The sequence below is a fragment of the Camellia sinensis genome, chromosome 6, assembly GCF_055761805.1.
Source record: "Camellia sinensis isolate YWXY chromosome 6, ASM5576180v1, whole genome shotgun sequence".
Classification (NCBI taxonomy): Eukaryota; Viridiplantae; Streptophyta; class Magnoliopsida; order Ericales; family Theaceae; genus Camellia; species Camellia sinensis.
The window spans coordinates 146,222,056-147,129,232 of record NC_138966.1 but is presented as its reverse complement, the minus strand read 5'-3'; the positions used below and the strand labels follow the sequence as shown (position 1 = coordinate 147,129,232).

General features: G+C 37.9%; 17 protein-coding genes, 5 long non-coding RNA genes and 7 pseudogenes across 42 annotated transcripts; 11 read left to right on the top strand and 18 right to left on the bottom strand.

Annotated features, from left to right (window-relative positions):
- Positions 1-25,552: 25,552 nt before the first annotated feature.
- Positions 25,553-27,121, bottom strand: LOC145793678 (plasma membrane ATPase 2-like). The gene is made up of 4 exons (XM_082876543.1): positions 27,001-27,121; positions 26,444-26,682; positions 25,860-25,944; positions 25,553-25,722 (listed from the first exon to the last, which is right to left on the bottom strand). Exons 1-4 carry the CDS (start codon positions 27,119-27,121, stop codon positions 25,553-25,555), a joined length of 615 nt encoding a protein of 204 aa, XP_082732669.1.
- Positions 27,122-86,690: 59,569 nt separating this feature from the next.
- LOC145793677 (disease resistance protein RPM1-like) lies at positions 86,691-89,564 on the bottom strand. The gene has a single exon (XM_082876542.1). It carries the CDS (start codon positions 89,562-89,564, stop codon positions 86,691-86,693), a length of 2,874 nt encoding a protein of 957 aa, XP_082732668.1.
- A 17,573-nt stretch (positions 89,565-107,137) lies between these two features.
- Positions 107,138-114,631, bottom strand: LOC145792421 (uncharacterized). The gene is made up of 2 exons (XR_014331825.1): positions 114,447-114,631; positions 107,138-107,645 (listed from the first exon to the last, which is right to left on the bottom strand). It is a non-coding gene; the product is annotated as an uncharacterized LOC145792421 (long non-coding RNA).
- A 5,922-nt stretch (positions 114,632-120,553) lies between these two features.
- On the top strand, positions 120,554-122,254 carry LOC145793676 (uncharacterized). Its single transcript, XM_082876541.1, has one exon. The coding sequence runs from the start codon at positions 120,554-120,556 to the stop codon at positions 122,252-122,254; it is 1,701 nt and encodes a 566-aa protein (XP_082732667.1).
- Positions 122,255-157,778: 35,524 nt separating this feature from the next.
- LOC145793675 (disease resistance protein RPM1-like) lies at positions 157,779-158,918 on the bottom strand. The gene has a single exon (XM_082876539.1). It carries the CDS (start codon positions 158,916-158,918, stop codon positions 157,779-157,781), a length of 1,140 nt encoding a protein of 379 aa, XP_082732665.1.
- A 22,856-nt stretch (positions 158,919-181,774) lies between these two features.
- LOC114319963 (disease resistance protein RPM1) lies at positions 181,775-184,681 on the bottom strand. Its single transcript, XM_082876538.1, has one exon. The coding sequence runs from the start codon at positions 184,679-184,681 to the stop codon at positions 181,775-181,777; it is 2,907 nt and encodes a 968-aa protein (XP_082732664.1).
- Positions 184,682-189,198: 4,517 nt separating this feature from the next.
- Positions 189,199-190,745, bottom strand: LOC145793674 (disease resistance protein RPM1-like). Its single transcript, XM_082876537.1, has 4 exons — positions 190,576-190,745; positions 190,401-190,460; positions 189,413-190,337; positions 189,199-189,339 (listed from the first exon to the last, which is right to left on the bottom strand). The coding sequence occupies exons 1-4, from the start codon at positions 190,743-190,745 to the stop codon at positions 189,199-189,201; spliced, it is 1,296 nt and encodes a 431-aa protein (XP_082732663.1).
- Positions 189,764-192,975, bottom strand: LOC145792420 (disease resistance protein RPM1-like). The gene is made up of 2 exons (XM_082873134.1): positions 192,814-192,975; positions 189,764-192,054 (listed from the first exon to the last, which is right to left on the bottom strand). The coding sequence occupies exon 2, from the start codon at positions 192,038-192,040 to the stop codon at positions 191,213-191,215; it is 828 nt and encodes a 275-aa protein (XP_082729260.1). The 5' UTR covers positions 192,041-192,054; positions 192,814-192,975; the 3' UTR covers positions 189,764-191,212.
- A 28,672-nt stretch (positions 192,976-221,647) lies between these two features.
- LOC145792954 (uncharacterized) lies at positions 221,648-231,620 on the bottom strand (annotated as a pseudogene). Its single transcript, XR_014333281.1, has 5 exons — positions 231,366-231,620; positions 225,619-228,586; positions 224,058-224,180; positions 223,529-223,891; positions 221,648-222,116 (listed from the first exon to the last, which is right to left on the bottom strand). The product of XR_014333281.1 is annotated as an uncharacterized LOC145792954 (transcript).
- Positions 231,042-241,226, bottom strand: LOC145793673 (disease resistance protein RPM1-like). The gene is made up of 4 exons (XM_082876536.1): positions 240,421-241,226; positions 239,297-239,985; positions 238,846-239,230; positions 231,042-231,174 (listed from the first exon to the last, which is right to left on the bottom strand). Exons 1-4 carry the CDS (start codon positions 241,224-241,226, stop codon positions 231,042-231,044), a joined length of 2,013 nt encoding a protein of 670 aa, XP_082732662.1.
- A 945-nt stretch (positions 241,227-242,171) lies between these two features.
- LOC145792953 (uncharacterized) lies at positions 242,172-531,109 on the top strand. 2 transcript variants are annotated; one of them, XR_014333280.1, is made up of 3 exons: positions 242,172-242,378; positions 529,388-529,444; positions 529,547-531,109. It is a non-coding gene; the product is annotated as an uncharacterized LOC145792953 (long non-coding RNA). The 2 variants fall into 2 exon arrangements; XR_014333279.1 differs by lacking the exon at positions 242,172-242,378 and having other exon boundaries at positions 528,166-529,444.
- Positions 245,869-247,215, top strand: LOC114284355 (uncharacterized). The gene is made up of 3 exons (XR_014331824.1): positions 245,869-245,990; positions 246,624-246,753; positions 246,985-247,215. It is a non-coding gene; the product is annotated as an uncharacterized LOC114284355 (long non-coding RNA).
- On the top strand, positions 252,388-256,477 carry LOC114293743 (uncharacterized). 7 transcript variants are annotated; one of them, XM_082875044.1, is made up of 11 exons: positions 253,356-253,696; positions 253,869-253,943; positions 254,043-254,156; positions 254,245-254,349; positions 254,409-254,477; positions 255,045-255,091; positions 255,204-255,249; positions 255,579-255,635; positions 255,718-255,767; positions 255,854-255,935; positions 256,131-256,477. In XM_082875044.1, exons 1-10 carry the CDS (start codon positions 253,463-253,465, stop codon positions 255,858-255,860), a joined length of 804 nt encoding a protein of 267 aa, XP_082731170.1. In that variant the 5' UTR covers positions 253,356-253,462; the 3' UTR covers positions 255,861-255,935; positions 256,131-256,477. The 7 variants fall into 7 exon arrangements, with proteins under 7 accessions (XP_082731171.1, XP_082731170.1, XP_082731174.1 ...); XM_082875048.1 differs by lacking the exon at positions 256,131-256,477 and adding an exon at positions 255,420-255,500 and having other exon boundaries at positions 255,618-255,635; positions 255,854-255,922; XM_082875045.1 differs by lacking the exons at positions 255,579-255,635; positions 255,718-255,767 and adding an exon at positions 252,388-252,429 and having other exon boundaries at positions 253,540-253,696.
- LOC145792539 (uncharacterized) lies at positions 268,161-271,017 on the bottom strand (annotated as a pseudogene).
- LOC114258961 (uncharacterized) lies at positions 335,172-411,707 on the bottom strand (annotated as a pseudogene). The gene is made up of 5 exons (XR_014333276.1): positions 411,211-411,707; positions 367,475-367,630; positions 367,237-367,302; positions 337,037-337,342; positions 335,172-335,411 (listed from the first exon to the last, which is right to left on the bottom strand). The product of XR_014333276.1 is annotated as an uncharacterized LOC114258961 (transcript).
- On the bottom strand, positions 453,297-458,205 carry LOC145792950 (disease resistance protein RPM1-like). The gene is made up of 3 exons (XM_082875059.1): positions 458,009-458,205; positions 454,218-457,150; positions 453,297-453,607 (listed from the first exon to the last, which is right to left on the bottom strand). Exon 2 carries the CDS (start codon positions 457,134-457,136, stop codon positions 454,254-454,256), a length of 2,883 nt encoding a protein of 960 aa, XP_082731185.1. The 5' UTR covers positions 457,137-457,150; positions 458,009-458,205; the 3' UTR covers positions 453,297-453,607; positions 454,218-454,253.
- LOC145792951 (uncharacterized) lies at positions 479,373-484,208 on the bottom strand (annotated as a pseudogene). The gene is made up of 4 exons (XR_014333277.1): positions 483,603-484,208; positions 482,017-482,136; positions 481,494-481,850; positions 479,373-479,859 (listed from the first exon to the last, which is right to left on the bottom strand). The product of XR_014333277.1 is annotated as an uncharacterized LOC145792951 (transcript).
- LOC145792949 (disease resistance protein RPM1-like) lies at positions 504,420-512,168 on the bottom strand. 8 transcript variants are annotated; one of them, XM_082875051.1, is made up of 3 exons: positions 511,901-512,168; positions 507,770-510,670; positions 504,420-504,894 (listed from the first exon to the last, which is right to left on the bottom strand). In XM_082875051.1, exons 2-3 carry the CDS (start codon positions 510,649-510,651, stop codon positions 504,807-504,809), a joined length of 2,970 nt encoding a protein of 989 aa, XP_082731177.1. In that variant the 5' UTR covers positions 510,652-510,670; positions 511,901-512,168; the 3' UTR covers positions 504,420-504,806. The 8 variants fall into 8 exon arrangements, with proteins under 8 accessions (XP_082731177.1, XP_082731178.1, XP_082731179.1 ...); XM_082875052.1 differs by having other exon boundaries at positions 507,770-510,665; positions 511,901-512,167; XM_082875053.1 differs by having other exon boundaries at positions 507,770-510,679; positions 511,901-512,157.
- A 4,898-nt stretch (positions 531,110-536,007) lies between the features above and the next one.
- On the top strand, positions 536,008-544,772 carry LOC114282275 (uncharacterized). 4 transcript variants are annotated; one of them, XM_082875060.1, is made up of 8 exons: positions 536,008-536,184; positions 536,334-536,387; positions 538,587-538,899; positions 539,150-539,227; positions 540,231-540,411; positions 542,319-542,382; positions 542,896-542,990; positions 544,542-544,772. In XM_082875060.1, the coding sequence occupies exons 3-5, from the start codon at positions 538,660-538,662 to the stop codon at positions 540,315-540,317; spliced, it is 405 nt and encodes a 134-aa protein (XP_082731186.1). In that variant the 5' UTR covers positions 536,008-536,184; positions 536,334-536,387; positions 538,587-538,659; the 3' UTR covers positions 540,318-540,411; positions 542,319-542,382; positions 542,896-542,990; positions 544,542-544,772. The 4 variants fall into 4 exon arrangements, with proteins under 4 accessions (XP_082731186.1, XP_082731188.1, XP_082731189.1 ...); XM_082875063.1 differs by lacking the exon at positions 540,231-540,411 and having other exon boundaries at positions 536,019-536,184; XM_082875061.1 differs by lacking the exons at positions 536,008-536,184; positions 536,334-536,387 and adding an exon at positions 538,056-538,420.
- A 10,657-nt stretch (positions 544,773-555,429) lies between these two features.
- LOC114315999 (uncharacterized) lies at positions 555,430-812,486 on the top strand. Its single transcript, XM_082876535.1, has 5 exons — positions 555,430-555,483; positions 556,209-556,346; positions 809,230-809,385; positions 809,804-810,168; positions 812,151-812,486. Exons 1-5 carry the CDS (start codon positions 555,430-555,432, stop codon positions 812,260-812,262), a joined length of 825 nt encoding a protein of 274 aa, XP_082732661.1. The 3' UTR covers positions 812,263-812,486.
- Positions 560,231-564,322, bottom strand: LOC114316061 (uncharacterized; annotated as a pseudogene).
- On the top strand, positions 584,427-585,170 carry LOC145792538 (uncharacterized). Its single transcript, XM_082873207.1, has 2 exons — positions 584,427-584,546; positions 584,886-585,170. Exons 1-2 carry the CDS (start codon positions 584,427-584,429, stop codon positions 585,168-585,170), a joined length of 405 nt encoding a protein of 134 aa, XP_082729333.1.
- Positions 613,885-634,211, bottom strand: LOC145792537 (disease resistance protein RPM1-like; annotated as a pseudogene).
- LOC145792419 (uncharacterized) lies at positions 644,179-646,787 on the bottom strand (annotated as a pseudogene).
- On the bottom strand, positions 683,380-685,877 carry LOC114307177 (pectin acetylesterase 8-like). Its single transcript, XM_082873206.1, has 8 exons — positions 685,732-685,877; positions 685,333-685,462; positions 685,166-685,248; positions 684,238-684,367; positions 684,056-684,135; positions 683,863-683,949; positions 683,642-683,766; positions 683,380-683,532 (listed from the first exon to the last, which is right to left on the bottom strand). The coding sequence occupies exons 2-8, from the start codon at positions 685,451-685,453 to the stop codon at positions 683,442-683,444; spliced, it is 717 nt and encodes a 238-aa protein (XP_082729332.1). The 5' UTR covers positions 685,454-685,462; positions 685,732-685,877; the 3' UTR covers positions 683,380-683,441.
- Positions 812,487-815,868: 3,382 nt separating the features above from the next.
- LOC145793672 (disease resistance protein RPM1-like) lies at positions 815,869-818,727 on the top strand. The gene has a single exon (XM_082876534.1). The coding sequence runs from the start codon at positions 815,869-815,871 to the stop codon at positions 818,725-818,727; it is 2,859 nt and encodes a 952-aa protein (XP_082732660.1).
- Positions 818,728-862,924: 44,197 nt separating this feature from the next.
- LOC145793671 (uncharacterized) lies at positions 862,925-865,999 on the top strand. The gene is made up of 5 exons (XM_082876533.1): positions 862,925-863,279; positions 864,027-864,228; positions 864,367-864,730; positions 865,199-865,271; positions 865,446-865,999. Exons 1-5 carry the CDS (start codon positions 862,925-862,927, stop codon positions 865,997-865,999), a joined length of 1,548 nt encoding a protein of 515 aa, XP_082732659.1.
- A 4,124-nt stretch (positions 866,000-870,123) lies between these two features.
- On the top strand, positions 870,124-872,765 carry LOC145792948 (uncharacterized). The gene is made up of 2 exons (XR_014333275.1): positions 870,124-870,465; positions 872,104-872,765. It is a non-coding gene; the product is annotated as an uncharacterized LOC145792948 (long non-coding RNA).
- Positions 872,766-898,300: 25,535 nt separating this feature from the next.
- Positions 898,301-900,386, top strand: LOC145792947 (uncharacterized). The gene is made up of 2 exons (XR_014333274.1): positions 898,301-898,564; positions 900,018-900,386. It is a non-coding gene; the product is annotated as an uncharacterized LOC145792947 (long non-coding RNA).
- The last annotated feature ends 6,791 nt before the right edge of the window (positions 900,387-907,177 follow it).

Here is a 907,177-nt window from a genome sequence, read left to right as displayed (position 1 = left end):
TGAAAATGTTCAATCATATACTTCATATTTCAATATTCACATCACATTGATAATGTTGGGTGAATGGTGACATTGTCAAGATTCCATTGTTGACATTTGTGTTTGAAGAATGAATCTTCTCATTGTGAATGTTTAGAGTTTGTTATCCATGTTACATTGATTATGTTGAATCTCATTATTGATATTCCATTGTTGACATTTCTATTCTAAGTGTGAATCTTCACATTGTAAATGATTGGAGTCTAGTTCCATTGTCACATTGATTATGTTGAGCCATATTGTTGATATTCCAATAGACTCAAAACACCATTGTTAGTATTTGAAATTTGTTTTGACATTTCATTGATTACATTGAGTGAATTGTCATATTGCTAGCATTTGTGTTTGAAGTTTGAATCTTCAAATTGTGAATGTTTGGAGTTTGTTTTCCATATTACGTTGATTATAACGATCCCGGTTGTCCCTTTACTGTTCTGTTGTATTCCGGACTCAGTTCCGTGGAGTTGGTAGTTGTATCTATCTTGTTGTCATCCTTTAATTCCATTTGTTCGGGTTTTAGGATGTATTGGGCAGAGTTGTTACAGGTTGGTTAGACTTTGGTCTCAATTCTTTGTTGCCCAGTTTTTAGGAGGTCCGCTCGAGCAGGTCTTCTTGCGCTCGAGCAGAGATTGCACGCTCCCAGTATTTTGGTGCTCTGCAGAACTTCTGCAAGCATGTTTTTCACGCTCGAGCGGGTTTCTGTACGCTCGAGCGGGTACTCTGGCGCTCGAGCAGGTAGTACCTTTTGGTGTAAGTTCTGGGAGGGGGAAATCTACGCTCGAGCGGACTGGTTTTCGCGCTCGAGCGGATGTACTTTATTCTTGTGTCTTGGCATTCGAGCGGGTCTTCTTGCGCTCGAGCGTACCTAGTTTTTGTTCTTGACGCTCGAGCGTTGTGTTCTCCGCTCGAGCGAGAATGTCGTATATCAGTTGGCAGCTGGGTGTTTTAAATTCACTTTTTTACATTCTCTCTCTCTCTCTCTCTCTTACTTTCTAAAAAGACATTTTGAGAGTTCCTCTCTCTAGAAACTCCCTTGTCTCTAGGGTTTGATCTAGTTAGGGTGTTTCCTTTTCCTTCGGCCTTTGTAAAAGTTGGGTTGATCGTCGAGGGCTACCCATTGATCCGAGAAGATTGAGTTTTGGAGCACGATGAGTTTCTTCACCTTTTTTCCTTGAGCTCCGAATTTGAGGTAGGGATTCCTACTCACTCTTATGATCTTTGACATAGATTTTTTGTTGTTTTGATAAAGTGTCGAAGTTGGGTAAATTTTGGGACTTAGGGTTTCAAAATGTTAAAAGAGGATTTGTTATTTTGAGTCTAAAATGTGTATTGAGGGTTCAAAATAATGATATTGTTGTTGGTTGTTGATATTTAGACCATTGGGCCAATATTTGGAAATCGGGTGGAAAACCCTAATTTTGGGAAAATTGTGACTTTATGAAATTGAGTTGGAAATAATGAAATTGGTTCATTATATGGTTGAATAGTGGAGTTAGATTTATTAATCGCTCACTTTTGAAAACATTAATATTTTATCTGTTGGAGCTTTTATTATCTGTTTAGAAATAATTGCTTGGGCTGCCCGTGGAGGGTAGTTTGATTGTTGTAGACAATGTATGATGATTAGGCAAACTAAAACTAATCAGTTGGATATGTCATAGAGTATGACGGTTGATAGAATGCATTAACGTTATGTATTGATTGATTGTGTATATGACCTTTGTGTATATACGTTGTGTGTGTGGGAGGAGATAGGGGATGTACTCCACGGTTTAGGGGAAGATAGGGAATGGACCTCTAAACCGGATGTTGTTTGGGAAGAGATAGGGGATGGACTCCACTGATACAGCTCATATGCTTATCAGATAATGTGTTGATATAGCTCATATGCTTATCTTTTGAAGTGTTGATACAGCTCATATGCTTATCTTTGGAAGTGTTGATATAGCTAATATGCATATCTGTTGAAATGTGAATACAGCTTGTATGCTTATCTGTTGAGATGTTGACACAACTAGTATGTTTATCTATTGTAAAGTGGGAAATGTTTAATATGAGTCACTGTCTCATATAAGTGGTTGGCCAGGTTCTGAGCCGTTGATGTAAATTGTGAAATTGATAAGAAATGGAAATTGAAATGAAACATGAACATAGTGGTCATAAAATGGAAATGGGTTATGAATTGGTTTATGGAAATTGAACATTTATCAATTGCTAATGTCTTAGTTATTGCTCATACTGTGTTTAACATGTCTCTACTGGGCGTTGGCTCACCCTTTATGGGACATTATTTTCAGGTACAGGTAGTATGCCACCTCCAAGGACATAGCTTGGATGATGATGAGAGTCGAAGACTCTTTTTTTTGTTTATTTTGTTTGTATTACATGTATATCAAGCCAAGGGCTTATTTTGTATAGAGTTAGTACTCTTCTTTTGTGAAACCAGGTGTTGACTTAGAAAGCTGTAAGCCCATAGGGCATTTGCTTTTGTTGTTAGCATGTAATACAGTTGTAAGAATTACTTTGATGAATAGAAATGGTTGGTTTCTTTTATATCAATGCATGTCTAAAGTGATGGGTTTTATGTGTTTTTTTGAGGGCGTTACAACTTGGTATCAGAGCGTATCGGGTTCGAATACTTTGGGTACGTGGGAAGTGATTAGGATCACAATGGGTTTGTCTCGCTTGATAGAGACTTAGATGTAGTGTCATATGCTAGGTGCTTAATTGATAACATGCTTATGTGATTATGTGGGTATGGAATGTAGTTTCTAGGATGTTGATTAGATCCTTGGGTTTCTGGGAGTCTTGTTAGAAAAGCACTTGATCAATGCTGTTTCTAACCGGAACTCTAGTAACGCCTCGGGACTGTCATTATCCGGAAATGAAATTCGTAATTGCTTATGTGATTATGTGCTTACGTGGAGTGAATTACAGTTGTCCATGCATTAGGACGTGAGTGTTATAGCTTCGGCACATTTGTGAATGTGCTAATGGTCTTGGTTACCTTTATTAGGATGTCAGGACAAGGACGTGGTGGGCGGGGTAGGCGTGGTAGGCAAGAGATGCCTTTACCGGATGATATTCCGGCACAGTAGGAGGGAGTTGGTCAGGCCAATGTGGCCGAGCCAGCGGGTCAGCAGGCTATGAGTGCCTTGGCCCGAGAGATAGCAGGAGCTTTGGGTATTCTCAGAGTTGGGAATCAGGAACAGGCCCACGCAGCTGAGGCAGGGCCTTCCTTCTTGAAGAGGGAATTCTTCCAGTCCAATCTGGACGAGTTTGTAGGGGATCCGAAGGAGCCACTTAAGGCTGACGAGTGGTTGGAACAGATGGAGAAGACGTTCGAGATGCTTGGCATCGAGGACTGGGCTTTAAAGGTGACCTTGGCATCCTTCCAGTCGAAGGGAGATGCGGGTCAATGGTGGAAGTACGAGAAGGGCAGTGTTGGTGGGGCATGGCAGGCGTTTATGAATGCTTTCCAGGAGAAGTTTTTATCTTCAGTTGCTAGGGAGAAACTGAGGGAGCAGTTTTGCCAGCTTAAACAGCAGGGCTTGTCAGTGGCCGAGTTTGAGGCTATTTTTACTAGTCTGTCCAGCTTTGCACCTGAACTGGTGGCGTCCGAGGAATGCCGTTGTTTTGAGTTTGAGCGGAAGTTAAAGCATGGACTCAAGCTGAGAGTTGGAGGGTCCTTTATCCGAGAGTACAGACGTTTGGTTGATGCTGCTGCTCATATGGAAATTATGATGTAGGAAGAGGATGAAGGGCAGAGAGGCTCCAAGAGGAGCCAAGATGGTCAGGGTGACGGCAGGAGACAGAGGGGTTGTAACCCTCAGCAGTCTCAGGGTGGTTTGGCTAGATCGACCTTCCCAGTGCCGAGTGCGGGTTCTGGGAGAGGTAGTCAGGGAGGCTTGACTTGTTTTGCATGTGGCCAGCTGGGTCACAAGCCTTTGGTTTGCCCACAAAAGGGAAGGGGTCAGCGAGCTGCTTCTTCTTTAGCTAGACCTCAAAGCCAGAGTCAGGGCAGGGGCCAGCCTTTGTCTTGCTATCAGTGTGGTCAGCCTGGGCACCTGAAGAGGTATTGCCCACAGTTGAGTGCTACTTCAGGAGCGTCTGGTTCTAGGCAGACGTAGGGTTTTCAGCCAGCTCAGTCAGTGCAGGCCTCAAGGGCCAATCCGGGGGCTTCGTCATCCTAGTCAGTGCAGTAGTCTTTTGCTCCTAGAGGTGAGCAGGTAGATCAGGGGCCTACAGGGCGCGTGTATGCTGTTACCGCGCAGGATCTAGTACCGGCTCCATCAGTAGTGAGAGGTACCTTTCTGTTTTACAACTCGGTTGCTAGTGTATTGATTGATACGGGTGCATCTCATTCTTTTGTGTCTGCTGCATTTGCATCTGTTTTGGAATTTGAGTTGGCACAGTTAGCATCTCCTATATGTGTAGTATCGCCTGTTGGTGGTGAGTTGCTCTTGAAACAAGGTGTTAGAGGATGTGACATAGAGGTCGCCGATTATAGGCTTCCTTTTCCTTTTGTTGTCATGCCTATGAAGGGTTTTGATGTTATTTTGGGTATGGACTGGCTATCGTCATACCGGGCTGTTATTGATTGCTACCGCCAGAGGCTCACAGTTTGTACCTTGAGCGGGGAGTGTTTCCATTTCTTGGGGGATCGGGTTGGTAGTGTGTTGCCACCGATGTATGATCCGCGAGGGCGGAGTGAGCTTAGTGGTCTACTTGCTAGCTTTTTGAGTGGTGAGTGTGATGAGACCCAGATTGTGTTGCCGAGGGTGGTTTGTGAGTACTTGGATGTTTTTCCCGGGGATCTCCTTAGTTTGCCACCTCACTAAGAGATAGAGTTCTCTATTGATTTAGTGCCCGGCACAGCGCCGATTTCTATGGCACCTTATCGTTTTGCCCCAGCCGAGTTGAGTGAGTTGAAGATTCATCTCCAGGAATTGCTAGATAAGGGTTTTGTTCGCCCTAGTGTTTCGCCGTGGGGAGCACCGACCCTCTTTGCTAAAAAGAAAGATGGTGCCTTGAGATTGTGTATAGACTATCGGAAGTTGAGTCGGACTACGGTTAAGAATAAGTACCCTATGCCCCGTATAGATGATCTGTTTGACCAGTTGAAGGGTTCCCATTGTTTCTCTAAAATAGACCTGAGATCGGTTTACCACCAGTTGAGGGTCAGGGAGGAGGATATTCCTAAGACGGCATTCCGTACGCGGTATGGCCATTATGAGTTTCTGGTGATGCCATTCGGGCTTACCAATGCACCGGCAGTCTTTATGGACTTGATGAACCGGATCTTCCGGGAATTCTTGGATCGATTTGTAGTCGTTTTCGTGGACAACATTCTTATCTATTCGCCTTCTGAGGAGGAGCACGAGGAACACTTGAGAGTGGTGCTCGAGTTGCTTAGAGCCCATAGGCTGTATGCCAAGTTTGGGAAGTGTGAGTTCTAGCTAGGAGAGGTCAAATTCTTAGGCCATGTGGTATCCGGGGAAGGGGTGTCTATTGATACATCCAAGGTAGAGGCAGTGCAAGATTGGGCACAGCCTAAGAGTGTGTTTGAGATCCGCAGTTTTCTGGGATTAGCTGGGTATTACCGTCAGTTTGTGAAGGATTTCTCCAGGCTAGCTTCGCCGTTGACTAGATTGACGTGAAAAGGGGTCAAGTTTGTGTGGAGTGAGACTTGCGAAAAGTCGTTCCAAGAGTTGAAGGTTAGATTGACCACCGCTCCGGTTTTGATTATTCCGGAGAGAGGGTTGGGTTATGCAGTTTATTGTGATGCCTCACGAGAGGGTTTGGGTTGTGTGTTGATGCAAGAGGGGAAAATGGTAGCTTATGGCTCACGTCAGTTGAAAATACATGAGAAAAATTACCCTACACACGACCTAGAGTTAACAGTAGTGATTTTTGCCTTGAAGATTTGGAGGCACTACCTTTATGGTGAGAGGTTCGAGGTGTTCTCGGACCACAAAAGTTTGAAGTATCTGTTTACACAGAGAGACTTGAATTTGAGGCAGAGAAGGTGGATGGAGTTCATTGAGGACTATGATTTTGAGTTGCACTATCACCCGGGAAAGGCCAATGTTGTGGCCAATGTTGTGGCCAATGCCCTTAGTAGGAAATCCATTAGGGATGTAGCTTGTATAGCCATCCGGGAATGGGAGATGTTGGGTGCACTTGGCGAGTTTGACTTGCTTCTGAGTGAATCAGCTGAGGCTACGGCCTTGTTTTCTATTGTTGCGCAGCCTACACTTGTGACCCGAGTGTTAGAGGCACAGAGAGGTGATCTTGACGTAGTGTCCTTCCGAGAGAATATCTCTAGTGGAAAAGTTGAGAAGGGTTTGACGGTGTATCCCGACCAGAGTGTGAGATACCGAGACCGTTTGTTTGTGCCGGAGTCTTGCCGAGAGGAAGTACTCCGAGAGTTCCATCATTCACGCCTTGCAGTGTATCCGGGAGGCACTAAGATGTATCGGGATTTGGGTCGCCAGTTTTGGTGGCGAGGTATGAAGAGGGATGTGGTTGTTTTCGTGTCTAAGTGCCTTACTTGTCAACAAGTGAAGGCCGAGCATCAGAGGCCAGCGGGTTTGTTGCAACCCTTGCCTATTACCGAGTGGAAGTGGGGGCATGTCACTATGGACTTCGTTGTAGGTCTTTCGAGGACTCAGCAGGGTAGTGATGCCATTTGGGTGATTGTAGACCGGTTGACTAAGTCGGCGCACTTCGTTCATATGCGCGTGAGAGATTCGGTAGATCATCTCACCAACTTGTATATTCGGGACATAGTAAGATTGCAAGGGGTCCCAGTGACGATCGTCTAAGATAGAGATCCTCGTTTTACTGCTAGGTTGTGGCAGAGTTTGCAGAGTGCTATGGGCACTAGGTTGACCTTTAGTATGGCTCATCATCCTCAGACTGACGGGCAGTCCGAGCGTACTATTCAGATCCTTGAGGATATGCTTCGAGGTTGTGTCCTTGACTTTAGTGGGACGTGGGAGAGGCACTTGCCCTTGGTGGAGTTTGCCTACAACAACAGTTTTCAATCTAGCATCGGTATGGCACTGTTTGAGGCCTTGTATGGCCGACTGTGTAGGTCTCCAGTGTGTTGGGCCGAGGTGGGTGATGCACCTTTGTTGGGTCCGGAGTTGGTTAGGGAGACAACGGAGAAAGTTGAGCTTATCCGTAGGAGGCTTGTTACAGCCCAGAGTCGCCAAAAGAGTTATGCCGACCGTAGGAGGAGGCCTTTGGCGTTTGAGGTAGGTGATCATGTCTTCTTGAAAATATCACCTAGACGAGGTTTGATGAGGTTTGGGAAGAGTGGGAAGTTATCCCTTTGGTTTATCGGCCCCTTTGAGATCCTTGAGAGGATTGGGGAGGTTGCTTATCGTTTAGCTTTACCACCGCAGTTGTCCGGAGTGCATGACGTGTTTCATGTGAGTGTGCTTCGGAAATATGAGCTGGATCCGTCCCATGTGTTAGATTGGACCGACTTGGAGGTAGATGAGGATGCCTCATATGAGGAGAGACCGGTTCAGGTCTTGGATAGGCGGGATCAAGTCCTGCGTGTCAAGACCATTCCTTTGGCAAAGGTTTTGTGGAAATATCACGGAGTGGAGGAAGCCACTTGGGAACGTGAGTTGGAAGTCCGCGAGAAATATCCGGACTTGTTTGTTGATGTGTAACCATGCATTGGTAATTTTGTAATATCGTTGAACTTTAAGGGCATTATATATGTCTTAAGTTGTAAAACATTGTGAATGTTTTGGTCAATGGAAGTTTGTTTTAACATTGCGTATGTTAAGTATATTGTGGAAATGCAAGCATGATGATAATGTTGCATATATTATGGAATTGCGGAAAATGGGTTGAAATTGGTAAATTTCAAAAGAATGCATGTTGATAATGCAGGTTGTTATGAATAATGTGATATGCCTCTTGAAAAGAGATGAGATTGACCGGTAATGGGTCGGGTTGTTTAATATTATGTTGTAATGTTGTTGAGAATGGAGAAAACCTGTTTTTGAAAAACTTGTGTTTAATTTCGGGGATGAAATTCTTTAAGGGGGGGAGGTTATAACGATCTCGGTCGTCCCTTTACTGTTCTGTTGTATTCCGGACTCAGTTCCGTGGAGTTGGTAGTTGTATCTATCTTGTTGTCATCCTTTAATTCCATTTGTTCGGGTTTTAGGATGTATTGGGCAAAGTTGTTACATGTTGGTTAGGCTTTGGTTTCAATTCTTTGTTGCCCAGTTTTTAGGAGGTCCGCTCGAGCGGGTCTTCTTGTGCTCGAGCGGAGATTGCACGCTCTCAGTATTTTGGTACTCTGCAGAACTTCTGCAAGCATGTTTTTCACGCTCGAGCGGGTTTCTTTACGCTCGAGCGGTGGAGCTCGAGCGGGTACTCTGGCGCTCGAGTAGGTAGCACCTTTTGGTGTAAGTTTTGGGAGGGGGAAATCTACGCTCGAGCGGACTAGTTTTCGCGCTCGAGCGGATGTACTTTATTCTTGTGTCTTGGCGCTCGAGCGGGTCTTCTTGCGCTCGAGTGTACCTAATTTTTGTTCTTGACGCTCGAGCGTTGTGTTCTCCGCTCGAGCGAGAATGTCGTATATCAGTTGGCAGCTGGGCGTTTTAAATTCACTTTTTTACATTCTCTCTCTCTCTCTCTCTCTTACTTTCTAAAAAGACATTTTGAGAGTTCCTCTCTCTAGAAACTCCCTTGTCTGTAGGGTTTGATCTAGTTAGGGTGTTTCCTTTTCCTTCGGCCTTTGTAAAAGTTGGGTTGATCGTCGAGGGCTACCCATTGATCCGAGAAGATTGAGTTTTGGAGCACGTTGAGTTTCTTCACCTTTTTTCCTTGAGCTCCGAATTTGAGGTAGGGATTCCTACTCACTCTTATGATCTTTGACATAGATTTTTGGTTGTTTTGATAAAGTGTCGAAGTTGGGTAAATTTTGGGACTTAAAGTTTCAAAATGTTAAAAGAGGATTTGTTATTTTGAGTCTAAAATGTGTATTGAGGGTTCAAAATAATGATATTGTTGTTGGTTGTTGATATTTAGACCATTGGGCCAATATTTGGAAATCGGGTGGAAAACCCTAATTTTGGGAAAATTGTGACTTTATGAAATTGAGTTGGAAATAATGAAATTGGTTCATTATATGGTTGAATAGTGGAGTTAGATTTATTAATCGCTCACTTTTGAAAACATTGATATTTTATCTGTTGGAGCTTTTAGTATCTGTTTAGAAATAATTGCTTGGGCTACCGGTGGAGGGTAGTTTGATTGTTGTAGACAATGTATGATGATTAGGCAAACTAAAATTAATCAATTGGATATGTCATAGAGTATGACGGTTGATAGAATACATTAACGTTATGTATTGATTGATTGTGTACATGACCTTTGTGTATATACGTTGTGTGTGTGGGAGGAGATAGGAGATGTACTCCACGGTTTAGGGGAAGATAGGGGATGGACCTCTAAACCAGATGTTGTTTGGGAGGAGATAGGGGATGGACTCCACTGATACAGCTCATATGCTTGTCAGATAATGTGTTGATATAGCTCATATGCTTATCTTTGGAAGTGTTGATACAGCTCATATGCTTATCTTTGGAAGTGTTGATATAGCTAATATGCATATCTGTTGAAATGTGGACACAGCTTGTATGCTTATCTGTTGAGATGTTGATACAACTAGTATGTTTATCTATTGTAAAACGGGAAATGTTTAATATGAGTCACTGTCTCATATAAGTGGTTGGCCAGGTTCTGAGCCGTTGATGTAAATTGTGAAATTGATAATAAATGGAAATTGAAATGAAACATGAACATAGTGGTCATGAAATGGAAATGGGTTATGAATTGGTTTATGGAAATTGAACATTTATCAATTGCTAATGTCTTAGTTATTGCTCATACTGTGTTTAGCATATCTCTACTGGGCGTTGACTCACCCTTTATGGGACATTATTTTCAGGTACAGGTAGTATGCCACCTCCAAGGACATAGCTTGGATGATGATGAGAGTCGAAGACTCTTTTTTTTTGTTTATTTTGTTTGTATTACATGTATATCAAGCCAAGGGCTTATTTTGTATAGAGTTAGTACTCTTCTTTTGTGAAACCAGGTGTTGACTTGGAAAGCTGTAAGCCCATAGGGCATTTGCTTTTGTTGTTAACATGTAATACAGTTGTAAGAATTACTCTGATGAATAGAAATGGTTGGTTTCTTTTATATCAATGCATGTCTAAAGTGATGGGTTTTATGTATTTTTTTGAGGGCGTTACATTGATTATCTTGAGTTACATTGTCAAGGTTTTGTTTTGACATTCATAGTTGAAGTATAAGTCTTCCCATTGTGAATGTTTGTATTCTAATTTTCATCTTACATTGAAAATGTTCAATCATATAGTTGACAATTCGTTACATTTTATGTAGTATTGGCTGTGTGAGCGTACCAAAATAGTGGAACCAATTTTGCAAAATGCAGCACCTTGATTTCTCAAATGGAATCTAACAAAACTTCGCAAGAATGTGAAGAATTTGTCTTTCTCGTCAATCATTGACGATGAGGTTACACACCAACATTATCCAATGTGAATAATATTATTTATTGTGCTAAAACTAATAGTAATCTCTATTACCAGGCTTATATAGAGAAACTCATACTGACAGACCGTGATAGCATACTGTTGGCGCAAACAATAATTGCAGATGAGGAGAATCAAAATGATGCACCTGAGAGTATTATTCATCATGAAGTCAAAATTGAGGAAGAAATGGACATGAGCATACAAGAGGATGACATTGATGAGGCATTTGATACAGAGTTTGGCAATGAAGTAGAATTTCAGAGCAATGAACATGATGAAGCCAATATTGAGGAAGGTGCAGAGACTCTTGCATATCTACATGCACATGGGGTGCATCAAGTCATTGTGTCAAAGGTTGCTCAGGACAACATTATAGGGAAAATGGTTACTGACCATCAAAAAGCATTAGACCTCATCGAGAAACTACAAATTGAGAACCAGAATCTGCAGGCTGCAAATGACATGAAAGACAAAATCATATTGGAGCTGGAAACATTAATATGTAACCAGAAGGAGAATCCAACAATTCAGAATGAGTTGTCCACTGTCAAACATACAATTGATAATAAGAATGCAGAGATAGAAAGGCAAAGCAACTCCATAATTGACCTCCAAATTGAGAAGACTATACTCCAACTTGAGAAAACTATGCTAGAAGATAAAATTGATGATGATGTAGTACATGCTGTCACATAACAAATAAACCAGGAGACTTAGGATGTGGAACTGAAGCAAAATTTGAAGAAGAAGACACAAAAAACTCCTACATCTTTGGTGAAGCGCATCAAAATCAAAAAAAGGAAAGATGTAACGCCCTCAAAACAATACATAAAACCCATTACTTTAAACATACATTGATATAAAAGAAACCAACCATTTCTATTCATCAGAGTATTTCTTACAACTATATTACATGTTAACAACAAAAGCAAATACCCTATGGGCTTACAGCTTTCCAAGTTAACACTTGGTTACAAAGAACAGAGTACTAACTCAATACATCTTAAGCCCTTGGCTTGAATTTACATGTAATACATCAAAATAAACAAAAGAAAGAGTCTTCAACTCTCATCATCATCCAAGCTATGTCCTTGGAGGTGGCATACTACCTGTACCTGAAAATAATGTCCCATATAGGGTGAGCCAACGCCCAGTAGAGATATGCTAAACACAGTATGAGCAATAACTAAGACATTAGCAATTGATAAATGTTTAATTTCCATAAACCAATTCATAATCCATTTCCATTTCATGACCATATGTTCAGGTTTCATTTCAGTTTCCATTTCTTATCAATTTCACAGTTTACATCAATGGGTCAGAACCTGGCCAACCGCTTATATGAGACAATGACTCATATTAAACACTTCCTATTTTACAATAGATAAACATATTAGTTGTATCAACATCTCAACAGATAAGCATACAAGCTGTATCCACATTTCAACAGATATGCATATTAACAATATCAACACTTCCAATGACAAGCATATGAGTTGTATCAACACTTCCAAAGATAAGCATATGAGCTGTATCAACACATTATCTGACAAGCATATGAGCTGTATCAGTGGAGTCCATCCCCTATCTCCTCCCAAACAACGTCCGGTTAAGAGGTCCATCCCCTATCTTCCCCTAAACCATGGAGCACATCCCCTATCTCCTCCCACACACACAACATATATACACAAAGGTCATATACGCAATCAATCAATACATAACTTTAATGTATTCTATCAACCGTCATACTCTATGACATATCCAATTGATTAGTTTTAGTTTGCCGAATCATCATGCATTGTCTACAACAATCAAAACTACCCTCCACCGGTAGCCCAAGCAATTATTTCTAAACAGATAATAAGAGCTCCAACAGATAAAATATCAATGTTTTCAAAAGTGAGCGATTTATAAATTCAACTCCACTATTCAACCATATAATGAGGTAATTTCATTATTTCCAACTCAATTCCATATAACCTTCATTTTCTCAAATTAATCATACAAATTAATTTATATAACCAGTTAGGGTTTTCTACCCCATTTCCCAATATTGACCCAATGGCCTATATATCAACAACCAACAACAACATCATTATTTTGAAGCCTAAAATACATGTTATGAGCCCAAAATCACAAAACCCTTTTTACACATTTTGAAACCCTAAGTCCCAAAATTTCCCAAGTTCAATACTCTATCAAAATAACTAAAAATCTAGGTCAAAGACCATAAGAGTGAGTAGAAATCCCTACCTCAAATTCGGAGCCCAAGGAAAGAAGGTGAGGAAACTCGACGTGCTCCAAAACTCAATATTTTCGGATCAATGGATAGCCCTCGACGATCAACCCAACTCTTGTGAAGACCAAAGGTGGGGAAAACACTCTAGCTAGATCAATACTTAGAGAGAAGTTATAGTTTTAGAGAGAGGAGCTCTCAAATGGCGTTTTGGAAAAGTAAGAGAGAGAGTGTGAATGTAAAAAGTGATTTTAAAATGCCCAGCTGCCAACTGATATACGACGTTCCCGCTCGAGCGGAAAACACAACGCTCGAGCGTCAAGAACGAAAACTAGGTCCGCTCGAGCGCAAAAAGACCCGCTCGAGCGCCAAAACACAAGAATAAATCACATCCGCTCGAGCGCGAAAACCAGTCCGCTCGAGCGTAGATTTCCCCCTCCCAGAACTTACACCGAAAAGGTACTACCCGCTCGAGCGCCAACAAACCCGCTCGAGCGCCACCGCTCGAGCGTAAAGAAACCTGCTCGAGCGTAAAAATCACACCTGCAGAAGTTTTGCAGGGACACGAAATACTGGGGGTGTGCAATCCCCGCTCGAGCGCAAGAAGACCCGCTCGAGCGGACTGCCTAAAAACTGGGCCACAAGGAATTGAAACCAAGGCCTAACCAACCTGTAACAACTCTGCCCAAAACATCCTAAAACTCAATCAAGCGGAATTAAAGGACAACAACAAGATAGATACAACTACCAACTTCACGGAACCAAGTCTGGAACACAACAGAATAGTAAAGGGACAACCGGGATCGCTATAACCTCCCCCCCCTTAAAGAATTTCGTCCCCGAAATTAAACACAAGTTTTTCAAAAACAGGTTTTCTCCATTCTCAACAATATTACAACATAATATTAAACAACTCGACCCATTACCGGTCAATTCCATACCTTTTCAAGAGGCAAAACACATTATTCATAACAACCTGCATTATCAACATGCATTCTTTTGAAATCTATCAATTTCAACCTGTTTCTCACCATTTCTTAACACATGCAACATTACTATCATGCTTGCATTTCCACAATGTACTTAACATACGTAATGTTAAAACAAATTTCCATTAACCAAAACATTCACAATGTTTTACAACTTAAGACATATACAATGCTTTTAAAGTTCAACAATATTACAAAATTTCATTACAAATTTACACATCAATAAACATGTCCGAATGCTTCTCACGGACTTCCAACTCACGTTCCCAAGTGGCTTCCTTCACTCCGTGATGTTTCAACAAAACCTTTACCAAGGGAATGGTCTTGCCTCGCAAGACTTGATCCCGCCTATCCAAGACCCGCACCGGTCTCTCCTTATACGAGACATCCTCATCTACCTCCAAGTTGGTCCAATCTAACACATGGGATGGATCCGGCTCATACTTCCGAAGCATACTAACATGAAAGACGTCATGAACCCCGAACAACTGTGGTGGCAAAGCCAAACGATAAGCAACTTCCCCAATCCTCTCGAGGATCTCAAAGGAACCAATAAACCGAGGGGATAACTTCCCGCTCTTCCCGAACCTCATCAAACCTCGCCTGGGTGATATTTTCAAGAAGACATGATCACCCACCTCGAACACCAAAGGCCTCCTCCTACGGTCGGCATAACTCTTTTGGCGACTCTGGGCTGTAACAAGCCTCTTACGGATAAGCTCAACTTTCTCCGTTGTCTCCCTAACCAACTCCGGACCCAACAAAGGTGCATCACCCACCTCGGCCCAACACACTGGAGACCTACACGGTCGGCCATACAAGGCCTCAAACGGTGCCATACCGATGCTAGACTGAAAACTGTTGTTGTAGGCAAACTCCACCAAGGGCAAGTACCTCTCCCACGTCCCACTAAAGTCAAGGACACAACCTCGAAGCATATCTTCAAGGATCTGAATAGTACGCTCGGACTGCCCGTCAGTCTGAGGATGATAAGCTGTACTAAAGGTCAACCTGGTGCCCAAGGCACTCTGCAAACTCTGCCACAACCTAGCAGTAAAACGAGGATCTCTATCTGAGACGATCGTCACTAGGACCCCGTGCAATCTCACTATGTCCCGAATATACAAATCGGCAAGATGATCTACCGAATCTCTCACGCGAATAGGAATAAAATGTGCCGACTTAGTCAACCGGTCTACAACCACCCAAATGGCATCACTACCCTGCTGAGTCCTCGAAAGACCTATAACGAAGTCCATAGTGACATGCTCCCACTTCCACTCGGCAATAGGCAAGGGTTGCAACAAACCCGCCGGCCTCTGATGCTCGGCCTTCACTTGCTGGCAAGTAAGGCATTTAGACACGAAAACAGCCACATCTCTCTTCATACCCCGCCACCAAAACTGGCGACCCAAATCCCGATACATCTTAGTGCCTCCCGGATGCACCGCAAGACGTGAATGATGGAACTCTCGGAGTACTTCCTCTCAGCAAGACTCCGGCACAAATAAACGGTCTCAGTATCTCACACTCAGGTCGGGATACACCGTCAAACCCTTCTCAACCTTCCCATTTGAGATCTTCTCTCGGAGGGATTCCATCTCAAGGTCACCTCTCTGTGCCTCTAACACTCGAGTCGCAAGTGTAGGCTGCGCAACAACAGAAAACAAGGCCGCAGCCTCAGCTGATTCGCCCAGAAGCAAATCAAACTCACCAAGCGCACCCAACATCTCCCATTCCCGGATGGCTATACAAGCTACATCACTAATGGATTTCCAACTAAGGGCATCGGCCACAACATTGGCCTTTCCCGGGTGATAGTGCAACTCAAAATCATAGTCCTCGATGAACTCCATCCACCTTCTCTGCCTCAAATTTAAGTCTCTCTGTGTAAACAGATACTTCAAACTCTTGTGGTCCGAGAACACCTCGAACCTCTCACCATAAAGGTAGTGCCTCCAAATCTTCAAGGCAAAGATCACTGCTGCTAACTCTAGGTCGTGTGTAGGGTAATTCTTCTTGTGTATTTTCAACTGACGTGAGCCATAAGGTACCACTTTCCCCTCTTGCATCAACACACAACCCAAACCCTCTCGTGAGGCATCACAATAAACCGCGTAACCTAACCCTCTCTCCGGAATAATCAAAACCGGAGCGGTGGTCAATCTAACCTTCAACTCTTGGAACGACTTTTCGCAAGTCTCACTCCACACAAACTTGACCCCTTTCCTCGTCAATCTAGTCAACGGCGAAGCTAGCCTGGAGAAATCTTTCACAAACCGACGGTAATACCCAGCTAATCCCAAAAAACTGCAGATCTCAAACACACTCTTAGGCTGTGCCCAATCTTGCACTACCTCAACCTTGGATGTATCAACAGACACCCCTTCCCTGGATACCACATGGCCTAAGAATTTAACCTCTCCTAGCCAGAACTCACACTTCCCAAACTTGGCATACAGCCTATGGGCTCTAAGCAACTCAAGCACCACTCTCAGGTGTTCCTCGTGCTCTTCCTCAGAAGGCGAATAGATAAGAATGTCGTCCACGAAAACGACTACAAATCGATCCAAGAATTCCCGGAAGATCCGGTTCATCAAATCCATAAAGACCGCCGGTGCATTGGTAAGCCCGAATGGCATCACTAGAAACTCATGATGGCCATACTGCGTACGGAATGCCGTCTTAGGAATGTCTTCCTCCCTGACCCTCAACTGGTGGTAACCCGATCTCAAGTCTATCTTAGTGAAACAACGGGAACCCTTCAACTGGTCAAACAGATCATCTATACGGGGCATAGGGTACTTATTCTTGACCATAGCCCGATTCAACTTCTGGTAGTCTATACACAATCTCAAGGCACCATCTTTCTTTTTAGCAAAGAGGGCCGGTGCTCCCCACGGCGAAACACTAGGGCGAACAAAACCCTTATCTGGCAATTCCTGGAGCTGAATCTTCAACTCACTCAACTCGGCTGGGGCGAAACGATAAGGTGCCATAGAAATCGGCGCTGTGCCGGGCACTAAATCAATAGAGAACTCTATCTCTCGGTGAGGTGGCAAACTAACGAGATCCTCAAGAAAAACATTCGAATACTCACGAACCACCCTCGGCAATAGAATCTGGGTCTCATCACAGTCACTATTGATAAAGCTAGCAAGTAGACCACTAAGCTCTCCCCGCCCTCGCGGATCATACACCGGTGGTAACACACTACCAACCCGGTCCCCCAAGAAATGGAAACACTCCCCGCTCAAGGTACAAACCGTGACCCTCTGGTGGTAGCAGTCAATAACAGCCCGGTATGACGATAGCCAGTCCATACCCAGAATAACATCAAAACCCTTCATGGGCATGACAACAAACGGAAAAGGAAGCCTATGGTTGGCGACCTCTATATCACAACCCTTAACACCTTGTTTCAAGATCAACTCACCACCAATAGGCGATACTACACATATACGAGATGCTAACTATGCCAACTCCAATTCCAAAACAGATGCAAATGCAGCAGACACAAAAGAATGAGATGCACCCGTATCAATCAATACACTAGCAACCGAGTTGTAAAACAGAAAGGTACCTCTCACTACTGATGGAGCCGGTACTAGATCCTGCGCGGTAACAGCATACACGCGCCCTGTAGGCCCCTGATCCACCTGCTCACCTCTAGGAGCAAAAGACTGTTGCACTGACTGGGACGATGAAGCTCCCGGATTGGCCCTCGAGGCCTGCACAGACTGAGCTGGTTGATAACCCTGCGTCTGCCTAGAACCAGACGCTCCTGAAGTAGCACTCAACTGTGGGCAATACCTCTTTAGATGCCCAAGCTGACCACATTGATAGCAAGATAAAGGCTGGCCCCTGCCCTGATTCTGGCCCTGAGGTCTAGCTGAAGAAGAAGCAGCTCGTTGACCCCCTCCCTTCTGCGGGCAAACCGAAGACTTGTGACCCAGCTGGCCACACGCAAAACAAGTCAAGCCTCCCTGACTACCTCTCCCAGAGCCCGTACTCCGCATTGGAAAGGTCGACCTAGCCACACCACCCTGAGACTGCTGAGGGTTAGAACCCCTCTGTCTCCTGCCATCACCCTGACCATCTTGGCTCCTCTTGGAGCCTCTCTACCCCTCATCCTCCTCCTGCATCATAATCTCCATATAAGCAGCAGCATCCACCAAATGTCTATACTCCCGGATAAACGACCCTCCAACCCTGAGCTTGAGTCCACGCCTCAACTTCCGCTCAAACTCGAAACAACGGCGTTCCTCGGACGCCACCAGTTCAGGTGCAAACTTGGATAGACTAGTAAAAGTAGCCTCAAACTCGGCCACTGACCAGCCCTGCTGTTTAAGCTGGCAAAACTGTTCCCTCAGCTTCTCCCTAGCAGCTGAAGATAAAAACTTCTCCTGGAACGCATTCACAAATGCCTCCCATGCACCACCAACACTGCCCTTCTCGTACTTCTACCATTGACCCGCATCTCCCTTCAGCTGGAAGGATGCCAAGGTCACCTTTAAAGCCCCATCTTCGATGCCAAGCATCTCGAACGTCTTCTCCATTTGTTCCAACTACTCGACAGCCTTAAGTGGCTCCTTCGAATCCCCAACAAACTCGTACGGGTTAGACTGGAAGAATTCCCTCTTCAAGAAAGAAGGCCCTGCCTTAGCAACCTGATTCTTAGCTCTGAGAATACCCAAAGCTCCCGCTATCTCTCGAGCCAAGGCACCCATAGCCTGCTGACCCGCTGGCTCGGCCACGTTGGCCTGACCAACTCCCTCCTGCATTGCCGGAACGTCATCCGGTAAAGGTACTTCCTGCCTACCATGCCTGCCACACCTACCACGCCCTTGTCCTGACATCCTAATAAAGGTAACCAAGACCATTAGCACATTCACAAATGTGCCGAAGCTATAACACTCGCGTCCTAATGCATGGACAACCGTAATTCACTCCACGTAAGCACATAAACACATAAGCACTTACGAATTTCATTTTCGGATAATGATAGTCCCGAGGCGTTACTAGAGTTCCGGTTAGAAACAGCATTGATCAAGTGCCTTTCCGACAAGACTCACAGAAACCCAAGGATCCAATCAACATCCTAGAAACTACGTTCCATACCCACAGTCACATAAGCATGTTATCAATTAAGCACATAGCATATGATACTACATCTAAGTCTCCATCAAGCGAGACAAACCCATTGTGATCCTAATCACTTCCCACGTACCCAAAGTATTCGAACCCGGTAAGCTCTGATACTAAGTTGTAACGCCCTCAAAACAATACATAAAACCCATTACTTTAAACATACATTGATATAAAAGAAACCTACCATTTCTATTCATCAGAGTATTTCTTACAACTATATTGCATGTTAACAACAAAAGCAAATGCCCTATAGGCTTACAGCTTTCCAAGTTAACACTTGGTTACAAAGAACAGAGTACTAACTCAATACATCTTAACCCCTTGGCTTGAATTTACATGTAATACATCAAAATAAACAAAAGAAATAGTCTTCAACTCTCATCATCATCCAAGCTATGTCCTTGGAGGTGGCATACTACCTGTACCTGAAAATAATGTCCCATATAGGGTGAGCCAACGCCCAGTAGAGATATGCTAAACACAGTATGAGCAATAACTAAGACATTAGCAATTGATAAATGTTTAATTTCCATAAACCAATTCATAATCCATTTCCATTTCATGACCATATGTTCATGTTTCATTTCAGTTTCCATTTCTTATCAATTTCACAGTTTACATCAATGGCTCAGAACCTGGCCAACCGCTTATACGAGACAATGACTCATATTAAACACTTCCCATTTTACAATAGATAAACATATTAGTTGTATCAACATCTCAACAGATAAGCATACAAGCTGTATCCACATTTCAACAGATATGCATATTAACAATATCAACACTTCCAATGACAAGCATATGAGCTGTATCAACACTTCCAAAGATAAGCATATGAGCTGTATCAACACATTATCTGACAAGCATATGAGCTGTATCAGTGGAGTCCATCCCCTATCTCCTCCCAAACAACGTCCGGTTTAGAGGTCCATCCCCTATCTTCCCCTAAACCATGGAGCACATCCCCTATCTCCTCCCACACACACAACATATATACAAAAAGGTCATATACGCATTCAATCAATACATAACGTTAATGTATTCTGTCAACCGTCATACTCTATGACATATCCAATTGATTAGTTTTAGTTTGCCTAATCATCATGAATTGTCTACAACAATCAAAACTACCCTCCACCGGTAGTCCAAGCAATTATTTCTAAACAGATAATAAGAGCTCCAACAGATAAAATATCAATTTTTTCAAAAGTGAGCGATTTATAAATCCAACTCCACTATTCAACCATATAATGAGGTAATTTCATTATTTCCAACTCAATTCCATATAACCTTCATTTTCTCAAATTAATCATACAAATTAATTTATATAACCAGTTAGGGTTTTCTACCCCATTTCCCAATATTGACCCAATGGCCTATATATCAACAACCAACAACAACATCATTATTTTGAAGCCCAAAATACATGTTATGAGCCCAAAATCACAAAACCCTTTTTACACATTTTGAAACCCTAAGTCCCAAAATTTCCCAAGTTCAACACTCTATCAAAACAACTAAAAATCTAGGTCAAAGACCATAAGAGTGAGTAGGAATCCCTTGTAGTGACCCTCATTCCTCACCTTAGCCTCGGGCATGAGTATTTGTATAATCTTGTTTTTTTTCTAAGTTACAGTAGTGGATTTTCTTGACTTGTCTTAACTAGAATGAGATTTTTTTGCCTTGTTTTGTACTTATGTGAAATTTACTTGTTGAGTCTTGTTCTTTTCTGGTGAGTCTAGCCGAGGTCACCTTAAAGCCAGAACCACTTTGAAACCACTTTGTTTGACCTCCACCTTCGCCCTGACATATTGGTCGAGATGTCATTATCTAGGCTGAGGTGTTCATCACCAAGGCCGAGGTGTGAATCATTAGGGCCGAGATGTTACCTTTGCACCTAAGTGATCTTGCCCCGGAGAGGTATGACCTAGACCGAGGTGTGGCACATCTAGGCCAAGGTGTGGCACAGCTTGGCCAAGTGTTGTCCTTCCTAGCCAAGGTCATTATTCCCTGCTTGCCGATGTCTTGTTCTTAGCCGAGATCATTACTCACCAGAGTGCCCATGCCGTCTTGCTTGTTGAACACACTTTGTCATGGTTTTGTCTTGTCACTCAGCCACCTTTCTGTGTAGCACCAACCAGCCGCTGCCACGTGCCTCTGTAGAGGGTTAAGTCAGCCAGCAGACTTAGAAATGTATCATTTTGCTATATGTCTTTGTTTGTGAGGAGAGAGAAGCTCTAGAAGAAGAAGAAGAAGAAGTTTACAATGAGAGAGTGGGTTTTCGAGCTTGATTCCTAGAGATCAAACCATTGGATTCGCGTATTGAGGTTAGATTCTTGATTTACTCTTATCATTCTTATTGACCATCTAGCTGCATTGCATGATCGAACCCGTTTTGCATGTCACGCATTGATTTAAAGCTGGTTTTAGAAAGAGAAAAATGGTGTTCATGTGTTCTTGAAAGAAAAGTCTTGTTTCATCTGAAAATTTGCATTAAGTTTCATGTTTTTGTGTTTGTTCTCACTAGATCCTTGAATATGGGTGCCCAGGTCCATGTTTTTGAACTCATATCATGAAATCTCAGATTTCGTAATAGCAAATCACGATCTTTGCATTCATCTCCCTCATGTTCATGTTCTTCATGTTCATCATGTTCTCCAAGAAAGGGAAACCCAGATTTTTCCCGACTTCATTCCTTTGAACATGGCCATCGAGGCCACACCTCGGCCAAGGGATGTGGAACCTCGGCCTAGACCTGGTAGTTGCCCAGCATATTTTCCCGAGATAAAGAACTGGGTTTGTTTTGATTTGACTTAGTCTTGAGAAATGCTGAGATCATCTGCATGCCTGTGAAACTTGTTTGAAAGTGCATTCAACAGACTTTGCCATGTGTTTGTAGGGTTTGGACTTGCCTTAACCCCAACGTTTGAAGAACTAAGTAAGTGGTATTTTTAATAAAGTTATGTTATAACGTTTTGATAAAGCTTTGCCTTGTTTTGATAAAAGTATTTGTTAAGCATGAATGATATCCCTACTTTATGTACCATGTATAAACTCTGTTTTGGATGGCAATGCATCAAGTAGGCTTTGTTTTGATGTCAATCTTGAAAGTCCGTACGTGCTAGGGGACTATAAGCATTTGTAGCACAATCCTGAAAGTCCGTACGTGCTAGGGGACTATAAGCATTTGTAACACAATCTTGAAAGTCCGTACGTGCTAGGGGACTATAAGCATTTGTAGCAAAATCTTGAAAGTCCGTATGTGCTAGGGAACTATAAGCACTTGTAGCACAATCTTGAAAGTCCGTACGTGCTAGGGGACTATAAGCAATTGTAGCACAATCTTGAAAGTCCGTACGTGCTAGGGGACTATAAGCATTTGTAACACAATCCTTGTTAATGTCACCCATGAAACTTGAAAGACTTTGATTGATGAGGCTCGACAGATTTGTTAGATGAACTCGATTTATCCCGCGTTTGTTATAAGCTATGATTATATATTGTTTTGTTAAAGATCTCGGATGTCATACATGCAAACCCTTTATTTCTTGTACCATTCACTGAGTATCCAAGCTCACCCTCTCTATATATATGTAGGTGATGAGCAGGAAGGCGGTGACGCCTAGGTATGACTCGCAAGCTTGTTTTGGGTTTTGTTTATGTCGGCCTAACTTGTATTCATGTCGGCAGTCTTGAAAACTATGCTTCTCGGCTTTTAATGCTTGTAATTTACACATGTCGGCTGGAGAAGCCTTTTGATCAAGATGTAAAATGTATTTTGTGCTTCATTACTATTTGTATTCAAATTTTAAAGCCATGTAAAGATGTATGCCATTCCACTTGACTTATGCACCGCTCTTATGGACCACTTGTAATTTAGATTATTGCTTCCGCATTTGTGCTTACATGGCCATAAACAACCAGTGGAATGACTCACCTGGAGATAATGTACACCATTAATTTTTTTTGGTGTAGTAACTAACTCAAAGATGGAATTTCCATTGGATTTCCTGAAATCTGGAAACCTAGAGGAGCTATTTGTGAAATCTATGAACCTCCAAGACCCTGCATCTCACATGGCCAAACAAGTATATAATAAGATCCAGAATAAGTACCAAGTAAATAGGGTTTATAAAGTACCAAGCAAAGAGCATGTATTATAAGGGCAGTACCATACTGGTATCATACTACCCAGACAGTTGTGCGGGTTTTAAATCTTGGTGTGTGGTTTGGATGAAGGGCTGCTACTGTTCAAGGCAAGGTGTGGCAATGTAGCTCAAGGCAAATTCTGCTCTATCTGTTCTGTTTTGGTGCTTCAAGGGCTGCTGTTCTGCTTTGGTGTTTCGAAGGGTTGGTGCAGGGTCTGATCTGATTGATGCCTAAAGGAGTGCTGTGTTGTTTGTTCTGGTTTTGGTGCTATAGTGCCTAACATATCTGGAAAGTGATTGTCTAGAATCTGCTGTAGCTAAGCTCTTTGCATCTGCCAAGAGAAGAGGAATGTTAGTGAATATGGTGCTTTTAGTTGCTGCTTGCAGAACTTGCCACCTGAAGGAGAGATTCAGGCTACTACTACTTCCTTTCAGGTCCAGAAGCTTCTGGTTTCTGGGAGAATAAGAGAGGCTTTACAATGTGCACAAGAAGGTCAATTGTGGGGGCCAGCACTTGTTCTTGCAGCTCAACTTGGTGATCAGGTTGCTCTGTTTGGTGCCTAAAGGAGTGTGATCTGATTGGTGCTGAAGGGCTGCTGCTGTTCAAGGCAAGGTGTGGCAATGTAGCTCAAGGCAAATTCTGCTCTATCTGTTCTGTTTTGGTGCTTCAAGGGCTGCTGTTCTGCTTTGGTGTTTTGAAGGGTTGGTGCAGGGTCTGATCTGATGGGTGCCTAAAGGTGTGCTGTGTTGTTGTTCTGGTTTTCGTGCTCTCTTGCCTAACATATCTGCTTTCCTGGTTTTCTTTTCTCTCTGTTTTGTTTGCTCATTGGTTTCTGACCAACTAGGAGGTTGGAGCTTGATTTAGCTCCAAGCTCCTCTTTATTGATGTAATTTTCCATATTCCATCAATAAAGTCTTCTTTTTGCCGATAAAAAAAAAAACTACCCAGACAGTTCCCCACAAGCATACTACAACTCCGACAACGGTTTCCTACCAATCCTGCAGTATCTCATGCACATCATAGACAGATGGCACTTCTCTCCCCAGCCACCAATGCCATTGATTTATTACCAGCACTTGGCAAGTACGCCTATCACCCTCAGCATGACAAGCTCAATTTACCTTGGAGAATAGTTTTGTTCAATCGTTCTATGTGTCAAGTCTGCATGAAACTATGAGGCATGGAAACTTGCCTTCTATGGCTAGGGAAATTGGAGGCCAAATAGTACCAAGCAAGCATCATAGAGGACAAAAGACCTCTCACCTTGGTGGTGGGCAGAGATGGACCGACAAAGGGGCTGGTAGGGGCAGTGCAACCCAAACCAAAAAACTCATTAAATATTATAATATGGCCCATGTCCATGTTCATGCTCATGCTTCTTAGCTAACAGTGATGGTAACTCAAAAAAAAAAAAAGCATGCAGCACTGAGCATTGTTGCCCTAGCTCCTTATGGTACCCTCCATACATTGTTTACCCATTTTTAAAGCTCTACCTTCTTCAGCAACGACAAACCCATTCTGCCAAACCTACCCACTTGACCATTCCATATGAAAGACATTGTACACCTACAAGATCCCTCATCCACCTTCACTCATATTCTGTCCTCTGCTGCCCTTTCTTCACCCTCCCAAAAAGATTTTTGGCAGCCCATCCTTCAGCTTCTAACCTCCCCACTGAACTCCTTGAGCATTTCCCCCACCACAAGCCAACCACCTCCACCTACATCTCTGGATTCTTAAGCAAACTCTACCTCCCTTTCTCAATAAATGGCCACTTCGAAATATTTCCCTAACATTACTGACAAGGCTTCGGCAAATGATGCATCTGCTGTCCATTACAGGCCACCAGAATGTCCGCAACACTGACCCATCTACAGCTCCCTGTGAGACATCACACATCATCTAGTACAACCATCACAACTCAACCTGTGTTATCTTTATAAAGCAGCTTGCTTGACTATTGTTGTCTTCGAGAACATAGATGGTATTCCCCTGGTCTTTGAAGATACTGTCTTACCGCGCAAATTAAAGAGTTCAACCAACTTCTTTATCAATCAACAAAAAAGGTAAAATCACTTTAAATCAACTAAACTAGACAAATTCCTAGGGAGTTTTTTCTCCAACTAGGAAAGGATTATATCAATCAACATCATCTGCCTAGGTAAACATGATATGGGCTTCTAACATAAAGAAACAGCAAACTTGATAGTGAATTATGGAGAAAACACCTCAGGGAAAACCAATGCAGATGATCCCACAATGGCAGATCACAAAACCAATTGTATGATGATGACAAAAAACAAAGGAACTAGAAATGGGCTTACTTATTATGAATTAGAAGGAAGAAAAAATGTGAAATTCATTTGATATGTAATCTAGTTATAAGTTTATCTTATAGGAAAAATGTCTGTATCGTATGCCGCCCAAAAGAAAATGGCAGTCATCATGGCCAAGTAACTGCCAAGAATGATTCCAGTAGCAAAAATCTCCGACAGCTTCCAGCTGTCTGGCTGAGGAGACGGTTTCACCCTATCTTTTGATATTGCCATAATGGTACCTGGCATGCCATAAAGGGAGTTAAGTATTGAGAACCACACACAAAAGCAGTATTTCAAGATAATGAAGAAAATGAGAAGAAATATGCATGCATGTGGTAACTGGAAAAGGGAATGAGTATTTAGTGTAACAAAATACAACCATCATTAAGGATGGCAATGATCAGCACCATAAAGGGTGGGAAATCGAACTTCCATATGAGAGCGACTAACATAAAACCAAGCTGTCAAAGCAGAGATAAAAGGGAAGTAAGTAAAAGGAAAACTACAAGCCATGAACAAGAGGATCCATCAAATACTTCATAATAATAATATTAAAAGTGAAAATTAAAATTTAAAAGAGGTTTTTCAATGGTCATCCCAAATTAAAATACTTACCACAATACGGATTGTAATAGAAACAACATATATTTGTACCAATAGCACCCAAGATATAAATAAAATTAGTAACTTGAATAGTCCTAGCAACAGTTGGCTAACAAAGATATGTTTGATACCTATGGCTCAATGCACACTAAAAGACAAATTTTAGAGTGCATTTATAAAGAAGTGGAGTAGGAATAACATTTCCCTTCTTTTCCTTTTTTTTCAAAAGAAAATAAAGTTAACAAATAAGACACACATCTCCTAGATAATAAAAGCTGTACCATTTCACCATTTGAAAATGTACAGGACTCTCAAATGGCTGCCTCCTTGTCTAGGCCTAGAGCCAGCTCTACTTACCGTGTAATTTTTCATCCTCTGGAAGATAGCTCGACTAGTTAGTACGGTGCTGATGATAACACTAAGTCCAGGTTCAGTCAGGACTATGTCAGAAGCACTGCGAGCAGCATCAGTTGCATCAGTAACAACTATGCCAATGTCAGCCTTTTTAAGGGCAGGAGCATCATTAACTCCATCACTGGTCATTCCGCATATATGTTTTCTAGCTTGCAGACATTTTACAATCTCATATTTGTGCTCTGTACCAACAAATAAAACATGGCCAATCAAACAAGAATCACAGAAGAAGATCTCGGTGAACATTCAGTGCTGGTAATTCAGTATTCTGTTGTGTATGCAACAATTGAAACGTATTACATAAAAAAAAAAAATTACCAACAGATTGGTCTTTAGGCCAAGTGGTCTAGCTTCCTCCTTAAAGGAGTGTAAGGTATCAAACCTTTCTCACTTGGAAGCTATGCCTAGGGTCTAGGTTTAGATATAGTTAACCAAAAAGTAGAAAAAATATCTTCGACTTACAGGAGGAATGAAAGATAAAATAATTAAATAAACATTACCAGGGAAAACTCCAGCAAAACCATCAGCTTTTTCAATCAGCTCGTCAACTGGCAAAGCTGCAATTGACTCATCTTTGTGCTGTCCTAACAAGGCAGATGAAGGATACATATTGGTTCCCATTCCCAATCGCTGTCCTGTTTCCTTTGCTATTGCCAGTTGATCACCTAGTGGAGATTGAAAAGGTCAATGCCAATGGGGAAAAACAAAATAAATGAAAAAGGCCAATTTCCCATAATTGGAGATAGTGAGAAAGAGATGAAATTTTTAAGAAACAGAATTCTGGAAAAAAAAAAGAAAAAAGATGCAACAAGACTTTTTTCATGGCATAATGCCATGAACTAAAATAGTAAGCGCCCACACTGACAATAACTTGAACTCTGCAGCCACAAATATCTGGTAGAAGTAAATATCTATCTTTTCATCTCATAATTTTTTTTTTTTGGTAATGATTAAACAGATCCGATTAAAAGCACTGACCGGGAGTATTCAACAGCAAAACAGAAAGAAATATTTATTAAAAAGAATGAAAAAGAAAAAGAATATACACACTAGTGATCATTTTAACATTTACCCCCAGATTCAAAGCCCTTGTAAGAGGCATAACCATGTCATAACCATGTCACATACACACCAGTCAATGTTCATGTTAGAAATTTTCTTCACTTTCTTCTCTTGCACCTGTTGAGCTCAAGAAATAACCATCAAAGACACACAAAACTGTCTCATTCAGATATCTACTACATATTTGAGATATTAATCAGAGTGAAATATGTCAAATAAGTGTAACAACCATTTGTTGAGTGTTGTACACATTCTCTAATATAGACTGTTATATAAAACTAGGGGGTGGTGGAGCTGGCTTTAAAGTTTTTGCCCAAAACATAAATAAAGGCATCATCTTCTATTCAACAGATCAACTTTGGTCAACAGAAAATTGGCATTCCTCATCTTTTACTTTTCTGAAATTTTGTAATAAGCTTAAAAAAATATTCACAACTCAATTAAAGCTATATGATAAATTTAAGAAGGAAATCTATGATGAAAAGTGATTTTCATCAATTGTATGAATCTAAAGCAATAAAAGGGAAAAAATAGACATCAAAAAGAAGTATTTTGAGTCATATATATCAAAAAAACTCAAAACTTCGTAGTAAATGAAAAAATAATTGACAGCAATGGAGCCATCACAATTGATCTGATTATCTGCTACTATTTATTGCAGTGAGTGGTTTAAATTCAGCCTCAAAATGAGGCTTGGGGTTGATACCTTGGGTTGCCTCAGACAAGGCTTTTTAGATTCTGGAGCATAGTTAATCTACAATTGTATACTCCCTCGTGATTACTTTCAGATATGATTGTCAATTTTTCAAGATTCACAGTGATTATACTTTCTTACACGTAAATCAACAAGTATCACTGGTTCACTACTAGCATGAATCCCTTCTTATCTGAAGCTTCTGATACAATAAAAACAAAACACAAATACGATACATGCATACTTGTCTTAGGAAATTTCAACAAAAAGTAGTAATGAACCTAACTGTTTGAAGGTACATGACAAGAGAGTAATAAAGGAATGCAACAATGATAAGTTCATTAAAAAACAAAAGAAATGAATGGAAATAAATAAAACTTTGGTCAGCTTCCATAAAAATAAAAAGAAAAAGTCATGCCGGGTTGGGACAGGCAGGACAAGTATATCCAGCTGGAGTAGTGTGTGGAGGAAAAACCTTAATATGTGAACCCAAGCAGCTTGTATTTATAATATCTAATATGAAACCAAAAAAATGTAAGTAATTTGGTATAATTCATTCAGCTCTCATTCAAGATAAAAATTGCATGCATGAGGTTTAACAATGTGCAGGATCACATACGCAAGCAACCCAATCAAATAGTTTGAGGATTGGTCCTGTAGACACCCCATTTTTGACCGACCTTGAGACTCAGACGTCACCAGTTGAGCACTTGGTGATATTGCATAATGTGCTCGTTCAGAAGTTTCAGAGTCTTGGCTGCGAGCCCCGCCTCCGGATTTCCGAACCCTCTTCTGTGCCTTGTCTCGGTTTGCGAACCAGGCTCGGTTTTCTCTGTTTCTTTTCCTGAGGGAAGGGAGAGGTCCCGTAGACTATCTCTCAGTGCCCGTGGGCTACATTTGGTGGCCGTAGGCCATTTTTCCCATTTCGGAGCCCGGTTTCCGGTTTTCGGAGCCGTCAGGCCGTGTGCCTCGGTTCGGGACCGCCTAAACACCTCCGTTTGCTCTGATTTTCGGCATACATCTTATTTTCTCCCTTTTGAGGGACACTGGGGTCTGAGAAACCCACTTCGTGGCCGAACGCCATTTTTGGTGTTTAACGGGCAGTTTCCGGGGCCCCGAACTGCGTGTTTTGGCCCCCGAACATTCGTTTTGCATCGGTTTTCGTTCATTTTTGGCAGGTACCTCTGTTTTATCACCAGGAAGGTCACTGAAGGGTGGGAGGCTAGTAATTGTTGCAGCAACCAGTTATCTCTCCTCCGGAGCCTCCCGGCGCCCGTTTTTCGCACTTCCGGGCTAATGTTGAACACCCTAGGGTTAGTGTTGCCAACTTTCAACCACATATTTGTAATGTACACACATGGGAGGCCACTAAAAAGTGGTGGCCGGCCATTAATTCAATTTGACCCTTTTGAACCCCTCCTTCCGGGCTAATGTTGAACACCTTGGAGCCATTTTTTTCAAACCCAAACCACATATTTGTGATGTACACACATGGGAGGCCACTAAAAAGTGGTGGCCGGCCATTAATTCAACTTGACCCTTTTGACCCCTAGCTGGCCGGCTAGGAGGGGTGGCTGGCCGGCTAGGAGGGGTAGCTGGCCGGCTAGGGGGTGTGGCTGGCCGGCCACCTGTAGAAAAAGTGATAGGCCGGCCGTGTTCCTTGCACTGTGCACTTTACAGCTGTGGGGCAATATCCCCCAGATATTTTCTGTGTCCGGGGGATATTTTGTGGGGGAGTTTTACCCTCCTTTTTGCCCCACCTTTACACCCTCTTTTTGTCCATATAACCAGCTGGTGGCCTCCTCTACAATGGTTAGAAAAATTGCTCTTCAAGCTTCCATAGCCAACTCCATCTTCTTCCTCCTCAATTCCTCAAAAAACCCTAAGTCACTAACCATCATTCCTTCTACACCACCAAGCTCTACCACCACCATCTCATTTCCAGCAGCAAGGAGGGATTCTAGAAGGCAAAAGAAGCTGCAAATCCATCCAAGAAGCAACAAAAGCTCGAATCTTCAAGGGTAAGTTACTCTTTTAACCTTTTGACCCTTTTCCTTGATCTATTTCTAAGCCCCATTTCTTTTTGGTTTCAAGATCCGGCCCTAACTGAAAAGGGCCATATTTTGAGCTCATCTTCACTTCTCATTAAGGGCTCAACCCTGTTTGAGCCCTCCATAATACACTTGCTTCATTGACCTTCTTGTATGTCATGATTTTGCATGCTATTTTTGGCCCACGAGAAATCTGTTTTTGAGCATGTTATAAACTGATATAAGGCTTATTTTGAGCCCCTCTTCAACATTGGAGAAGGGCTCAACATTGTTTGGTGTCTCCATGTATCACTTGTAGTTATATCCCTTATTTGGCTCCATTTTTGCATAAATTGGTAGCCCTCTTTGCTTCTGTTTTTGGACCTTGGTCCGAACTGAAAGTGGCCTTATTTTGGCCTATAATTCATGTTTCATTCACACGTTTTTTCTGTTTGGTGATTATTTTGTATACTTCATGTTTTAGCACCTTTTGAACCTCATTTTGCATCATATTTTTAGCATGTTTGTATACTGATTTTGAGGCTGCCATATACTGTAAATGTTCATATTTTTTATCCATCTTCAGTGTTGTAGAAGGAAATTTTTCAGTTTGGGTTTTGCTTATACCACTTGCTTCATTACCCCTCTTTTGGCCCCTATTCTTGCATGCTATTTTCCCCTTACCTATGCTTGCTGTTTGGCCATGTTTATAACTGTGAAAGTGCATCTTTTGGGACTGTCTAGCTTCTGTCTTTGCATTGCATGTCCATATTGTGCATGTTTAGCATGGCTATAGGCCATTTCGGATGCCTAATGTTGCATTTTGGGACATTTCCTTGCATTTCATGTCATTTCGCTTCTTTTCGGGGCTGTTTTCCCCCATATTTTGCTGCTGAAATTCCATTAGTATGCTTGCATATCATTTTTGCCATGTTTCATATCATTTTTGCACCGCCTCGGTTTGCGTGCCCGTGTGCACGCATTTCGAGGCACTCCATTTTTGTCCGACGGCATCTTATGTGAGTGTGGCTGAGGCTCACTCATGTTAGTATAAGTCCATATTGCATTCTGTATGTCATTTGCATTGCGTATGCATTGCCTCGGTTTGCGTGCCCGTGTGCACGCATTTCGAGGCACTTCATTTTCTGCCATCGGCATCTTATGTGAGTGTGGCTGAGGCTCACTCATGTTAGTATAAGTCCATATTGCATTCTGTATGTCATTTGCATTGCGTATGCATTGCCTCGGTTTGCGTGCCCGTGTGCACGCATTTCGAGGCACTTCATTTTCTGCCATCGGCATCCTATGTGAGTGTGGCTGAGGCTCACTCATGTTGGTATAAGCCCACTTGTCATTTCCATGCCATTTCATTGCATTTTATCACTGCCTCGGTTTGCGTGCCCGTGTGCACGCATTTCGAGGCACTCATTTTTATCCGCCGGCATCCTATGTGAGTGTGGCTGAGGCTCACTCATGTTGGTATAAGCCCATTTGTCATTTCCATGCCATTTCATTGCATTTTATTACTGCCTCGGTTTGCGTGCCCGTGTGCACGCATTTCGAGGCACTTCATTTTTATCCGTCGGCATCCTATGTGAGTGTGGCTGAGGCTCACTTATGTTGGTATAAGTCCATATCATGTTTCCATGTCATTTCATCACATTTCATATCATTGCCTCGGTTTGCGTGCCCGCGTGCACGTATTTCGAGACACATATCATTGCCTCGGTTTGCGTGCCCGCATGCACGTATTTCGAGACACATATCATTGCCTCGGTTTGCGTGCCCGCGTGCACGTATTTCGAGACACATATCATTGCCTCGGTTGGCGTGCCCGCGTGCACGTATTTCGAGACACATATCATTGCCTCGGTTTGCGTGCCCGCGTGCACGTATTTCGAGACACATATCATTGCCTCGGTTGGCGTGCCCGCGTGTACGTATTTTGAGACACATATCATCGCCTCGGTTTGCGTGCCCGTGTGCACGTACTTCGAGGTATCTCATTTTCATTGCACATATCATCGCCTCGGTTTGCGTGCCCGTGTGCACGTACTTCGAGGTATCTCATTTTTATTGCATCTGTCATCGCCTCGGTTTGCGTGCCCGTGTGCACGTACTTCGAGGTATCTCATTTTCATTGCATCTGTCATCGCCTCGGTTTGCGTGCCCGTATGCACGTACTTCGAGGCATCTCATTTTCATTGCATCTGTCATCGCCTCGATTTGCGTGCCCGTGTGCACGTACTTCGAGGTATCTCATTTTCATTGCATCTGTCATCGCCTCGGTTTGCGTGCCCGTGTGCACGTACTTCGAGGCATCTCATTTCCATAGCATTCTGTATGTTAGGATTATATCTTAGTTGCATTTCATGCATATCATGCATATTGCATCGTGTTCGGAATAGGAGTTTGCCCGGGCACGGGAAACGAGGTACATTTCGTACTCCGAGTGACGGAATGTGTCTCAATTCCCCAGTCACCGACACTCCGGATTATCCATGATGGAGTTAGGTTTTAGCTGTAGTTTCATGTGCATTCATCCTATATTGAGTTGTGCATTTCGATTCCTCGGCCATCATGCCTCGGTATGCGCGATTGGTGGCACGAGGATCGAGACATGCATATATCTGTGCAAATACATTGCTATGCCCCTTTCCTGCTCTCTGTTGCAGCAAAACGAAGAATCAGCAATTTTTCAGGGCTCAGCACACATTTCAAGAACAGGTGTAAACAGAGGCTAATTGGGGCATTCCGGTGGATTTCCGCGCAAGACAACCCGGACATGCATCATCCATCAGAAGCAAGGCAGTCCCTGGCTTGCACGCCAGTTTTATTTGCTTTCATAGTTAATTCATTAATTAATTAGGATTTTGTAACATTTCGGACTGTAATATTCTTTCATTCTGGACTGTAATATTTGGACTGTATATTTATTTGGACCCTCTGCGCGAGGGCACAACTGTAATAAGTGTGCGTGAGTGTGATGTATGTCTTCCAACCCCACGTCTTTCTCCCTTTTATTTATCCGCTTATGATGGTTAGATTAGGGCATATTTAAATTAGCATACAGTATGACAGCATGTTTGCATCATTCATCTGTATTGCATGCACCGGGCTCGGCGCACCATACTAACTGCATCGTACTTTCAATTCCAAACTGAATACATGTTAGTTGTAGCATTGCATATACCATCTTAGAATAGCCGAGCCTACTATAGTTGCATTTTGCATGTGTTGCATTAGGCATTTCTGTATACTTAGGATCATGCATGATTTCTAATGCAGTTTCTATTTTTGGCTTGGAGTACCCGGTGAGTTTTATGCTTTAGCATCCTTGCATGCGTGTGAGTGTTGCCATGAATAGCATGCTTACCATGAGGCTATGTGCTTATGTGATATAACTGCCTGAATGCCTGTGGGTGAAGGTTGGGTTATCCGAATTGGAATAAATCATCAAATGTTTCAAGCCTACCTGCGGGTAGCAAAACTTCTTTCAAAAAAGGCAAGCATGAAATGTTTTGTTCCAATTCGGGCGACCCGGTCTATACTTATATGCTGTGCGCATCACATAGTAACCTAGGCTAATAACCGGTAAAAGAACTCACAATGTTTTCAAAAATTGATATCATGGTTAGTAGAGGCCGGTCTATGACCGGGCGAGCGGGGGTGCTCACGAAGTGACCTTCCCCAATCGTACCCAAGTTGCCGAGCCGAGGCAACTTTGGTGATGACGGACACGTGGCCTTTTGGCACCGAGTCAGGGTTTCCTAAATTTCCCAAAATAAAATATTTAGGTGGCGACTCTGTATCTGGCAAAGCAGTCCATGTTTGGCACTTCTTTCAAAAAATCAGTTTTCCTAAAATGATTTGCCGGATTTGGACTCTTTGGTTCAGATTTAGAACCGTGACTAACGAAAAGTCGAGTCCGAGCTGTAGCGAGGTCCCCTGCGGGCTTGTTACAGGTCCCCTCTTCAATCGCAGGATCACATAGGCAGCATTTAGGAGGCCAATCATACTCTCCATCTATTACCCATTCTGAGTAAGTTTGGACCTATACAGTGACAACAAATACAACATAAGCCCTAGCGTAGCTGTAAATCCTACCATGCAAACAAGAACTCTTGATTAAGCAAACAGCTCCAAGAAAATAAATCATACAACTGAAAAAGAAACTTGTAGTGCATAGGACAGAATAAGTAAAGCAGGTATGGAGCTACCGATTTTCTTTATATGTTCAGTAGCTTTACAATGTTGCTAATTTACCAGTTTCTTAATTTTCTTCGTAACTTTTTTTTTTTGTAGGTATGAAGCTACTGATTTTCTCTCTATTGGATTTTCTTTGACTAATTTGCTTCATTTTCTTTTTGATTTAGGGCACAAGGTCTACACGTACATACTTTTATGGAGGCTGGACTATAAGGATAAGGAAGCGACTGAAATATTTCATGATGGGGTTCAATTATGTGGACAGGATTTTGATGTCACTGAAATTGCTACTCATCCCAGGCACAAAAAGCAGATGAAACCCCATCAAGTTGAGGGCTTCAATTTTCTACAGAGTAACTTGGTTGCAGAGAATCCAGGTGGCTACATCATGGCCCACGCTCCAGGCTCTAGAAAAGCTTTCATGACAATTAGTTTTATGCAGAGTTTTTTGGCCAAGTATCCCCATGCTAGACCACTGGTGGTGTTGCCAAGAGGCATTCTGGCTACATGGAAGAAAGAGTTTTTGAGATAGCAAGTTGAGGACATTGCGCTATGTGACTTCTACTTTGTAAAAGCGGATAATCGAGCACAGCAGCTTGAGGTGAGGTTTGGTGGTGACTGTTCTATGTGTGTAAGAGAGAACAGAGAAGAAAGTGTTTGTGTGAAACAGAGAAGAGGGGCATGCGGTAATAAAATTTCTCACCCTTTAGCAACTAAATTATTATTTGTCAACAAATATTAATCAATAATGACTAATCTTTTGTAGTCAAAAACATAATTTCGCTACTAATTTTTTTTGCCGTCGGCAAAAATTGAACATAAAACGACTACATTTTTTTAGTCACTAAAAGTTTACACCTTCTGTGAAATACTTTCTTTGGACAAATTCTCCACTCGAGTTTTGATGTATTTATCTTCCATATGCCCAAAGACTTTACATTTTGAGCACTTGGATGGAGTCCACAGGTATTCAACCCCAATCTCAACACTCTAATCTTCACATTTGATTAGAAAATCAGTAGGAAGAGAATCCAATCCTATTTCCACACATATTTTAGCAAATGAAATTCTAGCACTAGAAATCCTACTAAGCCCATCATCATCCCAAAATTCTAAAGGAATGTTAAACAACTGAATCCAAATCAAAATTCTATCAAGCCTCTCCTTAGATAATTTCATCATATTGTGCCACTTTTTCAGAACAAGAAAGTGCCCCCCAAAAAACCAGGGTCCATCCTTAACAACATTAGTACTACTTTCCACACAATCAAATAAGAAAAATATAAAACTGGTGGTAGTAGACAGTACCTCCCTCAATCCCTTGTTCTTCCAAAGATTAAAAGCATAGTTCCTCATATGGTTAAAAATAACTAACTACATCCATGTAACTGAGGCATAGAGATAAATTGCAAATGGTTAGAAATAGATTATACCACATGTAACTAATCCATTAGGCTTCAATCAGAATTCCTTGTGAAGAAAGACAAGAAGAATAAACTTCTAGTATCTTTGATTAGGGAAAAAACAAACAAAAATCTTAAAAGTTATTGTACATTCATCAGTTGACATATATACTTAATGTGGGAATTGAAAATATCCTACACCATCTAGGTTGTACAATACATTCATCAATTGCACCACATGCACATATAAATGGATTTGTTAAATAATAATCTAGTTAACAAACACTTGGACTAAGTTGCCAACGCAAAAAAGAAAAACACTAAAAAAAATCTAATAATGAGTGAAAAATGATACCGCAGCTACGCAGGTTGCATTATCTTAATAAACAGACTAAAAGTTTGAGTCTCTCTTCCTTACCTAACAAAAACATGACAAAGGAAAAGAAAATACGATCAAAACATTTTATAAAAAGAAAAAAGAAAAAGAAAAAAGAAAAAAATGAAGCAAGAAGAGAATAGAGACAGAGGACAGTATATCATGCAACACTAAACTCAGGCTGCTATCCAGCTCAATTCCCCAAGGTTTAGTTTGGAAAGCAAAGAGCATGCAGGTCGGGCCTCCACCAAGGAAACATAGCCACTATAGCACTTGTTTATCTATCCTAATAGATGTCCTTATCAAAAAATAAAAAAAAAAATTGAATTTCATTAAGGCAGTGTCATCTTACGAAGTGAACAACCTCAACCTCATCATAGGGCACAATCAATGTCAGAAACTATCAAGTTGTCCTAGATACAGTTTAATTTATGAATTCAATTTTATCTTTCATTTTGGAATGGCTTCCCAAAAATAAAAGTAGAGGTGGAGATTATAAAATGCTAGTGGATGAAGTCAAAGCAACCCAACAAAGTGTGAAAACCCACATGCACTTGCTTAGGGCTTTATTTTTCCAGTCAAAAAGTCTTATTCAAACTCGAAAACTAAAGCCATAGTTGTGTAAGTATCAATGCACCTTCCCTATTAACATCCACCCAATCCTAGCTTCATCAAATTAACCTCATAAACCCTAGCTTCATCAATTAACAGCTTTCAAAACTCAAAATTATACAAAATTAAAAAACCAAAATCAAATCCCTAGAAACTTTTGTGTTCTATACCAAACACTTGAAAAAACATACACACAAAATCAACTTACAAAACCTAAAGAAACAAAACAAGAACACCCCAGATTTATAGATTAATAAATAAGCATCAATCGACCAAAATATAAATTAAAATTAAACTCTTAACAGCAATCAAAATAATAAAAATCGAACAAATTTGAATGAATCAACGAGAACTCATCTCACGCACAGATAATCAGTATAGCGACCCCGGTCTTCTCCCATTTGATTATTTTATCTGGACTTAGGTTCCGTAGATTCTGTCATTGTATAATTGTTGTTGTTGTCCCTTATTTTCTCATTTGGACTTATAGGATGTGTTGGGCAGGTTTGTTTCAGGTTGGTTGGATTTAGAAACCAATTGTTGTTGTCCAGAATTTTGGATCTTCGCTCGAGCGAGGAGTTTGTCGCTCGAGCGAGCTGTTATTTTTTGTTCTTCGCTCGAGCTGGGGTTTGGTAGCTCGAGCGAGAGGTTGCGTCTGATTTGGACCTGTAGCTGTGCATTCTTGGCTCGAGCGACCTTTTCTTCGCTCGAGCGTGTTAGTTCATTCTTCGCTCGAGCGATAGTTCCTTCGCTCGAGCGTGTGTCTGGTTACAGACCTGAGGGTTTGAGTTCTTCGCTCAATCGAGTTTTCTTTCGCTCGAGCGAGCTTTTGGGTTGTTGGCTCGAGCGAGGCTTCCTTGGCTCGAGCGTAGCTTCTCTGTGTCTGGTCGCTCGAGCGACCAAGTCTTCGCTCGAGCGAGCCTGTCCAATTTATATACACAGCAGCGGGATTTGATCAGTCTTTTTCATCTTCTTTTGATTCCAAACCCTAGGTCCGACTTCTCTCTCTCCCTACTCACCTTCTTTCTTAGATTTGATCTATTTAGAGGGTGTTTCTACCCTAGTTGCTTTATTAAAAAGATAGAGGGAGTCGAGGGCTTTCATTTAATCTGGACATTTGGCGATTTGGAGCATTTTGGTATTTGGGCACTCATCTCTATCTTCACCTTTTGGGTTGTCTTCTCTGAGGTAGGGATTTCCTACTCCATTGTATAGGTTTTGTTCTAGGTTTTGGTATTTTAATATGTTGGGATACTTCGGTAAATTTTGGGAAAAACCCTAGTTGTATAATTAATACATGGAATTGGGAAAGGATGGTTAAATTCATGGAATTGAGGAATTTATTGATTAAATGGCATAGTTGGATAATTTGAATCTTTTGTCTATTGAATTGTTGGCATGGTTATTTTCAGTTTAGAAATAACTGTTTTGGGCTATCGGTGGAGGATAGTCGTGATTGTTGTAGACATTGCATGTGAATTAGGGATAATTGAAACTAATCACATTGGTTAAGTCATTGATTTTGACTGTTGCATTGATTTAGAAAATACGTGTATTGATTGAGCATTGCATTTGCATACATTGTTTTTGTGTGGGAGGAGATAGGGGATGTACTCCACGGTTTAGGGGAAGATAGGGGATGGACCTCTAAACCGGATTTTGTTTGGGAGGAGATAGGGGATGGACTCCATTAGCATCACTTTTATGTGTGCTTATCTATATAGAAGTGTTTTATTGATACAGCACTAAAATGTGTATCAATCTGGAAGTATGAAGTGTTTTGATTTGAGCTTGAGTCTCATTTGTTTGTTGATATTGGAAGGATGTGAATATTATATATGTAATTCACTATTGTAAGTTTGGCCAGGTTCTGAGCCATGTTGATAAAATTGGAAAGTAAAACGAGTCGTAGACAATAGTGTCATGAGACTGTAAAATGAAATAATGGACTATCTTGGTTAACCATCTGTTGAATGCCATTGCTTTATTCATTGCTTATATGTGGTTTAGTATATTTCTACTGGGCTGTGGCTCACCCTTTATGGGAACATCATTTTCAGGTTCAGGTGATAAGCTACCTCCCAGGACTTAGCTTGGAAGGATTCGGATTTTGAAGACTTGTCTTTAGTTATTTATTTTAAATAAGATTACATGTAAACATTCAAGCCTAGGGTTTTTCTTGTACTGAGTTAGAACTCATATCTTTGTATCCAAATGTTGGCTTGGAAAGATGTAAGCCTGTAGGGCATTTTATTCGATGTTACATGTAATGCTTTTATTTAGTAATACTCTGATGAATGAATTAATAAAATGTTTTCATTAAATAATGCATGTCAATGATATGTATAATGGGTTTATTTTGAGGGCGTTACAACTTGGTATCAGAGCGTACCGGGTTTGAATACTTTGGGTACGTGGGAAGTGATTAGTATCACATTGGGTTCGTCTCGTTTGATAGAGACTTAGTGTAATGTTATATGCTTATGTGATAACATGTTTATGTGATTATGTGGGTATGGAATGTAGTTTCTTGGATGCTGATTGGACTTTTGAGTTTCTAGTAGTCTTGTTGGAAAGGCACTTGATCACTGCTGCTTCCAACCGGAACTATAGTAACGCATTGGGACTGTCATTATCCCGGGAATGAAATTCGTAGGTGCTTATGTGATTATGTGCTTACGTGGAATGAATTATTGTTGTCCAATGCATTAGGACGCGAGTGTTTAGCTTCGGCACATTTATTAATGTGCTAATGTCTTTGTTTCCTTTATTAGAATGTCAGGACGAGGACGAGGACGCGGTAAGCGTGGTAGGCCAGGTAGGCAGGAGGTGCCTGTGCCAGAGGAGATTCCGGCAGTTCAGGAGGGAATTGGCCAGGCCAATGTGGCCGAGCCAGTAGGCCAGCAGGCTATGGGCGCTCTAGCCCGAGAGATAGCAGGGGCATTTAGGGAGTCAGTAGGCATTCTCAGAGCTGAGAATCAAGCTCAGGTTGTTGTTGCGGATGCTGGACCTGCCTTTTTGAAGAGGGAGTTCTTCCGGTCTAATCCGGATGAATTTGTGGGTGATCCTAAAGAGCCGCTTAAGGCAGATGAATGGCTCGAACAGACAACGAAGACGTTTGAGATGCTTGGCATCGAAGGCGAAGGGTTGAAAGTGACTTTGGCATCTTTCCAGTTGAAGGGGGATGCGGGTCAGTGGTGGAAATTTACTAAGGGTCGTATAGGAGGTACATGGGAGGCTTTTGTGAATGCTTTCCAGGAAAATTTTTTATCTCCAGCTGTTAGGGAGAAGTTGAGAGATCAGTTCTGCCAGCTTAAGCAGGCGAGTTCTTCAGTGGCCGAGTTTGAGACTGCATTCACTAGCTTGTCCAGGTTTGCACCTGAGTTGGTGGCGTCTGAGGAATGCCGTTGTATTGAGTTTGAGAAGAAGTTGAGGCGTGGCCTCAAGCTGAGAGTTGGGGGAACTATGATTCGGGATTATGGGCGTATGGTTGATGCTGCAGCCCATATGGAGATCATGATGCAGGAGGAGGAGGAAGGACAGAAGGGCTCCAAGAGGAGTCAGGAGGGTCAGAGTGATGGTAGGAGACAGAAGGGTTTTAATCCTCAGCAGTCTCAGGGTAGCTTTTCTAGATCGACTTTTCCTGTGCCGAGTGCCAATTCGGGAAAAGGCAGTCAGGGAGACATTACCTGCTTCAAGTGTGGCCAGCTGGGCCACAAGTCTCCAGTTTGTCCTCAGAGGGGAGGAGTTCAGAGAGCAGCATCTTCTTCGGCTCGATCTCAGAGCCAGGGTCAGGGTAGAGGCCAGCCACTCTCGTGTTATCAGTGTGGTCAGCCAGGGCACATGAAAAGGTATTGCCCGCAGTTGGGTGGCACACCTGGTGCATCTGGTTTGAGGCCGATTCAGGGTCAGCAGCCAGCTCAGTCAGGTCAGGCCTCGAGGGCCAATCAGGGTGCTTCATCGTCCCAGTCAGTGCAGCAATCTTATGCTCCTAGGGTTGAGCAGGTTGATCAGAGGTCGTCTGGGCGAGTGTATGCTGTTACCGCGCAGGATCTTGTGCCAGCACCATCAGTTGTGAGAGGTACCTTCTTGTTTTGCAACTCGGTTGCTAATATTTTGATTGATACGGGTGCATCTCATTCCTTTGTGTCTGCTGCATTTGCATCTGTTTTGGAGTTGGAGTTAGCACAGTTAGCATCTCCTATTTGTGTAGTGTCACCTCTTGGGGGTGAATTGATTTTGAAACAAGGTGTTAGGGGTTGTGATATAGAGGTTGATTATCATAGAATCCCATTTTCCTTTGTACTTATGCCTATGAGGGGTTTCGATGTTATTTTGGGTATGGACTGGTTATCGTCATACCGGGCAGTTATTGATTGCTACCGTCAGAGGGTCACTTGTTGTACTGTGAGTGGAGAGTATTTTCATTTTCTGGGGGACCGGGTTGGTGATGTGTTGCCACCGGGGTACGTTCCGCGAGGACGGAGTGAGCTTAGTAGTCTACTTGCTAACCTTTCGATTAGTGAGGATGATGAGACTCAGATTGTGTTGCCAAGGGTGGTTTGTGAGTACTCAGACGTCTTTCCCGAGGATCTTGTTGGTTTGCCACCACATCGGGAGATTGAATTCTCTATTGATCTAATGCCCGGCACGGCGCCGATCTCTATGGCACCTTATCGTTTTGCCCCAGCTGAGTTAGTTGAGTTGAAGATTCAGCTCCAGGAGTTGCTAGATAAGGGCTTTATACGTCCTAGTGTTTCGCCGTGGGGAGCACCGGCCCTCTTTGTTAAAAAGAAAGGTGGTGCTTTGAGACTTTGTATAGATTACCGAAAATTGAATCGGGCTACGGTTAAGAATAAGTACCCTATGCCTCGTATAGATGATTTGTTTGACCAGTTGAAGGGTTCCCGTTGTTTCTCTAAGATAGACTTGAGATCGGGTTACCACCAGTTGAGGGTCAGGGAGGAGGATATTCCGAAGACGGCATTCCGTACACGGTATGGCCACTATGAGTTTTTGGTGATGCCATTTGGGCTCACCAATGCACCGGCAGTCTTTATGGACTTGATGAACCGGATCTTCCGGGAATTTTTGGATCGGTTTGTAGTCGTTTTTGTGGATGACATCCTTATCTATTCGCCTTCAGAGGAGGAGCACGAGGCACACTTGAGGGTGGTGCTTGAGTTACTTAGAGCCCATAGGCTGTATGCCAAGTTTGGGAAGTGTGAGTTCTGGCTGAGGGAAGTCAAATTCTTAGGACATGTGGTATCCGGGGAAGGTGTGTCTGTGGATACATCCAAGGTTGAGGCAGTGCAGGATTGGGCACAGCCTAAGAGTGTGTTTGAGATCCGCAGTTTTCTGGGATTAGCTGGGTATTACCGTCGGTTTGTGAAAGATTTCTCCAAGTTAGCGTCACCGTTGACTAGACTGACTCGGAAGGGAGTCAAATTTGTATGGAGTGAGACTTGTGAAAAGTCGTTTCAGGAGTTAAAAGTTAGACTGACCACCGCTCCAGTATTGATTATTCCAGAGAGAGGGTTGGGTTATGCAGTCTATTGTGATGCCTCACGAGAGGGTCTGGGTTGTGTGTTGATGCAAGAGGGGAAAGTAGTTGCCTATGGCTCACGTCAGTTGAAAATTCACGAGCAGAATTACCCTACGCATGATCTAGAGTTAGCAGCTGTGAATTTTGCCTTGAAGATTTGGAGACATTATCTTTATGGTGAGAAATTTGAGGTATTTTCGGATCATAAGAGTCTGAAATATTTATTTACACAGAAAGACTTGAACTTGAGGCAGAGGAGGTGGATGGAATTTATAGAGGATTATGACTTTGAGTTGCATTATCACCCGAGAAAGGCCAATGTGGTGGCCGATGCCCTTAGCAGGAAACCTATTGGTGACATAGCTAGTATAGCCATCCGAGAATGGGAGATGTTGGGTGCACTTGGGGAGTTTGATTTACTTCTGGGCGAGTCCGTTGAGACTGCGGCCTTGTTTTCTGTTGTTGCACAGCCTACACTTGTGACTCGAGTGTTAGAGGCTCAGAGAGGTGACCTTGAGGTAGAATCTCTCCGTGAAAAGATTTCCGGAGGGAAGGTTGAGAAGGGTTTGACGTTGTATCCCGACCTGAGTGTGAGATACCGAGACCGTCTGTTTGTGCCGGAGTCTTGCCGAGAGGAGGTACTCCGGGAGTTTCATCATTCACGCCTTGCGGTGCATCCGGGAGGCACTAAGATGTATCGGGATTTGGGTCGCCAGTTTTGGTGGCGGGGTATGAAGAGAGATGTGGCAGCTTTCGTATCTAAGTGCCTTACTTGCCAGCAAGTGAAGGCCGAGCATCAGAGACCAGCGGGTTTGTTGCAACCCTTGCCTATTGCCGAGTGGAAGTGGGAACACGTCACTATGGACTTTGTTGTGGGTCTTCCGAGGTCTCAGCGGGGTAGTGATGCTATTTGGGCGGTTGTAGACCGGTTGACTAAGTCGGCGCACTTCATTCCTATGCGCGTGAGAGATTCGGTAGATCATCTTGCCGACTTGTACATTCGGGACATAGTGAGGTTACACGGGGTTCCAGTGACGATCGTCTCAGATAGAGATCCTCGTTTTACTGCCAGGTTGTGGCAGAGTTTGCAGAGTGCCTTAGGCACTAAGTTGACCTTTAGCACGGCTTATCATCCTCAGACTGACGGACAGTCCGAGCGTACTATTCAGATCCTTGAGGATATGTTTCGGGGTTGTGTTCTAGACTTTAGTGGGTCGTGGGAGAGGCACTTGCCGTTGGTGGAGTTTGCCTACAACAACAGTTTCCAGTCCAGTATCGGTATGGCACCATTTGAGGCCTTGTATGGCCGACCGTGTAGATCCCCTGTTTGTTGGGCCGAGGTGGGTGATGCACCTCTGTTAGGTCCGGAGTTGGTGAGAGAAACGACGGAGAAAGTTGAGCTTATCCGTAAGAGGCTTGTTACAGCACAGAGTCGTCAGAAATCGTATGCCGACCGTAGGAGGAGAGCTTTGGTGTTTGAGGTGGGTGATCATGTCTTTCTGAAGATATCACCTACACGGGGTTTGATGAGGTTTGGGAAGAGCGGGAAGTTGTCCCCTCGGTTCATTGGTCCGTTTGAGATCCTTGAGAGGATTGGCGAGGCTGCTTATCGTTTAGCTTTACCACCGCAGTTGTCCGGAGTACATGGCGTGTTTCATGTGAGTATGCTTCGGAAGTATGAGGCGGATCCATCACATGTGTTGGATTGGACTGATTTAGTGATTGATGAGGATGTTTCGTATGAGGAGAGACCGGTTCGGGTCTTGGATAGACGGGATCAAGTTTTGCGAGGCAAGACCATCCCTTTGGTAAAAGTTTTGTGGAAACACCACGGAGTGGAGGAAGCCACTTGGGAACGTGAGTTGGAAGTCCGCTAGAAATATCCGGACATGTTTGTTGATTTGTAATCTTATAATTAGGTCCTGTTATATTAATGAACTTAAGAGCTTTATATATGTCTTAAGTTGTAAAACATTGAGTATGTTTGGTAAATGGGTGTATTTTGAAACTTGCTTCATTATAGAAGTTTAGTGTAATATTGCATATGTTGATTGCATTGTTAAGTGTGTTGTATACATCATACAATTGACTAAGATATGGGAATTGCTAACATTGAAAGGAATAATGCATAATAATGATACAGGTTGAGATATATGTTGTATTATATATTTAATGTGAGATGCCTCTTGATGAAGAGATGAAATGACCAGTTTTGGGTCAAGATGTTTACTAATAAATTGTAAAAAAAAAAAGAGGGGAATCTGTTTTCAAAAAAAAAAAAAAACTTATGCTTAATTTCGGGGACGAAATTCCTTGAAGGGGGGGAGGTTATAGCGACCCCGGTCTTCTCCCATTTGATTATTGTATCTGGACTTAGGTTCCGTAGATTCTGTCATTGTATAATTGTTGTTGTTGTCCCTTATTTTCTCATTTGAACTTATAGGATGTGTTGGGTAGGTTTGTTTCAGGTTGGTTGGATTTAGAAACCAATTGTTGTTGTCCAGAATTTTGGGTCTTCGCTCGAGCGAGGAGTTTGTCGCTCGAGCGAGCTGTTATTTTTGGTTCTTCGCTCGAGCTGGGGTTTGGTAGCTCGAGCGAGAGGTTGCGTCTGATTTGGACCTGTAGCTGTGCATTCTTGGCTCGAGCGACCTTTTCTTCGCTCGAGCGTGTTAGTTCATTCTTCGCTCGAGCGATAGTTCCTTCGCTCGAGCGTGTGTCTGGTTACAGACCTGAGGGTTTGAGTTCTTCGCTCGATCGAGTTTTCTTTCGCTCGAGCGAGCTTTTGGGTTGTTGGCTCGAGCGAGGCTTCCTTGGCTCGAGCGTAGCTTCTCTGTGTCTGGTCGCTCGAGCGACCAAGTCTTCGCTCGAGCGAGCCTGTCCAGTTTATATATACAGCAGCGGGATTTGATCAGTCTTTTTCATCTTCTTTTGATTCCAAACCCTAGGTCCGACTTCTCTCTCTCCCTACTCACCTTCTTTCTTAGATTTGATCTATTTAGAGGGTGTTTCTACCCTAGTTGCTTTACTAAAAAGATAGAGGGAGTCGAGGGCTTTCATTTAATCTGGACATTTGGCGATTTGGAGCATTTTGGTATTTGGGCACTCATCTCTATCTTCACCTTTTGGGTTGTCTTCTCTGAGGTAGGGATTTCCTACTCCATTGTATAGGTTTTGTTCTAGGTTTTGGTATTTTAATATGTTGGGATACTTCGGTAAATTTTGGGAAAAATCCTAGTTGTATAATTAATACATGGAATTGGGAAAGGATGGTTAAATTTATGGAATTGAGGAATTTATTGATTAAATGGCATAGTTGGATAATTTGAATCTTTTGTCTATTGAATTGTTGGCATGGTTATTTTCAGTTTAGAAATAACTGTTTTGGGCTATCGGTGGAGGATAGTCGTGATTGTTGTAGACATTGCATGTGAATTAGGGATAATTGAAACTAATCACATTGGTTAAGTCATTGATTTTGACTGTTGCATTGATTCAGAAAATACGTGTATTGATTGAGCATTGCATTTGCATACATTGTTTTTGTGTGGGAGGAGATAGGGGATGTACTCCACGGTTTAGGGGAAGATAGGGGATGGACCTCTAAACCGGATTTTGTTTGGGAGGAGATAGGGGATAGACTCCATTAGCATCACTTTTATGTGTGCTTATCTATATAGAAGTGTTTTATTGATACAGCGCTAAAATGTGTATCAATCTGGAAGTATGAAGTGTTTTGATTTGAGCTTGAGTCTCATTTGTTTGTTGATATAGGAAGGATGTGAATATTATATATGTAATTCACTATTGTAAGTTTGGCCAGGTTCTGAGCCATGTTGATAAAATTGGAAAGTAAAACGAGTCATAGACAATAGTGTCATGAGACTGTAAAATGAAATAATGGACTATCTTGGTTAACCATCTGTTGAATGCCATTGCTTTATTCATTGCTTATATGTGGTTTAGTATATTTCTACTGGGCTGTGGCTCACCCTTTATGGGAACATCATTTTCAGGTTCAGGTGATAAGCTACCTCCCAGGACTTAGCTTGGAAGGATTCGGATTTTGAAGACTTGTCTTTAGTTATTTATTTTAAATAAGATTACATGTAAACATTCAAGCCTAGGGTTTTTCTTGTACTGAGTTAGAACTCATATCTTTGTATCCAAATGTTGGCTTGGAAAGATGTAAGCCTGTAGGGCATTTTATTCGATGTTACATGTAATGCTTTTATTTAGTAATACTCTGATGAATGAATTAATAAAATGTTTTCATTAAATAATGCATGTCAATGATATGTATAATGGGTTTATTTTGAGGGCGTTACAATCTGTGTGATCTTGAAAGCATCTTCGATGACATCGAAAATGTACAATAACAGAGATTGGGAACAAAGCTCTGTTCGTTATGAGAGAGAGAGAGAGAGAGAGATTTGCAATTCGCACCTCCAGAAGATCGTCGACTGTCGATTGAGAACAACTTGAAGGAACTTGATTCAGAACAACTTGAATTGCCTATTTACCATTGCTCCACGAGCATTGAATAATTTCTCCTATTTACCAACTGAATGAAAATCAAAATCAAGTTACACAGACACAGACACTCATTCGTACAAATTTCGAATGAGTGTGAAATAGGAGAGATTGGAATACAAATTTAGAGAGAGAAAACAGAGTAAAAAATGGGAAAGAACAGAGTTTTAGAAGAGGGAGGGTTTCAGAAATAATCAGAGGGAGGCATACCTTGTTGATTGCTCTTCCAAAAAAAATTCTTTATTTTCTTAGAAACCAAACAGAGGCTCAGTTGGTTAGATTAGGGTTTTAAACAGAACAACCACTTTGGCTTGCATTCAATCGAGCCAGAGAAAGAGAGAGGAATGAGCGCAATAGAGAGAAGAGAGCGAGAGGAGCGAGGGGAAGAGATGGAAGGAAGGGGCAACAGAGAGAGAGAGAGGGGGCGAAAGAGAGACGAAAGTGAAAGTAGAGAGAATACTATGCAAGAAGAGAGAATATAGGTCTGTCAACCGGTTGTTCCGGTGTCAAATTTTTCAAAATTAAATAATTCAACCGTCAAGATCAACTTATGTAATCTAATGGTCAATAATGAAGTTGCATATGGTGTGCAACCCTTTAATATGCCTGACTCAAATTCAACGTCTTCAAATTAGGTTGATAATTTCACCTGAAATTATATATTCCTATTATCTGGGAAGACAACAGGAATACATTATTATCCTGAACTTGTCTCCAAGAGATGATTCCAAATCTAACTTCTTCAATTAGATTAAGAATTATTTATTTTCTTTTCCTCTTGTAATTAAAGACTGTTGTTCATCTACTTCTGCACATGGTAAACTACAACTGCTAAAGAAAATTTATCCGCCACTTTTTATTTATTTATTTTTTTTTTATCTAATTTGTGAACAAGCTAATTTTAAAAGGAAATTGATTTGTAAAACAAAATTTTTATAAATAAAGCCCATCCAGAATCATGTGGCAATGGCATTTTTTTTAATTATGAGCCACTGGTGCTTTGGCTTGAAATGAAAAAAAAAAAAAAGGAGAAGGAGAAGGAGAAGAAGAAAAGTCCCATTCTAAACAAAAATATTTAACCAAAAACAGCAAATTAAATATTAAAAGAGAATTTAGGGGTGAAATCAATTAAGTCCAAGTGCATTCCCACCTGATGGAAGGTTTTGGTTTTCATTATTCCCACCTAATTGATTGATTTGGTCTGGTTGTGGTTTTTCAATGGACAATGAAAACTATTGCTACAATACAACCTTACCAAAAAACAAAACAAATATCAACAGTTGTATCGAAACAAAACATGAACAACATTTAGAAACAATCCTATCTAAAAAAAAATTTAAAAAAATAAATAAATCTAGAAACAATGACGCATTGATTTTTGCTCAATATATGCTCATGTGGACAAGTCTACTTGTGGACAAGTCTGGGTAAATTTTGGGGAAAAATTTGGGCTTAGGGTTTCAAATAATTAAGGCTTTTTTAATTTATTTTTTTTATTGTCTGAAAATTGAATTTTTATTTTTTTAATTTTTAGTGAGTTTTTTAATATTTTAAATAATTTTTTTTTACTTTTTAGATATGCCTACCTAAAAAATAAAATAAATAAAATATTTGTGATAAAATATTTTAAAAAATCAATAAATACATGAAAATTTATATATATACATATATATTTATATTTTTGGTATTTAGTGAATTTTTTAAAGATTTTGTTTCACAATATTATATTTTTTAAGTATATTTGTATTAGGTGCAGTAAAAAATTTGTTTAAAATATTAAAAATATTTACTAAAAACAAAAAATATATAAAATAAAAGCACAATTTTCAAAAAATCAATCAACACCAAACAAGGTGGTTTTTCAAGAAATTAGAGTTTAAAAAATTACGGGTTTGTTTCAGGTAGCAAAAGAGAGGCATGAAAGAGAGGGAGCAATGCGATGTGATGACTGACGCATGCACGGCTAAGATTAGCTCCCAATAATATGCATTGACAGCTAGGATTGACAGAGTTATTAAACTGATTCAGTTCAGTCCCTTTTGATTTGAATTTTACAAAACTAAAAAACCAACCCAACAAAGCAAGGTTTTATTTTTTTACATTTTTCTAAAAAAATAAATATTAAATATATTTTAAAATTTAAAAAAATATTCTCTTTAAAAAAAAATTAAAAATGATGACATTGTAGGCAAACAGTTGGCTCTTATACTATTAATCATGTCTTTTTGCACCATCCTCCAATGAGTTGTCAAGTTCAATCAGATGGATGGTTATCTTCGGGCAATCCAATGATCAAGCAAAAACTGATTTTCTTAAGATAAAAAGGGTTAGTACATTTATTTTCATTCTTACAACTTTATGTTGAGACTTGGGAGTGTTGGTTTCTACTCCATGTAAGGAGTTGTGACCTTGTGAAGGAAGCCTTAAAAGTCAAGAATGGAGGCTGCAGATTTGGGCTGCAAATTTTCAACCAAGCTATCCTATTATAGGGTTGTTGTGTTGGTGCCTGCCATCAATGTTGTCAGTGGCTCGTCGATAGTTTATCAGAAGAAAGATACCATTTGTGTATAAATGGAGAGTGTTACCCAAAAGACAATCCAAGAGGGGGGGTGAATTAGGTTTTTACAATTAAAAATTAATAATACCCTAATAAAAATTATGACTAGCACAATAGATAAATATAGTTAATGAAATAAAAATAATTAAAACAAGTGTTCTAACAATTATGTCTGTTAATGATTTTAGCACAGTGGAAATGTGAAATATAGTTACAACAATTTAAATAAAATAAAGAGATAATGGAGAGAGAGGCAAACAAATTTATAGTGGTTCAGCTTCAACTCGGCCTACGTCCATTCCTCAAGCTTCACTTGAGATTTTTCACTATGTTCTAGCTTCACGGGAGTGCTAGCAACCTCTTTACAAATGGAGCAATCCTCTACGGATTTTACACAGATTTTCTAAGTCAAGAACACTGAGTGTACTACACTCTTACAAGGTTGAAAAGAAGATGTTTTTGTTTTCACAGAAAGCTACAAGAATTATCTCTCAAAGATAGATATAAAAATGAAGCTTTGGTTTTTCTGTAAACCTCACACAAGAAAGATGGGCTTAAAGCTATAAGGCTCAGTGTATAATTTCTGAGGGAGGATGTAAATAAAAATTGAAGAATACTTCTCAGAGAATTTTTCAGATAATAGATGTGAGTGATTATAGATCAAAGAATATTTTCAGATTTTTTTTGTAACTTGTTTTACATTAGAGGCTTTGGTATATATAATGAAAATTATAGCCGTTTATAGCCGTTGTAGTCATCATTACTAATTTGAATATCTTTCACTTGAACCTTTTGACCTATTCATTTGAATTTGTAGCCGTTGTAACTCCATCATTACTAATTTGAATATCTTTCCCTCCATCATTACAAATTTAAATATCTTTCACTTGAATCTTTTGAACCTTTTGAACTATTCATTTGAATTTATAGCCGTTTATTGCCGTTGTAACTCCATCATTACTAATTTGAATATCTTTCCCTCCATCATTACAAATTCGAATATCTTCCACTTGAATCTTTTGAACCTTTGTTTTGTGTTGTTTGAACTCCTGATTTAATCAAATATTAAATACATTCTAACAACATTTAGGATAAAGGTTTAGGTGAGAAATAATGGGACAAAATAAATTTTGATTCTATTTTCCCTTTCAAATAAATTAAAACATAATTAAATAAATCATCAAAATTAATTTTAGATTTAAAATATAATTAAATAAATCATCAAAATAAATTTTGAATTCTATTTTTCTCTTTCAAATAAATTAAAACATAATTACATAAATCATCAAAATTAATTCTAGATTTAAAATATAATTAAATAAATCATCAAAATAAATTTTGAATTCTATTTTTCTCTTTCAAATAAATTAAAACATAATTAAATAAATTATCAAAATAAATAAGCCTAATAATCTCTCCCTTTTTGATGATGGCACACAATGATGTTTTGATTTGATTTGGGAGTAAGAAAGGCTCCCCCTCAAGTCATGCTCCCTGAATTCATTCCTAAATACATAGGTTAGCACATGTGTAATAAATAAATTTTAATCAACAACACGATATAAGATTTAAGATATTAAGATATTCAAATTATAAATACATAACATCATATAATTTCTCCCCTATGACATTATCAAAAGGAAATTATGGCTCAGAATCTGGAGCTGGAGGAGGAGGATAAGGAAAATGATAGTTATAAATGGCATCAAAAACAGATAATTAAAATATATATATGTTTGATTTGCGCGCCTCTCTCATGCCCGTCGAAAATCGCGTCTCTTTTTTTCCTTCGATAAACGCGTTTGACACGCGGCCTCGTTTTTGCGTCAGCCGACCGACAAAAGCGAGACAGGTCAATCAGCTGCCTCGGCTCTCTCTTCCTCTTGTCTTATTCTCCTTCGTTTTCTTCGTAAGCTCTCTCTTCGCCTTCTTCTTAATCACACACTCTTCTATTTTCTACTTCACCATTCGCTTCTATCTTTTCTTCACCACTCTCGTCTCTTCTATTTCTCTGCAACTCATTTCTTTTACACCTCGCACCTCGAAACCATGGCTTCCTCATCCCGTCCCCTCACTCTATTTCCAGACCTGAACGATCCCGTAAGCTCTGTTGGACCGAGTGTCCCTACTCCTACTCTTCCTGCCATTCCTCTTCCTAACCTTCCTATGATGTCGATTGAGCAAATCATGGCAGCTCAATCTGACATAGAAGCCAATCATTTCACACAGACGTCCTGTATGGAGACGGTGACGGCAGTCATAAAATTGGCTCACCGATTACAGAACAAGACGAGTGAGCTCCATCAGGTCAACGCCCAACTCTCTCTGCTTCAGCGCATGTACAAGGATGCACGAGCAGAAATAGGCGCACTGAAGGCCGAAAAAAAAGAGCTTAAACGAAAGACCACCTCCATGGCCCGATTTGGAGCAACGTCGTTCTTGGCCTTTGATAGTTAGCGGGGAGTCGTCGCTCTCAACGAAAACACAGGGGTAGGGGCGTCAAGAGTCGCCCAGGGTGATAAAAAGAAGAAGAAAACAATGGAAGAGGCGAGTAAATAAGAGTAGCATATGGCCGGGAAAAAAAAATGAAGGGTTTGTTTGTTTGTTTTTTTTTAAAATTTTTTTAATGTTTATTTTGATTGGTGTGTGGCCGTAAAGAAAATGAAGGATTTTTTTATTTATTTTGTTGATGTAAAATTTTTTATTTTTATTTGTTTTTGTTTTTATGTTTAAGTATTGAAAAATGAAATTAAAAAGCAGAAAAAAATAAGAAAATTAAGCCCAAACAAAAAATAATAATGAAAATAAAATAAAAATAAAAGAAATTAAGCCTAATAGCAAAATAAAATATATATATATATATATAATACTAGCAGAAATTAAACTTAATGGGACATTGGTGTTGCTGGAATTGTAATGCAAAAAAAATATCATGAGGGTTTAAAAAAAATCAATGTATGCAAAGTTAATTTTACCTCAAGATGCAGAACCCAAAAAAAAAATTACACAGTTAAGAATAGCAAACTGTTAAGGAGAATAAATGTATGAAGGACATGAGAGCATTCAACTGATATAAATGTTTCCATATCAATGTAGCAATACACATATATCATTTTAACAAAAATTCAAGTTTCACAGTCATAACAAAACTTTTTAAGTAGAAATCGACATTCAAAGCTCGCCACGAATAAAATTGAAGCGATCCTCGCTTAGGGGTTTTGTAAAAATATCCGCCAATTGCTTGTCGGTATTTATAAATTCAAGTACAATATCCCCTTTTTGAACATGATCTCTTAAAAAATGATGTCGAATTTCAATATGTTTTGTTCGTGAGTGTTGAATCGGATTTTTACTTAAATTGATGGCACTAGTATTATCACATTTAATGGAGATATGATCATAATGCAAATCAAAGTCCTCCAATTGTTGTTTCATCCAAAGTATTTGGGCACAATAACTTCTAGAAGCTATATATTCAGCTTCGGCCGTTGATAAAGCAACCGAATTTTGCTGTTTGCTAAACCAAGATACTAATGAGTTACCAAGAAAGTGACAAGCGCCACTGGTGCTTTTTCTATCAAGTTTGCATCCGGGAAAGTCGGCATCCGAGTAATTAATTAAATCAAATGCAACATCTCTAGGATAAAACAGTCCCAAATTTTGCGTGCCAACAAGATATCTAAAAATTCTTTTAACAGCACTAAGATGTGATTCCTTAGGATTTGATTGATATCTAACACACATACAAACACTAAACATAATGTCGGGTCTACTTGCAGTTAAATAAAGAAGTGAGCCGATCATACCTCGATGTTTTGTTTGATCAATGGACTTACCTTTTTCATCATTGTCTAGCTTAATGGATGTGCTCATAGGTGTTCCAACTATTTTTGAGTCATACATACCAAACTTTTTGATTAGTTCTTTTGTGTACTTAGCTTGGTTGATAAAAATTTCTTCCTTATATTGTTTGATTTGAAGCCCAAGGAAATAATTTAGCTCCCCCATCATGCTCATCTCAAACTCACCTCGCATACACTTAGCAAATTTCTTACACGAGGTTTCATTAGTAGCACCAATTATAATGTCATCCACATATATTTGCACAATAAGTAAATCATCATTTTTAGTTTTAATAAAAAGTGTTGTGTCAATCGTTCATCTAGAAAAATTATTTTCAATCAAAAATTTACTTAATCGTTCATACTATGCGCGAGGTGCTTGTTTCAAACCATATAAAGCTTTTGATAGTTTAAAAACATGATTTGGAAAAGCATGATCTTCAAAACCTGGGGGTTGTTTAATATAAACTTCCTCATTTATAAAACCATTAAGAAAGACACTTTTTACATCAATTTGATAAAGTCTGAAATCTCTAAAACATGCAAATGCAAGTAACATGCGAATGGCTTCTAATCTAGGAACTGGAGCAAAGGTTTCATCGAAATCAATACCTTCTTCTTGATTGTATCCTTGTGCAACAAGTCTAGCCTTGTTTCTTATAATTGTGCCGGATTTATCAAGCTTATTTCGAAAGATCCATTTAGTACCGATAATGGTATGATCTTTAGGTTTTGGCACAAGTTCCCACACTTTGTTTCTCTCAAATTGGTTAAGCTTTTCATGCATAGCTATCATCCAATGTTCATCGAATTCAACTTCTTGAAAGTTTTTAGGCTCAATCTGTGAGAGAAAAGCCAAGTTACTACAAATGTTTCTAAGTGAAGAGCGAGTTTCAATACCTTTTGTAGGGTCACCTAAGATTAAATCCTTAGGGTGATTATGAACAAACTTCCATTCTCTTGGCAAATCATCATTGTTTCCTCCTTCTTTTTGAGGTGGAAGAATAGGTTGTTCAATCTCTTTGTTCAACTTACATGGTTGGTTCTCTTCTTTGTAGATACTTGAATCTTCCACATTTGGTTCCAAATCTATATTATCACTAACAATTTGCTTTTGAGCAAAGATATTAGTTTAATCAAATGCCACATATATAGATTCTTCCACAACAAGAGTTTTTTTTATTAAAAACACGATAAGCTTTGCTAGTTAAGGAATAGCCAAGAAAAATTGCTTTATCAAATTTTGAATCAAATTTACCTAAGTTATCCTTACCATTATTATGCACAAAACATTTATAACAAAAGACATGCAAGTGACTAATGTTGGGCTTTCTATCATGCCAAAGTTCATAAGGAGTCTTTTTGAGAATAGGTCTAATTAATGCACGATTTAAAATATAGCATGCGGTGTGAACGGCTTCGGCCCAAAAATATTTAGGAAGATTATTTTTGCAAAACATTGTTCTACTAATCTCTTCTAAAGTTCTATTCTTCCTTTCTACTACACCATTTTGTTGAGGGGTTCTAGGTGCTGAAAAATTATGTCCAATACCATACTCATCACAAAACAATTCAAATTTCTCATTTTCAAGTTCTCTACCATGGTCGGTTCGAATATTAGTAATAAGAAAGCCTTTTTTATTTTGAATCCTACGACAGAGTATAGCGACCCCGGTCTTTTCCCATAAGATTATTGTATCTGGAATGTTCCGTAGATTCTGTCATTGTATAACTGTTGTTGTGGTGGTCCTTTATTTTCTCTTTTGGAATTATAGGATGTGTTGGGCAGGTTTGTTTCAGGTTGGTTGGGTTTAGAAACCAAGTGTTGCTGTCCAGAATTTTGGATCTTCGCTCGAGCGAGGAGTTTGTCGCTCGAGCGAGATGTTGTTTTGATTCTTCGCTCGAGCCGGGGTTTGGTAGCTCGAGCAAGAGGTTGCGTCTGGGTTGGACCTGTAGCTTTGCATTCTTGGCTCGAGCGAGATTTTCATCGCTCGAGCGAGTTAGTTCATTCTTCGCTCGAGCGTGAGTCTGGTTTCAGGCCTGAGGGTTTGAGTTCTTCGCTCGATCGAGTTTTCTTTCGCTCGAGCGAGCTTTTGGGTTGTTGGCTCGAGCAAGGCGTCGTTGGCTCGAGCGTAGTTTTTCTGTGTCTGGTCGCTCGAGCGAGCCTGTCAGGTTTAAATAGGCAGCAGCGTGTTTCAGATCTATTTTTCTTGCACATTCATATTCCAAAACCCTAGGTTCGACTTTTCTCTCTCCCTACTCACCTTCTCTCTTAGGTTTGATCTGTTTAGAGGGTGTTTCAACCCTAGTTGCTTTATTAAAAAGATAGAGGGAGTCGAGGGCTTTCATTTAATCTGGACATTTGGCGATTTGGAGCATTTTGATATTTGGGCATTCATCTCCATCTTCTCTTTTTGGGCTATTTCTTCGAGGTAGGGATTTCCTACTCCATTGTATAGGTTATGTTCTAGGTTTTGGTATTTTAATATGTTGGGGATACTTTGGTAAATTTTGGGAAAAAACCCTAGTTGTATTATTAAATTTATTTGTACAATTAATACATGGGATGGGGAAAAGATGGTTAAATTCATGGAATTGGGAAACTCATTGATTAAATGGCATAGTTGGATAATTTGAATCATTTGTCTATTGAATTGTTGACATAGTTATTTTCAGTTTAGAAATAACTGTTTTGGGCTATCGGTGGAGGATAGTCGTGATTGTTGTAGACATTGCATGTGGATTAGGAATAACTGAAACTAATTACATTGGTTAAGTCATTGATTTTGACTGTTGCATTGATTCAGAAAATACGTGTATTGATTGAGCATTGCATTTGCATACATTGTTTTTGTGTGGGAGGAGATAGGGGATGTACTCCACGGTTTAGGGGAAGATAGGGGATGGACCTCTAAACCGGATTTTGTTTGGGAGGAGATAGGGGATGGACTCCATTAGCATCACTTTTATGTGTGCTTATCTATATAGAAGTGTTTTATTGATACAGCGCTAAAATGTGTATCAATCTGGAAGTATGAAGTGTTTTGATTTGAGCTTGAGTCTCATTTGTTTGTTGATATTGGAAGGATGTGAATATGATATATGCAATTCACTGTTGTAAGTTTGGCCAGGTTCTGAGCCATGTTGATAAAATTGGAAAGTAAAACGGGTCGTAGACAATAGTGTCATGAGACTGTAAAATGAAATAATGGACTATCTTGGTTAACCATCTGTTGAATGCCATTGCTTTATTCATTGCTTATATGTGGTTTAGTATATTTCTACTGGGCTGTGGCTCACCCTTTATGGGAACATCATTTTCAGGTTCAGGTGATAAGCTACCTCCAAGGACTTAGCTTGGAAGGACTTGGATTTTGGAAGACTACTTTTAGTTATTTGTTTTTCATTGTTAATACATGTAAACACTCAAGCCTAGGGCTTTATTTATATTTGAGTTAGAACTCATACTTTGTGTCCAAGTGTTGGCTTGGAAAGATGTAAGCCGGTAGGGCATTTACTTTGATGTTACATGTAATGCTTTTGTTTTTGTAAGACTCTGATGGATATTATAATGAATTACTAAAGTGTTCTCTTTCAATAATGCATGTCAATGATATATATAGTTTGGGTATATTTTTGAGGGCGTTACACAGAGTTTTATGAAAGAAGAAAAAGTTTCATCTTTGTGTGCTAAAAACATAACCCATGTAAATCTTGAATAATCATCAACAATAACAAGACAATAACGTTTACCACCTAGACTAGATGTCCTTGAGGGACCAAATAAATCCATATGCAATAGTTGTAAAGGTCTAGTTGTGGAAATATGAGATTTTGATTTAAATGATGTTTTAGTTTGTTTTCCTTGTTGACAAGCACTACAAAGATGATCTTTTTCAAATTTAATTTTTGAAAGTTCAATGACCAAATCCTTTATCAAAAGTTTAGCAATTAAATCTATATGAGCATGACCAAGTCTTCTATGCCATAACCAACTATTTTCATTATTAACATATAAACATTTAACATCACTAGCATAGAGATCATTAAGATGAAAAACATAAACATTATCATGGCGATTACCAACAAATAAAGCTTTATGATCATTTGTGCTTTCAATTGTGCAATGTGATTTATCAAAAATAACTCGATTACCTTTATCACATAATTGACTAATACTAAGTAAGTTATGCTTAAGTCCATCAACAAGTAAAAGATTTTCAATAGAAGGGTTAGGAGAAATACCGATGCTACCAATACCGATGATTTTTCCTTTTTTGTTGTCTCCAAAAGTAACAAATCCTCCATCTTTCGATGATAATTTAGTAAAGAATGATTTATCTCCGATTATGTGTCTGGAACATCCACTATCAAGGTACCACTTTCCTTCTTTAGCTTTAGACTTAAAGCAAACCTACAAGATGACAATCAAGTGTTGGTTTTTGGTACCCATAGTTTCTTGGGTCCTTCTTGGTTAATTTTGTTAGATCCCTTAATAATCCAAATCTTTTTAATTCCCATGTTCATATTCTTTTTGATTGGACAATAAGATATATAATGGCCTTTCTTTCTACCATAATGACAAGTAATATGAGGGTGTGTCATGAGAGGTGCCTTTTGAAAAATAGTATTGAGATTCTTTTGCTTCTTAATAGGATCATATCCAATACCCGCTTTGTCAAAAACACATCTTTGATTTCCAAGAAACATGTTGAGATTATCTCTACCTTTTACAAAATTTTCAAGTGTTTTTGTTAAATCATCAACATTGTTTTTTAAAGTAGTTTTCTCATTAGAGATAGTATCAAAATCATTTTTCAAAATAATTTTTTCTTTCTTTAATTCTTCTACATTAATAGATAAAGATGCAACAGATTTCTTTAACACATTATTTTTGGCACAAACTTTTCTAAATTCATTTGATAGTTCATGGAATGCACTTTCAAGTTCTTCATAAAAAGTAGTTATCTCATTTTGAGTAGAGTCTTCATCTTCAAGAGCCATGAGACATAAGTTGGCTACTTCATTTTCAATTTCATCACTTAAGCTTTCATCTTCACTTTCTCCCCAAGCTGCTACCATGGCCTTTTTGTTCATTTTGTAGTCTTTTCCATGATTCTTTAATTTTGGACAATCCATCTTCATATGTCCAGGATTTTTGCACTCATAGCAAATAATAGGCTCTTTCTTGTTATCTTTGTTGTACTCTTTCTTGAAAGGTCTTCTTCCTCTATAATTGTTTTTCTTGAAGTGCTTTTTAAGATTTCTACTAAACATGGCATAGCTTTTATCCTCACTGGAGTTTTCATGTTCTTCTTCATTTGATGAGGCTTTGAATGCAATTCTACTTTTCTTTTTATTTTCAACATCCTCATGTCCTTTCATGGTGATCTCATGAGTCATAAGGGAACCCATAAGCTCATCCAATCCAAGTGAGGAGAGATATTTGGCTTCTATAATGGCGGTGACCGTTGCTTCCCAATTCTTTGGTAAACACCTAAGAATTTTTCTTACCAACTCACTGTTAGTATAAGTTTTGTCAAGAGATTTCAAAGAGTTTATAATTTCAATAAATCTAGTAAACATACTTGAAATAGATACATCAGAGTTCATTTTAAATAATTTATAACTATGAACAAGCATATCAATGTGAGATTCCTTTACTTGGTTTGTACCTTCATACGTTACCTCAAGTTTGTCCCAAATTTCTTTTGCCGGATCACAACTTGAATTATACTCCTTAAAGTCTAATCCACAAATAAGGATGAGTTTGGCTTTAGCATTGGCTTGCAATAATTTATGATCTCTCTCATCATATTCATCTTCAGTTTTAGGTACACTAATATTGTCAACTAATTTGATAGGAATTTTTGGACCTTTGGTGACAATAATCCACATGGCATAATCAGTGGCTTATAGGTATAGAGTCATCTTATCCTTCCAATGACTATAGGTTTTTCAATCAAACAATGGTGGCCTATTTGTGGCTTGTCCTTCAGCTAAGGTTGCCATGGATCGAAACTCCTAGATGGTTAAATCTAAAACAAGAGTCTAGGCTCTGATACCAATTTTTACCCAAAAGACAACCTAAGAGGGGGGTGAATTAGGTTTTTACAATTAAAAATTAATAATACTCTAATAAAAATTATGATTAGCACAATAGATAAATATAGTTAATGAAATAAAAATAATTAAAAAAAGTGTTCTAACAATTATGTCAGTTAATGATTTTAGCACAGTGAAAATGTGAAATATAGTTACAACAATTTAAATAAAATAAAGAGATAAGGGAGAGAGAGACAAACAAATTTATAGTGGTTCGGCTTCAACTTGGCCTACGTCCACTCCTCAAGCTTCACTTGAGATTTTCCACTATGCTCTAGCTTCACGGGAGTGCTAGCAACCTCTTTACAAATGGAGCAATCCTTCATGGATTTTACACAGACTTTCTAAGTCAAGAACACTGAGTGTACTACACTCTTACAAGGTTGAAAAGAAGATGTTTTTGCTTTCACAGAAAGCTACAAGAATTATCTCTCAAAGATAGATATATAAATGAAGCTTTGATTTTTCTGTAAACCTCACACAAGAAAAATGGGCTTAAAGCTATAAGGTTCAGTGTATAGTTTCTGAGAGAGGATGTAAACAAAAATTGAAGAACACTTCTCAGAGAATTTTTCAGAGAATAGATGTGAGTGATTATAGATCAAAGAATATTTTCAGGTTTTTTTTGTAACTTGTTTTACATTAGAGGCTTTGGTATATATAATGAAAATTATAGCCGTTTATAGCCGTTGTAGTCATCATTACTAATTTGAATATCTTTCACTTGAACCTTTTGGACCTTTTGACCTATTCATTTGAATTTATAGCCGTTGTAACTCCATCATTACTAATTTGAATATCTTTCCCTCCATCATTACAAATTTGAATATCTTCCACTTGAATCTTTTAAACCTTTTGAACTATTCATTTGAATTTATAGCCGTTTATTGCCGTTGTAACTCTATCATTACTAATTTGAATATCTTTCCCTCAATCATTACAAATTTGAATATCTTCCACTTGAATCTTTTGAACCTTTGTTTTGTGTTGTTTGAACTCCTGATTTAATCAAATATTAAATACATTCTAACAACATTTAGGATAAAGGTTTAGGTGAGAAATAATGGGACAAAATAAATTTTGATTCTATCTTTCTCTTTCAAATAAATTAAAACATAATTAAATAAATCATCAAAATAAATTTTGGATTTAAAATATAATTAAATAAATCATCAAAATAAATTTTGGATTCTATTTTTCTTTTTCAAATATAATTAAATAAATCATCAAAATAAATTTTGGATTCTATTTTTCTCTTTTAAATAAATTAAAACATAATTAAATAAATCATCAAAATAAATAAGTCTAACAGAGAGAGTTGGAATGCAACAAAATGTGAGGAACCAAGAGAGCAAAAAATGAGAGAGTGAAAAGATAGTAGCCCTTCTATGTGGGAGAGGGTGCTCCCTCAAAATAATAACAATAAATACATTAATTAAAACATGCATTAAATCCCAAAGTTCCATAATCTTTCATATATCAGAGTTGTATTACAAACGTATTACATGTTAACAACAAAAGCAAATGCCTTACAGGCTTACAGCTTTCCAAGTTAACACTTGGTTACATCAAAAGAGTACTAACTCGTACACATTAAGCCCTTGGCTTGTATTTACATGTAATACATCAAAAAGTAAATCGACACCAGTGTGTCCGCCTCTAGTCTCTCAAGCTATATCCTTGGAGGTGGCATGCTTCCTGTACCTGAAAATGATATTCCCATATAGGGTGAGCCACAGCCCAGTAGAAATACACTAAACCAACCATGAACAATGACTAAAACATTAGCAATTGATAGATGGTCAACACTGATACATTCACATAAATCACACATTTATGTCATACGACTTATGAGTCCAAATTACTTTTCATTTTCTCCTTTTTTTTAACAGATAAGCATATAAGCTATATCCACATTCTACAACAGATATGTATAACAACAATATCTACAGATAAGCACATAAGCTATATCCACATTCTACAACAGATATGTATAACAACAATATCCACAGATAAGCATATAAGCTATATCCACACTTCACAAAGATAAGCATATGAGCTCTATCTTCCCTTTTCTAGATAAGCATATGAGCTCTATCTACGGAGTTCATCCCCTATCTTCTCCCAACACTATCCGGTTTAGAGGTACATCCCCTATCTTCCCCTAAACCGCGGAGTACATCCCCCATCTCCTCCTCTACACATAACGTATACAAACACATTGGTTCTATATACAAACACTCAATACATACAGTTAATGTATTCTATCAACCGTCATATTCCATGACACATTCCATTGATTAGTTTCAGTTTGCCTAATCATCATGCATTGTCTACAACAATCACGACTATCCTCCACCGATAGCCCAAAGCAATTATTTCTAAATAGAGAATAAATGCACAATGGATATTCAATCAACATTACATTTCCTCATTTCCCAATTAATTATCCCAATTAATCAAACAATGTAATTAGGTCAATTCCATAATTACCATTTCAACCCTTAGGTCCCATTTTATCAATGATTTAACATTTATTCTCTATGCCAAACATGCATCTAGGTTTATTATGAATAAAACCCCAACCCTTGTAAAATTACACAAAAGCCACTAACTTTCCCAAATTTACCAAACCAACACCAACATCTCAAAATACCAAAATTTAAAGACAGAATTCATAGAGAGGAGTAGGATATCCCTACCTCAAAGTTTGAGCCCAAAAGGAGATGAAGGCTCGACGACCAACGTGCTCCAAATCCAAATCTTTTCAGATTAAAACAAAGCTCCCAATGCCCTCTATCTTTTTAACAAAGGCTCTAGGCTAGATTCACACCCTAGGGAGATCAAATCTTAGAGAGAGTGTAAGTTTAGAGAGAGAGAGTCACGGATCTGGGTTTTTAGAAAAGGAAAAGGTAGAAAAGTGATGTTTCAAATCGCTACTGACTGCTGATATAACACACTCTCGCTCGAGCGAAGACTTGGTCGCTCGAGCGACCAGACACAGAAATTCTTGCTCGAGCCAAGGAACTCTTGCTCGAGCCAAAAACTCAAAAGTGCGCTCGAGCCAAAGAATGCTCGCTCGAGCCAACAACTCGACCCTTCAGGTCTGCAACCAGAAGCACGCTCGAGCGACAAACCGCTCGCTCGAGCGAAGATCAAACCAGACCGCTCGAGCCAAGAAAAGCTCGCTCGAGCCAGAAAACACAACTCTCAGGTCCAGAACCAGGTGCAAGCGCTCGCTCGAGCGAAGCCACCCTGGCTCGACCCACCAGACACAAACCCAACTCTCGCTCGAGCGACAAACTCCTGGCTCGAGCGAAGGTCCAAAAATCTGGGCAGCAACACTAGGCTCCCAAACACAACCAACCTGAAACAAACCTGCCCAACACATCCTATAACTCAAATACAAAGTAAAAAGGATGTAAATAAGGTAATAAACAACTACCAACATCCACGGACACATGTCCGGATCACTGTTCAACAAGGGTAAACCCGGGATCGCTATAACCTCCCCCCCTTAAAGAATTTCGTCCCCGAAATTAAACACAAGTTTTCAAAAACAGGTTTCCTTCCATTTTAAACAATGTTACATGTTAACATTCAACAATCCGACCCGTTACCGGTCATCCCCTCCATTTAACAAGAGGCATTTCACAATATGTAAACAACATATGTACTTCCAACATGCATTATATTACGCATTATCTTTCCAATTTCAACAATACATTCAACACATATAGTGTCACTTTCAACTTCCATATAAGGCAAGTTACAAAACATACTCCCAATAAACAAAACATTTTCAACGTTTCACAACTTAAGACATATATGAAAGCTCTTAAGTTCAATAACAGTTCAAAATTTAAACACAACATTACATATCAACAAACAAGTCCGGATATTTCTCACGGACTTCCAACTCACGTTCCCAAGTGGCCTCCTCCACTCCGTGATGTTTCCACAAGACCTTCACCAAAGGAATGGTCTTGCCACGCAGGACCTGATCCCGCTTATCCAAGACCCGAACCGGTCTCTCCTCATACGAGGCATCCTCATCTACCTCTAAATCAGTCCAATCCAACACATGTGATGGATCTGGCTCATACTTCCGAAGCATACTCACATGAAACACATCATGCACTCCGGACAACTGCGGCGGTAAGGCTAACCGATAAGCAACCTCACCTATCCTCTCAAGGATCTCAAAAGGACCAATAAACCGAGGGGATAACTTCCCACTCTTCCCAAATCTCATCAAGCCTCGCCTAGGTGATATCTTCAGAAAGACATGATCACCTACCTCAAACGCCAAAGGCCTCCTCCTACGGTCAGCATAAGATTTCTGCCGACTCTGGGCTGTAACAAGCCTCCTATGGATAAGCTCAACTTTCTCCGTCGTCTCCCTAACCAACTCCGGACCCAACAAAGGTGCATCACCCACCTCGGCCCAACAAATTGGAGACCTACACGGTCGGCCATACAAGGCCTCAAACGGTGCCATACCGATGCTAGACTGAAAACTGTTGTTGTAGGCAAACTCTACCAAAGGCAAGTGCCTCTCCCACGTTCCCCTGAAGTCAAGGACACAACCCCGAAGCATATCCTCGAGAATCTGAATAGTACGCTCGGACTGCCCGTCAGTCTGAGGATGATAGGCCGTACTAAAGGTCAACTTAGTGCCCAAGGCACTCTGCAAACTCTGCCACAACCTAGCAGTAAAACGAGGATCTCTATCTGAGACGATCGTCACTGGGACCCTGTGCAATCTCACTACGTCCCGTACATACAACTCGGCAAGATGATCCACCGAATCTTTCACGCGCATAGGAATAAAGTGCGCCGACTTAGTCAACCGGTCCACAACCACCCAAATAGCATCACTACCCCGCTGAGTCCTCGGAAGACCTACAACAAAGTCCATAGTGACATGCTCCCACTTCCACTCGGCAATAGGCAAGGGTTGCAACAAACCCGCTGGCCTCTGATGCTCGGCCTTCACTTGCTGGCAAGTAAGGCACTTCGATACGAAAACTGCCACATCTTTCTTCATACCCCGCCACCAGAACTGGCGACCCAAATCCTGATACATCTTAGTACCTCCCGGATGCACCGCAAGGCGCGAATGGTGAAACTCTCGAAGTACTTCCTCTCGGCAAGACTCCGGTACAAACAAACGGTCTCGGTATCTCACACTCAGGTCGGGATACACCGTCAAACCCTTTTCAACTCTCCCACTGGAGATCTTCTCTCTGAGAGTCTCTACCTCAAGGTCACCTCGCTGTGCCTCTAATACTCTAGTCACAAGTGTAGGCTGCGCAACAACAGAAAACAAGGCCGCAGCCTCAACAGATTCGCCCAATAGCAAATCAAACTCACCAAGTGCTCCCAACATCTCCCATTCCCGGATGGCTATACAAGCTACATCACTAATGGATTTCCTACTAAGGGCATCGGCCACAACATTGGCCTTTCCCGGATGATAATGCAACTCAAAATCATAATCCTCGATGAACTCCATCCACCTCCTCTGCCTCAAATTCAAGTCTCTCTGTGTAAACAGATACTTTAAACTCTTGTGGTCCGAGAACACCTCGAACCTCTCACCATAAAGGTAGTGCCTCCAGATTTTCAAGGCAAAGATCACAGCTGCTAACTCTAGGTCGTGTGTGGGATAATTCTTCTCGTGTATTTTCAACTGACGTGAGCCATAAGCTACCACTTTCCCCTCTTGCATCAACACACAACCCAAACCCTCTCGTGAGGCATCACAATAAACCGCATAGCCCAACCCTCTCTCCGGAATAATCAACACCGGAGCGGTGGTCAATCTAACTTTTAGCTCTTGGAACGACTTTTCACAAGTCTCACTCCACACAAACTTGACTCCCTTCCGAGTCAGTCTAGTCAACGGTGACGCTAACCTAGAGAAATCTTTCACAAACCGATGGTAATACCTAGCCAATCCCAGAAAACTGCGGATCTCAAACACACTCTTAGGCTGTGCCCAATCTTGCACTGCCTCAACCTTGGATGTATCAACAGACACCCCTTCCCCGGATACCACGTGGCCTAAGAATTTGACTTCCTTCAGCCAGAACTCACACTTCCCAAACTTGGCATACAACCTATGGGCTCTAAGCAACTCAAGCACCACTCTCAAGTGTTCCTCGTGCTCCTCCTCAGAAGGTGAATAGATAAGAATGTCGTCCACAAAGACAACTACAAATCGGTCTAAGAACTCCCGGAAAATCCGGTTCATCAAGTCCATAAAGACTGCCGGCGCATTGGTAAGCCCAAATGGCATCACCAGAAACTCATAATGGCCATACCGCGTACGGAATGCCGTTTTTGGAATATCCTCTTCCCTGACCCTCAACTGATGGTAACCCGATCTCAAGTCTATCTTAGAGAAACAACGGGAACCCTTCAACTGGTCAAACAAATCATCTATACGGGGCATAGGGTACTTATTCTTAACCGTAGCCCGATTCAACTTCCGGTAATCAATACACAATCTCAAGGCACCATCTTTCTTTTTAACAAAGAGGGCCGGCGCTCCCCACGGCGAAACACTAGGGCGAACAAAGCCCTTATCGAGCAATTCCTGGAGCTGAACTTTCAACTCAACCAACTCTGCTGGAGCAAAACGGTAAGGTGCCATAGAAATCGGCGCCGTGCCGGGCACCAAATCAATAGAGAACTCTATCTCTCGATGAGGTGGCAAACTAACAAGATCTTCGGGAAAGACATCCGAATACTCACAAACCACCCTCGGCAACACAATCTGATTCTCATCACACTCACTACTCTCAAAGCTAGCAAGTAGACCACTAAGTTCACTTCGCCCTCGCGAGTCATACCCCGGTGGCAATACACAACCAACCCGGTCTCCCAAGAAATGGAACCACTCCCCGCTTAAGGTACATAACGTGACCCTCTGGCGGTAGCAATCAATAACAGCCCGGTATGACGATAACCAGTCCATACCCAAAATAACATCAAAGCCCTTCATGGGCATGACAACAAACGGAAAAGCAAGCCTATAGTCAGCGACTTCTATATCACATCCTCTAACACCCTGTTTCAGGATCAACTCACCACCCAAAGGCGATACCACACAAATAGGAGATGCTAACTGTGCTAACTCCAATTCCAAAACAGATGCAAATGCAGCAGATACAAAAGAATGAGATGCACCCGTGTCTATCAACACATTAGCAACCGAGTTGCAAAACAGAAAAGTACCTCTCACTACTGATGGAGCTGGTACTAAATCCGGCGCGGTAACAGCATACACGCGCCCCGTAGGCCCCTGGTCTACCTGCTCACCTCTCGGAGCAAAAGACTGCTGCACAGACTGGGATGATGAAGCTCCCGGATTGGCCCTCGAGGCCTGCACAGACTGAGCTGGCTGAAAACCCTGCGTCTGCCTAGAACCAGACGCTCCTGACGTGGCACTCAACTGCGGGCAAAACCTCTTCAGGTGCCCAGGCTGTCCACACTGATAACACGACAAGGGCTGCCCCCTGCCCAAACTCTGACTCTGCGGTCTAGCTGACGAAGAAGCAGCTCTCTGACCTCCACCCTTCAGCGGGCAAACAGAAACCTTGTGACCCAGCTGGCCACACTTGTAACAAGTAAACTCCCCCTGACCACCTCTCCCGGAGCCTGCACTCGGCACTGGGAAGGTCGATCTAGTAACACCACCCTGCGACTGCTGAGGTTAGAACACCTCTGCCTCCTGCCATCACCCTGGCCATCTTGGCTCCTCTTGGAGCCTCTCTGCCCCTCATCCTCCTCCTGCATCATAATCTCCATATGAGCAGCTGCATCTACCAGGTGTCTATACTCTCGAATGTAAGACCCACCAACTCTAAGCTTGAGGCCCCGCCTCAACTTCCGCTCAAACTCATAGCAACGGCGTTCCTCAGACGCCACCAGTTCAGGTGCAAACCTGGACAGACTGGTAAAGGTAGCCTCAAACTCGGCCACTGACAAGCCCTGCTGATTAAGCCGGCTAAACTGATCCCTCAGCTTCTCTCTAGCTGCTGCTGACAAAAACCTCTCCTGGAAAGCATTCACAAACGCCTCCCAAGTAATACCAACACGAGCCTTCTCGTACTTCCACCATTGACCCGCATCTCCCTTCAGTTGGAAGGATGCCAAGGTCACTTTCAGTGCTCCGTCCTCGATGCCAAGCATCTCGAACGTCTTACTCATTTGCTCTAGCCACTCATCAGCCTTCAGTGGCTCCTTCGGATCCCCGACAAACTCATCCGGATTAGACCGAAAAAACTCCCTCTTCAAGAAGGAAGGCCCTGCCTCAGCTGCCTGATTCCCCGCTCTGAGAATACCCAAAGCTCCTGCTATCTCTCTGGCCAAAGCACCCATGGCCTGCTGACCCACTGGCTCGGCCACATTGGCCTGGCCAACTCCCTCCTGTACTGCCGGAATCTCACCCTGTAACGGTACTTCCTGCCTCGCAGGTCTACCACGCCTAGCACCTCGTCCTCGTCCTGACATCCTAATAAAGGTAACACAGAACATTAGCACATTCATAAATGTGCCGAAACTAAACACTCACGTCCTAATGCATGGACAACTGTAATTCATTCCATGTAAGCACATAAACACATAAGCACTTACGAATTTCATTTCCGGATAATGATAGTCCCGAGGCATCACTAGAGTTCCAGTTAGAAACAGCATTGATCAAGTGCCTTTCCAACAAGACTCCCAGAAATCCAAGGATCCAATCAACATCCTAGAAATTAAATCCCATACCCACATAGTCACATAAGCATGTTATCAAGTAAACACATAGCATATGACACTACATCTAAGCCTCTATCAAGCGAGACAAACCCATTGTGATCCTAATCACTTCCCACGTACCCAAAGTATTCGAACCCGGTACGCTCTGATACCAAGTTGTAACGCCCTCAAAATAATAACAATAAATACATTAATTAAAACATGCATTAAATCCCAAAGTTCCATAATCTTTCATATATCAGAGTTGTATTACAAACGTATTACATGTTAACAACAAAAGCAAATGCCTTACAGGCTTACAGCTTTCCAAGTTAACACTTGGTTACATCAAAAGAGTACTAACTCGTACACATTAAGCCCTTGGCTTGTATTTACATGTAATACATCAAAAAGTAAATCGACACCAGTGTGTCCGCCTCTAGTCTCCCAAGCTATATCCTTGGAGGTGGCATGCTTCCTGTACCTGAAAATGATATTCCCATATAGGGTGAGCCACAGCCCAGTAGAAATACACTAAACCAACCATGAACAATGACTAAAACATTAGCAATTGATAGATGGTCAACACTGATACATTCACATAAATCACACATTTATGTCATACGACTTATGAGTCCAAATTACTTTTCATTTTCTCCTTTTTTTTAACAGATAAGCATATAAGCTATATCCACATTCTACAACAGATATGTATAACAACAATATCTACAGATAAGCACATAAGCTATATCCACATTCTACAACAGATATGTATAACAACAATATCCACAGATAAGCATATAAGCTATATCCACACTTCACAAAGATAAGCATATGAGCTCTATCTTCCCTTTTCTAGATAAGCATATGAGCTCTATCTACGGAGTTCGTCCCCTATCTTCTCCCAACACTATCCGGTTTAGAGGTACATCCCCTATCTTCCCCTAAACCGCGGAGTACATCCCCCATCTCCTCCTCTACACATAACGTATACAAACACATTGGTTCTATATACAAACACTCAATACATACAGTTAATGTATTCTATCAACCGTCATATTCCATGACACATTCCATTGATTAGTTTCAGTTTGCCTAATCATCATGCATTGTCTACAACAATCACGACTATCCTCCACCGATAGCCCAAAGCAATTATTTCTAAATAGAGAATAAATGCACAATGGATATTCAATCAACATTACATTTCCTCATTTCCCAATTAATTATCCCAATTAATCAAACAATGTAATTAGGTCAATTCCATAATTACCATTTCAACCCTTAGGTCCCATTTTATCAATGATTTAACATTTATTCTCTATGCCAAACATGCATCTAGGTTTATTATGAATAAAACCCCAACCCTTGTAAAATTACACAAAAGCCACTAACTTTCCCAAATTTACCAAACCAACACCAACATCTCAAAATACCAAAATTTAAAGACAGAATTCATAGAGAGGAGTAGGATATCCCTACCTCAAAGTTTGAGCCCAAAAGGAGATGAAGGCTCGACGACCAACGTGCTCCAAATCCAAATCTTTTCAGATTAAAACAAAGCTCCCAATGCCCTCTATCTTTTTAACAAAGGCTCTAGGCTAGATTCACACCCTAGGGAGATCAAATCTTAGAGAGAGTGTAAGTTTAGAGAGAGAGAGTCACGGATCTGGGTTTTTAGAAAAGGAAAAGGTAGAAAAGTGATGTTTCAAATCGCTACTGACTGCTGATATAACACACTCTCGCTCGAGCGAAGACTTGGTCGCTCGAGCGACCAGACACAGAAATTCTCGCTCGAGCCAAGGAACTCTTGCTCGAGCCAAAAACTCAAAAGTGCGCTCGAGCCAAAGAATGCTCGCTCGAGCCAACAACTCGACCCTTCAGGTCTGCAACCAGAAGCACGCTCGAGCGACAAACCGCTCGCTCGAGCGAAGATCAAACCAGACCGCTCGAGCCAAGAAAAGCTCGCTCGAGCCAGAAAACACAACTCTCAGGTCCAGAACCAGGTGCAAGCGCTCGCTCGAGCGAAGCCACCCTGGCTCGACCCACCAGACACAAACCCAACTCTCGCTCGAGCGACAAACTCCTGGCTCGAGCGAAGGTCCAAAAATCTGGGCAGCAACACTAGGCTCCCAAACACAACCAACCTGAAACAAACCTGCCCAACACATCCTATAACTCAAATACAAAGTAAAAAGGATGTAAATAAGGTAATAAACAACTACCAACATCCACGGACACATGTCCGGATCACTGTTCAACAAGGGTAAACCCGGGATCGCTATAGATCACTTTGTAATCTCTACATATATAGTGAAATTTGATTATCCTTCTGTGGACGTAGGCATTGGACCGAACCACGTTAAATTTTGTGTTTTCTTTTGTGTGTATAGGTTGTTTGTACTTGCAAGTGATTTCTGGACATTTTGGGCAGGATCCCTGATCCCATCAGGGAGAAATTAAGACTAAACATCTGTACTGTTCTCAAGTTAAGGAAAATAAATTGGGCTCGAAAATCAGCCCATTGGCATGCAACACCTATGATTCTTAACGTTGTGACTTATGTTGGTCTTCCCCTTGAAATCACTAATTTATCTACAGGTCCTCAATTGTTTTAAGACAAAGGCCAATTCCTACAAAAACAGAGGCTAGATCCATAAGAGAACAACAAATATATAACACCAACTTTGTATAGTAGTTTGCATGGGTTCTAAATCTCTACAATCTCTTTTTACTTTCCATTTTAGGTTGATTATGTGATCTTCCATCTAACATTCCTTCCTTTCAATTGAAGTATTTCTTTCCTGTTTTTGTAGAAGTCAAAGTTCCGGTTAAGGATGTAGAAAAGATGCATATTTAGTTCATTAAACTCTATCACTTGTGGACCAAAACCAGATGAATCCTTTACATCATGACATGGACAAGAATTGGACAGAAAACATACTAAATAAGAGGATAGCATATCAATTTATCTTAAATTGAAAAAGAAAAAAGGAAAACAAAAAAACAAAAAAAAAACAAAAAAAAAAAGAAAAAAGAAAAAAGAAAAAAGAAAAAGGAAAGGATAAAGCTAAACTCTACACACAATAATTAGTTACTAAAAATTTTACCTTCCAACAAACAATAATCAAAAGAATAAAAAAATAATGTGCAATTAATACACATTAATGTGTGTTTGAGAGGGAAAAGATTGGGTACACGCCAAATCTTTGGCATAGTGCACAAAGTGGTTGCCTGAGACTTGAACCCATAACCTTAAGGTTATTAGGCTAAGATTTTACTATTGAACTAAATATTAAAAACTTTATGTGGGGCAAACATTCCAATTTTGTTACAAAAGATGTCTATTTGGCAATGAAACAACCAAAGGATGATTGTGGTCCCTCACAAATTTTCTGACAACCCACCTTCTAAGTTTCTCTTTTTTCACTAAAATCATTGTCATACAACCTTCTCGTCGTCTGTCTCACTTTTGAAGTGTAACTCTCTCTAATTTTTTATTATTAGGACTTGCTCAACATCCAAGTCCACATGAAATAATTGACCCATCACGCTCTGACTTTTGGGAAGATAAAATACGAGTTTCAAATCCTACATGAGTGGCATATTCATCATAGAATGTTCTTGCAGCTTCTTCCAACTCAAATAGCATCCCCTCTTATGGTTCTTGATTTCTATCAGATTCACATGAACTGAGTTCCCCTCCTACAGAAGTTTCTATTCTCCCAACACCATTGTCCATTTGGGTCTGCCCATCCAATGACACTCAACATTAACAGTTATGAAATCTTTACCAAAAAAGGAAATGAAAAATGAAAACTATTGTACATAATGTAATTTTTTTATAACTGATATGATTAAAATAAAAATTTGTAAATCAAGATTAAGAGAAGAGTGGCTTCTAATTTCAGATAAATATAACTGGGATACGACAACATCAATGACAAGATAGCTGTAAATAACATTAAATTATACCAGAGTTTCTGTGTCAACCACAAGCCAGTTAATTTTGTGCAAAGCACCAAACAATTTCTCATAAGCATCTAAACAAGCAGAAAAGACATGCAAAAACTGACCGAAAAGGAAAAATTTCCATGACGGAAAATCATAAAATGTAGAAACAATGCAATCATCTAGCACAACAGTAAAATACACTACTAAGCATTTGGCTTTGGCCTAACCATGAGTTTGTTTATATAACTTAACATCATCAATAGCAACGAGATAGAATTTTGAATGTAATGTGGATTAGTCACGGTACAAAGTAAGTAATAGAATTCATATAACAAATATGAGGTTCATATATTTATACAAATCGATTAAAATTAGGTCACCAAGACCAGTGTTTACATTAGTTTAATCCTATGTTACATGAACTTGGGTATCCGTGTTGGGTGTGGGTATGTACTTAAAGGTCGGACTCATCAAACCATAAATTCAAGGGTACATAGACTTGAAAAAAAAAATGTAATATTTTTATATTTTTAATCAAATATATAGCGACCCCGGTCTTTTCCCGTTTGATTATTGTATCCGGACTTAGGTTCCGTAGATTCTGTCGTTGTATAATTGTTGTTGTTGTTGTTGTCCCTTATTTTCTCATTTGGAATTATAGGATGTGTTTGGGCAGGTTTGTGTCTGGATGGTAGGGTTTAGAAACCAAGTGTTGCTGTCCAGAATTTTGGATCTTCGCTCGAGCGAGGAGTTTGTCGCTCGAGCGAGATGTTGTTTTGGTTCTTCGCTCGAACCGGGGTTTGGTAGCTCGAGCGAGAGTCTGCGTCTGGTTTGGACCTGTAGCTTGGCATTCTTGGCTCGAGCGAGCTTTTCTTCGCTCGAGCGAGTTAGTTCGTTCTTCGCTCGAGCAATAGTTCCTTCGCTCGAGCGTGAGTCTGGTTACAGACCTGAGGGTTTGAGTTCTTCGCTCGATCGAGTTTTCTTTCGCTCGAGCGAGCTTTTGGGTTGTTGGCTCGAGCAAGGCTTCCTTGGCTCGAGCGTAGTTTTTCTGTGTCTGGTCGCTCGAGCGACCAAGTCTTCGCTCAAGCGAGCCTGTCAGGTTTAAATAGGCAGCAACGTGTTTCAGATCAGTTTTTCATTTCCTTTCAGATTCCAAAACCCTAGGTACGAGTTTTCTCTCCCTCTATACACCTTCTCTCTTAGGATTGATCTACTTAGATTGAGTTTCTACCTTAGATCCTTTATTAAAAAGATAGAGTGGGTCGAGGGCTTCCTTTTAATCTGAATTGTTGGTAGTTTGGAGCATTTTGGAGTTTGGGCTTTCATCTCCATCTTCTCTTTTGGGGTTATTTCTTCGAGGTAGGGATTTCCTACTCCATTTTATAAGTTTTGTTCTAAGTTTTAGTATTTCGATATGTTGGGGGTGCTTTGGTAATTTTGGGAAAAACCCTAGTTATATTAATTAATTAATTTGTATAATTAATTTAAGGGAATTGGGGAATTGGTCAAATCCATGAAATTGGGGGAATTTATCGGTTAAATGGTGTAGTTGGATAATGTAAATCACTCGCCCATTGAATTGTTAATGTATTTATTTCCAATCTAGAAATAACTGTTTTGGGCTATCGGTGGAGGATAGTCGTGATTGTTGTAGACATTGCATGTGGATTAGGAATAATTGAAACTAATCACATTGGTTAAGTCATTAATTTTGACTATGGCATTGATACAGAAAATACGTGTATTGATTGAGCATTGCATTTGCATATATTGTTTTGTGTGGGAGGAGATAGGGGATGTACTCCACAGTTTAGGGGAAGATAGGGGATGGACCTCTAAACCGGATTTTGTTTGGGAGGAGATAGGGGATGGACTCCATTAGCATCACTTTTATGTGTGCTTATTTATATTGAAGTGTTTTGATGATACAACACTAAAATGTGTATCAATCTGGAAGTATGAAGTGTTTTGATTTGAGCTTGAGTCTCATCGGTTTATTGATATTGGAAGAATGTGAATTTGATGTATATATATATAATTCACTGTTGTAAGTTTGGCCAGGTTCTGAGCCATGTTGATAAAGTTGGAAAGTAAAATGTATCTTAGACAACAGTGTCATGAGGATGTAAAATGAAGTAATTGATTATTCTGGTTAACCATCTGTTGAATGCTATTGCTTTATTCATTGCTTATATGTGGTTTAGTATATTTCTACTGGGCTGTGGCTCACCCTTTATGGGAACATCATTTTCAGGTTCAGGTGATAAGCTACCTCCCAGGACTTAGCTTGGAAGGATTTGGATGTTGAAGACATGTCTTTAGTTATTTGTTTTATTTGAAATTACATGTAAACATTCAAGCCTAGGGCTTAACTTGTAAATGGGTTAGTACTCATTCTTTTGTGTCCAAGTGTTAGCTTGGAAAGATGTAAGCCCTTAGGGCATTTATTTTGATGTTCCATGTGATGACTTTCAATAAAAGTACTCTGATGAATAATTCAAAAGATTCGTTTTCTTTTAATAATGCATGTTAATGTTATGTATATTATGGGTTTAACTTGAGGGCGTTACAAAATAAGTGAAATAAAATAGTGTTATATGTAACTTAAAGTATCAAAAAGACATTTATAACAATTATACAGCAAACAATGTAGGTGTTTGGGAAGTGGCTATTTTAGAGGCTTTTTGGTTTTTTGACTATTTTAGTAGGCTATTTTAGTTTTTGTGTTTGGAAAGTTGGGTTGGATTTTTATTTGAGTTGTTGTATTGAAAAATGTGTTGAAATGATGTTTATAGTTAAAATGACAACTTTGTCCCCAATCTCACATTTTTCAAAATTAATTTAAAGGGGCAAAATCGTCATTTTAGCCTCAAAGACTAGGCTGCCACAATTTTCAGCCTACACACTGTCATGACAGTGTAGGGCTGCCACTGCTCTGGCTTTCCTTTTTTTTTTTTTTTTTTAAATCATTGGATGAGAGTTTTTTAGGCTTTTTGGCTTAAAATGAAAGTGGGTTCCCAAACACCCCCAATATGTACATATATACAACTGTTAAATACAATTATATAAGAAGTGTCCAATGAAATGCATCCAATACATATCTCATACCCGTGTCGTGTCGGGTCTTCGACACAGGTATTTGATTTATTTTGAAAGTATTTGATTTATTTTGAAGAGTCCGTTGTAACATAGGTTTAATCTCATTTACTGAACATATTCAATCAACATAAAGGAATGGTTAGTGAGTGTTCTCCAAATTCTTTAATCAAATTTGTCACTGCTTTGGAATTGTTGAATTTTGTCCCAAAAAGCACAACCAAAAGAATGATGAAATAAACAAATTTGAGTTATCCATGTAACCCATCATGAAAATACCAAAAAATTAAAAATTAAAAGCATTTTAATTAATTGATTTGCTCCCACAAAATTAAATATCAACGAAATTAAGCCAAAAGATTATGTAAGGCTCAGTGACAGTAAAATTGTTTATTAGCACCTTTCTATCTGTTGCTTCTCTTTAAAAATACTCTCAGGGGTGCTTCATAAGTATATGATTCAATTCTCAAATTTTCTTAGCAACCAAACTAGATCTAAAACTAATAAAGACCAAGAACAAAGCAATTTCACACAGCTTGAAAGAAATGCACATTTAATTTCCCATGCCCAAAGCCCTGAATTGACAAAAATAAAAATAAAAATAAAAAGTAGAACAAACTTTCTAAAAATTTAAACCAAATGCAGATCAAACAGCTCGAAATGGTTGAATTTTAGGGTTCCAATCACAGAAATGTCGTGTTGATCTTCAAAAACAAATTGCATATATATACACACATCATATATATATATATATATACATATATATACATTTAGAGAGAGAGAGAGAGAGAAAGAGAGAGAGAGTGAGAGAGAGTTACTGAAATCGAAGTTCTGAGTGGGTTTCGAGGGTTGATTTGGAGTTGAATTGTCGGAGTGAAGCTTTGAGAGCATCTCCAACCCAATCCTCTCATCAAGAGGATGCAAATAATTTTTTTTATTCATAAAGTAAATATAGAGTATGTCACTATTCATTCAAATTCCAACCACAAACCTTCACAACCGTTCATCCTCTGTTCATCAAAAAGTAATTTTTGTTCATTAACAAATATTTAATTTTAAAATTTTTGTAAAATATATTTAATATTATACTCATTTTAAAGTTATGATTTCATATTTTTGAATGATGCCAATTTTATAAAAATTAAATTTATATATTAAAAGTTATTTATAATATAATAAAAAATATATAATAAATAGTGTTTTGAAGGGGATCCTCTATTTTTCATCCTCCCTCCAAATATGGAGGATCAACTCATTCTCCTCCCAAATAGAGATGGATTTAGAGGATGGGTTGGAGGAGTAAATCCTTTATATTTGAAGTTATGGAGGATGCATTGGAGATGCTTTGAGACTTAAATTTGAAAGCTGTGATGTGAGATGAGATGGATATTTGATTTGCAAAGTTTTCAGGGTTTTCATTCGAAATAGGGGACGACTTGGAAGTTTGGAACTACATGTGCCTGCACGGCGAAATAAACAGACTACTCACCGAGAAGTTATTTGTGGGTCACGAATTCACGTTGGGTGAGTGTGGAATAGGAGCGAGGAGGCGGTGAATTGTGATTGATGTAGGTATGCTCACGTCACGTTTTAAAATTAAGGGTAAGTTATAAATATATTTTATGGATTTATTTAAATTATAAATTATTTTTTGTAATTTTCAAAATTATATTATGTTCTCTAAGGTTTTTAATTCCATAATAAACAGGTTCTTTTATTAATAAATTATCAAGTTAATTAATAATTTTTAATAATGTTAAAATTTTATTTCAATTAATAATTCTGATAATTTTATTATTGTATAGGTAAACAGTTAGAAATTTTACTTTTTTAATTAATTCTGTTAAATAAAAAATTCTGACAGGGAGATATTTGTAATTTTCCAAACTATAGAGGGCAATTCGTATTTTAAACAAACCTCAAAGGGTGTATTTGTAATTTGCCCTAAAATTAATTAATATTTTTTATATAATTTTATAATTATTTATTCAGAATTTCTTGAAGAACCAATACTTTAAATTTAGGAATAATTTGTCTCCATTTAAAATTTTAATTGATTAGACAGTTGAAATATTTAATCAATAAGAGTTATTAAACAGAATACGTTTATTAGTAAAAAAAATTAATTGGGCCATATTTTCATAGACTTTTATCGATAAAAAATTTCAATTTAATAATTCTTACTAATAAAAAATTTTCATTTAATAATTCTTATCGATAAAAAACCTCAACTGTCTGATCTAATTTAACTAGAAACAAAATCCTTAAATTTATTTTAGTCAGTAATCATACATTTCACCAATTTAATCTCTAATACATATTCTACACCCTAATTTTTTAGCAAAATTAAATGCGTGACGCCCTCATATAGGTTATAGGGACACGTGTTGCCTTTTCATAAGTTAAAAATTGTGCCACACGCTCCAGTTATGATATATATAATATTTAATTATGATATATTGTGATATTAATTATGACTTAATTATATACATTATGATATTATTTATGACTTATTATAATATTATTTTGATTATAATTCAAAATTTGTTTAGTTATATTTATGTGGTGTTTAGTTTATGATTATTTTTTTTAATTAAAGATCTTAATGTTGTATTTGATTCATGGATTTGGAAATAAATTTAAAAGAAAAAAATGAAAAAAGTGTGTGAAATATATATAAAATATAAGTATATTTTATTCACATTTTATCTAGTTTTTTAATTTTTTTTTTTCAAATCTATAAATCAAACATAACCTAAAAAATTCAATTATAAATATCGTAATTTACATATAATACATACTCTTTAACGGTTAAGGGTATGCACCATAGCATAGTCCTTTATTTTATTACAGTAAACTATACTATCATTTTTAATTTTAGTGAAACTTCACTTTAGCTCTTATAGATTCAATTTGTTTTTCAATTTTGTTGTAACGTGCTCCCTCTATTATGTGTCGCGTTGTTAGCATTTTAAACGGAAAAAAATACATGCAAAGTTAGAAAAACTAAAATGAAATTAAAAACAAACTATATTGAATTCTACTTTGATCTCTCTAATTTTACACATGGTATTTTTCCATTTCAAATTCTAACGATGAGTGATAGAAGGATCATGTTGTATTAAAATTAAAAATATAAAATTAAATTATTCAAATTAAAATTATGAAAACTAATCTAACACTATACGAATTAATAGTGTAATTTACCCTATTCTATATTGCATTGTGCAAAACCAATAATAAAACTACATTTCTCTAATTATCTAGATTTTCTCATTAAATTTAAGTTTTGTTGCCTTAGTGGTACATCAAAAATTGTTTTTTAACATAAGTTTTTTTTATCTTTAGCATAATTACATGATCTTTTTAGATTTATCTTTAAGACTTAAATATGGTACAAGTTGGATTTTATATAGAAAAATATTTAATTTCAATTTTCAAATAAAAAAATGAAAACTTTAATACATTACTGTATCACTCGACTTTTTTCGCGACCCCCCCTTTCGGAGAGGCGCGAATTGGTCCTACAGTTCGGACTCTTGTCACGGTTCTGAATCTAATCTCACAAAGTGCAATGTGAGACTGATAAATCACCAAAGAGTCCAATCTGGCAAATCATTTTGGAAAATCAGATTTTGAATCAAATAATGCCAAACTGGACTGCTTTGCTAGATTACAGAGTCGCCACCTAAATATTTTATTTTGGAGAAATTTAGGAAACCCTGACTCGTGCCAAAGGCCATGTGTCTATCATTACCAAAGTTGCCATGGCTCGGGAACTTGGGTACGAGAGGGGAAGGTCTTGAAATGAGCACCCCGCTCGCCCGATCAAAGATCGGCCTCTACTATCATGATATGTTGTTTTATAAACACATGTGTTTTTATTCCGATTATTAGCTAACTTTACTACGTGATGCGCACAGCATACAAGTATAGACTAAATTGCAAGAATTGGAACAAAAAAATTCATGTTTGTTTTGAAAAATGGTTTGAAAGTGCCACCCTCAAGTGGGCTAAAGTGCAGATTTGCCACCATCAAGTGGGCTTAAAACATGATTTGCCACTTCGCAAAGTGAGCTTAAAACTCACATTTGATGAATTGTTCCAAGTCAAGAAATCAAGCCTTTATCCACAGGCATTCATGCAGGTAAATCAATTAAGCACATAGCCTCATGACAAGCATGCTAAACATGGCAATCACTTATACTCATGCAAGTATGCTAAAGCGTAAAAATCACTGAGTACTCTAAGCCAAAACAGAAACTAGTTAGAAACAATACATAATCCTAACTATACAAGATGCCTAATGCAACACATGCAATAATGCAACTAAATAGGCTCGGCTATCTAAGATGGCATATGATTTGCAACAATTTGATACATGTATTTAAAGAAGTATTGAAATTACGATACAGTTTGAATGGTGCGCCGAGCTCGGTGCATGCAATACAAATGAATGATGCAAACATGCAAGCATAAGGTATGCCAATCAAAACGTGCCCTAATCTAACCACCGAAAGGGATTAAATAAAAGGGAGAAAGATGCGGGGTTGGAAGACACGCACACACACACGCACACACACACGCACGCTTATTACAACATTGCGCCCTTGCGAAGGAAGATCCGAATGAATAAGCTAAGCTATGCTAAGCTAAGCTAAGCTACTTATTACAAACCAACTAATTAACTATTTTAACTAATTAATTATTATAAAACAATTGAATAACTAGCTATGCTAAGCTAATTAAAATATTACAAAACAAATTAAAGTAATTAATGACAACACAGGTAATAATCAGCTACAACTAGCTAGTAAAGCAGTAAAGTGGCCTCGCGGGGGAGGGAGATATGCATGCTTGATTGGCTTTCTCCCGAAAAATCCATCACCTTGCCATCGGCTGCCTCTGTTTGCACTCTTTTAATCTCTGAACATTTAACCAACTTCAAGTCTGCCACAGCTCCAAAACAGGAACATTTTGCACAAAAAAACTCACTGGTGGCCGATCGGCCATAAAAGGTGGCTGTTGGCCACAAACACTGGCCGGTCGGCTACCTCAAGTGGTCGGTCGGCCACCTGCTTTTCCAAAATTATGTTTTTGCTGCAACAGAGAGCAACAAAGGCAAAACAATGCATTTTTCAAGAAATGTGTATACTGCCACCCTCCTTATCATTTCTCAAACTCAAAAGAGTGTGGCACTTGGCTCTCAAGCCACCAACCAAGCATTTTCAATGCATAATGGCCAAAGAACCAAGTTTGTACAAGCTTAATGAATGCACACATAAGACTCAAATGGCCACCACCCTATCATGTATGATCGAGGGTGACGGCGACCAAGAAACGTGACACATTTCATCACTTTGAGTATGAAACGTCGCACATTTCTTGTGTTTGGATTAACGTCCGATCCAAACACAAGCAATGCAATGCAACTCAAATGCTTATCTTGCCCAAGTTTTACTTTGCTCAATTCTTGTTTACACATTTTACATTACCAATTAATCCTTTAACCGATTAAGTCCAATGTGATAGTCCTCTAATGAGAGAGGGGTCAACCAAAGGATAGTCTAAGACATGAGAGAGATCATGCCTTTGGCTAGGAGGAACCCTCAGAAGAGAGTTAAAGCCATTGAGCACAAGCTCTATCTCAAGCTTAAACACAACCTTAAGGCCAACCAACCCTCAAAACAAATCAAAAGTGAAGAAATGAGGGAGGTTGCAGAATTTCAGTGCTGAAATGGCATGAAAAATAATACAACAACATGCAAGCAACACATGCACAACATGTTAAGAGCTAAAGGCATTAAACTAGTAAAGAGCACTACACTAGAGGCACGCAATATCAAGCTTAGCTCTGGACAGAGCTAAAACATGTTAAAACAGTGGCTAAAACATGCTGAGATTGAAGCATAGAAAGCAAGAAAAACATTCTCATTTGTTAGCTCGCAAGCAAGGCTCAAAACACAACTCTTAAAAGCAATGAAAGAGTAAAATAAGTTAGAGTGTGACAGAGATATATGCACTGAAATCACATGTTAAATGATGCTATGGCATGCAGTCATCTCATGCAAGACATGTTACAGGCCTTTAAATACTAAGCTAGTGAAGGCATTTGCACTATAGCTATGCAAAACATGGCTCATATGACCAAGACCACTCAAAACAGAGTTAAAACATGTCAAAACATTAGCAAAAACATGCTGAGATAGAGCTAACACAAACTAGAATGATAGGCTAACTCATTAGGCATGTTAGGCTAGTAAGCATGATTACACTACAAGTGCAAGAAGCAAGCAACAAGTGACTTAACTAGGCCCAAACAGAGCTAAAGCAGATAAAAAAAGTAGCAAAAACATGCTGAGATCAAGCCATGAGATGGTAGAAAAACATGCTTACATGTTGGGCCATCAACACTTGCAAAGAAGACACAAGGAGGGGAGGCCACCCCCTCCTATTTTGGACCTGAAAACCAAGTTTTTGCCACTAAAATTCCTCTGGAATTTAGTGGTTAAAAGGTCAAAAAAAAGGTTGTTTGAAAAGCTTTAAAAGATGGCTCAACACTTAGCAAACAAGTAACAAAAGAGGGTACACCACCCCTACCTCCAAAAAGACTTTAAACCACCATTTTTAAACCTTAAAAAACAGAGGTTTTTGTTGTTGAAAACCAGGCCAAAAACAGTTTGCAAAGGCGGCAAAACAAGTGTGCAAAAATAAGCTTAAAAGGGGTAAGTGTTTATCTTTGAAGCACAGCAGCAAAATAGCCAAAATTCTAAGCTTAAAACACCTTCCACCAGCCCAAAATAGGTTCCAAGGGACCTCAGCCCAAAGATATGCAACTTTGATGAAGGATGTTTAGGCAAAGGAGAGGTGTATCTCTATTTCTATGCACAAAATGGCAAGAGAGAGAGAACTGTAGATAAAGAGAAATGTAGAGAGAGATAGAGATTTTAGAGAGAGAGGCTCCCAAACTTTCTAACCTTGCAAAACGATAGATATGGCCTCTATATAAAGCAAAAATGCAAGCCTTGGTTGAAATATCTGATTTAGAGATAGTTGGAGCATTTGGAAGACAACTGGAGCAAAATATCTGCAAATTCTGAGCTTTCTGGACATTTGTGGCCGACCGGCCATCTTGTTGGCCGACCGGCCACATTGTTGGCCAACCAACTACTAATGGTGGCCGAAAATGGTCACTTTTGGCCGACCTATGGCCGGCAAACTCCATTTGTGGCCGGCACACTCCCCCAGTGGCCGGCAGGAAAAACTGGTCCCTGGCCCCGACTTCAACTAGGCATAACTCCTTCATCTGGACTCCTTTTCAAGTTATTCTTGAGTCTAAAATGAAGCCCCAGAAGTCTTCTTTCCAACGGTAATGGCCTCATAGCTGAAATCCAAGTATACAAAAGGATAAGCCTGATTTAGCGAGGGATGCTTGACTCTCTCTTAATGGTTCATGCCCAACTTCTTCCCTAATTTGGTTTTTTCTCTCCCCTCTTATTTTCTTTAACTCCAAACCTCTAAATAAGATGTTTTAAAGATTTTTTTCAAAGAGTTCACCTCTCTTTCATTCATTCCACTTTGTCCTTACTCAATTTACCGAAAAACGCAATATTTAATGAAATGTGAGCCTCGGAACATCGCAGAAACTTTTTTTAAAAATGTTTTGAAAGAGAGAGTTTAAAAGTATAAATCTTTTTTGGTCCAAAAATGGGGTATGAGGTTTGGATTTGACGCTCTCCTTGCCGAAGAAATCGAACCTTTGCACTGCACACCTTTCATCACCAAGTAAGCAATTAGCGGTAAAAAAAGGGTGTCTACAATTACATTAAAAAAAATATTTATAATTTTTTTTTATCTTTTGCATAATTACATGATCTTCTGAAATTTGTAGAATATCTTTAAGACTTAAATATAGTACAAGTTGGATTTTATATAGAAAAACCTTTAATTTCAATTCTCAAATTAAAAAAAAAATAAAAACTTTAATACATTCGTACTAATACTTTTTACCCCCCTCCCCAAAAATGTAAATACATAAAATTTTACATAATCATCGCACTATTATTACTATCAAATAGTACATTAATTATTTTCAAAATATGTAGCCAAACAATTAGTAATCAGTTGATCTCCAATTTGGTTGTGCAATTAATTTCTTTTTATTATTTATAAGTCGTTTTTGAATACTATTGGTAAAAACAAATATAATTTCACAAGTAAATAGCCTTATGAATATATCATATTATAGTTGTCTCTACTAATTGTTTTAGTAAAATCATGGATTCTTTGAAATACTAAAACTGATTGCACGCATATGAACAATGTAGTTATGAAATTGATTCGGGGAAATTAATACAATTCTATATTGAAATCTCCAATAAAACAACCACAATTACAATACCAAATCATTATACTAAAACTAGCATCCAAATATATAAATATATAAATATATATATATATATATATATATATATCCTAAAAGAGAATTAGAGAAGAGACAGATAAAAAAAAAAAAAAAAACCTTAAAATAATTAATTATGGATGTATACATATATTCATACAAGCGATGAGTGTAAACACAATACGTTTGTAATTTTACATTTAAATTTGTTAGTGAATTTGATGAATGAGAAAGATGGGTTGAATTTAAGAGTACTTACGTGTAGATCCTAATAAGTAGACTTATTATTTAATAGGTCCTATGGGAAAAATTTGTCATAAAAAAAGTCACTAATTGTAAGTTTTGGCGACAATTTATAAAAATCATGACAAAAAAAAGTTACTAATTGTCAATTTTTAGCGACACATATAAAAAATTATTACAAAAAAATTATTTTTAGCGACAATTTTATCAAGACTTATTTTCAATAGGACTTGATAAGAATTAAGTTCAACTATTAGGGCCTATTGGTACTTTACTCTTGAATTTAAAAATTGATAATAGTTATATACTAAATAGTTAACAACTTGAACATTCTTAGAAAGAATAAAAACAGTGGTAGAATTTCAAAATTATTATGAGATCTCCACGTTAAATAATAGAATAAATTTATTCAACTATAAAAATTGAACGGAAAATTCTATTATATACATCCTTGAAAATGGTGTACCGTATGCACCTCTAATTATGTCATTTTCTTCTTTTTATTTTAGTTATGACTTACAAGATATTTGGTTATGCCTTATGTGGTGTTTAGTTGTGACTTTATATTTTTTTTTTGTTATGACTTAGAAAGGATAAAGTTATGTTATTTTCTTCTTTAATTATAAACACACATGGTACACACTCTGTCTTTTCCAAATTGAAAGTTTATAAAAACTAGCAAAACAAACTATACATAATAGTCTAAATTATTAAACAAAGCTACTCAACTACGTGTTCAACCAACCATGCATAAATAATCAGGAATTGAATAAATTATACTCAAATAAAAACATTTAGATACACAACTGACAAAATGAAAATTTTGAGAACCAAAGTGATGCAGAATACATATTTTGCAACATTAATTTAGATATAGATATGGAATAGGCAGCATATAAGTAGCCAAAGTATGCCCCCAAACTATCAAGTCATTGATCTCTGAGGAGATAATTCCTCCCTAAATAAAAGGTTTAGTGATAGTCTAAACCTGATTACTACATTTCTTATGCATAACATTAGCTCTGAAGAATAAAAAAATAGAAAGAAAAAAACAAAATGGAACTCAGTGCTGAAACACTACAAGAAAGAATGTATGATCATATGATCATATGTTTTTCTCAATTAAAGTTACATAGTTGTGGTTATCATGAAATAAGTAATAACATAAATTCAACACACTGTCTTAGCAAACAACAAAAAAATAAAATATAAAAAAAACCATAATAAACATGTTCGTGTTAGCAGAGGTGACAATTTTTATTTTTTTGCAATCCAAAAGAAAATAAAAATCAATGGTAATAAAAGGGATTTGCTTAATCATGAGGTGATTAGGAGCTTGGAATACTTGAATTCTGGGTGTTTCTGCAATTGAATTTCCTTCAATTGTATGCATTTGCAACAAAAGACCTAATAATTACAAAACAAAACGCATATTAAATTTAAGGAGGTGCAATATATCAAGGAACCAAATAAGTACTAAAAGTATAGGTGATTTACACTCTGCTTGTTTCCATAGAAAAATATTTTTCGAATTTGATTCAGACTTTTCCTTGGTTGGGTAAGGCTATGGTACACATTTTTGTAGTATATATGTGATGTATTTTTGTGATAAATGTTATGTAATTTTTTCGTATAGTTACGACAATTTGTGTTTCAGAAACAAAATTACATATTTTGTGATAATATTATGTATTTTTGTGGTAATATTACAAATTTTTTTATTAGAAAATGTTTGGATAAAAAAAGTGCAACATTATCACAAAATGTATAAGTTAATTTCTGAATCACAAATTGGCGTAATTCTACTAAAAAATTATATAATATTTATCATAGAAATACATAATATTTATTACAAAAATATATAACGTGGTGCATAAAATTTCTCTCAAAATATTTATCAAATCAAGGGAGAAACATTTTTTTTTTTGCATCAAAATAAAATTTGATACAAATTTAAAAAATACAGTATTGAAGATGATTTTGTTTCCCATGAAATTTTGACGAAACGATAAATAAACATTGCAATTGAGTTGGGGGACAAACCTGGAATTTAATTGAATTGAATCGGCAAAAAAAAAAACACAACTCAAATAACATGATTTGAAATTTGAAAATAGGTGTGAATTTTTTTGATCCAAATCATAATTTGGAAACTTAACCTAACGCTACCCTTATCTCTGAAATCACAACTCAATGCTTGAAACTCATTTTAGAAATTAAACCAAACAGAGCCGTTGTTGTTGTTGTTGTTTTTTTTTTTTTTTTTTTTTTCCTGAGTATGTTTAGCGTGAAAATAATGGAAGTAACAAGGAAAGTATAAGAAAATTCAAATTTGTTATAAAATTAATTATTTATAGTAAAAATTCTTATTTTCTTATATAATTTTCATCGTAATCCAATTCATACAAAAATTTTATTTTATTTTATTTTCCTTTCCTTTTCTTTCACTTTATTTTCTTTCATTTTCAGTTTCTATTATTTATTTCTAATCAAACGGAGCTTAAGTAGCATAACAATTTATTTTAAAATGGGACATTTTTAATCCCTAAAATATGTATTGTTTGTTATTTTAATTCCTTAAATTTTAATTTTATCATTTTAATTATCAAAATTGTCAATATAAAAAGTAAAATGATAAAATTAAAACATAAAAAATTAAAATGACAAATAATGCATCCTAAAACTTCTCCTACCCTAAATCTACTCTTTTTAACTCTGAAATAAACAAACACGGCAATTCAATTGGGGGCAAACCTGAAAGTTAATTGAATTGGCATTCAACTTGGAGATTCGTTTTTATCTTCCCTAACCCTTGCGTTTTTCACCTTCCGATTGAAACAGTCTTGAAGACTGAAGAAATGGGTATGGGTAATAGGACCTTGTTTTCTGATTCGGAAACCGACCTTGACTTCAGGGATATGCTCGATGATCCAGTAGTCTTTTCCTTGGTTGGGTTTGGGTTCCATTCTATCTATCAACTCTGCTGCCATACCAGTAAACTGAAGAGTTTTGAGGTTTCTGAGGTGGTGGATGCCAGATGGTACCTCCTTTAGTTGCGGGCTAAGCTCAATCACTAGCTTTTCAAGAAGAGGCAATGCTCCTTCCTCTATTATCACCGAATTAAATCCGTTCCACCCTACCAGAGTTAGTTGCTTAAGTTTTTGAAACCTTCCGACCTCAAAATACAATTGTTCCCTATCATATGCCTCCCAAAGAAAAAGATGAACTAAACTAGGCAAGACTTGAAGAGCTTTCAGTGGATCATTCTTGGTCAAACCTGAACCCATTAGAGATAATCTGACTAGATTTTGAAGTTTGGGGATCCAGTCGGGCAACTTCTCTAAACGTCCAACCAACTGGAGATGTTGAAGATATCGAGGTGGAGATGATATATAATGTAAATCCAGTATCTCATCACCACTTGAGGCTCTTACAGTCAAATGTTGAAGGTATTTCATCTTCTCAATGGCTGCACATAGAGCCCTCCCATGTTCTCTTTCCAATTTCCTAATTCCCGACTTCCTTAGCTGCCTCAATTCCTCAAGCTCTTTAATTAGGCCATGATTTGGCTCCACATACCGCAAACTTTGCAGCTCCTCTAAACCCCCAATCCCTCCCCGTATCTTCACTCCTACTATAACATCCTCCGTGTCTTCAAATTCAAAGTTGACAGAACAGGCAAGAAGATGTTGCAACTTACGGAGCCTACTGATATCAAATGGGAGCTCTCTCACGTTGGACCATTTCAAATCCAAAGTCTCTAGGTTGTGTAACTTCCCTATGGACTTTGGAATTATCCCCACTCTTGTTCCCTTCATGCTTAGGTATCTCAAAAGAAATAGATTTCCCACTTCTTCATCAAGTTGATCCAAAGGAGCATCCTGAAGATCCAGCACTTTCAAAAGCTTGAAATTTGCAGCTACTGTACCCAATAAGGGCTTCTTTGGCAGCTCTCCCCTTTGAAAAAGAAAAACAGAACGAACTGGGGATTTACTAATGCTTTTCATAACCTTATCCATGTTGCAATAAGGCATATGCATAGATAGCCGGCGAGTTGTGGCATCGAAACTTGAATTCTCTTTTTCCAAGATTTGACACAAACTAAACTCCTTGGACATTGAGAGAATAATCTCACGCACTACATCATGTACCTGACACTGTCCAACTCTGCCATCAAATTTTGTTTTTGACACTAGAACTAAGCGTCTACGGATCAGCTCAGTCAAGTATTCTTCTGCAACTTCTTCCAATGTTTTTCCGTTCTGCTCTTCGACAAAACCCTCAGCTATCCATAGCCGAATTAGTCTCCCAGCTTTGATAGAGTAGTCTTCTGGCATTATGCCAAAGAACAAGAAACAAGATTTGAGGTGGTGAGGCAGATCATTATAACTGAGCAACAAAATTTTGCTAATGCTTTTAAGATCAGGATTCCTTTCCAACTCAGAGTTTATGCTGCCATAGAATTTTTGCCATTCGGATACACCCTTGTTTTTGGTGGACAAGAGACCACCTATAGTTGCAATTGCAAGTGGCAAACCTTGACACTTTCTAACAATTGCATGTGATACTTTCTCCAACTCAGGGGGACAATGACCCTCATAGTCCAATTGGAAGGCTTTCTTGCAAAAGAGTTCCCAAGCCTTCTCTTCGGATAGGGCTTCAAGCTCGTGGACATGATCCACTGAAGTTTCTTTGCAAAATGTAGCAACCTGATCACTGCGTGTGGTGATGATTACCCGACTACCTTCACTATTTTTGGGTAAAGCATGTCTTATGGATCCCCAAAAATCAGTTTCCCATACATCATCAAACACAATGACATACCTCTTTTCGGATAAATATCCTCTTAACTTGTCAATGAGTGAATCAATTCCCTCATCAGGTAGAGGTAGAACATCGTTTCCTGATAGTCCCTTTATCATGGTCTTGAGGAGCTCCTCTGGCTTGTATGATTGAGAGACAGTGATCCACACTTTGCAATTGAAATGTGCAACCACTTCTTGGCTGTCATAAACTTTCTTGGCAAGAGTGGTCTTGCCAATTCCACCCATGCCAACCACCGAGATCGCTGCTCGTTGTGATTGATTTTGGTCAACCAATCTGCTTATCAGTTCATATTTGGGAGATTCAATGCCAATGACTTCGTCATCCCCTACGAAAAGGGAAGCCAGTCGGGGGTCACGCCACATGTTGTCATTGGTGATGCTGCTAGTCCTGGTGCTGCTATGTTCTGAGGAAGTACTAGTATTGAATCCATATCGATCAGCTCCTTCCTTGATCTCACGAATTGTAGTCATGATGTCTTGGATTTGAGAAGCTATCTCATGTCGTGGCTTTAGCTTAGTGATCGTTCGAGTAACTTTACGCAAGGAACTGAATAGTCCAGGTTGTTCGGGCAAGACCAAGAGAATGTGTTCATCAATAACGTCTTGTATCCAATAAGCAACTTGCCTTACTTGTTTCACCCATATTTTCACACCTTTATCTCCCATTTCTGCTCTTGCTTCTGCATCTTCTAAGAAAGAGTGTATGCGCTCCAATTCAGCTTTGATCCTGATAATTTCCTTGCGGACACCCTTCAACAACTCTACTTCTCCGGCTAACAATGGTCCCAAATGTTGAATAACTGAGATCACTGCTCTTTCTGCCATTACTTCTCCCTGCACTAAACTGAACACACCATCACGATTAGGCAGTTACATAGGGCAATTTGGACATGAAAAAATGTGGCACACTGTCACACAGGTGTTCACATCAAGTGAATTCTGCAGTGAGTGCAAATAGATTACGTTTAAATTTTTGGATAGTATGATGATTGAGGAAAAGTAATAACAGCTTTCGGCAGTTTGGTAAATGAAAAAATATATGTATATATATTTACCGGGTTGGATGTGACGCTTGATAGAAAGGGCAATATTGAAAAATGATATAAAATTTAATAATGTTTACACCAACTCAGCTGTATGTTTTATTTAATAGAATAAATAAATATAAATAGCTTTCTGTTTCAAGCTCCATTCAGAAGTTTAATAGCTAGCATTCTGTTTCAAGTGTTTGAAAAGAGGAATTGCAGTTTCATTTCAGTTGGGAATGGCAGAGTAACTAGGTTCTGGTTGGACAAATGGATGGGCGATGCACCATTAAAAGAGCTGTACAGTAGGGCTCTATTGCCTGTTCCTTAATAAGTTTAGTGTTTGACTTTTCATCTCTTGTTTATGGAGTTTCACTCAAGTTATTATAGGGATTTTCACTTTGGTGGTGACTCATGAGGACAAACTTAACTGGGATTTTCATTGTAGTGAGGAGTGCTTGGTCAAATATTAAGGCCTAAGAAAAAAAATTGTTCATTGTGGTAGAGACATAGTTTCTTCTGTGTGGTGTGGTGTGGTGTGGTGCGGTGCGGTGCGGTGCGGTGCAGCTCCTTTCAAAGTTCATTTTTTTGTTTAAATTCAAGATTTTAGCTTTGCATATTTGGATTATCCTTCCAATGGCGGTGTTGTGGACAGTTTGGAAGGTTCGGAATGATTTTGAGTCTTTAATAACATGAAGCCAGATTGGAACCAAGTGGTTGACATTGTTAAATTTAGTATTGCTCTGTGGGTGAAGGGGAAATTGGATGTTTCGGAAAATTCAGTTAACAATTTTATTTTTCCATTTAGATGGGATAAAAAGCGGAAAGTGTAGGAAACTGAGGCGTCAAGGCTTCGGCTAAGCAGATTGGACCAGCTGTGCGTTGCCTTCATTCACTCTGTTCACTTCTTTGGGTTTGATGGTGTGCCTCTGAATAGGTGTTGCTGCTGTTTTTGTATTTTGTTTTTCGGGTTGGTTTTGTTGTGTTTGGTTTATCTAAGTTTGTTAACTTAGACCTATTTGTTTGTGATTCTGTCTTGCAGCTTGAGATTTGCTTTTGGTTTGTGCCAACCTTGTTTGGGATAGGCCCTTCAACATTGAAGCTGTTTTGGTTTTTTTATTTTACTATAAGTAAAAATTTATTTCTTTTGCCAATCACAAAAAAAAAAAAAAAAAAAAAGAAGAAGAAGAAGAAGAAGAAGAAGAAGAAGAAGAAAAGAAAAGAAGATATATAGATATAGATATATGCTTAAGTAGAATCTTGAGTGATTTGCCTTGTGGATTTAGGAAAAGCTATTCAACATGTGTGAGAGAGATGGAGAACCCATCATGAAAATATTGTTGTCATGGTTTTCATATTGGGTTTATTGTGTGGTGTATTATTACAAGTGATGAAAATCATTCAAATGTAAATTATGACAAATAAGATAGTAAACCCAATGTCATACATCAAAAAGTGATGTGAAATGTGTTTGTAGAGAAATATACTAGCAGATTGATGTGCAACTCCAAAAAGAAATGATGTGAAGATCTAAACATGTGATGTGTTATTACTGTATTGAAAATAGATGAAACGATGAGATTCATACAACCAATTTAATTATAACAAAAAAGATGAGAAATATGTGTTTGTAGAAACATATACCTGCAGATTATACAAAAATCTTGGGAACTGCTTTTGTTGCTTTGTTAGATTTCGGCCAAAGCTCTCTCTACTGTGTAGAAAGACTTCTTGAGTTATACAGTTTTGGGTCTTGATCCTGACTGATATCATGTTACCTTTCTCTCTGATCCATCCCTGAGAATACAACCTCCCTCAGCAGAAGCCATGCCCAAAATCAGCCCAGTGGCTCATTTTTTTAAATCAATGGGGAAGAGTCCAAGCAAGTTCCAAGTGGTTGTAGAGCATCTTCAAGCACATTTTCTGAAACACATTTTGGCTTCACGTGGTTCTGACTTCTTGGTTAAATAAAAATATATTATAAATCATGTTACTGAAGAAAATTTTGAATTCATTTGGCAAACTTATTTTTCATTAAAAGATAATTTAATCACTCTAAAAAATCATAAATGTAAAAAAAGATAAGATTGTTTCAAACAAACTAACTTTTTTTTAACATTAACTTGGAAATGTATTAGATAAAAATTAATTAAGTCAATTTGATAATTACAATTTGTATCAATTAAAAATTTAAGTGACTATCAAATTGTAGACTAAGAATTAAAAAAAATTAAGATGATATTTACTTATAAGAGAGAACAAAATAACTTAAGATTCAATATTGAATATTAAAACACAGAACATCTTGAGATTCACAATGTCCTAAATTTAATATGAATATTCAACATCGAAGGCCCATCTTTAAATAAACATGCCAATCCAGCAAGTCCCACTAAATCAACATATTTCATGTCCAGAACTTGATCTTTGGCCGCGGTTGGACCAGTTTGCAAGGGTTCTAACTCTGTCGAATGATCCAGGCCCCGGGTACAACATTGAGCATATATGCAATTGGCAGTGAGTTTCCTTAACCTATATCAGTAAGTAAATTGACACAAAGACGAAACATTACTTTTAATTTAAATTTTTACCAATCTAATAATTAGTTTAAAGTCATACCAATTCAAGACTCTACACTCATTTGATTTGAGTCACTTTCAAATAAATATGCCAATCCAATAAGACACAGTACATTAGCATATTTCATTTCAACAACTTGATTTTGGCTACTGTTTAACAAACAAGTTTTAAATGAACAAGATAAAAAGTAATCAAGATTATAAATATACAAATATAATTGGTACTAATGGAGTAAATTGTTCTCCAATCAATGTTACACTTTCTTTTTTCTCCACTAATGTCTAAAAAGGAAAAACTACTCAACTCCTAGGAAACACACATATTTACTATTTCACCAATTGAACACAAAACTTGTCTCGTTGTGAGAGCTCACAACAGATCATCAATCTTTGCTACTTGGCAAATTACCCCCTCCTTGTTGCCTTCCAATAACCACCCCATATTTGCATGCCCAGAGAACATAATAAATCTTTTTTACCCAAAATAATATGATGTAAAATATATATAAATAAATGAAGATAAATGACAAACAACCAAGCCAATTGAAAACCAAAACTAGAATAACAAATTCTTGTACCAGCATTCTTAAACTCAGTTGTCATTAAAATTAGTAATTACCCTAGACCATTTAAAATCAGAAAATTGTGAATAATTAGTTGTTACTTTTGATTTATTAATTCAACAATTAAGGCCTTGGAGATTCACCATTTTCTGTTTGTGAGCTGTCACTTTTTTATTCTTGAGAAGCATCACAATTGTTCTCAATTGATGGCCTTAATTAAGTGAATGCAATGTAATATTCGTTACAATGCTCTATGTAATTGAACTTATGACAACAACTACAATCAAATTATAAATCCTAACCCAACTTACAAATACATTAATAAATATCTTTAATAGAGAAAATAAGCAACTCAATTAATGTCAAAACATATTGTTGGCCGTATGTATATTCAACTACTGTTGACATATTCATGTTTTCTATGAAGCAAATCATAAAATCTCCGAGTGAAGATGAGAAACTACACTCACCTGGGTCATCTTTAGATAAATATGCCAATCCAACGAGTCACACCAGATCAGCAAATTTCATGTCAAGAACTTGATCTTTGGCCCCTGTTTGACAGATATGTTTTAGTCGAGCAAGATAACAGTACTCGAGATTATATATATAATTGTTACTAATGGTGTAAGTTGTCTCCACTAATGTCTTCCAAGGAAAAACTATTCAACTTCTTAGAAACACATTTTAGAATTTCACCAATAGAACACAACTTGTCTCATAGTGAGAGCTCACAATAGATCTTCATCAATCTCTCTCGGATATATTGCTTTGCTACCTGGCAAATTACTCCCTCCTTGTTGCCAATAACCACCCTATATTTGCTTGCCCTGAGAATAGAATAAATCTTTTTAGCCAAAATAATGATGTAAATATATTATCAATAAATAAATATAAAAGATGAACAACCAAACAAATTGAAAACCAAAACTAGAATTACAAATTCTTGCATCCATATTCTCAAACTCAGTTGTCATTAAAATCAGTAATTACTCTAGACCATTTGTTAATGTAAGCAAGCCAAATTTTTTGGTATATAGGGTCAACAGGATAGGATTATTAGTAAGGCTCACACACGCCAAACCTCTTGAGCCTACAGAAGCCCACTAAGCAACTAATTTGCATTATATGACCAAAATATCCAAAGCCACGGGCCAATGAATTTCCTTTTATTCCGAAACCCATTGGGAAATGCCTAAACTGATATCCCACAAGGTCACGTAATAATACATTCTATGATTGTTTGAAATGAAGAGTCGCCACTTGATTTGAAGAACTAAGAAACCATATCCACGCAATACCTAGTCTCGTCGTCACTAGAGAACCCAGTTCAGGGCTAAGATACAAGATGGGAAAGACTTACCCGGCCATCTTGCCCAACCAAGCAGTTGTGATCTCTCAACTCATTACTCATAAGTTCATGGTTTAAATTTAAAATAGGAAACAAACAGGATAAGAATAGTAGAAAAATAGAGCAAGGAAAGAAAACAGCTAAATAACAAGAAAATTAAAATTGGACCTACTTGCATAATTCCACGTTGAGGAAGAATGGACGTTGTATAACTACTACTATATATGAAAAAACAACTTATTCCTCTTAGAATTAGTTTTATCAAAAAAATTCTCAGCATTCAACTACTTTCTCATTTTAATTTCTGGCTTTTGCACTTTGATGGGTCTCCAAAAACCTTTCGATGAGTACTAAATACTGATACATAGAAACACATTTCTTTGAAAAAAAAACAATGTTGTATATAACTACATAAATGGCCTGAAATGCTCGCTTAACTCCCAAACCTCCTAACATGAAAACCCAAGCACTTCAGAACGTGAAATCCCAACCCTGCTCCTGCCTAGTTCCCAAAATTCATGCTTCTACAAGGCATTGTCTGCTTACAATCTGATAAACAATGCAAGAAGCTGATTTTAGGAGCTTCTATTTCCACATAGCACTCTCTTTCAATTCACACATCAATTTTCTTTCAGAAATCAATTTCTGAACAAAAATACATGGTTCTGAACCATGTATTTTGTTCAGAAGTTAATATCCGAATCAAAATAGTGTATCCACTTAGAAAAAGTAGTGTGTGGAAATAGAAGCTCTCCAATGGGCAGAAGCTTGCCCAGTTGGATTCAAGCCTCCATATCTGGTTTAAAGCATATAACTACAAAGCTGGCTCCACAAAGTAAAAATAACTAAATATTTCCAATCCGCAATTGATTTTCACTACACAGGACCTTCCATGCAGATAGGCAGAGAAACCAAATTGCCTTAAAATATTAAATTGGCCATGGATTGTCCACAGCTTGACAGTTTTATCATTTGTTGAAGGGCCTCATACCTTCTATAAAATTAGGAAGCAACTAATCCATGATCTTGACAAAAAAAATACATGGTTCTGAACCATGTATTTTGTTCAGAAGTTAATATCCGAATCAAAATATTGTATCCACTTAGAAAAAGTAGTGTGTGGAAATAGAAGCTCTCCAATGGGCAAAAGCTTGCCCAGTTGGATTCAAGCCTCCATATCTGGTTTAAAGCATATAAATACAAAGCTGGCTCTACAAAGTAAAACTAACTAAATATTTCCAATCCGCAATTGATTTTCACTACACAGGAACTTCCATGCAGATAGGTAGAGAAACCAAATTGCCTTAAAATATTAAATTGGCCATGGATTGTCCACAGCTTGACAGTTTTATCATTTGTTGAAGGGCCTCATACCTTCTATAAAATTAGGAAGCAACTAATCCATGATCTTGCCAAAAAAAGATGGGAAAAGAATAGAAAACACATACCTCGAAACATGTAGGTAATTAGACACTTTTTTCCATGAGACCATTTGAAGATTCCTTTTTCTCTCTCTCCAGATTGCCAGTACTTCATCAGTTCTGAACCGCTGTGTGAATGTTGAATCCTCCAGCAGAGTTGACATCCCATTAGCATAAGCTAAGAGACCAGTATACACAATCATTGCCCCATTGTCAACACAGTACATGTCATCAGTTGTGAACAAGCTTTCACCCCTGTCGGAGCACATGATTCTCATCATCTCTTGCAAGGGCTCACTGCAGCACCACCAACAATGAGAACATCTTTCTTGTCAGTGTGTGCCATTGCCCATTCTATAATCTCCACAAGCATCTGAAACACACTTTCCTAAAAAAATTTAAATTGTATGCAGAAATTAAGCCACAATTAGATCATGTAAATATTCAACTAGCACTTGCAATTTACAAGAATCAGCCATACCAAATCACCAACTATATAACTTTTTTTTTTTTTGGCACTGGGGTGTCCGGATCAAAGCCTGACTAATCCCAGAGGGTGCATAGGCCCTCGGTAAAGAGTTTTCCGCAAGTGCACCACAGTCAATTCAAGGGTTTTCCCCTAGTTCGATAGCCCCAATGAATTGTTAGCACCTAAGAGGTTTTGATCCTTGAACCTTAAAGGGAGCACAGTCCCAAGGCCCAAGGCCTTGCCACTAGGCCAACCCCTTGGGGTTTACCAACTACATAACTTTTTATTTCCACAAAATATGTATTTTTATTAAATATTGGAAGTATTTCAAATGATTACCTGAACGGAATAGCACAAATCTACAGGGGTGCATTCATTATTTTTTATCTTTTCCTCAGCAGTAGCTTCAAGATAACTCAGTATTCCACTAAATGAAACATCCATTCCTTTGACAACATAGGGAAGGTCTATAAACTTTTCTCCTTTCTTTGCAAGCTGATGAAGAAGGAAAAAAAATAAAAAAAGGCAAGTCAAGCATAAAGCATTTCTTTATTGCATCATTTCAAGAACATTCTGTTTGTGAAAAAATAGCACATAACGGCATGATAAAAAACAACGCCCAATTAGTACACATTAATGTGTGTTTGGGAGGGAAAAGATTGAGCACACACCTAACCTTTGGCATAAAGCACAAAGTGATGGCCCCAAGACTTGAACTTATAACCTCAAGGTTATTAGGCCAAGTCTTAACCATTGAACCAATGGTCACGTAACGGCATGATTAGCAACTAAATTCTATCTAAAAAAAAAAATTCGAATATCTCCAGAATGAAAAATAAGTATAATATAGCAAACCAAAGTCCCAGAGAGAATCTTCATAAATGAGAAGTGATGAAATGTGTAATGAATCTCAAAGACATAATGTAAAGTTACCCAAAAAATCTAAAATTACACATCAATCATGTAATATCAACGCGTTGTTAAAATATAGAAAAACATAAACAAAGATATGAAGATATAATAAAAGACGGTAATTAAACATATTTTTAAAAAATGATAATAAGAACTAATCAAATAAGATGAAAGTAGATTAAATATATTGGAGAAAGATAAATCTCACAACATCAAAAAACCACAAATAAAGCTTCTATTAGCTTTATTGAACAAGAACTTAAAATAACTTGAACCTTGCACTAAATTCACCAATATCTACTGCTCACTGACCAAACTCAAAATAGAAAAGAAGCACAAAAGTTGTGAATTGTATATAAAAAAATATAATAATAGAACTCAACCCAACAAAGCCTGCATCCTAGCCATTTAAGGTATGTTTCATCTTTAGCCTTCATTCAACTCCATCTAGAGGCATATCCTCTCATAAATCCTTGGCAACTATTTCTTTCTCATGGACCAGCTCATGTTCATTTTGGCCTCCCTTCCTCTTATACTTTAGCAACTTACATTTAATTCTTCCTTTGGGAGGAGTGGCAGAAAACTGAGAGGAAGGATTATGTATTAAAGAAAGAAAAGAAAGGGAGGGAAAGGAAAAATCACCTCACACTTTATCTGTCTTATTAAACAAGAAAGAAAGAAAAAGAAATCAAAACTACTAACTGCTTATTTAAGCATTTACAAATGAAGAGAAGGGTGTTATATAGCTGACAACAATGGCCTAGGCCTCACAACCACCAAATTCCCACCTTCAACAGAGTTCATAAGGAAGTAAATAACGCCCAATTAGTTCACATTAATGTGTGTTTTTAGTTCATAAGGAAGTAAATAATAAAATTTCTTCTTTAAAGATTAAGAAAATCATCAGAGTCTTAAAGCCTCATTTGCTGTCTTTGTGCGTCTTTTGACTTTTGAGAAGGCAGGGGGGAGAGGATACCAAAATCGAGCTATACAACATTAAAAGATCAGAAACTGGCAAGCCATAACCAACACTTTTCCCAGTACAATGCAGGCTAGTCAAATAACATCAGAAGGTGGTCGCGTACAAGTATTGATCTCAAACACAATGCAAAACTGATTCATAGGAAGAAATAAAGTTTTCTCAAACAATCGACAGAGAACAAATCAATAAAAAAAAATCTGCAAACTTCTATAGTTAAACAAGCAAAACGCCAAATAGCAACTCATATTCCCCCCCCCCCCTTCTCAATTTTGAAGACATTTCAACACAATGACCTATAAAAGATATGTCTATTAATGGACAGTCTCTGCGTCAATTTACCACTGATATTTAAGGAAACTTGCTTCCAATTGCATACCTGCTCAATTTTGTACCAGGGTTTGGATCATTCGACAGAGTTATCATCTTCTTCATCTTTAAGAATAATTTGTCCCCAAGAGATGATTCCAAATCTAACTTTTTCAGTTAGATTAAGAATTATTTACTGTGTTGGGTTTTAATTTGTTGGATTGAAAATTGAGTTTTTTTTTTTTAGTGAATATTTTTAAAAATTTAAATAATTTTTATTTAGATATATTTAAAAAATAAAATATTTATAAAAAAATAGTTTAAAAAATCAATAAGTATACAAGAATATAAAAATGTACCGAATTTTTGTATTTTTTTTATATTTTTTATATTTAGTGAATTTTTAAAGATTGTTTTCACAAATATTATCATTTTTAAGTGTCTTTATGTTAGATGTATCTAAAAATTTAAAAAATTATTGAAAATATTAAAAAAAATTCAGTAAAAATAAAAAAAAAATATAAAAACAAAAAATTTTAATCTTTTGAAAAGTGAATCCTGAACAACTGAATCAAACAAGCAGATTTTTCTTTTCCTCTTCTAATTAAAGACTGTTGTTCATCTACTTCCATACATGGTAAATTGCAACTGCTAAAGAAAACTTATCCTCCACTTTTTATTTTTATTTTTGCTATCTACTTTGTGAACAAGCTAATTTTAAAAGGAAAATGATTTGTAGAATAGAATTTTTATAAATAAAGCCCATCTAGAATAATGTGGAAATGACATTTTTATAATTATGAGCCACGGGTGCTTCGGCTTAGAAAAAGAAAAGAAAAGAAAAAGAATAGAAAAATCCCATTCTAAACAAAAATAATTAACCAAAAACAGCAAATTAAATATTAAAAGAGAATTTTGGGGTGAAATCAGTTCAGTCCAAGTGCTACTTCATTCCCACCTAATGGAAGGTTTCGGTTTTCATTATTCTCACCTAATTGATTGATTTGGTCTGGTTGTTTTTCCCAGTAGACAATGAAAACTATGAGTTTAGATCCTCTGCAGGGTTTTCCTGCTGCGCATCCTGCAGTGCAAGGAAAACAATGTCGTTTTGCCTCATTTTGTCTTTTTTTTTTTTTTTTTTTTGCAACTTCTCTTTCTTCTCTACTTCTCTTTTCAAAGTCCTAATCCCCAAAAGTCCCAAATTAAAAACCAGAGGAGGACTGGAAGACGAATGTGGGAAGACGAATAGAGGACCAATGAACAGCGATGGACTGACGACCGGGAAGATGAACGCAGAGTCCTACCAAAGGCCCAAAATGTCTCAGATTCTATATATATGTATATATATCATATATGTATCAAGTTATATATATATATATATGTTATAGGTTCTATATAAATGTTTCTTCTTCTTCTTCTATATATACACACATATAATGATATAATATGTATTGCCATAGTTTCCTAATTGCAATTTTGTAAAAAGTAGGACTTTTGTTTCATGTTCAGGTTCTCTCTCTCTCTCTCTCTCTATATATATATATATATATGTTACCCAAAAAACAACCTAAGAGGGGGGTGAATTAGGTTTCTACAAATTAAAATTAATAATACCCCAATAAAATTAACTACTAGTACAACAAATTATTAACAAGCACAATGATGAACTTAACAGTAAATGATCAAGCAAAATAACAATGAAATATAACTAACATATAGGGTAAATCAATTGATTAACACATGAATATTAGATAGCTATAGCAGTAGTAGGAAAGTAAAGAGATTAGGGAAGAGGAGACAAACAGATTTATAGCAGTTTGGCTTCAACGAAGCCTACATCCACTCCTCAAGCTTCACTTGAGATTTTCCACTATCTTCTAACTTCACAGGGGTGCTAACATCCTCTTTACAAATGGAGCAATCCTCCACGGATTTTACACAGACTTCACAAGCCCAAACCTTTGCAAATCTTAGGTGATTCACAATCACTCTAAAGATTTCAAGAACACAGTGTTTGCAACACTTTTACAAGATGAAATGATATTTTTGCTTTCAAAGAAAGTTTACAATAAATATCTCTCAAAGATAGATATATAAAATGAAGTTTTGAATTTTTTGTAAATCTCACATAGGAAATATGAGCTTAATGCTATAAGGCTCGGCGTGTAATTTCTGAGAGAGGATGTAAACAAAAGTTGAAGAACACTCCTCAGAGAATTTTTCAGAGAATAGATGTGAGTGATTATAGATCAAAGAATATTTTCTGATTTTTTGTTACTTGTTTACATTATAAGCTTTGGTATATATAATGAAAATTATAGCCGTTGTATTCATTTGAATTTATAGTCGTTTATAGTCATTGTAGTCCATCATTACTAATTTGAATATCTTCTGCTCTATCATTACAAATTTGTATTCATTTGAATTTATAGCTGTTTATAGCCGTTTTATAGCTGTTGTACTTCCATCATTACCAATTTGAATATCTTTTACTCCATCATTACAAATTTGAATATCTTCCACTTGAACCTTTTGAACATTTTGAACTGCTGTTGTGCTGGGCTGTTTGAACCTCTGTTTTTGGGCTGTTTGAACTCTTGATTTAATCAAATATTAAATACATTTTAACAACATTTAGGATAAAGGTTTAGGTGAAAAATAATGGGACAAAATAAATTTTGATTCTATTAAAACATAAAATCATCAAAATAAATGTTAATTCTATTTTTCTCTTTCAAATAAATCATCAAAATAAATTTTGATTATATTTTTCTCTTTTAAATAAATCATCAAAATATTTTGATTCTATTTTTCTCTTTCAAATAAATCATCAAAATAAATTTTGATTCTATTTTTCTCTTCCAAATAAATTAAAAACATAATTAAATAAATCATCAAAATAAATAAGTCTAACAATATAGAATACAAAATTCAATGAATGAGTATATCAAGCCCCCAAAAAATTGTTAAGCCACTAATAAGGTGGTGGTGCCCTATTTGGGTGTTAAGATCAAAATCTTTCCATTAAATTTCACCATGCCTTGTATTTCCATGCAACCTAGATTTCTTTTGAGAGGAAACCCTAGACCAAAAGCTCTAAGATTAAGGCAATTCTTAGAAAATCATCCATTCATTTTCCAGTCCTCTGGTTTTCGTTTTGGGACTTTTGGAGATTAGGTTTGTGAAAAGAAAAGAAGCAGAGGAGAATAAGCTGGAAAAGAAAAAAAAAATTGCAACACGAGGCAAAACAACGTCGTTTGCCTTGCACTGCAGGATGCGCTACAGGAAAACCTTGCAGAGGATCTGGACTCTAAAAACTATTGCTACAACCTTACCACAAAACAAAACAAATATCAATAGTTGCATCAAAACAAAACATGAACAACATTGAAAACAATGATGCACTGATTTTTGCTTAATATATGCTCATGTGGACAAGTCTGCGTAAATTTTAGGGAAAAAATTGGGCTCGGGGTTTCAAAAAATTAAGGCTTTTCTATTTTTTTATTATTATTGATTTTCTAAAAGTTGAGTATTTTATGTTTTGTTTTTAGTGATTTTTTTTTTTATAGAGAAAATTAGTCTAACATCCCTCTCTAATTTTGGGTAGTAGAAGAGGTCCACAATTTTCTTTTTTTTTAATGTTAGATAAGGTCTCTCACATCTTACACTTCTATTTTATTCAAAAAAAATACCAACTTTACCCTCATTCTTCCCTCTTCTCTCTCTACATATTTAGGTCTCTCTTCTCTCTCTCATCTATCTCCCTGATCTCTCTCTTCCCAAACTCTAAAACCCAAATCCACCATCTCCTCACTCTCCCACACCGCCACCTTCGCCTTCTTCCACTCCAACGGCCGCTTCATTACTACCGTTGGCTCTTACTCCGGCATCATCTTTTCATTTATCTTCTCTATTTTCTCTCTCTACAGATTTGGATCTCTCCACCACCTCACAATCTTCTCTTCCCATACCTTAGCACCCAAATCCACCATCTCCTTATTCTTCAACACCGCCACCTCCAACTCCTTCCATTCCGACGATCGTTTCATCACCGCTGGCCTTGTCTATGTCTTCGACGCCAAGTTTCGAACCCCCTCCGCTGCCTTTGCTTCCACGTCCGTCCCGTTGACCTTATCCATTACCATGAGGATAGGTCCATGATATATTTGTTGAAGAATAAATAGTGGTTGATCATAGACAATAATAAACTCATGGATCTTGAGGAATTTGAAGGACCTGCTGAAATTTCTGTAAATCTATACCATAGAAATTTCACTAGACATACAGGTAATTTTCTCTGGACCTATACTAGAGAATTTGGAGAACCAGCAGAAATTTCTCTGGACCTATACTAGAGAATTTGAAGGACCTGTTGAAATTTCTCTAGACTTATACTAGAGAAATTTCACTGGACCTATAGCAGAAATTTCTCTGGACCTATACCAAAGAATTTGAAGGACTTGCTGAAATTTCTCTAGACTTGTACCAAAGAAATTTATTCGTGAAGAGATTTTTTTTAAAAATTTCACTGGATTTATACCAGAGAAATTTCACTTGAACCTATATCTGGAATTTCTCTGTAACATTGATCTTCTTTGGCCATCACACACTTGCAATATGAAATTTCACTGGACCTATATCTGAAAATTCTCTGTCATGTTGATTTTCTTTGAATTTTCTTTACAAATGTAGTCAGAGAAATTTACTTGTATGTTGATTTTTTACTAACACATTTGATTTTTTTTCTGAAATTTCTCTACAAATGTAGTAAGAGAAATTGACTTGCATGTTGATTTTCTCTATACATTTGATTTTCTTTGAAATTTCTCTGTAAATGTAGTCAAAGAAATTTACTTGCATGTTGATTTTCTCTAACACATTTGATTTTCTCTGAAATTTCTATGTAAATGTATTCAGAGAAATTTACTTTCAGTTTACTGTTATTTTTACCAGTAAACTGGAAGGCTCGACACCTAACCACGCGGTTCTACACCCCCTACCCAGATTCACCAAGTATTCATCTTTTCGCAAACAAATACATTTCCAAACATTTATGAAAAAACAGATTCATTTCCAATGAAATGAATGTAATGCAATGTCCAATGCAACAAATGAGGAATGTGGTTCAATTTACCTAAGTCTTATGCATGTCTACAACAATCATGGCTATCCTCCACTGATAGCCTAAAACAGATATTTCTAAACAGATCTTTAAACAATTAAATTCCAAAAATTTTGATAAATACAATCTATTCTACATCTCATCAAATATTAACAACTACACTAGTTTTCATATCACAATCACGTATGGTAATCTCTCAAGGTCCATTTCTAACCGCGTCGGTTTTATTCCAACAGATACATTAAACAAAATAATATCGTTAATGCCCAAGAAAACATCATTTTCTTTCCAAACTCATTCTCCAAGCATTATTCAACTATGACACACAATTTTGATCAAAAGTCCCAAAAGTTAAATATAATTCCTTTGTTTTCTTTAAAAATGCTCTTTTGGTCGCAAATCGGTAAAAATTTCAAAACCGATCAAATCGAAATCCGTTTTTGTTCAAATTTAAAACATAGCTCTTTCATAACCTTACAAACATATTCCAAGTTTACACTTTCGCAATTTGGGAATCAACTCTTTATTTTTCTCAAAATTTTCCTTTTAAGCAAATAAATCACAAATTTTTAAAAAATTCTAATTAAATTATATACAACTCTAAGCTCCATATAATCAAGTAAAAGTGCATAAAGAAGTGTAGGAAAAACCTCTACCTCAAGCTTAGGAGAGAAAATGAATGAAAACTCCAAAATTCGACGTTGCCGAAATTCGATCTCCACCAGTCAAAATGAAATTCTTGAAGTGTTCTTCAATTTGACCTTAAGAACTATGGTAAAAAACTCAATGGATCTTGCTAGATCAAGAAAAGAATTAAGGGTTTGTGGTGGTGTTTAGAGAAAGATGAGAGAAATGAGGGAGTAGAATGAGAGATATATATATATATATATATATATGTTCTCTGCCAAGAACAAAAGGAAACAAATAAAAGCAAGGGGAAATTGGGGTAGCCCCATGTAGGCCCTCTCATCATTATTATTATTTTATTATATATATATATATATCCATTCAAGTATATTTTCACACCATCATAATATTTTGTAACATAAATGATAAAATGATATAATATTTTCTCACTACAAAATATATTTCGTTTAATGGTACACACCATAAAATCAACTATCAAATATTTATTATAATCCTATATAATAAATAATAACAACTCCCAAGGTGATTATTACCAATCACATTTTAAAAGGACCAAACAGTTAAACGTGAGTTACTAAACAAACTCAATTTAAATTAAATCTAAGTCATGGGTCTCACACATAAGTCAAATATGGTCCAATTATATACTAAAATTGATCCAACAAATTTATCTCAAATCATGGTTCGAACACCCAAAACTCAATTTTAAATTCTGCTATAAATTAAACTGAACACAAATCAGTCCGTGAATTTTCATAAAATAAATATTCATCATTAAATTTTGAAATTTTTATCCAACGTGCTAGACTCATATGGGAACAACATATAAAAATCGCATTATTTTTTGACATCGGAAACTATTTTTAAAAAATATAAAACCGAACTATTTTCGCACAGAATTTACATGGCAATCAAATCAAAAATTTGCTCAATTAAATTGTGCGCGGGCTATTTAAATTTTTTTTTTTGGGTCATTACAGAAATTTAGTCAAATTTTTTTTTCCTAAATTTCATATTCATCATGGATCTTGTTTGATAGATCTCAACAAAGGCATTCCAAAAATATAATTTTTGTTGAAAATGGACATCTAAATAAAAAATTATTGAATTTTTAAGTTTTGAAAATTTTCAAAAAGTGAGAGACGTTTGAATGTAAAATGCAAGGATATTTTGGTCCAATAATTTTGGAGGGAAGAGGCGCATGTTTTTGAGGGATCTGAGGTAGTATAAAAGTTTGGGACGTCCTTTATCTCCTAAAATAGCAATATTAGGGACCTTAAAAAAAAATCATTTTTTTAATATTTAGTAATTTTTTTACTTTTTAGATATGCCTACCTAAAATATAAAATAAATAAAATATTTGTAATAAAATATTTTTAAAAATTAATAAATACATGAAAATAAACTGAATTTATATATAGGGAAAATTAGTGAAACATCCCACTCCAATTTTGTGTAGTAGGAGAGGTCCAAGATTTATTTATTTATTTATTTATTATTATTAGCTAAGGTTCCTCAATATTTTCACAGAGAAAATTCAACTCAGAGAAATTTTGTCCAACTCAGAGAAATTTCTCTAAGTCGGGACGAAATTTCTCTAAGTCAGTCAAAATTTCTTTGAATCAAATTTTCTCTATAAAAATATTGAGGGACCTGAACTACTATGAAAATATCGTATATCTTATATCTTATAAAATCTTAATACGAGGGACCTTAAAGAGAATTCCCCTTATATATAGATATATATTTGATATTTAGTGAATTTTTTAAAAATTTTGTTTCACAATATTATACATTTTAAGTACATATATTAGGTGCATGTAAAAAATTTGCTTCAAATATTAAAAACATTTACTAAAAATAAAAAACATGAAAAACAATTTTTAGAAAATCAATCAACACCAAACAAGGTGGTTTTTCAAGAAATTAGACTTTAAAAAATTATGGGTTTCTTTCAGGTAGCAAAAGAGAGGCTCGAAAGAGAGAGGGAGCAATGCGAGGTGATGACTGACGCGCGGACGACTAAGATTAACTCTCAGTAATATGTATCGACAGTTGGGATTGAAAGAGTTATTAAACTGGTTCAGTTTAGTCCTTCCAGTTTGAATTTTACAGAACTAAAAAATGAACACAAAAAACAAGGTTTTATTTTTAAAATTTTTCTAAAAAATAAAAATTAATTTGACAAAAATAAATATTAAATATATTTTTAAATTTTAAAAATTATTTTCTCTTTAAAAAAATAAAATAAAAATGACGACATTGTAGGCAGACAGTTGGCTCTTCTACCATTAATCATGTCTTTTTGCACCCTCCTCCAATGAGTTGTCAAGTTCAATCAAGATGGATGGTTGTCTCCGGGCAATCCAATGATTGAGCAAAAACTAATTTCTTAAGAAAAAAAGGTTTGAGTAAATTTATCTTCATTCTTACAACTTAGTATATTGAGACTTGGGAGAACTTAAGACTAAACAAACATCTGTACTGTTCTCAAGTCTAAGGAAAATAAATTGGGCTCGAAAATCAGCCCATTGCAACACAACACCTATGATTCTTAAGGTGTGACTTACGTTGGTCTTCCCCTTGAAATCACTGATTTATCTATAGGTCCTCAAATGTTTTAAGACAAAGGACAATTCCTGCAAAAATAGAGGCCAGATCCAATAAGAGAACAACAAATATATAACATGAACTTTGTATAGTAGTTTGCATGGGTTCTAAATCTCTTTTTCCTTTCCATTTTAGGTTGATTATGTGATCTTCCATCCAACATTCCTTCCTTTCAATTGAACTATTTGTTTCTTGTTTTTGTAAAAGTCAAAGTTCTGGTTAAAGATGTAGAAAATATGATGAATTTTTTACACCATGACATGGACAAGAATTGGACAGAAAACAAACTAAATAATAGGATAGCATATTAATTTATCAAAAATTGAAAAAGAACAAAAAAGAAAAAGAAAAAAGGAAAGGATAAAGCTAACCTCTACACACAATAATTAATCACAGAAAAATTTACCTTGAAATAAAAAATAATCAAAAGAATGCATATTAAAAACTTTTATGTGTGGCAAACATTTCTATGTAGTTACACAAGGTGTTGAAAACTCACATGAGTTGGTCCTCTATTTGGCAATGAAACAACCAGAGGATGATTGTGGTCCCTCACAAATTTTCTCACAACCCACCTTCCAGGTTTCTCTCTTTCACTAAAATCATTGCCGTACAACATTCTCATTGCCTGTCTCGCTTTTGAAGTGTAACTCTCTCTGATTTTTTATTATCATGACTTGCTCTACATCCAAGTCCACGTGAAATAACTGACCCATCACGCTCTGACTTTCAGGAAGATAAAACACGAGTTACAAATCCTACATGAGTGGCATATTCATCATAGAATGTTCTTGCAGCTTCTTTCGACTCAAATAGCATCCCCTTTTATGGTTCTTGATTTCTATCAGATCCACATGAACTTAGTTCCCCTCCTACAGAAGTTTCTATCCTCCTAGCACCATGGTCCATTTGGGTCTGCCCATCCACGACACTCAACATTAACAGTTATGAAATCTTTACCAAAAAAGGAAATGAAAAATGGAAACTATTGTACATAACGTACTTTTTTTAAAAACTAATTTGATTGAAATAACAATTTGTAAATCAAGATTAAGAGAAGCGTGGCTTCTAATTTTAGATAAATGTAACTGGGAGACGACAACATCAATGAAAAGATAGCTATAAATAACATTAAATTATACCAGAGTTGCCCGTGACAACCACTAGCCAGTTAATCTTGTGCAAACCACCAAACAATTTCTCATAAGCATGTAAACAAGCAGCAAAGATAGGCAAAAATTGACTGACAAGGGAAAATTTCCATGATGAAAAATCATGGGCAAATTACAAACACCCCCTCGAGGATTGGTAAAAATACAGATTCCTCCCTGAGGTTTGAGAAATTACAAATTGCCCTCTGAGGGTCAAATTTTCATAACAAATTAGGGGAAATTAAGGGGGAATCTGTATGAAAATAAAAACCTCAGGGGGCAATTTGTTATGAAAATATAAACCTCAGGGGGCGGGATGTAATTTCTTAAACCTCAAGGGGGAATCTGTATTTTCACCAAACCTCGAGGGGGGTGTTTGTAATTTGCCCAAAAATCATAAAATGTAAAAACAATGCAATCATCTAGCATAACAATAAATACTAAGCATTTGGCTTTGGCCTAACAATGAGTTTGTCTATATAACTCAACATCATCAATAGCAACTAGATAGAATTTTGAATGTAATGTGGATTAGTCAAGGTACAAAGTAAGTAATCGAATTCATATAACAATGTGAAGTTCATATAGTTATATAAATCAATTAAAATTAGGTCACCAAGACCATTACCTTGTTCAATCCCATTTACTGAACATATTCCATCAACATAAAGAAATGGTTAGTTAGTGTCATTGCAATGCATTGTTTCCCAAATCCTTTAATCAAATTTGGTACTTGTGGGAAAATATTTTCTGAGTACCAACACGTGGCAAGGTGACGCCGACGTGTCAGCCGAGGTGCCACGTGTCTTGGTTGTTGTGCCGAGGTCATCTCGGCTAGGCCGAGGTTGCCTCCGAAGATATCGGAATCCGAGATAAGCGGATAAGGGACAAGAGTCCTAGAATGAAGAGGGAACTCAACTTGGATATGGACAAGAGTCCTAGATTGGGAGAAGACTTCAGTTTGGATAAAGATAAGACTCTTAGAGAGTTTATCCTAATCCCACTGGGAGTCCTAGATTAGCAGTAATCCTAAGTCCATTAGGGCCAGGCTCCTTTTGGGACTAGGATTGTGTTGACTATAAAAGAGAGGCACCCCCATGGGTCTAAGGTATGCTTTTGATACTCAAACTTGTGAGTTTAGTACTTGATTTATCTTTGAGAGATATACTGACTTGATCGTCGGAGTGCCCCCGGGTGGTCGAAACCACCGCGGGATTCTTATATTTCTGTTGCAGGTCAGTCAGGTGCTATCTATTCTGCCAGTACTCTCCAGCTGGTTACTAAGCGGGTAGTGTGGTCGGAAAATCACCCACACAATTTGGCGCCGTCTGTGGGAAAGAAAGAAGAATAGATGGCCAATGACGGACAGAAGGATCAGACTGGAGACAACGCTCTTGCTGGGAATAAGAGATCTATCAACCTCGACGTTGAAGGGGACAATAGCAACACAGAAACTCGTGACCAGAGTCACGGAGTGAAAGAAGCCGGTCAGGAAGGTGATGCACCAAAGACGACAAATCGAAGCAACAGAGATGACCTCCAGGTATGGAAGGATAGATACCTGCGGAGGAACGGAGACCCTTCCAGAAGGGATGCAAAGACAGGGGGCATGAGCGCTCCCAAGGAAACAACATTCAAGTATAGAAGAACTCATCCTGAGTAAGCAGATCTCGAATTCCAGATCCTGGATCCCAGATCCGAGAAGACATGATCTCAGCCTAGACAAGTAGGCCCGAGAAGACGAGAGCTCAACCTAAGTGAGCAAGATAAGATCTCGGCACCTGAGTCCGAGAAGAGAAGAGCACAATGAGCAGATCCCAGAAGATAAAAAGGAAACACACAAGATCAAACTAAAGTTGGCCAGAAGTATGCTAAGGCCAAGGAAGACATGCCGGGAACAAAGGCGTCGGAACAAGAAAAAAGAAACGGCTCGCCGATGCGAGGCCAAGAATCAAACTCAAGTTGGAGCCAAGTAAGATCAATAGAGAAACCAAGGCCGACAACCTCAGCTTGAATTAAATCTCGGCGACAAGGTCGAAACTACATGTATGATGAGAACCCAAGTGGATTTTAAGTTCACACTGGGGGGGCAGAGAGAAGAAGAATGCGTTTACCACTTGTTAAAATTTGTAACAATTTACAAGTTGGTTAAACCAATATGATGCTTAACCGAAGTTAAGCCGAGATGATACTTAACTGAAGTTAAACCGAGATGATGCTTAACCGAAGTTAAGCCGAAGATGATAATGCTTAACCGAAGTTAAGCCAAAGATGATAATGCTTAACCGAAGTTAAGCCAAAGATGATGTTTAACCGAAGTTAAACCGAGATGATGCTTAACCGAAGTTAAGCCAAAGATGATGTTTAACTGAAGTTAAACTGAGATGGTTCCTTATCTTCACTTGTTGAAATTTGTAGCAATTTACAAGTCGAAGTTAAGCCGAGATTATTCCTTAATTCACTTGTTGAAATTTGTAGCAATTTACAAGCTGATTCCTTATCTTCACAAGTAGATCATTGTTATAACTTGAGAAAAATTTACAGTATATGTTAACACTTGTTGAAATTTGTAGCAATTTACAAGTAGGCTAGACCGAGATCACCGTTTAAACACTTGTTGAAACTTGAGAAAAAGTTTGCAAAATTAATATTGAGTAGTATATGTTTCACCCTTGTTAGAATTTATGAAAAGTTTGCAGGTCAGTATCTTGCCGAAGTAAAAGTTTTGTAGCTATTATACCCGAGGTATGTAACCCCGAGAAGATTGCACAAAGGAGGCAAAGTATGAAAGGCATACAAAATATTCTAAGTATAGAATCATGTAAGAGCAGTTAAAAGAAGATCAAAACAGAATTCGTCGTGCTTGACACGCCTTCACCTTACAATATCATCTTGGGAAGGCCATGGTTCCATGCAATGGGGGCAGTTCCCTCAACGTTGCATCAACTACTGCGGTTCCCAACAGAACATGGGATTGAATAAGTCAGAGGAGACCAACTGCAGGCAAAAAATTGCCCCATGGCAGCAATGAAAACTACCTGCAACATTCGGGAACCAGGGAAGGCAGAGATTAAAGACGAGGACATGGAGGTCCTAGATGATGTCGACAAGGAGCCAGCCAAAAAGAGTGAAGAGACACTGAAGAAAATCCTCGTCCAAGAGGGCGACGAAGAGCGCTTCATTCAGAGAAGGAAAGTTGAATTAGACATTCAAGAATAAGGAGGCACATCGGCCATATGCAGAGCTTACATTATCTAAAGAACAAAAAGGTATAAGAGTACAAGCGACAAAAAAAGGAAAAACTTCAAAAACTGAGATGATGCTTAACCGAAGTTAAGCCGAGATGATGTCTAACCGAAGTTAAACTGAGGTGATGTTTAACTGAAGTTAAACTGAGATGATACTTAACCGAAGTTAAACCGACATGATGTTTAACACTTGTTGAAATTCTGAGAGAATTTACAAGTTAAAGAGTGCACAAAGTTAAATGTCGGCAAAAGATTCGCCGGAGTCAAACGTCGTTTTGATTAGAACCACTAAGTGCACGCCAGAAGTGGTGACCAGAATTGTGAAAGGAATAAATGCTTCAAGAAACAGCGATGATAGTTTGCAAAGGCCAAGAGAAAGAGGGTCTAAAGGGGGTGAATTAAATACCAGAAGTTTTAATACATCGGCGAAAGAAGAACACATCAGGTCTGTGACTATAGCACGAAGCCTACTTCCCTCAATGTGATCCTAAGTACAACTTACATTCACATTAAGGGGCAGGGAGAAGGTGTAGGGGGAAGGAATGATAATTAAGGAGCAAGGAATGTTAACACTTGTTGAAATTTTTGAGCAAAATTACAAAATGAGTTAACCAAAGATTATGAAGTCTACCACTTGTTGAAATTTGTAGCAATTTATAAGTTTGGTATAGCCGAGATAAACACTGAAAGACGTTTCCGAGATATGATCAACCGGGAAGACCAACTAGCTTGTTAAGAGCTGAGAATGTTGGCAAGTATAAAAATGAAGACCTTAAAGAACTAGGGACTGAAAGCAAGAATGTCGGACTAATCTACTTCGACGGACGACAATGGTTCAGCCTCGGCAGTCAATTGGAGGAGCTTCTCTACCGCTACCTCGGCATCAATTTCAAGAAGAAAACAAACTACTCGGCATCAGCGGTAGGTTGTGTCTCACCCCCAGAAGACAGTTGGAAAGAACTTCTCAGCAGCCTTCTCAGCCACGAGCTCAGCATCAACCTCCTGAAGAGTTTGATCAAAGCTCTTCTTGGCGATTGGCACCTCGGAGTTTGAAGGCAAAGATTGAAAGCAAGAATCTGGAAAAAGACACAGAAAACAGAAACAAGAATGTAATTCGTAATGAAGAATGATGATGAAGCTACCAAGAAATCAAGACAAAAAGATTGCACAAGTGAGTCAAGCCAAGAACAGTGGTAGAAATCAACAGATGTGTGACCAGTGTGTATTCAAGAAGATGATTTGGAAATAACGGGTAAAACAACAGTGGTGATTAAACAATGAAGCAGAGCTTCTTGGAAAGCAACAAGAAATAAAACCAGGAGGAACAGTGGCTTACCAGAAAGAGGGAAGCCGGAATGAGATTTGCCGAAGTCTGACGACAATGACAGAATGACGTAAAGCTTCACCGGAGGAGAGAAACAAAGACAGTTGCAGAAGCTTGAAAGCTTGGAACAAATGACAGATTTAAGCAAAAGTGCTAGAAAGAGAAGAAGCCAAAGGATTAAATGAAAAAAGAGAAAGATAGTCAAGAAGACGACAAAGTTCAAGAATAAAGCCAAGTGCACAGGCACTAAGTAAGTATGTGAAGAACAAGAAAGTAATGAACCAGACATGATACTAGCAACAGAAAGCGGATATGACAAGAACAAGTGCCAGGCATTCAAACAATTCAAGACTTGAAGACAGATGAAAATAGAAGGCAACAGATGACAAATAAACAGATTTAAAGTAAATCAGAAGAGTTATGAAAGATTGAGCTTAATAGCAAGTAAAAAGTTTATGAACCTACAAAATGAAATGAACGCCGATATGAAAATCGCCGGAGTCAAATAGATGACTGGAAATCGGGAACTCACCAGAGAGTGTGAGTGGAGCAGTTGCAAAGCTCTTGGAGTTTACGAATTAATGGAACAAGAACCTCGGCTAGGAGGTGTGATCTCGAGCAGCTTGGAAAGCATGAAACTTGATACTTGACAGAAGTGGACAGTAAAGTCTAGGGAACTTTTGATCTCAAACGGAGGGGCACAGATGAACGAACAGTGTAGGTTCCATCACCTCAGAATGCCGAGGTAATAGAACCTAGGGGGCAGTTGTGGGAAAATATTTTCTGAGTACCAACACGTGGCAAGGTGACGCCGACGTGTCAGCCGAGGTGCCACGTGTCTTGGTTGTTGTGCCGAGGTCATCTCGGCTAGGCCGAGGTTGCCTCCGAAGATATCGGAATCCGAGATGAGCGGATAAGGGACAAGAGTCCTAGAATGAAGAGGGAACTCAACTTGGATATGGACAAGAGTCCTAGATTGGGAGAAGACTTCAGTTTGGATAAAGATAAGACTCTTAGAGAGTTTATCCTAATCCCACTGGGAGTCCTAGATTAGCAGTAATCCTAAGTCCATTAGGGCCAGGCTCCTTTTGGGACTAGGATTGTGTTGACTATAAAAGAGAGGCACCCCCATGGGTCTAAGGTATGCTTTTGATACTCAAACTTGTGAGTTTAGTACTTGATTTATCTTTGAGAGATATACTGACTTGATCGTCGGAGTGCCCCCGGGTGGTCGAAACCACCGCGGGATTCTTATATTTCTGTTGCAGGTCAGTCAGGTGCTATCTATTCTGCCAGTACTCTTCAGCTGGTTACTAAGCGGGCAGTGTGGTCGGAAAATCACCCACACAGTACTGCTTTAGAATTGTTGAATTTTGTGCCAAAAAGCACAACCAAAAGAACAATGAAACAAACAAATTTGAGTTACCCATGTAACCCATCATGAAAATACTAAAAAAAAAAAAAAAAGCGATTAGCATTTTAATTTATTGATTTATTTTGCTACCAAAAAAAAAAAAAATATATCAAACAAATTAAGCCAAAAGGTTGTGTAAGGCTCAGTGACAGTAAAATTGTTTGTTCGCACCTATTTATCTGTTGCTTCTACTTCAAAATAATCTCAGGGGTGCTTCATAAGTATATGATTCAAAACTAACATTTTCTTAGCAACCAAACTAGATCTAAAACTAAAAAAGACCAAGAACAAAGCAATCGGGGCACTGCCTGAAAGAAAAGCACAGTTAATTTCCCATGCCCAAAGCCCAGAATTGACAAAATAAAAATAAAAAGTTCATCAAAATTTCTGAAAATTTAAACCAAATGCAGAACAAACAGCTCGAATTGGTTGAATTCTAGGGTTTGAATGACAGAAATGTCGTCTTGATCTTCAAAAACAAATTGCACACATATACACATCATATACATACATTTAGAGAGAGAGAGAGAGAGAGAGAGAGAGAGAGAGAGAGAGAGAGAGAGAGAGAGAGATAGTTACTGAAATCGAAGCTTGGGTTTGAGGGTTGATTTGGAGTTGAATTGTTGGAGTGAAGCTTTGAGAGTTAAAATTGAGTGGTAAGATGATTTTTGATGCAAGAGGGGAGGGACGACTTGGAAGTATGGAACTATACGTGTCTCCGTCGTACAGTGAAATAAAATGCAAATTCTAACGTCCTCTCCAGGGCCAACAATGATTCAGAACATTAATTTTGGTATTCTAATATAGTATAAATGACATATAATGAGAAAAAAAATATAAAAATAAAAATTAAGACTAAAACATCAAATCACAGTAGGTGGGCTCACTGTCAACTCATTAGAACTAACTTTAGAACTCAAAAATTAAAATTCCAAAACATTTTTCCTCTAGGGTATGGGGACACGTGTTGTCTTTCCATAGGTTAAATCCTTGATCACACCAGAAATGTCTTTCATTTTTCAAAGACTAATTCTACAAATACTAATAAATAGGTAAAATAAATATGAATGAATAGTGTAAAATAACAAATAGAATTATAATGTTGCTCTAATAGTTAAATTGTTATTTTTTAGTTGGGCGAATTACACTAACGGTCTTTATAATTTGGGTCTTGTGTCACCTTGATTCCTGACTTTTTAATTGTGACACATGTGATCCTGAATTTTGAATCTTATTCTAAATAAGGATAATTGAAGATATTATTACTCAATTTAAGGGTAAATTCGTCAATTTAATAAAATATAAACTAATTTGATAAAAACAAATGCCAAAAAAATATTTTTAAATTTTTTAAAATTATTTCTATCTACTAAAGATAAATTATGTAAAATCGATAAATCTTTTAAACATTTTTTTTACCAAATTAATTTTAATTATATGTTTAGATGATGATCATGTAATGGGTGGTTGTTTTATTTTTATTAAATTAGTTTCTATTTTTTCAAAAGTGAAATATGATGACAAATTTGCTATTATTATTAAACCAATCTATTAAATAAAAAAATATAAAATTAAAAACATTTCATATATTAAATATATTGATTACATATTAAAAGCCTAACAACCACTCATTACATGATTATCATCCAAACATATAATAAAAATTAATTTGATAAAATAAATAAATAAATAAATGTCTAAAAGATTAATCAATTTTACATAATTTTATTTTGGTGGGTAGAAATTATTTTTAAAAATTCAAGAATATTTTTTTGACATTTATTTTTTTCAAATTAGTTTATATTTTATCAGATTGACGACTTTGTCCTTAAAATTGAGCAATGGTATCTTCAATTGTCCTTATTTGAAACAAGATTCAAAATTTAGCGTCAAATGTGTCACAATTGAAAAGTTAGAGACCAAAGTAACATGAGCCCCAAACTATAGGGACTATTAGTGCAATTCATCCTTTTTAGTTTAACTAACTTTCGGATAGTTGTCCGAGTGGTTGTTCGGCCTATCATCCAAATTGGCAACTTTAACAAACATTCGGTGGTCGTTCGGGTGGTTGTCTAGACAGTCATTCAAAATTTATTGTCTCTCTTTTTATTTGTTGTGTTGGCAACTTTAACTGTGTGAAATTTGTGCCAAATTTGACACAAGAGATAGCAATTGTTATTTTTAGCAGTTCCAATAGTAGACCATTAAAGCACTTTATTTTCCTACACCTACTATAGTTTGCCTTTAGCATCATCCCATTTAGCAAATCATTAGAGATGCTCTATCAATTGTACTAAAAATACAAATGGTCAAATGTGATTAATTGTCAAAAAAATAATAATTTTTAAACCTCCAATAATATTTGGACATGGATACTTTTAGTAGAATTGTTAGTAAGATTTTAAATAGATGTAACATTTCTCTTCTTGAAAAATGTCTCTATATGCCCCAATTACTAAGTTTGTAGTATTTAGTAAGGTGGGCATCGACCCACCCAACCCACTCGGTCCGACCCTATTTTATAGGGTTTAGAAATGTTATTTTAACCCATAAGCCTAAGTAAAGCCATCATTTTCAGTCTGATATATTAATGGGCTGAATCTGGGATTTATAATTTCAAACCAGCCTGACCCGACCTGGCCTGGTGTAGATACCCATTTTTTATGAACCCTAAGACTTCAGGCGCTTGTAAGTTTCCCGGTGATGATATGGTAATTACTTCATCACTAGAAATGCTTAAGGTTGTTATGAGCTGTTGTGTTACCTTGTTTTTAATCAAAACCATATTTTTATAAAAATGATCATTTTACCCCTGAACTCATTTTAGCCAAAACCTAACTTTTTGGTTCCACTTAGAGGAAAAAGTCAGATTGAGTTTGAAATGATGAATATTTTCAAAACCATTGATCTATTTTGCGCAAAAAGTCAATTTGAAGCCAAACAGACCTACTTAAGTCATGAGAGGGTCCAAAGGCATGAAATCATGTACCTGTGCATGCATGAATGGCACACATACCCAGGAGGTATTTGTGGCTACACATAGGTCATGCAGCCATACAATCCACTAACACCCAATTTTGTTTTGAAAGCGGATGTTGGTGCATTTTCTTCAGGAGGTGCAAAGGGAATGTGATAGGGCAACTATAAGACGACCTAGGGTGTTCCCCAAGTGTCCTACTTGCCTATAAATACAACCCCTCATCCACTCTTTGAAGATCCAAGTTTTGAGCAATTTTGAGTGAGTTTTAAGAGAAAAAGACTTGCCTCCTTCTACCCTAAACCCTAGAATCCAGAAATACAAATCCTACAGCAGCTTCAACAACTAAAAGTGTATTCAGGGTTTGAGAAACTTGAACCGAATCAGCACCAAAGCTTGAGGGAAGCTTGCAAGTAAGGAAACTCGACTTTTCTCCACGTTTTCTTCGGTTTGTGATCAAAACCAGCGAGTAAGTCCTCTTTTCTTTATATTTCAGGAGCTTCTAGTCTATTTTTCATTATATAATCATGTTAGGGTGTTAGTTTAGCATAAAGTATCATGTGAGTTAATTAACTTGCATATTTTTCGTTTTATTTTGCATCTTTTGTTTAAGTAAACAAGCATGTTAGGGTTAGTGTAATCATGTAATCATCTTGTATGTAGTCCGCTTTGAGCCTCATTGTATAGTAGTTAGTGTTGTTTGTGTGATAGTTGCTTTATTTGCATAAAATCATGTTAGTACTTTTAAATTGGGCTTAGATTGCATATTATATGTATAGTAGCATGTTTAGGTCATATAGACTTTATTTAATTCATGTTTTGCATGTTGGACGCTTGGTAGTGGAATTCGGTGAGTTTTCTTACTCTTCATAGCTTATTGCTTGTTTTGGTACATTGTTTTTCAATAATCCAAAGTTGTACATTTTTTCATGCAAAATTGATTGTTTTTGGATGTTTTCATAAATATTGCTTAGTTTGGGTTAAGTTTATGGCCATGCTGTGACACCCTAAACGTTAATTAAATATCACATAAATACTTATAGTTATATATAATTGTGAGTGTATGCGATAATGTATTATAAATAATGATAAATACATAATCTAATTTGAATAATATATTATTAAATAAATAATAATAAACACAGAATCTAATTTGGCATTAGATTATCAAATATGGGATTAATTAGGGATTATTATTTGGAGCCAAATTAACAGAAATATGAAATTATAATACTAGTTGGGTCAAATTAGAGTTAAAGATAGTAAATAAATAAATATAAAAGTAAGATTAAATAAATAATAATATTGATAACAATAATAATAATAATAGTGGGTGTGGTAGTAAAATAAATAATTAATTTTCTGTTGGTATACGATAAAGTGTAATTTCATTAGGGATTAATTTATTTATATGGTTAATTGGGCAAAAGTGTAATTACCATAAACATTTATTAAGATAACACTAAATCTATGTTAGTAATGAGAATATCCAGGTGAGATTGAAACAAATCTGTGGAAGGATTCAAGAATCGCCCACGTGTTGGCCGGATAGTGGTCCTACCTCCCTATAAATAAGGAGAAGTTGCTCAAATCTGTGGAAGGAGGAAACAAAGAAAGGAAAAAATAAGAGAGGCACGTACGTAGTGAAAGTAAGAAACTTATAGTAGGAAGGTTGTGATAGTGGAGTAAGGCTAAGGGTCAATATTAAGGTGAGTTATATTATATCTTGAGTTACCATAATATATTTTACGTATGTTTTGACTTACCATAATTTATTTTATATAAGTTATATTTTATAAATTATATTAATTCAAGTTATGTTTTAGAAATGTTTCAGTTACGTGAATTAATTTCTAAACTCTATTTGTTTAAATGAAACCCATGGATATGTTTATTTAAATTTTAAAGAATGTTTGACTATGACCTTATAAACAACTATGTTTTGTAAATACCACCACGAGAGTCCCACGCCTTGGGGGAGTTAAATAACTATTGACCTCTGTTTGGCCACTTTGTGGTCCTTTGTTTGTCATGGATCCATTGACCTTTGTTCTGATTGTCGCTTCTGTGACCTCTGTTCTATTCTGTTATGTACCATGGTTATAGTTATTTATTTACATAATTTCCGTATTTCAGTCTCTACTACTTAAATGATTTATTTACCAAATTGAGTTATGTAAATGTTTTGGCTTAACTAACTAACTATCTATGGTTATTTTGGATTCCCTATACTCTTGGCATAATATTTCTCACTCTGTTGTGTGCTTATAGCTGTTATCCTTTCAGGTAACGAGATGTAGAGGAAACCCATAACCTCACGAAATGGAACCCGCACGTGGACTGATGTTGAACCACTTTTTTTTTCTTTTTTCTTTTTTATTTTCTTTTTTATTTTTTTTGCTCCATTTTGTTCTACTCGGGGCCAGTCACGGAATAATGAAATAATAAAAGCCCTATAAATGTATTTTCTCTTATTAAAATAGTAAAATGGAGTAATTTCCTGTTTAATTATTTCATTTCCGCTTGCGCAGTTTAATTTGCTACAAATAGAAAAAGTTAGTAAGCTGCGTTTCCAGCCCTAAGCCCCTGGGGTTGGGTCATGACAAAGGTGGTATCAGAGCAACGGTTCAAAAAAAAATGCTATTTTAATTTGATCAAGAAGTTCAAAAAGTTATAAACAAATCTATAAATAAAACTATATAGCTAAATAAACATAATAAAATAAAATAAGATAAAATAAAATAAAATAAAATAATAATAATAATAATAATAATAATAATAATAATAATAATAATAATAATAATAATAATAATAATAATAAATATTTACCTGCAACGTTAGTCCTTTTGTGTAAAATTTCACGTTTATTCTGGTGTTGTAGGAATGTCAGAGATTAATCTTGATGATGCGTTTTGGGATGAGCTCGGGGCCATTAATTTAGACGAGATTTTAGCTGAGCACCCTGCCTCACCTGAGGGTTGGGGAGATTCAGAGGACTGCACTTAGGCCTTGCCCAGTTGATGGGTTGGCCAGTTTATATCCAGGCTGACCCTACCGATGTCCCACATTTACTGTGGAGGCAAAGCCGTGCCGATACACGCAGACGTTTCCTTGGACCCACTCATGTCCTTGGCGTTGCCTCGGGACATGACTGCCTGCATTATATCATAGGCTCTCTATCCCTAGATTTTGTCGCCAGAAGGGGGAACGTGTACCCTAAGGACTATATTTTCACCACAGTCCCTAACCCGCTAGAGATAATTAATATTTAAAATGTTGACTTTAATAATGACTTGTCATACATTGAGACACCCGGCTGGATTGTCGACCAAGCATTCTTGGGATACATACAGTTCGTCCCAATTTTCACAGTCCAGACAGCATGGATGTGTTTTGGTGTAGTCCAGTTGGGATGGGAATTTGAGCTTTTTATGCAGCACTATTTCCCATGGTTTTTCTGCCCATTTGACCCACCATTCTAGGTTTGGAGAAATTTTTTTTTGTATGCTGACCATGATGTGTTTTAATCCCTTTTTTGTTGTCTTTTTGTTTTTGTTACCACAGGGATGGAACACTAACATATTCTGACTGATGTATATGAAATGTTAAAAAATGTAAAGTTGGCATTTTATATAAATATAGATTGCGCTACACATGCTTATATATATGCTGCGTTGTGAATGTAATGCCTCGTTTATTACTTTGTAAAATGGCCAATAATGGTCATGGAAGTGAGTCATTAGCCAGTGGCACTGAATCGATGGAAAGAATAATAGAAAGAGCGGTTACTAGTTTTTTGCAAACCTTGCAAACTAACATCAACAATGGGACGCTGGAACAGCGAGAAGAACCAGTTACCATAAAACAGTTTCAGGATTTGAAACCCACCACCTTTACTGGCGGCCCAGACCCAATGGTAGCAGACGCTTGGGTTAAAGACATGGAAAAGATTTTTCGTGCCTTACCCTGCACCGAAAGACAAAAGGTAACTTTCATCACTTTCATTTTCAAAGACAATGCACACGAATGGTGGTTTCTCACTCTAACCAAAGAAGAAATTACGACTCGGGCAAGATTCTTGGAAGTATTCTACGAAAAATACTTCCCAGATTCATTGCGGGAACAGAAGGCATCCGAATTCATACATCTAAAGCAAGGAACTATGACGGTGGCCGAATACGAGAGCAAGTTCACTCAACTTGCTAGGTTTGCAACATACGTTATCCCCACTGAAACTCGAAAAACAAGAAAATTTGAAGCAGGATTTGATGATGAAATTAAAGACAGGCTCGAGGTCTTGAAACTGCCAACCTATGCAGAAGTGGTAGACCGGGCATATATTGCAGAAAAGGGGATTAAAGCCTCGCGTTCTGGGGAACCAAGCCACAATAAGCAATTCTGGGAAAGAGACAATAGAAGACCCGGTGTTGCACTTCCCAAAAAGGTGAATATGGGCACAACCAGTTCAGGCCTTCAAGGTCCTACTAACCCCCGAGGTGGCACTGTTCCAATTTGTTCCACTTGTGGGAAGGCTCATTGGGGACAATGCCATCGAGATACGGGGGCATGTTTTAAATGCGATCAAGTTGGCCACTTGCTGAGGAATTGTCCAAAGCTGACTAATTCTACAACCAGCCCCTCTAGCCCAGTCAGGAAACCCGTAGTACCTGGAGGAGAGATGAAGGACCAAAAACATCAAGGGCAGGCTTTCGCCTTGGTACCTGGAAAACCAGAAGTTATTGAAAATGTTGTGTCAGGTACACTTTCTGTTTGTGGTCATTTAGCTCATGTCCTCATTGACTCTGGGTCAACTCATTCTTTTGTTGCACCACACTTTGCTACCAAGTTGGCGTCAACACCCGAACCATTAGAATATATATTGTCCGTGTCTTTTCCTTCTGGTAAGTCTGCTTGCAGTACCGATGTGTACAGATCTTGTGCTATATTCTTAAAAGGCAAAACGTTATATGTAGACTTGATTCCCCTCTGCATTGGAAACTTTGATGTGATCATAGGTATGGATTGGCTGGCTGCCAACCACGCCTCTATCAATTGTAAAGCCAAAAAGGTCTTCCTCAGGTTACCAAACCAACCCGAACTTGTCTTCGATGGGACTGGAGTTTCTAACCCTCCCTGTATTATATCCTCCATGACAGCCCAACGACTTCTAAGAAAAGGTTGTGGTGGTTATATTTGTTATGTGATCAATACACAAAAAGAGGCCCACACCGTTGATGCGATCCCGGTAGTACGAGAGTTCCCGGATGTTTTTCTTGAAGATCTACCCGGTATTTCGGTTGATCGGGAGATTGAATTCACCATTGAAACCCAGCCTGGCATACAACCAATATCAAAAGCTCCTTATCGCATGTCGATGACAGAATTGAAAGAGCTGAAGCCTCAACTCTAGGAACTCCTGGACAAAGGTTTCATTCGACCTAGTACCTCACCCTGGGGAGCTCCAGTATTGTTCGTAAAGAAAAAAAGGCAGCACAATGAGATTATGCATTGATTACCGGGAGCTGAACAAGGTCACCATCAAGAATCGGTATCCTCTGCCGCAAATCGATGACTTGTTCGATCAACTTCAAGGAGCCCAAGTATTTTCCAAAATTGACTTGCGTTTTGGCTATCATCAACTAAAAGTCAAAACGGAAAGTATCGAAAAAACTGCCTTCAGAACTCATTACGGGCACTACGAGTTTCTTGTCATGCCTTTTGGTGTTAAAAATGCCCCAACAACCTTCATGGACCTCATGAACCGAGTGTTCAAACCCTATCTTGATGAGTTTGTCATCATCTTCATTGACGACATCCTTATATACTCCAAGCCACCATAAGGCCATGAGCAGCACTTGCGAATGGTTCTACAAACACTACGTGATCACAAACTTTATGTCAAATTAAAGAAATGCGAATTCTAGATCACTAGTGTACACTTTCTCGGTCACGTCATTAACAAAGATGGCATCTCGGTTGACCCCCCAAAAGTTGCAGCAATCGTGGACTGGCCACGACCTACTAATGCATTAGAAATCCAAATTTTCTTGGGTCTAGCTGGTTATTATTAACGCTTCGTGCAAGATTTCTCAAAGTTAGCATCACCCTTGACCTAGCTAACTCAGAAGAATACACCATTCGAATGGACTAATAAACAGGAGCGTTGCTTTCAAGAATTAAAAAGTCGACTTGTGTTAGCTCCTATACTAGCACTTCTTACAGGAACAGATGGGTTCGTAATCTATAGTGATGCCTCATACAATGGTTTGGGTTGCGTTCTCATGCAAAACGAAAAAGTCATTGCTTATGCGTCACGACAATTAAAGACTCATGAAAAGAACTACCCGACTCATGATTTGGAATTGGCTGCGGTGATCTTTGCCCTAAAAATCTGGCGCCATTATCTCTACGGTGCAACCTGCAAGATATACACTGGTCACAAGAGTCTTAAATATTTGTTCACACAAAAGGAACTGAATATGAGGCAACGACAGTGGCTAGAATTTATGAAAGACTATGATGCAGAAATCCATCACCATCCCGGCAAAACTAACGTGGTGGCAGACGCACTGAGCCGAAAAGCGACTAGAAGTTTGGCATGTACTCTCGTTTCCCACAAGATCAATGGACTACTCATCAACATAACCGTGGAACCTACATTGATTGAAGAAATTAAAGTGCGCCAATGGGAAGATAAACTTTTGAAGAAAAAGTACGAGGAACAGACCCTATTTTCACTATAAGCAATGGGATACTGAAATTTCAAAATCGAATTTGCATACTTAACATCCCGGAACTTAGGAAGAAGATACTGGAGGAAGCTCATAACTCGAGATTTGCAGCCCACCCTGGCAACACAAAGATGTATCATGATCTGAAGGAACATTACTGGTGGACGGGAATGAAAAGAGACATAGCAAGCCATGTCTCCAAATGTCTGCATCGCCAGCGTGTTAAAGTAGAACATCAGAGACCTGCAGGACTGCTGCAACCACTCCCTATTCTTGAATGGAAATGGGAGCAGATCACTATGGACTTCGTGATCGGGCTACCACAGTCATTTTCGAAGAATGATGCAATATGGGTTATAGTAGACCGATTGACGAAGTTGGTGCATTTTCTACCAATCAAAATCATGTACTCCCTTAATAAGTTTGTCCCTTTATACATCAAGAAAATTATTCGTTTGCATGGTATCCTAGTTTCGATCGTGTCTGACCGAGACCCCCGCTTCGTGTCTCATTTCTGGAACAAATTGCAAGAAGCTTTGGGAACCACATTGAAATTTAGCACTGCTTATCATCCACAAATGGATGGGTAATCCGAAAGAACAATCCAGACGTTGGAAGACATGTTACGTGTATGCGTGTTGAACCTCAAAGGTAACTGGGATGAGCACCTACCTTTAGTAGAATTTGCCTATAACAACAGCTACCAAGCAAGCATTGGAATGGCACCTGTGACAACCTCACTACTGTTTACTGATAACACCACTGATTACTGCTAAACTGAGACTGATCATGATAAGTAATTGAATTGATTGAAATTTTGAGTTAATTGATTGAGTGTGTTAGTTTAAATGCATGTCTATCTGTTTGACTGTTAAATTATATGTTCATGTTTTATGTTTTAAACTGCAAATTGAAGGTCTTATCGGCGGCCGAATCTGAAATTGATTAGTGTTTTATGCTAATTAGAATTTATTTGATTTTATGGCATGTTTAATTGAAATGTGATTTGGTATGTTTAAATTGGATTACATAATGCTAATTTACAAGAGTTGGACTTATTCACCAAAATGCCATGATAGTGGGCCACTTATCAATTCATGTTTGAAGTCTATTACACTTTTGATACAACATTTCCTCAGCCATTTCCTAGAGCAAACTGTTTGAGAGAGAGAGAGTAGGAGGATAGGCTTGAATTCATCAAACTTAACTTGGTGACTTGAAGAAATTGAAGGCAAATTGCATAATGGAGCCTCTAGACTTGTAATTGAGGAACCTAGGTAAGGATTTCATCCTTTTAATTGTGAAATCAAGTTGGTTCTTGCATGATTGATGGTAGATAGGAGCCTAAGGTCATAAATTGGTTTAAGATTGTTGAATTGAAGCTTAAATCATGCATGCATGTGCATCTCTTGAAGTTTAGAGTCGTTTTCACGGAAATCATTGCATGCATGTCCATATTTGGGTTATAGTCCATGAATTCATCATGTTTGGGAGTGAATTAAATCATTTGATCATGCTTTGGAATCTTTGAAGTTGATTAAATTCATGCATGTTGCATGTTCATCACGTTCTTGATGTTTTATTTGAAAATGGTGCTTAATTGACTCACCCCTGGGCTTTGATTTTACAAATTGATCTTCAAAACATGTTATATTATGGGTTTAAAGTGTTTTTTCAGAAAATGGGCCCAAGAGGTTGAGTTTTGATGCATTAAAGTTGAGTTTTGAGCTTGAGGTTCAAATCTGGAATTTCCAGAATTTGGACTCACGCTCGAGCGGGGAACTCCACGCTCGAGCGTACAACCTGTGTTCATGCAGTCCACTCGAGCGGGGAAAGTGACACTCGACCAGGAAATGCGTGTATCCAGTATTTTGCATGTGTTTACAGTCCGCTCGAGCGGGGGAGTGCACGCTCGAGCGAAGATTTGTGTCTCACGCTCGAGCGGGTGTCGAGCGCCCATCGAGCGTGAATTTCTTACATCTAGTACTTTTACTGTAGTTTACAGTCCGCTCAAGCGGAGTAATCCACGCTCGAGCGAAGACATTTTGTCTGCATGTCCGCTTGAGCGGGAAAACCCACGCTCGAGCGGGACCCCTGTTTTCTGAAAATTCTGAAAAGTGTTTTAAAGTGTATCTTTGCATCCTCATTCCATCCTAGGCACTCCTAGGCCTAGTTTAAGGCATCTTAGTGAGGACATTGATGTAGAACCACACCGAGGCAAATTAGGGATTAAGTTATTATTTCCCAACTGTGTGGCTTAGTGTGTGTTCGTTCTGTAACTGTGTAGGGTTGGCATCTGAGGACGCGTACTAGCTTATCTGTAGCCCAGAACTCTATGAGTAACAATGTTGTAAAGTTATGTTCAATTGAGATTATTTTCTAAACAAATGACTGTACTGCTTTATGAAATGACACTGTTTACTGAATGAATGTTTGTCCTATTTGTGAACTGTATTCGTGGCATCCATAGCAATTTATTGTTACTGAACTGTTACTGCTACTGTTACAGAGATCTCTGTCGGTCCCCACCTTTGGAACCACTACTGTTTACTGATATGATGTCCATCATTGACTGCTCGGTCTGTTAAGACCTACTGTACTGTTTTGCTATTGGATGTACCACATATGACTATTATAGTTTCTGAATGACCGTTATGGCATAAATTATGAGCTACAAACTGATTGACTGATATATTGATAAACAACTGTTTTCAATACTGAAAGGACATTCATTCTTAACCTCTTTACGCAAATGTTATTCACTGAGCTTTAGCTTACTGTTTATATATATATGTAGGTGTTCAGGCACCGGACCGGAGTTAGGAGCGTCAGATTAGCTCTTGTTTTGTCAAGCCAACCATCGTGCCTCACCTTGAGGTTCCAAGTGTGTAGACACCCCATTTTTGACCGACCTTGAGACTCAGACGTCACCAGTTGAGCACTCGGTGATATTGCATATTGTGCTTGTTCAGAAGTTTCAGAGTCTCGGCTGCGAGCCTTGCCTCCGGACTTTCGGGCTCTTCTGTACTTTGCCTCGGTTTGCGAACCAGGCTCGGTTTTCTCTATTTTCTCTTACCGAAGGGAGGGAGAGGTCCCGTAGACCATCCCTCAGTGGCCGTGGGCTACATTTTGTGGCTGTAGGCCATTTTGCCCATTTCGGAGCCCGGTTCCCGGTTTTTCGGGACCGTTGGCCGTGTGCCTCGGTTAACCATCTCCATTTGCTCTGGTTTTTGGCATGCATCTTATTTACTCCCTTTTGAGGGACACTGAGGTCTGAGAGACCCATTTCGTGGTCGAATGCCACTTTCGGTGCTTAACAGGCAGTTTTCGGGGCCTCAAACTGCGCGTTCTGGCCCCCGAACTGCGCGTTCTGGCCCCCGAACATTCGTTTTGCATCGATTTTCGTTCATTTTTGGTAGGTACCTCTGTTTCATCACCAGGAAGGCTGTAGAAGGGTGGGAGGCCAGCAATTGTTTCAGCAACCAGTTATATTCCTCTGGCGCCCTCCGACGCCCGTTTTTCTCACTTCCAAGCCAATGTTGACCACCCTAGGGTCACTTTCTTCAATCCTAACCCCCATATTTGTGTTGTACACACATGGGAGGACACCAAAAGTTGGTGGCCGGCCAGTAATTCCACCTGACCCTTTTGAACCCTTCCTAAAAATGGCTTGTTCTCTCTCCTGGTTCACTGTTGCCAATTTTGAACCACAAGGCTGTGTTGAGGGCATCTGGGAGGACACCAATTTGTGGTGGCCGGCCATTAATTCACCTTGGCCCTTTTGACCCCTGGCCGGCCGGCCATGGGGGGTGGTCGGCCGGCCACCTGCAGCTCCAAAACCTGGCCGGCCTTGCTCCTCAGAGTGAGTATATTCCAGCTGTATATCTGTTTTTCCCCCAAAAAACCTGTATCCGGGGGACAACTTTTGGGGGGAAACTTGATCCATTTTCAACCCACTTTTTCCCTCCATTTCCCCCCCATTTTTGTCTACATAACAAAGCCTCCAGCTCTGTCTTGAGGGTTGGAAAATTTGCCTTAAGCCTTGTATCGACATCTCCCTCCATCTCTCTCTTTCAAGCTCAAGCATCCAAGTTCCTTGCACCATTCCTTCATCACTACCTAGCATCACCACCACTACTCCATTTCCAGCAGCTTGGGGGGCTTTCCAGCAGCTAGGAGGCATCACTTCTCAAGCCAAGAAGCAACCAAGGGTTGGTCTTCAAGGGTAAATGTCAATTCCCTCTTTTTGAGCTTAATTTTGTAACATTTTTCTAGCTATTTTTCTTGCTTTTTTGAGCTCCGACCAAAACTAAAAGTACCATTTATTTGAGCTCTATTTCATGATTAATTAAGGGAATTTTGTCATTTGAGGTCCCCATCTTGCACTTCCTTCTTTATCTCTCCTTTAGGCCCTAATCTTGCATGTTATTTTTGGCCTATGTGTAATCTGTTTTGGGGCATGTCATAAACTGTAAGTGAGATTTTTTTGAGCCCTTCTTCAACATTGAAGAAGGGATCATCACTGTTTAGATAACCCATGTGCTACTTTCTTTGAAATCCATGTTTTTGCCTCATTTTGCATGTTTTTTTTAGCCTATTTTTCTTCTGTTTTTGGACCTTGGTCCGAACTGAAAGTGGCTATATTTTGACCCCCCTGTCATGTTTCATTAAGGGTCTTTGTCTGTTTGATGAATGTTTTGTATACTTTGTGTTTTGACCTCTTTTGGGCCCTACCTTGCATGGCATTTTGAGCATACTTGTATATTGTTTTGGAGGTTTCCATAAACTGTAAGTAGTCATATTTTTGGTCCCTCTTCAGTGTTGTAGAAGAGTCTTTTTCTGTTTGGGCTTTGCATCTATCACTTGCTTCATTGCTTTCCTTGCGGAGCCATTTTTGTATGATAATTTGGTCCCACTTGTGCTTACTGTTTGTCCATGCTTTGAACTGTAAAAATGCTTATTTTGGGTCTGCCTTGCTTCTTTCTTTTCATTCCATGTACCAATTATGCATGCTTTGTATAGCTGTAAGCCATTTCATGTACCTAGTTTTGCATTTCGGGAGAAATTCCATGCATCGGGTGTCATTTCGCCTTGTTTCGGGGCTGTTTTGCCCCCTCATTTTGCTACTGATTTTCGCATGTTTGCATATCATATTCCATGTCTTTGCCATGTCTCATTAGAGTGGCATTTCGGTGCCTGAGGATCGGTCTTCGGTTTGCGTGCACGCATTTCGAGTCGTCTTGTTTTCATCTGATGGCCTCCTATGTGAGTGTGGCTGAGGCTCTCTCATGTTGGTGTAAGCCCATTATTGCATTGCGTATGCCATTTCATCCATAGCATTGTGTATGCTCGGTAATATATTACCTCGTGCAGCGTGTATGCCATTCCATAACATTGTGTATGTTAGGATTGTATCTTAGTTGCATTTCATGCATGTCATGCATATTGCATCGTGTTTGGGATAGGAGTTAGCCTGGGCACGGGAAACGAGGTGTATTTCGTACTCTGAGTGACGGAACGTGTCTCAATTCCCTAGTCACCGACACTCCGGATCATCCATGATGGAGTTAGGTCTTGTTGTGTTTTCATGTGCATTCATTTCATATTAAGTTGCACAATTTGACTCCTCGGTCATCATGCATCGAGATGCGTGATTGGTGGCACGAGGATCGAGGCATGCATACATTTGCGAAAATACATCGCTATGCCCCTCTCTTGCTCTCTGTTGTAGCAAATCAAGAATTAGCAACCTTCCGGAGCTTGGTGCGCTTTCCAAGAATAATTGCAAGACAGAGGCTAATTGGGGCATCCCAGTGGATTTCGCGCAAGGCAACCCGAACATGCATTATTCATCACCCGGAGCGGAATCAAGGCAGTCCCTGGCTTGCATGCCAGTTCATAGCTTTCCTAGATTAATTTGTAAATTAATTAGGTTTTTTGTAATTATTTGGACTGTAATATTTATTCGGGACTGTAATTATTTATTTGGGACTGTATATTTATTCGGACCCTCTGAGCGAGGGCACAACTGTAATAAGTGTGCGTGTGTGTGATGTATGTCTTCCAACCCCACGTCTTTCTCCTTTTTATTTACCCGCTTATGATGGTTAGATTGGGGCATATTTCAATTAGCATACAGTATGATAGCATGTTTGCATCATTCATCTGTTTTGCATGCACAGGCTCGGCGCATCATACTAACTGCATTTGTATTTCAATTTCAAAGTTGAATACTTGTTAGCTGTTGCATTTCATATGCCATGTTTAGAATAGCCGAGCCTGCTATAGTTGCATTTTGCATGTGTTGCATTAGGCATTTCTGTATAATTAGGATCATGCATGGATTTCTAATTAGTTTCTGTTTTGGCTTGGAGTACTCGGTAAGTTTTATGCTTTAGCATCCTTGCATGCGTGTGAGTGACTGCCATGAATAGCATGCTTACCATGAGCCTATATGCTTATGTGATATAACTGCCTGAATGCCTGTGGGTGAAGGTTGGGTTAGTTGGATTGGAACAATTCATCAAATGTGTGTTTTAAGCCCACTAGATAGTGACAAAATTATATTTTCTAAGCCCACCCGAGGGTGGCAAATCCATGTCTTAGCCTACTTGCGAGTAGCACCATCAAACCATCTTTCAAAAAAACAAGCATGAAATGTTTTGTTCCAATTCAGGCGACCCGGTCTATACTTGTATGCTGTGCGCATCACATAGTAAATCTAGGCTAATAACCGGAATAAGAACACACAATGTTTTCAAAACTTGATATCATGGTTAGTAGAGGCCGATCTTTGATCGGGCGAGCGGGGGTGCTCACGAAGTGACCTTCCCCAATCGTACCCAAGTTCCCGAGCCGAGGCAACTTTGGTGATGACGGACACGTGGCCTTAGGCAACGAGTCAGGGTTTCCTAAATTTCCCCCAAAATAAAATATTTAGGTGGCGACTCTGTATCTGGCAAAGCAGTCCATGTTTGGCACTTCTTTTCTAAAAATCTATTTTCTCAAAACGATTTGCCAGATTTGGACTCTTTGGTTCAGATTTAGAACCGTGACAATTTGAGAGTCCTGAGCTGTAGTGACCCCAAATGAACAGAACGGGACTCATCCCTCCCGGGGCGTTCGGGGACGTCTACAAAGTCCTGTCAAGCTCAGGCTGCTTTGGGGTGTTTTAGATTTCCCCCTTTCTATATCTGTTTTGTATAGACTGTATAGACCTGTACTGTACTGTTATGGTAGGGGCTTGGTCCCTAACCCGAATGTTTGTATATGTATGTATAGTACTATTTTGTTCTGAACGTGAATATGTTTTTTAAAAAAAAAAGTCTTTTTGCATACAGACTGTCACAGCTCATTGGATATCTTTTAATTACTGTTTTGGCTTCCGCTAGCCCCTGTACTCTATATTACTGTTTTACTATAAAGCAGGCCTTCGGTAATCTCGGATTACTGGCTGGTTACGGTGCTAAACCCATAGGGGTGGGTTTGGGTCGTGACAGCACCGTACGAAGCTCTGTATGGAAGGAGATGTCGATCACCTCTGTGATGGACGAAAGTTGGGGACAGGAAATTGTTAGGCCCCGGGATCGTGCAAGTCACAAGTGAGAAAATCTAACTCATCGAACAACGAATTCGCACTGCTCAGAGCCGCCAGAAAAGTCATACAGATACTCGGAGACGGGACTTGGAATTTCAAGTAGGGAATCATGTGTTCCTCAAGATCTCACCAACAAGAGGAGTAATTCGATTTGGAAAGCAATGAAAGTTAAACCCACGTTACATCAGGCCATTCGAGATACTGGAAAGAATTGGTCCTGTAGCCTATTGTCTTGCACTACCACCTGAACTATCCAATGTCCACAATGTGTTTCACGTTTCAATGCTTCGGCGGTACCTTCAAGATCTAAAACACGTTGTTAATTAGAAGGATTTGGAAGTTCAGGAAGATCTCTCTTATGAAGAGCAACTAGTGCAGATTCTTGATCGTCGTGATCAAATTCTCCGAAACAAGACCATACCGCTGGTAAAGGTCTTATGGCGAAATCATCATATCGAAGAAGCTACGTAGGAAACAGAAAGTCAAATGCGAGTCAAATACCCACACCTCTTCGAAAATTAAGGTACGTCAAGTTTGGGGACAAACTTCTATTTAGAAGGGGAGAAATGTGACACCCTGAACGTTAATTAAATATCAAATACATACTTATAGTTATATATAATTGTGAGCGTATGTGATAATGTAGTATAAATAATAATAAATACATAATATAATTTGGATAATATATTATTAAATAAATAATAATAAACACAGAATCTAATTTGGCATTGGATTATCAAATATGGGATTAATTAGGGATTATTATTTGGGGCCAAATTAACAAAAATATGGAATTATAATACTAGTTGGGTCAAATTAGAGCTAAATATAGTAAATAAATAAATATAAAAGTAAGAGTAAATAAATAATAATATTGATAATAATAATAATAATAATAGTGGGTGTGGTAGTAAAATAAATAATTAATTTTCTGTTGGTATACGATAAAGTGTAATTTCATTAGGGATTAATTTATTTATATGGTTAATTGGGCAAAAGTGTAATTACCATAAACATTTATTAAGATAACACTAAATCTATGTTAGTAATGAGAATATCCAGGTGAGATTGAAACAAATCTGTGGAAGGATTCAAGAATCGCCCACGTGTTGGCCGGATAGTGGTCCTACCTCCCTATAAATACAGAGAAGTTGCTCAAATCCGTGGAAGGAGGAAACAATGAAAGGAAAAAAGAAGAGAGGCACGTAAGTAGTGAAAGTAAGAAACTTATAGTAGGAAGGTTGTGATAGTGGAGTAAGGCTAAGGGTTAATATTAAGGTGAGTTATATTATACCTTGAGTTACCATAATATATTTTACGTATGTTTTGACTTACTATAATTTATTTTATACAAGTTATATTTGATAAGTTATATTAATTTAAGTTATGTTTTAGAAATGTTTCAGTTACGTGGATTAATTTCTAAACTCTATTTGTTTAAATGAAATCCATGGATATGTTTATTTAAATTTTACAAAATATTTGACTATGACCTTATAAACAACTATGTTTTGTAAGTACCACCACAAGAGTCCCACGCCTTGGGGGACTTAAATAACCATTGACCTCTGTTTGGCCACTTTGTGGTCCTCTGTTTGTCATGGGTCCATTGACCTCTGTTCTGATTGTCGCTTCTGTGACCTCTGCTCTGTTTTGTACCGTGGTTATAATTATTTATTTACATAATTTATGTATTTCAGTCTCTGCCACTTAAATGATTTATTTACCAAATTAAGTTATGTAAATGTTTGGCTTAACTAACTATCCATGGTTATTTTGGATTCCCTATACTCTTGGTATAATATTTCTCACTCTGCTGTGTGCTTATAGTTGTTACCCTTTTAGGTGACGAGATGTAGGAGAAACCCATAACCTCAAGAAATGGAACCCGCACGTGGACTGATGTTGTACTACTTTTCTTTCTTTTTTCTTTTTTTATTTTTTTTTATTTTTTTTGCTCCCTTTTGTTCTACTCGGGGCCAGTCACGGAATAATAAAATAACAAAAGCACGCGGACTGATGTATTTTCTCTTGTTAAAATAGTAAAATTAAGTAATTTCCTGTTTAATTATTTTTATTTCTGCTTGTGCAGTTTAATTTGCTACAAATATAAAAAGTTAGTAAGTTGCGTTTCCAACCCTAAGCCCCTGGGGTTGGGTCGTGACACATGCTATGTTAAAAATCATTTTTTGTTGAAAAATCTTTATTTTATAATAACATGGCTTTATTCTTTTAAATCCAAGTTAGGGGATATTTATTTGTTCAAATCATTTAGTTTTAGGATTAGTAAAGGTTTTAGGGTTTAATAATGAATTTTGTGAAATAATTAATCCTTAAATCTCATAGAATAAAATATTAGTAGAGGCTAATCACTTGATTGGGCGAAAGGCATTCAAAGACCTTCTCTTTTTGTACCTTAGTTCCCGGACATTGATTACTTACTTGTGATGGATCAGGTCTTTTGTTTAGTTTTTGTAACACCTGCCTCTCACCTACTTGTTACTTTTGTGGTTAAGTTTAATTATGTCTTTATCTGTGCTTTATATACTTATTTGTGTGCGTCATGTCAGTTAACAGATATGCTCTTTTATGAAAAAGACCTGTCTGACTCGTTAAATCGTAAGGTTACGTAGTAACTAGTGGACTAGGTGATGATCGCCTAATTCGCCATAATTAGAAAAGGAAGGGTTCAGTTAACAATTGATGGGTGTATTGCTAATGTAATTAAAATAATTAAGTAAATTAGAAATAGGTGCTCATACATTTTTCTATATATATGTGTGTTGAACTCAAGGAAGGGGAGAAAAAAGAGAGTGTGAGAGAGAGTTCTAGGGAACAAGAAGAGAAGTAAAGGAGGTAAAGGAGATCTTGAGGCAACTTGACTAAACTAGGTCCTGGAGGTACAAATTCTTTCTAATCTCTTGCATAAGAATTAATTTCCACCTTGAATTCATAGAATGTAAGGAGAAATGAGAGGCTTAGGTAGAATATTGTGTTACAAACCCTAATAAAAGGAATTCTTCAAATCTTGATATAAATAAAGCTCATCTATTGGACCTTGCTTGATTTAAGTTAGATGTCCATAATGTTATTGAAACATAGAGTTTCCATCTAAATTTGAAGTTGTTGATGAGATTGTAGAACTTAAGTTCGAATTTGAGGCCTATTCATGAGTTGAACTTGGAAATTGTTTGTACACCATGTTTGTTAAGTTTTGGCCTTTAATTTGAGTGAATTTGAGTTTGATTTTTGGTGGGTTGAAGTTCCAAAAATAGGGCAAAAACTCGGTTCTGGAACACCCAGAACCGCACGTGCGGCAAGGGAGCCCGCACGTGCCGGAGTGCATTGGTGCACATGCAGTGGATAGGCCCGCACGTGCGGAGAACAGGGGAGTGTTGGTGAGCATTCTGCTTAAAAAGCACGTAATGGCGCACGTGCAGTGCACGTGTAGAGAGGGTCCCGCACGTGCGGCTGTTTGGCTGCCTCGGATTCACTTTTCTATGTCGTTTACGCCACTCTCGGACCTCCGTTAGCGCGTGTCACACCCGTAATTGATGTCCATTTGCATTGCATGAACATTAAACAAAAGTAAACTAAGTTATAGGGTGTTTGGTGAATTAAGTGAACGACGCTTGTATTTGTCTGTGTAGCTCAAATGCCTTATTCCAACCACCTGCAACACGGAACTGACTGTGAGTAACATTGTTGTAAAAATATATTTGATTTAGATTATCTTTGCTCTGCTTCAACTTATGCGTAACCCCGATATGTTTCTTATGTGGATGAATGACAACTCTATCTCAGTTTTCATTATTTACTATGATGACCTTGGCCCCTCTTCATATGAGTACAGTTATGTCAGTTCCATTTTATGGAACTTTTAATTAATATGGCAGTAGCTATCATGTCTGATCTTCGGTCTTCATGATCGCCTGTTTAGTTTTCCCGACCGCCTGTCCGGTCCTCATGATCGTCTGTTTGGTCTTCCAGGCTGCCTGTATTTACTACTTTTGACTTTATTACGCGCAATGTTATGCTTCTCAAATGCCGTATGAACCTGCTCAGTTTATGTTTTATTTTATGTTGTAATTGTCATTCAAAATCTCTTTATTCAGTTGTTATTCACAGGGCCTATAGACACCCCATTTTTGACCGACCTTAAGGCTCAGACGTCATCGATTGAGCGCTCGGTGATGGTGCATGTTGTGCTCGTTTTGAGTCTCCGAAGTTTTGGCTGAGAGTCTTGCCTCCGGGCCTCTAAACTCTTTTGTGCTTCGGCTTGGTTTGTGGACCGAATCTTGTTTTCTCTTCCTGGAGGGAGGGAGAGGTCTTGTAGACCATCTCTTTGTGGTCGTAGACCACTTTTTGCAGTTGTAGGCCACTTTTCCTGTTTGGAGACTAGTTTCTGGTTTTTGGAGCCTTTGGCCGCGCGCCTTGTCTCGGGGCCGCTTAACGTTCTCCGTTTGGCGTGGTTTTTGAACCACACCTTGTTACCTCTGCTTAGAGGAACACTGTGGTCCGAGAGACCACTTTTGTGGTTGCATACCACTTTTGGTGCTCGTCAGCTAGTTTTTTGGGCTTTTTGCTGCGTGTTTTGCCTCCCGATCTCTCGTCTTGCACCCGTTTTGGTTTGTTTTTGGTACAAACCTTGTTTTCCTTGTTTGGAAGGTGGTACAAGGGTGGGAGACTACTTTTTCTCCTTGGAGACCACTTTTCCTTTTGCCAGCTAGTTTTTTGGTTGGATAACTGGCTTGCTTGGTCTTTGGGCCACATTTTCTGGTTGGCCACCACACCACTAGCTTTCTTTCATGCCCTGGACTCTCTCCCACCATGGCCGACCAGTTTGTGTCTTGGAAGACCACTTGAAGTGGTCGGCCGACCACTTTAAGTAGCAGGCCGACCACTTCAAGTGGTCGGCTGCTTTTTGGCACCTTTTTGGAGATATTTTCCTCCAGCTGGCACAGCTGGAGGGCTTTAGAGCTATCCTCCATACATGTGTATGGAGGGATTTGTTTGGGGCTTAGCTTCTCCAAGAAGCTTTGCCTTTTAGTTTCTATAAGAGGGAGGCTCCTCCTCCCTTCTCTAGGTTCAGAAAAAACTTGCTTGGGCCATACATATAATCTATATCTATGCATTTTCATTTCTCTCTTGTTTTGTGCCTTAAAGTGTAGATTTGTCTCACTTTTGTACACAAACACACACTCAAACACCTTGCGGGTGTTGCTGAGGCTTCTTGAAGTTTTTTTTGGTGTTCTTAGGTTGGTTTGAGCTTGAAAAACTTGCTGGAGTTGCAGTTATAAAGGAGGTCTTCAAGGGTGAACATTTGACCTTTAAATCCCCCTTTCTTGCTTAAGCTTTTAGCCTTTCTTGCATATGTTTTTAAGCTTAACTCTTAACTAGAAAAAGTTCTATTTTTGCATATCAAAATAGTTGTTTAAGGTCACTTTTTCGTTTGGGGTGATTTACCCCCTCTTAGGCCTTGTTAGGCCTTGTTTTGAGCCATCCCTTTAGGCTCTTGTTGAACCCTTTGCATGGCCTTTCTACCACTGAAATCCAGAGGATTTTCAGTGGTGAAAAGGTGGTTTTGGTGTCCTAAATAGGAGAGGATCATCCCCTCTCCTTGTATTTTGTTTACTTGCTTCATATGCCTCATGTTTGAGCACCTTTGATAAGCTTGTGTTAGCTTGTTCTTAGCTAGTATTTGTGGTTATTTTGCTGAGGCATACCACTATTTTTACTTGCTTTGGTCACTCCATGCATGGTTAATACACTAGTAGTGTAAATCACACAAACTAGCTTTATATGCCTTATGAGATAGCATGTCTTTCTAGCTTGTTTTCTTTCCATTTAAGAATGTTTTTGGTAATGTTTTTCCATGTCATGACTCTGTTTTGGTTTGGTTTGGTTGGCCCTTGCATGCTCCATGCACTTGTAATGCAATTCCATGAAATAGCCCAACATGCATCATGTTGTAACATGTCATTTTAGCATGCTTTTGGCTTAACTTCATGAAGCTTTTGTCCATATTTTAACATGCTTTAGCTTTGATTTTGGTGGTTTTGGCCATACGTGACTTACTTTATATAGCCTTGGTTCAATCTTGCTTGTTAGCTTTGTGCATCAAGTCCACTAGCATGCATTACTTGGACTATTTTAATGATTTGGCATCATTTATAATGTGATTTCAGTCCATGTTTCATGGTCATACATTCACATTTGTCATCCATTCAATGCATTGGAGGGTTTCCCCCTTTATACCTTAACATGAACCATTGCGTATGGCTTCATGCCATAGCTTGCGAGCCATCATTTCAGTGTTTATTTGGGGTTATTTTGCCATGATATAACTCTGATTTTTATTGGTCGAGTCATCCCATGCTTGGTCTTAATAGGTATAGTGTAATCCACCTTATTTGCCTTGTATGCACCATGCCTCATGCTCACCATGCTAGCTTGTTTTGGCATCCTTCCATACATGTTTTAGACTCATTTTGACATGTTCTAGGACTTTTTTGGATTGCCTTGGTCACATGTTTCATGTTTTGTATACTTGTAGTACAAATGCTCTTGTCTGCCTCAAGCTTTGAGCACCATTGCATACTTCATTTGTGTCGTGTACATGATTTGGCATCACTTAACATGAAATTTTAAAGCATTTAGCATTGCCATGTTCCTACCTCAATCATGCTTTAAGTGCCTTTGAGTGTTATGCATTGTTGCCTAATTTATGCCTTAGCTCGTATGCTTGCATGCCTAGGCCTTTGAGTCCTCATCTCAGCATGTTTAGGTCCTTATTTTGACCTACTTGAGCTCTGTCCATGCTTAGTTCATGCATTTGTGCCATGTATTGCATGTCTCCTTTGTAGTCCTCTTTACTAGCTTCATGCTTTAAGGACCCTAGCATGCCATACTAGTGTTGTTTGAATGATTTAGCATCATTTCTTACCTCATTTTAGTGCACTTAGTGTTGCTACACTTCCATACTTTTTCACTCTTTAAGTGTTCTTGAGAGTTGCAACTTAATGCCGTAATTGGTGAGCCAATTGGCATGCATGCTTGTATGTGTTTTCGGTGCCTTCATTTTAACATTATGGCCTCTGTTTTGGCATGACTGAGGTCTGCCCATTTCGGTTTAAGTCCATTGAGTATATGGTTTGCATGTTGTTGCATGTTTGGTATATTGCATATTATTGCCCTTGTTGCATTGCATTCTGCATGCATGCATTACATGGTGTTTAGAACCTTATGATTGCCTTGCATTGAGTATGCCATCTAGTTCTTAGCATTTAGCATTGAGTATGCCATGTTATCCCTTGCATTGTATATGCTTGTCTCTTGTATGTTTGCATGCTTAAATTGCATTGCATGTTTTGCATGTTCGAGTCGCATTGTGTATGCCAAGTTGTTTCTTCGCATTGAGTATGCATGTTCCTAACATTGCTAAGTTGCCCTTATTGTATTGCATTGTGCATGCATGCATTAGCATCGTTCACATGTCATTAACTTTGTTAAGTTGATCATATCACATTGCATTATGTATGCCATGTAGTTGCATGCATGTTTAAGTTACATTGCATGTTTGCCATGTTATGTGTTGTATCATTGTTTGGAATAGGTGTTAGTCTAAACACGAGAAACGAGGGACGTTTCATACTTCAAGTGATGAAACGTGCCTCAATTCTCGGTCGCCGACGCTCTTGATCATACATGATAGAATTTTAGGCTTTATGTGTTTACTTGTGCATTCATTTTACATTGAATTGTGCCACTTCGCCTCTCGGCCATCATGCATTGAAATGCGCAATTGGTGGCCCGAAGGTCGAGAACTACACTCCTTTGAGTTAATGACATGATAGGGAGGGTGGTTGTGCACACATATCTTGCAAATACATTGCCATGCCCTTTCTTGCTCTCTGTTGCAGCAAACTGGAATTCAACAGCAACAACTGGCCGGCCGGCCGGCCAACCAGAAAAACTAGTTGGCTGACCACTTTTCTAGTTTTTCAACAACCAAAAGTGGTCGACAGGTGGCTGGAGAGACCAAAAGTGGTTGGCCACCCTCCCACAGGACTCCTAAGGTGAAGTTTCAGCTTTCTGGAGCTTGGTGCAGTGTTCTGAGGACAATTGAAAACAGAGGCAAATCGGGGCATCGCATTGGATTTCCGAACGAGGCAACCGTGCATGCATCCAGTCTTCTCCCTCCGAGAACCTCCTGTTTTACTGCTTTCCTTAGCTGCTATGCTTAGATAGCTTGGTTTTGCTTTGGTTTGTACTTTAATTAGTTAATGCGTTAGCTATTCAATTTGTTTTGTACTAATTAGTTAACTAGGATAAGTTAATTAATTGTGTTGTAATAATTAGTTTAATTAGCTTAGATTAACTAGTTAGCTCTTTATTCGGTCCCTCCCTCGAGAGGGCATAATGTTGTAATAAGCGTGCGTGTGTGTGATGCATGTCTTCCAATCCCCATTTCTTTCTCCCTTTTACTTAACCGTTTACGATGGTTAGTTTTAGGGCATGTTTCAATTAGCATACCTTATGCTTGCATGATTGCATCCATTCATCTGTATTGCATGCACCGGGCTCGGCACATCATACTAACTGCATTGTATTTCAATTCTAATTTGAATACATGTGCCAAGTTGCATTTCACATGACACTCTTAGGATAGTCGAGCCTATCTTAGTTGCATTTTCACATGTGTTGCATTAGCCATCTTAACATGAACTAGGATCATGCATGATTTCTAACTAGTTCCATGTTTTGGCTGGGAGTACACTGTGAGTGTTTACGCTTTAGCATATTGCATGTGTGTTATTGATTACCATGAAAAAAATGCTTGCTATGAGGCTAATTGCTTATTTGCTATAACTGCCTGAATGCCTGTGGGTGAAGGTTGGATTACTTGAATTGGAATAATTCATTGAAATCCTCGATTTAGCCTACTTGCGAGTAGCAAACTTCAAACCATTTTCAAACAAACGGATATGCAATGTTTTGTTCCAAATTAGGTGATCTAGTCTATACTTGTATGCTGTGCGCATCACGTAGTAATTCTAGCTAATTAACCGGAATAAGAGCACATGTGTTTTTAAAAACAAAATATCATGTTTAGTACAGGCCGATCTTTGATAGGGCGAGCGGGGGTGCTCATTACATGACCTTCCCCAATCGTACCTAAGTTCCTGAGCCGAGGTAACTTTGGTGATGACGGACATGTGGCCTTAGGCACGAGTTAGGGTTTCCTAAATTCCCTCCCAAAATAAAATATTTAGGTGGCGACTCTGTATCTGGCAAAGTAGTCCATGTTTGGCATTTCTTTATAAAAATCAGTTTTTCAAAACGATTTGCCGGATTTGGACTCTTTGGTGATTTATCGGTCTTACATCGCACATTGTAAGATTAGATTCAGAACCGTGACATTTGAGTCCGAACTGTAGTAGCTCAGAACAAAACGATTTCGCGCCCGCAGGTGCAGATATCGGAGAGTTCCCAGGAGCGCGTCTACAGGGCCCTAGCTCACATTTTGGCATATCATATAGGCGATCTAGCTCCGGAAAGGACGTAGTGGCGACAGTCTTGCTCTGGTTTTGTCAAGCTCACCATCGTGCCTCACCGTGAGGTTCCCATCTAATAGAGTTTTGAAGTGGCCAGTGTCCACCTTTTTGTAACTCACTCATGTGTTTTGTTTTGGTTGGTTGTCACTGGCATTATAATTGTTTTTGATCGGAGTAACTTTTCCTCCTTTTCATTGTCTTTTAGACAAACTTGTAATAACGCATTGTGTTACTGCATGTATATATGTGTATATATATAGCGATGCCCTTTGTCTCATGTAAATTCACAGCTCATTGGACGTTTTGTTTTCTTGCATACGAGTTTCTGCTAGCCCCGTTTATTTGCTTTGTTCAGTTAGGTCTTCGGTAATCGCGGATCACTGGCCGGTTACGGCATTAAACCTATAAGGGCAGGTTTGGGTCGTGACAGTTTTCATTATTAAAGGCTTCTTAATTCCCTATAAAAATTAAGTGGCGACTCTATCAATGTAGGAAAGCGAGTTGGTACAACATAGTGTGGAAACGTGCTTTATACCCAAAATGGTACGGCGTCCACACCTAATCGCTATTAAATTAATTATTGAAATATATAGTTTTTGTTAAGATGTAGACTTTATCTTTGTTAATTTTATTGAAAATCACATTTGTGGTGATGATATATATTATTATTGTTGATAATATAATTTTTTTCGACTTTTTATATGACTTTTTAAAATTATATAAGTTCTGTTGGTATAACATTATATTTAGAAATATATCACTACTATTTTTTTTTTTAAAAGTATGATAAAATTATATAACCAAAATCAATATATAATTTTTTTTCTTCATATATGATCTATAATAAAGGCTCCAACATTTGACACAAAATTCTTCAATTTATAATGATGTCAATATAATGTGTAATTTAATTTAATTATTGTGGACCGCACTTTTTTCTGCACCCCCTTTCGGAAGGTTTGAAAAGAAAAGGCCTCATAGTTCGGATTCCCGCGGTTCTGAATCTAATCTCACAAGTGCAATGCGAAATTGATAAACACCAAAGAGTCCAAATCCAGCAAATCGTTTTGGAAAATCGATTTTAAATCAAATAATGACAAAATTAGACTGTTTTGCCAGATATAGAGTCGCCACCTAAATATTTTGTTTTTGGAAAAATTTAGGAAACCCTGACTCGTGTCGAAGGCCACGTGTTCGTCATCACCAAAGTTACCTCGGCTCAGAAATTTAGGTACAAGAGGGGAAGGTCATGAATTGAGCACCTCCACTCGCCCGATCAAAGATCAGCCTCTACTAATCATGATATGAGTTTTTATAAACATTATGCATTCTTATTCCGGTTATTAAACTAGCTTTACTATGTGATGCGCACAAGCAGGTATAGACTAGTTTGCAAGACTTGGAATAATTCAACTCATGTTTGTTTGTGAAAATGGTTTGAATTTACCACCTCAAGTGGGCTTAAAGTTTGTGGATTTGCCACCAAACATAGTGGGCTTAAAACGTGCATTTGTTGAATTGTTCCAATTCAAACAACAAGCCTTCATCCACACGTATTCAAGCAGTTTAGCATTTAAGCACATAGCCTCATGGCAACATTCACACTCATGCAAATATGCTAAAGCGAAAAAACTCATCTAGTAGTTAGAAAATAATGCATGATTCCTAACTATACAAGATGTCTAATACAACACATGCAATATGCAATTAATAGGCTTGGCTACTAATATGGAATATGAATCGATTTGAACAACATGCGATTAAACACATGTTCAAATAAGATATTGAAATGGCAATGTAGTTTGAATGATGTGCCGAGCCTTGGTGCATGCAAGACAAGATGAGTGGATGCAAGCATAAGGTATACTAATTGAAACGTGCCCCTAATCTAACCATCAAAAGCAATTAAATAAAAGGGAGAAAGACATAGGGTTAGAAAACATACACACACGCACGCACACTTATTACAACATTACGCCTTCACGAAGGAGGGTCCGAATGAATAAGAACTAACTAGCTATGCTAATTAAGCTAACTAATTATTACAAAACTCGAAAGTAATTAACTATTCTAGTTAACTAATTATTACAAACCGAAATCGAATAACTAGTTAAACTAACTAATTATTTACAACTCTTAATTAGCTACAACTAATTAATTACAACATATATTTGATCTATTGCTAACTTAAACTAATTTGCTAATCCCGAGAAGCGAGGGATGCATGCATGCTCGATTTTTCACCCGAAAAGCCACTGCCTTGCTGCTGAAAGCCTCTGTTTGCACATATGAACACCAACAAAGCTGCCCATTTCCAGAACACCTCTGCTCCATCTTACCAATACACTGTGCAAATTTCATTGGTGGCCAACAGGGGGCCGATCGGCTACCAACGGTGTAACACTTGTGTCCTTCAAAGCTTTTGGGAAGTGTATTTGAATCCTTTATTTTTATTTTGGAAATCTTTGGTGTTGTCATGGGTTGGTTTTAGAGGAGTATAATCCAATTTAAACTTGTTGGGTTTGGTTGTTCGCACTTGTTCTTGTCAAAAGTTTCTTGAAAACTTAGAAATTCTATGCTAGGGTCGACACCAACCTTCCTAAGGGTCAACCCTTACTTGTTGGTGAAGTTTCTGGGAAATTGTTGGAAAATAGGGTAGACACCAGACTGGGAGATGGTCGACCCTCTTATGTCTGTGTGTTGGTTGCTGGAAAATAAGATCGACCCCCTCATGTCTAAGGGTCGACCCTCTTGCATGCTATCAAACAAAAGTTTCTTCATAGGGTCGGCCAGTGTGCTGAAAGGGTTGACCCCTGCTGACATTTTTTCCATATTTTAGTCCGATTTTGGGCCTACTTTTTGGGGATTTTGACTTGATCTTTTGGGATTGACTTTCGGACATTATTTCATTATGACCTAGCACTATAAATAGGCCCCTCACTTAACCTTTTCTTTATTTTTTCTTCTCTTTCTCCTTCTCCAAGCCGTGAGACACTCTCTCCCTCTCCAAAATAACTTTTTGCTCAAAGATCTTTAGATTTACTCTCTTGGAAGCATCTCCTTGCCTTGCTCCTTTGAGATTAAGTGTAGAGCTTGTCAAGAGTTTCGTTTTGATCCAAGTAGAAGTTGGTTTCGACATCTTTGGATTTTCAACCTTGTTTTGCTCATCTTCTCTTCTAAGCTTGAGGTAGGGATTTTCTACACTCTAATATGATTTTTAGCTTAGTTATTTGCTATTGTGGATAGATGATGAGATTTGGTTGTGGTTTGGACAAATCTAGGATTTGGATGTGAAATGAAAAGAAGGGTATTTGATGAGTATGAGGTAAATGAGTATGAGGCTTAAATATAAGGTCATGTTGTGCCAAAATAGTTGATTTTTGTGTTTGGGTTGATATTTGGTGAAAGTGGGATTTTGCCCCAATTTTGATTTTTAATAATTGTTTGCATAAATAATTGGGATTAACATTGAAAATGTGAAATTGGAAGGTTATGGGTATAGATGGTGAAATTAGATATGTATTATCTTACACTTTTGAAAGTTTTGAATGAACTATTTATCTTGAGATTGAATATCTGTTTAGAGATAAATGTATTGGGCTATCGATGGAGGATAACTATGATTGTTATAGAAATTGCATAAGGATTAGGCGATTTAATGCTAATCAAATGTTGGTTGTCATTGTGTATGACTATGTTTATAAATACATTGTATATGTATGTTTATTTGGGAGGAGAAAGGGGATGGACTCTGCTAAAAGCAAGCTGGTCGGAGTGTCTTGGGTGAAAGACCTGAAATCATATATATACATGGGTGTCGATTCCCGCAGACAAAATATCCGTAAAATGGCATATTTGAGAAAACATACATGGGTGCTGATTCCTACGGACGAAATATCCGTAAAATGGCATATTTGAGAAAATATACATGGGTGCCGATTCCTTTGGACGAAATATCCGTAAAATGGCAGATTTGAAGTGTTTATGTGTGTTTTGCATAATTGGAAACCATTGAGTTGTAGTCTCATTTTGTTTGTTGAAAGATAATGAATTTAACCCATGAATTGAGTAGCATATATGGACTTGAAATGAATTGAAGGAAAATGGAAATGAGGTTTGGTCTTGGTGGCATATGAATATGCAGGCCTTGTGGATGTTTTAGTATCGGTATTGTTTATGCACGTAGTATTTATACCTTTGCTAAACCTCATATATTGTGTTAGATTATTTCTACTGGGCTGTTGGCTCACCCTATACGGGAATACCATTTTCAAGTGCAGGTGAGATGTTTCCTCTAAGGCAATAGCGGGGATGGACTGTCGGGAAGCAAGAGCTTCTTAATTATGTCTTGTTGTGTGCATGCTTGTTATTTGTAAAGCCAAGGGCTTAAGATGTAATGAGCGAAACTCACTTTGTTCAACCAAGCAATGACTTGGGAAGATGTAAGCCTACATGGCATTTAACTGGTTGTTCAACAGTAAACTCTGATGAATGAAAGTATTGTATTTCTGTTATATTCTTCCGCATGATAGATAGGTTTATTGTATTATTTTGGGGGCGTTACAACTTGGAATCAGAGCGTACCGGGTTTGAATACTTTGGGTACGTGGGAAGTGGTTAGTACCACAATGGGTTTGTCTCGCTTGATTGAGACGTTAGTATGCATTGTATGCTTATGTGATAACATGCTTATATGATTATGTGGGTATGGAATTTAGTTCCTAAGATGTTGATCGAGTCTACGGGTTTTTGGAAGTCCTATTAGAAGAGCACTTGATCACTGCTATTTCTAATTGGAACTCTAGCAACGCCGTGGGACGGTCATTATCTAGGAAGGAAATTTGTATGTGTTTATGTGATTACATGCCTATGTGGAGTGATTTATTGTTGTCCAATGTATTAGGATGCAAGTGAGTTAGCTTTGGCACATTTGTAAAAGTGCTAATACCTATGGTTATTTTTATTAGGATGCCTAAACGAGGAAGTGACGATTTCCCTCCTTCCACACGGGAAGGATTATGAAAACAATTCGTGGAATTGCGCCAAGGTACTACACCTTTGGTACAATTTGAAGCATGGTTTACTAACCTGTCGAGATTTGCTCCGGAGTTGGTGGAGACTGAGGAACTTCGTTGTTCGGAGTTTGAGAGTAAGTTGTGTGACGACATCTGAGAAAAGATTGCCGGGTCTTGGCATAGGAGTTATAGTATGCTTATTGAAACGACAGCTCATATAAAGGCAGCGGTATTAACCATGGGATAGAGTATGGAGGAGGCCATTTCGGCAACTCCTATAACTCGGGGTGTTGGTAGGCCTTTTAAGAGGCAGAGGGGTTTCAACCCACAACAGTCTTAGAGAGTACAATCTAGATCTACCTTTCCAGTGCCGAGTTTGGGATTGGGAAAGGGTATGCAGGGGGGTCTCACTTGTTATCAGTGCGGGCAGGTGGGGCACCTGAAGAGGTTTTGCCCACAGTTGGGTGGTACACCTGGTGCGTCTGGTTCGAGACAGACACAAAGTTACCAGTCGACACAGTCAGCACAGGCCTTGAGAGCCAATCAGGGAGTCTCTTCAACTCAGTCTGTGCATTAGGCTTATGCTCCGAGGGGTGAGCAGGTTGAGCAGAGGCCTACTGGACGTATGTATACAGTTGTAGGGCCAGATCTTGTACCTGCTCCTTCTGTAGTGAAAGGTACCTTTTTATTTTGCAATTCAGTTACTAATGTGTTGATTGATATGGGTGCATCCTATTCTTTTATTTTTTCTACGTTTGCGTCGGTTTTGGGTTTGGAGTTGGCACAGTTAGCATCTCTATTTGTGTAGAGTCGCCTATTGGTGGTGAGGTTATCTTAAGACAGGGATGTGGGGGTTGTGACATCGAGATTGCTGGTCATCGATTACCTTTTGCATTTGTATTGATTGACATGCTTAGTTTTGACGCATATTGGTTAGGATTGGTTATCGTCATACCGGGCTGTTATAGATTTCTACCGTCAAAAGGTTACAGTATGTACCTTGAGCGGTGATTGTTTTTATTTCTTGGGGAACCGGGTGGATAGAGTCTTATCACCGGTATATGATCCGCGTGGGCGGAGTGAACTTAGTTGTCTCCTTGCTAGCTTTTTGAGTAGTGAGTGTGATGAAATTCGGGTTGAATTGCCGAGGGTAATTTGTGAATACTCGGATGTTTTTCCCGAGGATCTTGTTAGTTTACTGTCTCACCGAGAGATCGAGTTCTCTATTGATTTAGTGCCTGGCACGGCACCGATTTCTATGGCTCCATATAGATTTGCACCTGCTGAACTGAGTGAGTTAAAGATTCAACTCCAGGAATTGTTAGAGAAGGGTTTTATTCGCCCTAGTACTTCACCTTGGGGAGCGCCAGCTCTCTTTGCTAAAAAGAAAGATGGAGCATTACGGCTTTGTATTGATTACAGAAAGTTGAATCGGGTTACTATTAAGAATAAGTACCCAATGCCTCGTATAGATGATCTGTTTGATCAGTTGAAGGAGTCTTGTTGTTTCTCTAAGATAGACCTGAGATCAGGTTATCATCAGTTGAGGGTAAGGGAGGAGGATATCCTGAAGACGGCATTCCGTACACGGTATGGCCACTATGAGTTTCTTGTGATGCCTTTTGGGCTAACCAATGCTCCAACTGTGTTTATGGATTTAATGAATCGGATCTTCCGTGAATTCTCAGATCATTTTGTGGTTGTCTTTGTGGATGACATTTTGATTTATTCACCTTCTGAGGAGGAACACGAGGAACATTTACGAGTAGTACTTGAGTTACTTAGAGCCCATAAGCTGTATGCTAAGTTTGGGAAATGTGACTTTTGGCTGGAAGAGGTTAAATTCCTAGGGTATGTAGTGTCAAGGGAAGGGGTGACTGTAGATTCATCCAAGGTAGAAGCAGTGCAAGATTGGGCACAACCTAAGAATGCTTTCGAGATTCATAGTTTCTTAGGGTTGGCCAGGTATTACCATCGGTTTGTGAAGGATTTCTATAGACTAGCTTTACCTTTGACTAAGTTGACTAGAAAGGAAATCAAGTTTGTGTGGAGTGAAACTTGTGAAAGGTCGTTCCAAGAGCTCAAGATTAGACTCACCACTACTCTAGTATTGATTATACCAGAGAGGGATTTGAGTTATTCAGTTTATTGTGATGCTTCACGGGAAGGTTTAGGTTGTGTATTGATGCAAGAGGGTAAAGTGGTAACCTATGGCTCACGGTAGTTGAAAACACATGAGAGAAATTATCCCACCCATGACTTAGAGTTAGCAGCAGTGATATTTGCCTTGAAGATTTGGAGGCACTATCTATATGGTGAGAAATTTGAAGTGTTCTCTGATCATAAGAGTCTAAAATATCTGTTTACACAGAAAGACTTAAATTTGAGACAAAGGAGGTGGATAGAATTCATGGGGGATTATAATTTTGAGTTGTATTATCATCCTAGGAAGGCCAATGTTGTGACCGATGCTTTGAGTAGGAAGTCAGCTAGCAGTGTAGCTTTTATCGCCATCCGAGAATGGGTAATGTTTAGTACTTTTAATGAGTTTGACTTGCAACTGGGCGAGTCTGTTGAATTCATAGCTTTGTTTTCAGTAGTTGCACAACCTACACTTGTGAATCGAGTGTTGGAAGCGCAGAGGGGTGACCTTGAGGTGGAATCCTTTCGAGAGAAGATTTCCAATTGGAAAGTAGAAAGAGGTTTGACTGTGTATCCCGACCAAAGTGTGAGATACCGTGACCGTCTGTTTGTACCGGAGTCTTGCCGAGAGGAAGTACTCCGAGAGTTTCATCATTCGCGCCTTGCGGTGCATCCGGGAGGCATAAAGATGTATCATGATCTTAGTCGCCAGTTTTTGTGGAGAGGTATGAAAAAGGATGTGGCTGTGTTTGTATCAAAGTGCCTTACTTGTCAATAAGTGAAGGCAGAGCATCAGAGGCCAGCGAGTTTGTTGCAACCCTTGTCTATAGCTGAGTGAAAGTGGGAGCATATTACGATGGACTTCATTGTGGGCCTTCTGAGGACTCAACAGGGTAGTGATGCCATTTGGGTGGTCGTTGATCGATTGACTAAGTCGACGCATTTTATTTCTATGCGCGTAAATGACTCAATAGATTATCTGGCCAACTTGTGCATTAGGGATGTAGTGAGGTTGCACGGGGTCCCTATGACGATTGTTTCGGATAGAGATTCGCGTTTCACTGCTCGGTTGTGGCAGAGTTTGCAGAGTGCCTGGGCACTAGATTGACTTTTCGTACTGCGTATCATCCTCAGATTGACGGGCAGGCTGAGCGTACTATTCAGATCCTTGAGGATATGCTTCGAGGCTGTGTCCTTGACTTTAAGGGTTCATGGGAGAGGCATTTTCCCTTAGTGGAATTTGCCTATAACAATAGTTTCCAATTGAGTATTGGCATGGCACCGTTTGAGGCCTTGTATGGTCGACCGTGTAGATCCCCTGTGTGTTGGGCCAAAGTGGGTGATGCATCTTTGTTAGGTTCAGAGTTGGTGCGAGAAACGACGGAGAAATTGACACTTATTTGTAAGAGGCTAGCTATGGTTCAGAGTCGTCAGAAAAGTTATGCCGACCGTAGGAGGAGACCTTTGTCTTTTGAGATGAGAGATCATGTCTTGTTAAAGATATCACCTAGACGGGGTTTGATGAGGTTCGGGAAAAGTGGAAGGTTGTCCCCTCGGTTTATTGGCCCTTTTGAGATCCTTGAGTGGATTGGGGAGGTTGCTTACCGTTTGGCGTTACCGCCACAAATTTTCGGGGTTCATGATGTGTTTCATATTTTATGCTTTGAAAATATGAGCCCGATCCATCACACATATTGGATTGGACCGACTTAGAGGTAGATGAGGATGCCTCGTATGAGGAGAGACCGGTAAAAGTCTTGGATAGACGGGATCAAGTTTTGCGAGGCAAGACAATTCCCTTGGTAAAAGTATTGTGGAAACATCACGGAGTCGAGGAAGTGACTTGGGAACGTGAATTAGAGGTCCGAGAGAAATAATCCAGATTTGTTTGATAATGCATGAGCATGTATTGAGAATTTATTGTAATAATGAAAAGTCTAAGCATTGTATATGTTTTAACTTTTGAAAACATTGTATATGTTATGGTTGTTTGGGAAGAACATGGATTCAATATAAATATTGCTTATGTTTTTAGAATATGGAATATTGATGATGTTGTATCATTTTTGGAAGCATTGTATATGCTATGTACGATTTTTGAAAATTTGGACTTTGGTTAAACATTGTAAATGTTTTGGGAAATTGAAAATTTCATTTTAATTTGGGACTTGTGAATCGAGTCGGTGTGAATAGATGACCGGAGAATGGGTCATGGTGTTGAACTTGTGAGAATAACATGGTTATGAATAGTTCAATTATGTTTTAGAGCCTAATTTGTAATTTCGGGGACGAAATTTCCTAAGATGGGGAGGTTGTAACACTTGTGTCCTTCAAAGCTTTTGGGAAGTGTATTTGAATCCTTTATTTTTATTTTGGAAATCTTTAGTGTTGTCATGGGTTGGTTTTGGAGGAGTATAATCCGATTTAAACTTGTTGGGTTTGGTTGTTCGCACTTGTTCTTGTCAAAAGTTCCTTGAAAACTTAGAAATTCTATGCTAGGGTCGACACCAGCCTTCCTAAGGTTCGACCCTTACTTGTTGGTGAAGTTTTTGGGAAGTTGCTGGAAAATAGGGTAGACACCAGACTGGGAGAGGGTCGACCCTCTTATGTTTGTGTGTTGGTTGCTGGAAAATAGGGTCGACCCCCTCTTGTCTAAGGGTCGACCTTCTTGCAAGCTGTCAAACATAAGTTTCTTCATAGGGTCGACTCGTGGGCTGAAAGGGTTGACCCCTGCAGACATTTTTCCTAGATTTCAGTCCGGTTTTGGGCCTACTTTTTGGGGATTTTGACTTGATCTTTTGGGATTGACTTTGGGACTTTATTCCATTATGACCTAGCACTATAAATAGGCCCCTCACTTAACCTTTTCTTTACTTTTTATTCTCTTTCTCTTTCTCTTTCTCCAAGCCGTGAGACACTCTTTTCCTCTCCAAAATCGCTTTTTGCTCAAAGATCTTTAGATCTACTCTCTTGGAAGCATCTCCTTACCTTGCTCCTTTGAGATTAAGTGTAGAGTTTGTCAAGAGCTTCGTTTTGATCCAAGTAGAAGTTGGTTTCGACATCTTTGGATTTTCAACCTTATTTTGCTCATCTTCTCTTCTAAGCTTAAGGTAAGGATTTTCTACACTCTAATATGGTTTTTAGCTTAGTTATTTGCTATTGTGGATAGATGATGAGATTTGGTTGTGGTTTGGACAAATCTAGGATTTGGATGTGAAATGAAAAGAGAGGTATTTGATGAATATGAGGTAAATGAGTATGAGGCTTGAATATAAGGTCATGTTGTGCCAAAATAGTTGATTTTGGTGTTTGGGTTGATATTTGGTGAAAGTGAGATTTTGCCCCAATTTGATTTTTAATAATTATTTGCATAAATAATTGGGATTAACATTGAAAATGTGAAATTGGAAGGTTATGGGTATAGATGGTGAAATTAGATATGTATTATCTTACACTTTTGAAAGTTTTGAATGAATTATTTATCTTGAGATTGAATATCTGTTTAGAGAAAAATGTATTGGGCTATCAGTGGAGGATAGCTATGATTGTTGTAGAAATTGCATGAGGATTAGGCGATTTAATCCTAATCAAATGTTGGTTGTCATTGTATATGACTATGTTTATAAATACATTGTATATGTATGTTTATTTGGAAGGAGAAAGGGATGGACTCCGCTCAAAGCAAGCTGGCTGGAGTGTCTTGGGTGAAAGACCCGAAATCATATATATACATGGGTGCCGATTCCCGCAGACGAAATATCCGTAAAATGGCATATTTGAGAAAACATTCATGGGTGCCGATTCCTTCGGACAAAATATCCGTAAAATGGCAGATTTGAAGTGTTTATGTATGTTTTGCATAATTGGAAACCATTGAGTTGTAGTCTCATTTTGTTTGTTGAAAGATAATGAATTTAACCCATGAATTGAGTAGCATATATGAACTTGAAATGAATTGAAGGAAAATGGAAATGAGGTTTGGTCTTGGTGGCATATAAATATGCAGGCCTTGTGGATGTTTTAGTATCGGTATTGTTTATGCACGTAGTATTTATACCTTTGCTAAACCTCATATATTGTATTAGATTATTTCTACTGGGCTATTGGCTCACCCTATACGGGAATACCATTTTCAGGTACATGTGAGATGTTTCCTCCAAGGCAATAGCGGGGATGGACTGTTGGGAAGCAAGAGCTTCTTAATTATGTCTTGTTGTGTGCATGTTTGTTATTTGTAAAGCCAAGGGCTTAAGATGTAATGAGCGAGACTCACTTTGTGCAACCATGCAATGACTTGGGAAGATGTAAGCCTACATGGCATTTAATTGGTTGTTAAACAGTAAACTCTGATGAATGAAAGTATTGTATTTCTGTTATATTCTTCCGCATGATAGATAGGTTTATTGTATTATTTTGGGAGCAGTACAAATGGTGGCCGGTCGGCTACCATTGATGGCCGATCGGCCACTGGTGATGGCTATGGGCCACTGCTGGTTTGAACTTCCTTGCTGTAACAGAGAGCAAAATAATGTATTTCTCAAGGGTTGTTTGCACACTTTGCCTCTCCTTTTCATGGGAAAATCAAAGGAGGGACAAGCTTTGGTTCACAAACCATCAATCAAGAAACTTCATTGCATGATGGCTTGTGAAACCAATTGTGCAAGTTCAATAAATGCGCAACAAGACCAAAATGTACATCACCCTATCATACATGATCAAGGGCAATGGAGACCAAGGAAAATGGCACATTTCATCACTTTTTAGTATGAAATGTTCCATTTTCCTTATGTTCAAATTAACGTCCGATTTGAACACATGCAATGCAACGCAAAGAGATGCTTATCTTGCCTCTTTTACGTACCAATTTTGTTTACTCATTTTAATTACCAAATCATTCATTAATCCATTAAGTCCATTGGTGAGTGTCCTCTAATGGAATGATGGCTCAAACCACAAGTTGCTTTGGGCATGAAAGAGGCATTACACTGTTGGTAATGAACCCCCTAAGGGATTAAACCATTAGGTGTATCACCTCCATTTCACACTTAGGCAACCAAGTGGTTTGAAACCACATTCAAAGCAAAACCAAAAAGTGATGAAATGAGGGAGATTGCAGAGATTATGAAGTGCTGGAAATGAATGATAAAAGCACTAAAACATGCAACCAACTCAAACCAATGATAGTTAAAGCCTTAAAACACTAAGCTAGTGAAGGAATTAACACTACAACTATGCCATACGAGGCTCCAATGAAACAAATAACCAAAAATAGAGGCAAAACAACCCTAAATATAGTCTAAAACATGCTGGACTTCAGCTAAGTTAAGCTAGAAAAACATACTAACATGTGAAGCTAACTAGGCATGCAAACAAGACACAAAGAGGGGAGGCTAACCCCTCCAATTTTGGACCTCAAAACCAGTTTTTTGCCACTAAAAAACCTCTGAAATTCAATGGTTAAAAGGCCCAAAAAAGTTGATTTGAAAGTGATGAAAAAAGGCACAAAAACTTTACAAACTAATAAGTAAGAAGGGTGAACCACTTGCTAACCAAAAAAGAGCCCCAAACCAGCACTTTTAGGCCACAAAAACAGATTTTTTTTTTTTAGTTCAAAACCATCCCCAAAACAGTAAGAAAAGATGATAAAACAAGCTTGCAAAACAAAGTAAACAAGGCAAGTAAACTACCTTTTGAAGCAAAGGGCAATTCTAGGCACAAAACCAAGCTAAAACCACCTTCAAGAGCTCCAAGAAGACCCCAAGTAACCTTAGCTTAGAGGTAAAAGGATTTGGTTTAGGATGTGTATGCAAATGTGTAGAGAAAACAAGAACTTAGGCACAAAATTGTAAGAGAGAGAGAGAAATCTAGAGAGAGAGAGATTTTTGCTCTGAATTTTCCAACCCTCAAAAATGGGGGAGGAACCCTCCTATATATAGAAAAACATGCCTTGAGCTTAGAAACATCCCACCATACATGTGTAGGGAGATGCAGCTCAATGTGCTAACAACTGGCATAGCTGTTAACAAATATCTCGAAATATCTGGAAAAAAAGACTAGTGGCCGACCGGCCACACCAATGGCCGACAAGCACAAGCCATGGCCGACAGCCTCTAGTGGTGGCTGACAGGTCACCATAAGTTCCAGGCACCAAGTTTTGTTCCAAAACAAGGCACATAAAAGACAAGGTCCAAAGGCTCAAAGACAGGGTGTTCCGCCGAGAACTTCTGGCGCTCAAAACGAACACATGCAACCACAATCATCAAATGCACAAGTGATGACGTCCAAGTCTTGAGAACAGTCAAAAATGGAGTGTCTACAATTATGGAATGTATTAATTTTTTTTTTTAACATATAGCCCAATAGATAAATTTTGGATTTATAATTATTTTTGGGGCTGGACTTGGGCAGATGTAGAGGCCTGATGTTAGAGCTGGGCTGAGTTTGGACAAACACAAAATATTTTATTATGTAGTGTCGACCTAGTCTGAACTTGACCAAGCCCGATGAATGCCCGCCAGTATTTAATTATGATTTATTGTAGTGTTAGTTATGACTTGATTATACATATTGTGATCTTACTTATTATAATGTTTGTTATGATATTATTTTGATAATGATTCAAAACATTTTTAATTACACTTATGGGTTATGACTATATTTTTTAGTTACTTGAGACGATTAAGTTATGACATTTATGACTATTAACCCCACAAATGTCATAACTTGCATATGGTACATACTGGTGTACCATAGCATAATCCCTTTAATTAGGGTATTATTATGGTACAAACCCTCAAATGTATGTACCATATGTGAAAGAATAATTTGCGAGGCCAAATTGGGCCGAGCTAGGTAGAAGTGGCTTTAAGGCTTACGCCACGTGATAGGCCAAGCTATGACTTGTGAGAGAGATTGATTTGAACTGTACAGAGGTCAAACCGGTCAAAAAGGTTTGATTGGACTACCAAATGCCCATATTCTTGGACCTAGCTACTTCATAATGGCAGTCAATGCCTTGACCAAGCTATATGGAAGGCAATCAAATGGAATTGATGAACAAACTTTGACCATGCTAGGGGAGAGCCGTGCAATGTCAGCATGGCGGTGCGCCACGTTTACCCTGTACAGTGCTGTGTGTTGTATGGCTAAGTCAATGGCGGACAAAGCAAAGCTAGCTTGGCTGATCAGCGGGAAGCTGAACAAAGAGTCATGCCATTTCACTTTGCTTGCAGTGAGGAGGATGTTAAAGGATAAGCATTATCCTTTAGAAATGTGATTCCTAAGAGGACACTATAAATGAGAGTTAGAGTCCTATTAAGATTGTGCCATGCGAAACTTACAAAACCTCAAACCAAATCCTAAATGCAATTCTTACTCTCGAATTCACAAAGCTTTTGCTTCTTTAGTCTACTTGCTGACTTGGGCATCGGAGGGGTTCCTTGCACACACCTACGGGCTAGCTCACGTTTGTAATTTTAGGTGTTGCGACGACATTTGGAGGAGCGCAAGCTTTATCAACAGGATTATACGAGTGAAGATTATTTCATGCTCGTACAATATACAAGTTATGAAATTTGTGAATTTGATTCTTACCACTGTCATAACTCAATCACATGGAGTCGTAACTAAAGAAAGAAAAAATAAATAAATAAATTATAACCAAACACCGTTGTATAATAAAAAATCTCTTAGGTCATAATCAAAATATTGTCATGATAAACATCACACTGAACTATAATTAACACAACATTAAGTCATTACCAATTGGTACGTATAGCTTTATTGAAACTTGATTACTACATTTCTTATGCATAATATTAGCTCTAAAGAATAAAAAAACAAAAACAAATAAACAAAAATGGAACTTAGAGCATATATACAACAATGAAGAATGTATGATCATATGTTTGTCTTGATTAAAGTTACATAGTTGTTGTTATCATGAAATAAGTCTTAATAACATAAATCCAATACATTGTCTTAGCAAACAACAATAATAAATAAAATAAAAAACATAATAAACATGCCCATATTGGCAGATGACATTTTTTATTTTTTATTTTTTTTGCAGTCAAAAAAAAAATCAACGGTAATAGAAAGGGATTTTCGTATTCCTGAGGTGATTAGCAGCTTCGAGTACTTGAATTATGGGTGTCTCTGCAACTAAATTTCCTTCAACTGTATGTGTTTGCAGGAAAATACCTAATAATTACAGAATGCATAAATGTAAGGAGATGCAACATATCAATGTGAACAATATAAAGCTATGTTTGGGGAGTTGATTTGGCCTATTTTGGAAACGAGAAAAAAAAATCAATTTATTGACTCATTGATTTATTTGGATCATATCACCTCTCTATTTTCTTTGCATGTTTTTTTCGAAAAAAGCTAATAAGTTAAAAAAAGCCACTTTCCAAAATAGGCAAATAAGCATAAAAAGACAAAATAGGCTAAATAAGTTAATAAGACAAAATATCACATTTAAACTATAATTATTTTATTTTTATTTTTTTTCTCTCTCTCTCTCTCTCTCCCTCTCTCACAACTATCACATCCAAACCAAAAAAAGCTAAAAATTCTTTCTAAACATTAGCTAAAAAACCAGGCTAAATTAAGTCTTCTCAAATGAAGGTTAAGTATTTAAAGTGTAAGTGATTTATACTTTCTTTGTTTCGATAGAAAAATATTTTTTTTATTTGATTCCGATCCTAAAAATGATGGTGTGTTAGTAGTTGTAATAGTGGTGGTCTAATTGATGGGAGAGTGAGAGTAGTGGTGGTGGTGGTGGCAAACCTTAGGAATAATGATACATTAGAGTAGCTCCAATTCATAACTTCTATTTTTGTCAAATTTAAATTTGATAAAAAAAAAGTGTTCAAAAATTATGGAGAATGTTTGGGATCCTCACAAAGGAGGACCCCCACGACCCCCACTGATGTATTGACCATTGACGTGTTTGAATTTTTTTTCTATCTCTGACAGTGACATGAATGTTCCAGATCATTTTGGGAGTTGTGTTTTATAGGAGTCTCTATCATTACCGAAAAATTATAATCAATCTATTTATCAAATGTTGGGTAATGCTATGGTACACATTTTTGTAGTATATGTTACATATTTTTGTGATAAATGTTACGTAATTCTTTGGTAAAATTATGATAATTTGTGATTCAAAAAATAAAATTATATATTTTGTAATAATGTTATGTATTTTTGTGATAATATTAATAAATATTTTTGTGATAATAAATATTTTAATAAAAAAATATGTAACATTATCGCAAAATGTATAAGTTCATTTATGAATAACAAATTGACATAATTTTATCAAAAAATTACATAATATTTATCACAAAACTATATAACATATATCACAAAAATACATAATATACATCACAAAAATACATAAAATGGTGCAAAGATTTTCCCTCCAAATGTTCATCAAATTAAGGGAGAAACATTTTTTGTATCAAAATTGAGAATTTATCAAATTAAAATTTGATAAAAATTTAAAAAGATAGAGTATTAGAGATAGAATTTTTTTTTTCCCATCAAATTTTGACAAAAGGATAAATTGGGGACAAACCTGGAATTGAATTGCATTGAATTGGCATTCAACTCTGAGATTCGTTTTCAGCTTCAGTGACCCTTTGATTTGCCACCTTCTCATCGAAATATTCATGAAGATTACAGATTTGGTAATTTCCAATGTTTTCGAACTGGGACCAGATTGATACATGAGGTATACGCTCAATGATCTAGTAGTCTTTGCCTTGATTGGGTTGCATTCTAATAGGCAAGAAGATGTCGCAACTTACTGAGCCTACTAATATCAAATGGGAGCTCTCTTACAAGGGAATCTTCCAGATCCAAAGTCTCTAGGTTGTGTAACTTACCTATGGACTTTGGAATTATTTTCACTTCTGTACTCCCTATGCTTAGGTATCTCAAAAAAAAATAGATTTCCCACTTCTTTATGAAGTTGATCCAAAGGAGTATACTGATGATCCAACACTTTCAAAAGCTTGAAATTTGCAGCTAGTGTACCCAATAAGGGCTTCTTTGGCTGCTCTCCCTCTTGAAAAAGAAAAATAGAGTGAACTGGGGATTTACCAATGCTTTCCATAACCTTATCCATGTTGCAATAACGCGTATGCATAGATAGCCGGCGAGTTGTGTCATTGAAACTTGAATTCTCTTCCAAAATTTGACAAAAACGGAACTCCTCAAACATGGAGAGAATAATCTCACACATTACATCATGTACCCGACACTCTCTAACTCTTCTGTCAGATTTTGTTGTTGACACTAGAACTAAGCGTCTATGGATCAGGGCATTCAAGTATTCTTCTGCAACTTCTTCCATTGTTTTCCCCTTCTTCTCTTCAACGAAACCCTCAGCTATCCATAGCCGAATTAGTCTTCCACATTGGATAGAGTAGTCCTCTGGTATTATGCCAAAGTACGAGAAACATGACTTGAGGTGGTGAGGCAGATCATTATAACTAAATAACAAAATTTTTCTGATGCTTTTAAGATTAGGATTCCTTTCTAACTCAAGGCCCATGCTACCATAGAATTTCTGCCATTTGGATGTAGCCTTGTTTTTGGTGGACAAGAGGCCACCTAGAGCCACAAGTGCAAGAGGCAATCCTTCACATTTTCTTACAATTTCATGTGATATTTTCTCCAACTCAAGGGGACAATGACCCCCAAAGTCCAATTGGAAGGCTTTCTTGCAAAAGAGTTCCCAAGCTTTCTCTTCAGATAGGGCTCCAAGCTCGTGGACCTGATCCCCTGAAGTTTCTTTGCAAAATGCAACAACGTCTTCACTGCGTGTGGTGATGATTACCCTACCGCCTTTGCTATTTTTGGGTAAAGCATGTCTTATGAATCCCCAAAAGTCAATTTGCCATACATCATCAAACACAATGACGTACCTCTTTTCGTATAAATATCCTCTTAGCTTGGCAATGAGTGAATCAATTCCCTCATCAGGTAGAACATTGTTTCTTGATAGCTGCTTTATCATTGTTTTGAGGAGCTCCTCTGACTTGTATGATTGAGACACAATGATCTCACTTCTTGGCTGTCATAAACTTGCTTGGCAAGAGTGATCTTGTCAATTCCACCCATGCCAACCATAGAGATCACAGCTCGTTGTGATTAATTTTGGTCAACCAATCTGCTTATCAGTTCATATTTGGGTGATTCAATGCCAACGACTTCATCATCCCCTATGAAAAGGGAAGCCAGTCGAGGGTCACGCCACAAGTTGTCCTTCCTCCTGCTGCTGCTGCTATGTTTTAAGGAAGTAGTAGTACTAAATCTATATCGACCAGCTCCTTCCTAGATCTCACTGATTGTAGTCTTGACGTCTTGGATTTGAGAAGCTATCTCATGTCTTGACTTCAGCTTAGTGATCGTTCGAGTGACTTTACGCAAGCAACTGAATCGTGGAGATTGTTTTGGAGAAATCAAGAGAATGTGTTCATCGATAACGTCTTGTATCCGATAAACAACTTGCCTTACTTGTTTCACCCATATTTTCACACCTTCATCTCCAGTTTCTGCTCTTGATTCTGCATTTTTTAAGAAAGACTGTATATGCTCCAATTTAGCTTTGATAACAATTTGCTTGCTGACACCCCTTAACAACTCTACTTCTCCGGCTAACAATGGTCCCAAATATTGAATGACAGAGCTCATTGCTGTTTCTGCCATTACTTATCCCTGCACTGAACACGCCATCACGATTAGTTCCAATTATGCGTAGTGTGTGATTGTGTCCACATAGAAAGGAAATTAGATGGATTCTGGGTCCTCTAAAGTAAATGGTGAAGTCATTTATAAAGTAAAAAAATTGATTGGTCAACATTTTTATCGCCATTGATGTAGACACAACTATGATCAATGATAACATGTATATATATATATTGGTGTAAATGAGATACAAGCAAAAGAATATGCTAATCATATCCTTTTGCAGCATGTTCTCCTTCTTCACATGATGGTTTGATTCAGGTTTTGATGATTTTATGAAGCAAATTTAGGAATCATTATTTTTTTGTGACAATGGTCGTTATGGCTGACAAGGAACAAGATTGTTTTCAAGGATCATAAGGTTTATTGGGCAAGGTTTTGGAGCTGATCAAAGTAAGGATAGCTTTGTGGGTGAAATCTAAAATCAGGAGTGATTGTTTTTCCATCGACAATTTCTTGTGTGACTTTGAAGTAGTGCAAACTGTTAAATTGAAGGATTTTAGAAGCATGGATTAACCATTTGCTTGGATTGCATTCATGAGCAATTCGAAGGATATTCCAAGGTCTTTTGGTGCAGTACAAGCTCTGTGTCAACAGTACAATATAGGGAAGAGAACACTCCTGTTTTACCTTCGCATTCAACATATGTGGTGAAGAGCGTACAACAGAGATATACTAAGAAGAGGAAAAAGAAATCACAGAAGTGCTAAAACAATCACTCCTGAGATGGTTTATCACAGGTACGCAAAGGGGCTTCATTAAGGGCCGTTGTCATTGCTGCTGCTTTATCTGTTGCCATAGAAGGCATTCTTAATCGCAACAAGATTCTGCTAAATGAAGCTGAGATGGTTTGGAAAATTGGAAAGTTATTGGGAATCTGGGATTAAGCTATGTAGGAGAGGACAATGAAATTGTGAGTCCAATCCAAGTATATGAGCAGTTCATTTGTTCTTGCCTAAGATTAAAAGGGGTTTGTGATTCTATCAGTGAAGCTATTATCATGGAATGTCAGAAGTCAAGTGAAGAGGGAGAAGAAAACAATGGTGAGACTTAAGTGGTGGTGGTTGAAAGCGATTTCTTGCTACCATCTATGAGACTAAGATGGAACATTTCAATAAAGATAGTGGTAGAGCTACTTGAGGAAGATGAGATGTACATTTTGAAGCTGGAAAATCAATTGGATTATGAAGAGGGTTTAGTATGTTACTCTACTTTTTGGGGTGTTTGAAAGCTGGTCTTTTTTTGCAAATTGGGTGTTTAGAGGTTTTAGTATTGATTTGGATTGGCAGTTTTAATTGCTTTGAATTAGAAGTTCAGTTTTTTTATGTAGGAGTTTCGGAGGCATCTTGCCATTTTTTTAGTGTTTTTATGGCCTTTGGATAGGCACTAGATTAGAGCATTTAGTATATGTCAACTTATATACATTTTTGCAATGATGCATTTTTCCTTGGCCCTGTTATTGATATATCCTTATTGTGCTCTCTTTGTATTCATTTGTTATACATCATTGTATGTCCTTTTTGCCTATTACATAAAAACTAGGTTGGCACTTGTTCCAAAGCCTAATCACATGCTAAGCCAAAAATCCCGCCAAAAACAGAAGATGAAAAACAAGACACCAAAACCTTCACTAACCCATCAGCACAACTTAAAAAGGCCTCCACAGTAGCAAAACGAAGACAAAAAACAGAACAACAGTCTTAAAGTAAAAGCTGCATCACAGTGTTTTCCCCTTGTTGATTCTTTAATGCAAGCTCATAATGCACCTTCTCAAGTTAAGTTTGTCCCCTCCAGTGATTAGATAGTTGACTCATATTATATTCTAATTCAATCTGTTATTCATTTCTTGTCTCTGTCCTTACTTGTACTATAAATATTCTAATGAATTCAGGGAAACCCTAATGAATTCTAAGGAATCCTAATGGATTTAGCACATACCTAGCTGAAGATTTCGGGGGTTTTTTTTTTATCCACTTCCCCTTTTACATCATAGCTCAATGCCATGGTTTGTAATTCATGTATTGTACCTCAATCCAATAGGGGTATGTCATACGTTTAAGTAGAATATTCATGTTTGTGTGTGATTGTATAGTGGATTAAAAAAAGGCTATTCAAGATGTGAGACCCTAATCATGGCATTATTGTTGTCAATAGCTAGAATTCTCAATTATATTTATAGCGAAAAGTGACGACAAAAATGTGTGTTTTGTAGAAACATTACCTGATTCCTGTGCTACTCCAATAAATGATATGAAGTTCCAAATCCTATTCGGAGAGGCTTTGTCCCTTTGTTAGATTCTAGCAACAGCTTGACTATGGAGAAGGCTTTTAGATTTAGAATTGGGGTTTCAATTGAAGGTAACACATTGTTTCAGTCTGTCCAAAGAGAGAGGTAAGTGTTGTCTAATAAAGAAAATAAAATTTTAAAAAATGGCTCAAACTCATGAACTGTTTTGTTGCTTTGGCAGATTTCCCATTCTTGTACTTGTGGTATTATTATTCTTTACTTAGCTTGCTTCTTGACTTTATACTTCACTTTGTTCCTTGTTTAGTTTACATGGATTGCCATTTATTCTAGTGTTGTTCCTCTTTAGATTTCTTGAAGATCAAAGTGTAAATAGAGAAACCTTTTCTTATAATTTATTCTTGGGATAATTATATGTCTGGCCCCAAAGGTATATGTTCATTACATTTTAGTCCCTAATTTTTTAATTGTTCCAGTTTAGTCCTCAAAGCAAGTAATTCGTTATACTTTAAGACCTGATACCATCGCCATTCAAAATCAGTAACGGGATGAAGGGTGTTTTTAAAATTTTACATGAAGCCGTAACAAAATCACAATAACCAAACACATATATGGTCTCAAAGTAAGCACTTTATAACATTATAGTTCGTAAACTATGTATTTTTTTTTTTATTTTAGCTTCCAAATATATACTTTCTTACATTTTCGTCATCAAACTTTTATTTTTGTTGATTTTTTAAATTATAAATCTGAATACTAAAATATAAAATAACGCATATTTTAAAGACCACTTGTATAATTAACCTTTATTCTTTGTATTGTTATCTGCTTCCTTTGTGTCTAATTATCAACAAACACAAATAGAGAAACCTTCCTTGTACTTGTGGCTAGAAAACTTCTTATATTCTTATGGGAATCCATATATTTCTTTTGCGTTTTCATGAGGGGACATTATAACATTCTTCTATGAACACATAGAAGCAAGCATTTATTCTTGTACTGTTCCTCTTCAGTGTTCTTGAAGATCAAATAGTAAAATAGAGAAAGCTTCCTTCATAATGATTTAGTCTTTGTATTGTTTCTAAGTTGTTTTCAGCTTCCCAGCATCGTCTTAATTTATCAACAAACGCTAATGCTTTGTTTGGTTCACCAATGCAATGATCATTCACTAAAAAATGATTAAAAAAATATCACAAATGAAATCATCATTAATTACTACAACAGAATACTCATCCCACTACATTTCTATTTCATTCTAATTAACCAAACACTCCATACTAGTAATAGAGAAACTTTCCTTTTCGTTTTGAGTTTGATGGAGGGGACAGTAACCATTCTTCAATGGAGGGTATTATATGGGTACATAGAGACAAAATTTTAGTTTAGTAACAAAAAGTTTAGATTGCATTGTTTTTTCCCCTTAGATTAGATTGTTGGGATGAGATGTAGATTATGATTTAAGGTCCCAAAATATTTAATTTCAACTTAGGGTTTTTTCCAGTATAAAATCCTTACAGAAATGACCAGCTTGGGATTGATATAGGTTTAGTTAGAAGCAAAAATCTAGTGATATTATTTGGTCTGCATTTTGTGGAGGTCATGTCTCATCTAAATCATGATGCACTAAAAATCAAACACCAAAGAAGCCTATTCAGTTTTATTTTTAAAATATTCTTTACTGTTCTAAATTGTTGAACGAATCTGTGAGGAGAAATGAATGACACCGAAGCTACAATCAAAGTTGTTGACTCTGGTTTCTAAGAGGGACAGTGGACACTGATGAACGTTGTGACAAAGATATAGAGTTTTGTTAAAGCAGAGTTGGATGTTATCTGAAGAAATGTTTTCTTTTTTCTTTTTTTTATCAATAATACTAAGATGATTGCAAATTTCAAACCGAAAAACCATGCTTAAGATTTTTGCTCCGAAAATTAATTAAAAGTTACTATAATGTTCATCTATGACATTAAAAATATTCTAGGAGAAGTCTTTCATCAAGTGAACAGTTGAGTAGCTTGAAAATTAATTTTAAAACTTGTACTTTTATGTAAATAAAATCTGAAATATACAACTTGCAATTTGGTTGGAATCAACACTGAGATTCACTTTCGAATGTATTTTATTGTCATTCCATTAAATTTGAAACTGAATTTTTTTTACTCAAATTGTATACTTTCTGAATGACATTTCCAAAATAAAATTTTTAAAGACAAAGTGATACAGAATACATACTTTAGCTTCCTTTGTGTCTTATTATCAACAAACACTAATGGAGAACCCTTGCTTGTGCTTGTGGCTAACAAACTTCTTATATTCTTAAGGGAATCCATATATGTCTTTTGAGTTTTCATGGAGGGGACATTATATCATTCTTCTATGAATACATAGAAGCAAGCATTTATTCTTTGTATTGTTTCTAAGTTGTATTCAGCTTCCTTGCGTCATCTTAATTATCAACAAACACTAATGCTATGTTTGATTCATTAAAAAAAATATAATGATTATTCTATTAAAATGTTTATTTGCACATTTGATTCACTGAAAAATGATGAAAAATACATGTACAACAAATGAAATCATCATTTATCATTATAAGCGAATACTCGTTCCACTAAATTTCTATTTCATTCCAATTAACTCAACACGAGCCCTGTCACTCTCACTATCCAAGAGAGTTGCAAGAAGGCCACTAAGCTTGCTCCTACTACGAGGGTCAACAACTGGCGACAAGGCTTTATCAACTCGGTTCCCCCGACAATAGAAACGATCACCACCTGAAGTGCACACTATAACTCTCTAACGGTAACAATCAATCACAGCTTGATAAGAACACAACCAGTCCATACCTAAAATGATATCAAAAACTCGACATTTCTAGCAACACAAAAGCAAACGAAAGTCGACGCCTGGCAACTTCTATTTCACAATCATGACAACCCCGGTCTAAATCAACTGTACCCCCAACAGGTGACTCTACTTTAAGTGGAGGCACTAACTGTGCTACCTCTAACCCCAATGCAGAAGCAAATGTAGTAGATATAAATGAATGAGACGTACCCGTGTCTATCAATACATTAGCCAAAGAATTACACACAACAAAAATACCTCTCACAACTGAGGATTCTGGCAACTGCTCTAGCACGGTAACAACATACACGCGCCCATGTGGCCCCTGATTAACTTGTCCCCCTCTCGGAGAATAGGCCTGTTGTACCGACTGAGCTGAAGTGGCTCCCTGATTAGCTCATGAAGCCTGAGCTGAATGAGCCTGTTGGTGGCTCTGAGTCTACTTCGACCCTGATGCGCCAGATGCACCTCCCAACTGAGGGAAAGTTCTCTTCATGTGCCCCGGCTGACCACACTAATAACAATTAAATCTCTGGCCTCCATTCTGAGACTGAGACTGACTCTGAGATCGGTTAGGTGGTGGTGGTGGCAACATCAACTGTCCTCCACCCTTCTGTGGGCATGAAAAGGCTTTGTGGCCCGGCTGGCCACACTTGAAACACGTGAAGCCACTAGAGGTACTTTTTCCTAGAACCGTACTAGGCAAAAGAAAAGTGGATTTTGACTGCTGTGGTTGTGGCTGGAATGAAAAAGTACCCCTGCTCTTCTTATTTTGCCAATAGTCTCCTTGAGACTCTTGGCCCCTAGGCCTCGAACTCCAATGCCTCGAACTCCAATGCCTCTCCTCCTCGGCTTGTACGGAAATCTCAACGTATGTCGCCGACTCTACAAGGCGGTTATAGTTCCGAATCATGTTCCCAACAATCTTAAAGAAAATTTTGGTTTTCAACTTTTTGTCGAATTCAATGCAACGGTGCTCTTCCGTTGCCACCAACTTTGGTGCAAACCTACATAAACTAGAGAAGACTGCCTCGAACTCGGCCACGGTCATGTCGAGTTGTTTGAGGTCTTTGAACTCTTGCCTCAATCTCTCCCTAGAAGCGGGAGGTAAATACTTATCTTGGAAAGCAACCATAAAGGCTTCCCATGATGGCTCCACCTTACCCTTGGCATACTTCCACCACTGACCCGCATCTCCTTTAAGGTATTAACTCGCTAGAGTCACCCTTAACTCGCTATCATCTATATGAAGCATCTCAAACGTCTTCACAGTTTGTTCGAGCCACTCATCTGCTTTTTGGGCTTGGGGCCACCATGGAATTCATCTGGTTTGGCCCATAAAAACTCTCTAGTAAGGAAACTGGTCCTTGACTCCACGGTGTTCTCTCGGGCTTGATTCTCTGCCCTCAACAAGTTCATAGACTCCCTCAAAGCCCCCGCAATTTCTCGAGCTAGGGCCCCCATTGCGGTTTGACCTGCTTGTCCCACCTGCTCGGCCATATTAGCTTGGCCTGCTTGCTTGGCCACATTAGCTTGGCCGAACCCTTCTTCTTGCACCGGAACCCTATGGACCGGTACCTTATGCACAGCTCAGCGAGCCCTACCACGCCTCCCGTCTCTACCACCACGGACTTTACCTCTTCCTGACATCTTAATAAAGGACACAAGAGAAATAATTTAGCACCTTAACTCATATATACTCGTAACTTGACTCACACGTTCGACTACAGCAATTCTATATATTTCTCTACCATATACACAATTCAATTTCACTCCACATAAGCACTTAGTCATGTAAACACATAAGGATTATACTCTTATGATGAGATTCGTCCCACGAAAAACCAAGAATTCTTAGTAGAACGAGTATTGATTAAGTACCCTTCCAATAAGACCTCAAGGAATTTAACAGGCACAAACAACATCCCAAAAGTCCAATCTCATACCCATTTAGTCACATAAGTATCTTATCACATAGTCACAAAATGCATAACACTTCCTAAGCATGCTAAATGAACCCATTGTGGTTAAACAACCACTTCCCACGAGCTCCAAGTATTCAAACCCGGTAGCTCTGATACCAAGTTGTAACGCCCCAAATTTCTAGCTCAAATGATAATGCAACAATCATGGCTCTCTTAAAGGAAAACCAAATATAAATTCTCATACTTGCATTACACAATAATAATAGGTCCTCATACGATATTATATTGATTCAATAACAAGTAAATAACCAAATAAGCACCCCCAAGGGTTTACAATCTTCCAAGGCATAAGCCCGGTACACAAAATGGTTATTCAAACCCACACATACATAGCCCTTGGCTTACAAATAGGATTCCAACAAATGAGAACTTCAGTGCTCTCAACACATATTTCCACGTCCTCAATTAGGCGGATTCGCTACGTCTTTTCCTGCACAAAAATCCGATAGGGTGAGCATAAAGCCCAGTAAGAAATCCTTAACAAAGTATATACATTTTATACAAATCTCAAAAGATGAATGCACATGCCATGCCATGCCTTTTTGAAAATAAAACACATCTTCATCTTTTGAAAACCATCATGCTCAATGATGTTATGCAACTTCAACTGTTCAAAATTTATCAATTTAATTAAATGGGGCGGTAAATATAACTCTGGTAATCCCTCCGTCGGTGTCTGCAAGTAGACTACACGAGTACTACCAATTGTCATTTTTACCGATATTAACCGGAAGGCTCGACACCTATCCGCCCGACTTTCTGGTCTTTCACCAAGGACACTCAGGCCAACTTAAACAATTTCATCTACACCACCTATCAAGACTTACCACCGTATTTATCTCAAAACCATTTCATGAAAACCCATTTCCCAATATTCTTTTCTCAATGTAAATTTCCAAAGCTTAACATAGTCCAATGAATTGAAATGCCAATGTATGCTTAATAATGCAATGCAACATTACTTCCATATTCAATTGTTCCACACAATATACCATTGTGATCAAAATTTCCAATCCTCTTTTCAACACAATTCCACAAGATGAATATATATATACTTTTATATCCAATTCATTCAAGAGAATAACATAATTTCCACATTTCGAGCAATCTCAACAATTTAGTCAATTCAAGACTAAATCAACATTTTGACAACAATTTTCAAAATAAACAACATTTCTCATTTTTTTCACAGAATTCGTCATTTATATATAAATAAACAATTTTCAAAACATCCATTTATTTTGGTACACAAAATAAATATGACAACATCTTCCAAGGATTTTCAACATCTTTCAAAGAAAAGACCCAATTTTTAGATTTTCTCACCAAAACCATTCATCTCCAAAATATTTAGAAGAATCTCCCCAAAATCATCTTTCTTCAATCAATATGGTTCAAAACCTTCAATTTCTATTTTAAAAGGAAAAGAAATTGAACCATCTTTCAAAATCACTCATCTTCTTGAAATCAACAATCAATTTCTCAAAGCTAATCAAAGAATGATTTCGAAAATCATCTAGATCTTGCAAAAACATATATATATATATATATATAACTCTAAGAAAATCCCTACCTCAAGTTTTGAAGAAGAAATGAGATGAAACCCCCAAAATCAACTGTGTCAAAACTCGATCTTCACCGCACACAACGAAGCCCTCGAGATGATAACCAACTTTGGTGAAGAACTTAGGTTTAAATCCCAATGGATTTGGAGAAATCAAAGAGAAAAGATGATTTCTAGAGAGAGAAGCTCCCTATCTGGAATTCTGAAGAGTTTTAGAGAGAGAGAGGACTGAAAAAGTGATATGAAATATCAGATTCACGAACTGATATAACATGGTCCGCTCGAGCATGGAATGCCCCGTTCTAGCGTCAAATACACTAACCCAGTACTTTTGCAGACAGGTCAAACTTCTGAAACCAAACATTCTCTGCTCGAGCGCATAAACGGCCGCTCGAGCGGACAAGCAGCTCGACCCCCGACCAGCCCTGTCAAAGTGGCAAAACATGAAAGAAGGATCGAAACCGGAATCGCTACAAAAATGGTTTCGCCAACCCTTACATTTAAAGCCCTTGGCTAGCACATAATTCACAACAAAAATAAAGTCATCTACTCTTCACAAAAATATGCCCACACCCGCAACTCGGCGGAACAACCACATCTTTTCCTGCACCAAAATCCCATAGAGGTGAGCATAAAGCCCAATAGAGAATCCTTACAAAGGATATACAGTTATGCAAGATTTTCAATATTAAATGCAAATGCCACGCAATGCAAATTTAAAGAGGATTTCATTTACATGCTCTTTTTGAAAATCACCATGTTCAACAACCGTTTGAAATCTAAACAATTCTGAAACTTACAATTTTATTCAATAGGAACGGTAAATACGACTCAGGTAATCCTTAGGTTGGTGTCTGCAAGTAGGCTCAACTAGCACTACCAAAAATCCCACTTTACCGGTTGCTAACCGGAAGGGAAGTGGTACCTCCTTCGTGCGTGTTTTCGGTCTTTCACCCCGGACACTCAGGCCAACTTATCAATTTCATCTACACCTCCTATCCGGACTTACCAACGTATTTACCCCATAAACATTTCCATGATTTCGTTTCACAATATTTCATTTTTAATGAAAGTTTCAATTCCCAATCCAATGTTCATGACATGCAAGGTTTTAGAGAAGCCAATGCAACAATTATCCATAACACGTCATATTTCTCAACTTGTAACAAACCCGCTGGTCTTTGGTGTTCGGCCTTCACTTGTTGACAAGTAAGGTACTTCGACACAAAGGATACGACATCCCGCTTCGTACCCCTCCACCAAAACTGGCGGCTAATATCATGATACATTTTGGTGCCTTCCGGATGTACCGCAAGGCGTGAGTGATGGAACTCCCGAAACACTTCCTCTCTACAAGATTCAGGTACAAACAAACGGTTTAGGTAACATACACTTTGGTCTGAGTGGATGTTCAAACCATTCTCTTCCTTCCCGTTGGAGATCCTGTCACGAATCAACTCTATTTCACGGTCTCCTTGTTGTGCCTTTATAACTTTACTAATCAAGGTAGGTTGAGCACTCAAGGTAAACAAAGTTGCACCCTCTTCGGACTCACCCAAGTGCAATTCAAACTTGCCGATGTTACCGAACATAACCCATTCTCGAATGGCCACACTTGCCAAACTACTCACAGATTTCCAACTTAAGGCGTCGGCCACTACATTAGCCTTCCTCGGATGATAGTGTAACTCAAAGTCATAATCCTCCAAAAATTCCATCCAAATCCATTGGTGTAAATTCAATTTTTTTTGGGAGAACAAATACTTTAGACTCTTATGATCGAAGAAGACCTTAAACTTCTCGCCATACAAATAATGCCTCCAAATCTTCAAGGCAAACACTACTGCTGCTAATTCCAAGTCGTTGGTAGGGTAATTCTTCTCATGAGTTTTCAATTGCTGTGAACCATAAGCTACAACCTTTCCCCTTGCATCAAAACACAACCTAGCCCATCCCAAGATGCATCACAATAAACGGTGTAACCCAAACCTCTTTCTGGAATTATCAACACCGGTGTGGTAGTCAGCCTAGTCTTAAGCTCTTGGAATGACTTTTCACAAGCCTCACTCTACACAAACTTAACCCCATTTCTAGTTAATCTAGTCAAAGGCGCGGCTAGTCTAGAAAAGTCTCTCACAAAACGCCGATAGTACCCCGCCAATCCGAAGAAACTCCAGATCTCAAAAACATTTTTAGGTTGCTCCTAATCCTGTAAAGAGTCTATCTTTGAAGAATCTACAGTTACTCCCTCTCTGGACACTACATGGCCCAAAAACTTCACCTTGGTGAGCCAAAACTCGCATTTCTCAAACTTAGCATACAACTGGTGCTCCCTAAGTAAATCAAGCACTACCCGCAAGTGAGCCTCGTGTTTCTCCTTGGAAGTTGAATAAATTAGGATGTCATCCACAAAGACGACCACAAAATGATCCAAGTATTCTCTAAAAATTTGGTTCATCAAGTCCATAAAGGAAGCCGATGCATTAGTCAACCCAAATGGCATTACAAGGAACTCACAGTGGCCGTAATGCATACGAAAGGTCATTTTCTAGATGTCCTCTTCCCGAACTCTCAACTGATGGTACCCCGACCTCAAATCTATCTTCGAAAAGTAACAAGACCCTCTAAGTTGGTCAAATAAATCATCTATTCGGGGTAAAGGGTACTTGTTCTTGATGGTAACTTGATTCAACTTACGGTAATCAATACACAACCGCAATAACCCATCTTTCTTCTTCGCAAAGAGAGTCGGCGCTCCCCAAGGCGATGTACTAGGGCGAATGAAACCCTTGTCTAAAAGCTCTTGGAGTTGAATCTTCAACTCATGCAACTCCACGGGAGCAAATCTATATGGTGCCATGGAAATTGGTGCCGGTCCAGGCACTAAGTCAATGGTGAACTCGATCTCCCGGTGGGGTGACAAACTGGTAAGATCCTGGGAAAATATGTCCGAGTATTCGCAAACTACCCTTGGCAACTCAACACGAGTCCCGTCACTCTCACTATCTAAGAGAGTAGCAAGAAGGCCACTAAGCTCGTTCCTACTACGAGGGTCACATACTGACGATGAGACCCTATCAACCCGCTCCCCTAGAAAGTAAAAACGATCACCACTCGAGGTGTACACTGTGACCCTCTGACGAAAACAATCAATCATTGCTTGATACAAAGACAACCAATCCATGCCTAGAATGACATCAAAACTCGACACGTCTAGCAACACAAGGGCAAACGGGAGTCGACGCCCAGCAACCTCTATTTCACAACCACGACACCCCCAATCTAAGTCAACTATACCCCCAACTGGTGACTCTACTATGAGCGAAGACGCTAACCGTGTTGCCTTTAATCCCAATGCAGATGCAAATGCAGTAGATATGAATGAATAAGACGCACCCGTATCTATCAACACATTAGCCAAATAATTACACACGAGAAAAATATCTCTCACAACTGAGGATCCCGGCAACTGCTCTGGTGCGGTAACAGCATACATGTGTCCCTATGGTCTCTGATCAACCTACTCATCTATCAGAATATAGGCCTGTTGCACTGACTGAGCCGAAGCGGCTCCCTGATTAGCTCACAAAGTCTGTACTGAGTGAGCATGTTGGTGGCTCTAAGTCTGTCTCGACCCTGATGCGCCAAATGCGCCTGCCAACTGTTGGCAAGCTCTCTTCATGTGCCCTGACTGACCGCACTGATAGTGAGTAGGCCCCAGTCTCCTACTCTGTGACTGACTCTAAGATCGGTTAGGTGGTGGTGGTGGCAACATCTATTGTCCTCATCCCTTTTGTGGACATGCAAAGGCCTTGTGACCCGGTTGGCCACATTTGAAGCAAGAAAACTCACTCGGTGCACTCTTTCCGGGGCCCGCACTAGGCAAGGGAAAGGTAAATCTAGACTGTTGCGGTTGGGATTGGGATGAAAAGGTGTTTCTGCTCTTCTTGTTAGGCCTATAGTCCCCTTGTGACCCTTGACCCCTCGACCTTGACCCCCAAATTCTCTTCTCTTCGGCCTCCACGATAATCTCTACGTGTGTCGCTACTTCCACAAGCAGGTCATAGTTCTGGATCATCTTATCGGCAACCTTGAACAAGATCTTGGTTCTAAGTTTCTTCTCAAACTCAATGCAACGGCGCTCTTTCGTCGCTACCAACTCCGATGCAAACTGGGACAAACTAGAGAAGGCTGCTTCAAACTCAGCCGCGGACATATTGAGTTGCTTAAGGTCTTGGAACTCCTGCCTCAACCTCTCCCTAGCAGTGGGAGGTAGGTACTTGTCTTGGAAAGCCACCACAAATGCTTCCCATGTAGGTTCTATTCGGCGCTTGGCGTATTTCCACCATTGGCCAGCGTCCCCCTTGATGTAGTAACTCGCAAGAGTCACTTTAAGCTCACTGTCTTCAATGTGAAGCATCTCAAATGTCTTCACTGTCTGTTGGAGCCATTCATCCGCTTTCTTAGGCTCGGGGCCACCATGGAACTCATCTGGCTTGGCCCGTAAAAACTCCCTCATGAGGAAACTCGCCCTTGTCTTTATAGCGTTCTCCCTAGCTTGGTTCTCCGCCCTTAGTATATTCATAGACTCCCTCAAGGCCCCCGCCATTTCTCGAGCTAAGGCTTCTATTACGGCTTGGCCCGCTTGCCCCGGTATCTCGGTTTGCCCCACTTGCTCGACCATATTAGCTTGGCCCAACCCCTTCTCTTGCACCGGGACCTCTTGGACCGGTACTTCATGCACACCCCGGCGACCCCTACCACGCCTTCCACTTCTACCACCTCGGGTTTGACCCCTTCCTGACATCCTAATTAAGGAATCAAGATAAACAATTTAGCACACAATTCCAAATGCGTTCGCAACGAGCCTCACACATTAAACTACCACAATTATGTATATGATCTACCACACAAACAATTCAATTCACTCCATATAAACACTTAGCCACATAAACACATATAGATTATTCTTTTGTGATGAGATTCGTCCCACAAAAAACCAAGAATTCTTAATAGAACGAGTATTGATCAGGTACCCTTCTAATATGACCTCAAGGAGTTTGATAGGCGCAAATAACATCCCAAAAGTCCAATCTCATACCCATATAATCACATAAACACGTTATCACATAATCACGAACAAACAAAACATTTTCTAATCATGTGAAATGAACCTATTGTGGCAAAACAACCACTTCCCGTGAGCCCTAAGTATTCAAACCCGGTAGCTCTGATACCAAGTTGTAACAGCCCAAAATAATCCAACACAAATGAGGTACCTTAACCAACATTCACTAAGGAATATAGGTGGATCTCCAACCTTTACATCATTAATCAACAAAGTGTGTACAAAAGTTCTACATGCGCAATTATATATTCAGCGGTATGAAATACATGAATCTATAGCATGTAGAGCATCATATCCCAAAAATAAATAAAACACCCTTAAGGGCTTACATATTCCAAGCCTTGAGCCTGGTTGCATAAAAATGGTTTCGCGAACCCTTACATTTAAAGCACTTGGCTAGCACATAATTCACAACAAAAATAGAGTCATCTACTCTTCACAAAAATATGTCCACACCCTCAACTCGAAGGGACAACCACATCTTTTCCTGCACCAAAATCCCATAGGGGTGAGCATAATGCCCAGTAGAGAATCTTTACAAAGTATATACAGTTATGCAAGATTTCCAATATTAAATGCAAATGCCACGCAATGCCAATTTAAAGAGGATTTCATTTACATGCTCTTTTTGAAAATCACCATGTTCAACAACAGTTTGAAATCTGAACAATTCCGAAACTTACAATTTTATCAATAGGGGTGGTAAATACGACTCAGGTAATCTCTAGGTTGGTATCTGCAAGTAGGCTCAACTAGCACTACCAAAAATCCCACTTTACCGGTTGCTAACCGGAAGTGAAGTGGTACCTCCTCCGTGCGTGTTTTCGGTCTTTCACCCCGGATACTCAGGCCAACTTATCAATTTCATCTACACCTCTTATTCGGACTTACCAACGTATTTACCCCATAAACATTTCCATGATTTCGTTTCACAATATTTCATTTTTAATGAAAGTTTCAATTCCCAATCCAATGTTCATGACATGCAAGGTTTTAGAGAAGCCAATGCAACAATTATCTATACCACGTCATATTTCTCAACTTTCAACATAATTTCAACAAACATTCTATGATGATCAAAACTTCCTTTTCTCCTTTCAATGCCATTTCACAAATAGCCAAAAGTTTGCTACCATCTATCAATAAATATAACATGTCCACAATTCATGCACTTCCATCATTTTCATCATTTCAAAGCTATAGCAAAATTTGGACAACAATCTCCAATCTCAATAATTCTCATGTGTAGAGAAACCCATCATCAATAGATATGTATTTGTAATAAAACAAGGAAACTCTCCACTTTCTTTACTTGTCATGGCACACAACTATGAATTTATATATATATATATATATATAACATCACCCATAAACTCTCATCTTCTTTTATTCAAGGAAACCCCCAAAATTTCTAGGTTTTCTTCTTTACAAATAACACACACACACACTCTAAACACTTGAAAGGGACCCTCAAGAACACACCATTTTCTTGCCTAAGATAATTTCAACCCTCAAGATGCTATCTTAGAAAGATTTGAGATTTTTAAAACCCACCTTTGAAAATCTCTACATTTTGGGCCACAAAATCAAAACCAACATAATAACTTCAAGAAAACCTTTAAATCAACATCAATATTGCAAAACATGTATATACAACTCAAAGAAGTCCCTACCTCAAGGTTTGATGAAGAAAAAGAGATGACACCCTAGAAATCAATGATGCTAAAGCCCAATCTCAACCGTACACAATGTAGCTCTTGAGGAGCTCTTCCACTTTGATGAAGGAACTTGGGTCAAAATGTGTATGGATTTGGGCGAATCAAAGATCTTGTGGTGTTTTTGGTGTGAAATGTAGAGAAAAGGGAGAGAAATGTGGTTTTAGAGAGAGAGGGAGAGATATAGAGTAAATGAGATACACTCAGCCCCAAAGATGGAAAAATAGAGAATTTCGGTCTGCCCAGAAGCCCGCACGTGCAGCGTCCATTCCTGTACGTGTGGAGCGTCTACCTCGCACGTGCGGCCTTCACCCCCGCACGTGTGGTGGTCCCTTCCTGCACCTCACTCCGTACCTGCTTATTAGGCAGTGTGAAACCTTCCAAAGCTAATTCTTCCCGCACGCGTGGCCTCATCCCCCCCACGTGTGGCCCCATCCTGCACGTGCGACCCTGGCCCAGTAGCCCATAATTTTTCTGGTTCACTCCCTGGCTCTCCAAACTCGGCTATGCACCCTCCAAAACAAGTGACTCTCAACCCGAAGTTAGACAAGAACCGGAGTTTGAAAGAAAGCTCTCGAACACCACAAACTCAAAGAGGACAAAAATGAAACGACACGCAATAAAACCGGTTATCACAACTTTGAATTATAATCAGGGTATACAATAATGCTACTCACACCAAAATAGATCACTGAACTGCACACAGAATTTTATGTGGCCTAAAACATCAGAGGTAGTAGCGTCATTCATATGCTAGGTATAATAAAAAAAACAACACTGTTACCATCACTGCAATTTTCAATCACCGAAATCACAAATATAGAGCAAAATGTTTCTATCTATAAATGCTTTTTAAAATTTCGATGTCGCTCATTTCTCCTCTTTCACTGACAACATGAAAATTAATTTTAAATTTTAAAGCTAGTACTTTACGTAAATGAACTCTGAAATATACACCTTGTAATTTGGTTGGAATCAACACTGAGATTCATTTTTGGATGTATTTTAATATCATTCCATTAAATTTGAAACTGAATAAATTTGACTCAAATTAAAAACTTTATGAACAAAATTGACAAAATAAATTTTTTGAAGACCAAGTGACACATAATGCATACTTTAGAGAACATAGATATAATTTATTCAGCGTCAACATAGATTTAGATATAGATATGAATATATAAAGAGATGGAATACACAACGCATGAGGTGGCCAAAGTATGCCCGAACAACCAAGTCATATGATATCTGGGAAATAATTCTTCCCCAAAAATAGAGTAGTCAATAAAAGTTCAGTGATAACCTAAACCTGGTTACTACATTCTTATGCAAAACATTAGCTCTATATTACATAATGAAGAATAAAAAAAAAATAGAAAGAAAATCAAAATTTAGATTAGAGATACAACAAGAAGAAATGTATGACCATAAGTTTTTCTAAATTAAAGTTACGTAGTTAAACATAATAAACATGTCCATGTTGGCAGAGATGACACTCTTTGTTTGTTTGTGGTTGCCTCTCCAATTGAATTTCCTTCCACGATAAGCGCTGGCAGCAAAAGACCTAACAATTACAAACATGTACTAAATGTAAGGAGATGCAACATATCAATGAACAATATGAGTACTAAGTCCTCGTTTCGAAAGGAAAAAGTTCAGGATTTTTTGGTTAAAATAGCCACAAAAAAAAAAAACTAAAAGTCAATAATACAAAATGTCACATCCAAACCATAATCATTATATTTTTTCTCTCACAAAAGTCAAAAAAAGCCAAAAATTCCATCCCAAACGAAACTTTTTAACCCTATGCTAAAATAGTTAAAAAGTCAAAAAGTTAACCCACATCTCAAACGAATCCTAAATGTATAAGTGATTTAGAATTATTTTGTTTTGATAAAAAAAAATTATTATTTTTTTATTCTGACCTTAAAAATGATGGTATCACTACAAGAAAAAGCACCTTTGGCGAAAAGTTGACTTTTTACTTTCCCCGACTAAAACTTTTTTAGTCGCCAAAAAGCAGCTCTTTCGCAACCAACATTTTAGTCGCCAATAGTGATTTATACTTTTCAAAATCATACATTTAGCGACTAATCCTTTAGTCGCCAATACTCACTGAATCGCCGACTAATCCATTTAGTCGCCAAAATAAAGACTTTTAGCGACTAATAATTTTAGTCGCCAAAGGTGCTTCCGTGAAAAAAAAAAATTTACCAACTTTTTTGCTTTTTCTGAGATTCAAACCACGAACCTTCTACTTTGTACACCTTTACCAACACACTCCCTCCACTATGCCACCACAAGATCACATGAATATATATGCAATATATATTATTTATATAGTATATTGACCCGTATTAATTTAAAACTATATATATAAATATAATTATTTTTATTCAATATTAATTTATGTAAAAAATAAATTAATTATTAAAACAAAAAGGGAGCCACTTTTGGCGACTAAAGTTTTTTTAAGTCGCCAAAAACCTTAGTTTTGGCTACTACCAATAATTTAGTCGCTAAAAAAATTAATTTCCGTCTAAAAATAACCACTTTCGGCGACTAAACTGATTTTTAGTCGCCAAAACCGCCACTTTTGCCGACTAAACTCAATTTTAGTCGCCAATTGTCCACTTTTATCTACTAAAAGTTTTTTAGTAGCCAAAAACCTTTACATTTGGCTACAACATTTTTTTTTTGTCGGTAAAACACCTACAATCGGCGACCAAACCATTTTTTAGTCGCCAAAGCCTATACTTTTGGCTACTAATCTTTTTTAGTCGCCAAAAACCTTCACCTTTGGCTACTAAAATTGTTTTAGTCGCTAAAACCCATGTAATCAGCGACTAATCTAATTTTTAGTCTACTAATTCAATTTTAGTCGCCAATTGTCCTACTTTCAGCGACAAAATTTACATTTTTGGTTACCAAAACTGCTTTTTATTGTAGTGTATGTTAGTAATTGTGACAGTGGTGTAGGTAGTGGGAAAGTGAACAGAGGTGTAGTGGTGGCGGTGATGGTAATAGAAGTAGTGATATTGATGGTGTACATGGTAAGTGGTGATAAGGTTGGCCAAACTTTCAATAAGGCCCAAAATAAAATCTCAATAAAAGCGTTTTTATATTTTAATAATGCTAATTAAATTTTGTGTAATCAAGAGAGTTTTTTATGGGTTCTTAGTCCAAACGTTTATTACAAGCCTTTGATAAGAAGTATGTTTTTAGTGTCTATGATTGAAGATTTTTAACAATGATCTTTTTCCTGATATCAAAGATAAGAAGGATTATTTATTTATTTTGACATTTAAATGAGTATAACTTTTTAGACTTTAAAGAGTGTTAAAACTTAGGAAACTTTTATGGTACACATCCCCTCACGTCATATATTTTTATGGTATTTGTTACGTATTTTTGTGGTAAATATTATTGAGAGGGTAATTTATATGTAAATTGGGCCGAGCTGGGTAATGGGCCGTTCTTTGGACACAATAAGAAGAGCTGGATGAAAGGGGCTTGAAGTTAGCCCGGTCCCAAAAAGCCCTATTGTTATCCCGGTCCAAAGAGGCCTATTGTTATCCCGGTCCAGAGAGACTTGTTGTTATCCCGGTCTGAGAGAGATTTGTGGATAGCTCGGTCACCACACTCAGAATTAGCCCAGTCGTGGCAGGTTGCGGTTAGCTCGGTCAAAACCTTGCTATTTCTTAGCTCGGTCCAAACACACCATGGTTTGTACAGGGTAAACTGAGGTAAGAGCAGTGAAAGGAAGAACCAAGCTAGGCATAGTTTAGTCTACTCTACAGCTTAACATGGCCATGCTTACCTCGATCATATTGGAATCCGACCATGGTAAAACCATCTCACTTGGTTTAAGCAGTGAGAGGGTGTGTTGAATGATAAGCGTTATCTTTCAGGAGTATGACTCCTAGGAAGACTCTACATGGATGAGTAAAAGTCCTACTAGGATTGTGCCACGTGAAACCTATAAAAGCTCACAGCATCACCTATGGAGAAGTAACACAACTTTGATTCTCGAATACACAGAGCTTTGTCTATTTGTCTATTTTTGCTGACTTAGGCATTGGAGAGGTATCCGGCACACACCCACCGACTAGCTCACGTTTGTGTTTTCAGGGAGTAAAGCGACGACGTACGGGGGAGTAAAGCGACAACGTACGGAGGAGCACAGACTTGATCAACAATATTATACGAGAAGGCTTATTTCTTTCCCGTACAATTACATATTGTTTTGATATTGTTACAATAATTTTTTATTCAAAAATGAAATTACGCATTTTGGGATAATGTTTCATTTATTTATCCAAAAAAATTTTAATCACAAAAATGCATAATATTACCACAAAATGTATAACTTGATTTTTGAATCACAAATTATCGTAACTCTATCAAGAAAATACGTAACATTTGCTACAAAAATACGTAATAAAGGTGCATGTGTTACACTCCTCTTTTGAGGAGTGTGTATCATAGCACTGCCCTAAAACTTAATATTGTATTTGGTTATGAGATGTGATGAAAAGAAATACTTATTCCATAGGTTCTCCTTAAGGAGTGAATCTTTTTAGTGCTTTTTTTTTGCCCTTTATATAAAATGGTTCAAATTTCAAACCCAAAAATCGTTTTTTAATGATTTTTTTAAATTATTTTTTTGACTTTTTTATGAGATGAAAAAATGTTAATGAGAATGACTTCTTTTAAGTTATATTGTGAGTTATTTTTTTTAGCGATTTATTAAGTTTTTAATGTTTTAATGACTTTTTAATTTTTTATTGTTGTTTCGACTAATAAAATAGTCAAAAAATAAAGTTGCCAAACGGGCTCTAAATCAAATATATCTATGACAATAAATTAAAGAAAAAATTACAAAAAAAAAATCAAAATTTGATAATTGTAACAAAAAAAAATTTAATTAAATTTATCAATTTAAAACCTAAACTTGTTAAACCATAAGGCTATTTTCATTAAGTAAAACTGAAGAAAAAATGATTCTTTAGTCATTAAACTCAATGTAGGTGTACACAAAATGTCAAAATATATTTTTTTTCATTGATTTTAATGATTAAATAACCATTTTCCCTCATTTTTACTTAACTGAATAGACAGATAATTTATATTGAAAACAAATTAAAAATTTAAGATTTAAATTGATAAAATTTAAAAATTATGATTTATTTGATTACAAGGATAAAAAAAATTAATAATTTTTCCTAAATTAAAATATGCTAAGTGAAAGAAACATTTCATCAAGTGAGTGATTCGTTTGGGAATAGATTATTTTAATAATTTTTTAATTTTTTGGTTAAAATATAAGGTAAAAAAAATTAGTATGTATGGAATAACTTTTTGATTTATACAAAAAAAATACACAAAAGGTAAAGAAAAAAAATCTTTGACATTTTAGGTCATTTCCAACAGTTCATCAAATTCATCACCAAATTTGAATTTGGTGAAAAATGACATCTTTTTTTCTCCAACAGTTTCATCAAAAAGATATCAAATTGAGAACCGCCCAAAATTTTCACTAAACTGAGGAGCTGGGGCAGATTTCACCATTTTACTGTGTGTACGTTGGAAATGGGGCCACAGGACGCCCTGCCGGTTGTCCTTCGGTCATTTAGGTTACACAGAAAATGAAGAGCAGCAGCCATGGTTTGGACATATGAACCAGGAGATCAATTTCTAGGTATGCAAGATCGGAATCAAATATGAATCCCGACGATTCAAATGTTATCGATTTCTTAGAATTCAACTTATCAATTTGAATATTCATAATCGCAAGACCCAAAAAATCGAAGTTTCCTCTGAATTCACTTTTTAAATATGCTATCAAACAGAGATTATCTTTTTCTTCATGCAAGTTGAAGCTTTCAGGACCATTCCTAAAATTGAATTCACTTTTTAGAACCTGAGACCATTCCTAAAATTGAATATTTCTATCATGCAAGTTGTTTGAATTGAAGAGAGAGAGAGAGAGAGAGAGAGAGAGAGAGAGAGAGAGAGAGCACTAACTGATTTCATTTGAAAAAGAAACAATGGGAAGGCTTAAAACAAAGAACCACTATGAAGCCATCAGAACTGCTCAAATTCTCCACAACCAAGTCCCCCTCTCTCTCTCTCTCTCTCTCTATATATATATATATCAATCTCTCTCTCTCTCATTTTTTTTTTTGGGTTTCTCTGCATTTTGATTGTGCGATTGTTGATATGAAATGAAGATCAGGCTCGATTGGCATCTATGGGATTGGAAAGACGATCTCAGAGCTTCGATCCATGAAGAAATACCAAAAAGTCAATTATGGAAGCACTCCTCAGCGTTGTTCTCCTCGGTCGAATCGATTAATCGATGACTCGAACTGAGAGATGGGTTGTGTTGATTTCAAAATATTTTTTTGCACTGAGTGATTGACCGGCCGGTCGTCCGCCCGGTCGACCGGTGATTTGATGCAAAGCCAAATTCAACCATTGGAGCAGACGATATCAAATAGAGGAATTCATCTTTTTTTACTCAGATTTGATAAAATATTTGATGAACCGTTGGAGATGCTCTTAATCTAGATTATTAAATTTTTAATTTTTTTAAATAACTTTTTTGACTTTTAAATGCCAAACGAGTACATAAAAAGTCAAACACAGCAATTCAGTTGAGAGCAAACCTGAAACTTAATTGAATTGGCATTCGATTCATTTTTATCTTCCCTAACCCTTGCGTTTTCCACCTTCCGATTGAAATATTGTTGAAGAGTGCCGACTTGAGTAAAAGAAATTTCCTTTCCGATTCGGGACCAGAGGTCAACACGAGGGATATGCTCGACGATCCAGTAGTCTTTTCCTTGGTTGGGTTTGGGTTCCATTCTATCTATCAATTCTTCTGGCATATCAACAAACTCAAGAGTTTTGAGGTTTGTGAGGTTGTGGATGCTAGATGGTACCTCCTTTAGTTGCGGGCTAGGCCCAATCATTAGCTCTTCAAGAAGAGGCAATGCTCCTTCCTCTATTATCACCGAATTCAATCCATTCAACCCTACGAGAGTTAGTTGCTTAAGTTTTTGAAACCTTCCGACCTCAAAATACAATTGCTCCCCATCATATGCATCCCAAAGCCAAAGACGTACTAAACTAGGCAAGACTTGAAGAGCTTTTAGTGGATCATTCTTGGACAAACCTGTACCCGATAGAGTTAATCTGACTAGACTTTTAAGTTTCGGGATCCAGTCGGGCAACTTCTCTAAACGTCCAGCCAAGTAGAGACGTTGAAGATATTGAGGTGGAGATGATGATATATGCTGTAAATCTAGAATCTCATCATCACTTGAGGCCAATACACTCAAACGTTTAAGGTATTTCATTTTCTCAATGGCTGCACATAGAGCCCTCCCATGTTCTCTTTCCAATTTCCTAATTCCCAACTTCCTTAGCTGCCTCAATTTCTTAAGCTCTTTAATTAGCCTGAGCCCGTCATCATGATTTGTCTCCACATACAACAAATTTTGCAGCTCCTCTAAACTCCCAATCCCTCCCTGTATCTTCACTCCTACTATATTATTCACCATGTTATAAGAATAGGCAAGAAGGTGTTGTAACTTATGGAGCTTATTGATGTCAAATGGGAGCTCTCTCACGAGGGACTGTTTCAGATCCAAAGTCTGTAGGTTTTGCAGCTTACCTATGGACTTTGGTATTATCTCCACTTGTGTGCTCCTTATGCTTAGGTATCTCAAAAGAAATAGATTTCCCACTTCTTCATCAAGTTGATCCAAATGGGCATCCTCAAGATCTAGCACTTTCAAAAGCTTGAAATTTGCAGCTAGTGTACCTAATAATGGCTTCTTTGGCAGCTCTCCCTCTTGAAAAAGAAAAATAGAACGAACTGGGGATTTACTAATGCTTTTCATGACCTTATCCATGTTGCAGTAACGCATATGCATAGATAGCTGGCGAGTTGTGGCATTGAAACATGAATTCTCTTTTTCCAAAATTTGACACAAACTAAACTCCTTGGACATTGAAAGAATAATCTCACGCACTACATCATGTACCTTACATCGTCCAACTCTTCCAGCAAATTTTGTTGTTGACACTAGAACTAAGCGTCTATGGATCAGCTCAGTCAAGTATTCTTCTGCAACTTCTTCCAATGTTTTTCCATTTTGCTCTTCAACAAATCCCTCAGCTATCCATAGCCGAATTAGTCTCCTAGCTTTGATAGAATAGTCTTCTGGCATTATGCCAAAGTACAAGAAACAAGATTTGAGGTGGTGAGGCAGATCATTATAACTGAACAACAAAATTTTGCAAATGCTTTTAAGATAAGGATTCCTTTCCAACTCAGAGTTCATGCTACCATAGAATTTTTGCCATTCGGATACACTCTTGTTTTTGGTAGACAAGAGACCACCTATAGCTGCAATTGCAAGTGGCAAACCTTGACACTTTCTAATAATTGCTTGTGATACTTCCTCCAATTCAGGGGGACAATGACCCCCAAAGTCCAATTGGAAGGCTTTCGTGCAAAAGAGTTTCCAAGCCTTCTCTTGGGATAGGGCCTGAAGCTCGTGGATGTGATCCATTGAAGTTTCTGTGCAAAATGCAGCAACCTGTTCTTTCCGTGTGGTGATAATTATCCTACTGCCTTCACTATTTTTGGGTAAAGCATGTCTGATGGATCCCCAAAAATCAGTTTCCCATACATCATCAAACACAATGACGTACCTCTTTTCGGATAAATATCCTCTTAGCTTGACAATGAGTGACTCAATTCCCTCATCAGGCAGAACATAAATTCCTGATAGCTGCTTTATCATTGTTTTGAGGAGCTCCTCTGGCTTGTATGATTGAGAGATAGTGATCCATGCTTTGCAATTGAAGTGTGCAACCACTTCTTGGCTGTCATAAACTTTCTTGGCAAGAGTGGTCTTGCCAATTCCACCCATGCCAACCACTGTGATCACTGCTCGTTGTGATTGATTTTGGTCAACCAATTTGCTTATCAGTTCATATTTGGGATATTCAATGCCAATGACTTCGTCATCCCCTATGAAAAGGGAAGCTAGTCGAGGGTCACGCCACATGTTGTCATTGGTGATGCTGCTAGTGCTGGTGCTGCTATGTTCTGAGGAAGTACTAGTACTGAATCCATATCGATCAGCTCCTTCCTTGATCTCACAAATTGTAGTCTTGATATCTTGGATCTGAGAAGCTATCTCATGTCGTGGCCTTAGCTTAGTGATCGTTCGAGTGACTTTATGCAAGGAACCGAATAGTCCAGGTTGTTTTGGCAAGACCAAGAGAATGTGTTGATCGATAACATCTTGTATCCGATAAGCAACTTGCCTTACTTGTTTCACCCATATTTTCACACCTTCATCTCCAGTTTCTGCTCTTGATTCTGCATCTTTTAAGAAAGAGTGTATGCGCTCCAATTCTGCTTTGATACTGACCATTTCCTTGCGAACACCCCTCAATAACTCTACTTCATTGGCTAACAATGGTCCCAAATATTGAATAACAGAGATCACGGCTCTTTCTGCCATTAGTTCTCCCTACACTGAACACATCATAACTATTAGTTCTGATTATGCTTCCGGTGGGATTGTGTCCACGTAGAAAGGAAGTTAGTTAGATAATGATGATGGTGAAGTCTCAATTCAGTGCATAGCTCTGTTTAGTTTAAGAGAGGTGGTAAAGTTCACTCATGAAGAAATTAGTTATTTTGGCCACATTTTCCTCCAAAAGGTTAATAGATTTGATTCACATTTTAGGTCTTGCAATAAATAAATTAATTAAAACTTTTATTATAATAGTAGTTTTAGTTTTTAATTATTTTCAAATTATAGACTTCCTCCTACAGATTTTTTTTTTTTTTTTTTTTAAAATAAGTGACTATCCCCTCTAGTTTTTTTTTTTTTTTTTTTAAAATATATATGAAGTGAACACAACAATGATCGATGGTAACATATATATTTGAGTATAAAAGAGATACAACATCATTTTTCATCCTTAGATCGTGCTTCAATTATGAATATGAGTAGGAATCTATGAAAGAAAAGAAAAGAGACACCGAAATCATCACTTTGAACACAATTTATAGAGGAAAAAATATGCAATTGATTTTGGGCAATAATACCAAAGTGAAGATTTCTTGATTTAAGTAGAATTTTCATGTTTGTGAGTGATTTTTGTCTTTTAGAAAAGGCAAAAATTCAAGATGACTTTGATCAAGGAAATATTATTGGTGTCATAGCTAGAATTCTAAAATATATTAATATTATAGAGCTAAAAATGATGAGAAAAATATATAGATATGTGTTTGTAGAAACATACCTGCAGATTGATGTGCAACTCTAAAAACTGATATCAGAATTCCAAATTCTTGGCACTGCCTGCCTTGATGGTTTGTCAGATTTCGGCAAAAACTTCACTGTGGGGAAAGACTCTGACTTACAGACTTTAGCCCCTGAGATTCGAATCATATACAAAGCATATACCTTTTTTAGCTCTATTATTCATCAGAATACAACCTCCGCTAGCTGTACCTGAATAGATGGCTTATGGACATTTACATGTGGTATGTATATATATATCTCCCTCAATCACTATTTAAATTCTACTATATGAGTCTCCTTTCACAACTTATATATATAATACAAGGTGGTTTACTCCCGGAAATTTCGTGGCTTTTGATCTCTCTTTTCTCTGAAAATGAAGTTTTAGTAAATATATTAAGAAAGAGCTAAGTACATTTAATCCATCTCAAATAAGTCACTTTCATTCCAAATATCATAATATGGTGGCTTTGTCTCAATTGAAAATCCAATTTCACACATATCTTTAACCAATTCACTTGTGAAGGCATTATTGAATGATTAATTAGAAGATAAGTGCTTATTTAGCCTTCATTTTTCATACTTCTTCTTTTATGGGCAAAAAAAAAAAAGTCATATTTTATTAATAATAATGAAACATTACAAAGGGGGACAGAAAAAGAAACTGAAGTAGGATAACCCCACCAGCAATAAGACTGTACAAAGCATTTGTAAACTGCGAAAGAAATCCAAACAGAAAAGCAGAAAGTTGCAAGTTGGCAACACAAAGCTCTCTGCCATTTTAGTTTCATGAATCATATAAAAATAAAAAAAGAAATCCAATCTAATAGAGAGATCACCACATTTCAGATCAAACTACTCTCTACCTTAATACAAATACCAAGAAACAACCCAAGAGGCTATCCGCATTAAAACACAAAAATAAAAATAGAAAGACCATAAATTTAATATTAGAATACGACTGACCGATTCTTATTTGTGTCAAAATCCAAACCCAATAATTCTCTCACTTCCATGATGATGAATTTGTTCACACTTTTTTTTTTTAGTGTATGAAAAACACACAAAATTTGATTGGTCCAAATATAAGACCCCATACTCAAAAAGTGTAATAGCCTCAAAATGGTAGATTCTACAATTTTACACCAATCAAAATGTATGTATGATAAGTATGCCAACAAAATCGGACCCGCTTCCATATAGTAGCCAAAGGCTTCCTTCAAACCATTATATTTCTATTGAGAATTGTCTCCCGCGATCCCTGGAATTTTTTTCCCACGAGGATACCATCCAAACAGTTTAAAGCATGAAAATTAATCTTAAAGGTGGTACTATATATAAATAAATTTCATAACAATGCTTAACTAGTATCTATTAATGGGTTTCTAGGAGAGGTTGGATTTTGAGTTTGTTATTTTTGTTATATTCAATCATTGTCTTATTCTATTATTAAGCAATAATATACAAATAAATAGATTATTGAACTCAACATAAAATCTTAAGTGGCCAAAAACATCAGATGAGGTGGGTGCATCCTTCACATGCTAGATATAATTAAAACAACACTGTTACCATCACAGCTAAGTTTGATCGTTGTTTTTTATTTTTTCCTTAGATTGGGTTGTTTGGGGTGTAGATTTAGTTTATGGTTTAAAGTCCTAAACTATTCAATTTCAATTTAGGGTTTTTTCCTTGTATAAGCCCCTTGGGGATGACCATTGGTTCAATGGTAAAACTTTAGTCTCATAACCTTGAGGTTACGGGTTCAAGTCACGGGGCAACACTTAATCTTTCCCCTCCCAAACACACTTAATATGTACTAATTGAGCATCGTTTTTATTTTTTATTTTTTATTTTTATAAACTCTCTACAGAAATAATTTATAAACTCTCTACAAAAATAACCAATCTGGGATCAATGTAGATTCAGTGATGTGGATGTTATTTGTTCTGCATTTTGTAGAAACAGTAAGGAAGCCCATTTAGTGTTTTTTTTTTTTTATTTAAATTTTCTTTATTCTTCAAATTTTTCTAAAACATGGGTGAGAAGAAATGAACAACGCCGAAGCTACATTCAAAGTCACCAACACCGGCTTCTAAGAGGACTGGTGGACATTGATCAACGTCTGTTAAAGCAGAGTTGGTTGTTATTCGAAGAAATGATTGCGATTTCAAATCCAAAACCATGCTTAAGATTTTTGCTCCGAAAATCAATTAAAAAATTAACTTCATCTAAGACATTAAAAATATTCTAGGAGAAATCTTTCATAATGTAAGCATTTGAGTAGCATGAAAATTAATTTTAAAGCTGGTACTTTTATGTAAATGAATTCTGAAATATACACCTTGCAATTCCGTTGGAATCAAACACCAAGATTCACTTTAGGATGTATTTTAAATATCATTCCATTAATGATTTAGATGATTATCTGAAATTGAATAAAAAATTGACTCAAAATAAAAATTTAGATGATTATCTAAAATTCAAAACTTCAAGAACGAAATTGGCAAAGTAAAATTTTTGGAGACCAAAGTAACACAGAATACATACTTTACGTATCATATGATTGTCTGGGGAGATAATTCCTCCCTAAAACACAGTAGGAATTAGCAGATGAACCAATAAAGGTTCAGTGATAACCTAAACCTAGTTACTACATTTCTTATGCAGAACATTAGCCCTATACTACTTAATTCAGTTACAATGGATTTGAAGAATAAAAATCATAGAAAGAACAGAACAAAAATAGAACTTAGAGAATAGATACAACAACCGAGGAATGTATGATCATATGTTTGTCTCAATTAAAGTTACACAGTTTTGGTTATCGCGAAATAAGTCTTGATAACAGAAATCCAAAACACTGCCTTGGCAAAAAACAATAAAAACCGTAATAAACATGTCCATCTTGACAGAGATGTCACACTTTTTACCTTGCAATCCAAAGGAAATAAAAATCAACGATGATAGAAAGGGGTTTGTTCAATCATAAGGTTATTGGCAGCTTGGTGTACTTGAATTCTAGGTGCCTCTGCCATTGATTTCCCTTCAACTGTATGTGTTGCTGGTAATAGACCTAACAGTTACAAAACAAATACTAAATGGAAGGACGTGCAACATATCAATGAAACAAAAAGTAGAGGTGAATTTCACTCCATTTGTTTCGATAGAAAACATTTTGGGTAAATTATTACTCCCTATAGTTTAAGCGACGCATCACTTTAGTCCCCATAATGGTGGTGCTAACCCCATAATGGTGGTGCTAAGGCTGTGATGGTGATGGTGATAGTGGATGTGGTGGTGGTGGTGGTGGTGGTGGTAGTGGTATTGGTAGGGTAGTGGCGGCGACGATGATGACGACAATGGTGGTGGCAAAAACATTTTGTAAAAAAATATTTTTTTGTTGAAACAAATGGAACATCAGTTTGGATAACTTCCCTCTCATCTATATTATCTATGACAACCAACAAACATAAACACATGGAAGGAACTATAAAATGATAGAATTCTATAAACAATATTCTAAAAGATAGGTTAATAAAATGAGCACTAGCATTTTCAGATTAACAACAAAGTAATCTAGTAGAGCAATTATCATCTTGTTCAGGTAAGCAAAAATATTTTGTCAGTTTCTAGTTACAAACAAACATTGCAATTGAGTTGAGCGGGGGCAAACCTGGAATTGAATTTGCATCCGTAACTGTAAGATTCATCCCTTCGGTTCTTCACCTTCCTCTCAAAATATTTTTCAAGAGTGCCGCTGTTCCAATATCCAGAAAAGCCCCACCGAGACCAGAACAAGACATTAGGTATATGCTCAACAATCCAATAGTCTTTGCCTTGGTTGGGTTGGGGTTGCATTCTATCTAAGAATTCTTTCGGCATATCAATAAACGCGAGAGTTCTTAGTTTTTGGAGGTGGTGGATGCCAGAGGGTACCTCTTTTAGTTGCGGGATAGGCCCAATCCTTAGCTCTTTAAGAAGAGGCAATGCTCCTACCTCTATTATCATCGAATTCAATCCCTCCAATTCAAGGAGATCTAGTTGCTTAAGTTTTTGAAAACTTCCAACCTCAAAATACAATTGCTCCCCATCACATGCATTCCAAAGATGAAGATGTTCTACACTAGGCAAGGCTTGAAGGGCTTTTAGTGGGTCATTGGACAAACCTGAATGCAATAGAGATAATTTGACTAGATTTTGAAGTTTTGGGATCCAGTCAGGCAACTTCTCTAATCGTCCACCCAAGTTAAGACTTTGAAGAAATTGAGGTGGAGATGATATATACTGTAAATCCAGAATCTCATCATCACTTAGGGCTGCTACCTTCAAATATTTAAGGTAATGCATCTTCTCAATGGTGGCACATAGAGCCCTCCCATGTTCCCTTCTCAATTTCGTTATGCCCAACTTCCTTAACTGCGTCAAATTCCCAAGCTCTTCAATTAGGCTGAGCCCATCATCATGATTTGTTTCCACATGCCACAACTTTTGTAGCTCCTGTAAATGCCCAATCCCTCCCTGTATCCTCACTCCTCTTACAATATCCACTATGTTCGCACATCCATAATTATGATAATAGGCAAGAAGATGTCGCAACTTAGGAAGCCTATTGATATCAATTGGTAGCTCACTCACGGGGGAATATTTCAAATCAAAAGTCAAAAAGTTGTACAAATTACCTATGGACTTTGGAATTATCTGCACTCCTGTTCTCCTTACACTTAGGTACCGCAAAAAATATAGATTTCCTACTTCTTCATGAAGTTGATCCAAAGGAGCACCCCCAAGATCTAGTACATTCAAAAGCTTGAAATTTGCAGCTATAGTGTACCCAATAAGGGCTTCTTTGGCAGCTTGCCCACTTCAAAAAGAAAAAAGGAGTGAACTGGGGATTTACCAATGCTTTCCATAACCTTTTCCATACTGTAATAATGCATATGCATAGACAGCCGGCGAGTTCTGCAATTGAAACTTGAATTCTCTTCTGTCAAAAGTTGACAGAAACTAAACTCCTCAGACATGGAGAGAATAAGCTCATGCAGTCGAAGATTTACCCGACAGTATTTAAGTGCATCATGTACCCGGTACTCTGTAACTACTCTTCCATATAGTTTTGACCTGACACTTGAAGTAAGCATCTTGGGGTCAGCTCATTCAAATATGCTTCTGCAACTTCTTCTAATGTTGTGCCTTGTTTCTCTTCAATAAAACGCTCAGCTATCCACAACTGAATCAGTCTTCCACGTGTGATAGAGTACTTCAGCGGCATTATGCCAAAGTACAAGAAACATGATTTGAGGTGGTGAGGCAAATCTTGATAACTCAACCCCAAAATTCTATTTATGATCGTAAGATGAGGATTCCTTTCTAACTAAGTGCCCATGCCATCATAGAATTTTTGCCATTCGGATGTAACCTTCTTTTTGGTGGACAATAGACCACCTATTGCCACGATTGCAAGTGGCAATCCTTTCACATTTTCTAACAATTTTAAGTGATACTTTCTCCAACTCAGGGGGACAAACCCCAAAGTCTTGTCCGAAGGCTTTCTTGCAAAAGAGTTCCCAAGCCTTCTCTTTAGATAGGGGTTGAAGCTCGTGGAAATGAACTATTGAAGTTTCTTTGCAAAAAGCAGCAACCTGTTCATTGCAAGTAGTGATAATTAACCTACTGCCTTTGCTATTTTTGGGTAAAGCATGTCTTATGTATTCCCAAAAGTCAGTTTTCCATACATCATCAAACACAATGACGTAGCTGTTTTCGTGTAAATATCCTCTTAGCTTGCCAATGAGTGAATTCAATTACCTCATCAGGTAGAGGAAGAACATTGTTTCCTGATAGCTGCTCTATCATTGTTTTGAGGAGCTCCTCTAGTTCGTATGATTGAGAGACATAGATCCACACTTTGCAATCGAAGTGTGCAGCCACTTCTTGGCTGTCGTAAACCATTTTCACAAGAGTAGTCTTGCCAATTCCATTCATACCAACCACCGAGATCACTGCTTGTGATTGATCTTCTTGTGCCAGCAATCTGCCTATCAGTTCATATTTAGGAGATTCAATGCCAATGATTTCATCATCCTCTATGTAAAGGGAACCTACTCGAGGGTGATGCCACAACTTCCTGGTGATACTGCTGCTGTGATTGTTATGTTCTAGGAAAGTAGTCAATCCATCCGTGACCTCATCGATTCTAGCCTTGATGTCTTTGATCTGAGAAGCAATCTTATGTCGTTGCTTTAGTACAGTGATCCATCGTGTGACTTTACGAAAGAAACTGATGAAAAAACCAAATTGTCGAGGATGTTTTGCCAAGACAAGTATGTGTTCATCGATAACGTCTTTTATCCGATAAGCAACTTCCATTACTTGTTTCACCCATATTTTCACACCTCCATCTCCTGCTTCTGCTCTTGAATCTGCATCTTTTAAGAAAAGTTGTATGCGCTCCAATTCATCTTTGAAATAGAAAATTTCCTTGTGGACACCCTTCGACAGCTTTACTTCATCGGCTAACAATGGTGCCAAATATTGAATAACAGAGCTCACTGCACTTTCTGCCATTACTTCTCCATGCACTGCAGTGAACACAAAAGCGCGGATACAAGCTCCATAAATTTGACATAACTATACCATATCTTTTTTCACAAAGCTTAAAACAAATGTGAATACAATGATAATAAGTGGTGGCCCGTCCATTGGACAAATTAGACAACCAACTGCCTAAGGCATCATATTTGAGAAGGCTCCAAAATTTTAAAATCCTTAATGATATATATACTATTCTATAAAACAAAAATTGTTAATAACAGATAAATTTCAAAAAAAATTGTTATTCCTCCTAGCCAAAAAATAAAGTTGATGAGGCCTCATATACTCAAAATCATAATTTATTTATTTTTTCCCTTTCTTTCCCTTCTATATCTGTACTAGATTAAATAAATAAAAGACATATTTGCTACAATGTTCCAGATCAATAACCATTTTTCGGTTTGGTTTGGCCCCAAAATAGTTAGGTTTGCTAAAAGCTTAATATCTTGTAACAACGTCAACATTTCTTCTCAATTGAAAAAATATGTTTAAGAAAAATTTCATTGTAACAACTTAATTAGTAATTTTATATCTTGTAAAGTAAGAAAATCTAAATTTAAATATTAAAAGGCCTCTCTCTCTCTCTCTATATATATATATATGTATATATATATATATATTTGGGTGTGAAATTGATACAAACACAACAACATGATCGTAGATTTGAATAGAGATTTGTAGATTATTTACTTAAATAATGATCCAAAACAGAAGAAGATAGTAATGGATTGTAGAAATAAACACACCAGCAAGCAAGCAAGCAAAGATTGATGATGAGCAACTCTCCACGGAAGAAACGATATGAAGATCGAAATTTGTTGTTTTTGTCAGATTTCAGCAAAAGAAAGACTTTTGAACTTCTAATAGACGACTTAAAAAGCAAGTGAGAAGAAAGGCCATAATTTCAGTTTGGATATAAATAAAAAAAATTCAGAATTTCATGTATTTTTTCAAAATTTTGATATTATTTTTGTGTCACAATATACACCCTCCATCCATCTCCATTGACGAACTTACGGATACGTTCATGTTTGGCACAATTTTCATCTCAAAACGGTGTCGTTTTGCTTGGCAAGAAAAAAAATAGCCTAGTTTAAGCTAAAATTCACAAAAAGACAAAATAAGTTAAAATAGTTAGTAAAATAAAATATCACATCAAACTCATAATCATTTCACTTTTTCTCTTACAAATATCACATCCAATCACAAAAAAATTCAATCATCTTTCCAAACACAAAAATTTTAACCTACTAAAATAGTCAAAAACTAAAATAGCCTACTAAAATAGCAACTTTCCAAACGAAGCCAAAGTGTGATCATACTAGGAAAAAGAGAGAGAGAATGAGCCACTACTAGAGGAGGTTAGCACTTGGGCGATACAGCCATGGCCATGGTTGGCTGAAGAAAAATGAGGAGAAGAAGAAGGAAAAGGAAACGGAAAATGAGAAAGAAAAGAGGAGGGGCCAAAGCTTAGTGGTGGTAGCAATAGCAGCACTGCAACGGTTGGAGATTCAGTGGCCATGACAAGCTCAGTGGAAGGGCTATGAAGGAATAGGAAAAAAGAGAGAATAATTGTGGAAAGGAGTGAGAAATGAAGGAGCATGGAAATAAAGATTGAAGAAGAAGAAAAAATAAATAAATCTTATTTTTGGTCAACTTTTGAAACTTCGACTGCATGCAAAAAGAGATGAAATAAGGTGTATGATAGATGGAATGAAACAAGGTTATGAGGTGAATCCAATGATGCAAAAAAGAGGCGAAACGAAGTTACGACGAGAGAGATACAAAGATTTGAACATTTAAATCTGAAAACCTCACATCATCTTCTTCCTTCAGCAACACGAAGAGAGCAAATTTTTTATATTCAAACCCACCTGTTCAAGTCCTTACGAAGAGGGAGACACAAGGGTTGAATAGGTGGGTTTGAGTATGAAAACCTCACTTCATCTTCTTTCTTCAGCAGTACACAGAGAGCAAATTTTTTAAATTCAAACCAACTTGTTGAAGCCTTTGTATCTCTCTCTCATAACTTCATTTTGTTTCATTTTTGCCTCATTAGATTCACCTCATGGCCTAATTTTCATTTTGACTCTTATACGCCTTATTTCATCTTTTTTTTACATGTTATCGAAGCTCTGAAAGTTAGCCAAAAAAAATGATTTCTCTTTTTATTTATTTATTCTTCCTTCATCTTCATCTCTATGCTTTTTCCTTTCTCCTTCCTTTCCATAATTATTCTCTCTCTTTTCCTCTTTCTTCATGGCCCTTCTATTGAGCTCGTGGTGGCTAACCGTGGCAGTGCTGCCATCCCCACCACCGCCAAGTTTCAACTCCTCATCTCTTTTTCTCATTTCCCTATTCCGTTTCCTTCTCCTTCATCTCATTCTTCTTCAGCCAACCATGGCCATGCCTATCGGCCATGGCTGTGTTGCTCAGGTGCCACCTTCAGCCTCCCTTTCTCTCTCTCTCTCTCTCTCTATAGCGATCCCGGTTATCCCTTTACTGTTCTATCCTTTTCCGAACGTGGTTCCGTGGAGTTGGTAGTTGTACCTATCATGTTGTCAACCTTTAAACTCTTTTGTTTGAGTTTTAGAATGTGTTGGGCTTGGTTGTTTCAGGTTGTTAGAGCTTTAGCTCCCATTGTTGTTGCCCAGTTTTTGAATGGTCCGCTCGAGCGGGTCTTCTTGCACTCGAGCGGGGTTTTCACAGTTTTAGTATTTCGTGCCTCTGCAAAACTTCTGCAGATATGCTTTCTGCGCTCGAGCTGGTTTCTTGTGCTCGAGCAGGTCACGCTCGAGCAGGATTGGTAGCGCTCGAGCGGGTAGTACCTTTTTGGTGTAAGTTCTGGGAGGGGGAAATCTACGCTCGAGTGAACTGGTTTTCACGCTCGAGCGGATGTGCTTTATTCTTGTGTCTTAGCGCTCAAGCGGGCCTTTTTGCGCTCGAGCAGACCTAGTTTTTGTTCTTGACGCTCGAGCGTTGTGTTCTCCGCTCGAGCGGGAGAGTCGTATATCAGTTGACAGCTAGGCTATTTTAAATCACTTTTTACATCCACACTCTCTCTCTTACTTTTCTAAAACCCATTTTTGAGAGCTCCTCTCTCTAGAATCTCCTTTCTCTCTAGGGTTTGATCTAGCTAGGGTGTTCTCTTTACCTTTGGTCTTTTTAAAAGTTAGGTTGATCGTCGAGGGCTATCATTTGATCCGAAAATATTGAGCTTTGGAGCACGTTGAGTTTCTTCGTCTTCTCCGTTGAGAGCCATCTTTTGAGGTAGAGGTAGGGATATCCTACTCCTCTTTATGGATTTTGTCTTTAAATTTTAGCATTTTGATATGTTGGGTGTTGTTGGGTAGATTTGAGAAAGTTTGGGCCTTTCGTGTAATTATACAAAAATTGGGGTTTTGTTTGGAATAAACCTATGTACAAGTTGGATGATGGATTGTGGATGAAAGTGGAACCTTAGAGTTGTTTTCTTAATTAAGGTAATTTGCCCTAATTGTTTAATTTAATTAATGTATATAATTGATTAAAGGAAATAAGGAACTGAATTGGAAATGTTGAAATTGGGAATGTATGGGACTAAAGGGTGTAGTTAAATCATTTATTGCTCACCTAATTGGAATGTTGATATATTATCCATTTGTGCATTTATTTCCTGTTTAGAAATAATTGCTTTGGGCTACTGGTGGAGGGTAGTATTGATTGTTGTAGACAATGTATGATGATTAGATAAACTAAAACTAATCAATTGGATGTGTCATAGAGCATGACGGTTGATAGAACGCATTAACTTTATGTGTTGGTTGATTGTGCATATGGCCAATGTGTTTATATGCATTATGTGTGGACAGTTGATAGAATACATTAACTTTATGTATCGATTGATTGCGTATGTGATTCTGTGTTTATATGCATTACTTGTGTATGGGAGGAGATGGGGGATGTATTCCACGGTTTAGGGAAAGATGGGGGATGTACCTCTAAACCGGTTAATGGTTAATGGTTAAGGGAAGATGGGTGATGGACCCAGGGATGCAGCTTATATGCTTGTCATTAAAGTGTTGATACAGCTCATATGCTTGTCATTGAAGTATTGATACAGCTCATATGCTTATCTGTTGTAGTATTGATGTAGCTCATATGCTTATCTGTTGTAGTAGTGATATAGCTCATATGCTTATCTATTGAAAAGTTTGTTTGATTTGATATAGCACTAACATGTATATCATCATCGTTTGTGAAGTATGAAAGTAGTTTATGTGTTATTGATACAACACCAAAATGTGTATTCACCTTGAATTTCGAAAATGTTCTAGAGATGAACTATAATCTCATCAAATGTTTTGGCCAGAGTACTGAGCCTTGTTTCCAAACTCAAAGTTGAATAAGAATCGGAAAGTGAATTGTAACATAGACTTGACCGTCATGGAATTGTAATAAGATGTAAATGGATGTGTAAGTATCGACCATCTATCAGTTGCTAATCTTTTAGGCATTGTTTATAGTTGGTTTAGTATATCTCTGCTGGGCTGTGGCTCACCCTATATGGGAACATCATTTTCAGGTACAGGTAGCATGCCACCTCTAAGGACATAGCTTGGGAGGCTAGAGGCGGACATACTTTGGCTGTCTTATTTTCCTTGATTGTATTACATATAGTTTCAAGCCAAGAGCTTAAGGTGTAATTGAGTTAGCACTCTCTTTTGTAACCAAGTGTTAACTTGGAAAGCTGTAAGCCCGTAGGGCATTTGCTTTTGTGTTGTAAATATGTAACGCTGTTGTAATGAAATACCCTGATGAATAGATGAATGTGGACCTTTATGTATTAATGCATGTCCCTATATGGATGGGTTTAATGTTATTATTTTGAGGGTGTGACAACTTGGTATCAGAGCCTACCGGGTCCGAATACTTTGGGTACGTGGGAAGTGATTAGTATCACAATGGGTTTGTCTCGCTTGTTAGAGACTTAGACGTAATGTTATGTACTTATGTGATAACATGTTTATGTGATTATTTGGGTATGGAATGTAGTTTCCTGGATGTTGATTGGATCCTTGGGTTTCCGGGAGTCCTGTTGGAAAGGCACTTGATCAATGCTGTTTCTGACCGGAACTCTAGTAACGCCTCGGGACTATCATTATCCGGAAACGAAATTCCTAAATGCTTATGTGTTTATGTGCTTATGTGGAGTGAATTACAGTTGTCCATGTATTAGGACGTGAGTGTATAGCTTCGGCACATGTATGAGTGTGCTAACGTGTCTCTGTTACTTTTACTAGGATGCCTAGGCGAGGAAGTTGTGATTTCCCTCCTTCCGCTCGGGAAGAGTTGCGGAAATAGTTTGTGGGGTTACGCCAAGGTACTACACCTTTGGTGTGGTTCGAAAGATGGTTTGCTAACCTGTCAAGGTTTGCTCCAGAGTTGGTGGAGACGGAGGAATTGTGTTGTTTTGAGTTTGAGAGTAAGCTGCATGACGACATCCGTGATAGGACTGCGGGGTCTTGGCAAAGAAGTTATAGGGTGCTTGTTGAGGCGGCCGTCCATGTAGAGGCTGCGGTGCTAGCAATAGGGCAGAGTGGGGAGGAAGCCATCTCGGCGACCCCTGTGACTCAGGGTGTTGGTAGGCCTTTTAAGAGGCAAAGGGGTTTAAACTCGCAGCAGGGAGGTCGGGCTAGAACTACCCTTCCGGTGTCGGATTTGGGTTCGGGAGAAAGTAAACAGAGGGGTGTAGACACCCCATTTTTGACTGCCCTTAAGACTTGGGCGTTACTGATGGTTTACTTGGTGGTAAAAGATGTGCAGGGCAAATGTTCAATCTCTTCGGCAAGGAGAGAGCCAAATCCCAACTTCACACCCCTTTTGGATCAAAACTATTTTGAATGGTTTTTAGACCTTAAAACTCTCTCTTTCAAAACATTCTTGAAATAAAGTTTCTGCGATGTTCCGAGGCTCGCATTTTGTCAAACGTTGCGCTTTTCGGTAAACCGAGCAGGGACGAAGTGGAAATGAATGAAAGAGAGATGAAATCTTTGAAAAATCTTTCAAAACACTTTGTTTAGGGGTTTGGAGTTGAAGAAGAGAGGAAAGGAGAGGAGAAAACTAGTTTGGGAGAAGTTCGACATGAATCCGGGTAGAAGCGAGTTGAGCAGCCCTCGCTGAATCGGGCTTATCTGTCTGTACACTTGGAGTTTAGCTATGGGGCCACCACCGTCGGAAAGCTTACTTCCGGGGCTTCATTTTTCACTCAAGAATCTCTTAAAGCCAAGTCCGGGTGGGGGGGATATGATCAGCTGAAGTTGGGCATCATCCCGGTTGGATCGAATCTGCGCGGCTTCACTAAAATGGGCATAACTTTTTCCACAGAAGGAATTTTAATGCAAGGTTTGTGCCATTGGAAAGATAACTTCCGGGGCTTCAATCTGGACATCCACCGGCACTTTTTGACCTCATCGGCCACCCATCGGCACTATATTTATCCCACCGGTAATTTATTGTGCCGACCGGCCATTTATTTTAGCCGACCGACCATTTTTTCTGGCCGACGACCTTCCGGAGCATTCTACAGATTGAGGGGATACCAGCTGTGCCAGCTGGAGGTCACAGACTGGATCCTCCATACACGTGTATGGAGGATCTTTACTCTTGGTTTGAAGCTTCTAAGAGAAGCTTTAGTCTCTTGGCTCTATAAAGGAAGCTCTCCTCTTCCTTATACTAGGTTAGAAAAATCAGCTGGAGCATTACATACAATCCTCCATATATCTCTCTCCCTCTCCATCTCCAAGCTTCCATCCTTCAAACCCTACACCATTTTACACTACACCACCAAGCCCCACCTTTCCATCCTTCATTCCAGTAGCTGGAGGCTGTTCTTCAAAGCCTAAGGAGCCACAAACTTAAGCCAAGAAGCTATCAAAGTTTGGTCTTCAAGGGTGAGTACCATTCCCACTCTTTTGAGCTTATTCTTGTATCATTTCTTAGCCATACATGCTTGCTGTTTTGAGCACCGGCCCTAACTGAAAGTGGCATTTTTTTGAGCTCCTTTTCACTTTTATTTAAGGGCCTCTCACTGTTTGAGGCCCCCTTGATACACTTGCTTCATAATCCCTCTTGCATGCCATTATCTTGCGTAGTATTTTTGGCATATGTATAATCTGTTTTGAGTTCTGTCATGAACTGAAAAGTGGCTTATTTTGAGCCATTCTTCAACATTGTTGAAGGGCTCATTACTGTTTGAGGCTTTCATTCACCACTTGCCTTTATATCCCCTTTTGGCTCTATTTTTGCATGATTTGTTAGCCTCGGATGCTTCTGTTTTTGGGCTCTTTTCAGAACTGAAAATAGTCTTATTTTGACCCCCTCTTCATGTTTCATTGAGGGTCTTTCACTGTTTGAGGCATCATTTTTATACTTGGTGTTATATCTCTCTTTTTGGCCATATTTTGCATAGTATTTTTGGCTTGTATGCATACTGTTTTGGGTCCGGCCATCAACTGTAATGTGTAATATTTTGGGCCCCTCTTCAACATTGTTGGAGGGCCTGTTTATGTTTGAGGCCAGAAACCTTTACTTGCTTCTTTGTCCATCTTTTGGCTCATTTCTTGCATGAGAGCTTAGCCACACCTGTGTCTGTTTTTGGGCTGTTTTCAGAACTTTAAAAGATCATATTTTGGGTTCCTCTTCAACACTGTTGAAGGACCCTCAGCTGTTTGGGGCCAGAAGCTGTGACTTGCTTCATTAGCTTGCTTTCGGGGCCATTTTCGCATGCTAGTTTTACCCCATTTGTGTTTGCTGTTTGGCCCTGCTTAAAACTGAAAACATGCTTATTTTGGGGCTGCCTTAAATCTTTCTTCACATGTCATGATCAAGTAATGCATGCTTTGTATAGCTGTAGGCCATTGCGTATGCCTAATTTCACATTTCGAGTCGCATGTCATGCATCGGGTGCCATGTTTGCATGATCCGGGGCTGTTTCGGGTCATGTTTCGCTTCTGAAATTTGCATGTTTGCATATCATATTCCATGCCTTGTCATGTCTCGTTAGAGTGCCATTTTGTGCCTTAGGTACAGTCCTCGGTTTGCGTGCATGCATGCACGCGTTTCGAGAGTCTCATTTTCATCTAGTGGCCACTGATTTTGGCATGCTTGCGAGCTATCCATGTTAGTTTAAGTCCATCATCGCACGTTGTTGCATGCCATGTTCACTTACATGATTAGGTTGTGCGCCTAGTATACATTGCTCATTTGCATGTTCATGTTGCATACTTAGCCTCCATGCCTAGGTTGCATTTCATTGAGCATGCATTCCTTGCCTCTTGATCAATCATGATAGGGGTTGGGGCCCTTTGATGTGTTTTGTACTTGCATTTCATTTGATATCGAAGTTGCAAAACTTGGCCTCTTAGGCCATTATGCGTAATTGATGGCCCGAGGGTCGAGGGGCATACTCCCTTGAGTCCATTACATGATTGGGAGAGTGGCCATGCATACACTTGCTTGAAATTCCATGCCATACACTGTCTGTTCTTGTTGCTGTCAAAAACCAGATTCTACAGGAACTTTCTGCCGACCGGCAGTATTCAGTGCCAACCGGCAATCCTTCCTGGGCCGGTAGCTTTATCAGCAGCCGATGGATATTTTCAATGGCCGGTGGATATTTCCTTCAGCCGATGGTGTTCCACAGTGTTCAGGGGACCTATCCCAGAACTTTGGCAATTTTCAGAGAAGCAGGGCAGTGTAAACCGAGGCAGCAGTGGTATGGTACGGACTTTCCGGGCGAGACGGGTTCGAGCTTGCATCATTCGCGTATCCCGAGGCGGGAGATGTGGCCACCTTTCTTCTTTTTGCATTCATTTTGTTAAGTAATTAGAAATTCTGTCTCGCACGCACCCGGCTCGGTACATCATGCTAACTGCATTTGTACTTCAATTCCAAATTGAATACGTGCATCAATTGATTGCATTTCGCATGCCATGCTTAGGTTAGCCGAGCCTACTCTAATTGCATCCTGTATGTGTTGCATTAGTCAATTTGACATGAACTAGGATCATGCATGTTGGCTAACTAGTTTATTGTTTTGGCACGGAGTACGATGTAAGTATTTTCATGCTTTAGCATACCGCATGCGTGTGAATGCTATCATGACAGCATGCTTACCATGTGGCTAGATGCTAATGTGATAAACTGTTTGGATGCCTGTGGGTGAAGGTTGGATTGTCTGAGTTGGAAAAAATCGTTGAAATCCGTATTTTAGCCTACCTGCGAGTAGCAAATTCCAAAATGTTTTTCAAGACAAACGGATATGCAATGCTTATTTCCAAATTAGGCGACCTAGTCTATACTTGTGTGTTGTGCGCATAACATAGTAATTCTAGGCTAATAAATGGAATAAGAACACATAACGTCTTCAAAAACGGATATCATGGTTAGTAGAGGCCGATCTTCGGATCGGGCGAGAGGGGGTGCTCATAGCTGACCTCCCCCAATCGTACCCAAGTTCCCGAGCCGAGGCAACTTTGGTGATGACGGACACGTGGCCTTTGGCACCGAGTCAGGGTTTCCTAAATTCTCCCATTTTAAAATATTTAGGTGGCGACTCTGTATCTGGCAAAGCAGTCCATGTTTGGCACTTCGTTTCAAAAAATCTGTTTCTCAAAATGATTTGCCGGATTTGGACTCTTTGGTTCAGATTAAGAACCGTGACACGAATTGAGTCCGAACTGTAGCATAAGGCCCACGGGCGCGTCTACAGTTTCTGGCGACTCTGCTGGGGATTTAGAGAGCTTGACTCGAACTCGTGATATCCTGTTTTGATTTCATTTATGTGTGTCTTTGCATTGCATGTGCATTGGTGTGCCTAGGACACAGTGTTTGCCATCTGCCATTCCTGAACGGTTTGCCGGAGGCTTGTCTTGTCAAGGCATGGCCATAAGGCTAACCGGTTATGGGCTCTGACAGTATGGGAACACAAACCCCGGTTTTTACCGGGGCACCCTTTTCGACCATTCGACCTAGTGCATATTGAAATCCATAGTGACCATTCCAAACTAGGACAGGTTGCTCACCCGATGTTAGGTTGTTTGAAACCGCTGTGTGCATAGTGAAACCCTAGTTCCTGACAAAATAGGACAGGGAAACCCTACCCCAACATAGGGGTGTTTTGGCTCTCTCTTACTCGCTATGTGCTTTTAGAGTGTATCTTTACAGGAACGCATATACCAGTTTGCAAGTCTGGGTATCAGGCCTGTGGGCATCAGCGTCGGTATTTGGGGAATCAGTTTTACCCAAGGGTATCAGTTTATAGGCAGATATTTGGAAAACAGTGATCAGTATTGAGTACAGTCATCCTAGTATGCTCAAATCCGTTCCAGTGAAATTGTGCTGAGATGCTGTCTGTTTTCTCTTTTGCAAGGTAGTCCTGGAACTATAGCTTCAGAAGGCTCCAATATCCCTGGGGTACATTAGACTAGTGTTGATAGACTTTGTTAGGTTAGAAATTCAATTCAAGGGCAACCAGTGTTCTTTCGCTGAGGCAAGGAAAAGAAAGGCCAGTCAGGGCTCACCGGTTCATCTGATCCATCAGTCGCCAGTCACATCACCTTTGTTCAGACTCAGCAGACCATGATGGCCCAGGGTTCAGAAGAATTTGTGGCCGTGATAGCAGCGTTAAATCAGGGAACTGCCATGCAGGCTGAGACCAGTATTGAGATGCAGCGTCCATCTGGGGCATCTGCCTCACATCCAGCTTTGGGACCCCTGCCAAACTTTAACCCACTTCCGCCAATTGAAGATTTGTAGTGTCCGAATCCTCGAGAAAGGTTGACTCAAGCTCAGGTGCTCAGACCCCTGGTACAGCCTAATGAGAGGCTTTATTCCCTTGATGTTAATGAGCTCAATCCGACTGCAGTGAAAATTGCAAACCTTGAAAAGCACTTCAAAAAGGCACAGGGCCTTAATTCCATTCCTGACATTGAGGATGGGCACACTGAGTCTGCCGTACGGCTCCCGGACAGATTCAAAATGCCATATATTGACCGTTTCGACGGGTCTGGAGATCCAATGGTATACATCCGACTTTTCTTGGATGTTCTGAAGCCGATGGGTCTGACTAAGCCACAGAAACTCTCTCTGTATGGAAGAACCCTGTTGGGTGTAGCAGCCACTTGGTACGCTAAGTTGGAAGATAAAGTGAAGCAAGACTGGGAAGAATTGGCTGAGGCCTTTGTTGATCAGTATTCCTACAATACGCAAGTTGAAATGACCATGCAAGAGCTCGAAACGACCCGCCAGAACCCAACAGAGCCTTTTGTGGAATTTGTTGTGAGGTGGAGAGCAAAGGCAGCACAGATGACAGATCGGCCTTCTGAGAGGGATCAAGTGCAGATGATGGTACGAAACCTCGAGCACGATATGTTGCAAAAGTTGATAGTTGCTCCACTATTCACTTTCAAAAGTTTGCATGAACTGGAGGTTCAGGTCGAGAATGTGTTCAACAGCGGGATCATTCCCAAAACAAGTGAACCAACAAGGAGGGCGATTGCAGGGAGTACCAATGCTGGTAGTAGCATCATTCCTAAATCCACCAAGATCAATACAGTCACCACAGCCAACCCTTTTGCCAAACCAAGCCTACAAACAGCTGGCCCAGCCCGAGCTCAGGGCAGAACTTTCACTCCCCTCTATATGAGCCTGACTAGCGCACTAAAAGCCTTGATGGAAAGAGGGCATCTCAAACCCCTCGATCCTCAATCTCTGCCTGACCCACTTCCAGCCAGACATAATCCCTCCAAGTACTGTATGTACCATCAGCAGCGTGGTCATGGCACCGACCGTTGTTACCGCCTTCGCCATGAGGTTCAAAATCTCATCGACAACCGGACGATAGCTCCACCTTCAGCCCCCGATGACCAAGTACCTCATCCACATCTCAATCTGATCCACACACTGGCCGTCCCTTACGACCCCAGCGTATACATCACCCGGCCCATCTACCCAAACCTGGGGTGTTTATCCCGGAAAGCATGGACTTATGCATGATGGGTGCATCTGAACCCCAATTATCTCAAACCCATGAACCCACTACTTCTGAGCTGATAAAGATGATCGAAGATCTTCAGAGAACTGTGGCTGATCTGGCCTTTGGAGTTTTGGCTCCGTCATCAACCGCATCACATACCAGGGAGTTCATGTCAAAAGGCTCCTCAGGACGGGTTGCATTGGGAGAAGGCCAATCTTTTAGCAAAGTGGAAGCGACTGGTAAGAACAAGGTTGGGGCAGGCAATGGTCCCCATGAACACCTTCGATGGGATATTGAGGCTTTGAAAGCTGAGGGACTGAACAAAGAGCAAGTCCTCGCCGTTGTTACAAAAACTGTGGATGACACTTTCGCCACTCAGAATGAGAGCAGTCTGAATCAAGGGGCAAGCCAGGAGAAGGGCCTTTGTACGAGGAATGTTCCTTTCAGCCCTAATCCCGTGCTCGGAAATAATCAGCAAACCCAGTCAACGCCTGCCAATCCCTTTGCTGGTGCATCCAGCAAAACTCCACAAATCTCAAAATACCCACCTTGGGGCCAGAGGGTGTTCGCACCACTATACATGTCTCTATCAGCGGCCTTGAGGGTCCTGATTAGAGAGGGGGATCTGAAACCCCTGGAGCCGCGACCACTGCCTGATAGACTTCCTTCCTCCCATGATCCGACCAAGTACTGTGCGTTTCATCAGCAAGTCGGCCATGTCACTGATGGTTGTTTCCGTCTTCGCCACGAAATACAAGATCTGATTGACAATAAGGTCATCGTCGCACCAACTCAACAAAGTCTATCGTCATTGGATCAGTGAACCTGGGGGATAATGCGGTGCGATCGGGGGATGAACCACCTGCGGGCGGCGCGCAGTTTACTTCAGATGTGGCGTTTGACACGCACAGTTTTGAGCAATGTGCGAACACTAGTTTTTGTACTTTCTGACTTGGGATTGGGTCAGTTTTGTTGTTTTGTATATGGTCAGTCTTTTTGTACTAAGTCGGTCAGGTCTGTCTTGTTATATTGAGTCAGTCCTATTTTGTTAGAGTCAGGTGATTTCGGGGGTGTTACCTCGGGCATCACTATTTTGTTTTGTGTTTGTCTTTTTTCTTTCTTTTGAGTCTGTTTTTGCCATGGAGCCAGTTACACCAACAGTTATGAATGAAACAGCAGTGGTTTTTCATGCTTTTGTGCTTGTTTCTGCCTTGTGCCAGTTGTACCAGAAAGTTTGAATGAAACGGTAGTACTTTTTGCCTACTCTTCTGCACCCCAAAATCATTGCATTGACCTAAGTTTTTCAAAACTTTTTTTGAACACTGCGGTGAAAACGAAGAGGAAGGAATTCCTTGGGTTTTGCAAAAATTGATCATTTGAGAGAAAGAGAGGCATGCTAAGCCTTTAATGATCGAGATCATGCTTGTTAATGTGAGTACTAAGAAGGATCCTGGCTTGATCCAAATTGGTCTCACACTGTCTTCAGCGCGAGCGACTAGTCGCATTCTTAAAAGATTTCAAAAAAAAATGTTTTGCGCGATCCTGCGAAGACCTATGTGGAACCGCTCTTGAGATTGTGCAGCCTAGGATCACTCTCAGCCTCGGGACTCGACCCCTCATTTTCAAACCTCGGACTTAAATTCAGAATGGTCAATGGTCAACCATCAAAGGAGGCCCGTATGGCCATATTTAAAGCAGCCCTCAAACTAGAGGCAGGGAAGTCAGATCAAAGGGGATCAGATGTCGCCAAAAGAATCTTGCAAAACTAGATCAGAAGTATCCCTGGAACTAGGGGCAAAAATGCCAGATGTGCTCGAAGAGCCGAAGATTGGTCATCCTGCAAATCAATGAAGACTGGCAAGAATGCCAAACCCTAGAAGAGAAGAAAGAAGAAAGTATTGCTGAAGAACTACTGAGTTCCCATCCATAACACTAGGGGCAAATCCAGCTCCCATGGGATGGACTCCTGCATTGTCAGCGAACAACAGTCACTCTCCTGGATTCAGACGGATTCGAGATCTCAGAACCATTTGACATGGACTTGTTAAACTTTTACCCTTTGAGAGGCTCGCTGGGTCGAAAACCCGGAAGGGCGACCCAGGCAAAAGTTAGAGCAAGGAAAAAAGGAAAAGAACAAAAAAAAAAGAAGAAGAAAAATGCAAAGAACAAAAAAGATATGAAGAAAAGAAGAACAAAAAAGAAATAAAAAAGAAAGAAAAGAAAAAGAAAAAAATGAATGAAAAGAATTGAAAAGAAAAGAAAAACTGAGTTCACAAGGTTGAAAACCCGGAAGGGCGGCCTTGGCAAAAGTTAGAGTGCAAAAGGAGAGGTTAAATACCCGAGTGTACCTTAACCCCGAACTACGTAAGGCTTGATTCTCATCTTTGGGATACGTAGGCAACTTCATTCCGAAGTCCATCCGTAAAACACTTCAAAATCAACTGTGTCCATGTAATGGTTTTGATCATCTTTGCCTTTTTGTATCCGAGAGTTTGGTTGTCATCGCTACTCTGAGGACTGATTGCAATGCGCTGCGATACTATCCAAACAAGGGGCAACTTTCCGTTGCCATACAGTGTGCCGCGGTGCCATTCAAACAAGGGGCAACTTTCCGTTGCCGTGCAGCTCTTTCCAAGCAAGGGGCAATTTTCCTTCAGATCTGAAGTTGCGCATCTCAAGAGTAGGTTCCGTGCTTGTTGTGCATTGGCCGTTTGCAAAAATAATTTTTGAGAATTTTTATTGAGGTTGACTGATCTCTCGAAAATTATTCCATCTTTTCCAAAACTGGACCATTTCTTGGACCCAAAAAGGGAAAATTTTCAGTGCTCATAACCTAACTTGCATGATTTTCAAATCAAAAATTAAACAAGTATGTTAATCTGACTCTCATATTGGTCAAAATTGTTTCAGTAGAAAGCAAAAACAAAAAAATGGTCAAAATAATGAATTAGGGGCACAGTTGAGTCAGGCTTCCTGTCTTTCTCCCGTTGTCAATGCATCTGCCAGAAAGGGCACTCTACCTGCCAGAAAAGGGCACCTCTGAAGCTGACTGCAAAAGGGCAGAAGGCTCTCACATCCTCCACGCAACGAGGTATCAAGCCAAGTGCGAAGCACGAACGGGAACGGATCAAGATATTCCACTCCTTTGTTTGGACAGATCTAATCACGTCCAAACTCCCCAGTAAGAGTATCGTCAACCAATGTCGATTGCAGATCTGCTGCACATCCAGCCGCATCGCAACCCCTCTGTGGGAGAAAGTTCACTATTGTGAGCAGAAGAAGAGAATCTAGCAGAATGCTTGGGGTAAGAACCCGCAACTTCCTATTTATTCATCAACCACCCTGGAGAGGGATGAAAAATGAGAGATTAAAGAATAGAGAGATGTGCGTTGAGAGAAAAAGTGAGAAAAGGGATTTTTCAGAAAAACGGAGCCTAAGGGCCGAGTGATGTGAGAATCACAAATGAGAAAGGGTGGGAAATAATACCCGGGGAAACAGGCTCCATGTGCACATTTGAGTCTTGTATTTTATTTTGTCTGTCTCGATTCTTGTTTTGAGTCGCTTCGAGTGTTACTCGATGTGTTTAGATTGTTTACCTTTGTTTTTCCCTTGTTGAGTCTTTTTCGCTGTGTTCAGTTGTAGGCTCAATACTCGGTCGAGAACTCATTTCTCAATTTCAAAAAATCATCTTGTGCTCAGAGTGCTGTACCATTCTCCACATTTGTGCAAAACAGTATTTGTTCTTTCATAAAACTGCAGGGTCCACCCCCGATAAGTGTGAACAGTAGAACAAGGACCTATCTGAAGCTATGTAGGTTCCAAACTGCAAAGCAAAAGAAAAAAGGAAAATTTGGAGCATCTTAGGGTGTTCCAGCTTTGGCAAGATCCAAGACTGCATTTCAGGTGCACCTTCCCAGACCTCGCCATTTCTCTGGAGTATGAGTGTATCTCGACCCCAAGTGTAAGCCTGCTTTAAGTCAGAATGGCAATTAAAGCAGCAGCAGATGTTATCTCTTGCCAATATAAACAGGGTGTCCCCTTTTGAGCTGAGCGTATTGCCAAGTCCTCCGAAAGGTAAATCGGAGGCACCAGAGTACGTGTTTGATGCTCTTCCATTGCATAGAATGTGCACTTTCATATACACTTCTGTTACATGTGTGCCGCGCATTGTTATGATTCATGTATAGAATATGCTTGCTTTCGATTCTGTATAGAATTTGCTTTCAATATTGCATAGAATATGCTCCTGTTTCTTGCATAGAAAATGCTCGTATCTTTTGCATAGGAAATGCACTCTTCCATACTTACATTGAAAATGCACCTCATTTGCATAGAACATGCATTCACTCGCACTGTCTTGTGCACTTACACTTTGTATCTCACTAGCACTGTCTTGTGCATCTTGTGGTTGTATCTCACTCGCACTATTTTGTGCATTGCATATCACTCACGCTGTTTAGCGTATTGCACTGTCTTGTGCATTTCAAAATCAATTGCGCTGTTTAGCGTATCGCACTGTCTTGTGCATTTCAAAATCAATCGCGCTGTTTAGCGTATTGCACTATTTTGTGCATTGCATATCAATCGCGCTGTTTAGCGTATCGCACTGTCTTGTGCATTTCAAAATCAATCGCGCTGTTTAGCGTATCGCACCATTTTGTGCATTGCATATCAATCGCGCTGTTTAGCGTATCGCACTGTCTTGTGCATTTCAAATCACTCGCGCTTTCTTGCGCATCGCACTATTTTGTGCAGTTTAATCAATCGCGCTGTTTAGCGTACCGCACTATTTTGTGCATTACATATCAATCGCGCTGTTTAGCGTCTCGCACTGTCTTGTGCATTTCAAAATCAATCGCGCTGTTTAACGTATCGCACTATTTTGTGCATTACATATCAATCGCGCTGTTTAGCGTCTCGCACTGTCTTGTGCATTTCAAAATCACTCACGCTGTTTAGCGTATCGCACTGTCTTGTGCATTTCAAAATCAATCGCGCTGTTTAGCGTATCGCACTGTCTTGTGCATTTTAAATCACTCGCGCTTTTTTGTGCATCGCACTATTTTGTGCAGTTTATCACTCGCGCTCTCTTGCGCATCGCACTATCTTGTGCATTTCATTACATGCTCTCTCTCATCTTGCATAGAAAATGCTTGTAGCATTTGTCAGTTTATTGTGTCGCACTGTTTTGTGCACCTTACTTGCATTTTGCATGCATCCTATCGCGCTATCTTGCGCACCTCACTTGTACTTGTTAGTACATTGCATTGTTTTGAATACAAACCGGCTTCGCGTAGCGTATAAGTCCAATTGTCAAAGTCTTCTTTCATATCATTTGCATCATGCCCCTGAACTACGCTGGTTTGATTCCTTTCAAAGGGATACGTAGGCAGCCTGCGGGCACAACCATTCATTCATTCGTATTTTGTTTGTTTGTCCAAGTCTTCGGCCTTGTCAAAAATAGGTCGTCTCTGGGCTTTGACATTCACTCACGTCACTTCTTGACTTCCGAGTTCTGTCAAAGAGGGGCAACTGTAGACTCCCCATTTTTGACTGCCCTTAAGACTTGGGCGTTACTGATGGTTTACTTGGTGGTAAAAGATGTGCAGGGCAAATGTTCAATCTCTTCGGCAAGGAGAGAGCCAAATCCCAACTTCACACCCCTTTTGGATCAAAACTATTTTGAATGGTTTTTAGACCTTAAAACCCTCTCTTTCAAAACATTCTTGAAATAAAGTTTCTGCGATGTTCCGAGGCTCGCATTTTGTCAAACGTTGCGCTTTTCGGTAAACCGAGCCGGGACGAAATGGAAATGAATGAAAGAGAGATGAAATCTTTGAAAAATCTTTCAAAACACTTTGTTTAGGGGTTTTGAGTTGAAGAAGAGAGGAAAGGAGAGGAGAAAACTAGTTTGGAAGAAGTTCGGCATGAATCCGGGTAGAAGCGAGTTGAGCAGCCCTCGCTGAATCGGGCTTATCTATCTGTACACTTGGATTTTAGCTATGGGGCCACCACCGTCGGAAAGCTTACTTCCGGGGCTTCATTTTTCACTCAAGAATCTCTTAAAGCCAAGTCCGGGTGGGGGAGATATGATCAGCTGAAGTTGGGCATCATCCCGGTTGGATCGAATCTGCGCGGCTTCACCAAAATGGGCATAACTTTTTCCACATAAGGAATTTTAATGCAAGGTTTGCGCCATTGGAAATCTAACTTCCGAGGCTTCAATCTGGACATCCACCGGCACTTTTTGACCTCATCGGCCACCCATAGGCACTATATTTATCCGACCGGTAATTTATTGTGCCGACCGGCCATTTATTTTAGCCGACCGACCATTTTTTCTGGCCGACGACCTTCCGGAGCATTCTACAGATTGAGTGGATGCCAGCTGTGCCAGCTGGAGGTCACAGACTGGATCCTCCATACACGTGTATGGAGGATCTTTACTCTTGGTTTGAAGCTTCTAAGAGAAGCTTTAGTCTCTTGGCTCTATAAAGGAAGTTCTCCTCTTCCTTATACTAGGTTAGAAAAACCAGCTGGAGCATTACATACAATCCTCCATATATCTCTCTCCCTCTCCATCTCCAAGCTTCCATCCTTCAAACCCTACACCATTTTACACTACACCACCAAGCCCCACCTTTCCATCCTTCATTCCAGCAGCTGGAGGTTGTTCTTCAAAGCCTAAGGAGCCACAAACTCAAGCCAAGAAGCTATCAAAGTTTGGTCTTCAAGGGTGAGTACCATTCCCACTCTTTTGAGCTTATTCTTGTATCATTTCTTAGCCATACATGCTTGCTGTTTTGAGCACCGGCCCTAACTGAAAGTGGCATTTTTTTGAGCTCCTTTTCACTTTTATTTAAGGGCCTCTCACTGTTTGAGGCCCCCTTGATACACTTGCTTCATAATCCCTCTTGCATGCCATTATCTTGCGTAGTATTTTTGGCATATGTATAATCTGTTTTGAGTTCTGTCATGAACTGAAAAGTGGCTTATTTTGAGCCATTCTTCAACATTGTTGAAGGGCTCATTACTGTTTGAGGCTTTCATTCACCACTTGCCTTTATATCCCCTTTTGGCTCTATTTTTGCATGATTTGTTAGCCTCGGATGCTTCTGTTTTTGGGCTCTTTTCAGAACTGAAAATAGTCTTATTTTGACCCCCTCTTCATGTTTCATTGAGGGTCTTTCACTGTTTGAGGCATCATTTTTATACTTGGTGTTATATCTCTCTTTTTGGCCATATTTTGCATAGTATTTTTGGCTTGTATGCATACTGTTTTGGGTCCGGCCATCAACTGTAATGTGTAATATTTTGGGCCCCTCTTCAACATTGTTGGAGGGCCTGTTTATGTTTGAGGCCAGAAACCTTTACTTGCTTCTTTGTCCATCTTTTGGCTCATTTCTTGCATGAGAGCTTAGCCACACCTGTGTCTGTTTTTGGGCTGTTTTCAGAACTTTAAAAGATCATATTTTGGGTTCCTCTTCAACACTGTTGAAGGACCCTCAGCTGTTTGGGGCCAGAAGCTGTGACTTGCTTCATTAGCTTGCTTTCGGGGCCATTTTCGCATGCTAGTTTTACCCCATTTGTGTTTGCTGTTTGGCCCTGCTTAAAACTGAAAACATGCTTTTTTTGGGGCTGCCTTAAATCTTTCTTCACATGTCATGATCAAGTAATGCATGCTTTGTATAGCTGTAGGCCATTGCGTATGCCTAATTTCATATTTCGAGTTGCATGTCATGCATCGGGTGCCATGTTTGCATGATCCGGGGCTGTTTCGGGTCATGTTTCGCTTCTGAAATTTGCATGTTTGCATATCATATTCCATGCCTTGCCATGTCTCGTTAGAGTGCCATTTTGTGCCTTAGGTACGGTCCTCGGTTTGCGTGCATGCATGCACGCGTTTCGAGAGTCTCATTTTCATCTACTGGCCACTGATTTTGGCATGCTTGCGAGCTATCCATGTTAGTTTAAGTCCATCATCGCACGTTGTTGCATGCCATGTTTACTTACATGATTAGGTTGCGCGCCTAGTATACATTGCTCATTTGCATGTTCATGTTGCATACTTAGCCTCCATGCCTAGGTTGCATTTCATTGAGCATGCATTCCTTGCCTCTTGATCAATCATGATAGGGGTTGGGGCCCTTTGATGTGTTTTGTACTTGCATTTCATTTGATATCGAAGTTGCAAAACTTGGCCTCTTAGGCCATCATGCGTAATTGATGGCCCGAGGGTCGAGGGGCATACTCCCTTGAGTCCATTACATGATTGGGAGAGTGGCCATGCATACACTTGCTTGAAATTCCATGCCATACACTGTCTGTTCTTGTTGCTGTCAAAAACCAGATTCTACAGGAACTTTCTGCCGACCGGCAGTATTCAGTGCCAATCGGCAATCCTTCCTGGGCCGGTAGCTTTATCAGCAGCCGATGGATATTTTCAATGGCCGGTGGATATTTCCTTCAGCCGATGGTGTTCCACAGTGTTCAGGGGACCTATCCCAGAAATTTGGCAATTTTCAGAGAAGCAGGGCAGTGTAAACCGAGGCAGCAGTGGTATGGTACGGACTTTCCGGGCGAGACGGGTTCAAGCTTGCATCATTCGCGCATCCCGAGGCGGGGGATGTGGCCACCTTTCTTCTTTTTGCATTCATTTTGTTAAGTAATTAGAAATTCTGTAATAATTAATGTGTTTATTATTCGGACTGTAATATTTATTTGGATCCTCCGAGTGAGGGCAATTGTGTAATAAGTGTGCGTGAGTGTGTGTATGTCTTCCAACCCCACGTCTTTCTTCCCTTTTATTTACCCGCTTATGATGGTAGACTAGGGCATATTTAAATTAGCATACCTTATGCTATGCATGCGTGCATCCATGCATCTGTCTCGCACGCACCCGGCTCGGTACATCATGCTAACTGCATTTGTACTTCAATTCCAAATTGAATACGTGCATCAATTGATTGCATTTCGCATGCCATGCTTAGGTTAGCCGAGCCTACTCTAATTGCATCCTGTATGTGTTGCATTAGTCAATTTGACATGAACTAGGATCATGCATGTTGGCTAACTAGTTTATTGTTTTGACACGGAGTACGATGTAAGTATTTTCATGCTTTAGCATACCACATGCGTGTGAATGCTATCATGACAGCATGCTTACCATGTGGCTAGATGCTAATGTGATAAACTGTTTGGATGCCTGTGGGTGAAGGTTGGATTGTCTGAGTTGGAAAAACTCGTTGAAATCCGTATTTTAGCCTACCTGCGAGTAGCAAATTCCAAAATGTTTTTCAAGACAAACGGATATGCAATGCTTATTTCCAAATTAGGCGACCTAGTCTATACTTGTGTGTTGTGCGCATAACATAGTAATTCTAGGCTAATAAATGGAATAAGAACACATAACGTCTTCAAAAACGGATATCATGGTTAGTAGAGGCCGATCTTCGGATCGGGCGAGAGGGGGTGCTCATAGCTGACTTTCCCCAATCGTACCCAAGTTCCCGAGCCGAGGCAACTTTGGTGATGATGGACACGTGGCCTTTGGCACCGAGTCAGGGTTTTCTAAATTCTCCAATTTTAAAATATTTAGGTGGCGACTCTGTATCTGGCAAAGCAGTCCGTGTTTGGCACTTCTTTTCAAAAAATCTGTTTCTCAAAATGAGTTGTCGGATTTGGACTCTTTGGTTCAGATTAAGAACCGTAACACGAATTGAGTCCGAACTGTAGCATAAGGCCCACGGGCGCGTCTACAAGGGGCGTCATTTGTTTCAGATGTGGTCTGCCGGGCCACAAGGTTTCGGTTTGCCCACAGAGGAAGGGGGCTGGTTTGACAGTTCGACCAGTAGTAGTACCACCAGAATCTTTTGGTCAGCCAAATTTTGGGCCGACCGAACACACTGTGGGGAGGCAGTTGTTGGGATCCCCACCAGCTCAAACTTTGCACCAGTCGCTTATTCGGGATCCACTTGCTTGCTGGGTGTGTAAGCAGCAGGGTCATTTTAAACGTTCCTGTACCCAGTCGGGGACTTCTTTGGAAGTTTTGCAACCGAGTCGGGTCCAGCCTTATTCGACTGGACAGGACCAATACTGTTGTGGGGGACAGTTAGGCCAGATCTCGAGGGCCTCAGGAGAGTCGAGTTCACAAGTCCCACTTGGGGAAGTCCGCAGTTGTTCCAGATGTGGCCAGTTGGGGCACATTAGTAGTTCTTGTCCGTGGCTAGTAAGCTCATAGGTTATCTTGAGTTCGGGGATGACCAATTTTGGCAGTCCAGCGAGGGACGACAGTGGTGGTAATACCGAGGGGTTGGTTTTGTTTTGACTAATCTGTTTTGTAACTGGTGAATTATCGTTTTGTGGCCATTGGGTTCTAGTGTGTAACCAATATGTCTTGGGAATGTTGAAACATCTAAACTGTTTATTTATATATATATATATATATATGCTTGGTTTGTTAATTTCCTTGGATTGGGTGGATTGGAGCATTGTGTAGCTTTAAAGTTTGATTGATGTGATAAGTTGCTGTAAGACCATAAAATTTTCGGTAATAATGCATTCTTGTGCGTGTGTTTTGGTTTGGGAAAAGTGAGGGCCGTTGAGCCGTGTTTTCAAATTTAGAAGGATCACTGAGGGATGCGTATCTTAATCAGAAGTGCAAGGGGGCGAGAACAGTTATACTTACCGGTGTTCGAAATTTCGCTAGTGTTATCTAATCGATTTTACGCGTGTGAAAGTGATGTTAGTCTACTGTCGCGGGAACTCCTCGAGAGGATGTGGAGTGTGAGATTAACACTAGATATAGTCTGTAATTAACATGGTGTTTTGCAAGGGCATAGCGCATAATCTTGTTAGGATTAGACTTGTATTTTCGTGGTAAGTAACGTTGCCAAATTGGCATGTGTTATGATTGGTCGTTCGATAGAGGGAGTGTTAGTCCCTATATAAGGGTGTGACTGTTAACATCGGGAGCGGTACGTTATGAGCAACTGGTGCTATATCTCGAGTAGTAGCTTATGGACGCTTTCTAAGTTTCTGGACTTCTTTACTTTGATCGAAAGTGATAGGTTTGTACCTTAACACTGGTTAGGTCGGGAGGTGCTGTCGTGAGGATTGATTGGGTGTATAACCCGTAGTTTGGGTGTGAACCGTGAGTCGAGTCACCGTAGTAAGGTATTCGCGAAGAAAGGTTTGGGGTTATTAATGAGAGGGCTGGGGGCTTTTGTTCCTCTGGGAATTTAGAGTAGTGCATCTTTGAAAGCCTTGTCGGCAATATGCGACAGTGTCGGGGTTGGCTCATGGTGGTTGTCTAGCGGTAACATTGGCTAGTGGTGTGGCACGGAGACTGGGTGTCTTGATGGTACTCTCGAGATGAGTGACAAGTAAGATGTAGAGTAACGAGTGGACCCTATGAGTTATTGGGGGACTCGGTGTGGGAGTGAGAGGACTTGCAAAATAAGGAGGTTTTGCCTAGTACAGTCGAATGTGTTAGATGTGTTGGTTTCAAGAGTTACGCGGTGTTGGCAAGACTATGTGAGAATGTTCGAGGGAATGTGAGATTTGTATCTCGAGTTAGTGGGAATGGTACCTGTATGTTGGTTCGTGTTTTGGGTCTTGCTAGTTAGTGAGTCCGTGGTGACCCCATCGGTTGTATAGGGGTAGTGTTTGTATTATGATTGGTTATCAATTGTTGGGTATGGGTTGCGAGTGGATGCTGGCAGCATTCTTTGAAGGAAGAGCAGTTCGTGTTCTAAAGTAATGAGTATAGCATTGGTCAAAGTGGTCCTTCGTGTTTGGGTTGTTGTGATTGAGGTTGACCATGTCGGTCTTCGGTCAAGGAAGTGAGTAGGCTTGCTAGATAGCCATGGCGGGGGATGGTGATTCCCTTAGGCGCAGTGTTGATGCGGTTCAATTTTAGGAGATCCGGTGAGATTCCAAAATTTGTGGTTTGTGTAGAGAGCTTCGTGGTTGGGGTTAGTGGTTTGAGAGGCACATCAGTGTGTGGATTACTGAGTGTGGAGTTTATTGAGTTGATTAGTCAGCTTGTCGGTATCGGGTTTTGGGTTGGCATTGGTCACCTTGAGTTTAGTCTCGTTTGTTGTAGACTTTGTATGTTGATTAGGGAAAACTGAAACCAATCGAACATGTTTTGTCATTGAATCTAACGGTTGGAATAATACATCTTATATGTGTATTGATTGATCATTATGAAGAATTGGCTTTTTATACATTATGTATGTATGATGTTTGGTTTGATATAGATACAGTACTAAAATGTGTATCATTTGTGTATTAAAGGGGGGTATTGTTGGGATGAGATGTGCTCTCATTTGATTGTTGGCCAAGTCCTGAGCCGTATTTATGATTTTTTTTTTTTTTTTTTTTTTTGTAAAGGGAGGCGGGATGAAATTGCAAAACCATGAATTTCTTATGACTTATGTGCTATTAGTACTGTTGTTATTTCTATTAACTATCGTTATAGAAATGTTATATTCTGTGTTGGTTGTGGATAGTACTGTTTTGGAAAGAAATGGAAAACAAAATTTTCCTAGTGTTTGGGCCATCTAAGGGCGTTGTTGAAAAGTTGATTTAATTCGAGGATTTTAAAGAATTCCAGATTAATCTTTTGGGCAAATAGACTGTGGATGACTCTGCGTTTTGGGTAACACCGTGTTTGTGAAAAATGTTTACAAAACTTTTGGGTTTTCGCATGGAAAATGCAAGATTTATTGCGGAATGCTAACATTGAAAATTTAAACATCTTTGAGAAATGTCTCTTGAACCAGAAAATGATTTTCTTTTATTTATGCAAACGATTTACCTTTGGTCATGTTGTTGGGAATTATGCTTGTGGAGTAGTGACTTAGCTTGGGGTGCTAGTCGGTTGTTGGTAAATTGTTTCGGGGAAAGTTTGGGTTTGTTAAGGCTTTCGTACCTAGTGTTGTCATTTAGAACGTGTTCCCTTGGTTAATCTCTTCCTTGGTAAGAATGAATCGAAGGTTTGTTTTGAGAGTAATTTCTTTCCTTGGGGCTCAGGTGTTGAGTGCTCTGTGATCTGTTGGCCTTGGGTTTAGGTGTCTCCTTAATTTCGGGGACGAAATTTTTTAAGGGGGGGAGGTTATAGCGATCCCGGTTATCCCTTTACTGTTCTGTCATTTTCCGGACGCGGTTCCATGGAGTTGGTAGTTGTACCTATCGTGTTGTCAACCTTTAAACTCTTTTGTTTGAGTTTTAGAATGTGTTGGGCTTGGTTGTTTCAGGTTGTTAGAGATTTAGCTCCCATTGTTGTTGCCCAGTTTTTGAATGGTCCGCTCGAGCGGGTCTTCTTGCGCTCGAGCGGGGTTTTCACAATTTCAGTATTTCGTGCCTCTGCAAAACTTCTGCAGATGTGCTTTCTGCGCTCGAGCTGGTTTCTTGTGCTCGAGCGGGTCGCGCTCGAGCGGGATTGGTAGCGCTCGAGCGGGTAGTACCTTTTTGGTGTAAGTTCTGGGAGGGAGAAATCTACGCTCGAGCGGACAGGTTTTCACGCTCGAGCGGATGTGCTTTATTTTTGTGTCTTGGCGCTCGAGCGGGCCTTTTTGCGCTCAAGCAGACCTAGCTTTTGTTCTTGACGCTCGAGCGTTGTGTTCTCTGCTCGAGCGGGAGAGTCGTATATCAGTTGACAGCTAGGCTATTTTAAATCACTTTTTACATCCACACTCTCTCTCTTACTTTTCTAAAACCCATTTTGAGAGCTCCTCTCTCTAGAATCTCCCTTCTCTCTAGGGTTTGATCTAGCTAGGGTGTTCTCTTTACCTTTGGTCTTTTTAAAAGTTGGGTTGATCGTCGAGGGCTATCATTTGATCCAAAAATATTGAGCTTTGGAGCACGTTGAGTTTCTTCGTCTTCTCCGTTGAGAGCCATCTTTTGAGGTAGGGATATCCTACTCCTCTTTATGGATTTTGTCTTTAAATTTTAGTATTTTGATATGTTGGGTGTTGTTAGGTAGATTTGAGAAAGTTTGGGCCTTTCGTGTAATTATACAAAAATTGGGGTTTTGTTTGGAATAAACCTATGTGCAAGTTGGATGATGGATTGTAGATGAAAGTGGAACCTTAGAGTTGTTTTCTTAATTAAGGTAATTTGCCCTAATTGTTTAATTTAATTAATGTATATAATTGATTAAAGGAAATAAGGAACTGAATTGGAAATGTTGAAATTGGGAATGTATGGGACTAAAGGGTGTAGTTAAATCATTTATTGCTCACCTAATTGAAATGTTGATATATTATCCATTTGTGCATTTATTTCCTGTTTAGAAATAATTGCTTTGGGCTACCGGTGGAGGGTAATATTGATTGTTGTAGACAATGTATGATGATTAGGTAAACTAAAACTAATCAATTGGATGTGTCATAGAGCATGACGGTTGATAGAACGCATTAACTTTATGTGTTGGTTGATTGTGCATATGGCCAATGTGTTTATATGCATTATGTGTAGACAGTTGATAGAATACATTAACTTTATGTATCGATTGATTGCGTATGTGATTCTGTGTTTATATGCATTACTTGTGTATGGGAGGAGATGGGGGATGTACTCCACGGTTTAGGGGAAGATGGGGGATGTACCTCTAAACCGGTTAATGGTTAATGGTTAAGGGAAGATGGGGGATGGACCCAGGGATGCAGCTCATATGCTCTCCCATTGAAGTGTTGATACAGCTCATATGCTTGTCATTGAAGTGTTAATACAGCTCATATGCTTGTCATTGAAGTGTTGATACAGCTTATATGCTTATCTGTTGTAGTATTGATGTAGCTCATATGCTTATTTGTTGTAGTAGTGATATAGCTCATATGCTTATCTATTGAAAAGTTTGTTTGATTTGATATAGCACTAACATGTATATCATCATCGTTTGTGAAGTATGGAAGTAGTTTATGTGTTATTGATACAATACCAAAATGTGTATCCACCTTGAATTTCGAAAATGTTCTAGAGATGAACTATAATCTCATCAAATGTTTTGGCCAGAGTACTGAGCCTTGTTTCCAAACTCAAAGTTGAATAAGAATCGGAAAGTGAATTGTAACATAGACTTGACCGTCATGGAATTGTAATAAGATGTAAATGGATGTGTAAGTATCGACCATCTATCAGTTGCTAATCTTTTAGGCATTGTTTATAGTTTGTTTAGTATATCTCTACTGGGCTGTGGCTCACCCTACATGGGAACATCATTTTCAGGTACAGGTAGCATGCCACCTCTAAGGACATAGCTTGGGAGGCTAGAGGCGGACATACTTTGGCTGTCTTATTTTCCTTGATTGTATTACATATAGTTTCAAGCCAAGAGCTTAAGGTGTAATTGAGTTAGCACTCTCTTTTGTAACCAAGTGTTAACTTGGAAAGCTGTAAGCCCGTAGGGCATTTGCTTTTGTGTTGTAAATATGTAACTCTGTTGTAATGAAATACCCTGATGAATAGATGAATGTGGACCTTTATGTATCAATGCATGTCTCTATATGGATGGGTTTAATGTTATTATTTTGAGGGTGTGACACTCTCTCTCTGTGGTATGATCACACCCTGTGTGTATATATATATATATATATATAAATAGATAGATATGGAGTGAAGGAGCAAAACAATGCCGTTTTGGGATGAAAATTTGCGTCGAAAATATAAGTATCTATTAGTTCATGAATCGAAATGGATGGAAGGTGTAAATTGTGACACAGAAAGTACATCAGAGTTTTAATTGTTAAAATTGAAACTTGGAGATTTAAATTGAAAAACACGAAATCTTGGAGTTCTTTTTTTTTTTTTTTTTTTTGCCCTTTCATTTTTTCATTTTGTAGTATAAAAAAACAAAAAAATATGTAAAATAAAGATATGGGTGAGATTTTTTTTTTATTTTGTATTGATGGATAATCTTAATATTATAAAAAATAAAAAGAAAAATGATCTGCAAATATAAAAAGTATTTAAAAAATTGTAAGTCACTTTAATGAGTTATTTCTTTATTTATTTAAAATAAATAGACACACATTATGAATTTTTTATATAAATTTTATTTTTGTATACTATCATCTATACAAAAAAATATACAGTCAATTAGTTAATTTTTCACCAAATATCACCTTTAGTTAGTTTATCATTAAACCTCTTTCACCAAATATCACCTTTATTTTATCATTAAATCTCACCATTTTTTTTTTATGAGAAATGAGTGAGACATGATTACAGAGTTCTAACTCAACATTTCTCACAATTTGTTTTACCTAATTTGAAAACATGACAAATAAATTTTTTTCTCATCATTTTTTTTTTTTTGGGTACTTTATCATCGAATCATAACTACTTTTTATTTTTTTTTTAAACATTTCTCCCAACTATTTTTTTTTTTATTTTTTAAAGATAAAATTATTCTTAAAACAAATGACATGTTTAACAAATTCTAAACAAGTTCAACTATTTGTTATTGGAAAATTTTAGGTAAGTTGATTTTATTTTTTTTTTATTTTTTGGAATTTATTGATTTTTTTTTTTTTAGATTTTATTTTATAACTCTTATATCCTTCTATAAAGACCTGAAATTTTTTATTAAAAAATTTAGTTATTGCCTAAAAATAAAAATAAAAAAATCAATTGTTAATTAAAAAATCATAGCCAAACAGTTCAATTTTTTTAAAACTTTAATTGGGAGACTTACATTTATGTACTAATAAGTTGACTTATTTCGTATTATGATTAATGATATTTTTGTCAAACACTATTAAAAACCATAATTAAATGTTAATTTTTAGTGGCCATTTGAAAATTGTCACAAAAATGTCACTAATTATAAATTTTAGTGACATTTTAAAAAAATATCACAAAAAAATCACTAATTTTTAACTTTCAGAAACAGTTTAAAAAATTTGTCACAAAAAACCATCATTAATTATAAATTTTAGTAACAATTTATAAAAATCCTAACAAAAAAAAGTTATTAATTTTCAATTTTTAACATGTGTAAAAAATTATTACAAAAATTTATTTTTAACGATAATTTTATTAGGATTTATTTCTAATAAAATTTGATAAGAATTAAATCTAACTATTAAGATTTATTGGTAGTTAACCTAAATTTTAAATAACTAATAAAAAAATTAGCTAAACAAAGCCATAGTACAAACAAAGCCTTAGATTTGAGTTTCAATTCGAAGGTTATTGTTTCAGCCACTCCAAAGAGAGGTAGTGTTGGCTGACAAAGAAAATAAAATAAAATGACGACTCAGCTCATAAACCTGCTTAATTTATTGATTTCGCAAGATGAGAAAAAAAAAAAAATGACTTAGTTTTTATTAAATCAGAGAATGGGTAGGAAATCCAATGAAGCTGTTAAAATGTGTATTAAGTAAATAATATGAGAAAAGATTCATCAAGGAAGTCAGTCTCCAAAGTCTTACATTTGAAGGGAAAAAAGCAAACTCACCTTCCCCGAGCCAGTCATAACACCTGCCACTATACATTTCACGTAATTGTGCACCACAAAAAAAAAAAGGTGCCTACAAAATTTAAAGTCCGCAGCATGCCAAATAGCGCTTTACTTTTGTCCCTTGCTTTTAATTCGAAGTCTTACCAATCCAATAATTAGTTTAAAGTCATACAATCTACACTTATCTGAGTTACTTTCAAATAAATATGCCAATCCAACAAGAGCCAGTAGATCAGCATATTTCAATTCAAAAGCTTGATCTTTGGCCACTGTTCAACAGACATGTTTTACCTAACAAGATAAACAGTACTCAAGTTTATAAATATACACATATAATTGGAACTAATGGTGTAAGTTGTTCTCCAATCAATGTTACACTTCTTTTTTCTCCACTAATGTCTTTAAAGGGAAAAACTATTCAACTCCTTGGAAACACACGTATTTAGTATTTCACCAATTGAAAACACAACTTTTCTCATAGTGAGAGCTCACAACAGATCTCCATCAATCTTTGCTACTTGGCAAATTGTTCCCTTCCAATAACCACCCTATATTTGCATGCCCTAAGAATATAATAAATCTTTTTTAGCCAAAATAATATGATGTAAAATATATATAAATAAATGAAGATAAATGACAAACCACCAAGAAAATTAAAAACCAAAACTAGAATAACAAATTCTTGTACCCACATTCTAAATCAGCAATTACCCTAGACCATTTGTTCTTGTAAGCAAGCCAAATTTTTCGGTATATAGGGTCAAGAGTATATGACTCTCAGTAAGGCTCACAAGCACCAAACTTCTTGAGCCTATGAAAGCCCACTCCACCACTAACATGCATTACATGACCAAAAATATCTGAGGCAACGTGCCAACGAATTTCCTTTTATTTCGAAACCCATTGGGAATCCAAATGGATAAACTGATATCCCACAAGGTCACATAATACATAGTAGGATTGTTTGAAATGAGGAGTTTCCACTTGATTCGAAGAACTAAGAAACCATATCCACAAAATGACTCCAAGCAATACCTAGTCCCGTCGTCACTAGAGAACCTAGTTCAGGTCTACAATTCAAGATGGGAAGGGGTTACCCAACCAAGTGGTTGTGACCTCTCTACTCATTACTCGTAAGTTCATGGTTTAAATTAAAAATACGAAACAAACGGGACAAGAATAATAGAGAAATAGAGTAAGGAAAGGAAACACCTAAATAACAAGAGGATTCACAGACTCAAAATATAATACTAAAAAAAATTAAAATTGGACCTATTGGCATAATTACAAGTTGAGGGAGACTGGGTGATGTTGTATAAATGCTACTACCTAACAACTTATTCCCTTTTTAGTTTCATTACAAATATTTATATCACATTATCAAAAAAATTCCTCGAGATTTCAACTACTTTCTCATTACATTTTTTGGCTTCACACTTTGATGGGTCCCCAAAAACATTTCGATGAGTAATGAATACTGATACACAGAAACATATTGTTTACAAAATAACCCTCTTGTAAATAACTATATATATGGTTTGAAACCTTCCTATAAGTCCCAAACTTCCTAACATGAAAACCCAAGCACTTCTGAAAATGAAGTCTAAAACTTCCTGGTTCCCAAATTCATGCTCCTGTAAGGCATTGTCGGCTTACAATCTGATAAACATTGCAAGAAGCTGATTACCAATTTCATATCTGGTTTAAAACAAATATACACACACATATATATATAAACATCTAGCTCTACAAAGTCAATTTTCTTTTCTGATCCACACTTGATTTCCACTACACAGTTGTGCTTCCATGCAGACAGGTAGAAAAACCAAATTACAAGACATTTTTAAATTGGCCATTGATTGTCCACAGCTTGTCAGTTTTATCATTTCCTGAAGGGCCTCATGCCATCTATTAAAATAGGAAGCTATCCATGATCTTACTGAAAAAACAAGGGGAAAAAATAGAGAACACATACCTCGAAACATATAGGTAATTAGACACTTTTTTCCATGAGACCATCAGACAATTCCTTTTACTCTATCCAGATTGCCAGCACTTCATCAGTTCTAAACCGTTGTGTGAATGTTGATTCCTCCAGCAGAGTTGACAACCCATTAGCATAAGCTAGGAGACCAGTATACGCAGTCATTGCCCCATTGTCAATTCAGTACCTGTCATCAGTTGCAAACAACTTTCCACCCCTCTTGGAGCACATGATTCTCATCATCTCTTGCAAGCACTCATTGCAGCCCACACCACCAACAATAAGAACATCTTTCTTGTCACAGTGTGCCATTGCCCGTTCTGTAATCTCCACAAGCATCGGAAACATAGTTTCCTAAAACAATTTAAATTGTATGTGGAAATTGAGCCACAATTAGATCACGTAAATATTCAACATACACTTGCAATTTACAAAAAACAGCTATACCAAATTACCAACTAAACTTTTTATCACCACAAAGTATGTATTATTAAAAATTGGAAGCATTCCAAATGATTACCTGAAGAGAATATCATAAATCTACAGGGGTGCATTCATTATTTTTTAGCTTTTCCTCAGCAGTGGCTTCAAGGTAACTCAATATTTCACTAAACGAAACATCCATTCCTTTGACAACAAGCTGCTGAAGAAAGGAAAAAAAGATAAGTCAAGCAGAAAGCATTTCTTCATTGCATCATTTCAAGAACATTCTGAAGGCTATATGAGAAATTTTAAGAATATCTCCAGAATGAAAGTTAAGTATAAAAGTAAACCAAGGTTCCAGAGAGAATCTTTATAAATGAGCGGTGATGAAATGTGTAACAAATCTCATAGATATAATCTAAACTTACCCCAAAACATATAAACTTACACATCAATCATGTATTATCAATTCAGAGCTGTGTTAAAATATAGAAAAACAAAAACAAAGATATGAAGATATAATAAAAAATGTAGTTAAACATATTTCTTTAAAAATAATAAGAACTAATCAAAAAAGATAAAGGTAAGACTAAATATATTGGTGAAAGTTAAATCTGACAAAGTCAAAACCCACATATAAAGCATCTATTAGCTTTGTTGAACAAGAACTTAAAATGCAAGTACCTAACCTTGCACTAAATTCACCAATATCTACTGCTCACTGACAACACTGAAAATAGTATATAATAATTCAATAATAAAACACAACTCAACAAAGCCAGCATTGAAACCCTTTAAGGTAGATTTCATCTTTAGCCTTCAATCAACTCCATCTAAAGGCATATCTCATAAATCCTTGGCAACTATTTCTTTATCATAGGCCCAGCTGATGTTCATTTTGGCCTTCCACTTATTCTTTTAGCAGAAAACTGAGAGGAAGGATTGTGTATGGAGGATAGAAAAGAAAGGGAGGGAAAGGAAAAATCACCTCACCCTTTATCTGTTTGGTTAAGCAAGAAGGAAAGAAAAAGAAGTAAAGATTACTAACTGCTTGTTTAATCATTTTCTCTTACAAATGAAGACAAAGGTGTTATATAGCTCACTACAATGGCCTAACAACCACCAAATTCCTACCTTCAAAAAAGTTCATAAAAAGGTACATAATAAAATATCTTCTTTAAAGATTAAGAAAATTATCAACGAGTCTCAAAGCCTCATTTGCAGTTGTCTTTGTGTGTCTTTTGTCTTTTGAGAAGGCAAGGGGGAGAGGATACCAAAATCGAGCTATACAACATTGGAAGATCAGAAACTAGCAAGCCATAACCACAATTTATTCCAGTACAGTGCAGGCTAGACAAGTATTGATCTCAAGCACAATGCAAAACTGAATCATAGTAAGAAATAAAGTTTTCTCAAACAATCAACAGAGAACAGACAATATTAAAAAAATAATAATAAATAAAAAAACTTGCAAACTTCTATAGTTAAACAAGCAAAACGCCAAATAGCAGCTCAACTTTTTTTTTTTTTTTTTGGTCTTCCTCAAGTTTGAAGACATTTCAACACAATAAACTATAAAAGATATGACTATTAATGGACAGTCTCTGTGTGAATTTACCACTGATATATGTTAAGGAAACTTGCTTCCAATTGCATACCTGCTTAATGTTGTACCTAGGGTTTGGATCATTAGACAGAGTTAGAACCCTCGCAAACCGGTCCAAGCAATTCCCAACAGCAATATCTATAGTCTCACCAAAAATCCGATACCGCCCCTCGCTATATGCAATCATCTGTGTGTTACCACCACTTACATATAGCACAATAGGGTCATCTGCTCCAGTGACAACCCTTCCTGTGTCAATATGAGCAACACAATGCTTTACCGCAACAATGAGTTTCTTCCAAAGCTGTGAAAGAACCCGAACAACAACAGCAGCAACCTGTAATGGTGCACCCATGCCTGGTCCTCTAGTGTAACAAGGACAGTCGATGTCATTTGCAGTTATCTGCGCAGTCTTGAAGGCAGATTTGATAAGCGGTCGGCAGGATGTGTTGGAGATGGTGTTGGGCAGTTTCTTGGGGAAGAAATCCCTGCCCTGTTGGGGTAACATAGGTGTGTGTGTCTTGGGTTTGATAAAATTGAGCCATCAAGGGTCACAACCCCAACACCAATCCTGTTGGTTGACCCTAGATAGAGCTATCATCTTCTTCATCTTTAAGAATAATATTAATATGCCTGACTCAAATCCAACGTCTTCAAATTAGGTTGATAATTTCAACTGAAATTATATATTCCTATTATTTGGGAAGACAACAGGAATACATGATTATCCTGAACTTGTCTCCAAGAGATGATTCCAAATCTAACTTCTTCAATTAGATTAAGAATTATTTATTTTCTTTTCCTCTTCTAATTAAAGACTGTTGTTCATCTACTTCCGTACATGGTAAACTGCAACTGCCAGCAGCTAAAGAAAACTTATCAGCCATTTTCTTCTTCTTCTTCTTTTTTTAATTTATTTTTATCTAATTTGTGAACAAGCTAATTTTAAAAGGAAATTGATTTGTAAAACAGAATTTTTATAAATAAAGCCCATCCAGAATCATGTGACAATTGCATTTTTATAATTATGAGCCACAGGTGCTTTGGCTTGAAATGAAAAAACAAAAAAGAAAAAAAGAAAAGAAAAGTCCCATTCTAAACAAAAATAATTAACCAAAAACAGCAAATTAAATATTAAAAGGGAATTTAGGGGTGAAATCAGTTCAGTCCAAGTGCTACTTCATTCCCACCTGATGGAAGGTTTTGGTTTTCATTATTCCCACCTAATTGATTGACTTGGTCTGGTTGTGTTTTTTCAATGGACAATGAAAACTATTGCTACAATACAACCTTACCAAAAAAACAAAACAAATATCAACAGTTGTATCAAAACAAAACATGAACAACATTTAGAAACAATCCTATCTAAAAAAAAAAAAAAATTTTAAAAAAAATCTAGGAACAATGACGCACTGATTTTTGCTTAATATATGCTCATGCGGACAAGTCTGCTCGTGGACAAGTCAGGGTAAATTTTAGGGAAAAATTTGGGCGTGGGGTTTCAAATAATTATGGCTTTTCTATTTATTTTTTTATTGTCTGAAATTGAATAGTGAATTTTTTTAATATTTTAAGTAATTGTTTTACTTTTTAGACATGCCTACCTAAAAATAAAACAAATAAAATATCTGTGATAAAATATTTTAAAAAATTAATAAATACATGAAAATATACTAAATTTATATATATATATATATATATTTGATATTTAGTAAATTTTTTAAAGATTTTGTTTCACAATATTATATTTTTAAGTATATTTGTATTAGGTGCAGTAAAAAAATTGTTTAAAATATTAAAAATATTTACTAAAAACAAAAAATATAAAAAAATAAAAGTACAATTTTCAGAAAATCAATCAACACCAAACAAGGTGGTTTTTCAAGAAATTAGAGTTTAAAAATTTATGGGTTTCTTTCAAGTAGCGAAAGAGAGGCATGAAAGAGGGAGGGAGTAATGCGATGTGATGACTGACGCATGCACGGTTAAGATTAGCTCCCAATAATATGCATCGACAACTGGGATTGAAAGAGTTATTAAACTGATTCGGTTCAGTCCCTTTCAATTTGAATTTTACAGAACTAAAACATGAACCCAAAAAAGCAAGGTTTTATTTTTTACATTTTTCTGAAAAAATAAATATTAAATGTATTTTAAAATTTTAAAAATTATTCTCTTAAAAAAAAAAATGATGACATTGTAGGCAAACGGTTGGCTCTTATACTATTAATCATGTCTTTTTGCACCCTCCTCCAATGAGTTGTCAAGTTCAATCAGATGGATGGTTGTCTTCGGGCAATCCGATGATCAAACAAAAACTGATTTCTTAACAAAAAAAGGGTTAGTACATTTATTTTCATTCTTACAATTTTATGTTGAGACTAGGGAGTGTTGGTTTCTACTCCATGTGAGGAGTTGTGACCATGTGAAGGAAGCCTTAGAAGTCAAGAATGGAGGCTGTAGATTTGGGCCGGAGATTTTCAGCCAAGCTATCCTATTATAGGGTGGTTGTGTTGGTAGCTGCCATCAATGGGGAGAGTTGGAATGCAACAAAAAGTGAGGAACCGAGAGAGCAAAATGAGAGAGTGAAGAGATATTAGCCCTCTGTGTGGGAGAGGTTGCTCCCTTTGTGTGAGAGGGGGAGTTGTGTGTGAGTTGAGTAAGGATGGGTGTTCCTCCTCCGCTATTGTAATCTCTTCATATATAGTGAAATTTGATTACTCTCCCGTGGATGTAGATATTGAGCTGAACCACGTTAAATTTTGTGTTTTCTTTTGTGTGTATATGTTGTTTGTAAGTGATTTCTAGACATTTTGGATGGGATCCCCGATCCCATCAGGGAGAACTTAAGACTAAACATCTGTACTGTTCTCAAGTTAAGGAAAATAAATTAGGCTCGAAAATCAGCCCATTACGACCCAACACCTATGATTCTTAACGTTGTGACTTCTGCTGGTCTTCCCCTTGAAATCACTAATTTATCTATAGGTCCTCAATTGTTTAAAGACAAAGGACAATTCCTGCAAAAATAGAGGCTAGATCCATAAGAGAACAACAAATATATAACACCAACTTTGTATAGAAGTTTGCATGGGTTCTAAATCTCTACAATCTCTTTTTACTTTGCATTTTAGGTTGATTATGTGATCTTCCATCTAACATTCCTTCCTTTCAATTGAAATATTTCTTTCCTGTTTTTGTAGAAGTCAAAGTTCTGGTTAAAAATGTAGAAAAGATGCATATTTGGTTCATCAAACCCTGTCACTTGTGGACCAAAAACCAGATGAATCTTGTACATCATGACATGGACAAGAATTGGACAGAAAACATACTAAATAAGAGGATAGCATATCAATTTATCTTAAATTGAAAAAGAAAAAAAGAAGGAAAAAAAAAAAGGAAAAGGAAAAGGAAAGGATAAAGCTAAACTCTACACACAATAATTATTTACTGAAAATTTCACCTTGAAACAAACAATAGTCAAAAGAATTAAAAAAAAATGTGCAATTAGTACGCATTAATATGTGTTTGAGAGGGAAAAATTGGGTACACACCTAATCTTTGGCATAGTGCACAAAGTGGTTGCACGAGACTTGAACCCATAACCTCAAGGTTATTAGGCCAAGATTTTACTATTGAACTAAACATTAAAAACTTTATGTGGGGCAAACATTTCAATTTAGTTACAAAAGGTGTCTATTTGGCAATGAAACAACCAAGGACGATTGTGGTCCCTCACAAATTTTCTGACAACCCACCTTCTAGGCTTCTCTTTTTTCACTAAAATCATTGCCGTACAACCTTCTCGTTGCCTGTCTCACTTTTGAAGTGTAACTCTCTCTAATTTTTTATTATCAGGACTAGCTCGACGTCCAAGTCCATGTGAAATAATTGACCCATCACACTTTAACTCTTGGGAAGATAAAACACGAGTTTCAAATCCTACATGAGTGGCATATTCATCATAGAATGTTCTTGCAGCTTCTTCTGACTCAAATAGCATCCACTCTTATGGTTCTTGATTTCTATCAGATTCACATGAACTGAGTTCCCCTCCTGCAGAAGTTTCTATTCTCCCAACACCATCGTCCATTTGGGTTTGCCCATCCAATGACACTCAACATTAACAGTTATGAAATCTTTACCAAAAAAGGAAATGAAAAATGAAAACTATTGTACATAATGTAATTTTTTTTAACTAATATGATTAAAATAACAATTTGTAAATCAAGATTAATAGAAGAGTGGCTCCTAATTTCAGATAAATATAATTGGGATACGACAACATCAATGAAAAGATAACTGTAAATAACATTAAATTAAACCAGAGTTGCCTATGTCAACCACTGGCCAGTTAATTTTGTGCAAAGCACCAAACAATTTCTCATAAGCATCTAAACAAGCAGCAAAGACATGCAAAAATTGACTGAAAAGGGAAAATTTCCATGATGAAAAATCATATAATGTAGAAACAATGCAATCATCTAGCACAACAGTAAAATATACTACTAAGCATTTGGCTTTGGCCTAACCATGAGTTCGTTTATATAACTCAACATCATCAATAGCAACGAGATAGAATTTTGAATGTAATGTGGATTAGCCACGGTACAAAGTAGGTAATCAAATTCATATAACAAATCTGAAGTTCATATATTTATACAAATCAATTAAAATTAGGTCATCAAGACCAGTGTTCACCTTAGTTTAATCCTACGTTACATGAACTTGGGTATCAGTGTCGGGTGTGGGTATGTATCTAAAGGTCGGACTCATCAAACCATAAATTCAAGAGTACATTGACTTGGCAAAAAAATGTAATATTTTTATATTTTTAATCAAATAAGTGAAATAAAATAGTGTTATATATAACTTATAGTATCAAAAAGACATTTATAACAATTATACAACAAACAATATGTACATATGTAATAATAGTGTTAAATACAATTATATAAGAAGTGTCCAATAAAATGCATCCGACACATATCTCATACCCGCGTCTAAGTGTCGGGTCTCCGACACGGGTATTTGATTTATTTTGAAGAATCCGTATAACATAGATTTAATCTCATTTACTGAGCATATTCAATCAACATTAAGAAATGGTTAGTGAGTGTTCTCCAAATCCTTTAATCAAATTTGTCACTGCTTTGGAATTGTTGAATTTTGTCCCAAAAAGCACAACCAAAAGAATGATGAAATAAACAAATTTGAGTTACCCATGTAACCCATCATGAAAATACCAAAAAATTAAAAATTAAAAATTAAAAGCATTTTAATTAATTGATTTGCTCCCACAAAATTAAATATCAACGAAATTAAACCAAAAAGATTATGCAAGGCTCAGTGACAGTAAAATTGTTTGTTAGCACCTTTCTATCTGTTGCTTCTACTTAAAAATAATCTCAGGGGTGCTTCATAAGTATGTGATTCAAAATTCACATTCTCTTAGCAACCAAACTAGATCTAAAACTAATAAAGACCAAGAACAAAGCAATTGCGCACTGCCTGAAAGAAATGCACAGTTAATTTCCCATGCCCAAAGCCCTGGAGCAATTTCGCACTGCCTGAAAGTAATGCACAGTTAATTTCCCATGCCCAAAGCCTGAATTGACAAAAAGAATAAAAAGTAGAACAAAATTTCTGAAAATTTAAACCAAATGCAGATCAAACAGCTCGAATTGGTTGAATTTTAGGGTTCCAATCACAGAAATGTCGTGTTGATCTTCAAAAACAAATTGCATTCATATACACACATCATCATATATATACATTTAGAGAGAGAAAGAGAGTTACTGAAATTGAAGCTCTGTGTGTGTGGGTTTCGAGGGTTGATTTGGAGTTGAATTGTCGGAGTGAAGCTTTGAGACTTAAATTTGAGTGGTGTGATGTGAGATGAGATGGATATTTGATTGCAAAGTTTTCAGGGTTTTCATTCGAAAGAGGCGACGACTTGGAAGTTTGGAACTAGACGTGCCTCCATCGTACGGCGAACTAAACAGACTACTCACCGAGAAGTTATTGGTGGGTCACGAATTCATGTTGGGTGAGTGAGAGTGGAATAGGAAGGAGTACGGTGGATTGTGATTGATGTAAGTTATTGGTGGGTCTCAAGTTTAATTAATAATTTTTTTTACACAATTTTATAATTATTTATTCAAAATTTATTGAGCCTCCGTTTGGGAAGTGGGTTGGCTTTTTGGCTTTTTGGCTATTTTAGCCTGGGCTATTTTAGCCTGATTTGGGAAGGGTTTTTTGGCTTTTTGGCTTTTTTGACTTTTTTTATGAGAGAGGATTGTAATGATTATGAGTTGGATTTGATGTTTTATTTTTTGTGGCTAAAATAGCTTATTTTGTTTTTTGTGGCTATTTTAGCCAAAAAAGCCTGGCTTTTTGCTTGGCAAACGGAGGCGGAAGAATCAATGGTTTAAATTTAGGAATAACTTGTTATTTAAAATTTTAATTAAATTAAACAATTAAAATCTCTAATTGATAAGAGTTATTGGCCCCGTTTAGTAGAGCTGTGAGAAAGTGATTATAGTTTATACCTTAACAGCTTATTGCTTATAACTGTAAACATAAGTTGATTTTTGACTTATAAATTAAGCTTCTCCTCCACCACTCAAAGAATAAGTTGATTTTTGACTTACAAAAAGCTATAAGCTGTATTGTTAAGCTGAACTAAACACATTAAAATAGTTTAAATTAAGTTAAAAACTGAAATAAGCTGAAAATAAGCCTTACCAAACAGGGCCAATAAACAGAACAGGCTTACTAGAAAAAATTTAATTATGCCATATTTTCATAAACTTTTATCGATAAGAAATTTTCATTTAATAATTCTTACCGATAAGAAACGTTCGGTTAAAACCTTAATCTCACAATAAATGTCACTTGAATTGTACCATACGTCTAGTTATGATATTTATAATATTTAGTTATGATATATTGTGATCTTAGTTGTGACTTAATTATGATTTGATTATACACACTATGGCATTAGTTATGATTTGTTACAATATTATTTTGATTATAATTCCAAAGATGTTTAGTTATACATATACTTAGTGGTGTTTAGTTATGAATATTTTTTTTAATTAAGACTTTAATATTGTATTTGATTCATGGATTTGGATATAAATTTAAAAGAAAAAAAAAATGAAAAAAGTGTATGTAAAATATAAGTATATTTTATTTATATTTTACCTAATTTTTTAAATTTTTTTTCCAAATTCATAAACCAAACACAACCTAAAAAATTTAATTATAATTATAATTATTAATCCCATAAATATCATAATTTACATAATACATACTCTTTAAGGGTTAAGGGTATGCATCATAGCATAATAATTTATTCTATTACGGTAAACTATACTATTATTTCAATTTTAGTGAAACTTCACTTTGGTTCTTATAGATTCAATTTGTTTTTTAATTTTGTTATAATGTGCTCCCTTTATTATGCGCTGCGTTGTTAACATTTTGAACCCAAAAAAATCACATGCAAAGTTAGAGAAACAAAAGTGAAATTAAAAACAAATTATATTGAATTTTACTTTGGTCTCTCTAATTTTACACATAGTCTTTTTCCATTTCAAATTCTAACGATGAGTGATAGAATGATTACATTGTAATAAAATTAAAAATATAAAAAATCAAATTATTTAAATTAAAATTACAAAAATTAAATTAACACTAAAAGAATTAATAGTGTAATTTACCCTATTCTATATTACATTGTGCAAAACCAATAATAAAACTACATTTCTCTAAAATAAAGAATGATGAATATTCACAACTTTTTCACTTGTCATGATTTCTTCTAAAATTTAATGGGCTCATTAGGCAACCCCAACTTTTAAGCTGTTTATTGGTTTATCAGTTTACTTGGGTCACAATATTTCTCTATTTCTTCACACATCTTTTCATAATTTTTTTTAAAAAGAAAATCAGCTTATCAAACATACTCAAAACAATCCAAATTTTGATCCAATGGTACTCTAATTAAGTATGAGATATACTCAAAACAATCCAGATTATGTACTCTAATTAGCTAGGTTTTCTCATTAAATATAAGTTTCATTGCCTTTATTAGAGTTACATTAAAAATTGTTTTTTAACATAAGTTTTTTTATCTTTAGCATAATAACATGATCTTTTTAGATTTTTAGAATATCTTTAAGACTTAAATATAGTACAAGTTGGATTTTATATAGAAAAACTTTTAATTTCAATTCTCAAATAAAAAAAAATGAAAACTTTAATACATTACATTAAAAATTGTTTTTTTTTTATATATAATTTTTTTTTATCTTTTGTATAATTACATGATCTTTTTAGATTTGTAGAATATCTAAGACTTAAATATAGAAAAACCTTTAATTTCAATTCTCAAATAAAAAAAAAATGAAAACTTTAATACATTCGTAGTAATACTTTTTACCCCCAAAAATGTAAATACATAAAATTTTACATAATCGTCTCATTATTATTACTATCAAATAGTACATTCATTATTTTCAAAATATGTAGCCAAACAATTAGTAATCAATTGATCTCCAATTTGGTTGTGCAATTAATTTATTTTTACTATTTATAAATCGTTCTTGAGTACTACTGGTAAAAACAAATATAATTTCACAAGTAAATAGCCTTATGAATATATGATATTCCTCTTTGTCTCTACTAATCGTTCTAGTAAAATCATAAATTCTTTGAAGTGCTAAAACTGATTGCACGCATATGAACGATGCAGTTATGAAATTGATTCAAGGAAATTAATCACCTTGCTTGGTTTCCAGTTTTCCAAAACATTTTTTAGAAAATTCTACTTTCTTATTTTCCGTATTTTTTTGTTTTTACTGATTTTTTTTTAATATTTTAAGCAATTTTTTTTACTTTTTAGACACACCTAACATAAATACACCTAAAAAGTAAAAAAAATGTAAAAAAAATCTTTTAAAAATTTACTAAATACCAAAAATACAAAAAAAAAACATAAGAATTCAGTACATTTTTTGTATTTTTATGTATTTATTAATTTTTTAAAATATTTTTTCACAAATTTTTTACTTTTTAGATACATCTAACTAATGTGCATCTAAAAAAGTAAAAAAAATGTTTAAAATTTAAAAAATATTCACTAAAAACAAAAAAACACAAAAACTAAAAAAGTTAATTTTCAAAAAACTTAATCCAGAAAACTCAAACCAAACACAGTGAATACAATTCCGTATTGAAATCTCCAATAAAACAATCATAATTATAATACCAAACTATTATACAAAAACTAGCATCCAAATATATATATATACCCTAAAAGAGAATTAGAGACGGGACAGATAAAAAAAAAAATTAAAATAATTAATTCTAGATGTATACATGTGTATTCATACAAGCGGTGGGTGTAAACATAATACACTTGGCAATTTTACATTTAAATTTGTTAGTGAATTTGATGAATGAGAAAGATGGGTTGAATTTAAAATTTGATAATAGTTATATACTGAACAGTTAACAACTAGGATATTCTTAGAAAGAATAAAAGTGGAGATAGAATTTTAAAACTATTATGAGTTCTGTACTTTAAATAATAGAATAGATTTATTCAACTGTAAAAATTGAACGGAAAATTCTACTATATACCTTCTTGAAAGGGGTATACCATATGCACTTTTAGTTATGCCATTTTCTTTTTTAGTTATGATCAATTTTCTTGTTAGGTATGACATTATCACAAGATATTTGATTATGTCTCGTGTGGTGTTTGGTTGTGACTTTTTATTTATTTACTATTTATGATTCAGAAATTATGAGGTTATACCATTTTCTTCTTTAATTATAAAAACATATTTGTCTTTTCCAAGTTGAAATTATATAAAAACTAGCATAACAAAACTATACATAATAGTCATAACAAAGTATGCCCTAGCGGAGGGAATTGGTGTGGTTTCTTTTGCTGCTGGTGTGAGAGAAAAGGAATCAAACTGGGAGAAATCAACACGTGATTTCATTTTGTCTTTTTCTGACTAAATTGGCCTATTTTGGACGCATATGGTTAAAGTAACCCAAGTATTGCTCCCCAAACGAGGACTAAATTATTAAATAAAGCTACTAAACTGCGTGTTCAACCAACCATACACAAATAATCAGGAATTAAATAAATTAGACTCAAATAAAAATATTTAGATACACAATTGACAAAATGAAAATTTTGAGGATCAAACAAAGTGATACAGAATACATACTTTGCAACACTAATTTAGATATAGACATGGAATAGGCAGCATATAAGATAGTCAAAGTGTGCCCCCAAATTGTCAAGTCATATGATCTCTGAGGAAATAATTCCTCCCCAAATAAAAGGTTTAGACGTGATAGTCTAAACCTGATGACTACATTTCTTACGCATAACATTAGCTCTAAAGAATAAAAAAAATAGAAAGAAAAGAACAAAATGGAACTTAGTGCAGAAACATTTCAAGAAAGAATGTATGATCATATGTTTTTCTCAATTAGAGTTACATAGTTGCGGTTATCATGAAATAAGTCTTAGGCCTCGTTTGGGAACAGGCTAATTTAGTAACTTTTTGGTTATTTGGCTAAAAAAGTAGGTAAAAAAAACTTATATGTTTGGGATGACTTTTTGGCTAATTACGAAAAGATGTGCAAAAAGTAGAGAGAAAAGAAAATCTTTGACTTTTTGGTATGAGTTGTTGGCTTTTTGGTTAAAAATGTAACTTTTTGACTTTTTGACTAAAATGGTAAGTCTCCAAACGGGGCCTTAATGACATAAGTCCAAACAACAATAAAATAAAATTAAAAAAATCATAATAAACATGTTCATGTTAGCAAGATAACAATTTTTATTTTTTTGCAATCCAAAAGAAAGTAAAAATCAACGGGGATTTGCTTAATCGTGAGGTGATTAGAAGCTTGGAGTACTTGAATTTTGAATGTCTCTGCAATTGAATTTCCTTCAACTGTATGTTTTTGCAGCAAAAGACTTAATAATTACAAAACGCATACTACATGTAAGGAGGTGCAATATATCAATGAACAATATAAGTACTAAAAGTATAGGTGATTTAGACTTTGCTGTTTCAGTAGAAAAATATTTTTTTTGCATTTGATTTCGACCTTAAAAATGATGGTGTTGGTTGTGATAAATGTTATGTAATTTTTTCGTATAGTTACGACAATTTGTGTTTCAGAATTAAAATTACATATTTTGTGGTAATGCTAGGTATTTTTGTGGTAATGTTAAAAAAAAAAATATGTTAGAAAATGTTTAGATAAACAAAATGTAACATTACCACAAAATGTATGAGTTAATTTTTGAACTACAAATTGGCATAATTCTACTAAAAAATTAAATAATATTTATCATAGAAATATATAATATTTATCACAAAAATACATAATCTGGTCATAAAATTTCTCTCAAAATATCCATCAAATCAAGGGAGAAACAAATTTTTTTTTTTTTTGCATCAAATTAAAATTTGATAAATTTTTTAAAAATGGAGTCTTGAAGATGATTTTTTTTTTTCATCAAATTTTGACAAAAGGATAAATAAACATTGTAGTTGAGTTGGGGTCAAGCCTGGAATTTAATTGAATTGAATTGGCAAAAAAAAAAAAAAAAATGATTTGAAAACTTGAAATTTAAAAAGAGTTTTGAAATTTTTTTTTTTATCCAAATCATGATTTGAAAACTTAACCAAATGCTACCCTTATCTTTCAAAGCACAATTCAAAACTCAAAACTAATTTCAAAAATTAAAGCAATTTTGGAGCCATATTTTTTTTTTTTATAAATTTGTTTAGGATGAAAGTAACAGAAGTAATAAGGAAAATATAAGAAAAATTAAATTTGTTATAAAAGTAATCATTTATAATAAAAATTCATATTTTCTTGTAAAATTTTTATCCTAATCAAATTCATATAAAAATTTTATTTTGTTTTATTTTCCTTTTCTTTTCTTTCACTCATTTTTACTTTTTATCATTTATTTTTTTCTGATCAAAAGAAGCCTTAGTAGCATGATAATCTATGTTAAAATGTGACATTTTTAGTCCCTAAGATAGGCATTGTTCGTTATTTTAGTCCCTTAAATTTTGATTTTATCATTTTAGTTATCAAAATTTTCAATATAAAAAGTAAAATGATAAAATTAAAATATAAAAAACTAAAGGCTAAATTATAAACACACCCCCTGAGGTTCACTTAAATTATAAATCATTACTTGTAATTCTAGAAATTACATTATGCCCTTTAAAATTTCTAATTTCATAACAAATAAGTCATTTTATTAATAAATCATTAAGTTAATTAACATTTTTTAATAATATTAAATTTTTATTTCAATTAATAATTTAGGTAATTTTATTATTATATAGGTGAACAGTTAAAAATTTTACTTTTTCAATTAATTCTGTTAAATAAAAAACTTTTGACAAGAAAATATTTATAATTTTTTAAAATACAAATAATAATTTATATTTTAATTAACCTTTAAATATATATTTGTGATTTACCCAAAATTTTAAAATGACAAATAACGCATCCTAAAAACTCTTTTTAACTCTGAAATAAACAAACACAGCAATTCAGTTGCAAACCTGAAAATTAATTGAACTAGCATTCAACTTTGAGATTCATTTTTATCTTCCCTAACCCTTGTGTTTTTCACCTTCCGATTGAAATATTCTTGAAGACTGCCGATTTTAGTAATAAAATTTTGTTTTCCAATTCGGGAACAGAGCACGACATGAGGGATATGCTCGACGATCCAATAGTCTTTTCCTTGGTTGGGTTTGGGTTCCATTCTATCTATGAATTCTTCTGGCATACCACCAAACTCAAGAGTTTTGAGGTTTCTGAGGTGGTGGATGCCAGATGGTACCTCCTTTAGTTGCGGGCTAGGCTCAATCGTTAGCTCTTTAAGAAGAGGCAATGCTCCTTCCTCTATTATCACCGAATTCAATCCCTTGAACCCTACGAGACGTAGTTGCTCAAGTTTTTGAAACCTTCCGACCTCAAAATATAACTGCTCCCCATCATATGCATCCCAAAGAACAAGACGTACCAAACTAGGCAAGACTTGAAGAGCTTTTACGCCGTGTTTGGTTGGGGATTTGAGAAGGGATTTGGAAAGGGAAAGGAAAAAGTTAGGTGAAATGTGAATAAAATTTATTTATATTTCACTTAGTTTCACACACCTTTTCCTTTTTATTTTACAAATTCCTCTCCAAATCCCCCAATCAAACACAGTATTAGTGGATCATTCTTGGTCAAATCTGAACCCAATAGATATAATGTGACTAGATTTTCAAGCTTCAGGATCCAGTTGGGTAACTTCTCTAAACGTCCATTCAAGCCGAGACGTTGAAGATATAGAGGTGGAGATGATATATACTGTAAATCCAAAATCTCATCATCACTTGAGGCCCATACACTCAAACGCTGAGGGTATTTCATCTTCTCAATGGCTGCACATTGACCCCTCCCATGTTCTCTTTCCAATTTCGTAATTCCCAACTTCCTTAGCTGCCTCAATTTCTCAAGCTCTTTAATTAGGCCATGATTTGTCTCCACATACCACAAACTTTGCAGCTCCTCTAAACCCCCAATCCCTCCCTGTATCTTCACTAGTACTATAATATCCACCAATTATTCAGATTCAAAGTTATAAGAATAGGCAAGAAGATGTTGCAACTTACAGAGCCTACTGATATCAAATGGGAGCTCACTCACGGGGGAATGTCTCAGATCCAAAGTCTGTAGGTTTTGCAACTTGCCTATGGACTTTGGAATTATCTTCACTGCTGTATTCCTTATGCTTAGGTATCTCAAAAGAAATAGATTTCCCACATCTTCATGAAGTTGATCCAAAGGAGCATCCTCAAGATCTAGCACTTTCAAAAGCTTGAAATTTGCAGCTAGTGTATCCAATAAGGGCTTCTTTGCCAGCTGTCCCTCTTGAAAAAGAAAAACAGAATGAACTGGGGATTTACCAATGCTTTCTATAACCTTATCCATGTTGCAATAACGCATATGCATAGATAGCCGCCCAGTTGTATCATTGAAACTTGAATTCTCTTCTTCTAAAATTTGACAAAAACTAAACTCCTCAAACATGGAGCGAATAATCTCACGCACTACATCATGTACCCGACACCTTTGAACTCTTCTGTCAAATTTTGTTGATGACACTAGAACTAAGTATCTATGGATCAGTTCATTCAAGTATTCTTCTGCAACTTCTTCCATTGTTTTTCCCTTCTGGTCTTCAACAAAACCCTCAGCTGTCCATAGCCGAATTAGTCTCGCAGCTTTGATAGAGTAGTCTTCTGGCATTATGCCAAAGTACAAGAAACAAGATTTGAGGTACTGAGGCAGATCATTAAAACTGAACAACAAAATTTTTCTGATGCTTGTAAGCTTAGGATTCCTTTCCAATTCAGAGTGCATGCTACCATAGAATTTTTGCCATTCGGATATACCCTTGTTTTTGGTGGACAAGAGACTGCCTATGGCTACAATTGCAAGTGGCAAACCTTCACACTTTCTTACAATTTCATGTGATATTTTCTCCAACTCAAGGGGACAATGACCCCCAAAGTCCAATTGGAAGGCTTTTGTGCAAAAGAGTTCCCAAGCCTTCTCTTCGGATAGGGCTTGAAGTTCATGGACATGATCCACTGATGTTTCTTTGCAAAATGCTACAACCTGTTCACTGCGTGTGGTGATGATCACCCGACCGCCTTAGCTATTTTTGGGAAAAGCATGTCTTATGGATCCCCAAGAGTCAATTTGCCATACATCATCAAACACAATGGCGTACCTCTTTTCGGATAAATATCCTCTTAGCTTGACAATGAGTGACTCAATTCCCTCATCAGGTAGAACATAAATTCCTGATAGCCGCTGTATCATTGTTTTGAGGATCTCCTCTGACTTGTATGATTGAGGGACAGTGATCCACGCTTTGCAATTGAAGTGTGCAGCCACTTCTTGGCTGTCATAAACTTTCTTGGCAAGAGTGGTCTTGCCAATTCCACCCATGCCAACCACCAAAATCACAGCTCGTTGTGATTGATTTTGGTCAACCAATCTACTTATCAGTTCATATTTGGGAGATTCAATGCCAACGACTTCGTCATCCCCTATGAAAAGGGAATCCAGTTGAGTGTCAAGCCACATGTTGTCCTTGTTGGTGCTGCTATGTTCTGAGGAAGTACTAGTACTGAATCCATATCGATCAGCTCCTTCCTTGATCTCACGGATTGTAGTCTTGATGTCTTGGATCTGAGAAGCTATTTCATGTCGTGGCTTTAGCTTAGTGATCGTCCGAATGACTTTATGCAGGGAACCATATAGTCCAGGTTGTTTTGGCAAGACCAAGAGAATGTGTTCATCGATAACATCTTGTATCCGATAAGCAACTTGCCTTACTTGTTTTACCCATATTTTCACACCTTCATCTCCAGTTTCTGCTCTTGATTCTGCATCTTTTAAGAAAGAGTGTGTGCGCTCCAACTCGGCTTTGATACTGACCATTTCCTTCCGAACACCCCTCAACAACTCTACTTCACTGGCTAACAATGGTCCCAAATATTGAATAACAGAGATCACTGCTCTTTCTGCCATTAGTTCTCCCTGCACTGAACACATCCTAACTATTAGTTATGATTATGCTTCAGGTGGATTGTGTCCATGTAGAAAGGAAGTTAGATGATGATGATGGTGAAGTTTCATTTCAGTGCATAGCTCTGTTTATCAGTTTATGAGAGAGGTGGTAAACTTCAGTCATGGAGAAATTAATTATTTTGGCCACATTTTCCTCCAAATGGTTAGATAAAAGAATAAATTTGATTCACATTTTAGGTCTTGCAATAAATAAATAAATAAAACCTTTTATTATAATAGTAGTTTTAGTTTTTATTTATTTTCAAATTATAGACTGGCCCCTACATATATATATATATTTTTAAAAGTGACTATCCCCTCTAGTTTTTTTTTTTTTTTTAGAAAAAAAAAAAAATTAAGTGAACACAACAATGATCGATGGTAACATACATATTTGAGTGTAAAAGAGATACAACATCATTTTTCATCTTTAGATCGTGCTTGAATCATGAATATGAGTAGGAATCTACGAAAGAAAAGAAAAGAGACACCGAAATCATCACTTTGAATAAGAATTTCATGGATTTGAATAACAATTTGTAGAGGAAAAAGTATGCATTTGATTTTGGGCAATAATACCAAAATGAAGATTTCAGATTCTCTTTTCTCCTCTTCCTGTTTTGCATCATAGCAGTGCTTTTGTAATTCATTTGTTGTATATATATTGCTTGATTTGAGTAGAACCTTTATGTTTGTGAGTGATTTTTGTCTTTGTGGATTTAGAAAAGGCTAAAATTCAAGATGTGAGACTCTGATCAAGGAAATATCTATTCTTGTCATAGCTAGAATTCTCTAATATATTATTATTATAGAGCTAAAAATGATGAGAAAAATATATAGATATGTGTTTGTAGAAACATACCTGCAGATTGATGTGCAACTCTAAAGAATGATATTTATCAAAGTTCCAAATTCTTGGCACTGGCTGCTTTGATGGTTTGTCAGATTTCAGCAAAAAATTCACTGTGGGGAAAGACTCTTTTGAGTTACAGACTTCAGCCCCTGAGATTTGAATCATATCCAAAGCATATACCATTTTTAGCTCTATGATTCATCAGAATACAACCTCCACCACCTGTACCTGAATAGATGGCTTGTGGACTTATTCTTGTGGTATATATATATCTCCCTCAATCACTATTTAATTCCAGCTGTATAAGCCTCCTTTTCACAACTTATACAGATATAATATAATACAAGGTGGTTTACTTGAGGAAGTTTTGTGGCTCTTTGATCTCTCTTTCCTTTGAAAATGAAGTTTTACTGAATATATTAGGAAAGAGCCAAAGTACATTTAATCCATCTCAAAGAAGTTACTTTCACTCCAAATAACTTAATACGGTAGCTTTGCCTCAATTGAAAATTCAATTTCACATGTCTTTAACCAATTCACTTCTGAAGGCATTATTGAATGATTTATTAAAACATAAGTTCTTATTTGGCCTTCATTTTTCTTTTCAATTTTTTTTTCCTTTCTAATCAGTAAAAAAAAAGAAGGTAATATTTTATTAATAATGACGAAATATTACAAAGGGGGAGAGACAAAGAAACTGAAGTAGGATAACCCCACCAACAATAAGACTATATAATGCATTTGTGAACTGCAAAAGAAATGCAAACGGAAAAGCAGAAAGTTGCAAGTTGGCAACAGCAAGCTCTCTGCCATTTTAGTTTCAAGAATCATAAAAAAATAAAAATAAAAATCCAATCTAATAGAGAGATCACCTCATTTCAGATCAAACTACTCTCTACCTTAATACCCATACCAAGAAACAACCCAAGAGGCTATTAGCATTAAGAAAAAAAATAAAAATAAAAAGGACCTAAATTTAATAGTAGAATATGACTGACCAATTCTTATTTATGTCCAAATCCAAACCCAATAATTGTCTCACTTCCGTGAAAATGAATTTGTTCACACACTTTTTAATGTATGAACAATACACAAAATTTGATTGATTCTGCATCTTCTAAGAAAGATTGTATGCGCTCCAATTCAGCTTTGATACTGACAATTTCCTTGTGGACACTCCTCAGTAACTCTACTTCACGGGCCAACAATGGTACCGAATATTGAATAACAGAACTCACTGCTCTTTCTGCCATTGCTTCTCCCTGCACTGCATTGAACACATCATCACAATTAGTTCCAAATATGATTAGTAGTGGCTGTGTGTGTGTCCATGTAGAAAGGAAGCTAGATGAATGTAGATGGAGGAGAAAAAATTTCAAAATTTGAAACAAAAAACTTAGGCAGTTACATAGGACAATTTGGACATGAAAAAATGCATGACACTGTCACATGGGTGTTTCACATCAAGTGAATTGTGAACTTTATATAATAACTAGCAGTGAGTGCAAATGCATTATGTTTTACATATTTGGATAGTATAATGGTTGAGGAAAACTGTTAATAGTTTTAGGCAGTTTGATAAATGAAAAAAGAAATTTATTTAACAGATTGAATGTGACGCTTGATAGAAAGGCCAAGATTGAAAAAAATAATAAAAATTTGACAACGTTTACACCAACTCAAGTCTATGATTTATTTAATAAAATAGATAAATATAGATAGCATTCTGTTTCAAGCTCCATTCAGAAGTTTAATAGCATTCTGTTTGAAGTTTTTGAAAGAGGAATTTCAGTTTCAGTTGGGAATGGCAGTGACTAGGTTCTGCTTGGACAAATGGATGGGCGATGCTCCATTAAAAGAGCTGTACAGTACTGTAGGCTGTGGTGGTGAGACTCGTGAGGACAAAAGCATTATTGTGACTTTCATTCTACCAAGGAGTCTTGTTCAAATCTCTTGTTAAGGCCACTGAAAAAAAATTGTTCATGGTGTGGTAGAGACAGTTTCTCCTGTAGGGTGCAGTGCGGTGCGGCTGCTTTCGAAGTTCATATTTTCTGTTTAAATTCAAGAATTTAGCTATGCATATTTGGATTACCCTTCCAATGGCGGTGTTGTGGACAGTTTGGCCAGTTCAGAATGATTTTGTCTTTAATAATGTAGAGCCAGATTGGAACCAAGTGGTTGATATTGTTAAATTTTGGATAATTCGGTTAATGATTTTATTTTTCCATTCAGATGGGATAAAAAGCTGGAAGTGCAGGAAACTGAGGTGTTGAGGCTTCAGCTAAGTAGATTGGACCAGCTGTGCAATGTCTTCACTCTGTTTGCTGGTTTTTGTTTGTGCTAATCCTTCTTTGTTTGGTTGTTTGGGTTGGATGCTGTGCCTCTGAATAGGTATTGCTGCTGCTGCTGCTGTTCAGCTAAGTGGCTGTTATTGGGGTTTGTCTAAGTCGGTATCTTGGTAACTTTTAGAGGTGTTTGTTTGCGGTTCTGTCTTGCAGCTTGGGATTTGCTTTTGGTTTGTCCCAACCTTCTTTGGGGTAGGCCCTTTAGCATTGAAGCTGTTTTGTTCTTTTTTTTTTTTCTCGATGTAATTTGTTTATTAAGTTAATAAAAGTTTAATCCTTTTGCTGACAAAAAAAAGAAGTAAATTACACTTACTTCCCTGAGGTTTATGACAACTTCAAAGACCTCCTGAGGTTTCTAAAATGGCACTCCCCTACCCTGTCAGATTTTTCAGCCTAACATACACTGTCAACCAAGAATGGTATTTTACTATTTTACCCTTATCTTTGACTTGAAATATCTTGGTACCAAACAGCCTTAACCCAAAGATCATTGTTGTAACCAAAGATAAATTGATTTTTCTCTAACCAAACTACTAGACCTCCAACCCACTTTTATTTTCTGCCCAAAAAAATCGACCCCCATTTCCATTAACAGTTTCTTGCTGATCACCACTTCAACAATGCCAATCATTACTAAATGAATCGTTGATAACCTCTGTCACACAAAACCCAAATCCACACCATAATAACACTGAGCCTATTGTTACCATACCTCCAACTCACGAGTCATTCTCTCTTTCTACAATATGAGACCTATCACCATGCAAATCTACCACTTTCATTCTATTGCTATAATAACGCATTTTTTTATCCTTTTTTTTTTTTTTTTTTTTTTTTTTTTTAAGGTTGAAAGCATCACTACAACAATTTGCACCTTCAGCGACCAAATTTGGAGACTAATACCTTCTTAGTCGCCAAAAGTCACACCTTTACCGACTAATCTGTCTTTTGGTCGCCAATAGTTAACATTTTAGCTACTAAAATTTTTTAGTAGCCATATATTAGTTATTTGGCGACAAAAAAAAATTTAGTCGCTAAAATTCATGTAAATAGGCGACTAAAAAGGTTTTAGTACGCGTTTGTCTATTTTTTTGGCTACTAATTCTGATTTTAGTCGGCGTATATAGCCTTTTGGTGACTAAAAGAATTTTTGTCGCCAAAAGATAGGCTTATTTACTAAACTATCAGTGACAAAAATAATTTAGTTGTTGTATGGTTAGTGTTTTCCGACAAAAAGAATAATTAGTAACCAAATTAGACAAATAGACATTTAGTTGCCGACTAAACAGAATTTAGTCGCTAAAAGTAGGCCAAAAAAATAAAATTAGAGGGAAGCTTAAGAATTGGCGCACCCTCCTGTTTCACACATTTTTTGAATCTATTTTGTCTCACAAACACAGACCACTCACCACAAACCAAAGGCCCTCTCACCACAAATTGTCACTACCACCGTCCGTCCCCACCGTCGCACGTCGCCACCACCACCACTGACACTAAAATCACCACCAACACTGCCGCAAATCACAGGTTTGTCTCTATCTCTCTCTATTCGGTCCTCTCTTGGATGTTACGATCTGGTTCTCTCTCTCTCTATCAAGCCATCTCTCGGGTTCCCTCTCTCTCTCTCTCTCTCTCTCCCTCCCCCTCTCCCTTCCCCTATTTCCCCATTTCTCACACTTAATCTAGGGTTTATATGCTTTTTTAGTTTATTTTTGTATTGATTTTGGTTAAGGGCTCATTGGTTGAAGTGTTTGATTTCTATGAAATTATGAAATTCTTCATGTCCAAAATGGGTTTGATTTTTGTTTTATGGGTTTGAGTTTTGTGTTATGGATTTGACAGAGAAGAATAATACCACAGCTGTAGTCTATTTGATTAGCTTAAATCTGCAGCAAAGCCACTGGAAAATGTTGCTTTGTGTTGTATTTTTTCTTGGAGTTTATTTTTACTCAATCCGTAGGACTCTGTGAACCACTATAGTTTGATCAACTTATCTGTTATTTAGTTTGAGCAATGATTCTGCTGATTTGATCAAGTTATATGTTATTTCAACTTTAAAAATATCTCTTTGATCAACTTGACCCAATTTTGTTTCCATCATTATGTATACGTCTTGAATATTTCTAACCGTAAATTTTCATCTATTGATATGTTGGTTAGTGGTTTGGTATGGTTGGAAGAATTGGGCATTTGATTGAATTGATTACCCAAATTTGGAGTAGAACTGGGTAAGCAGGTCAGAAGTGCTGTTAGGATTAAGAACACTAGCAGGTCTGATGTTGCTTTCAAGGTATTGACTTTGATTCTTAATTTGGTGTACTCATTTTGTTTGTAGATTGTCTATCCATATTGAATGTGCATAGCTTTTGAATGTTGCATAAATTTCATTCGTATAACCGTTTTAATTTCTTTTATCAAGAAACATGGATATTTTAATGTAACACGGCTCATTTCTCATAATTGTATGTTAGATTCAGATTTTTTTTTTGACTTCCTTTCTGTATTTGAATTTGATTGGCAGTGTTCAAGTTCATGGAGCATCCAGAAAAAAATGAGAAACAGATAGATCAGAGGAGCAAGGTCAAGTTTAAAATCATGAGTTTGAAAGTGAAAAAAGGGATGGATTATGTATCTGAATTGGTGAGTCATATGGCCCCTACAGTATTTTACCTCTATCTGTTGAACTTGGATGATTGATATCTATCTTACCTCTATTTATTTTATTTGGGGTAAGTAGTTTTTTTTCTTCAACTATACTGCTTTTCTATATTGAATGTGAGATAATCAAGCTTTGGCTTTGTTCAATGACAAGTTAGCATTTTGCTTGTTTATTCTACTACTTGATATCAAAATTCTGAATACTCAACTCAAATCAAGAAGCATAAATCCAAATAATTTTGGGGGTGGGGGGGCGGGGATGCTATATTTATGCATCTTCGCTAGATTTCTAATGCAATATCTTCCATTGAAATCCAAAGCAATCAAGTTCTTTTTTCTTGGCCCCTACTCACTTCCATGTTTGTGGGTTAGTTGATTTGTGCAGGACATGGTCAAAAGCATGTCAATTAACTTTTCTCTTTTTAAACAATTTGGCACCGCTTCTTTCTTCCTAGGACAATATTCATTTCTTGTTGGGTCTTTTTTCATAATACCACTCTTCCATCTCAACATTCTCGAGTTAGCTATACCTCTCACTTCTTACTTCCTAGGACAATATTCATTTCTTGTTTGTGTCTTTTTTCATTTTTGGACATGTTTTCCAACTAGCCAACAGTCTGAGCCATAGAACATAGCTGACTAGATCTTATAAAACTTCCCCTTCAAATCAGAGGGAATTTTCATGATCATGCAAGACTCAAATAAGACTTTTCTATTCCATCCATTATTGTTGGACATGTAGTAGTCAGGCAAATTTCCTTATACCATCTCCTATACACTACAGGAAAAGGGGGATTTGGTGGCGTTTTGTTAACGACGTTTCTGTAAACGTCACTGTTATTAGTATTTAACGGCGTTTTATAAACGCCGCATATTCTATTAAACAAAACGACACCGTTTTATGATGGGAGGCGTTTAAAAACGCCTCCGAATGTGGTGACCCACACGCGCCCCTTTTTTGTGAAAACCTTATTTTGAATCAGAGCCTATATACGCACAGATCTCTCAACCCTTAATACATGCGCACAGATCTCTCTCTCAACCCTCTCCATCGAAGCTCCATCGAAGCTTAAATCAAAGAAGATTCAGATCGAAGCCCCGATCTGAACAAAACCTGTTTCAGATCCATCGAAGCTTAAATCAAAGAAGATTCACTACACCCGTGATTTCACTCTCTCTTGCTTCAAACCCTTTCGTTTCTCTCGATTCAAACCCCTTCATTTAGTAATCGATTAATCTGCAACCCTTCTCTTCAAGTATTCGATTCACCTCTTCGTTTATTCGATTGAAGTATTCATAGATCATCGATTCGCAGATCAGTCTTATCTCTATCTCTAGTTCATGTTCGAGTTCACAGGTCTTTCTTCATGGTAAGTGTTGATCAGTCTTATCTCTATCTTCTCACAGTCAAGTTCGATTGAAGATGATACTTACTGATGGAATCATTCGATTCAGGTTTGCTAGGTTTTATCTAGATCAGATCGATCGATTGAAGATCTATTGATCGATTGAACGTGATTTCGAAGTTCAACCTTCTTCAGCTCGGTGATTCAATCTCAGATTCGTTCAGCGAGGAAAGTGAGCACCATCATCTACCAAGGTGAGCACCATCGCTTCAGATTCGCTTGTTTTTTTTCCCTAAATTAGCATGTTGAATTTTCCTAGCATGTTGAATTTTAATCTCTGTTTTTTTATTACCCTAAATTAGCATCAGTTTGGATTGATCAATCAGTGTAGCTTAGATATTTAGGTAGAATATTTGGTTACATTATTATTAGTATTATTATTTTGAATTCTAAAATATAGAACAGTTCATTATATCTTGGAATGGATTGTGATTTTGTATTCAATATTGAGAAAAAATCTAAAATATAGAACAGTTCATTATATCTTGGAATGGATTGCCATTTTCTTAGCGACTTCCTGAGTACTTATTTTTCTTCATAAGGTACTCTACAAGTCATTAACAAATTTACTTTTCTTGAACAATCTAATTTAGCCAATAACATGTTCATGAAGTGTTGCCAATTCTGATTTTTTTGATAGCTGGGATGGTATTGTATTGTATGAAATTTATTAATTCATTGAGACTGATTCTCAATATCTGATACTGGTTGGAGGGATAGTTGAATGCTGAAGTTGAAGCAATGAAACAATGAAACATCATTCATCAGTAGGTAAGAAATAAGATCATGGTAATTTGTCATAAAATCACTAATTACCTTCAACTTAATAAAATTATGATGTATATAACCCTCATGTGGGGAAGAGATCCATTCTTATGCACAAATATTTATGTTTACACCAAAACTGGTTGCAATACAGTTGCTTGTGTGATTGATGAATTTTTGCAGTAAAAGCCATTAACAGAGCTATGTGATGCTTCCCAAAGCTCCAATTTTCTGGCTCATCGTTAAGTAGTACATTACAATTATTGTGGTAATCAGTTTTAATTGCTATGGAAATCGGGTTTGTAATTGTATTAGACTAGCTTGCACTTGCAAAATAGGCATAACAGCAGCTGAGTAAAATCCAAATTAGAAAATTTTATGGTGTAAATAGACCTTGTGTTGTGGGAGATTAGCCCAAATGCATATAACTTGCAATTACACAAACTTCCTTTTAGAAAACTTTATGATTTGTTTTCTTGATGTATTCTTGCGGGCGAATCACATATACCAAGCTAAGTCGGAGTATTGTTTATTTCTCAAGATCAAACATTAGATCATCTCTGTCTGGACTATCCTATATTCTGCTGGATTTTGTTTTAGTAGGTGCCTCTCGACTGGTCTTTAACCGGCCCGGAACATATTGGTAAGTTGTAGCCTCCTTATTAATCTAGTCCATCTTTGTTTCATCTACGATAAGAAAACGAAAACGACTAAAAAAACAACAGTGTTTTCAAACTTTTCATCTAAGGTACATACATCTTCCTTTATTCTTCTTGGAGGTTTGCAGGTGATTTCAGTGTCTGGTCCACCATCAAGATATGCTGAGAAGTGGCTAGAAGATCAGCATTATTCATCTTTTTGCCAGGTTAAATGTACTTGAATATTCACTTCCATGTTAGTGAATCAAATGTGACTTTATTCTCTTTTTTTCTTTTTTGTATCATAGGTTATATGCGTCTGACATTTATAGCAGTTCTCCAGTTTTTCAATATTTGAGGTTTATTTGATTCCTTCTTTAGACAAGTAGGAAAATCTATGCAATATCAAAGGGTGCTCAAAATTAATAGTTTAATTACTTAACATGTCCAAGCACATTGTATTGCGGAGGTAGTGTAAGAAACACATACACTTCTAAAAAAGTATGTGTCTATGTTTGAGAATGACACTTGGACATGCTCTATGCCAATGACACTCCTCATGCTCTAAGCCTCCTACACATTTCAGACATGCCCCGATATGTGTTGGACATGCATTCAAACATGTTCTATTATTTGAAAAAAAAAAAAAAGAATTGAGCACACTTCATGAAGAAAAATAAAAGTGGAACAACAGATGATGTACAATAACATGTTCATGAAGTGTTGCCAACATGTCTAGCAAAAAATTAATAATTAAAAAAATTGACACGCCACATGGCATGCTCAACATGTGTCAAACAAGGACATAGCACCCATTTAGAGTGTCTGTGCCTGTATAGGTGTTGGCTCATACACAGGGAAACTAGTAGAATTATAGACTGAATAATGGTTAAGGGAAGGGAAAAACTTGTGAGGATGAGAAGATGATAAGTATGAAACATCCATTCAAAACCTATTGCAAGTCCAAAATTAACGTAGTCACACATACTGTTGAAAGTTAACAAGCATTACAGTTTCTACTAATGCCAAAGCATTCTGTTTTTCCTTGCTAGGTGGTGCGAGCAATGTGCTTCAAATCTATGGTTCATTTCCATTGTTATAAGATTTTGTAAGTTGCTTTTAAATGTGTAATTTATTAATTTATCTTCTTCTTTCAGTGCAAAATGTGTTCTAAGACTTATGGAGACTACGTAATTAAATGTTATGAGAATCCAATAGCTCTCTCTCTCTCTCTCTCCTGATGTTTGTAAATTGGTTGAAGAGGTATTCATGATTTTAAGGCTTGGTATCTAGGCAGCATGCATTTACAAGGGTTCTTACGTTCTTAGGCAGAGGAAATGCCCTTTTAGTGGAATTCTGCATATATGAAAAACAATTACGACTTTCAGAACTAGCATTTAAAAACAGTAGAATAGTTTGAAAAAGTTGAGATCAAGTACCCATGAATGTTATATGCCTTTGGATCTCATTCCATCAATACTATCAGTATAAGTAAACAGAAGACAATTCTATAGCTTATCTCATTGCATCAATACTAATTTACCGTGCTTTGCATGCCATATTCTATTTGTCAGTTTAGTTCTTTTTGTTCTTTCAATATTTAGCTTTCAATTGATGACTTAGCTCTCACAATGTTGGGGTTTATGAATAACAGGGCAGCAGCACCTGCAGCTAAGAACACAGGTATTCATAAGTAAATACTCGGTGTAATTGACTTACAATATTCACATTGTGTGATTAATGTGTCCTGTTGTGTGGTAATAATGAAAAAGTGAAGTTGATAATACTCTTATTTTGGTGCTAACTGACCAACTCAACTCAAGCAGCCATAATCCTAAATTAATCTCAAGTGATATATCATAAGTCATGTGACTTCAAAGTTTCATTAAAGTATACTTATCTAATGGATATTTACCGTTTCGTTAAAGTATTTATCTAATGAATATTTACCATGTCATTGGGAGTTTAAAATTGAAGGTCCAAAATGGGAGGTATCATTACTGTAATCGTAAAATTTGGTCACAAATCAGGGCAGTTAAATGTCTTTATCACAATCCAAAGAAAAGTAAATTTCGATGGATTTGAGACACACTTCAGATTACGGAAATGTCATGGCATTTTGGGTAATTTTCCACAAATGGAAGGGTATGTTCATCCTTAACGTTCCTTGTCCTTCTATAAATAGATTTTGCAAGTATTTTCAGATTTGTGTTTCGCTCTGATCCGCTGTCCGACTCCTTCTCGGACACAATCTCTTCGGTACTCATCTCTCTCTCTCTCTCTCTCTCTCTCTCTTATATATATATATATATATATCTATATATAAATCATCATATCAATTGTGATTGTTCGTGCAATTCTAATCATAAACTGTTCTTCGTTTGTGTTCAGTTTCAATAATTTGATACAAGTTTGATCGATCGATCGATCGATTTGGTTTTCTCCGATTTCTGGTTCCGATCGATCCAGAACATACTGCTTTTTTCTCTGATCAATCAGGTGTTTTTCTCAGATCTGTATGTGTATATGTGTATGCATGTGTTTATCTATTCAATTTTAGCTCGTATAGATTCTGCATTAAGCTGATTCGCGATGTTTGCAGATTGCATGTACTTGAAGACCTTATTCATTATGCATTGTTGTGCCATTGTTATCGCCACACGTGGTTAAAGACTTGAACTATTTGTACTTAGAAATGCTAATGTATTTAGAAGAGGGGAAAAAAAACACAAAAACAAAATTTGAATGTATAGTAAAATTTAAACTTACTATAGTGTGAATTATAATAAAAATAAATCTGATTTACACATTTTAAGTATGTACACTTGTTTAGATATTTTATGAATATGGGGCGTTGTTGATTTTTACAGTCTTGGGGGGGAGAAAGGTTGTCTTGGATGCTCTCTCATGTTAAAAATAGAGAGAGGATGCTGCTCTCTAACAACCCCTCCCAAGTAAATCACTTTTTTTTTTGCTGGATTCTTTTGACTATATTCTGCTTTGCTTTCCCTTTGTGAATGTTTATTTATTTGTTATTATTATACTTGCCTGCTTTGTTATATTAAAACCTAGACTCCAATTAATTCTAATGCTCGCTCTGTCTGTCTGTCTGTGTCTCTCTCTCTCTCTGTAACACCAAAACTCATCATAGAAAGTTGGTTTAATATAATATATTGTTATTACATACCCTTCCTCTTTCAAAGGAGGACACAAAATACAACTTTGACCTAATCATCAACTGGGACAGGACAGTACCTGGATGACCTTTCCTTAAACACAATCAATAGTAAAACTCAATACAATACAATACAATACAATACACTACTACTATATTAATACAAAACAAATATAATATATATAGATATAGATATAGATATAGATATAAATAGAGCGAGAGCGAGAGAGAGAGAGAGAGAAAAAAAAAGATGAGAGAGTATTATTAACTGTGAAGTGATGGGTAGCAAAATTAAGTAGAAAAAATGTAGCTAGCAGATGTTGGGTCCAAATCCCACAAAACCATTTGCCCCATCAAATGAAATCTGGATTCCCTCTTGCTGTATATTGCCTATTATGGATAGTCCTGATGCTGATGCTGCAAATGCAAAACAGAATGTTCCCATTTCATTCACTGGTATCAAGAAGTTCCGTGCTGGCAGCGTCAAGATGGGTCCTCCTGAGAAGTAAAACGATACGGTTGGTACCCGAACCGACACAAACCCATTCAGATCATAACACGTGTCGAATATCGATACTCCTGACGACCGAGGTAGGCTCGCAGTTTGAGTGATGAACGCATCACGAAATTACTCTGTCATCCCTTATTGCCCCTAGATTGGTTAGTCTATTTAACTAGCATTACATGTTTCATATTTTGTACATTTTCTTTATCAAATTTTTATTTCTTTATTATTCATCCCTCCCCCCCATTTACATTCTAGGCTCGTAGAGGCGGTATTGACGAGTCATTTGCCTGGGAGAGCAGAGAGTATTTAAGGAAGCTTTGTATAGGAAAGGTGCTCATTTAAATGCCTTTAGCTATGATTGCAACATATCAGTTTTCTAATGAACGAGTTGGAATTATCGCATCTTACCCAATTTATCTTTTTGAATAGGATGTCACTTTCAGAGTGGATTATACTGTACCAGCCATAGGGCGAGAATTCGGCTCAGTTTTCCTCGGCGATAAGAATGTCTCATTGATGGTTGTTGCTGGAGGCTGGGCAAAGGTTATATCACTTTTTTCTTTGGTGCATACATTTCCAACGTTGGATTTGTTCTGTATGTATGGGCATTAGCTAAATCTGATGCTTGCAGGTTAGGGAGCAGGGTCAACAGAAAGGAGAAGCTAGTCCTTTCTTAGCGGAACTGCTACGCCTTGAAGAGCAAGCCAAACAACAAGGGTTAGGACGTTGGAGCAGGGTGAGTCTAAGTCCTTTACTGCTGTTTATTTGTTTATTTTATTCTTATATTTGTTTTAGGATGTTGGAGTAGGGTTAGTTTACAAAATTAACGAAGGCGTGGAGTATAAAGATTCTTGGGTAGAGAAGGTTAGTAGATGTTATATCTCGTATTATTGATGTTGTTCAATTGACATTGGTATTTTCTTTCATCCTTTGTTTTCTGATGGTCTAATAGGCTACCTGAATGTCTATTCTATTTGTTTTTGTTCCTTCCTTCCTGTCATGCTGATATTGCTTTCATATGCTTCATTGTTTAACCCAGTTGATCATTGGTCTTAACATTATGAAACTTTACTCATTAAATGCCATCATTTATGGATACTTCTCTCTCTCTCTCTCTCTCTCTTTCTATACATATATATATATATATATATTATTTTGTGTAGTTCTCTAAATCCAACATGTGTTTTCCTCTGCTCACCTAGATTATGAAAGTTTTGAGAAGCTAATTAAGCAATGTCATGAATTAAAACTGTTACAGTGACTTTCCTCTTTTATTTATTTTTCTATTCACTTCAGAATAGTTGTGCTCTCTTAAGCTAATTAAGCTAGTTGTGCTCTCTTAATAATTTTTCTATTCACTTCAGAATAGTTGCATATGGTCTGTCATTTTTTGGATGTTACAATTCACAATTTCATTGTCTTGGCTCTCAGGGCTGCTATGTATGCATCATTATTGGTTATTGTGAAGGAGGAGACATGTGAGTGACTTTTCTGGCTAAAACTGCAATACTTGGCTTAATCCATTTACTTGGGCTGAAACTTTACATGCAATCTATGACGTCATCTTTTTTGCTACTTTGTCTTTTACAGGGCAGAAGCTATAAAGAAAGCAAATGGTGTTCTTTTTTCCGATGAGGTTGTTTTATATTTCTAGTATCTTAGCATCACATTTATATTGTTTCGTTTTCTTTTCTGTTGTCGCAATCTAGATTGTACTGCATTCTACCTCCCACCTCTGCAGTTTTCAATTTGTATCAGCTCACAATTTCTTTGTTCACTGATACATTGATGTTAAATTGTTTATAGAAGCTGTGTAAATAGCTTGTTCAATTGCTTATGGCTCTTGACTACTTACATGTGAATCATATTCTTCATCGAGATGTTAAGGTAAGTTGCATCTATCTGTATACTAGAGGATTTATGAATTATCCTTCTGAAATTTCTGAAATTGCATGTTACTGACAGTCTTGTTCTTGCGGTGTTCAAATATATTCTTGGCAAAAGACCAAGACATACGTCTTGGTAAGTGATATGTTTTCTTTCTTTAATAGTCTTGAGAGGTGTCAGTATTTTGCTGAATCACCATTGATTAATCCTGTTGCAGGTGATTTTGGACTTGCTAAGATGTTGCCATCAGATGATCTTGCATCCTCTGTAAGTCTTGTGGTTAACTGGTTCATTTTTCAAGTTTCAACATTTGCATTAGTTTTATTGTTCAAGATTTCTTTTTCGTAACTCAGGTTGTAGGAACTCCAAGTTATATGTGCCCTGAGCTTCTTGCTGACATACCTTATGGCTCTAAGTCAGACATTTGGTCCTTGGGTAAGTGTATACACAAATGTCACATAAATACATATATAAGTTATAATGCAATCATGAATGCAAGTTGCAACTTGGCATATTTTTGATGCCTATGAAAATTTAGATTTTTCCGCGTGAGGAATTGTGTTCTTATTTGTATATTGTGGCCTTTAATTAGTGTCTTAATCTAATCCTTGCTCTATTTTTGTTTTCCAGTCAGGCCCTCATCAAAAGCATGCTGCGGAGAAAACCCAGAACTTCGGCCGAGTTTATTTCCTGTTCTTTATTCTTTTTTTAACACTTTCCGAAAATGTTTTACGTAGGAGAAACATTAATATAAGCATACGAATGATTTGCCATTGCCTTAGATAATCTAAATGATTCCTAATTCATTAATTAGGACTCAGCTAGTTGTGGTTGTTCTAGCTAATATATTGCCATTCATAGTCATCGGCATAAGCCTTTTCTAGTAAGTTTCTCTAATAATTTTAAATCCCTGTAATGTATCTTCCAAAATTCGAAGCCAAGACATTTTTAAGGTACTTATTGCTTTTATGTTTCAATTGGATTTAACTTTTGTGGCTTTGTATATAAGGTAGTAATTTTTTGATTGAGAATTGTGAATTCAATTTTTGGATATATTATTTTGTGGAAAAATTAATGCTATATTAAATTGAATGGGAAAGTGAATTAATACTATATTTGTTATTTGAATGGGAGTTATTATTTCATATTAGTGTTATTTAGTTTTATTATTGGTGTTCTTTTAGTTCAATTACATAAAATTAGCACAATTTCAAAACCAAAAAAAGAAAAGAAAGATAAGACGGCGTTTTTCAAATGCCACTATAACGGTTGGAATTTTTAAAATTAAAAAAACCTATGAAGGTGTTTTAAAAACGTCGCTAAAATCATACTGACGTCACAGTATTGTTAGGGCAGGGCATTTGGCGGCGTTTTTAAAAACGCCGCCTATACTAATACAGCGACGTTTTCCAAACGCCATAAAGTTATAGCGACGGCCGCGTCATCGGCGTTTGGTATTAAACGTCACAAAAAGAATTGATGACGTTTTTGGTACCTATAGCGGCGTTTTTTAAACGCCGCTAAAAGCCTAATTTCCAGCAGTGATAACTACAAGCAATGAATTGGTTACTGTGTGGGACCTGGAGGTGGGCAAGATAAATCCTTCTGAGCATAAGCAACTAAAGCTTGCTAGGAGTTTTACCCGTGGTATCATTGACAGGGATCTTAAACCAAGCTCCAGTGAAAGGAAGTAAGTCCAAAATCCAGTCATCAGAAACTAAAAAACAAATCTTTTCTTTAGCTTTATTGGATAAAATTAGAAGTGTGAAACTAAATCTTTTATTTTCTTTAGCTACTGAATGACTGATGTGAAAGCACTTGAGAGTTGAACCCAACAGTTATCAAGTTTGTAAGACATGTTATTTGAAAAATCAAATGTTTTGGGATGGGGTTTGTAAGGAATGTAAAATGTGTGATTTTAATTCCTGTGGTTAAAATCATACTGTTTTCATGCAAAAGTAGATGTTTGCTGCCAAAAAACTATAATTAAATAATGATGATATATATGTCATTGTGGAGATTTTCAGACACCATGTCATGAATCCTCCGTATCAGAAACTATCTATTAGAAAAAAGGATACTACCATGCATACTTGTCACGTGTCAAAAATTACAGGCTTGAGGCATTATTTTGCAGAATTTCCTCACCAAAAACATGGCTCAACTTCTCAAGTTGTACCTAAATCTTCTCTCTTCTCTCTTCCTCTTCCTCCCGTCCTTTGCCTCATAATTTAAATCTGAACTAATAAATTTATGTTAGCAAAGGTTATGTTAAGATATCTCTTCCTTGTCTATCATGTCAATACAGAGAATATTAAAATACCCCCCAACAAGGATTTTAAGTGGTGATGAAAGGCAGCTCTTGTGGAAATTTCGTTTTTCATTGATGTCAGAGAAGAGGGCTCTCACAAAGTTTCTCCGTTGTGTTGAATGGAGTGATGTTCAGGTTAGTATGTTATTTTTCTTTCTTCTTTCTTTTTCTTTATTGTCATATTATATTATTCCTTTCCATGGGCCAAACTATAAGAGCATTGCACAATTTTTCCCCCCAGCTTGTGCAGTTGGAATCTCTTGTTACTAATTAAATTTCATGTGATGTGACTGTTGTGTAAATGCCAATTCTTAATTAAATTTCATGTGATGTGACTGTTGTGTAGTATTACTCTCATATTTTTGTCGTGTAAATGCCAATTCTTAATTCACCTCACAACCAACACTACAATAAATTAAGGTTTTAGAGGAGGGGAAAAAACATTAAGGACGAAAATGACATATTTTTGTCATTATTGTATTGTTAGTGATCAAATTGAAAATTTAATATTAAATCACTATCCGTTTGAAATCAAAATTTTCGTTTGAAAAGGTAAATCTTTTTGTATGAAATATTTTTTCCCTAAAAGTATATCTATTAGTGATATTTTTAAAATTATGCTGCTAAAGTTGGGTTTGGATTTAAAATTGAGTAGAGATTGGAAATGTTTGGAAAAATGTGATGGAACTTGGATCATCCCTAAGGAGCATTAAACTTAACCGAAAAAAGGCGTTAAGGGGGTTAGAGCCGAAAACGTCACAACCAGCCCCCATGCCAAATATGACTTGTGACAACTGACGGAATGTTATTCAGACCCGTAGGTTGGGATTTAGAGCTGAATACGCCCACAACTTAATCGAAAAAGGGCGTTTCGGGGGCGAAAATTCAAAACAGCCCCCGAACCGCCATGTGGCCGACACGGGCAGCTTCCCCATACCAAATAGGACATGTGACAACTGACGAAATGTTATTCGGACCCATAGGTTGGGGTTTAGAGCCGAACACGCCCAAAACTTAGTCGAAAAAGGGCGTTTTGGGAGCAAAAATTCAAAACAGCCCCCGAACCGCCGTGTGGCCGACACAAACAGCTTCCCCATGCAAATAGAACTTGTGACAACTGCCGTGTGGCCGACACGAACAGCTTCCCCATGCCAAATATGACTTGTAACAACTGAAGGAATGTTATTCGGATCTGTAAGTTGGGATTTAGAGCCGAATACGCCCAAAACCTATGTTACATGGACTCGGGTACGGGTGTCGGGTGCGGGTATGTATCTAGAGGTCGGACTCATCAAATCATAAATTTAAGGATACGAGGACTCGGCAAAAAAATGTCATATTTTTATATTTTTAATCTAATATGTGAGATAAAATGGTATTATATTTAACTTATAGTGTCAAAATGACATTTATAGCAATTATATAACAATATATACATATAATAATAGTGTTATATACAATTATATATGAAGTATCCGTTGAAAAGTATCCGACACATATCCCATACCCTTGTCCGAGTGTCGGGTGTCCGACACGGGTATTTGATTTAATTTGAAGAGTCCATGTAACATAGCCCAAAACTTAGTCGAAAAAGGGCGTTTTAGGGGCGAAAATTCAAAACAGCCCCCGAACCGCCATGTGGCCGACACGAACAGCTTCCCCATGCCAAATATGACTTGTGACAACTGACGGAATGTTATTCGGACCCGTAGGTTGGGATATAGAGACGAATACGCCAAAACTTAGTCAAAAAACGGCCTTTCGGGGGCGAAAATTCAAAACAACCCTTGAACCGCCGTGTGGCCGATACGAACACCTTCCCCATGCCAAATAGGACTTGTGACAACTGACGGAATGTTATTCGGACCCGTAGGTTGGGATTTAGAGACGAATACGCCCAAATCATATCATATCATATATGAATGCTTTGTTAATTATGGAATCTAGGAGGACTAGGACTTGCTGTGCCTTTTAGATTTTTCAACTGTGTTTTTTAGATTTTCGTGAGGAGAAATGGGTTACACTACAGTTTATATTAGTAAGAGTTGAAAGATAGGTTCATTTGTAACCACTATGTTTACTAAAGTATTTCTTTTTATTGTTTTGATAATTTTGAATAGCCAATAAAATCTTGTAACTGTTCAGCATTCCATTTGACTGCATGTGTTTGGACAATTTGTATTTCTTGATGACGACTCATTAATTGGACATGGCAAAAAGTTCGATGATAAGGTTGTGTTAGTTTTTTATTTTATTTAAGTTTATTTTTAAAAATCATGTTGTATGTATTTATGGCCTTATTGAATTTGTTCTGCAATATTTGAAGTCAAAGAATTAAATATTAGAGGCCATTAAATGAAATTTATTTGTTTGCAGTAAAACTTAATAGTCTTAAACCCCTATCAAATCCTTGGGAATTTTGTTGATAAATTACTGTAGTAGCAACAAATTGGACTAACATACCGAACTTGAGATTGTAACCAACCCAACAATGAAAGTTCACAGCAAGAGACAAAAAAGATACAAATAGAAGCTAGATATGGAGGATACACAATGCACGAGCCATGTTCAGGTTTCTGTGGTAGATGATTATTCATTATCAAATGCACTTGATTGAAAAACCACTCAACATGTGTGAACATGGATTATTCTATCTTCATTTTATAGAATCTGGAGAAAATGCAACTTGTAATATTGCATGGTTACAAATGCCAATACAAAACAAGGAATGCTAGGATCATATAAATGTTTGTGATAAATGAGGGAAAATATGTCACTTCATCTTCTCATTATGTGAATATTGTGTTAATGCTTACAAATTTTCTCAGTGCATGTCGAATATCTAATTCTAGTGTCTGTCTGGATTAATTGGGAGTGAATTGAGATGATTCCCTGTTTACAAGTATCCCATACTTTTTGGGTATTTTAAAAACAGACAGTTTAAATAGAAAATATATCCAAAATGATGTGCTAATGATATTTTTGTAGGCCCACATGCAAAGATCATTTTTTTTTTAATCTCATCAGTACTTTACATTAAATTGATCACAATATAAAAAATTACTGAATAGTTGTCTTTGTGGGCCATTAGCTTAATTTGTATATATTATTTGTAGTCATTATTTTCAAATATTGAGTGTCATGGTAATTTGTATTGGTCAGGACTTGGTGCGCACATAAAAAATCAGTGACTTGCTTGACATTTTCCAGCTATGATTCATTTCTTATTTCTGGTTCAGAAGATGGCATGATCATTATTTGGCCTAGGATCGGGTAAAAAAAGTGAATCTTCGTTTCTTCAACAATTTAATGTTTGTATTTGAATCTCGTTTAGTTTTATTTTTCAGGAAAAATAAATAACTGACTTTGTAATCACATTGTTTGGTGGAAGTTTGGTAGACGAGACAGATTGTTGGACTGTGGCTTTAAAACTAAATTTTTCATTGGAGCTTTCAGCCTCTATAACGGGCCTATTAACTGCATCAAGTGGCTCAAGTTCAATTTTTTTATCAAGCTCCCTCGATGGCACATGCAAGGTTACTTAATTATGTTAAATGTTTCATAATAATATCTTCCTAGCTTGAGTATTTTTGTTTCTCGAAATGATTTATTTTCGTATTGTAGGTATGGGACCTTGTTACTGGAAGACTTTTACAAACTCGAGCTTTTCCACTGCCAATTACTGCAATAGTTGTTGATCCAACAGAGGTGAAGTTATTTTCTGGTGGTATAGATTACTAGTGGATATTTCTTTTTCATATACGGAAGACGTCATTTTTGTATGATTATCTGTTTGTATGGAATTATTATTTTGGGTTGGATTATATTTGGTTTGTATAGAATTTGAAGTTACAAGACCAAATTTTTGGATGGTTAAAAGTGAAATAGAAATAGACATATGTATTGTTTTGTTTATATATAAGGTGCAGGTTGCACGAAATAAATACAAGTTGTGCAGAAATTAATAATAATAATAAAAAAAAAACACTAAATAAAGTTTTTGGTGACTAAATGTTTAGTAGCAAAAAAAAAAAAAACTTGTTGGCTACTAAAAATTTAGTAGCCAAAAACAAACCAAAGATTTTTTGGTGATTAAAAATTTAGAAGTAAAAAATATATGAGACTTTAGGTGACTAAATAGTTTAGTAGCTAAAAAAAAAAATGAAAAATAATTTTTTTTGGCGACTAAATATTTAGTAGCTAATAATAAATGATACTTTGGGCGACTAAAATTTTTAGTCGTTGAAAATGAAAATTAATTTTTTTTGAAAACTTTTGGCGACTAAATATTTAGTCACCAATTTATGACTTTTGGCTACTAAAAAATATTTAGTCGCCAATACCTCATACTTTTCCCTACTAAAACATTAGTAGTCATTATAGGACTTTTGGCGACTGAATTTTTTTTAGTCGCCAAAACCTTCCCCGACCGTTTTCCCACGACAAATCTGGTGACCAAAATATTTAGTCGGGAAAAGGCTTCAGCGACTAAAAACCTTACTTTTAGTGACTAAAACTTTAGTCGCCAAAAGTACATTTTCTTGTAGTGCATCTCAAGTTTGTTATTGATTGCAATAATGATGGGTTTACATTCAGTTGAACACCTTTGTTTTTGCCTGCCATTACTTGATCTATATATACATATATGTACTTTTTGCACTTAGAATATATATATACACACATATACATAGTAGAAAGAGAAAGTGAGAGTTTTATAGAAAAATTTATAGAGATAAAAGGAGTTGTTGTTAGATGGCTGTTTCATGAAAAGTGATGCAGATCATAATTTATAAATGATATATTTATTTTAATATTTTAGTGTTTAATTATAATTATTATTTAACGTTAAAATATTTAATTTTATATTTTTTTAGGTTGCCTATTTAGTTTATTTCTTTGTTTGACAAGAATTTATATTTTTCTTTTTAAATATTCTTGAGTTGCAAGAATATATATTTTCCTTTTTAGATTTTCTTGACTAGCAAGACTTATTTTAGTATAAATAAAGATATAAACCTTAGGGGAAGAGAAGTTGAATTTGATCAATATATTTGATTAATGAAAATTGAGAATGTTCTCAAAATTGTATGTTTGGTTTCAATTTTCTGAATTTAATTTTCTGAAAATTGATTTTTTTGTTTTTCATTTTTTTTTTGTTTTTGGTGAATATTTTTAAAATTTTAAGCAATTTTTTTACTTTTTTAGATTCACCTTACTTAGATGCATCTAAAAAGTAAAATATTTTTTAAAAAATATTTTTAAAAATCAATAAATACACAAGAATATTAAAAATGTACTGAATTCTCGTTTTTTTTTTTTTTTTTTTTTTGTATTTTTAGTATTTAGTGATTTTTCTAAAGATTTTTTTTCACAAATATTATATTTTTTAAGTGTATTTATGTTAGGTGTATCTAAAAATTTTAAAAATTGCTTAGAATATTAAAAAAATTTAGTGAAAACAAACAAATACAGAAAATAAAAAATTTTAATTTTCTGAAAAGTGAATCCGGAAAATAGGAACCAAACAAGCATTCTTAGAAAGAGTATCTCTAGTTCAGATTTATTCGTAATTATTTGCTCTTCTTTTCGATACCTTCCCTTCTAGGGAAGGTAGTGAGGATTGAGTGATTGGGCGCATTTTGTTCGGCATTCAATTTTACTCATTTATTAATTTTATAACAGAACTTTGTAAAACTTTATTTTTACATGAAAACTGGGTGGTTGGTGCGCACAGGGAAAGAATTGGGGGTGCTGGTGATTATTTATGGACAAATTATGTTGTGGGCAATTGAGTTACAGGGGAAAATCCTATGGAAAATGATTTTTTTCACAAAATTAGTTTTTATTTTTTTTTCAATGTTCACAAAACAAAATTTGAAAAACAAAATCAAACAATTGTTCTTGGACTGCTTTGGATCATTTGTTTCGTAAACCAATCTCTTTGAATTACATGTTCATTACTGTGGGTTTGTTTGATAACATTTTGATGCACACATAAAACTAAAACTGTGGGTTTCTTTTTCCTTCTATTCTTTATGCTGTGCAGAACTTGTTCACAGAGTTGAGTGTATGTATTGTTGTGGGTTGGGTTGCTTCATTGTATAAGTATTTTTTATTTTATAAAATTATTTACTCATTAACTCATTTAATCAGGGTAAAATTGGTATTCTCAAAACATAGACAAACAGGTGCCGTTTGATAACACTTACGTTTTCAATTTTCAGTTTATATTTACAAAAATTTTAAAAACTCAAATAAAGACTTGTTTGGTAAATTTTTTATTTATAAATCAATTGTTTTAGTTTATAAAATTTGGCCAAAAAATGAGTACTCAAAAAATGAGTTTACGTTTTGAGTTTTTTTTTTTTTACCACCCAACACTAGTCACCACCCGTCACCATTTTCCACCACCGTCTTCCGCCACCACCACCCACCCCCCCCACCACCACCTGCCACTACCACTCACCACTCACTTTCCACCACCACCCACCACCCGCCACCACCACCCACTTGCCACCTACCACCCACCTGCTACCCACTCGCCACCACCACCCACCACCCACCTGCTACCTACTCCCCACCACCACCCACCCCTTGCCACCACTACCACCACCACCACCACCCACTACCCACCTGCCACCCACCCCCTACCATCCACCGCCCGCCACTACCACCCGCCACCACCACCACCAGCCACCAGCCACCAGCCACCTGCCACCAGCCACCCGCCACCACCAGCCACCAGCCACTTGCCACCCACCCGCCACCACCACCCACCACCATCACCCACCACCTACCCGCCACCCACCTGCCACCACCACTCGCTACCGTCACCCACCCACCCGCCACCTACCTGCCACTACCCACCACCATCCGCCATCCGCCATCCGCCACCCACCTGTCACCACCACCCACCACTCGCCACCACCACCACCCATTCGCTACCACCCACCACCCGCTATCGTCACCTACCACCAACACCCGCCATTTGCCACCCACCTGCCATCACCACCCACCACCCGCCGCCGCCGCCGCCGCCACCACCACCACCCACTCGCTACCACCCACCACCCACCCATCCACCACCACCACCACCACCACCCGCCATTATTTTCCACCACCGTCTTCCGCCGCCATTACTCGTCTCCATCCACCACCCGCCACCACTTGCCATTTCTCACTCTTTTTTATATTTTAAAATTTTTTAAAACATTTTGTCTAAACCAAACATGTTTGTAGTTTATGTTTTTCTAAAAATAACAAAGACCAGTTTATAAATTTTTTGTAAACATAAACTGAAAACGTAAACGTTATCAAACAGGCCTACAATGTCTGCTATTTCTGTCATTGTCATTGATTGAAAGTTTACCGAGGGAGGAGTTTGTTACTAACAACTAAACCATAGGGGATATGAGTGTCATTTTTGAAACCTGAGGGGAGTTGTCTGCTATTGTCACAAACTTCAAGGAGGTTAGTGTAATTTACCCCCCCACCTAAAAAAAATATATATATAGATAGATATGGTTAAGTAGAAGCTTGTTGTTTGTGTGATTTGCCTTGTGGATTTAGGAAAAGCTATTCAACATGTGTGAGAGAGAGATAGAGAAAACCTGATCATGAAAATATTGTTGTCATTGTTAAAATTTTCAAATGAGTAACGTTACAATCATCATATTTATATATCATATTGGGTTTATTATGTAATGTATTATTATTATATTGATAACAAATATAAATGATGAGGCTCATTCAAATATGACAAATAAGATGATTAATCCAACATCAAATAGCGAAAAGTGATGAGAAATGTGTTTGTAGAGAAACATATCAGCAAATTTATGTGCAACTCTGAGAAGAAATGATGTGAAGATCCAAACACGTGATATATTATTATTGCATTGATAATAGACAAAGTGATGAGATTCATTCCACCAATATAATTATAACAAATAAGATGATAACTTGATATAGGAAAAAATGATAAGATATTGTAGAAACATATATACCTCTAGATTATACAAAAACCCTGGGAACTACATTAGTTGCTTTGTTAGATTTCAGCTGAAGCTCTTTACTGTATGAGAAGACTTTTTGAGTTAATACAGTTTTGGGGCCTAATCTTGACTGATATCTTGTTACCTCTCTATCTCACCCATCCATGAGAATACAACCTCTACTAGCAGAAACCAAGCACATAATCAGCCCAGTGGTTCATTTTTTTAAATCAATGGGGAAGAGTCCAAGCAAGTTCTAAGTGGTTGTAGAGCATCTTCAACACATTTTCTGAGACAAATTCTCTCTTCATGTGGTTCAAAGTTGACTTCTTCGTTAAATAAAAATAATTATAAATCATTTTAATAAAAAAAATTTAAAATCATTTGATAAACTTATTTTTTATTAAAAAATTCACTTTAATCACTCTAAAAAATCATAAGAAATGTTATAAAAAGAAAAAGAAAAAGGTTTGCTCCAAACAAACTAACATTTTTTTAACATTAACTTAGGAATGTATCAGATAAAAATTAATTAAGTCAATTTGATAACTACAATTCTTATCAATTAAAAATTTAAGCGACTATTAAAATATAGATTAAGAATTAAAAAAAAATTAACATGAATTTTACTTGTAAGTGAGAAAAGAATACCTTGAGATGAAGATCTTGAGATTCAACATTGAATATTAAAACACTGAAAACCTTGAGATTCACAATGTCCTAAACTTAATATGAATATTCAACATCAAAGGCATCCAGATTCATAAGTTTTTTTAAGTCATCTTTTAAAAAAAAATGCCGATCCAGTGAGTCCCACTAGATCAGCATATTTCATGTCAAGAACTTGATCTTTGACCGCAGTTGGCCTATAGTGAGGGGCGTTATCCAATTTTTTGTGAGACTATAGATATTGTTGTTGGGAATTGCTTGGATCGGTTTGCAAAGGTTCTAACTCTGTCGAATGATCCAAGCCATGGGTACAACATTGAGTAGGTATGCAATTGATAGTGTGTTTCCTTAACCTATATGAGTAAGTAAATTGATAAAGACTGATCATTCCTTTTAATTTATGGTCTTACGAATCCAATAATTAGTTTAAAATCATACCAATCCAAGACTCTACACTCATTTCAGTCACTTTCAAATAACTATGCCGATCTAATGAGACCCAGTAAATCAACATATTTCATTTCAAGAACTTGATCTTTAACCACTGTTTAATAGACATGTTTTAGCTAAACAAGATATACAATACTCAAGATTATAAATATACATATATAATTGGTACTAATGATGAAGTTGTTCTCCACTAATGTCTTTAAAGGAAAAACTATCCAACTCCTTGGAAACACACATTTAGTATTTCACCAATTCTTCAAAGTGAGTGCTCACAACAGATCTTCATCAATCTTTGCTACTAGGCAAATTACCCCCTCCTTGTTGCCTGCCAATAACCACCCTATATTTGCATGCCCTAAGAATAGAATAAATCTTCTTAGCCAAAATAATTACGAAAATAAATAAATGAAGATAAATGACAAACAACCAAACAAATTGAAAATCAAGACTTGAATAACAAATTCTGTGCCCACATTCTTAAACTAATCACTAATTAATTACCCTAGACCACTTGCTAATCTAAAACAAGCCGAATTTTTTGGTATATGGGGTCAACAGAATAGGACACCCCGTAAGGCTCACACATGCCAAACTCTTGAGCTTATGAAAGCCCACTCAACCACTAATATGCATTACGTGACCAAAAATATCCAGAGTCACATGCCAATGAATTTCCTTTTATTCCGAAACCCATTGGGAATCCAAATGCCTAAACAGATATCCCACAAGGTCACATAACATATTAGGATTGCTTGAACTTGCCCTTTGATTCGAAGAACTAAGAAACCATATCAACAAAATGACTCCACACAACACCTAGTCCTGTCGTCACTAGAACCTAGTTTAGGAATTTGCAAGAAGCTGATTCTAGGAGATCTATCTCCACTTACCACTTTCTCTCACACATCGATTTTGTTTGGAAGCTGCTATCAAATCAAAAAAATGTGTGCACTGAGAAAGTAGTGTGTGAAAATAGAAGCTCTCCAAATTTCATGGGCAGAAGCTTGCCTGGTTGGATTCAAGCTTCCATATCTAGTTTAAAGTAAAACAAATACAAAGCTAGCTCCACAAAGCAAAAATAAATACATTGGCCATGGATTGTCCACAGCTTGCCAGTTTTATCATTTGCTAAAGGGCCTCATGCCTTCTTTTAAATTAGGAACGAACTAATCCATGATCTTTTTGAAAAAAGATGAGAAAAGAATAAAAAACACATACCTCAAAACATGTAGGTAATTAGACATTTTTTTCCATGACACCATTTGAGGATTCCTTTTTCTCTCTCCAGATTGCCAGTACTTCATCAGTTCTGAACCGCTGTGTGAATGTCGATTCCTCCAGCGGAGTTGACATCCCATTAGCATAAGCTAGGAGACCAGTATACACAATCATTGCCCCATTGTCAACACCATACCTATTATCAATTGTAAACAACATTCCTCCCCCCTCTCGGAGCACATGATTCTGATCATTTCTTGCACGCGCTCATTGCAGCCCACGCCACCAACAATGAGAACATCTTTCTTGTCACAGTGTGCCATTGCCCATTCTGTAATCTCCACAAGCACCGGAATCACAGTCACCTAAACCAATTTAAATTGAATGCAGAAATTGAGCCACAACTAGATCGTGTAAATATTTAACTAAACTAATACTTGCAATTTACAAGAAACAACCATTCCAAACTACCAACTATATAACCTTGTTATCACCACAAAATATGTAATTTTTTTAAATATTGGAAGCATTCCAAATGATTGCCTGAAGGGAATAGCACAAATCTGCAGGGGTGCATTCATTATTTTTTAGCTTTTCCTCAAAAGTGGCTTCAAGATAACTCAGTATTCCACTAAATGAAACATCCATTCCTTTGACAACATAGGGAAAGTCTATCAAATTTTCCCCTCTCTTCGCAAACTGATGAGAAGGGAAAAAATAAAAAGGGCAAATTAAGGAGAGAGCATTTATTTATTGCATCATTTCAAGAACATTCTGTTTGTGGAAAAATAGCATATAACAGCATGATTAGAAGCTAAAGGCTATCTAAGAAAAATTTAGAATATCTCCAGAATGAAAAATAAGCATAAAATAGCAAACCAAAGTCCCACTGTCCCAGAGAGAACCTTCATAAATGAGAGGTGTAATGAACCTCAAAGACATAATCTAAGCTTACCCAAAAAATAAAAAATTACACATCAATCATGTAATATCAACGCAGTGCTTTGCTAAAATGTAGAAAAACAAAAACAGAGATATGAAGATATAATAAAAGGCGGTAGTTAAACATATTTTTTAAAAACGATAATAAGAACTAATCAAATAAGATCAAGGTAGACTAAATATATTGGAGAAACATAAGAAAAAAAAAAACACGGATAAAGCTTCTATTACCTTTATCGAACAAGAACTAACAATAAATTGAACCTTGCACTAAATTCACTAATATCTACTGCTCACTGACCAAACTCAAAATAGAACAAGAAGCACAAAAGTTGAATTGTATATAAAATAATATAATAATAGAACTCAACCCAAAAAAGCCAGCATCCTAACCATTTCAGGTAGGTTTCATCTTAAGCCTTCATTCAACTCCATCTAGAGGCATGCAATCTCATAAATCCGTGGCAACTATTTCTTTCTCATAGCCGCAGCTGATGTTCATTTTGGCCATTCTCTTATTCTTTTATCAACTTAAATTTAATTCTTCCTTTGGGACGAGTGGCAGAAAACTGAGAGGAAAGATTCTATACAAAGGAAAGAAAAGAAAGGGAGGGAAAGGAAGAATTACCTCACCCTTTATCTGTTTGTTTAAACGAAGGAAAGAAAAAGAAATAAATACTACTAACTGCTTATTTAATGATTTTCTGTTACAAATGAAGAGAAGGATGTTATATAGCTGACTACAACACAAAATTCCCACCTTCAATAGAGTTCATAAGGAAGTAAATAATAAAATTTCTTCTTTAAAGATAAAGAAAATTGTCAAACAGTCTCAAAGCCTCATTTATAGTTGTCTTTGTGTGTGTCTTTAGCCTTTTGAGAAGGCAGGGGGGAGAGGATACCAAAATCGAGCTATACAACATTCGAAGATCAGAAATTGGCAAGCCATTTCCCAGTACAGTGCATGCTAGTCAAAGAACATCAGAAGGTGGTCTCATACAAGTATTGATCTCAAACATAATGCAAGACTGAATCATAGTAAGAAGTTTTCTCAAACAATCGACAGAGAACAGATAGATAAAAAAATCTGCTAACTTCTGCAGTTAAACAAGTAAAATGTCAAATAGCAGCTCAATTTTATTTATTTATTTATTTTTTTATCTTCCTCAAGTTTTAAGACATTTCAACACAATAACCTATAAAGATATGACTATTAATGGTCAGTCTCTGTGTGAATTTACCTACTGATATAGGTTAAGGAAACTTGCTGCCAATTGCATACCTATTCAATGCGTGTTCCCACCACTTACATATAGCACAACAGGTCATCTGGACCAGTGACAACCCTTCCCATCTCAATATGAACAACACAATGATTTACTGCAACAATGGTATTAAGCAGTTTCTTGGGGAAGGAATCCCTGCCGTGGTGGGGTAACATAGGTGTGTCTTGTGTTTGACATAATTGAGCCATCATCTTTTTCATCTTTAAGAACAATATGCCTGAATCGAATCTGTCTTCAAATTAGGTTGATGACTTCAACTGAAATTATGTATTCCTGTTATCTGGGAAAAAAAATACATAGTTAAGAGACTCTGTTACAACTAGATCCATTTCATGTGTTGCACGATTGGAGGTGGCTGTAATGATTATGAAGTTGTTGTGAATTATGTAGTTTATTTTATTCATTAAGGATAGTTTAGTACTTTAGATTATTAGGGATTATTAGGGTTTCGTTTCATTCTATTGCTTATATATTTGTACTTCTTTTGATTAATCAATACACAAGTTTTGTCATCTATTATCATGGTATCAGAGCAAGGTTACAAACAGTAGCATACCTCGCAGGTCATCATCGACCATCGCAGCTCTGTCTCTCATCTCACATCGCACATCGCACATCGCAGCTCTGTCCTTCAATCGCAAGGCCATCGCAGCTCTGTCTCTCTCTTCGCAAGGTCATCGAAACAACTCGTCTCACTTGCTGGTTTTGGTTCTGGTTCCATCGCTGGTCCTTGGTTCATTCGTAGACCTAGGTTGGGTATCTCGCTGATCTTCTCTCTATTTTGACCTAGCTCTCATAAAAGGTGAACCTCCATCACTGTTCTCTGGTTTATAGTTTGCCGTGGTTATGAGAAGAGTGCATTGCCACTCTTAACAGGTCATTCATCTCTCTCTCTCTCTCTCCTCTGCTGCGTTTCACTCTGTTTTTGAATGCACTGTAGTTTGGGTATACAATATGGCTGATGATAAATTGCAAGCTATTACTACTAAATTAGATGGTACCAATTATTCTTATTGGTCTCATGTAATGAAAAATTTTATAATGGGTAAAGGTATGTGGAATTATGTTATTGGTATGACTATTAGACCCGTGGAATCTCAAGAAACCGCGGCCGACGTTGCTAAATGGGATAAGGAAAATGCACAAATTCTTACTTGGTTTCATAATTCAGTTCAAATTACCATTGGTATGAATTTTTCCAAGTATTCTACTTCTAAACAAGTTTGGGACTATTTGAAGACTATGTACCTTGAGTCTAACTTTGCAAAGCAGTATGAACTTGAGATGTCTATTCGCAGTGCTAGTCAAAAAGATAAGTCTATTCAGGAGTTCTACAATGAGATGACTACTTATTGGGATCAGCTTGCTTTGATGGAACCGTCCGATTTGCAGTTACTTGACAATTATATCAAGTATCGAGAGAAATAACATCTTGTTCAATTTCTCATGGCCCTTCGTGATCAATTTGAGCCACTTCGGGGAGCTATTCTTCATCGGTCTCCCTTGCCTTCTGTGGATGGTGCTGTCCGTGAGCTTATTGCGGAAGAAACTCGGTTTAAGGTGGCTCATGGTATTCCTGCTTCCCAGTCAGTTTTTGCCACTCCTCCGCTCATGCCCACCCCATCTTCTCATTTATTTCAAGTTACTGGTAAGCCCAAGCCTCGGGTTTCCATGGATGAGTGCAGCTTCTGTCATCAGAAAGGCCATTGGAAACATGCATGTCCTAAACTTTTGCAGCCCAAGGGTCGTTCATCTGGTTCACCATTTGCTAAGCCGACATTTTCAGGATCTCGCTCATCTGCCGCCTTTTCTGCACCAGTTTCTGAGAATGATCCATCTTCCAATATGCAGTCTATGTTTGAGCAGTTCAAGTCTTTTATGGTGGCCAATCCAAATCTTTCGTCCCAAGCCTCCGCTATGACTACCACTCAGTTCGGTTTGTCTAGTTCATCCTCTTCAGGTAATATCCATACATCGTGGATCTTTGATTCTGGTTGTTCACATCATATGACCCCTGTTGCATCTCTCCTCAGTAATTGTGTCTCTCCTTCTTCTTCTATCACTATTGCTACTACTAATGGTTCTTCTATGCCTGTACACTCTGTTGGTTCTATTTCCTGTTCCCATTTGTCTCTTTCTCCTGTATTTTATGTGCCTCACCTCTCACTCAGTCTTATTTCTATTAGTCAATTATCTGATTCCGGTTTTGATGTTGTTTTCTCTTCTTCTCATTGTGTTGTACAGGACCGGGTATCCAAGAGGCAGATTGGGATCGGGCGTAGAGTTGGAGAACTATATATCTTGGAGAGCTTGTATGTTCCTCTAGAAGTGTCTTCTACTGCATTGTCTTCTTTTTGTTTAAACAATAAGTCATCTTTGTTTTATATTTGGCATTCTAGGTTAGGTCATTTGTCGAGTGATCGGTTGAGGATGCTAGTTAGGTCTGGACATTTAGGAAATTTTCCCATTAGTGATATTTCTGAGTGTCGTGGTTGTAAACTGGCTAAAATGTCTGCTCTTCCTTTTAATAAAAGTAGTTCTATTTCATCTTCTCCTTTTCAATTGGTCCATACTGATGTTTGGGGTCCTTCTCCTATAGTTACCAAAGGTGGTTCGCAATATTATGTAGCTTTTGTGGATGATTACAGTCGGTTTACTTGGGTTTATTTGATGACTCGAAAATCTGATTTTTACAAAATATATTCTAATTTTCACTCCATGATTCGCACTCAATTTTCTACCACTATTAAAATTCTTCGTTCTGATTTGGGGGGTGAGTATTACTTGTCTGAGTTTGAGGAGTATTTAGCTACTCATGGAACTATTCATCAGTCTTCGTGTTCTGACACTCCTGCACAAAATGGTCGAGCTGAGCGCAAACATCGCCATCTCCTTGATACAGCTCGCTCTTTGTTGCTCTCATCTTTTGTCCCTTCTGTTTTCTGGGGAGAAGCTGTGCTCACTGCTGCATATCTTCTCAATCGGATGCCTACTCCTCTTCTCTGAGGCTCATCTCCGTATGAGCGTCTGTTTGGTGTTACTCCCAATTATTCTCTTCTTCGTATTTTTGGTTCTGCATGTTCTGTGCTCTTTCTTAAACAGGCACGCTCCAAGCTTAGTTCTCGTTGTGTCCTATGTGTCTTTTTAGGGTATGGCATTAATCAGAAAGGTTATCGGTGCTATGATCCTGCCACCAAAAAGCTATATGTGTCTAGGCATGTCACTTTTTTAGAAAAACTACCCTACTACACTATACCTTCCACCCATGTTCCTATTACTAAGGATGAATTGGTTCTTGTTGACCCCTTTCCTCCTAATGTTTCTCCTGATGAGTTTGTTTCTGACCTTGAGGTCTCTACTTTGCCTCTTACTAGCACTTCTAATACCTCTCCAGCTACCTCATCTCCAGCTCCCGCTTCTCCTGCTCCTCTTATTGTTTATCAACGCCGCAAAGCACTTCCGAGCTCACCTGTCTCTCGCTCTACTGTCCCTCCAGCTGTTTCTTTGGATCCCGCTCCTCCTGCACATCGCTTTCCAAAGCGAGATCGTCATCCTCCGAACTGGTATGGTTTTGGTAATACATGTTTTTCCCTTTCCTATCAGTCTTTTCTTTCTTGTCTTCATACATATTTTGAGCCCAGGTCTTACAAGGAAGCTTGTCATGATCCCAATTGGATTGCCGCCATGAATGATGAGTTAACTGCTTTGGCTAACACTCAGACTTGGGATTTGGTTCCATTACCTGCTGACAAGAATGTTGTAGGCTGTAAATGGGTCTATAAGGTCAAAACCCTTTCTGATGGGTCTTTGGAATGGTACAAAGCTCGTCTAGTTGCCCAAGGCTTTTCTCAGGAGTATGGGATTGATTACGATGAGACTTTTGCCCCCGTTGCCAAGATGACTACTGTTCGTACTCTTATCTCTGTTGCTGCTGTACATCATTGGCCCCTGTTTCAACTAGATGTCAAAAATGCTTTTCTGAATGGGCATCTTGCTAAAGAAGTGTATATGCGCCCTCCACCAGGTCTCTCTCACCCTCCTGGTGTTGTTTGTCGTCTTCGCCGTGCTCTATATGGTCTCAAGCAGTCTCCTCGTGCTTGGTATGAGCGATTTCACTCTGTTGCCCTTCAGCTTGGCTTTCACCCTAGTCATCATGATTGCGCTCTCTTTGTTCGACGCACTTCTGTTGGGCTTGTTCTCCTTCTCTTATATGTGGATGATATGATCATCACTGGCTCTGATTATAGTACTATTGAGGAGGTTAAGCATCAGTTGTTTCAGGAGTTCGAGATGAAGGATTTGGGCTTTCTTTGGTATTTTCTTGGTATTGAGGTTGCTACTTCTCCTACTGGTTATCTTCTCTCTCAGACTAAATATGCCCGTGATATTCTTTCTCGTGCCAATCTCACTGATGAGAAAATTGTTGACACTCCTCTTGAGTTGCATGCTAAGTTTTCTGCTTCTGATGGCATTCCTCTTGAGGATCCCACTTTGTATCGCGAGTTGGTTGGGTGCCTTGTTTATCTCATCGTTACTCGTCCGGATATCTCCTATGCTGTGCACATTCTCAGTCAGTTTGTTTTTGCTCCTCGTTCCACACACTGGGCTGCCTTACTTCGTACTTTGCGCTACCTTCGTGGCACTTTGTTGCAATGTTTGCTGTTATCTGCCTCTTCGGACTTAACTCTCCGTGCTTATGCTGACGCTGATTGGGCAGGTGACATCTCTGATCGCAAATCCACTTCTGGTCTTTGTGTTTTCCTTGGCGATTCCCTCATATCCTGGAAGAGTAAGAAACAATCTGTTGTTGCTCGTTCCACCGTAACATGAATGTAGTGAATGTTACAGACAATAATAGCATTGTAGTGGAGAAAAATAAAATGGGCTCGATGTTGGAAATAAATTGAATCAAAAGTAAGGCGAAAGGAGGCTTTTGTTCAGATGATTTCTTAGAAAATGTTGAACTTCAATTTGTCAACATCAATTGTCAATTAAAAGATTGAAAAGTTTTTTTTCCTCTTGTTATTGAGAGGACTCCATTTTTGGAGTCAAATGAATGGTTTTATTTAAACTCAAACCCATTTCTCCAATTTAAAAATACTATACTTTTTTATGTTTATTTATTAGATTGACTACAAAATAGTAAATGAAAATTTTAGATCATCTCAAATATAAAACAAAAAGACTTATATTAACTCCAAAATCCTATTTTACGTATTATTTAGTCAACTGGATAGGGTCACTAATTATTTAAACTAAACCTTATTTTATTTATTGATTTTATGTCTACTAGATTAACTCCAAAACAGTAAATGAAAAATATAAGATTATCTCAAATAGAAAACAAAAGGACTATATTGAACAAAAAATCCTATTTTACATATTTTTTTTATTCAACAAGAATGTGTTACTTAAACTATCTAAACATGTCATTGCACCCCTTAATGAAAATAACAAGTTCTTCATACTTCTATAAGATATATATGTTCCAAGCTAGGCAAAGTTGCCAGTTTCCATGATTATTGTCTTCTTGCTTCCAAGAGATGATTCCAAAAATAACTTCTTCAATTAGATTATTAATTGTTTAATTCTGTTGTTCATCTACTTCTGCACATTTTTTTTTTTGATTAAAACAAAAAAAAATTATCCACTACTTCATGGCAAACTGCAACACCTAAAGAAAACTTATCCACTACTTTTTTTTATTATCTAATTTGTGAGCAAGCTAATTCTGAAATGAAAATGAATAAATGATAGTCCTACTAAAACAAGTTATAATGGTAAAAGATTCGAATCACCAAATTGGCAAATATTAAAAAGAAGAAATACTCGATTAATGCTAGTCCCGGGCTTCTAGGACAAAGTGTACAGAGAAGAGTTAGAGCTTTCTCCTCTACGAGGAATGAAGTGAGCCGGCTTTGGCCAACGAATGAAGTTCTTTAGTAGGATATCCGTTACTCGTTGCAAGAATGCATTGTATATATGGCTCACCAACTTATCTGCTTGGATTTGCAAGAACGGAACTCAGAATTGGATCTGCCAGCCCACGCCAAGAGAAACCATGAACCAGAATAGAAGAGCTTGACCCACCCATGAGTAAATATTTCATAATAGCCTCATTAGACCATATATCATTCTTGGTATATCTAGATGATATGTACGAGCATAAACTGAAACATTCTGGATAAACATAATTTGTATAAATAAAGCCCATCCAGGATCATGTGGCAATGACATTTTTATAATTATGAGCTATTGATGCTTCGGCTTGAAATGAAAGAACCAAAAAAAAAGGCCACATTCTACTCTCCGTTTGGATCGGGAGATGAGAATAGAAAGAATATTATTAGAATTTCTCACCTGGGTGAGAAAATAAAAGAAATGATTATGATTTTTCGCCATCTTGTTCGAATGGACAATGACAAAAAGAGGATACATGTGTCTTTTTATTTTATTTGTTTTGTATTTAGAGGGGTAGTTTAGGTTTTTTAATTTTTAATTTTTATAAAGAGTAACTTTTATATCTCATCAAATGTCACCATTTTCGGTGATAAACAAAAAGTTTGTTGTTATTTGTGTTTCTCATAATTACTCACCTCATTAATCATCCAAATAAATCTTGATCCAAAAGGAATAAAAAATAATTAACAAAAAATAACAAATTAAATATTAAAAGAGAAAGAAGGGGTGAAATCAATTAAGTCCAAGCGTTACTATCTTGTTGGATTTTTCAATAGACAATGAAAACAATTGCTACAGCCTTACCAAAAATAAAACAAATATTAGCAATTAATCAAAGCATGAGCAACATCTAGAAACAATGATACATTGATTTTGTTTAATATGATCATGTGGACATCCAGCCAATTGTCCGGTGGTGTTGTATGACCTGCAGCTCCAACGACTATGGACAGTAAATTGATGAAAGGCACAGTCATCCTCAATTTGATGAAAACTTTAACATATTTTGAATTTGATACTTATTTGGTGACAGTGTTGAAGCAACAAAAGACTCCTCTTTTCATCAAATTTAAATTTGATGAAACAAAAGGTGCAGCGTTGGAGATGGTCTAAGACGTGCAAAAACTAGGAAATTCTAGTATACTTCTACTTATGTAATTTTTTTTAATTATGATATTATTTTAGTTATGACTCATAGTTTTTTTAATTATGCCTCATGTTATGTTTAATTATAATATTTTTTTTAGTTATAACTTAAAATGTATAAAGTCATATATTTATAAATATATATTTTAATTATAAGGTATACAAAGTGTTCTGCAAAAACTAATTGAAAAGGGAAAATTTCCAGGATGACAAATCATAAAATGTGGAAACAATGCTATCATCTAGCACAACAGTAAATACTAAGCATTTGGCTTTGGCCTAACCATCAGTTTGTTTACATAACTCAACATCATCAACAACAACTAGTTAGAACTTTGAATGTAATGTGGATTAGTCACAGTACAAAATAAGTAATTGTTGTTCAATGTAACGCCCCGAAATATTTGTTCATGAACTACCCACATAAATTAACATTCACTAAATCATATCTACAAGCCTCCCAACCATACACAGTTAATAAGAGAGTTTGTATGAAAGTTTCACATGCGGGTATATATTCAACGATCAAAATACACATGAATCTATAGCATGTGAAGCATCTAGTCTCAAAACAATAAAATGCCTTTAAGGGCTTACATCTTCCAAGGTAATAGCCCTGTTGCACAAAATGGTCTCTCGGACCCATACACATTTAGCCCTTGGCTTTACAAAATTTACATAAAAAATAAAAGAGTTATTTACTCTTCACAAAAATATCCACGCCCTCAGTTTGGCGGGATCACCACATCCTTACCTGCACCAAAATCCCATAGGGGTGAGCATAAAGCCCAGTAGAGAATTCTCCCAAAGTATATACAGTCATGCAAAATTTCTCAACATCATATGCAAATGTATTACCATGCCATGGCATTATGAAAAGAACATCATTTTAATGCACCTCTTGAAAATCACCATGCTTTCAATGACATTATACAATCTCATTAATTTCAATACTTCCAGCTCATTTAATCAGCAGAGGTGGTAAATACAACACTGGTAATCCCTAGGCTGGTGTCTGCAAGTAGACTCTATAAGTACTACTAAACTGTCATTTTTACTGGTATTAACCGGAAGGCTCGACACCTTTCCGCGCGGCTTTTTGGTCTTTCACCAAGGACACTCAGGCCAACTTATCAAGTTTAACTACACCCCCCATATGGACTTACCACGTATTTACCCCATACCACATTTCCTTCATTCTTATCACAACATCATTTTCTTTCATGAAATAAATATCTTCAATCGAAATTTATAATGCAAAAATAATAAATTTAATGAATATGCAATGCGATGATCTTTCCATAACTCATAACACTTTTCCAATTTCAAATGTCTTAACAATAATAACAAAGCAACTACCTTTCTCAATTCTTAGCCTCAACATTATTTCGCAAAATAACCATGTATCTTCAACACACAACAACCATTTCCCATCATGCACAATTCTAATCAGTTTAGCCTTTTCAAGGTCGTATGTGACGTTTTCAAACATGAATCTCTCGAGGTTATGATTTTCACAATCCATGGTGCACAATGATTTACCATTTATTAACTATACATACTCAATTATTTAGTAACAATGCTAAAATAATTCTCATGGCTCATATATCAAAGTTTTGCTATTTAATAAAAACACATAATAAAATTTACACTTCCTCATTCATCCTCTTAACATAAGAAAATAAGGAATTTCAAAGACATCTTCCATTTTACCAAAATCCCCAATTTCTAGGGTTTTCATTAGAAGCAAACCTTCACCATTTTCTAAGAGAAACTCCACCAATCCATTCTTTCATGAGTTTAATAGAGGGACACCCTCAAGAAGTAGTAAAAAGATAGAGATTACAAACCCACATTCAAAACTCTCTACATTTTGAACCAAAATCTAAAATTTACACAAAACTTCAAGAACACTTTTAAATTAACATCCATATAGCAAAACTAGTATATATAACTCAAGAAATCCCTACCTCAAGCTTGTTGATGAAAGGTGAGATGAAACCCTCGCCTCAAAGATGTGGGAAACCTTGGATTTCTACCACCCAAGTGAAGCCCTAACTTTGGATCTTCAAGATTTAGAGGAAGATGATGAAGATCTTGACCCAAAAATTTGCAAAATCAAAGTGTTTTGAAGCTTGAGGAAGTTTACTAGAGAGAAGGGGGAGAGAAATAGGGTTTAGAGTGCGAGGGAAGTGTGTATAATGAATGTTATATTCGGACCAAAAGGTTAAAAAAAAACAGAGCTCAGACTGCCCAGTTGGTCGCACGTGCGGTGCCCCTCCCCGCACGTGCAGCAGCTCCCATCGCTCGTGCGGCCGCCCCCTCCGCTCGAGTGGCCCACCTCCACCTCTCGAGCGGCCCAATTCTTCTTTCTCATGCGTTGATTCTAGTATGCAAGGCTCTGCCCCTCAACCCTCACCATTTGTGTGGCCTAACCCACCGCTCGTGCGGTCCATTCCCATACGTGCGGCCTTGGGCCCCGCATGTGCGGCCCTGGCCCAGTCACCCAAAAGTCCCGCTTCGCTCCCGGGCACTCCGGACTCTACCACGCACCCTCCGAGCAAAAGAAAGGCAACTCGAAAACGAACAAGGGTGAGAATTAAAGAGGAAACATCTGAAATCAACAATTTCCAAAGAAAACAAAGCAAAGAAATGCATGACAAAGCCGGTCATCACAACCTCCCCACCATAGGAAATTTCATCCCTGAAATTTGAATAAACTCACTAAACAAAAGTGTTCTAGCAATAATGGTTATTTCAACAACATTATCACATGCAACATCCAAGTTCAACTAATATTTGGCATTCTTGTCATCATCATCTCATCAAAACACAATTGCTCAAGTTAGAATGGAATGAAACATCTATAACAAAATATCATCTCTTCATAACCTCATGTTCTAATTAATAACATATATAACAATAAACGATCAACAATTTGGCATCTTTTCCCTTCAACACATGGGAATATTACCATTTAAAATAAACAACCAAGCATGCTCAAATAAATCTGGATACTTGGAGCGAACTTCCGTCTCCCTCTCCCAAGTCGCTTCCTCAATCCCATGGTATCAGCACAACACCTTTACTAACGGTATGGTCTTGCCTCGCAACACTTGCTCTCGGGTATCTAAAATTTGAACCGGTGTCTCTTTGTAAGTAGCATCTTCATCTACCTCTAAATCAACCCAATCTAACACATGAGACAGGTCGGGTTCGTACTTCCTCAACAGTGACACATGGAACACATTGTGAACTCCTGAAAGTTGTGGCGGTAAAGCTAACCGGTATGCCACTTCCCCGATTCTCTCCAATATCTCGAAAGGCCCAATGAACCTTGAAGGCAACTTACCACTCTTGCCAAACCTCATTAAACCCCGTCTAGGTGAGATCTTAAGGAAAACATGGTCACCTACTTCAAAGGACAAAGGTCGTCTCCTTCTATCGGCGTAGCTTTTCTGTCAGCTTTGAGCCGTAGCTAACCTCTTTTGAATGAGAGCAACTTTTTTAGTTGTCTCCCTAACAATCTCCGGTCCCAACAACGGTGCATTCCCCACCTCGGCCCAACAAACTGGTAATCTACAAGGTCGGCCATACAAGGCCTCAAACGGTGCCATCTCGATACTAGCTTGATAACTATTATTATAGGCGAATTCAATCAACGGTAAGTGCCTCTCCCAAGATCCCTTGAAATCTAGGACACAAGCTCTAAGCATGTCCTCCAAAATCTGAATAGTACGCTTCGACTGCCCATCGGTTTGAGGATGATAAGCGGTGCTAAAGGTCAACTTGGTTCCCAACACCTCTTGAAGGATTTGCCACAATCGGGCGGTAAAACGAGGATCCCTATCTAACACAATGGTTACAGGAACCCCATGAAGTCGAACTATCTCTCTAACATACAACTTTGCCAAGTGTTCAACTGAGTCGCTAGTACGCATTGGAATGAAATGTGTGGACTTAGTCAACCGATCAACAATTACCCAAATGGCATCATTGCCCCGTTGTGTTCTAGGAAGCCCACCTACGAATTCCATGGTAACGTGCTCCCACTTCCACTCAGCTATAGGTAAGGGTTGTAACAAACCCGTTGGCCTCTGGTGTTCGGCCTTCACTTGTTGACAAGTAAGGCACTTAGACACAAAGGACGCGACGTCCCGCTTCATACCCGTCCAACTGACGGCTAAGGTCTCGGTACATTTTTGTGCCTCCCGGATGTACCGCAAGGCGTGAGTGATGGAATTCCCGAAGCACTTCCTCTCTATAGGATTCAGGCACAAATAGACGATCTAGGTAACGTACACTCTAATCCGAATGGATATTCAAGCCCTTCTCTTCCTTCCCGTTGGAGATTCTATCACGAATTTACTCTACTTCAGGGTCTCCTCGTTGTGCCTCTACAACTCTGCTAATCAAGATAGGTTGAGCACTCAATGTAAACAATGTTGCGCCCTCTTCGGACTCATCCAATTGCAATTCAAACTTGCCGACTTCACCCAACATAACCCACTCCCGACTGGCCACCCTCGCTAACCTACTCATGGTTTTTTGGCTAAGGGTATCGGCCACTACATTGGCCTTCCCCGGATGATAGTGTAATTCAAAGTCATAATCTTCTAAAAACTCCATCCATATCCATTGGTGTAAATTCAAATCTTTTTGGAAAACAAATACTTCAAGCTCTTGTGGTCGGCGAAGACCTCAAATTTCTCACCATACAATTAATGCCTCTAGATTTTCAAGGCAAAGACTACCGCTGCTAGCTCTAAGTCGTGGGTAGGGTAATTCTTCTCATGGTTTTTTCAATTGCCATGAACCATATGCAACAACCTTTTGCTCTTGCATCAAAACACAACCAAGCCTATCACGAGACGCATCACAAAAGACAGTATAACCCAAACCTCTTTTCAGAATTATCAACACCGGTGCCGTAGTCAATCTAGCTTTAAGCTCTTGGAAGGATTTTTCACAAGCTTCACTCCGCACAAACTTAACCCCCTTTCTAGTCAATCTACTCAAAGGTGTAGCTAGTCTAGAGAAATCCCTCACAAAACGTCGATAGTACCCTGCCAATCCCAAGAAACTCCGGATCTCAAAGACATTCTTAGGTTCTCCCAATCTTGTACAGAATCTATCTTCGAAGAATCTACCGTTACTCCCTCTTTTGAGACCACATGAACCAAAAACTTCACCTCGGTGAGCCAAAACTCACACTTCTCAAATTTGGCATACAATTGGTGTTTTCTAAGCAAATCAAGCAGTACTCTTAAGTGAGTCTCGTGTTCCTCCTCGAAAGTTGAATAGATTAGAATGTCGTTCACAAAGACGACCACAAAATGGTCAAAGTACTCCCTAAAAATTCGGTTCATCAAATTCATGAAGGAAGCCGGTGCATTAGTCAACCCAAATGGCATTACAAGGAACTCATAGTGGCCATAACGCGTACGATAGGTCATTTTCTGGATGTCTTCCTCCCAGACTCTCAATTGATGGTACCCCGACCTCAAATCTATCTTCGAAAACCAACAAGACCCTCTAAGTTGATCAAGCAAGTCATGTAACACCCTCAAATTAAACCCATAATGTACATAACATTAACATGCATTATTAAAAGAAAACGAATCTTTTGAATTATTCATCAGAGTACTTTTATTAAAAGTCATTACATGGAACATCAAAATAAATGCCCTAAGGGCTTACATCTTTCCAAGCTAACACTTGGACACAAAAGAATGAGTATTAACCCATTTACAAGTTAAGCCCTTGGCTTGAATGTTTACATGTAACCTTATTTAAAATAAATAACTAAAGACAAGTCTTCAAAATCCGCATCCTTCCAAACTAAGTCCTGGGAGGTTGCTTATCACCTGAACCTGAAAATGATGTTCCCATAAAGGGTGAGCCACAGCCCAGTAGAAATATACTAAACCACATATAAGCAATGAATAAAGCAATAGTATTTGACAGATGGTTAACCGAGATAATCAACCACTTCATTTTACAGTCTCATGACACTATTGTCTAAGATACAATTTACTCTCCAATTTTATCAACATGGCTCAGAACCTGGCCAACCTACAACAGTGAATTACATATACCATATTCACATCCTTCCAATATCAACAAACAAATGAGACTCAAGCTCAATTCACAACACTTCATATTTCCAGATTGATACACATTTTAGTGCTGTATCAATAAAAACACTTCAATATAATAAGCACACATAAAAGTGATGCTAATGGAGTCCATCCCCTATCTCCTCCCAAACAAAATTCGGTTTAGAGGTCCATCCCCTATCTTCCCCTAAACCGTGGAGTACATCCCCTATCTCCTCCCACACAAAACAATGTATGCAAATGCAATGCTCAATCAATACACGTATTTTCTGTATCAATGCAATAGTCAAAGTTAATAACTTAACCAATGTGATTAGTTTCAGTTGTTCCTAATCCACATGCAATGTCTACAACAATCACGACTATCCTCCACCGATAGCCCAAAACAGTTATTTCTAAACAGGAAATAAATGTATCAACTAACATAATTCCAACATTTTCATAGGTGAGTGATTAAACTAACCAACTACACCATTTAATCAATAAAGTCATTAATTCCATGAATTCAACTAAATTCCCCAATTTTCCCTGAATTGATTATATAAATTAATTTATTACAATAACTGGGGTTTTCCCAAAAATTACCAAAGTAACCCAACACATCAAAATACCAAAACTTAGAGCAAAACCTATAAAATGGAGTAGGAAATCCCTACCTCAAAGAAAACAACCCAAAAAGGCGAAGAAAGAGATGAATGCCCAAAATACCAAAGTGCTCCAAATCGTCAAATGCTCAGATTAAATGGTAGCCCTTGCCTCACTCTATCTTTTTAATGAAGGATCTAGGGTAGAAACACACCCTAAGTGGATCAAATCTAAGAAAGAAGGTGAGTAGGGAGAGAGAGAAGTCGAACCTGGGGTTTTGAATCAAAAGAATATGAAAAAGACTGATCAAATCCCGCTGCTGTGTGTAAAAACTGGACAGGCTCGCTCGATCGAAGACTTGGTCGCTCGAGCGACCAGACACAGAGAAACTACGCTCGAGCCAAGGAAGCCTTGCTCGAGCCAACAACTCAAATGCTCGCTCGAGCGAAAGAAAGCTCGGTCGAGCGAAGAACTCAAACCCTCAGGTCTGAACCCAGACACACGCTCGAGCGAAGGAACTATAGCTCGAGCGAAGGATGAACTAACTCGCTCGAGCGAAGAAAAGCTCGCTCGAGCCAAGAATGCACAGCTACAGGTCCAAATCAAACACTACCTCTCGCTCGAGCGAACAACTCCTCGCTCGAGCGAACAACTCCTCGCTCGAGCGAAGAACCAAAAACCTGGACAGCAACTCTTGGTTTCTAAACCCAACCAACCTGAAACAAACCTGCCCAACACATCCTATAATTCCAAAAGAGAAAATAAGGAATAACAACAACAACCATATACAATGACAAAATCTACGGAACAGTCCGGATACAATAATTAAATGGGAAAAGACCAGGGTCGCTATAACCTCCCCCCCTTCAAAGAATTTCGTCCCCGAAATTAAGCATGAATTTTTGAAAACAGATTTTTCTCAATTTCCCAATGATATAATATAACCAGAATAAACAACTTGACCCAATACTGGTCACTTCATCCTTTTATCAAGAGGTATCCCACAATATTTATAAGATAATATATATTTCAACCTGCACCACTATTATGCATTATTCCCTTCAATGTTAACAATTTCCATATCATATTCAATTGCATGATATATATATAACACATCCAACAATGTAACCAACATATACAATGTTACACTAATCTTCTATAATGAAACAAGTTTCAAGATACAATCAATTACCATAACATACTCAATGTTTTACAACTTAAGACATATGTAAAGCTCTTAAGTTCAACAATATAACAGAATCTAGTTGTAAGATTACAAATCAACAAACATGTCCGGATATTTCTCGCGGACTTCCAATTCACGTTCCCAAGTGGCTTCCTCCACTCCGTGGTGTTTCCACAAAACTTTGACCAAAGGGATGGTTTTGCCTCGCAAAACTTGATCCCGCCTATCCAATACCCGAACCGGTCTCTCCTCATACGAAATATCCACATCAACCACTAAATCGGTCCAATCCAACACATGTGATGGATCCGGCTCATACTTCCGAAGCATACTCACATGAAACACGTCATGTACTCCGGACAACTGCGGCGGCAAGGCTAAACGATAAGCAGCCTCGCCAATCCTCTCAAGGATCTCAAACGGACCAATAAACCGAGGGGACAACTTCCCACTCTTCCCAAACCTCATCAAACCTCGTCTAGGTGATATCTTCAGAAAGACATGATCACTCACCTCAAACACCAAAGCTCTCCTCCTACGGTCGGCATACGATTTCTGACGACTCTGTGCTGTAACAAGCCTCTTACGGATAAGCTCAACTTTCTCCGTCGTTTCCCTCACCAACTCCGGACCCAACAGAGGTGCATCACCCACCTCAGCCCAACAAATAGGAGATCTACACGGTCGGCCATACAAGGCCTCAAATGGTGCCATACCGATACTAGATTGGAAACTGTTATTGTAGGCAAACTCCACCAACGGCAAGTGCCTCTCCCACGATCCACTAAAGTCTAGAACACAACCCCGAAGCATATCCTCAAGGATTTGAATAGTACGCTCGGACTGTCCGTCAGTCTGAGGATGATAAGCCGTGCTAAAGGTCAACTTAGTGCCTAAGGCACTCTGCAAACTCTGCCACAACCTGGCAGTAAAACGAGGATCTCTATCTGAGACGATCGTCACTGGGACCCCATGCAATCTCACTATGTCCCGAATATACAAGTCAGCAAGATGATCTACCGAATCTCTAACACGCATAGGAATAAAATGCGCCGACTTAGTCAACCGGTCCACAACTACCCAAATAGCATCACTACCCCGCTGAGCCCTCGGAAGACCCACAACGAAGTCCATAGTGACATGCTCCCACTTCCACTCGGCAATAGGCAAGGGTTGCAATAAACCCGCTGGCCTCTGATGTTCGGCCTTCACTTGTTGACAAGTAAGGCACTTAGATACGAAAGCTGCCACATCTCTCTTCATACCCCGCCACCAGAACTGGCGACCCAAATCCCGATACATCTTAGTGCCTCCCGGATGCACCGCAAGGCGTGAATGGTGGAACTCTCGGAGTACTTCCTCTCGGCAAGACTTCGGCACAAACAGACGGTCTCGGTATCTCACACTCTGGTCGGAATACACCGTCAAACCCTTCTCTACCTTCCCACCAGAAATCTTCTCACGGAGAGATTCTACCTCAAGGTCACCTCTCTGAGCCTCTAACACTCGAGTCACAAGTGTGGGCTGTGCAACAACAGAAAATAAGGCCGCAGCCTCTATGGATTCGCCCAGAAGTAAGTCAAACTCCCCAAGTGCACCCAACATCTCCCATTCTCGGATGGCTATACCAGCCATATCACCAATAGGTTTCCTGCTAAGGGCATCGGCCACCACATTGGCCTTTCCCGGATGATAATGCAACTCAAAATCATAATCCTCTATAAATTCCATCCACCTCCTCTGCCTCAAGTTTAAGTCTTTCTGTGTAAACAAATATTTCAGACTCTTATGATCCGAGAATACCTCAAATCTCTCACCATAAAGATAATGCCTCCAAATCTTCAAGGCAAATATCACAGCTGCTAACTCTAGATCATGCGTAGGGTAATTCTGCTCGTGAATTTTCAACTGACGTGAGCCATAGGCAACTACTTTCCCTTCTTGCATTAACACACAACCCAGACCCTCTCGTGAAGCGTCACAATAGACTGCATAACCCAACCCTCTCTCTGGAATAATCAAGACCGGAGCGGTGGTCAGTCTAACTTTCAACTCCTGGAACGACTTTTCACAAGTCTCACTCCATACAAATTTGACTCCCTTCCGAGTCAACCTAGTCAAAGGCGAAGCTAATCTGGAGAAATCTTTTACAAACCGACGGTAATAACCAGCTAATCCCAGAAAACTACGGATCTCAAAAACGTTCTTAGGCTGTGCCCAATCCTGCACTGCCTCTACCTTGGATGTATCAACAGACACTCCTTCCCCAGAAACAACATGGCCTAAAAACTTGACCTCTTCTAGCCAGAACTCACACTTCCCAAACTTAGCATAAAGCTTATGGGCTCTAAGTAACTCAAGTACCACTCTCAAGTGTTCCTTGTGCTTCTCCTCAGAAGGTGAATAAATAAGGATGTCGTCCACAAAAACGACTACAAACCGATCCAAGAATTCCCGGAAGATCCGGTTCATCAAATCCATAAAAACTGCCGGTGCATTGGTGAGCCCGAATGGCATCACCAAAAACTCATAATGGCCATACCGCGTACGGAATGCCGTCTTCGGAATATCCTCTTCCCTGACCCTCAACTGGTGGTAACCCGATCTCAAATCTATCTTAGAGAAACAACGGGAACCTTTCAACTGGTCAAACAGGTCATCTATACGGGGCATAGGGTACTTATTCTTGACCGTAGCCCGATTCAACTTCCGGTAATCTATACAAAGTCTCAAAGCACCACCTTTCTTTTTAACGAAGAGAGCTGGTGCTCCCCACGGCGAAACACTAGGACGAATAAAACCCTTGTCTAGCAACTCCTGGAGCTGAGTCTTCAACTCAACTAGCTCGGCTGGGGCAAAACGATAAGGTGCCATGGAAATCGGCGCCGTGCCGGGCACTAGGTCAATAGAGAACTCAATCTCCCGATGCGGTGGCAAACCAACAAGATCCTCGGGAAAGACATCCGAGTACTCACAAACCACCCTTGGCAATACAATCTGAGTCTCATCATCCTCACTAATCAAAAAGTTAGCAAGTAGACTACTAAGCTCACTCTGTCCTCGCGGAATGTACCCCGGTGGCAACACATCACCAACCCGGTCCCCCAGAAAATGAAAATACTCTCCGCTCACGGTACAACAAGTGACCCTCTGGCGGTAGCAATCAATAACTGCCCGGTATGACGATAACCAGTCCATACCCAAAATAACATCGAAACCCCTCATAGGCATAACTACAAAGGAAAATGGGATTCTATGATAATCAACCTCTATATCACAACCCCTAACACCTTGTTTCAAAATCAATTCACCCCCAAGAGGTGACACTACACAAATAGGAGATGCTAACTGTGCTAACTCCAACTCCAAAACAGATGCAAATGCAGCAGACACAAAGGAATGAGATGCACCCGTATCAATCAAAACATTAGCAACCGAGTTGCAAAACAAGAAGGTACCTCTCACAACTGATGGTGCTGGCACAAGATCCTGTGCGGTAACAGCATACACTCGCCCAGACGACCTCTGATCAACCTGCTCAACCCTAGGAGCATAAGATTGCTGTACTGACTGGGACGATGAAGCCCCCTGATTGACCCTCGAGGCCTGACCTGACGGAGCTGGCTGCTGACCCTGAATCGGCCTCATACCGGATGCACCAGGTGTGCCACCCAACTGCGGGCAATACCTCTTCATATGCCCTGGCTGACCACACTGATAACACGAGAGTGGCTGGCCTCTACCCTGACTCTGGCTCTGAGATCGAGCCGAAGATGATGCTGCTCTCTGAACTCCTCCCCTCTGAGGACAAACTGGAGACTTGTGGCCTAGCTGGCCACACTTAAAGCAGGTAATGTCTCCCTGACTGCCTTTCCCCGAACTAGCACTCGGTACAGGAAAAGTCGATCTAGAATAGCTACCCTGAGACTGCTGGGGATTAAAACCCTTCTGTCTCCTACCATCACTCTGACCATCCTGACTCCTCTTGGAGCCCTTCTGCCCTTCCTCCTCCTCCTGCATCATGATCTCCATATGGGCTGCAGCATCAACCATACGCCCATAATCTCGAATCATAGTTCCCCCAACTCTCAGCTTGAGGCCACGCCTCAACTTCTTCTCAAACTCAATACAACGGCGTTCCTCAGACGCCACCAACTCAGGTGCAAACCTGGACAAACTAGTAAATGCTGCCTCAAATTCGGCCACTGAAGAACTCGCCTGCTTAAGCTGACAAAACTGATCTCGCAGCTTCTCCCTGACTGCCGGAGATAAAAACTTCTCCTGGAATGCATTCACAAAAGCCTCCCATGTACCTCCTATACGCCCCTTAGTGAACTTCCACCACTGACCCGCATCTCCCTTCAACTGAAAAGATGCCAAGGTCACTTTCAACCCCTCGTCTTCGATGCCAAGCATCTCAAACGTCTTCGTTGTCTGTTCGAGCCACTCATCTGCCTTAAGCGGCTCTTTAGGATCACCCATAAATTCATCCGGATTAGACCGGAAGAACTCCCTCTTCAGAAAGGAAGGTCCTGCATCTGCAGCAACAACCTGAGCTTGATTCTCAGCTCTGAGAATGCCTACTGACTCCCTGAATGCCCCTGCTATCTCTCGGGCTAGAGCGCCCATAGCCTGCTGGCCTACTGGCTCAGCCACATTGGCCTGGCCAACTCCCTCCTGAACTGCCGGAATCTCCTCTGGCACAGGCACCTCCTGCCTACCCGGCCTACCACGCCTACCGCGTCCTCGTCCTCGTCCTGACATCCTAATAAAGGAAACAAAGACATTAGCACATTAATAAATGTGCCGAAACTAAACACTCGCGTCCTAATGCATTGGACAACAATAATTCATTCCACGTAAGCACATAATCACATAAGCACCTACGAATTTCATTCCCGGATAATGATAGTCCCAATGCGTTACTATAGTTCCGGTTGGAAGCAGCAGTGATCAAGTGCCTTTCCAACAAGACTACAAGAAACTCAAGGGTCCAATCAACATCCTAGAAACTACATTCCATACCCACATAATCACATAAACATGTTATCACATAAGCATATAACATTACACTAAGTCTCTATCAAACGAGACGAACCCAATGTGATACTAATCACTTCCCACGTACCCAAAGTATTCAAACCCGGTACGCTCTGATACCAAGTTGTAACACCCTCAAATTAAACCCATAATGTACATAACATTAACATGCATTATTAAAAGAAAACGAATCTTTTGAATTATTCATCAGAGTACTTTTATTAAAAGTCATTACATGGAACATCAAAATAAATGCCCTAAGGGCTTACATCTTTCCAAGCTAACACTTGGACACAAAAGAATGAGTATTAACCCATTTACAAGTTAAGCCCTTGGCTTGAATGTTTACATGTAACCTTATTTAAAATAAATAACTAAAGACAAGTCTTCAAAATCCGCATCCTTCCAAACTAAGTCCTGGGAGGTTGCTTATCACCTGAACCTGAAAATGATGTTCCCATAAAGGGTGAGCCACAGCCCAGTAGAAATATACTAAACCACATATAAGCAATGAATAAAGCAATAGTATTTGACAGATGGTTAACCGAGATAATCAACCACTTCATTTTACAGTCTCATGACACTATTGTCTAAGATACAATTTACTCTCCAATTTTATCAACATGGCTCAGAACCTGGCCAACCTACAACAGTGAATTACATATACCATATTCACATCCTTCCAATATCAACAAACAAATGAGACTCAAGCTCAATTCACAACACTTCATATTTCCAGATTGATACACATTTTAGTGCTGTATCAATAAAAACACTTCAATATAATAAGCACACATAAAAGTGATGCTAATGGAGTCCATCCCCTATCTCCTCCCAAACAAAATTCGGTTTAGAGGTCCATCCCCTATCTTCCCCTAAACCGTGGAGTACATCCCCTATCTCCTCCCACACAAAACAATGTATGCAAATGCAATGCTCAATCAATACACGTATTTTCTGTATCAATGCAATAGTCAAAGTTAATAACTTAACCAATGTGATTAGTTTCAGTTGTTCCTAATCCACATGCAATGTCTACAACAATCACGACTATCCTCCACCGATAGCCCAAAACAGTTATTTCTAAACAGGAAATAAATGTATCAACTAACATAATTCCAACATTTTCATAGGTGAGTGATTAAACTAACCAACTACACCATTTAATCAATAAAGTCATTAATTCCATGAATTCAACTAAATTCCCCAATTTTCCCTGAATTGATTATATAAATTAATTTATTACAATAACTGGGGTTTTCCCAAAAATTACCAAAGTAACCCAACACATCAAAATACCAAAACTTAGAGCAAAACCTATAAAATGGAGTAGGAAATCCCTACCTCAAAGAAAACAACCCAAAAAGGCGAAGAAAGAGATGAATGCCCAAAATACCAAAGTGCTCCAAATCGTCAAATGCTCAGATTAAATGGTAGCCCTTGCCTCACTCTATCTTTTTAATGAAGGATCTAGGGTAGAAACACACCCTAAGTGGATCAAATCTAAGAAAGAAGGTGAGTAGGGAGAGAGAGAAGTCGAACCTGGGGTTTTGAATCAAAAGAATATGAAAAAGACTGATCAAATCCCGCTGCTGTGTGTAAAAACTGGACAGGCTCGCTCGAGCGAAGACTTGGTCGCTCGAGCGACCAGACACAGAGAAACTATGCTCGAGCCAAGGAAGCCTTGCTCGAGCCAACAACTCAAATGCTCGCTCGAGCGAAAGAAAGCTCGGTCGAGCGAAGAACTCAAACCCTCAGGTCTGAACCCAGACACACGCTCGAGCGAAGGAACTATAGCTCGAGCGAAGGATGAACTAACTCGCTCGAGCGAAGAAAAGCTCGCTCGAGCCAAGAATGCACAGCTACAGGTCCAAATCAAACACTACCTCTCGCTCGAGCGAACAACTCCTCGCTCGAGCGAAGAACCAAAAACCTGGACAGCAACTCTTGGTTTCTAAACCCAACCAACCTGAAACAAACCTGCCCAACACATCCTATAATTCCAAAAGAGAAAATAAGGAATAACAACAACAACCATATACAATGACAAAATCTACGGAACAGTCCGGATACAATAATTAAATGGGAAAAGACCAGGGTCGCTATAAGTCATCTATTCTGGGCAAAGGGTATTTGTTCTTAACTGTAACTCGATTCAACTTGCGGTAATCGATACACAACCGCAACGACCCATCCTTCTTCTTCGTAAAGAGAGCCGGCGCTCCCCAAGGTGACGTACTAGGGTGAATAAAGCCCTTGTCTAAAAGCTCTTGGAGTTGAATCTTCAACTCATGCAACTCCGCGGGTGCAAATCTATACGACGCCATAGAAATTGGTGCCGTTCCAGGCACTAAGTCAATGGTGAACTCAATCTCCTGATAGGGTGGCAAACTAGTAAGATCCTCTAGAAACACATCCGGGTATTCACACACTACCCATGGCAACTCAACTTGAGTCCCGTCACTCTCACTATCCAAGAGAGTAGCAAGAAGAACACTAAGCTCGTCCCTACTACAAGGATCAAAAACAGGCGACAAAACTCTATCAACCCGGTCTCCAAGAAAGTAAAAACAATCCCCACTCAAGGTGCACACTGTGACCCTCTGACGAAAATAGTCTATCACTGCTTGATACGAAGACAACCAATTGATGCCTAGAATGATGTCAAAACTCGACATGTCTAGCAACACAAAAGCAAACGGGAGTCTACGCTCGACAACCTCTATCTCACAATCACAACATCCCTGATCTAAGTCAACTGTATCCCCGACTGGTGACTCTATTCTGAGTGGAGACGCTAATTGTGCCACTTTTAATCCCAATGCAGATGCGAATGCAGTAGATATGAATGAATGAGACGCACCCGTATCTATCAACACACTAGCCAAAGAATTACACACAATAAAAATACCTCTCACAACCGAGGATCCTGGCAACTGCTTTGGTGCGGTAACAGTATACACGCGCCCCTGTGGCCTCTGGTCAACCTGCTCATCTCTCAGAGCATAGGCCTGCTGTACTGATTGAGCCGAAGCGGCTCCTTGATGAACCCTCAAAGTCTAGACTGAATGAGTTTGCTGGTGACTCTGAGTCTGCCTTGACCCTGATGCGCCTCCCAACTGCGGGTATGTTCTCTTCATATGCCCTGACTGACCACACTGGTAGCAAGTAGGCCCTTGCCCTCTACTCTGAGACTGGGACTGGCTTTGGGATCGGTTAGGTGGTGGTGGTGGCAACATCTGTTGTCCTCCCTCCTTTTGTGGACATGAAAAGGCCTTGTGACCCGGTTGGCCACACTTGAAACAAGAAAACCCACTTGGCGTACTCCTTCTCGAGCCTACACTAGGCAAGGGAAAAGTAGATCTAGACTGTTATTGCTGGGGCTGATATGGGTAGGTGTTTTTTCTCTTCTTGTTGGGCCTAAAGTCGCCCTGTGACCCTAGGCCTCTAGACCTCGAATTTTGAAGTCTCTCCTCCTCTGCCTCCATAATAATTTCCACATGTGCGGCCGCCTCCGCAAGGCGATCATAATTCTGGATCATGTTCCCGACAACCTTGAACAAAATCTTTGTCCTCAACCTCTGCTCGAACTCAAAGTAATGGCGCTCCTCCGTCGCTACCAATTCCGGTGCAAACCGGGACAAACTAGAAAAGGCCGCTTCAAATTTAGCCACAGACATATTTAGTTACTTGAATTCCTACCTCAACCTCTCCCTAGCTGTGGGAGGTAGGTACTTGTCTTGGAAGGCCACCACAAATGCCTCCCATGTTGGTTCTATTCGGCCTTTGGCATACTTCCACCATTGGCCCGCGTCACATTTGAGATAATAACTTGCAAGAGTCACCCTTAACTTGCTATCTTCTATATGAAGCATCTCGAAAGTCTTTACGATTTCCTCTAGCCATTCATCTGCTTTCTTTGGCTCGGGGCCGCCATGGAATTCATCCAGCTTGGCTCGCAAAAACTCCCTCATGACGAAGCTAGCCCTTGTCTCTGCAACATTCTCCCTAGCTTGGGTCTCTGCCCTAAGTATGTTCATGGACTCCCTCAATGCCCCCGCTATTTCCCGGGCTGGAGCCTCCATTGCGACTTGGTCAGCTAGCCACGGCACCTCTGCTTGCCCCACTTGTTCGGCCATGTCAGCTTGGCCTAAATCCTCTTCTTGTACCGGGACCTCGTGGACCGATATCTCATGTACTCCCCGGCAACCTCGACCTCGACCTCGCCTTCCACCTCTACCACCTCGTGTTCGAATCCTTCCCAACATCCTAATTGAGAATCAAAGTAAATAATTTAGCACATCATCCCAAATGTGCTCATAACTTGCCTCACACGTTAAACTAGAGCAATTATATGTTCCTTATCACACAAATAATTTAATTCACTCCTCATAAGCACTTAGTCACATAAACACATACGAATTATTCTTTAGTAATGAGATTTGTCCCATGAGAAACCAAGAGTTCTTAGTAGAATGAGTATTGATCTAGTACCCTTCTAATAAGACCTCTAGGAATCTAATAGGCGCAAATAACATCCCAAAAGTCTAATCCCATACCCATATAGTCACATAAACATGTTATCACATAATCACAAAAACAAAACATTTCTTAATCATGCGAAATGAACCCATTGTGATATAACAACCACTTCCCGTGAGCCCCAAGTATTTAAACCCCGATAGCTCTGATACCAAGTTGTAACGCCCCGAAATATTTGTTCATGAACTACCCACATAAATTAACATTCACTAAATCATAACTACAAGCCTCCTAACCTTACACAGTTAATTACAGAGTTTGTACAAAAGTTTCACATGCGGGTATGCATTCAACGATCAAAATACACATGAATCTATAGCATGTGAAGCACATAGTCTCAAAACAATAAAATTCCCTTAAGGACTTACATCTTCCAAGGCAATAGCCCGGTTACACAAAATAGTCTCTCGGACCCATACACATTTAGCCCTTGGCTTTAAAAAATTTACATAAAAAAAAAAAGAATTATTTACTCTTCACAAAAATATCCACGCCCTCAGTTCGGCGGGATCACCACATCCTTACCTGCACTAAAATCCCATAGGGGTGAGCATAAAGCCCAGTAGAGAATTCTCCCAAAGTATATATAGTCATGCAAAATTTCTCAACATCATATGCAAATGTATTACCATGCCATGGCATTATGAAAAGAACATCATTTTAATGCACCTCTTGAAAATCACCATGTTTTCAATGACGTTATACAATCTCATTAATTTCAATACTTCCAGCTCTTTTAATCAACAGGGGTGGTAAATACGGCACTGGTAATCCCTAGGCTGGTGTCTGCAAGTAGACTCTACAAGTGCTACCAAATTGTTATTTTTACTGATATTAACCGGAAGGCTCGACACCTATCTGCGCGGTTTTTTGGTCTTTCACCAAGGACACTCAGGGCAACTTATCAAGTTCAACTACACCCCCTATACGGACTTACCACGTATTTACCCCATACCACATTTCCTTCATTCTTATCACAACATCATTTTCTTTCATGAAATAAATATCTTCAATCGAAATTTATAATGCAAAAATAATAAATTTAATGAATACGCAATGCCATGATCTTTCCATAACTCACAACACTTTTTCAATTTCAAATGTCTTAACAATAATAACAAAGCAACTACCTTTCTCATTTCTTAGCCTCAACATTATTTCGCAAAATAACCATGTATCTTCAACACACAACAACCATTTCCCATCATGCACAATTCTAATCAATTTAGCCTCTTCAAGGTCATATGTGACGTTTTCAAACATAAATCTCTCGAGGTTATAATTTTCACAATCCATGGTGCACAATGATTTACCATTATTAGCTATACATACTCAATTATTTAGTAACAATGCTAAAATAATTCTCATGACTCATATATCAAAGTTTTGCTATTTAATAAAAACACATAATAAAATTTACACTTCCTCATTCATCCTCTTAACATAAGAAAATAAGGAATTTCAAAGACATCTTCCATTTTACCAAAATCCCCAATTTCTAGGGTTTTCATTAGAAGCAAACCTTCACCATTTTCTAAGAGAAACTCCACCAATCAATTCTTTCATGAGTTTAATAGAGGGACACCCTCAAGAAGTAGTAAAAAGATAGAGATTACAAACCCACATTCAAAACTCTCTACATTTTGAACTGAAACCTAAAATTTACACAAAACTTCAAGAACACTTTTAAATCAACATCCATATAGCAAAACTAGTATATATAACTCAAGAAATCCCTACCTCAAGCTTGTTGATGAAAGGTGAGATGAAACCCTAGCCTCAAAGATGAGAGAAACCTTGGATTTCCACCACCCAAGTGAAGCCCTAACTTTGGATCTTCAAGATTTAGAGGAAGATGATGAAGATCTTGACCCAAAAATTTGCAAAATCAAAGTGTTTTGAAGCTTGAGGAAGCTTTCTAGAGAGAAGGGGAAGAGAAATAGGGTTTAGAGTAAGAGGGAAGTGTGTATAATGAATGTTATATTCGGACCAAAAGGTTAAAAAAAAACAGAGCTCAGACTGCCCAGTTGGCCGCACGTGCGGTGCCCCTGCCCGTACGTGCGGCAGCTCCCACCGCTCGTGCGGCCGCCCCCTCTGCTCGAGTGGCCCACCTCCACCGCTCGAGCGGCCCAATTCTTCCTTCTCGTGCGTTGATTCTAGTATGCAAGGCTCTGCCCCTCAACCCTCATAGCTCGTGCAGCCCATCCCCGCATGTGCGGCCCTGGCCCAGTCACCCAAAAGTCCTGCTTCACTCCCGGGCACTCCGGACTCGGCCACGCACCCTCTGAACAAAAGAAAGGTAAAACGGAAATGAACAAGGATGAGAGTTAAGGAGGAAACATCCAAAATCAACAATTTCCAAAGAAAACAAAAGAAAGAAATGCATGACAAAGCCGGTCATCAAATTGAAAAAAAGAAAAAAAAAGAGAGAAAGAATAAGTAATCGAATTCATATAACAAATCTGAAGTTCATATATTCATGTAAATCAATTAAAATTAGGTCACTAAAACCAGTGCTTATCGTAGTTTAACCTCTTTTACTGAACATATTTAATCAACATAAAGAAATTGTTAGCGAGTGTCATTGCAATGCATTTTCCCCCCAAATCCTTTAATCAAATTTGGTATCGCTTCAGTATTGTTGAATTTTGGCCTATTTTAGGAAGATAGTAAAAAGTTATTTTTTGACTTTTAATCTATTTTAGGTCATATCATCTTTTTAATTTATTACACATCTTTTTAAAAAAAAAAAACCAAAAAAAAGTCACAAAAACTAGCTTTTAACCAATTGTCCAAAATAATTTGTCCCAAAGTGCACAACCAAAAAAATAAAGAATAATGAAATAAACAAATTTCATTTAGAGAAGTGATTGAGACCCCCTCAATCACCAACCCCTACCACCCCCACACATACATGGGGGTTGGTGATTAAAGGAGGAGGAAAAAAAAAAAAATCTGGCCAATCACAGGCTAAAGGGGGTCGTGGGGGTCACATTTGGAGGGGGTTCGGATCATTTTTGTTTCATTTAACCCATCATGAAAAAACTGAAAAATAAAAATAAAAATTAGAAGCATTTTAGTTTAGGAATATTTAATTTATATACATTTTTATTGGCTTTTGAGCAAAAGCTGCGAGACAGCAACACCACTCATTTTTGTCCTCTGAAACTTGGGAAGCTTCTTTGAAGTTCTTGTGATAGCTTCCAGATGCAACAGATTCATCAAGAAAACATTAATATCATAAATCAAGTCCGCCATTAAATCCAATCTTCAAACAACTTATGCTTCCATCGATAGATCTGCCTCTTCTTCTTCAAGGTTCTCTCTCCCAACCAGACCCACTTCCCCACCACTTTCACGATTCTCCCTCTCCAAGTTCTCAATTCAAATCTCTCTATATATATTTATCTATGCAATTGTACATAACTTTGTATTTAGGGTAAATCCTAAACCCTAATCTTCTTGATTCAATTTTATAGTTCAATTTTCTCTGGTTTGGTAAAAATACAAAGAAAATTATGAGTAAATCAAAGAAAATTTGTCAAAACATAGAGAAATTTCAACTCAAAGAAATTTCAAAATATAGAGAAAATTAGAGAAATTGAGCAAACTAGATAAATTTCAAAACATAAAGAAGTTTGTCTGTGTTTTAAAATTTCTCTTGATTGTATCAAAATTTAATGTTGAGAGACCCCAACCACTATGAAAATATTGTTTGTCATTTATCCAATAAAATCATAACAGTGGAGACCTTAAAAAAAAATTCCCCATTAATTTATTGATTTACTTGCTCCCAAAAAATTAAAACCAAATTAAGCAAAAAGGTTGTGTAAGGCTCAGTGACAGTAAAATTGTTTGCTAGCATCTTTCTCTCTGTTGCTTTGCTTCTACTTACAAATAATCTCAGGGGTGTTTTACAATTACAAGTATATGATTCAAAACTAACATTTTCTTTGCAACCAAACTAGATCTAAAATTAATAAAGACCAAGAACAAAGCAATCTGGCACTGCCTGAAGAAAAACACAGTTAATTTCCCATGCCCAAAGCCCTGAATTGACAAAAAATAAAAATAAATAAGAAGGCTATCAAAATTTTTAAAAATTTAAACCAAATGCAGGTCAAACAGCTCGAATTGGCTGAATTCTAGGATTTGAATAATAGAAATGTCTTGATCTTCAAAAACAAATTGCATGCATATATACACATCATCATATATATACATAGAGAGAGAGAGAGAGAGAGAGAGAGAGAGAGAGAGAGAGAGATAGTCACTGAAATCAAAGCTCTGAGTGGGTTTTGATTTGGAGTAGAATGGTTGGAGTGAAGCTTTGAGAGTGATGTTATAAACATTAGTTAAATTGATACAATATTAGGTAAGACCTATTAAGGCTATGTTTGGCATGTGAGTTGGAGGTTATTTTAGGCACAAAAAGATAAAATAGGTTAAAAAGTTAATAAGACAAAATCTCACATCTAAACTATAATCATTTTATTTTTTTTCTCACAAAAGCCAAAAACCCATCCCAAATGAGGCTTTTTAGCCTGGCTAAAATAATCAAAAAGTCAACTCACTTCCCAAACGAAGGTAAGTGATGGAACTCACATATGTCTTGTGTTTTAGTTAGTGCATTAATTGGTACATTAATTACTATTTTTAGCATTACTTAAAAATAAGGAAAATGCTATAGGTCCCAAATTTTCTACCAAATAAATAACCAAATGTCTCACATGCCATGTAAGACATTTTGTCATTTATTTAGTAGAAAATTTAGTATCCCTGACATTACCCTAAAAATAAAGAAAACCATAACAAACATATCCATGTTGGCAGAGATGACAATTTTTGTTTTTTTTGCAATCCAAAAGAAAATAAAAATCATGATAGTAGAAAGGGGTTTGCTTAATCATGAGGTGATTAGGAACTTGGAGTACTTCGTATTCTGGATGTCTCTGCAATGGAATTCTCTACAATTGTATGCATTTGTAGCAAAAGACCTAATAATTACAAAATGCATACTAAATATAAGGAGCTGCAATATATCAAAAAACAATATAAGTACTAAAAGAATTAGAAAAATATTTTTTGTATTTGATTACCAAACCAAACCAAGCCTCAACTTCCATCAAATGGAGTCAGTTGTATGAATCCTTCTTCTCCACTCAACTCTATCCAAGGCCATTTCGTTAGTGAAATTAAGGATATTCATATCTCTATTTACTACACTAGTCCACGTCAATTTAGGTCTACCCCTTCTCCTAACATTACCATTTACCGTCACTATATCGTATCTCTTCACTACTGCCTCTGTTGGTCTCCGTTGTATATGACCAAACCATCTCAATCTATTCTCTCTTAACTTATCATCTATCGGCACTACTACTACCCATCCTCGAATATACTCATTCCTAACTATAGCGATCCCGGGTTTACCCTTGTTGAACAGTGATCCAGACATGTGTCCGTGGATGTTGGTAGATGTTGTTTATCTTGTTTACATCCTTTTTACTTTGTATTTGAGTTATAGGATGTGTTGGGCAGGTTTGTTTCAGGTTGGTTGTGTTTGGGAGCCTAGTGTTGCTGCCCAGATTTCTGGACCTTCGCTCGAGCCAGGAGTTTGTCGCTCGAGCGAGAGTTGAGTTTGTGTCTGGTGGGTCGAGCCAGAGTGGCTTTGCTCGAGCGAGAGCTTGCATCTGGTTCTGGACCTGAGAGTTGTGTTTTCTGGCTCGAGCGAGCTTTTCTTGGCTCGAGCGGTCTGGTTTGTTCTTCGCTCGAGTGAGCGGTTTGTCGCTCGAGCGTGCTTCTGGTTGCAGACCTGAAGGGTCGAGTTGTTGGCTCGAGCGAGCAATCTTTGGCTCGAGCGCACTTTTGAGTTTTTGGCTCGAGCGAGAGTTTCTGTGTCTGGTCGCTCGAGCGACCAAGTCTTCGCTCGAGCGAGAGTGTGTTATATCAGCGGACAGTAGCGATTTTAAACATCACTTTTCCACCTCTTCCTTTTCTAAAAACCCAGATCCGTGACTCTCTCTCTCTACACTTATATTCTCTCTAAAATTTGATCTCCCTAGGGTGTGAATCTAGCCTAGAACCTTTGTTAAAAAGATAGAGGGCATTGAGAGCTTTGTTTTAATCTGAAAAAGTTTGGATTTGGAGCACGTTGGTCTTCGAGTCTTCATCTCCTTTTGGGCTCAAACTTCGAGGTAGGGATATCCTACTCCTCTCTATGAATTCTGTCTTTAAATTTTGGTATTTTGAGATGTTGGTGTTGGTTTGGTAAATTTGGGAAAGTTAGGGGCTTTTGTGTAATTTTACAAAGGTTGGGGTTTTATTCATAATAAACCTAGATGCATGTTTGGCATAGAGAATAAATGTTAAATCATTGATAAAATGGGACCTAAGGGTTGAAATGGTAATTATGGAATTGACCTAATTACATTGTTTGATTAATTGGGATAATTAATTGGGAAATGAGGAGATGTAATGTTGATTGAATATCCATTGTGCATTTATTTTCTGTTTAGAAATAACTGCTTTGGGCTATCGGTGGAGGATAGTCGTGATTGTTGTAGACAATGCATGATGATTAGGCAAACTGAAACTAATCAATGGAATGTGTCATGGAATATGATGGTTGATAGAATACATTAACTGTATGTATTGAGTGTTTGTATATAGAACCAATGTGTTTGTATACGTTATGTGTAGAGGAGGAGATGGGGGATGTACTCCGCGGTTTAGGAGAAGATAGGGGATGTACCTCTAAACCGGATAGTGTTGGGAGAAGATAGGGGATGAACTCCGAAGATAGAGCTCATATGCTTATCTTTGTGAAGTGTGGATATAGCTTATATGCTTATCTGTGGATATTGTTGTTATACATATCTGTTGTAGAATGTGGATATAGCTTATGTGCTTATCTGTGGATATTGTTGATATACATATCTGTTGTAGAATGTGGATATAGCTTATGTGCTTATCTGTAGATATTGTTGTTATACATATCTGTTGTAGAATGTGGATATAGCTTATATGCTTATCTGTTGAAAAAGAGAAAATGAAAAGTAATTTGGACTCATAAGTCGTATGACATAAACGTGTGATTTATGTGAATGTATCAGTGTTGACCATCTATCAATTGCTAATATTTTAGTCATTGTTCATGGTTGGTTTAGTGTATTTCTACTGGGCTGTGGCTCACCCTATATGGGAATATCATTTTCAGGAACAGGAAGCATGCCACCTCCAAGGACATAGCTTGGGAGGCTAGAGGCGGACACACTGGTGTCATTTTTACTTTTTGATGTATTACATGTAAATACAAGCCAAGGGCTTAATGTGTACGAGTTAGTGCTCTTTTGATGTAACCAAGTGTTAACTTGGAAAGCTGTAAGCCTGTAAGGCATTTGCTTTTGTTGTTAACATGTAATACCTTTTGTAATGAAACTCTGATATATGAAAGAATGTGGAACTTTGAATATCAATGCATGTCTTATTTAATGAGTTTAATGCTTTTATTTTGAGGGCGTTACAACTTGGTATCAGAGCGTACCGGGTTCGAATACTTTGGGTACGTGGGAAGTGATTAGGATCACAATGGGTTTGTCTCGCTTGATAGAGACTTAGACGTAGTGTCATATGCTATGTGCTTACTTGATAACATGTTTATGTGACTATGTGGGTATGGGATTTAATTTCTGGGATGTTGATTGGATCCTTGGATTTCTGGGAGTCTTGTTGGAAAGGCACTTGATCAATGCTGTTTCTAACTGGAACTCTAGTAATGCCTCGGGACTATCATTATCCGGAAATGAAATTCGTAAGTGCTTATGTGTCTATGTGCTTATGTGGAGTGAATTACAGTTGTCCATGCATTAGGACGTGAGTGTTTAGTTTCGGCACATTTATGAATGTGCTAATGTTCTGTGTTACCTTTATTAGGATGTCAGGACGAGGACGAGGTGCTAGGCGTGGTAGACCTGCGAGGCAGGAAGTACCGTTACAGGGTGAGATTCCGGCAGTATAGGAGGGAGTTGGCCAGGCCAATGTTGCCGAGCCAGTGGGTCAGCAGGCCATGGGTGCTTTGGCCAGAGAGATAGCAGGGGCTTTGGGTATTCTTAGAGCTGGGAATCAGGCAGCTGAGGCAGGGCCTTCCTTCTTGAAGAGGGAGTTTTTCCGGTCTAATCCGGATGAGTTTGTCGGGGATCCGAAGGAGCCACTGAAGGCTGATGAGTGGCTAGAGCAAATGAGTAAGACGTTCGAGATGCTTGGCATCGAGGACGGAGCACTGAAAGTGACCTTGGCATCCTTCCAACTGAAGGGAGATGCGGGTCAATGGTGGAAGTACGAGAAGGCTCGTGTTGGTGGTACTTGGGAGGCGTTTGTGAATGCTTTCCAAGAGAGGTTTTTGTCTGCAGCAGCTAGAGAGAAGCTGAGGGATCAGTTTAGCCGGCTTAATCAGCAGGGCTTGTCAGTGGCTGAGTTTGAGGCTACCTTTACTAGTCTGTCCAGGTTTGCACCTGAACTGGTGGCGTCTGAGGAACGCCGTTGCTATGAGTTTGAGCGGAAGTTGAGGCGGGGCCTCAAGCTGAGAGTTGGTGGGTCTTACATTCGAGAGTATAAACACCTGGTAGATGCAGCTGCTCATATGGAGATTATGATGCAGGAGGAGGATGAGGGGCAGAGAGGCTCCAAGAGGAGCCAAGATGGCCAGGGAGATGGCAGGAGGCAGAGGGGTTCTAACCCTCAGCAGTCACAGGGTGGTGTTGCTAGATCGACCTTCCCAGTGCCGAGTGCAGGCTCCGGGAGAGGCGGTCAGGGGGAGTTTACTTGTTATAAGTGTGGCCAGCTGGGTCACAAGGTTTCTGTTTGCCCACTGAAGGGTGGAGGTCAGAGAGCTGCTTCTTCTTCAGCTAGACCGCAGAGTCAGAGTTTGGGCAGGGGGCAGCCCTTATCTTGTTATCAGTGTGGACAGCCTGGGCACCTGAAGAGGTTTTGCCCGCAGTTGAATGCCACTTCGGGAGCGTCTGGTTCTAGGCAGACGCAGGGTTTTCAGCCAGCTCAGTCTGTGCAGGCCTCGAGGGCCAATCCGGGAGCTTCATCATCCCAGTCTGTGCAGCAGTCCTTTGCTCCGAGAGGTGAGCAGGTAGACCAGGGGCCTACGGGGCGCGTGTATGCTGTTACCGCGCTGGATTTAGTACCGGTTCCATCAGTAGTGAGAGGTACTTTTCTGTTTTACAACTCGGTTGCTAGCGTGTTGATAGACACGGGTGCATCTCATTCTTTTGTATCTGCTGCATTTGCATCTGTTTTGGAATTGGAGTTAGCCCAGTTAGCATCTCCTATTTGTGTGGTATCGCCTTTGGGTGGTGAGTTGATCCTGAAACAGGGTGTTAGGGGCTGTGATATAGAAGTCGCCGACTATAGGCTTGCTTTTCCGTTTGTTGTCATGCCCATGAAGGGCTTTGATGTTATTTTGGGTATGGACTGGCTATCGTCATACCGGGCTGTTATTGATTGCTACCGCCAGAGGGTTACGTTATGTACCTTGAGCGGGGAGTGGTTCCATTTCTTGGGAGACCGGGTTGGTTGTGTATTGCCACCGGGGTATGATTCGCGAGGGCGAAGTGAACTTAGTGGTCTACTTGCTAGCTTTGAGAGTAGTGAGTGTGGTGAGACCCAGCTTGTGTTGCCGAGGGTGGTTTGTGAGTATTCGGATGTTTTTCCCGAAGATCTTGTTAGTTTGCCACCTCATCGAGAGATAGAGTTCTCTATTGATTTAGTGCCCGACACGGCGCCGATTTCTATGGCACCTTACCGTTTTGCTCCAGCAGAGTTGGTTGAGTTGAAAGTTCAGCTCCAGGAATTGCTCGATAAGGGCTTTGTTCGCCCTAGTGTTTCGCCGTGGGGAGCGCCGGCCCTCTTTGTTAAAAAGAAAGATGGTGCCTTGAGATTGTGTATTGACTACCGGAAGTTGAATCGGGCTACGGTTAAGAATAAGTACCCTATGCCCCGTATAGATGATTTGTTTGACCAGTTGAAGGGTTCCCGTTGTTTCTCTAAGATAGACTTGAGATCGGGTTACCACCAGTTGAGGGTCAGGGAAGAGGATATTCCAAAAACGGCATTCCGTACGCGGTATGGCCATTATGAGTTTCTGGTGATGCCATTTGGGCTTACCAATGCGCCGGCAGTCTTTATGGACTTGATGAACCGGATTTTCCGGGAGTTCTTAGACCGATTTGTAGTTGTCTTCGTGGACGACATTCTTATCTATTCACCTTCTGAGGAGGAGCACGAGGAACACTTGAGAGTGGTGCTTGAGTTGCTTAGAGCCCATAGGCTGTATGCCAAGTTTGGGAAGTGTGAATTCTGGCTAGGGGAAGTCAAATTCTTAGGCCACGTGGTATCCGGGGAAGGGGTGTCTGTTGATACATCCAAGGTTGAGGCAGTGCAAGATTGGGCACAGCCTAAGAGTGTGTTTGAGATCCGCAGTTTTCTGGGGATAGCTGGGTATTACCGTCGGTTTGTGAAAGATTTCTCCAGGTTAGCGTCATCGTTGACTAGACTGACTCGGAAGGGAGTCAAGTTTGTGTGGAGTGAGACTTGTGAAAAGTCGTTCCAAGAGCTGAAAGTTAGATTGACCACCGCTCCGGTGTTGATTATTCCAGAGAGAGTGTTGGGTTATACGGTTTATTGTGATGCCTCACGAGAGGGTTTGGGTTGTGTGTTGATGCAAGAGGGGAAAGTGGTAGCTTATGGCTCACGTCAGCTGAAAATACACGAGAAGAATTATCCCACACACGACCTAGAGTTAGCAGCTGTGATCTTTGCCTTGAAAATCTGGAGGCACTACCTTTATGGTGAGAAATTCGAGGTGTTCTCGGACCACAAGAGTTTGAAGTATCTGTTTACACAGAGAGACTTGAATTTGAGGCAGAGGAGGTGGATGGAGTTCATCGAGGATTATGATTTTGAGTTGCATTATCATCCGGGAAAGGCTAATGTTGTGGCCGATGCCCTTAGTAGGAAGACCATTAGTGATGTAGCTTGTATAGCCATCCGAGAATGGGAGATGTTGGGAGCACTTGGTGAGTTTGATTTGCTATTGGGCGAATCTGTTGAGGCTGCGGCTTTGTTTTCTGTTGTTGCGCAGCCTACACTTGTGACTAGAGTATTAGAGGCACAGCGAGGTGACCTTGAGGTAGAGTCTCTCCGAGAGAAGATCTCCAGTGGGAGAGTTGAGAAGGGTTTGACGGTGTATTCCGACCAGAGTGTGAGATACCGAGACCGTTTGTTTGTACCGGAGTCTTGCCGTGAGGAAGTACTCCGAGAGTTTCACCATTCGCGCCTTGCGGTGCATCCGGGCGGTACTAAGATGTATCAGGATTTGGGTCGCCAGTTTTGGTGGCGGGGTATGAAGAAAGATGTGGCTGTTTTCGTATCGAAGTGCCTTACTTGTCAGCAAGTGAAGGCCGAGCATCAGAGGCCAGCGGGTTTGTTGCAACCCTTGCCTATGGCCGAGTGGAAGTGGGAGCATGTCACTATGGACTTCGTTGTAGGTCTTCCGAGGACTCAGCGGGGTAGTGATGCTATTTGGGTGGTTGTGGACCGGTTGACTAAGTCGGCGCACTTTATTCCTATGCGCGTGAGAGATTCGGTGGATCATCTTGCCGAGTTGTATATTCGGGATGTAGTGAGATTGCACGGGGTCCCAGTGACGATCATCTCAGATAGAGATCCTCGTTTTACTGCTAGGTTGTGGTAGAGTTTGCCTACAACAACAGTTTTCAGTCTAGCATCGGTATGGCACCGTTTGAGGCCTTGTACGGCCGACCGTGTAGGTCTCCAGTTTGTTGGGCCGAGGTGGGTGATGCACCTTTGTTGGGTCCGGAGTTGGTTAGGGAGACGACGGAGAAAGTTGAGCTTATCCGTAGAAGGCTTGTTACAGCCCAGAGTCGGCAGAAATCTTATGCTGACCGTAGGAGGAGGCCTTTGGCGTTTGAGGTAGGTGATCATGTCTTTCTGAAGATATCACCTAGGCGAGGCTTGATGAGATTTGGGAAGAGTGGGAAGTTATCCCCTCGGTTTATTGGTCCTTTTGAGATCCTTGAGAGGATTGGCGAGGTTGCTTATCGGTTAGCCTTACCGCCGCAGTTGTCCGGAGTGCATGACGTGTTTCATGTGAGTATGCTTCGGAAGTATGAGCCAGATCCATCACATGTGTTGGATTGGACGGATTTAGAGGTAGATGAGGATGCTTCGTATGAGGAGAGACCGGTTCAGGTTTTGGATAGGCGGGACCAGGTCCTGCGTGGCAAGACCATTCCTTTGGTGAAAGTCTTGTGGAAACATCACGGAGTGGAAGAGGCCACTTGGGAACGTGAGTTGGAAGTCCGTGAAAAATATCCGGACTTGTTTATTGATATGTAATGTTGTGTTTAAATTTTGAACTGTTATTGACTTAAGAGCTTTTCTATATGTCTTAAGTTGTGAAACATTGAAAATGTTTTGTTTATTGGGAGGGTGTTTTGTAACTTGCCTTATATGGAAGTTGAAAGGGACACTATATGTGTTGAATGAATCGTTGAAATTGGAAAGATAATGCGTAATGTTAATGCATGTTGAAAGTACATATGTTGTTTACATATTGTGAAATGCCTCTTGTTAAATGGAGGGGATGACCGGTAGTGGGTCGAATTGTTGAATGTTAACATGTAACATTGTTTAAAATGGAAGGAAACCTGTTTTTGAAAACTTGTGCTTAATTTCGGGGATGAAATTCTTTAAGGGGGGGAGGTTATAGCGATCCCGGGTTTACCCTTGTTGAACAGTGATCCGGACATGTGTCCGTGGATGTTGGTAGATGTTGTTTATCTTGTTTACATCCTTTTTACTTTGTATTTGAGTTATAGGATGTGTTGGGCAGGTTTGTTTTAGGTTGGTTGTGTTTGGGAGCCTAGTGTTGCTGCCCAGATTTCTGGACCTTCGCTCGAGCCAGGAGTTTGTCGCTCGAGCGAGAGTTGAGTTTGTGTCTGGTGGGTCGAGCCAGAGTGGCTTCGCTCGAGCGAGAGCTTGCATCTGGTTCTGGACCTGAGAGTTGTGTTTTCTGGCTCGAGCGAGCTTTTCTTGGCTCGAGCGGTCTGGTTTGTTCTTCGCTCGAGTGAGCGGTTTGTCGCTCGAGCGTGCTTCTGGTTGCAGACCTGAAGGGTCGAGTTGTTGGCTCGAGCGAGCAATCTTTGGCTCGAGCGCACTTTTGAGTTTTTGGCTCGAGCGAGAGTTTCTGTGTCTGGTCGCTCGAGCGACCAAGTCTTCGCTCGAGCGAGAGTGTGTTATATCAGCGGACAGTAGCGATTTTAAACATCACTTTTCCACCTCTTCCTTTTCTAAAAACCCAGATCCGTGACTCTCTCTCTCTACACTTATATTCTCTCTAAAATTTGATCTCCCTAGGGTGTGAATCTAGCCTAGAACCTTTGTTAAAAAGATAGAGGGCATTGAGAGCTTTGTTTTAATCTGAAAAAGTTTGGATTTGGAGCACGTTGGTCTTCGAGTCTTCATCTCCTTTTGGGCTCAAACTTCGAGGTAGGGATATCCTACTCCTCTCTATGAATTCTGTCTTTAAATTTTGGTATTTTGAGATGTTGGTGTTGGTTTGGTAAATTTGGGAAAGTTAGGGGCTTTTGTGTAATTTTACAAAGGTTGGGGTTTTATTCATAATAAACCTAGATGCATGTTTGGCATAGAGAATAAATGTTAAATCATTGATAAAATGGGACCTAAGGGTTGAAATGGTAATTATGGAATTGACCTAATTACATTGTTTGATTAATTGGGATAATTAATTAGGAAATGAGGAGATGTAATGTTGATTGAATATCCATTGTGCATTTATTTTCTGTTTAGAAATAACTGCTTTGGGCTATCGGTGGAGGATAGTCGTGATTGTTGTAGACAATGCATGATGATTAGGCAAACTGAAACTAATCAATGGAATGTGTCATGGAATATGATGGTTGATAGAATACATTAACTGTATGTATTGAGTGTTTGTATATAGAACCAATGTGTTTGTATACGTTATGTGTAGAGGAGGAGATGGGGGATGTACTCCGCGGTTTAGGAGAAGATAGGGGATGTACCTCTAAACCGGATAGTGTTAGGAGAAGATAGGGGATGAACTCCGAAGATAGAGCTCATATGCTTATCTTTGTGAAGTGTGGATATAGCTTATATGCTTATCTGTGGATATTGTTGTTATACATATCTGTTGTAGAATGTGGATATAGCTTATGTGCTTATCTGTGGATATTGTTGATATACATATCTGTTGTAGAATGTGGATATAGCTTATGTGCTTATCTGTAGATATTGTTGTTATACATATCTGTTGTAGAATGTGGATATAGCTTATATGCTTATCTGTTGAAAAAGAGAAAATGAAAAGTAATTTGGACTCATAAGTCGTATGACATAAACGTGTGATTTATGTGAATGTATCAGTGTTGACCATCTATCAATTGCTAATATTTTAGTCATTGTTCATGGTTGGTTTAGTGTATTTCTACTGGGCTGTGGCTCACCCTATATGGGAATATCATTTTCAGGAACAGGAAGCATGCCACCTCCAAGGACATAGCTTGGGAGGCTAGAGGCGGACACACTGGTGTCATTTTTACTTTTTGATGTATTACATGTAAATACAAGCCAAGGGCTTAATGTGTACGAGTTAGTGCTCTTTTGATGTAACCAAGTGTTAACTTGGAAAGCTGTAAGCCTGTAAGGCATTTGCTTTTGTTGTTAACATGTAATACCTTTTGTAATGAAACTCTGATATATGAAAGAATGTGGAACTTTGAATATCAATGCATGTCTTATTTAATGAGTTTAATGCTTTTATTTTGAGGGCGTTACACTAACTCTGTCTTTTCTAGTCTTGTCACACACCCACCTTAGCATCCACATCTCAGCAACACTCATCTTATCTACATGGTATTTCTTAGTTGCCCAACATTTTGTTTCGTACAACATCGCTGGTCTAATAGTCATCCTATAGAACTTCCCTTTTAGTCTAATGGGTACTCGTTTATCGCACAGTACTCCAGATGCATTCCTCCACTTAAGCCACCCCGCCTTAATTCTATGGACTACATCGGTTCCAATCGTCCTATTCGTTGAGATAATCAACCTTAAATAACAAAAATGTTCACTCTTGGATAGTTCTTGGTCCTCAATCTTCACTTCTCATCTACTTCCATTGTGACTATTACTAAAATTACACTCCATATATTCTATCTTAGTTTTGCTTATCCTAAATCTTTTAGATTCAAGTACTTTTCTCTAAATCTCTAACTTAGTGTTAACTCATTCTCTAGTCTCATCCACTAACACGATATCATCTGCAAAAAGCATACACCATGACACATCATCCTAAATATTGCGCGTCAACTCATCCACAACTAAAACGAAAAGATAAGGATTTAAGGTTAATCCTTGGTGTAACTTGTAGAAACCCCATTTTTTACTGCCCTTAAGACTTGAGCGCTGCTAATTGCTTATTTGGTGATGAAAGGTGTGCAGTGCAAAGGTTCGATTTCTTTGACAAGAGAAGAGTCAAGTCCCAACCTTGCACCCCATTTTGGACCAAAACTATTTTGAATGATTTTTAGACCTTAAAACCCTCTCTCTAAAAATATTTTTGAAACAAAGTTCCTACGATGTTCCGAGGCTTGCGTTTCGTTAAATGTTGCGCTTTTTGGTAAACCGAGCAAGGACAAAGTGGAAATGATTGAAAGAGAGATGAACTCTTTGAAAAAATCTTTAAAATACCTTATTTAGGGGTTTGAGGTTGAAAAAAAGAGGAGAGGAGAGGAGAGGAGAAAACTAGTTTGGGAGAAGTTCGGCATGAATCTGGGAAGGATCGAAATTGAGCGGCTTCACTAAAAGGAGCATAACTTTTTTCACAATTGGAATTTTGAAGTGATACGTCCACCATTGAAAAGCTTACTTCCGAGGCTTCAATTTGGACACAAGAATGACCTGAAAAGGAGTCCAGATGAAGGAGATATGCGCATTTGAAGTTTGTTCTACAGAGCAGATTTTTGTTGTCGGCCAGAAAAGTAGCCGGCCGGCCAGTTGAGGTAGCCGGCCGGCCTGTTGAAGTAGCCGGCCGGCCACTTATGTCTAGAAAGCCCAGAATTTGCAGATCTTTCTTCTCCAGTTGTCCTACACTACTCCAGTTATTTCCAAACTCAGATATTTTGACCTTGAGCTCATTTTTGCTATATATGAAGGCCATATCTCATATATTCAAGACTTAGAACATTTTTGAAGATTTAACAATTTTGGGGAGCCTCTCTCTCTAAAAAGTCCTCTCCCTAGAAGATTTGTGAGCAAATTCTTCCCTCTCTCTAGAATTCTCTTTTTCTTCTCTTGTTTTAGGCTTGAAAGTGAGAATTCCCTACATATTTGCATACACTTCCTTAACCAAAGTTGATCATCTTTGGGCTGAGGTAGCTTGGGACTTTGTTTGAGCTCCAAAAGGTGGTTTTAGCTCGGAATTTGGGGCTGTTCTTCTGCTGTGCTTCAAGGGTGAGCATCTCCCTCTTCTAAGCTTATTTTTGTACATTCTCTTGGCCACCTTTGCATGCTTGTTTTACCATCTTTGCAAACTGTTTTTGGCTTGGTTTTGAACTAAAGAAAACTCTGTTTTCAGTCCTAAAAATGATGGTTTAGGCCTATTTTGTGTTAGGGGGTTGTCTCTCCCTTTTGTTCCTTAGCTTGTATAGCTTTTTGTGCAATCTTTCAAGGCTTTCAAACCAAAATTTTTGGCCCTTTTTACCACTGAATTCCAAAGGAATTTCAGTGGTGGAAAGGTAGTTTTGAGGTCTAAAATAGGAGGGGGTGGTCCCCTCTCCTCATCTCTTGCTTGCATGTGTTGATGGCCCACCAAATGAGCATGTGTTTCTCTCTTTTTGTGGCTTAGTTTGAGCATGTTTTTGTGACTTTTTAGACCTGCCATAACTCTTTTTTGGCTTGTTTGATCATTGGTTGCTTGCTCTTTGCACTTGTAGTGTAATCTTGCTTACTAGCTTAACATGCCTAATGAGTTAGCCCATCTTTCTACTCTTTTGTAGCTTAGTTCAAGCATGTTTTTGGTGTCATTTTGGCATGCTTTAACTCTGATTTTGGTTGGTTGTGTCACCTCTCGATTGGTTTTTGTACTTGTAGTGCAATGATGCTCACTAGCTTTATATACTTGATGTTTTGGCCTTTCATTCTAACTTGTCTTGGCTATGCTCCAGCATGATTTTGGCCTTGATTTAGCATGCTTAAACTTTGTTTGGAATGATCTTGGCCCTTTGAGGCTTGCCTTGTATAGCCATAGTGTAATGGCCTTTAATAGCCTTGTGTTTTAAGGCCCCTAGCATGCTTTGCTTGTGATGTTTGCATGATATAGCATCATTTTGTATGTTATTTCAGAGCATATATCAATGTTACACTCTCACACTCTTTTATTGTTTTTAAGAGCTAAGCTTTGAGCCTTGTTTGTGAGCCAACACATAAGCATGATTTTCATGCACTTTATGCTTCAATTCCAGCATGTTTAGGCCACTGATTTGGCCAGGTTAAGCTCTATTTTGAGCTGATTTGGTTGTTTGAGCATTGTATTGCATGCTTCTAGTGTAATACACTTCACTAGCTTTGATGCCTTAGCTTTTAAACATGCCTTACATGGGTTATTTGCATGATTTTAAGTCATTTAGCATGTTACTTTAGTGCTGAAATGTATGTCATTGCACTCCATTGTTTCAATCTTTCATTCGCTTTGAAAGTGGTCTTGAGCCCCCTTGTTGGCTTGAGCATGAAATTGAGGCACTCATGCCTAATAGTTTTAATCCTCTCTTGGGGTTTCTACTAACCAACAGCATGAGACTTCTTTCATGCTCAAAGTGTTTGTGGCTTAGACCCTCTTTCCAATTAGAGGACTTCCACTTTGGACTTAACCGGTTAAAGGATTAATTGGTAATGTAAAATGTGTAAACAAGAATCGAGTCAACTAAAACTTGTGCGAGATAAGCATTCTTATTGCATTGCATGTGTTTGGATCGAATGTTAATCCAAACACAAGAAATGTGGGACGTTTCATACTTACAGCGATGAAACGTATCACATTTCTTGGTCGCTAACACCCTTGATCAAGCATGATAAGGTGGAGGCTCTCTTGTGTGTTGTTTGTGCATTCATCAACATGGTGCAAGCTTGATCCTCGGCCACCATGCATTGAGGTGCTTGGTTGGTGGCTTGAGAATCGAGTGCCACACTCCTTTGAGCTTGAGACATGATTGGGAGAGTGGCAGTGCCTACATTGTCTTGCAAATACATTAATGTGCCTCTATTGTTCTTTGTTGCAGCAAAACCAAAAGCTTGGAGAAGCAACTAGCCGACCAGCCAGTTTTACTAGCTGACCAGCCAGTAGCTCTAGCCAGCCAGCCAGTTTTAGTGGCTGGCAGCCACTTTTTCTGGCTAGCAGCCCACCAGCAGATCCCTATTTTAAGGTAAAGGCAGTCTGGAGGTTGGCATCATTTTCAGAGATCAAGGCAAGTGCAAACAGAGGCAATTGACAGCATGGTAGCAGATTTTCGGGCGAAGCACACCGAACATGCATGTCTTCCTTCCCGAGGCCATTTTACTGCTTTACTTAGCTAGTTAATTTACTGGTTCTGTAATTAATTAGTTAATGTGCTTAGCTAATTCAATTCATCTTTGTAATATTCTAATTAGCTTAGATTAGCTAGTTATTCAATTTTAATTGGTTTGTAATAATTAATTAACTTAGCATAATTAATTAGTTGGTTGTAATAAGTAGTTTAGCTTAGCCTAGCTTAGTTAGCTTAGTTATTCGGACCCTCCGTCGAGAGGGCAAATGTTGTAATAAGGGTGCGTGTGTGTGTGCATGTCTTCCAACCCCCACTTCTTTCTCCCTTTTACTTACCGCTTTCGATGGTTAGTTTTAGGGCATGTTTTGATTAGCATACCTTATGCTTTGCATGTTTGCATCATTCATTTGTCTTGCATGCATCAGGCTCGGCGCATCATTCAAACTGCATTGCATTTCAATACCTATTTGAATACATGTATGAATTGTTGCATTCATATGTCATGATTAGATAGCCGAGCCTATTTAGTTGCATTTTGCATGTGTTGCATTAGGCATTTTGTATAGTTAGGAGCATGCATGGTTTTCTAACTAGTTTTCTGTTTTGGCTCGGAATACACTGTAAGTGTTTACGCTTTAGCATATTGCATGAGTGTGAGTATTGCCATGATAGCATGCTTGCCATGAGGCTATTTGCTTATATGCTTAACTGCATGAATGCCTGTGGATGAAGGCTTCATTGTTTGAATTGGGATAATTCATTGATTGTGAGTTTTAAACCCACTTTGCGGAGTGGCAAATCATGTTTTAAGCCCACTTGAGGGTGGTAAATCTGTGCTTTAGCCTACTTGCGAGTAGCACTTTTCAAACAAACATGAATTATTTTGTTCCAATTCTCGTGATTGAGTGTATACTTATTTGTTGCGCGCATCACATAGTAAGTTAGTGAATAATCAGACAAGAACACATGTGTTTATAAAAACAACATATCATGTTTAGTAGAGGCCGATCCTTTGATCGAGCAAGCAGGGGTGCTCATTTTAGGACCTTCCCCTCTCGTACCCAAGTTCCCGAGCCGAGGCAACTTTGGTGATAACAGACACGTGGCCTTTGGCATGAGTCAGGGTTTCCTAAATTTTCCAAAAAATAAAATATTTAGGTGGCGACTCTGTAATTTGACAAAGCAATCCAGTTTGGCATAATTTGATTTAAAATCTGATTTTCCAAAACGTTTGCCGAATTGGACTCTTTGGTGATTTATCAGTCTTACATTGCACTTTGTGAGATTAGATTCAGAACCGTGATAGGAGTCCGAACTGTAGTAGTTAAGTACCCAATTCGCACCCTCTCCAAAAGGGGGGCACGCGGAGGAAGTTCGGGCGGTCTACATAACCCTACAGTAATTGGAAATTCACTCAACTCTCCAGTAGGCAATCTAATAGTGGTCACAACACCTTCATATATATCCCCAATCACATCAATGTAACCTTTTGTCACCCCTTTCTTCTCTAACACCCACTAAATTATATCCCGATACACTCTATCATATGCTTACTCAAGATCGATAAAAACCATATGAATGTCTCTTTTCTTTTTCTATACTTTTCTATTACTCTCTTCAAAAGATAGTTCATTTCTATTGTTGACCTACAAGGCATAAACCCAAATTGATTATCTGACACCTCTGTTATATCTCGCAATTAACATTACATCACTTTCTTCCATGCTTACATTGTGTGACACATTAACTTGATTCCTCTATAGTTGTTGTAGTAGTTGTAATAGTGGTGGTGTAGGTGATGGGAGAGTGAGTGGAGTAGTGGTGGTGGAGATGTGGCAACCTTGATAATAATGGTATGTTAGTGTAACTCCAACCCTCAATTTTTATTTTTGTCAAGTTTAGATTTCAAAAAAAGTGTTAAAAAATGTTAGGTAAGGCTATGGTACACATTTTTGTAGTATATGTTATGTATTTTTGTGATAAATGTAAAGTAATTTTTTCGTACAGTTACGACAATTTGTGTTTCAGAAATGATTTTACATATTTTGTGATAACATTACACATTTTTGTGGTAATGTTACACATTTTTTTTGTTAGAAAATGTTTGGATAAAAAAATGTAACATTACTACAAAAAATTGTAACATTATCACAAAATGTGTAAGTTCATTCCTGAACCACAAATTGATGTAATTCTACTAAAAAATTATATAATATTTATCACATAAATACATAATATTTATCACAAAAATACATAACACGGTGCATAGAATTTCCCTCCAAATGTTCATCAAATCAAGGGAGAAATATTTTTTTTGTATGAAATTGAGAATTCATCAAATTAAAATTTGATAGAAATTTAATAAGATGGAGTATTGGAGATGATATTTTTTTTCCCATCAAATTTGATGAAATGATAAATAAACATTGCAATTCAGTTGGGGACAAACCTGGAGTTAAATTGGCATTCAACACTCTGTTTGAATCGTGAGGTGAGGTGAGAAAAAAAAAGAAGACATCATTATGTTTGGATGAATAAAAGGGAAGAGAATATGATATCTCACCTATTTTGTTTGGATAGAGTAAATAAAAGAAAAAAAAATGTCGTATTTTATTTTACCAAAATAACTTTCTATATTAATAAGCTATTTTTTTCATTAAGGTAATTTTGGTATTTTAGAAAAAATTCATTAAACTCAATCTACTTCTCACCAAATCTCACAATTTACAATTTTTGGTGAGAAACAAAACATAAGTTTGGTGAGAATTATTATTTTTATCATCTCTCATCATTTCATTTCTCACCTAACCATTCAAACAAGTAAAAAGATTTTCTATTCTCACCTTTCTTTTTCTTTTTTTTTCTTTTCTCACCAAACCACTCAATCCAAACGGAGTGTAAGATTCGTTTTCAGCTTCAGTGACCCTTTGATTCACCACATTTTTATCGAAATATTCTTGAAGATTACCAATTCGAGTATATGTAAATTTTCCCGACTAGGACCAGACTGATACACAAGGGATATGCTCGACAATCCAATAGTCTTTGCTTTGGTTGGGTTGGGGTTGGGGTTGCATTTTTTCTATGAATTCTTCTGGCATACCAAAAAAACGAAGAGTTTTGAGTTTTTGGAGGTGGTGGATGCCAGATGGTAACTCCTTCAGGTGTGGGCTATGCCCAATTGTTAGCTCTTCAAGAAGAGGCAATGCTCCTTCCTCTATAATCATCGAATTCAATCCCTTCAAGTCTTCGAGATATAGTTGCTTAAGTTTTTGAAACCCTCTAACCTCAAAATACAACTGCTCCCAATCATATGCATCCCAAAGACCAAGACGTACTAAACTAGGCAAGACTTGAAGGCCTTTTAGTTAATCATTCTTGGTCAAACTTGAACCCGCTAGAGGTAATCTGACTAGATTTTGGAGTTTTACGATCCAGTTGGGTAACTTCTCTAAACGTCCAGTCAAGCGGAGACGTTGAAGATATTGAGGTGGAGATGAAGATGATATATACTGTAAATCCAGAATCTCATCATCACTTGAGGCCCATACACACAAATGTTGAAGGTATTTCATATTCTCAATGGCTGCACATAGAGCCCTCCTGTGTTCTCTTTCCAATTTCGTAATTCCCAACTTCCTTAGCTGCCTCAATTTCTCAAGCTCTTTAATTAGGCCATGATTTGTCTCCATATACCACAAATTTTGCAGCTCCTCTAAACCCCCAATCCCTCCCTGTATCTTCACTCCTATTAAATAATCCACCCTGTAGTCCCATCCATCATTATAAGAATAGGCAAGAAGATGTCGCAACTTATGGAGCCTACTGATATCAAATGGGAGCTCTCTCACAGGGGAATGCTTCAGATCCAAAGTCCGTAGGTTGTAACTTACCTATGGACTTTGGAATTATCTTCACTTTTGTATTCCTTATGCTTAGGTATCTCAAAAGAAATAGATTTCCCACTTCTTCATGAAGTTGATCCAAAGGAGCACCCTCAAGATCCAGCACTTTCAAAAGCTTGAAATTTGCAGCTATTGTACCCAATAAGGTCTTCTTTGGTAGCACTCCCCTTTGAAAAAGAAAAATAGAGTGAACTGGGGATTTACCAATGCTTTCCATAACCTTATCCATGTTGCAATAATGTGTATGCACAGATAGCTGGCAAGTTGTGTCATTGAAACTTGAATTCTCTTCTTCCAAAATTTGACAAAAACTAAACTCTTCAGACATCGAAATAATAATCTCACGCACTACATTATGTACTCAACACTCTCCATCTCTTCCATCAGATTTTGTCCTTGACACTTGAACTAAGCGTCTATGGATCAGCTCAATCAAGTATTCTTTTACAACTTCTTCCAATGTTTTTCCTTTCTACTCTTCAACAAAGCCCACAGCTGTCCATAGTCGAATTAGTCTCTCACCTTCGATAGAGTAGTCTTCTGGCATTATGCCAAAGTACAAGAAACAATATTTGAGGTACTGAGGTAGATCATTATAACTTGACAAAATTTTTTTTGTTGATGCTTGTAAGTTTAGGATTCCTTTCTAACTTAGTGCCCATGCTATCATAGAATTTTTGCCATTCGGATATAACCTTGTTTTTGGTGGACAAGAGACCACCTATAGCCACAATTGCAAGAGGCAATCCTTCACATTTCTTAACAATTTCATGTGATATTTCCTCTAACTCAAGGGACAATGATCCCCAAAGTCCAATTGGAAGGCTTTCATGCAAAAGAGTTCGCAAGCCTTCTCTTTCAAAAGGGCTTGAAGCTCGTGTAACGCCTTGAAATTTTCACACAAGAATATGCCCAAACAAATGCAACTATAGCCATTTGTAACGCCCTAAAATTTTCACACAAGAATATGCCCAAATAAATACAACTATATACCTAAAAAGTCCACCTTCTCATTAAACTAAGAGATAAAAGGTTACAATTCACCATATACATTCCCATAATGTTTAGAAGTCGTATTCCTGTTCAATGAACTAGTTGGCCTTACAAAATAAAAGCCTCTAGGGCATACAATTACAACAAAATACATAAATAGTCTTGTTACAAAAATCTTAATTCGAAATAACACAATACACATGGACCAACTTCTCAAAAGGGGCTATTGTCAGACCTATCCTTCAAGGAGGTGGAACTCCATCATTTCCTAAAAAAAAATAAGATAGGGTTGAGCTATTTGCCCAGTAGGAACACATTTAACCAAGTATTTAATTCTTTGAATAAGATTATAGTATCTTCGCAACCAAACATTTCATGGAAATTTTTCTTTACATGAAATCCTTAACAAACATACAAATCCTTGACAACCAAATAATCACAGTGGCTATTCATGTCATCAAACACAACAATCAAGCATTCACAACCATAGAACGCAAACCATGAGTCCACCTGTAAGAGTCCAATTTCAAACACCCTTTACTTTTGTTTTTAAAACCAACTCCCACATTTGCCGGTTATTATACGGCAGGAAGTGGGCACCCCAAAGAAAACCATCCGTTTTTCCACTTTTGCCGGCTATCATACGGCAGGACTGTGTGGACACCCAAAAACATTTTTCCTACATTCATCCAGCGATAAGTCTAGACAGGGCATTTGGGCACCTTTTTAAACTCCCCGCACGGGTACCAACACAACACCACACTTGGAAAACCAACTCTTACCCGAACTCATGCACAATTAACAATTCATTCATATTTTATTCCATCAACACCCATTCAACATTACCCAAGAGTTAAATACAACACAAGATTCAAAGAAAACAAATAACATTCAAGCCACAATTCATTTACTATATCAACATCCAGATCCTTCATCTATTTTATTTCACAATATTTCATGAATCAAGGAAATTCCCCATTCAGTGTGGTGTTTTTAACTCAAGTGGAGAATCTAGGGTTCTTACCAAATTTGGGGGTTTTTCTCCTCTATTATAGATATGGCTTGTAATAACATTTATATACATGCTTTGAAAAGAGGGAGTAAAGAAATCTCAAGCAAAAGTCAAGTAAATGGTTTATTTATGTAAAACATGAAATTGATCCAACAATACTCTCCAATTAATTACAAATCACAACCACACCATGAAATCCCTTCAAAACAAAGAAATACTAAGGTAAAAGTGCCCCTACCTCAAGTTGTGAGGAAGAAAACCCAAAATACCCAAGTTTGACGAAGCCACGAATTTCTCGGACCAATAGAAAGCCCTTGACAAGATCTTCAAGTTATCTCAAAGGATCAAGGTGAGAAAACACTTCTAAAAGTGTAGATCTAAGGATTGAAATGGAAAAGTGAGTTTTTGAGAGAAAGAGAGAGAGACTCTCGATTTTGAGAAGAATAAGAGGAGAAGATTCTAAGAGAGATGGTGTTTGGGTGTATTTATAGTATTAGATGATAGCTCTAAGGTCAATGAAAAAAGATAAGCCCCAAAACCCCCCAAAATAGGGCCCATTCGGAGCCCAAAATACTGAAATAAACTCGCAGGGGTCGACCCTTTGGGCAAAGGGTTCGACCCTTTAGGTGGAAAGGCAATTTGCACAAGTAAGGAGGGTCGACCCTTAGACAGGATAGGGTCGACCCTATTTTCCAGCAACTAACACAGAAATTCTGCAACATAAGAGGGTCGACCCTCCCCAGACTGGTGTCTACTCTATTTTCCAGCAACACCTTCAGGAACTTCACCAACAGGTAAGGGTCGACCCTTAGGGAGGCTGGTGTCTACCCTATTTTCCAGCACACCTCCAGAAACAATACAACATGCAAAGGGTTGACCCCAAAGCAAGATTTCTAAGTTTCCAAGGAACTTTTGACAAAAACAAACACGAACGAACAAACCCAACGAGTTTAAATCGGATTGTACTCCTTCAAAACCAATAGACAACAACTCCAAAGAGTCCCAAAACAACAATAAAGAGATTAAACACACCTTCCAATATAGTAAAACACCTAGGTGTTACAACTTCCCCACCTTTGGAAATTTCGCCCTCGAAATAATATCCATCCCCACCATGATAACAAGGTCTGGCAACAATATCATATTTATTCAATCCTTAACAAACTCATAACCAAGAAAAATATTTTTATCAATTTGACTCCACGACAAGGAATTAATAGAAGGTTTTGGCTCATGCCCAATTCGTCATGTACAAATAGGAACAACAAAACAAGTACATCACAATTTAGAAAATAAGTCGAGGTATTTCTCGCGAATCTCTGCTTCATGTTCCCATGTAGCTTCCTCCACACCGTGATAGCGCCATAATACTTTAACTAAGGGAATTGTTTTACCCCTCAAAACTTGTTCTCTAGTATCTAAGATTTGGAGTGGTTTTTCTTCATAAGACACATCTTCGTCTATCTTAATCTCCGCCCAATTTAACACATGAGAGGAATCGGGTTCGTACTTGCGAAGTATAGATACGTGAAACACATTGTGGACCCCAAAGAGTTGTGGCGGTAATGCAAGGTGATATGCAACTTCTCCAACCCGCTCAACGATATCAAAGGGGCCGATGAATCTAGGTGATAGCTTTCCGCTTTGGCCAAATCTCATCAACCCTTTTCTAGGAGATATCTTCACAAAGACATGGTCACCAACTTCAAAGGATAAGGGTCGTCTTCTTCTATCTACGTAGCTCTTTTGTCGGCTTTGAGCAGTAACTAACCTTTTCCGAATGAGGGCTATTTTCTCGGTGGTTTCACGAACTAGATCTGAGCCTAGCATGGGTTAATCTCCCACTTCAGTCCAACATACCAGTGATCTACACGGACGCCCATACAATGCCTCGAATGGTGCCATCTCGATGCTTTCTTGGTAGCTATTGTTATAAGCAAATTCAACTAAAGGTAGGTGTTTCTCCCAAGACGCTTTAAAATCTAGTACACATGCCCTCAACATGTCTTCCAAAATCTGAATAGTACGTTCGGATTGCCTGTCGGTCTGGGGGTGGTAAGCACTACTAAAATTCAGTTGAGTACCCAAGGCACTTTGAAGGCTCTGCCATAGCCTGGTTGTAAAGCGAGGGTCTCTATTAGATACTATACTCACTGGTACCCCATGCAGGCGAACAATCTCACGGATGTAAAGTTTAGCTAGAAACTCTATGGAATCCCCCATGTTCATAGCAAGGAAGTGAGCAGACTTAGTAAGTGTATCCACAATCACCCATATTGCATCATTACTTTTTTGAGTTCTAGGAAGGCCAGAAACAAAGTCCATGTTAATGTGCTCCCACTTCCATTCCCCAATCGGAAGAGGTTGCAGCAACCCTGTCGGTCTTTGGTGTTCAGCCTTAACCTGCTGACATGTCAAACACTTGGACACAAATGAGGCTACATCCTTTTTCATACCCCTCCACCAAAATTGACGACTTAGGTTGTGGTACATTTTAGTCTCTGGGATGCACAGCTAGGCGGGAATGATGGAAGTCCCTCAAAACTTCATTTCTCATAGATTCAGGTACAAACAATCGGTCGAGGTAACGAACGCTAGAATCTACATGTATATTTAAACCCCTCTCTTCCTTCCGTTGAATTATTGTCCCTTTAATTGCATCCACTTCTGGATCACCTAGTTGTTCTTCAACTACTCTTGCCACAAGGGTAGGTTGGGCGATGGTGGTGAAGAGGGTAGCCTTTTTTGGAGATTCACTGAGCTGTAAAGCAAATTCGTTGGCATCCTCCATCATCTTCCATTCCCTTATCGCTAGACTAGCCATCGTGCTTACCGATTTTCTACTCAAAGCATCCGTTACTACAATGGCTTTACCGGGATGGTAGTGTATTTCAAAATCGTAGTCCTCTAGGAATTCCATCCATCTCCGTTGGTGAAGATTCAAGTCTTTCTGGGAGAATAGGTATTTGAGGCTTTTATGGTCGGAGAAAACTTCAAACTTTTCACCATACAGATAGTGTCTCCACAACTTCAAGGCAAAAACAACAGCGGCTAGTTCTAAGTCGTGTGTCGGGTAGTTCCTTTCATCGTCTTTAGTTGACGCGAGCCATATGCTACCACCTTGCCCTCCTGCATTAAAACACATCCCAACCCCTCTCTTGAAGCATCACAATAGACCATATAACTTAAACCTTGTTCCGGAATGGTGAGAATTGGAGCGGTGGTCAATCTAAACTTTAGTTCTCGAAAAGCATTCTCGCAAGTTTTGCCCCAAACAAACCTTACTCCCTTACGGGTCAATCTAGTTAATGGTGATGCTATGGACGAGAAATTCTTTACAAATCGGCGGTAGTACCCGGCTAAGCCCAGAAAGCTACGAACTTCTGAGGCATTTTTAGGCTGCTCCCAATTCTGCATAGCTTCTATTTTTGAAGAATCCACCATAACTCCATCTCCCGAAACTACCTGACCCAAGAACTTCACTTCGGAAAGCCAGAATTCACACTTCTCATATTTTGCGTACAAACGATGCTCCCTAAGAAGTTGCAAGATAGTGCGAAGATGCCCTTCATGCTCCTCTTCGGAAGGCGAATAGATAAGAATATCATCTACAAAGACGACCACAAATTTATCAAGAAACTCCTGGAATACCCTATTCATTAAATCCATAAATGTGGCTGGAGCGTTAGTCAACCCAAAGGGCATAACTAGGAACTCGTAATGACCATATCAGGTACGAAATGTAGTTTTGGGAATGTCCCCTTCTCTAACTCAAATTTGGTGATAACCCGACCTTAAATCTATCTTGGAGAAACAACGAGAGCCTTTAAGTTAATTGAAGAGATCATCTATCCTGGGCAAGGGGTATTTATTCTTAACTGTAGCTTGATTCAATTTATGATAATCTATACACAATCTTAAGGATCCGTCCTTCTTCTTTGCAAACAACGCCGAGGCTCCCCAAGGTGAGGTGCTAGGGCGTATAAAGCCCTTACTAAGTAACTCTTGCAATTGTTCCTTCAGAACTACTAATTCAGCTGGGGCAAATCTGTATGGCGACAAGGAGATAGGTGCCGTACCCGGAAGCAAGTCTATGGTGAACTCTACTTCCCTATGAGGGGGTAATTCTATAAGATCGTCAGGAAAGACTTCAAGGTATTCACATACTACCTTTGGAAATTCACCTCGGACTACACCACTTCCATCATCCAAAAAAGCGGTTAAAAGAGAATTAAACTGGCCCTGGCCACGTGGACAGTATGAGGAGGATAAGGATCTACCGAACTTGTCTCCCAAAAATGTGAAACGGTCACCGCTTACAGTGCACATCGTAACTCTCTCTCGATAACAATCTATGGTTACCCAGTAAGTAAACAACCAATCCATACCAAGGATAACGTCAAAACCCGACATTTCTAGAAGGACAAAATTAAATGGAAGTTGTTGACCTGCCATCTCAATTACACACCCCTGACACCCCTGGGTTAGAATGACCTTACCCCCAACTGTTGACTCCATTGTAAGTGCATATTGCAGTTGCCTACTTTCTAACCCCAATAATGATACAAAAGATGTGGCAATAAATGAATGTGATGCTCCAGTGTCAATCAACACATTAGCCCAAGTATTAAAAATGAGGAATGTACCTCTCACAATTGATGGCCTCAACGTTTGCTCAGAAGTGGTGACAGAGTACACTCTTCCCGGTGACCTCTGCTCCCCTACATCACCTCTTTGAACATAAGCTTGTTGTGCAGATTGAGCAAATGTGGCTCCCTGAACTGTCCTAGATGCTTGTCCTGACTGAGCCGGCTGATAAGATTGCCTCTGTCCGTGACCCACCTGTAAACCTCATGACTGTCTAGACCCTGCTGCACTCGGAGTCCCTACATTTTGTGGGCAGAACTTCTTCAAATGTCCCGGCTGACCACATTGGTAACAAGATTGGGGTTGGCTCCTATTCTGAGTTTGACCTTGTGGATGCATAGGTTGGGATCGTGCTCTACTTTTCTGTCTGCACTCTGCAGCTTTGTGACCCATCTGGCCATATCTATAACAGGCACCAGCAACTCAGGTCATACTTCCCGAACTTCCACTCATCACAGAACTAGAGGATTTGGCTTGTGGTGGAGGCGATTGAAAGGATGATGATGAACCCCTCGACCTCTTCGAAGAACTCGTGTCACTCTTAGCATCAGAATGTCCTATTCTCTTCAATCTCTACCTTGCCTCTTCGGCCTCTACAGTAATCTCCACATGAGCTGCCGCTTCAACTAAACGGTCATAATCACGTATCATATTGCCAACCACCTTCATCAGGATCTTCAGTCTCAATCTTTTCTCAAATTCAAGGCACCTTCGCTCTTTCGTTGCCACTAATTCAGGTGCAAAACGTGAGAGGCTAGTAAATTTGGCTTCAAACTCTGCCACTGGTGTATCTAATTGTAATAACTCCTCAAACTGCTTCTTCAACCACTCCCTAGCCATGGGAAGGAGGAATTTATCTTGAAATGCTTGCACAAATGCTTCCCAAGTACGTTCAACCCTATTCTTGATGGATTTCCACCATTGCCCGGCCTCCCTCTTCAACTGGTAGGCCGCTAAAGCCATCCGCAATTCATTTTCTCGAATGTCTAAGATCTCAAAGGACTTGACCAATTGCTCCAACCACTCGTCAGCTTTCATCAGATTAGGTTCGCTGTTATACTCGGCGGGATTGGATCGAAAGAACTCCTTTTTCAAAAAGGAACCTCTTGTTTCTCTCTCAATTGTTCTAGCCGCATGCTTGGCTCTTAATATCTCCATGGACTCCCGTAGAGCCCCTGCCATTTCCCTAGCCAAGGTCCCTATAGCTTCTTGAGTTGGTGGAATAGGTATAGTATTTTGGCCCACTCCTTCTTCTTGCGGAGGGATCTCAGGTTGGGCTGGAATATTCCTGCCTCCCTAATGGGGTCGACCGCGAGCTCTAGCACGTCCAGACATCTATAAGAAGTAGAGACAATATTAAATTCAAGACCTACTTTCCGCACTCACGTGCTCCATCCTTAATCTTTACACTTATAAACCAAGTAAACACACAAACTTCCATACAGAATAATCCAAACAATCACTCACACAATCGCATAAAAGCACGCGCGAGTTGTCATCCTAAGATATTAGCTAATTCCATGGCAATCAAGGACCTCCAAATGGAAAGAATGGTGATCAAGTGTCTTTCCAAAAGGATTTCAATGAATGTAACGGACAAAAGCCATACCACAGGATTCTAACCCCATATCCACATAGTCACACGAAAACACATAACACACAAGACATCCTAAGCCTTCCGTCCTCTCCTAGGGACCCTATTGTGACACACGTCACTTCCCACGAGCCCAAGGTATTCTAACCTATGGCTCTCATACTATTTGTAATGCCTTGAAATTTTCACACAAGAGTATGCCCAAAATAATACAACTATAGCCATTTGTAACGCCTTGAAATTTTCACACAAGAATATGCCCAAACAAATACAACTATATACCCAAAAAGTCACCTTCTCATTAAACTAAGAGATAAAAGGTTACAATTCACCATATACATTCCCATAATGTTTAGAAGTCGTATTCCTGTTCAATGAACTAGCTGGCCTTACAAAATATAAGCCTCTAGGGCATACAATTACAACAAAATACATAAATAGTCTTGTTGCAAAAATCTTAATTCGAAATAACACAATACACATGGACCAACTTCTCAAAAGGGGCTATTGTCTGACCTATCCTTCAAGGAGGTGGAACTCCATCATTTCCTGAAAAAAAATAAGATAGGGTTGAGCTATATGCCCAATAGGAACACATTTAACCAAGTATTTAATTCTTTGAATAAGATTATAGTATCTTCGTGACCAAACATTTCATGGAAATTTTTCTTTACATGAAATCCTTAACAAACATACAAATCCTTGACAACCAAATAATCACAGTGGCTATTCATGTCATCAAACACAACAATCAAGCATTCACAACCATAGAACGCAAACCATGAGTCCACCTGTAAGAGTCCAATTTCAAACACCCTTTACTTTTGTTTTTAAAACCAACTCCCACATTTGCCGGCTTTTATACGGCAGGAAGTGGGCACCCCAAAGAAAACCATCCATTTTTTCACTTTTGTCGGCTATCATACGGCCGGACTGTGTGGACTCCCAAAAACATTTTTTCTACATTCGTCCAGCGATAAGTCTAGACAGGGCATTTGGGCACCTTTTTAAACTCCCCGCGCGGGTACCAACACAACACCACACTTGGAAAACCAACTCTTACCCGAACTCATGCACAATTAACAATTCATTCATATTTTATTCCATCAACACCCATTCAACATTACCCAAGAGTTAAATACAACACAAGATTCAAAGAAAACAAATAACATTCAAGCCACAATTCATTTACTATATCAACATCCAGATCCTTCATCTATTTTATTTCACAATATTTCATGAATCAAGGAAATTCCCCTTTCAGTGTGGTGTTTTTAACTCAAGTGGAGAATCTAGGGTTCTTACCAAATTTGGGGGTTTTTCTCCTCTATTATAGATATGGCTTGTAATAACATTTATATACATGCTTTGAAAAGAGGGAGTAAAGAAATCTCAAGCAAAAGTCAAGTAAATGGTTTATTTATGTAAAACATGAAATTGATCCAACAATACTCTCCAATTAATTACAAATCACAACCACACCATGAAATCCCTTCAAAACAAAGAAATACTAAGGTAAAAGTGCCCCTACCTCAAGTTGTGAGGAAGAAAACCCAAAATACCCAAGTTTGACGAAGCCACAAATTTCTCGGACCAATAGAAAGCCCTTAACAAGATCTTCAAGTTATCTCAAAGGATCAAGGTGAGAAAACACTTCTAAAAGTGTAGATCTAAGGATTGAAATGGAAAAGTGAGTTTTTGAGAGAAAGAGAGAGAGACTCTCGATTTTGAGAAGAATAAGAGGAGAAGATTCTAAGAGAGATGGTGTTTGGGTGTATTTATAGTATTAGATGATAGCTCTAAGGTCAATGAAAAAAGATAAGCCCCAAAACCCCCCAAAATAGGGCCCATTCAGAGCCCAAAATACTGAAATAAACTCGCAGGGGTCGACCCTTTGGGCAAAGGGTTCGACCCTTTAGGTGGAAAGGCAATTTGCACAAGTAAGGGGGGTCGACCCTTAGACAGGATAGGGTCGACCCTATTTTCCAGCAACTAACACAGAAATTCTGCAACATAAGAGGGTCGACCCTCCCCAGACTGGTGTCTACCCTATTTTCCAGCAACACCTTCAGGAACTTCACCAACAGGTAAGGGTCGACCCTTAGGGAGGCTGGTGTCTACCCTATTTTCCAGCACACCTCCAGAAACAATACAACATGCAAAGGGTTGACCCCAAAGCAAGATTTCTAAGTTTCCAAGGAACTTTTGACAAAAACAAACACGAACGAACAAATCCAACGAGTTTAAATCGGATTGTACTCCTTCAAAACCAATAGACAACAACTCCAAAGAGTCCCAAAACAAAAATAAAGAGATTAAACACACTTTCCAATATATTAAAACACCCAGGTGTTACAGCTCATGGACATGATTCACTGATGATTCTTTGCAAAATGCAGCAACTTGTTCATTGCGTGTGGTGATAATTACCCTACTGCCTTTGCTATTTTGGGGTAAAGCATGTCTTATGGATCCCCAAAAGTCAATTTTCCATACATCATCAAACATAATGACGTATTTCTTTTCGTATAAATATCCTCTTGCCTTGGCAATGAGTGAATCAATTCCCTCATTAGGTAAAGTTAGAACATCTTTTCCTGATAGCTGCTCTATCATTGTTTTAATGAGCTCCTCTGGCTTGTATGATTGAGAGACGGTGATCCACACCTTGTAATTGAAGTGTGCATCCATTTCTTGGCTATCATAAACTTTCTTAGCAAGAGTGGTCTTGCCAATTCCACCCATGCCAACCAACGAGGTCACTACTCATTGTGATTAATTTTTGTCAACCAATCTGTTTATCAGTCCAGATTTGGGAGATTCAATGCCAACGACTTCGTCATCCCCTATGAAAAGGGAAGCCAGTCGAGGGTTGCGCCACATGTTGTCCTTGGTGCTAGTGTTGGTATGTTCAGTGGAACTGCTAGTACTGAATGCATATCAATTAGCTCATTCCTTGATCTCACAGATTGTATTCTTGACGTTTGGATCTGAGAAGCTATCTGATGTCGTGGCTTTAGCTTAGTGATCGTTTGAGTCACTTTACGCAAGGAACCGAATAGTCCAGGTTGTTTTGGCATGACCAAGAGAATGTTTTCATCAATAACGTCTTGTATCCGATAAGCAACTTGCCTTACTTGTTTCACCCATATTTTCACACCTTTATCTCCCATTTCTGCACTTGATTCTGCATCTTCTAAGAAAGAGTGTATGCGCTCCAATTCAGCTTTGATGCTGACAATTTCCTTGCGAACACCCTTCAACAACTTTACTTCATCGGCTAACAATGGTGCCAAATATTGAATAACAGAGCTCAATGCTCTTTCTGCCATTACTTCTCCCTGCATTGGACACATCATAACTATTAGTTCTAATTATGCTTTGATGGGATTGTGTCCATGTAGAAAGGAAATTAGTTGGATGATGATGATGGTAAAGTTTTAATTAAGTGCGTAGCTCTGTTTATCTGTTTATAAGAGGTGGTAAACTTCAGTCATGGAGAAATTAATTAGTTTGGCTACATTTCCCTCCAAAATGTTAGATAAAAGAATAGATTTGATTCACATTTTTGGTCTTGCAATAAATAAATAAATAACCTTTTATTGTAATAGTAGTTTTAGTTTTTAATTATTTTCAAATTATAGACTCACCCCTACATTTTTTTAAAAAAAAAAAAGAAGAAAGAAAAAAAAAAAAGTGACTATCCCCTCAAGGTTTCATTTTATTTTTTTACATTAAAAATAAAAAAAAATTAAGTGAACACAACAATGATGAATATGAGTGTACAAGAGATACAATATCATTTTTAATCCTTAGATCGTGCTTGAATCATGAATGAGTAGGAATCTATGAAAGAAAAGAAAAGAGGCACAAAAATCATCACTTTGAATAGGAATTTCATTGAATAACAATTTATAGAGGAAAAAGTATGTAGAATTTGGGCAATAATACCAAAGCGAATATTTCAGATTCTCTTTTCTCCTCCCTGTTTTGCATCATAGCAGTGCTTTTGTAATTCTTTTGTAATATATGTTGCTTGATTTAAGTAGAATCTTCATCTTTGTGTGTGATTTTTGTCTTTGTGGATTTAGAAAAGGCTAAAATTCAAGATGTGAGACTCTGATCAAGGCAATATTATTGTTGTCATAGCTAGAATTCTCAAATATATCACCTTGTGTGGTTTCAATTGTTTAAAAATTGAGTTTTTTTAATTTTTCATATTTTTTGTTTTTGGTGAATTTCTTTTCTAATAATTTAAGCAATTTTTTTTTTGTTTACTTTTTAGAGACACTTAATATAAATACAATTAAAAAGTATAATATTTGTGAATTTTTTTTAAAAAAATCACTAAATACCAAAAATAAAAAAATACGAGAAATTTAGTAAATTTTCATATTCTTGTGTATTTATTGATTTTTTTTAAAAAAAAATTATAAATATTTTATTTTTTAGGTATATCTCAGTTAGGTGGATTTAAAAAGTAAAAAAATATATATAAAATATTAAAAAAAATTCACCAAAAACAAAAATAGAAATGAAAAAATAAAAAATTTAATTTTAAAAAAATTGGATATATAGCTAAAAATGATGAGAAATGTATATAGATATGTGTTTGTAAAAACATACCTGCAGATTGATATGCAACTCTAAAAAATGATATCAAAATTCCAAATTCTTGGCAGTGTCTGCTTTGATGGTTTGTCAGATTTTACCAAAACTTCATTGTGGTGAAAGACTCTTTGGCTTACAGACTGTAGCCCTTGAGATTTGAATCATATAAAAAGCGTGTGTGTTGATTTCTGACCACACTGCTAAATAGGCACTCAGCTGGAGAACACCGGCAAATAGATTGCGCCCGAATGACCTGTCACAAAAAGATGAGATTCCGTCGGTAGTTCGTCCACCCGGGGGCCCTCCGACAATTAAGTCAGTTATCTCTCAAAGATAGCAAAAGTGCTTAACTCACTATTCGGAATACAAAAAGCGTACCTTAGACCCACGAGGGTGCCTTACTTTTATAGCCAGCACTGATATGATTTCTGTAGAAGCCTAGCTTCTCTTGGATTCTTGCTCAATTCTTATCCTGGACTCTCAAATAGATAAAGATAAACTCCTTAAGAGCTTTATCTTTATCCAGACTAAGATCCTCCCCCATTCTAGGACTCTTGTCCCTTACCTGCTCATCTTAGATTCTGGTATCTCTGCAGATAACCTCGGCCTAGTCGAGATCACCTCGGTGTCATGACCAGGACACATGGCACCTCAGCTGTAATGCCCCCAAAATAATACAATAACCCTATCTACCATGCGGAAGAATATAACAGAAATACAATACTTGCATTCATCAGAGTTTAGTGTTTAACAAACGGTTAAATGCCATGTAGGCTTACATCTTTCCAAGTAATTGCTTAGTTACACAAATTGAGTCTCGCTCGTTACATCTTAAGCCCTTGGCTTTACAAATAATAAAAACATACACACAACAAGACATAATTAAGAAGCTCTTGCTTTCCAAAACCCCATCCACGCTACTGCCTTGGAGGAAGCATCTCACCTGCACCTGAAAATGGTATTCCCATATAGGGTGAGCCAACAGCCCAGCAGAAATAATCTAACACAATTTATAAGGTTTAGCAAAGGTATAAATACCACGTACATAAACAATACCGATACAGAAGTATCCACAAGGCCTGCATGTTCATATGCTACTAAGACCAAACCTCATTTCCATTTTCCTTCAATTCTTTTCACGTTCATATATGCTACTCAATTCATGAGTTAAATTCATTATCTTTGAACAACCAAAATAAGACTACAACTCAATGGTTCTCCAATTATGCAAAATACACACAAACACTTCAAACTTGCCCTTTTACGGATATTTCGTCCGCAGGAACCGACACCCATATATAATAGATTTCGGGTCTTTCACCCAGGACACTCAAGCCAGCTTGTTTTAAATGGAGTCCATCATCTTTCTCCTCCTAAACAAAAATGCATATGCAACGTATTTATAAACATAATCACATATGGTGTACATCCCCTATCTCCTCCCAATAAACATACATATACAATGTATTTGTAAACATAATCATATATGGAGTACATCCCCTATCTCCTCCCAATAAACATACATATACAATGTATTTATAACATGGTCATATTCAATGACACCAACAATGGATTAGCATTAAAATTGCCTAATCCTCATGCAATTTCTACAACAATCATAGCTAACCTCCACCAATAGCCCAATGCAATTATTTCCAAGATATATTCAATATCGGATTTGATAGTTTATTCAAAACTTTTATAGGTGAGATAATACATATCCAATATCACCATCTACATCAATAACCATCCAATTTAATATATTCAATGTTAATTTCAATTATTTATACAAAATAATCATTTTATCAAATTAGGGCAAAATCCCCTTTTTTCCAATATTAACCCAAATATCCAAAATCAACTATTTTGGTACCCCAAGAGTTTATATTCAACCCCAAACATCATTTATCTCATATACATCAAAAACCCCTCTTTTCATTTTACACCCAAACCTTAGATTTGTCCAAACCACAACCAAATCTCATCATCTATACACAATAGCAAATAACTAAGCTAAAAACCATACTAGAGTGTAGAAAATCCTTACCTCAAGTTTGAAGAAGAAACGAGTTGAAACCCCAAAAATCAACGATGCTTAAACTCGATCTCCACCGCACACAACGTAGCCCTCGCCTAGATAACCAACTTTGATGAAGGACTTGGATCTAAATCCCAATGGATTTGGAGAAATCAAAGATCTTGTGAGGTTTTTGGTAGGAAATGTAGAGAGAAGGGAGAGGAAATGTTTTTAGAGAGAGAGAGAGATATACCAAAAAGTGACATTCAATCAGCTCAAAAAGAGAAGAAAAGGAAAAATTCCAGATCTACCTAACTTCCCGCACCTCCAGCCGCACCTGCCTTTTTAGCAGTGTGCTTTAGTCCCCCTTGCCCTGTTTTCCGCACGTGCGGCCTCATTCCCCGTACGTGTAGAAAAGCAACTTCAAATGCATTTTGCATTTTTGTTTTGAGGGGTGCTGCCCCTCAACCCCGCCAAGGGGCGCTGCCCCCTGGACCCTCGTGAGCTGACCGGGCAGCTCAACCCCCGCCAGGGCACTGCCCCCTGGACCCGCAAAGGGGTGCTGCCCCCTGACCCCCGCGAAGGGGCGCTGCCCTCTCAACCCCCGACCGGCCCAGTCGAAGTGGCAAAACATAAAAGAAGGATCGAAACCGGGATTGCTACATCGGCTGGCACTTCGGTGCCACCTTGGCCACGTGTTGTCATTCACAAAAATATGCCCCCACAAAAAGCATATGCCTTTTTTAGCTCTATTAAGAATACAACCTCCACCAGCTGTTCCTGAATAGATAGCTTATGGACTTGTGGTATGTATATATATTCCTCTCAATCACTATTTAAATTCTGCTGTGTGAGTCTTCTTTTCACAACTTATATATATACTAATATAAATACAAGGTGGTTTACTCCGGGAAAATTCGTGGCTCTTTGATGTCTCTTTCCTCTGAAAATGAAGTTTTAGTAAATATATTAGGAAAGAGCTAAAGTACGTTTAGGCCTCGTTTGACATGCGAGTGTTTTAACTTAAAAGCCAAAAAATTATTAAAAAAATCAAAAAGCCTATAACCTATATAAAAAAGTTAAAGATTTATTTTCTCTACTTTTTGTACATTTTTTCGTAAAAAATCAAAAAATCATTTTGAACATACTAGTTTTTTTTTTTTATCTCATATTTTAGTTAAAAGGTTGCTAAAATAACCTTTCTCCAAATGAGGCCTTAATCCATCTCAAAGAAGTCACTTTCATGCCAAATATCTTAATATGGTGGCTTTATTTTATTTTATTTTATTTTTTTATTATTTAGGAACAGAGCATATATTAATATAGGCAATATAAGGAGATTACAATGTTCATAACAAAACAAAACTAGCAACGATTTTGCCGTTGTTTTTGCAACTACATGTGCAGTATGAACCTCCTTTCTAGGAACTTTCTTAATACATACATGACCAAAATAATTACATGAGTAAATTATACTTTGCATCTCTGCATTTTACACCAAATTTCACTTTGGCCCTTAAATATGAAATCATGATTTTTCTGTATTTTTGGTCAAATCTCACTTTGGTCTCTACGCATGAAATCGTGACAATTAACCCCCTACACTTTTGCTCAAATCTCAATGTCTTTATTTTGTTAGTTCATTTTTAAATTTTTAACAAAATCCAAATATGTGATAAAAATGTGACTACAAAATGAGGATAAGAGAGGAAAATTATCTACGTTTCTTACCAATACATTTTGTCCTACATGATAAGCACATAAGAGTTATATAATACAATATATATATATATATATATATATATATATATGTTTGTATGCTAAAAATTGGGATGAAGAGGTAAGAAAATAAAGTTTTTGAAATAAAAAAATACGACAAAGAAATCAAAGAGAAAGGAAGATGAATAGACAGAAAATTGTGTTACCGTGAAAAGTAGAGTTTCGTGATTCCAATTTATACAAAACCCTACTTCATCTTCTTAATCGTTCATAATCTGAGTTTTGTTTTAGCTTAACACCATCATAATTTGATGTAAATTTTAAGACAAAGTGTGTATTGGTGGAAAATGTAGATGATTTTCCTCTCTTACCCTCATGTCATGTCGCAGTCACATTCTTGTCAAAACAATTGAGTAATAGAAAGGAGACATTGACACTTGTGTAGAGATCAAAATGAGATTTGACCAAAAATACAGGGGGTTGACTGTCACAATTTTACGTGTAGGGACCAAAGTGAGATTTGACCAGAAGTGTAAGGGATTGACTGTCATGATTTCATGTCTGTCAAAGTAAAATTTGATGCAAAGTACAGGGGTGCAAAGTGTAATTTACCCTAATTACATAAAACCTTAATATCCCTCAATATGTATGATATATCCCAATCCATCACACTACCTTCCTTAAGCTGCCGAATCAACTCTTAACTGTCCGTCCTTATCGTGACCACCTTTAACCCACTAAGATTGCACTAGCTTAAAGCTTCCAAACATTCCAATGCTTCTGCTGCAGTTGCTGAGGATGCAAAAAAGAATGCTTATAAAGTTTGAAGTCTACATTCTGCGACATTACGCTTTACTTTTCCCCCTTACTTGTAATTTAAAGTCTTACCAATTCAATAATTAGTTTAAAGTCATACCAATCTAAGAATCTACACCCATCTGAGTCACTTTCAAATAAATATGTTGATCCAATGAGACCCAGTAGATCAATATATTTCATTTCAAGAACTTCATCTTTTGGTCACTGTTTAACATATATGTTTTAGCTTAACAAGATAAACAGTACTCAAGATTATAAATATACACATATAATTGGTATTAATGGTGTAAGTTGTTCTCTAGTCAATGTTACACATCCTTTTTTCTCCACTAATGTCTTTAAAGAAAAACTATTCAACTCCTTGGAAACACAATTAGTATTTCACCAATTATTCATAGTGAGAGCTCACAATAGATCTTCATCAATCTTTGTTACTCAGCAAATTACCCCCTCCTTGTTGCCTTGGCAATAACCACCCTATATTTGCATGCCCTGAGAATAGAATACATCTTCTTAGCCAAAGTAATTATGTAAATACATAAATAAATGAAGATAAATAACAAACAACCAAAGAAAGTGAAAATCAAGACTAGAATAACAAATTCTTGTGCCTACATTCTCAAACTCGGTTGTCATTAAAATCAGTAATTAATTACCCTAGACCATTTGTCAATATAAGTAAGCCAAAATTTTCGGTATATAGGCTTGCACACGCCAAACCTCTTGAGCCTAAGGAAGCCCACTCAACTACTAATATGCTTTACATGACCAAAAATATCCAAAGCCACATGCCAATGAATTTTCTTTTATTCCAAAACCCATTAGGAATCCAAATGCCCAAACTGATATCCCACAAGGTCACATAATACATATTAGGATTGTTTGAAATGAAACGTGCCACTTGATTTGAAGAACTCAGAAACCATACCCACAAAATGACTCCATGAAAATGACTCCATGCAATACCCGACCATCTTGCCCAACCAATCAGTTGAGACCTCTCTACTCATTAGTCATAAGTTCAAGGTTTAAATTTTAAAAAGGAAACAAATAAGGCAATAATAGTAGAGAAATAAAATAAAGAATGGAAACAACTAAATAACAAGAGGATTCACATACTAAAAATAGAATACTAAAGAAAAATATAAATAATTCCAAGTTGAGGAAGAATAGATGTTGTATTACTACTACTTATGAAAAAACAACTTATTCCTCTTAGAATTTCATTACAAATATTTGTATACCATTATTAAAAAAATTTCAAAATTTCAACTACTTTCACATTTCAATTTCTGGCTTTCAAAATTTGATGGGTCTCCAAAAACCTTTCGATGAGTACTGAATAATGACACATAAATATATTTCTTTACAAAATAGCACTCTTGTATATAACTATATATGTTTTGAACCCTCCTATAACTCCCCAACTTCCTAACATGAAAACCCAAGCACTTCAGAAGGTTCAGTCTCAATCCTGCTCCTGCCTAGTTCCAAATTCATGCTTCTACAAGCATTGTATGCTTACAACCTGATAAACAATGCAAGAAGCTGATTCCGGGAGCTTCTATTTCTGCACAAACACTTTCTCTCATTTTACAGACTAGTTTTCATTCCGAAATCAACTTCTGAACAAAACTACATACTTTGGAAATCAACTTTCAAAACAAAACCTATGGTTCAAAAATAAAATTCTGAACCAAAGATATGTAGCCAAACCATAAGATTTTGTTAGGAAGTTGATTTTTGAACCATGATATTTTGTATGGAAGTCGATATCCAATTCATAAAAAAAAAATAAATAAATAAAATAAAAAAATGTGTGCATCAAGATGAAGTAGTGTGTGGAAATAGAAGCTCTCCAAATTTCATAGGCAGAAGCTTGCCTGTCAAATAAATACAAAGCTTGCTACCTCCACAAAATAAAATTAAAAGAGAAAAAATCTTGATCCACACTTGATTTTCAATATACAATTGGACTTCCATGCAGATATGTAGAGAAACCAAATTATTAGCCATGGATGGTCCACAGCTAGCTGATTTTATCATTTCATGAAGGATTTCAAACCTTCTATAAAATTAGGAAGCAACTAATCCATGATCTTATTGAAAAGAAATACCTTGAAACACATAGGTAATTAGACACGTTTTTCCATGAGACCATTTGATGATTCATTTTTCTCTCTCCAGATTGCCAGTACTTCATCAGTTCTGAGCCATTGTGTGAATGTTGATTCCTCCAGTGGAGTTGATGTCTCATTAGCATAAGCTAGGAGACCAGTATACGCAATCATAGCCCCATTGTCAACATAGTACCTATCATCAGTAGCAAACAACTTTCCATCCCTCTCCAAGCACATTATTCTCATCATCTCTTGCAAGCGTTCATTGTATCCCACACCACTAACAATGAGAACTGTGACGATCTAGTATGCCATCCGTCTTTTTCCTTTGTTTAACCTCGGTTTTTGCCATGCTAGTGCGTCAGTTTTTCACTTAAAGCCTTGTTGATCTTTTGGGGTTTGTATTGTTCAGGAGTTTTCCCTCAAGATCTATTCTGGTGTCGAGTTTCACTTGTTCCGGGGAGTGCGAGGTTAGGTCCGGAGTGCTGAGACTTGAGCTGGGAATTTTCTGGCCTGTTTTGGCTTAGCTGCACGTGCGGGGGCCACAGGCCGCACATGCGAGATGCAGGGAAGGTTTTGGGTCACACACTGAAATAAATTCTAACACCCTCAAAATATGACTTAGAACAATCATGCACAAGATCCATAAATAATAAAGAAACATCATATTTACATTCATCAGAGTGTTCTTTACAAGAGATGTTATATATTAACAACAAAAGTAGATGCCCTACGGGCTTACAACTTTCTAAGTCAATACTTGGTTACAACAAAAGAGGGTCAGAAGCCCTTTACAATTAAAGCCCTCGGCTTAGAAAGTAAAAACATATAATCATAAAGTGAAACAACAAAACGGAGACTTCAGCCCCAAAACCTCCCAAGCTATGTCCTTGGAGGCGGCATGTCACCTGTACCTGAAAATGGTGTCCCAAGTAGGGTGAGCCAATGCCCAGTAGAGATATGCTAAACATTAAATGAGAATTAACTAAAACATTAGCATCCGATAAATGTTTAACACATAAGACCAACTTATACACTTTCCAAGTTCAATCAACATTTACATCCATAGTTCAACCCATTTCCTTTTGTTCATCCAAGTCAATTCAAAATGAGACTACAACTCAAATTATTAACACTTCAATCACAAACATCATTTATGCATTTCCATTCACTTGCCATTTTACGGAACTACGTCCGAGGGAACCGGCACCTGTAGACACCCCATTTTTGACTGCCCTTAAGACTTGGGCACTACTGATGGTTTACTTGGTGGAGAAATGTGTGCAGGGCAAAAGTTCAGTTTCTTCGGCAAGGAGAGAGACAAATCTCAACTTCATACCCCTTTTGGACCAAAATAATCTTGATCAAAAGGTTTTAGACCTTGAAACCCTCTCTTTCAAAATGTTTTGAAAATAAAGTTTCTACGATGTTTCGACACTCGCATTTTGTTAAATGTCGTGCTTTTCGGTAAACCGAGCAAGGACAAAGTGGAAATGAATGAAATAGAGATGAAATCTTTGAAAAATCTTTCAAAACACTTTGTTTAGGGGTTTGGAGTTGAAGAAAAGAGGAAAGGAGAGAAGAAAACTAGTTTGGAAGAAGTTCAGCATGAATCCGGGTAGGACCAAAACTGCGTGGCATCACCAAAACAGGCATAACTTTTTGTACAGTTAGAATTTTGATGTAAGGCCACACCATTGGAAATCTTACTTCCGGGGCTTCAATTTGGACATAAGAATGACCTGAAAAGGAGTCCATATGAAGGAGTTATGGCCATTTGAAGTTGGACTTGGAAAGTAGAATTTTCCTGCCGACCAGAAAAAGTAGCTGGCCGACCAGTTGAGGTGGTCGGCCGACCACTTATGCCCAGAAAGCCTAGAATTGGAAGATATTTTCCCTCCAGCTGTCTTCCACAACCTCCAGCTGTTCCATAAACAGATATTTTCGAGCCAACTCTCATTTTTGCTATATATGAGGCTATATCTCTCATTTTCAAGGGGGACAATCTTCTTGGAGAAGCTTGGGAGCTTCTCACCCTAAAAAGTCTCTCTCTCTCTACAACTTCCAGGGCTGAATCTCTACCCCTCTCTCTATATACTCCACTCCTTTGTCCATTTTGTGGATAGAAGTGCTTGAAAGTAAAGAAATGCTTCTAGTTTGCCTAGGCATCCTTCATCAAAGTTAACCACCATTGGGCTAAGGTTCTTTGAGGACATTTTTGGAGTTTAAAAGGCTGGTTTTTGGCTGAGAAATCTGCTGGTTTTGCTGTGCTTCAAAGGTAATCTCTTTTCTCCCTTTTTTAGCTTTATCTTGATCACTCTCTTAGCCATACTTGCATGCTTATTTGAGCTTTGTTGTCAACTGAAAAAAGCTTCATATTGAAGTTTTTTTCATGTTTGTTTAAGTCTCTTTTGGTGTTGAGGGTCATCTACCCTCTTGCATGCTCTATTTAGCCTTGTTTTGTGCCATGCCATAAGGCATTCGAGCTAGTCTTTGCTTGGCCTTCCTACCACTGAAATCCAGTGGATTTTCAGTGGTGAAAATGTGGCTTTGAGGGCCTAAATCAGAGAGGGGTGACCCTCTCTCTTGCTGTCTTGTTTACTTGTATTTTTGGCCTACCAAAGGAGCATATGTTTATACCATTTGGAGGCCTAGTTCAGGCACTTTTTGGTGACTTCTAGGACCTACCTAGGCTCTGACCATGGCTGGTTTGGTCCCATTTTGCTTGCTTCTTGCATGTGTAGAGTAACCCCCTTCATGGCTTATCAAAGGAGCATGTCATTCTTGCATGTATTGGTCTTGTTTCAGTGGGTTTTTGGCCATCATTTGGCATGCCATGACTCTATTTTTGCTTGGTTTGGTAGTCCTTCACATGCTTCATATGCTTGTAGTGTAACTCATGTTCACTAGCTCACAATGCATGTTGTTTTGGCCCTCTATTCTAGCATATTTTGGCCATACTTCAAACTGATTTTGTTCATATTTTGGGCTGCCTTAGCTTTATCTTGAGGCCTCTTGGTCAAAAAATGCTTTCCATGCATACTTGTCGTGTAATAGCATTGACTAGCTTTGAGTTTGGAGATCCCTTGCATGCTTAACTTGAGCTATTTACATGTTTTGGAATCATTGGGCATGATATTTCAGAGCTTATAGGGGTGCTACACTTCCATATTTTCCATGCTTTAAGTGCTCTTTAGAGTTGTGCATTTATGCCCTATTTGCGAGCCATTGCATGAGCTTCACTTTTGTGCCTTTCAAGCCATCATCCTAACCCATTTTGCTACTATTTTGGGCCTGCATAGGGTTTGTTTAGGTTTGGTTTCATCATTTGAGCATCGCTTTGCATGCCTATAGTGTAATGCACTTCACTAGTTTCAATGCTTGAGCCATTCAACATGCCTTGTGTGAGTTGTTTGCATGATTCGGAGTCATTTTGGAGTCATATTATAAACTATTTCAGAGCTGGAATATATGTCATTGTACTCCATGTTTAGTCCTTTCAATGCATGTGCAAAGTTGTGTCTTTGTGTCTTAGGCTCGGGGCCATTGTATTGTGCATGCTGGCATGAGTTTTGGAGCTTTGTTTTCATCATCTATGGCCACTAGTTTGGGTGTGGCTGAGGCCCACCCATTTTGGTTTAAGTCCATTTTGCATCAAGTATGCCATTGTAGTTCATAGCATTGAGTGCCATGTTGTCGCATGATTGATCACTGCATTGTGCGCGCCTTGTTCATCTCATCGTGTATGTTAGTTTCCATGTGCATTGCGTATGCTAGTGTCGTGAGCATTGTGCATGCCATGTAGTTTTAGCATTGTGTATGCTAGGTGCATGTTTGCATGTTCATTCTTTTCATATTTGCATCAATTAGTTGCATAGCATTTAGGTTGCATACTTAAAGTTGCATTGTGCATGCCATTGTTTGTTGCATTGTGTTTGGGATAGGAGTTAGCTCAAACACGGGAAACGAGGGATGTTTCATACTCGAAGTGGTGAAACATACCTCGATTCCCAGTCGCCGACACTCTTGACTACACATGATGGCGTTTAGGCATTTATGTGTTCATATGTGCATTCATTCTATATTAAGTTGTGCAATTCAGTTCCTCGGCCATCATGCATTGAGATGCGTGATTGGCGGCCCGAAGATCGAGACCTACACTCCCTTGAGCTTGTACAATGATGGGGAGAGTGGTCGTGCACACATATATTGAAAATACCTTGCCATGCCTCTCTCTTGCTCTTTGTTGCAGAAAATCAGAAACCAGAGGCAGAAACTGGTCGGCCGACCACCCCTTTTGGTTTCTCCCACAAAAGGTGGTCAGCAGGTGGTCTCCAAGGCCAATAACTAGTCGGTGGCCTTCCCACAGATTCCCAGGGTGAAGTTTCAGCCTTCTGGAGCTTTGTGCAATGTTCTGAGGTCAATTGCAAATAGAGGCAAGTCAGGGCGTCGCGAGGGATTTCCGAACAAGGCAATTCAAGCATGCATGCATCCTTTGTCATTCAAAGTAGAGCTGGGGCAGCCCACATCCATTTAGTTTGCATACTTGTTTAATTGCTAGCTTAGTTAAATGTTGTGTAATAATTAGCTGTAGCTTATTATTCATTTCGTTGTGTAATAACTAGTTTAATTAGATTAGCTTAGACTAGCTAGTTGGTTCTGTATTATTTATTCGGACCCTCCGTCGAGAGGGCGAATTTTGTAATAAGTGTGCGTGTGTGTGCTGCATGTTTTCCAACCCAACGTCTTTCTCCCTTTTATTTACCAGCTTACGATGGTTAGTTTTAGGGCATGGGGCATGTTTTCATTAGCATCCTTATGCTTCGCATGTTTGCATTCATTCATCTGTCTTGCATGCACCGGGCTCGGCGTATCATACTAACTGCATTATATTTCAATTTCAAGTTGAATACATGTTATCTATAGCATCTCATATGCCATCTTAGAATAGCTGAGCCTATCTTAGTTGCATCCTGCATGTGTTGCATTAGGCATCTCAGCATAGTTAGAATTCATGCATGATTTCTAATTAGCTTCTTTCTTTGGCTCGGAGTACTCGGTAAGTGTTTATGCTTTAGCATCCTTGCATCTGTGTGAGTGACTGCCATGATAGCATGCATACCATGAGGCTATTTGCTTATGTGATATAACTGCCTGATTGCCTGTGGGTGAAGGTTGGGTTACTTGAATTGGAACAATTCATCGATTGCGAGTTTTAAGCCCACTTGAGAGTGGCAAATCACCATATTTTCTAAGCCCACTTGAGGGTGGCAAAATCCGCATTTTAGCCTACTTGCGAGCAGCAAACCGCTTTCAAAAACAAACATAAGATGTTTTGTTCCAACTCAGGCGATCTAGCCTATACTTGTATGCTGTGTGCATCACATAGTAATCCTAGGCTAACAAACCGGAATAAGAACGCATGTGTTTTCAAAAACTCAATATCATGTTTAGTAGTGGCCGATCTTTGATCGGGCGAGCGGGGGTGCTCATTGCATGACCTTCCCCTCTCGTACCTAAGTTCCCAAGCCGAGGCAACTTTGGTGATGACGGACACGTGGCCTTAGGCACGAGTCAGGGTTTCCTAAATTTCCCAAAATAAAAACATTTAGGTGGTGACTCTGTATCTGGCAAAGTAGTCCATGCTTGACACTTCTTTACAAAAATCAGTTTTCAAAACGATTTGCCAGACTTGAACTCTTTGGTGATTTATCAATCTCGCATTGCACTTTGCGAGATCAGATTAAGAACCGTGACATTGAGTCCGAACTGTAGTGAGCCCAATGAACAAAACGGGGTTTTCCCGGGGCATTCGGGCGCGTCTACAGCACCCAAACATATGATTTCGGTACTTTCACCCAGGACACTCTGGCCAACTTAGTTATCAATGGAGTCCATCCCCTATCTCCTCCCACACAATATACATATACAATATATTTAAACATGCAGTCATATACAATGACCCAACAATTCACATGTTCAATGAGCTAATTCAACTGTCACATTCAATGATATATTCCAATTGATTGGTTTCGATTCACCTAATCATCATGCAGTGTCTACAACAATCAAGACTATCCTCCACCGATAGCCTAAAACAGTTATTTCTAAACAGATAAATAAATGTATCTATAGACCGCCTGAACTCGCTCTGCGTGCGAGGGTGTGAATTAGGTTCATAGCTACTACAGTTCGAACTCCTGTCACAGTTCTATATCTAATCTCACAAAGTGCAATGTAAGACTGATAAATCACCAAAGAGTCCAAATCCGACAAATCGTTTTGGAAAATCGATTTTAATCAAAAGCGCCAAACATGGATTGCTTTGCCAGATTTCAGAGTCGCCACCTAAATATTTTATTTTGGGAAATTTAGAAAACCCTGACTCGTGCCTAAGGCCATGTGTCCGTCATCACCAAAGTTGCCTCGGCTCGGGAACTTGGGTACAAGAGGGGAAGGTCCTGAAATGAGCACCCCCGCTCGCCTGATCAAAGATTGTAACGCCCCCAAAATAATACAATAAAGATGACTGATATGCAGAATAAATATGAGAAGCAACATGCTTTCATACATCAGAGTTTACTGTTTAACAAACAATTAAATGCCCTATAGGCTTACATCTTTCCAAGTCATTGCTTGGTTACACAAATTGAGTCTCGCTCATCACATCTTAAGCCCTAGGCTTTACAAATACCAACAAACACACAACAATGCATAATTAAGAAGCTCTTGCTTCCCGAAAGTCTGTAGACACCCCATTTTTGACCGACCTTAAGACTCAGACATCACCGATTGAGCGCTCGGTGACCTTGCATAATGTGCTCGTTCAGAAGTTTCAGAGTCACGGCCATGAGCCCTGCCTCCGGACTTCCGAACCCTCTTTTGTGCCTTGCCTCGGTTTGCGAACCAGACTCGGTTTTCTCTGTTTCTTTTCCTGAGGGAAGGGAGAGGTCCCGTAGACCATCTCTCAATGTCCGTAGGCTACATTTGGTGGCCGTAGGCCATTTTGCCCATTTCGGAGCTCAGTTTCTGGTTTTCCGGGACTGTCAGGCCGTGTGCCTCGGTTCGGGACCGCCTAACCATCTCCGTTTGCTCTGATTTTTGGCATACTTCCTATTTGCTCCCTTTTGAGGGACACTGGGGTCTCGAAAACCCACTTCGTGGCCGAACGCCACTTTCGGTGCTTAACAGCCCATTTTCGGGATCCCGAACTGCGTGTTTTGGCTCCCGAACATTCGTTTTGCAACGGTTTTCGTTCATTTTTGGCAGGTACCTCTGTTTTATCACAGGGAAGGTCACTGAAGAGCGGGAGGCTAGCAATTGTTGCAACAGCCAGTTATATCTCCTCCGGAGCCTCCCGACGCCCGTTTTTCCAACTTCCGGGCTAATGTTGAACACCTTGGAGTTAATGTTGCCAACTTTCAACCACATATCTGTGATCTACACACTGGGGAGGCCCCTAAAAGTTGGTGGCCGGCCATTAAGGTTACTTGACCCTTTTGACCCCTTTCTTCTAGGCTAATGTTGAACCCCTTGGGCCCACATTCTTGAACTTTGAACCACATATCTGTGATCTACACACTTGGGAGGACCCTAAAAAGAGGTGGCCGGCCAGTAATTCAAATTGACCCTTTTGAACCCCTCCTTCCGGGCTAATGTTGAACCCATTGGACCCACTTTCTTGGACTTTTAACCACATGGTTGTGTTGTACACACATAGGGGGACCTCACCAGTTGGTGGCCAGCCAGAAAATCTCATTGAACCTTTTGACCCCTAGCCGGCCGGCTAGGGGGTGTGGCCGGCCGGCCACCTGCAACAAAAGTACCAGGCCGGCCTGCTTCCTTGCACTGTACCCTTTACAGCTGTAGAGCTGTTTCCCCCAGACAAGATCTTTATCTGGGGGATATTCCGTGGGGGAATATTACTCTCCTTTTCCCCCACCTTTACACCCCTTCTTTGGCCTATATAGCAAGCAAACCTTGTTCTATGTTGGGGTTAGAAAAACTCTTCTTCAAGCTTCCATAGCCAACTCCATCTTCATCCTTCTCAATTCTTGAAAAAAAAACCTAAGTCCCTAACCACCAATCCTTCTACACCACCTAGCTCTACCACCACCACCTCATTTCCAGCAACAAGGGAGGTTTCTCCAAGGTCAAAGAAGCTGCAAATTCATCCAAGGAGCAACAAAAGCTTGAGTCTTCAAGGGTAAGTAATACTTTTACCCTTTTGACCCTTTTTCTTGATCTATTGGTAAGTCCTCTATGCTTTTTGTTTCAAGCTCCGGCCCTAACTGAAAAGGGCCCTCTTTTGAGCTCATCTTCACCTTTCATTAAGGGCTCAACCCTGTTTGAGCCCTCCATGATACACTTGCTTCATTACCCTCTTGTATGCCATCTTTCTTGCATGTTATTTTTGGCCTATGAGTAATCTGTTTTCGAGCATGTTGTAAACTGATATTAGGCTTATTTTGAGCCCCTCTTAAACATTGAAGAAGGGCTCAACACCATTTGGGATTTCCATGTTGTACCTACCTTTATATCCCTTATTTGGCCCCATTTTTGCATAAATTGGTAGCCTTCTTTGCTTCTGTTTTTGGACCTTGGTCCGAACTGAAAGTGGCCTTGTTTTGACTTATACTTCATGTTTCATTAACACTTTTCTTCTTTTTGATGATTATTTTGTATACTTCATGTTATAGCCATTTTTGAGCCTTATTTTGCATCACATTTTTAACATGTTTGTATATTGATTCGAGGCTTGCCATATTCTGTAAATATTCATATTTTTGGTCCCTTTTCAGTGTTGTAGAAGGAAGTTTTTCAGTTTGGGTTTTGCTTATATCACTTGCTTCATTACCCTTCTTTTGGCCCCTATTCTTGCATGCCATTTTTTCCATACCTATGCTTGCTGTTTGGCCATGTTTATAACTGTGAAAGTGCCTTTTTTGGGACTTTCTAGCTTCTGTCTTTGCATTGCATGTCCATGTGGTGCATGTTTGGCATAGCTATAGGCCATTTTAGGTGCCTAAATTCGCATTTCGGGATAATTCCATGCATTTCATGTCATTTCGCCTCATTTCGGGACTGTTTTCCCCCATATTTTACTGCTGAAATTCCATTACCATGTTTGCATATCATTTCCCATGCATTAGTTCACATTTTACACCGCCTCGGTTTGCGTGCCCGTGTGCACGCATTTCGAGGCACTCCATTTTTCATCTACCGGCATCCGATGTGAGTGTGGCTGAGGCCCACTCATGTTGGTATAAGCCCATTTGTCATTTCCATGTCATTTCATCGCATTTTGTATTGCCTCGGTTTGCGTGCCCGTGTGCACGCATTTCGAGGCACTCCATTTTTCATCTACCGGCATCCGATGTGAGTGTGGCTGAGGCCCACTCATGTTGGTATAAGCCCATTTGTCATTTCCATGTCATTTCATCGCATTTTGCATTGCCTCGGTTTGCGTGCCCGTGTGCACGCATTTCGAGGCACTCCATTTTCATCTACCGGCATCCGATGTGAGTGTGGCTGAGACCCACTCATGTTGGTATAAGCCCATTTGCCATTTCCATGCCATTTACATTACATTTTACACCGCCTCGGTTTGTGTGCCCGTGTGCACGCATTTCGAGGCACTCCATTTTTATCCGCCGACATCTTATGTGAGTGTGGCTGAGGCTCACTCATGTTGGAATAAGCCCATTTGTCATTTTCATATCATTGCATCGCATTTTTGCATCACCTCGGTTTGCGTGCCCGTGTGCACGCATTTCGAGGCACTTCATTTTCATCAACCAGCTTCTTATATGAGTGTGGCTGAGGCCCTCTCATGTTAGTATAAGTCTGTGTTACCTTTCCTTTGCCATTTTAGTCACTTAGATTGCATTCTGCCATTTCCTCGATTTGCGTGCCCGTGTGCACGCACTTCGAGGCATCTCATTTTCATTGCATTCTGCCATTTCCTCGGTTTGCGTGCCCGTGTGCACGCACTTCGAGGCATCTCATTTTCATTGCATTCTGCCATTTCCTCGGTTTGCGTGCCCGTGTGCACGCACTTCGAGGCGTCTCATTTTCATTGCATTCTGTCGTCGCCTCGGTTTGCGTGCCCGTGTGCACGCACTTTGAGGCATCTCATTTTCTCAGTTTGCGTGCCCGTGTGCATGCATTTTGAGGCATGTCATTTCACAGCATTGTGTATGTTAGGATTGTATCTTAGTTGCATTTCATGCATATCATGCATATTGCATCGTGTCCGGAATAGGAGTTAGCCCGGGCACGGGAAACGAGGTACATTTCGTACTCCGAGTGACCGAATGTGTCTCAATTCCCCAGTCACCGACACTCCGGATTATCCATGATGGAGTTAGGTTTTAGCTGCAGTTTCATGTGCATTCATTCTATATTGAGTTGTGCATTTCGACTCCTCGGCCATCATGCCTCGGTATGCGTGATTGGTGGCACGAGGATCGAGACATGCATATATCTGTGCAAATACATTGCTATGCCCCTTTCCTGCTCTCTGTTGCAGCAAAACGAAGAATCAGCAACCTTTTGGGGCTTGGCACGCATTTCAAGAACAGGTGTAAACAGAGGCTAATTGGGGCATTCCGATGGATTTCTGCGCAAGACAACCCGGACATGCATCATCCACCAGAAGCAAGGCAGTCCCTGGCTTGCACGTCGGTTTTATTTACTTTCATAGTTAATTTGTTAATTAATTAAGATTTTGTAATATTTTGGACTGTAATATTCTTTTATTCGGGACTGTAATATTGGGACTGTATATTTATTCGGACCCTCCGAGTGAGGGCACAACTGTAATAAGTGTGGGTGAGTGTGATGTATGTCTTCCAACCCCACGTCTTTCTCCCTTTTATTTATCCGCTTTTGATGGTTAGATTAGGGCATGTTTAAATTAGCATACAGTATAACAGCATGTTTGCATCATTCATCTGTATCGCATGCACCGGGCTCGGCGCACCATACTAACTGCATTGTACTTTCAATTCAAAGTTGAATACATGTTAGTTGTAGCATTTCATATGCCATGTTTAGAATAGCCGAGCCTGCTATAGTTGCATTTTTGCATGTGTTGCATTAGGCATTTCTGTATACATAGGATCATGCATGATTTCTAATGTAATTTATGTTTTGGCTTGGAGTACTCTGTAAGTTTTATGCTTTAGCATCCTTGCATGCGTGTGAGTGACTGCCATGAATAGCATGCTTACTATGAGGCTATGTGCTTATTTGATATAACTGCCTGAATGCCTGTGGGTGAAGGTCGGGTTATTTGAATTGGAATAAATCATCAAATGTTTCAAAGCCTACCTGCGGGTAGCAAACCATTTTCAAAAACAAACATGAAATGATTCGTTCCAAATCAGGCGACCCGGTCTATATTTGTATGCTGTGCGCATCACATAGTAACCTAGGCTAATAAACCGGAATAAGAACTCGCAATGTTTTCAAAAATTGATATCATGGTTAGTAGAGGCCGGTCTATGACCGGGCGAGCGGGGGTGCTCACGAAGTGACCTTCCCTAATCGTACCCAAGTTCCCGAGCCGAGGCAACTTTGGTGATGACGGACACGTGGCCTTTTGGCACCGAGTCAGGGTTTCCTAAATTTCCCAAATAAAATATTTAGGTGGCGACTCTGTATCTGGCAAAGCAGTCCATGTTTGGCACTTCTTTCAAAAATCAGTTTTCCTAAAAACGATTTGCCGGATTTGGACTCTTTGGTTTAGATTTAGAAACCGTGACATTTAAGAGTCCGAGCTGTAGTGACCCCAAATGAACAGAACGGGAGCTAACCCTCCTGGGGCGTTCGGGGACGTCTACAAAGTCCATCCACGCTATTGCCTTGGAGGAAGTATCTCATCTGCACTTGAAAAATGGTATTTCCTTATAGGGTGAGCCAACAGCCCAGTAGAAATAATCTAACACAATTTATGAAGTTTAGCAAAGGTATAAATACCACGTATATAAACAATACCGATATAGAAGCATCCACAAGGCCTACATATCCAAGTGCCACTACGGCCAATCTTATCCCACTGTCCATCAGTTCATTTCCAATTTATATATGCTACTCAATTCATGAGTTAACCTTATTATCTTTCAACAACCAAAATGAGACTACAACTCAATGGTTCTCCAATTATGCAAAACACTCACATAAACACTTCAAACTTGCCATTTTACGGATATTTCGTCCGTGGGAACCGACACCCATGTATAATAGATTTCGGGTCTTTCACCCAGGATACTTAGGCCAGCTTGCTTTAAATGGAGTCCATCCCCTTTCTCCTCCCCAACAAATATACATATGCAATGTATTAATAAACATAATTATATATGGAATACATCCCCTATCTCCTCCCAATAAACATACATATACAATGTATTTATACTATGGTCATATTCAATGACATCAACAATGGAGTACATCATCAAATATGGAGTACATCCCCTTTCTTCTCCCAATAAAGATACATATACAATGTATTTATACCATGGTCATATTCAATGACATCAACAATGGATTAGCATTTAAAATCGCCTAATCCTCATGCAATTTCTACAACAATCATAACTATCATCCACTGATAGCCCAATACAATTATTTCTAAGATATATTCAATATCGGATTTAATAGTTTATTCAAAACTTCCATAGGTGAGATAATACATATCCAATATCACCATTCATATCAATAATCATCCAATTTAACATATTCAATGTTAATTCCAATTATTTATAAAAAATAATCATTTTAGTAAATTAGGGTAAAATCTCCATTTTTCCAATATTAACCCAAATACCCAAAATTAACTATTTTGGTATACCAAGAGTTTATATTCAACCCCAAACATCATTTATCTCATATACATCAAAAACCCCTCTTTTCATTTTACACCCAAATCTTAGATTTGTCCAAACCACAACCAAATCTTATCATCTATACACAATAGCAAATAACTAAGCTAAAAACCATACTAGAGTGCAGAAAATTCCTACCTTAAGTGTAGAAGATGAGCAAGCAAGATCGAAACTCCAAAGATGACGAAATCAACTCTTACTTGGATCAACAAGAAGCTCTAGAAGCTCTCTACCTTATTCTTAAAGACACTAGGGTCAAGAACTCAATGAATGTAGATGAAATCTTAGAGAGAATGTGAGTTTCTAGAGAGAGAAACTCAAGATCTGGAAATTTGGAGACTTTTAGAGAGAGAGATAACGCATAAAATGATCTGTAATGTCACTTTCACGATCTGGTAAAACGTGGTCCGCTCGAGCGTGGAAAGCCCCGCTCGAGCGTAAGACAAAGACTCCCGCTCAAGCGTGGAAAGATCTGCTCGAGCGTCGAATACATCTTTCCAATATTTTTGCAGACAAGTCAAAGTGCAGGAACCAAACATTCTCCGCTCGAGCGGGGAAATGGACGCTCGAGCGGACAAGCAACTTCAAATGCCGACCGGCCTAGTCGAAGTGGCAAAACGTGAAAGAAGGATCGAAACCGGGATCGCTATAAAGATCGGCCTCTACTAACATGATATGTTGTTTTTATAAACATATGTGTTCTTATTCCGGTTATTAATCTAGAATTACTATGTGATGCGCACAGCATACAAGTATAGACTCGATCACGAGAATTGGAACAAAACAACTCATGTTTGTTTTCGAAAGTGGTTTGAAAGTGCTACTCGCAAGTAGGCTAAGACACGGATTTGCCACCCTCAAGTGGGCTTAGAAAACAACATGATTTTGCCAGTCCGCAAAGTGGGCTTAAAATGCACATTTTGATGAATTGTTCCAATTCAAGCAATGAAGCCTTTATCCACAGGCATTCATGCAGTTAATCACTTAAGCAAATAGCCTCATGGCAAGCATGCTATCATGGCAGTCACTTACACACATGCAAGGATGCTAAAGCATAAACACTTACAGTGTACTCCGAGCCAAAACAGAAACCAATTAGAAATCAATGCATGATCCTAGCTATGTTAAATGCCAAATGCAACACATGCAAAATGCAATTAAGTAGGCTCAGCTAGCTAAGATGACATATGAATGCAACATTTGATACATGTATTCAAAGAAGTGCATTGAAATGCAATGCAGTTTGAATGAAGCCCGGTGCATGCAAGACAAATGAATGATGCAAACATGCAAAGCATAAGGTATGTTAATTAAAATATGCCCTAAACTAACCATCAAAAGCGGATAAGTAAAAGGGAGAAAGACGTGGGGTTGGAAGACATTCATACACACATGCACACTTATTACAATATTTGCCCTCTCGACGGAGGGTCCGAATAAAATAAAAGCTAACTAGCTACGCTAATTAAGCTAACTATTACAAACCAATTAACTAACTATTCTAGCTAATTAATTATTACAAACCAAATTGAATAACTAGCTAATCTAAGCTAATTAGAATATTACAAAGCACTAAGTTAAATTAATTACAGTATAGGTAATCAACTACAACTAGCTAGCAAAAGCGATAAATGGCCTCGAGGGCGAGGGAGATATGCATGCTCGGTTGCGTCCTCCCGGAAATCCACCGCCTTGCCTCGAGACGCCTCTATTTGCACTCTTTTGAATCTTTGAAAATTACACCGATTTCCAAATTGTTTCTTTCTGATCTCAAAAACACCTTGAGGGCTGAAATTTCCTCCTGTTGCTGCAACAGAGCACAGATAGAGGCAAGACAGTGTATTTGCAAGAAAATGTATGCACTTCCACACTCCTTATCATATCTCAAGCTCAAAGGAGTATGGCACTTGACTCTCGAGGCAACAACCAAGCATTTTCAATGCATGGTGGCCAAATGATCAAGCTTGCGCATAACTCAATGAATGCACACATAAGACTCGAAAGGCCTCCACCCTATCATGCACAATCAAGGGGGACGGTGACCAAGAAATGAGGCGCTTTTCATCACTTCAAGTATGAAACGCCGCTCGTTTCTTGTGTTTGGATTAACGTCCGATCCAAACACAATGTAATGCAACACACATGCAAACAATATGTTTTTCTATCAATGCTAGAGTGGCATGCACAAGGCTCTATCATGTAAGCAATGCATGCATGGCATGTTTAGAAGCTAAGGCATTAAGACTAGCAAAGAGCGTAGCACTATAGGCATACAATACTAAACCTAAATGACCAAACCAACCTCGGACAGAGGTTAAATACGCCAAAACAGTGGCTGAAATATACTAAGATCAAAGCATATAACACGAGGAAAATATGCACGTCTGATGGCTCGCCAACAAGGCATGAAGACACAACTCCCAAACACATTAAAGGAGTGGAAAATATGAGAGTGTGGCAATAACATATGCTTTGAAATTACATGCCAAGTGAAGCCATATCATGCAAATAGCTCAAATAAAGCATGCCAAGAGACTTGAAATACAAAGCTAGTCAAGGGCTTTACACTACAACCATACTAAGCAATGCTCAAATGGCCTTAAGCACTCAAAATAGACCTAAGGCAGGTCAAAATGGTAGCAAAAACATGCTAGACTTGCAACATAGATGGCAAGAAAGATAGGCTCCCGAATTAGCTCACAAACAAGGCATAAGGGCACAACTCTTAAACACAATGAAAGAATGATAAACATGAGAGTATGACAGAAGTTTATGCTCTGAAATTACATATCAAATGAAGCCATATCATGCACACATCACAAATATAGCGTGCTAGGGGTCCCAAAGTGCAAGGCTAGTAAAATCGAATACACTATAGCTATGCAAAGCCAAGCATGCATGACCAAAACCACTTAAATCAAACCTAAAGAATGCTAAAACATAGCCAAAAATGTGCTGGAGTAGAGCATACACATGCTAGATCAATAGGCTAAAACACCAAATACACTAGGCTAGTGAACAAAATTGCACTACAAGTGCAAGGAGCAGGCAAGAGGCAACCAAACCAACACAAAAAAGAGTTATGACATGTCAAATAATGGCTAAAAACATGCTTGAACTAAGCAAATTCAAAGCACAAAGACATGCTACTTTGCAAGGCTACAAGTAGGATTACACTACAAGTATAAGAAGCATGCAAGAGGTGACCAAGACAGTCAAAAACAGAGTTATGGCAGGTCTGAAAAGTCACAAAAATGAGCCTAAACAAAGCCTCCAACAAGTATAAACACATGCTCTTTTGGAGGGCCATCAACACATGCAAACAAGAGAAAAGGAGGGGGGACCACCCCCACCCATTTGAGACCTCAAAACCACTTTTCCACCACTGAAATTCCTCTAAGTTTCAGTGTTGAGAGGGCCAAAAAGAGATGGTCTCAAAGGCCTTAAAAGATGGCACAAAACAAGGCAAAACAAGCCACCAAAGGGGGTAAACCACCCCTAACTCAAACAAAGCCTCAAACAACCATTTTAAGCACTTAAATATAGAAGTTTTTGCAGTTGAAACTTAGGCCAAAAAAGGCATACAAAGGTGGCCAAGATTGTGTACAAAAATAAGCTTAAAAGAGGGAGATGCTCACCCTTGAAGAACCACAGCAAAACATCAACTTCTTCAGCCCAAAACCAGCTTTTAGAACTCAAATATCACCTCCAAGAACCTCAGCTCAATGATGGTGGTGTTTGGCTAAGAGGTTGTGTGCAAATATGTGAAAGAAACTCACTTTCAAGCACTAAAAGAGAAGAGAGAGAGGATTCTAGAGAGAGAGAGAGGGGAAAATTTGCTCTAGATTTTCTGAACCTCTAATAAGGGGGAAGCACCTCCCCTTATATAGAGAAAGCAAGCAAAAAGCTTGCTTCATCCCTCCCTACATGTGTGGGGAGGATGCATTCTGTGCCTAACAGTTGGCACAGCTGGCACCAAAAATATCTGCAAAAAGTGCAAAAAGGCCGCCGACCAGTTAAGGTGGTCGACCGACCACCCAACCTAGCCGACCGACCACCCAATGTGGTCGACAGAGACAAAAGCTGGTCGAAAAGGGGGGAAAGGTGGTCTACACAAAGAGAAGAAGGTGGTGGCAGGCTGCCGACCACTTAAGGTGGTCGACCGACCACCCACCCTAGCTGACCGACCACCACAAGTGGTCTACAGGGGAGAAAACTGGCTGGCAGGGGAGAAAAGTGGTCTACACCTCTACTTCTCCCTCCAGGAAAAAGGGGGCACCAAGGTTTGGCTTAAAACAAGCACAAAACCAAGAGAGCTCAGAGACTCAGGGGCAAGGCGCGCAGCCGAAAACCTCGGGGACTCCAAATGAGCGTGAACAAATCCAATCATCGAGCGCTCAATCGATGACGTCCAAGTCTTTAGGACGGTCAAAAATGGGGCGTCTACAGTATCAAACAGATAATTTATCACATTTTCCATAGGTGAGTGATTTATAAATCCAACTACACCATTCAATCACAATTCCCTCCAATTTCATAATTTCCAAATCAATTTCATATTCCCAAAATTGATCTCATTATTTAGACAAATAATTTATTTAATCCCAATTAGGGCTTTTTCCCTCTTTCACATATATTGTTCCCAAGTCCAATTCTCACCCATATTACACAAACAACCCCAATTTCAAGGTCTCACAACGTATGGAACCCAAAATGTAAAAACCCCTCTTTTATAGTTTTAGTTTCAAACTCTAACTTCATCAAAAATTCCCAAACTTCCCATACAACCACCATTTATATAAAATGACTAATATCTATGTTAAAGCTCATAAAAATGAGTAGATTATCCCTACCTCAAATGGAGAAGCTCAAAGGAGAAGAAGAGAGAAACCCAAGATACTCCAAATCCAAACTTTTTCAGATCAAAAGATAGCCCACGCGATATTCAACCTTTTTAACAAAGGGACTAGGGTAGAAAACCTCTAGAACAAAGTGTATTTGTAGAGAGAGAGAGAGAGTTTAGAGAGAGAGACCGCTGGATTAGGGTTTTTGGATGAAAAAGATGATAAAAAAGTGATAAATATCACGCTGCTGCCAACTGATATAATCGAGGCTTGATCGAGCGAAGGAGTGGTCGCTCGAGCAACCAGACACAACAAAACCTCGCTCGAGCGCACAATACAAGGCTTCAGGTCTGTTACCACACAGATGCACACTCGAGCGCAAGAGTGCTCGGTCGAGCGAAGGAACACAAAATATAGGGCTCGCTCGCTCGAGCGCAAGAAGCGTCACTTGAGTGAAGAATACCAACCTTCAGGTTTTACAAAGACGCAAACGCATGCTCGAGCGCAAGAGCGCTCGCTCGAGCGAAGAGACACACTACACAGGGCTCGCTTGAGTGCAAGAAGCCTCGCTTGAGGGAAGAAGCAAAATTCTGGGCAATAACCATTTGTTTCAACTCATAACCAACCTATTCCAAACTCGCTCAACATATCCCAAAACTCAAATACAAGGAATTAAAGGATGGAAACAAGATATAGACAACAACATACGACCACGGAACTCGAGTTCGGAATATAGTAAATGACAAGGAAAGACCGGGATCGCTACAACCTTCCCCCCTTAAAGAATTTCGTCCCTGAAATTTTATATAAATTTCAAAATCATAATTATCTCAATTTTCAATATGATTACAATACATCACTTACTAACATACCGATTATTCCATCTCTTCTCAAGAGAACCACTTCACAAAATATAGCTCATTATGCATTATCAACATGCATTCTTTCGAAATTCACTAACTTTAACACATATATCTCATGCTTTCCAAAACATTTTCAATGTTTATAACAAGTTTATATTTCCAAAACTTAAATAACATATACAATGTTCAAATTCAACTCGTGTTTCCGAAACATACTCAACATTCATAATACTTTCATAATCTCAAAACATATACAATGTTTTTACAACTCAAAACATATACAATGTTTTTATAGTTCATTAACAAAACAAAATTTTCCACATATACTCAAATACCCACAAATAGGTCTGGATATTTTTCTCGAACCTCCAATTCACGTTCCCAAGTGGCTTCCTCCACCCCGTGATGTTTCCACAATACTTTGACCAAGGGAATCGTCTTGCCTCGCAAGACTTGGTCTCGTCTATCCAAGACCCTCATCGGTCTCTCCTCATACGAGGCATCCTCATCTACCTCGAAGTCGGTCCAATCCAATACATGTGATGGATCCGGCTCATACTTTCGAAGCATACTAACATAAAACATGTCATGCACCCCGAAAAGTTGCGGCGGCATCGCTAAACGGTAGGCAACCTCCCCAATCCGCTCAAGGATCTCAAAAGGGCCAATAAACCGAGGGGACAATGTCCCACGCTTCCCGAACCTCATCAAACCCCATCTAGGTGATATTTTCAGAAAGATGTGATCACCCACCTCAAATGAAAAAGGTCTCCTCCTACGGTCGGCATAACTCTTTTGGCGACTCTGGGCTGTAACCAACCTCTTACGGATAAGTACCACCTTCTCCGTCGTTTCCTGCACCAACTTTGGGCCCAATAAAGGTGCATCCCCCACCTTGGCCTAACACACTGGAGATCTACACAGTCGGCCATACAAGGCCTCAAATGGTGCCATACCAATACTCGATTGGAAACTGTTGTTGTAGGCAAACTCCACTAAGGGTAACTGTCTCTCCCATGACCCTTTAAAGTCAAGGGCACAGCCTTGAAGCATATCCTCAAGTATCTGAATAGTACGCTTAGACTGCCCGTTAGTTTGAGGATGGTAGGCCGTGCTAAAAGTCAATCTAGTACCCAAGGCACTCTGCAAACTCTGCCACAACCTAGCAGTAAAACGCGGATCTCTATTTGAGACGATCGATACTGGGACACCGTGCAACCTCACTATGTCCCGAATATACAAGTCGGCAAGGTGATCTACTGAATCTCTCACGCGCATAGGGATAAAATGCGCTGACTTGGTCAACCGGTCAACTACTACCCAAACGGTATCACTACCTCGTTGAGTCCTCGGAAGACACATAACAAAATCCATGGTGACATGCTCCCATTTCTACTTGGCTATAGGCAAGGGTTGTAACAAACCCGCCAGCCCCTGATGCTCGACCTTCACTTGTTGACAAATAAGGCATTTCGACACAAACACCGCCACATCTTTCTTCATACCCCTCTACCAAAACTGGCGACTTAGATCATGGTACATCTTAGTGCCTCCCGGATGCACCGCAAGGCGTGAATGGTGAAACTCTCGGAGTAGTTCCTCTTGACAAGACTTCGGCACAAACAAGCGGTCTCGGTACCTTACACTCAGGTTGGAGTACATAGTCAAACCCTTCTCTACCTTCCCACTAGAGATCTTCTCCCGGAGGGATTCTACCTCGAAGTCACCCTTCTGTGCTTCTAACACTTGATTCAAAAGTGTGGGTTGTGCAACCACAGAGAACAAGGCTGCAGATTTAACAGACTCGCCCAGATGCAAGTCAAACTCACCAAAAGCACCCAACATCTCCCACTCCCGGATAGCAATGCTAGCTACATCACCAATGGACTTCCGACTTAGGGCATCCGCCACAACATTGGCCTTTCCCAGATGATAATACAACTCGAAGTCATAATCTTCTATGAACTTCATCCACCTTCTCTGCCTCAAATTCAACTCCTTCTGTATAAACAGATACTTCAGACTCTTATGATCCGAGAACACCTCGAAATCTCTCACCATAAAGATAATGCCTCCAAATCTTCAAGGCAAAAATCATAGCTGCTAACTCTAGGTCATGAGTAGGGTAGTTCCTCTCGTGTGTTTTCAACTGACGTGAGCCATAGGCCACTACTTTCCCCTCTTGCATCAACACACAACCCAAACCCTCTCATGAGGTATCACAATAAACTGCATAACCCAAACCCCTCTCCGGAATAATCAAAATTGGAGCGGTGGTAAGTCTAACTTTAAGCTCTTGGAATGACTTTTCACAAGTCTCACTCCACACAAACTTGACCCCTTTTCGCGTCAATTTGGTCAAAGGTAAAGCTAGTCTGGAGAAGTCTTTCACAAACCGACGGTAATAACCGACTAAACCCAGAAAACTACGAATCTCAAAGGCATTCTTAGGCTGTGTCCAATCTTCCACTGCCTCTATCTTGGATGAATCTACAGTCAACCCTTCCTCGGATACCATGTGGCCTAAGAATTTAACCTCTCTTAGCCAGAACTCATACTCCCCAAACTTAGCATACAGCTCATGGGCTCTAAGCAACTCAAGCACCACTCGTAAGTGTTCCTTGTGCTCCTCCTCAGAAGGTGAATAAATCAAGATGTCGTCCACAAAGATGACTACGAAGCGCTCTAAGAACTCTAAAAAAATCTAGTTCATCAAGTCCATGAACACAGTCAGTGCATTGGTAAGCCCAAAAAGCATCACCAGAAACTCATAATGGCCATACTGCGTACGGAATGTCATCTTTGGGATATCCTCATCCCTGACTCTCAACTGATGGTAACCCGATCTCAAGTCTATCTTAGAGAAACAACGGGATCCTTTCAACTGATCAAACAGATCATCTATACAAGGTATAGGGTACTTGTTCTTAACCGTAACCCGGTTTAACTTTCGATAGTCAATGAAAAGTCTCAAAGTCCCATCTTTCTTCTTAGTAAAGAGGGCCAGTGCTCCCCAAGGCGAAGTGCTAGGGCGAATAAAACCCTTATCCAGCAATTCCTGGAGTTGAATCTTCAACTCACTCAACTTGGCTAGGGAAAAATGATACGGTGCCATGGAAATCAGTGCCGTGCCAGGCACTAAGTCGATAGAGAACTCGATCGCTCGATGGGGTGGTAAACTAACAAGATCCTCGGGATAAACATCTGAGTATTCACAAACCACTCTTGGCAACTCAGTCCGGGCCTCATCACACTCACTACTCATAAAGCTAGCGAGAAGGCAACTAAGCTCACTCCGCCCTCGCGGATCATACACCGGTGGTAAGACCCTACCAACCCAATCCCCCAAGAAATGAAAACAATCCCCGCTCAAGGTACATACAGTAACCCTCTGGTGATATCAATCTATAACAGTCCGGTATGATGATAACCAGTCCATACCCAAAATTACATAAAACCCGGACATGTCCATTAACACAAAAGAGAAGGGAAGTCGACGATCGACGACCTCTATATCATAGCCCTGACACCCCTGTTTCAAAACCATCTCACCCCTAACAGGTGACACAACACAAATAGGAGATACTAACTGTGCCAACTCCAACCCCAAAACAGATGCAAATGCAGAAGATATAAAAGAGTGGGATGCACACGTATCAACTAACACATTAGCAACCGAGTTGCAAAATAGAAAGTTACCTCTCACTACAGTTGGAGCCGGTACAAGATCTGGGGCTGTAACAGCATACACGTGCCCTGTAGGCCTCTGATATACCTGCTCACCTTTCAGAGCATAAGGCTGCTGCACAAACTGAGTCGAAGAGGCTCCCTGATTGGCCCCTGAGGCCTGAACTGACTGCGCTGGCTGGTGGCTCTGTGCCTGTCTCGAACTAGACACACCAGGTGTGCCACCCAACTGTGCGCAAAACCTCTTCAGGTGCCCCGCCTGCCCACACTGATAACAAGTGAGCGGTTGGCCTTTACCCTGACTCTGGCACTGAGAACGGTCTAAAGAAGATGCTGTACACTGTCCTCCTTCTCTCTGTGGGCAAGCTGGAGACCTGTGGCCTAATTGACCACATTTATTACAAGTGATGTCTCCCTGACCACCTTTCCCAAAACCCAAACTCAGCACTAGAAAGGTAGATCTCGAAAGCGCTCCCTGGGACTGCTAAGGATTAGAACCCCTCTGTCCCTTGTTGTCCCCCTGACCATCCTGACCCCTCCTGAAGCCCCTCATCCTCTCCTCCTTTGCATGCATAATGGTCTCAAGATGGGTTGCAGCCTGCGCAAGGCACTCGTACTCTCTAATCATGGACCCGGCCACTCGGAACATGAGTCTGGTACTCAGTTTCTTCTCGAACTCAAGACAACGATGTTCCTCAGACGCCACTAATTCTGGTGCAAACCCCGATAAGCTAGTGAAAGTGGCTTCAAACTCAGCCACAGGTGTGTTTAGCTGCTTGAGCTGACAGAACTGATCCCTCAACTTCTCCCTAACAGTGGGAGGCAAAAACTTCTCTTGGAAGACGTCAACAAAGGCCTCCCAAGTCCCTCCAATACGCCCTCGTGTAAACTTCCACCACAGACCCGCGTCTCCCTTCAACTGGAAAGACGCCAAGGTCACGTTCAAACCTCCGTCTTCGATGCCAAGCATCTCAAACGTCTTCGTCATCTGCTTCAACCACTCATCAGCCTTCAGTGGCTCCTTAGGATCTCCCAAAAACTAGTCCGGATTCGACCGGAAGAACTCCCTCTTCCAAAAAGAAGGCCCTACTTCAGCCACATGGCCTGGGCTTGATTCTTAGCTCTGAGAATGCCCATAGATTCCCTCAATGCTACGGCCATTTCGCGGGCTAAGGTGCCTATGGCCTGCTAACCAATCGGCTCGGCCACATTGGCCGAACCAACTCCCTCTTCCTATGCCAGAATCTCATCCGGTATTGGCATCTCCTGCCTCCTAGGTCTACCACGCCTGCCACCACGACCTCGTCTTGACATCCTAATAAAGGTAACAAGAAAATTAGCACATTCACAAATGTGCAGAAGCTATCTCACTCGCGTCCTAATACAATGGACAACTGTAATTCACTCCATATAAGCATATAATCATGTAAGCACATACAAATTTCGTTTTCGGATAAAGACCGTCTCGTGGCATCGCTAGAGTTCCAGTTAGAAACGGCAGTGATCAAGTGCCTTTCCAACAGGACTCCCAAAAACCCATGGACCCGATTAACATCCTAGAAACTAAATCCCATACTCATATAGTCACATACACATGTTATCATATAAGCACATAACATTACACTCAAGTCTCTAACAACCGAGACAAACCCAATGTGGTACTAACCACTTCTCACGTACCCAAAGTATTCAAACCCGGTATGCTCTAATACCAAGTTGTAACGCCCTCAAAATATGACTTAGAACAATCATGCACAAGATCCATAAATAATAAATAAACATCATATTTACATTCATCAGAGTGTTCTTTACAAAAGATGTTATATATTAACAACAAAAGTAGATGCTCTACGGGCTTACAACTTTCCAAGTCAATACTTGGTTAAAACAAAAGAGGGACAGAAGCCCTTTACAATTAAAGCCCTTGGCTTAGAAAGTAAAAACATACAATCATAAAATGAAACAACAAAACGGAGACTTCAGCCCCAAAACCTCCCAAGCTATGTCCTTGGAGGCGGCATGTCACCAGTACCTGAAAATGGTGTCCCAAGTAGGGTGAGCCAATGCCCAATAGAGATGTGCTAAACATTAAATGAGAATTAACTAAAACATTAGCATCCGATAAATGTTTAACACATAAGACCAACTTATACACTTTCCAAGTTCAATCAACATTTACATCCATAGTTCAACCTATTTCCTTTTGTTTATGCAAGTCAATTCAAAATGAGACTACAACTCATATTACTAACACTTCAATCACAAACATCATTTATGCATTTCCATTCACTTGCCATTTTACGGAACTACGTCCAAGGGAACCGGCACCCAAATATATGATTTTCGGACTTTCACCCAGGAGACTCTGGCCAACTTAGTTATCAATGGAGTCCATCCCCTATCTCCTCCCACACAATATACATATACAATGTATTTAAACATGTAGTCATATACAATGACCCAACAATTCACATATTCAATGCGCTAATTCAACCGTCACATTTAATGACATATTCCAATTTATTAGTTTCAATTCACCTAATCATCATGTAGTGTCTACAACAATCAAGACTATCCTCCACCGATAGCCCAAAACAGTTATTTCTAAATAGATAAATAAATGTATCAAACAGATAATTTATCACATTTTCCATAGGTGAGTGATTTATAAATCCAACTACACCATTCAATCACAATTCTCTCCAATTTCATAATTTCCAAATCAATTTCATATTTCCAAAATTTATCTCATTATTTAGACAAATAATTTATTTAATCCCAATTAGGGCTTTTTCCCTCTTTTCTCATATATTGTTCACAAGTCCAATTCTCACCCATATTACACAAACAACCTCAATTTCAAGGTCTCATAACGTATGGAACCCAAAATGTAAAAACCCCTCTTTTATAGTTTTAGTTTCAAACTATAACTTCACCCAAAATTCCCAAACTTCCCATACAACCACCATTTATACAAAATAACTAATATCTATGTTAAAGCTCATAAAAATGAGTAGATTATCCCTACCTCAAATGGAAAAGCTCAAAGGAGAAGAAGAGAGAAACCCAAGATACTCCAAATCTAAACTTTTTCGGATCAAAAGATAGCCCACGCGATGCTCAAGCTTTTTAACAAAGGGATTAGGGTAGAAAACCTCTAGAACAAAGTGTAGTTGTAGAGAGAGAGAGAGTTTAGAGAGAGAGATAGCCGGATTAGGGTTTTTGGATAAAAGATGATGAAAAAGTGATAAATATCACGCTGCTACCAACTGATATAATCGAGGCTCGCTCGAGCGAAGGAGTGGTCGCTCGAGCAACCAGACACAACAAAACCTCGCTCGAGCGCAAGAAGTATAGCGACCTTGGTTTTGGCCTGTCTTTTGTAGTGTTCTGAACCCGAGTTTGTATGGTTTGGAGGGGTGGTTTATGTCTTGATTCCCTTGTCTTCCCCTTAATGTTGGTTATTGGGTTATAGTTGTGTGTTTGGAGCAAGTTGGTTGCTTGTTTTTCCAAAATTTTGTTGCCCAGAAATTTGCCTCTTCGCTCCAGCGAGGCTTCTTGCGCTAGAGCAAGCTCTGTGAAAATGTTTCTTTGCTTGAGCGAGCTTTCCTTTTCTTGAGCGTGCGTCTGTGTCTTTGTAAAACCTGAAGGTTGGTGTTCTTCGCTAGAGCGAGATTTCCTTCACTCGAGCGTGCTTCTGTGTTGCAGACCTGAAGCTTTGCATTGTTCGCTCGAGCAAGCACTCTTTTGCTCGAGCAAGATGACCTTTTGTGTCTGGTCGCTCGAGTGAGAACTCCTTCGCTCGAGCAAGCTTGGTTTACATCAGTACACAGCAGCGCCGTTTTGCTGCATTTTTTGATCTCCTTTTTCACTCCCAAACCCTAAATCAGCAGCTTCTCTCTCTAGAAGTCACCTTCTCTCTAAAATTTCATCTACATTCATTAAGTTCTTGACCCTAGTGTCTTTGAGAATAAAGTAGAGGGCTTCCAGAGCTTCGTGTTGATCCAAGTAAGAGTTGATTTCGTCATCTTTGGAGTTTCGATCTTGCTTGTTCGTCTTCTACACTTAAGGTAGGGATTTTCTATACTCTAGTATGGTTTTTAGCTTAGTTATTTGCTATTGTGTATAGATGATAAGATTTGGTTGTGGTTTGGACAAATCTAAGATTTGGGTGTGAAATGAAAAGAGGGGTTTTTGATGTATATGAGATAAATGATGTTTGGGGTTGAATATAAACTCTTGCTGTACCAAAATAGTTGATTTTCGGTATTTGGGTTAACATTGGAAAAAGGGAGATTTTTGCCCTAATTTGATAAAATGATTATTTTGTATAAATAATTAGAATTAGCATTGAATATGTTAAATTGGATGATTATTGATATAAATGGTGATATTGGATATATATTATCTCACCTATAGAAGTTTTGAATTAAATTATTAAACCCGATATTGAATATATCTTGGAAATAATTGTATTGGACTATCAGTAGAGGATAGCTATGATTGTTGTATAAATTGTATGAGAATTAGGCGATTTAATGCTAATCTACGGTTGGTGTCATTGAATATGGCTATGTTGTAAATACATTGTATATGTATGTTTATTGGGAGGAGAAAGGGGATGTACTCCATAATATGATCATGTTATAAATACATTGTATATGTATGCTTGTTGGGAGGAGAAAGGGGATGTACTCCATATATGATTGTATTTATAAATACATTGCATGTGTATATTTGTTTGAGGAGGAGAAAGGGGATGGACTCCATTTAAAGCAAGCTGGCCTGAGCGTCCTGGGTGAAAGACCCGAAATCTATTATAAATGGGTGCCGGTTCTTTCGGACAAAATATCCGTAAAATGACAAGTTTGAAGTGTTTATGTGTGTGTTTTGCATAATTGAAGAACCATTGAGTTATAGTCTCATTTTGATTGATTAAAAGATAATGAATTTAACTCATGAATTGAGTAGCACATATGAACTGGATATGAGTTGAAGAAACAATGGAATAAGATTGACTTTAGTGGCATAAGGATATGTAGGCCTTATGGATGCTTCCATATTGGTATTGTTTATATACGTGGTATTTATACCTTTGCTAAACTTCATAAATTGTGTTAGATTACTTCTACTGGGCTTTTGGCTCACCCTATAAGGAAATACCATTTTTCAGGTACAGGTGAAATGTTTCCTTCAAGGCAATAGCGTGGATGGATTTTCAGGAAGCAAAAGCTTCTAAATTATGAATTGTTGTGTATTTGTTGGTATTTGTAAAGCCACGGGCTTAAGATGTAATGAGCGAGACTCTATTTGTATAACCAAGTAATGACTTGGAAAGATGTAAGCCTACATGGCATTTAATTGTTTGTTAAGCAGTAAACTCTGATGTATGAAAGTATGTTGTTTCTCATATTTATTCCACATATGAGTTGTCTTTATTGTATTGTTTTGGGGGCGTTACAAAAAGTGTCGCTCGAGCGCACAATACAAGGCTTCAGGTCTGCTACCACGCAGACGCACGTTCGAGCGCAAGAGTGCTCACTCAAGCAAAGGAAGACAAAACATAGGGCTCGCTCACTCGAGCTCAAGAAGTGTCACTCGAGCGAAGAATACCAACCTTCAGGTTTTACAAAGACGCAAATGCACGCTCGAGCGCAAGAGTGCTCGCTCGAGCGAAGAGACACACCACACAGGGCTCGCTCGAGCGCAAGAAGCCTCGCTCGAGCAAAGAAGCAAAATTTTGGGCAACAACCATTTGTTTCTACTCATAACCAACCTATTCCAAACTCATTCAACACGTTCCAAAACTCAAATACAAGGAACTAAAGGATGGAAACAAGATATAGATAACAACATACAACCACGAAACTCAAGTCCGAAATATAGTAAATGGTAGGGAAAGACCGGGATCGCTACATAAATGCACGTGCGTGAAGAAGGTGCGGGGCGGTGCCGCACGTGCGGGAGTGATGGCCGCGCGTGCGGGAGGCACTCGCCGCACATGCAGGAGTGGGCTCTGAACGTGTGGGAAAATCCCAGATCCGAGGCTCTGTTTTTCTCTTCTTTTGGGGCTGTTTGTATATCATTTTCATTACATCTCTCTCTCTCTCTCTAAAATATATCTCTCTCCATTCTCTCTATATCTGTACCTCAAAAACAAGATTAAACCGTTGATCTTTCACCATCCATTGAAGATTGGTCCATAGTCTCTTCATCATCATTGTAGAGCCTCTTGAGAACCACATTGTGTACGGTGGAGATCTTCTTTCAACACCATCAAAACTAGGGTTTCATCTCCTTTTTCTTCACCAAACATTGAGGTAGGGTTTTCCTTTGAGTTATATATATGTTTATGTAAGTTTTTAGTTGATTTTGTGAGCTCCTCTTGTTATTTCGAAAATGGGTTTGGTGGCTCAAGAAATTGATGATTTTGTAGAACAAACTCTATCTTATGTTCTTTTAAAGACTTTTCTTGAAATTTTGGACAACATGGGTTGAGATTGAGGTATATGATGAGATTTTATAAAAGAGATGAACAATGTTAGGGTTTTTGTGAAAAACCTAGAAATTAGGGGTTTTGGGAATGGTGGGTAAATCAAGGGATTTTTCTTGAAATAAATAAAAGGGTGAGCGAGAATTTCTTAATTTTGTTGTTACATGATAATTCTTGATGTGTAAAGGTTGGAAACCTCACTTAATTTTTCATTGGTTAAATACATATATATATATATATATGTGATTACAAATTGCACAATGTTGAGTTCCATGATATATGAGTATTGTGGTGAAAGGAAATTGGTGTTCAAGCATTTGCTACAGCTTTGGAATATTTAGATTGTGAAAGTGTGTGAATTGTAGTTTCATTGTTGTATAAAGATCCATGATAGCAATTTTTGACCATTTAACAAAATAACATTGAGAAGGGGAAAATGAGGAATGTAATTGTTTGGCAATGCTGTTGGAATAACTTGAAATTAGAGAAATACTATGAGGCATGGAAAAATGGTTGAATTGCATACTCATTCAATAGATAATTCGCATCTTGGAATTGAGATTGGAAACATTCACATTGTGAAAGGGTTAAATATATATTGAAATGAGAACTAATGGAAATGTTTATGGGGTAAATACGTTGGTAAGTACGGTTAGGAGGTGTTGATGAAATTGATAAGTTGGCCTGAGTGTCCGAGGTGAAAAACCGAAAACACGCGTGGAGGAGGTACCAATTTCCTTCCGGTTAGCAACCGGTAAAGTGGGGTTATTGGTAGTGCTTGTTGAGCCTCCTTGCGGACACCAACCTAGGGATTACCTGAGTCATATTTACCGCCCCTTGTGATAAAAATTGGAAGTTTGAAATTGATGGGATTGCAAAATTTTATTGAAAACATGGTGATTTTCAAGAAAAGCATGGCATTTGCATTTGCATTAAATGATGGAAATCTTGCATAAATGTATATACTTTGTTAAGGGTTCTCTACTGAGCTTTATGCTCACCCCTATGGGATTTGGTGCAAGTAAAGATGTGGTGATCCCGCCTAACTAAGGGCGTGGATATGTTTTGGTGAAGAGTATATTGCTCTTTTATTTTGTTGTAAATTTTTGTAAAGTCAAGGGCTAATATGTATGGGTTCGATGGATCATTTTGGTGTAACCAAACTCATGCCTTGGAATTTGTAAGCCCTTGAGGGCCCTTATTCATTTTGGTCTAATGATTTCGCATGCTATAGATTCATGTACTAGCTTTCAATGAATGTGTATTCGCATGTGAGACTACTTTTGTACAAACATTTGAAGTTTTGTAATAGAATATGGTGATTACGACCTTCTCGTATCTCTTGTGTATCAGGGTTATTATTTAATGATTGTGGGTTGATGTATTATATTTATGTTGGATTATTTCGGGGCGTTACAAGAACATCTTTCTTCTCACAATGTGCCATTGCTCGTTCTGTAATCTCCATGAGCAATGGAAACACAGTTTCCTAAAACAATTTAAATTGTATACAGAAATTGAGCCCACAATTAGATCATGTAAACTAAATATTCAACTAAAACTTGCAATTTACCAAAAACAGCTATACCAAATTACCATCTAAACTTTTTGTCACCACAAAATATGTATTACTAAAAATTGGAAGCATTCCAAATGATTACCTAAAGAGAATAGCATAAATCTGCAGGGGTGCATTCATTATTTTTTAACTTTTCCTCAGTAGTGGCTTCAAGGTAACTCAATATTCCATTAAATGAAACGTCCATTCCTTTGACAATATAGGGAAGGTCTATAAACTTTTGTCCTTTCTTGGCAAGCTGATGAAGAAAGGAAAAAAAGATAAATCAAGCAGAAAGCATTTCTTCATTGCATAATTTCAAGAACATTCTAAAGGATATCTTAGAAATTTTAAGAATATCTCCAGAACGAAAAATAAGCATAAAATAGTAAACCAAAGTTCCAGAGAGAACCTTTATAAATGAGAGGTGATGAAATGTGTTACAAATCTCATAGATATAATCTAAACTTAACCCCTAAAAAATATAAACTTACACATCAATCATGTATTATCAATCGAGAGTTGTGTTAAAATATAGAATAATAAAAACAAAGATATAAAGATATAATAAAAAATATAGTTAAACATATTTCTTTAAAAATAATAAGAACTAATCAAATAAGATAAAGGTAAGACTAAATATATTGGTGAAAGGTAAATCCGACAACGTTAAAAACCACATATAGAGCATCTATTAGCTTTGTTGAACAAGAACTTAAAATACAAGTACCTAACTTGAACCTTGCACTAAATTCACCAATATCTTCTGCTCACTGACAACACTCAAAATAGAACAAGAAGCACAAAAGTTGAATTGTATATAATAATTCAATAAGAAAACTCAACTCAACTCAACTCAACAAAGCTAGCATTGAAACCCCTTAAGGTAGATTTCATCTTTAGCCTTCAATCAACTCCATCTAAAGGCATATCCTCTCATAAATCCTTGGCAACTATTTCTTTATCATAGGCCCAGCTGATGTTCATTTTGGCCTTCCACTAATTCTTTTAGAAGAAAACTGAGAGAAAGGATTGTGTACAGAGGAAAGAAAAGAAAGAAAGGGATAGGAAAAATCGCCTCACCCTTTATCTGTTTGGTTAAGCAAGAAGGACAGAAAAAGAAGAAAAGACTACTAACTGCTTGTTTAATCATTTTCTCTTACAAATGAAGACAAGGGTGTTATATAGCTGACTACAATGGCCTAACAACCACCAAATTCCTACCTTCAACAAAGTTCATGAAAAGGTGCGTAATAAAACATCTTCTTTAAAGATTAAGAAAATTATCAAGGAGTCTCATAGCCTCATTTGCAGTTGTCTTTGTATGTCTTTTGTCTTTTGAGAAGGCAGGTGGGGAGAGGATACCAAAATTGAGCTATACAACCTTGGAAGGTCAGAAACTGGCAAGCCATAACCACAATTTATTCTAGTACAGTGCAGGCTAGACAAGTATTGATCTGAAGCACAATGCAAAACTGAATCATAGTAAGAAATAAAGTTTTCTCAAACAATTGACAGACAACAAATCAATAAAAAAAAAAGCCTGCAAACTTCTATAGTTAAACAAGCAAAACGCCAAACAACAACCTAATTTTTTTTTCTTTTTTTGTCTTCCTCAAGTTTGAAGACATTTCAACACAATAGCCTATAAAAGTTATGACTATTAATGGACAATCTCTGTGTGAATTAACCACCGATATAGGTTAAGGAAACTTGCTTCCAATTGCATACCTAGTCAATGTTGTACCAAGGGTTTGGATCATTAGACAGAGTTAGAACCCTCGCAAACTAGTCCAAGCAATTCCCAACAGCAATAACTATAGTCTCACCAAAAATCCATACCACCCCTCACTATATGCAATCATCTGTGTGTTCCCACCACTGTCTTCAAATTAGGTTGATAATTTCAACTAAAATTATATATTTCTGTTATCTAGGAAGACAACAGGAATACATAATTATTCTGAACTTGTCTCCAAGAGATGATTCCAAATCTAACGTCTTCAATTAGATTAAGAATTATTTATTTTCTTTTCCTCTTCTAATTAAAGATTGTTGTTCATCTACTTCTGTACATGGTAAACTACAACTGCTAAAGAAAACTTATCTGCCACTTTTTTTTTTAATTATTATCTAATTTGTGAACAAGCTAATTTTAAAAGGAAAATAATTTGTAAAACAGAATTTTCATAAATAAAGTCCACCCAGAATCACGTGGCAATGGCATTTTTATAATTATGAGCCACATGTGCTTCGGCTTGAAATGAAAAAAAGAAAAAGAAAAAAAAGAAGAAAAGTCCCATTCTAAACAAAAATAATTAACCAAAAACAACAAATTAAATATTAAAAGAGAATTTAGGGGCAAAATCAGTTCAGTCCAAGCGCTACTTCATTCCCACCTGATGGAAGGTTTCGGTTTTCATTATTCCCTGCTAACTAATTGATTTGGTTTGGTTGTTTTTTTCAATAGACAATGAAAACTATTGCTACAATACAACCTTACCAAAAAAAAAAAAAACAAAACAAATATCAACAGTTGTATCAAAACAAAACATGAACAACATCTAGAAACAATCCTATCTAAAATAATAATAAAAAACATCTAAAAACAATGATGCACTGATTTTTGCTTAATATATGCTCACGTGGACAAGTGGACAAATCTGGATAAAATTGAAGAAAAATTTTGGGCTAAGGGTTTCAAATAATTAAAGCTTTTCTAAAAAAATTTATTGTCTGAAAATTGATTTTATTTTTGTTTGTCTTTTTATTTTTATTTTTATTTTTATTTTTATTTTTATTTTTAGTGAATTTTTTTAATATTTTAAGTAATTTTTTTACTTTTTAAATATGCCTACCTAAAAAATAAAATAAATAAATATTTGTGATAAAATATTTTAAAAAATTAATAAATACATGAAAATATATTGAATTTATATATATATATATATATTTGGTATTTAGTGGATTTTTCAAAGATTTGTTTCACAATATTATATTTTTTAAGTATATTTATATTAGGTGCTATAAAAAATTTGTTTAAAATATTAAAAACATTTATTAAAAACAAAAAATATGAAAAATAAAAAGCACAATTTTCATAAAATCAATCAATACCAAACAAGGTGATTTTTCAAGAAATTATGGTTAAAAAATTATGGGTTTTTCTATCAAGTAGCAAAAGAGAGGCATGAAAGAGAGAGGGAGCAATGCGATGTGATGACTAATGCATGGACGGTGAAGATTAGCTCCCGGTAATATGTATCGACGGCCAGGATTGAAAAAGTAATTAAACTGGTTTGGTTCAGTCTCTTCCGGTTTGAATTTTACATAACTAAAAAACGAACCCAAAAAAGCAAGATTTTTTTTTTTTACATTTTTCTAGAAAAATAAAAATTAATTTGAAAAAAATAAATGTTAAATAAAAATTAATTTGAAAAAAAATATATTAAATAAAAATTAATTTGAAAAAAAAATATTAAATATATTTTAAAAATTAAAAAATTATTTTCTCTTTAAAAAAAATAAAGATGATGACATTGTACCTAAACAGTTGGCTTTTGTACCATTAACCATGTCTTTTTGCACCCTCCTCCAATGAGTTGTCAAGTTCAATCAAATGGATATGGTTGTCTCCGGGCAATCCAATGATCGAGCAAAACCTGATTTCTTAAGAAAAAAATGGTTAGTACATTTATTTTCATTTTAACAACTTAGTATGTTGAGACTTGGGAGTGTTGGGTTTCTACTCCATGTGACAAGTTGTGACCATGTGAAGGAAGCCTTAGAAGTCAAGAATGAAGGCTACAGATTTGGGCTGGAGATTTTTAGCTGAGCTATCTTATTATAGGGTGATTGTGTTGGTGGCTGCTATCAATGTTGCTGGTGGCTCTTCGACAGGTTGCCGGTAGATAAGATTGACTTTGCACTCTCCCATTTGTGTATAAATGGGGAGAGTTGGAATGCAACAAAATGTGAGGAAGCAAGAGAGCAAAATGAGAGAGTGAAGAGAGATTGGCCCTCAGTGTGGGAGAAGGTGCTCCCCTTGTGTGAGAGAGGGAGTTGTGTGTGAGTTGTGTGAGGATGAGTGTTCCTCCTCTTTTGTTGTAATCTCTTTGTAATCTCTCCATATACAGTGAAATTTGATTACTCTCCCATGGATGTAGGCGTTTGCCCGAACAACGTTAAATTTTGTGTTTTCTTTTGTGTGCGTGGGTTGTTTTGTGCTTGTAAGTGATTTCTAGACATTTGGGGCAAAATTTCCAATCCCATCAGAGAGAACTTAAGACTAAACATCTGAATTGTTCTCAAGTTAAGGAAAAATAAATTGGGCTAGAAAATCAGCCCATTACGACACAACACATATAATTCTTAAGGTTGTGACTTATGTTGGTCTTCCCCTTGAAATCACTGATTTATCTTTAGGTCCTCAATTGTTTTAAGAAAAAGGACAATTCCTACAAAAATAGAGGCCAGATCCAATAAGAGAGCAACAAATATATAACATGAACTTTGTATAGTAGTTTGCATGGGTTCTAAATCTCTACAATCTTTTTTTACTTTCCATTTTAGGTTGATTATGTGATCTTCCATCGAACATTCCTTCCTTTCAATTGAAGTATTTCTTTCCTGTTTTTGTAGAAGTCAAAGTTCTGGTTAAATATGTAGAAAAGATGCATATTTGGTGCATCAAACCCTATCACTTGTGGACCAAAAACCAGATGAATCCTTAACATCATGACATGGACAAGAATTGGACAGAAAACAAACTAAATAAGAGGATAGCATATCAATTTATCTTAAATTTAAAAGGAAAAAAAATGAAAAATGAAAAAAAAAAAAAAAAGGAAAAGGAAAGGATAAAGCTAAACTCTACACACAACAATTAATCACTGAAAATTTTACCTTGAAACAAACAATAATCAAAAGAATAAAAAAATAATGTCCAAGTACTACACATAAATGTGTGTTTGGGAGGAAAAAGATTGGGTACATACTTAACCTTTGGCATAGTGCATAAAATGATTGCCCCCAGACTTGAACCCATAACCTCAAAATTGTTAGGATAAAATTTTACCATTGAACTAAATATTAAAAACTTTATGTGAGGGCAAACATTTCAATTTAGTTACAAAAGGTGTCTATTTGGCAATGAAACAACCAAAGGATGGTCGTGGTCCCTCACAAATATTTTGACAACCCACCTTCTAGGTTTCTCTTTTTCCACTAAGGTGTCTTTGATTGAGGGGATTAGAGGGGATTATTCACTGTTCAGATTGCTTATTCGAAGGAGGGGGATATCCATCATTTGATTGAATTTTTAGTCCGCTGGACATGGAGTCGGGCCGGACTTCAAAGCCCTCATATGTGGGACTAAACAATCCTAAGGGGGTGAGATTATTTCCATGGGATTGGTATCTCATGGGACTAATGTGTGAAATGTCCATTTTACCCTCATACTAGTAAACAATTGGAAAGAGGTAAAATAGTCTTTTGAACATTTATAAATTATTTTTTAGTGTTGTTAACTTAAAATTATGTATTAAATAAAAAATATAAATTATAAATTTAATTTAATTAAAAATAATAAATTATGGCCTTATAAATTAAATTTTTTTTAGTGTTGTTAAAAATTAAATTTATATATTAAATAAAATTATTTTTTTAGTGTTGTTAATTTAAAATTGTATATTAAATAAAAAATATAAATTATAAATTAAATTTATTTAAAAAAATAAATTAAAAATTATGGCCTTATAAATTAAAAATTTTTAGTGTTGTTAAATTATAAATTATAAATTACATGGGTGAAATAGACTTTTGAACATTTATCCTTATCCAGTCCGTCAAACCAAACATTGGATTTACTAAAAATAGTTTTTCTAGACATCTAATCCCATGAGAAAATAAGCACGGGATACATATCCAATCCAACCAAATAATCCGGGGGATTTACAGTCCCAAGATTTAAGTCCGGTAGATTCTAATCCTCCTATCCAGTCCGTCCAATCAAACACACCCTAAAATCATTGTTGTACAACATTCTTATCGCCTCTCTCGCTTTTGAAGTGTTACTCTCTCTAATCTTTTATTATTAGGACTTGATTGACATCCAAGTCCATGTGAAATAATTGACCCCTCACGCTCTGACTTTCAGGAAGATAAAACGAGAGTTTCAAATCCTACATGAGTGGCATATTCATCATAGAATGTTCTTGCAGCTTCTTCCGACTCAAATAGCATCCCCTCTTATGGTTCTTGATTTCTATCAAATTCACATGAACTTAGTTCCCCTCCTACAGAAGTTTCTATTCTCCTAGCACCATCGTCCATTTGGGTCTGCCCATCCAATGACAACAACATTAACAGTGATAAACTCTTTACCAAAAAAGGAAATGAAAAATGAAACTATTGTACATAATGTAATTTTTCTTAACTAATATGATTAAGGTAACAATTTGTTAATCAAGATTAAGAGAAGGGTGGCTCCTAATTTCAGGTAAATATAACTGGGATACGACAACATTAATGAAAAGATAACTATAAATAACATTAAATTATATCAGAGTTGTCTATGTCAACCACTAGTCAGTTAATTTTGTGCAAAGCACCAGACAATTTTTTTTATTTTATTTTATTTTTTTATCTAAACAAGCAGCAAAGACATGCAAAACTGACCAAAAAGTGAAAATTTCCATGACAAAAAATCGTAAAATGTAGAAAAAAATGCAATCATCTAGCACAACTGTAAAATATACAACTAAGCATTTGGCTTTGGCCTAACCATGAGTTTGTTTATATAGCGACCCCGGTCCTTTCCCATTCGGTTGTTGTATCCGGACTTATGTTCCGTAGACCTTGTTGTTATATAATTGTTGTTGTTGTCCTTTAATTTCTTGTTTTTGAGTTATAGGATGTGTTGGGCAGGTTTGTTACAGGTTGGTTGGATTTGGAAACCAAGTGTTGCTGTCTAGATTTTTGGACCTTCGCTCGAGCCAAGGTTTGGTCGCTCGAGCGAGATTTGAGTTTGGTGTCTAGTGGCTCGAGCCATGGTTTCTTCGCTCGAGCTAGCGATTGCGTCTAGTGTAGACCTGAGAGCTGTGTTTCTTCGCTCGAGCGAAATTCTGTAGCTCGAGCGAGCTTTTGGGTTGCGGACCTGAAGCATCGAGTTTTTAGCTCGAACGAGATCTTCTTCGATCGAGCGAGGGTTTCTTGTGTCTTGTCGCTCGAGCGACAATGTCTTCGCTCGAGCGAGCCTGTCCAGTTTATATAAGCAGCAGTGGGTTTTGATCAGTTTTTTTTTCATCTTCTTTTTTATTCCAAACCCTAGGTCCGACTTTTCTCTCTCCCTACTCACCTTCTCTCTTAGGTTTGATCTACTTAGAGTGTATTGCTACCCTAGATCCTTTGTTAAAAAGGTAGTGTGAGTCGAGGGCTCCATTTTAATCTGAACATTTCGCGATTTGGAGCACTTTGGATTTTGGGTGGTCATCTCCATCATCTCTATTTGGGTTGTTTTCTTCGAGGTAGGGATTTCCTACTCCATCTTATAAGTTTTGTTCTAAGTTTTGGTATTTGATATGTTGGGGGTATTTTGGTAATTTTGGGAAAAACCCTAATTGTTTTAATAAATTAATTTGTGTAATTAATTTAAGGAAAATTGGGGAATTTAGTTAAATTCATGAAATTGAGGAATTTACTGTTTAAATGGTGTAGTTGGATAATTTAAATCACTCGCCTGTTGAATTGTTAATACATTTATTTCCTGTTTAGAAATAACTGTTTTGGGCTATCGGTGGAGGATAGTCGTGATTGCTGTAGACATTGCATGTGGATTAGGGATAACTGAAACTAATCACATTGGTTGAGTCATTGATTTTGACTGTTGAATTAATACAGAAATTATGTGTATTGATTGCGTGTTGTATGTGTTATGTGTTTACATACATTGTATTGTGTGGGAGGAGATAGGGGATGTACTCCACAGTTTAGGGGAAGATAGGGGATGGACCTCTAAACCGGATTTTGTTTGGGAGGAGATAGGAGATGGACTCCATTAGCATCACTATTATGTGTGCTTATTGATATTGAAGTGTTTTTACATGTTGTTGATACAGCACTAAAATGTGTATCAAACGGGAAGTATGAAGTGTTTTGATATGAGCCTGAGTCTCATTTGTTTTGTTGATATTGGAAGTAATGTGAATATGATATATAGTTCACTGTTGTAAGTTTGGCCAGGTTCTGAGCCATATTGATAATATTGGAAAGTGAAAAAGTGTCAAAAACATTTGTGTCATGAGACTGTTAAATGATATAATTGATTATCTTGGTTAACCATCTATTGAATGCCATTGCTTTATTTAATGCTTATATTTGGTTTAGTATATTTCTACTGGGCTGTGGCTCACCCTATATGGGAACATCATTTTCAGGTCCAGGTGATAAGCTACCTCCAAGGACTTAGCTTGGAAGGATTTGGGATTTTGAAGACTATCTTTGGTTGACTGTTTTTATTTGATAGTACATGTAAACATTCAAGCCTAGGGCTTTATTTGTATTTGAGTTAGAACTCATATTTATGTGTCCAAGTGTTGGCTTGGAAAGACGTAAGCCGTAGGGCATTGAATTTGATGTTACATGTAATGCTTTTATTTAGTAAGACTCTGATGAACGAGATAATGAATTGTTTTCTTTTAATACTGCATGCCAATGATATATATTTATTGGGTTTATTTTGAGGGCGTTACAGTTTATATAGCTCAACATCATCAGTAGCAACGAGATAGAATTTTAAATGTAATATGGATTAGTCATGGTACAAAGTAAGTAATTGAATTCATATAACAAATCTGAAGTTCATGTATTTATACAAATCAATTAAAATTAGGTCACTGAGACCAGTGCTTACCTTAGTTTAATCCTATGTTACATGAACTCAGGTATCAGTGTCGGGTGTGGGTATATATCTAGAGGTCGGACTCATCAAACCATAAATTCAAGGTACGTAGATTTGGCAAAAAAATGTAATATTTTTATATTTTTAATCAAGTAAGTGAAATAAAATGGTATTATATGTAACTTACAGTGTCAAAAAGACATTTATAGCAATTATATAACAAACAATATGTACATATATAATAACAGTGTTAAATACAATTATATAAGAAGTATCCAATGAAGTGCATCTGACACATATCTCATATCTGTGTCCGAGTGTTTGGTCTCTAACACAGATATTTGATTTATTTTGAAGAGTCCGTATAACATAGGTTTAATCTCATTTACTGAACATAACAATCAACATAAAGAAACGGTTAATGAGTGTCATTGCAATGCATTTTTCTCCAAATTCTTTAATCAAATTTGTCACTGCCTTGGAATTGTTGAATTTTGTCCCAAAAAGCACAACCAAAAGAATGATGAAATAAACAAATTTGAGTTACCCATGTAATGCATCATGAAAATACCAAAAAATTAAAAATTAAAAGCATTTTAATTAATTGATTTGCTCCCACAAAATTAAATATCAACAAAATTAAGCCAAAAGGTTTTGTAAGCCTCAGTGACAGTAAAATTGTTTGTTAGCACCTTTCTATCTGTTGCTTCTCCTTAAAAATACTCTCAGGGGTGCTTCATAAGTATATGATTCAAAATTCAAATTTTCTTGGCAACCAAACTAGATCTAAAACTAATAAAGACCAAGAAAAAAGCAATTTCGCACTGTCTGAAAGAAATGCACGATTGATTTCCCATGCCCAAAGCCCTGAATTGACCCCCCCAAAAAAAAGTGGAACAAAATTTCTGAAAATTTAAACCAAATGTAGATCAAACAGCTCGAATGGGTTGAATTTTAGGGTTCCAATCACATAAATGTTGTGTTGATCTTCAAACACAAAATGCATACATATACACACATCATCATATATATACATTTAGAGGGAGAAAAAGACAGATGGTTACTTAAATCGGAGCTCTGAGTGGGTTTTGAGGGTTGATTTGGAGTTGAATTGTCGGAGTGAAGCTTTGAATTTGAGTGGTGTGATGTGAGATGAGATGGATATTTGATTTGCAAAGTTTTCACGGTTTTCATTCGAAAGAGGGGACAACTTGGAAGTTTGGAACTACATGTGCCTCCACCGCACGGCGAAATAAATAGACTACTCACCGAGAAGTTATTGGTGGGTCACGAATTCATGTTGGGTGAGTGTGGAATTGGAGGTATGGTCACGTGACTTGTCAAGATTAATTAATAATTTTTTTTAAACAATTTTATAATTATTTATTCAGAATTTATTAAAGAATTAATATTTTAAATTTAGGAATAACTTGTCTTTATTTAAAATTTCAATTGGATCAGATAGTTGAAATCTTTGATCGGTAAGAGTCATTAAACAAAATACGCTTATCGGTAAAAAATTTTGAAAAGATTTAATTAGGCTAGCTTTTTATAGACTTTTACCGATAAGAAACCTCCATTTAATGACTCTTACCAATAAGAAATCTAAACTATCTAGTCCAATTTAAACTTATTGCAGTCGTGAATCATACATTTCATCAATTTAGGGGCCATTTGGGAACATAAAAGTTAAAAGTTAATTTTTAACCCATTTTAAGTTACATCACCTCTCACATTTTTTACATTAAAAAAACTAAAAAGTCAACTTTTAACCATATTTTCAAAACCTCCCTTAATCTCTAATACATATAATAAATTCTGGGCCCTAACTTTTTTGCAAAATAAAATGCCAAGTGTGAAGTCCTCATCTAGGTTATAGGGACAAGTGCTGCCTTTTCATACGTTAAAACCTTAATCTCGGGAAATTCTATTTCCACACACCACATTATCTTTGTGTATATCCTTTATCACTCCACACACTTAGTAATTTGATTCTTAGGTATTTATCTCAGTCCACACACCCCACATTCCAAATATACCCATTTAATAAATAAAAAAATGTGTGCACACCCTCATATTAGCCCACACAAATTCTCAAAATAGCCCTCCCTTCAGAACTTGGACACTTTGTTTCTTCAAGTGATTCAGATGTGTGTGTTTAACTCTGTGTGTCTGTGTTTAACTGTGTATTTTTGTATGCATGTATGTATTTGTTGATTGTATGATAATTAGGAATTGGGTTTTGCAAATGGGCTTTAGTTTTGGATTTTGGATTTCTTTAGCAAGTTACTACTTACTTTAGAATTGAAGATTATTTGATTTGATTGTGTATGTTTGAGGGAGATGGAATAGCTGGAATTTCTTTGCATGCAACATCAATGAAACAGTTATCAAGGAAACAGGTATTGTCTTGCTCTTTGTTGGAATTGATAATCAAGTTTTTATGATGAATTTTTTTTGGGATTTGGGTATCTTATGGAATTTGGATGAATCTGTTAGTTGAAGAATGGCTGCAAAGACATTAGATCCAGTAATGGGTTTGCTAGAAATGCAATGATTTGCGAGTAAAAAAAAAAGTCTTTTGTACTTACTGAAATGGTTATTGTCAGAGTTATTGTGGTTCTTCCACAGCCATGGTTGTGAAAGCATCTGAATCACCTATTGAATAATCCCATGTAAGAAAAAAGTTTCATATGTGGCTTGAAATCTATGGATTTGTCAAACGACATGTTTTCGGGGGAAATACCGGCGTCATTTGCCTAGCTCAAGAACTTGACCCTGTTAGATAATGTCTCAATGGGACCACATAATTAAATGTGGTGTTATCATTTATAAGAAGCCTACAATTTAAGTGATTCAATTTAGTTAATAGGCTTAAGGGTATATGTGTTATGGACCTAATGTGTAGATACTAGTTGTATAATTTCTATTTCTATGAGGGGCAGAAATAGAAATTAAAACATATTGGTTAAAGTTGGTTTTCATTCCTTTTGAACTTCCACAACCTTTCAGTTTTGAAAACCAATAAATAGAAATTAAAACCAATAATGGTTAAAGTTGGTTTTCATTCCTTTTGAACTTCCACAACCTTTCAGTTTTGAAAACCAATTACAACCTTTAAAAGGTTATGGTCCCTATTCCTTCCCAAGTGGAGAAAATAAGAACACTGCCATTTTTCTTTCTAAATCCTCTCAAGGAGAAACATAAGGCACCAAAGGGGAAAGGATTAGAAGGCGATAACATAAAGTTCATTGATAATCACGCTTCCGTTTAACCGTTCATCAATGGATTCAGGTATGTCATTTTGTCTTGATTTCTTGATAATACACATGGTAAATGATCCAAAGTGTAAGGTTTATGTTCTGAAATTTATGTTGACAGACCCTTCTCAATCTATTTCGAAACAAGCTCTATGGTTCAATACTTGAGTTTACTAGTAATTTGTGAGATGAAGTGGCTGGTGAGATGGTAGTGGGTGAGATATGTATGGAGAAAAATTGTGAGATGTATGGGTGAGATGGTGATGGGTGAGATGGTAATTTTGTCAAAGAATAAAGTTGTAATACTTAAAAAATTCATGAAGTGTGTGGAATAAGGAAATTTGGTGTGTGGAAATAGAATTTCCCCTTAGTCTCACAATAAATGTCTCTTGAATTGTACCATACGAGGTTTCAGTTATGACATTTATAATATTTAGTTATGATAAATATTAGTTATGATTTAATTATTATATACATTATAGTATTAGTTATAATATTATTTTGATTATAATTCAAAAGGCGTTAGTTATACTTATGTGCTATTTGGTTATGATTATTTTTTTTAATTAAGACTTTAATGTTGTATTTGATTCATGGATTTGGATAGAAATTTAAAAGAAAAATGAAAAAGTATGTGAAATGTATGTAAAATATAAGTATATTTTATTCATATTTTACCTTCTTTTTTTTTTCCCAAATTCATAAACCAAACACAACCTAAAAAATTCAATTATAATTATTAACCCCATAAATATCATAATTTACATATAGTATATACTCTTTAAGGATTAAGGGTATGCATCATAACATAATCCTTTATTCTATTACCGTAAACTATACTATAATTTTAGAGAAACTTCATTTTGGTTCTTATAGATTCAATTTCTTTTTCAATTTTATTACAATGTGCTCTCTCTATTATGCGCTGCGTTGTTAACATTTTGAACGGAAAAAAAATCACATGCAAAGTGAGGGAAACTAAAGTGAAATTAAAAACAAACTATATTGAATTTCACTTTTATCTCTCTAATTTTGCACATAATCTTTTTTCGTTCCAAATTCTAATGATGAGTGACAGAATGATCACATTGTAATAAAATTAAAAATATAAAAATCAAATTACAAAAATTAAATTAACACTATAAGAATTAATAGTGTAATTTACCCTATTCTATATTGCATTGTGCAAAACCAATAATAAAATTACATTTCTCTAAAATAAAGAAATGATGAATATTCACAACTTTTTCACTTGTCGTGATTTTCTGCTAAAATGTAAACGGCTCATTTGGCAACCCGGCCTTTAAATTGTTTATTGATTTATTAGTTTACTTGGGTCACAATATCTCTCTATTTCTTTATACATCTTTTCATAATAAATAATAATAATAAAAAAAAAGCTTATCAAGCATACTCTATAGCGATTCGGTTTTGACCCGTCACTTGTTGTACTCCGGACTCAGGTTGGTATTGTTTTGAATGGTTATTTGTATCTTTTTTCCCTTGCCTTCCCCTTTATTTTGATTATCGAGTTGTAGTTGTGTGTTTGGAACAAGTTGGTTGCTTGTTTTTCCAAACCTGTGTGCACAGATTTTTGTTCCTTCGCTCAAGCGGGCATTCTTGCACTCAAGTGGGCTTCGTAAATTTTGCTCCTTTGCTCTAGCGGCCATTCTCGTGCTCGAGTGGGATTTGCCAACTCTCAGTATTTTTGCAAACCTGCAAATACTGGAAGAGTGTGTTCTACGCTCGAGCAAGTGGACGCTCGAGCATCCAGTCTTGTGCTCGAGTGGGGTCCTTCATTTGCAAAACTTCTAGAAGTATGCATTCCATGCTCGAGCGTAACTTTCCACACTCGAGCGAAACTTTGTGTCTGACGCTTGAGCGTCACTTTCTACGCTCGAGCGGACTGCGTGTATAACAATCCGTGAAGATGATGTTTTTGTTCACTTTTTCATTCTCCTCTCTCTAAAACTTTCCAAAAACCTAAATCTTGACCCTCTCTCTCGAAAATACTCTCTCTCTCTCTCTACATTTTCCCCTAGATCCGTTGATCCCTCCACCCTAGTGTCTTTGGAAAAAGGGTAGAGCATCTTGAGAGCTTCGTTTTTATCCGAATAAAGTTGGGTTTGAGCACCTTTGGGGTTTCACTCTTGCTTGGCTCGTCTTCTCTCTTTGAGGTAGGGATTTTCTACACTTTCATATGGTTTTTAGCATAGTTATTTGTCGTTGTGTAACAATGGTGAGATTTGGGGATGTTTTGAGCAAACCTAGGGTTTGGGTTTCAAGTATGAAAAGAGGGGTTTCTACGTGGGTGTATCTAAATGATTATGGGGTTTGGATGTGAGGCCTTCCTATGTTAGAATAGTTGATTTTGGCCTTTGGGTTAATATTTGGAGAATGGGTAGCTTTGCCCTAAAATGTTTTGAATAACTATTTTGTATAAATAAAGAAATTGGTAAGGAAAATGCGAAATTAGGAGGATGTATATATGAATGGTGTTGTTGGATTTGTTTAATCACTCACTTATAGAAGTTTGACGATTTATTTGTTATAAAGATTGAATATCTGTTGAGAAATAACTGTATTGGGCTATCGGTGGATGATAGCTATAATTGTTGTAGAAAATACATAAGGATTAGGTAAATTGAAACTAATCTCTTATTAATTGTCGTTGAATATGACCATGTTTAAATACATTGTATATGTATAATGTTTGGGAATAGAAAGGGGATGTACTCCATTGTTTGGGAGGAGATGGGAATGACTCCATTGAAATTAAGTTGGCTGGAGTGTCCAAGGTGAAAGTCTCGAAATCTTGTGTATATATGGGTGCCGATCCCGCGGACGAAATATCCGTAAAATGGTAGGTTGAAGTGTTTATGTGTTAATTGTATGATTAGAAAACCATTGAGTTGTAGTCTCAATTGGGTTATTGAAAGATAATAAATTTGACTCGTGAATTGAAAAGAATAACTGAAGTTGATATGAATTGAAGAAAAAGGGGTTCAGACATGAATTTGGTATTTTATGAATATTTTTTAAAACTTGAGATTGTTTTACCTTCGGCATTGTATATGCGCATTGTACTTATATCTTCGTTAAATCTCATATACTGTGTTAGACTATTCCTACTGGGCTTTGGCTCACCCTATTTGGGAAAACCATTTTCAGGTGCAGATGATATGCCTCCGCCAAGGCAATGGCGTGGAGAGACTAAAGGGAGAAGCAAGAGCTTCTTTATTTTGTTTTGTATCCATATAGCCAAGGGCTTTAATTGTAATGAGCTGAGTTTACTTTTGTGTAACCAAGCAAAGACTTGGAAAGGTGTAAGCCCGTAGGGCATTTATGTTTTTGCTAAACTCTTTTGTATCATTAACTCTATGAAATGAAAGGACAATTTACTCTGATTTATGCAGTTATTTATATATGTTTTGAGTTGTATTTATTGTGTTATTTTGAAGGCATGACATACTAAAAACAATCCAAATTTTGATCCAAATGGATTATGTACTCTAATTATCTAGATTTTCTCATTAAATATAAGTTCCGTTGCCTTTATTAGTGCTACGGTAAAAATTGTTTTTTAACATAAGTTTTTTTTTTTTTTTTTTTCCTTTAGCATAATTACATGATCTTTTTAGATTTGTAGAATATCTTTAAGACTTAAATATAGTACAAGTTGGATTTTATATAGAAAAACCTTTAATTTCAATTCTCAAATAAAAAAAAATGAAAACTTTAATACATTACATTGAAAATTGTTTTATATATATATATATATATTTTTTATTATCTTTTGCATAATTACATGATCTTTTTAGATTTGTCAAATATCTTTAAGACTTAAATATAGTAAAGTTGGATTTTATATAGAAGAACCTTTATTTTCAATTCTCAAATAAAAAAAAAATGAAAACTTTAATACATTCATACTAATATTTTTTACCCCCTAAAAAACGTAAATACATAAAATTCTACATAATCATCTCACTATTATTACTATCAAATAGTACATTAATTATTTTCAAAATATCTGGCCAAACAGTTAGTAATTGTAACGCCCCGAAATAATCCCAACATAAATGATACATCAACCACATACACTCATTAATTACAACCATTCTCCATTTGCTATATCAAAAATCTCCATAGTCTAGACAAGGGTTCCACATGCAAATATACATTCAATGATTAGAAAATACCTAAATCTATTGCATGTGAAACATATAGTTTTAAAATAAAAATAAAATAAAAGGAATGCCCTCACGGGCTTACATCTTCCAAGGCAATAGCCCAGTTACATAAAATGGTCTCTCGGACCCATACCAAATTAGCCCTAGGCTTAACAAGAATTACAACAAAAGAAAGAGCAATCTACTCTTCATCAAAACATATCCACACCCTTAGCTTGGCGGGATCACAACATCTTTACCTGCACCAATACCCATAGGGGTGAGCATAAGCCCAGTAGAGAAACCTTAACAAAGTATATACATTTATGCAAGATTCTCAACATTTAATGTAAGTGCAAATGTTTTGCCATGCCATTTCAAGATAATCTCATGTCATGCTTTTCTTGAAAATCACAACGTTTTTAAATAAACATTTTTCAATCTCATCAATTTCCCAACTTCAAATTTTAAATCATGAGGGGCGGTAAATACGACACTGGTAATCCCTAGGCTGGTGTCTGCAAGTAGACTCTACAAGTACTACCAAACTGTCATTTTTACTAGTATCAACCGGAATGCTCGACACCTATCCGTGCGGTTTTCTGGTCTTTCCCCATGGACACTCAGGCCAACTTATCAAATCATATACACCCCCTATCCAGGCTTACCACCGTATTTACCCCGTAAACATAACCATAGTTCTCGTTATGATATAACCTTTCTCAATGTAAATGTTTTCCAAAACTCATGTCAAGATTTATAAAAAAAAATGACAAATTTAAATGAGGATATGATGCAACAAATGATGTCCCATAGCATTTCTTCATTTACCTTCCTCCAATGCCATCACACAAAATAATCACATGCTCTACCGATGCTAACCAACACATAGAATTAGCTCATCATCATACACATTTCTTAACATTCTAGCCATTCCAATACTATATGGAATTTTCAATATCAACTTTCAAGTTTTCAATTCTCAAAATCCATGGCGTTCAACAATTATCATCTCACAATAAAATATTTTCATGCATCTAACAACAACTTAAAAGTAAGTCCTTCATTTCATATGCCAAGGAATTTATCACTTTTCTTACCAAAATGTGAACTCCACACTCACACACCCATTTAGACACAAGAAAAGATGTTTATTCCATGGATTTCCCATGTTTTCAAAAAGCCCCAAATTTCTAGGTTTTCACAAAATCCAAACATTTTTTCATCTCCTTTACAAAATCTTCTCATACACATCAATCTTAATCTATAAGGTTCAACACTTCTCAAAAATCTTTTAAAAGAACGTAAGATAAGTTTTTCTTCAAACAAAATCAACAATTTCTTGAGCCCTAGACTCCATTTTCGAAATACATGGAGTAGTTCACAAAAATCAACTAAAACTTGCATAAACATACATATAACTCAAAGGAAACCTTACCTCAAACTTGTCGATGGAAGATGAGAGGGAGCTTGATTTCCACCACCCAAATGAAGCCCTAACTTTGGATCTTCAAGATTTAGAGGAAGATGATGAAGATCTTGATCCAAGATTAGCAAAATCAAAGAGTTTTAGATGTTTGAGGTGTTTTCTAGAGAGAAGAGGGAGGAAAATAGGTTTTAGAGTGAGAGAGAGATGTGTGTAACGAGTGATATATTCGGACCAAAAAGATACAAAAAATAGAGTTTCAGACTGCCCAGTTGGCAGCTCGTGCGGCCGTCCCCACCGCTCGAGCGGCCCACCTTGACCACTCGTGCGGCCCATTTTCTCTGCTCGTGCGTCGATTTCAGAATAGAATTTTCTAGGTGTCAACCTCCACCGCTCATGCGGCCCCTCCCACCACTCGAGCGGCCTAATTCTGCGCGTGCGGCCCTAGCCCAGCAGCCCAAAAATTCCACTTTGTCCCCGGGCACCTCGAACTCGCCCGCTCACCCTCCGGAACAACTGAAATTCAACACCGAACGAAAAAGGAACTAAAACTCTAATCTAAGAACCATTCCGGACATTCAAATCCAATGAAGGTAAAAGGGAAACGAAGCGAAGAAAGAAAGGAAGAAAGGGAAAAAGGACCCGGCCGTCACAGTAATCAATTGATCTCTACTTTGGTTGTGCAATTAATTTCTTTTTATTATGTATAAATCATTCTTGAATACTATTGGTACAAAGAAATGTAACTTCACAAGTAAATAGCCTTATGAATATATGATATTCCTATTTGTCTCTACTAATTGTTTTAGTAAAATCATGAATTCTTTGAAGTACTAAAACTGATTACACACATATGAACAATGTAGTTATGAGATTGATTCAAGGAAATTAATACAATTCTGTATTGAAATCTCCAATAAAACAAACACAATTATAATACCAAATTATTATACTAAAACTAGCATCCAAATATATATATATATATATATGTATAGATTTATATATCCTAAAAGAGAATTAGAGAAGAGACCGATAAAAAAAAAAACATTAAAATAATTAATTCCAGATGTATACATATATATATTCATATAAGCGGTGGGTGTAAATGTAATACGTTTGCAATTTTACATTTAATTTTATTAGTGAATTTGATGAATGCGAAAGATAGGTTGAATTTAAAATTTGAAAATAGTTATATACTAAACAGATAACAACTTGGACATTCTTAGATAGAATAAAAATAACGACAGAATTTTAAAATTATTATGAGTTTTGTACTTTAAATAATAGAATATATTTATTCAACTATACAAATTGAACCAGAAATTCTACTATATACATACTTGACAGGGGTGTACTATATGCATCTCTAGTTATGTCATTTTCTTCTTTAGTTATGATCAATTTTCTTATTTAGTTATGATATTATCACGAGATCTTTGGTTATGCCTCACGTATTGTTTGGTTGTGACTTTTTTTTTTTTTTTAGTTATGATTCAGAAAGCATAAAATTATACCATTTTCTTTTTTAGTTATAAAGGCATATCTATCTTTCCCAAGTTGAAAGTATATAAAATCAAGCATAACAAACTATACATAATAGTCTAAGTTATTAAACAAAGCTACTCAACTACGTATTCAACCAACCATACATAAATAATCAGGAATTAAATAAATTAGACTCAAATAAAAACAGTTAGATACACAATTGACAAAATGAAAATTTTGAGGACCAAAGTGATGCAGAATACATACTTTGCAACATTAATTTAGATATAAATATGGAATAGGCAGCATATAAGGTAGCAAAAGTATGTTTCCAAACTATCAAGTCATATGATGTCTGAGGAGATAATTCCTCTCTAAATAAAAGGTTTAGTGATAGTCTAAACATGATTACTACATTTTTTATGCATAACATTAGCTCTAACAAATAAAAAAATAGAAAGAAAAGAACGAAATGGAACTTAGTGTAGAAACACTACTAGAGAGAATGTATGACCATATGTTTTTCTCAATTAGAGTTACACAATTGTGGTTATCATGAAAAAAAGTCTTAATAACATAAATCCAATACACTGTCTAAGCAAACAACAATAAAATAAAATTTTTAAAAAAACCATAATAAACATGTTCATGTTGGCAAGACAAAAAATTTTATTTTTATTTTTTGCAATCCAAAAGAAAATAAAAATGAACAGGGATTTGCTTAATCATGAGGTGATTAGAAGCTTGGAGTACTTGAATTCTAGGTGTCTCTGCAATTGAATTTCCTTCAACTGTATGCATTTGTAGCAAAAGACCTGTATGCATTTGTAGCAAAAGACCTAATAATTACAAAATGCATACTAAAGGACGTGCAATATATCAATGAACAATATAAGTACTAAAAAGTATAAGTGATTTACACTTTGCTTGTTTCAATAGAAAAATATATATATTTTTTATTTGATTCCGACCTTAAAAATAATGGTGTGTTGGCTGTAATAGTAGTAGTGTGGGTGATGGGAGAGTGAGTGGAGTAGTGGTGGTGGAGATGGTGGCAACCTTAAGAATAATGGTATGTTAGAGCAACTCCAACTCTTAATTTTTATTTTTGTTAAATTTAAATTTAATAAAAAAAAGTGTTTAAAAATCATATCCAATCTATTTATCAAATGTAGGGTGAGGCTATACATTTTTGTAGTATATATGTCATGCATTTTTGTGATAAATGTTATGTAATTTTTTCGGATAGTTACGACAATTTGTGTTTCAGAAATAAAATTACATATTTTGTGGTAATACTAGGAATTTTTGTGGTAATGTTACAAATTTTTTTGTTTGAAAATATTTGGATAAAAAAAAATGTAACATTATCACAAAAATGTGTAAGTTAATTTCTGAACTACAAATTGGCTTAATTTTATTAAAAAATTACATAATATTTATCACAGAAATACATAATATTTATCACAAAAATACAAAACGTAGTGCATAAAATTTCTCTCCAAAAATCCATCAAATCAAGGGAGAAACAATTTTTTTTTTTTTGCATCAAATTAAAATTTGATAAAAAAATTTTAAATGGAGTATTGAAGATGAATTTTTTTTATTTTTTAAAAAAAAAAAAACAAATTTTGACGAAAGGACAAATAAAAATTGCAATTGAGTTGGGGACAAACCTAAAATTTAATTGAATTGAATTGGCAAAAAAAAAAAACTCAAATAACATGATTTGAAAACTTGAAATTTAAAAAGAGTTTTGAATTTTTTTATCCAAATCATGATTTGAAAACTTAACCAAATGCTATCCTTATCTTTCAAAACATAACTCAAAACTCAAAATTAATTTCAAAAACTAAACCAAATGAAATCTTTTTTTTTTTTTTTATAAGTTTGTTTAGCATGAAAGTAATAGAAGTAATAAGGAAAATATAAACAAAAAAATAATTTGTTATAAAAATAATCATTTATAATAAAAATTCATATTTTCTTGTAAAATTTTCATCCTAATCAAATTCATACAAAAATTTTATTTTATTTTATTTTCCTTTTCTTTTCTTTCACTCATTTTTACTTTTTATCATTTATTTCTTTCTAATTAAACGGAGCCTAAGTAGCATGATAATAAAACGTGACATTTTTAGTCCCCAAAATATACCTTATTTGTTATTTTAGTCCCTTAAATTTAAATTTAAATTTTATCATTTTAGTTATCAAAATTCTTAATATAAAAAGTAAAATGATAAAATTAAAACATAAAAAATTAAAATGACAAATAACGTATCCTAAAAACTCTCCTATCCTAAAGCTACTCTTTTAACTCTGAAATAAACAAACACAGCAATTCAGTTGGGGGCAAACCTGAAAGTTAATTGAATTGGCATTCAACTTTGAGATTCATTTTTATCTTCCCTAACCCTTGCGTTTTTCACCTTCCGATTGAAATATTCTTGAAGACTGCCGTTATGAGTAATAAGATTCTATTTTTCGATTTGGGAACAGAGCTCGACCAGAGGGATATGCTTGACGATCCAATAGTCTTCTCCTTGGTTGGGTTTGGGTTCCATTTTATCTATGAATTCTTCTGGCATACCAACAAACCAAAGAGTTTTGTGGTTTGTGAGGTGGTGGATGCCAGATGGTACCTCCTTTAGTTGCGGGCTAGGCTCAATCGTTAGATGTTCAAGAAGAGGCAATGCTCCTTCCTCTATTATCACCGAATTCAATCCCTTGAACCCTACCAGAGTTAGTTGCTCAAGTTTTTCAAACCTTCCGACCTTAAAATACAACTGCTCTCCATCATATACATCCCAAAGAATAATACGTACTAAACTAGGCAAGACTTGAATGGCTTTTACTGGATCGTTCTTGGTCAAACCTGAACCAAATAGACATAATGAGACTAGATTTTGATGTTTCAGGATCCAGTTGGGCAACTTCTCTAAATATCCACTCAACTGGAGATGTTGAAGATATTAAGGTGGAGATGATGATATATACTGTAAATCCAAAATCTCATCACTTGAGGCCCATACACTCAAACGTTGAAGGTATTTCATCTTCTCAATGGCTGCACATAGAGCCCTCCCGTGTTCTCTTTCCAATTTCGTAATCCTAGCTTCCTTAGCTCCCTCAATTTCTCAAGCTCTTTAATTAGGCCTAGCCCATCATCATGATTTCTTTCCACATGACACAAATTTCGCAGTTCCTCTAAATCCCCAATCCCTCCCTGTGTCCTCACTCCTATAGTATCGTTGAAGTAATCAGATTCATAGTTACGAGAATAGGCAATAAGATGTCGCAACTTATGGAGCCTACTGATATCAAATGGGAGCTCTCTCGAGGGGGAATGTTTCATATCTAAAGTCTATTGGTTTTGCAACTTACCTATGGACTTTGGTATTTTCTCCGCTTATGTCCTCCTTCTACTTAGGTATCTCAAAAGAAATAGATTTCCCACTTCTTCATGAAGTTGATCCAAATAAGCATCCTCGAGATCCAGCACTTTCAAAAGCTTGAGATTTGTAGCTATTGTACCCAATAAGGGTTTATTTGGCAGCATTCTCCTTTGAAAAAGAAAAACAGAACGAACTGGGGATTTACTAATGCTTTTCTTGACCTTATCCATGTCAAAGTAATGCATATGCATAGATAGCCGGTGAGTTGTGGCATTGAAAATTGAATTCTCTTTTTCCAAAATTTAACACAAATTAAACTCCTCGGACATTGAGAGAATAATCTCCCGCACTACATCATGTACCTGACACAATCCAACTCTTCCAGCAAATTTTGTTGTTGACATTAGAACTAAGCATCTATGGATCAGCTCAGTCAAGTATTCTCCTGCAACTTTGTCTAATGTTTTTCCATTCTGCTCTTCAACAAAACCCTCAGCTATCCATAGCCGAATTAGTCTCCCAGCTTTGATAGAGTAGTCTTCTGGCATTATGCCAAAGTACAAGAAACAAGATTTAAGGTGGTGAGGCAAATCATTATAACTGACCAACAAAATTTTGCTAATGCTTTTAAGATCAGGATTCCTTTCCACCTCAGAGTTCATGCTACCATAAAATTTTTGCCATTCGGATATACCCTTGTTTTTGGTGGACAAGAGACTGCCTATAGCTGCAATTGCAAGTGGCAAACCTTGACACTTTCTAACAATTGCTTGTGATACTTCCTCCAACTCAGGGGGACAATGACCCCCAAAGTCCTATTGGAAGGCTTTCATGCAAAAGAGTTTCCAAGGCTTCTCTTGGGATAGGGTATGCAGCTCGTGGACGTGATCCACTGAAGTTTCTGTGCAAAATGCAGCAACTTGTTCTTTCCGTGTGGTGATAATTACCTTACTGCCTTCACTATTTTTGGGTAAAGCATGTCTTATGGATCACCAAAAGTCGATTTCTCATACATCATCAAACACAATCAGGTACCTCTTGTTGCATAAATATCCTCTTAGCTTGACAATGAGTGACTCAATTCCCTCATCAGGTAGAACATAAATTCTTGATAGCTGCTTTATCATTGTTTGGAGGAGGTCCTCTAGCTTGTTTGATTGAGAGACAGCGATCCACACTTTACAATTGAAGTGTGCAACCACTTCTTGGCTGTCATAAACTTTCTTGGCAAGAGTGGTCTTGCCAATTCCACCTATGCCAACCACCGAGATCATTGCTCGTTGTGATTGATTTTGGTCAACCAATCTGCTTATCAGTTCATATTTGGGAGATTCAATGCCAACAACTTTGTCATCCCCTATGAAAAGGGAAGCTAGTCGAGGGTCACGCCACATGTTGTCCTTGGTGATGCTTCTAGTGCTGGTGCTGCTGTGTTTTGAGGAAGTACTAGTATTGAATCCATAGCAAACAGCTCCATCCTGGATCTCACGGACTGTAGTCTTGATGTCTTGGATTTGAGAAGCTATCTCATGTCGTGGCTTTATAGCTTAGTGATCATTTGAGTAACCTTACACAAGGAACCAACTAGTCTAGGTTGTTTTGGCAAGACCAAGAGAATGTGTTCATCGACAACATCTTCTATCCAATAAGAAACTTCCCTTACTTGTTTCACCCATGTTTTCACGCCTTTATCTTCCTTTCTGCTCTTGATTCTGCATCTTCTAAGAAAGAGTGTATGCGCTCCAATTTAGCTTTGATATTGACAATTTCCTTGCGAACACCCTTCAACAACTCTACTTCTCCTGTTAACAATGGTGCCAAATATTGAATAACAGAACTCCTTACTCTTTCTGCCATTACTTTTCCCTGCACTAAACATACCATCACAATTAGTTCTAATTATGCCTAGTGTGTGATTGTGTCTACATAGAATGGAAATTAGATGGAGTTTGGGTCCTCTAAAGCAGTTGGTAAAGTCATTTATAAAGTTTTAAAAAAAAAAAAATTTGATTGGTCCATATTTTTATTATCACTGATGCCTTGTTTTTTTGTTTTTTTTTTTTCAATTTTTGACCAAATTGTGTTTTTATATAATTTGTTTGTAAAAAATTCAAAAAATTAATTATGAAAATCAAATCAAACCAAACCAACCAGACAACATTCCCAGGGTCTAATATAATCATATTTAAGGCAACAAGTCAGGCCATGTGACCTTGTAATTAGATGGTCCAATCAAGCTGAAAAATTAATAATAATTATTACAAATTCCATTGATTTCTACTGAGCTTGAAAAAATTACACGTTCTATAAATTTGACATAATTATACCAACTCTTTTTTAATAAAAATAAAAAGGCCTTAAATTTAATATTAGAATATGACTGATAGATTTTTATTTGTGTCAAAATCCAAACCCAATAATTGTCTTATTTCCATGATAATGAATTTGTTCACACACTTTATGTTTTTAGTGTATGAAAAACACATAAAATTTGATTGATCCAAATATATAGAATAGCCTCACTTAAAATGGTAAATTCTACAATTTTACACCAATCAAAATGTATGTATGGTAAGTATGCCAATAAAATCGGACTCCGCTTCCATATAGTAGCCAAAGGCTTCCTTCAAAACCATTATATTTCTATTGAGAATTGTCTCCCACGATCCCTGGAATTTTCTTCCCACGAAGATACCATCCAAACAGTTTAAAGCATGAAAATTAATTTTAAAGGTGGTACTATATGTAAATAAATTTCATAACAATGCTTAACTAGTATCTATTAATGGGTTTCTAGGAGAGATTGGATTTTGAGTTTGTTATTTCTGTTGTATTCAATCATTCTCTGACAATTGTTCAAGCTCTGCAGAGGGGTGGTGGTCTCTTGTTAGCACCCTTTGGTCATATTATTGAGCAGATCCGAAGCGAAGTAGTGGGTTTTCAGCAATATCATATTTTCCATGTTCAGAAGGATGGAAATAAAGTAGCCCACGCTAATTTGTTTCTATCGTTAATTCAGATATTTTAGTGCCATGAGTTTGGGCTTTCCCTATCTAAAAAAAAACTCCCTACAGAAATGACCAATCTGGGATCGATGTAGATTTAGTGAGGACCAAAATCTAGTGATGTGGATGTTATTTGTTTTGCATTTTGTAGAAACAGTAAGGAAGCCCGTTTAGTTTTTTTAATTTTTTTTTTAATTTTTTTCTTTATTTTTCAAAATTTTCTAAACCCTGGGTGAGAAGAAATGAACAACGCCGAAGCTACATTCAAAGTCACCAACACCAGCTTCTGAGAGGACCGGTGGACACCGATTAATGTTGTGACAGATATAGGGCTCTGTTTTAATAAAGTTGGTTGTTATTCAAAGAAATGATTGCGATTTCAAACCAAAAACCATACTTAAGATTTATGCTCTGAAAATCAATTAAAAAATTAAGTTCATCTAAGACATGAAAAATATTCTAGGAGAAATCTTTCATCAAGTAGGCATTTGAGTAGCATGAAAATTAACCTTAAAGCTGGTATTTTATGTAAATGAATTCTAAAATATACACCTTGCAATTCCGTTGGAATCAAACATTGAGATTCACTTTCGGATGTATTTTAAATATCATTCCATTAATGATTTAGATGATTATTTGAAATTGAATAAAAATTTGACTCAAAATAAATTTTAGATGATTTTCTGAAATTCAAAACGTTAGGAACCAAATTGACAAAATAAAATTTTTGAAGACCAAAGTAATACAGAATACATACTTTACGTGATTCATATGATTGTTTATGGAGATAATTCCTCCTAAAATACAGTAGGAATTAGCAGATGAACCAATAAGGGTTCAGTGATAGCCTAAACCTAGTTACTACATTTCCTGTGCAAAACATTAGCTCTATACTACTTAATTCAGTTACAATGATTTGAAGAATAAAAATAATAGAAAGAAAAGAACAAAAATAGAACTTAGAGAATAGATACAACAAGAAGAAATGTATGATCATCTGTTTGTGTCAATTAAAGTTACGCAGTTGTGGTTATCATGAAATAAGTCTTGATAACAGAAATCCAAAACACTGCCTTGGCCAAAAACAATAAAAACCGTAATAAACATGTCCATCTTGACAGAGATGTCACACTTTTTACTTAGCAATCCAAATGAAATAAAAATCAACAGTGATAGAAAGGGATTTGTTCAATTATGAAGTGATTGGCAGCTTGGAGTACTTGAATTTTGGGTGCCTCTGCCATTGATTTTCCTTCAACTGTATGTGTTGATAGACCTAACAAATACAAAACACATACTAAATGTAAGGAGGGGCAACATATCAATGAAACAATGACTAGTAAAAGTATAGGTGACTCACACTCCATTTGTTTCGATTGAAAACATTTTGGATAAATTACACCATTACTCCCTATGAGAAAATCTAGAAATCCCCTAGATGTTGATTTGTGATTATGTATCAATTTTAAGCAGAATATAACAATCCCAATCAAACAATCAAGACAAAGAAACACAACGATTTAACGTGGAAAAAACCACAATTGGACACCTCCAACTGTGATCAAAAAACCACGGGCAACAGCCACAAGACAATCCACTAAGAAGAATTAAAGGAATTACACAGGTATACTCTCAATTACCTAGCGAATCCACAACGCCTAATTGAACCAACCTCTATGTGCCTCTTCCAACTCCATCTTCACCACGGAATTGTCTTTCTGATGAGCCACTCCGGATTCCACCAAAGCTTCAGGCTCGAATTCTTCAGAATCCACAACTGAAGAACATCTCTCTCTTTTGTGTATAACAAACAAACCTTTGATGTACTCTCTTTAAATCATGAGTTGAATACTCAATAAAAACATCAAAGAAACTAGCAAAATATCCCCAGATATAAACTTTAAGAACCAAAAAGAAGATCTGGAGGACTTTTTTCAATATGTCTTAGTTTTGGGAGAAAACCACGTATTTATAGAGAACCAAAAGTAATCCTAGATTGGGAAGAAAACAAACTCCTTGAGAAATCCGGATTCTGAGGCTCGCTCGAGCGAAGCTTTTCTGGCTCGAGCAAGGAGTGTATTTTTCATGATTTCTACTAGTGCCTTGGCTCGAGCGACGGATCCTTGGCTCGAGCGAGGAATACATTCTTTCAGGTTTTTGTATGGACGCAATCCTTGGCTCGAGCGAGAAAGCCTTAGCTCGAGCGAGAATTCCTTGGCTCGAGCGAACATGGGCGGACATGCAATTTTGAAGGCAATTTTGCAATTTGCTTCGGCCGCGAGCTGACCGGGCAATCTTGGCAATAATCAGCGAAGTGGCAATCTTGAAAGCATTAACATCACAAACTTCTCTGAACGGCACAATTCGGATTGGATTCGCATCTAATAAACTCATAGCCTCACTGAAATAAAAAAGAGCGAATAAAATTACAACTCAAAGGAGTTTTGTCAAACGGGATTGCCAAGAAATAAAACCTAACAATCTCCCCCTTTGGCAATGCCGTGACAAAACACACCTAACAAATAAAATCCTAAACACCCCAACCCATTACAGCCAACAAAAGCCAACTTCTTTCTCAAGGTCATGATCTGCAAAACAGTTATTAGTGCCACAATCTCCAGAACAACTATTAGTCCCACAAGAGTATATGAAAAAGCAATAGACATATGACACGATTATCTTGAAACATGAGATGGAAAACATGAATAGATGAAAACTAAGACTCATGAAAAACAAAAGCAAGACCATAAACCACACAAGCAATGATATGACGATGTAAATACCATGAACATACAAGAAGGGCAAATAGTGCATAGCAACAGCAAAACATATAGCCAATCTCAAAAGCCAACATATCAAAGTGTTCATGCTAAACAATTCTTGCAATGAGAAACCAAACTTCCTTACCAACCCAAATCAAGATGAACCAAACTCCCCCTCACTAAAAGCAACCACAAACACTGAAAACAGTGAACAAGAAGAAAACGATAAAAATAATATGGTGGAGCAAGCAAGGAATTTCAGATTAGTACCTTAAAACACATAAGATTATCCAAGAAGCACCATTACAAGAAAACACAATGTGCACAGTCTGTAGAAAATTCCTCATGAAAGAAAGTGATGCATTATGTGAAAAGCATAGATCCCATGATAAAAAGTGTGTGTGTGACTCTTGGAGTTCGACAAACACTAGATTCAATCCTAGTAGTGATATGAAAGTTGGACCTCCGACAAGAGAATCTAAGCACAACAAAGGAAAGTCAAACCACTAGGAATCAAGGGGGTATTTGGTGAGTAAAGGCGGAGGCTCCCCCTCAATCAATGAATCTTTTCCTTCTTTTTTTTTTCTTTTGCACATTTTTTTTTTCTTTTGCATATTTTGTCTTCTTCTCTTTCTTTTGCTTTTGCTTTTTCTTCTTCTTTTTCTTTTGCACAATCATTGGTGGCTGACACGCTCAAGAGTATGGAAACCGAACCAGAGAAGCATGGATATAATAAGGATGGCCTGGTTGGTGACTCTGAGGTAGCCTTTTCCTCATGGCTAGATTGCAAAGAATTAAGGGGAAAGCCGTGGGGGTGCAAAAAGATGGTAGGTGGTTAAGAGACTCAACATCACCCAAGATATGCTAGTATAGGTCAATTCCTCTAGAAAAGCAAAAGATACAATGCCAGAAGTCCAAAAAAAAAAATAATCACTAAGGCGGAAGACTCCAAAATTTGCTAATCCAAGAGTGTGTACAGAATGAGACATACTAATCAAAAAACACACACTCCAAAATGAGTAATGACCACAGAAAGCACACATCTATTAACATGTAATGGATATTCTCATCAAATCCAATATGCACCAAGGACCACTCAAAAATTTCAAGCTTGCAAAACCATACTAAGAAAATCTTTTTGGGATTTTTTTTTTTTTTTCTTAACCAAAGCAAGACAAAAAAAATGAACAAGCACATTTTTTTAAAAAAAAAACACACAAAAATCCAAAAACTAAAACAAATAAACAAATTAACACAAATCAAGTTTTCTCACCCAAATCTTTTTGGTCTTAACAAAATCAGGTCTAGCGGTCTTGGTAAGTGTCGTGGTGTAGTGAACACCCTCATGAATCTTGGTATTCCGCCTAGACATGTTAGTTGAATTTCTACCCTTTTGAGGCACTCTCCCATGCAACTTATAACAATAAGGGCGAATATGACCATGCATACCACAATGATGACAAATAAAAACAGGGAGTCTAGGGTGTACCTTCTTTACTTTTACCTTACCAACTCTAGGAAGTTTGAGAAGTCCATCCTTATGTTGAAATTTTTGTTCTCCCTTTCCTTGAGTTCTTGTATCATGAGATGTTGAAGCACTCTGTTTTTTATCTTTCTTACCACCAAAGCCAACACCACTCTTGTCACAACTCATTTGTTGACATCCAATGATATCCTCCAAAGTCTTTGATCCTCTGTTCCAAAGACCAATGGTAGCCATAGCACACTTGAGCTCTTCCTCTTTCTTGATCATTAGTTCTTCCAAAGTAACTTGTGACATCTCGAGAGATTCAATCTTTTCTTCATACATGGCATGGGTTTGTAGCAGTTCATTCCTCTCTGTCTCACAAGTCAACAGTTTTGCACAAAGAACTTGTCGATCATCAGCTACCTTGATGGCATTAATCCTGGCCTCGGAAATCTCTTCCTTAAGTTTGACATTCTCACTTTCACATGCTTTGAGTTTCTTTGTGAGTTTGTCATTCAACTTGAATAAATTAAGAGACTCCTTGTACAACTTTTCATAAGCTTCCTCAAGCTCTTCATGATCACTCTCCGAGGATTCATTATCAGTGGTGTTCTCAACTGACATCTTCGGAGACTCTATTTGTCCTACAGTTTCAGAAGCCGCCATGAAAGCAAGGAATTGCTTATGTCCCTCTTCGCCTTGATCATCATTGTCATTGTCATCGTCATCAGATTCTAGCTCATCATCCCAAGTGACAGCAAGGGCTTTTTTCTTCCTCAAACGAGTGGGGCATTCTTGAGCAAAGTGGCCAAATCCTTGGCATTCATAGCATTGGAGTCTTTCAGAGTTTCCTTCTATCTTTCCTTTCTCCTTCTTGGCTATAGAATTAATTTTGAGTTTATCTTTGCCTTTAGATTTATGAGAATGAGTAGATTCCAAAAGATTAGGATTCTTTTTCAAAAACGATTTTTTAAATTGTTTAACAAAAGCAGCCGTAATCTTGGAATCTATCTCACAATCCTCATCAGAATCCTCTTTAACTTTATGAGCACTACTAAAAGCAATATCTTTTTGTTTCATTTTGAAATTCCTGTGTGCCTCATAAGTTTGGAGATTTCCAACCAACTGATCCAGCTTGAGGTTGTCAACATCTTGAGCCTCCTCAATAGCCGTAACTTTTGGTTGGAACCGAACGGGCAAGGATCTCAAAATTTTCCCCACAACTTTGGATTCTGGAATTTTTTCACCTAAATTGAAGCTGGAATTTACAATGTCACTCAACTTTGCATAAAATTCATCAAAGGTCTCACTATCTTTCATTGAAAGGTTTTCGAAACTCGATGTGAGCCTTTGAAGTTTTGAGCGTTTAACAGAAGGAGTGCCCTCATGAATAGTTTGTAAGATATCCCAAGCCTCTTTTGCGACTTCACAATTGCAAATACGACTAAATTCTTCAGGTGTGACAGCGCAAAAGAGAGAATTGATAGCTTTACTATTCCAGCTACAATTTTGGTAATCAGTTGTGTCCCACTTATCAATTGGTTTGGGGATTGTAACTCCATCAACGGTAATTGTTGGTTCAGTCCACCCATTCATGACGGATTGCCAAACTTTTTCATCAATAGATTTTAAAAAAGATCTCATCCGAGCTTTCCAAAAAGAATAATTGGATCCGTCAAGTAAGGGTGGTCGAACCATAGAATTTCCTTCACGAATTGTATCCATTATCACAAATCAAACAAGATCTCGTTCTAAAAGAATTTTTTTTAAAAAAAATAGAACGACCTGCTCTGATACCAATTGAGAAAATCTAGAAATCCCCTAGATGTTGATTTGTGATTATGTATCAATTTTAAGCAGAATATAACAATCCCAATCAAACAATCAAGACAAAGAAACACAACGATTTAACATGGAAAAAACCACAATTGGACACCTCCAACTGTGATCAAAAAACCACGGGCAACAGCCACAAGACAATCCACTAAGAAGAATTAAAGGAATTACACAGGTATACTCTCAATTACCTAGCGAATCCACAACGCCTAATTGAACCAACCTCTATGTGCCTCTTCCAACTCCATCTTCACCACGGAATTGTCTTTCTGATGAGCCACTCCGGATTCCACCAAAGCTTCAGGCTCGAATTCTTCAGAATCCACAACTGAAGAACAACTCTCTCTTTTGTGTATAACAAACAAACCTTTGATGTATTCTCTTTAAATCATGAGTTGAATACTCAATAAAAACATCAAAGAAACTAGCAAAATATCCCCAGATATAAACTTTAAGAACCAAAAAGAAGATCTGGAGGACTTTTTTCAATATGTCTTAGTTTTGGGAGAAAACCACGTATTTATAGAGAACCAAAAGTAATCCTAGATTGGGAAGAAAACAAACTCCTTGGGAAATCCGGATTCTGAGGCTCACTCGAGCGAAGCTTTTCTGGCTCGAGCGAGGAGTGTATTTTTCATGATTTCTACTAGTGCCTTGGCTCGAGCGACGGATCCTTGGCTCGAGCGAGGAATACGTTCTTTCAGGTTTTTGTATGGACGCAATCCTTGGCTCGAGCGAGAAAGCCTTAGCTCAAGCGAGAATTCCTTGGCTCGAGCGAACATGGGCGGACATGCAATTTTGAAGGCAATTTTGCAATTTGCTTCGGCCGCGAGCGTAATAATCAGCGAAGTGGCAATCTTGAAAGCATTAACATCACAAACTTCTCTGAACGGCACAATTCGGATTGGATTCGCATCTAATAAACTCATAGCCTCACTGAAATAAAAAAGAGCGAATAAAATTACAACTCAAAGGAGTTTTGTCAAACGGGATTGCCAAGAAATAAAACCTAACACCCTATAGTTTAAGTAAAGTGTCACTCTAGTCCCCATAATGGTGGTGCTAAGGCAGTGATGGTGATGGTGGATGTCGTGGTGGTGGTGGTGGTGGTGGTGATGGTGGTGGTGGTAGTGGCGGCGATGATGATGACAACAGTGGTGGTGGCAAAAAAATATTTTGTAAAAAATATTTTTTTGTCGAAACAAATGGAACATCAGTTTGGATAACTTCCTTCTCATCTATATTATCTATGACAATCAACGAATATAAACAAATGGAAAGAACTATAAAATGATAGAATTCTATGAACAATTCTATGAACAATATTCTAAAAGATAGGTTAATAAAATGAGCACTAGCATTTTTAGATTATAATGATGCTCACGATTTTTGTTGACACCAGCATTTTGAGATTATTATTAAATAATAACTACAAAGTAATCTGATAGAGCAATAATCATCTTGTTCAGGTAAGCAAAAATATTTTATCAGTTTCTAGTTACAAACAAACATTGCAATTGAGTTGGAATTGAATTTTCATCCGTAACTGTAAGATTCATTATTCAGCTTTAGTAACCCTTTGGTTTTTCACCTTCCTCTCAAAATATTTTTGAAGAGTGCGCTGTTCCAATATCCAGAAAGGCCCCACTGAGACCAGAACAAGACATTAGGCATATTCTCAACAATCCAATAGTCTTTGCCTTGGTTGGGTTGGGGTTGCATTCTATCTAAGAATTCTTTCGGCATATCAATAAATGCAAGAGTTTTGAGTTTTTGGAGGTGGCGGATGCCAGAGGGTACCTCTTTTAGTTGCGGGATAGGCCCAATCCTTAGCTCTTTCAAGAAGAGGCAATGATCCTTCCTCTATTATCACCAAATTCAATCCCTCCAATTCAAGGAGATCTAGTTGCTTAAGTTTTTGAAAACTTCCAACCTCAAAATACAATTGCTCCCCATCACATGCATTCCAAAGATGAAGATGTTCTAAACTAGGCAAGGCTTGAAGGGCTTTTAGTGGATCATTGGACAAACCTAAATGCAATAGAGATAATTTGACTAGATTTTGAAGTTTTAGGATCCAGTCAGGCAACTTCTCTAAACGTCAACCCAAGTTGAGACGTTGAAGATATCCAGAATCTCATCATCACTTAATGTTGCTACCTTCAAATATTTAAGGTAATTCATCTTCTTAATGGTGGCACATAGAGCCCTCCCATGTTCCCTTCTCAATTTCGTCATGCCCAACTTCCTTAACTGCATCAAATTCCTAAGCTCTTCAATTAGGCTGAGCCCATCATGATTTGTTTCCATATGCCACAACTTTTGCAGCTCCTGTAAATGCCCAATCCCTCCCTGTATCCTCACTCAATATCCACTATCTTCGCACATCCATAATTATGATAATAGGCAAGAAGATGTCGCAACTTATGAAGCCTATTGATATCAATTGTTAGCTCACTCAAGGGGGAATATTTCAAATCTAAAGTCAATAAATTGTGCAAATTACGTATGGACTTTGGAATTATCTGCACTTCTGTTCACCTTACACTTAGGTACCACAAAAAATATAGATTTCCTACTTGTTCATGAAATTGATCCAAAGGAGCACCCTCAAGATCTAGTACATTCAAAAGCTTGAAATTTGCAGCTAGTGTACGCAATAAGGGCTTCTTTGGCAACTTGCCCACTTCAAAAAGAAAAAAGGAATGAACTGGTTATTTACCACTGCTTTCCATAACCTTTTCCACACTGTAATAATGCATATGCATAGACAGCCGGCAAGTTTTGCCATTGAAACTTGAATTCTCTTCTATCAAAAGTTGACAGAAACTAAACTCCTTAGACATGGAGAGAATAAGCTCATGCAGTAGAATATTTACCCGACAGTATTTAAGTGCATCATGTACCTGGTACTCTGTAACTACTCTTCTATAAAGTTTTGACTCTGACACTTGAACTAAGCGTCTTTGGGTCAGCTTATTCAAATATGCTTTTGCAACTTCTTCTAATGTTGTGCCTTGTTTCTCTTCAACTAAACGCTCAGCTATCCACAACCGAATCAGTCTTCCATGTGTGATAGAGTACTTTTCCAGTATTATGCCAAAGTAAAATGAACATGATTTGAGGTGGTGAGGCAAATCTTGATAACTCAACAACAAAATTCATTTTAGGATTGTAAGAAAAGGATTCCTTTCTAACTCAGTGCCCATGGTATCATAAAATTTTTGCCGTTCAGATATAACCTTCTTTTTGGTGGACAAGAGACCACCTATTACCACGATTGCAAGTGGCAATCCTTCACATTTTCTAACAATTTTAAGTGATTCTTTCTCCAACTCAGGGGGACAAACCCCAAAGTCTCGTCGGAAGGCTTTCTTGCAAAAGAGTTCCTAAGCCTTCTCTTCAGATAGGGATTGAAGCTTGTGGACATGATCTATTGAAGTTTCTTTGCAAAAAGCAGCGACCTGTTCATTGCATGTAGTGATAATTACCCTATTGCATTTGCTATTTTTGGGTAAAGCATGTCTTATGTATTCCCAAAAGCCAGTTTTCCATACATCATCAAACACAATGAAGTAGCTCTTTTTGTATAAATATCCTCTTAGCTGGCCAATGAGTGAATCAATTCCCTCATCAGGTAGAGAAAGAGCATCATTTCCTGATAGCTGCCCTATCATTGTTTTGAGGCGCTCCTCTAGTTTGTATGATTGAGAGACACAGATCCACACACTGCAATCGAAGTGCGTAGCTAGTTCTTGGTTGTTGTAAACATTTTTCACAAGAGTAGTCTTGCCAATTCCATGCATACCAACCACCGAGATCACTGCTTGTGATTGATCTTCTTGTGCCAGCAATCTGCCTATCAGTTTCGTTCAAAAAAAAAATAAAAAAATTTGCCTTATCAGTTCATATTTAGGAGATTCAATGCCAACGATTTCATCATCCTCTATGTAAAGGGAATCCACTAAAGGGGCATGCCACAACTTCCTGGTGATACTACTTCTGTGATTGTTATGTTCTAGGAAAGTAGTCAATCTATTTGTGATCTCATCGATTCTAGCTTTGATGTCTTTGATATGAGAAGCAATCTTATGTCATTGCTTTAGTATAGTGATCCATCGTGTGACTTTATGAAAGAAACTGATGAAAAAACCAAATCGTTGAGCATGTTTTGCCAAGACAAGTATGTGTTCATCGATAACGTCTTTTATATGATAAGCAACTTCTCTTACTTGTTTCACCCATATTTTCACACCCTCATCTCCTGCTTCTGCTCTTGAATCTGCATCTTTTAAGAAAAACTGTATGCGCTACAATTCATCTTTGAAACAAAAAATTTCCTTCTAGACACCGCTCAACAACACTACTTCATCAACTAACAATGGTGCCAAATATTGAATAACAGAGCCTAATGCACTTTCTGCCATTACTTCTCCATGCACTGCAATGAACACAAAAGCGTGGATACAAGCTCCATAAATTTGACATAACTATACCATATCTTTTTTCATAAAGTTTAAAACAAAGAAAATAATAAAAATAATACAAATAGTGTGAATACAATGATAATAAGTGGTGGCCCATCCATTAGACAAATTAGACAACCAACTGCCTAAGGCATCATATTTGAGAAGGCTCCAAACTTTTAAAATCCTTAATGATATATGTACTATTCTATAAAACAAAAATTGTTAAAAGCAAGATAAATTTCAAAAAAAAATTTGATATTTCTCCTAGCCTAAAAATAAAGTTGATGAGCCTTATATACTCAAACCATAATTTATTTATTTATTTTCTTTCTTCCCTTTCTATATCTGCACTAGATTCACTGTTTTACCCAGTTTGACCATTGTGTGAATGTTGATTCCTTCAGCGGAGTTGATTGTGAGAATAGTAGTGTTCGTTTTCCTTTTCCTTTTAGGATTAGGAATTAGTGTTAGTGTTCTATATCTAATAGCATTCTCTATCAGTGGTGTATTTTGTTTAGGATTAGGATTTAGCATTCTATATATTTGTGTGATGTATTCTTTGTTCAAAGCAATCTAATATACAGTTTTGTTTAGAAAACTTACATGCTATCAGAGCTAGGTTCGAAACCCTAGCCCTCTCTGGTTCGACTGGTTTGTCACCATCGGAGTCGCAACTTTTTTCTCTCCAGACTCGCGAGGGTTCGAAACCCTAGCCCTCTCTGATTCGTCTCACAAGGCCTCTCTCTTCCTCACAATCTCTGTCTGATTCGATTCGCAGCCATCTACTTCGGCTCTCTGGTTAATTTGGTTCGTCTGCTTCTGTGCTTCGCGATCTCTGTCTGAGATCTTCGCGAGCTCCGTCTGAAGATCGATCTCAGCTTTAGTGTTCGTTTTCCTTTGTGCTTCGCGATCTCTATCTGAGATCTTCGCGAGCTCCGTTTGAAGATCGATCTCAGCTTCAGTCTCTCTCTCTCTCTCTCTCTCTCTCTCTCTGCTTCGCGATCTCTGGGCTTCAACTTGGCTATTTCTATTTAAGACCCTATTTCAGGAATATTGCACTCAAGCCCCATACTTGTGTGTTTATTACAAACTTTGTTTTATTACAATGTCGGATACTAAAATCCAAGCCATCAAATGTAAACTCAGTGGTGGCAATTGTGCCTATTGGGCCAGTGTCATGAAGAATTTTCTTCTTGGTCAAAAAAAATGGGGCTATGTTTCTGGTTCTGCTCCTCGTCCATCGGACCCGAAGGTAGAAGGGTATCTGTCTTCTTGTGACACTTGGGATTGTGATAATGCTCAAGTTCTACCCTGGTTTCATAATTCTGTGGATGACCGTATTGGAACGATATTTTCCAAGTACAGTACTGCCAAGGAAGTGTGAGATTATTTACTCGGTGTTTATCAGCAGTCTAACTTTGCCAAGCGGTATGAGTTGGAAACAACTATTCAGAGTGCTCGTCAGCGGGATCAAACTATTCAGGACTTTTATATTGAGATGACAGGTCTCTGGGATCAGTTGGCTCTTATGGAACCACCTAATCTCAAGATACTAGACGCTTATATTGTGTTTTGGGAACAAGGTCGTTTAGTCCAGTTCTTAACAGCTCTCTCCCCTCAATATGAGGCTATTCGAGGTGGCATCCTTCACCGATCTCCTCTTCCCTCTGTGGATGCTATTATTCGTGAACTCCTCTCTGAGGAAACCTATCTTAAGACGACCAGTCAGACTTTGCCTCCTTCTGTGTTCTTGGCTCCTACCAAGCCGCCCTTGTTATCAACCCCTCCTCCTTATCAGCTTTAGGCCACTGCGAAACCCAAGAGAGGACCATTAGGGCCAGATGAATGTGCTTTCTGGCATCAGAGGGGTCACTGGAAGAACAATTGTCCCAAAAAGGGACGTCAGCCTGCTCCGTCTTCTCAGACACAGTTCTGCGATCCTACTTCGGGTACTTTCCGACCTCTTACTGCTTACACTGCATCTACTCTGGCTCCCGATCCTGACTTGGCTTCCCTGAGTGCTCAGGTTGCACAACTTTAGCATATCCTGTCCACTTCTCAGTCATCCCCATCTGCCTCCACTCTTACCTCTCTTCATTCAGGTTTGCTTGGGTCCTCTTCAAGTATCCCTTCTTTTGTTTGGATTTTGATTCTGGTGCCTCTCATCATATGACTCCTCACATTTCCTTACTTCAAAATTGTAATCCCCCACCCGTTCCTATTACTATTAATACTGTTAATGAATTTGGTATGTCTGTTCTATCTGTTGGGTCTGTCTTACCCTCTGCCATGTCTGCCGTTACTATTCCTTCTGTTTTTTATGTTCCTCAGTTATCTGTCAGTTTATTATCTATCAGTCAACTTGTTGCGTCTGGTTTTGATGTTATCTTTTCCTCTTTCTGTCTGTTGTGTGCAGGATCGGGTGTCCAAGAAGCAGATTGGGACTGGCCGTAGAATTGGAGACCTCTATGTGGTCGAAAGCTTGCATCTCCCCTTATCCACCTCTCCAGCTGCACTTTCCTTATTTCAATTAGATTCTCAATCGAGTCAGTTTTACTTATGGCACTCTCGCCTCGGCCATTTGTCTGTTGACCGCTTACGGTCTTTAGCTCAGTCAGGGTTGATGGGTAAAGTTTCTCCTAGTCAAATTGATGAATGTCGGGAGTGTAAACTTGCTAAAATGTCAGCCTTACCATTTAATAAAAGTACCTCTATTTCTGTTTCTCCTTTTTCTCTTGTACATACTGATGTCTGGGGACCCTCTCCTATTCTTACCAAAGGGGGTTCTGCAAATTATGTGTCTTTTATTGATGACTGCACCCGTTACACTTAGGTTTATCTTATGACTCATAATCTGACTTCTACCAGATATATCGTACCTTCCAGTCTATGGTCACTGCACAGTTTGGGTCTACTATTAAATTGTTGCGGTCTGACTTGGGTAGGGAATACTTTAAAACTGAATTCTATGAATACTAGGCCAAATTGGGTACTATTCACCAAACTTCTTGTACTGATACACCTACTTAAAATGGTCGAGCTGAGCGTAAACACCGTCATCTCCTTGAGACAGCTAGGTCTCTCCTTCTCTCTACCTCCGTTCCGGCTCCGTTTTGGGGTGAGGCAGTTCTTACTGCTGTTTTTCTTCTCAACTGTATGCCTACCCCTCTTCTTTCTAGTCGGTCTCCTTATGAGGCTCTGTTTTCTCAAACTCCTAATTACTCCCTCTTTCGTGTGCTTGGGTCGGCTTGTTTTGTCCTTTTACCCCGTAAAGATCGAACTAAACTTAGTGCCCGATCTGTCCTATGTGTCTTTTTGGATTATAGTCTCACTCAGAAAGGTTATCGTTGTTATGACCCTGTTTCTCGTCGCCTTTATGTCTCCCTCCATGTTGCCTTTCTCGAACGTCTATCTTACTTTTAACTTCCTCCTCTCACCGCCTCTGTTTCCAAAGAGGATTTGGTTCATATTGATTCATTTCTTCTGAGGTTCCGTCTGATGAGTACATCTCCACAGTTACTCCTTAGCTTATTCCATCTTCTCCTCCTACTTCACCTCTGGCTGCTTTTCCTCCTTCGGCCTCTTCTCCTTTTCCATTGTTAGTTTATTCTCGTCGCAAGGCTCCTCCTCCACCAGTTGTCTCTACCCCTACTGCTGATCCTCTTGTTTTTGACGACTCTGATCCTGCTGCACACCGATATCCTCCTCGAGCGCGCCATCCTCCAAACAAGTTGGGTTGGTCTAATACTTGTTTTTTTGCTTCCTATCGTACCTTTTTGTTTGCTATTCACTCTTTTGTAGAGCCTCAGTCTTACAAGGAAGCCTGTTAGGATCCTCATTGGGTTCAAGCTATGGAGGATGAGTTGTTTGCTCTATAGAAATCTAGTACATGGGAGTTAGTTCCTTTGCCTGCTAGTAGGAATCTGGTTGGTTGCAAATGGGTCTACAAAGTCAAGACTCATTCTGATGGTTCTCTTGAGCGCTACAAAGCTCGTCTGGTTGCCAAAGGTTTCTCCCAGGAATATGGTATTGATTATGAGGAGACGTTTGCTCCTGTTGCCAAGATGACTACTGTCCGTACTTTGATCTCTGTTGCTGCTATTTGTTCTTGGCCTCTTTATCAGATGGATGTTAAGAATGCTTTTCTTAATGGCCATCTCACTGAGGAGGTTTACATGCGTCCTCTCTCTGGTCTTCACCATTCCGCTGGCCAAGTTTGTCGTCTTCGGCGTGCTCTGTATGGTCTAAAGCAGTCTCCTCGTGCTTGGTATGATCGCTTTCAGACTGCTGTTACCAAGCTTGGATTTCATCCTGCTTCTGACTCTGCTTTATTTCTGAGACATACCTCGACTGGTTTTGTTACTCTCTTACTATATGTGGATGATATGATTATCACTGGCTCTGACTCTACTGCTATCTCTGAGGTCAAACAGCATCTTTTTTGCACCTTCGAAATGAAGGATTTGGGACCATTACGGTATTTTCTTGGTATTGAAGTGGCTTCTTCTCCCAAGGGTTACTTTCTATCCCAAGCTAAGTATGCCAACGAGGTTATCCATTGTGCCAGACTTACTGACACTAAGCTTTCTGATACCCCCATTGAGCTTAATGTGAAGCTTAACACTACTGATGGTGTTCCTCTGGCCGATCCTACATTATATCACGAACTTGTGGGTTGTTTAGTCTATCTGATAGTTACTTACCCTGATCTTGCATATGCTGTCCATGTGGTCAGTCAGTTTGTTTCTGCTCCTCACTCTACACATTGGGCTGCTTTGCTTCGAATTCTTCGCTATCTTCGTAGTACTATCTTACAGGGCTTGCTATTCTCTTCTACTTCTTCGTTAGATTTGGTGGCCTATGTTGATGCTGATTGGGCTGGTGATGTTAATGATCGTAAATCTACTTCTGGTTTCTATATGTTTCTTGGCAATTCCCTGATTTCTTGGAAAAACAAGAAACAAACTGTTGTTGCCCATTCTACTGCCGAAGCTAAATATCGTGCTATGGCTCATGCTACTGCTGAAATTGTCTAGCTTCGTGGTCTCTTATCTGACTTGGGTGTCCCTCAGTCTTCCCCAACCTCTCTCTATTGTGACAACCGCAGTGCTATTCAAATTGCTCATAACACTATCTTTCATGAACGGACAAAACATATTGAGATTGATTGTCATTTCATCCGTCAGCATCTACAATCTGGCATTATCTCGCTTCCTTTTGTTTCTTCAACTCTGCAACTTGCTGATTTCTTCACCAAGACTCACACCATTGCTCGATTTCAATTTTTTCTTGACAAACTCTCAGTGTTTTCTGCTCAAACACCTTGAGTTTGAGCGGGGGTGTGAGAATAATAGTGTTCGTTTTCCTTTTCCTTTTAGGATTAGGAATTAGTGTTAGTGTTCTATATCTAATAGCATTCTCTATCAGTGGTGTATTTTGTTTAGGATTAGGATTTAGCATTCTATATATTTGTGTGATGTATTCTTTATTCAAAGCAATCTAATATACAGTTTTGTTTAGAAAACTTACATTGATATCCCATTAGCATAAGCTATGAGACCAGTATATGCAATCATTGCCCCATTGTCAATACAGTACCTGTCATCAGTTGCAGACAACTTTCCACCCCTCTTGGAGCACATGATTCTCATCATCTCTTGCAAGCGCTCATTGCAGCCTACACCACCAACAATAAGACATCTTTCTTGCCACAGTGTGCCATTGCCCGTTCAGTAATCTCCACAAGCATTAGAAACACAGTTTCCTAAAACAATTTATATTGTATGTGGAAATTGAGCCACAATTAGATCACGTAAATATTCAACACACACTTGTAATTTACAAAAAACAGCTATACCAAATTACCAACTAAATTTTTATCACCACAAATATGCATTATTAAAAATTGGAAGCATTCCAAATGATTACCTGAAGAGAATATCATAAATCTGCAGGGGTGTATTCATTATTTTTTAGCTTTTCCTCAGCAGTGGCTTCAAGGTAACTTAATATTTCACTAAACAAAACATCCATTCCTTTCACAACAAGCTGATAAAGAAAGGAAAAAAAAAAAAAAGATAAGTCAGACAGAAAGCATTTATTCATCACGTCATTTCAAGAACATTCTGAAGGCTATCTGAGAAATTTTAAGAATATATCTAGAACGAAAGTTAAGTATAAAAGTAAACCAAGGTTCCAGAGAGAACCTTTATAAATGGGAGGTGATGAAATGTGTAACAAATCTCATAGATATAATCTAAACTTACCCGAAAAAAATATAAACTTACACATCAATCATGTATTATCAATCCAGAGCTATGTTAAAATATAGAAAAACAAAAACAAAGATATGAAGATATAATAAAAAATGTAGTTAAACATATTTCTTTAAAAATAATAAGAACTAATCAAATAAGATAAAGGTAAGACTAAATATATTGGTGAAAGTTAAATCCGGCAAAGTTAAAACCCACATGTAGAGCATCTATTAGCTTTGTTGAACAAGAACTTAAAAAACAAGTACCTGACTTGAACCTCGCACTAAATTCACCAATATTTACTGCTCACTGATGACACTCAAAATAGTATATAATAATTAAATAATAAAACTCAACTCAACACAACAAAGTCAACATTGAAACCCTTTAAGGTAGATTTCATCTTTAGCCTTCAATCAACTCCATCTAAAGGCATATCCTCTCATAAATCCTTGGCAACTATTTCTTTATCATAGGCCCAATTGATGTTCATTTTGGCCTTCCACTTATTCTTTTAGCAGAAAACTGAGAGGAAGGATTGTGTATGGAGGATAGAAAAGAAAGGGAGGGAAAGGAAAAATCACCTCACCCTTTATCTATTTGGTTAAGCAAGAAGGAAAGAAAAAGAAATAAAGACTACTAACTGCTTGTTTTCATTTTCTCTTACAAATGAAGACAAGGGTGTTATATAGCTGACTACAATGGCCTAACAACCACCAAATTCCTACCTTCAACAAAGTTCATAAAATGGTACAAAATAAAATATCTTCTTTAAGAGAAATGTTAGGGATCATGAAAAAAATTTCATGCAAATGATCATGAAAGATTTATGACCCTTAGATTACTTTGATTAGTTTGTGGTACTTTATTCCAAGTGTAATCCAAAGGTCACAAATCTTTCATGATCATTTTCATGAAAGACTTTTCATGATACCTAGCATTGCTGCTTCTTTAAAGATTAAGAAAATTATCAAAGAGTCTCAAAGCCTCATTTGCAGTTGTCTTTGTCTGTCTTTTGTCTTTTGAGAAGGCAGGGGGGAAGAGGATACCAAAATCAAGCTATACAACATTGGAAGATCAGAACTGGCAAGCCATATCCACAATTTATTCCAGTACAGTGCAGGCTAGACAAGTATGATCTCAAACACAATGCAAAACTGATTCACAGTAAGAAATAAAGTTTGCTCAAACAATCGACACAGAACAGATCAATAAAAAAAAACATGCAAACTTCTATAGTACATGTAAAACGCCAAATAGCAGCTCAATTAATTTTTTTGTGTTCTGCAAGTTTTAATACATTTCAACACAATAACCTATAAAAGATATGACTATTAATGGACAGTCTCTGTGTCAATTTACCACTGATAAAGGTTAAGGAAACTTGCTTCCAATTGCATACCTACTCAATGTTGTACCCAGGGTTCGGATCATTAGACAGAGTTAGAACCCTCGCAAACCGGTCCAAGCAATTCCCAACAGTAATATCTATAGTCTCACCAAAAATCCGATACCGCCCCTCGCTATATGCAATCATCTGTGTGTTACCACCACTTATATAGCGCAACAAGGTCATCTGCTCCAGTGACAACCCTTTCCTTATCAACATGAGAGCAACACAATGATTTACTGCAACAATGGGTTTCTTCCAAAGCTGTGAAGGAACCCAAACAACAACAGCAGCAACTTGTACTGGTGCACCCATGCCTGGTCCTCTAGTGTAACAAAGACAGTCGATGCCATTTGGGGTTATCTACTCAATCTCGGGGAAGGAATCCCTGCCCTGGTGGGGAAACAGAGGTGTGTGTGTCTTGGGTTTGATAAAATTGAGCCATTAAGGGTCTCACAACCCCAACACCAATCTTGTTGGCTGACCCCTAGAGCTATCATCTTCTTCATCTTTTAAGAATAATATTAATATGCCTGACTCAAATCCAACATCTTCAAATTAGGTTGATAATTTTAATTGAAATTATATATTCCTATTATTTCGGAAGACAACAGGAATACATGATTATTCTGAACTTGTCTCCAAGAGATGATTCCAAATCTAACTTCTTCAATTAGATTAAGAATTATTTATTTATTTATTTATTTATTATCTAATTTGTGAACAAGCTAATTTTAAAAGGAAATTGATTTGTAAAACAAAATTTTTATAACTAAAGCCCATCTAGAGTTACGTGGCAATGGCATTTTTATAATTATGAGCCACAAGTGCTTCGGCTTGAAATGAAAAAAAAGAAAGAAAAAAGAAAAAAAGAAAAGTCTCATTCTAAACAAAAATAATTAACCAAAAACAGCAAATTAAATATTAAAAGAGAATTTAGGGGTGAAATCAGTTCAGTCCAAGTGCTACTTCATTCCCACCTGATGGAAGGTTTCGGTTTTTCATTATTCCCACCTAATTGATTGATTTGGTCTGGTTGTTTTTTTCAATAGACAGTGAAAACTATTGCTACAATACAACCTCACCAAAAAAACAAAACAAATATCAACAGTTGTATCAAAACAAAACATGAACAACATTTAGAAACAATCCTATCTATAAAAAAAAAAAGAAAAAAACAATGACACACTGAGTTTTGCTTAATATATGCTCATGTGGACAAGTCTGGGTAAATTTTAGGGAAAAATTTGGGCTTAGGGTTTCAAATAATTAAGGCTTTTCTAAATTTTTTTATATTGTCTGAAAATTGAATCTTTTATTATTTTGTTTTTGGTGAACTTTTTAATATTTTAAGTAATTTTTTTACTTTTTAGATATGCCTACCTAAAAAATAAAATAAATAAAATATTTGCGATAAAATATTTAAAAAAATCAATAAAGACATGAAAATATATATATATATATATATTTGGTATTTTGTGAATTTTTTTAAGATTTTGTTTCACAATATTATATTTTTTAAGTATATTTATATTAGGTGCAACAAAAAATTTGTTTGAAATATTAAAAATATTTACTAAAAACAAAAAATATAAAAAAATAAAAGCACAATTTTTAGAAAATCAATCAACACCAAAACAAGGTGGTTTAGTGGTTTTTCAAGAAAGAAAAATGATCCGGACCCCCTTTTCCCCACCCTGTTGACCCCCTCTTCCTCTGATTGGTCAGATTTTTATTTTTTTTTTTTTCTTCTTCTCCTCCAATCACCACCCGCCACGTGTGTGGGGTAGTGAGGTGGTGATTGGAGGGGTCTCAATCACTCCTCTTCAAGAAATTAGAGCTTAAAAAATGATCGGTTTCTTTCCGGTAGCGAAAGAGAGGCATGAAAAAGATATTAATTGACATTGACAAATTTGTAAAACTTTTTCTCTCTCTAAGAAAGTGACCATTGGAGAGAAAGCTGGTGAGCATGGAAAAACAACAGAGGAACAAGATCATCTTGACCGGAGCAACAAGAAGGTCAAGGATGCTTCAAACCCAAAAATGGAACTATTGGAGAGTCAACTACAATCATATGAAAGGGAAGATGATCAAATGGAAGAAGGGGCAGAGGAACAACCTGGAAGAAAGGGAGAAACCACTTAGGCCTGTAAATGGATCGGATTCAGATCGGATCTGTCAAAATCCGAATCCGATCCGATTATGTCAAACCCGAATCCGATCCGAATCCGTTTAGTCTATATCCGATTATAGATATCCGAATCCGAATCCGATGATTTCGGATATCCGATTCGATCCATTTATTTATTTATTGAGCTACAATTTTATATAATTTGAAATTTTTTTTTCATTTTGTGTTTTTTTTCATTCAAATTGAGAATACTCGGATCGGATTATCGGGTTATCGGGTCGGGTCGGATTTTTGCAGATTCAATCCATTTAGTAAATGGATTAAACGGATTCGGATTATCGGGTTATCGGATCGGATTTTTTGTAAACGGATTCGGATTATCGGATCGGATTCGGGTTAAATCCGATCCATTGACAGCCCTAAAACCACTAATAGTAATGGTAATATACCCAGCCAAGAGCATGAAAGGACCTTCAAACAGGCCCTATTGAGATCCAGATTTAATGAAAATGAGAGGGAAAGAAATTTTGATTGTGATGCACCAAATTTATCCTCGGATGAGGAAATGGATAATGATGATGATACAGGGGAATGAATGATAGTCTCCGGAAATGGGTCTAACCCAGTTATGAAAACACCCTCTGGCTTGTTGAAGAAGGTCAGAGAATCGTGGAAGAAGTGTCTAATTATGAGGTTGCTGGGTAAAGATATTGGGTATAATTTATTCGTCACTCGGAGGAGAAAACTATGGGGACAACAAACAGATTTTGAAGCGTTAGACATCGGGAATGGGTTCTTCATAGTTAAATTCGAGTTGCTGTAGGATTACTCCAAAGTTTTTGCAGGAGTACCATGGGTGGTAATGGATCATTATGTAACTGTGCGTAAATGGCAACATGGTTTTAAATTGGATGAGGCCAAGGAAGACACAACTGCAATTTGGGTCAGATTTCCAAATTTGCCAATAGAATACTACGATGAAAAGTTGCTCCATCATATTGTGAAAGCTTTGGGCATACCCCTGAAGATAGACATAAACACGGCCATGGCTGCAAGAGGGAAGTATGCTAGGATCTGTGTGGAAATGGATCTGCGAAAGCCACTGATCTCATATCTAACAATAGGTAAATATAAATATGTGGTTGAATATGAACATGTGCATCTACTTTGCTTCTCTTGTGGAAGAGTGGACCACTGGAAAGAAAAGTGCACTGAATATCCAATGATCTTACCGGAGAAAATGAATCAGAACAATACCGTTGCACAACTGAGCATAACAAATGGGCTAGGTCCATCAAATACCAAGGGGCAAGGAAATAGAAAAGAGCTGAATGAAACAAGTAAAAAAGGAACAGCACCTAGCAGAAGAAGGAAAACCAAACAGGCCAAACCCAAACAAAGAACATCCCAGCATAGAGGTAACAGATTTGAAGTTCTTCAAGAAGAACAAGCCCAACCAGATAGCTTGAATACCTAAAATTAAATTAACAAGCTCAACCAGATAGCTCGAAAATTAAATTAACACTGTAGGAATTAATAGTGTAATATTCCCTATTCTATATTGCATTGTGCAAAACCAATGATAAAACTACATTTCTCTAAAATAAAGAAATGATGAATATTCACAACTTTTTCATGGGAAATTCTATTTTCACACACTTGATTAGCTGATTAGCTCAGTGCACATTTTTTCTCAATACATGCACCTATTAATTTATTTATTGATTAATTTTTTCAATCCACACACTAAAAATTACAATTACATCCTTCACTCATAATTATTGTACACAAACCACTTAACCTTCCTTTCCACACACTTTTGATTTACCCAACTTTCACATTTGCAGGGCCACCCACAGTGAAACCAATAACTCCCACAGTCACAGTCATAGTCACTGCCATTGCCACTGCTATGCAAGCCCGGCCCTGAGGGCAGGCCAAAGAGGCCTGCGCCTTGGGCCCCTAGATTTGGGCTGAAAATAGGGCCCCAAAATATTATTTTTGTTTTAGATATAAAAAACAATCCAAATATAATAAGCCCAATTGAATGTAGGGCCAAAAAAAAAAAGAACGCATATCATAATAGAGGCCCAATGAACATGGGCCCCAAAAACGTGAAACACATCAGGATATACCCACCTGAGCAGAATGAATTCACATGGGTCTTTGCATATTTGATGATCTAAAACAAAAAAAATCCAAATATAATAAGCCTAATTGAATGTAGGCCCAAAAAAAAAAAAAAAAAAAATATCATAATAAAGGCCCAATGAACATGGGCCCCAAAAACGTGAAACACATCAGGATATACATACCCACCTGAGTAGAATGAATTCACATGGGTCTTTGCATATTTGATGAAACACATCTTTGAGAAGAATGAAACACAGCACCTGGACTGCTCTCTCTTTTCTTGCATTGGACTGATGAAGATGAAACCGTGAGTCTTCAGTCTTCTCCTCTCCTCCATATTTGACGGAAGCTGAGCATTAATTATTTTGGGCATCAAAACCGTGAGTCTCTCTCTCTCTCTCTCTCTCTCTCTCTCTCTCTCTCTCTCTATGTATATATATATATATATCACATTTAAATGGATGAAGTTTTTGCCCTAATTTTTTCCCTAATTTGTTGCCCTAATTTTCCTCTTAATTTCTTACCCTATATAATTTGTTCTTTAAATTAGAAAATTACCTAATTTATGTGCTTTAATGAAAGTCTATAATTTTTGTTGTGCTCTAATTCTGAAAGCATATTATTTGCAGAGATCAGTGATTGTGAATTTCTGTGGATTTGTGATTATATAGAGTAGTCATGCCTCCTAGGAAGTATATTTCTGAATGTGAAAAAAAGAAAAAGAAGCAGAAATTAAAAAAATTTATTCAATCTCAATCGGGAGCACTTAATAAATTTTTTGGTAGCAAGAAACAAATAGAAAGTTCATTTATCCATCAACTTTTTTTTTTTTTTCAATGTGAGAAAAGGCCCCATTTCCGAAGGTCGCCTTGGGCCCCCTAAATCTCAGGGCCGGCCCTGCTGCTATGGCTTGAGTTCTCCAAGCTTCACGGAGATCACTTCTCTCTTCTTACAGAACCCTAATGCCTCAGTTTCTACAACAGCAATTTTCTCGCCAACCAAACAAACACATACCCAATTTTCTCGCCCAGTCTTGGACCCAAATGTCAACCGACACCCCCCAAAAATCACCCTTTGAGTCCAACATCATCAGGATACTCCGCAATGAGATCCAATACCAGTCTAAATACGCCTCTCCCTGCTTGGTAACCTTCCTCCCTTTTGTTTGGTTCCTGAGAAAGTAGAATGACAAGAATAACAAATTTTAGACGATTTATGGTTTTGAGGACCCAATGTTTCTTTTTTGTTTTCTAGTTTTGGGTTTCTAAATGTTCTTATTAATTTGGATTCTTTATCTAGATTTTGTTATTTTGCATAAAAATAAAGGAATTGGAAGATAATATAATGGTTTATAGTGAATTGATTTTACATTCCTAGTAAATTGAATTAGCTGAACCAGTTAAATAGTAAATTGAATATGTTATAGGTACGTGTTTTATGGGTTAAGAAATGAAAAGAGAAGAGGGAAATTTTGAAAAAAAAAACAAAAACAAATAGAATTTGATCTTAGATAATGCGAATTTATGTTGTAATTTAATGAAAATCTGAACTCCACTTATTCAAAGTGACAACAATGGAAAAATTATGATTTTTTTTTTTTAACTCAAAAAGTAAACATTGAGATTTTTTTGTTCTTAAAAGATGTGTACAGAGAATTTTTTCATATAATATTATGAGTGTTGTTGGATATCTATTATGGTAATTTTAATTTAAGATATAATTGTCATTAAATTAAAATTTCATTAAGTGTGTGTCTTGAGTTAATTAGATGTGTGGAAATAGAATTTTCCCTTTTTCACTTGTCGTGATTTTATATTAAAATGCAAAGGGCTCATTTGGCAACACGACTTTTAAGCTGTTTATTGGTTTATTAATTTATTTGGGTTATAATATCTCTCTATTTTTTTACACACCTTTTCATAATAAACAAAAAAATAAGCTTATCAAGCATACTCAAAACAATCCAAATTTTGATCCAAATGAATTAAGTACTCTAATTATCTAGATTTTCTTATTAAATATAAGTTTTGTTGCCTTTATTAGTGTTGTGGAAGGTAAAAATCTTTTCCACAGGTGTCACGACCCAAACCCGTCCCTATAGATTTAGCGTCGTAACCGGCCAGTAATCCTTGGATTACCAAAGGCCTCTAAACAGACTAACACATTTTAAGGGGCCGCGAAAGCAGATATATAAAACATACATAGTCCATTAAGCTATGTAGACATACATGGGACAGTAAATTTAAACCTTTATATATAAACCCACATATGATGTCATGTACATCGTACATCGTTATTAACATAACACAAAAGAACTATTCACTTAAAACAAACAAAAGTCTTAAACTTAATCCACAAAACTTGACCACTGACTCTTTCCAAAACCTCCTTGGGAGGCACAAAGGTTGGTCGACAAACCAAAAGTCCAGGCGGTCATCATTGAACCTGATCGTGCGCATGGTCACCTACATACATAAATATTATAGTGAGTTGGAGCCCAAAGAATAATAACAGAGTAAAGATTTTAATGAATGATGTCCATAACAGATTCAGAAATCAAATTCTAGATAAATCAGAAACATAATCATATTCATATTCAAATCATGCGTGGTACATCCATTAGCGTTAACAATTCACATTGGTCATTCATATCAAGTTATTAAGTTCCATAATGGAACATCAGGTACCGGGTATCATATAACATACGTAGGCCACGGTATTGTTTTTCCCGGGCAAGGGTCTGATGCCACAAGATTGTTTCCCCCGAACGAGGGCCTCATGCCACGATATTGTTTCCCCACAATTAACGTATAATCCATGATTAAGAATGCTAAGGTTTAAGAACGAGAACATGCGTTAATTGTGCATTTTGTATGTGTTTTGCATTCCTATCTGTTAATCATAGGAATATCTGTGTAGAATTTTGCTTTGTTCTGTTAATTGAAAGCCTTATCGGCCACCAATCATGAGATTGACTAAGTTTGTGTGTTATTTAGAATTTTTAGAATTTTCTGGTAAGTTCCATTAGACTTCGATTCGGAATCAAATAATTAGAATAAATTAATTATTAAGTTGGATCAGCTTTGCTCTAATCACAAGTAATTAGCCTAAGCTAATCAAGCATATAAATAGGCCACTTATAGTTGAGTAGACTCATTCCTACCGTCATCTTGAGCAACAAAACGTGAGGGAGAGAGAGAATTGGAGTGAGAGCAACAAGTTAGAGAAGACTTGGAGGATTTGACTTAGAAACTCACACAATTAGCCAACTAGAGTTCAATTAAGCATCTAAGGTAAACAATCAAGCCTCTAGTCTTGTAATTTAATTGGTTAGTGCATGCATTCAAAGAAATTGGGCAATGAGATGCATGAATTGAACTAAGAAAGTAGTAAAGAAGAGCATCTCATGCATGAATACATAATTCTCATAATTTTGTAAGTTGTTTCTAAAGAATTTTCACATGCATGTGTCTATCTTGAATTGGTTTTGAGAATTCATCACATTTCTTACCATTTGACCTTAATTGATCATGTTTTGGAAAATCTAAGGTCATAGTAATTCATGCATGTTATATTCATGGCATATTCATAAGTTTCAAGTTAACTTTTGAACAATTAGTATGCTATTGGGCCTTGATTTTACGAAATGGTTTTGAATTCAAGATGATTTCCAAGTTTAGACTTGTTTTCTCAAGTTTTGGGGCCCAAAGGTTGAGTTTAAAGGCATTGAATTTGAGTTTTGATGCTTGAGAGTGAATTTGAAAATTCCAGAATTTTGCTCTTCGCTCGAGCGACATAACATGCGCTCGAGTGACCACTCTGTGATCTTGCACTTCCGCTCGAGTGACCAGACGTTCGCTCGAGCGTGAAATGGAAACTCCCAGAAGTTTCATGTTTTTGCAGACCGCTGGAGCGACGAGTTGTGCTCGAGCGAGGACCTAAGTTTTACACTCGAGTGACCGTCGAGTGAAAGTAAGCAAGAAGTACTTTTGCAGAGTTTACAAGCCGCTCGAGCGACAGAAGTTACGCTCGAGTGAGACCCCTGTTTCAGCAAGTTATCTTAAATGTTTTCAAGTGCATTTTTGCATCCTTATTTCATCCTAGGCATTCCTAGGCCAAGATTAAGACACAATAATTAGGATAAAAGTAGAAACACACCAAGACAAGATAGTACTAAGTTAACAATTCAAGGTGTGTAATTCAGTACATATTCGTTCTGCATCTGTGTAGGTTACGCACTGTGAACTATTCAACCTGTCTACTTCTGGAACTATCTGAGTAATAACTCTGTAAAGTTATGTTCAACTTTAATTATTTTCTGATGATATGAAATGATCAGTTTTTTGAAATGATATGTTTTGTATGAATGAATGATTGTCCAAGTTTCTGAAATGTATTCGTGGCATCCTTAGCATCATATGATATGCATCCCTTTATGGGTCATTGAAATGCCTTTATGGTCGTCCCTTTATGGGTCATCGGATACGTCTCTGTGCATATGAGTCATCGGAATGCCTTCATGGCCGTCCCTTCATGGTCGTCCCTTCATGGGTCATTAGATTTTTTAATGCTAATGGATGTGCTACGCACTATAATGTGAAATGTATGAACTTTGAATATGAATACGACTACGTATATAAAACTGCTTCCGTTTTGACATCCGATCATGTATAAGACTTTGTTTCTTTATGGACATCATTTAGTAAAATCTTTACTCTGTTATTATTCATTGGGCTTCTGTTCACTATGTATTATTTATGTATATAGGTGAGCAGGTGCGTGACCAGGCATAAGCTGTTGCCTGGGGAGTTAAGTCGACTAGCCAACGTGCCTCCCGTGGAGGTTCTCTTTTGAGATCCTATCAAGTTTTTGAGTCTTTGGGACTTTTGTATTTTCTAATGTTTATGTTTTATCTGAACATGTTTTGAAAATTTTGTATATGTGGATTTGGTGACATATGACTAATGTATTTATATAACGTCACTCCTATATATTGAAGTTTAAGCTTTTGTTCCATGTATGTCTACACAGCTCTATGGACTATGATTATTTCTATATTTGCTTCCGCAGCCCCTTATCATATGATTTTCAAGCCAGAGGCCTTTGGTAATCCTAGGATTACTGGCCGGTTACAACACGAAATCTACAGGGGTGGGTTTGGGTCATGATACGGTTCAAATGAGGAAGATAAGCTCGTTTGAAGTCAAGCATCAAACTGTTGAGAAAGAAATGAGCATCCTTCACTAAATTAGGCATATCTCTTTGCACACTTAGAATTTAGATGTGAGGCACCACCTTTGGAAAGTATACTTCTGGGGCTTCAATTTAGACTAAAAAATCACCTAAAATTGAGTTCGGATAAAGGAGATATATTTATTTGAAGTTGGGCTTGAGAGCAGTTTTTTTGGCCGGCCGTACAAGTCATTAGCCGACTGGCTAGGTGTCCTGGCAGACAGATATTTTGCTACCAGTTGTCCCCCCCATGTGCATGCACTACACTAGCTGTCTCTATATAGATATTTCTGACTGAGGAAGCTGTATTTCTATAAATACAAGCCCACCCCTCTTGATTTTAGGTTGGAAAAATTTGTGAAGACTCCAAAACTTGCTAAGCACTCTCCCTCTCTATCATGCAATATACACACACACACACACACTATACATACACTTCCTAAACCAAAAATTTGAAATTCCTTGCTGAGGTTCTTGAGCTAAAATATCAGCCCTTGAGAGTAAGAATCTTATGGTTTGTGAACAAAAAAGTGTCTTCTGTTCAAAGGTATAACTCTTGCCATCTCTTGTCTACTCTTCTCACCTCTTTTTCTTGCTATTTTTGAACTGTTTTAATGAGCTGAAACTTGTGGTTTAAAGCTACCAAAGGTGGAGGGGTTAATCACCCTTTCTTAAACCTTGCACTCTAAGCTTTTACCCTTGTGTTTCCCATTTATTTCTCTGATTTTAGCCATTGTTTTTTGGGCTGTTTTTGGACTATTTTCAAAGGCTAAAATATGTGGTTTTGAGGTCCAAAAAGTGGAGGGGTTAGCCACCCCTCCTTAGGCTTGCTTACTAGCTTCAATTCCCTTGCATTTTGCTTACTTTTTTTTTAGCTTTTGTAGTGTAATTTCAGCACTATTTTTAGTGTTTTGGGAATGTTTTAATTGTTTAGATAGCTTATGCTTTGACTATCACGCTTATTTTGTTGTAAGTCCTCACAGGTTTGGTAGTTTAGGCCTTAGACACCAACCTATTTGAGTTGATGGCTCTTATTTCTTGTCTTTCATACCATGTTCTCACATTTGTAATAATCATCTCTGCAACCTCCCTCCTTTCTTGATTTTATTTTTGTTTAAGAGTTCTTTCAAACGATTGTTGTTTAAGGCATGCAAAAGAGACCCTTCTATGCTTAATGGTTTAATCTCTTCAGAGGTTCATTACCAAGGCATTACATCTCTCTTATGTCAAGAACAACTTCTTGTTTGCCACTTCTCTTATTTTAGTGGACATGACTCTCACCTTTGGACAAAATGACTAAAGAATAGAAAGGTAATTAAAAGGGCTAATAAAAATAGACTAAAAGAAGCAAGAGAATAAAATCAAGTTGGGTTCAATCGGACGTTAATTGAACCCATTGAGTCTTGAGTTATTTCATACTCTCCAGTAATGATAATGGTTCAAGAATCAATGTCTACCACTTCCCTTGAGGTAACTCCATGATAGGGAGGAAGTTTTTGTTGGTCTTTCATTTTCATTCATTGAGCCTTTGTCTCATCGGTTCATAGATCATCATGCAACGAGTTTGCAACAATTGATGGTTTGCAAACCGAGTCTACCCCTCCTTTGATCTGTTTCATGATAGGGAGATATAGAATGGACAAACAACTCCTGGACATACCTTTTTTTTCTGTCTGTTTCATTTCTGTTGCAGCAGGGTAGTGTTAAAAAATAGTGGCCTGCTGGCCACCTAATCATTCGGCTGACCACTTTTCAAGGCCAATAGACCACCTCATTTTGCATAGGTAGTGTCCTTTTCATGGCAGAACAGAACAGAAGCTGGGGCAAAAACAAATTAATTTTCTGACTGCTAACATAACAATTTTTGGCAGCAAAACAGAGAGGTTTTTCGGGAGGATGTTCTCAGTTACACGCTTGTGGCTCCTTGCCTCACGTCCCATTAATTTAGTACTTTAATACTAGTGTGTTGTAATTAAGTAGTTAGCTTAATTCCGATTTGTAATAATTAGTTAATTCATTTATTCAGTGTTGTAATATTTAGCAAAATAGGACATTTATTTGGACCCTCTTGTATGAGGGTACACTTGTAATATTGTTTATGTCTTCTAACCCCCATTCTTTCTTCCTTTTATTTACTGGCTTATGATGGTTACATATAGCATCATGTTTCACATTTTCATGTCATTACCATGACTTGTGTCTATTTTTGCATACATTAGGTTCGGTTTATCATTCTAACTTTGTTGTTATTTCCTATTTAAATTGAATACATGCGCTATGGCATGCTTTGAGTTTAGTCATATGTCATGTTAATAAACCGAACCTATTAGTTACATTTTGTATGTATTGCATTGGGCACTTGCATATTAGAGCATGCATCTTTCTAACTATTTTTTTTTTTTGGCTTGCCTCGGTTGAGTACTAGGTGAGCATTTTCGCTTTAGTATGTTGCATGTATGTTTGTATTGCCATATCAACCATATTATCATGAGGCTAAGTGCTTGTTTGATATATCTCTTGAATGCCGATGGATGAAGGCTAATTTGTTTAAATTGGGATAATTTGATTAATGCATATATGAGCTCGCTTTTCCAAGTGGCTCATATTCAAACTCTTTCAAAACAAACATGAAATCAAAACATTCTAAAATAGACGAAATAGTCTATATTTATCTTCCTTACCTAGTAATGTTAGCATAACAATCGGAATAAGTACATATACTGTATATAAAAAGCACATCATGATTAATAGAGACTGATCTTTGATCGGGTGAGTGGGGTGCTCAATTCATGATCTTCCCCTCTCATACCTAAATTCTCAAGTCGAGACATTTTAGTGATGACAGACAAGTGGCCTTTGGCATGAGTCAAGGGTTTCCTAAATTTCTTAAAAATATTTAGGTGGCAACTCTGAAATCTAACAACGCAGTCCATTTTTAGCATTTTTTATTCAAAATTGATTTTCCAAAAGATTAACTGGATTTGGACTTATTTGTGTTTATCTATTTCACATTGCACTTGTGAAATCAGATTTAGAACCACGGGAGTTCGAACTATAGGGCTAATCATATCTGAGAAGACTAAACCCCTTTGAGAGGAGCACGAAAAACAAGCTACAGTTTCTGGCGACTCGGCTGGGGATTTAGTGAACTTGACTTGAACTTCATGATGTGATGTTTTATTTATTTGTTCTTTCCATTGCATTTGTATTTGTTACTCTAAATCACTGTGTTTTCCATCTGCTATTCCTGGACGGCTTGTCGGAGGCTTGCCTAAAAAGCTTGCTAAAAGGCTGGCCGGTCATGGGCTCTGCCATGTTGGAAACACAATCCTTGGATCTAGATTACCGTTGTACCGCTTGATTCCCCTTTCACTTCTTGGTGTTAGGTATGAGATGTATATTAGGAAATCTTGTCAGGGTACCCCTTTTGACCAATAGGCCTAGCTGCATATAGTAAAGCCATAATGACTGTTCCAACATAGGACAGGATGCTCACCCTTATGCAGAATTTTGTGAAACTGCTTGCTTGAAGTAGTGAAACCCTAGATCATGCCAAAACTAGGACAGGGAAACCCTACCTCTCATAAGGGTGTTCTGAATGCTTTTGTGCAAAATGTGAAATCTTTGGCAATATGTGATACAATCCTTAGAGATTTTAATATTGAGGCGATTCCTTTCAAAGGGTTATATCAGAATCAACATTTGGGTCAAAATTCAGGGGTTTGTGTTTGATGTGGTGGAAACATACCAGAACCAGGGCTAAAAGTTGTATCTTGCTTTGTTTTGACCAGCATACCCGGTATCTTGATCTGATGGGGCATCTATTTTTAATGCTAGGTTTATCTGAGCCAAAGAAGAAGCAGTACCCAACTCAACAAAGGCCCAACCCGATCCAACCCAGAAAGCCTTAAAACTATCACAGTCCATCCAATCCAAGAAGAAGAAAAAAAAGAAAAAAACCATTCAGCAAAGGTCCAGTCTTTCTGATCCCAAAAAGCCAACTCAGAAAAAATCCATCCAATGTCAAAAGACCCATTCTAAAAAAGCCTAATCCAATCGAACCCTTCTAGACTAATCCAATTCAGATACATCAAGTATAAACAGATTAAAATCCTTGTTAGTCACACCCATCCATTTCCTCGATTTCCAAACTCAACAGACCCATGATGGCTTAGAGTCTAGAAGAAATTATGGCCATGATAACTGCCCTAAACCAAGGAATTGCTATGCAGGATGAGACCAATGTGAAATGTAACGCCCATTTAAGGCATCTACCACACATCCAGTCTTGGGCCTCCGGCCGAACTTTGATCCACCTCCGCCAGCTGAAGATTTGCAAGGTCCAAATCCTCGAGAAGGGTTGGCTCAAGCTCGAGTTTTCAGACCCCTGATGCAACCTAATAAGGGGCTTTTTCCCCTTGATATAAACGATCTTGACCTAACCTTGTTAAAAATTACTAACCTTGAGAAGCAATTCAAAAAGGCACAAGGAATTAACTCCATTCCCGACATTGAGGATGGGTACACCGAGGCTACTATAAGGCTCCTAGACATATTCAAAATGCCACCCATTAACCATTTCGACGGATCTGAAGATCCTATGGTACATATCCGGCTTTTCTTAGACGTCTTAAAACCAATGGGTGTAACTAAGCCTCAGAAACTCTCTCTGTATGGAAGAACCCTATCGGGTATATCAGCCACTTGGTACACAAGTTAGAGGATAAAGTGAAGTAGAACTGGGAAGACTTGGCTGAGGCGTTTGTCAATTAGTATTCTTACAATACCCAAATTGAAATGACCACCCAAGAGCTTGAAGCAACCCACCAGAATCCTGAAGAACCTTTTGTGGAATTTGTTGCAAGGTGGAGAGCAAAGGCAACACAAATGACAAATCGACCTTCTGAGAGGGACCAAGTGTGGATAGTGGTGCAGAACCTTGAGCCTGATATGTTACAAAAGTTAATAGTCGCTCCACTATTCACTTTCAAAGATTTGCATAAATTAGGGATTCAGATTGAGAGCGCATTTAACAGAGGGATTATTTCTAGAACAAACAAACCAACAATGAGGGTGTTTTCCAGGAGTACCATTGCTAGCTATAGCACTATTCTCAAACCCACTGAAATCAATACCGTCACCACTCCCAAAACTGTTGACCCTTTTGCCAATACCAAATCACAAACAACCAACCCAACCCAAACTCAAGGTAGAACTTTCACCCCCCCTCCATATGAGCCTAACCAACGCACTAAAAATCCTGATGGAAAGAGGGTATCTCAAACCCCTTTATACCCAACCTCTTCCTAACCCACCCCATGCTAGACATAACCCCACCAAATACTGTGCGCACCATCAGCAGCGCAGTCATGGTACCAATTATTGTTACCGCCTTCATCATGAGGTTCAGAATCTCATCGGTAACCAGACAATAGCTTCACCCCAAGAACCTAATGTTACCACCAACCTACTTCTTATCCATGACCAAGTACCTTCTCCTTACCTTAACCTCATCCATACACTACCTCCTAGTATATATATCACCCCGGCGCATTTACCTAAGCCTAAGGTGTTCATTCCAGAAAGCATGGTCTTGTGCATGATGGATGCACTTGAACCCCAATCATCCCAAACCCCAAAACTTGAACTCGAACTCCACAATAACCCAATTCCAGTCCAACCTAACTCGGTACTCCTAAGTTGTTGAGCATGATTCAAGATCTTCAGAGAACTATAGTATATTTAGCCTTTGGGGTCTTGGCTCCATCATCGACCATATCATATGCCAAAAGGTTCACGTCGAAAAACTCCCCAATCTTGGGGTGAGCTACAGCTGAAAAGAGCCAACCCGAAGTTATCTCAAGTTTGGGTGATGACATATCAACAACAAATGGGCCTCACTTTGATATAACCACCCAATCCCTTGGCCAAGCTGAAGCAAGTGGCAAGAACAAGGCCAGGACAAGTATTGATCCCTATGCATATCTTCGGTGGGCTATTGAGACTTTGAAGGTCAAAGGGTTGAACAAGCAGTAAGTGCTCGCAGTTGTTGCAAAGACTGTGGATGACACTTTTATCGCTCAGGTTTGGAGCATTTTGAATCAGGGGGCAACCAATGAAAAGGGATGCTTTACTAAGAACACCCATACTAATTCTAGTCCCAAGCCTATGAATACCCAGCCAACACCTACTAACCCATTTGCCAATGTTTCTAACACTGATGCTTCCTTCTCTAAAAAACGAGCCTTCGCCCATCTCCATATGAGCCCAACCCTCGCCTTGAAGATATTGATGGAGAAAGGGTATCTCAAACCACTTAATCCCCGACCTCTCCCTAATCCTCTCCCACCTAGACATGACCTTACTCAATATTGCACATTCTATCAGCAGTACGGCCACCATACTGACCGTTGTTTTCGCATTCGCCATGAAATTCAAGACTTGATTGACAATAAGGTCATCACCCCACTGAATCCCAAAGCTGTCAATAAACCTCTGCCTGACCACACTAGATAGCCACCCCATAACATGAATCCCATCCATGGCTTGCCAATAACTAACCTCGACCCCAACCAGTACGGTCAAGGAGGTGTGTGGGGATAATCAGGGTAATTGTAAGGCTAAATCTGTGAGACTCAGTTTGAAAGTCGGAAATCAATTCTACTGGGTGTGGATGTTAGTATTGCTAAATTGAAGGCATGTTTGGACCCTCATGTGGGCTACTTGAAGTGGTTTTTGAAATCTACAGATGGACTTGGAGAGTGAAAACCCCTATTGTCTCAAGGGATGTTGATTTTGTTTTGAGTTGTGTCCTGTAAATAGTCAGGTTTAGAGTTTTATTTTCTTTGTCTTTTCTTGCGTTGTCGCGTCAGTGGGGTCTCTTCCTTTGAGTCACTCTCGTGTACCCTTAGGTCTTCGTTTTGTTGTTTTAAATAATAAAAAAGTGGGAGTCAAGTTTCTGATCATTTTATTGTGCTTATAGTAATTTATGTGTAACCTTTTTGAAAATAGAAAAGCTACAAAAAAAATTTGTTTTTGAATGAGACTCCGTTAATAAGCGCGAGTCTTGAGAAGGATCTCTCAAATGGTTTGAGTGAATTCTGGATTATTGTCACAGAATCCATCATGATTTCAAAATTTTAAGCTGTTTTTTTTACAAAACTTACAAAGATAGGTTCAGAATTGTGTGTGGTATTCTACATTGTCCTGGGGATTCTCTTTGCTGTTAGGCGATCATTTTGGCAAGCACAAGGTAGCTTTCTGACCTGCAAGTACAAAGCAGCTTTTAGACCTCACAATCATAGAATTTCTCCCCCTGGTGTTTTCATTGCTTTAAAAGGAAAAGAAAGAAACCAAAAAAAAAAAACAAAAGAAGAAGAAAGAAAGAAGTCAACCATCAAGCCAGGGGTATCCACTGGAATGAAATCCAATCAATTGTGAGGAAATGAATTTTTGTCTGAATTTGAGAAAGCCAATGCGAGAAGGTACCACATTGCAAGAAGAACCAACTCTAAAAATGGGGCAAAAGAAAAAAAGAAGACATGCATAAGAGAATGGAGAACTAAGCTTAAATCAAGGTGAAGCCAGTTCTAGTATTGGGGCAAGGATGACTATTGATTATATTCATCGCAACTGTTGTGACGTCATTCTTGAGAGGCTCGCTAGACCGAAAACCCGAAAGGGCGGCCTAGGCAAAAGTTAGAGCATGAAAAAAGAGAAATCAAATAAATAGAGCTCACAAGGTTGAAAGCCCCGAAGGGGCAACTTTGGCAAAAGTTAGAGCGCAAAAGGAGAGTGTCAACACCCGAGTGAACCTCAGCCATGAACTACGTTGACCTAATTCCCGTTCTTGAGATACGTAAGCAACTTCATCCTGAAGTTCAATCTCAACCATATCCATCTTATCCACCTCGACTCAATCACCTTGTCTAATTCACATCGTCAGCTTCGCATCAGTCCATGGGCTATGCCAACTACTACATATACTTGCGTTGGATAAGAAAGAACTAGCTTGAATCAACAAGTGGAGAAATTTTAAATACTTGAACTTATCAGTAGAATCTCTAACTTGAGCAACAAAAAGGAATCGAAACTTGGGTTTTGCGAAATTGATTTCCAAAGGGAACATAAGTAATACTAGGGGCACTATGAATGATCAGTTACCTTGAGTCTTTTTCTACTTTTGGGTCAATTGTGAGTTTTGTTATGTCGTGTCTGGTGTTTGTCTTAGTCACCATAGCGTGTCTGTCACTCAAAAGCGCTTTTTATCGAGTCACCATAACGTGTCTGTCGCTCAAGTTCAACAGAGTGGCATGGCCAAATTTCATACGTGAGTGTTCGTTCTAAACTCAAAAATAAGTCCATGTGTGGAATTCATAAACAAACTGAGAGTGCCCATACAAGGGGCATCGCATTCATGCTCATGGCAAAGTGTATGTGAGGAATCCGTTACTACTTTGGGGGAGACTAGAGTAAGTTCTCAAACGTGTCGGGGTAGAAGGCAAGCATGAGTCTGATTGGTTGGCAACCGTTCTAAGATCTGATGATTCTCATCACAAGTGCCTGCATAATGTTGAAAACAGTGGCCAGTGATTAGACACTAGGGGCAATTTTCAATACATTTGACCAAGCCATCCATCGAACAAGGGGCATGAACCCAATCGGTGGCCAATGAACACTAAGGGCAATTTTCAATACATCTGATCGAGCCATCCATCAAACAAGGGGCATGAACCCAACCGTTGGCCAGTGAACACTAGAGGCAATTTTCAATGCATTTGATCGGGTCATCAATTGAACAAGGGGTATAAACCCAATTGGTGGCTAGTTGCTGGACACTAGGGGCAATTTTTAATACATCTGATCGGGTTATCAATTGAACAAGGGGCATGAACCTAACCTTTCTCTCAGTCTACCAAAGCTACTTGTTGAACACTTTCCCCTGGGTTAGGGTGAGCTCACACCCATGATGATTATGATATGATTCAACTTTCGAAAGTTATCTCCGACCATTTCAAAACACTCTTGGGATTGCCATCTTCCCTCTGATTACTACATATGTTTTGGATTGTGCATGCATGCTCATACACTCTGGTTAATTTGAATTTCTCGATGGGTTGTTCTTATTCTTGACTTTGTTCTGTACTTAACAAAGTTTTGTTGATTTACCTTCCGCAGTGTTTTTCAATTGCATTTCAATAAGTTATGGCAAGTTGTCCTGCACTCATTTCATAAGGTACATGATGCACTACTCTATATACTGCTCATTTCCCTCTACATACCATACATCTTTCCTTATATCGCACTGTTTTGTGCATCTTGTATTGCACTATTTTGTGCATTCACCTTGTATCGCACTATTCTGTGCACTTTATATCGCACTGTTTTGTGTATTCACCTTGTATCGCACTATTTTGTGCACCTTGCATCGCACTATTTTGTACATTTACCTTGTATCGCACTGTTTTGTGCACCTTGTATCGCACTGTTTTGTGCACCTTGTATCACACTATCTTATACATCTTGTATCGCACTGTTTTGTGCACCTTGCATCGAACTATTTTGTGCATTCACCTTGTATCGTACTGTTTTTGCACCTTGCATCGCACTGTTTTGTGCATTCACTATGTACCGCACTGTCTTGTGCACCTTACATAGCACTGTTTTGTGCATTCACCTGCATAACATTATTTTGTGCATTCAGTCACCTCGCATTGTTTTGTACACCTTGTACTGCATTGTCTTGTGCACTCACCGAGTCTAGGAGACCATAAATCCTTTAAAGGTGCAATTCTTTTGGTGTTTGTCGTGCCCGAACAATGTCAAGCGGTCTGGTATAGCCACCTAACTATATTTGTAATGAGTTCCTAAAAGACCAATTGAGACGGTGGAAACTAGAGTTTGAATGGCCAAGGCCTAGAACACAAAGGTTTGGAATTTCTAAGATTAAAGTTTGGTTTGAATACCTAGGGGTGTATCCTCAGCTTGAAATCTGTATAGTAACCCCATAGGTTAAGGTCGCTTGTATGCGCCTCGATTCTGGATATTGAGCCAACCTAGTCTGTCACCCTGTTGGAGAATAGGGAAAGTTGTAAACATAGCTAAGGAAAAAGTAGTACTTGTGGTTTGGAAATGCAACAAAAAGATGAAGATCCCCAAAAGCATAAGGTGAGACATCGCCGATTGCCCTTGTAAGGTACTTTCTAAAAGCACAGCTTCAGAGCTGCTATATCATATATGTCATTATCTAGTACCTCTATCACATTACATGCAGCATCTATCGCATGCATCCATTGCATTATCCATTACACCCATTACATCATACTATTTTATTACCTGCATCCCTTTCCATGTTAAGCTTAGTTTGGCATGTGCTCATACCTTTCTCACGTTAAAGTATAGTTCTGCATGTGTACGCACCTATTCTGCCAAGAATTGTGGTTTAAGGGTTTCAACACCTTTTCTGTGTTAGACGTGGTTTGTTTTGTGTCTATGCTTTTTCTAGGTAAAACATTGTTCAACCTATGCCCCCTATCCATTTTATCCATTGCATCCATTGTATCATAGTCTATCTTGTTGCATTTCTCCTTTTTGTGTAAACACGTTTAGGATCATTATCATCCCATTGCATTGTTATTTCCCAGTACATCTTTCCACAGCAAATCATTCCTCACTTATATCATACCACCCAATCATTTGTACCCTTTCTGTGAAATACATAGTTATGCATGTGTGTGCACCCCTTTCACATTGAAACATGGTTCTATTATGTGTAAGCACCCATGCTGCATTGAGGTCAGTATTGAGGGTGTAGGCATATAGCCTGTGTTAGGCATCATTTGGCTCGTGCCCACTTCTTTTCTATAAAAAACGTAGTTTGATTTGCATCTCCATTTCTTTATGGTATTCGTGTGTTTTGCACTACTCGTGGTTTGATTATTTCGTTACATTGTATATCATTTACATTATTTCATTACATTGTATATCATCTACGTTATTTCGTTACATTGTGTATCATTTGCATCCTACCCCTGAACTACGCTGGTTTGATTCCTTGTAAAGGGATACGTGTGCAACCCTCGATTTCAACCAACTGTATCCACATTTTGTTTTTTTGCCCAAGTCTTACGGCCTTGTCAAAATGGGTCCTCTTCGGGCTTTCACATTCACTCACGCCATTCCATGACTTTGAGCTCTGTCAAAGAGGGACAATTGTAGACACTCCATTTTTGACCGCCCTTAAGACTTAGGCACCTCAGGTTAAACATTCGATGATGAAAAGTTACACTGTGCAATCGTTCAATTTCTTCAGCAAGAAGTTTCAGTTTTAAGTTTCTAAATCCCAACCTTATACCCCATTTTTTATCAAAATTATTTTAGACCTTAAAACCCTCTTTTTCAAAATATTTTTCCAAATGTTTTTACGATGTTCCGAAACTCGTATTTGGTTTAAAATATTGCACTTTTCAGTAAACCGAGTAAGGACAAAATGGAAATAAATGGAAGGGAGGTGAAATCTTTGAAAAATATTTAAAAACATCTTATTTATACGTTTGGAGTTGAAGGAAATAGAAGAGGATGAGAGAAACCTAGTTTAGGAAAAGGTCGGGCATCAAACAGTTGAGAAAGAAATGAGTAGCCTTCACTAAATTAGGCATATCTCTTTGCACACTTAGAATTTATATTAGCAGCCACCACCATTGGAAATTAGACTTTCGGGGCTTCAATTTAGACCAAGAATCACCTAAAATCGAGTTAGGATGAGGGAGATAAGCCCATTTGAAATCAAGTATCAAACCGTTGAGAAAGAAATGAGCATCCTTCAATAAATTAGGAATATCTCTTTGCACACTTAGAATTTAGATGTGAGGACACTAACGTTGGAAATTAGACTTATAGGGCTTCAATTTAGACTCAATAATCACCTAAAACCGAGTTTGAATGAAGGAGATATGTCCATTTGAAATTGGGCTTGAGAGTAGTTTTTTGCGGCTTTTTGTGGCCGGCCGTACAAGTCATTGGCCAGCCAGCCAGTTGTCCCAGCAAGTAGATATTTTGCTGCTAGTTGTCCCCCCCATGTGCATGCACTGCACTAGCTGTCTCTATACAGATATTTCCGACTGAGGAAGTTGTTTTTCTATAAATACAAGCCCACCTCTTTTGATTTTAGGTTGGAAAAATTTGTGAAGACTCCAAAACTTGCTAAGCACTCTCCCTCTCTATCTTGCAATATACACACACACACACACTATACATACACTTCCTAAACCAAAATTTGAGGTTCCTTGTTGAGGTTTTTGAGCCAAAATATCAGCCCTTGAGAGTGAGAATCTTATGGTTTGTGAACAAAAGAAGCCATCTCTTGTCTACTCTTCTCACCTCTTTTTCTTGCTGCTTTTGAACTATCTTTGAACTATTTTAATGGGCTAAAACTTGTGGTTTAAAGCTACCAAAGATGGAGGGTTAATCACCCTTTCTTGAACCTTGCTCTCTAAGTTTTTACCCTTGTGTTTCCCACTTATTTCTCTAATTTTAGCCATTTTTTTTGGGGCTGTTTTTGGACTATTTTTAGAGGCTAAAATATGTGGTTCTTAGGTCCAAAAAGTGGAGGGGTTAGCTACCCCCCCTTAGTCTTGCTTACTAGCTTCAATTCCCTTGCATTTTGCTTACTTTTTTTTAGCTTTTGTAGTGTAATTTCAGCACTGTTTTTAGTGTTTTGGGACTGTTTTAATTGTTTAGATAGCTTATGCTTTGACTATCATGCTTATCTTGTTGTAAGTCCTCATAGGTGTAGACACCCCATTTTTGACAGACCTTAAGACTCAAACGTCATCGTTGAGCGCTCGGTGATAGTGCATGTTGTGCTTGTTTCGAGTTCTAGAGTTTTGGTCGAGTGCCTTGCCTCCGGGCCTCTAAACTCTTTGTGCTTCGGCTCGGTTTGTGGGCCAAGCCTTGTTTTCCTTGCCTGAGGGAGGGAGAGGTCTTGTAGACCACTTTTCCCATTTGGAGACTAATTTCTGGTTTTCGGAGCCTTCGGCCGTGCACCTTGTCTCGGGACCGGTTAACGTTCTCCGTTTGGCATTATTTTTGAACCATACCTTGTTTCCTTGGCCTAGAGGGCCACTGTGGTTTGGGAGACCACTTTTGTGGTCGTAAACCACTTTTGGTGCTTGTCAGCTAGTTTTTTAGGCTCCTGGATGCGCGCTTTGCCTCCCGAACTTCCATTTTGCATCCGTTTTAATTTGTTGTTGGTACAAACCTTGTTTTCCTTGTTTGAAAGGTGGTACAAGGGTGGGAGACCAGTTTCTCTCCCCGCAAACCACTTTTCTTCCTGCCAGCCAATTTTCTGGTCTGACAACTGGTCTCCCTGATCTTTGGACCATCAAAAGTGGTCGGCCACCACACCATTTGCTTGTTTTCATGCTCTGGACCCTCTCTCACTATGGCCGACCAGTTTATTTTCTGGGAGACCACTTGTGGTGGTCGGCCGATCACTTAAAGTAGCTGGCCGACCACTTGAAAGTGGTCGGCTGCTTTTTGTCACCTTTTTGGAGATTTTTTTGGCCAGCTGGCACAAATGGAGAGCACAAGAACCATCCTCCATACACGTGTATGGAGGGATGGCCTTGAGCCTTAGCTTCTTCAAGAAGCTTGTACTTTTGCTCTCTATAAGAGGGAGGCTCCCCCTCCCTCCTCCAGGTCCAGAGATTGGTGGTTTGAGATATAGATATACATATATCTCTATATCTCTCTTTTGGTCTCATATTTGTGCCTTAAAGTGTAGTTTTGCCATACTTTAACACACAAACACACACTCAAACACCATCCCTTTGTCGCTGAGGTGCTTAAGAGCTGGTTTTGAAGTTTTTGATTTGGTTTAAGCTTGAAGAAGCTACTGGAGTTGCAGCTTTGAAGGTAGTCTTCAAGGGTGAGCCTTTAACCTTTTAAACCCCCATTTTTGCTTAAGCTTTTAGCCCTACTTGCATGCTGTTTTAAGCTTAACTCTTAACTACAAAAAAGTTCTATTTTTCAGTCATTAAGATCTTTGTTTAAGGTTACTTTTGTGTTTGGGGTTGTTTACCCCTCTTAGGCCTTGTTTGGCCTTGCTTTTATGCCTTCTTTGTGAGCCTTTGGGACCACCTTGTTTTGGCCTTCTCACCACTGAAACTCAGAAGAATTTCAGTGGTGAGAAGGGTGTTTTGAGGTCCCAAAAGGGAGAGGGTCATCCCCTCTTCTAATGTCTTCAATACTTGCTCTGAATGCCTCATGTGTGAGCATGTTTGTTAAGCTTATGTTGGCCATATCTTAGCATGTATTTGGGGTTATTTCAGCATGCCTCAAATCTGTTTTTACTTGGTCTTGTCACTCCATGCATGCCTTATACACTTGTAGTGTAAATCACACAAACTAGTCTTGTATGCTTCATGAAGTAGCATGTCATTCTAGCTTGTTTTGTTTCCATTTCAGCATGTTTTTGGTGATTTTTTGCCGTGTCATACCTCTATTAGGGTTTGGTTTGGTCACCTCTTGCATGCCTTATGCACTGTAGTGCAATTCCATGAAATAGCCTAACATGCATCATGCTTTAACATGTCATTCTAGCATGCTTTTGGCTTAACTTCAAGAAGATTTTGTCCATGTTTTAACATGCTTTAGCTCTGATTTGTGTTCTTTTGGCCATGCATGACTTGTTTTGTATAGCTATAATGGATTCTAGCTTGTTAGCTTTGTGTGTCAAGTCCACTAGCATGCTTTACTTGGCCCATTTGAAAGGTTTGGCCTCATTTATTATGTTATTTCAGTCCATGTTTCATGGTCATACACTCACATCTTTCACTCTTTCAATGCGTTGGAGGGTTTGCCCTTTATGCCTTAAACATGAGTCATTGTGTATGCCTTCATGCCTAAGCTTGCGAGCTATCATTTCAGTGCTTATTTGGGGTTATTTTGCCATGATATAATTCTAATTTTTGTTGGTTGAGTCATCCCATGCTTGGTCTTAATAGGTGTAGTGCAATCCACCTTATTTGCCTTGTTTGCATCATGCCTTATGCCCTTCATACTAGCTTGTTTTGGCTTCCTTCCATACATGTTTTAGTATCATTTTGACATGTTCTAGGACTATTTTGGGTTGCCTTTGCCATATGCTTCATGCTTTGTATAGCTATAGTGCAATGGGCCTTGCTAGCCTTGTGTTTTGATGCTTCTTGCATGCTATCTTTGAGCTATTTAGATGATTTGGCATTATTTAATACTTCATTTCAGAGCATGTAGCATTGACTATGTTCCCACTTCTTTCATGATTTAAGTGCTTAAAAGGGTTGTGCATTATTGCCTTGCTTATGGCCTAGCTTGTATGCTTGCATGCCTTGACCTTTGAGCCCCTAACTTAGCATGTTTTGGTCATTGTCTTGACCTATTTCAGCTCTATCCATGCTTGGTTCATGCATTTGTGCCATGTATTGCATGCCTCCTTTGTAGTCCTCCTTATTAGCTTTCATGCTTTAGGACCTTTGCATGCTATGCTTGTGTTTGATTGAATGATTTGGCATCATTTCTTACTTAGTTTCAGTGTATTTAGTGTTGTTACACTTCCGCATTTGTCACTCCTTGAGCCTTCTAGAGGGTTGTGCTCTTAGGCCTACTTGGTTGGCCAATGCATTGTGCATGCATGCCTTACCTTTTGTGCCTTTATTTTGGTGTTATGGCCACTGATTTGGGCATGGCTGAGGTCTGTCCATTTTGGTTTAAGTCCATTTAGCATTGTGTATGCCATGTAGTTCATCGCATTAAGTATGCCATATTATTTGCATGTTGATTCATCGCATTGTATATGCCATATTCTTTGCATTGTATATGCTTATATTACATTGCATTGTGTATGCATGCCATTAGCCTTGTTAGGTTGTTCATGTTGCATTCCATGTTTGCATGCTTAAGTCATATTGCATATTTGCATGCTTGCGTTACATTGCATTTTTGCATACTCCATGTTACATAGCATTGTGCATGCCATGTTATGTATTGCATTGTGTTTGGAATAGGTGTTAGTCCAAACACGGGAAACGAGAGACGTTTCATACTTAAAGTGACGAAATGTGCCTCAATTCTCGGTCGCCGATGCTCTTCATCATACATGATAGAGTTCTAGGCTTTGTGTGTTTATGTGTGCATTCATTTTATATTGAATTGTGCAACTTCGTTTCTCGGCCATCACGCATTGAAATGCGCGATTGGTGGCCTGAGGGTCGAGAACCATACTCCCTTGAGCTTATGAAATGATAGGGAGGGTGGTTGTGCACACATACCTTGCAAATACATTACCATGCCCTTTTTTGCTCTCTGTTGCAGCAAACTGGAAAAATGCAGCAACAACTGGTCGGCCAGCCAGAAAAACTAGCTAACCGACCACTTTTTCTGCCCTACAACAACAAAAAGTGGTCGGCAGGTGGTCTCCCTCCTCAACAATTGGTCGGCCACCCTCCTATAGGTCCCCAAGGTGTGTTGGAAGCTATCTGGAGCTTAGTGCAAGTTTCTGAGAACAAATAAAAATAGAGGCAAATCGGGGCATCGCATTGGATTTCCGAACGAGCCGGCCGGGCATGCATACATTCTTCCTGCCTTGAGGCTCCTGATTTACTGCTTTACTTAGCTAATTTGCTTAGCTAGTTTACGCTTTGGTTTGTACCTAATTAGTTAATGCGTTAACTATTCAATTTATTTTAGCTTCATTGTGATATAATAATTAGTTTAATTAGCTTAGATTAGCTAGTTAGCTTCTTATTTGGACTCTCCCTCAAGAGGGCCAACTGTTGTAATAAGTGTGCGTGTGTGTGATGCATGTCTTCCAACCCCCATTCTTTCTCCCTTTTACTTAACCGCTTACGATGGTCAGTTTCAGGGCATATTTTGTTTAGCATACCTTATGCTCGCATGCGTGTATCATTCATCTGTATTGCATACACTGGACTCAACGCATCATACTAATTACATTGTATTTCAATTCCAATTTGAATACATGTTATCAAGTTGCATTTCACATGACATTCTGGATAGTCGAGCCTATCTTAGCTACATTTTGCCTATGTTGCATTAGCCATCGTAACATGAACTAGGATCATGCATGATTTCTAACTAGTTCTTTGTTTCGGCTTGGAGTACACTGTGAGTGTTTACGCTTTAGCATGTATTAATGTTGCCATGAAAGCATGCTTGCCATGAGGCTAACTGCTTATTTGATATAACTGCCTGAATACCTGTGGGTGAAGGTTGGATTACTTGAATTGGAACAATTCATCAAATCCCCGATTTAGCCTACTTGCGAGTAGCAAACTTCAAACCATTTTCACAAACCAACATGCAATGTTTTGTTCCAAATTAGGCGATCTAGTCTATACTTGTATGTTGTACGCATCACGTAGTAAGATTAGCTAATTAACCGGAATAAGAACACATGTGTTTTCAAAAACAAAATATCATGCTTAGTACCGGCCAATCTTTGATCGGGCGAGCGAGGGTGTTCATTGCATGACCTTTCCCTCTCGTACCCAAGTTCCCGAGCTGAGGCAACTTTGGTGATGACGGACACGTGGCCTTAGGCACGAGTCAGGGTTTCCTAAATTTCCCCAAAACAAAATATTTAGGTGGCAACTCTGTATCTGGCAAAGCAGTCCATGTTTGGCACTTCTTTATAAAAAATCAGTTTTCCAAAACGATTTGCCGGATTTGGACTCTTTGGTAATTTATCAGTCTTGCATTGCACTTTGTGAGATCAGATTCAGAACTGTGACATTGAGTCTGAACTGTAGTAGCCTAGAGAACAAAACGAGATTCGCGCCCCCATCACGCGCGAATATCGGAGAGTTCTCGCGGGGCGGGTCTACAATAGGTTTGGTGGTTTAGGCCTTCGATGCCAACCTATTTGAGTTAATGGCTCTTATTTCATGTTTTTCATACCATGTAATCACACTTGTAATAATCATCTCTGCAACCTCCCTCATTTCTTGATTTTCTTTTTGTTTAAGAGTACTTTCAAACGATTGTTGTTTAAGGCATGCAAAAGAGACCCTTCCATGCTTAATGGTTTAATCTCTTCAAAGGTTCATTACCAAGGCATTACATCTCTCTCATGTCAAGAATAACTTCTTGTTTGACACTTCTCTTATTTTAGTAGACATAACTCTCACCTTTGGACAAAATGACTAAAGAATGGAAAGGTAATTAAAAGGGCTAATAAAAATGGACTAAAAGAAGCAAGAGAATAAAACAAGTTGGGTTTGATCGGATGTTAATTGAACCCATTGAGTCTTGAGTCATTTCATACTCTCTAGCAAAGATAATGGTTCAAAAATCAATGTCTACCACTTCCCTTGAGGTAACTCCATGATAGAGAGGAGGTTTTTGTTGGTCTTTCATTTTCATTCATTGAGCCTTTGTCTCATCGATTCATACATCATCACGCAACGAGTTTGCGAAAATTGATGGTTTGCGAACCAAGTCTACCCCTCCCTTGATCTGTTTCATGATAGGGAAGGGCAGAATGGACAAACACTTCCTGGAAATACTTTATTTTTGCTCTGTTTCATTTCTGTTGTAGCAGGGCCGTGTTAAAAAACAGTGGTCGGCTGGCCACCTAATCATCCGGCTAACCACTTTTCAAGGCCGACCGGCCACCTCATTTTGCACAGGCAGTGTCCTTCTTGTGGCAGAACAGAGCAGAAGCTGGGGCAAAAACAGATTAATTTTCTAACTGCAAACAAAATAGTTTTTGGCAGCAAAACAGAGAGGTTTTTGGGTAGGATGTTCTCAGTTACACACTTGTGACTCCTTGCCTCCCGTCCCATTAATTTAGTACTTTAATACTAGTGTTTTGTAATTAAGTAGTTAACTTAATTATGATTTGTAATAATTAGTTAATTCATTTATTCGGTGTTATAATATTTAGCAAAATAGGACATTCATTTGGACCCTCTTGTATGAGGGCACACGTGTAATATTGTGTATGTCTTCCAACCCCCATCCTTTTTTCCTTTTATTTACTTGCTTATGATGGTTACATATAGCATCATGTTTCACATTTTCATGTCATTACCATGACTTGTATCCATTTTCGCTTTAGGTTCGATTCATCATTCTAACTTTGTTGTTATTTCCTATTTAAATTGAATACATGCACTATCACATGCTTTGAGTTGAATCATATGTCATGTTAATAAACCGAACCTATTAGTTGCATTTTGTATGTGTTGCATTAGGCACTTGCATATTAAAGCATGCATCTTTCTAACTATTTTCTTTTATTTTGGCTTCCCTCGGTTGAGTACTAGGTGAGCATTTTCGCTTTAGCATGTTGCATGTATGTTTGTGTTCCCATATCAAGCATATTATCATGAGGCTAAGTGCTTATTTGATATAAATTGGGATGATTCGATTAATGCATATATGAGCTCGCTTTTCCAAGTGGCGCATATTCAAACTATTTGAAAACAAACATGAAATCAAAACATTCCAAAATAGACGAAATTATAGCGTTTCTGGTTTAGACCTGACCTATTTTGTATTTTGGACTCAAGTTTCATAGCCTCGTATGGTTGTTCATGTCTTTTCCCTCTTATTCTTCCTTAAATTTGGTTATTGGATTATATTGGTCTTGTTTGGAACAGGTTGGTTGCTTGATTTTTGAACCTTTGTTGCCCAAATTTTTGCTCCTCCGCTTGAGCGGCACTTCTTGCGCTTAAGTGGGATTTGCAAACTCTCAGTATTTTTGGCAGACCTGCAAAATACTAGAAGAGTGTATTCTACACTCAAGCGGGTGGATGCTTAGAGGCCAATCTTGAGCTTGAGCGATGTCTTTCGTCTGGCAAACTTCTAAAAGTGTGTATTCTGCGCTCGAGCGTCACTTCTTACGCTCGAGCGAACCAATGTTTCTGGCACTCAAGCGTCACTTCTTGCGCTCTAGTGGACTGCGTGTATATCAATTATTGAAGACGACTCTTTACTGCACTTTTTCATTCCTCTCTCTTTTTCTAAAACTTTCAAAAAACCTACATCTTGAGTCTCTCTCTCTCTCTAAAACTCGCCTTCTCTCTACATTTTCACCTAGATCTATTGAGTTCTCTACCCTAGTGCCTTTGAGTAAAAGTTAGAGCATCTTAAGGGATGCATTTTGATCCAACTAAAGCTTGGTTTCGATATCCTTGAAGTTTCTCCATATCTCCCTTTGGTCTTCTAAGCTTGAGGTAGGGATTTTCTACACTTTTTTATGGATTTGAACTTAGTTATTGGTTGTTGTGTAACAATGGTGGGTTTTAGGAGTATTTTGGACAAACCTAAGGTTTGGGGTATAAAATCAAAAGAGGGGTTCTAAGTGAATGTGATGTAAATATTCATAGGGTTTGAAAATGAGGTTGTATTGTATCACAAATTTTGATTTTGGTATTTGGGTTAACATTTGGGAAAGAGGAAAGTTTAACCTAAAGTGGTTCAAGTATTTATTTTGCATAAATAAATGAAATTGGTGTTATAGATATGAAATTGGATAAATGGTGGGGTTGGATATGCATTATCCCACACCTTTTTGAAATTTGAATAAACTATCTGTCTTGAGATTTAATATTTGTTTACAAATATCTATATTGGGTTATCGGTAAAGGATAGCTATGATTGTTGTAGAAATTGCATGAAGATTAGGTAAATTGAAACTAATCTCTTGTTGGTTGTCATTGAACATGACTACGCTTTAAATACATTGTACATGTATGATTGTTGAGAGAAAATAGTGGATGTACTCCATTGTTTGGGAGGAGATAAGGGACAGACTTTATTAAATTAAGTTGGCTTGTGTGTCTTGGGTGAAAGTCCCAAAACCGCACGTATACATGAGTGCCGATCTTGCGGACGAAATTTTCATAAAATGGCAAATTGAAGTGCTTGTGTGATGATTGTGTTAATTTGGGAACCATTGAGTTATAGTCTCAGATGGGTTGTTTGAAATATAATGAAATTGGCTCATGAATTGAGATGAAATGGTTTAACTTGGACTGATGAAAAGGAAAAAGGGATTGAGTTATGAAATCTAGTACTCTTTGATAATATAGAATATAAATGTTTTCTCACTGACATTGTGAATGCACGTTGTACTTATATCTTTGTTAAGATCCATATACTGTGTTAGATTGTTCCTACTGGGCTTTGACTCACCCTATTTGGGAAAACCATTTTTAGGTGTTGGTGATATGCCTCCGCCAAGGCAATAGCTTGGAGGAACTTTTGGGAGCAAGAGCTTCTTTCTTTTGTTGTATTCTTTTTATATAGCCAAGTGCTTTAATTGTATTGAGCTAGGTTCACTGTTGTTGTAACCAAGCAATGACTTGGAAAGATGTAAGCCTATAGGGCATATGATTATCTTCCCAATTCAATCTCTCTTTCTCTTGAACTCAAGCTTCTACACTTAAACTCTCTTTCTCCACCACATTTTTGCTCTCTAAGATGACAAAATGAGTGTTATAATCAAGAAGCCTTATATAGGCTTGGTTTAGTGGGCTTAATTGAGCTAGGCTTAAGTTAACTAATTTTGCATTATTTAATTCTAATTACATCATTCCAAATCAAATTTCAATTGAACCTACCATAAATTTCCAAAAATTCCAAATAACATATAAACCAAGTCAATTTCACATTCTATGGCCGATAAAGCCTTCAATTCATAGAATAAAACAGAAACACATACAAATATTTATACGACAGACAAATATATAAACACAAATAATGCAATACACATGTAATTAATTCAGAATTGCCTCTTAATTACTCATTAGGAATTCTTAATCATAGATTATAGGCTAATCACAGGTCGGGGTTGTTATAACAGGGAAAGCAAGATGAGGTGCTCCTTTATTTACTCTGTAAAGAGAAACCAACCCGTCAGTGATCACTCCCGACCAAGGATGGTCGAGAGGACCCTCTGACGATCAGGTCAGAAATATGATCAGCCATATAGTGTTTTGTTATGAAGAAAGATTTTCTTTTCTTTTGTGTTACCTCCTTTGTTTTTCCTTACTCTTCCTTTTATAGTGTTATTGTCTTGGGACTCAGTCGTTGGATTAGCATCTTAATCTAAGAGCTGAGGTTACTACCGGACTTTGGTCGGGCAAGTGGCCAAGTTGCTTTGATCATTTGCCGTTGGATCATCTTGTTGTGTGCGGCTTAGATTATGTTAGTGGCCAACTTGCCGATTGTTCCATCCGTCCGATTAGGTTCATCGGATGGCTGTGTCGTTTGAGTTCGTTGGGCCTATGCGCCTATCTTTGATGATTGCGATCGTCACCATTGATTATGAATGAATCTAAAGGCATCCCTGCATTCTGCAGATCACTTTCTAGAAGGTGATTTTACTCAGGCTTTGGTCACGTGACACTGTCTCTTTGTCTGACGGACCTATCGATGACCTGGGCTTTTCTCTTGATTCGTCCAGCTTGGCTGGTCTTGGGCTTTGAGTCAATGTTTTTCACTCTAGATTTTGGGTTAATGTTTTTACCTTTCCACAAGTGTTACATTAAAATTTGTTTTTTAAAATAAGTTTTTTTATCTTTAGCATAATTACATGATCTTTTTAGATTTGTAGAATATCTTTGAAGACTTAAATATAGTACAAGTTGGATTTTATATAGAAAATCCTTTAATTTCAATTCTCAAATAAAAAAAAAAATGAAAACTTTAATACATTACATTAAAAATTGTTTTTTTTATATAAATATTTTATTTTTGCATAATTACATGATCTTTTTTTGATTTGTAGAATATATTTAAGACTTAAATATAGTACAAGTTGGATTTTATATAGAAAAACCTTTAATTTCAATTCTCAAATAAAAAAAATGAAAACTTTAATACATTCGTACTAATATTTTTACTCCCCCCAAAAATGTAAATACATAAAATTCTACATAATCATCTCACTATTACTACTATCAAATAGTACATTAATTATTTTCAAAATATGTAGCCAAACAATTAGTAATCAATTAATCTCCAATTTGGTTGTGCAATTAATTTCTTTTTATTATTTATAAATCGTTCTTGAATACTATTGGTAAAAACAAATATAATTTCACAAGTAAATAGCCTTATGAATATATGATATTCCTATTTGTCTCTACTAATTGTTTTCGTAAAATCATAAATTCTTTGAAGTACTAAAACTGATTGCACGCATATGAACAATGTAGTTATGAAATTGATTCAAGGAAATTAATACAATTCTGTATTGAAATCTACAATAAAACAACCACAATTATAATACCAAATTATTATACTAAAACTAGCATCCAAATATATATAGATATATATACCCTAAAAGAGAATTAGAGAAGAGACAGATAAAAATAAAAAAAAATTAAAATAATTAATTCTAGATGTATGCATATATATTCATACAAGCAGTGGGTGTAAACATAATGCGTTTGTAATTTTACATTTAAATTTGTTAGTGAATTTGATGAATGAGAAAGATGGGTTGAATTTAAAATTTGATAATAGTTATATATTAAACAGTTAACAACTTAGACATTCTTAGAAAGAATAAAAATAGTGATAGAATTTTAAAATTATTATGAGTATCGTAGAATAGATTTATTCAACTGTAAAAATTGAACGGGAAATTCTACTATATACATGCTTGAAAGGGGTGTACCATATGTACCTCTAGTGATCAATTTTCTTCTTTAATTATGACATTATCACAAGATCTTTGGTTATGCCTCATGTGGTGCTTGGTTGTGAACCTTTTTTTTTTTTTTTAGTTATGATTCAGAAAGTATGGAATTATGTCATTTTCTTCTTTAATTATAAGGGCATATGGTACACACTCTGTCTTTCCCAAGTTGAAAGTATATAAAAACTAACATGACAAACTATACATAATAGTCTAAATTATTAAACAAAGCTACTCAACTACGTATTCAACCAACTATACATAAATAATCAAGAATTGAATAAATTAGACTCAAATAAAAACATTTAGATACACAATTGACAAAATGAAAATTTTAAGGACCAAAGTGATACATAATACATACTTTGCAACATTAATTTAGATACAGATATGGAATAGGCAACATATAAGGTAGCCAAATTATGCCCCCCAAACTGTCAGGTCCTCTAATAATTCCTCCCTAACTAAAAGGTTTAGTGATAGTCTAAACCTAATGACTACATTTCTTATGCATAACATTAGCTCTAAAAAGATTTTTTTTTTTAAAAAATAGAAAGAAAATAACAAAATGGAACTTAGTGCGGAAACACTACAAGAAAGAATGTATCATCATATGTTTTTCTCAATTAGAGTTGCATAGTTCTGGTTATCATGAAATAAATCTGAATAACATAAATCCAATACATTGTCTTAGCAAACAACAATAAAATAAAAGAAAATAAACCATAATAAACATGTTCATGTTAGCAAGATGACAATTTATATTTTGTTGCAATCCAAAAGAAAATAAAAATCAACGGGGATTTGCTTAATCATGAGGTGATTAGAAGCTTGGAGTACTTGAATTCTGGGTGTCTCTGCAATTGAATTTTCTTCAACTGTATGCATTTGCAACAAAAGACCTAATAATCACAAAACGCAAACTAAATGTAAGGAGGTGCAATATATCAATGAATAATATAAATACTAAAAGTATAGGTGATTTAGACTTTGCTGTTTCAATAGAAGAATTTTTTTTTTTTTTTTTTTGGTATTTGATTCCAACCTTAAAAATGGTGTGTTGGTTGTAATAGTGGTGGTGTAGGTGATGGGAGAGTGAGTAGAGTAGTAGTGGCGGAGATGGTGGCAACCTTAAGAATAATGGTATGTTAGAGTAACTCCAACTCTTAATTTTTATTTTTGTCAAATTTAAATTTGATAAAAAAAAGTATTAAAAAATCATGTCCAATCTATTTATCAAATGTAGGGTAAGACTATGGTACACATTTTTGTAGCATATATGTTATGCATTTTTGTGATAAATCTTATGTAATTTTTTTCGTATAGTAACGACAATTTGTATTTCAAAAATAAAATTACATATTTTGTGGTAATGCTAGGCATTTTTGTGGTAATGTTGCAATTTTTTTTTTTTGTTACGAAAATGATTGGATAAAAAAAAAGGTAACATTACAACAAAACGTGTAAATTAATTTCTGAACTACAAATTGGTGTAATTCTACTAAAAAATTACATATTATTTATCATAGAAATATATAATATTTATCATAAAAATATATAACGAGGTGCATAAAATTTCTCTCCAAATATCCATCAAATCAAGGGAGAAACATTTTTTTGCATCAAATTAAAATTTGATGAAAATTTTAAAATAGAGTATTGAAGATGATTTTTTTTTTTTTTTCCATCAAATTTTGACAAAAGGATAAATAAACATTGCAATTGAGTTGGGGACAAACTAGGAATTTAATGGATTTGAATTGGCCAAAAAAAAAAAAAAACAACAACAACAACAACTACTCAAATAACATGATTTGAAAACCTAAAATTTAAAAAGAGTTTCGAATTTTTTTTTATCCAAATCATAATTTGAAAACTTAAAAAAAAAAAAAAAAAAAAAAAAGTAACATTACAACAAAATGTGTAAGTTAATTTCAGAACTACAAATTCTACTAAAAAATTACATATTATTTATCATAAAAATACATAATATTTATTATAAAAATACATAACAAGGTGCATAAAATTTCTCTCCAAATATCCATCAAATCAAGGGAGAAACATTTTTTTTGCATCAAATTAAAATTTGATAAAAATTTAAAAATGGGGAAACAATTTTTTTCCATCAGATTAAAATTTGATAAAAATTTTAAAATAGAGTATTGAAGATGATTTTTACTTTCATCAAATTTTGACAAAAGGATAAATAAACATTGCAATTGAGTTGGGGACAAACTAGGAATTTAATTGAATTGAATTGGCACCAAAAAAAAAAAAAAAAAAAAAAAACTCAAATAACATGATTTGAAAACCTGAAATTTAAAAAGAGTTTTGAATCTTTTTTTATTATCCAAATCATAATTCGAAAACTTAACCTACCCTTATCTTTCATAACACAATTCAAAACTCAAAACTAATTTCAAAAATTAAATCAAACGAAATATTCTTGAAATATTCGACTATGAGATTCACTTTTATCTTTCCTAACCCTTGCCTTTTTCCACCTTCTGATCGAAATATTCTTCAAGACTATCGATTTGAGTAATAAATCTTTGTTTTCCAATTCAGGACCAGAGCTTGACACGAGGGATATGCTCGACGATCCAGTAGTCTTTTCCTTGGTTGGGTTTGGGTTTCATTCTATCTATGAATTCTTCTGGCATACTAACAAACCCAAGAATTTTGAGGTTTCTGAGGTGGTGGATGCCAGAGGGTACCTCCTTTAGTTGCGGGCTAGGCTCAATCATTAGCTCTTAAAGAAGAGACAATGCTCCTTCCTCTATTATCACTGAATTCAATCCCTTGAACCCTGCGAGATGTAGTTGCTCAAGTTTTTGAAACCTTCCAACCTCAAAATATAACTGCTCCCCATCATATGCATCCCAAAGAACAAGACATACCAAACTAGGCAAGACTTGAAGAGCTTTAGTTGATCATTCTTGGTCAAACCTAAATTCGTTAGAGATAATCTGACTAGATTTTGAAGTTTCGACATCCAGTCGGGCAACCCCTCTAAACGTCCACGCAACTCAAGATGTTGAAGAGATTGAGATGGAGAAGGTATATACTGTATATCCAGAATTTCATCATCACTTGAGGCTATTACACTCAAATGTTGAAGGTATTTCATCTTCTCAATGGCTGCCCATAGAGCCCTCCCATGTTCTCTTTCCAATTTCGTAATTCTCAACTTCCTTAGCTTTCTCAATTTCTCAAGCTCTTTAATTAGGCCATGATTTGTCTCCACAAACCACAAACTTTGTAGCTCCTCTAAATCCTCAATCCCTCCCTGTATCTTCACTCCTACTATATAATCCCCCAAGTATTCAAATTCATAGTTACGAGAATAGGCAAGAAGATGTCGCAACTTATAAAGCCTACTGATATCAAATGGGACCTCTCTCACGAGGGAATGTTTCAGATCCAAAGTATGTAGGTTGTGTAACTTACCTATGGACTTTGGAATTATCTTCACTTTTGTATTCCTTATGCTTAGGTATCTCAAAAGAAATAGATTTCCCACTTCTTCATGAAGTTGATCCAAAGGAGCATCCTCAAGATCCAGGACTTTCAAAAGCTTAAAATTTGTAGCTAGTGTACCCAATAAGGGGTTCTTTAGCAGCTCTCCCTTCTGAAAAAGAAAAACAGAACAAACTAGGGATTTACTAATGTTTTTCATAACCTTATCCATGTTGCAATAACGCATATGCATAAATAGTCGGCGAGTCGTGGCATTGAAACTTGAATTCTCTTTTTCCAAAATTTGACGCAAACTAAACTCCTTGGACATTGAGAGAATAATGTCACGCACTACATCATGTACCTGACACTGTCCAACTCTTCCATCAAATTTTGTTATTGACATTAGAACTAAGCGTCTATGGATCAGCTCAGTCAAGTATTCTTCTGCAACTTCTTCCAATGTTTTTCCGTTCTGCTCTTCAACAAAACCCTCAGCTATCCATAGCCAAATTAGTCTCCCAGCTTTGATAGAGTAGTCTTCTGGCATTATGCCTAAGTACAAGAAACAAGATTTGAGGTGGTGAGACAGATCATTATAACTAAACAACAAAATTTTGCTAATGCTTTTAAGTTCAGGATTCCTTTCCAACTCAGAGTTCATGCTACCATAGAATTTTTGCCATTCGGATATACCCTTGTTTTTGGTGGACAAGAGACCGCCTATAGCTGCAATTGCAAGTGGCAAACCTTGACACTTTCTAACAATTGCTTGTGATACTTCCTCCAACTCAGGGGGACAATGACCCCCAAAGTCTAATTGGAAGGCTTTCGTGCAAAGGAGTTTCCAAGCCTTCTCTTGGGATAGCGGCTGAAGCTCATGAACGTGATCCACTGAAGTTTCTGTGCAAAATGCAACAACCTATTCTTTCCGTGTGGTGATAATTATCCTACTGCCTTCACTATTTTTGGGTAAAGCATGTCTCATGGATCCCCAAAAACCAGTTTCCCATACATCATCAAACACAATGACGTACCTCTTTTCGGATAAATATTCTCTTAGCTTGACAATAAGTGACTCAATTCCCTCATCAAGTAGAACATAAATTCCTAATAGCTCCTTTATCATTGTTTTGAGGAGCTCCTCTGGCTTGCATAATTGAGAGACAGTGATCCACGCTTTGCAATTGAAGTGTGCAACCACTTCTTGGCTATCATAAACTTTCTTGGCAAAAGTGGTCTTGCCAATTCCACCCATGCCAACCACCGAGATCACTGCTCGTTGTGATTGATTTTGGTCGACCAATCTGCTTATCAGTTCATATTTGGGAGATTCAATGCCAACGACTTCATCGTCCCCTATGAAAAGGGAAGCCAGTCGAGGGTCATGCCACATGTTGTCCTTGCAGCTGCTGCTATGTTCTGACAAAGTACTAGTACTAAATCCATATCAATCAGCTCCTTCCTTGATCTCATGGATTGTAGTCTTGATGTCTTGGATCCGAGAAGCTATCTCATGTCATGGCTTTAGCTTAGTGATCGTCTGAGTGACTTTATGCAAGGAACTGAATAGTCCAGGTTGTTTTGGCAAGACCAAGAGAATGTGTTCATCGATAACATCTTGTATTCGATAAGCAACTTGCCTTACTTGTTTCACCCATATTTTCACACCTTCATCTCCAGTTTCTGCTCTTGATTCTGCATCTTTTAAGAAAGAGTGTATGCGCTCCAATTTAGCTTTGATACTGACCATTTCCTTGCGAACACCCCTCATTCATTGGCTAACAATGGTCCCAAATATTGAATAGTAGAGATCACTGCTCTTTCTGCCATTAGTTCTCCCTGCACTGAACACATCATAACTATTAGTTCTGATTATGCTTCAGGTGGGATTGTGTCCATGTAGAAAGGAAGAAAGTTAGATGATGATGATGATGATGATGATGGTGAAGTTTCAACTCAGTGCATAGCTCTTGTTTAGTTTATGAGAGAGGTGGTAAAGTTCAATCATGGAGAAATTAATTATTTGGCGACATTTTCCTCCAAAAGGTTAGATAAAAGAATAGATTTGATTCACATTTTGGGTATTGCAATAAATAAATAAATAAAACCTTTTATCATAATTGTAGTTTTAGTTTTTAATTATTTTCAAATTATAGACTCGCCCCTAAAGACTTTGAAAACAAAAATAAGTGACTATCCCCTCTAGGTTTTTCCTCTTTCTTTTTTAGAAAAAAAAAAAAAATAAAATAAAATTAAGTGAACACAACAATAAGAGATACAACATCATTTAATAGATGGTCCTTAGATTGTGCTTCAATCATGAATATGAGTAGGAATCTATGAAAGAAAAGAAAAGAGACACCGAAATCGTCACTTTTAATAAGAATTTCATGGATTTGAATAACAATTTATAGAGGAAAAAGTATGCAATTGATTTTGGGCAATAATACCGAAGTGAAGATTTCTTGATTTAAGTAGAATCTTCATGTTTGTGAGTGATTTTTGTCTTTGTGGATTTAGAAAAGGCTAAAATTCAAGATGTGAGACTCAAATATTATTGTTGTCATAGCTAGAATTCTAAATATATTAATATTATAGAGCTAAAAACGATGGGAAAAATATATAGATATGTGTTTGTAGAAACATACCTGCAGATTGATGTGCAACTCTAAAAACTGATATCAAAATTCCAAATTCTTGGCACTGCTTGCTTTCATGGTTTGTCAGATTTCAGCAAAAACTTCACTATGGGGAAAGACTCTTTGACTTACAGACTTTAGCCCCTGAGATTCGAATCATATACAAAGCATATACCTTTTTTAGCTCTATTATACAACCTCCACCAGCTGTACCTGAATAGATGGGTTATGGACTTACAATTGTGGTATGTATATATATATATATATATATATCTCTCCCTCAATCACTATTTAAATTCTACTGTATGAGTCTCTTTTCACAACTTATATATATATAATATAACACTAATACTTCAGGCTTCAAGAACTTCAAGCGCAAATGGTGCGAATTTGTGGTCACCGGACGACCACCCGGACGAACCGGGTGAAGCACTTGTCTACCGCAATCGACAAGGTACACATTGTCGACCACGGTTGTCGCCCTCTTTGCCTGACTACCAGCCGGATGACCGGCCAAACGACCGGTTAAACAAATTCAAGGCAAATTCGCACCTCAATATTCGAGGACCGTAGCACTACTCTATATAATACAAGGTGGTTTACTCTGGGAAATTTCATGGCTCTTTGATCTCTCTTTTCTGTGAAAATGAAGTTTTAGTAAATATATTAGGAAAGGGCTAAGTACATTTAATCCATCTCAAAGAAGTCACTTTCATTCCAAATATCTTAATATGGTGTCTTTGTCTCAATTGAAAATCCAATTTCACACATATGGTTAACCAATTCACTTGTGAAGGCATTATTGAATGATTAATTAGAACATAAATGCTTATTTAGTCTTCAATTTTCAAACTTCTTTCATGGGCCAAAAAAAAAAAAGTTAAATCTTATTAATAATAATGAAACATTACAAAGGGGGACAGAAAAAGAAACTGAAGTAGGATAACCCCACCAACAATAAGACTGTACAAAGCATTTGTAAACTGCGAAAGAAATCCAAACAAAAAAGTAGAAAGTTACAAGTTGGCAACACAAAGCTCTCTGCCATTTTAGTTTCATAAATCATATAAAAATTAAAAAAGAAATCCAATCTAATAGAGATCACCACATTTCAGATCAAACTACTCTCTACCTTAATACAAATACCTTAATAGAAAGGCCGTAAATTTAATATTAGAATAGGACTGACGGATTCTTATGTGTGTCAAAATCTAAACCCAATAATTGTCTCACTTCCATGATAATGAATTTGTTCACTTTTTTTTTTGGTGTATGAACAAGACGCAAAATTTGACTGGTCCAAATATATTGACTCCATACTCAAAAAGTGTAATAGCCTCACTTAAAATGGTAAATTCTACTATTTTACACCAATCAAAATGTATGTATGGTAAGTATGCCAACAAAATCGGACTCCGCTTCCGTATAGTAGCCAAAGGCTTCCTTCAAAACCATTATATTTCTATTGAGAATTGTCTCCCGCGATCCCTGGAGTTTTCTTCCCACGAGGATACCATCCAAACAGTTTAAAGCATGAAAATTAATTTTGAAGGGGGTACTATATGTAAATAAATTTCATAACAATGCTTAACTAGTATCTATTTATGGGTTTCTAGGAGAGGTTGAATTTTGAGTTTGTTATTTCTGTTGTATTCAATCATTGTCTTAGTCTATTATTGAGCAATGATATACAAATAAATAGATTACTAAACTAATCATAAAATCTTATGTGGCCTAAAACATCAGATGAGGTGGATGCATCCTTTACATGCTAGATATAATTAAAACAACACTGTTACCATCACCACTAAGTTTGATCGTTGTTTTTTAATTTTTCCTTAGATTAGGTTGTTTGGGGTGTAGATTTAGTTTATGGTTTAAAGTCCTAAACTATTCAATTTCAATTTAGGCCTTTTTCCTTGTATAAACTCCCTACAGAAATGACCAATTTGGGATCGATGTAGATTTAGTGAGAACCAAAAATCTAGTGATGTGGATGTTATTTGTTCTGCATTTTGTAGAAACAGTAAGGAAGCCCATTTAGTGTTTTAATTTTATTTTTTTAACAATTCTTTTCTTTATTTTTCGAAATTTTTTAAACCATGGGTGAGAAGAAATGAACAACGCCGAAGCTACATTCAAAGTCACTAACACGAGCTTCTGAGAGGACCAATGGACATCGATTAAAGTTGTGACAGATATGATTTAACAGAGTTAGTTGTTATTTAAAGAAATGATTGCGATTTCAAACCCAAAACCATACCTAAGATTTTTCCTCTGAAAATCAATTAAAAAATCAAGTTCATCTAAGACATTAAGAATATTCTAGGAGAATCTTTCATCAAGTAAGCATTTGAGTAGCATGAAAATTAATTTTAAAGCTGGTATTTTACGTAAATGAATTCTAAAATATACACCTTGCAATTCCGTTGGAATCAAACACCGAGATTCACTTTCAGATGTATTTTAAATATCATTCCATTAATGATTTAGATGATTATCTGAAATTGAATAAAAATTTGACTCAAAATAAAATTTAGATGATTATCTAAAATTCAAAAATTTGGGAACAAAATTGACAAAATAAAATTTTTGAAGACCAAAGTAACACAGAATACATACTTTACGTGATTCATATGAGATGAACCAATGAAGGTTCAATGGGAACCTAAACCTAGTTACTACATTTCTTATGCAGAACATTAGCTCTATACTACTTAATTCAGTTACAATGATTTGAAGCATAAAAATAATAGAAAGAAAAGAACAAAAATAGAACTTAGAGAATAGATACAACAAAGAGGAATGTATGATCATATATGTATCTCAATTAAAGTTACACAATTGTGGTTATCACAAAAAAAGTCTTGATAACAGAGATCCAAAACATTGCCTTGGCAAAAAACAATAAAGACTGTAATAAACATGTCCATCTTGACAGAGATGTCACACTTTTTACTTTGCAATCCAAAGGAATTAAAAATCAACAGTGATAGAAAGGGGTTTGTTCAATTATAAGGTGATTGGCAGCTTGGAGTACTTGAATTCTGGGTGCCTCTGCCATTGATTTCCCTTCAACTGTATGTGTTGCCGGTAATAGACCTAACAATTACAAAACACATAGTAAATGTAAGGAGGTGCAACATATCAATGAAACAATGAGTAGTAAAAGTATAGGTGACTTGTACTCCATTTGTTTCGATAGAAAACATTTTAGGTAAATTACACCATTACTCCCTATAGTTTAAGCGAAGTGTTACTTTAGTCTCCATAATGGTGGTGCTAAGGCAATGATCGTGATGGTGGACGTGGTGGTGGTGGTGATGACAGTGGTACTGGTAGGGTAGTGGCGGCGACGATGATGACAACAGTGGTGGTGGCAAAAAAACATATTGTAAAAAAATATTTTTTTGTCAAAACAAATGGAACATCAGTTTGGATAACTTCCCTCTCATCTATATTAAACAAATGGAACTATAAAATGATAGAATTCTATAAACAATATTCTAAAAGATACGTTAATAAGATGAGCACTAGCATTTTCAGATTATAATGATGCTCAAGATTTTTGTTGACACCAGCATTTTGAGATTATTATTAAATAATAACAAAGTAATCTAGTAGAGAAATTATCATCTTGTTCAGGTAAGCAAAAATATTTTCAGTTTCTAGTTACAAACAAACATTGCAATTGAGTTGAGCGGGGGCAAACCTGGAATTGAATTTGCATCCGTAACTGTAAGATTCATTATTCAGCTTCAGTAACCCTTTGGTTTTTCACCTTCCTCTCAAAATATTTTTGAAGAGTGCCGCTGTTCCAATATCCAGAAAAGCCCCACCGAGACCATAACAAGACATTAGGTATATGCTCAACAATCCAATAGTCTTTGCCTTGGTTGGGTTGGGGTTGCATTCCATCTAAGAATTCTTTCGGCATATCAATAAACGCAAGAGTTCTGAGTTTTTGGAGGTGGTGGATGCCAGAGGGTACCTCTTTTAGTTGCGGGATAGGCCCAATCCTTAGCTCTTTAAGAAGAGGCAATGCTCCTTCCTCTATTATCACCGAATTCAATCCCTCCAATTCAAGGAGATCTAGTTGCTTAAGTTTTTGAAAACTTCCAACCTCAAAATACAATTGCTCCCCATCACATGCATTCCAAAGATGAAGATGTTCTAAACTAGGCAAGGCTTGAAGGGCTTTTAGTGGATCATTGGACAAACCTGAATGCAATAGAGATAATTTGACTAGATTTTGAAGTTTTGGGATCCAGTCAGGGAACTTCTCTAAACGTCCACCCAAGTTGAGACGTTGAAGATAATGAGGTGGAGATGATATATACTGTAAATCCAGAATCTCATCATCACTTAGGGCTGCTACCTTCAAATATTTAAGGTAATTCATCTTCTCAATGGTGGCACATAGAGCCCTCCCATGTTCCCTTCTCAATTTCGTTATGCCCAACTTCCTTAACTGCATCAAATTCCCAAGCTCTTCAATTAGGCTGAGCCCATCATCATGATTTGTTTCCACATGCCACAACTTTTGCAGCTCCTGTAAATGCCCAATCCCTCCCTGTATCCTCACTCCTCTTACAATATCCACTATGTTCGCACATCCATAATTATGATAATAGGCAAGAAGATGTCGCAACTTATGAAGCCTATTGATATCAATTGGTAGCTCACTCACAGGGGAATATTTCAAATCTAAAGTCAATAAGTTGTGCAAATTACCTATGGACTTTGGAATTATCTGCACTCCTGTTCTCCTTACACTTAGGTACCGCAGAAAATATAGATTTCCTACTTCTTCATGAAGTTGATACAAAGGAGCACCCTCAAGATCTAGTACATTCAAAAGCTTGAAATTTGCAGCTAGTGTACCCAATAAGGGCTTCTTTGGCAGCTTGCCCACTTCAAAAAGAAAAAAGGAATGAACTGGGGATTTACCAATGCTTTCTATAAACTTTTCCATACTGTAATAATGCATCTGCATAGACAGCCGGCGAGTTCTGCCATTGAATCTTGGATTCTCTTCTGTCAAAAGTTGACAGAAACTAAACTCCTCAGACATGGAGAGAATAAGCTCATGCAGTAGAAGATTTACCCGACAGTATTTAAATGCATCATGTACCCGGTACTCTGTAACTACTCTGCCATAAAGTTTTGACTCTGACACTTGAAGTAAGCGTCTTTGGGTCAGCTCATTCAAATATCCTTCTGCAACTTCCTCTAACGTTGTGCCTTGTTTCTCTTCAACGAAACGCTCGGCTATCCACAACCGAATCAGTCTTCCACGTGTGATAGAGTACTTCTCCGGTATTATGCCAAAGTACAATAAACATGATTTGAGGTGTTGAGGCAAATCTTGATAACTCAACAACAAAATTCTTTTTAGGATTTCAAAATGAGGATTCGTTTCTAACTCAATGCCCATGCTATCATAGAATTTTTGCCATTTGGATATAACCTTCTTTTTGATGGACAAGAGACCACCTATTGCCACGATTGCAAGTGGCAGTCCTTCACATTTTCTAACAATTTTAAGTGATACTTTCTCCAACTCAGGTGGACAAACCCCAAAGTCTCGTCGGAACGCTTTCTTGCAAAAGAGCTGCCAAGCCTTCTCTTCGGATAGGGCTTCAAGCTCGTGGACATGATCCACTGAAGTTTCTTTAAAAAATGTAGCAACCTGTTCACTGCGTGTGGTGATGATTACCCGACTGCCTTCACTATTTTTGGGTAAAGCATCTCTTATGGATCCCCAAAAATCAGTTTCCCATACATCATCAAACACAATGACATACCTCTTTTCGGATAAATATCCTCTTAGCTTGACAATGAGCGACTCAATTCCCTCATCAAGTAGAGGTAGACAGTTGCTTCGTAATAGTTCGTTCATCGTTGTCTTGAGAAGCTCCTCTGGCTTGTATGATTGAGAGACAGTGATCCACGCTCTGCAATGGAAGTGTGACCTCACTGCTTGGCTGTCATAAACTTGCTTGGCAAGAGTGCTCTTGCCAATTCCACCCATGCCAACAACCGAGATCACTGCTTGTGATTGATCTTCTTGTGCCAGCAATCTGCCTATCAGTTCATATTTAGGAGATTCAATGCCAACGATTTCGTCATCCGGTATGTAAAGAGAAGACTCTCGAGGGCCATGCAACAACTTCCAGGTGATACTGCTCCTGTGATTGTTATCTTCTAGGAAAGTAGTCAATCCATATTGAACACCCCTTTCCGTGATCTCATGGATTCTACCCTTGATGTCTTTGATCTGAGAAGCAATCTTATGTTGTTGCTTTAGTACAGTGATCCATCGTGTGACTTTACGAAAGAAACTGATGAAAAAACCAAATCGTCGAGGATGTTTTGCCAATACAAGTATGTGTTCATCAATAACGTCTTTTATCCAATAAGCAACTTCCCTTACTTGTCTCACCCATATTTTCACACCATAATCTCCTGCTTCTGCTCTTGAATCTGCATCTTTTAAGAAAAACTGTATGCGCTCCAATTCATCTTTGAAATAGAAAATTTCCTCGTGGACTCCGCTCAACAACTCTACTTCATCGACTAACAATGTTCCCAAATATTGAATAACAGAGTTCACTGCACTTTCTGCCATTACTTCTCCATGCACTGCAATGAACACAAAAGCGTGGATACAAGCTCCATAAATTTGACATAACTATACCATATCTTTTTTCATAAAGTTTAAAACAAAGAAAAAATAATAATAATAATAATAATAATAATACAAATAGTGTGAATACAATGATAATTAGTGGTGGCCCGTCCATTAGACAAATTAGACAACCAACTGCCTAAGGCATCATATTTGAGAAGGCTCCAAAATTTTAAAATCTTTAATGATATATATACTATTCTATAAAACAAAAATTGTTAATAACAGATAAATTTCAAAAAAATTGTTATTCCTCCTAGCCAAAAAATAAAGTTGATGAGGCCTCATGTACTCAAATCATAATTTATTTATTTTTCCCCTTTCTTTCCCTTCTATGTCTCTACTAGATTAAATAAATAAGAGACATATTTGCTGACAATGTTCTAGATCAATAATCATTTTTTGGTTTGGTTTGGTTTGGCCCCAAAATAGTTAGGTTTGCTAAAAGCTTAATATCTTGTAACAACGTCAATATTTCTTCTCAATTGAAAAAATATGTTTAAGAAAAATTTCATTGTAACAACTTAATTAGTAATTTTGTATCTTGTAAAGTAAGAAAATATAAATTTAAATATTAAAAAAAAAAAAAGGCCTCTCTGTTCAAGAATTCGCCTAAAGTTTCAAAAATAATTGGGCCGCTCCCGATGATAATCGATAATAACATATATATATATATATATACATATATATATTTGGGTGTAAAATTGATACAACAAGATGATCGTAGATTTGAGTAGAGATTTGTAGATCATTTACTCAAATAATGATCCAAAAGAGAAGAAGATAGTAATGGATTGTAGAAACAAACATACCACCAAGCAAGCAAGCAGAGATTGATGATGAGCAACTCTCCAGAGAAGAAACGATATGAAGATCGAAATTTGTTGCTTTTGTCAGATTTCAGCAAAAGCTTCACCTGCTGTGAATTAGGCTTCGTTTTTGGATAAGAAAGACTTGAAATTTTAATAGACGACTAAAAAGCAAGTGAGAGAAGAAAGGACAAAAGTTCATTTTGAGCAAATGAAACTTTGCGTATTTTTTAATTTAAATATTGAGATTTTATTTTTAATAATTAAAATCTTGATGTTACTTTTTATCACAATTTACACCGTTCGTCCATCTCTGTTGATGAACTGACGGATACTTCCATTTTTGACACAATTTTCATCTCAAAATGATGTTTTTTTGCTCTTTTACTTCATACTTGGTAACGTTTACCTATTTTGTTTATATTTATAAAAATTTTATAAATTAATTTTTATTTATTTTTAAAAAACATAAATTACAAACGCGTTTGGTTTAAATAAAATATTTAAAAATTTCTAAAAACATAAACTAAAAAATATATTTGTTCAAACCTAAAATATTTATATATATTTTTTATTATTTATGAAAATAGAATCATACACATCATAATTGAAAAAAATAATAATTAAAAAAATTAATTGAAAAAAAAATTATTTGATAAAAAAAATTTGTTTGTCAACTTTTTAAATTTCTGTTTAAAAACTAACGTAAACTTCCTCAAATTCACAAACTGAAACAACTATATATAAACAAAAAAATTATCAAGTAAGTTTTTATGACATTTTTTTTAATTTTTGTAAATATACACTCAAAACGAAATGGTTACCAAACAAGCCTCCGTTTGAATTTGAAAATTTTATTCAAACCCACCTGTTCAAGCCTCTTACATCTCTCGTTGTAATTCCATTTTGCCTTCTTTTTGCGTTGTTAAATTCACCTCATAGTCTAATATTCATTCTATCTCTCATATGCCTTGTTCTACCTCTTTTTGCACGCTATCGAAGCTCTGAAAATTGGTCAAAAATAAAAATTTTCTCTTTTTTTTTATTTTTCTATTTTCATTTCCATGCTTCTTCCTTCATTATTCTTTTTCCATAATTATCATCTATTTTCCTCTTCCTTCATGGCTCTTCCACCGAGCTCATGGTGGCCACCAAACCTCCAACTGTGGCAGTGTCGCCATAGCCACCACCTCCAAACTTTAACTCCTCATATTTGTCACGCCCCAAAATTTTGAGACCGCAAGAGAAATATATAAAGTACAACTCAAACAAAAGAGATAACCACAATATGTTAATATACACATACAAGTAGAGTTATAACATAGATAACTGATTTGAGTTCCACTAGAGGTTTACAAACATTGTCAAACCAAAAGATAAAAGAAGAGAGAACACAAAAACAAACTACTAGTCCAAGTTTTCAAGTGAACCACGGCTCTAAAACTTCATCTTGATTGTCTTCGGGATCACCTTCCCCGTTGTAAGCTGCTTCTTCACCTGGCATGACACGCCATGAGATTGGAATGCCTAGTAAAAACACACACACCCCCATATCTTCTATCAATCAATCATACACAAGACAAATCAGATAACATAACATACTTCCATTAAGGTTTTATAAATTAGTAGTTAGACTAGGCATTTAGAATCCCCCCCAAAGAGATCCTTCTACCCAACCACAAGATTAAACACCAGACTATTCACAACTCCCTCTTTTGCTGCTTTGCAGACCTTACCACCCATGCCCACCTCTCGGTTATTTACCTGTCAGTGGCATTGATGGACCTCAAAAGGGACGGCCAACAAGTGGGCTCGCTTACACCCAAATCGTGCCTCGGGCTCGCTTACACCCTGCACATACCATACCAATTCGTGCTTAGAGCTCGCTTACACCCTGAAACCACCGCATAGAGTCTGAATACATCCGAGTCAACCTAAGGGCTCGCCTAAACTGCTTACGCAAGACTTAACTCATTTGGTATTAATCCCATCCTAATTCATGTCATGCATATGTATAAAATTGTTCTGAAACACTAAGATAAACGTCACCCATTGCCAAACCCTTATCATTTCTCGTTTATTAGATCTTTTGCTAGGTAAGTTAGTCACATTCGGTAATTCGGTCATTTAAACGAGTATGGGGAAAACATACTAGAGGAAATGTAGTCCATGGTCATCATACATAAGTATAGTAAGGCAAGAAAATAACATTAAAAAGGCTTTGAAACATTTAGAGACAAATAACATAATATAACACAATTTCCAGCACTGTTCGGTTCTGCAGGGCTAATAAGAATACTTTGGTAAAAATACTTCTAGACCAAGTTAAGGGCTGAAATTGCACAGAAACAATATTCAATCTGTCTAGTTTCAGTTCCAATTTTCAGAAGTTGCACAGCCCCTCCACAAATTCATCCACAAACTATATTCAAAAATCTGTCCAGATTTGTCACCCTTTGGGGAAACTAACGTTTCTCTCAATCTACCCGATGGTTTTCACTCAAATAAAATCTGTTGGAAAGAGGACTCAGAGTTCTAAATTTTGACAGAAGAACTAACACGAGATGATTTTTCTAGAATTTTATAAAATTGCTAAAAATGGACTATTTTTTAGAGATTCAGGACTAGATTTTTCAACAAATTATCCAAACCCTAAAAACACACAATTAGGAGCTAATAAAATTTTCAAAAGCTCTAAACACATAAAATATCCTACAATAAATTCAGATTTGAGAATTAGATAGATATGATATTTCTTTTAAATTAGAGAAGTTGCAGCAGTGCCTAATTTCACAAGTTTGCAAGACAATGATACTATTTCATACCTACACCTTCACATACACCAAAAACACCCTATTTACCATCAATTTGTAACACAAGAGGCATACTAGACCATAGAATGAGATGATGAAAGGATTGGAGAAAATAAGGAAGAGGTATGTTCTTACCTTCAAGAATTCCTTCTCTTTCCCTTTTTTTTCTTCTTCTTCTTACTTCTCTACCTCCCTTCCCTTGAGCCAGCTCTCCCTCTCTCACCCTCTCCTTGGGCTTTAGAAAAACGTGGGAGTGGATTAGGACAAGCCCTCAATTTATATAATATAAGGTAGCTTAATGGCTAAGATAACTAAATATCTAGATAGTTATTTTTTTTTATTTTTTTTTATTTTTGTTTGTTGTTATTCAATCACTTTTCCACCAACATATTTTATATATATATATATATATATATGTATATATTTAAACTATGTATATATCCAAATAAACAATAGTATTCCATTCAAATAAATAATAAATGAAAGAACAACAAAAAAAAAATAGAAATAAGATAAAATGCGTGAATTAATTTAAAAATTATGAGGCAAAATAAATAAAACCAAGTTTTAGGATAGTTCCAATCATAAAGTAGCGTTCTATGATTTAATTATGGTAACACACGGAGAAGTTATTATTTACTTGGGCCCTTACGCAGACTTTTACGGAACCACGGCTAAAATGCTATTAGCCTAAGGCTCAGGGTTTCAAGTGTAATGACAAAAAAAAATTAGGGTCTCTACAACCTATCCCCCTTAAATAAATTTCATCCTCGAAATTAGATCATACCTTACATCTCAAATAGTTGTGGATAATTTGCCCGCATCGCGTCTTCACGTTCCCAGGTGAACTCTTCAATACCATGGTGAAGCCAGAGTATCTTAAGAAGGTGAATTGTCTTCCCTCGCAAGTTCTTTTCTTGACTGTCTATAATTGCTACAGGTCCCTCTTCAAAGGTAGCGTCCTCATTAAGTTGAATTTCTTCCCAGTTGATGATGTGAGAAGGGTGCATTATGTACTTTCGCAGCATAGATACATGGAAAGCATCATGTACTCCAGCCAACTGTGGGGGTAAAGCCAACTTGTACGCAACCTCTCCGATTTTCTGAAGTATCTCGAAGGGTCCAATATATCGAGGTGATAATTTTCCTTTCTTTCCAAAACGAATGATCCCTCGGCGGGGCTGAATTTTCAGGAAAACATAATCACCGACAACGAAGGTTAGCGGTCTTCTCCTTTTATCTGCATAACTCTTCTGACGATCTTGAGCTGCCACTAATCTTTGTCGAATAAGTTTCACCTTTTCTGTAGTTTCTTGCACGATCTCTGGGCCTAATAGACTCACTTATCCAACTTCAGTCCAACAAACTGGTGATCTGCAAGGCCGACCATACAGTGCTTCAAATGGAGCCATGCCAATACTAGCCTGGAAACTATTGTTGTATGTGAACTCTACCAACGATAGGTGTCGCTCCCAATTCCCCTTGAAATCCATCACACAAGCTCTTAACATGTCCTCCAAAGTCTGAATGGTACGTTCCGACTATCCGTCAGTTTGAGGATGGAATGCGATACTGAAACATAATTCGGTCCCTAACGCTTCCTGTAAGCTTTCCCAGAATCGGGAGGTGAAACGCGGGTCCCGGTCGGACACAATTGATATAGGAATTCCATGTAATCAGACAATTTCTTCAATGTAGAGATGACTCAGCGATGTCAAAGTGTCGGAGATTTTGTATGGCAAAAAGTGCGCAGTTTTCGTCAAACGATCAACTATAACCCATATAGCATCATATCCTCTCGGTGACCTGGGTAGTCCAGTGACGAAGTCCATTGTTACATGCTCCCATTTCCATTCTGATATCGGCAAAGGCTGAAGCATCCCTCCAGGTCGCTGGTGTTCTGCCTTTGCTTGCTGACACGTAAGGCATCTGGCTACGAATTGAGCGACATCTTTCTTTATTCCCCTCCACCAATATTGACGTTTTAAGTTTTGGTACATTTTCGTCCCTCCTGGGTGCACTGCGAACACTGAATGGTGGAACTCCTTCAGAACTTTTTCTCTAAGCGACTCATCTTGTGGTACTAACACTCTACCCTGATGTCTCAAACTTCCATCTGAATGAATCGTCCAATCAGATATAGAATCGCCGGATGCTATTCGCGCTTTTAAGAACGCCACTTCCTGGTCATACTTCTGTGACTCTATTACCTCGTTCAGTAATTTGGGTGTAGCGATTTGAGCGCCAAGGTATACCTTCTTGTCCTGAGCTTTCATCTATACTCCAAACTCATTAAGTGTTCCGACCATGTTCCATTCCTTGAGTGCCAAGCTAGCAATAATTCCCCGGTTCTTGCGACTCAGGGCATCCGCCACCACGTTAGCTTTGCCAGGATGATAGGATAGAGTAAAATGGTAATCTTTGAGGTATTCTAGCCACCGTCTTTGTCTCATGTTCAAGTCCTTCTGCGTGAACAAATACTTCAAGCTCTTATGGTCCATGAAAATCTCAAATTGTTCACCATACAAATAATGACGCCACTGCTTTAACGCAAAAGCCATTGCTGCCAACTCTAGATCATGTGTCGAATAATTCTTTTCATGCAGTTTCAGTTGCCTGGAGCCGTAAGCCACCACCTTCTCTTTTTGCATTAGTACACAGCCTAGCCTATCCTTGGACGCGTCGCAATATACCGTATATCCTATGTCTCGCTCCGGAATGATGAGTATTGGGGCACTAGTCAATCTGCTCTTGAGTTCTTAAAAGGATTGTTCACATGCTTCGTTCCAATCGTATTTTACCCCTTTTTGCGTTAGACGAGTCATCGGCTTAGCTAGTTTAGAAAAGTCTTGAATAAATCGTCAGTAATAACCGGCCAACCCTAAGAAACTACGAACTTCAAATACTGAGGTTGGTTGCTTCCAATCTAATACTGCTTCCACTTTGGCCGGGTCTACAGCGATTCCATGCTCCAACACGACGTGTCCCAAAAACGTGACTTGCTTCAACCAGAACTCGCATTTACTTGTTTTTGCATACAGTTGGTTGTCTCTTAAAACCTGGAGAACTACTCTCAAGTGTTGCTCATGTTTTTCTTCCGACGGTGAATAGACTAGAATATCGTCGATAAACACCACCACGAACTGGTCCAAGTACGGAGTAAAAGTCTTATTCATCAAGCTCATAAACACGGCTGGTGCATTGGTTAATCCAAAGGGCATTACCACAAATTCGTAATGGCCATATCGGGTTCGGAAAGCAATTTTTGGTATGTCATCATCAGTGACCCGCAATTGATGATAGCCAGATCTAAGATCAATCTTTGAATAACACTTCGAACCTCGAAGTTGATCAAAAAGGTCATCAATCCGTGGAAGTGGATATCGGTTCTTGATCGTCACCCGATTGAGTTGCCGATAATCTATGCACAATCTTAGTGTTCCGTCTTTTTTCTTTGCAAATAGAACTGGTGCACCCCACGGTGAGGAACTTGGTCGGATAAATCCCTTGTCCAATAATTCTTGCAGTTGCATCTTCAACTCTCGAAGTTCAGCAGAAGCCATACGATGCGGTGTCAGGGATATTGGTGCAGTACCCGCTTGTAACTCGATACTAAAATCTACCTCACGATGTGGCGGTAATCCTGGCAATTCCTCAGGAAAAACATCAGCGTATTCACAAACAACACGTGGAAGATTTAATTCCGATTGAGCTTCTTCATTAATGATCAAACTTGCTAACCATCTAGCAAATTGTCGATGCCACTGCATTTTATGATTTGTCGTGCTCAGGAAATCCTCTCTATCCCCCTTAAATTGGAAACACGTTCCACTAGGTGTGCAAACCGTCACCCTCTTGTGGTAGCAATCAATCACTGCTCGGTGGGCGGATAACCAATCCATTCCCAAGATTATGTCAAAATCGGACATGTTCATGACCCGAAGGTCACAACTCAAGTGTGACCCTGACACTTCTAATTCACACCCTCGATAGATTAATCCTACCCTAATACTTCCTCCCAAGGGTGATGCAACACGTAAAGTAGTTTCTAAAGGTTCACATTTAAGACCTAATGATTTAACACATGATGTTGATATAAAAGAATGTGATGCGTCAGAATCAAATAGAATGTGAACCCAAGAATTATAGAGTACAATGTTACCTCTAATTACTGATGGATCTTCATTATCTTCCTCTTGGAGAGCAAAAACTCTGCCTGTGGCTTTTTGATTACTAGTTGGTCTAACCTTTCGGTTTCCTCCTGACTTGTTCGTCCATGGCCTTTGCCCACCAATAACTTGAGCATTCGCGCTTGAACCCCCTGCTTGATTTCCCATCCTAGAGAGTTGGGGACATTCCGACTTCTTGTGCCCTATCTGATGACAGTGAAAGCATTGGATTTGTGTAATAGGCTTGGTTTGTAAACTTCCTTTCTGGCTTTGCTATTACGGCTGTTGCGACGGTCTGGTGTATGGTGTCCGTACCATATTCCTTCGGTCATTTCTTTTTGGCCCTACAAAGGACTGACCCCTTTCTTCGTTTTCATCATCCAAATCCTTTTTGAGTCTGCGCACTCTCTTTCTGTATCCAATGCCGTATCCACCACATCAGCAAATATATGGAGGCGCAAGGGTAACACTTTACCTCTAATATCTAAACCCCACTCGAATTTTCGTGCTTTCTCTTCCTCATCTGCGACGTATCGGGCTGTGTATCGAGCTAGCTCTTCAAACTTGGCCACATACTGAGTCACTAACATCTCACCCTGTTTCAAAGTTTGAAATTGCCAAATTCGCTCCTGTCTAACTGTGTTTGGGAAATATTTTCTTAGAAACAATTCTTTGAACTAAGCCCAAGTCATGCTTGTCGTGTCCCGAGAATTTTTCATCAAGGACCACCAATGATCCGCTTCTCCTTCTAGCTGATAACTTGCCAGGACGATCTTGTCTGTATGCACAGTATTACCCATGGTTTCCAACATCTTTTCTATTTGACGAATCCAGCTCTCAGCGACTCTCGGGTTGTCATGACCCCATTCCGCCCCTAGTAGAATGGTGCCATGATGGCCAGTAATTCGTGATTACCGAAGGCCAACTTTCAAGATTCACACACAATCAGAGTATACATATGGGGCTTACAAATACGGAAGCAATAAATTTCAAGCTAAGTAGTCCATGAGAGCAGTGCATAAGTTTAAATGGAATGGCATACATCTTTACATAGCTTTAGTACAACAAATGAAGTACAAAAAAATATATCTTGACCAAAAGGCTTCTCAGCCATCAGATACAAAATACAATGAAATACAACTAAGAAGCATAATCTTCAAGATGCAGCAAAAGTGCAAAGTCCAAAGCAAGTGGCAAGTACATCTAGGCGTCACCGTTGTCCTGCTCGTCACCTACATATATATATAGAGGGGTGAGCTTGGATACTCAGTGAATGGTACAGATAATAAAGGGGTTTACATGAATGATATCTGAAATTAGGGCTGAGCAAGAAATCCGTGAAATCCGTAATCCGATCCAGTCCAGTCCAATCCGATAGGTTTAGATTGGTTTTTTGAATCCGTGGTTCGGTTCCGGATTGAACAATTAAAAATCCGTAGTCCACGGATTGGTTCCGGATTGAACCTCACGGTTCCGGATTGAAACCGATCCGAACCGTATACAAATAGTCTATATTTTTATTATACATCCTCCCCATAGTATCTTCTCTTATTCCATATAAAACCTAAACTCAAACTTAAACCCGCATAATATCTTCTTTTATAACTTTTGTTTGTTAGTTTTTAGTTTTAATTTGTAATGGTTTAAATACTTATGGTAAAACCAATTTTCTTATGATTGTTTAAATTCTAGAACAGTATGTCGCTATTATAGAAAGACATGTTGCTATTGTGGAACTAATATAGCGCTATATTTATATTTTTATGAAATTAAAGTGTTATATATATATTTTTTTTTTATTTAATTATGTGAATCCGTGGTCCTAAACCGATCCAATCCGTGTTTAAATGGATTGGTTCGGATTGGTTCCATGATTTAAACGGATTGGATTGGTTCCAATTTTTCAAGAACCGTAAATAACGGATTGGTCCTGATTTTACCCCCAATCCGGTCTAATCCGGACCATGCTCACCCCTATCTGAAATCCTTATCAAATCAAAGCATAACACATCTTGTACGAAATTCAAAAGCAAATCAAGTTTATCTAACAAATCTTTCAAGTCTCGACAATTAAAGTCTTTCAAGGCTTTCAAGTTCCAAGGGATAACATTAACAAAGGTTGTGCTACAAATGCTTATAGTCCCCTAGCACGTACGGACTTTCAAGATTGTGCTACAAATGCTTATAGTCCCCTAGCACGTACGGACTTTCAAGATTGTGCTACAAATGCTTATAGTCCCCTAGCACGTACGGACTTTCAAGATTGTCATTCAAAACAAGGCTAATACTTGATATACAAAATAGGGATCATCATTCATGCTTCACAAAATACTTTTCCAAAACAGTCAAGGCAAAACTTTTATCAAAACTTAATAACATAACTTTATTAAAAATACCACTCACATAGCTCTACAGACGTCGGGGTCAAGGCAAGTCCAAGTCCTACAAACACATGGCAAAGTCTGTTGAATGCACTTCTCAAAACAAGTCTAGCATGCATGCAAATGACCTCGGCATTCTTCAAAGGCTAAGTCAAATCGAAACAAAACATAGTTTCTCATCTTGGGAAAACATGCTGGTGTAGACGCGCCCGCGCTACTACAGTTCGGACTCGATTTTTGTCGCGGTTCTTAATCTTGAACCAAAGAGTCCAAATCTGGCAAATCGTTTTGAGAAACAGATTTTGAAAAGAAGTGCCAAACATGGACTGCTTTGCCAAATACAGAGTCGCCACCTAAATATTTTAAAAATGGGGAAATTTAGGAAACCCTGACTCGGTGCCGAAGGCCACATGTCCGTCATCACCGGAGTTGTCTCGGCTCGGGAGCTAGGATACGATTGGGGAAGGTCAGCTATGAGCACCCCCTCTCGCCCGGTCCGAAGACCGGCCTCTACTAAACATGATATCCGTTTTTGAAAACTTTATGTGTTCTTATTCCGGTTATTAGCCTAGAATTACTATGTTATGCGCACAGCAAACAAGTATAGACTAGATTGCCTAATTTGGAAATAAGCATTGCATATCCATTTGTTTTGAAAAGCGTTTTGGAATTTGCTACTCGCAAGTAGGCTAAAATACGGATTTTAACGAGTTTTTCCAACTCAAACAATCCAACCTTCACCCACAGGCATTTAAGCAGTTTATCTCATATAAGCATTTAGCCACATGGTAAGCATGTTATCATGGCAACATTCACACGCATGCAATATGCTAAAGCGAAAATACTTACATCGTACTCCGTGCCAAAACAATAAACTAGTTAGCAAACATGCATGTCTTAGTTCATGTTAAAATGACTAATGCATCGCATGCAAAAATGTCACTAGAGTAGGCTCGGTTAACCTAAATATGGCATATAAAATGCAACCAATTGATTCACGTATTCAATTTTGGAATTTGAAATACGAATGCAGTTAGTATGATGTACCAAGCCTAATGCGTGCAATACAAATGCATGAATGCACGCATGCATAGCATGAAGTATGCTAATTTCAAAAAATGCCCTAATCTACCATCATAAGCAGGTAAATAAAAGGGAAGAAAGAAGTGGGGATTGAAAAATATACACACACTCACGCACACTTATTACACAATTGCCCTCACTCGGAGGGTACAAATAAATATTACAGTCCAAATAATAAGCAAATAAAATTATTACAGAATTTCTAATTAATTAATAGAAAGAATGCAAAAGAAAGAAGAGGATGGCCGCAGCCTCTACCTCAGGATGCGCGAATGATGCATGCTCGATACCCGGCTCGCCTGGAAAACCCGTACCACATCACTGCCACCTCTGTTTATACTGCCCTGCTTCTCTGAAAATTCCCAAAGTCCCAGAACAGGTTCCTTGTATGCTGCAGAGTACCACCGGCTAGGGGAAATTACCGCCGACAGTGCACAATTCCCACCGGCTGCTTTTGGATCTATCGGCTGTAAACAGATTGCCGGTCGGCACTGAATTATGCCGGTCGGCAGAAACTTCCTGCAGAAGACAGTTTTGACAGCAAACAGAGGACAGACAGTGTACCGTATGGGATTTTCAGGCACATGTAAGCATAGTCATGCTTCCTATCATGCTTTAAACTCAGGGAAGCATGACCCTCGATCCCCGAGCCATCAATGGTGCATGATAGCCCAAGGGATCAAATTTGCCACTTGATGTAAAGACGCATGCAACAAACAAAATGAGAGCCAAAGCCTTATCAAATCGGAGTCAAAGGCCTCGGTGACCGAGAATCAAGGCACATTACATCACTTGAAGTATGAATGTCCCTTGATCTCCACATTTGGCTTGACACCCCAAACCAAATAATGCAATGCATGTTATGCAAACATGGCTTAAAATGCAACATGATACCAAGATGCAAGGCATGCCAAGTGTGGTGCAACTAGTATGGTAAGCATGCAATGTTAGGCATACGAGATGCGAATGTAGTGCAAACATGGGCCATTTAGGCAATGGGATCGACATGTTACAACACTTAATGAAGCAATTATGCAACAAACATGAGATAAGCATGCAAGGGTGACCATAAACCACAAAAGGGCAGACCTCAAACCATCTTAAAACAGTGGCCATAAGTGCCTAAAATGGTGGACAAACTCTCATGCCAATATGCAAGCCAATGGTCTCAAAACTAAGGCACAAGAAAGGAGGTACCTCGCTCCTATAACATGACCAATCATAGCATGATTTAGACAAGTAAGAAACAGAATTTTTACAGGCAAAATAGGGCTCCAAACCCTCCTAATATGGCAGCTAAGACGGCTCCAAAGAGGTGTACGCACTAAGGTTCATGTGTAGGCATAAGAGGGCACACCTTCAAGGCACAAAAAAGGTCACAAATGCACACATATGAGCATGATTTATGGATTGAAATATGGTCCTAAATGATGCCAAAACATGAGGATGGTCCAAACTATGCATGCTAGAGGTCAACATACTCAAAGCTTACAAGCCAAAACACAAAGAGATGACATCAAACAAGGCAAACATGGCTGAAATGGATGACCAACAGACCTCAAACATGATAAAATAATACCAAAACCTTCATGGAACCATGCCAATATATGCAAGAATCATGGCCTAAGCACAAGGGGCACTTCTAGGCCAAATGGAGCAATACAAAGCAAGTACTTTAAGCATGCAAAGGGACATAAATCCGGCCAAAAACAGAGGTCACACATGACCTAAAACACCCAAAAAAACTTCTGAAATGAGGCCAAAAATGATCAAGCATACATGCTACCCTTTTAAACCAAAAAGCAAGGAAACAAGACAATGAAGAGAGAGGGGTGTCCCTCCCCTATGCAAGACTTCAAACCACCTTCCTCACCACTGAAAATACACTGGTTTTCAGTAGTGAGGAGATCAAAACACTGAAGTAAACAAAACCTTACCAAAGAGGCAACAAAAGGGGCCAAACAAGGCCTAATAAGGTGAGTTTGCACTCAAACCACAAAACAACCTTAATGAAAGTTCTAAAGCATGAAAATATAAGCCTTTTTTATGTTATACACAAAAGCTAAATCAGCAAGCAAGATAGGTAAAAAACTATTGCAAGTTTGGGGAATATAAAGCAAGATGCTCACCCTTGAAGAACCTTTGAAGAACAAATGGTCTAGCCCTCTTCTTTTGATCAAAATCAGTCCAAAAACTCAAGAATCAACCCCCCAAGTCCCTCAATCTCGGAGCTAGGTGTAATAGTGTGTGTATTGGTGCAAAAGTAAGGTAAAAACACACTTTTGGGCCAAAAAAACACACACAAAGGAGGAGAGAGAGGGAGATATAGAGATAGGATGTATCTATATCTCTAAGCTCTGGTTTTTGCTTCCAAGTCTCTAACCTAGAGCCAAGAGGAGATCCTTCCTCTTATAGGACTCCCTCTTGCAAAGCTTATACAACAAGCTTGCTTAGAGGGAGATCCCTCCATACACGTGTATGGATGGAGGCAGAGTTGGTGCCAGCTATCACAGCTGGCACAAAATATCTCCAAAAAGTAGATGAACAGTGGTTGGCTGCCCAAAAATGTCATTTCGACAAAAAGGAGTGCCGACCGGCAACAAACTATGCCGACCGGCAATAAAATGTGCCGACCGGCAACAAATAGTGCCGATGGCAGCAAAAACCAGCCGGTGGCCTCTAGCCACTGCCGGTGGTGTGTGGGGATGCCTTACAAGGCATTCCCTGCCCCTCCAAGGCAAAACACAAGTGTTTGGTGTGAAAACCAGACACTAAACGGTCAAGTTCGGAGATCCTGAGGCAGGGCGCGCGAGCCGAGACCTCCGGGAACTCCAAACGAACACAAACATGGATACTCACCGAGTGTTCCAAGCGGTGACGTCCAAGTCTTGAGGACGGTCAAAAATGGGGTGTCTACAGCTGGGCGACTACCAGGTCTAGGCCGAGGTCCCACACCTTCTTGCCAAGGTGTTGCCTCGATGGCTACATTCAAGGAAATGAGGTTGGGAAAATCTGGGTTTCCCTCTCTTGAAGAACATGTCGAACATGAACATGAGGAGGATGAATGCAAGATCATAATTTGCTATTAAAAAATCTGAGATTTCATGCCATGAATTCAAAAACATGGACCTGGGTACCCATACTCGAAGATCTTATGGAAACAAACACAAAAGCATAAATCTTAATGCAAACTTTCGGATCAAACAAGGCTTTTATTCAAGAACACATGAATACTACTTTCTCTTTCTAAAACCAACTTTCAATCAATGCATGGCTTGCAAATCAGGTTCGATCATGCAATGCAGCTAGATGATTAACAAGGACTACAAGAGTAGGTTAAGAATCTAACCTTAATACACGAATCTAACGGTTAGATCTCTAAGAATCAAGCTCGAAGATCCACTCCTTCACTCTAAAACTCCTTCTAGAGCTTCTCTCTCTCAAGGCAAAGATATGATACAAAATGATAGGTTCTACTCACTGCCGGTTGATTTAACACTCAGCTCGGACACGTAGCAACGGCTAGTTGGTTCTCCCCGAAAAGGTGGTTGACAGGCCAGACAGAGTAGGGCGAAAGGGTGTTTAACAAGTAAAGCGGCATGGCACTCTGACAAGGTACTGACATCGGGTGAAAACATCGGCTCCGGTAGGTGAGGTATCTATGATCCCGGCTAGGACGGACAACACTTGGCCTAGCTGTGCCACACCTCGGTCTAGGTCGCACCAATCCGGAACAAGATCACTCGGGCTCAAGGAAAACATTTCGACCTAGATGATACACCTCTCGGCCTTGATGATACACGTCGGTCTAGAAAATGACATCTCGGCCAATATGCCAGGACGAAGGTAGGGGTCAACCAAAGTGGTTTCAAGGTGGTTTTGGCTTTAAGGTGACCTCGGCTAGACTCACCAGAAAAGAACAAGACTCAACAAGTAAATTTCACATAAGTACAAACCAAGACAAAAATCTCATTCTAGTTAAGACAAGTCAAGAAAATTCACTACTGCAACTTAGCAAAACAAGATTATACAAATGCTCATGCCCGAGGCTAAGGTGAGGAATGAAGGTCACTACACGGGTCAAGCTCACCTGTGAACACCGGCGGTCTTTGCTTTCTGAACTCAGATAACAAATATATCCGCTCATTTGGTTGCGTTCTTCTAAGCCTTCCTAACTCTTCAAGAATCTGGTTTTCGACTGGTCTTGGCAACTCCTCAGCAGGAATAGGTCTACCGCGATCAATGCCTTGATTGCGAGCTGAACGTCCTCGTCGGCGTCTTACTTGATCGTTTGCTTCCACATTGTCCGCCATCTGCCAAGTTTGCGGGTAATATAAGCTTGGGGTTGTTGTGGAGGCGAAGAGGTGTTCAATAAATAGGCTAATTTAATGTGGTCCGAGGTGTAATTAATTACTTTAATTTTTTTTTTTCAAAATGGATGATGCAATTAAACCAAGCAAAATAAAATAAAATAACATACAATACACTGGATTAACCAACTAGATATTTTATATATACACATATAACTTCTTCTTTCAAAGGGTTACACTATCTAGGTTAGCGTGTAGCATGTATACACCAAAACAAAACACGCTTCAACCACACAAAACACTATTTACAAAGGTACACAAAAAGGTTCGTCCCATGACTACTACAACCCTAAGTCAAACGATTCCTCTGGGTCTTCTTCGGGATCTTCTTCAGGATCCTCTGGTGGTAAAGGAGCATATGTCGGGGAAGCTGGAAACTGCTGGGCTGGTGTAAGGGAGTACTCTGACGACACCTCTATAGGGAATGCAGGGGAAGCTCCGGGAAGTACCGAGACAAAAGGAACCTCTAACTCAGGATGATGAGAGCCACAGCTCTCGGGTCCAACGCGACGCATCACTGGATGCGGATCCTCAGCCAATACCTCTTGCCTAAGCTCAGCAAAAGTCTGACCATTCCGCTCTATCTGTAGAGCGAACCTAAGCTCCCGGTATTTGCACTGGAGGCGCCAGCGTACCAACGCTCGTCTTGCTTGCGTGGTGCAATATGAAAAATCCTCCTCTGTTTTCCGAATAGCTTTCTTTATCACGCGCTCCGCTCCTAATTGACACCGTCGGTTAAGTCTTTGTGGACTAACAGCTACTGCCCGCCTATTCTGGAAACGAAAAACTCCCCAGTCATCAACGCTTTCTGACGCAGAATCCATCCCACGGTAGGTAAACAAATTTTTTTTTTAGTCCACCTTTAATATGATATAGTACAATGTTAACAGAATGTAGTAATGTAAAAGGCAAGGATATCTAAAATCACAAGTCAACACACGTGGGTTAAGGGTTGAACCTAGGGCTCTGATACCAATTTGTCACGCCTCAAAATTTTAGACCGCAAGAGAAATATATAAAGTACAACTCAAACAAAAGAGATAACCACAATATGTTAATATACACATACAAGTAGAGTTATAACATAGATAACTGATTTGAGTTCCACTAGAGGTTTACAAACATTGTCAAACCAAAAGATAAAAGAAGAGAGAACACAAAAACAAACTACTAGTCCAAGTTTTCAAGTGAACCACGGCTCTAAAACTTCATCTTGATTGTCTTCGGGATCACCTTCCCTGTCGTAAGCTGCTTCTTCACCTGGCATGACACGCCATGAGCTTGGAATGCCCAGTAAAAACACACACACCCCCATATCTTCTATTAATCAATCATACACAAGACAAATCAGATAACATAACATACTTCCATTAAGGTTTTATAAATTAGTAGTTAGACTAGGCATTTAGAATCCCCCCCAAAGAGATCCTTCTACCCAACCACAAGATTAAACACCGGACTATTCAGAACTCTTCCTTTTGCTGCTTTGCAGAGCTTACCACCCATGCCCACCTCTCGGTTATTTACCTGTCAATGGCATTGATGGACCTCAAAAGGGACGGCCAACAAGTGGGCTCGCTTACACCCAAATCATGCCTCGGGCTCGCTTACACCCTGCACATACCATACCAATTCGTGCTTAGGGCTCGCTTACACCCTGAAACCACCGCATAGAGTCTGAATACATCCGGGTCAACCTAAGGGCTCGCCAAAACTGCTTACGCAAGACTTAACTCATTTGGTATTAATCCCATCCTAATTCATGTCATGCATATGTATAAAATTGTTCTAAAACACTAAGATAAACGTCACCCATTGCCAAACCCTTATCATTTCCCGTTTATTAGATCTTTTGCTAGGTAAGTTAGTCACATTCGGTAATTCGGTTATTTAAACGAGTATAGGGAAAACATACTAGAGGAAATATAGTCCATGGTCATCATACATAGTAAGGCAAGAAAATAACATTAAAAAGGCTTTGAAACATTTAGAGACAAATAACATAATATAACACAATTTCCAGCACTGTTCGGTTCTGCAGGGCTAACAAGAATGCTTTGGTAAAAATACTTCTAGACCAAGTTAGGGGCTGAAATTGCACAGAAACAATATTCAATCTGTCTAGTTTCAGTTCCAATTTTCAGAAGTGGCACAGCCCCTCCACAAATTCATCTACAAACTATATTCGAAAATCTGTCCAGATTTGTCACCCTTTGGGGAAACTAACGTTTCTCTCAATCTACCCGATGGTTTTCACTCAAATAAAATCTGTTGGAAAGAGGACTCAGAGTTCTAAATTTTGACATAAGAACCAATACGAGATGATTTTTCTAGAATTTTATAAAATTGCTAAAAGTGGACTGTTTTTCAGAGATTCAGGACCAGATTTTTCAACAAATTATCCAAATCCTAAAAACACACAATTAGGAGCTAATAAAATTTTCACAAGCTCTAAACACATAAAATATCCTAAAATAAATTCAGATTTGAGAATTAGATAGATTTGATATTTCTTTTAAATTAGAAAAGTTGCAGCAGTGCCTAATTTCACAAGTTTGCAAGACAATGATACTATTTCATACCTACACCTTCACACACACCAAAAACACCCTATTTACCATCAATTTGTAACACAAGAGGCATACTAGACCATAGAATGAGATGATGAAAGGATTGGAGAAAATAAGGAAGAGGTATGTTCTTACCTTCAAGAATTCCTTCTCTTTCCCTTTTTTTTTTCTTCTTTTTACTTCTCTACCTCCCTTCCCTTGAGCCAACTCTCCCTCTCTCACCCTCTCCTTGGGCTTTAGAAAAACATAGGAGTGGATTAGGACAAGCCCTCAATTTATATAATATAAGGTAGCTTAATGGCTAAGATAACTAAATATCTAGATAGTTATTTTTTATTTTTTATTTTTTTATTTTTGTTTGTTGTTATCCAATCACTTTTCCACCAACATATTATGTATATATATATATATATATGTATGTATTTAAACTATGTATATATCCAAATAAACAATAGTATTCTATTTAAATAAATAATAAATGAAAGAACAAAAAAAAAATAGAAATAAAATAAAATGCGTGAATTAATTTAGAAATTATGAGGCAAAATAAATAAAACCAAGTTTTAGGATAGTTCAAATCATAAAGTGGCGTTCTATGATTTAATTATGGTAACACACGGAGAAGTTATTATTTACTTGGGCCCTTACGCAGACTTTTACGGAACTAGGGCTAAAATGCTATTAGCCTAAGGCTCAAGGTTTCAAGTATAATGACAAAAAAAATTTCGGGTCTCTACATCTTCTCTTTCTTATTTTCCTTTTCCTTTTCGAACTCCTTCTTATGCTCCTTTTTCTTCTTCTCATTCTTTTTTAGCCAACCATGGCCATGGCCATCGGCCATGGTTGTGTTGTCTAAGAGCCACCTTTAGTCTCCCCTCCTCTAACGATGGCTTCTTCTTCTTTCTTTTTTTTTTTTCTCTCTCTCTCTCTCTCTCTCTTCCTCGCACGATCACACCCTATGTGTATATAAATTATATATATATATATATATATAAAGCTATATACAGTGTCAGCCCTGGGCATGGGCCAACAAGGCCATGGCCTAAGGCCCTTCAAAATAGACTCAAAAAAAGAGCTTCATTCTATTATGATTTAGTGTAATATATTAGGTATGCTTTAAGTTAAAAAAAAAATTAAAGAAGGCCCAAACTAATTTAAAATAAATTGACCCATTAAAAAATTGAAAGGCCCATTCAAAAAAATTAACATTGTTATCTATTGAAAATAGACCCAAAAAAAGGGTCCTCCTATTATAGTTTATTGTAATATATTAGGTATATTTTAAATTCAAAAAAAATTAAGGAAGACCCAAACTAACTTAAAATAAATTGACCTATTAAAAAATTGATAGGCCCATTTAAAATAATTAGCATTGTTATTCACTGAAAATGATTTTGCAAAAAAACTAAATTATGCAAGTTTGATTGATTTATTTGCTTCTAAAAATGCAAAAAGAGCGAGGATCAAGCAACACTTATTAATTGTTGTAATGCAATACTAAGTATTTTTTGTGATTTTGACACAATTTTTTTGTCTTTTATCTTCAAATTTTTTTTTTTCATTTTTTTTCATTCAATGAAAAAAAAAATGTAAAGAGCCCCAAAATTTATTAGTTGATTATTAACTTTGGGCCCCGGAAATCTCAGGCCGGGCCTAGCTATATACACAAATTGGTATATCAATTAGTATACTAACATATGATGTGTCATAGTTTTATTGGTTTTGAGTCTTTGTAGTTTATATAATAAATGTGATCTATAGTTTTGAAATTGCAATGTTATAGCATGTGTTGGTACACTAATTGGTATATCAATTGGTGTGTATAATACCATTGATATATATATATAAATATAGATAGATATGGAGTGAAGGAGCAAAACGATGCCATTTTGAGATGAAAATTGTGCCAAAAATGGAAGTATCCGTTAGTTCATCAACAAAGATAGACAGAGGGTGCAAATTGCGACATGGAAGTAACATAAAAATTTTAATTGTTAAAATTGAAACCCCGGGTTTAAATTGCAAAACACACAAAACCCTAATTTTTATTTTATTTTTGGTAATTTGCTCTTTCATTTTTTATTATCTAGTAACAAAAACAAAAACAAAAAAAAAATGTAAAATAAAGATATGGTTGAGATTTTTTTATTTTATTTGTATTGATGGATAATCTTAATATTATAAAAAAAGAAAAATGATTTGCAAATATAAAAGTATTTAAAAAATTATAAGTAACTTTAAAGAGTTTTTTTTTTAATTTATTTAAAATAAATGGACACACATTATGATTTTTTTGTATAAATTTTATATTTATATATTATCATCTATAAAAAAAAAAAAAATGAGAAAATTAGTCTAAGATCTATTTCCCATTTTTAGTAATGAAAAATTTTCACCAAATATCACCTTTAGTTTATCATTAAATCTCACCATTTTTTTTTTTTTTTTTGGTTAGAAATGAGAGTGACATGATTACAGAGTTCTAACTCAACATTTTTCACAATTTGTTTTACCTATAATTTGAAAACATGACAAATAATTTTTTTTTTCATCTTCTTTTTTTTTTTTTTTTTTTTTTTTGTAATTTATCATCGAATCACAACTATTTTTTGTAACATTTCTCACAACTATTTTTTTTAATGTTCTTTTTATTTTGTAAAGATAAAATTGTTCTTAAAACAAATGATATGTCTAACAAATTCTAAACAAGTTCAACTTTTTGTTATTGGAAAATTTTAGGTAAGTTGATTTTATTTTTTATTTATTTTTTGGAAATCTGTAATTTTTTTTAGATTTTATTTTTCAGCAATGCTAGAGGGCCACAAAATCAGTGGCTCAAATGGTTCAAAACTGCCAAAACGACACAAAACGACGCCGTTTTGACAGTTTTGAGTCATTTGAGCCACTGATTTTGTGGCCCTCAAACATTTTCCTTTATTTTTTAACTGTATATCCTTCTAGAAAGACCTGAAATTTTTTATTAAAAAATTTAATTATTGCCTAAAAATAAAAAAATAAAAATCAATTGTTAATTAAAAAATCATAGCCAAACAGTTAAATTTTTTTAAAAACTTTAATTGGGAGACTTACGTGTAAGTACTAATAAATGGACTTATTGTCCATTATGTCCTATAATAATTAATGACATTTTTATCAAACACTATTAAAAAATATCATTAATTGTTAATTTTCAGCAACAGTTTCAAAATTGTTACAAAAAATGTCACTAATTATAAGTTTCGCAACATCTTAAAAAAATCATTACAAAAAAGTCACTAATTTTTAACTTTCAACAACAGTTTAAAAAATTTGTCACAAAAAATGTCACTAATTGTAAATTTTAATAACAATTCATAAAAATTATAACAAAAAAAAATTATTAATTGTCAATTTTTAACATGTATAAAAAATTGTTATAAAAAATTATTTTTAACGACAATTTTATTAAGACTTATTTTCTATAAGATTTTGAGTCTAACTATTAAGATCTATTGATAGTTAACCTAAATTTTAAATAACTAATAAAAAAAATTAGCTAAACAAAGCCATAGTACAAACAAAGCCGTAGATTTGAGTTTCAATTGCAAGGTTATTGTACAGGGGTGTTTCAGCCACTCCAAAGAGAGGTAGTGTTGGCTGACGATGAAAATAAAATAACATGACTCAGCTCATAAACCTGCTTAATTTATAGATTTCGCAAGATGTCAAATAAAATAAAATAAAGATTTATGTATATTAAATCAGAGAATGGGCAGGAAATCCAATGAAACTGTTAAAATGTGTATTAAGTAAATAATATGAGAAAAGATTTATCAAGTCAGTCAGTCTCCGAAGTCTTACAATTAAAGAGCAAAAAAGCAAACTCACCTTCCCCAAGTCGGTCAAACACCTACCACTATATACATTCCACGTGATTGTGCACCACAGAAAAAAAGGTGCCTATAAAATTTAAAGTCGACAGTCTGCAAAATAGCACGATACTTTTGTCCCTTGCTTTTAATTCAAAGTCTTACCAATCCAATAATTAGTTTGAAGTCGTACAATCTACACTCATCGGAGTCACTTTCAAATAAATATGCCAATCCAACAAGAGCCCGTAGATCAGCATATTTTATTTCAAGAACTTAATCTTTGGTCATTGTTCAACAGACATGTTTTATCTAAACAAGATAAACAGTACTCAAGTTTATAAATATACACACATAATTGGAACTAATGGTGTAAGTTGTTCTCCAATCAATGTTAACACTTCTTTTTTTCTCCACTAATGTCTTCAAAGGGAAAAACTATTCTACTCCTTGGAAACACACGGATTTAGTATTTTACCAATTAAACACAATTTTTCTCATAGTGAGAGCTCACAACAGATCATCAATCTTTGCTTCACACAACAGATCATCAATCTTTGCTATTTGGCAAATTACCCCCTCCTTATTGCCTTCCAATAACCACCCTATATTTGCATGCCCTGAGAATATAATAAATCTTTTTTAGCCAAAATAATATGATGTAAAATATATATAAATAAATGAAGATAAATGACCAACAACCAAGCAAATTGAAAACCAAAACTAGAATAACAAATTCTTGTACCCACATTCTTAAACTCGGTTGTCATTAAAATCAGTAATTACCCTAGATCATTTGTTCATGTAAGCAAGCCAAATTTTTTGGTATATAGGGTCAAGAGGATAGGACTCTCGGCAAGGCTCACACATGGCAAACCTCTTGAGCCTATGAAAGCCCATTCCACCACTAACATGAATTACATGACCAAAAATATCCGAAGCAACGTGCCAATGAATTTCCTTTTATTTTGAAACCCATTGGGAATCCAAATGGATAAACTGATATCCCACAAGGTCACATAATACATAGTAGGATTGTTTGAAATGAAGAGTCTCCACTTGATTCGAAGAACTAAGAAACCATATCCAAAAAATGACTCAAAGCAATACCTAGTCCCGTCGTCACTAGAGAACCTAGTTCAGGGCTACGATTCAAGATGGGAAGGGGTTACCCAACCAAGTGGTTGCAACCTCTCTACTCATTACTCATAAGTTCATGGTTTAAAGTTAAAATAGGAAACAAACAGGACAAGAATAGTAGAGAAATAGACAACTAAATAACAAGAGGATTCACAGACTAAAAATAGAAGACTAAAGAAAATTAAAATCGGACCTGTTTGCATAATTCCAAGTTGAGGGAGAATGGATGTTGTATAAATGCTACTGAGTAATGCTAGGGATCCCAAATAATCTACCAGATGTTTTATCAAATCTCTCACATGGGTGTGGGTCCCATGTGAGAGATTTGGTAAAAAAATTTGGTAAATTATTTGGAGTTCATAGCAATTTCCAATGCTACTACCTATGAAAAAACAACTTATTCCTCTTAGAATTAGTTTCATTACAAATATTTATATCACATTATCAAAAAAAATTCTCGAAATTTCAACTACTTTCTCATTACATTTTTTGGCTTCGCACTTTGATGGGTCCCCAAAAACATTTTGATGAGTAATGAATAATGATACATAATAACATATTGTTTACATAATAACCCTCTTGTAAACATATTGAAACCTTCCTATAAGTCCCAAACTTCCTAACATGAAAACCCAAGCACTTCTGAAAATGAAGTCTCAAACTTCCTAGTTCCCAAATTCATGCTTCTGTAAGGCATTGTCGGCTTAGAATCTGATAAACATTGCAAGAAGCTGATTACCAATTTCATGGGCAGAGGCTTGCCTGGTTGGATGCAAGCCTCCATATATGGTTTAAAACAAACACACACACACATATATAAACATCTAGCTCTACAAGGTAAACACACACACACACACACACACATACATATATAAACACCTAGCTCTACAAAGTAAAATTTCTTTCCTGATCCACACTTGATTTCCACTACACAGTTGTACTTCCATGCAGACAAGTAGAAAAACCAAATTACTAGACATTTTTAAATTGGCCATTGATTGTCCACAGCTTGTCAGTTTTATAATTTCCTGAAGGGCCTCACACCATCTATTAAAATAGGAAGCTATCCATGATCTTACTGAAAAAATAAGGGGAAAAAATAGAAAACACATACCTCGAAACATATAGGTAATTAGACACTTTTTTCCATGAGACCATCAGACAATTCCTTTTTCTCTCTCCAGATTGCCAGCACTTCATCAGTTCTAAACCGTTGTGTGAATGTTGATTCCTCCAGCGGAGTTGACATCCCATTAGCATAAGCTAGGAGATCGGTATACACAATCATTGCCCCATTGTCAATATGGTACCTGTCATCAGTAACTTTCCACCCCTCTTGGAGCACATGATTCTCATCATCTCTTCCAAGCGCTTATTGCAGCTCACACCAACAACAATAAGAACATCTTTCTTGTCACAGTGTGCCATTGCCCGTTCTGTAATCTCCACAAGCATCGGAAACCACAGTTTCCTAAAACAATTTAAATTGTATGTGGAAATTGAGCCACAATTAGATCACGTAAATATTCAACTAACACTTGTAATTTACAAAAAACAGCTATACCAAATTACCAACTAAACTTTTTATCACCAGAAAATATGTATTATTAAAAATTGGAAGCATTCCAAATGATTACCTGAAGAGAATATCATAAATCTGCAGGGGTGCATTCATTATTTTTTAGCTTTTCCTCAGCAGTGGCTTCAAGGTAACTCAATATTTCACTAAACGAAACATCCATTCCTTTGACAACAAGCTGATGAAGAAAGGAAAAAAAGATAAGTCAAGCGGAAAGCATTTCTTCATCGCATCATTTCAAGAACATTCTGAAGGCTATCTGAGAAATTCTAAGAATATCTCCCGAACGAAAGTTAAGTATAAAAGTAAACCAAGGTTCCAGAGAGAACCTTTATAAACGAGAGGTGATGAAATGTGTAACAAATGTCATAGATATAATCTAAAATCACCCCAAAAAGTATGAAGTTACACATCAATCATGTATTATCAATTCAGAGCTGTGTTAAAATATAGAAAAACAAAAACAAAGATACGAAGATATAATAAAAAATGTAGTTAAACATATTTCTTTAAAAATAATAAGAACTAATCAAATAAGATAAAGGTAAGACTAAATATATTGGTGGAAGTTAAATCTGACAAAGTTAAAACCCACATATAGAGCATCTATTAGCTTTGTTGAACAAGAACTTAAAATACAAGTACCTAACTTGAACCTTGCACTAAATTCACCAATATCTACTGCTCACTGACAACACTCAAAATAGTATATAATAATTCAATAATAAAACTCAACTCAACTCAACAAAGCCAGCATTGAAACTCTTTAAAGTAGATTTCATCTTTAGCCTTCAATCAACTCCATCTAAAGGCATATCCTCTCATGAATACATGGCAACTATTTCTTTATCATAGGCCCAGCTGATGTTCATTTTGGCCTTCCACTTATTCTTTTAGCAGAAAACTGAGGGGAAGGATTGTGTATGGAGGAAATAAAAGAAAGGGAGGGAAAGGAAAAATCACCTCACCCTTTATCTGTTTAGTCAAGCAAGAAGGAAAGAAAAAGTAAAGACTACTAACTGCTTGTTTAATCATTTTCTCTTACAAATGAAGACAAAGGTGTTATATAGCTAACTACAATGGCCTAACAACCACCAAATTCCTACCTTCAAAAAAGTTCATAAAAAGGTACATAATAAAATATCTTCTTTAAAGATTAAGAAAATTATCAAAGAGTCTCAAAGCCTCATTTGCAGTTGTCCTTCTGCGTCTTTTGACTTTTGAGAAGGCAGGGGGCTGAGGAAACCAGAATCAAGCTATACAATATTAATCAGAAACTGGCAAGCCATAACCAAAACTTTTAACAGTACAATGCAGGCTAGTCAGGTAACATCATCAGAAGGTGGTCTCATACAAGTATTGATCTCAAACACAATGCAAAACTGAATCATAGTAAGAAATAAAGTTTTCTCAAACAATAGACAGACAACAGATCAATATAAAAAATAAAAAAACCTGCAAACTTTTATAGTTAAACAAGTAAAAAGTTAAATAGCAGCTCAATTTTATTTTATTTGTTTTGTCTTCCTCAAGTTTGAAGACATTTCAACACAATAACCTATAAAAGATATGATGATTAATGGACAGTCTCTGTGCCAATTTACCACTGATATAGGTTAAGGAAACTTGCTTCCAATTGCATACCTGCTCAATGTTGTATCCAGGGTTTGGATCATTCGACAGAGTTAGAACCCTCACAAACTGGTCCAAGCAATTCCCAACAGCAATATCTATAGTCTCACCAAAAATCCAATACCGCCCCCTTGCTATAGGCAGCATGTGTGTTACCACCACTTACATATAGCACAACAGGGTCATCTACTCCAGTAACAACCCTTCCCATCTCAATATGAGCAACACAATGATTTACCGCAACAATGGGTTTCTTCCAAATCTGTGAAAGAATCCGAACAACAACAGCGGCAACCTATAATGGTGCACCCAAGGTGTTGGGCAGTTTCTCGGGGAAGGAATCCCTGCCCTGGCGGGGAAACATAGGTGTGTGTGTCTGGGTTTGATAAAATTGAGCCATCAAGGGTCACAACCCCAACACCAATCTTGTTGGCTGACCCCTCAAACCCTAGAGCTATCATCTTCTTCATCTTTAAGAATAATATTAATATGCCTGAATCAAATCCAACATCAAATTAGGTTGATAATTTCTGTTATCTGGGAAGACAACAGGAATACATGATTATTCTGAACTTGCCTCCGAGAGATGATTCCAAATCTAACTTCTTCAATTAGATTAAGCATTATCCAGGTTGTTTGGTTTCATAATTGAGGATTCACTTTTCAGAAATTAATTTTTTTATTTTTTGTAATTTTGTATCTTTATTAATTTTTTTAATATTTTGAGTAATTTTTTTAATTTTTAGATATACCTAACATAAATATACTTAAAAACTATAATATTTGTGAATTTTTTTAAAAAAATTCACTAAATACCAAAAACATAAAAAAAAATACAAAAATTTAGTATATTTTTTGTATTCTCATGTATTTATTAATTTTTTAAAATATTCTTTTACAAATATTTTACTTTTTAGATACATCTAAAGTGCATCTAAAAAAGTAAAAAAATTACTTAAAATTTTAAAAATATTCACTAAAAAAAATGAAAAACAAAAAACTTAATTTTTAAAAAATTGAATTCAGAAAATTAGAACTAAACACAGATTGTTCATCTACTTTCGTACATGGTAAACTGCAACGGCTAAAGAAAACTTATCCGCCACTTTTTCTTATTATTATTATTATTATTATTATTATTGTGAGAAAGCTAATTTTAAAAGGAAATTGATTTGTAAGACATAATTTTTATAAATAAAGACCATCTAGAATTACGTGGCAGTGACATTTTTATAATTATTCGGCTTGAAATGAAAAACAAAAAAGAAGAAAAGTCCAATTCTAAACAAAAATAATTAACCAAAAACAACAAATTAATATTAAAAGAGAATTTAGGGTGAAATTAGTTCAGTCCAAATGCTACTTCATTGCTACAATACAACCTTACCAAAAAACAAAACAAATATCAACAGTTGTATCAAAACAAAACATGAACAACATCCAGAAACAATCCTATCTAAAAATTAAAAAACAAAAAAAAAAAAATCTAGAAACAATGACGCACTGATTTTTGCTTAATATATGCTCATATGGACAAGTCTGCTCATGGGCAAGTCTGGGTGAATCTTAGGGAAAATTTTGGGCTTAGGGTTTCAAATAATTAAGACTTTTCTAAAAAAAAATTTATTTGAAAATTGAATTTTTTGTTTTTTTATTTTTGGTGAATTTTTAATATTTTAAGTAATTTTTTTGTTTACTTTTTAGATATGCCTACCTAAAAAATAAAATAAATAAAATATTTGTGATAAAATATTTTTAAAAATCAATAAATACATGAAAATATACTAAATTTATATATATATATATATATATTTTATATTTTTGGTATTTAGTGAATTTTTTAAAGATTTTGTTTCACAATATTATATTTTTTAAGTATATTTACATTAGGTGCAGTAAAAAAATTGTTTAAAATATTAAAAATATTTACTATAAACAAAAAATATGAAAAATAAAAGTACAATTTTCAGAAAATCAATCAACACCAAACAAGGTGGTTTTTCAAGAAATTAGAGTTTAAAAAATTATAGGTTTCTTTCAAGTAGCAAAAGAGAGCCATGAAAGAGAGAGGGAGCAATGCGATGTGATAACTGACGCATGGACGGCTAAGATTAGTTCCCGGTAATATGCATCAACGGCCGGGATTGAAAGAGTTATTAAACTGGTTCAGTTCAGTCCCTTCCAGTTTGAATTTTACAGAGCTAAAAAACGAACCCAAAAAAGCAAGGTTTTATTTTTTACATTTTTCTAAAAAAAATAAAAATTAATTTGAAAAAAAATAAATATTAAATACCAAACCAAACCAAGCCTTAAGTCCCATCTAATGGGGTCAACTACATGAATCCTTCTTCTCCACTCGGCTCTATCAAAGGCCATTTCGTTTGTCAAATTAAGTAGATTCATATCTCTATTTACTACGCTACCCAACGTCAATCTAAGTCTACCCCGTCCCCTAATACTTCCATCTGCCGTCACTGCATCGCATCTCTTCACTACTGCCTTTGTTAGTCACCGTTGAATATGGCCAAACCATCTCAATCTATTCTCTTTCAACTTATCTTCTATCGGTGCTACTCCTACCCGTTCCCAAATATACTCATTTCTAATTTTTTTTTTTCTAGTCTTGCCACACACCCACTTTAGCATCCGCATCTCAGCAACACTCATCTTATCTACATATTGTTTCTTGGTTGCCCAACACTCCATCCCATACAATATCGCCGGTCTAATAGCCGTTCTATTGAACTTTCCTTTTGGTCTAGTGAGTACTTGTTTATCACACAGTACCCCTGACGCACTTCTCCACTTAAGCCACTCCGCTTTAATTCTATCGACCAAATCCGTAGAATATATTTTAAAAATTATTTCCTCTTTAAAAAAAAATGATTTTGCACCCTTCTCCAATGAGTTGTCAAGTTCAATCAGATGGATGGTTGTCTCCGGGCAATCCAATGATCGAGCAAAAACTAATTTCTTAAGAAAATAAGGGTTAGTACATTTATTTTCATTCTTACAACTTAGTATGTTAAGACTTGGGAGTGTTGGGTTTCTACTCCATGTGAGGAGTTGTGACCATGTGAAGGAAGCCTTAGAAGTCAAGAATGGAGGCTGCAGATTTAGGCTGCAGATTTTCAGCTGAGCTATCCTATTATAGGGTGGTTGTGTTGGTGGCTGCCATCAATGTTGTCGGTGGCTCGTCAGTAGCTTGTCATTAGACAAGATTGACTTTATGCTTTCCCATTTGTGTATAAATGGGGAGAGTTGGAATGCAACAAAATGTGAGGAACCAAGAAAGCAAAATGAGAGAGTGAAGAGAGATTGGCCCTATATGTGGGAGAGAGTGCTCCCTTGGTGTGAGAGGAGGAGTTGCGTGTGAGTTGAGTGAGGATGAGTGTTCCTCCTCCTCTATGTAATCTCTCCATATATAGTGAAATTTGATCACTCTCACGTGAATGTAGGCATTGGGCCAAACCACGTTAAATTTTGTGTTTTCTTTTGTGTGTGTGGGCTGTTTGTGCTTGTAAGTGATTTCTGGACATTCTGGGCGGGATCCCCGATCCCATCAAGGAGAACTTAAGACTAAACATCTGTATTGTTCTCAAGTTAAGGAAAATAAATTGGGCTAGAAAATCATCACATTGCGACACAACAACTATGATTCTTAGGGTTGTGACTTATGTTGGTCTTCCCCTTGTAATCACTGATATATCTATAGATCCTCAATTGTTTTAAGACAAAGGACATCCTGCAAAAAGAGAGGCTAGATCCAATGAGAGAACAACAAATATATAACACGAACTTTGTATAGTAGTCTGCATAGGTTCCAAATCTCTACAATCTCTTTTTACTTTCCATTTTAGGTTGATTATGTGATCTTCCATCTAACATTCCTTCCTTTCAATTGAAGTATTTCTTTCCTGTTATTGTAAAAGTCAAAGTTCTGGTTAAAGATGTAGAAAAGATGCATATTTAGTGCATCAAACCCTATCATTTGTGAACCAAAAACCAGATGAATCCTTTACATCATGACATGGACTAGAATTGGACCAAAACATACTAAATAAGAGGACAGCATATCAATTTATCTTAAATTGAAAAAGACAAAAAGAAAAAAAAAAAAAAGGAAAAGGAAAGTATAAAGCTAAACTCTACACACAATAATTAGTCACTGAAAATTTTACCTTGAAACAAACAATAATCAAAAGAATAAAAAAACCAATGTCCAATTAATACACATTAATGTGTGTTTGAGAGGGAAAAGATTAGGTACACACCTAACTTTTAGCATAGTGCACAAAGTGGTTGCTCCGAGAATTAAAACCGTAACCTCAAGGTTATTAGGCCAAGAATTTATCATTGAACTAAATATTAAAAACTTTATGCGGGGCAAACATTTCATGTTCTTGCAGCTTCTTCTGACTCAAATAGCATCCCCTCTTATTGTTCTTGATTTCAATGAGCATCATATGAACTTAGTTCCCCCCCTACAGAAGTTTCTATTCTCCCAGCCCCATTGTCCATTTGGGTCTGCCCATCCAATGACACTCAACATTAACAGCCATGAAATCTTTACCAAAAAAGGAAATGAAAAATGAAAACTATTGTACATAATGTAATGTTTTTTAATTGATATGATTAAACTAACAATTTGTAAATCAAGATTATGAGAAGAGTGGCTCCTAATTTCAAATAAATATAACTGGGATACGACAACATCAATGAAAAGATATGTCACGCCCCACTTTTTTTATTACTCGTAGTATTACCAATTTCATTTACTTAGTTCCATTTCAGAGATAACATGCGGAAATAAACTCATATATTCAACTCGTAGAAATGAATAACATTGCTCTCATTCGTATGCAAGTAAATACATCATGAGTACAACAAATAATTTGCCCTCGGGCTTACATCATTAATGAATCAAGAAGAAGGGTGCAACCCTTTTACACATATGGCATTCCGCCACTACAAGGGACGCCCCGTGGCCAACAAATAAGAAGATCCAAATCTTGCAACACGTTCAGCTCAACACCTGAAAAAGATTCAACAACGGGGGATGAACATATAGTCCAGTAGGGATATCAACATGGTCCTCAACAATAACAACATACAGATAGTTATGATCATGAACACCCAATCTCATACTAAAATAGTAATGTGACAATTTATACAAAATATCATAAGTATGAACTTTTCTTGAAAACAACCATTTCCATTTTACGCCATAGGCGATTCCTCTCTCATTTTCATTTCTTTAATCCCCGTTCCCAATCTTTCATAACATTAACAATACCTTAGGAAAGAATTTTACTAAGCCCACTATTCTCTTCCATTCTCCAAACATACACAGATATGCCTTTTCAAAATATATATATATATATTTTCTTAAAAAAAAATCCGTTGTCCTTCACACTTTCCAAAAGACAAAGGTGACATTTTGGCTTCTTTCCGATACAATCAAATCTATGCATGCACCGTTATAAAAAGGGAGATAACAACTCACCAACATGCATAAGATAAAACAATGAGGCAACTCGGCCCTCCAAAACCGTAATCAACACAATCCATGATATTCCCAGATACACTGAAATATCAACAACAAAACCTTGCTCTACTAGCTATGTGCGTAGTAAGCCAAAGATACACCTATCACAACAACATGCCAGTTTACCAGGCGCTAGCTGGAAGGGTATGGTGCCTTATATTCTCAGCGCAGTCAGTTTTCCAGGCGCTAGCTGGAAGGTCACGGTACCTCTGATTCTTAGCGCAAGGTATAATACCACCAATCCAATCACAACATGGCATATTCAACATGTATAACACATATACACAAACCGTCAAGATACAAGCAATGTGTTAAAGTATATGAACACATAACTACCTTATCCCGAGCAAGCATACATATATAATGTATCTCAACACTTCATCACATACGATGTTCAATCAATAATGGTATAATGCATACACGACAATTCAACACAACCGCATCATCCTCTACCGATGACCAAGGACAAAACCTCTAGATGCAAATATTTAGTACATCTATTAAAGACTCAATTACTATGAGACCACAAACCCAACAACAACATTAACATGGTAGTTAAAGATACAATCCCACACAAGTGTGTGTTCAACACTTAAGAAACAACAATCCAATTTTCATACGTATTTCAAAAATACTTTTCCCTTTTCACAAAACAAGTTCCACTTCCCTTTTGTTTTCACAAAACCAACTCCGTCCCTTTTTGTTGTCACAAAACCAAATCCATTCCTTTTGTTTTACAAAACCAATTCCATTGATAATAAGGCCATAACTCACATGAGTCCATTGCATTCATTTCAAACCATTCCAAAGTCACAGTTAACCCCTTAGGCATTAACACATTCACCCAACCCACATCAATAATAGAGATTCATAAAAAGGGTTCACTATCCTCCATTTTAATTCATCAATCAAATATGATTTAGGGCTTTTTCTTCTATCAACTACAACATGCTAATTTACACTCCAATTAGCCCAAAACAATCATCAATGATAACATAACCATTTTCAACACCCAACCCTAGGTTCCTTCTCATGATTTCAAATAAATCCAACATGGATACGACTTTCATGCAATACAAAATTACCACATGTCTATCTATAGACGAAGTATTGAAAAAGAACAAGGAAATCCCTACCTCAAATGTAGAACCCAAGGAGAAGAAGAGCTAAACTCGGAAGTGATCCAAACACCAAATTCCTCGGATCAAAACGTAGCCCTCAATGACCAACACACTTTTTGTAAAGGCCAAAGGTGAGGAAAACACTCCTACTAGATCAAACCCTAGAGAGAAGTTAGGTTTTAGAGTGAGGAGCTCTCAAAAATCAGTTTTGGGAAAATAAGAGAGAGAAAGGAAATGTAAAAAGTGATTTAAAATAGCCTAGCTGTCAATTGATATATGACTCTCCCGCTCGAGCGGAGAACACAACGCTCGAGCGTCAAGAACAAAAACTAGCTACGCTCGAGCGCAAGAAGGCCCGCTCGAGCGCCAAGACACAAGAATAAAGTACATCCGCTCGAGCGCGGAAACCAGTCCGCTCGAGCGTAGATTTCTCCCTCCCAGAACTTACACCAAAAAGTATCACCCGCTCGAGCGCCAGAGTACCCGCTCGAGCGCTACCGTTCGAGCGTAAAGAAATCCGCTCGAGCGTAGAAAACACATCTGCAGAAGTTTTGCAGAGGCACGAAATACTGGAAATGTGTAAACCCCGCTCGAGCGGACCGTTTAAAAACTGGGCAACAACAATGGGAGCTAAAGCTCTACCAACCTGCAACAACCAAGCCCAACACATTCTAAAACTCAAACAAAAGAGTTTAAAGGTTGACAATGCGATAGGTACAACTACCAACTCCACAGAACTGCGTCTGGAAAACAACAGAACAGTAAAAGGATAACCGGGATCGCTATAACCTCCCCCCCTTAAAGAATTTCGTCCCCAAAATTAAGGATATGCCAAAACACAAGGCCAATGGATAGCACGACACCAACACCCGAGTACTAGGAGAGGAGCTATTCTCCCTACAAACCTTCGATTCACTCTTACCAAGGAATAGACTAACCAAGGGAACACGTTCCAAGCGACAACACTGTAGGCACAAAAGCTACAACAAAACCAACCCTTCCGAAACAGTTTACTAATATCTGACCAGCGCTTCAAGCTAAGTCACTACTCAACAACCATAATTTCTAGTAACAGGATAATCAAGGCAAATCTTCTACATTAATATAAGGAAAACACTTTCTTGCTCGTGAGGCATTTCAAAATAAACCCTGCATTTTCAACACAAAACTCAAAAGTTTTGTAAACATTTTTCACAAATACGGTGTTGTCCAAAACACATAACCATCCACAGTTTATTTGCCAAAAAGATTCATTTGGAATTCCTCAAAACCCTTGAATTAAATCAATTTCTCAACAACGCCTTTAGATAGCCCAACCACTAGAAAAATTTTGTTTTCCATTTCTTTCCAAAGAAAAGCACTATCAACAACCATCACTCATATAGTGAGGCCAGACCAACACAAAACATAGCATTTCTATAATGATAGTTAATAGAAATAACAATCGTGCTATCAACACACGAGGCATAAGAAATTCATGATTTTGCAATTTCGTTCCACCTTCCTTCACTTAACCAATTTAAAAATCATAAACATGGCTCAGAACCTGGCCAACAATTTAAAAGAGATGACATCTCACATCGACAATACCTCCTTAATACACAAATGATACACATTTTGGTGCTGTATCAATATAACATAGAAACACTTCTATACTTCACAATTGATAACGATATACATTTTAGTGCTATATCAAATCAAACAAATCCGGTTTAGAGGTTCATCCCCCATCTTCCAATAAACCGTGGAGTACATCCCCCATCTCCTCCCATACAATACAATGTATATAAGCAATTATCATATACAAGTTCAATCAATCAATACAAAACTTGATGTATTATTCCAACCGTCCTATGCATTGACATAACATGTTCGATTAGTTTCAGTTTTCCCTAATCAACATACAAGTCTACAACGAATGAGACTAACCTCAAGGTGACAAATGTCAACCCAAAACCCCATACCAAAAGCTGATTAATCAACTCAACAAACCACCACTCCCAGTAAACCACACACTGAAGTGCCACTAACCCCAAACACGGAGTTCCCCACACAAACCCGCAAATTTTGGAATTTCAACGGATCTCGTAAAAATTGAACCACATCAACACTGTAACTAAGGGAATCACTACTTCCCCCTTCCCATGGCTACCTAGCAAGCCTGCTCATTTCCTCGACTTAAGACCGACACGGTCAACCTCAATCATACCAACCCAATCACGAAGGACAATTTGACCGACGCTAATCTCGTCACCCTAGAACACAACCTGTTCTTCCTCTCAAGAATGCTGGCAGAATCCGCCCACAAACTATACCCAACAACCGATAGCTAATCACAATACGAACACTACCCCTATACAACTGATGGGATCACTACGGACTCCTTAACTAGCAAAGCCCAAAACACAAATCAACATATAGGTACCAAGCAAGCAACAACATCAGGATCATTGATCCCTTTAACAACTCCTCAATAGGAAAAAGAGGATTCGAGATTCCACACATACCCCCCAATACATGAGGGTTAAACAAACAACAATATGAATACATAAGCGATACATAAACATGGTGCCTCAGCATCCAACAGTACACCGGTCAACAACAAAATGATTCATATAACACATCACCGGTCAATAACACAAAAATCCCCTCCAGGGTAAAACCATAGGACTAACTAATAAGTCGCCCCTCGCGAGGCTCTCGAAGCCTGGCCTGCCCTTGACTGGACGGGTACAACTGAGCCTGACCGGGTTTTGAAACACCCGAAGAATTTACACGCAAAGGATAAAAACGTCTACCATGGCCCAGCTGACCACAAACAAAACAACCACCAGACCCCCTAGTCTGAGGCTGGTCTGAAACCTGCACCTCCCCGGAACCCCCAACTGATGAGTCCGAAACCCCTGGCGAAGGAAAGGAATTAGCCCCTAACTGAACATGTTTCCGCCTCCACCCCTTACTGAGCCTAGAGCGCTTAGGAACCGAAGGACTTACCAAGATGGTCTCTTCCCTATCCCGACCATCACTCACAACCATGGCCTCCACATGGGCCGCTGCCTCGACTAAATTATAATAATCCTTCCAAAAGGATCCAGCTACCTTCTCCTGAATATCGAAACACAACCGCCTTTCAAACTCATAACAACGACGCTCCTCTGTTGCCACGAACTCTGGAGCAAACCTCGACAAACTAGTAAACCGCATCTCAAACTGTGCCATAGGAGTATCATCCTGACGCAACTCCAAAAACTGATCCCTCAACCTTTCCCGAGCAAAAGGAGGGAAATACTTGGCCCAAAAGGCCTCGGTAAAAGCGACCCACGTGCTACCTACGGTATTTTTAGCATACTTCCACCAATAACTCGCATCGCCCTTCAATTGAAAAGTCACGAAAGAAACCCTCAACTCCTCCTCTTCGACTTTGAGCATATCAAGAGTCTTGGTAATCTGTTCCAACCAACTCTCTGCCTCCAACGGTTTAGCCTCCCCCACAAACTCTGGTGGGCCGGAGCGGAAAAACTATTTAGTAAGCTTGAGAGCATGCCCGCTGCTGCCCTCAGTGCGAGCTAGGGCGTCTTGCACTGCTCTTACAATCTCACGTGCGACGTCCTCGCCGACAGCCGATGCTGCAACGGCGGGTGCTAAAGGAGCAGCTGTGCCCCTGCCGACACTCCTACTACTCAACCGTCCTCTACTTCCTCGTGTAGACATCCTATAAAGCACAAAAGCAAATGCCACGCTTAGTGCACAACACAACAGCCTTCTCCGAGGCACACACCACTACTATTAAGTCACAAGACTCACTAGTCAGAAAATATACATCTCTATTGCATATAATCATCTAAGCATATAAACACATAATCGAATCAAGTCCACAAACATAGCCACTCATCCCGGAACTCTCAAGGAATTCCTATCAGAAACCACGTTGATCAGGCGTGTTTCCGAAAGGACCTCAAAGCAAGTTCACCGGCTATGAATACTATCCGAGAGACTGAATCCCATGCTCACATAAATGCAACACATAAGCCCTAACTTTCATGGTATCTATATGCAATGTCCTCACTATACGTAGTAAACCCACTGTGGTAAAAAAAAAAAAACCACTTCCCACGAGCCCAAAGTATTCAAACCCGGCTCGCTCTGATACCAAGTTGTCACGTCCCACTTTTTTTATTACTCGTAGTATTACCAATTTCATTTACTTAGTTCCATTTCAGAGATAACATGCGGAAATAAACTCATATATTCAACTCGTAGAAATGAATAACATTGCTCTCATTCGTATGCAAGTAAATACATCATGAGTACAACAAATAATTTGCCCTCGGGCTTACATCATTAATGAATCAAGAAGAAGGGTGCAACCCTTTTACACATATGGCATTCCGCCAATACAAGGGAGGCCCCGTGGCCAACAAATAAGAAGATCCAAATCTTGCAACACGTTCAGCTCAACACCTGAAAAAGATTCAACAACGAGGGATGAACATATAGTCCAGTAGGGATCTCAACATGGTCCTCAACAATAACAACATACAGATAGCTATGATCATGAACACCCAATCTCATACTAAAATAGTAATGTGACAATTTATACAAAATATCATAAGTATGAACTTTTCTTGAAAACAACCATTTCCATTTTACGCCATAGGCGATTCCTCTCTCATTTTCATTTCTTTAATCCCCGTTCCCAATCTTTCATAACATTAACAATACCTTAGGAAAGAATTTTACTAAGCCCACTATTCTCTTCCATTCTCCAAACATACACAGATATGCCTTTTCAAAATATATATATATATTTTCTTAAAAAAAAATCCGTTGTCCTTCACACTTTCCAAAAGACAAAGGTGACATTTTGGCTTCTTTCCAATACAATCAAATCTATGCATGCACCGTTATAAAAAGGGAGATAACAACTCACCAACATGCATAAGATAAAACAATGAGGCAACTCGGCCCTCCAAACCCGTAATCAACACAATCCATGATATTTCCAGATACACTGAAATATCAACAACAAAACCTTGCTCTACTAGCTATGTGCGTAGTAAGCCAAAGATACACCTATCACAACAACATGCCAGTTTACCAGGCGCTAGCTGGAAGGGTATGGTGCCTTATATTCTCAGCGCAGTCAGTTTTCCAGGCGCTAGCTGGAAGGTCACGGTACCTCTGATTCTTAGCGCAAGGTATAATACCACCAATCCAATCACAACATGGCATATTCAACATGTATAACACATATACACAAACCGTCAAGATACAAGCAATGTGTTAAAGTATATGAACACATAACTACCTTATCCCGAGCAAGCATACATATATAATGTATCTCAACACTTCATCACATACGATGTTCAATCAATAATGGTATAATGCATACACGACAATTCAACACAACCGCATCATCCTCCACCGATGACCAAGGACAAAACCTCTAGATGCAAATATTTAGTACATCTATTAAAGACTCAATTACTATGAGACCACAAACCCAACAACAACATTAACATGGTAGTTAAAGATACAATCCCACACAAGTGTGTGTTCAACACTTAAGAAACAACAATCCAATTTTCATACGTATTTCAAAAATACTTTTCCCTTTTCACAAAACAAGTTCCACTTCCCTTTTGTTTTCACAAAACCAACTCCGTCCCTTTTTGTTGTCACAAAACCAAATCCATTCCTTTTGTTTTACAAAACCAATTCCATTGATAATAAGGCCATAACTCACATGAGTCCATTGCATTCATTTCAAACCATTCCAAAGTCACAGTTAACCCCTTAGGCATTAACACCTTCACCCAACCCACATCAATAATAGAGATTTATAAAAAGGGTTCACTATCCTCCATTTTAATTCATCAATCAAATATGATTTAGGGCTTTTTCTTCTATCAACTACAACATGCTAATTTACACTCCAATTAGCCCAAAACAACCATCAATGATAACATAACCATTTTCAACACCCAACCCTAGGTTCCTTCTCATGATTTCAAACAAATCCAACATGGATACAATTTTCATGCAATACAAAATTACCACATGTCTATCTATAGACGAAGTATTGAAAAAGAACAAGGAAATCCCTACCTCAAATGTAGAACCCAAGGAGAAGAAGAGCTAAACTCGGAAGTGATCCAAACACCAAATTCCTCGGATCAAAACGTAGCCCTCAATGATCAACACACTTTTTGTAAAGACCAAAGGTGAGGAAAACACTCCTACTAGATCAAACCCTAGAGAGAAGTTAGGTTTTAGAGTGAGGAGCTCTCAAAAATCAGTTTTGGGAAAATAAGAGAGAGAAAGGAAATGTAAAAAGTGATTTAAAATAGCCTAGCTGTCAACTGATATATGACTCTCCCGCTCGAGCGGAGAACACAACGCTCGAGCGTCAAGAACAAAAACTAGCTACGCTCGAGCGCAAGAAGGCCCGCTCGAGCGCCAAGACACAAGAATAAAGTACATCCGCTCGAGCGCGGAAACCAGTCCGCTCGAGCGTAGATTTCTCCCTCCCAGAACTTACACCAAAAAGTATCACCCTCTCGAGCGCTACCGCTCAAGCGTAAAGAAATCCGCTCGAGCGTAGAAAACACATATGCAGAAGTTTTGCAGAGGCACGAAATACTGGAAATGTGTAAACCCCGCTCGAGCGCAAGAAGACCCGCTCGAGCAGACCGTTTAAAAACTGGGCAACAACAATGGGAGCTAAAGCTCTACCAACCTGCAACAACCAAGCCCAACACATTCTAAAACTCAAACAAAAGAGTTTAAAGGTTGACAATGCGATAGGTACAACTACCAACTCCACGGAACCGCGTCTGGAAAACAACAGAACAGTAAAAGGATAACCGGGATCGCTATAAGATAACTATAAATAACATTAAATTATACCAGAGTAGCCTGTGTCAACCACTAGCCAGCTAATTTTGTGCAAAGCACCAAACAATATATATATATTTCAATCTAAACAAGCAGCAAAGACATGCAAAACTGACCGAAAAGGAAAAATTTCCGTGATGAAAAATCATAAAATGTAGAAACAATGCAATCATCTAGCACAACAGTAAAATATACTACTAAGCATTTGGCTTTGGCCTAACCATGAGTTTGTTTATACAACTCAACATCATCAGTAGCAACGAGATAGAATTTTGAATGTAATGCGGATTAGTCACGGTACAAAGAAAGTAATTGAATTCATATAACAAATCTGAAGTTCATATATTTATACAAATCAATTTAATCATATCTTACATGAACTCGAGTATCAGTGTTGGGTGTGGATATGTATCTAGAGGTCAGACTCATCAATCTATAAATTCAAGGTACGTAGATTTGGCAAAAAAATGTAATATTTTTATATTTTTAATCAAATATTTGAAATAAAATAGTGTTATATGTAACTTACAGTGTCAAAAAGACATTTATAACAATTATACACCAAACAATAACAGTGTTAAATACAATTATATAAGAAGTGTCCAATGAAATGCATCCGACATATATCTCATATTTGTGTTCGAGTGTTGGGTCTCCAAAACGGGTGTTTGATTTATTTTGAAGAGTCCGTATAACATAGGTTTAATCTCATTTACTGAACATATTCAGTCAACATAAAGAAATGGTTAGTGAGTGTCATTGCAATGCATTTTTCTCCAAATTCTTTAATCAAATTTGTCACTGCTTTGGAATTGTTGAATTTTGTCCCAAAAAGCACAACCAAAAGAAGGATGAAATAAACAAATTTGAGTTACCCATGTAACCCATCATGAAAATACCAAAAAATTAAAAATTAAAAGCATTTTAATTAATTGATTTGCTCCCACAAAATTAAATATCAACGAAATTAAGCCAAAAGCTTGTGTAAGGCTCAGTGACAGTAAAATAGTTTGTTACCACCTTTCTATCTGTTGCTTCTACTTAAAAATAATCTCAGGGGTGCTTCATAAATATGTGATTCAAAATTCACATTTTCTTAGCAACCAAACTAGATCTTAAACTAATAAAGACCAAGAACAAAGCAATTTCGCACTGCCTGAAAGAAATGCATAGTTAATTTCCCATGCCCAAAGCCCTGAATTGACCCAAAAAAAATAAAAAGTGGAACAAAATTTCTGAAAATTTAAACCAAATGCAGATCAGATAGCTCGAATTGGTTGAATTTTAGGGTTCCAATCACAGAAATGTTGTGTTGATCTTCAAACACAAATTGCATACATATACACACATCATATATATATATATACATTTAGAGGGAGAAAGAGAGAGATAGTTACTGAAATCGAAGCTCTGAGTGGGTTTCTAGGGTTGATTTGGAGTTGAATTGTCGGAGTGAAGCTTTGAATTTGAGAGGTGTGATGTGAGATGAGATTGATATTTGATTTGCAAAGTTTTCACGGTTTTCATTCGAAAGAGGGGACGACTTGGAAGTTTGGAACTACACGTGCCTCCATTGTACGGCGAAATAAACAGACTATTCCGCGAGAAGTTATTGGTGGGTCATGAATTCATGTAGGTGAGCGTGGAATAAGAGGGAGCATCGTTGAATTGTAATTGATGTAGGTATGATCACGTCTTAAAATTAATCAATAATTTTTTTCACACAATTTAAAATTATTTCTTTAGAATTTATTGAGGAGTCAATAGTTTAAATTTAGGAATAACTTTTCTCTATAGTTCAAATATTTGATCGGTAAAAGTCATTAAATGAAATAAGTTTATCGGTAAAAATTTTTTAAAAAATTTAATTGAATTATATTTTTATCGACTTTTATCAGTAAGAAACTTTTATTTAATGACTCTTACTGGTAAGATATTTCCGTTTAATAATTCTTAACGATAAAAAACCTCAACTTTCTAGTTCAGTTTAACTGGAGAAAAACTTTAAATCTTTAAATTTATTTCAGTCATGAATCATACATTCTATCAATTTAATCTGTTTGGCAAAGGCTTTTTTTGATTTTTTTTGGCTAAAATCCACAAAAAGATAAAGGAAAAATTAGTCTTAGGTCCCTCTCCCATATTTAGTAATGAAAAAGATCCATAATATTATTTTATGATGTCTAAGGTCCCTCAATCCCAAACCATATATCATAGAAAAATTTGTGTTTTCCAAATGTTGCTTCATTTTGTTTCTACCGCCCATTTGTATGTATGTATAGAGAGATAGATTAGGATTTCTTCTATGAAGGAATTTGACTAATCAAGTCACCGACGACATGGTGGTTGACATTGGCAGCAACATCAGTTGTGAGAAAAAGAGAATAAGATGAGAGAGAGACCTTTGTTTGGCCCTCAAATGGAACTTGCCAGAGTCGAACTCACACTCACCGTCACTGTCGTTGTCGCAGGTGTCGCATTTCATCAACACCAGTCGAGATCTGGCTGGAAAGTCAAGATCTGGTCTAGATATTGTTCAGATCATGTAGGATCTCTTCATTAGATTCGAATACAATGTGATTTTGCTGAGGAGGTTTAGAGGGGAAGCTGGTTTGTGTAATCTGTGGGAATGGGGAACAAATTGCAACCTTGTTGATTGTTGATTGTTGTTTGAGGTGCCATTCAACTCTTCACTCTCCCAGTGGTTCACATTGATGGATGGTGGATACGTAATTCAAGCCATTGCTGCCAATGAAAAATCTCTCTTGTTGTTACTATATTGAATATGAGGAAAATAAGGGTGTAAAGATGTCAAAACTTGTACTGCATTTTATATGGCAAAGATGCCAAATTTCTCTGCATTTTCTCTGATTGTGATAATTGTTTGTGAATTTTCTCTGGCTGGAGAGAATTTCTCTTGTTTGAACTCAGAGAAATTTCAATTTTCTCTGGTAGGTCTTCCTTGTTCAAATTTCTCTGGTATTGGATTTTCTTTGCATTAGCGATTTTTTTAACAAAATCGAAATTTCTGTAAAGAGAAACATAGAATTTCTCTAGGTTTGAAATCTACTTTTTAACTCCAAATTGATTTTCTAATTGCATTTATGGTTCTAACTTTGAATTTTCTCTACATTAGCGATTTTTTCAACAAAATCGAAAATTTTCTCTCTGAAGCCAATGTGTGAACCATGTAACACATTTTGCCCGAGATTTATGATTTTCAACCAGAAACGATTGTGAGAGGGAATTTCTTTGGGTTAGAGAGAGAGATTTTCTCTAGTTTGAGTGATTTTCTCTAGGGTGAAGGTGAGATTTTCTCTGGTTGTAAAGAATTTCTTTGGGTTGATGTGAATTTCTCTAGTGAGATTTTCTCTGTGAGTTTTGTTCAAGTTGGAGTTTCAAAAATTAACAATTTTGTTCAAGTTTGGAGATAATGAGAGTGGTGATTGTTTACTCAAAGATTCTGGGGGTTTATGCAGATTATATGTGTATTTTCTATGGATTTAGTCACTATGTGAATTTTCTCTAGATTTGGCTATTGTGTGAATTTTCTCTGGATTTAACCTAAAAGCCAAAAAGTTATCAAAAAGCCTATAACATATACTAAAAAGTCAAAGATTTCCCTTTCTCTCTACTTTTTGCACATCTTTTTGTAAAAAGTCAAAAAGTCACCCCAAACATACTAATTTTTTTAACTCATATTTTAGCTAGAAAGCCAAAAAGTTACTAAAATAGCCTGTTCCCAAACGAAGCGATACATATAACTCATTTTAGGTAAATTCTGGAGCTAACTTTTTTGCAAAATAAAATGCCAAGTGTGAAGTCCTCCATAGGGACACATGTTGCTTTTTCATAAGTTAAAACCTTAATCTCACAAAATAACTCTTGAATTGTAGTTATGACATTTATAATATTTAGTTGTGATATATTGTGATATTAGTAATGATTTAATTATGAATTAATTATACACATTATGATATTAGTTATGACTTTATTATAATATTAGTTATAATATTATTTTGATTATAATTCAACAGGTGTTTAGTTATACTTAAGTGGTGTTTGGTTATAATTATTTTTTTTAATTAAGACTTTAGTCTTGTATTGGATTCATGGATTTGGATAGAAATTTAAAAAGAAAAAAAAAATATGTGAAATGTATGTAAAATATAAGTATATTTTATTCACATTTTATCTAATTTTTTTAATTTTTTTTTTCAAATCCATAAATCTAACACAACCTAAAAAATTTAATTATAATTATTAACCCCATAAATATCATAATTTACATATACTCTTTTAAGGGTTAAGGGTATGCACCATAGCATAATCCTTTATTCTATTACGGTAAACTATACTATAATTTTAATTTTAGTGAAACTTCACTTTGGTTCTTATAGATTCACTTTGTTTTTCAATTTTGTTACAGTGTGCTTCCTCTATCATGCGCTGCGTTGTTAACATTTTGAACAAAATAAAATTACATGCAAAGTTAGAGAAACTAAAGTGAAATTAAAAACAAACTACATTGAATTCCACTTTGGTCTCTCTAATTTTACACATAGTCTTTTTTCGTTCCAAATTTTAACGATGAGTGACAAAAGGATCAGATTGTATTAAATTAAAAATATAAAAATCAAATTATTCAAATTAAAATTACGAAAATTAAATTAACGCTATAGGAATTAAGAGTGTAATTTACCCTATTCTATATTGCATTGTGCAAAACCAATGATAAAACTACATTGCTCTAAAATAAAGAAATGATGAATATTCTATTCACAACTTTTTTCACTTGTCATGATTTTATACTAAAATGTAAAGGGCTCATTTGGCAACACGGCTTTTAAGTTGTTTATTGGTTTATTAGTTTATTTAGGGTTACAATATCTCTATATTTTTTTACACATCTTTTCATAATAAACAACAAAATCAGCTTATCAAGCATACTCAAAACAATCCAAAATTTGATCCAAATGAATTAAGTACTCTAATTATCTAGATTTTCTCATTAGATATAAGTTTCGTTGCCTTTATTAGTGTTGTGGAAGGTAAAAATCTTCTCCATAGGAAAAACAAGATGAGGTGCTCCTTCATTTACTCTGCAAAGAGAAACCAACCCGTCAGTGATCACTCCTGACCAGGGATAGTTGGGAGAATCCTTCGACGATCAAGTCAGAAATATGATTAGCCATATAGTGCTTTGTTAAGAACAAAGATTTTCTTTTCTTTTGTGTTACCTCCTTCGCTTTTCCTTACTTTTCCTTTTATAGTGTTATTGTCTTGGGCCTTGGCTGTTGGATTAGTATCTTAATCTAAGGGCTAAGGTTACTATTAGACTTTGGTCGGACTAGTGGCCAAGTTTCTTTGATCCTTTGCCGTTGGATCATCTTGTTGTGTGCAGCTTAGATTATGTCAGGCGTTAGTGGTCAACTTGCCGATTGATCCATTCGTCCAATTAGGTTCATCGGATGGTTGTGTCGTTTAAGTTGGTTGGGCCTATGCTCTTATCTCTGACGATTGCGATTCTCGCTGTTGATTATGAATGAATCTAAAGGCAACCCTACATTCTACAGATCTCCTTCTAGAAGGTGATTTTACTTAGGCTTTGGTCACGCGACATTGTCTCTTTGTCTAACGGACCTATTAATGACCTAGGCTTTTCTCTTGATTCGTCCTGCTTGGGTGGGCTTGGGCTTGGGCTTGGGCTTTGGGCCAATGTTTTTCACTCTAGGCTTTGAGTTAATGTTTTTACCCCTCCACAAGTGTTACATTAAAAATTATTTTTTAACATAAGTTTTTTTTTTTTTTATTTATTTTTATATCTTTAGCATAATTACACTTTTTAGATTTGTAGAATATCTTTAAGACTTAAATATAGTACAAGTTGGATTTTATATAGAAAAACCTTTAATTTCAATTCTCAAATAAAAAAAATGAAAACTTCAATACATTACATTAAAAATTGTTTTTTTTTTTTATATAAAATTTTTATTTTTGCATAATTACATGATCTTTTTTTATTTGTAGAATCTCTTTAAGACTTAAATATAGTACAAGTTGGATTTTATATAGAAAAACCTTTAATTTCAATTCTCAAATAAAAAAAAATGAAAACTTTAATACATTCGTACTAATATTTTTACTCCCCCAAAAAATGTAAGTACATAAAATTCTACATAATCGTCTCACTATTACTACTATCAAATAGTACATTAATTATTTTCAAAATATGTAGCCAAACAATTAGTACTCAATTGATCTCCAATTTGGTTGTGCAATAAATTTCTTTTTATTATTTATAAATCGTTCTTGAATACTATTGGTAAAAACAAATATAATTTCACAAGTAAATAGTCTTATGAATATATGATATTCCTATTTGTCTCTACTAATTGTTTTAGTAAAATCATGAATTCTTTGTAGTACTAAAACTGATTGCACACATATGAACAATGTAGTTATGAAATTGATTCAAGGAAATTAATACAATTCTGTATTGAAATCTCCAATAAAACAACCACAATTATAATACCAAATTATTATACTAAAACTAGTATCAAAATATATATAGATGTATATACCCTAAGAGAGAATTAGAGAAGAGACAGATACCAAAAAAAAAAAAAAAATTCAATTAGTTAATTCTAGATGTATACATATATATTCATACAAGTGGTGGGTGTAAACGTAATACGTTTGCAATTTTACATTTAAATTTGTTAGTGAATTTAATGAATGAGAAAGATGGGTTGAATTTAAAATTTGATAATGGTTATATACTAAGTAGTTAACAACTTGGACATTCTTAGAAAGAATAAAAATAGTGACAGAATTTTAAAGTTATTATGAGTTTTGTACTTTAAATAATAGAATAGATTTATTTAACTATAACAATTGAATGGGAAATTCTACTATATATATATACTTGAATATATACTTGAAAGGGGTGTATCATATGCACGTATAATTATGTTATTTTCTTCTTTAGTTATGATTAATTTTCTTATTTAGTTATAACATTATCACGAGATCTTTGGTTATGTCTCATGTGGTGTTTGGTTGTGACTTTTTTTTTTTCTTTTTTAGTTATGATTAAGAAAATATGAAATTATACCATTTTCTTCTTTAGTTATAAGGACATATGGTACACACTCTATCTTTCCGAAGCTGAAAGTATATAAAAACTGGCATGACAAACTACACATAATAGTCTAAATTATTAAACAAAGCTACTCAACCACATATTCAACCAACCATACATAAACAATCAGGAATTGAATAAATTAGACTCAAATAAAAATATTTAGATACACAATTGACAAAATGAAAATTTTAAGAATCAAAGTGATACAAAATACATACTTTGCGACATTAATTTAGATATAGATATGGAATAGGCAGCATATAAGGTAGCCAAATTATGCCCCCAAACTGTCAAGTCATATGATCTCTGAGGAGACAATTCCTTCTTTTCTTTTTTTCTTTTTTTTGGAACTAGAAAAAAAAGATGCTCTAAAGTGTCATCATTGCATCCGTAGGTCCAGGCTCCGGAATAATCAATTGCCAACTTGATTTAACCCAACCCATAACCATAACTTGATTTAACCTAGCCCATAACCACACGCCACAGACGAGTCCAAGATTAGATTAGAGTACAGAGCGAGGTTTCCGTAGGGAACCACTGGAAGAATTACCCAGCATTTCGCTTTTCCCAAGAGTCGAACCTGGGGCACGCCTGTGAAAAAGGATGCCTTCTCCATTAGGCCACTACCCCCAATGGTATAATTCCTCCATAAATAAAAGGTTTTAGTGATAGTCTAAACCTAACATTAGCTCTAAAGAATAAAACAAATAGAAAGAAATGAACAAAATGGAGCTTAGTGCAGAAACACTACAAGAAAGAATGTATGATCATATGTTTTTCTCAATTAGAGTTACATAGTTGTGGTTATCATGAAATAAGTCTTAATAACATAAATCCAATACACCGTCTTAGCAAACAATAATAAAATAAAATTAAAAAAGACCATAATAAACATGCTCATGTTAGCAAGATGACAATTTTTATTTTTTTGCACTCCAAAAGAAAATAAAAATCAACGGGGATTTGCTAAATCATGAGGTGATTAGAAGCTTGGAGTACTTGAATTCTGGATGTCTCTGCAATTCAATTTCCTTCAACTGTATGCATTTGCAGCAAAAGACCTAATAATTAAAAAACGCATACTATATGTAAGGAGGTGAAATATATCAATGAACAATATAAGTATTAAAAGTATAGATGATTTAGGCTTTGCAGTTTCAATAGAAAAATATTTTTTTGTATTTGATTCTGACCTTAAAAATGATGGTATGTTGGTTGTAATAGTGGTGGTGTAGGTGATTGGAGAGTGAGTGGAGTAGTGGTGGCGGAGATGGTGGCGACCTTAAGAATAATGGTATGTTAGAGCAACTTCAACTCTTAATTTTTATTTTTGTCAAATTTAAATTTGATAAAAAAAGTGTTCAAAAAATCATATCCTGTCTATTTATCAAATGTAGGGTAAGGCTATGGTACACATTTTTGTAGTATATATGTTATATATTTTTGTCATAAATGTTATGTAATTTTTTCGTATAGTTACGACAATTTGTATTTCATAAATAAAATTATATATTTTGTGGCAATGCTAGGTTTTTTTGTGGTAATGTTACAAATTTTTTTGTTAGAAAATGTTTGGATAAAAAAAATAAAAAATGCTTAGGACCCCAAAAATTGGGGACTCCCATGACCCCCAAAATGATGTGGACCAATCATACATTTTTGTTTTTTGTTTTTGTTTTTTTATTTCCTTCCTGGACCTATCATAGATGAGTGGGGGTTGTGGGGTTGTGTTTTTTGGGGGTTTGTAGCTTTGTTGAAAAAAAATGTAACATTACCATAAAATGTGCAAGTTAATTTTTGAATCACAAATTGGCGTAATTCTATTAAAAAATTACATATTATTTGTCATAGAAATACATAATATTTATCACAAAAGTACATAACGAGGTGCATAAAATTTCTCTCCAAATATCCATCAAATCAAGAAAGAAACATTTTTTTTACATCAAATTAAAATTTGATAAAAATTTAAAAATGGAGTATTGAAGATTATTTTTTTTTCACCAAATTTGGACGAAAGGATAAATAAACATTGCGATTGAGTTGGGGGAAAACCTGGAATTTAATTGAATTGAATTGGCAAAAAAAAAAAAAAAAAAACACAACTCAAATAACATGATTTGGAAACTTGAAATTTAAAAAGAGTTTTGAATTTTTTTTATCCAAATCATGATTTGAAAACTTAGCCAAACGTTGCCCTTTATCTTTCAAAATACGACTCAAAACTCAAAATTAATTTCAAAAACTAAACCAAATGGAGCTATATTTTTTTTGAATAAAGATTTGGACTCCCTTTCCCCCACCCCCTTTGACCCCCTTTCGTTTTTGATTGGTCACTTTTTCTTTTTCTTTTTCTTTTTTTTCTTCTCCTCCAATCACCACCCGCTACGTGTGTGTGGGGGGTGGTGGGGGTTGAAGTTTGAGGGGTTCTAAATCACTGCTGGGAAACAGAAATGATAAAGACCCTTTTTTTTCTTGACTTCCACAACCCCACAGACACGTGTCAGTGAGTGATAGGAGAAAAAAAAAAAAACAAAACAAAACAAAAAGTTGGCCAATCTCAATACATTAGGGATAGTTGGAGTGAAGAAAAAAGGGTGTCTCAACCTTTTTCCATAAAGAAAATATAAGAAAATTTAAATTTGTTATAAAAGTAACCATTTATAATAAAAATTATTTTCCTATAAAATTTTCATCTGAATCAAATTTATACAAATAATTTATTTTATTTTATTTTCCTTTTCTTTTCTTTTTTTTCACTCATCTTTACTTTATATCATTTATTTCTTTCTAATCAAACGAAACCTAAGTAGCATGATAATTTATTTTAAAACTTGACATTTTTAATCCCTAAAATATGTATTATTTGTTATTTTAGTCTTTTAAATTTTAATTTTATCATTTTAGTTATCAAAACTGTCAATATAAAAAGTAAAATGATAAAATTAAAACATAAAAAATTAAAAGGACAAATAACGCATCCTAAAAACTCTCCTAATTCTACTCTTTTTAACTCTGAAATAAAAAAACATACAGTGTGTTTGGTTTGAGTTTTTTGAATTAAGTTTTTTGAAAATAAAGTTTTTTGGTTTTCGTATTTTTTTATTTTTAGTGAATATTTTTAAAATTTTAAATATTTTTTTTACTTTTTAGATGCACCTTACTTAGATGTATCTAAAAAGTAAAAAATTTGTGAAAAAATATTTTAAAAAATTAATAAATACATAAAAATACAAAAAAATGTACTAAATTATCGTATTTTTTTTGTATTTTGAGTATTTAGTGAATTTTTAAAATGTTTTTTTCATAAATTTTTTATTTTTTAGATACATCTAAGTTAGGTATACCTAAAAATTAAAAAAAATTACTTAATATATTAAAAAAATTAATAAAAATAAAAAAACATAAAAAATAAAAAAATAAAATTTTCTGAAGAGTGAAACCAAGCAATTTAGTTGGGGCAAACCTGAAAGTTAATTCAACTAGCATGTGACTTCGCGATTCATTTTTATCTTCCCTAACCCTTGCGCTTTCCACCTTCCGATTGAAATATTCTTCAAGACTGCCGATATGAGTAATCGGACCTTGTTTTCTGATTAGGGACCAGAGCTCGACACGAGGGATATGCTCGATGATCCAGTAGTCTTTTCCTTGGTTGGGTTTGGGTTCCATTCTATCTATCAATTCTTCTGACATACCAACAAACTCAAGAGTTTTGAGGTTTGTGAGGTGGTGGATGCCAGATGGTACCTCCTTTAGTAGTGGGCTGCGCACAATTGATAGACGTTCAAGAAGAGGCAATGCTCCTTCCTCTATTATCATCGAATTCAATCCCATCAACCCCACGAGAGTTAGTTGCTTAAGTTTTTGAAACCTTCCGACCTCAAAACACAACTGCCCGCCATCATATGCATCCCAAAGAACAAGACGTACTAAATTAGGCAAGACTTGAAGAGCTTTTAGTGGATCATTCTCGGTCAAACATGAACCCACAAGAGATAATCCAACTAGATTTTGAAGTTTGGGGATCCAGTCGGGCAACTTCTCTAAACGTCCAACCAAGTGGAGACGTTGAAGATACTGAGGTGGAGATGATGATGATATATGCTGTAAATCCAGAATCTCATCATCACTTGAGGCCCTAACACTCAAACGTTGAAGGTATTTCATCTTCTCGATGGCTGCACATAGAGCCCTCCCATGTTCTCTTTCCAATTTCGTAATTCCCAACTTCCTTAGCTGCCTCAATTTCTCAAGCTCTTTAATTAGGCCATCATTTGTCTCCACATACCACAAACTTTTCAGCTCATCTAAACCCCTAATCCCTCCCTGTATCTTCACTCCTACTATATTATCCACCAAGTATTCAAATTCAAAGTTGCGAGAATAGGCAAGAAGATGTCGCAACTTATAGAGCCTACTGATATCAAATGGGAGCTCTCTCACGGGGGTATGATTCAGATCCAAAGTCTGTAGGTTGTGTAACTTACCTATGGACTTTGGAATTATCTTCACTTTTGTATTCTTTATGCTTAGGTATCTCAAAAGAAATAGATTTCCCACTTCTTCATGAAGTTGATCCAAAGGGGCATCCTGAAGATCCAGTGTTTTCAAAAGCTTGAAATTTGCAGCTAGTGTACCCAATAAGGACTTCTTTGGCAGCTCTCCCATTTGAAAAAGAAAAACAGAACGAACTGGGGATTTACCAATGCTTTCCATAACCTTATCCATGTTGCAATAACGCATATGCATAGATAGCCGGCGAGTTGTGTCATTGAAACTTGAATCCTCTCCTTCCATAAGTTGACAGAAACTAAACTCCTCTAACATTGAGAGAATAATTTCACGCACTACATCATGTACCCGACACTCTTCAACTCTTCCATCAATTTTTGTTGTTGACACTTGAACTAAGCATCTATCGATCAACTCAGTCAGGTATCCTTCTGCAACTTCTTCCAATGTATTTCCTTTCCGCTCTTCAACTAAACCCTCAGCAATCCACAACCGAATTAGTCTTCCACGCCTGATAGAGTAGTCCTCTGGTGTTATGCCAAAGTACAAGAAACATGATTTCAGGTAGTGCGGCAGATCATTGTAACTGAACAACACAATTTTTTTGATGCTTGTAAGATTCCTTCCTAACTCAGAGCCCAGGCTGTCAGAGAATTTTTGACATTCGGATATAACCTTTTGTTTTCTGGACAAGAGAGCACCTATTGCCACAATTGCAAGTGGCAATCCTTCACATTTTCTAACAATTTGATGTGATACTTCCTCCAACTCAGGGGGACAATGACCCCTAAAGGCTTTCTTGCAAAAGAGTTTCCAAGCCTCCTCTTGGGATAGGGGTTCAAGCTTGTGAACATTTTTCATAGAAGGTTCTACGCTTGGCGGAGCAACTTGTTCTTTACGTGTGGTGATAATTACTCTACTGCCTTTGCCATTTTCAGGTAAAGCACATCTTATGAATTCCCAAAAATCAATTTCCCATACATCATCAAACACAATGACGTACCTCTTTTCCTTTAAATATTCTCTTAGCTTGTCAATGAGTGACTTCTGGTCCATTGAATCAATTCCCTTATCATGTGGGACTTCTTTTTCTGATAGCTTCTTTATCATTGTTTTGAGGAGCTCATCTGGCTTGTATGATTGAGAGATGTTGAACCATGCTTTGCAGTCAAAGTGTGCATCCACTTGTTGTCTGTCGTAAACTTTCTTGGCAAGTGTGGTCTTGCCAACTCCAGCCATGCCTACTACTGAGATCACTTCCCGTTGTGATTGTTCTTCCAACAATTTTTTTATCAGTTTATCTGTGGCATATTCAATGCCAACAACTTCATCTTTTTCAAGGTAAAGGGAAGCCAATCGAGGGTCATGCCAATTGTCGTCTTTGGTGCTGCTTCTTTGTTCTGAGTCAGTAGTACTGAATTTATATCGATCAGCTCGTTCCTTGATCTCACCAATTGTAGTCTTGATATCTTGGATTTGTGAGGCTATTTCATGTCGTTGCTTTAGTCTAGTGATCGAGTGAGTGACTTTACAGAAGTATCTGATGATGAAACCGCAACGTCGAGGCTGCTGCTCTGCCAAGTGAAGAAGTATGTATTCATCAATGACGTCTTCTATCCGATAAGCAACCCCCCTAACGTCTTTCACCCATATTTTCGCGCCTTCCTTTCCTGTATCTGCCTTTGATTCTGCATCTTTTAAGAAAGATCGTATGTACTCCAATTCAGATTTGATACTGTCCATTTCCTTGCGGACACCCTTCAACAACTCTACTTCATGGGCTAACAATGGTCCCAAATATTGAATAACAGAGCTCACTGCACTTGCTGCCATTATATCTCCCTGCACTGCACTGAAGACACTGCCATCACGATTAGTTCTGATTATATTTATCAGTAGTGTGTGACTGTATCCATGTAAAACATTACATAGATGATGGTGGATTTTCAATTCAGTGCATGGCTTTGTTTATCAGTTCATGAGCTGATGAAGAAAACTCACTCATAACTTCTTTATTACTTTGGCACATGTTCCTTCAAAAAGTTATATATGGAGAAAAAGTATACATGCTCATGCCCTTTATATTTAAAAAAATAAAAAAATAAAAAATTTAAGTGGTCTCCTCTCTTTATTTATGAAACATGGTAGTCAAAACATGAAATTAAAAAATTTAGACAAACATAACAAAAAATTAATTTCTCATAAGAAGGTATAACGTGTGGAGAAGACAAGAAGGTGGAGGATTCTGGAAATTACTAAATCACATGATGGTGAAGTTTCAATTCAGTGCATAGCTCTGTTTATCAGTTTATGAGAGAGGTGGTAAACTTCAGTCATGGAGAAATTAATTATTTTGGCCACATTTTCCTCCAAAAGGTTAGATAAAAGAATAAATTTAATTAACATTTTAGGTCTTGCAATAAATAAATAAATAAAACCTTTTATTATAATAGTAGTTTTAGTTTTTAATTATTTTCAAATTATAGACTGGCCCCTACAGATTTTTTTTTTTATAAAAAAAAGTGACTATCCCCTCGGTTTTTATTTTTTTATTTTTATTATAGAAAAATAAATAAATTAAGTGAACACAACAATGATCAATGGTAACATATATATTTGAGTGTAAAAGAGATACAACATCATTTTTCATCCTTAGATCGTGCTTGAATCATGAATTTGAGTAGGAATCTATGAAAGAAAAGAAAAGAGACACCGAAATGATCACTTTGAATAAGAATTTCATGGATTTGAATAATAATTTATAGAGGAAAAAGTATGCAATTGATTTTGGGCAATAACACCAAAATGAAGATTTCAGATTCTCTTTTCTCCTCTTCCTGTTTTGCATCATAGCAGTGCTTTTGTAATTCATTTGTTATATATATATTGCTTGATTTGAGTAGAATCTTCATGTTTGTGAGTGATTTTTGTCTTTGACGATTTAGAAAAGGCTAAAATTCAAGATGTGAGACTCTGATCAAGGAAATATTATTGTTGTCATAACTAGAATTCTCTAATATATTAATATTATAGAGCTAAAATGATGAGAAAAATATATAGATATGTGTTTGTAGAAACATACCTGCAGATTGATGTGCAACTTCAAAAATGGATATCAAAGTTCCAAGTTCTTGGCACTGGCTGCTTTGATGGTTTGTCAAATTTCAGCAAAAAATTCACTGTGGGGAAAGACTCTTCGAGTTACAGACTTCAGCCCCAGAGATTTGAGTCATATCCAAAGCATATACCATTTTTAGCTCTATGATTCATCAGAATACAACCTCCACCAGCTGTACCTGAATAGATGGCTTGTGGACTTATTCTCCCTCATTCACTTTTTAATTCCAGCTGTATAAGTCTCCTTTTCACAACTTATATATATATATATATATATATATAATATAATACAATACAAGGTGGTTTACTCGAGGAAGTTTTGTGGCTCTTTGATCTCTCTTTCCTTTGAAAATGAAGTTTTAGTGAATATATTAGGAAAGAGCCTAAGTACATTTAATCCATCTCAAAGAAGTTACTTTCATTCCAAATAACTTAATATGGTGGCTTTGCCTCAATTGAAAATTCAATTTCACACGTCTTTAACCAATTCACTTCTGAAGGCATTATTGAATGATTTATTAAAACATAAGTTCTTATTTGGCCTTCATTTTTCTTTTCAATTTTTTTTTTCTTTCTAATCAGTATATAAAAAAAAAAAGAGTAATATTTTATTAATAATGATGAAACATTACAAAGGGGGAGAGAAAAAGAAACTGAAGTAGGATAACCCCACCAACAATAAGACTATACAAAGCATTTGTAAACTGCAAAAGAAATCCAATCAGAAAAGCAGAAAGTTGCAAGTTGGCAACACCAAGCTCTCTGCCAAGAATCATAAAAAAATAAAAATAAAAATCCAATCTAATAGAGAGATCACCTCATTTCAGATCAAACTACTCTCTACCTTAATACCCATACCAAGAAACAACCCAAGAGGCTATCTGCATTAAGACAAAAAAATAAAAATAAAAAGGACCTAAATTTAATAGTAGAATATGACTGACCAATTCTTATTTATGTCCATATCCAAACCCTATAATTGTCTCACTTCTGTGAAAATGAATTTGTTCACACACTTTTTAACGTGTGAACAATACACAAAATTTGATTGATTCTGCATCTTCTAAGAAAGATTGTATGCGCTCCAATTTAGCTTTAATACTGACAATTTCCTTGTGGACACTCCTCAATAACTCTACTTCATGGGCCAACAATGGTACCAAATATTGAATAACAGAGCGCACTGCTCTTTCTGCCATTACTTCTCCCCTAAGAAGCACGGACACTTCTAAGAAGGTGACGTATCCGTGTCGTGTTCGTGTCGGACACTGACACTCTTTGGACACTCCTAGTGTAACGCCCTCAGAATAAAACAAAATACCCAATATTTTAGACATGCATTGGTATAAAATAAACTAACCATTTCTATTTATTAGAGTAATTCTACAACTGTATTACATGTTAACGACAAAAGCAAATGCCCTAAGAGCTTACAGCTTTCCAAGTTAACACTTGGTTACAAAAAGAAGAGTACTAACTCAATACATATTAAGCCCTTGGCTTGAATTTACATGTAATACATCAAAATAAACAAAAAAAAAGAGTCTTCAACTCTTATCATCATCCAAGCTATGTCCTTGGAGGTGACATACTACCTGCACCTAAAAATAATGTCCCATAAAGGGTGAGCCAACGCCCAGTAGAGATATGCTAAACACAGTATGAGCAATAACTAAGACATTAGCAATTGATAAATGTTCTGTTTCCATAAACCAATTCATAACTCAGTTTCATTTCATTTCAGTTTCCATTTCTTATCAATTTCACAATTCATCAACGGCTCAGAACCTGGCCAATCCTTTATATGAGACAAAGACTCGTATTAAACATTTCCCATTTTTCAATAGATAAACATATTAGTTGTATCAACATCTCAACAGATAAGCATACAAGCTGTATCCACATTCAACAGATATGCATATTAGCTACATCAACACTTCTAATGACAAGCATATGAGCTGTATCAACACTTCCAGAGATAAACATATGAGCTGTATCAACACATTATCTGACAAGCATACGAGCTGTATCAGTGGAGTCCATCCCCTATCTCCTTCCAAACAACATCCGGTTTAGAGGTCCATCCCCTATCTTCCCCTAAACCGTGGAGTACATTCCCTGTCTCCTCCCACACACACAATGCATATATACACAAAGGTCATATACACAATCAATCAATACATAACGTTAATATATTCTGTCAACTGTCATACTCTATGACCTATCCAATTGATTAGTTTTAGTTTGCCTAATCATCATGCATTGTCTACAACAATCAAAACTACCCTCCACCGGTAGCCCAAGCAATTATTTCTAAACAGATAATAAAAGCTCCAACAGATAAAATATCAATGTTTTCAAAAGTGAGCGATTAACAAATCTAACTCCACTATTCAACCATATAATGACGCAATTTCATTATTTCCAACTCAATTCCATATAACCACAATTTCCTCAAATTAATCATACCAATTAATTTATACAACCAATTAGGGTTTTCTACCCCATTTCTTAATATTGACCTAATGGTCTATATTTCAATAACCAACAACAATAACGCCATTTTGAAACCCAAATACATATTATGAGCCCAAAATCACAAAACCCTCTTTAACACATTTTGAAACCCTAAGTTCCAAAATTTCCCAAATTCAACACTTTATCAAAACAACTAAAAATCTAGGTCAAAGACCATAAGAGTGAGTAGGAACCCCTATCTCAAAAGATGAGACCCAAAGAAGAAGATGGTGAAAACGAAGTTGCTTCAAACCACGAGTTCCTCGGATCAAAAGATAGCCCTCGACGATCAACAACCTTTTTGTAAAGACCAAAGGTGAGGAAAACACCCTAGCTAGATCAATATCTAGAGAGAAGGCAAGGTTTTAGATAGAGAGGCTCTCAAATGGCTTTTTCGAAAAAGTAAGAGAGAGAAAGGATGAGAAAAGTGATTTAAAACTGTTTCACAGCCAACTGATATACGACATTCCCGCTCGAGCGGAAAACACAACGCTCGAGCGTCAAGAACAAAAACTAGGTCTGCTCGAGCGCAAAAAGACCCGCTCGAGCGCCAAGACACAAGAATAAAGTAAACCCGCTCAAGCGTGAAAACCAGTCCGCTCGAGCGTAGATTTTTCCCTCCCAGAACTTACACCCAAAGGTACTACCCGCTCGAGCGCCAAAGTACCCGCTTGAGCGCCACCGCTCGAGCGCAAAGAAACCCGCTGGAGCGTAAAAATCACACCTACAGAAGTTTTGCAGGACACAAAATACTGAGTGTGTGCAATCCCCGCTCGAGCGCAAGAAGACCCGCTCGAGCGGACCTCCTAAAAACTGGGTAAAAAGGAATTGAAACCAAGGCCTAACCAACCTGTAACAACCCTGCTCAAAACATCCTAAAACTCAATCAAGCGGAATTAAAGGACAACAACAAGATAGATACAACTACCAACATCACGGAACCGAGTCCGGAATACAACAGAACAGTAAAGGGACAACCGAGATCGCTATAACCTCCTCCCTTAAAGAATTTCGTCCCCGAAATTAAACACAAGTTTTTTTTTTTCAAAAACAGGATTTTCTCAATTCTCAACAATATTACAACAGAATATTAAACAACCCGACCCACTATCGGTCAATCCCATCTCTTTTCAAGGTGCAAAACACATTATTCATAACAACCCGCATTATCAACATGCATTCTTTTGAAATCTATCAATTTCAACCTGTTTCTCACAATTTCTTAACACATGCAACATTAATATTATGCTTGCATTTCCACAATACATTAACATACGCAATGTTAAAACAAACTTCCATTAGCCAAAACATTCACAATGCTTTACAACTTAAGACACAAATAATGCTCTTAAAGTTCAACAAAATTATAGAATTTCATTACAAAATTACACATCAATAAACATGTCCGGATACTTCTCACGGACTTCCAACTCACGTTCCCAAGTGGCTTCCTCCACCCCGTGATGTTTCCACAAAACCTTTACCAAGGGAATGGTCTTGCCTCGCAAGACTTGATCCCGCCTATCCAAGACCCGCGCCAGTCTCTTCTCATATGAGGCATCCTCATCTACCTCCAAGTCGGTTCAATCTAACACATGGGATGGATCCGGCTCATACTTCCGAAGCATACTAACATGAAAAACGTCATGAACCCCGGACAACTGTGGTGGCAAAGCCAAACGATAAGCAACTTCCCCAATCCTCTCGAGGATCTCAAAGGGACCAATAAACCGTGAGGATAACTTCCCACTCTTCCCGAACCTCATCAAACCTCGCCTAGGTGATATTTTCAAGAAGACATGATCACCTACCTCGAACGCCAAAGGCCTCCTCCTACGGTCGGCATAACTCTTTTGGCGACTCTGGGCTGTAACAAGCCTCCTACGGATAAGCTCAACTTTCTCCGTCGTCTCCCTAACCAACTCCGGACCCAACAAAGGTGCATCATCCACCTCGGCCCAACACACTGGAGACCTACACGGTCGGCCATACAAGGCCTCAAACGGTGCCATACCGACGATAGACTGAAAACTGTTGTTGTAAGCAAACTCCACCAAGGGCAAGTGCCTCTCCCACGTCCCACTAAAGTCAAGGACACAGCCTCGAAGCATATCCTCAAGAATCTGAATAGTACGCTCTGATTGCCCGTCAGTCTGAGGGTGATATGCCGTACTAAAGGTCAACCTAGTGCCCAAGGCACTCTACAAACTCTGCCACAACCTAGCAGTAAAACGAGGATCTCTATCTGAGACGATCGTCACTGGGACCCCGTACAATCTCACTATGTCCCGAATATACAAGTCGGCAAGATGATCTACCGAATCTCTCACACGCATAGGAATGAAATGCGCCGACTTAGTTAACCGGTCTACAACCACCCAAATGGCATCATTACCCCGCTGAGTCCTCGGAAGACCAACAACGAAGTCCATAGTGACATGCTCCCACTTCCACTCGGCAATAGGCAAGGGTTGCAACAAACCCGCTGGCCTCTGATGCTTGGCCTTCACTTGCTGGCAAGTAAGGCACTTCGATACGAAAACAGCCACATCTCTCTTCATACCCCGCCACCAAAACTGGCGACCCAAATCCCGATACATCTTAGTGCCTCCCGGATGCACCGCAAGACGTGAATGATGGAACTCTCGGAGTACTTCCTCTCGGCAAGACTCCGGCACAAATAAACGGTCTCGGTACCTCACACTCAGGTCGGGATACGCCGTCAAACCCTTCTCAACCTTCCCATTTGAGATCTTCTCTCGGAGGGATTCTACCTCAAGGTCACATCTCTGTGCCTCTAACACTCAGGTCACAAGTGTAGGCTGCGCAACAACAGAAAACAAGGTCGTAGTCTCAGCTGATTCACCCAGAAGCAAGTCAAACTCGCTAAGTGCACCCAACATCTCCCATTCCCAGATGGCAATACAGGCTACATCACTAATGGATTTCCTACTAAGGGCATCGGCCACAACATTGGCCTTTCCCGGGTGATAGTGCAACTCAAAATCGTAGTTCTCAATGAACTCCATCCATCTCCTCTGCCTCAAATTCAAGTCTCTCTATGTAAACAAATACTTCAAACTCTTGTGGTCCGAGAACACCTCGAACCTTTCACCATAAAGGTAATGCCTCCAAATCTTCAAGGCAAAGATCACTGCTGCTAACTCTAGGTCGTGTGTAGGGTAATTCTTCTCGTGTATTTTCAACTGACGTGAGCCGTAAGCTACAACTTTCCCCTCTTGCATCAACACACAACCCAAACCCTCTCGTGAGGCATCACAGTAAACCGCATAACCCAATCCTCTCTCTGGAATAATCAAAACCGGAGCGGTGGTCAATCTAACTTTCAACTCTTGGAACGACTTTTCGCAAGTCTCACTCCACACAAACTTGACCCCTTTTCGCGTCAACCTAGTCAATGGCGAAGCTAGCCTGGAGAAATCTTTCACAAACCGACGGTAATACCCAGCTAATCCCAGAAAACTGCGGATCTCAAACACACTCTTAGGCTGTGCCCAATCTTGCACTGCCTCAACCTTGGATGCATCAACAGACACCCCTTCCCTGGATACCACATGGCCTAAGAATTTAACCTCTCCTAGCCAGAACTCACACTTCCCAAACTTGGTATACAGCCTATGGGCTCTAAGCAACTCAAGCACCACTCTCAAGTGTTCTTCGTGCTCCTCCTCAGAAGGCGAATAGATAAGAATGTCGTCCACAAAAACGACTACGAATCGATCCAAAAATTCCCGGAAGATCCGGTTCATCAAGTCCATAAAGACTGCCGGTGCATTGGTGAGCCCAAACGGCATCACCAGAAACTCATAATGGCCATACCGCGTACGGAATGCCGTCTTAGGAATATCCTCCTCCCTGACCCTCAACTGGTGGTAACCCGATCTCAAGTCTATCTTAGAGAAACAATGGGAACCCTTCAACTGGTCAAACAGATCATCTATACGGGGCATAGGGTACTTATTCTTGACCGTAGCCCGATTCAACTTCCGGTAGTCTATACACAATCTTAAGGCACCATCTTTCTTTTTAGCAAAGAGGGCCGGTGCTCCCCACGGCGAAACACTAGGGCGAACAAAACCCTTATCTAGTAATTCCTGGAGCTGAACTTTCAACTCAACCAACTCTGCTGGAGCAAAATGATAGGGTGCCATAGAAATCGGCGCCGTGTCGGGCACTAGATCAATAGAGAACTCAATCTCTCGGTGAGGTGGCAAACTAACGAGATCCTCGGGAAAGACATCCGAATACTCACAAACCACCCTCGGCAATACAATCTGGGTCTCATCAGACTCACCACTCAAAAAGCTAGCAAGTAGACCACTAAGCTCACTCCGCCCTCGCGGATCATACATCGGTGGCAACACACTACCAACCCGATCCCCCAAGAAATGGAAACACTCCCCGCTCAAGGTACAAACCGTGACCCTCTGGCGGTAGCAATCAATAACAGCTCGGTATGACGATAGCCAGTCCATACCCAAAATAACATCAAAGCCCTTCATGGGCATGACAACAAACGGAAAAGGAAGCCTATGGTCGGCGACCTCTATATCACAACCTCTAACACCTTGTTTCAAGATCAACTCACCACCAATAGGCGATACCACACATATAGGAGATGCTAACTGTGCTAACTCCAATTCCAAAACAGATGCAAATGCAGTAGATACAAAAGAATGAGATGCACCCATATCAATCAATACACTAGCAACCGAGTTGCAAAATAGAAAGGTACCTCTCACTACTGATGGAGCCGGTACTAGATCCTGCGTGGTAACAGCATACACGCGCCCTGTAGGCCCCTGATCTACCTGCTCACCTCTAGGAGCAAAAGACTGCTGCACTGACTGGGATGACGAAGCTCCCGGATTGGCCCTCGAGGCCTGCACAGACTGAGCTGGCTGATAACTCTGCGTCTGCCTAGAACCAGACGCTCCTGAAGTAGCACTCAACTGTGGGCAATACCTCTTCAGGTGCCCAGGCTGACCACACTGATAGCAAGACAAAGGCTGGCCCCTGCCCTGACTCTGGCCCTGAGGTCTAGCTGAAGAAGAAGCAGCTCGCTGACCCCCTCCCTTCTGCGGGCAAACCGAAGACTTGTGACCCAGCTGGCCACACGCAAAACAAGTCAAGCCTCCCTGACTACCTCTCCCAGAGCCCGCACCCGGCACTGGAAAGGTCGATCTAGCCAAACCACCCTGAGACTGTTGAGGGTTAGAACCCCTCTGCCTCCTGCCGTCACCCTGACCATCTTGGCTCCTCTTGGAGCCTCCTTGCCCCTCGTCTTCTTCCGGCATCATAATCTCCATATGAGCAGCAGCATCCACCAAACGCCTATACTCCCGGATAAACGACCCTCCAACCCTCAGCTTGAGTCCACGCCTCAACTTCCGCTCAAACTCAAAGCAACGGTATTCCTCGGACGCCACCAGTTCAGGTGCAAACCTGGACAGACTAGTAAAAGTAGCCTCAAACTCGGCCACTGACAGGCCTTGCTGTTTAAGCTGGCAAAACTGCTCCCTCAGCTTCTCCCTTGCAGCTGAAGATAAAAACTTCTCCTGGAAAGCATTCACAAACGCCTCCCATGCACCACCAACACTGCCCTTCTCGTACTTCCGCCATTGACCCGCATCTCCCTTCAGCTGGAAGGATGCCAAGGTCACCTTTAAAGCCCCGTCTTCGATGCCAAGCATCTCGAACGTCTTCTCCATTTGTTCTAACCATTCGTCAGCCTTAAGTGGCTCCTTCGGATCCCCAACAAACTCGTTCGGGTTAGACCGGAAGAATTCCCTCTTCAAGAAAGAAGGCCCTTCCTCAGCAACCTGATTCTTAGCTCTGAGAATACCCAAAGCTCCCGCTATCTCTCGGGCCAAGGCGCCCATAGCCTGCTGACCTGCTGGCTCGGCCACGTTGGCCTGACCAACTCCCTCCTGCACTGCCGGAACGTCATCCGGTAAAGGTACTTCCTGCCTGCCACGCCTGCCATGCCTACCACACCTGCCATGCCTACCACACCCTCGTCCTGACATCCTAATAAAGGTAACCAAGACTATTAGCACATTCACAAATGTGCCGAAGCTATAACACTCGCGTCTTAATGCATGGACAACTGTAATTCACTCCACGTAAGCACATAAACACATAAGCACTTACGAATTTCATTTCCGGATAATGATAGTCCCGAGGCGTTACTAGAGTTCTGGTTAGAAACAGCATTGATCAAGTGCCTTTCCAACAAGACTCACAGAAACCCAAGGATCCAATCAACATCCTAGAAGCTAAATCCCATACCCACATAGTCACATAAGCATGTTATCAGTTAAGCACATGGCATATGACACTACATCTAAGTCTCTATCAAGCGAGACAAACCCATTGTGATCCTAATCACTTCCCACGTACCCAAAGTATTTGAACCCGGTACGCTCTGAGACCAAGTTGTAACGCCCTCAGAATAAAACAAAATACCCAATATTTTAGACATGCATTGGTATAAAATAAACTAACCATTTCTATTAATTAGAGTAATTCTACAACTGTATTACATATTAACGACAAAAGCAAATGCCCTAAGGGCTTACAGCTTTCCAAGTTAACACTTGGTTACAAAAAGAAGAGTACTAACTCAATACATATTAAGCCCTTGGCTTGAATTTACATGTAATACATCAAAAAAAAAAAAAAAAAAAGAGTCTTCAACTCTTATCATCATCCAAGCTATGTCCTTGGAGGTGACATACTACCTGCACCTGAAAATAATGTCCCATAAAGGGTGAGCCAACGCCCAGTAGAGATATGCTAAACACAATATGAGTAATAACTAAGACATTAGCAATTGATAAATGTTCTGTTTCCATAAACCAATTCATAACTCAGTTTCATTTCATTTCAGTTTCCATTTCTTATCAATTTCACAATTCATCAACGGCTCAGAACCTGTCCAATCCTTTATATGAGACAAAGACTCATATTAAACATTTCCCATTTTTCAATAGATAAACATATTAGTTGTATCAACATCTCAACAGATAAGCATACAAGCTGTATCCACATTCAACAAATATGCATATTAGCTACATCAACACTTCCAATGACAAGCATATGAGCTGTATCAACACTTCCAGTGATAAACATATGAGCTGTATCAACACATTATCTGACAAGCATACGAGCTGTATCAGTGGAGTCCATCCCCTATCTCCTCCCAAACAACATCCGGTTTAGAGGTCCATCCCCTATCTTCCCCTAAACCGTGGAGTACATCCCCTGTCTCCTTCCACACACACAATGCATATATACACAAGGGTCATATACACAATCAATCAATACATAACGTTAATATATTCTGTCAACTGTCATACTCTATGACCTATCCAATTGATTAGTTTTAGTTTGCCTAATCATCATGCATTGTCTACAACAATCAAAACTACCCTCCACCGGTAGCCCAAGCAATTATTTCTAAACAGATAATAAAAGCTCCAACAGATAAAATATCAATGTTTTCAAAAGTGAGCGATTAACAAATCTAACTCCACTATTCAACCATATAATGACGCAATTTCATTATTTCCAACTCAATTCCATATAACCACAATTTCCTCAAATTAATCATACCAATTAATTTATACAACCAATTAGGGTTTTCTACCCCATTTCTCAATATTGACCCAATGGTCTATATTTCAACAACCAACAACAATAACGCCATTTTGAAACCCAAATACATATTATGAGCCCAAAATCACAAAACCCTCTTTAACACATTTTGAAACCCTAAGTTCCAAAATTTTTCAAATTCAACACTTTATCAAAACAACTAAAAATTTAGGTCAAAGACCATAAGAGTGAGTAGGAACCCCTACCTCAAAAGATGAGACCCAAAGAAGAAGATGGTGAAAACAAAGTTGCTTCAAACCACGAGTTCCTCGGATCAAAAGATAGCCCTCGACGATCAACAACCTTTTTGTAAAGACCAAAGGTGAGGAAAACACCCTAGCTAGATCAATATCTAGAGAGAAGGCAAGGTTTTAGAGAGAGAGGCTCTCAAATGGCTTTTTCGGAAAAGTAAGAGAGAGAAAGGATGAGAAAAAGTGATTTAAAATTGCCTCACAGCCAACTGATATACGACATTCCCGCTTGAGCGGAAAACACAACGCTCGAGCGTCAAGAACAAAAACTAGGTCCGCTCGAGCGCAAAAGGACCCGCTCGAGCGCCAAGACACAAGAATAAAGTAAACCCGCTCGAGCACGAAAACCAGTCCGCTCGAGCGTAGATTTCCCCTTTCCAGAACTTACACCCAAAGGTACTACCCGCTCGAGCGCAAAGAAACCCGCTCGAGCGTAAAAATCACACCTGCAGAAGTTTTGCAGGACACATAATACTGGGTGTGTGCAATCCCCGCTCGAGCGCAAGAAGACCCGCTCGAGCGGACCTCCTAAAAACTGGGTAACAAGGAATTGAAACCAAGGCCTAACCAACCTGTAACAACCCTGCCCAAAACATCCTAAAACTTAATCAAGCGGAATTAAAGGACGACAACAAGATAGATACAACTACCAACATCACGGAACCGAGTCCGGAATACAACAGAACAGTAAAGGGACAACGGGGATCGCTATACGTAGGACACGTGTCTGACACTCTTCAAAACGTGTCCTATTTTTAAATTTTTTTTAAAGATCCAAACACTCTCTGAACACTTGCAAGACACGTGTCAATCACTTAAACACACGCGTCTATCGATTAGACACATGTGAAACTAATTATAAGCTTTGTTGAGGATACTAACTCTGCAGAAGTTTCCAGTTCAAACAGATCAAGCTAACTGTGGTCTCATTGTATCATTCCTGTGCTGCAGCTATATCTGAACATTTGTTTCAGTTAGTTAGATAGTTTGTTAGATGGTTTGTTAGCTAAGAGTTAGTTATCTTCTTCTTGTATATATAGAGAGGGCTACTGGATATTTGTATATGATTGAAATTGAGTTGAATAATAATAATAACAAATACTTGTTCTGTGTTTTTCTTCATGGTATCAGAGCATTGATGCTCTCACGGGCACCTGATCCATGGCAACTTCATCTTCCCTATCTTCATCTGTTTTATCTTCTTCACTGCCTTCAAACTTAACTCTGCTGATATCCAATCTTTCATCATTTGTTACTGTAAAGCTCGATGGATCAAATTTTATCATTTGGAAGAATCAACTGTCCAACATTCTCAGAGCTACTAATCTTCTAGGTTTTGTTGATGGTTCAACACCATGTCCTTCTCTTACAATCACAGATTCATTAGGAAAGGAAGTGCCTAATCCCGATTATCTTCACTGGCGAATGATAGATGCTCATCTATTGAGTTGTATCACTGCTACACTTACACCACCAATCTACTCAACTGTGCTTCAATATCAGAGTTGCTCTGAGATCTGGTCTTCTCTAAACAAGAGATTTACATCTCTGTCTCGGTCTCATATCCATCAATTGAAGAACAAGTTGAATCTTGTTTCCAAGAAATCAGATACAATGGAGGAGTATCTCTCAAAAATAAAGGCCTTAGTCAGTCAACTAGCACTTGCTTCAGTAATCGTTGAAGATGAAGATTTGGTGTTAATTACTTTGAATGGTTTGCCTTCTGAATATGATGCATTCACCACGGCCATTCGTGCTCGATCTGACACTATAACTATGGATGATCTATCCTCTCTGTTATGTTCTGAGGCGATTCATTTGGAAGCTAAACACAAAATAGTTACAGAACCAACTGTCGCATTCTCTTCTTTTAAAGGTTCTGGATCTGTTAATTCTGTTTCACAAGCACCTTCTTTCACTACTTCTAGAGGCAGATCCTTCTATAGAAGCAGAGGTAGAGGAGGTCGAACTTCAGGATCATATAGAGGTAATAGTCGCTATTACAACAACAACAACAACAACAGAGGCAAAGGCCGCAGTTTCAATCATGTCTCTTCTACTTCAGGTTGTCAAATTTGTGGAGGACTGAGTCATTCTGCACTTGATTGCTGGCATCGCATGGATCCTCAATATCAGTCATCTCTATCCTCTCAATTTTCATCCTCTCAATTTTCTTCACCTCAGCAACCTAGAGCACATCTTACATCTTCTTTACTTGGTTCTAGTCCTCTATCTCAAGTTTCTTCAGATTTTCAGTCTAGTCCTTGGTACTTAGACTCTGCTGCCACTGATCATATTACCAATGATCTGAATCATCTCAGTAACTATCAGCCTTATCCAGGTTCAGATCACATTACCATCGGAGATGGCACCTCTATTCCCATTCAGAACATTGGTAAAGGTCTCCTTCCTACACCTCATTATTCTTTCAAACTCAATAATGTTCTTCATGCTAATTCTATGTCTTCTAATCTTGTTTCTGTTCAAAAATTGGCTAAGGATAATAATTGCATTATTAGTTTTGATGACGCCAATTTTGTGATTCAGGACAAAGTTACGAAGAGAATTCTTCATCAAGGATCTAATCTCAATGGATTATACCATTTTCTTCCATCAGTCACTAACACATCTGCTTCTGCTGCCTTTGCTGCTCCAAACACAGCATCACTCCCATCTGCTATTACTCATGTACCAGATTCTGTTGTCAATAAGTCATTGCCTACTTCTAGTATTATATGGCATAATAGATTAGGTCATCCTAGTAGTTTGAAATTTCAGCATCTAGTTCCTCATTTACAGCTTACTACAAATAAATCTGTTAAGTCTCTTGATTGTATTGACTGCTGTGTTGCTAAGAGTCATCGTTTACCTTTTCAATTGTCTAATTCTTCTGTAAATACACCTCTTGCATTGATACATAGTGATGTTTGGGGTCCCTTTGAATCTACATCTGGCTTCAAATATTATGTTCTCTTTGTGGATGATTTTAGCAAATTTACATGGCTATATCCTTTGGCTTATAAAAGTGAGGTGTATGATAAGTTTCTTGAGTTTAAAGCTTATGCTGAAAAACAATTCTCTACTTCACTCAAGATTCTCAGAACTGATGGTGGCACTGAATACTCTAATAAGAAAATGAAAGTTTTTACTACAGCTCAAGGCATTGTGCATCAACATTCTTGTCCATATACACCACCACAAAATGGTGTGGCTGAGAGAAAACATAGACATCTCACTGAAGTTGCTATAGCCTTGTTACATCATTCCTCTGTTCCTCTTCATTTTTGGTTTGATGCTCTTGCTTGTGCTACTTATTTGATTAACAGATTGCCTTCTTCTAAGTTGGGTCACAAATCTCCATTTGAAGTATTATTTCATCATCTTCCAGACTTTGCTTTCCTCCGCACTTTTGGTTGTCAATGTTTTCCATGGTTAAAATCATATACCTCGACTAAGCTGCAGCCTAAATCCCTTGCCTGTGTGTTTTTAGGCTATCATTCTTTTGCTAAGGGTTATAGATGCTTAGATCCCATGTCAGGTAAGGTTTACTTATCCAGGCATGTTGTGTTTAATGAACTTGTCTTTCCCTTTGCAATGGCCACACCTACTGCTCCTTCTACTGCCTCTATTTCTTCTTTGCCTCACCTTCAGTCTTTCTTCTGGTCCTCTCCAGTTCCTACCTCTTCTTCTTCAGCTGCTAACCTGTCTCCAAGTTCTGCTGTTGCTCCCAGTTCTGTTGCTGCTTCTATTCCCAGCACTTCTTCTTCACATCAGGCTCAGTTTCATATTCCTGTTTCTTCTCCATCTGTTCCACCTGTACCTATTCCCATTTCCTCTATTTCCATTGATTTGCCTCTTCCTCCTCCTTCTAATGTTCATCCCATGGTTACTCGATCCAAGGTTTCTTCCCATTGTTTGATTCATACTCATTCTCCACAGCCTTTTCCTATCTCTGCTCCTCTCTATTCTGATATTGAACCTCCTTCCTATAAGGAAGCTCTTCAGTCTCCTATTTGGCATAAAGCCATGACAGATGAAATTGATGCCTTACATAAACAAAAGACTTGGTCCTTGGTTTCTTTGCCTCCTGCTAAAAATGCTATTGGTTGCAAGTGGGTTTTTCGCATTAAAAGAAATTCCGATGGTACTATTGCTCGGCATAAGGCTCGCCTTGTTGCCAAGGGATATCTTCAACAAGCAGGGGTTGATTTTCAAGAAACTTTCAGCCCAGTGGCAAAACTTCCCACTATCCGAATTGTGATTTGCTTGGCTCTTCATCATGGTTGGCCCCTGAAACAGTTAGATATATCCAATGCTTTCTTGCATGGTATACTCGAAGAAGAGGTGTTCATGCTCCAACCACCTGGGTTTGTTGACTCAGCTCATCCTCACCATGTCTGTCATCTCCACAAAGCTTTATATGGGCTCAAACAGGCCCCCCGAGCCTGGTACTCCACCTTTTCTACCTATCTGATCTCTCAAGGATTTTCCAACAGCAAGTGTGACTCTTCCTTGTTTATTCAGAAATTGGGCTCCAATTTTACTATTCTTTTAGTCTATGTTGATGACATATTGCTTACCGGCAATAATCCTTCTCATATTCAGTCCCTTATCTCTCATATGCACACAGTTTTTTCCATGAAAGAACTGGGAAACCTCTCTTACTTCCTTGGTATTTCTATCACCGCCACTGCAGCCGGCTATGTTTTATCTCAAACCAAATATGCACAAGACATTCTCAAGAAAGCTGGTCTCGCTGACTGTAAGCCTTGCTCCTCTCCCATCTCTGTCAAGCCAACTCTTCCTCCCGATGCTGCTCAGTCATTTTCTGATCCTGCTCTTTATCGTCGTTTGGTTGGGGCTCTTCAGTATCTCACCATTACTCGACCAGACATTTCCTTAGCTGTAAATCAGTCTTGCCAACATATGCATTCACCCACTGTTGGACATTTTGCTGCTGTGAAGAGATTGCTTCGTTTTGTCAAAGGCACTCTTACTCATGGTTTTTCTTTTTCCCCTAGTTCCTTTGATGTTCATGCATTCTCTGATTCCAATTGGGCTGGTGATCTCCTTGACCGTAAATCCACTTCAGGCTACTGCATTTTTCTGGGTAGTAATCTTGTCTCTTGGTCAGCTAAAAAGCAACCAACCGTGTCTCGCTCTTCGACTGAGGCCGAGTATCGGTCTCTTGCTCATACTGCTGCTGAGTTAGCTTGGATTGGCATGCTTCTTGACGATTTATCTATTGTCTCGCCAGTGCTTCCTACCCTGTGGTGTGATAATGTTTCTGCAATTGCCTTAGCCTCCAATCCTGTTTTTCATTCACGATCTAAACACATTGAGGTCGATTGTCATTACGTGCGTGATCAAGTTCTGGCGAAAAAGTTGCTTCTTCAGTACATTCCTACCATTGATCAGCTGGCTGACATATTCACTAAGCCCCTCTCTGTTTCTCGTTTTTTGTATCTTAAAGCCAAGCTCATGTTGTGTCCCTCTTCCCCCATTCGCTTGCAAGGGGATGTTGAGGATACTAACTCTGCAGAAGTTTCCAGTTCAAACAGATCAAGCTAACTGTGGTCTCATTGTATCATTCCTGTGCTGCAGCTATATCTGAACATTTGTTTCAGTTAGTTAGATAGTTTGTTAGATGGTTTGTTAGCTAAGAGTTAGTTATCTTCTTCTTGTATATATAGAGAGGGCTACTGGATATTTGTATATGATTGAAATTGAGTTGAATAATAATAATAACAAATACTTGTTCTGTGTTTTTCTTCAAGCTTGAATACAACAATTTAAGATATAATAATAAAACAAAACCCATATAAATTTATAGAAATTAGTGTCATATTGCATTTTATATTATATTTGAATGATATATTTATATATATAATATATAATAAATATATAAAATTATATATTTCATGTGTGTCCCCCACGTATCGTGTCCTGCATTTTTTTAAAATTAACGTGTCAGCGTGTCCGTGTCATATCCATGTCGTGTCACGTGTCCGTGTCCATGGTTCTCAGCTTCTCCCTGCACTGCATTGAACACATCATCAAAATTAGTTCCAATTATGCTTAGTAGTGGTTGTGTGTGTGTCCATGTAGAAAGGAAGCTAGATGAGTGTAGATGTAGGGAGAAAAAATTCAAAACTTAAAACAAAAAACTTAGGCAGTTACATAGGACAATTTGGACATGAAAAAATGTGTGACACTGTCACACGGGTGTTTCACATCAAGTGAATTGTGAACTTTATATAATAACTAGCGGTGAGTGCAAATGCATTACGTTTTAAATATTTGGATAGGATAATGATTGAGGAAAACAGTTAATAGTTTTGGGCAGTTTGATAAATGAAAAAAGAATTTTATTTAACAAATTGGATGTGACGCTTGATAGAAAGGGCAATATTGAAAAAAAATAAAAAATTGACAACGTTTACACCAACTCAAGTCTATGATTTTTTTAATAAAATAGATAAATATAGATAGCATTCTGTTTCAAGCTCCATTCAGAAGTTTAATAGCATTCTGTTTGAAGTTTTTGAAAGAGGAATTTCAGTTTCAGTTGGGAATGGCAGAGTGACTAGGTTCTGGTTGGACAAATGGATGGGCGATGCTCCATTAAAAGAGCTGTACAGTACTGTAGGCTGCGGTGGTGAGACTTGTGAGGACAAAAACATTATTGTGACTTTCATTCTAGCAGGGAGTTCTTGTTCAAATCTCTTGTTAAGGCCACTGAAAAAAATTGTTCAAGGTGGTAGAGACAGTTTCTTCTGTAGGGTGCGGTGCGGTGCAACTCCTTTCAAAGCTCATATTTTCTGTTTAAATTCAAGAATTTAGCTATGCATATTTGGATTACCCTTCCAATGGCGGTGTTGTGGATAGTTTGGCCGGTTCAGAATGATTTTTAGTCTTAAATAATGTACAGCCAGATTGGAACCAAGTGGTTGATATTGTTAAATTTTGGATAATTCGGTTAATGATTTTATTTTTCCATTCAGATGGGATAAAAAGCTGGAAGTGCGGGAAACTAAGGCGTTGAGGCTTCAGCTAAATAGGTTGGACCAGCTGTGCAATGTCTTCACTCTGTTTGCTGGTTTTTGTTTGTGCTAATCCTTCTTTGTTTGGTTATTTGGGTTGGATGTTGTGCCTCTGAATAGGTATTGCTGCTGCTGCTGTTCAGCTAAGTGGCTGTTATTGGGGTTTGTCTTAGTCGGTATCTTGGTGACTTAGAGGTGTTTGTTTGCGGTTCTGTCTTGCAGCTTGGGATTTGCTTTTGGTTTGTGCCAACCTTGTTTGGGATAGGCCATTTAGCATTGAAGCTGTTTTTTTTTTCCGAAGTAATTTGTTTATTAAGTTAACAAAAGTTTAATCCTTTTGCCCAAAAACCAGAAGTAAATTGCACTTACTTCTCCTGAGGTTTATGACAACTTCAAAGACCTCCTGAGGTTTCTAAAATGACACTCCCCTACCCTGTCATATGTTTCAGCCTAACATACACTGTCAACCAAGAATGGTATTTTACTATTTTACCCTTATCTTTGACTTGAAATATCTTGGTACCAAACAGCCTTAACCCAAAGATAATTGTTGTAACCAAAGATAAATTGATTTCTCTCTAACCAAACTACTAGACCGCCAACCCACTTTTATTTTCTGCCCAAAAAAATCCACCCCCATTTCCATTAACAGTTTCTTGCTGATCACCACTTCAACAATGCCAATCATTACTAAATGAATCGTTGATAACCACTGTCACACAAAACCCAAATCCACACCATAAAAACACTGAGCCTATTATTACCATACCTCCAACTCACCATTCATTCTCTCTCTACAATATGAGACCTATCACCATGCAAATCTACCACTTCCATTCTATTGCTATATTAACACTTTTTTTTTTAATCTTTTTCTTTTTGTTTTGTTAAGGTTGAAAGCATGTATATGAATCTGAAATTTGTTATTGATTGCAATAATGATGGGTTTACATTCAGTTGAACACCATTGTTTTTGCCTGCCATTACTTGATCTATATATATACATATGTACTTTTTGCACTTAGAATATACACACATATACATAGTAGACAGAGAGATTGAGAGTTTTATAGAAAAATTTATAGAGATAAAAGGAGTTGTTGTAAGATGGTTGGTTCATGAAAAGTGATGCAGATAAGAATTTATAAATTATATATTTATTTTAATATTTTACTGTTTAGTTATAATTATTATTTAACGTTAAAATATTTAGTTTTATATTTATTTGGGTTGCCTATTTAGTTTATTTCCTTGTTTGACAAGAATTTATATTTTCTTTTTTAAATATTCTTGACTGGCAAGAATATATATTTTCCTTTTTAGATTTTCTTGACTAGCAAGACTTATTTTAGTATAAATAAAGATGTAAAGCCTTAGGGCAAGAGGAGTTGAAGTTGATATTTGATTAATGAAATTGAGAGTTTTCTAAAAATTATTCTTTCTTAAAGAGAGTATCTCTAGTTCAGATTTATTTGTGGTTCGATCTTGTTATTTGTTCTTATTTCCGATATGTTTCCCTGCATCAGTGAGGACTGAGTGATTGGGTGCATTTTGCTCAGCATTCAATTTTACTTACTTATTAATTTTGTAACAGAACCTTGTAAAACTTTAATTTTTACATGAAAACTGGGTGGTTGGTGCGCACAGGGAAGGGTTGGGTGCTGGTGATTATTTATGGACAAATTATGTTGTGGGCAATTGAGTTGCAGGGGAAAATCCTATGGAAAATGATGAATATCTTATGTCTTTCACAAAATTAGTTTTTATTTTTTTTAATGTTCACAAAACAAAATTTGAAAAACAAAATTAAACAATTGTTCTTGGACTGCTTTGGATCATTTGGTTCATAAACCAATCTCTTTAAATTACACGCTTAATTACTGTGGGTTTGTTCGATAACATTTTGATGCACACATAAAACTAAACTTAATTTCTTTTTCCTTTTATTCTTTATGCTGTGCAGAACTTGTTCACAGAGTTGAGTGTGTTATGTTGTGGGTTGGGTTGTTTCATTGTATAAGTATTTTTTATTTTATAAAATTATTTACTCATTAACTCATAAAATTGGTATTTTCAAAACGTAGACAAACAATGTCTGCTATTTCTGTCATTGTCACTGACTGAAAGTTTGCAGAGAGAGGAGTTGTTACTAAGAACTAAACCAGAGGGGATATGAGTGTCATTTTTGAAACCTGAAGGGGGGGGGGGGGGGGGGGGGGGTGTCTGCTATCATCACAAACCTCAAGGAGGTTAGTGTACTTTACCCCCCAAAAAACATCATAGATAGATAGATATGGTTATGTAGAGTCTTGTTGTTTGTGCGTCATTTGCCTTGAGAATTTAGGAAAACCTATTCAACATATGAGAGAGAAAACCTGATCATGAAAATATTGTTGTCATTGTTAAAATTTTCAAATGAGTGATGCTACAATAATCATGTTATATTGGATTTATTATGTGATGTATTATTATTACATTGATGATAAATATAAATGATGAGGCTCATTCAAATATGACAAATAAGATGATTAATCCAACATCATATAGCAAAAAGTGATGAGAGAAATGTGTTTGTAGAGAAACATATCAGCAGATTTATGTGCAACTCTGAGAAGAAATTATGTGAAGATCCAAATATGTGATGTATTGTTATTGCATTGATAATAGATAAAGTGATGAGATTCGTTCAACTAACGTAATTTCAACAAATAAGATGATAACTTGATATAGGAAAAAATGATGAGATATATGTGTTTGTAGAAACATATTTACCTCTAGATTATACAAAAACCTTGGGAATTACATTCGTTGCTGTCACGACCCCATTCCGCCCCTAGTAGAATGGTGCCATGATGGCCAGTAATCCGAGATTACCAAAGGCCAACTTATAAAGATTCACACACAATCAGAGTATTACATATGGGGCTAACATGTGCAGAAGCAAAATATACAAATCTAATTAGTCCATAAGAGCTGTGCATAAGTCAAATGAAATGGCATACATCTTTACATAGCTTTGCAACTTGAATACAAATAAAATAAAGTACGTGTTACATCTTGATCAAAAGGCTTCTCAAGGCGACATATACAAAATACATGAAATACAACTAAGAAGCATAATCTTCAAGATTGTCGACATAACATGGATCAAACATCATCTTGCAAATAACACATTTCGGCGTCACCGCCTTCATGCTTGTTACCTACATATATATATGGAGAGGGTGAGCTTGGATACCCAGTAAATGGTATAAGTAATAAAGGGGTTAAATGAATGATTCCTGAGGTCCTTGTCAAAACAATACATGTAATACCCCTGTTTCGTAATATGTAGGAATGGCAACGGGGCGGGGCCGGGGATCACCCTCCCCATCCTCGATCCCCGATGGTGGAAACTCCCCCCGTCCCCGGTCCCGACCCCGACGGGGAGCTCATAACTGCCCCCTCCCCCGCCCCTTAACGGGGATTGGGTTTCCTCGACCCCGAAAAGTCCCCGACCAAAAGAAAAAAAAAAAAAAAAAATCAGATGCAACAACATCAGATTCAACATCATCAGATTCAAAGTTTGAGCTCAAATCAGTTCCAAAAAAAATCAGTTCCTTAACGGGAATCTGATGAGCTCAAATGTAATAAAAAATAAATAAATAAATAAATCAGATCTAATAGATCTGTTCTTCATCATCATCATCATCAACAACAACATAAAATAAATAAATAAACCAGATCTAACAGATCTGTTGCTACATTCATGCTCAAATATAATATATATCTATATAATAAGGGAGGAAGGATTTTGAAAATGTGTAAAAATGTATGAGAGATACATTTGTATCAATGGTTGAGATCTTTCCTGATCAGCATCTAACGGTTGTCTCTCAAACACTCCTCTCATTTCTACCCAAGTGTATCAAACACTCCTCTTCTTCTTCTGTGTCTCACAGGTCTGCCTCCCACCTAACCCTTCTCCCTCTCTTCTTCTTGATTTCAAATGGGAGTCGAGTGTTCTGTAAATCCTTCTTGGTACCTTCACTCGCTTCGACTGAACTCATTCGATTCAAGTTTTTCAGAGCTCGAACTTCCTCATCCAACCCTTCTAGGGTTTTTCGAATGGCCACCGAGCCTCCTTCTTCATCCTCATCATCACCACCACACTTCGATTCATCCTCGGTCCCCGCTTCTCCTGCCAACGATTTTCTCTCTCTCTGTCACCGTCTCAAGGTATTCCTCATCCAACCCTTCTATGTATATATTCTATGTATATATGTATCGATTCTCTCTCGAATATCATTGCCTAAATTTGTGATTTTATTTTTTGGGTTTGGGGGTTTTTTGGGGCTTGATCAGACGACGAAGAGAAGGGATGTTGAGAATCCAGAGTCCATAGCCGATCGTATGTATCGAATGGGGTTGATGGCTCTCAAATAGGAATGCTGATTGATCTACATCAAGTTGGAATGATGCTAAGGTATAGTTACACAGTTTTCTCTACATCTACCCCCCCGCATCCTTGGTGTTTGGTTCTGGTGATTTGTCTACTGATTTTTTTATTTTTTATTTGTTGTTTTTTTGTTAGCTGTTGGCCACATTGGGATTGTTTGGGTTATTTGATTCAACTTTTCATTGTTTAAAATACTGTTATTCAAAATCCATAAAAAATTTCCTCTATTTTTTGTTTGTTTGTTTAAAATTATATGTGGTGAGGTCAGATTTTTTGTTGGTTTCAGATTCTAATTCTGTCGGAACTACTCGCTCCCCTTCTCTTTTTGTCTCGAGTCGATCACTTCGCTCACTCTTTTCAAACTAAAGGTAAAGACCACTCTGTTTAAATAGATTAGAAGTGAGTACGTTGTTGTTACCGCCGTAGGTAAGCTCCATGTGCATGGAGTTCATTGTTTAATAAAATACCAATTGTGAATTTGTGAAATGTCAAGTATAATAATTATAGCTATTTGTCCCCAAGGTATAAACGTTGTTGTAAACTATGTCAAGTTGTAATTCAAATATTGTTTTGCTATGTTTTTTTGTCTTCACTAATAGAATTCAAGTGTTTTCAGCAACAATTTCAGTCAAAACACATCTATTGCATTAAGCTCTGTATTCGTTACATAATCTGCGATCAAGTTGGTTATTGACTTTGAATTTTGTATTCATTACATAATATGCATCTAAGTTGGTTGGTCTGAAGCTCACTTTGAATGTCCATATCATTCTTCTACACAAGTCAGAATATACAATGACAAAAGCAATTATAGCCTTTGTTTTTAGGAGGCAATTGTAATGGGGACAAAGGCGGCTTAACTACTAGACCACTTAATTCATTGTCTATGGCTTAATTCATATGATTTCTACAGAATTCTGCATATGATTTCGACATGGTTTCAGTTTTAATTTTGATTTTGAAATGGATTTGAATGATTTCGGTTTTGATTTTGAAATGGGTTTGTATGATTTCAGTTTTGATTTTGAAATAAGTTTTCAAATCTCTGTATTTTGGTATTTATGTATTTCTATGTATTTCTATTTATGTATTTTGATTTCGGTTTGTATATTTGCGGCTCTATATTTTGGTTTTGAAATAGGTTAATCTTTTGGTCAGTTTACCAAGGCTAATCTTTTTTAATATACTCCAGGAAGCAACTGAATTAGCTATATACATACCAATCACCTTTCCAGATTATTTCTAGATAAATTGTAATTCCAATATTCAAAAATCATCCCATAAGAATGTCTACTCCTACAGTATTAACTCAATTACTCATCCCTAGTAAACTCTAAGATCCTGAAAAAAAAAAAAAATAAAAAAAAATAATAATAATAATAATTTGAATCATCAACTAAGAAAATATTAGGTGTATTATATAATCTGGTTTGTTTGTTTACTTAATTTGTGTGCGTGTGTGTTTAAAAAAAAAACGGTGTTCCTATTTTTGTGTTTATGTGTTTATAATTTATTATGTTTTCGTATAATTTATTATGTGTTCGTATTTTGGTTTGTTTGTTTGTTTGCACTATCACAAATGTTCGCAATTTTTTAGACTTAACCAACAAGAAAGAGGTCGGTAATTTTGTGTTCGTAATTTATTGCACTGTAGATCGGTAGATCGGTCGACGCAACCAACAAGAAAGAGGTCGGTATCCTCTTCAAAATTTTCCTCCCTTTTCTACGCATATCCAAGGTTTCTCTCTTTGTTTTATGTGTGTCTCTTTGTGCCTTTAGAGATCGGTATCTAAGGTTTCTTTGTTTTATGTTCTGTAAAATGCCTCAAAATTTTTATTTGGGTTTTCGTTGGGTGTCTAATTTTTTATGTGATTTGTTTCTCATTCGGGTTTGATTGTGTGATTTATATGATTTATGTGATTTATGTGATTTATATTATGTGATTTTTATGTGATTTATATTATGTGAACCTATTGTGTGATTTCTGGTAAAATTTTATGTGAACCTATATTATGTGAACCTATTATGTGATTTCTGATTTACAAAATGGGTTCAGATTATCAAGTAAATTAAATAAGGAATGTTGAAAAAAATTTGATTGTTGAGTGAATTATTTTATTGTTCCAAATTTTATACCGTTGGGTTTAGTGATTGTGGAGTGGATTTGATTTTATCTATAATTAAATTTTATTGTTCTTTAATTCTGTATTTGTGAAAGGAGATTATCTGAAGTACGGACCGAGCATGGCAGAACTGAGCCTGGGTGTTCTTATAGATATTATTGATGAGGAATGGATGCAAGACACTCTTTCTGATGATGGTAAATGGGTTATAGATATTCTTATTAACTTTATTCTTCATTTTTTCGTTTCCCTGTTTTCAAATTTACAAGCATACTGTCTTTCAGTCAGTCTGCATGATTTTTTGAATGAAAATTTTGTTGAAATTGCATTTACTTCACTGTTACAGATCTTGCATTACCACCAGTGATGATTTCGCGAACTGACGACACTGAAGAGTCAAGTAATGTCTTCCAACTACATAGTAACTTTCATTTGTCTGATTGCATTTGGAAATTTGTGGGTTTCCATTATTTTGCTGTTTAGGGTAGTATGCTTTAGTGCTTGATCATCAAATGTATAATGTTATTGATCAATTGAAGGTTTTGATTGCACAATATGATTCTAACCCGAAGATGGGTTGGAAGATTCTATGGGTTATTGAGAAATGCTAGAGTCCCACAATTTATCCACAATGACATGTGGCATTGTGTTGTTTTGGTTTTCTGGTATGGGCTGGCTGGTTGATGAAGTCCTTATCTTTAAGAGTTGTAAATGCTAACAAGATAGTAAAAAAGGAAAGGTAGGTGGAATGGTTAATTTGGTTACATTGAGGGAACCAAAATCTGTAATGAAAATACACCAAGGTGCTAGGGAATTACTCCACGCACTATCTCATTATTTACTTGCGTATGCAACAGGCCTCAATACAATGGTAAGTCCCAACAAAATAGGAAAATTCCTTACAAGTAGTTGACAAACTTAAATGAGTTACAAATCAGGAGATAAGATAACCTACCTGAATAATTAAAAATTAGGAAAGAATAACTAAAAATCTAAACAGAAATTGTGTAGACCTCCTAATAAAAAGAGAATGTATCAACTCCTCCCCCTTAAAATTTGTTTGTTATTTCTCGGCTGATTTGATTTCCGTCATGTGAATGGTCATGAGTTGATTTAGAAATCAAATGGGCTTTGCTTTTTTTTTTCTCACAATTAATCTATATAATAATCATGGCAAATGATACCAAATAGGTTCAGAATCCCAAGTAATTTTGAAAAAAATATGTGATTTTGTGGACAGAATATATTGTTTCTGTCCATACCTCATCATTTTTTTCCTTATGTATTTTGATTTTAGTTTCACAATTTGAAACTACAGCATCTGTTTGAGTCTCATCTTTATGTTCATTTCATCTCATCTCAACTGTCTCTCTCAATTACAATTTGTTATTTTGATTTTAAAATTTTCAATACTTATGTTTCTTATGCAATTTGTTTCTCATTTATATTGTCTCAATTAAAATATGTCTCTTCACCCCTCTATATTTTGTGTGTGTCTTCATGCATACACCATGTTCGGTAAAATGGCTCAATTAAAATAGTTTATATAATTCTAAACTTATGAACACCATGCTAGCTGCTTATTTTAAAATAGTTTATATAGTTCATTAAAATAGTTTATATACCATGCTAGCTGCTTATATAATTCTACTTGAGAACATATAATCTTATGAAAATCCCTCAAAACATTTTTTTTTTAATTTTTCTTTTTTGGCTTTTTTTGTTTTATGTCTCTTCGTATGCATTCACTATGTTCTGTAACATGCCTCACATAGGTCTCTGAAATATTTTTCTAAAATGGGTCTCTAAAATGCCTCAAAATTTTTATTTGGGGTTTTCGTTAGGTGTCTAATTTTTTATGTGATTTGTTTCTCATTCGGGTTTTATTGTGTTTCTCATTTATATTATGTGATTTGTTTCTCATTTGTATTGCCTCAATTAAAATGTCTCTTCACCCCTCTATATTTTGTGCATGTCTTCATGCATATACCATGTTCGGTAAAATGGCTCAATTAAAATCTATATAACAATGGAAGGATGATTTTGAATTCATAATTAAAAATGTGTATGTGTCAAAATGTGGATCATTAGATTACTTCAATCCAAGGATTAAAAATGTCTCATTCTCATTTGTCCTACAAAGACATTTCAATGGTTGAGATCAATTACCATCAACATCTAATGGTCCAAAATGTCTCTCACCTCTAATGTGGCTGAAAATCTCTCTCTCATATGTACTCATCTCTGCTCAAAATCTCTCTTTCAATTTTCAAATTTTGAACACACCGCTCTCTCTACCTCCATCGAAGCCCATTCCCTTGCCGGAGACCCAACCCCGAACCCCAATTACTCTCTTCCTCCCTCTCTGTCTCTGCCATCCCTCTTCGTTAACAGTGGCAGCCCCAAACGCCCTGCAAAAAGAAGAATCTAAAGGTGAGCAAACCAATCTTATTTGTTATCTTCTGAGAGTATCTAAACAAAGGGGAAAATAGAAATGTTAATAAGCTATAAAATTGGCTTATTCTCACTGAAAAATTAATGATTTGTGTTTCCTCACTTTGTCATTACATATTGATTTGCATGTGGGTGTGATTTGCAGGAATTCGGAGAATCGGAAGTCGGCATCAGGTTCTCCAGAGAAGGAAGACAGGTACTACACCACGAGAGGGTCAATGGCTGGGTTGGGGTTGGGGTTGGATGAGAATGGAAAGGCCGGTGGTTCGATTATGATGGATGGAGGAGAGAGAGTTGGTGGTAGTGGCGGGGATGAAAACAGAGGAGAGATTGTTTGGCCGAAGCTGTATATAAGTTTGTCGAGTAAAGAGAAAGAGGAGGATTTTATGGCCATCAAAGGCTGTAAACCTCCTCAGAGGCCTAAGAAAAGGGCCAAAATCATCCAAAGAACATTACTTGTAAGTCTCTCTCTCTCTCTCTCTCTCTGTGTGTTTCCCTGACTTTGTCTCTGTCTGCGTGTGATTTTATGTCTCTGAAATTATTACCTGGGAATGCAAAGGAATTCAATTTCAGTTATATGATCTGGGTTTTCTTTTTCTTTTTGGCTAAGATAAAATAAGATATGAAGAAAAGAAAAATCAGCAGTGATTTGGGTGGGTTATGATTCTTTCTAATGATTTGTGAATTTGTGGTTGGATGTGGAAACAGTTGGTGAGTCCAGGGGCATGGTTGTCAGAGATGTGCCAAGAGAAGTATGAAGTAAGAGAGAAGAAGAGTTCTAAGAAGGTTACCCCCCACCCTACTATTTTTTCTTCTTCACTTTTTTTTTTGGTTGGTTGGATGGGGGAATTTGTCATCCCAACTTAAACATTATTAAAATCAAACAACATGATTAACATACCTCATTACTTTTAACGAAAAATTTGACAATAACAATTTAGTTCAATATCATAAAAAAAAAACAATATGGTAATTGCTTAGGCTTTTTTTTCTCTTATTCTTACCTTCCCTTTCATAATATCTACCTTCTTACTTTTGTTCTTTATCTTTGCCAGATCTTTAGACCATCTCTTTCCTTACTTTTTACTTTCTAGCTTCATTCGATTCGGTGCACTCAACTCATAAAGGTTTTCCTGCACCAATGTTTTTAAGGTAATGAGATTTCATATCCTGGAACCAGAATGATTACTGGAAAAAAAGAAAAAAGGTTGAGAGTTAAGAATATGGTATATACTTATTAAGTAGAGATTATGGTATGCGTTGTGGGTAGACCCATGCAAAAATCATTAGCACTTTCAATCTCTAACTACTGCTTTTGGTGATTTGACATATAGATTCATGCTAATGTTATTCTTAGTTTGATTATTTTTCTAACATTCTCTGTGATTTTGAAGATTCCTATTACAAACATGGTTAGATTTCTCAAGTTTACTGCTAATTGATGGATTTCGGATTTGGTATTTATAGATGGATTTCATATTTCTCAAGTTATAAATATGGTATTTATAGATGGATTTCAAATTTGTGGGTACTTACAGAAATATTTACAGAATCTGTTGGTTTCAGATTCTAAGAATTTTTTACAATGGAGTACTTGGGTTTTTTACTTCTCATAAATTTGAGAAGTAATTTTGAAAGGAAAAGAAAAAAAAATAAATGAAATATAAATAAGATATAATTATATTTCATTCACGTTTTGTCTTTTCTTTTTAAATCTCTATTCAAATCTATAATTCAAATACAATATACAAATAATAATAATAATAATAATAATAATAATAATCCATAGGAGGACAGGATGCCAAATCTGAAGCTGCTTCTACATATGAAAGAGACCCTATCATTTGGGAACCTTAAGAGATGGCAAAAGAATTGACTTTGACTTGATGGATACAATACAACATTATGGATAACTTTGTGAGAAAGACTCTCAGGTGTCCTTTTCTTCTCACATTGGCTAATCTGGTTTTGTAAGTATATCTTCACCTACACATCTACCTTTACAACTATGCATTCTTATTTTTCTATTCAAATAATAACAACAAAAAATAAACAAATAGAAAACTTAATGCATTATGTTTTTCAACATCATGTTTCACTAGAGCATCAAACCACAGCAACCCATAAAACCCCAAGTCTAAGACATACTGCCGTTAATTTAGTGAAGAGATACCTAGAAAGCAAAGGCAATAATCTGAAAACATTTGATAGAAAAAAATGGGGGTAAATTACACTAACCTCCCTTGAGATTTGAAAAAAAATACAACAAATTTCACAATTGTAACATAATTACGAAGACATTCCTTATAGAATCTGAAACCAATGGAGTACTTGGGTTTTTTAACTACTTGGGTTTTTTTACAATGGAGTACTTGGGTTTCAGATTCACAATGGAGTACTTGGGTTTTTTTAACTACTTTCATGTTGTTGCTCTGTAAAATATTCTCAGTCATTATGAAAGACGTGAATATCACAAAGGGCTTAACATTCTCTATGATTTCAAGAGCAGGGTTATCTTTTCTTTGTTTGGTTTTTGTTCTGTTATTATAACCCTGCAAGTAAACAAGGGCAAGCAAGCATAGGATTAGTATCCAAAGTTTAAAGTGCATTTTCCTTGGCTGGGTGGATGAGATAAAGGCTGAAATGGAGTACTTGGGTCTTTAAACTACTTTCATATTGTTGCTCTGTAAAATATTCTTACTCTCTCTATGGGAGCTTGCATTTTAAGATTAGTATCCAGAGTTTGGTAATGAGGTGCGGTGTTGAAGAGAATGAAAGAGTAGAGAAAAAATGTTGATTTTTGTAGCACCTAATTTTTTTGCTTTGTTGAAGAGAATGAAAGAGTAGAGAAAAAATTTAAAGCTGAATTTTGATGGTTGCTACAACTGCTAAATAAGATGTTTTACCAAAAGTCCTTCACCATGCTGTTTTGTTTCAAAACAAAAACAAGACAAATTGAATCTCATAACAATAGTGCATTGTCCAAGTTTTGTACCAATATAAAAACGTCAAACATCAAATGTCACATTCACAATGAAAGGCATTATTTATCAACCAAAAAAAAAAAAAAAAATCCACACAAAGGCATTATTGTTGTTTCTGATGCATTCTAATTCTAAACACTTATGAGTTTGCTAAACACTTTTGAAATACTGATATGAAGTTTTTCTATATTTATTGGGTTTTTTTGTGTTTTTCTATTATTTTTTCTTTCTTTCTTTGGGAGTGAGGATTGGTAAGCTGTGATAAATTTTGTTTTTGTTGTGGCAAGGGGTTGGTTGGATATTTTGCTTATGGTCATGTATTGCTTAACAAATATTCCAATTTTATTTAGAATTTTCAGAATTCAGAATTTTCAGTTCAAGCTTGGAAGCAAAATGAATCTGAATGGGTGATTTGGGTTTTTGGACAAAGTAAATGGGGGTTTTGGGGCTATATTGATTTGTAAATCATGGGGGAGTTAAGTTACTTAGAGTTTGTTGTTGAATTGCCAAGCAAAGAATTTGTTTTTTAAATTTAATCACCAAAGACCTTAGGAACACTTATTTCTTAAATTTTCTCTCTAACATTATGTGATCAATTAAGGGAAGTTACAAAAAGTAAGAGTTGAAAAAAATAAAACCCAAAGAAAATATTGATTGATTTTTGTAACTTGATGTTTTTATCAGTCATTAATTTGTATCTGTGTTGACAATGTGTTGTGTTTTTTGGTAGTGTTTGCATTGGGTAATCTATTATTATTGTGCGACATTGTTTGTGTTTAGTTTGAATTGGGTGGTTTATGAAAAACCTTTTAATAGTGTGACAATGCGTGTGTTTGTTTTGAATTGGGTAGTCTCTTTTAATTATCATATTGGCTCTTTTCTGTATTTTACAGGTGAATGAAGACTAGAAGCGAATGGTAATATCGGCTCCCTTTTATAGGTCTACATTTTTTTAAGGTTAAGTTTTTCTTATCTCTCTAATGATTTTGTATTTATTGTTCTGGGAGTTACAATATTAAACTAAACGTGCACTTCTTTGATTGATGAGTGTTGAAAGAGTGGCAATCTCGAGTGAGCAACAATTTGTGCATACTTCGTTCAATTTGTTTGAAAAGATATGACAATCTCTTTCATCTTTATCCTAAATGGCATCCAAAGTGGTAAACTCACATGAATTTTATAAAGTTTTTATGTTCCACATTTTTCTTAGTAGTGAAAATGGATTTTTTTTTTTAAATATATATTTTTGGAAGGGTGACACTTTTGCGAAGTAAATTTTAAATTTTCTACTTTTTTCTACGGTATGTACTATGAAAATATGTCATATTCCTAAATACTCTCCTATTTAGACTTTATGTTCCTAAATAATTTTTTGAAATATGTCATGTTCCTAAGTACTTTTGCTTTTTTGATCTTCTTCCTTATTCATGCTAAATACTCTACCACTGTTGGTTGGATATGAATCTATAGGAATTGGATGAGATGAAGAAGCTTTTGAAAGAGTCAGGGGTTGTTCATTGATAGGAGGAAACAAACCAACGGCACCCTTGAACGCTCCAATTAAGGTAATCTCTTCAAACTTCTATGTTGTATGATTTATTTTTTATTTTTTATTTTTTATAGAGAAAAGATTTAACCATTTAAGTTGTTTATATGGGAGTGCCTTTAGGCACGAGTGATATGCTAGCAATTCATATTAGACATTTTTTTTTTCTTTGGATAACATTCCTTTAATCCGTCTGATTTGATTTGATTTTTTTATTATTTATTTCATATATAGTTACTAAAATGACTATTGGACCATTTTAAAGTCCTTTTACTATAGTTATTTTTTAATGCAACAATTTCAATTTTAAAATGGTTGTAGTTGATATAATTAATGACTTCCAAATTAATCATCTGTGTAATTACTCTTATTTAAAGTACTTTTTCATTTACATGATTAGTTTAGGGCTCTTTTGGGGAAAGGGAAAAACGCCAGGTTGGCGTTTGGAGCAAAACGCACAGCAGCGTCTTTTTGCTCATTTCGCAAGTAGAAAAAGTAGGTTAGGAAATTACATAATTACTCTCAATATTTACATCTTATAGATTTGGGTCAAACGTAATTTTTTTAAATTTGGTGAGGTTATTTTAGTCATTTTGGTGTGATGTGACACCATAAATAAATATTAATTAAAAAAAAAAATCAGTTTTTTACTAACTTCGCAAACACTCCCAAAAAGCTTGGTTAAAAGCAAAAAAGCTGCTTTTTACCATCTTCCCAAAATACCACTTAGTCACATTAGGGCATTATATGAATGCAATGATTTTGTAAATTCAACCAATGGACTCTTAACAGAATTATAGAATTAATGAGTTAATTTGTTTTAAAGCTATAAAGCTAAGTTCGAGTTTTTATTTACTAAGATTCAAATTCATGGTCAAATGCATGGCTTCTTTGTGTTAATGATTAGGATTTGAATTTTTCAATTAATTGATTTTGAAATTAATATCTTAATTGGTTTGAATTTGTAGTGTCATACTTTTCAAACTTTCATTAGCAAAAGTCGTCTTCTTTTTTTAGAATTTCTTATTGGTTGTTGAGAATTTCATCATGCTATTTGAGTCATTTAGAATGTTTCAAATTTTAAGCAATTTGTTAAGTTTTATATATTCCAAACTTCTATCTTTAAAGCTTCGTCTTAAGTATTCCGATTGAGTTGATTTTTGGATTCTATGATTTTTGTCTGAAGCTTCACTTAATTTAATTTAATATTCACTCAGTTTGTTATCCTGCCTATTGAGTTGATTTTTGGATTCTATGATTTTTGTCAAAGATCATTGCAAAAAATTGTGAAATATGCAATTATAACTCTTAAACATGGGTTTGTTGAGTTTTTTTGGTATTGTTCAAATTGAAACCGTAAAATAATCTGATTCAATAATATTATATTAAGCTATTCATGCATTTGTTATTGTTCTTCAAATTATTTTTATTACTGCAATGAGTTCATTTTGTTGTCAAATTAGAGTTGCTTTTAAATAATCATTTTGTTGATTTCTCATATGTATTTTAATGTGATTTCTCATAGCTATTGGTTTTTTAAAGTGAATTTAAGCGAGTGATTTTGTTGTAGGTGGCTGATCCGTATTGGAAACCTTGGGTTGTTGCTTCTCTTTATGTGTGTAGTTAGTTGGCGCTCATTCTAAACCGGATGGTTAATTATTATTATTTTTAGTTAGAATGATTACTCTTTTGTACCAAAATATTTGTTCACATTTTCTTGAAGGTATTGAAATTTGATAAACTGAAAAGGTTATCAGTTATGATACTAATTCAGTAACATCCTTTTATTGAAGGTTTGCTATACATGTGTCATTTTAGCGTGGATTGAATTCTAAAATTTGTTGTTTGGACTTGAATTTTAGCAAATATTTTTAGATTCTATTATTTGCTTATGCTACACTGTAATATAAAATTTATTTTTTGGACTGTAATTTTGAAGTTTGTTATTTGAAATTTATGAATGTTTTTGCCAGTTTACTATGTAGAAACAATTTCAACTTCTTATTTGTGAAGTATTAAATTAGAGTGATATATCATTTTAAATTGATTTATTACAATTGAATTCCGTAACCCGTGTGGTACCAAAAAAACTATTGACCGTGCCTTCAGGCACGGGTTATCCCTAGTATATATATATAACAAATCGAAAGAGAGAGAGAGAGAGAGAGAGAGAGAGAGAGAGAGAGAATATTCCAAATCTAGGGTGAGGGTGTCACTGCCGGATCGGCGAAGCTTGGTCGGTGATGGTGGCGGATCGGCGAAGCTTGGTCGGTGGTGGTGGCGGATCGGCGAAGCTTGGTCAGTGATGGTGGCGGTGGGAGAGAGGGAGATCGGCGGTGGGAGAGAGGGAAATCGGCGGTGGGAGAGACGGTGGAGTTGTGGGAGGATGGAGATCGGCGGTGGAAGATGGAGATCGGCGGTGGGAGATGGAGAGAGGGAGACCGAGAGAGATGAGAAGCTGTGACGATGAGTGTGTGTGTGTGAGGTTTAGCCGTGCGTGCCTCTGTGTGTGTGAGTGAAAGTGTTGATTTATATATATATATACGGGGGCAAAATGGTAATTTCACTTCGGGGAAAATTCGGGGCCGGGGACGGGGACGGGGCTTGAACACTGATCACCGTCCCCGGCCCGAAACTACACGGGGTTTTAATTTTGAATACCATCCCCGTCCCCACGGGGATATTTTTCGGGGAAAAACCATTCTCATCGGGGTCGGGGGATCGGGTCCCCGTCGGGCCGGGTTTAAATTGCCATCCCTAGTAATATGTTAATTGGTCCTTAACATGATGTGATTATGTGTTTTGATATGATTTTGTGTTCTATTATGTGAAAATATGTGGTTTTGAAGTTCTATCTGTTCACCGTAGGAATATCTGTTGAATAATCTACCTTGGGAATTAAATTGAGGGCCCTATCGGCCACAGAACCCAAAATTGACTACGCCTTGTGATTAGCGTAATTTTTAGAGCCTATGGTGAAATTTAATTAGAAATTGATTTTGGTCAGATTAAATTGATTCATTTAATGGCATTGTGCTCAAATTATTTAATATTCTTAAATTGGGACTTAATGGGATTTGTTGGATAGGAGCATTACACCCCAATCCCCTCCTTTCTTGTATTTTGACTGACCTTGGACTCAAAACCAGAGGAAGGGCCGGTTATAGAGAGAGAAAGGGAGAGACTTGTGTAATTTGGGCTCAAGACTTGGGAATTTGAAGATTAAGCTCAAGATTTGGCTAGAACTTGGGTGTTTAAGGCTCCTAGGTGAGCAATTATCCCTTGAATCATGGATTCTTGTTTGCTATTTGTAAATTCAGAGTTGAACAAGGAGAAAGAGCATGAGTTGGGTTAATTTTGTTGGATTGAAGCTTAATATGTGCATGCGTGTAAGAAATTACCTTGAAATTGCATGTTTGAGCACAAATATGTATAATCCATGTGAAATGTTAAAGGAAACTCATGTTTTGACCACCTCTTCACCAAATGAGTTGAGAATGGTGAGCATCTCCCACATGCATGTACAAATTATGGGAGAGCAAGTCTTGAATGTTTGAATTTGAGCATGTTGGTGATGAGTTTGACATATTTTGGGGCATACATGTGAATTATTTGTGAATTGAGCTTCATTGGGTTGTGATTTAAGGTTTACATCATGTTAGTATAATTATATTTGAGAATTGAGCCATAACATGAATGATTTGTTGGTTGAAAATCGAATTGGAGCTCAAGAACTCAATCTGGAAAACCCAAATTTTTGATGTCCGCTCGAGCGGGTTAAGTGCCGCTCGAGCGGGAAAATCGTGCTCCCAGCACTTTTTGCAGACATGGTTCCCGCTTGAGCGGGGAAGTTGACGCTCGAGCGGGGAGCTATGTGGACAGGCCATCCACTCGAGCGGTAGAGTTAACGCCCGAGCGTGATTTTGATGTAACCAGTATTTTTGCAGGCCTTAAGTGTCCGCTCGAGCAGGGAAGTTGACGCTCGAGCGGGGACCTTATTTTCTGAAATTCTGAAATTGCATTCTGTGTTCTGTTTTCTGTTCTCTTTCACTTGTAAGCACTCTTAGGCATGCATTGAGCATTGTAAATGAGTTAACAAGATAAGAATAAAGCCTAAAGAGGAATATGTGAATTAAAGAATGGATTGAACTATTAGTGACCCTTTTGTGTTCGTGAAATGTGTAGGGTCAAGCTCCATGGCAAATCCACAAGCCAATCACTGTGAGTAATATCGATATTTGAAAGCTTAGCAATGTCCAACTGTTTATTCTCTTATGAGCTTTATGAGTTGCTAATTGGGATTGTGGACAAAAGTCTGACATGAATGAATGAATGGACCGAAGGTCGTTTCGATATGAATAAATGGACCTAAGGTCGTTTTGATAGAAATAAATGGACCTAAGGTCGTTTTGACATAAATGAGTGGGCCGAAGGCCGTTTTGACACGAATGTATGGGCCGAAGGCCGTTTTGACATAAACGAATGGACCAAAGGTCGTTTTGACAGAAATGAATGAGTTGGCCGAAGGCCGTTTTGACACGAATGTATGGGCCGAAGGCCGTTTTGACGTAAACGAACGGGCCGAAGGCCATTTTGATATGCTTGACCAACATGATATGTTACGCTAAAGGAAATACCACACATGATTTGAATATGAAATATGAACTGTTACGCTAATGTGTACCACAAGTTTGTTTTGCTATAATGCATACATGAATCATGAAAAGTTGCTTATGTGCATTCGATTCTGCCAATGGGTGCCTATGTGAAACATGAACATGATTTGAGTATACAATTACTTAGTAAATATTCAGCATGCGATATCTGATAAGTATGCAATTATCTGTTACGTATGTGATTAATTACGTACGATATGTGAAATGAGAATATAAAGACGTGCCTATGTGTGATTATGTGTTTGGTTTTGTATTGGATATCCCCGTGTTTGGCATGATTTAATAAAAGTTCATGTAGAACGTGGTTAAAGTAAGGGCATACGTGTTGGCATACTCTTTTACAGCCCGACCTGATAGACTGGAAAGAATGGTACAAGAAATGGCAGCGATCTTAAGACAACAACGTCAGTTGCTGCTATGGCAAGAACTTTGCCGCCACCAGTGTAAGAACACCGAGGAGTTGTTGTCGAATTTCGGAGGCTTGTTATAGGTGTGGTAAAATGGACCATATGGTAAGGGATTGTTCCCGAACTGAGCAATGTGAATAAATGTTCTGCCTCAGCTAAATTCGTACCAGTGGTAGGAATTGCTACGTAGGATAGAGTAATTACACTCATCCCAGAAAGCACTCAGAATACTGTGATTGTTATCCCAGGTATCTATATTTTTTACAAACGAATGCTTATGTGTTGATTGATTTTGAATTAGTACATGTGTACATCTTTGCTTGGGATATTATTTGATTCGAATCGGCATAAACTTTCGTATCTGTTGCATGTGTATTTAGATTGGTCGGACCCACAAGATCGAGACCGTATTCATTGAATGTGTATGTCTCATTTGGGGAAATTTGTGAAATGCGTATTGGGGTATCGATTAACTCTGCACATGCATATGTACATCTGAACCTATGCTTAGGGTGATTTGTTATATTACTGTTTCAATGACTAAACCACTAGAAGTAAGATTCTGTGATCGTGTGACCGAGTTGAGCACCCTAAATGATGAACTCTATAATTGTGAGACCATGTATTTTGATTGGTAGAAAGTTGACTGGATTACGTGACTATACTGGGCTCGACTCATAAACCTATGCTTTTGTGGCTAATTTGGAACTTTTGCGTAACAATCCTCTACTATGTGTACCTGAGAAACTCTGTTTAATGTGTTACTGTGCACCATGTTCTTGCATGTAAGACTTATTTGAGAACTGCTATCCTGATTACGATTTATACCTCATGATATGAACGCCTGCATATGCAACTACACCTGAACTTATGTGAACAATGGCATATTGTACATGACGTGAAATACTTTGACATGAACAGTTGCGATAAATGACTCCGATTTGACTTTGAGAACTGATGAACTTAGGACAGTTGTGAAATGATCAACCATGTACCTAAGTAAACGAAGTGTGCCTTACAGAACTAAATACCCCATTTGAGAAAACCTTTATCTAATTCGATCCAATAGAACCTTTGTCTGATTTGACCTGATAGAACCCTCATTGGATATAATGTGATGGAACCTTTGTTTGATTAAATTTGACAAGACCTTTGCTTGGGTTGATTTGATAAGAGTCTCTATCTGAGTTGATTTTGTTAAGAGGGATCACGGATGGTTTATAAATAAATGTCCAGATTATTCTTGGCAGAAAAACTGATAGACCCAAAACTTGAATCCGTTGGAATACTTGACTTATTTGAAAGACCCTTGTGGACTATCAACAGATTGATTTGATTGTGAACTGTACTGAATATTTATCCTCGACTAATCAGAATATGTTTCATGCGTTTGCTTCAAGTGTTATCGGGTTTTAGGAAATCAGGTTATAGTAAGTGATATTGCGTTTGTTTTGATGACATTCTTGAGATGTCCTTTCGTGTTAGGGGACGTTAAGCCTATGTAGCACTTTTGTTGAGAATCTCTTTTGCCGCCGATGGTTTTGTACGGGTGGGTTTGCCTAATCGATCTCGAGTCGGCCACCGACGGTCATGAACGGGTGTGCTTTGATTCCGAGATGATTATTCTTTTGTTTTGTTCGGAATGTCATCTTTTGGTATTATGTAGATGTTTTAACATCCAAGAAGCTTTGAGAAACCCTGATTATCCGAAGATGTGTAAATTGTGTTTGACATGTAATTGATTGTTTTGATATTACCCTTGGCGTCATGAGGATTAATGCATGAATTGTCTTATGCTTTGGACAACTATTAGATGATGTGGAGAGACTCGATGGAACCGTGAATTGAATATTAAACTGAATTTTAAACTGTAGGATGATTGAGGGAACATGTATTATGTTAGAAATGGATTGCCTCAGTGTTATTGTATTTTACAATTGGTACTATGGGGATATGAGTTACGTATGTCGTGTGGTTGATCGCTTCGTTGTTATCTTTGTTGACTCGGGAATCAGTGCCTGAATTCACTTTAAATTCCTGAAGACTTTTGATTAACCTTGAATAGCTATAATGAGCTACTGAAAATACCGAATCGGATTGTGTATTGTGGAATTATTGAAGAATGAAATGAACTTTTGTGACAAGGGAATGGATCGAACTTCTATGATAAAGTTGGCTGGCATCTAAAATGAATATGTTGGTGACTTACTTTGAAAAGGGCAATTATTGAAATTGTGTCCAAATAATTTCGGTATCTATAAGTTGAAGTTGAACATCAGGTATAGACGGGGCTACTTCGACCTCCCTCTATTTCGGAATGGAATTAGGGATATGTGACTATGAATTTCATTGTGGGGCTACCTTAAGTACTCAAGGTGTAAGTCCTATTTGGGTTATTGTATGAAGGATTAAGTTGCCTGTCTCCTCCCTGTGAAATTTTCGTAAGATGCTTGTACACTAGTCACTGTTATACCAATAAGATTGCTCGTTTGCATGAGGTCCCAGTATCTATTGTTTTAGACAGAAATTTTAAAATGTGTTTGAATTTTGACAAGCCTTCAAGAGGCAATGAGAACTGAATTGGGATTCAGCACTACTTTCCATCCATAAATTGATGTATAGTCAGAAGGAACTATTTAGACTCTGAGAGAAATGCTCCGAATGTGTACTTTAGATCTTCGAGAAGTCAGAAAAATCTGTCCATTGTTGGCAGACTTTGCTTACAACAAAAGCTTACGCTCTAGTTTCAATATGGCACCATACAAGCTTTGTATGGAAGAAAAGATAAGTCTCTGACTGGTTGAGAACTGAGTTTTGTTTGACTTTGGGGCTAAGTAAGTGGCTATCAAAAAGGATTGGAACCATTGAATGAAAAGTGTTCCGAATTGTGCCTGACTAAAGGTAAATTAAGTTTGGAGGACCAAACTTCCTAAAGGGGGGAAGACTGTAATACTCCTGTTCCGTAATATGTTAATTGGTCCTTAACATGATGTGATTATGTGTTTTGATATGATTTTGTGTTCCATTTATGTGAAAATATGTGGTTTTGAAGTTCTATCTGTTCACCGTAGGAATATCTGTTCAATAATCTGCCTTGGGAATTAAATTGAGGGCCCTATCGGCCACAGAACCCAAAATTGACTACGCCTTGTGATTAGCGTAATTTTTAGAGCCTATGGTGAAATTTAATTAGAAATTGATTCTGGTCAGATTAAATTGATTCATTTAATGGCATTGTGCTCAAATTATTTAATATTCTTACATTGGGACTTAATGGGATTTGTTGGATAGGAGCATTACACCCCAATCCCCTCCTTTCTTGTATTTTGACTGACCTTGGACTCAAAACCAGAGGAAGGGCCGGTTATAGAGAGAGAAAGGGAGAGACTTGTGTAATTTGGGCTCAAGACTTGGGAATTTGAAGATTAAGCTCAAGATTTGGCTAGAACTTGGGTGTTTAAGGCTCCTAGGTGAGCAATTATCCCTTGAATCATGGATTCTTGTTTGCTATTTGTAAATTCAGAGTTGAACAAGGAGAAAGAGCATGAGTTGGGTTAATTTTGTTGGATTGAAGCTTAATATGTGCATGCGTGTAAGAAATTACCTTGAAATTGCATGTTTGAGCACAAATATGTATAATCCATGTGAAATGTTAAAGGAAACTCATGTTTTGACCACCTCTTCACCAAATGAGTTGAGAATGGTGAGCATCTCCCACATGCATGTACAAATTATGGGAGAGCAAGTCTTGAATGTTTGAATTTGAGCATGTTGGTGATGAGTTTGACATATTTTGGGGCATACATGTGAATTATTTGTGAATTGAGCTTCATTGGGTTGTGATTTAAGGTTTACATCATGTTAGTATAATTATATTTGAGAATTGAGCCATAACATGCATGATTTGTTGGTTGAAAATCGAATTGGAGCTCAAGAACTCAATCTGGAAAAAAATCGTGCTCCCAGCACTTTTTGCAGACATGGTTCCCGCTCGAGCGGGGAGCTATGTGGACAGGCCATCCACTCGAGCGGTAGAGTTAACGCCAGAGCATGATTTTGATGTAACCAGTATTTTTGCAGGCCTTAAGTGTCCGCTAGAGCGGGGAAGTTGACGCTCGAGCGGGGACCTTATTTTCTGAAATTCTGAAATTGCATTATGTGTTCTGTTTTCTGTTCTCTTTCACTTGTAAGCACTCTTAGGCATGCATTGAGCATTGTAAATGAGTTAACGAGATAAGAATAAAGCCTAAAGAGGAATATGTGAATTAAAGAACGGATTGAACTGTTAGTGACCCTTTTGTGTTCGTGAAATGTGTAGGGTCAAGCTCCAGGGCAAATCCACAAGCCAATCACTGTGAGTAATATCGATATTTGAAAGCTTAGCAATGTCCAACTGTTTATTCCCTTATAAGCTTTATGAGTTGCTAATTGGGATTGTGGACAAAAGTCTGACATGAACGAATGAATGGACCGAAGGTCGTTTCAATATGAATAAATGGACCTAAGGTCGTTTTGATAGAAATAAATGGACCTAAGGTCGTTTTGACATAAATGAGTGGGCCGAAGGCCGTTTTGACATGAATGTATGGGCCGAAGGCCGTTTTGACATGAACGAATGGACCGAAGGTCGTTTTGACATAAACGAATGGACCGAAGGTCGTTTTGACAGAAATGAATGGACCGAAGGTCGTTTTAATATAAATGAGTGGACCAAAGGTCGTTTGGACATGTATGAATGGACCTAAGGTCGTTTTGACATGAATGAATGGACCGAAGGTCGTTTTGATAGAAATGAGTGGACCGAAGGTCGTTTGGACATGTATGAATGGACCTAAGGTCGTTTTGACATGAATGAGTGGGCCGAAGGCCGTTTTGACGTAAACGAATGGGCCGAAGGCCATTTTGACATAAATGAATGGGCCGAAGGTCGTTTTGACATAAATGAATGGGCCGAAGGCCGTTTTGACATGAATGGAAATCTGAATGGGCCAAAGGCCAGAATATTTGGAACTACAGTCACTTGATTTGAATTTCGTATAGTTATATATCTGTTAAATAGAAATATGAATTGGGCCCAAGGCCGTTTGGAACATGTTGTTCTACATTGTTATGTAACTTCTGTATTTGATTTGATATTATTCACTGGGCTTTCGCTCATGCTCATTCATGTGTTTGTAGGTGAGCCAAGAGAAGTCCAGACCCAGCCTCAGTGAAGTCTGTATGGAACAACTAAGGTTTTGAGAGAGTCAGCCCTTGTGTCTCACGCACGAGACCCATCTTTGCCCTTTTGTTATGTATTTACATTTTGTCAGGTTGGCGAAGTTTTGAATACGTCTGTATATAGTTTTCATGGGTTGACTTAGTTTGGATGATCCTGTGTGTATAGAATCTTATGTCATTACACTTTCTGTTGTGAGTTATTAACATATATACATATGGAATGTTATGGCGTGCATATAAGCACGGCTCTATGGATAAAGTTTTAAATTTGCTTCCGTTTGGCCCCTTTTACTCTGATGAGTCTTATCTTATTTGGTTTGAGGTCGTAGGTAATCTCGTGATTACTGGCCGGTTATGGCCTTAACCCATAGGGGCGGGTTCGGGTCGTGACAATACATATATCATAGCTTGTTCAAAACATGGGATGAATCAAGTTCATTAATCAAATCTTGGTCTTTCAAATCTTCTTGGGATGTTTAATAACATCTACATAATACATGGGGTGATGACATTCTGGACAAAACAAACCCACCCGTTCATAGACCGTCGGTGGCCAAACAAGACAAAACAAGGAAATAATCGACCCGGAATCGATTAGACAAATCCACCCGTTCATAGACCGTTGGTGGGGCCATCTGTTCCCAGACCGTCGATGGCAGAGATCTCTCAAACAAGGATGCAGTTGCATTATAGTCCCCTGGCACTAAGGACTTTCCAAGAATGTCATCAAAACAAGATAATACTTGATATACAAAATAGGGATCATCATTCATACTTGATCAAATACTTTTCAAAGCAAGGCAATGCAAAGCTTATCAAAACATGATAACATAGCTTTATTAAAAATATCACTCACATAGTTCTTGGGACGTCGGGATCAAAGCAAAGGTCCAAGTCCTACAAACACATGACAAAGTCTACTAAATGCACTTCTCAAAACAAGTCTTACATGCATGCAAAAGATCTCGAGAAAACATGCTGGAAGTTAAAACACTATTTTACATGTCAAGAAGACATGCTGGGTACTAACCAGGTCTTTGCCGAGGTCCCACACCTCCTTACCGAGGTGTGGTCCCGATGGCCACATATACGGAAATGAAGTCGGGAAAATCTGGGTTTCCCTCTTGGTGAACATGAAGAACATGAAGAACATAAATGCTAAAATCACAACTTGTTTATACAAAATCTGGGATTTCATGCTATGAGTTCAAAAACATGGACCTGGGTACCCATACTTGAAGATCTTGGGAAAACAAACACAAAAATATGGATCTTAATGCAAGCTTTCGGATCAAATCATGACTTTTCTTCAAGAACACATGAATATCATTTTCTCTTTCTAAAACCGAACTTCAATGCAATGCATGGCTTACAACTCATGCTCGATCATGCAATGCAGCTAGATGAACAACAAGAACAACATGAGTAGGTCAAGAATCTAACCTTAAAACACGGATCTAACGGTTCGATCTCTAGGGATCAAGCTTGAAAGTCTACTCCTCTCTCAAGAACTCTCTTCCTAGAGCTTCTCTCTCCTCAAGAACAAAGACAAAACAAAAATGATACATTCTCTCTCTGCCGGCTGACTTAACACTCAGCTCGGACACGTGGCACTACCGGGTTGGTTCTCCTCAAAAAGGTGATTGAAAGACAAGACAAGAATATGACAAAGTGTACTCAACAAGCTAGACGGCAAGGGCACTCCGGCAAGTAATGACATCGACTAAAAACAAGGCGTTGGCAAGTAAGGGAACAATGACCTCGGCTAGGAAGGACAACACTTGGCCTAGCTGTGCCACACCTCGGCCTAGATGTGCCACACCTCGCTCTAGGTCACACCAATCCCCGAACAAGATCACTTGGGTTCAAGGATAGCTTCTCGGCCTAGATGATACACATCTTGGCCTTGGTGATGAACACCTCGGCCTAGATAATGACATCTCGGCCAATATGTTAGGTCAAAGGTGGAGGTCAATCAAGGTGGTTCCAAGATAGTTCTAGGCTTAAGGTGACCTCGGCTTGGATTAACCTAGGCTAAACACACACACCAAACAAGGAACAAGGCAAGCAAGTAACACTTAAGCAAAACAAGGCAAGATTGGCAATGCAACTTAACATAGCAAAACATATAAATGCATGCAAGCATGACTAAGACATGAATGTGGGTTGTTACAGTTGCTTTCTAAGATTTCAGCTAAAGCTCTTTACTGTATGAAAAGAGACATTTTGAGTTAATAGAGTTTTGGGGCCTAATCTTGACTGATATCATGTTACCTCTCTGTCTCACCCATTCTTGAGAATACAACCTCCACCAAGCACATAATCAACCCAGTGGTTCATTTTTTTAAATCAATGGGGAAGATTCCAAGCAAGTTCTAAGTGGTTGTAGAGCATCTTCAAACACATTTTCTGAAACAAATTTTGGCTTCATGTGGTTCAAAGTTGACTTCTTCTTTAAATAAAACTAATAATAAATCATTTTAATAATTTTTTTTTTAAAATCATTTGATAAACTTATTTTTTATTAAAAGATTCACTTTAATCACTCTAAAAAATCATAACAAATATTTAAAAAAGAAAGAAAGAAAGAAAGGTTTGTTCCAAACAAACTAACATTTTTTTAATTTGATAATTACAATTTGTATCAATTAAAAATTTAAGTGACTATTAAAATGTAGATTAAGAATTAAAAAAAAACTAACATGAATTTTACTTGTAAGTGAGAAGAAAATACCTTGAGATGAAGATTTTGAGATTCAACAATGAATATTAAAACACTGAAAACCTTGAGATTCACAATGTTCTAAATTTAATATGAATATTCAACATCAAAGGCATCAAGATTCATAAGTTTTTTAAGTCATTTAAAAAAATATGCCGATCCAGCGAGTTCCACTAGATCTGCATATTTCATGTCAAGAACTTGATCTTTAGCCACAGTGGGCCTATAGTAAGGGGCGTTATCTGATTTTTTGTGAGACTATAGATATTGCTGTTGGGAATTGCTTGGACCGGTTTGCAAAGGTTCTAACTCTGTCGAATGATCCAAGCCATGGGTACAACATTGAGCAGGTATGCAATTGATAGTGTGTTTCCTTAACCTATATCAATAAGTAAATTGATAGAGACTGATCATTACTTTTAATTTATATTCTTACGAATCCAATAATTAGTTTAAAATCATACTAATCCAAGACTCTACACTCATTTCAGTCACTTTCAAATAAATATGCCGATCTAAGGAGACCTCGTAAATCAACATATTTCATTTCAAGAACTTGATCTTTAACCACTATTTAACAGACATGTTTTAGCTAAACAAGATATACAATTCTCAAGATTATAAATATACATATATAATTGGTACTAATGGTGAAGTTGTTCTCCAATCAAAGTTACACTAAATTTTTTCTCCACCCTATATTTGCATGCCCTGAGAATAGAAAAAGGAAAATTTGGCTATAAACCCCTCTTACCTTCCTTTTATTGTTAAAAGGACCAAGAAAAAAAATTATACTTTTAAAACCCTCTTATAATTATAAAATCTTGTGTAAATGACAAAATTTATTATTTAAATATTTTATCAGAGTATTATACCCTCAACTAAATCTTCTCATCCCTCTGTCATGGCTCCACCATCACCTTCATTGCTTGCTGCCATCCATAGATCTCTCTCTATCCATTGCCGCGGTGCTACTTTTCTGCTACACCACCACCGCCGCTGCCACCACCTTTGAACATCGCGGTTGTTCTCTCTCTCTCTCTCTCTCTCTCTCTCTCCCTCCTCCATCTCTCTTCTTGTTGTCGTTCGCAGCTACGACGATGTTAATGGCATCATTGTGAGCTTTAATCGACTGCAGACATTGACGATCATTGAAGGGTTAGGGTTTTGAACTCCCTCACGAAGTCGATAAGAGATATAGAGATAAGAAAAGCGATAGCTCTTTATCCGCCTCTTTCTTTGATCTCTCTATTTTTTATTTTATCTTTCTTCACCTTTCTCTCAAAGGCCAGAAAGCAATTTGAGTTGTAGATGTCGCCTTGTTGTTTCCAATTGACTTATTTATTTATTTATTTATTTATTTGTTAATAGGTTTAAAAGTAAAATTTGACTCTGGTTCACTCATTTAGTATGTATTTTATTTTTTGTAACAATAAAATTTTACTCTGATTAAAAAAATGTTGATTTGCTTAACGATATAAAATTTTACTTTGAATCATAGTAAACCTTACTCTAATTCAAAGTAAAATTGTATTTTCAGAGTAAAATTTTACTTTGAATCACAGTAAACTTTACTCTGATTTAGAGTGAAATTATACTTTCAGAGTAAAATTTTACTCTGAAATACACTGTGAGGATGACTTAATAAGAAGTTGATAGATATGAGGGTAATATAGTAAAAGAAACAATTTTTAAAATATTAGGGGGTTTTGAAAGTACCTATATAATTCTTGTCCTTTTGAAAGAGAAATTAGATAGTGAGGGGTCTATCACCAAATCCCCCTAGAATAAATCTTCTTAGCCAAAATAATTACGTAATAAATAAATAAATAAATGAAGATAAATGACAAACAACCAAACAAATTGAAAATCAAAACTTGAATAACAAATTCTTGCGTCCACATTCTTAAACTAATTAGTAATTAATTACCCTAGACCACTTGTTAGTCTAAAACAAGCCGAATTTTTTGGTATATGGGGTCAATAGAATAGGACTCCCGGTAAGGCTCACACACGCCAAACTCTTGAGCCTATGAAAGCCCACTCAACCACTAATATGCATTACGTGACCAAAAATATCCAGAGTCACATGCTAATGCATTTCCTTTTATTTCGAAACCCAAATGCCTAAACAGATATCCCACAAGGTTACATAACATATTAGGATTGTTTGAACTTGCCCTTTGATTTGAAGAACTAAGAAACCATATCAACAAAATGACTCCACACAACACCTAGTCCTGTCGTCATTAGAACCTAGTTTAGGGCTTTGCAAGAAATGTTGGAGATCACCCCATGTGAGGGGTGATCATTTCTCATGTGCTACAACATGTTGGAACGAGCTGGCCATGTGAAGGAACAGTTGGCCATGTGCAAGACCAGCCAACCTCTTCACATTCTCTTCAATGTATAAATAGAGGGGCTGAGAGGAGGGTGATGAGAGAGAGAGCAAACAAGAGAGAGTGAGAGATGTGAGGCGGAGAGACCATCTCTCTCGGTGTGAAAGAGGGAGACGGATGAGTGGGTGAGTGAGGAGAGTGTAAGCTCCTCCTCTATTGTAATCTTTCTGTAATCTCTCCATTGTTATAGTGATAACGGGCTAATCTCCCGTGAATGCAGGCATTGAGGCCAAACCACGTTAAATATGGTGTCTCCTTGAGTGTGGGTGTGTTTTTCTGCTTGGTATAATTTTTGGAAAGTCTTGGGCGGGATCCCGGATTCCCAACAAGTGGTATCAGAGCCTCGTCAGTCATTTTCGGAACAAAAACAAAGTGTTTTTCGAAACTGCCCAAAAATCAAATTGCTCGAACTCAGGTTTTGAGCACACCAGGAGCAAGGTCTCGATGAGAGGAGTCCAGAAATGAAAAGCAAAGCCCCAGAGGAGGCCGGACGCCCTGTCACACGCCGCCTGAATATGGCGCGTGAGGCCTAGTTATAGGCACGTGCCGTTTCCTACACCGACACGTCAGACCACGGGCAGACACGAGCCATACGCGCGGCACAAGGAAGAAGACGAGTGTAGCGCGCATGCGAGTGACGTCACTGCCACGTCAGCGCGCCACGTCATCGACACGTGGCGCCACGTCAGCTACGGAGTGCCACGTGGCTACCACGTCATCAATCCAGTAAGCGCAGCGTAGTAGTCCATTAGCGCCACATCAACACAGTTAGTGCCACGTTTTCTGCCACATCAGCACGCGGAGGAGGGATCCAATGCTACGCGGCTAAGGTGCAGCCGCGGATCTGAGGTGTCCAAACTGTTTTGGCTTGATCTAAGCCATTTGGAGTTCGTTTCTGACGATCCAATAGTGCTTTCCAACTATTTGGAGTATTCCGGATACATTTGTATGATCAGATTTTCAAATCGGAGTTTTCTGTAAAAGGAAGATCAAAGTGGCAGACGACGTCAGGTGTAGAAGACGGAATATTTTGTTAGAACACAGAATATTCTCTAAACTTCTGAAAATTGTAATTTGACCCAGAATTTTTAGAAAACTGTGGTGTGGTCTAACGTTCGGGGATGTTTTTCAGTGTGGTCCTTGGAAGTGCAACGAAGGTTGGTCCTAGCTAAACGGACCATTCTCGATGCAACAGTGAGGTCAGAATAGTTAAATTCTGAACGGGTTTTAAAGGTTATCAAAACATTGGAGTTTGTCATCTTTAATAGTCGAAGAAAGGTTGCCGAATATTGTGGAATGCTGCGGATTGACTGAATAGGTTAGAATGGGCAGATTCTGACTAGATTAGACAACCAGATACAGATCGAGATAGATCATTGGAGACCAAAGGAGATCAGGCTTGATCAAATGACAAATCGAGGGAGATCAGGATTGGTCAAGGAGTGATAAGAGGATTGTAGAAATGATTATCTCTGAAGTTCTTTGGAAGATCTAGTTCAATCAGAAGAGAAGACCATTCATCGACTGATAGATGATTTGGTAACCAGTACAGGCTCAGGGAAATGCTGTGGCTGTTGGAGCTACTGTATACGAGTAGGTACTAGTGGTATGTAGACGTGTAGAACAATAGTTGCAGAGGAGCATACTAAGCGCAGAAGCACAAATGCAGACGTGCAGTAGTGCAGAGGTACGCTAGAGTGTCGTACAGAGGCGCAAGAAGAGTATATAGCAACGGGTTGTTGACAATTCACAGGAACGTTCAAACAGAGAAATTAAGACGGATAAAATGCAAGAGTGCGCGCCAAGGAGTGGCAAGTTTTTTTTTTTTTTTTTCTCTATGGTGGTTTCTTTAGTTCCATGGTAGCGGAGGATAGAGTTGATGCAGATCTCTCAGGCGAGCTCGACGCAGGGAGACCAGAAGCCATGGGTGCAAGCACTATGCAATGAATTGCGTAGCTGACGATGCTTTGACAGATGGAGCTACTGTCAACCATCAATCTACTAAACAACAAATCAGGGATTGCAAAGGCATAGACAATGAGCGTATGTGGAAACGCTAGGAGGTTGTTCAGAAGTGCAGAGGGCAAAGGCTGATAGTTCAGAGGAAAAGCTCCAAGCAAAGAAAACCAATGCCGTTGATGGAACAAACGATGAGTTTTCTATTGCTTCAATGATTGGTCGTGGGAGGTGATGCATGACAATTAAGGGCATCTCAGGCAAGGGGTGTAGGACATCCAATCAGGGCGTGCAGGATATCTTGGTTACGCAAGTTCAAGCATAGCAGGTGAAGACATCCGAGACAAGAAGCGTGGAAGAGATCTGTGTGAGATAGGAGCAAAGGCTCTCTCCAAATCAGAGAGTGGTGTGAGTTAAGTTGAGGATGTAGGATTCCCTCCTCCTCTTGTATGTTTGGTGTATTATCTCTAGCTTTAAGGGGTGCAAATGTCTCAGTGAGGAGAAGCAGACTATGCTGAAATTTGGGCGTGACAAGATTAGTAACAGTGTGTGCAGTGGATCACCTCACATGAGTTAAGGGGGTGATTTGTTGGAGATCACCCCATGTGAGCGGTGATCATTTCTCATGTGCTGCAACATGTTGGAATGAGCTGGCCATGTGAAGGAACAACTGGCCATGTGCAAGGCTAGCCAACCTCTTTACCTGCTCGTTAATGTATAAATGGAGAGGCTGAGAAGAGGGTGATGAGAGAGAGAGGAAACAAGAAAGAGTGAGAGATGTGAGGCGGAAAGACCATCTCTCTTGGTATGAGAGAGGGAGACGGATGAGTGGGTGAGTGAGGAGAGTGTGAGCTCCTCCTCTATTGTAATCTTTCTATAATCTCTCCATTGTTATAGTGATCACCGGCTACTCTCCCGTGGACGTAGGCATTGAGGCCAAACCACGTTAAATGTGGTGTCTCCTTGAGTGTGGGTATGTTTTTCTGCTTGGTATAATTTCTGGAAGGTCTTGGATGGGATCCCGGATCCCCAACAAGAAGCTGATTCTAGGAGATTCTATCTCTACATACCACTTTCTCTCAATTCACACATCGATTTTGTTCGGAAGTTGATATCCAAATCAAAAAAATGTATGCACTGAGAAAAAGTAGTTTGTGAAAATAGAAGCTCTCCAAATTTCATGGGCAGAAGCTTGCCTGGTTGGATTCAAGCTTCCATATCTGGTTTAAAGTAAAATAAATACAAAGCTAGCTCCACAAAGTAAAAATAAATAAATTGGCCATGGATTGTCCACAGCTTGCCAGTTTATCATTTGCTAAAGGGCCTCATACCTTCTTTTAAATTAAGACTAATCCACGATCTTGTTGAAAAAAGATGGGAAAAGAATGAAAAACACATACCTCAAAACATGTAGGTAATTAGACACTTTTTTCCATGACACCATTTGAGGATTCCTTTTTCTCTCTCCAGATTACCAGTACTTCATCAGTTCTGAACTGTTGTGTGAATGTCGATTCCTTTAGCGGAGTTGACATCCCATTAGTATAGGCTAGGAGACCAGTATACACATTCATTGCCCCATTGTCAACTCCATACCTATTATCAATTGTAAACAACATTCCCTCCCCTTCTCGGAGCACATGATTCCAATCATTTTTTGCACGCGCTCATTGCAGCCCACACCACCAACAATGAGAACATCTTTCTTGTCACAGTGTACCATTGCCCGTTTTGTAATCTCCACAAGCATCAGAATCATAGTCTCCTAAACCAATTTAAATTGAATGCAGAAATTGAGCCACAACTAGGTCATGTAAATATTTAACTAAACTAATACTCGCAATTTGCAAGAAACAGCCATATCAAATTACCAACTACATAACCTTGTTATCACCACAAAATATGTAATTTTTTTAAATATTGGAAGCATTACCTGAAGGGAATAGCACAAATCTACAGGGGTGCATTCATTATTTTTTAGCTTTTCCTCAATAGTGGCTTCAAGATAACTCAGTATTCCACTAAATGAAACATCCATTCCTTTGACAACATAGGGAAAGTCTATAAACTTTTCTCCTCTCTTCGCAAACTGATGAAGAAGGGAAAAAATAAAAAAGGCAATTAAGGTGAAAACATTTATTTATTGCATCATTTCAAGAACATTCTGTTTGCGGAAAAATAACACATAACAGCTTGATCAGCAGATAAAGGCTATCTAAGAAAAATTTAGAATATCTCCAGAATGAAAAATAAGCATAAAATAGCAAACCAAAGTCCCACTGTCCCAAAGAGAGCCTTCATAAATGAGAGGTGTAATGAACCTCAAAGACATAATCTAAACTTACCCAAAAAATCAAAAATTACACATCAATCATGTAATACCACGCAGTGCTTTGCTAAAATATAGAAAAACAAAAACAGAGATATGAAGATATAATAAAAGGCGGTAGTTAAACATATTTTTTAAAAATGATAACAAGAACTAATCAAATAAGATGAAGGTAGACTAAATACATTGGAGAAACATAAGAAAGAAAAAAAAACACGGATAAAGCTTCTATTACCTTTATCGAACAAGAACTAACAATAAATTGAACCTTGCACTAAATTCACCAATATCTACTGCTCACTGACCAAACTCCAAATAGAACAAGAAGCACAAAAGTTGAATTGTGTATAAAATAATATAATAATAGAACTCAACCCAAAAAAGCTAGCATCCTAACCATTTCAGGTAGGTTTCATCTTAAGCCGTCATTCAACTCCATCTAGAGGCATATCATCTTATAAATCCTTGGCAACTATTTCTTTCTCATAGCCCCAGTTGATGTTCATTTTGGCCATTCTCTTATTCTTTTAGCAACTTAAATTTAATTCTTCCTTTGGGAGGAGTGGCAGAAAACTGAGAGGAAAGATTCTATACAAAGGAAAGAAAAGAAAGGGAGGGAAAGGAAGAATTACCTCACCCTTTATCTGTTTGGTTAAATAGGAAGGAAAGAAAAAGAAATAAATACTACTAACTTCTTATTTAATCATTTTTTGTTACAAATGAAGAGAAGGATGTTATATAGCTGACTATAACACAAAATTCCCACCTTCAACAGAGTTCATAAGGAAGTAAATAATAAAATTTCTTCTTTAAAGAATTAAAAAATTACCAAATAGTCTCAAAGCCTCATTTATAGTTGTCTTTGTGTGCGTCTTTAGTCTTTTGAGAAGGCAGCAGGGAGAGGATACCGAAATCGAGCTATACAACATTCGAAGATCAGAAATCGGCAAGCCATTTCCCAATACAGTGCATGCTAGTTAAATAACATCAGAAGGTGGTCTCACACAAGTATTGATCTCAAACATAATGCAAGACTGAATCATAGTAAGAAGTTTTTTCAAACAATCAACAGAGAACAGATAAATAAATAAAAATCTGCTAACGTCTGTAGTTAAACAAGTAAAATGTCAAATAGCAGCTCAATTTATTTTTATTTTTTTATCTTCCTCAAATTTTAAGACATTTCAACACAATAACCTATAAAGATATGACTATTAATGGTCAGTCTCGTGTGAATTTACCTACTGATACAGGTTATAGAAACTTGCTTCCAATTGCATACCTATTCAATGTTGTACCCAGGGTTTGCATCATTAGACAGAGTTAGAGCCGTCGCAAACCGGTCCAAGCAATTCCCAACAGCAATATCTGTAGTCTCACCAAAAATCTGATACCGCCCCTCGCTGTTTGCAATCACCTTTGTGTTCCCACCACTTACATCTAGCACAGCAGGGTCATCTGGACCAGTGACAACCCTTCCCATCTCAATATCTCAATATGAGCAACACAATGATTTACTGCAACAATGGTATTGGGCAGTTTCTCGGGGAAGGAATCCCTGCCCTGGTGGGGTAACATAGGTGTGTCTTGGGTTTGACATAATTGAGCCATCATCTTCTTCATCTTTAAGAACAATATGCATGAATCGAATCCGTCTTCAAATTAGGTTGATGACTTCAACTGAAATTATGTATTGCTGTTATCTGGGAAGAAAAAATACATAGTTAAGAGACTCTGTCACAACTAGATCCATTTCATGTGTTGCACGATTGGAGGTGCCTGTAATGATTACGAAGGTGTAACATGAATGTAATGAATGTTACAGACAATCAGTGACGAAGCCAAGAAATTAAATCAGATGTAGCACTTATTAATTATAATATTAAATTTTTTTTTATAAAAATATTTAACATAAATTTTTACCATTAACTTCAAGAAAGATAAAAAAAAAATTAATCAGTGTGTTTGGTTTTAGTTTTTTAAATTTAGTTTTCTGAAAACTAAGTTTTTTATTTTTCAATTTTTTTTTTATTTTAGTGAATATTTTTTAAATTTTAAACAATTTTTTAATTTTTTTAGATGCACATAACTTAGATATGTATCCAAATAGTAAAATATTTGTGAAAAAATATTTTAAAAAATTAATAAATACACAAAAATATGGAAAATGTACTGAATTTTCATATTATTTTTATATTTTTTGGTATTTAGTGTATTTTTTAAAGATTTTTTTTCATAAATATTATACTTTTTAGGTATATTTATGTTAGGTGTGTCTAAAAATTAAAAAAAATTTGCTTAAAATATGAAAAAAAATTATTGAAAACATTAAAATCTGGAAAATAAAAATATAGAATTTCTTGAAAATTATTTTCTGAAAACTAGAACCAAATAAGCTAAATATTATTTGTAATTAGTGTATCATGGACAATATTAAAAAAAGTTATGGATATAAAATTTTAAAATAAAATATATAATGATAAAGTAATTTTTTTTATACAAAATATGCATAAAAATTCAATATAATAGTTATACCACGCTATCATTAACACCAACCAATAGTAAAGAAACACATAGAAAATGAATGCTACATGCCAAATGTAACTAATAATTCAATAAATTATATATTTTCATTGAGATTAATTATATTTGCATGTTAATAGCAATAGATATCACCATTACATTGAAATTTTCATAGATAATAATATCATAATCACTTTATTTTCAATCAAAATAACCATTATTATTCTTATTATTTTAAAAATGTCATTGACATTTAAAATAATATTTTTATAATTTTTTTTATTTAAAGTATTTTCTTTATGTTTGCTTTAAAAAAAAAACAAATTACAAAACCCAAGGGGGGCACGTGACCCCCTAGCCCTTTGATAGCTCCACCCCTGCAGACAATAATAGCATTGTAGTGGAGAAAAATAAAATGGGCTCAACGTTGGAAATAAATTGAATCAAAAGTAAGGCGAAAGGAGGTTTTTGTTCAGATGATTTCTTAGAAAATGTTGAACTTCAATTTGTCAACATCAATTGCCAATTAAAAGATTGAAAAGTTTTTTTTTTCCTTTGCTATTGAGAGGACTCCATTTTTGGACTCAAATGAATGGTTTTATTTAAACTCAAACCCATTTCTCCAATTTAAAAATACTATACCTTTTTTTATGTTTATATAATAGATTGACTACAAAATAGTAAATGAAAATTTTAGATCATCTCAAATAGAAAACAAAAAGACTTATATTAACTCCAAAATCCTATTTTACATATTATTTAGTCAACTGGATAGGGTCACAAATTATTTAAACTAAACCTTATTTTATTTATTTATTTTATGTTTACTAGATTGCCTCCAAAACAGTAAATGAAAAATATAAGATTCTCTCAAATAGAAAACAAAAGGACTATATTGAACAAAAAATCCTATTTTACATATTTTTTTTATTCAACAGGAATGTGTTACTTAAACTATCTAAACATGTCATCGCACCCCTTAATGAAAATAACAAGTTCTTCATGCTTTTATGAGATATACATGTTCCAAGCTAGGCAAAGTTGCCAGTTTCCATGATTATTCTCTTCTTGCTTGCAAGAGATGATTCCAAATATAACTTCTTCAATTAGATTATTAATTGTTTAATTCTGTTGTTCATCTACTTCTGTACATTTTTTTTGATAAAAAAAAAAAAAAAATTATCCACTACTTCATGGCAAACTGCAATACCTAAAGAAAACTTATCCACTACTTTTTTTTATTATCTAATTTGTGAGCAATTCTGAAATGAAAATGAATAAATGATAGTCTTACTAAAACAAGTTATAATGGTAAAAGATTCGAATCACCAAATTGGCAAATATTAAAAAGAAGAAATACTCAATTAAGGCTAGTCCCGGGCTTCTAGGATAAAGTGTAAAGAGAAGAGTTAGAGCTTTCTCCTCTACGGGGAATGAAGTGAGCCGGTTTTGGCCAATGAATGAAGTTCTTTAGTAGGTTATCTGTTACTCGTTGCAAAGAATGCATTGTATGTAACGCCCTCAAAATAATAACATTAAACCCAACAAATAAGACATGCGTTGATATGTAAAAGTTCCATATTCTTACATTTATTAGAATTCCATTACATAAGTATTACATGTTAACAACAAAAGCAAATGCCCTACGGGCTTACAGCTTTCCAAGTTAACACTTGGTCACAACAAAAAGAGTACTAACTCATACACATTAAGCCCTTGGCTTGAATTTACATGTAATACATCAAAAAGGTAAAACAACAAAAAGTATGTCCGCCTCTAGCCTCCCAAGCTATGTCCTTGGAGGTGGCATGCTTCCTGTACCTGAAAATGATATCCCCATATAGGGTGAGCCACAGCCCAGTAGAAATATACTAAACCAACCATGAACAATGACTAAAAGATTAGCAATTGATAGATGGCCAACACTGATACAATCACATAAATCACATATTTATGTCATACGACTTATGAGTCCAAGTTCCTTTCATTTTCCCTTTTTCAACGGATAGGCATATAAGCACTACCCACATTCTCGACAGATATGTATAACAATAATATCCACATTCTCAGATAAGCGAATAAGCTATATCCACATTCTATAACAGATATGTATAACAACAATATCCACAGATAAGCATATAAGCTATATCCACATTCTACAACAGATATGTATAATAACAATATCCACAGATAAGCATATAAGCATATAAGCTATATCCACATTTCACAAAGATAAGCATATAAGCTCTATCTTCACTTCTCTAGACAAGCATATGAGCTGTATCTACGGAGTTCATCCCCTATCTTCTCCCAACACTATCCGGTTTAGAGGTACATCCCCTATCTTCCCCTAAACCGCGGAGTACATCCCCCATCTCCTCCTCTACACATAACGTATACAAACACATGGGTTCTATATACAATCACTCAATACATATAGTTAATGTATTCTATCAACCGTCAAGTTCCATAACACACTTCATTGATTAGTTTCAGTTTGCCTAATCATCATGCATTGTCTACAACAATCACGACTATCCTCCACCGATAGCCCACAACAGTTATTTCTAAACAGAAAATAAATGTACAATGGATATTCAATCAACATTTCACTTCCTCATTCTTCTCAATTAATTATTCCAATTAATTAAACAATGTAATTAGGTCAATTCCCATAATTAACATTTCAACCCTTAGGTCCCATTTTCATCAATAATTCAACATTCATTCCATTTCTCTATGCCAAACATGCATCTAGGTTTATTATGAGTAAAACCCCAACTTTTGTAAAATTGCACAAAAGTCCCAAACTTTCACAAAATTACCAAACCAACCCCAACGTCTCAAAATACAAAAATTTAAAGACAAAATCCATAGAGAGGAGTAGGATATCCCTACCTCGAAGTTTGAGCCAAAAAGGAGATGAAGACTCGAAGATCAACGTGTTCCAAATCCCAACTTTTTCAGATTAAAACAAAGCTCTTAACGCCCTCTATCTTTTTAACAAAGGCCCTAGGCTAGATTCACACTCTAGGGAGATCAATTCTTAGAGAGAATATAAGTGTAGAGAGAGAGGGTCTCGGATCTAGGGTTTGATCAAAAAAAGAAAGTGAAAAAGTGATGTTTAAAACGCTACTGTCCGCTGATATAAAACACGCTCGCTCGAGCGAAGCCTTTGTCGCTCGAGCGACCAGACACAGAAAACTCTCGCTCGAGCCAAAAACTCAAAAGTGCGCTCGAGCCAAAGAATTCTCGCTTGAGCCAACAACTCAAACCCTCAGGTCTGCAACCAGAAGCACGCTCGAGCGACAGACCTCTCGCTCGAGCGAAGAACAAACCAGACCGCTCGAGCCAAGAAAAGTCGCTCGAGCCAAGAAACGCAACTTTCAGGTCCAGAACCAGACGCCATCGCTCGCTCGAGCGAAGCCACTCTAGCTCGACCCACCAGACACAAACTCAAATCTCGCTCGAGCGACAAACTCCTCGCTCGAGCGAAGGGCCAAAAATCTGGGCAGCAACACTAGGCTCCCAAACACAACCAACCTGAAACAAACCTGCCCAACACATCCTATAACTCAATATACCAGTTAAGAGGATGCAAACAAGATAATAAACAACTACCAACATCCACGGACACATGTCCGGATCACTGTTCAACAAGGGTAAACCCGGAATCGCTATAACCTCCCCCCCTTAAAGAATTTCGTCCCCGAAATTAAGTACAAGTTTTCAAAACAAGTTTTTCTCCATTTTAAACAATGTTACACTTTAACATTCAACAATTCGACCCATTACCGGTCAACCCATCCCTTTAATAAGAGGCATCTCACAATATGTATACAACATATGTACTTTCAACATGCATTAACATTACGCATTATCTTTCCAATTTCAACAATACATTCAACACATATAGTGTCACATTCAACTTCCATATGAGGCAAGTTCCAAAACATACTTCCAAATAACCAAAACATTTTCAATGTTTCACAACTTAAGACATATATGAAAGCTCTTAAGTTCAACAATTTAAATACAAGATTACATATCAACAAACAAGTCCGGATATTTTTCACGGACTTCCAACTCACGTTCCCAAGTGGCCTCCTCCACTCCGTGATGTTTCCACAAGACTTTCACCAAAGGAATGGTCTTGCCACGCAGGACCTGATCCCGCCTATCCAAGACCCGAACCGGTCTCTCCTCATACGAGGCATCCTCATCTACCTCTAAATCGGTCCAATCCAACACATGTGATGGATCTGGCTCATACTTCCGAAGCATACTTACATGAAACACGTCATGCACTCCGGACAACTGCGGCGGTAAGGCTAATAGATAAGCAACCTCACCAATCCTCTCAAGGATCTCAAAAGGACCAATAAACCGAGGGGATAACTTCCCACTCTTCCCAAACCTCATCAAGCCTCACCTAGGTGATATCTTCAGAAAGACATGATCACCTACCTCAAACGCCAAAGGCCTCCTCCTACGGTCGGCATAACTCTTTTGTCGACTCTGGGCTGTAACAAGCCTCCTACGGATAAGCTCAATTTTCTCCGTCGTCTCCTTAACCAACTCCGGACCCAACAAAGGTGCATCACCCACCTCGGCCCAACAAACTGGAGACCTACATGGTCGGCCATACAAGGCCTCAAACGGTGCCATACCGATGCTAGACTGAAAACTGTTGTTGTAGGCAAATTCTACCAAGGGTAAGTGCCTCTCCCACGTCCCACTGAAGTCCAGAACACAACCCCGAAGCATATCCTAGAGGATCTGAATAGTACGCTCGGACTGCCCGTCAGTCTGAGGATGATAAGCCGTACTAAAGGTCAACTTAGTGCCCAAGGCACTCTGCAAACTCTGCCACAACCTAGCAGTAAAACGAGGATCTCTATCTGAGATAATCGTCACTGGGACCCCGTGCAATCTCACTACGTCTCGAACATACAAGTCGGCAAGATGATCCACCGCATCTCTCACGCGCATAGGAATAAAGTGCGCCGACTTAGTCAACCGGTCCACAACCACCCAAATAGCATCACTACCCCGCTGCGTCCTCGGAAGACCTACAACGAAGTCCATAGTGATATGCTCCCACTTCCACTCGGCAATAGGCAAGGGTTGCAACAAACCCGCTGGCCTCTGATGCTCGGCCTTCACTTGCTGGCAAGTAAGGCACTTCGATACGAAAACAGCCACATCTCTCTTCATACCCCGCCACCAAAACTGGCGACCCAAATCCTGATACATCTTAGTACCTCCCGGATGCACCGCAAGGCACGAATGGTGAAACTCTCAGAGTACTTCCTCTCGGCAAGACTCCGGTACAAACAAACGGTCTCGGTATCTCACACTCAGGTCGGGATACACCGTCAAACCCTTCTCAACTTTCCCACTGGAGATCTTCTCTCGAAGAGATTCTACCTCTAGGTCACCTCTCTGTGCCTCTAACACTCTAATCACAAGTATAGGCTGCGCAACAACAGAAAACAAGGCCGCAGCCTCAACAGATTCGCCCAGTAGCAAATCAAACTCGCCAAGTGCTCCCAACATCTCCCATTCCCGGATGGCTATACAAGCTACATCACTAATGGATTTCCTACTAAGGGCATCGGCCACAACATTGGCCTTTCCCGGATGATAGTGTAACTCAAAATCATAATCCTCGATGAACTCCATCCATTTCCTCTGCCTCAGATTCAAGTCTCTCTGTGTAAACAGAAACTTCAAACTCTTGTGGTCCGAGAACACCTCGAACCTCTCACCATAAAGGTAGTGCCTCCAGATTTTCAAGGAAAAGATCACGGCCGCTAACTCTAGGTCGTGTGTGGGGTAATTCTTCTCGTGTATTTTCAACTGACGTGAGCCATAAGCTACCACTTTCCCTTCTTGCATCAACACACAACCCAAACCCTCTCGTGAGGCATCACAATAAACCGCATAACCCAACCCTCTCTCCGGAATAATCAACACCGGAGCGGTGGTCAATCTAACTTTCAGCTCTTGGAACGACTTTTCACAAGTCTCACTCCACACAAACTTGACTCCCTTCCGAGTTAGTCTAGTCAACGGTGACGCTAACCTGGAGAAATCTTTCACAAACCGACGGTAATACCCAGCTAATCCCAGAAAACTGCGGATCTCAAACACACTCTTAGGCTGTGCCCAATCTTGCACTGCCTCAACCTTGGATGTATCAACAGACACCCCTTCCCCGGATACCACGTGGCCTAAGAATTTGACTTCCCTCAGCCAGAACTCACACTTCCCAAACTTGGCATACAGCCTATGGGCTCTAAGCAACTCAAGTACCACTCTCAAGTGTTCCTCGTGCTCCTCCTCTGAAGGCGAATAGATAAGGATGTCGTCCACGAAGACGACCACAAATCGGTCTAAGAACTCCCAGAAAATTCGGTTCATCAAGTCCATAAAGACTGCCGGTGCATTGGTAAGCCCAAATGGCATTACCAGAAACTCATAATGGCCATACCGCGTACGGAAAGCCGTTTTCGGAATATCCTCCTCCCTGACCCTCAACTGGTGGTAACCCGATCTCAAGTCTATCTTAGAGAAACAACGGGAACCCTTCAACTGGTCAAACAAATCATCTATACGGGGCATAGGATACTTATTTTTAACCGTAGCCCGATTCAACTTCCGGTAGTCAATACACAATCTCAAGGCACCATCTTTCTTTTTAACAAAGAGGGCCGGCGCTCCCCCGAACAAAGTCCTTATCGAGCAATTCCTGGAGCTGAACTTTCAACTCAACCAACTCTGCTGGAGCAAAACGGTAAGGTGCCATAGAAATCGGCGCCGTGCCGGGCACTAAATCAATAGAGAACTCTATCTCACGGTAAGGTGGCAAACTAACAAGATCTTCGGGAAAGACATCCGAATACTCACAAACCACCCTCGGCAACACAATCTGAGACTCATCACACTCACTACTCTCAAAGCTAGCAAGTAGACCACTAAGCTCACTTCGCCCTCGCGAATCATACCCCGGTGGCAAAACACTACCAACCCGGTCTCCCAAGAAATGGAACCACTCCCCGCTCAAGGTACATAATGTGACCCTCTGGCGGTAGCAATCGATAACAGCCCGGTATGACGATAGCCAGTCCATACCCAAAATAACATCAAAACCCTTCATAGGCATGACAACAAACGGAAAAGGAAGCCTATAGTCAGCGACCTCTATATCACACCCTCTAACACCCTGTTGCAGGATCAACTCACCACCCAAAGGCGATACCACACAAATAGGAGATGCTAACTGTGCTAACTCCAATTCCAAAACAGATGCAAATGCAGCAGATACAAAATAATGAGATGCACCCGTGTCTATCAACACACTAGCAACCGAGTTGCAAAACAGAAAAGTACCTCTCACTACCGATGGAGCCGGTACTAAATCCTGCGCGGTAACAGCATACACGCGCCCCGTAGGCCCCTGGTCTACCTGCTCACCTCTCGGAGCAAAAGACTGCTGCACAGACTGGGATGACGAAGCTCCCGGATTGGCCCTCGAGGCCTGCACAGACTGAGCTGGCTGAAAACCCTGCGTCTGCCTAGAACCAGACGCCCCCGAAGTGGCACTCAACTGCGGGCAAAACCTCTTCAGGTGCCCAGGCTGTCCACACTGATAACAAGACAAGGGCTGCCCCCTGCCTAAACTCTGACTCTGCGGTCTAGCTGAAGAAGAAGCAGCTCTCTGACCCCCACCCTTCTGCGGGCAAACAGAAACCTTGTGACCCAGCTGGCCACACTTGTAACAGGTGAATTCCCCCTGACCACCTCTCCCGGAGCCTGCACTCGGCACTGGGAAGGTCGATCTAGCAACACCACCCTGCGACTGCTGAGGATTAGAACCCCTCTGCCTCTTGCCATCACCTTGGCCATCTTGGCCCCTCTTGGAGCCTCTCTGCCCCTCATCCTCCTCCTGCATCATGAGCTCCATATGAGCTGCAGCGTCCACTAGGTGTCTATACTCTCGGATGTAAGACCCACCAACCCTCAACTTGAGGCCCCGCCTTAACTTCCGCTCAAACTCATACCAACGGCGTTCCTCAGACGCCACCAGTTCAGGTGCAAACCTGGACAGACTAGTAAAGGTAGCCTCAAACTCGGCCACTGACAAGCCCTGCTGATTAAGCCGGCTAAACTGATCCCTCAGCTTCTCCCTAGCTGCTGCAGACAAAAACCTCTCCTGAAAAGCATTCACAAACGCCTCCCAAGTACCACCAACACGAGCCTTCTCGTACTTCCACCATTGACCCGCATCTCCCTTCAGTTGGAAAGATGCCAAGGTCACTTTCAGTGCTCCGTCTTCGATGCCAAGCATCTCGAACGTCTTACTCATTTGCTCTAGCCGCTCATCAGCCTTCAGTGGCTCCTTCGAATCCCCGATAAACTCATCCGGATTAGACCGGAAGAACTCCCTCTTCAAGAAAGAAGGCCCTGCCTCAGCGGCCTAATTCCCAGCTCTAAGAATACCCAAAGCTCCTGCTATCTCTCTGGCCAACCCATAGCCTGCTGACCCACTGGCTCGGCCACATTGGCCTGGCCAACTCCCTCCTGCACTGCCGGAATCTCACCCTGTAACGGTACTTCCTGCCTCGCAGGTCTACCACGCCTAGCACCTCTTCCTCGTCCTGACATCCTAATAAAGGTAACACAGAACATTAGCACATTCATAAATGTGCCGAAACTAAACACTCACGTCCTAATGCATGGACAACTGTAATTCACTCCACATAAGCACATAAACACATAAGCACTTACGAATTTCATTTCCGGATAATGATAGTCCCGAGGCGTTACTAGAGTTCCGGTTAGAAATAGCATTGATCAAGTGCTTTTCCAACAAGACTCCCAGGAACCCAAGGATCCAATCAACATCCTAGAAATTAAATCCCATACCCACATAGTCACGTAAGCATGTTATCAAGTAAGCACATAGCATATGATACTACATCTAAGTCTCTATCAAGCGAGACAAACCCATTGTGATCCTAATCACTTCCCACGTACCCAAAGTATTCGAACCCGGTACGCTCTGATACCAAGTTGTAACGCCCTCAAAATAATAACATTAAACCCAACAAATAAGACATGAGTTGATATGTAAAAGTTCCATATTCTTACATTTATCAGAATTCCATTACATAAGTATTACATGTTAACAACAAAAGCAAATGCCCTATGGGCTTACAGCTTTCCAAGTTAACACTTGGTCACAACAAAAAGAGTACTAACTCATACACATTAAGCCCTTGGCTTGAATTTACATGTAATACATCAAAAAGGTAAAACAACAAAAAGTATGTCCGCCTCTAGCCTCCCAAGCTATGTCCTTGGAGGTGGCATGCTTCCTGTACCTGAAAATGATATCCCCATATAGGGTGAGCCACAGCCCAGTAGAAATATACTAAACCAACCTGTAACAGCGCCCGCGTAGGGGGCCTCGCTACAGTTCGGACTCGATTTGTGTCACGGTTCTTAATCTGAACCAAAGAGTCCAAATCTGGCAAATCGTTTTGAGAAACAGATTTTTGAAAAAGTAGTGCCAAACATGGACTGCTTTGCCAGATACAGAGTCGCCACCTAAATATTTTTAAAATGGGGAAATTTAGGAAACCCTGACTCGGTGCCGAAGGCCACATGTCCGTCATTACCGGAGTTGTCTCGGCTCGGGAGCTTGGGTACGATCGGGGAAGGTCAGCTATGAGCACCCCCTTTCGCCCGGTCCGAAGACCGGCCTCTACTAACCGTGATATCCGTTTTTGAAAACTTTATGTGTTCTTAAACCAATTGTTAGCCTAGAATTACTATGTTATGCGCACAGCAAACAAGTATAGACTAGATTGCCTAATTTGGAAAGAAACATTGCATATCCGTTCATTTGGAAAACGCTTTGGAATTTGCTACTCGCAAGTAGGCTAAAATACGGATTTCAACGAGTTTTTCCAACTCAAACAATCCAACCTTCACCCACAGGCATTCAAAACAGTTTAACACATAAGCATCTAGCCACATGTTAAGCATGCTGTCATATTAACATTCACACACATGCGAGATGCTAAAGCATAAATACTTACATCGTACTCCGTGCCAAAACAGAGAACTTGTTAGCAAACATGCATGATCCAAGTTCATGTTAAAAATGGCTAATGCATCACATGCAAAGTGTTGCTAGAATAGGCTCGGCTATCCTAAATATGTCATGTGAAAATGCACAATTATCACAGATTCACTTTTTGATTTGAAGTACGAATGCAGTTAGCGTGATGTACCGAGCCTAATGCATGTAATACAAAATGCATGGATGCACACATGCATAGCATAAGGTATGCTAAATTAAACGTGCCCTAATCTACCATCATAAGCAGGTAAATAAAAGGGAAGAAAGACGTGAGGTTGGAAGACATACACACACTCACGCACACTCATTACAGATTTGCCCTCACTCGGAGGGACCAAATAAATATTACAAATTAATTAACTACACTAGCTAATTAATATTACAAATTAACTAATTTAATCAATAAATTGAATAAATTAAATAAAGCGGGAAAACGCCTCGGGAAGCGCGCCACCATGCGCAAGCTGCCTCTGTTTTCCTTCCTTTCCTCCTCTGGAGGCTGTCAAAGCCTCAGGACTGCATCCTTGGACAGAGGGGATCACCACCGGCTGAATGAAACTTCCACCGGCAATGTAATATGGCCATCGGCACAAAATAGGATCTGTCGGCAGAGAAAATGGTGCCGGTCGGCACATTACACTGCCGGTCGGCAGAGTATTCCTGCAGAACCTGCAACTCACAGCAACAGAGGGCAGAACAAGGCATGGCAGCATATTTCAAGGCATGTATGCACTAACCATGTCTCTTATCATTGTGATGACTCAAAGGGACATGTGCCTCGGTTCTCGGACCACCAATCACGCATTTACATGCATGATGGCCCAAAGAACCAAGTATGCAACTTTGGTTTCAAATGTATGCACACCAATCAAACAAAATTCCCAATCCCTATCACCCAAGTCAAGGGACAAGGAATGCATGCAAGATGCAATGCAACCTAAGCATGCAAGCTAAGGATGCAACATGGCATGGCAACCAACTTATGCAAGCATACAAGCATGCATATGGTAATGCTAACCAATGTCAAGATGGACTTATATGTGATTTGGGCAGCTCTAATAAGGCCCAAAACAGTAGCCAAAGTGCTAAAAAGTGAGGGCTAAATGGCATGCACACACACATGCATGCAAGGACCAACACTTAAGCACAAATCAAACAACATTCAAGCACACTTGAAAGAGGCATTCATGGACAAATTAGCATGCAGCATGAGCCCTAAAGTCATGTTATAAAATGATGCCAAATCAAGTTATAAATCAAGCCAAAACATGCAACGAATAGTCCTAGTATTCAAGGCAAATCAATAAGGCATTGAACTACACTTATCATGACCAAACATGGCATGCATTAAACAACTAAAAACAGATTTTTAGCATGTTAAAACAAGGCCAAAGGACTCATTAGATGGCATCTAAGTGGCCCAAATTCAAAGGCATACACCATGGTCAAAACATGGAGCATTGCAACACATGCTTTCAAAGCATTAAAGAGGCATGCAAGGCAATCAAACAAGCATGGAAATGGGACTGAAATAGCATGTAGGATGATTCCAAATCATCAAAACAATGCAAAGATTGCATGCTACACATGCACATACTCAAGGCCAACAAGCTTAAATACAAAGGAGCTATATAATGCACGTAAAGATCAACCCAAACAACTATGGACAGAGCTAAAACATGGCAAAATAAGCACATAAACTTCACAAGTGCAAGCCTAAAACATGCTCCAACAAAGGCTAACAACCTAGAACATGTTAAGGCACAAATAAGGCATTACATGGCAACTATGCTAAACATGCATGGAGTTCCAAAACCAACTTGAAATCATGTTATATTATGGATATATAAGCATGAAAAACAAACCAAACATGCTCAACACACACTCAAGCATAGGCTTCCTTAAGAGGCCAAAATGTGCCCTTTTCAAGGACAACAAGGAGAGGGGGTGGCCCTCTCCTTCTTGGGACTTCAAAGCATCATCTTCACCACTGAAATCCCTCAAGATTTCAGTGGTGAAGAGACCTCAACACCAAAATCCCGGAGCTAATGCAAAATGGCTCAAAATGAGGCCTTTCAAGGCCTAAGGGTGGTCAACAACCCTCAAACAACAAAACACTCTTAATAAAGAACAAAGAGGGCTTAAAAATAGAACTTTTTTATGTTATACAATAATCACAAAAACAGCTCTAAGACTAGTAGAAAATCAATGCAAAAAAGGGGGAAAAAGGGACTAGTTTCTCACCCTTGTAGTCTTCTTCAACAATGGTGCTCCAATGGCCTCCTTGAGCTTGAATCCAAGACAAAAACTTCAAAACACACTCTTTAGAACCTCAGCTCCAAGAGGAAGGTGAAACACTAGGTGTTTGTGTGCAATAGTGAGACACAAAACACCTAGTGTGCAAAATGAGAGGAAAAGAGAGGTAGGTTGTGTATGTCTAACCCTAACCCTAGAAAACCAGAGCTCTCTTCTGTATTTTCTCTCTCAAAAATGTCTAAAGCCTCTTTTCTATCCCTTAGAGAGAGCTCTCTCTATATCCCTCTTGTAAAGCTTACAAGACAAGCTTTGCAAGAGGGAGATCCCTCCATACACGTGTATGGAGGGGAGCAAAAGCTATACAGCTGTCTAAAAATATCTGCAAAAGCAGATGAACAGCAATCGGCCGGCAAAAAATGCCATCTTGGCCCAAAAGAGTGCCGACCGGCACAAAACAATGCTGACCGGCAACAAAGAGTGCCGACCGGCAAACTATATTGCCGGTGGCAGAGAAAACCAGCCGGTGGCATCTAGCCACTGCCGGTGGTGGGTAGGGATGGTCTACAAGCCCTACCCTGCCTCTCAAAGGCAAGATGCAAGTGTTTGGTGCAAAACCAGACACTAAACGGTCGAGTTCGGGGATCCTGAGGCAAGGCGCGCGAGCCGAGACCTCCGGGAACTCCAAACGAACACAATCATGGAAGATCACCGTGTGTTCAAACGGTGACGTCCAAGTCTTGAGGACGGTCAAAAATGGGGTGTCTACAGTTGCCCCTCTTTGACAGAACTCGAAAGTCATAACAATGATGGGAGTGAATGTCAAAGCCCAGAGACGACCCATTTTTGACAAGGCCGAAGACTTAGACAAACATGCAAGACAATCAAGGTATGTGCCCGAAGGCAGGGGCAAAATGCAAGACAATGCACGAAGCCGAGCATAACTCATGATCATGCAAAGACAGCTGTAACGAAGCAAACATGCGACAATTTTAAGCTAGCATACCAAACTACACTACAATGCAGAAAGGATGTAAGAGAATTATGGAATTCTCAATACGTCTCACTCGGGAGATACAATACCTGTGCGGCTCGTCTGGTTGCACCAGCTTCAGATGAACCGTACATACAATATCGTGCCTGCAAAGAAAACAAACTTAACAGGTACAATATTGTTAGCAACATGCATGACAATGCAAATGTGGATGCAAAACGAAATGCAATATATACAAAACAATGTATAAATAATGCAAATGAAGATGCAATGTAATCGAAACAATGCAAGCTACATGCAAAGCATTTGAATCGTGATCCAATCACGAACGGTTCGAAACCGCACCTATGTCAAATAGATTGATGGAGGTAACAAGTCTGTCTACCATAGAACGGTCAACTGAACTACGAGTATTGTAGACAGACGCAAGAACAAATATTGGGTGGAATTGACATAAGTGGGGAAACGACCCGCTGGAGAAAAGACTACGATCCTAATGCCGGATGCAAAAATTATACTACAATGTAATGGATGGATATGGCACGCGGGCCAAACCAAATCTTGCCTAAGAAAGGCATGTATACATACGAGCCATGTGTAACACAGAAAAGGTGCCGCAACCCTCAACCAACATATCAACGTGGAATCGGCGCGATACACATACAGAACTGTGTTTTAACATGAAAAGTAAGGGCACATACCAGACCAAGCTCAACCTGGAAAGGCGCAAGCCAAAGGCGGAAGGTGATGCAATGAATGCATGCAAACTACAATACAATATCTACAAATATGCAATGGAGTGGATATGGATACAATGGATATGGCACGCAAGCCAAACCAAATTTTGCCTAGGAAAGGCATGTACACGTACGAGCCATGTGTAACACAGAAAAGGTGCCGCAACCCTCAACCAACATATCTGTGTGGAATCGGCGCGATACACATACAGAACTGTGTTTTAACATGAAGTGTAAGGGCACATACCAGACCAAGCTCAACCTGGATAGGCGCAAGCCAAAGGCGGAAGGTGATGCAATGAATGCATGCAAGCTACAATGGAAATGCATGACAATGCACTATGATGCAATGACTATGATTGCAACTTTCCCTATCTTACCAACAAGGTGATATACTAGGTTGGTTCAGTATCCAGAACTGAGGCGTAGACATGCCGCCTCAACCTATGGGGCTTCCATACAGATTTCAAGCCAAGGGTAAACCCCTGGGTATTTAAACCAGACTTTAGTCTCGGAAATCCCGAACCTTTGCGTTCTAGGCATAAGCCGTTCGAACTCTAGTTTCCACCGTCCCAGTTGGTCTTCTAGGAACTCATCGCAAACATAGGCAGGTGGCTTTACCAGACCACCGAAAGTCGTTCGGGCACGACAAACACCGAAGGAATTGCACCTTCAGAGGATTTAAGGTCTCCTGGACCGGAATGCAAAATGTATGCATGACAATGCATGTTTTTTTGTTTTTTTGTTGAGATGCACATGATGCAAGTGATGCATGTTGCATGAAATGCGCGACGACACGCGGCTTTCGAGACGCATGACAATGCGAACACTAAAGGTCTTACACCTTCCAAGGATTTAAGGTCTCCTAGACCGTACGTGTTTAAGGTCTCGCCAGACCATGCGCAAAATGTAAGTGTGACACGCATGCCACACGGAATGCGAAATGAAACAAATGAGATACGTGTGTCTCATAAGATGCAAAAATGATACAAGTGGACTTACACGCTACGCGAAGCCGGTTTTGAAAGTTGGACTTGCACGCTACGCGAAGCCGGTTTTGAAAGTTGGACTTACACGCTACGCGAAGCCGGTTTTGAAAGTTGGACTTACACGCTACGTGAAGCCGGTTTGTGTTCAAAACAACGCAGTGTACTAACAAGTACAAGCAAGATGCGCAAGACAGCGCGAATGATACATGCACAAAACAGTGCGATGCGCAAAACAGCGCGAACAATGTGATGCACAAAACAGTGCGATGGAATGCATGCAAAATGCAATGAGATGCGCAAAATAGCGCGAAATTTGAAATGCACAAAACAGTGCGATGCGCAGAACAGCGCAAGGTTTGAAATACACAAAACAGTGCGATGCGCAGAACAGCGCGAACAATTTTGAAATGCACAAAACAGTGCGATGCGCAGAACAGCGCGAACAATTTTGAAATGCACAAAACAGTGCGATGCGCAAGACAGCGCGAGGTTTGAAATGCACAAAACAGTGCGATGCGGAGAACAGCGCGAGGTTTGAAATGCACAAAACAGTGCGATGCGCAGAACAGCGCGAACAATTTTGAAATGCACAAAACAGTGCGATGCGCAGAACAGCGCGAACAATTTTGAAATGCACAAAACAGTGCGATGCGCAGAACAGCGCGAACAATTTTGAAATGCACAAAACAGTGCGATGACCAGTGTGACACGCACGCCACACGGAATGTAAACAGTCGTAAATGCGCAACAATGCATGTATTCCGGAATGCATGACAATGCATGGAATGGAAATGCAATGATGATGCATGAGAAACGTGCACGATAATGCAAAGGGGTGCGTGTTGCAACGCATGTAACACGTGCATAACAATGCAAATGTGTGACGCACGACAGCGCGATGTAATGCACCGAAATAGTGTGATGAACTTGTGCAACACACATGAGGCAACTTTTGAATTTAAAAGGATACAAAAAGGATACACCTTGCATGAATTCGAGTGCCACGCACTGGAGACACGGCTCGCGGTCAAAACGGAGGCCGGTTGAATGTCGGAGATGCACTTTCTTGCACTTTCTTGAGCTATGAAGACCATGAACTTCTCATATGGCCTAAACAAGGCTGTGGGAACCCCACCGGCCGAAAGAGGAGGCCACCGGCTGGCCATCGGCACAAAAAACAAATCCATCGGCACAAAAAGGTGCCGGCCGGCACAAAACATTGCCGACCGGCAAACAGTTGCTGGTGCGGGGCAGTTTTGTCTTTTCACCTTGGGTGTTATAAAATAGGGCTTCATGCCCTATTTTCTCATTCCTTGACCGCCGAAATCCTTTTCTCTCTCTCTCTAGAGCTTCTCCTCTTCCTTGTTTCTCCGTTTCTTCGCGTTCTACGCCCGTTTCGTCGTCGGATTCGCGTTTCCCTTCGCGTTTCGGACGTTTTCCATCGATCACATTCTCGTTTCGGTGTCTCGTTTGGCGTTCTAGCCTTTTCGGGGTTCGTTCCCCTCACTTTCCCCTTCATTTCCGTGCCCTTTCACATTCCGGCCTTCCCGGCCATTTCCGACCCTCTCGGGAGTTGACTTTTCAGTTGACTCTTCGCATTCCGGCTCGGTTTTCCCTTTTCCGGCCATTTTCACACCACTCTCTTCATGGCGGACGACATTCCACGTGGCGGGACTCCCCCGGACCACGAGATGGATCCCGGGGTCGAGCTCCTACCACTGAGCGAGCGCCCGTTCGACCCGGCGACCTACCGGCCGGCGATCCACGTTCTGCCCCCAGACGGCCTACGCCAGTTCCGGAGCTTTGAGAGGTACGCGGCGCCTGAGCTACTACTACGCGAGCCTACCTCCCACCTTTCATTCGGCACTCCCGAGGTAACTCTTTATCTTCTGCTTTACTTTCTGCAATGTAGGATACAAAACTGCCATAGTTAGCTGTATTCTTTAATTGCTGAAATATGATATGCCGTAGACCGTAGTTGACTGTAAACATACATACAACTGATATCTGCTTGAGACTGACACATGCACACACACTGCACTAGCCCTGAATCACCCAAACACATGGCACACACCGTATTTCACTGCACACACACTGGTACCCAGTATTTGTCTGAATCTGTTAGATTTGCATACATGCCACATCTGTTCTGAAACACTCAAACACGCTGACACAACACACGTATTTCACTGTAAGCACACCGGTACCCGGTATTTGCCTGAATCTGACAAATTTGCATACATGCCATATCTGTCCTTTCAAAACTGCATGTTGAATATTGTCTTGCAATTGTTATTTTCTGTTTGCAGGAGGGTTCCCATACCATTCGCGGGTATGGGAATACTGGTGCACGGGAGTGGTATGATGAGCTCCCTGATGCGGTCCAGCGCATCGTGGACCGAGCGGGCTTCGGCACCTTCTGCCGAGGGCTCTCTAGGCTCTCCACTTGCAGGCCTCTTCTCGCCGCTTTGGCGGAGAGGTGGTGGGACACCACCGATTCTTTCCACTTTTCTGCTGCGGGGGACATGACGATGACCCCTTATGACTTCTCGATGCTCACAGGCATCGGGGTAGGGGGGGATCCGATCCCTTTCGACACAGACATGGATGAGTGGACCGCCGCTCAGGTCCATCTGTTGGGGGAGGCGCCACCACTAGCTCGTCCAGGCTTCGTACGATACTCCTGGTTCGAGACACAGTTCCGGGTCCAGCCCGCATTGGGGGAGGAGACTCAGATGACCGAGGAGGACGTGGAGAGGTATGCTCGCGGCTTCCTCATGTTCCTGTTCGGGACTACTATCTTCGCCGACCGGGCGAACACCGTGCCTCTCTGCCTTCTCAGCGCACTGGTGGACGTCCGGGATATCTTGCACTACGATTGGGGTGGCGCTGCTCTGGCCACCCTGTACGGATATATGAGCTCGGCTTCTCGCGGCAGCGGCCAGCTGCTTGGAGGTTACTGGCGGGCTTGGGAGGTACATTTCTTCTCCGCTTTTTTCATTCCCGTCCGATATTCTCTGCACTCTATACACTGCACACACTGTAGTCTGCTTTACACTCGTTGTATACTGTACACACGGCACACACATACATTCTGCTTTACATTGACTGTACACTGCTCACACTGTACACTGCACACAATACACTGCACAACACACGGCTCTGCCATTTCTGCTTCATTCTACATATCCTGCTTTATCTGATGGTCATACTGACATCTGTTTTGCAGTTGTGGGTTTACGCCTACTTCCCTAGGCTTGCACCCGTACCAGTTGCGGAGCCTCCTCCGGCTGTCCCGTTCTCGAGTCGCTTCGACGGGAGATGCACCCGGCGACCACAGGAGACGTTCGGCTTCTTCCGCCGATACTTCGACACCATCACCCCCACAGAGGTATGCTTTATTTTCAGTTCGTTTAGCTTCGCTTTCCCACTGCATGTTTCAATAACAGTAGATAACAAACTGTCTGTTACTTTCAGATCACATGGCGGCCATGGGCTTCCTTGCCGTCGGCGATGCGGGGTCGGTTCCCTGGTGCTGAGGAGACCTCGCGTTTCCGGATCTTGCTTGAGGGCCCGGTCTGTCGGGCTTGGTACCTGGGGGAGCGTTTTCTACGCCAGACCCTTGGGTTACCTGAGCAGATAGTCCTGGTTCACCCTCCTGCAGAGATGAGGGAGACCGAGGGGCTGACCACTGAGCAGCTGGATGATTACTCCATCGGCTGGGAGGAGGCCGGCTTCCGAGGCACCGGCGACTATCAGGAGTACGTGCGGACGTACCTGATGCGTCCCTTGAGCGGCCGTCGAGCAGAGGGGGCCAGGCCTGTGGCATCGGCGGCTGGGGCCGGAGCAGGAGCAGGATCTTCGAGGAGGGCCCGGGTCCGTGGTAGGGGCAGAGTGCGGGGAGGACGAGGAGCTGGCTGGCCCGCCCTGCCTGCTGTACTGACTTTCCAGGGGCAGGGTGGGTCGACCTATCAGATCCCCTTCGCCCCTCCACCGGCTGGGCACGAGTTCGTTGACGTCCCCGACTTACCACCGGTATGTATTACTGCATTTCTGTACAGTCATTTCATTTCAGTCGGGTATTCTACAGAATACTAATGCATCTGACACTTTTGCAGGCTTCTTCTGAGTACACCCGTCAGTCGTTGGCGATGAATGCCTCGATGATGGGGATGCTCCAGCGGACATTTGATCTCCTAGCCCTCTACAGCATACCGGTATGTCTTTCTGACACTGGCCTCAAACCATTCATACACTGCTTTGCATAATCTGATGCACGGCACAACACCCGATACACTGATCTCGCAGCATCTGATACACTGCATACACTGCATTCACTGCACTGTTAAACTGCCCACGGCATTCTTACACTGTACCCATACACTGCATTCTGCACTGTTAAACTGCTCACGGCATTCTTACACTGTACCCATACACTGCATTCTGCACTGTTAAACTGCTCACGGTATTCATACACTGTATTCACACACTGCATTCTGCACCTTTAAACTGTTCACAGTATACTGATGCATTTCCCTTTTTGTGTACTTTTTCAGCCTCCTTTCCAGATTCCCATGGCAGGAGGTGCTCCAGCTAGACCTTCTGTCCCTGCTCGGGGGAGAGATGAGGAGGGCAGGATATTTCCCCGTACCAGGGGAGGGCGTACTCACGTCGGGAGTAGCTCGCGAGCTCCAGTTCCGGACGACGACGACGGCGAGGAGTCAGAGGCGGAGGCAGAGTCATCGGAGGAGGAGACCGGAGACGGTTCTAGCTCGGGCTCTGACGACGATGCTGATGATGCTCCTGGACCCTCGTCCAGGAAGAGGACTAGGACGGACTGACGGCCCCCCGGAGTGTTCGACATAGATGCAGATTTTGCTATCTTTTCTTTCTTTCTTGTACTTTTCTTTTTGGTTGGTAGATAGATTACCTTGTACTGCCGCAGGCAGATTTTGTTTCCAAAACTTGTACATTTGAAAAGATAATGAAATGAAACGGACTTTTTATCTGAAAAAGTGTTTACATCTATACATCTCATGCATTGCATCGCATCTCATCATGTTACACCTCAATGTAAACGAAATTGATTGGTTGTCTGAAAATTAAACACTTGCACTGTAATAATCAGATAACTAAAACAGCCAACAGCAAAATAACCCAAGCAACCCACTGCCTGATTCTGGACACACAGCCCTTGCTCTACTGGGGATTAATCTGCATACAGCCCATAACACAGCATTCGATTCATTCTGCACACAGCAATTCTCAAACAAACAGCCCAATCTGACAGGACGGGCCTCAAGGATGGAACCGGTTGGAGTCGAGACACGTTCAAATGTAGAGAATGGCACAGCATTCTGAGCATAAGCGATTTTTGAAATCGAATGAGGGTTTTTCAAACCGGGATATCGAGCCTACAACCGAACACAGCGGGGAGGACTCAAATAAAGGTACACGACCTAAACATAACGAGACACGCTCGGGAGAGACTCAAAACAAAAGACGAGACCGTCAAATGAAAAAGACACGACACACAGACGCGTAAACGAAGATGGGGGACCTCAGATCACGAGGGGCCAATTTCAATCTGGGTATTGTTTCCCACCCTTTCTCATTTGTGATTCTCACATCACTCGACTCTCAAGCTCGGATTTTCTCTCAAAACCCTTTTTTTCTCGCTTTTCTCTCAACTTACACCTCTCTATTCTTCAATCTCTCATTTTGCATCCCTCCCCGGGGTGATTAATGGATGAATAGGAAGTTGCGGGTTCACGCCTGATGCCGTTAGCTCACAGCTATTTCTTCCGGCGGGCAGAGTGCTCTTCTGGCAAGTACGTCAACGATGGGGGAAAGACAGAACGCCTGGCTCAACTGTGCCCCTAGTTCATCATTTTAACCATTTCTTTCGTTTTTGTTTTCTACTAAAACGGTTTTGATCAAAACGAGAGTCGGATTAACGTACTTGTTCGATTTTTTATTTGAAAAGCACGCAAGTCAGGCAGCAAGCACTGAAAATTTTCCTTTTTGGGTCCAAGACAATGGTCCGGTTTTGGAAAATGAAATAGTTTTCGAGAAAATAGTCAACCTTAGTAAAAATTTTCAAAAACTATTTTTCAAACAGCTGATGCTCAACGAGCATGGAACTTACCCCTCGAGATGCGCAACCTCGGATCGGAGGCAATGAGAAATTGCCCCTGGTTTAAAGGGGGTGGGAGGCAACGGAAAGTTGCCCCTAGTTTGAATGGCGTCTCACGACGGCTTGTGGCAACGGAAAGTTTCCCCTTGTTTGGATGGTGCCGCAGCAGTCTGCAGACAGTCTTCATTGGCGGTGGTCGAGCTCTTGGACACAGCGATGACGAAGACGGTCACAACACATATATGGACACAATCACCTTGAAGGGTGTTGGCCATTGGACTTTGAGATGAAATCGAAACCATTGCATGGACTGAGACGCTTATGAAAGCGTTGGGGGCTGGACTTCATGATGAAGTTGCCTACGTATCCCAAACATGGGAATCAAGCCTTACGTAGTTCCGGTTAAGGTACTCTCGGGTATTTTAACCTTCACTTTGTTTGGCTCTCACTTTTGCCAAGGCGCCCAATACGGGTTTTCGACCTTGCGAGCTTCTTTTCATTTTCTATTTCTTTTTCATTCTTTTTTTTCTTTTTTTTTTATTTCTTTTCTTTTCTTCTTTTTTCGCATTTTTTGTCTTTTTCTTTTCTTTTCTTCTTTTTTGTATTTTTTGTATTTTTCTCTTTTTGCATTTTTCTCTTGCTCTAACTTTTGCCTGGGTCGCCCTTCCGGGTTTTCGGCCCAGCGAGCCTCTCAAGGGTAAAAGTGTAGCAAGTCCATGCCAAATGGTTTCTTGAAATTGAAGCCTCTCTGTGTCTAGGAGAACGGCTGTTATACTGATTTGCAGAGAATCCATCAGGGTTACTCTGCGAACTTCTTCCGGCGAGATCTACTCCTTCTGATTCGGCCTTGGTGCCTCTTGCTCGAGGGCTACTTCAAAACTGGCCACACGGGCCTTTCATGGCGTTTGTCCGTTGAACTTTCTGAACATTCTGAACGGGTTCAAACTCGGAAAACAAACAGGTTGAATCTTGAGGCTGAGAGCGATCCTAGGCTGCGCAATCTCGAGAGCGATTCCACACAAGTCTTCGCAGGGCCGCGTAAAACATTTGCTTTTGAAAGTTTTTAAGAAAGCGACGAATCGCTCGCGCCGAAGATAGTGTGGAACCAATCTGGATCAGGCCAGGATCCTTCTCAGTACTCACGCCGACAAGCTTGGCTTTATTCATAAAAAGGCTTAGCACGCCCCTCTTTCTCTCAAAATGATCAAAATTTTACAAAACCCGAGGAATTCCTTCCTCTTCGTTTTCATCACCGCAGTGTTCAAAAGGGTTTGTTTTTTTTTTGGAAAACTTAGGTTAATGCAATGAGTTTGGCACACAGAAGAGCAGGCGAGATGTACTGTCAGCCCATTCAAATTCTCTGGTCCTTATGCTGAAAGCAAGCATGAAGTTGAGACAGTAACAGCTGTTTTGATCGGCTTCGTTGGTGCAACTGGCCCCTCGGTAGAGACAGACTCAAAACAAAAACAGATAATAATAAAACAAAATGGTATTCGGGACAACAACCCCAGAATCACCTGGTATTATATACAACGGGGACTGACTCGATACAACAAGACAGACCCTTAAGCAAAAAAAAAAGACTGACTCAAGACAAAGAGACAGACTAAAAACAAAAGACTGACTCGATATCCAAGCCAGGATTTACAAAAACTCGGTTTTACCGATGCTCAAAAATGCGTGCCAGACGCTTCATAAAAAATGTACCAAATGTTGCCCGCAGGCGGTTCACTTCACATACTCGCAGTATCCGAGCCCTCGAAATCCAGCAACTGAGTGGTGACGGGCTTGCCTGAGGTAGGTGGTAGGATAACCTTGTTATCAATCAAATCCTGCACTTCATGACGAAGGCGGGAACATCCATCGGTACTGTGACCGGACTGTTGATGGTACGCGCAGTACAAGGTAGCATCATGAGTGGCGGGGAGATTCTTCGGGAGTGGCCGGGGCTCCAAAGGCTTAAGATGCCCATTCTTCGCCAATATTAGCAATGCCCTAGACAAAGGCATGTGGAGGTCATGAAAAACCCTGCGCCCTCGGGGCAGGTACTTTGCAGTTTGAGGATTCTTGCCAGATGCGCTGGCGAAAGGATCGGCTGGCGCTGCCTTGGCCTTTTGAACCTTTCCCGGTGCAGGGTTGGGAGCTACAGGAACTGTCTGGGCATGACGGGGCCCATCCCGCTTTTCTGTCTGGCTTGAACTGCCCTTGGTTGGAATGGGGAAAGCATCATCCACAGCTTTAGTCACTATTGCAGATGTTTGTTGCTTGTTCATCCCTCTGGCCTTCAGAGCCTCGACTGCCCACAGCAGTTGTTCAATAGGATCGACGTCTATCTTAGCCTTATCTTTTCCCCTGGCCTCAGCCTGATCGAGGTCTGGGATGGTGCTGACATGTCGTGGCTATAGCCGGAAGCCACCTCCGGCTGGCTGAGCTCTATCACAATCCGCCCCAGTAGCGGGGGCTCCTGTGGCACGAAATTCCCGGCGTACGGCGCCGCTGGCGGTGAAGCCGACATTCCATAGGCGAGGTCTGCCACAGACCTTTGGAGATCGCCCCCCATCAATTCGAAGGTGGTGGGCTCACGAGCCTGGTATAACTGGGGAGCCCAGACTGGGTGCACAACGGGCGACCTGGGCGGATATGACATACTGATGCTAGCCTCATTCTGCAGAGCGGTTCCCTGCTCCGATGCAGTTGCCATAACCACAATTTCTTCTGAACTTTGTGCCGCCATAAATCCTGCCTCAGCAAGGGGGGGGACACTGGCTGTTCTGTATCAACTCTGCCACTCTCTGAACTGAAAGGAAAAACAGACAGCATTTCAGCCCAAACTGATCAAACACGGGTGTGGCCACACAACTGTACCCAACTGCTGATCACTGTTCCCAAATTTCTGTTCCCAAAATACTGAATCTGATACCCGCGGATAACTGATTCCTGATAAATGATTCTCAACAATACTGATTCTAGTGCCCTCGGGCCCGATACTCAAACTCACAAACTGATATATGCGTTCCTGTAGAGATACATTCTAAAAGCACATAGCAAGTAAAGAGAGCTCAATCACCCCTATGTTGGGGTAGGGTTTCCCTGTCCTATTTTGTCAGGAGCTAGGGTTTCACTACGCACGCAGCGGTTTCAAACAACCTATAATTGGGTAAGCAACCTGTCCTAACTTGGAATGGTCACTATGGATCCGAATATGCACTAGGTCGAATGGTCAAAAGGGGTGCCCCGGTAAAAACCGGGGTTTGTGTTCCCATACTGTCAGAGCCCATAGCCGGTCAGCCTTATGGACATGCCTTGACAAGACAAGCCTCCGGCAAACCGTTCAGGAATGGCAGATGGCAAACACTGTGTTCCTAGGCGCACCAATGCACATGCAATGCAAAGAAACACATAAATGAAGTCAAAACAGGATATCACGAGTTCGAGTCAAGCTCGTCCAAATTCCCCAGCAGAGTCGCCAGAAACTGTAACAGCGCCCGCGTAGGGGGCCTCGCTACAGTTCGGACTCGATTTGTGTCACGGTTCTTAATCTGAACCAAAGGGTCCAAATCTGGCAAATCGTTTTGAGAAACAGATTTTTGAAAAAGTAGTGCCAAACATGGACTGCTTTGCCAGATACAGAGTCGCCACCTAAATATTTTTAAAATGGGGAAATTTAGGAAACCCTGACTCGGTGCCGAAGGCCACATGTCCGTCATTACCGGAGTTGTCTCGGCTCGGGAGCTTGGGTACGATCGGGGAAGGTCAGCTATGAGCACCCCCTTTCGCCCGGTCCGAAGACCGGCCTCTACTAACCGTGATATCCGTTTTTGAAAACTTTATGTGTTCTTAAACCAATTGTTAGCCTAGAATTACTATGTTATGCGCACAGCAAACAAGTATAGACTAGATTGCCTAATTTGGAAAGAAACATTGCATATCCGTTCATTTGGAAAACGCTTTGGAATTTGCTACTCGCAAGTAGGCTAAAATACGGATTTCAACGAGTTTTTCCAACTCAAACAATCCAACCTTCACCCACAGGCATTCAAAACAGTTTAACACATAAGCATCTAGCCACATGTTAAGCATGCTGTCATATTAACATTCACACACATGCGAGATGCTAAAGCATAAATACTTACATCGTACTCCGTGCCAAAACAGAGAACTTGTTAGCAAACATGCATGATCCAAGTTCATGTTAAAAATGGCTAATGCATCACATGCAAAGTGTTGCTAGAATAGGCTCGGCTATCCTAAATATGTCATGTGAAAATGGACAATTATCACAGATTCACTTTTTGATTTGAAGTACGAATGCAGTTAGCGTGATGTACCGAGCCTAATGCATGTAATACAAAATGCATGGATGCACACATGCATAGCATAAGGTATGCTAAATTAAACGTGCCCTAATCTACCATCATAAGCAGGTAAATAAAAGGGAAGAAAGACGTGAGGTTGGAAGACATACACACACTCACGCACACTCATTACAGATTTGCCCTCACTCGGAGGGACCAAATAAATATTACAAATTAATTAACTACACTAGCTAATTAATATTACAAATTAACTAATTTAATCAATAAATTGAATAAATTAAATAAAGCGGGAAAACGCCTCGGGAAGCGCGCCACCATGCGCAAGCTGCCTCTGTTTTCCTTCCTTTCCTCCTCTGGAGGCTGTCAAAGCCTCAGGACTGCATCCTTGGACAGAGGGGATCACCACCGGCTGAATGAAACTTCCACCGGCAGTGTAATATGGCCATCGGCACAAAATAGGATCTGTCGGCAGAGAAAATGGTGCCGGTCGGCACATTACACTGCCGGTCGGCAGAGTATTCCTGCAGAACCTGCAACTCACAGCAATAGAGGGCAGAACAAGGCATGGCAGCATATTTCAAGGCATGTATGCACTAACCATGTCTCTTATCATTGTGATGACTCAAAGGGACATGTGCCTCGGTTCTCGGACCACCAATCACGCATTTCCATGCATGATGGCCCAAAGAACCAAGTATGCAACTTTGGTTTCAAATGTATGCACACCAATCAAACAAAATTCCCAATCCCTATCACCCAAGTCAAGGGACAAGGAATGCATGCAAGATGCAATGCAACCTAAGCATGCAAGCTAAGGATGCAACATGGCATGGCAACCAACTTATGCAAGCATACAAGCATGCATATGGTAATGCTAACCAATGTCAAGATGGACTTATATGTGATTTGGGCAGCTCTAATAAGGCCCAAAACAGTAGCCAAAGTGCTAAAAAGTGAGGGCTAAATGGCATGCACACACACATGCATGCAAGGACCAACACTTAAGCACAAATCAAACAACATTCAAGCACACTTGAAAGAGGCATTCATGGACAAATTAGCATGCAGCATGAGCCCTAAAGTCATGTTATAAAATGATGCCAAATCAAGTTATAAATCAAGCCAAAACATGCAACGAATAGTCCAAGTGTTCAAGGCAAATCAATAAGGCATTGAACTACACTTATCATGACCAAACATGGCATGCATTAAACAACTAAAAACAGATTTTTAGCATGTTAAAACAAGGCCAAAGGACTCATTAGATGGCATCTAAGTGGCCCAAATTCAAAGGCATACACCATGGTCAAAACATGGAGCATTGCAACACATGCTTTCAAAGCATTAAAGAGGCATGCAAGGCAATCAAACAAGCATGGAAATGGGACTGAAATAGCATGTAGGATGATTCCAAATCATCAAAACAATGCAAAGATTGCATGCTACACATGCACATACTCAAGGCCAACAAGCTTAAATACAAAGGAGCTATATAATGCACGTAAAGATCAACCCAAACAACTATGGACAGAGCTAAAACATGGCAAAATAAGCACATAAACTTCACAAGTGCAAGCCTAAAACATGCTCCAACAAAGGCTAACAACCTAGAACATGTTAAGGCACAAATAAGGCATTACATGGCAACTATGCTAAACATGCATGGAGTTCCAAAACCAACTTGAAATCATGTTATATTATGGATATATAAGCATGAAAAACAAACCAAACATGCTCAACACACACTCAAGCATAGGCTTCCTTAAGAGGCCAAAATGTGCCCTTTTCAAGGACAACAAGGAGAGGGGGTGGCCCTCTCCTTCTTGGGACTTCAAAGCATCATCTTCACCACTGAAATCCCTCAAGATTTCAGTGGTGAAGAGACCTCAACACCAAAATCCCGGAGCTAATGCAAAATGTCTCAAAATGAGGCCTTTCAAGGCCTAAGGGTGGTCAACAACCCTCAAACAACAAAACACTCTTAATAAAAAACAAAGAGGGCTTAAAAATAGAACTTTTTTATGTTATACAATAATCACAAAAACAGCTCTAAGACTAGTAGAAAATCAATGCAAAAAAGGGGGAAAAAGGAACTAGTTTATCACCCTTGTAGTCTTCTTCAACAATGGTGCTCCAATGGCCTCCTTGAGCTTGAATCCAAGACAAAAACTTCAAAACACACTCTTTAGAACCTCAGCTCCAAGAGGAAGGTGAAACACTAGGTGTTTGTGTGCAATAGTGAGACACAAAACACCTAGTGTGCAAAATGAGAGGAAAAGAGAGGTAGGTTGTGTATGTCTAACCCTAACCCTAGAAAACCAGAGCTCTCTTCTGTATTTTCTCTCTCAAAAATGTCTAAAGCCTCTTTTCTATCCCTTAGAGAGAGCTCTCTCTATATCCCTCTTGTAAAGCTTACAAGACAAGCTTTGCAAGAGGGAGATCCCTCCATACACGTGTATGGAGGGGAGCAAAAGCTATACAGCTGTCTAAAAATATCTGCAAAAGCAGATGAACAGCAATCGGCCGGCAAAAAATGCCATCTTGGCCCAAAAGAGTGCCGACCGGCACAAAACAATGCTGACCGGCAACAAAGAGTGCCGACCGGCAAACTATATTGCCGGTGGCAGAGAAAACCAGCCGGTGGCATCTAGCCACTGCCGGTGGTGGGTAGGGATGGTCTACAAGCCCTACCCTGCCTCTCAAAGGCAAGATGCAAGTGTTTGGTGCAAAACCAGACACTAAACGGTCGAGTTCAGGGATCCTGAGGCAAGGCGCGCGAGCCGAGACCTCCGGGAACTCCAAACGAACACAATCATGGAAGATCACCGTGTGTTCAAACGGTGACGTCCAAGTCTTGAGGACGGTCAAAAATGGGGTGTCTACACAACCATGAACAATGACTAAAAGATTAGCAATTGATAGATGGCCAACACTGATACAATCACATAAATCACATATTTATGTCATACGACTTATGAGTCCAAGTTCCTTTCATTTTCCCTTTTTCAACGGATAGGCATATAAGCACTACCCACATTCTCGACAGATATGTATAACAATAATATCCACATTCTCAGATAAGCGAATAAGCTATATCCACATTCTATAACAGATATGTATAACAACAATATCCACAGATAAGCATATAAGCTATATCCACATTCTACAATAGATATGTATAATAACAATATCCACAGATAAGCATATAAGCATATAAGCTATATCCACATTTCACAAAGATAAGCATATAAGCTCTATCTTCACTTCTCTAGACAAGCATATGAGCTGTATCTACGGAGTTCATCCCCTATCTTCTCCCAACACTATCCGGTTTAGAGGTACATCCCCTATCTTCCCCTAAACCGCGGAGTACATCCCCCATCTCCTCCTCTACACATAACGTATACAAACACATGGGTTCTATATACAATCACTCAATACATATAGTTAATGTATTCTATCAACCGTCAAGTTCCATGACACACTTCATTGATTAGTTTCAGTTTGCCTAATCATCATGCATTGTCTACAACAATCACGACTATCCTCCACCGATAGCCCAAAGCAGTTATTTCTAAACAGAAAATAAATGCACAATGGATATTCAATCAACATTTCACTTCCTCATTCTTCTCAATTAATTATCCCAATTAATTAAACAATGTAATTAGGTCAATTCCCATAATTAACATTTCAACCCTTAGGTCCCATTTTCATCAATAATTCAACATTCATTCCATTTCTCTATGCCAAACATGCATCTAGGTTTATTATGAGTAAAACCCCAACTTTAGTAAAATTGCACAAAAGTCCCAAACTTTCACAAAATTACCAAACCAACCCCAACGTCTCAAAATACCAAAATTTAAAGACAAAATCCATAGAGAGGAGTAGGATATCCCTACCTCGAAGTTTGAGCCAAAAAGGAGATGAAGACTCGAAGATCAACGTGTTCCAAATCCCAACTTTTTCAGATTAAAACAAAGCTCTTAACGCCCTCTATCTTTTTAACAAAGGCCCTATGCTAGATTCACACTCTAGGGAGATCAATTCTTAGAGAGAATATAAGTGTAGAGAGAGAGAGGGTCTCGGATCTAGGGTTTGATCAAAAAAAGAAAGTGAAAAAGTGATGTTTAAAACGCTACTGTCCGCTGATATAAAACACGCTCGCTCGAGCGAAGCCTTTGTCGCTCGAGCGACCAGACACAGAAAACTCTCGCTCGAGCCAAAAACTCAAAAGTGCGCTCAAGCCAAAGAATTCTCGCTCGAGCCAACAACTCAAACCCTCAGGTCTGCAACCAGAAGCACGCTCGAGCGACAGACCTCTCGCTCGAGCGAAGAACAAACTAGACCGCTCGAGCCAAGAAAAGCTCGCTCGAGCCAAGAAACGCAACTCTCAGGTCCAGAACCAGACGCCATCGCTCGCTCGAGCGAAGACACTCTGGCTCAACCCACCAGACACAAATTCGAATCTCGCTCGAGCGACAAACTCCTCGCTCGAGCGAAGGGCCAAAAATCTGGGCAGCAACACTAGGCTCCCAAACACAACCAACCTGAAACAAACCTGCCCAACACATCCTATAACTCAATATACCAGTTAAGAGGATGCAAACAAGATAATAAACAACTACCAACATCCACGGACACATGTCCGGATCACTGTTCAACAAGGGTAAACCCGGAATCGCTATATTGTATATATGGCTCACCAACTTATCTGCTTGGATTTACAAGAACGGAACTCGAAATTGGATCTGCCAGTCCACACCAAGAGAAACCATGAACTAGAATAGAAGAGCTTGACCCACCCATGAGTAAATATTTCATAATAGCCTCACTAGACCGTACATCTTTCTTGGTATATCTAGATAATATGTATGAGCATAAATTGAAACATTCTGGAGAAACATAATTTGTATAAATAAAGCCCATCCAGGATCATGTGGCAATGACATTTTTATAATTATGAGCTACCGATGCTTCGGCTTGAAATGAAAAGACCAAAAAAAAAAGGCCACATTCTACTCTCCCTTTGGATCAGGAGATGAGAATAGAAAGACAATTATTAGAGTTTCTCACTTAGGTGAGAAAATAAAAGAAATGATTATGATTTCTCACCTTCTTGTTCGGATGGACAATGACAAAAAGAGGATACATGTGTCTTTTTATTTTATTTGTTTTGTATTTAGAGGGGTATTTTAGGTATTTTAATTTTTTATTTTAATTTTAATTTTTATAAAGAGTAACTTTTATATCTCATCAAATGTCACCATTTTTGGTGATAAACAAAAAGTTTGTTGTTATTTGTGTTTCTCATAATTACTCACCTCATTAATGTAACAACCCTCACTTCAACCTAGTCATATTTGCATACATTTATGTATGATCTTGTTTTGTTGTGTGCATTTGCAAACCTTGTCTTGTTTTGCTTGAGTGTTGCTGCATGCCTTGTTCTTGCCTGGTGTGTTGCCGAGGTCATCTTAAGCCTAGACACCTTGGAACCTTTCCGCACTTAGAACTATCTTGGAACCACTTCTGTTGGCCTCCATCTTCACCCTGGCATATTGGCCAAGATGTCATCATCTAGGTTGAGGTGTGCGTCACCTCGGCTGAGATGTGCATCATCTAGGCCGAGATGTTATTATCTGGAAGATTGTGTGTGGCCGACATCCCAGAGTTGAAAAGAAAAATTTTGTAGGAAGCTCATGGTTCCAAGTTTGCTGTTCACCCAGGGAACACCAAGATGTATCAGGATGTGAAGCAGACGTTTTGGTGGCCGAATATGAAAGGAGAAATAGCCGAGTTCGTGTCCCAGTGTCTGTATTGTCAACAAGTGAAAGCATAACATCAAAGGCCAGCAGAACTTCTTCAACCTTTGCCGATTCCTGAATGGAAATGGGAACACATCTCCATGGACTTTGTGGTTGGTTTGCCGAAGACGCAAAAGGGTATGGATTCGATTTGGGTCATCATGGATAGACTAACTAAGTCAGCGCACTTCTTGCCTGTTAAGACCACCTTCAACGCCGATAAACTTGCTTTGTTGTATACGAATGAGATTGTTAGACTTCATGGAGTGCCGATGTCAATTGTGTCGGACCGAGATCCGAAGTTTGTTTCCAGATTTTGGCAGAGCCTACAAAGAGCTTTCGGAGCTGAGTTGAGGTTTAGCATAACTTTTCATCCCCAGACCGATGGGCAAATAGAGAGGACGATTCAGACACTTGAAGCTATGCTTAGGCTATGTGTATTGGACCTCCAAGGAAGTTGGGGAGTGCATTTGCCATTGGTGGAATTTACCTACAACAACAGTTATCAAGCTAGCATTGGCATGGCGCCGTATGAAGCATTGTATGGAAGGAAGTGCAGGTCGCCGATATGTTGGACCGAGGTAGGAGACAAAGCTCTGCTTGGTCCCAAGTTAATTCAAGTAACAACCGAGAAGATTAAGCTCGTTTAGCAAAGAATCAAAACCGCACAGAGTCGACAGAAGAGTTATGCCGATCAGAGAAGAAGAGAGTTAGAATTTGAAGTTGGGGACCATGTATTCCTGAAGATTTCGCCGATGAAAGGAGTTACAAGATTCGGGAAGAAGGGTAAGTTAGCACCCCGTTACATCGGGCCTTTTGAAGTTCTTGAGAAGGTTAACCTCACTGCCTACAGACTTGCCTTGCCACCAGAATTGAGCCAAGTCCATAATGTGTTTCATATTTCGATGTTGAGGAAGTATATTCGAGATCCACTGCATGTGATCGACTATTTCGGGATTGTAGTTAATGTGGATTTAAGCTACGAAGAGAAGCCGATACGAATTATCGATAGGCAGGTGAAACAGTTGAGAAGTAAGTCGATACCAATGGTGAAAGTTGACTGGAAGAAGCATTACGGTGAGGATGCTACTTGGGAAATGGAAGAGGAAATGAAAGTCCGACATCCAGAATTATTTTTGGAACAAGGTAACTCAAGTTTGGGGACCAAACTTCTTTAAGGGGGGTAGGATGTAACAACCCTCACTTCAACTTAGTCATACTTGCATACATTTATGTACGATCTTGTTTTGTTGTGTGCATTTGCAAACCTTGTCTTGTTTTGCTTGAGTGTTGCTGCATGCTTTGTTCTTGCCTGGTGTGTTGTCGAGGTCATCTTAAGCCTAGACACCTTGGAACCTTTCTGCACTTAGAACTATCTTGGAACCACTTTTGTTGGCCTCCATCTTCACCCTGGCATATTGGCCGAGATGTCATCATCTAGGCTAAGGTGTGCGTCACCTAGGATGAGATGTGCATCATCTAGGCCGAGATGTTATTATCTGGGCGTTCTAGATCCTTGATCCTTGCACTTAGTGATTTTGTTCCTGGAATGGTATGACCTAGGCCGAGGTGTGGCACACCTAGGCCAAGGTGTGGCACAGCTTAGTCAAGTGTTGTCCTTCCAAGCCGATTTTGTTGTTACCCTACTTGCCGAAGCTTTACCTTAGCCGAGATCATCACTTGCCGGAGTGCTCTTGCTGTCTAGCTTTTTGAACACACTTTGTCATGGTCTTGTCTTGTCAGTCAGTCACCTTTTTGAGTAGAGCCAGTCAGCCGATGCCACATGTTCCAGCAGAGGATTAAGTCAGTGACTGTCGAGAAAACATATCATTGTTGTATCAAATCTTGTCTTTTAGAGAGATAGAGACTCTAGGAAGGAGAAGGAGAAGTTTTGAGTGAGAGAGTAGACTTCCAAGCTTGATCGTTGGAGTTTGAACCGTTAGATTCAAGTTTTGAGGTTGGAATCTTAATCTACTCTTATTGTTCTTATTGTTCATTTAGCTGCATTGTATGTTCGAACCTGTTCTGCACGCCTTGCATTGATTTAAAGTCAGTTTTAGTAAGAGAAAATAGTGTTCTTGTGTTCTTGGAGAAAAGTCTTGTTTTGATCTGAAAGTTTACATCAAGAACCATGTTTTTGTGTTTGTTCTCACAAGATCTTTGAGTATGGGTACCCAGGTCCATGTTTTCGAACTCATAGCACGAAATCTCAGACTTTGTAGTAACAAGTTATGATTTTAGCATGCATGTTCTTCATCTCCTCCATCTTCATGTTCTTCATGTTCTTTAAAGGGAGACCCAGATTTTCCCGACTTCGCTTTTGAATGTGGCCGTCGGGGCCACACCTCGGCGAGAAGGTGTGGGACCTCGGCCAAGACCTGGTTGATGCCCAGCATAATTTTTTTCCCGAGATGAAAAACAGTGTTTTGTTTTGATTTAACTTGGTTTTGATGAACGCCGAGATCATTCGGTTGCATGTGAACCTTGTTTGAAAGTACGTTCAATAGACTTTGCCATGTGTTTGTAGGACTCGGACTTGTGCCTTGACCCCGACGTCTGAAGAACTATGTGAATGGTATTTTTAATAAAGCTATGTTATTAATGATTTGATGAGCTTTGTTTTGAAAAGTATTTGTTAAGCATGAATGATTGTCCCTATTTTGTATATCAAGTATTATCTTGTTTTGATGACATTTTCGGAAAGTCCTTAGTGCCAGGGGACTATAATGCAACTGCACATCTTGTTTCGAAAGTCCTTAGTGCCAGGGGACTATAATGCAACTGCACCATTGTTTGAGATATCTCCCTTGCTTTGTCTTCTTTTGCCACTGACGGTTTACCGCGTGGGTTTGTTTGTCCGGAATGTCATCATTTGAAATATATTGATGCTAGTAAGCACCCCTTGAAGCTTTGAAGATTTGCTAGATGGACGAGATCTATCCCTTGTTATATATAGTTTGATGTGTATTGTTTTGAAAAGACTTCGGCTATTATTCATGCAAATCCTTTATTATTTATATCATTCACTGAGTATCCAAGCTCATCCTCTCTATATATATGTAGGTGATGAGCAAGAAGGCGGTGACGCCTAGATGTGATTCGCGAGCTTGTTTTGGATTTTTGTTATGTCGGCTTGACTTCTATTCACGTCGGCAGTCTTTAAAATTATGCTTCTCGACTTGTAATACTTGTATTTTGCACACGTCGGCTTGAGAAGCCTTTTGATCAAGATGTAACAAGTACTTCACTTCATTTGTACTAAGCTGAATCCATGTGAGGATGTTTGCCATTTCATTTGACTTACGCACAGCTCTTATGGACTAATCTGATTTGTATGTATTGCTTTCGTACTTGTGAGCCCCATATATTTATACTTTGTTGTGTGTGGATTTTGAAAATTGGCCTTCGGTAATCTCGGATTACTGGCCATCACGGCACCATCCTACTAGGGGCGGTTTGGGGTCGTGACAATTAATCATCCAAATAAAGTGATAAGAAACCCCATTCTCTCGATCCAAAAGGAATAAAAAAATAATTAACAAAAAATAACAAATTAAATATTAAAAGAGAAAGAAGGGGTGAAATCAGTTAGGTCCAAGTGCTACTGTCTAGTTGGATTTTTCAATAGACAATGAAAACAATTGCTACAACCTTACCTAAAACAAAACAAATATTAACAATTGTATCAAAGCATGAATAACATCTAGAAACAATGATACGTTGATTTTGCTTAATATGATCATGTGGACATCCAGCCAGTTGTCCGGTGGTGTTGTACGACCTGTAGCTCCAACGACTATGAACAGTAAATTGATGAAAGACATAGTCATCCTCAATTTGATGAAAACTTTAACATATTTTGAATTTGATACTAATTTGGTGAAAGCGTTGGAGCAACAAAAAACTCCTCTTTTCATCAAATTTAAATTTGATGAAACAAAAGGTGTAGCGCTGGAGATGGTCTAAGACGTGCAAAAATTGGGAAATTCTATTATACTTTTACTTATGTAATTTTTTTTAATTATGACATTATTTTAATTATGACTCATAATTTTTTTAATTATGCCTCATGTTATGTTTATTATAATTTTTTTTAGTTATAACTTAAAATATATTATAGCGATCCCGGGTTTTACCCTTGTTGAACAGTGATCCGGACATGTGTCCGTGGATGTTAGTTGTGGTTTATTATCTTGTTTGCATCCTCTTTACTTCATATTTGAGTTGTGGGATGTGTTGGGCAGGTTTGTTACAGGTTGGTTGAGTTTAGAAACCAAAACTAGCTGCCCAGATTTTGGCCTGTCCGCTCGAGCGGGGGTTCTGGCGCTCGAGCGGAGAATACACCAATCCAGTATTTCCTGTGTAGTGTTGGAAGCTCGAGCGTGGGATTGACCGCTCGAGCGGGAGTGTTGTGTGTGACGCTCGAGCGGGGGAGTTGGCGCTCGAGCGGAGACCTGATTCTGTAAAAGTGCTGGGAGTGTGTATCCGGCGCTCGAGCTGGAGTTTGGTCGCTCGAGCGTGAGTCTGTGAGTGACGCTCGAGCGGGGGTTTGGACGCTCGAGCGGAGAGACTTTTATATAAATCCGAGATCCGACTTTTGGATCACTTTTTCAAGATCTTTTCTCTCTCTTACTTTTCCAAAAAGCCATTTTCAGAGCTTCTCACTCTAAACCGGCCCTTCTCTCTTAGATTTGATCTAGTAGGGGTTGTTTGCTCGCCTTTGGTCTTCACGAAAGTTGTGTTGATCGTCGAGGGCTTCCTTTTAATCTGAAAATTTCGAGATTTGGAGCGTTTTGGTTTTGGTCTTCATCTCCTTTGGGGCTCCGAATTTGAGGTAGGGATATCCTACTCCTCTCTATGGATTTTGTCTTTAAATTTTGGTATTTTGAGATGTTGGGGTTGGTTTGGTAATTTGGTAAAAGTTTGGGGCTTTTGTGCAATTTTACAAAAGTTGGGTTTTATTCATAATAAACCTAGATGCATGTTTGGCATAGAGAAATGGAATGAATGTTAAATCATTGATGAAAATGGGACCTAAGGGTTGAAATGTTAATTATGGGAATTGACCTAATTACATTGTTTAATTAATTGGGATAATTAATTGTGAGGAATGAGGAAATGAAATGTTGATTGAATATCCATTGTGCATTTATTTTCTGTTTAGAAATAACTGCTTTGGGCTATCGGTGGAGGATAGTCGTGATTGTTGTAGACAATGCATGATGAATAGGCAAACTGAAACTAATCAATGGAATGTGTCATGGAACTTGACGGTTGATAGAATACATTAACTGTATGTATTGGGTGATTGTATATAGAACCATTGTGTTTGTATACGTTATGTGTAGAGGAGGAGATAGGGGATGTACTCCGTGGTTTAGGGGAAGATAGGGGATGTACCTCTAAACCGGATAGCGTTGGGAGAAGATAGGGGATGAACTCCGTAGATACAGCTCATATGCTTGTCTAGAGAAGTGAAGATAGAGCTCATATGCTTATCTTTGTGAAGTGTGGATATAGCTTATATGCTTATCTGTGGATATTGTTGTTATACATATCTGTTGTAGAATGTGGATATAGCTTATATGCTTATCTGTGGATATTGTTGTTATACATATCTGTTGTAGAATGTGGATATAGCTTATATGCTTATCTGAATGTGGGATATAGTTTTTATACATATCTGTGGAAATGATGATAGAGCTAGCATGCTTATCTGTTGAAAAAGGGAAAATGAAAAGTGACCTGGACTCATTAGTCGGTTGACATAAATGTGTGATTTATGTGATTGTATCAGTGTTGGCCATCTATCAATTGCTAATATTTTAGTCATTGTTCATGGTTGGTTTAGTGTATTTCTACTGGGCTGTGGCTCACCCTATATGGGAATATCATTTTCAGGTGCAGGTAGCATGCCACCTCCAAGGACATAGCTTGGGAGGCTTGAGGCGGACATAATGTTGTCGTTTTACTTTTTGATGTATTACATGTAAATACAAGCCAAGGGCTTAACGTGTATGAGTTAGTACTCTTTTGATGTAACCAAGTGTTAACTTGGAAAGCTGTAAGCCCGTAGGGCATTTTGCTTTTGTTGTTAACATGTAATACTTTTGTAATGAAACACTGATGAATAGAAGAATGTGGTTATTTCATATGTTAATGAATGTTTTATTTGATGGGTTTATTGTTATTATTTTGAGGGCGTTACAACTTGGTATCAGAGCGTACCGGGTTTGAATACTTTGGGTACGTGGGAAGTGATTAGGATCACAATGGGTTTGTCTCGCTTGATAGAGACTTTGATGTAGTATCATATGCTATGTGCTTACTTGATAACATGCTTATGTGACTATGTGGGTATGGGATTTAATTTCTAGGATGTTGATTGGATCCTTGGGTTTCTGGGAGTCTTGTTGGAAAAGCACTTGATCAATGCTATTTCTAACCGGAACTCTAGTAACGCCTCGGGACTATCATTATCCGGAAATGAAATTCGTAAGTATTTATGTGTTTATGTGCTTATGTGGAGTGAATTACAGTTGTCCATGCATTAGGACGTGAGTGTTTAGTTTCGGCACATTTGTGAATGTGCTAATGTTCTGTGTTACCTTTATTAGGATGTCAGGACGAGGAAGAGGTGCTAGGCGTGGTAGACCTGCGAGGCAGGAAGCACCGTTACAGGGTGGGATTCCGACAGTGCAGGAGGGAGTTGGCCAGGCCAATGTGGCCGAGCCAGTGGGTCAGCAGGCTATGGGTGCCTTGGCCAGAGAGATAGCAGGAGCTTTGGGTATTCTTAGAGCTGGGAATCAGGCCGCTGAGGCAGGGCCTTCTTTCTTGAAGAGGGAGTTCTTCTGGTCTAATCTGGATGAGTTTATTGGGGATCCGAAAGAGCCACTGAAGGCTGATGAGTGGCTAGAGCAAATGAGTAAGACGTTCGAGATGCTTGGCATTGAGGACGGAGCACTGAAAGTGACCTTGGCATCCTTCCAGCTGAAGGGAGATGCGGGTCAATGGTGGAAGTATGAGAAGGCTCGTGTTGGGGGTACTTGGGAGGCGTTTGTAAATGCTTTTCAGGAGAGGTTTTTGTCTGCAGCAGCTAGGGAGAAGCTGAGGGATCAGTTTAGCCGGCTTAATCAGCAGGGCTTGTCAGTGGCCGAGTTTGAGGCTACATTTACTAGTTTGTCCAGGTTTGCACCTGAACTGGTGGCGTCTGAGGAATGCCGTTGCTATGAGTTTGAGCAGAAGTTGAGGCGGGGCCTCAAGTTGAGGGTTGGTGGGTCTTACATTCGAGAGTATAGACACCTGGTAGATGCAGCTGCTCATATGGAGATTATGATGCAGGAGGAGGATGAGGGACAGAGAGGCTCCAAGAGGAGCCAAGATAGTCAGAGTGATGGCAGGAGGCAGAGGGGTTCTAACCCTCAGCAGTTGCAGGGTGGTGTTGCTAGATCGACCTTCCCAGTGCCGAGTGCAGGCTCCGGGAGAGGTGGTCAGGGGGAATTCACCTGTTACAAATGTGGCCAGCCAGGTCACAAGGTTTCTGTTTGCCCGCAGAAGGATGGGGGTCAGAGAGCTGCTTCTTCTTCAGCTAGACCGCAGAGTCAGAGTTCGGGTAGGGGGCAGCCCTTGACTTGTTATCAGTGTGGACAGCCTGGGCACCTGAAGAGGTTTTGCCTGCAGCTGAGTGCCACTTCGGGAGCGTCTGGTTCTAGGCAGACGCAGGGTTTTCAGCCAGCTCAGTCTGTGCAGGCCTCGAGGGCCAATCCAGGAGCTTCGTCATCCCAGTCTGTGCAGCAGTCTTTTGCTCCGAGAGGTGAGCAGGTAGACCAGGGGCCTACGGGGCGCGTGTATGCTGTTACCGCGCCGGATTTAGTACCAGCTCCATCGGTAGTGAGAGGTACTTTTCTGTTTTGCAACTCGGTTGCTAATGTGTTGATAGACACGGGTGCATCTCATTCTTTTGTATCTGCTGCATTTGCATCTGTTTTGGAATTGGAATTAGCACTGTTGGCATCTCCTATTTGTGTGGTATCGCCTTTGGGTGGTGAGTTGATCCTGAAACAGGGTGTGAGAGGATGTGATATAGAAGTCGCCGATTATAGACTTGCTTTTCCGTTTGTTGTCATGCCCATGAAGGGTTTTGATGTTATTTTGGGTATGGACTGGTTATCGTCATACCGGGCTGTTATTGATTGCTACCGCCAGAGGGTTACATTATGTACCTTGAGCGGGGAGTGGTTCCATTTCTTGGGAGACCGGGTTGGTAGTGTTTTGCCACCGGGGTATGATTCGCGAGGGCGAAGTGAGCTTAGTGGTCTACTTGCTAGCCTTGAGAGTAGTGAGTATGTTGAGACACAAATTGTGTTGCCAAGGGTGGTTTGTGAGTATTCGGATGTCTTTCCCGAAGATCTTGTTAGTTTGCCACCTCACCGAGAGATAGAGTTCTCTATTGATTTAGTGCCCGGCACGGCGCCGATTTCTATGGCACCTTACCGTTTTGCTCCAGCAGAGTTGGTTGAGTTGAAAGTTCAGCTCCAAGAATTGCTAGATAAGGGTTTTGTTCGCCCTAGTGTTTCGCCGTGGGGAGCACCGGCCCTCTTTGTTAAAAAGAAAGATGGGGCCTTGAGATTGTGTATTGACTACCGGAAGTTGAATCGGGCTACGGTTAAGAATAAGTACCCTATGCCCCGTATAGATGATTTGTTTGACCAGTTGAAGGGTTCCCGTTGTTTCTCTAAGATAGATTTGAGATCGGGTTACCACCAGTTGAGGGTCAGGGAAGAGGATATTCCGAAGACGGCATTCCGTACGCGGTATGGCCATTATGAGTTTCTGGTGATGCCATTTGGGCTTACCAATGCACCGGCAGTCTTTATGGACTTGATGAACTGGATTTTCCGGGAGTTCTTAGACCGATTTGTGGTGGTCTTCGTGGACGACATTCTTATCTATTCGCCTTCTGAGGAGGAGCACGAGGAACACTTGAGAGTGGTGCTTGAGTTACTTAGAGCCCATAGGCTGTATGCCAAGTTTGGGAAGTGTGAGTTCTGGCTGAGGGAAGTCAAATTCTTAGGCCACGTGGTATCCGGGGAAGGGGTGTCTGTTGATACATCCAAGGTTGAGGCAGTGCAAGATTGGGCACAGCCTAAGAGTGTGTTCGAGATCCGCAGTTTTCTGGGATTAGCTGGGTATTACCGTCGGTTTGTGAAAGATTTCTCCAGGTTAGCGTCACCGTTGACAAGACTGACTCGGAAGGGAGTCAAGTTTGTGTGGAATGAGACTTGTGAAAAGTCGTTCCAAGAGTTGAAAGTTAGATTGACCACCGCTCCGGTGTTGATTATTCCGGAGAGAGGGTTGAGTTATGCGGTTTATTGTGATGCCTCACGAGAGGGTTTGGGTTGTGTGTTGATGCAAGAGGGGAAAGTGGTAGCCTATGGCTCACGTCAGTTGAAAATACACGAGAAGAATTACCCCACACATGACCTAGAGTTAGCAGCAGTGATCTTTGCCTTGAAAATCTGGAGGCACTACCTTTATGGTGAGAAGTTCGAGGTGTTCTCGGACCACAAGAGTTTGAAGTATCTGTTTACGCAGAAAGACTTGAATTTGAGGCAGAGGAGGTGGATGGAGTTCATCGAGGATTATGATTTTGAGTTGTATTATCATCCGGGAAAGGCCAATGTTGTGGCCGACGCCCTTAGTAGGAAGACCATTAGTGATGTAGCTAGTATAGCCATCCGGGAATGGGAGATGTTGGGAGCACTTGGTGAGTTTGATTTGCTACTGGGTGAATCTGTTGAGGCTGCGGCCTTGTTTTCTGTTGTTGCACAGCCTACACTTGTGATTAGAGTGTTAGAGGCACAGAGAGGTGACCTTGAGGTAGAATCCCTCCGAGAGAAGATCTCCAGTGGGAAAGTTGAGAAGGGTTTGACGGTGTATCCCGACCAGAGTGTGAGATACCGAGACCGTTTGTTTGTACCGGAGTCTTGCCGAGAGGAAGTACTCCGGGAGTTTCACCATTCGCGCCTTGCGGTGCATCCGGGAGGTACTAAGATGTATCAGGATTTGGGTCGCCAGTTTTGGTGGCGGGGTATGAAGAGAGATGTGGCGGTTTTCGTATCGAAGTGCCTTACTTGCCAGCAAGTGAAGGCCAAGCATCAGAGGCCAGCGGGTTTGTTGCAACCCTTGCCTATTGCCGAGTGGAAGTGGGAGCATATCACTATAGACTTCGTTGTAGGTCTTCCGAGGACTCAGCGGGGTAGTGATGCTATTTGGGTGGTTGTAGACCGGTTGACTAAGTCGGCGCACTTTATTCCTTTGCGCGTGAGAGATTCGGTAGATCATCTTGCCGACTTGTATATTCGGGACGTAGTGAGATTACACGGGGTCCCAGTGACGATCGTCTCAGATAGAGATCCTCGTTTTACTGCTAGGTTGTGGCAGAGTTTGCAGAGTGCCTTGGGCACTAAGTTGACCTTTAGTACGGCTTATCATCCTCAGACTGACGGGCAGTCCGAGCGTACTATCCAGATCCTCGAGGATATGCTTCGGGGTTGTGTCCTGGACTTCAGTGGGACGTGGGAGAGGCACTTGCCCTTGGTAGAATTTGCCTACAACAACAGTTTTCAGTCTAGCATCGGTATGGCACCGTTTGAGGCCTTGTATGGCCGACCGTGTAGGTCTCCAGTTTGTTGGGCCGAGGTGGGTGACGCACCTTTGTTGGGTCCGGAGTTGGTTAGGGAGATGACGGAGAAAGTTGAGCTTATCCGTAGGAGGCTTGTTACAGCCCAGAGCCGACAAAAGAGTTATGCCGACCGTAGGAGAAGGCCTTTGGCGTTTGAGGTAGGTGATCACGTCTTTCTGAAGATATCGCCTAGGCGAGGCCTGATGAGGTTTGGGAAGAGTGGGAAGTTATCCCCTCGGTTTATTGGTCCTTTTGAGATCCTTGAGAGGATTGGTGAGGTTGCTTATCGGTTAGCCTTACCGCCGCAGTTGTCCGGAGTGCATGACGTGTTTCATGTGAGTATGCTTCGGAAGTATGAGCCAGATCCATCACATGTGTTGGATTGGACCGATTTAGAGGTAGATGAGGATGCCTCGTATGAGGAGAGACCGGTTCGGGTCTTGGATAGGCGGGATCAGGTCCTGCGTGGCAAGACCATTCCTTTAGTGAAAGTCTTGTGGAAACATCACGGAGTGGAGGAGGCCACTTGGGAACGTGAGTTGGAAGTCCGCGAGAAGTATCCGGACTTGTTTGTTGTCATATAATCCTTGTATTTACATTTCGGACTAATGGTTGAACTTAAGAGCTTTTGTATATGTCTTAAGTTGTGAAACATTGAAAGTGTTTTGGTTTATTGGAAGTATGTTTTGGGAACTTGCCTCATATGGAAGTTGAATGTGACATTATATATGTTGATATATTGTTGAAATTGGAAAGATAATGCGTAATGTTAATGCATGTTGAAAGTACATATGTTGTTTACATATTGTGAAATGCCTCTTGTTAAAGGGAGGGGATGACCGGTAATGGGTTGAATTGTTGAATGTTAAAAATGTAACATTTTTTAAAAAAAAAAAACTTGTTTTTGAGAAACTTGTGCTTAATTTCGGGGACGAAATTCTTTAAGGGGGGGAGGTTATAGCGATCCCGGGTTTTACCCTTGTTGAACAGTGATCCGGACATGTGTCCGTGGATGTTAGTTGTGGTTTATTATCTTGTTTGCATCCTCTTTACTTCATATTTGAGTTGTGGGATGTGTTGGGCAGGTTTGTTACAGGTTGGTTGAGTTTAGAAACCAAAACTAGCTGCCCAGATTTTGGCCTGTCTGCTCGAGCGGGGGTTCTGGCGCTCGAGCGGAGAATACACCAATCCAGTATTTCCTGTGTAGTGTTGGAAGCTCGAGCGTGGGATTGACCGCTCGAGCGGGAGTGTTGTGTGTGACGCTCGAGCGGGGGAGTTGGCGCTCGAGCGGAGACCTGATTCTGTAAAAGTGCTGGGAGTGTGTATCCGGCGCTCGAGCTGGAGTTTGGTCGCTCGAGCGTGAGTCTGTGAGTGACGCTCGAGCGGGGGTTTGGACGCTCGAGCGGAGAGACTTTTATATAAATCCGAGATCCGACTTTTGGATCACTTTTTCAAGATCTTTTCTCTCTCTTACTTTTCCAAAAAGCCATTTTCAGAGCTTCTCACTCTAAACCAGCCCTTCTCTCTTAGATTTGATCTAGTAGGGGTTGTTTGCTCGCCTTTGGTCTTCACGAAAGTTGTGTTGATCGTCGAGGGCTTCCTTTTAATCTGAAAATTTCGAGATTTGGAGCGTTTTGGTTTTGGTCTTCATCTCCTTTGGGGCTCCGAATTTGAGGTAGGGATATCCTACTCCTCTCTATGGATTTTGTCTTTAAATTTTGGTATTTTGAGATGTTGGGGTTGGTTTGGTAATTTGGTAAAAGTTTGGGGCTTTTGTGCAATTTTACAAAAGTTGGGTTTTATTCATAATAAACCTAGATGCATGTTTGGCATAGAGAAATGGAATGAATGTTAAATCATTGATGAAAATGGGACCTAAGGGTTGAAATGTTAATTATGGGAATTGACCTAATTACATTGTTTAATTAATTGGGATAATTAATTGTGAGGAATGAGGAAATGAAATGTTGATTGAATATCCATTGTGCATTTATTTTCTGTTTAGAAATAACTGCTTTGGGCTATCGGTGGAGGATAGTCGTGATTGTTGTAGACAATGCATGATGAATAGGCAAACTGAAACTAATCAATGGAATGTGTCATGGAACTTGACGGTTGATAGAATACATTAACTGTATGTATTGGGTGATTGTATATAGAACCATTGTGTTTGTATACGTTATGTGTAGAAGAGGAGATAGGGGATGTACTCCACGGTTTAGGGGAAGATAGGGGATGTACCTCTAAACCGGATAGCGTTGGGAGAAGATAGGGGATGAACTCCGTAGATACAGCTCATATGCTTGTCTAGAGAAGTGAAGATAGAGCTCATATGCTTATCTTTGTGAAGTGTGGATATAGCTTATATGCTTATCTGTGGATATTGTTGTTATACATATCTGTTGTAGAATGTGGATATATCTTATATGCTTATCTGTGGATATTGTTGTTATACATATCTGTTGTAGAATGTGGATATAGCTTATATGCTTATCTGAATGTGGGTTATAGTTTTTATACATATCTGTGGAAATGATGATAGAGCTAGCATGCTTATTTGTTGAAAAAGGGAAAATGAAAAGTGACCTGGACTCATTAGTCGGTTGACATAAATGTGTGATTTATGTGATTGTATCAGTGTTGGCCATCTATCAATTGCTAATATTTTAGTCATTGTTCATGGTTGGTTTAGTGTATTTCTACTGGGCTGTGGCTCACCCTATATGGGAATATCATTTTCAGGTGCAGGTAGCATGCCACCTCCAAGGACATAGCTTGGGAGGCTTGAGGCGGACATAATGTTGTCGTTTTACTTTTTGATGTATTACATGTAAATACAAGCCAAGGGCTTAACGTGTATGAGTTAGTACTCTTTTGATGTAACCAAGTGTTAACTTGGAAAGCTGTAAGCCCGTAGGGCATTTTGCTTTTGTTGTTAACATGTAATACTTTTGTAATGAAACACTGATGAATAGAAGAATGTGGTTATTTCATATGTTAATGAATGTTTTATTTGATGGGTTTATTGTTATTATTTTGAGGGCGTTACATATATAAAGTCATATATATATATATATATATATTTTAATTATAAGGTGTACAAAGTGTTCCACAAAAACTAATTGAAAAGGGAAAATTTCCAGGATGAAAAATCATAAAATGTGGAAACAATGCTATCATCTAGCATAACAATACATACTAAGCATTTGGCTTTGGCCTAACCATGAGTTTGTTTATATAACTCATCATCATCAACAGCAGCTAGTTAGAATTTTGAATGTAATGTGGATTAGTCACCGTACAAAATAAGTGATTGTTGTTAAAAAAAAAAAATAGAAGAGAAACAATAAGTATCGAATTCATATAATAAATCTGAAGTTCATATATTTATGTAAATCAATTAAAATTAGGTCACCAAAACCAGTGCTTGTCGTAGTTTAATCTCTTTTACTGAACATATTCAATCAACATAAAGAAATTGTTAGCGAGTGTCATTGCAATGCATTTCCCCCCCAAATCCTTTAATCAAATTTGGTATTGCTTCAGTATTGTTGAATTTTGGCCTCTTTTAGGAAGATAGTAAAAAGTTATTTTTTGACTTTTAACTTATTTTAGGTCATATCATATTTTAAATTTTTTACACGTTTTTTTTATAAAAAAAACCAAAAAAAGTCACAAAAACTAACTTTTAACCAATTGTCCAAAATAATTTGTCCCAAAACGCACAACCAAAAAAATAAAGAATAATGAAATAAAAAAATTTCATTTAACCCATCATGAAAATACTGAAAAATAAAAATAAAAATCAGAAGCATTTTAATTTAGGAATATTTAATTTATATTGGCTAAGGTCGCTCACAACATTGGCTTTTGAGCAAAAGCTGCGAGAGAGCAAGACCACTCATTTTTGTCCTCTGGAACTTGGGAAGCTTCTTTGAAGTTCTTGTGATGGCTTCCAGATGCAACAGATTCATCAACAAAACATTAATATCATATCTCAAGTCCACCATTAAATCCAATCTTCAAACAGCTTCTGCTTCCATCGATAGATCTGCCTCTTGTTCCTCTTCAAGGTTCTCTCTCCCAACCAGACCCACTTCCCCACCACTTTCACCTCTAGCTTCTCAATTCAAATCTCTCTCTGCATATTTATCTATGCAATTGTACATAACTTTGTATTTAGAGTAAATCCTAAACCCTAATCTTCTTGATTCAATTTTATAGTTCAATTTTCTTTGATTTGGTCAAAATACAAAGAAAATTATGAGTAAATCAAAGAAAATTTGTCAAAACACAGAGAAATTTCAACCCAAAAAAATTTCAAACCATAAAAGAAAATTTCAAAACATAGAGAAAATTAGAGAAATTGAGCAAACCAAATAAATTTTAAATCAGAGAAATTTCAAAACATAGAGAACTTTGTCTGTGTTTTGAAATTTCTCTTGATTGCATCGAAATTTAATGTTGAGGGACCCCAATCACTATGAAAATATTATACGTCCTTTATCCAATAAAATCTTAATAGCGGAGACCTTAAAAAAAAATTCCCCATTAATTTATTGATTTACTTGCTCCCAAAAAATTAAATATCAACCAAATTAAGCAAAAAGGTTGTGTACGGCTTAGTGACAGTAAAATTGTTTGCTAGCACCTTTCTCTCTGCTGCTTTGCTTCTACTTACAATTAATCTCTGGGGTGTTTTATAATTACAAGTATATGATTCAAAACTAACATTTTCTTAGCAACCAAACTAGATCTAAAACTAATAAAGACCAAGAACAAAGCAATCTGGCACTGCCTGAAGAAAAGCACAGTTAATTTCCCATTCCCAAAGCCCTGAATTGACAAAAAAAAAAAAAAAAAATAAGAAGGTTATCAAAATTTTTAAAAATTTAAACCAAATGCAGGTCAAACAGCTCGAATTGGCTGAATTCTAGGATTTGAATCACAGAAATGTCTTGATCTTCAAAAAAAAATTGCATGCATATATACACGTCATCATATATATACATTGAGAGAGAGAGAGAGAGAGAGAGAGAGAGAGAGTTACTAAAATTGAAGCTCTGAGTGGGTTTTGATTTGGAGTAGAATGGTTAGAGTGAAGCTTTGAGAGTGATGTCATAAACATTAGTTAACTTGATACAATATTAGGTAAGACCTATTAAGGCTATGTTTGGCATGTGAGTTGGAGGTTATTTTAGGCACAAAAAGATGAAATAGGTTAAAAAGTTGATAGGACAAAATATCACATCCAAACCATAATCATTTTATTTTTTTCTCTTACAAAAGCCAAAAACCGACCCCAAATGAGGCTTTTTAGCCTAGGCTAAAATAATCAAAAAGTCAACCCACTTCCATAACGAAGGTAAGTGGTGGAACTCACATATGTCTTGTGTTTTAATTAGTGCATTAATTGGTACATTAATTACTATTTTTAGCATTACTTAAAAATAAGAAAAATGCTATACGTCCCAAATTTTCTACCAAATAAATGACCAAATGTCTCACATGCCATGTAAGACATTTTGTCATTTATTTGGTAGAAAATTTAGTACACCTGACATTATCCTAAAAATAAAGAAAACCATAATAAACATATCCATGTTGGCGGAGATGGCAGTTTTTGTTTTTTTTGCAATCCAAAAGAAAATAAAAATCACGATAGTAGAAAGGGGTTTGCTTAATCATGAGGTGATTACGAGCTTGGAGTACTTGTATTCTGGATGTCTCTGCAATGGAATTCTCTACAATTGTATGCATTTGTAGCAAAAGACCTAATAATTACAAAATGCATACTAAATGTAAGGAGCTGCAATATATCAAAAAACAATATAAGTACTAAAAGAATTAGAAAAATATTTTTTGTATTTGATTACCAAACCAAACCAAGCCTTAACTTCCATCAAATGGAGTCGGCTGTATGAATCCTTCTTCTCCACTCAACTCTATCCAAGGCTATTTCGTTAGTGAAATTAAGGAGATTCATATCTCTATTTACTACACTAGTCCACGTTAATTTAGGTTTACCCCTTCTCCTAACACTATCATCTATCGTTACTGTATCGTATCTCTTCACTATTGCCTTTATTGGTCTCCGTTGTATATGACCAAACCATCTTAATCTATTCTCTCTCAACTTATCATCTATCAGTACTACTGCTATCCATCCTCGAATATACTCATTCTTAACTTTGTCTTTTCTAGTCTTGCCACACACCTACCTTAGCATTCACATATCAGCAACACTCATCTTATCTACATGTTGTTTCTTAGTTGCCAAACATTCTGTTTCATACAACATCGTTGGTCTAATAGCCGTCCTATAGAACTTCCCTTTTAGTCTAATGGGTACTCGTTTATCGCACAGTACTCCAGACGCATTCCTCCACTTAAGCCACCCCGTCTTAATTCTATGGACTACATCCGTTCCAATCTTCCTAGTTGTTGAGATAATCAATCTTAAATAACAAAAATGTTCACTCTTAGGTAGTTCTTGGTTCTCAATCTTCATTTCTCCTCTGCTTCCATTGTGACTATTTCTAAAATTACACTCCATATACTCTGTTTTAGTTTTGCTTATCCTAAATCCTTTAGATTCAAATGCTTTTTCTAAATCTCCAACTTAGTGTTAACTAATTCTCTAGTCTCATCTACTAACACAATATCATCTGTAAAAAGCATACACCATGACACATCATCCTAAATATTGCGCGTCAACTCATCCATAACTAAAACGAAAAGATAAGGATTTAAGGTTAATCCTTGGTGTAACTCTACAGTAATTGGAAATTCACTCGACTCTCTAGTAGGCAATCTAATAGTGGTCACAACACCTACATTCATATCCCTAATCACATCAATGTAACCTTTTGTCAACCCTTTCTTTTCTAACACTCACCAAATTATATTCCGATGCACTCTATCATATGCTTTCTCAATATATGCTTTTTCAAGATCAATAAAAATCATATGAATTCCTCTTGTCTTTTCTCTATACTTTTTTATTACTCTCTTCAAAAGATAGTTCGTTTCCATTGTTGACCTACAAGGCATAAACCTAAATTGATTATTTGACACCTCTGTTATGTCTCGCAATTGACGTTCCATCACTCTCTCCCACGCTTTCATTGTGTGACACATTAACTTGATTCCTCTATAGTTGTTGTAGTAGTCGTAATATTGGTGGTGTAGGTGATGGGAGAGTGAGTGGAGTAGTGGTGGCGGAGATGTGGCAACCTTGATAATAATGGTATGTTAGAGTAACTCCAACCCCTAATTTTTATTTTTGTCAAGTTTAGATTTGAAAAAAAGTGTTCAAAAATGTTAGGTAAGGCTATGGAACACATTGTTGTAGTATATGTTATGTATTTTTGTGATAAATGTTAAGTAATTTTTTTGTACAGTTACGACAATTTGTGATAACATTGCACATTTTTGTGATAATGTTACACATTTTTTTTGTTATAAAATGTTTGGATAAAAAAATGTGACATTACTACAAAAAATTGTAACATTATCACAAAATGTGTAAGTTCATTTATGAACCACAAATTGATGTAATTCTACTAAAAAATTATGTAATATTTATCACATAAATACATAATATTTATCACAAAAATACATAACACAGTGCATAGAATTTCCCTCCAAATGTTCATCAAATCAAGGGAGAAATATTTTTTTTGTATCAAATTGAGAATTCATCAAATTAAAATTTGACAGAAATTTAAAAAGATGGAGCATTGGAGGTGATATTTTTTTCCCATCAAATGAAATGATAAATAAACATTGCAATTCAGTTGGGGACAAACTTGGAGTTAAATTGGCATTCAACACTCTGTTTGGATCGTGAGGTGAGGTGAGAAAAAAAAAAGACATCATTATGTTTGGATGAATAAAAGAGAAGAGAATATGATCTCTCACCTATTTTGTTTGGATAAAGTAAATAAGAGAAAAAAAAATGTCGTATTTTATTTTACCAAAATAACTTTCCATATTAATAAGCTATTTTTTTTCATTAGTAGGGTAATTTTGGTATTTTAGAAAAAATTCATTAAACTCATTCTGCTTCTCACCAAATCTCACAATTTTTTGTGAGAAACAAAACATAAGTTTGGTGAGAATTATTTTTTTATCATCTCTTATCATTTCTCACCTACTTAACCATTCAAACAAGTAAAAAGATTTTCTATTCTTACCTTTTTTTTTTCTTTTCTCACCAAACTGCTCAATCCAAACGGAGTGTAAGATTCGTTTTCAGCTTCAGTGACCCTTTGATTCGCCACCTTCTTTTCGAAATATTCTTGAAGATTTCCAATTTGAGTATATGTAAATTTTCTTGACTAGGACTAGACTAATACACAAGGGATATGCTCGATGATCCAGTAGTCTTTGTTTTGGTTGGGTTGGGGTTTGTGTTGCATTTTTTCTATGAATTCTTCTGGCATACCAAAAAAACGAAGAGTTTTGAGTTTTTGGAGGTGGTGGATGCCTAATGGTACCTCCTTTAGGTGTGGGCTACGCCCAATTGTTAGCTCTTTAAGAAGAGGCAATGCTCCTTCCTCCAAAATCACTGAATTCAATCCCTTCAAGTCTTCAAGATATAGTTGCTTAAGTTTTTAAAACCCTCCAACCTCAAAATACAACTGCTCCCAATCATATGCATCCAAAAGACCAAGACGTACTAAACTAGGCAAGACTTGAAGGCCTTTTAGTTGATAATTCTTGGTCAAACCTGAACGCGCTAGAGATAATTTGACTAGATTTTGAAGTTTCAGGATCCAGTCAGGTAACTTCTCTAACATCCAGTCAAGCGGAGACGTTGAAGATATTGAGGTGGAGATGAAGATGATATATACTGTAAATCTAGAATCTCATCATCACTTGAGGCCTATACACTCAAATGTTGAAGGTATTTCATCTTCTCAATGGCTGCACATAGAGTCCTCCCATGTTCTCTTTCCAATTTCGTAATTCCCAATTTCCTTAGCTGCCTCAATTTCTCAAGCTCTTTAATTAGGCCATGATTTGTCTCCATATACCACAAATTTTGCAGCTCCTCTAAACCCCCAATCCCTCCTTGTATCTTCACTTCTACTATTAAATCCACAAAGTATTCAGATTCATAGTTACAAGAATAAGTGTAACGCCCTCAAAATAATAACAATAAACCCATCAGATAAGACATGCATTTACATTTAGACTAACCGCATTCCTTTCATTCATTAGAATTCCAAGACATAAGTATTACATGTTAACCTCATAACAAAATGCCCTACGGGCTTACAGCTTTCCAAGTTAACACTTGGTTACAACAAAGAGTTCTAACTCGTTTACACATTAAGCCCTTGGCTTGAAATTACATGTAATACATCAAAAGTAAAACGACAAAACTATGCCCGCCACAAGCCTCCCAGCTATGTCCTTGGAGGTGGCATGCTTCCTGTACCTGAAAATGATATTCCCATATAGGGTGAGCCACAGCCCAGTAGAAATACACTAAACCAACCATGGACAATGACTAAAACATTAGCAATTGATAGTTGGTCAACACTGATACAATCACATAAATTACATATTTATGTCAACGACTTACAAGTCCCAATTACTTTTCATTTTCCCTTTTTCAACAGATAAGCATGCTAGCTCTATCATCATTTCCACAGATATGTATAAAAACTATATCTCACATTCAGATAAGCATAAAAGCTATATCCACAATCTCAACGGATATGTATATCAACAATATCCACAGATAAGCATACAAGCTGTATCCACACTCTACAACAGATATGTATATCAACAATATCCACAGATAAGCATACAAGCTGTATCCACACTTCACTTCACAAAGATAAGCATATGAGCTCTATCTTCACTTCTCTAGACAAGCATATGAGCTCTGTCTACGGAGTACATCCCCTATCTCCTCCAAATACCTATCCGGTTTAGAGGTCCATCCCCTATCTTCCCCTAAACCGCGGAGTACATCCCCTATCTCCTCCTCTACACATAACGTATATAAACACATTGGTTCTATATACAATCACACAATACACACAATTAATGTATTCTATCAACCGTCAAGTTCCATGACACATTCCATTGATTAGTTTCCGTTTACCTAATCATCATGCATTGTCTACAACAATCTCGACTATCCTCCACCGATAGCCCAAAGCAGTTATTTATAAAACAGAAAATAAATGCACAAATGGATATTCAATCAACATTTCATTTCCTCATTTCTCACCAATTAATTATCCCAATTAATTAAACAATGTAATTAGGCCATTTTTCATAATTACCATTTCAACCCTTAGGTGCCATTTTCATCAATGATTCAACAATCATTCTATTTTTCTATGCCAAACATGCATCTAGGTTTATTATAAATAAACCCCAACTTTTGGATAATTGCACAAAAGCCCCAAACTTTCACAAAATTACCAAACCAAGCCCAACATCTCAAAATACCAAAATTTAAAGACAAAACCCATAGAGAGGAGTAGGATATCCCTACCTCAAATTCGGAGTCCCAAAGGAGAAGACAACAAAACCCAACGTGCTCCAAAACCCGAGATTTTCAGATTAAAAAGAAGCCCTCGACGATCAACAACCTTTTTGTAAAGGCCAAAGGTGAGTAAATCACTCCTACTAGATCAAAACCTAGAGAGAAGGTAGTATCTAGAGTGAGAGGCTCAACAATGGTGATTTTGGAAAAGTAAGAGAGAGAAGAGAAAGCAAAAAGTGATTTGACAAGTCACAATTTCGGAACTTAAACCCAGTCTTCCGCTCGAGCGTAAAACACCCCGCTCGAGCGGCCACTCACAGACTTCCGCTCGAGCGGCCAACCTCCCGCTCGAGCGCAGAATGCACTCGCCCAGCACTTTTGCAGAACCAGGACTCCGCTCGAGCTCCCAACCCTACGCTCGAGCTCACAACACTGCACATCAAGATACTGGATGGACGTAATCTACGCTCGAGCGCCAACACCTCCGCTCGAGCGTACAGGCCAAAAATCTGGGCAACTAGTTTTGGTTTCTAAACTCAACCAGCCTGTAACAAACCCGCTCAACACATCCTATAACTCAAATACAAAGTAAGAAAGGATGTAAACAAGATAATAAACAACTACCAACATCCACGGACACATGTCCGGATCACGGTATAACAAAGGTAAACCCGGGATCGCTATAACCTCCCCCCCTTAAAGAATTTCGCCCCCGAAATTAAGCACAAGTTTTCAAAAACAAGTTTTCCTCCATTTTAAACAATGTTATATTTTAACATTCAACAATTCGACCCATTACCGGTCATCCCATCCCTTTGACAAGAGACATATCACAATATGTAAACAACATATGTACTTTCAACATGCATCAACATTATGCACTATCCTTCCAATTTCAACAATATATTTCAACAGATATAATGTTACATTCAACTTCCATATGAGGCAAGTTCCAAAACATACTTTCAATAAACCAAACATTTTCAATGTTTCACAACTTAAGACATATATAAAAGCTCTTAAGTTCAACAAAATGTAAAATTTAAATATAAGATTACATAACAACAAACAAGTCCGGATATTTCTCTCGGACTTCCAACTCACGTTCCCAAGTGGCTTCCTCCACTCCGTGATGTTTCCACAAGACTTTCACCAAAGGAATGGTCTTGCCACGCAGGACCTGATCCCGCCTATCCAAGACCCGAACCGGTCTCTCCTCATACGAGGCATCTTCATCTACCTCTAAATCGCTCCAATCCAGCACATGTGATGGATCTGGCTCATACTTCCGAAGCATACTCACATGAAACACGTCATGCACTCCGGACAACTGCGGCGGTAAGGCTAACCGATAAGCAACCTCGCCTATCTTCTCAAGGATCTCAAAAGGACCAATAAACCGAGGGGATAATTTCCCACTCTTCCCAAACCTCATCAGGCCTCGCCTAGGTGATATCTTCAGAAAGACATGATCACCTACCTCAAACGCCAAAGGCCTCCTCCTACGGTCGGCATAACTCTTTTGTCGACTCTGGGCTGTAACAAGTCTCCTACGGATAAGCTCAACTTTCTCCGTCGTCTCCCTAACCAACTCCGGACCCCACAAAGGTGCATCACCCACCTCGGCCCAACAAACTGGAGACCTACACGGTCGGCCATACAAGGCCTCAAACGGTGCCAAACCGATGCTAGACTGAAAACTGTTGTTGTAGGCAAACTCTACCAATGGCAAGTGCCTCTCCCACGTCCCACTGAAATCCAGGACACAACCCCGAAGCATATCCTCGAGGATCTGAATAGTACGCTCGGACTGCCCGTCAGTCTGAGGATGATAAGCCGTACTAAAGGTCAACTTAGTGCCCAAGGCACTCTGCAAACTCTGCCACAACCTAGCAGTAAAACGAGGATCTCTATCTGAGACAATCGTCACTGGGACCCCGTGCAATCTCACTACGTCCCGAATATACAAATCGGCAAGATGATCTACCGAATCTCTCACGCGCATAGGAATAAAGTGCGCCGACTTAGTCAACCGGTCTACAACCACCCAAATAGCATCACTACCCCGCTGAGTCCTCGGAAGACCTACAACGAAGTCCATAGTGACATGCTCCCACTTCCACTCGGCAATAGGCAAGGGTTGCAACAAACCCGCTGGCCTCTGATGCTCGGCCTTCACTTGCTGGCAAGTAAGGCACTTCGATACGAAAACAGCCACATCTCTTTTCATACCCCGCCACCAAAACTGGCGACCCAAATCCTGATACATCTTAGTACCTCCCGGATGCACCGCAAGGCGCGAATGGTGAAACTCTCGGAGTACTTCCTCACGGCAAGCCTCCGGTACAAACAAACGGTCTCGGTATCTCACACTCAGGTCGGGATACACCGTCAAACCCTTCTCAACTTTCCCACTGGAGATCTTCTCTCGGAGGGATTCTACCTCAAGGTCACCTCTCTGTGCCTCTAACACTCTAGTCACAAGTGTAGGCTGCACCACAACAGAAAACAAGGCCGCAGCCTCAACAGATTCGCCCAGTAGCAAATCAAACTCGCCAAGTGCTCCCAACATCACCCATTCCCGGATGGCTATACAAGCTACATCACTAATGGTTTTCCTACTAAGGGCATCGGCCACAACATTGGCCTTTCCCGGATGATAATGCAACTCAAAATCATAATCCTCGATGAACTCCATCCATCTCCTCTGCCTCAGATTCAAGTCTCTCTGTGTAAACAGATACTTCAAACTCTTGTGATCCGAGAATACCTCGAACCTCTCACCATAAAGGTAGTGCCTCCAGATTTTCAAGGCAAAGATCACAGCTGCTAACTCTAGGTCGTGTGTGGGGTAATTCTTCTCGTGTATTTTCAACTGACGTGAGCCATAAGCTACCACTTTCCCCTCCTGCATCAACACACAACCCAAACCCTCTCGTGAGGCATCACAATAAACCGCATAACCCAACCCTCTCTCCGGAATAATCAACACCGGAGCGGTGGTCAATCTAACTTTCAGCTCTTGAAACGACTTTTCACAAGTCTCACTCCACACAAACTTGACTCCCTTCCGAGTCAGTCTAGTCAACGGTGACGCTAACCTGGAGAAATCTTTCACAAACCGACGGTAATACCCAGCTAATCCCAGAAAACTGCGGATCTCAAACACACTCTTAGGCTGTGCCCAATCTTGCACTGCCTCAACCTTGGATGTATCAACAGACACCCCTTCCCCGGATACCACGTGGCCTAAGAATTTGACTTCCCTCAGCCAGAACTCACACTTCCCAAACTTGGCATACAGCCTATGGACTCTAAGTAACTCAAGCACCACTCTCAAGTGTGCCTCGTGCTCCTCCTCAGAAGACGAATAGATAAGGATATCGTCCACGAAAACAACCACAAATCGGTCTAAGAACTCCCGGAAAATCCGGTTCATCAAGTCCATAAAGACTGCCGGTGCATTGGTAAGTCCGAATGACATCACTAGAAACTCGTAATGGCCATACCGCGTACGGAATGCCGTCTTAGGAATATCTTCCTCCCTGACCCTCAACTGATGGTAACCCGATCTCAAGTCTATCTTAGAGAAACAACGGGAACCCTTCAACTGGTCAAACAAATCATCTATACGGGGCATAGGGTACTTATTTTTAACCGTAGCCCGATTCAACTTCCGGTAGTCTATACACAATCTCAAGGCACCATCTTTCTTTTTAACAAAGAGGGCCGGTGCTCCCCACGGTGAAACACTAGGGCGAACAAAGCCCTTATCGAGCAATTCCTGGAGCTGAACTTTCAACTCAACCAACTCTGCTGGAGCAAAACGGTAAGGTGCCATAGAAATCGGCGCCGTACCAGGCACTAAATCAATAGAGAACTCTATCTCTCGGTGAGGTGGCAAACTAACAAGATCTTCGGGAAAAACATCCGAATACTCACAAACCACCCTCGGTAATACATGCTGGGTCTCACCACTCTCACCACTCTCAAAGCTAGCAAGTAGACTACTAAGCTCACTTCGCCCTCGCGAATCATACCCCGGTGGCAAAACACTACCAACCCGGTCTCCCAAGAAATGGAACCACTCCCCGCTCAAGGTACACAATGTAACCCTCTGGCGGTAGCAATCAATAACAGCCCGGTATGACGATAACCAGTCCATACCCAAAATAACATCAAAACCCTTCATGGGCATGACAACAAACGGAAAAGGAAGCCTATAGTCGGCGACCTCTATATCACATCCTCTAACACCCTGTTTCAGAATCAACTCACCGCCCAAAGGCGATACCACACAAATAGGAGATGCTAACTGTGCTAACTCCAATTCCAAAACAGATGCAAATGCAGCAGATACAAAAGAATGAGATGCACCCGTGTCTATCAACACATTAGCAACCGAGTTGCAAAACAGAAAAGTACCTCTCACTACTGATGGAGCTGGTACTAAATCCTGCGCGGTAACAGCATACACGCGCCCCGTAGGCCCCTGGTCTACCTGCTCACCTCTCGGAGCAAAAGACTGCTGCACAGACTGGGATGACGAAGCTCCCGGATTGGCCCTCGAGGCCTGCACAGACTGAGCTGGCTGAAAACCCTGCGTCTGCCTAGAACCAGACGCTCCCGAAGTGGCACTCAACTGTGGGCAAAACCTCTTCATGTGCCCAGGTTGTCCACACTGATAACAAGTCAAGAGCTGTCCCCTGCCCAAACTCTGACTCTGCGGTCTAGCTGAAGAAGAAGCAGCTTTCTGACCCCCACCCTTCTGCGGGCACACAGATACCTTGTGACCCAGCTGGCCACACTTGTAACAGGTGAAATCCCCCTGACCAGCTCTCCCGGAGCCTGCACTCGGCACTGGGAAGGTCGATCTAGCAACACCACCCTGCGACTGCTGAGGGTTATAACCCCTCTGCCTCCTGCCATCACCCTGACTATCCTGGCTCCTCTTGGAGCCTCTCTGACCCTCATCCTCCTCCTGCATCATAAGCTCCATATGAGCTGCAGCATCTACCAGGTGTCTATACTCTCGAATATAAGACCCACCAATTCTCAACTTGAGGCCCCGCCTCAACTTCCGCTCAAACTCATAGCAACGGCGTTCCTCAGACGCCACCAGTTCAGGTGCAAACCTGGACAGACTGGTAAAAGTAGCCTCAAACTCGGCCACTGACAAGCCCTGCTGATTAAGCCGGCTAAACTGATCCCTCAGCTTCTCCCTAGCTGCTGCTGATAAAAACCTCTCCTGAAAAGCATTCACAAACGCCTCCCAAGTACCACCAACACGAGCTTTCTCGTATTTCCACCATTGACCCGCATCTCCCTTCAGTTGGAAAGATGCCAAGGTCACTTTCAGTGCTCCGTCCTCGATGCCAAGCATCTCAAACGTCTTCGTTGTCTGTTCGAGCCATACATCTGCCTTAAGCGGCTCTTTAGGATCCCCGATAAACTCGTCCGGATTACACCGAAAGAACTCCCTCTTCAAGAAGGAAGGCCCTGTCTCAGCTGCCTGATTCCCAGCTCTAAGAATACCCAAAGCTCCCGCTATCTCTCTGGCCAAGGCACCCATAGCCTGCTGACCCACTGGCTCGGCCACATTGGCCTGCCCAACTCCCTCCTGCACTGCCGGAATCTCACCCTGTAACGGTACTTCCTGCCTCGCAGGTCTACCACGCCTAGCACCTCTTCCTCGTCCTGACATCCTAATAAAGGCAACACAGAACGTTAGCACATTCATAAATGTGCCAAAACTAAACACTCACGTCCTAATGCATGGACAAGTGTAATTCACTCCACATAAGCACATAAACACATAAGCACTTACGAACTTCATTTTCGGATAATAATAGTCCCGAGACGTTACTAGAGTTCCGGTTAGAAACAGCGTTGATCAAGTGCTTTTCCAACAAGACTCCCAGAAACTCAAGGATCCAACCAATATCCCAGAAATTAAATCCCATACCCACATAGTCACATAAGCATGTTAGCATTTAAGCACATAGCATATGATATTACATCTAAGTCTCTACCAAGCGAGACAAACCCATTGTGATACTAAATCACTTCCCACGTACCCAAAGTATTCGAACCCGGTACGCTCTGATACCAAGTTGTAACGCCCTCAAAATAATAACAATAAACCCATCAGATAAGACATGCATTTACATTTAGACTAACCGCATTCCTTTCATTCATTAGAATTCCAAGACATAAGTATTACATGTTAACCTCATAACAAAATGCCCTACGGGCTTACAGCTTTCCAAGTTAACACTTGGTTACAACAAAGAGTTCTAACTCGTTTACACATTAAGCCCTTGGCTTGAAATTACATGTAATACATCAAAAGTAAAACGACAAAACTATGCCCGCCACAAGCCTCCCAGCTATGTCCTTGGAGGTGGCATGCTTCCTGTACCTGAAAATGATATTCCCATATAGGGTGAGCCACAGCCCAGTAGAAATACACTAAACCAACCATGGACAATGACTAAAACATTAGCAATTGATAGTTGGTCAACACTGATACAATCACATAAATTACATATTTATGTCAACGACTTACAAGTCCCAATTACTTTTCATTTTCCCTTTTTCAACAGATAAGCATGCTAGCTCTATCATCATTTCCACAGATATGTATAAAAACTATATCTCACATTCAGATAAGCATAAAAGCTATATCCACAATCTCAACGGATATGTATATCAACAATATCCACAGATAAGCATACAAGCTGTATCCACACTCTACAACAGATATGTATATCAACAATATCCACAGATAAGCATACAAGCTGTATCCACACTTCACTTCACAAAGATAAGCATATGAGCTCTATCTTCACTTCTCTAGACAAGCATATGAGCTCTGTCTACGGAGTACATCCCCTATCTCCTCCAAATACCTATCCGGTTTAGAGGTCCATCCCCTATCTTCCCCTAAACCGCGGAGTACATCCCCTATCTCCTCCTCTACACATAACGTATATAAACACATTGGTTCTATATACAATCACACAATACACACAATTAATGTATTCTATCAACCGTCAAGTTCCATGACACATTCCATTGATTAGTTTCCGTTTACCTAATCATCATGCATTGTCTACAACAATCTCGACTATCCTCCACCGATAGCCCAAAGCAGTTATTTCTAAAACAGAAAATAAATGCACAAATGGATATTCAATCAACATTTCATTTCCTCATTTCTCACCAATTAATTATCCCAATTAATTAAACAATGTAATTAGGCCATTTTTCATAATTACCATTTCAACCCTTAGGTGCCATTTTCATCAATGATTCAACAATCATTCTATTTTTCTATGCCAAACATGCATCTAGGTTTATTATAAATAAACCCCAACTTTTGGATAATTGCACAAAAGCCCCAAACTTTCACAAAATTACCAAACCAAGCCCAACATCTCAAAATACCAAAATTTAAAGACAAAACCCATAGAGAGGAGTAGGATATCCCTACCTCAAATTCGGAGTCCCAAAGGAGAAGACAACAAAACCCAACGTGCTCCAAAACCCGAGATTTTCAGATTAAAAAGAAGCCCTCGACGATCAACAACCTTTTTGTAAAGGCCAAAGGTGAGTAAATCACTCCTACTAGATCAAAACCTAGAGAGAAGGTAGTATCTAGAGTGAGAGGCTCAACAATGGTGATTTTGGAAAAGTAAGAGAGAGAAGAGAAAGCAAAAAGTGATTTGAAAAGTCACAATTTCGGAACTTAAACCCAGTCTTCCGCTCGAGCGTAAAACACCCCGCTCGAGCGGCCACTCACAGACTTCCGCTCGAGCGGCCAACCTCCCGCTCGAGCGCAGAATGCACTCGCCCAGCACTTTTGCAGAACCAGGACTCCGCTCGAGCTCCCAACCCTACGCTCGAGCTCACAACACTGCACATCAAGATACTGGATGGACGTAATCTACGCTCGAGCGCCAACACCTCCGCTCGAGCGTACAGGCCAAAAATCTGGGCAACTAGTTTTGGTTTCTAAACTCAACCAGCCTGTAACAAACCCGCTCAACACATCCTATAACTCAAATACAAAGTAAGAAAGGATGTAAACAAGATAATAAACAACTACCAACATCCACGGACACATGTCCGGATCACGGTATAACAAAGGTAAACCCGGGATCGCTATAATAAGCAAGAAGATATCGTAACTTATGGAGCCTATTGATATCAAATGGGAGCTCTCTCACGGGAGAATGTTTCAGATCCAAATTCTGTAGGTTGTGTAACTTACCTATGGACTTTGGCATTATCTTCACTTTTGTATTCCTTATGCTTAGTGTAGACACCCCATTTTTGACCGCCCTTAAGACTTGGGTGCTACTGATGGTTTGCTCGATGATGAAAGGTGTGCAGGGCAAAGGTTCAATTTCTTCGGCAATGAGAGGGTCAAATCCCAAATTCACACCCCATTTTGGACCAAAGCTATTTTGAATGGTTTTTAGACCTTAAAACCCTCTCTTTCAAAACATTTTTGAAATAAAGTTTCTACGATGTTCCAAGGCTCACATTTTGTCAAAAATGCGCTTTTCGATAAACCGAGCAAGGACAAAGTGGAAATGAATGAAAGAGAGATGAAATCTTTGAAAAATCTTTCAAAACACCTTGCTTAGGGGTTTGAAGTTGAAGAAAAGAGGAGAAGAGGGGAGAAGCCAAGTTGGAGAAGAAGATAGGCAAGAATTGCTAAGAGAGGGACGAGCAGTCCTCGCTAAATCAAGCTTATTTGTCTATACACTTTGAGTTAAGCTATGAGGCTACCACCGTTGGAAATAAGACTTCCGGGGCTTCATTTTTCATTCAATAATCTCTTAAATCCGAGACCGGAGGGCGGAGATATGATTGGTTGAAGTTGGGCATCATCCCGGTTGGACCGAAACTGAGCAGCCTTCACTAAAAAAAGCATAACTTTTTTCATAGTTGGAATTTTGATGCAAGGATGGTTCCATTGGAAAGCTTACTTCAGGGGCTTCAATTTTGACACAAGAATGACCTGAAAAGGAGTTCATATAAAAAAGTTATGCCCGTTTGAAGTTGGACCTACAGAGTAGATTTTTCCTGCCGACCGGCCAAAACAAATGCCCGACCGACCAAATAGATGGCCGACCGGCCAAATAGATTGCCAACCAGCCAGAAAAGATGGCTGACCAACCAAGTTTGCTAGCCGATGACCTTCCGGAGTATTCTACAGATTGAATGGATGCCAGCTGTGCCAGCTGGAATGCACAGACTCTGCTCCCCATGCACGTGTGTGGCTGTTTTGCACCCTTTGCACCCCTTTTGACCCTTTTTTTTTTGCACCCTTTGCTCAAAGCTTGTTGAGGAAGCTTTGACCCCTTGTCTTGGATTCCTCAAGAAGCTTGCACCTTTGCATTAGCTTCTCTTAGAAGCTTGGTCCCTTTGACCCTTTTGTATAGCTTCTTTGAGAAGCTTTATGCCATTTCATTTCTCTATAAAAGAAAGCCATCCTCCTCCATTGTTTTGGTTGAGCAAAAACCAGACCTAGGGCATATATATCTGATATATATACCCTCTCTCTATACATCTCCCTCCATCTCTCTCTTTCAAGCTCAAGCATCCAAGTTCCTTGCACCATTCCTTCATCACTACCTAGCATCACCACCACTACTCCATTTCCAGCAGCTTGGGGTGCTTTCCAGCAGCTAGGAGGCATCACTTCTCAAGCCAAGAAGCAACCAAGGGTTGGTCTTCAAGGGTAAATGTCAAGTCCCTCTTTTTGAGCTTAATTTTGCAACATTTTTCTAGCTATTTTACTTGCTGTTTTGAGCTTCGACAAAAACTAAAAGTATCCTTCATTTGAGCTCTATTTCATGATTCATTAAGGGAATTTTGTCATTTGAGGTCCCCATCTTACACTTCCTTCTTTATCTCTCCTTTAGGCCCTAATCTTGCATGTTATTTTTGGCCTATGTGTAATCTGTTTTGGGGCATGTCATAAACTGTAAGTGAGCTTGTTTTGAGCCCTTCTTACCGTTTAGATACCCCATGTGCTACTTGCTTTGAAATCCATGTTTTTGCCTCATTTTGCATGTTTTTTTAGCCTATTTTTCTTCAGTTTTTGGACCTTGGTCCGAACTGAAAGTGGCCATATTTTGACCCCCTTTTCATGTTTCATCAAGGGTCTTTGGCTGTTTGATGAATGTTTTGTATACTTTGGGTTTTGACCTCTTTTGGGCCCTACCTTGCATGGCATTTTGAGCATACTCATATATTGTTTTGGGGTTTTCCATAAATAGTAAGTAGTCATATTTTTGGTCCCTCTTCAGTGTTGTAGAAGAGTCTTTTTCTGTTTGGGCTTTGCATCTACCACTTGCTTCATTGCCTCCCTTGCGGAGCCATTTTTGTATGATAATGTAGTCCCACTTGTGCTTACTGTTTAGCCATGCTTTGAACTGTAAAAATGCTTATTTTGGGGCTTCCTTGCTCCTGTCTTTTCATTCCATGTACCAATTATGCATGCTTTGTATAGCTGTAAGCCATTTCATGTACCTAGTTTTGCATTTCGGGAGAAATTCCATGCATCGAGTGTCATTTCGCCTTGTTTCGGGGCTGTTTTGCCCCTCATTTGGCCACTGATTTTTGGCATGCTTGCGAGCTATCCATGTTAGTTTAAGTCCATCATCGCATGTTGTTGCATGCCATGTTTGCTTACATGTTTAGGTTGCGCGCCTAGTATACATTGCTCATTTGCATGTTCATGTTGCATACTTAGCCTCCATGCCTAGGTTGCATTTCATTGAGCATGCATCCCTTGCCTCTTGATCAATCATGATAGGGGTTGGGGCCCTTTGATGTGTTTTGTGCTTGCATTTCATCTGATATCAAAGTTGCAAAACTTGGCCTCTTAGGCCATCATGCGTAATTGATGGCCCGAGGTCGAGGGTCATGCTCCCTTGAGTCCCTTGCATGATAGTGAGTGTGCCCGCGCATACATGTGCTTGAAATTCTATGCCATGCACTGTCTGTCCTTGTTGCTGTAAAAAACCAGCTTCTGCAGGAAGTTTTTGCCAACCGGCACTGAAGAATGCCGACCGGCAAAGGATATGAGGCCGATGGACTTGAAAGCAGCCGATGGAAATTTCCCATGGCCGGTGGTCATTTCACTTAGCCGGTGGTGTTATGCAGTTCTCATTGAAGATACCCTGAGACTTTGGCAATTTTCAGAGGAGCAGGGCAGCATTAACAGAGGCAGCAGTGGCATGCTATGGGTTTTCGGGTTTTCGGGGGAAGATAAATCCGAGCATGCATCATTCACGCATCCCGAGGCGAGGGCTGCGGCCATCCTCTCTTTGCATTTAATTTGTTAATTAGATTAGAAATTTTGTAATAATTAATTAGTATTATTTATTCGGACTGTAATATTTATTTGGACCCTCCGAGTGAGGGCAATTCTGTAATAAGTGTGGGTGAGTGTGTGAAAGTCTTCCAACCCCCACTTCTTTCTTCCCTTTTATTTACCTGCTTATGATGGTAGATTAGGGCATGTTTAAATTAGCATACCTTATGCTATGCATGCGTGCATCCATACATTTGTTTTGCATGCACCGGGCTCGGTACATCATTCTAACTGCATTTGTATTTCAATCCCAAATTGAATATGTGCATTAATTGGTTGCATTTCACATGCCATGTTTAGGTTAGCCGAGCCTACTCTAATTGCATCTTGCATGTGCTGCATTAGTCAACTTGACATGAACTAGGATCATGCATGTTTGTTAACTAGTTTATTGTTTTGGCACGGAGTACGATGTAAGTATTTATGCTTTAGCATCTCGCATGCGTGTGAATGTTAACTTGATAGCATGCTTACCATGTGGCTAGATGCTTATGTGTTATTAATTGTTTGAATGCCTGTGGGTGAAGGTTGGATTGTTTGAGTTGGAAAAATTCATTGAAATCTGTATTTTAACCTACTTGCGAGTAGCAAATTCCAAAGTACTTTTTTTTTTTAAAGACAAACGGATATGCAATGTTTCTTTCCAAATTAGGCAATCTAGTCTATACTTGTTTGCTGTGCGCATAACATAGTAATGCTAGGCTAACAATTGGAATAAGAACACATAATGTTTTCAAAAACGGATATCACGGTTAGTAGAGGCCGATCTTCGGATTGGGCGAGAGGGGGTGCTCATAGCTGACCTTCCCCAATCGTACCCTAGCTCCCGAGCCGAGAAACTCCGGTGATGACGGACATGTGGCCTTCGGCACCGAGTCAGGGTTTCCTAAATTCCCCATAAAAAATATTTAGGTGGCGACTCTGTATCTGGCAAAGCAGTCCATGTTTGGCACTTCTTTTCAAAAATCTGTTTCTCAAAACGATTTGCCGGATTTGGACTCTTTGGTTCAGATTAAGAACCGTGACAATTTGAGAGTCCGAGCTGTAGTGACCCCACAAATGAACAGAACGGGACTCACCCTCCCGGGGCGTTCGGGGACGTCTACACTTAGGTATCTCAAAAGAAATAGATTTCCCACTTCTTCATGAAGTTGATCCAAAGGAGCATCCTTAAGATCCAGCACTTTCAAAAGCTTGAAATTTGCAGCTACTGTACCCAATAAGGTCTTCTTTGATAGCACTCCCCTTTGAAAAAGAAAAATAGAGCAAACTGGGGATTTACCAATGCTTTCCATAACCTTATCCATGTTGCAATAATGTGCATGCACAGATAGCCGGCGAGTTGTGTCATTGAAACTTGAATTCTCTTCTTCCAAAATTCGACAAAAACTAAACTCTTCAGACATTAAAATAATAATCTCACACACTACATCATGTACTCGACACTCTCCAATTCTTCCATCAGATTTTGTCCTTGACACTTGAACTAAGCGTCTATGGATCAGCTCAATCAAGTATTCTTCTGCAACTTCTTCCAACGTTTTACCTTTCTGCTCTTCAACAAAGCCCTCAGCTATCCATAGCTGAATTAGTCTCTCACCTTCGATAGAGTAGTCTTTTGGCATTACGCCAAAGTACAAGAAACAAGATTTGAGGTACTGAGGCAGATCATTATAACTTGACAACAAAATTTTTCTGATGCTTGTAAGTTTAGGATTCCTTTCTAACTCAGTGCCCATGCTATCATAGAATTTTTGCCATTCGGATATAACCTTGTTTTTGGTGGACAAGAGACCACCTATAGCCACAATTGCAAGAGGTAATCCTTCACATTTCTTAACAATTTCATGTGATATTTCCTCCAACTCAAGGGGACAATGACCCCCAAAGTCCAATTGGAAGGCTTTCATGCAAAAGAGTTCCCAAGCCTTCTCTTCCAACAGGGCTTGAAGCTCGTGGACATGATCCACTGATGATTCTTTGCAAAATGCAGCAACCTGTTCACTGCGTGTGGTGATGATTACCCTACTGCCTTTGCTATTTTGGGGTAAAACATGTCTTATGGATCCCCAAAAGTCAATTTGCCATACATCATCAAACACAATGACGTATTTCTTTTCATATAAATATCCTCTTGCCTTGGCAATGAGTGAATCAACTTCCTCATCAGGTAAAATTAGAACATCTTTCCCTGATAGCTATAGCGATACCGGTTGTCCCTTTACTGTTCTGTTGTATTCCGGACTCAGTTCCGTGGAGTTGGTAGCTATATCTATCTTGTTGTCATCCTTTAATTCCATTTGTTCGGGTTTTAGGATGTATTGGGCAGAGTTGTTACAGGTTGGTTAGGCTTTGGTTTCAATTCTTTGTTGCCCAGTTTTTAGGAGGTCCGCTCGAGCGGGTCTTCTTGCGCTCGAGCGGAGATTGCACGCTCCCAGTATTTTGGTGCTCTGCAGAAATTCTGCAGGCATGTTTTTCACGCTCGAGCGGGTTTCTTTGCGCTCGAGCGGTGGCGCTCGAGTGGATACTCTGGCACTCGAGCAGGTATTACTTTTTGGTGTAAGTTCTGGGAGGGGGAAATCCACGCTCGAGCGGATGTGTTTTATTCTTGTGTCTTGGCGCTCGAACGGGCCTTCTTGCGCTCAAGCGTACCTAGTTTTTTGCTCTTGACGCTCGAGCGTTGTGTTCTCCGCTTGAGCGGGAATGTTGTATATCAGTTGGCAGCTAGGCGTTTTAAATTCACTTTTTACTTTCTCTCTCTCTCTCTCTTACTTTCTAAAAAGCTATTTTGAGAGTTCCTCTCTCTAGAAACTCCCTTCTCTCTAGGGTTTAATCTAGTTAGAGTGTTTCCCTTTGCTCCGGCCTTTGTAAAAGTTGGGTTGATCGTCGAGGGCTATCCATTGATCCGAGAATATTGAGTTTTGGAGCACGTTGAGTTTCTTCACCTTCTTTACTTGAGCTCCGAATTTGAGGTAGGGATTCCTACTCACTCTTATGGGTTTTAACCTAGATTTTGAGCTTATTGTTTAAATGGTTGATTTTGGGACTTAGGGTTTCAAAATGTGTTAAAGAGGGTTTTGTGATTTTGGGCTCATAATATGTATTTTGGGTTTCAAAATGATAATATAGTTGTTGGTTGGTGATATTTGAACCTTTGAGTTGATATTGAGAGTTGGGGGAAAAAGCCCTAATTTGTTGTTTAAATTAATTGGTATAATTAATTTGGGAAAATTGTAGCTATATGGAATTGAGTTGGAAATAATGAAATTGGTTCATTATATGGTAGAATAGTGGAGTTAGATTTATTAATCGCTCACTTGTGAAAACATTGATATTTTATCTGTTGGAGCTTTTATTATCTATTTAGAAATAATTGCTTGGGCTACTGGTGGAGGGTAGTTTTGATTGTTGTAGACAATGCATGATGATTAGGCAAACTAAAACTAATCAATTGGATATGTCATAGAGTATGACGGTTGGTAGAATACATTAACGTTATGTATTGATTGATTGTGTATATGACCTTTGTGTATATACGTTGTGTGTGTGGGAGAAAATAGGAGATGTACTCCACGGTTTAGGGGCAGATAGGGGATGGACGTCTAAACCGGATGTTGTTTGGGAGGAGATAGGGGATGGACTCCACTGATACAGCTCATATGCTTGTCAGATAATGTGTTGATATAGCTCATATGCTTATCTTTGGAAATGTTGATACAGCTCATATGCTTATCTTTGGAAGTGTTGATACAACTCATATGCTTATCTTTAGAAGTGTTGATATAGCTAATATGCATATCTGTTGAAATGTGGATACAGCTTTTATGCTTATCTGTTGAGATGTTGATACAACTAGTATGTTTATCTATTGTAAAAATGGGAATGTTTAATATGAGCCACTGTCTCATATAAGTGGTTGGCCAGGTTCTGAGCCGTTGATGTAAATTGTGAAATGGATAAGAAATGGAAATTGAAATGAAACATGAACATAGTGGTCATGAAATGGAAATGGGTTATGAATTGGTTTATGGAAATTGAACATTTATCAATTGCTAATGTCTTAGTTATTGCTCATACCGTGTTTAGCATATCTCTACTGGGCGTTGGCTCACCCTATATGGGACATTATTTTCAGGTACAGGTAGTATGCCACCTCCAAGGACATAGCTTGGATGATGATGAGAGTTGAAGACTCTTTTTTTTGTTTATTTTGATGTATTACATGTAAATTCAAGCCAAGGGCTTAATATGTATTATTTTGAGGGCGTTACAATAGCTGCTTTATCATTGTTTTAAGGAGCTCCTCTAGCTTGTATGATTGAGAGACGATGATCCACGCCTTGCAATTGAAGTGTGCATCCATTTCTTGGCTATCATAAACTTTCTTGGCAAGAGTGGTCTTGCCAATTCCACCCATGCCAACCAATGAGATCACTGCTCGTTGTGATTGATTTTTGTCAACCAATCTGCTTATCAGTTCAGATTTGGGAGATTCAATGCCAACGACTTTGTCATCCCCTATGAAAAGGGAAGCTAGTCAAGGGTCACGCCACATGTTGTCCTTGGTGCTGGTGCTAGTGCTGGTGCTGGTGCTGGTGCTGGTATGTTCAATGGAACTACTAGTACTAAATGCATATCGATCAGCTCCTTCCTTAATCTCACGGATTGTATTCTTGATGTCTTGGATCTGAGAAGCTATCGATGTCGTGGCTTTAGCTTAGTGATCGTTTGAGTCACTTTACGCAAGGAACCGAATAGTCCAGGTTGTTTTGGCAAGACCAAGAGAATGTTTTCATCAATAACGTCTTGTATCTGATAAGCAACTTGCCTTACTTGTTTCACCCATATTTTCACACCTTTATCTCCCGTTTCTGCTCTTGATTCTACATCTTCTAAGAAAGAGTGTATGCGTTCTAATTCAGCTTTCATGTTGACAATTTCCTTGCGGACACCCTTCAACAACTTTACTTCATCGGCTAACAATGGTGCCAAATATTGAATAACAGAGCTTATTGCTCTTTCTACCATTACTTGTCCCTGCACTGGACACATCATAACTATTAGTTCTGATTATGCTTCGATGGGATTGTGTCCATGTAGAAAGGAAATTAGTTGGATGATGATGATGGTGAAGTTTGAATTCAATGCGTAGCTCTGTTTATCAGTTTATGAGAGAGGTGGTAAACTTCAGTCATGGAGAAATTAATTAGTTTGGCCACATTTCCCTCCAAAATGTCAGATAAAAGAATAAATTTGATTCACATTTTAGGTCTTGCAATAAATAAATAAATAACCTTTTATTGTAATAGTAGTTTTAGTTTTTAATTATTTTCAAATTATAGACTCACCCCTACATTTTTTTAAAGAAAAAAAAAAAGAAAAAAAAAGTGACTATCCCCTCAAGGTTTCTTTTTATTTTTTTATTTTAAAAATAAAAAAAAAATTAAGTGAACACAACAATGATGAATATGAGTGTAAAAGAGATACAATATCATTTTTAATCCTTAGATCGTGCTTGAATCATGAATGAGTAGGAATCTATGAAAGAAAAGAAAAGAAAAGAGGCACAAAAATCATCACTTTGAATAAGAATTTCATTAAATAACAATTTATAGAAGAAAAAGTATGTAGAATTTGGGCAATAATACCAAAGCGAATATTTCAGTTTCTCTTTTCTCCACCCTGTTTTGCATCATAGCAGCACTTTTGGAATTCATTTGTTATATATATATATTGCTTGATTTAAGTAGAATCTTCATCTTTGTGTATGATTTTTGTCTTTGTGGATTTAGAAATGGCTAAAATTCAAGATGTGAGACCCTGATCAAGGCAATATTATTGTTGTCATAGCTAGAATTCTCAAATATATCACCTTGTTTGGTTCCAATTTTTAAAAAATTGAGTTTTTGTAATTTTTCATATTTTTTGTTTTTAGTGAATTTTTTTTTATATTTTAAGCAATTTTTTTTACTTTTTAAAGACACTTAATATAAATAAAATTAAAAAGTATAATATTTGTGAATTTTTTTTAAAAAAAAATCACTAAATACCAAAAATAAAAAAATATGAAAAATATAGTAAATTTTCGTATTCTTATGTATTTATTGATTTTTTTATACAAAATTATAAATATTTTATTTTTTAGGTGCATCTCGGTTAGGTGGATCTAAAAAGTAAAAAAAATATAAAATATTAAAAAAAATTCACTAAAAACAAAAATAAAAATGAAAAAATAAAAAATTTAATTTTCAGAAAATTGGATATATAGCTAAAAATGATGAGAAATGTATATAGATATGTGTTTGTAAAAACATACCTGCAGATTGATATGCAACTGTCACGCCCTCAAAATAATAACAATAACCCATCCGTATAAAGACATGCATCGATACATAAAAGGTCCACATTCAACTAATCATCAGAGTATTTCATTACAACAGTATTACATGTTTACAACAATAGCAAATGCCCTACGGGCTTACAACTTTCCAAGTTAACACTTGGTTACAAAAGAGAGTGCTAACTTAGTTATACATTAAGTCCTTGGTTTAAATCTACTTGTAATACAATCAAGGAAAAAGAGATAACAAAAGTATGTCTGCCTCAAGTCTCCCAAGCTATATCCTCTGGGGTGGCATGCTACCTGTACCTGAAAATGATGTTCCCATATAGGGTGAGCCACGGCCCAGTAGAAATATACTAAACCAATTATAAACAATGCCTAAAAGATTAGCAACTGACAGAAGGTCGATACTTATACTTCTATTTACATCTTAATACAATTTCAAGACAGCCAAGTCTATTTACCATTCACTTCCCATTTCTTATTCAACTCTGGGTTTGAAAACAAGGCTCAGTACTCTGGCCAAAACATTTGATGAAATTGTAGTTCATCATTAGAACACTTAAAAAAAAACAAGGTGGATACACGTTTTGATGTTGTATCAATAACACATAGACTACTTCCATACTTCGCAAACGATGATGATATACATTTTAGTGTTATATCAAATCAACAAACTTTTCAATAGGTAAGCTTATGAGCTATAACACTGCTACAACAGATAAGCATATGAGCTATATCAACATTTCAACAGATAAGCATATGAGTTATATCAATATTACAACAGATAAGCATATGAGCTATATCTATACTACAACAGATAAGCATATGAGCTATATCTATACTACAACAGATAAGCATATGAGCTATATCTATACTTCAACGGGTGAGCATATGAGCTGCGTCCCAGAATCCATTAGCCGGTTTAGAGGTACATCCCCCATCTTCCCCTAAACCATTAACCGGCTTAGAGGTACATCCCCCATCTTCCTCTAAACCGTGGAGTACATCCCCTATCTCCTCCCATACACAAGTAATGCATATAAACACAGAATCACATACGCAATCAATCCTTACATAAAGTTAATGTATTCTATCAACTGTCTACACATAGTGCATATAATCACATTGGTCATACAAACAATCGATCAATACATAAAGTTAATGTATTCTATCATCCGTCATACTTTATGACACACCCGATTGATTAGGTTTAGTTTGCTTAATCATCATGCATTGTCCACAACAATCAACACTACCCTCCACCGGTAGCCCAAGCAATTATTTCTAAGCAGGAAATAATGCACAAGCGGATAACATATCAACATTTCAATTAGGTGAGCAATGAATGATCTAGCTACACCCTTTAATCTCAAACATCCCCAATTTCCACATTTCCAATTTAATTCCTCATTTCTTTTAATTAATTATATGCATTAATTAATTGAAACAATTAGGGCAAATTGCCTTAATTAACAAAACAACTCTAAGGTTCCATTTTCATCCACAACCCATCATTTAACTCATTTTCATACCAAACTTGCATATAGGTTTATTTCAAACAAAACCTCAACTTTTGTAAAATTACACAAAGGCCCGAACTTTCTTTAATCTACCCAACAACACCCAACATATCAAAATGCTAAAATTTAAAGACAAAATTCATAAAGAGGAGTAGGATATCCCTACCTCAAATTCGGAGCCCAAGAGAAGAGGATGAAGAAAACCAAAAAGCTCCAAACTCCAAGATTCACGGATCAAAACGAAGCCCTCGACGATCAACACAACCTTTACAAAGGTCAAAGGTAAGGAGAACACCCTAGCTAGATCAAACCCTAGAGAGAAGTTCGGTTTTAGAGTGAGGTGCTCTCCAATGGAGGTTTTGAAAAAGTAAGAGAGAGAAAGGAAATCAAAAAGTGATCAAAAAGGTGGTTTCACGAACTGATATAAAAGCAGGTCCGCTCGAGCGTACAACACCCCGCTCGAGCGTACAGACACAGGTTCACGCTCGAGCGTCCAAAGATCCGCTCGAGCACCGGATGCACTCTCCCAGAATTTTCTGCAGACGACCAAAATGCTGAGAGAAGGAAATTCACGCTCGAGCGTCCAAACTGCCGCTCGAGCGGAAAGGCAGCAACAAAAGCCCGCTCGAGCGTAAAACCGCCGCTCGAGCGGAGAGACCAAAACCTGGGCCAAATTTCAAAGCTTTAAAACACAACCAACTAATTCCCAACTTGCCCAACACAACCCAAAACTCTAAGACAAAGAGTAAGGGATAGAAATGAGGATAAGACAATAACGAATCTACGGAACTGAGTCCAGATTACAGTTAAACAACGACAGGGAATACCGGGATCGCTATAGCAACTCTAAAAAATGATATCAGAATTCCAAATTCTTGGCAATGTTTTCTTTGATGGTTTGTCAGATTTCAGCCAAACTTCATTGTGGTGAAAGACTCTTTGGCTTACAGACTATAGCCCTTGAGATTTGAATCATATACAAAGCATATACGTTTTTTAGCTTTATTAAGAATACAACCTCCACCAGTTGTTCCTGAATAGATGGCTTATGGACTTGTGGTATGTATATATATTTCCGTCAATCACTATAACGATCCCGGTTGTCCCTTTACTATTCTGTTGTATTCCGGACTCAGTTCCGTGAAGTTGGTAGTGGTATCTATTTTGTTGTCGTCCTTTAATTCCACTTGATTGAGTTTTAGGATGTTTTGAGCAGGGTTGTTATAGGTTGGTTAGGCCTTGGTTTCAATTCCTTGTTGTCCAGTTTTTAGGCGATCCACTCGAGCGGGTCTTCTTGCGCTCGAGCGGGGATTGCACACCTCCAGTATTTCGTGTTCCTGCAAAACTTTTACAGATGTGATTTTTACGCTCGAGCGGGTTTGTTTATGCTCGAGCGGTAACGCTCGAGCGGGTTTGTTGGCGCTCGAGCGGGTAGTACTTTCTGGGCATAAGTTCTAGGAGGGGGAAATCTACGCTCGAGCGGACTGGTTTTCGCGCTCGAGCGGAAGTGCTTTATTCTTGTGTCTTGGCACTCGAGCGGGCCGTATTGCGCTCGAGCGTGTCCAGATTTTGTTCTTGGCGCTCGAGCGTTGTGTTCTCCGCTCGAGCGGGTCATGCGTATATGAGTTATCCGCTGAGTGATTTTAAATCACTTTTTACTTTCCTTTCTCTCTCCTACTTTTTCTAAAACCCATTTTTGAGAGCCTCTCTCTCTAGAAACTCCCTTCTCTATAGGTATTGATCTAGTAGGAGTGATTTCCTCACCTTTGGCCTTTACAAAAAAGTTGTTGATCGTCGAGGGCTATCTTTTGATCCGAGAAATTTGTGGGTTGGAGCATTTTCGTCTTCTTCACCTTCTTGGTTGGGGGTCATCTTTTGAGGTAGGGATATCCTACTCCTCTTTATGAGTTTTGTCTTTAAATTTTGGCATTTCGATATGTTGGAGGTTGTTGGGTAATTTTGAGAGAGTTTGGGCCTTTGTGTAATTTTACAAACGTTAGGGTTTTAATTATATAAAGCCTAAATGCATGTTTGGCATGAATGAATGAAGTAAATGTTGAAACATTGATGAAAATGAAACCGTGAAGGGTTGAAATGTTAATTATGGAAAATGCCCTAATTACATTGATTGATTAATTTGTAGAATTAATTGTTGGAAATGAGGGATTGAATTGAGAATGTGGAAATTGGAAAGGGAAGGGATTAGAGGGTGTAGTTGGATCGTTTATCGCTCACCTAATTGAAATGTTGATTTAATATCCATTTTGTGCATTTATTTTCTGTTTAGAAATAACTGCTTTGGGCTATCGGTGGAGGATAGTCTTGATTGTTATAGACAATGCATGATGATTAGGCAAATTAAAACTAATCGATTGAATGCGTCATAGAGTATGACCGCGGATAGAATACATTAATTTTATGTATTGATTGATTATGTATAGAACCTTTGTGTTTATATGCATTGTGTGTAGAGGAGGAGATGGGGGATGTACTCCGCGGTTTAGGGGAAGATGGGGGATGTACCTCTAAACCGAATAGGGTTGGGAGGAGATGGGGGATGAACTCCGTAGATACAGCTCATATGCTTGTCTAGAGAAGTGAAGATACAACTCATAGGCTTATCTTTGAGAAGTGTAGATACAGCTCATATGCTTGTCTAGTGAAGTGTGGATACAGCTAATATGCTTATCTGTTGATGTGTTGGTATAGCTAATATGCTTATCTATTAAATAAAGATGGAGAATGAAAAGTGACATAGACTCGTATGTTATGAAATTGTGATGTGATATATGTGGATGTATCAGTGTTGGCCATCTATCAATTACTAATCTTTTAGTCATTGTTCATAGTTGGTTTAGTATACCTCTGCTGGGCTGTGGCTCACCCTATATGGGAACATCATTTTCAGGTACAGGTAGCATGCCACCTCCAAGGACATAGCTTGGGAGGCTAGAGGCAGACACACTTTTGTTGTCTTATTTCTTTTGATGTATTACATGTAAATTCAAGCCAAGGGCTTAATATGTAATTGAGTTAATGCTCTCTTTTGTAACCAAGTGTTAACTTGGAAAGCTGTAAGCCCGTAGGGCATTTGCTTTTGTTGTTAACATGTAATACTTTTGTAATGAAGTACTCTGATGAATTGAAGAATGTGGATCTTTTGTATATAAATGTATGTCTATATTGATGGGTTTAATGTTATTATTTTGAGGGCGTTATAATCACTATTTAAATTCTGCGGTATGAGTCTTCTTTTCACAACTTATATATATACTAATATAATACAAGGTGGTTTACTCTAGGAAAATTCGTGGCTCTTTGTTGTCTCTTTCCTCTGAAAATGAAGTTTTAGTAAATATATTAGGAAAGAGCTAAAGTACATTTAGGCCTCGTTTGACATGTGAGTGTTTTAACTTAAAAGCCAAAAAATTATTAAAAAAATCAAAAAACCTATAACTTATATAAAAAAGTCAAAGATTTATTTTCTCTACTTTTTGTACATTTTTCGTAAAAAATCAAAAAATCATTCTAAACATATTAGTTTTTTAACCTCATTTTTTTAGTTAAAAAGTCAAAAACTTACTAAAATAACCTGTCTCCAAATGAGGCCTTAATTCATCTCAAAGAAGTCACTTTCTTGCCAAATATCTTAATATGGTGACTTTTTTTATTTTTTTATTTTTTTATTATTTAGGAACAGAGCATATATTAATATAGGCAATATAAGGAGATTACAATGTTCATAACAAAACAAAACTAGCAACGATTTTGTCGCGGTTTTTGCAGCTACATGTGCAGTATGAACCTCCTTTCTAGGAACTTTCTTAATACATACATGACCAAAATAATTACACGAGTAAATTACACTTTGCATTTTGTATCAAATCTCACTGTGGCCGCTACATATAAAATCATAACAATCAACTCCCTGTCCTTTTAGTCAAATTCTACTTTGGTCCCTACATATGAAATCGTGACAGTTAACCCTCTACACTTTTGCTCAAATTGCACTTTTGACCAAAAATACAGGAGGTTGATTGTCACAATTTCAAGTGTAGAGACCAAAGTGGGTTTTGACCAGAAATGTAGGGGGTTAACTGTTATGATTTCATGCGTGGGGGGTCAAAGTGAGATTTGATGCAAAGTGCACGTACGGGCGGAGCTACTCCTAATGTACTGGGGTCAGTTGACACCAGTGAAGTTTCAAAATTTTGTAGGGTATATATAGGACTTTAGCAAGAAGTTTGGGGTTTTTATAAATTGACCCCAGTGAAACGATATATTAATTTTGATAAATTCTTATTTGTTCATAAATTGACCCCAGTAAATTCCTTGTAATTAGTTTTGTCAATGTAATTGACAATATATAAAATTTAGAAAGTTTCTTGTAAATGTTAATGTGATATATTTGAATATTATATATTTATTTTTATTAAATTTATTAACCATGAGTATGCTACTTAAAATAAAAAATAAAAAATAAATAATAATAATAATAATAATAATAATAATAATAATAATAATAATAATAATAATAAATGAGACACCCGGTATCCTTAGCATGACCAATTGAAAAAAATAAAAAATAAAAATAAAAATAAAAATAGGACACTTCTACTAACATGTCTTATTGCGTGACTGTGTCGAACACGTATTAAACACTAGTATATGATCTATAGAGGGATGTTCGTGCGTCATATTTCTACACTATGTGAAATCTAATAATTGACCCCGCTGAACAAAATTTCTGGCCACGCCACTGAGTGCAGTGCGGGGATGTAAAGTGTAATTTACCCTAATTACATAAAACCTTAATATCCCTTAATATGTGTGATATATCCCAATCCATCACACTACCTTCCTTAAGCTGCCGAATCAACTCTTGACCGTCCGTCCATATCGTGACCATCTTTAACCCTCTAAGATTGCACCAGCTTAAAGCTTCCAAACATTCCAATGCTGCAGTAGCTGAGGATGCAAAAAAGAATGCTTATAAAGTTCGAAGTCTACATTCTGCGAAATTGCTCTTTACTTTTCTCCGTTGTAATTTAAAGTCTTACCAATTCAATAATTAGTTTTAAGTCGTACCAATCTAAGAATCTACACCCATCTGAGTCACTTTCAAATAAATATGTCAATCCAACAAGACCTAGTAGATCAACATATTTCATTTCAAGAACTTGATCTTTGGTCACTGTTTAACATATATGTTTTAGCTGAACAAGATAAACAGTACTCAAGATTATAAATATACACATACATAATTGGTACTAATGGTGTAAGTTGTTCTCCAATCAATGTTACACTTCCTTTTTTCTCCACTAATGTCTTTAAATAAAAACTATTCAACTCCTTGGAAACACATTTAGTATTTCACCAATTCTTCATAGTGAGAGCTCACAACAGATCTTCATCAATCTTTGTAACTCAGCAAATTACCCCCTCCTTGTTGCCTGGCAATAACCACCCTATATTTGCATGTCCTGAAAATAGAATAAATCTTCTTAGCCAAAATAATTATGTAAATATATGAAGATAAATGACAAACAACCAAAGAAAGTGAAAATCAAGACTAGAATAACAAATTCTTGGGCCCACAATCTTAAACTCGGTTGTCATTAAAATCAATACTTAATTACGCTAGACCATTTGTTAATATAAGCAAGCCAAAATTTTCGGTATATAGGCTGACACACACCAAACCTCTTGAGCCTAAGGAAGCCCACTCAACCACTAATATGCTTTACATGACCAAAAATATCCAAAGCTACATGCTAATGAATTTTCTTTTATTCCAAAACCCATTGGGAATCCAAATGCCTAAACTGATATCCCACAAGATCACATAACATAATACATATTAGGATTGTTTGCATGAAAAGTGCCACTTGATTTGAAGAACTAAGAAACCATATCCCACAAAATGACTCCACGCAATACCTAGTCCCATCGTCCCCAGAGAATCAAGTTCAGGGCTAAGATACAAGATGGGAGAGGATTACCCGGCCATCTTGCCCAACCAATCAGTTGAGACCTCTCTACTTATTACTCAAAAGTTCAAGGTTTAAATTTAAAAAAGGAAACAAATAAGGCAATAATAGTTGAGAAATAGAATAAAGAACGGAAACAACTAAATAACTAGAGGATTCACACACTAAAAATAAAATACTAAAGAAAAATATAAATAATTCCAAATTGAGGAAGAATGGATGTTGTGTTACTACTACTTATGAAAAAACAACTTATTCCTCTTAGAATTTCATTACAAATATTTGTATACCATTATTAAAAAATTCTCAAAATTTCAACAATCACATTTCAATTTCTGGCTTTCAAAATTTGATGGGTCTCCAAAAACCTTTCGATGAGTACTGAATACTGACACAAAAATATATTTCTTTACAAAATAACACTCTTGTATATAAATATATATGGTTTGAAACCCTCCTATAATCCCCTAACTTCCAAACATGAAAACCCAAGCAATTCAGAAGGTGAAGTCTCAATCTTGCTCCTGCCTAGTTCCAAATTCATGCTTCTACAAGCATTGTATGCTTACAACCTGATAAACAATGCAAGAAGCTGATTCAAGGAGCTTCCATTTCCACACAACACTTTCTCTCAGTTTACTCACCATTTTTCATTCTGAAATCAACTTCCGAACAAAACTGTGTACTTTGGAAATCAACTTTTGAAACCAAACCTATGGTTCAGAAATCAAATTCTGAACCAAAGATATATAGCCAAACCATAAGATTTTGTTAGGAAGTTGATTTTCGAACCATGATATTTTGTTCGGAAGTGGATATCCGATTCATAAAAGAAAAATGTGTGCACCAAGATGAAATAGTGTGTGGAAATAGAAGCTCTCCAAATTTCATAGGTAGAAGCTTGCCTGTCAAATAAATACAAAGCTTGCCAGCTCCACAAAGTAAAATTAAAAGAGAAAAAATTTTGATCCACAGTTGGACTTCCATGCAGATAGGTAGAGAAATCAAATTATTAGCCATGGATGGTCTATAGCTTGCCGATTTTGTCATTTCCTGAAGGACTTCAAACCTTCTATAAAATTAGGAAGCAACTAATCCATGACGTTACTGAAAAAAAATACCTTGAAACACACAGGTAATTAGACATGTTTTTCCATGAGGCCATTTGATGAATCCTTTTTCTCTCTCCAGAATGCTAGTACTTCATCAGTTCTGAACCGTTGTGTGAATGTTGATTCCTTTAGCGGAGTTGATGTCTCATTAGCATAAGCTAGGAGACCAGTATACACAAGCATAGCCCCATTGTCAACATAGTACCTGTCATCAGTAGCAAACAACTTTCCACTCCTCTCCTAGCACATGATTCTCACGATCTCTTGTAAGCGTTCATTGCAGCCCACACCACCAACAATGAGAACATCTTTCTTGTTAGTGTGCCATTGCTCATTTTATAATCTCCATAAGCATTGGAAACACAGTTTCCTAAAACAATTTAAACTCTATGTAAAAATTGAGCCCACAATTAGATCATGTAAACTAAATATTCAACTAAAACTTGCAATTTACAAAAAACAGCTATACCAAATTACCAACTAAACTTTTTATCACCACAAAATATGTATTGTTAAAAATTGGAAGCATTCCAAATGATTACCTGAAGAGAATAGCATAAATCTGCAGGGGTGCATTCATTATTTTTTTAACTTTTCCTCAGCAGTGGCTTCAAGGTAACTCAATATTCCACTAAACAAAACGTCCATTCCTTTGACAACATGGGGAAGGTCTATAAACTTTTCTCCCTTCTTGGCAAGTTGATGAAGAAAGGAAAAAAAGATAAGTCAAGCAGAAATCATTTCTTCATTGCATCATTTCAAGAACATTCTGAAGGCTATCTTAGAAATTTTAAGAATATCTCCGGAATGAAAAATAAGTATAAAATAGTAAACCAAAGCTCCAGAGAGAACCTTTATAAATGAGAGGTGATGAAATGTGTTACAGATCTCATAGATATAATCTAAACTTACCCCCCAAAAATATAAACTTACACATTAATCATGTATTATCAATGTAGAGCTGTGTTAAAATATAGAATAACAAAAACAAAGATATGAAGATATAATAAAAAATGTAGTTAAACATATTTCTTTAAAAATAATAAGAACTAATCAAATAAGATAAAGGTAAGACTAAATATATTGGTGAAAGGTAAATCTGCCAACGTTAAAAACCATCTATTAGCTTTGTTGAACAAGAACTTAAAATACAAGTACCTAACTTGAACCTTGCACTAAATTCACCAATATCTACTGCTCACTGACAACACTCAAAATAGAACAAGAAGCACAAAAGTTGAATTGTATATAATAATTCAATAATAAAACTCAACTCAACTCAACAAAGTCAGCATTGAAACCCTTTAAGGTAGATTTCATCTTTAGCCTTCAATCAACTCCATCTAAAGGCATATCCTCTCATAATCCTTGGCAACTATTTCTTTATCATAGCCCCAGCTGATGTTTATTTTGGCCTTCCACTTATTCTTTTAGAAGAAAACTGAGAGGAAGGATTATGTACGGAGGAAAGAAAAGAAAGGGAGGGATAGGAAAAATCACCTCACCCTTTATCTGTTTGGTTAAGTAAGAAGGAAAGAAAAAGAAGTACTACAAACTGCTTGTTTAATCATTTTCTCTTACAAATGAAGACAAGGGTGTTATATAGCTAACTACAATGGCCTGACAACCACCAAATTCCTACCTTCAACAAAGTTCAGAAAAAGGTACACAATAAAATATCTTCTTTAAAGATTTGAGAAAATTATCAAAGAGTCTCAAAGCCTCATTTGCAGTTGTCTTTGTGTGTCTTTTGTCTTTTGAGAAGGTAGGGGGAGAGGATACCAAAATCGAGCTATACAACATTAAAAGATCATAACCTGGTAGGCCATAACCAAACCTTTTCCTAGGACAATGCAGGCTAGTCAAGTAACATCAGAAGGTGGTCTCCTACAAGTATTGATCTCAAACATGATGCAAAACTGATTCATAGTAAGAAATAAAGTTTGCTCAAACAATCGACACAGAACAAATTAATAAAAATAATTTGCAAACTTCTATACTACATGTAAAACGCCAAATAGCAGCTCAATTATTATTATTTTTTATTATTTTTTTTTTTGTCTCCCACAAGTTTTAAGACATTTCAACACAATAACCTATAAAAGATATGACTATTAATGGACAGTCTCTATGTCAATTTACCACTGATATAGGTTAAGGAAACTTGCTTCCAATTGCATACCTGCTCGATGTTGTACCCAGGGTTTGGATCATTCGACAGAGTTAGAACCCTCGCAAACCGATTCAAGCAATTCCCAACAGCAATATCTATAGTCTCACCAAAAATCCAATACCGCCCCTAGCTATATGCAATCACCTGTGTGTTACCACCACTTACTTACATATAGCACAACAGGGTCATTTGCTCCAATGACGACCCTTCCCATCTCAATACAAGGAACACAATGATTTACCGCAATAATGGGTTTCTTCCAAATCTGTGAAAAAAATCTAAACAACAACAGTGGCAACCTGTAATGGTGCACCCATGGTGTCGGGGAAGGAATCCTTGCCCTGGCGGGGTAACATAGGTGTGTGTGTCTTGGGTTTGATAAAATTAAGCCATCAAGGGTCACAACCCCAACACCAATCTTGTTGGATGACTCCTCAAACCCTAGAGCTATCATCTTTTTCATCTTTAAGAATAATATTAATATGCCTGACTCAAATCCAACATCTTCAAATCCAACGTCTTCAAATTAGGTTGATAATGTCAACTGAAATTATATATTCATGTTATCTGGAAAGACACCAGTAATACATGATTATTCTGAACTTGTCTCCAAGAGATGATTCCAAATCTAACTTCTTCAATTAGATTAAGCATTATTTATTTTCTTTTCCTCTTCTAATTAAAGATGGTTGTTCATCTACTTCTGTACATGGTAAACTACAATTGCTAAAGAAAACTTATCCGCCACTTTATTTTATTTTATTTTATCTAATTTGTGAACAAACTAATTTTAAAATAAAATTGGTTTGCAAAACATAATTTTTATAAATAAAGCCCATCCTAATCACATGGCAATGGCATTTTTATAATTATGAGCCACATGTGCTTTGGCTTGAAATGGAAAAAAAAAAGAAAGAAAGAAAGAAGAAAAGCCCCATTCTAAACAAAAATAATTAACCAAAAACAGCAAATTAATTATTAAAAGAGAATTTAGGGGCGAAATCAGTTCAGTCCAAGTGCTACTTCATTCCCACCTGATGGAAGGTTTTAGTTTTCATTATTCCCACTTTCAATAGACAACGAGAACTATTTCTACAATACAACCTTACCAAAAAAAACAAAACGAATATTAACAGTTGTATAAAAAAAAAAAAAAAACATGAACAACATCTAGAAACAATCCTATCTAAAATAATTATAAAAAATATCTAGAAACAATGATGCACTGTTTTTTGCTTAATATGTGCTCATGTGGACAAGTCTGCTCATGGACAATTCTGGGTAAATTTTAGGGAAAAATTTGGGCTTAGGGTTTCAAATAATTAAGGCTTTTATAAATTTTTTTATTGTCTGAAAATTGAATTTTTTATTTTTTATTTTTAGTGAATTTTTTAATAGTTTAAGTTTTTTTTTTTTTTTTTTACTTTTTAGATATGCCTACCTAAAAAATAAAATAAATAAAATATTTGCGATAAAATATTTAAAAATATCAATAAATACATGAAAATATATTGAATTTATATACATACATATATATATATATATATATATTTTTGGTATTTAGTGAATTTTTTAAAGATTTTGTTTCACAATATTATATTTTTAAGTATACTTATATTAGGTGCTATAAAAAATTTGTTTAAAATATTAAAAATATTTACTAAAAACAAAAAATACGAAAAATAAAAGCACAATTTTCATAAAATCAATCAACACCAAACAAGGTGATTTTTCAAGAAATTGTTTAAAAAATTATGGGTTTTTCTTTCCGGTAGCAAAAGAGAGGCATGAAAGAGAGAGAGAGCAATGCGATGTGATGACTGACGCATGGACGACTAAGATTAGCTCCCTGTAATATGCATCGACGGCTGGGATTGAAGGAGTTATTAAGCTGGTTCGGTTCAATCCCTTCCAGTTTGAATTTTACAGAACTAAAAAACGAACCCAAATAAGCAATATTTTATTTTTTACATTTTTCTAAAAAAATAAAAATTAATTTGAAAAAAAAAATATTAAATATATTTTAAAATTTTAAAAATTATTTTCTCTTTAAAAAAAAAATAATAATGATGACATTGTAGGCAAACAGTTGACTCTTGTACCATTAATCATGTCTTTTTGCACCCTCCTCCAATGAGTTGTCAAGTTCAATTAGATGGATGGTTGTCTCCGGGCAATCCAATGATCGAGCAAAAACTGATTTCTTAAGAAAACAAGGGTTAGTACATTTGTTTTCATTCTTACAAATTAGTATGTTGAGACTTGGGAGTCTTGGGTTTCTACTCCATGTGAGGAGTTGTGACCATGTGAAGGAAGCCTCGGAAGTCAAGAATGAAGGCCGCAGATTTGGGTTGGAGATTTTCAGCTGAGCTATCTTATTATAGGGTGGTTGTGTTGGTGGCTGCCATCAATGTTGTCGGTGGCTCTTCTGCAGCTTGCCGGTAGATAATGTAACGCCCTCAGAATAATAACATTAAAACCCATCAACTTAGACATGCATTGATATAAAGATAAATATTATTCTATTCATCAGAGTAGTTCTTTACAAAAGTATTACATGTTAACAACAAAAGCAAATGCCCTACGGCTTACAGCTTTCCAAGCTAACACTTGGTTACAAAAAAGAAGAGTACTAACTCAGGCCTCGTTTGGGAACAGGCTAATTTAGTAACTTTTTGGCTATTTGGCTAAAAAGGTAGGTAAAAAAAACTTGTATGTTTGGGATGACTTTTTGGCTAATTACGAAAAGATGTGCAAAAAGTAGAGAGAAAAGAGAATCTTTGACTTTTTGGTATGGGTTGTTGGCTTTTTGACTAATTTAGTAACTTTTTGGCTAATTGACTAAAATAGCCTCTTGCCAAACGAGGCCTCAATACACATTAAGCCCTTGGCTTGAATTTACATGTAATACATCCAAAAGATCACAAAACGGCCAAAGCCTGATTGCCTCTTGCCTTCCAAGCTATGTTCTTGGAGGTGGCATGCTACCTGTACCTGAAAATGATGTCCCATAAAGGGTGAGCCACAACCCAGTAGAAATACACTAAACTAGCCATGAACAATGACTAAAAGATTAGCAGTTGATAGATGGTCAACACAGATACATCTACATATATCACATTTCGATTTCATGACATTAAGTCCATGTTACATTTCATTTCTCTTATCTTTTCCAACTTTGAGTTTGAAAACAAGGCTCAACATTTAGCCAAATAATTTAATGAGATTTAGACTCAACTTTAAAAAACTTTCAAAACTTCTGAGGGATACACATTTTAATGCTGTATCAGTAACACATAAACCATTCCCACACTTTTCGAAAGATACACGTTTTAGTGCTGTATCAACATAACATAGAATCACTTCTATACTTTACAATTGATAACGATATACATTTTAGTTCTATATCAAATCAATTTAAACACCTCCATAATGAACATTTGATACACATTGTAGTGCTGTATCAATGTCACACAAAATCCGGTTTAGAGGTCCATCCCCTATCTTCCCCTAAACCATGGAGTGCATCCCTTATCTCCTCCCACACAACACATGTATATAAACATAGGTCATATACATTCAATCAATACATAGAATTAATGTATTATTCCAGTTGCTATATTCAATAGCATACTCAATTGATTAGTTTTAGTTTGCCTAATCATCATGCAGTGTCTACAACAATCAAGACTATCCTCCACTGATAGCCCAAAACAGTTATTTCTATGCTAAAAATAAATGCACCAAATGGATATATAATCAACATTTCAACTAGGTGAGTGATGAACGAATCAAACTACACCCTTTAATCCCATACACATCCAATTCCAACATTCTCAATTTAATTCTTTTTTTCTTCAAATTAATTATATCAATTAATTTATCAATGTAATTAGAGCATTTCCCATAATTAACATCACAACCCGAAGGTTCCATTTTTACCAATAAACCAATATTGATCTCATTTCTCTATGCCAAACATGCATACAAGTTTATATAAACAAAATCCCAACTTTTGTAAAATTACACAAAGGCCCAAACTTTCTCAAAATTACCCAACAACCCCCAACTCATCAAAACGCTAAAATTCAAAGACAAAACTCATGAGAAGGAGTAGGATACCCCTACCTCGAAGTTAGAGCTCAAACGGGGAAGTTGAAGAAAACCAAAATGCTCCAAACTCAAAGATTCACGGATCAAAATGGAGCCCTCGATGATCCACACACTTTTTACAAAGGCTGGAGGATAGTGAGACACTCTAACTAGATCAAACCCTAGAGAGAAAGGAGTTTCTAGAGAGAGGAGCTCTCAAAACAACTTTTTAGAAAGTAAGAGAGAGAGAGAATGTAAAAAGTGATTTTAAAATGCCCAGCTGCCGACTGATATACGACATTCCTGCTCGAGCGGAGAACACAACGCTCGAGCGTCAAGAACAAAAACTAGGTACGCTCGAGCGCCAAGACACAAGAATAAAGTACATCCGCTCGAGCGTAGATTTCCCCCTCCCAGAACTTACACCAAAAAGTACTACCCGCTCGAGCTCTACCGCTCGAGCGTAAAAATCACACCTGCAGAAGTTTTGCAGGGACACAAAAAAACTGGGAGCATGCAATCTCCGCTCGAGCGCAACAAGGCCCGCTCGAGCGGAACGACCAAAAACCTGGCAACAAGATTTCAGACCAAGGTTCAACCCACCTGTTCGAAACATGCTTAACACATCCTAGAACTCAAACAAATGGAATTAAAGGATGACAACAACATAGATACAAGTACCAACTCCACGGAACTGAGTCCGGAATACAACAGAATAGTAAAGGGACAACCGGGATCGCTATAACCTCCCCCCCTTAAAGAATTTCGTCCCCGAAATTAAATACAAGTTTTTCAAAAACAAGATTTTCTCAATTCCCAACATTATCAAAATGCGAATTTTAACAACTCGACCCATTACCGATCATCTCATCTCTTTTCAAGAGGCAGTTTACAACATTTTCCACAACATGCATTATAGTTATGCATTCCCTGAAATTTCATAAATTTCAATACTACATTTCTCAATTTTATATCATATTCAGTATTCATGATATATTTCCATTTCAACAATACATCCAACATATGCAATGTTACATTAAACTACCATTTTGAGGCAAGTTTCAAAATACTTCCATTAAATCAAAACATCAACCATGTTTTACAACCTACGATATACTCAATACTCTTAAGGTTCAACAATACAACAAAATATACAATACATGCTCAAACATCCATAAATAGATCCGGATATCTCTCTTGGACCTCCAACTCACGTTCCCAAGTGGCTTCCTCCACTCCGTGATGTTTCCACAAGACTTTTACCAAGGGAATAGTCTTGCCTCGCAAGACTTGATCCTGCCTATCCAAGACCCGAACTGGTCTCTCCTCATACGAGGCATCCTCATCTACCTCCAAGTCGGTCCAATCTAACACATGGGACGGATCCGGCTCATACTTCCGAAGCATACTCACATGAAACACGTCATGCACTCCAGACAACTGCGGTGGTAAAGCTAAACGATAAGCGACCTCCCCAATCCTCTCAAGGATCTCAAAGGGACCGATAAACCGAGGGGATAGCTTCCCACTCTTCCCAAACCTCATCAAACCTCGCCTAGGTGATATTTTCAAGAAGACATGATCACCTACCTCAAACGCCAAAGGCCTCCTCCTATGGTTGGCATAACTCTTTTGGCGACTCTGGGCTGTAACAAGCCTCCTACGGATAAGCTCAATTTTCTCTGTAGTGTCCCGAACCAACTCCGGACCCAACAAAGGTGCATCACCCACCTCGGCCCAACACACTGGAGACCTACACGGTCGGCCATACAAGGCCTCAAAAGGTGCCATACCGATGCTAGACTGAAAACTGTTGTTGTAGGCAAACTCCACCAAGGGCAAGTGCCTCTCCCACGTCCCACTAAAGTCAAGGACACAACTTCGAAGCATATCCTCAAGGATCTGAATTGTACGCTCGGACTGCCCGTCAGTCTGAGGATGATAAGCCGTACTAAAGGTCAACTTAGTGCCCAATGCACTCTGCAAACTCTGCCACAACCTAGCAGTAAAACGAGGATCTCTATATGAGACAATCGTCACTGGGACCCCGTGCAATCTCACTATGTCCCGAATATACAAGTCGGCGAGATGATTTACCGAATCTCTCACGCTCATAGGAATAAAATGCGCTGACTTAGTCAACCGGTCTACAACCACCCAAATGGCATCACTACCCCGCTGAGTCCTCGGAAGACCTACAACGAAGTCCATAGTGACATGCTCCCACTTCTACTCGGCAATAGGCAAGGGTTGCAACAAACTCGCTGGCCTCTGATGCTCGGCCTTTACTTGTTGGCAAATAAAGCACTTCGATATGAAAACAGCCACATCTATCTTTATACCCCGCCACGGCGACCCAAATCCCAATACATCTTATTGCCTCCCGGATGCACCGCAAGGCGTGAATGATGGAACTCTCGGAGTACTTCCTCTCGGCAAGACTCCGACACAAACAAACGGTCTCGGTATCTCACACTCCGGTCGGGATACACCGTCAAACCCTTCTCAACTTTCCCACTGGAGATCTTCTCTCGGAAGGACTCTACCTCAAGGTCACCTCTCTGTGCCTCTAATACTCGGGTCACAAGTGTAGGCTGTGCAACAACAGAAAACAAGGCCGCAGCCTCAACAGATTCGCCCAGGAGCAAATCAAATTTGCCAAGTGCACCCAACATCTCCCATTCACGGATGGCTATACAAGTTACATCACTAATGGATTTCCTACTAAGGGCATCGGCCACAACATTGGCCTTTCCCGAGTGATAGTGCAACTCAAAATCATAGTCCTCAATGAACTCCATCCATCTCTTCTGCCTCAAATTCAAGTCCCTCTGTGTAAACAGATATCTCAAACTCTTGTAGTCCGAGAACACCTCGAACCTCTCACCATAAAGGTAGTGCCTTCAAATCTTCAAGGCAAAGATCACCGCTGCTAACTCTAGGTCGTGTGTGGGGTAATTCTTCTCGTGTATTTTCAACTGACGTGAGCCATAAGCCACCACTTTCCCCTCTTGCATCAACACACAACCCAAACCCTCTCGTGAGGCATCACAATAAACTGCATAACCCAACCCTCTCTCCGGAATAATCAAGACCGGAGCGGTTGTCAATCTAACCTTCAACTCTTGGAACGACTTTTCGCAAGTCTCACTCTATACAAACTTGACCCCTTTCCGCGTCAATCTAGTCAACGGCGAAGCTAGCCTGGAGAAATCTTTCACAAATTGACGGTAATACCCAGCTAATCCCAGAAAACTACGGATCTCAAACACACTCTTAGGCGGTGCCCAATCTTGCACTGCCTCTACCTTGGATGTATAAACAGACACCCTTTCCCTGGATACCACATGGCCTAAGAATCTGACCTCTTCTAGCTAGAACTCACACTTCCCAAACTTGGCATACAGCCTATGGGCTCTAAGCAACTCAAGCACCACTCTCAAGTGTTCCTCGTGCTCCTCCTCAGAAGGCAAATAGATAAGAATGTCGTCCACGAAAACGACTACAAACCGATCCAAGAATTTTCGGAAGATCCGGTTCATCAAGTCCATAAAGACTGCCGGTGCATTGGTGAGCCCAAACGGCATCACCAGAAACTCGTAGTGGCCATACCGCGTACGGAATGCCGTCTTCGGAATATCCTCCTCCTTGACCCTCAACTGGTGGTAACTCGATCTCAAGTCTATCTTAGAGAAACAACGGGAACCCTTCAACTGGTCAAACAGATCATCTATATGGGGCATAGGGTACTTATTCTTGACCGTAGCCCGATTCAACTTCCGGTAGTCTATACGCAATCTCAAGGCACCATCTTTCTTTTTAGCAAAGAGGGCCAGTGCTCCCCACGGCGAAACACTAAGGCGAACAAAACCCTTATCTAGCAATTCCCGGAGCTGAATCTTCAACTCACTTAACTCAGCTGGGGCAAAACGATAAGGTGCCATAGAAATCGGCGCTGTGCCGGGCACTAAATCAATAGAGAACTCTATCTCTCGGTGAGTTGGCAAACTAACGAGATCCTCGGGAAAAACATCCGAATACTCACAAACCACCCTAGGCAATACAATCTGGGTCTCATCACACTCACCACTCAAAAAGCTAGCAAGTAGACCACTAAGCTCACTCCGCCCTCGCGGATCATACAACGGTGGCAGTACACTACCAACCCGATCCCCCAAGAAATGGAAACACTCCCCGCTCAAGGTACAAACAGTGACCCTCTGGCGGTAGCAATCAATAACAGCCCGGTATGACGATAACCAGTCCATACCCAAAATAACATCAAAACCTTTCATAGGCATGACAACAAAAGGAAAAGGAAGTCTATGGTCGGCGACCTCTATATCACAACCTCTAACACCTTGTTTCAAGATCAACTCACCACCAACAGGCGATACTACACATATAGGAGATGCTAACTGTGCCAACACCAATTCCAAAACAGATGCAAATGCAGCAGATACAAAAGAATGAGATGCACCCGTATCAATCAATACACTAGCAACCGAGTTGCAAAACAGAAAGGTACCTCTCACTATTGATGGAGCCGGTAATAGATCCAGCGCGGTAACAGCATACACGTGCCTTGTAGGCCCCTGATCCAACTGCTCACCCCTTGGAGCAAACGACTGCTGCACAGACTGGGACGATGAAGCCCCCCGATTGGCCCTCGAGGCCTGCACAGACTGAGCTGGCTGAAAACCCTGCGTTTGCCTAGAACCAGACACGCCCGAAGTGGCACTCAACTGTGGGAAAAACCTCTTCAGGTGCCCAGGCTGACCACACTGATAACAAGACAAGGGCTGACCCCTGCCCTGACTCTGGCTCTGCGGTCTAGCTGAAGAAGAAGCAGCTCTCTGACCTCCTCCCCTCTGTGGGCAAACTGAAGCCTTGTGGCCCAACTGACCACACTTGTAACAGGTGAACTCCCCCTGATTACCTCTCCCCGAGCTTGCACTCGGCACCGGAAAGGTCGATCTAGTAACACCACCCTGAGACTGCTGAGGGTTAGCACCCCTCCGTCTCCTGCCATCACCCTAACCATCTTGGCTCCTCTTGGAGCCTCTCTGTCCTTCCTCTTCTTGCATCATGATCTCTATATGGGCTGCAGCATCAACCAAGCGCCCATAATCTCGGATCATCGAACCTCCAACCCTCATCTTGAGGTTGCGCCTCAACCTCTTCTCGAACTCAATACAGCGGCGTTCCTCGGACGCCACAAGTTCAGGTGCGAACCTGGACAAGCTAGTGAAAGCAGCCTCATACTCGGCTACTGAAGAACTCAACTGCAAAAGCTGACAGAACTGGTCTCTCAGCTTCTCCCTGACTACTAGAGATAAATACTTCTCCTGAAAAGCCTCCACAAAAGCCTCCCACGTGCCAGCAATACGGCCCCTCATGTATTTCCACCACTGACCCGCACCCCCTTTAAGCTGGAAGGATGCCAAGGTCACATTCAACGCTTCGTCCTCGATGCCAAGCATCTCGAACGTCTTACTCATTTGCTCTAACCACTCGTCAGCCTTCAATGGCTCCTTTGGATCCCCAATAAACTCGTCCGGGTTAGACCGGAAGAACTCTCTTTTCAAGAAGGCCCGGCCTTAACAACCTAGGCCTGAACTGGATTCTCAGCTCGGAAAATACCCACAGACTCCCTCAAAACGTCAGCTATCCCTCGGGCTAAAGCGCCCATAGCCTCTTGACCTGCTGGCTCGGCCACATTGGCCTGGCCAACCCCCTCCTGCTGTGCCGGAATATCATCCGGTAAAGGCATCTCTTGCCTACCACGTCTGCCACGTCTACCACGTCCTCGTCCTAACATCCTAATAAAGGTAACGAAGAACGTCAACACATTCATAAGTGTGCCAAAACTAAACACTCGCGTCCTAATACATGGACAACTGTAATTCACTCCACGTAAGCACATAAACACATAAGCACTTACGAATTTCATTTCCGGAAGATGATAGTCTCGAGGCGTTACTAGAGTTCCGGTTAGAAACAACATTGATCAAGTGCTTTTCCAACAAGACTCACAGAAACCCAAGGATCTAATCAACATCCTAGAAACTAAATCCCATACCCAAGTAGTCACATAAACATGTTATCAAATAAACACATAATGTCACACATAAGTCTCTAACAAGTGAGACAAACCCATTGTGATACTAATCACTTCCCACGTACGCAAAGTATTCGAACCCGTTATGCTTTGATACCAAGTTGTAACGCCCTCAGAATAATAACATTAAAACCCATCAACTTAGACATGCATTGATATAAAGATAAATATTCTTCTATTCATCAGAGTAGTTCTTTACAAAAGTATTACATGTTAACAACAAAAGCAAATGCCTTACGGGCTTACAGCTTTCCAAGCTAACACTTGGTTACAAAAAAGAAGAGTACTAACTCAATACACATTAAGCCCTTGGCTTGAATTTACATGTAATACATCCAAAAGATCACAAAACGGCCAAAGCCTAACTGCCTCTTACCTCCCAAGCTATGTTCTTGGATGTGGCATGCTACCTGTACCTGAAAATGATGTCCCATAAAGGGTGAGCCACAGTCCAGTAGAAATACACTAAACCAGCCATGAACAATGACTAAAAGATTAGCAGTTGATAGATGGTCAACACAGATACATCTACATATATCACATTTCGATTTCATGACATTAAGTCCATGTTACATTTCATTTCCCTTATCTTTTCCAACTTTGAGTTTGAAAACAAGGCTCAACATTTAGCCAAATAATTTAATGAGATTTAGACTCAACTTTAAAACACTTTCAAAACTTCTGAGGGATACACATTTTAATGTTGTATCAGTAACACATAAACCATTCCCACACTTTTCGAAAGATACACGTTTTAGTGCTGTATCAACATAACATAGAATCACTTCTATACTTTACAATTGATAACGATATACATTTTAGTTCTATATCAAATCAATTTAAACACCTCCATAATCAACATTTGATACACATTGTAGTGCTGTATCAATGTCACACAAAATCCGGTTTAGAGGTCCATCCCCTATCTTCCCCTAAACCCTGGAGTACATCCTCTATCTCCTCCTACAGAACACATGTATATAAACATAGGTCATATACATTCAATCAATACATAGAATTAATGTATTATTCCAGTTGCTATATTCAATAGCATACTCAATTGATTAGTTTTAGTTTGCCTAATCATCATGCAGTGTCTACAACAATCAAGACTATCCTCCACCGATAGCCCAAAGCAGTTATTTCTATACTGAAAATAAATGGACCAAATGGATATATAATCAACATTTCAACTAGGTGAGCTATGAACGAATCAAACTACACCCTTTAATCCCATACACATCCAATTCCAACATTCTCAATTTAATTCTTCTTTTCTTCAAATTAATTATATCAATTAATTTATCAATGTAATTAGAGCATTTCCCATAATTAACATCACAACCCCAAGGTTCCATTTTTACCAATAAACCAATATTGATCTCATTTCTCTGTGCGAAACATGCATACAAGTTTATATAAACAAAACCCCAACTTTTGTAAAATTACACAAAGGCCCAAACTTTCTCAAAATTACCCAACAACCCCCAACTCATCAAAATGCTAAAATTCAAAGACAAAACTCATGAGAAGGAGTAGGATACCCCTACGTCGAAGTTAGAGCTCAAACGGGGAAGTTGAAGAAAATCAAAATGCTCCAAACTCAAGGATTCACGGATCAAAAGGGAGCCCTCGACGATCCACACACTTTTTACAAAGGCCGGAGGATAGTGAGACACTCTAACTAGATCAAATCCTAGAGAGAAGGGAGTTTCTAGAGAGAGGATCTCTCAAAACAACTTTTTAGAAAGTAAGAGAGAGAGAGAGAATGAAAAAAGTGATTTTAAAATGTCCAGCTGCCGACTGATATATGACATTCTCGCTCGAGCGGAGAACACAACGTTCGAGCGTCAAGAACAAAAACTAAGTACGCTCGAGCGCAAGAAGGCCCGCTCGAGCGCCAAGACACAAGAATAAAGTACATCCGCTCGAGCGCGAAAACCAGTCCACTCGAGCGTAGATTTCCCCCTCCCAGAACTTACACCAAAAAGTACTACCCGTTCGAGCTCTACCGCTCGAGCGTAAAGAAACCCGCTCGAGTGTAAAAATCACACCTGCAGAAGTTTTGCAGGGACACAAAAAAATTGGGAGCATGCAATCTCCGCTCGAGCGCAACAAGGCCCGCTCGAGCGGAACGACCAAAAACCTGGCAACGAGATTTCAGACCAAGGTTCAACCCACCTGTTCGAAACATGCCCAACACATCCTAGAACTCAAACAAATGGACTTAAAGGATGACAACAAGATAGATACAACTACCAACTCCACGGAACCGAGTCCGGAATACAACAGAACAGTAAAGGGACAACCGGGATCGCTATAGATAAGATTGACTTTACGCTCTCCCATTTGTGTATAAATGGGAAGAGTTGGAATGCAACAAAATGCGAGGAACCAAGAGAGCAAAATGAGAGAGTGAAGAGAGATTGGTCCTCTGTGTGAGAGAGGGTGCTCCCCTGGTGTGAGAGAGGGAGTTGTGTGTGAGTTGAGTGAAGATGAGTGTTCCTCCTCTTCTATTGTAATCTCTCCATATATAGTGAAATTTGATTACTCTCCTGTGGATGTAGACATTGGGCTGAACTGTATTAAATTTTGTGTTTTCTTTTGTGTGTGTGGGTTGTTTGTGCTTGTAAGTGATTTTTGGACATTCTGGGCAAAATTCCCTATCCCATCAAGGAGAACTCAAGACTAAATATCTGTACTAAGGAAAATAAATTGGGCTATAAAATCAGCCCATTGCGACACAACACCTATAATTCTTAAGGTTTTGACTTTTGTTGGTCTTCCCCTTGAAATTGAAGCTATGAGTGGGTTTCGAAGGTTGATTTGGGATTGAATTGTCGGAGCGAAGCTTTGATTTGAGTTCCGTGATGTGGGAAGATGAGATGGAAATTTGATTTGCAAAGTTTTTAGCGTTTTCATTCGAAAGAGGGGACGACTTAGAAGTTTGGAACTACACGTGCCTCCATCGTACAGCGAAATAAACAGACTCCTCACCGAGAAGTTATCTGTGGTGGGTCACGAATTCATGTTGGGTGAGTGTGGAATAGGAGCAGAATGGTGAATGGTGAATGGTGATTGATGTAGTGTATATTCACGTGACGTTTTATGATTAATTAATAATTTTTTTATATAATTATTTATTCAGAATTTATTGAAGAATCAATAGTTTAAATTTGGGACATTTATATACAAGTTTCATTTTGTGAACTTATAATTCATTAAGTCTTAAATAAAATTATTTGCTCCTTCAAATCCTATTAATTTTTAATAGTTCAATTTATCCTTCCAAGACCTCCTCCATCACTGCCAAATATCCATTGCTGTCTTCATTCTCTCTCTCTTACTTTTACACCCACTCCCCAACAACAACAACAACCAAACATCCCATTCTCTATCATTTGTTTTCTCTCTAACTTTTTTTTTTTTTGTAGTTTCAATGGAGTCGAGCTCTTTCTAGTCCTTGAGGCTTCCGAAGAATTCAAAGAGAGAAGAAGAAGAAAAGAAAGAGTGGCTGCAATGGCGGTGGAGAGCGGTGGTGAGACTGAAGAGGCGGCGAGGAGAGAGAGGCAAAAGGTGCCGAGAGCCATTGTTGAAGTTGCCAAGTGATGAAGTTGTCTAGTGGTGCTTTTTGGGTTGCAGTTTGAGGTTTGGGTTTTTTAATTTCGATTGATCTAAGCTGGAGATATATGTGGACTCAAAATTTGATAAAGGCCTATTTTGAAAGAAAAAAAAAAAGTCAGTTTATTAGTTTGTTGATTTATTTGAATCATCAGTGTATTTAGTTTTTATAGTTTTAAAATTGAGAATATTAACAGTTTAAAACTGAAAAAAATGATAATATTCTTAGTTTTAGCACTAAAAAAAATTGAAAATTTTCTCAATTTACTGGACATTTTTGCAAACTGAAAACATTCTCAATTTTAAATTGAGAACATTCTCAATTTTGGAACTGAGAATATCTCAGTTCTTACCTACAAACCAAATCTCCAGGCCCATCTCTTTAGTCAATTTAATATGCTCTGTTCTAAACCTTGAAACAGATTTCAACTCAAAAAGCCTCAAATACAAATCTGTTAAACGTTGAAACCAATGTATTTGTAATAGCGAATCTGTAATGCCCCACTTTTTAATGCTCGAAGTATTACCAAATTCATTAACTTAATTCCATTTCAAAGATAACATGCGGAAATAAACTCATATATTCAACTCGTAGAAGTGAATAACAACACTCTCATTAGTATGCAAAGTAAATACAACATGAGCATGCTAAATAAATTGCCCTTGGGCTTACAGCATTAAAGAGTCAAGAAGAAGGGTATAACCCTTTTACATATATGGCATTCCGCCAACATAAAAGAGGCTCCGTGGCCAACAATTATGAAGATCCAAATCTTGTAGCACTTCCTGCTCAACACCTAAAAAAGATTCAACAACGTGGGATGAACATATAGTCCAGTAGGGATCTCAACATGGCCCTCAACAATAACAACTTACAGATAGCTATGATCATGAATGCCCAAACTCATACTAGAATAGTAATGTGACAATTTATACAAAATATACATAAGTATGAACTTTCTCGAAAACAGCCATTTCATTCAATGCTATAAGCGATTCATCTTTCCTTTTTCTTTCATTAACTCCAATCTTTCATAACATTACCAATTACTTAGGAAATAATCTCACTAAGCCCATTACTCTCCTCCATTTTCCATACATACAACAGATGTGCCTTTTCAAAACATATTTTTGAAATGTTCGATCTCCTTCACACTTTCCAAATGACAAAAATGACATTTTGGTTCTTTCCCAATACAATCATAACTATACATGCATACCTTTATAAAAAAAGGGATAACAACTCACTAGCATGTATATAATCAACCAATGAAGTAACTTGGCCCTCCGAAACTGTAACCAACCGAATCCATGATATTCTCAAGTACAATGGAACAACAAGAACAAAACTTTGCTCTACCAGCTATGTGCGTAGTAGCCAAAGATACACCTCTCACAACAACATACCAGTTTACCAGGTGCTAGCTGGAAGGGTGTGGTGCCTTAGATTCTCAGCGCAGTCAGTTCTCCAGGCGCTAGTTGGAAGGTCACGCTACCTCTGATTTTAGCGCAAGGTATAACACATCCAACCAAAATACAACAGGGCATATCTAACATGTATAACACATATACACAAACCATCAAGATACAAGCAATGTGTTAAAGTATATGAACACACAATTTATTTCCCCCGAGCAAGTATACATATATAATGTATCTCAGCACTTCCTCACATACAATGTTCAATCAACAATGGTATAATGCTTACACGACAATTCAACACAACCATGTCATCCTCTACCGATGACCAAGGACAAAACCTCTAGATGCAAGTATTTAGTACATCTATTAAAGACTCAATTACTATGAGACCACAAACCCAACAACAACACTAACACGATAGTTAAAGATACAACCCCCCACATGTGTGTATTTAACACTCAAGAAACAACAATCCAATTTTCATACTTATATCAAAGATACTTTTCTCATTTCACAAAACAAATTCCATTTCCTTTTGTTTTCACAAAACCAACTCCATCCCTTTTGTTTCCACAAAACCAATTCCATTCCTTTTGTTTTACAAAACCAATTCCGTTCCTTTTGTTTTACAAAGCCAATTCCGTTGATAATAAAACCATAACTCACATTAGTCCACTACATTCATTTCAAAACCATTCCAAAGCCAAAGTTAACCCCTTAGGCATTAACACCTTCACCTAACTCTCATTAATAATAGAGATTTACAACATAGGTTAACTACTCTCCATTTTAATTTACCAAATCAAAATATAATTTAGGGCTTTTTCTTCTTTCAACTATAACATGCTCATTTACACTCCAATTAGCCCAAAACAACCATTAATGATAAAATACCCATTTTCAAACAACCAACCCTAGGTTCCTTCTCATGATTTCAAACAAATCCAATGTGGATATGATTTTCATGCAATACAAAACTGCCACATGTCTATCTATAGACGAAGTATTGAAAAAAAGAACAAGGAAATCCCTACCTCAAATGTAGAACCCAAGGAGAAGAAGAGAAAAACTCGGAAGTGCTCCAAATCCTAAATTTCTTAGATCAAAACGAAGCCCTCGACGATCAACACACTTTTTACAAAGGCCCAAGGTGAGGAAAACACTCCTACTAGATCAAACCCTAGAGAGAAGTTAGGTTTTAGAGTGAGGAGCTCTCAAAAATCGGTTTTGGGAAAGTAAGAGAGAGAAAAAAAAGTGAAAAGTGATTCAAAAAGTGATTTCACAGACTGATATAAAACAGGTCCGCTCGAGCGTACAACACCCCGCTCGAGCGTCAGACACAGGTTCATGCTCGAGCGCTGGATGCACCCTCCCAGAATTTTCTGCAGATGACCAAAATGCTGAGAGAAGGAAATTCACGCTCGAGCGTCCAAACTGCCGCTCGAGCGGAGAGGCAACAACAAAAGCCCGCTCGAGCGTCAAAGCGCCACTTGAGCGGATAGACCAAAACCTGGGCAAAAATTCTAAGTTTTAAAAACACAACCAACTTATTCCCAACTTGCCCAACACAACCCAAAACTCTAAAACAAAGAGTAAGGGATAGAAATGAGGATAAGACAACAACAAATCTACGGAACCGAGTCCGGATTATAGTTAAACAACAACAAGGGATACCAGGATCGCTATAACGTCCCCTCTTTAAAGAATTTCGTCCCCGAAATTAAAGATATGCCAAAACACAAGGCCAACTGATCACACAACACCAACACCCGAGTACTAGGAGAGGAACTATTCTCCCTACAAACCTTCGATTCACTCTTACCAAGGAAGAGACTAACCAAGGGAGTACGATCCAAACGACAACACTGTAGGCACAAAAGCTACAACAAAACCAAACCGTTCCCGAAACAATTCACCAACAGCCGACTAGTGTTTCAAGCTAAGTCACTACTCAACAACATAATTCCCAAAAGAAAAGACAACCAAAGCAAATCTTCTGAGAAAATAATAAGAAAAACATTTTCTTGTTCATGAGACGTTTCTCAAAGATAGTCAAATTTTCAATGTTGACATTTCGAAATAAACATTGCATTTTCTATGTAAAACTCAAAAGTTTTGTAAACATTTTTCACAAACATGGTGTTATCCAAAACACATAATCATCCAGTTTGTTTGCCAAAAAGATTCATTTGAAATTCCTCAAAATCCTTGAATTAAATCAATTTCTCAACAACGCCCTTAGATGGCCCAAACACTAGGACATATATATATATATATATTTCATTTCTTTCCAAAATAATACTATCAACAACCATCACTCACACAGTGATGCCACAACGAACACGGAACACAACATTTCTATAATGATAGTTAATAGAAATAACAACTGTACTATCAACACATAAGGCACAAGAAATTCATGGTTTTGCAGTTTCATTCCGCCTCCCTTAACTTAACCAATTTAAAATCATGAACATGGCTCAAAACCTGGCCAACAATTAAAGGAGACCACATCTCACATCAACTATACCCCCTTAATACACAAATGATACACATTTTGGTGTTGTATCGATAAAACATGGAAACACTTCTATACTTCACAATTGATAACGATATACATTTTAGTGCTATATCAAATCAAACAAAAAACCGTGAAGTACATCCCCCATCTCCTCCCACACACAATAATGTATATAAGCAATTAAAATATACAAGTTCAATCAATCAATACAAAACTTGATGTATTATTCCAACCGTCAGATTCAATGACACAACATGTTCGATTAGTTTCAGTTTTCCCTAATCAACATACAAAGTCTACAACAAACGAGGCTAACCTCAAGGTGACAAAGGTCAACCCAAAACCCGATGCCAAAAAGTTGACTAATCAACTCAATAAACCACCACTCTCAGTTGACCACACACTGAAGTGCCGCTTAAACCATTAACCCCAAACACGAAGTTCCCTACACAAACCCCAAATCGTTGGAATCTCACCGGATCTCCTAAAATCGAACCACACCAACACTGCGTCTGAGGGAATCACCATTCCCCCATGGCTGCATAGCAAGCCTGCTCATCTCCTCAACTCAAGACTAACATGGTCAACCTCAATCACACCAATCAAACCACGAAGGACAATTTTGACCAACGCTATTCTCGTTACTCTAGAACTCAAATTGTTCTTCCTCCTAAGGCACTAAGGAACTAGCAAGGCCCAAAGCACTAAGCAACACACCGGCACCATTCTCACTAACCCGAGATACAAATCTCACACTCCCTTAGAAGTTCTCACATAACTTTGCCAATACCACGCAACTCTCGAAACCATCACATAAGTCACATTTACCCACATATTCCCCGTTCTCAACAAATGACTTTTAAACTGAACAAGGCTCACAGGCCATTACATAACCATCTCATGATTCAATACCAAACATACAACAACACTAGAATCATCAATCCCAATTCAACTTCTCTATATATAAAAGAGGGTTCGAGATTCCATACATACTCCCCAATACATGAGGATTAAACAAACAACACTATGCATACATATGCGATACATAAACATGGTGCCTCAGCATCCAACAGTACACCGGTCAACAACAAAATCATTCACATGATACACCACCGGCCAATAACACAAAAATCCCCCTCTAGGGTAATACCATAGGGCTAGCTAATAAGTCGCCCCTCGCGAGGCTTCCGAAGCCTGGTTGCCCGTTTCTGGTACCGGTACCGTCCCCGACTGGACGGGTACGACTGAGTCTGACTAGGTTTTGAAACACTTGCAAAATTCACACACAAAGGGCAAAAACGTCTACCATGGCCCAGCTGACCACAAACGAAACAACCACCAGACCCCCTACTCTGAGACTGGTCTGAAACCTGCACCTCCCCGGACCTCCCAACAGAAGAGTCTGAAACCCCTGGTAAAGAAAAGGAATTAGCCCCTGACTGAGCATGTTTCCGCCTCCACCCCTTACTGAGCCTAGAGCGCTTAGGAACCGTAGGCCTTACTGAGATGGTCTCTTTCCCATCCCGACCATCACTCACAACCATGGCCTCCACATGGGCCGCTGCCTCGACTAAATTATAATAATCCTTCCAAAAGGATCCAGCTACCTTCTCCTGAATATTGAAACACAACCGCCTTTCAAACTCATAACAACGACGCTCTTCTGTTGCCACCAACTCTGGAGCAAACCTCGACAAACTAGTAAATCGCATCTCAAACTGTGCCACAGGAGTATCATCCTGACGCAACTCCAAAAACTAATCCCTCAATCTTTCCCGAGCAGAAGGAGGGAAATACTTGGCCCAAAAGGCCTTGGTAAAAGCAACCCATGTGCAACGCACAGTATTCTTAGCATACTTCCACCAATAACTCGCATCGCCCTTCAATTGAAAAGTCACCAAAGAAACCCTCAACTTCTCTTCATTGACTCTAAGCATATCAAGAGTCTTGGTAATCTACTCCAACCAACTCTCTGCCTCCAACGGTTTAGCCTCCCCCACGAACTCTGGTGGGCCGGAGTGGAAAAACTCCTTAGTAAGCTTGAGAGCATGCCCGCTACCGTCCTCAGTGCGAGCTAGGGCGTCTTGCACTACTCTCACAATCTCACGTGCAACATCCTCGCCGACAGCCGATGCTGCAACGACGGGTACTAAAGGAACTGCTGTGCCCCTACCAACACTCCTACTACTCAACCGTCCTCTACTTCCTCGTGTAGACATCCTATAAAGCACAAAAGCAAATACCACGCTTAGTGCACAACACAATAGCCTTCTCCGAGGCACACACCACTACTATTAAGTCACAAGGCTCACTTAGTCACAAAATATACATCTCTATTGCATATAATCATCTAAACATGTAAACACATAATCGAATCAAGTCCACAAAGATAGCCACTCATCCTAGAACTCTCATGGAATTCTTATCAGAAACCACGTTGATCAGGCGTGTTTCTGAAAGGACCTCAAAGCAAGTTCACCGGCTATGAATACTACCCGAGAGACTGAATCCCATGCTCACATAAATGCATCACACAAGTCCTAACTTTCATGATATCTATATGTAACGTCCTCACTATACGTAGTAAACCCACTGTGGTAAAAACCACTTCCCACGAGCCCAAAGTATTCAAACCCAACTCGCTCTGATACCAAGTTGTAACGCCCCCCTTTTTAATACTCGAAGTATTACCAAATTCATTAACTTAATTCTATTTCAGAGATAACATGCGGAAATAAAATCATATATTCAACTCGTAGAAGTGAATAACAACACTCTCATTCGTATGCAATGTAAATACAACATGAGCATGCTAAATAAATTTCCCTTGGGCTTATAGCATTAAAGAGTCAAGAAGAAGGGTATAACCTTTTTACATATATGGCATTCCGCCAACATAAAAGAGGCCCCGTGGCCAACAATTAAGAAGATCCAAATCTTGTAGCACTTCCTGCTAATCAAACCGAGAAATTCTTCGAGATCCTTCGAAATTGTATCTTCATCTACTTTCATAACTGATTTTGTTTTTAGTAAATAGCGTCAATATTGTTATATATATATATAATTGTTTGGGTTGAAGGGCAAAAATGCCTTCTTATCTATAAATAAGACTTATTGGTTCAAAACTTTTAGACAGAACCTAAATTACTACCAAATATGTATATAGGACTTTTATGCAATTAATCCTTTAAATTTAGGAATAACTTGTCTCCATTTAAAATTTCAACTGATCAAACAGTTGAAATATCTGATTGGTAAGATTTATTAAACGGTACACGTTTATCAATAAAAAAATTTAATTGAGCCATGTTTTCATAGACTTTTATTGATAAGAAACTTCCATTTAATAATTCTTACTGGTGAAAAACCTCCTTTAATAATTCTTATCGATAAGAAATCTCAACTGTCTGATCCAATTTAACTGAAAAAAAAACTAAATCCTTAAATTTATTTTAGTCATGAATCATACATTTTACCAATTTAATCTCTAATACATATGACTCATTTAGATAAATTCTAGACCCTAATTTTTTTGCAAACCAAAATGCCAAGTGTGAAGCTCTCCCCTAGGTTATAGGGACACGTGTTGCCTTTTCATAGGTTAAAATCTTAATCTCACAATAAATGTCTCTTGAATTGTGCCACACGTACCTGTTATGACATATATAATATTTAATTATGATATATTGTGATATTAGTTATGACTTTAATTATATCGATGGTGATACATGTACCAATTAGTGTACTAAATAGTGTACCAATACTAGTTATGACATTATTATTGACCTCACTCATTAATCACATTACAAATACTAAAAACCTCTTAAATTATGTCACATCATCAATTGATACACTAATTGGTGCATATAACATTATTCTAATTATATACCGGTAGTGCTACATGCACCAATTAATGTATACACTAGTGCACCAAATAATGTTATGTCATTATTACTGACCCCGCCTATTATACAAATTACAAATACCCAAAACCTCTAAATTAATGTCACATCATCGGTTAGTATACTAGTTAGTACATTAATTGGTACCTGTAGTATTATTCAATTATATACATTATGGTATTAGTTATGACTTATTAGAAGTATTTAATTATAATATTATTTTGATTATAATTCAAAAGTGTTTAGTTATATTTATGTGGTGTATAGTTATGATTATTTTTTTAATTAAGACTTTAATGTTGTATTTGATTCATGGATTTGGATAGAAATTCAAAAGAAAAAATGAAAATAGTGTGTGAAATATATATACAATATAAGTATATTTTATTCACATTTTATCTATTTTTTTTTCAAATCCATAAATCAAAGACAACCTAAAAAATTCAATTATAATTATTAACCCCATAAATATCGTAATTTACATATAATACATACTCTTTAATGGTTACGGGTATGCACCATAGCATAATCCTTTATTTTATTACGGTAAACTATACTATCATTTTAATTTTAGTGAAACTTCACTTTAGTTCTTATAGATTCAATTGGTTTTTCAATTTTGTTACAATGTGCTCCCTCTATTATGTGCTTCGTTGTTAACATTTTAAACGGAAAAAAATACACGCAAAGTTAGAAAAACTAAAATGAAATTAAAAACAAACTATATTGAATTCTACTTTGATCTCTCTAATTTTATACATGGTATTTTTTCATTTCAAATTCTAACGATGAGTGATAGAAGGATCACATTATAATAAAATTAAAAATATAAAAATTATATTATTCAAATTAAAATTATGAAAATAAAATTAACACTATAGGAATTAATAGTGTAATTTACGCTATTCTATATTGCATTGTGCAAAACCAATAATAAAACTTCATTTCTCTACAATAAAGAAATTATGCATATTCACAACTTTTTTCACTTGTCGTGATTTTTTGCTAAAATGTAAAGGGCTCATTTGGCAATCCGGCTTTTAAGCTGTTTATTGGTTTATTAGTTTACTTAGGTTACAATATCTCTCTATTTCTTTACATATTTTTTTCATAATAAACAAAAAAAATCAACTTATCAAACATACTCAAAACAATCCAAATTTTGATCCAAATGGATTAAGTACTCTAATTATCTAGATTTTCTCATTAAATATAAGTTTCGTTGCCTTAGTGGTACATTAAAAATTGTTTTTTAACATAAGTTTTTTGTCTTTAGCATAATTACATGATCTTTTTAGATTTATCTTTAAGACTTAAATATAGTACAAGTTGGATTTTATTTAGAAAAACATTTAATTTCAATTCTCGAATAAAAATAAATGAAAACTTTAATATATTACATTAAAAATTATTTTATTTTTTTTTATAAAATTTTTTATCTTTTGCATAATTACATGATCTTCTTAAATTTGTAGAATATCTTTAAGACTTAAATATAGTACAAGTTGGATTTTATATAGAAAAATCTTTAATTTCAATTCTCAAATTAAAAAAAAAAATGTAAACTTTAATACATTCGTACTAATATTTTTTATCCCCCCCCCCCCAAAATGTAAATACATAAAATTCTACATAATCGTCTCACTATTATTACTATAAAATAATACATTAATTATTTTCAAAACATGTAGCCAAACAATTAGTAATAAATTGATCTCCAATTTGGTTGTGCAATTAATTTCTTTTTATTATTTATAAATCGTTCTTGATTACTATTGGTAAAAACAAATATAATTTCACAAGTAAATAGCCTTATGAATATATGATATTCCTATTTGTCCCTACTTATTGTTTTAGTAAAATCATGAATTCTTTGAAATACTAAAACTGATTGCACGTATATGAACAATGTAGTTATGAAATTGATTCAAGGAAATTAATACAATTTTGTATTGAAATCTCCTATAAAACAACCACAATTACAATACCAAATTATTATACTAAAACTAGCATCCAAATATATATATATATATATATATATATCCTAAAAGAGAATTAGAGAAGAGACAGATAAAAAAAAATTAAAATAATTAATTCTAGATGTATACATATATATTCATACAAGTGGTGGGTGTAAACACAATACCTTTGCAATCTTATATTTAAATTTGTTAGTGAATTTGATGAATGAGAAAGATGGGTTGAATTTAAAAATTGATAATAGTTATATACTAAACAGTTAACAACTTGGACATTCTTAGAAAGAATAAAAATAGTGGCAGAATTTCAAAATTATTATGAGTTCTCTACTTTAAAATAATAGAATAGATTTATTCAACTATAAAAATTGAACAGCAAATTCTATTATATACATTCTTGAAAGGGGTGTACCATATGCACCTCTAATTATGTCATTTTCTTCTTTAGTTATTATCGATTTTCTTATTTAATTATGACATTACTTTAGTTATGACTCACGAGGTATTTTGTTATGCCTTATGTGGTGTTTAGTTGTGACTTTTTTGTTTTGTTTTGTTTTTTTTTTTTTTTTTTTTTTTTGTTATGTCTTAGAAAGTATGGAATTATGCCATTTTCTTCTTTAGTTATAAGGACATATGATACACACCTTGTCTTTCCCAAGTTGAAAGTACATAAAAACTAGCATAACAAACTATACATAATAGTCTAAATTATTAAACAAAACTACTCAACTACATGTTCAACCAACCATACATAAATAATCAAGAATTAAATAAATTAGACTCAAATAAAAACATTTAGATACACAATTGACAAAATGAAAATTTTGAGAACGAAAGTGACACAAAATACATATTTTGCAACATTAATTTACATATAGATATGGAATAGACAGCATATAAGGTAGCCAAAGTATGCCCCCAAACTGTCAAGTCATATAGCGATCCCGGGTTTACTCTTGTTGTACAGTGATCCGGACATGTGTCCGTGGATGATAGTAGTTGATTATTACCTGGTGTACATCTTTTCTTACTTTGTATTTGAGTTATAGGATGTGTTGGGTAGATTTGTTACAGGTTGGTTGAGATTAGAAACCAAAACTAGTTGCCCAGATTTTGACCTGTCCGCTCGAGCGGGAGTTTCACCCATCTAGTATTTCCTGTGCTGTGTTCGACGCTCGAGCGTGGGATTGGCCGCTCGAGCGGGATTGTGTGAGTGCCGCTCGAGCGGGGAGTTGGAAGCTCGAGCGGGAGACCTGTCTGCAAAAGTTCTGGGAGTGGCTGTATTTCACCATCTAGTATTTCACCATTCACGTCTTGCGGTGCATCCGGGAGGCACTAAGATGTATCGGGATTTGGGTCGCCAGTTTTGGTGGCGGGGTATGAAGAGAGATGTGGCTGTTTTCGTATCGAAGTGCCTTACTTGCCAGTAAGTAAAGGTCGAGCATCAGAGGCCAGCGGGTTTGTTGCAACCCTTGCCTATTGCCGAGTGGAAGTGGGAGCATGTCACTATGGACTTCGTTGTAGGTCTCCCGAGGACTCAGCGGGGTAGTGACGCCATTTGGGTTGTTGTAGACCGGTTGACTAAGTTGGCGCACTTCATTCCTATGCGCGTGAGAGATTCGGTAGACCATCTTGCCGACTTGTATATTCGGGACATAGTGAGACTGCACGGGGTCCCAGTGATGATCGTCTCAGATAGAGATCCTCATTTTACTGCTAGGTTGTGGCAGAGTTTGCAGAGTGCCTTGGGCACTAAGTTGACCTTTAGTACGGCTTATCATCCGCAGACTGACGGGCAGTCCGAGCGTACTATTCAGATCCTTGAGGATATGCTTCGGGGTTGTGTCCTTGACTTTAGTGGGACGTGGGAGAGGCACTTACCATTGGTGGAGTTTGCCTACAACAACAGCTTTCAGTCTAGTATCAGTATAGCACCGTTTGAGGCCTTGTATGGCCGACCATGTAGGTCTCCAGTTTGTTGGGCCGAGGTGGGTGACGCACCTTTGTTGGGTCCGGAGTTGGTTAGAGAGACGACGGAGAAAGTTGAACTTATCCGTAGGAGGCTGGTTACAGCCCAGAGTCGTCAGAAATCTTATGCCGACCGTAGGAGGAGGCCTTTGGCGTTTGAGGTAGGTGATCATGTCTTCTTGAAAATATCACCTAGGCGAGGTTTGATGAGGTTCGGGAAGAGTGGGAAGTTATCCCCTCGGTTTATTGGGCCTTTTGAGATCCTTGAGAGGATTGGCGAGGTTGCTTATCGTTTGGCCTTGCCGCCGCAGTTGTCCGGAGTACATGACGTCTTTCATGTTAGTATGCTTCGGAAGTATGAGCCGGATCCATCGCATGTATTAGATTGGACCGACTTAGAGGTAGCTGAGGATGCCTCGTATGAGGAAGGACCAGTTCGGGTCTTGGATAGACGGGATCAAGTCCTGTGTGGCAAGACCACCCCTTTAGTGAAGGTTTTGTGGAACATCACGGAGTGGAGGAGGCCACTTGGGAACGTGAGTTGGAGGTCCGCGAGAAATATCCAGACATGTTTATTGATGTGTAATCTTGTATTTAGACTTTGTAGTATTGTTGGACTTAAGAGCTTTATATATGTCTTAAGTTGTAAAACATTGGTAGTGTTTTGGTTTAATGGGAGTATGTTGTAGAACTTACCTTGATATGGGAAGTTGATTATGATATTGCATATGTTGGCTATATTGTAGAATTGGAGTTGTGTCATGTATATTGATAATGATATGAACTGTGAACCATGCATGTTGAAAATGGTTGGAAATGGAAGGAAATTGCATGATAATAATGCACTTATAATATACATTGTGAAATACCTCTTGAAAAGGGATGGAATTGACCGGTAATGGGTCGAAATGTTTAAATATCATGTCGTAATATTGTTGGACATGGGGAAAACCTATTTTTTTGAACTTGTGTTTAATTTCGAGGACAAAATTCTTTAAGGGGGGGAGGTTATAGCGATCCCGGGTTTACCCTTGTTGTACAGTGATCCGGACATGTGTCCGTGGATGATAATAGTTGATTATTACCTGGTGTACATCCTTTCTTACTTTGTATTTGAGTTATAGGATGTGTTGGGCAGATTTGTTACAAGTTGGTTAAGATTAGAAACCAAAACTAGTTGCCCAGATTTTGACCTGTCCGCTCGAGCGGTGGTTTTGGCGCTTGAGCGGGAGTTTCACCCATCCAGTATTTCCTGTGTTGTGTTTGACGCTCGAGCGTGGGATTGGCCGCTCGAGCGGGATTGTGTGAGTGCCGCTCGAGCGGGGAGTTGGAAGCTCGAGCGGGAGACCTGTCTGCAAAAGTTCTGGGAGTGTGTATCCGCCACTCGAGTGGGATTGTTGACGCTCGAGCGGGAGTCTATGAGTGACGCTCGAGCGGGGAGTTTGACGCTCGAGCGGGGCGACTTTTATATAAATCCGAGATCTGACTTTTGGATCACTTTTTCAAGATCTTTTCTCTCTCTTACTTTTCCAAAAAGCCATTTTCAGAGCTTCTCACTCTAAAACCGGCCCTTCTCTCTTAGATTTGATCTAGTAGGAGTTGTTTGCTCACTTTTGGTCTTTACGAAAGTTGTGTTGATCGTCGAGGGCTACATTTTAATCTAAAAATTTCAGAATTTGAAGCATTTTGGTTTTGGTCTTCATCTCCATTGGAGCTCAAACTTTGAGGTAGGGATATCCTACTCCTCTTTATGAGTTTTGTCTTTAAATCTTAGTATTTTGAGATGTTGGGGTTGGTTTAGTAATTTGTGAAAGTTTGGGGGCTTTTGTGTAAATTTACAAGAGTTGGGGTTTTAACTATATCAAACCTAGATGCATGTTTGGCATGGAAAATGTGAAATTAATGTTAAGACATTAATGAAAATGGAACCTAAGGGTTGTAATGTAAATTATGGAAAATGCCCTAATTACATTGGTTAATTAATTTGCATAATTAATTATGGGAAATGAGGAATTGATTTGGGAAGTCATGGGATAAAAGGGTGTAGTTGGATTATTTATCACTCACCTAGTTGGAATGTTGATTTAATATCCATTTGTGCATTTATTTTCTGCTTAGAAATAACTGCTTTGGGCTATCGGTGGGGGATAGTCGTGATTGTTGTAGACAATGCATGATGATTAGGCAAACTAAAACTAATCGATTGAATGTGTCATAGAGTATGACGGTGGATTTGATACATTAATTTTATGTATTGATTGATTGTGTATAGAACCTTTGTGTTTATATGCATTGTGTATAGAGGAGGAGATGGGGGATGTACTCCGCGGTTTAGGGGAAGATGGGGGATGTACCTCTAAACCGGATAGGATTGGAGGAGATGGGGGATGAACTCCGTAGACACAGCTCATATGCTTGTCTAGAGAAGTGAAGATACAGCTCATAGGCTTATCTTTGAGAAGTGTAGATACAACTCATATGCTTGTCTAGTGAAGTGTAGATACAGCTCATATGCTTGTCTAGTGAAGTGTGGATACAGCTTATATGCTTATCTGTTGATGCGTAAGATGTTTATCTGTTGATGTGTTGATATAGCTAGTATGCTTATCTATCAAATAAGGATGGAAAATGGAAAGTGATATAGACTCGTATGTTATGAAATTGTGACGTGATATATGCGGATGTATCGGTGTTGGCCATCTATCAATTGCTAATCTTTTAGTCATTACTCATAGTTGGTTTAGTATATCTCTGCTGGGCTGTGGCTCACCCTATATGGGAACATCATTTTCAGGTACAGGTAGCATGCCACTTCCGAGGACGTAGCTTGAGAGGCTAGAGGCGTGCAGACTTTTGTTGTTTTTTTTCTTTTTTTTCTTTTGATGTATTACATGTATATTCAAGCCAAGGGCTTAATGTGTAAATGAGTTAGTACTCTTTTGTTGTAACCAAGTGTTAGCTTGGAAAGCTGTAAGCCTTTAGGGCATTTGCTTTTGTTGTTAACATGTAATACTTTTTATAATGAAACTCTGTTGAATAGAAGAATGTGGAGCTTTTATATATATCAATGTATGTCTATATTGATGGGTTTAATGTTATTTTTTTTGAGGGCGTTACAAGTCATATGATCTCTGAGGAGATAATTCCTCCCTAAATAAAAGGTTTAGTGATAGTCTAAACCTGATTACTACATTTCTTATGCATAACATTAGCTCTAAAGAATAAAAAAATAGAAAGAAAAGAGCAAAATGAAACTTAGTGCAGAAACACTACAAGAAAGAATGTACTATGTTTTTCGCAATTAAAGTTACATAGTTGTGGTTATCATGAAATAAGTCTTAATAACATAAATTCAATACACTGTCTTAGCAAACAACAATGAAATAAAATATAAAAAAACCATAATAAACATGTTCATGTTGGCAGAGATGACAATTTTTATTTTTTTGCAATCCGAAAGAAAATAAAAATCAACAGTAATAAAAGGGATTTGCTTAATCATGACTCATGAGGTGATTAGGAGCTTGGAGTACTAGAATTCTGGGTGTTTCTGCAATTGAATTTCCTTCAACTGTATGCATTTGCAGCAAAAGACCTAATAATTATAAAACAAAACACATACTAAATGTAAGAAGGTGCAATATCGATGAACCAGATAAGTACTAAAAGTATAGGTGATTTAAACTTTGCTTGTTTCCATAGAAAAATTAAAATGACAAATGATGCATCCTAAAACTTCTCCTATCCTAAATCTACTCTTTTTAACTCTGAAATAAACAAACACAGCAATTCAGTTGGGGGCAAACCTGAAAGTTAATTGAATTGGCATTCAACTTGGAGATTCGTTTTTATCTTCCCTAACCCTTGCATTTTTCACCTTCCGATTGAAATAGTCTTGAAGACTGCCGAAATCGGTACCAAAAGGTCCTTGTTTTCTGGTTCGGGAACTGAGCTTGACTTCAGGGATATGCTTGATGATCCAGTAGTCTTTTCCTTGGTTGGGTTTGGGTTCCATTCTATCTATGAATTCTTCTGGCATACCAACAAACTGAAGAGTTTTGAGGTTTATGAGGTGGTGGATGCCAGATGGTACCTCCTTTAGTTGAGGGCTAGGCTCAATCGTTAGATGTTCAGAAAGAGGCAATGCTCCTTCCTCTATTATCACCGAATTCAATCCCTTGAACCCTACGAGAGTTAGTTGCTCAAGTTTTTGAAACCTTCCGACCTCAAATTACAATTGCTCCCCATGATATGCATCCCAAAGAACAAGACGTGCTAAACTAGGCAAGACTTGAAGAGCTTTTAGTGGATCATTCTTGGTCAAACCTGAATGGACTAGAGATAATTCGGCTAGATTTTGAACTTTGGGGATCCAGTCAAGCAACTTCTCTAAACGTCTGCCCAAGTAGAGACGTTGAAGATATTGAGGTGGAGATGATGATGATATATGCTGTAAATCCAGAATCTCATTATTACTTGAGGCCATTACACTCAAATGTTGAAGGTATTTCATCTTCTCAATGGCTGCACATAGAGCCCTCTCGTGTTGTCTTTCCAATTTCCTAATTCCCAACTTCCTTAGCTGCCTCAATTTCTCAAGCTCTTTAATTAGGCCATGATTTGTCTCCACAATCCACAAACTTTGCAGCTCCTCTAAACCCCCAATCCCTCCTTGTATCTTCACTCCTACTATTAAATCCCCCATGTATTCAGATTTAAAGTCATAAGAATAGGCAAGAAGATGTCGCAATTTACAGAGCCTACTGATTTCAAATGGGAGCTCACTCACGTGGGAATCTTTCAGATCCAAAGTCTGTAAGTTTTGCAACTTGCCTATGGACTTTGGAATTATCTCCACTCCCGTGCTCCTTATGCTTAGGTATCTCAAAAGAAATAGATTTCCCACTTCTTCATGAAGTTGATCCAAAGGAGCATCCTCAAGATCCAGCACTTTCAAAAGCTTGAAATTTGCAGCTACTGTACCCAATAAGGGCTTCTTTGGCAGCTCTCCCCATTGAAAAAGAAAAACAGAACGAACTGGGGATTTACTAATGCTTTTCATAACCTTATCCATGTTGCGGTAATGCATATGCATAGATAGCCGGTGAGTTGTGGCATTGAAACTTGAATTCTCTCTTTCCAAAATTTGACACAAACTAAACTCCTTGGACAATGAGAGAATAATCTCACGCACTACATCATGTACCTGACACCGTCCAACTCTTCCATCAAATTTTGTTTTTGACACTAGAGCTCAGTCAAGTATTCTTCTGTAACTTCTTCCAATGTTTTTCCATTCTGCTCTTTGACAAAACCCTCAGCTATCCATAGCCGAATTAGTCTCCCAGCTTTGATGGAGTAGTCTTCTGGCATTATGCCAAAGTACAAGAAACAAGATTTGAGGTGGTGAGGCAGATCATTATAACTGAACAACAAAATTTTGCTAATGCTTTTAAGATCAGGATTCCTTTCTAACTCAGAGTTCATGCCACCATAGAATTTTTTCCATTCGGATATACCCTTGTTTTTGGTGGACAAGAGCCCACCTATAGTTGCAATTGCAAGTGGCAAACCTTGACACTTTCTAACAATTACATGTGATACTTCCTCCAACTCAGGGGGACAATGACCCTCAAAGTCCAATTGGAAGGCTTTCTTGCAAAAAAGTTCCCAAGCCTTCTCTTCAGATAGGGCTTCAAGCTCGTGGACATGATCCATTGAAGTTTCTTTGCAAAATGTAGCAACCTGTTCACTGTGTGTGGTGATGATTACTCGACTGCCGTCACTATTTTTGGGTAAAACACGTCTTATGGATCCCCAAAAATCAGTTTCCCATACATCATCAAACACGATGACGTACCTCTTTTCAGATAAATATCTTCTTAACTTGTCAATGAGTGACTCAATTCCCTCGTCAGGTAGAACATTGTTTCCTGATAGCTGCTTTATCATTTTTTTGAGGAGCTCCTCTGGCTTGTATGATTGAGAGACAGTGATCCACACTTTGCAATTGAAGTGTGCAACCACTTCTTGGCTTTCATAAATTTTCTTGGCAAGAGTGGTCTTGCCGATTCCACCCATCCCAACCACCGAGATCACTGCTCATTGTGATTGATTTTTGTCAACCAATCTACTTATCAGTTCATATTTGGGAGATTCAATGCCAACGACTTCGTCATCCCCTATGAAAAGGGAAGCCAGTCGAGGGTCACGCCACATGTTGTCCTTGGTGATGCTGCTACTGCTGGTGCTGCTATGTTCTGAGGAAGTACTAGTGTGGAATCCATATCGATCAGCTCCTTCCTTGATCTCACGGATTGTAGTCTTGATGTCTTGGATTTGAGAAGCTATCTCATGTCGTGGCTTTAGCTTAGTGATCGTCCGAGTGACTTTATGCAAGGAACCAAATAGTCCAGGTTGTTTTGGCAAGACCAAGAGAATGTGTTCATCGATAACATCTTGTATAAGCAACTTGCCTTACTAGTTTCACCCATATTTTTGCACCTTCATCTCCAGTTTTTGCTCTTGATTCTGCATCTTTTAAGAAAGAGTGTATGCGCTTCAATTCAGCTTTGATACTGACCATTTCCTTGCGAACACCCCTCAACAACTCTACTTCACCGGCTAACAATGTTCCCAAATATTGAATAACAGAGATCACCGCTCTTTCTGCCATTAGTTCTCCCTGCATTGAACACATCATAACTATTAGTTCTGATTATGCTTTAGGTGGGATTGTGTCCATGTCGAAAGGAAGTTAGTTAGATGATGATGATGGTGAAGTTTCAATTCAGTGCATAGCTCTGTTTATCAGTTTGTGAGAGAGGTGGTAAACTTCAGTCATGGAGAAATTAATTATTTTGGCCACATTTTCCTCCTAAAGGTTAGATAAAAGAATAGATTTGATTCACATTTTAGGTCTTGCAATAAATAAATAAATAAAACCTTTTATTATAGGCTGGCCCCTACAAATTTTTTTTTTTTTTAAAAAAAAGTGACTATCCCCTCCAGTTTTTTTTTTTTTTTTTTTTTTTTTTTTTTTTTTTTTTTAGAAAAAAAAATTAAGTGAACACAACAATGATCAATGGTAACATATATATCTGAGTGTAAAAGAGACACAACATCATTTTTCATCCTTAGATCATCCGTAGATCGTGCTTCAATCATAAATATGAGTAGGAATCTAGGAAAGAAAAGAAAAGAGACACCGAAATCATCACTTTGAATAAGAATTTCATGGATTTGAATAACAATTTATAGAGGAAAAAGTACGTAATTGATTTTGGGCAATAATACCAAAGTGAAGATTTCTTGATTTAAGTATGTTAGGTTTTATTCTTGGCAATCCCATTTGACAAAACTCCTTTCAGTTGTATTTATTTTCGCACTTTTTATTTCAGTGAGGCTATGAGTGTTTAGATGCGAATCCAACCCGAATTGTGCCTTTTAGAGAAGTTTGTGATGCTAATGCTTTCAAGATTGCCACTTCGCTGATTATGACGGGGATCGAGCTGCCTGGTCAGCTCACGGGGGTCGAGGGGACAGCGCCCCTTGGTGGGTCTGGCACAGCGCCACGGTGGGGTCGAGGGGCAGCGCCCCCGAAGCAAAATGCAAAAATGCATTCCAAGTTGCCTGTCCGCTCGAGCGGACATTACCCCGCTCGAGCGGAGATTCCCTAGTTCCAGCAGTTTTGGTCGCCTGTAAAAGTACTGAGATGTGTAATTTTGCGCTCGAACGGGTTCTCTAGCGCTCGAGCGGACCTCTGTTATATCACGCGCATATTTTGCTGAAGCCGCTCGAGCGGAGATCGCGGGACAGATTCTGTAAATTCGCGTGTTGGGTCAGATTTTAGGATAACGACTCCAGATCTTCTTTTTGGGTTCTAGGGTTTATATCTGGGGATACTTTGTGAGTTTTTCTTTGATGTTTTATTGAGTATTCAACTCATGGTTTAAAGAGAGTACATCAAAGGTTGTTTTGTTCTACAAAAGAGAGAGTTGTTCTTCGGTGGATTCTGAAGAATTCGAGCCTGAAGCTTTGGTGGATTCCGGGGTGGCTCATCGTAAAGACAATTCCGAGGTGAAGACGGGTTGGAAGAGGCACATAGAAGTTAGTTCAATTAGGCGTGGATTCGTTAGGTAATTGAGAGTATACCTGTGTAATTCCTTTAAATCTTCTTAATGGATTGTTTTGTGGCTGTTGCCTGTGGTTTTTTTTATCACAGTTGAAGGTGTCCAATTGTGGTTTTTTCCACGTAAAATCGTTGTGTCTCTTTGTCTTGATTGTTTGATTGGGATTGTTATATTCTGCTTAAAATTGATACATAATCACAAATCAACATCTAGGGGATTTCTAGATTTTTCAAAGTAGAATTTGTGGATTTAAAAAAGGCTAAAATTCAAGATGTGAGACTCTGATCAAGGAAATATTATTGTTGTCATAGCTAGAATTCTCAAATATATTAATATTATAGAGCTAAAAATGATGAGAAAAATATATAGATATGTGTTTGTAGAAACATACCTGCAGATTGATGTGCAACTCTGAAAACTTATATCAAAATTCCAAATTCTTGGCATTGCCTGCTTTGATGGTTTGTCAAATTTTCAGCAAAAACTTCACTGTATGGAAAGAGGCTTTGACTTACAGACTTTAGCCCTTGAGATTGGAATCATATACAAAGCATATACCTCTTTTAGCTTTATTATTCATCAGAATACAACCTCCACCAGCTGTACCTGAATAGATGGCTTATGGACTTATACTTGTGGTATGTATATATATTTCCCTCAATCATTATTTAAATTCTACTGTATGAGTTTCCTTTCACAACTTATGTATATAATATAATACAAGGTGATTTACTCCGAGAAATTTTGTGGCTCTTTGACCTCTCTATTCTGTGAAAATGAGGTTTTACGCTGTGTTTGGTTAGGGGATTTAAGGAGGGATTTGGAAAGGAAAAGAGAAAAGGTATGTGAAACTAGAAGAAATGTAGGTATATCTTATTCACATTTTTCCAACATTTTTCATTTCCCTTTCCAAATCTATCCTCAAATCCCCCAACCAAATACAATATTTGTAAATATATTAGGAAGGGACTAAGTACATTGAATCCATCTCGAAGAAGTCACTTTCATTCCAAATATCTTAATATGGTGGCTTTGTCTCAATTGAAAATCCAATTTCACACATTTTTAACCAATTCACTTGTGAAGGCATTATTGAATGATTAATTAGAACATAAGTGCTTATTTAGCCTTCATTTTTCAAACTTCTTCTTTTATGGGCAAAAAAAAGAAAAAAAGAAGTTACATTTTATTAATAATAATGAAACATTACAAAGGGGAACAGAAAAAGAAACTGAAGTAGGATAACCCCAACAATAAGACTGTACAAAGCATTTGTAAACTGCGAAAGAAATCCAAATAGAAAAGCATAAATTTGCAAGCTGGCAACACAAAGCTCTCTGCCATTTTAGTTTCATGAATCATATAAAAATAAAAAAAGAAATCCAATCTAAATAGAGAGATCACCACATTTCAGATCAAACTACTCTCTACCTTAATACAAATACCAAGAAACAACCCAAGACGCTATCCGCATTAAAACACAAAAATAAAAATAGAAAGGCCATAAATTTAATATTAGAATAGGACTGACCGACTCTTATTTGTGTCAAAATCCAAACCCAATAATTGTCTTACTTCCATGATAATGAATTTGTTCACACACTTTTTTCTTTTTAGTGAATGAACAACACACAAAATTTGATTGGTCCAAATATATAGACTCCATTCTCAAAAAGTGTAATAGCCTCACTTAAAATAGTAGATTCTACTATTTTACACCAATCAAAATGTATGTATGGTAAGTATGCCAATAAAATCGGACTCCGCTTCCATATAGTAGCCAAAGGCTTCCTTTAAAACCATTATATTTTCATTGAGAACTGTCTATCTCCCGCGATCCCAGAATTTTCTTCCTATACCATCCAAACAGTTTAAAGCATGAAAATTAATTTTAAAGGTGGTACTATATGTAAATAAATTCCATAACAATGCTTAACTACATTTTGATGTACCATACATTTAGTTATGAACTTATATGATTTTATATCATAACTAATACCATATTAGTCATAACTACTATCATATTAACTCATAACTTAGTTATAATCAATTATTGACTTATACCATATTACTTCATAACCAGGTCATAACTAATTTATTTAAATAATTTGACTCTCAAATTAGGCAACCGGGTAACTGGTTACCAAACAGAGCAAAGTATCAGAGTAGTCCAACAGTTTGAAGTCAGTTGGCCTCCGTCTCTGGCTCGTACTCTTGCTCTTCTCTCCTCCTCCCTCCTCTCTTCCACCATAGCCGAAGCTTCAACCATTGCCGAAGACCACCAGCCGCGTCGGCGTCGAGGCCACCATTCTCTCAGTGTAGACAGCTTTCTTCATAAACTCTCACTCTCTTGACATCAAGAACTAGAGTTTCTTCCATTCTAATCGAATATTTCCGAGAGATATTTTCTGTAGCTTAGGTTTGTTTCTAACTCTAAACTTCATTTACATTAGGGCTTTTGATTTGAAAACCCTAACCCTTATTGAATATCTGATATTAAGGTTGGTTCTTAATGAAAATTAACATCTGTATCCAATAGCTGTGCCACTTTGATTTCAGAACTGAAGAATGAATATCTGATATTAATTTTTATTTTATCAGCTTTTTCCTCTAAAAAAGTTCAAAATTTGTAATCCAACTATTGGCTCTTTCTCTATCTCTCTTTGATTGTATCTAGAATCAGCAATGTCATTGATCACATTCCCAAATCATCATCTGTTATACCTTTCATAGCATAAACAAATAGTTAAAATAATGATAATGAACCTGCCTATCAACAACTAGTCTAACTGGACATAAGAAATTTCACATTAACAAACAGTATATGTCGGATATGCATGATATGTGCCGAAACATCCAACTCATATTTTCAAATTTTGTTTCCCAAACAAATTCTCTGTTCTTATGAGAAATAACATAGGAATAGATTCATCAAACAGAACAACCAAAAATGGGTTAATCTGGGAAAGAAATTCAAATATTCTTAGTTTCACACTTCTATGATATAACAATCGCGTAAATTCGAGTATTTTGTTGATTTGTAGAGATGAGCTAAGCTGCCGTGAATCGTAGGCTGCGTTTACTAGAAAAAGTGGTGTTTGAATTTGCTGAGCCATATTTTGGGGGAAAAAACATTGCAACATAGTTGAGATGTATTGGTACAATTGACAAGAAATTAGGGAATAAGGAACAATACGATTGAGATAACAAACAACTCTTACCAAACCAGGTTCCATTTTTGAAAGTGCACGATATGGGTAAATTTTTTGCTGATCCTTGAGTAGCGGAGTCAAATGAAAGTTAGAATCTGAACTCACATCAGCAAAATGAAAACCACAAAAATTGTAATGGAAACATCATGTGAGAGAGAGATTGAGAGAGGGTACATGTGTGGTGACTACGTCGTTGTAGAAGGCTTCAATGTGTTGTGTTCCGGAAACATCCTTCCTGTTTACAGTACCATGGTGTTTTTAGTTACAGAATAAAATGAAAAATTTTCAATTCTTGCATAATTCAGAAATATGATTGTGATTGTAAGTCGTATAGAAGAGCTTACGTATTGATAAAATAGCCAGCGTCCGAAAGGCATTTTACTTTAGTACCGATGGGTAGGAGAGCTCGGAAGCAATCACAATGCAATATGGATGTTAAACCACCAGCTGAACCACCCGAGATGATAGCCTATTTGAACAGAGTTTTAGGAGTAATTAAGAACAATGATAATGATGATGAAGAGGGAGAAATAGAGTATGCAACATAGATATGAACCACACATACATTTGCAGCATTCTTCATTCCTTTTGCTAATAGATCCTCAATAACAGCGGCAAAAATCCTTGCACCTCTGAAGTGAAGATTAGTAGCCTGATGAAAGTAAAAATGCAATCATAAATCCAACAAAATACAAATTTACAAGCGATGTAGGTACTAATCTCCTAATTTTGTTGTAATTGCTACTAATATAACTCACGGGATTGACTGCTTCGACATCGCCTGTAAATGATGACCCATCGCAGTACATAACCTTGATCCTATTCCAATTGTAGAAGTCTGTGTATTGAAATAGAGTTAATTTTCTTAATTAGGAAAGAAACTCAAAAACCTGTGAAAGTTCAAAGGGAAAGAAATGAAATCCAGATCAATTGGGCATACCTAGATTAAACTTTTGCAGGTTGCTCAGAAGCCCAGAGAAAGCAAGCTGATTTGCCATTTGCTTAGATGAACCTAGATGAGTGTTCTTACTGGCAAGGCAAGTTGTAACATTGTTACACCATCCTCCTCCCTGAAAATACACAGTAGACAATGTTCATTTTTTTTAATTTTTTTTTTCCAGGTAGGATGTTCTCTATAAAATCCATTAAAGATCTTGCAATGAAACTCTCAAAGCAATCAGTAAAACCAAATGACTAATACATCAAATGGGTTTTATAGAAAAGCGTCAAATGCCTAACTTACTCACTCACAATGAACTACCAAGGATAGTTATCTTAGCAATCAGGTGGGGTGGGGGTAGGGAGCGAGAGCATATAGAAGTTTCTAAGATTATGAGCATGTATATATTTTATATATTAAATATCCTCAAAAATTACTTTCTTCTGTTCAGTTGTAATATGTGTTTAAATATGAATTATTATTGAAGTTTGATGTCAACAAATTGTTTTCATGAAGTATAAATAATATAATATAAACACAAAGTATTAGAATAAGTTTGAGTTATTTTTCTTTTGTTTATTTAACATTTGTATGTTTCACAGCTTGTATCTCTGTTGAGAGAGATTTTCTTCTCGATGGGAGTTAGTTTCTTACTTGGGAGGACAAAATTATGTTTCCAAGTAAGAAACGTCACTCAAGTAAGAGTTTCCTACTACTAAACATCAAAGCACTCAATTACATCATTGCAATTATCCAATTAGCATTTCAAAAAAATCAAAATCAGTTCTCAATTCAATTTCCAATAATGCTGCAGAAAATTGGGTATCTTATATGATTTCACAATTCTTATTTTTCTTTTCAATCATCTTCTTAACAACAAACAAATCATTTTTGTATTGTAAAACAAAATGGTAAATGAAGGACCAACCTCAAAATGAACCAACCAATTGTTAATTCCTGCTCCAAACCCCTTATCAAGATGGTAAGTCGGGGGAGACCCATCCAAACAAACTGCACAATATCAGAATCCCAAACACATTATAGTCAAGATTGTAAAAAAAATTTAAATTGGCTTATTATGAAGAAGATTTTAACCTGCTTCTTTTGCAATAGCATTTTGAACATAAGTTATGCCAACATAGAAGCCTTCTGTTTTGAGCAATATCAGTACACAAACTAGCATTTGCAACCATTGTCCTAATCTCCCATTGGCCATTATCCACCTCTGTTAAACATACCATACCATTGAAATTCTAAGAATTATATGTAAATAACAGAGAAACCCAATAATAATAATAATAATAATAATAATAATTAATTAATTAAATTAAATTACAAGGAATATATTGGGAAATTTGAAACCAAATAACCAATATATGCAAATAGATATCGTACCGGTATTTTATGAAGAAACCATTTATTTTTCATTTAAGAGAGTGAACTGAGATTATATCAAATGAATTCAGATAGGATTCAAGTCCTGATATGGGATACCTGAAAACGGGAAGAGATAGAGAAAATATATTGTTTTATTGATAGAGAATAAAACCCAGATGAGTATTTCGATATAAACAAGCTTTGAAAACCCAAACCCAGTATTGATAAAACAATAGTCTTCTACAGAAATAAGAAGTGGGCTTGAATTGAATTGATACACTAGTGTCAGTATATATATATATATATGAATTGTGTGGTGTGTTTGGTTTGGTTTTATTCTTTTTATTAACCAAAAGAGAAGAGAAGAGCCGACCGACAAGAATTGGCTCGAAATCCAATAAAAAAATAGAGGCACCAAAAAGTGAAACCCAAAAAAAAGCTGCTGCAATGCGAGAAAGAGAATTTGCAGCATAGAGAATCTTATCGGTTTACGTGCTCCTCTTTCTAAACTCTGCAATTAATGAATTACAGGTGGATAATAGTGATTACTGTTTTTTCAGGGGTTAAACTTTCAATTTCACTAGACGTTGCAATTTTTTATCGATAACAATCATTAAATGGAGGTTTCCCCTCAGGGGTGATGCTATGGTACATTTAGATGTACCATACATTTAGTTATGAACTTATATGATTTTATATCATAACCAATACCATATTAGTCATAACTACTATCATATGATCAAGCCCAACCATGTTTGGAAATCCCCTATGAGAGATTGTTCTAAGACGTAAGAAATCCCTAGTCAACCCATCATTGCTACCTCCACCGCCGCCGCCTTCATTACTTCCCCTCATTGCCATCCTTTTGGCATTACATGGTCTAATTTTTTTTTTTATCACCCAAGTAGAGAGAGAGAGAGAGATAGCTTAATCCTCCAAGGTGACCATAAGGGACGAAAGAGCAACAAAAAGCACAACAAAAGATAATGACCTTCAATAAACCCCTCCCACTTCCAACTTAGTTACTCCCACTCTTCCTAGCAGGATTACCAACCATCCTTGGCTTCTTCTTCCCTTTTTTTTTTTTTTTGGCTTCAATAGAAGGTAAGTAACAATGATAAACACAAGCAAACTAATAAAGAAAATATAAAAAAATAAAAAATCATCCGGATTGAAATAGAGTGATGATAGGATTACCTCCAACATTCATGTCAAATAACACATCTGACCGCATATCGAACTAGCAAATACACACATCTTGATTTTCCATTAAATAATAAAAAAAATATCAAAATTACTTGATTTGAGAAAAACCTATTTTCATTCAAAACCCTCAAACTTCAAAGACACTAAATTATTAATTTACTTCTTATTTTTCTTTTTCTTTTCTCCCCCCCTACTTTGTTGTTTATTGCTTTTTCTACAAGAGCATGGAGATACATGAAACAAAAATGCCTTTAAAAAATTATTGTTCTTCTGTTTTTGGGGTCTTTGATTTATTGATTCATTCCAAACTAGAGTTTATATGGGTTTATGTGTGGTATGTATGGTCATGCTACTACACCCCTTTTGAGATGTGTACCATATGCAAATTATAACATTTGGCCTAATTTCCAAAGGATTTACACTCTAACATGTATCCTAATTAATATGCTATATACTTATTAGAGTTCTATAAACCCTCATGTGTAATTGTAATTATTTTACTTTTTCCATCACTAATGATGCCCTTTCATATATGCTATTTTCCCACCACCTCATTAACTCTTTTACAAATAACAACTTCATTTTGGAATTTTTAAAGTTTTGGCATGTTGGTTTATGTCTTTTAATTTTTTTCCCTCTCCCTTAGTTTTGTGTTTTGGTTGAAATGCTTCATTCCTTATTTTTGGCAAGTAAAAAGAGAGCCCAATACCTCTTACATCTGTGCTTATATTTCGATAAACGGAGTACACTACAGCTATTGACTTCTGGTTTGCTAGTTGTGTTGTTGCTGAACTACTTCTTGGACAGGTACATATTTTTTCCTACAAGGTCCTCTATGCTTCAATATATTTAAATTATATGGTATGCGTGATGGCCAAATTAAAAAGCAAAATATTTATGATATAACTTGTACAGTCACACCCTCATTCATCACAGTTTTTGTATTAAAAAAAAAAAAACTAAGACTAAAAGTATAAGGTCAAAGTTAAAAATTGTGACCTTTAACCAATTTTGTAGTAGTGCTCATATATTAGTATTATTTATTATGAATCTAAAGTATCAATGATAGAATAAATGTAAATAATAAAATCAAATAATAAGCATAGCATTAATACAAGAGAAGCTCTATTTACAACCCAAGATTCAATTGTGAGTGGCAGTGGGTTATAACAGTATGCAAGGGTCCTTAGTGCATCAAATCTTTAGTTAGTGTATGTATATTACTGAATACAACTGTATCAAATCATTCTCCCATTTTCTAATTTCTTGTATTTTGTATTCTAAAAAACAAATTGCTTCCCTAAACATTTATAATTTTCAAGTGCTTTATGTGGTTCAAGCCATCCCCAAACCCATGCAGAGAATAAAAAAAAAAATTTAGCAAGATAAAATATGGGAAAGTGAACCACAACATAGCTAAAACCAAAGCAAGTAAAACCAGTTAATAAAGATATTCAACCTTCTGACTGAACACCTAAAGTGAGACTTGAAGCAGCAAAGGAGCTATACATAACCATGACATCGTTTTTTATTTTTTTCTACAATAGTCCCAAAAATAAATAAAAAACAATGTCGTTTTTATTATCAATTCGTATGGTGCCAAAATATTTGGCTCCTTTTTGTGACAAAAAAATTTCCTTACCAAATTACAAATTTTGTCCAAAAAAATTAACTTCTTTAGTCTGTTTTTTACGGTAATGTGACCTAAGCTACTGGGGTATCATTTTTTGTTTATGATTAGAATTTTTTTTAGTGTCTTTCCTTTTTACATTGGAAACATAGTCTTTGTGAACTACATTATTATAAAACAAATCCATTCATGTGTGCATGTCGTGCATTTGATGAATGTACTATAACCTTTAAGATTTTTGTTTGTTTGTTTGTTTTTTTTCCTAATCAAAGATATTATGAGTTTATTTTTCTTGTCTTTCTTTACAAGGAATTCTGATTGAAGCCTAATGGATAAACCGACTGATCCTCCAAAGCGTCCGATCACTCCATTCATTTTCTTTTGGTATTTCGTTAATATCTATTTGTATGTAGTTATATATTTTCCGTTATACGAATTCTTATATTCATTTTCATATTTTTATAGCCAAGAACAATCAATGGAGTTAAAAAAAACCCAAATGAAAGTAGACATGAAGGTAAGTGCAACGTATTCTTGTTGTTTGTAGTATTCCTTTTGTACTTGTAAGCTTGTATGTAATTGTTCATATGATTTTATGCATGTAATGTAGGATATTGGGGACAAATGGAATCACCTTCCTGAAGAAGAAAAAAATAAGTATATACAAATGGGAAAGCTGCAATCTGAACAATATGCCCAATTAAAAACTGTGGTCCAACAAAAGCCTCCAAAAGTAAAAATTCAAACCCGGATTGAGCTTACATCGATTTGTAAGATTATTAGAAGGTTGGACAAAGCACAACAACAAGCAGTGACTGATATGGGGTTTCATGGCATCCTAAGCCTTAGGTGCACGCACATAGATCATGACTTGTGCCATTGGTTAGTTCAGAACTTTGATCCTTCAACTCATTCATTGAATGTCCACGGTCTTCGAATGCTTCTCACCATAGAAGATGTTCATGAGTTGATGGGATTACCTTCCAATGGTCTACCTGTGAAGTTAACAGAGTCCGTAGATGAAATTACAAACCTATGTCATGAACTTGCGGTGAAGAATAAATTTGTTCCGTTCACATCTCTGAAATCTTATATGCTTGAAACAAAAGATGCTGGAACTGAATTTAAAAGGAAATTTGTCTTATACATCATTGGAGCCCTCTTGTGCCCCACCACAAAGGCAGGTGTACACCAATCATTCATTCAAATGGTTAAAAATGTTGAGTCCATTAGTCAATTCAATTGGGCAAAGCACACACTTGATTTTCTTGTCGACCGCATTGCTATTGCCAAGGTCAAAGAGCGGTCTACTATGTGCGGCTGTTTGTTTCTTCTAATGGTACCCCCCTTGATGTGTAATTATTTCATCTATTATTTTTTATTGCATATTGTCTAACACACATTAAAATGACTTCTTTTTCTTTTCTTTTTTTTCCCATGTAGTTATTTTACTTGGAACAATTTGTTCGCAAAAGGGAGTTGGTGGCTACTTCCAACTCCATTCCTCGCTTATCCTATTGGGGCAATTTAGAAATTAAGCAGGGTTTGAATCAAATTAAAGCTTTGGGAGGATATTTAAATGTTGAGGTAAATATTTACAACACATGACTTTTTATAATTATAGCTCAATTTACATTACACCTGTGACATTAACAAGTTATTGTATATGTGTGAATAGGTGGCTTTGCCTAACATTGTTGAAAAGTCCAATGCAGTAACTCTTAGCCAGGGAAGAATTGACAACAATGATGACTCCCGATTGGCTAAAGTTGAGAAACAAGTCATTGAAATTCATGCCCTTTTGGTCCAAGGACACAAGGCAACATGAGGATGAGAAATGTCTAACCAAAGTGGAGAATCAAGTTGAAAAAATTCTTGAGCTGTTAGAAAAACACATGCCAGTTGATGGAGAACAAGTTAAAACACCACCAAGCAAACTACTTGCAGAGCAGCGACTGGTCAAAATGGAGAACCAAGTTGGTCAAATTCTTGAGTTGTTAGAACGACGCATTCCATTTGATGGTGGACATGTTAAAACACCACCAAGCAAACTACATGAGGAGCATCGAATTGATATTGAAATGGTTGGTCTCGATGTTAGTGATATCGAAAAGGTTGCAGCCAATTCCCCAAAGTTTGTAGATGAGGATGAGATAAGGAATATGAATGACAAAGAACCAATAGAAACTTTGCGTTTGAGAAAAACAAAACCAATCCTCACACCACCAAATGCAAAGGCAGTTACAAAGAAACGAGCCAAATTGGTTGGTGGGAAAGCATTAAATAATGAACAACTTTCTATTCTACAAAAGGGGCGATCGCGCGCAAAAAAGAGCGATACAAAGGCAGTTGAAGTGAATGTTGTAACAATGTCATCATCATGTAGTGTTGTTCGTGGTCCTCAGACTCGAGGGACCCAGAATTGCAAAGCCAGGCAGTGGTTGCGTACACCTTTTGTGAAATTTGATGTAATAAAGAAAAGACCACAGTTGAAGCCATCGTCAACTGACAACAACGTTGACAATAATATTCATGACAATCTCAATCAAGTAAACTAAATGATTGTGTCTCAAAACATATTTGATTTATGTGTAACAGCTATTTGATATTTTACTTGATCAACTTGGGGGTAATGTTGTTCCTGAAATCCCAAAGGTTTGGAACTAACTATTATAGTATCTTTTGTATATGTGGTTATTTTGCGCTAACTCCATTTTCATGAACATACACTAACCAAGCTTGATTTGTTTTATGCACTATTCTTCTCAATACCTTTATAAGTCATCTGTGCCTTTGCCAGACCCATTAAATGACTATGATAGTCTCGTTCTACGATATGCATTTGATGAATCTCATTCAGAAGGGTACAATTTGACTACCTTTAACTTGTTATGTATAAAGTACTATACCTTCTAACTCACATAGTTATCCATGTGCTAGGGAATATCTTGTACGGATGAAACTGCACTACGTGGAAGCACAATCTGCAACGCGGAAAGAATTATGGTCCTTGAAACCATATCAGTGGATATCCTCATGTGTAAGACTTTTCTCCTTCTCCTATTTTATTTGCTACCATTCCATCATCCAAGTTACTTTACTTTGCCTATTCATAAATTTCATATATTTTGCACTACAGATTATAAATCTCATTGTTGTGAGATTGACAAATAAACAAAGGAAAAAGTTTCCAAATAAGGATCACAAGGTTTGGCACTTTCCGACCCATGTATCGGTAAGTATTAGCCATACCTAAAGACTTTTTTTTTATTTAGGCACAAGTTATTTATATGTTAAAATTGAATATGTAACAAAAGATTTTGGAATTTACAGATACACTGGCCCCCTTCATGCTTGTGAGGAGGTAACATGATAAAATACTACTATTACCCAATTTCCAAATTTACCATGCACAATAACATTTGATCCATGTTATGTATTTATTTATTTTTTGCATGTACATTCGACGTTATATTTTTAGATTTACATGCCATTCAACCGTGGGGAAAACCACTGGTTATGCTTGAATGTAAACATGGAAAAACGAGTTGCCTATCTATTCGAGTCTAGCAGATGTATTGACACCGATAAGGATCGAAAAAATCAAGCTACATTATTGGTAATAGAATAACCATTATGATACCACTTGTATCCACTTTTTTGTTTCTTGATCTATGTACCTTACTACCTACCACCAACAGGTACAATCATTGCATAAGCTGCTTCAATATGCACATGGAGAAGATTATGTTCAAGATGTTAGTTCGTTTGCATTTCAATGGTTGGAAGTGTAACGCCCTCAAATTAATAACATTAATCCCATCAATTTAGACATGCATTGATACAAAGAAACCAACCATCTTTCCATTAATTAGAGTAGTTCTTACAAAAGTATTACATGTTAACAACAAAAGCAAATGCCCTACGGGCTTACAGCTTTCCAAGTTAACACTTGGTTACAAAGAGAAGAGTGCTAACTCAATACATATTAAGCCCTTGACTTGAATTTACATGTAATACATCAAAAGAAAGAAAACAACAAAAGGGGTCTGTCTGCCTTTAGCCTTCCAAGCTATGTCCTTGGAGGTGGCATGCTACCTGTACCTGAAAATGATGTCCCATAAAGGGTGAGCCACAGCCCAGTAGAAATACACTAAACCAGCCATGAACAATGACTAAAAGATTAGCAGTTGATAGATGGTCAACACAGATACATCCACATATATCACATTTCGATTTCATGACATTAAGTCCATGTTATATTTCATTTCCCATGTCCTTTCCAACTTTGAGTTTGAAAACAAGGCTCAACACCTAGCCAAATAACTTAATGAGATTTAGACTCATCTTTAAAACACTTTCAAATTTCATGAGGGATACACATTTTAATGCTGTATCAATAACACATAAACCATTCCCACACTTTGCGAAAGATACACATTTCAGTGCTGTATCAACATAACATAGAATCACTTCTATACCTTACCATTGACATCGATATACATTTTAGTGCTATATCAAATCAATTCAAACACTTTCATAATCAACACTTGATACACATTGTAGCGCTGTATCAATGTCACACAAAATCCGGTTTAGAGGTCTATCCCCTATCTTCCCCTAAACCGTGGAGTACATCCCCTATCTCCTCCCACACAACACATGTATATAAACATAGATCATATACAATCAATCAATACATAGAATTAGTGTATTATCCCAGTTGCTATATTCAATAGCATACTCAATCGATTAGTTTTAGTTTGCTGAATCATCATGCAGTGTCTACAACAATCAAGACTATCCTCCACCGATAGCGCAAAACAGTTATTTCTATACTGAAAATAAATGCACCAAATGGATATATAATCAACATTTCAACTAGGTGAGTGATGAACGAATCTAACTACACCCTTTAATCTCATACACATCCAATTCCAACATTCTCAATTTAATTCCTCTTTTCTTCAAATTAATTATACCAATTAATTTGTCAATGTAATTAGAGCATTTTTCATAATTAACATCAGAACCCTAAGGTTCCATTTTCACCAATAATCCAATATTGATCTCATTTCTCTATGCCAAACATGCATATAAGTTTATATAAACAAAACCCCAACTTTTGTAAAATTACACAATGGCCCAAACTTTCTCAAAATTACCCAACAACCCCCAACTCATCAAAATGCTAAAATTCAAAGACAAAACTCATGAGAAGGAGTAGGATATCCCTACCTCGAAGTTAGAGCTCAAATGGGAAAGTTGAAGAAAACCAAAATGCTCTAAACTCAAAGATCCACAGATTAAAATGGAGCCCTCGATGATCCACACACTTTTTACAAAGTCCGGAGGATAGTGAGACACTTTAACTAGATCAAACCCTAGAGAGAAGGGAGTTTCTAGAGAGAGGAGCTCTCAAAATACCTTTTTAGAAAGTAAGAGAGAGAGAGAATGTAAAAAGTGATTTTAAAATGTCTAGTTGCCAACTGATATACGACATTCCCGCTCGAGCGGAGAACACAACGCTTGAGCGTCCGGAACAAAAAACTAGGTACGCTCGAGCGCAAGAAGGCCCGCTCGAGCGCCAAGACACAAGAATAAAGTACATCCACTCGAGCGCGAAAACCAGTCCGCTCGAGCGTGGATTTCCCCCTCCCAGAACTTACACCAAAAAGTACTACCCGCTTGAGCGCCAGAGTATCCGCTCGAGCGCAACCGCATGAGCGTAAAAAAACCCGCTCGAGCGTAAAAATCACACTAGCAGAAGTTTTGCAGGGACACGAAATACTGGGAGTGTGCAATCTCCGCTCGAGAGCAACAAGGCTCGCTCAAGCGGAACGACCAAAAATCTGGCAACAAGATTTTAGACCAAGGTTCAACCCACCTGTTCGAAACATGCCCAACACATCCTAAAACTCAAACAAATGGAATTAAAGGACGACAACAAGATAGATACAATTACCAACTCCACGGAACCGAGTTCGGAATACAACAGAACAGTAAAGGGACAACCGGGATCGCTATAGGAAGACATGCCACGCCAAGACAACAGGTAATACACTACATTATCGTTCTTAATTTTTAAATAAGCATTAATGTTATAATCTCTAAGTTCGTTGACTCTATTGTTACAACTACACTCATTCCTGTAGCTATGATTGTGGTCTTTTCGTCATCAAATATATGCAACGGAAACCTTTGCCTTCGGGTGTAATCAAGGTACTTACATTTATACCCAACTGTCCACTTATCAGTATCTTATGTTTTATGAAGACTAATTTTATAATGTGTGATGTTTTTACGTACTCACTACTTTTGGCATATAGTTTGACTATTTGCATAGAGCTCGCTTGTTACTTGATCTTGCGATATACAAGTATAATTCAGCTCCTATTGTTGGTGATATCGCGCAATATAAAGCTGGTGATGCTCTATTCTTTTTTATTTTTCATACGAACTATAACTCAACCTTTGTTATAAAATTATATTCTCAAGTGTTCTATCTTGTGCAGAAATCAGAGCTAGGGGTGAATTGAAACGGAAGTAGAGGCCATACGACTTTTGTGATCTTGAAAGAAGGAAAGATAGTGGATAAGGTTGTGGGAGCGAACAAAGACGAGTTGCTACCATTGAAATAGGAGCTCATTCGAATGGAACAGATTCCTTTTTTCATCATTTCATCTCCCATCACCCTCTCTATGAATAGCACATTAACTTTACTGAATAGCATATATATTGGCTAACATGGGCTGGCAATTAGATTTTGTTAGTGAAACCTATGATGGTATGTTTGTTTTGAAATACTTAAACTAGCATGAGTTTTGCAGATCTTATTGATGGTTGGAATGGATGGAGGCATTATCAATACATCATTACCCACTTCATACTGACTTTGTTGGTCATTTTATTAAGATAGTGCCAACCACTATTTATAGGATAAAAGAGCTGTGCTTGTATTAACCATTTTCTTCATTAACACATGTTTATTGCTTTAAAGGTTAGTGGAATGCCAACGTTTGGTATTCCTGTTCAAGATGGTGGCATTGGTTTTGACTATCGCCTACATATGGCCATAGAAGATAAATGGTTGATTTTGACCATAAAATCAATTGGATAGATTTTGACCATAAATGGTTGATTTTGACCATAAAATCAATTGGATAGATTTTGACCATAAATTTATAATTTTATTTTAATTTGATCCAATTAATTATAATTTTTAATTTGTGTTGATAGAAAATGAATACATCTGTCATGTTTTTATAATAAAAATATAAATTTATTCAACTTAGGTGGGAGAGGGTTGTTTGCGTGGGTGAATAAAGTTGGACATTGCACCAAAACACTGTCCAAGCCTCCGCCACCACCCCACTGAGAAAAACTCCAAGGCATCATGTGATGGCATTGGTCACAATCTTGGCCTAAAAAAGGGCTTCTGTCTGCCCATCCAAAGCACAAAAAAAGAAGATGAAAGAAATAAAGAAAAGAAAGAGGGCCTGTCACCTTTCTCTATCCTTTTCATTGCTGTAAAATAAGGCCACTTTCTAAACATTTAGTAATTCTTGACTTCACTTTACATATCATCAATGTAGGATAAAAGGCAAAAATTATTCAGTAGCCACTTTGTGGCATTACCATAATGGTTGCGGTGGCTAAAATGACAGTTTGGCCATTTTCAAGAGAATATTTTATGGGAAAAAACGATCGAATAATGGCATTCAATTTTCTATATGCACTTGCTGTTGCGCATTTGCTTCGAAAATGAGCAAAAACACTAAACAAAATGGCTTCATAGCCTTTGCTAGTGCAACTGTGGTCTAAAATTTATATTAAAACCTCACACATATATACATCTTAAAGAATTGATCCATCAACGATATTAAAACCACACACATATATACATCTTGAAATGTCTTTTGATGAACCTGGACGGAAGATCAACAATATTGAAAAGCGAGTTACTACTGCAAGGTAGTGTATGAATTCTTACAACCTCGTTTGGTGAATGATAATTCCTTACAAAATCAGTCATGCATTATTTTCCATCTCTTCCCGTAACAAAATTCTTTCTTCAAGAAAAAAAAGAAGTGTGCATACAAAATATAAACTTCCATACAGCAAAACAAATATCCATCAACCATCATTTAAGAGTATTTATACAAAATACTAACAGATTTAAGTCCTCAAAATTTTATTTTTGTTTTAAAAATATTAGTTTAGCTCCCAATATCACCCGCTCGATAATATCAACTATTACCCACAGCAACACCTGCAAAAACAAATTATATTGTCGTTAAGGTTTGTTCACTTCAAATCTATGATTCAAATCATAACAAATTGAATTTTGATATATTGGTCATTACACACTCTTTTGTCATTTTTTGTTCGTAAATTATTTATTTTCATAATCAAGTTGTAAACATCATAATTACTTATGACATATCAATGTTCTAGCTAAAATCTATCTGGGCATATCAAGAAATTAGAATTAAGCAGCCACACATAAAATTTGCAAAGCTTTACTGTTCTGTTGTATTCCGGACTCGGTTCCGTGAAGTTGGTAGTTGTATCTATCTTGTTGTCGTCCTTTAATTCCACTTAATTGAGTTTCAGGATGTTTTGGGCAGGGCTGTTACAGGTTGGCTAGGCCTTGGTTTCAATTCCTTGTTGCCCAGTTTTTAGGCGGTCCGCTCGAGCAGGTCTTCTTGCGCTCGAGTTGGGATTGCACACTCCCAGTTTTTCGTGTCCCTGCAAAACTTCTACAGGTGTGATTTCTACGCTCGAGCGGGTTTCTTTATGCTCGAGCAGTAGCGCTCGAGCGGGTTTGTTGACGCTCGAGCGGGTAGTGCCTTTTTGGTGTAAGTTCTGGGAGGGGGAAATCTACGCTCGAGAGGACTGGTTTTCGCGCTCGAGCGGATGTGCTTTATTCTTGTGTCTTGGCACTCGAGCGGGTCCTTTTGCACTCGAGCGGACCTAGCTTTTGTTCTTGACACACAAGCTTTGTGTTTTCCGCTCGAGCGGGAATGTCGTATATCAGTTGGCTGTGAGGCAGTTTTAAATCACTTTTTCTCCTCCTTTCTTTCTCTTACTTTTCTAAAAAAGCCATTTGAGAGCCTCTCTCTCTAAAACCTTGCCTTCTCTCTAGATTTTGATCTAGCTAGGGTGTTTTCTTCACCTTTGGTCTTTACAAAAAGGTTGTTGATCGTCGAAGGCTATCTTTTGATCCGAGGAACTTGTGGTTTGAAGCAACTTCATTTTCACCATCTTCTTCTTTGGGTCTCATCTTTTGAGGTAGGGATTCCTACTCACTCTTATGGGTTTTGACCTAGATTTTGAGCTTATCGTTTAAATGGTTGATTTTGGGACTTAGGGTTTCAAAATGTGTTAAAGAGGGTTTTGTGATTTTGGGCTCATAATATGTGGTTTGGGTTTCAAAATGATGTTATTGTTGTTGGTCGTTGAAATATAGACCATCGGGTCAATATTGGGAAATGGGGTAGAAAACCCTAATTGGTTGTATAAATTAATTGGTATGATTAATTTGAGAAAATGGTGGTTATATGGAATTGAGTTGGAAATAATGAAATTGACTCATTATATGGTTGAATAGTGTAGTTAGATTTATTAATTGCTCACTTTTGAAAACATTGATATTTTATCTGTTGGGGCTTTTATTATCTGTTTAGAAATAATTGCTTGGGCTACCGGTGGAGGGTAGTTTTGATTGTTGTAGACAATGCATGATGATTAGGCAAACTAAAACTAATCAATTGGATATGTCATAGAGTATGACGGTTGATAGAATACATTAATGTTATGTATTGATTGATTACGTATATGACCTTTGTGTATATATGTTGTGTGTGTGGGAGGAGATAGGGGATGTACTCCACGGTTTCGGGAAAGATAGGGGATGGACCTCTAAACCGGATGTTGTTTGGGAGGAGATAGGGGATGGACTCCACTGATACAGCTCATATGCTTGTCAGATAATGTGTTGATACAGCTCGTATGCTTATCTTTGGAAGTGTTGATACAACTCATACGCTTGTCATTGGAAGTGTTGATATAGCTAATATGCATATCTGTTGAAATGTGGATACAGCTTGTATGCTTATCTGTTGAGATGTTGATATAACTAATGTGTTTATCTATTGTAAAATGGGAAGTGCTTAATATGAGCCATCGTCTCATATAAGTGGTTGGCCAGGTCCTGAGCCATCGATGTAAATTGTGAAATTGTTAAGAGATGGAAACTGAAATGAAACATGAACATATGGTCATGAAATGGAAATGGATTATGAATTGGTTTATGGAAATTAAACATTTATCAATTGCTAATGTCTTAGTTATTGCTCATACTGTGTTTAGCATATCTCTACTAGGCGTTGGCTCACCCTTTATGGGACATTATTTCCAGGTACAGGTAGTATGCCACCTCCAAGGACATAGCTTGGACGATGATGAGAGTTGAAGACTCTTTTGTTTATTTTGATGTATTACTTGTAAATTCAAGCCAAGGGCTTAATATGTATTGAGTTAGCACTCTTTTTTTGTAACCAAGTGTTAACCTGGAAAGCTGTAAGCCCATAGGGCATTTGCTTTTGTTGTTAACATGTAAGACAGTTGTAAGAATTACTCTGATGGATAGAAATGTTTGGTTTCTTTTATATCAATGCATGTTTAAAGTAATGGGTTTTATGTATATTTTTGAGGGCATTACAATTTGAACTAAAAGATGCCATAAAAGTAATCACCTACAGACGTATCCACATCAGTGAACACTGAATTTTGGACGACTTGTGCATCGCAACTACACAAGTCATTAACATCCTTGCTCAACTGCACTGGAGACGTATCCACTTTAGTGAAAAAAAGTCGTCTCTTCACAAGGTGGGTCTTACATGGTCTCATATTATTCCTGGGACGCTTCGGTGTAAAAGGGGTGGGCGTACCAATTGGATCATAATCATCGTATCCCTCAAACAAATTGCTACCCACTTGTCCCGTTTTATGATCGTTTTGGGGGCAAGTTCTCCTTGTGTGGCTGACGACCCTCCATTGTCAAGTAAATCACCAATCATTAAAGAGAACAAAAATGCCAATACTACCTCACAATAACAAAATTAAGACACAAAGCGCAATATAATGTATACCTGCAACATTGGCATCGCCTTGGCTTTCGAGGTTTAGCCATGTAGGATCCCCTCGTATTCCCCTTCGTGTTCACTACTTTCGGATCCCCAACCCCAAATGGCGGCAATGAACTTTTTCCTTCATTAACATTAGTTCCCTTGGCCATGCAAAGCTGCTTCATCCGACATGTCATAGTGAAAAATGCATTCCTAGCCTCTTCAAATCCTTCAGATGTTTGTGAGGCATAGTAACACATTTCAGTAAAAGAAGAGCAAAGAACCCCAAAACGTGTCTCCTGTGTGAGAGTGCTAGAGAATTGGGCTTGGCAATATTGTTCACCAACCTTTCTTGCTTGCTTTGTCCAATGATGCATCACACAACTTGGGGACATTTCAGTCATGTGTTCACATTTCATCATAGAAATCATGTGGCTGCAAGGAAGTCCAAAGAACTCAAACTTTTTGCAACTACATTTCATTATGCTAGTTGCGGGATGGTATGACACTTCCCATGTGGAACCAAATTCAGTGTACTTTGAAAATTTGTATATGCGATGATCGAACTCCTCTTTCCTTCCATCAAAAATCAACAATGCTTCGTTAATTATTTCATTACGGAACATTGAGAACAAACATCTGGTAAAGATGGTTGCTGCATGTTTCTCTAGAGGTAGAAGTGCTGTGGTAAGACAAGGATCACTGTTGTCAGTTTTTGCCTCGGCATTCGCTTCTTTGTTCCGTAATCGATAAAGGGCCATGTCAAAACATCTAACAAATTCGAATAGTTTCAATTTTCGTTTGAGGCGCTCATTGAAAAAAACATGAATACCTTCACAACGCTGACTGCTCTTCATTCCAGCAAAAAAATGACCACGCAACTATGACTGAGCCCACATGCCTTTGTTGTTATAGGTGTCTGATACCCACTTGTTATTTTGAAGGCCATATTTTCTTACTATCTTACTCCAAGCTTCCTCAAATACAACCTCATTCGCATCAAGATCCATGAGATGCTTGAAATGTCCCTCGAATCCATCGACTCGAACATTTCGCATGGCATTTCTGTGCATATGCCAATTACATAGACAATGCTTGGCACTCGGGAAGACTTTTTGTATTGCCTCACGCATGGCCATATCCCCATCTGTCAACACTGACACTGGTCTTTTGTTATCCATGGCCTCTAACAACTTTTGCAAAACCCATGTGTATGTTGCAATTGTCTCATCAACAAGCAAGCTGCATGCAAATATGGTGGTTTCAAAATGGTTATTGACCCCGGTGAAAATAACAAAAGGTTTGTTATATGCATTCATTCTATAAGTTGTATCGAAGACCAACACGTCACCAAATGCAGCATAGTCTAGGCGAGACCTTGAATTTGCCCAAAACAATTTGTCAAGTCGATTCTCTTGATCCTTGTCATACTTGTAAAAGAAGTAAGGATCAGCATCAGCTTTTGCACGTAAGTAAGCCAAAGCACACTCCGCATCACCATCCTTCATTTCTACTTTGCGCTCGGCTTGAATATAATTGTGCAAATCCTTGTGAATAAAGCCCACATTCGCGAAAGACCCGGATTGTTGCACCAACAAATCCATTATGTGGCTTGTCTTGACACCAACATCGTGCAAAGTCTTTACTTGAGCTTTGTCGGGGATCTTTACAAACCTATGTGACTGAAGAAATGGCACACATGGTGATGTTGCCAATGGATGGTTATGTTCCATTTTAAAGTGAGTGACAATGTATTTGCCTACATCCAGATTGTACCTTATGCGGAAATGAGCATCACAACCAACTCTAGTCAATGCCCTGGCAGCTCTTTTTCGATCAATATGGGCCAAGTGTTGCTCTGCTCTTTGGCCTTGCCTTGAGCATACCCATTTTCTACTAAGAACCTTTGTTGCCTGCATTGTTCGCGTGTCTTTCCTAATGCTAAATCCCACAACTTTAGCATATTGATTATAGAAATCATTGGCATCCTCTTCTGAATTGAATTGCAATTCAAGAACATCATTCTTGGTTAAACTTTGAATAGGGTCATTTGCATGGGAACCTAATTCTTCTTTATTCCCACAAACTTCGTCATCTTCAAGCTTACGCTCAAATTTAGTACATCCAAAAGGATCCATGATAACTACATCAAAAACAATATGAAAAGAATAACATTATCTTATAAAATGAATGAAAATTCCTAAAATCACATAAGAGAATTTTTTAAAAGAGCAAATAACAGACAAAAATAATAATAGAATAATGTACATAGATTTAATGACATAGTTATTGAAAACATAGCCTAACTTGCCATTAATGACATAGTTATTGAAAATCAAAATAAATAGAGAATGACTCTGTAATCAACAATCAAAATATTGGTTGATCAATAGAAACACAATAAAATAGGAACAAAGAAAAGGAAAAAGCAAATAAAAAAAAATATATGGAGACTCATTAAGGCAATTCATTTGGGTTCTTTGGTATTTTTCTTAATTGACTTGGGTTATTTTTAGGTATTTGGATTGCTCTAAAACACATCCGCAAGTATAACTTTATACACTGTCCAACTTATAGCAAATAATTAATCAAACTTATAACTTTATAGCAAAGAATTAATAAAACAAATAAAAATAAAATGAATTTTATTACGACTATATATAATATTAGTAATTAGAATTCACAGAATTTTTTTGACTTATCCTCCTTGTATAAGTTAAGATCTATTCTTCAATATCACGGAACGTCTTTTTTTCTTAAGACTTCAATAAAAGATTATTTTGGAAAACAAGGAATAATTCATTATGAATTAAGACCTAAGAAACTTCAGAATTCTGGACTAAATCAATGGAAAAACTGGTTAAAAGGTCATTATCAATACCATTTATCTCAGATTAGATGGTCTAGATTAATAGCAGCAAAATGGAAAAATAGAATCAATCAATGTCGTACAATTCAAAATCAATATTTAAACAAAGAGAATTCATATGAAAAAGACCTATTAATTCATTACAAAAAACAAAACGATTACGAAGTTTATTCATTACCAAATCAAAATGAGAATTTTCAAAAATACTATAGATATAATCTTTCATCTTATAGATCTATTAACTATGAAAATAAGAGGGACCCATATATTTATGGATCACCATTCCAAGTAAATAAGAATCGAGAGAGTTCTTATAATTACAACACATATAAACATAGGGGCAAATTTTCTGATATACTAGGGGATATCCCTATCAAAAATTATTCAGGAAAAAGTGATATTATGTATATGGAAAAAAATCCGGATCAAAAATATTTTGATTGGAAAATTCTCCATTTTTGTCTTAAAAAGAAAATCGATATTGAGGCCTGGATCAAGATCGATACCAACAATAATAAAAATACTAAAACCGGGACTAATAATTATCAAATAATTGATAAAATTGATAAAAAAATATCTTTTTTATCTTACAATTCCTCAAGATCAAGAAATCAATTCACCCAATAAAATAAAACCTTGGTTTATACCAAGCAAATTACTTTTTTTTAATATAAATGAAAATGGTAGTGAAAATAAAAACATCAATAGAAAGCAAAAGGAGGTTATACCCTCGAATGAAAAAAAAAATTTATACACGTGTTCAAATGAAAAGGAGGTTATCTGTCAAAAAATTTATCTATATGTTCAAATGTTATTTATCTGTACACGTACTTTTCTAATTATTTGTCAAAATATCACCTAATTATACACGTGTCACCTATTTGTCCCACCTTACCGCTACCAACCATTGTTGCCAGCTACCGCCATCCGCCAGCCATTGGCAACTTTTTCAACAACTTTAGGAGTGATAAACGAACCAAACAACTTGAGCTCGACTTATGTTCAGCTCATTAAAAACTCGTTCGAGCTCAGTTCATTAAGTAAATAAGCCAAACTTGAATAGTCAATTGCTTGCTCGGCTCTGTTTGATGAATCTAGAACTACCAAACTACTTCAGGTCGGCTTGAGAAAAACTCATTTGATATCGACTCGAAAATTTAACGAAGCAAAGTTGAACAAATTTTAAAATTCACTAAAGTTATCAAAGCAAGTTATAACAATCAACTGTTCAGCTCGTTTATTATCCCTAAAGAGGGTTTAAATAGGACTACAACTATTTGTCTTTCTCATTTTACATCCCCTCCATACCTTATTACATCCCCTCCATACCTTATTCTCTCTACTACTTGCAACACAATTTTGGAAGCAATTATTATACATGTAGAATCGCTTGAAAATAAAATAAAATAAACACTCTAGAGGATTCATGCTTCGTCTATGATGGGTGGCTGAAGGCAAAAATCTCAGTATAGAATTTTCAAATGTCTATCAAAATTAATGAATTTACTTGAACCAGACTCTCTTGTGATGTATTTGCCCTAGAGTTCTTTCTTTTCAAACATGTACATTTCTCTGCTCCCTCAAAATTATGTTTATTTTTGTCGTGGGTGGGAAGCAAAAGTATCAGTTCAGAATTTCTAGACATTTACATGTCATTCAACAAATTTGAGTTCAACCAAAAATGAATTCAATCTTTCTCTTGTGACATCATCTCCCTCTAAAAAAAAAGACAGTACACCCGCACGTATCCTACTATCAATTAAAATAAACAAACAAAATAAAAGCACACCTGCCAGTGCCTTGCTATCAATTCAAAGCAAATAAATTCAAAAAAAAAGAAGCAATTAGCCTACTATCAATTAACATGAAACAAATAACTATCAATTAAAATAAACAAATAAATAAAAAAAGACAGCACAAATAAATAAAATAGCACACCCGCCAGTGCCCTGCTATCAATTAAAATAAACAAATAAATAAAAAAAGACAGCACAAATAAATAAAATAGCACACCCGCCAGTGCTCTGCTATCAATTAAAATAAACAAATAAATAAAAAAAGACAGCACAAATAAATAACGTAGCACACCCGCCAGTGCCCTGCTATCAATTAAAATAAACAAATAAATAAAAAAAGACAGCACAAATAAATAAAATAGCACACCGCCAGTGCTCTGCTATCAATTAAAATAAACAAATAAATAAAAAACGACAGCACAAATAAATAAAATAGTACACCCGCTAGTGCCCTGCTATCAATTAAAATAAACAAATAAATAAAAAAAGACAGCACAAATAAATAAAATAGCACACCTACCAGTGCCCTGCTATTAATTAAAAGCAAATAAATTAAAAAACACACATGCTAATGCAACCGTTACAGAGGAAGGGATGGAGGAGGTATAGCTTTACTTCTACGTTAAGATGGAGAAATTGAGGGCCTATAACAAACAAAAACAAAACATTGAAATAGAGTTAGTAAAGAAGAAAATACGTAAGGAAATTAATGATAGTGGGGAGAAAAGAAAGAATCTATGTACGAAAAATATTATTTTGCACACCTTTTGACATTAACAAACTGCATAAACAATAACAGAGATGAAAGTCTACTACCTTTGTTCAAAGTCTCAATAACCATTACATAAATAAACACTTAAACAAATGTACCACAACCAACCGTTTGACGACTTCAACAATTAAATAAAAATATATACAAAAAAAAAATTAAATAAACAAATGTTCTTATAATCACATTCAACACACCTTTTCCCTTTCCCTTTCCCTTTCCATTTCCAAATCCCTAGCAAAATCCATGATCCAAACATAACATTAAGGAAATATGATGGTTTCAACATTATAGAAAGCAAAGCACATTCACATAATTTTCTTCTTCTTTTGTGCTAGCTTATTATTTTCCAAAAAAATTCAAAATATAATAAAAATGTGGGAGTGGCTTTTGTAACGCCCTCAGAATAATAACATTAAACCAGCCATGAACAATGACTAAAAGATTAGCAGTTGATAGATGGTCAACACAGATACATCTACATATATCACATTTCGATTTCATGACATTAAGTCCATGTTACATTTCATTTCCCTTATCTTTTCCAACTTTGAGTTTGAAAACAAGGCTCAACATCTAGCCAAATAATTTAATGAGATTTAGACTCATCTTTAAAACACTTTCAAAACTTCTGAGGGATACACGTTTTAATGCTGTATCAGTAACACATAAACCATTCCCACACTTTTCGAAATATACACATTTTAGTGCTGTATCAACATAACATAGAATCACTTCTATACTTTACAATTGATGACGATATACATTTTAGTGCTATATCAAATCAATTTAAACACTTCCATAATCAACATTTGCTGCACATTGTAGTGCTGTATCAATGTCACACAAAATCCGGTTTAGAGGTCCATCCCCTATCTTCCCCTAAACCGTGGAGTACATCCCCTATCTCCTTCCACACAACACATGTATATAAACATAGATCATATACAATCAATCAATACATAGAATTAATGTATTATTCCAGTTTCTATATTCAATAGCATACTCAATCGATTAGTTTTTGTTTGCCTAATCATCATTCAGTGTCTACAACAATCAAGACTATCCTCCACCGATAGTGTCATGACCCCAAACCGCCCCTAGTAGTTTGGTGCTGTGATGGCCAGTAATCCGAGATTACCGAAGGCCAGCTTGCAAAATTCACACACACATTCAGAGTATAAACATATGGGGCTCACAAGTGCGGAAGCAAAATTTAAAATACAAGTGGTCCATAAGAGCTGTGCTTAAGTCAAATGAGGTAGCAACCGTTTACATATGGGTTATAACTTAATCACAAACAAAGCAGAATGCAGGTTACATTTTTTGTATTAGCAAAGGCTCCTCAAGCCGACATAAACAAATTGTACGAATTACAGGTATAAGAATACAGTCTGCCAGGTTGCCGACATCTTCTTTGCCGACATAACAATCTTACAAAAACATATATCTTGATCAAAAGGCTTCTCAGCCGACATGTTCGAAGTACAAACATTATAAGTCGAGAAGCATGATTTTCAAGACTGCCGACATAATATGCAGGTTAAGCCGACATAAACAAAACCCCAAAACAAGCTCCAGAAATCACACCTAGGCTTCACCGCCTTCTTGTTCATCACTATAGCGATCCCGGTATTCCCTATTGTTGTATAACTGTAATCTGGACTCAGTTCCGTAGATTCGTTGTTGTCTTATCCTCATTTCTATCCCTTTCTCTTTGTTTTAGAGTTTTGGGTTGTGTTGGGCAAGTTGGGAATTAGTTGGTTGTGTTTTAAAGCTTTGAAATTTTGCCCAGGTTTTGGTCTCTCCGCTCGAGCGGCGGTTTTACGCTCGAGCGGGCTTTTGTTGCTACCTTTCTGCTCGAGCGGCAGTTTGGACGCTTGAGCGTGATTTTCCATCTCCCAGTACTTTACTCTGCAGATAGTCCGCTCGAGCGGTAGTTTTTACGCTCGAGCGTGATCCTTTGATTTTTGTCCATACGCTCGAGCGGAGAGTAGACTGCAAAACTTCTGGAAGTGTGCAATCAGCGCTCGAGCGGCTCTTTTCACGCTCGAGCGTGAGTCTGTGTCTTACGCTCGAGCGGGGTTTTCTACGCTCGAGCGGAGAGTCGACTACATCAGTCCGTGATTTCACTTTTTGGATCACTTTTTGACCTACTTTTCCTCTCTTGACTTTTAAAAACCGCCCCTTGAGAGTTTCTCTCTCTACTCTTACCTTCTCTCTAAGTTTTGATCTATTCCCGGTGGTCTTCTACCCTAGTTCCTTTGGAAGAAAGGTAGAGCTTCGCGAGAGCTTTGTTTTAATCTGAGAAACTTGAGATTTGGAGCACGTGGGTCTTTGGTCTTCATCTCCGCCTTCTCCATTCGAGGTAGGGATTCTCCTTGTTCTTTTTCAATACTTCGTCTATAGATAGACATGTGGTAATTTTGTATTGCATAAAAATCATATCCATGTTGGATTTGTTTGAAATCATGGGGAGGAACCTAGGGTTGGGTATTTGAAAATGGTTATGTTATCATTGAGAGTTGTTTTGGGCTAATTGGGGTGTAAATTAGCATGTTGTAGTTGATTAAGGAAAAAGGCCTAAATCATATTTTGATTGATAAATTAAAATGGAGAATAATGAACCTAAATTGTAACTCTCTATTGTTGATGTGAGTGGGCGAAGGTGTTAATGCCTAAGGGGTTAACTTTGGCTTTGAAATGGGTTTGAAATGTATGTAGTGTACTAATGTGAGTTATGGCTTCCTTATTGGTAGAAATCGGTTTTTTGTAAAATAAAAGGGATGGGTTTGGTTTTGTGACAACTAAAGAGACGGAGTTGGTTTTGTTAAAACAAAGAGGGAAGTGGAACTTGTTTTGTGAAATGGGAAAAGTGTTTTGAAATACGTATGAAAATTGGATTATTGTTTCATGAGTGTTGAACACACACATGTGTGGAATTGTATCTTGAACTACCATGTTAATGTTGTTGTCGGGTTTGTGGTCTCATAGTAATTGAGTCTTTAATAGGTGTACTACATATTTGCATCTAGAGGTTTTATCCTTGGTCATCGGTGGAGGATGACGTGGTTGTGTTGAATTGCTGTGTATGTAATACACCATTGTTGATTGAACATTATATGTGATGAAATGCTGAATTACATTATATTTGTATACTGGTTTGGGAGAAGAGAGGGGTTGTACTGCAGTGTGTGTGAGAAGATAGGGGATGGACTCCACACACTTATGTGTTCAGCGCTTATAATCAAAGGTATCATACCCTTCCAGCTAGCGCCTGGAGAACTGACGTGCTGATAATCTAAGGTACCATACCCTTCCAGCTAGCGCCTGGTAAACTGGTAGATTGTGGTGAGAAGTGTATCTTTAGCTTACTATGCATATAGCTAGTAGTGCAGTGTTGTTTTGTTATTGTTTCAGTGTATCTGGAAACATTGTGGATTGTATTTGTTACAGTGTTGGAGGGACGAGTTGACTCATTGATTGATTTTATGTATGTAGTTGAGTTGTTATTTTTTTTTTTATAGAGGTGTGCATGGATAATTATGATATAATTGGAATTGCATTGAAATGCCAAATATGTTTTGAAAAGGCACATCTGTTGTATGTGTGGCAAATGGAAGAGTAATGGGCTTAGTGAATCTATGTTTCTAAGTAGTTGTTAATGTTATAAAAGATTGGGAACGGGGGTTAATGAAAGGAAAAAAAGAGGATAAATCGCTTATAGCGGTGAATTAAATGATTGTTTTCAAGAAAAGTTTATATATATATTTATATATATATTTTGTATAAACTGTCACATTATTATTCTAGTATGAGAATGGGTGTTCATGATCATAGCTATCTGTAATGTTGTTATTGTTAAGGAGCATGTTGAGTTCCCTACTGGACTATATGTTCATCCCACGTTGTTGAATCTTTTTCAGGTGTTTAGCAGGGTGTGCTACAAGATTTGGATCTTCTTATTTGTTGGCCACGGGGCCTTAGTTATGTTGGCGGAATGCCATTGTTGTAAAGGGTTACACCCTTCTTCTTGTACTTTTAATGATGTAAGCCCAAGGGCAATTTATTAAGTTAGTTCATGTAATGTTTACTTTGCATACGAATGAGAGTATTGTTAATCATTTCTATGGATTGAATGTATGAGTTTATTTCCGCATGTTATCTCTGAAATTGGATTAAGTTAAAGAATTTGGTAATGACTCCGAGTAATAAAAAGTGGGGCGTGACAATCACCTACATATATATAGAGAGGGTGAGCTTGGATACTCAGTGAATGGTATAAATAATAAACGGGTTTGCATGAATAATAGCCGAAGCCCTCTCAAAACATTGCAAGACAAAACTATATATATATATATAACAAGGAATGGACCTCGTCCATCTAACAGATCTTCAAAGTTTCAAGAGGTACTTACTAGCATCACATATTACAAATAATAACAATTAGGCAACCATATTCACGCAGTAACCGTTCGTGGCAAAACAAGACGGAGCAAGACAGGCATCTCAAATAAGGGTGCTACGAAAGTTTAGAGTCCTCTAGCACAAGGGACTTTCAAGACAAAATGTGCTGCGAAAGTTTAGAGTCCTCCAGCACGAGGGACCTGTGTTACAAAGGCCCGTAGCCCTTTAACATTATCGCTGAACCTGACCTACCTAACATTCTGAGACATTCTCCTTATGCAAACATTCGAGAGAAAGCTTTCGAGTTTATCGAGACAAGCTACCTTAGCGCAGCGCTCACACCTGAATATCTCGTACCGAACTGGCTGAACTGGCTATTACGACCTGAGCTAGCAAGGACCCGCAACTCTCGAAGGGGCCACCAACCGCACGCCTTATGACGAAAGGGGAGTCGGCGTGGCGTAAAGTGAGATTTATAGCCAGTTCCAGTTGTGAAACCCGTCAACAGATGGAATTCTTTTTATCTGCAATAAGGATTTGATAGATTCTATTCAATATCGGTACAGCCGGAGGCATGGTCAAGTACTGAATCTCTGGCGGAGCCTTATTCAAAGACAGGATTGGGAACCCTCGCACCGAAAGGACCCGAGAAAGAGCCCCCATTTTAGGAGCGCGCGGGACTAAATTCAATTCTAAGCACAAATCAAGGGTGCTGCGAAAGTTTAGAGTCCTCCAGCACAAGGGACTTTCAAAACAAGATGTGCTGCGAAAGTTTAGAGTCCTCCAGCACAAGGGACTTTCAAAACAAGATGCGCTGCGAAAGTTTAGAGTCCTCCAGCACAAGGGACTTTCCAAGAAGGTCATCAAGGCAAACTCATACTTGATATACAAAACAGGGACAATTATTCATGCTTTACAAACATTTTCAAAACAAGACAAAGCAAAGTCTTTATCAAAACATATAACATAGCTTTATTAACAATACCACTCACCTTGTTCTTCAAACGTCGGGGTCAAGGCAAGTCCAAGTCCTGACAAACACATGGCAAGGTCTATTGAATACACTACTCAAAACAAATCTAGCACACATGCAAATGACCTCGGCATTCTTCAAAGACTAAGTCAGTCAAGTTGCAACGCAGTTTCTTATCCTTGGAAAAACACGCTGGGCAACTACCAGGCCTAGGCCGAGGTCCCACACCTCCTTGCCGAGGTGGAGCCTCGATGGCCACATTCAAAAGTGAAGTCGGGAAAAGTCTGGGTTTCCCTCTTGATAAACATGAAGAACATGAGCATGAAGGACTTGAAGAACATGAACATGAGGAAGATGAATACAAAGATCAAAACTTGCTATACGAAAGCTGAGATTTCATACTATAACTACAAAAACGTGGACCTGGGTACCCACACTCAATGATCTTATCAAAACAAACACAAATGCATGAGCTTCGATACAAACTTTCGGATCAAACAAGGCTTTTCTTCAAAAACACATGAAAACCATTTTCTCTTTCTAAAACCAACTTTAAATCGATGAATGGTGTACAAAACAGGTTTGATCGCGCAATGCAGCTAGATGATGAAGAAGAACAACAAGAATATGTTAGGATTCTAACCTCAAAACTCGAATCTAACGGCTCAAGCTCTAACGACCAAACTTGGAAGTCACCTTCTCTAACTCAAACTTCTCCTCCTTCTAACTAGAGCTTTTCTCTCTGTAAAAAGGCAAGATTGATACAAAAAATGAAATGTCTCACACGACAAACACTGACTTAATCCCTCTGTCGGGACACGTGGCATCGACTGATTCGCTCACTCAAAAAGGTGATTGACTTGACAAGACAAGACCAAGACAAAGTGTACTTAGCAAGCTAGGCGGCACGAACACACCGGCAAGTAACGACATCAGCTAACAACAAGACTTCGGCAATCAAGGGGCAAGGACATCGACTTGGAAGGACAACACTTGACTAAGCTGTGCCACACCTTGGCCTAGGTGTGCCACACCTCGGTCTAGGTCACACCATTCCAGGAACAAAATCACTCATGCAAGGATCAAGGATCCAGAACGCCTAGATATTAACATCTCGGCCCAGATGATGCACATCTCGGCCCAGATGATGCACATCTCGGCCAATATGCCAGGGCGAAGATGGGGGTCAAGCAACGGGGTTCCAAGATAGTTCTGTGTGACCAAGGTCTTGAAGGTCTCTAGGCTTGAGATGACCTCGGCAATGCACCAGATGAGAACAAAACATGTAAGCAATCATTCAAGCAAAACAAGACAAGATTGCAATTTACACATATTAAAACAAGATCATCCATAAATGTATGCAAGGATGACTAAGTCAAAATGAAGGTTGTTACAGATAGCCCAAAGCAGTTATTTCTATACTGAAAATAAATGCACCAAATGGATATATAATCAACATTTCAACTAGGTGAGCGATGAACGAATCTAACTACACCCTTTAATCTCATCCACATCCAATTCCAACATTCTCAATTTAATTCCTCTTTTCTTCAAATTAATTATATCAATTAATTTATCAATGTAATTAGAGCATCTCCCATAATTAATATTACAACCCTAAGGTTCCATTTTCATCCATAGTTCATCATTTACGTCATTTCTCTATGCCAAACATGCATATAAGTTTATATAAACAAAACCCCAACTTTTGTAAAATTACACAAAGGTCCAAACTTTCTCAAAATTACCCAACAACCCCCAACTCATCAAAATGCTAAAATTCAAAGACAAAACTCATGAGAAGGAGTAGGATATCCCTACCTCGAAGTTAGAGCTCAAACGGGAAAGTTGAAGAAAACCAAAATGCTCCAAACTCAAAGATTAACGGATCAAAATGGAGCCCTCGACGATCCACACACCTTTTACAAAGGCCGGAGGATATTGAGACACTTTAACTAGATCAAACCCTAGAGAGAAGGGAGTTTCTAGAGAGAGGAGCTCTCAAAACAACTTTTTAGAAAGTAAGAGAGAGAGAGAGAATGTAAAAAGTGATTTTAAAATGTCCAGCTGCCGACTGATATGCGACATTCCCGCTCGAGTAGAGAACACAACGCTCGAGCATCAAGAACAAAAACTAGGTACGCTCGAGCTCAAGAAGGCCCGCTCAAGCGCCAAGACACAAGAATAAAGTACATCTGCTCGAGCGCGAAAACCAGTCCGCTCGAGCGTAGATTTCCCCCTTCCAGAACTTACACCAAAGAGTACTACCCGCTCGAGCGCGACCGCTCGAGCGTAAAGAAACCCGCTCGAGCGTAAAAATCACACCTGCAGAAGTTTTGCAGGGACACGAAAAACTGGGAGTGTGTAATCTCCGCTTGAGCGCAACAAGGCCCGCTCAAGCGGAAGGACCAAAAAAAACCTGGCAACAAGATTTTAGACCAAGGTTCAACCCACCTGTTCAAAACATGCCCAACACATCCTAAAACTCAAACAAATGGAATTAAAGGACGACAACAAGATAGATACAACTACCAACTCCACGGAACCGAGTCCGGAATACAACAGAACAGTAAAGGGACAACCGGGATCGCTATAGATTTTCCAAATGATTTGAGCCAATATCAATCCATATGTTATAGTTACATGAAGTTATATATCATAAAGTGAGTAATTATAAATGACAGCAACTATGGCTTTGATTATAATTCTTGCTTAACATAAATTATTTTTACGTAGAAAAGTTCCTAGAATTTGAATGCTTGGTATAGATTTAACTTGATGTGATGTGGACCACACCCTATATCAATGAAGATCAATATTGAGGCAAAATATTTTTAGGTATTTGGATTGATCTAAAACACACAAGTTAAATATTTTTTTTTTATTATTTGGATTGATCTAAAATATTTTTAGGTATTAGTGATTGTTAACCAAGGAGAATCATTCCCTGATATGTGTTTCTGTTTCCTAACCAATGCTTTGCTATCAATTATACGCAAATAATAAAAAAACACACTTGTACATACCCTACTATCAATTAAAATAAAATAAATAAATAAACACACCTGCAAGTATAACTTATACAGAGAACGTCTTTTTTTCTTAAGACTTCAATAAAAGATTATTTTGGAAACAAGGAATAATTCATTATGAATTAAGACATAAGAAACTTCGAAATTCTGGACTAAATCAATTGGAAAACTGGTTAAGAGGTCATTATCAATACCATTTATCTCAAATTAGATGGTCTAGATTAATAGCAGCAAAATGGAAAAATTGAATCAATCAATGTCGTATAATTCAAAATCAAGATTTAAACAAAGACAATTCATATGAAAAAGACCTATTAATTCGTTACAAAAAACAAAACGATTACGAAGTATATTATTACCAAATCAAAATGAGAATTTTCAAAAATACTATAGATATAATCTTTGATCTTATAGATCTATTAATTATGAAAATAAGAGGGACCCATATATTTATGGATCACCATTCCAAGTAAATAAGAATCGAGAGAGTTCTTATAATTACAACACACATAAACATAGGGGCAAATTTTTTGATATACTAAGGGATATCCCTATCAAAAATTATTCAGGAAAAAGTGATATTATGTATATGGAAAAAAATCTGGATCGAAAATATTTTGATTGGAAAATTCTCCATTTTTGTCTTAAAAAGAAAATCAATATTGATGCCTGGAAGCAATTATTGTTTATGTGGAATCACTTGAAAATAAAATAAAATAAACACTCTAGAGGATTCATGCTTCGTCAGTGATGGGTGGGTGAAGGCAAAAATCTCAGTATAGAATTTTCAAATGTTTATGAAATTTAATGAATTTACTTGAACCAGACTCTCTTGTGATGTTTTTTCCCTCTAGAGTTCTTTCTTTTCAAACATGTACATTTCTTCTCTACTCTCTCAAAATTATGTTTATTTTTCTCTTGGGTGGGAAGCAAAAGTATCAATTCAGAATTTCCAGACATTTACATGTCATTCAACAAATTTGAGGTCAACCAAAAATGAATTCAATCTTTCTCTTGTGACGTCATCTCCCTCTTAAAAAAAGACAGTACACCCGCAAGTATCCTACAATCAATTAAAATAAACAAACAAAATAAAAACACACCTGCCAGTGCCCTGCTATCAATTCAAAGCAAATAAATTCAAAAAAATAGAAGCAAGTAGCCTACTATCAATTAACATGAAACAAATAAATAAAATAGCACACCCGCCAGTGCCTTGCTATTAATTGCAAACAAACAAACAAACAAAAAAAGACAGCACACCCGCAAGTATCCTACTATCAATTAAAATAAACAAATAAATAAAAAAACACACCCATCAGTGCCCTGTTATCAATTCAAAGCAAATAAATTCAAAAACACAAAACCAATTACCCTAGTATCAATTAACATGAAACAAATAAATAAAATAGCACACCCGCCAGTGCCCTGCTATCAATTAAAATAAATAAATAAAAAAAAAGCACACCCACCAATGCCTTGCTATTAATTGCAAAAAAAAAAAAAAAAAAAAAAAAGACAGCACATCCACAAGTATCCTACTATAAATTAAAATAAACAAATAAAAAAAACACACCCGCCAGTGCCCTGCTATCAAAAGACAGCACACTCGTAAGTAACAAGACAACACACCCACACTCAACAATATGAGATCTTAGGAAGCTAAAACAATAGCATATAAATTTTGCCAAATCATTGCCCCAGTCATTCCTCGTTTGGGAGCCTCATTATAAAGCCAATGCTTTTAATTCTATCTGGACATGCTAATCACGTGTTCAAATGAAGATGACAAGAATAAAGGAAGAAAACTTGAAAAATGATGGTATTGAATAAAAAACGTTAGTCTTGTTACTTATATAACTGAAAAGCTACATAATTTTTTTTTATAAAAATTTATAATAAACAAACACTCGTGATTTCCTTTTCCTATCCTCTTACAATCTCTCTTAACAAACCTCTACTTTGGAAGTCCTTTTCAATTGATTTTTCTATTAGATCACAAACCACATATTCAACAACAAATTTTATTCACTCTTGTTTTAAGATGACAATGGAATCCATCTAAGAAAATATTAAAATTTTTGCCTGTAAAAAGACAATTGAGCGACATGTGTAGATATTAGAATCATACACCAAGCAAATTAATTAGCTCAACAGTGTCCAATGTGAGGGTCCACTTAGTGAGCTCAATAGCTTACTCCCCTCGCTAAGCTTCTCAAGGATCCTTTCAGATGAATTGATAATACGAGATACATATTTCCGACTCCATTCAGCCTTTTTCTTAACTTTCTTTGTTGGATAAGTAAATATTTTTTAAAAGGCATCCAAGGAGATGGTACCCAAAAACATCCACAAGTACATCTAAGCAAAACAGAAGTAGCTATACAATCTTTGAGTACTCAAAATTCTCTATGAAGTCCCACAGCATTGGCCAACATCTTGTAAAGAACATTTAATCAATAATTTTTTCCATTTTTATAACCCCTTCGAACAAGAATATCAGCCACACCTTTATTAAGCTTATAAGACTAGGAGTTTAACATTATTTTCTGCTGCTAATCAAGGATTCTCTTTTTATAGAATCCATGGAAGTTTTAATAAAAGTAACATAAATAAGGGGTGCACACAGCTCTCACCTTCCCCTCTACCACCAAGTATGGAAAATGGAGTATAAGAGTGTACACGAGAAGTGTGGAAATGGAATCACACAACTGATTATATTTTAGCTAGAGGTCTTGCCTATTGAATTTTTTGAAAATTTCCTAGCATGTGGGAATCCTTGCACTTATTAGGATATCCTTCCACAACACGGGAATGTCTACACCTTAACAATTGGGTTGTCCCAATGAGACATGCTTGATTTGGTGACATTCCACATCATAGAGTTTCAGCCCTCTTAATGGAACAAACAAACAACGTATCATATAATTCAAGCACACTTGTAACACAAATTTATAGCCACGTTAATTGCAACAAAAGTTTGGTTACATAGTCAGTATGATTCCATAATTCACGTATCATATAATTCAAACACAATTCACAGGTATCATATAATTCAAACACACCCGTCAATGATAGAATCAAGTTTTCAAAGTTGACTCTTGGTACTGTGGCTCCACAATTCACAGGTTTGTTTGATTTTTGTTTGATCTTTGATGAGACTAAAAAATCCCAAATCACCATTAATAATATGAAAACTTACTAATATAAATTCGACTTAATTTCAAATTTAGTAATTGTTAAAAGTAAATTATCATCTTTTGAGTTTCTAATTAAGTTGAAAGAAAGAATTCCATAAAATGTAAATAAGGAAGTTTAACTAATTTTTATCCCAATGCTTTCATAGATTTTGGAAAGAATTGTACTTCTCAATTTACAATGACATTCTTCTGAGAAAATCAAATGAGAAAAGAATGGCCTATCAGATTGGATTTCGGTGAAAGGGGCAGTTTCGAAGAAGGGGTTTTGGTCTAGGGTTTCATAGAATGGAGATGGAGAAAGGGAGAGAAACAAGCTGCAGAGAGAGAGAGAGAGAGAGAGAGAGAGAGACATACATTGAGGCATGTAGCTTGCTGAAACTGGGAGGAAAAGAAAAGGGCAGACTCACTCTTCGATGCTTGGCGAGGAGGAGCTCCGGCGAGATCCTACAGAGATCTTCGTCAACAGCTTTGGGAGCTTTTCTCCGTGGTGAAGGATGCGGTGGCGAAAGCAAAACAGGTCTTGGCGGTGGCAAGGGCAGTGGCAACGACCGAGAGAGAGAGAGAGAGAGAGAGAGAGAAATTTTTGAAGACGTTTGGGAGTCTGAGGGATTTGTCATGGAAGGAGGGAATTTTGATTTTCACAAAATTGGGAGGCTTGTTCCAAATTTTTGGAGGAAATTACTTGGTGGAAATTATGTAATAATCATAATAAAAAAAATTAAAACATTTAGAGTTTTATAATAAAATAAATTATTAATTTATAATTTTATCAATTACACTCAATTTTTTTTTTATTTTTAATATAAATCCTCATCTATTTTTATTAAGTAAAATTAATAAACAGAAAAAGTATTTTACTCATCAACTACAAAATGTATAATCACACCATTAATTGACGTAATAAAAATATTTAAAATTTTAGAAACTATAAATATCGTAATCAAGTCACAAAGTTTTGTGATATAAAATAGGAAATACATAACTACATCACTAATTTGCGTAACAAAATTGTTTAAAATTATAGAAATAATTATGCTAGGTAGCTCGAAATTTTCGAGCTCGAATTTGGCCCAAATTCAAAACGACTTCGTTTCATCGATTTGATTTTTTTTTTTTCAATAACTGGGAAGAAGAAAAATCAAAAAAAAGAAGAAGAACAAAGAAGAAGAAGAAGAAGAAGAAGAAGAAGAAGAAGAGAGAAGAGAAGAGGAGAGTAGCAGAGAGAGAGAGAGAGAGAGAGAGAGAGAGAATCATCAACCACCCAACATCTTTATCAACACAGCTGTTAGGTTTTATTTCTTGGCAATCCCGTTTGACAGAACTCCTTTCAGTTGTATTTATTTTCGCACTTTTATTTCAGTGAGACTATGAGTGTTAAGATGCGAATCCAACCAGAATCAAGCCTTTCAGAGAAGTTTGTGATGCTAATGCTTTCAAGATTGCCACTTCGCTGATTATTACGGGGGTCGAGCTGCCCGGTCAGCTCGCGGCCGAAGCAAAATGCAAAATTGCATTCAAAATTGCATGTCCGTCGTTGCTCGCTCGAGCCAAGGAATTCTCGCTCGAGCTAGGGCTTGCTCACTCGAGCCAAGGAATGCGCGCTCGAGCCAAGGATTGCGTCCATACTAAAACCTGAAAGAGTGTATTCCTCGCTCGAGCCAAGGCACTAGTAGAAATCATGAAAAATACACTCCTCGCTCGAGCCAGAAAAGCTTCGCTCGAGCGAGCCTCAGAATCCGGATTTCTCAACGAGTTCCGTGGTGAAGATGGGGTTGGAAGAGGCACATAGAGGTTGGTTCAATTAGGCGTTGTGGATTCGCTAGGTAATTGAGAGTATACCTGTGTAATTCCTTTAAATCTTCTTAGTGGATTGTTCTTGTGGCTGTTGCCCGTGGTTTTTTTATCACAGTTGGAGGTGTCCAATTGTGGTTTTTTCCACGTAAACTCGTTGTGTCTCTTTGTCTTGATTGTTTGATTGGGATTGTTATATTCTGCTTAAAATTGATACATAATCACAAATCAACATCTAGGGGATTTCTAGTTTTTTCAACAGCAAAGAGAGACCAAAAAAAATCATCAACCACCCAACACATCTTCATCAACACAGCAAAGAGAGAGAGAGAGACAAAAAAAAATGTAAAAATCTGAAACCCAACATATCTTCATCAACACAACAGAGAGAGAAGAAAAAAAATGTAAAAATCTAAAACAGAACAAATCTTCATCAACATAGCACAGAGAGAGAGAGAGAGACAAAAAAAATGTAAAAATCTGAAACCCAACACATCTTCATCAACACACCAGAGAGAGACAAAAAAAATGTAAAAATCTGAAAAAAAAACTTCAACACATCATCCTCATACACAGATCAGAGGAGGAGATCAGAGACCGGAGGCCGGACTGTGACGATCGGAAACGGAGGCAGCGGTGATCGACCCTCTCTCTCTCTCTCCATTCCCTCTTCCCCTCTCTTCTCTTTCTCTCTTTCTCTTCCTCTTTCTTTTTCTCTTCCTCTTCCTCTTCTTCTCTCTGCTCTCTCTAAACACAGAATGTAATGACAATAATTAAATAATTTAATCCACGACTTATAACCATCGTACACAAAATGAGAGTTAGTGAAGATTAACCAATGGAGCAAAAGGAAAGGGAATATGAGAAAGAGAGACTGAATGGATTTATCGCCTGTGAAAATAATGTCAAAGATGGTGTTGTTTCCGATAAGGAACATCGAAGATATCTACAGTGACAGTAAGGAATGAGAGAGATGTTTGACAGATGAAGAGAGCTGAGATAGCAGAACAGTACAACAAAATGCGTAATATTCATTTTTCAACAGTTCTATAACATATGTACAAATTGATAAAATCATAACGACGGTCAAAGGTTTGTATATGTATGACATATTAATGTGAAAGAGCTAGAGTTTCGAGATAAATGTATTTACTAGATAGAGAAATATCACTAGAATGAATAGTGTTGAAATAGTCAGAGAGAATAGTGACGAGTTCAATGATCTATTGAAGAGACACAAGAGTATAGAGAAGAAGAATCCAGTGAGGAAGAACTATCAACGATGGTTGTTCGATGATTTGTGCAAAATAGAGAAGTCTTATTAAGAAATAGAGAGAGCTCAGGCACAACTAGGACAAATCAAGGGAAAGAAAATTGAGTGGAGAAAAAAATGAAGAAAAGTTGGGAAAAAAATTTAGTAGAAAAATTATTTAGTACAACAAAATAAAATCACGTCATAGATAAGTTCTTTCAGCATATTTTTTATTAAAATTTAGTTAAATTATATATATATATATATATATATATATATATATATATATGTCTATAAGTATATATAGATATTTTAAAAAGTATATCGTTTGTATATTATTACTTCTATTATCTTTAATGAAGATACTATGACTAAAAATAAATCTAAAATAGAGATAAGTAATCAATTGCAATTGTCACTTAGGGATGACACTTCAAAATTAATTGAGAGAGTTGAGAGTTTAGAGAGAATGAGAGTTTGAGAGACAAATTTATTTGTGAAAAATAAAATGTGAGAGGGGTGGTATTTATAGGACTTGGGAGGAAGGAGTTAATTTATATATATATATATATATATAAATAAATAAAATAAAATTGATGGTTGGTGGAATTAACGGTTATATGACTCTTTCAAATTGTTTTGATTTAAATTTTTGACTATTGCACTAACAAGGGGGGCAGGGAGCCATTAGGGTCGGGTCAAGCCAGATGGGGAAGAAAATTTCAAGGCGAGCTCACAGGATGGGTCACACTCCATAACACACCAGGGTCGGGCTGGGCTCTAGAACACATAACCCAGGGTCTTAGGTTGGGTTTAGGCTCGAGCCTAGTTGGGCCTACCCAGGGCACGAGTGGACTTAGGGTGTGCCGCGAGCTCGTGGGCCAAATTTACACCCCTATATGTGGGTAGTGGTTATGAGATATATGATTAGTGGTTATGATATATGTGATATTGATTATGAAACAAAGGGTGCTGGTTATAAGATGTGGTTATAACATATGTGGGTAAAGGTAATGAGATATATGATTAGTGATTATGAGATATGTGATTTTGGTTATGAGCAAAGTGGTAAAGTTATAAGTCAAAGGACGTTTGGTTATGAGATATGTGATTAGTAGTTATGATATATGTGATGTTGGTTATGAGATTTGTGAGTAATGGTTACGAGTAAAGTGGTGTCAAAGGGTGTTTGGTTATGCTATATGTGTTAGTGGTTATGAGATATGTGGGTAATGGTTATGAGCAAAGTGGTGTCAAAGGGTGTTTGGTTATGCTATATGTGTTAGTAGTTATGAGATATGTGGGTAATGGTTATGAGCAAAGTGGTGCCAAAGGGTGTTTGGTTATGCTATATGTGTTAGTGGTTATGAGATATGTGGGTAATTGTTATGAGCAAAGTGGTGTCAAAGGATATTTGGTTATGCTATATGTGTTAGTGGTTATGAGATATATGGGTAATGGTTATGAGCAAAGTGGTGTCAAAGGGTGTTTGGTTATGCTATAGGTGTTAGTGGTTGTGAGATACGTGAGTAATTGTTATGAGCAAAGTGGTGTCAAAGGGTGTTTGGTTATGCTATATGTGTTAGTGGTTATGAGAATGTGGGTAATGGTTATGAGCAAAGTGGTGTCAAAGGGTGTTTGGTTATGCTATATGTATTAATGGTTATGAGTTATGAGATATTGGTTATGTGTCTAGTGGTTATGAGATATGTGATGTTGGTTATTAGATATGTGACCAGTAGTTATGAGATATGTAATGTTGGTTATCAGATATGTGATTTTGGTTATAACTCAAAGAGGCTGGTTATGAGATGTAGTTATGAATCATGTAGTTATGAGATATGTGATCAATGGTTATGAGATATATGACGTTGGTTATGATCAAAGTGGTGTGGTTATGAGCAAAAAGGTGTTAATTATAAGATATGTGATTAGTAGTTATGAGATATGTGATGTTGGTTATGACAAAAAGGTGTTGGTTACGAGATATGTGACTAATGGTTATGAGATATGTGAATTGGTTATGACTCAAAGGGGGTGGTTATGAGATGTGATTATGATTTATGTGGGTAGTAGTTATGAGATATGTGCTTAATGGTTATGAGATATGTGATATTTGTTATGATCAAAGTGGTGTTAGTTATGAGATATATGATTATGATTATGAAATATGTGATATTAGTTATGAACAAAATGGTGTTAGTTATGAGATAACGTTATGAAATGTGTGATATTAGTTATGAACAAGATGGTGCTGGTTATGAGATGTGGTTATAACTAAGTTATGATCAATTTGATTATAGTTATGAAGAAATATGATTTTAGCTCATAACTATAAAAAGTGACCTGTTTAGCAGGTCACTTTTAATAATGTGGCTCAATCCTAGCCATTGATTTTTTATGTACCATACATTTTTTGAACAAAATGTACTATAGACTTTCCCTTATTTAATGGGTTTCTAGGAGAGGTTGGATTTTGAGTTTGTTATTTCTGTTGTATTCAATCATTGTTTTAGTTTATTATTGAGCAATAATATACAAATAAATAGATTACTGAACTAATCAAAATCTTATGTGGCCTAAAACATCAGATGAGGTGGGTGCATCCTTCACATGCTAGATATAATTAAAACAACACTGTTACCAGCACCGCTAAGTTTGATTGTTGTTTTTTATTTTTTCCTTAGATTAGGTTGTTTGGGGTGTAGATTTAGTTTATGGTTTAAAGTCCTAAACTATTCAATTTCAATTTAGGCTTTTTTCATTGTATAAACTCCCTATAGAAATGACCAATTTGAGATCAATGTAGATTTAGTGAGAACCAAAAATCTAGTGATGTGGATATTATTTGTTCTGCATTTTGTAGAAACAGTAAGGAAGCCCATTTAGTGTTTTTTTTTTTATAATTTTTTTATTTTATTTTAATTTTTTTTCTTTATTTTTCAAAATTTTCTAAACCATGGGTGAGAAGAAATGAACAACGCTAAAGCTACATTCAAAGTCACCAACACCGGCTTCTAAGAGGACCGGTGGACACCAATTACCGTTGTGACATATATAGGGCTCTGTTTTAACAGAGTTGGTTGTTATTCAAAGAAATGATTGCGATTTCAAACATAAACCATACTTAAGATTTTTTCTCTGAAAATCAATTAAAAAATTAAGTTCATCTAAGACATTAAAGATATTCTAGGAGAATTCTTTCATCAAGTAAGCATTTGAGTAGCATGAAAATTAATTTTAAATCTGGTATTTTATGTAAATGAATTCTAAAATATACACCTTGCAATTCCGTTGGAATCAAACACTGAGATTCACTTTCAGATGTAAATATCATTCCATTAATGATTTAGATGATTATCTGAAATTGAATAAAAATTTGACTCAAAATAAAAATTTAGATGATTATCTAAAATTCAAAACTTCAAGAACGAAATTGGAAAAATAAAATTTTTGAAGACCAAAGTAACACAGAATACATAGTTTACGTACCATATGATTGTCTGGGGAGATAATTCCTCCCTAAAATACATTAGGAATTAGCAGATGAACCGACAAAGGTTCAGTGATAACCTAAACCTAGTTACTACATTTCTTATGCAGAATATTAGCTCTATACTACTTGATTCAGTTGCAATGATTTGAAGAATAAAAATAATAGAAAGAGCAGAACAACAATAGAACTTAGAGAATAGATACAACAACCGAGGAATGTATGATCATATGTTTGTCACGGCCCCAAACCGCCCCTAGTAGTTTGGTACCGTGATGGCCAGTAATCTATAATTACCGAAGGCCAACTTCCAAAATTCACACACAATCAGAGTATAATATACGGGGCTTACAAATGCGGAAGCAATAATTCAAAATACAAGTGGTCCATAGAGTAGTGCATAAGTCAAATGGAATGGTATACATCTTTACATAGCATTTAAAACTTGAATACAAAAGTACATATTACATCTTGGCAAAAGGCTTCTCAAGCCGACATGAATATAACACATGAAATACAATTTAAGAATACAAAATCTTCAGGTTGCCAACATCCTTACAGCCGACCAAACATGCACACAAAACATACATCTCGGCGTAGCCGACTTCTTGCTTGTTACCTACATATACATAGGGAGGGTGAGCTTGGGCACTCAGTGAATGGTACAAGTAATAAAGGGGTTACATGAATGATTCCCGAGGTCTTTCAAAACAATACATAATATATCTTTGTCAAAACCATACTTATCATAGCTTGTACAAAACATGAGATAAACCTTGTTCATCAAACTTGATCTTTCAAAACTTGCTTGGAATACTTAACATACGTCGGCTTAAAACATGGGGTGATGACATTCCGGGCAAAACAAAAGCATAACCTTGGCATCGAGCACACCCGTTCATAGTCCTTCGGTGGCCGATATCTTAACAAGGGTGCTACTTAGGCTTAACGTCCCCTAGCACGAAAAGACGGTGCTACCTAGGTTTAAAGTCCCCTAGCACGGAAGGACTATGCTACATAGGCTTAAAGTCCCCTAGCACGGAAGGACTATGTTACATAGGCTTAACGTCCCCTAACACGAAAGGACGGTGTTACTTAGGCTTTACGTCCCCTAACACGAAAGGACGGTTCCAAGAATGTCACCCAAAACAAAGCTTACTTGATAACTTGTCCTTCAAAACAAAGCTTATACTTGATACATAAAATAGGGATATCATTCATGCTTAACAAATACTTTTATCAAAACAAGACAAAGCTTTATTAAAACCTTAAGAGCATATCTTTATTAAAAATACCACTCACTCTAGTTCTTGGGACGTCGGGGTCAAGGCAAAGGTCCAAGTCCTACAAACACATAGCAAGCATACTGAACATACATCTCAAAACAAGTCTTACAAGCATGCAAATGATCTTGGGAAGACATGTTAGAAATCAAAACACTGTTTTACATGTCAGGAAGACATGCTGGGTACCAACCAGGTCTAAGCCGAGGTCCTACACCTCCTTGCCGAGGTGTGGTCCCAACGGCCTCATTCAAAAGCAAGGTCGGGAAAACCTGGGTTTTCCTTTGAAGAACATGAAGAACATGAACATGAAGATCATGAAGAACACGAATGCCAAAATCATAACTTCTTTATTTACAAAATCTGGGATTTCATGCTATGAGTTCGAAAACATGGACCTGGGTACCCATACTTGAAAATCATGTGAAAACAAACACAAAAACATGGATCTTGGCATGAGCTTTCGGATCAAAACATGACTTTTCTTGCAGAACACATGAATGTCATTTTCTCTTTCTAAAACCGAACTTCAAAGCAATGCGTGGCTTACAAATCATTTTCAATCATGCAATGCAATAACATAAACATAAAGAACATCATGAGCGGATCAAGAATCTAACCTTAGAACGCGGATCTAACAGTTCAATCTCTAGGAAATCAAGCTTGGAAACCCACTCTCTCTCAAGAACTCTTCTCCCTCTTCTAGAGCTTCTCTCTCTACTCTCCAAAACAATATACAGCAAATGATAGGTTTCCTCTCTCTATCGGCTGACTTAACTCTTAGCCCGGACACGTGGCAACGGCTGGTTGGTTCTCTCCGAAAAGGTGATAGATTGACAAGACAAGACTCTGACAAAGCGTATCTAACAAGCTACTCGGTAAGGCACTCCGGCAAGTGATGACATCGGCTAACAACAAGACTTCGGCAACTAAGGTGACAATGACCTCGGCTAGGAAGGACAACACTTGACTAAGCTGTGCCACACCTTGGCCTAGATGTGCCACACCTCCGTCTAGGTCATACCACTCCAGGACAAGATCACTCAGGTGCAAAGGTAACATCTCGGCCTAGATAATACACATCTCGGCCTTGGCGATTCACACCTCGGCCTAGATAATGACATCTCGGCCAATATGTCAAAGCAAAGGTGGAGGTCAAACGAAGGGATTCCAAGATACTTCTAAACTGAAGATGACCTCGGCTTGGAATGATCTAGGCTTAGCATAACCTAGGCTTGGCATAACATCGGCTAACATAACTTAGGCAAGGCGTGACCTAGGCTTCACATCAAGGAAGGAGAAAATCATGCGAGCAACACTTGGACACTTCACAAAGGCATCAAAACAAGGCATGGACCTTACATACTTAAGCAAAACAAGTCACAAACATACAAATGCAAGCTTAACAAGTCATAATCATACAGATGCTCATGAACATGACTAAGACGTAAATGTGGGTCCTTACAATGTTTGTCTCAATTAAAGTTACACAGTTGTGGTTATCACGAAATAAGTCTTGATAACAGAAATCCAAAACAATGTCTTGGCAAAAAACAATAAAAACCGTAATAAACATGTCCATCTTGATAGAGATGTCACGTTGTTTACTTTGCAATCCAAAGGAAATAAAAATCAACGGTGATAGAAAAGGGTTTGTTCAATTGTAAGGTTATTGGCAGCTTGGAGTACTTGAATTCTGGGTGCCTCTGCCATTGGTTTCCCTTCAACTGTATGTTTTGCATTGCTAGTAATAGACCTAGCAATTAAAAAACAAATACTAAATGTAAGGAGGTGCAACATATCAATGAAACAATGAGTAGTAAAAGTATAGGTGACTTAAACTCCATTTGTTTTGATAGAAAACATTTTGGGTAAACTACACCATTACTCCCTACAGTTTAAGCGAAGTGTCACTTTAGTCCCCATAATGGTGGTGCTAAGGCAGTGATGGTGATGGTGGACATGGTGGTGGTGGTACTGGTAGGGTAGTGGCGGCGATGATGATGACGACAGTGGTGGTGGCAAAAAACATTTTGTAAAAAAACATTTTTTTGTCGAAACAAATGGAACATCAGTTTGGATAACTTCCCTCTCATCTATATTATCTATGACAACCAACGAACATAAACACATGGAAGGAACTATAAAATGATAGAATTATATAAACAATATTATAAAAGAGAGAATGAGCACTAGCATTTTCAGATTAACAACAAAGTAATCTAGTAGAGCAATTATCATCTTGTTCAGGCAAGCAAAAAGATTTTGTCAGTTTCTAGTTACAAACAATATCATCTTGTTCAGGTAAGCAAAAATATTTTGTCAGTTTCTAGTTACAAACAAATACTTTGAGTGGGGGCAAACCTTGAGTGGAGTGGGGGCAAAATTGGAATTGAATTTGCATCCGTAACTGTAAGATTCATTATTCAGCTTCAGTAACCCTTTGGTTTTTCACCTTCCTCTCAAAATATTTTTGAACAGTGCTACTGTTCCAATATCAAGAAAAGCCCCACCGAGACCAGAACAAGACATTAGGTATATGCTCAACAATCCAATAGTCTTTGCCTTGGTTAGGTTGTGGTTGCATTCTATCTAAGAATTCGTTAGGCATATCAATAAAAGCAAGAGTTTTGAGTTTTTGGAGGTGGTGGATGCCAGAGGGTACCTCTTTAGTTGCGGGATAGGCCCAATCCTTAGCTCTTTAAGAAGAGGCAATGCTACTTCCTCTATTATCACCGAATTCAATCCCTCCAATTCAAGGAGATCTAGTTGCTTAAGTTTTTGAAAACTTCGAACCTCAAAATTCAATTGCTCCCCATCACATGCATTCCAAAGATGAATATGTTCTAAGCTAGGCAAGGCTTGAAGGGCATTTAGTGGATCATTGGACAAACCTGAATGCCATAGAGATAATTTGACTAGATTTTGAAGTTTTGGGATCCAGTCAGGCAACTCCCTAAACGTCCACCCAAGTTGAGACGCTGGAGATGATATTTTCTGTAAATCTAGAATCTCATCATCACTTAGGGCTGCTACCTTCAAACGTTTAAGGTAATTCATCTTCTCAATGGTGGCATGTAGAGCGCTCCCATGTTCCCTTCTCCATTTCGTTATGCCCAACTTCCTTAACTGCATCAAATTCCCAAGCTCTTCAATTAGGCTGAGCCCAACATCATGATTTGTTTCCACATGTCACAACTTTTGCAGCTCTTGTAAATGCCCAATCCCTCCCTGTATCCTCACTCCTCTTACAATATCCACTATGTTCGCACATACATAAGTATGGTAATAGGCAAGAAGATGTCGCAACTTATGAAGCCTATTGATATCAATTGGTAGCTCACTCACGGGGGAATATTTCAAATCTATAGTCAATAGGTTGTGCAAAATTACCTATGGACTTTGGAATTATCTGCACTCCTGTTCTCCTTACACTTAGGTACCCCATAAAATATAGATTTCCTACTTCTTCATGAAGTTGATACAAAGGAGCACCCTCAAGATATAGTACATTCAAAAGCTTGAAATTTGCAGCTAGTGTACGCAATAAGGGCATCTTTGGTAGCTTGCCCACTTCAAAAAGAAAAAAGGCATGAACTGGTGTAGACACCCCATTTTTGACCGTCCTCAAGACTTGGACATCACCGTTTGAACACTCGGTGATTATCCATGTTTGTGTTCGTTTGGAGTTCCCGGAGGTCTCGGCTACGCGTCTTGCCTCAGGATCTCCGAACTTGACTGTTTAGTGTCTGGTTTCACACCAAACACTTGTGTTTTGCCTTGGAAGGGTTGTGAGACATCCCCACACACCACCGGCAGTGGCTAGAGGCCACCGGCTGGTTTTTGCTTCCATCGGCAATCTTTTCTGCCGGTCGACACATTTTGTTGCCGGTCGGCACTCTTTTTTGTCAAAATGACATTTTTGGGCAGCCGACCACTGTTCATCTACTTTATGTAGATATTTTGTGCCAGCTGTGATAGCTGGCACCAACTCTGCCTCCCTCCATACACGTGTATGAAGGGATCTCCCTCTAAGCAAGCTTGTTGTATAAGCTTTGCAAGGGGGAGTTCTATAAGAGGAGAAGCCTCCTCTTGGCTCTAGGTTAGAAACTTTGAAGGAAAAAACCAGAGCTTCCATAGATAGATACACCCTATCTCTATATCTCCCTCTCTCTCCTCCTTTGTGTGTGTTTCTTGGCCTAAAAGTGTGCTTTTACCTTACTTTTGCACTAATACACACACTATTACACCTAGCTCCGAGATTGAGGGACTTGGGGGGTTGATTCTTGAGTTTTTGGACTGATTTTGATCAAAAGAAGAGGGCTGGACCATTTGTTCTTCAAAGGATCTTCAAGGGTGAGCACTTTACTTTAGATTCCCCAAACTTGCAATAGTTTTTTACCTATCTTGCTTGCTGATTTAGCTTTTGTGCATAACATAAAAAAAGCTTACATTTTCATGCTTTAGAACTTTCATTAAGGTTGTTTTGTGGTTTGAGTGCAAACTCACCTTATTAGGCCTTATTTGGCCCCTTTCGTGCTTCCCTTGTGAGGCCTTGTTTACTTGAGTGTGTTGGTCTTTTCACCACTAAAAACCAGTTGATTTTCAGTGGTAAGGAAGGTGGTTTGAAGTCTTGCATAGGGGAGGGACACCCCTCTCCCTTCATTGTCTTATTTCCTTGCATTTTGGCTTAAAGGGTAACATGCATGCTTGCTTGATTTTTGCCTTATTTCAGAACTTTTTAGGTGTTTTTAGGTCATATGTAATCTCTGTTTTTGGTCGGATTTATATCTCTTTGCATGCTTAAAGTACTTGCTTTGCATTGCTCCTTTTGGCCTAGAAAGGCACCTTGTGTTTAGGCCATGATTCTTGCATGTGTAGGCTTAGTTTCACGAAGGTTTTGGCATTGTCTTACCATGTTTAAGGTCTGTTGGCCCTTCATTTCAGCCATGCTTGCATAGGTTGATGTCGTCTCTTTATGTTTTGGCTTGTAAGCTTTGAGCATTTTGACCTCTAGCATGCATAACTATGATCATCCTCATGATTTGGCATCATTTAGGACCCCATTTCAGTCCATAAATCATGCTTGTATGCTTGCATTTGTGACCTCTTCCATGCCTTGAGGGTGTGTCCTTTTATGCCTAGATATGAGCCTTGGTGCACACACCTCTTTGGAGCCACTTTAGCTGCCATATTAGGAGGGTTTGGAGTCCTATTTTGCCTGTAAAAATTCTGTTTTTACTTATCTAAATCATGCCATGATTGGTCTTGTTGTTGGAAGTGAAGTGGCCCTTTTTGTGCCTTAGCCTTGGGACCATTGGATTGCTTGTTGGCATAGGTTCTTGTCCACCCTTTTAGGCACTTTTGGCCGCTATTTTGGGGTGGATTAAGGTCTGCCCCTTCATGGTTTGAGGCCCCCTTGCATGCTTGTCTTATGACCATTGCATGATTGCTTCATTAAGTGTTGTAATATTTGGGTCCCATTGCTTAAATTGTTCGTATTCGCATTGCATTTCGCATGCTAGCATTGCATACTTGCCATACTAGTTACATAACATTTGGCATGCTTTGCATTTCCATCTCATTGTTGCATTTTGAGCCATGTTTGCATAACATGCATTGCACTACTTGGTTTGGGGTGTCAAACCAAGTGTTGAAGGTTAAGGGGCGTTCATACCATAAGTGATGTAACGTGCCTTAACTTTCGGTCGCCGGGGCCTTTGACTTCGACATGATAAGGCCTTGGTCCTCATTTGTATGTTGCATGCATCTTTATATCAAGCGGCAAACTTGATCCCTTGGGCTATCATGCACCATTGATGGCTCGAGGATCGAGGGCCATGCTTCCCTGAATTCAAAGCATGATAGGAAGCATGACCATGCTTACATGTGCCTGAAATCCCATGCCATACTGCCTGTCCTCTGTTTGCTGTCAAAATTGTCTTCTGCAGGAGGTTTTTGCCGACCGGCATGATTCTGCGCCGGCCGGCAATCTATTTACAGCCGATAGATCCAAAAACGGCCGGTGGAAGTTGTGCATTGCCGGTGGGAATTTCCCCTAGCCGGTGGTACTCTGCAGCATGCAAGGAACCTGTCCTAGGGCTTTGGAAATTTTCAGAGAAGCAGGGCAGTATAAACAGAGGTGGCAGTGATGTGGTACGGGTTTTCCAGGCAAGCCGGGTTTCGAGCATGCATCATTCGCGCATCCCGAGGCAGAGGCTGCGGCCATCTCTTTCCTTTCTTTTTGCATTCTTCCTATTAAGCAAATTAGAAATTCTATAATAATTTTATTTGCTTATTATTTGGACTGTAATATTTATTTGTATCCTCCGAGCGAGGGCAAATTTGTAATAAGTGTGGGTGAGTGTGTGTATGTCTTCCAATCCCCACTTCTTTCTTCCCTTTTATTTACCTGCTTATGATGGTAGATTAGGGCATTTTTGAAATTAGCATACCTTATGCTATGCATGCATGCATTCATGCATTTGTATTTCATGGGCTCGGTACATCATGCTAACTGCATTTGTATTTCAAATTCCAAATTGAATACGTGAATCAATTCAATTGGTTGCATTTCATGTGCCATATTTAGGTTAGCCGAGCCTACTCTAATTGCATCTTGCATGTGTTGCATTAGTCAACTTGACATGAACTAGGACATGCATGTTTGCTAACTAGTTTATTGTTTTGGCACGGAGTACGATGTAAGTATTTATGTTTTAGCATCCCGCATGCGTGTGAGTGTTGCCATGACAGTATGCTTGCCATGCGGCTAAATGCTTATGTGATAAATTGTTTGAATGCCTGTGGGTGGAGGTTAGATTGTTTGAGTTGGAGAAACTCGTTGAAATCCGTATTTTAGCCTACTTGCGAGTAGCAAATTCCAAAGTGTTTTCTAAAACAAACGGATATGCAATGCTTATTTCCAAATTAAGCAATCTAGTCTATACTTGTTTGCTGCGCGCATAACATAGTAATTCTAGGCTAATAACCGGAATAAGAACACATAATGTTTTCAAAATCGGATATCATGGTTAGTAGAGGCCGGTCTTCAGACCGGGCGAAAGGGGGTGCTCATAGCTGACCTTCCCCGATCGTACCTAAGCTCCCGAGCCGAGACAACTCCGGTGATGACGGACATGTGGCCTTCGGCACCGAGTCAGGGTTTCCTAAATTTCCCCATTAAAAAATATTTAGGTGGCGACTCTGTATCTGGCAAAGCAGTCTATGTTTGGCACTTCTTTTCAAAAAATCTGTTTCTTAAAACGATTTGCCGGATTTGGACTCTTTGGTTCAAGATTAAGAATCGTGACACAAATCGAGTCCGAACTGTAGCGGGGCCCCACGCGGGCGCGTCTACAACTGGGGATTTACCAATGCTCTCCATAAAATTTTCCATACTGTAATAATGCATATGCATAGACAGCCGACGAGTTGTGTCATTGAAACTTGAATTCTCTTCTGTCAAAAGTTGACAGAAACTAAACTCCTCAGACACGGAGAGAATAAGCTTATGCAGTAGAAGATTTACCCAACAGTATTTAAGTGCATCATGTGCCCGGTACTCTGTAACTGCTCTTCCATAAAGTTTTGACTCTGACACTCGAAGTAAGCGTCTTTGGGTCAGCTCATTCAAATATGCTTCTGCAACTTCTTCTAATGTTGTGCCTTGTTTCTCTTCAACAAAACGCTCAGCTATCCACAACCAAATCAGTCTTCCACGTGTGATAGGATACTTCTCCGGTATTATGGCAAAGTACAATAGACATGATTTGAGGTGGAGAGGCAAATTTTGATAACTTAGCAACAAAAGTTTATGATTGTAAGGAAATGATTCCTTTCTAACTCAGTGCCCATGGTATCATAGAATTTTTGCCATTCAGATAAAACCTTGCTTTTGGTAGACAAGAGACCACCTACAGCCACAATTGCAAGAGGCAATCCTTCACATTTTCTAACAATTTCAAGTGATATTTTCTCCAACTGAGGGGGACAAACCCCAAAGTCTCATTGGAAGGCGTTCTTGCAAAAGAGTTCCCAAGCCTTCTCTTTAGATAGGGATTCAAGCGCTATTGAAGATCCATTGCAAAAAGCAGCGGCCTGTTCATTGCATGTAGTGATAATTACCCTACTGCCTTTGCTATTTTGGGGTAAAGCATGTCTTATGGATCCCCAAAATCCAATTTTCCATACATCATCAAACACAATGACGTACTTCTTTTCGCATAAATATCCTCTTAGCTTGGCAATGAGTGAATCAGTTCCCTCATCAGGTAGAGGAAGAACATCGTTTCTTGATAGCTGCTTTATCATTGTTTTGAGGAGCTCCTCTAATTTGTATGATTGAGAGACAGAAACCCACGCTTTGCAATAGAAGTGTGCAGCCACTTCTTGGCAGTTGTAAACATTTTTCACAAGAGTAGTCTTGCCAATTCCATGCATACCAACCACCGAGGTCACTGCTTGTGATTGATCTTCTTTTGCTAGCAATCTTGTAACACCCTCAAAATAAACCCATAAATCATCCGACAATAGCATGCTTAAACATAAGAGAATAAGGCATAAATACGTTCCATCAGAGTAGTCTTTACAAAATGTATTACATGTTGACATCAAAAATAAATGCCCTATGGGCTTACAACTTTCCAAGTCAACACTTGGTTACAAAAAAAGAGTGCTAACTCTATACAAAGAAAGCCCTTGGCTTGATATACATGTAATACAGCAAAACAACAAAAGAATTCAACACCCTCAAGCCTCCCAAGCTACGTCCTTGGAGGTGGCATGCTACCTGTACCTGAAAATGAAGTCCCATATAGGGTGAGCCACAGCCCAGTAAAAATACACTAAACCAACTATAAACAATGACTAAAACAATAGCATTAGATATATGGTCCACACTTGTATTCCAACGTATACCATGTTACAGTTTCATGACAATCATGTCCATATTACAATTCATTTTCCATTTCTTATCCAACTTTAAGTTTGAAAACAAGGCCCAGAGTCTGGCCACATAATTTAATGAGATGATAACTCATCACTAAAATACTTTCGAAATTCATAATGGATACACTTTTTGGTGCTGTATCAAAGTCAACAAAAGGTTTCCATACTTCACGAATGATACAGATATACATTTTAGTGCTATATCAAATCAAACAACACTTCCATGCTTCACAAATAATAATGATATACATTTTAGTGCTATATCAAATCAAACAAACAGTTCCATACTTCGCAAATGATATACATTTTAGTGATGTATCAATCTCAAACAAAATCCGGTTTAGAGGTCCATCCCCCATCTTCCAATAAACCGTAGAGTACATCCCCCATCTCCTCCCACACAATACAATGTATACAAGAAATTATCATATACAAATTTAATCAATCAAGACAAATGATACACATGGTAGTGCTATATCAATGTCAAACAAAACACTTCTATGATTCACAAATGATACACATGGTAGTGCTGTATCAGTGTCAAACAATATCCCGTTTAGAGGTCCATCCCCCATCTTCCAATAAACCGTGGAGTACATCCCCCATCTCCTCCCACACAACATAGTGCATATAAACAATTATCATACACACAATCAATCAATACATAAGGTTAAGGTATTATTCCAACCGTCATATTCGATGACACATTCCATTGATTAATTTTAGTTTGCCTAATCATCATACATTGTCTACAACAATCAAGACTATCCTCCACCGATAGCCCAAAGCAGTTATCTCTAAACAGTAAATAAATGCATCAAATGGACAACATATCAACATTTGTCTGGGTGAGCGATAAATTAATCCAACTCTACTCTTTAATCTCATACCTTTCCGACTTGAATATTTCCTATTCAATTTCTCATTTCCCAAAATTAATTATACAAATGAATTTATCAACAATTAGGGCTTTTTCCCATAATTACAACACCAACCCTAAGGTTCCATTTTCATCAATAGTCTAACACCGAGTCCATTTTCCAATGTATTACATACATAAAGGTTTATATGTTTGAAACCCCATCTTTTGAAAAATTACACTATGAACCCAAACTTTCACAAATTTTCCCAACGACCCCCAACATATCAAAATGCCAAAATTCAAAGACAAAGCTCATAAGATGGAGTAGGATATCCCTACCTCGAAGTTAGAGCTCAAACGGAGAAGAGACCAAAACCAAAGTGCTCCAAACTCCAAACTTTTCGGATCACAACGAAGCCCTCGACGATCAACACAACTTTTACAAAGGCCGAAGGAAAGGGAAGCACTCTAACTAGATCAAACCCTAGAGAGAAGGGAGTTTCTAGAGAGAGAGGCTCTCAAAATATCTTTTTAGAAAGTAAGAGACAGAGAGTGAATGCAAAAAGTGATTCAAAATATCACAGCTGTCAATTGATATACGGCTCTCCCGCTCGAGCGGATAACAGGACGCTCGAGCGTCAAACACAAAAAACTGGACCCGCTCGAGCGCAAGAAGGCTCGCTCGAGCGCCAAGACACAAGAATAAAATACATCCGCTCGAGCGTGAAAACCAGTTCGCTGGAGCATAGATTCTCTTCTCTCAGTATTTTCATAGACAATGAACACCCCGCTCGAGCTCCAACAGACCCGCTCGAGCGCGACCTGCTTGAGCGTAAGAAAACTCGCTCGAGCGTGAAAAACGCATCTGCAGAAGTTTTGCAGAGGCACAGATACTAGAAGTGTGAAAACTCTGCTCGAGCGTGAAATGGTCCGCTCGAGCGTACAACCAAAAATCCAATTCCGCTCGAGCGCAAAGGTACCCGCTCGAGCGTACCACCAAAACTCTGGACAACAAGGAAAGGGACAAAGGCTCAACCAACCTGTTCGAAACACGCCCAACACATCCTAAAACTCAAACATAAGGGATTTAAAGGATGACAACAGGACATACAACCACCAACTCCACGGAACCTAAGTTCGGAACACTGTACATAAAGGGGACAAACCTGGGATCGCTATAACCTCTCCCCTTTAAAGAATTTCGTCCTCGAAATTAAGAAAACAACACAATTACAAGGTCGACCGACCACAAAGCACTCAACCCCCGAGCACTTAGGGAAGAAACTATTCTCTCAACAAATTTGTAGTTAACTCTCACAACAGAAATGACTAACTAAGGAAATGCGTTCCACAGACAACACCCAGGCACAAAAGACCTCAACAAAACCAAACTCTCCCCGAGATAAAACACCAAAATACCCGACTAGCGCTCCCAGCTAAGTCACTTCTCAACAATGATAATTCCAAATAAAACAACCAACGCAAATCTTTTGTATAAATATAAGGGAAATCATTCTCTTGGTCATGAGGCATTTCTCAAAGAAAATCAAATTTTCAACGTTGGCATTCTGAAGTAAAAAAATAAAATAAAATAAAATAAATTTGCAATTCCCATGCGAAAGTTAAAAATTTTGCAAACATTTTTCATAAACATGATGTTGCTCATAACACATAACCATCCACAATTTGTTTGGCAAAGACTTCACATTGAAATTCCTCAACAATATTACCATTCAATATTCAACAACCTGACCCATTACCGGTCACTTCATCTCTATTCAAGAGACAGCCTACAGTATACATTACAATATGTATTACCATCATACATTTCTTCCAAATCCAACAATTTCCAATATACATGATTCACAATTTCATATCATAGTCAATGTTCATGATATATTTCTAGTTCTACAATACATTCAACATATGCAATGTCTTTCAACTTAAGACATATTCAATGCTTTCTAAAGTTTTAACAAAACAACACGAATACAACACACGCTCAAACATCCGCAAATAGATTCGGATATTTCTCTCGGACCTGAAATTCACTTACCCAAGTGGTTTTCCTCAACCTCGTTACGTTTCCACAACACCTCATTTATTGGAAGGGTCCCGTCCTCCAAGACCCGATAACAATGATAATAGTAAGTCACACGCAACCACTACAGTGTTCTGAGACATCCACTACGTCTCGACTACCGACAATACTCAAACCAGTATTTAGTACTTACTACCCCAACATATGAAATATGAAATCATTTGTACAAAGGGCTTCCAGTCAACTTTCACAAAACAAGAACGCAAGACGAAGCAAGGGTAGGGAATAACATTACGGCCCATTTACACCCTAAAATTTCAAGGTCTTACCAAAGGCACATAACATGTAACCAGCAACTCATACTAGGTCACACCTATCTTCCCACAAAATATTCCATTCAGGTTAAAGAATCTATTTTATCTTCTCCGTTTGTTTCAAAGCACTCGATTTTTCCCAAAGGTATACAGACTTGTACTGTCACTACTTAAGCATGCCACTTACAACTGGCCATAGCCGAACTCAGAAATTCTCCTCAAATTATTTTTCGAAAACAAGGATTGCAAATTCACGTTTCGATTCAAAATCATTTTAGTTTACGAAGAGTGCTCAATGTCCCTAAAGCGAATCACAACGTAACCAACCCACAAAACCCGTCATACTCACAGTGATGACGCAATCCCCAAAAATAGTACTTTCACGATAGGGACTCCTAAACGTTTGAAACTCCCAACAACACAACAACATAAAGGATAACTTTGCACAACCCCGTGCCTTACAACACAGAAACAAGGACCGAACGAGTCAAAACGACTCTAACAGAGTGCCTCACTCACTCTACACAACCTTACTTCCTCACTTGTACTACCACTATCCAAACTGGACGACGGACACTTATATCAAAGTGACCTAGCTTTACCAAACCTCAAACCACGCAATTTCATCAGTAACCACACTATAGCCTTACCAAGGCATTTGCTTGGGATTCCCTAAGAGTGATCCCCTTCTACACATCATCTACTAACAACATACAAACCACACACTATCACACACCGCATTATGCAAAATTTCCTCATTTAAAGATTTCACTCACCATGTCGACTGAACCCGAAGTAACAGAATTTGCATACCCCTTCCCTCACACCGAGTTAACTAACAGGGTTTGCTACACCACGACATTTAACACTACCAAGTAACTGTTCGTACCGAACACCAGCAAACATAGCACCTTTATCCGCAAACACCATACCATTGTGGCTCCATCCATGGGCCACACCCTAACCACGGGCTATACGCCCAATCAACCCTTCCAATAGCATCTCTTGACCTAACCAGATTATGCACTATGACCTCGTAAAATACCATGTTAAATACATACCACACCTTGTATTAATTGCACCCTTCACATCCCCTTGAGGAGTTCCCGCGACAGTAGATCAACATCACTTTCACGCACATAAAATCAATTAGATAACACTAATGAGATTCCGATCACCCGACAAGTAAAACTGTTCTCGCCCCCTAGTAATCCTGTCTGAGATACGCATCCCTCAGTAATCCTTCCAAATTTGAAAACATGGCTCATTAGCCCTCATTTTTCCCAAAACAAATCACACGCATACAAATGCATTACCACCAAAAAATTTATGGTCTCACAATGACTTATTACATTAATAAAACTTTTAGTGCCACATCATGTTCTAACCTGCCCACTTCAAGAAAATAGATAAGGACAGGCACACATAACTATATATATATAGAAACAAACAACCTTGATGTTCCAGCAATTCCAAAACACATAGGTTACACAACAAAACCCAATGATTACAAAATGATAATTCACCGATTACAAAACGGATTAGTCAAAACAAAACCACCCCATCGGTATTACCACCACTACCGTCCCTTACTGGACCGCTAAGGTTGGTCATCCTCAGACCCAAGATATCCTATGAGCTTGCAAGCCACGGACAAGAACTACTGATGTGCCCTAACCAGCCACACTTAGAACAACTACAAACTTCCCCAACTGGGGCTTGGGAACTCGACTCTCCCGAGGCCCTCGAAATCTGGTCTGATTGTCCCCCAAAATGATACTGCCCCTGTCCAGTCAAATAAGGCTGGACCTGACTAGGTTGTAAAACTCCCAAAGAAGCCCCTAGCTGAGTACAGAAACGTCTGATATGACCCGGCTGATTACACACCCAACAAGTAAACGGCTCCTGAGCACGAGACTGGTTCAAAGTTTGAGCTGATGGAGACCCCAACAACTGCTTCCTCACTGAACACTCGATCGACCCAAAACCTGGCTAGCTAGATGATTCTGGTGGGGCAGTTACTGGTCGAACTGCCAACCCTGCCCTCTTCCTCTGTGGGCAAGCTGGGGACTTGTGGCCCAGCTGACCACATTTGAAACAAGTGACAACCTTAAGTTCACCCTTTCCCAAACCTAGACTCGGCACTGGAAAAATAGAGCCAAACTGAGCTCTTTGAAATTGTTGTGGATTAAAACCGTTCTGCCTCTTAAAAGGCCTACCAACACTCTGAGTCACAGGAGTCGCCGAAATGGCCTCCTCCCTATTTTGGCCCATAGCTAGCACCGCTGCCTCCACATGAGTCGCAGCCTCTACAAGCGCACTATAACTCCTATGCCAAGATCCAGCAATCCTTTCTCGGATGTCGTCACACAGCTTACTCTCAAACTCTGAACAACGCAATTCCTCCGTCTCCACCAATTCTGGAGCAAACCTCGACAGGTTAGAAAACCATCTTTCAAACCGCACCAAAGGTGTAGTACCTTGGCGTAACTCCACAAACTATTTCCGCAACTCTTCCCGAGTGGAAGGAGGGAAATCACAACTCCCTCGTCTAGGCATCCTAGTAAAAGTAACAAAGGTATTAGTACAACAACAAGGGTGCCGAAACTATCTCACTAGCGTCTTAACACGATGGACGACTGTAATTCATTCCACGTAAGCACATAAACACATAAGCACTTACGAATTTCATTTCCGGATAATGATAGTTCTGAGGTGTTACTAGAGTTCCAGTTAGAAACAGCATTGATCAAGTGCTTTTCCAACAAGACTCGCAGAAACCCAAGGATCCAATCACCATCCTGGAAACTAAATCCCATACCCAAGTAGTCACATAAACATGTTATCACATAAGCACATAACATTACATCTAAGTCTCTAACAAGCGAGACAAACCCATTGTTATACTAATCACTTCTGACGTACCCAAAGTATTCGAAACCGGCACGCTCTGATGCCAAGTTGTAACGCCTTCAAAACAAACCTATAAATCATCCGACAATAGCATGCTTAAACATAAGAGAATAAGGCATAAATACGTTCCATCAAAGTAGTCTTTACAGAATGTATTACATGTTGACATCAAAAATAAATGCCCTATGGGCTTACAACTTCCAAGTCAACACTTGGTTACAAAAAGAGAGTGCTAACTCTATACAAAGAAAGCCCTTGGCTTGATATACATGTAATACAGCAAAACAACAAAAGAATTCAACACCCTCAAGCCTCCCAAGCTACGTCCTTGGAGGTGGCATGCTACCTGTACCTGAAAATGAAGTCCCATATAGGGTGAGCCACAGAACAGTACAAATACACTAAACCAACTATAAACAATGACTAAAACAATAGCATTAGATAGATGGTCCACACTTGTATTCCAACGTATACCATGTTACAGTTTCATGACAATCATGTCCATATTACAATTCATTTTCCATTTCTTATCCAACTTTAAGTTTGAAAACAAGGCCCAGAGTCTGGTGTAGACGTCCCCCGAACGCCCCGGGAGGGTGAGCTCCCGTTCCGTTCATTAATAGGGTCACTACAGCTCGGACTCGATTTGTGTCACGGTTCTTAATCTGAACCAAAGAGTCCAAATCCGGCAAATCGTTTTGAGAAATAGATTTTTGAAAAGAAGTGCCAAACATGGACTGCTTTGCCAGATACAGAGTCGCCACCTAAGTATTTTTTATGGGGAAATTTAGGAAACCCTGACTCGGTGCCGAAGGCCACATGTTCGTCATCACCGGAGTTTCTCGGCTCGGGAGCTACGGTACGTTTAGGGAAGGTCAGCTATGAGCACCCCCTCTCGCCCGATCCGAAGATCGGCCTCTACTAACCATGATATCCGATTTTGAAAACGTTATGTGTTCTTATTCCGGTTATTAGCCTAGAATTACTATATTATGCACACAGCAAACAAGTATAGACTAGATTGCCTAATTTGGAAACAAGCATTGCATATCCGTTTGTTTTGAAAAACGTTTTGGAATTTGCTACTCGAAAGTAGGCTAAAATACGGATTTCAACGAGTTTTGCCAACTCAAACAATCCAACCTTCACCCACAGGCATTCAAACAGTTTATCACATAAGCATCTAGCCACATGGTAAGTATACTGTCATGATAGCATTCACACACATGCGATGATGCTAAAGCGTAAATACTTACATCGTACTCCGTGCCAAAACAATAAACTAGTTAGCAAACATGCGTGTCCTAGTTCACATTGAATTGACTAATGCAGCACATACAGGATGCAATTAGATAGGCTCGGCTAACCTAAACATGGCATGTGAAATGCAACCAATTGATGCACGTATTCAATTTGGAATTGAAATACAAATGCAGTTAGCGTGATGTACCGAGCCCGGTGCATGCAAGACAAATGTATGAATGCACGCATGCATTGCATCAGGTATGCTAAATTAAACGTGTCCTAATACTAACCATCAAAGCAGGTAAATAAAAGGGAAGAAAGAAGTGGGGATTGGAAGACATACACACCACTCACACACACTTATTACAGATTTGCCCTCGCCCGGAGGGACCAAATAAATAATACAAATTAATTAACTACGCAAGCTAATTAAATATTACAAATTTCCTAATTAGCTAACAAACTAATTAAGCTAGGAAAAGCAGTAAACCGCCTCGGGAGGAGAGCCAGATACAGCGCGTGCTCGGGTCCTGCTCGGAAGTGCACGGCCATGCATAGTCTGCCTCTGTTTTCCCTGCTCTGCCCCTCTGAAGACTACCAAAGTCTCAAGAATGCTTCTCTGGATATTGGGAATCACCACCGACTGAGTAGAATTACCACCGGCAGTGAATTGTGGTCATCGGCACAAGATGAATCCATCGGCTGGTGATTTACTGCCGGTCGGCAAAGAATGCCTGCAGAACCTGCAACTCACAGCAGCAGAGGACAGAACTTGCATGGCAATACAATTCAAACAATGTATGCACCAATTATGTCCCCTATCATGTTTGTAACTCAAAAGGACATGTGTCTCGATTCTCGGACCACCAATCACGCATTTCCATGCATGATGGCCCAAAGGATCAAGTGTGCAACTTTCATGTCAAATGAAGTGCAAACCAAACAAACAAACCAAGACCCAATTCCTATCACCAATTCAAGGAATAAGGCATGCATGCAAGATGCAATGCAACCTAGGCATGCAAGCTAAGGATGCAACATGGCATGGCAACACACTTATGCAAGCATACAAGCAAACATGAGGCAATGCAAACTTATGAAAAGGTGGACTTATACATGATTTAGGCAACTCTAAATAGGCCTAAAACAGTGGCCAAAGTGCTATAAAATGAGGGCTAAATGACATGCAAACATGCACATGTTAAGGGAGCCAACACTTAGGCACAAATGGGACAACTCTCAAGCACATTTGAAAGAAGGTAATCATGGACATATGTCATGCAAGGTAAGCATTGAAAATCATGTTAAAACATGGTGCCAAACCATGTGACAAGTCAAGCTAAACATGCAACAAATGGCCCAAGTACTTGAAGCAAGTCAAAGGGACTTGAACCATGATCAAGTCAACCAAGCCTCACAAGGCTAAGAGGACTTAAAATAGGTTCAAGGCAGACCTAGACCATGCAAAGGGGACCCCCTAGATGGTATCTAAGTGGCTCAAATTCAAAGGAATGTACAATGGCCAAAACATGGAATATGCTACACAAGCTTTTAAAGCATTAAGGAGACATCCAAGGCAAACATATAGGCATGCAAAGGGGACTGAAATGACATGGTGGATAGTTCCAAACCACTAAATCAATGCAAGAATGTCATGCTATACATTCATACACTTAAGGCCAACAAGCCGGAATGCAAAGGAGCTATACTAAGCATGCCAAATCCGACCCAAACAACCTAGGACAGACCTTAAACATGGCAAAATGAGCACAAAACCTTCACAAGGCTAAGCCTAAAACATGCTAGAACAAAGGCTAACAACCTAAGGCATATTAAGGCAATAACATGGCATTACATGGTAGGTATGCTAAGCATGCATGGTGTACCAAAACCAACACACAACAAGGAGAGGGGGTGGCCCTCCCCTTTTGGAGACTTCAAGGCACCATCTCCGCCACTGAAATCCCTCAAGATTTCAGTGGTGAAAAGGCCCAAACAGCAAAGTCTCGAAACTTGCACAAAATAGCACAAAATGGGGCCTTTCAAGGCCTAAGAGGGGTCAAACACCTCCAAACCACAAAACACTCTAAACAAACAATTTAGAGGGCCTAAAAACAGAACTTTTTTGTAATATACACTAAGCTCAAAAATGATTTTAAGACAGGTAAAAATATAATGCAAAAATGGAGAATAAAGGGGCTAGTTTCTTACCCTTGAAGACCCCTTCAACAATGGTGCTCCAACAGCCCCTTTTAGGTTGAAAACAGCTCCAAAATTTCAAAACCAGCCTCTTAGAACCTCAGTAGCTAAGAGAAGGTGAAACACTATGTGTTTGTGTGCAATAGTAAGACACAAACACAATTTAACACACACAAGAGGGAGATATAGAGATAGAAAGTGTATGGATTCTAACCCTAGAACTTAAAACCCTAAAATGGATGTCTAAAAATATCTGAAGTGTCTCAAGTCTCTAACCCTCAAGGCCAAGAGAGAAGACTCTCTGTTACAGAGCCTTTTGTCTTGTAAATCTTACAAGACAAGCTTCTAAAGAGAGAGATCCCTACATACACATGTATGGAGGGGAGCCAAAAGCAAGACAGCTGTGATAAAATATCTGCAAAAGCAGATGCACAGTAGTCGGCCGGCCAAAGATGCCATTTTGGCAAAAGTGAGTGTCGACCGGCAACAAATAGTGCCGACCGGCAACAGAAAATGCCGATGGCAGCAAAAACCAGCCGGTGACCTCTAGCCACTGCCGGTGGTGTGTGGGGATGCCTCACAAGGCATTCCCTGCCCCTCCAAGGCAAAACACAAGTGTTTGGTGCAAGACCAGACACAAAACGGTCAAGTTCGGAGATCCCGAGGCAGGGCGCGTAGCCGAGACCTCCGGGAACTCCAAACGAACACAAACAAGGGTAATCACCAAGGGTTCCAATGGTGATGTCCAAGTCTTGAGGACGGTCAAAAATGGGGTGTCTACATCTGGCCACATAATTTAATGAGATGATAACTCATCACTAAAATACTTTCGAAATTCTTAATGGATACAATTTTTGGCGCTGTATCAAAGTCAACAAAAGATTTCCATACCTCACGAATGATACAGATATACATTTTAGTACTATATCAAATCAAACAACACTTCCATGCTTCACAAATAATAATGATATACATTTTAGTGTTATATCAAATCAAACAAACAGTTCCATACTTCACAAATGATACACATTTTAGTGCTGTATCAATCTCAAACAAAATCCGGTTTAGAGGTCCATCCCCCATCTTCCAATAAACCGTGGAGTACATCCCCCATCTCCTCCCACACAATACAATGTATACAAGCAATTATCATATACAAATTTAATCAATCAAGACAAATGATACACATGGTAGTGCTATATCAATGTCAAACAAAACACTTCTATGATTCACAAATGATACACATGGTAGTGCTGTATCAATGTCAACCAATATCCGGTTTAGAAGTCCATCCCCCATATTCCAATAAACCGTGGAGTACATCCCCCATCTCCTCCCACACAACATAGTGCATATAAACAATTATCATACACACAATCAATCAATACATAAGGTTAAGGTATTATTCCAACCGTCATATTCGATGACACATTCCATTGATTAATTTTTGTTTGCCTAATCATCATACATTGTCTACAACAATCAAGACTATCCTCCACCGATAGCCCAAAGCAGTTATCTCTAAACAGGAAATAAATGCATCAAATGGACAACATATCAACATTTGTCTGGGTGAGCGATAAATTAATCCAACTCTACTCTTTAATCTCATACCTTTCCGACTTGAATATTTCCTATTCAATTTCTCATTTTCCAAAATTAATTATAGAAATTAATTTATCAACAATTAGGGCTTTTTCCCATAATTACAACACCAACCCCAAGGTTTCATTTTCATCAATAGTCCAACACCGAGTCCATTTTCCAATGTATTACATACATAAAGGTTTATATGTTTGAAACCCCATATTTTGAAAAATTACACAATGAATCCAAACTTTCACAAATTTTCCCAACGACCCCCAACATATCAAAATGCCAAAATTCAAAGACAGAGCTCATAAGATGGAGCAGGATATCCGTACCTCGAAGTTAGAGCTCAAACGGAGAAGAGACCAAAACCAAAGTGCTCCAAACTCCAAACTTTTCGGATCAAAACAAAGCCCTCGACGATCAACATAACTTTTACAAAGGCCGAAGGGAGTTTCTAGAGAGGCTCTCAAAATATCTTTTTAGAAAGTAAGAGAGAGAGAGAGAGTGAATACAAAAAGTGATTCAAAATATCACAGCTGTCAACAGATATACGGCTCTCCCGTTCGAGCGGATAACAGGATGCTTGAGCATCAAACACAAAAAACTGGACCCGCTCGAGTGCAAGAAGACCCGCTCGAGCGCCAAGGCACAAGTATAAAATACATCCGCTCGAGCGTGAAAACCAGTTCGCTCGAGCGTAGATTCTCTTCTCCCAGTATTTTCACAGACAATGAACACCCCGCTTGAGCTCCAACAGACCCGCTCGAGCGCGACCCGCTCGAGCGTAAGGAAACCCGCTCGAGCGTGAAAAACGCATCTACAGAAGTTTTGCAGAGGCACAGATACTGGAAGTGTGCAAAACTCTGCTCGAGCGTGAAATGGTCCGCTCGAGCGTACAACCAAAAATCCAATTACGCTCGAGCGCAAAGGTACCCGCTCGAGCGTACCACCAAAACTCTGGGCAATAAGGAAAGGGACTAAGGCTCAACCAACCTGTTCGAAACACGCCCAACACATCCTAAAACTCAGACATAAGGGATTTAAAGGATGACAACAGGACATACAACCACCAACTCCACGGAACCTAAGTTCGGAACACTGTACATAAATGGGACAAACCTGGGATCTCTATAAATCTGCCTATCAGTTCATATTTAGGACATTCAATGCCAACAATTTTGCCATCCTCTATGTAAAGGTAACCCACTTGAGGCTCATGCCACAACTTCCTGGTGATACTGCTGCTGTGATTGTTATATTCTAGGAAAGTAGTCAATCTATATTGAACATCACTTTCCGTGATCTCACGGATTGCAACCTTGATGTCTTTAATCTGAGAAGCAATCTTATGTTGTTGTTTTAGTACAGTGATCCATCGTGTGACTTTACGAAAGAAACTAATGAAAAAACCAATGTCGAGGATGTTTTGCCAAGACAAGTATGCATTCATCGATAACGTCTCTTATTCGATTAGCAACTTACATTACTTTGTCCGCCCATATTTTCACACCCTTATCTCTTGCTTCTGCTCTTGAATCTGCATCTTTTAGTAAAAACTGTATGCACTCCAATTCATCTTTGAAATAGAAAATTTCCTTGCGGACACCCTTCAACAACTTTACTTCATCGGCTAACAATGGTGCCAAATATTGAATAACAGAGCTCACTGTACTTTCTGCCATTACTTCTCCATGCACTGCAATGAACACAAAAACGTGGATACAAGCTCCATAAATTTGGCATAACTATACCATATCTTTTTTCATAAAGCTTAAAACAAATGTGAATACAATAATTATAAGTGGTGGCCCGTCCATTAGACAAATTAGACAACCAACTGCCTAAGGCATCATATTTGAGAAGGCTTCAAAATTTTAAAATCCTTAATGATATATATACTATTCTATAAAAAAAAAAAAATAAAAAAAAAAAAAATAAATAAAAAAATGTTAATAACAGATAAATTTCAAAAAAAAATTTGATAGCGTTTGGTAGAGTTTTCTAAATATGATTTGAGAGTAGGAGTTGTATTTTGAGTTGTGAGTTTTGAAATTATGATTTGAGTGTAGAAATTTGTTTGGTTATGATTTTTGAATAGAGTGTTGAAATTTGTTTGGTTATGATTTTTGAATAGAGTGTTGAATTGAGTTTTGAATTGAGTATGAAATTGAGTTTTGAAAGTTTCATGTGACATGTGAAATAAGAAAATTTGTTTGGTTATGAGTTTTTTTATAAGTTTTCAAACCTTAATTCAAAAAGTTATAAATCATAATCAAACACACAACTCAAAACTCAATTGAAATTTTTGTTCAACATTCATAACCAAACTCTTTTTAAAATTCAATTCAGAAAATGAATTAATAATTTTTTTTCAATTAATTTGTTTTTTTCAAATAATTTGTTTTTCAAATAATTTTTTTTAAATTAATTTTTTTCAATTAATTTTTATTTCAATTATTTTTAATTTTTTTTTTCCAAATAATTTTTTTTGAAATAATTTTAATGCAATTATTTTTTTCAATTAATCATTTTTTTCAACTAATGTTTTTTAGTTTTTTTTTTCAATTATTTTTTTAAATTAATTTTTTCCCAATTTATTTTTATAATTATTTTTTTTCCAATTATAATGTGTATGATCCCATTGTCATAAAATAATAAAAAATAAATATAAATATTTTAGACCTTGTCACGCCCCAAGCTCCGTGATAACGTCGCACACTTATTTAAGTGAGCATGCAAGGCTAAGAATCCAACACATAACCGACAATGTAAAATATTCCAATTAAATCCTTAATTATTATAATGCTAAAATCCATAAAAATTGATTATTCTTATCATATGAAATTATCCACCAAGTTCACTAATAAAATCCATTAACAAAACAATAATCCAAGTACTTAAATCATAGTCCTACTCTCGGCACTCCCACATGTAAAAAATCCAGCGCAACTCTACTCTTTAGAATCTGGAAAAAAAATAAGGGTAAGCTGGATAGCCCAGTAAATAACCAACCATCACTGCTAGCTGGATCAAGTATACAAAAAATAATAAATAAATCGATAACCAATAAATATAATTTTTTCTACAGTTCAATAAATGAACAATTATTTGTAAGATGGTTTCATAGCTAAAAATAAACAATGTACAATACATTTTAAATGAAAAGCCAACAAGATAATTCAAGGTAATTCGTTGTTCAAAATCGATGGTTCGATATTCAGATGGTTCAATAATTTGATTCACAAAACCTAAGTCTTAATGACTACGGTTACTTAGCCGGTGACAAGGCCCAGAACCACACATAGGCCGGTGGTAAAGCCCCAAAAGAAACTAGTTCTGTGCCAATAAATAACCCCCATTGGCTAGGGTCTAAATTGTAGTCAGACTAGAGTGATGTTCAAAATTCAAACAATACATAACTTTTAAATAAAATATTCGATATTTTCAAAATAAACCTTTGGTACAATTTTCAAACTAGTTTCACAAAATATTCAATATTGTTTTATACTTGACCATATTTTATTTTAAAAGAATATGAAGGCTATAAATAAATATTTATAATTTTAATCGATTCAATAGGAATAAAAATGAACCAACAGTGATAGAAGTTACTTACCTCAAACAGCTAAAATAATATTCCAACATCAACTCCAAACACTCAACTCCACCACTTTAATCACACAAACCTAATAATTAGAACCTCAAATAAATTAATATTTTTGTGTCTTTCACACATCCACAAAACCCACTTTATGTATGAAAAGCTCAAGAAATACCAAATCATTTCTCCAAATTAATAGCCAAGCACACCTTATCTAAAATACCCAACTCTATTGTCAAAACTACACCCACACAAGCACTTTTATCATCAACCTACACAAAGCACTGTACGTGTTGAACCTTACATCGATTATGCGTCCCCACAAGATTTCTTTTCCATCCCTTTTCTCTTCCTATTGATCTATTACATATAATAAACAATAGTGTAAAAGAAAAGTACCTTGATCAATGAGCATCAAGAATGCTCCCCTCAATTTCCCACCGCCACATCCAGCCAATCCTCTATGCAATTGATAGCAAAATAATATAAAACCCTTTTCCCTTCTTTCCTTTCCTTTTTTTTTTAAAGGGTTTAAAACCTAATTCTTAAGATTACTAAATTACCCATACAATTTATTTTAATTATTAATCTATCCAAAAATAATTCTATAAATAACTTGGGTTTTACAGACCTGAATAAACATATTTTTTTGTTTATGTGTATTAAATTTAGACAATAAATATTATGTTCAAACCAAACGCGTTTGTAATTTATATTTTTTAAAAAATAAATAAAAAATAATTAGTAAAATTTTTGTAAATAGAAACCAAAAATATAAACATTACCAAACACTACCTAAATATTTTTTCATTTGTTAAATTTTATCACTTTTATAAAAAAATTCGTAAACCTATACCATTATTTTCATCTTCATTACTGTACTCACCTATCTATTTCACTGTCAATTGCACCCGTGAAAGAGAGACCCATGAAGTGGAAGTACCATCAATAATGTTAGTGTGTGATGGGTTTGACATTGAAATTACCACATTACCCCTCTTTCAATGAATACAAAATTCATATGTTAGAAAAAAATAAAAAGGACAACATGGTAATTTACCTCATATTTTGCAGAGCCATCAACCATCTGCAAAACCTCAGTTTGTTAGCTTTGATAAAAGAAAAAAAAAAGCCAAAATAGTTGGTCAGCTTTGGATCAAAGTAAAAAGAAAAAAGAAAAAAAAGAAGACACGCAGCAGTATGTTTTTGACCATTTGTTTGACCGAAGCTCTTTATATCATTCTTTTAACCAACATTTCACTTCACAACTTTTAGCAACACCATATTCATTCCGACAACTTCGTTACTTCACAACTTTCACCAACTTCTTCACCATTTTCATTGACATTCATTATTCAAATATTATTCAAATAGTATCAAAATAGTGTCAATACCTGAACCATACAATCACCTCCTCCACGACCTACCTCAATTAATTTCACAATCAATTAATTTCAAAAATTCAGTCTATATTTTTACAATTCATATCCGTGTAAAACAAGAGTCCAAGAGCTTTGATCAAAGGTTCTTTCAGATCTGTTCACAATTTCAGACCTGTAGAAGTAAGTTGAACAGTGCAGCAAACAGGTGACCCGGCGGTCAACCGATGAGTCATCTAGCTGGACAACCGGTGGGTCATTTGGCAGGTCAACCGGCCTCGCCTGTTCCAGCTTCCAGCAAGTCTGAACCCGAGGCTAAGCTTTGGTTATTTGTTGCTTACCTTTTGCACACCATTTTCATACATTTTTGTTACATTTTGCTATCCTTTTGCTTACGTTCATAAGTCATGTTGAGACCAAAAAGAGCCAGACCAGAACATGGCCAAATCTCTAACCCTCTACCAAGCCAACAAGAGCAGACTTATCCAATTATTGATTTTCTTACGTATAGTCATGAGCAAGCTTATCCAAATTTTGCCAACCGACCAAGTGTTACCGGGAGAAGGGCAAATCTACCTTCTCAATATGATCCTTTGTTGGTTGGCAAACTGGAGATGATGGGATGGCTACCTTTAACCAATTTGCCATAAAAGGTATATCCACGTCTTGTGTATTTATTTTACCTTCACTTACGACCTACTGAGCAAGCAGTTGGAGAGAATAGTTTGACATCTTACGTGAAAGGTAAACTAATCACACTGAACTCCCACACTTTGGCACATATTATTGGAGTTCAGTCAAGAGATTTGCAAAGTCATTTTCAGAGTGAGGCTGACCTAGTTAGCATTTGTGAGAACCGATTTACCGGTACTAATTTACAAGCACGACATTTAAAACCCTGCCTTCGTATTCTTCATCGATGGATAGTCGAAAATGTCACTCCCAAAAAAGGACATTTTGATGTTGTTCTATTTTATAATGTTTATTTGTTATATTATTTTGAAGTTGGACAAACATTAGATTTATGCTACATACTACTGAAGGAAATAGTGGTTGCAAATCTTAGTACTCTCAGTGGCTGGTCACTACCTTTTGGAGCTCTGCTAACCAACATTTTCAAAGCTCATCATGTCAACCTTGTAAATGAAGTAGATGTGAAAATCTCTTCACCAATTTCAGAGTATACACTAACCCGAGCTGGTGGCGCTGACAACTTATTGGGATCTATTAATGTTGCAAATGCACCAATAGCTAATGATCCTGAAGACCCAATGACAATGCAATGCCACAAAATCAACAACTTCAATACTGGACTGATTATTTGGCGCTGGAACAAGAATGACACAATTAGTGCGTACAATGGGAACAACAAATGGAGAATTGGTTCAATGCATTGGGTAATCGGTTCGATGCATTTGCTGCCACTCAGAACTCACTAATTCAACAATTTGGTGAGTTTCGTGTTGAGACTGAAAGACGTGATGAAGTTATAAGAAACCGTATTGATCAGATTGACCATCGAATGACTCAGGTCTACCATCACTACTTCCCTTCACCTCCGCCACCACATGACATTGACGCTTAATTTATTTTGATGAGCGATTAAATGGTTGATGCATGTTATCATTTTTAGTTGTGTTGTAGATGTACCCGTTCTTTTGGTTCTTATTTGTTTGCTTCCTTTTCTTTGTTTCTTAATGTTTTGGTTCATGGATGTAAGCAGCATTAGTCATTGTATTTTGTTTTTGTATTTTTTTTTCGTATAATTTACTGATGTCAGTTTTTATTTTTAAATGATGCACCTATCTGTTTATTTAGTTTGTTTTTATTTTATTTTCATGTTTTTTTCCAAAACCAACTCTTTTCAAATTTCAATTCAAAAAATATTTATTAACCAAAAAAATACAGTTAACCAAACTGTTCTTAAACTTTAATTGAAAAAATTAATTATTAACCAAAAAAAAATAGTTATAACCAAACTGTTTTTTTTAATAATAAAATTAATATTTTACAACAAAATTATTTATTATTTTTTATATATTTTTTTAAAATTATGGTTGATTTTTTGGAACACCAACTGGTAGATGAATTTTAAAATGGTTTTTTTAATAATTTTGTTTTACTGAAATATTTTAATAGTTTACAACAAAATTATTTTTTTTATATTTTTTTAAAAATTATGGTTGATTTTGTAGAACACCAATTGAGTCAACTTATATTTTAAAATGGTTTTTTTTAAATAATTTTTTTTACTGAAATATTTTAATATTTTACAACAAAATTATTTTTATATATTTTTCTTTTAAAATTATGGTTGATTTTGTAGAACACCAACTGTAGATGAATTTTAAAATAGTTTTTTTTAATAACTTTTTTTTACTGAAATATTTTAATATTTTACAACAAAATTATTTTTTAATATATATTTTTAAAAATTATGGTTGATTTTGTAGAACACCAACTGTAGATGAATTTTAAAATAGTTTTTTTTAATAACTTTTTTTTACTGAAATATTTTAATATTTTACAACAAAATTATTTTTTAATATATATTTTTAAAAATTATGGTTGATTTTGTAGAACACCAACGGGGTAGATGAATACCAAACTGGTTTTTTTTTTTTTTTTGGTTTATTGAAATATTTTAATATGTTACAACAATAATTTTGTAATATTTTTTTACAAATTATGGTTGATTTTGTAGAACATCAACGAGGCAGATGAATGTTAAAATGCTTTTTTTTAATTATTATATTTGTTTTACTGAAATATTATATAATATGTTACAACAAAAATAACTCTTTTGGGGATGCTTTTTAAAATTATGGTTGCTTTTGTAGAACACCAACGGGGTACATGAATTTTAAAATGGTTGTTATTTCCATGCCAACAAGAGCAGAGTTATCCAACTATTGATTTTCTCACGTACAATCCTGCGTACTATTATGGTTGCTTTTTTAGAACACCAATGCGGTTGAAGAATTTTAAAATGTTTTTTTTTAATATTTTTGTTTTACTAAAAAATTTAAAAATTTTACAACAATTTTTTTTTATATTGTTTTATTTTAAATTATGGTTGATTTTTTTAAAAAATATCTTTGTAATTTTTTTAATAATTTCAAATGTTTTACACATTAAAAAAAAATGAATGTAATAATACATACAATACTATGAAATTCACATTATTTCTTCACATCACAAATCTACCCATGGCCAACATGATTTTGCCACATAGCGGTAGCAATTGCATCTCTGAAGTTCGATTGGTACGTCAACGCATGCTGTGACATGTCAACACAGTCAGCTTGGCATCTAACAAACTCGTTTGCTGCCGCTTCAGTCGCCATTTCATTATCAGCTTCCATGAAGAATGGGTCCATAGCTGTATGCAAACGGATCCAATTGTGCACTACACAACATGCAATCACGAGGGGTCCTTGTCTTATGGACTTGTAATTTGGCATGGACCACAATATTGGAAAGCGCTTTTTCAGAACACCAAATGTTCTTTCTATGACATTGGTTAACGACGAATATCGATGGTTAAAAATTCCTTGGGTCCAGAATAATGACGACCATGAAAATCTTGCCAGTGATAGCGTTGGGAACGAAATGGGGCAAGAAATCCAGGCATGTTCGTGAAGCCGACATCCACTAAATAATACTTGCCTGCATGTAAATAATATAGGCAATGCTCTGTCAAATACATGTACACAAAAGTCAACATTTAAGACAGAACAATGTGTTATTTGGTGACACTCACCATGGGGTGGGTGTGGGAAATGTAGACCAGCTCTTGTAATTGAGTCAACTAAAATTGCGTTGTCGTGGGCACTACCTTCCCATCCAGAATTGATAAATGTGAACAATATGTCAAAGTCGCAAGCTGCAAGTACATTTTGCGATACCGTAGCTTTGTGACCATGGAATGTATTCTGTCTTGAGGCTGGGTCCCACGCATCCACCAATGTGCCATTGATAGCACCGACACAATCCTACTTGAAATATATTAGTTTGACATTAAACGCAAAACAAACCTAGATATTACTTGTAAAACATAAAAAAAAAAAATTAAGTCGTTACTGTTATTGAAAACTTACAAGACAAATATGTAGTCATACCTTGAACCACGGGAAAAACCTCTTGTCATTTAAAATTTTTGCTGGTATCTCATCTTGGTTACGTGGTTTGATAACCGTTGATGCAAGCTTGCATAGTGCGCGCATAATGATTTTGATGTGCAGACAAATAGTTTTAGTGGAGTGTTGAAATCTATCAGCTAGTAGTCTATGCCGGTCATTTTGTGCGAAAGTGTACAAAAAAATGCCAAGCGATTCCTCGACACTATATATTATGCATATATTCAATTTCAACAAAGCCATTTTGAAGTAAGGTTTCTTTCAAGAAAATGAATGTTTGGGCATCCATTCGCATGATGTCCATCATTGTTTCTGGATGGCCATTTAATAAACTGAAGATGTAATAATCGCCTTTGAATGGACAAGTTCGCTGCAGTCGTCTACTGGTTGACGCATTTATATGCTCATTCATAAAAGCAATCATCAAAAGGTCCATAAAATCTTCAATAACCTCATCCTCCTTTGATGACCTCTCCATTGCATTGTTTTCTGTGTCGGATGACATATTGTTTAGACTACATGACAATAACGCTTAATTATAAAAAAATTATTAACAACATGCTAACTATTACCATTATTGGTGAAACTAAAACAAACCACTGCCTACAATTTGTCGGGCTTAGTTATTTATCAAACTAGATGGAAACGTACATGTGAAGAAAAAACATATTAATATTTAGTCATATTGTCATTACAACCTTTTCATATTGTATGCTGTGTGTAAAATTGAAAGTTGAAGCAAAAATAAGAAAACAGACATGAAAGAATAAAATCACATCTAAATGTAAAACAGAAACAATTTTAAAAAATATAGAAATAAATAGAGAATGACGGATAAAAAGGAGCACGTCATCAGATGAAAAAAAAATTAATAAGAACAACATAGACATTATCAAATCACATTGGACAACCACAAAAAGAATCGCAAGCTCGATCAAGCCACAACTTCTCTCTTCACTACAAAGCTAGGATCATAACTAGGCGCATATGGGCAAGAGTACGCATAAAAAACCTCCATTCCTTGTCTTTGAATAGTGTCAGTGTCACGACCCCATTCCGCTCCTAGTAGAATGGTGCCGTGATGGCCAGTAATCCGAGATTACCGAAGGCCAACTTTCAAAATTCGCATGCAATCAGAGTATAAATATATAGGGCTCACAAGGGCGGAAGCAATAATTTACAATACAAGTGGTCCCTAAGAGCTGTGCATAAGGCAAATGGAATGGTATACAACTTTACATGATTTTACAACTTGAATACAAATAAAACGAAGTACAATAGACATATTACATCTTGATCAAAAGGCTTCTCAAGCCAACATGTGCAAATTACAAGTATTACAAGCCGAGAAGCATAATTTTCAAGACTGCCGACATAATTACAAGTCAAGCCGGCATGACAAAAATCCAAAACAAGCTTGCGAATCACATCTAGGCGTCACCGCCTTCTTGCTCATCACCTACATATATATAGAGAGGGTGAGCTTGGATACTCAGTGAATGGTATAAATAATAAAAGGATTTGCATGACTGGTATTCAAGATCTTTATCAAACGATACATAACATAATTAGTGCAAGTCAAAGGATGAACCAAGTCCATCTAGCAAATCTGTCAAGTTTCAAAGGATGCTTATTAGCATCATTATAATACAAGTGACGGCATCTCGGCAAACAAACCCACACGGTAAACCGTCTGTGGCAAACAAGGCAAGACAAGGCAAGACAAGGGAGATATCTCAATTCAATGGTGCAGTTGCATTATAGTCCCCTGGCACTAAGGACTTATGCTACCAATGCTTAGAGTCCCCTAGCATGTACGGACTTCCAAACTTTGTGCTGCAAATGCTTAGAGTCCTCTAGCACGTAAGGACTTTCAAGATTGTGCTGCAAATGCTTAGAGTCCTCCAGCACGTAAGGACTTTCAAAGGTTGTGCTACAAATGCTTATAGTCCCCTAGCACGTACGGACTTTCCAAGAATGTCATCAAAACAAGATAGTATATATTTTCCAACTAGGAATAACCATTCACGCTTACAAATACTTTTCAAAACGAAGCAAAACAAGACTTTTATCAAAGCATTATAACATAGCTTTATTAAAAATACCACTCACTTAGTTCTTCAAATGTCGGGGTCAATGCAAGTCCAAGTCCTACAAACACATGGCAAAGTCAGTTGAATGCACTTTCAAACAAGTTTCACATGCATGCAGATGATCTCGGCATTCCTCAAAACTAAGTCAAATGGGAAAACATGCTGGGCAACTACCAGGTCTAGGCCGAGGTCCCACACCTCCTTGCCGAGGTGTGGCCTCGATGGCCACATTCAAGGAAATGAAGCCGGGAAAAATCTGGGTTTCCCTCCCTTGAAGAACATGACGAACATGAAGAACATGGACATGAGGAAGATGAATGCAAAGATCATGATTTGCTATTACAAAAATCTGAGATTTCATGCTATGAATTCAAAACATGGACTTGGGTACCCATATTCAAGGATCTTGTGAGAACAAACACAAAAACATGAATCTTAATGCGAACTTTCGGATCAAACATGACTTTTTCTTCAAAAACACATGAGCACTATTTTCTCTTTCTAAAACCAACTTTAAATCAATGCATGACATGCAAAACAGGTTCGATCGTGCAATGCAGCTGGATGATCAATAAGAACGACAAGAGTGAATCAAGAATCTAACCTCAATACACGAATCTAACGGTTTGATCTCTAGAAATCAAGCTCGAAAGCCTACTCTCTCACTCTAAGACTTCTTCTTCTTCCTAGAGCCTCTCTCTCTACAAGGCAAAGATGTAATACAAAAATGTATATTTTCTGGGTTTGTCGGCTGACTTAACCCTCTACAGGGGCACGTGGCAGCGGCTGGTTGGTTCTACTCAAAAAGTGACTGAGCGAAAAGACAAGACTATGACAAAGTGTGTTCAACAAGCAAGATGGCATAGGCACTCCGGCAAGTAATGATCTCGGCTAATAACAAGGCATCGGCAAGTGAGGGAACAATGATCTCGGTTAGGAAGGACAACACTGGACTAAGCTGTGCCACACCTTGGCCTAGATGTGCCACACCTCGGTCTAGGTCATACCACTCCAGGACAAGATCACTTAGGTGCAAAGGTAACATCTCGGCCTAGATAACACAAATCTCGGCCTTGGTGATGAACACCTCGGCCTTGATAATGACATCTCGGCCAATATGTCAGGGTGAAGGTGGAGGCCAAAGAAGGTAACTTCCAAGATGGTCTTAGATGCAAGAAGTTCAAGACTAACCTAGGCTCAGGGCGACCTCGGCTAAACCCACACCGAGCAAGGTACAAAGCATGCTGTAACACTTAAACGAACAAGGACAAGACTTGAAATGCAAGCTTAATAAGACAGAATCACATGAATGCATATGAGTATGGTTAGGATAGTAAGAGGGTCATTACAGTCAGTGCCCTAATGTACTGGACCGGTGGTATGTCCCCAAGCTCTAACAAGGCATTTTGACATGCATCAAGAGAATAGTCATCAACACATGCACTTACAGCCTCTGTGTCTGTTGATCTGGCATGAGAATGTTCCGTTTTTGCCTGTACATAGGTAGTGAAATCTGGGCATACATCATCAAAGCCACTTGACCATGACCTTATAAAACGACCACTATCAGTTTGGCTATTTGTAGGGCCCCTCTTGTGACTTTTGCCCTTCGATGGTTCTATGTACTCATCGCTGAATAAGTCAACAGTAATAGGTTTAGCCAGACTACTCCCACCATCTCCAGGAGACCAAAATTTATTAAGCATTTCATCATCTTCATCAGAGTCAGGGGCTCCTTGTGTGGATGCACGGGCCAAGGCCCCTGTGGCACAACAGTTTTCAACAATTTCGGCCATTTCTTGAAAATACTCAAATCCTTTTGCCCTAAATTTCTTAACATTTTTTGTTGCCTACAACAATTGAAAATATTAAAAATAAGTGTTCTGTACGTGTGATAAAATGTTACAAAAAAAATTGAAAAAGGTATAGGTTAATTCAATACCGCATCTCAAAATTCATCGGGTGTAACAACCGTTCCTACAATGGGATCCCATCTTAGACCGGTCTATGCCTGCAATCGCTTGAAGGTTTGGTAATAAGCTTCCAGTCCTTGATATTTTTGTCTTACCTATTTTGATGTGTATTGAAACCCATACAAATTTTACAACTCAGTTGCAAAATGAGTCCAATGCCTAACTGTCCACACAGTACTACGACCTATTGTTTGATTTTTTTGTACCTCGTCTTTCAACATGTTTATTAGCTTCATTTCAATTCTAGAACTCCACATTCTTGTGTCTTGATTGTCATCAGAATTGTTCTCATCCATCTAACAATACACAATTTATATCTAAACAAATCTAAATTGGATATTAAAAAATAAAAATGCAAGAATCATCTCCAATTATGTTTCCGTGGGAAAAAAAAGTTCATCAAGTGAAGTTGTTAATGTCATGACTCGCTCCCCGTACCCAAGGGTTAAGCATCGTGATGGCCAGTAACAGAAGTTACCTCCGGCCAATTCTTGAGCAAATAAATAAACGCGAGCGGAAATAATATTTAAGTGAGGGTACCAAAATAATCATTAGAGCTTCTATTTTTATTTCAAAATTTACTAACCCAAAAGGTCGATATTTACATATATAAAAATATCATAAAAGTGTTGTGTGTGTCTATTATGCAGCCCTACGTCTAAGACTTTTCAAAAGCTATTTCTGAATTGCATTATTTCTTGAAAATTGGTAAATAGCTATAAGCACATGGCAGAGTGAGAAATATTATACCAAGAGTATAAGTGACACAAAATAACCATGGATAGTTGTGTAACTAAAATATTTAAGATCACTTAGTCTGAACAAATAATCATTTAAGTAGCAAAACTGAGATTATGTAAATAAATAACCATAACCATGGTATCGAATAAAACAGAACAGAGGTCACATGAGTGATAGGCAGAATAGAGGTACGGATTCAATAGGTGGCTCGTACGGATTATAGAGGTGGCTCCCACAATAGTGTAGCACTTATCTCCGCACAGCACTTTGCTTCGCACAGAACAGAGGTCGATAGATTCATGACAATAGAGGGCCACAAAGTGACCAAACAAAGGCCAATGATTATTTAAGCCCCCCAAGGCATGGGACTCCCGTGGTGGTACTTACAAAACATAATTGTTTATAAGGTCATTGTCAAATATTCTTTAAAATATAAACAAACATATCCATGGGTTTCATTTTAAACAAATAGGGTTCAGAAAATAATCCATGTAATTGAAATATTAATATAATTTATAAAACATAACTTGTATAAAATAAATACAAATAAATTATGGTAAGTCAAAACATACGTAAAATATATTATGGTAACTCTCTTTCTTTCCACTATCAAAGACCCTCTCAGCTTCCATTAAATTTTTACTTCCTTTTCTTCCTTTCTTTCCCTTCTCATCCCTCTCTTTTTTTCCTTTTCCTTCATTTCTTTCTTTCTTTCCCTTTCTTTTTTTCCTTTCCACAAAGATCACCTCCTCCCTATAGGGAGGTAAGAACGTTATCAGCGCAAATCCTCCCACAGATTCGATCATAAATTATATAGATTGATACTTATCTTTAATAAATATTTAAGATAATTACACTTTGGCCCCGTTTTCTAATATAACTATATAAATAAATTAATCCATAATTAAATTACACTCTATCGTATACCAACAGAAAATTAATTATTTATTTTACTACCACACCCATTATTATTATTATTATTATTATTATTATTATTATTATTATTATTATTATTATTATTATTATTATTATTATTGTTATCAATATTATTATTTATCTACTCTTACTTTTATATTTATTTACTATCTTTAACTTTAATTTGGCCTAACTAGTATTATAATTCCATATTTCTATTAGGGAAAATTACCAAAAAATCCTATTTTAGATTTTTTTATACCAATCAATCCATGTTTTTTATTTTTATTTTATTAAATCCTAAAGTTTATACTTTTAGACCCAGAGGTCCTATTTTCAATTTTATTATATATTTTTTTGACCATTTTACCCTTATATATATAGGCGCTTGTTTGAATATGATTTTTGGGAAGTCAGCGATCTGCGTTTGGATTCCGGATTCTTTGCAATTTCTGATTTCTCCTTGCCATTTTCGATTTTCAATTTCGTAGTTTCTGAAGCTATAGATTGGGCGTGATTTTGCAATTATTGAAGCTTTAGGTTTTGCGCGATTCGCAATTACTGGTTTGTCTTTGCGATTTTCGATTTGCGATTTTGTTCGATATTCTGGAGAAGGTTAGTTTTTGTTTGAGACTGGTGTTTTGATTTGTTCTGTTCTTCATTGTTGTTCGTCATCAATTTTGTTCTTCATTGTTCTGTTCTGTCATTCTTCTTCGTTTATCATCAATTTTGTTCTTCTTCGTTCTTCATTGTTTATCATCAATTGATTACGGTGATGTTTATGTCATGCGATTAGTGATTGATTCGTTGGTGTGATGAAATCATTGTGTTCATGTGAAATTTTTAATGATGAAGTTTTGTTGCATCAGTGTTTGAACAAACTGTTGTTAAGCATTTAGTGAACTGGAAGTTCACGCTATCAGTATATGAATTTTATAATTAAAATTGTATGTATGTGTGTATACTGTGAGTTGAAAATTTGTTGTATGTGGTGTGTATGATGATAAATGTAGGGCTTATGATTGTTTGTTGAGGAGGTAGAGTTTTTTTTTTTACGATGTGAATATTTAAACTATTTAAAAATCCTGATACATTTCACTGTGTTAGCAAATCTTCACACATATGAATGTGATTGAATATTCAAATTATTTTATGTAATATTGATGATTTTGCAGTGCGATACGAGACAAATGGATTTTTTGATGTTGTTGTTGTCACGGCTCCATTCCGCCCCCTAGTAGAATGGTGCCGTGATGGCCAGTAATCCAAGATTACCAAAGGCCAACTTACAAGGATTCACACACAATCAGAGTATATATATGGGGCTAACATGTGCGGAAGCAATAAATTTAGATCTAATTAGTCCGTAAGAGCTGTGCATAAGTCAAATGAAATGGCATACATCTTTACATAGCTTTATAACTTGGGTACAATAAAATGAAGTACAAAAATACATCTTGACCAAAAGGCTTCTCAAGCCATCATATACAAAATACAAAGAAATGCAAGCTAATAAGCATGATCTTCAAGATGCTTCAAAATGCGAATCCAAAACAAGTTGCAAGGCACATCTAGGCGTCGCCGCCGTCCTGCTCATCACCTACATATATATATAGAGAGGGTGAGATTGGATACTCAGTGAATGGTACAAATAATAAAGGGTTTTGCATGAATAATATCCAAGATCCTTATCGAACGACACACATTATATCTTGCACAAAATCAAAGGCAAAACAAGTTCATCTAACAAGTCTTTCAAGCTTCATCAATGAAAGTCTTTCAAGGCTTTCAAGTTTCAAGGGGTGACATTAACAGAGGTTGTGCTACGAATGCTTATAGTCCCTTAGCACGTACGGACTTTCAAAGGTTGTGCTACAAGTGCTTATAGTCCCCTAGCACGTACGGACTTTCAAAGGTTGTGCTACAAGTGCTTATAGTCCCTAGCACGTACGGACTTTCAAAGGTTGTGCTACAATTGCTTATAGTCCCCTAGCACTTACGGACTTCCAAAGGTTGTGCTACAAATGCTTATAGTCGCCTAACACGTACGGACTTTCAAAGGTTGTGATCGAAAACAAGGCTAACACTTGATATACAAAGTAGGAATAATCATTCATGCTTAGCAAATACTTTTCCAAAACAAAGCAAAGCAAGGCTTTAACAAAACTTTATAACATAATTTTATTAAAAATACCACTCACATAGTTCTTCAACGCCGGGATCAAGCGAGAGTCCAAGTCCTACAAACACATGGCAAAGTCTATTGAATACACTCTCAAAAAAGCTTTACATGAATGCAAATGATCTCGGCATTCTTTCAAAACTAAGTCGAACCAAAACAAAACACTGTTCCTCATCTCGGGAAAACATAATGGGCACCAACCAGATCTTGGCCGAGGTCCCACACCTCCTTGCCGAGGTGTGGTCCCGATGGCCACATTCAAGGAAATGAAGTCGGGAAAATCTAGGTCTCCCTTTCTTGAAGAACATGGATGCAAAGATCATAACTTATTATTACAAAATCTGAGATTTCATGCTATGAATTCAAAATCATGGACCTGGGTACCCATACTCGAAGATTTCATGAAAACAAACACAAAAACATGAATCTCGATGCAAGCTTTCGGATCGAACAAGGCTTCTATTAAGAAACACATGAATATCACTTTCTCTTTCTAAAACCAAACTTTAAATCGATGCATAGTTTGCAAATCAGATTCGATCATGCAATGCAGCTAGATGATCAATACGAACAACAAGAGTAGATTAAGATTCTAACCTCAAGACACGAATCTAACGGCTCAAAGTGTGAAGATCAAGCTTGGAAAATCTATCCCTCCTCTAAGAACTCCTTCTCCCTCTTCTAGAGCTTCTCTCTCCTCAAGAACAAAGACATATAGCAAATGATACATTTCTAGGTCTGCTGGCTGACTTAACACTCAGCTGGGACACGTGGCAACGGCTGGTTGGCTCTACTAAAAAAGGTGACTGAGTGAAAGGACAAGACCATGATAGAATGTGTTTTACAAGCAAGATGGCATAGGCACTCCGGCAGGTAATGATCTCGGCTAATAACAAGGCGTCGGCAAGTAAGGGAACAATGATCTTGGCTAGAAAGGACAACACTTGACTACGTTGTGCCACACCTTGGTCTAGATGTGCCACACCTCGGTCTAGGTCATACCGTTCCAGGACAAGATCACTTAGGTGCAAAGGTAACATCTCGGCCTAGATAATACACATCTCGGCCTTGGTGATGAACACCTCGGCCTAGATAATGACATCTCGGCCCATATGTCAGGGCAAAGGTGGAGGTCAAACAAAATGGTTCCAAGATAATTCTGGACTGAAGACGACCTCAGCTAGACTCACACCAAGCAAGGTACAAAACGTGCGAGAAACACTTAAGCAAACAAATCAAGGTTTTGCAAAAAGTCAACATGTCAAGACAAGATCGTATAATATACGCAAGCATGATTAGAGTAGAGTGAGGGTTGTTACATCCTACCCTCCTTAAAGAAGTTTGTTCCCCAAACTTGAATTACCTTGCTCTACAAATAACCCCGGATGACGGATTTTCATTTCTTCTTCCATTTCCCATGTTGCATCCTTGCCGTAATGCTCTTTCCATTCAATCTTTACCATCGGTATCGACTTGTTTCTCAACTGTCTCACTTGTCTGTCAAGAATTCTCATCGGCTTTTCCTCGTAGCCTAATTCTTCATTAGCCACAATCCCAGAATAATCAATTACATGCAGTGGATCCCGAATATACTTCCTCAACATCGAAATATGGAACACATTGTGAACTTGACTTAGTTCCGGTGGTAAAGCCAGTCTATAGGCAGCTGGGTTAACCTTCTCAAGTATTTCAAACGGCCCGATGTAGCAAGGTGCTAACTTACCTTTCTTCCCAAATCTGGAAGTTCCTTTCATTGGTGAAACCTTCAGGAATACATGATCTCCAACTTCAAATTCCAACTCTTTTCTTGTCTGGTCGACATAGCTCTTCTGTCGACTTTGAGCAGTTTTGATCCTTTGTCGAATGAGCTTAATCTTCTCGGTTGTAACTTGAACCAGCTCAAGGCCAATCAAAGCTTTATTTCCTACTTCAGTCCAACACATCGGTGATCTGCACTTCCTTCCATACAAAGCTTCGTACGGTGCCATGCCGATGCTAGCTTGGTAATTGTTGTTGTAAGCGAGTTCTACTAACGGTAGATGGACTTCCCAACTTCCCTTGAAATCTAACACACATAGTCTGAGCATATCTTTGAGTGTCTGAATCGTTCTCTCTGTTTGTCCATCAGTCTGGGGATGAAAAGCTGTGCTAAACTTCAACTTGGTTCCCAAGCCTCTTTGTAAACTCTGCCAAAATCTAGAAACAAACTTCGGATCTGGGTCTGACACAATGGACATCGGCACTCCATGAAGTCTCACAATCTCATTCATATATAATACAGCAAGTCGGTCAGCATTGAATGTGGCTTGAACAGGTAAGAAGTGTGCTGACTTAGTTAATCTGTCAACGATAACCCAAATCGAATTCATACCCTTCTGCGTCCTCGGCAAGCTAACAACAAAATCTATGGAGATGTGCTCCCATTTCCACTCAGGAATCAGCAAAGGTCGAAGTAGTCCTGCTGGCCTCTGGTGTTCTGCTTTCACTTGTTGACAATGTAAACACTGGGATACGAACTCAGCTATTTCTCTTTTCATATTCGGCCACCAAAAAGTTTGTTTCACATCTTGGTACATGTTAGTGTTCCCTGGATGAACAGCAAATCTAGAATCATGAGATTCCTGCAGAATCTTCCTTTTCAACTCTGGGATGTCAGCTACGCATAATCTTCCTTCAAACTTAAGTACCTGATCTTCAATAGTGTACCCTGACCTCGGCTTAGTGACAATCTCATCGGCAACTTTCTTGAAGAATCCGTCTTCCATTTGTCTGGCCTTCACTTCCTCTATAACGGTCGGCTCCACTGAAATCGTGGTTAAGCATGCCAGACTTCCAACTAATTTTCTGCTCAATGCATTGGCTACTAAGTTTGCTTTACCTGGGTGATACTGAATTTACATGTCGTAGTCTTTCAATAACTCAAGCCATCTTCTCTGTCTTAAATTTAACTCCTTCCGAGTGAATAAGTACTTTAAACTCTGATGGTCTGTGAAAACTTGATAAGAAGCCCCATACAAGTGATGTCGCCAAATCTTCAAAGCAAACACCACGGCTGCTAGCTCTAAATCATGGATAGGATAATTCTTTTCGTGAGGTTTCAACTAACGAGATGCGTACGCTATAACCTTACCGCCTTGCATTAATACACAACCCAAAACCTTGTGTGAAGCATCACTATAGATCTGAAATTCTTCTTTGTCTGACGGTAGTATAAGTATCGGTGCTGTAACCAACCTCGTCTTTAATTCCCGAAAAGCTGATTCCTTATCCTCGGTCCATTCGTAAACCACTCCTTTCTGAGTTAGTTGTGTCAGTGGAACTGCAATCCTTGAGAAATCCTTCACAAACTTCCTATAATAGCCGGCCAAACCCAGAAAACTACGAACCTCGGACACGTTGGTCGGCGTCGGCCAATTCACGACGGCTTCAATCTTACGTGGATCAACAGAGATTCCTTCTTCATTAATCACATGGCCCAAAAATGAAATGCTGGAGAGCCAAAATTCACACTTGCTAAGCTTGGCATATAATTTCCTATCTCTTAGGATTTGTAAGGCTAGTCTCAAATGCTGCTCATGCTCATCACCACTCTTGGAATAGATCAGTATGTCATCGATGAAAACAACCACGAACTCGTCTAGGTACGGCTTAAAAACTCTGTTCATCAAATCCATGAATGCTGCAGGAGCATTGGTCACTCCGAAAGGCATCACCAAAAATTCGTAGTGGCCATACCTTGTCCGAAAAGCAGTCTTCTCGACATCCTCGGCCTTAACTTTCAGCTGATGGTAGCCCGACCTCAAATCAATCTTAGAAAAGACCCATGCCCCTTGTAGTTGATCAAGTAAATCATCAATCCTCGGCAATGGATACTTATTCCTAAGGGTCACCTTGTTAAGCTCTCTATAATCAATGCAAAGGCGAAGTGTGCCATCCTTCTTCTTAACAAATAGAACGGGTGCTCCCCATGGTGAAGTGCTCGGCCTAATGAATCCCTTATCCAACAATTCTTGTAATTGTAGTTTCTGTTCCTTAAGTTCAGCTGGGGCCATTCTATAGGGTGTTTTGGAGATAGGCTGTATTCCCGACGTGATGTCAACGGAAAATTCTATTTCTCTATCGACTAAGTGGCCAGGCAAGTCATTTGGAAAGACGTCGGGGAATTCTCTAATTACTGGGATGTCGGTTACCTCAACATTTCCATTCAATTCACTTAGTGTACTGCACAGATAACCTTGACACCCCTTTTGGATCAACTTATAGGCTTTCATGGATGAGATCAAGTAAGGTGGGGATACTACTCCTTTACCCTGGAAAATAACCTCTGCTTGGTTTGGGGGTTTCAGTGTGACACTCTTAGAATCGCAATTTATGGATGCATGATTTGCTATTAACCAATCCATTCTCAAAATGACATCAAAGTGATTTATGTTCAACAGCATCAAATCAACTAATAATTCTACATCCTCAATCACAACAACACACGCCCTATAAATGGATGCAACAATCATAGTTCTCCCAGTTGGAGTAGACACATATAACACATAATCAAGGGGTTCTTGTTCTCTATTTAACTTTTCGGAAAATTTAACAGATACGAATGAATGTGTAGAGCTCGAATCAATCAATATGTATGCATCTTGAGAGTAGATTGGGAGTATACCGAACATGACTGTCTCAGCATTTTGAGTGTCCCCTGGTACCAATGCAAAAACTCTGTCATGTCTCATCTGGGGCCTCCCAATGTTATTTCTCAGTGCAGAGCCTGAGGTACTCCCATTCCTCTTAGCATCATCAGCCCTTGCCTTCGGACAATCTTTCACACGATGACCCATTTTGCCACATTCAAAACAGGCTCCTAATGCCTAACGACAAACTCCGGAATACGGTTTCCCACAACTTGCACACGTCGGCTTAGCAGTACCTTCCTGGTTCGAGTTGCTGGAGCTGCCCACATTCGCTTTCTTCTTGGCGTTAAACGGAATCTGGCGACTAGCACAGTTCTTTCTCTTCCTTTGGTTCTCTCCTAAATTCTGATATCGGTTCAAGTTGGCTTCTGCAAGGATGGCCTTGTTCAACACTCCGGCGTAAGTCGGCATGTTGAGCATGTTAACTCGATCTTGTATCGGCCCACGAAGCCCACTTTCAAACTTCCTGGCTTTTCTATATTCATCATCGACCATGTGGGGTGCATATCTCGCCAGCTCGGTAAAAACACGGTCATATTTTGCCTCTGTCTTGTTGCCTTGTATCAGAGTCTAGAACTTTGTGATCTTACGATCTCAGACACTAAGGGGAAAATGTTTGTTGTAGAAAAATTTCAAAAATCTTGCCCAAGTCAAACCTGGGTTACCTTCCCTGGTCATCATCCACCATCTTCATGCGTTGTCGTCCAACGTGAATGCTACTAATGACACCTTCTGGGCATTGGTGCTGGGAAAAATCTCAAATAACTTCTCCATTTCCAAAACCCATGCTTCGGCTTTCATCGACTCTATACCCCGAGAGAATCTCGACGGTTTCATCTTCTTAAACTCTCGGATCAGGGCTATGGTGCCGTCCACATATAAAGCTTGCTGTTGAGGCACTTGCAGCGCTGGAGGGGGTGGAGGGGAAACCGTATGTCGGCCGTTTGTCTGCTCGGCCTGGGTAGAAGTAGTACTAGCATCTTGTGGCCTAGGTTGTCTCAACTCACGGACCAAACCTTCGACCAATCTCTCTAACCTGTCCAATCTGTCTTCGGGATGATTTCGGCCAACTGGCGGTCTACCCCTCCTCATGATGCTAGGAGTATGCAAAATATGACTTTAAAACAAAACGATCAAATAATATGCATGCAAATAACAAATAGTCACACCGAGATGATGCACACATTGTCAAGTAGCAAACAATATGATGCAATTCTAACATCTTTCTAAGGGAAATCCTATGCTCTTTAGGACTCAAAGTGTGCGAATAACGTACTATAAGGAACTTGTGCTCTGATACCATTCTGTCACGGCCCCATTCCGCCCCTAGTAGAATGGTGCTGTGATGGCCAGTAATCCGAGATTACCAAAGGCCAACTTACAAGGATTCACACACAATTAGAGTATATATATGGGGCCAACATGTGCGGAAGCAATAAATTTAGATCTAATTAGTCCGTAAGAGCTGTGCATAAGTCAAATGAAATGGCATACATCTTTACATAACTTTACAACTTGGGTACAATAAAATGAAGTACAAAAATACATCTTGACCAAAAGGCTTCTCAAGCCATCATATACAAAATACAAAGAAATGCAAGCTAAGAAGCATGATCTTCAAGATGCTACAAAATGCGAATCCAAAACAAGTTGCAAGGCACATCTAGGCGTCGCCGCCGTCCTGCTCATCACCTACATATATATATAGAGAGGGTGAGCTAGGATACTCAGTGAATGGTACAAATAATAAAGGGTTTTGCATGAATAATATCCAAGATCCTTATCGAACGACACACATTATATCTTGCACAAAATCAAAGGCAAAACAAGTTCATCTAACAAGTCTTTCAAGCTTCATCAATCAAAGTCTTTCAAGGCTTTCAAGTTTCAAGGGGTGACATTAACAGAGGTTGTGCTACGAATGCTTATAGTCCCCTAGCACGTACGGACTTTCAAAGGTCGTGCTACAAATGCTTATAGTCCCCTAGCACGTACGGACTTTCAAAGGTTGTGCTACAAATGCTTATAGTCCCCTAGCACGTACGGACTTCCAAAGGTTGTGCTACAAATGCTTATAGTCCCCTAGCACGTACAGACTTTCAAAGGTTGTGATCGAAAACAAGGCTAACACTTGATATACAAAGTAGGAATAATCATTCATGCTTAGCAAATACTTTTCCAAAACAAAGCAAAGCAAGGCTTGAACAGAACTTTATAACATAACTTCATTAAAAATACCACTCACATAGTTCTTCAATGTCGGGATCAAGCGAGAGTCCAAGTCCTACAAACACATGGCAAAGTCTATTGAATGCACTCTCAAACAAGCTTTACATGAATGCAAATGATCTCGGCATTCTTTCAAAACTAAGTCGAACCAAAACAAAACACTGTTCCTCATCTCGGGAAAACATAATGGGCACCAACCAGTTCTTGGCCGAGGTCCCACACCTCCTTGCCGAGGTATGGTCCTGATGGCCACATTCAAGGAAATGAAGTCGGGAAAATCTAGGTCTCCCTTTCTTGAAGAACATGGATACAAAGATCATAACTTATTATTACAAAATCTGAGATTTCATGCTATGAATTCAAAATCATGGACCTGGGTACCCATACTCGAAGATTTCATGAAAACAAACACAAAAACATGAATCTCGATGCAAGCTTTCGGATCAAACAAGGCTTCTATTAACAAACACTTGAATATCACTTTCTCTTTCTAAAACCAAACTTTAAATCGATGCATGGTTTGCAAATCAGATTCGATCATGCAATGCCGCTAGATGATCAATATGAACAACAAGAGTAGATTAAGATTCTAACCTCAAGACACGAATCTAACGGCTCAAGGTGTGAAGATCAAGCTTGGAAAATCTATCCCTCCTCTAAGAACTCCTTCTCCCTCTTCTAGAGCTTCTCTCTCCTCAAGAACAAAGACATATAGCAAATGATACATTTCTAGGTCTGCTGGCTGACTTAACACTCAGCTGGGACACGTGGCAACGGCTGGTTGGCTTTACTAAAAAAGGTGACTGAGTGAAAGGACAAGACCATGACAAAATGTGTTTTGCAAGCAAGATGGCATAGGCACTCCGGCAGGTAATCATCTCAGCTAATAACAAGGCGTCGGCAAGTAAGGGAACAATGATCTTGGCTAGAAAGGACAACACTTGACTACGTTGTGCCACACCTTGGCCTAGATGTGCCACACCTTGGTCTAGGTCATACCGTTCCAGGACAAGATCACTTAGGTGCAAAGGTATCATCTCGGCCTAGATAATACACATCTCGGCCTTGGTGATGAACACCTCGGCCTAGATAATGACATCTCGGCCAATATGTCAGGGCAAAGGTGGAGGTCAAACAAAATGGTTCCAAGATAATTCTAGACTGAAGACGACCTCGGCTAGACTCACACCAAGCAAGGAACAAAACGTGCGAGAAACACTTAAGCAAACAAATCAAGGTTTTGCAAAAAGGCAACATGTCAAGACAAGATCGTATAATATATGCAAGCATGATTAGAGTAGAGTGAGGGTTGTTACAGTTGTTGTGCTGCTTTGGGTCAAACATGTTTGTGATAAATGTGGTACAATCATTTTCCTTTGACGAGTTAGTGAAATGTGTGTGCAACAAATGGTGTGATTTGTCTGCTGATTCAATCACTATGTTTTACCGACTGCTGGGGTATACAAATTCTCATTTGGATAACAATGAAGAATTGCAAAACATGTTATTGCTTGGTAAATCAATTGGAGTTAAACAAATTAATGTTGTTGTTGAGCAAACATTGGGCACTGATAGACATAGTAGTTTAGTAAATCCATGCATTGAAGATGAGGATCAAAGAAATTTACTTCGTAGATATTGTACACACAGTGAGAAGGTTTTGTTGTCTTCAGTTTGGGCAAATGGTATTACGCATGTTGGTCAATGTTTCACAGGAGGAGCATTTGAGTTTCGTACTATTTTATGCAAATATGCAGTGCAATGTGGGTTTAAATTCAAATATTTGAAGAATGATTCATAACGAATTACTGTTGTATGCTCACATAGAGATGATAGGGGATGTTTGTGGTCTGTGCATGGTAGAGTCCAAAAAGCAAACCAATTTTTCTACCTGAAGAGATGGACTAAGTTATATAGTTGCGGTGCTGATGTTCGTACTTCAAAAAATCCAAGGCTCAGCTCTGATTTGGTGTCAAATGTTGTATCTGAGCGTGTTAGGGACAGACCACTAACGCGTCCCACTGATGTGGCATATAGTTTCAAGGTAGACTATGGACTTGATATCAGCTACCATGTGGCATGGTTAGGTGTTGAGAAAGCGAGAGAGGCTATGCATGGTGATTACTTAACATCGTTTGACCAACTGAGATGGTATGGTGATGCTGTTCAGCATTATAATCCTAGAAGTCATATCAATATTGACTATGATTTGAAGACTAGTTAGTTTAAAAGATTTTTTGTAGCATTTGTTGCGTGCATAAATGGCTTCAAATATTGTCGCCCTTTGCTTTTTCTTGATGGAACATTTCTAAAAGGGAGATACAAAGGGCAGTTGCTTGCAGCGACAGCTAAAGACGGTAGCCAAGGTTTGTTTAGTTTTTTGACGTGAAGTTTTACATTTGTTTACTTTTTGTGTGTGAGTTGTGACTGTTAATATTGGTTTTGTTTTTAGGATTGTTTCCAGTAGCCTTTGCAATTGTTGATTCGGAGAGTGAATCGAATTGGTCATGGTTTCTATATGAACTGTCAAAAGTAATTGCTGATGATAGACGCATGACATTTGTATCTGATCGTAATCTAGGGCTTTTGGAAGCAATGCCAAAGGCATTCCCATCAGCATATCATGGATAGTGTTTACAACACCTAAAGAATAATTTTAGGGACAAGTTGAAGGGTATGGAGAATGGTTTCAAGGAACACTTAATACGGAAGTTGGGTGATTGTGCATATGAACCTACTGTGACAGGTTTTCATGCATTACTAGAAGAGTTGAAGAGTGAGGGGAAGCAATGAGCATATAACTTCTCGTCAGGGTTAGAACCAGAACATTGGGCAAATGCTTACTTTAGGTAAAGTGTGTACAATTGTGTGTTTCATGGAATATAATGATGGTTATATGTACATTGTTTATATTTTTGTGTTGTTATAACAATGTGAAATGTCACATATGGTATTAAATTGTGACAATTTTTGTTGTTATGTGTTAGGGGACAACGATATGGTGAGATGACATCCAATGCTGCTGAATCATTCAATAATTGGATTAAGGAAGCACGAAATCTTCCAATAACAAAATTGGTTGATACTATCCGGAATCAAATAATGTGTCAAATGTCAGAGCGAAGGGATATTGCAAACAAGTGGAATGGAATTATTTTCCCTACCTTTGAGACTAACCTCCAAAATTCATTCAATTCTAGTAGGTCATGGAATGTGAGTAAAGCTAATGATGATGTGTTCGAGGTGCATTCGTTTCCATCAGTTACGGTTGATGTTGGACGCTGTGTTTGTTCTTGCTACCAGTGGTAAGTAAATGGATTTCCTTGTGAACATGCTGGTGCGGCTATCCAAAGGAGTGCATATAATCTTAAGGATTGTGTTGAAAAATATTTTCACGTAAAGAATTATAGGGAAGCATATGCAGCGGCTATTTTCCCAATACCATCTGTGGAGAAACCAGATTTTTGCTCTAGCGATTTCATCATATTACCTCCAATTGTAAAACGGCCAGCTGGTAGGCCGAGAAAGAGTAGAATACCATCTCGAGGGGAAAAAGTAAGTCAAATCAAGTGTGGCAGATGTGGAAAGATGGGCAGGCACAATTGGAAGTCGTGTAAAGAACCAATACAGAGTTATATTGGTTGATGGGTTGGTGGACATTGTAAATTTCACATTCAGTTTTGAACATTTACAATGTATTTTTTTTTAGATAAATAAGATACCATTGTGAATGTTACATACATTTGCATTTGATACACATTTTATTAGTTGATACATTGGTTTACTTGTTTTGTATTTCGATACAATTTTTGAATAAGAAGGGATTCATTAATTCTATGCAATTTGTCATTTTGTAGTTTTTTTTTTGAATGTTCACATTGTGAATGTTCACATTTCGTAGTTTTTTTTTTCATTTTGTATATTTATGAAATAGTTTGTTTATCAGTTTTATCAAAACAAAATATTATCTTGTTACATATATACACAATATGTGTTCATGGATGGAATATGATATATGTTTTTGAACAGATTTGAGGTGTGGTAGATGGAAAAAGATGGGCAGCCACAATTAAAGTTGTTAAAGATGAAATAATAGAGTTCATGTGAATATTATGTTGAGTTGTGAGTATTGGTTCATGTGTTGGATATTGTTGTGAATATTATGTTGAGTTGTGAGTATTTATAGTGCAGAATTTGTTTTAGATAAATAACATAGTGCTGTGAATGTTACATACATTTGCATTAGTAAACAATTTAGTAGTTCATGTATGAGTGTACTTGTTGGTGCAAGCTTCTTAATGTGAATTTTCATATTTTGATACAATGTGTCAATAAAACGTTGATTTGTTCTATGAAATTTGTAATTTTGTAGTTTCTTTACATATTTTTTTTGAAATCGTTTGTTTTGATTTTTTGCAAAATAAAATGTAGAAAAGTTACATATATCCCCAATATGGGTTGACAGGGTGAGCATATGATATACATATGTAAACTTTCACATTGTGTTGTGCTTAACAAACACATATAATGACTAATAATGTTCATACACCATGAATAAGACCGAGAAAGAACATTGATATTAAAAGTACATTTCTTGGTAGACAAAATGTATATAGCTATTCATATCAACATCTTTGTGGAATGATTGTTTACTAACTAACAATACCCAAGTTCACATGTTAGTGAGTGGTATATTATATATAAAACATATTGTACTTGGACAAAAGCTTATGTTAACATTGTTTCATCAATACATCAAAAGAAAATGGTAGGGTGTGAAAATATGAAGTCTAGTTCTGAGATGTATCCTTGTTGGTGTCAACAACAAAACTTGGATGATTTGTTCTTTCAGGATCATTCAGGAATGCTTCAACTAATAGAGCTCTCATAGCAAGCCAAGCTTCCTTGTCCAGCATAGGTTCAATTGGTTCATGAAGGGCATGTTGCCTCATTATGTAGCAAAGTGCAACTCCGCAATTAAGACTGTAGGAGAAAAAAAAAAGAAAAAGAAGAAAGAATCAATATTTTGTTATGTTCACATTGGTTGTAGCTCCTATGTCAATGAGAATATTAATTGTAAATACTCACGAATTTGGGTCTTGTTAAGGGCATGCATCAACTGATTGCAATGGCTTGACATAATCTGAGGGTGTTAATGTATCTGCCATATCCGATGTGGGGAGCAATTTCTGAATATGTGATTCGATATATGTTTTTTGCGATTGTGAATATGATTGGATGTGTAGAATAGATAATATTTTAACTACGTTGATATGTAACTCAAGATGTACATTTTTTCATATTATTAAATGAAATATTGAAATTACCACTATGTTTGCTTGAGCTAGGTGTATGTCTTCAAAACCATCTCTGGGCCTCATTGAATTGTAGTGCTTCCACACTCCATCATCCATGTCGCTCACTATGATGGTCCAATGATACTTAAAGTGGAGTGGAAAGTGCAGATATCGGTACTGATTTGCTTGCTTGATGTGAGGATCAATGAATTTGGTTTGGAGTTCTGCTTTTTCATCTTTAATCATGCTTTATAAACAATGACAGCACTTTGTTAGTAATTAGTTTTATAAATAAGGGATCAAACTTGTTTTTAATTCGGGATAAAAAAAATAAAATAACAAATTATACCAAAGCTATTGAAAACCAATGATTTGTCAAATTGTTGTGAATCTGTCATCATTGATTCCTGCTTTCTTCTTAAAATTTCTGCATATGCATCTATGACCTGTATATATTCAATGTTAATGTGATTATGATGTGAATGCTAATATATATAACCTTTAATGGACAATGTACAAAGCACCATACATTGTTTGTTATGGACTTGTCTTGAATTATTGACTCAAGATCGTCATAGAAAACATAAGTCTCCTTGGTGGTTCCTCGCCAAACAGTTAACCTACATTTAGAGTTTAGATATGATAAGACAAGGATGGTATGTAAAGACATAGAAGTTGTTTGAAATATGCTTACCCGTAACCTCCATTTTTGTGCATATTCCTTATCTTTTGCTTGTCCTGTTCAGATATGATCTTCCAAACCTCATATTTGTTGGACAGCCTAAGCTTATTATGTTTAGGACGCTTGAAGTCTCGAAGCTTGTGAAAATAGCCTTCAAAATCTGGATCTACAATTTCACATTGCTTCTCAATGTCATTTTGTTCCAAATTTTCCAACTTCCTTTTCTGTTTGTCACCCTTTTTGTCTTGATATTCAAAATCAGGCAACTTCAATTCTTTTATAGCGATCCCGGTTGTCCCTTTATTATTCTGTTGTGTTCCGGACTTGGTTCCGTGAAGTTGGTAGTTGTATCTATCTTGTTGTTGTCCTTTAATTCCGCTTGATTGAGTTTTAGGATGTTTTGGGCAGAGTTGTTACAGGTTGGTTAGGCCTTGGTTTCAATTCCTTGTGGCCCAGTTTTTAGGCGGTCCGCTCGAGCGGGTCTTCTTGCGCTCGAGCAGGGATTGCACACCCCCAGTATTTCGTGTCCTTGTAAAACTTCTGCAGGTGTGATTTTTACGCTCGAGCGGGTTTCTTTACGCTCGAGCGGGTTTGTTGGCGCTCGAGCGGGTAGTACCTTTTCGGTGTAAGTTCTGGGAGGGGGAAATCTACGCTCGAGCGGACTGGTTTTCACGCTCGAGCGGATGTGCTTTATTCTTGTGTCTTGGCGCTCGAGCGGGTCCTTTTGCGCTCGAGCGGACCTAGTTTTTGTTCTTGATGCTCGAGCATTGTGTTTTCCGCTCGAGCGGGAACGTCGTATATCAGTTGGCAGCTGGGCATTTTAAAATCACTTTTTACATTCACACTCTCGCTCTTACTTTTCCAAAACGCCATTTGAGAGCTCCTCTCTCTAAAACTATAACTTCTCTCTAAGTATTGATCTAGCTAGAGTGTTTTCCCCACCTTTGGTCTTCACAAGAGTTAGGTTGATCGTCGAGGGCTATCCATTGATCCGAAAATATTGAGTTTTGGAGCACGTCGAGTTTCTTCACCTTCTTTCCTTGGGCTCCGAATTTGAGGTAGGGATGTCACGACCCCAAACCGCCCCTACTAGTTTGGTGTCGTGATGGCCAGTAATCCGAGATTACCGAAGGCCAACTTTCAAAATTCACGCACACAATCAGAGTATAAATATATAGGGCTCACAAATGCGGAAGCAATAATCTAAATTACAAGTGGTCCATAAGAGCGGTGCATGAGTCAAGTGGAATGGCATACATTTTTACATGGCTTTACAATTTGAATACAAATAGTAATGAAGCACAAAATACATTTTACATCTTGATCAAAAGGCTTCTCCAGCCGACATGTGTAAATTACAAGCATTAAAAGCCGAGAAGCATAGTTTTCAAGACTGCCGACATGAATACAAGTTAGGCCGACATAAACAAAACCCAAAACAAGCTTGCGAGTCATACCTAGGCGTCACCGCCTTCTTACTCATCACCTACATATATATAGAGAGGGTGAGCTTGGATACTCAGTGAATGGTACAAGAAATAAAGGGTTTGCATGTATGACATCCGAGATCTTTAACAAAACAATATATAATCATAGCTTATAACAAACGCGGGATAAATCGAGTTCATCTAACAAATCTGTCGAGCCTCATCAATCAAAGTCTTTCAAGTTTCATGGGTGACATTAACAAGGATTGTGTTACAAATGCTTATAGTCCCCTAGCACGTACGGACTTTCAAGATTGTGCTACAATTGCTTATAGTCCCCTAGCACGTACGGACTTTCAAGATTGTGCTACAAGTGCTTATAGTCCCCTAGCACGTACGGACTTTCAAGATTGTGCTACAAATACTTATAGTCCCCTAGCACGTACGGACTTTCAAGATTGTGTTACAAATGCTTATAGTCCCCTAGCACGTACGGACTTTCAGGATTGTGCTACAAATGCTTATAGTCCCCTAGCACGTACGAACTTTCAAGATTGACATCAAAACAAAGCCTACTTGATGCATTGCCATCCAAAACAGAGTTTATACATGGTACATAAAATAGGGATATCATTCATGCTTAACAAATACTTTTATCAAAACAAGGCAAAGCTTTATTAAAACGTTATAACATAACTTTATTAAAAATACCACTTACTTAGTTCTTCAAACGTCGGGGTTAAGGCAAGTCCAAACCCTACAAACACATGGCAAAGTCTGTTGAATGCACTTTCAAACAAGTTTCACAGGCATGCAGATGATCTCAGCGTTTCTCAAGACTAAGTCAAATCAAAACAAACCCAGTTCTTTATCTCGGGAAAATATGCTGGGCAACTACCAGGTCTAGGCCGAGGTTCCACATCCCTTGGCAGAGGTGTGGCCTCGATGGCCATGTTCAAAGGAATGAAGTCGGGAAAAATCTGGGTTTCCCTTTCTTGGAGAACATGATGAACATGAAGAACATGAACATGAGGGAGATGAATACAAAGATCGTGATTTGCTATTACGAAATCTGAGATTTCATGCTATGAGTTCAAAAACATGGACCTGGGCACCCATATTCAAGGATCTAGTGAGAACAAACACAAAAACATGAAACTTAATGCAAACTTTCAGATGAAACAAGACTTTTCTTTCAAGAACACATGAACACCATTTTTCTCTTTCTAAAACCAGCTTTAAATCGATGCGTGACATGCAAAACGGGTTCGATCATGCAATGCAGCTAGATGGTCAATAAGAATGATAAGAGTAAATCAAGAATCTAACCTCAATACGCGAATCCAATGGTTTGATCTCTAGGAATCAAGCTCGAAAACCCACTCTCTCACTGTAAAATTCTTCTTCTTCTTCTTCTTCTAGAGCTTCTCTCTCCTCACAAACAAAGACATATAGCAAAATGATACATTTCTAAGTCTGCTGGCTGACTTAACCCTCTACAGAGGCACGTGGCAGCGGCTGGTTGGTGCTACACAGAAAGGTGGCTGAGTGACAAGACAAAACCATGACAAAGTGTGTTCAACAAGCAAGACAGCATGGGCACTCTGGTGAGTAATGATCTCGGCTAAGAACAAGACATCGGCAAGTAGGGAATAATGACCTTGGCTAGGAAGGACAACACTTGGCCAAGCTGTGCCACACCTTGGCCTAGATGTGCCACACCTCGGTCTAGGTCATACCTCTCCGGGGCAAGATCACTTAGGTGCAAAGGTAACATCTCGGCCCTAATGATTCACACCTCGGCCTTGGTGATGAACACCTCGGCCTAGATAATGACATCTCGACCAATATGTCAGGGCGAAGGTGGAGGTCAAACAAAGTGGTTTCAAAGTGGTTCTGGCTTTAAGGTGACCTCGGCTAGACTCACCAGAAAAGAACAAGACTCAACAAGTAAATTTCACATAAGTACAAAACAAGGCAAAAAATTCTCATTCTAGTTAAGACAAGTCAAGAAAATCCACTACTGTAACTTAGCAAAAAAACAAGATTATACAAATACTCATGCCCGAGGCTAAGGTGAGGAATGAGGGTCACTACAAGGGATTCCTACTCACTCTTATGGTCTTTGACCTAGATTTTTAGTTGTTTTGATAGAGTGTTGAACTTGGGAAATTTTGGGACTTAGGGTTTCAAAATGTGTAAAAAGGGTTTTGTGATTTTGGGCTCATAACATGTATTTTGGGCTTCAAAATAATGATGTTGTTGTTGGTTGTTGATATATAGGCCATTGGGTCAATATTGGGAAATGGGGTAGAAAACCCTAACTGGTTATATAAATTAATTTGTATGATTAATTTGAGAAAATGAAGGTTATATGGAATTGAGTTAGAAATAATGAAATTACCTCATTATATGGTTGAATAGTGGAGTTGGATTTGTAAATCGCTCACTTTTGAAAACATTGATATTTTATCTGTTGGAGCTCTTATTATCTGTTTAGAAATAATTGCTTGGGCTACCGGTGGAGGGTAGTTTTGATTGTTGTAGACAATGCATGATGATTAGGCAAACTAAAACTAATCAATTGGATATGTCATAGAGTACGACGGTTGACAGAATACATTAACGTTATGTATTGATTGATTGCGTATATGACCTTTTTGTATATGTTGTGTGTGTGGGAGGAGATAGGGGATGTGCTCCACGGTTTAGGGGAAGATAGGGGATGGACCTCTAAACCGGACGTTGTTTGGGAGGAGATAGGGGATGGACTCCACTGATACAGCTCATATGCTTGTCAGATAATGTGTTGATACAGCTCATATGCTTATCTTTGGAAGTGTTGACACAGCTCATATGCTTGTCATTGGAAGTGTTGATATTGTTAATATGCATATCTGTTGAAATGTGGATACAGCTTGTATGCTTATCTGTTGAGATGTTGATACAACTAATATGTTTATCTATTGTAAAATGGGAAGTGTTTAATATGAGTCATTGTCTCATATAAGCGATTGGCCAGGTTCTGAGCCATTGATGTAAACTGTGAAATTGATAAGAAATGGAAACTGAAATGAAACATGAACATATGGTCATGAAATGGAAATGGATTATGAATTGGTTTATGGAAATTAAACATTTATCAATTGCTAATGTCTTAGTTATTGCTCATACTGTGTTTAGCATATCTTTACTGGGCGTTGGCTCACCCTATATGGGACATTATTTTCAGGTACAGGTAGTATGCCACCTCCAAGGACATAGCTTGGATGATGATGAGAGTTGAAGACTCTTTCTTTTGTTTATTTTGATGTATTACATGTAAATTCAAGCCAAGGGCTTAAGATGTATTGAGTTAGTACTCTGTTCTTTGTAACCAAGTGTTAACTTGGAAAGCTGTAAGCCCATAGGGCATTTGCTTTTGTTGTTAACATGTAATATAGTTGTAAGAAATACTCTGATGAATAGAAATGGTTGGTTTCTTTTATATCAATGTATGTTTAAAGTAATGGGTTTTATGTATTGTTTTGAGGGCGTTACAACTTAGTATCAGAGCTTACCGAGTTCGAATACTTCGGGTACGTGGGAAGTGATTAGGATCACAATGGGTTTGTCTCGCTTGATGGAGACTTAGATGTAGTATCATATGCTATGTGCTTAATTGATAACATGCTTATGTGACTGTGGGTATGGAACGTAGTTTCTAGGATGTTGATTGGATCCTTGGGTTTCTGTGAGTCTTGTTGGAAAGGCACTTGATCAATGTTGTTTCTAACCGGAACTCTAGTAACGCCTCGGGACTATCATTATCCGAAAATGAAATTCGTAAGTGCTTATGTGTTTATGTGCTTACGTGGAGTGAATTACGGTTGTCCATGCATTAGGACGCGAGTGTTATAGCTTTGGCACATTTGTGAATGTGCTAATGGTCTTGGTTACCTTTATTAGGATGTCAGGACAAGGGCGTGGTAGGCGTGGCAGGCATGGTAGGCAGGAAGTACCTTTACCGGATGACGTTCCGGCAATGCAGGAGGGAGTTGGTCAGGCCAACGTGGCCGAGCCAGCGGGTCAGCAGGCTATGGGTGCCTTGGCTCGAGAGATAGCAGGAGCTTTGGGTATTCTCAGAGCTGAGAATCAAGTTGCTGAGGCAGGGCCTTCTTTCTTGAAGAGGGAATTCTTCCGGTCTAACCCGGACGAGTTTGTTGGGGATTCGAAGGAGCCACTTAAGGCTGTCGAGTAGTTGGAACAAATGGAGAAGACGTTCGAGATGATTGGCATCGAAGACGGGGCTTTAAAGGTGACCTTGGCATCCTTCCAGCTGAAGGGAGATGCGAGTCAATGGTGGAAGTACGAGAAGGGCAGTGTTGGTGGTGCATGGGAGGCATTTGTGAATGCTTTCCAGGAGAAGTTTTTATCTTCAGCTGCTAGGGAGAAGCTGAGGGAATAGTTTTGCCAGCTTAAACAGCAGGGCTGGTCAGTGGCCGAGTTTGAGGCTACTTTTACTAGTCTATCCAAGTTTGCACCTGAACTGGTGGCGTCCGAGGAACGCCGTTGTTTTGAGTTTGAGCGGAAGTTGAGGCGTGGACTCAAGCTCAAGGTTGGAGGGTCGTTTATCGGGGAGTATAGACGTTTGGTGGATGCTGCTGCTTATATGGAGATTATGATGCAGGAGGAGGATGAGGGGCAGAGAGGCTCCAAGAGGAGCCAAGATGGTCAGGGTGATGGCAGGAGACAGAGGGGTTCTAACCCTCAGCAGTCTCAGGGTGGTGTGGTTAGGTCGACCTTTCCAATGCGGAGTACGGGCTCTGGGAGAGGTAGTCAGGGAGGCTTGACTTGTTTTGCGTGTGGCCAGCTGGGTCACAAGTCTTCGGTTTGCCCGCAGAAGGGAGGGGGTCAACGAGCTGCTTCTTCTTCAGCTAGACCTCAGGGCCAGAATCAGGGCAGGGGCCAGCCTTTATCTTGCTATCAATGTGGTCAGCCTGGGCATCTAAAGAGGTATTGCCCACAGTTGAGTGCTACTTCAGGAGCGTCTGGTTTTAGGCAGATGCAGGGTTATCAACCAGCTTAGTCTGTGCAGGCCTCGAGGGCCAATCCGGGAGCTTCATCGTCCCAGTCAGTGCAACAGTCTTTTGCTCCTAGAGGTGAGCAGGTGGATCAGGGGCCTACAGGGCGCGTGTATGCTGTTACCGCGCAGGATCTAGTACCGGCTCCATCAGTAGTGAGAGGTACCTTTCTGTTTTACAACTCGGTTGCTAGTGTATTGATTGATACGGGTGCATCTCATTCTTTTGTGTCTGCTGCATTTGCATCTGTTTTGGAATTGGAGTTGGCACAGTTAGCATCTCGTATATGTGTAGTATCGCCTATTGGTGGTGAGTTGATCTTGAAACAAGATGTTAAGGGTTGTGATATAGAGGTCGCCAACCATAGGCTTCCTTTTCCGTTTGTTGTCATGCCCATGAAGGGTTTTGATGTTATTCTGGGTATGGACTGGCTATCGTCATACCGGGCTGTTATTGACTGCTACCGCCAGAGGGTCACGGTTTGTACCTTGAGCGGGGAGTGTTTCCATTTCTTGGGGGACCGGGTTGGTAGTGTGTTACCACCGGTGTATGATCCGCGAGGGCGGGGAGAGCTTAGTGGTCTACTTGCTAGCTTTATCAATAGTGAGTGTGATGAGACCCAGATTCTATTGCCAAGGGTGGTTCGTGAGTATTCGGATGTTTTTCCCGAGGATCTCGTTAGTTTGCCACCTCACCGAGAGATAGAGTTCTCTATTGATTTAGTGTCCGGCACAGCACCGATTTCTATGGCACCTTATCGTTTCGCCCCAGCCGAGTTGAGTGAGTTGAAGATTCAGCTCCAGGAATTGCCAAATAAGGGTTTTGTTCGCCCTAGTGTTTCGCCGTGGGAAGCACCGGCCCTCTTTGCTAAAAAGAAAGATGGTGCCTTGAGATTGTGTATAGACTACCAGAAGTTGAATCGGGCTACGGTCAAGAATAAGTACCCTATGCCCCGTATAGATGATCTGTTTGACCAGTTGAAGGGTTCCCGTTGTTTCACTAAGATAGACTTGAGATCGGGTTACCACCAGTTGAGGGTCAGGGAGGAAGACATTCCTAAGACGGCATTCCGTACGCAGTATGGCCATTATGATTTTCTAGTGATGCCATTCGGGCTTACCAATGCACCGGCAGTCTTTATGGATTTGATGAACCGGATCTTCCGGGAATTCTTGGATCGATTTGTAGTCGTTTTCGTGGACGACATTCTTATCTATTCGCCTTCTGAGGAAGAGCACGAGGAACACCTGAGAGTGGTGCTTGAGTTGCTTAGAGCCCATAGGCTGTATGCCAAGTTTGGGAAGTGTGAGTTCTGGCTAGGAGAGGTTAAATTCTTAGGCCATGTGGTATCCAGGGAAGGGGTGTCTGTTGATACATCCAAGGTTGAGGCAGTGCAAGATTGGGCACAGCCTAAGAGTGTGTTTGAGATCTGCAGTTTTCTGGGATTAGCTGGGTATTACCGTCGGTTTGTGAAAGATTTCTCCAGGCTAGCTTCGCCGTTGACTAGATTGACGACGAAAGGGGTCAAGTTTGTGTGGAGTGAGACTTGCGAAAAGTCGTTCCAAGAGTTGAAGGTTAGATTGACCACCGCTCCGGTTTTGATTATTCCGGAGAGAGGGTTAGGTTACGCGGTTTATTGTGATGCCTCACGAGAGGGTTTGGGTTGTGTGTTGATGCAAGAGGGGAAAGTGGTAGCTTATGGCTCACGTCAGTTGAAAATACACGAGAAGAATTACCCTACACACGACCTAGAGTTAGCAGCAGTGATCTTTGCCTTGAAGATTTGGAGGCACTACCTTTATGGTGAGAGGTTCGAGGTGTTCTCGGACCACAAGAGTTTGAAGTATCTGCTTACACAGAGAGACTTAAATTTGAGGCAGAGAAGGTGGATGGAGTTCATCGAGGACAATGATTTTGAGTGGCACTATCACCCGGGAAAGGCCAATGTTGTGGCCGATGCCCTTAGTTGGAAATCCATTAGTGATGTAGCTTGTATAGCCATCCGGGAATGGGAGATGTTGGGTGCGCTTGGTGAGTTTGATTTGCTTCTGGGTGAATCAGCTGAGGCTGCGGCCTTGTTTTCTATTGTTGCGCAGCCTACACTTGTGACTCGAGTGTTAGAGACACAGAGAGGTGACCTTGAGGTGGAATCCCTCCGAGAGAAGATCTCAAATGGGAAGGTTGAGAAGGGTTTGACGGTGTATCCCGACCTGAGTGTGAGATACTGAGACCGTTTATTTGTGCCGGAGTCTTGCCGAGAGGAAGTACGCCGAGAGTTCCATCATTCACGTCTTGCGGTGCATCCGGGAGGCACTAAGATGTATCGGGATTTGGGTCGCCAGTTTTGGTGGCGGGGTATGAAGAGAGATGTGGCTGTTTTCGTGTCTAAATGCCTTACTTGCCAGCAAGTGAAGGCCGAGCATCAGAGGCCGGCGGGTTTGTTGCAACCCTTGCCTATTGCCTAGTGGAAGTGGGAGCATGTCACTATGGACTTCGTTATAGGTCTTTCGAGGACTCAGCGGGGTAGTGATGCCATTTGGGTGGTTGTAGACCGGTTGACTAAGTCGGCGCATTTTATTCCTATTCGCGTGAGAGATTCAGTAGATCATCTTGCCGATTTGTATATTCGGGACATAGTGAGATTGCACGGGGTCCTAGTGACGATCGTCTCAGATAGAGATCCTCGTTTTACTGCTAGGTTGTGGCAGAGTTTGCAGAGTGCCTTGGGCACCAGGTTGACCTTTAGTACAGCTTATCATCCTCAGACTGACGGGCAGTCCGAGCGTACTATTCAGATCCTTGAAGATATGGTTCGAGGTTGTGTCCTTGACTTTAGTGGGACGTGGGAGAGGTACTTGCCCTTGGTGGAGTTTGCCTACAACAACAGTTTTCAGTCTAGCATCGGTATGGCACCGTTTGAGGCCTTGTATGGCCGACCGTGTAGGCCTCCAGTGTGTTGGGCCGAGGTGGGTGATGCACCTTTGTTGGGTCCGGAGTTGGTTAAGGAGACAACGGAGAAAGTTGAGCTTATCCGTAAGAGCCTTGTTACAGCCCAGAGTCGCCAAAAGAGTTATGCCAACCGTAGGAGGAGGCCTTTGGTGTTCGAGGTGGGTGATCATGTCTTCTTGAAAATATCACCTAGGCGAGGTTTGATGAGGTTCGGGAAGAGTGGGAAGTTATCCCCTCGGTTTATTGGTTCCTTTGAGATCCTCGAGAGGATTGGGGAAGTTGCTTATCGTTTGGCTTTGCCACCACAGTTGTTCGGGGTTCATGACGTCTTTCATGTTAGTATGCTTCGGAAGTATGAGCCGGATCCATCCCTTGTGTTAGATTGGACCAACTTGGAGGTAGATGAGGATGTCTCGTATAAGGAGAGACCGGTGCGGGTCTTGGATAGGCGGGATCAAGTCTTGCGAGACAAGACCATTCCCTTGGTAAAGGTTTTGTTGAAACGTCATGGAGTGGAGGAAGCCACTTGGGAACGTGAGTTGGAAGTCTGTGAGAAGTATTCGGACATGTTTATTGATGTGTAAATTTGTAATGAAATTTTGTAATATTGTTGAACTTTAAAAGCATTGTATATGTCTTAAGTTGTAAAACATTGTGAATGTTTTGGTTAATGGAAATTTGTTTTAACATTACGTATGTTAAGTACATTGTGGAAATGCAAGCATGATAGTAATGTTGCATGTGTTAAGAAATGGTGAGAAACAGGTTGAAATTGATAGATTTCAAAAGAATGCATGTTGATAATGCAGGTTGTTATGAATAATGTGTTTTGCCTCTTGAAAAAGTATGGAATTGACCGGTAATGGGTCGAGTTGTTTAATATTATGTTGTAATATTGTTGAGAATGGAGAAAACCTGTTTTTGAAAAACTTGTGTTTAATTTCGGGGACGAAATTCTTTAAGGGGGGGAGGTTATAGCGATCCCGGTTGTCCCTTTACTATTCTGTTGTGTTCCAGACTTGGTTCCGTGAAGTTGGAAGTTATATCTATCTTGTTGTTGTCCTTTAATTCCGCTTGATTGAGTTTTAGGATGTTTTGGGCAAAGTTGTTACAGGTTGGTTAGGCCTTGGTTTCAATTCCTTGTGGCCCAGTTTTTAGGCAGTCTGCTCGAGCGGGTCTTCTTGCGCTCGAGCGGGGATTGCACACCCCCAGTATTTCGTGTCCCTGTAAAACTTCTGCAGGTGTGATTTTTACGCTCGAGCAGGTTTCTTTACGCTCGAGCGGTGGGGCTCGAGCAGGTTTGTTGGCGCTCGAGCGGGTAGTACCTTTTCGGTGTAAGTTCTGGGAGGGGGAAATCTACGCTCGAGCGGACTGGTTTTCGCGCTTGAGCGGATGTGCTTTATTCTTGTGTTTTGGCGCTCGAGCGGGTCCTTTTGCGCTCGAGCGGACCTAGTTTTCGTTCTTGACGCTCGAGCGTTGTGTTTTCCGCTCGAGCGGAAACGTCGTATATCAGTTGGCAGCTGGGCATTTTAAAATCACTTTTTACATTCACACTCTCTCTCTTACTTTTCCAAAACGCCATTTGAGAGCTCCTCTCTCTAAAACTATAACTTCTCTCTAAGTATTGATCTAGCTAGAGTGTTTTTCCTACCTTTGGTCTTCACAAGAGTTGGGTTGATCGTCGAGGGCTATCCATTGATCCGAAAATATTGAGTTTTGGAGCACGTCGAGTTTCCTCACCTTCTTTCCTTGGGCTCCGAATTTGAGGTAGGGATTCCTACTCACTCTTATGGTCTTTGACCTAGATTTTTAGTTGTTTTGATAGAGTATTGAACTTGGGAAATTTTGGGACTTAGGGTTTCAAAATGTGTAAAAAGGGTTTTGTGATTTTGGGCTCATAACATGTATTTTAGGCTTCAAAATAATGATGTTGTTGTTGGTTGTTGATATATAGGCCATTGGGTCAATATTGGGAAATGGGGTAGAAAACCCTAACTCGTTATATAAATTAAATTGAGAAAATGAAGGTTTTATGGAATTGAGTTGGAAATAATGAAATTACCTCATTATATGGTTGAATAGTGGAGTTGAATTTATAAATCGCTCACTTTTGAAAACATTGATATTTTATCTGTTGGAGCTCTTATTATCTGTTTAGAAATAATTGCTTGGGCTACCGGTGGAGGGTAGTTTTGATTGTTGTAGACAATGCATGATGATTCGGCAAACTAAAACTAATCAATTGGATATGTCATAGAGTATGACGGTTGATAGAATACATTAAAGTTATGTATTGATTGATTGCGTATATGACCTTTGTGTATATATGTTGTGTGTGTGGGAGGAGATAGGGGATGGACTCCACTGATACAGCTCATATGCTTGTCAGATAATGTGTTGATATAGCTCATATGCTTATCTTTGGAAGTGTTGATACAGCTCATATGCTTGTCATTGGAAGTGTTGATATAGCTAATATGCATATCTGTTGAAATGTGGATACAGCTTGTATGCTTATCTGTTGAGATGTTGATACAACTAATATGTTTATCTATTGTAAAATGGGAAGTGTTTAATATGAGTCATTGTCTCATATAAGCGGTTGGCCAGGTTCTAAGCCATTGATGTAAACTGTGAAATTGATAAGAAATGGAAACTGAAATGAAACCTGAACATATGGTCATGAAATGGAAATGGATTATGAATTGGTTTATGGAAATTAAACATTTATCAATTGCTAATGTCTTAGTTATTGCTCATACTGTGTTTAGCATATCTCTACTGGGCGTTGGCTTACCCTATATGGGACATTATTTTCAGGTACAGGTAGTATGCCACCTCCAAGGACATAGCTTGGATGATGATGAGAGTTGAAGACTATTTCTTTTGTTTATTTTGATGTATTACATGTAAATTCAAGCCAAGGGCTTAAGATGTATTGAGTTAGTACTCTGTTCTTTGTAACCAAGTGTTAACTTGGAAAGCTGTAAGCCCATAGGGCATTTGCTTTTGTTGTTAACATGTAATATAGTTGTAAGAAATACTCTGATGAATAGAAATGGTTGGTTTCTTTTATATCAATGTATGTTTAAAGTAATGGGTTTTATGTATTGTTTTGAGGGCGTTACATCTTTCCTTTTTTTGATTTTGATGCGCTTCACCAAAGATGTAGGAGTTTTTTGTGTCTTCTTCTTCAAATTTTGCTTCAGTTCCACATCCTAAGTCTCCTGGTTTATTTGTTATGTGACAGCATGTACTACATCATCATCAATTTTATCTTCTAGCATAGTTTTCTCAAGTTGGAGTATAGTTTTCTCAATTTGGAGGTCAATTATGGAGTTGCTTTGCCTTTCTATCTCTGCATTCTTATTATCAATTGTATGTTTGACAGTGGACAACTCATTCTGAACTGTTGGATTCTCCTTCTGGTTACATATTAATGTTTCCAGCTCCAATATGATTTTGTCTTTCATGTCATTTGCAGCCTGCAGATTCTGGTTCTCAATTTGTAGTTTCTCGATGAGGTCTAATGCTTTTTGATGGTCAGCAACCATTTTCCCTATAATGTTGTCCTGAGCAACCTTTGACACAATGACTTGATGCACCCCATGTGCATGTAGATATGCAAGAGTCTCTGCACCTTCCTCAATATTGGCTTCATTATGTTCATTGCTCTGAAATTCTACTTCATTGCCAAACTCTGTATCAAATGCCTCATCAATGTCATCCTCTTGTATGCTCATGTCCATTTCGTCCTCAATTTTGACTTCATGATGAATAATACTCTCAGGTGCATCTTTTTGATTCTCCTCATCCGCAATTATTGTTTGCGCCAACAGTGTGCTTTCACGGTCTGTCAGTATGAGTTTCTCTATATAACCTGGTAATAGAGATTACTGTTAGTTTTAGCACAATAAATAATATTATTCACATTGGATAATGTTGGTGTGTAACCTCATCGTCATTGATTGACGAGAAAGACAAATTCTTTACATTCTTGCGAAGTTTTGTTAGATTCCATTTGAGAAATCAAGGTGCTGCATTTTGCAAAATTGGTTCCACTATTTTGGTACGCTCACACAGCCAATACTACATAAAATGTAACGAATTGTCAACTATATGATTGAACATTTTCAATGTAAGATGAAAATTAGAATACAAACATTCACAATGGGAAGACTTATACTTCAACTATGAATGTCAAAACAAAACCTTGACAATGTAACTCAAGATAATCAAGGTAACGCCCTCAAAAAAATACATAAAATCCATCACTTTAGACATGCATTGATATAAAAGAAACCAACCATTTCCATTCATCAGAGTAATTCTTACAACTGTATTACATGTTAACAACAAAAGCAAATGCCCTATGGGCTTACAGCTTTCCAAGTCAACACCTGGTTTCACAAAAGAAGAGTACTAACTCTATACAAAATAAGCCCTTGGCTTGATATACATGTAATACAAACAAAATAAACAAAAAAAAGAGTCTTCGACTCCCATCATCATCCAAGCTATGTCCTTGGAGGTGGCATACTACCTGTACCTGAAAATAATGTCCCATAAAGGGTGAGTCAACGCCCAGTAGAGATATGCTAAACACAGAATGAGCAATAACTAAGACATTAGCAATTGATAAATGTTCAATTTCCATAAACCAATTCATAACCCGTTTCCATTTCATGACCACTATGTTCATGTTTCATTTCAATTTCCATTTATTATCAATTTCACAATTTACATCAACGGCTCAGAACCTGGCCAACCACTTATATGAGACAGTGACTCATATTAAACATTTCCCATTTTACAATAGATAAACATACTAGTTGTATCAACATCTCTACAGATAAGCATACAAGCTGTATCCACATTTCAACAGATATGCATATTAGCTATATCAACACTTCCAAAGATAAGCATATGAGCTGTATCAACACTTCCAAAGATAAGCATATGAGCTATATCAACACATTATCTGACAAGCATATGAGCTGTATCAGTGGAGTCCATCCCCTATCTCCTCCCAAACAACATCCGGTTTAGAGGTCCATCCCCTATCTTCCCCTAAACCGTGGAGTACATCCCCTATCTCCTCCCACACACACAATGTATATACACAAAGGTCATATACACAATCAATCAATACATAACGTTAATGCATTCTATCAACCGTCATACTCTATGACATATCCAATTGATTAATTTTAGTTTGCCTAATCATCATGCATTGTCTACAACAATCAAACTACCGGTAGCCCAAGCAATTATTTCTAAACAGATACTAAAAGCTCCAACAGATAAAATATCAATGTTTTCAAAAGTGAGCGATTAATAAATCTAACTCCACTATTCAACCATATAATGAACCAATTTCATTATTTCCAACTCAATTTCATAAAGTCACAATTTTCCCAAAATTAGGGTTTTCCACCCGATTTCGAAATATTGGCCCATTGGTCTAAATATCAACAACCAACAACAATATCATTATTTTGAACCCTCAATACACATTTTAGACTCAAAATAACAAATCCTTTTTTAACATTTTGAAACTCTAAGTCCCAAAATTTACCCAACTTCGACACTTTATCAAAACAACCAAAAATCTATGTCAAAGATCATAAGAGTGAGTAGGAATCCCTACCTCAAATTCGGAGCTCAAGGAAAAAAGGTGAAGAAACTCAACGTGCTCCAAAACTCAATCTTCTCGGATCAATGGGTAGCCCTCGACGATCAACCCAACTTTTACAAAGGCCGAAGGAAAAGGAAACACCCTAACTAGATCAAACCCTACAGACAAGGGAGTTTCTAGAGAGAGGAACTCTCAAAATGTCTTTTTAGAAAGTAAGAGAGAGAGAGAGAGAGAATGTAAAAAAGTGAATTTAAAACGCCCAACTGCCAACTGATATACGACATTCCTGCTCGAGCGGAGAACACAACGCTCGAGCGTCAAGAACAAAAATTAGGTACACTCGAGCGCAAGAAGACCCGCTCGAGCGCCAAGACACAAGAATAAAGTACATCCGCTCGAGCGCGAAAACTAGTCCGCTCGAGCGTAGATTTCCCCCTCCCAAAACTTACACCAAAAGGTGCTACCTGCTCGAGCGCCAGAGTAGCCGCTTGAGCTCCACCGCTCGAGCGTAAAGAAACCCGCTCGAGCGTGAAAAACATGCTTGCAGAAGTTCTGCAGAGCACCAAAATACTGGGAGCGTGCAATCTCCGCTCGAGCACAAGAAGACCTGCTCGAGCGGACCTCCTAAAAACTGGGCAACAAAGAATTGAAACCAAAGCCTAACCAACATGTAACAACTCTGCCCAATACATCCTAAAACCCGAACAAATGGAATTAAAGGATGACAACAAGATAGATACAACTACCAACTCCACGGAACTGAGTCCGGAATACAACAGAACAGTAAAGGGACGACCGAGATCGTTATAACCTCCCCCCCTTAAAGAATTTCGTCCCCGAAATTAAACACAAGTTTTTCAAAAACAGGTTTTCTCCATTCTCAACAACATTACAACATAATATTAAACAACCCGACCCATTACCGGTCAATCTCATCTCTTTTCAAGAGGCATATCACATTATTCATAACAACCTGCATTATCAACATGCATTCTTTTGAAATTTACCAATTTCAACCCATTTTCCGCAATTCCATAATATATGCAACATTATCATCATGCTTGCATTTCCACAATATACTTAACATACGCAATGTTAAAACAAACTTCCATTGACCAAAACATTCACAATGTTTTACAACTTAAGACATATATAATGCCCTTAAAGTTCAACGATATTACAAAATTACCAATGCATGGTTACACATCAACAAACAAGTCCGGATATTTCTCGCGGACTTCCAACTCACGTTCCCAAGTGGCTTCCTCCACTCCGTGATATTTCCACAAAACCTTTGCCAAAGGAATGGTCTTGCCACGCAGGACTTGATCCCGCCTATCCAAGACCTGAACCGGTCTCTCCTCATATGAGGCATCTTCATCTACCTCCAAGTCGGTCCAATCTAACACATGGGATGGATCTAGCTCATACTTCCGAAGCACACTCACATGAAACACGTCATGCACTCCGGACAACTGTGGTGGTAAAGCTAAACGATAAGCAACCTCCCCAATCCTCTCAAGGATCTCAAAGGGGCCGATAAACCGAAGGGATAACTTCCCACTCTTCCCAAACCTCATCAAACCTCATCTAGGTGATATTTTCAAGAAGACATGATCACCTACCTCAAACGCCAAAGGCCTCCTCCTACGGTCGGCATAACTCTTTTGGCGACTCTGGGCTGTAACAAGCCTCCTACGGATAAGCTCAACTTTCTCCGTTGTCTCCCTAACCAACTCCGGACCCAACAAAGGTGCATCACCCACCTCGGCCCAACACACTGGAGACCTACACAGTCGACCATACAAGGCCTCAAACAGTGCCATACCGATGCTAGATTGAAAACTGTTGTTGTAGGCAAACTCCACCAAGGGCCAGTGCCTCTCCCACGTCCCACTAAAGTCAAGGACACAACCTCGAAGCATATCCTCAAGGATCTGAATAGTACGCTCGGACTGCCCGTCAGTCTGAGGATGATAAGCCGTACTAAAGGTCAACCTAGTGCCCATAGCACTCTGCAAACTCTGCCACAACCTAGCAGTAAAACGAGGATCTCTATCTTAGACGATCGTCACTGGGACCCCTTGCAATCTTACTATGTCCCGAATATACGAGTCGGCGAGATGATCTACCGAATCTCTCACGCGCATATGAACGAAGTGCGCCGACTTAGTCAACCGGTCTACAACCACCCAAATGGCATCACTACCTTGTCCATAGTGACATGCTCCCACTTCCACTCGGTAATAGGCAAGGGTTGCAACAAACCCGCTGGCCTCTGATGCTCGGCCTTCACTTGTTGACAAGTAAGGCACTTAGACACGAAAACAGCCACATCTCTCTTCATACCTCGCCACCAAAACTGGCGACCCAAATCCCGATACATCTTAGTGCCTCCCGGATACACTGCAAGGCGTGAATGATGGAACTCTCGGAGTACTTCCTCTCGGCAAGACTCCGGCACAAACAAACGGTCTCGGTATCTCACACACTGGTCGGGATACACCGTCAAACCCTTCTCAACTTTCCCACTAGAGATATTCTCTCAGAAGGACACTACGTCAAGATCACCTCTCTGTGCCTCTAACACTCGGGTCACAAGTGTAGGCTGTGCAACAACAGAAAACAAGGTCGTAGCCTCAGCTGATTCACTCAGAAGCAAGTCAAACTCGCCAAGTGCACCCAACATCTCCCATTCCCGGATGGCTATACAAGCTACATCCCTAATGGATTTCCTACTAAGGGCATTGGCCACAACATTGGCCTTTCCTGGGTGATAGTGCAACTCAAAATCATAGTCCTCAATGAACTCCATCCGCCTTCTCTGCCTCAAATTCAAGTCTCTCTGTGTAAACAGATACTTCAAACTTTTGTGGTCCGAGAACACCTCGAACCTCTCACCATAAAGGTAGTGCCTCCAAATCTTCAAGGCAAAGATCACTACTGCTAACTCTAGGTTTTACCGATTTGCGACCAAAAGAGCATTTTTAAAGAAAACAAAGGAATTATATTTAACTTTTGGGACTTTTGATCAAAATAGTGTGTCATAGTTGAATAATGCTTGGAGAATGAGTTTGGAAAGAAAATGATGTTTTCTTGGGCATTAACGATATTATTTTGTTTAATGTATCTGTTGGAATAAAACTGACACGGTTAGAAATGGACCTTGAGAGATTACCATATGTGATTATGATATGAAAACTAGTGTAGTTGTTAATATTTGATGAGATGTAGAATAGATTGTATTTATCAAGATTTTTGGAATTTAATTGTTTAAAGATCTGTTTAGAAATATCTGTTTTGGGCTATCGGTGGAGGATAGCCATGATTGTTGTAGACATGCATAAGACTTAGGTAAATTGAACCACATTCCTCATTTGTTGCATTGGACATTGCATTACATTCATTTCATTGGAAATGTATCTGTTTTTTGATAAATGTTTGGAAATGTATTTGTTTGCGAAAAGATGAATACTTGGTGAATCTGGGTAGGGGGTGTAGAACCGCGTGGTTAGGTGTCAAGCCTTCCAGTTTACTGGTAAAAATAACAGTAAACTAAAAGTAAATTTCTCTGAATACATTTACATAGAAATTTCAGAGAAAATCAAATGTGTTGGAGAAAATCAACATGCAAGTAAATTTCTTTGACTACATTTGCAGAGAAATTTCAAAGAAAATCAAATGTATAGAGAAAATCAACATGCAAGTCAATTTCTCTTACTACATTTGTAGAGAAATTTCAGAAAAAAATCAAATGTGTTAGTAAAAAATCAACATACAAGTAAATTTCTCTGACTACATTTGTAAAGAAAATTCAAAGAAAATCAACATGACAGAGAATTTTCACATATAGGTCCAGTGAAATTTCATATTGCAAGTGTGTGATGGCCAAAGAAGATCATTGTTACAGAGAAATTCCAGATATAGGTTCAAGTGAAATTTCTCTGGTATAAATCCAGTGAAATTTTAAAAAAAAAATCTCTTCACAAATAAATTTCTTTGGTACAAGTCTAGAGAAATTTCAGCAAGTCCTTCAAATTCTTTGGTATAGGTCCAGAGAAATTTCTCTAGTATAAGTCTAGAGAAATTTCAACAAGTCCTCCAAATTCTCTAGTATAGGTCCAGAGAAATTTCTGCTGGTTCTCCAAATTCTCTAGTATAGGTCCAGAGAAAATTACCTGTATGTCTAGTGAAATTTCTATGGTATAGATTTAGAGAAATTTCAGCAGGTCTTTCAAATTCCTCAAGATCCATGAGTTTATTATTGTCTATGATCAACCACTATTTATTCTTCAACAAATATATCATGGACCTATCCTCATGGTAATGGATAAGGTCAACGGGGCGGACGTGGAAGCAAAGGCAGCGGAGGGGGCTCGAAACTTGGCGTTGAAGACATAGACAAGGCCAGCGGCGATGAAACGATCGTCGGCGGTGTCGAAGAATAAGGAGATAGTGGATTTGGGTGCTAAGGTATGGGAAGAGAAGATTGTGAGGTGGTGGAGAGATCCAAATCTATAGAGAGAGAATATAGCGATCCCGGGTTTACCCTTGTTGTACAGTGATCCGGACATGTGTCCGTGGATGTTAGTAGTTGTTTATTATCTTGTTTGCATCCTCTTTACTTTGTATTTTGAGTTATAGGATGTGTTGGGCAAGTTTGTTGCAGGTTGGTTGAGTTTAGAAACCGAAACTAGTTGCCCAAATTTTTGCCTTTACGCTCGAGCGGAGGTTTTAGCGCTCGAGCGGGAATTACACCCGTTCAGTATTTCCTGTGCAGTGTTGGACGCTCGAGCGGGGCGTTAAGCGCTCGAGCGGGGACCTGCTATGTCGAGATGCTGGGAGAGTGCATCCGGCGCTCGAGCGGGAGTTTGGACGCTCGAGCGGGAGTCTGTGAGTGACGCTCGAGCGGGGTGTTTTACGCTCGAGCGTAAGACTGGGTTTAAGTTTCGAAATTGTGACTTTTTAAATCACTTTTTCACTTTCTCTTCTCTCTCTTACTTTCCAAAATCACCATTGTTGAGCCTCTCACTCTAGACTCTACCTTCTCTCTAGGTTTTGATCTAGTAGGAGTGATTTGCTCACCTTTGGCCTTTACAAAAAAAGTTGTTGATCGTCGAGGGCTACTTGTTAATCTGAAAATTTCGGGTTTTGAAGCACGTTGGGTTTTGTCTTCTTCTCCTTTGGGGCTCCGAATTTGAGGTAGGGATATCCTACTCCTCTCTATGGATTTTGTCTTTAAATTTTGGTATTTTGAGATGTTGGGTTGGTTTGGTATTTTTGTGAAAGTTTGGGGGCTTTTGTGTAATTTTACAAAAGTTGGGGTTTTTATTCATAATAAACCTGAATGCATGTTTGGCATAGAGAAATGGAATAAATGTTAAGTCATTGATGAAAATGGGACCTAAGGGTTGAAATGTTAATTATGGGAATTGACCTAATTACATTGTTTAATTAATTGGGATAATTAATTGTGAGAACTGAAGGAATGAAATGTTGATTGAATATCCATTGTGCATTTATTTTCTGTTTAGAAATAACTGCTTTGGGCTATCGGTGGAGGATAGTCGTGATTGTTGTAGATAATGCATGATGATTAGGCAAACGGAAACTAATCAATGGAATGTGTCATAGAATTTGACGGTTGATAGAATACATTAACTGTATGTATTGTGTGATTGTATATAAAACCAATGTGTTTGTATACGTTATGTGTAGAGGAGGAGATGGGGGATGTACTCCGCGGTTTAGGGGAAGATGGGGGATGTACCTCTAAACCGGATAGTGTTGGGAGAAGACAGGGGATGAACTCCGTAGATACAGCTCATATGCTTGTCTAGAGAAGTGAAGATAGAGCTTATATGCTTATCTTTGTGAAGTGTGGATATAGCTGATATGCTTATCTGTGGATATTGTTGTTATACATATCTGTTGTAGAATGTGGATATAGCTTATTTGCTTATCTGAGAATGTGGATAGTGTTGTTATACATATCTGTTGAGAATGTGGGTAGTGCTTATATGCCTATCTGTTGAAAAGGAGAAAATGAAAAGTAACTCGGACTTATAAGTCGTATGACATAAATATGTGATTTATGTGAATGTATCAGTGTTGGCCATCTATCAATTGCTAATCTTTTAGTCATTGTTCATGGTTGGTTTAGTATATTTCTACTGGGCTGTGGCTCACCCTATATGGGAATATCATTTTCAGGTACAGGAAGCATGCCACCTCCAAGGGCATAGCTTGGGAGGCTAGAGGCGGACATACTTTTTGTCGTTTTACTTTTGATGTATTACATGTAAATTCAAGCCAAGGGCTTAACGTGTATGAGTTAGTACTCTTTTGTTGTAACCAAGTGTTAACTTGGAAAGCTGTAAGCCCGTAGGGCATTTTGCTTTTGTTGTTAACATGTAATACCTATGTAATGAAACTCTGATAAATGAATGAATGTGAAACTTATGAATATTAATGCATGTCTTATTTAATGGGTTTAACGTTATTTTTTTGAGGGCGTTACAACTTGGTATCAGAGCGTACCGGGTTCGAATACTTTGGGTACGTGGGAAGTGATTAGTATCACAATGGGTTTGTCTCGCTTGATAGAGACTTAGTTTAACTGATAACATGTTTATGTGGCTATGTGGGTATGGGATTTAATTTCTAGGATGTTGATTGGATCCTTGGGTTTCTGTGAGTCTTGTTGGAAAAGCACTTGATCAATGCTGTTTCTGACTGGAACTCTAGTAACGCCTCGGGACTATCGTTATCCGGAAATGAAATTCGTAAGTGCTTATGTGTTTATGTGCTTACGTGGAGTGAATTACAGTTGTCTATGCATTAGGACGTGAGTGTTTAGTTTCGGCACATTTATGAATGTGCTAATGTTCTGTGTTACCTTTATTAGGATGTCAAGACGAGGAAGAGGTGCTAGGCGTGGTAGACCTGCGAGGCAGGAAGTACCGTTACCGGGTGAGATTCCGGCAGTGCAGGAGGGAGTTGGTCAGGCCAATGTGGCCGAGCCAGTGGGTCAGCAGGCCATGGGTGCCTTGGCTAGAGAGATAGCAGGAGCTTTGGGTATTCTTAGAGCTGGGAATCAAGCAACTGAGGCAGGGCCTTCTTTCTTGAAGAGGGAGTTTTTCCGGTCTAATCCGGATGAGTTTGTCGGGGATCCGAAGGAGCCACTGAAGGCTGATGAGTGGCTAGAGCAAATGAGTAAGACGTTCGAGATGCTTGGCATCGAGGATGGAGCACTGAAAGTGACCTTGGCATCCTTCCAACTGAAGGGAGATGCGGGTCAATGGTGGAAGTACGAGAAGGCTCGTGTTGGTGGTACTTGGGAGGCGTTTGTGAATGCTTTTCAGGAGAGGTTCTTGTCTGCAGCAGCTAGGGAGAAGCTGAGGGATCAGTTTAGCCGGCTTAATCAGTAGGGCTTGTCAGTGGCCGAGTTTGAGGTCACTTTTACTAGTTTGTCTAGGTTTGCACCTGAACTGGTGGCGTCTGAGGAACGCCGTTGCTATGAGTTTGAGCGGAAGTTGAGGCGGGGCCTCAAGTTGAGAGTTGGTGGGTCTTACATCCGGGAGTATAGACACCTGGTAGATGCTGCAGCTCATATGGAGCTCATGATGCAGGAGGAGGATGAGGGGCAGAGAGGCTCCAAGAGGAGCCAAGATGGACAGGGTGATGGCAGGAGGCAGAGGGGTTCTAACCCTCAGCAGTCGCAGGGTGGTGTTGCTAGATCGACCTTTCCAGTGCCCAGTGCAGGCTCGGGGAGAGGCAATCAGGGGGATTTCACCTGTTACAAGTGTGGCCAGCTGGGTCACAAGGTTTCTGTTTGCCCGCAGAAGGGTGGGGGTCAAAGAGCTGCTTCTTCTTCAGCTAGACCGCAGAGTCAGAGTTTGGGCAGGGGGCAGCCCTTATCTTGTTATCAGTGTGGACAACCTGGGCACCTGAAGAGGTTTTGCCCACAGTTGACTGCCACTTCGGGGGCGTCTGGTTCTCGGCAGACGCAGGGTTTTCAGCCAGCTCAGTCTGTGCAGGCCTCGAGGGCCAATCCGGGAGCTTCGTCATCCCAGTCTGTGCAGCAGTCTTTTGCTCCTAGAGGTGAGCAGGTAGACCAGGGGCCTACGGGGCGCGTGCATGCTGTTACCGCGCCGGATTTAGTACCGGCTCCATCGGTAGTGAGAGGTACTTTTCTGTTTTGCAACTCGGTTGCTAATGTGTTGATAGACACGGGTGCATCTCATTCTTTTGTATCTGCTGCATTTGCATCGGTTTTGGAATTGGAGTTAGCACAGTTGGCATCTCCTATTTGTGTGGTATCGCCTTTGGGCGGTGAGTTGATCCTGAAACAGGGTGTTAGAGGATGTGATGTAGAAGTCGCCGATTATAGGCTTGCTTTTTCGTTTGTTGTCATGCCCATGAAGGGTTTTGATGTTATTTTGGGTATGGACTGGTTATCGTCATACCGGGCTGTTATCGATTGCTACCGCCAGAGGGTTACGTTATGCACCTTGAGCGGGGAGTGGTTCCATTTCTTGGGAGACCGGGTTGGTAGTGTTTTGCCACCGGGGTATGATTCGCGAGGGCGAAGTGAGCTTAGTGGTTTACTTGCTAGCTTTGAGAGTAGTGAGTGTGATGAGTCTCAGATTGTGTTGCCGAGGGTGGTTTGTGAGTATTCGGATGTCTTTCCCGAAGATCTTGTTAGTTTGCCACCTCACCGAGAGATAGAGTTCTCTATTGATTTAGTGCCTGGTACGGCGCCGATTTCTATGGCACCTTACCGTTTTGCTCCAGCAGAGTTAGTTGAGTTGAAAGTTCAGCTCCAGGAATTGCTCGATAAGGGCTTTGTTCGCCCTAGTGTTTCACCGTGGGGAACACCGGCCCTCTTTGTTAAAAAGAAAGATGGTGCCTTGAGATTGTGTATTGACTACCGGAAGTTGAATCGGGCTACGGTTAAGAATAAGTACCCTATGCCCCGTATAGATGATTTGTTTGACCAGTTGAAGGGTTCCCGTTGTTTCTCTAAGATAGACTTGAGATCGGGTTACCACCAGTTGAGGGTCAGGGAAGAGGATATTCCTAAGACGGCATTCCGTACGCGGTATGGCCATTACGAGTTTCTGGTGATGCCATTTGGGCTTACCAATGCACCGGCAGTCTTTATGGACTTGATGAACCAGATTTTCCGGGAGTTCTTAGACCGATTTGTGGTCGTTTTTGTGGACGACATCCTTATCTATTCGCCTTCAGAGGAGGAGCACGAGGAACACTTGAGAGTGGTGCTTGAGTTGCTTAGAGCCCATAGGCTGTATGCCAAGTTTGGGAAGTGTGAGTTCTGGCTAGGAGAGGTGAAATTCTTAGGCCACGTGGTATCCGGGGAAGGGGTGTCTGTTGATACATCCAAGGTTGAGGCAGTGCAAGATTGGGCACAGCCTAAGAGTGTGTTTGAGATCCGCAGTTTTCTGGGATTAGCTGGGTATTACCGTCGGTTTGTGAAAGATTTCTCCAGGTTAGCGTCACCGTTGACTAGACTGACTCGGAAGGGAGTCAAGTATGTGTGGAGTGAGACTTGTGAAAAGTCGTTCCAAGAGCTGAAAGTTAGATTGACCACCGCTCCGGTGTTGATTATTCCGGAGAGAGGGTTGGGTTATGCGGTTTATTGTGATGCCTCACGAGAGGGTTTGGTTTGTGTGTTGATGCAGGAAGGGAAAGTGGTAGCTTATGGCTCACGTCAGTTGAAAATACACGAGAAGAATTACCCCACACACGACCTAGAGTTACCAGCAGTGATCTTTGCCTTGAAAATCTGGAGGCACTACCTTTATGGTGAGAGGTTCGAGGTGTTCTCGGACCACAAGAGTTTGAAGTATCTGTTTACACAGAGAGACTTGAATTTGAGGCAGAGAAGGTGGATGGAGTTCATCGAAGATTATGATTTTGAGTTGCATTATCATCCGGGAAAGGCCAATGTTGTGGCCGATGCCCTTAGTAGAAAAACCATTAGTGATGTAGCTGGTATAGCCATCCGGGAATGGGAGATGTTGGGAGCACTTGGCGAGTTTGATTTGCTACTGGGCGAATCTGTTGAGGCTGCGGCCTTGTTTTCTGTTGTTGCGCAGCCTACACTTGTGACTAGAGTGTTAGAGGCACAGAGAGGTGACCTTGAGGTAGAGTCTCTCCGAGAGAAGATCTCCAGTGGGAAAGTGGAGAAGGGTTTGACGGTGTATCCCGACCAGAGTGTGAGATACCGAGACCGTTTGTTTGTACCGGAGTCTTGCCGTGAGGAAGTACTCCGAGAGTTTCACCATTTGCGCCTTGCGGTGCATCCGGGAGGAACTAAGATGTATCAGGATTTGGGTCGCCAGTTTTGGTGGCGGGGTATGAAGAGAGATGTGGCTGTTTTCGTATCGAAGTGCCTTACTTGCCAGCAAGTGAAGGCCGAGCATCAGAGGCCAGCGGGTTTGTTGCAACCCTTGCCTATTGCCGAGTGAAAGTGGGAGCATGTCACTATGGACTTTGTTGTAGGTCTTCCGAGGACTCAGCGGGGTAGTGATGCTATTTGGGTGGTTGTAGACCGGTTGACTAAGTCGGCGCACTTTATTCCTATGCGCGTGAGAGATTCGGTGGATCATCTTGCCGATTTGTATATTCGGGACATAGTGAGATTGCACGGGGTCCCAGTGACGATCATCTCAGATAGAGATCCTCGTTTTACTGCTAGGTTGTGGCAGAGTTTGCAGAGTGCCTTGGGCACTAAGTTGACCTTTAGTACGGCCTATCATCCTCAGACTGATGGGCAGTCCGAGCGTACTATTCAGATCCTCGAGGATATGCTTCAGGGTTGTGTCCTGGACTTCAGTGGGACGTGGGAGAGGCACTTGCCATTGGTAGAGTTTGCCTACAACAACAGTTTTCAGTCTAGTATCGGTATGGCACCGTTTGAGGCCTTGTACGGCCGACCGTGTAGGTCTCCAGTTTGTTGGGCCGAGGTGGGTGATGCACCTTTGTTGGGTCCGGAGTTGGTTAGGGAGACGACGGAGAAAGTTGAGCTTATCCGTAGGAGGCTTGTTACAGCCCAGAGTCGGCAGAAATCTTATGCTGACCGTAGGAGGAGGCCTTTGGCGTTTGAGGTAGGTGATCATGTTTTTCTGAAGATATCACCTAGGCGAGGCTTGATGAGATTTGGGAAGAGTGGGAAGTTATCCCCTCGATTTATTGGTCCTTTTGAGATCCTTGAGAGAATTGGTGAGGTTGCTTATCGGTTAGCCTTACCGCCGCAGTTGTCCGGAGTACATGACGTGTTTCATGTGAGTATGCTTCGGAAGTATGAGCCAGATCCATCACATGTGTTGGATTGGACCGATTTAGAGGTAGATGAGGATGCCTCGTATGAGGAGAGACCGGTTCGGGTCTTGGATAGGCGGGATCAGGTCCTGCGTGGCAAGACCATTCCTTTGGTGAAAGTCTTGTGGAAACATCACGGAGTGGAGGAGGCCACTTGGGAACGTGAGTTGGAAGTCCGCGAGAAATATCCGGACTTGTTTGTTGATTTGTAATCTTGTATTTAAATTTTGCACTATTGTTGAACTTAAGAGCTTTCATGTATGTCTTAAGTTGTGAAACATTGAAAATGTTTTGGTTTATTGGAAGTATGTTTTGGAACTTGCCTCATATGGAAGTTGAATGTGACACTATGTCTGTTGAATATATTGTTGAAATTGGAAAGCTAATGCGTAATATTAATGCATGTTGAAAGTACATATGTTGTTTACATATGGTGGAATTGTCTCTTGTTAAAGGGATGGGATGACCGGTAATGGGTTGGATTGTTGAATGTTAAAGTGTAACATTGTTTAAAATGGAGGAAAACTTGTTTTTGAAAACTTGTGCTTAATTTCGGGGACGAAATTCTTTAAGGGGGGGAGGTTATAGCGATCCCGGGTTTACCCTTGTTGTACAGTGATCCGGACATGTGTCCGTGGATGTTAGTAGTTGTTTATTATCTTGTTTGCATCCTCTTTACTTTGTATTTTGAGTTATAGGATGTGTTGGGCAAGTTTGTTGCAGGTTGGTTGAGTTTAGAAACCGAAACTAGTTGCCCAGATTTTTGCCTTTACGCTCGAGCGGAGGTTTTAGCGCTCGAGCGGGAATTACACCCGTTCAGTATTTCCTGTGCAGTGTTGGACGCTTGAGCGGGGCGTTAAGCGCTCGAGCGGGGACCTGCTATGTCGAGATGCTGGGAGAGTGCATCCGGCGCTCGAGCGGGAGTTTGGACGCTCGAGCGGGAGTCTGTGAGTGACGCTCGAGCGGGGTGTTTTACGCTCGAGCGTAAGACTGGGTTTAAGTTTCGAAATTGTGACTTTTTAAATCACTTTTTCACTTTCTCTTCTCTCTCTTACTTTCCAAAATCACCATTGTTGAGCCTCTCACTCTAGACTCTACCTTCTCTCTAGGTTTTGATCTAGTAGGAGTGATTTGCTCACCTTTGGCCTTTACAAAAAAAGTTGTTGATCGTCGAGGGCTACTTGTTAATCTGAAAATTTCGGGTTTTGAAGCACGTTGGGTTTTGTCTTCTTCTCCTTTGGGGCTCCGAATTTGAGGTAGGGATATCCTACTCCTCTCTATGGATTTTGTCTTTAAATTTTGGTATTTTGAGATGTTGGGTTGGTTTGGTATTTTTGTGAAAGTTTGGGGGCTTTTGTGTAATTTTACAAAAGTTGGGGTTTTTATTCATAATAAACCTGAATGCATGTTTGGCATAGAGAAATGGAATAAATGTTAAGTCATTGATGAAAATGGGACCTAAGGGTTGAAATGTTAATTATGGGAATTGACCTAATTACATTGTTTAATTAATTGGGATAATTAATTGTGAGAACTGAAGGAATGAAATGTTGATTGAATATCCATTGTGCATTTATTTTCTGTTTAGAAATAACTGCTTTGGGCTATCGGTGGAGGATAGTCGTGATTGTTGTAGACAATGCATGATGATTAGGCAAACGGAAACTAATCAATGAAATGTGTCATAGAATTTGACGGTTGATAGAATACATTAACTGTATGTATTGTGTGATTGTATATAGAACCAATGTGTTTGTATACGTTATGTGTAGAGGAGGAGATGGGGGATGTACTCCGCGGTTTAGGGGAAGATGGGGGATGTACCTCTAAACCGGATAGTGTTGGGAGAAGACAGGGGATGAACTCCGTAGATACAGCTCATATGCTTGTCTAGAGAAGTGAAGATAGAGCTTATATGCTTATCTTTGTGAAGTGTGGATATAGCTGATATGCTTATCTGTGGATATTGTTGTTATACATATCTGTTGTAGAATGTGGATATAGCTTATTTGCTTATCTGAGAATGTGGATAGTGTTGTTATACATATCTGTTGAGAATGTGGGTAGTGCTTATATGCCTATCTGTTGAAAAAGGGAAAATGAAAAGTAACTCGGACTTATAAGTCGTATGACATAAATATGTGATTTATGTGAATGTATCAGTGTTGGCCATCTATCAATTGCTAATCTTTTAGTCATTGTTCATGGTTGGTTTAGTATATTTCTACTGGGCTGTGGCTCACCCTATATGGGAATATCATTTTCAGGTACAGGAAGCATGCCACCTCCAAGGACATAGCTTGGGAGGCTAGAGGCGGACATACTTTTTGTCGTTTTACTTTTGATGTATTACATGTAAATTCAAGCCAAGGGCTTAACGTGTATGAGTTAGTACTCTTTTGTTGTAACCAAGTGTTAACTTGGAAAGCTGTAAGCCCGTAGGGCATTTTGCTTTTGTTGTTAACATGTAATACCTATGTAATGAAACTCTGATAAATGAATGAATGTGAAACTTATGAATATCAATGCATGTCTTATTTAATGGGTTTAACGTTATTTTTTTGAGGGCGTTACAGAGAAAATAGAGAAGATAAATGGAAAGATGATGCCGGAGTAAGAGCCAACGGTAGTAATGAAGCAGCCGTCGGAGTGGAAGAAGGCGAAGGTGGCGGTGTGGGAGAGTGAGGAGATGGTGGATTTGGGTTTTAGAGTTTGGGAAGAGAGAGATCAGGGAGATAGATGAGAGAGAGAAGAGAGACCCAAATATGTAGAGAGAGAAGAGGGAAGAATGAGGGTAAAGTTGGTATTTTTTTTGAATAAAATAGAAGTGTAGGATGTGAGAGACCTTATCTAACATTAAAAAAAAAAAAAAAAAATTGTGGACCTCTTCTACTACCCAAAATTAGAGAGGGATGTTAGACTAATTTTCTCTATAAAAAAAATCACTAAAAACAAAACATAAAATACTCAACTTTTAGAAAATCAATAATAAAAAAAAAATAGAAAAGCCTTAATTTTTTGAAACCCCGAGCCCAATTTTTTCCCTAAAATTTATGTAGACTTGTCCACATGAGCATATATTAAGCAAAAATCAGTGCATCATTGTTTTCAGATGTTGTTCATGTTTTGTTTTGATGCAACTATTGATATTTGTTTTGTTTTGTGGTAAGGTTGTAGCAATAGTTTTCAGAGTCCAGATCCTCTGCAAGGTTTTCCTGCAGCGCATCCTGCAGTGCAAGGCAAACGACGTCGTTTTGCCTCGTTTTGCAATTTTTTTTTTCTTTTCCAGCTTATTCTCCTCTGCTTCTTTTCTTTTCACAAACCTAATCTTCAAAAGTCCCAAAACGAAAACCAAAGGACTGGAAGATGAATGGATGATTTTCTAAGAATTGCCTTAATCTTAGAGCTTTTGGTCTAGGGTTTCCTCTCAAAAGAAATCTAGGTTGCATGGAAATACAAGGCATGGTGAAATTTAATGGAAAGATTTTGATCTTAACACCCAAATAGGGCGCCACCACCTTATTAGTGGCTTAACAATTTTTGGAGGGCTTGATATACTCATTCATTGAATTTTGTATTCTATATTGTTAGACTTATTTATTTTGATGATTTATTTAATTATGTTTTTAATTTATTTGGAAGAGAAAAATAGAATCAAAATTTATTTTGATGATTTATTTGAAAGAGAAAAATAGAATCAAAATATTTTGATGATTTATTTAAAAGAGAAAAATATAATCAAAATTTATTTTGATGATTTATTTGAAAGAGAAAAATAGAATCAAAATATTTTGATGATTTATTTAAAAGAGAAAAATATAATCAAAATTTATTTTGATGATTTATTTGAAAGAGAAAAATAGAATTAACATTTATTTTGATGATTTTATGTTTTAATAGAATCAAAATTTATTTTGTCCCATTATTTCTCACCTAAACCTTTATCCTAAATGTTGTTAAAATGTATTTAATATTTGATTAAATCAAGAGTTCAAACAGCCCAAAAACAGAGGTTCAAACAACCCAGCACAACAACAGTTCAAAATGTTCAAAAGGTTCAAGTGGAAGATATTCAAATTTGTAATGATGGAGTAAAAGATATTCAAATTGGTAATGATGGAAGTACAACGGCTATAAAACGACTATAAACAGCTATAAATTCAAATGAATACAAATATGTAATGATGGAGTGGAAGATATTCAAATTAGTAATGATGGACTACAATGACTATAAACGACTATAAATTCAAATGAATACAACGGCTATAATTTTCATTATATATACCAAAGCTTATAATGTAAACAAGTAACAAAAAACCAGAAAATATTCTTTGATCTATAATCACTCACATCTATTCTCTGAAAAATTCTCTAAGGAGTGTTCTTCAACTTTTGTTTACATCCTCTCTCAGAAATTATATACTGAGCCTTATAGCATTAAGCTCATATTTCCTATGTGAGATTTACAAAAAAATCAAAACTTCATTTTATATATCTATCTTTGAGAGATATTTATTGTAAACTTTCTTTGAAAGCAAAAATATCATTTCATCTTGTAAAAGTGTTGCAAACACTGTGTTCTTGAAATCTTGAGAGTGATTGTGAATCACCTAAGATTTGCAAAGGTTTGGGCTTGTGAAGTCTGTGTAAAATCCGTGGAGGATTGCTCCATTTGTAAAGAGGTTGTTAGCACCCCTGTGAAGCTAGAAGATAGTGGAAAATCTCAAGTGAAGCTTGAGGAGTGGATGTAGACTTCATTGAAGCCAAACCACTATAAATCTGTTTGTCTCCTCTTCCCTAATCTCTTTACTTTCCTACTACTGCTATAGCTATCTAATATTTATGTGTTAATCAATTGATTTACCCTATATGTTAGTTATACTTCATTGTTATTTTGCTTGATCATTTACTGCTAAGTTCATCATTGTGCTTGTTAATAATTTGTTGTACTAGTAGTTAATTCTATTGGGGTATTATTAATTTTAATTTGTAGAAACCTAATTCACCCCCCTCTTAGGTTGCTTTTTGGGTAACATATATATATATATATAGAGAGAGAGAGAGAGAGAGAACCTGAACATGAAAGAAAAGTCCTACTTTTTACAAAATTGCAATTAGGAAACTATGGCAGTACATATTATATCATTATATGTGTGTATATATAGAAGAAGAAGAAGAGACATTTATATAGAACCTATAACATATATATATATATATATATAACTTGATACATATATGATATATATACATATATATAGAATCTGAGACATTTTGGGCCTTTGGTAGGACTTCGCGTTCATCTTCCCGGTCGTCAGTCCATCGCTGTTCATTGGTCCTCTATTCGTCTTCCCGTATTCGTCTTCCAGTCCTCCTCTGGTTTTCAATTTGGGACTTTTGGGGATTAGGTCTTTGAAAAGAGAAGTAGAGAAGAAAGAGAAGTCGCAAAAAAAAAAAAAAAAAAGACAAAACGAAGCAAAACGACGTTGTTTTCCTTGCACTGCAGGATGCGCAGCAGGAAAACCCTGCAAAGGATCTGAACTCATAGTTTTCATTGTCTACTGGGAAAAACAACCAGACCAAATTAATCAATTAGGTGGGAATAATGAAAACCGAAACCTTCCATTAGGTGGGAATGAAGTAGCACTTGGACTGAACTGATTTCACCCCTAAATTCTCTTTTAATATTTAATTTGCTATTTTTGGTTAATTATTTTTGTTTAGAATGGGACTTTTCTATTCTTTTTCTTTTCTTTTCTTTTTCTAAGCCGAAGCACCCGTGGCTCATAATTATAAAAATGTCATTTCCACATTATTCTAGATGGGCTTTATTTATAAAAATTCTATTTTACAAATCATTTTCCTTTTAAAATTAGCTTGTTCACAAAGTAGATAATAAAAATAAAAATAAAAATAAAAAGTGGAGGATAAGTTTTCTTTAGCAGTTGCAATTTACCATGTACGGAAGTAGATGAACAACAGTCTTTAATTAGAAGAGGAAAAGAAAAATCAGCTTGTTTGATTCAGTTGTTCAGGATTCAGTTGTTCAGGATTCACTTTTCAAACGATTAAAATTTTTTGTTTTTATATTTTTTTTTGTTTTTACTGAATTTTTTTTAATATTTTCAATAATTTTTTAAATTTTTAGATACATCTAACATAAAGACACTTAAAAATGATAATATTTGTGAAAACAATCTTTAAAAATTCACTAAATATAAAAAATATAAAAAAAAAAATCAAAAATTCAGTACATTTTTGTATTCTTGTATACTTATTGATTTTTTAAAACTATTTTTTTATAAATATTTTATTTTTTAAATACATCTAAGTAAAAATTATTTAAAATTTTAAAAATATTCACTAAAAAAGAAAAAACTCAATTTTCAAAAAATTGAATCCAACAAATTAAAACCCAACACAGTAAATAATTCTTAATCTAACTGAAAAAGTTAGATTTGGAATCATCTCTTGGGGACAAATTATTCTTAAAGATGAAGAAGATGATAACTCTATCGAATGATCCAAACCCTGGTACAAAATTGAGCAGGTATGCAATTGGAAGCAAGTTTCCTTAACCTATATCAGTGGTAAATTGACGCAGAGACTGTCCATTAATAGACATATCTTTTATAGGTCATTGTGTTGAAATGTCTTCAAAATTGAGAAAGGGGGGGGGATATGAGTTGCTATTTGGCGTTTTGCTTGTTTAACTATAGAAGTTTGCAGATTTTTTTTTATTGATTTGTTCTCTGTCGATTGTTTGAGAAAACTTTATTTCTTCCTATGAATCAGTTTTGCATTGTGTTTGAGATCAATACTTGTACGCGACCACCTTCTGATGTTATTTGACTAGCCTGCATTGTACTGGGAAAAGTGTTGGTTATGGCTTGCCAGTTTTTGATCTTTTAATGTTGTATAGCTCGATTTTGGTATCCTCTCCCCCCTGCCTTCTCAAAAGTCAAAAGACGCACAAAGACAGCAAATGAGGCTTTAAGACTCTGATGATTTTCTTAATCTTTAAAGAAGAAATTTTATTATTTACTTCCTTATGAACTAAAAACACACATTAATGTGAACTAATTGGGCGTTATTTACTTCCTTATGAACTCTGTTGAAGGTGGGAATTTGGTGGTTGTGAGGCCTAGGCCATTGTTGTCAACTATATAACACCCTTCTCTTCATTTGTAAATGCTTAAATAAGCAGTTAGTAGTTTTGATTTCTTTTTCTTTCCTTCTTGTTTAATAAGACAGATAAAGTGTGAGGTGATTTTTCCTTTCCCTCCCTTTCTTTTCTTTCTTTAATACATAATCCTTCCTCTCAGTTTTCTGCCACTCCTCCCAAAGGAAGAATTAAATGTAAGTTGCTAAAGTATAAGAGGAAGGGAGGCCAAAATGAACATGAGCTGGTCCATGAGAAAGAAATAGTTGCCAAGGATTTATGAGAGGATATGCCTCTAGATGGAGTTGAATGAGGGCTAAAGATGAAACATACCTTAAATGGCTAGGATGCAGGCTTTGTTGGGTTGAGTTCTATTATTATATTTTTTTATATACAATTCACAACTTTTGTGCTTCTTTTCTATTTTGAGTTTGGTCAGTGAGCAGTAGATATTGGTGAATTTAGTGCAAGGTTCAAGTTATTTTAAGTTCTTGTTCAATAAAGCTAATAGAAGCTTTATCTGTGGTTTTTTGATGTTGTGAGATTTATCTTTCTCCAATATATTTAATCTACTTTCATCTTATTTGATTAGTTCTTATTATCATTTTTTAAAAATATGTTTAATTACCGTCTTTTATTATATCTTCATATCTTTGTTTATGTTTTTCTATATTTTAACAACGCATTGATATTACATGATTGATGTGTAATTTTAGATTTTTTGGGTAACTTTACATTATGTCTTTGAGATTCATTACACATTTCATCACTTCTCATTTATGAAGATTCTCTCTGGGACTTTGGTTTGCTATATTATACTTATTTTTCATTCTGGAGATATTCTAATTTTTTTTTTTAGATAGAATTTAGTTGCTAATCATGCCGTTACGTGACCATTGGTTCAATGGTTAAGACTTGGCCTAATAACCTTGAGGTTATAAGTTCAAGTCTTGGGGCCATCACTTTGTGCTTTATGCCAAAGGTTAGGTGTGTGCTCAATCTTTTCCCTCCCAAACACACATTAATGTGTACTAATTGGGCGTTGTTTTTTATCATGCCGTTATGTGCTATTTTTTCGAAAACAGAATGTTTTTGAAATGATGCAATAAAGAAATGCTTTATGCTTGACTTGCCTTTTTTTATTTTTTTCCTTCTTCATCAGCTTGCAAAGAAAGGAGAAAAGTTTATAGACCTTCCCTATGTTGTCAAAGGAATGGATGTTTCATTTAGTGGAATACTGAGTTATCTTGAAGCTACTGCTGAGGAAAAGATAAAAAATAATGAATGCACCCCTGTAGATTTGTGCTATTCCGTTCAGGTAATCATTTGAAATACTTCCAATATTTAATAAAAATACATATTTTGTGGAAATAAAAAGTTATGTAGTTGGTAAACCCCAAGGGGTTGGCCTAGTGGCAAGGCCTTGGGCCTTGGGACTGTGCTCCCTCTAAGGTTCAAGGATTGAAACCTCTTAGGTGCTAACAATCCCTTGGGGCTATCGAACTAGGGGAAAACCCTTGAATTGACTGTGGTGCACTTGCGGAAAACTCTTTACCGAGGGCCTATGCACCCTTTGGGATTAGTCAGGCTTTGATCCGGACAGCCCAGTGCCAAAAAAAAAAAGTTATATAGTTGGTGATTTGGTATGGCTGATTCTTGTAAATTGCAAGTGCTAGTTGAATATTTACATGATCTAATTGTGGCTTAATTTCTGCATATAATTTAAATTTTTTTAGGAAAGTGTGCTTCAGATGCTTGTGGAGATTATAGAATGGGCAATGGCACACACTGACAAGAAAGATGTTCTCATTGTTGGTGGTGTGGGCTGCAGTGAGCCCTTGCAAGAGATGATGAGAATCATGTGCTCCGACAGGGGTGGAAGCTTGTTCACAACTGATGACATGTACTGTGTTGACAATGGGGCAATGATTGTGTATACTGGTCTCTTAGCTTATGCTAATGGGATGTCAACGCCGCTGGAGGATTCAACATTCACACAGCGGTTCAGAACTGATGAAGTACTGGCAATCTGGAGAGAGAGAAAAAGGAATCTTCAAATGGTCTCATGGAAAAAAGTGTCTAATTACCTACATGTTTCAAGGTATGTGTTTTCTATTCTTTTCCCATCTTTTTTTGGCAAGATCATGGATTAGTTGCTTCCTAATTTTATAGAAGGTATGAGGCCCTTCAACAAATGATAAAACTGTCAAGCTGTGGACAATCCATGGCCAATTTAATATTTTAAGGCAATTTGGTTTCTCTACCTATCTGCATAGAAGTTCCTGTGTAGTGAAAATCAATTGCGGATTGGAAATATTTAGTTAGTTTTACTTTGTGGAGCCAGCTTTGTATTTATATGCTTTAAACCAGATATGGAGGCTTGAATCCAACTGGGCAAGCTTCTGCCCATTGGAGAGCTTCTATTTCCACACACTACTTTTTCTAAGTGGATACACTATTTTGATTCGGATATTAACTTCTGAACAAAATACATGGTTCAAAACCATGTATTTTTTTTGTCAAGATCATGGATTAGTTGCTTCCTAATTTTATAGAAGGTATGAGGCCCTTCAACAAATGATAAAACTGTCAAGTTGTGGACAATCCATGGCCAATTTAATATTTTAAGGCAATTTGGTTTCTCTACCTATCTGCATGGAAGTTCCTGTGTAGTGAAAATCAATTGCGGATTGGAAATATTTAGTTATTTTTACTTTGTGGAGCCAGCTTTGTATTTATATGCTTTAAACCAGATATGGAGGCTTGAATCCAACTGGGCAAGCTTCTGCCCATTGGAGAGCTTCTATTTCCACACACTACTTTTTCTAAGTGGATACACTATTTTGATTCGGATATTAACTTCTGAACAAAATACATGGTTCAGAACCATGTATTTTTGTTCAGAAATTGATTTCTGAAAGAAAATTGATGTGTGAATTGAAAGAGAGTGCTATGTGGAAATAGAAGCTCCTAAAATCAGCTTCTTGCATTGTTTATCAGATTGTAAGCAGACAATGCCTTGTAGAAGCATGAATTTTGGGAACTAGGCAGGAGCAGGGTTGGGATTTCACGTTCTGAAGTGCTTGGGTTTTCATGTTAGGAGGTTTGGGAGTTAAGCGAGCGTTTCAGGCCATTTATGTAGTTATATACAACATTGTTTTTTTTTCAAAGAAATGTGTTTCTATGTATCAGTATTTAGTACTCATCGAAAGGTTTTTGGAGACCCATCAAAGTGCAAAAGCCAGAAATTAAAATGAGAAAGTAGTTGAATGCTGAGAATTTTTTTGATAAAACTAATTCTAAGAGGAATAAGTTGTTTTTTCATATATAGTAGTAGTTATACAACGTCCATTCTTCCTCAACTTGGAATTATGCAAGTAGGTCCAATTTTAATTTTCTTGTTATTTAGCTGTTTTCTTTCCTTGCTCTATTTTTCTACTATTCTTATCCTGTTTGTTTCCTATTTTAAATTTAAACCATGAACTTATGAGTAATGAGTTGAGAGATCACAACTGCTTGGTTGGGCAAGATGGTCGGGTAAGTCTTTCCCATCTTGTATCTTAGCCCTGAACTGGGTTCTCTAGTGACGACGAGACTAGGTATTGCGTGGAGTCATTTTGTGGATATGGTTTCTTAGTTCTTCAAATCAAGTGGCGACTCTTCATTTCAAACAATCATAGAATGTATTATTACGTGACCTTGTGGGATATCAGTTTAGGCATTTCCCAATGGGTTTCGGAATAAAAGGAAATTCATTGGCACGTGGCTTTGGATATTTTGGTCATATAATGCAAATTAGTTGTTTAGTGGGCTTCTGTAGGCTCAAGAGGTTTGGCGTGTGTGAGCCTTACTAATAATCCTATCCTGTTGACCCTATATACCAAAAAATTTGGCTTGCTGACATTAACAAATGGTCTAGAGTAATTACTAATTTTAATGACAACTGAGTTTGAGAATATGGATGCAAGAATTTGTAATTCTAGTTTTGGTTTTCAATTTGTTTGGTTGTTCATCTTTTATATTTATTTATTGATAATATATTTACATCATTATTTTGGCTAAAAAGATTTATTCTATTCTCAGGGCAAGCAAATATAGGGTGGTTATTGGCAACAAGGAGGGAGTAATTTGCCAGGTAGCAAAGCAATATATCCGAGAGAGATTGATGAAGATCTATTGTGAGCTCTCACTATGAGACAAGTTGTGTTCTATTGGTGAAATTCTAAAATGTGTTTCTAAGAAGTTGAATAGTTTTTCCTTGGAAGACATTAGTGGAGACAACTTACACCATTAGTAACAATTATATATATAATCTCGAGTACTGTTATCTTGCTCGACTAAAACATATCTGTCAAACAGGGGCCAAAGATCAAGTTCTTGACATGAAATTTGCTGATCTGGTGTGACTCGTTGGATTGGCATATTTATCTGAAGATGACCTAGGTGAGTGTAGTTTCTCATCTTCACTCGGAGATTTTATGATTTGTTTCATATAAAACATGAATATGTCAACAATAGTTGAATATACATACGGCCAACAATATGTTTTGACATTAATTGAGTTGCTTATTTTCTCTATTAAAGATATTTATTAATGTATTTGTAAGTTGGGTTGGGATTTATAATTTGATTGTAGTTGCTGTCATAAATTCAATTAAATAGAGCATTGTAACGAATATTACATTGCATTCACTTAATTAAGGCCATCAATTGAGAACAATTGTGATGCTTCTCAAGAACAAAAAAATGACAGCTCACAAACAGAAAATGGTGAATCTCCAAGGCCTTAATTGTTGAATTAATAAATCAAAAGTAACAACTAATTATTCACAATTTTCTGATTTTAAATGGTCTAGGGTAATTACTGATTTTAATGGACAACTGAGTTTAAGAATGCTGGTACAAGAATTTGTTATTCTAGTTTTGGTTTTCAATTGGCTTGGTTGTTTGTCATTTATCTTCATTTATTTATATATATTTTACATCATATTATTTTGGCTAAAAAAGATTTATTATATTCTCAGGGCATGCAAGTATGGGTGGTTATTGGAAGGCAACAAGGAGGGGGTAATTTGCCAAGTAGCAAAGATTGATGAAGATCTGTTGTGAGCTCTCACTACGAGACAAGTTTTGTGTTCAATTGGTGAAATAGTAAATATGTGTGTTTCCTAGGAGTTGAGTAGTTTTTCCTTTTTAGACATTAGTGGAGAAAAAAGAAAGTGTAACATTGATTGGAGAACAATTTACTCCATTAGTACCAATTATATTTGTATATTTATAATCTTGATTACTTTTTATCTTGTTCATTTAAAACTTGTTTGTTAAACAGTGGCCAAAATCAAGTTGTTGAAATGAAATATGCTAATGTACCGTTTCTCATTGGATTGGCATATTTATTTGAAAGTGACTCAAATGAGTGTAGAGTCTTGAATTGGTATGACTTTAAACTAATTATTAGATTGGTAAGAATTTAAATTAAAAGTAATGTTTCGTCTTTGTGTCAATTTACTTATTGATATAGGTTAAGGAAACTCACTGCCAATTGCATATCTGCTCAATGTTGTACCCGAGGCCTGGATCATTCGACAGAGTTAGAACCCTTGCAAACTAGTCCAACCATGGCCAAAGATCAAGTTCTGGACATGAAATATGGATCATTCGACAGAGTTAGAACCCATGCAAACTGGTCCAACCATGGCCAAAGATCAAGTTCTGGACATGAAATATGTTGATTTAGTGGGACTCGCTGGATTGACATGTTTATTTAAAGATGGGCCTTTGATGTTGAATATTCATATTAAATTTAGGACATTGTGAATCTCAAAATGTTTTGTGTTTTAATATTCAATGTTGAATCTTAAGTTATTTTGTTCTCTCTTATAAGTAAATGTCATATTAATTTTTTTTAATTCTTAGTCTACAATTTGATAGTCACTTAAATTTTTAATTGATACAAATTATAATTATCAAATTGACTTAATTAATTTTTATCTAATACATTTCCAAGTTAATGTTAAAAAAAAGTTAATTTGTTTGACACAATCTTATCATTTTTTACATTTATGATTTTTTAGAGTGATTAAAATTATCTTTTAATGAAAAATAAGTTTGCCAAATGAATTCAAAATTTTCTTCAGTAAATACACAACACAATAAACCCAATATGATACACATGACAACAATATTTTCATGATGGGGTCTCCATCTCTCTCACACATGTTGAATAGCTTTTCCTAAATCCACAAGGCAAATCACTCAAGATTCTACTTAAGCATATATCTATATCTATATATCTTCTCTTTTTTCTTTTTTTTTCTTTTTTTGTGATTGGCAAAAGAAATAAATTTTTATTTACAGTAAAATAAAAAAGCCAAAACAGCTTCGATGCTAAAGGGCCTATCCCAAACAAGGTTGGCACAAACCAAAAGCAAATCTCAAGCTGCAAGACAGAATCACAAACAAACAGGTCTAAGTCAACAAACTTAGATAAACCAAACACAACAAAACCAACCCAAAAAACAAAATACAAAAACAGCAGCAACACCTATTCAGAGGCACACCATCAAACCCAAAGAAGCGAACAGAGTGAATGAAGGCAATGCACAGCTGGTCCAATCTGCTTAGCCAAAGCCTTGACGCCTCAGTTTCCTGCACTTCCAGCTTTTTATCCCATCTAAATGGAAAAATAAAATTGTTAACTGAATTTTCCGAAACATCCAATTTCCCCTTCACCCACAGAGCAGTACCAAATTTAACAATATCAACCACTTGGTTCCAATCTGGCATCATGTTATTAAAGACTCAAAATCATTCCGAACCTTCCAAACTGTCCACAACACCGCCATTGGAAGGATAATCCAAATATGCAAAGCTAAATTCTTGAATTTAAACAGAAAATATGAACTTTGAAAGGAGCTGCACCGCATGGCACCACACCACACCACACAGAAGAAACTGTCTCTACCACAATGAACAATTTTTTTTCTTAGGCCTTAATATTTGACCAAGCACTCCTCACTACAATGAAAATCCCAGTTAAGTTTGTCCTCATGAGTCACCACCAAAGTGAAAATCCCTATAATAACTTGAGTGAAACTCCCTAAACAAGAGATGAAAAGTAAAACACTAAACTTCTTAAGGAACAGACAATAGAGACCTACTGTACAGCTCTTTTAATGGTGCATCGCCCATCCATTTGTCCAACCAGAACCTAGTTACTCTGCCATTCCCAACTGAAATGAAACTGAAATTCCTCTTTTCAAACACTTGAAACAGAATGCTAGCTATTAAACTTCTGAATGGAGCTTGAAACAGAAAGCTATTTATATTTATTTATTCTATTAAATAAACATACAGCTGAGTTGGTGTAAACATTATCAAATTTTATATCATTTTTCAATATTGCCCTTTCTATCAAGCGTCACATCCAATCTGGTAAATATATATACATATATTTTTTCATTTATCAAACTGCCGAAAGCTGTTATTAGTTTTCCTCAATCATCATACTATCCAAAAATTTAAACGTAATCCAATATTGCCCTTTCTATCAAGCGTCACATCCAATCTGGTAAATATATATACATATATATTTTCATTTATCAAACTGCCGAAAGCTGTTATTAGTTTTCCTCAATCATCATACTATCCAAAAATTTAAACGTAATCCATTTGCACTCACTGCAGAATTCGCTTGATGTGAACACCCTGTGTGACAGTGTGCCACATTTTTTCATGTCCAAATTGCCCTATGTAACTGCCTAATCGTGATGGTGTGTTCAGTTTAGTGCAGGAAGAAGTAATGGCAGAAAGAGCTGTGATCTCAGTTATTCAACATTTGGGACCATTGTTAGCCGGAGAAGTAGAGTTGTTGAAGGGTGTCCGCAAGGAAATTATCAGGATCAAAGCTGAATTGGAGCGCATACACTCTTTCTTAGAAGATGCAGAAGCAAGAGCAGAAATGGGAGATAAAGGTGTGAAAATATGGGTGAAACAAGTAAGGCAAGTTGCTTATCAGATACAAGACGTTATTGATGAACACATACTCTTGGTCTTGCCCAAACAACCTGGACTATTCAGTTCCTTGCATAAAGTTACTCAAACGATCACTAAGCTAAAGCCACGACATGAGATAGCTTCTCAAATCCAAGACATCAAGACTACAATTCGTGAGATCAAGGAAGGAGCTGATCGATATGGATTCAGTACTAGTACTTCCTCAGAACATAGCAGCACCGGGACTAGCAGCATCACCAATGACAACATGTGGCGTGACCCTCGATTGGCTTCCCTTTTCATAGGGGATGACGAAGTCGTTGGCATTGAATCTCCCAAATATGAACTGATAAGCAGATTGGTTGACCAAAATCAATCACAACGAGCAGTGATCTCGGTGGTTGGCATGGGTGGAATTGGCAAGACCACTCTTGCCAAGAAAGTTTATGACAGCCAAGAAGTGGTTGCACACTTCAATTGCAAAGTGTGGATCACTGTCTCTCAATCATACAAGCCAGAGGAGCTCCTCAAGACAATGATAAAGGGACTGTCAGGAAACGATGTTCTACCTCTACCTGATGAGGGAATTGATTCACTCATTGACAAGTTAAGAGGATATTTATCCGAAAAGAGGTATGTCATTGTGTTTGATGATGTATGGGAAACTAATTTTTGGGGATCTATAAGACATGCTTTACCCAAAAATAGTGAAGGCAGTCGGGTAATCATCACCACACGCAGTGAACAGGTTGCTACATTTTGCAAAGAAACTTCAGTGGATCATGTCCACGAGCTTGAAGCCCTATCCGAAGAGAAGGCTTGGGAACTCTTTTGCAAGAAAGCCTTCCAATTGGACTATGAGGGTCATTGTCCCCCTGAGTTGGAGGAAGTATCACATGCAATTGTTAGAAAGTGTCAAGGTTTGCCACTTGCAATTGCAGCTATAGGTGGTCTCTTGTCCACCAAAAACAAGGGTATATCCGAATGGCAAAAATTCTATGGTAGCATGAACTCTGAGTTGGGAAGGAATCCTGATCTTAAAAGCATTAGCAAAATTTTGTTGTTCAGTTATAACGATCTGCCTCACCACCTCAAATCTTGTTTCTTGTACTTTGGCATAATGCCAGAAGACTACTCTATCAAAGCTGGGAGACTAATTCGGCTATGGATAGCTGAGGGTTTTGTCGAAGAGCAGAACGGAAAAACATTGGAAGAAGTTGCAGAAGAATACTTGACTGAGCTGATCCATAGACGCTTAGTTCTAGTGTCAAAAACAAAATTTGATGGAAGAGTTGGACGGTGTCAGGTACATGATGTAGTGCGTGAGATTATTCTCTCAATGTCCAAGGAGTTTAGTTTGTGTCAAATCTTGGAAAAAGAGAATTCAAGTTTCAATGCCACAACTCGCCAGCTATCTATGCATATGCGTTATTGCAACATGGATAAGGTTATGAAAAGCATTAGTAAATCCCCAATTCGTTCTGTTTTTCTTTTTCAATGGGGAGAGCTGCCAAAGAAGTCCTTATTGGGTACACTAGCTGCAAATTTCAAGCTTTTGAAAGTGCTAGATCTTGAGGATGCTCCTTTGGATCAGCTTGATGAAGAAGTGGGAAATCTATTTCTTTTGAGATACCTAAGTATAAGAAATACAGAAGTGGAGATAATTCCAAAGTCCATAGGTAAGTTACACAACCTACAGACTTTGGATCTGAAACATTCCCCCGCGAGAGAGCTCCCATTTGATATCGGTAGGCTCCATAAGTTGCGACATCTTCTTGCCTATTCTCTTCACATTGAATCTGACGACTGGGTGGATTTAAAAGTAGGAGTGAAGATACAAGGAGGGATTGGGGGTTTAGAGGAGCTGCAAAGTTTGTGGTATATGGAGACAAATGATGGCCTAATTAAAGAGCTTGAGAAATTGAGGCAGCTAAGGAAGTTGGGAATTAGGAAATTGGAAAGAGAACATGGGAGGGCTCTATGTGCAGCCATTGAGAAGATGAAATACCTTCAACTTTTGAGTGTAGGGGCCGCAAGTACTAATGAGATTCTGGATTTACAGCATATATCATCATCATCTCCACCTCAATATCTTCAACGTCTCGAGTTGGATGGACGTTTAGTGAAGTTGCCCGACTGGATCCCCAAACTTCAAAATCTAGTCGGATTATCTCTAATGGGTTCAGGTTTGACCAAGAATGATCCACTAAAAGCTCTTCAAGCCTTGCCTAGTTTAGAACGTCTTGTTCTTTGGGATGCATATGATGGGGAGCAATTGTATTTTGAGGTCGGAAGGTTTCAAAAACTTGAGCAACTAACTCTCGTAGGGTTCAAGGGATTGAATTCGGTGATAATAGAGGAAGGATCATTGCCTCTTCTTGAAGATCTAACGATTGAGCCTAGCCCTCAACTAAAGGAGGTACCGTCTGGCATCCACCACCTCAGAAACCTCAAAACTCTTGAGTTTGTTGGTATGCCAGAAGAATTCATAGATAGAATGGAACCCAAACCCAACCAAGCAAAAGACTACTGGATCATCGAGCATATCCCTAAAGTCAAGCTCGGTTCCCGATACGGAAAACAAGGTCCTATTTATACCGATTTCAGCAGTCTTCAACACTATTTCAATCGGAGGAACGCAAGGGTCAGGTTTGCCCCCAACTGAATTGCCGTGTTTGTTTATTTCAGAGTTAAAAAAGAGTAGATTTAGGATAGAAGTTTTAGGATGCTTTATTTGTCATTTTAATTTTTAATTAATACTCGGGAGCACTGAAAAAGGAATATTAGGAGGAGTACTAATGAGCTAGCTCTCCTTTCATGTTGATGGTTGTTTCTTCTATTATTATTATTATTATTATTATTTTTTTTTTTTTTTTTTTTTTTTTTTTTTTTTTTACATTTTCTCAGCTGTTAGTGGTGTGTGTTTTAGTGGTCTCAATCACTTCGGTTAATTTTTTATGTTTTAATTTTATCATTTTACTTTTTATATTAATAACTTTGATAATTAAAATGATAAAATTAAAATTTAAGGGATTAAAATAACAAACAATACATATTTTAGGGACTAAAAATGTCCCGTTTTAAAATAAATTTTTATACTACTTAGGCTCCGTTTGATTAGAAAGAAATGAATAATAGAAAGTGAAAATGATAAAAAAAAAATAAAGTGAAACAAAAGAAAAGGAAAGGAAAATAAAATAAAATAAATTTTTTATACGAATTTGATTACAATGAAAATTTTATAAGAAAATAAAAATTATTATTATAAATAATTACTTTTATAACAAATTTTAATTTTCTTATATTTTCCTTGTTACTTCCATTATTTTCATGCTAAAATACTCAGAAAAAAAAAAAAAAAAGAAGTTCCATTTAGTTTAGATTTTGAAATGAGTTTCGAGTTTTGAGTTGTGTTTTCAGAGATAAGGGTAGCATCTGGTTAAGTTTCCAAATTATAATTTGGATCAAAAAATTTCACAACTATTTTCAAATTTCAAGTTTGCAAATCATGTTATTTGAGTTGTGTTTTTTTTTTTTTTTTTTGCCGATTCAATTCAATTAAATTCCAGGTTTGTCCCCCAACTCAATTGCAATGTTTATTTACCGTTTCGTCAAAATTTGATGGGGAAAAAAAAATCATCTTCAATACTCTATTTTTTAATTTTTTATCAATTTTTAATTTGATGCAAGAAAAAAAAAATTGTTTCTCCCTTGATTTGATAGATATTTGGAGAGAAATTTTATGCACCACGTTATGTATTTTTGTGATAAATATTATGTATTTCTATAATAAATATTATGTAATTTTTTAGTAGAATTACGTCAATTTGTAATTCAGAAATTAACTTATACATTTTGTGATAATGTTACACTTTTTTTATCCAAACATTTTCTAATAAAAATTTTTGTAACATTACCACAAAAATACATAATATTATCACAAAATATGTAATTTTGTTTCTGAAACACAAATTGTCATAACTATACGAAAAAATTACATAACATTTATTACAAAAATACATCACATATATACTACAAAAATGTGTACCATAGCCTTACCCAACCAAGGAAAAGCCTGAATCAAATACAAAAAAAACAAATTCTATGGAAACGAGCAAAGTGTAAATCACCTATACTTGTAGTACTTATATGGTTCGTTGATATATTGCACCTCCTTACATTTAGTATGCGTTTTGTTTTGTAATTATTAAGTCTTTTGCTGCAAATGTATACAGTTGAACGAAATTCAATTGCAGAGACATCCAAAATTCAAGTATTCCAAGTTCCTAATCACCTCATGATTAAGCAAATATCCCTTTTATTACAGTTCATTTTTATTTTCTTTTGGATTGCAAAAAAATAAAAATTGACATCTCTGCCAACATGAACATGTTTATTATGGTTTTTTTATATTTTATTTTATTGTTGTTTGCTAAGATAGTGTATTGAATTTATGTTATTAAGACTTATTTCATGATAACCACAACTATGTAACTTTAATTGAGAAAAACATATGATCATTGTAGGACAATCTTCACTGTATTTAAATAGATTAAATTCTGTTGTGTACAAAACAACAACAAGAATAAAAGAAATAGATAAAAGGAGAGAATTTGTTTGATTACAAAAATCAAACTCGAAATAATAATAAATAAATAAAACCCCAGATTTTATTTCGTTACAAAAACAAAAATAAAATCTGATTAAATAAACAAATAAAAAAACAGAATAAAATTAAACAACTTACTTGGTTAATTTATTTGAATAACTTTTCTGATCAAGTCCAGTGTTTAACACTGTGTCCTTAAGATAGATTCGTCCTCTCCACGGTGCTTTCAGAATTTGGACGTCTATCTCCCAGGATGAAATGATCTTACCACAAACAATAGCAGCACTACTAATTGTTTGCCTTACGAACACACTAAGTGTTTACACTCTTTCTTTCGAAAATAAAATGCAGCAAGATGAAGAATATAATTAGCAGAAGTGAAAATCGAAATTTCTGAATTGAAAACATCAAATGAGGGTGGTCCTATTTATAGATGTGAAGGTGGCTCTTGGTTTTGAATTGAACAGGTATGTGGCTCTTGGTTTTGAATTGAACAGGTATGATACCTGTTGGTTTTGAATTCAAACAGATAGCAAAACGGGAAGGGCTCTGTTTGGATGAGCAATAAATCCAAATCAGTTTAATTCTGTTTGAAAACGGGAAGGGCTCTGTTTGGATGAGCAATAAATCCAAATCTGTTTAATTCTGTTTGAAAACGGGAAGGGCCCTGTTTGGATGAACAAAAAATCGAAACCAATTTAATTTGAATTCTGGATTTTATTTTAATAAAAAATAAAATTAAATTCAAATGTTTTTGGCCCAAAAAGATTAGAAGCCCAACCCAACCACGCACCCGCGCCCAGTCCAGCCCAGCCCAGCCCGACCGGACGGACGGCGGCGGCGGCGCGCGCGCGTGTGGTGATTTTTGGGTCCAATGGGTCTAGCCCATTTTGCCCATAACCTCTCCCTCTAAAACACTTGGGTACCCCTTGGGGCACACCCCAAGTATCTCACCCTAAGCCTTATAAACCCTTTCAAAACTTCCCACCAAATCAATGTGGGACAAGCCAATTTACAACCTTAAGGAATTTCCACCAAAACTCCATTTCCATGGAGCACACTTTGGCTTCAATTTCTCATTCACTCGGTAATGGTTTTGAGCAACCAAATATACCACGTGAATCACAACACGGCATAGAACGCGTTACCACTTTGACCCGAGTAAATCGACACTCGGGGCCCACCTAAAAAATAGACCGAACTTAGGAAAAAATTCTGGTTTTATCCAGAATTTTATAACCATTTCCAACAATCCCCCACATGAATGGAATTTGATGACAACGGAAATGCAACAATATGCAGACTTAACGAAAGAGTATAAGTCGAAAATATCTTGCATCAGGATAGGTAGTTTTCGGCCTTGAACCTTCCCTAGTGATAACCTATCGAACTTACTGGCTAACCAATGGACGCGATGCCTTGAATTGTTCAGCCGTTTGTGTAAGCCAAGACAATAGATTTCACACAAAATATCTTCTAACACATCGTGGTTCTCACTGTTGTGTTCATTTTGGCCTTGAACGCACCTGGTTTTCATAAGTGTTTCTAGAGAATTTAGCCTCTTCATTCTCATAGAACCGGCCCCAGTTCAACACTCATATAGGTGATTCTTATTGTGAGTATCTTCTTATACTCATCTTGATTTTATGTCTTAATCAAGATATAAGTAATCATTAAAAGTTAAGCTTATCCTTATACCCCTGCAGACAACATATGTTGCAGATATCACTCTCACCATAGGAATGGGTAGGAATTTTAATCCCTTGGTGATTTCTGGCGAGCCATACATAACTTAGTTGTCCCTTTGAACTTAGTTCTTGGGATCTCCAGTCATATAAGTAGGGTTACCATTATGATGACTCTTATGTAATAGGCTTTAATCCCATCCCCTTCGATGAACTATACACTAGCTCTTTTGTCAAACCTTTTGTTAACGGATCCGCAATATTCTCTTTAGATTTTATATAATCTATTGAGATTATTCCATTTGACAACAATTGCCTTACGGTATTATGTCGACGACGAATATGTCGTGACTTACCGTTATACATGTGATTCTGTGCCCTGCCTATTGCAGATTGACTATCACAATGAATGCAAATAGCTGGCACAGGTTTTGGCCACATTGGAATGTCTTCTAAGAAGTGACGAAGCCATTCTGCTTCTTCACCTGCTTTGTCTAAAGCAATGAACTCGGATTCCATTGTGGATCGTGCGATGCAAGTTTGTTTCGTGGACTTCCAAGAAACAGCAGCGCCTCCTAGAGTAAAGACATATCCACTAGTGGATTTTGAATCTTTAGTATCCGATATCCAATTGGCATCACAATAACCTTCGAGTACTGCTGGATATCGAGTAAAGTTCAAACCATGATCACGAGTAAATCTTAGATATCTAAGAACTCGAATGATCGCTTTCCAATGGTTTTCTCCAGGGTTACTAGTGTACCTACTCAATTTACTGATAGCATAAGCTATATCAGGACGAGTACAATTCATTAGGTACATTAGGCTTCCAATGATTTGGGAGTATTTTAACTGAGACACTGCATCTCCTTTATTTTTTGATAAATAAAGACTGATGTCTACAGGTGTTCTAGCTAAATTCAAATCATCCTTGATAAATTTATCAAGAATTTTCTCAATATAATGAGATTGAGATAATGCATATCCGTCAGATATTTTAGTAATTTTCATTCCTAATATAACATCTGCGACCCCCATATCTTTCATATCAAATCTTTTGTTAAGCATTTGCTTAGTTGATTTGATCATGTTTTAACTGCTTCCGATGATAAGCATGTCATCCACATAAAGACAAACTATGATATATCCTTGGTCAGTGTTTTTAACATAGACGCATTTGTCACATTCGTTTATCTTAAACCCATTAGTAAGCATTGCATGATCAAATTTTTCATGCCATTGCTTAGGTGCTTGTTTTAATCCATAAAGGGATTTTACAAGTCGACAAACTTTCTTTTTTTGCCCTGATACTACAAACCCTTCGGGTTGTTCCATATAGATCTCTTCATTTAGATCACCGTTTAAGAAAGCTGTCTTAACATCCATTTGATGTATTTCTAAATTAAACAACGCTGCTATAGAAATAAGCATGCGAATAGATGTTATTCTTGTCACAGGGGAATATGTGTCAAAATAGTCCAGACCTTCCTTTTGTCTGTAACCTTTAACAACAAGTCTTGCTTTATACTTGTCAATTGAACCATCTGCTTTCATTTTTCTCTTGAATATCCATTTATATCCAAGAGGTTTAGAACCTGGTGGAAGATCCACCAATTCCCAAGTATGATTTTGCATAATGGATTCAATTTCATTATTAACAGCCTCTTTCCACAAAGGTGCTTTAGGACTTGTCATTGCTGCCTTAAAGTTTTGAGGTTCATTTTCTAACAAGTATGTAAGAAAATCTGGACCAAAGGATTTTGATGTTCTCGCTCTTTTACTTCGTCTTGGTTCATCATTAGTTAAATCCTGTTGGTCGAGACTATTACTAGTCTCTTGTGTTTGATTGTCATTAGTCTCTTGACTTCGTGTACAATCATAAATTCTTTTCTGTGAACTTAATTCCTGTCCTTTCTTGTAAGGAAAGACATGTTCAAAAAACACAGCATTCCTTGACTCTATAATAGTGTTCACATTTATATCAGGTATTTCTGATTTATAAGTCAGAAACCGATAAGCACTACTATTATGAGTGTACGGGGAAGAAATAATTCTCCTCGTATAATCCTGTTGACCAAATCCACGCTCCTCCGTACGACGTCGCTTTGTCACCTGAAAACACAAACGTGAGCTAGCCGGCGGGTGTGTGCCGGAAACCTCTCCGATGCCTAAGTCAAAAAATTTGACAAATAGACAAAGCTCTAGGTACTCAGAAAGATTGTGTTCAATTACCTCCTCCAAGGTGATGTTTGTGAGCTTTTATAAGTTTCATATGGCACAATCCTAGTAGGACTTGTATTTCTCCATGCAGAGTCCTTCTAGGATTCATTCTCCTAAGGATAATGCTTATCCTTTTACACCCTCCCCCACTGCTTAAACCAAGTGGGATGGTTTTCTTTATGGCCGAACTTCCATTTAACCGAAGTAAAATTGGCTTTTCCGAGCCACAGAGGGCCGAACCATCCTTAGCTCGGCCTTCTGCTCCAACTCTTTACTTCGGCTGCCCTGTTCAACCTTGATGTGCTTACTTCAAACTTCCAAGTAACAAGTTCTGACCGACCTAACCATTGTAAGTCACGACCGGACTAACTCCGAAACCGGCCTTCTCAGCATTTACCGTGACCGGACTAACTCTGAGACCGGCCTAACTGTGAGTTACCTCCAGACCGGATTAGCTTTATTCTTCCTTAGGCCGAAGTAACTATTTCTTCTTTGAGCCGGAGTAATCTCACCTCCTTGGGCCGAAGTAACCTTGCCCACTAGGCCGAAGTAACACTACGGTTTCTCATCGATTCCTTCACACTTTGGGCCGCAAGGCCCAACTCACAGCTCGGCCCAATTCTTTCCCAAAAGTCACCCTCTCAATTGCCCCTTAATTCCATCTGCATAGCATGATTGGGATTACCTGTCCAACAGCCAAGCTGGCGTCGTTTGAGGCTTTTCCGGCCGAACTAAAAACTCTTGAACTTTCAAGCCGAGCTAATTTTACTCCGGGCCCCGTTTTGTCCGGTCAAAAACGTCTTTTCAATCATAGCGTCTGTAACGCTTCCCATTCCAGTGACACGTGGCAGGTTCTGATAAGCCGTGGCCAACTGTTACGCCATCCTGCAGAAATTTCGTACAATTCCCGCCTCTTTTTGCCGCCTTTTTTCTCTCTCCCTTTTCACAAAACAGCCTCTCTTTTTCTTGAATCACTTCACCTTCTATTCTTCACTTTCTCTTCTCCCCTGCTTCCTGAGTCTTTGAGTTTGCTGTGTTCGTGCCCTCATTGCTGCCACCGTTTCCGACTCCAGTCTCCTTTCTCTTTTTTCTGGTAAGTAAATCCATTCTCTTCTTCTGTTTTCGCTTATGTTGCTTTCCATGCTTTTGCAAAACATTTCTTCCATTTTTGCTATGCTTCTGTATTTTTACGAAAAAACCAGTAGAACTCCATGTATGTATGAACTATTCTGTAGAAAAATAGTCTTAGATCCAAAATCACCTAGCAACCGGACTAGGATACTGTTTATGCCATGTATGTAGATAGATTCAGAAAATAACCGAACTAGAACTTGTAGGAATGTCAGTAGCTTCTTCCGACCCACTCTAGCCAAAATAGGATCCCCAACAAGCTTGCACTTACTGAATTAGGTACTTCGGTCTATAACCGAGCTAAGATTTTGGGGCCAATCCGGCTTTCTTAGTTCTTAAACCGAACTCAGAAAGCCGCCCTAGGGGCTCAACCGAAGTAATTCTCCTCATGTCGTAACCGTTTTAGGCCTTGGGACTAGACCAGCTCTCTTAGTTTTTTAGACCGAACTCAGAAAGCTGCCCCTAGACGTTAAATCGGTCTAAAGTGCTCAAAACCGAGCTAACAAACATTCTGAAGAGCCGAGGTAGAACCAGCCCACTAAGCCGAAGTAGGATTTGTATATCTTGCTTATAATTTGTAGCGCGGTCCAATCGATCTGTGCTTAACCCCTTTGTTTTCTGCATTGCAGACTTAGGCTGCCCAGGCACTCCTGTGTGTGCTCAACCGAGCTACTGAGCCAAATTTTTGTACCGAAATAATTTATTCGTAATTTACACAACAAATGGGTAAGTATAGATATTTAGTCGAAACCCCTGGTGGCATGGCCGAATTTAGGCAAGACTACCAGATCCCTGATGATGTCCAACTGGAGTTGGCCAAGAAAGATGCTACTCCCTGGGACAATGAAGGCTTCGTCCCTTTTACCCTTCAATCAATAATAGAAACCGGATTACGGTTTCCTGTCCAACCGCTAATCTGCGAATTTCTTAGACAGACTAGGTTATGTCCTACCCAACTGTCCACCAATACATACCGTATTATAATGGGAATAGCCGCATTAAATAACCAAACCGGACTAAATCTTGGTCTAGCCGAAATATTCCATCAGTATTCCATCGGTTCAAAGAATGCTGGGTGGGTCTACTACCTCAGAATTCGCCGCCGCCGAGAGAAGATAATTAAGCACACTCCGGACAAAGATCTTAACGATGATGATTTCCTTTGGGTCTCTGGGAATTTTGAGGATTTTCAAGCTCAAATTCCTGGCCGACCTATAAACTGGAAAATGGGAGAGCCTGGTAATTTTACTTCGGTCTTCTGCTTTGTGCGCTATCTCGGTTGTTAAGTCTCTTAGCCGAACTAACACTTGTCCTTTTTTGCAGATTTCGCCCATCTCCATTCCTTGTATAGCTATCCCAACCTCGGAGTCTTGCGAGCTGCATTTCGGGTTAAAGAAAGAGACTGGGCCCAGCTTCTAAATTTCGAACCGACCTACCGTTACAGCGGTCGACGGAAAGCAAAGGTAACCGATTTTCTTCTCGAGGAAGACCCAGAACCGGACCCAACTTTGCCCGAGATAAGACTTGTCCCACTAACCGCTGAGGAAGAAATGGCAAAGAAGAGCAGAGTCAGGGCCCTTCTAACTTCAACAACTAGAGCCGAAGTAACACCAACTACGGAGGTGCAGCCCGCCGTCGTGGCCCTTCCTTCACAACGGCCTTCTTCATCTCGCCCTTCAAAACGCGCCCGATCTACGTCAGCCGAACAACAACTTGTTGATGAAGTCGAATCCGTCCCCCAAAGTCCTCATCCTGCCTCCCAACCAGAGCAAACTGACCGAGCTCGATCTCCGAAGTGGGCTCCGCCTTTGATCTTTAATGACCGAAACATCAAAGCCACTGACTCGGTCGTGGCTGAAAAAGACCACCAACTGGCCTTTAATCTGGCCAAAAGTGTGTGCCTCCCTAAGGACATGGAGCACCACTTGAAGCAACTGAATACCGAAGTGAAATCAATTCGGTCTGCTTCCAAGTCCATGATCTTGGTAAGTAGCTCGGTCTGTCTTTTCCTGAAAAAATCTTTTTTTTTTTTTTTTTTACTTCGGCTGAGATGAGATTTTTGTTTTGCCAGGCCTTGCAAAAGAACAATGTCACTTATAGGAAAGTCCAAGAACTCCGCAAAACCACAAGGCAGGCGATGGCGGAAGCCGAAGCAAAGTCGGCCGAACTACTACAAGCCGAAAAGAGAGTGGCCGAGCTAGAGGCGGAGAACGGCCGTCTTGCCGGTCTAGTTAATTCGGCGGAAGCGGAGAAGCAGAAAGCTGCCATTATTATGAAGGACAAGTATTTGCGGGAGTTGTTGAAGCTTGAGAAGAGAAAGGACACCGAAATAAGCGAGCTAAAAGAGAACATGGAGGCGGTCGACAAGGGGGGTACAAGCGAGGTTTCAAGGAGGCAGAGGTGGCCTACGTCAAGCAATGCGATGCCGCAAAAGAGCTTTTCTTCAAGTGCGGCTGGAGGGCGGCTGTGGAGAAGCTCGGTCATGATCAACAGACCGAGGTCTTCAACCCTCCAGAGTACTTTATACCGAAGTCCCTTGCGGGGTATGCGGATGCCATGCAGCAGCAATTCCTTGAAGGTTCAGATACTGACGAAGATTCTGCTTCTGATGATACTCCGGTTGAAAACGTGGATCAGATAGATCGGCCGGAGTCCAGAGTTGAAGATCTGGCTATTGAACAGCCAAATGAAACTGTGGCTCCGGTCGATGCCACTATTGTGACTGAAGGAGTCCTGCCACCAGAGACCGGTCTTCCAGTTGTCACTGATGCTGCCTTTGATGCCGAGATTGAAGATCTTTTCGCTTGACTTTGTATTCTTTTTTGTAACCGAACTAAGCCCCCTTGTAATGACTTCTCTTGCAATGAAAATTTTACTTCTCTTATTCCGGTTATTGTGTGTATGCTTGCATTTTTACTGTCTTCTATTACTCCGAGTGTTGTTTCGGTTTGTGGTTGGTTAAACTTATACTTACCAGCCAACCACTCCTTATCCGACATAATTATCTCGGCTGAGGAGTACTAGGTGTTGTTTAATCCAACCAACCACTCTTCAGCCTTACACTTACTTCGGCTGAAGAGTAACAAGAGTTGGTTTATTCCAGCCAACCACTCTTCAGCCTTACACTTACTTCGGCTGAAGAGTAGCAAGTGTTGGTTTATTCCAGCCAACCACTCTTCAGCCATACACTTACTTCGGCTGAAGAGTAACAAGTGTTGGTTTAATCCAGCCAACCACTCTTCAGCCATACACTTACTTCGGCTGAAGAGTAACAAGTGTTGGTTTAATCCAGCCAACCACTCTTCAGCCTTACACTTACTTCGGCTGAAGAGTAACAAGAGTTGGTTTATTCCAGCCAACCACTCTTCAGCCTTACACTTACTTCGGCTGAAGAGTAGCAAGTGTTGGTTTATTCCAGCCAACCACTCTTCAGCCTTACACTTACTTCGGCTGAAGAGTAGCAAGTGTTGGTTTATTCCAGCCAACCACTCTTCAGCCATACACTTACTTCGGCTGAAGAGTAACAAGTGTTGGTTTAATCCAGCCAACCACTCTTCAGCCATACACTTACTTCGGCTGAAGAGTAACAAGTGTTGGTTTAATCCAGCCAACCACTCTTCAGCCATACACTTACTTCGGCTGAAGAGTAACAAGTGTTGGTTTAATCCAGCCAACCATTGAAGTTAGTTTTTCCAGCTAACTTATAGTATTTGGTTATTCCGACCAAATGTCCTGCAGCCTGGATCCTTATCCTGGGCTTAGGAAGGATGTTGGTTTAATCCAGCCAACCTCTGAGTTAGTTTTTCCAGCTAACTTGGAATAGAATGCTTGCAATAAACTTAGTCTCTAAAGCTAACTTTTACAAAGAATAATTTGTGCTAAAAAGAATTGCTCATTTTATTGAAGGAAGAAAAAATTACATATGTTTGAAAAAGAAAAGCTAAAAGTAAAATAGCTTGAGATTGGCCGTATTCCATGGCCTAGGGATTGCCTTGCCATCCTTGTCTTCTAGGTGGTATGCCCCTTTGCCTGCTAATCCAACCACCTTATAAGGACCTTCCCAATTTGGGCCTAACTTGCCGTCGCCTGGGATTAAGGTGTTTCCCATTACTTTGCGTAGTACCCAATCCCCAATCTTGAATTGTCTTGGATGAACTTTTTTGCTGTATTTTCTGATTAACTCTCGTTGGTATGAGGCGATGTGGACTAGCGCTCTTTCTCTTCTTTCTTCTGCAAGGTTGAGTTCAAAGGTTATGGCTTCTCCATTTAAGTCTGGATCAAAATTTTCGCTTCGAATTGTGGGGAGGCCAACTTCTAGTGGGATTACTGCCTCCATTCCGTAGGCTAAGGAAAATGGTGTTTCTCCAGTTGATCGCCGAGGTGTGGTGCGGTAAGCCCATAAAACATGAGGAAGTTCGTCCGCCCATTTGCCTTTTGCTTTCTCTAGCCTTTTCTTTAGTCCATCCAAGACGACTTTATTTGATGCTTCAGCTTGTCCATTTGCTTGAGGATATGCCGGAGTAGAATTGTAGAACTCTATCTTGTACTCTTCACAAAAGCTTCTAAAGATCCTGCCGTCGAACTGAGTTCCATTGTCTGAGATCAGTGCTTTTGGTATGCCAAACCGAGTGATAATATTCTGCCAAACAAACTTCTTCACATCCTTCTCTTTGATTGACGCCAATGCTTCTGCTTCCACCCACTTTGTGAAGTAGTCTGTTGCTGCGAGAAAGAATTTTCTGCCACCGGGCGCTGTTGGAAGTGGTCCTACTATGTCCAAGCCCCACATTGCGAAAGGCCATGGGCTAGTTAAGGGTAGGAGTTCTCTTGCTGGTTGATGTATTTGGTGCGCGAATTTCTGGCATTTTTCACACTTCTTCACATATTTTTCTGAGTCTGCTTGCATATATGGCCACCAATATCCTTGCGAAATAGCCCTGTAGGCGAGCGACCTTCCCCCTTGATGACTTCCACATACCCCTTCATGTATTTCGAACAGGAAGGCTTCTACGTTGCTGGGATGAATGCACTTGAGGTAAGGCCCAGAGAATGACTTCTTGTATAATGCCAAAGATGGAGATAGCCAAAATCGCTGCGACTTTGCCCTTATTTTGTTGGCTTCTTTTTTCTCTGCTGGTAGGATGCCGTCTTTTAGGAACAGGATGATGGGATCCATCCATGAAGGGCCTAATTCAGTGCAATATATTTCTTCTGCTTCGGGGTCTTCTATACTTGGTCTTGGTAAGAAGTTGATGAGTAATGGATGAGGGATCGATGTATCTGCCATTAAGGCCAGGCCTGCTAGCTCGTCCGCTCGGCTGTTTTCCTCCCTGCCAATTTGTTCTATCCTTACCACATCAAACTTCTTGATCTCTGTTCTGACTAACTCTTGGTACTTGGCCATTCTGTCGTCCTTTGCTTCGTATTCGCCCGAAATTTGGTTTACCACCAGCAGAGAGTCACTGTATACCATTAGTTCGGCTGCTTTCATGAAGTGTGCTGACTTGAGTCCTGCGATAAGCGCCTCATACTCCGCTTCATTGTTGGATGCTGGGAAGCCAAGGTTGATTGCTTGTTCTATGACCAGACCGTCTGGAGAGATGAGGACTATGCCAAGCCCTGCGCCATGTCGGTTGGATGCTCCATCCACAAAGAGCTTCCACATCTCTCCAACGAATAATTTCCAGCAAGTGGAAGGATCAGATGATGTCGTGAGGTCAAGAATGGTGTTGTCTTCAAGGTCCATGTCGGCTATCTGTCCTGCGTCCTCTGTTTGAACTGTTGGTGAATCTTTGTTTGTCTCTTCCTTGCTATCCTTAGCATGGTCTGCCTTGGTGCTTGATTGACTACCTTCTACTAGGGGTTGCGCTTTTCCGGCGTCAACTTCCGTCCCTAGTTCGGTTGATGGACTTCCTTCCACTAGGGGTTGTGCTTTTCCGGCATCAACTTCTGTCCCTAGTTCGGTTGTGTTAGTCAGGTCGACTGGGCAGATATGATGACTTCCAGGGGTGAATTCTGCGACGAAGTCTGCCAAGAATTGGGCTTTTATTGCGGTTTTAGGTTGGAATTTGACGTCGAATTGTCCCAATTCTACTGCCCACTTCAAAATTCGTCCACTAAAGTTCGCCCTTTCAAACAGAGCTTTTAGTGGAAAGGCTGTGAGGACGACTATGGTGTGGGCGTGAAAGTAATGCGCCAACTTTCTGGATGCCATCATTAATGCTAATGCTAGTTTCTCTAAGGGCAAGTACCTTGTTTCGGCTCCTAACAATGTCTTGCTGACATAAAAGATGGGCAAGTGTTGTATTCCTTCTGCACGAACCAACACTGCGCTAACTGCGTGCTGAGAGACTGCCAGGTACAAAAAGAGTTCTTCACCAGGTACTGGTGTAACAAGTAGTGGTGGGGAAGACATGTACTCCTTCAAGCTTTTCAGAGCTCGGTCGCATTCTTCATCCCACTCAAACTTAGTTTTTAAGGCTTGGAAGAATGGTCGTAGCCTGTCTGACGACCTGCTTATGAACCGGTTGAGTGCAGCCGCCATACCAGTGAGATGCTGCACTTCTTTGACTGAGTTTGGTCTCTCCAACTCCTGGATTGCTTTGATCTGGGAGGGGTCTGCTTCTATACCTCGGTTGGTCACCAAGAAGCCCAAGAATTTGCCCGATCCAACTCCGAATGCGCATTTGGATGCGTTGAGGCGCAGCTTGTGTTTCTTCAGGATCTGGAACATCTCGCCTAGATCTTTCAGGTGGTCATTCTCATCCTTACTTTTGACCACCATGTCGTCGATGTAAGCCTCCATTGTTCTGCCTAACAATGGTTCAAACATTTTGGTGACCATCCTTTGGAATGTCGCCCCTGCGTTCTTTAGGCCAAAGGGCATGACCTTGTAGCAATATAACCCCCTTGGTGTTGTGAAGGATGTGACCTCCTGGTCTGGTTCATGCATGGCGATCTGGTGGTAGCCTCTGTATGCATCCAAAAAGCTAAGTCGGTTATGCCCCGCCGTCAAGTCCACCAGTTGATCTATCCTTGGTAGAGGGAAGCTATCTTTCGGGCACGCTTTGTTGACTGTTTTGTAGTCGACGCAGACACGCCATTTACTATTCTTTTTTGGCACTACCACTGTGTTGGAGATCCATCTTGGGTAGTGTACCTCTCTTATTGCTCCTGCCTCCAGCAGGTTGCCTACCTCTTCTGCCACTATTTCGGCATGGTGGAGTGCCGATCTGCGTGTGCGTTGAATGACTGGTCTGGCGGATGGGTGGACATTGAGTTGGTGACTGATAAAGTTTGGATCAATACCTGGCATATCGTATGGCGTCCAGGCAAACACTTCGATATTAGAGGTCAAGAATTCCAAGACCTCTAACCTCTCAGCGCTGGATAACGATGAGCCAAGCAAGAAGAACTTATCCGGGTTCTTCTCACCTATCTTCACCTCCACCAAGTCCTCTACCGCTTTCTGATCTGCTGCCTTTCCGACGTCTGCGAAGTGTTCATTACTTTCTGGTTCTTCTACCGAATGAACATATCCTTTGGCAGCTCGGCTTCCGTTTGCTGTGGCGAAGCATTGTTTTGACATGATCTGATCGCCATAGACTTCTTCAATTATTCCGGTGTCGTTGGGAAATCTCATCACTTGGTGGTAAGATGACGCTACCGATCGCATGGCGTGCAGCCATGTTCTGCCCAGGATGATGTTGTAAGTGGAGGGGACCTTCAATACCCAAAACTCCACTTGTTTTGTTACACTCCCTGCTCTGACTGGAAGGATTATTTTGCCGACAGGCCATTCTGGCATGGAGTTGAATCCAATCAGGGGAGAAACTGCGGGCGCTAAGTCTTTGTCTTGCAGTTTTAGTTGCTTGAATGTGTCGTAATACATGATCTCACATGAACTACCCTGGTCAATCAGAATCCGCTTGACGTCAAAATCCTTGACTCGGAGAGTGACGACCAGGGCATCATTATGGGGGCAGTAAATTCGATCCAAGTCCTTATCCGAAAAGGACATGACATTTGTGGCCTCTGTCTTTCCTTTCTTGTTGGCTGGTTGGGCGCTTCGTACTTCTTTGAAGTGCTCAGCCTTTTTGATCGAACCTCTCAGCTCGCATACATGCTCGGGTTCTACAACTCCATGTATTACATTGATGATACCTTGTGGAGGGGCGTCAATTGGCATTCTGTTGGGATGGTCATTACGATCTTGGGGGGCCGGTTGCGCTCCTCCTTCAATGTATTTGTCCAAGTGGCCTGCTGCCACCAATTCTTCCAAGTGCTGTCTTAGTGGCGTGCAATTCTCAGTTCGGTGCCCCTTTTCTTTGTGGAAGGTGCACCGTGATCTGTCGTCGTAATTCTTCTGAGCTTCCCCAAGCTTGGCTGGCCACTTGACGAAAGGCTCATCCTTGATTTCGCTCAGAATCCGATATATTGGTTTTTTGAACACCGTGGTTATGGCAGTGCGGATTCTCAGCCATCTTTTGTCTGGGTCTTCTCCGTTATCTCGTCTGCCACGTCCATTTTTGTTACTTCGGTCCACCGTATTAACCTTTGCTGAGGTTTTCTTTTCTGGTACCGCGGCTGCACTTGATTTGGCTTTGGAACGTGCACCATCTTCTTCTACCCTGATGTGCTGATGCACTCTCTCCATCAGGGCCTCCATGGTGAGGGGTGGCGTCATTGTAATTGAATCCCTTAGTCTATTCCCTACTGGTAGGCCTCTTTTATACTGTGCAATGGCCAGATTGGTAGGGCAGTCTCCAATCTGGTTGAAAGTTTCCCAGTAGCGACTGTTGTAAGATCTGAGGGTCTCTTTTTCACCCATATCGATGGAGAGTAGCTGGTCTATCTCCACCGGCGTTTTTGTGTTCGTTCGAAACCTTATTACGAACGCTTCTGCCAATTGGGCCCAGGAGGCTATGCTGCCCTCTGGGAGTTTTTCGAACCAGGTCAAGCCTAGGTCGCCAAGACTTGACGGGAAGAGTATGCACATTAAGGCTTCGTTTCGCCTGTACACAGCCATGACTTGGCGAAAATGGCTTAGGTGTGAATACGGGTCCGTCTTCCCTTCATATGTATTGAATTTCGGCTGAAGGAAGCCTGATGGTAGGGGTGCGTTTTCGATCGCTGGGACAAACGGCGAAGTCTGTAGTCTTGCCAATGATTTGTCCGCTGGTTCGTAGGCCGGTCGCGGTATTGGCATTCCAACCTCGACGCTTCCATGCGTTCGAGGAGCCAACCGTTGTAAGGCCGAAATTCGGTGTGGATCCCTTGCCCTGGCATCCTCCTTGCATCGTGCTTTTTCTTCGAGCACGGTTCGTAAGTCGGATGATCGGGGTAATTCCGTCTGTCTAGATCTGGTTTGGTGCGAGTGCGAAGGCCAATACGTGCTCCCTTCAGTGTATGATCTTTCGGACCTCGTCCTCTCAGGCCTGGAGTGACGAGTTCTGGAAGATAAGGAGTGAGTGTCGCCTGTCCTGAGGCTTCTGCTCTCTCCCTGGGAGGGTGTAGTGTTCCTACTACGATTCTCTGAGTGGCGAGGGGGCGTTTTGTGTTTGTGCCCCTCTCCTGTCGCCACGTCTTTAGTCTTCATCTGGCGTTTCAAAGCCTCCATGTCCGCCGCCATCCTTCGAATTAGTTCATCTTGCTCCTTCACACGATCTTCCAAGGCCTGAGGATCAATCCTCCTCCTTTGTCTGTCAGGACTTTGAGAATGGCGAGGGCTGTTATTCCGCCTTCCCCTGCCACTCCTCCTGGAGTTATGTTGCTGGGATTCTAGATCTCCCATTGGAGGGACAGGGGGTAATCCTTCTCGCCTTGCGCCCCCTTCTGGTGTTAACCCGTCGACGGCGGACTGTGGTGGTTCTTCAATGTGTGCCATTGATTTGAGAAAAAAGGAGAAGCTTGGTCAAGAGGTTTTTTTTTTGTTCTTGTCTGTTCTTCCCACAGACGGCGCCAATTGTACGGGGAAGAAATAATTCTCCTCGTATAATCCTGTTGACCAAATCCACGCTCCTCCGTACGACGTCGCTTTGTCACCTGAAAACACAAACGTGAGCTAGCCGGCGGGTGTGTGCCGGAAACCTCTCCGATGCCTAAGTCAGAAAATTTGACAAATAGACAAAGCTCTAGGTACTCAGAAAGATTGTGTTCAATTACCTCCTCCAAGGTGATGTTTGTGAGCTTTTATAAGTTTCATATGGCACAATCCTAGTAGGACTTGTATTTCTCCATGCAGAGTCCTTCTAGGATTCATTCTCCTAAGGATAATGCTTATCCTTTTACACCCTCCCCCACTGCTTAAACCAAGTGGGATGGTTTTCTTTATGGCCGAACTTCCATTTAACCGAAGTAAAATTGGCTTTTCCGAGCCATAGAGGTCCGAACCATCCTTAGCTCGGTCTTCTGCTCCAACTCTTTACTTCGGCTGCCCTGTTCAACCTTGATGTGCTTACTTCAAACTTCCAAGTAACAAGTTCTGACCGACCTAACCATTGTAAGTCACGACCGGACTAACTCCGAAACCGGCCTTCTCAGCATTTACCGTGACCGGACTAACTCTGAGACCGGCCTAACTGTGAGTTACCTCCAGACCGGATTAGCTTTATTCTTCCTTAGGCCGAAGTAACTATTTCTTCTTTGAGCCGGAGTAATCTCACCTCCTTGGGCCGAAGTAACCTTGCCCACTAGGCCGAAGTAACACTACGGTTTCTCATCGATTCCTTCACACTTTGGGCCGCAAGGCCCAACTCACAGCTCGGCCCAATTCTTTCCCAAAAGTCACCCTCTCAATGAGCATAACCAATAAACACACAGTCTACTGTTTTTGGTCCAATCTTAGTCTTTTTAGGAACAGGAACTTCAACTTTTGCCAAACACCCCCACACTTTTAAGTATTTGTAGGAAGGCGATCGACCTTTCCACAATTCATAAGGAGTGCTGTTGGTTTTCTTGTGGGGTATTCTATTAAGAACAAAATTAGCAGACAATATTGCTTCCCCCCACAAGTTTTGTGGTAAACCTGAACTTAGTAATATGGCATTCGTCATTTCTTTTAGGGTTCTATTCTTCCTTTCAACAATTCCATTTTGCTGTGGAGAATAAGGGGCTGTAGTTTGGTGAATAATGCCATGTTGTGCACAAAATTCATTTAATGGTGCATCATATTCACCACCCCTATCACTTCTAACCATTTTAATGGTTTTACCAAGTTGATTTTCAACTTCTGTTTTGTAGAGTTTAAACATTTCTAAGGCTTCATCTTTACTTCTAAGTAAATAAACATAACAATATCTTGTGCAATCATCAATAAATGTTATGAAATACTTTTTGCCTCCTCTAGTTTGAATAAATTTTAAATCACATACATCAGTATGAATTAATTCTAGAGGTTCGGTTTTTCTTTCAACCGATTTAAATGGAGCCTTAGTTAGTTTCGCTTCTACACAAATTTCACATTTATGATTAGGATTAATTTCAAACTTTGGTATATGATCTAAACCAATTAATCTACGCAAAGCATCAAAATTCACATGTCCTAATCTACCATGCCATAAATTTGACTCAAGAATATAAACAAAAGATGTGTTATTCTTATTCATAGCAACTTTCGGTACAACTGTCATTACATTCAACTTAAAGAGACCATCACTCATGTATCCCTTACCAACATACATACCACTCTTTGTTAATACAAATTTATCAGACTCAAATACAAGCCTAAAACCATTTTTACTTAACAAAGACCCAGAAACTAAATTCTTCCGGATGTCAGGTACATGCAGTACGTTGTTGAGGGTCAGTTCTTTCCCTGATGTCATCTTCAAGATTACTTTCCCTTGTCCAGCCACAGTAGAAGTAGAAGAATTTCCCATGAAAAGTTGTTCACCATTTGCAGCCTCATTGTAGGTAGTGAACATCTTCTTGTCCGCACAAATGTGACGAGTTGCTCCAGTGTCAACCCACCACTCTTTGGGATTTCCAACCAAGTTAGCCTCAGACACCACAGCAGAAAGGTTGATGTCATTCACTCCGTCAGAGATGTAATCCAATTCTGTTACATTGGCCTGATTGGTGGTCTTCTTACTTGTACTTCCATGATTCTTTTTAGGGCGGCGGCAGTCAGAAGCTCGATGTCCAGTTTTGCCACAGTTATAGCATTTTCCTTTGAACTTCTTGCTACTATCGCCTTGTTTAGGACCATCTCCAGTAAACTTCCTCTTTTTGTTATGTGGTTTATGAACTTGTTCAACCGCATTAGCCTTGGACTCAATGGGATTTTTTCCATTCCTCTTTTCAGCCTTTCAGTTATCTTCTTCAATTCTTAATCTTACAATCAATTCATCCATAGTCATCTCTTTGCGTTTATGTTTTAAATAATTTTTGAAATCTTTCCAAGCCGGTGGTAACTTTTCCACTAAAGCAGCGACTTGGAATGACTCGCTAAGAGACATACCTTCTGAATGAATATCATGCAAAATTATTTGAAAACTTTGAACTTGAGATATTACCGTTTGGGAGTCTACCATAACAAAGTCCAGAAATTTACCGACGACAAATTTCTTCGTGCCGGCATCTTCTGTCTTATATTTCTTCTCCAAAGAATCCCACAATTCTTTTGCTGTTTTCAGAGGACTGTATACATTATACAGCATATTGTCAAGGCCATTTAGGATGTAGTTTCTGCACAGGAAATCTGAATGTTTCTAAGCATCTACAGCGGCAACAACTTGCCGATCACTTTCACCCTCTTTAAGTGCTGGAGCCTCTTCATGGAGAAACCGGGCCAAATTAAGAGTTGTAAGATAGAACAGCATCTTCTGCTGCCATCTCTTAAACTCAGTACCATTAAATTTTTCCGATTTTTCTCCATGATTGATTGGTACATGAACATGGTTCTGGATAGGGACCGATGTATGTGTAACAATAGGAGTACCACTGCCAGATGCAGTTTCAGTTGTAGTAGCCATAATCTCTAATTACAAAAATCAGAAAATATTAAAACACAAATTAATTTTCTAGTTACTAAAACCAGAAAATAATTATAACAACAAAATAATTTTATTTTCCTTGTTACTAAAACTAGAAAAATAAAATATCACAAGAATTTTCTGTAATACCAAATAATATTCTGAATTGTTAATGACACCAGTATCGTACTACTAGTTGTTGTCAAAGAAAAGAGACAGTATATTACTACTATCTGTCAAATAGCATAAATCACTATTTGTTTTTCCAACCAGAATATTAATTTGAAAACACAGAAAATTAAATACAATGAAGATACCCAAAAAGGAATCTGTCTTAAGATTGTAGGACAATCTTCACTGTATTTAAATAGATTAAATTCTGTTGTGTACAAAACAACAACAAGAATAAAAGAAATAGATAAAAGGAGAGAATTTGTTTGATTACAAAAATCAAACTCGAAATAATAATAAATAAATAAAACCCCAGATTTTATTTCGTTACAAAAACAAAAATAAAATCTGATTAAATAAACAAATAAAAAAACAGAATAAAATTAAACAACTTACTTGGTTAATTTATTTGAATAACTTTTCTGATCAAGTCCAGTGTTTAACACTGTGTCCTTAAGACAGATTCGTCCTCTCCACGGTGCTTTCAGAATTTGGACGTCTATCTCCCAGGATGAAATGATCTTACCACAAACAATAGCAGCACTACTAATTGTTTGCCTTACGAACACACTAAGTGTTTACACTCTTTCTTTCGGAAATAAAATGCAGCAAGATGAAGAATATAATTAGCAGAAGTGAAAATCGAAATTTCTGAATTGAAAACATCAAATGAGGGTGGTCCTATTTATAGATGTGAAGGTGGCTCTTGGTTTTGAATTGAACAGGTATGATACCTGTTGGTTTTGAATTCAAACAGATAGCAAAACGGGAAGGGCTCTGTTTGGATGAGCAATAAATCCAAATCAGTTTAATTCTGTTTGAAAACGGGAAGGGCTCTGTTTGGATGAGCAATAAATCCAAATCCGTTTAATTCTGTTTGAAAACGGGAAGGGCCTTGTTTGGATGAACAAAAAATCGAAACCAATTTAATTTGAATTCTGGATTTTATTTTAATAAAAAATAAAATTAAATTCAAATGTTTTTGTCCCAAAAAGATTAGAAGCCCAACCCGACCGGACGACAGCAGCGGCGGCGCGCGCGCGTGTGTGGTGATTTTTGGGTCCAATGGGTCTAGCCCATTTTGCCCATAACCTCTCCCTCTAAAACACTTGGGTACCCCTTGGGGTATACCCCAAGTATCTCACCCTAAGCCTTATAAACCCTTTCAAAACTTCCCACCAAATCAATGTGGGACAAGCCAATTTACAACCTTAAGGAATTTCCACCAAAACTCCATTTCCATGGAGCACACTTTGGCTTCAATTTCCCATTCACTCGGTAATGGTTTTGAGCAACCAAATATACCACGTGAATCACAACGCGGCATAGAACGCATTACCACTTTGACCCGAGTAAATCGACACTCGGGGCCCACCTAAAAAATAGACCGAACTTAGGAAAAAATTCTGGTTTTATCCAGAATTTTATAACCATTTCCAACAATCATATGATCATACATTCTTTCTTGTAGTGTTTCAGTTCCATTTTGTTCTTTTCTTTCTATTTTTTTATTCTTTAGAGCTAATGTTATGCATAAGAAATGTAGTAATCAGGTTTAGACTATCACTAAACCTTTTAATTATGGGGGAATTATCTCCTCAGAGATCATATGACTTGACAGCTTGGGGGCATAATTTGGCTACTTTATATGCTGCCTATTCCATATCTATATCTAAATTAATGTTGCAAAATATGTACTCTGTATCACTTTGGTTCTCAAAATTTTCATTTTGTCAATTGTGTATCTAAATGTTTTTATTTGAGTGTAATTTATTCAATTCCTGATTATTTATGTATGGTTGGTTGAACACGTAGTTGAGTAGTTTTGTTTAATAATTTAGACTATTATGTATAGTTTGTTATGCTAGTTTTTATATACTTTCAACTTGGGAAAGACAGGGTGTGTAACATGTGTCTTTATAACTAAAATAGAAAATGACATAACTCCATACTTTCTAAGTCTTAACAAAAAAAAACAAAAAAAAAAAGTCACAACTAAACACCATATAAGGCATAACCAAATATCTTGTGAGTCATAATTAAAATAATGTCATTACTAAATAAGAAAATCGATCATAACTAAAAAGAAAATGATATAATTAGAGGTGCATACGGTACACCATTTTCAAGGATGTATATAATAGAATTTGCCGTTCAATTTTTATAGTTGAATAAATCTATTCTATTATTTAACGTAGAGAACTCATAATAATTTTGAAATTATGCCACTGTTTTTATTCTTTCTAAGAATGTTCAAGTTGTTAACTATTTAGTATATAACTATTATCAATTTTTATATTCAACCCATCTTTCTCATTCATCAAACTCACTGACAAATTTAAATGTAAAATTGCAAACGTATTGTTTTTACACCCACCGCTTGTATGAATATATATGTATACATCCAGAATTAATTATTTTAATATTTTTTTGTTTTTTTGATCTGTCTCTTCTTTAATTCTCTTTTAGGATATATATGTATATATATATATATATTTGGATGCTAGTTTTAGTATAATAATTTGGTATCGTAATTGTGATTGTTTTATTGGAGATTTCAATACAGAATTGTATTAATTTCCTTGAATCAATTTCATAACTGCATTGTTCATATGCGTGCAATCAATTTTAGTATTTCAAAGAATTCATGATTTTACTGAAACAATTAGTAGAGACAACTAGGAATATCATACATTCATAAGGCTATTTACTTGCGAAGTTATATTTGTTTTTACCAATAGTATTCAAGAACGATTTATAAATAATAAAAAGAAATTAATTGCACAACCAAATTGGAGATCAATTGATTACTAATTGTTTGGCTACATATTTTGAAAACAATTAATGTACTATTTGATAGTAATAATAGTGAGATGATTATGTAGAATTTTATGTATTTACATTTTTTGGGGGGGATAAAAAGTATTAGTACGAATGTACTAAAGTTTTCAATTTTTTTTAATTTGAGAATTGAAATTAAAGGTTTTTCTATATAAAATCCAACTTGTACTATATTTAAGTATTAAAGATATTCTACAAATTTAAGAAGATCATGTAATTATGCAAAAGATTAAAAAAAAATTATAAAAAAAAAACAATTTTTAATGTATTGTATTAAAGTTTTCAATTTTTTTTATTCGAAAATTGAAATTAAAGGTTTTTCTATACAAAATCCAACTTGTACCATATTCAAGTCTTAAAGATAAATCTAAAAAGATCATGTAATTATGGTAAAGACAAAAAAACTTATGTTAGAAAACAATTTTTAATGTACCACTAAGGCAACGAAACTTATATTTAATGAGAAAATCTAGATAACTACAGTACTTTTATTTAATGAGAAAATCTAGATAATTAGAGAAATGTAGTTTTATTATTGGTTTTGCACAATGCAATATAGAATAGGGTAAATTACACTATTTATTCCTATAGTGTTAGATTGATTTTCATAATTTTAATTTGAATAATTTAATTTTTATATTTTTAATTTTATTACAACGTGATCCTTCTACTCATTATTAAAATTTGAAATGGAAAAATACCATGTGTAAAATTATAGAGATCAAAGTAGAATTCAATATAGTTTGTTTTTAATTTCATTTTAGTTTTTCTAACTTTGCGTGTTTTTTTTTTCCGCTTAAAATGTTAACAACGCGACACATAATAGAAGGAGCACATTATAACAAAATTGAAAAACTAATTGAATCTATAAAAACTAAAGTGAAGTTTCACTAAAATTAAAATGATAATATAGTTTACCGTAATAAAATAAAGGATTATGCTTTGGTGCATACCCTTAACCATTAAAGAGTATGTATTATATGTAAATTATGATATTTATAATTGAATTTTTTAGTTGTGTTTGATTTATGGATTTGAAAAAAAATTAAAAAGGTAGATAAAATGTGAATAAAATATATTTATATTTTATATATATTTCACAAACTTTTTTCATTTTTCTCTTTTAAATTTCTATCCAAATCCATGAATCAAATACAACATTAAAGTCTTAATTAAAAAAAAATAATCATAACTAAACACCACATAAATATAACTAAACACTTTTTGAATTATAATCAAAATAATATTATAACTAATATTATAATAGTCATAAATAATATCATAATGTATATAATTAAGTCATAATTAATATCACAATATATCATCTATATAATAAAGTAGGATGATTTTTGAATTTGTCCTACACACATTTGTCCTACTAGGACATTTAGACGGCTCAGATCTATTTAAATTATAAACAACGGCTGAGATATATTTTTAAAAAATATCCTACATATATATTTTCTATTTTCCCGCTTCTCTCTTTTACTTTTTCTTTTTCTCACACATCCTTCTATGATCCTATGATCCCATCTTCATCTCTCTTTTCTTTGTATTTTTTTATTTTTATTTTCTATCGGTTTTATCTTTCTCTCTATTTGTTTTTTTTTTTTTTCTTCTTTTTGTTCAATATATTTTACACATATTTCCATATAACGTTTGTATGCCTGTAATACACTAGGACATTACGGGCATACATACAATTTTCATATCTATATAATAAAGTAGAATGGTTTTTGAATTTGTCCTATACACATTTGTCTTACTGGGACATTTGAACGGTTCAGATCTATTCAATTTATAAAACAACGGCTGAGGTATATTTTTCAAAAAACAATCTACATGTACATTTTTTATTTTCCCGCTTCTCTCTCTTACTTTTTCTTTTTCTCACCCATCCTTCTATGATCTCATGATTCCACCTCCATCTCTCTTTTCTTTTTATTTTTTTATTTTCTCTCATTTTTATTTTTCTCTCTAATTATTTATTTTTTTATTTTCTCATTTTTCTTCACTTATTTATTTAATTTCCAAATAGATCGTTAAGGTATATTGGTTTGTGGATTGAACTTCCATTTTTAATTTTATGCAACTTTTATTTTTATTTTTATTCATCTTCAATTTTTATTCAATTTACTTTTCTACTAAACTTCCTTTTTTATTTAATTTCCAAATAGATCGTTAAGGTATAGTGGTTTCTTGAATGAACTTCCATTTTTATTTTTCAGCAACTTCTATTTTTATTTTTATTCGACTTCCATTTTTATTGAAGTTATTTTTCAGTTCAACTTCCTTTTTTATTTAATTTCCAAATAGATCGTTAAGGTATAGTGGTTTCTTGAATGAACTTCCATTTTTAATTTTCTGCAACTTCCATTTTTATTTTTATTTAACTTCCTTTTTCATTCTTGTTTCTTTTCTACTCAACTACCTTTTTTATTTAATTTCCAAATAGATCGTTAAGGTATTGTGGTTTCTGGATTGAACTTCCATTTTTAATTTTATGCAACTTTCATTTTTATTTTTATTCAGCTTCCATTTTTATTCAATTTACTTTTCTATTAAACTTCCTTTTTTATTTAATTTTCAAATAGTCGATAAGGTATAGTGGTTTCTTGAATGAATTTCCATTTTTAATTTTCTACAACTTCCATTTTTAATTTTATTTAACTTCCTTTTTTGTTCAGGTTTCTTTTCTACTCAACTTCCTTTTTTATTTAATTTCCAAATAGATCGTTAAGGTATAGTGGTTTCTGGATTGAACTTCCATCTTTAATTTTCTGCAACTTCTATTTTTATTTTTATTCAACTACCATTTTTATTCAATTTACTTTTCTATTAAACTTCCTTTTTTATTTAATTTCCAAATAAATCGTTAAGGTATAGTGGTTTCTTGAATGAATTTGCATTTTTAATTTTCTGCAACTTCCGTTTTTATTTTTATTCGACTTCCATTTTTATTCAATTTACTTTTCTATTCAACTTCCTTTTTTATTTAATTTCCAAATAGATCGTTAAGGTATAGTGGTTTCTGGATTGAACTTCCTTTTTTAATTTTATGCAACTTTCATTTTTAATTTTTTTTATCTTCCATTTTTATTCAATTTACTTTTCTATTAAACTTCCTTTTTTATTTAATTTCCAAATAGATCGTTAAGGTATAGTGGTTTCTTGAATGAACTTCCATTTTTAATTTTCTGCAACTTCCATTTTTATTTTTATTCGACTTACGTTTTTATTCAAGTTATATTTTATTCGACTTCCTTTTTTATTTAATTTTCAAATAGATCGTTAAGGTATATTGGTTTCTTGAATGAACTTCCATTTTTAATTTTCTGCAACTTCCATTTTTATTTCTACTCAACTTCTTGTTTTATTCAAATTTCTTTTCTATTCAACTTCCTTTTTTATTTAATTTCTAAATAGATCGTTAAGGTATAGTGGTTTCTGGATTGAACTTCCATTTTTAATTTTATGCAACTTTCACTTTTATTTTCATTCAACTTCCATTTTTATTCAATTGGCTTTTCTATTCAACTTCCTTTTTTATTTATTTTCAAAACAGATCGTTAAGGTATAGTGGTTTCTTGAATGAACTTCCATTTTTAATTTTTCACAACTTCCATTTTTATTTTTATTCAACTTCCATTTTTATTCAAGTTAATTTTCTATTCAACTTCCTTTTTTATTTAATTTCCAAATAGATCGTTAAGGCATAGTGGTTTCTGGAATGAACTTCCATTTTTAATTTTATGCAACTTTCATTTTTATTTTTATTCAACTTCCATTTTTATTCAATTTACTTTTCTATTAAACTTCCTTTTTTATTTAATTTCTAGATAGATCGTTAATGCACAATGGTTTCTTGAATGAACTTCCATTTTTAATTTTATGCAACTTTCATTTTTATTTTTATTCAACTTCCATTTTTATTCAATTTACTTTTCTGTTAAACTTCCTTTTTTATTTAATTTCTAGATAGATCGTTAATGCATAATGGTTTCTTGAATGAACTTCCATTTTTAATTTTTTGTAACTATCATTTTTATTTTTATTCAACTTCCATTTTTATTCAAGTTACTTTTCTATTCAACTTCCTTTTTTATTTAATTTCCAAATAGATCATTAAGGTATAGTGGTTTCTTGAATGAACTTCCATTTTTAATTTTCTGCAACTTTCATTTTTATTTTTATTCAACTTCCATTTTTATTCAATTTCCTTTTCGATTCAACTTCCTTTTTTATTTAATTTCCAAATAGGGGAAGGAACCCAAACATCAATATTCACCAATTGAAAAATGATAAGATGAAATAGAACTACTTTTATTAAAGGGAAGAGTAGATATTTAGCCAATTTACAACCACGACACTCAAAAATATCATCAATGGGAAAATTGCCTAAATGTCCAAACCAAACTAACATCCTTAAACGGTCAGTCGACAGATGACCTAACCTAGAATGCCAAATATAAAATAAAGAAGACTTGTTTAAACAAAAAGAAGACAATGTAGTAGAAGACATGTCTAGAGGAACATGCAAGTTGTCCAAGATATATAGTTCTCCAACCCTATGTCTGATCCCAATTTGCCTCTTGGATACTCGATCCTGCACAACACAATGAGAAAAAGAGAAAACAACATCAAAACCAGAATCAGATAATTGACTAATAGAAGTAAGACTGAGTGAGAGGTGAGACACATAAAATACAGGAGAAAGAGACAAATGGGAAGAAGAAATAGAACCAATTGAGTGTACAGGCATAGAAGAACTATTAACGGTAGCAATAGTGATAGGAGAAGAGGAGGAGACATAATTACTAAGGAAAAATGCAACAGGGGTTACATAATGGGAACAATCAGAATCAAAAATCCATGAAGTGTTTATATTACCTGAAAAGGATGAACCAGACAAACCTAACTGAGTGATAGTCATAGCGAAGGCCTGGGACAAAAGATTTGGATTGGCTACTGTAACGCCCTCAAAATAATAACATTAAACCCAACAAATAAGACAAACATTGATATTCAAAAGTTCCACATTCTTTCATTTATCAGAGTTTCATTACAAAAAGTATTACATGTTAACAACAAAAGCAAAATGCCTTACAGGCTTACAGCTTTCCAAGTTAACACTTGGTTACAACAAAAGAGTTCTAACTCGTTTACCCATAAAGCCCTTGGCTTGAAATTACATGTAATACATCAAAAGGATAACGACAATAGTATGTCCGCCTCTAGCCTCCCAAGCTATGTCCTTGGAGGTGGCATGCTTCCTGTACCTGAAAATGATATTCCCATATAGGGTGAGCCGCAGCCCAGTAGAAATACACTAAACCAACCATGAACAATGACTAAAATATTAGCAATTGATAGATGGCCCACACTGATACAATCACATAAATCACATATTTATGTCATACGACTTATGAGTCCAAATTACTTTTCATTTTCCCTTTTTCAACAGATAGGCATATAAGCACTACCCACATTCTCAACAGATATGTATAACAACAATATCCACAGATAAGCATAAAAGCTATATCCACACATCACAAAGATAAGCATATAAGCTCTATCTTCACTTCTTTAGACAAGCATATGAGCTGTATCTACGGAGTTCATCCCCTATCTTCTCCCATCACTATCCGGTTTAGAGGTACATCCCCTATCTTCCCCTAAACCGCAGAGTACATCCCCCATCTCCTCCTCTACACATAACGTATACAAACACATGGGTTCTATATACAATCACCCAATACATATAGTTAATGTATTCTATCAACCGTCAAGTTCCATGACACACTTCATTGATTAGTTTCAGTTTGCCTAATCATCATGCATTGTCTACAACAATCACGACTATCCTCCACCGATAGCCCAAAGCAGTTATTTCTAAACAGAAAATAAATGCACAATGGATATTCAATCAACATTTCATTTCCTCATTTCTCACAATTAATTATCCCAATTAATTAAACAATGTAATTAGGTCAATTCCCATAATTAACATTTCAACCCTTGGGTCCCATTTTCATCAATGACTTAACATTTATTCCATTTCTCTATGCCAAACATGCATTCAGGTTTATTATGAATAAAACCCCAACTTTTGTAAAATTACACAAAAGCCCCCAATCCTTCATAAAATTACCAAACCAACCCCAACTTCTCAAAATGCCAAAATTTAAAGACAAAACCCATAGAGAGGAGTAGGATATCCCTACCTCGAAGTTTGAGCCAAAAAGGAGATGAAGACTCGAAGACCAACGTGCTCCAAATCCAAACTTTTTCAGATTAAAACAAAGCTCTCAATGCCCTCTATCTTTTTAACAAAGGCCCTAGGCTAGATTCACACTCTAGGGAGATCAATTCTTAGAGAGAATATAAGTGTAGAGAGAGAAGGTCCCGGATCAAGGGTTTGAAAGAAAAATAAAGTGAAAAAGTGATGTTTCAAAACGCTACTATCCGCTGATATAAAACACTCTCGCTCGAGCGAAGACTTTGTCGCTCGAGCGACCAGACACAGAAACTCTCGCTCGAGCCAAGAAGCTCTTGCTCGAGCCAAAAACTCAAAAGTGCGCTCGAGCGAAAGAAAGCTCGCTCGAGCCAACAACTCGAACCCTCAGGTCTGCAACCAGACGCACGCTCGAGCGACAGACCTCTCGCTCGAGCGAAGAGCAAACCAGACCGCTCGAGCCAAGAAAAGCTCGCTCGAGCCAAGAAATACAACTCTCAGGTCCAGAACCAGGTGCAAGCGCTCGCTCGAGCGAAGCCACTCTGGCTCGACCCATCAGACACAAACTCAACTCTCGCTCGAGCGACAAACTCTTGGCTCGAGCGAAGGGCCAAAAATCTGGCAGCAACACTAGGCTCCCAAACACAACCAACCTGAAACAAACCTGCCCAACACATCCTATGACTCAATACGAAGTAAAAAGGATGCAAACAAGATAATAAACAACTACCAACATCCACGGACACATGTCCGGATCACTGTACAACAAGGGTAAACCCGGGATCGCTATAACCTTCCCCCCTTAAAGAATTTCGTCCCCGAAATTAAGCACAAGCTTTCAAAACAAGTTCTACTCAATTTTAAACAATGCTACACTTTAACATTAAACAATTCGACCCATTACCGGTCATCCCATCCCTTTAACAAGAGACATTACACAATATGTAAACAACATATGTACTTTCAACATGCATTAACATTACGCATTATCTTTCCAATTTCAACAATACATTCAACACATATAGTGTCACATTCAACTTCCATATGAGGCAAGTTCCAAACATACTTCCAATAAACCAAAACATTTTCAATGTTTCACAACTTAAGACATATATGAAAGCTCTTAAGTTCAACAATTGTTCAAAATTTAAACACAAAATTACATATCAACAAACAAGTCCGGATATTTCTCTCGGACTTCCAACTCACGTTCCCAAGTGGCCTCCTCCACTCCGTGATGTTTCCACAAGACTTTCACCAAAGGAATGGTCTTGCCACGCAGGACCTGATCCCGCCTATCCAAGACCCGAACCGGTCTCTCCTCATACGAGGCATCCTCATCTACCTCTAAATCGGTCCAATCCAACACATGTGATGGATCTGGCTCATACTTCCGAAGCATACTCACATGAAACACGTCATGCACTCCGGACAACTGCGGCGGTAAGGCTAACCGATAAGCAACCTCACCAATCCTCTCAAGGATCTCAAAAGGACCAATAAACTGAGGGAATAACTTCCCACTCTTCCCAAACCTCATCAGACCTCGCCTAGGTGATATCTTCAGAAAGACATGACCACCTACCTCAAACGCCAAAGGTCTTCTCCTACGGTCGGCATAATTCTTTTGTCGACTCTGGGCTGTAACAAGCCTCCTACGGATAAGTTCAACTTTCTCCGTCGTCTCCCTAACCAACTCCGGACCCAACAAAGGTGCATCACCCACCTCGGCCCAACAAACTGGAGACCTACACGGTCGGCCATACAAGGCCTCAAACGGTGCCATACCGATGCTAGACTGAAAACTGTTGTTGTAGGCAAACTCTACCAAGGGCAAGTGCCTCTCCCACGTCCCACTGAAGTCCAGGACACAACCCCGAAGCATATCCTCGAGGATCTGAATAGTACGCTCGGACTGCCCGTCAGTCTGAGGATGATAAGCCGTACTAAAGGTCAACTTAGTGCCCAAGGCACTCTGCAAACTCTGCCACAACCTAGCAGTAAAACGAGGATCTCTATCTGAGATGATCGTCACTGGGACCCCGTGCAATCTCACTACGTCCCGAATATACAAATCGGCAAGATGATCCACCGAATCTCTCACGCGCATAGGAATGAAGTGCGCCGACTTAGTCAACCGGTCTACAACCACCCAAATAGCATCACTACCCCGCTGCGTCCTCGGAAGACCTACAACGAAGTCCATAGTGATATGCTCCCACTTCCACTCGGCAATAGGCAAGGGTTGCAACAAACCCGCTGGCCTCTGATGCTCGGCCTTCACTTGCTGGCAAGTAAGGCACTTCGATACGAAAACAGCCACATCTCTCTTCATACCCCGCCACCAAAACTGGCGACCCAAATCCTGATACATCTTAGTACCTCCCGGATGCACCGCAAGGCGCGAATGATGAAACTCTCGGAGTACTTCCTCACGGCAAGACTCCGGTACAAACAAACGGTCACGGTATCTCACACTCTGGTCAGGATACACCGTCAAACCCTTCTCAACGTTCCCACTGGAGATCTTCTCTCGGAGGGATTCTACCTCAAGGTCACCTCGCTGTGCCTCTAACACTCTAGTCACAAGTGTAGGCTACGCAACAACAGAAAACAAGGCCGCAGTCTCAACAGATTCGCCCAGTAGCAAATCAAACTCGCCAAGTGCTCCTAACATCTCCCATTCTCGGATGGCTATACAAGCTACATCACTAATGGTTTTCCTACTAAGGGCATCGGCCACAACATTGGCCTTTCCCGGATGATAGTGCAACTCAAAATCATAATCCTCGATGAACTCCATCCACCTCCTCTGCCTCAAATTCAAGTCTCTCTGTGTAAACAGATACTTCAAACTCTTATGGTCCGAGAACACCTCGAACCTCTCACCATAAAGGTAGTGCCTCCAGATTTTCAAGGCAAAGATCACTGCTGCTAACTCTAGGTCGTGTGTGGGGTAATTCTTCTCGTGTATTTTCAACTGACGTGAGCCATAAGCTACCACTTTCCCCTCTTGCATCAACACACAACCCAAACCCTCCCGTGAGGCATCACAATAAACCGCATAACCCAACCCTCTCTCCGGAATAATCAATACCGGAGCGGTGGTCAATCTAACTTTCAGCTCTTGGAACGACTTTTCACAAGTCTCACTCCACACAAACTTGACTCCCTTCCGAGTCAGTCTAGTCAATGGTGACGCTAACCTGGAGAAATCTTTCACAAACCAACGGTAATACCCAGCTAATCCCAGAAAACTGCGGATCTCAAACACATTCTTAGGCTCTGCCCAATCCTGCACTACCTCAACCTTGGATGTATCAACAGACACCCCTTCCCCGGATACCACGTGGCCTAAGAATTTGACTTCCCTCAGCCAGAACTCACACTTCCCAAACTTGGCATACAGCCTATGGGCTCTAAGCAACTCAAGCACCACTCTCAAGTGTTCCTCGTGCTCCTCCTCTGAAGGTGAATAGATAAGGATGTCGTCCACAAAGACGACCACAAATCGGTCTAAGAACTCCCGGAAAATCCGGTTCATCAAGTCCATAAAGACTGCCGGTGCATTAGTAAGCCCAAATGGCATCACCAGAAACTCATAATGGCCATACCGCGTACGGAATGCCGTCTTCGGAATATCCTCCTCCCTGACCCTCAACTGGTGGTAACCCGATCTCAAGTCTATCTTAGAGAAACAACGGGAACCCTTCAACTGGTCAAACAAATCATCTATACGGGGCATAGGGTACTTATACGGGGCATAGGGTACTTATTCTTAACCGTAGCCCGATTTAACTTCCGGTAGTCAATACACAATCTCAAGGCACCATCTTTCTTTTTAACAAAGAGGGCCGGCGCTCCCCACGGCGAAACACTAGGGCGAACAGAGCCCTTATCTAGCAATTCCTGGAGCTGAACTTTCAACTCAACCAACTCTCCTGGAGCAAAACGGTAAGGTGCCATAGAAATCGGCGTCGTGCCGGGCACTAAATCAATAGAGAACTCTATCTCTCGGTGAGGTGGCAAACTAACAAGATCTTCGGGAAAGACATCCGAATACTCACAAACCACCCTCGGCAACACAATCTGAGTCTCAACACACTCACTACTCTCAAAGCTAGCAAGTAGACCACTAAGCTCACTTCGCCCTCGCGAATCATACCCCGGTGGCAAGACACAACCAACCCGGTCTCCCAAGAAATGGAACCACTCCCCGCTCAAGGTACACAACGTGACCCTCTGGCGGTAGCAATCAATAACAGCCCAGTATGACGATAGCCAGTCCATACCCAAAATAACATCAAAACCCTTCATAGGCATGACAACAAACGGAAAAGGAAGCCTATAGTCGGCGACCTCTATATCACAGCCTCTAACACCCTGTTTCAGGATCAACTCACCACCCAAAGGCGATACCACACAAATAGGAGATGCTAACTGTGCTAACTCCAATTCCAAAACAGATGCAAATGCAGCAGATACAAAAGAATGAGATGCACCCGTGTCTATCAACACACTAGCAACTGAGTTGCAAAACAGAAAAGTACCTCTCACTACTGATGGAGCTGGTACTAAATCCTGCGCGGTAACAGCATACACGCGCCCCGTAGGCCCCTGGTCTACCTGCTCACCTCTCGGAGCAAAAGACTGCTGCACAGACTGGGATGACGAAGCTCCCGGATTGGCCCTCGAGGCCTGCACAGACTGAGCTGGCTGAAAACCCTGCGTCTGCCTAGAACCAGACGCCCCCGAAGTGGCACTCAACTGCGGGCAAAACCTCTTCAGGTGCCCAGGCTGTCTACACTGATAACAAGACAAGGGCTGCCCCCTGCCCAAATTCTAACTCTGCGGTCTAGCTGAAGAAGAAGCAGCTCTCTGACCCCCACCCTTCTGCGGGCAAACAGAAACCTTGTGACCCAACTGGCCACACTTGTAACAGGTGAATTCCCCCTGACCACCTCTCCCGGAGCCTGCACTCGGCACTGGGAAGGTCGATCTAGCAACACCACCCTGCGACTGCTGAGGGTTAGAACCCCTCTGTCTCCTACCATCACCCTGACCATCTTGGCTCCTCTTGGAGCCTCTCTGCCCCTCATCCTCCTCCAGCATCATGAGCTCCATATGAGCTGCAGCATCCACTAGGTGTCTATACTCCCGGATGTAAGACCCACCAACTCTCAGCTTGAGGCCCCGCCTCAACTTCCGCTCAAACTCATAGCAACGGCGTTCCTCAGACGCCACCAGTTCAGGTGCAAACCTGGACAAACTAGTAAAGGTAGCCTCAAACTCGGCCACTGACAAGCCCTGCTGATTAAGCCGGCTAAACTGATCCCTCAGCTTCTCCCTAGCTGCTGCAGACAAAAACTTCTCCTGAAAAGCATTTATAAACGCCTCCCAAGTACCACCAACACGAGCCTTCTCATACGTCCACCATTGACCCGCATCTCCCTTCAGTTGGAAGGATGCCAAGGTCACTTTCAGTGCTCCGTCCTCGATGCCAAGCATCTCGAACGTCTTACTCATTTGCTCTAGCCACTCATCAGCCTTCAGTGGCTCCTTCGGATCCCCGATAAACTCATCCAGATTAGACCGGAAGAACTCCCTCTTCAAGAAAGAAGGCCCTGCCTCAGCTGCCTGATTCCCAGCTCTAAGAATACCCAAAGCTCCTGCTATCTCTCTGGCCAAGGCACCCATAGCCTGCTGACCCACTGGCTCGACCACATTGGCCTGGCCAACACCCTCCTGCACTGCCGGAATCTCACCCTGTAACGGTACTTCCTGCCTCGCAGGTCTACCACGCCTAGCACCTCTTCCTCGTCCTGACATCCTAATAAAGGTAACACAGAACATTAGCACATTCATAAATGTGCCGAAACTAAACACTCACGTCCTAATGCATGGACAACAGTAATTCACTCCACGTAAGCACATAAACACATAAGCACTTACGAATTTCATTTCCGGATAATGATAGTCCCGAGGCATTACTAGAGTTCCAGTTAGAAACAGCATTGATCAAGTGCTTTTCCAACAAGACTCCCAGAAACCCAAGGATCCAATCAACATCCTAGAAATTAAATCCCATACCCACATAGTCACATAAGCATGTTATCAAGTAAGCACATAGCATATGATACTACATCTAAGTCTCTATCAAGCGAGACAAACCCATTGTGATCCTAATCACTTCCCACGTACCCAAAGTATTCGAACCCGGTACGCTCTGATACCAAGTTGTAACGCCCTCAAAATAATAACATTAAACCCAACAAATAAGACAGACATTGATATTCAAAAGTTCCACATTCTTTCATTTATCAGCGTTTCATTACAAAAAGTATTACATGTTAACAACAAAAGCAAAATGCCTTACAGGCTTACAGCTTTCCAAGTTAACACTTGGTTACAACAAAAGAGTTCTAACTCGTTTACACATAAAGCCCTTGGCTTGAAATTACATGTAATACATCAAAAGGATAACGACAATAGTATGTCCGCCTCTAGCCTCCCAAGCTATGTCCTTGGAGGTGGCATGCTTCCTGTACCTGAAAATGATATTCCCATATAGGGTGAGCCACAGCCCAGTAGAAATACACTAAACCAACCATGAACAATGACTAAAATATTAGCAATTGATAGATGGCCCACACTGATACAATCACATAAATCACATATTTATGTCATACGACTTATGAGTCCAAATGACTTTTCATTTTCCCTTTTTCAACAGATAGGCATATAAGCACTACCCACATTCTCAACAGATATGTATAACAACAATATCCACAGATAAGCATAAAAGCTATATCCACACATCACAAAGATAAGCATATAAGCTCTATCTTCACTTCTTTAGACAAGCATATGAGCTGTATCTACGGAGTTCATCCCCTATCTTCTCCCATCACTATCCAGTTTAGAGGTACATCCCCTATCTTCCCCTAAACCGCGGAGTACATCCCCCATCTCCTCCTCTACACATAACGTATACAAACACATGGGTTCTATATACAATCACCCAATACATATAGTTAATGTATTCTATCAACCGTCAAGTTCCATGACACACTTCATTGATTAGTTTCAGTTTGCCTAATCATCATGCATTGTCTACAACAATCACGACTATCCTCCACCGATAGCCCAAAGCAGTTATTTCTAAACAGAAAATAAATGCACAATGGATATTCAATCAACATTTCATTTCCTCATTTCTCACAATTAATTATCCCAATTAATTAAACAATGTAATTAGGTCAATTCCCATAATTAACATTTCAACCCTTGGGTCCCATTTTCATCAATGACTTAACATTTATTCCATTTCTCTATGCCAAACATGCATTCAGGTTTATTATGAATAAAACCCCAACTTTTGTAAAATTACACAAAAGCCCCCAATCCTTCACAAAATTACCAAACCAACCCCAACTTCTCAAAATGCCAAAATTTAAAGACAAAACCCATAGAGAGGAGTAGGATATCCCTACCTCGAAGTTTGAGCCAAAAAGGAGATGAAGACTCGAAGACCAACGTGCTCCAAATCCAAACTTTTTCAGATTAAAACAAAGCTCTCAATGCCCTCTATCTTTTTAACAAAGGCCCTAGGCTAGATTCACACTCTATGGAGATCAATTCTTAGAAAGAGTATAAGTGTAGAGAGAGAAGGTCTCGGATCAAGGGTTTGAAATAAAAATAAAGTGAAAAAGTGATGTTTCAAAACGCTACTGTCCGCTGATATAAAACACTCTCACTCGAGCGAAGACTTTGTCACTCGAGCGACCAGACACAGAAACTCTCGCTCGAGCCAAGAAGCTCTTGCTCGAGCCAAAAACTCAAAAGTGCGCTCGAGCGAAAGAAAGCTCGCTTGAGCCAATAACTCGAACCCTCAGGTCTGCAACCAGACGCACGCTCGAGCGACAGACCTCTCGCTCGAGCGAAGAGCAAACCAGACCGCTCGAGCCAAGAAAAGCTCGCTCGAGCCAAGAAATACAACTCTTAGGTCCAGAACCAGGTGCAAGCGCTCGCTCGAGCGAAGCCACTCTGGCTCGACCCATCAGACACAAACTCAACTCTCGCTCAAGCAACAAACTCTTGGCTCGAGCGAAGGGCCAAAAATCTGGGCAGCAACACTAGGCTCCCAAACACAACCAACCTGAAACAAACCTGCCCAACACATCCTATAACTCAATACGAAGTAAAAAGGATGCAAACAAGATAATAAACAACTACTAACATCCACGGACACATGTCCGGATCACTGTACAACAAGGGTAAACCCGGGATCGCTATAGCTACCACGAAAGACTTGAATTGCTCAAACATAGACTGCATATTGGGAGACGGACCATTCTCAAAAATTGGTGTAGAAAAGACAGCAAATGAGCGAGATCCTAAAGATGTCTGCTTAGAGAACAGTGGACAGAAACTGCACTCAATCATGGAAACCCGAAGTTTGGGCTTATCGGTCACTTGAAATAAAGGAGATGGTGGGGTGGGCAAGAGCGAAAGAGTGGCAAAAATTGACTGGGAGGGAGAAGCACAATGAGCCACCTTGAATTGAGTTTCTTTAGTAATAAGCTCACAGACAGCACCATCAACAAAAGGTCAAAAAGTCTGCGATCCCAGAATTATGAGCCATATTTTACTGTGTAATGGAAATTAAATTAATGAATTTTATAGTCCACAAATTAAATGAATTTGAATAATTAATTATTATTTTTAAATATATGGAATACCTGATAGACTTCATAAATTTAGGCCTTATATGAATTTTCAACAACTATATAATAAAGCATGATGGTTATTTAATTTGTCCTACACACATTTGTCCTATTAGGACATTTGGACGGCTCAGATTTATTCAAATTATAAAACAACGGCTGAGATATATTTTTCAAAAAATATCCTACATGTACATTTTCTATTTTCCCGCTCCTCTCTCTTACTTCTTCATTTTCTCACCCATCCTTCTATAATCCCAAGATTCCACCTTCCTCTCTCTCTTTTTTTAATTTTTTTTTATTTTCTCCCATTTTTATTTTTGTCTCTATTTGTTTTTTTTTTTGTTTTTTTCTCCTAATTGTTCACTTCTTTTTATTCATATTGTATGAAAAATTCTGGAATCCCAGAATTGGAAGCCAAATTTTACTGTGTGTAGTGGAGATTAAATTAATGAATTTTATAATCCACAAATTAAATGAATTTGAACAATTAACATTATTTTTAAATATATTGAATACCTTATAAACTTCATAAATTTAGACCTCATATGAATCTTCAACATATTTTAATAAACATAACGGTTTTCAATCTTCAACATATGTTTGTCCTACTAAGATATTTGGATGACTCAGATTTGTTCAAATTATAAAACAATAACTGAGATATATTTTTCAAAAAATGTCCTACATATACATTTTCTACTTTCCTGCTTCTCTCTCTTACTTTTTCCTTTTCTCACTTATCCTTCCATGATCTCATGATCCCACCTTCCTCCATCTTTTCTTTTTATTTTTTATTTTTTCCCGTTTTTATTTTTTTCTTTATTTGTTTTTTTTTCTCCTTTTTGTTCAATATATTATACACATATTTCCATACAATGTATGTATGCCCGGAATACACTAGGACATTACAGGCATACATACAATTTCCATATAATTATATAAGCAAAAGCAATATTGTATGTATGCCCACGAAAATTGTATGTATGTCAAGCACATCTATCTATCCAACTATATATTATATAAGCAAAAGTGAGTTCTCATGAGGAGTTTTGTGAGAACACCAAAATTTTATAATAAATTTGTGATTTTATCAAATTAAAAACTAAATTTAAATAGTATTGAGATTACAATTATATCCTAATATTATTTACACCGTACCTTCAGGCACGGGCATACGCTAGTCTATATAATAAAGCAGGATGTTTTTGGAATTTGTCCTACACACATTTGTCCTACTAGGACATTTGGACAGCTCAGATCTATTCAGATAATAAAGCAACGGTTGAGATACATTTTTCAAAAAATATCATATATGTACATTTTCTATTTTTCCACTTCTCTCTCTTACTTTTTTTTTCTCACGCATCCTTCTATGATCTCATGATACCACCTTCATCTTTCTTTTCTTTTTCTTTTTTTATTTTCTCCCATTTTTATTTTTCTCTCTATTTGTTTATTTTTTTATTTTCTTATTTTTGTTCACTTATTTTTATTCATATTATATGGAAAAGTCTGCGATCTCAGAATTAAGAGCCAGATTTTACTGTGTATAGTGGAGACTAAATTAATGAATTTGAACAATTAATTATTATTTTTAAATATATTAAATACCTGATAGACTTCATGAATTTAGGCCCCATATAAATTTTCAACATTTATATAATAAAGCAGGACGATTTTTGAAAATATATAAAATATATCAAAGATACATTTGATTTCAAAAGCCTAAATGAATCCTAAATTTATATTAATGGTTCAGATCAATAATAGTTCCCGCCCAAACATTTTTCTCTTAAGCTTCCCACCTACCTACGTCTCCCCCACCTTCTCTCTGTATCTCTCTCTCCCTCTCTGTGCTTCTTCTTTCCTCTTCATACCAACGTTGCTCGCTTCTCCCCTCCCTCTTCGCTCAGCTTGCAAGGTAAGATGTCCTCGATTTTTGCCTTTCCCCTTCTCTCTCTATTTCGATTTCTGATATTTCTTTTTGTTTTCATCTGTTCGACACTTTGGTGCCTCATTTTTTAGGCATCACACACATTTTTATCTCCCTAGATCATTTGCTTCATGGTGTAGTGATCTGTAACCCTCGCATTCGCAACCCTCCCTCTCACTGCTCTCTCTCTCTCTCTCTCTCTCTCTGTCGGGTTATGACTGTTTTGGTATGTTGTGTCTGTTTTGGTAATTATTTTAGGGTTCTGTTTATGGGTCATTTAGGTTGGGTATCGTCTCTCAAACCCACAAATTTTAGGGTTTTTAATCAATCTAATACATTCCATTCTCCCAAACCCATAATTTTTTTTTAATGTTTTTCAGAATCCTAATGAGTCTTTGCTACTCAAGTATTGTAAGCCTAATTTACTGTTTGTTTGGTTGTGGACTTGCTAAGCATCTGAAATTTTGTAATTCAAGTCATGTTTGATCACGCCAAGGACAGACCAATAATTTTCTCAACCTTCCACTCCGTTGTGGCACTACTTGCCAGGAAGCTGCAGAGCACCTACGCTGTAAGTTTACTTTCCATAATTGAGAAAACCCATTGGAAAGTTTTTCTTTGATAGCATGATAAATGAGGATGAAAAGAGTGTTCTAATTATGTTCGTTGCTGATTGAAATCAGGTTTTCTTTCTTACAAAAGGTAGAACTGAGATTTAATATGATATGAGAAAGAACTCCTTAGAGGAGAGCGTAAAACTGTACTGAGAGGGTGGTTTGAAAGGGATTGGGTCGGAGGTCAAAGGATTTTTTTAGAAATCTTGGGGCACTAACCAAGATCAAGAAAGTCTAAGCTCTCACTCCTAACATATGGCAAATTAAAGTAAGTTCTAATTTTCAATTCAAATTTCCTTATCATAATGAATTGCATATTTGTCATGTGGTTGCTAATTATGAATTTCATTCAATGTTTCAGCAACATGCCCAAAGTAGTTTACTTGCAACATTTAATGGGTGTCGAAGGAGTGATTGTTGATTTGGTTGAAGAAATCACAGAGGCTGTTTCAATTATGATCAAGCCATCAAGCGAGGTTGAAGGACAGGTTCTATTAGAAAGAGAGGATCAAATTCAGGTCAAAGCAAATCCCTAGTTCTCTCAAAGGGAGCTGTCATTTTTGCTGAAGCTAATTCCAGAATTGATAGAGACATAAAAGAAAAGGTCTACTTTTATACTCTAAATTATATAGTAGAAGGTTTTCCCCTTTTTATTACTTTCACACATAAACTCATCTCTGTTTGGTTATTGACAAAATGCTCCATTAGAAAATAAATTGGATTTCCCCTTGAACATGTGGTTATGAATGTCTGATTAATTTGAATTTTTATTTTTTTATAGATACTCTACTTGACAAACCGTACAATATGAATAATTGGGATTATCAAAATAGTCCCAATATTGGCTTCGGAAGGGGGCACAGTACTACCCCATTCCCGGGTGTGTTAAGAGTAATTAAGCTACCAAAAAATTATCCCCTCAACTACTATTATTCTAATAATTTGTCACTGGGCACCAACTTATTTTGTTTATTTTTATTTTTACTGCTTTGTATCTTCAAGTGATTAATAGTTTTAACAATTTTAGGTGATAAATTTATTTGAAATTGGGGTTGTTTGTTCAAAATTAACATCCATTGTTTGTTCCATTGTTTTAACAATAGGTATGGTTTAAATTGGGGTTATTTTCAATTGTATTTTCCATTGTTTGTTTGTTCAATTGTATTTTTCCATTGTTTATTTTTGGTTTCTAATCCTAACATTATTTTCCATTGTTTGCATGTTAATGTTCAATCGTCTATGAAGTTCATTGACTTCTGCAATAGCTATATTTTATTTTCTTTGTTTAATAAATTTTCTAAATTTGGAGTTTATTTAGGTTACTAATAAATTGGTGTATTGTAATCATTTGAGTTTCATGTCTTCCTGTGAATTCACTCCCTACTCTTTGAAAAGGAGTGGGGGAAAAAAACAAAAAAAAATTGATCGATTTTAATTCATTTTTAATCATAATTAGCAGTGCAACTCGGGCGGATTCGGTCGGGTTCGAGGTTTGCCTAAGCCCCAGCCCGAATTGTGTTTGGCAGTGCCCAAGCCCGCCCAAGCTTGACCATCAACCCGAGCATGGCAACCCAAGCCCGGACCAAGCTTCATAATTTGAACTTGGGTTAGCTCGAATTGCCCGAATTTCACAACACAACAAACAGTTTCTCAAATTTTCCATACAACAAACAGTGCTTCATTATATACATAAGTCCTTTAGTCCATACAACGAACTTAAACATCATCCCAGCCACAAACACTGCTACGTATAAAAGTAAATTTCACAAGGCAACAAACAATGCTTCATTATTCCATACAACAAACAGCGTAGTTCTTAGGCATTAGGCAAAGAGCATTTCTCTAATGCATTGTAAGACCAGGATTGATATTGGTATCAATATCTTCAATTTTCATCCTAGCAGGTAATTCCCAATCAAATGAGTAAAGAAGATTGGCAAGTGCAAGCTTTACTGTTGCAACTCCCAAATTGATTTCACAATTGTAACACCCTGAAAATTTAAGTTATCTCTCAAATTTTATACTAGTATTATGGTTGTATGTGATAATATATTATTAAATAAATAATAATAAATACAGAATCTAATTTGGCATTGGATTATCAAATATGAGATTAATTAGGAATTTTTAATTGGGACCAAATTAACAGAAATATGAAATTATAATACTAGTTGGGCCAAATTAAAGTTAAAGATAGTAAATAAATAAATATAAAAGTAAGAGTAAATAAATAAATAATAATAATAATAATAATAATAATAATAATAATAATAATAATAATAATAATGGGTGTGGTAGTAAAATAAATAATTAATTTTCTGTTGGTATACGATAGAATGTAATTTAATTAGAAATTAATTTATTTATATAGTTATTTTAAAAAATGGGTCAAAGTGTAATTATCTTAAATATTTATTAAGATAAGAACGAATCTGTGATCAAATCTGAGAGGGATTTGAACTGCCACGTTGGATTCAAAGGCTTTCACCTCCCTATAAATAAGGAGGAAGTGATCACTGGGTGTAAAAGAAAAAGAAAATAAAAAGAAGAAATAAAGGAAAATAGAGGAAAGAGAAGGGGGAAAGAAAATAATGGAAGTCGAAAAGGTCTTTGGTAGTAGAAAGAAATATTAAGGTATTAAAGTTAAGGTGAGTTATATTATACCTCGAGTTACCATAATATATTTTACGTATGTTTTGACTTACCATAATTTATTTTATATAAGTTATATTTTATAAGTTATATTAATTCAAGTTATGTTCTAGAAATATTTCAGTTGCATGGATTAATTTCTGAATCCTATTTGCTTAAAGTGAAACCCATGGATATGTTTGTTTAACTTTTAATGATTATTTGACTTTTAATGATTATTTGACTATAACCTTATAAACAATTATGCTTTGTAAGTACCACCACGGGAGTTCCACACCTTGGGGGACTTAAATAACCATTGGTTTCTGTTTTGTTACTTTGTGGCCCGCTTTTGTCATAGGTCTATTAACCTCTGTTCTGTGCGGAGCAAAGTGCTGTGCGGAGATAAGTACTACACTATTGTGGGAGCCATCTCTATAATCCGTACGAGTCACCTCTTGAATCCGTACCTCTATATTGTTATGAATCCATTGACCCTCTGATTTCTGGTGTGAAGCAAAGTGCTGTGCGGAAATAAGTGCTACACTATTGTAGGAGCCACCTCTATAATCCGTACCTCTGTTCTGATTGTCACTCCTGTGACTTCTGTTCTGTTCTGTTCGGTACCGTGGTTATGGTTATTTATTTACATAATCTCAATTTTGCTACTTCAATGATTATTTGTTCAGACTAAGTTATCTTAAATATTTTAGTTACATAACTATCCATGGTTATTTTATGTCCCTTATACTCTTGGTATAATATTTCTTACTCTGTCATGTGCTTATAGTTGTTTACCAATTTTCAAGAAACAGTGTAATTCAGAAATAGCTTTTGGAAAGTCTTAGATGCGGGGCTGCGGAATAGACACACACAACACTTTATGATATTTTTCTATGTAAATATCAGTCTTTTGGTCAATACATTTTGTAACAAAAATAGAAGCTCTGATGATTATATTGGTACCCTCACTTGAATATTACTTCCGCTCACGTTTATTAATTTGTTTAAGAATTGGCCGGAGGTAACCTCAGTTACTGGCTATCACGATGCTTAACCCTTGGGTACAGGAAGCGAGTCGTGACAACAATGCTCTTCAACCAGATCCAAATGGAATTAGTTCTGGTAATCTCAGCTTTGCAAGCTAGACGGTTGTTAAGGAATGGTTGCGAGGGATATTTAGCTTCTGTGAGAGATACCTGTGAGACTGAATTGAAGTTAGAGGATATTCTAGTTGTGAAGGAATTTCACGATGTTTTTCCTGAAGAGTTACCGGGGTTACCACTAGATAGAGAGATTGAGTTTGCCATCGAATTGATACCCGGTACGGGTCCTATCTCCAAGGCTCCGTATCGGATGGCCCCAGCAGAGTTGAAAGAGTTGAAGGAACAGTTACAAGAGTTACTAGATAAGGGCTTTATTAGGCCTAGTGTTTCTTCTTGGGGTGCGCTCGTTTTATTTGTGAAAAAGAAGGATGGTAGTTTTCGCCTTTGCATTGATTATCGAGAGTTGAACAAGGTGATAATCCGAAATAAATATCCTTTGCCTAGGATAGATGACCTATTTGATCAGTTGCAAGGAGCACAAGTCTTTTCTAAGATTGACCTTCGTTCTGGCTATCACCAGTTGAAGGTTAAGGCGGAAGATATACCTAAGACAGCCTTTCGAACTAGATATGGGCATTATGAATTTTTAGTGATGCCGTTTGGGTTGACCAATGCGCCTGCAGCTTTTATGAATTTAATGAACAGAGTATTTAAACCCTTCTTAGATCAGTTTGTGGTAGTTTTTATTGATGACATTCTTGTGTACTCGAAGAGTAAAGAGCAGCACGAAGAACATCTGAGAAGAGTGTTGCAGATATTAAGGGAGAAGAAGTTATTTGCTGAATTAAAGAAGTGTGAATTTTGGTTGGAGAGTGTATCATTTTTGGGTCATGTGATATCTAAAGATGGGGGGTCTGTTGACCCCAAGAAAGTGGAGGCGGTGGTGGAGTGAAATCGGCCTACTAGTGTCACTGAAATTCGTAGCTTCTTGGGTTTAGCAGGATATTATAGAAGGTTTGTTGAGGGATTTTCCCGAATTTCTATGCTTTTGACTCGTTTAACACAAAAAGGGGTTAAATTTGAGTGGTCGGATGATTGTGAGAAGAGTTTCTAAGATCTAAAGAGTCGATTGGTGTGTGCTCCAGTACTTATAGTTCCGTCTGGAGATGAAGGTTTTACCATTTATAGTGATGCATCAAAGATGGGCTTGGGTTGTGTCCTGATGCAGAATGATAAGGTAGTGGCATATGCGTCTAGGCAGTTGAAGCCATACGAGCAGAATTATCCTATGCATGATTTAGAGTTGGCTGCTGTGGTGTTTGCATTAAAAATCTGGAGGCACTACCTGTATGGGGTGAAATGTGAGATATTCACTGATTATAAAAGTTTGAAGTATATTTTCACTCAAAAAGAATTGAATATGAGGCAAAGGCGATGGTTGGAGCTATTAAAGGACTATGATTTGACTATCAATTATCATCCAAGAAAAGCCAATGCAGTGGCGGATGCCTTAAGTAGAAAGACCCTAAGTAATTTGGCTACCTTGATCACTGACCAAAAGAATATCTTTGAGGACTTGCAGAGGTTGAATATTGAGATTAGATGGCATAGCCATGGAGGGCAGTTGGCAAACCTTAGAGTTCAACCCACATTGATTGATAGAATTAAAGATGCTCAGGGAAGAGATCCTCAGTTGCAAAAACTTAAGGCTGAAATGGAAATAGGGCTACAGATGGAATTTTGTATGCATAAAGATGGAACCTTGAGATTTGGAGAGAGGTTGTGTGTGCCTAATGATTTAGATCTCAAGAGAGAAATCCTGAGAGAAGCTCACAGTTCAGGGTATACGGTACATCCAGGAGCACTAAAATGTATAAAGACTTGAAGAGGAACTTTTGGTGGAATAATATGAAGAGGGAAATTGCTCAGTATGTTGCTCAATGTTTGGTATGTCAACAAGTGAAAGTTGAACATCAGAGACCCGCAGGTAAGTTACAACCTCTTCCTATTCCCGAGTGGAAGTGGGAACATATTACCATGGATTTTGTGGCAGGGTTGCCTAGGACCCAAGGTGGTAACAATGCTATTTGGGTTATCGTTGATCGATTGACCAAATCCGCTCACTTTTCTAGCTTTTAAGGTGGGGTTCTCCTTAGAGAGGTTTGCAAAACTGTATATCAAAGAGATTGTGAGGTTGCATGGTATTCCGATGACCATAGTGTCGGACAGAGATAGCAGATTTGTATCTATGTTTTGGAGTAGTTTGCATGCAGCTTTGGGTACTAAGTTGAATTTTAGCACTGCCTTTCATCCTCAGATTGATGGACAGTCAGAGAGAACTATTCAAACCCTGGAAAACATGTTGAGGGCTTGTGTTATTGATCTTGGAGGTTCTTGGGATGAGCATTTGGCCTTAGTGGAATTCTCTTATAATAACAGTTATCATACAAGCATTCAGATGGCACCATATGAGGCTTTATATGGACGGAAGTGTAGATCACCTATTTGTTGGGATGATGTGGGCGAAAGGAAGTTGTTAGGGCCTAAGATTGTGCAATAAACAGTGGACAAGATCAATCTTATTAGAGAGCGACTTCGCACTGCACAGAGTAGACAGAAAAGTTATGCAGATAACAGGAGACGCGATTTGGTGTTTGGGGTTGGAGACCATGTGTTCCTTAAGGTGTCTCCTATGAAAGGAGTAATGAGGTTTGGTGTTCGTGGTAAACTGAGTTCTAAATTTGTTGGACCATTTGAGGTTTTAGATCGAATTGGAGAGGTAGCTTACAGACTTGCTCTACCACCTTCATTAGCTGGAGGTCATAATGTCTTTCATGTCTCAATGTTAAGGAAGTATATACTGGATCCTAGTCATGTGATTGATCATACACCGTTGCAGTTTAAGGGGGATTTGACATATGAGGAACACCCTATACGAATTGTTGATAGGAAGGAACAGGTTTTGAGGCGTCGAGTCATCCACTATGTTAAGGTTCAATGGAGTAATCACTCAGAAAGAGAAGCAACTTGGGAACTCGAGGATGAAATGAAACGAAAGTATCCACAACTTTTTGAGACTTCAGATATGTCAAATTTCAAGGACGAAATTTCTTTTTAAGGAGGGAAGGATGTAAAACCCAAGTTTTGTATATTATTATTTTTGGATAGATTGGTAATTAAATTAATTTATATGGGTCACTTAGTAATATCAAGGAATTAATTATGAGATGGCATTATTATTTCTATAACATAGGTGGGTAATTTTGTAATTTTGGAAAAAGAAAAGAATATTAGGTTAAGTATGAGATGCCATGGCTTTTAGTCTTGGAGAAGAAAACAAAAAAACAACACAAACAAACAAGGGGAGGCGTGATGTTGTGGAAAGGCAAGGCAACAAGGGTTTGAAAAAAAAATTAAAGAAAAGAAACCAAAACTAAAAGGAAGATGGAGGATTCATAAGAGTGGTGGTTTTGCTTTATTCATCACTTGGGTAAGATTTATTTTATTATATTCCTAGCTATGATCTTAGTGTTAATATATCAATAGATGATTTTATGGGCATATATGATTAAATAATTATATTGATGTAGTCTATGTCGGGGTTCTCGATTTTGCTCAATTTTAGAGTGTATTTTGTATTCCGTTTGGGTGGTTCATATTTTGAGATTAATATGTGATAGGTTAGGTTTAATGGTGGTGTGTTTGTGGGATACAAGATTGATTACAAGCAATTACAAATTTTTACGTGTATATAAACAACAATAGAATAATATGGGTTGAGAATTTCCGAAACCGTGATGACTTTGTTTTGATGCTAAATTGTGGGAGTTCTTAATAGGCAATTGGGTTAATTTATTTTCTTGTTGTTACAAGAAGAGATAGATGGGTGCACATAATAATTGTTTATGCGGTGTAATATTTTATTAGGTTTGTGAGATTGAGGTGGATCTTGGTAATTTGAGATTAGCTTGGGAAATATTATTTTAGCTGTTTGAGGTAAGTAACCCTCTACCACTGTTGGTTCATTTTTATTCCTATCGAATCGTTTAAAATCATAAATATTTATTTATAGCCTTCATGTTCTCTTAAAATAAAATATGGGTCAAGTATAAAACAATATCGAATATTATTATGAAAATTATTTAAATATTTGGTGAAACTATTCTGAAAATTGTACTAAACGTTTATTCTGAAAATATCGAATGTTTTATTTAAAAGTTGTGTATTGTTTGAATTTTGAACATCACTCTAGTCTGACTATGATTTGGACCCTAGCCAATGGGGGTTATTTATTGGCATAGAAACTAGTTTCTTTTGGGGCTTTACCACCGGCCTATATATGGTTCTGGGCCTTGTCACGGGCTAAGTGACCGTAGTCACCAAGACTTGGGTTTTGTGAATCAAATCATTGAACCATCTAAATATCGAACCATCGATTTGAACAACGAATTACTTTGAGTTATCTTGTTGGTTTTTAATTTAAAATGTATTGTACATTGTTTATTTTTAGCTATGAAACCATCTTACAAATAATTGTTCATTTATTGAACTGTAGTAAAAATTATATTTATTGGTTATCGATTTATTTATTTATTTATTTGTATACTTAATCAAGCTAGCAGTGATGGTTGGTTATTTACTGGGCTATTTAGCTTACCCTTATTTTTTTTCAGAATATGAAGAGTAGAGCTGCGCGGGATTTTTACATGTGGGAGTGCCAAGAGTAGGACTATGATTTAAGTACTTGGATTATTGTTTTGTTAATGGATTTTATTAGTGAAATTGGTGAATAATTTCATATGATAAGAATAATCAACTTTTATGGATTTTAGCATTATGATAATTAAGGATTTAATTGGAGTATTTTACATTGTTGGTTATGTGTTGGACTCTTAGCCTTGTATGCTCACTTAAATGAGTGTGCGGCGTTGTCACGGAGCTTGGGGCGTGACACGATTGCTATGTTTTTATAATGCAATTTCTAATATCTGATTTCCTCTTGCTACAGTTCATCAATTTTTGACACATTTCATTAGTTTCTATAATGAAAGGTATTCAATTTTTTGATTTCTTTAATAATATTTTTCATTAAAGCTTTGATAAATATATCATTTCCTTTCTCCCTCTAATCGTTAGTTTTCTCCCAAGATTTAGTTTGTTACTTTATGCTGTTTTCGTATTGTACTGTGTTTTTTGCTAGCAGTCATCAATTTCTAGGTTCTTGATATAATCAAATGTATAAACCCACACACACAATTTTTCTTTATTACATCTATTTCATTACTCATATAATTTTGATAAAAGTTAAATTTTTTTGTATGTTACTTATTGGGTCTTCGGTGATTATTGGGTTTATAAAAAATTTCTCCTTCCCCCCATTTTGTAGTTATGTCTTAAACAAAGCTCCTTTTCCATTTGCATAAAAGATGAAAGCAAAATGGGACTAATGAGCAGTAAACCGTGATAAAAAATAGTATTGCTCAAACTTTTTTGCTTTCATTTGCTTTCTCCACTAGATTATTTTTCTTAATCTTTCTTTTCTTATGCAGCTTAGTAAAAGGTGTTGTAGTAGTCTTTGTAGCTTTTCTGTGAGTAGTTTTGGTAAATTTAAAGTAGTGGAATGAAATAGAATGGATTGGTATGACCTATGAGAAACCTAATATAATGGCTTATTTGAATGACTCATGCACTTTACACTAGATTTCTTTTCCCGCCATAAGAAAATGTTGGCTTGGCCATTACACATTTTGGGAAGATAAACATAGATAAATTTCTCTCCTTTTTTTTTTTTTTTTTTTTTTTTTGGGTGAACATAGATTAATCTTAGTAACAAAATAAATGCCTTTCTTAAGACAATATACGTTGGTAAATTTTGAGTTACTTGGGAATCCTCTAAGTTTGGAATTGTAGAGTACATGATGGTATACATTGTTTGATATTTAATTTTCAATTTTGTTGAGATTGCAGAGCATTTGTTGGTGTGTTTTATGTGGTGTTTAGTAATTTTTTCCTTTTTTATTATAGAACGTTAACAAGTATACAATAGCTTTGATTTTTGTATTTTGTTTAGTGTATATAATTTTTTTTACTTGCTCTTATATTTTGATTTGCAATATTGGTGAACATTATAAAACTTATATGCTTGTTTCTTAATTTATATTAAGGCTAGGAGGAGTTGTTATTTATTTGAGTTTTGTACAGCGTGTGGTACAAGTAAAATTGTTATAAGTTATTTTAGAAGAATAATATTTCTTTATATTTTTTTAGCATCTTTATCAAAAAAAATGACACAGATTTCATAAATTTCAACATGATATATATAAATTATATCTGTATTTTAATCCCAACATTATTTACAGGCACAGACATACACTTGAGAATAAGGTTTTAACTTATGAAAAGGCAACACGTGTCCCTATAACCTAGAGGGCTTCGGCATTTAATTTTCAAAAAAATTAGGGTCTAGAATTTACCTAAATGAGTTATATGTATTAGAGATTATATTGGTGAAATTCCTGACTAAAATAAATTTAAGGATTTAGGTTTTTTCCAGTTAATTAGATCAACTAATTGAGATTTCTTATCGATAAAAATTATTAAATGAAAATTTTTTATCAATAAGAATCATTAAATTGAAAATTCTTATTGATTAAAGTCTATGAAAATATGGCTCAATTAAATTTTTTTACTAATAAACGTATTCCGTTTAATAACTCTTACTGGTGAGATATTTCAACTGTCTAATCAATTAAAATTTTAAATGGAGACAAATTATTCCTAAATTTAAACTATTGATTTTTCAATAAATTCTGAATAAATAATTATAAAATTATATAAAAAAAATATCAATTAATTTTAGGATAAATTATGAATTCACCACTTGAAGTTTGCTTAAAATACAACTTGTCCCTTGTGGTTTGAAAAATTACAAATATCTCCCTGTCAGAATTTTTTATTTAACAGAATTAATTAAAAAAATAAAATTTCTAACTATTCACCTATACAATAATAAAATTATCTGAATTACTAATTGAAATAAAATTTTAACATTATTAAAAATTATTAATTAACTTGATAATTTATTAATAAAATGATCTATTTGTTATTAAATTAAATATTTTAGAGATCATAATATAATTTCTAAAATCACAAAAAAATAATTTATCATTTAAATATATCTTATATTTATAATTTACCCTTAATTTTAAAACGTCACGTTCTACGTCAATCACAATTCACCATCCCGCCTCGTCGCTCCTATTCCACACTCACCCAACATGAATTCGTAACCCACGAATAACTTCTCTTCTCGCTCCTATTCCACTTACCCAACAGGAATTCGTACCCACAAATAACTTCTCTTCTCGCTCCTATTCTCGGTGAGTAGTCTGTTTATTTCGCCGTACGACGGAGGCATGTGTAGTTCCACACTTCCAAGTCGTCCCCTCTTTCGAATGAAAACCGTGAAGACTTTGCAAATCAAATATCCATCTCATCTCACATCTCAGCACTCAAATTCAAAGCTTCACTCCGACAATTCAACTCCAAATCAACCCTCGAAACCCACTCAGAGCTTCAATTTCAGTAACTCTCTTTCTCTCTCTACATGTATATATATATATATATATGATGTGTTATACGAATGCAATTTGTTTTTGAAGATCAACACGACATTTCTGTGATTGGAACTCTAAAATTCAACCAATTCGAGCTGTTTGATCTGCATTTGGTTTAAATTTTCAGAAATTTTGTTCTACTTTTTTTTTTTTTTTTTTTTGTCAATTCAGGGCTTTGGGCATGGGAAATTAACTGTGCATTTCTTTCAGGCAGTGCTAAATTGCTTTGTTCTTGGTCTGTAATAGTTTTAGATCTAGTTTGGTTGCTAAGAAAATTTGAGAATTGAATCATATACTTATGAAGCACCCCTGAGAGTATTTTTAAGGAGAAGCAACAGATACAAAGGTGCTAACAAACAATTTTACTGTCACTGAGCCTTACACAATCTTTTGGCTTAATTTCGTTGATATTTAATTTTTTGGGAGCAAATCAATTAACTAAAATGCTTTTAATTTTTAATTTTTTGTATTTTCATGATGGGTTACATGGGCAACTCAAATTTGTTTATTTCATCATTCTTTTGGTTGTGCTTTTTGGGATAAAATTCAACAATTCCAAAGCAGTGACAAATTTGATTAAAGAATTTGGAGAACACTCACTAACCATTTCTTTATGTTGATTGAATATGTTCAGTAAATGAGATTAAACCTATGTTACAACGGACTCTTCAAAATAAATCAAATACCTGTGTCGAAGACCCGACACTCGGACACGGGTATGAGATATATGTGTCGGATGCATTTCATTGGACACTTCTTATATAATTGTATTTAACACTATTTGTATATATGTACATATTATTTGCTGTATAATCATTATAAATGTCTTTTTGATACTTTAAGTTACATATAACACTATTTTATTTCACTTATTTGATTAAAAATATAAAAATATTACATTTTTTTGCCAAGTCTATGTACCCTTGAATTTATGGTTTGATGAGTCCGACCTCTAGGTACATACCCACAAACGACACGGATGCTCGAGTTCATGTAACATAGGATTAAACTAAGGTAAACATTGGTCTTGGTGACCTAATTTTAATTGATTTGTATAAATATATGAACTTCAGATTTGTTATATGAATTCTATTACTTACTTTGTACAGTGAGTAATCCACATTACATTCAAAATTCCATCTTGTTGCTACTGATAATGTTGAGTTATATAAACAAACTCATGTTTACGCCAAAGCCAAATGCTTAGTAATATATTTTACTATTGTGCTAGATGATTGCATTGTTTCTACATTTTATGATTTTTCATCATGGAAATTTTCCCATTTTCGGTCAGTTTTTGCATGTCTTTGCTACTTGTTTAGATGCTTATGAGAAATTGTTTGGTGCTTTGCACAAAATTAACTGGCTAGTGGTTGACACAGGAACTCTGGTATAATTTAATGTTATTTACAGTTATCTTTTCATTGATGTTGTTGTATCCCAGTTATATTTATCTGAAATTAGGAGCCACTCTTCTATTAATCTTGATTTACAAAAATCATATCAATTATAAAAAATTACATTATGTACAATAGTTTTCATTTTTCATTTCCTTTTTTGGTAAAGATTTCATAACTATTGACGTTGAGTGTCATTGGATGGGCAGACCCAAATGGACAATGGTGTTGGGAGAATAGAAACTTCTATTGGAGGGGAACTACGTTCATGTGAATCTGATAGAAATCAAGAACCATAAGAGGGGATGCTATTTGAGTCGAAAGAAGCTACAAGAACATTCTATGATGAATATGCCACTCATGCAAGATTTGAAACTCGTATTTTATCTTCCCAAAGTCAGAGTGTGATGGGTCAATTATTTCACGTGGGCTTGGATGTCGAGCAAGTCCTAATAATAAAAAATTAGAGAGAGTTACACTTCAAAAGTGAGACAGACGACGAGAAGGTTGTACGACAATGATTTTAGTGAAAAAGAAGAAACCTAGAAGGTGGGTTGTCAGAAAATTTGTGAGGGACCACAATCATCCTTTGGTTGTTTCATTGCTAAATAGACACCATTTGTAACTAAATTGAAATGTTTGCCCCACATAAAGTTTTTAATATTTAGTTCAATAGTAAAATCTTGGCCTAATAACCTTGAGGATATGGGTTTAAGTCTCGGGCAACTACTTTGTGCACTATGCCAAAGATTTGACATGTACCCAATCTTTTCCCTCTCAAACACACATTAATGTGTATTAATTGCACATTATTTTTTTATTCTTTTGACTATTGTTTGTTTGAAGGTAAAATTTTCAGTAACTAATTATTGTGTGTAGAGTTTAGCTTTATCCTTTCCTTTTCCCTTTTTTTTTTTGTTTTCTTTTTTCCTTTTTCAATTTAAGATAAATTGATATGTTATCCTCTTATTTAGTATGTTTTCTGTCCAATTCTTGTCCATGTCATGATGTAAAGGATTCATGTGGTTTTTGGTCCACAAGTGATAGAGTTTGATGGACTAAATATGCATCTTTTCTACATCTTTAACCAGAACTTTGACTTCGACAAAAATAGGAAAGAAATACTTCAATTGAAAGGAAGGAATGTTAGATGGAAGATCACATAATCAACCTAAAATGGAAAGTAAAAAGAGATTGTAGAGATTTAGAACCCATGCAAACTACTATACAAAGTTGGTGTTATATATTTGTTGTTCTCATATGGATCTAGCCTCTATTTTTGCAGGAATTGGCCTTTGTCTTAAAACAATTGAGGACCTATAGATAAATTAGTGATTTCAAGGGGAAGACCAACATAAGTCACAATGTTAAGAATCATAGGTGTTGCGTCCCAATGGGCTGATTTTCGAGCCCAATTTATTTTCCTTAACTTGAGAATAGTACATATGTTTAGTCTTAAGCTCTCCCTGATGAGATCGGGGATCCCGCCCAAAATGTCCAAAAATCACTTGCAAGCACAAACAACCTATACACACAAAAGAAAACACAAAATTTAACGTGGTTCGGTCCAATGCCTACATCCACGGAAGAGTAATCAAATTTCGCTATATATGAAGAGATTATAAAGAGATTACAATAGAGGATGAGGAACACTCATCCTCACTCAACTCACACACAACTCCCCCTCTTACACAAAGGGAGCACCCTCTCCCACACAGAAGGGCTAATATCTTTCACTCTCTCATTTTGCTCTCTTGGTTCCTCACATTTTGTTGCATTCCAACTCTCCCCATTTATACACAAATGGAATCTTGTCTACTAACAACCTGTCGACAAGCCACTGACAACATTGATGGCAACTACCAACACAACCACCCTATAATAGGATAGCTTGGCTAATCTCTAGCCCAAATTTGCAGCCCCCATTCTTGACTTCTAAGGCTTCCTTCACATGGTCACAACTCCTCACATGGAGTAGAAACCAACACTCCCAAGTCTCAACATAAAGTTGTAAGAATGAAAATAAATGTACTAACCCTTTTTATCCTAAGAAATCAGTTTTTGCTTGATCATCGGATTGCCCGGAGACAACCATCCATCTGATTGAACTTGACAACTTATCAGAGGAAGGTGCAAAAAGACATGATTAATAGTATAAGAGCCAATTGTTTGCCTACAATGTCATCATTTTTAATTTTTTTTTTTAAAGAGAATAATTTTTAAAATTTTAAAATATATTTAATATTTATTTTTTCAAAAACATGTAAAAAATATAACCTTGCTTTTTTGGGTTCGTTTTTTAGTTTTATAAAATTCAAATCGAAAGGGACTAAACTAAATCAGTTTAATAACTCTGTCAATCCCAGCTGCCGATGCATATTATCGGGAGCTAATCTTAGCCATGCATGCGTCAGTCATCACATCGCATTGCCCCCTCTCTCTTTCATGCCTCTCTTTTGCTACCTGAAAGAAACCCGTAATTTTTTAAACTCTAATTTCTTGAAAAACCACCTTGTTTGGTGTTGATTGATTTTCTGAAAATTGTTCTTTTATTTTTTATATTTTTTGTTTTTAGTAAATATTTTTAATATTTTAAACAAATTTTTTACTACACCTAATACAAATATACTTAAAAAATATAATATTGTGAAACAAAATCTTTAAAAAATTCACTAAATACCAAAAATATATATATATATATATAAATTTAGTATATTTTCATGTATTTATTGATTTTTAAAATATTTTATCACAAATATTTTATTTATTTTATTTTTTAGGTAGGCATATATAAAAAGTAAAAAAAAAATTACTTAAAATATTGAAAAAATCACTAAAAATAAAAAAATCAATTTTCAGACAATAAAAAAAAATTAGAAAAGCCTTAATTATTTGAAACCCTAAGCCCAAAATTTTCCCTAAAATTTTCTCAGACTTGTCCATGAGCAGACTTGTCCACATGAGCATATATTAAGCAAAAATCTGTGCGTCATTGTTTCTAGATTTTTTAATTTTTTTTTAGATAGGATTGTTTCTAAATGTTGTTCATGTTTTGTTTTGATACAACCGTTGATATTTGTTTTGTTTTTTGGTAAGGTTGTATTGTAGCAATAGTTTTCATTGTCTATTGAAAAAACACAACCAGACCAAATCAATAAATTAGATGGGAATAATGAAAACCAAAACCTTCCATCAGGTGGGAATGAAGTGGCACTTGGACTGAATTGATTTCACCCCTAAATTCTCTTTTAATATTTAATTTGCTGTTTTTGGTTAAATATTTTTGTTTAGAATGGGACTTTTCTTCTTTTCTTTTTTTTCTTTTTTTCTTTTTTTCCATTTCAAGCCAAAGCACCTGTGGCTCATAATTAAAAAAATGCCATTGCCACGTGATTCTGGATGGGCTTCATTTATAAAAATTATGTTTTACAAATCAATTTCCTTTTAAAATTAGCTTGTTCACAAATTAGATAAATAAATAAATAAAAAGTGGCGGATAAATTTTCTTTAGCAGTTGCAGTTTACCATGTATGGAAGTAGATGAACAACAGTCTTTAATTAGAAGAGGAAAAGAAAATAAATAATTCTTAATCTAATTGAAGAAGTTAGATTGGAATCGTCTCTTGGAGACAAGTTCAGGATAATCATGTATTCCTGTTGTCTTCCCAGATGATAGGAATATATAATTTCAGTTGACATTATCAATCTAATTTGAAGATGTTGGATTTGAGTCAGGCATATTAATATTATTCTTAAAGATGAAGAAGATGATAGCTCTATCTAGGGTTTGAGGGGTCAACCAACAAGATTGGTGTTGGGGTTGTGACCCTTGATGGCTCAGTTTTATCAAACCCAAGACACACACACCTATGTTACCCCGCCAGGGCAGGGATTCCTTCCCCAAGAAACTGCCCAACATCATCTCCAACACATCCTACGGGCCACTTATCAAATCTGCCCTCAAGACTCTGCAGATAACCCCAAATGACATCAATTGTCTTTGTTACACTAGAGGACCAGGCATGGGTGCACCATTACAGGTTGCTGCTGTTGTTGTTCGGGTTCTTTCATAGCTTTAGAAGAAACTCATTGTTGCGGTAAAGCATTGTGTTGCTCATATTGACACAAGAAGGGTTGTCACTGGAGCAGATGACCCTGTTGTGCTATATGTAAGTGGTGGTAACACACAGATGATTGCATATAGCGAGGGGCAGTATCGGATTTTTGGTGAGACTGTAGATATTGCCGTTGGGAATTGCTTGGACCGGTTTGCGAGGGTTCTAACTCTGTGTAATGATCCAAACCCTGGGTACAACATTGAGCAGGTGTGCAATTGGAAGCACGTTTCCTTAACCTATATCAGTGGTAAAGTCATAGAGAGACTGTCCATTAGTGGTCATATCTCTTATAGGTTATTGTGTTGAAATGTCTTCAAACTTGAGGAAGACCACAAAAAAAAAAAAAATTGAGCTGCTATTTGGCATTTTGCTTGTTTAACGATAGAAGTTTGCAGATTTTTTTTTTTTTTTTTTTTTATATTGTCTGTTCTCTGTCCATTGTTTGAGAAAACTTTGCCTGCGTTTGGTTGTGTTTTGTAAATGTGATTTGAGAGTATGAGTTTTATTTTGAGTTTATGGGTTGTAGAATTATGATTTGAGTGTAGAAAATTTGTTTGGTTATGATTTTTAAATAGAGTTTTGAATTGTGTTTTAAAGATGTATTTTGAATTAAGTTTTGGAAGTTTGATGTGACATGTGAAAGGTAAAAATTTGTTTGGTGATGTGTTTTGAAAGTAATTTTCAAAACTTAATTCAACCAATAATTTATCATCAAACACACAACTCATATATCGATATCTATATCCAGATTTTTTTATCAACAATAATAACCAAACTATTTTTAAAATACTGAAATTAAAAATTGATTTTTTTTGTCAATTATTTTTTTTTAGTAATTTTTTTGAATAATTGTTATTTCGAAATAATTTTTTCATTTTAAAATAAACCGATGTCAATTTTTTTCTGCCAATTAATTTTTCTATCAATTCATTTATGAAATACGTTTTAAATTTTTTTTCTAAAATTTTGTTAAAGCCAACAACTTTTGAAAATACATATTAATAAAGAAGGAATAAATATACTAACTTTAATAATTTAAAATACAAATCATAATATAAATCTTACAAAACATTATCAATTTATTTTCCATTTATTACATTTTTTGCAATTTAGTACAGATGTGTAACAGAAATCCAATCTATTATTGTACCCATTGAGCTCATATAATTGTGGGAATTGACATACCAAATGACCATTATGCCCCTTTGGACTTAAATGACAAGTGATTATATAAAACAAAATACAAAGGGTGAGATTGTAATTTCACTTACTTAGTACCTACTCCCTATTATATAATAGCTGTGTTCAACAGTAAGGTAAAGAAAAAGCAGAGGATGCAGCTCAGTACACGCATGTGATACCTTTCAAAAAGTAATAATATTATATTTAACAAATAAAAAGTAAAAAAAAAAAAAAATTACAAGAACCTTCTGAACCTCACCCTTCGTATTAAATCTGAATCTCATTCCGTTTACCGCACCAACTTCACCATCTCGGAAACACCTTCTCCAATTACATCACAGAACAAAAATTTGACAAATAGAAGACATCCACCATCTGATTAGGTCCTCCTTCTCCACTTCCATAATTTACAGGTTAGTTTTGATGCCAGTTCATCTTCATATTTGCTTCAGACATTAGCTTCAGAGGGAGTGAGGGAGGGGAAGGGGAGGACGACCGGCCGGTCATCCCGCCGATCTACCGGCCGGTCATCCCGTGGGACATCCACCCGGTCATCCCGGCCCAGTCACCATTCTGTTCCATTTTCATCTGTTATATTTTTTGATATCTGTTATAATTTTTTCACACTATCATTTATTTTTCTGATTATCAGTTTCTAAGTTCTAATAAACTGTATGAATCAAACCCCAATGACAAATATCATTCCCTATGAATTTTTTTTTTATATACAAATCTGTTTGCTTGGCATCTGCCTAATTAAATTTTGTCACCAAGTTTTTTTATATTTATTTTTTACATAAAAATAAGTTTGTATGCACAAAAAGATACTAATGTTTGATATATTTTTCATACATTTTTCTTACCTCTCATATGTTTTAATATACATTTTTCTTTCACTTTTACAGTCATCATGCCAAGAACAAAACGAACCAAACCCGAACTTGGTGAATCGTCAAACCTTGTACCACCACCACAGCAACAAGATGATGGCTATCCAACTAACGATTTTGCAACATATCATCATGAACAAGCCTATCAACATTTCATTTCTTGACCAATTGTTATAGGGAGAAACGTAAAATTACCTTCTCAATATGATTCACTCTTACTTGGAAAATTAGATACAATGGGATGGTTACCATTAAATAATTTACCAAATAAGATATATCCCCGTCTTCTACGATTATTTTATGTTCACTTGACAGCGGGTGACCAACAAAATGAACCGTGGAGTCTTACCTCTTATGTTAAGGGGAAAACAATCACACTCTCTCTCCATCGTTTTGCACAAATTATTGGAGTCGAAACAGGAGATTTACAATGTTATTTTCAAAATGAGTCTGCCTTACAAAAAATTGTTGATGATGTCACTCAGATTTATACCACAATTTGTGACAACCGATTTAGAGGCACTAATTTAAAAGTCAGCCATTTAAAACCTCACCTTCGTATTCTCCATCGATGGATAGTTGAAAATGTCACCCCCAAAAAAGGACATTATAATACTGTTTCATGTTTTCAAGTTTACTTGTTATATTGTTTTGAAATTGGACAAAAATTAGATTTATGCTTTATATTACTAAAAGAAATGATGGTTGCAAAATTGGATACTCTAAGTGGCCGGTCCCTACCTTTTGGAGTTTTGTTAACCACAATTTTCAATTCCCATGATGTGAACCTCGAAGGTGAAGTCTGGATCAGAATCACTTCACCAATTTCAGAGTATACACTGACCCGAGTTGGTGGTTCTGACACGTTGATGGGCTCTCTTAATCTTCAAAATGAACCAATACTTGATGAGGAAGAACCCAATGACAATGTCATGCCACCAAATGAACAACCCCGTTACTGGACTAATTATTTAGCCTTAGAACAAGAACGGTACAATCAGCGCCTACAATGGGAACAACAAATGGCTAATCAGTTGAATACACTGGGTACTCGGTTTGATCAATTTGGTACTTGATTCGATGAAATTGCCACCGCTCAGAACTCACTAATTCATCAATTTGGTGAGTTCCGTGTAGACTCCGAGAGACGTACTGAACTGACAAGGAACCGCATTGTTCTGATTGACCATCGAGTCACTCAGCTGTACCATCAGCATTTTCCTCCACCTCTAACACCACCTGACAAGGATGCTTAACTTGTTTAAAAATCATACGGTGGTTATATTTTTTTTTGGTAATTTTTGTTTTGCTTATTTATTTGGTGAGTTTTGTTGTGATTGTTTTACTTTTGTTATTTTGTTATAAACTTTTCTATTCACGTAATGAATAAGAACGAGGGGTCTTTTTTGGAAGCATTTAATTACACAGTTATAATGTTAATAAATAGTACGTCATACATGTCTACAAAAACCTTCATTTCAATAAAAAAATAAAAATTACACAATTATTAAATAATTTGTGTGCATCAATTAATAGAAAAAATGAAATTAATGTTCTGAAATGAAATACAACAAGTTACAATTTAATAATAAACGTGTACCCAAAAAAAAATGACATTTAATAATCACCAAAAAAAATTTTAATGAAAAGGAAAAAAAAAATTCATATAACCTTCTGTACAAAAAAGTGAATATAACCTTTTGCTATAAAATCGGGTGATACAAAAAAGTAAAATATAATAATTATTTTATGTTATTTTATTTATTATTATTATTATTCTTATTATTTGTTATTTGTTACACTGTTAAATGGTGAACTTATCACCACCACCACCAACCACCCACCTGCCAGCGCCACCCATCACCACCCACCTACCAGCACCACCCACCACCCACCACCATCCACCACACATCACCACCCACCACACATCACCACCCACCACCTACCTGCCACCACTACCCATCACCACCCACCACCTATCTGCCACCACTACCCACCACCCACCACCCACCATCCACCACCCATCACCACCCACCACCCACCTGCCACCACTACCCATCACCACCCACCACCCATCTGCCACCACCACCCACTACCAACCACCCACCACCACATTTAATTTAATGACAACATATTTATTTCTGAAAGTTACTAAGAAACACATGGCATATTAATGACAACATATTTAATTGTCTTTGGTAGACTACACATAAATTTGCATATTACACATTGCATGAACAACATATTTAAGTACACATGTACTAAGAAAACCATTATCTTCAATGCCCATGGTGAACATGATTTTGCCACATAGCGGTAGCAATTGCATCCCTAACGTTCGATTGGGACGTTAACCCATGTTGTGAACAACATATCGAATTAATAAATGTGAACAACATATCAAAGTCGCAAGCTGCGAGTACATTTTGCGATACCGTTGCTTTCCGACCGCGGAATGTATTTTGTCTTGAAGTAGGGACCCATGCATCCACCAATGTGCCATCGATAGCACCGACACAATCCTAATTGACAGATATCAGACTTTGATATTAAAAGCGAAACAAACTGATTGATTTTACTTTCATAATTAAAAAATAATAATATTTATTAACCCTTATTGATATGAACAAATTTATAGGACAGTCACATTGTTCGTACCTTGAACCAGGGAAAAAACCGCCTGTCATTTAAAATTTTTCCCGGTATGTCCACTAGGTTACGTGGTTTGATAACCGGTGATGAAAGCTTGCACAATGCCCGCATAACAATTTTTATGTGCCGACAAATTGTTTCCGTGGAGTGTTGAAATCTATCTGCCATTATTAGATGGCGATCATTTTGTGCAAAAGTGTATAAAAAAATTCCAAGCGATTCCTCCACACTTATATGCATATGTTCAGTATCGATAAAGCCATTATGGAGTAAAGTGTCTTTCAATAAATGAATGTTTGTGCATCCATTCGCATAACGTTCATCATTGTTTCTGGATGGCCATTTTAATAGGCCGAAAATGTAATCATCACCTCTGAATGGACACGTTCGCTGCGGTCGGCGACTACTTGACGCGTTGATATGGTCATGCATTAAAGCAATCATCAAGAAATCCATAAAATCATCAACAACCTCATTCTCCTCTGATGAGAGCTCCATTGTATTGTTTTCTCTGTCGGATGACATATGCCTTTGTCTACATCACAGTAAAAGCATAATTATAAAATATGTTATTCATGCAGTAATAGTTACCGTTATTGGTGAAACAGTAAAATTCAGAGGATAACAAAATTTATTTAACACATGGTCATATTATAATAACTTCCATAGTTTTAATATAATAGAAAACACTTAAAAGTTCAAAAAAAAAAAAAAAAACATACGAACATAGAAAAGGAAAGAGGATATGATGGAATGAAAAAAATAAGAATAAAAACCAAATCAGGAATAATGAAATGATCAAACAATTCAGCCAAGAAGATTTGCTAACACAAGCAAAACAGAACATCTCAGTTCACTGCAAAGCGAGGATCATGGCTAGGCACAAATGGGTAAGAGTGTGCATGAAAAACTTTCTCCATTCCTTATCCTTGAACAGTGTCAGTGCCCTAACGTACTGCAACGGTGGTATGTCCCCAAGCTCAAGCAATGCATCTTGGCATGCATCAAGGGAATAATCATCACCACCTGCACTTACAGCCTCAATCTCATTTTCTCGTGCACGTGAATATCCAGTTTTGGCTTGTACATAGGATGTGAAAGCTGCGCACACATCATCAAACCCACTTGACCGTGACTTTTTGGAACGACCACTATCAATCTGGCTAGTTGCAGGGCCCCTCTTGTGACTTTTGCCCTTTGCTAGATCCATATACTCATCCCCGAATAAGTCAACAAGAATGGCCTCAGCAGCATTACTCCCACCAGCGTTACTCCCACCAGCATCAGCGTTCCAAAATTTATTTAACATGTCGTCTTCTTCTTCTGAGTCAAGGGGTTCTTGTGTGGATGCACAAGACAGGGCCCCTGTAGCACAACAATTTTTAGCAATTTCTGCCATTTCTTGAAAATATTCAAACCCTTTTGTCCTAAACTTCTTCACATTTCTGCTAGCCTACAGCAAGTACAAAACAAGAATTAAGCATTGTATATATCATGAAATGTTTAAAATAAAATTAGAAAATAGTACAGATTAATGGAAAACCTTATCCCAAAATTCATCGGGTGCAACAACAATGCCTATAATAGGATCCTATCCCAGACCAGTTTGTGCCTGGAATCGCTTAAATGTCTGGTAATCAACTTTCAATCGCTGATATTTTTGGCGCACCTTAACACCTGTATACCGAAATCCATATATGTTGTGCAACTGATTTGCATAATGATTCCAATGCCTAATTGTCCATGAAGTAGTACGGCCCATTGTTTGATTGTTTCTAACCTCATCTCTCAACATATTTATTAATTTCGTTTCAATTCTAGGCGTCCACATTTTGGTGTTCTCATTGTCATCGGAATTATTTCCAGCCATCTATAAATATACAAATTATATTTAAACTAGTTTGGGATGAATATACAAGCAGAACAGAGTATTTTAAAGTACACTGCGATGGATATACAACAATAACAATGCAAAATGATTTGAAGGAGAACACAGATAAAGGAAAAAGAACAGATGATTTTATTTCAAGGAAAAAAGTACATAGCAGATTAATTGAATTTAAATAGCAGAAATATAATCACCAAAAAAAAACATTCAGATAACAGAAATATAACCACAAATAAAAAAAAAAATTGACTTTTATAAACCCAAAACCAACTTTTTTTTCCTGTGTCCCAAACGACCCCTTGCAACTAGTCATGGAAAAAACATTTTTTTGTTTTATCAAAAAAAGTTTTGCACAAAAAAAAATTCGCTAAACCTTTTTTTTTTATTCTACAAAATGTAATTTCAACCAATAGAAAGAAAAGGAGAGTAAAGTATGGTATGAACTCAATCAAAAAAAAAGTATGGTATGAATATTTTATTTATTTATTTCTATAAATTAAAATATGACTCGAAATAATAAAAAATTAAAATACATACATAAATATTCTAATCTGTTGAAAAATTATGAAAAAATATAATTAATTTTAACATAAGTATATTGACTTATCTTTTAATAAGATCAAAATAAAAAATATTTTAATGTAAAAAAGATAACATTATTATTTTTTTTAATTCATATTCATATGAATGATAAATTATTAATAAAAAATTAAATGCTATAAAAATTAAAAACTTTACTATATTTTCTATAAATCTTATTTACCACATAAATAAATAAATATAGACATATGTATGTCTAAATGGTAATGTAACAGTAGCTCTCCTGGGTTTTAACCGTGTGTGCCAGCGCTAGGGGTGTCTTTGCTCTCAAAGCCTCAAAATTCAGTTAACATTGTGTTTAAATAGTAGGAAAGAAATCAGTAATTTTTTTTTTAATTAACAATGTGTTAAAAAACAAAAATTAGTATTGGTTGTTAACAATGTAAAAAAAAAATTCTAAATTAAAAAAAACACAATGTTAACATTCAATTAACAATGTTTTACAAAAAAAATTCATTTGACATTCAATGTTTAACAATGTGTTTAACATTGTGTTATATTGATTTGAATTCAAAACAAATCAGTATTGGTTGTTAATTGAAATTAAGGAAAGAAAATAGTAAAAAAGCCGGTGGGTTCAAACAGTTCAGGGAGGACCGGTGGTTCAAACCATTCAGGAATGGAAACCGGAAGACAAAACCGGAAGAGAGGTGGGAAGACCGGGTGGTTGACCGGCCAGTCGACCGGCCGAATGACCCGGGGGACGACCGGCCGGGTGTCCCAGGCACTGCCGCTTCAGCTTTGATCGAAGAAAAGTTCAAACAGCTCATAATTTCAAATAACAACCGATCTGAAATGGAAAATACGACTCTACAAATTCTAATAAACCATTTACGAACTGATTTCAACTTCTCCGAAATCATTTATACATAACAGATGAATGATTTACTAACTATTCTTGAAGAATAAAAAGTTGAAACAGTTCAAGAGGAAGGATCGACTCGTCTGAAATCATTTTCAGATAACAGATGAAGGATGAAGGACTTATTTACCAGATTAGTGAAAGTTGAATAATTATCGTCGGTGATAGAATGTGTATACTGATTGAACGTGCCACTGTTTGCTCGTCGGATTCGACAATAAATTTGATAAATTTGACCTGAAAAAAAAAATTAAATTAGGATGAATTTCTCAAATAATTTCCCTATAACAAAATATGTAAATGATTTTGTCTGTAATTTCACCTCGCAGTCGTCGTTGTTTGGTTGCCCGTAATAAGAATCGTCTGTAACGCACAAATCGTAACTCAGTTGATTTGTGAAATATGATATCAGTACAGAGCGGGTTGGGTGGATTCATTATTTATAAAATGAGTCTGACTTCTGAAACTCTGAAACTCACCCGTGATGAATCTGAAGTACGGATGTTTGATACAGAGAAGCCACCCGTGATGAATCTGAAGGACGGGTGTAGATGAGGTTCACGTGAAAGTTGGGAGACGATGAAGAAGGCAGAAACGTTGAGAGGGAGATACTTGCTACCCAACAGATTTTCAAAATGTAATTTGAATTAACACGCGGAATCAATTTTTGAACATCGTATCCAAACGTCATGCGCGAGCCCACGTGTTGAAAATTGATTTCAGTTCACAACCAAGCAGAGCCTTTATTTCTTACTATGATTCAGTTTTGCATTGTGCTTGAGATCAATTCTTGTCTAGCCTGCACTGTACTAGAATAAATTGTGGTTATGGCTTGCTTGTTTCTGATCTTCCAATGTTGTATAGCTCGATTTTGGTATCCTCTCCCCCCTTGCCTTCTCAAAAGACAAAAGACACACAAAGACAACTGCAAATGAGGCTTTGAGACTCCTTGATGATTTTCTTAATCTTTAAAGAAGATATTTTATTATGTACCTTTTTATGAACTTTTTTGAAGGTAGGAATTTGGTGGTTGCTAGGCCATTGTAAAGAAAATGATTAAACAAGCAGTTAGTAGTCTTTATTGTTGGATTTATTTTCTAGTGTGACCCAATAGCCTACATATTTTTACACGTTTTATTTGGACTCCACAATTAGATAAAGTCAATATTTGAGATCAAGTTCAGTAAATAGAATTTTAATATAATCAGTCTTCTAAGATAAGAAGGAAACCTTGATGGATTAGGAATTCTTCTGATAGAGTTTATTTGGCCCTCTTCTCTCCTCTATATAAGGATGGGTGACTCCCCTTTTTTGATAAGTATTCCATCACTCTAAGTTTTATAGTCATCCTAATTAAGAGAGACAGAGAGAAAAAGGCGAGCCAAGAATTAAAGGTTCAACTATTAGGGGTATTTTCTCAACTTCTCCAATTCAATGGCTGACAAAGGTATGTTCATTTTATTCTTGAGTTGTATTGAATTCAAGATCCTGTTAAGTTTAATTCCGCATTATTATTATGGTTACATGTATTATTAAATCTTACATGTGGTATCAGAGCTTTAGTTTGTGAATCAATACACTTTGGAATAATAATATATTTATGAATATTGTTATTATATTATAACTATAATTATTCATAAAAACATACTTTTGTTTATAAGGTTTGAACTCTATCGGCATGTGATGTGCACTCCACTAAGCGTGCACATCATAGACTCCCTCACTCACAAGACAACATGATCTGTTAGGTCCTAACCTAAATAACAGCACAACCCACTCACTTTGTTTTATGATATATTAGGTGCAGGATTTTATGTAATTCTATGTGCTATTCATATGCATGTTTTGATTTATTATCAATTTTAGTGATAACAGTTTTTATAATCATCATAATATGATATTAAATTGCGTGTATTGCTTACCGTTATGATAAAGTACATAGATTAAAAGCAATTTTATAATTTGTTGAATCATTCGGTCTATTAAAGAATTATAATTTTACCTCATCTGATTATATACACTTATTGTCTATTATTGTTGATATTTATATATTTTCATGATTTAAATTTGATATTATGATATAATTTTATGACAGTGAATATTAAATATTGGAATGGTTAATTCATATCAGGTGTAATTCTTATTGACCATTATATAAGATATTTATGATTGTTATATTACATAATTTGATATATAAATATTCATGTTCGTCCAGAGTTGTTATTATTATTATTATATTGGTAATTGCAATCACATAAAAGAAATTCTAGAAATCATAATAGTGATTGAATTAATGATAATTAAATAACTCAAATTAATGAATAGAGAATATTGTTGGTTAGTTTCGTATTCATAGGGTTTACTAATTTAGTAGCTGCCAAAGTGGCTTAGATTTGTAAAACTTATGAATATAAAACTACATAAAAGAATTGTTAAAAGGGTAACATTAAGGTCAATAATATTCTCAATTGCAGTTATAATTAGGAGATTGAGACTAGCACAAAGGAGAGTCACTTTCAAATAATTATGAACTGGGTAGGATAATGTAACTTATCTAATTTGACAGATTAGAATTGAATACGTAAAGGTAACATGACTAGCTGAAAAATTGCATAAATTACTTTAGCCCTACATAAGTGATTCTTGACGAGTGGACAATAGATATACCTAAGTTTTTCCTAAAGGAAAGACTTATATGATATCAATAGTTCATCATAATTCTCAAAGCTTTAATATGTATATATTGTTTATGCCTTTTTCCGTTTACTTATGAGATCTTGTGTTAATACCTCTTAAGATCTGTCAAAAAGATAGCTTACTATCTAAGGTGGTTGGACTTAGAAGGGAGGCCATATTGACTCCTCCGACCTTCCTGGGATCTTACTTGGTTATTGACCAAAGGACTCCTTAGTAACGTTACCCTAACGCTTAAAGTAAAACTTGGTTAAAGGCTGTTGAAGATCGACAAGCCACTTGTTGGTACTATTATGGCTGAATTGACAACAATGAAATATAATGGCCACCGAGGAGTTTAGGATCACATCCTCAATATGGTGACAAAGGTGCAAAACTTAAAACTTTAGAAATGCAAGTTGATGAAACTTTCCTCGTGTAGTTTATTCTCAACTCACTTCCATCACAGTTCGGCGCATTCAAAATCCACTATAGCACCAATAAAGATAAGTGGAGTTTGAATGAGCTGACTAATATGTGTGTTCAGGAGGAAGTGAGGTTGAGGGAGGAAGGACGTCAAACTGCATTGGCTGTAACTCATGGAACTATAAAGAAAAAGAATGGTAAGTTTGTAAAATCAAAGAAAAATCCACCAAAGAAAAATGATGAACCTAAGGAAGAAAATCAGGCTCAGAATGGTTTCACTGTCAAGTGCTACTTTTGTGGCAAGAAGGGACGTGAAGAAAGATTGCAGCAAGCGAAAGGCTTGGTTCGAAAAAAAAGGCAAGAAATTTTCTTCTGTTTGTTATGAATCAAATCTTGCTGAAGTACCTTCTAATACTTGGTGGATTGACTATGGGGCCACGATCCACATTACAAATGACATGCAGGGATACCTTTCAACCAGGAAACCGAAGGAAAGTGAAAGATTTGTCTATATGGGGAACCGTCTCAAAGCTGAAGTTGTAGCTGTAGAAACCTATCGACTGATCTTAGAGACGGGTCATCAGATGGATCTAGAAGACACTTTTTATGTTCCTTTAATTTCTAGGAATTTAGTTTCGTTATCCAAATTTGATCATGTTAGATATTCAATTTTATTTAATTGTGGAAAACTCAATTTAATGTTTAATTCAATAGTGATTGGTTCTGGTAATTTATGTGATGGTTTATATAAAATTACCTTAAATCATGAGTTTGCACAATCATTAGTAACTCTGCATTCGAATATTGGTTTAAAACGTGGTCTAAATTAATGAAAAATCCTCAATCTTGTGGCATAGGCGGTTTGGGGCATATCTCTAGAAATAGAATTGAAAATTTTGTGAAGAATGGGATTTTGGAAAACCTAGACTTCACTGATTTTAAGATATGTGTGGATTGCATTAAAGGAAAGCAAACCAAACACACCAAGAAAGGTGCCACAAGAAGTAATGAGCTTCTTGAGATAATTCATATAGATATTTACGGGCCACTCAACATCCCATGTCTTAGTGGTGAAAAATATTTTATCACATTTATAGATGACTTCTCACGTTATGGATATGTGTATCAAATTCATGAAAAGTCTCAGGCTGTTGACATCCTTGAGGTGTACATAACTGAAGTCGAGAGACAATTAGATAGAAAGGTTAAAATGGTGAGATCAGATAGGGGTGGTGAGTATTATGGTAAATATGATGAGTTAGGCCAAAATCTTGGCCCATTTGCCAAATTCTTAGAAAAGAAAGGCATTCGTGCTCAATATACAATGCCTGGTACGCCAAAGCAAAATGGAGTTGTTGAAAGGCATAATCGTACATTTAAAGATATGGTTAGGAGTATGTTAAGTTACTCAATTATACCCATTCCACTGTGGGGTGAAGCTTTAAAGACTGCAATGTATATCTTAAATAGGGTTCCTAGTAAGGTGGTCCCAACAACTCCTTTTGAGTTGTGGACTAGTAGGAAACCTAGTTTGAGACACTTACATATTTGGGGTTGTCCAGCAGAGGCAAGAATCTTTAACCCACAAGAGAAAAAGTTGGACTCAAGAACAATATCTGGATATTTCATTGGTTATCCAGACAAGTCTAAAGGGTACAAATTCTATTGTCCTAATCACAGTACGAGGATAGTGGAGACTGGTAATTCTAGATTCCTAGAGAATGGTGAAATTAGTGGGAGTGAGAAAACAGAGTGGTGAATTTCGAGGAAATTAGGGTGGATGTCCCAACATTTGACCCTTATCGAAAAATTGTTGTACCTCAGACTATTCCATAGGCTGAAGGAAACGAACAACATAATGAAAAACCCTTCACCACCTCATGTTTCACCACTTCATGAAGATATCACCATTGAAAATATTGTAGAACCACCACAACCGGCAGTTATGAGAAGATCTCAGAGGGAAAGAAAGCCTGCCATTCCAGATAATTACATGGTGTATCTACAGAAATCTGATTTTGATATTGGGATTAACAAAGATCTAGTCTCATTTTCACAAGCTATGAATAGTGATGATTCTTCTAAATGGGTCAATGTTATAAATGATGAGTTAAAATCCATGGAACAAAATAGTGTTTGGGATCTCGTCGAATTGCCTAATAACTGCCAAAGGTCGGGCGTAAATGGGTCTTCAAGACCAAGCGTGACGCAAAAGGCAATATCGAGCGATTTAAGGCCAGACTTGTTGCCAAGGGTTTTACTCAAAAAGAAGGCATGGACTATATAGAGACCTTCTCTCCAGTATCTAAGAAGGACTCACTTAGAATCATCCTAACATTGGTAGCTTATTATGACTTAGAGTTGCATCAAATGAATGTGAAAACTGTTTTTCTAAATGGGAATTTGGATGAAGAAATTTATATGAAGCAACCAGATGGATTTGCAAAGAACGGTAAAGAACATTTAGCTTGCAAATTAAAGAAATCCATATATGGCCTTAAACAAGCTTCCAAGCAATGGTATTTAAGGTTTAATGACACCATTACCTCTTTCGGATTTAAGGAAAATGCAGTTGATCAGTGCATATATTTGAAGGTTAGTGGGAGTAAGTTCATTATTTTGATGCTGTATGTGGACGACATTTTGTTAGCTGGTAATGACCTTGGCTTATTGCATGAAACCGAGGAATATCTCTCCAAGAACTTTAAAATGGTCGATATGGGTGAGGTAAACTATGATATTGGCATAGAGATCTTTAGGGATCGATCTCAAGGATTGCTAGAACTATCACAGAAAGGATATATTGATCGTGTTTTGGAGAGATTCAATATGCAGTTTTGTTCAGCCGGTGATGCAGCCATCATGAAGGGTGATAAATTAAGTGAAAAACAGTATCCAAGGAATGACTTGAAAAGAAAACAAATGAAGGACATTCCATTTGCTTTGAGGCTACAAATCATGCTTTATGGTTGCGGAATTTCATCTCAGGACTTGGTGTTGTTAACTCAATTGCCAGGCCGCTGAAGATATATTGTGACAATACCGCAGCAGTTTTCTTCTCTAAGAATGGAAAGTACTCCAGTGATTCCAAACGCATGGAAGTAAAGTACTTAGTTATTAGAGAAAGAGTCCAGAAACAATAAGTGTTAATTTAAAACTTAGCACCTCTCTTATGATTGTTGATCCATTTACAAAGGGATTGCCACCAAAGACATACAAAGAGCATGTTATCAAGATGGGTCTTTTAAGCAACCCTTGATGTGTATGGTTAATCGTGAGTGCTTATTTTTATTTGTCACTACTTGCGTAATAATAATTTTGTTCCTGTTTTTCCTGTTCTAAAAGTATGTGTACACGTTAATTTGAATATTGATAAACAGGAAATGTCTTAACAAGACAAATTACAGGGGCCTTTCAGGCAAATAATTATATATCTCGATAAAGAACTGGGTTAGTGAAGGTTATCGATGGTGTGGTGCATAGAAGGGAATATAACATAAATGTTATATAACCGCTGTGACTCACATTGGTGATCTGAAGTAATCACAGTATTATAGTTTCTAATATATCTGAACTTATTGGCTATTTTTAAAAATTCGTGATCACGTGTCAAAGTTTTTAGTGTGGAATCCAATGAGTCAAAATTTTTATAAGTTGCATATTTTTGGAAAAACTCATAATTGCATCATAATCGGCTTAATGGGCCAAGTGGGAAAATGTTGGATTTATTTTATGGTGTGGCCCAATAGCCTACATATTTTTACATGTTTTATTTGGACTCCACAATTAGATAAAGTCAATATTTGAGATCAAGTTCAGTAATTAAAATTTTAATATAATCACTCTTCTAAGATAAGAAGGAAACCTTGATGGATTAGGAATTCTTCTGATAGAGTTTATCTGGCCCTCTTCTCTCCTCTATATAAGGATGGGTGACTCGCCTTCTTTTGATAAGTATTCCATCACTCTAAGTTTTATAGTCATCCTAATTAAGAAAGACAGAGAGAAGAAGGTGAGCCAAGAATTAAAGGTTCAACTATTAGGGGTATTTTCTCAACTTCTCCAATTCAATGGCTGACAAAGGTATGTTCATTTTATTCTTGAGTTGTATTGAATTCAAGATCCTGTCAAGTTTAATTCCGCATTATTATTATGGTTACATGTATTATTAAATCTTACATTTTCTTCTTTTTCTTTCCTTCTTGCTTAACCAAACAGATAAAGGGTGAGGTGATTTTTCTTTTCCCTCCCTTTCTTTTTCTATCCTCCATACACAATCCTTCCTCTCAGTTTTGTGCTAAAAGAATAAGTGGAAAGCCAAAATGAACATCAACTAGGCCTATGATAAAGAAATAGTTGCCAAGGATTTATGAGAGGATATGCCTTTATATAGCGACCCCGGCCTTTTCCCATTTGATTATTGTATCCGGACTTAGGTTCCGTAGATTCCGTCATTGTATAATTGTTGTTGTCATTCATTATTTTCTTATTTTGAGTCTTGGGTTGGTTGAGCTTAGGAACCAAGTCTAGTTGCCCAGATTTTGGCTTATCCGCTCGAGCGGAGGTTTGGACGCTCGAGCGGGGAATACACCCATCCAGTATCTCCTGTGTAGTGTTGGCTGCTCGAGCAGGAGATTGGACGCTCGAGCGGGAGGTCGTGAGTGACGCTCGAGCGGGGAGTTGGGCGCTCGAGCGGGGGACCTGTCTGTAAAAACTTCTGGGAGTGTGCATTCGCCGCTCGAGCGGGAGTTTGGCCGCTCGAGCGGGAGTCTGTGAGTGGCGCTCCAGCGGGGGTTTCCACGCTCGAGCGGGGCGACTGGTATAAAAATCCGAGATCCGACTTTCTGGATCATTTTTCATCTCCTTTTTGATTTTAAAACCCTAGAACCGTCTTCTCCCTCTCCCTACACACCTTCTCTCTTAGGTTTGATCTACTTAGAGTGTATTTCTACCCTAAGTCCTTTGTTAAAAAGATAGAGTGAGTCGAGGGCTTCCATTTAATCTGAACGTTTGGTGGTTTGGAGCACTTTGGAATTTGGGTCTTCATCTTCATCTTATCCATTCGAGTTCTTCACTTCAAGGTAGGGATTTCCTACTCCATTCTATAAGTTTTGTTCTAAGTTTTGGTATTTTGATATGTTGGGAGTACTTTGGTAATTTTGGGAAAAACCCTAGTTGTATTAATAAATTAATTTGTATAATTAATTTAAGGAAATTGGGGAAATTGGGGAAATGCATGAAATTGAGGAATTCATTGATTAAATGGTGTAGTTGGATAATTTAAACCACTCGACTATTGAATTGTTGTTATATTTATTTCCAGTCTAGAAATAACTGTTTTGGGCTATCGGTGGAGGATAGTCGTGATTGTTGTAGACATTGCATGTGGATTAGGAATAACTGAAACTAATCACATTGGTTAAGTCATTAATTTCGACTATTGCATTAATACAGAAAATACGTGTATTGATTGAGCATTGCATTTGCATATATTGTTTTGTGTGGGAGGAGATAGGGGATGTACTCCACGGTTTAGGGGAAGATAGGGGATGGACCTCTAAACCGGATTTTTGTTTGGGAGGAGATAGGGGATGGACTCCATTAGCACCATTTTTATGTGTGTTTATTATATTGAAGTGTTTTTACATGATTATTGATACAGCACTAAAATGTGTATCAAATGGGAAGTATGAAGTGTTTTGATATGAGCATGAGTCTCATTTGTTTTGTTGATATTGGAAGTAATGTGAATATGATATATAATTCACTGTTGTAAGTTTGGCCAGGTTCTGAGCCATGTTGATAATAATGGAAAGTGAAATGTGTCTTAGACATTAGTGTCATGAGACTGTTTAATGATAAAATTGATTATCTTGGTTAACCATCTATTGAATGCTATAGCTTTATTCAATGCTTATATTTGGTTTAGTATTTTTCTATTGGGCTGTGGCTCACCCTTTATGGGAACATCATTTTCAGGTTCAGGTGATAAGCTACCTCCACGGACGTAGCCTGGAAGGATTTGATGTTTGGGATTTTGAAGACTTGTCTTTAGTTATATGTTTATTTTGTTATTTTGAGATTTCATGTAAACATTCAAGCCTAGGGCTTAACTTGTAAATGAGTTAGTACTCATCCTTTTTGTGTCCAAGTGTTAGCTTGGAAAGATGTAAGCCCTTAGGGCATTTATTTTGATGTTGCAGGATGTTACATGTGATGTCTTTCAATAAGTATACTCTGATGAATAACTCAAATGATTCGTTTTCTTTTATAAATGCATGTTAATGTTATGGTTATTATGGGTTTATTTTGAGGGCGTGACACTTTAGATGGAGTTGATTGAAGGCTAAAGATGAAATCTACCTTAAAGGGTTTCAATGCTGGCTTTGTTGAGTTGAGTTGAGTTGAGTTTTATTGTTGAATTATTATATATTATTTTGCGTGTTGTCAGTGAGCAGTAGATATTAGTGAATTTAGTACAAGGTTCCAGTTAGGTACTTGTTTTTTAAGTCCTTGTTCAACAAAGCTAATAGATGCTCTATATGTGGGTTTTAACCTAAGAAGCATGGACACGGACACATGACACGACATGAACACGCCGACACGTTAATTTTAAAAAAATGCAGGACACGACACGTGGAGGACACGCATGAAATAGATAATTTTATATATTTATTATATGTTATATATATGAATATATCATTCAAAGATAATAAAAAATGCAATATGGCACTATTTCCTATAAATTTATATGGTTTTTGTTTTATTATTGTATCTTAAGTTGTTTTGTTCAAACTTATAATTAGTTTTACATATCTATAATCAATAGACACATGTGTTTAAACAATTGACACGTGTGTCCTCCAAGTGTCCAAAGAGTGTCCGGATCTTTAAAAATATTTAAAAAATAGGACACGTTTTGAAGAGTATCGGACACGTGTCCTAAGAGTGTCCAAAGAGTGTCGGTGTCCGACACGGACACGACACGGATACGTCACCTTCTTAGAAGTGTCCGTGCTTCTTAGGTTTTAACTTTGTCGGATTTAACTTTCACCAATATATTTAGTCTTACCTTTATCTTATTTGATTAGTTCTTATTATTTTTAAAGAAATATGTTTAACTACATTTCTTATTATATCTTCATATCTTTGATATTGTTTTTCTATATTTTAACACAGCTCTGAATTGATAATACATGATTGATGTGTAAGTTTATATTTTTTGGGGGTAAGTTTAGATTATATCTATGAGCTTTGTTACACATTTCATCACCTCCTGGAACCTTGGTTTACTTTTATACTTAACTTTCGTTCTGGAGATATTGTTAAAATTTCTCAGATAGCTTTCAGAATGTTCTTGAAATGATGCGATGAAGAATTGCTTTCTGCTTGACTTATCTTTTTTTCCTTTCTTCATCAGCTTGTTGTCAAAGGAATGGATGTTTTGTTTAGTGAAATATTGAGTTACCTTGTAGCCACTGCTGATGAAAAGCTAAAAAATAATGAATGCACCCCTGCAGATTTATGTGTTAACATAAATTTCAGAACATAAACCTTACACTTTGGATCATTTACCATGTATATTATCAAGAAATCAAGACAAAATGACATACCTGAATCCATTGATGAACGGTTAAACGGAAGCGTGATTATCAATGAACTCTTTGTTATTGATTATGTTATTGCCTTATAATCCTTTCCCCTTTGGTGCCTTATGTTTCTCCTTGAGAGGATTTAGAAAGAAAAATGGCAGTGTTCTTATTTTTCCACTTGGGAAGGAATAGGGACCATAACCTTTTAAAGGTTGTAATTGGTTTTCAAAACTGAAAGGTTGTGGAAGTTCAAAAGGAATGAAAACCAACTTTAACCATTATTGGTTTTAATTTCTATTTATTGGTTTTCAAAACTGAAAGGTTGTGGAAGTTCAAAAGGAATGAAAACCAACTTTAACCAATATATTTTAATTTCTATTTTTGCCCCTCATAGAAATAAAAATTATACAATTAGTATCTACACATTAGGTCCATAACACATATACCCTTAAGCCTATTAACTAAATTGAATCACTTAAATTGTAGGCTTCTTATAAATGATAACACCACATTTAATTATGTGGTCCCATTGAGACATTATCTAACAATCTCCCACTAGACCACATATGTATCCTGAAAAATGTGCTTAACTTTAGTGAGCTCAGAAATTTGTTATCATAACTTGAGGGTATCCAAACAATCTTGTCCATTAACTATATTAATATAGGATCAAAGCGGTCTTCGTTACATCAATCGTAACTCGACCCACCAATGGTCACGTATACTAATACAGCTAAATGACATAGATCAATCATGGATGCGTAGCATGGAAATTACATGTGATGTGATCCATATATGCCTATTTCCAACTGGTCCTACTTAACTTTATTGAGATCAATACTTCACAATACATAACAGAGCGTAATAAACTGAATATTTCATTTCTGCAGAAATTAATCTAATTACATAGATAAAACTCAAGGCTGACATAAAGCAGTAATATAAATACAAACTCCCACTAAACCAGAATGTTCTCAAATAGAACAACACCCATCTGAGCAGTGTGCTCATGAAAGACCTTGGGTGGTAGTCCCTTCGTAAGTAGATCCGCTATCATGGAGTTTGTCCCAATGTACTCTATGGAAATCTGTCCACTCTGTACTCTTTCTTTTACAACTAGGAACTTGATATCAATATGCTTTGATTTTGTCGAGCTCCTGTTGTTATTGGAATATAAAACTGCAGACTTATTGTCACAATATAACTTAAGTGGTCTTGCAGTGCCTTCCAAAATACGCAACCCAGTGAAAAAATTCCGCAGCCATATCCCTTGGTTTGATGCCTCATAACATGCTACAAATTCTGCGGCCATGGTGGATGAAGCTATGAGCGTCTGCTTTGCAGACCTCCAAGAAATTGCTCCGCCAGCTAACAGATAAATATAGCCTGATGTGGATTTCCTACTGTCTTGGCATCCAGCAAAATCGGAGTCGGAATATCCAACGACCTCTAACTTATCCAATCTCCTTTCTCTAGTGGATTGCCTTAATGGCACAGATTCTTGAGGTTGAGGTTGTACAGTTTGTTCCTCAGGAACAATTACCTCATCTTGAATGGGGGTTTGAACTATATTATCTTGAACAACATTGTCTGGTTGAGGATCCGAAATTACTTCTCGAGCAATGACAGGTATAGGAACCTGTGATTGGTCAAAAGTAGTAGTAGGAAGTGGGATTACTCCTGCTTCCTTACTCCTGCTTCCTCCTCAAAAACAATGTCTCTAACTGGATTTCTCCCCCCAAACTCAACATCCTCAAAAAATGTTGCAATTACCTCATGTTCACATTAAGTTACCAAACAGATAATCTCTAAATAAATTAATTTAATGACAACATCTCAAGATACCTAGCACAACATTAATACCAAGCCTTTGGGTAGTGATATTAACTGTAAGTGGTATTCTTGTTGTAATGATCAAACATTGACAATAAGTTATGTCAAATAACAAATCTATCTTTTGATGGATTTATTATTCACATTAGGTTTTCTTGACAATTGGCACATGTTTATCACCACAAAATGTGTGTGTAATTCTGCCAAGTCTTAATCATGTCTTTGGACCGATAAATACCCGCATGAGATACACAGACATGAACTTCAAAACATTCCATATAAAATAATCTAGACAAGAGAGATCACTTTTGTGACATCTTGTTTGAATTGACTTATATTGAGAGTGTTAGAAAATTAAATTTCTGTAGACGTATGAAATTACATTAAATTTAAAGATTTCTAAATTTGTGACCCCGTATATGTTATATAATCTGCAGCAATTCCAATTATATATATATATACATATATAAATAGAATTGACGGGTACAAAAAAAACAAATAGTTTTTTTTTTTTATGATGTTCAAAATTAAACCGATCAAATCGCAAGATATATCTATATATATATAAATACATGATGTTCATCCATTTGAGAGAGAGGGGAAAAAAAAAAAAACTGCCCACCGAATCATTTTACAATTCCAGAAAACAGATTGCCATTTTCACAGAACAAAACAGGAAAAAATAGAATTTACATCCATAAGAAAATTCAGAATCTGATTCCAGGAAACTAAATAGAATGAATAAAGCATATCAATTCTGATAAGACACATGATATGCATGCTCTGATACCAATTGTTAATATAAATTTCAGAACATAAACTTTACACTTTGGATCATTTACCATGTGTATTATCAAGAAATCAAGACAAAATGACATACCTGAATCCATTGATGAACGGTTAAACGGAAGCGTGATTATCAATGAACTCTTTGTTATTGATTATGTTATTGCCTTCTAATCCTTTCCCCTTTGGTGCCTTATGTTTCTCCTTGAGAGGATTTAGAAAGAAAAATGGCAGTGTTCTTATTTTTCCACTTGGGAAGGAATAGGGACCATAACCTTTTAAAGGTTGTAATTGGTTTTCAAAACTGAAATGTTGTGAAAGTTCAAAAGGAATGAAAACCAACTTTAACCATTATTGGTTTTAATTTCTATTTATTGGTTTTCAAAACTGAAAGGTTGTGGAAGTTCAAAAGGAATGAAAACCAACTTTAACCAATATGTTTTAATTTCTATTTCTACCCCTCATAGAAATAGAAATTATACAATTAGTATCTACACATTAGGTCCATAACACATATACCCTTAAGCCTATTAACTAAATTGAATCACTTAAATTATAGGCTTCTTATAAATGATAGCACCACATTTAATTATGTGGTCCCATTGAGACATTATCTAACATTATGATATTCTCTTCTGGTAATCATTTGGACTGCTTCCAATTTTTAATAATACATATTTTGTGGTGATAAAAAGTTTAGTTGGTAATTTGGCATAGCTGTTTTTTGTAAATTGCAAGTGTCTGTTGAATATTTACGTGATCTAATTGTGGCTCAATTTCCACATAAAATTTATATTGTTTTAGGAAACTGTGTTTCCGATGCTCGTGGAGATTACAGAACGGGCAATGGCACACTGTGACGAGAAAGATGTTCTTATTGTTGGTGGTGTGGGCTGCAATGAGTGCTTGAAAGAGATGATAGGAATCATGTGCTCCGAGAGGGGTGGAAAGTTGTTTGCAACTGATGACAGGTACTGAATTGACAATGTGGCAATGACTGCATATACTAGTCTCCTAGCTTATGCTAATGGGATGTCAACTCCACTGGATGAATCAACATTCACAAAACGGTTTAGAACTGATGAAGTGCTGGCAATCTGGAGAGAGAAAAAGGAATTGTCTGATGGTCTCGTTGAAAAAAAGTGTCTAATTACCTATATGTTTCGAGGTGTGTGTTTTCTATTTTTTCCCCTTGTTTTTTCAGTAAGATCATGGATAGCTTCCTATTTTAATAGATGGTATGAGGCCCTTCAGGAAATGATAAAACTGACAAGCTGTGGACAATCATTGGCCAATTTAAAAATGTCTTGTAATTTGGTTTTTCTACCAGTCTGCATGGAAGTACAACTGTGTAGTGGAAATCAAGTGTGGATCAGAAAAGAAAATTTACTTTGTAGAGCTAGATGTTTATATATATGTGTGTGTGTGTGTGTGTATATTTGTTTTAAACCATCTATGGAGGCTTGCATCCAACCAGGCAAGCCTCTGCCCATGAAATTGGTAATCAGCTTCTTCTTGCAATGTTTAACAGATTGTAAGCCGCCAATGCCTTACAGAAGCATGAATTTGGGAACTAGGAAGTTTGAGACTTCATTTTCAGTAGTGCTTGGGTTTTCATGTTAGGAAGTTTGGGACTTATAGGAAGGTTTCAAACCATATATATAGTTATTTTCAAGAGGGTTATTACGTAAACAATATGTTTCTATGTATCAGTATTCATTACTCATCAAAATGTTTTTGGGGACCCATCAAAGTGTGAAGCCAAAAAATGTAATGAGAAAGCAGTTGAAATCTCGAGGAATTTTTTTGATAATGTGATATAAATATTTGTAATGAAACTAATTCTAAGAGGAATAAAATGTTTTTTCATAGGTAGTAGCATTTATACAACATCCAGTCTCCCTCAACTTGGAATTACGCAAATAGGTCCAATTTTAATTTTCTTTAGTATTATATTTTTAGTCTGTGAATCCTCTTTTTATTTAGGTGTTTCCTTTCCTTGCTCTATTTCTCTACTATTCTTGTCCTGTTTGTTTCATATTTTAAATTTAAACCATGAACCATGAACTGATAATCCCTTCACAACTTGAATCGTAGCCCTGAACTAGGTTCTCTAGTGACGATGGGACTAGGTATTGCTTGGAGTCATTTTGTGGATATGGTTTCTTAGTTCTTCGAATCAAGTGGAGACTCTTCATTTCAAACAATCCTACTATGTATTATGTGACCTTGTGGGATATCAGTTCATCCATTTGGCTTCCCAATGGGTTTTAAAATAAAAGGAAATTCGTTTGCACGTTGCTGCAGATATTTTTGGTCATGAAATGCATGTTAGTGGTGGAGTGAGCTTTCATAGGCTCAAGAGGTTTGGTGCGTGTGAGCCTTACTGAGAGTCCTATCCTCTTGACCCTATATACCGAAAAATTTGGCATGCTTACATGAACAAGTGGTCTAGGGTAATTGCTGATTTTTATGACAACCGAGTTTAAGAATGTGGTACAAGAATTTGTTACTCTAGTTTTGGTTTTCAATTTGCTTGGTTGTTTGTCATTTATCTTCATTTATTTATATATATTTTACATCATATTATTTTGGCTAAAAAAGATTTATTATATTCTCAGGGCATGCAAATATAGGGTGGTTATTGGAAGGCAACAAGGAGGGGTAATTTGCGAAGTAGCAAAGATTGATGATCTGTTGTGTGAAGCAAAGATTGATGATCTGTTGTGAGCTCTCACCATGAGAAAAGTCGTGTTCAATTGGTGAAATACTAAATACGTGTATTTCCAAGGAGTTGAATAGTTTTTCCCTTTAAAGACGTTAGTGGAGAAAAAAAGGAAGTGTAACATTGATTGGAGAACAACTTGCACCATTAGTTCCAATTATATGTGTATATTTATAAACTTGAGTACTGTTTTTCTTGTTTAGGTAAAACATGTCTGTTGAACCGGCCAAAGATCAAGTTCTTGAAATGAAATATGCTGATCTACTAGCTCTTGTTAGATCAGCGTATTTATTTGAAAGTAACTTAGATGAGTGTAGATTGTCTGACTAAAACTAATTATTGGATCAGTAAGACTTTGAATTAAAAGCAAGGGACAAAAGTAAAGGGCCATTTTGCATACTGTCGACTTTAAATTTTATAGACACCTTTTTTTTTGTGGGGCATAATTACGTGGAATGTATATAGTGATAGGTGTTATGACCGACTCGAGGAAGGTGAATTTGCTTTTTTCCCTTTGGCCTTATTTGGGGATAGGTTTTTTTAATAATTTTTTTAGTTTTTGACTAAAATATGATGTAAAAAAAATTAGTATATTTGAGATGGTTTTTTGATTTTTTACGAAAACATGTGCAAAAAATAGAGAAAAAGTAGAATCTTTGATTTTTTTGTATAAATTGTTGACTTTTTAATTTTTTTAGTGATTTTTTGATTTTTTAACTAAGCTCACCACTTGCCAAACGACTTTGGAGACTGACCTCCTTGATGAATCTTTTTTCATAGTATTTACTTAATACACATTTTAACAGTTTCAGTGGATTTCCTACCCATCCACTGATTTAATATATATTAAAGCCTCGTTTGGGAATAGGATATTTTACTTCTTGGTTTTTTAGCTAAAATATGAGATAAAAAAAATTAGTATGTTTGGAATGGCTTTTTAGTTTTTTATAAAAAAGATATGCAAAAAGTATAGAAAAAATGAAATCTTTGACTTTTTTGTGTAGGTTATAAACTTTTTGATTTTTTTGATAACTTTTTAACTTTTAAGCTAAAACAAACACTCGTCAAACGAGTTTTAGTCTTGTTTTTTTTTTTTTTCATCTTGCGAAATCAATAAATTAAGCAGGTTTATGAGCTGAGTCCTCATTTTATTTTATTTTATTTTATTTTCTTCGTCAGCCAACAGTACCTCTCTTTGGAGTGGCTGAAACACCCCTGTACAATAACCTTGGAATTGAAACTCAAATCTAAGGCTTTGTTTGTACTGTGGCTTTGTTTAGCTATTTTTTTATTAGTTATTTAAAATTTAGGTTAATTACCAATATACCTTAATAGTTGGATTTAATTTTTATAAAGTATTATTAGAAATAAATTCTAGTAAAGTCGTCATTAAAAATATTTTTTTGTAATAATTTTTTATAGATATTGCTAAAAATTGACAATAAATAACTTTTTTTTGTCACAATTTTTATAAATTGTCACTGAAATTTACAACTAGTGATGGTTTTTTGTGACAATTTTTTTAAATTGTTGTTGAAAGTTAAAAATTAATGATTTTTTGTGATGATTTTTTAAAATGTCCCTAAAACTTATAATTAGTGACATTTTTTGTTACAAAATTTTCAAACCGCCGCTAAAAATTAAAAATTAATGACGTTTTTTAATAGTGTTTCATAAAAATATCATTAATTATTATATGACCTATTAGACAATAAGTCCACCTATTAGTAGGTATATGTAAGTCTCCCAATTAAAGTTCTAAAAAAAATTAACTGATTGGCTATATTTTTTAATTAACAATTTGATTTTTTTTTATTTATTTTTAGACAATAACTAAATTTTTTAATAAAAAATTTCAGGTCTTTCTAGAAGGATATAAAAGTTAAAAAATAAAATCTAAAAAAAATCAATAAATTCCCAAAAAATAAATAAAAAATAAAATCAACTTACCTAAAATTTTCCAATAACAAATAGTTGAACTTGTTTAGAATTTGTTATACATATCATTTGTTTTAAGAATAATTTTATCTTTAAAAAATATTAAAATATTAAAAAAAATAGTTGTGAGAAATGTTAAAAAAAATAATAAATAGTTGTGATTCGATGATAAATTACAAAAAAAAAAAATGATGAGAAAAAAATTTATTTGTCATGTTTTCAAAATTAGGTAAAACAAATTGTGAGAAATGTTGAGTTAGAACTCTGTAATCATGTCACTCTTATTTCTCATAAAACAAATGGTGAGATTTAATGATAAACTAAAGGTGATATTTGGGGAAAGAGATTTAATGATAAACTAACTAAAGGTGATATTTGGTGAAAAATTAACTAATTGACTCTGTATATATATATATTTATAGACGATAGCATACAAAAATAAAATTTATATAAAAAATTCATAATGTGTGTTTATTTATTTTAAATAAATAAATAAATAACTCATTAAAGTGACTTACAATTTTTTAAATACTTTTTATATCTGCAAATCATTTTTCTTTTTCTTTTTCTTTTTTTTATAATATTAAGATTATCCATCAATACAAAATAAAATAAAAAATCTCACCCATATCTTTATTTTACATATTTTTTGTTTTTGTTTTTTTATACTAGATAATGAAAAATTGAAAGGGCAAATTACAAATAAAAAAAAAAAAAAAAAAACCTCCAAGATTTCGTGTTTTTCAATTTAAATCCCAAGGTTTCAATTTTAACAATTAAAATTCTAATATTACTTCCGTATCACAATTTACACCTTCCATCCATTTCAATTGATGAACTAAGGAATACTTCCATTTTTGGCACAATTTTCATCCCAAAACCGTGTTGTTTTGCTCCTTCACTCCATATCTATCTATGAATATATATATATATATATATATATATATATATATATATACAGGGTGTGATCATACTAGAGAGAGATAGAGAAAGGGAGGTTGAAGGTGGCACCTGAGCAGCACAACCATGGCCAATGGGCATGGCCATGGTTGGTTGAAGAAAAACGAGAAGAATGAGAAGGAAAAAGAAAAGAAAAATGAGCAAAACAGATAAGGAGTCGAAACTTGGCAGTGGTGGCGATGGCTACACCGCCACAATCAGCCACCACGAGCTTAGTGGAAGGGCCATGAAGAAAGAGAATAATTGTGGAAATGAAGGAGAAAGGAAAAAGCATGGAGATGAAGATAAAGAAAGAATAAAGAATAAAAATAAGAATAAAAATAAAAGAGAAAAATTTTATTTTTTGCCAACTTTCGGAGCTTCGATAAAATATAAAAAGATGTGAAACAAGGCGTATAAGAAGCAAAATGAAAACTAGGCCATAAGGTGAATCCAACGAGGCAAAAATGAAACAAAATGAAGTTATGAGGAGGGAGATACAAAGGCTTAACCAAGTTGGTTTGAATTTAAAAAATTTGCTCTCTGCGTGTTACTGAAGGAAGAAGATGAAGTGAGGTTTTCATATTCCAACCCACCTGGTCAACCCTTGTATCTTCCTCTTCGTAAGGACTTGAACAGGTGGGTTCGAATATAAAAAAATTGCTCTCTACGTGCTGCTAAAGGAAGAAGATGGGGTGAGGTTTTCAGATTTAAACCCACATGTTCAAACCATTCTATCTCCTTCGTCGTAACTCCGTTTCATTTCTTTTTTGCGTCATTGGATTCACCTCATAGCCTAGTTCCATGCCATCCCTTATACACCTTATTCCATCTCTTTTTGCATGCTGTCGGAGTTTCGAAAGTTGGCCAAAAATAAGATTTTTTTTTGTCTCTTCTTCCTCTATCTTCATCTCCATGCTTCTTCATTCCTCATTCCTTTCTACAATTATTCTCTTTTTTCCTCTTCCTTCATGCCCTTCCACCGAGCTCGCGGTGGCCACCGAATCTCCAATCGTGGCAGTGCCAATATCGCCACCATCTCTGAGCTTTGGCTCCTCTTTTCTTTCTCATTTTGCTTTCCCTTTTCCTTCTTCTTCAACCAACCATGGCCATGGCTGTGCCGCTTGGATGCTACCTTCGGTCTCCCTTCTTTAGTAGTGGCTCATTCTCTCTCTCTCTCTCTCTCTCTCTCTCTCTCTCTCTCTCTCTCTCTCTCTCTCTTCCTAGTATGATCACACTCTGCATGTGTATATAGCTAGCATAGGAGCAAAACGATGCCGTTTTGGGATGAAAATTGTGCCAAAAATGAAAGTATTCGTAAGTTCATCAATGGACATGGATGGAGGGTGTAAATTGTGACACAGAAATAATATCAAAATTTTAATTATTAAAATTAAAATCTTAAAATTCAAATTGAAAAATACACTAAATTCTATTTTATTTTTTTTATATAATTTGTCCAAACTGAAATTATGGTCTTTCTTCTCTCACTGGCTTTTTAAGTCATCTATTAAAAATTCAAAAGTCCTTCTTTTGCTGAAATCTGACAAAAGCAACAAATTTCGGTCTTTATATCATTTCTTCTATGGAGAGTTGCTCATCATCAATCTCTGCTTGCTTGCTGGTATGTTTATTTCTACTAGGGGTGAGCAGCGGATATATTGATCCGCCTAAACCAACTGAGCCAAACCGATCTGCCGTATTTTGGATAGATGCGTGATAACAAGCAGACGGTTGCGGATTGATTTTTTTCAATCCGCCTAGTTTTGGACGGATGGCAGATTTGTGGTTCCTTTGGCCGCAACCGAACCGCCAAACCGCAAGCATCCCTGGTAATTTGTAAGACTTTGTGTTTTCAATTTGTTTAGATATTCTATTTGTGTTTTCAATTGAAAAAGAGTTTAAATATTTTGTTGAAAAAGAGTTTTTAACTTGAATATATTTTTTGAATTGAAAAAAATAAATATATTATTTATCTCTATTTTTTTGTTTTTAAATTTAACTCTAAAAATAATAAATAATAAATAAAAAAGTTGATATATGCTTATTGGTTTTTATTTTCAAAAATACATATAAATATAATAATACAGAGGCATATAATCTCTACTACTGCTCTGTTCATGGTTTTTGTGGTTTGACTTATTTTTATATTTTAAGAACGACTACTCTATTCATGGTTTTGATAGTTTGAATTATTTTTATATTTTAAGAACCACATGTTGTAATACTTTATGTGAATGAGGCATGCTATGATTGTAATATGTGGATGAGGCATGTAGTGATTGTAATATTCTAAAGTTTCAATCTTTCTTTCTTTGGATGAAACTTGCAGTGATTGTAATATTTTTTTAAGTTATTGACTATAATACTCTTTTTTTTTTTTTTTTTTTGAAGAAGTGCATAAGTTGAATTATGTTGAAAATTTATAAAATTTTAAATCGCCAAACCGATTTGCAGCCAGTCCGCTCAATCTACATCCATCGCATTGGCAGACCGATGCTGATTGATTTTCTTCAATCTACCAATCTAACAGACGGATGGCAAATTGGAAGTTCCGTAGCCATAACCGGCCCGCGCCCACCCCTAATTTCTACAATCCATTACTATCTTCTTCTGTTTTGGATCATTATTTGAGTAAATAATCTACAAATCTCTACTCAAATCTACGATCATGTTGTTGTGTTTGTATCAATTTTACACCCAAATATATATATATATATATATGTTATTATCGATTATCATCGGGAGCAGCCCAATTATTTTTGAAACTTTAGGCGACTTCTTGAACAGAGAGGCCTTTTAATATTTAAATTTAGATTTTCTTACTTTACAAGATACAAAATTACTAATTAAGTTGTTACAATGAAACTTTTCTTAAACATATTTTTTCAATTGAGAAGAAATGTTGATGTTGTTACAAGATATTAAGCTTTTAGCAAACCTAACTATTTTGGGGCCAAACCAAACCGAAAAATGGTTATTGATCTAGAACATTGTAGCAAATATGTCTTTCATTTATTTAATCTAGTACAGATAGAGAAGGGAAAGAAAGGGAAAAAATAACTAAATTATGATTTGAGTATATGAGGCCTCATCAACTTTATTTTTTGGCTAGGAGGAATAACAATCTTTTTGATATTTATCTGTTATTAACAATTTTTGTTTTATAGTTATGTCAAATTTATGGAGCTTGTATCCACCTTTTGTGTTCATTGCAGTGCATGGAGAAGTATGGCAGAAAGTGCAGTGAGCTTTGTTATTCAATATTTGGCACCATTGTTAGCCGATGAAGTAAAGTTGTTGAAGGGTGTCCGCAAAGAAATTTTCTATTTCATAGATGAATTGGAGTGCATACAGTCTGTCTTAAAAGATGCAGATTCAATAACAGAAGCAGGAGATGAGGGTGTGAAAACATGGGTGAAACAAGTAATGGAAGTTGCTTATCAGATAAAAGACGTTATCGATGAACGCAAACTTGTCTTGGAAAAACATGCTCGACAATTTGGTTTTTTCATCAGTTTCTTTCGTAAAGGCACACGATGGATCACTGTACTAAAGCAACAACATAAGATTGCTTCTCAGGTCAAAGACATCAAGGTTAGAATCCGTGAGATCACGGAAAGTGATGTTCGATATAGATTGACTACTTTCCTAGAACATAACAATCACAGCAGCAGTATCACCAGGAAGTTGTGGCATAAGCCTCAAGTGGGTTACCTTTATATAGAGGGTGACGAAAACGTTGGCATTGAATCTCCTAAATATGAACTGATAGGCAGATTGCTAGCAAAAGAAGATCAATTACAAGCAGTGATCTCGGTGGTTGGTATGCGTGGAATTGGCAAAACTGCTCTCGTGAAAAATGTTTACAACGGGCAAGAAGTGGCTGCACACTCGATTGCAAAGCGTGGGTCTCTGTCTCTCAATCATACAAACTAGAGGAGCTCCTCAAAACAATGATAGAGCAGCTATCAAGAAACAATGTTCTTCCTCCACCTGATGAGGGAACTGATTCACTCATTGCCAAGCTAAGAGGATATTTATACGAAAAGAAGTGTGTCATTGTGTTTGATGATGTATGGCAAATTGGCTTTTGGGGATCCATAAGACATGCTTTACCCCAAAATAGCAAAGGCAGTAGGGTAATTATTACTACATGCAATGAACAGGTCGCTGCTT

Coding starts and splice junctions, on each gene's coding strand:
- LOC145792949 (XM_082875051.1), bottom strand. CDS start 510,651: ATGGCAGCAAGTGCAGTGAGCTCTGTTATTCAATATTTGGGACCATTG. Junction 504,895..507,769: donor CTAGTTGAATTAACTTTCAG/GTTTGCCCCAAC, acceptor CCTTTTTCACAG/GCGTGCCCCAGGTTCGACTC.
- LOC114282275 (XM_082875060.1), top strand. CDS start 538,660: ATGGCTGGGTTGGGGTTGGGGTTGGATGAGAATGGAAAGGCCGGTGGT. Junction 538,900..539,149: donor TCATCCAAAGAACATTACTT/GTAAGTCTCTCT, acceptor ATGTGGAAACAG/TTGGTGAGTCCAGGGGCATG. Junction 539,228..540,230: donor AGAAGAAGAGTTCTAAGAAG/GTTACCCCCCAC, acceptor AATAATCCATAG/GAGGACAGGATGCCAAATCT.
- LOC145793671 (XM_082876533.1), top strand. CDS start 862,925: ATGCTCTTCAACCAGATCCAAATGGAATTAGTTCTGGTAATCTCAGCT. Junction 864,229..864,366: donor AAAATCTGGAGGCACTACCT/GTATGGGGTGAA, acceptor TTATCATCCAAG/AAAAGCCAATGCAGTGGCGG. Junction 864,731..865,198: donor CTCACAGTTCAGGGTATACG/GTACATCCAGGA, acceptor TTTCATCCTCAG/ATTGATGGACAGTCAGAGAG.
- LOC145792420 (XM_082873134.1), bottom strand. CDS start 192,040: ATGGCAGAAAGTGCAGTGAGCTCTGTTATTCAATATTTGGCACCATTG.
- LOC114307177 (XM_082873206.1), bottom strand. CDS start 685,453: ATGGCCAATGGGAGATTAGGACAATGGTTGCAAATGCTAGTTTGTGTA. Junction 683,950..684,055: donor ATGTCGAAGCAGTCAATCCC/GTGAGTTATATT, acceptor TACTTTCATCAG/GCTACTAATCTTCACTTCAG. Junction 683,533..683,641: donor GCTGGCTATTTTATCAATAC/GTAAGCTCTTCT, acceptor TACTGTAAACAG/GAAGGATGTTTCCGGAACAC.
- LOC145793673 (XM_082876536.1), bottom strand. CDS start 241,226: ATGGCAGAAAGAGCAGTGATCTCTGTTATTCAATATTTGGGACCATTG. Junction 239,986..240,420: donor GGATATTTATCCGAAAAGAG/GTACGCCATTGT, acceptor TTTGTTGTTCAG/TTTTAATGATCTGCCTCAGT. Junction 231,175..238,845: donor AAGAATGATCCACTAATACT/GTGTTTGATTGG, acceptor TTGTCAATTCAG/GCTTTGGGCATGGGAAATTA.
- LOC145792950 (XM_082875059.1), bottom strand. CDS start 457,136: ATGGCAGAAAGTGCAGTGAACTCTGTTATTCAATATTTGGGAACATTG.
- LOC145792538 (XM_082873207.1), top strand. CDS start 584,427: ATGCATCTGACACTTTTGCAGGCTTCTTCTGAGTACACCCGTCAGTCG. Junction 584,547..584,885: donor TAGCCCTCTACAGCATACCG/GTATGTCTTTCT, acceptor GTACTTTTTCAG/CCTCCTTTCCAGATTCCCAT.
- LOC145793672 (XM_082876534.1), top strand. CDS start 815,869: ATGGCAGAAAGAGCTGTGATCTCAGTTATTCAACATTTGGGACCATTG.
- LOC145793674 (XM_082876537.1), bottom strand. CDS start 190,745: ATGCCGCTGAAGTACTCTATCACACGTGGAAGACTGATTCAGTTGTGG. Junction 190,461..190,575: donor GGTCAAAACTATATGGAAGA/GTAGTTACAGAG, acceptor AACTTTTGACAG/AAGAGAATTCAAGTTTCAAT. Junction 189,340..189,412: donor CTATCCCGCAACTAAAAGAG/GTACCCTCTGGC, acceptor AAGAATTCTTAG/ATAGAATGCAACCCCAACCC.
- LOC114315999 (XM_082876535.1), top strand. CDS start 555,430: ATGAATGTGGGTTGTTACAGTTGCTTTCTAAGATTTCAGCTAAAGCTC. Junction 556,347..809,229: donor ATGGGTACAACATTGAGCAG/GTATGCAATTGA, acceptor CTTCTTCATCAG/CTTGCAAAGAAAGGAGAAAA. Junction 810,169..812,150: donor AATTACCTACATGTTTCAAG/GTATGTGTTTTC, acceptor TTCTATTCTCAG/GGCAAGCAAATATAGGGTGG.
- LOC145793678 (XM_082876543.1), bottom strand. CDS start 27,121: ATGGGAACCAATATGTATCCTTCATCTGCCTTGTTAGGACAGCACAAA. Junction 26,683..27,000: donor TTTTGCTGGAGTTTTCCCTG/GTAATGTTTATT, acceptor TTGTTGGTACAG/AGCACAAATATGAGATTGTA. Junction 25,723..25,859: donor TGCCATCCTTAATGATGGTT/GTATTTTGTTAC, acceptor ATGGCATGCCAG/GTACCATTATGGCAATATCA.
- LOC114293743 (XM_082875042.1), top strand. CDS start 253,463: ATGAAATCTGGATTCCCTCTTGCTGTATATTGCCTATTATGGATAGTC. Junction 254,478..255,044: donor AAGATTCTTGGGTAGAGAAG/GTTAGTAGATGT, acceptor CTTGGCTCTCAG/GGCTGCTATGTATGCATCAT. Junction 255,250..255,853: donor GTGTTCTTTTTTCCGATGAG/GTTGTTTTATAT, acceptor TTCGTAACTCAG/GTTGTAGGAACTCCAAGTTA.
- LOC114319963 (XM_082876538.1), bottom strand. CDS start 184,681: ATGGCAGAAAGAGCCGTGATCTCTGTTATTCAATATTTGGGACCATTG.
- LOC145793675 (XM_082876539.1), bottom strand. CDS start 158,918: ATGATAAAGCAGCTATCAAGAAACAATGTTCTACCTGATGAGGGAATT.
- LOC145793676 (XM_082876541.1), top strand. CDS start 120,554: ATGGCCAATAATGGTCATGGAAGTGAGTCATTAGCCAGTGGCACTGAA.
- LOC145793677 (XM_082876542.1), bottom strand. CDS start 89,564: ATGGCAGAAAGAGCAGTGATCTCAGTTATTCAACATTTGGGACCATTG.